The sequence below is a fragment of the Candoia aspera genome, chromosome 7, assembly GCF_035149785.1.
Source record: "Candoia aspera isolate rCanAsp1 chromosome 7, rCanAsp1.hap2, whole genome shotgun sequence".
Taxonomy (NCBI): domain Eukaryota; kingdom Metazoa; phylum Chordata; class Lepidosauria; order Squamata; family Boidae; genus Candoia; species Candoia aspera.
In genome coordinates this window covers 79002338-80146079 of record NC_086159.1, presented here as the reverse complement: position 1 = coordinate 80146079, position 1143742 = coordinate 79002338, and the positions used below count along the sequence as shown (strand labels likewise).

The window sequence follows — 1143742 nt, the reverse complement described above, 5'->3', positions numbered from 1 at the left end:
TCCTTCCCACCCTTCGACTTAGTGTTAAAAATTGAACATCCTAGAGATGTTGGAACAAGCACCACCACAGATTTATAAACCAGCTCCTGTGCTTGAGGGTTGACAGCCTGAATAGTACGTGCCAAACCTTGCAAATCCTTTCTCCCATTCAGCAACATAAGTAGGAAGTTTCCTTCTGTTTTGTTGGCAGTCTTTGCAGCGGGCAGGAATTTGAGAAACTGGAGCAATGGGTAGTTCAAGTACAGCTGCTGAAATACTAGAAGCCATGGGCATTGCAGGGGCTGGGTGTGTTGTGACACCATCACACAAATGACATGAGTTCTGTAATGTACAATGGTGTACATGATATCAAGAGACCGGTATTATAAGGTGGAGGAATGAATAAAGTGTAGATCGTAGACATACCCCCCAACCAAGAATATCAGCATAAATTGTCAAAGAGCCAATTAGACCATTTGTATAAATTGTGCAAATCACAGAATTGAAACTGCCTGGAGTATGTTTTGATTTATTTTACTGTAAGTAATAGAGACCTGACAGTTAAGCTTAATCATATTACAGAGAGACAGATTTGTGGGGCAATACAACACTGCGTTTCAATTTAAGTAACATTTTCAGCAAGTACAATTTACCTAGCAAATGTTCACGGAAACAAGTTATTTTCTGTAAATATCCACTTGGCTTTCTTCCAAAATTAACGCTTTAGAAACTAGATTTTTAAGAAAAAACAGCGATCTACTTTAATTGTGAAGTTAAAATTGTCAGAGATCTTTGTGAAAAGCTTGTGTTTATGAAGGACTTTGTATTAGATAATGGTTTGTGTGACTCACTGTACTTCGTAAGGGTTTATTTCCTTTGGGAATTGTGTGTTTTTAATGAGCAGTTTTATGCTTCTAGTTTGTGTATGTTGTAACTGATGTGTTGTTGTTGTTTGACTCTCTGCAAGGAATAGATTGATATTTGATAGATAATAACTGTCTAAATTTTTCATATTGCCTACAATATTTGCATATGTTAATAAAACCCTTACTGTATTAGAACAGTTTACCTATGGTGATAATAAAATAAAATAAAATTGCCCTTTATTTTAGCTGAACGTTGGCTCATGTCTGAGATGAGCAACTCACTTGGCCTGAAATTCAGTGTTGCGTTTCAAATGTGGATCTTCATCCCACATCACGTGCTGTCTGTACCGTTTGAGCATAGTGTAGTCATCAACAAAAACATCACTAGCTCCACCAGAACATGGGACTCAGAATCCAACATTCAGGGAGTCTTACACACATTCTCTGGATGTTTTCCAATTGCAGGTCGAGGTGCCGCAGTTGTGAACAGTCTGCCAGGCTTCAGGAGGAGACGTTCTGAAATGGCAGATAGACGGGAATCCTCCTTGGCCCGTGACTCACTTTTCACAGCTGAAATCATCCATCACTTTGTGCTGAAGTTGGTATCTGCTCTGCTCTTCTAAGCGGCATTGCAAGCTTTATTCACTACGGTTTTCCAACTCCCGGAATTCCCCAGTCCACAGACAGTAGCTGATTTGCAGACATTTGTCAACTGATGACAGGCATCCAACCCAAACATAACACACACAGGAGGGATACAAGGGACAAAGGAAAAAAATTTAAGATTTGCAGAAGCAACATGCATAATTGTAATATTATACTCCTACTGAGATCCACGTTTACTTCTAGCACTTAGGTTCACAAGTTCCTATGTTCTGGAAGCACGTACCATAGACATTGTTCACACAAACAGAAAACAAGGGAAGAAGGTGGGCTGTGAAGTCCAGTTCCTGAAAGGTTGCATTAGCATTTGATTGACTGGCTCTGACTGTTTCCAGTTGTTCTAATTGATTGGTTGACTAAGATAGCTCTCTGTGCTTGGAGGAAGAGGGCTGAATATGAGATCACCGCCTTTAACCCGAGGGCCCATGTTGCGCAGTGGTGAAGTACAGTGGATCCAGGATCAAGTCTGCCCTTGGCCATGGGAGCTTTGGATTTGGGTCTGTTACTTTCAGCCTAACCCAGCTCACAGGGCCCTCGCAGAGATGAAATGAAGAGCGACTGGATAAGCCTTGCGTCCCTCACAAAGAATAGAATTCCCAAATCCCAAGGGGGAAGGGCTGGGAGCTCCATAGTGGAGGAAACGAGGTCAGTGTGGTAGGCGTGGAATCTCACTGGAAGGCTGGCCAGTACCTCCGTCTAAGCCCAGGCTATCTCGGGGGGTTTGTGAGGCACAGCAGAGAACCCTGGAGATGGCCTGGAAGGGAAATATTCAGAAGACCTTAGAGGAACAAAGGCAGAAGCATCCCTCTTGGCCTGGGAGAGGAGGCAGTGTTGGGAAGAGGCCCCAGCTGGCTCATCCTGGGGAGGTAAAGCACAAGCAGACTTGCAAGACTCTTGCAGGGCCAGCTGGGGAATTCTGGGAGTTGAAGTCCACACATCTTGGAGTTGCCAAGGCTGAGAGACACTGTCCCAGAGGAATAAAAGGTAAAGGTTTCCCTTGACATTAAGTCCAGTCGTGTCCGACTCTAGGGGGTCGTGTTCATCTCCGTTTCAAAGCCGAAGAGCCGGCGTTTGTCCGTAGACACTTCCGTGGTCATGTGGCCGGCATGACACGGAACGCTGTTACCTGCCCACCGAAGTGGTGCCTATTAATCTACTCACATTTGCATGTTTTTGAACTGCTAGGTGGGCAGGAGCTGGGACTAGCAACGGGAGCTCACCCTGTCACGCGGATTCGAACCACCGACCTTCCGATTGGCAAGCTCAGCAGCTCAGCGGTTGAACCCCCAGCGCCACCGCGTCCCTTCCCAGAGGAATAGTGTGATATAAATAAAAGAAGGAGAAGAAGATTCCTAACATGAAATAGGAACATTTCCTCTGCTAACGATGTGGCTCCCAGGGCATCTGGGGGCAGGGTAGGAGTATCAAAATCTGCAAGATGGCAGATAAAAGTATCGCAATCAAAGCCCCAAGCCTTCTGTTTGCATGCACAAAAGGGGTGGGGCTTTGATCACAATCTCACACCTGTCAGCTTTTTCACACCTAGAATTCACATTTGTTTGTTTGTTTGTTTATTAAATTGCTTTGCCGCCCATCTCGCATACGACGGCTCTGGGCAGCTCACGAATAATAAACATAACATCCTGTGAAATGCAAGGAAAAATGAGAGGTGGGAACCAGAAGGAGTGGCTCTTCCTTTTTTTGACCTTCCTGCTCACGGAGCGTACCAATTCCCCTCCCAGTGTGGAAATAGTTTATGAACCTCACGAAGAAAAGTTACCATTTTCTGTGACCTTTACAATAGACAAAAATCCCTGGTGCTTGGTTCCCCAAGCCATTTAAATAGCTGAAGCTTTTCCAACTGTCAAATATTTGTACTTCTCAGAGAGAGGTAATAATTTCTGCAAAATAAACTGCTGGCATTTGACAATTTTGCTACTGGCAATTGTCTATCTCCTGCAATTAAAGAAGGTGGCATGGACTGGCACTGAAAATGTTTTTCTTTCACCAAAACCACTTAATAAGCCTCATAGGTGGTTACACAATAACCATAGAGAACCATAGAGAACTTGGAGGTCTTCTAGTCCCACCCATGGCAGGAATCCTCAGGCTGTCCCAGACAAATGGCATCAATGGCTTTGCTTGAAAGCCTCCATCGGTGGACCCCCTGACTCCACAAGGGAGTCTGTTCTGCTGCTTCGTAGCTCTTGTGGTCAGGAAATCCCTCCTTATTTTGAGCTTGGATCTTCCTCTGCAAAGCTTCCACCCACTGATTCTTGTTCTACCCTTGGGAGATCTGGAGAATAAATCCACACCTTCTTCCCTGTGACAGCAATTCAAGGAGTGGAAGACTGTGTGCCTAGTAGCCCTCTCTTTAGGCTAAATATACCCACTTCTTTTAGCTGTTCTTCATAGGATTTAGCCCCCCCATCCCTCTTGGTTGCTTTTCTTTGCACTCTTTCCAGTTCCTCAGCATCCTTCTTTAATTGTGACAATCACAACCTGTTACAATTTAGAGCAGGGTTCCTCAACCAGGGTTCCGTGGCATGCCGGGGTTCCAGGAGAGGTCACTGGGGGTTCCCTGGGAGATCACAATTTATTTAAAAAATTATTTCAAATTTGGGCAACTTCACATTAAAAGAGGTAAGTTTCATTCTTTTAGTTTAAGAACACCTTTAGGGCATATATACAGGCCTACCCACGAAACAAATATAATAATTTTGTAACTTCTGGCCTATCGTTGAGCCTGGATGCGCAGGGGTTCCTTCCCTGAGGCCTGGAAACTATTTTAAGGGTTCCTCCAGGGTCAAACGGTTGAGAAAGCCTGACTTAGAAAATACATTAACTATCAATAAGGAAATACAGTAGTTACATGAATTGCCTGCAACATTCAATAAAGTTAAAAGCAGATTTTATTTTTCATTTTTCTTAGAGGATTTCTGCAAACAAAAATGCTTGCTATTCCTTTTGTAACATGCTTGCAGTTGGTCAGTTCAGCTGTTTTAATTAAGATATTTTATTTGAGCCCTCTTGTGTCATATGATATGGCAGAAGGCAGCATTTCCAGATGGTGGGCTCCCTTGCATGATTTTGCTGAGTGAGGCAGTTGCCAAACATATTTATTTAATTAATTGGTTAAGCATGTCCAGCATCTCAGGGAATCACTTCTGTTTCAGCAATCTTGCTAAAATTTCATTTTTAAAAATATAAATATATACACATTTGAGGCAATGGGCAGCATGGGCCTTTGCAGTGGGGCAAGTAAGGTCACCCTCCTAATTGTGTCCTTTGCACAAGGACATCATGCATGACATCATTGTGGCTTTTCCTGAATGCATACAGTGACCCCCTCTTAGGTGGGATACAATATGGAAGTTGATTGAGTGAGGAGAGGAAAGCTATTTCAAAAAGTTTGCAGATAATCTCAACACAAATAGCCACTCTCACCTCAAGCTGCCTCTGGAAGATTCCCTCCCACCTGAACATTTTATTTCTTTAATTTTTTATAGGCTGCCTCAATCCATCACAACGTTGGGCAGCTTACAAAAAGAACACTCGAAAGTACAAAACCTAAAAAAAACCAAGAGTCCAGGGAATCCCCCATGCAGCTAAAAGCCAAAACACCACCCAAGGGGTCCGTCACCCAGGCTGACCCAAGGCCAGGCCTCCTTGAAATCAGATCAGGAGGGGGCCACACCAATCTCTGGGTGAAGGTGGTTCCCGAGGGCATAAAACTCTAGTTCCCACATCCTGGGATTACAATGTCCCATTTGTTTCTTAGTCATTTCACTCCTTGAAAATGAAATGACATCATCACAGATGACCTTTCACCTGGGTAATAAATTGTGGGGCTTTTCCAAAGCAAGAATCAAGAAACTAAGGTAAGAATCATGGCATGTAAACATTGTCGGTTGAATCCTATTAAGGGCTCCTCATTGCTGTAGGATTTTTATTTTCTAAATGGGCAGTGAAGTGCTTCCATTTCAGCACTTTTTTTAGTTCACACAGTGCCTTTTAAAATGACATTTAAATGTTTGTTTATTTTACATATTTATGAAAGCATTAATCCATGCAGTCTCCCAAATTCAAATTTATTTTATTTCAAGACTAGCACTAGAAATCCTTCCAAACATAACCATCAACCTATGAAAACTGTAAGATAACGAAATGATTACATTTATAGTACCAAATTCTAATATTCTTATAAACTAAAATGTATTTAAAAAAACTACCAGATAGATTATGATTGACATCAATAGTAAAACCATATAGATGAATATATTAAAATATATTATCATATATTAATAGATAAGACGATAAACATGCTACCATAAACTTATAAAAATAGGGTAAAATAGTATTTTATATGTTTTATAAACAGAATAAAAATGAATGTGGTAAAATATTACTCTGCACTAATAGGCAATAACAAGAATTAGACAAGATAATTAGAAGATCAAACAGAAATACAGATTATACCAGTGTTTCTCAGCCTCAGTGACTTTAAGATGTGTGGACTTCCACTCCCAGAATTCCCCCAGCCAGCATGCTGGCTAGGGAATTCTGGGAGTGGAAGTCCACACATCTTAAGTCGCTGAGGTTGAGAAACACTGGATTAGACAGAAATACCACAGTGCAGCTGAATAATAGTTGGATCTGTTTAACTTGTATTAGCAGTCAATTCCCATCAAATTTTACAAACTGCTGCACAATTTAGCAGCACTCTATATTAGACTAGGATCGCAGCCAGAAAGAAGAATCAAAGCTTAACATTGAACAGTATGACCAGGGCACTTCGTAAATATTGGGAACAGTTGAATGTCTCTGAATGTCTCAGTCAAATGACTGTCTCAATAAAATAAAATAATAAAATAAAATAAAAAATAAAATAAAATAAAATAAAATAAAATAAAATAAAATAAAATAGGGAAGAACATGGTCAACAGTCCCATGTGCCCAGGGGGACAACGGCACTTCAGGTAAGATGTGTTCCTGTGTCTTCCATTATGGGCAGCCAAAGGAGGACCATTACAGAGTGCCAAGGCAGGAGAATCAAAGAAGTGAGGATTGTGGCCACAAGCCTGGCCCTTCTACAGTTGTGTCACACATGCAGTGCATGGAAAGAGGTGGGCTGTGATCACATGGTCACAGCTGCCATCTTGACCTTTTTGCCCCCCCCCCAATCCCTGTGCCAGAGCAAAGGCCCTTCCATGCTTGGGAGTTTCTAGCTGCTGAGCTGCCTATCATGTACCTCTGACTCTGCGTGCAAAGGGTCACTGGGAGCCTCCTGGCATCCATCTGGAACTCTGCCTCCTTTATTCACTGTTTTTGGACATGATCCGGCCAGCGTATAACCCAGGAAAAGCAGCTTGGAAACAGAGAACTTTAACCATGCTGTTTTCTCTGACAGTTTTGCTTCCATGGAGATACCTCTGCATTCCCTAACCTAAACGGAGCAAAACCCATCGGGGCATAACGGGGTTTTTGTCTGTCTGCGTGTTGGTTTCTGTAGAAACGTCTTTGCTGTTCTGATGCTTCAGGTAGCTAGCAGTTAGAGAGAAAGCATTTTGTTAGCTCCGTCTTTCCTCATCCAAACTGAAGGTAAGAAGGGAGCCATTACTTCCACCTGGGCTGCAAAGGCACCCAAAACAATTGTGCTGCCCCTTGCTAAAGGCAGGGATAATAAAATGGCAGGTTATATTCTTAAACAGTTCACTGGGCACATGGTAAAGTTCTCTCTCTCCTTGAATATCCTGCATTCCCCCATAAAAATCCAGCTGAACCTAAGAAAGCCATCTTATTAATATGATCAATTCTTTGCACTGCTGGCCAAAATAAGCAAATACTCTTTTACTTGAAGAATCATATCATAGGGTATGATTTTTTTTAAAGTAGATTTTTTGGTAGTTTTGAAAAACAAAAGTTAAAACAAATGCCAAACAGTTTCAGAATGTCCCAAGTAGAACAGCAGCTTTGAAGCAAGGACTCAAAAATTAATCTTCAGATTGCTGCCATCACTAAAAGCAACATTAGATTACACTCTGAATGACTCTCATGTGGAAAAAAATCTAATATTAATCCTGGACTGGAGACTAAGGTAGAAAATTAATTACAGCAACCTTTGCCTTCAAAGATCAAAATTTCATATTGCCAGGAAAAAAAATGGAGATGAGTGGGCACCATCTTGACCTTTTTGACACCCCCAACCGACACCCCTGATGGCAATAGTGGAAAGCTCATGCAGCTTTTACTAATCAGTTCCACTAAGTTCACTTCAATGATCCTAGATATTTCAGTAATTTCATGTCTTATAATTATGTGCATCTGGACTAGTGAGGAAAAACTGTTTCACAAGAGGGAGAGGGCAAAACTAAATGCAAAGTTAACGCAGGGAGACTTGCTGTGGGACCGCATGAAACCTGCAGCCTGGAGGGGGATTCTCCTGCATCAGAATCAGGCCCTGTGTAACCTGGAGAAACCTCCATCCATGGCAGAGATCAGGACTTCTGGCCAAGAGATCTCTCAAATAAGAACACCAGGGAGGGAGGACTGCCTTTTGCCCTGAAATCTGACTCAGTTGCACGCTCCTGGATTGCAAAACTAAAGGGGAAAAGAAAGCTAGTTTATGTTTTCCAGAGATCCCAAAGATTAACAATACAGCATCTGTAAAACAGAATTAGCACAGTCCAAACAAAGTGGAGCATTTGGCAGAGCAATAACACCCACGAATGAAGACAAACAAAACGCAGGCCCTCTGAAGTTGGCATGAGTAAGAAGTGCAGCACACAGCGCCACAACAACAACAATTAGGGACTTTCAAACACAATGAAGAAAAGTTTCTTTCCTTTGCTACGGATGGCTTCCGACCTTAAAAACAGGAACCAGCATAAGAAGCCACGTGTCTGAGTATGTTTCCTTCAGTCACTCCAGTGCACACATGTACAAAACCAAGGAACCCCGATTTTAAGTTAAGAAAAAGTTTCCGTGTGAACTGGGATAAATTATGAAGGTGACAGCTAGATCTAGGCTAGTCAGAGCGTTCCACTGCAAACTGTTATTGCTACCAATTTGCAAATTAATGATGTTAAAGAGCCAGTCTAACATCACCAAGTAATTATCCCAGAGTCATCCTTAAACAGCCGCCGCAATTGACTTTTTTAATTAGTCATTCTCTGCTGTTCCGTTCCAGTGCACGTATTGTGGGATAAGGAAGAAAATAACAATAGTGTTTCAACCCTTTACGAGACAAACGTTCCTGCAGCCGCCGCATTGGAGGCACCAGTTTTCTGAGGCGGGGAACGCCCTCGCCTGGAACTTCAGCAGGACTTCTCCGTTCTCGTGGCAAGGCCTGGCCCTATCTTCCCACCATGATGGTGATTCCCCATCTCTGCGGTGAGAAATCAATTAAAGCTGCAAGTCAGGCTGGCCTTCTCCCAGTTGCCAGAGTGCCAGCAGTTAGACGGGAAGATGGCAAGAGTTAAGCTGGAACTGGAATTTGGTTTAGGGCTTGAGCGGAACCTCAGAGAGTTGACGTGCCAAGATTCCCACAATCGTGGGCAAGGGAAGAGAGCAGCACCACAAAACTCACAGGAATGCAGGGAGGCTTTAACTCTAACTAAATTTTAAATCATAGACCTAAACTGCATCAGTACCAGGAAGGTATTAATTTCTATTGGCATTCTAAGGTCAAGGATGTAGTATTGGAGGAACCAGATTGCCGAAGTTAGAAGAGCAGCCCAAAGTCCCAGACAAGCTTGTTGAAGGATCCAAAGCATATTGTCCAGTATGACCAGGTCAAATGGGTCTGCTCCAGGTCCCCACAATTAAACAATGTCATCTGTTGGGACCGAGGGTTTTATAGGGTTTTTATAGGGTTACAAAGTATCTTAAAAAGCATTGTTTCATCTGTTGCAAATCAAGATAGGACTAGTTTCAAGTTGCCTCCTGGCCAGTTTCAAGACTTCACACTCCATTAGACAAAGGTGTTGCAATCATCATCTACTTCCACATTCCACTGACTACTTGCTTAGTGCCTAACTATAGAAAAATACACGTTACCTGGGATTATCTGGTGTTCTCCAACAAACAGTGCCAACAAACCCAATATTTCAGGGCTTGGGCAAGATCGGCTAGGTGGTGCCACCACTTGAGACAGAGTTAAGAAAGATCTCTCTATTCCCAGACGAAGAAAGTTCTGATCTCAGGAGACCAGATCTTGGATGCACCAAGCCAGCCAAAGCTGGGAGACAAGGTAACCATCGTCTGCCAGAGGAAGCCTGGGAACTTACAGGGCGCAGCTGTGGTCCAACAGTTCTCCTGGCCTGCAGACACATCACATCCCCAAATCCAGTGGGGAGCTATACCGACTCTGAAGCTGATGCAGATTATTTATTTCCCTGAGACTTCAGCTTGAAACCAGTTTGGGGGAGAAAAGAGGTGTTTCTACTTCTCCTTCTCTTTCCCTCAGATAACTTGTAATTGTAAACCACCCAGAGTCCCCCATTGGGGGAGATGGGCGGTGACATAAATTTAATAATAATAACAACAACAACAACAACAACAACAACAACAACAATAACAACTTGCTTTTGGCAGGCATTACATCTTCTGGAGCTCCTTAAAATGGGAGAGAGGATTAACCTACCTTTAAATGACCTCCAAGTGTTTTACCAAACTGGGTTGGAGTTATGGCTACTTAAGCTGTTTATGGATGAGTCCTGGACATAGGGGATAAGCACATTTTCCTGGATATTTATTTTAAGAAACAAGGATTTCAGGTGTCAGAAATAAATATTAGTCATTTTCACTGGCAATGACTATTAAAAGTAGGAACAGTATGTCAATATTTAGTCACATTTCTGGATATAATAACAGTAACAAAATGTTAAACAGCATTTCTGGTTGTTAGGAATGCCCAGATTTGACCAATGTGTTTTAACCAAATAGGAATGGTCTGTTTTTGCCCCATATTTCCAGTGGTGCTGTTTAAAATTGGACTTACTATACAGATTTTTTTTAGGAAAAGGTTTAAACTCACAAGCACACACCTCCATCTCAGACAACAGCTTGTTTTTTTCCAAAGACTAATTCTGAAGTTTAGATTCATTGTGTCTTTGAATTTTACATCCAGGGGCGCCAAGGTTTTAAAACCTGGCTTGTTATAAGCTCTTTACATATGAAATTGAAGTGCAAAGAGAATGTGGAGTTGTTTAAATTCATACTAAATAATCAGAAATCCTGGAAAAAACATGTAATTCCCAGGGATTATCTCTGGAATCTTCTCTGCTATTATTTTCGTGATTTATTCAGGTGGTGTCTGGCTGTTAACTACTAGAAAATCTTGTCATAAACCCATGACGACAAAGCAGGAACACACGTTTCCAGCAGGCTTTCCTAACACATGTCCTGAATTTGGAGGGAGGTTTCAGAAACAGCCAGTCCTACCATGGATACAGCTGCATTTCCCACTAAGTCATACTGGGCCAAAGACATGCAAAATGTTTCAAATTGGAAATGTTCTGAGTTCAAAACACCCTGTTCCAAGATTGAAACACTGTAGCAGGCTGTTTTGATCATTTTCCTTACAACACCCCCGGAATGTTTAAAACAGCCCCTTTCACGCTCAAAACAGCTCTTTTGTACTTTCAACAGAAATTGCAAATGGTTCAGATTAAAACCGTTTGCACGCCCCTAGTGCTAAACGTGTCTCCAGCAGGTGGCCTGATGTGGTTCTCCTTCTGCTTCAGCGAGAAATGAATTAAGTGGGGGATGATCTGATTACTGGACGGGCAGCCAGATGAGGTTGAAGACTATAATGGGAAGTCAAATAACATGTCCAAGTCCACAGCAAGGTGGCAGTGCCAAGCCAATCCGGTCGATGCTTGGAAGCTAAGCAGGGCCAGATCTAGTAAGGACTTGAATGGGAGACCTCCAAGGTAGTTGGGAGATGGGCAGCATGCAAATTTGCTTACTAAATAAAACTAATTAATTAATTCATAAAATATCAAGGTTACAGGCTATGGGAAGTCAGAAGAACGTGGTAGAAGAAGGCAATGGCAAACTAATCAAGAAAACAACACAGGTGGGTCTACACAGTTACCAAGCGCTGAGCTCAATTTGCAGTTCTAAGAATTGAGTGGGCAGCAGCTGGCTGATTTCGTCTGGGCTTGGAAACTAAGCAGTCAATGCTAGGCCATCTTGGAATTGCCATATCTTGGAAATTGGAGAATATTAGGATCCAATTACTTTGACCAGGGGTGTCCAAAGAGAAGATCAAAAAAGTCAAATTAGATTTTCAAGAATATAGGGAGCAATGAATAAGGAACCAGAATAACCAAGATGTGAACACCAGTGGAAGACATTGCATCAATATGTTATATTTCTATTAATTTAAACCTAAAAGTAGTTCAACAACAATTGGTGTTTCCTTGCTGTTAGTGCTGCCTATGCATCTTTTCAGAAAGATACTGATGGGTTCAGCTAATTGTTGGACACACAGTCCTCAAAAAGCAACTTTTTTTTTAATCAAAAGAGACAGAAGTTATTTCACATATTAATTTTGTTCTGCCAGAATTGCTGTGTTTATAGATGTTTACATTCTTTGCAATTATACCTCAACAGTCTGGAAACAAAGAAAACTGGATAAAGTCACCACTGGACCCCTTCTTCTAGGGCTTCCCAGTAGAAAAAAAGATAATTAGAGCTGACTGCCATTGATCAGGCAGGACTTCTGGTCTGCCCTGCTGGGGAGTTCTTAGCTCTTCTGCTAGGGAGGCACTTTGGGACAGCCTCATCCAAACCCAGAAAGGAATAATAAATAAATGCTCTGACACACAGAGAATTCCAAAGTCAAACTAGCTCAACAGCTACACATTATTGTCAGCGGGAAAAAACCTCCCAGAAGAATTCCAATCCACAAGGTTCGATGATGCAGAGAAAAGAGTTTATTTGTAACGCGTTTGCAAAGGTGGGTCCCTCCGTGCAAGAAGGAACCCTGAATGAAGTTAACACAAAACTTTTATACCCTATCTGTCCTCCCCGTCTCCGGGGGCTCAGCTCACAATCTTACTTCACAAGTATCCTTGATTGCTGGATTCTACATGTCAGCAGGATGTTCCTGCAACTCTTATCACACTTATCACCTACTTGTTTCAGGGTCTTATCCTACTCAAGCATATCTCTGCTGGCGCCAGCCAGCAGTTTATACACAATTAACTACAAATTTCTAACCTAAATAACTTTATCTAACACCCATATCCTCCACCCCACGAGTTCAGGGTCCGATGGCATACTTCCCCTTTTGTTTTAGGCACATTACCTTGCCCCATCACCAATTTTACAATAGATAAGCTGTCACTTCCCTGTTCCCTTTTGATGTATATGCAAAATGTTTTAAAGGTCAAATTCTTCATCCTTGTTCCTTATGAAATCGAGACACTTTTTATTTTACTTTTAACCCCCAGCTCACATTATACACCTGAATAAGATTGCTGACCTCAGAACAGGTGCCAACAGGAACATCCAGGAGTAGGGTGGGGGTGGGGTGGGGGTGGGGCTCAAAACAGTCAGACTCAGTGTCCCTGCGTGTTGCAGGGAGGAGGGTTTGAGACAGCACGTCTTGGCTTTCATACTGGGTGCTGTTAGGCAGGCCCTCCTTGATTCGTCTTGCTTCCCACTCCTCCTGCTTCAACAAGGGGCAAGAAGAAGCAGTAACATCATACCTGCAGGCAGTACAGAGGTAAGTGAAGGCTGGCCTACTCATTGAAAAAATCTATTTCCAGTGCCACTGGTTGAATCAGCCAGTCAAAACATGGCCCAGACACTTGAGGTGGGAGTGTTGTGCCATGACTTAGAAAGATTGCTACAATTTTATGATTTTAAACAAACTGATGCTACTGGTTTGGAAGGAACCTCATTTTCTGACAATTATTTTAACCCTTATGGTGGTCTAAAGAGCGTACTTCTCTTTTCCTATTTCAGTAAGCATTTACCACCAGGGGTGGTTTTTGCAGGACCATCTCAAATCGGTGTTGTTTATTCTCCTGTTCAGTGAACTGGCTTTTATGTTAATGATTTAAGGAGATAGGAAGTGAATAGATATGAATATATATGAGATGAATATATAAGGAACAGGAGATGAATATATATGAGATGGATATAAACAAACAAATCTTTATTATTATGGTCAAAGACCAGCATAGAGATGAATATATATGTAGGGCTAATCTTTGGTTGAGTACACACATCTTTTATTCATTCTCTCTCTCTCCCCCCCCTCTCTCTCTTTCCCCCCTTCTCCCTCTCTCCTTTTTCATTTCTTTTAATAAAAAATAAAATAAAATAAAGACTTGCCAGCAAATTCCCTACTGAATGTTGCTTCAGTTCGAAAAATCCAAAGAGAAGTCAGTTTCATTCCCCAAAAACAGTTGGACCCCTTGAACTTTGGGCCCAGCCATCCGCAACCAGCTCTGGGCATTGCAAATTATTTTACCAGAAGGCGACCTATGGCAATGTCTCTCTGCAACATGTTATTTTACTATGCATAGGGATTTTATTACATCAAAATGTTTTCTATATGAGTGATAGAAGTCCAGAATTCCACCCTCTCCATTTTCCCTAAAATGAAGAACACTTTTCAGTTCTTCAGCAGATTCCTCTGTCATATTAATCTCCCAGCTACTCCTCTCTTCTACAATTTATTATTGGGTTTGGAAGTCATTTTTAAAATTATTCCACCACCATTCCTATGAAAGTGAATAACCACCCAAAGTGTAAAAAGGTTCTTCGCTACTACTTTGCAAAGGAGTTGAGTAGAAATGAAGGAACGTTTTACATGAAACTGATCCATCAAATGGAGATTTGATTTGGCAGCTAGATGCAGGTGGGAGAGAGAATTTGGATTGCAACCCATCAAGAGAAACTTCCAGTTACTGCATAAAGGTAACAATGTATTTTCCACATGTTTCAAAATAGCTGGCACAGTCTTCATCAAGCCTCAACTGGAAATACTAAGAGCCACAAAACGTCTGTTAAACACACACATGCCCTATTGGTGAATGCAGAATGAATGCAGTTTATTTTTGTTAGGAAATGTGGACATGTCAGGTGCTCTGGCTTGCATAACCCAAAATCAATGAAGTCATCAGCCACAGTCGAGCCGGACAGGCGATAAAACAATTTTATCCATCTCTGATGGGCTGCCACACATTGCTGGTGGATTAAAATCCGCTGGAATAACAGTCGGTTATAAATATGCAACGTATGTGGAATTAATGGTGGCATTACTGGACACATCCAGATGACCGGATGGCTCAGCCTTTTGATCTCATTGTGAAAATGAAGCAGGGTCTGTAGGGCTGGTCAGACCAATCGCTGTCGCCCTAACACAACTGCAGCCGGCACATCTGCTCCACAGCTGCACAGTATTTGCCCTACCTGGCAATTATTGAGCACAGAGATGGCTCAGCTAAGCAGTATTCACTAGCCAGTCATCAAGGAGTTCCTCATTCTACTGTCCATAGCCTTGCACCAAATACATACTATTTTTTTTTTAAATGTTGGGGGAACTTTTGTGGTAATTGGCTAAAATCATCTATCCTGCCCTGTATTTGGGATCTCTAAACTGGTGCAGATGCCCAGCCACAATGCAGATGAGCAAAGGTCATATCAGGCACCCTCTCCAATGAACATTAAGGCCACACAGCAGGAGTGTCTGCAGGTCACAAGAGGCAAGATGGCACCTGTGGTCACAACGTTGCAGAAGTCAAGGTGGTAGCTGTGACAGCATGATCGAAGCTCTGCCTGTCCTTATCTGCAACACACTGTTGCAGCCAACATCTTGACTTTTTTCTCACACCCGGAGGACAGCCTGCTGCTTGATGGCAAGCAGAGTATCAAGAATTGATGCTTCTGCAACAACATTCTCCACTTGCAAACAGGAGTCCCCTATTTACAACAGATCAAGAATCTGCAACCATGGAGCAAACGCAGCAAGTAATGCAAACACTGGATCACCAAGAGGATCAACTCAATCCATGATCATATTTGCACTTCATCTGGCAGTCTCCACTATTCTAGATAAGGACAAGATGTAGAAGAGGTCCCCAAATGCTCTCTTCCTAGTTAGGGAAAGTGTTCTCCCCCCCACCCCAAACATATTTCCCAATCTTGGTGACTCCAAATGTGTGGACTTCAACTCCCAGAGATCCCAAGCCAGGCTGGCCATGCAATTCTGGGAACTGAAGTCCACGCATCTGGAAGTTGGCAAGCATCTATAGCTGTATCACTTGATTGTGACTTCTGAATTTTTGCTACCATATATTAACACAGCTGTCCTCCTATAAGGTCTACAAGTGAATTGTACCAAGTGAACATTATATCTACATTATATCTACAGGTTCACATCATTTGGCTCTCTTGCCTGTAGAAAAGCATCCACAGGCTGTTCAGGCTGGAAAGTGGGAAAGAACTGACCAAGCAGAGTATCTTGTTTCTCCTCTCTCCATCCTGGTTTGTCAGTGGCCACACTTTTCTTCTCTTCCAGCTTTGGAAAAGCCCAAAACAACTTACAATGCAGAAGTCAGCGGGAGACCTGGGAAGTGAGAGGTTGGCTTACAGAATGAGGAAGTGGATAGAACAAGCCTGGTTGAGAAGGAAACAGGCAAGGGAAAACATCGCTTCACCAGGTTGTGGAAGTTTTTTGGAAGGGGCAGAAGCCCAGAGACAATTGTACAGGGACAGGGGGGAAAGATGGAGATGCAAAACTGTAGAAGTAAGGCAGAATACATTTTGATCCCCCCAAAATCAAGAAATACTGGGAAGCCCACTCAATATGGCAGCAACAGACCCCAGCAAAAGTGCTACCCATCTACAGCAGAATGAAAAGCTACACAGAACTGCCCCTTCCCTCCAAATCACAAAGACTATTTGCCAGATTTAGGTGTTATTTCAGGATAAATGCTGTCAGGGCCATGAGATAAATGCTGCCAGGGGCAGGAGATTTCATGAAGCAGTTCCTGGTCAACCTGCTTTCACTAAACATAAACGAAATCTCCTGGGCCATGCTGGGAATGACCACCATGGGCCATTCTGGGGATCCAAAATGACTAATTCTGAACTCTGCTCCAGAGAGAAAATCTTCTGCAAAGACTGTTCCAAGGCTGATAAAGGCTGATATGATAGGCCAACCTTGCCTTGCACGGCACCTTCCAGGCAGGATTAGGTTACTCCAACTTTGTTCATCCTCAAAACCATCTTTATCAACTTCATCAGAGAATCTTAGAGTTGTAAAGGACCTCTGAGCTCATCTAGTCCAATGCTTGCTTGGTGCAACTGCTGTGACAGACGGCCCTCCGGGTTCTGCTTGAAGACCTCCTGGGTCTTCCACCTGTTTCGGTGGCTGAGGGTTTTCCAAAGCTGAAAGAGGCTAGAATGCCAGAAGGAGACTAGAGTCCAGCTTCCTTAGAGTGTGGGAGGTACAATTTGACACATTTTGGAGTTTACGGAGACTGTCACCTCAGGGTCCTAGCAGGTAGGACCTGTTACAGGCTGCCAAGTAAGAACAGAAGCAGATATGAATGGACAGTTCTTCCATCAACAGAGTATAATGAATCTTCTTGGGCAGTTCCAACTGAGGGAGAGAAAATTCCAGGCATTTTCATACATATAAACAGGCACGATCAAGGCTTGGAGTCCTGACTTTATACAAACCCAACGCCACGTGCACACAGTTGGAGTGAAGGTCCCTGTTTTGCTACAAACTCAGATTAGCAGAAGCTTCTGCACCACAACCCCGACTGTATCTAAAAAGCAGCCTTTCCTTACATTCATCTGATGTGATTGAAAATGGTCTGGAGAGACATTAGGTAAACATCTAAATTCTCCTAGCAGAATTTGGCCAAACAGTCCTCTTTCTTGGCTGTGTGTTCTGTTTTTAAAATGCCTGTCACTGTTTAAACAGACCTAAAAGGAAAAACATAAAAGTCTTGAGGGGTGATGTTTATCAGTCCTTGCACTAAACATAAATGAAAAGTTCAGTCTGCACTTTCCTTGGGGGGTTGGGGTGGGGGGGTCTCTACAGGCTCAAACTGAAAGTACTTGGCAAAAACTCAGCGAAATCAGTTGGAAAGCTGGCAAATGCAACCTTGTGGTGGCTTTTCCAGGAATGGATGCTCATGTTAGAATAGCCGCTTTGTCAGGAAATGCAGTTTGTCTTTGCACTTGGTAGGTGGGCTTCCCTCGACTCGCTATCTTGCTGACCTCAGTGGGATCCGCTCACTGCAGCTCAGTGCCAAGAGCTGTCATGCTGTACATCAGCCAGAATTTTAAAAAATGGCTTTCAAGTTTGTTATTTCAGAAAAAAGGCTGCCGTAAAATAGCAAGAGATAAATGAGAGGTGGCAGGGTCAGCTCCCCCAGCTCCGAGAGACAGGAAAACAGAGTAGCAGAACACACCAATTAGCAGTACCAGCAGCATTCATTAATTATATTTTTGACATTTTTAATTTTATCATGACCTCAAACTCAAATCAAAAGTGCATTTTCTTAGTATTATTGCTAACCTCCATAAGCTGTTGTGGAAGAGGGGGTTGGCTAAAGGAGAAGTTGAAATGCTTTAAATTTTTAAAAAAAGAGAATAAAAGGATTCAGTATAGATGTGAGATATATGGATTTGATCCATACACAATTTCTTTCTCTGCTTGCAATGTTTTGTCAGTAATCCGCTTAGCATTTGATTGAGAGATTGGTGAAATCAAATTTTAATCAGTGGGCCAAGCATGTCTATTCACACCTGCTGATTTCTTGAGATTATCTTCTGTCATCAGAAGAAATACTCCAGAAAGATTTTCCCAGGATTTATCAGCCTTTATTTAATTCAGTGGCACCTATTAACAAATTGTATTTATTCATCTGCATCCTAACTAACACAACAAAACTGGCATTAAACTAGCACAGCAAAGCTGTTTGTGGGTCATGTTGTGAATATGATTCTTCACATCTGGTTCACATTTCTACACAGTGCTAGTAACGCTGCTTTTTTGTATCTGGTGCTTAGTTTTTTTTACTCCCTGTACTTTTGTTTGTGTGAGTAGCTGTGTGCACACGTATGTGTGCTTTAGAGGGGCTGACAGGAGGAGGCTTTGACCCTCCCGACTGCACCCTTCCGCCCTGCCTCGGTCCCACCTGGGTCCATGATGCAGCTTCTGGTTAGGTGATCCGGTGCACGGTTCTTATAGCTCTGAAGGAAGGAAGGATCTTCCCTCGGCCCCTCCTCCTTCACCCTGGCTTGTGAAAAAGCAATTATCAGTAAACTATCCTAATTATGGTGATGATAATGAGGAGGAGAAGGAGAAAGAGGAAGAGGGAAAATTCAACTCTCTAGAACACCATTTCTCATCGTTGGCAAGTTTAAGATGTGTGGACTTCAACTCCCAGAATTCCCCAGCCAGCATATGTCCACACATCTTAAACTTGCCAACATTGAGAAACACTGCTCTAGAATCACCTCCTGGTTCTAAAAAAAGAGAAGGAGTCTGGTCCCACCTGTCCAACCAACAAATTTTATTAGAAGCCTTTTAATACAATTTGTAAATTGGAAAAGATGCGACCAAATTCCTCCTGATTTTTTGCTACCATAGACCGACACGGCTCTCCTCCTGCAAACTCTCCTGGTTCTAGCATTCCTGAGGCTTGTGGCCAAAGCCCAGCCACGCCTCCAACTTTGGAGGAGATGAAAACAAAAGCGTCAGTCTTGCCATTTAAAGATCGATGTTTTTGAAAACAAGAAAGAGGATATGTAAAACTTTCTTTTAGCTGGAGGCAGTAAATAACCAAGCAAGGCCAGCCATGGGTGCCTGCAGGGGTGTCCAATTGTGCAAGATGGCAAGTAGGACATCTGTGTGTGCAAAGGGGGCATGCGTGCATGGGTGGGGGTTGCAGATTTCCGACTGAGTGGGATACGTGTGCACCCACTAAGATTTCTTTCAAAAAGCCTAAATGTCCTCCAAACCAGGAGAGGGAATGGTGATTCAACAGTCCCACCTACAAGAAAGTAAAAGAGGTATTTCTTTCATTATGAAGATGTACGTACATCTTCCTTTCAATTAAGTCCTCTCCCAGGTCATCTACAACAGACTAAAATTAATATCAGACATACCATTCCAGATGAAAGGGGTTTTCTAAATAGAATAGCTATGGAATTCTGGGGAAGGGGCAATATTAAAACCTCCGCTTTCCCAATTTAACAAATTCAGCAGTTGAAACGCAAGGCAAGATGGGCTGGTTTAGGCATGAGAGGTGAAGACCAAAGGAGGGGAAGTGACATCACCTGAGTAATGACATCATTGTCTGATGATGTCAAGGAGTATGTGGCTTATTTATTTAATATCCTGCCGTTATTATTTTTATAAATAACTCAAGGCGGCGAACATACGAAATACTCCTTCCTCCTCCTATTTCCCCCACAACAGCAACCCTGTGAGGTGGGTTGGGCTGAGAGGGAGGGACTGGTGCAAGGTCACCCAGCTGGCTTTCATGCCCAAGGCGGGACTAGAACTCTCCTACCACACCTGATTGGCTCTTGGGCTGAGAGAGTGACTGGCCCATGGTCACCCAGCCAGTTTTCATGCCTCAGGCGGGACTGGAACTCACAGCCTCCTGGTTTCTAGCCCAGCACCTTAACCACTAGACCAAACTGGCTTTCTTGTGGTTTCTAACAAATGCCAGTGAGAGATTCCTCAAGCTGGTAGAATATGAATCAGGACTACCTGCATATTGCTACATTTTTGAGGAACCATGACATTTTCTACCTCAGATGAAATACTGAAGAACTAATGCATTTCCAACAAATACTCCCAGTGTTTAAATAATGCCTCATTGCCATGGTTATGCTAGATGAATGCTATGATACTCTCATTATGCAATCATCCTCTTCCTCACAATTTAATCCCCCAAACCCCAATGACAATTACACAGAATCCTGCAAGCTAAGTCTAGCAGAAATTTTGTACAGATGGTGTCCAGGCCACGTCAGGCAAGAGACTTAATTACCACCCGAGAGAATGACTACGTTCTGGTTTCACAGACAGGTTTCCAAGTCATGCAGCTTGACGAAGTTCACTAACTTAACTAATCTTCTGCTCCTGGGCTGTGCCAACGAGGGCCTGATTCCTGCTTACATCTTTCACAAAAGACAACACAAAAGATGAGAAAGAAAGATAACAAAGGAAAATAAACAGGAACAAAGCAAGATGAGGTAATGAAACCTCAGCAGAAAAGTATTTGTGCACTGTCCAATCAAAGGAATGAAACATTTGGTGATCTCTCCTTTTGGAAAGACAGAACTTTCTGCAGTACATGCTATTCATACTGTCTTGGACAAAATTGCTGAAGACCACAATGAACCCCTAAAGCAGAAGTGCCCAAGAAGATACTTTTTGAAGAAGAAGAAAAAAAACAAGCAAAACAGTCTATTTCACATGAGGTGTCACAAGGGGACCTCTGTGGCATGGCAAGAAACCGGGAAGGAAAAACAATATGCTCCATAGGATTCCACATCACAGCAGAGAGAAGAAGGCAGTCATGGCGTGTTTCTCATGGCCAGGCCCACAGCAGAAGAAGAACCTGCCAAGCTGAACCATGCCAGATCAGTCTTCTGCTGCAAAGCAATGGGCCACAGCAAAATAGCTGAAGAATTTTTACCCCCATCCACAGATTCAATCCCCCGGTGCATCTAAGTTTTCCCTGGTCATGAATTAACAAAAACACCCTCATTTTCCTGTGGGTGTCAAAGGAAGAGTTGTGTTGGATTAAATCCTTTGAGTGCAGCAATTCTGTGGTCATGGAGAGATAGACCCAGTTCACTCACCAGAAGTCCTTCCAAGTGGTTGAAGATTGGGTAGCTATTTCTCTACCCCAAAACCTTTTCTGAAAAGCGAGGGAGATGAGAAATGAAGGAAGGAGCCCTTGTAAATCAAATAAATCTTCATTAAAGTCATAGACTAGCATGGCCTTTTTAAATGGTGCTTTTAAAAACACCATGTCGTTGGATGTTCCTTGAACAGGGTGTTGGTGGCATCCCCAGAGCAGGTGTCAAAAGCTGCAAGGTGGTGTGATCGAAGCTCTGCCCCTTTTCTACTGGGAGCACCCCTGCAAGGCACTAAATCTTTATGAGGGATGGCAGATACAACTATGCTCAGCTTCACCTGGAAATGAAATGCAGGTGCTATGCAAATATGCCAGGAGGTGACAGTCACCTTCCCCTGGAAAACAGGCCATCCCTATGGGCTGCAGAGAAATGACTTAAGTATCTAATAAAATAACAATGCTGGTAATGTTGCAGATTTCAAAAGAAAAAATGTTTTGGGAAGAAAATCCTATAGGATAGAAGAATATGTTTTGGGTTAAATATCAGGGGTCTTCTGCTGGTGGATTTAAAAGATGCCTGGAAAACCTGAGTGTTCCTTAGCTTTCCTGTCCCCAGCTTTTATCCACAGTTCCCCCTACCCCCCCAAGTTCCCAGAATTATTTGCTGCTAGAGCTACCGGATCTGGGCTGCAAAAATCTACACAGCCACTAGATGGCAGCAAAGCATTAGTTTTCTGTATCCCTTTGGTGTCCTCTGGTGGTGCCTGGGATTATTGCAGCCCTGATCTGGTAGTGAGGAAATGCAGCTGGGGCAGCTGGGCAGGGAGGGCAGGCTATGCACCTTTGCTTCGTAAATAACTGCCAGTGGTGGAACGGAGGGACTGCAAGACAGACAGACCACACAGGAGGAACACCAGATCTCTCCTCCCATCTGGAACGGCTCAGTGTCCTCTGCGAGATCTGAACCCATCAGTCAGTGAAATGTGCTTTCAGTTTGGGTTGATTATTTTCGTATTTCAACATTATAGAGTCCCTTTTAAAAAGCGATTCAGGCAAGCAGCCCACCCTTGGGCTGCGGAACGACAGCAAGAGGACCAAGGAAGAGCTTGGCCTGAAGACGCTTCTCTGCTCCGCTCCACAAAAAGGCAGGGAAGCCACCTGGGAAGAGGAACCGCACGGTCCCCTTCTGAAACAAAGGCCCACTTGGGCAAAAAGCTGGTGCTATCCAGCCTTCAAAGGAGCCAGAGCATCCATCCCATCTTTTCCAGAAAGGTCACTGAGGGGATCCAAAGCAGAAGCAATAAATGCCACCCTTTTTCTCACAGCAAACTCACGGGAATGTCAGAGGTAGCAATTCAGAGTTAATTGTCTGTTTCAAGTTGCCAGTGCAGAGACACCAGATGTGAGTGTCAGGCTCTCAAGGAGACTGGAGGACAGGCTGCCAGCCCAGCAATGGAAAGGTGCCCCAACAAAGGACTTGGAGAGGGCAGAGGGAATGGCCTTGAAGGACAGGAGATGATGGAGCCACCACCAAGGCAAGGGTGAGATAAGAGAGGTTGGAGCCCAGGTCAAGAAGGTAACTTGAGAAAACGTCTCAGGCAGGCCCTCCCTAGTTCACATGAAGATAAAGGAAGGGAGGGATGGGGACACACACTTGCAAGATTCTGTCACTATAGTTGTTACAATAAAAGTACCCCCTGACCCCAGGATTGGGGGCATTTGGAGGCCTTCCTGAAACCCACAAAGAAGGCACAAGGGCTGTCCCTCTTTCCCATCACTTAATCATGCCATCTATGATTAGAGCAGTGTTTCTCAGCCTTGGCAACTTTAAGATGTATGGACTTCAACTCCCAGAATTCCCCAGCCAGCATATGCTGCCTGGGGAATTCTGGGAGTTGAAGTCCACACATCTTAAAGTTGCCAAGGCTGAGGAACACTGGATTAAAGATTAGGGTTAAGTGATCCGGGTGCCAAAATCTGGATGACCACCTGAGGCCCTATGTGTTCTGTGTATCTAATGACCATCCAGATTTTGCAGCTCCCATCTAGTCACCCGCTCTTAACCACTGAAGATGGAGGCTCCATTTATCTATCCTAGGGTTCATGACTTTGTGTCCTGCAAACCCTGGTGTGTTTCACAATCTAACACCTGTCCAGAAAGCAGGAGCAGGTGCTTGATCTCCCATCTTTAAAAAGGAAACTTTGGAACCAGCAGCAATCATCACCTGCCATAGGAATGAGTTTGATCCCTTTTAACCACTCTGCATGCATCAGCCTCGTGTTTCCTAGGGTAAGCTAGAATTCAAGGGTTAAAAAACGGGCCCAAGTGGGTGGCGCTTGGAAAGTGAAGCAAAGTTCAGCTTGTATTGGATACCACAGGGAACTCTTCAGTGGAAGGGGAAGAATGCAATGGCAAAGCATGGTTGCCAAAACCACATAGTTGTGTCCATGTAGTCCCCAGGAGTAAATCTCTAGTGCAGCCTTTCTCAGCCTTTTGGCCCAGGAGGAACCCTTGAGATAGTTTCCAGGCCTCGGGGAAGGAGCCCCTGCGCATTCAGGCTCAAAGATAGGCCAGAAGTTGCAAAATTATTACATCCATTTCCTCTGTAGGCCTGGATATATGCATTGACCGTGTTCTTAAACTAAAAATAAAGAAAGAAACCTACCTCTTCAATGTGAAGTTGCCTGAATTTGAAATAATTTTTTAAATAAATCGTGATCTCCCAGGGAACCCCTAGGGGACTCCCAGGGAACCCTGGTTGAGCAACCCTGCTCTAGTGGAAGAAGAGTGTCTTAATAGACCAAGAGTTCTTAAAATAATGTTCAATTTCGAATAACTACGTTTTCAAAATGGTGGATTAACAATTCAGCCACCAGATGCACTCTAGCAAGGGTTATTTTTCTGCAAAGGGAAGGGTGTTCTATCACATTGTACTGACTCATGGAATCCATGTTTCAACCCATCTTCTTAAAGCTATTTTCTCACAAAAATCTATCAGCTCATCTCCTGACTGCTTCTGTGATGGTTTTTCCAGAAGAAACCACTTTTTCCGCACAATGCCAAGCATACGACACGAAATGCACTTTGTGTATGATTAGTATTCCTTGTGGAATGCCACTGAGGGAATGTGCCTACTGTATTACTTGTATAAAAACTCTTTTTATTGCTTATACTACTAGCTTCTCGTGCTACTTTGACATGGAAAATGCACAAAAACTATAGGTTAGACCCTAAAATAAGCAGCTTCTAAAAACTCAAATGCCCCCCCCCAAAAAAATTAGGAAAAATCCAGCCCTTCCAGTAACATTTGTGCATTTTCCATTATCGCTTCCCATTAAGGGCATTCAGCAGGCCAAACTGAAGTGCATCATCTGCCATCAAAAGATGGTCCAGTGCTATGTCAATTTTTTTTTCACTGAAGCAAAGATGGGGGGACTCAAGATGTGAAGCATATGATCTTCCTTATTGAGGACCATTCACTTTGGCAGTGAGAATCTAACATGAGTTCTTTGTCTTAAATCAGGTCTTGTCTTCCATTCAGGGGGATCTACAGGATATGGTCCAGAAATTCAAGATGGTGCCCACCATGGTGCACTCGAAGCTCCACCCATTTTTTATGTGTGATGCGGTGCACCATAGCAGCTGCCATCTTGAATTTTTGGACCACACCTTGCAGACCCTCCTGCTTTTATTGGCTCAGGGCTGCACCAGATGTTGTATGGCATGGGAAAGCCATCCTCCGAGTGTGGGTATGGTCAAAGCCAAATTGGAGAGGAGACTTCAAGAATATTAGGGGTCCAAATATTTGCCTTATGCCTGCGCAAGGGTTGAGGTGCCCATTCATCTCTTAAACCACCACCACCCCCAAACCTCCCAAAGGGGATGCAAAGTATGGCTCCATTGACTCAGGGGGTCACCTGGGAAGTGCCGGCAGCCCACAATCTTTGCAACCCTGTATTAAATCAATATCCTCAGAATACCTGTGTGGGTTGGTAAAAGACTGGATAGGAAGTTTCCTAAATTCTTCTAATTTGACCGACAGCCGATTTCGTTTGTTATTTCTGGAATCTAGTCACACTTTTCTCCTCATCCCCGCCCCAAATATTGACCAACGATTTGAAAAAAGATGCCTAAGTAATAGAAAGAGGTGGTCACAATCAACAAATGGTGTATGACATCGTTGTACTTCTCAAGACTATTGGCTGTGTTCCATATGCTATAGCTCGGTGGTTTTCAACCATTCTAGCACCAGGAAACTTTTTCCACATCAGCATTTTTTTAAAAAGAAAAGGATAATTGCACTTACTGAGGTTTTCTACAGAACAGACCAGTGTTTGTCTACCTTTAAGATGGGTGGACTTCAGCTCCAAGAATTCCCCAGCCAGCATGTTGACTGGGGAATTCTGGGAGTTGAAGTCCACCCATCTTAAAGTTGCTAAGGTTGAGAAACACTGGCATAGACTCTCTTGAAGACCACTCAGAAGCTGCAGGTTATCTAAGGGACCACCTATCTCCAGAACGTCTGCCCATCGCACACATTCCAGCAGAGTCAGCATGCTCTGGGTCCCATTGATTAAATAATGTCATCTGGTGGGCCCAGGAAATGGGCCTTCTCTGTCATGGCTGTTGCCCTCTGGAACACCATTCCCCCAAGAGTCATATGGCTCCCATCCAGCTCTTTAAACCTGACTCTACACCCAGCCTTTGGGTTAGAGTGGTTGATGGACCCCTTGCATGGTGTTTGGGCCTTTGGTTGTTGGGTTTTTCCAGACAGCTCTGCCTTTGTTTTTGTTGTTGAATTTTGTCATGAGAGAATGAGGCAGCCTATTTATAAGCAAACACTGAGCCTATTGAGCCTCCTCTCTTCTCTCCATTAGCATAGGGATACATTTTACTTACCCACAGTGCCTGTCTGCCTTTATTGATCCTACTGAGGCCTCCTCCCTCCCCCAAAGGCCCCACTGTAGTATCCCAGAGTTTGAAGCACCCCAAGACATCCATCCCTAAGTTCAGCACAGGAATCCAAATTAAAAGCATCCGTGACAGATGACTGACTCGCCTCCCTTTCAACATACCCAACGGCTGACTACCTCTCTGGGTCAAGGGGTCCATTGTCAACTCTTGATGTAGGGAAGCTTTTCTGAGCATTGAATTGGAATTTGCCTTCCTGTAACATAAATCCATTCCTCCATTCCTATACTGTCATGCGCTGCCTACTACTGAGTAAAACACAGACACTAATTTAGGGAAGATCAGGTTCTGGTTTATTTCAGCATAGTGCATAGCTAGAAAAAGCTGAGAGTGAAGGGAGCGCGCCGGTACGGGGTTTAAATAGCCCGCGCCGGTCAGCGCCCCCCCACCTTGGGTTGTGCCATCCCCCCAAGTCCTGTAAGCTTCGTTGCTGGTAGGTGAGGGGTCGCGGGGCCCCTGCTGGTGCCCCGGGCTTCTTTCGTAATCGTCTTCTTCCTCCGGCCGGTGATTACTTTCAGCTGGGCGATATCCTTTGCGTTCCTGCTGACAGCTCCAGGCATGCCTCGTGATCCGCCCTGTCTTTGTCGCTCTTTCTTCCCCCTTTGTGTTCTTTTGACTGGATTTTCCGGCCGGGGTCGTTCCCTTCTCCTCGGGGTCTGTGTCTGTTGTTGTGCATCGCTTTGCTTATCTTTTGATCCCTTGCTCTTGTTTCCGTGGTATTGTTATGTGTGCCGTTGTGCTGATGCATTCAGCTCAACGGTGCTCATGACATATATCCTGGGAGAAGAGAGAACAGATCTTTACCTTCTTCTGTGTAGTGTCCTTTCAGATATTTGAAGAGGCTATCATATCTCCTCTCAGTCTTTTCAGGTCTAAACCATTTCTGGCTCTTTCAATCTCCCTTCATAAATCTTGGTTTTTAGTCTACCAATCATATTGTCATGGTTCTCTGAACCTGACATTTCTCTGAACCCTTCTTCAAGAAGTCTCTTCAAGTCTCCTCAGAGCCCCTCAAAGCACTGTTTGTATGACAGCAAGTTAAATAAAAAGTAATGCTTCCATTCTGTATCAAGCTTAAGAAGAAGAAAAGTCCATTGTTGTAATCTGAAGAATTTTTTAATTTGGTCTATACAGTACTTTGGACCCAAAGCCAAAAGTTGCTTTGGAGTAGGCAGGTACCCTTTTAAAGAATCAGCATTTTTTCCTGAGCTCAGTCCATACCCTGGGAGCTTGGGAAAAGATACTACTTTTTAAAGGAAGAGCTGACAGGTATGGCCCAGGCATCACATCTCTGGAGCTTTGGATCCAAAGCGCTGCACAGATTGAATCTCTCCAATTTCAGCAGTGAGTTTATTGGACCATTACAATCTTAAGGTTAGTATTCCAGATACCAGTAAATCTGAGAGTTTAGAGGAAATCTAGCCTTTGGCTTGAGATGATCCAAGTTGTTCCTCCATCTGTCCTGCTGCCTTGTAGAAGGACAGGGGGTTTTGGAAGCATTGAAGACAAAGACACTTAACTGTAAAAATGAAACTGATGCTCAGCAAGTTCTCACAGCCCTGGTCAGGCAGCAGCAAGTGAACTCCAGGATGCCTCTCCATCTCTTGGCAATGGAGAAGTTCAAAACAGAACAGAGAGAGGCCACCTATATAAAATATAGACACTCTCAACTACTATACAGTCCTAGGAACCAAAGAGTTTGCTAAACATAGTATTAACACAGATATATATATATATATATATACATATACATATACAAATACACAAGTTGGACCTTGAAGAAGTAGGATAGAAAGAGTACTGAGGCTTTTGAATTTTGGTGTTGGAGAAGACTCTTGAGAATACTGTGGACAGCTAAGAAAACAAATGATTCCTCAAACAAATCAACCCAGAGTCAAGAAACTCAAGGAACAAATTACCAGGCTCAAGTTGTATTTGCGTCCCATTATGCAAAGACCCAGCTCTCTGGAGAAGGCTCTAATGTGTGAAAGGTAGTAGGAAAGAGAAGGAGAGGATGACCAGCAGCAAGGTGGAGGGACTCAGTTATAGTGGCAATGGGGGCACCATTGCAACATCTGAAGGACCAGGTTAGGGAAAGATCATCATGGAGAAAATCTATCTATGTGGTCACTAAGAGTTGACATCAGCTTGATGGCTAACCATCATCATATCAACATCAGCATCTTGCTCCCCACACAAGATACAGGATGTAATGGTTGCCTATTCTAAAACACCATCAGACTCATGGGTAGGAATTCAAAGATATCTGATTTATTAAAGAATAGTATGCAGGATCACAGAGAAAGCTGAGAATGATGAAAGCACGCCAAATTCAAACTAAAAACCCTCGGTGCAAATGAAATCCCTCCCCCCGTAGAATCTTCTCAAGTTCACAATCCCAGGTGCTCCTAATGGTTTCTGATGGTCTGCGGGAAAAGTCCTTGAACAGAGAAAATAACCCAAACACATTCCATTGTACTGATTTCACATACAGAGCTTGGTACAAGGTCTCACAGCAGCTCCCTCCCAAACAGAAATGCGTGTCAGCGCCATGGCATGTGAAACATTATGATGTATAAACTACATTGAATCAGTGAACATGACATAATGCCCCCCCAAAATGAAGAATACATTAAGCAGCAGGCTTCAAAGGATAAGCAAGGTGGAAACGGTTAACTAAATCAGGAGCGTTAACATGGTGGGCAGACACCCATTCAGGATGAGGAAAGTGTTTCCATCAGACCAGATACTGCACCTTGAAGCTTTAAAGTCGTGTTGTAAAGAATGATGCTTATCAGCTTGAGACTTGTAAGCAGCCTGGGCATCAGCCAAAGCTTGTTGAATTACTGGCCAGGAATCAGACAGTTTAACAGCCCAATCAGATGCAGAACATGTTTGGGAAGGGGGCTGTGGCAGTTCAGGGATGGGAACAAAGTTGTGACCAGAAACCACGTGAAAAGGGGTTTGTCTGGTATTTTGATGCACAGCATTGTTGTAAGCAACTTCAGCAAAAGGAAACAACTCCACCCAATCGTCCTGATGGTAGTTAATGTATGCTCTAAGAAACTGTTCAAGAGTGGCATTTAAAATCTCAGTAGAACCATCGGTCTGTGGATGGGACGATGTGGACAGTGCTTGTTTAGTGCCAATCAATTTTAAAAATGATTTCCAAAATTGGGAAGTAAACTGTGTGCCACGGTCAGAAATTAAACGGGAGGGGCTACCGTGGAGGCGGTAGATGTGATGGAGAAATAGGTACGCTAATTGTGGGGCTGACAGGATGGATGCACATGGAATGAAATGAGCTTGTTTAGAGAAAAAATCCTTTACAATCCAAATGACAGTTTTCTTCTGACTGGGAGGTAGGTCCACAATGAAATCCATAGAAATCTCATCCCAGGTGCGGGATGGGCAGCCACCGTGAGACTTTGAAATTCGTTGTAGCACCTGTTGGCAATCCCTTGGTAATCCTGGGTATCCCCTGGTTGACCTATTGAAGCCCCTATGTAAACTGAGAGCAGAGAACTGTGACTTTTAAAGATGGATTTTGCCAAGCTCCTACAGCAGAGATAGTTGCACATGTGGGGGTTGGAAGGGCAGCGATCGCCACGCTGCACCCTGACTTGCCACATTTAGAAGGCTTGCCTGCTCAATACCAAGAATTTGCAGACATATTTGGGGAGATGGAAGCAGATCAGTTACCCCCCCCCCCCACCAGAAAGCTGACTTTGCAATAGAGTTGGTCCCCAATGCTCAATTGCCCAAGCCAAAAATTTATCCAATGACTCAGAAGGAGCTCGAGGCATTACGGGACTTCATTGACAAAAATCTGTCAAGGAGGTTTATTGAACCTGCAAATTCCCCAATTGGGGCTCCTGTGTTATTCCGGGAAAAGAAAGATGGCATGCTTTGACTCTGTATGGACTATTGAGGGTTAAATTCTGTCTCAATTGTCAACAAGTACCCTCTTCTGCTCACGAAGGACATGTTAGCTCACTTGTCTAAGGGCAAGATTTTCTCCAAGCTCGATCTTCGTGAAGCCTACTTCCGCATTTGCATAAAAGCTGGGGATGAGTGGAAAACTGCTTTTAATTGCCCACTAGGATCATTTCAGTACAAAGTCCTCCCTTTTGGGTTGGCAGGGGTGCCCGGAGTCTTCATGCAATTGATTAATGAAGTATTACATGATCATTTGTTTAAAGGTGTCCTGGTTTATTTAGATGATGTTCTCATTTACACTGAAACCAAGGAGGAACACGAATGCCTCCTCAGACAGGTGTTACGTGAACTTAGAGATGCCAAACTCTATGCCAAACTTTCCAAATGTGAGTTTCACAAAACCCAACTTGACTATCTGGGCTATCGAGTGTCTGACCGGGGTATAGAAATGGACCCTGCAAAAATTCAGGCGATTCTAAGTTGGGAATGTCCCCGCACCCAGAGGCAATTACAAAGTTTCCTAGGGTTCAGTAATTTCTATTGGCAATTTATCCAGGGGTTCACTGAGATTGCTCTGCGTACCAAGGGCTTGGGGGAGGCACGCAAAGTAAAAAACCCTGGGACAGTGCTGAATTGGATGCCTGAATGCCAGGCAGCATTTGAGAAATTAAGAACCCTTTTCACTGCTGAGCCTATTCTACAGCACCCTGATTCTGAACGCCCCTTTGTGGTCCAAGTTGATGCTTCCGACTCCTCTATTGGGGCTATTTTGTTACAAAGAGATTCAGAAAATCGCTTAAAACCCTGCACTTATCTATCCAGGAAATTTTCTGAAACAGAACACCATTGGCATGTTTGGGAAAAGGAAACGCTTGCTGTAAAAGCAGCTTTAGAAACCTGGCACCATCTCCTTGAAAGCGCTAAATGCCCTTTTGAGGTTTGGACCGATCACAGGAATTTGGAAGCCCTCCGCACCCCACGACGTCTCAGCCCTAAACAGATTTGCTGGGCTCAGTTTTTCAGTCGCTTTAACTTCCAGTTAAAATTTATTCTGGGAAAGAAAAACTTTCTGGCCGATGCTTTGTCATGGTTGCCTCAGGACCTTGACCAGGTGGCAGATGTGGATGGGACTGTTCTCACTGAACCACAACTTGGCTTGGTTGCTGTCACTCGGAGCCAGACCGTGCGCAGGCAACCCTGCCCTCAGCCCTGCCTGGGAAGCGGAAAGTGCAAGTTCCTTGTCAGTTACAGAAGGACTTTCTCCAGGCACTGAAATCTGACACTTGGTTGCTAGCTAATACAGACAATGTTTCTTTTGAAAACGGTCTGGCATGGGTGGAACACCACCTTTATGTGCCTGAAACTTTAAGAGCTGATGTTTTGCAGCGTTCCCATGATGATAAACTTGCTGGACACTTTGGTTTTGTCAAAACCTTGCATTCGGTTCGCTGTCAATTTTGGTGGCCAACCTTAAGACGTGATGTAAAAGACTATGTGGCTTCCTGTCTTGTTTGTGCCATGTCAAAACGAAGAGGGGGGAAACCACAGGGGCTTCTACAGCCAGTGGCCAGCCCATCCCGCCCCTGGGACGAGATTTCTATGGATTTCATTGTGGACCTACCTCCCAGTCAGAAGAAAACTGTCATTTGGGTTGTAAAGGATTCTTTCTCTAAACAAGCTCATTTCATTCCATGCGCATCCATCCTGTCAGCCCCACAATTAGCGCACCTTTTTCTCCACCACATTTACCGCCTCCACGGTAGCCCCTCCCAAACACAAACACGTATCAGCGCCATGGCATGTGAAACGTTACGATGTATAAACTACATTGAATCAGTGAACATGACAAAGGAAGGCAGTTACACCCCTCACTGGGCAGCCTGTTTTGTGTGTAAATTATTTGATCAAAAGCACCGTTGAAGACAAATGGGTGCTTTACTTCTTCTTTTCTATTCTACTTTAATTATTTCTTGGGTCCTTATCCTGCATTTAGTTTCTACCCTCCCCCCACCCCAACTGGCAAAATAAAAAGCATCCAGTGAGTTCTTTAGTACAGCAGACATATGTATGCCCTGTTCTTTGAGGCTGTTAATGGAAGATATTTCTCATGCTTTAAAAATGCAAGGGGAAAAACAGAAGCACAATTAAGTAATTATCCATCTTCTGCAGTAACAAAATATTCAGTAGGGCTCCAACTGGGTTGATTCTCACTGTATTTTTTGCTGGATCCTCAGGATCAAAAAGTTCTTAAAAACAACATATCGCTAAAAGTTTTATAGCCAGGTAAGGCTCATCTCATCTTCTCTGAACATACATTTGTTCCTCAGAAATAGATATTTCTTCTTATTCTTTTTATGGCAAGGAACAAAGGAATTGTCATCGGGCAGAATCCTTAGTCTGGCATGGATAGCCAAAGCCTCAGAACTGAGGATTCTTTTACTTAGAGTTCCACTCCATTTGCTAGCCAGAAACTGTCCATCATGGGCATGTAAGAAAGGCCACAGTGTTGCAGCTTGCTCCACAAGTTCATACAGAGGCACAAAATTTAAGTTTACACAGTCCCACCTTAATTTGCGACAAGGATGATATCCATAGAGGAGTGCAATTAAAATCTGCAAGATGGTGGTTACAGGGTTACAAATGAAGCCCTACACCTTTTGTTCATGCGTATGGTAGGAATATCCAAAAAGAAATCTGATCATCCAAACCACTGATTGATCAACTGCATTTTTCTCCCTGACAGCTGCTTCCATCCCTGTAGAACAGTGTTTTTTAATTTTGGCAACTTTCAGATGGCTGGCTGGGGAATTCTGGGAGTTGAAGTCCACACAACTTAAAGTTGCCAAAATTGAAAAAAAAACTGACATAGAAACTTGTTTTGGGTGAAACTTGCTTTGTCTAAGTGATTGGTAGTGAATAAAGGCCTGAACATGTATAAATACTGTCTCCTCAAAGATTAAGATTTCTGAAATGTTAAGGTGGCTTCATTTAGTTAGCTAGTTAGATGGCTCTGAATTGAGCTTAACTCCTGAAACCTATGTATATGGACAAGTCCATAGTTCATTATGTGGATCTATTTCTAGCAATAACTTGCAGCTCTTCCAAGATAATCTCTTGGAAATGATCTCCCATCCATCCCCTTTATTTGTTATCTTACCTTGCTTCTCTCAGCTTTGCCAAGCATAATACTGACTTCTACTCCATCCTCTACTCAGAACAAAAACAAACAAGCAAACAAAATGTGCAGTTGACATTTCCTTTGCTCAATGAGTTAGATATGATTATCTGTGTGACTATTCTCCCTTATTTCCCATCTAATTTTCCAGGTAAAGTCAAGTCTCCTTTGAATCAGCTTCACTTCTGGTGACTACATGGATATATCCACACATTTCCATTTCCATTTAAATTTCCTGGAAGATTCCCATATTTGACAGCCCCAACTTTGCTTAACTTCTGAGTCCAGACAAAGTCAGCCATCTGCTAAGATGAACTGCTTCACCGTCTTCTTTCAAATTTCTGGTAATCTAGCTATTAAATTCTTTCAATTTCAGCTATGCTATTGCAACAGGGCTTCTTCACAGAACAGAGGTACAAAGATCAAAGAATGGCCCCAACAAAATGGGAGAAGGAATGGCATTATTTGTGAATGAGGTGGACAAATGTGTTGAAATCCAGGGATTTTGAACATAAGAGTCCAATCAAGAATATTTGGGCAGGAGGGGAAATAACAATATTTTTTTAGGGGTGTGTAATAGATCACAAAGCCAGGCAGGAGTTCTGCTGAACATCCTCTTGGATCAGATTACAGAACTTTGAAGGAAGGAATAATGGGAAGCTGCAATGACCTGGAAAACAACTTCGCCAAGACTGCGAGGTTCCCAACATGGGTCTTGCAGACTATTTTCTTTTCCAGAAGACTGAAGAAGAAACAAGGGAAACCATTTTCCAAGATCCAATCCTAACCAATAGGAAGAGGTGGAAATCTTGGGAGGAAGAGATTGTGCTGTTTGGGGTTCAGGATAATAGAGAAACAGAAATGGGGGCATCATTGTCCATGTATACCAGATTTCAGGAGAACAAATTGCAACAAGCTAAGAGAAGGAGTATGAAGGATCTCCTGGGCAGAAACCCTCAGACCAGGGGGAATGCAAGAAGTTTGGGAAGTTCTCCAAATTAAGATGCTTGAAGATCCCATTGAAGAAAAAATGGAGAGCAGCTTAGGTAAACATTGTGGACTGAGCTAAAAGTTAAAAAGGGATATACGGTATATGGGAAATGGAAGATGGGTGTAATCATCCAGGAGGAGTAGCAGTAGCAAGTAGCCAATATTTGTAGAAAGGAAGTTAAAAGGCTCAAGCACAAGAGGAAGGTAAAAACAACAAAAAGGGCTTTTTTGCCTATGTCAGTAGTAAAAGGAAGAAAAAGGAAGGGGTGGACCCACTGCTAGGAGAGGATAATAGAAGAATAGCAGGTGATGGGGAGATAGCAGAGCTGCTCAGCTTCTGCATTGTTTCAGTCCTATCCCCGAAGATGAAGTGGGTTCAAATGAACCTAAATAGGTAATTGTAACACAAGGGAATGGCAACCCAAGGTAAGAAAAGAGATGGTTAGATCCTTTTTGGCAGAGGACGATGAGGAGAACGTTCCCTTTGGCTGTATTTTGGTAATTATACCCCACCCTTCCAGAAATGCCTCGGGATAGCCAAATCCACAGAAGATGATGACAAAACCATGTGTTGTTGGGACAGCTGGGTCTGCACAGATCTGAGTGTGTTCCCGTCCCTTCCCACGTTCAAGGGCCAATGCAACAGCGGCAGGCCCACCTGCAGATTAGCTCTTCTTGCAATTGTGAGCCATTTATTAGACTCCCCCTTGTGAATCTGATACTTTTATATGATCGACGTACAACCACAGGCCTGCTGTGTATTCTCTCCAGCGTTACGGACACAAAAACAGGGCAACCTCACCACTTTCTTAGGGGGACCCGAGGCACCCCTTTCTTCTGTGCTTAAGACCTCAAAGGTTAAAATGCCCTCCCACTGAGCTCTTGATGACTCTATCCATCCAACTGTTATGTTCCCTTCTAGTAACAACCGTACAAGTGACTCCCACCAAAACCCTTCCCATCTGCCTGACATCCCTGGATGGTGGTTTCCCATCCAGGCACTAAACAGATCTGGCCCTACTTAGGTGTCCAACAAGAGGAGGGTCACTTTGGTGCTCTCGCCTGCTGAGGTTAGAATTCTGCACAGGCTTCAGGACGCATGACGGTGATAAATGCTTGATGGCACCGCTGATTTAAGTGCCAATCTCATGACGATCTCTCGGGGAAGAAGCCGCCACTGAAAACGGTTGAAGTGACTCCTCAGTAAACAAGCGTAGGACTGCGGTTAGTTATTACATCGGCAATTCCATGATGCTATGTATATTTTGAAAGGAAGCAATTTTGCCTTCTAACAAACACATGCATGAACTTAGAATCTTTTTTTTTTAAGTATCTCTGGAGTATCCCTAAAATGTAAAATAGGGATGAAATAGCATGGGGGCCAGAAAAAATAAATACCAAGTAAGGAAACTTGGAGGGTGCAACAAAGCTTTCTTCTGCAGCAGCGCCAAAGGCCAAGAAGCCATTGTGATCTACGATGTGCTGTGTTTCCCTAAACACAGGCTGCCATCGCTTGAAGTATAGGTTGTCATTCCATCAGCGGGAGTCGCTGATGGTGCCTGTGTCTTCTTTGCACTTACATTATTATTAAAACTAGTGGCTGAGTGTATCTTAAAAGCTACTAATGGCACGGATAAGTCAATTCACGCAAAGCATTTATTAGTGACTACAAGTACATATTGGAAAGCCGTTTTCTGTTAACACCATAGCATTATGGCTGCTTCATATGCTTGGCAGAATGAGTACATGATGCACTCTGCCTGGGGGGGAACACATTTCCACACAGCAGGCAGAGAAACCCAGATATGCTTTGAGTCTGTCCACTCAGTTGAATGAAGGGGTATCCACAGGATATGGTCAAAAAAGTCAAGGTGGCATTGGGGGCAGTGCAAGGGAAGCCCTGCCTGTTTTCTATATGCATGCCCTCATGTTCCAGAAGGTGCAACAGTCCTGCCAAGATTTAACTTGTCACTGCTACCCCATTCCAAATCAACTTTTCCTTCTGAAAGGTAGACCCTCCTCCTTTTCCCCCCAACCCTACTTTGACTCAAGATACTCCTTTTATCTCTCTGCCTCCATCACCCACTTTCCCCCCAGATCCCTACTTTGGGTCTTTTTTCTGAAATGGTGAAGGAGATATTGACCTCCAATTTCCCTATTCAACACACAGAGTCCATGCCGGCTCTAGCTGCACTGGGCCGTATCCGTGAGGGCTGAGGAACCCTGCAGTGCCTCTATAGGTGTGTGAAGGAACTTGCGAAATGTCAGATCCAGTATTGGAAACCTCACAGATGCAGCGAAGTTTGAAACCACGCCTTGGGTGGCACCCTGGGCCTCTTAACCTTCTGGAGAATTGCTGGAAGAGCGTGCAGTTTTCAGGGGAGAAGTGTCAAGAAGGAAATCTGTTACATTCTTCTATACAGAATCTTGGAAACTATAAGAAAAAGTTCCCAGCCTCGTTTGTAGTGGGTTAATGAAGGCAGAGTCTCTTTGAATGATCTGAAATGCTTCTTCACGGCTTTCTTATTTATTTTATTTTATATTTTATTTTATTTCAATTTTTAATTTAATTTTTGTATTTGATTTTTATGGCTGCCCATCTCAGGCAAGTGACTCTTGCCACTGGGCTGAATTACCTTTATGAGAAATGCAGCCAGATTACTCTTGTTCATGTCTCCCCTCCCCTCCATTCCTTTCCCAACCTCCCCACAAACTCTCACATATCTGAAATACAACAAGGTGGAGAAAACCTGCAGGGAACCCTTTCCACGCACTTAACAGGAGCAGCACCTTGGGTCACATAAGCAAAGCTGTCAACAGCATTTTAGGCAGCCCACTGGGGATATCTGGAGGGAAAATTTTCTCCATGGCCCTCAACTTGGCCCATTTTCAAACTCCATTGGTTACAGCATTGCGCTGTTTGCATTTGTTTGCTGTGCTATTTTGTTTCATTTTTTACCGTGTATGTCTGATGTCTGATGGCTATTATAAATCACTCAGAGACTGATTGTGTTGGGGATGAATCCAAATAACAAAGAAATGAAGAAATAAACCCAATCTTTATTTTGCCAGCTTCTCCCACCACACCAGATTTGGTCCTTTTCAATTTTTGGAACAGAAAGAGTTTGGAATGTCATAATTTCTGTGCAAGATTCTGTTGGGTTGGAAAGAGTGAGAACAGAAACTGCCTTATGCATGAAACTATGTCAATTTCAACGTGGCCTTCAAATCAGATCCAGAGCAATGAATCCATGCTCCATAAAATCCTCTGGGATGAACCACACTATATTCTGGCCGTCTTCTGACCTTCTACTGCTCCTTACATTGCCGCCTGGCCATTCAAGGGTTAGAATCCTGGGAGCAGGATGGACAGTTGAGCTTCTGGTATGCTTGGTAAGGCCAAAAGATGTCAATCAGCAGAGCCAAAGACTGAACACTCCCATCCAACGACAAGTATATGCATAACCCTCTTATGAAAACGTTCAGGCTGAACTTTCCTCGAAATTTTGAGAGAGAAGCGCACAAATACAAAATGATTGTGAAAATTACAAGAACACTTTCTAGAAGACAAAATGCTTGGGGGGGGAAATGGCAGAACTTGTATGAAAAAAGCCAAAGAGAAATATATCCAAAAAGTGAGAGAGGGAAATTCTATGCAAGCTTGGAAGGAAGGAAGGAAGGAAGGAAGGAAGGAAGGAAGGAAGGAAGGAAGGAAGGAAGGAAGGAAGGAAGGAAGGAAGGAAGGAAGGAAAGCCAAAATGATACTAAAGTGGAATGAATTGTTGGCAGAGTGCTAAGCAGAGTGCTTAAGTCCCCTCAAGCCTTTGGCCCAGGAGAGATCAGAAAAGACACACCAGGCATTTCTGTAAATAATTTTATTTACAGAAAGCAAAACATATTTAAAGGCTTCTGCATTCTCATAGGCTCTCAGTGAGAGCTGCTTAACTCTCTACATGCCTACACAGAAGGGAAACTGAAACTAAAACAAGTCCAGGCAATTTCTTCTTCCCCCCAGTACAACAATTAACAACTGGAAAGGGGACAATTAAATTCAGCCTCAATGATTAGTTACCATAGTAACCTTAATCTGTAGTAGAAAACATATTAACACTCCTTTTTATACTATAGAATAAGATACAAACCAATTTGCTTTGTTAACTCTGTGTCTTGGTACAGCAAGAGGTTTGGTTAAAATATCAGCAATCATGTCTTTTGATTCACAATATTTCAACATTATTTCTCCTTTGCTTATCATATCTTTGATATATTGATATCTAATATCGATATGTTTTGTCCTATTTTTGCAGGCTTCAGATTTTGCCATAGCAATGCAAGCTTGATTATCCTCATAAACAGTTATAGGCTGGTTCACTTCCATGCCTATGTCTTTTAACAAATGTTTAAACCATATAACCTCATTACAGGTTTGTGTTAGAGAATAAAACTCTGCTTCTGCAGTGGAAAGAGCAACAAGTGTTTGCTTTCTAGAATGCCAGCCTAAGCTAGACCCAGCAAATTGAATTAAAATCCCAGAAGTTGATTTCCTGTCACTGACATCTGCTCCCCAGTCAGAATCAGCAAAAGCCTGCAATTTCTCTGTTCCAGAGGCATTTAGCTTCAGGAAATAATTCTTTGTTCCTTGCAAATACCTCATTAACCTCTTCAGTGCTGCTTTTCCAGTAGATGTAGGTTTCTCTATCTGTCTACTTAAAATGGCCACAGAATTTGAGATATCTGGGTGAGAGTGATTTGCAATGTACAGTAAACTTCCAATTGCAGATCTATATTTCTCTGCCTCAGTTAATTGAGTTTCTCCTATATCTTTCTGAAAGTCTGTTATCATCCGAGTAGAGACTGGTTTACAGTCTTGCATATTAAAATCCTCTAGGAGCTTTTGAATTTTACTACGTTGGTTTAACAGAAAGCTACCATCCTTGTCTCTGTGTACTTCCAAACCTAGGTAATTCATCACAACTCCTAGGCTTTTTAATATGAAATGGCTTTTCATGCAGGCTTCAAAATCACGCCTTTGTTTTTCTGTTGGTGTGAACAGCAGCAAATCATCAACATAAATGCACAGAAACATACAGCCTTGTTTGTCTTTCTTCATATATACACAGGGATCTGCTTTTCCTTTTTCAAAACCAAAATTCTGCAGTTTTTCATCTAATTTTTGGTTCCAGGATCTAGCAGCTTGTTTTAACTCATAGATTGACTTCTGCAGTTCACAGACTAGATTCTCCCCTTTTTCATAGCCAGGGGGTTGCTGCATGTATAATTTGTGGTCTAAATCACCATAGAGAAGTGCAGTTTGAATGTCATAGTGGTGAACTGACATTCCTTTGAGTGCAGCAATTTTTAACAGTAATCTAATTGATTCACCTTTAGTAACTGGTGCAAAAGTCTTGTCAAAGTCTAAATCTTTCCTTTGAGTGAACCCTTTTGCAACTAACCTTGCTTTATATTTTTGGATTTTCCCATCAGCATCCCTTTTCAGTTTGAAAACCCACCTGCAACCTAGACAGCATTCATTAGGAGGTAGATTTACCAGTTTCCATGCTAACTCCTGTTGCATGGCAGAATACCAATTTTGTGCAATCTCAGGTGGTAAAGCATTCACTTGTTCTAAAGACTCAGGTTCTGTGAATATGTGAAATGCCTTTACTGTTTCAGCCTGAAAATGTGATGGAGGAACGCCTTTATTACTCCTCTGAGATCTGCGAGGTAATACAGGGCTTAAATTTTGACTCCTATCACTTTCCTGAGAAGCATCTGTCTCATCAGACAGATCTTCAGTGTGCTTTTCTGATTTAATGTCCTCATCAGGCAAAAAATCACCATCAGCAAGTCCTTGCTGTTCTCTTGTGGTGGTCAGATCAACTGGAGAGCTAGAGTTTAATCTCCCCCAGTTTTGTTCAGCAAAAGAAGCGCTTTTGCTAATTATTAATTTCTCTCCCATTACGAACCTGTAGCTCCTCTGGCTTTGTTCATAGCCAACAAAGATGGCTTTCTTTGTTGTGGGGCCTCCTTTCCTTCTCTGTTGTTTTGGAATATGAACCCAAGCAGTGCTACCAAACACTCTAAGATGGTTTACCTTTGGTTTCACACCATAAAACAAATGGAATGGAGTGTCCTGAATCAGAGTTATACAATCTGTTTTGTACATAACAGGCAGTAGATATTGCCTCTCCCCAATACTTAAAAGATACACGTGAATCTTTAAGCATGCATTCCATCACATTTTGCAAAGTTCTGCCCTTTCTTTCAGCAATGCCATTTTGCTGAGGGGTGTAAGGGTTAGAAAGAATTTGTTCTATCCCCTTTTCCACTAGGAACCCTTTGAACTTGTGAGAAAGGTACTCTCCTCCTCTATCACGTTGGAGTGCAGATACAGGCCTAGGGAATTTTCTATTTGCCCATGTCACAAAACCTTTAAATTTCTCAAATGCCTCATCTTTATGTTTTAAGATGTAGATAAATGTGTATCTTGAGAAATCATCAATGATGGTCATTGCATACCTTGCTTGTCCAAGACTTGGAGCAAAAGGACCAATAATGTCAGTGTGTACAATTTCCAAAGGTCTAGTTGTAACTCTGTCACTGTGCTTACTCACAGGAGCTTTTAGTGTTTTGCATTCTTTGCAAACTACACAATCTAAGTATTTGTCACAGGGTTTTATCTTTAGGTCAGCACACAGCTGTGGCATTTGTGCTATATATTTGAAATTAGCATGACCAAATCTCCTGTGAGTCATGCGCTGCCTGCCTCTGAATAATGCTCAGACACTGGTTCGATGGATCAGGCTCTGGTTTATTCACAGCGCAGTTACAGCGTCGGAAGAAAAAAGCTGAGAGTGACAGGAGCGCGCCGGTGCGGGGTTTAAATACCCCGCGCCGGTCAGCGCCCCCTCACTCGCGGTCACGTCACCCCCCTTTGTCCAATACGTTGCCCTGCCGGTGGGTGAGGGGTTGTGAGGCCCCGCTGGCGTTCCGGGATCGCCCATCATCGGGTTTTCTATTCATCCGGTGATTGCTGTCAGCTGGGCGATCTCCGTTGTATTGGCGCTGATGGCTTGGGTGTGCTCCGTGATCCGTTTAGTTATTGTTTGTTGGCCGTTAGTCGTTGTGAGTTGATGGCTACTTATCTTGAGCCCCTTCTCCTGTTTCCTTGCTATTGTCATGTGTGCCATTGCGCTGATGACTTCAGCTCAACGGCACTCATGACATACTGCCCCCTGTCCGAATAGTGCTCCCCCCCGGTTTTCTGGTTTGTTTTTTTTTGGTGGAGCTGTCAAACGGCACTTTTTTTTTTTTTTTCGAAATTCCCGCCGGAGTAGTTGTCGCCCCTCCCTTTGCTCCTCCCTCTACCACGTGCCTTCCCAGGGTGTGTCCATAGTGCGCATGCCCGGGTCACGTCCTAGCGTGCGCATGCTCCAGCCACACCCTGTTTGTTTGTCTCAGTTCGGCGAGGAGAGAGGCGTGGCTGGTCGGGTGCTTATCAGCTCCAGGTAGGGCCCTTCTTTTTTTTTATTTAAAGTGCGTCGCCTTTGTTATAGCTCCTGGGCGTTGCCCCCAGGTTGCCCTGTTGACTTGCTTGCCACTCCCCCGCGGCTTTCAGCGCTTTCAGCTTGTTGAATGCAGTCTGGCACGCGGGAGTCCAATTCAACACTGTGCCCGGGTTCTTGGCGCGTCGGGTGTCCCCCACCCCTTTGGTTTTGAGGAGGTCCATTAGGGGGAGGGCTATCTCTGCGAACCCCCGGGCGAATGACCTGTAAAAATTCGCGAATCCGAGGAAGCTCTGGAGTTGGCGTCTGTTGCGGGGGCGCTCCCAGTTTAGCACCGCCTCGACTTTTGCGGGGTCCATTTCTATGCTGTCCCCGGAGATTCGGTACCCCAGGTAGTCTAGGCGCGCTTTGTGAAACTCGCACTTTGTAGGCTTGGCATAGAGCTGCGCCCCTCTGAGCTTGTCGAGGACTTGCCTGACTAGGGTCACATGTTCCTCATGCGTTTTTGTGTAAATAAGGACGTCGTCGATGTAGACCAGGACCCCTTTGAACAGATGTTCATGCAGTACCTCATTGATGAGCTGCATGAACACCCCAGGGGCCCCCGCGAGTCCGAAGGACAGCACTTTGTACTGGAAGGCGCCTAGGGGGCAGGTGAACGCAGTCTTCCATTCGTCTCCCTCCCTGATTCGGATGCGATAGTACGCCTCGCGAAGGTCCAATTTGGAAAAGACTTTGCCCGTGGACAGGTGGGCGAGCATGTCCTTCACCAGGGGTAAGGGGTATTTGTTGGACAGGGAAGCCGCGTTTAGGCCCTGGTAGTCGGTGCAGAGCCGTAGGGTGCCGTCTTTCTTCTCCCGGAATAAGACGGGGGCTCCGACCGGTGAGCATGCTGGCTCTATGAATCCCCTGTCTAGGTTTTTATCGATGAACTCCCAGAGGGTTGCCATCTCCTTCGGGGTCATCGAGTAGATCTTTGATCTAGGTAAGGGGACGTCGGGCAGTAGGTCGATCCGGCAATCCGTCTTGCGGTGGGGGGGTAGTTGGTCAGCTTCCACCTCTCCGAAGACCTCGGAGAAGTCGGCGTATTGTTCCGGTAGGTCTGCTGCGGTAGCGGCATTGTCCTGTGTAGTCGCCTCCGCTCGTCCTACAGTGGGGTTGGTTCTGCCCGCTGGAACTGGTGCCCGATACTCGCCGTCGCCGAATGTGAAGGTGCGGGTCTCCCAGTTGATGCGCGGGTTGTTTGTCGCGAGCCATGGCATCCCCAGGACTGCAATGGGCCGTCCGATGTGAGTGACGACGAATGATGTGCGTTCGGTGTGAGTGCCCATTTGCAGGGTGACCAGCTCGGTTTGCAGCGTGGCTGGTTTCCCTCCCGCTGTAGAGCCGTCCAGCTGGTGGAATGCCAACGGCGTGGGGAGGGGGAAGCAGCGGAGGTCGAGTTTGGCGACTAGGTCGGGGTGGATGAGGTTTTTTGAGCACCCCGAGTCCACTAGTGCCGCGGCCGTGGTGGCTCCGTTGCCGGCAGAGAGTTTGATTGCCGCCATTATTACGGGGCTTTCGTCGTTCCGTCGAGGTGGTCCGCGCTGCTGTCCCATCGCCTGCCTCGCAACGCGTTTCAGGGCAGGCGGGGAGCTTTTCCCGCCGGCTGGTCGGGGTCTACGTTATCCTCTTCCCCCCAGTAGGCGTCCCAGCCTTCCTCTGGTGTCGCTGTGGCCACGGTCATTTGGCGGTGAGGGGGCGGCCCCAGGTTGGGTGGTTTGGGGCTAATTTTCGGGGTGGGTTTAGGCGCACTGGTCGGTGGTCGGTTGGCGAAGCAATCCACCGTCTTGTGCCCTAGTTTGCCACACTTCCCGCAGGGCTCCCGATTGAATTTCTTTTTTGGGTATATGGGGCCGGCCATCCCCACGTGTGGTGCGGGTACCTTTTTGCCGGCATAGTTTGTGTCTTCCGTGGTTGTCATGAGGAAGGTGCGGTGCGCGTGTTCGGCTTTCCCTGCGAGGTGGATCCACCCGTGTAGCGTTTCTGGGTCGTCGCGGTAGAGGGCCCATTGGAGAACGTCGCGATTGAGCCCTTTTGAACATTTCCAGCAGGGTGGTCTCGGACCAGTCGCTGACCTTCCCCGCGAGTGCTTTGAACTCCAGGGCGTAGTCTGGGACCATGTGTGTGCCCTGTTTAAGTCTTTGGAGTGCGCTTTTCGCCCTTACTTTGGCTAGGGGGTCTTCAAAGTAGTTTTTCATCTCATTGATGAAGGCAGGGAAGGTGGCGAGGGCGGGGGAGCTGGACTCGTACAGTTGGACGTACCAGTCCGCCGCCCTGTCTTGTAGTTTGATCGCCACGGTGGCGATCTTGTCGGCTTCGGAGTCGTAAGAGTGTCCGTGCCTCCCCATGAACTCCCTGGCGTTCGTTACGAAGAACGAGAGTTTCGTGGGGTTCCCATCGAAGAAGATGGGGAAGTCCTTTGGGGCCCGGGCGTTTTGCGCGGCCCTGCCTCTCGCTTCCCGGCCTGTGGTGTCGTCCGCCTGGGCCGTCTGCTGACCCTCCGCTGGCCCGTGGGGGTTCGGTGCTTCGCTCGGGGTGTGGGCCTGTGCGGGGACGTCGTTGGGTGGCGCGGGGGGCATAAGCGACTGGAGCATGGTCCGGAGTTCCGTCAGTTGGGCCCGCATGGCCGCGAGTTCAGCTCGTGCCTCCTCGTCCACGGCCCGCGCCGCCGCTGGGGCCGGTTCCGTCGGTGCGTCGGCGGGGGTGGGTTGCCGGCGGGGTTCATCCTCCCTCTGCCGCTGGTCCGCTTCCTCCGCCGTCTGCTGGGTGTCTCCATCGTCCTCCTCCATGTTGACCGCCGTTGGGCTGTCGCTCCACGCCCGTTGCTGGGGTGCGATGTGGGGCGCGGGGTCCTCCGCTGGTTTCGGAAGGCATGTTGCTCCCTCCCGCGGTCGGGTTGCCTCCGTCGCCATCTCCCCTTGGGGTTGGAGCTGAGGCTCGGGTCGGGTGGGGTGGGCGTCCATGGCTCCGGGAGTCCGCGGTGCCTCTGGCCTTGGTCGGTCCTCCTCTGTCTCTTGCAGTGCGGCTCGCCCTCCTTGCCCGCGTCGCTCCGGCTTCATCTTGCTGGTCTTCTCGCCGTCTATTCCTCCCGCGGCTCGTTGTCGTCCGGTGGGGCTCGGCGAGGCTGAGTTTATGACTCTCAGCTTTATGTCATGCGCTGCCTGCCTCTGAATAATGCTCAGACACTGGTTCGATGGATCAGGCTCTGGTTTATTCACAGCGCAGTTACAGCGTCGGAAGAAAAAAGCTGAGAGTGACAGGAGCGCGCCGGTGCAGGGTTTAAATACCCCGCGCCGGTCAGCGCCCCCTCACTCGCGGTCACGTCACCCCCCTTTGTCCAATACGTTGCCCTGCCGGTGGGTGAGGGGTTGTGAGGCCCCGCTGGCGTTCCGGGATCGCCCATCATCGGGTTTTCTATTCATCCGGTGATTGCTGTCAGTTGGGCGATCTCCGTTGTATTGGCGCTGATGGCTTGGGTGTGCTCCGTGATCCGTTTAGTTATTGTTTGTTGGCCGTTAGTCGTTGTGAGTTGATGGCTACTTATCTTGAGCCCCTTCTCCTGTTTCCTTGCTATTGTCATGTGTGCCATTGCGCTGATGACTTCAGCTCAACGGCACTCATGACACTGTGCATCAGGTGTACACATTGGTCATGATATGGCATGTTGCCAACTGCAGCCTTGCAGTTTGGCTTCCTTGCATTTTGCACAATGTACAAGGAGTCTTTTAGCATACCAGTAGCACACAATTTTCCATTTTTACATATCTCACAACCATTTTTCTTAAATGCTATGACATACCCTATTGCAGCCAATTGTGCCACAGATAAAAGGTTTGATTGTAAATTTGGCACATACAACACACCTTTTACAGTTTCTCCCAAGCAGGATAAATACAAGTCACCTTGTCCCATAATTTTGGTCACAGACCCATCAGCCAAAGATATACTTTGTCTTTCAGTTTTAGACAGTGACGCAAAAGAGCTTTTACAATTACATAAATGACAATTGGCCCCAGAATCTAACACCCATACATCAGAATTACCCTTCTCAGCAACCTGTGCAATTTGGGTTGTCTGAAGAGCTTTCTTCTGTGTTGCCCTTGTGTTCTTCTTCTCTGTCTTTCTACTCTTGGGTCTCAAAGCACAATCTCTTTGCAAATGTCCAGCTGAACCACAAGTGAAGCATCGCTGGCTTGCTAGTGCTGTGGCCTCAGCTTCCTTTCCCTTCTTTTCCCTTGTTTTCTGGTACTGCAGCTTTCCAGAAGAGATGGGGGGGATCTTTCCTCTCTCTTCTCCCATTCAGCGAGTAAGCGCTGTGTAACATACGATGGGGTGAGGTCTGCTTCAGGCATAGCCTCCAGGGTACAAATCAGTGTGTCCCACGTTTCATTCAGTGAGGACAGGAGGATATAGGATTTTGTGAGAGGTGTAAATTCCATTCCTCTCTCCTGCAACTCAACAAACAGCTGCTGAATATGATGCAGGTGCTCAGGAAGGCTTTCTCCTTCTGCAAGGTAGGCTCTGTACAGCTTTTTCGTCAGAGTAACTTTACTCCCTGCTGTTGCCTTTACATATAAGTCTCTCAAAGCATCCCAAAGTTGCTTTGCAGACTGCATGCCTCGCACGTGGACTAGCTGATTGTCCTCAACTCCCAGGATAATGGTGGCTCTAGCCCGCTCATCCTGTCTAAGCCATTCAGCACTGGGATTTTGGGGAGTTTGCTCACCAATTGGCAGCCAAAGGTTCTCTCTGTGAAGATACATCTCCATCTTCAGGGCCCAATTCAAATAGTTGGTCTCTGATAGGCGCTCCAGAGGCATCGCTGAGGGCTGGGAGGTAGCCATGGCTTCTTCCTTCTTTTGCAAGTCACTGTAATGAATGCCTATTCTAAAACACTCTCAGACTCATGAGCAGGAATTCAAAGATATCTGATTTATTAAAGAATAGTATGCAGGATCACAAAGAAAGCTGAGAATGATAAAGCATGCCAAATGCAAACTAAAAACTCTCAGTGCAAATAAGATCCCTCCCCCCGTAGAATCTTCCCAAGTTCACAATTCCAGGTGCTCCTAACGGCTTCTGATGGTCTGCGGGAAAAGTCCTTGAACAGAGCACATAACCCAAACACATTCTATTGTAATGAACATAGATACAGAGCTTGGTACAAGGTTTCACAGCAGCTCCCTCCCAAACAGAAACGCACATCAGCGCCATGGCATGTGAAACGTTACGATGTACAGTGCACATTGAAACAGTGAACATGACATACTGCCCCCCCAAAAGAAAGAAAACACTAAGCAGCAGGCTTCAAAGGGTAAGCCAAGTGGAAACGGCGAATTAAATCAGGAGCTTTAACGTGGCGAGCAGACACCCATTCAGGATGAGGAAAGTGTTTCCATCAGACCAGATACTGGAGGGTGCTGCGAAGCTTGCGAGAATCAATGACCTCCTTGACCTCAAAGTGCTGTTGGCCGTCAATCATGATCGGAGCAGGAGAAGGAGGTTGGGGATGCCAGTGGGAGGAGTGGTGGACAGGCTTGAGCAAGCTGCAATGGAAAACAGGGTGCAAGTGTTTCAAATTGTAAGGCAGGTCCAACTTAACAGTAACTGGATTGATAAGACCAACAATAGGGAAAGGACCAATGAACTTGGGAGCAAGTTTTTTAGAGGGTTGTGGTGACTTGATGAATTTGGTAGATAGATACACCTGATCCCCAATCTCGAAGTCGTGTTGCAAAGAACGATGTTTATCGGCTTGAAACTTGTAAGCAGCCTGGGCATCAGCCAAAGCCTGTTGAATCACCGGCCAGGAATCAGCCAGCTTAACAGCCCAGTCAGAGGCAGAACATGTTTGGGAAGGGGGTTGTGGCAGTTCAGGGATGGGAACAAAGTCGTGACCAGAAACCACACGAAAAGGGGTTTGCCCGGTACTCTGATGGACAGCATTGTTGCAAGCCACTTCAGCAAAAGGCAGTAACTCCGCCCAATCGTCCTGATGGTAGTTAATGTATGCTCTAAGAAATTGTTCAAGGATGGAGTTTAAAATCTCAGTAGATCCGTCAGTCTCAGGATGGGACGAGGTGGACAGGGCCTGTTTGGTGCCAATCAATTTTAAAAATGATTTCCAAAACTGAGAAGTAAACTGTGTCTCGTGGTCGCTGACCAAACGGGAGGGGCTACTGTGGAGACGGTAGATGTGGTTGAGAAAAAGGCGCACCAATTGCTGGCCTGATGGGATGGACGCACATGGAATGAAATGGGCCTGTTTGGAAAAAAAATCTTTTACAACCCAAATGACAGTTTTCTTCTGACTGGGAGGAAGATCCACAATAAAATCCATAGAAATCTTGTCCCAGGGACAGGACAGGCTGGCCACAGGCTGCAGAAGCCCCTGTGGTTTCCCCCCTTTACATTTTGACATTGCACAAACAGGACAGGAAGCCACATAGTCATTTACATCGCGTCTCAAGGTAGGCCACCAGAATTGACAACGAACCAAATGCAATGTTTTAACAAAACCAAAATGCCCACCAAGTTTATCATCATGGGAACGCTGTAAAATGTCAGGTCTTAAAGTTTTGGGTACATAAAGGCGGTGTTGCACCCATGCCAGACCATTTTCAAAAGAAACAGTGTCTTTATTACCTAGCAACCAAGTGTCAGATTTCAGTGCCTGGAGAAAGTCTTTCTGTAACTGGCAAGGAACTTGCACTTTCCGCTTCCCAGACTGGGCTGGGGGTGGGGATGCCTGTGCACGGGTCTGGCTCCGAGTGACAGCAACCAAGCCCAGTTGTGGTTCAGTGAGAACAGTCCCAACCACATCTGCCACGTGGTCAAGGTCCTGAGGTAAACATGACAAAGCATTAGCCAGAAAGTTTTTCTTTCCCGGAATAAATTTTAACTGGAAGTTAAAGCGACTGAAAAATTGAGCCCAGCAAATTTGTTTAGGACTGAGATGCCGGGGGTGCAGAGGGCTTCCAAATTCCTGTGATCGGTCCAAACCTCGAAAGGGCATTTAGCGCCTTCCAGGAGGTGACACCAGGCTTCCAGAGCGGCTTTTACAGCAAAAGCCTCTTTTTCCCAAACATGCCACTGGCGTTCAGTTTCAGAAAATTTTCTGGACAAATAAGCGCAGGGTTTTAAGTGATTTTCAGAATCTCTCTGTAGCAATATAGCCCCAACTGAGGAGTCAGAAGCATCAACTTGGACCACAAAGGGGCATTCAGGATCGGGGTGCTGTAGAATAGGCTCAGCAGTGAAGAGGGTTTTCAACTTCTCAAATGCTGCCTGGCATTCAGGCGTCCAATTCAGCGCTGCCCCAGGGTTTTTTACTTTACATGTCTCCCCCAAGCCCTTGGTACAGAGTAAATCAGTGAGGGGCAAAGCAATCTCAGTGAACCCTGGATAAATTGGTGATAGTAATTACTGAACCTGAGGAAACTTTGCAATTGCCTCCGGGTGCGGGGACGTTCCCAACTTAAAATTGCCTGAATTTTTGCAGGGTCCATTTCAATGCCCTTGTCAGACACCCTATAGCCCAGATAGTCAAGTTGGGTTTTGTGAAACTCACATTTGGAAAGTTTGGCATAGAGTTTGGCATCTCTAAGCTTGCTTAACACCTGTTTGAGGAGGTGTTCATGTTCCTCCTCGGTTTCAGTGCAAATGAGAACATCATCTAAATAAACCAGGACACCTTTAAACAAATGATCATGTAATACTTCATTAATCAATTGCATGAAGACTCTGGGCGCCCCTGCCAACCCAAAAGGGAGGACTTTGTACTGAAATGAACCCAGTGGGCAATTAAAAGCGGTTTTCCACTCATCTCCAGCTCGTATGCAGATGCGGAAATAGGCTTCACGAAGATCGAGCTTGGAGAAAATCTTGCCCTTAGATAAGTGAGCTAACATGTCCTTCATGAGCAGAAGAGGGTACTTGTTGCAAATTGAGATGGAATTTAACCCCCAATAGTCCGTACAGAGTTGAAGCGTGCCATCTTTCTTTTCCCAGAATAGCACAGGGGCCCCAACTGGGGAATTTGCAGGTTCAATAAACCCCCTTGACAGATTTTTGTCAATAAATTCCCGTAATGCCTCAAGCTCCTTCTGAGTCATTGGATACATTTTTGGCTTGGGCAATTGAGCGTTGAGAACCAACTCTATTGCACAGTCAGTGAATAGAGTGAAATATCTTTTGGAATGTAGTTAGCCACCTGTTCTGTTTTTGTTTTTTTCTAAATGCTCCAATGCAGTTTTTAGAGATCTTCCTTCCTTCTTTGTCCTGTAGACTGGCAGTTGCTGGAAAATCTCCAGGCAGCTCCAAAGAAAATCTTCACAGGTCTTTGTTACTTCCCTTTAAATTGTGCATGAGGTGTGGAGCCGATCTCTCTATTCTCTCTGGGTTTTACTCAGCTTACTGGGTTTACTGGGCTGTTTACTGGGCCCATAACCTGTTGGCAGAGTGCTAGAAAGCCTTTGGCCCAGGAGAGATCAGAAAAGTCACACACCAGGCATTTCTATAAAAATAATTTTATTTACAGAAAGCAAAACATATTTAAAGGCTTCTGCATTCTCATAGGCTCTCAGTGAGAGCTGCTTAACTCTCTACATGCCTACACAGAAGGGAAACTGAAACTAAAACAAGTCCAGGCAAGTTCTTCTCCCCCCCAGTGCAATAATTAATAACTGGAAAGGGGACAATTAAATTCAACCTCTTCATCCGGCCAAAATGATTAGTTACCATAGTAACCTTAATCTGTAGTAGAAAACATATTAACATGAATCACAGAAAAACTGAGATAGAAAGATTTGTCAATCCCCTGTGACTTGACTAAATATTTGATTAATGTTGGAATTATCAGGGGTCAATTCAGCATTGTCTCATAAGCATAAGGGTAAAAGTAAAAGCATCTCTATGGTGCTTGTGGGATGTCACGTGGGTCACCTGATTTCCACTTCCTCCTCCTTCTTGGGTTTGGGAATTAATTATCTCCATTACCTCTTGGGCACACCTGCGAGCAGGAGGTGCTGCAGAATGCAGCTCTCATCCTTTCATCTCACTTGCACACAGACTTTCTATTTCCATAGAAAGTGTCTACAAAGAACCAGTGATGAATAAGTGCTTTCTGCTATGAATCTACTTGTATCCAGATCTACTGAATAAAAGTAAGTTATCTCTATTTTTTCTTCATCTAACTACTGTGTGAAGACTGAATTTATTTCTGAACATAATTAAGCTTAATGTTCAAGTTTTTTGGTTCACGCTTCTACTCTACAAGATTGTTGTTAGCTGTTTGGAGTCCTTTTATTAACTTTTAAAAACTCCATCACTTAACTGGTTCCATAAGTCAATCCATTTCTATAAGAGAGTTTATTCTACAAATAAGAGCTACCTCTATTTACTGCATACAGTATATCAGGTATGTGAAGGGTTGATGATCCATAGGAAAATTCCAGTTAATGGTGGGTAGACCCAATGTTGACTTGGTAGAGCTAAGAACTGGTAAGAACTGGAGAATAATGCATAATTCTCCCTTCCTCCCTTTGTTTAAACCATTGTTGATGCAAACCTCCACTTAAAGTTCTGCCTAGACCTAGACCTCACCTTCAAGTCAAGAGGAGTTCATCAGACATTCGGCTTGACCACATCAACAGAAAGGAATTTGAATGTTTGAGCAGGTCTCTTAAGGAGACTGGAGAAGAAGGAAGAGGCTTTCCTTGTTTCTTTCTGTTGTCTCCCCTTGACCTCTCCAAAAGTGCAGAAGAGGGCATCTAACCTGATCAGGAGGGTCAAACACCTCCTTTTAAGAAATGGCTGGAATCTTTAAGACTCTTTAGCTGAAGAAAAACAGTGATTCAGTGGGGACATGAACTCTGGGTATCAAATCCAGCTGAACATGGAGAAAGTGGTCAGGCAAACCATCTTCTCCCTTTCTTCAAAACACCAGGACTGGGGATCATTCAGTGAAGCTGATTGGAAAGAGGTATTAGTACAGGATAAAGAAAAAAAAAACACCTTCTTCCAGTATATAGTTAACCTGGGCCTGGGCTTGGTTGATGGCCCCTCTCTCCCTTATTCTCCAGTAAGATGGGCCATGTGGCAATTAAGATCTAATTGTTAGGCCCATGCAAAATGAACTTTCAAAAAAGATCCATCTGACCAAAATCCATCAAAGTGATTTGGATGTTTGGATGTATTTAAACTGTTAATTTGAACATACAAGTTGGGTCAATTTGACCTGAAAGCCCAATTTGATTCAGACAGAAGGGCCTGTTGCACATGAGGCTTTGATGAGCTGACTCAGTGTGACCAGTGGCATTTTCAGGGAGGAAGTCCAAAAAAATTCAAGATAGCAGCCATGACTACCCAGTCAAAGCCCTCCCCCTTTTTTACATACATAACACATGCATGTAAAAAATGGGTTTTGACTGTGGAGTCATGGCTGCCATCTTGACTTTTTTGGACACCTCCAAAAGTCCTGAACATGGTGAAGGTTTGCCCAGCCCAATCATCCAAAATAATTCAATGTCAATTGGTGAGATCCTTTTCCAGGGATGAATCACTTCCCATAAATACCCCTGATTTGGGGACCCAGACCAGGCACAGCCAGAACACTCATGCTCCTTAAATGGCAGGGGATAGTAGAAGGAAGCTTTTGGCTCTGCAACATAGAAGGTTTTCTGTGATACCCTCAGAAGACAAAATCTTTAGAAAACAGATGGAAAAATCTGCCAGGAAAGCAACCCAGAGACAGCCATTGCTCTGTTGAAGATCATCTGATTTTCTGATGTGATTAGAAGCTGCAGAGAGCTTACACTTGCAAGGATTTCCAACAAGGGCAATAAAAAATCAATTTCTTTTATGTTTCCAACAGGATTGAAAAGCCCATAGTGTCTGATCTTATTATAACAAGCTGTCGAGCAGCCGAATTGCCAGATGAAAGAACAGCTATCTCAGAAATGAAGTTACAAAGACGATACTGAATATCTCTCTGCATTACGCGTCATCTCTGGCACATACTTCACGGACGACTTCATAGGGAGAGCTCCATCAGCCCAATGCTTCCTCAAGCAATCTAACCTTTTCCTGTCAGTGACTGGAGAAAGGAAGAAGACTTGTAGACACAAGGCATTACAGAAAGCACAATGGCTTGGATCCAGCTTTAGATGAATGCAACTGAACTAGCACAAGCAGTTTTAAGCCCTCCCACAAATTCTACCAGTGGGTGGGTGTTACTGTACTGAACGATTTCATTGTGAGGTGGAAAGAAAACAGAAAAAGAGTCGGCAAGTTGGTCAGACCCCACTTGGAGTATTGGGTCCAGTTCTGGGCATCCTACTCCCAAATGGACAGTGAAAGGTTGGGATGAGTTTGATGGAGAGCTACCTAGATGGCGAGAGTCTGGAAATCAAGCCCTGTGAGGAACAATGAAAGAATCTGGGTATGTTTAGCCTACAGAATAGGTGACTGAGGGAAGATGCGATAGCAGTCTTCAGGTATCTCAAGGGTTGTCACATAGAGGAGGGAGTGACTTATTCTTCTTTACCTCTCTGTGGGGTTCTTTATCAATGGAGCTGTTCACACAGAAGCTGGGTGGGCATCTATCAGAAATGCCCTAGGGCAGTGTTTCTCAACCTTGGCAACTTTAAGATGTGTGGAGTTCAACTCCCAGACTTCCCCAGCCAGCACGGCTCTTGTGCTGAAGAGACAGTTGAACTAGATGACTTATTTTTAGTCAGTAAGTGTACTGTTGTAACCACAGGTCATAATATACACCATAAAATTCAGTAAAATAACAGTAGAATGTTAAGATTATAAAATGAACTAATGAAAAGAGTGTTAGATGTCAGAAGGCTAAAACAAGATAAAGCCAGAGCTACAACTAAGAACTTCAGTATTTTTTCCCCTAAGTATAAATTACAGTAGAGCAAAGCAGCAACCTGACTGTGAGCAGTTGGAAGCAGTTCAATTGTTTAGGGTCTGAGCCTTTGAGTTCACTTACCATAAATAATTTGGCCCTAATCTCCTTGTAAACGGGGCAGTGGAGGACATAATGAATAATTAGTAAAGGTAAAGGTTTCCCTTGATGTAAAGTCCAGTCGTGTCCGACTCTAGGGGGCGGTGCTCATCTCCGTTTCTAAGCCTTAGAGCCGGCGTTGTCCGTAGACACTTCCGGGTCATGTGGCCAGCATGACGACACGGAACGCCGTTACCTTCCTGCCGAAGCGGTACCTATTGATCTACTCACATTTGCATGTTTTCGAACTGCTAGGTGAGCAGGAGCTGGGACTAGCAACGGGAGCTCACCCCGCCGCGCAGTTTCGAACCGCTGACCTTCCGATCAGCAGCTCAGCAGTTTAACCCGCAGCGCCACCGCGTCCCTTAATAATGAATAATTAGATGACTTCTAATGTCCCTTCCAACTCTATGATTCTATCATTCTCGTTTTTTATTTTTTTAATCGGTTCAATCGTGCCTGATTCTCAGAGACTGTCTGGACAAGTCCCTGCAGTTTTCTTGGCAAAGTTTTTCAAAAGTGGTTTGCCATTGCCTCCTTCCTAGGGCTGAGGGAGAGTGACTGGCCCAGGGTCACCCAGCCGGCTTTCGTGCTTAAGGCGGGACTAGAACTCCCAGTCTCCCGGTTTCTAGCCCGGCGCCTTAACCACCACACCAAACTGGCTCTTCATTCTTGTTACTGTATTTTATATCCACTCACTCTCCTAGGAAGCAATAAGTAAAAAAAAAATCACCAGAGAAGCCACCCCATGTCAACTCCTACCATGAGGTCAAAACTGCTGCGTTCACATAGACATCAAACAAGTTAGGCTGGATGTTGGTCAGGAAGAAGGTAAAACTGGAGGTCTTCTCCCTGTGATCTAGTTTTTGGTGTGTTATGACAAATTTGACTCATTAAGAGTGACATGAGTCAAAGGGAAGGGGTTGGTGCTAGCAGCTCAGGCCTCCAAGTAGGGTTGGATTAACATGCCAGGAGAACGTTCATTTTGTGGCTCTAGAATCCGTGGATGTCACTCGTCGCGCCCTTGTCTATTTGCTGCCCTTACTGGGTGTTTATCTGCTGATACATGTAAGAAATAGAAGAACTGTGGGCAGAGCTAGAGGACCAATCCTTTCTTAGGAGACATTCTGCCCATTATGCAGAAGGAAATGAGAGAGAGTGGTTTCTACATGAAAAGAAGAAAAGGGACCATTGAAGGAGAAGCAGCTGCTGATTAGAGAGGTTGCAGGTCTCTCTGCCCAGTGCGTCTCTTCCTTTTCATCTCTTGCCCCAATAATTGAAGGTTGTCAGCATTATTTACACCATAAAGACCCAGGCCACTCTCAGAATATGCTCACGTGTGAATAAAGATGGATGAAAAAGTTGGTGTCCCTTTCTAGCTCTTTGGCAAGTGTTCACCAAGCCTGTTCATCCCTTTTCTGTATTGCTTCAAAATGAAAATGTCTGAATGGATTGCTTTCTCAAAGTTTCTAAACCCTTTTTCACGTTTTTTAAGTGGAGAATGGCATTGAAAAGCGTGTCAGTGACTCAGTTCAGAATCAGGCCGCATCATCATTGCACAATCGCAGCCTGGACTGGGAAGAAAAGGTCTGGTGTGGCCAATCAGATGGTAGAGAGGACAATGTAGGCTGATGATCGGGATATAATGACTGGAAATAGCCTGAAATGTTTGCTTGTTTTTGCGAAGGGAGGCCATGGCCAGGGGGATTTTGCCAGTTCCAGCTGGTATGGCAGTTACGGCTCTGCCTGGAACAGGGACCAGCGACAGTAACACATGCTCTCATAACCACACAGTTGGACTATTGTGATACACTCTACAGAAACTGAAGCTGGTACAAAAGCCAGCAATCCGTGCACCCACTGGCCCTAGACTCTATGGACCTGAGGCACTGCTCATAAGCATCCACACCCTAGTCACCTCCTAATTGGACTATCGCAACATGGTCGACATGGGGCTGCCCTTGAAGATGTTGGAAGTCCTGGCAAATCCAGCATGCCTCGTTAACACGTAAGTTGAGTTGTCCCACAGTGCAACTCTGAGGAAGCTGTTTGTTGCCACTCCCACTTCCTTTCCCTCTCCTCCTCCTTCTCCAGCAGAAGCAAGCGCACGGATGTGTGGTGCTCTCCTCCGTTCTGGGCACCATGTGGTGGGCCTGGAATTCCCCTTTCTTCCACACAGCCCTTGGCAGCAAATAGGGCTGAGAGTTTAGGGCAAAACTCAGTATTTAGATAGGAAAGAAAAACAAAGGAACTTCATCTTTTCCACCAAGGTGGATGTAGCAGAAGCAACAATAAAGTCAGTAAGATATTCTTTTACTTATCTTAACCTAATCTGTCTAAGCATATAATTCTTTATGCTTGGGAGGGCTGAGTGTGTAAGATCCATAACCTGTATTTCTCTGGCATGCTCACTGAAGCTATCTAAGATAATTTTCTGTGCCAGCTTCTCAGCTGTGTTATAAGCTCTGCTCCATTTCAGTGGTTCTAGCAGGCTACTAAATTGGCTTCAGAAGACCCTTCAGAAGCTTCAACTGGTCCAGAATGCTTACATCATGGGTGTTGGGCTGTACCGCCTTCCAACAGTGTGCAGTTCAAGGTGTTGTTGTCACCCTTAACACTCTACATGGCATGGGGCCAGGTTACTTGCTGGTTAGTTGGGCTGCCACTGGTGGTCTCTGCCTATCCCACCAGATCTGGCAGGGTACTCCAGGCCCCCTCAGTGAAGCAATGTCACTTGACAAGTCCTAAGAAGCATTCCACTGACATGGGACCTGCTTTTATGGAACATCCTCCTCCCGGAGATATGGACTGCCTCAACCCTGCTGACCTTCTGAAGACCTGGTTTTTCCCCAAGGACTTGGGCCACAATTACTAATGGAGCAGGATGGGCCTGCTTCAGTTTCCTTCCACAAAACAGTGTCACCTGGTGGGACCCGGGAGGTATGCCTTCTCCATCACAGTGTCTGCCTTATGGAACAACATTTGCCCCAGGATTCAGAGGGCCTTCACTCCACTGACCTTCCACACGGCCCAAAATGTTGATGGTTTCCTGGGCATTGGATCAGAGTCAGGGATGAACCTATTCAGAAATGAGAGATCTTGAATGCAATATGCAGTGTGTTTTTCTCTTCTGGGTGTTTGCCGTGTGTGGTTTTCAGGTCCTTCGCTTCTGTACAGTAACCAATTGTAAGCCAGAGAGGCAAGTGGGTGTCCAAACAGATCACATCAAATCAATCGATCAATCCGTCAATAAATTCTGGCACCAAGACAAGGAGTATATTTGCCCTACATTAACACATGGATTTGAAAACCATTTTACAGTTTGCAAGAAGAAAAATCTCACATGCACCAGAAGGGAACCATGAAAAGAATACATCGGTTCTTTGTTAGAAGTCATGCTTTCTTGAATGTACAAAGTCCAGCATTTGTTGCTAATTGCTACCATACTGTTGGCTTTATTATTTGATGCTATTTTAAGTAGCTGTTGAAGTTACTTCATTTGGGTTCTTCTCCGTACATTTAAACGTGGTTTCCTGGGCTGAGAGCATTTAAGGGAAATTCATACCATTCCTCAATAAATAAATACATTTTGTATTCTGCTTTGTATTTTGTCATTCTGCCCAAAGCAGTTGGACAGATGACAGCACTGTCACATAAGATTTTGAGGTTGGGAGAAAAACAGTTACGAGTTCTTGGACCAAGCAAGTTTGCGATTGGGGTGTCAATGAAGTTGAGTGACCGTGCAATTGAGGTTACATGTGTTCCACGTAAAATGAGGGCACGGTTTGATCACATGGTGTGGGCGCCATTTTGACTTCCCTGACACCCCTTGCAGGCACCTCCAGTTGCACCTTAAAGTGCCAAGCTAGAATTGTCCACTTAGAAGTAAGAATCTTATATGCAGTGGGATTTGCTTCCAGGTAATTCCTTGCTCAGCTTCTTCTCTGACTACTACAGCACACCGAATGCAAAGAGTTTCTGGAATCACTTAGATAAGCATGTGGGTCCTGGGATTGTAATACTTTTGACTGTTTTAATTTCAGCCATTTTTTGTTCCTTCCAAGTTGTTTTGCAAGCCAATAAAACAGAACCTGAAAAAAAAAATGCCTTGCAAATGGAGGCCTTACATTATACCTGCACATTTAATTTCACAGGAAATGGCATTTACTGAAAACACTCTTGGATAAGACGTTGCCCAGGTTGAGAAACCCTGCCATACACAGTTTCCGGATTGCATCATTAAAAATACCCTCCATTTCTTTTCAGGTTAATTTCTTTAACTATTTCTTTATTTATTTAGCAAAGCTTTGATTCGTCGATACACAAGTCACATTCTGCCTAAGATTTTGAGATACAAGCAGCAGCCTGGTTTATACTGGACTGTTTTATCAACAAAATAACTGTTCTGATGGACCACGTTTGCATAGATTTCACTCATATCCATCCCAGCATTCTGTACTTAGAACCGTTTGCGGAGAGCTTTCTATTGTCCTTCAGTGCAATGTAAAAGTTACCATTGTTCATTTGGTCTGTGACCATGAATTAAGTAAAGTAAATTAAGAAAAAGTTACTTTTAAGTAACTTAAAAAGTTACTTAAAAGGTTAAAGTTACCTATTCATCATTCAGGGCATTAGAAAAGGGGCATTGGAAGGAAAGGTGAAGTCTCCCTCAAGTTACTCTCAGCTCCTAGGGCCTAAACGCCCCTGGCTGTGCTTGTGTGAATAATTAATTTGGAAGTTGCTTGCCTATTGCTTCTTCGCAGACATTTTCTAGATGGTCCAGTCTAGCCTACAGCTCTGTGGTTTCCTGATGGTCTCCCATCCAGTAGGTCAACTGGTCCAATGCTGCTGAGCTTTTGAGGCTCTAGGTGGCCAGGTGTTGCCACTTGCTGCAGACTCAAATTCAGAGATCCATGACAGCACTTTGACGTGCAGGATTTCTAAGTATTCAAATGCAATGCAGAACTGACGCAAGGCAGACCCACACCTGCTTTCTTTAGGGGGAGGGAGACTAAGCAAGACAGGTTTTCTTTGCCAAATGAGGGGCAAGTCTTTTGACATCTTCTTCCGGATGTCTTTTCATTGTAACCCCATTCATCAATTCCCTTCACTCTTTGCATATTTATTTTGACAAACAGGGAAACTAATAAATTCCATAGCTGAGAGCCAATTTAAATATGTGTAAATATATAATGCTGTGAATGCAAGAAATTAAAAAATAAAATTCAACTGTCAGTTGCACATTGTGCACAAGGGCCACAGGATGGTTTCCTTGCAGTAAATATATCTAGGTTTTCTCCCCTGTGGCTCTTTCCAACACCTGCTGCAGAACCCGTGGAAGTTTTCTGATGCCCAGCAGGTAGGAGCAACTCACGAGGGAAATTTTAACATCCCTCCTGCTCAAGATTTTTATCTTGCATGTGCATATCCTCCTCACAGATCAACCTGTTGTTCTGTTCTCCTCCCCATTAGCAATTCTCAAGAGTCCCCACCAGAGACATGCATGCATATAAATTAGATTTTTTTAAAAAGGCTGCACTCAGCAACTCTCTCCCATCTCCATCCCTGAATTATCTGCTAATTCTTGCTTTTCTCATTGGACAATGCCGAAATGTAATTTAGGCGTTCCATTTATCCCACATTATAAAGAGAGTCTCAAGACATCAGTCTGATGCCTCATTGTTCCTGAGGATATGAGCGAAGAGCCGGAATGATTTGCGATGGAATTAAAATGAGGCAACCAGATGCATAAGGCTGAATAAGTCAACTTAGGGGACGATTGGAGAAAAACGAACAACACAATAAATTAAAGATATGGCAAGCTGGAGGGAGTGTTCTGGATATGAACATAATCTTAAAGCGAATCAATTAACATTTAATAGGTATTACAGAAGGATTAAAGCACAAAGGCATGCAAACACAGACAGATTTCTACCTCCTCAGGTCAAATCCAACCAACTCCCACCTTGTTAGGCTTCAGGAAATGATTAAAAACCGAACTGTTTTTGTTACCGGTGTCACCATCTATTTTTATCGCACTTTAGTTGCGTGCTTGTGTCTGTGGCTTCATTGCTAATTGCAGGTAATTGTTCCAGGGATACTTTATTGCTATGACTGTAATCTGCTGAGAATGTCTTGACTGCCGCAGACCAAATAAATAAATAAATCTCCCAAAGCATTAAAAATAGGATTATTGTTTGGATGGTTGGTTGGTTTATAATCCACTCAAGAAGAAAGGGAAGTCTGTTGGTAGAAGATATCAGTTCCCAGATGGATGGATGACCATTTGTCATTTGTGGGGTGTAACTGCTGCTTCAGGGCTACACTGCAGGGCTGTTGTTGCTGACTTGAGAAGGAGTCTCTATGGACTAGGGAGCTGCCATTCAGTAATTCCCCCTGCCTTGAGGTCCCATCCCTGGAACTATAGAGGAGCACAGATGGTGACCACACACTGTCCCCTTGGAGAGCCCTGTTGGCCCAGGGAGGAGGCCTTTGCAGACATCCTCAGGACTGGATTTTTTCACTGGGATTACAAAGGCTCAGGAGAAATAGGAGAGGGGAGAGTGCCCTGGCTGCCACTACCGAGAGTGTGCAAGAAAGGGCGCTACAACCCTCTTCCCAAACACAGGCAACAGAGCACTTTAGATCGGTTCCTAGGTCTGGTGAGCCCATCTCATTAATGATGATCCAGGCAGTCCTCTCCCTAACTCCTCCCATCCCTGATGCTGTTACCGGAGAACAGAATAATCAGTTTCACAGAAACTTGGGTGGGAGATCGGAGTGGGCTAGATTTAACCCATCCATGACTACCTGGAAGGTACAGGAGATTGGTTGGGAGGGGACCAGAGTTGCTGTTCTACCTAAGGATTCCATTTCTCTATGGATTTGTTGGATCAAAGGGGCAGGAGATGGGTGTACCATCCACCTTCTTTGGAGCACAGCTTGTTATTAAACTTCTCACCTGGCCTGACAACAAATCTCTTCTCTCCAACAGATCTCAGATTGTGATATGGTCACTACTGGCTCAGATGATTTCTCAGCCAGATCCGTTAAGGGCTTTAATTGGACCAAGATACTATTAGCAGCTACTGAAGAGCGGGAATAACTTGCACTTGTCTTTCAGGCCTACGTACTGTTGTGCTCCATCTGTAGGTCTTCAACGGCGACCATATTTAATCCAGTCTGGAAGTGAACAGTGCAAGCACAACCGAGAACAGGTTATTTTCAAACAGAAGAGTTCAGAATTGACTTGCCATTCAAAGCTGTGAATAGGAGCTCCTGATCACTGGGGTCACATGCTCATCCAGCCACCACTTAGCCTACAAGAACACCCTCGAATTTATACTAGGAAGGGCTGCAGAAGGAAGGACGCCCCGTCCAGCAACAGGGTTAAGGCCAATGCACGGAGCCAAGCACTGCCCAGCCACAGAGTTTCTGTCTTCCTGGGACTCAGCCTCAGCCACTTGTCCCCACCCAGTCCACCGCTGTCTTTAAGTGCTGATCCAACCAGTTCTACCACCTCTTCTGGCTCAGACTGAACGGAGAGAGGGTTGAGCATCACCTTCGGGTTGACGACATCTCACACCAAATCTTTTGATGACCTCTCCGAACAACTTTTGTGCAGATATTAAGTGGCATGGAAGCCAAGACTGAACCTTGAGGAACTTCACAGCATGACTGCCAGGAGGCTGAACATGGCTATTCTTGGAGAACTGCCTCGTAAGTTAGAACTGGAATCATTGCCACACAGTGGCACCAACTCCTGAGCCACAGAGCTGGCCCAAGAAGGCACCATGGTCCACAGAGCTGAAAGCCACAGAGTTCAAGAAGGATGCTATGCCCCCAAACTCTAAGCCCTTTCCATATGCTCAACCTCCTCTTCTCTCACCAGGACTATCTGCTATTTTGTGGTCAGGTGCTGCTGGTTAAGATGGCTAAAACCCTTGAAAATAAGTTACTCGTCTTTGCAAGCAATTGTAATTTCCATCTTATTACTTTTAAGGGACGCAGATTGCCAAAAGAAAAGTGGCACTGCATGGAACAGAAAAGCCGGCTTGCAGGAGTTTAACTCCTGTTAGAGCCACAGAAGACCCATCATTCATACCAAAAAAAACAAAAACCAAAAAAGGTCTACAGTACCATCTAGTGTCGAGGAAAGGTGTAAAACCTTACAGACTGTATTTGCACCAAGTCATAACTAAGTGAAAATGAGAAATACATTAAAAAGATAATGCTTTTCGTAGAATCATATCAGTTTAATTGTCATGGCTTCCCTCAGAGTTGATGAAACTGTTGAGAACTGTGTCAGTGGGAAAAAAAAATAAAGATGTCCTCCAATCCTGGTGATTCCATGGTCATCCCATGCAGTTTTCTTGGCAACAGCACAAACATGCTTCACTGTTCCCTTGTTCAGTACGTTTTTCAGCGTCCACGTTTAGCCTACAGGCCTGGAATTCCTTTGCTATCTCCCATCGAAACATGAACCTACACAGGTCAGATCCTACATAATTTCTGAGTCCAGAGAAGATCACCATGCAAGTCCCAAATTTTCAGGAAAGGACAATGATGATTCAAAGAATCTTGTGGTATCTTGAGAAACAAGCATATATTGTCGCAACTTCTTGCATCATGTAGTTAGAAAGCCTCCTCAAATCCCCCCCCCCTTTAAATATTTTTTCAGAGAGAAGGCATTTTGTATTGCAGAAGCATCTATGACACTCCACATTATTCCAAATGCTAGAGATGAACAGCTGGCAGACCTTGGCCCCAGTATGGCTTTGAAGAAACATGTTCATTCCATTTTTTGCTCCGGCAGGAAACATTTATGGGCTCTCATCCATACACTGACGAGACTGAGCCCTGTTTGGGTTCAGCAAGGCTGCTCCATCGTGTACTCTCGGCCTGGGGACTTCCTCTCTCTCCCTCCACCTAACCTCTGCTGAAGCAACAGACCTTAAAACATTGCTTTATTGAAATAAAACAAAGTTTTGAATTGTTTCTGTGAAAAACAAAGCCAAATCCCAATCTTTAACTGCATCAGGCAGAAGATTTGTAGTTCAAAACATAATATTTATGGTGTGAGTTCCCCCCAGACTGGGAATATTCGTTAATTTAGCAGATTTTAAAAGCTGCATAAGAACCTTATATGTAAATGTATACAGAGCACAAATCTTATTGTGTGAAAATAATTGTTGTTGTTGTTGTTATTGTAGTTCTTTGGCTTGGAGACTATCTTAGACTAGATATGATACAGTTGTCTTCAGTAGCTGGGGAGAGTCAAAGAACAGGATCTACTCTGTTAAGTGTTTGGCAATATTGCATTAACATCGGCAATATACTTTTTCTTAGAGTGAGTATTACATGTTAGTTCAACCCTTTCCTTGCTTTCTCTTGCAGCTCCAATGAGTTAATCCAGCAGCACCATGTCTGGCTCTTATGCTCTAGTAGGAGTATGTGATATGGAAAGTAAATCATTGAATATTTGTGTGGCTCCCAATTTCCATCCTCTTTTTCTTATATTAAAGAACTGTTGAGGCAGAGAAGAGGCAGGTGCCCCAGCCTGAAACTGTAGTATTTAAACTTCTCTTCACTGAACCATTTTCATACTAAATGGGGAATTTGACCTCTGTTAGTTTGAACCTTTGCCATCCTAATTCCTGGTTCAAATTCAGCTGCTGAATGAATCAGACCTGCAATCTGCAATTAGTTGATAATGCTTACCTGTGCTGAGCATCCATGAAATTAACAGAAGGGGAGTTTTTTGACCTACATTATTCTGGGTGACTTACAGCCCTCAATGAACAATGAATAAAATGTGAATAGAAAGAGGAGATGGATATATATTCTCAGACAGGGATCAGTTAAATTCTGCCAGCATTTAGCCAGAGAATGCGATGACTGTTCATCCAAGGATTGGTTTTAACACCCAGATCCTCAGGAGAAAGTTTTAAATACATTCTTCTGGCATAGCTTCTAGGTGTCATCAAATGGTGGGCTAAGTGTCGCATTTCCCAGCAAACAGGCTCAGCAGCACTCAGCCATCCTCCTCCAGAGACAAATGTGTTTTGAAACAAATATGTTCTTATTAAGAAATAGGAATGTGCCTTATTTTTGGATTCCCAGCTGTCAAGGCACTGAGCAAGAAGAGAGACGCAAACTGAGTGAGGGTTGGTGGTCTCCAGTCCTTTGCGCCTGCTGGACTGCTGGCCACCCTCTTTCTAGTCTGTGTGCCCAGTGACCAAGAGGGGCAGAAAGTTGGGAAAAGTTGACCGCGTGGTCATGGAGCTGTGTCCCCACCACACGATCCTGCATGCCTCCCCTTCCGTCCTTGCCGCCCGAAGACCCGGCAGGAGAACAGCCGTCCTCCCTTTGTTTCAGAGAAACTGCTGCTCTTGCTGCAGATGCTTGGCAGGACAAACACAGTGCAGGAACGTCGAGACGCAGGCAGGCGCCTGGAAGGCCCCAGCATCAGCTCCACACTGTTGGGCGGCTGCTGCCCCTGATGGGGTAGTTGTAGGCAGGAGCTGAAGCGCTCTGGGCAGAGCTGCAGATACAGAAGTCGCTGTGCAGAAGACGGGCCAGAGAGCAGCCACTGGAGATCAGCTCCTGTGTCATCGAGGGTTTGGAGGGGCCAGGCAAAGAAAGGCGAGCAAAGGACTGAGAGGCAGGCAGGTGGGAAGTCCAGAAGGGAAGAGCTGGGGCAAGGAAGGGGGCCCCTGATTTGGAGCCGATCAGATCCAAAGGCCGGCAACGCAGCGTCCTTTAGCTTCCAGACTCTGCCAAGATGGCTTAGGCTCCAGACTAGCTCGGCTCAGGCCCCTGCATGCCTTACCTTTATTCTCCCCTGAGACAGAGATGTCCTGAAAGAAAGTTCTTGAAGATGAGGAGAAATCCCCCTCTTAAACTGGCTTTAACTCTGGTTTTCTAGAGGCTCACTGACCCCAGTAATTCTCCCGGATGGCTTTCCATCAAGGTGAAAAGAAAGCGGCCCAGCTGACCTGTGTCACTGCGGTCCGCCTACCCACCCTCTGCTGGGGCTGGGTTTAGAGAGGGCAAAAGCAGTGCTGGACGGGAGGTAGAGGAGGACCTCATTCCCCAAAGAGGTGCTGTTCTTGTGGCCTGAGCCGAGACCCTTTCACATGCATTTCTCCAGTGCCCTTTCTACGCCAGTTGACCTGCAGACGTACTTTTGCCACCCCTTGCCAAATCCCCAATCTTTTATAAGGGAGGGGCGGCCCATTCCTACTCAGAGGAAACCCTACCTCAGTATTTTTCAGCCTTGGCAACTTGAAGATGTGTGGACTTCAACTCCCAGAATTTCCCAGCCAGCACATTAGCTAGGGAATTCTGGGAGTTGAAGTTCACACACCTTCAAGTTGCCAAGGTTGACAAACACAGCCGTTTCATCATCAATAGTTATTGAAGTATAGAGTTACTAAGTTTCTATCTGCAGCAATTCCCGTAAAACAGCCAATGTCCTAATCTTGGAGTTATGACTAATCTTAATATTAGGGTTAATGTCCTAATCTTGGAGTTGTAATCTTGGAGTTATGATATTATGACATCTCTTTGCTCTTTTATTTTATCCATTTTCTATTTTATCTTTTGTCTTATATTGCTTTACTGTATTTTATTCAGTTTCACTGTTACTTTGGTTTTGAGTCTAAATTTTTTAGGTTTTATATGACTGTTATACCGTCTTAGCTGTATTTGAGTATTCCTTTTTTTATCTTGCTGGTCATTGACTATAATTACATAAAATAAAATTTGATAGGGAAAAATCTGCAGAGGCTACTGGCTGGGGAGATGAGTGGTAAATGGTTTGTGCCAATGCTGGGACCAGTGGCCCTTGCCAGCACTGCCTGCTCTCAGGACAGAGACCAGCCTCCTTGGTGCCTGCTTCTGACACAGGACTTCAGATCAAGACGGGATGCACAATTTCATTCCAAAAGAATGTGCTTTTAAGTAAGTGACTTCTGTTCTGGCAAAGTTCACTACCAAAGCCAAATTTATTATTATTCATAACCACTCTTGTATAAAAGATGGAATTGAATCAAGTCATATGGATTCATTAGAAGACTACGTTGCAAGTTTAGAGCAACTGTAAAAATAGATTAGATGCAGATATAAAAAATAGGAAATCGGGGAGCAAAATATTTCTTAGCAACTGGCTTACGGTAAACCTTTCAATTCCACTTTTTTTTTTAAGCTGGAAGAAATTAGACGCATTGAAATGGTTTCGTTCTGTTCCCACTTCCTCCTAAAGCGAGAAATAGGCTACGGTAACTTTTATCTGGTCCCATTGTGCCCTCCACCCCCAATGCTTTTGCCTCCTCTCCTCTTGATATGAGCTCGATTTAGCAAAGAGAATCACCAGGCGTCTGTTTCTTCCTCAGCTGCTGTCAGGGAAAACCTGTTGCGCCATCTGTTCTGCATAGCTCGGAAGGTGTGGGAGCCAGGGAGATACGTCGCCTGGGATGCACGTCTGCCCGATGCCTTCCCTGATTAAACACTCCCTGATCTGGGCGGGGAGGTGGGTTTGAGCCCTTGCCAAGCTGCACCCAGTCAGGAGCCTCCCTGGGGTGGGGTCAAAATCGACCAGATGGCAGGGCTGCCCCTTTGGTACTTAGAAGGGGGCACTTAGAAAAGTGGTGGGGCTTCAGTTGTGATGCTGCCTATGCACGCAGCACAACTCTATCACTAGAAAGGTCAAAATGTGATGGAAGCAGGAATAGGTCAGCTGTTTGGTAGGCTGTTTGAGAAATCTCTCACTGATTCCCATTGATATACTCAGAATAAGAGTATATCAATGGCAGACTGATATATAATGGGAGCCAGGAGGGTCTAGTGGTGAAGGCACCGGGCTAGAAACCAGGAGACGGTAAGTTCTAGTCCTGCTTTAGGCTTGAAAGCCAGCTGGGTGACTTTTGGCCAGTCCTCTCTCAGCCCAACCCACCTCACAGGGTTTTGTGGTGGGGAAAATAGGAGGAGGAAGGAGTATTTGGTATGTTCGCCACCTTGAGTTATTTATAGAAATAATAAAGGCGGGATAGAAAATAAAAATAAATAAATTTAATTAGGATGTTGTCAATTCTTCATTCAAAATTTTTATATGGAGGAAGGGAAACAGCCCACCTTTAACCTACCTTTATGAGGAGGTTTAATCTGCCCACACCCCCAATAATTAGGCTCTTAATTGCTTTTTCACAGAAGCCCCATAAACTACTCAGGCCAGGAAGTATATGGAGTTAGTCCAGTTGTCCTACTTCTTGGCCCTACCATCTTCTCACCTGACCCTGGAGAACTCTCCACCACAAATCCCCCCTGCTTTGGGGGGTCTTCCTCCCACCCCTTGGCTCATTAGGGAAAAGGTAAAAAGGATCAGACCAGATTAGGACATAGATGGGAGGCCATTGGGAAACCTCACAAATTGTAGATTAAGCTGGGCATCTTCTGGGTGCATGAAAGGGTTCCAGGAATTTGATGGGGGAGGCGGGACAGTTTATTCAAACTACAGCTAGATCACAGCCCAAGCAGGCTCATGTTTTCAGGTTTGGCGAGTACAATTTACAGCCACCTATCCACACAGTTTCTTCTTCCCCTGTGGGTAGGACAGTGTTTCAAAATTACACGTGAGAGCTCTTCTTTCTGCGCTTCAGCATTTAGCCCTAATCATCTATAGGCACCTCCATGTATGCAGATTATGCCACCGTAACTCCGTAGAGTATCTTCTACACCAGCGTTTCTCAACCTTGGCAACTTTAAGACGTGTGGACTTCAACTCCCATGCTGGCTGGGGAATTCTGGGAGTCGAAGCCCACACGTCTTAAAGTTGCCAAGGTTGAGAAACACTGGTCTACTCACTGAGTAAATTAGGTCTCACTTCACTCCTCCTCCTCTTCAATGCTCTTCCCTTGGATCGTGCTTTATTGGCTTCGGACCACTCATGGACTACCAAGACTTCAGCCCTACAACATTCCCTGATCTATATTAGGGTCACAGGCACCCTTGCCGTGGATTGAAACCAAGAATCCCCCTTCACCGGCTACAAGAGTTATCCAGGACCCCCCACTCAACAGGAAGGGTGTGCAACAACTGCAAAATATCTAGAAGGGACTATGCGAACTCTCTCCAGATTTGAGAGTATCCTTACATTTACTACATGAGACTTGACTGGCTGAAAAAGATCCAGGACGATTAAACAACCAAGCTATGCTACACCACCTCGATTCCAAACAATGTTTATATTCACCCCGTGTAAATATTTTTGCAGGAAAATGTCTATCCTGTCCCCCAGTCCCGACCACTGAAATGGGAGCATGCGGTGTTTCATAATAAAGCTAAATGCTTTTTATTATTCCAGTTAGTTCTTTCTGGGTATGATGCTTACATTGGCGTTATTTTTGGCAGTCAGAACGTGACGGTTTCAAAATCAGTGCTAACTTTTCAGCGGCCCTTTTCAACCATCTGGACAAGCCCGAGATGTAAGAAACTCTCCTTCCAAATGCCAGCCTTCCAGGTATCCAAGCAATGAATCTCGTTGAAGGTCAGATGCAGTGCAAAGAAAGTTACGTTTGGATTTAGAGTGAGTTAGGGCTTTTTGTTTTCTTCTGAACACTCCCAAACGTTCATTACATAACTATTCACAAATCACCAGCACTTTTGGTACTTTAAAAAAAACAAATACCCAAAGCACTCAGAAACGGAAGAGGGATTATTATCACAGTAGCTTTGCTCTACATTTATTCATCCAGTTTGTTTTTCCCTTTTTAACTGTGCAATTTCTGCATCGGTTATTACTTCTCACAGCAACCTTTCATAAGCAGGGGCTACCCCTTTGTCAGCCATTACAGAGCTTCACTCACCATTAAACAAAGAAAACTGCAACAGGGAGTTTGATCATGCATAGTGATTGCATAAGTGCTTGTTTGTAACATCTACACTACAGGCAAGCCTCGCTTAACAACAACTGAGACTGGAATTTTGGTTGCTAAGCGAAGCGTTCATTGAGTGAATCAACCCAATTTTACAACCATTTTTTGCAGTGGTCATTAAGCGAATCACTGTGCTTGTTAAGGGAACCACATGGTCGTTAAGTGAATCACCTGGTTCCCCATTGATTTTGCTTGCCAGAAGCTGACCAGGAAGGTCAAAAATGGCAATCTCGTGACCACAGGATGCTGCAATGGTCATAAATGTGAACTGATTGCCAAGCACCAAAATTGTGATCACGTACCATGGGGATGCGATGATGGTTGTATTTCAGCACCGTCCTAAGTCTGAACCATCATTAAATGAATGGTGATTAAGTGAGGACTACCTGTAGTAGCTTTCCTTGCTAAATGCTGTTAATATTTGCTTATCATAGGCAAAAGAAATGAATTAAGACAATCGGAGTTTCACTTCAACATGCAAGTACTGTAATGCAAAATGCCTTGTGTGTTGTGAACATCCATAATATGAAGTCCATTGAAGATGGCTAAGTATGGCTTCATATTGGCAAACATTAAGTGGAATGTGGAAAACATTCAGTTTTGCACTACAACTGCCAAAGAGATCTGTTATATCCAGGAGGGAGGGAGGGAGGGAGGGAGGAAAAGTAGCAATATGTTGTGTTATATAATATAAGGCATATCTTACTGGTAGATTTAAATTTTAAATGATTAATTTAATTATACCAGTATACTGGCATACTGGTTGGTATATTTTAAATTTTGTGATAACGTTATTTTTAATAATCATTTTATCTTTTTATAATGATTTTCTTATTTATTTACTGTTTTTACCTTACTGCCGTACGCCACCCAGAGTCTCCTTGTGTGAGGTGGGCGATCATATAAATGTGAGCAATAAATACATAATCTTTTATTTGGGCAAAAGAATCAAGATGGTGGTGATCAAAGCCCGCCCCTCTTGACTTTTTTGCCACCCCCCCTTTCACAGACACTTCTGCAGATCTTTGTCAGAGTGCATTTACTTTTGGGTGCTGTATCTTCTATTTCCTGGAATGAAAAATGCCATTTTTATGCAATCAGTTATGAAATGGGAAAGGACTGAGGATTGATATTTAGCACCCATTGTCATCATGAAATATAGAAGTAAGACAAAACTTTATTCAAATGAAATAATTATTGGATTTACACTTACCATACGTGTCTACAAAGAGCCGTCGTGCTTACTCCCTTTCAAAGTAAACCAGGTGATACAAAACGCAGAGAAAGAGTAAGAAATAGTAAACAAAAGAAATAGTAAGGCAGGAGATAAGTAAAAACAAATCAAACTAAAGCTAGGTTTGCACAAAGACTATTTGTTAGTGCTCTCCATACTTCTCTATCCTTGCAAATCGTAAATTGTGCTTGTTCTTTAAACTTCCCACCCTTCTCTTTCTAAGGATCTCGTCCATCATGCCCAGGAAAAGCCTTCTGATTGTTTCCTTCCTTTCAACGGCTTCTCTCGGCCTTCAGGCCCATCGTTTGCAAGTCCAGCGTAATGCTCCCTACGTGGCCAAACCACCTCAATGCACCTTACTCTGTGTTGCATCCCATGTGCTTGGCACCATGAAATGGTTTCTCTTATGTTTCTCCTAACATAACCAGCCCTCATTCCTAAATACGTAATGCACTGGGCCGAAACACATTCTGACGTGCATTCGTTTTCACTTCTTTTTATGGGGCGTCCTTGGAGGGGAGTCAAAAAAGCCCAAATGCCACCACAGCCATGTGATTGACACTTTGATGGTGTGGTTGTGACACCATTGTGACGTTTTTGATCCCCATGGATCTCCCTACTTTCAACAAACATTCATTGCCCACAACAAAACCTGTTATGTTTCTATCAACAAATGCACACATTAAAATTTCTGCATGCATTTTCCTATCTTTGGCAAGCATTCCACTAAGGTCCTGAAATGAGAAAATCTCCAAAGCATTTACTTGCTCTATTTTTTTGCCATTTATGTACAACTTACAATTGTTTGGTCCATTTCCTCTGTCACACACAACTACCTTGGTCTTTAATACATTAATTTACACATCCGTCCCCTTTGTTGCATCATATGGTCTAACTAACATCTGCTGCAAATCATTTCAGTTCTCAGCCATCAACACACAATTGCCTACCAATATACATGCATGTACAAGCATGTTAAATGTTTACATACACACTCACATGGCCAACATACTTCTATCATCACTACAAGCATTACATACACATTTATCCACAGATACATTAAACAACCAAGGGAAAGTCACACATCCTTGTCTTCCTACTGAACCATTTCACAGGACGCCTCACCCCTTTTCCTATATAATGCACATAAAAAATGGGGGAACCTTCAGTTGGACTCTTGCAGCTGCCATTCTTGACCTTTTTGTCCATTCCCTGAGGACAGCCTGGTCAGCCTTCTGGTCTGCTCTCCACAAAATCCACCTGGGTTCAAGGCTGACCAATCCAGCAGGTATTCCTAAATCAAAAAAAGCAGTGTTTCTCCCCCTTGGGAACTTTAAGATGTGTGGACTTCAACTGGCTGGGGAATTCTGGGAGTTAAAGTCCACACATCTTAAAATGGCCACGGTTGAGAAACACTGGAATAAAGTGTTCACAATCTGCACAACTAGGACATGTTTAAGTCTGTTGACAAGTTGTGAACAAGCACCTGTAATACTTCTAGTTGGCTGTTTCTCAGTGGCACTGTATCTCAAGTGCTTCCGCCGCCTCTACTCACTAATATTACGTTCTGCCAGCCATATCCATGACACAGCTGAGTCTTGTCCAGAGAAAACCATGATTTGCTAAGGGGCCCTGCTCTGCCTTACCAGGAAGGAGCTAAATGTGCCTGTGTGTTTTTCCCAGCCTGGCACCTCACCAAGGGCCTTTGCAGGAAGGACTAAGCCCATCAACCAGCTACACCAACCCTCTGGAAGTTGTAATATCACACCAGCAGTGTTGCCAGGGGCTGGGAGGGGTCAAAAAGTCAAGATAACTTCTGCAAGCAAGTGATCAAAGCCCCACCCTTTCTACACGCACAGTGCACACATAAAAGGCGGTGGAGCTTTGATCAAGAGGTCGTGGCCTCCATCTTGACATATTTTACTTCTGCGCAGACTCCCCTGCATCAGACCATGTTCCAGTGACATTACCAATGGCCTTTAGGAACCGTCAGTCTGACTCAAGATTGTACTCTGCTGTGCCATTATCAAAGACTCACAATTTGTTGATTAGCAACAAAAAAGATTTTGAGCTGTTTTTCTTTTTCCAAGCAAATAAACAATCGACAAGTTGGAGGATTGTTTGAGATACTTAACAATTTTATATATGGCTAAACTATCACCTACAGTTCATGGAAGAAGAAAAAAAGGTCTTATAGTTGTAATTTGGAAAGGAAGGCCAAGGGAATTTTGAATGTCTATGTGAGAAATTATAGTTTTGTATGTGCCAAACTGGGACTATATAATTTGTATGCTTCCAGAATGGAATATTCATTAAAGCAGATTTATTGGGAATGGAGGAAAGCCAGAGAAATTGTTGGCTTATTCTTTGAAACCACTGCAAGAGCATAATAATAAAATATAAGGATTCCCTAGGTAAAATGCACAAGGACTTGGGGACAATAAATTTGCAGTATTTTATTTATTTATATATATGTGGAGATCCCAGGAGTGGATTAAATTTTTTAAGGATAAAATAAGACTTCCAAGTTCTCAAAGTCATTCGGTTAATTTAGTTGCACTTTTAACTTCACTGAAAATATTACATATAATTAAGTCTGTGGAAACGGACCCATCCAAATGGGTTTCCAGAGAGTGATGTAAAAGATACAGTGTGGGAAAAAATTGGTCCCCTAGATTAAGAGGTAAATAATGAGTTATCATTCTCATTTTATCATTTTATGAGGCTTATATTATGGTTATATTAAAGCTAGTTGAAAAGTCTATAAATTGCGCATCCAATCTCTTTGCTAAATGTTCATGCAAAAAAGAGCAACTGCTACTTTGGCACACAAGGTTGCAGAGTTATTAATAATTTGATTAAATTTTTGAAGCATATTATAACCAAACCGGATTTTCTTTAAATGTTATTTCTTAGATTAAATGTACCATTGTAACTGCTCTGCTCAAGTTATTCCCAGTGGGATTACCCCCAACCAACAGTAAAGATGTACCATAGAAGAACTCAACAAAAATGTCCAAAAATATCTCCTCTTATGGAACCTTTATAAGCCTGTCTTACGACACAATCTATAGATAAACAAGTTGGAAAGGGGAACCTAAGTTGTCATTATATGCAGATGACATTTTGGATTTCATCAATAATTATCAAAGTTCTTTATCTAATTTTGTGGATATTATACAACAATATTTTTTTTTCAGATATTCAATAAACTGGAACCAATCAAATGTAAATTAGAAATAAAAATACATAAAAATTGTTGGAATTATCAGGGATCAACTCAGCATTGTCTCACGAGCATAATAAGAGGGTTTGTCTGGTAGGCTGTCTCTATTGTGCCTGTGGGAAGTCACGTGGGTCACCTGATTTCCTCTTCCTCCTTCTTCTTGAGTCTGGGAGATTCACAGTCTCCATCTTTACCTGGTGGGCAGACATGCAAACAGGAAGGGCTGCAGGCTTGCAGCCTTACCCCTACCATCTTGCTTGCACACAGACTTTCTATTCCACATAGAAATTGCCTACAAAGAATCAGTGATGAAGTGCCTTTCTACTATGAACCTACCTGTATCCAGATCTGCTGAATAAAGTAAGCTACCTCTATTTTTCTTCAACTATTGTGTGAAGACTGAACTTATTTCTGAACGTAATTAAGCTTGATGTGCAAGTTCTTTAGCTGCTTGGAGTTCTTTTATTAACATTTAAAAACTCCATCAAAAATGAGGATTTTGTTTATGGTTCAGAATTCTTTAACTGTCTTGGAATAATAATCTTAAGAAAATATCTTTTTATAGTAGATTTAGATAAATATGTGGTTGACAATAAACATGAGAAGAAATAAATGTGGTGAAAATTAATTTTACTTCACAATTTGTATACAGGGATGTTTATGCTAATCTCTTTTAGATATTTAAAAACATAAATAAGCAATGAATGAAATTTTTATGGCACAGTCAGACCTCATGACTTCCTTTTCCTAAATTGCAATTGCCATAGGAATATGGGGGTTTGACTTTTTCCAGATTTTTCAGCTTTTCATTGTGTATATCAACCTGTTTGCTCTTTTTTAATGAAAATTACTTTGCACTTTTGATGCAACTAGAGAACTGTTATTTGCCTTTTTTGAGATCTTTCATTTTGAGCCTTATTCTTGTGATTTGACTTGAAGAACCTTCGTCCCTTGAATTGAACTGAAGAATCTTCAGCTCTTTGCAAGAAATATGTGACAACACATTGAAGTACTGTATCCAATTTTAACAAGTCCATGGTCTCAAATTTTAAACTATGTTAAAAATGTTCCTTTTAATTTTAAGATGAGACCAATACAAAAAACATACCCTTTTTCAGGCGTATTGGACATCACAGCCGACATTCGAATGGAGATGGTTAACCATTTTTTATCTAATAAATTTGAAGGCATAGTAACTCTTATTCATGATCAGTCACATCCACTGGTTGCTCCATATTGGCTTAATATTCTTAATACTCTTAATAGTTTAGCAAGAGAGTTAACATTTAACAACGTCAATGTTTTGCTGAATTGTAATTCTAACATTCAGAATTTACCTTTTATAAACCATTTTGGATCTATGAATCCTGGATTGTCACAAAAAATATATTATACTGTGTTATCAGTACATCAGGAGTCAAAGGTTGCTTTGAAAAAATGTGTGCACTCTCAGCTCTGAACTGGCTTTGGATCAATGCAATGGAAAGATGGACGGAGGAGTCTTGTGGGGGATGAAAAAAGGCAAGATGTGATCGTGATTAGGTATGTTAATGTGACACATTAGAAAGGGGGGGCTTCAATTGTGCAAACCACCTTGACTTTTTTGACACACATTCTCCCCCCTCCATAGATGCTGTTGACTGGACAAGATGTTCCTGAATGGTCAAGTTTAATTGCTGTTTAAAAATTGAGCTGCGCTGTTCATTAAAACTGAGGTAATTTTATTTATTATACAAGCTTATGGTACTTCTTAGTAATTTTTTAAAATATTGATTAGTTAACTTTTGGCATTTTGGTATTTAATAGGTTTAGTTCTTGCATTTTAAAAGAATAAAAAAAATACAGTGATAGAAATAGTCACGCCTCTTGGGGTACCACTAAACCCACCAATCAGGGGCAGAACAGTTACACCGTTGTAGAAGGGAGAATAATTTCTCTTGAAAAGCAAGTGGAAAGTTAGAGTTGGAAGTTTGATTTTTAAGTTGGAGAAAGACAGAGTCTGCGTTGGTTCAATCAGCACAACATAGCCTCTTTGCGGAGTATCTAGCCCAGTGTTTCTCAACCTTGGCAACTTGAAGATGAGTGGATTCAAACTCCCAGAATTCCCCAGCAGTCTCTAGAAACAGTGCTCTAGAGACTGGGCATCTTCTTGTGTGCTTTTCCTGCTTCCTGCTTTCCCCTCTCAAAAAATGTGCAGCAGATAACATGAATCTCACTTTTTAAGTGAGGGGAAATCACATTTACAGTCAGTATTTTAAAGGGGGAAATCAGCCACCAGAAACACGGTATCATGTTTTAAAAATTCCACAATTTTTTATTCAGTTTTTTAAAATTCCACTGAAAAGCATCAGTCATGACTACCATTTTAGGCAGCAATCAGGGCATCCATGGGGGATGTCAAAGAAGTCAAGATAGTGGTCAAAGCCCCACCCATTTTTAATGTGCATCATCTTCTATTAACCAGGGTAAAATCACCTAATTTCCAAAGTCACCCAAGGTCAGACAGGAACTTGCTTCATATTACAAGTCAGCTTCCCTCAGTTTTCTCCATGAACATGTCAGTTTTCTTGGCAAATTATACAGAATTGGTTTGCCACTGCGTTTTTGTCCTAGTCCAACACTTTAACTACTACACTACATTGCAGGGATGTCCACAGGGTGTGGTCAAGAAAGTCAAGGTGGTAGTCATGATGGTGCAATGAAAGCTTTGCTTGGTTTTTATGCAAGCCCCAGCTGTATAGAACAGAGAGGAGGGCTTTTTAAATTTTGCCTTCATCTCAATAAATGGTAAGGATTGTTCTTTTTTAAAAATCCCAAAACAGACTGGTCTTGCTCCTCCTCCTCCCCCTCCTCCATCTACATTAAAAAAATAATAGACCATCTAGCACCACCACTCAATCTGCTTTCTTAGATTTTGTCCATAGTACGTGCTACCCTTCCTAAAAATGTCACCTTATTCTTTCATATGATAAGAGTGAGATTGGGAGATATCACAGAAAAATAGAGATATTCGGAAAGGGGAGATTTGTAATTTGAGATGAAATCCACATTCTGACGTAAGTAAAATTCGGGGGGTGCTAAATGAAATGTAAATCTCTGTTTATAGAACTGCTGAAATCGAAATCTTTTGGTCCGTGCAAATCCCAGATTTACAGACATTTGTATCTGTCCAATATTGATAGCTGCAAAGGATCAAAACATCACTAGCACTGAAAACCGGAGCGCTTGCTGTCGATAATTTGGCTGCCATCAGGCTCTTAATCTTTGGGCTTCACGTCTCTTCAGTCTTGTACTTGGAGAACAGGCAGTACAAAATGAACAATGTGGATTTCGTATCTTGGTTCACCACATCTGCAATGGGACAAGACAGACAAAAGTAAAATGGCTACATTATACTTGACCTGAATAGAGATGGTTAGTTTAACACAGTTAATTGCTACCAGCTCTCTGAATGGAAAGGTGAAACCAAGCTAATTACTCGAAACTTAACAGTAGCAGGACCAAAAACCATGGAATTACAAAGAGGAAGTGAAAACAAATATGGGAATCTGTATCGCTTTCTCTCCTTCTCTCTCTCTACCAACCAACCCACCAACCAAGGGTTGGTCAATGTCCAGAGGTTCCTGAACTCCAGTTCCAACAGTCCTTCAGTGTTGCCCAGGCCACCTGGGAGATGAAGTGTAGCAACATCTGGACACTCATGTTTTGCTTACCTCTGCAATAACTACCATCTCATTAAAATGAAATTTTCATTGTTTATTTCAAGAAAGAATAACCAAGTAAATCTCTGTTCCTTTTATTTGTAATGTATTTTTAACATATGTAGTCAAAAATTAGTCCTGTTCTGTTAACTGTGGCCCTTGGCAAGGCAAGAGAATGTAAGATTGCATCCTTAATAATAGTTGTGACAAATGTCAGGTGGGACAAACTGCCTACAAATTATGGTTCTCTTACAAGGACAGACCTTCAGGGTTGATGGGGCTATCCAGAAGATCTCCATCCCTCAGCAAGTCTATTGCCAGGCTGACATTGTGTATCTAAGAAAGTCAACAAAAGAAAAGCTAGTCATTCCTTCAAGAGTCTAGAAATTGATTAAATAAAGAATCAGGTGACAAATCATCTGCTAAAGTCCCACTGCCCCATGGGAGTGCTGTTCTCACTTGATGAATAGCAACAACATGAGAGAGAGAGATTTTTTTTTGCATGTGCCACCATTTGCTAACTAAAACTCAAACCAGCTGGACACACAATTAATAACTTACCATTTCTGAAGTAGAACTTGGGTTCAGGAAAAAGTCTCCCAGATTTAGGAAATAACCCTGAAGTTCCCCAATTAGCAAGAGTAAAATAACCCCATCTGCAAACTGGGAGGAAAGAATGAAATGAACAGAGACAGAGTGATGTTAATCAAATATATGACTGAGTGTAGCTTCTTGATCTTAATGTGAATCCTGTTAAGCTCAGGATTTTCTTGACCTGACTGCTTGAAACAGAAAAGGTGCTAATCATTCCAGCGAAACTTTATGTTCATGAGCACAAAATGGAGTAAACCATATGCCAAGGATCCTCAACTTTTTTGACTTTGGAGACACACTTGATGGCATCTGTGATATCATAATCGGATCTCCCTCTGTAGAGATGCCATCTATCGGTTCTTGTCTTACCTTCAGGCACTATGGAGAACAAACCACACCCTCTTCCCTGGGACATCCGGTCAACAATTGGGAGACTGCTCTTATGTCTCCCCTCAGCCATCTCTTCTTTAGGCTAAACAATACCCACTTCTTTCCACCACTCTTGGTAGGATCTATTCTCCAAGCCCCCCACCATCTTTGTTGCTCTTCTCTGTACTCAGCAACCTTCTTGAATTGTGGCAGCCAGAACTGGACATAGTATTCCAGGTGTGGCCTGACCAGTGCAGCAGAGAACAGAACTATCAAAATATTGCACCTCTCTTGATATAGCAATTTTGCTAATTGCTGCACACTGCTGACTCATGCTCAGTCTGTGATCTACCAGGACACCCAGATCCTTCTCAAAAGTATCACTGCCGAACCAGGGACTACTATCTTCTACCTGTGCCTCTAGTTTTTCCTACTAAGTGCAGAACCTTTCTCACCATTAATTGCACTCTGTTGGACACAGCCCAATATTCAAGTCTATCAAGATCCCTTTGAACCCTTAGCCCATCTTCTGAGATGTTAGCAAAGCTGCAGTTAATCCTGATTCTCATCAGTATGAATGTATAATATATTTTATTCCCATACTGCATGTTTATCTTTTCAGTGTTATGCATAGATGTATTGATGTGCTTCATAAAAGCATCTAGTTGGCCAAAGTAGAAAGTGAGTGCCTTTCACTAATCCAGCAGGGTTCCCCTATTATTCTGAAGACCTTCATGTGTACAACCATCACTGACCCAATTCCTTCATGTCACACTAAGGCAGACAGGTGGGCATCATATAGGTAGGTATTGTCCACTAAAAACAAGAATATCAGACAGAATGGCATTCTGCCTCATATGCTTGTTCATGTGGGAACAACCTTTTTAATGGCGTGGCATTTAAACCTATTCTCTGATGGGATACATTCCAAATGAACCAACATTACAGCCACATGGCTGGTACCATGGCAACGTGAACAATGCCACGGAAGCTGGCAATCACACGGATGAGTCATCTGTCCACTTACTTTCCTTTCTTGGACTAAAAATCTGAATTGCATAATATTCCTGAGCTGCATACCTGCTCTTTGTAAAGTCTTTACTAGTGTATCCCATAATTAAAAAGAACATAAACTCTTTCCTATTAACAGGGCTGCAACTGAGGGGGGGGGGCAAGTGGGGCATGTGCCCCAGGCACTGCGCTGGGGGGGAGCCAAAATGACAAAATAGGATTTGTATACTGAATGTTTTAATAATTCAATGTATAATAGAATAATAAAACTTGCTAACACCTTCCTCACCAACCCATGGGGGTGCGGAATCCATGTTTGCCCTGGGTGACACAGACCCTAGTTGCAGACCTGCATATTAATGTCGTGAGGGTGAAGGCTAAAATCTGGAAACCAAAAGTAAGACATAATTTTTTTACCTGTGAGTCAACATCATCTACATTTAGTCCTAATCTTCCCACGTGCTTGTTGACAAACTTCAAAAACACCTAAAGGAACAGAAAAGAACTTGGAATCATAGTGTTTGCCTGTTATTTAGGACATGCTCATATGCCCTGGAACTGTGGAAGGCAAAAGGAAGAGGGGCCGACCAAGGGCAAGGGGGATGGATGATATTCTAGAGGTGACGGACTCGTCCCTGGGGGAGCTGGGGGTGGTGACGACCGACAGGAAGCTCTGGCGTGGGCTGGTCCATGAGGTCACGAAGAGTCAGAAGCAACTGAACGAATAAACAACAACAAACAACAACAGAAGCCCTGAAAAAATGTTGGAAAAGTTTGCTTTACCTCTTTCACAGCATCCAGTTTCCTGGGAGCATGATTTAATAATTCGTCAAAGATCTCAGCACTTCCTACAGTAAAGAGATAAATATTAGTGGAGGTCATGTGTGTCCATGAGAAGGCAAGGAGCAAATAGCATCACATTTGTCATAACATTATTGTCCAAATGATGCAAATATGTAATATGCGTCACTTGTGTGATAAATATATGTGGTGTGTGATGTCATCAGGATTTTTACCAGATGCCTACAGTTTCATCCCTCAATCTCACTATTATGGAGAACAAGTTTACATTATGGGCTATAATGATCAGTATTCTTTCCTTATCCATGTTAGTTGCAATCTTTGCTTGTTTGGGTTTTCTGAAGTCATTCTGTACTATAAGTAGTTAGGGTCCCTGAGACAAAGATCTACATTCTGAGGTAGTTTATTCTACAAAGCAATGTATCTTTCAGTAGTGTTCTGTACAAATAAATGTCACTGTTATAGTTATTGCAACATTTAAGAAAATAGCTGGTTAAAGTACTTAATGAAAACACAAAGACTGATGTTCATGTAGGAGCATCTCTGAAGAATGCTGTTCCCATCAACCATGTTGAAGACTTGTTCAGGGTCAGCAGGGGACCAGCTGTTTCTCTGAAGAAAACCAACTATCCAAGGCACAAAGCCATCATTCCAGGAAGGCTTCCTTATAACTTACTTGAAGAATTTTCTGCAGGTTCCCTAGTAAGAATCAGAAAGAATGAGAAATTAGGACACAGATACGTCACAAACATTGTTTCGTGACTTTCAAAACAACATTTGAGAAAATTTATTTTTGTCCATATGGCAGATGTTGCCATCTTTGGATTTCACCTAATTCCTGCAGGTCAGTCCCATCATGTACATTTGAAAATAGGTCCATGGCCTTACAGGTTGCAGAGGAAGGTCCAGGGGCGTCCAGGGATGTGCTCAGAAAAGTCAAGTAGGTGGCCACAATGGTGCAATCAAAGCTTCACACATTAAAAAAGGCAGAGCTTTGATCACATCATTGTGGCTGACATCTTGACCTTTTTACCATATGCTGTCAACACTCCTGGGAAGGTCTTACCTCATCTTTTAAATGTTGGGCATGGTGTCTAAGCAGAAATCCTTGAACACATGTGTTCCACAGGAAAGTATAAATAAGGATATTGCTCAGGAGAGGGGTGTCCTCTAGGGGAGGGTCAAAAAAGTCAAGATGACAGCTGTGACCACACAAAACCCTAATTAATTTGGTTAGGGAACAAAGCCAGAAGCAAACAAGGTACAACTAAAACCAAATTGAAATTAAAAGTATGTCCTGTTACTTTTTTACATGGCAATAGCATTTACGTGCATCTTGAAAGCTCGGAAAGGCCAGTAATAGATCAAAAGACTAGAAGAGGGTATCCTGGGGGTGGGGGGGTGTTTAGGAATCAAAATCTTCAAGATGGTGTCCCAATTGACGCCTACTCCTTTAGTAAGTGCCCAGAAGAGTGGAAGTGCCATATTATGTACATAATTGGAAGAATTAAGAATGTAAGATGAGGACTATTTGTTAATTCAGTGAAAAACTCGTATCTCTGTACACTGTGTCAGGAAATTTTTAGTGGTGTTTGAAATTTGCATAGCAAGCGGTTTTCCAGAAAAGGGCATGGGTATCTCTCCGGTGTGTGAGTGTGCTCAGTCTGTGTCACCGTGTGTACGTTAATGACACAGAGCACACAGACAACTCTAGGAAACTGCACAGTTTCAGAACTGTACACCCAAAATACGGCAGGAGAGCTCTGCTAAATCCATTCATTGCAAACAGAAGTTGGATTCCTCAGCCACAGCTGGAGAAGAAATGTGCCCACTGCGTCCTTATGAACAGTGACTAAACTTCTGGAGTTCAAGGTCAAACTCAGTCTACTTCAGAGGAAACCCAATTTGATTCTCACCCAAACATTTTGGAATCAGTCCCATTTGGTCTGAGATTCAATTAAATTCCAAGCACATCCTTAATCATTTCCGTTTCATAATTCCAATTTCAAGGCAAAAAAAGTATTTTTACCTGTCTTTGGTGATGCATTCCATCATGAACTCTGTCTCAGATTCACTAGACATAGACTATGAATCAGAAAGCAAGTTTTAGATAAAATATGGAAAATGGTAAAAGGCAAAAAGGAGGTATCAACCACTGATTGCAAGCAAGCAAACAGTGCATAACAATCACTACTATTGCCCAGATTTTGATATAAGATTATTGTAAGATTATTATTTTATTGTAAACCGCCCAGAGTCCCCCTGTGTGGGGGAGATGGGCAGTGATAGAAATTTGAATGATAAATAAATAAATAAGATGGGTGGCTATATAAATGTTTTAAATTTATAAATAGAACAAACAAATCATAGGCTACCCTTATGGTCTCATCTGGAATAATAAGGTCATTTTAAGGCACATTAGTCTGCAAAGGAGGGACAGTGTGGTGTAGTGGTTAAGGCACCAGGCTAAAAACCAGGATACTGAGAGTTTCAGTCCTGCCTTAGGCACAAAGCCAGCTGGGTGGCCTTGAACCCGTCACCCCTCTCAGCCCAGGAAGGAGGAGGCTAGGGCAAACCACTCCTGAAAATCTTGCCAAGAAAACTGCAGGGACTTCTCCATGTAGTCACCAGGAGTCAAGGCTGACTCAAAGGCACCAAAAAGCAAAAACCAGTCCTCTAATCCTGTGCTCACTGACCTGCAATGTGGCATGAGATGCCCTGGGAACAAAGAAGGAAGACATTGGAGGAACTCTCTTTTTTTCCCTGCAGTTTTCCCTCACTTCCTAGCACCTTTCTCAGGTGCCTTAAAGGTTGCCAGACAGAAAGAAATAATAATACATATACTGTATATTAGGCAAATATATATTTGAGAGCCAGTTTGGTCTAGTGGTTAAGGCACTGGGCTAGAAACCAGGAGTCTGGGAGTTCTAGTCCCGCCTTGGGCATGAAAGCCGGCTGGGTGACCTCAGGCCAGTCACTCTCTCTCGGCCCAACCCACCTCACAGGGTTGTTGTTGTGGGGAAAATAGGAGGAGGGAGTATTAGGTATGTTCACCGCCTTGAGTTATTTATAAAAATAATAAAGGCGGGATAAATAAATAAATAAATAAATAAATAAAATAAAAATACGTACAGGAATTCAGCTGAAGCCATTAAAATTGTCATTCTCTTCCCAAGTATTTCATAAAGTATCAGAGACAGCTAATTTAGATTTGGTGATAGAGGAACTTGTGTTTTAATGACTCATCAGATATAATGGACAACATTTGACACAGCCCATTGTACTGAAGGTTCTCTGGGCTACTGACGCAAATTAATGTTATAAGCAATTGGGGTCATTTGCATCAATTTGGATCCCTTGCATCAATTTACATTGTAATGATGTACACAGATGCAAATGATGTAAATTAAGTCATTGGGATCTTTATGCAATTCGGCAAATGACAGAAATGATGTACATTCAAATTTTATGGGCATTTAAGTGTAATGGACACCCTTTCCCCCCAAATGATCCGTTATACTGAGGTTTCATATTGAATCCGGGAAGCATGATATTGTTTCAGTGGTGACATTGGAAAGCTGATGAACAACAGTCTTGGATATCCAGCACGCAATGGTATCTTGTATTTCATTTTTGATACATTTCAATTTTTCATATGTGCTGGTGATTGGTGGCTGACAGTTCCTGAGTTCACTCTACCCCCATTAGAGCAACGATGAAAGTCCAGTGTAATTAAATGTCGAGACAAACGTTCCCATTCAAGATTTACGTTTATCGTTCTCCATTCCAAACTTAAAATGTCAGCAGACTATGACTGTGTCTAGGCTCATGTATTTATGGCCTGTGACCACTTCTGAGATGATCTCAGAGCCCTGTAACCTCAAAGGTAGATGCCGAGATCAATCCCACTCCCTCTGCACCCCCACAAGGCAAACAAGGTTATCAGAAGCAGCGGAAGTTGATCTCAGCACAAAAGATCTGCAAAGCAAAGCACAGCTGCCTAATCTTTTTTAAAAAAAAAGGGGGGGTGGGGGAAAAATAGTTTACCACAGTATAACTATAAAGTAATTGAGAAAGTGAACAGGAAATTACCTCTTCAGTTGTTACAGCAACATTAACATTTGGAGGTATCACAAGTTGGGGTTGGAAGTGCTGAGCGATGGCGACCAGAAGATGCAAAGTGCTTAACAAGTTTTTCTCAAAGATGGCTGAAATAAACAAGTAAGTGGCGAGTTATAAGTCGAGCGATAGGTTGAAGGCCTCTAGTCAAATGGTCGATTTTGGCAGAAGGAGGCTCTTTCACAGGACAATGGCAATTAATTAATAATTTCTAGAAACAAGAAAGGAACGTTTAGATAGTACTAAAAGGTGTGTAGTGGATATGTGCAAAATGTGCAAAATTCCAGGGTTGGAAGCCTCCAGGCGACTCCAAAGTATTCCATTCTGGGATAGTCTGACAGTTTTCTGGATGTACATCTTTCAAAACAGGAAATGGTTTATGTGTTTCAGACATATCTAGCCCCAAGGCAGATCAGCCCCAGAACGAAGAATTTTCGTCTTCCTAGTTCCTATACCAAGTATAATTCAGAGAGACACACGGAATTTCACAAGAAGGAAATGGCCATTATTTATTTCTAGGCTGTGCAATATAACAAATGGGACCTCTGCAGTTTTCCATCTATAAGAATAGAGCACAAAGTATAATCTTTAAAAGGCTGATGACAATTCACTGGGGCAGTGTATTCACTGTATTTTATCTTATTCATTTACAGAAATGTGAAGGTAAATGAATAAGATAAAAATACAGTAGAATACAAGAACAGCTTGTAGGATGTTATCCCATATTGGTGCAAATTTGATCTTCTAGACAACCAACCTTTCCACGCAGGGTTGTCTGCAGGAAGAGTATGAAAATCTGCAAGGTGCACCGCACAATGTTGTCAACAAGGCTCTGCCCCTTTTGCCTGTGTGCGCTTCAGTTGTGATGCCACCCCCACCCCTCGGAGACTTGGACCTTCCCTGCAGATGCCCCAGCTGCCACCTCCCAACCCTTTTTAACCTACTTCAACAGGCTAGGGTGCGTGTTAAATCTCAATCCAGATTATGTTGGCTATTTTCAAAACTATTTGGGCATCAGTTATAAGCAGGATTATATTTGCAGGGATGTGTATCTGTAGTGCTCGCTTGTCTGTTCTGGCCAAGGGCTGGGCACCAAGAATGGTCAGCTAACCAGGGCTCCTTTGCTCCATCAGCTCTGTGACTTTCCTCCTTGTGCAAAAAGATGAAGCACAAATTCTGTGCTTGCCAGGGCAGCACATACCTGTGTTTTTTCCCCTGTGAGAATGACCTCACTACAAGCAACAGTCTGCAGACTGCTTTCTAGAATTGGGAGATAGGGGTTGTGGCAAAGTTTCTCCACTTGAAAAAAGACGGGTCGAGGGCAACAAGCAAGCTGGAACATGGTCTTTGAATGAGAGAAAGATGCTAGACCTCTGGCACGGGTGTCTGGAGGGTGTGACCAAAGAGGTCAAGATGGCAACCACAACAATACAATCAACACTCCACCCACTTTTTATGCATCTTGACTGTTTGGACCACTCTCTGCAGGCACCCCTGGCCTCTGGGAAGGCCAGGACCTGGAATGTTGGATTATCTCTGTAATGCATCTCTGCTGGGTAAGCAGGGAGGGGCTGAGAGGGTCTTCCAACCAAGCACAGGCTTTCCCCTTTGTATGGTGTTAGGATAAAATTGCTAACTTTCAGGCATATTATTTTTCATGACCTCCTACAGCAAGCAGGGAAAAAGAGACAAAGAGAGAAGGAGACAGAAGAAGGAAAGAAGGTAGAAGGGATGGGTTTAGGACATACTGTCCACGGTCCATTTCGGTTCACTTTCTTCAAGTTGTAAACACTGGCTCACAGCACTGAGAATAACTGCAAGTTTGAGTCTCTGTTTCTTCTCTGTCAATGCAATCTTCTCTACTTCCAAAGTGAGGGATCCAAATTTCTCTGGGATTAAAAAGAATGGAGAATATAATTCTAATCTATTTTATCCACGAGGCGCTGGAAGGCCTAAGCATCTATTGGTTTGCATCCAGGACACCTCCCACCGGCCCTTTGAGAAAAGGGGTTGCTTGTAAGTGAATTAATACCCGAGTTCCCTATCCCTTTCATCAATGGACAATTATTAAAATAAATGCAGAAAAAACAGTGTAGGGCTGAGCACTGAGGCAAAAAATGACTCACCCAGCAGATGATGGAGCACCAATCCATCATAGAGGTCTTCTTCTAAGTTTTTCACCACAATATGTTCATCCTTCAAAGTTGTGTTAATCCAGTTGATCAAGAACTGTGTAGAAAATTGTTGAGCAGAATAATAGTGTAAGGGTTTACAGGCTGCATTATGATGGGGGGAAAATAGGAGTGGGGACAGCTGGGTATAGGAAAAATTCATTCTAATCCATTCCTAAGGGCTCATAACAATATCTTTGGAATGAAGGGACAAGATCAGGGCAAAGCATCATGCCCACCAGTATCTTGTATACATCTGTTTGTCTTGTTTGCCAACCTTAGCAGGAGAAGAGGCATTTGCAGCTTTCTAGCTACTCCCATCCCATTTCCTTTTTCCAGAGTGCAACACTCTTTGAATTATGCTGGGATGTCCACATTTGCATATTCCAATGGTGGAGAATATATGTAGTTCAGGGATGATCTGTTGGGTTCTTGGTGTTGCATACTTTCAGGGTTTTCTCCCAGTGATGCTGCTCAAGAGTTAGAATGCCTGACTAGCCCTGCAAATACTGTTTGACCAGGAAACTGAAAAAACTGGTAGACTTTGTTGTTGAGTAACAAGGCCATGCTTGTGAAGAAAGGAGAGCTCTGTTTAGAGACCCTGGGATGATCTTCCAATTCTTGATCAGCAGAGAGACCGCAAGAGCAACTAACTTAAGGAATGTTGGTGACCAGTTCAAGGGCAATGGCTGAATAATAGGTCTTGGTTGGGTGAGAATGAGGGAACCATTTGAGTCTTATCACTTTAGCATCTAAAACAAGGAGGAACAACAGATCAATAAACTGGATCTGCCTCTTCCCACCAGTTTATCTCATTAGTCTCATACCATGGAAGGTCCAGCTAGTTATTTCTTACAGAATGAGAAATAGGGCTTTGTTATTGGCCTACAGTCTCAGCAGATGTCAGCACCTCTAGCCCACCATGGCTGATCTCAGAGGCTAAACAGGGTCATCCATGGTTCATATATGAATGGGAGAATTATAGGGAATTTAAAGATTGTTTGGCTGTTGGCTAGATTGAGAAATTGATAAAATGTACTGGAAAACTACACGTACCAAGAAAACCACATGGACATGTCCATGAAGTCATCAGAAGTTGAATACTGACTTGAACCCATCTTCACCGTAAGGGCCTAAGTAGCAGCAGCCTGAGAGTACATCTGATTGGGGCACTGTGCTGACCTGCCCAAATTAACAAAAAGGTTCCCTAAATGCTGTATCATCAGAGTACAGGAATTATCACCAGACACTGCAGTTCTCTTAGCTAATATAAATCTGGAAAATAGAATTTACCTTTTGCAAAGCTTCCAGTTCAGGGTCTTGTCGAGAACTTGGCTTTATGTATTTCTTCTTTTTATCTGAGGCAGAAATAAATATCAGTTACCACTAGGCATCATAACAGTTGATTGGCATATTGCCCCCATGGGCCAGAAGTTTAATCATTTTATCTGCTGGTATGTAATTTATATCCTACCATCATTCACAAAGACTCCATGTGGCTCACATAATTCATTATAAAATATAATCCACAAACAGCCCATTAAAACCACCAAACAATCAAATCATAGACAAGTAAAATATTAAGCCTAAAAATACCACTCAAACTTAAAACAACCAAAAAGCCCTTTAAAATAGCAGGAGCCCAGCCAAGTCATAAACCCACAGCAGGAAAGTTCTATCTTCTCCACCCTCCTGATTGCAAACCCCGTGTGGAGCACCCGGGACGTTGGAGGGGAGCCTGTTCCAAGCAGGTGGGACAGCCTCCAAATACGCCTGCATCTGATTTCCACCTTGCTCACATCCTGGCTGGGGGAGGAAACACAAATGTCCTTTCCTGGTCTGAAGGCACACGATGGATGCTCTTTGGAGAAGATACCTTGGAGCTGGTGTGAAGGCCTCAATAGGCCAGAACCAGCACTTTGAATTGTGCACAGAAATATTTTGGCAGCTAGTACAGCAAAACAGGAGTTGGGTTGCTGAGGCAGCTCCCACCTGCCATGAGGTGGGCTGTTGTGTTCTGCAGCAACTGGAGTTTCTGGCTACTTTTGTGGTAGTCCCAAGGAAAGTGCACGGCGGTACTCCAACCTCAAGGTGATAAAGGCAGGATTGACTGCCACTAAGTTATCCTGTTCCAAAAGTGGCCGCAACAAGGGCACTAGATGTAATGGCATGTGGGAATGACCTTGGGAGACAGGAGGGAGAGCACAGGCTGCACAACCTGTGAATAAAGCATCTTTCAATCCTGCAAGATTCCATTGATGTGACCTTATAAAAAGATAGAACTAGTACTCCTGGGTTGTGCTGCTTGTCTGGACCACCTTGAAGGGCTAACGCCGGCTGGGCAAATGGTCCCCAGGCTACAACCTCCACCCATTGATCAAGTAGAAATCACGGAGTCATGGAGTCTCAAACCTGTTCCTTCTGTGTGACTCTTCCCTGGAGCCACTAGAAAAGCTGACACTGAGTCAGATCATTCTTGAACAAGCAGTGCTCCTTTGTGGAATCAGTTTCAGACCATTTGTTCCATCCAGCTCCTCGAATCTCTAATTCAGCTGAAAGTGGTCAAGATCATCCACTCATCCAGACTCTCTACAGCTGATATCCCACCACCTTTTCCAAAATCTTCTCTAAAAAATGGAGGCCATGGATTCTCGATCCCCAGAGTATGGACATTGGAGTCCCCCAGCAGCAGCAACAGCCCAGGGAGTCTAACACCAGCCCCACAAGGAGATCACCCCTTGGGGATGTGCAACAGAAGGCAACCTTTGAATACTGCACGTCTGAAGTGGCATTTTCAAGAGATGTAACACATCTTTATGGGGTGAAGAAAGAGACACTTCCTATATTTCCTTAAAGGAGATGTAGTACCAAAAGTGGTGCCTCGCCTATTTCATCTGATTGGATGTACTGCAGTAACCTCCTTTAATGGATTGTCTTTAATTTGTTACTGCCACTCTGAACGAAATGAAATTTAGAACTCAAACTGAGCAAGAGAATGAGGTGGTTTTTTTTTTCACAAAGAAGTAAATTTGGTCGCATTTTCTACAGTCCTGAATGTTGGCTACATACCAGGAACAACCTCCACTTCTCGTGGCAGCTGATGAACTTCAGGGGACTCCTGGAAAGCCCCGGGGAAGCCTGGCTCTGCTGTTTTGGTTTGTTTCCCCTAGAAAAGAGAAAGCCTTGGTTTACTTGGTCAAAAAAACTTTCTGGGTGACTCGGGCCTCTGAATGGATGGAGAGGACTCACACCTTAGAGCACCTGCATCGTGGCGTGGCGTGGTTTGTGGAATTGTACCATGGGTTTCTGCAGATGGGGTCAAAATCTGAAAGATGGGAATAATCCTGGCCCATCGAGTTGGAAACCTCGCTCCCATGGACAGAAGAAATGTAGACATATAGCCTTGTGTAGCAGCAACACAACCTTGGGGTCAGTAACCTTGAAGATAATGTATCCGTACAATACTGCATGAATGGCAGACAATTCCAGTCTCCACATTCCCTTTTCAAAGATCTGCCTCCAGGAGAAAAGGAACTTAATAGCCTCAGCAGGTGGTGGCATTTGACCAACCTTGTCTGGCCTTGAAAGCTAAGTAAGGTCAGATCTGATTAGTTCTTGGCTGGGAGACAAGCAGAGAACACCAGGACTGTAGACTAGATTAGGAAGCTAAAAAAAAAAAAAATTGGCAAGGGGCAATGGCGAACCACTGTTGTATTCTTTCCAAAAAAGCAGCATGGAATCTCCAAGAATTGCACTTGACTTGAAGGGCATTGTGCATTTTTATTGGGAATAACCTTTATTCAATTTTCAAATCTAACTCCGAAGTACAAATAAAGTGGTAGAAATGGTGGAAAGCCTTTTACACCCAGCTCACACACCAGAACAGGCAACTTTCACCGCAATCCTGGAAGGAGTATTTCTTACCAGGATGGCTGCAAAAACAAACAAGATCAGAAAAAAACAAGTTTGACAATAATGGAACTTGTTTTTATGCCAGTTATTTACAAAACAGAATCACAAAACTGTAAATTCTGTTTCTGCTTTTAGAAAGGGAGTGACCCAGAATGTGCTCAGGACAAGCATGCTCAAGGTCTTAGTCTGCCTTACACTTCTTTCCCTCTTTTCCACTAACCGGGCAACTTCAGTGAAAAAGGAAAGAATTAAAAACAAAAATCTGTTCTGCACATTGGAGCCTCCCAAACCCTGTACAAGTTAAAAGATCAGCTGAGTTTTCCTGGTTTTGTTTGATTCTTAGTGAGAGATAGGAGGAAGACAGGGGGAGTTCTCTGCTCTCTGCGGGACTCCTGAGCTTACATTTTGGGCACAAAATCTGTGCTTTTGCATCAGTACGATCTAATAAGTATATGTTTGTGTGTTTAAGAGAGAGAGAGTATTGCAGAATGGAAAGCTGTGCAACCCAACACAGGAAGCTCCATTTTTATCGTTTCCTCTGAAATCAACTTTTCACCGTTCCACAAAGCCCTGAGCAGCTATAAGGCAGCGTCATTGCAAGGTCAGTTTCCTTTTTTTAGAGAACAGAATCTCAGAGACAGATGGTGCCCTTTCAAAAAGTTAATTATTTAGCCATGAAAAGCTTGGACAAATGGGAGGTGAGCATTTGTACCCATCCAAAAACGATAGCAGGACCGTCTTCTGCCAACTCTAGGCAAACTTTTTCATCCCATTCTTAGACTTCTTTTTCCTTCTTCCTCACCCAGTATTATTGCATTTGGCAGATGTGTTGGTTTTAAGTTTTTAAGATAAAGACTGGCTTAATGGACTTTTTAAGAGAAGAGCTGAAAAGGCTGTTAAATGTGGGAATATTTTATCCGAGACCTATTGTCAAATCCTTTCTCAGCATTGAAGACCGCATGGCCACCTTGAATATTTAAACTCAGCCTCCTAGGATGATAAAATGGAATAACCCTATGAATGCCAATTTGAGCAAGCAAATGGCTAAACCAAATAAGTAAAGAGAGAGTTATTATTTGTCATTAACATGTTGGCAAGCTTTGCTTGGCACAAAACTCTAGCAGATGGTCACAATAACCTTAACTTTTTCTGTTCCTGCAGAGTGGCTGATGATCAGATTCTTGACTGGGACAAGAATTAGCAAAACATTATACACTGAGCTGAGGTTTTATTGCTAAACTCAGAAGACCAGTAAATCTTAGGAAAAGCAGATTTTTTTTTTTTTACAAAATGTTCAGACTGTAGCTGCTGCTTTTCATGGGAATTTATGTGGATGTAAGAATTTTCTGGGTAGCAATGAGAATTAGGGTTAGGGTTACAGACCGCAGCAAAATACTGTAGATGGGAAGGGCTTACCTTTGCAGACATCACTAAGAAATATGAACTGGTTATTTTGCCTGCCAAAAGAAAATAATGAAAGTTTGAGAAATCATGTCAAATGAACTCAAAACATTTGCAAGTACTTAACCACTAGGTTAAAACAAACAAACAAATAAATGAGCAAACTAGTAAACCAGTAGTCAACTGGAAAAAAATGTCACTTCCTGGTTTTTCTTCAGCTTCTAATATGAAGCCTGGACATTTGCAAAACCAGAAGGGAGCCGCATCACCGTCTGGGCTCAACACCCTCTTAACTTAAACAGGCACAACAGGAAAGGCTGCTGTAGAAATCACTTGCAAGCACTCTCCTACTCTGCCTTTCAAAGCCAAACCTTTAATGTCACTCCAGGCTGGTTCACTTTCTCACTCAAGATGCTGTTTTCATTTTTCTTGATGGCAGAGAAAGGAAGCCGGTGTGTCTGCTTCCTGCTTTCAAAAGTGAAACCCCAACTTTTAGCGCTACAATATATGTCAGTTGCCCCTAACGATCAGTGTACACCTGAAGAGTTATTGTTGTTATTGCAAGAAATTTCTGGAGTATTTAAAAAAAACCAAATTGTTTGCACATATTTGTATTCGGAATTTTTGAGGATCGGCCCCACTCTATTTTTCACCAATATCTGCAGTAGAACTCAACTGTCGGGCTGAGCGTGCACACTGCCATGGATAGAAAATTTGTTCACAGAAAAGTGTAGAAACAAAACGCCATTCCATTCCTTATTGCTTTTCATTATTTTCCCACCATAAACCAAATAATAAAAGTTGCTGAATGTATTCAAATTCTAACTTATCTGTCATAAGACACAAGCAAATCCATTGACATTTTGGACTGCTCTGCAGACATCAATGGTTAAGATGATCACATTTCCACATTCACCAGCTTCTGAATGTTCAGCCTGTAGCATCTAAACATGCTTATGAAGCCTCCTGAAATTAACTAAGTTACAAGTGACCAACTTTGGGGCACCTGTTTGCCAAGGGATAGCAATTTGCAGATCCTTTCTTCAAAGGCTGATTTTCGCAATAACTCATTTCTATTTTGGGAGTTATTATGCTGCATTTATACCTTGCTTCTGTCCACCGGAAGCTTAAGGCAGTGGTGGAAGGCAGATCAGCTGGTGTGATGCCCTGGGAGCTCCTTCATTACTATATGACACTCTTTCAAAGATATTAATGTACTTCTTTTTTACTCTGTCAGATATTTATCTGCTGAACTAAGGAGATATATATAAAAATGGGAATGAGTCTGATGTAAAATTGAAAAAAAAAGAATATTGTTGTGAAAGACTTAAAATGCACAATATAGCCATCAAATTAGACCCCAGTATATAAACTTGCAATATTTTCCATGTTCAAATTAGATGGGATACTACTGCAATCTAGTAAGGGATTAAAACTTGATTAAATCTCCAGCCATAATTATCTGATCCACATCCCAAATAAAACAGTATTTAAAATATTGGTGCAATATAGCTTGGTAATTTTTAATAGCATTAATAAATGTAGTATGTTTATTAAAATGCTTTATTGCTAATTTTAAAAAATACTTTCTGGAACACTAATTTCTTATTTCACCACAAATTTATTAACCAAAACCACTACATCCTTAGCACACTTCAAGTACACAAACACACACTGTGCCCAATTCCTATCCTAGACAGTTTCTGGAGGAAACCGAGCTGTTGAAAAATGGAACTCCAGATATTTACCCAATTTATGAAGTATCCATCTCCTCCTAGAAAGTCGTCTAAGGCCTGTTACTTTCCACAAAACTAATAAAAATGTCATACTGAATTCAAAAACTAAAACCAAATACTCTCCAAGTGTACAAACACAGATCGATATTTCCATAAGCCAAAGGGAAGAAAAAAAGTTCAGTGGCTGACATTGATTTTTTATTTTTTTCCCAACAAGTGCAAAAAACAACCAAGAAGAATAAAAGAAGAAATCAAAAGCAAAAACAGGCCAGGAGAAAATCAGCTTTGTGTGAAAGAAAAAAAAACTAAAAACCCCCAAAAAACTGAGAAAAGCCAAAATCTGTTCCAACTAGAATTTATGACTGAGATTTACTGGGAATACATGACATGAACTGCCTCACCATCAAAGACAGCCTATTTCCCTCTAAAGGGCTGGGTGGACTTAAAAGACTTCTATTCTTTAAATGCAGATGCGCCTTCTTCACAGCAGGTGGGTCAAAAAACCTTCTTCTTGCCAGAATCTGGGGTGCACAAGAGAATGGGAAAAAGAGCTTAATTCGTTTTTTATTTAGCTGACAGATGAGCTTCTGCTTCTGAATCATGAGTGGGGGCAGATGTGGGGGAAAACGTGTCATTTTTGGCTTTCCATTTGAGAGAAGCCACCTGCAGGATACTGTCATGGCTTTCCAGAAACCCATGGCAAGGGACCAGGGCTCTGAGCTGACCAGAAGGGTGCAATGCGATAGGCGTTAAGGTGGCAACAACAGGGTGCCTTTGCCTCCTCCAAACCCCCCTGTGTCATCCTGCCCGCACCACCTTAACCCCAACCTTTATTTCCTGGGATTGCATCAGTTTAGAACACACAGCAACATGTATGTGTGTGTAAAAAATGACCTCAAACCTTGGCTGACAACTCATCCCCATTCCTCCAGATGTTGGTATAATTCTATCATTTGTCTGCTCAGAATATTTGGCTGGACCTGTGGCAGGTATGGGGGAGTTTGCCCTTTCAGGCAACTTCTGCACCCAAAAGGACTTGAGGTTCCTTCGCACAAGGATCTGAGTTTTGCAGGGATGAGGATTTTAGCTGTCTTCATCCACGTTTGCTGCCAGCTAGTGGCTGAACCCCTACTTCCTCTTGTGGCATGGAGTGGTAGGCAGCAGTATTGCAACAGAAGACTCTCCCCATGACCCGGGTTCGATCCCAGTGGAAGCTGGATTCTCTCTCGGGCAGCCGGCTCAGGTTGACTCAGCCCTCCATACTTCTGAGGTCAGTAAAATGAGGACCCAGCTTGCTGGGGAAGGTCACAACTGGGGAAGGCAATGGCAAACCACCCCGCTCTATAGTCTGCCAAGAAAGTGCTGCGAAAGCAGCATCCCCCCAAAGGGTCAGACGTGACTCAGTGCTGGCACAGGGGACCTTTCGCCTTTTCAGTGGCTGAACCCAGAACGTACTCAGATAAAAAGATAGCAACGACAGAGGGGCAGCTCCAGGTAACCGAGATCCCCCAGTTCTTCAGTGGAGATAAAATTACACTGGCATAAATTGCGCTGTCCCCCACTGTGGTCCCCATCCGGCATCCACAGTGAGGCCAGGGAGTGGTGCTGTTCCTTATTTATTGCAAGCCAAGTTAAGTGGCTTCGCCCGGCTTGGTCCCCATCCTGCCAAGGATCGCCCGGAGTGAGGTGGGGAGAATTCCGGGGGATGCTGAGAATGGCAGGTTGCTTGACTGACAGCAGGCACTAAGGGGGAGGCAAGGGATGAAATGGGAGAGAACTTCATTGATGCGCCTCTCCTGTTACCTGGCTTTTCGGTTGGCTATTTCTGAAACAGCTCCAAGCCCCCCTTCAAAAAAGCCCCAGCTGACAGTTAGGCGGGTATACGGGGCATGCAGTGAGGCAGAGGGCGCCTGATGAGGGAGCTGCACCCCCAACTCATGATGAACTTGGAAAGGCAGTGCTGGCACTGAGCTATCAAGGAGCCCAGCTTTGACCCTGTCCCCAGCAGTTCCTGAGGCCAGCTATGGAGAACACACAACTGGGACTGGCATCATCATCATCATCATCATGGAGAGGCAAACATGCTGCCACTGCCCCACCAAGGGTGACATAAGCAACTGGGGCGTGTGGCCCAGATAGGTGTGGGAACCGCTGCTGCATGATCAGCATCGGTCCGTCAGGCCAACTTGTGTGCTCACGTGATGGTCCTCAGAAGCAATGAGTCAAATCAGTTTTCAAAACTGGCCGTGTAAAGCCCTTGCCAGCAGACGCCCGAGGTCAACCAGACAGGAGAAGCAGCAAGACCCCAGTGGCTGGAAGGCGTTCTCCATCCTGGTTTGAACCAACCTTCTGTGCAGCCCGTGTTTGCAAGCGGCCTCCAGCAGATCTGATTAGCACCATCACAGCGCCAGCCTGGCATTATGCGGGCAGATGCTTCTGCAGAAGCCGGGGGCCTGGCCTCTCCTGTGACCCGGGTGCCAGCCTGGCTGTGGCCTGAAGAGCGACAGTGTGTCCACGTCCCCCCCACGTGAGCACCAGCCATGCAGATCCCGACCTCTGATCGTATCTGCAACCTCGTCTTGTGGAGACAAATGGGCAATTCTTGCCTCCGATTCCTTAAAGCATCAAATAGGATTAAAAAGTAAACCCAATATAGCGTTCAATCCTAACTGGAAATGATTCCTGGATTATAATTTAACACATGGTTTTGTACCACACCCCAAATTAGATTTTTCTACGTATAGAGTCTATAACTCAGCTTTCTGGAAAATTAGATTTCTAAGTGCTGATTTGTTTCATCATAGCTTACAGTTTAAGTTAGTGATTTATACTGCCTAAAGCAGGCATTTTTAGTTTAAAGCTTAATAGGGATTTTCATGTTTTTCTTCCAAAAATAGGTTTCATAATTATTATTATTATTTTATAATAATATAAATAACATTTTGGCTGGCTGGGGAATTCTGGGAGTTGAAGTCCACACATCTTAAAATTGCCAAGTTTGAGAAACACTGTTCTGAGTGACTTTCACCTCAGGTTCCCATGGAACAGGGAGGGAGGAAGAGAGGTAAAAATGGGACCAAAAATATCCCACTTCCTTTGGGCACCAATCATCTTCATGGCAGCACGTCCAACCCAACCAGACTACCCTGGGAGCACGTGCATGTTGTCAAAACAATACTTCCTGCTCCTGGGTTATTGGAAGTGGGGCAGTGTGACAGTGGCCATGGAGTGGGGAGAGCCAAGTTCAAGACCCCCAGGAGATAACTTTGGCCCACTCTCTCTCAGCCCAGCCTACCTCGCAGGGCTGTTGCCACTGACGCTCTAGTTACCTACTTCAGGAAACATCTTTACGGAAAGTGTGCAGCACGTGTTCAATCCCTTTTTAAGAAGAGAAAGTCTGGACTACAAATTGCAAAGATTTTTGAGCTAACCCCTTTTTCTGAGGATATCAAGAACGCACATTTTGAGATCACAAATGATCATTCCTTTGCAGGGCATCAGGCTCTTCCGCAATGCTGAACCCCTGTGTGCAAACCAGGGTTTGTGGGAACCAACAACGCCACACACCAGAACTTTCGTCAGAAAAGATCTACTTTATTCAGAGCAGGGAACCAGGCCATCGGAGGTTCACAGTACAGGGAATGAAGTCGCAGGACAGGTGCCGTCGAAGGGGAAGCAAGGCCGTCAAAGATTCAGGGAACAGCCTCAGGTTGCAGCCCCCAAAAGATGAAAAGAAAGCCCAAACGTGTCTAAATCTGGGCAAAAAGGAGGCAGAAGCACTCCTGTAAAGCTGTTTTTCCCCAAATGGGTCACTGTCACTCTCACCCAAAACACATGCTTTTTTTTCCTTTTTTTTTTTTTTTTTACAAAGAGCTGCCACATCACCATCAGCATGTCCGTGAGCCTTCACCCTACAGGATCCTCACAAGCCGTACAATGACCCTGCAAGGCAGGTCGATGTTACTCCCCCCACACGCCCAAGGCGAAGGGATGGGAGCACCTCATCGAAAGCCCCCTCAGACGCTCAAGGCCGAGGCGAGATGCGGAGAAACTCGGAGGAAAGCGGTGCCTTGGATCCAAGCTCCCCGCGGGGCACTTTCTCTGCAACGGCACCAGGCCCACTTGCAGCCCCCACTGTTGGAATAAGGCACTTGTGCTGAACGGAGAGGCGGTGGGCAACAGCTTTGCAGGAGATGAAACCGTAACATGGATATTCCAGGGAATTCAACTGCACTTCCAAAGGCGGGCTGTGGGCTCAAAGCACGGAGGGCTTGCATGCAGAAGAAGCAGGTGGAAATCAGCCATCCCCAACCTGGCTGCTTCCAGAATGTCAGACAATGACTCTCGTTCTTGAGCTGGTTGCACTGGCTGTGGATTATGGGAACTGCCAACCAACCCAGCTGGAGGCCACCAAGTTGGGGAAGGCTGATTGGAAATGCAACATATGACAGAAGAGGAAGGGAAATCAAAAGCTGTTTCCCGCGATGCCCTGTGGGCCCCCTGCAGAGCTTCAGGTCACTCCATGTTCTTGTACTTCGTGAACAGGTTGTATAAAACCCGCAGGGTAGACTTGAGATCCAGGTTGACGACATCTATGGGATAAGCGGAAAGGAAAATGTTTAGTGGCTCTTCTTTACAAAATCGTGCTTCTGAACTGCAGTCATTCAAGAGGGAAAAAGGAAAGGAGCCATCACAACTCCATTAGGGAAACCTCAAATTCAGATGGCAAGTATCACCTAGGAATAGCAACTGATGCTTCTTCTACCCACAAACTGCAATTTCTTAGATCAATTCCTTTTCACAGCTGACTCAACTAAGAAAATAGCAAGTATCACATTCATGGGAGTTTCCTTTTTCCTGCCAACTCCAGAGACCTATAAGGGATTCTTTTAAAGGTTTTAAAACGACAGGAACCCACAGCACTGATTTTAGGCCAAGGTGCTGCCAAACGCTGGCTGAGGGGCGCAGGAGACTCCAGGCTCACGAAAGGGGCTGGGGCTCTTCAAGGCTGTTCCCCTGCCTTTGTCTGTGGCAGTCTCGCTCTTTGAGATGCCCATAAAAAGGGTGAGGACATTTGTTTTGATACAGTTTACTAAAGATGCTGATTTAGATTTGGAGCTTTGCTGGTGGGTTGGGGTGGGAAATGGCTTGATTTAGGGATTTCAGTGGATTTTAGTGTTGGCGTGGAAATTTCCAGGCTTGGCAGCTTACTGTTTGAGTTTATTCTTATGAGTGTGGTGAGAAGCAGATTAACCCCATATGAAGAAGCAATCTGTTGGCCTGAAAAATGAGCAACTCAGCAGCATGAAGAAAAGAGGACAAGAAGACAATTTGTCTGCAAAGCAAATTGCAGGCACAGATAAAAAAAGCATAGAAAACCTTTTCTCCCCCGCGGGAGGAACGGCAAAGGGCAAGGACAGACCAGAAATGCTGCCTGCAGGTTTATTCACTCTGGTCTCTTTCTCATTTAAAGGAACTTCAACCACCAGCGTGGGAATTGCTCACAACCACAGAGACCATGTTGGCCAGCTGGAACATGCAGACGGACTGTCTAGGTGGATTGATAAATCGACAGCCGAAGTCGCCTTCAAATCAAGTTGGAATCTGGGTGACTTCGCGGATGTATCCACGTAGTTTTCTCAGCAGTAAGTAGGGAAATAATGCACTCCCTTATTCCAGGAGGCCTTTTCAACTTCCCTGTCTAGCTTACAGCCCTGGGTTTGCCCAGTGATCTCCTATTCACGTAATAATTAATTGACTTTAAAAAATCATATGGCTGCCCATCTTAAATACATAATTCTGGGGGCCTAACAAACCAGTCCACAAGAAAACACAACAAAATCCCTGTAAACAAAACCAAAGGTACAGTTAAAATAAATATAGAGCCAAGGCACCTGTGTAACAAACTCACAACACAAATACATCTCTGTTGTGGGCTCCTGTAACTACCTGGCTGTAACACCTGGGGGAAAAGCCAGGTCTTCACAGCCTTCCAGAGAGCCAAGAGAGTTGGCCCTCTGGTTCTCAAGAAGGCTCTTCCATAAGGATGTCCAACCCTGCTTAGTCTTTTTTTTTTTTATCTGTCAAAATCAGTCATGGACTGGACCTGAGACCGAAGGAAAGGGAAAAATCTCCCTCAAGTCCAGCATGGGTCTCAGTGACTGACTGGCCAAGCAGTCGCCTTGGCTACAAGATGGGAATAGAGGTTTGCCGTTGCTTTCTTCCAGGATGTTGGGTTTTCTTATGGTTTCCCGTCCAATTCCATGTCTGACCTTGCTTAGCTTTTTCACGATAGCCAAGATCTGCTGGCCCCTGGAACCTTTGAAATGTTCAGCCTGACCACTCAAGAAACATTCTGCAGAACTTCTGGAAGGCATTTAAATGCAGAGTCCAAATGAGCTGATAAGTGCAAGATTTCTGGATCCATTCAAAACACAAAGGGCCACCTGCTTGCTCTGTCTACCTACCTACAGAGGATTCTCATTATTCGTGGTAGTCACGTGCTATGAAGTCGCCACAAACACTGAATTAGTGAATACTGAAGCCTCACCTGGGAACAGGTGTGTCAAGCAACGACATTTTTCGCTGCTCTGCATGTCCACGAATGACTATGTAAGCACTGCGGATATTGATTTTACGGTTACAAATAAATTTTAGCAAGTAGGCGAATTCACAAATATGGAATTTGCAAATAATGAGAATCGACTCCATCCATCCATCCATCTCAAGTATATGGCCACACATCTCACAACAGAGACCCTAGGCAACGAACAGAAGATTAAAATTCAAAGGTCAACACAACTTGTTCAATGAAACAACTAAAACCGACCAATGTGACACACACCCACGGTCTAAGAACCTGCCCTATTCACAATCCATAAAAAACACAACACCAAATCAACAGCAGGGCTCCCTTCGCATCCTGGCCTAAACCCCCGAGGGAACAACCAGGTCAGAGACTTCACTAGCCTTTGAACCATCAGCCCGTTTCTCTGGAGACCGGTGTGGGAAACACAAAAGCCACATACACGTAATGGAGCAGTCTCTCTGGAGGTATCACTGCAGTGGCCTGCCTTCACAGGAACATGGGGGACTGTCTGCAGGGAGAGCCAGTTGCAAATGTTGACTTGCAAATGAAACTCCTCTGTTGCCAGAACTTCATGCTGCACCTTTAGAGATCAGCTCTTCCACCACAAATTCAACACTGGAACATAATTGCCAGAACACAGAGCACAGAGCCCTTCCAGACAACCTCACCTGCATAGGCCTTGCTTGCACCAAGGGACTTCCTAGCCATTGCCCATTCATCTTATTTTCATTAACAAGAATTGTCAAAGACCTTTCTGGTAGGCTAGAAATCAAGCACGTGAAACCTCTGCCCTGCATATGAACTTAGCTCATAAATTTTGAAAAAAAAAAAAAAATCAATCTTTAAATGAAAATCAGCATTCATAAAACCCATGATTAAAAGTTCTGCCAATGATGACATCACAACAATAATTTAAACCAAGTCTACATAAATAAATTCAAATAAATGAATGAATAAAATACATAGCTTTGTTGGCAGATTAATCAAATAAAACTTTGATTCACGTGGTAGCAAAGAAGACCAATGCAATGTTGGGCTGCTTATTGAACTGGAAGTTCACAAGAACCAGTCTGGGATTTTCATAGCCTTAAGATTCCGTAACGTTTTCATTCATGACTTGGACGAAGAGGGTGAGGGAATGCTTCTCAAATCTGCAGATGATACAAAACCGAGTGGGATGGCAGGTATGACCAATTCAAACTGAAAAGCGTTGAGAATAAACCTAACAGAGGGACAAGCATGAAGCGTAACAAACAAAAAAATCTTGGGGTGGGCGAACCTTGCTTGGTAATACTATTTGACTGCAATCTAAATATAAACCAAGACTGTAGAGAAGCCAATGCAATTTTAAGCTACATCAACCAAACTAGAGTTTCCAAATCACAGGAAATAATCATTCCAATTTGTCCAGACCCAGGAACTGCATCTCACTCTGAGCACCAACATTTCAGGAGGAGTTAGATAAATCAGGACAGATTTGGAAAAGGGAAGCAAAGACAATCAGGGGATTGCAAGCTGAGACCTATGGAGGAAGACTGAAGGAGGTGGGTGTCTGGCTTGTGAAAAGTCAGCCAAAGGGGGTTATCAAGTATCTGAATGGATGTCATGGACAAGAAGAACAAGAATTGTTTTCTCATTTTCCAGGGTATAAGGCATGGAATAATGGGCTGAAGTAACAGGAAGGCAGGCCATTTTAATTGTGGAGAACAAGTTTTATCCAGGAAAGCAGCAAGATAAAGGAAATGCTGGATTCCGAAAATTAAATTCTAAAATTTTACTGTAATAAAAAGAAAGAATTCTTTGTGATATATTTTGTCACCATAATTTATTTTTTTACTTCCTCCCGTGAACCATATCCCACCCCCAAATTGTCTTTTGGAGATATTTCTGGATAACACATCTTTACTGCATTTCATGAAATTAAAAGGCAGGCATTCAAGAGTGCTGCTATTGGAAGAATGTAGCCTTGGGCCTGAATGTACAAATATACATTGTTAAGAGGGGCAATTTATGACAAGTTGCACCCCACAGTGACATTTCTACACAAGCCTCTCCTCTACCTGAGTCACAGGACTTATGCAGTGACATCAGTACAGATGCTCAAGCGCAGTCAACACTTTCTTGCTTGCTGGCAAAACACAGGCCAGCCAATTTGCTTTCTGCAGATTACCAACCAAGAGCAGACCAGCTATAGATTTATGTTACTAGCCTGGTTTTTGTTGGCAATGGGCCATTTTTAATTTTTCCTTGCTGTCCTCTGTCTGGATTTGTTTTTTCTTTATTTTCTGGGATTCAATTGATGTCAATTGATTTCACAGGCTATAATGCAGACACCACTCCTAATTCTAACTAAAAAAACTCATTCTAAAGTTACCCTAAGGTCTCAAGGATGCTTAACCCTAAGTTCACCCTAATGCAAATTTTTCTTTTTTAATTATTTTGGGTTCTTTGTTGTTTGGGGGCAGGGTGTTAATTACTTGTTAGCCACCCAGAGTCACAGTAACAAGACGGGCAGCTATATATGTGTTAAAAATCAATCAATCAATAATTTAACCACAACCATCAAACATTAAAAAAAAACTGCCACAGAATAATTCTAAGACCTCACTCACAAGGCATTGCTCAAATATTTTCAACTGAAGACCTCAAGGAGGCCTAATCCTAACTGTAAAATTATGCTAATGCCAATAAGCACTATTTAATCCTAAAGTATTACACTTCAAAAGAAATCTCACCACACAGTAAGGCTAAGGTAGGGACTAAGCATTCAAACTCACTCAAAACCTATTCATCGGAGTATTTTTAAGCTTCATGCTAAGTATACCCTAATAACAAGCATTTTTTTCACCCTAATACATAAACTGCATTGTAGGACAGTTCTAACACTCATGCGAAGCATAAAGCCCTCTCCTTAAATCACTCCATCATAATCATATCTACGCTTTATAGGAAGCTTAACCTTAACCCTAAATCTGCCCCAACTCCACTAGGAATTTTAAACCCTAAGCGTTACATGTAAACTAAAACTGTGCTGTAGGGCAATTCTAAAACAATAAAACCTCACCCTCAATGAAGCCATTAAATAAAAACCTAAGATATCAAGGAGGTCTGAATCTTAAATTCTACTTCATTCCAGAAGGAATGTTTAGGTCCAGGTGTTCAAACAAAATCTGTGCCGCAGGATCATTCTTAGACTAGCACTAAAGATAAAAGCTTGCTCTACGGCTGTCCCCCAGATTATTTCTTCCTAGAGAAGCTTAATCCTAAATTCACTCCAATGCCAACAGGAATCTTTACACCTGAACAAGCACCCCCAGCCACAGGATAATTTTAGGACTCTCACACTGAAATTAGCTTTGGATCTCAAGAAAGCCTAAGCCCGAATTCACCCTGATGCCAACAGGAGGTTTAACCCATAAACACATAAACCAAAACTGGCACTAAGGATAAAACTTCACCCTAAACCAGGGTTTCTCAATGTTTGCAACTTTAAGATGCATGGACTTCAGCTCCCAGAATTCCCCAGCCAGCTAATACTGGGAGTTGAAGGCCATACATTTTATGATTGCTAAGGCTGAGAAACACTACCCTAAACAAACGGACACACTGGAATTAATGTAATATTTCCAGAAATCATAATGTTAAATGTTAGTTCACCTTAATTCCAAAATAAATGTTTTAACTCTGAGCACTACACATAACCAATAACTGTCTCTTGGGATAATTTCCAAGACTGGCACAGGGTTGCAGCAAAGTAGGGCAAAATATGGCAAGTCACACACCCCGTGGTGCCACTGCACAAACTGCTCCCTTGCCTGCCTGCCTGCCTGCCTGCTGCATAGTTCCCTTCTTGCTGGCAACAAAACCCCGGCCTGTTTTCTGATGGTAACTGCTAATGACAGAACGTGCCAGCTGCAATCTGCTACAAGTTGCTTTTGTCTTTTTCATTTTTTTAAAACCTTTTCTGGCAGTCAAGTTGGGCAAGCTGACTTCCCTGACTACAGGTAGTCCTCACTTAACAACCATTTGTTTAGTGATGGTTTGCATACACAACAGTGCTGGAAAAAATTACTTATGGCCAGTCCTCACACTTACGACCATCACAGCATCCCATGGTCACCATTTTCAACCTTCCTGGCCAGCTTCTGGCAAGCAGAATCAATGGGGAACCGTGTGATTCATTTAACGACCACCTGGTTCACTTAACACCTGCGGTGATTTGCTTAGCGACCACCACAAAAAAGGTCATAAAATTGGGTTGGATCTGCTTAATGACTGCTTTGCTTAGCAACCAAAATTCCAGTTCCAATTGTGGTCATTAAGCAAGAACTACCTGTAAATAGTTTGGACAATCTGTAAATATCTTGCAAACGGAGCATAAAAGATGCAGAAGACAGTGGCAAAACACTGATCTCGTTTGCAGGATGAACCGTTGTCCATCTCTTCCGGTCAGACATAAAAATCCACAGGGAGGGTCCCAAGTTTGTTTCACGAGAACCCAGGTCCTCAGGCGGTACCTTCAGGTTGCGCTTTCGGTTTCTTGAGCCCCGCGTCTTGCATCAGCTCAAAAGCAAAGGAGACGTTGTGAACCTGCAGAAGGAACCAGCCAATAAAAAGATGGGATCAGATTCTTGTAACGCCTGGTAACCCCTTTTCCCGCTAACCGATGTTATGAAAAGGCAGAAGCTTTTGTGAGCTGAATTCACCTGATTCGTGGAGGGGCTAAACCTGGTATTCTTCATTTAGGCCAGTGTTTTCAACCTTGGGAACTTTAAGATGGGTGGACCAACTCCCAGAATTCTGGGGAGTTGGCTAGGGAATTCTGGGAGTTGAAGTCCACCCATCTTAAAGTTCCCAGGTTGAAAAACACTGACTTAGGCTCACCTGGATGCCTTCTAGGACTATATATATTTACATTCTCTGCTTGCAGTGCTGTCCACAGGGTGTGGTCAAAAAAGTCAAGAGGGCAGATGCAATGGTGCAACTGAAGCTCTGCCCATTTTTTTTTTTTTACATGTGTTGCAACTGGACAGTCTCTCTACCTGGGCAGGATTTCTAATTGCCTTAATTTTTTTCTGTCTATTCTTCTTTTGGGCCTCTTACATTCAGGGCTGCCTTCCCTTCAGGAAAATTTATTTATTTATTTATTAAATTCTTACATCACCCACCTCACTATAAAAGTGACCCTATACATATGGATCACGTTGAAACGGCCTATGTTGCAGGTCAATTACGCCACCGTGGGGGGGATCACAGTCGTGTGTACAACCTTCCCTGACAGAGGAGACCCTTCCCTGAATATTGTAAATCAGCTGCTCTTCAGGGGGACACTGGAACGCCTCTCCCTGACACACTAGCTTTCCAGGAACAAGGAGCCTTTAATGCAAGCAGGAGCATGGATCATGCTGCCTACGTTCTCATCACCTGAAAGCCTCCAGAAAGAACTATATAAAACCATGTTCAGAGTTAATCAAGCAGACAGTCTCCTGGCCGACAAAAGGAGTTAATTTAATGAACCAATTAGTAACGGTAAAAGTAAACGTGCCAGGGACCTGTGCATGTGGGTGTCTTGGCAATGTCATGAACGCAGAATCTTGTTCTGGGATATCTTTTAATCTCCCACTCTAAGCCAAGCTCTGGGATTTCCTGGTGTTCTCTCATCCAAGTCCTAATCGAGCCTGACCTGCTTAGCTTCCGAGTCCCGATGAGGCAATCTGAGCATCAATAAACAAGTCATCCATTGTACCTCAATAAGAATGCAGCGGATGGAGTATAAATGCCAACCTCCTTTGTTGAGGACTACAGTATATTATAAAAAGCCAGATCTAGTGCAGATTCTAATAATCCTGCAGGATCAATGACATTTACATTTTGTTTTATAAAAGTGCATCTGAGTGGACGAAAGATGTCTCCTTGTGGCAGGACAGCACAGTTTTCCACAACTCCCTCTCTTTTTCTCTCTCCCTTTTTTTTAAGGGCCAGCATTAAGGATTACATTGGCACAGCAGGAAACAATTTAATTAAAATTATCCATAGCAATGTAAGCTGGGGCAGTAAAAACAGGCAAAAGTGTTCTCCCCCTTGGAATTAATGGTGATTAAAAAAAAAGTTGATTGCACTTTTCAATTCTTGCTTAATTCTCATTTATTACTGCTGCCCCCTGCTGACAGTGCCAGGCACTGCACCAAGATCAAGGAATTCCAGAGGTCTATGTTTACCTTTTCTGGTGCATTCAGAGTCCAGTAAGATACTGTTTCTACTGCAGCATTATTGACAACGCCCTCTTAGTGCCCTGGATACAGAAACACATAGCTTCCCAATCCCTGAAATGAATGCATTATTCCCTGCACCCTAAAATGCCACAGAGCTCTTTTGGTCTTGTTGAAAAAAGGGGAATCGGCCCATCTCTTTCTCACTGTACAGCAATCAGAATTTGCAACAGTGGGGACAAAGCTGGTCACCTGGTGGTCTCCCATCCAGCAGCTAACCCCATCAATCCCAGTTAACTTTCACATGCAGGCTGGTGTTGCCACTGGATGAGACAAAGCTATTTATTTTTAGATCAGTCTCATCACCACTGTCTCACACACAGACACACACGCACTAACAAAGGCATCACAGTGAAGCTTCTGGGTCCGCTGCTGCGACTTGCCAGCTGCTGAGGTGATTTGTTCTGTAGCTAAGATTCAAGCCAAAGTTTCCCAGCACATCTTCACACAGCTGCGACTAGTCCCTGTATGCAGAAACGGGCCTGATGCGACTCCTGCTCACCTTCTGATCCAAACTCTCAGGAGTTAAGAAGAAGTGGTGGAGGGGAACGAAGTAGTCTTCGAGAAGTCCCATCAGCAGCACCAAGTATACGCCATCTGCAAACTGAGGAGAAGGGCCAGAAATGAGGAGGAGGCCAACAAACCCAACCAGCATCAAGGGGCGGAAGATCTCCCACACCAACATGCCCGACACCCCTTTCGGGGGTGTTTTGGGCAGGCTGCACCTGGGCAGAATATTCCACCGTCTGGGGTATTAATTTGCAGTCAGGGAGGGAAACAGTAAAGGAGGTCCAGAAGAACGACCCAAGAGCTCCCAGGAGACCCAGGAATGGGTCGATTCCCATCCGGGTTTCAACCAGCATCCAACTGTGGAAAGCTGGCGGAGATCCAGGAGTGCAACCGTGCCTGCTTTATGCTATTGGGAGAAATACCACATGTAAATTAACTGCAGGCTTGTCTTCCATAGGAGAATGGCTTTAGTTCAAATAAAATTGGAGTCATACTGTATCTAAGAATTCTTTGCCATGGGCACGCAAGACCATAACCTTGATGCACAATTGTTTAAGGTATACGAGTCAAACCCCACACCTGGTGATGACACAGACACACCCACTTTGTTTTCTTGGCCACAACATGGAAGCACTTCCCACCCGCTTCTTCTCAGTCTCCCTTACAGCACTGGCAGTTCCTGGTGGTCTCCCATCTGAGTCCTTGCCATGACAACTCAGCCTGGCTTCTTCAAGATTAGCCCGAGTCAGTTCGGTAGTGCTATCATCTATCCATACAGTATGTCACGAAACTCTCGTGTCTGTTTGATACTTTGTAACCTTTAACTGGGCGAAATGGTGCGTCGTAGGGCAACAATTTTTGAACCAAGGTACCTCAAATAGGCTAACTTAAAGAATGTGTCCAAAATCTTGGACCCTTGACTCCAATGGAATAGAAATTTGGCAAATTTTATAAACCATTTTATGGCACAAAAACCATCATAAAACATTTTATGACATAACACAAAATGTCATAAAACATTTCCATATAGTAACCCGGCCGGTCCCTGTATGCAGAAACGGGCCTGATGTGATTCCTGCTCACCTTCTGATCCAAACTCTCAGGGTTTAAGAAGAAGTGGTGGAGAGGAACAACGTAGTCTTTGAGAAGTCCCATCAGTAACACCAAGTATACACCATTTCCTGTTCATCTGTGCTCTACGGTTCAACATTGGCTACTTTCAAGGCAGATACATCTCTGAATATCTCCTTGAATTTTTAAGAACTTTTCCAGTGAAGGCAGTACATTAGAAGCTCTGCTGTTGTTCAAGGCATTGAAGAATTTGGTAAGGGAATATCTCTGAAATGATGATCCAATGGGTCATGGGTTGTTTAATTCGTTTATTGGTCAACTCAAGAGTATACCTAATGTTCCCTCCTCTTATTTTCTCACAACAACAACCCTGTGAGGTGGGTTGAGCTGAGAGGGTGGGACTGACCCAAAGTCACTGAGCTGGCTTTCACACCTAAGGGAGGACCTGAACACAGAGTCTCCTAGTTTCTAATCCAGCACCTTAACCACTTCACCAGGCCATCTCTCAAGTCACTGAAAGTCGGGCTGGATAAAAGTATTAGTATTATTTAGTTTATTAAAGCTATTTAACTAGACTTAGTGTAACAACTAAATCTAATAAGGTAAAGTTTTATCTACCCTGCCAGAATCAACTAACATAAAAATGAATTAAGCAATATCCCCGATAGTTGCCTGCCAACCCCAAAATAATTTGGGCAACCCTCCCAAAGACCCCAAAAATGTCCCACTGCTCTAGACCCCTCCCTGAGACCGGTAAGTTGGGGACATGGAGGCATTTCTGATCCCTTTCCAAACAGTTAAAAGAGCCACTGTTCAATCTGGAACAGGAAAGGAAGCAAAAGTCTGTTCTGTTCTGTTCAACAGAAAGAGACCAACTCATGTTTTTCCATACGGCAACCTCTGCAGATACATAAAGCTCTACTTCCTGGGAGAAAGGAAAGAAAATTAAAAGTATGGCCACATGGGGGCAAATGGAAAGGACAGACATAGTGGTCATATAGACACAGTTAATCTTTAGAACTCACATTTCCAAAAATCATCCCACCGAACATTGGGAACAATCACAGTGAAACATCAGCATAATCTCCTGGTGTATTTTGTTTTGTTTTGTTGGGGATACAAATAAAAATGTCGTGTAAGTCTCCTTTTGGCTGAGCAGGTGGCAGCTGAGTGGTAGCTAAGCACAACTGTACTTGGTTAATATTTGGATGGGAGACCACTAGGAAACCCTACAGCAGTAGGCTAGATTGGGATACGGAAAAACATTCTGGAAAAAGGTCATGGCAAACCACTTCCACAATGCTGCCAAGAAAACTAACTGCATCCTATATAGCTTTACCTCTTTACTTTTCCAACTTTTTTTTTTGCAGAAACACCAAAAGCAAAGACATATTCAGTTCCAAAATGGAAAAACCTCCCCGGAAAATCTCCCATCAATATTTGGGGGCCTAAGCAACAAAATAAGCTGATTACCAAAATAGTTCTAAATGTGCCGTCAGAGGCTTTTATTACTGGTCCAAATACCTGGAGTGTAAACGCCCAGTGTTGTTCCTGAATGCCTCTTACCTGGGTTTCTAATTCTGTCACTTCCAAATTCAGCTTGTTTAAGTGCTTGTTTACAAAAGTGATCAAGGACTGAAAAGGGGGAAAAATACAGTGATCAGTGAAACAAATACACGACCAATATTCAAATCCTTTAAAAAACAACAACAGAATCGAACTATTTGGAATTCAAAGCAACATTCAAGTCTCCCAGGCATTTGGTTGGACCCTGCACCAGCGGCATCCACAAGTGCTCGGAGCCCCGCCCCATTTACCTGAAACACAGGGATGCACATAGAAGAGGGGCGGGGCTCACATCACGACCCCATACTTCTGCTTGCATCACTCTGCCCCTCCCCTCTCACAGACACCGTAGTGTTGTACACACTTTATAGTATTCGGAATTTAGGGGAACTGGGACCAGTTTCACACAACTGCCTGAGAAGTCTAATAGTGTTCCACGTGCTTATTCTTGTGAGCAGATGTAGCACTGAGGAGAAGGTCCCCCTCAAGTTGAACTCAACCCCAGGTAACTATAGTTCTGTGAAACCTAATTCATCTCTTGGATTTCCTCCCTCCCTCCCACATCTGCCACTGCATCTTAAATAAAGACAGAAACTGATGGGGGCTTATCAGCCAGTTCACTAAGCTGCCTTGATGTCTTGCTATCAAGAGCCTTATTTCCCAGGGCACAGAATGGGCAAGGCTGAAGGAAGCGGCTGGGTCATCGGAGACAAAAGTGAGCTGGGATGCGTCTTCTTTTCGAGACACTTCTCTTTTTTTCTCTCCCTCTTTTCTTTTCTCTGGGATGGGATATGGAATCCTTAGCAGACATCTACTGTATTCCATGAGTTCTTGCTCTCAGGGCAAGACCCATCCGGTTCCTCATTCTATTGCATAAACCGGCCTCTGATGATGCTTAGACCTGGAGTAAACAAGCTCATCAAACAACGTTTTACCTTTTTTACTACACTTAGTTTATCTGGGGCATGGTCAAAGAGTGTATCAAAGGCATCTCGCTCTGGTGTAAGAGAGAAAAAGAAAGGTTTTATTAAAAGACACTATTAAAATAGTGAGAATTCACTGCAGAAATTTATACATCATTACTATTTTTGTTCAGTACTTGAGAATGCACAGAGCACAGCATAAAATGAAAACATGACCAGACATAGTATTTTATCCAGAAGGAATATGGTTTTGAATTTAAGATGATATTGTTTTCCAAACGAATAAATAAATATAAACACAAGTCAAAAATCTTGTGCACTACCTTGTTTCCCAACTAAATCCTGGGGATTTTTCCTCCTTATAAATGTGTGCATGTATCTGTGTGTAAGACTATACTTGTATATATGTACACATGTACTGTTCCTATGTGTATATAGATAGGTGTACATAGATACATGTCAGAAGCCACATTCCCACAAAACAGTAGATTCCAGGAAAACAAATTTCTGCCTGAATTAATAACTACTGGTTAAATTTAATTGCCTGTAAACTATGACACCCCATTTATCAAATTAATTGAGTCTGCATCTGCAAATAGCAGTCCTTCTCTTGCATACACAAACCACTCTCACACACAGAAACACAAAAGTACACAGGCATATACACACCCACACCTTCCAGGAACCACCTTCCTATTGGGTCAATACAGCATCCCAGCTTCGTCAGGATTAGAACAAAGGAATGGAATGGAACAAAGTTTTAATCCGTCCCTCTTTTGGAGACTTTTGCAACAGGAAATACTGGACTGAGCAAAACTACAGTCAACCCAGACACAAAATGCTAACACAGAGGTGATAATGACAAACATTATGTCACAGTAACCATAATAAAATATGAAGAGTTCAAGCCACAATTTAAGCCACAACTTCACTTCTTTGCATCTTGCCCTCAAAATACTTTTATTTTCCAAGTTAAAATCTTTTACTTACCGAATCTTCCCATCATCATTCTGTAAACAAGAGGTTTTAAAAAAAAGTTAATAGCTTTCTAAATGTTCATAATTCTTAAGGAATTATGCAAAGAGGCTGTTTTTCTTGATGTGAGATCGATGTTCCTAACCTGCAGAGCTTTTCAAGCCAAAGAGAATTGTTGTCCTCACTGCACAGGGCATTTTTCTCTGTCTTGTTACACAAAATTCTAGAACAAATTTTAGCATTTTTCCCCCTCTGAACCTCTCTCCCCCCCACACTTTCTGGCATTTCACCAATGGCTCCTGAAACTCTTTTCACTTTGAAAGCAGGAGGGGAGGCTTGGGACCGGAGAGGAATCACTGCTCAAAAACCATCAGAACATTTAAAGCCACAAAACTTAGATGCTTCTGGGAAATCTCATAGTGCATCATAAAATGACAATGTGAATTTCAGAGTCATTTTGGTCTTTCTGCCTCTATTCAGACGTCAGTTTCTGCCTCCCTCTAATCAATAAATTAATCTCTACCTGAACGGTGGGGGCTGTCCTGAATTCCCATTCACAAGGATGAGGTTTTTCTTGCCCCACTATGTCATGTCTGCCTCTGATGGGGAAGGGTTCAGGATCAGAGGTTGCAGGAGACAGAGATACCAGGACAGGTGAAAGGGAAGAGCTTCAGACAACCAACTTTTTGAGAAAGGACACAGTGGAAGATGAATATACTAGAATCTGCTCTCCCTCCAGTGGAGCAACAGGCTCCTGGAGCGAAAATAGAGGGTCCATGCTGGAATTCAAGACCGGGCAGGTTGAGGATTTCTCCAGCAGAGCAAATAGGCAGTACTTGTGGGAGAGGCCCTTCTCTGCATATTTATACCAGCCCTTCAGCTTCTCTCAACATTGGTTCCAACTGAGGTTCTTTCCTGACTGTTTTGGGAATCAATCTTGGCCATCCAGAACTAGGTACCAGATCTCCAGGAAAAATCATGGCCTCTTCCTTGGGCCAACCTGTTGCTCTGGAACCCATGGAAAGACCTGGAACCACACCATCAGTAAGAGTCTATTTAACCTGCTTCTCTCAGCTTTCCTGTGGCATTAAAGCTGCTGTGTCGGTTTACTGAGGGTGACTTACAGCAACTGCATCTGGAAATCAGGACACGCCACACCAGGGGATTTAAACCAGCAGCCCACATCAGTCTCTGCAGCTTGCAAAAATAGTTTGGAGGCAGTGAGGATCCCAACCAGCAAGGCCAGAGGGCTGAGCGCCACACAGACATGCAGGCTGGGCCACAAGAAATGTCCCAGGAAAGGAAGTGACCAGGCAGCGGTGGCCTCACAACTCACATTGGCCTGACTGAGAAGGTCTCCCAGCAAGGCTGCCCAGTCAGCACCCCAAGGCCTCTTGTGCCAAGTGGTGCCACCCCTGGGAACCTCCCCAACTCTGCCAGGCAAAAAAGGAAGGACAGGCTCTGGAAGGCAAGAGAGTGAGCCTGTTGGCTGGTGTGTTTATTTACTGCTACTGATAGGAGTGGAATGCTTTTTTTGACCCTGGGTATGTGCTATATACAGGTAGTCCTTGTTTAGTGACCACCATTGCGACCGGCGACTTGGTTGTAAAGCAAGGGGTTGCTAAGTGAAACCACGACTGTGCTTACGACCTGACTTCAGCTTTCCTTTGCTTTCCACACCTGCAAGGGTTGTAAATGCAAGGATTGGTTGCAAAGTTACTTTTTCATCACTGTTGCAACTGTGAACGGTCGCTAAAATGAGGCAGTTGCTAGACAAGGACTACTGGTAACAGTTTTGGCATATCCATTTTTGTAAACAGTGTTATTGGAGGTTTCTGGGGGAGGGAGAGGCTGTTTGGTTTTTAACTCTCCATGAGCCACTCAGAGTCACTGTTGTGAGATGGGCGGCCATACAAATTGTCTAAATAAATTACTGAATAAATATTGCAATTATAAAAGAGAGAATCTTGGCAAGAGGATAAAGAGAGGGATGCTAAGCTACCGATTCCAGAGAATAATTCCACGTGCCAAGCAAAACGAAGTGACATGGAGCATGCAACCTTGTGCACGCAGTGGCGACAAACAGAAAGCTTACTCGGTTGTCGTGGTGATCTCCTCGGTCACGTGGGCCGTCTGGAGCAACCCTTCCCGCTTCTGGAAGAAAATCAAAGTCACGCCAGGTGAAATGCTAGAAGGACCTAACCAGCTGAAGAAGTGCACAGGAACGGCACCTCGGGAGAAGGAGATTGTGTTATTTCTGCTATCCAGAGGAGGAGAACCTGAGGAGAGTTGGATCTCCTTTTTTCTCAAACCAGTAGAGATACTAAAGGTGGGAAACATCTCTGAAGGCAGAAGACAACCTAACCCAGTTTCCCAACCTTGGCCACTTTAAGACGGGTGGACTTCAACTCCCAGAATTCCCCAGCCAGTTCTGCTGGCTGGGGAATCCTGGTAGTTGAAGTCCACCCGTCTTAAAGTAGCCAGGGTTGAGAAACACTGACCTGACCAGATCCACTTTCCTGCCTTCAGCAAAACAATTCCCACCCACACCTGGACAGTCATGGCTTTCAATGAGAGGCAAACTCCCAAAGCAGAGAGAGGCATTAATCTCCCCCACTGTGCACAGGCTTTAGAAATCTCGAAACGCTTTGCGGGACTCTGCAGGTTGATATGGCCCATTTATCCAGCAGCACTGCCATACCAATCTGCAGGATGGAACAGACACCAAAGCTCAGCGGACGAACCTCGCCAACAGAGAACTAGCGTGGCACAGACAATTCCCACTGATGCAGGAGGGAATCGTAATCCTCAGATTGCACATTGGTAAATTGGTAGATGTGGTAAAAAAAGGTGAAGATTGCAGCTACAATGGTGGATGCAGAGCTCTGACTGCTCCTTGACTTTGTTACCATATAGGAAGGGAGAGAGGGAGGGAGGGATAGAAGACAGATAGAAAGACAGAAGATAGCGTAATGGGCGGTAGCAATAACCTTGAGGAACAGTAGGAAGAGCCGCAACCAAGACGACAGATAAAAGAAATCTGAGTCTGGGTCAGAAATGTAATTTGAGGAAACGTCTCAGACTTAACTCTCCTAGTTCTCATGAAGATAAAGGGAGGGAGGGGGGAATCACATTCAGACTTGCAAGATTTTATTGCTGTAATCATGTGTGACTTTGGTTTCCTAGTCTGGTTAGGGAGGAAGGGAGGAAGAGAAGGGATATGCAAACACACTGATGTGGGAATGGGGCGTACCTGGGAATCAGTGAGCTTTGCACAGCCCTAGCACAGATGCTAAAGAGCTGGAACAAAGTGAACAGCAACTGAATGAGATTTTTTTTACAAAAACCAAATGCTTAAATACACCTAGATAAATATAAAAACAAGTCAAATCGAGCTTGGTTCATGGAGGCTTCCTGGGGACAACGATCCAGTTTTCTTGGCAAAATATGAAAATATGAAAGGCAGTATGCCATTGCCTCTTTCTAGGATGCTTTTTCAACGTTGTAATTTAGTCTACAGAACTGGGATTCCCTTTCCAAGTTCTAACCAGGCCTGACTTGGCTTAGCTTTATAGAATCCTAGAGTTGGAAGGAACCGTAGAGGTCATCTAATCCAGCCCCCTGCTCAGTGCAGGATCCACTACAGCATTGTTGATAGTTGACCATCCAGCCTCTATCTGAAGTCCTCTAGCAAAGAACTCATCACTTCAAATGGTAGCTTATTTATTCCAGTGGTTGATCATTTATAGTGTCAGGAAGTTCCTCTGGGTGCTGCTACTTACATACAATTAATTTAGTTTAAACCAACTGAGATTCTCCACTGGATCAAACCAGTAGCAATGGCATCTCTGACATTGTCTAAATTTTAAAAATTATTTTTTTAAATAGCTATTTAAAGTGTAGAGGGGGTGTTATTACTGCTTATTTTTTTACAGCACCATACAGCTTAACTATACATGCATGAAAAGCCTAAAAACCTCTTGGGTACCTACCCTTACAACGACCACTTGCACCGACGCATGTTCAGGGAGCCGGATAGTAGCCCGGAAGTGCATGGCCAGCGCCACCAGCAGATGGAGGATGGCCACCAGGTTCTTGCCATGGATCACTCAAGAAGAAAAAGAAACCAAGAAGTCATCGTGAACGGGCCGTCTTCCTGTGCGAGCCCCGTTTAATTCCCCCCCAGGAAAATCTTAATAGAGCCTCTTTTTCGTTACGTTCTTTGGGGCTCTCTCCCTCCCTGCTGATGCCATCTAACTGGAAGGAGCTTTATTCTGTTCAAGCACTCTGTCAAACCTAAAACCTGCATTTTTTCACCTTGGCCCAAATTTGGGGAGGGGAAAGAGATGCCTCATTCTGTCTCTTCAGTCTCACCTCTTGGACCTCCATTCTCCTTCTGCCCCCTGTCCCAGCCAGACCCATTTCTGCAGGGCATCCCAACTCTCCCCTGGCCATGGGGCAGACGCCTCTAAGTTTTGGCCCTGGGGCACACATTCCCAGCCTCTGCCATCTGTGGCTGATGACCAGCTGGGGCACAAGAGGGCAGCCCAAATAGATGAAAGGAAACAAAAATGGGAACTGGGATTGTCACCATGTCTGTGAGACACTATCGACCTCAGTGGTCCTGGCCTCTGAGCACTGGCCCCAGTTGCCTGTTCCAGTTGCCTCCTGTTTGGCCAACTGCTTGGGAATGAAATCTGCAGCAAGGAATTCATTGCTAAGACCCAGCCAAACCACAAGGCGAGTCTTGGTGATTTGCCTCTGAACGGGCATGCTGACCTGAAGGTTCGTGGATGTTTTGAGATCAGGTGGCTTTCTCACTAAACATCCCATGATCCCAAAGGACCAGATGGTCCACCAAGACAAGGCGAGTCTTGGTGATTTGCCTCTGAACGGGCATGCTGACCTGAAGGTTCGTGGATGTTTTGAGATCAGGTGGCTTTCTCACTAAACATCCCATGATCCCAAAGGACCAGATGGTCCACCAAGATCCATGTCCTCTCTTCTGGAGAACCTGCAGCAGGACAGGCAGCAGACCTGGCTCTGCCACCGGGCTTGGGGCAGGGAGGAGAATAGTCATACTTAGTGCCTTGAAGTGCCCCTCCTACACAAGGACTGAATGAGACCACAGCCACCTGGATTTTATTATATTTGGTAGCTCTGTGAAATTGTTTTATAGTGTGTTTTATATTGGAATTTTATTATATATTTATTGTATTATATTGTAAACCGCCCAGAGTCCCTCCGGTCGGAGGAGATGGGTGGTGACAAATCTGATAAATAAACAAACAAACAACCCCCCTCCCACCCTTTCCCCTCTGCAGGTGCTATTCCGAGAGAGCTGAAGTCAGATGTGTCCATGAGCTGCCGTGGCATAACGCCAGGCGGTATCGGATTAGTGGCAGAGGCATGCTAATATTTATTTTTGCTACTGCAGGCGTAAGGGGTGCTCTGTAGATCAGGAAAGCAGGCCAAGTCACATGATGAGAGCGCTCCAAACATTTGCACTTTTTCCAGCCTTTTCATATCCATTACCTCTTAAAAGACCTGGATGAGCTGAAAAAAACAAAACACTCCGGTCTCTCCCTCTGGGCTTACGTTCTCATTCTGATGCAGTAATCTCTTTCAAGAATGACACGGAAATCATTCAAAAAGAATGCAGAGAGAAAAAGGAGGTCTGAGTCCATGTGTGCCAGCAAATGGGCCTAAAAACCTTACTCTCCCTTTCACATGCTGAGCAGAGATCCAGATCTGAAGGGCAGAATGTGATCTGCAGCACGCAGGAGCTTATGTGTATCCAGGGGCATCTCTGGGGCGCAGGTCAAGATCTGGAAGATGGCAGGTGCAGTGGCATAAAGTCCCACCCCCTTTCATACCTGCACACAAAAAGGGTGGGGCTTTGATTATGACACCACAGCGCCATTTTGCAGATGTTGGCATTTGTCCCACAGATGCCTCTGTCAGGAACACACTGGAGCATTTTTGAGGCTGGCCCAGCAACTCTTTGCAACTGACGTGATCCCGGGAAACATGCATTAAGTTTAATGTGTGTTTGTTTTTTTTAAACAGCAAGTTTCTAGCTTTTCTGACTAAGACCTGCTGTAAGATATAGATGAAGTTTGGGATCAAACTTTGGCTGCCTAAGAGTTTAAGTGACTAAAAGAGGGGAAACGCTATTATCCTGAACAACTCCTTGCTTCTACTAATGATGGGCAGGACGGAGTATGCAAATAAAGCAACACTGTCTAATCCATATTGGCTGCACAACATGGTTTTCACATACTTTCCTTCACACTAAATGAAACAAAGGTGAGAGACGGATCCCCATATTTATATTTTGATGAAACACTGAGATATTGTCAGCAATTGTTCTCCAGTGATTCCAGCAAACGACACCCCCAATCTTGCTCTTTGGGGTATCTTTTACTAGAGGTATCCTGGGACCTTATGAGAGGAAAACACACACTCAACCACTAAACTATGCCAGCTTTCTTAGTACTCCTTTCAAAGCATGTTGCTTACGGTCCACGCTCCACTTGATCGTCCAGCCGTGGGGTCGGAGTAAATCATGGACGGCTTCCAGAACAGTCTGCAGTTTCTGTTTCTGTCCAATTTCAGACTGTGTCACTTCAGCCACATTTAGTTTATGACCAGCTAGCTTTTCTAGGTTGAAAACAGAGATAAGCAGAATCAAGACTGTTCAGGCAAGGCAGGGGTCTTTAAGAAGGCCTCCATAACACATTTGGCGCTACAGGTAATCCTCATTTAGCAACTGTTCGTAGTTACAACGGTGATGAAAAAGTAACTTTGCAACCAATCCTTACATTTATGACCTTCCCAAGTCGGTAAAGCAAAGGAAAGCTGAAGTCAGATCAGAAGCACAGTCACAGTTTCACTTAGTGACCATTTTGCTTAATGACTGAGTTGCCAGTCCCCATTGTGGTCACTAAATGAGCACTACCTGTAGTTATTCTTCATATGGAGGCTCAGGACACATAGAAACAGATGCACATTTGCAACTTTCATTGGTTTCTGAATTAAAAGCTTCAGTCGCTCACACACACACTCTAAAAAGTCTACACGGTAGGTTTGAATTGTGCAAGCGAGGACACTCACAAGGCATTGCGCCTTCCGTTCTGTGATGGTTCACAAGGACTACAATTCCCATCTACTGTCATAATTTGAAACAAGGCTTGGCCAGTCCCAACTTGGTGTTCTTCTCATGCCTTCTAGTACTTTTACACTTGAGTGCCATCACCTCATCCAGTTCACATGGGAACCATCTCTTGTTTCAAGAACCCCTTCAGGCTTTGAGAACTATATTCTGCTAGGTCCTCCTAGAAGCCTTCCTCCTGATAGTTTTCCACCTGTTGCCAAAGCTGAGGTCTTCCAGGACGAAGTCTCTTGACTCTGTGGTTTGCTCTGAGTGGATCTCATACGCCAATCTTTTTTGCACGTCCGTTCATACCTCCACACAAATATGTGCCGTGAGACATACATACAGGAACTGGCCAACCACAAATCAATGTTAGTTATGAGAGATAACCAATCCTGCAGCTAACGGTGTTAGTCACTCATTGGTGTGGTCTCTTTGTCTTAAAAAGGAGGTAACGAGTTACTCAGTTTGTTTGCCGAGTTCACGTCCATCCCTGCCCCCTGAAGGGCCTCAGCACTTTGGAATCTAGTGGGGTCGCTTGGGTTGAACGTGGTGTTCCGCCAAAGGCCATTTCATACGGAAATATAGTTGAGCCAAGATTTAAATCTGGGTTTCCCTAGTCCAGCCCACCATTTTTCATTCACGCCACACCTCACCTAGCAGCTTCTGTAGCACCTGCCCATCGTAGACATCTTCTTCAAGCTGCTTGACGATGATCCGTTCCTCAACCAGGACGCCATTTATCCAGTCAATCAAGACCTGGACAACGAAGAAAGAGGACGAGAATGACTCAAGTCATCCAGGTAATGCTGAGTCCAACCGGAGGACAGGGCCTTTACGAACACGGCTTTTAATAACCAGAACAGCTGCTTAGAAACGTGATGGGCTGATATTATTCTGTATATCTGACCTTTTATTTTTTTATTCTCCTGTAAAGCTAGATTAACTAATCTAAATGCAGACAGATTAATTACATAACGCTGATATGAATAAATATACAGCACTGACTGAACAGTCTAAGGGTGATGAATATTCATGTAAATGTTTCCTTCTTAGTTTTAGTTTTGCAAATAATAAAATTAAATTAAAAAAGAAACAGTTTTGTGGCATCTTACGAATGGTAACAAAGGGAAGAATTATCTATCTATCTATCTATCTGTCAAATCCATCACCGCCCATCTCCCCCCGAGGAGGGACTAAAACTATAACATTTACACCAAGTCACAACTTAAAGGAAACTTTCTAAAAAGTGTTCCACAGATGGTGTACCACTTCATCAATAATATCTAACAGAGACAAACGTAACAATTGCTGGAAATGTCACAAGCAGAAGAAATGTTATATCACATGTGGTGGACATGGTAAAAAAACCCAGAAATACTGGAAAGGCATACACAGTACAGTGCAGAAAATTTTGGAGTTTAAATCTGAAATGAAACCACATTTTTATTAGGTATCATCTCAGAAAAAATCAACATGAAACAATATAATGAGATATACTGTATGCTTACAGCAGTGGGATTAAATTCTGCTCAAGACTGGAAGAAAGATACAATTCTGACCATATCTGATTGGGAACTTGGCTTTGGAGAATACACAGCAATGGCAAAAGAGCGGCATATATACCCAATAGAAGTTTAACTACGTTTAAGCAAGAATGGTCCCCATACATAGAAAGCATCACACAGCATGGCAAATATAAGCACCTACAGTCTGGCTTCTAAGGGGGCTTAAATTTCTACAATATTGTAAATTAGCAGATGTACAAAAGGGGGGAAGTCAGAAATCCTATAGTTCTTTTTTTCCTTTTTTGGCATTTTAATTCTTGTTAAATCTGTTTAAAAAATTATTTTTTATAAAATAAATACACTTTATATATAAAGTACCTACACAATGGAGGCTTTAAAACTAAGTAATCAGCTCAAGACTGAAACCTTTATTCTACAACAAATACTTTGATGCAATCTGCAGCAGTTTCTTTTTTTTAAGGTTATATTCAACTTAGGATGAAAAAAGTTAAATAATGTTATGCTTACAATATCAACATCCTAAATTGTAATTAATATTGATAAAACATTTCTTTATTTCTAATACTGCAGGTTATCTAAACAAGAGAATGTCAATAAATTTTAATTAATATTGCATAAGTATCATTGTATCAAAACAATATAATGTATCATGGATTACAACAATATAATGAAAAGGAAAAGAAGAATGGGAAATCTACTAAGGCTTTCATAGGATAAAGTCTGCTCTATACATTCTGTGAATCATCAATAGTTTAGCTGATACTATTTTATTTTAAATTATCCAGTTGTTCTTCCTAATGAACCTTAGCTAAAACAAACACTCTAGCTATGCTGGCACGTTATTTACTTTATCTTAATGAGGTTATTTTTTCTCTGAATCTCACAAGAATTCCTTAATTGATCTTGTACTAGAATGATGCATTCATCTTTTAAACATTTCCAAATTCATTTAATGTTTCAGTGCTGAACAAGCTTTGTGGACACTGGACTACATTTCCGAATCTACTTTAGAACAGGTCACTAGCTAGTTTGGTCTAGTGGTCAAGGCACCAGGCTAGAAGCCAGGAGGCTGTGCGTTCTAGTCCCACCTTAGGCATGAAAGCCAGCTAGGTGACCTTGGGCCAGTTGCACTCTCTCAGCCCAAGAGCCAATCAGGCGTGGTATGAGAATTCTAGTCCCGCCTTAGGCACAGCCAACTGGGTGACTTTGGGCCAATCACTCTCTCTCGGCCCAACCCACCTCACAGGGTTGCTGTTGTGGGAAAAAGAAAAGGGAGGCGTATTAGGTATGTTCACCGCCTTGAGTTATTTGTAAAAATAATAAAGGCGGGATAGAAAATAATCAAAATAAAATAAATCTTATATCAGTTTTTTCCAGCTGCACTCTTAATCTTCAGTTATGCTCTTTGCATGTTGAGGTTTATTCTTTCTAAAAGGAGAGTTAGTAATAAACTGCAAAATTATTACACTGACACCCTTCCTTCACAAAGGAGTATTTGTTGAAAAATAACCTACAGACTCATTAGTTAGGAAAGATATGATCCAGAATCTGCAGGGTCATCTAACTTTACTTGTGGAACGTTCTCTTGGGTAAACCCATGTGACTATTGTCCACCTTGAGATCAATAAAAATGTTCTACTCAAGTGACTGGATGTATTTAAGGTCCAATCCATAGCATGCTGGGGAATGCACTTTAGGATTTGATGGATGCACTCCAGAACCTGCAGAACATCACATATGCTGCTCAAATGACAATTATTTGAGTGATGCTTCTGCACAGAAGCAATTCGGTCAAGAAACACACAAAGCAATCCTAATGTGGGCAGAATGCTTATGCTGTTAAACAAGGACACCCAGGGGAGGTGTGCTTGCCAAAACCTGCTAGGTGGAGGGTGCAGCATCACAACTGAAGCCCTGCCTCTTCTGTAGGTACAAAAAGGGTGCAGCTGCAACATTCACCATCTTGCAGATTTTGATCGCTCCCTGCGGGCACCTTGGTTGCTAACTTTCAATCCAGTTTCCTGGACTGACTGGCAAAAATAGGGTTATCAAAGATCCTGGGAGATGGCTACCGTTGTTTCCAGGAGAAACATGTGTCTCCTTGATATGCCCATTATCTCCCCACTCAGCATTCTGTATGCATAAGAGTTTCTTGCTGGGCTGCCCTCCAACTAAGGGAGATTTCCTTTGCAACGTACCTACCTACGACCGTGTTGTAAATCAACAGAGAAGAAAATGCAACATTTCCAGCACTGACACAACAAACATAATGTAGCATGTCTTCTACCACAGTTCGGTTTCCCAAACAAATTTCCAGAGAAATGCAAGTGAAGATCTACCACAGCTCAGCAATTCCCAATATTAAGAGAAGGATGGAAAAAGAATAGTTAAAGGTGGCTTTTCTGAAAATATTAAGATGTCAGATCAGATAATATTTTAAACTTAAGCTTTTGATTTAAGGATTCTTTCCTTTCGGATTTTACTCCTACTGTTCATTTTTTAAGGCAGGCTCATGAATTTTCTCTTTTTGATGTATCACTTGTGCTAAGCTTCCTTCTTGGATAGAAATGTGGACTAGAAATACAGTGGATTTACTATATGAAATTTATTGCTCTATAACGGCTTCTCAATGATAGTGTCTCCAAATGTATTTCCTAGGGAGACATAGAGGCCATTTTCCTGTGCTTCCAGAAAGTGCAAGATCAAAACTCTTTCATCTTAAGGTCAACTACATCAAAGAAAGACAAAACTCTGTATTGATGTGTTCCTTACCTTGATAAGTTCTTTAAACTTGGCATCCTCCTTTGAAGTGGGATCTATCATTGTACGCTCTTCATTTTCCTCTGGCAGTTTCAAAAAGAAGCCCTTTGTTAAAGCCATCATGGCACAAAGACATGCACACAAGCACACTGCTTCAGAAATTGCTATTAAAAGATATCAGCTGCCATGTGATTCATAAATGCCAAAAAACAGTCACTGCACAAACTTGAAAAGAACATCCAATTACCTCAGAAGGCGCCACATGAAGGGTTACATGGCGCTGGTTTCCTCAGAAGGTGAATAGACACATGGTTGGTGAACTGGGCTTTTGGATCAGGTGATGTGCAACACTGGGTTGCCTACAGAAGAGCTGACCCTTGTAACTCTCAAAGCAGGGAGTTTCCAAAGGGCAACAGGGGGCGGGGGGGGGGAGCAAGGAGAGAAAAAAATCCATCCTCTTCCTCCAGTCACATCTCCATAATAGGCACTGGCCTGCATTTCCACCCAGGATTAAATGCTAGATAAGATACGTGTCACCAGAAGCTTTGCTTCCGCACAGGACCTGCAATCAGGGCATGGCTCAGAAGGCACTTAATCCAAATCCAAAGAAAGTTGTACAAAACTCACAAATTTTGAAAATAATTTCAACTTTGGCTGGTCCTCATTTAGGTTATCTTTGCTCCAGATCTGTGTAAGGTCAGCAAGAAAAGAATTCTGGATTCCATGTGGTGGGGGGGAAGCATGTATGAAGACACCGGTTCTTATTTTAATCAACTGTTAATTTTAGTGCAAAAATCTCCTTATGTTTATTGGCACAATTTCAGCTTGAGATGCGACTCTGGTGCCTCACGTCATCCCTCCTCCCCACCCAGCACACAGAAACCAAAGTTCTTCTGTTTAGTCTGTGATGTTGCATTCATACCATACCTAGTAATGTATCTTCTGGATGGAGATCAGTTGTAGCAGGGGACATTGGCGCATTGATAGCATTTTTACCCTCTTCTTGCAGGTCAGACACTGAAAGAAAGGAGAAACAGCAAACATTTGGTAACTAGATGTAGCTTGACAGTTTGATTCACTTCTACTTGGAGCCAAATGCTTTATAGGCTGTATTTCTCTTTGCTGGGCTTGAATGGACTGGCTGAAGTTAGACCAAACACCCCCAACTTAAGAGTAGCTGTTTACTCCAGTCCATAACTATTCCACTGTCTGCAATTTTTGAAGGTGTTCTTTTTCCCCATTTTTATTTTACCTCTCTTCATTCTTCCTCAAGTGACTGTAACTAATCAGGATAACATATTGGAGAGATAAAGTCAACTACAAATCATTGCAATCCTCATCTGGAGGAGAGAAATTGAAAATTTCATATAGTGCTTCTGAACCACATAAAATTCTAGGCACCTCTATAACCTTGAAAATAAAAGACTTCTAGCCACACACTAAGCATGTAAGTGGGCAGCATATGAAAGGGATGGGCATATTAAGCAATCTAGTTTATTCCTTTCCTTCAAATTATTAAAACAGTGTTTGCTTTAATTTTACCACATCTTCCTCTTTTCTTACTGAAACCCAAGGGAAGAACAAGCCATGGTCACAGTCTTTAATTCTGCCACTCAATCAGCTGAAAGAGCAGAAGACTATTGCAATAATAAAAGGTTCCCAAATGCTGAACAACTGAGAATTAATAATTCTTAAAACAGAAGTGGGACAGCCGTGCTGAATATGCCAAAGAAAAGTCTCCCGGAAATTAGTGCACAGTGACTGAACAGCAGGTTTTCCAATGACTCTACAAAAATGTGAGCCATTCCCAAATTGGAACTGGATATGAAAGTATTTCTGGATTCTTCAAGAACGAGGCAGAGACCACCGTAGCCAATCCTGTTGGTTGCCTCAGCCTTTTAACTCATTCAGCCTTAGGACAGGTGCCAGACAAAATAAAACCTGGAGGCTTTGAATAAAATGGACCTCTTTGTCTTTTGCTACAGCAACCACTATTGTGCTCTGGCCAGTAAAACTGCACTGCAGCGGGCATCTCTCAGAAACCTGGAAGCACCAGAACAAAGGTGGGTTGTTCTCAATCCTGCTTGGATCCCCTTGCTTCCACCTCTGTCTCCTCCAGGCTTTCCCCAGCTCTTTTCTTCAGACGGAGCCACTTCTCTGCACCAAAGGAGGTTGCTGGGGCTTCACTTTCTGGCTGGATTCCGCAGTTAAGCATCCATTGGTGGAGGGGTGTCTAAAAAGGCAGTATGTTGGCTGCAACGCACATAAACAAGAGGTGGCGCTGCCATCTTGGTATTTTTGATCCACCCCACCCCAGGTGCCTCTGTTTTGTCATCCTAATTCTAGTGCTGACCTGGGACTTCCCTCCTTCCATCTTTCTTGCATGAAACAAAACCTCGAGAAACTTGCAGCCCCAAACCAACGGAGAAAGGAAATACATGGAAAGTGCTGTGTTTCTAAACTGAAGCCAGCAAGTTTGCCAAGGTTTTTAAAATTAATTCCTGCTCCTCTTACTTATTAGGACTGTGCAGTGCTTTGCGATCTGCCACACCTTAAATCAACCATGATTAGATGGGTAGTCAATAAACCAATTACGGTTGGTTAAGCTTAAGACAACCTTCTCCAATTAGCAGCCTTCAGATAACTTAGACCAGTATTTCTCAACCTTGGCAACTTTAAGTTGCATGGACTTCAACTCCCAGAGAGCACGGCTGGCTGGGGAATTCTGGGAGTCAAAGTCCATGCAACTTAAAGTTGCCATGGTTGAGAAACACTGACTTAGACTGTAATACCACACCTTAGCCATGTGAGGTGGGGTTGATAGGAATTGTGGTCCAAGACAGTTGGAGGACCTGATGTTACAAAGAGCTCAGTTGCCATTAATGCTTTCCACAGGTAAAAACCAGTGATGGGTTCTCTGCACTTCCTTCGAATCAGAATCACACAGTTCCAGTTACAACATAAAAACAGCTCAGCACAATCCATATCAAAGTGATATAATAGTGCTTCATTATAGCACTTCAAGACATGGCCAAAGGCACTAACAAGGCTACATTTTCAACAAACACATTTCTAAGTTGTTGAAAAACATGAAAATCCTTTCAGCTTTTCCCTCCCCACGTAGTCTCTGCATGAGACAGCTTTTTTTTTTCAGCTTTTCCTTCCCCACTTAGTCTCTGCAAACAGTAGCACCCAGGATTTCCCAACACAAGCTCCATGCTCAGAAGCTGAATGAAGAATGTGGAGATAAAAATAAATCACAACACCACCATCCTCTTCTTGCTACTATTCTAGAATGAGCTGGGGGGGGGGGCAGAGAAATGCAACTATATTCTCCCCCTACAACCCACTTGCCAAGTCTGCCCAGCATGGGCAAAGACCAGGTTTTACTTTCTCATAGTATCACCAGCGCTAGCAGAGAAAGGTCCAGGTGTCTGCAAAATCTCCCTCATGCAGATAACAAAAACGGAAGCAGGCATTCACACAAATCTTTTCCTACCTCCTGGTTTCTTGCGTTTTTTGCAAAGCAGAGCTGCCATTCCAGCACCCTGGGGCGTAGGGCTGCCTACTGCCAGAGGGCAGAGTTGCCAGTCCAAAGAAGAAGGAGGGGGGCATGAAAGAAATTGACCTGCAAGCTTGGGTTAATTTGGTCACAGTGACACAAGAAGCAATGGCAAGTCCCAGCAGAGGCGCGGGGCGTAAAACAGATACCCCTGGTATGGCTGAGTGAAACTCAAGAAGAATGGATGTTTTGCACAGGAGCTACAGAGCTGCCATCCTCTGAACGTGAACAAGGATTCCTGCTGCCAATCTGTAGATGAGATTAAACCACGGGTGCAAGGCAAGCCTGAGGATGCTCAGTCCCATCAAGACACGGTACCCCAGGGAAGTGGGCAGAAGAACATGCCACAGTCAGTGTGGCATCCAGCAGGCAGTTGGGGGGCATTTCTACAAAAAGCAGCTGGCCTTTCTCAGGGCCACAAGCTAAGGCCAAGATCAGAAGGGGGCCACAAGGCTGTCCGTGCAAGGCACGTATGAAAACACCCTTCAGGAAGCCAGTGGAGTTCCAATGAAGCTTTTAATGGGGATAGTGCCAGGAAGCCATCCAGACCCATTCGCCTCTAGGGATTACGTGTCACGTTTCCTACAGGTACATTCGGGTCCTTTTAACCATGTCAAACATCATGGAACTATTGTAAAGAACAGCAGGACGGAGAAATAAGAGCCATTTGTATCCACCACTATCCCATCATCATCACCACCATCCTGAGGGGAAGATTTTTCCAGGAAACACACAGAGATATCTTCGTAGGAATCAGCCCTTCCCTCTTAACACAGAACCCAAAGTTAACTATTCAGCTTTGAAACAAAACTCTCCTCTCCCCTTTTCCAAAAATCAGAGGATACAAGATTATCTTATGCAAACAAGAGCAAGTTCCTTTTCACAACCATCTAAAAACCCTGCAGTTTAAAGCCAGTGGCCCCTGAAAATTCATTGCAGCTGTTTTCTACATTGTCCCTACAAATGAGCTTCTGTGAATGGTAATCTGGATATTCAAAAGAAGCTAGATGATAACAACTATTTAATTTTAGCTGCAGTTATTTCTGCTCTAAGATCTGAACTTCACAGTATTGGAAAACAGCAGCTGCTAGAAGCCACTGAACAGACCAGCTAATTATGGGACACAAGTGCCCTCTGAGTGAAGCAAGCTGTGATGGAGGACTTACCTACTCAAAAAGATCTCAGTTTAACAGTCAATTAGAATGCTAGGTATAAACAACCAGGTCTTTTTAAATAACATGAAGCAGGTGCAAACAAAGTATTTGATTTATGGAGAATCAAAACACTGAACTTTGCTATTTTATCAGTGACAACACTGCAAATAGGAACAAGTGTTATTCCTTTTAGTTTTTCTGATGCATTCTCCATTTCAAGCAATTTGACAGGAATAAGCAAAAGTCACCTTCCCTGGCTATCCAGATCAGTGTTCCTCAACGTTGGGAACTTTAAGATGTGTGGACTTCAACTCCCAGAATTCCCCAGCCAGCATGGCCAGCTGGGGAATTCTGGGAGTTGAAGTCCACACATCTTAAAGTTCCCAACGTTGAGGAACACTGATCTACAAATTTCAGCTCACCACAACTAGCAAAGCTGCTTACAAGCAGGAAGCAAAACCATGCTGTTGGCTTTGTGACAAATTTCTCCATATCTGCTTCAGAGTGATTAACACTGACATTTATGCAAATGGACACAACCATAGTGCCGAATTTGGCACTTGTGTGAAGTCCGTGTCTCTCTCACTGCATTGCTAATGGCCACCCTTGATTTCAGAGCCCTTTGAGGGCCTTGAGGGAATCGAATAAATGATGCCCACCTTCACTCAAACACCCTCTAAAACATTTCAAAATGTAATTTTAGCATTATCCCCATTATTCCAACCAACCGAAATACATAAACCTTCCTTCTCTGTAATCGTTCTTTGCTCCCCATTCTCATTTCTTTCTTTTCACCTCTGACAAAGTTTAAATGGTAAGTTCTTCAGGGTTAATCATATGGATGGCGAATAACAACAACAGACATGCATTTCCAGTGGTTCGGAATGGCATATCAAGTTTTGACTTCCTTCATCAACGAACCTTCACAGAATCAAATTTCAGAAGCAAAACTTTCAAATCAGTTTGTCCATCTTCACCTTTGCAAGAAAAGAAACACAGGGAGTTGTTTACGGAGGAATGATGTGTGTGAAAACACACACATACGTATGTACAAGTGTGCAAATGCTTAGATTAAAACACCATAATTCTGTCTTCACTGGGGTTCCTGGGAAGCAAAAAACATCAGATGAAGCCACCTCCCAGTTAACACCTAGCCAACCTTGGCTGGTCTTAAAAAGTAAATCAGGGTTGGACCTGATCAGTACTTGGATGGAGGACCACTCAAAAATCTAGACTGGGAAGTTAAAAAAAATCCCAGATGGCAATGACAAACTATTTCCACATTTGCCAAAGAAACCATGTGACTATGTCCACTCAGTCTTTATTTTTAAACTACCTCAGCTGTTCTCAGCAACTGGGATTGAATTGGGCCAGACTGCTCTTCTGTCAAGGCAATCAGGTAGCTACTTAGAAGCAACCATCTCCAATCAAGCTTACAGATTCAGCCAGAGCTCTGTCTCCAGAATCAAGCGTAAGTCAACCGAGGAATGTTATCTAATCGGTGTTAACTAATTCTAGTGTCCTCCTCTGAATGTAAGTCTTAGTTAAGAGTTCAAATGTCTTCTCAAGCACAGGGAACAGAAAAGGAAGACCAAGGAACTCACTGTTAAACTGATGGTCCCTCCAAGGACAGAGAAGGAACGTGCAGGAACAGTTTCTGTCTGGATCTGCAAAGGCCCACTATTGCTTGCAATTATGGGGAGCAATCATTTGCAAGTCTAAGAACACAAGCCTTCCAGCTACACAAATGACTCTGCAGGAAGATCAGGAAGAAGACGATAAAACAGAGGAAACCACCCAACTGCCTCAACCCTTCTCTTCCTCACATGCCTTATTTGTAGGACTTCTGGTTGTGGCCAGTGAGTAAATAATCTTAGCCGGCTCCCCAACCCTACTCTCTAGTCCAGTGCCCGAGCAACAAAAACAGCACTACCTTTTTTCCAGCCATATCAGGGGATTCTTAAGGCGAGGTTCAGGGGACTCCATCTCTAATTCGTTGAATCCCCGGACCTTTTAAAATCTCACAGAATAATATTTCATTGCTGCTCATCAAGGCTTTTCAGTTTACATTTTACTGGTTTAGTTCTTTGCTCTTCAGAAATAATCGGTGAGAAAAACTGGGCAAGGGACTTCAGCTTCAGAGGCCGACAAACACTTGCAAAGAACTCCGTTGGCCCAGCCCAGTGAAGAGCGCCTGGAAGGTGATCATGGGTGGGAGATTCCTCCACTTTCAAGGTGCCCGCAAAGAACACCGCCAAGTCTTAGCGTTAGTGCTGAGGAACGAAACTGAGAATGCAGCCCTCCTGCAGAAAGCTGGAGCGGGAGGAACCACTGCACCTTCTGTCTCCAAAGAGAGTCCTGGGCAACTCTTTTCTGGCCAGAAATTGTATTTTCCCACTCCACTGCCTTCTGAGGCAGGGTTCCTCAACCTTGGCAACCCTAAGCTGTGCGGACTTCAACTTTGCTGGCTGGGGAATTCTGGGAGTTGAAGCCCGCACAGCTTAGGGTTGCCAAGGTTGAGGAACCCTGTTCTGAGGGGCATCTGCAGGCTGTGGTCAAAAGAAGCCAAGATGGCAGCCACAAGAGCGCAATCGAAGCTGCCGCTGCTTTTGATGCACATCACAGAGCTTCATTTGCACCATCGTGACTCTTTTGACCACAGTGTGTGGGCATCCCTGCCTGCAGGAGACTGGCCTTCCAATCTCATTGGAGGAAGCTATCAAGCTGGCTTGTGAGGCATTTTCTGTACCCTTTATTTTTGCCTAAAAATGAACAATAATAATAATAATAATAATGACACAGAAGAGATCAATTCAACAAAAGATTCTGTTCCGTGTTTACCGAACACCCCAGAGAAACTTTGAAAAGAGCTGGCCATGAACTTTGTTATGCTGGAAGTAGAAAATGGGTGATGCATCCTCCTATGAGACAGGCTTGCCCATGATTGCCCCATAAATCTGCAAGTTTGCTTAATAGGGTGTTGCAAAGAGCAAGATACTTCAAAGATGTGGATTATGTGAACGGTGAGAAAAAAATATGGATTCCTTGAGTATGGGGGAGAGCAAAAAGGTCACTGCTCAATGTTTTAAAGACAGCCACCCAACCAGTAAACTCTTGAATTATAGATAATGTGGTTGCTTTTGGCTGTCTCTTTATCAACATAAGGGCATGACGAATCCTACTTTGTGAAGTCGAGGGTTAATAATTGTTTAAAAACTAAGCTGAACAAATTCTTGTATGTGAAATACGTTTTTCTATTTCTTTTTTTATTTTATTCTTTTGTTTTCTTTATTATTATTATTAAATTAAAGCAAATACATATACATCCCTGAATATTTCCTCAGGACCTTGTCATTCAATGCAACGAACAGGTCACAATACAACTGGGATGCACAGCCAAAGTGACAGTCCTATACTAGCTTAGCCATAAGAGCTGCAAGCGAGCTGTGAAAATATATGCACACTCAGCTTCTGAAAATTCAAGAGATGCATTTCAAAATGCAACTTTCAATAATAATCATAAAGGAAGGATACCTGAGATTACTGCAATTATTTATCACCTGTTCCAATTTTCCTGTAACTTGCAGCCCAGCCAAGAACTCAAAAATTAATTGTATTAAGACAGGAAAATTGAAATATTAAGCATTTGACTTCTGAATTAGCTCCCCACCTCTGTAAATCGGGAAAAAGAGGATGTAGGAATATGGTAATAAACTGATGCTACTTTTAATAATCAAAGAACTTCTCTTTTTCCTGCTAAATTTGTGATAAAAAGGAGAAGATTATCATTGTAAAACTCAAGTCAAAATACTTCCTTTTCTAAGCTACGTTCCATAATAGCAAAAGCAACTGATTAATCTATTTCAGTGTTTTTCAAACTTGGCAACTTTAAGATGTGTGGCCTTCAACTCCCAGAATTCCCCAGCCAAGTTGCCAGGTTTGAAAAAGACTGATCTATTTCCTTTCTATCCTACCTTTTCTGAGACTTCCCAATGGTACGGATGGGCCCTCCCCTTCCCCAATTTTATCCCCACAACAACCAGCTGGGCTAAGCCTTGGAAATGACCTTGGAGAAACTCTGCAGCCACAGTTACAAAAGCGTGCTGTACTGCAGTGGCAGATGGGAACACAGATCTAGTTAATGCCCAGAAAGTCTGCCCTCTGTTGGCTACATTGGGTACTGGAGTAGCAAGGGGGAAGACAGAAAAATAGCAGGACAAGTAGAACATCCTGCCCCTGCTGGCCAATATCAGTACTGCAACTCCAAAAGAGAAGAAAAACGGCTACAATTACAGTTATTTTATGACATTATACACATGGTATCAGTTTAGAATTCATTAATACTGTACTATAAGCTGCAGCCCTTGTATAATTCTCACCTGTTACTCTGAATATATAACAATTCATCTTTTCGGTTAGAAGCTCCTTTCTTCATATTATGATGTTATAATTAACTTAATAAATTATTGCACCAATTGTTGTTTTGTTCCTTGCACTGCACTTACGTTACCTTGTCGTGGTGCTGGAGCTTGAGCACCTCAATGACACCATGAGCTAAACCATGAAGGGCCACCCAAGACGGGAAGGTCATGACAGAGAGGTCAGACTAAATGCGATCCCTGGGGAAGGTCATGGCAACCCACCCCAGTATTCTTGCCGTGAAAACTCAATGGATCAGTACAACCAGAGATATGTCGGTATACCATCGGAAGATGAGACCCCCAGGTCGGAAGATGGTCAAAATGCTACCGGGGAGGAACAGAGGATGAGCTCAACTAGCCCCAGACGTGATGACGCAGCTAGCTCAAAGCCGAAAGGACGGCTAGCGGCCGACGGTGCTGGTGGTGAACGGCGAATCCAATGTTCTAAGGATCAACACACCACTGGAACCTGGAATGTAAGATCTATGAGCCAGGGCAAATTGGATGTGGTTATTGGTGAGATGTCAAGATTAAAGATAGACATTCTGGGCGTCAGTGAACTGAAATGGACTGGAATGGGCCACTTCACATCAGATGACCACCAGATCTACTACTGTGGACAAGAGGACCACAGAAGAAATGGAGTAGCCTTCATAATTAATAGTAAAGTGGCTAAAGCAGTGCTTGGATACAATCCAAAAAACAATAGAATGATCTCAATTTGAATTCAGGGCAAGCCATCTAACATCACAGTGATCCAAATCTACGCCCCAACCACAGATGCTGAAGAAGCTGAAGTAGAGCAGTTCTATGAGGATCCGCAGCACCTACTGGACAACACGCCTAAAAGAGATGTTATTCTCATCACGGGAGACTGGAATGCTAAGGTGGGCAGTCAGATGACACCTGGAATTACAGGTAAGCATGGCCTGGGAGAACAAAACGAAGCAGGACATAGGCTGATAGAATTTTGCCAAGACAACTCACTCTGCATAAGAAACACTCTCTTCCAACGACCTAAGAGACGGCTTTATACATGGACTTCCCCAGATGGACAATACCAAAATCAGATTGACTACATCCTTTGCAGCCAAAGGTGGCGGACATCTATACAGTCGGTAAAAACAAGACCTGGACCTGACTGTAGTTCAGATCAAGAACTTCTTCTTGCACAATTTAGGATCAGACTAAAGAGATTAGGGAAGACCCACAGATCAGCTCACTAATATTCCTAAGGAATATGAGCTCACTAATATTCCTAAGGAATATGCAGTGGAGATGAAGAATAGTTTTAAGGGACTGGACTTAGTAGATAGGGTCCCGGAAGAACTCTGGACAGAAGTCCGCAACATTGTTCAGGAGGCGGCAACAAAATACATCCCAAAGAAAGAGAAAACCAAGAAAGCAAAATGGCTGTCTGCTGAGACACTAGAAGTAGCCCAAGAAAGAAGGAAAGCAAAAGGCAACAGTGATAGGGGGAGATATGCCCAATTAAATGCAAAATTCCAGAGGTTAGCCAGAAGAGATAAGGAATTATTTTTAAACAAGCAATGCGTGGAAGTGGAAGAAGACAATAGAATAGGAAGGACAAGAGACCTCTTCCAGAAAATTAGAACCATCGGAGGTAAATTCCAGGCCAAAATGGGTATGATCAAAAACAAAGATGGCAAGGACCTAACAGAAGAAGAAGAGATCAAGAAAAGGTGGCAAGAATATACGGAAGACCTGTATAGGAAGGATAACAATATCGGGGATAGCTTTGACGGTGTGGTCAGTGAGCTAGAGCCAGACATCCTGAAGAGTGAGGTTGAATGGGCCTTAAGAAGCATTGCTAACAACAAGGCAGCAGGAGACGACGGCATCCCAGCTGAACTGTTCAAAATCTTGCAAGATGATGCTGTCAAGGTAATGCATGCTATATGCCAGCAAATTTGGAAAACACAAGAATGGCCATCAGACTGGAAAAAATCAACTTATATCCCCATACCAAAAAAGGGAAACACTAAAGAATGTTCAAACTATCGAACAGTGGCACTCATTTCACATGCCAGTAAGGTAATGCTCAAGATCCTGCAAGGTAGACTTCAGCAATTCATGGAGCGAGAATTGCCAGATGTACAAGCTGGGTTTAGAAAAGGCAGAGGAACTAGGGACCAAATTGCCAATATCTGATGGATAATGGAAAAAGCCAGGGAGTTTCAGAAAAATATCTATTTCTGTTTTATTGACTATTCTAAAGCCTTTGACTGTGTGGACCATAATAAATTGTGGCAAGTTCTTAGTGGTATGGGGATACCAAGTCATATTGTCTGCCTCCTGAAGAATCTGTATAACGACCAAGTAGCAACAGTAAGAACAGACCACGGAACAACGGACAGGTTTAAGATTGGGAAAGGAGCACGGCAGGGCTGTATACTCTCACCCTACCTATTCAACTTGTACGCAGAACACATCATGTGACAAGCTGGGCTTGAGGAATCCAAGGCTGGAGTTAAAATCGCTCGAAGAAACATTAACAATCTCAGATATGCAGATGATACCACCTTGATGGCTGAAAGCGAAGAGGAACTGAGGAGCCTTATGATGAAGGTGAAAGAAGAAAGTGCAAAAGCTGGCTTGCAGCTAAACCTCAAAAAAACCAAGATTATGGCAACCAGCTTGATTGAGAACTGGCAAATAGAGGGAGAAAACGTAGAGGCAGTGAAAGACTTTGTATTTCTAGGTGCAAAGATTACTGCAGATGCTGACTGCAGTCAGGAAATCAGAAGACGCTTAATCCTTGGGAGAAGAGCAATGACAAATCTCGATAAAATAGTTAAGAGCAGAGACATCACACTGACAACAAAGGTCCGCATAGTTAAAGCAATGGTGTTCCCCGTAGTAACATATGGCTGCGAGAGCTGGACCATAAGGAAGGCTGAGAGAAGGAAGATCAATGCTTTTGAACTGTGGTGTTGGAGGAAAATTCTGAGAGTGCCTTGGACTGCCAGAAGATCAAACCAGTCCATCCTCCAGGAAATAAAGCCAGACTGCTCTCTTGAGGGAATGATATTAAAGGCAAAACTGAAATACTTTGGCCACATAATGAGAAGACAGGACACCCTGGAGAAGATGCTGATGCCAGGGAGAGTGGAGGGCAAAAGGAAGAGGGGCCGACCAAGGGCAAGGTGGATGGATGGTATTCTAGAGGTGACGGACTCGTCCCTGGGGGAGCTGGGGGTGTTGACGACCGACAGGAAGCTTTGGCGTGGGCTGGTCCATGAAGTCACGAAGAGTCGGAAGCGACTGAACGAATAAACAACAAACTGCACTTAACTGTACAGGCCCAATAAATAAAACTACTCTTGCTAATCAAGAAACTAAACCAAACTTCAGTCCAAAATGGTATCACCTACTGAATAGTGCAGAATGGAAATGCAGCAATTGGCTCTACTGGTAAATAGTGAGTAATTCAAGGCTGGACTGCGAAGGAAAATTCTACTTATTGAGACCTGTTTTCACACATCTCCTTTCTCTGTCATGCCTTAGATCAGCGTTTCTCAGCCTTGGCAAGTTTAAGACGCGTGGACTTCAATTTGCAGAATTCCCTTCCCTTGTCAAAGTGGCCACTCTACCACTTCAAGCTGGGGGTTCCTTGCACATCCGCCCATCCATCTAATTACTCCTGAATTGTCAATTAAGAACCACAGAGCCTCACAAAAGCTGTTAAGTAAAGGTAAAGGTTTCCCTTGACGTAAAGTCCAGTCGTGTCCGACTCTAGGGGGCGGTGCTCATCTCCGTTTCTAAGCCTTGGAGCCGGCGTTGTCATAGACACTTCCGGGTCATGTGGCCAGCATGACTCACGGAACGCCGTTACCTTCCCGCCGAAGCGGTACCTATTGATCTACTCACATTGGCATGTTTTCGAACTGCTAGGTGAGCAGGAGCTGGGACGAGCAACGGGAGCTCACCCCGCCGCGCGGTTTCGAACCGCCGACCTTCCGATCGGCAGCTCAGCGGTTTAACCCGCAGCGCCACCGCGTCCCGTTCACAAAAGCTGTTAACAGGAGGGAAATCTTAGGGAAATTTTCTGGTGCTACCAAACACCAAAACGTTACAGAGGGAGCAAAATGCAAGTCATAGTTAAGGAAGTCAAAGTAGAGATTCCCATCCTTGCCCAATCCCCATCTGCAATCTTTTCTCCCAAGGGTGAACAAGGCAACACAATCAACCACACCCTTATGCCCACACGGAGCAGCCATGCAAAACTTACTGTTGTGTTGGCAGCATTATTGCTGGGCACCAAGTGATGCACCCACCCCCCATTCATTGCAAACCCACTGGCTCCTCACATGTCAACTCAAATTTAAAAGGTGCAGTTACACGACTTTTTAAGAAATATAAATGCAAACAACGCATTTATGAATGGAATGTGAAAGTACCAAAATGAAGAAAAATATTCTAGATAAGGGAAGGATAAGCAAGGAGTCTGCATTTAGCTCCTCTAGATCTTCAGTGTCTTTCAAAATGCAAGCACAACAACTTTGTACAAATATTTACAGTGACAATTAATAAGAATCAAGGATAACACTAAATAACACTGAACTGTATTTGCAAATACCAAGGTCCATCCATGGACAATTTTATAGACAAGCTCTGATAATCAGAATTTTTCTTCTTATCAAGAGCCCTACAATGAGACCTCCTTTGAAAAGAAGAAGCATTTATTTCAAATATAATCTTCTGTGAGGCCCCACTAATATGGCACTTTGGAGGAAAAAGCTAAAGAAGCTGAAAGCTGAAAAAAAGAGGGGAAAAAAAGAGAAAACTATGCAAGGCCTTGAGAAACAAATTCAGTTACTTTAAAATTGGAACAGTATCTCAATCAATGAGAACATGCCAAAATGTTAACGTTTTTGCTACCCCATCTTTTCGCTGTATCTTTTAAACATTCCACTGGATCAAAACACTTCCGCTTATTGTTCCTTGGAATCCTTCCCTGGGGCCAAGCCTGCTGCAGACTGGATATATTATAATTATTAGTAGTAGTAGTAAAGGTTACACCTGTAGAAAAATATTGATTTAAAATCCCTGGTATATCAGAAAGAAGGAATTCACAGTGTCAGAATTATGCAGACTCCTGGTGCCAAACCATTCTATGTCTGATGCTGATAACTTCAGGAATGCTGAAGAAAAAACATCTATGTTGATTTTAAAAAAAGGTTTTTAAAAATATAAAGCTGCATTTAGTCTAAACTCAACTCACAGGAGTTCATGAACTCCTTGTCCATGGAGTTTCTGCGACAACACGACAGAAGTGATTTGACACGGCTTTCTTCTAGGATGGCTTTTCAACTGAGATGTTTTTTCTAGCCTCCCACCCTAAAATTTCCCAGTGGTCTTCCATCCAAGCCCTACCCAGATCCAACCCAGCTTAATTTTTCAGTTCAGACAGGTTGCTGCCACCTGCACTATATCAGTGTATATATAACAAACACTAGATGAGGTAAGAAGGAAAGAAAAAAGGAAATCGTTGTGGCAATCTTTTTATTTGCTAAGCTTGAAAAAAATCTGGAAAAAACACATTCCTCAAATCTTTTGCTCTTCTTTGCATTTAGAACCAAGTTGGAGAAACAATAACCCCGGGGCCAAGTTGTTTCCTACCTTGGCACAATTTTTTAAGGGTGTAGACAGGAGTGTCTGTAGGATATGGTCAAAAAAGTCAAGCTGGTGGCCATAGCAGTGAGATTGAAGCTCTGCCTCGTATCACACAAAAAGGAGCCTGAGTTTTGATCCCATTGTGGCCACCAGCTTGACTTTTTTGACCACACCCTGCAGACACCTCTATGTGCAGATAAAATGATTTGAATAACCCTTAAAGCATTTGATTTTAGTGTTGATCTAATTTATTATAGCCTATAACACTCACTCACTCACTCTTTATTTATTTATTTATTTATTAATTATAGCCTATAACTGTAGTCAGTGATTTACACTGTGTTAATTGGGTATTATTAATTTAAACAGCAATGTTCAGTTTTTCCTTTAAAAAATTGATGAGACACATTTTATAACGAGTAACTAATAATGTTGAAAAACTGTTATTTTTCCTGACATTTCAGATCCCATGTTTACTTGTTTACCTTGTATCTTACTATTTGTATGTTAGTCTTTTATTCTTTTTACATGTCTTTGATCCTTCATGGTTCATAACCTTTTGTAATTCTTTTTTAATTAAAAAAAAAGCAGCTGGTGCTTTCAGGAGGCCCACAAGTCAAAGGTAAGAGAGGTCCATTGTTTCCAAATTAAACAGGGATTTCTCTTATCATCTGCTTGATCGGGGGAAGGAACGAATAAATGGGCAGGAATGAAATTTCCCATCTCAAAGCTGGGTTGAAGTAAGAAGGGCTAAAAGCCAGAACAAAGCAAAGAATGGAAATGCTGTGCACTCTCCAAATAATGCTTTTGGTAAACAGTGTATTCAGAATAGGCCAGACGATCTTGAACAGACCTTTGGACCAAAGGGGTATTTTGTGCCCTCTACGAAAAAGCTCACTAGCCCTTTTTTCAATATTTTAATTCAAACATCTAGAGAACCCTAAGAAAAGTTAATCTGGCCAACACTACCAGCAAGTCCATGAGACAGGGCAAATGCAGTCTCCTGAGAGATGTTCCTTTGGAAAACAGCTGATAATTCTAATGTGAAATTATCCACATTTCATACAAACTTGGAGATTGGCCAAACCTAACTGATTTTTCACCCAGAACATGTTCCTGAGCTTTTCGTTGGGTGCCGGATGCTCCTATTTGAGGTCCTTCTGGGCATAAAAGATCTACTTTTATTTATTTTATTTATTTATTTATTAAATTTTGCCACCGCCCATCTCCCCCCCAAAGGAGGGACTCTGGGTGGTTTACAATAGCGATAAAAGCATTAAAATATCATAAACATAAATATCAAATACAATATAAGACATAAATATAGTATAAAATCCAAATGACGATGATAATTAAAATACAGCTCGTATATATCTAAAGGGCCATTTTAGGGCACCAGCCATCTCCAGGAGTGATTACTTCCCTCCCCACCCCAGGCAAGGTGGCAAAACCAGGTCTTCAGTTGTTTTCAAGAAACTTGAAAGAAATGGGTCAGAGGAATCTGGCAGCACCTTTTCCGGCCACTGTAACACATTTTATGAAAGGTTCATACCACGCCCAGTCGCTATTCCTGTCTGTAGCTCTGTACTACTCCCTTCATGACTTCATGAGTCTCAACTAGATTCAGTTATTTTGGAAAAAAACCATTTCTTTAGAACAGTGTTTCTCAACCTTGGCAACTTTAAGACGTGTGGACTTCAACTCCCAGAATTCCCCAGCCAGCCATGCTGGCTGGGGAATTCTGGGAGTTGAAGTTCACACATCTTAAAGTTGCCAAGGTTGAGAAACGCTCCTTTAGAAAATAAACAGAGGGACATAATGCTACTAATACAGACCATTTATTTCCAAGTTAAAGAATGGAAAACCAAACAATTCAGATGAGATCCACTCAGAGGAGATGGGTGGTGAAAAAATTTGATAAATAAATAAATAAATAGACTAAGTAGCCAAAAAGCTTCACCGTGGAGTCGCAGTCCACAAAACCTGCAGATAGTGGTTGTGGGTGCAGCATGAAATACCTGGAAAGTGGGAACTCAACTTTTGCTGAACGGGTTCGCTTAATGGGCAAGCATTCAGTTTTTAGGTAAGGAAACCACCCACAACATTTTTCTCTTCTCTAGTTCATCAGTGAAAGCGTTTTCATCCACGCGCAGTCCTCCCAGTTCACCCAAAGCCTTCTGCTTGATGAGCCAAACCAAAAACAATCCCAGCCCATCCTGGAAACAAATTCAACGGACAACACCATCTGCTCAAGGCCTCCGCTGGGTTTCTCTCCCCCCCCCACCACAACACCCCATAAGGGAAATACCAGAGACGATGCTTTCCAGAAGACTAAGGAAAAGACATTTCCTATTATGTGAGGAACTGCAAAACAATTTCCACCGTGCACATGGGCCAGGAAACGGTGGGAGACCACAGTCAGGGGCCACAAGAAACAAATGCAGGAATTCAGCCTCCCAGGTGGGTAGACAAGAGGGGGCTGCTGGCCGTAGCCCTTCATCACCACCACTGAATGCAAGAGGCTGCCAAAATCTGAGGGATCAGGTGGAAACATCTCCCAACTTTTTGAAGGCTCCCTGGGGGCTCTTTGCCCTTAAAATCACCCTCCCTTGGCCTGGACTCAGGGCAAATTTTGGCTGTACCATCTTGGAGTGCTGGAGGGACACCAACAGGCCGCTGCCTTCCCAGAAGGAAGGATTCCTTGTAGGATCAACTGGATCACCTGCAAAGCAGCCGAACGCCCTGCCTGCCACAGCACAGCCATCGAAAGCACCCCTCTCGGCCCGGCACCTTCCAATCCAGGAAGCAGGAGAGGAGAGGAACCCCCAAGAAGGGGGGCATGATGCTCGGGCCTCCACACCCCAAAAGCAGCGTCCGAGCAGCATTTATCCTGAGTGTTTAATGCAATGGAAAAAGTGTGTCTCCGCTATCAGTAGTTTGTAAAGCTTTCCCTGTCTCCTGCCAGCACCCCCTGATGTTGTCATGTGTGGGAGCGCACATGGGAGCATCTGTCAAGGGGGGGAGCCAGATCAGAGACCCCCCCCTTCACAGCTGGATTGCAAATTCGCTGATCTGGCATTCGGAGCAAGCCCCTTGAATTAAACCGTAGCTGAGTGTGCAGCATTTCACCACTGGAGAAAAGAAGATCTTTTGCTCTTTGGAAAAGGGAAGATGAAAGGAAGCGCTGTGGGCCAGGAGGCCTGAGGGAAGGTCCTTCCTTTGATCCACACTTGGCAACCAAATGGCCTCCTCTGATCCTGGATCTCAGGAATCCTGAACCCCGCGGGACATTCTCCTGAATCAGCCGGTCTGGAACTAAGCTCCCCAGGCTGCATTTTTCACTTGGCTCCTCTTAGTGAGAGCAGCAAAGCAATCCTGGGAAAGGTCTGTTTCCCTGTGGGGGTGTAACTGATAGGTCCCACATACACATACACATAAGCATCACGCACACACACATGTACACTTCAGGTGACCTTTTCCACTTTGAATGCAAGGCGTTGCAGGGCCTATGATTAAAGCGTTTGTGGTGGTGTTTCTCAAGCTTGGCCGCTTGAAGATGGGTGGACTTCAACTTCCCCAGCTGGCTGGGGAATTCTGGGAACTGAAGTCCACCCATCTTCAAGCGGCCAAGCTTGAGACATACTGATTTACGGTGTTTTAAGCTTTAAGCTTAGATGGAGTCTGAACCTGCCATCCCTGAAATGAAGTTTGAAGGGATTGATTTCACCAACGTTCACAAGAAGCTGCTCCGCTTCCCTTCCCACTTTGTGCAACAGCCTCAAGGCCAGGAATGTTCTGATCAGCTCAGCAATCAAAACGGTATCAACGAACGGAAGTGACCGTTGGATTTCCTGACGGCCATACGAGAAACACGATGAGAAATAACAGCCTCCTGTTATACCCGTTTAGAAGCTAAGGGCAAGGAGGTAAAAGTTCCCTCAGTCATCCGTGCTGTGGTTCTTTGCAATCATTTCTGGTCCATTCTTCCAAAGTCTACAATCTCCCCATTTGGCAGAAATGCTGATCCAAAACACTGAAATTTTGCTGTAACAGTGAATCTCAACCCTGCGGACCCACAGACATGAAGTTTTCCTGGCAATGTTATGGAAGTGGTTGGCCATTGACTTCCTCCAGGATGTTTCTGACTTCCAAATTTACAGCCTAGGATCTCCTAGTGGTCCCCCATCCAGTACTATACAGGTCCAAGCCTGCTTAGCTCTTTGAGAACAGCCAAGTCCCAGTAAGTATAAAAACGCTGAAGTTCATAACTAGCCATTTTAACTTGACATAAAGCCGCTTCTGTCCTTCTACCACCTGGTTTTTCTCGACAATAAGCATTTCAGCATTGCAGTTGGCAACCCCATGGCACGGAAGAGTTCATTTTAGTGCAGCACAGCTGTTTTATGAACCACATATCCAACTTCTAACCTATTAGACTAATTGTATTCTGATCTGGAGCTCTGTGCTTTGCAGGGCTGGCAGTGACAACTGCCCTCATAGACTTTCTGGTGCTCAGCCAAGCCTGTGGCATCCAAATCGCCACACCATCGAGGTGACACGATGACGCACCCCGAAAACAGCGACCGTGGCCCCAGAAACTGATGGCCAGCCAGTATCCTTCCTGTGAGAGAGGGGGTCAGCGGGAAGTCTTCACCCTGGGGGCTGGGGGAGGCATGAGAGGCTTGGGAAGAATGGCAGAGGTCTAAAACAGTGTTTCCTAACCTTGGCAACTTTAAGACGTGTGGACTTCAACTCCCAGAATTCCTCAGCCAGCACAGCTTAAAGTTGGTAAGGTTGAAAAACACTGGTATAGAAGAACACTGTCTTTATAAAGCAAATCCAATGCAGAATTTAATTTTAACTGGAAAACATTTTTGGATTCAATCTTATCCCTGGAATTGTACCACACCCAAAAGTGGGATTTTAGAGCCTATATTTTCACTTAATGTATGATTTAGAGTATTAGTGGAATGCATCATCCTCTATGATTTTCTTTCAGTCATCTGAACAATGTTAAGCGAGCATTTTTTTGCTTAAAACTTAACAAGGACATGTGGATTTTGACTAAAAAATGAACAGGAAATATAATACTACAAGCTTCTAATGATGCGCTGGAATAGATTAGTTTTTTACTTTCATGCTGTTCAGATTTCTTGCTTATCCGTCCATTTTTCTCTATCTGTATCTGATTTACAGTTGTAATCGAAATTATTCAGCCCCCACTGCAAATCAGGTTGCTTGTCAAAATGTACAGACTTCCAGCTGTTTGCAGTGAGCAAATCAAACAAAAGCAATTGAAACAGCTCAACACAACGAATGCTTCAAGTGGTGTTCCCAAAATCAACCGAAAATGCAACTTATAATGACTTCTCCGGTCTCAAAATTATTCAACCCCTTCATGGCAAGCATCTTCAGTACTTAGCAGAACATCCTTTTGCTGTTATGACCTGCTGCAAATGAGATGCATAGCCAGACACCAGCTTCTGGCAGTGTTCCTGAGGAATCGTAGCCCATTCCTCATGAGCAATGGCCTCCAGTTCAGTCATATTCTTGGGTTTGCGTGCTGCAACCGCCTTCTTCAAATCCCACCAGAGATTTTCTATGGGGTTCAAGTCAGGTGACTGTGATGGCCACTGTAGAACCTTCCAGGACTTCTTCTGCATCCAAGCCTTAGTGGAATTTGAGGTATGCCTGGGACCATTGTCCTGCTGGAAGGTCCAGTGACGCCCAAGCTTCAGCTTCCTTACAGACGGCATGACGTTTTCTCCTAGGATTTCCTGATACTTCAGTGACTCCATCTTGTCATCCACACGCTGCAGGTTTCCAGTGCCAGAGGATGCAAAGCAGCCCCAGAGCATCACCGAGCCACTACCATGCTTAACTGTAGGCAGAGTGTTCTTTTCAGCATATGCTCCATTCTTTTTCCTCCAGACATACCACTGATCCATCGGGCCGAAAAGTTCCAGTTTTCTTTCATCGCTCCACAGAACAGAATCCCCAAACTTCTGTGGCTTACTGATATGACTTTGGGCATATTGGAGCTGACTTTTCTTGTGCTTTTGGGTCAGCGGTGGTGTACGTCTTGGAGTTCTGGCATGGGAACCTTCTGTGTTTAGTGCGCGCCTTACTGCTCACTGAAACCTCAGTGCCTGTTGCCACCAAGACTTGCTGCAGGTCTTTGCAGTCACTCGAGGATTTCTCTCCACCTGCCTTCTCAGAAATCTGGCTGCAGCCACTGACAGCTTCCTTTTTCTGCCCCATCCAGGCAGAGTCACCGCTCTGTCCTTGAACTTTGAACTTGCAAACTGTGCTTCCAACGGTGTCTCTAGGATCATTCAGGGCCTTTGCTATCTTTTTGTGTCCTGTTCCTTGTTTTGGACCATTCTTTTGACTCAGCCAGACTGTATTTCTAACGTGCAGTCCAACGTGACACTCCACAGACCCCCAGCCAGTTCGGGTATTTCACGTGTTCCAGCTCAACCGCATCCGGTGCAACTACTGAAGCCCCTGATTAGTTGCATCAGGTGTGCTTGAGACAACACCTGTTTTGCCTACTGCATGTGTGCTGTTGTGACGGATTCTATTCAGGGGGTTGAATGATTTTGAGCCTGGAGAAGTCATTCTAAGTTGCATTTTCAGTTGACTTTGGGGACACCACTTGAAGCATTCGTTGTGTTGAGCTATTTCAATTGCTTTTGAAACAGCTGAAAGTCTGTACATTTTGACAATCAACCTGAATTGCAATGGGGGCTGAATAATTTCGATTATAACTGTAGATACCTCTGTTGCGTACATTTCTTATCCTCTTTTAAAATATATCATAAAGAAATAGGGGAAAAGGAGGCAAAATGGGTGTCATCACCCTTGCACATGCTTCAGGGTCCTGTATCAGCCTGGACCCCTCAAAATGGGGGGGTTCCTCACCCAGCTGGGCAAAGTCTACTGAGGCGCTCGAGCAAAGACGGCCCACCCCGGCCTGTGGTGAGATGACAGACGTACTAAGTGCAGAATTCCCATTTGCATCACTGCGGCTTGGGGTGGACGCTGTGGGTACCCGTTTAGCTGGCTGCAGGTCAGACTCAAGGCAGTATCTGCAGGGGGTGGCCAAAACTGGCAAGATGGCAGCCACAACGGTGCCAACGAAGCTCTGCCTGCTTTTATGTGTGTGGTATTGAAACCCCACAGGGATGTGAACCCCTGAGCATCAGCCAGGGCATCTCCATGGAGAAAGGATGCAGCAGGTGGCAGAACACAGCTGTCGCCCTTCGTGGTAAGCCAGGTGAGGCAACAAAATATGCAAGCACTGCGGGAACTCTACTTTATTGTTGTGGGGTATAATAACAGGATCTTGAAAACCTGGTAGAGTTTCTCTCTCACTTTTCTTATACCCACAAGAATCCAGGTACGCCAATCCTGAGTTTTTCCCTCACCACCTCCTCTCTTTCGAGGCTAAGCTATTGTTTATGTAACTGCCCTTAATTCCTTTCTTCAAGGTTATCTTGTTCTCCTCTGCACTAGCTGAACTCGGTGCGCTTGGAAGCCCAGCAGAGTGAAGCTTTGTTAGTACTTGGATGGGGGACCACCAGGGGATCTTGGGTCTGTTGGTGAGATTAGGAAGACAAAGAGGAGGCATCCTAGAAGGCTGGAGGCTGAACAGGGAAGTCAAAACAACATCCCAGGAAATGCCAGTGGCAAATCACTTCCGTATCGGTGGATGGTTGCTAAAGTTTACACTCCTTGGTTGACCAGGCAGCAGAACGTCAATCAGCTCACTGCCAACCCTCCTCAGCAGCAGTGAAGACAGTCACAGCCTGATGTGGAAACTATTTTGAAAGCCTGGGGGTGAAAATGGGGGCTATGTGGCACTGCCCTTAAATGGCTTTTTGAAGGACCAAGAGTGGAGTGCCCTTAGGACTTATATTTTATATTTTTTGTGCTTTCCAGTCAGTCTTGACTCCTGGCAACTGCCTGGAGAAGCACTTGCAATTGTCTTGGCAGCTTTTTCAGAACCGGTTTGCCCTGCCCTTCTCTCTGGGCTGAGAGGAGAGTGGAGGACTGGTCCAAAGTCCCCCAGTGGGCTTGGCGCCCAGGACAGGACTAGAACTGGCTCTCTGCAAGATCCATCGGGCAAGTAGCTCCAAAACTGCATTGCTAGGAGAAAACCAGCACAGTTTTCCTCATTTCGGAATCCCCACGCCAGGAAGGGTCTCACCCAACAAGGTCCCTCTGCAGTGCAGCCAGAAAAGGCAGAGGCGCTGTGCCAGGGGAATGGGCAGAGCATGGACCGGCCCTGCTTCGGTGCAATCACCTTCACCCCAGCGAAACGATCCAGAACCCAGGCGTGAAAGCTTTCCTACCATGAAAATTCATTGATGCAGTGCCTGGCCAACCTTGGCAGCTAAGCAGGGTGAGGCTGGGTTAGTCCTTGGATGGGAGACCACCAGAAAATGGCCAGAAAGTTTTAAAAAACAAAACAAAACAAAACACCCAGTTGATGGCAACGACAAACCAATTCTACACAGTTGCCAAGAAAACTTCATGGACATGTCCACAAAGCTGACATTCACTGGAGAGAGCTTTGCTCTTCCAAATTATGCCAGTCTTTAATACTCAGATTGGTTTTAAAATGTTAACATTAATCCATAAATGGATCCATATCTTTTCTTACTGTTTTTCCCCCATCTCTGGGCAAGGAAATGAACACTAGTCGGCACATAGCTTGGCTGATCTCAAAAAGCTCAGCAGGATTGGATCCGCTTATTACTTGGACAAGAGACCACTAAGAGATCTCAGAACTGCAAGCAAAAATCATCCTGAAAAAAGACAAACCGGTTTCAATTTGCTGCCGCTGATGCAACACCAAGATAAATACACAGACATATTAAATCCCTATGGAGCTCAACTCAGAGGGACCAAGATAAAAAGGACTCTGGCATAAAAAGGGGTTGGACTAGAAGACCTCCGAGGTCCCTTCCAACCCTAGGTTTCTACGATTCCTACTGCCAGTCAGCTTATGAGTCTCTAAAAAGCAAAAGCAACTGCTCTGGAGCTCATTCTAGTGTTACAGAACTCATAACTACGTTCCCATTTTGCAACCTAGTTGATTGCACACCACAAAAACTCCCACAGTTCAGCTAACCCTTTCTCCAGCTTGGGGACACGAGGGCCAGGGATCATCCCATTCAGTGAGTCCCTGCTTAATTCTCACCCTCGCTGATGGACTCTTGGTCTCCATTTTCTTCTGCAGCATCAGTAAATCCAGCATCTGGTTACTGGGGCAGCAGAGACCTAACTAGTTCACTTAAATTTCAAATATACAGCCAAGTATTTTGAAAATGACCATCATTATCTCATATGCATAAACTCAGGTATCTTAACAACAACCTTGTATGGTAGGACAGCATTACCGATCCTGCCTAACAGCAAAGCAAAACTCAAGTGAGATTTCAGTCGGGCGCGTCTATATAAGTACATAAATAATGTAAACCAGCAGGCTGAGCAATAAGGCCCCCCAGGACCATTTTGCACCAGCCAAATCAAGCTGGCTACGACAATTCCCAAGTAACTGGAAATGCGGAGAAGGGAAATGGAAGGAAGAGATCAAGCCGGGTGTTCTAAGGCTTCGGTCCTATTCACATCTATTACCCCGGGGGAATTTACCGGCGAGTAGATGCGCTCCCGGCACTCTCAGGGAGCGGAGGCAATACACCGCGCTTGGTGCCTCAGCTGCGTTCGCACAACATGCCCAGCCCGGGCAGCGGCGCTCACCTGGCTAGGGGCTGGGGTTGTTTGCGGGGAAGCCACGGGCGGTCTCGGGGTCATCGCGGCGCGTTTCCTCCCGACCCAGAAACCGGACCGACGCCGGGCTCGCGCGCGCCCCCGCCCGCCCCGGCGTTCTGCCCAGCGGGGCCCCCGACCTCTCGCGCGGCCCGGGCGGGCGAGGCTTCCCGGCGGCTGAGCCCGGGCCGCCTCCCCCTGGCCAGGCGACCGGCGGCGAGGGCGCACGAGAAGCGAGCCGGCCGCGCCCGGGGCTGCGGAGGAGGCGCGCCCCCGCCCGGCCACTCACCCTCCTTGGCTTTCTTCTTCCTGCCCAGCGTCCCTCCGAGCTTCCCCAGGAAAGACTCGTCCTTCCTCATCCGATGGGGCCGCAGGGTGGGCGAGCGCACGGGGGAGGACATCGCGGCGCCGGCCCGGCTCCGCTCGGCTGGCTGGGCTGGGCTGGGCTGGGCTGGGCTGGGCGGACGGGACGGCTACATGGAGCGGCGGGCTCCGACGCCTCCTGGCCGCTTCAGCCGCCCGCCGGCGGGACGAGCGCAGGAAAGCCGCCGCGGGGCCGCGCTGCCCGGCTCCGTTCACAGCGCCCTGCTATGGCGGGGAAGTCCGCTCGCGGGCAGGGCAGACCCGGCGGGCGGAGCGAGCGAGCGAGGCGCCTCCGCTCGGCTCGGCGGCGGGACGGGCAGGCGAGACCCGCGGCGTGGCGCGGAGGAGGCGCCCGTCCCGGCGCTCGCGGCTGGGCTGCTGGACGGACGGGGCGCCCCTTTCCAGGAAGGGACCCTTGCCCCGCCCCCGCCGCTTCCCTCCCAGCCCGGCCCTGAAGGCGGACAAAGGCTTCCCGGCTTGTTCTTCGGGTCCCGCGGGGCTGAAGACGACTCCGAGCTGCAGCAGGGGGAGGGGCTGCTGGGGGCTTCCTGGCTGGGCTAAGCGTGGAATTGAGAATGGCCAAGGCACCACCAGGAGATCTCCGGGCTGTAGGCTAGACTAGGGAGACAAAGAAGGCAGCCATGGGAAACCGCTGGGGCTGAGAAAAGGGGACCTCGCCAGGAGTTCAACTGGCATTATTGTAAAATCAGGAGTCTGGTGGCCCTTTTTCCGCTAAAAGATTTTAAAATGTTTGAGCTAGAAAAGGGGCGACCAGACTTTTTTTTTTTTTGCTATCATGGACTAACATCAAGTTTACATCCTAATGGCCAGAAGTGGTCACAATCTGTATCTCCAATAAGGAAATAACCAGAGAGAACCAAGGCTTTAGCGATCACAGGAAGAAGGTGCCTCTGAACATCCATGCTCACCCACGCTCTTCGCCACAGGGTCAGCTTCTGCTTTAAGCTGCAGAAGAATGCGAGGACCATGATTCTCCTGCCCACATGCAGAGTAAAATTGAGCAAAGCCAGCAGAAATTAAGAGGCTGCTGGAATCACAGCATTGCAGATGGGGATCCCACCCGTTGCCCTTCTTTGGTGAGACTTTTCATTAAATGGCGCTGCATCCCACATAAAGTCCTGCCTTTGTGTGGTCTCAAGGGATGTTGTAGGGCTCCATGTATGCAACATCTTCAACTTACAAATATACAGTGTGTGTGAGATACAGATACATACATACATAAACATACAACAGCTGTGTATTTGTGTATAGGCTGCACAGTGCTTGGTTTCAATCTCCAAAAAGTCCTTCAGAGTGTATAGGAACACGCTTGTTGCCCCTGTCCACACCTTAAAGCAGGGATTCTCAACCTTAACACTTTAAGATGTGTGGACTTCTGGCTGGGAAATTCTGGGAGTTGAAGTCCACACATCTTAAAGCGGCTGAGGTTGAGAAACCCTGCCTCAAGGCAATATACATGTTGTAATCAAACCTAAACAGTTGTCATGTAATTTCTAGCAAGCAGTTCTGCTTTTTAAAGCCTCTTCTGGTCAGAGAGAAAGACCCTATTTGCATACGACCTTCCTGTTTTTTTCTGGTAGGTGGATATGCGCTTCCTGTGTCCGGAAGAGGAGTCTGACTCTGGCAGGCAACCCTGTCCTGAGACAGGTGGAGGAGCAGCAGCAGCAGCAGCAGCCTCAGATCTGTCTCGGGGGCAAGAACTGACTCCACCAAAGGGTCCTATGCATTGAATCAAAAGACGATGATGATACACCCTAGAGTAGTCGTCTTCCTCTGGACCACACTGAGCGGGCTCCTGCCGTATGTCCTGCAGGCAGTGCTTCCAGTTTTGCCAAATAATTTCTGGAAAGCCACCAGGCAGACTGGTGTGGCCTAGGCAGGAACGGAGCCGCCAATTCTGCATTTCCCCAGAAAATACCAATTTCCTATCTTCCATTCAGAAGGCTACCGAAGCTTACTCAAGGTCATCATCTGCATTTGCTAAGGGAGTAAGAGGAAGCCATCATTCTCAGAAAGAGCTGTTCAAAGGCAGAAGAGAAAAAATAGTAATTTGTCCCTGGAGTCACCTGACTGATGCAAAATTCCAGGACAGCAGCCCCCACGAAAATCCGTTCTTGTGAAGGCTTATTTAGAAGGAAGAGGGCTCACGTACAGGTGCCATTCCCAGGGAGAACGGGCACTACAGCCAGCAAGACACTTCATCATTTAAGCAAGAGCCTCAAACAGAACGTGGAACTGGCAACCAGTGAGGCTGCTCTATTGTGGGAGAGCGCACTCTGATGGTCCAAAAGCTCCATTTCATTATCAGCTGCGATTTCTAAAGTTGTTGAGAGCTGACCTGCCTAATGTATGTCCAGTCTGGAAGTAACCAAACCATGTTTTTCTTGATGTAACCCAAAGACCCAATTCACACACCACACCTGTTTATGGAAATAAAGATTTTAAAAAAGGGCCGTATTTTTGGAAATCCACTTAACGTTCGATGTTTCCTTCAACACAGAGAAGATACGAACTGTCTTGCTGGAACTAAACTACCGTCCATCTCCTTTGGCAACTCTGCTCCGGGACCCTTTTTGGCAAAGAGTGGGAAATCCAGAGGGAGCCTTGAAGATGTCCTGGGAGAAGCTGGCCAGAAGCTGTGAGGACAACCGCAGGTGCAGAAGAAGCACGCACTAAGCCCAGGGGGGCAGGAAAGTATCACTCAGACTGCACCCCCCCCCCCGGCATTCCCTGGGGAGGGAAGGGAAGACACAGGCAGACTTGCAAGATTCAGCTACTTGAGCCAATCTCAGTTCTAGACATCCTATGGCGTCACATTCCTGATCTGGGCTACCTCACAGGGCTGACAACAATAAGTATTTTTAGGAAACATGCAAACTTTGCATGGGGATAGACATTTTTTTGTTCTCAGGCCTTTTAATAATAAATTTTGTTAGTTGGAAAAGATGCTACCTGACTCCTGATTTGGGGTTACCTTTTAAAAAAAACTGACCTCAAAGAATGCTATTTGAATGCTATGTGCAGTGTGTTCCTCCCCTTCCTCCTGACATGCATTTATTCAAAAAGGAAGGACCAGCCCAGCACCTGAAGTATTTAAGCTGCTCCCCTTAGCGAAGCCAGCAAGAAGGAGCAGCAGCTGGTTGGTCTCTCTGCCTTCGTTGTTTTCAGAGAGGAAATCATTTCGCTCCGTTGAGTGACGACTTGCCAGACAGTCTTTGCGCCTTCCTCTGAAAGCTGAGATTTCAGTGTCAGACTCTGGGGAGATGGGATCAGGGCTGGCAAACTCAAGCCTTGGTCCGAATGCCATAAAAAAGGTCACATTATCTTTGACCGTATCAAAGATAAAACACCACATAAAACGTTCTTCTCTGGGTTTTTTATTGAAGTTAATCCTTCGTACATAATTATACTTCAATAAAAATATATCTGGGATATCACCACATCATTCTTGAACTCAACAGCTCCTTTTGGGCCAACACTGCAAAGGACACTGGTATTACAGGAATCTTATTCCAGCTCCGAACTGAACTCCGTCACATATTCTGGAAAGACAAAGGAAAAAAGTATAAATACAATGTCCCCTTTTCCCCCACAGATTCAGAACATTTTGTTTCACTCCTTTATTTCAAATAATTACTGGAAGATAAAAGCCTGTTTCTCTTTCTGTACTGACCCAAGAGGCAGCCCCATGAACCAAACTAATTCCTTCTAAATAAACCCACAAAGATTTCTTGTAACCTTTCATCGCTAAGCTTGAGCATTCAGAGCAGGGGCCACAAAAGATACTGGCAACATCTCGTTCGATGTCTCATCTCCACCTAATTCGCATCAGCAGCTTCAGCCTCTATTCTGCCTGCTGGCCTCAACACAAAACAGAGTTGAAGACGGTCTTCAGCTTAGACCAAGATAATTAGTAGAGCAGCAAATTTCTAATTTCCATTGGTGTAGCATTAACACTTCAGCAAAGGATCGTTACCTTGCCGTGGTGCTGGAGCTTGAGCACCTCAGTGACGCCATGAGCTAAACCGTGAAGGGCCACCCAAGATGGGAAGGTCATGACAGAGAGGTCAGACTAAATGCGATCCCTGGGGAAGGTCATGGCAACCCACCCCAGTATCCTTGCCGTGAAAACTAAATGGATCAGTACAACCAGAGATATGTCGGTATACCATCGGAAGATGAGACCCCCAGGTCGGAAGATGGTCAAAATGCTACTGGGGAGGAACAGAGGATGAGTTCAACTAGCCCCAGATGTGATGACGCAGCTAGCTCAAAGCCGAAAGGACGGCTAGCGGCCGACGGTGCTGGTGGTGAACGGCAAATCCGATGTTCTAAGGATCAGCACACCATTGGAACCTGGAACGTAAGATCTATGAGCCAGGGCAAATTGGATGTGGTTATTGGTGAGATGTCAAGATTAAAGATAGACATTTTGGGCGTCAGTGAACTGAAATGGACTGGAATGGGCCACTTCACATCAAATGACCACCAGATCTACTACTGTGGACAAGAGGACCACAGAAGAAATGGAGTAGCCTTCATAATTAATAGTAAAGTGGTTAAAGCAGTGCTTGGATACAATCCAAAAAAAAATAGAATGATCTCAATTTGAATTCAGGGCAAGCCATCTAACATCACAGTGATCCAAATCTACGCCCCAACCACAGATGCTGAAGAAGCTGAAGTAGAGCAGTTCTATGAGGATCCGCAGCACCTACTGGACAACACGCCTAAAAGAGATGTTATTTTCATCATGGGAGACTGGAATGCTAAGGTGGGCAGTCAGATGACACCTGGAATTACAGGTAAGCATGGCCTGGGAGAACAAAACGAAGCAGGACATAGGCTGATAGAATTTTGCCAAGACAACTCACTCTGCATAAGAAACACTCTCTTCCAACAACCTAAGAGATGGCTTTATACATGGACTTCCCCAGATGGACAACACCAAAATCAGATTGACTACATCCTTTGCAGCCAAAGGTGGCGGACATCTATACAGTCGGTAAAAACAAGACCTGGAGCTGACTGTAGTTCAGATAACAAACTTCTTCTTGCACAATTTAGGATCAGACTAAAGAGATTAGGGAAGACCCACAGATCAGCTCACTAATATTCCTAAGGAATATGAGCTCACTAATATTCCTAAGGAATATGCAGTGGAGGTGAAGAACAGATTCAAGGGACTGGACTTAGTAGATAGGGTCCCGGAAGAACTCTGGACAGAAGTCCGCAACATTGTTCAAGAGGCGGCAACAAAATACATCCCAAAGAAAGAGAAAACCAAGAAGGCAAAATGGCTGTCTGCTGAGACACTAGAAGTAGCCCAAGAAAGAAGGAAAGCAAAAGGCAACAGTGATAGGGGGAGATATGCCCAATTAAATGCAAAATTCCAGAGATTAGCCAGAAGAGACAAGGAATTATTTTTAAATAAGCAATGCGCGGAAGTGGAAGAAGACAATGCTAATAACAAGGAAGCAGGAGACGACGGCATCCCAGCTGAACTGTTCAAAATCTTGCGAGATGATGCTGTCAAGGTAATACATGCTATATGCCAGCAAATTTGGAAAACACAAGAATGGCCATCAGATTGGAAAAAATCAACTTATATCCCCATACCAAAAAAGGGAAACACGAAAGAATGTTCAAACTATCGAACAGTGGCACTCATTTCACATGCCAGTAAGGTAATGCTCAAGATCCTGCAAGGTAGACTTCAGCAATTCATGGAGCGAGAATTGCCAGATGTACAAGCTGGGTTTAGAAAAGGCAGAGGAACTAGGGACCAAATTGCCAATATCCACTGGATAATGGAAAAAGCCAGGGAGTTTCAGAAAAACATCCATTTCTGTTTTATTGACTATTCTAAAGGCTTTGCCTGCGTGGACCATAACAAATTGTGGCAAGTTCTTAGCGGTATGGGGATACCAAGTCATCTTGTCTGCCTCCTGAAGAATTTGTATAACAACCAAGTAGCAACAGTAAGAACAGACCACGGAACAACGGACTGGTTTAAGATTGGGCAAGGTGTACGGCAGGGCTGTATACTCTCACCCTACCTATTCAACTTGTATGCAGAACACATCATGCGACAAGCTGGCCTTGAGGAATCCAAGGCTGGAGTTAAAATCGCTGGAAGAAACATTAACAATCTCAGATATGCAGATGATACTACTTTGATGGCTGAAAGCGAAGAGGAACTGAGGAGCCTTATGATGAAGGTGAAAGAAGAAAGTGCAAACACTGGCTTGCAGCTAAACCTCAAAAAAACCAAGATTTTGGCAACCAGCTTGATTGATAACTGGGAAATAGAGGGAGAAAACGTAGAGGCAGTGAAAGACTTTGTATTTCTAGGTGCAAAGATTACTGCAGATGCTGACTGCAGTCAGGAAATCAGAAGACGCTTAATCTTTGGGAGAAGAGCAATGACAAATCTCGATAAAATAGTTAAGAGCAGAGACATCACACTGACAACAAAGGTCCGCATAGTTAAAGCAATGGTGTTCCCCATAGTAACATATGGCTGCAAGAGCTGGACCATAAGGAAGGCTGAGAGAAGGAAGATAGATGCTTTTGAACTGTGGTGTTGGAGGAAAATTCTGAGAGTGCCTTGGACTGCAAGAAGATCAAACCAGTCCATACTCCAGGAAATAACTCCAGACTGCTCACTTGAGGGAACGATATTAAAGGCAAAACTGAAATACTTTGGCCACATAATGAGAAGACAGGACACCCTGGAGAAGTTGCTGATGCTGGGGAGAGTGGAGGGCAAAAGGAAGAGGGGCCAACCAAGGGCAAGGTGGATGGATGGTATTCTAGAGGTGACGGACTCGTCCCTGGGGGAGCTGGGGGTGTTGACGACCGACAGGAAGCTCTGGCGTGGGCTGGTCCATGAAGTCACGAAGAGTCGGAAGCGACTGAACAAATGAACAAGCATTAACAACAAAAATATATTTTTTTTCTGTCTAAGGCAGCTCAAAGCTCCAGGGAAAATAATACATTTGCTAAAGGGTTTGATCTTCAGGCCCTGTTTTAATACCACTGGGTGTACAATGGGCTTATTTCGTCATTCTATCTCCCAGAGCTACTAATTTTCACTCACCTTTCCAGCCAGCATCTAGCAATAATAAAAACAAATGTTTTAAGTCTAAAATCTAAAAGATGCTTCCTGTGGACAGGAGACAAATGTGTCAACAACTCCATTTTATCAATCTCATGTATCAAATGAGCCCCTTTGTATATTGTCTCATGAAGGAGTTAGGCAATGTATTTTGTGTGCGACAGCCCCTGAAGACTGTTTGGAAGCTGCCCAGAAAGCACAAAATACACCAGGTCGCGATCCTGAATGGCACATTTGTTTACTTTTAGAATGACGGAGTGCTCTTTATAATCACCCAAAAAGCTCTAATTCTCTACATCTCATATATAAGCCTGTGTACGTCATAATCTAAATAGATAATGACAGGATCAAAGTTACACTTTCTGCAGGAAATTAAAAAGCATTTCTCTCTGCTGGTACCACACTTCTGCTCTCACAAGGAAGGCCCAATTCTGATTTTTGGTCAAATAAAACAGAACAGCCATTAAAAAAAACAAAAACCCAAAGCCCTAGTTCCTTTTAGCTCTGTGGTTGGGGTATACAAATTGAAATTCTAACTGAATTACGAACGCATCCTTTCAAGTTGAAAACAGCTGTGGTGACCATTCCAGAAGTGTCTACGTCCGGGAGTTTTCTACCTGGAGTGGGATTGCCTCAGGCCTGAAATATGGTTGGATCAGAGTGTTTCAGGGATGCTCTGAGCTGCAGACCCTGAACACAGAAAGGCTGGCCTACCTGTCCCCGCTCTGCACTCCCATGGGGATACAGTAGTTCAGTTCCAGTCGAGCGATGTTTCCGAGCCTCAGTACTATCCCGGCCCCGTAAGACCACCGGATGCTCTCAGCCAGCTTCCGAAGGTGAGCCTTTGGTCCTTCCCCTGAGAAGCAGAAAGGAGAGGGAAGACAAGCCACAGACATCGGCACAACCGATGCAGCTTGCAGAACAGAGGAGTCCCACGCACCACGCAGGAAGCGCATGTACTGTAACTACCCACACTGCTGCAGTCTGCACCAGCGGAAGCTTCTGAACACTCTTCAAGGGCAGCCCCACGTAGAGTGCATTGCAGTAGTCCAGTCCTTACCATAATTAAGGTTGCAGAGATTGCCAGCATTGAGAAAAAAGTGTGTTCGAAAGAGATCTCCAAAACCACCTTGTCCCGGCCGAAAAGGAAGAGGCGTGTAGAGATGCAGGCCCCCAGCCCAGTAAGCTCCTCCTCCAAGGTAATCGCCTGAAACAGCATAAAATATTTGCCCTATTACAAATCGGACAGACAGTTTTTCAAAGCAAGGATCCAAAAAAGAACTTCCTCATTTGAAATAAAATTTCACCATTACTCGGCAGGTATTTGTCCCACGAGAAAATGCAGTGCACTGTTTCAGGCAGTGTCTGTCATGAGTAAGGATGGCGAGCAGGGGGCTCCCTTCCAGACTGTTAAGCGCATGCGTAGCACTGAGGAATTGGTGAGCCATTCCAAGAGGCACAGATTGGGACCGCCTTAACCTGCGGGGTTTATATGGCTGGGTTTTTCCCACGCTTGTTCGGTTTGTTAGGATTACTGTTATGTACTAGCAATAAACATTAGAGAACAGTTCCTTGTCTCAGTGTTTCCTGGGAGTCAGGACATCAATCCTAACAAACTCCTACTCCCATCGAAAGAGGGAGGAACAAGGAATTAAGGAGAGATTTTTAGAAATGTCTGCAGAAAACCAAGAAATGCGGCTCACCAATTCCTCAGTGCTACACATGCGCTTAACAGTCTGGAAGGGAGCCCCCTGCTCGCCATCCTTACTCATGACAGTGTCTGATAAATGCTTAGCAAACAGCAGCTATATGACTGTTCTGAAATTACAGCCAATGGAGAATACTAAACTGCTAGGCAGGAAGCTGTAAAAAAAGGAGCAGCATTCCTTATTTTATGAAAATGGGGCAGTTTAAAGCAGCCATTAAGGGCAGTCATTAAATAGAGCAGAATTCTAGGCGGAACTTACCAATAAGACACAAAACAATGCTATAATTCATTAAAACAGTAAAATCTAAAATCTAATCACCCAATGTAGACACTAATATTAATGAGCTAAAAAACTGCTGGTTATAGTTAATCCCAGAGGCGTCACGGAAGAGGCAGATTTCTACCTGCTTCCGGAAGGCGCCTGGGAGTGGGGTCATCCTTGCTTTAGGGGGCAAGCTCTTCCAAAGTGGGGGAGCTGCTACAGAGAACGCCCGCCCTGGGCCCCGTCCACATCTCCTTGCAGGCGTCCCCAGCTGCTCGGGCAGGGCAAGCAGACATTATTGGGGAAAGGCAGTCTCTGAGATAGCCAAGCCCTGGGTCAGACAGGGACTCAGAGGCAGCTGACAAGCCTCTGAACGGCACTCAGAAGCTGACCGGGGACTGGCGCAGCTCTCATACCATCGGCGTAACATGGCAGAGTTGTGACAACCCCTTTTGCTGCTGTCTTCTGGACCAGATGAGATTTCTGGGTAATCTTCAAGGGCAGCCCCATGTAAAGCAAATTTCAACTCTAACCCAGAAACAGCCAGGCTGCGAGTGGCCATCTTCAGGGCATCCCATTCCAGGTAACTTCGCAACAACTGACTCTCCAACTGAAGCTGGGCAAGAGCCATCCTAGTCACGGTCTCCGCCTGCTCTTGAGGCAGGATCCGAGAACCCAGGAGGAACCCTGATTGTGAGCCTGCTCCTGGGGAGGACCACCGCATCCGGGGCCTAAGAGGGCACAGTCCTGAAATCAGTCAGCCTCTGAAACAACAGCGGCTCCATCTTGTTTGAGTGGGAACTTGTTTCTCCCCACCTGAACCCTGGCAGGCTCCAGATCGTGACCTCCAACAAGCCCAGGATGGAGGTTTATAGCTTAGAAGTAAAATTGGTCAAACATTAAGCAACCTTTCAGCAAGAGCTGCTTGATCTCTAACAAAACTGCAAAGCAGCTGCTTAAAGCAGTGTTTCTCAGCGTTGGCAACTTTAAGATGTGTGGACTTCAACTCCCAGAATTCCCCAGCCAGCAAGTTGAAGTCCACGCATCTTAAAGTTGCCAGCGCTGAGAAACACTGGCTTAAAGAAACACGTACCTTCGCTCTGAGGTCCGATGCTGTACATACTGAATCCGCGTACACTTGTGGGTCCACCAAGATAAAATCTAAAGGAAAAGGGGGGGGGAGTTCAAGAACAGGAAATATCAGCACACTTGTCTGTATTACAAACTGCCAAGCAAATAATTGTAATTTGAACATTTTATAGCGTAATCCACTTTATGTCTACTTGGATATCAGTCTCAGTGATTTTGATTAATATTTTTCCCACTGTACATTTGCAGCCAAAGTAGTACAAAGAACTGCAGTCAACCCGGGCACTGGACTACCTTATAGAGAGGGAATCTTTCTGATTAACAACTGAAACATTTTTGGGGGGGCTGGGGAATTAGTATAGTAATAGTAATAATAATAGTAATAGTAATAATACAGAAGTGCAGTCAGTACTCAGAAAGGTGGATCAAAGTCCAATCACTAAATATAAAATCATCTAGGGCATGCACAGAACATTTTTCAGAATTTCAGAGTTAATTCAGAAACATTTCTCTGCTAAAACAAAGCAAATGCACTTCATCGCTACTTCTTACACCTCAGTATTATTTTACAAATGGCAACAAGTTTTATAAACAGATTATTTCTGACTAACTGGATTCCTGGAACAAGTCCACCTACTTATTTTGTTAAGACAAGCCATTTTTAAACTGTTGACTGTTGTCCATAATGTAACAGAAGCGTCATATTCTTATGTAGAGTGGATCCTACTCCATGAAGATGGCTAGGTGTGACCCACTGCTGAACCATGGTATGCTCTTGATAAACCATTTTTAATTCATTACACAATTTTATGTAACCCGATTCTGCAGATTGAAGGCAATTTACAAAGAAACGGGGGGAAATACATTCATAGAACCAGGAAAAATAAATAATAAGGTATTGGACCCATGCAGCGTGTAAGTTCAGATATGTACAAGTGGAACCTGCAGCAGGGCTGCATCAGATTTGAACTTTAGCCCAACATGATGGAGGAGGATCAGAACATCCACAAACAGACGAGTCAGAAGGACATGACCTGAGACTTGGATGGCACAGGTATCTGTGGTACGATAAAGTCAAGGTTAATGTGGATTTTAAAAATAATTATGTCAGACGTGCCATATTGAGAATAGGGAATTGATACAAATCCAGGTTGTGCCCAAAAACACCTCTGTGAAGAAGCACTTTATGGACCAGAAATAAAAGGCAAACACAAATGGTGTCTGCTTATCGTGAGGTACTAGAATTTTGTCAAGGGGAATTCAAAATAAAATCAAGAGAAGAACTGGTGGCAGAGGGATACAGTCGCCAATGGTTTTCTTGTTTACAGTTATTAGAAAGATTTAAAGAAGATAAAAGAGTTTATGATCTTGAACACTGTAAGACTGAGTTTGAAACAGAATTCTGTGTACATGATGAACATGTAATTGGTAAAATATATAAACTTTTATTGAAATTTGAAACAGAAGAAGAACAAGTAAAAGAATGTATGATAAAGTGGGCTAAACATAGTATACAGATGGAGCAATGGGAAAATGTGTGGTTGAAAGGACTGAAATTTATATTGTGTTATAATCTTAAAGAGAATTTAAGATTTATAAATGTACTTCAGTTCTGGGAGCTGAAGTCCACATGTCTTAAAGTTGCGAAGGTTGAGAAACCCCAATACAAGGGTTTGCCCCATCTTCTCCCGAGATGTTCTGTTTGTTTTGTTACTTCCCAGGCTAGTCTGCACCCCTGGGATTTTCCACGGCCTCCTGTGTAAGGCCTAAGCAAGCACAGCCCTGAGTCCATTTCCAGGGTCAGCCGAGATCGGCTCTCCGTCCTGCTGTGTCAGGATTGCAGAATTATAGCCAGAGGTGGGGCAAAGGGCAGGTAGAAGCACTTTTGCAGGCTGACCATCATGCTTGGGCACAGAGGAACATGACAACAAAGGGGTCACAAACTTTCAAGAACATTTTGGGAACTCTTGTTTCTTTACTTCCTGGCTGCTAAACTCTTGGCTTTTGGACAGTAGTAGTCTTGGAAAGGAGGCCCCAACCTTTCTCAAAAGCTAGTATCTAAAGGCACCCATATATTTTCCACCCTTAACCGCTGCTGATAGATTTTGCTAGCAACTGGGCCAATAGGCAGTGTAGATACATGTGCGTGCACACCCATCTATCTGGAAACAGGGAGGATGAACATGAGAATGTAGGTCTCCACCCGGATGCCACAGAAACCAAACGGCAGAACCAAGTCCAAACCTGGCTTCCAAAGGGGGCCTCAGCAAAACCATTATTGGCTGGAAGCACTGAGAAACTGCCTTGGACAATGCCAGCTTCCCACAAAACAGCATTAAGAGGAAGGAGCAGAATCGACTCGCAGCTTCCTTCCCTGCCGCCTTTTCCTCTAAAAATTTTTGCTCAGCCAAGATTTCTCGGATCCAAAGTTATTTACCAAGAAAGGAGACTGAGGGAGACCACAAGAAAAGAGAGTGCAGCAGTGGTGCAGCTGGGAATTAGAGACTGCGGAACTATTAGTCTAGCGAAGCTTCCTTAACGAAGAATAATGCTTTGTGCAAAGTACAATGTGTGGGCGCAGAGCACCCGGACACCAACAGGCCAAGGACGTTTCTCCTGCCCAAGCTTTTTTCCTCCTCTTCCTTCTCCAACCTCTTACATGCCTTAGTTTAGGCCCCAATAGCAATTGCATTTTTAAAACGTCTCCAAACTCCCCTTTTACTTCTTCCCAGGCCAAAATACCCTTTCAAACAATATTCAGGGGATAAAAGTCTTAATTTACCCAACTGACAAGGCACTTTTCTGAAGAAGTCTTCTATTCTAAGGCGTGTGGGCTGAATTTTCCCAACTCCCCTTTTACAAATATTCCTCACCAAAACCTTTCCACCAAACTCCTGTTTCTTTCTGCAGCGTCTCTTCCCTTTCCCCGGACACCATCTATGTGCCATTTTTACTCCCCTGAAGAATCGGACTAGCTTATGCGGGAGAGGAACACACCTGCTCGGCCCCTTTTCACAGCAACGGTGCACTGCAACCGGATGGATTCACAGCCTCTGCAGCACGTTGGCAAAAAATGAGCAGGGTAGATGAGGGCACGACTGGGAGGGAGACGGTGGCAACAACACGTGCTTTACTGGGCAAAGGGGTGCTCCCAAATGAAGCCGTTTCTGGCCGGGATCAGCAGCTGCCATGGTGAAAAGCTGCAGCATCTGATCAGGGCAGCTCTAAAGCTTCCCACCTAAGGCAGCTTCTTGCCCCAGCCACCGTTGCTTTGGGACTGGCACATCCTAGTCAAGGGTGAAGCCACAGCAGCTAGGTTTGAAGCCCAGGGAGAGAAAGTGAGAGAGGGAGGCCTCCTGAAAGCAAGACAGAGGTGCTCCTTTCCCTGGGGCTGAGGCATGACGCTGGGCATCTGCAGCCAGGGCAGAGGGGAAAAAGAGAGTGTGGCTCTCCTCCAATAAGGACATGGGCTGCTTCTACTGCCCAGGAAAGGCCCTTTTCCCCAATCAGCAGCTCTGCTTGCTATTCTGGATCTGAACTTGGCATCTTCCATGGTTTAAGTCTCAGCAACTTTTGAATTGAATTCTGGGAGTTGAAGTCCACACATCTGAAAGTTGCTGAGGCTGAGAAACACTGGTTTAAGTGACTCTGCCCGGTGGCAAACTCCTACGTTGCGCTACACGGAGGAATAAGTTCTGTGGACCTCAACAATGAACGTATTTTTTCTGATGTATGAAATATAACAAGGGAATTTACAAAGGGAGGAAAAATCCAGCCCAAAGCATGTCAAACGGCCCCACATACCTGTCTGCAATACTGGATGGTTTGTCTCCTATTGGAAGCAACATCCCACCCCAGAGAGAAGCTGAGCAAACCTTCAGAGAAACAGAAAACTCTTAATTTATTTATTTATTACCATTCAGAATATGTAAAAATAACACATTTGGTAAGTATTCAAAAATGTTTGAAAAACTGGCTTTTTTGGCTCTTTCGTTTTAACAGGCGTTTTCACTGCAGAAAAGCATTTTCAGTGTGTTCCAAACAATGGGAAAGATGAAACATCTGCATCTACCCAGACCCTCCCCGAATGCTCTGCCAGATCCTCCAAGGGAAACAGAGGCAGGAAGAAAAGCTGAAGGTCCCCGGAAGCCACTTTTGAAAGTCAGTCAAAACGTAAGCATATCTTATCTTCTGGGCCATCCTATACACAGCAACTTATAATTGGTTTCAAACCATTTCTTGATCTCATGGAAATAACTAAGCCTTACCCCATGTAACCTTTTTATAGTCACCTCCAAACCTCCACTACAATATTACCAAACACTTGTGAAACCGCTTTGGGTTTCGGAAGAGTTTGTTCTCTGGCTGTCCAAGACGCACATGACTGAGATCTCCACCATCTCACACTGACTCGTGACACACCCAAAGTAATAGCGTCTCTGCAGTTCCTCCCTGCGCAGGAGCTTGTCAGAGAATGCAATGGACTGATTTCACACTGACCCATTGATTCAATACTATACCCCATGCAGTTCAGTACTTTGACAAAATCAAAATTCCAGATTCTCTATGTGCCGACATTCTAGAACAGGGTTTCTCAACCAGGGTTCTGCAAAAGGTCACCAGGGGTTCCCTGAGAGATCACGATTTATTTAAAAAATTATTTCAAATTTGGGCAACTTCACATTAAAGAGGTAAGTTTCATTCTTTATTTTCAGTTTAAGAACACTGTCAGTGCATCGATACAGGCCTACCCACGAAACGGATATAATGATGTTGTAGCTTCTGGCCTATCTTTGAGCCTGAATGCGCAGGGGCTCCTTCCCCGAGGCCTGGAAACTATTTCAAGGGTTCCTCCTGGGCCAAAAGGTTGAGAAAGGCTGTTCTAGAAGAATTATGATGTGGAAGTCATTTACTGCCAGAAACAATGACTGAAAAGATTGAAGTAGAAGGCTTACTGAATCCCATATGAGGCACTTATTTAACTGAAGTTCAAAATCCTCCTTCAGAAAACTCACGTCACCACCAGTATATCCAGCAAGCTCCTGAAAAACAAAGGGACGTTTTGGGAAGTGGAATTCAAGGACAATAAAGTGGGTATCGAAGAATCTATTAATTTTAAACTAATAAATTTGGTGCTGCTATAGATGAAAACAAAGTTATTTCAAGCACTGCTCCACTGTGTGCGGTGCCAAACTGTATGGTTTATTTGGGGGGAGGCATTCCGACTGCCATACTTTGTGCTGCAGAAAGTAGGCACAGTATGACAGAACCACAGAGCTGACAGTACTTTAGAGGTCACCTAGTCCAACCCGCTCTCAGCGCAGTACCTCTGACCAACAACCATCCAGCCTCTCTCTGAAGACCGCCAGTGAAGGAGAACTCACCACATCATGTGCAGCCTATTCCCACAGCTGTCAGGAAGTTCCTTCTGATGTCTAGCCTGAACCTCCTTCGTTGGAGCTTTAACCTATGGGTTGTGGCCCTGTCCTGCCTTCTTCTCTGTGACAGCCCTTCAAGTTGACTGAAGACTTATTGCATCCCCCTTCAGGCTTCTCTTTTGAAGGCTAAACATACCCAGATCCTTTAACTATTCCTAGAAGGTTTGGTTTCCAGGCCCTTCTCTAAATTCCAGGCTCTCAATCTCCTTTTTAGACTGTGGTGCCCAGAATTGGACACAGGACAAGCAGGACACATAACAAAACTACTTCCCATGATCTGCACCGAGTGCTTCTCTTAATGCACAAGATAGCTTTGGCCTTTTTAGCAGTTGCATCACACTGTTGGCTCACACTTAATTTGTGGTTAACAGTTCCATTTTTCACAGACTACCTCCAGATCCAGTGTAATAGTTAAGGCACTGGGCTAGAAACCGGGAGACGGTGAGTTCTAGCCCCACCTGAGGCATGAAGCCAGCTGGGTGACCTTGGGCCAGTCACTTTCTCTCAGCCCCAAGGAGGAGGCAATGGCAAACCACTTCTAAAAAACCTTGCCAAGAAAACTGCAGGGACTAGTCCAGGCAGTTGCCAGGAGTCAACAGTAACTTGAAGGCACAATTTAAAAAAACAACAACTGCTAGATCAGACCTCCCATTCTATACTTGGATTTTCCATTTTTCCTGTCTAGATGCAGAACTTTACTTTTCTCCACGTTACAATGAAACTTACAGTTAGTGAGGTATTAATACCTGATTTATCTTCAGCAAAGCTCCTCGTTTAGGCAAGATTGAAGAGTTTCGAGAATCAATTACCATGGCATGCTATAAACAAAAACAAAATACAAAGTTTTATAAGATAGGAATTAAATACTAACATTGCAGGTTGAGGAAACTTTACTTGGAATCTATTATTTATTTCACTGCTTAGGAGAGCTTCAAAAAGAAGAAATTGGACTACTCTGGCAATTTTAAATTGAACTTCTCCATAATTCTGCAGAACCCAGTAGATTAGAATTTTTATTATGACAAGAATGAGCAACCAACCATCCTATTAATGTTATTTCAGCACTATGCAGTTCACTTCATTTACTATATTAAACAGACACCATTCAGCAACCTATATTACTTTAAGATTCATGTTCAAATTTTAAAAAATCTTACAGCGACAGAAGACTTGAGCGAGTGTCCACTTTCTTCTCGAACAGAAAATGAGGCGGTTCTTGCAAGACAGCCCAGTTCTCTCCAGACACCTTCCCATTTTAGTGTGTGGTTGGTCTTCCATATAGGAAACTTTGAAAGAAATAATTCCAAACTTTGAATGAGGAAAAATATTACATATTTTCTGCATCTTCCATTTATTTGCTTATGGAGCAAATGTGAAGCAGATTGAATTTATAGACTGAAGCATGGATCCGCATACACAAGGTGAATGCATTTATGATCAACAATCAGCAAAATCATGAAAATATATGCAGCAGTAAAACGCTTCTGGGTCATGTTTGCATAATCTATATTGTCAGTGCAGTGCAGAGTATTTGGCTACCATGCAGGTGATGGAGTGTCTCATATCTGAACGGAGCAGCCTATCAGTAATCTCATCAGTTCTGCCAGATATTGGTTTAGGAGGGGCAAAATCTAACTCCTACGAAGATCCCTGTGGAAGGTACAGTGTTGTATAGCATCCATCAAAGCAAATATTTGTAGCTCAGGGTTGAACTGTGGAGTCCTTGGTGCTCTCTGAGCCTGGTTGTTTTCTTGCAGACGTTCCATTGCCAACTAGCAGTCAGAAGACACAATGAGAACTCCTTAATCTCACAGCACATGGACAGGCTCAACCACAGTTTCAACTGGGAAATGGTGAGTATCCTAAAGGTAAAGGTAAAGGTTTCCCTTGACGTAAAGTCCAGTCGTGTCCGACTCTAGGGGGCGATGCTCATCTCCGTTTCTAAGCCTTGGAGCCGGCGTTGTCATAGACACTTCCGGGTCATGTGGCCAGCATGACGACACGGAACGCTGTTACCTGCCCGCCGAAGCGGTACCTATTGATCTACTCACATTTGCATGTTTTCAAACTGCTAGGTGGGCAGGAGCTGGGACGAGCAACGGGAGCTCACCCCGCCGCGCGGTTTCGAACCGCCGACCTTCCGATCGGCAGCTCAGCGGTTCAACCCGCAGCGCCACTGCGTCCCTGGTGAGTATCCTAAACCAAGCCAAATCCAAAAATGCCAGAGAATTCCTTTGCACTCAGGCAAAGCAGCCATCAACAGACACATAGAGGTAAACCACATTTACATACTGTTCAGAAGAGACAATAGAAAAGCCAAAAGACCAGGACACTCCCTCGCCACCAATCCACACCCAGATATGCAAAAATCAACACTAGGATTAACACCAGATGAACCATCAAACAGAACAATGCACCCTAATCAGGGAACTATTAACTCAGGCAGTCAACCAAGCAGCAAACAACAGCCCAATCAAAGAACTCCCAAGGAGAGAACAACACCCCCACCAACACAAGCAGGGCAAGCCACGGTATATAAACTGAGAGCAAGGCCCACTCCCTCTTTGCACTGAAACATCTGCAAGAAAACAACAAGGCTCAGAGAGCACCAGGGACTCCATTGAATAGCCTAATGGTTTTGATTTCTCCAGGATCACATGATAAGCTTGCACACCTAATGGGGTTTTAGAGTATCTGACTGCAAAACCCAGGGAAAAAACCTATATATGTGATCATCAAGAGCCAACACCAACTTGATGTCACATACTCATCTCTGCAAAAGTGCAGAAGGTTTGGCCATTTGCACCCCATCGGTTTTCTGTACAGGATGATTTCACTCTCTTCAAAGCACAATAGCAATATTATTTCCAACCGCTCCAAGAGAGATGGGATGGAGCTTGGAGCTGGGGGAGAAGAGCGCGCATTCCAGGCTGATAAACGTTCTCACAGCTTTCATAGCTTGGAGCGTGGGGGGGGGGCAAGGAAGAAAGTTAGACTAGCTCCGCCCTAGATTCCCAGAGTGTTCTTCCCCTTAGCTCAGTTAAGGAACCTTTAGTCTGGCAAGATTCTGTATATGGTAGAAACGATAAAAGGAACTAGAGTTGCAACTTCAACTCAGTGTGGCTTCATCCCCCATTACCCTGACAAGAGGCATGGGAGTTCATTTGACTGTAAATCTGTGTCTGCTAAAATACTGTAGCTATTCTTCCCTTATTCTCCCTATCTCCATTTTCTCACTCACTCACTTTATGAGAATTTTTAAAAATCCCAATTTCCAACTCCAAATTAATTATAGCCCAAATATATCAAATTTTGACAAATAAAATATTGGATCTTGGGCGCTAACTGTCCAAAGACTGAGGAGGGCAAGCAATGGCCAATTATCAGTTGCCGTGGTCCTTGAAGGCTGCCAGTGGTGAATCTGGTGGAGGGCCCTGCTTTGGGCAAGGGGCCAGGAGACCCTTTTTTGGAGTTCAGCATTTCACCACGAAGCCCACTGCACAAAGGAGAGGAACGCTCCTCTTGAACTGGGAAGGGGGGCTGCAATGAATTCAACGTATGGGGTACTGGTAAAGTACTTTGGGGAACACCTATTTTCTGTGGAGTTGGGCACACAAAAGATGTGGGTTATAAACCACAATAGACAAGATCACACAGTACATCAATGATTAAGCCATAATGTGATCTCAACCAGTGGATTTACTGACAGCCACTGTGATGGACCACTAGATACTGTGAGATTAAAGGCCAGCCTCCTACCACCAGAACTGCCGATATGGCCATGGGATGACTTCATTTATGAAGAGCAGATACCAGTGAACTCTGAGAGCTCCCCCTGAAATGAGGGGGAGATGTTGAGATACAAGCCAGGAAGCTGTGCAGGTACGATAAATGATCAAGGAGAAGATCAGCCATCATTGCCTAACCCCATCCCAATTTGCTGCAACACAGCAGCAAAAAATGAAATGACACAGGAGCAGGAAATTGTGTCTGTCACATCTAACACAAGGTGCACAATGTGCAGCTCTCTGCAAGATTCTTTGCAATCTGCTAAAAGCTCAACGAAGAGAACTTGAGGTGGGACACGCAGCAGGCAGGACAGTCACCAGAGAAGCACAGACATCGGGGTGGGCAGCACCAAATTGGTGCTTCAGCGCCCATGGGAACACAAACGCAGTGACCACCCTCCACTCTTTAAAAAGTCTGCATCTTTTCCCAGGGTCAGAATCTCAGGAAAAGAAGCAGCTGCTTTAAGGAGCTGCAGACAGGCATTTCTTTCGCTAACTCTACACCACTTTTCTGATATCCAGTCCGAAGCACTGGGCCATCCCAGGACTCATTGTTCTCCACCAGCCAGTCGACAAGTGGCGCTATTTTACCTACATTGACTTCGGTTGATATTCCTCTGTCAGTTTCACGAAGGGAACTCCAAGGAAATTGTCCAGTTACTTTGTACAGATTGAGAGAAAAGCTAGAAACAAACAAGACACAGAGTGTAATGGAATAACAAAAAAACAAAAAAAAACCACCCTGCAATAAAAATCCAACACATTGATGTGATGCAAGCTACAACAGCAGCTGAAACCGCCTCCTACGCTTGGCAAGCAGGACAGAGCAGGACAGCTCAGCTCCATTTGTCTCTATGAAGGACCTGACCCTACAGAACAAAATTTACGGTTGCACTGATAGTTCCCAGTTTTTGTAATTTAATGTTAGGGTTAAAAGCAAAAAGCTTATAGTTTAAAAACAGGAGCCAACAATTTAATGCTTAATAATCGTAAGTATCTCATAAAATGTTAATAGCTCAGATATTTGTATTCATTTAGTTTGTGGGTACAACTATTTGTAGACTGTCCCAGTGTAATAAAAAGTAAGCTTGGTACTAGGAAAATAAATGTTTTTCCATCCTGGAAGAGGCAGGAAGTTTATAAAGACAGGGCCTAAGTAACAGAACTGAGCTTGGGGTCAGATTATGACAGAGGAAATCCGAAATATCCGGAGGGCACTGGGAACAGTATCCATGATCACAACAGCCTTTACCCACAAACAGATTCTTCCACGTCTATAGTCCGTTGATTGCTCAAATCAAAGCTAGGGATTATGTAAGATCCAGACCGCTGGTAAGGAAGTAAGAAAAGAATCATCATTCTTATAATGCAGAACGCAGCCTCAAGTTATCTTGCCAGTATTTCTGGACATAACGGCACGATACTGGTCTGAGCGGGTAAGAAGAAAGAGCAGCTATACAATCCCACAACCATTTGCTCCTTTAAAAGTTCACCAACGTCAGAAAACAAACCCAGGAGCACAGCTTGCTTCACAACAAGTTACAGTATAATCTTGAGTTCAGGATGTAGGGAATTAGTCCCACAAGGCGGACATGGAAAATATACTTAGAAAGCATTTCGCATTTCTGTTGGAAGAAAAACTCCCTTTGGCCAAAACTAGGTATTAAAGGAAGAGTTCTGAATCTGAATTTAAGGCAGGTATATGAGTCAGACGGACAGGCGTGTGTGCACAGGAATAACCCCCGGGCACTGCCATCTTCCACCCCTGCCCATGCTAGAAGATGAGCAGCCACCGAGCTGTCTCCTCAATGCCTGCTGCCAGCGCGCAAAGAAGTAAGTGGCAGGGGAATGCGAGACAGATGGCAAACGTCAGGAATAGCTGCCTCCCCAGCCCACCATTCACCCGGGGCCTACAACTGTCAGGGAATTTGCCCTTCAGGAAAAAAATGGCAGATAACTATTTTTTATAAAGACCTACAGTACTTCAATTCTTGCCCATTATTTCCATGCCAAAACTCCCTTGAAAACAATGGCAAAAGCAGGTTTATTGGTTCAGAAACAACATGACTTTTTTTCCTAAGATATCTTTGGGTATAAATAAAAAGAGTTAAAATCTTGCTCAAGACTTCTGCTGAAACATTAACATCTATTTAAGGACACTTAAGTTTATCTCTGGTTTCTTCTTCTCCCAGGAGAGCGTTGTTTGCAGAATAGTTTAGTATCTCACAAGGGCCACCAATGTCCCCGTTTCCTTTAATATAAATAATTAAAATACAAGGCATGATGCTGCAACCTGCCCACTAGCAAAGAGCATCAGGAAAGTTGAAATCCACTGGCCTTTTATTAAAATGAAAGAAAAAAAGTGGGCCGAGAATTGGTACCATCTGGAAAAAAGCGATCAGTGAATTACCCTGAAGAAAGGTCTCTCCCAACTTACAAAAACTTGGAAGGACAGCCCATGTGTGTTGACTTGGAAATAAGCCTCTTGATCTAATGGGAACGTTAGTCCAAGCAACACTAAAATGTATGCACAGAGCAGTGCATCCTTCACCCATCTTAAAAGTCTTACTTTCTTTCAAAGTGACCAGGCTGCGGTTTGAAGAACGAGAGGCCATACGAAGTTTCCTTGGTGCCGTAGGAGAACTGGAATGTCACCTTCTCAGCACGCCCAAAGATATTAGGCAGTTTGAGTCCAAGGACCTGTAAAATGGGATAGACGTTCAACCAGTTTGTGGCACATTCATGCACATTCCCTCCATTAACTGATTTATCATTTTTTTAGACTTTCATTCGCTGCGATTCTGAAAATCCAACTCTTCAATTCTTAACATCAGACTTTCAGCATTTTGTGGAGTCCTGGGTGCTCTCTGAGCCTTGTTTTCTTCTTGCAGACGTTTCATTGCCAGACTAGGCAACCTCTTCAGTGCAAAGAGGGAGTGGGCCTTGTTCTCAGTTTATATACCGTGGCTTGCCCTGCTTGTGCTGGTGGGGGCGTTGTTCTCTCCTTGGGAGTTCTTTGATTGATCTCCTTGGGAGTTCTTTGATTGGGCTGTTGTTTGCTGCTTGGTTGACTGCCTGAGTTAATAGTTCCCTGATTAGGGTGCATTGTGCTGTTTGATGGTTCATCTGGTGTTAATCTTTGCATATCTGGGTGTTGATTGCTGGCAAGGGGGTGTACTGTCTTTTGGCTTTTCTATTGTCTCTTTTGAGTGAAAAAGACCAAGTAATCAAAGAACTCCCAAGGAGAGAACAACACCCCCACCAGCACAAGCAGGGCAAGCCACGGTATATAAACTGAGAGCAAGGCCCACCCCCTCTTTGCACTGAAACGTCTGCAAGAAAACAACAAGGCTCAGAGAGCACCAGGGATTCCACAGTTCAACCCTGAACTACAAATATTCACTTTGATTGGTTTCAGCATTTTATTGTTACCAGCAAGAAAACTAACTTCCTTCCTTCCTACTTCTATTCTTTTAGATAAAGTAAACTAATCTCATTTCTAAGTAATTACAGAATAAGCAGGAAAAATGGATAGTGTACAATAGGAAGGCCTATTTCCTCAAAATGAAGTCAAATCACATTTGTATTTAAATGGCACAGCATCTTATTTCACAGCGGACAAACAGCAGCAACCAATTGAGCCAGACTTACCATGCTTCCTTCGTTATTGCCAACCATGGTGTTGTAACTTCCAGTTAATCTTCTCAGTTCTGTTACTTCAAAGGTTACATCTAACCCATTTGGAAGAGCATCATCGCCTAAACCCACACATATGTGCATCTATTAGTAAAGACAACAGTGTTGACAACCTTGCTAAAAAAATATGCACAATTTGAACAGTGGGATAGATTCAGATTTAGGTACAAAGAATTTTTAAGGTCAAAACTGGGCAAGCTAGTCATGATTTGCTGGTCCCAGTGATGCCACAGGCTTGGCTTGCATGCTTGGGGTAGTGACTACCGGGCTGGACTGGCACCAATGAGACCCAGGCTGAAGTCACCCTCTTCTCTTCTATATTTCAGATGGGGAAGCTGTGGACTGAGGGCATCAACCCCCAGGGGGCACCCGACTTCCCACGCTTGGTACGGGCCGTCTGATTCCAAGCATGATACCCACAAGACTCGAGCACTGACCTCGTCGATCAAAACACTGATCCCTAGTTAAAAGTTTCCATCTGTTGCTGGGTTTTGCTTCCTCAAAAAATACTATGGAGCTTTCAAGGATCTTTTTAATGGAAGTTTTTAAATATAACAATTTAAAACTGATTCAGACAAATCAGACACCACTACAGGTAAGAAATATGTAAATACACAATGGCAGTTAGCAAGACTATTGAGCTGGGCAAAACAGGCACCCGAGGGACAGGCAAACTCCAGGCTAGGAGGAAAGGCAACCCAGGAGACTGGCCCTTCCTTCCATGCTCTCCTATCACCCTCCTTCTGCCCATTCGCCCCAGCAAGTGCAGGATGAATCCTGCCATCGCTTCGCTCCTCAGCAGGGAGATGGTGCCAAAGCTCCCGAGCCTACATCGCTACAGTGGGGAAAGGCTAGGCGGGAACTCATCCCTTGACTTGGAAGTAGCTGGGCCTTACTGCACTCTATTGTTATTTCATTTGACTTTTATTTGTAGATTCGTCCAAAACCAGCAATTTAAAAGATTTAGCTACAAACAGATAAAAGAGGGAAAATACAGCACTATAATCAGGACAGAACTACCATTATTGTAAGAAGCACTGTTCCTTTTTTTGCAATTCAAGCGTATGTTGAAAAAGCAAACAACCTAGTGTCTCCTGAAATAATCTGATCACAAACCCTAGTACTCTTGAACGGCCACGTTTATCGATATAAAAGGAAAACAACCTTCCTTTTTAAAAGAAATTTCTAAATGCAGGTGCCAAGCTCAGGTCTCTTTGGTACTCATCCATCGCCCTCGGCTTAAAATCCACTTTGGCTCTTTCAGCTAAAAACTGAGTAAAACACAATGATGAAAATCGTGCTTCCGAGATACCCACCACAGAGTATGAAGTTTATTTTGCAAAACCAAAGATACCAAGTTATGGGGAAGAAATGCTGTAATTAATTTATGCCAACAACTAAAGCTTAACCCAAGAGAAACCATGCATTTCTATGGGAGAATATAAGTGCAGTTGATCTCACTGCTGGGACTCTGATGCCTAAAGTCTCTGGAGTGAAACAGCTGCTACTGGCTTTCTATTCAGTTATTCTGCACTATGTGATTTTGGGAAGATTTGCTCTAAAGCAGACTGAAAAAAGAGCAGTGAACAAGGCCGCAAAGCCCATGCTTTACATCAGTGCAAAGATATGAAGAAAAACAGATCATTACCTTGACATGTATCAATGAGAACATCCACTTGTCTAAAAATTCCTAGGCGGAGCAGCTTTTCACGAGCCTCGTGTGATTTCCGCATCACCTTGAAAACATAAAAAGTTCATCTTTGGATCGTGAAACGTAACCAAACAATCTTGAGCATTTCCAACCCTGGTGTGTCAAATGGGGCCAATTAAGAAAACTCACTTGGTGAGCTCTGCATTTTCATAAAAGAAATAGGATTTCCAAACTACTGTACAAGAACTTTTACAAAATTAGATTTTAACTTATTTGGATTACATACTATGTGCTTATCTTTCCATTAAAAAAAATAATAAACTGCCCAGAGATACTCTACTATTTGGAAAATCAACTTCCTTTTTTCAGATTTGTGCATAGCCAGCTAGCTAGAGATAGACAGATAGACAAACATTCAATTGGGCAATTTACTGATCCTGATTTCAAGATAAGATGTAGAATTTCTAGCGCCCTTGAAGGGATAGGAAAAGATCATGGCAATATAGAAAAGCTGTACAAACTGCCACTAACTGTAGAAAGTTTCCTATAATTTAACAAAAATATGCAAAAGCTTGAAACACTTCTAAAATGCCTGAAGCAGCTCATTTCATACTTAAATCAGAGGCCTGAGTTTGAGATAATTCAAACTGAAATGCTCTGCACACCACAACATGTTACAAGTAACCCCTGAAATTCATAAGGCCATGTCCATCAGAAAGAAATTCAGTATCTTTCCACAATCCTAATTTATACAGCTGAACACCTGCTTCCAAAATATCTACTTTTAAAAAAGCTTGGCAAGACTATTTTGGCACACAAGATGAGCAACCATATTCCTAAATTTCCATGGAATTAAAGATGCCAATATATTGTAGTCGTTGAGATTTTAGGAGAGCGGGTAAGGAATTTCAGTACTCACATCTATCAGGTTTTTAGCTTTGAAAACTTCACCAATTTCATACATGATAATATCATCTTTAGTCCTTCCAAGCCCATCAAAGTGTATATGCTGAACCACGACCTGAAAAGCAAAATAACAAATATTAAATAATTGGTGATGTTAGAAATTATTGCATTACTACATAATGATTCCATCAGAATGAAGGTTTTGCCACAGATTTGTGAACAGAGACGTTCAGTATTAAGCAGACCCTCCTCCACCTAAAATGTGGGAACAACTTTTATCTAGACTAAACAATTTTAGTGAGAAGACCAGTATTTCTAACTGCTCCAAGTTCTTCAGTCCTTTTAAAGCAGAATTTTATTTTGATCAGTTTTATCAACCAAAATGCCTCCCATACATAAACTCAACAAATGCATCAACTTAGCTTTTCCTGCATCTTCCCCAAAAGAGGTAATTGTATCCTTACCTTTAAGATTTTAATTTAAAAAAAAAATTACTTAACTACATGTTAGCCTGGTTGAATTTATGCAAGGTTTCACATAAAAGGACAAGTTTATGTCAGTCCATCAGACACGGTTGTTTTTAAGATGCATTTATTTGCAACAGCAGTCATTTTTTATTGCATACAGTGCATAATCTAGCACAGTGTTTCCCAACCTTGGCAACTTGAAGATGTGTGGACTTCAACTCCCAGAATTCATGCTGGCTGGGGAATTCTAGGAGTTGAAGTCCACACATCTTCAAGTTGCCACGGCTGAGAAATACGGATCTAGGGGAAGTCAGATAGCCCTAATACTTACATCTTTATTTTCAAGAATTTCTTGTTTAGTTTCTGGTTCAACCTCTACAAGCTCTGCTTCTTCACCTATAGCACCAAAGTCAGGACCACTCACCGGAAGAGGCTCCAGGCTCTGAAAATACAGATTTACCAGCTTGTATCAATCAAATAAATTACTGGATTGCTGACCTGTTTCTTTTTTCCAAAACAAGCATACGTGTTAACCATGTAACATCACCATTCCTTACAGTGAACAGACATAACCGCAAGCAGTAAAGTTGTGCTCATGCATCGCTTTCTATCCTACATCACTACTGGAAAAAGCAGTAACACTGCGGATAATAGCAGTTGGGGCGTTAATCCAGAGCAGTCCTGGATTCGCCATGAAGCACAGTAAACCGGTGCTAAGGCCCCAAGGAGAGTTTCCTCCCCTAGCCGTCGTGCCTTTAACGCCTTCTCTGCCACCCTCGACTTTAATTTTCAGCACTTACTGAGTCTTAATGTCTTGGCAGTTCAGCAGTGGAAGGGCAGAGGGGCACCGTTGCTGGGCTGCACTTGGGGCATCCCTTGGCCTTAACCCAGCCCTGCCAGGGAGGTGGTCGAGGGGACTGTGTGATTGAAGCCCCGCCCCTTTCACGTCACCCATGACAGACCGCACGGCACCTGATGGGCTTGCTCCAAGTACGCCTAAGCTAGATCCAGCCTATACTTTTTGGAGGAATTGCATGGATGCAGAGTATCTGCAGATTAGAGAAGCGTTTATTATTGGACCAACCAGAACCCACAGGGACTTAGTCACGACTGTCTGACTTTGGATGCCAACGCTCCTCTTAGCAGGGCCAAGGATACAGGTAGTCCTCACTTAACAACCATTCGTTTAGTGATGGTTTAGACTTACAACAGTGCTGAAAACACCGACTTATAACCAGTTCTCACACTTACAACCCCTGCAGCATCCCTGCAGTCACATGATCACAATTTGGGCACTTAGCAACTGGTTCACATTTATGACCATCGCAGCGTCCGGTGGTCACGTGATCGCCATTTTCAACCTTCTCGGCTGGCTTCTGGCAAGCAAAATCAATGGGGATTTGCTTAACGACTACACAGTTTGATTAACACCCATGGTGATTCACTTAACAACTGTCCTGACTAAGCAAAAACCACGCTGAGATGAGGAAGAAGTCTCTAGTGCTTTATTATCGCTATAGTAGACAGAAAATCCTACCAAACTGAAGGAGCGTGGGAGACCCAGACAGATAAACCCCAAAGTCAAGGCAGGTCTGCTCTGAGTTTCTTTGAAGGACAGCTCAAAGTCTCTAAACTATGCGTGCGTTTTCCTCCCTGGATAGTGGCCTCCTCCTGCTCACCATAAGCATTCATGACAACAACCGCTGCAAAATCCCATCAGATTTGCTTAATGATCGCTTCACTGAGCAACCAAAATTCAGGTCCCAATTGTGATCGTTAAGTGAGGACTACCTGCAAACCCTTCCTTCTATCCCCAGTTAGCATCTTTCTGTCATCTAATTAACGCGTGGGGGGATAATTGGGCATTTGCTAAAAATGGGACCCGGTTTGGTGCAGCGGTGAAGGGGCTGGGCTGGAAACCAGGAAACTCTGAGGCTCCCTCTGGGCCCGGCCCACCTCACAGGGTGGCTGTTGCGGAGGAAACGGGGGAGGATGCGCGCCCTTTGGGTTGCGCAAGACAAAGGCGCGCAGAAGGCCGGTCGGAAAGGCCGTCAACGGCTCCGCCGCCCCGCCTGGCTTCTTTTTCCACTTTCCCGCTGTAGATAGAAGAGGAAAGGGCCGAGAAGGGCCGCCTGGCTCAGCGGCCGCCCTGGCTCTCCCTCCTCCTGCGGGGCTGATTCTGGCGCTGAGGGCGCTGCCCGCCCTCCCCACCCACAGCGATGGAGCGCAGCCCCCCTTCCGCTGGGACCCCCGGGGCCAGCCCGCTCGGAGGGCACCGCGGGGGTCAGGAGCCCCTCCGCCCGTTTCTGGGAGAAGGCCAGGCGCGGAGGCACTCTGCACATGCTCAGAGGCCCTCCGCGCGGGGCGCCCACCCGCCCAAGGTCGGCCGGGCGAGCCCTTACCCGCGCGTGAACCGTCCCCATGGCCTCCCCCACGCAAGCGCGCCGCTCAGCCTCCCGCGCATGCGCGGCACCGCCCTGAAGGCCGCCCCCTTCTCCGGGGCGTCCAATCATTCCGAGGCGGAAGGGCAGGTCGTTCCTGATTGGCCCGAAAAGAAAAAGGTCGGAAGAGGACCGGTCCCTCAGCACAGCGCCGGCGCGAGTCTTTAGGGAAAGGAAGGGTAAGCAGCAGCCCGTGCCAACACTTCCGGTTTCCCTGCTCCAGCTCTTTCTCTCCTAGGAGAACGGGGGCGGCCGCGGTTGAGCTGCGAGGGGACCGAGCGGGCGCGAGAGGGCAGCAAAGGCACGCCGAAAACGAGCCCTCCGCCGACCTCTGGCGGAAGGAAGGCTGTTTCCCCGCCTGTCCTCCCGGATCTGACGGGCATCCATAGCCGACTTTCCACTGGCCCCCACAACAACAGCCCTGAGAGGTAGGCTGGGCGGTGAGAGCCGAAATTCCTGGTCGCTCTCTGCTCCACGGGACATTGTCCGCCGCGGAACCAGGCATCGCCCTCTCCCCTTGTGGAGCCTGCAACTTTAAGTGCAACACAATAAGGGACCAAGGGAGCAAAAGAAATCCAAAGCAGGAAATAACCTGCAACCTTGCTAACTTTCAGCAGTCCCACAGAATTTAGGACTTCCTTTCTAGCCAAGTTTCCTTGAACACCAACCTGGGTAAGAAGCAGCAGCAAAGCAAAGTATCTTATTTCAAGTGGGTGGGGGAAAAAATTAGAAGATGCACTACATCTATGCAACTTCTATTGTAGGTTGTCCATCACAACAACCCTATGTGGTAGGCCATAGTTAATAATGCAGGTTAGAAGGGAGATGGATTTGGAAATACTGTTAAAACCCATCGTACAGCTCTACTCCATTGCCATGGCCAAATTATCAAACTTGTAGCAGGCATTGCAGAAGAAAGTGTTCAAAATTAACATTTCACAAATAGAGTAAGATTCCTCTTTGCTCCCATTTTTGTATCCTGAACAACATTCTGATAAAGCAATAATTAGCTATGTGCCATTGAGTTGAGCCCAACACCTACAGAAAATCTTTAGACTGAACTCCTACATTTCCCCATTTATTGTACTCATCAGCTGCACGAAAGAGGAAGAATAAAAGGAAGTTTTGAAAGGCCAGAAGCTTTCTGTGATGAGTAAAAATAAAAACCTTCATGGCTGGATTTACTGTATATATCAGGCTCAGTCTGGTGTCTGAATTGCCCCATTTTCTGCATAGCCACCATGTATTAATCCAGGGGTTTTAAACTTAGTGGCATGTGTGATGCATACAAAAAACAGGCAGAGCTTGGATTGCACCGTCATGGCTAGCATCTTGACATTTTTGACGACATCCTGCAGACACCCCTGCATCCAACACACTAAGTCATAGGAAAACAATACAAGATTAACTCTAACCAAGATTTGCACAATCTGCAAATGCAAGCCCAGGATCTGTGACTGCTTCATTATGCAAAAAAACCCGAACCAGTAACAACCCTGTAGGTGGGCAGGCCTCTCTTTGCTTCATTATATCACATTATTTTAACTTGAGAGATGCCCAGGTAGCGTTTCTGTATGGGCATGGAGGGGGGATGGGCAGACCAGCTAGACCAGAGTCCCAAAATAAGATTGATCCAATTCATGCAGCGGGGCCCTGTTGGTGGATGATTTTTGTGTCACTGGAGAAGAGCAACAGCAATAAAGCAGAAAACAGCCAGCAACCTTGCCTCTAAGGCAGTGTTTTTTAGCCTGGGAAACTTTAAGATGTCTGGACTTCAACTCCCAGAATTCCCCAGCCAGCATTCTGGCTGGGAAATTCTGGGAGTTGAAGTCCAGACATCTTAAAGTTGCCAAGTTTGAAAAACAAGGCACTAGAACATGTCTGACTATCCAGCCTGTTTTAAGACCCTAGTAAAGGAAAATGGAGAGCCAGATTGGTGTAGTGGTTAAGGCACCAGGCTAGAAACCGGGAGATTATGAGTTCTAATCCTGCCTCAGACATGAAACTAGGTGGGTGACCCTGGGCCAGTCACTTTCTCTCAGCCCTAGGAAGCAGGCAGTGGCAAACCAACTCTGAAAAACTTTGCAAGAAAACTGCAGGGACTCATCCGGCAGTCTCCAAGAACCGGACACGACTGTGTCGTTCAGTTTTTAGATTAAAAAAAAAAAAGGAAAATGGCCACTTCATGTCACAGCCTGTACCAAAGGCTGACAGCTGATAGAGTCAGGACCCTCCTCCCTTGGAGGTCCTTCAATTCCACCTGGGACAAGAGGGAAGCAGCCCACTCCTCCTTTCAGATCCCTAGCTAGCCTATCATGCCTCCACCATCTCCTCTGAAGGCTTAACATGCCCAAATCCTTCAACCGTTCCTCAGAGGGCTTGGTTGCCACACACTTCACCATCTGGCTTTGTTGTTTATTTGTTCAGTTGCTTCTGACTCTTCGTGACTTCATGGACCAGCCCACGCCAGAGCTTCCTGTCGGTCGTCAACACCCCCAGCTCCCCCAAGTTCGTCACCTCTAGAATATCATCCGTCCACCTTGCCCTTGGTCGGCCCCTCTTCCTTTTGCCCTCCACTCTCCCTAGCATCAGCATCTTCTCCAGGGTGTCCTGTCTTCTCATTATGTGGCCAAAGTATTTCAGTTTTGCCTTTAATATCGTTCCCTCAAGTGAGCAGTCTGGAGTTATTTCCTGGAGGATGGACTGGTTTGATCTTCTTGCAGTCCAAGGCACTCTCAGAATTTTCCTCCAACACCACAGTTCCAAAGCATCTATCTTCCTTCTCTCAGCCTTCCTTATGGTCCAGCTCTTGCAGCCATATGCTACTATGGGGAACACCATTGCTTTAACCATGCAGACCTTTGTGGTCAGTGTGATGTCTCTGCTCTTAACTATTTTATCGACATTTGTCATTGCTCTCCTCCCAAGAATTAAACATCTTCTGATTTCCTGACTGTAGTCAGCGTCTGCAGCAATCTCTGCGCCTAGAAATACAAAGTCTGTCACTGCCTCTACGTTTTCTCCCTCTATTTGCCAGTTATCAATCAAGCTGGTTGCCATAATCTTGGTTTTTTTGAGTTAAATACCTCCAAAAGTCTGGACTCTACACTCCTGTTAAAGCCGCCCAAGATAGCACAGGTGTTTTAGCAACTGCATCACGCTCCTGGTTCATGTTTAACTTGTGGTCCACAAGGTCCCTTTCCTCCATCCTATCCTGTTGGGTTGCCTTTTTTCCTGCCTAGCTGCAAAACTTTCCATTTCTCCCTATTAAGTGCCACCTGATTCATTCTGGCCCTCAGCTCAGGCCTTCCCAGACCTTTTTGGATCTTCTCTATCTCATCTAAAGGCCACCCATCCCTCTTCTGTGTCATCTGCCCACTTCTTACATGTCCCCTCAACTCCCTTGTCCAGTTCACTGATAACATGTTGGGCAGGAGGGAGCTCGCCGGCCTTCCACGTGATGCTTCCCTCCAGGCTGAAGTGTGCCAATTGTCTGGGTGCTTTGTTCAGCCATCTGCAAGTCCTTCTAACAGCGGTACCGCCTAGCCCATATTTTACCATTTTATGAAGGAAGACACCAGGAAGCGCTTCATCTAAAGCTTTGCTGAGGTCCAGGGATACCACGGCAACGGCATTCCCTGAGCCACTTAGCCAGTAGCTCTATCGAAGAAGGGGATAGAGTCTGTCTGGCAGAATCCCTCTGCGAGAGACCTGTGCCAGCTCCCGCAGATCGTGCCCTGCCTCTCCAGGGGCCCCCAGAGATGCTGCTAGATGGTGGGCTCAGGGCCCTGGCCCACTGCAAATCCAGACTTCCCAGGTCTTCCTCCTTCCCCCTTGAGAGATGGGGAAGACGCTGGCTCACCTCCAGGCTTCTGGGACCTCTCAGGTCCCCAGGAGTCCCAAGAGTGGTTCTTCAGTCACATCTGCTGGTCCTTTAGGGCCCTCGGAGATCATCCATCTGGCCCCAGAGACCTGAATTCATTTGTGTTAGCCAAGTTCCCTCTTACCCCCCCCCCCCGCCCCTGGTCTATCTCCAAAGCTAGTTTCCTCCTTCCCTCGGCAGCATCAGGATCACCAGCCAGGGCCCCATTTCCCTTCTGAGATGCAAAGTTCTGCCTTCCCACCCTCATCACTTCTCCTCACGACGGACCCATCCCCCTTTGGCTTTCCTTTCATACCCAACTTAGCCAAAGCAGATTTGTTTTTGATACTTCGCTCAAGTTTCAGTTCATCCTGAACATCAGCCTTTCTGAAAGTGCTTCTAGAGTTTCTGAAGACTGCTTATCTTAGAGATAAAAAAAAAACGACTCTTTGGTTCTGTGGCCCTTTTTCTTGTTTTCCCCCCCCACCCCCCCTCTTCACCTTTTTAGAGTTTCATTTCTGATAAGAGTTCCAAAACTTTCTGGAACTGCTGCATTCTACCAATTCAAAATTAAAGGGTTTGTGGTTGACATGATGCTGGCACTTCAGTTCCACGCTAATAAAGCCGTCTTCAAGTTCAGCTTGGCTCCTGGTGATTTTATGGATGTTTTCTTGGCGACAGAATGGAACTGTTCTTTCAGGACATCTTTCCAACTTCTCAGTCTAATCTAGAACCCTTAAATTTCCTGAACAGTTACCAATCCAGGTTCAACCTTGCTAATTATTGGAAGCCAGGATCACTAGACATCTGGAATGCTTTATTTCCATCATAGCATCTCTAAATATAGTTACTTAGTCAATTGAAGGGCATCCATGTATATTAAGACCATTCCTTTGTGTCCCATTTAGTTTAAGCTGCAAACAGGGGCCCTAAACAATTTTGCCCCAAACTGTTAACTTCTGAAAATATTCTGACTCCTAAGAATTCAAGTTTGCCATGTTCCATTTCCCATAGCCTGCATTTTCATTGCAACGCTTTAAAAAATAAAGAGCTTTTGCCAAATTTAGAAAGAACTCTGAACCCAGATAATTACTGGAGAGCTATAATCCTTTTGTGCATATACACATGGACTTTGCATTCCTTTTAAACCCCCTTTGCCTCCCCACCAAAATGCCTTCTTTCGCCCCAGCGTGAAGCAATAAGGTTACAGCAGCCATTCTCCACTCAAGGACTTGACCCCCAAATCTCAGAATTCTAATGTGATTCATTAAATGCTGAAACAAAACAAAATACTCTGAGCGGGTTTTAAGTTTTCTAGTCATTTGAGTTTTTATGAAAAGGATCAAATTCCACATTATCATTGTTTGCAATGAACTTTGTTAAATAACCTTGAAAAGACAACTTTAGAGCAGTGTTTCTCAACCTTGGCAAGTTTAAGATGGGTGGACTTCAACTCCCAGAATTCCCTCTGCTGGCTAGGGAATTCTGGGAATTGAAGTCCACCCATTTTAACCTTGCCACGGTTGAGAAACACTGCTTTAGAGGAATCACAGAAACCAACGCTTTACCCTTTGCAAAAAATACTCACAGAAAGCACATCTACTGCTCTTTGTGACGAGTGAAATGTCCTCTCGCAGCATTAGGTAAAGGTAAAGGTTTCCCTTGACGTAAAGTCCAGTCGTGTCCGACTCTAGGGGGCGGTGCTCATCTCCGTTTCAAAGCCTTGGAGCCGGCGTTGTCATAGACACGCAGCATTACGAACAACATTAAAATGGCATCGAAATACTGCATATTCACAGATCACATCATAAAGTGGTTCTGTCAAGCAATTAAGCATTTGGCTCGTGATAAGGAACAAAACACACCGAACACCAAACACAAAGTCTCTTTATTCTGCTTCTTTAAAAACACGGCTGATTTCAGAAGTGTTACAAATGGTTCATTTTGGAAATACAGTGAAGGCTTAGGAAAAAAATGAGTTTGATTAGCTGTCACACAAAACAGCACTTCAGCACTGGCTGAAAATAGCACCAAAAGAATATAAATAAGTCTGTGTCCATGCTACAAAACATTTAACATTCTGAGAAACTGTTTTAACTACATTTTGTTCCCCCTCCCCTCCGCTTAGCATTTCTTAAATTTTCTTTAGAACACTGAAAGGAAAACCCTTAAGAACTAGATGCTTGGTCAAAACAAAACCTGGTAAAAAGTTGACAATTAATTTGAAATAAATAAGAGCAGCATTCAAGAGTTGGATCCCCTTGGAGATGTTATTCTCCAATTCATTTGTAACAAAGCCTCCAACCAAATCCCCTTTGATTGGAAGATTTGTAATACCTAACAAGAAAATAGTTTCACACAATTCTAATAAGGGATCGCTATTACAGATGCTTTCACCCACCGCAGTTCCAGAGTGCAGAGGCAGTAAGCTACCAATAGCAAAAGTCTGATGTCCAAAAACACAATTTAATATTTGTGCCATGTGCAAGAATCCCTGTGACCTTAAGCAGTGAATAAGAAGTGTCAGGTACCATAGTCTACAGAAATTATTGGATCCATTTGAAAAATGGCTTACAGTATTTATGATTTCATATAATTGTAAATTAAGGCTTAAGTTATAATAAATTGGCACATTACATGTATCTTCATAAAGCCTGGACTAAACATTGTATGAATTGTATTTAAATTTAAAAGGAAAAAAGGGAAATTATACGAGTTTCCTGTTCTGAATGTCTTTGTTCATTTCTGGTTCCGAGATAAATCAAGTTACAGTGAAGAGCAAGTGGAAAACGTGTAAGTTCCACAAATTCCAAATCCTATCATACATCTCTATTATTTCCTCCTATTAAGGAACCTGGACAATATATTTCTTGGTAACATCTGCTCTCAGGTTCATTAGTGATGTTGTAAGAAAAGAAATCTGCATCTCTCCTCCTCTCATGAAATATTTTTTATCTTTCCTCTTATTCATCTGGGTTAAGTTTAGCCCTAAGAATGTCTAGGTGTAAAGTCTAATTACTCAAGGAAAAGAAAATGCTGGTTAGGTGCAGCATTCTAGGACACCCATCGATGGGTGGATTTCAACTACCCAGAATTCTCAGCAAGGGTCATGCTGCCTGGGAATTCTGGGAATTGAAGTCTACACCTGTGGAGGGCTTCCAGCTTAGGCATGGCGTCTTCAGTGAACTTCAGAAACGTATTAGGATAGGAGATGGAAGCCTTTCTAGCAGTAAAAGTATATATATTCTTATGAGCCTTAGGAGAGCACTCTGAAGGCTACAAGATCCTTTCGTTTCCTTGCAGCAGTCAGAAAGGAGTTTCAAAGGAAAAAAAGAGGTAAGTGATAAAAGAGCTTCATTCCACCCCAACTGGTTCTCCTGGAATTTAGCTTCAGGAAAAGTACAATAAAAAGAGGAGAAACGGGACATCCAGAAAGTCTCCATCCTGCCCTATCTCCACCACTGTAATAAAAACAACAATATAAACAATATATTTTAATGTAATATATTTTTCCCGTTCAAAAAATAAGGGTATCGAACACTGTTCCTTTCTGCTCCCAACCTGCCTACCTATGATAGGCAGGGTGTTTTCTTCATTTTGAAGGAGATCTCTCCGCCAGATACTCTGTAAGACAAGTAAAAAAGAAACTCCCCAAGGTTCCTATATGCTCCACCTCCAAGTAGAAGACGTGTAATTCCACACAAGTGCTAAGAGAACTCTAAAACAAGAGACACTCCAGAGCAAAAGACCTTCCTGTAAAAACTGTTTTTAAAAATAGTTATCATTGCGCTACAAATGCTCGTCCCAGTATAAAACCATCAACAGAGGAAATGTAGATTGCTGGTCTTCCTGCTGAAGATTTTGTTTGGGTGCAAAAATGCTCTGCTGCACTTAGGCCTTGTCCATTATTGAGGAACCAGACAAGAAACTTAGATGCCTAGAAGTCAGGAAAGATGCCTCAGTGGCAACTGAGTTGTAAACAAAGTAATCTTAAAGCCGTGTTTCTCAACCTTGGCCACTTTAAGGTGGGTGGACTTCAACTCCCAGAATTCCCCAGCCAGCACAGCTGGCTGGGGAATTCTGGGAGTTGAAGTCCACCCACCTTAAAGTGGCCAAGGTTGAGAAACACTGTCCTAGAGGTCGTTTGGCAAGTTGCTAGAAGAACACGTGTCTCAAAGACGGAGAGTTCCCTGTCCAACATCGCAGCTCCCAAGCTAGTCTTCAGAGTGGAAACTCTTCTCGGAGGACGAGTCGAAATCCACAGACGCTCCAGAGTCCGTGAAAAAGGAAGCAATGGACCCCCTGGCTTCGGAATTGCCAACTGCCCCTTCCTCTTTCGCCAAGTCCTTGCCGTGGGGGAGATCCCAGAGCCAGCCTTCAAGGCCCGGGGAAGAGTGAGACACTGTAGGGGGCGGGTAGGAAGGGTGAAGGCAGGGCTTCCCTGGGGCCGTCTGGCATTTTCTAAGCAGCGTTTCGCTGACTTTGCTGCAAGGACAACAAGAAATAGTCTTCAGACCCTCCTGAAGTTACTCTTAGGTGAAAGGCGGGCTGCAGTCTTCCCCAGCCCCCTTCCTCCAACCAAGTCTTGATAACCGAAGAGTTATTTTTAAAATTATAACTCGGCACTGCATCCATCTTTAAATAGGCAACCCCGCATGGAATAGGTCACTCAGTGGTAACTTCGTATATATTGATCCCTGCCTGTCATTTTAAAAATATCCTGCACGCTTCCTCTAGGCAGCTTGCAAATATTCACATACAGTAAAAGCCTTTATTTTTTCTTCCTCTTGACTCGAGTTCCCCTCTGGGTGACTTCAAGCACCCACCCGCAAGGTTCTCTCGGCCACAGGGGAAAATAGTTCGCCACTGCCGCCGCCGCCTTCTTTTTCCAAATAATTTCATTAAACATTTTGGGTAAAACCATAAAAGATAATACAAACTAGAAAAAAAAGGAAGAGAAGAAATGCGCACACGTGTGTGTGTGTGTGTGTGTGTGTGTGACCCCCTCCCCCACTGCCTTCTCAAGCCTTGACTTGACTCACATCCAAGCCTGCTGTCCTAAGAGTCACGGGTGGTCTCCCAACTCAGGACTTAGCCCGGTCTGATGCTGCTTTAATTCCACGATCAGCCCGGTGCTATTTCCTGCACTGACAAAAACAACTGAAACCTGGCTAAAACAAACCTCTGAGCTGCACATATTCCAATATTCCAACTGGCTCCAGCTATCCGTCAAGGAGCCAGGGCAGGAGAGAATGAGTGGAATTCCCCAGATCCTGCTCCCAGGATATAGGCAGGGCTGCTCTTTCGAGCTACCAAAGTGTTTGGCCCTGCCCTCGGGGGGAAGGGGGAGCAGCCCAGCTTCAGGACTGCCTTCCTCCAGCATCCCTTCAAATTTGGATTTAGAGCTTCCCAAGACTGAATTATGCATGAAGTCAATTCAATACAAGCAATTTTAAAGACGTACAGTAAATAGCTCTTTGGGTGGACAGATCTTTGCATGCAGGCAAGGGTAAACTTCCCCTGTAATTTAACTCTGTACATGTGTCTTGTGCACACCATAAAGTGGTGGGGCTTTGATCACACCATTGCAGCCATCCTGATTTTTTTGACCCCATCCCTGCCCCCTGTAGACCTCTTGCTAAAGAGGGCAAAGATTTATAGCACTGTCCCAAGGTTGTCAAACCTCATTATGCTCCCAAAAATATTCTCTCTGTGGCTGGCCAAAGAAGGGGCAAGACATACCTGGGGGTCTTCAGGAGCCCCTTTCGTGCTCTGCAATAGACTGCACCCATCATTTGGTAAAGCTGCTCCTGCATCCACCGCACGTCGTCAGGGATGTCAGGAAACCACTGAACTAATCTGCAGTGATTAGAAAGAAGGTGATGCTTCAAAACCAAGCCTGCTTCTGGACAGGTCTTTTTTTTAAAAAAAAAATTTCGCCCACCACCCTTCCTCATATCAGCTTATAGGGGAAAAGAGTATTTATTCTGTTTTTTAAAAATTGTTTTAAAAGTTCATAATAATAAAAGGACAAGATTTTCATATGAAGCCAAGTGTAAGGCTTTTCAGTTAGAAATGAACTGAGATAGATACTAATGCTGTGGTTAAAACATAGGTTTTGGGAAAAAAATTATACACTTAACACACTTGTTTATGAAGGTGAACACAAGCAGCTCAGGAAAATAAACATATCTATAATTCTCCAGCTAAGTATAAACTGTATAAACACAATGCATTTTACAAGTATAAACAGGAGTTAAGGGAGTGTGCTGCAAACCGAACAGGTCAATCTAATCTCAGCCATGAATTCATAAGATCCGACGGTTTGGGGTAAGATACCATCAATATGCTGATGCTACTCAGCTTTATATATCTACCCCAGACTGCCTGAGTGATGCTGTGGATGTCCTGACCCAGTGCCTGGAGGCTGTAAGGGCCTGGATGGGGTACAACGGGCTTCGACTCAACCCAAGCAAGACTGAGTGGCTTTGGGTTTGTGGGCCTCCCGGTGCTAAGGTTTTTCCACCTTTGGTCTTGGATGGGGTTGCACTGCCCCAGACGGACCCAGTGTGCAATCTGGGGGTCCTCGTAGACTCACGGCTCCTGCTCAAAGAGCAGGTGGCAGCCGTGGCTAGGAGGGCCTTTGCACACCTTTGGGTTGTGCGCCAGTTGCGCCCATTCCTAGACTGAGAGACTTTGCTCACAGTCACTCTGGACTACTGTAATGCGCTCTACATGGGGCTGCCCTTGAAGAGCATTCGGAAGCTTCAACTGGTGCAGGATGCAGTTGCACGGATAGTAAATGGTGTTGGGTACTCGACTCATGTAACACCACTGCTACGTGAGCTGTGTTGGTTGCCGGTGTGCTTCCGGGTGCAATTCAAGGTGCTGGTTGTCACTTTTAAAGCCCTTCATGGCTTGGGGCCGGGTTACCTAAGGGACCGCCTTCTCCCAGTTGTTTCTGCCCGTCCAATTCCATCTAGTAGGTTGGGTATGCTGCGGGTCCCGTCAGCCAGGGAGTGTCGGCTGGCGGGAACTAGAAGGCGTGCCTTCTCCTCCGTAGCGCCTGCCCTCTGGAACATCCTCCCTCCAGAAATTAGGATCTCCCCGACCCTGTTGGCCTTTCGTAAGGCCGTGAAGACCTGGCTTTGTGCCTGGGCCTGGGGCCTCGAGCGTGTGGATGGTCCTGCCTCTTGGCTGTATTAACATCCATGCATTGCTCACTTGGCAGCCATGTATATTTATTTTGTATTTATGTTACATTTTAACTGTTCTAATTGTAATTGTTTTAATTGTTTTATGGTTTTATTGTTGTAAGCCACCCAGAGTCACTCGCTGAGATGGGCGGCTATAGAAATCGAATAAATAAAATAAAATAAAATAAATAAGATGCCAATCAGGTTTCCTAATGTAAGTCCTGTGAACTCAATGGGCTTACTCCTAAGTAGATATATACATAAGCTTACGCTACACACAAGCTGTGAGCAATTTTCCTCCAGCTCAACAATGCCAACTTATTGCAACATATAGAGAACCAGTCTGGTATCATGGTTAAGATGCTGGACTAGAAACATGGGGACTACGGATTCTAGTCTTCTCTTAGGCATGAAACTAGGTTTATCAGCCTCATTCACCCCAGAGGGTTGTTGTTGTGGGGAAAAACAGGAGGACAGAGCATTATGTACATAGCCTCAAGTTACACTAAATAAAGGTGGGATATAAATCTAGCAAGTAGATAAATAAATATATGCAGGCCTAGCCTGCAAAGTATTTGGACATTTCTAAGAAAAATGGCCTCTGAAGGAGTAAGTCTTTTCCTTAAGAGTTTTTGGAAGAATAACACAGACGTGAAGTTTTATAAAAAGCTTCGAACGCTTGGGAAGCAGGTCAAATACACTCACCTTAAGCCCACAAAGTAGGCTGACTCAACTGGCAAAGTGTATGGTAGCATCATGTAGGACATTAGTCGTACTGGAAGAAATTTTGAAAGCTGAGCGTAGAGTCCACTTTTTTCATTACAAGCCTCTTGTAATGCTGTAAAATTTAAATAAGGATTCACCTTAATTGAATTGATTTATGTCTAGCTCAAGCAAGAAAAATTATGGCTGGCCATAATCAACCTTTTCACATCAAAAATGACTAAGTAGGACCTTCTAGTATTCTAATCAGGTAATCATCAAGCTACATTTTGTTTATTCAACTTTCAATTCATTCTTAGTCATCTTATACCGGGGACCAATAACCACTAATTCCCTGAGTCAGAAGGCTCTGGATCATTCTAGCATTGTGAATTAAACCAAGACACTGGACCATAGTTTACTTAAGCTTGCCTAATCTTAGGCTTTGCTCCTTGCAACTAGAATAGATTCATAAAAAGTCATTCTTTAACACTGGGAAAAAAAAAACTCTCTGAGGTACAAAACAGACCTCCAATTATAATTTGGAAAAGGAAGCTTATTTTGGCTATCAGAAGCTTGACAAACATTGCCTTCTCTGATTGCTTGCTCCTAACACGGCTACGTCATCCAACATTTCCAACCAACATTAACTTGAGTGCAACATTCACCCAAAGCCAAAGATGAGCTACATAAATCCTGAGACAAAACGTTTCAAGTAAATTAATCCACACAGCCTTCAAAGCAGTCCCCTTACTGGCATGCTTATAGTTTGACCAGCTAAAAGTAACTGCCTTTTTGGTCTTGTTTAGACAGTACATTAAAATGGTTCAATACAGGCTGCAAAAAAAAAAAAAAGATCGAACAGGCACCAAACTCTGTCTGGTCTCTGCTTAGTGGTACTGGAAGCTACTAAACGTCAAATTTTGCAATTAAAGCAGACAATTAATTTAGAATTTTACCTTTATGTAGCCTAGGAGGCAGCTTCTCAATGATAGTCCTATCCAATGGCCAAGAAGTTAATTTTAGCCGATCAATAAATATTTCTTCTTCTCGCATCTCTTTTTTGCCTTCATCTGCTGCACTTTTTTTATCAGTGTAGTCTGAGATCTGGGCACATCCTTGATGATCCTGCCTCGTTAAGGCTAAGTCAGTGGAAACTGATTCCTGCAGCAGACCTTAATAAACAGATTTAAAAACAAAAGCTTCTGCTATGAGCGACAGGATGCAAAGCAAGCCAGGTAAAATGCAGTCAGAGAAAAAAAAACAGCTAGAGATATCCTGGTCTTAACTTTCAAATCTTGGATTAAGAATGTCATGTCGATTTGCAGTTGTATGTGTAATTTGCACCATTCTCTTCAAACATTTAAAACTGAGACATTCCTGCTAGCAAACAGAGGATAATTAGCAAACCTTTACATCTATTTTTATAGCATGCCTAGAGTTGTGCTGTCCTCTATTAACTCCTTATAGCATGCCAGGTAAAGCATCCTTGTGCCCCACCCCAAACATGGAGATAAAACAGCTACTTTGGTTGTCATGGTCAGGCTGAGTTCACAAGCTCTGTCCTTCATCTTAAGAATTTCAGTTCCCTCCTCCTGTTCTTGACTTCACCAAAAGAGTTTAATGAATTGCCTGATTGGACAAATTATGCTTGGCACAAACAAAGCTTAAACTGTCTTCTGAATCAGATTTCAAGGAATGCTCATCTTTGCGTGAATGGATAAAACCAGATAGTGCAAAATCACCCAATGCAGTTCAAATTGGCCAAATCAATGCTTGGGCCACTTGGATTTTACACTGAACCAAGCCATTAACGTTGATGTTGCGAGTTAAACCCCTCCAGGGCGACAACATTGTAGAAGCACGCTGGTTTATACCGAGGTAAACTTCTTTACAGGTGTTCCTATATTTCTCTGAAAGTTTTTGGTAAGATTTGGGGTACTTAAAGTCTCAATATTCATATGATAAAAATATATCAAGAAAGAAATCACAGAGCTACTTCCGACAGTAAACGCTCAATGGAAAATCTGTTGAATTAAATACGTTCAGAAGAATTTGGTTTGATTGTAACCTTTTTTTTTTTAATCCATTCCAGCATGTCCAATTCTCTGAGACTGCCTGGACAAGTCCCTGCAGTTTTCCTGGCAAGATTTCAGAAGTGGTTTGCCGTTGCCTCCTTCCTAGGGCTGAGAGAGAGGGACTGGCCCAGGGTCACCCAGCTGGCTTTGTGCCTAAGGCAGGACTAGAACTCCCAGTCTCCCGGTTTCTAACCTGGCGCCTTCACCACGACACCAGACGGGCTCTCTTGACTGTAACCAAGCCTGCGTTAATAACTCTCCTTGGTTGGGGGCTTTCAGAATGAGCCCCTGCCGTCCCTGGAGCGCAGCTTCTCTTGGGCCACCTGGTGGCTGCTGCGACCACTGCCCACGCCTCCGGCTCTGCCCGCAAGATGGCCGAAGAGAGGAGGAAACCCTCCTAGGTATCTGAAGCCCCTTCAGCGCTTCAGTTATGTAGCACGGGCCTCTGAGCCCGAACCCGGCGTGCCCTGGGCCTGCAGCGCGCCCACTCCAAAGTGCTGCCACTTCTGCTTGTGCCAGGGAGAGCTGCTCCCCTCCCTGGCTTGTCTTTGCCCCCACCACCAGCTGCCAGCACCCCTTCTGCCTCAGGAGGGTGGGCACAGTGTTCAAGTCTGGCTTCCTGATGGTGACCCGCCTCTCCTCCCCTTGGCCAGCCTTCTAACTGTCCTGGGGCATGGGGGGGCATATAGCTAGAGAAGGGCACAGCTGGTCCTCCAGTGGGGGCCAGAGGGAAGCCTTCAAAGCCAGCCCCCCTTTACTCAACATACTACACGCCCAGCACTGATTGGAAGAATTAATTCCCCAAAAAGGAGGCGGGCCTTATTGAGGAGAAGGGATTTTTTTTCCTGGAGGGGAAAAATGTTAAGGAGGTAATCTAAAAAGTCACACCACTTGGAACTGAACTGGAACATTAAAAATAAGCAAATAAGCTAAAAAGAAATGGGACCGGGGCTGTCGGCAACTAAGCACCTGCTCCCTGGTACTACCTCAGCTCTCCAGAAGAAGCATTGCTCCAGCTCTAGGTCCAATATCCCCTTTCTTGGGGATTTAAGTTCAGCAGGAACCTTTGTTAGAGGATGTGCTCCTGAACATAAGCAGAGTGCTGAAAAGATTTTTTTTTTAATGGTTGTGTGCCATCAAGTCTTTGCCGACTCCTAGCAACCAGGCACAGTATGGGCTTAGCCAACAAACCTGCATTATACCTGAAGTAAAAATAATTTATTTAAGGAGATGTAAGATAGGGATGCTCACTTCTCTCTAAACTACACCCTGAAGAGAGGGAAGCCCAAGACAGACAGAGAGAAGTTCCACTGTGACTCTGAAGCCCAGAGATTAAGAACAGGGCAAGTGAGAGACACACCCAGGGACAGCCTGTGGAACCCTTCCCCTAATCTGTTGCTTGCCATTTGCAGTGGTGGTCAGAAGCAAGAAGTGCAACCTCCAGTCTCCCAGCCATTTCCTCCACCCCACAGGTCACCCCCATCCAGCCGCAGCCAACAGCTCTCCGGACATAAGAAGCGAAGAGAGCACCCCGAGTGCAAGAGACAGGCCGCTCCCAGCCACAGCAGAAAACACACAATGCTTTCTGGCCCATACCTGGAAGAGAACGCCAGACATGTGTGTTTCAGTTCATGCCCACACCACCCAAAAACAGTCTGGGCATAAGCCACTTGACACACCCCTTTCTGCCACATTATGCAAATAAATCTGAAAACAGTAACCTACCACTTTCTTTCAAAAATCTAAGGGCATCTGAATATCCTTGTTCACAGAGCTCAGCTAGCACCTGAAAAGAAATTCACAGGAAGCTAGTTAAGCAAGTTCTAAAACTTGTGGAAAGAACATTTTAGATACTTCATGCCACTTATACTCAGAGAGGAAATGTTGACGTCTAGCTTATGGGCAAGTAGGGCAAACAGTTTGGAACTAATTAACTTCCCCTTACAGCCTGGAATTAGATGAATACATCCTTGAGCGATGACTAAATGAAGATATTCCTAATCTCCTTAAGTTGTTCCCATGCACAATATTAACTGGCTCTCCTTTTGCCCACCCAAGAACAGGGCGGTTCAGCAACATGGAAAGAAAAACAGCAACACCACAAGCTGCGCACGATTAATTACACAGTCGTCCTACGGACCTGGTTTCTCCAAGATCACTCCCCTGGTTTTCCCAGAGAATAACCAGGGATACAGCTGAACCAGAGGGTACTTCAGTATTGTTAAGAGTTGCAGAATCCCATAACAGAAAAAGAAAAGTGAAATGTGAAGCCCATGCAACTTTGAAAGTTAAAAAGACAGACCTAAGAAACTGCTTCTCCCACCATCTCATAAAAAAAGGAAAGCCAATTATCCATTTTAACACACTAGATTATTTCATATATATTCACCTCTAGTGCATCCAATCTGACATCTAAGATCTCCACATCTGATCCCTTAGTGCATTATTTCTCAACCTTAGCAACTTTAAGATGTGGGGACTTTAACTCCCAGAATTCCCCAGCCAGCATGCTGAACCTTTTTCCCAGTTCAGTTATAGCCCTGCCAGTGACTATGGAAGAGGGGCATCCATGATGGCCTCAAAATGACAACTCCGAGTGTGATGTCATCACACAAACGACATAAATTAGTAACTCCGTGTTTTCAAATGCCATGGGTGTGACACACCCCTGGCGTTTCTGGGACAACTTCTTGGTTTCCTGAGAGCGAGCCTGCCATAGCAGAAACAATGTCAGAGATCCAACCAGAACTTAGTTAGGGGGACTGTCTTTCTGTCGCAGTCACCGAGAAGAAGAGGGCGGATTCAATCTCCTGGCGCCATCCCATTCAGCAGTTATGCAAAGAGCAAGTGGAGATAGGATTCAGCCCAGGAAGGCTGCTGCGGCCAGCTTCTCACAGGCACCAAAATGGGTTCAGTGGCTCTTATTCACTGGCTTTAGGATGACATAGCGTATGAATTAATCAGACTATCTGTGAGTACATACCTCCCTTATGCAAACAGGTGGGAACATGTATGCATGCGCCCCACCTTTATTTATTTATTTATCAATCACATTTCTTCACTGTCCATCTTGACAAATGACTCTGGGCAGTTTACAAGCGAATTAAGACAATAAAAAATTAAAATATCATTAAAACAGATTCATTATAAAAATATATATAAAACTCTAAGATATAAAAAATGAAATATAAAATCCAAGGTGGTGAAACCACAGCCTCAATAACATTTCCCAGGGCCGCATCAAAGTGCCAACCACCCCCATGACAGACTACCCCCCTCCCACCCCAAGTGAGTTGGCACAGTCAAGTCGTGACTCCCTTTTGGAAGGCTGGGAGCCTGCCTCACCTCTGGGGTAACGTGTTCCAGAGGGCGGGGGCCACGACAGAGAAGGCCCTCCTCCTGGACCCTGCCAATCAACAATCTCTCATGGACGGGGTCCGCAACATGCCCTGTCTGACCGGGTGGGACGGGTTGATGTATTTATAGTATAATTTTTAAATTTAAAAGCTATATTGAATCGCTTATGTTATATATCAGATTTTTTTTCAATTAGAAACAAGGTTGCTAGACAGAAATCAAGTCTGTGGAAAACCAATTATCTACTTTTGCTAAACAACAGATACAATTAACTCAAAATATTAAGCTACCTACAAGCTTCCAAACATCACATTATGGTTCAATAACCTTTTTTTTTTTTGGTGCCTTCGAGTCAGTGTTGACTCCTGGCGACTTCAGAATTTCAGAAGTGGCTTGCCACTGCCTCCTTCCTAGGGCTGAGTGTGTGTGACTGGCCCAAGGTCACCCAGTTGGCTTTGTGCCCCAGGTGGGACTAGAACTCACGGTCTCCTGGTTTCTAGCCTGATGCTTTAACCACTACACCAAACGGGCTCATTTCAATAACCATTGTATCAGCCTAAAAAGATTCTATAATGGACTGGAAAGCATTTCCGCATGCTCTTCTATGAAACTTAACAGCATCAGCACAGTTCCTGATATAGAGAACTACAGAAGTTTTCTACCCTGCAAATCCCATCTGCGCCAGCCAGCTTGGCCAATGGTTAGGCTCACAGATTAATTAAAGCCCCATAAGATTGTTTTTGTTTTGTTCATTTGGGAAATATTTATATCATTTTCTGGAAATTATACCAATAACTATCCACATCAATAGAAAAAGTGGTCAGATAATAGACAAGGTTGAGCATACGATACCTGGGGCTCTGGAGGAAAAAGTGCTTGAATTAAACGATACATGTTCCCTAAGCTAAGCTGAATGCTGGTATTAGTTAGATTCATTTCATGGAAGTTTGCAGAGTTGCCCTTGGGACAAACGTCACATTCCCCAGAGAAAGGGGAAACTGTTATGGTACTCTTCAAGTTATAGTGAGGTAAATTGTCACTCAATCCACCATCCACGTAGCGCTTTAAAGAAGAGAGGAAAAGGAGAGAGAAAAATGAAATGTCTTATTGGCTTAAGCAAAAACTCATTTTCTTTGTTTCAAACAACATGAATAAGCTTAAAATGTTAGAAATCACTTACTAAATGCTAGAAATTAATTATTGGAAGTGGATACACAGGAATGTGACAGAATTCCTGTATATTGGGAAAGCTACCAGAATTGGAGGGGGGGGGGAAGCGTTTAAAATCAAACATATTTTCTGAATGACAGGAGAAAATTAAACGGGGAGGATGTACTGCAGCTCACAGCTTACAGGAATTGCTGGAGATGTATCACTAGAAAAAACTTTTCTTGTTCTATTTAGAATTTAAATAAGACTGCTGTTCACCTGTCAAGTTTTCGTTTACCATTTTATAAGGACCAATTTCAGGACCAATTTATATTATCCAAAAATTTAATTTCAGGGTTTATGACCACAGCCGTCTACTGCATCCATCTTCCACACCGCACAGCAGTAAAATGTCGTTTAATGGATGGTTTTTACTCTGGAATGATTTACGTTAAAGTAATTATTTGTCTATTTATTTAGCTGCCCATTTTGCAAAAGACACATCATGGTGCGTTTGTAATAAGAATTGGAACTGGTACCAATATAGAGTTTTTACTCAGTGATAGCAGAGAAATGAAAGTGTGTTCAGAAAATCAAGCAGCATATCTTGTATTTCTCACTTTACTAAATCCTTTTAGATAATGCTCCAGCCAAGTGAACTAAGAAAACCTATCTAAGAGGATACACTTAGAAAATCTGGAACAGGTGGGTTTTTCCCACAAATTTCATCATCAAACCATGCTGAAGTATTTTGAAGAAAAATAATATGAAAATAAAGCTGTCATACATGAAGAGACGTAGCTGTTATCTGCTCAAGAGTGTACTTTCAGGCCTCAGGACAGTTTACCTTTCTTATTACTAACACAGAAAGGCAAGAACCATATAAGTAATGATTAACGTCAACATAGTGGCTTGATGCAGATGCTCTTTAAGAGGACACTTCAACTTCCAAGCATGGCCCTGAAATACACGGCACAAGGGAGGGCTCTGAGGTAAGAGGATTGATCATTGGCATCACATCTTTGAGGCAGGAGCCTTCTCTGCTCTGCAGGATGGTTCGCAACAGCCCCCTTTCCAGACAACCCCTGTGTTCGTGCCCTGCAAAGCTTTGCACACATCCAGCATTTAACACTAGAACCTATGCAGTGAGTGCATACCAACCAGTAGCACGCTGAACTCACGAATCAATGTACCTGCATACCGTCTTACGTCCTACACCATAGATACAGCATCGTACAAACCTTAGGTTGGGAAAAGAAGAGAATGCAAGGTCCAAGGGTGGCTCGGGACCATAAAATCAATTTTAGCCCACCCAGACCACAACTGACGAAGATCGGCAACATGGTTTCCCAACATTTTGATGTATTTTTTAAAGGAGCATGAACATTGGTCTTATTTTTTTTAAAAAAGAACAGGAATCCCCCAAACTCCCTCTAAAAATCCTAAGGAAAAGATGGGCACTTTAAAAAGCAATCTTATACCTTTGAGTCAAGATATTGCTGATCATACAACAAAATCTACAATTCTAAATCAAAGGATCATGGCATTCAAATCCTTATATAGATTTTAAAAAGCCAAATATTTCCTTGCAGACCTTTCTTGTTGGTACCTGTCTATCACATTTCTTCCCACAACTGCACATAACAGCATTTTTTCCTCCACAAGACTTCCTTTCACTCATCTGATGGAGTTGACTTGATCCACCAATGCTTATAGAAAACGAAATGTGTTAAGTTAAGTTACCACATTTTTAATTCTAATAAGGAGACTGCTAGCATATCAAAATACAGCAAGGCTCAGCTCGGTTTATCCCAATAACATCCCACGCTGATTTATAACAAAGCAACAATACTTACCACCCCTCGAAATGAAGGTGGGATGAGGCCACAGTATATAGGTACAAATGAGCTACAAAGCAGGGCCTACAGAAGATAAAATAAAGGTTAGCTGTGATTATTTCTAATTGCAGGGAAAAACTCCACCTTGTAACAATGCAGGTCACAAAGGAAATTCCTTCAGGGAACCTTTCGAATTATCAAGACTGCTGGCTCGCAGGGACAGGACCCTTTTGGTGAGCCCCCCGTTTCTGAAATAACGTTTGCCAAAAACTCTGCTGGGCTCCCATCCTTGCAGCTTTTAAGAAGACAGTTTACCTCACCGTGATTCTCCCCTACTGATCAGCAGCAGATTCTTAACAAAAAGCAGATGAGCAGGGAAACATACCTAGTTCCACAGTCGGTGGAATAAGATAGCAATAGGTGGCCTTTTCCAGTCTGAGGTTCTTAAAGTTAGTTGAGAAAGCATGAAAGGACAACCCTGAGGAGGGGGGGAAAGGCCGGGATGTGGTATGGATCTCAGGGAGTCGTGTGAATGATGGTAATCTGCATGCAACCCTGGGGCTACTCACGTTACCTGGGGGACCCACCCTCCACTGCCACGTAGCATCAAAAAGGCTCTCAGAGAAGAAGCATGGTCCATGGTGTGAAAAGCCTAGCTCTGCCTTTCAAGGGAGAACAGCAACACAGACAGACAGACAGACAGACAAGAAGCAAGCCTTGGACGCCCGCATGCCACAAATGATTCTGCAGCATTTTAGCACACACATTCTGTCTCTGGGGAATGCTTGACAACCTATTGTAATTCATCAACGCCCAGCGGCAAACTGGACATACCCCAAAGTATAGCCTCTTTTCTGCAAGCAGGGAAGAGTGATAACAGCTGGCCTGGACAACACTACTTTGGGGAACAATTGTCTGCTGTTACATACAAATATTAAATAAACCACAATGGCATCACATCAAACAAAATCTCCATTGTGAGTAACTTGGAATAAAACTTCAGGCAGCATTCTTTTATGCGCAAGACCCGAGGCTGGCCTTTGCTTCCTACGCAGCATGTAAGAGCAAACCCATTCACCAGCTCAGACAGCGGCCTCCAGGAGTCTACCAGTGTGAGAGTTAGGGTTTAAACCTGTTGCATCACTTTAAACCCTTAGGAAGACATGGAGGGAAGAAGATCCTCTCCAGATTTTGATCTATAAAATACTGCAGGGCTATCACACTGAAAACCTGTGTTCTCCACTTGGGTATCGGGAGCACATCTTCCCCAAATGATTTGAAAAGCAGTAGGGAGGGGTGCATGTCCCTATCTTCCTCTGCACATTCCTTCATTGGGACATGGCCTTGAAAATTACATCATCCAGATTTTTTTTCCTAACTGGGACTTTCATGCCTGAACCAGGAAAAGGGAAGTCATCCTAGATGCCATTCTGCAGCAGGCACTTGCTCTAAAGAAATGAAAACATATTTTCTTAAACAACAAATAAGAAAATATTTATAGCAAAACACATTTTAAAAACCCTAGTAATTTAAAATGATATTCAATCACAGGACAATTGTTCTGCGTTGTCCTTTAAATAGCGTTTGTAAATACAACACGGTCAAAAAGAATTTTAGCGACAATACAAAACATACCTGCACAACTTCTTCTTTAGAATTAAAATCGGATATCAATACGTTTTCACCATCAGACACTCTCGTCAGCGAAATGGAAAGCTTCCCTGATAACAACTGGTAACTGTTTTCTGGGAGGTTTTTGTAGAGACCATCTCTTATTATCTTCATCACGTTAAAGGAAGGGTGAAGAGGACCAAGATTTCGTTTCCTTGCTTCTTTGGCTAGAGACAGAACGTCTGCACATGCTTGCGCTGAAAGATACAAAAACCACCATGAGACAAGATGTCAAATTGAAATATTCCTTACAAAGGCACGCTTTCTGTTATTTCCTTTTTTTAAGTGTTTAAAAACAAGAAGCAAAACATGCCTTAAAAACATTCCAAAACTAACAAATCACACCATCTGATGTTATTAATACAATCCAGATTAGGATATTCCTCATTTCATATATCTAAGATCACGTGCTAAACATAAAAAACACAGTGTAAAAACCCTGCCTGGATTATTTCAGAAGTTATTAGTCGGCTGAGTGAGCTGCAGCCTCTCTATCCAACTAAAACATCAGCAAGAGAATACTGGCCTTGTTTCAGTTGGATGCAAATGTATAATTACAACTCATTTCTGTGTTCTGGTTGCCGACCTGACCGCTGTCCTTTTAACTTTTCTCTCTGCCCTCCTCTCTGTGGCTCCGAGATGAATCTACCTAGGATCCTAGCGGAATGCCATCTCCCTGACCAGCACTCAGCTAACTTGAGATGTTCGTATGTAATGCGGGGATCTCAAGATACATTAGGATTTTACTGGTAAATATTTCCCCTGCCAATCTGCCAGAGACAGCTCAAGGGCAGCACTGGGCATGCTGAAGTTTTGGGGGGAGTCTGTCATATCCACACCAAAGGAACCCTACCAGGAGCAGCTCAGCACATCATGGCAAAATGGGCATCTTCAGAGCTGTCTCGGCTAATGGCTGGCCCCAAAGTGGGACAGGACACACTTTGCATTCAACTAAGGAGAAACCATCTGTACATGGGGGAACCTAGACTAGCTTGGCATGAACAGATAATCTATTAGGCCTGTCCTTATTTTAGTTTTTAAAAGAAGTACACATTCTCTTTAAGCAATGATCAAAGCTGTTGGGTTCTTTGGGCTTGGTTGCTTTCCAGGATGCAATGCAGCACCAGGCTGGACAATATTATCCGTGCCAGGGAGAATGAAGTTGGCTGGTTGTTCATCTGCCAGTCTTGGTGGGGTGCGATTTCTTCCCTGCTCATCAAGAGCTGCCCCCTGCTTCTCGGAGTGTTGGCTGCTGGGGGATGCATTTTTGGCTTTGTTTTCTTCCTAGGTTTTTTATTGTCTCTTTTGAAGGAGAGGCAAATTGGGTTTCTCTCTATGTGTCAAGTTACACTCAAGCACTGCTCGTATTAATAAACTGGACAATTATGCTACTTCTGAAAACAAGGGTGGTTACTTTATTGACAGGAGCTACATAATCTGGCTGGTTTTAGTACTTAACCAAAAAGATGTGTACCCGTTCACTCTCTCCCACAAATCGGGGAACCTCTTGAATCGGGGAACCTCTTGAATCACAAAGCACATTGGAAACTCAGGATTAATTTACAATTCCTTCCACAACTACAATATTTGTTTTAAAAAAATACAATGAATTGCGGTAACTTTTACCAGTATTAGGTGAATCTATCTACAGATGTTACCAATTTACTGGCAAATCCTTCTTTTTGCTAGTCTGAAACATCAGGCTCAATCCACATAGTATTTTAAATGAAACTGAAATATAGTACTAAGAACACAGTGAATTAAAAAAGACAACAGCAACACATAGTTGAAAGGCATCAGGGCTTAATTCTTCAAGCAACAACAGCTCCCAGGAATATGGTCTGGCTACAGACAATTAAGGCATGACAACTCTACTAATGAATAGCCATTAATCAGAGGGGGTATTAAAGAAAAGGGGGACTCTGCTACAGATCCTTTGCATTCACAGATTTGGTTTTTGGCCAAGGCTGAACTTGAACAAAAGTGTGACAACAGAGTTTGATTGGAAGAGATGACAGACTTCCCTTCCAAATTAGCCATAATGAAAGATCTACTCTGATAGCTTATTAAAGACCTGCTTAACCAAATACCTTCCCCAGCTTTTTGCTCGATTAGACTTTGTCATGGGGCTATTAGCACAGTGCGCATTTGTTGACTCTGCAAAATCTTTCCAAGAATCAGTTAAGTGAATGCCCGGCAGTAACCTGCTGGGGGGGGGGGGGGGGAGATGACACTGCCCCACTTATCAGCTGAGGCTCAGCTTATTTTCCTGACCAATCACGAAAGCACTCGCAGTTTCTTAGGGATGCTCCACTCCAGCCACAACTTTTCTCCTCTGTTTCACTTCGAGGAAGTTAACGTTAACTTTCCAAAGGAGTTTGACCTGTCAGATGGCTCAATGGAAGGATGAAAGGGGGCAGCCCACAAAGCAGCTGTAACAAGAATCCCCAATGTCTTACAACTGCTTCCATATCAATGGATTAAGGATTAGTTATAGGGTGCATTCACATATACTAACCTGGGGGTGGTTGTGTATTCAGAGAGAAAGAAATACCTTCCAGAAAGAGAAAAGTTTACACTGACAGTTTAACAAGTGATTTGCAGACTCAAACGAAATCATAGTTATCTACTGTGTGTCTCTCTGGGAGTGTCTCTGAATCACACTTGGCTCCCTGCAAATGCCTGGGCAAGTCCTTGCAATGGTCTTGGCAAGGTTTCCAGAAATGGTTTGTCCAAGGCAGGACATGATCCCGAACAGCATCTCCCTGTTCCTAGCCTGATGTCTTAATCGCCTCACCAAACTGACTCTCATTTTACTTCATCTTTTAAAGAAATGCAGCAATGAAACAACGTAAAGCTCCTTCAGCTCTAGTTCAACTCTTGGGGACTTCATGGACACAGCTATGTATTTTTCTCAGCTGCCATATGGATCCTTCTTCTAGATCTTTCAGAATTACTTTTATTTCTCAGTTTGCTTCTACAGCCCCTGAATTTGTTGGTGGTCTCTCAGCCAATTACTGATAGGTGCAACCCCACTTAAGTTTTTTGACACCAAAAAACTTCCCCATAGGCTATGTTTTGGAGACAGTCCTAAAAGCCATTTTTAACTGCTGTCAATTAACAAGCATAGATTTTTCCTTCAGAATCCTGCATTTCCGAAAGTGCAGCTCTGCATTCCCACATTCTTCCTCCAAATGCCTGTGTTTTCAGAGCATGGTAACTGAAGCATTCCAGTCTCTTACTCATCTAGGATTAGTGAGGTTGCTATCACCTCCGCCCTGCCTCGGGGGTTTTGTTTTTCTTTTGTTGTTTTGCATCTTAGTTTCTCTTGAAATTGTCCTCTTTTGAAACATGAAGGGAAGGCAATCATATTCTGGAACAACTGTTACCTGATTATTCCTTCTCCTTCCCGTTACTGTCCAGTGAGAAGAGGGCTCTGACCTACAGTTCTTTTAAGAAAGAAGGCTTCAACTCGGAGGAATCCCGGCTTGACCAATGACCAGAGTCAGGCATCTCTGCCAGTGGAGGCCAGTAACACTGCTTTTGCAGACCATCCCGAAGCCTCAAATAAAACCCAACAACTATCCCTTAACCGACTGCCTCTTGTTTAGTTTATGCATGCAGTGCTTAAAACAGCTACTAAACATGGCAAATTTCACTGTACTTGGCAAAATTCATAAACTTGTTGAGCTGGGCAATTTCCAACAGGAGAGAGAAGCCATCGACGACAGTTAGCGGCTGATGCACTTGCAGGGGAGACTTTGCCCCAATTCTGTATGAACACAATGAATGTCCGCTTACATCCGAAGGACCCACCAGCCTTTCTACATGAAGGAAACCAAGGGCTTTCAGCACATGCAGGATTTCCTTTGTACTTTTGTAGCATCCCCTTGGATTTTTAAAAATTTAAGTTGGATTTAATTTGCAAAGACTAGTATCAATTAACCCAAACAAAAGTTTGTTAGCTCTACAGTTAATTTCTAAACCAAATCGAAGTTTTCCAAGTGCACTGGAAATCAAAAATGCTTTTTTGTTTAAACAAAAACCCAGACTGATTATTTCTAAAAATGAAATTCCATTCTACTTTGCACCTGGATTCTATTAAGAGAAGAGTATAAAGTGGCTGCTGAAAGGCTCACTCTATTACTCTTTATATGTATTTTCTTGTGATCTAACCTTCAGGTATTTTAATGTTCGGAACTCGTTTTGAGCTTCTGGTTTTCTGGTCTTGTCTATTTTAATTTTCCACTTTATGTTTATGATAGGGTGGGCAAAGTGAAGAAACAACACTAACGCAGGCAAGAAAAGTGTATGGAGAGATTATTATATATTATTAATTCCTCATGAACTTAATCTGCTGGTCATAACAAAAATATTTCATGAGAATACAAATAGTTACTCAAACAGGAAAAGCTCTTTAAAATATACCCGCAGAAGTAGCTTATGCAACCTGTGACATTTCCTTCTTGGTAGTCTCAACCAATCCATTTCATTTGTTTGTTGTATACTGTATTAACACAACCATCTAAGTGTGTTGAAGTCAAGTGTGCCCAGCCTTTTAATTCACAATTCCAATAGCAGCACTCTCCCCACTTGGCTTGGATCCCGAGACACTTCCCCGCCCTCCAGCTCCCTGCTCCAGGAACACCCCTGAATGTTGTGCCCTGGGACAGAAGCAGCTACTGAAGGAGGAACGATCCAAAACTGATCAACATTTCTTAGCGAGAGGATAATTAAAACATGGGGGGCACCCCAAAATATGTTGCCAGGTGAGACAAACTTCCTTCAGGTATTCTGCACATCAAAGTGGAGCAGAAAAATCCCCTCACTTCTTGGATGGCAGAAGAGTCAAGGGTCCTGCCATGTTAAAGAAACCTAGGAGGAAAGCCACCTTCAATTTGCACACAGGGCTTTGGAAACACCTGGAAGTGAGGAGATGCTTCCAGAACTAACAGACACTGATGAAATGCAAAATGACAGATCCACTTACTTCACTAAGATGCTTGGGAAATCAATAAAACTTGCAACAGTGTTTGGCTCCAAATGCCCACCACGACTTGGGATCTCTTTCTCCTTGAATGACATTCAGATTGTCTGACCATTTTTTCTTTTAAATTACCAGATGAGGACCCAGAACTAGGCTATCCAGATGTAAGCCTCAAGTTTAACTTGTTATGAGTCTGTCTGAGCAACTGCTCAATTTGGGTTAGTCTTCGAGACTTAGAGGATGGGAGAAAATAATAGCTTTCACTTATCCCTGTACATCAGTGTTTCTCAACCTTAGCAACAGGCAGCTGGCTGGGGAAGTCTGGGAGTTAAGTCCACATATCTTAAAGTTGCTACGGTTGAGGAACACTGCTGTACACATATACTTATATGGACACACGTATGAAAGCATGTGCGTACTGCGTGAAGTCATGCATTTCCAACTCTCCATCCCTCCTGTGAGAATGCAACCCCCTCCTGTCAACTTTGACTAACTAGCTCACCACCTCTTATATAGAGCAGAAAGCCACACAGTTGCATAGGAGAGATTCAAGACAATAAGCCTGGTTTATTATTAATTTGGACTCTTAAAATATTCCCCATCATTTCTACAATTTTGAAGGGGTTTTTTTGTGCTGTTCAATTGTGTCCAATTCTTGGCAACTGCCTGGACTAGTCCCTGCAGGTTTCTTGGCAAGGTTTCAGAAGTGGTTTGCCATGGCCTCCTTCTCAGGGCTGCAACCTGTAGGTCTGTCGCACCTGCTTGCAAGGAGGCAATTGCTTTACTATGTCAACATTTATTAGCATGTTGTAAACCTAATATTAAGGTACTTCAGATGTCTATCTTCAGAAAGTTAGGAACATTAAATATTAACACCAGACCTGTCCAGGCGTGAACAACTTACAGCACTACTAAGTAGGGAATATGCAAACATTTTGAGATGCTTCAAGCTTGGGATGCTTCCAAAATGCTCAAAACAGCTGTTTCTGACCTGAGAGGGACATTCTGAGCTTAACATGATTTAAGCCATCTAGCATTCCTCGTTTTTTAACTCCCTCAGGCACTCCTATGGCACTCCCTCTCCTTTCCAGGCACTCCCAACATTTCAAACTCCTTTCTAGGACTTTTTTTTAACCACCCCATTTCTATCTTTAACTTTACAGTATGGCTAAAAACTTGGAATTAAAGGCAGCGAAGTAAGAATGAGTTTGAAATACAATGTATTATTGCCCAAAATTCTGACAAAACCTGGATCCAGAAGATTGTCTGTTAAATCCAAAGTGTGTTAAACTGAAATTCACTAAATCAAGGATAAATTATATGAAACCTTCTCAACCACAAGTATAATAAGGTAGGAGCTATACCCCCACGAAGTCTTTGAAGGCTGTCAGCTTCTCTCGGGATGGAGAGGGGATGTTATCTGGGGCTGGATGGAATGAGGAAAAGGTAAGCAGAAGGGTAGGTCTCTGTGCTTCATCACGGCATTCCCAACTGGGAAAAATCTGACATACTTAAGTTCTAAAAGTTACAAGACTTTTTGGCTGGACTTCCTCCAAGCGCTTTCTGGTCAATGCCAGAAATGCACGCATAAGTCCAAGCAGTAAAACACAATTTACCAGTTGCAGCGACCTGTTGACACCCGGCGCCGGACTGAGCACGACGCACCAAACCACAACGTGTGAACGCAAACAACTGTTGAGGGGGCTGGTGGCGAAGGTGCCCAGGAACCACCCGGCTCTCCACATCGCGTTACGTCTGGCCCCCAGCACGGCTCCCGCTTCCTTGCCCCTCCAAGTCGCAGAGAGGGGGCTTTCACCCGCCACCCACCCGAGATCCGTGCATTCGTTTCTAGCCGATCAGGTCGGACCCTTCAACGCAATTAACCCAGGCCACTAACCCGCCCGGCGCTGCGTCCCTAGAAAAGAGGGGGAACCGTGCTCTCTCCGCCCAGGTTACCTCTCAGGGCTGTTGTTGGGGGATCAAAGGCAACCCCCATGTCAGTCCCCTGGATTTCTCCAGGGACGAAACGGCAAGCCACGATCAGGACAACCACGCAGCAGACCTTTCCAACGGCGGCACCTCTGCTTCCTCGGTTCCCACGACCTCCTCACGAATGCGCCCAACTGTAGGGTTTGCTCACCAGCCACGGCTTCCCCCACAAACTAACCAAGTTCACCCCAAGCCAAGGCAAGCCAGCCCCGCGGCAGCCCCAGGAACCGGATCCCCAGGCAGACGCGTTCCCACGACCCTTCCCGAGCACGCACCCAGAGAGCCGCCTCCGATGAGGACGGCACCGGCCAGCGCGCCCGCCGAGGCCCCGTAGATGTGCCGGGCGTCGCGGAGGAGGCGAGGAGCGCGCTCCTGCAGGCAAGTGGCGGCGCCGATGTGGTAGACGCCCAGGAAGCCGCACCCCGCGAACGACACACTCAGGCCGCCCTCGCCCCCCGGCAGCCCCACCATCCTGGCCAGCACAGCCAGGCACGACACACAAACCACCCGGCCGGCCGGCACACCGGCCGCTAATGAAGCTGCCGGCCGCCCGGCCCCGCCTAGCCCCACGCTGCCCCGCCCCCGGGACGTGGCGCGGGGCCCGCCGGCCAATCGGCAGGACGATGCAGAGGGGGCGGGGCCTCGCCGCGGGAAAGCCGGCGTGAGGCTGCGGGGGCGGTGGCTGAGAAGCTGGAGCGTCGCTGGCTCCTGCTTCCCGTTACCTTTCGTCTGGAGCAGCGTTTCTCCCCCCCCCCCGGCCGCTTTAAGATGGGTGGTCTTCAACTCCCAGAATTCCTCAGCCAAGGCCGGCTGGGGAATTCTGGGAGTTGAAGGCCACCCATCTTAAAGTGGCCAGCCGGGAGAAATACTGGGTTGGAGCAATGGAAGATGTCACGCTCTTTGGAGAGACTGAGGGCAATAAAGAAAGCTAGGCTGGTGTCGTGGTGAAGGCCCAGCCTAGAAAGTGGGAGACCCAAGTTCCAATCCTGCCCTGGCCACGAAGCCAACTGGGGGACCTTGGGCCAGTCCCTCTCGCTCAGCCCTGGAAGGAGGCCAGGGCAGGTTGCCCAGAAAACTGCAGGGTCTGGCCCAGGCGGTCACCAGGAGTCAACACCCCAGAAAAAAGTGCAATAGATCATACCATTAAGCACTACCAGGAGGAATAATGCTTAGTATTACTAGCAGATAGTAATAAGGAAGGTGATCAAATAGTAGGTACTAGTCTTACTGACTTCAGCAAAGGATCGTTACCTTGCCGTGGTGCTGGAGCTTGAGCACCTCAATGACACCATGAGCTAAATGGTGAAGGTCCACCTAAGACGGGAAGGTCATGACAGAGAGGTCAGACTAAATGCGATCCCCGGCGAAGGTAATGGCAACCCACCCCAGTATTCTTGCCGTGAAAACTAAATGGATCAGTACAACCAGAGATATGTCGGTATACCATCGGAAGGTAGGACCCCCAGGTCGGAAGATGGTCAAAATGCTACCGGGGAGGAACAGAGGATGAGCTCAACTAGCCCCAGACGTGATGACGCAGCTAGCTCAAAGCCGAAAGGACGGCTAGCGGCCGACGGTGCTGGTGGTGAATGGCGAATCCGATGTTCTAAGGATCAACACACCATTGGAACCTGGAATGTAAGATCTATGAGCCAGGGCAAATTGGATGTGGTTATTGGTGAGATGTCAAGATTAAAGATAGACATTCTGGGCGTCAGTGAACTGAAATGGACTGGAATGGGCCACTTCACATCAGATGACCACCAGATCTACTACTGTGGACAAGAGGACCACAGAAGAAATGGAGTAGCCTTCATAATTAATAGTAAAGTGGCTAAAGCAGTGCTTGGATACAATCCAAAAAAAAATAGAATGATCTCAATTTGAATTCAGGGCAAGCCATCTAACATCACAGTGATCCAAATCTACGCCCCAACCACAGATGCTGAAGAAGCTGAAGTAGAGCAGTTCTATGAGGATCCGCAGCACCTACTGGACAACACGCCTAAAAGAGATGTTATTTTCATCATAGGAGACTGGAATGCTAAGGTGGGCAGTCAGATGACACCTGGAATTACAGGTAAGCATGGCCTGGGAGAACAAAACGAAGCAGGACATAGGCTGATAGAATTTTGCCAAGACAACTCACTCTGCATAAGAAACACTCTCTTCCAACAACCTAAGAGATGGCTTTATACATGGACTTCACCAGATGGACAACACCGAAATCAGATTGACTACATCCTTTGCAGCCAAAGGTGGTGGACATCTATACAGTTGGTAAAAACAAGACCTGGAGCTGACTGTAGTCCCGATCACGAACTTCTTCTTGCACAATTTAGGATCAGACTAAAGAGATTAGGGAAGACCCACAGATCAGCTAGATATGAGCTCACTAATATTCCTAAGGAATATGCAGTGGAGGTGAAGAATAGATTTAAGGGACTGGACTTAGTAGATAGGGTCCCGGAAGAACTCTGGACAGAAGTTCGCAACATTGTTCAGGAGGCGGCAACAAAATACATCCCAAAGAAAGAGAAAACCAAGAAGGCAAAATGGCTGTCTGCTGAGACACTAGAAGTAGCCCAAGAAAGAAGGAAAGCAAAAGGCAACAGTGATAGGGGGAGATATGCCCAATTAAATGCAAAATTCCAGAGGCTAGCCAGAAGAGACAAGGAATTATTTTTAAACAAGCAATGCGCGGAAGTGGAAGAAGACAATAGAATAGGAAGAACAAGAGACCTCTTCCAGAAAATTAGAACCATTGGAGGTAAATTCCAGGCAAAAATGGGCATGATCAAAAAGAAAGATGGCAAGGTCCTAACAGAAGAAGAAGAGATCGAGAAAAGGTGGCAAGAATATACAGAAGACCTGTATAGGAAGGATAACAATATCGGGGATAGCTTTGACAGTGTGGTCGGTGAGCTAGAGCCAGACATCCTGAAGAGTGAGGTTGAATGGGCCTTAAGAAGCATCGCCAATAGCAAGGCAGCAGGAGACGACGGTATCCCAGCTGAATTGTTCAAAATCTTGCAAGATGATGCTGTCAAGGTAATGCATGCTATATGCCAGCAAATTTGGAAGACACAAGAATGGCCATCAGATTGGAAAAAATCAACTTATATCCCCATACCAAAAAAAGGGAAACACTAAAGAATGTTCAAACTATCGAACAGTGGCACTTATTTCACATGCCAGTAAAACATCTATTTCTGTTTTATTGACTATTCTAAAGCCTTTGCCTGTGTGGACCATAACAAATTGTGGCAAGTTTTTAGTGGTATGGGGATACCCAGTCATCTTGTCTGCCTCCTGAAGAATTTGTATAACGACCAAGCAGCAACAGTAAGAACAGACCACGGAACAACGGACTGGTTTAAGATTGGGAAAGGAGTACGGCAGGGCTGTATACTCTCACCTTACCTATTCAATTTGTACGCAGAACACATCATGCAACATGCTGGGCTTGAGGAATCCAGCGCTGGAGTTAAAATCACTGGAAGAAACATTAACAATCTCAGATATGCAGATGATACCACTTTGATGGCTGAAAGTGAAGAGGAACTGAGGAGCCTTATGATGTTTTATTGTAAGCCGCCCAGAGTCCCCCCGTTGGGGAGGGATGGGCAGTGAATAAATGTATAAATAAAATTAAATAAATAAATAAATAAATAAAGGTGAAAGAAGAAAGTGCAAAAGCTGGCTTGCAGCTAAACCTGAAAAAAACCAAGATTATGGCAACCAGCTTGATTGAGAACTGGCAAATAGAGGGAGAAAATGTAGAGGCAGTGAAAAACTTTGTATTTCTAGGTGCGAAGATTACTGCAGATGCTGACTGCAGTCAGGAAATCAGAAGACGCTTAATCCTTGGGAGAAGAGCAATGACAAATCTCGATAAAATAGTTAAGAGCAGAGACATCACACTGACAACAAAGGTCCGCATAGTTAAAGCAATGGTGTTCCCCGTAGTAACATATGGCTGCGAGAGCTGGACCATAAGGAAGGCTGAGAGAAGGAAGATCGATGCTTTTGAACTGTGGTGTTGGAGGAAAATCCTGAGCGTGCCTTGGACTGCCAGAAGATCAAACCAGTCCATGCTCCAGGAAATAACTCCAGACTGCTCACTTGCGGGAATGATATTAAAGGCAAAACTGAAATACTTTGGCCACATAATGAGAAGACAGGACGCCCTGGAGAGGATGCTGATGATAGGGAGAGTGGAAGGCAAAAGGAAGAGGGGCCGACCAAGGGCAAGATGGATAGATGATATTCTAGAGGTGATGGACTCATCCCTGGGGGTGCTGGGAGTGCTGGGGGTGTTGACAACCGACAGGAAGCTCTGGTGTGGGCTGGTCCATGAAGTCACGAAGAGTCGGAAGCGACTGAACAAATAAACAACAAAGTCTTACTGATTCCGCTTCTGTGCTGCCTGCTCTGCCCAGCCTCAGCAGGAGGCAGTGCTCAGGAGACCTCCCTGTGAGGATGGGAGCTAAGAAGCTAATTGAGGTCAGAACTGGTTAGTACTTGGAGAGGAGGCCACTGGGAAATCTCCAATTTGGAGGCTAGGCTGGGAAGTTGAAATAACATCCCGCAAGAAGGCAGTGCTAAACCCTTACCTATTGTTGATGAAATGGGCACAAGGAATGGCCTGGGGAAGAGCTAGGGTCTTCCAAGACAAGGGTCAGATAAACGAAATCTGAGTCCAGCGCAAAACTGCAAGATTGGGGTCATAATAGCTCTACAATAAAAGTCCTCTTAGCCTGCACGACTTTGGTTTCCAAGTCTGGTCCACCTCGAAGGGCTGGCATCAATCTTGCAAGCCTGAAAGCGCCTTCCCCCACCTCCCTTTATCTTCATGAGAATTGGGGAGAGTCTTGTCTGAGACATCTTCTCAGGTTACAGTTCTGATGATATTTGGGTGATGGTCCTGTGCAGATGTGCAAGGAAGCCCCCATAAATTTGGTGGCATTTAGGTACTTCCAAATGACAGCAGTTCAGTTCCTCGTCTGCAGTTTACCCTGGCAGCAGAATACAATTTTCCTCTCTGATCCATGTTGAGAGTCTTATCACATCCCCAGCCCAGAATTCACATGGAACTGGTTCTCTAAAACAACCAGTCAGCCAGTCTGCATTACAACCAAAGGAATTAAAGCAGAATTAAAATAGGCATCACTCCTCAGATAAGACACACAGCTCCTAAGCAACACAGCCAAGTGTTTGAGAAAAACCCTATTTTGTAGTAGCTCTCTGCTATAAGGAGGTTTGGCAGGTAACTGCTGGCGTATTCTGCTGGAGGGAATGTGGCTACATTTGCAGTTGGTTTGATCCAGATTAGACTAAAGATGTTGGATATAGAATTCTTCAGGCTAACCAGGGAAATCCGGACTGTGGGGCTGTGTGAATTTATCTCAGGAAGCTATACAGTGTTAAAACAGCAACATGCCACTACTCCATTTCCTGCAGCAGGTTCCTAGATGGTAAGAGATCTTCTTTTGTCTGCTTTTGAGGGCCCTGAGGACAGAACATTAAAATATTCAGAAATGCTATACTGAGCTAAGTACCCTGCTGGTTTCAGTGCATTTGTTAAATTTCCTAGCAAGAGAGAGTGGGGATTCGATGTGGCAATCCATGTCTATGATCCTTGATCTAACCTTGGTGCTTAAACTGCCATGGCCCAATCCAATCCGTGTCTAAATTCCTTAATCCTGGCTTGTGCTTAAATCATCATGGCCCAACCCAAGAACTTCACGGTGCCTTTTTAGGAGTGAAGTCAGAGTCAGGACACTGACTGGGGACAATAATAGCCATGCCATTGACCAGTTACTAGCCTGGAGATGTTGGCAGCCCACCCACGAAGCCCAAGTGCTTGGTTAGCAAGGCACCAAGAACACCATCCGGACAATCCAATTTAGGGCAGTCATTCTATTTCCCGACCTGAATGTTGCACTGAAAGTCACTCATGAGAACAGAGCCGAGTGGATGGCCTTCGGAGACCACAGGTGCCTTGACAAGTCAGAATGAGGAAGGGCTGAGCATGCAAGTGGCCATCTCCACTGGATCCAGAGAACCAGGTCACATCTTCAGGCCTTCACACGTTGAAGATGTCTTCCCAACAGCCCTCCCCTGAATTCTTCCTCCCCTTGGGTTGTGAGCAAGCCAGAGTGACAATAAGGCAGAAGATTGAGGACAAAGGCCACCAACAAGATGGACAGACTCCCAAACCATATAACTTAGAGCAAGATTGACTTCTCCCCTTAGAACAGTGTTTCTCAGCCTTGGCCACTTTCAGATGTGAGGCCTTCAACTCCCAGAATTCCCCAGCCAGCAAGGCTGGCTGGGGAATTCTGGGAGTTGAAGGCCACACATCTGAAAGTGGCCAAGGTTGAGAGACACTGCCTTAGAGAGAAATCTACAGGAGAGCATTTATAAAAAGCAAAATTTGAGATGCTCCCGCTGCAGCTTTACATGGCAGATTTGGCCATATTTCTTACAGGAGCATATCTCTTCTTGTGGATTAGGGTCAGTAAAGCACACTAAGCTTTTCTACTGCATGGATTTCAGAGCACCCTGTGTTAAGCAGCATTCTTTTATGGCCATTTCTAAGCTGCACCCCTTTACTTTGGTCAGATCAGAACAATTCAACCATGAGTAATGTGGCCAAATGTTGTGTGACTGTATATAACATTTGACAGGAGGCAAAGTCTAAATTAGCCTTTATCTCCTCTGATGACTGACAGCAAAGTACATAACTTCATTGTTACCTTGTATACTGAACTTGTAAAGAGGGAGTGAACAATTCACTGATTTTATATGGTTTATAAAAGTGCACCTGGCTGGCCTCTGGCTGTCATAACAAAGGATTGTACTGTATATTATCAGTTATGATTAATTGTTTATAGTTTAGGTCTACAGCTTTCCCTGTGGTTTTTAGTTTATATATCTTAATCTCTCTGGTATTTTATAGTATGCACATCTTACCTTTACACTTGTAGCACTTGTAGTTAATACATGTTATTTTCACAAGTGTTTTGTGGTATATGCATTTATGCTACTATTATTTAATATTACCAGGAGATGTACAGGTAGTCCTCATTTAATGACCATTCATTTAGTGACAGTTCAGACTTACGACAGTGCTGAAAAAAATGACTTACAACTGGTGCTCACACTTACAACTGTTGTGGTGTCCCCACAGTCATGTGATCATGATTTGGGTGTTTGGCAACTGGTTCGCATTTATGACCATTGCAGCATCCCGTGGTCATGTGATCACTATTTTTGACCTTCCCAGCTGGCTTCAAAATCAGTGGGGAACTACATGATTTGTTTAACAACTGTAGTGATTCGCTTAATGACTGCTGCAAAAAGGGTCGTAAAATCAGGTTGGATTTGCTTAATGACCACTTCGCTTAGCAACTGAAATTCTGGTCTCAATTGTGGTTGTTAAGTGACTATTTGTACATTATAGAAATAGTTTATATTTGTGACCAAGTTTGTATTGGGCTATATTTGGACAAGGACCGGAATAAAATGGACAGGCTGATTTTTCTTTCCAAGGTGAGCATCTCCTAGCTCCTGCTGCAAGACAATTCACAGATAAAATTCTAAAATTACAGTGGCAACAGTCAGATTTTTAACTATGGCTATAAAACAAGGTAACACATCAATAAGTTTCAGTTTTAAATGCTTTAGGTAATACTTTATTATTTTATTTGTTAAACTGTTGCATCTAATGCCAAATTTTATATTTTTGCTATTTTGTGTCTTTGGGCTGTAAATAAAACTATATGCATAATTTCTACGTTGGCAGAGAAAAGCAAGCCAGCCACCGAGAATGATCTGCCTTCAGAAGAGTTTCAGTACGAGAGCTTTATCATAGGTTAAAGTTTCGAATAAGATACGATGCCACCAAATGTCACCTGCCCACTTTCGAAAGATAATCTGCCTTTGTAATGAATACAGAAACCCTCCACATCTTCCTTCTCTCAGCAGCTTGGAACGGAAGTTGCCTGCCAGGGACCAAAGAGCCTGGTGTTTAATTCCTTCTTTCAATCAGCAGAGGTGTTATGTAGCCACTTTAGAATTCGCACAACCCCTCTGATCTGCAGGGTTTGGCCAGCCTTGTTCTCCATGTGGTGTTAGGTGCCACATTTTCTGGCATCTGTGAAAATTATACCTTTCCTTTCATTAGTCTGGCAAACCTCTTCCAAGGAAAAATACCTGGTATTTCCTTTTTTTCATAATAACTTTATTAAATTTTAAAACAAAGAGACAAGATCTAACACAAACTAATAAAGAAAAAAATGAAAAAGAAGAGAACAGAAATAGAAAAGGAATAGCTCCCGACTCCTTTTACGACAGATATAAGTAAAACTTACATTAAACTCTTATTCTAAGGTTACAACATAACATCCATTTTTTCTGTTGTCAATTAATATTATTGATTATCAAATCCATGTATCATAATTTCATTCTTTTCTGTTTCACGCAAAAAGTCCAAAAGGGGCTTCCAATTTGCCATAAAATTAGTCAATGTCTTTTTTCTAATCCAAGCTGTCAATTTCGCCATCTCAGCCAACTCCATCAACTTTACCTTCCATTCTTCCATTGTAGGAAATATTGAGTCTTTCCACCTTCGAGCACATAAAAGTCTTGCTGCAGTTATCATATATAAAGACAAAGTTCCATATGATTTTTCCAATTGTTTGTCCATCAGTCCCAAAAGAAATGTCTCTGGTTTCAAATGTGTATTAATCTTTAAAATCTTCTGGATTAATATATGTATTGAGTCCAAAATTTTATAGCTTTTTTACATGTCACATTTCCATTTAAATGTTCACATTTCCAACAAATATTTGAAGTCCCATTATACATTTTTGACAATCTTTCCAGTGATAAATACCATAGATACCTCATTTTATAAAAATTCTCTTTAAGGTTAATGTATAATGTAAATCTCAGCCCTTTCATCCACATGCTTTCCCATTGTTCCATTTGTATATTGTACCCAACATTTTTAGCACACTTTTTCATACAGTCTTTAACTTGTTCATCCTCAGTTTCAAGTCTCAACAAAAGCTTATAAATTTTAGCACTAAGATGTTTATCATTAGTACATAACTCAATTTCAAATTCAGTTTTATTGCATTCAGAATCAAAAAGCCTTTTATCAACTTTAAATCTTTCTGTTAATTGTACATATGACAACCATTGGCAGATACAGCCTTCTGATGTCAAATCTTCTCTGCAATGATGGGCAGTGCATCAACTTGGTCCAGAGAAAAAGCATACAGGATCTTTAAAAAGTAGTTAGGGAAAGTCCAAGAGGATGAGCCAATTGTTCTAAAACAGCGATGGGAGATTTTGCTCTGACTGACTAAATAAATAAAAAATATTCTTCTTTGTGACTATGTGTGAACACAATAATCATTTACGGGTGGCAGGGTCTTTTAAAGAGAATTCTGAAGGCAAAATTTGTTCCATTTCACCTCACTGATTCCTATAACAATTTTTTTGTCTTCTTTTTCACTGAACTCAAGGGCGACAACTGGACGATATTTCAACATCCCACTAGAAAATTCTATTTGTATATGTTCAGATATGGAGATTGAATCTACCTCCCATGCTTGATTAAAATGTCCAAGATTTAACTTTCCTTATGGCAAAGAGATCACTACTTTCTCTTTAAGCGACCAATTTGTAAATACATCAAGGGTGGTGGCAAAACATTCATCTGCAGCTTTAACCCAAAGCAACGGGTTGGTGCCTTCCTAACAAGTTTGATTAGCTGTTATGTAATTTATATATATGATTTTTTTAAAAACTGTTGTGGATGGTTTAATGTCTGTTGGTTTGGTCTTGGACTGTAAATTATTAAATGATAAATGATCATAACCATGTTTTTGAAAGACCCGTCACGGTCTGCTTCACACACAATGCGAAGCAGGAATAGGCGGCTGACATATCACATAACACCAAAACAAAACAACTGACATTCCACCTTGGTGTAATATGTGAATTGATCATTTTGGAAGCTAATTATCAACTTAGGAAGCAGAACGATTAAGGACAAGCCACTCCTAGAATCAAGTACACGCCTGTTTGCAGCACATGCAGATCAAATATTTTCCTTACTGGAACAGCCAACTGCCTAGAGCAGAGCTTCTCAGCCTTGGCCACTTTAAGATGTGTGGACTTCAACTCCCAGAACACCCCAGCCAGCCTTTGCTTTTGCTGGCTGGGGTATTCTGGGAGTCGAAGTCAACACATCTTAAAGTGGCCAAGGTTATAAAATACTGGCCTAGAAGCAACCTCGCCTTGTATAAAGATCACAGGTTGTGCAAAGATCTCTCTGGAAAGGTGTTGATGCTCTGCAAGCTGGTGGCTGATTTTCTTGGGCTCTGTTCCTGCACCTTGAAGAGCATCCTGATACAACCTAAAGAAGCGATGCACCTCACTTGGAGCTATTGAAAAAGTGGCCCCTGCGATGGAAGATCCCCTCTCTGCCCAGTAGCTCCAACCTGGTTCTCTGCTGGGCAGCTTTCTCAGATGTCCTGTGGGGACCTGAGGGGGAGAATGGTGAAGAACGGGCTCTTCCTGCTTGTGTAAGATGGCCATCTTGTGCAGAAGACATTCAGCTCATTTTCTGGAACCTGAGAGAGTTTGGTCTGTTAAGGTGCAGGGCGGCCATGGGATTGCCATGCTTCTGGAGAAAGCTTGTTGGTTTCTTTGCCCATCTTGAAAGTGACTATTCTGTGAAGAGATGCTGCAAAGGGCTGTTCAGAGGTGCCTAGATAGTACCCATGGCTTGGGGGTATGTTGCTTCTTTGAAGAGCCATCTTCTCCGAACCAGCAACCCTTGGATGTGCTAAGACTGAAGTTTCCCTGCTGGGAAGAGATGGGCTTGGACTTGGTGCTGAAGAAAGTTTCAGGAACAGACAGATTTTTTAGCTGACTAACCATCTGCAGTTCAGGAGTACAGTAGTGGGGTAGATGAACTGAAAGTATTTTTCAACCACTTTTCAGAGTCCATCCATCGTTGTAAAGTAGATTCTGTTGTGAAAAGATTGTGGCTGATCAGCTCTTTTGGCCTTTTGGCTAGGTGGGCTTTCTTGAACACACCACCCTCCACTGAGGTTGTGCCGTGGGCCCCCAAATGTTTATGGTAATATTACAAAGAGGTCCAGAAGGTAGTTACCTGCACATAAAGCATCAATATTTTGAACATGGATTTCCTATCAGAGTTAAATTTTTATGGTAGTCCATACCCACAGCACACAGGATAAATGTAATGGGGTTGCCCTTGAAAAATATCCGGAAGCTTCAATTAGTTCAAAATGCAGCGGCCTACATAGTTCTGCGCAAGCCTAGAGCTGCCCACATGTCACCTCTTTTGCAGGAGCTGCACTGGGTGCCAGCCTGCTTCTGGGTCCAATTGAAGGTGCTGGTTATCACCTTGAAAGCCCTCCATGGCTTGGGGCCAAGTTATTTGCAGGACCACCTTTCCCAGTCACACCCACCCAGCCCACCAGAGTGGAGAGGCAGGGCACATTGCGGGTCCTTTCAGTTAGGGAGGTACATCTAGTGGGACCAAGGAAAAGGGCCTTCTCCATGGTGGCTCGCTCCCTTTGGAACATCATTCCCCCAGAGATAAAGTTGGCCCCCTCCTTGCTCCTGTTCTGGAAGGCCCTGAAGACGTGGTTCTGTCAGCGGGCCTGGGGACCCCAAGCTGCTTTGGAGCCAATCAAGCGGCTGGTATGAATGTGTCTGCTGCCACTTGGGGGCGGGGTCGATTGTGTTTTTATGGTTTTTAATTCTTTAAGCCGCCCAGAGTCACCGTGTGTGAGTTGGGCAGCCTTATAAATCTGTTTAATAAATAAATAAGTGCAGGACCAACACAGGTGTCCAGTAAAGTTACTCTGATGTCACAGGCAGCACAGTGGGCAAATGACGCAAATGATGTAATTGCATCAGCCACACAAATTACATGTGCAGTGGTATCATGATGCATGTGATGCCTCCTTGACGCTTCCCTGAGGACACCTTTGAAGACAAAAGATTCTGGAATTCTCTTTCTTTATTTCTCCCAGATCACTCAATCTTCCTGTCTTCTTTCCTTTCCTGCAACAGCTTTTACATCCCACCCAACTGGAACCTCCAGGAGCGTCTAAGAAGTTCAGTCCAGTACCAGCCTATGTCTCACCTGTTTTTTCAAATACAGTAATTGAAGGCTTAAATGCCATGCAGCCTCTTCTCTTCCCTCCCCATATAATTCATATTATGTCCATTTAATAGGTGGCATAATTATACTAATGGATCTGTTCCTTCTTGGTATTTGTTTTTTTTAATAAATTTTATAAAAAGTTTTACAAAGAACATAAAAACTAACCCAAACTAATAAAAAGTAAAAGGAGGAAAGAAAGAAAGAAAGAAAGAGCTTCCAAATTCTTCTGCAGTAAATATAAGTACAATTACAAAATTAACTCTTACGCTATGATTACAAAAAGACCCTCACTTTTTTCTATTACTCAATTTTTTTCTAATCATCAAAACCATGAATCGTAAGTGCATTTTTTTCCATTTCATGCAAAAAGTCTATAAAGGGTTTTCCATCAACCATAAATGGAGGTCTTGTTTTTTTCCTCTAATCGAAGAAGTTAATTTAGCCATCTCCAAAGGTTCCATCATCTTCACCAGCCATTTCCCCATTGTGGGTAGTGTTGGACCTTTCCACTTTTGAGCATATAATAGTCTCGCTGCAGTTGTCATATATAAAAACAAAGTTCCACAACTTGTCTAATTATCTGTCCATTAGTCCCATAAGAAAAGTCTCTGGTTTCAGTTGTACTTTGACCTTTAAAATCTTCTGGATTAATGTATGAATTTGTATCCAAAATTTCTTAGCTTTTTTACATGTCCACTGTGTCCCTTTCTGGTATTTGTACGTGATTCCCAACATACTTGTCTGAACATTTTGATCCTAGCCTGTTCAATGGTCAGAATACTTTTCAAAGAAATTTCTGTGAGTCACTGGGTAAATATGGCAAGATTACTGCCAACATTAAAATGTTTTTTTAACAGACGAGTCTTAGAAAAAGGGTAAAATTTGACTTGGTCTGCAGAACAAAAGTAGTTATCAGTCACAATGCAGCATACTATATGCAGTAAAATAACACATTTACAGCTTCCATCTCTGGCATTTAAGAAGAGAAGGAAAGGCCCCCTGCATGTCAGAAAGTAACTGCAGAAAAAATTCAGAGAACAGAAGTTCAGGCAGTGCAATTTGATCAAAGAAGGAAATTGGGGCATGCCTTCTACTACGCCAAGGTAAGCTTTTGTAGGTCTTTTGCAAAGCAGTGATGGAAGGCCTGAACAAAATGTTTGGTTCATACTGCTAATGACTAAAGACAGCTTCTCTGCAGGGTGTGGTCAAAGAAGTCAAGATGGCAGCCATGAAAATGCAGTGGAAGTTCCCCCTGGTTTTGAGGTGCGATGCACATAAAAACAGTTTTGATTGGACCATCATGGTCAAGATCTTGACTTTTTTTAACATATCGCGTGGACGTTCCTGGGGGAGACACATGGCTTTATGATTATGGAGGATTTACATCTTAGTAGAATTGGTTGATTCTGAAAGAGCTTGGACCGTACTAGTTCTCAAACAAGCCTCTTGTCAACTACCTTAAGGAAATAGCATGAATATGAGTCACTGTTTAAGGAGGTAGAGACCAGAACCCAGTTCTCAGTAATGATCGCTATGAAAAACAGAATAGAGAAGGAAAGGCCATTGGAAAAAGGGGCAGCTGATGGAAAGAAATTGGAGACAGAGGGGAAAACAGTTCATGTGTTTCATCACGGGACAGGATTCTTGTAGAAGGGTCCTCCTTTTCAACCCATTTTTTAAAATGAAACAAATTATTGAAATCCATTTCAAGGACACTTTAGACTTGGTTAAGGACTAAGATACTCCTGGTGTCTTGGGGAATGGTCTCTGTCAAACCTGGAGTAGAAGAATGCCAACACTGTCCGAGTCCTCAGGAATTAGCCATAGGCATCCTTCTGGACCAGTGTTTCTCAACCTCAGCAACTTTAAGATATGTGGACTCCAACTCCCAGAATTCCCCCAGCCAGAAACACTGTCCTAAACAGTAGAAATGGGGCTTGGGGAGAAGATCTGATAGGGCTTCAGTCCTTTTTGGGAGGTCAGCCATGCCATGCAGTTGAATCCTCTTCTCTTTTTACATGTATGGCCCTTTGGAGCACTCTTGAGGATGCCCCTGAGAGAAGGTCATTAGGATTCAGGAGTTCAATGTTACCAAGATGTGAATCAACCTGCTTCTGGTTTTTAAAATCTGGTTATTTGTCTCATTCAAACAAGTTTCTCCTGCCCCTCAGCCATTGACTCTAATGGCCTAAATGTGGATGAACAATCTGAAAATGGCCCCAGAAAATTCTTATTTTTTTCTCTGTTTCGGGCTCAGCTTATGGGGTAGCGCTTTCCTAAGAAGCAAAGGAACCTTCCAGGGTAGCTGTTTGTGAGTTTTTCTGATTCCAGTCTCAACCTGGATGTTCAGAGCTAAAAGGTGACTCCATGTGACTTTGCCCCTTTGAGGCTGTGTGTCAAATATTCCCACTCCTAGAACATGGAGATCGGGCTGATCAGACTACCGCACATGCTTGACTACATCCCCTCTTAATAGTTCAATGCATTACACTTAGATTGCATTCAGAAAGAATTTGGAGACTATATTCCCCAGCTATTGTCACATTTGGGGCAGAGATCCACAAGCCTGTTAAACTGTCTCTATCAGTGTTTCTCAACCTTGGCAGCTTGGAGATGTGTGGACTTCAACTCCCAGAATTCCCCAGCCAGCATGGCTGGCTGGGGAATTCTGGGAGTTGAAGTCCACACATCTTCAAGCTGCCAAGGTTGAGAAACACTGATCTAGATCAGTCACTGTGTATTGAAGATGCATTTGTCCTGCATCTCCTGCATCTGTTCTTCAGATGCCCTAGTATTTGGATCTGCCAAGATTCTACCTTCTGTAGACTTCTCAGGCCAGGCTTTCCAAAGAATTATTAAAATTGTTTTAAAGTATTAAATTAAATCATTATATTATTAAAATATTAAAAATACTTCCTTCTTACCCGTGCATCTAGTTGTTGACCCTTATTCAGTGAGAAAAGTATTTTGTTCCCTGCATCTCCCAATTTCCCTAATTACCTTATTCCCTAGTAACTTGTTGGCTCATTCTTTGCACATGTGGATATACTTCAGCTTAGCTTCCGATTTAGTCAGTAAATCGGTTTCAGCAATGAATGGGAGCCATTGTAGAGTTGCGATATTGGCATTGGCAACATCAAGAGCTGAGATCACCCCCTGCGTGATATAGTGTCTACAAAAGCTCCCATTGTGATTACAAATCATTGATAAATAAATGACAGCCCTAGCTTACAAAAGGACTGGATGGGCTATTTAAGTTTTTAATTTTTGGGGCCAAATGATATGATTCCCTTTTCCACTGGGAAACCTGGAAAAGAATTATCTTCCCAAATGACACAAAAGCAGCACTTTTAGACTCTCAAGGCGGCAAGTGTGGTGCATTAGCTCACCCAGTCACAGTGAATGAATGTGAACATTGTAGATAACAACCCACTCGCAGCCAGATGAAAGATCAGTTGTGGGGTTGAGAAATCAAAAGTTGTAATTACTGCAAGAAGCAATGACAAGCAAGTTGCATTTCAATAGAATGTGTCCCTTAGAGGTACAAGTTTTAATTGTTTCATTGATATGTTAGTTAATTAAGGCCTAATCTTATGCAAGTTGACTGTGAAGTAAGGGCCACTGGGCATTGAGAGGGCTACCTCCAAGCAAGTGTGCCATGCTGCAGAGGTGTCCACGGGGTGATGATGGGGTAAAAAAAAATCAGGATGATGGCCCCAACTGTATGGTTTTACGCCTGACCCCACCCCACATGGAAAAAGGGGCTTGAATTGCACAAGCAGCTGCCATCTTAACTTTTTTGACCTCTTCCATCCCATGGAGCCCTGTAGAGAGCCACAGAGATGACCTTGGAGAAGGAATGCAACTCTCTCTTTGGTATAAAAGGAAGGGAAAGGAAAACACTATTTTCAGAAGGGTCCTCAGGATATGGTAAAAAAAGTCAAGATGACGGCCACAACTGTGTGAACAAATCTCCAGAAAAAAACAGGCAAAGCTTTGATCACACAGCAACCATCACAACGTTTTTGACCCTGTGGACCCCCTTGGTTACCATAGCCTATATCAATAAATTAGAGTTCTAAAATATCTTGTGGAGTCTGTTTCTCAACCTAGTCCACCTTGCAGGGCTGACAGCACTCCTGCCATCAGAGCTAAATCAGGGCTTCTAAGATCCTGAGCACAGACCTTCTCCAGCCCGGCCCTTGAATCTTGGTGAAACTTTTGGCAAGCCTTGAAAAGCATCTTAGAACAGAGCACAAATAAGGTCCATAGTTTTAGGGACTGGTGGGATTTGACATCAACTGTGTCCTTGCACATACCTATTTTACTGACACGTTTTCTGACCCAGCTATTATGTGTGCAGTTTGTTTGTCTCTACAAGAACCCAAATTTTAAGGTGGAATATCCCAACTGAAGGCAAAACAATCCTGATTTTATACATGAATACAGCTATACAATGTTGGCTTTACATAATACAGATGAATGCTCTCTCTAAAGCCTTGAAATCAGTCTCTGTCAACAAAACTTGTTGCCCACAGATGAAGTGTCACAACTTGCCTTTCCGGATTTGTGACATTTGTTTCTGAAGTGTCTCCTGTTGCGTTCACTTTGCATTGTTCATGCATACAAAAATAGTATTCAAATTGCATCATGCCACAATTACAGCTGTTGAGCATGCTCCTTATGAACTGGCAAACTGACACTTCTATTTCCTTTTAAGCCTTTCAAAACAGTCCTCGGCAATCTTCCAGAGGTGCAAGAGAACGAGGCCACAGACCTATAGAAGTTGGATCCATAGAGAAATAGCTCATCAGGGCTTGTTGAGAGAACCCAGCTATAGTGGAAGGTCAAATATCTCCCTCCAGGATATGTTTTGACTTCCCAATCTAGCCTACCGCCTCAGGATCTCCTAGTGGTCTCCTGCCCAACTACTAATCGGGTCCAACCTGTGAAGATCACTCAAGGACTGAGTGGAAATTCTGGCTGCCTTTTGTAAGATGACCAGTCATTTTCAAGCTGAAAGGTCTGCTAAGCCAAACCCAACATCACTCTGGTTGGCTTAACTGCAATAGTTTATTGTCTAACTCAGTGTTTCTCAACCTTGGCAGCTTTCAGATGTGTGGACTTCAACTCCAGAATTCCCCAGCCAGCCAAGGATGAGAAGCACTGGTCTAACCTGTTTGTAATGTGTGCATCAGTATGACTCCTACATTTGCATCCTTTGCATTAAATTGGTAAATCAGACCTTGGGCCAAACCAGAGGTACCCAGGACAGCTCCAAAACCTTCACTAATGAAGTTGACATACAACCCCCTACACAGCTGTAGGCAGCCACTGCCAGGGACATCTGCAGAGGCGATTTAAAAAGTCAAGGTGGCAGCTTCAGTTGCAGCTTCAGAGCAGCCACCTCGACTTCTTTCATCACCCTTGCAGATGCCCACTTCCCACCTTGGTGCTGATGCACCAGGATCTTCCATACCAGGGCTTCTCAACCTCAGCAACTTTAAGACGTGTGGACTTCAACTCCCAGAATTCCCTGAGTACAGTGTCCTCTTCATTTATTAAGCATAAACCAGTCATATACTAATCAGAACTAGTCTTCCAAGCGCATTCATGTCACATTATGCAATTGAATCCTTTGTGTTGAGGCTAATTTCCTGACAATGAAAACAAACAAGAAATTAAACTCAGGAAGAAGTGCTGTAGATGCAATCCAAATTTCTAAACATACTTCCAAATGACCACCTTGTGATCAAGTGCTTGTTCAAATGTAGAGAGACAGGTAATGCTTCAGACTACTGTATAATTGGCAAATAATAGGCTGCAGTATATCCTTCCCTCCCTCCCTTTTTGCAAATAAATTAAAACACAGACCAATCAACTGAAATCATTCTCACATATTCAAAATAATAGTGTTGAAATGAAGAAGGAAAGCCTCTTACAATGTGACATCTGTGCCAGTGATAATCCCAGGAATGGACGGATTCATGCATGGAAGCTCATTAGAATTATCCGCCCCTCACATACAACACACATCGCCCGGCTGAATTTTAAATGGTCATTTCTATGGGCTGAACTAGACATGAGACAGGAGTCCTCCACCCCATCTTCTCTCGTATGGTCCATGAAGGAGATTAAACTGTAAGAAAGAATGGTGGGCAGAAAGGGTCACTTAATCTTCTGCCGCTTGCAAGTTCCTACTCTACTTGTCAATGGTGAAGGTGAAAGGTCCCCTGTGCAAGCACCGAGTCATGCCTGACCCTTTGGGGGGACGCCGCTTTCACGACGTTTTCTTGGCAGACTATAGAGCGGGGTGGTTTGCCATTGCCTTCCCCAGTCGTCACCTTCCCCAGCAAGCTGGGTCCTCATTTTCCTGACCTCGGAAGGATGGAAGGCCGAGTCAACCTGAGCCGGCTGCCCGAGAGAGAATCTGGCTTCCGCCGGGATCGAACTGGGGTTGTGGGGAGAGTTTCGGTTGCAATACTGCCGCCTGCCCCTCTGCGCCACACAAGGCTGTATGTACTTGTCAATACTACCCCCATAACATTTTAATTTTTCTACTACAGGCATAACTTCAAAAACAAGGCTAGGAGAAAGGGGAAGAAAACAGTCAAAGCAAAGGCTTTGCAGAGAAGAATTGTTAAATGAAAGAAGAACTGAATCCTCACTTCCTTTCACCTGTCTGTCTGCCCCTTAATTTTAGCAAAAGTGATATTATATCACACAACTTGTCCTTTCTTACAATGTATAATATGTTATTGTAACTATTAGTCTAAGTCAGTGTTTCTCAATCTTAGGAACTTGAAGATGTATGGATGTATGGACTTAAGATGTATGGACTTCAACTCCCAGAATTCCCCAGCCAGCAAGCTGGCTGGGGAATTCTGGGAGTTGAAGTCCACACAACTTAAAGTTCTTAAGATTGAGCAACACTGCTCTAAGTTCTCTTAGCATTTTAAAAAATTACACCCACTAAACTGATCACTTGAGCACCAAAGGTGGTATGTTAAATGTCAGAGGTGCTGGTTAAACATCAGCTCCCTTTTCCCACCGTGATCCTGCCATTGTTCTCTGGACCTTTCTGAGCTCCACTTAAGTTCAGGGGCAAAATGCTGCAGGGGATGGATGGATGGATGGATGGGTGGAAGGAAGGAAGGAAGGAAGGAAGAAAGATGACAGGACAGGGGGGATGTCTCCTGCCTGCTAACCCTCCAGATGCATCTGGTTGGCCACTGGGGCGTTGGCCTGATGCAGCAGAACTTACGTATTTGTTTTCACCCCAAAGGAAAAAAAATAAGCCTTTGTCCTTTTCCTTTGTGATTTCTGTCTGTTTCCTGGGGGGTGGGGGTGTCCCTCAATACAAGACCGCACAGACTCATAATTTTATTATAATTATTTTTATTTGTAAAACCTATTTCTGTTTTCTGAAGTCAAATTTGTTTCTCTCAAAGAACACGGTTGCCTAAAGAAGCACGGGTGTGTGTGTGTGTGTGGCTACGCTCACAATGTTCAGAATCTGCAAGTCTCCAGCTGCACCTCCTGCTCCTTATTTCTCAACCTTGACATCTTAGGTTTTTCCTGGCTGGATTTGTAAAACACGGGCTCGCTGGCCACCCCAGGTCTGCTCTAAGGGCCACCTGCAGTGTTGGCCTGTCCTAAATCTATTCCCCTCCCCATCCCCATCCCGTTTCCCCCAGTTGGGGAAGTCACTGCTCTGAAGTTTCTTCTGCCTGCCTCTGCCTAGAAGGATGTGGGCTCTGACTGATGCATCCCACTTACTGGCAAGGCTTTTGCCACAGGAAACCTCAGAAAAAGTTCCTGCAACTCTTCTCACGCGAGGGGAACTGGTAGACCCTCTTTCCTTCAAGGCTGCCAGAAAGGGAAATGTTGGCCTGCCTCCAATGATATACATTTTGGTGTATAGAAATACCCAGGATAATGGACCTCATCAACCGCTGCCTTACACCCTACTTTCAGTTTGATGATCTGTTGATATACCAACAGATCAAAGGAACACCCACGGGATCACCGATTTCAGGACTTACAGCAGAGGTCTTAATGCAGCGCCTGGAAAGGACAGCACTCCCACACATACAACCCAAAGTATGGATCCGGTATGTAGATGACACTTTTGTCATAATACAAAAGAAACAACTGGAAGAAACCCACAAAACCATCAACAACATCTTTAATGGAATAAAATTCACAAGGGACGAAGAAAACAACAACATTCCTGGACATCCTCATCAGTAGAGGAAATGATGGCAAGTTAGAAACACAAGTCTACCAGAAAGCTACCCACACCAACCAAGTGCTCCACTACCAAAGTAACAATCCAACCTCCCACAAGAGAAGCTGTGTAAGAACATTATTCAGATGAGCACTTATACACTGCAGCAACCCAGAACACCAGAAATAAGAAAAAGAACATCTGCACAGCATCTTCCAGCAAAATGGATACCCACTTAACTTTATCAAAAAGTGCCTCACCGCCCAACCCACTACAACCCAACAAATAGAAGCTATGAAAAGGATAACACTGCCATACATCAGAAACACCTCAGAAACCACCAACAGACTCTTACAACCACATGGCATCACTGTAGCACATAAACCAACTAAAACTCTTCAAAACATATTAAGTAACCCAAAAGACCCAATAGCCCAAGAAGAAAAAACAGGAGTTATTTACAACATACAGTGCAAAGACTGTAACAGCCACTGTGTAGGACAGACAGGCAGAAGACTAGCAGAGCGCATCCACAAACACCAACTAGCAGTCAGAAGACACGATGAGAACTCCTTAATATCACAACACATGGACAGGCTCAACCATAATTTCAACTGGGAAACTGTGAGCATCCTAAACCAAGCCAAATCCAAAAACGCCAGAGAATTCCTGGAAGCCTGGCACTCAGACAAAGCAGCCATCAACAGACACATAGAGGTAAACAACATTTACATACCATTCAAAAGAGACAATAGAAAAGCCAAAAGACCAGGACACTCCCTTGCCAGCAATCCACACCCAGATATGCAAAAATCAACACTAGGATTAACACCAGATGAACCATCAAACAGCACAATGCACCCTAATCAGGGAACTATTAACTCAGGCAGTCAACCAAGCAGCAAACAACAGCCCAATCAAAGAACTCCCAAGGAGAGAACAACACCCCCACCAACACAAGCAGGGCAAGCCACGGTATATAAACTGAGAGCAAGGCCCACTCCCTCTTTGCACTGAAGATGTTGCCTAGTCTGGCAATGAAACGTCTGCAAGAAGACAAGGCTCAGAGAGCACCCAGGACTCCACAAAGAGAATTATGCTGCTTTAAGCAAAATGAGTTAAGCCAGTTTGGTGAGGTGGTTAAAGGCACTGACCTAGAAACTGCGAGGTCATGAGTTCAAGTCCTGCCTTAGGCATGAAATTGGCTGGGTGACTTTGGGCCAGTCACTCCCTCTCAGCCCCAGGCGGAAGGCCAGGGCACGCCACTTCCAAAAACATTTCCAAGAAAAGTGCAGGGACTTTTTCCTGAGTTTACCCAGAGTCAGGATTGATTCAAAAGGCCACAAAAACAAGCAAAATGGGGGAAAGTGAAGAAGAAAGGTTGGAGGTGGGAACACAAGCATCACATTTCTTTTTGTACATAGGTCTTGTGAAAAACAGAGAGAAATCTTTCAGCAAATTCAGTTCCTGCTGAAATGCTTCTCCAGTTCTGCTAGATCCGGAAGACATACCTTCCAATGCCTGTGCTCCTCCTCCTTCTGCTTATGTGTCTGTCTTCGAGTTTGCCTAGAAAGTTTACTGCATGTCAGCCCCTTGAAGGAGGCCAGATTAGGAAACAGACAGCACAAAAAGTACTTAGGACTCTTCTTATGGAGATAGGCTATAATAACAGAATCTCAAAAGCTTGACTTACTGAAGAGAGTCAAGATGGGGCTGTGTTGAGTTTCTTCCTCACCCCTTCCTGTTTTTCCAGGCTATATTCATATTTTCCTAACTGTTAATACTTATTTTCTTCAAGGCCATCTCCACACTCTTCTACACCACATCTACCAGCAACGATAAGGCAAAGTTCAAGCATTCTTCAAATTCTGCTCAACTCTTGATGATCATGTGAACATGTCCATAACATTTCCTTGACAACAGCACAAACTAGCCATTGTCTTCTTCTGGGATGTTTATTTGATTTCCCAGTGTAGTTTTGGATCTCCTAATGATTTCCCTTCCAAATATTGCCAGACTGAACCCTAGTGGGGGTGTCTTCAGGAAGGGGGTCAGAAAAATAATGTCGGCAGCCACAACCATGTGACTGAAGCTCTGCCCATTTTTACGTGCGTGTGTAGGTGTGGCTGTCCCCTTGACTTTTTTGACCTCCTCCCTCTGGATACCCCTGGACCCTACCCAGTTTTTTGAGATCCGCCAAATTGTCAGCAAGGAACCATGGAACTTGTATTAAAAATAAACTAACAAAACAAGATGGAATTGGGATATGATAGATGATTTAATCAAAACTTTACCTATTTTGATGTCTTCAGGAAGAACGTACCAGTTTTCAGCCTGCGATTCTCTCGTGCTTGTATCTCTGACTGCACGACTAATGGCATCCACATATTTCTCAGTAAGGTGGAGACAGTGTTAATTTTCAGTGCATATTTTGATAGAGCAATTCCATGTACACTCCTTTATAAAACCTCGCATTTGCCCATTTTGTTATCCCAAAGTGAATCCTTTCCACATTTATGACAAATGCCCAGACCACGTGAAAAGCACTCATTTCTTAATGTTCTGATCAAGAGACCATTCAATCAGCCGTTCAGAAAAGCCTATCTGCCTGCTGGAAACAGGATTATTATGAAAACAAAATCCAAGCCAGGCCTCAGTTTATGTAGATCAAGGACAGACTTGAATAGACCAGCAATCAGCATTTGTCCTAAAATGTCCCCCCGAATCATGTCCAAGGCATGAATTTGGCAATGAGGCTTTTGTATCTCTATTGGGCTTTTTTGAAACCTCACAGACTTATTAGATGACATGTAATTTTTTTAAGGTATACAATATAAAACTTAGGTAACTAACCAAAATTTGATCTCATATAGGAGCAGAGTCATTTCTCCCAAGTCAGAAAACTGTCTCAGATTTGGCTGGGCAACATTCTGATATTTAGATAATAGGAAGATGTACCCTCTGACTTTGACAATATTCCAAATTGCTTATAGGTATTATTGTGTGGGAGAACTTGGCATACACTCAGTCTTTAATTGTTTTCAAAATTCAGCTTTGGCACTGGAAATCTCCAGACAGTACTTGAACCTCAAACCAAGGACAATTGAGATGAGGATGTGCAGCTGTTGCATGCTTACTGACAGGTACAGCAAGGATGCTCAAACCACATCCAGAGCCCACTTGGGGTCCAACAGCTGCATACACCTTCCTGCTCTTCAGCCAGAAATCCCCCAACAGCCTTTATGGGTTGGGTTTGTACAACTGCAGCTAGACTACAATGGGTGTGTTGTGTTGTGCAAACCCAGGTAGTTAGATAATTCAGTAAACTGTGGGTACATTGGTACTAATTTCCTGCACCAGGCAGAGGGTTGGACTAGATCTCCAAGATGCCTTCCAAACCTGACATTGAATGAAAGTGCAGCTGATAACAGCAGCTGTGCACAGTGATGGATCCCATTCATCACATTAAGATATAACATGGTTGGTTTGTGGATTGCTTACTGTGATGTGTGAATGCAGCCACCATGGTTTGTAAATCAAGGCTTTGGCTTAGTGTGGTATTGGATTTATCACAACTGAGGCTTGTGACTTTGCACACTGTGTGAACTGAGCTGCTGGTGGCTTCTTCCAGGAGCGACTTACAAAAAGCAATAATGGGTCTCTGCCCACAAGTGCCTGTGTTCCCAGAACCAGTTCAATTAAAGACTCAAAACCGTTGCATTTGTGCAACCTGGGAAGCTGGTCTCCTTCTAACTTTGGTTACCTTTTTGTCTGATGTTTAGCTGATCCCCCAAAGCTAAGCAGTGTCAGACTTGGTAATATATTTAGATGGGAGACCACCAGGAGATCCAGTGAAAAAACTTCCTATCCCTTTTTGCAGAGAAAGCTCAGCTCCTGAACTCTTCATTTTGTATGGGTGGAATTCATTTCGTTGGTTTTACAACACAATCAACTGTGGGACTACACAAGGATCAGGAGGATGGGCTGTAAAGCGTGACTGGCACCAAGGTGCGTCCGCACCACTGCATAATCCAAGCGCGTTGGTCAGAGAGCCAGAATGGCCCGTTGCTCCCTCGGAGGATTCGCGCGGTGACCCGGGATCTGCGGCCACGCCGGGGCTGCCTGCGCCCACAAGAGCACGCTCGGCCCGGTTCGCAGCTGCATCTGCGCTCCGCGGGGAGCCCAGCCGACGCGCACCCGGCTGCTCCGCGGGCCGCTCCTGAGCGCCTCCCGAAGGAAGCCGCTTCCCCCGAGCCCGCCTCCACCGGCAGCCCCTGCTGGCCCCGGCCCCGCGCGACCTTGCGCGGACCGGCGGGCGGGAGGGCACGGGCGCGCAGAGAGGGAGGCGCAGGCACGCCGAGGGTTAACCGGGCGGGCTGGGCTGGGCGGCGGCGGCGGCGGCTGCATCCCTCCTCCTCGCCGCCGCTGGAGCGACGCCGCATTACGTCATCGCCCCCGGAGCCCATTCGCTGGCGGCCGGTCCCTGCTCTGCCCGCCGCGCGGAACGCCGCCGCCGCCGCCGCCCAGAGCCGGCACCAGCTGCGCGCAGGCGGGCGGGCGAGCAGGCGGGCGAGCGCGGGCCTCTCCTGGGCGCCGGAAGTCAGCGGCCCCGCGGGCGCGCCCTTGCAGCAGCTGGCTCCCGGCTGGGCTCCGCGGGCGGGCGGGAGGATGGCGGAGAGCGAGTGCGAGACCCCCAGCACGCCCGGGGAGTTCGAGAGCAAGTACTTCGAGTACAACGGCGTGCGCCTGCCGCCCTTCTGCCGGGGGAAGATGGAGGAGATCGCCAATTTCCCCGTGCGAGACAGCGACGTCTGGATTGTCACCTACCCCAAGTCAGGTGGGAGACGGGGCTGCGCGGCGGGAGGGGAGGGAGTCCCCGTCCTCTCCGCCCTCTCCCCCCGACGCCTCCGGGGACCGCCTGTTTTCCTCGCATGGCTCCCTCCCGCCGGCTTTCCCCCCTCGTCCTCCCGACTCCAGTGCGGAGCCCTGATTGCGCTCCTGCTTTCCCCCTGGAAGCCGCCGGGGTGGGGGGGCAGTGGGTTCAGCCCCCCCCCCCCCCCGGCCAGGTAATGAGGCGGCCAGCAAGAAGGAGCGTGGCCTGGCTGTCTGTGGCCGCTGCTTCTTGGCCTGGGAAGAGCGGGGGCGGGTTTGCTCCTGATTCCCACCAAAGCATCGCGATGGGGCGCTGGGCTGGGGGTTGGGTTGCCCTTTACGGGAATTATCTGCCGTTACTGTGGTCCTCCTTATTAGTAACAGCAATTAAAATAATAATAATAATTTCCCACATGTATGTTCCACTTTTCCTTGCCGAGTTCAAGGTGACTTACATGGGCCCCTTCTCCTATCAGAGCCTCTTGCGGGTGCCTCCTCTCTGGCTTATGTCCTCTGAGATCCTAACTGTGCTGGGCCAAGGATGAGGTATAGGCAGTCGTGGGGATGGGCCTGCTAGCAGAGATGCCCATTTCAGGGCCTGGAACTAGGATGGTTGAACATGTACATTGCAAATGATTCCCCCCCCCCTTACCTAAAACCTGTAGGCTGAGACAAAGTTCTGCATTGGCATGCATTGGAAAATTTTGAAAACAGAATTGTTTTCTGTATCTCCGATTGAAAGCATTAATGTCAGGGAGGCCTTTTTAGTGGGAAGTAACCCTGGATGGCAGAGGAAGGGCTTACTTTCAGATCAGCAGACGTGATCACAGAGGGATTATTTTCTCTGGGCTGTCAACACAGCTGAGTGCAGGTGGAGCAGCTGGCCAGCCTTATCTAGGCCCAGAAGCTATTCAGCAGTGTTTCTCAACCTTAGCAACTTTAAGGTGTGTGGACTTCAACTCCCAGGATTCCCTAGCCAGCCTGGTTAGGGAATTCTGGGAGTTGAAGTCCACACACCTTAAAGTTGCTAAGGTTGAGAAACATTGCTACACAGAATCAGGCCTGGTTCATACTTGAAAGGAGACCCCCGGCAATTCCAGGACTGTCAGCTAGATAGGGAAGGCCCAGCTTGGAGGAAAACAGTGGCAAGCGAGTCACCAGGAGACCTGAGGGAGAAGGCAGGTGATGCAAAGGTGGACTGGTCCCGGTGGATGTTGTAAAGGGAGACACCAGTGATCCTTTCCTGCTTAAGGTTGCAGTCTTCAGTCTTCCCGTCTTCTCAGTCTTCCCGTCCTGCTGACGTGTTCCAGATGCTGAGGCTACAAGAGAACAACAAGATGAGGAGGCCGCTACGATAAAACAAAGAACAAAACAAGGTTATTCCAAAGCAGGCAGGAAATAGTCCGTCTAATTGGACACGTGGACCAATCCATATTTACAGTGCTGCCTACCTTGTCTCCAAGCAGATTCTCCTAGGGGAATTTGGGTAATAATGGGCAGAATGATTCCAGGAAATGGCACAGAAGTCCATTTGGGTTAACTCTCTGTGGCATAACATGCTTGAAGTTGCACACAATGCTCCCTGCCTGATGGATGCCAGCACCAGGATGAGCTGTAATCTCAGTGCACTGGAGGGCCTCCAGTTAAGTAAAGCTCTTGTAGGCTCAGATCCAGCTGATCCTGCACATGACTAAGGTAAGAGTAGCTTGGCTGAATCAGGCCGAGGCCCATCCTCATCCACTCTTAGTCCAGACTTCATAACAGTTAGTAGCCCTGGGTAGAAGGCAGATACACATCCCACATCCCCATTAAAGGCACCACTCTCTTGGGGTCCACAGCTCTTTGGAACCCAGCTAAGCCCTGTAGATGGAGAAGGCAGCAAATCTGGAGCCATGTCTCCTTAACCATGTTGACCTTGACTCCTGGGGACTTCAGGGATACAGTTTTCTTGCCAAAGTATGGAACCAGCTTGCCATTGCCTTCTTCCATTTTTTTAAAAAAAATTTACTTCCCAGTCCAAGGTACAGTCCTGAAATTTCCTGGTAATCTTCCATCCAGGCCTGACCCTGCTCAGCTTTTCAAAATGAGCAAGAGTTGGCTGCCCCCAAACTGGACCCATACGGGCATCCGGAAATGTCTCTGGGATGCAGAGCTCTCTGGCTGAATCAGGAGCTTTTGTAAAGTACATTGGAACCTAGAAGGGTGCTCTGTGCACAGCTAGGTCATAGATCAATTAAGCCACACCCTTTTTGAGAGTGGCTCTCTTCTGGCAAGCATTTTTCCTTGCTTGGATAGCGAGCATTGAGCTTGGGTTCTTCTGTGGGCAAAGGATGTGTTCTGTCATTGAGTTCTAAATTGGATGTAGAGTTCAAGTCCTAGGAATTGATAATACAAGTGAGTTGTTGTCGAAAAGGTGGCGTATTTTGCTGTCTACCATTGGACAGCACCTTATTAGGACTAAAAATTGTCCCCAAAAGGATGTGCAAGTTTTTGGGATCCCCAGTATTTTTCATCAAGCTTGACGAAGTCATTATTTCTCCTTACTCGGCACTGGTGAGATGCACCTGGAGTCCTGTATGTGATTCTGGGCACCACATTTCCAGAAAGGTATTAACAGGTTAGAGATATTCCAAGGAGGCCAATGCAGATGATACAGAAGCCTGAGGACATGCCCCGTAAGGGCCGGCTGAAAGATCTTGGAATATTCAGTCTTGAAGAATGGGAGATGGGATTGCAGTGTTCAGGTACATAAAAGGAAGCTACAGTGTAGATGGCCAAGAATTATTTTTCATGGCACAGAAACTAGGACAGCCAGCTAGATTTAAATCTAAGGAAAACTTTTTGATGGTAGGATCTGAACAAGAATGCAACAATCTACTTATGGAGGTTGTGGGTTCCCTACCTCTGGAAGTTTTTAAGAAGCGGATGAACAGCCACCTCTCCTGGATGGGTTAATTGGTTTTCCTGCACATTGCAGAGGTTGGACTAGATGATCCTTGTGGTCCCTTCCAACTCTGCAGTTCTATGATTCAGTTTATAAAAAGCGGGAAAGGGGATAGGAAAAATAATGTGGGCAGTCTACCTATATTTGTATATATACAAAATATTATGAAAATGCACCCTAACAAGAAAACCAGATATCTAGATGGCTGATTAGCTCCCTCCAACATGCACATTTGCTTCTAATGAAGTAAGTGCTTGCAGTGACCTTATTTTATTCAGTGTTTTCCTTTTAACTGTGTAAGCCGTAGCTAATATATTAGGAAGAGAGGAGAAGCTGAAGGTGATGACTTTACATTGTGCATTCCTTTCCCTCAATGTCCCAGAGATGAAGTGGGAGAACAGCTAAGAGACCCAGCTGGGAGCAAAGAAGGTGTAGTTTCAGGCCAGCCTCCCCCATCAGTTGATTGAACGACCTTGGAAAGCCACGTTCTCCTTGCCTGGGCTCTGCACTCTGATGTGTTCTAGAAGTTGTAAGACTATCATTCCCATTGTTGCTCACCTTTGGGTGTGATGGCTGCAGCTGATGGGTGTCAGAATTAGATGCCACCTGGAGGGTCCCGTATTGCTCTGTTAAATTCATGTTTGTTTATTTTAATTTGCCCTGTTTGCTTATGTCAGATTGCAAGAATGGTTTATAGAAAGCTGCTCACTGTGTGGTAGTGCACGATCTGAAAAAGCTGCTTGGTAAAGCAGGAGAACACGCTGTTCCCAAGAAGTTAAACTCAGCACTAGGTCTCCAAATCCAGGGCAGGAAGACGGCTGTGGGTAAGAGGAGCTCCATGCGTCTCTCCCACTGTTCCATGTTGTCTCTCTGGATTTAATGACCTCCAGATGTATTGGCTGAAAGTCATGTAACCTGGAGTCCATCCTGTCAGGGGAACATCAGGTTGGAGGAGATGGTCAAGAATATTGGAGTGCCATTGATATTTTTGGATTTTTAAAAAAATGATCCAACTCAGGGACCAGTGAACACCTGTGAGTCATGTCTTCTGCCTTCTCCAACCAGTATGAAACTTTAGAATGGTTGAAGCATCACGAAGGCTAATTCTTCAGACCACATGAAATCCTAAGGGGCTGAAAGGGCAAGGGTGTTCATGAGAAACATCATTGACTGGTCCACCCGGAGTAGTTATGCTTACGCAAAACATTTAAACTGTCAGATGGCTTTATCTGATACGTTGACTGAGGCACTGCAGCTGATAAATCACAGTTTGTGACTGAGCGTTAGGCGTGGATCCAGCCAATTCCTTCTCAGAGGAGTCAGTTGTACACTGAGAGACTGAACGGATTGTCCCACAGCACAGCAGTGCTGCAGGAAAAAAAGGATGGCTTGAAGGCCCGACATTTCACATCTATATGTTTGTTTGCATCTGCTTATTCTAGCATCCAGTCTCTTTTGCTGTGAAGAATTTTCCCGGATCCTGGGCAAAGGTTTAACTGAATGTGGAAGAGAAGCTACAGTAGTGTGCAAAAGCCAGGCTAGACCAGCAGGCTGCCTCTTTATTGCTTTCTGCAGTTCCACATCTGAAATATTTATGACCTGCTGCCAGTACTAAAAGCTGTACTTGATTTCCCCCAAGCTTCAGAGAAAATCGCTTTATAAACTGCAGCCATTCTTTATCTACTGTAAATTTAGACTCACTTTGCATCTCTCCCTTGTTCTTGGGTTGCTTAAGAAGCTGCAGCTTGGGTCGAGTTATACCTTAGGATATGAACTGTGATTTAGGAAACCACAATTGCTGAGTTCTTACGTGCTAAACCCCAACCCCCGCAAACCGTGATATGGCTTATTTTAGGATAATGAATTTACCTTTATTCAGGTGTATACTTGGTCAAGCCGTGATCTCATGCTGGTGTACCTAGAATTTCATTCTGAGGAATATTTATAGTGCCATGGGATTATACGCAGGCTGTTTCTTTGACTGCGGAGGAACTTTTAAATGCAGGATTCACTGGCCTGATGTTGAAATGTTAAAGTTCAGGAATGTCATCACTTTTGAAAATGTACTTCATGCTAAGGGAAACCTTACTTCAAGTCTGACCTAGTGTGGCCTTGTTTGGAACTGGTTTAAGCCATATAAGCAAAGTTCTGAATCCACATTTTGCAACGTTATATGTATAAGCCAGGACGGTTGGCTAATACTTGGGAGGAGACAGAAAAAAATCAGAAAGACTTAGGGTAGAACAGTGGGCAGAAACAAATAGAAGGAATTTAACAGGGAGAAATATGAAGTCATGGATCTAGGGAAGAAAAATGAAAGAAACATGGACAGTATGGGAGAAATCTGGCTCCAGAGCAGCACATGAGAGAAGGACTTAGGTGTACCAGTGGATCACGGGTGAACATGTCCCAAGAGTGTAACGCAGCTGCAAAGGAGGCCAAGGACATCTTGAGGAGCATCAAGAGGAGCATAGGGTCCAGGCTGAGGGAAGTGACAATCCCGTTCTACTCTGCCTTGGCCAGGCCTCTTTTGGAGTATTGCGTTCAGTTCCGCACACCCCAGATTAAAAAAGACAAAGATAAACTGAAGCAAGTCCAGATGGTGAAAGGACTGGAATCCAGGTCCTGCAAGGAATGGTGGAAAGACCTAAGTCTGTTCAGCTTGCAGAAGAGAAGGTTGAGAGGGGACATGATAGCTCTCTTCAAATATCTGATGGGCAGCCACATTGTAGAGCAGTGTTTCTCAACCTCAGCAACTTTCAGACGTGTGGACTTCAGCTCCCAGAATTCCCAAGCCAGCATGGACGGCTGGGGAATTCTGGGAGCTGAAGTCCACACGTCTGAAAGTTGCCGAGGTTGAGAAACTGTTGTAGAGAGTTCAGACTCACTCTCACTTACTCCAGAGGTCTACCAGAGTATGGTAAAGCTTTACCACAATGTGCTAAAGCTTAAGCCATACTTTAGAAACCACTGGGGCCCATGCTTGCATAACATGCTCAGGTAAAACAAGCAATCTATATTGTGGCTTAGTGTGATGCCTAGATTCATACAGAAGCGCACTATAACGTAATACAGTTTGGTTTGGGTTTACAGGTTACTGTGCACTTTTTACCATACTTTGAGGTTTACAGATTGTGCAGACACAGCCGTCCCTTGAGAAAGGAATGCAGGCGGTTGCTCCCTGGTTCCCTGGACCACTTGCTCATGGCCCGTTACAGTGGTTCTGAACTTTTTTATTTAAACCTGGCTGTGTAGCTACTGTGAGTGTTCTTGCAAGAAAATTCTACTTGCTGCATCTAAGCAAATAGTAAGAACACAGGACCTTGATGACTGAGAGCCAGTAATGGGTAAGGCACCAGGGAAGAAACCAGGAGGTGGTGAGTTCTAGTCCTGCCTTGGGCACAAAGCCAGCTGGGTAACCTTGGGCCAGTCCCCCACTCTCAGCCCCGGGAAGGAGGTGGCCAGGCAAACCATTTCCAAAAATCTTGTCAAGAAAACGGCAGCCCAGGCAGTCACTGGGAGTCAAGAGTGACTTGAAGGCTCAAAAGATAAATGGGCCAGGGCCAGGGCTGTGCTGGGAGAGGCGGAGTAGACCCTGTTCCTGGTGAGAAGCAGCAGGGTACTGGGGGGGCCTTGTTTCATGCAGGACATTGACGCTGTGTTTCTGAAGAAGCAGAATCAAATCAACCTTGGCTGATTTATGAAGCTAAGAAGGATTAGTACTTGGATGGGAGACCACGAGGAAATCAGGACTATAGGCTAGGCTGGGAAGTCAAAAATATCCCAGAAAAAAATCAGTAGCAAATCACTTTTGTGCTGTGGCCCAGCAAATTGCACGGTTGTGTCTACAAAGTTGCCAGGAGTTGTGGGTATCTGCAGTGTGGGAGAGGCATCGGCTAGTCTGCACACACAATTGTGAGGTGAGGCCTGCCGTCTTGCAGATGTTGACCTGCCCCTTGGGCATCCTCCCAGGAGTTGAGAGGGACTTAAGGGAAGCTTTGCCTGATGAAAGGGACCCCCATCCTTTGGGATAGTGTACCAGTGCAGGAAATTGCCCCCAGTTCTGTGTTTTCCCAAGCAAGACATGAAGACATTAATAGGTACTTGCATCTTTTCTAAGCTGGGATAAAACCACCTTCAGCATAGAGCAATTTTCCACTGAAGAGCAGGGCGTGGTCAAAAAGTCAAGGTGGCAGCGATTGTGATGGTGTGATTGAAGCTCTGCCTGTTTTTTATGTGCATTGCACACACTCTGCGGATGCCCCTGACTGGAAGAGAAGACATTAAGAAGTCCACATTGCCTCCAGCTGATGCAAATTTTGGTCAGCAGTTTTCATTTCAAGCAGAGTCTGCATGTGGCTAAGGAAGTCTGACGGGTGAAGACTGACCTTGGTCGTCAGTTCCACGCAAGGTTAGAGATGCCAAAGGCCACTGAACAGCCTTTTCCCCCTGCATGAATAAAGCAGCAGACGAGAGGGGGGAGTTTCTCAGCTGCCTCCTCCCACTGGTTTCTGCCTGGGCTTCCGTCCCACCACAGTTGGCATAATGAAGAGGGAGGCTCTGCCGGCGCCTCTCTAGCCTCTCGAAAGCAGTTAACAAACACTTTGTCCTGGGCAGGAAGGAGCAAACAACACAAGGATGTGATGGAGGATCAGTCTTTAGCCAGAGTGGTGCTGAGGCCAAGTAGCAGACCTTAGATTTGGACCACGTCTGCTTGATGATGATGATGACGATGCATCCTCATCTTGTCCTGACTGCAAGGAGCTTGGGCACCTGTATGCAATTATACTATTTTACGTATTTCCCTAGCAAACTAATTAGATAAACACAGTGGGGAGTGAGCACTTCAAGGTATCCCTGGGCTTCTTGTGGCTTAGGGAAGACTGGAACCCAGGCCTCTTTAAGCTGAAGCTGACATTGGCTCAGATGTCTTCCTTCAGGTGAACTCTCTGCTGCTGGACCCAGAAGTTCATTTTGGCAGATCCATACCTGAATGGATAGAGACTACAAGAACGTAACCGGTTGGATGGCCCGCTTAGTCCAGCCTTCTTTGTCACTCTGTGGTCAACTGGATACGTTTCAGAACCTCACACGCCTGACCAGGAGCATGAAGTCCATCAGAAGGAAATAAATATTAAAAGCTGTGGGTGGGTTGATCTTCCACGAACTTGTCCAGCCCTCTTTTTTATTTCAACCGGCTGCTGTGACCACAGCTGCTGGTGGCAAATTCCACGGCCGAACTGTGGGCTGTGTAAACAGAAAGATCTTATTGCTTCTGAACTTCTCTGCAGTTGGTGTCAGCGGATGAGCCCGAGGCAGGGAGAGGGAGGAGAAGCCTTTTCCGACATTATCTATGCCATGCATGATCTTCCTCTGTTTCATGCCTCCTTCCAAGTGGAAGAGCTGCAAATGCTCTCGGCTTCCCTGCAGGAACAGAGGGAGTTGCAGGCAGCCCAACAGTTCTGGAAGCCTGAAGTTAGGCAATTGCTAATCCTGCTCCCCGCTCTGAGACTTCTCCACCGGCCCTTAATCTCCTCCGTTTTCCCGAAAGCGAACTGTACAAATTATAAAAGGTTCATGACGGTGCAAAGCAAACAAATGAAATAATAGCAGTGTAGATGGCCATCTTCTGATGCTGGAGCTGAATAATTCATGTGCTTCATCAATATTCACGCAACTGATAATATGCACTGATGAACACAAATCATGGTAGTATCTGTGTGGAGGTGGGTAATTGTCCATCCAGTGTTTTCTGCATTCACTTGGACCTCACAGCTGGCCAAGGGTCCAAAAAAGCTAAGAAATCTGAGACTGGTGGTCGATTTTTAAAGAAGCCAGAGCAACCTCGCCACACCCCTCCACTCTGCTTTCAGCCAGCCTTCGCCTCTTTCTGAACCTGTCTTCCACTCCACCTTCACGTCACTTGCTCTTCTGGCTTTCAGCTTCCTCCTCCTATGGCTCTGCTTTTACTTTCCACCCACTTGGTCCCTCTCGGTGTCCAGCCACTCCGTTTTCCCCAGTTCCATCACCTTTCTGCCTTCCCACTCACTCTCCTGCTTTTCTCCGTGTCACCAGCCCTGGTCTGGTCCAGGATCCATCCCTCTGCCTTGTTCCCTCTCCCCCAACCTCCAACTCAGGGTCAGGTCCTGCTTCCTCCCTCCCCTCCTCCTCCTCCTCCACTCAAGCCAGGATTTCCTCCCCTCCCTCCCTCCTTGTCTGTCTGCTTACCCTTCTTCTTGACCTTCTGGCTATAGAGGAAGGGCAGCAAAGGACCAGAGCACTGCAAAGGGGAGAGAGTGTGTGTGTTTTGAATGTAGTGGGTGTTCATAGAAGAGCATGGAGGGGCATGAAGTGCAATCCCCACTGCATGGTGGAGCTCCTTGGGTGATTTTGAGCCAGCTACATTCTCTCAAGACAGCTTATCTCCCGCCACTGTGGTGGGGAAAAGGAGAAGCAGACAGGAGCTAGGTAAACATTCCAACACACTCTGAAGCATTTAATTGGAAGGACCCAGAGGGACCCCACACTGCTGGATCTTACCGGATGGGCAGAAGCCACAAGAGATGGGGCCCCTCAAATCACCAGGCCCTGTGCCAGGAAGGGCTTTCTAGGTGATAACCAACACCTTGAATTGCTCCTGGAAGCCAAAGGGCAACCATTAAAGCTTGCAGAGCATTGATGACGCATGCATGATTCGAGGTGCACCCATCGCTGCCTGTACCTCTGCATTTTGAACAGCTGTAACCGCTGGGTGATTTTCAAGGGCAGCCCAATGTACAGCTAATTGCAGCAGTCCAGTTGTGAGGTGACTACAGCCTGAGTGACTGTCTGAAGGGCCTCCTGTTGTGGAAAGGGTACAGCTGGCATACAAGGCGAATGCTCTCCTGCCCACAGCTATGAGTCCAGAAGGACCCCCAAGTGATGCACTTGTCTCAAATGGGGAAGTGCCACCCCATCCACATTCCCAGATCTAGGGGTCCCAACAGCTACCGCCATTCGATCTCAGCAGGATTGAGTCTGAATCTGCTCCTCCCCATCCAGACAGCCTCCAGACCCTGGGTTAGGATGTTGGCATCTAACAAGCCTCCCCCCACATCACAGACTTTAAAATGATAATTCTTCTGTCTCTTTTTGGTAAGTGTGAATGTTCTCCCCTGACTGGACTGTAGGAGATGTGTCCGTGATGGCACAGGCCCAAGGCAGTAGAAGACCTTCAGGTGCAGCTGGCTCTTCCCTGTCTCATTGACATTCAGATCTTATCTTAGATAGGAAAAAAAAGTGTCTTCATTAACAGTGATGCTGCTGATTGAGACACGTCCCACTGTCTTTAAAATGGCATATTTTATGGCTGTAAAATGGAGCAGAAGAGTTGCCATGAATATTGATTTTTGAAGTGACCAGTTAGGGTATAAGATATCAGTCAGCAGCTGCTTTTGTATCCTTTTGACATACTTTACACTGCAGCTCTTTTCCGCTTAAACTATTTTTTTTCATTCCAGATCACACCTAGTTGATTTGGGTCTAGATTGTTCCTGCTTTATGCCTACTCATCTGTACCTTTCCAAAAACATTGCTGCACACTTTCCAACTGGGTAATCTGTTGGGCTTTCTCCTATAATCCAAAGACTACTCAGAATGGAATTATGGGTTTTGAAGTTCATCACATCTGGAGGTGACCAGGCTGGGGAAATGTACATTGTTGTCTGATGCAGGAAACTCTGGAGATGGTGTTGACCATCTGATAGTGGAGAACTTTCTCCTTCTTGGAAAGCTGTGTCTTTTGTCTTACTCTTTTTTTTCCCAATAATTTGCAGGCACAAGTTTATTGCAGGAAGTGGTGTATCTCGTGAGCCAAGGAGCTGATCCTGATGAAATTGGATTAATGAACATAGATGAGCAGCTTCCAGTCTTAGAATATCCTCAACCTGGTCTGGACATTATCAAGGTACAGCTGAATCCTCCAGAACTGTGTTAAGATTTTCGAATCACGTTATTGATGCTTGGCTGAGTGTTCGTTTTCAAGCCCTGTTTGATTCCTCAGTGTATTGGGATAAGTCATCTTGTATGAATTTTGTAATTTTAATGCTTTCAGATGGTAGACAACTTACATGTTTCAACAAACAGAACCCCCTCTGACAATTTTTGTTCTAAAGACAATTTTACTTGTTGCAGAGAGAACCAGAATGTCAAAATTGGAGTGATTAAAAAAAACAACAGATTTTGCAAATGAACTTCTGTAACGTGTAAAAGGAACGTGCCTGCGCCTCAAAATTTAAAATTTGACAGGTCATCATTTCCTATTACTCCTCAGCTTTCAAGAATTAAAACTAATTTATTTTGATTGCAATTTAGGCCTATTATTTTATAGGCTTCAGTTGCAATGAAATAGGAACTCGGCTCAGCTGTATTCCTTCCGTTGCCTTTCATGCTTTATGGGGCTGTACACTTGTGATCAGGGACTTTTTCAGTACAGTTGCTGTGGCTCGGATCAACGGGACATGAACTCCAGCAATTCTGGAGGTGAGAAAGTCTGATGTACTGGCTGTTAAAGGCACACTCATTTCTGACAGCTCTAACTTCTTCTCAGTATGCACTCTCCCTTTCATACTTTATCAAAGGTAAGAAAAATAAATTCCTACCCCAATCACATGGCCTGTTTTGCCAGATTTTGATAAAATACAGAGCTCTCCAAGTCTTTTAAGTTTAAACCTAAATCTTCATTTTTACTTCCTCTTCCATAATATTTGTTTTGAAGATTATGCTAACCTCGGTAAGCAAAGAGGGAGACTTAAATTTCAAATCTCATTCACCGTGAAAGAACAGTATCCCAGATGTTTGCCTGGAACTTAGAAGACTTGGCCTGATGCACCCTTATGATCTTCAGGGGTGGTTGCAAGAGGACCTTTCAAGGCCTGTATGGGGAGGCAGGAAGTCTGTAGCAAAGAGAGTGAAGGGGGTTTTGTTCATTGTTTGATCTTGCAGGGATAGGCCTTTTGGGTCCCAAACCTTTTATGAAAAGGGCAGTTTCTTGCAGGGCTCAGTCATCATGGAACCTACATGGTGAAGAATAAGTACTCCTAATTCTTTTATTTTTGCACTGAAACGCAGAATGGGGTGGTGATACCTGTAAGTCAGGAGGAATTAGGGAGGTGGTGGAAGCAATGGTGGTGTTGGGTGTTACATCAAAGGTCCATGGATTTTCCAGCCTGATGTAGAGATGGGGTTGCTTTTCAAAGGGTGAGATTTTTTTGAACTGAGCTCAGCTCCTGATGACTCCGTGGACACCTCCATGTGGTTTTCTTGACAACAACATGGAAGGAGTTTGCTGTTGCCTCCCCCCAGAGTATTTTTTCAACTTCTCAGTTTAGTCTATAACTCTGGGATTTCCTGGTTGGTCTTCCTTCCAAGTATTAACCAAGCGTGGCCCAGCTTGGCTTTCCAACGTCAACCAAAGTCAACCCAGCACTGCCACTGGTTTAGCAAAAGGACAGGTCGCCTTGAGTCAGGCTCAGCTCCCAATGATTATGTTCTAAGAGGGCAGAGTTTAAGGGCGGCTGCGGCACTGAGATTTTTCAATCTCCCTTCATGGCCTAAAATTTAATAATTGTATTTAAATCGTGACAGATATTTTAATTCTTAGAGATTAAAAGCATCGAAGTAATGCACAAGTTAGAAAAGAATAGGTAAATGTCTTCCCAATGTTTCAGGTGGGCACTGAGGTTAGGTCTGGAAACTCAAAATTTAAACTCTAACAGATAAGGAGAGTCACTTTTCTTTGTCAGAGAACAGGATTGAAAACATAACGAAACCAGGTTCCTCCCATAAGAGGCAAAACCTTTTCTTCTGAAAATGACATTACGTAATGGAGACATTTTTTCTTTGGGATCTTTGACCTTTCAATTTACTAGAAAATGAATAAAAAGGTGAGTCACATTTCCTTAGAAGTGAACCCAGTCCTGTCCAATGGTGCTTTCTCTCCAATAAACATTCAGTTCAGGATTGTCAGCCTAGATTGCAAAGTGTGATCAGGAAGAAGATTAATTTTCACTAAGATCACTCTAAGTGATCTTAGAGGCCATCTATCCAATCCAGATGGCTGTTCCCTCCTCTGTTCGAAGTCCTCTGCCACGGCGGATCACACAGCTGCATGTTCTCCTGGCTGACAGTTGTACAGTCAGGAAGGTCAAACCTGAACCTCCCTCAGTTGATTCTTGGACCCACCAACCACGTCCCGGTCCTCTGCGTCCTCTTCTGTATGGCACCTGTATTTGAAGACTGCTTTCCCATCTCTCCTCAGCTGTCTGTTTTGAAAGCTAAGTGTACCAGGTTCCTTTAACCATTCCTCAGAGGGCTTGATTTCCAGATCCTCCACCATCTTTGTAGCCCTTCTCTAAACTCCAGTTTCTAAGTGACTTTTTTGGACTGTAGACCCTGAATTCCAAGTGGGATCTGACCAGGACAGAGCTGAGAGGAACAGTTGCTTCCCATGACCAGGACTCTGTGCTGCAGTTAATGCAGCCCAAGATAGCATTTGCTTTTTAAGTGGCTGCATCACACTGCTGGCTCATGATTGACTTGTGGTTGGCAAGGATACCCAGATCCCTTTCCCATGTATTGCTGCCAGGCTGTGCCTTACCCTTTTCCTGCCCAGTTCCAAACTTTCCACTTCTGCCCATTAAATCCATCAGATTCATTTCAGCCCACAGCTCAAGCCTATTTAGACCCTTTTCAGTCTTTTTTCTTTTATCTAGATCAGTGTTTCTCAACCGTGGCAACTTGAAGACCATGCATCTTCAAGTTGCCAAGGTTGAGAAACACTGATCTAGAATATTAAACCACCCCTCCCGGCTTTGTGTCATCTGCAGATTTGATAAATGTCCCCGAACTCCCTCATCCAAGTCACTTGTACAAATGTGTTCCTGCTGGGTGGCCCTGAGACAATCACACTTGTGTGGGTGCGCTGCTCTTTTACATGGGCTGATGCTCAGTCCTGGCTCTAAACTGTTCTGGGAAGTGGGGAAAAGGGGGAAAATGATATTATTTCTTTGGGTCAAGAAGTAGATGGAAATAGATGCCATGGCTGTCCCAGCAGCTTGGACCAGCATTCCCCAACCTTCGCAGCTTTAAGAGCTGTGGACTTCAACTCTGGCTGGCTGGGGGATTCTGGGAGTTGAAGTCCACACCTCTTAAAGCTGCCAAGTTCGAAGAACGCTGGCTTAGACGCTTCAGCTCTCCCAGATACACACAGCTCCTCCACCAAGAAGAAGCGCAATCTGTTTAGTGTTCTTTAATTACCTCTTTTTGTTTTACATTTCTGTGGGGACGAGTTTGTGCATTTGGTGATGCTGGTCTCTGACAGCCACGAGCCTTAATGTTCTTCCCTGCACGTTGCAGGAACTGACGTCTCCGCGCCTGATCAAAAGCCACCTGCCGTACCGCTTCTTGCCTTCTGACCTGCACAGCGGGGAATCCAAGGTAGCCCTCGCAGGCCGTCTGCGTTTCCTGCCCTCTGCAGCTGCTTTTCTGACCTAGGGAGGTGGGAAGGAGCAGTGCCCTTCCCATCCTGCCCGATGAATTGCTTTTCACCTCCCCAGATCATATATATGGCTCGTAACCCCAAAGACCTGGTCGTGTCTTATTACCAGTTTCACCGCTCCCTGCGCACTATGAGCTACAGAGGAACGTTTCAGGAGTTCTGTCGGAGATTTATGAACGATAAACGTAAGAATTTCCAGTCTGTTTTGATAGGCGACGCCTTTGACTCTGTTTTGCATCACGCGGGAACCACGGGGTATGTGCCTTGTGGCATTCCTTGCCATGTAAGGCAGTGATCCTCAACCTCAGCAACTTTAAGATGGGCGGACTTCAACTCCCAGAATTCCCCAGCCAGCCATGATCTGAGGGATGAGGGGAGAGACCCGCTGGGCTTTGGGGACGCGAGGTGCTCTGACTTAGCAGGGTAACCTCTTCAGCATAAGAGCTGAAGGCAGTGTTGGGTGGCAGATTGCAAGCGTGGCTGGGTATGTACACCCTTAGGGGCCATAGAATCATTGGGAGAGGCTTAGGCGTGTCTTGGGGTCAACATCTGCAAGGTGGCAGGCACCATGTCACTATCAAAGCCCTGCCAGCTTTGTATAATGCACTCGTGTCCAAAAGGGGAGGCTTTGATTGCGGCACCATGTCCACCATTTGGCAGATTTTGACTTCTCCTTCAGATGCCCCTGAGAAGGTGACCCTTGGCTGCAGTTACTGTTTCCTCATGAGGAAACAATCATCTCGTGCAGGAGAATCTCCCTCCCCGTGAACTTCTGCAGATCAAGCAGTAGATCTGAGCAGGAAAGACCCCTGCAAGGCCCTCTGATCCTGCTCCAGATCGCTTCCTCCACTGCAAATGAGGAGCTCATTGGGCGGATGGCAGGAAAAAGTGGATTGGGGTTCCTTGAGGCACAAAGAGATTGCCTCCCCCAAACTTGACTTGGGTTGAAGACCGCACCCTGGGGAAGGAAGCCTGAATGGTGCGTTCTCTTCTTTTAGAAAGGGGGAAAAGCCAGACCAAGTTGACAGTTGACCCCAGTGATGCACGTGATACCATACCCTCCTTGGAAGCCCATGAATGGTCTCAGATAATCTTGTTATGCTGTGATTGTGCGAATAAAGCCAGCAGGAGTTATTTTCTTCAGCTGGATTTTGTTAGGAATAAACCAGGCACATTTTGAAAACAAAGCAAAAACGGAAATGCAATGTAATGAGTTTTTTATTCCAGTGGAACTTTGGCCAATAACAACCACAATAATATTTTTTTTATTGGGTATTAGCTGTTGTGTTTCCTGTCTCTACAGTAGGTTATGGTTCATGGTTTGAACATGTCCAGGAATTTTGGCAACATCACATGGATTCCAATGTGCTCTTTCTCAAATATGAAGATATGCACAAGGTAATAATCCAAGCATATCAAAGACTTTCCCCCAAACCTGTAACAGATGGGGTTTTTTTCCTGGTTCCTTTGAAGCAAGATCACAAACCTGGCAGGGGACAGAGGAGAGGGTGGGGGAGAGTGGTCCCCTTTTGAAATTTAAGCTTGGCTAAATAATATCGTTCACCATCCAATAAGGTTTTAAGATTTTCAGTGCCAGGAGTTTTTGTTTGGTAAGCTGCTGGTTCCTGAACTATCAGGCAAATAAATTAATCAGTTTAACAAAATAAAATGAAGTGTATGATTTGATGGTTTTTTCCATCCTTTTTTAAAACTTTTAGGGTACAACTTTCTGCATTTTAATTTTGATTTTAGCTTCTGGACTTGTTCAGTTGTTCTAATAGGTTGTGCTTCGCTTCCATGTTAATCTGCTGTTTTTGAATGGTTATTTTGATTCATTATCGTTGTGATTACTTGCAATTTATGAAAATGCCTTTGATTGGTTTATAAAAACAAAAATGCAGTAAATGGAAGGAAAAAAATTCTACACAAAATTCTAGCACAGGGAGCAAAGAGCAGGAAGAAGACACATGGTTAGTTAAGAAATCCTGTTCAATCTGGTGCTGCTTCCACAACGAAATGGCAGTTGCCCGTGTGCCATTCCTAACCCCCTAAAGTTCAGCAACCAAAGACCATGGGAGAGAGGCTGCAGATGTTCCTGTTTGTTATTTCTTTGGGGAGAGGCTCTAAAGCAGCTGTTTGCTCCTCTTCTGACTTGCGGATAGAAGACGTGCGCATAAGTCGATGACATCACAGTTTGGGGAGCATTGACAAAGTAATGGGGCTTTCTAGCCGTCACAGCTGTCTGTGATCCCATGTCCATATTCACGAATCGGCAGTCAAAGTTCCAAAAGTGGACACAGGTGAAATGTGCCAGTCTGAAGCAGCCCCTTTCCAACTTCAGTGGGAGTGTTCCTCTGTCAGCCCAGGGACCTTCCAGCCTCAGTCTTGGTGTTGGGACAGCAAGTGGTCTTTGAGACCACTTCTGGTAGAGTTGGAATGGGAACTTCCAATGTTGCAACTTCAGCTGAAGTTGGAACAGGTTCTTGCTTGGCATAACCCTCCTGAGATTAAAACAGGACAACTCACGGTCAGAACACTTCAGGAAGTTTTGGCACTAAAATTCTTGCAAACCATTCAGAAGACCCCTTCACATATTCTAGCTATGTGGTGGTTCAGTCTTGATTCGGAAGCTGCCTTGTGAGCTCAGGAAATGACAGAGCTGCTTTAAAGGGCTGCAGACAAGTACTGTTTATGCCCTGCTGCCCTTTGGGGAATTGAATCCAGGGTGCTCCATACGCCTATTCAGTCTGACCCTGTTGCTCCGTCTGATTTAAGATATACAAGTAGTCCTCGCTTAATGACCATTTGGTTAATGGCAGTTCGGAGATATGACGGCTAAAAAGTTACTTATGACCTGTCTCAAAGTTATGACCATCACACCACCCCTGCAGTCATGTGATCGTGATTTGGGTGCTTGGCAACCGGCTCACATTTATGACTGGTTACAGCGTCCTGCGGTCAAGTGATCGCAATTTCCTATCTTCCCAGCCAGCTCCGACAAGCGAAATCAATAGGGAACCATTGATTTGGTTAATGACCACAGTAAAAATGGTCGTAAAATTGGGTCTGGTCATGTGATGCTTCGCTTAACTACTGCATCGCTTAGTGACCTAAATTCCGGTCCCAATTGCAGTTGTTAAGTGAGGACTACCTGTATGTGAAGTTGCAATTTCCAACCCTGTATCAATATTTTTGTGGCAATTACTGGTAAGAGGAATATATTTTTTGAACTCCCTTGTTTTTGACCGTTTCTTCTTCTCTGCTGGTCAATATCCTCTTTTTTCACAGGATCTTGCAACCATGGTTGAACAACTAGCAAGGTTCTTGGGCATTGCCTATGACAAAGCACAGCTGGAATCGATGGTTGAGCATTGCCACCAGCTCATTGACCAGTGCTGCAACGCAGACGCCCTTTCTGTGGGCAGGGGTATGTCTGTCTGGCGCTTTGCACAAGTGGAATGAGTGTGATGGTAATCCACTTTCATGGCGCTTCCGGAGGTGGAGTGTGTAGTAGTTGTCCGTTTTCAACGATAATTGGTTACAATATTTTGAAGACATGATTTGGGCCATAAATTTAGAACATGGATGTCGATGTGAGGATGCTGCCCTGTGAATTTGCGCCTCCCTTCTGCTTTTAAACTTTTAAACCATTGCTGCTTTTTCCACGTGATCAGAGGGCTTCCATGTATAAAATTCACTGAACGGCTGCTGTGTCAGCCCTTTGAGGTAGGCTAGGTCGGGAAAGAGATGCCCTAAGGAATACTGGACTCTTCTTGATTGAGACAGGCTGTAGTAACTGAGTCTTGAAAGCCTGACCGTGTTTTCACTCTCTCCCTTTTATACCAAAAAGAGTCAAAATGAGGTTATCTTGATTTTCTTTCTCATCTGTTCCTGTTTGTTCTGGGCTAAATTCATGATTTCCTAATGACTGCTACATGTCTTCTCCATACACTGTCTCAGTTAGTTTGTGCCAGAGACCTCACTATCATGGTTACTTATTTATTGGTGCTGAGTAAAAGGTTGCAAATTTGAAATGTTTCAAGCTTGAATCGTTCCATTTCAAGCTCACATTGAGCTGTTTTATGCTCAGAACTTTTCCAGAATGTGGGAACCCTTTCATAACGGTTGAAACTTGAAACGACTGCTTTGAGAGGAAAAGAGGTTTGTGTATCCATAATACTTTTTTGTTTTTCCCACAAACATCTGTAAAACCAGTTTACCAGAAATAATCCCAGGGATCGTGTGCAGCAGGACTAATCATGGTTCCAGGAGTGTCTATGTGGGTGCAGTGCACATAAAAGGGGGTGGGGATTTGATTACACAGGCATGCCCCCCCCCCATTTTTGGAGCAACTTATACTAACCTCAAAAATGAATGCCATATAACTTAGATATTTTCTCCCGGAGTGTTCAGATCCATTGTGTTTGTCCATTGCCTGCTTTTTGTGCACATATTTGCTTCCTGTTTAATTTTGTTCATCTTTCTGACATTTGTAATGATTTTCTTTTCTTTCTTCCAAACGCATCCTGAACATCAAAGTGTTTTTCTGGCTTTTTCTATAAATTTAATTCCATGATTTTAAAAAAAACTGGACAGTATAACTTTTTAATTTAACTTAGTTTATCATGTACATTTTCCTGTTTTATTTTGCTTTATTTTGTTCATTTTGATTTGTTTTCCTTTTAGCTTATTGATCTTTGCCCAGAAGCTCATCCTCAGTTGCTGGGAAAACCGGCTCTTGGTTAGCTCTCCTTCCTTCCCTGTCACCTCCCAAATCAGTTTCATGAATCAAATCGTGAATGAACCCAGGTGGGTGACGCTTTGGCCAGCTGTCCAGAATGGCTGCCAGAAAGTAGAGTAATATACCATATTTGCAACCTATTGCAATGGCAACTCATGTTTTGGGAATATAAATGGCAAATCAGATCCAAACGCTGCTGTGATATCTCCACATCAGCTGTGGCTTAGTGTGGTTTATATTTGCCTTAATGAGCTTAAGAGCAGGTATCAGAAAAAGTGCAAAGAGGGAAGCTGGTGCCTTGCTACCTACCTCCAGGCCCATGAATTTTCCAGCTCTTGGTTGTTTTTCTCAAGTGGTGTCAGCCCTTCGAGACATGCCAGGCAGGAAGCAACAAGGACCACTGGAACACCGCTTCACTGTTCAAGGGTATAATAACTGGATCTGGAAAGACAGAGTTTCTCTCCCCCTGCCCTTATACCCAAGAGAATCAAGGCAGCGTTAGCTTGAGTTTCTTCCTCACCCTCTCCTCCCTTCCAGGGCTAAGCTGGTGTTTACATAATGGCTTCAAGGCCATCTCCATGCTCTTCTGCAAGTGGTTCAGTGCATTTCAAATGTCCCTGGAGTTGGCAGCCGTAATACCCAGCTGGTGTCTTAGTTATGCACAGACGCAATGCTTGATCTTAACCAGAAGACCACGATGCAGCCTTAGTTATAGTTTCCAGCAGTGGCCTCTGTGGAAGGGGGGGCGGTCAAAAAAGTCAAGGTAGTGTAAAAAAAGGGGCAGGGCATCAATCACGTGGTTGGGCCACCCCCTGGCCTTTTTGACCTTCCCCTTCCTTGGTTTCCAGAGATGTCAACAGACAGGAGAGATGGAAGCTGGGCCCTGATAGGTAAGATGTGGGACCTGCCAAGACAGGCGTGACGGAGGGGGGGGGGGTGAGGGCAGGGCCTGGCTGTTGCTGCAGAACAATCAGATCTTCACATGTTAGAACTGGATTGTGGGAAGTTTTGAGTCCAAGCCTTTGATTGATAAAGGTATAATTCCCACACCCCCAAGGGCAAACCTTTCCTTTGGGCTGTTTTTGCTGCTCTGGTACTGGGGATTTCACTTCAGGACTTAAAGTGGCCGAAAGATTCTTCAGTAATTTGCAGGGTGACGTGGCAGGCTTCTCTGAAAGTTCTTCTACATTTTATATCAGCCTAATTTGTTCTCTCCCTCCCTTTTTTTCCCTTCCATCTTCTCTCTCTCAGGACGAATTGGGCTGTGGAAAGACATCTTCACTGTCTCGATGAATGAAAAGTTTGACTTAGTGTACAAGCAGAAGATGGGAAAGTGTGACCTCACGTTTGATTTTTATTTATAAAACAGCCAAACGAAAATGCATGTGTATAATACAAAGAATCTGGCTAGAAGCGCTTTCTGCATTTATTTATTACTGGCTGGACATAGTACCGTATTTGTTATGTGTATCATATTAAAAAATAAAGGGCACACTGCATTGGGATGTGAACCTTAGAGAGTGCTGGGCGGGCCGAAGGTCCACTTAGATCAGCATTTTCTTTGCAAGTTGGATCAGCCAAAAGCTACTGGATAGCTTTCGAAGTTTTAAAAGTAGCAGGCATGTCAGTCTAGTGCACTGTGTATGTTTTATTTCTAATCCATTTAATCTACCCAGAAAGCAACTGTTACGGGGCAGCTGAAAAATACAATGGATTCATAAATAAAGAATTCTATAATTTTATCATGCAGAAGGATTTTCCCTTTCCTCTTTTCTTGATAAGTTGCATTGAGCAGTAGCGTCCAGGGTGTGCGTGTGTGTGTGTGTGTGTGTGTGTGCGCGCGCAGGCAAAAAAGCCCAAGACGTTGCACTACTGGGGCTTGAATCACAACCCTGTTTCCTCCATCTTGTCCTGTGGACACTGCTCCTACTGAGTGACTGTAATTTCCAGATGTCTGTCAGAAGAACAAACCACTGTCTCTTTTCTCTATTCCATTCATGATCTGTACAGACCGCGGTCATATCCTTATGGGGTATTATTAGTCCAAGTTTCTTGAGGAGGGATTTACTCCCAACCAAATGAGGGGGTATGATTGTAGATGTAAAGCGCAATCCAGCCAATTCAGAAATAAATTCCGAATGGGTGCTCGAGACAGGTGTGTTTTTCTCTCTAAAGAGCCTTAAGGATGTTCCTCGTTTCCTCATAGAGCAAATGGTCCAGTCTCCAATCTTCTCCTTTCTGTAAGGCTTTTGCAGTGAAACTTGTGTTCCAAGCACATCTTACACAAATTATGGAAACTAATTAATTTGTGGTCATATCCTTCCTGTGTGAATAAAACCATGCTACAAAAATATCAAGATAACTAGTATGAAATGCATCCCGTACATGAACATTTACATATGCAGGCAAGTGTTCTTTTTCAGCCCCACCTGGATATTTTAAATAGGTTTCAGAATGTTTTCAGTAGGAAAAAAAAATCGGAGAACCAGAGGGAAATTTTGCGGGGAAACATATTACAGACAAAACTGATGTGCTAAAACTTATCTCAGCTGCTGTTATCACTTTTTATCATTGAGGGGGGAAAAACCTCATCTCCAAATTATAGCAAGTAAAGCAAATCTAGGGATTCCCTTCCATTCCTCAGAAGGTCCTTTTGGGAGGATTTCTGAGAGAAAAGTAACCCCTGGATTGTTCCTGCACAAGGTGGCCTTTTTTAGGCCTAGACAATCTGGTGGGGTCACTGCAAATCAGAATTAAAACTTTTATTTTTTCCTTGAAGTAGAAAGAAGACAGCTGTTTCCAGAAAGTTGTGTGGAAAGCTGAAACCAACCAAAATCTAAACCAATACACTTTGGTGAGGAAGACATTAAAAAAAAAGTAAGCCACAACACTTCTGACGTTTCCCCAGTGTAAAGAGGAATATACTTGTCACACCTCTGTTTTCCCACTGAGGCTTGCTGCCAACGCCGCAACCTCAGACATGATAAATGCAAGTTAAAGACTCCCTCAGGTCAATCACCATTCCTGTTGCCTTAATGGAGCCATCTGTGCAGGGTTGGGGGGTTTGCCGTTCTTCCTTGCAGGGATTTTTTTCAACCTCCCTACATCATGCTGCCCTGGGATTTCCCGGTGGTCTTCTTTCCACATTTACCCTTGCTTCGCTTCCAACCCTAGGCAAGTGGCTGAATGCCTCTGCCTCTTGAGATGGGGGAGTGTGATTTTCAGCACTGACTCATGGGATTGGGGAGCTACTGGTTACCTTCTAAATCAGTGTTTCTCAACCTTGGCAACTTTAAAATGTGTGGACTTCAACTCCCAGAATTCTCCAGCTAGCATGGCTGGCTGGGGTATTCTGGGAGTTGAAGTCCACACATCTTAAGTTGCCACGGTTGGGAAACACTGTTCTAAATGTACAGGGATGCCCCTTAAGTATTCGATGAATCTTGGTGACTTCCTTTCCCTCTGATCGCTGCGTATTTGGCTACCAAACAGGGCCTTTCAGTCAAGTAAGTAGCCTCATCCGTCCCCCAGCCAGGAACTGGATTTCCTTGCAGAAAAGTTATTTTCAGCTCAAATGCGTTCAGCGTCATGTTATTCTCTGGCTACTAATCAAGGGCCCTTGCGTTTTAGGCACCCACGTGTGCCTTTTCAGCTCACTTAATATTGGCACTGTTGCAGAAGACTGGGTAAAATCAATTTTCTATAACAGTGTGCTGATTTTGGAAGCCAAGCAAGGTCAGGTTTAGTTGGTATTGGGATGGGACACCACCAGGAAATCCCAGGGCTGGAGACCATGCTGGATTGCCATAAATAAGTAAGTAAGTTGCCAAAAAGCCACATGGGCAAGCTTGTGAAGTTGAGCTCATAAGACTATGAAGTGCATGTGGTTTCACATCAATGTTAAAGTGGGCAGAGGACTTAGGGGACAAGCTAGGACCCTAAGAGATGTCATAGGTTGGACCCCCAGATTTTGAGCAGTGTCTTCTAGCACCGCACCCTGGACCTTTGCAGAACCATAAGTACTGCAAAATGGGGTCTCGGATGTTGAGACTAAGCTGATGGTTTAGAACAGCCTTTCTCAACCTTTTGACCCTGGAGCAACCCTTGAAATATTTCTCAGATCTCAGGGCCCCTGCACATTCAGGCTCAAATATAGGCCAGAAGTTACAAAATTATTATATTCATTTCATGCATTAATGGTCTTCTTGAACTAAAAATACAGAATGAAACTTACCTCTTTAATGTGAAGTCCTAATCTGAAATAATTTTTTAAATAAAATGTGAACTCCCAGGGAACCCCTAGGGACCTCTTGCGGAACCCTAGGGTGCCATGGAACCCTGGTTGAGAAACCCTGGTCTAGAAGGATGCCATGGTTGATGGTACCGAAAGCCATTAAGAGGCCATGAGAACCAGCAGAGTCACCCTCCTCCATCAAGGGAGGGCCTTTTTAATAAACATAGTATCATGGCCTCCTTGAAGCATGCCAGAAGTGCTTCAGGAGACAGTAATCACTGTCACTCTCAGCCTTGGGGGTCCAAAAAGGTCATGGTGACTGTGACTGCAGTGGGGCTTCAACTGTGATCATGGCTGCCATGTTGACTTCTTTGATGCACCCCCCCACATGCCCCCCCTCCCCGCAGTTATCGCTGCTGGCTTATCTAATCAATCACAAGGGGGACAAGGTGAACAGGCAAATGCTGGTCCTCTTCCTTGTCCACCTCCTCCAGATCCACAAGTTGAAAAAAAATACATAAGAGCCTGTCAAGTGGTGGCCAAGGCCACCTTCCCATGACCTGCCCCAATACTGGAGTTCAGATAGAGGCAAATAACAGTGAAAAATATTCATGGAAAGCTTCCATCAGTTCTGGCTCTGCTCCTTCAACATCTGGATGGAGGAGTCCCTGGACTGCTGCGAGATGCATCCCTGGGCTTCAACCATGCATTCTGGCTGGGGAATTCTGGGAGTTGAGGTCCACACATCTTAAAGTTGCCAAGGTTGAGAAACGCTGCTCTAGAGCAAAGACAGGGGCACTGGAGACAGGTAGATTCAGGTGTGTCTGCAGAGTGTGGCCAAAAAAAGTCCAGATATTGCATATAAAAACAGGCAAAGCTTCAACTGTACCTTTTTGACCACCTTCTTGACTTTTTTGACCACACTCTGTGGACACCCCTGCTTGACTCACATTTTTTTATACCACTTGTTGAGGTCTTTGTGCTACCCACGTTACCCATGATATGTTCTTCTACCTTTCTGTTGGCATTGCTGTTTCGCTTCATGTACCCACATTTTGTGCTGTGGCTTGTTCTATCCTGTGACAAATTATTCAGGTCCTGAACTTTTTTTCCTGAATGTTGCCCTCATATTTTGGAATTTTGTATACTGTGTTGTTGTGGTTCTGATTTTGGACTGGTCCACCAAGATAATTACTTTGAGTAGAATGGGCAAAATCACACTACTTGTGAACAGAACTAAAAGATGCACAAAGAGCTGAGGAGGGATAAATGGGAGGTCTTAAAAATACTCTGATCTGTGACATTTTCTTTCATTTTGTCATTATAAGGCTCTTCTTCTCTTCTTGATGAGATCCCACTTTGCTGCAATATGTGTTTCAGATAATGGAATTATGTGAGTTCAGAGCACTGGTCCATCCAATTCAGCTGCTTTGATTTGGGTGTAATAACACCACGCTGTATTGCATACTGCGATGTTGATTTTCCAGACGAGGAATCCTGGGATTATGGACCATAATAATAGTAATTCTGGTCAAGATAAATATTAACGAGCCTCCAGCAGAGGGGGATATGACACCAAAAAACAATATGAGCACAACCACAATTGTAGTCACACCTCTAGCTGCGGAGATGAAGAAAACAATATATAATATTTATTAATTATTCTTTTATTATTTGAAGTTCTATGTTTTTAAACGTGAATTCCCCCCTTCTCCTCCCGTGTGGAGAAAACAGCTAACGTTCTTGGGCGACAGACTTTCACAGATGATTTCCTATATTCCTGCCTTTCACAGCTTGCCTCTGAACGTGGAAATTGTGTTCGCTATCGCAACTTAAGAGTAAGGTAAGTATTCACAGTTCAGTAAGGGAGCATCTTCACAGTAGTGGGTTTCAGCAACATGCCTTGCAGGGACGTCTGGGGGGGTTAAAAGAGTCAAGATGGCAGCTGTGAGCACGCGGTTGAAGATCTCCTTTTTACGTGTAGCAGGGACCTAACTACAATACAATACAGTCGCTTAGGCACGTGCAATCTACTTCTGAGCAGAGAGAAGTTTTGGGGGTGCCAGCACTTGCTCAGAAGCCCAAACAAGGGAGGAAGGAAGTGCATGAAGACAGATGGTGTTTTCATTATATATTTAGATTTACAACCCAACTTTTCAGCTGACTGAGCATAAGCTGAAGACTTTACTCCCACACATTCCTATTATCCATCAGATTTCTGGGCCACAGGCTCCGTTGCAGGAAAGTTCAAAATCTAGCAGAGATGATCTAACTAGAGCACCTCCGGTGCACCCTGTTTCTCCCTGACCGGCAGAAGACCAGCCTCTGAAACCCAGACACATCATCAGCACATCAGCCCAGTCTGTGTCTTTGATGGATTGTGACATCACCAGTAGCAGGGCTACACCATCTTCTCTGGTGTGTTCAAGGCTCTCAGTTGCCTTCAAAGGCCATCAAAGCACAACTATGGTTATATTAAGTGCCTCTTTGGGAGGCCTTATAAGGCTTTGCTTCTGGAACTCCTCAGTCCGTCAACCCGTAGAAATTTAAGAGTTGAACCGAATCATCTGGGAATCGTCTTGATCAACCTTCAAATTCCTGCTCCAGCTAGATTGCTAGATAGAGAAACACAAGGTGTGTATATTTAAGAATGAAAAGCAGATCCATTACGTTTAAGGAGTTAGGGGAGGGGGTTGGCAGTGATTTTAAAATAATTGAATTATGATTACTAAAGTACAGCCAAAATAAATGGCAGCATCCTGGCTGGTCTTCTAAAAAGGCTAAGCAAGGTGAGACCTAGGTAGTGTGTGGATGGAAAAACCACCAGGAAATCTAAAGCCATATACAAGCTTGGGAAGTCAGAACAAGATCTTGAAAGAAGCAGTGACAAATGTCTTTGGTACCCATGATATGACCTCAGGGTGTCCACAGAGTATGGTCAAAAAATCAAGATGGCAACCAGGCAGGCAGAGTTTGATCAAACCATCATGGTTGCCATCTTGACTTTTTGACCATGCCCTGTGGACACCCCTACATAACATGCTCAAATCAAGAGCACCTTTATCTTTACTTCTACTGATTTATTTAGTAACTTTTGTTTTATTGTATTTTTGTATTGCTTTTTATGGAGTTATTCTGTAGTGTACAAGGAGAGTAAAAATCATGAGAATGTGTTTTAAAAATTGCAGAAAACCGCATTAAAGAGTGGGAGGAAACAGAGAAAAGGACAAAACACATTTATCCTTAACATTTAATGTGAGGAACATACTTTCAAGGTTCTCAAAATAATGATTTCTCCTCTCCCAAGCTGAAATTTAAGCAATATTCTTTTTAAAGGGCATCAACCAATTTACTGGCATTCAGAGGCTTTAATCATTGATTCAGCCTCTTGTGTGAAAAAGATAAAATCTTCTTTTGAGTCAAGCTTGACTTTGAGTGAAATCATGGACCCCATCCTTAGGAGGTCCTGCCTTCACACAGTACTTGGTCCTGAGCTCAGGGTCGGGGTGTCCACAGGCATGGTCAAAAAAGTCAAGATGGTGGATCAATGCTTTGCCTGTTTTTCATATACAAAACCTGGTTCAAAGCATTGACTCCCCAAGAGGTCTTCCTGCAGCTTCCATCCCTGCTTGCTGCCTCCTCTTCAACCAGCAGGGGGCGGCCTAAGAGGCAAGTCCTCCTCCACTGACAGATCTACTGTAAATGTAAACCCCTTGCAATGAACAGTCACAAACAACTTTATAGCCCTGCTTGCATTCAGAGCCAATTTCCATACAGGTTCTCAGACAGCAGTACAGAAGCACAGGGGTAAGAGGAAACAACCTGAAGCTACTTGAACTTAATAGGAGTGAATTGTTCTGTCCTGAAAGGCTTGCTCAGTGAGAACAGCTCCAGCAGTAGCAACTGAAGTCAATGGGGATGAATCCTCCAGTGTCCTGAGAGTAGGGTTGGTGCCTCTCCCTCTTTGGCCCAGGAAGAAGGATCATCTACGATGCTCCTAGGAGGGAGACACAGATCTGGCTATTGTGCTCAGTCCTGTTCCTGATTGCAGGCATGTTTTATTCTTCATTTTTAAAATAGTAACTGCAGTGGCAGATACTTTGGTTAGTATTTATACAACATTTTCAGTATAGTAATAAATTCCCGGTTATGTGTGAAATGCTTTCCTCTAATGGATTATTATTGCTATATTTGTGCTTAAAAACAAATTGCTGGGGGAGCACAACCAACAGTGATGTCAACTGCTTCACGACATAATGATGTGTGACACCATCGTGGCTCCTTCGGGGTGCTAATGCGACATACCAAACCAAAAATGAGTCAGCCACGTTTTAGCCAAGCAGATTGCAGGGATCCAGCTTTTGCTGTCCATAGCGAATTACCAAAAAGTACCTTATGTCTTGAGTTTCAACTCTCTGGTTCTAATTACTGTGGGATAACATGGAAAATGTGAGTGTAAAGATAAACGCCTCCCTCAAATTGAGCTCAACGCCTGGTCACTTCATAGAGATATCTGTGTACTCTTCTGGACGATAATACAAAAGTGATTGCTTTGCCTTCTCCAGTTTCTTCAACTTTCCAGTTTAGTCTCCCACCTAGTTAACCAGGACCCTCCCTGCTAAGGGGGACTTGGCGCATTTCCACCTGCTTTTAACACTGAGCTTAACAAATAGTACTTTCTCTTTTGCCCATTATTGCAGATGAATATTACTTGCTCATATTGCAAATTTTCTTTCAGCAACCACAGAGGGATTGGCTTGATAGCAAGCACCTGTAGCATCATTACAGGCTTCAACCATGGAACTGCGTTTTTAAATACTCTTCCGTGGAAACCAACATCACATTGGTTGTAATCGTTTTAAAGAGAGCATGTCAGTTGAAAGGCCTATTTCTCCCTCTTCCTCTTCCTGCTGTGCAGTTTTGTACTCACAGGAAGAATATTAAGTCACACATGTCTGCTTCCAGGCAGACTTAATTTAGCTTCACCGCTTGGTTCTGATAATTATAATAGTTGCTGCTGCATCTACATGTCCTATTATGTGATATTCAGCCTCTGCTCATTCTGGATAAAAGATAACAAGTAGACGCTTATCTATAGCTCAAGTCCTAAAAGCACCAGAAAACAAGGAGATTAAACTCCACCATCTCTTGCATTTGATTCCAGATAATTCCTAGAAGAGAGAGAGAGATTTACAGGGAGCGACGTAAATCCAACGTTCAAAGCAAAATTTTTAATTTACATTCCCAAGTTCACTTTTAAGCATAATTAGCGCTTCACACATTTTTTTCAGTTTTACAAAAGGCTTTGGGGAGATAGGATAATTGAAGAGAAGATTTCCCCAAGATTAATGAGATCAGAATTTCTACTCCTTCCTGACCATTTTGGATCAGGCAGGAGAGCAATGTTAAATAAGTTAAATCGAATGAAAGTAAATATGCTAAATTTCCAATTTATTTTTTTAAATAAGAAACACAGGTAAGAAGTAAATCCTTTTTCTTTTTTAATGGGATTGTCTAATTCAGCACTCACACCATGGATCATCAGAAGCCTCTCAATGCTTCTCTTTCCTGATTTCTTCAGAGGCGTATTGCCGCTTTCCATGCACTTCCATGCATTTTTGTTGTAAACCGCCCAGAGTCCTCCGCTGGGGGAGATGGGCAGTGATACAAATTAAAATAAATAAATAAATAAATAAATAAATAAATAAATAAATAAATAAATAAATAGATTTCCATTTGGGGATATTGCTGATCACCACTGATATACCTCTCCTCCATTAAACCATCTTATGCGCATAGAAAATCTCCCCTGTTAAATAGGCAGGGGGGTTCCGTGGCTGATCTAGAAAGGTGAGAATGGTCAGCCCTGATTAATAATTGGATGGAGATTATCTGGAATGTCTAAAGCAGCGTTTCTCAACCGTGGCAGCTTGAAGATGTGTGGACTTCAACTCCCAGCATGGCTGGCTGGGGAATTCTGGGAGTTGAAGTCCACACATCTTCAAGCTGCCAAGGTTGAGAAACGCTGCTGTAGAGCTACGGACTAGACTGGAAGACTGAAAAAAGCAATCCCAGCAAGAAAATACTGCATCATGCTAAGGAAACTACACGAGTACCATTATTATTATTATTATTATTATTATTATTATTATTATTATTATTATTAATCAAATTTAGCCACCGCCCATATCCCCCAAAAGAGGGACTCTGGGTGGTTTACAATAAAATCAAGCACGAAATATAAACATTAAAATCTCATAAAAACAGTTATTATAAAATACAGTAAATAAATAAAATCCAAGAAAGGTATAAAATCCAGGCTGGTGGGAGAGACTCTAGGGTGAGAGCCATCCCCAAGAATGGTTATTCCCTTTCCCACCCCAGGCGAGACAGCAGAACCAGGTCTTCAGGGCCTTCCGGAAGGTCAGGAGAGAGGGGGCCTGCCTCCCTTCCGGGGGCAAGATATTCCAGAGGGCGGGGGCCACCACAGAGAAGGCCCACTTCCTGGACCCCGCCAGATGGAATTCTCTTATGGACGGAGTCCGCAACATGCCCTCGCTGGATGATCGGGTGGGGTGGGCCGATGTAATGTACAGAAGAGAAGAGAAGCTCAACTTGGAGGAGACTTTATTTCTATTACAGTAGCTTAGAGTATTCCAAGGTGTCAGTGTTGTTGACTTTGGTGGATCTTGGGTATCTATTGGAGGTGTTATGCTGAGATCCTGAGTCTCTAAGGATAGAGATGTTGATTGTATCAAAAGCCTAGCTCCATGGCTGAAAAGGGGAAGGCTAAATATCCATCAAAACATGGGAGATAAAGAGAATTTACCAAAATTAACTGCTGTGTTTATAAGAAGAGTTCCCAGTTCTTGTTGACAGGTGGCAACTAACTGGCTTCATGCAAACAAGCTAGAAGGATTGTTTTGTGTGGAGGGCTCCAGCTGTTTTTTGTGTGTGTTGCCATTGTGGTTGCCATCTTGACTGTTTTGGCCATCTGCTGCGGGCACCCTCTGTGCTTGGGAACCTCTGCTGAGTCTGAGCCAAGGAGCCTAACAGCTAAGCAGGGTCTGACCTGGTTAGACTTGGCAAGAGAAGATGCAAGGAACAGGCTTAGTGGCTTTTATTGCAAACGTGAAAAAAAGCTCCAAAATCAGCTATGGAAGAATCTAGGGTTAATTGAGGCATTGTACATCAGTGCAAGGTTTAAACCCTGCACCTCTTTCTGCTGCCCCATGTGATAACCCATTGCTCAGCCTCAGAAGTCGAAGGCACCCATGCAGCGTCTCAATGCCAGTCTCATCTTGCTGGCTTCGGCTCTCCCACCACTGCCCTTTCTACCTTCCCCTCCCCACGGGAACCTGGAAGTCCTGGGGGCCTCTCCCTCTCTCAGGTCATGGGGAGCTGGAAGAGTGTCTGCCTCCTTCCCTTCCTTTGCTTCCCGACAATGTCAAAGCCTCCCCACCTTTGAACATCTCTCCCCCACTTTCCTCTTGCCTGGAAGGGGAATTTCCATTTCTTCTTTGGCAGAAGCTGGGGTCCCACAGCAGGGTCTTCATCAGCTGCTCCCCCTATTCCAGAAGTAGCTCTGGGGGGACTGGTTTCAGCCTCTTCCTCATGAGTAGGGCAGCTCCCTCCCTCCCCTCCTGAACCAATCCCCCTCCACCTCAGAGTGACCATTTGGCCAGTGATGAAGTCGTCCCGGGAGGCCAGATGACTTGGGTTTGTGGGGCTATTAGAGATGGAACTGTTGGAGACACGGATGTCACCTGCTGCTTCCTGAGATCTCTCCCTTGGTGGGGAGCCCTTCCCGGAAGTCAGATATTCCAGTCCGCTTTTCCTGTGAAAGATACCCAGAATGAATTCTCTCTTGAATTCTTCCTCCCCACCTCCTCCCGAGAGGGCTGGCGATGAGGCAGTCGTCCATGGCTGGCAATGGGTTGTTTCAGGACCTGGAGAGAGAGAACAGGGGAAGACCAATTTTATTTTCAGTGTAGCTGGAAGTGATGGGATTGATTTGTGAAAAGATCAGGTTTTTTTCTCAGCAAGGTTTGGCTAAAACAAATTAAACAGGCACACAGGAATTCAGAAACTTCTGGTATGTAGTTTATTGTAGAAAAGCTATGAAGCCATTATGAAAGAATTCCGGTGTTCCAAAGGTGAGTTCTGTTGGTTCTAAAACCACACAGGGCTGTCCACAGGGACTCCAGCAACTCAGTACCTCCTCACAGAACGAGATGCTGCCTACAGGCATTCTGCCGACCATCATGGCATCTGTGACAGCACAACCAAAATCCTACATATGCAACATCCATAAAAAAAGGGGTGGGACTTTGATCACGTCGCAGGCACCGCCCTGACTTTTTTTTAATAAGAATTTTATTAAGTTTCAAGCAAAGATAAAAGCTATAAAAAAACAAAAAACTACAAAGAAAAAAAAATAAAAAAGTGTAGAAACACAAGAGAAACAATTTCAAAATGACAAAAAGAGGTGACTTCCGAGTTTTAAAAGCAAGGATATACAACAAATTTTCCATGATCAGTCCCTTACTCTATATTAAACCAAAATCACATTATTTCTATAAATCATTCCATTGTAAAATCATCCACATTATAAAAATCACTAAATACAGTTGCTCCCTCCACTTATATTAAAAGATATACAGTGTATATACACAGTGTGTGTGTGTGTATCCCTCCCAATCAACTCCCCCCAAAGATAACATTTATTTAATTATTTCCTTCCTACCACTATTCTATACATTCCTGTCTACTATAATAAAGATCAAACTAAAAACATATAAATTGTCTGCCATTGTAGTTGATAATACAACAGTTTTAATAATCTTCATCATATTAAACCCAAAACCAGACTTTTTAAATTATACCTTAATAATCTTAATCCAAATCGTTAAAAGATAAATGAAATCAGCCAAACCCTAAAAGCAATCCAGATAAACTTTCTTCAACCCTTATCCCACTTCAAAATAAACCAGAGCATTTACATATCCTCACAATGCACAAAGAGCTTTTTTCTTTTTTTCTTAAAAAAATCGAACAGCCCAACTGCCCCCCTCAAAAACTCCAACTTCTCTTCAGGACACCTCCCATACATAATAGCCCCTTCTTTTCCATGGCCTTCCATCAGAAGATCGGTTTCACTTATGGCTTGCAACTCAATCTCTCCCTTTAGTTTCTTCAACTCGACTATCTGATCTTCATCACTCTTAGAAGAGGCATTTCTGTCGCTGTTAAATTCCTCCATTTCATCCACGGCATCCCCAACCTGATGACACATTTTAGATCTCTTGTTTTCCGCAATGTCCTGAATGCCTTGCATAAAAACTTGGTAGGAATCAAAAAGAATCTGTTTAAAATCTTGTTGGAAGTCAGGGAAAGTCTGTTTAAAATCCTCCATGTCTCACGCAGTAGATTATGGCGCCCCCCAGGAGCGTAACCAGCAAAAGTCGGAGATATGAAAGGATTCCGGAATGTGAGCGAAAGTGAGATATGCAGACAGTTCCCCAGGGAAAGTAGAAGCAGAAAACTGAAAGTTCAAAACAGCCGATTCAGTGTGTAGGAAAATGCTAATGTCTTCAAATTTAGTACAAAAATAATAACAGGGAGACAATTATTTCCTCTCAATCCTCCTTAATATTTGGATGAAAAACAAAGTCCAAAACTTAAAAAGATTTTTTTAAAAAATTGATCCCAAAAATAATGATAAGTACCAAGAGACCCAGTGTCAGGCTCTGCCTGCTACCCAGTAAAAACACAGACGTTAGTGTAGGCTTAGGTTCTGGTTTTATTTGAGTAACAGTATGCGTGCCCTTTAAGAAATGCTGAGAGTGAGTGGAGCGCGCCGGAACGGGATTTAAATAGCCCGTGCCAGTCAGCGCTCCACCCCTTCTTACTCCGGGTGCGCCCCGAGCCCCGCCCGTTCCATTGCCTGTAGGTGAGGGGTCGTGGAGCCCCTCCTGTGCTCCAGGCGTTTCCTTAATTGCTTCCCTGGCCGGTGATGGTTCATTGCTGGGCGATCAGGTTCGTAATCTTTTGACAGCTCAGGCGCGCCTCGTGGTCTGGTCTTGTCAATTACCTTCTTTGCAACATTGTATCTCTCTCTTCCATGCCTCCAGCTAGAGTTGATACTTTGTTGCCAGCACCTGTTGCTCTCTTTTGTTAGCTAGTTGCCTTTTCCCTTAATCCGCCCGGTACCCATTTCCCTGCATTGTCATGCGAGCCGTTGCGATGTCACAAGCATCGTGACGGTGATCATGATATACTGCCCCCCTTTGAGAAGGTTAGGCCACGGGTTTGGAGGGGTAGGTGGTATGGAAGGTGCGGATCAGGTCGGGGGCCTGGACATCACGGGCAGCGACCCACTCAGGGTGTGGAAAGTGTTTCCACTTTACGAGGTATTGGAGGGAGCCCCGCCGCTTGTGGGAATCAAGTACCTCCTTCACTTCGAAGTGTTGCTGCCCGTCTATCATCACTGGTGGAAGGGGGGGGGGGCGTGCGTGGGTGCCACCAGGAGGGATTACTTTCCGGCTTGAGTAAGCTGCAGTGAAATACCGGGTGCAGTCTCTTTAAATTATGTGGCAGGTCCAGGCGCACCGTGACTGGGTTCACTATTTGTGTCACCCGGAATGGTCCAATAAACTTGGGGGCCAGCTTCTTCGATGGTTGCGGCGATTTTATGAATCTGGTGGATAGATAGACCATGTCCCCCACCTGAAATGTTGGTTGCTGGCACTGGTGTTTGTCCTCTTGTAATTTGTACGCTGTTTGTGCCTCTTTAAGCGCATCCTTGATGACCGGCCAGGAATCTGCAAGTTTCTCACCCCAATCACAGGCGGCCACTGTTGGGGACGGAGGCTGAGGTAGTTCAGGGATGGGGACGAACTCCCGACCCGACACTACCCCAAAGGGGTTTTTTCCCGTGCTTTTGTGTATCGCGTTGTTGTATGCGACCTCTGCAAACAGGAGGAGGTCCACCCAGTCGTCTTGGTGATAGTTTATGTAGGAGCGGAGGAATTGCTCCAGAGTGACATTAAGGATCTCTGTGGATCCGTCTGTCTGGGGATGCCAGGAGGTTGAGAAGGGCTTGCCGGGTACCTATCAATTTCAAAAAAGCCCGCCAAAACCGAGGTAAATTGTGTGCCCCTATCGGTCACCAGGCGGGAGGGGCAGCCATGTAGGCAGTACACGTGGACTAGGAACAGTTTTGCCAGTTGTTGGGCTGACGGAATCAAGGCGCAGGGGATAAAATGCGCTTGTTTTGAAAAGTAGTCTTTTACCACCCAAATGACCGTTTTCTTTTGGCTGGGCGGTAAGTCGACTATGAAGTCCATTGAAATTTCATCCCAAGGGCGGGAGGGTTCAGCCACAGGTTGCAGCAGCCCCTGGGGTTTGCCAGCCGGTCGCTTGGCCATAGCGCACACTGGGCAGGACGCCACATATGTCTTAACGTCCTTCCTCAGCGAGGGCCACCAAAACTGTCTCCGAGTCAGGTGTAGGGTTTTCAAGAACCCGAAGTGACCAGCCTGTTTGCTGTCATGCGATCTGTTGAGGATCGCCTGCTGTTGTGAGTCGGGTACATATAACCTTCCCTCCGCCCATGCGAGGTCCTGGTCCATAGTGACCTTGTTGGGGTTGGCGAGGAGCCAGGGGTCAGATTTTAATGCCGTTGTAAAATCTGCCTGTAGCCCACCTGGCATTTGAGGTTGCCTGCGTCTAGGGGCGGGTTGCATCATAGTTGTTTGCGAGGGGGGGCATGCTGTCCCCGAGTGCGACCCCGGGTGACCGCTGCCATACCCAGCTGGGAATCGGAAAGCACCGTCCCTACGATGTCAGAGATAGGCTCCGCATCCTGAGGCAGTCAGGAGAGTGTGTCTGCCAGGAAGTTCTTTTTGCCTGGTATGAACTTCAGCTGGAAGTTGAACCGGCTGAAGAACTGAGCCCATCGTATTTGCTTGGGACTGAGGTGCCGGGGCGTACGGAGCGCCTCGAGGTTGCGGTGGTCTGTCCAGACCTCAAATGGGCAAATCGTCCCTTCCAAAAGGTGACACCAAGCCTCCAGCGCTGCTTTAACCGCAAATGCTTCCTTTTCCCACACGTGCCAGCGCCTCTCTGTCTCTGAGAATTTCCTCGAGAGATAGGCGCATGGCTTCAGGATTCCAGCGGAATCCTTTTGCAGCAGGATGGTGCCTATTGAGAAGTCAGAGGCGTCCACCTGCACCACAAAAGGTCGTTCGGGGTCTGAGTGAGCTAGAATTGGCTCCACTGTGAACAGCGCTTTTAGCCTGTCAAACGCGGTTTGACAGGCAGGAGTCCAATTAAGTACGGCCCCTGGGTTTTTTACCTTGCGCGTCTCCCCGACGCCTTTGGTCTTGAGCAAATCGGTTAAGGGTAGGGCGATTTCCGCGAACCCCCTCGCAAAGGACCTATAGAAATTCGCGAACCCGAGGAAGCTTTGAAGCTGGCGCCTGGTGCGTGGGCGTTCCCAGCTCAAGACTGCCTGAACCTTCGCGGGGTCCATCTCTACGCCTTTGTCAGAGATTCTGTACCCTAGGTAGCCAAGCACGACTTGTGGAATTTGCACTCGGACAGCTTAGCGTAGAGTTTGGCTTTCCGGAGCTTAGTGAGGACTTGCCTCACTAACCTCTTGTGTTCCCTCTGCGTCCTCGTGTAGATGAGGACATCATCCAGGTAAACCAGTACGCCATTGAATAGGTGTTCATGCAGTACCTCATTGATGAGTTGCATGAAGACCCCTGGGGCCCCCACAAGACCGAATGGCAGTATCTTGTATTGGAAGGAGCCCAAGGGGCAGTTGAATGCCATTTTCCACTCGTCCCCCTCCCTGATGCGGATTCTGTAATACGCCTCGCGGAGGTCGAGTTTGGAAAACACCCTTCCCTTTGACAGGTGTGCTAGCATGTCCTTTACGAGGGGTAGGGGGTATTTGTTGGATAGGGAAGCGGAATTTAATCCGCGGTAATTGGTGCATAGTCTCAGGGTGCCGTCCTTCTTTTCCCGAAATAGGACGGGTGCTCCAACCGGTGAGTTTGCTGGTTCTATGAAGCCCCTGGAGAGGTTTTTGTCCAAGAATTCCCGCAGCGCTGCTAATTCTCTCTGGGTCATGGGGTAGATCTTGGGCTTGGGTAATGGGATGTCTGGGAGCAGTTCAATTGTGCAGTTCGTCTTGTGGTGGGGGGGTAATTGGTCCGCCTCCTCTTCTCCGAAGACATCTGCAAAGTCTGCATATTGCTCCGGCAGTCCTTCTGGGGGGGGGGTCATGGGTATGGTCGACGACTTCTGCCCTCCTCACCGTCGGAGCAGATGGTTTGTCTGGTGTCGGTGCCTGGTAGACCCCGTCTTTGAACTTGATGGAGTGTGTCCTCCAGTCTATGTGTGGGTTGTGGCATGCTAGCCAGGGGATCCCCAGCACTACTATGGGTTTCCCTATCTGGGTTTCCACAAAGTCTATGGATTCCTTGTGGGTGCCCATTGTCAGGGTGACCATTCCGGTCCTCTGGGTGGCCGGTCCCCCCCCCCCCCCGCTGTAGAGCCGTCTAGTTGTTGGAACGCCAGCAGTTTAGGGAGGGGGGAACAGGGCAGTTTTAGTGCGGCAACAATGTCCGGGTGGATCAGATTTCTGGAGCACCCAGAATCCACCAGAGCTTCGACCGTAATGGCTCTAGGGCCATAAGAGAGTTTAACTGTCCCTGCCAGGATGGAGCAATCGTCACTCACCCTGGGGTTGTTGCGCCCCTTCTTCACCACCTGCCCAGTGGCACTGCTTAGAGCAGGTGGGGAGCGTTTTCCACTGGCTGTTCTTGGGCGTCGATCGCGTCCCCTGCGAGGTAGGCGTTTGCGTCCTTGTCCGGGGTTGCTAACGCTCCTGTCAGGTGTCTGGGGGGGTTGGATGGCTTGTGCGGCATCTTTGGTGTGGGTCTGGGGGGGTGATCTGTTGTCCTGTTTTTGTGACAGTCCGCCGCTCGGTGGCCCGTCTTCCCACACCTGGTACACTGCCCGCGGGCAAGTCTCCGTTGTTGGTCCACGTGCCAGGTCGGGTCCGACTGTGGGACTGGTCCTCTGGTGCTGGGAGGGATTTTGTCCTCTGCGGTTGCGAGCAGGAATGTGCGCTGAGCATGCTCCGCTTTTCCGGCTAGGCAAATCCACCTGTGAAGGGAGGCTGGGTCGTCCCTGTAGAGTGCCCATTGTAGCACCTCCCGGTTGAGGCCATGCTTGAACAAGTCAATCAGGGTGGCCTCAGACCATTCCGTGATTTTGCCTGCGAGGACCTTGAACTCAAGGGCGTAGTCAGCCACCGTTTTTCTTCCCTGGCGCAGCACTTGAAGTGTGCACTTGGCCCTTTCCTTCGCCAGGGGGTCCTCAAAGTAATGCTTCAGCTCGGCGAGGAAGTCATGGAAATTGGCCAAGGCTGGTCCTATCTTGGAGCTTGGTGGCCACTGCCGAGATTTTTGCGGCTTCTGTGCTGAAGCAATGGCTGTATTGTAGTCCCTCACATTTGTTAGAAAGAAGGACAGTTTCGTAGGGTTCCCGTCAAATTGTACGGGGAAGTCTTTGGCGAACCTCCCAGTTTGAGGGTCCCCTACCTGTGGGTGGTGAGGGATGGCTCCCACTGGCCTGGGGCCGCGAATCCCTGCGACAGAGTCTCATGCTTGGCCCCTTCCGCTCGGGGTTGTTGGCGGGGTGGGTATGTTGCCTTGATCCCCTCTTGCCCCCTGTGCTGCCTCAGTCTTGGAGCGCTCACCTACGATCGTTGCCAGGGACTGGAGCATATGTTCCAGGTCTCGTACCTTGGCTTCCAGGGCCATGACCCTGTCTGGCGTGCCCTGGTCATCTGACGTCGGTGCTGCCAGATGCTGTCCAGTCTGTAGTCCTGTGCCTTCCTGCTTGGGTGTTTGGGGGTAGCGGAGCCTCCAGGTGGAGTAGGGTGTTCCTGTCCGGGGTCCTGCTCCGCCGGCCCATGTGAGGAGTTGCTGGTCCCTGACTTCATCTTCCGTCGGGGCTCTCCCGTCTGGGTTGGAGCTCCAGGTCTGGAACTGGGGTGCGGTGTGGGCAGGGAGGGTGTCCGTGTCCCCTTTCAGGTACGCTGCCTCCAGCCGCTGTCGGGTCACCTCTGCCTCTTGCGGGCCATCCTTCATGTCTCTGGTGCGAAGTGCTCACTCCATTGCTGTCCCCGGTTCCGTTTTCGCCAGTTGGTCTCTCCCGCGGAAAATTTTCGTCTGGTGGAGCTTGGCGATTTTTGGTTTGGTGACTCTCAGCTTTATGTCAGGCTCTGCCTGCTACCCAGTAAAAACACAGACGCTAGTGTAGGCTTAGGTTCTGGTTTTATTTGAGTAACAGTATGCGTGCCCTTTAAGAAATGCTGAGAGTGAGTGGAGCGCGCCGGAACGGGATTTAAATAGCCCGCGCCAGTCAGCGCTCCACCCCTTCTTACTCCCGGTGCACCCCAAGCCCCGTCGGTTCCATTGCCTGTAGGTGAGGGGTCGTGGAGCCCCTCCTGTGCTCTGGGCGTTTCCTTAATTGCTTCCCTGGCCGGTGATGGTTCATTGCTGGGCGATCAGGTTTGTAATCTTTTGACAGCTCAGGCGCGCCTCGTGGTCTGGTCTTGTCAATCACCTTCTTTGCAACATTGTATCTCTCTCTTCCACACCTCCGGCTAGAGTCGATACTTTGTTGCCCGCACCTGTTGCTCTCTTTTGTTAGCTAGTTGCCTTTTCCCTTAATCCGCCAGGTACCCATTTCCCTGCATTGTCATGCGAGCCGTTGTGATGTCACAAGCATCGCAACGGTGATCATGACACCCAGCTTCTCCTTGCTGTAGAAAGCCTCTCTTAGGGTACGCGTACTTAAAAGAAATATAAATTGGGTGATTTAGAAATGGGGTGGCCGGTCTTAGTGTCCCTTTAAGGCTACAGTGCAGCTTGGAAAATGGTGACGTCCCAGCCTCCCAGCTAACTCTTATCAGTCAAACGCGAACTCTGTTTGCGATCTTCTGGCTGCAAGCAGCCATCCAGAGGACAGATGGGGTGATTCCAGGTGTTTTCCTTTTTCTGGAAAAACACTCCTGGGCTTCAGGAAAAACCTTCTTGAGCCTGAAAAAACTGCTGTGTTGTTAGTTCTGCCTGCTGAGCCTGCAGGCACAGCTGTTCAGTCCACCATGTCCCCACCAGAAGTTTCACCACCCTGACTTTTTTGACCCTCCTGGCACATTCACCCCTGAAATCACAGCTCATATTTTTGGCACCTTGTTCTCCTGCTTTTGCTATGAAATGGGTTGGATGGCCTCATTCCTATCAATCTCTAAATCAGCTTGTTTTCCTTTGACCGTATGAAAACCAACGCTCATACCAAACACAGGAACTGGCCCAGTAAAGTTGGCATTCAGAAGAGAGAAATCTGTAGAGTCAGATGTAGTCTCCCACAGCACTGGGAGGACTTTCCTGGTGGCAATGGTCACCAGAGTGTTTGGAGAAGGTTGGGCAAGGTCCAGTTGCTCACGAGGAAGCACTGAGCTCCTTGCAGTCCTGGATAAGCAGGCGGCCTCAGGCATGGGTGTGGGTGGAGAAGGTATTAGCCACAGGCACTGAGTAGCCTGGAATTGCAACGTGTGAGCAGAGGCATGCAGTGACTTATAAGGGAATTCAGTCAGTGGCCACTTGCCGTAGTTTACACAGCAACCAAGGTGTCGCTGTATGGCTTTTGTCCTCTCTATTCTCCGTCTGTGGGTGAAAGGCAGGTGACAGGTAGGTTAACATTCAAGGGTTGAAATAATGCCTTCCAAAAATGTGTGGTGAATGGCAGAGCCCTGTGAGAGATGAGGTGTGCAGGCCATGTGCAGAAAATACGGTGAATGAACAGATATGTTGCCTCAGAAATGGAAGGAAGGCCAGGATAGTGGATGAAGTGAGTTATTTTTGAAAAAAAGGGCAACTATCCCCAGAAAGGCAGGGGTCCTTGACTTGTGGTGAATCAGTAATAGGTCCAAGAAAACCACAACCACAAGGTGGGACAGAAGGGGATGTAGCAGTCCATCTGGCTGATGGTTAAACGTTTGCCTCAATGACATGTGGTGCTCTTTGGAAGGCTGTGAAAAGTCCCCAACTGTTCCAGATTCCTGGTGTCATTCTGGACTTTGGCTAAGGGTTTGGCTCCTTCCAGGAGTGGGGAAGCTGCTTGGACAAGCAGCAAAACGTTTCAACCCAAAAGAAAGAAATCCAGCTGCCATGACTCAACCCATAGGCGACTCCTTCCAGGAAATGATGCCAGTGTCGAAAGTCAACTTCTTAAAGACAGCAGTTGTCTGGAAACCAACTCTGCACAGCAGAGCAAACTGTCCCCAACCCCCAGTATGGACTGTAAAAGCAGAGCACCAAAGCAAGGGGTCAGCCTAATAACGAAGGGGTACACGGGACGTGGGCAGCGAAGGATGGGCTGAGAAGTCAAAGTCTGAGCAAGAGGAAGTCCACCTAAAGGGAACCTCTTTTTCTTGGTAAAACATGTGGTGTAGCAAAGTCGGGGGCAAATTTCTGATATGGGGAACCACTTGCCATTATCAGAAGTTTGCCAAGGACATTCCATGAACATACATTTACGTCTCCAGGGGTCAGGGTCAACTTGAAAGCAACTTTAATGCTAAATAGGGTCTTTCTAGAAGGACCTTCTCTGCTAGTAGCTAGAGCAGTGAGCAAACCTAGAAATATTCTAATTTTTTAAAATGCTTATGGTCCCTTCTTAGCCGTTAACTGTTCACTCACTGCTAATTACTTGGTCTGATCAACTAAAAATGTTGGGAAGATATGTTCATTGACTCAGAGCTATATCATATGCTATCTTTATGATGTTCATATTCTGCAGATTGGTATTACAAGTTAATGTGTGTAATGATCATATGACTTGTATATGCTAAGAAGTCAGTACAGACCCGTGTGTGTGTGTGTGTGTGTGTGTGTTTAAAGTCACATCTGCAGTCATGTAGAGATGAGCCAGATTTGGCCAAACTGGATGGGATTTTCACCTCCCTGAAGTACCACAAGTCCTCGCTGGGCCCTCTCCAGGATCAAGACGTTCCTGAAACAGACGAGATAACTCCACTTTGCCCCAGTGCTCAGCCCAAAAGCCAACAGTGTTTCATCTCCCTTAGATGTTAATCCTAGGAGAGCCTCTGCCATCATACCTGAAGGCGCAGGACCCACCCATCTCTAGCTCCCCTTTCTCCTCCCTTGCTGGCAACAAAGAAGCCTAAGGGTTGCCACAGGATTGACTCCGGAATCACAAAGAGGCTGGAAGTTGGCCACTGCCAACTTCACCATCTGCTGCCTGAGACAGCCCCGTCGCACCGGCTGATGACAGAGCGGGCTGGACGCAATGTGAAAACCCGCACCTCAAGAGGCTGAGCGTGGTCATTGCGGAGTTCACAGGAAGGCTCCTGGTGGGTGGATAGACCCCACCCCTGCAGCTTCCTGAGACCTCCTTGGAAAATGTCAGGGTGCGCTGGCTGAGGAGTTGGGAAGCGTAGGCCTGGGTCAGCCCCTCTTGAAAAGGCAGTCTTGGGCACCCGCCTTGTTGTGACAGAGGCACACGGGAACCATCGCGCTTAGCGAGGCATCTCTGCCGGCTGTCTGGTCATCATCGTATGCCAACAGAAGGAGAAGCTCAGCTGTGACATGCCTGGAAGGATCTGCCAGCATGTGTCTATCAAGCTAAACATGCTAATTAATTAAGGTGTGGGTTTCCACCCCTTCTGATTCCTTTTTCCAGAAAGTGCATTTCTTGTCATTGTAGGACGCTGGGTAAAGCACTAACAATATTCTAAACAATTACAGAGAGTGGCTGCAGCAAAAGGCAAAGTCCATTTTCTCTCCTTAGGGCACCTAGCTCAAAAATCAGTCCGGAATATAAAAAGGGGCTTATGCAGGTCCCCCATTATAAATGCATGCCACCCGTAACTGAATTTTGATCTCCAGAAAACCTGTATTTATGGAAAGTCAAGTATGATAGCTTTAATATCTTATTAATCATTATCAATATTATAATAAGCAAAAGAGCCGTTTTTGCTGGTGTCATTATATGGTATCATCCCTAACAGTGAGATCATCTGTGGGTCTACCCAGGAAGTCAGCCTCCTTAAGTTAGACGGTTTTACCGCAAGACGCACAGAAGTGCAGCCTTGGTCCAGCCACATAGTAATTGGAGAGTATATACTCTCCACCTGTGTAGGAGAGATCCGTGTTAGCTTAGATGGGCCCAAAATCAGGAATGGAGGGGCACCTTCTCCGACTAACACGTTTTTTGAAAAGGGAGAAACTTCCTGCACTCACGGATTTTTTGCCCTTATTCAACTGGCAAATTGTTCCTTCTGCACAGCCCTTGGGGCTAGTGTGCAAACCGCGCGTGCTTCCTCCCTGCGCCTTTGTGCAAAGAGTGTTAACACGCAGGGGGAGACCCTAACATTTGAAGAATGCTGTAACCCGGCGTTTTTCAAACTTGGCAGCTTGAAAAACACTGATCTAACCAAAACGGGGACTGCTTCTGCAACCAGCGTGCAAGCCGCGCTCACTCGAGAGTTCCCGTGAAAGCCTCCGGACTCGCGCCCGGGCTACCAGCGCGCCCGGGGTACTTCGCACACAGCGGCCCCGTTCCCTTCTCCCTCCCCCCCCCCACCCCCGATTTGCACGCCGGGCCCTTGCAGGCTTTATTTAGGCGCAAACCCCTCGAGCAGGGAAGGATGCCGAGGCGGCAGGGCGGAAAGGGGGGCAGCCCCTCCATCGACCGTCGGGAAGCGCCCGCCAGGCTCGACGGATTGGACGGGACCGGCGCGAAGGCTTTCCAGCCACGTGAGCGCCCATTGTCGTGAGTCACGGTTGCTAGGTAACTGCGCGGCATCCGGACCAATCGGAAGCCGCCCCGCGTTGCTGAGGCTACGGCGTCTCGGCAACGCAGCTTTCGGGCAGCGAAGCCGCGAAGTGCAACTTTGCAAGCGGCGAGGGGGACCAGGCGCGTCTGAGCAACCCCGCCCGCGCCGCCCGCTGCGGCGGGACCCGCGTCCCTGCTCCGGCCCGGGCATCGCTGCGCACGGGTCCGCAGACCATGACGCCCCGGGACGGAGAAGAGCAACACGGTTGGTTCCTCCTGCGTCGGGACAACAGCTGGAGAGTTTCCTTTTCTTTTTAAGTGCAAAGAGATGCGGGCGGCTTGTTGGAAGAATTAGCCACGCGCCGCGCAGAAACAGCGCTCTCGACGTTCTCGACGTTGGCCTGAGAGTAGGATTGGCCGTCCAGCAATGCCCAGGACTTTGATCCCACCGTTCCAAGGCAGCGTTAATTCTGCATAATATCACATTGTCTCGAGGTATGATTGTCATAGATTGTGTTTGCACAGTTGCCTAGTGAACAGAGTTAATCTGCTCCGTGAGTCTACTGGCTTAAGTAAACAAAAAAGTGGAGTATCCATGTAATTAGGTAAGTAATAAGCAAATGCGCTGAACCACAAGCTAAGCAGGCAAACCAGCCAAGCAGGAAGGACACACCAAGCTACACAAACAACAAACTATAGTTAAAACTATCCACCTCCAGCATGCTGTGCAAGTATTCTCCCAGAGAGGCTAACTTCTGAGTGAGCGCATTTACACCAGGGTTACCAGTATTTCAGGGTTACCATCAGGGTTACCAGTATTGCCAGCGGCTGTAACAATTGCAATTTTAATAGTGGCTTGAGCAAGATTTACTAATCATCTATCTATCTATCTATCTATCTATCTATCGATCTATCTATCTATCTATCTATCTATCTATCTATCTATCTATCTATCGTGTTGCGGACTGAGTTCCATTTAATTTAATAAGCTGTAAATACATAAAAAGTTTTCTGCTTTACCTTGTTCCCAATCATATTTACTCCTTCATATTGCTTTCTACAATATTTGTATCCCACTTTTGAATTAAAAATGGCATCCAGTCAGCTTACAATATTATTAAATAAAAATAAAATCATATAATAACTATTATTTTTCTCCATCCATTCAGTCGTGTCCAGTTCTTGGAGACTGCCTGGACAAGTCCCTGCAGTTTTCTTAGCAGGTTTTTCAGAAGCAGTTTGCCATTGCCTCCTTCCTAGGGCTGAGAGAAAATGACTGGCTCAAGGTCACTCAGCTGGCTTTGTGCCCAAGGCGGGACTAGAACTCACAACCTCCTGGTTTCTAGCCTGGTGCCCTAAGCACAACACCAGACTGGCTGTACATAATACCTATAATTTAATTCTAAATGTAATATGTAGTATATATACATTACACACACACACAGTGTGTGTGTGTGTATAAAACCTGTTTTATGAGCCAGATTTTTTCTCTGTGATGTAAACAAGTCAACAGACAAATAGAAAGATTTGGATTTGGAAGAGGCTGAAACATTTCAGTCAGGTCCTTAATTTATTAAGGAACACGTGGAAAAAAGGGGAAAAGTCTAACCCAGATGTAGAGAAATCACTCCTTTTGTTACAGGATCTCTTTCTCCTTGTCTGAGATGTCCAAAGGCAAGTTGTCCTTTTCAGTAGCCAGGAAGATTCTGTTTTAGTTTTCATAACATCCATATTGTGGATTTCATTTAGCACACCTTATGTATGGTCCATTATTATTCATATATTCCTCATCTGAGTCCTGAATTAAAGTAGCCTTGCAAAGGAGTTCATAAACACCATTAACCTTCCTGTCCCTGCATATTTATGAATAATAATAATAATATAGCCAAACTTGCTTTTTACCAACACCTCTGACTTTAATCCCTCCCCCCGCTGCAGCTTCTCCCTCAATTTCATTTACTCTTAACTCCTTTCCCTGCCCTCCAAAATAAGTAATGCTGGAACTGCCTGCTCTCCCCTTGCCTTTTCAGTCACCTTTAGCTTCAGAAGTGGCTGGTGCTGAGCAGGAGATCTGCCTCGGCCCTTGATTAGGATGCTGTCCTGTGTCATGCACCCTCCTGGATGTCCTTTCTTGTTCTTTAAAATTAAGCAAAATCCCGTTAACTCTGGGAAAGTTCTACAGGATCTATTTGTTTTGCTGCCAACACTAAATTCTCCTCTGGCTTAGAACTTTCTTTCTTTCTTTCTTTCTTTCTTTCTTTCTTTCTTTCTTTCTTTCTTTCTTTCTTTCTTTCCCTAAGGTAATGTGACTCGGTGGAACAGGGGAGAGATACAGAGCAGCATGGCCACTTGGCTAACACATAAACAAAGAAACGAAGAGCTTAATTAAGTAACTAAAAAGCAGTTTTAAAAGAATCCCATTTTTTCCTGCAAAGTATCCCATCAATACTTACCTACCTTAATGCTAAAATTATTTGTAAGCCTGACAAGTGGGGTTTTCCTAGGCTGGGACCCTGAGCCTCCCCCCAACCAGCCCTTCCCCTCCCCCTCTGCCTCCTTCCTCCTGCTGGAATATAAACTGGGAGGCCATTCCTGCATTGCCATGCTTTGATTGGCAGGTCCACCGGCAAATCAGAGCTCCTCCATGGCCTTCCTCTGCGGCTATGGTGTTGGGGGAGCCCACTTCTCCAATTGATAGCCACCTCCCCTGCTATCCAGTGGTTGCTAGCAAGGGAATCCAAAATGTCATTCTCCAAGCTTGGAGACTAACGTGAAAGTAACCAATTGTTCAGTTTCTGTGACCTAATCACATTTCCAGGGGCATCTGGTGGGGAGTCAAACAAGTCAAGTCAAGTTGGCATCTGTGACGGCATGATTGAAGTTTGGCTCCTGGGCGCCATCTTGACTTTTTGACACTCCCCCCCGCTTTGGGGACTGCTGCCCTTCTCCCTTTTGACAAGTTTTTGTGAGCATCGTGTTTTGTACTGCCAGGAGCTCGGCAGTGCCCTCAGGCCAGGAAGTTCCTCAGCCTCACCATCATGGGAAAAGGTCTTTCGAGGAACAGCAGTTTGGGGGAGGGACCCCTTCCCTGAGAAGCGGGGTCCCCCTTGGTGGGATGGGCTCAAGCTGAGCCTGGACAGCTGTCAGCTGGACTGTTCTAATTTAGAGTCCTGCTCTGGGCAGGGGCACCTTGGGCTGCCTCCAGCTCAGGGATTCTTACAGGAAATCCATAAATGTTCCTCTTTGAATGGAAAGATGGATACACTTTTAATAAATAAACACAGGATAATGGATGAATGGCAGTGAGTTTGACGGTCTACCATGCGCATAGTGTGGGTGAAATCAATACATCTTTTATATAGAGAAAAATAACTGTTTGTTCCAGAGCTGTAGCGACCTAACTGTCAGGGAGGGTGGCACTGGAAAATTGTATCTGTGAGAGACCAGTTCATTCTAAAATGTCAGTAGTATGTTTTGGAGGTTCATAAATTTGCAGAGGAAGCGCTTATGACATACAAATATTTGCAGAGCATCATTGCAATGAAGCTGCTGAGAAACATTTTCAGTATGAAGCTCTCAGAGTGAGGCACCCAAGGACATTTCTGGGAGTCCTGTGCTGGATTCATGATAGACACATTAAAGGGATAGACACTGATACCCTTCAGCAAAGGATCGTTACCTTGTCGTGGTGCTGGAGCTTGAGCACCTCAATGATGCCATGAGCTAAACCGTGAAGGGCCACCCAAGATGGGAAGGTCATGACAGAGAGGTCAGACTAAATGCGATCCCTGGGGAAGGTAATGGCAACCCACCCAGTATTCTTGCTGTGAAAACTAAATGGATCAGTACAACCAGAGATATGTCGGTATACCATCGGAAGATGAGACCCCCAGGTCAGAAGATGGTCAAAATGCTACTGGGGAGGAACAGAGGATGAGTTCACCTAGCCCCAGATGTGATGACGCAGCTAGCTCAAAGCCGAAAGGACGGTTAGCGGCCGACGGTGCTGGTGGTGAACGGCGAATCTGATGTTCTAAGGATCAACACACCATTGGAACCTGGAATGTAAGATCTATGAGCCAGGGCAAATTGGATGTGGTTATTGGTGAGATGTCAAGATTAAAGATAGACATTTTGGGCGTCAGTGAACTGAAATGGACTGGAATGGGCCACTTCACATCAAATGACCACCAGATCTACTACTGTGGACAAGAGGACCACAGAAGAAATGGAGTAGCCTTCATAATTAATAGTAAAGTGGCTAAAGCAGTGCTTGGATACAATCCAAAAAACGACAGAATGATCTCAATTCGGATTCAGGGCAAGCCATCCAGTGATCCAAATATATGCCCCAACCACAGATGCTGAAGAAGCTGAAGTAGAGCAGTTCTATGAGGATCTGCAGCACCTACTGGACAACACGCCTAAAAGAGATGTTATTTTCATCACGGGAGACTGGAATGCTAAGGTGGGCAGTCAGATGACACCTGGAATTACAGGTAAGCATGGCCTGGAAGAACAAAATGAAGCAGGACATAGGCTGATAGAATTTTGCCAAGACAATTCACTCTGCATAACAAACACTCTCTTCCAATGACCTAAGAGACGGCTTTATACATGGACTTCCCCAGATGGACAACACCAAAATCAGATTGACTACATCCTTTGCAGCCAAAGGTGGCGGACATCTATACAGTCGGTAAAAACAAGACCTGGAGCTGACTGTAGTTCAGATCACGAACTTCTTCTTGCACAATTTAGGATCAGACTAAAGAGATTAGGGAAGACCCACAGATCAGCTAGATATGAGCTCACTAATATTCCTAAGGAATATGCAGTGGAGGTGAAGAATCGATTTAAGGGACTGGACTTAGTAGATAGGGTCCCAGAAGAACTCTGGACAGAAGTTCGCAACATTGTTCAGGAGGCGGCAACAAAATACATCCCAAAGAAAGAGAAAACCAAGAAGGCAAAATGGCTGTCTGCTGAGACACTAGAAGTAGCCCAAGAAAGAAGGAAAGCAAAAGGCAACAGTGATAGGGGGAGATATGCCCAATTAAATGCAAAATTCCAGAGGTTAGCCAGAAGAGATAAGGAATTATTTTTAAACAAGCAATGCGTGGAAGTGGAAGAAGACAATAGAATAGGAAGGACAAGAGACCTCTTCCAGAAAATTAGAACCATCGGAGGTAAATTCCAGGCCAAAATGGGCATGATCAAAAAGAAAGATGGCAAGGACCTAACAGAAGAAGAAGAGATCAAGAAAAGGTGGCAAGAATATACAGAAGACCTGTATAGGAAGGATAAAAATATTGGGGATAGCTTTGACAGTGTGGTCAGTGAGCTAGAGCCAGACATCCTGAAGAGTGAGGTTGAATGGGCCTTAAGAAGCATTGCTAATAACAAGGCAGCAGGAGATGACGGCATCCCAGCTGAACTGTTCAAATTCTTGCAAGATGATGCTGTCAAGGTGATGCATGCTATATGCCAGCAAATTTGGAAAACACAGGAATGGCCATCAGATTGGAAAAAATCAACTTATATCCCCATACCAAAAAAGGGAAACACTAAAGAATGTTCAAACTATCAAACAGTGGCACTCATTTCACATGCCAGTAAGGCAATGCTCAAGATCCTGCAAGGTAGACTTCAGCAATTTATGGAGCGAGAATTGCCAGATGTACAAGCTGGGTTTAGAAAAGGCAGAGGAACTAGGGACCAAATTGCCAATATCCGCTGGATCATGGAAAAAGCCAGGGAGTTTCAGAAAAACATCTATGTCTGTTTTATTGACTATTCTAAAGTCTTTGACTGTGTGGACCATAACAAATTGTGGCAAGTTCTTAGCGGTATGGGGATATCAAGTCATCTTGGCTGCCTCCTGAAGAATCTGTATAACGACCAAGTAGCAACAGTAAGAACAGACCATGGAACAACAGACTGGTTTAAGATTGGGAAAGGAGTATGGCAGGGCTGTATACTCTCACCCTACCTATTCAACTTGTATGCAGAACACATCATGCAACGTGCTGGGCTTGAGGAATCCAAGGCTGGAGTTAAAATTGCTGGAAGAAACATTAACAATCTCAGATATGCAGATGATACCACTTTGATGGCTGAAAGCGAAGAGGAACCGAGGAGCCTTATGATGAAGGTGAAAGAAGAAAGTGCAAAAGCTGGCTTGCAGCTAAACCTCAAAAAAACCAAGATTATGGCAACCAGCTTGATTGAGAACTGGCAAATAGAGGGAGAAAATGTAGAAGCAGTGAAAGACTTTGTATTTCTAGGTGCGAAGATTACTGCAGATGCTGACTGCAGTCAGGAAATCAGAAGACGCTTAATCCTTGGGAGAAGAGCAATGACAAATCTCGATAAAATAGTTAAGAGCAGAGACATCACACTGACAACAAAGGTCCGCATTGTTAAAGCAATGGTGTTCCCCGTAGTAACATATGGCTGTGAGAGCTGGACCATAAGGAAGGCTGAGAGAAGGAAGATAGATTCTTTGGAACTGTGGTGTTGGAGGAAAATTCTGAGAGTGCCTTGGACCGCAAGAAGATCAAACCAGTCCATCCTCCAGGAAATAAGGCCAGACTGCTCACTTGAGGGAACGATATTAAAGGCAAAACTGAAATACTTTGGCCACATCATGAGAAGACAGGACACCCTGGAGAAGATGCTGATGCCAGCGAGAGTGGAAGGCAAAAGGAAGAGGGGCCGACCAAGGGCAAGGTGGACGGATGATACTCTAGAGGTGACGGACTCGTCCCTGGGGGAGTTGGGGGTGTTGACGACCGACAGGAAGCTCTGGCGTGGGCTGGTCCATGAAGTCACGAAGAGTCGGAAGCGACTAAACGAATAAACAACAACAAACACTGATACCGGTTTGAGGGTAGAATGTCTGAAAAACCCTGCCTTGTAACAGGACGATCTGGTCCAGTAAGTTTACTGTGTGACTTATATTTTAGCTACCATAAATGGAAAGTGGGTCAGGTAGTCCTTGCTAGAGACAGAAAGAAGAAATGAAGAAGCAGGTATGATATCCTGATCAAAAGAAGCTAAACTGAATTGAACGTAAAAGGTATACTTAAAAAAAAATCAGACTATTTTCTGTTATACTGTATGTTCACAGAAACAGACGAATTTAGTAGCAGGCTGTGAATTCCTAAGTTTCATAATTAAAACACAAGTGTTGTTTTTAAAAAAACAGTTTTTTAAAAAAACCTGCTAAAATTGGATATAATTTTTGTCCTTAAATGCTCTATATTGTTTTAAGGAGAAACAGATTAATTTCTGAATCATTTTTTATTTTCTTTTTTTTAAAAAAAGAGGTGAGATGAAGGAAAAGAAAGAATATCTGTAGAGGTTAATTAATTTCTTTCTTAAAGAACATACATAAGGAAAAAAAGTATTTTCATGTTCTTTTTGATGCAGATATGGCTTCAGCTAGGTGCCACAATATTTCTGGCCCAATCTTTTACCTGCTATGGACTTACAACTGCTGTAGTAGGCAAGTACACTGCACCAGCAGCTGCATGTTCGTGTCTAGAATGTGAAAATATAGTTGTGTGAGCCCCCAAGAGTCTGGCAAAAGTGGGTGGCATACAAGTTACGTAAAAGAAACAAATATGGGAGGCAGAGAAACAGTTGTTGGGTTATCATTACACTTCACTCCATTTAAAACCTGGCCCTGGAGATGTGCTCATTGGCGGGTAAGATTCTGACCCTCATCTTCAGCTCTTCCCACCCATCTCACATAAGCATTGGTGTGACAATGTATGCGAAACCATCAACCTGTTTAAAAGAGGGCTGTATATGTAGAATTTATTTCCTTATACATGACTGAAAATAGTTTGTGTGCTTTTTGGAAGGCATCCCATTGCGGTCCCTTGTGGGCTACCAGTGTTGGGCTGCAGATCCTTGGGTGAGTTAGGGTGGTCTGGAGGCCCATGTTGCCTGATTCCCGCAGCCCCACATCTGGCTGAGCAGGGCCAGCTCAAGGGTATGTGGCACCCCTGGCCACCTGGACTGATACCACCACCTCCTGCTGATGCAAAGAAATGCATTTTTAGAGTGATTTGGAAGGAGGGGCAGTGTTGGTGCCCTAAGCTTTGGCCTTAGCCTAAAGCCAGCCCTGTTTATAGTCCTGGGTGGTGGCAGACATCTTTGCAGGTTGCCTACACTCTTTAACTCAGTGTTTCTCAACCTTGGCAAGTTTAAGATGGGTGGACTTCAACTCCCAGAATTCCCAGAATGCTGGCTGGGGAATTCTGGGAGTTGAAGTCCACCCATCTTAAACTTGCCAAGGTTGAGAAACACTGCTTTAACTACTTTTGGTCCATTCAGACTCACTCTCCATCTGCTATTTCAACTGCAAGAATAAATTTATGGTGTTTTCCTGCACATTGTTCCTAAGATACTCCTAGGGTGGCCTGCGTGGTTTTCCATGAAAAAACAGGAATTAGAGAAGGAGTGGAACAGATTCTGCTTGCCCATCTTTCTTCCTCTTGTGCGGAGGCTGCTCTGGTGTAGGGAAAGCCTTTATGAAGGTCGCTAAAGGTGCCGCTTGAACTGATCCGCCCACACCATCGTACGTTTGCAGACTTGTACCCTGGCACACAGCAGAGCGGCCCTGGGACGCTGGCATCAGTTGGCATCAGTTTGAGGCCAACACGAACAACTTTTCTGCTGTGGCCACTGCACTTTGGAACTCTGTCCCCAGACATTTGTGCCTCTACAAGGGGGTTAAAACCACCCTGTTCCTTTTCACCAGAGCTGAATGCTTAGTGCAGCCTTTCTCACCTTTCTGACCCTGGAGGAACCCTTGAAATATTTTTCAGGCCTTGGGGAACCCCTGCATGTTCAGGCTCCAATATAGGCCACAAGTTACAAAATTATTATATTCGTTTCCTGTGTAGGCCTGTCTAAATGCAATGACAGTGTTCTTAAACTAAAAATAAAGAAACTTACCTCTTTAATATGAAGTTGCCTGAATTTGAAATAATTTTTTAAAATAAATTGTGATCTCCCAGGGAACCCCTAGGGACCTCTTGCGGAACCCGAGGTTGCCACGGAACCCTGGTTGAGGAACCCTGACTCAGTGGCTTTCATCTTGGGTGGTTTGCTTAATTTTCTCAGCTGGGTTTATGTCTATCCCCTGTTGCATGCTGTCAGAGCCTCTGCATGAGGTGGATTTCACTGCTGTAAATCAAATAATAATAATAATAATAATAATAATTTATATGCTGCCTCAGCTCCCCAGCCAGAGGGCCTTGTCTGGAGAGACTCATTTTGATTTTGCTTCAACTTCTTTCTTTACTGCCTCTCCTTTCCTGTAGGAATAATGTCCAGAGTGGTGAATGCCAGTGACTACAAGACTTTATGCCCCCAGTCCCACGGGATCATCTTCAATGCCAGAGTCCAGTCCTCCTCATCAGGCAGAACGTCCACACGGAGCAGCACCAGCAGCAAGAGCAGCATTGAAAGCAATGCCAAATCTGATTCAAGTAAGGACCTTCCCGATGATGATGGTTCTCTTCCAAATTTCAGGCGTGACCGAGCAAAACATTTCAGGGCGACCTTCCCTGGTCGGGGGCAGGGGGGGACACATTTGCAGCCAGCAGCAATCGTGCTTTCGGGGAATGGCCGAAATGGACTTGGTGAGGGTTGAGTAGTACTTTTACGAGGACTGACCACCTTGGCACAAACCATTGTACAAGCCTTCCATTTTCATGAGCATTCCATTAGGGAAAAGATGGCCAAAAGCAGGGGAGGAGGAAGATGCGTGCGACAGCACCTGCCCGCCTTGTGGATCCCCACCCTGGCAGATACTCAGTCTCAAAATGGAGATTGGAAACTGGGTGCCTTTGTTTGCAGTAGGTTACTTTACCTCTCACATTCCTGCATAAAGGAAAAATTTGCTTCCCCTCAGTTTTAAAACACAGAGTCTGTCGGTGCGCTCTTGGTCCTGAGTAAAACTCACCAGCTGCTGGCATGGCAATAGCAGAAATATTTTAAAAGTAAAGTGGAGCAATTATCTCTAAAGTTGCTGAAGCTGATTCGGGCAACGGTGTCTGGTGCTTGGATGGGCGTGGACCGTCCACCTCCTGGGGCTACTGAAAACTCTCTTCCTGTGAGTAGTGGCTTATGTGCTATTTTGGGTCATTTGAGATGAAGGTATCAAACCGCTATGGGTTTTAGATTTCTAAGGGGATTTTTGGATGTAGTCCAACTCTGCATCTTAAGGTAGGTTTCTGAGGGCGCAAAATTTATCTGGGAGTCTCAAAGTCCCCATCATGTTTTTGATTTATCTGAAATGGTATAAACAGGTACAAGCAGGCTTGAAAGTGGAAGCTTTTTTCTTTGCTCATTAGAAAGATGATAGAAAAGAGAGTAGTGCAGAAAAGAGACGGCAGGTCTCCTGTCCACCTCCTTTTCTCTCCCCCACCACTTCTTGGAGTTTGTGCCACATCATGGTTGCCCCTTCGCTGGGACTGTTCTGAGTGGAAAGTGGAGAGTTTTGACGCTGGTTCAGAAAGATCCTGTGGAAGCTGCCTCAGTCAAAACAGTGAGCAGACGTCTCCAAAAACTTATTTTCTCTACCCCAAATACAGGAAAGCAAAATGTGAACTCATCACATTTTTACTCAATGAAATCTCTAAAAGATTCTAGGGTAAAAAGCTCTTATAGGGCAGCAGGGCTGTCAAAATCTGCAAGAGGCAGGTGCGCATTGCAGTCAGAGCCTCGCCCCTTTTGTATGCCGGCAGATATAAAGGGGGCGGAGCTTCGATTGCAATGCCATGCCTGTTGCATCTTTTAACACCCCCCAGTGGACATTCCTGTAGTGCCATATAATTGGCCTGTGAGTGAATCTGGGACGCCCTTTGATCCGTGGCAGAAGGTGATAGTGGTGGAATCTGAAGAAAGAAGACGGCCTGTGGTGGATTGTTTCAGAGAAGGGCAGGATAGAAATGTCCAAAGCAATCAAGCAGATGGAACCAGGAATGTTGCGTCAGCTTGAAAAGTCTCCTAGCTATGTTAGGGAAATGGAGCCTTTACATACAGAAAGAGTGTACTTCTGAATTATAAGGTCAACTCGTCCCACCCGATCGTGCAGAGAGGGCATGTTGCAGACCCTGTCGGTTAGAGAATTCTGTCTGGTGGGGTCCAGGAGGCGGGCCTTCTCTGCAGTGGCTCCTGCCCTCTGGGACATTCTTCCCCCATCGCCCCTGGGCTTCCGGAGGGATTTGAAGACCTGGCTCTGCCGCCCGGCCTGGGGTGGGGAAGGGAATTGTCATGCCTGGGGATGGCTAGTGGCCTAAAATGCTCCTCCAATGCAAGGACTGAATTGGATCACAGCCATCTGGACTTTATTTTTATCTATATTTATTAGTTATTTGTAATTGTATTTTATATAGAGTATTTTTTTATATGTTGTAATTATATGGTATATTTATTGTTTTATTGACCATTTTGTTGTAAACCACCCAGAGTCCCTCTGGTGGGAGGAGATGGGCGATGACAAATTAGATAAAATAAATAAATAAAAGCTAGTGACTGCCACTAGACGGCGTCTTAGGTGTTAAGTCCCTCCTGGGAGGTCGAGTGACCATTATTTAAAACAGCATGTGGGATAATAAACCAGCTTCCTACACTTCCTTGGACTCTATGGGCACACAACATGTTTCGTGACTAAAAGTTTGTATGCCTGGAACCTTCCTTTCTGAGCGTGAATCAGCTGTTCCTCCCACCCCCTTTCAAAAGTGTTCTGAGCACAGAATGGTCTGCCTCAAGCTTCAAAGACCTGTCCTAAACTACAGATAGAGCTTTGCAAGCTCAAAAATGCTTGGAACTGTGGAAATGTTTCTGGCAAGATTGCAATAACCTGTTTTGAGCCTGAAACATTGGTTTTGAATTCAGAATGTTTTGAATTCCATTCTGTATCTTAAACTTTCTATATAATTTGTATCCATTTTTAAGAAGGCTTTATAACTCATACTGTGTCTTTTGCAGCTGTTTCTGTCAGCTCCGTCCCTGATTCCACGTTGTCGTCCGACATTATTGAGCAGATTTTGCTTCAGAAGATAATTGCAAAAGAAGATGAAATCAGAAAAGCATTTCAGATCATTGATATTGATCAGACACTGAAGATCACTAAGGGCGAATTTAGAAGAGTGATTGAAACATTTATTTTGCCTCTTACAGATGAGCAGTTTAATGGGGTGCTGGCAAAGGTGTGTGCTGTCTGAGGGCTAATGTATTTCTCTTATTGAAGTCAATTCAGTAATGCATTTGCTGACTACATTCCATTAAAGAAATCTTAGTTAATCATAGTGGTTCAATTAATAAATTAAATCTGCAGAAAAGCACATGGTAATAAAACAGTAGCTCTGAGCAAGGTGATGCATAATATCTCTAGGTCTGAGATGTCCTAGTGGTCTCCCATCCAATCCAATCTGACCTGGCTTTTGTTTTTCAGAATTAGCCAATGTTGGTCAGGTGCTGGTCATCGATCATCAGGCAGATATAAAATTAAAATCATTAAAACTGGGGGTGAAAAAATATAAGGAAGGGATGGTGGGGTGAGTTGGCATTGTGTAATCTACTACTTGTTTAATTGGAAGCATATTTTGTCGCCCTAGCTTGCGCACAACTTTGGAGGAAAGGAAAAGTCTCCTTCAACTTGTTTAACTTCTATGTGAGGCTGTCAGGTGAGGTCATCTGACAGTTCAGGGTGAGGTGATAGCAGGTGCTGATGCTACTCAGTTGACCGGGGGACGCCAAGGAAAACTTCAGCTGATGTCTGAAGGCCATCAGGGTCTGGACGGGCTGAAATAAACTCAGATTAAATCCCTCTGAGACTGAGTAGTACATCAGTAAGCTTCCAAAAGAGCGGTCCCGGTTGTTATTGTACGGTGTCGCATTCCCCCGCCCCCCCAAGGAGCCGACCTGTGAGGTGGGGTCCTCTGGGAAATAATCCCTGTTTAGCCACAGCTGGAAACAGTAGCCAGCTGCAATTCTACCTAAGCCAGGACGTGCTAGCAACAGTGGCTCATATCTTACTCGCTGCCCAGCTGGATTGCTGGGACATGCTTTATGTGCGACAGCCTTTGGAGATGACCTGGAAGCTGCAGTGGTCCAGAAGGCGGTGGTAAGACTACGACCCCACCAGGGCAGCATAACACCACTTCTAAAAGGAGGCTATCAGGCTTCCAGGCCAAACTCGAAGGGCTGGTCGTCACATGCAAAGTACCATGCGATGCGCTGCCCAGTACCACCTGTCCTGCATTGAATCTGCCCGTGCAGCAAGAACATCTTGGGGAGGCCCTTCCGCCACTGGATGTTGGGGGCACCTGACTGGGCAGCCAGCCTCTTCTGTCGTGTTCCCCACATTTTGGAACTGGCTACGCCCAGAGGTCTGAGCAGCCCCCTCCCTCATGGCATTTCTAAAACAGCCCTATTCCTCCAAGCATCTAGGTCAAGTTGATTGCTAGAGGTGTCCATCTCGGAGAAGGTTTTATTTATTTATTTGATTATTTGATTGATTTTCAGCCTGCCTTTATTATTTTTATAAACAACTCAAGGCAGGGAACACGCCTAATACGCCTTCCTCCTCCTCTTTTCCCACAACAACAATCCTGTGAGGTGGTTTGGGCCGAGAGGGAGTGACTGGCCCAAGGTCACCCAGCCGGCTTTCGTGCCTAAGGCGGGACTAGAACTCTCATACCACACCTGATTGGCTCTTGGGCTGAGAGGGAGGGACTGGCCCAAGGTCACCCAGCCGGCTTTCGTGCCCAAGGCGGGACTAGAATTCCCAGTCTCCTGGTTTCTAGCCTGGTGCCTTAACCACGAGACCAAACTGGCTCTCATGTATTGTATCATGTATTTAGAACCTCGTGCATTGTTTGCATTGTTTTGCATTGTTCTCTTGCCCCAAATCTTATGAGTGTGGCATGTTATGAAAGCTGTAAACAAATGAGGACACAAATAAGCTTGACCCCCAGTGGCACGGGCATACAATCATAGAATGTCAGCTTTGGAAGGGAACCTAAGGTCATCTGGTCCAGCCCTCTGCCCTGTGCAAGAATCTACTGCCTGAGCATCCCCAACAGATGGCCCTCAGCATCTGATTAAACACCTCCAGCCCAGGAGAGTCCCCCATCTCCTGAGACAGCCTCTTCGACTGTGGAACAGATTTCCTACCATTCATGGACATGCCCATGTCATCTTCTTGTAGTTCACTGCAATAATAGTTTGTTACTGCTGTCCTCCAGGATGTGGTTTTGGTTTTTGTTTTGACTATCTCAGTCTTTGGATTTCCTAGTGGTCTTCCATCCACATACTAGCCAGATCTGACCCTGCTTAGCTTTTTGAGATCAGCCAAGGCTGAGTAGTCGCAGCAGAGCTGTAGCCCTTGTTCTGAGACCCGTGCGTTTGGAAAGTGGTAACAGCAGATGGTAGCCAACCTTGACTGCTGCTGTGAAGAGAAACTGAACACACAATGCTCTATCTACACAGGAAGTATTGTAGTCCAGGAACATTTTACTACTTGATTTCTTGGGATGAATGACTTAATTCTGGATTAGAGTGCTAAGATATTTTTGTATTAAGAATTCTAGCTGAATTAATACTCTTGTTAAATAGAAGCAGTATGTCAGAAAGTTATTTATTCATTTACCGAATTTATTGAATTTTATTATTGAAGGGAAGAGGGAGAAAGGGTGGACATGATCATTCTGCACGGTGCTGAAACATTATCTCAAAGTAATCAACTTTTTTTAAAAATTGAAACAGGTTCCAGGAATTAGCAGAGTTACTGTTCCATATCTTGAGTTCTTGTCAACGTTCTCGAGGCCCATCAATGGTCTGAGCACAAAGTAAGGATGTGTGTACAGTTTATTTCTTGCTGTGCTGTTTCAAGTAAGAGAGAAATCAAAATGGTGAACTTTGAATAGCAAAGCTTGAGGCCACCGGTGTAAACGGCATTGATTTACAGCAACACAGACTTTTGGTAAGCAGAATTGGGCAAAAGGAGTGGAAGGCAAACACTTGCCTTGGGCTGCTCTTTTCAGCAGAAACTCCATGTACACAACAGATGTGCTTTCCGGCCAAGGCTGAAGGCCCAGCTTGTCCAGCCAGACACTGCCTCATATTTCCAAGCAGAACTTGGGGATGGTCTTTATTCCCCATCAATATTTATTTGGTGGAGTTATATCCCACCTCAAGGCAGCCCACCTAGCATTCTGTCTTCCAATTTTTCCCACAGCAACCTTGGGGTGAGACAGAATGCCTGAAAATCACCCATTGAACTTCCATGGCTGAGGATGGATCTGAACTTGGGTTTCCCAGTCCTTGTTCAACTCTTATCCACTTTACTGCACCAGCTCTCTTAGAACATAGTTTCATCTAAGCTGTTCTGGTTAGCCACTATCAACAGACCGATTTTCTGTGGGCTTAAAGCCAGTTTTAAAACCATCTTGGCTTCTCTTGATGGCCTCCGATGGGCTGGACTTTGGTCAGGGACATCTTCAGCAAGGCGGGGTCCAAAAGGCCAAGATGGCCTCCATGACCATATGATTGAAGCCCCAACACACACAAAGGTGTCGGGCTTCAAATCAGGTGGCCAAGGACCCATCTTGACCTTCCCTTCCCTGTGGACACCCTTGACTTTGGCCCCATTGGCTGGGGATTATAAGAGTTGTAGTCCAACCCATTTTGAGGCCCAAGATGAAGAAAGCTGATTTATGGTTTGCCTATTTATGCCACAGAAAATACAGTCCCTACCCAAAGTTCATGTGCTTCATCAGATACATGCTTTCCATAGTGAATTCTACTAACTTCATCTGTTGCTGGAGGGAAAGAAAGATTCTCTTTCCCGCCTTCCTATACAGGGGAATTTTGGGAGATGAGCTAAGGAAGGGTTCTGACCTGAACAATGACCTTCTAAAATTAAATTAAGTAAAATTCAGGGCTGTGTAGTATGTCAGTTTTCGTTTCCCAAAACTGGCTGAACGAACGTAGCATCTGTTGGCAGTGCTTAAACCGGCACGTCTTCCCCAAGGCCCAAAGGCTTTGAGATGTGGCCCAGAGGTGTGAATCTTTGTGCCTCATGTCCTCTGAAGCTCCTTCTGGACTTGGCCTCTAAAATGCTGCATAATTGGTGACACCGTGTAGAAATCAATCAATCCAGCATGTGTTTAGCCACTTTGCAAGGCTGGGAAAGATTCCTTAGAGCATATTTGCATTCCCCTTTGCTCATCTGCAAACCCAACATTAAGAGCCCAAGTAGATGAAATCATGGGAAACCCATTGCTAGAAGGACAGGAGGGGCTGGAAGGAGAGATGTCCGGAGTTTTAATCAGTATCAGAAATGTACAGTACTTGTATTTTCATCTGTGCCACTGAAGAGGGGAATGGCTTAAATCAGGGAAATGATGTGGTGAAGAGGTTTATATTCTCTGCTTCCTAAAAGAATTCTTCTCTCCTCTTGGCTGTTCAAACTAAAAAGGAATGTATAAACATTCCCGGTGAGCCTCCTGGTTCCAGATCTAGGTTCCTTCTCAGAGCAGCTGTGGGTCCATCCCTCCCCACTGACCTGGCTCAACTGCCACCAGGGGCTGGCGATTCTGTTTTGGTCCCCAGCTAAAAGTCAGATGCCTTTTGGTAAGAGGGCAGGCTTGATAAAAACACTGGGGTTACCTTAATTTCTGGTTGTTTTTTCAGGTGGAATAATGGAGAAACCCGAACCAGGACCCTAAGCCAGATGGAGTGTCTCCTAAGAGAGAAGGTACCATGTCACACGGGGCTCCCAACCTGAACAGGACCCTCAGTGTTGCAAATCTCATTAGTCAGCTGTAATTCAAGTCTCAGAAGGTGCCGGGTGCATGCAGAGGAACTCGCGTAGAGCCCATCTGCAACGCCTTCAAGCAGCTGCGTTTTTCCCCCAGGGTTACATGGCTAGTTGCCAGAAGGTGTTACCAGCACCCTCCTGTGCCTTTGCAACACTTCTTGCCCTCGAACCCAAGGTGCTGCACCCCTGCTACCCATCTCTGAATCCCGGGAGAGAGCAGAGGACAATCCCCATGCAGGTTTTGGAGACAGTGAAGAACCCGGGGTCGTTTTCCTCCTGCATATGATGATCTAGCACTAAGGGGGAGATCAGACCTGCCCCCCATGAATTTCGGTCAGCTTTAGAGACCCTCAGCAGCTGCGGGAGAGAATCGTGCTCCTTCTGCCAGCGCAGGGTTCCTGCAGGGGGTGGCCAAAAAAGCCAAGCTGCGTGCCTATGAAAAACAGGCAGAGCTTCGACTGCACTGTCAGGACAGCCATCTTGACTTTTCGGACCACACCTTGCAGCATCTTTGTGCCAGAGGCCTCATTCTGCCTCAGCACTTCATCCCTTTCAGGAGCAACCATCCTCTAAGAACAGTGTTTCTCAACCTTGGCAACTTGAAGATGTGTGGCTGGGGGATTCTGGGAGTTGAAGTCCACACATCTTCAAGTTGCTAAGGTTGAGAAACACTCCTTTTGGTCTGGATACCTGGATCAGGGTACTGGTTGCCAATAAACTGTCTGAATCGCACTTCATTCACTCCAAGTCCCTTGTGATGGCCCAGCCCTCCTGGCCTGAAATCCAGGGGAGGTTTTTTTGGCGCTGTTTGAAGCACAATTCTAACCTGAAGCTGTTGTTGCAGCCCTGCCCTTGCACCCTGGCACAACTCAGTGTATGCCTGCACCCCCCCATGGCTCTCTAGCAGCTCCAGTGCCAGACTTCGTCTCTGGCAAAGGGCATCTGTCCCTGGCACCCAAGACTGTGAGACATTCGCAGATCACAGAGTTGTCAAGACAGATTGCAGCCAAGGCACTCCTTCCTCACAGCAGTGAAGCCTCTCCGTCATCACTCAAAGCTTTGGTGGCTGTCACTGCTGAGCTTGAGCTTGGCTATAAACACACAGACGAGCTTTTCTACTTTCTACCATAAATGAAGCAACCAAGTTACCTCTGAACTGCAACATCCATGAGTTGAAACTATCCCCTGGAGTCCCGATTCAGCTGTTTTAATCTATGAGAACCTGTGTTTCTGGGTTTCACTGAGGACCAACTGAGATAAAGCTCATATATAGTAGTTAAATCCCTAGCTTTACTTATCTATGTATTTATGGAAAAAGAGCAAAGATGTAATGTGAAATAAATGAAAAAGTAGGCAGGGGCAGGGTTTGGCTACTCCTACAGCTTATTTATTTTTCAAGTGTTGAAGTGACCATTCACTAAATTAAGAAATGAATAAAAATAATCCATGCATGGTGACTGCATGGACAAGTCCATGCAATATTCTTGGAAAGCATATGGAAATGGCTTGTGGCTGACCTCTTCTGCGATCAGAAGACTTGAGGTTCCAGGTGGTCTTCCATCCAAGTGCTAACCAGATATGTCCCTGCTGAAGCTTTTCAGTCAAGGTTAGCCAGATATAAAATTATGTCAGTCATTGGAGCTGAAATTGTGCAGTAAAGGGATAGGGGTGAGTAGGCATGGTGAAATCTGTACCTAAGTTTCTCCAGGAATTCTCAGTTGGACGTGGGCTATCCCAGTCCTCAGCTGCAGGATAGGGATAGCAAACTAGAACATTTATTTGTCATCCACTCCCTTAACAAACCTAACCTCTTAAACATAAATTTATGAGTTATTTGGGAAAGAGGCCTACCATGTTTTTGTAAGTATTTCTGTAACCCTGCTGAGTTTCAGTATATGTTTTATGCATGACAGTAGTTTGGTAATGCTCTAGGCTTATTGCAATCCTTCTGGTTCTGTTGAAATTCCTCAGAACTGATCTGGGCAGAGAAAACATTTGTTTATGCACATGTATTTGGGCACAGCTGGGACTTTATGTTCAACATATAATGCAAAACAAGGCTTTGGTTTGATGTGGTGTATCTCTGCACTGACCAAAGACCTGGCTGTGTAGCATTCTGTGGTCATTTCTGACTGGCCAGATCTTTAGGAACCTTACAAGCAATGTATAAAAGGGATGGCCTTCTTCTAATACCAGAGATACACTGCCACTCTAAATAATGGTTCAATGTAGCCGTCAGGGCTGACATCACTGATAGCCTTCTGGAGGTCCTCAGTTTGAAGGACTGGATCAATATTACTTTCCCCCCTTCTTACTGCTCACAGTGAGAAAGGGGGCAGAATTCTCTTAGTTCTGTATAATCCAGCTGTGGGTCCACAGGGAAGGGGACAAAAATGTCAAGATGGTGGCCACCACCATGTCATCAAAACCCTACCCTGGGGACTCCCCCAATCTAGCAGTGTCTAAACTGGAAGTTTCAGTTTTTATTTGAACTTAGGGATTTCTCAATTCTGCAATATCACAGAGTGCAAGTTCTACAATCTATTCTCTGAAACAATGTGAAGAGTTATGATAATGGCCTCCATCTCTCCCAGCATTGTCTCTTTTTACAATTAAAGTGGCAGATTTAAAATTGCGTGGATTACAGTTTACTAGATTTGAGATAATCAGGAGACAAGGTAATAATCTAGTAAGGTTGCTAGTCCTTAGGATTCGATTCCAAAAAGTTGCTTCATAGTATGATGGAGCACAAATGTAGCACCTTTCTGCAGCTCTTTAAAGCAGCTGCGTCTTTCCCCAGGATTGGCTTTGAAGAGTTGCAAACAGCATACATTATCCCTCCTGGCACATTCTGAACCCCCTTTTTGGAATCGGAATCTGAAGCACTGCAGAGCCTTGTGATCTTAGGTTTCTTCCTGAATGCTAGTTGCTTGTGCCCTGAAGAGCATTAAACGGTATGAGTAGTTCAGCCTTGGGACTGCCATCTCAATAAGACTTAAGCCTGAGGTAGCAGCTTTACTCTTTTCCTTTGTTACTGGGTGAAGGCTGATTGTACTGGTGTGGCAAGTATTAAAGGAAGAAACCATTACAGGGTAGAACTTTCAGCGTTCCAGATTTCAGTTCTGCAAATGACTGCAGAGGAATCATCAAGTGGAAGCCAGGTGAAATCATTTTATGTCCTGTTGCTTTCAGTGGAAGGCCTTGGGCAACTTTCAATTCTGCAGTACTATTAGCAGAACTCTTATTTCATCAAAGTAGGGGAAGCCACCAGGAAATCAGACACACTGGGCCATACTGGAGCCCAGACTGGGCATGGAAATTGAAGTTCTCCAGGACAGCTTGGGGACTTCCACCACCAGCCCAACAATGAGATCCAAAAGTCCAAGAAGGGTAGTTGCTGGGCAGCAGAGTGGATGGTACACCACCGGCAGCTCTAGCTTGTTCCTGTAGCCATGACTACATAGATATCTGGGAGGCGATGCCTTTACATTAATCACCAGAGCAGTATAGCTAGCCACAGGCAAGGCATCATGCCCTCTCACCACTACACCCTCCCTGGCCCTGGCATCTTGGCTGCTGCTGGAGCCTAAACCCAGAAGGGCAGATCTCTGGCAAGGCTACATCCTCATCACTGACCAACCATGTTTTAGTGGTACGGGCTAGGCTCACCCATGTCCAACATCGTATCTTGTATGGCAAAGGTTTTATTTTTGATGGACCTGGCATACCCCAGCAACAGCAATCCAGCCTCACGGTCCTGGGCAGAGACTTGCTGGACCCGCTTCTTCTGTATTGGCACGGCCCATCTCTAATGTCCTATCTTTTTCTGCTATTACCATGGAAATCCAGCCCCTGCACACTCAGCTTATCTCCCAGTTCCATCCCACCAACCACATATCACGCCACGAAAGTCCCAAGTCAGCCATCACACCAACAAGATGTGGTTGCTGTCTGCAAGCACTGTGAGACTGCCCCTCCCCACCTCTACCAACTGCCTCCTACTTCCCATTCTCCTCTAGAGGAATTCATACCCAAATCCATATCTAGGTCTTTTGGAATCTCCCCTTTCTTCTTTACAGGATTAACCATGTCTTCTAGTTTTATAGTTAATCTGCAAATTTGATAACCATCCCCTCAACATCTTCACCCAGGTAATTAATAAAAATGTAGAACAAATGTTAAAAATCTTCAACCTGTCTAGATCAAGAAGATCTTGAACAGTGGGCTGGAATAAACATGGTAGATTTGGACAGGGAGATACGTTAAGTCCCACATCTGGGGAGGACAAAGGAAAGAAAGGTACAAAAATAAGATGGGGAAGACCTAGTTTGGCAGCAGGACATGTGAAAGGAATCTTAACTTGACCACAAGTTAAATATGAGCCAGCAGTGTGATGTAGCTGCTAAAAAGGCAAATGCTATCTTGGGGTGAATGAACAGGAACAAAGAGTCCTGATCACAGGTAGTAATTGAAACCCTCTAGCCAGACCCTGGTCTGGAGTTCTGTATCCTGGTCAGACTCACTTGGAATCCTGTCTCCTGTTCTGGGCACCACAGCTAACAAAAGACAGTGGCCAACTGGAGTCCAGTGAAGGACAACCAAGATGGTGAGGGGTTTGGAAACTCAGCCCTATTACAAACAGTTACAGGACTTGGGGTGTTTAGCCTGCAGAGGAGAAGAGTGAAGTGAGGCATGAGAGCCTGTGTGACAATCTGAAGGGTTGTCACACAGAAGAGGGGCAGAACTTAATTCTCTATTGCCCAGGCAGCAAGACCAGAATTAGTGGGCTAAAACTTCAAGGAAGGAGGTTCAGGGTAGACATCAGGAGGACATTCCTGGCTGTATGAGCTGTCAGTCAGTGGAACAGGCTGCCACATGAAGTGACAAGGTTTCCTTTGCTAATTTTCCATTTTCTTCAGAGGCTGGATGGCCATGTGTCAGAGATGTTCTAATGAGACCTACACTCAGCAAGGGATTGGATTAGATGACTTCTGAGATCCCTTCCAATCCAGAAGCCTATGAATCTATAATCTGTGACTCTGATTAGAACTGGAATGGAGACCACTAGGAAATCTCAGGATTGTAGATTAGAATGAGAAAATGGCCACCCCATTCCCTTTTCTGTATTGCTGCCATGAAAACAATATGGACATGTCCAGGAAGTTTCCTGGGGTCAGACCTGGCTCTGTCTTAATAGTACCACATAGGTTTTTTTCCAATCTTCTGTCATATTAAAAGTTACAATTTAAAGGCAATCTCAGACTGTCTAAGGGAGGTAGAGGCTTAAGAATTGGTTGATGCTTGCCCCATGAATTTCCGCTGTTTCCTTCTGAAGCTGAATTTTCTCTGTCTAGCTGGCACCTTGTTTTTCTACCCTTGAGCACTGAGGCAAACTCAGATATTGCATGGGGCTTTGGAGAAACCTCAGCATCTAGAGCTGGCTGTGGAATTCTGGGAGTTGAAGTCCACCCATCTTAAAGTTGCCAGGGTTGAGAAGCACTGCTCTAGAGGGCTCTGTTCAGCTTTCTGGGTCACAGAACTGAGCAGGCCTGGTTTGAAATCCGGCCTCCCTTTCATCCTTCAGAAAAATCAGCATCAGGGATCTCATTAGCATCACATCAACAGGGACTTCACAAATGCCATAAACAACAGTATGTTAAGGTGTAAACATCTTTCAGCCAACATAAGGGCTTTTTTCAACTGGCAGTGCAACATAAAGCAGACTGAGAGGAAATGGAAAGGGGGGGGAATGGTTTCCACCCCCCCATCCCTGCGAAGTTCTTTTTTCTCTTCTCATTTTATGTTTATGAGGATCTGAAAATAATCTAATTCTTTCCTATCTGGTTTGGCCCATCTTTACCAGCTGGTAAATAGGAAACATTCGCCATAGCAAGCCAATCCACTGCAGAGTGTAAACAGATGGAATCAATATAAAGTGACAAGTTAGACTGTGCTACTGAGAATATGGAGCCAAAACGAACAGCCTAACAGTCGCTGTACTTATTTTGTTCCAATTCATTTGGTGCTGAATAGCACTTCATATCTCCACAGCTGTGGCCTTCCATATTTCTGATTTTTGTGCAGGCAGGTTTTCTAAAACAATTTCGCTCTGGCTTTGGTGGGGACCATTCTAAAGGGAAAAATTAATTAAAGATTTTGTATAAAGAAGCTCAACCGCGATAGTGATACAGAAGTATACTTATTGCTTAGAAATATTACTATTATTTCTTTTTTAAATTGTTTTTTTAAGACGCCAGACCTTCGGGTTGTTATGAAAGCACTTTAGACTAAAGCATCTTTCTTGTGGTCAGACAGTAGCTTTGTTCTTTGTACTCATTCTTTGTATTTAATTAATTACATTGGAAGGAGAAAATGTTTGTTCGTTTTAACCTGCCGAAGACTCTATAGAGCAGTGTTTCTCAACCTTGGCAAGTTTAAGAAGGGTGGCCTGGGCTGGGGAATGGCTGGCTGGGGAATTCTGGGAGTTGAAGTCCACCCATCTTAAACTTGCCAAGGTTGAGAAACACTGCTCTAGAGCTTATATTACAAACCACCAAGAGTTCTTTGCATTAATAAAGGTTTCTGGGCCCTCCACCCTAAATGGGGGAAAAGCACTGTTGGAATGGGAAGGGGCTCCTCCAGGAAAGGTGGGCTCATTGCCTGCAGTCAAAAAATAATCCCGAGTTGTACCTTTGATTGGAAGCATTCAAGCATTCTAGGTAAACCCCAGTTGCCAACTCTGTATTGTCACATCTTCCCTCTACTTAGTGAGAGGAGATCATTTCCAATGAAACCAGAACAAGCTTAAAATGCAACTATGAGGGAAAAAAAATAAATGCAAGAACAGAGGAAGTGTATTCTAATACAATGGGGTGGGGGTGGCCCCTGCAATTAACAAACAGCATTCGGTGCTCCGCATTCAGCAAAACTTTCTTCAGTTCACAGAAGCCAGCCCTTCAAGGTAGGCCAACTCCCAGAATGCCCAGCTGACCGAACCTGTCTATCTTTCTCGGTTTAATTCCACCCGTTTGTGCAGCACAGGAAGAGTGCCCTCTCAGGCTCTCCTTGGGGCTTTAAACACAGAGCTGGCTTTCTTTGTGCTAAAAAATGGGCCAAGGGCTCTTTCAAAAGAGGCGTAAAGGAGCCCAGGTGAGGCCTGAGGCGTACATTGCAAAGTGCTGTTCGTGCATCACCCAGGCAGATGCTTCTGTGAACGCAGGTAGCCGGTCTCTTGCACAGCCTAAGCTAAAGCCACCTCAAAGAGGCCTTTGTAGTCTAAAGCGATGCTGGCTGGGGAATTCTGGGAGGTGAAACCCACACAGCTTAAAGTTGCCACGGTAGAGAAACACTAGCCCAAAGTGCCCAACAACAGGAGGTGGGTGGATCCCGTTCCTGACTGGGTGAGTAACCCTGTTGTTGACTAACACAGCAAGAAAGTATGCCATATTGTACCCTGAGCCAATGCTGGGTCAGGGGAAGAGGGAAAACGGCACTTTAAAACTGGAGAAGCGAAAGACAAGTAAAGAGAATGAAACAAATGGCGTGCCATATTTATTTATTTATTTATTTTATAACTTTATTCACCCCCCATCTCTCCTCTACAGGGGGACTCTGGGCGGCTTACAATAAAACAGGATTAAAATATAAAACCGTTACGTTACAAAATACAATAAAAATAGAAATACAGTAAAATCTACATGGCGAAAAGATCTTGATCAGTCCTTCAGTGTGGTAGGTCCCTCCAAATCACCTCATGGCGCTAGCCATCCCCAGGTGTAATTATTCGCCCTCCCATTCCAAGCCTGCCTACAAAACCAGGTCTTAAATCTTTTGCAGAAGTCCCGGAGCGAGGGGGCTTGTCTCACCTCTGGGGGGAGGATGTTCCAAAGGGCGGGAGCTACAGCAGAGAAGGCATGCTTCCGGGACCCCGTGTCATGCGCTGCCTACCTCTGAATAACGTTCAGACACTGGGTTGCAAGGCAGGCTCTGGTTTATTTCAGGATAGGTACAACGTTGTTAGAAAAAGCTGAGAGTGACAGGAGCGCGCCGGTGCGGGGTTTAAATACCCCGCGCCGGTCAGCGCCCCCTCGCTCTCGGTCACGTCACCCCCCTTTGTCCCATGCGTTGCCCTGCCATTGGTTGAGGGTTTCTAGGATCGCCCATCCTCAGGTTTTCATTCTTCTGCTGATTGCTTTCAGCTGGGCGATCCCCGTGGTATTGCTGCTGATGGCTTGGGTGGCTCCGTGATCCGTTTATCTATTGTTTGTTAGCCGTTAGTCGTTGTGGGTTGATGGCTACTTAACTTGTACCCCTTCACCTATTTCCTTGTCATTGTCATGAGTGCCATTGCGCTGATTACTTTAGCTCAACGGCACTCATGACATACTGCCCCCTTTCCGAATAGTGTTCTCCCCCGGGTTTCTGGGTTTCCCCCATGGAGCTGTCAAAACGCCATTTTTTTTTTTTTTTTTTTTTTTTTTTTTTTCCAAAGTTCCCGCCGGAGTAGTTGTCGCCCCTCCCTTTGCTCCTCCCTCTACCACGTGCCTTCCCAGGGTGTGTCCATGGTGCGCATGCTCGGGTTCTGACCTGGCGTGCGCATGCTCCAACCACACCCTGTTTGTTTGGTTCAGTTCGGCGAGGCGAGAGGCGTGGCTGGTCGGGTGCTGCTCAGCTCCAGGTAGGGCCCTTTTTTGCTTATTTGGAGTGCGTCGCCTTTGTTGTGTCTCCTGGGCGTTGCCCCCAGGTTGCCCTGTTGACTTGCTTGCCACTCCCCCGCGGCCAGGGGGCGGGGGGAGGGTGCTGGCGATCGTTTGTCACCACCCCGTGGGCCCGGGGCGGGGGGAGTGAGTCCCGGGGGGGGGAAGGTCCACCCAAGTCGCGGGCTTGGGGGGGGCCCCTTCCCTTGGGGCACGGGAGGCGGGGGGAGGCCTGCGGGGGGGGGGGTTGGTTTTGCTGACCTTGATTGCGGTTTGTCGGGGTATGCCCGGTGGAATGCTCTGGTCAGGTCAGGCGCTTTAACGTTGTGCGCCGCCACCCATTCCGGGTGGGGGAAGTGTTTCCACCTGACCAGATAGTGTAGGGTTCCTCGTTGCTTGCGTGAGTCGAGGATGTCCCTTATCTCGAAGTGGTGTTGCCCGTCGATCATAAGCGGTGCGGGCTGAGGCGTGCTTGGGTGCCATCGGGAGGTGGTTGCCGGTTTTAGGAGGCTGGTGTGGAACACCGGGTGGAGCCTCCGGAGGTTGTGTGGCAGGTCCAGGCGTATTGCTACCGGGTTCACTATTTGCGTGACTCGGAACGGCCCGATGTACTTAGGCCCCAGTTTTTTCGAGGGTTGGGTTGACTTTAGGAACTTGGTGGAGAGATAGGCCATGTCCCCCGCCTGGAACGTCGGTTGTTGGCGCCGGTGCTTGTCGGCCTGCTCTTTGTAAGCAGCCTGTGCCTCCTTCAGCGCCGCCGTGATTACTGGCCATGCTTCCGCGATCTTCCGTCCCCAGTCGCTGGCGTCCACCTGGGGTTCCGGGGGTTGAGGTAGCTCCGGTATGGGGACGAAGTCGCGCCCCGAGACTACTTCGAACGGGGTTTTTCCCGTGCTCGTGTGGACGGCGTTGTTGTATGCGACTTCGGCGAACGGGAGCAGTTCAGCCCAGTCGTCCTGGTGGTAGTTCGTATAGGATCGTATAAATTGCTCTAAGGTGGCATTAAGAACCTCAGTGGCTCCGTCCGTCTGCGGATGCCAAGCCGTAGACAGGGCCTGTTGGGTCCCCGTCAGCTTCAAGAAGGCCCGCCAGAATTTGGAGGTGAACTGTGTGCCCCTGTCGGTCACCACACGTGCGGGACATCCGTGTAGCCTGTACACGTGGATGAGGAAGAGTTTGGCTAGTTGTTGTGAGGATGGGACTGACGTGCAGGGGATGAAGTGGGCCTGCTTTGAGAAGTAGTCCTTCACCACCCAAATGGCCGTTTTCTTCTGGCTGGGTGGGAGGTCCACTATAAAATCCATAGAGATTTCCTCCCATGGGCGGGAGGGTTCTGCCACCCGTTGCAATAGCCCCGCGGGTTTGCCTGGTGCCCGTTTGGCCCGAGCGCACGTTGGGCAGGACGCCACGTAGGTTTTTACGTCTCGCCTGAGCGCGGGCCACCAGAATTGCCGCCGTGTTAGGTGTAGGGTCTTGAGGAACCCAAAGTGTCCCGCTTGCTTGGCGTCGTGTGACCTATGCAAGATCGCCTGGCGTTGCGAGTCCGGGACGTAGATTCTGCCTTCCCCCCATGCTAGGTCTTGCGCCATCGTTACCTTGTCGGGGTTTGCCAGGAACCAGGGGTCGGTTTTGAGGGCGGCGGCGAGGTCCGTGCGCATTCCCCCTGGTAGTTGCGGTTGCCTTCTTTCCGTCGCCGGTTGTCCCGCCGTCGGCTGCGCCGTAGCGTCGAGCTGCCTCCGTGCGCCGCTTCGGGTGGTCACGGCCATCCCCAGTTGCGAGGCGGATAGGACCGTCCCAATGGTGTCTGGGGCGGGCTCTTCGTCTTGGGGCAGCCGGGAGAGGGCGTCGGCCAGGAAGTTCTTCTTGCCCGGCATGAACTTCAACTGGAAATCAAAGCGGCTGAAGAATTGTGCCCATCGGACCTGTTTTGGGCTAAGGCGTCTAGGCGTTCGTAGGGCCTCGAGGTTCCGGTGGTCCGTCCAGACCTCGAATGGTTGGGTGGCTCCCTCGAGTAGGTGACGCCATGTTTCTAGTGCCGATTTCACCGCAAAGGCTTCTTTCTCCCAGACGTGCCATCTCCTCTCTGTCTCGGAGAACTTCCTTGACAGGTAGGCGCATGGTTTCAGGAGCCCCGTGGAGTCTTTTTGTAGGAGGATGGCTCCCAGGGAGAAGTCTGAGGCGTCGGCTTGGACCACGAACGGCCGTTCTGGGTCCGGGTGCGCGAGGATTGGCTCCGTCGTGAACAGCGCTTTCAGCTTGTCGAATGCGGTCTGGCACGCGGGAGTCCAATTCAGCACTGTGCCTGGGTTCTTGGCGCGTCTGGTGTCCCCCACCCCTTTGGTTTTGAGGAGGTCCGTTAAGGGTAGGGCTATCTCAGCGAACCCCCGGGCGAAGGACCTGTAGAAATTCGCGAATCCCAGGAAGCTCTGTAGTTGCCGTCTGTTGCGGGGCCGCTCCCAGTTTAGTACCGCTTCGACTTTTGCGGGGTCCATCTCGATGCCGTCCCCGGAGATTCGATACCCCAAATAGTCTAGGCGGTCTTTGTGAAACTCGCACTTTGTGGGCTTTGCATAGAGCTGCGCCCTTCTGAGCTTGTCGAGGACTTGCCTGACTAAGGTTACGTGTTCCTCGTATGTTTTTGTGTAAATAAGGACGTCGTCGATGTAGACCAGGACCCCTTTAAACAGATGTTCATGCAGTACCTCATTGATGAGCTGCATGAACACCCCAGGGGCCCCCGCGAGTCCGAAGGGCAGTACCTTGTACTGGAAAGCGCCTAGGGGGCAGTTGAACGCCGTCTTCCATTCGTCCCCCTCCCTGATTCGGATGCGATAGTACGCCTCGCGCAGGTCCAATTTGGAAAAGACTTTGCCCGTGGACAGGTGGGCGAGCATGTCCTTCACCAGGGGTAAGGGGTATTTGTTGGACAGGGAAGCCGCGTTTAGGCCCCGGTAGTCGGTACAGAGCCGTAGGGTCCCGTCTTTCTTCTCCCGGAATAGGACGGGGGCTCCGACCGGTGAGCATGCTGGCTCTATAAATCCCCTGTCTAGGTTTTTATCGATGAACTCCCGGAGGGTTGCCATCTCCTTCGGGGTCATCGAATAGATCTTTGGTCTAGGTAGGGGGACGTCGGGCAGTAGGTCGATTCGGCAATCCGTCTTGCGGTGGGGGGGTAGTTGGTCTGCCTCTGCTTCTCCGAAGACCTCGGAGAAGTCGGCGTATTGTTCCGGTAGGTCTGCAGTGGTAGCGGCGTTGTCTTGTGTGGTCGCCTCCGCTCGTCCTACCGTGGGGTTGCTTTTGCCAGCTGGTACTGGTGCTCGATACTCGCCGTCGCCGAATGTGAAGGTGCGGGTCGCCCAGTTGATCCGCGGGTTGTTTTTCGCGAGCCATGGCATCCCCAGGACTGCAATGGGCCGTCCGATGGGCGTGACTACGAACGATGTGCGCTCGGTGTGAGTGCCCATTTGCAGGGTGACCGGCTCGGTTTGTAGCGTGGCTGGTTTCCCCCCCGCTGTGGAGCCGTCCAGCTGGTGGAATGCCAGCGGCGTGGGGAGGGGGAAGCAGCGGAGTTCGAGTTTGGCGACTAGGTCGGGGTGGATAAGGTTTTTTGAGCACCCCGAGTCCACTAGTGCCGCGGCCGTGGTGGCTCCGTTGCCGGCAGAGAGTTGAATTGCTGCCAATATTACGGAGCTTTTGTCGTTTCGTTGAGGTGGTTCGCGTTGCTGTCCCGCCGCCTGCCTCGCCACGCGTTTCAGGGCAAGCGGGGAGCATTTCCCGCCGGCTGGTCGGGGTCGGTATTGTCCTCTTCTCCCCAGTAAGCGTCCCAGCCCTCTTCCGGTGTCGCTGTGGCCACGGTCATTCGGCGGTGAGGGGGCGGCCCCGGGTTGGGTGGTTTGGGGCTAATTTTCGGGGCGGGCTTGGGCGCGCTGGTCGGCGGTCGGTTGGCGAAGCAGTCCGCCGTCTTGTGCCCTAATTTGCCACACCTCCCGCAGGGCTCCCGGTTGAACTTCTTTTTAGGGTATATGGGGCCGGCCGTCCCCCCGTGTGGTGCGGGTACCTTTTTCCCGACGTAGTTTGTGTCTTCCGTGGTTGTCATAAGGAAGGTGCGGTGCGCGTGTTCGGCTTTCCCCGCGAGGTGGATCCACCCGTGTAACGTTTCTGGGTCGTCGCGGTAGAGGGCCCATTGGAGAACGTCGCGGTTGAGCCCCTTTTTGAAGATTTCCAGCAGGGTGGTCTCAGACCAGTCGCAGACCTTTCCCGCGAGGGCTTTGAACTCCAGGGCGTAGTCAGGGACCGTGCGTGCGCCCTGTTTAAGTCTCTGGAGTGCGCTTTTCGCCCGTACTTTGGCTAGGGGGTCTTCGAAATAGTTTTTCATCTCGTTGATGAAAGCAGGGAAGGTGGCGAGGGCGGGGGAGCTGGACTCGTACAGTTGGACGTACCAGTCCGCCGCCCTGTCTTGGAGTTTGATCGCCACGGCGCCGATCTTGTCGGCCTCGGAGTCATAGGAGTGTCCGTGCCTCCCCATGAACTCCCTAGCGTTGGTGACGAAAAACGAGAGTTTTGAGGGGGTCCCATCGAAGAAGATGGGGAAGTCCTTTGGGGCCCGGGCGTTTTGCGCGGCCCCGCCTCTCGCTTCCCGGGATGTGGTGTCGGCCGCCTGTGCCGTCTGCTGGCTTTCCGCTGGCTCGTGTGGGTTCGGTGCTTCGCTCGGGGTGTGGGCTTGTGCGGGGACGTCATTGGGTGGCGCGGGGGGCATAAGCGCCTGAAGCATGGTCCGGAGTTCCGTCAGCTGAGCCCGCATGGCCGCGAGTTCAGCTCGTGCCTCCTCGTCCACAGCCCGCACCGCCGCTGGGGCCGGTTCCGTTGGCGCGTCCTCGGGGGGGGGGGGTTCATCGTCCCTCCGCCGCGGGTCCGCTTCCTCCTCCGTCTGATGGGTGTCTCCGTCGTCCTCCTCCGTGTCGAGCACCGTGGGGCTGTCGCTCCACGCCCGTTGCTGGGGTGCGATGTGGGGCGCGGGGTCCTCCGCTGGTTTCGGAAGTCGTGCTGCTCCCTCCCGCGGTCGGGTTGCCTCCGTCGCCATCTCCCCTTGGGGTTGGAGCTGAGGCTCGGGTCGGGTGGGGCGGGCGTCCATGGCTCCGGGAGTCCGCGGTGCCTCTGGCCTCGGTCGGTCCTCCTCTGTCTCTTGCCGCGCGGCTCGCCCTCCTTGCCCGCGCCGTTCCGGCCTCATCTTGCTGGTCTTCTCGCCGTCTACTCCTCCCGCGGCTCGTTGTCGTCCGGTGGGGCTCGGCGAGGCTGAGTTTATGACTCTCAGCTTTATGTCATGCGCTGCCTACCTCTGAATAACGTTCAGACACTGGGTTGCAAGGCAGGCTCTGGTTTATTTCAGGATAGGTACAACGTTGTTAGAAAAAGCTGAGAGTGACAGGAGCGCGCCGGTGCGGGGTTTAAATACCCCGCGCCGGTCAGCGCCCCCTCGCTCTCGGTCACGTCACCCCCCTTTGTCCCATGCGTTGCCCTGCCATTGGTTGAGGGTTTCTAGGATCGCCCATCCTCAGGTTTTCATTCTTCTGCTGATTGCTTTCAGCTGGGCGATCCCCGTGGTATTGCTGCTGATGGCTTGGGTGGCTCCGTGATCCGTTTATCTATTGTTTGTTAGCCGTTAGTCGTTGTGGGTTGATGGCTACTTAACTTGTACCCCTTCACCTATTTCCTTGTCATTGTCATGAGTGCCATTGCGCTGATTACTTTAGCTCAACGGCACTCATGACACCCCGCTTGATGGAATTCTTTTATAGCTGGGGCCCGTAACATGCCCCCCCTGCATGACCGGGTGGGACAGGTCAACATAATGGGTGTGAGGCGGTCCCTCAGGTAGCCTGGACCCATGCCATGTAGGGCTTTAAAGGTGAAAACCAACACCTTGAATTGGACCCGGAAGCAAACTGGGACCCAGTGCAGCTCACGCAGCAAAGGTGTTATGTGTGCAAATCTTGGAGCACCCAAGATTGTCCGCGCAGCCGCATTCTGGACCAGCTGTAGCTTCCGGATATCCTTCAAGGGTAGCCCCATGTAGAGCACATTGCAGTAGTCTATATGGGAGATGACGAGGGCATGAGTGACTGTTCGGAGGGCCTCTCGGTCCAGGAAAGGGCGTAACTGGCACACAACACGAAGTTGCGCAAAGGCCCTATAATAAATGGGTACCTGGCTGCGTTCGTGCCATGCTCAGGGCTCAGTGAGGATGGGCCCTTAGGCTGCCCAGAAACAAAGGAGTTTCCATTTGTGTTTTGGGGCATCACACTCAGATTGGTTCCAGATGTTCCTTCAACAGATTGGGAATCATCATCATCATCATGATGTATTAAACTTTTATGCCACCTAACTCTCAGTGACTCTCCCAATGAGTTGTTTGTTTATAGAACATACATTTATCGTGTGAAACTTATATATCTAGTGTTATATAGGATGGATAATCCCATGTGATTTAAAGCAAATATTGTATCTGCTTCTCTTCTGCCTTCTCATGGGTATTTTCCAGGAAAATAGATATATTTATTCTTTTCCCAATCTTTGCAACAAATGCAACTCATTGTTCTGGCAATTCCTTCCCCTTCTTTTTAAAATATGGATGTGATTTCAAAGGGCAGCAGATCCTTGACTTTCAGCCTCTAAATGTATCTTGAAATGTTGGGTGCTGTGTATTACATTTAACCAGGGATTTCACTTGCAAATGGAGAGAGATTGAAATGGAAATTGTGTGTAAAGCTAACTCTAGATTCATATCTTGTGCTTTCAAAAAGCACTTTATGGTTTATTACCATGCAATTTTGTACAGGTGGAGAAAGAAAGAAGGACTATAAATATCACCAATCTCATTTTAATACAATTTTGTAGAAGGTCTAACATGTCTCCTTTCTGCCTTTGAAGAAAGATTTACTAGGCAGAATACTAGTATTTTGCAAATACTTGCTCACCCAGCCGTTCCTTTGAAATAGGTTATCCTCCTCAGTATTATATTCAGGTAATCTCCAGCTTTCAGTGGTTGAACAAAGGCATTGTGTGTATTTACCATTTGCTCAGGGCAAAAATATAGTCTTGGAAACTAATTTTTGCAGGCATAATTTTGAAAGAAGCCCCTTCCCTGCCCAGCTTTTGCAACATTTGGGTTTTTTTTTTTCATGATACTTAGAGAAATGTGAAAGCCTGTGGTGGAAAGAGACATATTTCATATCAGAACTCAATATTAGTATGGAGCTAGTGCTACAGAAAGGTGTCTTCTGTATTTTAATACAAATCTTTTGAAAATGCTTAACAGATTTCTAAAAAGATCAAGCACTTTATCAAGACCTGCAGACTTTTTGACTATAACCAAAATGGACAGATCCAGCGACACGAACTGAGGAGGATTCTTGAAATCAACTGCTTCAAGATGACGGATTGTGAGTATGATAAGTAAGTAAAGCACAGAGCACAATCTGCAAGCTCAGGGCTCTTGCAGAGTCACTCTGGGAAGTCTACCTTACATGCCGTAATTACTACTATGTTTATTTTAGTAGGCGGAGGCTTATTTTAGTAGGTCGTGTTTCCTTGCCAACATAAATTATGTTGTTGGGTAGTATTAGTAAGTGTTAGATAAAAGATGTTAAAATATGTCTGGCAATCTCCTATTTTTCCGTTCTTATTCTTTAATGTAACTTAATTAAACTGTACTGATCTTGTTACATGGTGGTCCTGTTTTCACACCATGATTACCTGGTTCATGGAAGAAAGGGACTACATGCTGTGTGAACTCCAAAATCCAGCTAACGTATCCAGGAGAGTAATTTAGAGAGCCTTAAACAGTCTTGAGTTGGTTTCAGGCTCAAATAATGCTCCGTGGTCAGCCATAGCTGAAGAGCTCACTAGGAATTCTGTCCTCTTCATCATCATCTGAGAGGAAGACCACATCTTTGAGAGGCCCTCACAAATAAGGTCTTCATTAATGTAATAGATTTACGTTACAGGCAGATTCCATAACAAGAAGGGCAGTTGAACAGCAGAACCAATGAGACAGCTGGTGGCAGCTGGTGGACTCCCAGTCTTTGGATGTGTTCAGGTGGAGGCTAAGTGATCACATCTAAAACCTGTGGTGTTACTGGAGGAACAAGGTTATGACAAAACAAACAAGCCAGGATCTGAGTTTGGATCTTTTGGGTAGGTCTGTAATTTAAAAAGCTTAAGGAAGCTCTCGGGTTACATGATGAACTACATTTGATTCATTGGTGGAAAAAAAGTAAAGGCCATATAAGAAATGCAGTCAGGTGGAAGGCTCTTTACATGGTGGGATACACCACTGTAGAAAACAGGTGAAAAGTTATATTTTTAGAAACTCCCCTTTGTTGATGTCTCAGCTGGTGGGAGAACCTTGCTGACCTGGTTTAATCTCAGAAGTTATGCAGGGTAGGCCTGATTAGGTCTAGGGTGGAAATCCCATGAAATCCCAAGGTTATAGTCAAGAAAAGACATGCTGGAAGAAGGCAATGACAAATTGCTTCCTCAACTGATGTTAAGAAAAGTCCATAGATGTCTCCATGAAGTCATCAGAAGTTGAGTTCAATGTATCCAACTATATAGCAACCCCTAGCCAATTTGAGATGATCTCAGAAAGTTAGACAAATTACACCTGGTTAGTACTTGTAATGGGCTGTGAGAATAATCTTGGGTGACCAGAGGAAGAGCCACAACCTAGATAATAGTCAGACAAGAGATATCTCAGCCCACAGAAGAAATGGGGGCGGAGAAAGCATCTCCGAAGGGACCCTCCTTAGTTCTCTAACACTGCCTTTATTGTAAGGTTGCAGGAACAGAATCTTGCAAGTCTGAAAGCTCTTCCCCCTCCCCTGACTTTACATTCCAGAGAACTTGGGGGGGGGCCTTCAGAGATGCTTTCTCTGCCCCCATTTCTTCTGTGGGCTGAGATATCGCTTGTCTGACCATTGCCTTCGCTGCAGCTCTTCCTTCGGTCTCCCAAGGTTCTTCTCGCAGCCCATTTCAGTATTTGAGCGGGAGACCATCAGGAAATCCCAGAGCTGTAGGCTAGACTAGACTACGGCAAACTGCTTCCATAGAGCTCAGCATGAAAACCGTATAGACTAATCCTTATAATGACTAGGAGTTGAGCTCAACTCCAGGGAGAGGTATGAAAATAGATAAATAGCAAAGAAACAACTAATATGCAAACTTGTCCTGGTATGTTTGTTATCTCTTTTGAGTAGAGTGGTTAAAAGTAAAGATTATTCAGCCATGCTGTTCGAGGCTACCCTTTACCTCCACTTCATTTCTGTTGTAGACACACACTCAGGCTTGACTGAGTAAAGTTTAGTGTCATCAGAACCACAGTTGTATCTCTATGTTTGTCCAATGAAAGTTGCATTTCCTTGATGGCTGGGCTGTTGGGTTTTTTTATCATAGCGGTGCTGAGGGTTGTTCTCCCAGATCTGGGATGCATAAATCCAACCAATGACTAAATGGCACCAAAGGGTAAATTTTGGGCATCTCTTTGCTGCTGTTTAGTGCCAGGCTTTTGTGGTGCAAATCTGGTCACCTTAATCTGAGGAGTCTGTATTCCCCTTGGATCCTGGAAATTTTTTTATTTGGAAGGCTTAGAGAGCGGTAATGAGCTGCAACAGCAGCAACATTGAGCTGGAAAGGGGAGAGAAATTAGGACGGACAATTTATTTGTTTTGCTTTGCTCTAAATATTTTATATCTCTCGTTACCAGCAACCTCAAAACAAATTTTAGCCCATATTTACTTGCTGGGCTTGCTGTTTGATATTCCTCTTTTTTATGGGCACTTGGCATGTTCTCCAAAATTAGATGAAAACAAAACAAAAACCCTTCCTATAATTTGGTGCACACAATTACAGAACAGAAGCCATGCTTTTCTAAAGAGGAGCAATGAAAAACAACAAAATGTGGCTTTATTTGACAATAAATCTTGTACTTGGCATCAGAGTCTTCAATGTGATAAATCTGAATGGATGTTACTAGAACAATGGGAGTGTGTACCATCATAAAAAGTATCACAAATTTTTATCTGGAGCATTTAAAGCTGAATTAAAATGATGACATTTATTCCCTAGAGGTTTGTAAAATGTATGTAGCTAACTGGATTCATCTTTGGTGGAATTTAAAATGGTTCTTACGGGAGCTGCAAGAAGGCACAGCTCAAGCTTGCTTCCATAATGTCACTATGTTGATTAAACACGTTCGTGTTTATTACATTTGTAAGGTAAGGCTTGATTCCTGGGAACCCCAAGGGCATGTCCATGTAATTTTCTTGGCAGCTGTATGGAAATACTTCTTTCGGGAGGTTTTTCAGTTTCCCAGTCTAACGTACAACGGGCTTCCATCAGCTAAGATTAAGTAGGTGATGCAAAGTCCCCTTGAGTCAAGCTGAACCCCTGGTGACTTCATGGACACATCTTTCATGGAAATGCTCCCAGGGTAGATCTTTTTTACTTTCCACTCTAGCCTACTGGCCCGGAGGACAGGATTCCCTGGAAGGTTCCCATTCAGCACTGACCAGGCCAAGCTCTGCTAGCCTTCTGAGCCCAGAGGTCAGCCTATGGCTATTATAGCCATTCTGTGCCCATTCTTTCCTTTCTTTTTTTAAAGGACCCAGCTCCAAGGGTTTAGAAGAGGGAAGAGGTTTCAGTATTGTCTTACTTCTAGGAATACCAGAAAAACTTCTGGAAAGACCCTCTGTGGGGCTGGCTGGAGTGCTTTTGATCTTTCGGATCCAGAACCTCCATGGTTTACTTACACAAGCTGCTAATCATTTCTCTTTTATCTGTGCTGATATTATGTTCCAACATCTGAGGGTAATAGTTGGGAAACTTTCTTTGGGGCTGCAGGGCAAGGGGCCAGATCTGAGATCAAAGGAGGACATATTGTTTATGGTAAACAGAAAAGGCCCTTGAATTAAAAAAAAAAAAAAAAAGGAAGAGAGAGAGAGGGAAAAAGGGACTTGCCATGGTTTACAACATTACAGTGGCCTCTTTTAAGTCAGCGTTTCTCAACCTTGGCAACTTGAAGAGGTGTGGTCTTCAACTGCTGGAATTCTGGGCGTTGAAGTCCACACAGCTTGAAGCTGCCAAGGTTGAGAAACGCTGTTCTAAGTTGTATGGGGGGCACAGACAACAACATCAAAATGTTTCTTTCTAGGTATGTTTCAGGAGAAGAAGTAAAAAGATGAACATCCCTTTCCTTCAGAACCTTCCCAAGCTGACTAGGGAAAGGGAAATTGGTCATTGGAGAGTGATTAGTATAGTATGGACAAGGATAAATAAATCATTGTAGCGGGTAACAGAATGTACAAATCAAGCAAAAATTGTTACTCGACTTTTATTTTGATTCTTATATTTATTGTTTGTATATATGATTAAACATTTCAGTTTGTTCTCCAAAATTTTACTTTAATGAACTTCTGTGGGTTTTTTTTTTAAGATTATGGAATCGATACTGTATTTCGAGAACAAATACTCTGAATTATAAAGAGTTTTTGCAATATCTTGGCATAACTTTGGACAAAAAAAAGAAAAAGAAGACTGAAAAAATTACAGATTCAGGTAGGCATCTTAAGCAGGTTGAGGGAAGCAGCATTAAATCATGCTTTCACTGTTGCAAAGTTTGGTTTTTCCAATTAATATACAAAATATAGGGGGCTGTGTTATTGCAAGGTTGGAACATCAAGCAAACTCCACAAACTTTAAAATCCTGGGGGAAAAAAGGAACAACAAACCATCCAGAAACCTTTGTGAAACTATTTCTCCATCAATGAATGATAATCCTTTCCACAAAGGGTGGTTTCATGGTGCAGCCTAAGTGACTTGATCCCTGTGCTGCTCCCAGCTGTTTCTTAAACCAACTTCAGACATTCCATGTGGGGTTGGGCTCTGGCCTGACTGGTCATTCCCCTGCTTCTTGCCCTTCCCATCCATGCAGGAAGGTGAGCCTGGCTGGCTGGCTGGACTTCGGGTGGGTGGACCTGTCTACCTAAACCAGCCTTTTCCTTTAGGAATTGTTCCCTCCTCACTTGTCCCTCTGCTTCCTCAGATGTTTGCACACAAGGATGCCTTCCCAAATTATCTTCCTTGGCACTAAAGCAGACCCTTCATTTTCTTTTTTCCCCTCATGGTACCATCGTTGCTCTGATGCCACAATAATCAAAGCAACAGGGAGCCGGCTGTCCTTTTGTTCTGTCTGTCCTCTAATAAAAGATTGCCAACTGCCAACCAGTGGAAAACATAGAACCTAACCTAGGATGAAATGGCTGCCCAGGGCAGTGACCAGCCACTGGAAGGGAAAGGGGATCCAAGCAAAACTGGGGGGGAGGGTCTTGGTAAATCAGAACAAAGTGCTGGACATCACAAGCTCTGATGGGCTTGAACAACTCAAGTTTTCAATTTGAGGTGAAAAATATGGGCATGGGGTACATTCACCATGGGCTGGGAATGGGAGGTAGATGATGTCCCCTGTTTAAGGAAATGGTGAGTAGCCCATACTGCTGATGGGCCAGGTAGAAAGGGCAGGTCTGACCCCATAATAAATCATACACGGACTGTTCTATTACAGGGTTTCTCCAAAAATAAAAGTATTCTGGATTTAGAAAATCACCATGTTGAATAAAACACTAGACTTAAAGTTTCCCTTGCTACTTAGCTTCCAATGTTGAAATAATATTTTGCGTAGTAAAACATTCATTCCTATGGGCCTCCTTCCTAAGTAGCTCCATGCCAACCCATATCTTTCTCATATTGCGTTCCACAATCCCGTCTGTCATGCAATTACTTATGCAATAAAACGGTGTTTCTCTAAACCTGTATATACTGAGCAGGGGATCTGCTTGGCAGGATCAAAGTCCCACCTCATTTCATGTGTATGTGCCCCTGCTTCTAATAATAACAGTAATAATTCCAAGCGTTATTATATTGCTCATGTAAAGAATTTCACAATCATACATTTCCTCAAGAGTCTTTATCATTACAGGCTGTTTGTTTACTATATTTATACAGGTTACCCAGTTATATGTATTGTTTGGGTAGTTTACAATACCTTTAGTAAAACAGAATACAATATAGTATTATATAATGTATATATACATATATTGTACACATACACATATACATATACACACGCATACAATATAATATACTGTATACAATATACAATATAATATACAATATTATATATTATACATATACATATATTATATGTATACATATACAATATAGTATTAAAACAGTGTTTAGAATACTGCTTCAGCAGTTCCTCTGAAGAAACTAACCTGTGTTTCTTCCAATAAAGCATTTCCTGATTAAAATCTCACTGGATCTTTGTAATCCAACTAATTCCAGCACACTGTGAGGTTTCCTCTTCCCTTAATTTCCCAGGATAACGCCTGAGCACAGACTAGGTCCTTAACTGCTCCCTTCTTTCAAACCTCTCTTTGAGATGCAGTCCCATTTTTCAGACAATAAGCAATTCTTGTCTAAAGTTTTTGTCATTAGAGTTTTAAAACTGAGCATTGTAGGGATTAGGGAAGGATTTACAGAGGCAAGCAAGTTTAAAGAACATAATATGAACTGAATGTGACTGATATTTTAAGATGACTTATAGGAGAGGACCAGAAACTTGAGGCAATGGAGCATTCCTATTGAACTCCCATTGAATTAGCTGAGTATGCAAAATATCTTGTGGATGATTCTCCAGAGGGTGTATACATGATCTAGTCAGTCCAAAATTAATAGATTTGACACTGATTTTAAAAGAAAAAGTATGACGTGTAGATAGGTGTTCCCATTTACTTCTGGTTTTGAACTTTGAGGATGCTAAGGTTCAGTATTACTGTAACTCACCAAAATGACTAGAGAAAAACATCTCAGCATTTAAGCCGTCTCTCTCAGAATTACTCACCACTTCATCTTAGATGTTCTGAAAATGTTAAATGTATCATTATTCACAGTGAAGTTATGAGGTGAGAGTCCCAGTCTTTCTACTTCATCAGAATAGAAAGGTGGAGGAACAACCACCTTGGCAAACTGGGATGATGTCAAGATGATGACACAAATCATAACCCCACTGTGCTAAGAACACCATGTAGTACCTGCATCATGACATCACAATGTCTGATGCACGTATGCAAGCTGTATCATGACGTATATATTGTCCTTCATCTCTACTCCCAGGACTTTTGTGGCGAGATATAAATCAAATGACTAAATGTATCCACATTGGTACTATAATATTAACACATGTCAGAGGAAAATAGAACCAGATCTGATTGTTGGCAACTTGCAAAGTTGCAGTCCAACTTTAGGCTTTGCTATAGATCAGTGTTTCTCACGTTGGCAACTTGAAGAGGTGTGGACTTCAACTCCTAGAATTCCTCAGCCACCTCTTCAAGTTGACAACATTGAGAAAAACGGCTATAGATCAAGAAGAAGGCAAGATGGCTTAATACAAATATCATCTACTTCAGAATCTAGAGAACTGGATTTTTAAAAAGAAAAGCTTGGATTGTATTCCTCTGCTGCAGTTCTCCCTGGAGTAAAACCAAGGAATGTTGTTGATAGTTTTAGGCTGTAGAAGTTGTAGAAAAGTGTGATAAAACTACTTTCCATAAATACAGGCGGCACTGAAAGCTTCCTACCCCCTCCCTTCCCTTCACTGACACAAGATTTTTAAGTGTACTGTGATTGATAGATGAGAACAGCTTCGCACAATTGCCAAAGCTACCCCAACTATGCATTTGATTTTGAGAGTGCAGTTTGCATGTTTGAAAAGGAAGACCATTATGATAAAAAGTGAGGGAGCTGCATGAAAAAAAGAAAGAAAGCCGTGTTATGCATTCAGACCCAAGCTCAAGCAGAGCTGTGTGAAACAGCAAAGATTTTGAAAGCTCCAGGAATCTGCGCAGGAGGGGGACAAGTTGGAAAGACCTGACCTTCCCAAGAGGGCTGGGGGCAAGAAGCTGGAATCTGGGGGGCACAAGAATTTACCCTGCCTTGGACTCCTGCCTTGGGCAGGGGGTTGGACTAGAAGACCTCCAAGGTCCCTTCCAACCCTGTGATTATGTGATTCTATGATTCTATACTCCTGGGTCATATCAAAGGCATCTCCTATCCTGGGATGCTAGGCCTCAAGAAGCATTCAAGGAAGGATTGATTGTTTCTGTAAAAAGGGTGGCCCTGAAGGCCAGGTGCTCATTCTCGACTCCCACACCAACTCTTTGCAAGAAACCTAAAATAGGAGTTCTCTGTGGATGTTTGTAGACATGTCACACCCAAAACATGAGGGTGGTCAGTCACTGGCTGCTCTTCTTTCAGTGACATCTTCCCAGAATTTGTTCTGAACTTTCAGCCTTCCAGCCTTTTAAGCTGTGCTACTTTTGCATATGCTTTTCTCTTTTCTCCCTTTCTATCTATGGGGTTTATTAGACTACCTTGTAAGATTCTTGTATAAAATGAATGAATGATAAATAAATAAATAAATAAATAAATGATTAAAAGGGACCCATCAGCCTCCCCTTATCAGTCTTTACTGGTGCCCACTGATTCTTAAATTATTATTTTTTAAATTGAATTGAAAAATTAAATCAATCAAAAGTACACAAGAGCCAATGTTTGCAAGATAATTGTTCTTGCATAACATTTTGCAAGATTTTGGTTTTTTTTTTCAATTCAATACTGTCATTTATTTTAATATCGTTATTGTTTGGTTCATTTTCAATTTCTGTGTTTTACAAAACTGTGCAATAGTGAAAATGCTGCTGTGGGGTGGTGACCTGGACATCACGTTTGAGCACTCCAAAGCAGTATGTATGGGCAGTGTTATTTTTGATGTTCAAAGAAAACCAACAGGAGTCTTGCTAAACCATAGCTTTTCTTAACAGCGCAGAATGAACCCCCAGAAAGGAAGACTAGTGAATCAAAGATACCTTTGCCTGCCACAACTGGATACAATTTGACAAAAATCCATCTAGATACCACTGCCAAGAATTTTAGGGAAAAGGTAAGTTCTTAGATAAATGCCAAGAAGGTTTACAGAAGTACTGAATAATTGGCTTTTATCACCCGGTGGGGGCTAGTGGCTCCGTATCAGGGTATTGGGAAATTGCTTCGTGTAATGAATGCCTATTCTAAAACACTCTCAGACTCTTGAGCAGGAATGCAAAGATATCTGATTTATTAAAAAATAGTATGCTGGATCACAAAGAAAGCTGAGAATGATAAAAGCGCGCCAAATGCAAACTAAAAACCCTTGGTGGAAATGAGATCCCTCCCCCCGTAGAATCTTCCCAAGCTCACAATCCCAGGTGCTCCTAACGGCTTCTGATGGTCTGCGGGAAAAGTCCTTGAACAGAGCACGTAACCCAAACACATTCCATTGAAATGAACATAGATACAGAGCTTGGCACAAGGTTTAACAGCAGTTCCCTCCCAAACAGAAACGCGCGTCAGCGCCATGGCATGTGAAATGTTACGATGTGCAGTGCACATCGAAACAGTGAACATGACACTTCGTCAGTTTTAATACTTGTTCTCCCTTTGGAAATTTTGATATGCAGCTTTTCCTTACATTTCTTTTCCCGCAAACGTGATTCTCCTGTCAGTCTGCAGGCCACTTTTCTAAATGCCCAGTTAAGCATCCAAGATAGGAAGATTAAAGACAAAGAGAAGCACTGAGCTAGGGAAGAAAAGAATACAGATGTTTCTTCCCATAACCCTAACATGGAGCAGATAATTGATTTGGAGATACCAATAAGGAACATGGGCTCATTGTGCTTTTATGTGCAATTCACATAAAAAAACAGGTGGAGCTTCAGTTGCACCACCGTGGCCGCCCTCTTGACTTTTTTGACCAGGACCTGCAGAAATCCCTGTCGAAACCTTTTCACTGAAGAGTTAGCAGGCCTGTACCCCAATCCAGCTGGTATGCATTAACCTTGTTCAGGAGGCAGGACTATTCATTTGTTAGATTATTTTTTATTATACTATATTATTTAGAGAAAATCTATTGGAGAAAATTATGTGGTTGCTAGGAGTCAAAAACAACTTGATGGCACATAATCAGTCAGTCAATCAATACTATTTAACAGATTAAAAATTGTAGTTATATACAATAGCATGGATAAATATAATTTCAAATGTAATAATGATATTAATGAAGAAAAAGAAAAAATCCAGTTGATTTCTCCATTTAGTGTAGTATTACTGTATAATTCTTATACAAAAATAATTTAATATTACTTTAACTAATAGTACTAAAAATAACAACAACAACAACATTTGACTCCTTGGATGGTCCCATCAACCCTTGGGGGTCAATATTGACCACTTTGGTGAACCCTGTTCTAAAGCTATTCAAACTTAATTTTGTTAATTCTGAAAAAGGTTTAAAACAGTTTCCTAAAAAGTAAGCTGGCCAACGTAATTTGGGGTTAGATACTATTTAAAATTGGAGATCCAGTAATGTAAGCCTTTCTTGGTCAAAATTGTATGTGCAGGATTATTCAGAAGTAACATCACCTCCTATGCAGACTGTTCTTCCCTGCAAGTTCCCAGCCTTTCAGCTCATTTAGGCTTCAATCAACACCATCTGCCTTCTCAAGCACTTAGAGATTGCACCATAGAGTCTGGTCCGGAGTCTGAGAAAGCGGGACCCAGGCTTGTGGGGGACTATGAGTCCTGAACCCTGTGCTGGGTTAGGCCTGACTCTGTAAGCTCAGTAACTTCAAGAGTCATTGGGCTCCTTCTGAAGATGAGCTATCTGAGGGGCCCGTGACATGTTGCACTAAACCACCTTGATCTGGAGATCTTATTTAAACGGTTTCTCATCAGGGATTCATAGCATTTCAGCTACCAGGATGTAATGACTTCTTAGCAGGACTCCCCAAAATCCAGTGCATTAACTGATGCTACTCAATAGGTATATGTCTGTACTGATGCTGTAGCCTTGAAAGAGCTGAACAGTTATTGATTCTTTCCAAGGAACCCCACGGGCGGTGGTGGTCATAGTGGGAAGATGGTGGGTCTCTTCCCAAGAATTCTTAACACTGTCAGGAAATGATTAACCTTTCTTACTGGAAAGCCATGGCAGTCCTCAACAATCCTGCATATCCTCCTGAGACAATAATTCAGTGCTTCCTTTGCAGAAATGATTTATATATCTCTCTCAGCCCTATGAAGAAGGCAATGGCAAACCAAGCCTTCTCCTTCTACCTGTACACTGCCACTTCCTCAAGCCTTCCATCAGTGCCCAAGCAGACCTGGATTCTTGCCTCCGTCATAGCTGGGGTACCTTTCTGCATGAGCTCATCCCATATTTCATCAGACAGACCAATTTTTGAATGGGTCAATTAAGCCTTTCCATTTCAGGCCATATCCTGACCTAACTCACCATCCTCCTCCATCACACATGACACTGTCAGTGGTGGTGGACTTCACAGTATCTTTCTCGACTGAATCCTCCAAGTCAGCTCTCAGGGGTCCCACAAATTGCAAGTACTTGTCCAAATCTGAGCTGCCTCGAATCACTCAATGACTCTCCTACTGTGGTGATGGAATGAAGCAATTAAAAGCTGTCAGGCTTCCCAGCCTGGATTCAGCAGTCCATCACAGATTGCCTGATGCTTCACAGCTTAGTTCTTCAGCTGGATTTTGCAGAAATTTACTTCACTTCACTTCACTTCACTCTACTCAAGAATGATGCCATACCCAACAGTTGCATTCTAGTGCAAAGATGTCTGATAGACTCTTAGGGGTTTCAGTTTGAGGATTCTTCCTCCCACCCTTCTGGAGTTAAAGGTATTTCATGACACACTTGGTGGCCTTGAAACTAAGTGGTTCTTGTTTGGGAAAAGCTAGTTTTTGCCCTGCCCACCTTTACAAGCAGCATCCTTGTTACAAAAAATTAATTGTGGTGGATCTCGATGCTGCCACTGGTTCTCAGGAAGGAGGGAGCACAGTCCAGGGAGACAGGCGGACGCACAGTCCGGGGAGCGACGGTGGGAAAACGAAGAGGTTCAGGATCACCCCGCCCCAGAGTCTCCCAGGTCATCTCCCCTGAGGTTAGTGAGAGGAGCTTTCGTCTGGCAAGGTTCTGTCTGTACGGTGAGAGCTAATGAAGAACTGGAGTTTGAATTCACCATTCACTCGTTGCTGTTCTTGGGCTGGGCCTGACATCAGTCTTGCCAGACTCAAGCTCCTCTCACTAACCTCAGGGGAGATGACCTGGGAGTCTCTGGGGCGGGGCGATCCTGAACCTCTTCATTTTCCCACCGTCGCTCCCCGGACTGTGCATCCGCCTGTCTCCCTGGGCTGTGCTCCCTCCTTCCTGACAACCAGCGGCAGCACTGAGATCCACCACAACCATCATAGCACACAAAACCCTTGTTAGGCCCCCATGGTCAACCCATGGTCTTGTCTTCATCTTACCAACAGTCTCACCCTCACATTGTGCAAGTATTAATAATAACGTGCTGCCTCAGTCCCTGCATGGTTTCCATTCCATTTTTAGAGCTAAATCCCCTATTTTAATGATCCTGAGGACTCTTGCTGGAGTCCCAGCCCAAGGCATGGAGAACTTTGCTCTAAGGAAAGATGAACAAGATATCTCATCCTTCCAAAGCTCTCCAGTGGCTTATCCCTTGAGCTGGGTCTTGGGGGCGACTACACCTAGGGAGGCTATCAAGGAAACTTTGAGTGCTCAGACCTGCCCAGAAACCCAGTGGGGAGTTTCTAAGCCTTGCAAGAAAGTGTTATAACAGCAGCAATTGAGCATCTTCAGCTCAATATTTGATGAGAAAAACCATTAAAAATCTATTCTTTACAGTTGCGTTCAGTCTATGAAGATGTTGTAAAGGCCTTCAGAGCATACGATGTTGGTCGGAGTGGATTTGTTTCTTTGGAATATTTAAAATCAGTTCTGAGCACATTTATATTTCCAATACAGCAAGATGTTTTCCAAGAATTAATGAATAGGTAAGTGATATGCTATTTTTCTTTCGAACAAAGCCAACCCTGTATGATTTTATTATTCTTCTGAAAGTTGTATTCATAGTACAGCATGTTCAGCTTAGGGACATAATTCATATTTTTTGCTCTGTATGACCTGTTTATGATATTATTATGATATCTAGGTTTCCCTGCAGCACGAAAATTTATAATATATAAACATTCCTCATCTTGCTCCAAGCTAGAATCAAGTTTAGTTTTTCTGCTAGGAGTTCCATATGATTTTGATAAACCTCTCTGTATTGAACTGGTAGATGTTATTGAAGGAAACGGGAAGTCATCTAAAGGGAAATGACCGTTGTGCTCATTATATGAAGTAAATCAATAGAGCTTATTCTAAGGAGACACACATGAAACAGGACTTTGGAAAGGGTTTGGAGGAGGTGCTCTGGAGCCTTTCACTCTTAAGTAAAAGCTTTCAGGCTTTTTTGTGGACCTGAAAAAAGATTCCATTGCTGTAAGGAGGCCCAGTGATGTTTAGAGTAGCCACAACCTTTTCCAGAATCCTGAAAAAAGCATGCATGCTTTAATGAATAGCAGGGAGATGCTATGCTCATGAGAAAGTCAAAGAATTCCTTCAAACTCTTTTCAAAGCATGCACCGTTCTAATTTTCTCAAAAGAAATGCTTTGAAAATTCAAATGTGGGAAGTATTAAACATTTTACAGCAAGTTAACTTGAAATATTTGTTTCTTTATTTTGTGGGCTCTGGGGACCCTATAGTATTTTGGGCCTTTTAAAAGTTATTCACGTTATTCATTTTTACCCTTCTGAAAAAAACAGCTTTGGTGGACTTATTTACATGAAGGCTGTAAAATGAATTTTAAACCACTGTGATCTTGTAAGAATGGCTACATCCAACAATACAAGAAAACAACTGAAAAATAAAGAATTAGCTCTTTGGGGCTTCATTTGAGAAGAGAAATTAGGGTACAGTTTTATTCCAGTCTCCAACCTTTCATTCTTAGGGAAGGTTGTTGAGAAGGTGGTCTGGCTGCAGTTTCAGAGAGCCCTGGATTAAGCAGAATATCTGGACCCTTTTCAGTTGGATTTCAGGCCTGGACATAGTACAGAGAAAGCATTGGTCAAGCTTTTTGATGACCTTTGGCAGAGCTGGGATAGGAGTATCTATCTGGATTAATTAGGGGATTTGGGTCTGGGAGGCACCATCTGGCAGAAGTTTTCTGCCTTCCTCTGTGGTCAGTTCCAGCCGGTGTTGATTGGGGTGGGGAGGTTGGACCCTAAAGCCCTGGTTTGTTGGGTGATACCACACTTGATGTTGACATCCCTCCTGTTTAACATCTATAGCAGGCCACTGGACGAGGTCATACATCAACATGAGATCAAGTCTGAACTAATACACTAATGATATTCAGCTGTATATCTCAACCACTGGTCAACCAAGTGATGCTGTGAAAGTCGAGTCCCAGTACTTGGAGGCTTTGAGGGTCTATATGGGAAGAACAGGCTCAAGCTCAACCATGACAAGGCTGAGTGGCTCATGGGCCTCCTGCTCCTGGGAATTTTCCATTGTTTAGTTCCCCCAGATGTAAACGATGCAGAACTTGAGGGTTTCCTAGACTCACAGCTGTTGCTTGATGAGCAGGCAGTAGCTGTGCCCAAGACGTCCTTTGCACAGATCCATTTTGTGCACCAATTGCACTCATTCCTGGATTATGGGGCCCTATTCATAGTCACTCATGCCTTAGTCACCCCTTGTCTGGATTACAGCAATGTACTCTACCTGGGGCTGCCCTTGGAGACCACTTGGAAGCTTCAACTGGTCCAGAATGCAGCAGCACAAGCAGATATGGGCATGCCATAGTATATCGATGGAACACCTCTGCTACGTGAGCGCACTGATTATCAGTAGGTTTCTGAGTGCAATTCAAGGGGCTGGTTGCCATTTATGAAGCCCTATATGGCATAGGGCCTTGTTATTTGAGGGATCTTCTTTCTCTCATGGTTTCTGTTTGTCATGTAAAATCTAAAAGAGTCGGTATGCTTTGGGTCCCATCTTTCATGCAACGCCATCTGATAGGACCTGGGATGTGGGTCTTCTCTGTCACGGCACCAGCCCCTGGCACAGCATCCCCTACATCCCCAAGATCCAAACAGCCATAACCCTGCTCTCTTTTAGAGAAGCCTTAATGCCTGCTCTTCACCCAACCGTTGGGCTAAGGCACGGCGTGGGGTTATTGTGTGTTGGTTTCCTTGTTTGGGTGTTTGCTGTTTCTCTGCTGAGCCATCTTTTCTCTTTGTAATGATTTTGATTGTTGTTTTTTGTTTTTAATCTGTATGCCGCCCAGAGTCACTTTGTGTGGGCAGATTCCAAACGTGATAAACAAACAAACAAAGGAAGAAAAGCCAGTTTGGTCCAGTGCTTAAGATGCTGGGCTGGAAACCAGGAGATGGAGAGTTCTAGTCCCACCTTAGGCACGAAAGCCAGCTGGGTGACCAGTCCCTCTCTCTCAGCCCAACCCACCTCACAGGGTTGTTGTTGTGGGGAAAATAGGAGGAGGGAGGAGTATTAGGTATGTTTGCTGCCTTGAGTTATTTATAAAAAAATAATAAAGGTAGGATAGAAAATAAATAAATTGAAAAATGAAATAAAAATGAAATAAAGAATAGTTTCAGCAAAGGAAAAATGTATGCTACCAACAGCAGAGCACATATTCTTTAGCTCTGGTGGGAGGAGATGGGCGGTGACAAATTTGATAGGAAAGCAAGCAAGCAAGCTGAAAAGCCTCACTGCTAATACAGTGTGCACTGAGAAAGGGTCAGAATCTGCTATGACTTCACTACCCTGTGTATTTACCAAACAAATCATAAGTGACTTAAGTAATTTGCAACCAGCTGTAGTAATCATCAATTACTGCACTACTGAAAATACTGTGGCTGTATTTCTATCACTTCATTTTTTAAAAAGTTAAATGTAAGTACATCATTGTGATGATCATTGCTTGTAGTTTTCCAGAGGGAACTTTTCTTCTAGGCATTTATGTATTCCGTGATACCCCATCTTTCTACTCCAGCAAGAGGCATTGCGGTACCATTCTGATGAAGCTATAAACAGGGAAGTCCAAGCCTTTGGCTGCCATATCTATTCAGGACTCACTAAACAGATATGCTAATATTAAAGCTGCAGCATTGTGGATTCAGTTACAAAGAAGTGATGCAGAAATGAAACATACAAGTGGCTTTCTCTAGATTTAAGATTAATTATGTTGGAAAGATTTAAAGCAAGTTTTGCCCTCTGCTCTGGGAGTGTTCAGGATGTTGGGACCTGCTTTAAAATATTTTTTCCATTTTGCTTAATGTAATATTTATTGCATTAATAAAATATTCATGTGTCAACATTTTATTGCTGCTTCTGCTAGATGTTTTATGTTGTAAAATCTCGGATTGTCCATGAGCCATTCAGCATACATTCCACTGCAGAAGGGCCTGGAATTATGTGTACATTTCTAAGAATAGTATTGATTATTGGGTAAAGTTGTCAGTTATTATTGTCCTTAATTCCACTTCTCGAAACTGTTGAACCCTGAGCTGTAAGACTAAATCCATAAAACAGTAAAACTGTTCTCCGCCATATGGCTCACCTAGCTAAATTTGGGGATCTGCTGTCTTCACTAGATACTAATAGTTCATGGTCTACAGTGTTCTGTAGACCATGAACTATGGTCCACAGAACACTGTGGTGGGAGACACATAGAGAAGAAAAATACTGTATAATTTTCTCAGTGGACCAAACCAACTGCTCCAAAATTTCCTCCTCTGAGTTCAGAGAAATGGTCTCAGATGTACTTTTGATTATGCCCAGATTACTGGAGAACTATCTCATGTCCTTGAAGGAAGGACTCCCTTATCCATGCTTAAAAATAATATTTTGGAGCTAGATGACCATGAGAAGCTTCTCTTTGGGGGAAGATGTTTGAGCAAGGGGTAATCACACAATTCAGACAGGATTAAGAGTAATAGATTCTGTAAATCCTTTACAGTCCAGTTTTGGATTTGGATTTTAATTTGGCACAGAATTTGTTTTAGTCCCTTGGTCAAAAATCTGAAAAGGCAGTCCTGACCATGGTATTTTTCTGTATTGCTTACCTAGTTCCATTGCTGATTTGATTTCTGTCTGACAGGCAAGTTACAGAAACTCCTAATTATACTTTGATGCCATGGTATCCCATAGGGTTGTTTCTAATCCTCTCCTTTAACATCTCTATGAGATTGTGAGTTGAGGCTATTGAGAGCTTTATCCATTTAAGAAGACATTTGCTGCCTTCCAGCATGTTTCTCAGCTCGAGTCAAAGTCCTTCCCACCTTTAAATCCCAGAAAGGCTTGGAACCAGGCTATTGGAAGGACTGTGGACTCTCCCATGAACTCACCCAAGCTTAAGATGGTCATCAGAAGCCTCATAACCTGATATAGTAGCCTCCTTTTGTAGAGTGTCACTTCTTAGAAGGTAAGAGAAGGACGAATGTTTCTGTCATTCAAAAGAAACATGGTTTTCTATTCACAGATAAATGTAATAATTTTAATGGTTTTGATAGTTTTCTTTAACAGTGGTGTTGATTTTATAATAGTTTTACTGATTTGCCAGTTTTTTACTTTTTCCAAAGGATGCACCTCCCAGACTTGTGACTGTGTTATTATGTTCTGTTAGACGTTGCTGTTTTTCAATTTTCTCTAAAATTCTCTTTAGCCATTCAGTAATTGTAAGTTTGGACAGGGACTGCCATATTGTCTCCATCTCAACCTCTCTGTGTTGATGAAAGGTTGAGAGTGGAGAACTTTACTGGCTCAGGGAGCTCAGACTGCAGTTTCAGTTCTTCTTCAGACCTTCTCTCACCTATGCCTACAATTACTGAAAGCATAAAGAGAATTATAGTTAAAATCTGTCCATATGCAAAATCCAGTTTGGATAAATCATCTATAGCTTTATAAGGAAAACACAATATTAAAAATATAAATATATTGTTCTGTTGTTCAGATTTGGAATAAAAATATCCAAAAATATGGCTTGGGAGAAGTTTTTGGGTAAATTTCAAGATCCTTTGCTGTTTGATAGCGGCCAAGCATCTACTAAAAGAAAACATCACAGGTAGGAGGGAAATTCCATTTATAGATTCCATTTATTTCCATGATTCCTATAAAGATCCTCTGTGCCAGTTTTCACCTTCACATGTACAGAGAAGAGCAACAAAGATGGTAGGGGGCTTGGAGGCCAAATCCTACGAAAAGCAGGTAAAGGAACTAGATCCTGTTTAGCCTAAAGAAGAGATGGCTAAAGGGAGACGTGATAGTAGTGTTCCACTACATGAAGGGGTGTCACACAGAAGAGGGCATGGCTTATTCTCCAGAGCACCTGAGGGTAAGAGAAGAACCAGCGGGTGACAGCTTTGCAGAAGGAGATTCAAACTCAAAGAAGGAGGAATTTCCTGATTGTGAGAGCTATGAAGCAGTGGACCAGCCTGCATCCTAGAGTTCTGGGGACTTCTAAGCAAAAATTGGACAGCCATTTGTCTGGGATGATCTGATGATTCCTGCCCTGGGCAGGGTGGTTGGACTAGAAGACCTCCAAACCAACCCTATGATTCTATAATTCTATGATTCTATGTTTCACATATTGTATGGCAGCAAATTCAGATTTGCCGTGAGTATAAAATTGAAAAGAAGTCATAGCAATTCTCAGCTTTATGAATAATGCACTTGTGTGTTTTTGGTTGCCATGTTCACATTCTATATATAGAGGAACATTCTTCAAACATCTTGGATATTCATCTAAAATGTGATATCTGAAAAAATCCGTTAATGTGGAACAAATCTTTTCTTCTTGCTCTTAGAATCCTTTGCTGCAGTGAGTTTTGAAGGTCTACTGTTAGAAACTTGTACATTAAAAGAAAAAAAAACCCTCCACCCACCCTCCATATTTTATTATAGAACACTTGCATATTGCAAAGTGTTCTTTAATATATACAGTATATTAGGAGAACGTATACTGATACACATAGAATATTAGTTGGGCTGCAAATCACTGGCTGGATTTTAAGGTTAGTGCCTCCCCATGTAAATTATATCCTAAATTGCAACTGCTTATTGCAAAGGATGAAGAAAGATGGGCACTAATTGAGTTACCTTGGAGGAAAAGGTGCCCATCATATATTCTTCTTGAAAAATCCATAATAAACTACTGGGAAATTGCACCACATGGCTTAGAACAACCTTGTTTTACTAAAAGAGATTGGAATATGGGGGTCTGCTTTTGTCTTTCAAAAATCTCATAAGATTTTGACAGATATTCCAAATTTTAGCACATTGTATGGAAGATGGGGGAGGGAGAGAATGAGACATTAAGAAGGCCTTATGCACAATCTCCATCTGTTGATCATTCTTTATGTATAAGCAATTTGCACCAAGGTTTTGCACTGTATGATTATGGATTCAACATACAAGATGCTAGGTGGGGTGGGGGTAGGGGTTGAGCTTGACCTGGTAGAGCAGTCCTTTTTCTCTTCCCAGTCCCTCCCCTCCCCTCCCCTCCCCTCCCCTCCCCTCCCCTCCCCTCCCCTCCTCTCCTCTCCTCTCCTCTCCTCTCCTCTCCTCTCCTCTCCTCTCCTCTCCCCTTCCCTCCCCTCCCCTCCCCTCCTTTCTTTTCCTATCTTTGAAACAAATGAATTGTAACATATTCTAGGCAATTTTCCTCCATTTTCCATCTCAGTTCTGTCTGAGAAAATTGCTCTACTTTATATTTTGGGAAAAATCACTGGACATTTAGAAAAATTCAGATACATGCCTTGGATATAACAAGTTTCAATTAAAAGCTTCTGAAATTGTTCTCTCCTGGCAGCCCAGAAAGATGTATGGATGGATGCCAGATATAATTTATGATGCAACCATCTCTGCTATAGAATCATAGAATCACAGAAGGGACCTTCAAGATCATCTTCTCCAACTCCCTTTGAGTACAAAAACCCAATATTACAGCAGAGCACATGGCCCCAATTTTTATCTCAGTGCCTTCTCTCTCTCCTCCAATGGCTCTTTTTTAAAGAACAGAGCTGTGAAGGAATAGCTTACGATCTACAATGTGGCACCCTTGAGATGGGTTTGGACTGCAACTCTAATAGTCTCCAGCCACTTGGACTCTGGTATTTGTAGTCCAAACACATCTCAAGAATACTAGGTTGGGGTGGGGTTGCTAACAGCTTCTGAGTCCATTAATATAAACACCCTCTATTCTATTGAGGTACTATTAGAATATTCTCATTTGACCTTCTGCTTTACAACTTCTGATTCACCTCTCTGGAATCTTGTTTTTCATATAGTGACTACTATGCATAAGTAAGCAGAACAGTAGTTTACATATCCCATATCTGAATGATCTCAGCCCTAGCAGTTCAGCCCCTATTGGTCTTAAAACTACCAAGTGTGCTCATACCTCAACTTACTTTCTACTCAGTCAGCAAGAGGGCAGGACTTGAACAACGGTATAGGAGCAATGCCAGGGGCATCTGTAGAGGGGGGTCAAGAAAGTCAGGATGGTGACTGTGATTGCATGATTGAAATTTTGGCCCTTTTTACGTATGTTGCAGGGCTTCAATTGTGCAGTCATGGCTGCCATCCTGAAATTTTTACCTCTCCCCCTGGTCTTCCCTGAGTAATGCCAGCTTGTTCTGCTTTCTGAGCAGAAAACCTTGAGTGACATCTTTTTTCAAATGTTCCCTATTTCCCCTCTTTCAAACGTTCTCTCCTTCAAGGCAGAGTTGGAAGATATGCTGGAGGTCTTCTCATCCAGCCCTCTTCCAGGGCAGGGATTCTCAGATCTTCCCAGACAAATGGCTGTCCAACCAAACAATGGGCTCCAGTAATTGAGCCCCATGGCTCCAGGAGGCCAGCTGCACCACTGCTTAATTGCTCTTGTGGTCAGGAAATTGCTCCTTCTTTTCAGTTGGATCTCACTCTGTAGAGCTTCTACCCTTTGGGTCTTGGGCACTAGACTTTGGGAACTATAGAAAACAAGTCCACCTCTTCTTCCCTGTGAGAACCCTTCAAGGCCTGGAAGACTGCTATCATGTCTCCCCTCAGCCTTCTCTTCTTTAGGTTAAACTTACCAAGTTCCTTTAGTTGCTCTTCATAGGATTTAGCCCCCAAGACCCTTACCATCTTTGTTGCTCTTCTCTGAGCTCTTTCTAGTTCCTCAGCACCTTTCTTGAGCTATGGTGACCAGAACTGGACATACTGTAGTATCCCAGGTGTGGTTTGACCAGTGCAGCAGAAAGTGGAACTATTATTTCCAATGATCTAAACATTATACTCTGTTAGTGCAGCCTAAGATTTCACCGACTCTTTTGGCAGCTACAGCACACTGTCCGCTTGTATTTATGATTACAGCTTTCTGTTTCCTCTGGACCCAAAGAGGGGGTTCACTGGTTATTTGCTAATGCACAACAGATGAGTCCTTTCCTAGTAATGTTAACATGGGATTAAAGTAGTCTGAATCTTGAGATGTGCAGTCACACCACACAGCAGAACTCAACCCATATTTCCCTTACAGAAGCAGAAAATTGGATGAAGCCTTGTCATCTGATCGAATTCTCTTAAAGCTGCATGGACATATCCAAGATGCTTATTCTTCTCTGAAGAAGGCCTTCCTGATGCTTGACAGAGTAAGACTATTTATAAGATGCACCTCTCCTCCCACCCCTCACCTGCACAATTATTCTGATCTGTGTTTGAGGTCTCTCAGACATCTTATTTTTGCACTGAGTTGGCCTTAAATTATTCTTGTCAACTCACAAAGCAGGAGGTCATTAGCCAGAAATATTAAACTTCCCTCATTCAGATCAATGTGGACAAAGACACTGAGATGGCTGTAGTCATTTAAAATCTGTTTAATTAAAAGCATTTAGCTTGATGAAATACCTTTAATTTGGGGATATTAGACTTTTTGAATTAGCTGGAAGGAGTCCTTGTAAGTCGGAATGAAATTACCAGAACTAAAGCAGAGAGTGTCCAATTTAATTCAGTTAAAGTTGTCTGATTATGTTAAAAATTTTTAGTCAAATATAGCTTAATATAATATCTATCATCTGTCTGTCTGTCTATCTATTATCTATCATATAGCCAGTTTGGTGTAGTGGTGAAGGCACTAGGCTAGAAACTGGGAGCCCATGAGTTCTAGTCCTGCCTTAGGCACAAAGCCTGCTGGGTGACCTTGGGCCAGTCACTCTCTCTCAGCCTGGGAAGGAGGCAATGGCAAACCACTTCTGAAAAACCTGCCAAGAAAACTTCAAGGACTTGTCCAGGCAGTCTCTGAGAATCAGACGCAATTGAATGGATTAAACAAAAAAGGCTTTCAACTGGGCAGCAGAAAAAAAGAGCTGTTCAACACTGGAACAGGCTGTCTCAGATGATGGTGGTCTCTCCTTCACTGGAGGTGCCTAAACAGAGGCTGGATAGCATCTGTTGAGATGATGCAGTAGTAGACTCCTGTGCAGAGCAGAGGGGGGACTATATGATTTCCCTTACAGTTCTTACACTCTGTAATTCTGTACTTCTGGGACAAACCAGAATGCATCCTGTTTTCATGGACATTTTTACTAGTGACTAGAATTTGGCTGGAGAACCTGCAACACATATAGATCTTGGAGCCACAGAGAATCTTGCTCACTTTTCCACGGGCCAGCTGATCCAGTTCCTGGTGGGAAGCAGATTGCTTGGTTTCCTTCCATTAATAAAAGAAGGAAGCCAAGCCGACTTATTCCTGGCAGCCAGCTGATCAACTGACTGGCAAAGACTAGACTGCTGTTTCCCTATGATTGGTGACAGCAGGAAACAAATGATGATCTGCAGTGGGATGTTGAGAAAAGTGAGAGGAGGGAAATGGGATGAGTGGGATGTGTGTGTGTGCGTGCGCGCCTGCACATGTGCAGGAGAAAGCGAGCATAAGGAGTCTGGGACTGGCATGCCAGAGTGAGCCTTGGGGGTGGAAAGATTGGCAGCCCCTTCTTTAAAATCTCATCTTGTTTGATTATTTTTCCAATGGGTCCTTCAAAAGCAGCAATCTATTGAGAAAACCAATGCTTAACTATTTAGGATCCATTGGAATGGTACATGCAACCCACCTTCCTTAATCTCTCACAGTAGAGAAATATGGATGTTACATTATCTAATATCCCATATATGAGGTTTTATATGAATTCCAGCCCCATCTCTTGGTGGGGTGGGGGGAGATTTCTCTATTTTTATCCAGTGTAAATACTGTGTGGTGTTTTTAGTTATATTGACTACCTAGACGCAACGTGTGACTGATTTCATCTGAGCTGGGAGATGTCAGATACATGTAGCCAGATATTTTCTATGGGGTTCAACCCCTTTACCAGGAATTGAACTCCATATCTCTCTACTTTGAGAGCTTCAAGGAAGGTAGACCATATCGACCTTTCTGATAGATCCTATATATCTCTTCTGGCAACACTGCTGAGCACCAGGACCTTTACCACCACTGAAGATAGTTATCTAAAGCAGTGTTTTTCAACCTCAGCAATATTAAGATGTGTGGACTTCAACTTCCAGAATTCCTCAGTCAGCATGCTGGCTGGGGAATTCTGGGAATTGAAGTCCACACATCTTCAAGTTGCTGAGGTTGAAGACCATAGATCTCAAATGTGAAGGTCCTTCAGTTCCATCCCTGGTAGAGAGTTTGAACTCCACAGAAAAGATCTGGCAACATATGCCTGATGACTCCCAATAAGGATGAAACCAGTCACGTATTGCCTCATGGTAGTCAGTTTAGGACTAGAGGAATAAAATTGGGAAGCAATCAGTTGCTCTTCCATTGTCAATAATTTCCCTTTGGGAGTAAGCTTCTCACTGTTCCATATGCTAAACCGACACAAGAAAATCCATACCGATCTAGGCAATGTTAATTGTAGATCAACTGTGAACAGTAGAGTTCCATTTTTCCTGCTGTGGTGGACATATAAAGTGTTTTCTTACTTTGATTTTGACTTCTTATTTTGATTTTCTACAAAACTTTGGTAACTGTTCTATCTAAAACAGCAAATAAATGGGGGGTAGGCAGGGTAGATGGGAATTAAAGCTTTCTCAGCCTGGGTGGCACCAGGAAAGTGAACAACAGGCACCTCTTCAGAATTCCTACTGGCATGTTTATTCTGGATTTTGATATAAATGTTAGATTGCAATTTTGGCTAATGGCTTTACATAATCACTGCTGTCTATTTCTTAGTAGCATTGGCAGCTTAAATTGCATCAAGAATCCTTCACCGAAGAGAGAATTCTCTAAACAATTTTGCAGAGTAGAGTTCTGTTTCATATACCACCCTGGGTAATAGTAGCACATTAACTCCCCCATTCAAACAAGAACTTAAACATATTAAAACTGCAGAGTACTGAAACCTTCAAGAAAGAAAAAAGATTTCATGGCAAGAAATATTTAAGAAATAAATCTTCACAGGAAATTTAGGACTGGCTCATGTTATCTGGAGGCAGCTGAACACTACTGGCTGTTTGTGGTTGGGGGCCATTTCTGCAGAGGCAACAGTTGACAGTCAGCATGGTGTTGTGGTGAAGGTGTTGGGGTAGGATGGGGGAAACCCAGGTCCAGTTCCCCTGCCCACCAGCTGTGGAAACTCATGGAGTGACTTGGGATCGCTAATGGTCTCTCAGCCCAACCTGCCTCACAGATTGATTGTGGGGATAAATGAAGGGAGGTTCTATGTGAGCCATCTTTTGCTCTTGGTGAGGTCCAGAAAATGTTTCTAATTCTCAGAATATTTCCTATGGCATATCCTCATTAAACTATCATCCCCTTGTAAGGAAAAAAAAATAGTTTCTAAAGTCTAATAGATAGGAAAGATACCTCCTTCAGACCGAGCTTGACTCCTAAAAACAACTTTGTGAATATATTCTGGCCTTTTTCTTGGCAACAAAGTCGTTTCCTTTTTTTCCTTTTCTTCCCAGTGTAGCCTATAGCCCTGAGATTTCATTGTGGTTTCCCATCCAAGTACTAACCAGGTCAAATAGTGGCTGCCCAAAAATTATGTTTCCCCCAATGGGAAACAGAAAACAAATGAAACAAAACCAAAAATGTCTCACCTTGGTAAAATACACCCTCCAACCCATTGCTTGCAAACAGGGTGGCATTTTTCTATGTCTAACAATAGAATGAATCATCTGGTTCTGCATTTTGTGAGTTATGGACTGCTTTATTCTTTTAATTTTTCTTCTCAAGATGATTTAAAGTAATTATATCAATTTCCATGGAAAGATATTAAAATACCATAATAGTTTTGCTAGGCTGAGCCCCCCACTGGGCAGAACAATAAACACCGTGCCCCTCTGATCAGAAAGGAAGGAATTTCCTTCACACTTTTTGCATCTACAGAACTCCATAACTGTTGGAGCGTGGAGGCCAGAGGTGTTGGTCTCTAACCCTTTTCATTTCTTGGCCGCATCATCACTCAGTTCTTCCTACCTCATTCCCTTTGCTGGGCACAGAACTTAAATGAGGAACTGGTTAGAGATTCATATACTGTAGAACCATGACAAGCCATCGCTTAGTAGCAAATATCCACAGCTGAAGTGTTTAAGGAGCCTTTGCAGACTTTAATGCCCGTCAAGCCCACCATGATGCAGCCCTTGAGTTTTGTGCATCAGGGACCATCTAGGGAATGCCTGCAGAGGATTTCGCCCCACCCCGGAATTAAGCCGAGTCTGAACTAGAACACTGACCTTCTCCATAGTGGCCACTACCTATTGAACGTGCTGTCCCTGGAGGTTAGCCTGGTCATGAACCTCCTGGCATTTTGGAAGGCATTGAAAAGCTTACTGTTTGAATGGACCGTTAATACCCAGAATTTTTTTTTCAGTGACCTTTAGTAATATGTCTCATGAGTTAAGGTTTTTACCTTGTTTTTATGGTTAGGAATCAATGGGTCCTATTTTATAGGGTTTTTATTGCTTGTTTGTTTTGTACCCTTTTCTGATCCTTGAGAGGGAGTGGTATAAAAAGGAATGGAAAGAAGGAAGGGGGAATACAAACCCATATCCCACATCTTGTCAGAACTAGGTTTTTTAAAGGATCCTTATTTTTTTCTTTTTAAGACAAAGAAATGCCTGTGAGATGCCTGTTGCAGTGTCCTTGGCTTCCACTGCAAAATTATTTATTTGTTTATTTATTTTTCCAATTTATATAGCTGTCCATATCAAATATATGACTCTTGGCAGCTCACAAACAATTAAAAATAATATAAAAACACCAAAACAATGTAGCAATTTAAGAACAGTAAAAATAATATAAAAACTACATAAAAACCACACAACTAAATTCATAGCTGAGATAGTCATATCCATCAAGAGCAATCAATACAGCTACTGTACAGACTATCACACTCCTGGGTCTCTGCATCCATTGGCAAAACCATATTTTCAGGGCTTTGCAAAAAGCCAGCCAGGCTGGGGCCAATCTGATCTCTGGGCGGATGATGTTCCACAGAGCGGGAGCCGAGACAGAAAAGGCTCTCTTCCTGGGCCCCTCCAGATGACACAACCTGGCCGATTGGACCTGGAGCACGCCCCTCTTGTGCGATCTGATGGGATGGGTAGCTGTGATTGGGAAGAGCAATGCCCAAATAACCCAGCCTCATGTAATTCATATGAGAGGTGACCAAGGTGTGAGTGACCGTGAGTGTCTCCTAGTCCAGGAATGGGTGCAACTGGCACACAACATGTAGTTGTGCAAAGACCCTCCTGGCCACGGCTGCCACCAGTTCCTCGAACAGGAGCCACAAGTCCAGAAGGACCCCCAGTTGTACACAGTTCAGTTTGGGGTAGTGCAACCCCATCCAGAATAAGAGATGGAAGGTCCCCAGAACCAGGGGGCCCTGACACCCAAAGCCACTCTGGCTTGGGTTGAGCTGAAGCCTGTTGTTCCCCATCCAAATCCCCACAGCCTGCAGACACCGAGACAGGTCCTCCACAGCATCACTTAGTCGGCCCAGGCTGGATACGTAAAGCAGGGTATCATCAGCATACTGACAATACCGCTCCCCATGTTGTCAGATTATCTCACTCAGCAGCTTCATGGAGATGTTAAACAGGAGTGAAGAAAGTACCGGACTCTGTGGCACCCTGCAAAGCAGGGGCCGAGGGCGGGACCTCTCCCCCCGCAATTAACCCCAACTGGAACCAACCCTGGAGGAAGGAAGAAAACCAGAGCAGCCCAGTGCTGCCCACTCCCGGTCCCCAGAGCTGATCCAGAAGGATGCCATGGTCAAAGCTGGTGCTGTCCTGGCCCAAGTGGTGTCTTAGGGCTCTTGAATGTGAACTGGAACTACTCATTGCCCAACCCTTATATGCAGGGAGAATGTTTCTACAGCTAGCAAAAAGTAAAATGCGTTATTTATTGATGAATTATAATTTGGACATTTATATCAATTCTTCCGTCATTGCCAGTGGAGACCATCCTTACATTAGCATACGTCTGAAAAATTATAAAACAATTAAAATAAATAAGTAACTGCCTAGTAAAGTAGGACTGAATACTTTGTATATTTGTAAAAAATAGAAAGTGTGTTGTGGGATTAGTGCTACCTTTTCATGTTGTTAAATGCTCTGCTTCTGTTTTAGAATCAAGACGGGAAAATTACAAGGAACGAGCTCCGCCGCATTTTAGATTGCATCATGTTCCGAATAAGTGACGATGACTTCCAAGAACTAATCAAGATAATTGATCCAGAACACACTGGACATCTCAGCTACAACAAATTTTTAAACCTCTTTGAAAAAGATTCCGTAGTAAGTGTCCATCACCAAGTACTTACCTATATTTCTTTCTGGTGCCTGGAATGAAGTGCACTGAATATATTTAAATTATTAAAACAAGAAGCAAAGGTGTTGAAGACAGCTGTTCCTTTGCTCTGGGGGGCAGGCTTTCAACAGGTACTACTATGTGTTATTACCTACATTCCCCATTTGCCTCATCTTGAAAGCTGGGGAGACCTTAGGTCTGTGAGGTTCAGAAGAGCTCAACTTGAGGGAGTCATACCTTCTGACAGCAGCAGGTCACACTACCAACCTTGAAAAAGTTAAGTTGGCTTGGGGCTGAGTCTCCTGAATAATGGCAGTGCAGGAGTGTCTACAGTGGTAAACCCTGTGTCCGAAACAGGTGGAGCTTCAATCACACCGTCATGGCTGCCATCTTGATTTTTTTTACCGTATCCTGCAGACACCATGTGGTGATGGTAAACAACTTATGTCTTGTTGCCCAGAAAACCACATGGACAAGTTTAGAAATCAAACCTGACTTGGAGGTTCTACTTCTTAGAATAGTATTGATTATCAGTTTCCTACCGAATGCATCACCATTTTTGCTTTGCCCAGCAGGCAAAGGAAAGATGTACAGGATCTTTCAGGCTTCCGAGGAGATTCTGAGCATGCTTCGCTCCAGCTTTTGCTCCAGTTTTAATCTCTAAACTTCTGCCTAATTGCGAATAGCCACTCTGAGTTGTTATGGATCACCCATGTAAATGCACAAAAGTCCCATGACTGGTGTGTTTCCGCTTGTTTAAGAAAACTGAAACTTGAATCAAATCCAATTGGCTAAGCTTACATTTTTCAATACTATTGAATTGCCAGCTTTATAGTCCTCTGAAACATGCCCTCTTGTCCTTGGCTGGGAGTGGAGCAGGCTCTTAATAAATGGTTTGGATGTAATATGCGACCATAGATTTTCCCACATAGGGTGTATTGCAGATTTTTAAAACCTTTATGTTCTACCTGACCTTGATCTTTAGCAATAATATGAAAGAATTGTAACTCTACTTTTTAAAAATCCAATCAGACAGATTCAAAGTGGGCCAACGGTTCAAAGAAGGCTAAAAAGCCAACTTGTGTCCTTGAAGCTTGGAATATTGTAAGTAACAAAATGTGTTCTTTTAAAAAGTCACTCAAGACTTTTGATTTATTTGACTGTAATTTTGCAATGCTATACCTCACTGTAATTTGAATTTCCTCGTTTAAATGGTTGTACGTTAGGCAGAAGATGTTCTAACTGAGCAAGTGAAGGGATATTGGAATGAATTTAACAAAGCTCTGAAGGCATGTGATCCTCGAAGTGATGGAATCATTAGCAGAAATAATTTCCGAAAGATTCTTCAGCTCTATTGCCCCTCATTAACTGATAAGCATATTATTGCGTAAGTAAATACTATAGCAAATAACACTCCTTTCAAGTGTGTTTACTTTCTCCCCTGCTTTTTATTCTCATCTCTCTTTGAAAGTCACCATTATTTGGCTATTTATTGTCATATGCATTTGTAAACGTAGAGCCTCTTCAGGTCCAAGAATAAGATGAGTTCCTAGAAAATTTCCACCGTATACTACAGTTTCTCAATAAATTACAGCTTCCCAATTAACTTCAGTTTCCCCATCTCACTCTTCCCACCTAGTTACAGGATGTCAAACCTTGTTGTGGAGTTGTGGAAAATATTTTGCAGTTATTCAGCCCATTTGGAGATTGGGTCACTTCTCGGACGTTGAGAACCAATTGCCAGAACATTCCTGGTGGGGTCAAGACAGGCAATCCAAAATGGGGGTTAGCTTTGCATATCCTGGTGGTATATGGAGGGAGAGCTGTCTGGAAAGTTGGCAGTATAAAGCGGTTTGACACCACCTAACATGCCTCTTTCTGCTATCAAATCCCAGAGAGGGGCATTTAGCAGAAGGGAGGAGGAATATTGACTTCACTCTAGTAAGGCAGCTCCCTCTGGAGCCCCTGTACTTCTAGGGCAACACCACCGTGTCCTAATCACTGTTGCAATTCCCATTCATCCGAAGGATGTAGAATCACAGAGTTGGAAGAGACCCCCAAGGCACCTTGTTCGACACCACGTTCAGTGCAAGTATTTTGAACGGAGTCATGAACTGTACCCTCCACTACTATACCATATTCATTCTGATAGATGCTTGGAGCACCTGAGTGCAAGGATCGCATTCATTTTTGTACAATCTGTGGCATACTGTGCAAAAGAATCGCTAGTCTTTCTGCACGAATGCCTTCGACAGCAGGGCCTGCCCACCGGTGTCAGATACAAGCCTCCAATAAGCTGCACAGCCGGATGGAAAATAGCTCAACAAAGCGGCCAAAAAATGACACGGCTCATGATCACGGATGCTCCCCTCAGACTAAACAGGTACCAGCACACCACAGATCACCTCAAGGAGCAACTGGAACAAACCGTGATCCCAGAACGCACAAAGAGGCTGACAACCACCATCAAGACTACACCTCTAAGGCAAGCTGAAGAAGGGAAAACACAGCTCCAAAGCAAACTGCTCAAGCTGAACCCCGGAAGCAAAGGGGGACCTGAACCCAAATGGGCAGTCATCATGTCCAGCTGCCCACTGTGCACCGCAGAACATGACGTCCTCCAGAAAGGCCTCAACTGCAACACAGATGACTCTCATCAGTTGGAATTCTTTGCAGTCCCAGAAGCAGCATTTAAAACCAGAGACCCAAGAAAACGTAAGGCAGACCAGAAGAGCACAAAAGCAGAACCACCTCAAAGCAGAGCACAGCGCGGCCTTCAAAAACCTAAAGAAGGACCAAACCATCATCATCCTCCCGGCAGACAAGGGCCGAACCACCGTTATTATGAACAGAACACAATGCATACAAAAAGCCAAAGAATTACTGGAGGACAGAGAAACCCACACTCCAGTAAGCACCAACTCAATACAGGAACTGGACAACCTGATCAAGAGGACCCTCAACAACCCAGCCAAGATAGGTCAAATCACAGAAGAAGAAGAGTGGCGGATGAAGAACTGTGTACCCGTCCTGCCACGCTTCTGCGGACACCCCAAAATATGCAAGCCCGTCCAATGGTATTGTTACCAGGAATCCCAACGTGCAACACATCCAAAGAACTTGCAAAAAAGCTTGAGCATCTCACCAAGTGGAGCAAACATTCTATGCACTCCCACGACAGGGCCTCCAGAAAATCAAAGACCTAAAAATAGAAGAAGATGAGATTATGGACTCATTTGATCTCACAGCACTCTTTACATCCATCGATCCAGAATGAGCAAAAGAATCCATGGCAGCAGTATGACACAACACACGCGACCTGGCCAAAAACACCAAGGTTGGAATACCCAGGATCAGGGACCTCCTCAACCTCACCACCTACTTTCAGTTTGATGGACAAACAGACCAACAGGTCAGAGGAACCCCCACGGGATCACCACTCTCAGGACTCATAGCAGAGACCTTAATGCGGTGTGTAGAAACTCTAGCACTCCCACACATGCAACTAACTCACATGCAACTATGCTCCCATATTTCCCCTTAGCCTTCTCTTCAAAAGGTTTAAATTCAAAATGTTTTGCACATTACTAGTCCACAATATCTACTTCACCGTCATCACACTTTGACCTGAAAGTTGATACATTAGTCTGCTTTGCTGCAAGTATTTCCTTTGAGGTAACGTATGCTTTTATTGATGAAAAAGAAATTCCCTGGCGGACAACAATCTTGGTTCCTATTTATTCATTTGTGGACTCCCTAAGTAATGTTATCTTTAGATAATAGGCCAAGGAAAGAGTGCTTGGCCAGGACTCTGTGCCAGCTACGCAGTGATGTCTCAGCATTATGTTATCCTAGATAGTTTTACAATTGAATTCAGGATAACATGAACACAGTGCTAAAGAGGAAAGAAGCAAGTATGTCATTTGCATAATACAAGCTATTTTGAGAAAGAACACGAATAGAATACCGCTGAAAGGCACCTTAGCCTTTTCCAAACAGCACTTTTTAATATATGGGCATTTCACAGGAAGAAGCCCTGATTTTCGTTTCAACCTTCTTTGCTATGATGTCTGGGCTTGGAAACCGGGGCCGTCCTAGCCATCAGAAGGCAATCAGAATTTGTGAGGATGCTACCTGCTGAAGTCTATGGATGCCCTTTGTAAGCTGTGGGATGAAAAGAGGGGTATCTGCAGGGTGTGGTCAAAAAAAGGCAGGACAACAGCCATGGTGGTGCGATCGTTTTTGTTAACCCTGCAGACACCGTTGGATAGGAGGAAAGGCTTGTAGAATTCCCCACTCCACGTACGGAGAAAGGCATCATCCAGCATGTTGCCAAACATCCAGAACCAGCCATCACCAGTGGTCCAAAGGAAATTGATATCCCAACAGCTAGGAAGGCCAGCAGGAAAACTTCAGTGTAGACTTTGGAGTGGTATTTAAGCTGCAGCTTGGGATCATTTTTAACTTCAATTAAATGTCCTCAGTCTGTGAGTGAGACAGTGAAGATACCATGGCAATTCATGAGTGCCAAAGTAGGAGTGTCAATTGCAGAAAAGTTGCAGATTCTGTGCCCATTTGCTTGCTTGCGGTTACAGAACATGGATGTGACATTGTCTGAAGCTACCTACATAATGTAATTGCAGTGGATGGGTGCAAAAGCTTTCACACTTTGAAGATGGAAAGTAGCTCAAGAAAAATGACATGGTGCAACTTATCAAGTGGACACCATGCGTTCAGAAACTGGTCATCTGAAGTCACTAGAAAGGTGAGAAGTGAACGAGAGATGCTGTTGTACATTCCGAAGTTCTTCCCACCAGCAAAGAGATTTGAGAGCTATGAGTGGAAGGCACGGTTGTGTTTGATGCAAATCCTGGGAATGCCCTGTAAGAAACTTCTGTTGAAAAATCCTCACATGGAATCTAGTTAGTGGCAGTAAATCGATTGTTGCTGCTTCTCTGAGGAGTGAGCAGCAAAGCAAGAGCAAGCAAGAGATGTCTTGAGTTCATACTCGGAGCTGCAGTGCTGTGTTCTATGGAAGAGAGACCTCTGCTTGCCATGAGTTTAAAAAATCTGGGAAGGCATGAAGGAACAACTGAAGAACAGACTTCTGGAAGTTGACTCAAGGTTCACAATCTTTGAGAATCCAAGCAATATTGTGAGTGTGACAAATGCTGAGTAGGCACTGAAATTTGCCAGCTACTTAAGTAACAATAAACCTAACTACTGTTGAGTCTCTAATGAGCTACTATTACTTCCATGCACTTTGGACTGGTGGAAAATCTAAAGGGAAGTTGGTTGTAAGAGTCACCGAGATGGTTTCAGCAACACATACGTGAATATGCTTTAAGCCTGGGAAACAAAGAAACCAGTAGAAACTCAGACTAGCTGTGGTCTAACTCCCTGGGAGCAAAGGGAAAACACAGGCAGACTTGCAAGATTCTGTTACCTGAGTTAATCCCAATAAAGGAGAGTTCCACTCAAACTTATGCAGAAGATTTCCTGACATGGCCCACCTCAGAGAGCTGACACTGGTTCATAAACCTCTATCCCATGAAGGTCTGGATGGGAAGTCATTTGTATAGCCCAGACAAAGAAAACTGAGAACCTCAAGAGTCTGAAACCAAGGTCAAGAATGGAACAGTTACTAAAAGCGTAGAACTAAGTTGACTGCTTACACTGAAGTTGTTTTTTTAGTGCCTTCACTCATATTTTGGAATAGCTTCCTGACTGATAATCAGGATGGCCACCCTGGCACTGATCTTCTGGAAACTGTTCAAAACTGAGTGGCTCCAGAGAGCTTAGAGTGAATGAGACGATGCTCACACATGGTAGATGGTTTTATATTTGATTCACATATTTTTAAGGATTGGTTTTATGTTTACACCATAGATGTTTTATTGTATTATTGTATGTTGCTGTGAACTACTGAAAGTCCTTTTGATTGCAGCAGGACAAATCGACTGACACCTTCCACCCTCCATTTACTATGCCCTCTGTAAGATGCTCTAATGCCAACGGGCTAAGTCACAAAATTTCCCATAAATGCAGTACTTTAAACAGCAGAAAGTCAGCTACGTATATTGTTTTATTTCTGCAAACTGCCAAGTTGTAAGACTGTAGCAGGCTAAAAATCTAATAATAAAATAAGCAAAACGATTTCCAGCAATCTTGCCATCCAAGACAGTTCAAACGTAGACATTATCTATCTTGGAAAGATAGATAATTTCATGCCCCTTTCAGCCACTTACTGAAGCCATTAGGATGGCTAGATTCATACAGAGTTTTATTAACCAGATTTATTGAGAGAAAGGTGGTTAGGTTACAGAACGCTGGAGACTGGATGCCTGTACTCTAGTGCCCCATCTGTCAGTAAGTGTGTTGGTGTGGGAATCTCGAAGCAGTGGGGAGGTTGCCACTCACTTTTCTGATATGCGAGGATGTGCAAATGTTCTAGCTGTGTATTGTTTTGCAAACCCCCAACTTTTTCCCAGGGTCTGAGAAGTCCATTACAGATAGTTGTGTGCAGCATAGTCCTGGAATATAGTGGGGAAGGTGCTGGACCAGGACTAGGGAGACTCTCAAGTCTATCCTCAATCATAGTTCGAATCCTCCTTCAGCCATGGAAAGGCAATGGGTGACTTTGATTTCCCACCAACATATCACAGGTAGTCTTTGCTTAATGACTGCCCTGTTTAGCGACCGTTCAAAGTTACAATGGTGCTGAAAAAGTAACTACAACTGGTCCTTGCACTTACAACTGTTGCAGTGTCCCTGCAGTCACGTGATTGAGATTTGGGCACTTCGCAACCAGCATGCATTTACGGCTGTTGCAGCCTCCCGTGGTCATGTGATCACCATTTGCGACCTTCACAGCTGGCTTCTAACAAGCAAAGTCAATGGGGAAGCCGGCGGTAATATCGCAAGTCATGGCCACATGATGTCTCACCTAGCAACCATGGATGATTCCATTAACAACCACAGAAGTAATATCGTACGTCTGTTGCGGGCACATGATGTTTCACTTAGCGATCAAGTCACTTAGCAATGGAATTGCTAGTCCCAATTGTGGTCGGTAAGTGAGGACTACCTGTATTGTGTGGATAAAACGAAAGGAAATCATCACATAAGCTACTTTGAACCTCTAGAGCAGCGTTTCTCAACCTGGGCAGCTTTAAGATGTGTGGACTTCAACTACCAGAATTCCCCAGCCAGCATTCTGGGAGCTGAAGTCCACACATATCAAAGTTGCCAAGGTTGAGAAACACTGCTCTAGAGGAAAAGTAGAGTAGAAATCTGGAGAAAACTCTAAATCCACATACACAAGTGCTATTTTGCCCTTTCAGTTTTATTCTGTTGATGCAAAAAGACAAGTAAATTGATAGGGCTACAAAAATACAGTGCGAGGGGGTGAATTAGTTGCTCTAGACTACCCTTGTTTTGACAGCTCAGGGCTGTTGGGCATGAATCTTTCTAAAGAACCACCTCATGCAGTTTAGTTGGTCCACCCATCCTGCTGGATTTAATTTCTCTTGTGGGCTTTCCTCTGCTTGCACTTAATCATGGTATCAATATTCCCTGGCAACGTGTCTTATCTGCTGGGTGCCCATAACATCGCCTTCTTCTTGTTCCCAGCCCAAAGGCAGCTTTTAATTGTCCTGATATAGGTAGACCTTCCCCCTTATTCTGACGCCATCCATGGGCAGCCTCAAGGAACGTAAAAGACATAAACTCTATTTGCCCTACTCAGCTTTGTCTCCTCTACCCTTAGAAGCCGTGGCTAGAAAGAGAGGCAAGAGAGGGAGGACAGGGTTAAGGAATGGGGACAGGTCACTTCAGCAGCGGGGAAAGGCCTTTGTCAAGATTCACCGGATTACGGACGGTGGATGGCACTGTTCCTTCGCAAACACGAAGCTGCCAAGAGATTCCAGATCCAATATTGTTACACGAGTCAAGTTGACATGGATTGTAAGACCCTTGCAGGTCTTGGAATCAGGGGATGTAGGTTGAGCATTTAGTGCTTCTGCTTCGTGATTTACAGCAGGGAGCATTCTGGCTTTAATTGGGTCCTGCTGCACCTCATCCTTCCGTGCGTATGGCAGCTTTTCTGCTGCTGGGACTGAGTGGCTGGTGTATCTGTTGCAGATGGTTATTTGGCAGGTGACATTCAGTGTGAAAAGCAGTGATTTTAGAGGTATTTCATTAAATGCAGTTCTGCAGATTGTATTTATCTTTGTATCTATTTTTCCTTCATGCTGGGATATGTTCACACCAGCTGAAACCTAAATGGTCAGTCCTGTGGGTAGAAGTTCTTTCCTTTTCTCTCTTTAATATATTTTAAGTGTGGCAACTTAGGGTTTTTTCAATGAAAATTAAAATCTCAAGTTATTTTCTGATACAGCATGTAGAACCGCAATAATATAAATCATCAGAAGCATTCATAGGCTATTTATTGGCAATCTTACATTTGAGCGCACTTAAAATATATTTGATTTGCTATAAAAAGAATGTTTACATTCATGAATGTTCTTGAAGCTTTTTTTTAACTGTCCTTAAATTTTTTTAAAACGGCATTTATTCAACTTATTAATCACTTAACATATTCAGGGAACTATCCTGTACAAAAATGCAACCCAAGAAAAGCCTGTAAGATTATAAAGCAGAAAGTTAATTCTTGAAAGAGAAAAGGGAATGATTTAAGATGTTTTGCACTGGCAATCTGCATCTTTGTTCTTTATGAACGGTGAAATTTCAATCCATTAACAGAAAAAGCATACAAGAATTCTTTTGGATCCTTCCCAAAGAAAGATCAGACTTTGATACATGCACATAAACTGATATTGTTACATTTGTGAAATGTATTATTTATCAAGAAAAACAATAATCACAATTGTTTTCAACTGGTGACATACAGGCTATACCAGAAATACCAGGATGATACTACAGAAGGGGTTCTCTACAAGATGCTCTTGCACAGTTTAGGAGTGGCCGATTTGCCAAAAGAATTAATTACTCTCACCAGCGCCCCTCCATCGCGAGAGAGTCAACAGGGAGAAGAAAAGAAGCAAGTGGATCTTCCAGACAGGTAGCCCATCTGTGACTGCTAAAGTAGAGATGTAATAATTATCCATAGGAAGGTTTAGCTTTAGAAACTCCAGCTTTTCTGGATGTTCCTTTGGTGTTCTGTCTGCAAAAGTACCTAACATTTTGCTGCTGTTGAAGCCCCTTGACATCCTGGGGCTCTACACAATTCCCCACTCCTTGAAGACCATGGCCTTCATCGGCTCTCAGCAAGTCACGGCATCTCAGAGACCTAAACTGATCTCAGAAAAGTAAGCAGGGTCAGACCTGGTTAGCATCTGGGAGGAAGACCACATGGAAAGTCCAGGAATACTGGACTGGGAAGTTGAAAATTTTCCTGGAAGGCAGCAATAGCACACCGCTTGGGTATTATTGCTTAAGAAAACCACCTAGATGCACTAGGAGTCTCACTTGACTCAAAGGAGACTTTATCATTGTTTAATTTGCATATTTATAACCCCCCCTCTAGGTTGGGGCTCCGAGTGGAACGTTGATAAAGAATAGCTTTATTTTAAGTGGAAATTTAGAGCTCTTGCAACCAGCAAAGGCCTTGTGCTCCTTAATGCCCAGCAATGTATTAAAGGTCTGAAGGGACTGTTTGCCTGCATTGCCCCCAATGTATTCTTCTAGCCCAGTGTTTCTCAACCTTGGCAACTTTAAGACATGCGGAGTCCAACTCCCAGAATTTCCCAGCCAGCCATGCTGGCTGGTGAATTCTGGGAGTTGAAGTCTGCATGTCTTAAAGTTGCTAAGGTTGAGAAATACTGTTCTAGCCCATGGAGAATGTAAGACCAAACACAGTTCTGGCTGTGGACTACTAGGATCTCAGTTTCACAGCAGAACTTGGGGAGTTGCTAAGAGAAATTAATTAGTGGCAGACTCAGAAAAGAAAGAAAAACATATTATTATAACAACTTATATGTATCTTATTATTGAAATAATACTAATATTACTATTAGTATTAATAATTTGCTTGACATTAATAATTAATAATGCTTGACCCAACAAAATCAGTTTTGTACATTCTATTATTAGCTTAGGGTATTCTTTGACTCTGGATATGCTTAGACATTTTTATAAGGAGATTTAGAAAAGACATGTCTGGGAATGCCTGTTAACTAACTGTAAATACAGATTAGTGTGCGATGTCTCCTTCAGGTCTATCTTGGCTCCTAGTGTCTTCATGTGTCATGTATCCACTGACTCCCACTCAGGGGTTCCCTCTCCAATTTTCACCCACTGTTGCCTTGTGAGGTAGGTTGAGCTGAGAGAGCACAACTAGCCCAACATTGCCCAGTGAGCTTCTCTGGCTGTGGAAGGACTCAAGTCTTCCTACTCCAAGGCACATAAAACATGGGTGGAGCTTCAATCACACCACTGCAGTCACCACTTTGACTTTCTGGGCCATACCCTGTGGACACCCTTGATAACCTGTTTTCTAATTTTAGAATGAAACAGATTGAAGACCATATCTACAAACATCCCAAGAATAGAACTGTTGACGAAGTCCTTGAAAGGCTGAGAGAAGGCATCCTGCATCAGGAACCGGGCATGAGGGATGCCTTCCTCGCCTATAACAAGCAAGCTAGTGGGAAGTTGAGTAAAACTGATTTCCGCAAGGTAAATGGAATGTTATTTGATTTCAATTTACTGTTGGTTATTCAAACCAATGTTGGTCTTTTGTCTTTCCTCTTGATAGATTCTCAGCTTCAGGTGCTGCTTATACTTCGGTTGTTCTTGTGAAATGTCTGTGAAAAGTTTAGGGGGGTTTATATTTCAGAGTTCCCATTCTCCCACTCCTATCATTTTCACATAGCATTGCTTACATTTTCTGTTGCCATCTTTGGTCTGTAACTTGGACATGACCACATTTAACCTATCAAAAGAGACCATAGGACCCAGTCCAGTGGTAGGAAAGCTTTGGGGGCAGAGAGGCATATTTGGAGGGCATTTGGTGGACCCCTTTATTTATTTATTTATCAAATTTGTCACCGCCCATCTCCTCCCACTGGAGGGGCTTACAAAATAGCTGCCACAGGACAAGGGGACAGTCACATAACCTCTGTTTAGCAGATGGCAAGCTATTGCCCCATTACTGGTTGTTCTTTGCCAAACCGGTCTGACTTTGAAGGACCCAAAGACATTCATGCAAATGCATCCCTAGCCCTTTTCTTTACAACCAACTTTCTAAAAGAAAAATTAAGAAAAGGCAAGTGGGTAGGGAAGCTGAAGGAACAAAAAGCGTTGTCTGGGTCACCCTGGTGCCCATAGATGCCCTGTTGCTGCCTAGATTCCTGCCTTGGGCTTGGGCAGGGGGTTGGACTAGAAGACCTCCAAGGTCCCTTCCAACCCTATGATTCTATGGATGTAAAGAATATACCAGTGATATAACTGGACATTCTTGTATGCCAGCAATCTGATTGAAAATGTATGAATGAAATATATGGATAGCTTACCTATTAACTTCAGAAAGGGTCTTGTTTGTTTGTCTGTTTCCTTATTTATTTATCAAATTGGTCACTGCCCATCTACTCCCACCAGAGGGACTCTGGGCGGTTTAGAACAAAATAATCACAAAAAACAATACATATATAAAAATACACTATAAAAAATTACACATCGCTAATAAATGTAAATAAAATAAAGTCCAGATGGCTGTGATCTCATTCAGTCTGTGTGTGGAAGAGCTACTTCAAGGCACTAGTCAACCCCAAGCATGACTATTTTCCTCCCTGCCCAGGGCCACAACTAGGGGTGGGCAAGCGGGGCATGTGCCCCGGGTGCCGTGCTGGGGGGGCACCAAAATGAGCGCTGGGAGGCGCCAAAATGGATGTGGAATCCATGTTTGCCCCAGGTGACACAGACCCTAGTTGCAGGCCTGTCCTCACCCCAGGCCAGGTGGCAGAGCCAGGTCTTCAGATTCCTCCGGAAGGCCAGGAACGATGGGGCCAACCGCACCTCCTGGGGCAAGATGTTCCAGAGGGCGGGCACTACTGCAGAGTAGGCCCGCCTCCTGGACCCAGCCAGACGGAATTCTCTTACGGACGTGGTCCTCAGCATGCCCTCTCTGCACGATCGGGTGGGACAGGTCTTGTTCTTGCAGTTGCAACAGTGGCCATGAAATGGGGTTATGTATGGGGATTCCATCATGCAGTACTGAGAGCATAGCATCAGTGGGATTAACTTGACAAGATACCATGACGAGATAAATGTTCCTTCCTCACTTCTCCACTCCTGTAGCTCTAAAATTAAATGTTCGATCTGATAGCAAAAGCTATACTAAAGTACAAAGCTGCTAATCTCTTTTTAAAAGCTTTCAACATCTACTGAAAAGAGTGATAATTTGTTAATTAGCACATTCTCACTTTTTTTCACATTTTTATGCCAGTCAGCCATTCAGTGTTTCTTTTTTCTCCAGAGGTACATACGTAAAATAAAATAGAATTGCAAGAACAATTACCATTGAAGCAATTACAAAAGGACTAAAAAAAAATACTGTACAAACACAAAAGAACATGCTCAAATTAGAAATATGGGGTGGGTGGGGGGACTTGGGATGATTAAGTGGAGGGAACGTTATTAAACAAGATTAAACTGAATTCAGTTCCATTACTATATTTTAATAGCAGTTTCTACAAATCTTATATTTTCAAAACCACGTTACTGCGTATTTACTAAATGATGCAGGCTATACAACGGGTGGATTCCTTGAAACAGAATGTTTTGTCCATTCAGCATGATGGACTTCTGTCTCTTTTGAATTCAGTTCAAGGGAGTAAAGACTGCTTATACTGTTCCGGTTGACATCAGTGCTGCTCCAAGGGTTTGTATCCTGCCCAGTATTTAATCTGTTCATCTTTTCTCTCTCTGACAGCTATTGGAGGATATTCAGATGCCAATGGGTGACGATCACTTTAATCTATTGATTGAAAAAATAGGATTCCCAGTTGGAGGTTTGAGTTATCTTGATTTTGTGGCAATATTTGAAGGTGAGCAAATACTTATTGCTAAGTAATACATTGATTCTTAGTTACCGTGCTATATCTACCACCTGGCTTTTTAAACTAAGTTGGAAATTCACTATTTTGTGATAAAAAAACAGACCAGGTATGTAATGCATTTGTCAAATTCCAGAGAAGTGACTGAACAAGGAATCATTCTGATTGTTAGCTGGGATCAGCCAGCCATGTGGTGTGGAAAACCCATGGTTCAGATAAATTGTGGTCATTGTGGGAAGTTGGTGGAGTGAAGATGCTATTAGCTCTCCACCAAAATTCATGGAAGGTACTGCCACGCTTGGCCCCCATGTTGATTCCATGCTTGGCCAAGGCAAAAGAGAGCGCAACAGCTAGTAGCGCTGGGCTTTTCTTCTGAACCAAAATGCAGAGAAACAGGCAGAGGTTCTGGCTGAACTACATGCTCTTCAGCTGGCAACTGGAGCAGCTTTCTTTCTTTGGACCTCCATCCACGAAACAAAAAAAAAGAAAAGAAAATCCACTAACTTCTGCCATTTCTTGTATCATGCAAAAAATAAGAGGGAGCCTGGTAGCACCTTTTCAGACTAACATTTTATCAAAAGGCATCAGCTTTTGTGAGGTGGCAGGAACTTGGCTGAAGCTTCTCAGAAACTCAACATGGCATGACTAGGAAGGAATCACTTTACTGTACAGAACTGAAGCCACTTCAAGGAGTTCATTGTCTTCTGACATTCCTCTCCTAGGAAACAGTAGCTCCACATACGTGCCACACATCTGGTATCTCCTGGAAGCACTTTCCACAACCCAGGATGATGGCTAAGAATGGCTGGTTTCAAGCCACAATCACATGAGTTGATGGCATCTAAAGATGGCTCTCTCCTGATAATCTTAATGAGTGGGAAAGGAATCATGAAAAAACCCCATGGTCTCCGAATTCCTCAAAGTAGCTTTGGAGCAAGATTGAAAGCAGACATACTGCTTCGTGCTCAGTCCTCTGATGCCAGCTTTGTCTAGAGTCAGACATTGTGGAGAATCATGCCTGGTTCGTATGTGGATGGGAAAAGCCAGGGTTGTGGGCTAGACTGGATAGTAAAAAAAAACATAATGGAAGAAACAGTAACAACCACCTTGGTGGTCCTGGCAAGAAAACTATGGATGTGTCCACAAGGTTACCAGGATTTGAGCTCAGCATGAAGGAGACACCAGCTTTTTACAGGAGACTGAAATTGGCGATATCCTATGCTTTTTACTTGAAGATCAGTGCTCTTTCTTCTCACCTAACCAACCGAATGAATCTGGATGGACAGATTGGCTAAATCTGGATCTGAGATGCTAAAAAGCTGGTCTCCACCTGCTAATTGATTCCTTTCCTTGGGATATTTTAATCAAAGGATCGGAATGAGGAATAAGGACAAACATAACTGATTCCTCATACTTGCAATGCTATTTTTATAAACAGGGATTCTGTGAAAGCCAAAAGGAAGGGTGCTGGCAATTCCTGGTATGTGCAAGCAGGAGAGACCCTCTATTTTGAGAGATGAGGAATTCACAGAACAGTTTCTCCTGGTTTGGCTTCGCAATGAAATGTTTAAATTGCATGCAAATATGTCTCAGATCAGCTCCTGACATATCTGCGGAGTTGTAGCCAGTAAGAACTGAAAGGATACCATTTTAGGTATCTTTCAAATTACACAAGGATGTGATGATTGAACTATTAAACAGCTATTCACCAGGTCTGAAAAGAAGAAAAACCTGAGATTTTCTGGGGTGATAGAGAAGGGGGGATTTGAAGTCAAGCTGAATTATTTTTAAAGGGAAGGGAATAATCTTTTCGATTTTCAAGGCAGGCAGGCAGGAAAATCTTCAGTATTATTTTAAATCCTGCTGATGGGTACTTTTTCCACTTCTCTTGTGTAAATCAGGCAGAATGTAGTATTTCCCAACAAGTTACACATTGAAATCAGTAGCTTCCTTGGTCATATGTTTACTAAGCTAAATTCAGGGTTTGGGCGAGAGGATCCAATTGCTTCTCTTAGGTGGGCAGCAACTCCCCTGGATGCCCACTGACATAATTTCACAGCATTCTGGGAATATGAAAAACAACAAGATTATTTGAAATAGCAAGGACATGGGTTTTCTCCCCAACGATCAACAAATTGAGTGTTGGAAGCAAATACACACATGTGCACATGTGCACACAGATGCACACCCATTTTCCTATGCAAGCTTGATTTTCTAATGTCATCACTACATGAAAATAATCCACTGAGCACCAGCAACCTTATTGCTCCCATAACATACCCAGTTCTAAGCTTGTTCTCTGAATGTTAGAGGTTGTTGTTTGTATCTTCATTTTACTATTAGTTATACTTCTTGTACTGTTAGCAGTCTTAATTGTGCTCAGTCTTACAGAGTTCCTGTTAGCAACCATAGATCACACTGTAAGGACATTGGCACAGGAACAAGATCCTTCTTTAAGAAAAATCACACCACACCAATTAGCAAGAAATTGTATACATACAACAGTTAAGGCTGTGCGTTTAAAAGAAAAAACAATTAGGCTGCACAACACAGTCAAAAGATGCATTTTACAACATCCATTAGCTGAAACAAAGCAACCTTTTGCCAAGCACTAAAACTGCACATCTTTTGCAGAGCTGCTTTGAAAGAGTTCCCAGATTTCTGCACTGGACAAATGCTTCCACTTCAACGTTTTCTTTCTCCATTCATGTCCCCGCTGCACTAGGGCAAAGGTGTCTGTAGGGAGGGGATAAAGAATACCAAACCGTGTGATTGAAGTCCTGCCTCAATTTTATAGGTGTCTCCTCTAGGGGAATTGTCCTGCAGGGAGAAAGGCTACTGTGGGTGATGTGGGAATCTCCATCTCTCCCTATGTTGCACAAAAGCCATTTGCAGGAGACAACCAGGAGTTCAGGATTCCTGCCTTGTCCTTCATGGATCAAACCTGTCCTTCATGGATGGCTAAGTGGGGGACCTTCATTGGTCCCCCTCTTAGCCATGCAAAGAACAGGTTTGGGCAACCCATATCTTTCTTCCTTGGGGAGAGTGCAGAGGACTTTGGTTCCAAGTGGCACAGCTGCCTCATCTCACATGGTTCTTCTGAGGGAAGACACTAGGTGTCACAGAGAGAGCCACCCCACCCTTGTAGGTGTACAGGAGTTAATGTCTTCAGTTTATGAGCTCCATCCAAGGAATTAGGTGAGAGTCTATATATATACTGTATTTGCTGGATGCAGATGTACACACACACACACACACACACACAGGATTTCTGTGAAAGATCTGGAGCAGAGAAGCTACCTGCGTGTTCTTTGATGCCCCACAGAACCCCTGAGGAATTAGGTGAGCGCTCTCTGCCCCTTTGCCTGGTGCTGAAGCCCCCAGCAAGACACCCACCGAGAAGCAAGGCAGGCCCCTTTATTGAGACTGCCTGGACTCAGCATGGAAGCTAAGCTGGGTCAGGAGGAGTCTGACAGTCCCTGTCAGAAACAGTCCCGGACACCAGTCCAGTCCGTGCTCCAGGCCGGGGGAGGTGAACCCAGACCGAATTTCCAAAGGGGGCTTCCTCCCCATCCCCCCATCCCAAATCCATCCCCCCAACGTGGACTGAAAAGGGCGGATCTGACTTGCAGCCCCCTCCCGCCCTCATCCTTGGCATTAATTTAAAAATAATTAGCGTGAGAGTAGCAGCAAACGCACCCCAGAAGTGATTCCTCTTTCTGGCTCCCTTTCTTGCTGATACCAGAGAGTTCCCCCCCCCCCCGAGGTAACAGCCAACGTTTTGCATAAGAGCAAAGACAGTTTCTCAAGTTAATAGGAGCTTTAATAAAAAATAAAAAGAGATACTGCGTTGAAATTTACACATTCACTGGATAAAATATAATCAAGCTGGCGGATATTTGATAAAAGCCATGCTGAACAGAGAATTCAACATTAATAGCCAAGTAGAGACGAGAATCAGTTTGGAAGGAATAACCTGTTAAAACGTCCTCTCGGCCCATCCAACGAACAACAAGGATATGCTCAAAATGGGGTGAGCATGGCTATGATCTTGATATTTTTTTGACACCCCCCCTTCCCAAGCATATAGGTTAGGTTAAGAGATAGTAATGGGCCCATCTAATCAGTTTCATAGCTCTGTAGGGATTTAAACATGACTCTCCTACATTCAACACATTAATCAACACGCGCTGCAGTTCTAATGTCACTTATTCAAATCTACCTTATGGAAAATGCTAACACGGATCGTTATTGATATAATTATTTCAGATTCCAGATTGTGTGGACCCTGTTCAAATCAACGAGTCAATGCTAGCAAATGCCACTTCATGTCTGCTGAAGAGTGTCTCAGCCAGTATAGTGATAAGCTTGCAGAAGAATATGGGGTAATTGCATTCAGATTTCTCATTGTTATTAATTTTGTTTGTTTATATAGCTACCTTTATATTTATACAGCAGTGATCCTGGGCTCTATCAGAATGGTATATACAGTCCACCTTCCTATAAGCCACCCAGAGTCTACTGGAGTGAGTGACCATAACAAATTTTATGAAATGAATGAATAAGTGAGCTCTCTGATCAGAGCAGTACGAATGTTACGTTATGTAATGTTCCTGGGTACAAGGTTTTTACATGACTTCCACCCATGTTGTATGTGTGAGAATTCCATATTTTCACATCGTGTATATCCCGTATGGTGTTTTTACTTATGGTGACCACCAGGATGAAAACTAAAAACCAGCAATATAATATACAAAATAGACCTATTTGTACCATAATTTACTTCTGTGGAACAAGTGTGTGCACACAACCAGTTGCTACAAAGACCGAATGATATAGAAGGGACCTCCAGGGTTTTCCATTCCTTCTTCTAAACTCTTCTCCCCATTGTAGATTCAGATATGCTCCACACTGAGTTAAGTTTAAAAACAACCCTACAGATTATCTTATATATTTTTTGAACAGTTTGGCTGTATGTTGATGGAATGTTCAATTCCATCAACATACAGAACATTTTACAGAACATTTTCTCCATAAGCTATGGAGACAAGGAAAACAGGAGTCTCCTGAATTACCTTGACCATCTTTTCCTGGTCTCAGTGGTCTCTGAGCCCTATATGATCAAATTCACAGCAGTAATTTCTTGCCAAGGGATCTTTCTTATCACTTCATTCCGGGGTTTCAAGATGTTCCAGTGTTTATGAGGCAAGAAGAGTAGCATCTCAATACAAGCATTGGAAGAGAAGCAAAGTTTGGCTGGCATTGATTGGATTGATGCTCCACACTGTTAAGGAGCAAATGCTGTGAATTAAATATGCATGTAAAGATGATATATAAACAAACACCTCAAACTTTTCCGAGTTAAAGTTTACCGTATAGTTTACGGTTGGAGGGAATCTTTCATGTACTATTCAAGTAGAATCTGCTTTCTATATGTGCAGTGTAGCTATCTGAGATGATGCTACATCATTTTATAAAGGATAATTCAATGTTTTTCAAACTTGGCAACTTTAAGATATGTGTACTTCAACCCCCAGAATTCCCCAGCCAGTACACACATCTTAAAGTTGCCAAGTTTGAAAAACATTGGGATAAACTATCAGCTAAATGTTTACCAAATCATGTTTAGGTTCATCTTGTTTGCATATCACGGGCTCAACTATGCAATTTTTAAAATAATTTATCAGGTGCTCAAGTCAAATTAACTAGAAGGAATATAATAGACTATTAAAAAGCATTTTCAATTTTTGAATATCCAGGATAGATGGTTGTCCAAACTGGCTTTGAAAAAAACAACATTCAGATTTGCTATATGACCTATTCCCTAAATAGTTTTAAATTTACCTTTTATGCAAATAATCTAGCAAAAAGATTATTTTTAAAAAATTCTTTTAGCTGAAGAGTTAATGCATTAATGTAGTTTCTCTAAATGGAAAAAAAAAAGTTTGATCCAATTTTGATACTCAGTTGGATATTCCCTACTAGGATGCATACATTGCCTTCCGTAAAATAGATAGGAACAATGATGGTGTAATCACAACGCTTGATTTCCGACGCCTGCTGGACAGTTTGATGATCAGCTTAACAGATGACGAATACGTGCGTCTTCTTGGTATCTTGGGAATGAGTGAGTCCTCTACCCTGAATTATCCAGAATTCCTTCAGTTGTTCCAAGCTCATGCAACTAAAGAGATGCGTCCTTGGCTGACCTCAACTTACAAGTAAGAAAAATAGCAAATTGGTTTATTTTGATTTACATTATCATTACATTAGTCTGAAACAAATCAATGTGGGATGCAAGAAATGTCATGTAGGGTACTAAGATATCAGGTAATTTAGGATACAAAATATTTCAGGATAGAATCAGAAAATCATTTTGTTCTTTTTGGTAGGAAATTAAGTATATTTGACAGTGTATTAACAAGTGAATGAATAAATCTTGGCTCTTTAAAGACCTATCAATAGGTTTAAAAATCAAGCATTTCCACAATTACCTTTTTCAGCCATCTTACAGATAGAATTTTTAAAAATAATTGTCAGCCCCACCAAGTAGACCAGACCAAGAATCAACTCCACAGGAAGGGTTGTTGGAGTTCGTGCAGCAATGTGCAGAGTGCTGGAAAGCGTCTGGCGTGAGCGCTCAGAAAGAAGACGCCAGGCATTTCAGCAAAAAGTTGTATTCAAAGAAAAACAGAACATAAAGTTTCTCATCCAGATTCCTGGATGGGGTTCAAAAGCTTCTTAAATACAAAAGAGCATATTTACACTTGTAAAAAAACACACACACACACACACACACACGTGTGCTGAGCAGAAGGGTTGAAGAGGAGCTGCAAACAGGAGAAGCAAGGGGCAGGCTCTGGCAGAGCTGGTTTATTTAAATGCAAATCAAGCAGGGAAGTGGAGGACAGGTTTCAGTTTCCCATATAAGGTCATTGGACACTTAAACCTTGTTGACCAAATGAGGCCTGACTTTTTGACTCTGCCAAACACTTAAGAAAATGATTTGTTACCATGGATACCTGGATACCTTGCCTTTCTCTGCAGCTTATTTCCAAGCAGAAACAAATAATACCAACAAGGGTTAGGGCTACTTTTGTTGAGCGTGGCTATAACAACAGAATCTTGCAAGCCTGATTGTGCTGGGTCTCCTCCCCGTCTTATTCCCATGTGAATTAGTGAGGGTCTGTCTGTCTGAGCTTATGCATACTTTCTGCTTGTTTGGAGCTTAAACCATACTTTTCTCCTTGTCACTTTGATAATTGATCTGGCCTCTCTCTGTCAAGGTCAGTCATTCTAAATAGTGGCACAAATGTCATTCTAGGCATCAGCCATTCAAGTATTAGATATAGTCTGTTACAGTTGGGAAACTACAACTGGTTTAAAATGAAGATGTCAGACAATTTAGGGCATGATCCAGTTGGAGTGCCTAACTCTGCTCCTTTCCCTCTTCAGCCTCTACTTGGGTAGAACAAAATTTTTCAAGGAATGCTCTTGTGTCCCAGGTGTCCAAACTTTCACAGCCACGCCAGAAACCGTTTTCTCCCTCAGACGGAGAGACATGAGATCAGATGGACTTGTGTGGTTGATAAGGCCTTGTGGGTGGTAATGCCATGTCTGTGGAATAATCCACGGAAAACCAGTAAGAAAGCTTGGGCTACACCGTTTTTGGTTGTAGGAGTCAATAGATTTTTCACTCAAGATTTACATGTTCTACAAATCTGCTGCTTACAGGAGTTTGGGTTGGTGATTTTTAAATGGGTATTTAAAGTTCTTGTTTGTGTTTGTGTTGCTTTCAACTGCACCGTTATTTCTGAAAGCAACTTTGTTTTTCAGGGAAGTGAGATATAAATAAATATTTTATTATACACTTCTCTATGTGAAGTCTGAAGTGTAACCACTTGATTTTCAACATCCTGTAGCTCAGCGGTAAGGTAACCTAGGCAACCATATAAGAAGTTTTTAAAAAGTCCTTATCGCAGATCCACAGTAGTGGGAAATTGATGAGAAATCTAGAAAACCATGGCAGTTTTTTAAAATTCATGCTTCCCATCACTTGGAAGGGGGAGAATAAAAGTGCATGTGGTTGTGCTCTTTCCGTTGCATCCCTTCAGCCCCATCACCCCCAGGGGTTGGAAGGCAAAAATCTGCATGAAGAACTTGCTATCCCTGTATCCGTAGCCATGATTTTGAATTGGTTCTGTTGAAGACACCCAGTCCCAATGAGACCATCCCTGGAGTCCTGAGTACAATTCTGAGCAACACATTTCCAGAAAGATATTGACAGGTTAGAACAGAAGAACAGAGGAGGTGACAAAGATGCTATCAGACCTATGGGGGCAGGCTGAAAGAACATGGGGTATTCAGCCTGGAGAAAATAATTTGGAGGGGAGAGATGATGACAGAGTTCAAGTACATATAAGGGTGCCATAAGGACGATAGCCAGGAACTCTTTTTCATTGGCACAGAAACTGGGTGCAGCTGCCTAGATGTTGTTTAAATATAAGGACAAACTTCATCACCCAACTGGATTTATGCAAGATTTATGCAAGAGTGGAACAGTCTACTTACAAAGGCTGCGGGTTCTCTATCTCTCAAGATTTTAAAGAAGAAGCTGGACAACCACTTCTCCCAGATGGGTTAATTGGTTTTCCTACATGTTGCAGAGGTTGGGCTGGATGATCCCTTCCAACTCTGCAATTCTAGGATTCTGTGACAGCGTTTCTGCTTTCTCTTGGGCAGTGAAATGAGTAAAGGGAAGAAAATATAGGGCTCTGAAAAATGTTGCAAGCAAAGAAGATAGTTGAGATTAATGTTTAAAAACTGAGGAGGTAGCAAAAGATTTGCTGCTGTAAAAAAAGTGGCATGTCTTAAGGGGAGAAACTTCATGCAACCTTTTTTCTTGGTTGGCTCAGATGTAAAATCTAACAATCCTACCTATGCAGATGAGTGTTCTGTATTTACTCTATTGGATGCAAAAGTGGCAATGCACTTGGAGTAAGGGAAGCAATTTTTATTGGAAGCAATGGCTTTTCCTATGGGATGTGAATTGATAATTTATGCCAACTTCATCTTGCTTCAGAAAAGATGCTAGAGAAAAAGCGTAAATAGGTTATTACTTCATTCTTCCCTATACGGAACAAAGTTATCCACATGTATCCAGACCACTTTGGATATATATTCAACAGGTGGCTACAACTGTAAACTCTTATAGATTAATCTTGGCCTGAGTTGGCTCTTTGATTAAGATCAGGTTTATGTAGCAAGGTATGAAAGACCATCTGTTCCCATACCTCTTCTGTCTTCCTCTTAGGTTGCTCTGCTCTGTCCCCCTTGATATCTCAGGCTAGAGAACACTCTGGGTAATTGGACCCTTCCTTCCTTTACTTTTACTTTTAAGAGGCAACCAAAAAGTGCACTGTCTTAAGGTCTCCTTTGAGTAGAGCTCAACTAATAATTTTATGGGTACATCTGTGTTGGCTTTCTTGACAACAATATGGTTGCAGTTGCCATGGCCTTGTTCTGCAGCATTTCAACTACCACATTTACTTTCCATCCTTAGGATTTTCTGGTGGTTGCCCATCCAAGTACTGACCACATCAGGCCCTGCTAGAGTCAAGATGGCTGGCTTTAAATACTGAATGATTGCTCTTCCCAACTATTCATGTTTTTAATTTACTACTTTATTCATTGGTGTGCTGCTTTCAATGCATTGTTTTGAAACTATTTTTATGAGCTTTCCTCACTGATAAGCAGCTTATAAATTTTAATATAAATATGAACATACACAGATATTATATTCTTATGCACATGCTTATTTAATATTATCAGTGTATATAAAACAATGGTGTCAGATGATTCAATCATACATATTGACTTGTATATTTTTAATCTTTATATCTTAAAATCCTAAACATAAAAGTATCTTAGAAATTAAAAGAATAGCTTAATCTACGGGTGGCTTAAATGGGTAAAGAAACTGATTCCTTTGGTTATTCTATTTCACCCTAGTTTTGTACTAAGTGTGTCACTTAAAAGGTAGTGAAATGTTGCTTAGATAAAAATCAGCCTGAGATATTTAACCTCAATTATTTATGTGATATATAAAAGTGCAGTTAGGCTTTGGCATCAAGTGGAAGTTAATTTGGAATTGCTGGATTAGCCCTTGATCCTATTTGTAAGGTATTAAAACTGTGGCTTTGGACTGTGAGAGTTGTGGAGGAAGGGGCTGGCTTACTAAGTACAAATTAAAAAAAAATCGGTAAGACTGAGCCCATAGGAAAGAATAGGATATAAATCAGAAATAAACAATTCTGTGCAATACAGCAAAGATTGGGGAACCTGATAGAATCTGAATTTGATACAGCTACAAGTGGGAAGAACTTTCTTTTTATTCTCTAGCACAAGGAACAAAGTTCCCCCTGGGCTGCATTTGGATGTTGATTGTTCTTCAGTGGCCATCATTTTCTTTGTAATTTTCTTTGTCATTGATAGCAAAAGAACGTCACAAAAGAACAACTATTTTAATCTCCTTACTGAAAGAAAGGAATGTAAGCTGCTCAGAGTCCCTCTAGACTGGAGTGGCATAGAAACCGAGTAAATACATAAAATAAATTGGTGCTGCAATCTCAACCACACTCAACACTCTTTTTCTTAATGTTTCATATTACTGCAAGAAGATACACACCCACAAACACACAGACACTGCCTGAAGAGAGACAACCTAGTTTTCTCCTATCACCTTCTTCTACTTTGTTCTACAAAATATGTTTAGTGGATTGGCTGTTGGCCCAGCTGAAATCAGTGGGCGTCTTCTAGTCACAGTTATGGGCTGTTCTTTTGGTTTTAGTGTAATCCTCTATTAAAATAAGTGTGAGTCATAACTGTGGCTTCTTGTCTTGGAGCTGGGATGAACATGAGTGGCTTAAAGCTTTCTTCTCTATCCATCTCTCTACCCTACAGATCCAATCTTGTTTTTCTGTTGTTTTCCATCTCTCTAGTTCCACATTCATCCCACCAAGCTTCCAAGCATAGGTTTATACTTCAAGTTAACCCCCACTCACCTCACATATGGCTTGAATTCACCCAAATCAATAAGGTGCAATCCTTTATTTCTTAATTTACCCACAGCAAGCCGGGATGCTGTGGCACAGTCAAAAGAAAGCCCAAACAACACAACTCAGGAGAGCTCCTCACTGGCTGTTTAATATTTTCTGCCAGAAAGGATCCTGGCAAGATAGAATGATAAGCCAGCAATTTTTTTTTCTGGTTTCTTAAGGGACCAAGAAGCCAGGAATGTGCATCTAACTTAAAGAAGCATTGAGACCCTTGCCCTAGTTTGGCTGCTCCCTGCTCTGAAGACCACCTGGGCAAAAGGGCTGCTCTTCTGATAGGTGTTCAGCGGAACTTCAGAAAGAGCAAAGGCGGACAACCAGCACAGCAGAGATCACAAATAAAGAGATCTTGCAGCTCCTTAGTGGTCCTCAGTGGCTTTAGCTGATTTCACAGTGGAATTGCCACAGCAATTTTCCAGCGATCTTTAAACCATAATTTGCCAGGGTCACCCTGGATCTCATAGGCATTTTGCTTCTTTAGATCATTGCTTTGATTTACAAACATTTTCCCTTTAAATTTCAGCTGCAATTAAGCCATTTGACCAATCTGCATTTGCATATGTTGAGAAGGATTAAGGGAAGTTTTAAAGAGATTGTTTCTAATTTGCAGCTGGAGGAGGGTGGGAATAATTGCAAGGAAGTCATTTGTATGCAGATCTCTGAGGTAAGTCTTAAAAACTCTCTGTACAAAATGTAAAAAGAAAACAAACAAAACTTGTGGGATGTTAATGAACCCATTTAGAAAAAAATAATTATAATATTTTTTTGCTTTCTGAGACCCAGACGGATGGCAGCAGATGCAGATCTTGCTTGTGAACAAGCTCACTCCTATCTTAGCATCAAAGCACAGCACAGATGGGCTGACCTGGCTATGGTAAGATCCATATAGCTTTGAAACAAATGCATGTGTCTAAAAATGCTTTCAGGGCTGCATACAATGCTTAGCTTTGATGGCATGTGGGTTTTTTATTGTTTTTAAGAAACAACCCTTTAAGCAAGTATTTAACAAACATAAACAAATAGCTCATTAACAATCAAAATGAGTAGCAAGCTTTAAAATAATGTATTTCACTGTCTGATTTTAAGCTGCTGAGCTATTCAGATTTTTTAAAAGACAGAATGCAAGAGAGTATATATATCCCATTATAGTTATTTATGCAAGTACCTTGGTGGTGGTGGTTGTTTATTCGTTTAGTCGCTTCCGACACTTCGTGACTTCATGGACCAGCCCACGCCAGAGCTTCCTGTCGGTCGTCAACACCCCCAGCTCCCCCAGGGATGAGTCCGTCACCTCTAGAATATCATCCATCCACCTTGCCCTTGGTCGGCCCCTCTTCCTTTTGCCCTCCACTCTCCCTAGCATCAGCATCTTCTCCAGGGTGTCCTGTCTTCTCATTATGTGGCCAAAGTATTTCAGTTTTGCCTTTAATATCATTCCCTCAAGTGAGCAGTCTGGCTTTATTTCCTGGAGGATGGACTGGTTGGATCTTCTTGCAGTCCAAGGCACTCTCAAAATTTTCCTCCAACACCACAGTTCCAAAGCATCTATCTTCCTTCTCTCAGCCTTCCTTATGGTCCAGCTCTCGCAGCCATATGTTACTACGGGGAACACCATTGCTTTAACTATGTGGACCTTTGTTGTCAGTGTGATGTCTCTGCTCTTAACTATTTTATCGAGATTTGTCCACAGTAGTAGATCTGGTGGTCATCTGATGTGAAGTGCCCCATTCCAGTCCATTTCAGTTCACTGATGCCCAGAATGTCTATCTTTAATCTTGACATCAAGATTAAAGATAGACATTGTTGTTGGTGGTAATGGGACTGAAATGCAAACTTGATAGTTGAAATGAACCTAGCAGGCTTAGTCCATCAATCTCTTATACCCCAAACATTTTGGTAAATTGAGAATTGTCTGTATCGGATCCTGCACAGAATTTGTAGACTGTAAGTTATAGTGTGATACACTCAGGACAAGTTCCTTCCTGGCATCCTTCCCTCTTGCCACTCGGCCATGTCTCCTATATGAGTTTATCACCTGGTGGGATTGGCAGGGTTCTTCCTACCCTCTACCATTTTCACAGCATGTGTGGAGAAGCACAAGCTGAAGCGCAAGTCTTTGGCCATTTTCTTTTCTCCAGAATGCCTTTGGGCCTTGACTCAAATGCACTTTGAACCTAAATAAAAGGGGACCGCTGCATTTTGGCTAACACATCATGGTTCACTGTTGCCTACACCTGCTGTTAGCCCTTCATGGTAGTCCAGACCAGAAGCCCGACAATGAATCCTAGCTCTGTCTTTATTGTAAGGTTGCATTAGCAGAATCTTGTTAAGTCTGAAAGTATTCCTCCCCACCTTTTCTTTTACACTCTGGAAGACTAGGGAGGGTCCCTTCTGAAATGCTTCTCACGGCCCTTCTGCTTCTGTGGACTGAGATACCTTTTGCATGATAGTGTCTAGTCTGTGGCTCTTCCTCCTGTCTCCCAAGGTCATTCTCACATACCATTAGTTGGGGAGAGGGCAGAGAGAGAGGAAAAAAACCCACATAAACATTAGCCCACTGTTGATAGAATGATCTCACCATATGTCATGGCAGGGGAATCTACAGGGTGAGTCAAAAAAATCCAGTGGTGGCTGTGACTGTGAAGAAGCAGGAGTTGAATCACATGGTCATGGCTGCCGTCTTGACTTTTTTGACCCTCCTGACATGCTGTCTGATGGAGAGACATGGGAGAGGTCTTTGTCCCCCACAGATGATTATTAAAAGGAGAAAAATGATAGTGGGCAGTGATTTGAAGGCAGAGTCTTTGAGTTTACACTTGACTTTTTAAACTCTATTTTATATGGCCTATTGAAATTTTTCATGGGGCACATTCGTATAATTCATTGCCAGTTTCGAAATGATTCAGCCTTAGGTCTTAGAGTTTATGTGGTATATAGAACTTGAATTTTTGCAGGTTTATTGCTGAATCTGAGCTGTCTACTTATTTGCAGGACAGAGTGCCCTCTGTGTAGTTGATTAATTCTTTTAGAAATTATTATTCATTATTAATACTTTTTAAAAGATTTAAAAAGAGAAACAAGCGAAGAAGTAAAAGGAAAAAATAATTGATGCAGAGATATAGTATTAGTAAGTGGACAAAGAGGTCACTATGGTTGTACAGTTAATGCTCAGTATATCATTGATGGAAAATTAACCATAAAAAAGAATATGTTATTTTTTACAATAAGATAAGGACGTTAGAGATTTTTTAAATCTCTGAGTCTCCACAATTTTGTTATTTAAGAATACCCCCCCCCAAAAAAAACAAGAAAAACAAAGGTAGAAAGAAGAAAAACGACTAAAAACATTATAGGCAAATATTTAGCTTCTAACCTTCTTTGTTGTAGATCTACAGATACACAATTCTCTTCCTCAATTGCTGCATTCTCCATTCTGATTTTGAGCACCTATAATTCCTTGAGATCATAGAAGAAATGTTGAATTTTCTTTTTTGTGATTGTGAATAGAAGAGGGAATTTGTGTTTTTATGCTTTTAAAAGCTTGCCTCTGTTATTAAAGATATTTCATGTTTTAGCACTTCCATGAATATGACGCTGATGGAAATGCCATAGTTACGAAAAAAGATTTGAAGGACGTCCTCTATAGATGTGGTATCCCAGTAAACCCCAAAGAACTTGAAAAACTCTGGACAAGGTAAGGTTGTATTAATAGTATCCTTCCTAGCATTACCTGTGGACCTTAATATACATCAGGAAAAAAAGAGGATCACTCACTGTGATGTCTATGGGCTTATCTGCACTTGCCTGATTGATCTGTACTTCCATACCAGGCAAGGCCACCATTTTCGGAAGGTAGAAACAAATGATGTACTCTTCTGTTAATCCCCCACTCTCCATCAAAGTGACCTCAGTCTATGTTTTTCTGCTCTGCTTTTGAAGAACACTTTTCCTTTAGCACCCGTGTCCCTTTCAGATGGCAGTCTTCAGTTTGTGGCTGCCTAATCCCAGCAGTCCATTGCCTGCATCACACAGCAACAATACCCCTTCAAGCTGAGTCAATATTTACGATAGTCTGTAATACCTTTCATAGCTTCTTTTATCATGAAGGCGTAATAGTGCAATGGCTGTAATTCTTGCCTTGCGTATAGAACGTTCTTGATTCAAAACCCAGCAAAAATTTGATTTTTTAAAAAAATTACTATTGCACTTTCCCTGAGCATCCTTCTCTCTCTCTCTCTCTCTCTCCCTCTCCTTCTCTCTCTTTCTTTCTTGTCCAGTGATGCACCATTTCATAATGCAGCACTGGGCTTCTTTTTTAAAAAGCACAAGCAACAGTGGGACACTTAGGGAACGAACAATATAATTTTTTTAAAAGGAACATTTCTGCCAGGGTTTGAACCAGGAACCTTCTGTTTACAAGGCAAGAGTTATGACTATTGTGTTATTATAATAGGTGGTACCCAGTGATAAGGGTAACTAAAAGCCTTTAGAAAGAAACAGGGCAGTAACACAGGTTTGTTTTTTAAAGCTGTTTGTTGTGCCTGCATGTATGTGCATTTTTATCTTTAACTTTTTATACATAAAATTAGCTTTGTGTCTATATGAATATAGAGTCACATACTTACACAAATACACACACACTATATGTAGGTAGGGGGCGCAATGGCTCAGCGGTTGAGTCGCCAGGCTTGTCGATCGGAAGGTGGCAAGTTTGGCAGTTTGAGACCCGAGCGCCGCATGATGGAGTGAGCTCCCGCACTCGGCCCAGCTCTTGCCAGCCTAGAAATTCGAAAGCACACAAACGCGAGTAGATAAATAGGTACCGCTTCGACAGGAAGGTAACAGCATTCCGTGACTGTCATTCTGGCCACGTGACCAGAAGTGTCTTCAGCCAACGCTGGCTCTTCGGCCATGAAGCGGAGATGAGCACCGCCCCCTAGTGTTGGATACGACTGAACAGGAACCTTTACCTTTATAAGTGGATGGATGATATAGATGTACTGTAGATGTAGATGTAGATGTAGATGCAGAAGTAGATGTAGATGTAGATATCCCGTGAGACCCATCCATAGGACCTGCCAATCACTTTCCTGGAAGAAGAGGGGTAGGAGGGAAATGGTCCAATGGGAGGGCAGGGTAGTCTGGACAGAGTCCCTACCAAAGCGTCTTGGTCTTGATGGAATTTCCGTGACCCAGCTCAGAGTCCAGCTGGCGTGAGCACAGGATTGGAGCAGTTTAATCAGTAAGTGTGGAAATGATGCTGTTTCCAGATAAAAGGGGCTGTTGAAAATAGCCATTTCCACATAATTTGTGGAATTGTCTCTCTCTCTACTACTTCCCAGTATTTCCCATACTGATAATGATCATTTAGTGCTACTGAGGAATTGTTAGGGCTGCTCATCCTCCCGCTCAAAAGCATGTTTTAAATCACATACTTACCTGGCCTTTCCAACACGTGCAGCTTGTTATGCAAGTATGTGCTACTCAAGGAAGCCTGGCTAAACCAGAGGTTAATTGGTTCCCTGGAGGCTGCAGTTCAGGTAGCCTGGTTGCATTCAGCCGAGTAGACACGTAAGGTGTGCAAGAACAATGCAGGAGATTGGAACGGTCTATGGCACAAGAAACGTGCCCTGCAGGAACAAGAGCTTTCCATTTCATCATCTGATTTCCAGTTTCTATGTAAAACAAAATATCAATCTTCCCAGTCCTTCAAATAAAATATCACTCTTTCTATCCCTCTTGTTTATAAGAGAGAATTCATCTGCTCAGTATTAGAATGTAAAATACCGTGAGCTTTTTGACAAGGCAGGCCAAAATGTTCTGTAAATAAAAGTTAGAGAAATCTTACTGTCACAATATGATAGCTCATATACCAAATAATTGGATTTTTGCTATCGAAGAATATTGTTTTGCTGCAAACAGCCACTTGCTCGAAATGTGCTCAAAACCCATTAACCGCATTCACACATTTGTTTTAACGATAGTTTTGTTGAACAAGCCATAAACATGACTGTTTTCTAAACTTTTAAAGTTATTCTTGCTTTGTACCTCTGTAGATTGGTTACGTGGGTGGGATACAAAAACCAACTATGAATAAGCCAGAAAACCACTAACAAAATGCAATTCTGTTCACTAAGGTTGGGTGAAGCTTCAATGTCATTGTGGAACATTGAATCAGATTACATGCTTTTGACTTGATGTTGCAGTTTGATGGACTTTTTATGTATTTGTTTGTTTATTAGTCAAATTTATCACCGCCCATCTTCCTCCAAGGCGGGACTCTGGGTGGTTTACAATAAGACACAATTAAAACAATGCAATATAAAACTATAGAATAAATGCACACATTTTGCACACATAAGCACAATGTATTAATTTACTAACATTTAAATAATTAAATTTAGTTTTGTCATGACTTTACCCATCTCTGCCCAACTTTTCAGAGATACAAAGTAAAAATAGCTTTCAAATATTGTATTTTAAAATACTTTAAAATAATGAGTGATCCTAGAATCTGTTTTATCAGGGCTTCTATTAAAAAAGCATATGGAAAAGTAGGAAGCTCAGGGAAAGAATAAAAACAATAGTAGTGAAAACATATTCACAGCCATTGGGGGGGGGAAATGCCATGTTTTGAACTAGGAACCTTCTCTTTAAAAGGCAAGAGTTGTGGCTACTGTTTTATTATAGCACTCATGGTAAGGGTAACCAAAAGACATTAGAAAAACAATGTACTTTTCTAAAAGTAAAGAGGACTATACTGTCCCTTCAAACCTCCAAACTAAATGCAAAATCAAAGAGAGCAAAAAATAGAATGAGTTAAACACAAGGAGTGCCAATGTCTGTGGGAACCTCTCCCACATTTTACCATCAAACCATAATTGAGAATATCTGCAGGGGCTTCAGAATATTCCAAAAGGCTGATAATAATCCAAAACTTTAATAAGGAAGGAATATAAAACACTGGAATCCCCTAATATAGGAAGCATGAAACGTAGCCCAAGTATCTAAAATAATAGTTTAAAATAACATATTTTATTATTATTTTAGGTTCATAACTGAAAAGTTGTTAGAATGTACAGAGGTACCTTCAGGGAGTCTCAGAAAGGTCAAGATGGAATCCTCAGTGACACAATTGAAGCCCTGCCCCCTTTTAATATGTGACATAGTTTTTTGCACAACACATGTAGGAAAGGGGCAAGACTTTGCATGGTTACAACCAACTTCTTGATTTTTTTACATCCCCTGTGGTTGCCCTGAGAGTAAATTGATAAATTATTTTATATCTGAAAACCCAGAAAAAAGTGGAGCTTTTCTCCATAAAAACTGATCTTATAAGGCAACCTAGCATCCTCCAGATATGTTTGTGCTCCTAAAACCTCTTTCTAGCAGAAACATGTCTTTGTGGTGGAAGCTGAATGGATAGTGCTGTACAGCCCATTCTGTTTTGCATCTTAACAGATCTATGGTTAATACTCAAATGTACACTTTGAAGTGTTTTGAGAGTGTGGTTTATTTCCTCACACAGATTCACCATGGAATTATTTTCTACCCATCTGGCTTTCAGTTTCTCTTCTTATTCTTTAAGAAACTCCACAGAAGCATGTCTTTAGCATTAAACCATCATTCTGTACCTTAGATGACTTAAAAAACAGAACTCAGCTTCCCATGTGATTCAGTGAAGTGACTGAAATCAATGTGGCAATACTGGGAAGTGAAAAACAGGGGACATTAAATACCTATAGATAATAAGAATATAACATATAATAGAGTAATAGAATATTAAAGCATAATATTACCTTGGTACTTTGAAAAATTAGAATGTAGCTCATAGAAGATTGTTACTGAGGAAGCTATATTTTGTGTTTGTGTGTGTGTGTGTGATCAACTGAATGTTGATCCGTTGGTTGTGACAAGGATTCACCGACCGGCTTGTTGCCTGAGCCTGACATGGGCTGAGCAAGAGTGACTGGCCCAGGGTCACCCAGCCGGCTTTCATGCCTAAGGGAGGACTAGAACTCTCAGTCTCCTGGTTTCTAACCTGGTGCCTTCACCACTAGACCAAACCGGCTCTCAAACCAAACTGGCACTCGTAATATATGTATTACGTATATAGTGTATATGGGTGGGTGTGTATCATAATGTACTGTATACATTATAGAGTATTAAGGAGTATGAGAAGCTGGAGAAGTACCAGGGCCTGAAGGAGGAACTAGAGAGGGTGTGGAAAGTGAAGGCCAAAGTGGTCCCAGTGGTGGTGGGAGCACTCAGGGCTGTGACCCCCAAGCTGGGAGAGTGGCTCCAGCAGATCCCAAGAGCTACATCCGAGCTCTCTGTCCAGAAGAGAGCAGTGCTAGGAACAGCTAAGATCCTGCACAGAACCCTCAAACTCCCAGGCCTCTGGTAGAGGACCCGAGGTTGAAGAAGACACACCACCCATAGGAGTGAGAAGGGATTTTTTTTTTATGCAAATAGTCTTGGCCAAATATTTAAACAGTTTCAAGCCTGAATTTTAAATTAATGGAAATCATTTTTCACATATGCAGAGCTTCTTTAAAAAAAAAACACCTTCCTTTCTCAGGGAGCTCTTCCTGCATTGGTTTGCTTGCCAGGTGACCCCTTCCCCAAGGTGCTCCAAGGCTATTTATCTAGCTATTAGTTACATCCCACCTTTCCTCCAGGAGCTCAAGGCATCTTTTGTAGGAACTCTGCCTTCCTTTTACGGCGGTCGCAGTTGCCCTGTGGAGTGGGCTGGGCTGAGAGACAGCACCTGGTCCAGAGTCCCCCAAGGAGTTTCTATGGCCGAGGCTTCCCCAGTCTTTGTCTGACAGCTTAAGACAATACCGTACACACTAGGATATCTATTTGCTGTCTTTGTTTCATGTGAGGGCCGGCACCAAAGACAAAAGTATTTCTCTGTGCCAGCATTTCTAACCCACAACATTTATTTAGAAGAAAACCAAAGCAGCTTGGTTTTGAAGCCCAACCTTCTTGTAAGGCATTTCAAGGGAAGAAGCTCATTAGCTAGTGTTACATATCTCATTGGGAATCTGCTGATAAGCTCCAGTGGTCCCTGGTTTGAAATCGGTTTCCTTAAGTGATGCTCCATACTGAACAGTATGAAGGGGAATTTGAAATTATAGGATACAGTCCAAAAGCCGTTTTACCAGGGAGCGTGTTTCATTGCTGTGTGGGAATGACGTCTGAACAAATATGCTTAGGTTCATCCTGCAACTATTATTTTCAAATTACATTGCATTTATGGGTTCTGACTGAGTGAATAATCCCTAGCTGTTGCTAGAACCAGTGTTCTGGGGCCCTCAACAGTGGCCCTACTGGAAGACATTAAACCTTGCTGGTTCTGAATTGGATAGATCAGTGTTTCTAAGAAGTGTGGACTTCAATTCCCATAATTCCCCAGCCAGGAAGTTGAAGTCCACACATCTTAAAGTTCCCAAGGTTGAAAACACTGGGATAGATTGTACACCTTTCCCTGCATCAGCTAAGGATAGTGAAAACTCACCCAGACAGAACTGTGGGATAAACATGGAATAGATACCTCCCAGTGTCATGGCTGGGAGAAGAACAGCTACATCTGTTGACTTGAAAGGGCAGGAAGAAAAAGTCCATGATTTAAACCTAAGGACTGATGCACAGGGTTTGGTTGCTGCATTCTGCAACAGGCAGATCAACTGTGTACACATGATTTCCTTCTGGTCTGCAATAAAGCAACTTGCTGTGTAAAGTCTGTGAAGTTTCTGCTTTTTTTTTTTAATTGAATATGGGGTTGAGGTTTGGGAGAGTAGAGATTTATGTGAATCTGTTCCTGTGTGAAATTTGACAGTGTGGTAGACAAAAAATAGAAGTAGGTTTTAATGAATGAGACAAAGAGACAAAGAGCAACATTTCTTAGGCATCTGAAAGGGATTTTCTCTGGGGAACTGAATTTGCTGAAGTCAGAGGAGAAGTCAAGGGGGAGCAAATGATGAGATGAGTATTGTGCCATTACAATCCAAACTCTGCCCCTTTTGCACATGCATTGTGACACCACACATACATACCAATGATGCAGAGCTTGCACCACAAGAGTCTTTTTGATTAAAGCATTTGGATCCTGGGAATGCTTCTGAAAGAAGTGCTCAGAGATGTCCCTCCCCCATTATTTAACTTACATATTGGCACATGAACTCAAATGCTATCTCTAACCAAATATGAGTAACTGTTTCATCCTAACTTTTCATTGATCAGTATTATATCTCTTTATGGATTGCTGGCATACTTTGAAATGAAATTCTTGCATTCTAAAATTTCATCCGGAAGGTCGTTTCAAGTCACCTTAGAACACATCCACCATGTATGATGCTGGCATAAAGTTGTGGGTAGAATCAAACTGATATTGATCAGGTTCAACAAGTATACCTCTAGGGAGATGGAACCATATTTAAGATCGCATATGGGAGGATATTTAAAAATGTCTTTGATCTGAGCCAGATTTCAATCTCACGTTGTTTGTCTAAAACAGATGATAGTGAAGAAGCACACACTGAAAAACTTTATATCAGAATGCAGATCAGTGTGAAGGTCACTAGTGTAATGGCTATCGAAGTGAGCAGCAAGACATAATTGTTTCTTGGGGATATCATCTCTGTGCTCTGTGATGTTCTCCTCCTCCACCCAAATTTTGCAGTAAATATTCATAAGAATAAAATTAAACTGTAGTTGAGTATATTTCCTAGAAAATATTCCCACACTGACTGCATGAGATGTAGTATTTTAGTGAAATACTTATTTCCTTTTCTGATAAATTTCCTGCACATTTTTCATGTAGCTCTGTAATTCTGTTGCTAAAGCAAGCATAGAAAATTCAAGATTCCATAGTATAATACGTTGGGCCAGTAGAACAATAACTAAGCAAAAGAACTTTGTCTTCTCTGAACTTTTAAAAGGTATGATCTGAATGCAAAAGGCTACCTTACCCATCAAGAATTCCTGCAAAAAATGGGTGTGGAGAATGTACCTGCTGACAGTGGCCTCAACAAGCAGTTTTCAGCTGAAAACTACCCACATTTTATGGAACATTACAAAAGAGAGGAAAAGAAACACATTGACGTCAACGAAATCATAAATAAGATCAGGTAACTAATTTCCTTGATCGCTGTTCTTAAACATATGAGTCGAAGAAAAATGTGTGGTCACCAGTGGAGCAACGGGGTCATTTTATTAGTTTAGATGGCCTTGTTCACCTTATTGTTATGGTGAAGCAGGCAATTAACACTTCTGTTCTTCTTACTTCAATCAGTGCCACTTGATAGCATTTCACGGTTTTATTTTGTGTTGGTTTTTGTGCCTTCAAGTCAGTTTTTGACTCCTGGTGACTGCCTGGACTAGTCCTTGACAGGTTTTTCAGAAGTGGTTTGCTATTGCCTGCTTCCCAGGGCTGAGACAGAAGGACTGGCCCAGGGTCACCCAGCTGGGTTTGTGCCTTACCCACTACACCAAACTGGCTCTCATTTCATGGTTATCTTAGAAAAAAAAATAAGCCCCAGTTTGCAGTCCAGATATCATGTACTATGTGCAGATTTGTATTTTCAGTTGGTTTAAATCAGTATATAATAAGTATAACCACAAAAACAAATATAATTCTGTTTCTGCAACCCTGATGCTAAACATATTTCCTTGGGAATAAGCCCTATTTTGCTGAAGAAAGGGTTAAAATGTTTCTTTAAGAATAATATGAGCATGTGTAAATATATGCTTACCAAACCCTGCCTAGGTTTGCTCAGTCATTGCCAACCCTCATTTCTGAATAGTCCTTTGCCATAAACTACCTCTCTGCTTGCAGCATTTGTCCAACTGTCTCACTGTCCATCCATCCATCCCTATAACTCTTTACCTTTCTGTCTCTTTTGAGCTACTCCCTGTACCTCTCTCTAGCTCCTCTATCCAATAACCATTGATCTGGTGGCCATTCTCATAGCAAATGAAAGGTTTTAGGTTTCCCCTAGAAATATTATTGTAGGTATATTCACAGCTGTCAGTCTAAAACAGTGTTACTCAATCTCAGCAACTTTAAGATGTGTGGCTGAGGGACTCTGGGAGCTGAAGTTCACACATGCTGGCTGGGGAATTCTGGGAACTAAGTCTACACATCTTAAAGTTGCTGAGGTTGAGAAATATTGGTCTAAAAGAAGGCAAAAGACAGGGACTTCTCTAAAGAGAATTAAGAATCAATTTTGTGTGATCCTTTCCTCACCTAGTAGCCTCCATTTGCTTCTCTTAAGAATTCCCAGGAAACATGGCTGGCACCAACTTGGGGAAAGTTGGTTTCAGTCAGTCAGTTGTTAATTTTTTGTGTGGGATTTGTATTGGGGTAAATTTTTCCTCCCATGGCCACGTGAGATGGAACCTACTGTGTGAATTAATGCCCTCAGTATGAATATGACACCAAAACCATCCAAAACAAATGATGTAATTGGCGGCTATCTTTTAATGCTCCATGATACCCTTAAATCACTTGCTCTTCTGCTTCGCCCTATAGCCAAAAAAATGGAAATTTGGCTACACTATTGTACTTCATTGAGGATGGCAAAAACAAAGAGGAGGCTCTAAACCTTTTTTAATAGAAAGATTCTTTGTTGTTCTGTAATACAGTGGAGCTTCCTTCATTCTACCTATAGTGCAAGATATTCATAATACAGTACATTCTCTAATTTGTGGTTCATTCCATTCTGCCCAAATGTTTTACAAAGTATGTTTCGTAGTTTGTAGTTTGCTCAGAATTCAACTGACAAAGGGTTCTGAGAAACTTAGTATTCAAGAAAGAGGCAATCTGGGTGTATGTGTGTGTGTATTCTTTTGTTTTAACTCAAAAAGAACAAATACTCCAAATTAGAAACATTTAAAAAGTGATTGTCCATTATTTCAAGAGAAATACAAAACATTGGCAAGTGAAGTGATTTTTTTAAAATGTTTTGTTTTGTTTTGGCACCCTGGCTGAATCCATAGTTTACAACATATACTTGGTACTCAGATATATATATTTTTTTGCCATGATTGGAATAATTACTGCTTGGCAACCATTTACTCAGTCCAAGAAATGACTAAATGTCTTGATTTTCTAAAAATGAGAGGAAATAGATCTTGATTATCTTTTTTTCTTTATTAGCATGTTCTAGAAGATAGATTTCAGTCATTGTTGCCAGCATTTTAACTGCTTAGGCTTTTATCATGCACCCAAAAGGATACAGGAGTTTTGCTGCTGATGTCATATTGTAGATTTATATGGTATTTTAAATTGTAAAATGCTGTTAAGAATCCGAGTGCACTATTGTTGAGGAAGATGCTTCTCAGCATTCATATAGTGTTCTTCCGCATCCCTAGAACATCTCTAGAGTGGCTGGGGACAAAATGGGGACATCTGCTGTTGTTGCTACATCTGGAGGGACTTGGGTTGAAGGGGCAAGGGGATACTTTAAGGTCTGCAGATGTGATGGCGTTCTTTTCAACCCTTAAACTTCTCTGTACCTTGCCAAGTGGTGGCCCCACCCACTTTTGGTGTGCGGCTTCTAATATACCACACAAAGCCAAGCCCAGTGTGGCTCTTGAGCCAATTGAGGTTGTACAGCCTTGAGTGACAGAACTCCATATATGAGATGCCAGCTGTACATAGCCTATCAGTATTTCCCCTATGTCTAATGTGTGGTAAAGAGATAATATGGGAGAATAGGAGCTTGTCTAAAGTCACCAGGTGACCTGGGTGTCCGTGAGAAGGGGGCAATATCCTATACATCATGAGGTCATTGTGCCAATTATGTAATTCATATTGCTTGTGGAATGACTGAACGCCCACACCATGTGAATTCACCAGTGCTTGAACATGAGGCATCCCTACCTAGAGCTCACATCACCATCTGCTGGACTGCCATTTTGCATCCCAGTTATGAGATAATCTTCCACTGAAGTTGTAGAAAAGGAGCCTTCTCCTTCCTGTTCCCTGTTCATTGTTTTTCCCCGCCTATTAGAAGAATCTGAGGAAGAGAGAAGATGTAAGTCCTGGAAAAAAGGCTGTTTTACTTATTTATTCATGCTTAATCAGCTCATCTGGTCAACCAGTGTTTGGTCTGTGTTCTAGCCTTTGAAGAAGGCTTTGAAAGATACATCTGAGGCAAAACTGTGATATATTTGGATGGTATTTGTAGATCACACACATGGATTCCCTACCCACACAGAATGTTTGTCAGAATCTTCTAAAATGGAGAGTCATTTTCAGCGTGAAGCCACTGGCTGTGGTTCCTGCTTTTATTTCTGCTTGCTGCTGATGTTAAACTCTCTCAACATAATGTATCCCTTCATGGCCTAGCACCATTTTGTAAGTGTGTAAAGCTGCCCCTCCTAACAGACACTCAATTTATTTGATATCTTTGGGAGAGACCTACAGTATATCATCAACCATTACTAAGCAAGCTAACCATAATTGTTCTTATTGATCTAAAAATGTTGCTTTGAAAAAGGGCCTCAGCAACTACAACTTCAAATGTCCTGGTCTCTCTTTCCACATTCTTGAAACCTATCCCCACCATTGTCACACATCAGCAAGAATGGGGTTGGTTCAAGTTGCTAAACTCCTTTTAATGCCAGGCAACTTAATTACTCCTTCTTTCTTCCAACCCCAAACCCATCAGAAAAAGAAAGAAACATTTAGCAAAAGATGCTTTCCTGGAAAGCCAAGACAAGGCTAGGGGATTCCTCTTCTCTACCACTTCTAGGCACCAGCTCTAAGCCCATCAATGGCTAACACAGGGCCCACCATTTTCCACTACTGTCTCTCTTGTACTTACTAGTTGGGATCCTCCCTCTTGATCTGAAGCCCAATCTCCAGCTAGTACTGTCAGATGGAATGCAGAGGTTGTAGGACTTTGCATCTAAGGCTCAAGTAGTGTCACCGTCTTGGACCAAAGGCAGCAAAGATCCTGTCTGCCTTGGGGAAAACCACTCTGGGGAGATCCTGTGATTCTGTTTATTCCTATTGTTCATACTGAGTTTACAGTACTGAAATGAGCATCAGTACTACCAGCTTTCAGGCACTGTAGGCAAGCAGGCTGAGGCGGTAGCATTGTCTTTTTAATCATGACACCCATCACTCTTTCTACTACAACGAAGCATGGGCACTCAGCAGCACAAAGTAGAAATCACCACTAATGTTCCTCATCTCTTTGATAAGGTAAAGGTAAAGGTTTCCCTTGACGTAAAGTCCAGTCGAGTCCGACTCTAGGGGGCGGTGCTCATCTCCGTTTCTAAGCCGTTAGAGCCGGCGTTGTCCGTAGACACTTCCGGGTCATGTGGCCAGCATGACAACTCGGAACGCTGTTACCTTCCCGCCAAAGCGGTACCTATTGATCTACTCACATTTGCATGTTTTCGAACTGCTAGATGAGCAGGAGCTGGGACGAGCAACGGGAGCTCACCCCGCCGCGCGGTTTCGAACCGCCGACCTTCCGATCGGCAGCTCAGCGGTTTAACCCGCAGCGCCACCGCGTCCCTCTCATCTCTTTGATAGTCGAGGATAAGGAAGCATGGAAAAGATGTAATAATCGTTTTATTATTGTACCTTTATTATAATATCAGCCTCAGCTACTAATCCAGTCTCTACAATTTTATCTATCTCTACCTCATAACCAGAACATCAAACCCACCATTCACCATTGCAAAGTTATGGGTACCTTTCCCTTTCATTCCAGAGTCAATCCCACTTAATAGATTTTCAGGAAAGAGCTTCCCCTCCTGTTCCTCAAGATTATTAATCAGCCTTGGGTTCTGCTATTTCAGATGCACCTCTGAACCAGAAGGCTCTGTCTCCCTGGATGAAATTTTGCAAGACAAGAACCAGCTTGGTTCATTGTTCTTAACAGTTTTCAGAAGAGGTTCCTAGGTTCCTGGCCTGCCTACTTAGTGGTTGTAGGTTTATAAACAGCTTGATAAGGAAAGCATACATTTGTTCATGGACTTGACACTTTCTCATACCCATTAAAGGACACTTTCCAGGTTTTACTTTTAAGTCAGATGGACTTGCTCTCTCTTCCATGCAGGCATATCCATGCACTGATTTCAGCAAAACATCTCACTATTGAGTGTCATTTAATTTTTTTACCACCCTATCACTAAGCATCTTCAAGAACTTTTTGTATACTTTCCCATAAAAAAAAGCCCAGTTCCTTCATGAAGTTTTATATTTGTTATTGTGAAGCCATCTGAATAATTAGCAGTGTTGATCTTCACTTACATTTAAAATCACCTTTCTGGTAGCAAGTCACTTTGGTTGGATATATAAGAGGACAGAGTGCCCTAACAGTTGATGCACTTTTTTTCTGGGGGCGGCTTCAAGTCAATCTTGACCACTCCATCAAGCTGGCTGTCTGACCTGCCTTACTTGCAGTTTAATAAAGATAAAGTGCCTCTGAAATCTAGTGTAGCCATGCTGCCTAAAAGCAGACTGAGTCTCTTATCCGCCTAAGAATTATTTCTTGGACTTCCTGCCATCTTTTTCAGCTTTTCTGGAATAGTGCTTAAAGTCCTTACCTTTTGCATGAACTATGCCATCTCCCTTTAAACAGGGTGAAGCCTGTTGATCCACAATGCAGACCCTAATGGGAATTTTCTGGTCTCCTTGCAGGGAGTCACCAACTGGGTTATCAATTAGCAGACAGAGCAATATTTGAGCTGACCATCCCTTTATCTGCTGCTTTCTGCTGGCGTGTCCTTCTGTCAGGCAGGGCAATGACCCCAACCTTAATAAAGCATCACTATGTTGATGTCCATGTGAGGGCTTTGGAGCTGAGGATTGTATCTATCACTTTCCATTAGATGGGCACCCTGCCCCAATCTCCAGGTTCTAATGATCCCTATGTGCGATAGACGGAAACGGTGAAAAAGAAAATCTGTTCCTCTGTATGTCTGGTACTTTGAATGGTCTTTTCTTCATTCACCCAACAAACCCACCCTTCTTCCACTTTCCAAATGCTGACTCAGCCAGTATGGTTTTTTTTTTCCCATGCTGCTCTGGGAAACTGAGGGACACACACCCAGGAGTGCACATGCTGTTGCAGTGTGCTTTCTGTACTAAAAATCCCCTTCAGCTCTAGAAGATTCTGAGAAAGGCTTGCAGAGTGACACAAAACTGAAATGGGTAAATGTGCAGATAAGCATTTGGGAAACCACCACCACCACAAGCAACCTTGGTTTCCTGATGGCCAAACTTGTCCCACTCCCACAAGCTCAACCATGGCTTCCCAATTCACAAGGGGCCCACTGCTCATGCTGCACCTTGCTCGCTGAGACCTCACTGCTTCAGCATAATGAAATCAACACGGATGGCTGTCAGCTGACTTCGGCTTATTGTACTGGATTTAAATTTTATAGCTGAGGAAACAGAGATTGTTTTTAATAGGAAAAAGTAACCAAAACTTGGCTTTTTCTTTTTTAGAGAGAAGTACTGTGAAAGCTCCCAAGACTTCCACAAGGCCTTTTTGCAACAGGATAAAAACAGAGAGGGCTACATATCGATGGACAGCCTGCGTAAGATACTGGAAGACTTTCACTGTTGCCTTGGCTATGAACAGTACAGTGAGCTTCTGTACAGGTTGTTATGTTTGACTCAGCTTTAATGGGACTAGACCCATTTAAAAACTGATCATCTGTACCGTCTATAAACTAATAGCTTGGTCCAGCTATGCTGATGAAATCTATGTCTGGTTGATTTCACTGCATGGAGAGTTAGACCACCAGTCATTTGTTTGTCTGCCTTTTCACTGAATTATTAACCTACCAGTCTGTTAATCTTGCACAAGTAGAGCTGGAATATATCATTTCACTAACAGATTAATTAACATATGCCACAAACATTGTTTTAACTATACATACCATTTATAACCTTTGTCCTACAGATTCAGCAAATCTCATCTTATGGTGCTGAAGTGTGGGGCCTGTAACAAATGTCATGTAGAAAAGGAGCTAAGAAAGTAGACAAATTACCTTTTTAATTTAATTTCATGATTGATTTTACACATACTGCACAAAAGCTGAAGAAGGAAACAGTCCAAGTATTTGCAAAAGAAAGAATTTTTTTGCTAGCTCTAGTTGGTCTAATAAGAAATATGATTCTTTTTATTTCTCATTTCCTGGGACCACACAATAATAATAATCTGTTCTTAAACTATTGTGCAAATATATGAATTTTGTATAGCAAGAGAACATGAAGCTCAATTCTGCAATAGCTAATTGAGGCAAAGAACACAAGGGAACTGTTAGAGGTAAAATACATTTACCTTTCTATGCTAAAGAAGCCTTAAAATGACATAAATTATATGAGAATGTGAGATTCAGGAGAATTTTGCTCCCAAAGGAGTGACATTCCAGAGAAGTATCTTTTATTTTGCTTTTAGAAAGAGGACTGGAAAGAGAAGAGAAACCTAAACAAAATCTTTTCATTCTACCTATAAATCAAGTGATTACGTTCCTTTGAATTAAGCTTCTAATAAGAGTTTTTTCTGCATGCTCTTTTCCTCAAAGACTTTTTGATGATAAACACTTCCATTCATTGTAATTTTCTGCAGACTAGTCCTTTCCAGACCGAAAAGAGCCTTTTTGCTCCACCACCCTGCCTTAAATAATAGAGTAGATTAGCATATGCATTTGGTTTTATTACTAAAATGTTAATACCAACTTGGCAATTTATTCCTCCCACTGAAGTGCGTTGATTATTTCCTTTTCCACTGACTCTCTGGCATCTGAGCCAGCTTGACACAGGCTAATGTGGGGATTGCAGCTGCAAGATGCAAACACAATGCTCTCCAAAGTGCTGTGGGGGGCGCAGAGCCGCAGATATGGGGGCTCTGCAGTCTACCCCTTTTATCTTCCTTGCTTCCTGACACCTCTTTGTTAAAATGGTTTCCCACCCATCTAATATGCATATTCTGGCAATGATCATTTTTGGAAAGAATAATTCGTGAGTGTTTTTCAGTGAAAACAGAAAAAACATTTGTGTTGAACTGACTGTCAATACAGTCAACATAGTCTAAGGCATGGGTGTCCAACCTTTTGGCTTCCCTGGGCCACATTGAATGAAGAGGAATTGTCTTGGGCCACACATAAAATATATAATATAGTTAATGTATATAAGTAATAAAACTTCATTTATTTTTATTATAATTTTTTTTAAAAGAGGGCAACATAAAACTAGTGAGATATTTGACCTTGTTTTTGTGAAACTAATGCATCAATGTCTGGTTTGATGAAAGTGGTTGAAATTCTCAGTGAGTTCTCAAGGTGCCTGTCAGAAATTTTAATTCTAATTTTACCCTTCGTGTGCTTCATCCTTGAAAATAGTTGCTCACAAATGTACGTGCTGCCAAAAAGTGATGTCATGAGTAAGGCATGATTGTGAAGTGAGGGATATTTTTCTCTGGGAAGATAGGTCTTATAAAAGTCCAGTAGAGAGACATGATCACATTTTTCTTTGAGTTGAATGTCTGATTGCAACTCTAGGCATTCCATTTTAAAATTCGGAGGTAATGTAGTTATGTTGGCTGAAAATGGAGTCAAAAATATACCAAAATATTGATTTTTCTGGAAATCTTGAAACCTGCTCTCAAATTCCTGTATCAAACTGAAAAGCAAGGCTGCATATTTCTTGCTATTCACAGGACTGCGTTTAGCCAACATATTATAATTAGAAAATTATTTCCCATAACTTGAGCTTGCCATATTTTAAGTTTCATTTGAAACACTGTTATGGTTTGAAACATTGCAGTGATAAGTTGGTTTTCACCTTGAAGATGCATGTTTAACTCATTTAAATGAGCGGTCAAATCCACCCAAAATGCTAAATCTGTGAGCCATTTTTCATCTTCAAGTTCTGGCACAAATTTTCTTTTTGATTCCATAAACAACTTGATTTCATTTCGCAAATCATACAATCTTTTCAGTATTTTACCCCAACTTAGCCACCATACTTCAGAAAAGTAAATGATGTCCCCATAACCAGCATCCATACTTTTAAGGAACTCCTGGAATTGGCCATGATTCAATCCCTTGGCCCTTACGAAATTCACTGCTTTGATGACAATTTGCATGACGTTATCCATTTTTAAAGCTTTCGCCCATAAATTTTCTTGATGTAGAATGCGGTGATACTTCATCAAATGTGAGTTGTCGGCAGCACTTGCATCCTCTTCTATCAATTTTGTAAGTCCCTCACTTACCAACCATTGCTGGGGCGCCATCAGTAGATATACCAGTTATGTTGACAATGGTTAAAGAAAATTGCTTTAATGTCATTTTTACTGCTTCGTACAAATCAAGAGGTTTAGTTGTGTCTTTTAATGGCACCAAAGAAGCCATTTCTTCAGTGACGTTATATTCGTTATCAATACCTCTAATAAAAATGGCAAGTTGAGCCGTATCTGTAGCATCAGTACTTCCATCCGTTGCCAAAGCATAAAAATTGAAATTAGCAGCTTTACTCTTCAAACCTCTTTCGATAGATTTTCCTATTTCTTCAGTTCACCTGTCTGGTGAGACAAACTGATTTTAGAAAAATTGCTTTTTTTATCAGGACAAATTATATCTGCCATACTTTCCATAAATGGTTTTGATTTTTTTGCAGTCAGATTTGCTACCAAATAACTAGCTACCAAATAACTAGAGTCCTTTTGAGTTGTGACTTTTTAAAAAAAAATTGTTGAGACGACAGACTTTTTTTCAGTTCCACTAATTTGTCTTTATGACAAATTCCTTGATACGCTTCGAATTTGGCAGCATGTTTTTCTGTATAATGCCTTTTCAAATTGTAGTCTTTGAAAACACACATTTTCCCTACAAATTAAGCATTAAGCCTTAGTATTTGTCTCAACAAAAAAGTACTCATCTGTCCATTTTTTGTTGAATACTCTTCCTTCATCCATGATTCTACTTTTTTTCTTTTCTTTTTTGGGTTCTGCTTTCTGTTGAAACGACGTTGAAACCATGCTGGAATAAATTTATTTAGGAATAAATATATATTTTTAAAGAAATAACACAACAAGCCCATCATAAATTGTTAGGTAGGCAAATAAAGCAAAGTTTAATAATCAAATAAGAAAACTTACATGCCTACTTAATAATAATAACAAGCGCCTGTCGTCACAGGACACGTGTAGGTGGGTTGAAATACAATATATAACACCAAGTGTCCACAAGCTGATGTGTGTAGCAGGCGGCAGCGATGTTAGCACTGCCCCCCCCCCCCAGTGTTCCGTTGTTTCTACCTACGCAACCTGCACTGGAGCACTGTGCGATCAAGTCACAAAAAAGATCGCAAAATAATGTTAAAAGTTTACAATTTGGGGGGGGCGCATTACTAGTTGTTCAGGGCTGCATATGGCCCGTGGGCCGCAGGTTGGACACGCCTGATCTAAGGGAACAAGCGGTGCCAGTCCCAAGTGATGATGCCCCTAGGTCTGGCTCCTGGAGACTTATGACATCCCCTTACAGGATTTGGGCAATCATTTGGAAGTTATTTTTTCCACCTCTGGACTAGCCTAAAGCCCTGGGATTGTCTAGTGGTCTCCCATCTGTGTATTAACGAGGTCTGGTCTTTCTGCGGCAACCAGCTCACAGAAAGCCCGTTTCAGGATATTGTATCTTGATAACATAGCAAATTTGCCATCCTTATGCTATTATGGTGGCGGGCACCATTTGGATTTCCCATTTCAGGGATGGGAAGCCTTGTCCAAACCTGCTCAGAGTCACCCAGCCGCTTTCGTGCCAAAGTCAGGACTAGAACTCACAGCTTCCTGGTTTCTAGCCCAGCATCTTAGCCCCTAGACCAAACTGGCTCTCAGTTTAGTGAACAACATATCTTCTTGATCCAGCCTTTAGTCACCAAGGTACAGTAGGTACTGAAGTTTAGATTCAGCCCTTTCCCTTTTTCCCTGGGATTTTATCCAGTCTTATCTTCCAGGAGGTATGCAAGACAAAAATGCAAAAACTAAACAATTGGATTAAATATATGCAAATAGATAATTGCTTATTTCCTAGTATTGTAGCTGAGCACTAAGAAAAACAAAAACAAAATCAAAGCACAGCCTTCAGCTGGCAGGCAAGAGATAAATATGATTGCCAGTGCAAGCTAACCACGTTGCAGCCCTCAAACTATATCAAAATCACTACTGAATTATTAGTAACAGCCATTTTAGAAACAATATTTAGGAAATAAATCTTCAGCCTTATTTTTCCCTCCTCAGTTTAGGAATTAATATACAGGAGAACAAGCTCTCGTATTTTGATTTTCTAAGAGTTATTGATGACCGTGCAGCATTCAAATACCAGAAAAGGCATATTGTGCCCCCTATACCACCAATCAGCTTTGTGCAACTCAGCATAGATGACGCCATGGCAAAGATAAAACAGATTGTTACGGACTCTTCTGATTTGCTGTACAAGGTGAGTCCTGTGCAATTGCTTCAGTGCCCATCATCATGACACAGAGGAAGAGGAAAAGTTTGTGGCCCAACTTGTGTTTCAAGGAGACACCAAGCTTGTAGAAACCTGGGCCAGGACAATGCATAAGAAGATCCCAAAATGGTCCCAAGAAGGTGGCCCTGGGAGCAGGGCTGCTGGTTTCTGTTGTATCTGAGGAAGTAAGTCTGTTGTTCACCTTCTCTCACCCTATCCGAAAGTTGCTGTGGTTGAGAAACACTGGGTTAGAGTCAGGGAAACAGCAAGAACCAAGTGTGATTGGACAGGGAGCTGAAGAGAAGCCAACAACCCAAGGTGGTTCTCCTGTCCAGGAAAGCAGGTCCAGAGCATGGAATTCCTTCCATCAGTTTTGGGTGCTGCACAACCTATGATTCTAAAATATTTTTTAATAAGAGTTGTCCCTGAAAATTGTCCAGAAAGTCCAGTTCAAAACACATCTGCTAGGCAGTTGTTAAGAAGAGGCCCCAATACTTAAAACACCTTCATTATCTGTTCAATCGTGGCCAATTCTCGGAGACTGCCTGGACAAGTCCCTGCAGTTTTCCTGGCAAGGTTTTTCAGGAGTGGTTTGCCATTGCCTGCTTCCTAGGGCTGAGAGAAAGTGACTGGCCCAAGGTCACCCAGCTGGTTTCACGCCCAAGGCAGGACTAGAACTCACCGTCTCCCAGTTTCTAGCCTGATGTCTTCACCTCTACCACCAAACTGGCTCTCTGATTATTTCTAAGTACAACCAAAATGCAGCTTCTTACTTTTGAAGCAATATGACCTTGAGGAATTATTTCTCCCAAATGCAAGCCTGTTTGTACAGTTGTATTTATTTTCAAACCTGAAATGTCTGAGATGAAGTGGGAGGCAGTTTGGAAGAGTACCTTATTTCTGGTGGCTCTATGAAATGCAGTCCCTGGCAAAGTCTGCTTGGTGCTCCTTTGTCCTGGTATACAGATTGGAGGGACTTCAGAGGCTTGATGTAGAGTCTGCTAAAGAATTTCAGGCAGATGATTATCTAGACTCTCTTTGAAGACCCTCCATCCCCAAGTGAAGGAGAACCTACCACTTATTCCATTGACTGACAACTGAGATAAGGAATTCCTCCTAATATCTAACTTGAATCTACTTCCCTCTCAGTTTGACTCACAGATCATGGTCCTGCTTTCTGGGCCAACAGAGAAGAAGTCTACTTTCTCCTCCATATGTTAGCCCTTTAGGTATCTGCAAACTGCTATCATATCCCCCTTCAGTCTTTTCTTGCATTGGGTAGTTCCAGTTCCTTTAACTATTCCCCTTAGGATTTGACATGATTTCCAGTCCTTGGTAGTACTCCTCTGAACTTGCTCCAGTTTTTTTATATTCTTTTCATAGACTGGTGCCCAGAACTGAATTCAGTATTCCAAGTGGGGCCTGACCAAGGCAGAGTAGAGTGGGAAAAGTATTTCTCATGGTCCCAAAATAGCATTTGCCTTTTTAGAGGTTGCATCACACTCTTGGCTCATATTCAGCTTCTGATTTTTTAAAACAGCCTACAGTTTTCACATGTGCTACTGCCAAACCAGGTGTTCTCCAGTCTATGCTTGCGCCTTTCATTTTTCATCCCAGATGCAGGACTTTATATTTCTCCCTGTTAAATGTTACCTCTTTGTTTCAGTCCACTGTTCAAGCATATCTCGATCTTCTCTCCTCTAAACTTTTAGCCAATCCTCTTAGCTTTGTATCATCAGCAAATGTGATAATCATACCCTCCCCCTTCAAACAGGTCATCAATAAAAATATTGACCAGGGCTGAGCCCTATGGCATCCTACTCAATAATCCTCTTCAATCTGATGTGGAGCCTCTGGGTGTGGTAATTCAGCCAATTATGAATTCATCTACAGTACCAGCCTATATTTTACCATTTCATTAATAAAAGCATCAGGAGATTCTTTGCCAAGACCAGGGTACCTCATGTCTATGACATTCCCTCATTTATTAAGCTAGCCAGTCTGTCAAAAAAGAAGGTAAGGTTAGTTGGCCTGACATGTTTGTGGTCCTTGTTAACTGTTGCGTTTCTATCCAAGGGCTCACAAGTATTCTGTTTAATAATCTGCTTGATGACCTTGCCCAGTGTAGACATCAAATGGACAGTTCTGCAACTTCCCAGTTCCTCATACTTCTTCTTTTGAAGATGGGGTCACATTTGTTGTCCTCCTGTCTTCTAGGACCTCACCAGTCCTCCAGAAGTCCTTGAAGATTACCAAGATTGGTTCTGCAGTCACCTCTGCTGGTGCTTGGGATGTCATCCAGCTGGCCCTGGAGACGTGAATTCATTTAAATTAGCTGTGTTCTCCCCCTTTTCCTTGTCTTTCCTGAACTGCAGTTCCGTCTTCCTTTTTGCACAACAACGGCTTCATTTCCTTTCTGTGAGAAGACAGACATCAAATATGACTTAAGGCATTCTGTCTTCCCGCCATCTCCTATTACTAGTTGGGCCTGTTCTCTTCCCAACAAACCTTCAGCCTCTAAGCTTCTCCTTTTGTTTTTGATGCACCTGAAAAAAAGCATGTTCTTGGTTCTGGGAATTTCTTACAAGCCTCCGCTCATTCTGTATGTTAGCCTTTCTAACAAATCCCTACAGTTTCTGGCAATTTCTTTGGTACACACTCAGCGGTGTGCTGCTGAATGTTTAAGAACCAGCTCCATTGTCACCGCTGTGCTGTGCCGCTATCCACGGAGCAGCTAATTGACGTGTTGGGCATTGAGGCTCACCTCTGCTTCGACTGGCTTACAGAATTCCAGAAAATTTAACAATCGGCTCTCATGAGGTGGTGCAAGCCAGTTGCAGCACACCACGGTATATATCCCTCCTTCCATTTTCCCTTGTTCTTTTCAGCATTTTAGGAAGCTCAGTGTGTGTCCATACTGATCTTTTCAGCGATGTCTCATTTTTCCTTCTAGTAAGACATTTTTTGTAATAGCACCTTCAATTCTTCAACCAGTTCCTCCTAGTTGGTGAGGATTAGGTCCAAGACAATGGTCCCCCCTCCCTTATTTCTTCCTTCACCTTTTAACAAATGAAGTCATCAGCAAGAGAAGGCAGGAGTTTATTGGACCTCTGACTCTTGGCAGAGACCATTTTACAGCAGATTTCCACATTCCCGCATCTCTTTGAAAGTTCAGTCATTGGCATAGAAAGGCCTCATCTATATTTTCTGTCTGTCTGGGGGGTCTGTGATAAACTCCCACAGCAACATCACTTTTGTTCTTATTTTGTGATATGCAGGCTTTTTGGTTTTTAAGCCACAGAACAATTCAGTAGTCTGTTTTAACACCGTAATATTTGTTTTAGTCTTTAGGCCTGTATATGTTTGTATGTATATAGATATTAGGGCTGTGCAAATTTTCAAAGGAGAGCTTGCTTCAGTGAAGTTTCACTCACTGGCCTGCACAGCAAAGGCATGGGGCTGCTCCCCCTCAAGAGCCCCACCTGGCCTCCTCCTTCAGGGAGAAGCCTTCTTCAGCAAGCTCCATGCAGGAAGGCTGAAACGATGGAAGCCAAAGTGGTGCCATGCAGACCAGACAGTTTCAGCAAATGCTGTGGGGTCCCCTGGGCATGGGGCAGGCTGTCCAGACTGGAGCCCCCTTGTCACATGCCAGAGACATTCCGGACTAGAGCACCTCAGCACACAGGGAATCCCAGCATCCTGCAGAAAGCGCTTCAGCTGATGATGGGAGAGAAGGCGGAGGGGAGCGTCACAGCTTCAACACGCCACACACCACCAAGCAAATCATGTCACTCCTCAGTCAGCATCCACAGGGCTGAATGAGTGAACCGAGGTTGCCTTGTGCAGGCTGATACACCTGCCGGGAGGAGGCTTATGCTCACAGGCAACTGGGGTCACTGTAACAAAGCAATGCAGTATCCAAATAAAATGAATGGATGTTGAATTGACACAGGTTTAGAAATGCACATTGGAAAGCTCCCTGCCACCCTCGCCTTACTGTCCCAGAAGGCTGGAGAAGAGGGTTTCCGCTGCTCAAAGCTCTCTCCATCTTCCAACGCCCAGTGCTCTCCGGCTGCCCTCGGTTGCTATGGAGGCCCGTGGTAAACAGCCGTCCCCCCGCCGTGCAAAATAATCCAGCGAGGAGAACAGGCTGTTAAGCCAGCTCAGCTTGCAAAATGCTGGGATGAGAATTCACAGGGAAATTCTTTGCACCATTTGGTATGTTGCGTATTTGTCAGAGCAAAAAGGGGTGCCTTCTCTCTCTTTTTATTCCTGTCATTCAGTAAGAGCCTTTCTGGAGAGAAATGAGGTTGCCCCAGAGCCGCTGGTTTCTTCATTGCTCCTTTCTCCCCCACAGGCCTTCTCTGCATTTGACAAGGATCGCACCGGGACAGTTTCAACCCAGGATTTCCGGCAGGTGCTGCACCATTTCTGTTTCGCGCTTTCAGAAAAGCAATTCAACCACCTTCTAAAACTGCAGCGACTTCGTGGCGAACATTCCATCGACTGGAAATATTTCCTGCAAAAGTTCAACTTCCTCTCAGAGGTAAGAATGGCAATCACGCTACCTTACAGGGAAGTGAAGAGCAGTGGAAGCATCTGGGGCAGAAACTGTTTTGTTTTGTTTTTCAGTGGGGATCCATGCGTTTAATTGGGAAATTAGTGATATTGGTCTGTTCCCAAACGATTTGGGGTCATGGGGTCAGATCCGAAGCAAAACTGACCCCCGCAAAGTCTTATTCCCTACATACGCCCTGTTGCATCTGCTCTGCACAGCCTCCCCAATCCAAAGCTCAGGGCTTTCTGGCCCACACAAGGGGGGCCTTGAGCTTTCCCTGGGTTTAGACACATGGGTGCAACTTGGCAGGATGGGCAGGGCAAGTGACCCTGACTGTGTGTATCTGGGTGCCTGGGTGTGTGCAGGGGAGAGCCTCCTGTTAACATGCATGGGGGCAAGACCCATTCTTCCCCCAAACTGACTGGAGTTCATTCCCACCACTGGGAGATAGATTTCTGGACTCCTCCCCTATTCCACCCTCTTTAAAGCAGCGGTGCTTTTTCATCTATTTCATTTACTCAGGTGATTCCCTGCTGAAAACTTCTTGCCCACACCAAAGACCTCTGTACCTCCAAGCCTAGAGGGCTTGCAACATTTCCATTAATGGGGTGCTTTTTGATGATAGGTTTGAGCCCTTTCCCAATTACCTGAGAAATTAACCCTGGTCAGGCTGGCATTCAGACATCCCTTCAGCATTCTTCACCCAAGGGAAGACTAAGTTTCCCACCACTCCTGAATTAGACCACAAACCTCAAAAATATGCTCTCTGCAGATTAAAGCAACACCTATAAAAACTCTGCTGCTTCTTATACATTTAGAAATCAGATGTTCTTTAATCTGACAAATAAACCTGAGGCTTTTATAGCTTATTTTGTAAACCTGAGGCTTTTATAGCTTATTTTGGCTGATCTTGAAAAGCTAAGCAGGACTGGAGGGGGAAGTCAAAGAAATATCTCAGGATAAGGCAATGGCAAACTACTTCCTTATTGTTGCCAAGGAAACTACATGGGGATGTCCAGGTGGTTACCAGGAGCCAAACTCATCTTGAGAGAGTCTTTGCTGTTAGAGATGAAGCCAGGGAAACATTTGGACCATGAAACAGTAATTCATGACTTAGGTGACATGATTAAGTTTTACGTCCAAAGTTCACATGTCAGATCAAAGCCAACTGAATCAAGCAGGTCTCATCCAGATGTTTTAGGTTGCAGATTCTATCTCTTCCAGTTACAGACCAAGCTGCCTGAAGCTGATAACACTGAAAGCCAAAAGATCTGGGGATATTTCTTTTCAGGAAGGCAGCTACAAAGCTGTCTTCCTGCAGTTTAGTCCTATAGGACTTTTTTTTTTCCAGTTCAATGGTCCTGAATTCAGCCAAATCCAAAATGTACTTTTCAGCTATGATTTATTTATTTTATTTATTGACAAGGCTTATTGGCTGCTCCAGTCTGCTGACTTTGAGCAGCAAAGAATTTCCCAAATACGTAATTTGGGACTACAAACAAAGAAGTAGATAATCAAATTTAAAAACAAATCATACATTGTAATTGCATATATGAAGCTGGGAATCACATTCAGTGCAATAAAAACCAGTTCATCATCTCGAGAGGTGATTTGTAAGTTACATTTTAATTTTTAAACATTTTATAATATATATAATATTTAATATTATATTACAAGTATTATAAATAATATCATATTTAATACTTTAAATGTTTTAAGTCTGCTGCCTAATAGAAATGGGAAAGGATAGCTCTTTTCAGCCTGTAATATGATTCAGACAATTTTCCCCCCCCTTGGGAGAACCTGGTAGAATTGAGTTATGGTGGGGGGGGAAATAAGTATTCCAGTTCCACAGCCATTAAGGCCAATTAGCACAAGTGACAAAAACTGTGGTTGAACAGGAGGGAGTGGTATCCTGTCAGCAGAAAATATCTGCTCTTAGAAAAAAAAGCATGCGAGGGACAGAGCTGGGCTAAAATGCCTTTCTGGCACGTTCCCCTCCTACATAAAGCAGAACGCACTTGTTTAATAAAATTTAAAAGTTTACTGATGCCGCTTCACATGGGAAGCATCCTGGGACCACGTTGCTTCCTCATTGGAATGGATCTCCTCGACGGCCTGCTCTCGCCACAGACCTGGCAGTGGACAATGTTCTTGCACTCTAAGCCGACTGTGAAAATAAGGCTGTAGAGAGAAGCGCACAGAAAGAGGACATGCAGGAACGTTTTTTGCTTGCGGCGCAGTCTCTGCTTCTCCATAACTTCACTCCTGCAACATCTCGGACCCTGGAAGTAAAGCTGAGGATGCCCTTTCTCCCATGTTGAGAGAAGAGGGGAAACAACCATCAGGGGCCCCTCTTGCTTGCTTCAGACAAGCAGCGCTCTCTTTCTCTTGGCACGTGAAATCTGTAAAATCCGAGAAGAGGCTGGGAAGTGGCTTCCTGTCTGCCACAAGAGCCACCAACCCCCAAGCCAAGACTGCTGCTTCTTAAAGAAAAACAAGTAGCTCCTCGTGTCCAGGCTTCATGAGTGCCTATTCGACTTCTGCAAGGCAGAGAAGCAGATTAAAATAGCCCTCCCTGCAGCTTCTAGGCCCAGACCATTTCCATTTCTTGGAAAAGCCCATAGCATAACTGGATGATTATTCCTCTCCATTCTTTTCTGAGGAGCTGGAAGAAATGAATAGATAGGGCAACATAGGGTGTCAGGGTTAGTAAATGTATTAAAACGAGGAACCGATTTTGGAGCCAACTCTCTGACAGTGGTGACCGATCATCAGCATTATCCAGTAAAGAAAAGCCTGGCCTCTGGGAAGGTATCACTGATGAGAAAGATCAAAATAATCAAAACAGTCTCACCGCTCCCTTGAGGGAATGATCAGCAAGCAGAACCTCACATATTTCGGGCACATAGTGCAAGCAGAAAAAAAAGTGCTTGCCAAGAATGAGGGAAGTAGAAGAAAGGGAAGATAGTGGAATATGTGGATGGAAAGAATCAAGTTGATTACCGGGACACCCTTGGAAAAGCATCACGTTATTAAAGGATCAAGATGGTGACCATTCATCCATGCCATTTGTTGTTGTTGTTTATTCGTTCAGTCACTTCTGACTCTTTGTGACTTCATGGACCAGCCCACTCCAGAGCTTCCTTTCGGTCGTCAACACCCCCAGCTCCCCCAGGGACAAGTCCATCACCTCTAGAATATCATCCATCCACCTTGCCCTTGGTCGGCCCCTCTTCCTTTTGCCCTCCACTCTCCCTAGCATCAGCGTCTCCTCCAGGGTGTCCTGTCTTCTCATTATGTGGCCAAAGTACTTCAGCTTTGCCTTTAATATCATTCCCTCAAGTGAGCAGTCTGGCTTTATTTCCTGGAGGATGGACTGATTTGATCTTCTTGCGGTCCAAGGCACTCTCAGAATTTTCCTCCAACACCACAGTTCCAAAGCATCTATCTTCCTTCTCTCAGCCTTCCTTATGGTCCAGCTCTTGCAGCCATATGTTACTATGGGGAACACCATTGCTTTAACTATGTGGACATTTGTTGTCAGTGTGATGTCTCTGCTCTTAATTATTTTATCAAGATTTGTCATTGCTCTTCTCCCAAGGATTAAAAATCTGATTTCCTGACTGCAGTCAGCATCTGCAATAATCTTCACACCTAGAAATACAAAGTCTTTCACTGCTTCTACATTTTCTCCCTCTATTTGCCAGTTATCAATCAAGCTGGTTGCCATAGGTAAAGGTAAAGGTTTCCCTTGACGTAAAGTCCAGTCGTGTCCGACTCTAGGGGGCGGTGCTCATCTCCGTTTCAAAGCCTTGGAGCCAGCGTTGTCCATAGGACACTTCCGGGTCATGTGGCCAGCATGACTCACGGAACGCCGTTACCTTCCCGCCGAAGCGGTACCAATTAATCTACTCACATTTGCATGTTTTCGAACTGCTTGGTGTGCAGAAGCTGGGATGAGCAACGGGAGCTCACCCCGCCACGCGGTTTCGAACCGCCGACCTTCCGATCGACAGCTCAGCGGTTTAACCCGCAGCGCCACCGCGTCCCCCTGGTTGCCATAATCTTGGTTTTTTTGAGGTTTAGCTGCAAGCCAGCTTTTGCACTTTCTTCTTTCACCTTCATCGTAAGGCTCCTCAGTTCCTCTGCGCTTTCAGCCATCAAAGTGGTATCATCTGCATATCTGAGATAGTTAATGTTTCTTCCAGCGATTTTAACTCCAGCCTTGGATTCCTCAAGCCCAGCATGTCTCATGATGTGTTCTGCGTACAAGTTGAATAGGTAGGGTGAGAGTATACAACCCTGCTGTACTCCTTTCCCAATCTTAAACCTGTCCGTTGTTCTGTGGTCTGTTCTTACTGTTGCTACTTGGTCGTTATACAGATTCCCCAGGAGGCAGACAAGATGACTTGGTATCCCCATACCACTAAGAACTTGCCACAATTTGTTATGGTCCACACAGTCAAAGACTTTAGAATAGTCAATAAAACAGAAATAGATGTTTTTCTGAAACTCCCTGGCTTTTTCCATTATCCAGCGAATATTGGCAATTTGGTCTCTAGTTCCTCTGCCTTTTCTAAACCCAGCTTGTACATCTGGCAATTCTCGCTCCATGAATTGCTGAAGTCTACCTTGCAGGATCTTGAGCATTACCTTACTGAATGCCATTACTGAACTCAATGGCAATGAGCAAACATTGGTAAAGGACGGCAGATCCAGCTGTGATTAGATCTCAACATTCTTCATAGGTAAAGCAACACACACCTTCACTGATTCCTACAGTTTTGAGAATGGAAACTTACCTTGTAGCTTTTCTTTCTTTATTAGATTTATATCCTGCCTTTCATTCAGGAGGTTAAGGTGGCATTCATACTCCCCCACCTTTTTTTTCTCCACCACAACCCTGGGAAGTGGGTTGGGACGAGAGAGTGTAACTGGTCCATAGTCACCCAGGGGGCTTCCCTGGATGAGGGTGGACTTGAACCTGGGTCTCCCCGCTCCTAGTTCAGCACCTTCCCCACTACGCCATGCTTGTTTTCAGTCTACTCTAGAACTCACTTCTGGGGGAGGTGGGGTTCCTGCATAAAGCACATCAGCTCAAATCAGTATTCATCTTGGATCAGTAAAAGGGCCAAATCAGGGACAGGCAGCTCTTTCAAGTTAAGTTTTTGTTCAATTTCTCATTTTTCCAACCTTCAGTTTCTGCATCAGTTTGCAATTTTAAAAAGAATCTTCATAAAAACTGCATGTTTTCTTGCAAGGTTCTGCTACGTATGCATTTTATACCTATGTAAACCTGGACTTAAAAAATGGGGAAAGTTTGGAGCATAGCTACATTCCATTTTATGTGTAAGTCTAGGAAGCGCAAATTAGGAAAGTTTGCATTATAAAAGCCTGCTAAACGTTTTTTTCCACTGTTTGCAGTCCAGTGGATTCATTTAGCAGTGTCTGCAGGGTATGGTCAAAAAAGTCAAGATGACAGCTGCAACGATATGATTGAAATGCTGCCCATTTTTTATGTGCCTTGCAGGTAAAACTTCAGTCACATTGTTCCAACTGCCATCTTGACTTTTTTGACCACACCCTGCAGACACCTGGATTCATTGCTTGGTAATAGAAAGTAATAAATGCTACTTAAAAGAAACAAGGCCCCAGCAACTTTTAAGAAAGCTGCTAAGGAACTCCACTTTAATGAAACATGGTTTGACACATCTGATTTCATTAATTATCACCTTCTGTTGAACTTAGAATTCTTAAGACAAGCTTTTTGAGCATGCAGCAGCAACCCCAACCAAATGTATCTGTGGATAGTGTGGATTCATTCCAGTCTGATTTCAGCCCAACTTTCTCATTGGCTCAAATGGACAGTAAATAGGCAAAATGAGGACGAGTTGATTTGTGTGGACTGCTCAGCAGTACCCCCATTCATCAGCAAGACATCCTGATAGACCTGCTTGAAGCAGAACAGGGTTCACTGTACCACATTCCTCTTAAGAAAGAGATCATTGTCCAAAGTGGTGCCAGGGAACTTCCATCCTGGGTTGGGTTAGGATAGTAGTCCAGAGAGCTTACTGAATCTTGAGGCATATTGGTGTATCACATGGGCAGATTACCAGTTCATTTCTGGATGCAATTGAAAGTGAGGGCATAATTTTTAAGCCTTGAAATGGCCTGACATCAAGGTATCTTAGGAATTCCGAGGCGCCCAGCCAAGTCCAGTCCACTTTCCCCCCACTGCATGCAGCCTAGCAGTAGGGCGTGAATGAGGGGACCTTTCTAAAACAGCAGGCTGTTATATATGAAAAAACTGTTTCCTTTCACTATTTGCCATTCAGCTGTAATCAAAATTCTTCAGGAAGCTTTTTAAAATAATGTTTTTATTAATTAAATATTTGCTGCTTTGCTTGATGAACTGGATTTTTGAGAGCCAAAAGGCTTTTTCAAAAAGTATTTCTATTTGCAAACTGAGTTAACTTTTTAAACAAATGCCACATAGAAATGTTGAAAATAAATACATGTATATATGTACTTCAGCTACAGTGAATGTTCTAAATTCATCTTTGTCAGCCCTGGAATCCCTCCACTTTACCCTAAATTGGACCTTGGCTGACAGTTTGCAAACAAAGGCTGATCATTAAAGTGTTCACTTTATCTAAACTTGCAACTATTTTAGATTTAAAATATACCATTATATTAATGATACTGCTCATTTAAGTAAATTTACAAAAAAATATTATAATACCTTACACACACTATAATTACTGAAGTGGGCAAATGTAGCCCTATATGGTTAAGGTGTAAAAAAATTGCTGAACTACTAAAGATGGATCCTGTGAGAAGATGGGGGAATAAATGGCATCTCAGAAATAAAAATAAAAAACTCAACTGCAAAATATGAGTAAATAGTATATCCTGGAACTGCTCAAGTTTAAAATAAATTTTATGCTGAGAAATAATAGTAGTATCTTTGTTATGGTCTGTGATAGCACTTTTGTAAGAGGGCACCAGGCTCAAATTAAAACACAAACATTAGGTTAAATACTAAAAAACTAAATTCTTAAAACTGCTTAACTAGATCATAAAACTACATTATAAATAAAACGCTAAAATTCTAGCATACGAGGTATGCTAGAGTGAGTGTGGGTCTATATATACACGGTGGATATACGTATATTGTGATCAGTGACAAGTGAGACATAATAGAAAACATAAAAACATAAAACAGCATAGCAAGCATTTAAAAAATTGTATGTTTATGAGATCCTAAAATTAGGAGAGTAATTTCTTTCATAAAGCAGTGGCTGAGAGAAATGTAGAGATGTTAGGATTCTGGTCCAAGAGTAGAAACCATCTGAGATCTTCCCCAGAACAAGTGGAACTACTGTTAGCAAGCCAAAGGATTGGTTGCAAGCTGCTTTGGAAAGGACTTCCAAGGAACACAGGTGAGAGAAAGCGCTTATCCTCAGGCACTGTTGAATTGCGGGTTTTCTTTTCCTCTTGTTGATGAGTTGTCCACTGTTGCAGTCTGATGTAGGTGAGTGAGATGTATGTTATTAATTATATGTGGTTCTGCTCAAGGGCATCGGGTGTCAGAAAAATCAAGATGGTGGGCGCAACCTTGTGATAGAAGTCCCAGCCCTTTTTGCATACATCACATGCACTTTAAAAAGGGGAGGAGTTTCAATCACAGTCATGATCAGTACCTTGACGTTCTGCCCGTTGGATGCTCTTGGCTTTGCTCGAAATGAGCAGAAGCAAATTGGCAGCAGAATCAGTGTGCTGCTTATCAAAGTCCATGACTGTTGATTGATTATAAGGCTGGCATCATCACCATCATCCTCATCCTTTTTCTTTCCTTTTAAATGTTCAAAATTATTTTTCATTAGTTTCCATTTTGAATGAGAGTCAGATCGGAGGCTGATGTGCAAAAGCACAGAATACTTTCTGTCTACTTATAATATCTGTGCAAAATGGTCAAATTAGATTGCCTATTCATTAGAGTTGTAATGTCATAGTATTTTTAGATTCATTTTGGTTTCAATTACTTTCAAAGTGTTTCTAGTATATTCTGTCCTTTTAACATGTTATTTAATTTTCAAGCAAGGTGTGAAGTCACCAAAGGAAGTTTGACAGAGGCTTCTTTTTAAGGCTGCAAGGAGCCATATAACGTTTTGATACTAGCATGACTTAAGGCTCAGAAAACATCTGAGTCTTGGAAATAAGAGAACTATAAAATGAACATGCAATCTAGCTCTGCTTAATTGAAGAATCAGTGGGGAGCAGTGGCTAAGGTCTTGGATCTCCAGCCAGGAAAAGCCAGTTCAAGTCTGCCTTCAGCCATGCAACTCATTGGGTAATTATAGCCGTTTTGGCCCAACCTACCTGCAAGGTGGGCAAGATGAAATGAAGGGATGTTCTCTGCCTTGAGAAACCGATACATCTTTTCATACCCTCTAAGCAGTCTTCTCCAGTCTGGTGTTCTTAGGTCATGGCTAGCAAACCACAGGCACTGGTCCCACTGGCTTGGAATTATGGATGTTGTAATCCAACACTTGTGGAATGTCCATAATTGGAGAAATGGAGGACTTTTTACCTTCCGCTGATGTAGATCTGACATTGTAGAGTCCCCTGCAGTGTTGGGGGATTTTGCTGTACTGTCTCTGAGTTGTGAGTGAGTGTCCAGGATTCAGGTGGTAAGCAAGTTTTGAATCTCCATTCAATTCTCCTAATTCTTTGAAGGTTTTCCCATGCTGAACTTGAACCTTTCCACACAAGATCGTAACATGTAAGGAACTGACTGTGCCCTAGAAATAATTCAGACTAAATAAATGTGAAGAAGTGTATAATTTGCAGTATCTCATGAGGGCTCTGCAGGGGGAGTCAGAAAATCAAGATGGTGGCTGTGACTGTGTGATCGAAGCCCTAACCTTTATTTACATTACATGTATGATACGTGAAAAAAGGCAGGACCTTGATTGTGCAGTCACAACTGTCATCTTGACTTTTTTGACCACTCTTGGTGCCCCTGTTGGGAGTACAAAGAGTGGTCTTAGTGATAAAGGAGGCAGAACCAGAAAACTAGTTTTCTCTCTTCCTCAGCAGTGGGGCAGACACTGGAACAGGATCAGAATGGTGATGATTCAAATTACATCGCTACCAATTTCTGAGCATTTTGAAGCATACAGTCCTCTGTAAATAATCCATGGAGGAAATCCATTTATGTGCAGGGAATGATGCTGCAAATACTGTATTTACTACAGAAGAATATGACCTTGAGTTTAAAAGGAACACCACCTCAAAAAGGATTAGCAAGAATCTAATCTGCTTTCTTTAGTATATTCTCAGGGAATGGAAGGCAACAGTCCCATTTAAAGGGGAAAGCCCCAATCTTCCTTTCAAATAAATGCAGAGGAAATAGAGCACTTTGGAGAAATACTTCTAAGCCCAGCTCAGTAACTGGGTGGCTGTCTAGTGCTCATAAAACATTGAGACTAGCCCTGCTGGATCAGGGCAAAGACACTCTTAATCCAGCATATTTTTTTCTGGCCATGAGCAACCAGGTGCCTTGGTGGACTCACGCAGGAGATGGAGATCTACTCCATCTCCTGTGATTTGTCCTCTTGCAGCTGGGATTTGGAAGCCATCTGCCCCCAACGTAGAGGTAACACTAGGACTCCATAGAATTTACTCCATTCCCTTTTGAAAGCCATTGAACTGCCATCACCACATCCCATGGTAAGGAATTCCACAGGTTAATTGTGCATTTTCCTCTGTCTGTTGTAAATCTCTGTCCAATCACCATCATTGGATGACCCTGGTCCTAAAAAAAAATTCTCCTTGTTCACTTCCTCCACACATGCTCTCAGGTTCCCCTTGCTTCTGCCAGTTGATTTATATATGGAAATATTTAAAATATTTCTAGGCAGCCTTTAAGAACCATATCTCCTTCAAGTGCATTTGCAACAATAAGTTCCCATATGAAACAGTAACGAAACCCATCATTCCAATATCTAACCAAATATTAAAATCAGGATACCCGTGCAATTAAACCCAGGGCTGAATAATCCAATAAAATGCATTTAGGGAAAGGAAAATAGTGTTAGGGGCTGGTTTAGCTACCTTACAACTATTGGCATGAAATCTATGAGCCCATTGGTCTTTTATGTCTCTCTAACGCCAGATTTCAGTCCCTGATGAATACGTGAGCTTTCATGACTTCTGGTCAATCAACCTTAGATAAAAATGGTGGGACTTCAATAGTGGAAACCATTATTTCCCATAGCTATTTTATCAGGGACCAGATTCATAGGAATGGATGAAGTCTGCTCCAGAACCCTTAATTTACAATACCGTAAGGTGGTTAATATAATTAGAGTTTTAGCAGATATTCTACCATTCATTTACCATAATTTGACAGTTAATGGCTATTATTTTTTTCTTCCCATCACTTGTAGATGGAGAACATTCACAGGTTCATATAATGTAGGGGTTGGAAGTGGATTCTCTACTGCAGTGTTTCTTAAACTTTTTTTTCCCCCAGGTTCCCACTTTTCAAACCTATGGAGGATCTCAGAAGAGTTTTGTTTGTATGGGTTATATTTATTGATATTTACCATATTAAAAATTTATGCATTCGCTGTTGATGCTGCTTCACATGATTGTTTGATGGGATTTTAATACTGTATTATTTTTCAAAATAGGCTGGCAAATAATTTTGATTTCACAGACCTCTGAGAGGGTCTTGGGGGACCCCAAGGGGTCCTAGGACCACACTTTAAGAAACACTGCTCTAGTCCAACATGTGGCCATCCAGAATCCAGCTAAACATCTCCTCTGAAGGAGACTTTGCCATCTGCCAAGGTACTCTGCTGAATTGTTGGACAGCAGTAGTGGTTTATTGGTTGGATGGTTCTCCTGGCGTTGGCCTTTTTCAGAATACCACCTTCCATATTTAGCCATATATCATAGCTTCCTGGAGCCTGAACTGCTGCTTACCAGCCAGCTCTTTTAAACTAGTTGGCAGAATATTCACCCTCCAGAGTTCCAGGGCAGTTGAAACAGGCAATGGCATGGTGATACATCAGAGCTGGTAGTCAAAAGGTAAGGCTTATTTGAAGGGAAGATTTCAAGATTTCAAGGACGAGCTCATGTTTGAAGAAACAGGGCTTTGGAGAATCTTTGCTTAAGAGGCATTCTAGCTATGGATGAGGATGTAACTTGAAAGAGTACTGTAACCCTCCTTGTATATACACACACACACACAAACACCACAGAGCGACTCTGAAGTTTGGTCCTTGGCTTGTCTAGACCCCAAAGAAGTGCAACACTACACACCTTTGTGGTCAGCCACCTTGAGATAAGTTACTGAGCCATGAAACTGGTTTTATATGCGTATCATGTAATAGAACATGTATGCTACCTATCAAACAATGGATCTCTAGGCACTATATGGAATTAAAAACTCATTTAACTAGAAAACTCTAAAACACATAAAATACAATCATAAAATATATCATAGTGGGCTTCAGTAACTCAATTCAGCCCTCAAATGCTGACTCAAATAAAAACATTTTCAGTGGATGCCTAAATTGTAGCAAAGTCCGTGCTGTCTTGGTTTCCAGGAATAAAGGTATTCCAAAGAGCGTGTACCACAACAAACGTCATCCGCTCTTGACTCACGTCAAAGGAACATCTAACGAGTATGGCCCAGCCAAGAGGATCTGTGATGAAATTGCAGTGGCTGGGCAGGAAGTGTGGTTGACTGGAAGTAGTGGGCCCTTCTGAAAAATAAGCCATGAAAATTTGTAACAGACAAAGCCATAATGAGGCCCAGATCCAGTGCATGAGAGAACATCTTCAAAGGTAGTTTGGGTTTGGATTTTACTGCATCTTTGGATGACCAAGGAACAGTATGATCGGCAAAGGTATGTCATAATAGGACAACGTTGTTGTTTCCATCCAATGACTGACACTGGTTGTGGTTTCTGAGAATTTTCTACACAGATGCTATAGACTGAAAGTATCCATCAGTCAAACAGAAGTAAATCCTTTCTCTCTCCCAGAATTTAGTACAAACAATATCAAATATAGGACTAGATTCACAGGAGCTCTATATGGAGAATCTTTCAAACACTCAGATTAAGAAAATCTGGCACTTTTCTTAATCTGTGTTTGAAATGGGCAGTAATGGTGGTGGTCTTGCTGAGCCTTCTTTGCTTATTTCCCTAGATCAACTCAGCAAGATTTCTAGCATCAGTGAGATTATGTAAGGGGGCAAGAACTGTGTAGTATGCTTGTTCTGTTGTTGTGTTTTGATTGCCTCTTGGAATATTCTTAACACATGCCCACATTTGGTCAAATTCCTTTTTACTATTTCTTCCTTCAAATCTACTGCATGGTTAAGGACAATCATGGATCCAAGTAAGTAAAGTAAGTTTATTATGTTTTAGACCAGCATAAATCATGAATCTTACCCATCTTTTCCTGACCCAGCTTGGAGAAAGGCTGAGTGAAATTATATTTGCAAAATTCAGTTACCCGGAATTTGCCTTGCGCTCTTGCCATTTCCCCTAGTGTTTCCTGGCATTCCGTCAACTCAGTTGCACTGGTGCAGAAGGTCCCAGCTGGCCTTCGTGACAGAACCTTGGGCAGGTTTCCTGCATGACCCTTCAGAGGCATGGATCCCTTTGAGATTTCTTTCTCTTGTACCTTCTAACCAGGCTGAAAGAGAGCATACTCGATTTGCTTGCCGGGAGCTGTCCAATCAAGAGGTCTTGGCCCGCATTCAGGAAGTGGTGAGTGCTCGTTTCCAGGCCATTGAGCAAGAGTTTAAAAACGCGGATTCCACAAAAACAAAACTGGTGTCTAAAGAGGTGTTCAGAGATATCTGTAACCAATGGTTCCTGCTTCTCACTGATGAACAGGTGAGCAAAGTGGGAATTTATTTCCTTAGGAGTCTTTCTCTGTCTCTGAGAGAAAAATACTTATCTAAGAAATATTGATAGAGCTATGCCAAGTTATTACTTTGTACCCCTTGGTCCAAAATATAAACAATGCATTGAGTCCCTGATCTTCCTTCCCTTCTTTCAATGCCTATGAGAATCTCTTTTATGCGACAGAATACAGAAGTGATGAGTGGAAAGAACAGGGTACAACATAGGTATACATTTTTTTATTTTCAAAAAATGTTGTCTTCTTACTTAAATGTGGTGGCTCATTTAACCCCTTGTGTGCACAACTACTTGATTCTTGAGTGTATTGATGTAAGGAAAACCTGCCCCAGAGAAGATCTCAGGTGGGTCTGTTATTGTCACTGCTCTGGGCTTTGGGTCCCCTGATTCCAAGAATGCTGAAACGCTGTTACCTTTGCAGCATCTCCAGCCCAAGAAGGAGCAAATGAGGGAATCACCACTGGCACTAAGATGTGCCAGAGGTATAACCCACCTCAACCCCAGTGGAGGCTGACAGGAAGGAGGTGGGACCAGGGGATGGAGACAAGTCTTTGGGGAGCCTTCTTTGTGAACAAGTACAGGGTCCCTGTGGCAGACGGCAGCTCTTCTTGCTTCATGTTGATGAATCCTGGTACCCTGTTTGAGAGTTACAACTGGAGGCTGCCAGTCTTAAATATGCCCAGGAATCAAAAAGTCTGAAATGTATTGAGGCTGAGTCCCCAGCTCCACTACTTTTGCTGAAGCCTCTTTGGAACTGCCTTCTGCTGGAATAGTGTGCAGCTTTCCACTTCATCTCCTTGATGCTGCTGCTGCTAGATTTCCCAGGCTGACAACCTTCAATTGATAGTTAACCTGGAACGCAAAGCAACAATAATATTCAATTGATGCTTGAAAAGACATTTTGAAGTCCTCTAAGTACTGCAAAGTGTGTTTTGCTTTGTATAATTTATAATATGCTAGACATGTGTCCGATGGGGGAAAGTTAAAAGGAAATTCAAAATGTACTTGTGGTCTTTGATGTTTTCCTGCAGCTTGCCACATGCAAATCAAAGCCTCAGAGGTGATGAAGTTTTCTCCAAGGTCTAATTTTGTGGCATGTCAGGAAGTTGAGTGGGGTGTGTGTTTGTGTGTCTGCATGAGTATGCATACACATTAAAGAAAAACAAAAGTTAACTTGTCTGTTCAAACCCTGGAACAAATCATTAACCCACTTCTACAGAATACATATATTATTAGAAATACAAGCCGTTGATATTGGTGCTGAATTTCCATGTGTGCGTACCTATAATGAAGGCTTAATACCTTGATCCTAGGCTTTCCTGCACTGATCCAACATTTCACATGTTTGGACAGTCAGATCCCAGAACCAAAACAAAGGAGCAGCCAGGCTCTTTATTCCATTTCTGGATCCAGCCCAAGCGCCATTCTCTCCTCACCCTCTTTCCCAAAGGGACTTAAGGAAGAATCAGGTTAGGTTAGGCCAGTAAAAGATGAAAGGATTTTCTGCAGATATGTGCTGTCTCTCCTCCGGAATGTAAGATAAAGCAGCAGGGACAAAACTGACAGTTTTGCTTACAAACAGAGGGCCAAGTCCCCAAGGCAGCAGGTCAATCCCAGGACAAACACTGGAGCAGCAGCAGCAAAACCCAGCCCAGGAGCTGAACAGGCGAGGAGCTGGAACACAGAAAACGGTGGCATGGCCAGGCCAAACTGTTCTTCCCACAGTCTGATACCGGGAAGACTTCTGTCAGTTTCCTCAGCACTAGCTGTAGGTAATTGCAGGTTGCTCAGCCAGAAGGAGGAGGTGTGCCCAAGAACCAAGCCTAACGTCGGGCGAAGCCCTAGTTTGCAAGGGCATGTATTTCTCCTGAAGCCCCACGGCTGGGACCTTGGGGCGTCTCAACCGCTGGGCCAACGCACCGGCCGGGTCCCCAGGCAAGTTCCCAGGAGAGCTTCTCTTGTAGGCCTTTATTCACAGGTTCTTGGGTAAGAAATCCCCCAGGGAACCACAACCCATAGAGTAGCCCAGCTGTCACATTCTCATTAGACTGATGTTCATTCTTCCTCACAGTATTAGGCCTCCTCCACACAACCTCTTGCTATTTCCTTGCCGAGGACATACCCCTGCAACCCAGGAGCACCTTGCTGCCCACCTGTTGCTGAGACAGGTTTAAGCTGGATCCAAGCACTCCGGCGGGAAAGTGGGGCTTTGTGTAGGAAAACACAAGGCAACCTCCTGGGTGACAATTCAGATTTGCATGGGGGCGGAGCCTGAAGGAGGTCAGCCACTGGTGGAGCTCCCACTGGCCCGCTGCAGGACCACTCCCTGCCCATCTGACCACGGGGCCCTGAGCCACGAGGCCACTTCTGCTTGGGTCAGTGGAGAGAACAGAAGCTCTCGGGCAGAGTTCTCTTCTCTTCTCTTCATTCCACTTCACCCCACTCCTTAGGCTGCTGCCTAAATTGCAGCTGCCATCTTGACTGTTTTGGAAATGCTCCTATCCTCCAAAAAAGTCAAGATGGCAGCCACAACTACACAATGGATGCAAATAAAAAGGGGATACACACATACAAATGAGGGCAGAGCTTCAACTGCACCTTTGCAGCCATCATCTTGTCATTTTCTGCCATACCCTGTGGACACCCCTCAATGGAGGATGCACTTCCCTCATCACAGAGACGTTTTCCACCATCTCACATGCTGGGGGGACCTTCTTTCCCTGGCCTGTGTCTTTATCTGGTTTTGAAGTTAATCCTGGGCTCATGCATGATCGTGTGCCAAATGCCTGACTTCATATATGCTAACATGTCTCTCTCTGTGTGCTTAGTTTGAAAATCTCTGGAACACAGTGCCTCTTGACCTCAGTGGGAAATTGAAATATCCTGGATTTTTGAGGAATTTCAGCTCAGAAGGAGGAGGGATGTCTGATATGCCCAGTGTAGAGAACCCGAGCAAACCAGCCCCAGCTGCTGAGCCTGAACCGTGGGCTCCTTCGCGACCCAGAACGGCATCTTCTCCTCCATCCTCAAAGAGAGTGAGTATGTCACGGATCTGGGAGGTGGGACTGCAGCACTTGTATTTTTCTCTGGCAGTGTGGATCCCATCTTTCTTCCCTGAGGCTCAGAGGAGCAACTCCGTTTTCCTCGCACAGCAACGCCATGAGAAGGCAGCCAGCAAAGACTTGAGAGACTCCCAGCTTATGTCAGGACTTCAGAAACAGTAAAGCCACGTCTCCTTTGAGCAGAGCTTGGCTCCCAGTGACTCCATGGACACAGCCGTGTGGTTTTTTGGCAGCCACACAGCGCCGGATGGCTTCTGATGTTTCCTGTTTTGTTTGGCTTTTTTACTATCCAGTCTGCCCAGTAGTCCAGGTTCCTGTGGGGGTGGGCCTCCCATCAAATATTGCCAACCCCAGCCCTGCTTAGCTTCCAGGCTCAGACAAGATCGTCCAGGGGCTGCCATCTGCTGAAGAGAAAGAAACTGCCCCTTTCCTGAAATGCTGTGCTTTGTGCCATAGAGGTCAAAAACTGAAGAACTGCATTCACTGCTGCATTACAGTAATTCTCCAATTGAAGTATCATGGTTTATGTGTGAATTCAGACATGATGGTATACACACTTCCACAGTTCCATCCCGTATTATCCCTGTCCACGCAGCTGCCTGCTGGAACTTTGTATCCCTGGTTTCCGTTCCCACGCATCTCCACACAGCCACGCACACTTATTGACATATGTGGTCTCACCCGGAAGATGCCCACTCTCTTGCTCAAATGTTTCTCCTTAGCCTCTGGGCCGTTCACTATCTCCACTGCAATGAATGGAAATTTTCTAGAGACTAAACTGCAGACCTCGTTTATCTCCAGTCTAAGGAAGCCAGTTGGAACTCAGAGCTTTTCCTTTACAAGTGAAGAGGTGGTGGAGCTTGAACAAGGGAGCTGGAAAGCAAAACTTCTCTTTCTCGACCAGTGCAGTCAACTGTGAAGTAAGCAGTCATTAAAAAATCAAAAAGAAGCATAGCTTCACTTGAAATGAAGAGCTTGTGGCCAGGCAATCTTCGAAGCCATGTATATTCAGGAGGAAGTGGGAAGAGATCCAGACATCAACTGAAAGAGATGCCCTCCCACCCTGTATCAGTTCTGCAGCATTGTTAGAAAGGAAAGGAACGCAACGTTTGGAAATGACTTCCATAACTATAAATACAGGTCCTCTTTCTTTCCCTTAAACCTTCCTGGGGTTGTTCTGGTCTCCTAACTTAGGCCAAGAGCCAAGGGCCTAGGCTGTCTTTCCCCAGTCTGTTGGCAGGTGTGTCTTCTGAAAGCTGCTTCTGGCTTATAGCCAGCTCCATCTTATCCGTGCAGTAAGAGAGCAGAGAGGCAATAGATCTCCCACTGACAATCTTCTCACGGTGGAATGTGCCATTATCATGAAAATGTCAATCTCATAGAACTGCAAGGTTGAAAGGGACTTTGGGGATTTTCTAGTCCAACCCCCTGCCCAGATGATGAAAACCTTGCTTGAAAACCTCCAGTGACAGACTGGAGCCCCTACAATTCCAGGACACAGAGGGTTCCACTACTTAATAGCCCTCACAGTCAGTTGGATCCCTCTCTGTAAACTTTCTACCACTTGGCTAAAAAATACTTTTTAGACCTTGCTTAATGACTGCCCTGTTTAATGACTGTTCAAAGTTATGATGACACTGAAAAAGTAATTTTATGAGTGGTCCTCGCATTTACGACTGTGGCAGTGTCCCCGTGGTCACATGATCACCATTTACACGCTTCACAACCAGCTTCTGACAATCAGTCAATGGAGAAGCTGGCAGTAAAATTGCAAGTTGCAGTCATGTGATGTCTCATTTAACAACTGCAGTGATTCACTTAATGATGGAAGCGGAGGTGACGTAAGTCTGTTGCAATCATGTGATGTTTCACTTAATGACCACCTTGCTTAGTGATGGAGTTGCCGGTCCCAGTTGTGGTGATTAAATGAGGACGACTTGTAATCTTTTTGATTTTCAAATAAAAAAAGAGAATTTCCAATCATCAGCATCAATTTTATTCTGCCACAGATTTAGAAAGATTTCATTCCATTGAGTCATGAGTTGCAAGCTAAGAACTTTGCCTTCTCTAGGTCCCATCTGCCAGCAGACCTTATACAGCAGCTGTTCCAGCTCCACCTATTCTGAACTGCCAGCCAATTGAATCTAAAATTAGGAAAAACGTTCAACACTGTTGGAAAGAAATCCTGAAAGAATGCAGAGAGAAGGATGTGGAGCGCTCAGGAGAAATCTTAGTGGAAGATGTTATAGGTTGGTTGTTTTTTTGAAAAATTCCATTCAGTGTTTAGAATTTGGAAGTGGTCTTGGACCTTCTCACAAAATGGCTGCCATCAGGGTATCCACAGGGTGCGGTCCAAAAGGTCAAGATGCAGCCATGGTGGTGGGATTGAAGGCCTACCTGGCTTATATATGCAATGCACATAAAAAGCAGGTGGAGCTTCGATTGCACCATCATGGCTGCCTTCTTGACTTCTTTGACCACACCTGGCGGACACCCCCGGCTGCCCTATTTACTGGGCTGCTCCCCACTCACCCCAGTGCTCCCACCCCACTGTTGGTTTCCAAGAATGACGGCAACCGGGTGGGACCATAAGCAGTCTTGGAAATAAACAATGTTCTTTACTTCTCTTTTAATTACTAGTGTTTTAATGAAACTTAGATATGGCATGGTGATCAATGGGCACCAAAGGAGGGGTGTGTTGGTCCTACCCCTCATACCTCAGCAGCCTCCAGAGTGCCTTGGCTGAGCTCTTACCACATTTTTTCCGCTTAGGAGCAAGCTTGGACTTCTAACACAGATACATGTGCTCCTCTCGTCTTCCTGTCATGCTGCTTGCTAAGTTCTCTCTAAGTGACAGAAGCAAAAGAAAAATACATTTTTTAATTGCTATCATTTTGTTTGTATTTTTAAACCTGTCCCCAATTGCCTGTGGTTGGTAATCCAGATTCTCCTTAGCCTAGTTCAGCTCTTCTCAAGGGGGTTGCCTTTTGATGTGAAATCAGACCAATATCATCTTTAGGAACAGGACAGACACATGGCCATCAGCATCAGATCCAGCTTGAACCCTGTCTGTCCATCTGTCTATCCATCTGTCTCTAGAAAGTAGGCTCAGTAATGCAGTATATGAAAACCAGTCTAGACCATATCAAGCAAAAACGATTGGATAATTTTCAAGGTGGCTTCCATATTCTTATTCATTCGCACAGTTGGAAATAACATGATTCACATGTACAAATAAGCTTGATCTACACTGGGGTATCTCTTCATATTTCCTGAAACATTTCCAGGATTGTCTGCAGGGAGTGGTCAAAAAAGTCAAGATGGCAACCGCAGTGTTGTGTTCGAAGCACCACTTTTTATGTGCATCACGTACATACAAAGCAGGCAGAGCTTTGGTTGCAAAATTGTGGCCACCATCTTTTTTGACGACACCGTGCAGACATACCCAGTCCAGGTAGTCACCTGGCAATTATCTAATGCAGCTACTTCAGTTGAGGGATGCATTTAGGTGAATATGGCTGATTAGTGCTCTAATCCTCAAGCGGCGTTTCTCAACCTTGGCAGCTTTAAGATGCGTGGACTTCAACTGAGTTGAGTTGAGCTGTTCTAGAGGATTGTCTGATGCAGCTGAGTGTATGAATCCTGTTATTTCAGCAGAATTGCCCCAAACTGTCACTTCTGGATGCAGTTTTGAATCATGCCAGTCGGTTTTATCTTGCAATTATCCTGTTTCTTTCAGGTATAATAGGGAAGTTTCATTTGAATTTAACCAAAGAAGAAATTCAGCTGCTCATAACAAAATATGATTTTAAGAGCGTGGGCAAGTTCGCATACTGTGACTTCCTTCAAAGCTGCGTGCTGCTGTTTAAACAACAAGAATCATCTCCTCTGCAGAGACTTCTAATCCAAAACTCACGAGTTCTGGTAAGCACCTCGTGGTGAAAGGGGGAGCTTCTACACTAAAAGGGGCATGTGGGGGTAGCGTGGAGGTGGAACAGGCTCAGCTGGTTGGTCGGGGCATCTTTGGAACTTCTTGCACTGGCAAATCCATGCCCTGCATTACAGCTGGTAGTGATTGTGCAAGAATTCACAATCTCAAATTCACTAAGATTGGGCAACATTCACTTCTCATTTGCCATGTATAATTCTTGTATGATGTATCTCACCATTGTACGTCTTCTGAGATGTTCATCTTCCTTACTACAAACTGCAATATGATATCCATGGGAAAATGTTGTCCTCAGCTCTAACGCTCCCCTGTTGTACCTCTTTCATTTCCCCAAGTTGTACTGCTGTCACAATACCCACCACCAACCCTGACCCAGTCCTAATTGCAATGTAGGGAACGTATCAACAGAGGAAGAGTTATGACTGTAGAACTGAGACTGACCCATGTGGACATGTGACCCAAGTATGCACACAAACTTCATGCGCAGCTCACAAAAGTGTCTGCCTTTTAATAAAAGGCATTAGTTGGAAAGGATGTGTCAGGGTCAGTCTCGCTTCGCAATAAGGCACGGACTCACTTAATAGGTATTAAGGATTTCCGGTTTATTGGAATGGTGGCTGACAGAACGAAAAACGGGAACGGGGTTGCGGTGGTGAGGCGCCCTGTTTATACCCTCTTGCGGGGTCCCGTGCTCCTCCACCCTTCATTGTCCCCAATCCCTCTTGATGGGCTCCTTGATGGCTGCGTGGGCGTTTTCCCGGTGTCTTTCCTTGTCCTCTTGGTTCCGGTGTGTCCTCCAGGGCACCAGGTGCGGCTTATCGCTGCTTATCTGAAGCCCTTCTTTTCAGCTGTATATGAGTCCATGGGTGTGGGTGCTTTGGGTGCTTGGTTTAAGCACTGTTTTAATTATCTCCTTCCCCTTTTCCTTAATGATCATGATCCACGTTGTGAGGCTCTTTGTGCCTTGCAACGGGGTCATGACAGGATGCAACCGTGCTCCTCCTGACCTTTTGCCACCGTTGACTAACCCAGCTCTCCTCCTACAAGAACTCTGTTCTAGTACATCTGAAGAGTGCCTTTGTCTCTCCCAGTGTTTTTCAACCTCAGCAACTTGAAGATGGGTGGACCTCATTGGCTGGGGAATTCTGGGAGTTGAAGTCCACCTGTCTTCAAGTTGTCGAGTTTGAAGAATGCTGGTCTATCCAATGAAAGGGGATCAGTCACTGACTTTTCCACATCTCTGCCAGAACACCCCCGGACCACAGTCCCCGACCTTTCTCAATGCAATGATGAGGATTCAGCCCCAGATCCTGCACTGCTGGCGGCCGATGAGGCGGACTTTTAAGTTCTATGACGAAAACGGGACTGGGCTGCTCAGCGTGCAAGATTTCCGACAGGTAATTTGGTTATTGCTAAAGCTTCCTTTGAGCAGAGCTGATGACTTCATAGACACGTTCACCCAGTTTCTGTGGGAACCATATGGAAGTCAGTGGCGCTCATCTTCTTGGGCTGTTTTGCTCAGTCTAGCCTACAGCCCTGGGATTCCCTGGTGGTCTCTCATCCAGGTACTATTCAGGCCCAGACCTGCTTTGCTTCCAAGCCCAGACGAGGTGAGCCTGGAGGTGCCACCTGCTGAGACTAAATCCAAATATTAACACTTTCAGTTGTGTTTATGCTTTATCCCCAGACGGACCTGGGCATTCAAGGGAACTGCCATTACAGTAGGAACCTCCCTGCACACATCGGTTGCAAGAAGCGGCTTTGGGCAGGGTAGTCTGAAAAGGCGTCTTTCCACGGGAAGCCCTTTTCCATGCTTTTCCTCTCAAGGAGAGGTTTTTTTGTGTGTGGCACATGAAATTACGTTTTATGTAATCTTTTATGAGATACATATCAAGACAACCATGAGATATTAGTAAGAGCTTGCTCTGATTGCTTTATTGGTTTAATTGGTGGCTTTAATTAGATTTTTAAAAACTATTATTTACTTTGTTATAGCTTTGTTAACTAACCACATGAGGGATATTGGGACCAATTTATGGTGTAGATATATAGTCAAAGGCTCCCTCGCATTGAGTTCAGCTCCTGACAATTACACAGTCGTGTCCTTGTACATTTTCTTGGCAGGAATATGGAGGTAGCTTCCCATTATCTTTTCTAATATAGAGGGATGGAGATAAACAAATAAAAGTATAAGAATTGGCTCCTGTAACTTTCACAGCCAGAAGCAACTTAACAAAATCCCCCTTTTTTGCAACTGTCTTCATTCAGTAACTGCTGGTCATCCTATCCAGCTCTTATTTTCGACTTGGTTTGTATCTTCTGCTAAGGACAGATGGGTGTGCTAATGATGCCAACATTTCTCTTTATTACTAAATAAATATTGCAAGACTCTTTTACATTTGTAGAATTTAAGGACAACAGAGAAGGTACTGCTTAATTTCTGTACTCCATGTCTGTATCTTTAATCATGGTAAAGGTTGGCCTCCCCGAGCAGCTGGAAGGGGTTTTGGTACCTGCGTAAAAACCTTCTCAGCTTCTCTCTGCCTCATTAATGGGTTCATTCTCTTAGGGCACATTCTACTGCACAGTTTGAAAAAAGAACCCAGCATTAAATTGGACCTTTACAAATACTATTGTAAACAAGAAATGTGCCTGTCTTCTTCCTCAGTAGAGTGATAGGATGGAGCTGGATTGGGATTCAGAGATGGAAATGTTGGCGTGCAGTGTTTGGGATACCCTCCTGGGAAAAGGTGCCTGTGGCTGGCAAATGCTGGCAAGTGCTGCCTTAGCCATGTTTTTGTTTAAGAAAACTGTCATTCCGAGGAAAGCCCATTTTAGCCTGTCACTGAGACATGGGCTGTCAGTGCTGACCCACCTGTGATAACTGGGTTGGCCTAATTCCCAAATTCTTGATGGTCTCAGAACAGAACAGCAACCGTCAAGCCAAGTTGTTGCTGGGGAGGAAATAATGCCAGATATTCTGAAAGTTTGAAATGGATGAGGCAGTTGTGCTTAAACAAATGGTGTTCCATGTTGGTTCTCTGCCACAAACTTTCCTGAATAGTGAATAATTAAAGATTGGATCTGTGTCATCTTTCTCTATGTTCTGCAGGTGCTACGAAAATATGGAATCAACCTCTCTGAAGAGGAATTTTTTCACATCTTGGAATATTATGACAAAACCCTGACTTCCAAAATCTCCTACAATGAATTCCTCAGAGCATTCCTGCAATGAGAAAAAAAAGAGGGTGGGGTGAATCACCCTTCAATTTGAAGAATCATTAGGCAAGATTATTAGTTTTAAAGCTAATAAAACCATATAAATTCAGCCTCGTGGTGAACAGTTCATCAGCAGTCTCATAAAGCTGATAGGATGGGAACTGTAGTAGTGTCTGGTGAAGTCAGTCTTCAGTAGGTCGGGGCTATTAATTTTCTCAAAATCCACTTAGCTGTGAAAACTGAAAACAATTACAGTGACAGTTCCAAGACTCTTAATTGGTATCTCAGAATGCAATAACATTATATATATTTTTTCAATTAAAGGATTATTAAGAACAGGAACTCTTAATTTAAATTTTAAAAGGCGCCCTACTCAATTTTATTTGCTTCAGTTTTCTAAATGGATTATATTTAATATGTTATTCTCCATTATTCAGAAATTGGATACCTCAGAATCCAGCAAAGTTGGTAGCTGTGCATAAGCCTGTAGAGATTGTCTATGCATAGATTTTGATCCCAGGTTTGATGTGCCGAGTCCGTTAGAAATGGGCCCAGCATAATTCAAAAGCCCTTCCGTACCCAAATGCCGTTTCTGGGGCTGGAGCAGCACATTCGCTTGGGGGATACCTGTCTGAGCCTCTGCTTCACATCAGCCTGAAAAGATTTGTAGGGAATTGGTGGCCAACTCAAACTTTTCCTCCACCCCCTGCTTTTCTCCCATGCTGCCTCCTCTTTCTCCGCCAGAGATGACCATGGGGGTAGTCAAAAAAGTCAAGAGTGCGGTCACGGCAGTGCAATCAAAGCTCTGCCTTTTTAAATGCATGGATGCGCATCAAAGCCAGGCGGAGGTTCGATCACACTGTCAGAGCCGCCATCTTGACTTTTCTGACCATACACTATGGACCCCCCCTGCTGTTGGCTGTTTTCCACCATGTGGCAATTACAGGAATTAAAGCACAGCTGGTGGGGTGGGGTGGCGTTCAACAATCCTCTTGCGCATTCCCAGAATAAGACCTCCGGCCGACCCCTTAGAAGTGCTCTCCCTGAGAACCACACCTTTTATGTTACCTTTGTATTCATAAAGATGATCCATGGCATTGACCACCTTCCCCTCCTTTTATTCAACAGTTGCTTCACCAGATCGACAGCCCCCCTTTTCTCCAGCATTCAGAGTGGTGTCCTAGGCACGCTCAGTTTCAATTTTCCAGCACCAACCACCCTGTAGGGTAGGCTGGGCTGGGAGACAGCGACTGCACTTAAATCTGGCTCTGCCTGGTCCTAGTCCAGGAACTTCACCTTTATACTACCTGGGAATACTTGGAGTATGGAGACCCAAAATGCTGTGGCCAAACATACCATCCTGGCTTTGTGAATTTAGGGATCAGCATGGGGATCTCACACCCCTCCTCTGTCCCTGGGTGTCTTCCTGCCTGTCAATCCTGAGCTATTGTTACAGGACCAGATTAAGAAACTGGAATGAGCTGCTGGTTTAGTCTGACTTAAAGCTGGAGTTGCCTGGGGTTTCAACACAACTGGGGATTCTTAAAGTATGAAACCCCAATCCATGCTTGCAAAGCATTTGGCCAGGGGACAGAGCCATGGACCACTGCTAGATTTCTTCTTTATTCCTTGCAGAAGCTGTGGAGAAATCTCCACAGGCTGACAGCGTAATGATGCAGAGTGATAGAAGTGGTATGTGAGCTAGAGTACAAGATGTGAGTCCACAGAATTGCTGTGGAAGAGTTTAATCTTCCTTTAGCCCATAAACCTCAGCCTTGGGGAAGAGGGAGGTATGGAGGTTATCTGTCCTGAGTACTGAAGGTGAAGGGGAGGGGGCCCCTATCCAGGGGGGAAAACGCACGCGTAGTTTAGAGACTTTGAGCTGTCCTTCAGAGAGACACAGAACAGGCCCGCCTTGACTTTTGGGGTTTATCTGTCTGGGTTTTCCCATGCTTCTTCAGTTGGGTAGGATTTTCTGTCTACAATAGCAGTAATAAAACACTAGAGACCTATTCCTCGTCTCGGCGTGGTTCTTGCTTAGTCAGGGCGTTATCAGGGGAGATCAAAGGAATCAGGATAAGAGCTGCAACTGCGCGAATGAAGCCTCACCCCTTTTATACATACAACAAACACACCTAAAAAGGGATGGAGCTCCAATTACACAGTCATGGCTGCCATCTTGACTTTTTTGACTCCCTTACAGCATACATGACCCCCATGGCCTCAGTTTTTCAAGCCTGAGTCAAGCATCTTTGCAAAAAGCTCTAAAATAAGTCTGCATTCAAAGATGACAAATTGGAACTATGAACAATTAATTACCTGATGACTGTCCCAATATTACTTGATAAATTTGTCTGTATTTTTTTCCAAGTTTCTGAAATTATTGTCTTTCTTTAAAAAAAATCTGAATCTGGGACATTCAGATCAACCAAGTATGCCGTTTTCCTATAAATATAGTAGTTAGATGTGCTTCCATCATAGGCATTAAATGTCCATGGACATGACAAAGTAATCAGGTCCTGTGAGTTTCCCCCGTGCTTCCACTTCGTTATCTTAGCATGCAGACAGGCTTTTATTTCAAAAGTGTGACTGCACTTAACACACTATTAATTTCTTTTTATAATTTGTTGAATTTGTCAAGAACATGTTTTCACCTGTGCAGTGATTTTAAGCTTTTAGCACAGCAGCCACAGTTGGGGAGAAAAGAGCAAGGCGCTGGGCAAGCCTCGGGTAGCTCTGTGAGTTGCATTGGCTGGAAGAGCATTTGCAACGCAAACCGTTCCCCGGAAGGACTCCTGCCACGGAAAACTGTATCCGCACCTATAGAAATAGGAGAGACAAATGCTGGAAGTTGCAGATCAGAGTAAGGAGGCTTGTGTAAGTAATTAGAATTCCGAACATTAATAAAAGCTTTTAAAATCCTTGTAACCTTTTATATTTAATCCCCACTAGAAAACAGCTCTCGAGTTATTTCTGCTCCTAGACTTTCTAATATTCTTTGGTCTCTGCGAAATGCTGCACTTTAAGTACAGGATGCTTGTTCCAGGTTCTGGGATTAAATAATACCAATAAAATAATTAGTATTCCAGTCTTGATGCTTTCTCTCTCTCTCTCCTTTTTGCAATCAAGAGCAGATCCATGTTTGGTCACCCCCTTCCCCCCATGTTTAGAGCTATTGTGGAGAAGAAAATGAAGCCCCTTCTTTTACAGTCCTAATAATGAGAAATAAAAAAATGGGGATTATTTTCCCCTCCGCGAGGAATGCAATAATTAGAACAGCTGGAAGACAGAAAGCACATGTCACACTTCCCCAGCCCCTGCTCTGTGCCACGCACGTCTTGCAGCCAGTAATTCATCCCCAATTGTCAGGATCCCGAAGCTGCCTCCTTCCTGCCAGTTGTCTTCAGGACTTGAACCGTCGCAAGAAGAAACAATGCGGTGGGGGAAGGAGGCATGTTTTTCATTAGTGCTTCTGGCAGAAGGACTTGACTCAACAACTGATGAATTAAACAGCGGTCCTTTTTTTTCCCCTCTATAAAAACAAATCATGCTGCTTCTAAAAAAGAACTGCTGCAAAGGGGGGACTGGCAATTAATTCAGACGGGGGGTGCGGCTGGCAGGAGGTACTCCCTGTTTCAAGCGGGAGAAGCTTGACGTGCTCCGGACCATGCAGAAAACACGACCGTTCTGGGGTGCGGGCTTCCCAAATGGATGGGTCTCCCCCGATCATAAGGGAATTAAGCTAATGGCCAAAAGGTAAAGTCACCCGGGAGGCTACGTGCACACGCCGATTTATCTTTCACCGGGCTGCTCGATTCCCAGACGGATTTCGAGGACGTTTTCTTGGCAGTAGCGCGGAGATCTCCGCTATTGTCTTCCTGCAAGACGTTCCTCCGACTTCCCGCCGCGCCGGGCTTCCGCGCTAGCCTTAGCAGCAGTGAGAAGCGGACAGCGTGGCGTGGGAAATAATGCATCTAAAATGCCCCCGGATGTAAATAACAGTCAAAAAGGGAGGGAGCTGCGACTGCACAGCAGCAGGTGCTGCGCTGGCCTCGCTGGCACCCTCTGCCCCGGCCCGTCCGCTTCTCGTTCCACCAGGCGGAACCTCTCACGGCGGGTCGTTCTTGAATTTCCTTCTTGCATTTACGCCGGGGTCAGCCGCGTTCTTCCGCGTAGGCCATGTCTGGGAGGCGGGGGTCTCTTTCCCTCCCCCTCAGCAAATCCACCAGACCTTCGGGAAACCTCTTGGGGCAAACCCCAGAGACACCTTTCTTTCTTAGGGGACAAAAAGAGGGCCACCCCACAGTTTCAGGGCCATGCTATAAACACGAATGTATTTGCATACCTGGCTGGGGAATTCTGGAAGTTGTTCACACCAAGTGGCCAAGGTTGAGAAACACTGATTTACAGGCTCTTAACACCATCCAAATCATTATAATTCATTAAAATAGTGTGGTTCTACATCAGGGCTGAAACAGAATTACAAACCTGAATTCTTTTTTAGGATCACTGCCAGCCAGGTGGATATAATATTTCCTTTTGGGAGTACAAGCTGGATGATTTTGGGTGGTGGGCCAGATCCAGCCTGTGGGCTGTAGGTTGCTGACCTCTGCTTTACATACTGGGGTGGAAAGGGATAGTCCATGTTTCTTATAGTCTGAAGGCTGGGATTAGGCAGAAACAACAGAGTTGGAAAAAGAGGTTTAAATTTTGTAAAATCACCTTCTCCATGGTCTCACTGGATTAATGTAATGATTTCTGTTGTGTTGTCTTCCTGCCCTTGGGAGGAAATTGAGTGGCAAAGTCAGGGGTGTCCGCAGGGTGTGGTCAAAAAAGTCAGGATGGCAGTGACGAAAATGCGATCAAAGTTCTGCCAGTTTTTTACGTACCACCATGGCCACCATCTTGATTTTTTTAAAAAAATCTATTTTGGCCAAGGAAAAGGGTTGTGCCAAGTGAGAGATGAAAAACACAGAACTGGCTTCTCTCTGTTCACATTCCTTTCTATGAGAACAGCTATGTCAAGGAAGGCTGAGGCTACAAAACTCCAGATGACCACTAGATGCCCCAGAGGACTGGCGTTTTCTGTTTTCTCTTTCCCACTGTCTAAGGGTTGTCCAGAACGTTGTTCTTGGGGGCCCCAGTTTTCTTCTGGCACAACCTGGACACCCAAACTGGTTGAGTTCTGCTCCCCAGAACCGCAGCCAATCTGAAATGGTTTGCGAAAATTTCCAGGGTGTAAAATTTTCTTTTGAGCCTGGAACAAATCCACATTTCCCATCTCCTGCCTATTCCTACTAGGTGCAAGGTAATTCATATATCAATATACCCAGAGACAGAATAAAGACCAAGTGCCGCTCTCGTCATTCATGCATTCTTGTGCACAAAAACAGCTGTCATTGCATGGAAGGTATATTATGATTTCAAGAAGACACAAAAAGAATTGTGTATTATGTTTAATACTTAAAATATGCTAATGCGATGTTTTCATTACATATTCTTCAAAACTAAGCTTAGCATGAAGCCTCCGTAACAGTACAAAATAATGGTACCTCAAATAAGCAAATGCATCACGCTGTTCAAAGGGCTGCTCAGCCCTGTCACTCTGGCTGGAGCGGGGAAGCGGGCAATGAATGGCAACGCAGACTAGAGTACTCTTTATACTGAACCCAATGCATATTTAAATGTCTTCAGAAAGGGTGCTGCCATCGTGTACACAGAAAATTATGCAGTACCAATTTTGAAGCATCTGTGGCTGAAAACAATGTTTTGTTTAGTTTGTAGGAGTGATTTGGAGAATCCAGATGCATTTGTTGATTATCTTGGCAAACAGGGACTGGCTTTGGAATAAATGGCTGACTTAACTACTAGAAGTGCTGTAGTTTAATATCCAGCCCAATTAGACCCTTGTTATGCTTAATTGTTTGCAAGCATTTGTTCAGCCGCTTCTAATGTTTTACAGCCGTGAGCCTCCCCAAGGGCCCAAGGGCAGGCCTGGCTGCGATTGGATCGCCTGATGCCTTTTGGAAACTTAAAAGCAGCTGGATGGAATTGAAGACGGATGGTTAACCAAGACCCTCTCAACTTGCTGGTTGTCATGGCTACTTGATAAACTCTGAGAAAGGAAATGAGGATCTCTCAGTGTGGATTTTTCCACGTCACGCAGTTAAATTTTGACTGACTGACTTTCCAACAGAGGGGTGATTAAGTTCTGATTGCCCTCTGCATAGCCCCCCGGACCTGAACTGGGTTAATCTGGGTGTCGAGGAGTAGGGAAATAACCGTAAAGAAAGCAAATAGCAGCTTAGCTCAGACAGACAGGAGGTGTGAGGGAGAAACTCAAGATCGGCCTGCCGTGCTTCTCTTTCACAAAAGAGCGGGGAGAGAGGAACTCAGTCAGGCTTTCAGGCTTCTGTTATTATATCCTGCAACAATAAACGGGTTCCTCTAGTTCTTACCATGAGCTGACCTGGCCTACCTTGAAGGGCTGACAGAGGTGCTTAAGGAATACCATGAAAACATTTTCAGCAGCATATTTTGTACAGGTAGTCCTCGGGTTACGATGGCAATTGGGACTGGGATTGCTGTCACTAAACGATGTGGTTATAAAGCGCAGTGTCACATGATCGCATTGCTTAGCAGCAACAATCCTGGCAGTCCTGGTTGCTGTCGTAACTCCAGGACCATGTGGGTCGGAAGTGGGAAGCGGCCGGAGCCCCGGGTAAGGAGCGGGGGGGCTGCCTGTGAGTTGGGGAAGGGCAGGGCAGGGCTCAGGAGGCTGGCACAGGCCGCACGCGGGCGCAGGAAGGCAGGGGACGGATGGTGCAGTGGGGCGTGAGCGCAGGAAGAACGGGGGTATTTACTCGAGAGACTTGCAACCTTCCCTGCCGGCTTCCCCGTTGACTTTGCTTGTGGGAAGCCGGCAGGGAAGGTCGCAAATGCTGATCACGTGACCGCAGGATGCTGCAACCATCCTAAGTGCAAGCCGATTGCTAAGCGCCCAGATCACAATCATGTGACCATGGAAGTGCTGGGACGGCCAGAACTTTGAGGACCGGTCATTAGTCCCTCTCGTTCAGCGTTGTCATAACTTTGAACGGTCACTGAACGAGTGGTTGGTAAGCGAGGACTACCTGTATATCCCTTTCTGAAATAGTTACATTATTCCGAAAGCTGACGTTATTCTCAACGTGTTCAGATTACTTGAGAGTTCCTCTTATCTTAGCCTTGTATCAGCGTGTGCAACTTCCAGATCTGGACTTCCTTCTCAGAGAGCTGAGACCCTTCCCTTGCTCCCTGGATCCTGCCTTTCCTGTTGATAGAAATCCTTCATGTTTCATGTATGTATCCGAAGCTCTCCGATTGCCAGCTGAGTCTGGACAATCACAGGGAGACCCCTCAGAACTCCAGCTTTGATACTTCCTCGTAACTGCAAAGCCAGCAAAATTGCAGATGTTAAGAGGTAGAAGTTTTGCTCCAGTTTTGAACATTTGGCTCAGACTTCATGGATTTGGTAGATAGCCAGGATTCTGTTTTTACATGTGCAACAATGTGCCAAATTTACAAGCACACAAATTAAAGGAATAAGTCAAACAAAAGATCTGTTTATTGTGACCAATAATAACTTTCTAGGCACTAATGATATTTGCCACAGCTAACTTCAGCCTACTCTTGAAAAAGCTAAGCAAGTTCAGAGCTAGTTAATACTTGGATGGGAGACCACCAGAAAACCCAAGATGGTAGAGTAAACCAGGATATTGAAAAAAAAGCATCCTGGAAGAAGGCAATAATAAATCACTTCCATTTTGCATCCAAGATTATTTGATTGATTATTTATTTATTTAGCTTGTATAACGTCAGTTTGAACAAATTCACTCATGACAGTTTACAGCAAAACATAAAACATCCATAGTAAGGAATGAGATGAGCAAAGACAGCATTAAAACCTCCATGGTAAGTTTAAAAATAAAATATTTTAAACATTTAAGGCCTGAAGAATAACAAAGCTCCATCCTGAAGCGTTTCCTGAATGTTGTCAGGGAGGGGACGAGCCTGGGGTTAAGGGGAAGGCTGTTCCAGAGGGCTGATGTGCAACAGAAAAGCTGCACCTCCTGCTTACAGCCCTCTCAAGCAGCTTGAAAGTGGGGTATTGGCAGCAGCTTCTCTTGAGATGATCTTGTGGGCTGGGACTATTCTGGCTGGAGATCCCAAGCCATGAAGCGCTTGGTAGGTTAAAACCAGCACTTTAAATTGCACCTAAAAACCAATCCGGAGCCAGTGCAGGGCCCAAAACGCAGGGGTGATATATGGCTGACAGTGAGTTCTGCTCAGAACTTGGGTCACTGCATTCTGGTCCCGTTGTAGTTTGAGTCATCTTGAAAGACAGACCCTTCAATTGGTAGACAGACCCTTGTAGAGTCTGCAGAGCACACACTACCCAGTTACAACTGAGGCATCTGTGTAGGTTGGCATCAAGTGCAACAGGAGTCTGGATAGGCCTGCTTGCACCAGGGGTGGGGGCTCTGCTTTTGATGAGGAGGAGCCAGAAAAACTGAGGGGAAGTTGCCTTTCCAGCAGGCTAAGGGTGGGCTGAGGACAGCCGCATCTCTTCCCACCCTCCTGAAGCAGTAGGTGGTCTTGTTCTGGGGCAAGCAGGAAGGGTGGATCAGCCCTTTATCCAATTATAATCCTTTAGGGACTTCCCCTTTCTTCTAGTAAGCATTTTAAACCCAGTTTTGGCTCTATAGTTTTTACAACATGTAATTATAGTCACTCTATTCAATAGATACTTTTTTGAAAAAACACGAGAGTCACAGCATTTTTGTATTAAAGAATAGTGGTGTCTGCAGGAGAACAACCAGCAGTCAGATGGTGGTCACAACCTGCGAAGCCCCACCCTCGGGACGACCATTTATAGGTGGGGCCTCGATTAGCAGGTCATAACCACCACCTTGACTTTTTTGACCTCCCTGTGGATGACCCTGTTAAACTGGGTCATTCAAGTTTTTAATAAGCATTTTGACAACTGAAAGAAAGGTTGGATGAGAATAACCACCCTCGGCAACCCCAGTTAGCGTGTGTGGGCTCCTCCATGGTGGATTAGATGTCAGCCCTCAGAGACAAAGGATGAGTCTTTTGGCAAAGGTTCCAGCTACATCTGGGGCTCTGTGTTATTTGTTTGTTTGTTTGTTGTTTAGCTATTTAGATACCAAATTTAGATAGCCACCCAACTGCATGACGGTTGTTCGTCATTGCACATTTCCAGTGCTGGACTAGAACCACTGTATGCAAACATCCATTTTCAAAGCTGCATCGGAATTCTCTTTCTGATTAGGAAAAGATTCATCTGCGAAGAAGGTTTGTCTCAGGACATGGTGAATTATACAACAAAATGTCTTGAACAACTGCCAGTCTCCTTGTTCTGCTCAGGCAAAGTGTGAAACAGCTTTCCAAGACGTAGGCAAGACAAGAAATGGGGCGGGGGGTGGGGGGGAATGCACTTTATAATCTGTACAAAAAACTGTACAGATTCATGAGCTGGCTTCCCATGAATTCTAAGTAGGCTGGCCATATTTCCTTGAGACAAAAACAGGACATTGGGATGGCAAAACAGGACAGGGCTGGGCGACGGGCTGGATCAGCAGGCAGGAACTTCTCCGGTTTTCTCGGACTGGGAATCTTCGGATTCCTCCGTTTGCGAGAGGCAAGGCTGGGCTGGAGAGTCTGGTGAACAGTTGTCCCTGACCAGCCATTCCTCCTCTGGCTGTGCTTTTACGTTCTTTTCTTCCCGCCGTTTCAAGGCAGGAGCCGATTGGCTCGCCCCTCTGATCACCGCCTAGCAGCTGATCCTGTTTTTTCTTTTTAGGTTTCCCTCCAGGTCGAGCTCTGCAGCTTTTTTCCTGCCATTTCTGCTGAGCTCCCCCTCCTTCCACTCAAAGTCAGACTGCGTTCTGACAGGTTTGCAGGAACTTTCACATTTTTAAGTAAGCTTTCTATGAAAACAGGACAAAATGGACACTTATATTAAAATGATGGGACGGTCTGGAAATGTTAAAAAAATGGGACTGTCCCGTTCAAAACGGGACCTCTGGTCAGCCTAATTCTAAGGCCTTGAAAACTGAGGGCTGCTTAAACTGAACCCTAATGTCATTCCGCCTTCTTACTGCATTACAAAAGTATAATTTTATGTTGGAGATGGCCTTGCCAGAGGCACAATCAGTTTGTAGTTCTCCTCAGCAGAGGGGGTTTGCATGCGGTCCAGAGCATTCTTCCAAATAATTTTTGCAGTCCTCATAGATGGCTACGGCCAGACCTTTCAGAAGGAGGACATCATGACCTCGTTGTCTTCCACAGCTGTCACACTGGAAATGACCAACCAACACCAGAAAGGTGGCGGTCTGTGCACAAGAGAAGGGTAGAATCTGGTTCTGATGAAGTTCATGCTCTTCCAGACATCCTCCAGCCTGGAGCGCTTTGGGGGAGCGGGTGGCCAGGGCAGGCCAAGGGCTGAATAGCTGAGGTGTGGCCTCGAAAGTCAACCACACCACCCTTCTTTTCTCTTCTTTTGTACTTCCTTTCACTTGCTCTTTATTGCCCTTAATTAGCTTTGTTCCTCATCTGCATTAATTATTCCAGTTCCCCAAATAGTAACCTTGTATTAATTTACAGCATTTGCAAAATGTAAAATCCTTTCTTGCAAACGCTATGGCCCTTACTGAAAATCATCTACAGATGTGGTATGTTTAAGGTTTGAAGGTTTTTGCCTCATATATCTTTAAACACCATGGTGATATGCAAGAGTGCTATTATATATCAGGGGAGAAAAGCAATAAAGACTATTAAAGCTGTGTATTTATTATTTATCCAAAGTATGTGAAAATGTGCCATGTATCTTTAATGGAAAGAAATGGAGTTATAATTCATTTGTTTGGAAATACAAACAACTGGCCTCATTTTTTATTCTGTTGCAATGGTGATCAAAACTACATTCTTGAAATTAAATAGAAATATTTGTTCTAGACATAAGTGCTGCTTGGAGCACAATCTTACCCAAAGTAATATTCATTTACATTTCCTAATCATTTATAGATGGCCATTTGAAAGTTTGTTTGTTTGTTTGTTTATTTATATTGCTTTGGAAATAATAACAGAAAAAGAAAAGAACTAAAACTTCAACACATTGAGAGAATGGGGACATACATTTATCTTTGCAGTGCTGCAATATCAGTCTTTTGGCCATAGTAAGGGCACAGAGAATCCATTTATGTTGTGCAGTTGTCAATTTTTTTATATTCCAGTGTGGCCCAAAGGTGCTATATATGTATATTCCATGTAATAGGTATGTAATTCAAGAGAATATTATCCTCTGAAAATTTTAATTCTTGTTGCACAGTCATATTTATATAATCCTCTACTTTCTCTCAAAATTTAGTAAGCATAGGTAAAGGTAAAGGTAAAGGTTTCCCTTGACATGAAGTCCAGTTGTGTCCGACTCTAGGGGGCGGTGCTCATCTCCGTTTCAAAGCCGAAGAGCCGGCGTTTGTCCGTAGACACTTCCATGGTCATGTGGCCAGCATGACTACACGGAACGCCGTTACCTGCCCGCCGAAGCAGTACCTATTAATCTACTCATATTTGCATGTTTTCGAACTGCTAGGTTAACAAAGGCCCGCATAGTTAAAGCAATGGTGTTCCCCGTAGTAACATATGGCTGCGAGAGCTGGACCATAAGGAAGGCTGAGAGAAGGAAGATCGATGCTTTTGAACTGTGGTGTTGGAGGAAAATTCTGAGAGTGCCTTGGACTGCCAGAAGATCCAACCAGTCCATCCTCCAGGAAATAAAGCCAGACTGCTCACTTGAGGGAACGATATTAAAGGCAAAACTGAAATACTTTGGCCACACAATGAGAAGACAGGGCACCCTGGAGAAGATGCTGATGCTGGGGAGAGTGGAGGGCAAACGGAAGAGGGGCCGACCAAGGGCAAGGTGGACGGATGATATTCTAGAGGTGACGGACTCGTCCCTGGGGGAGCTGGGGGTGTTGACGACCGACAGGAAGCTCTGGCGTGGGCTGGTCCATGAAGTCACGAAGAGTTGGAAGCGACTAAACGAATAAACAACAACAACAGGTTGGCAGGAGCTGGGACTAGCAACAGGAGCTCACCCCGTCATGCAGATTCAAACTGCCGACCTTCCGATCAGCAAGCTCAGCAGCTCAGCGGTTTAACCCGCCGCGCCACCGCGTCCCTTTTTTAGTAAGCATAGGACATTGTAAAAACATGTGTTTTAAAGAAGCATTATCCTTATTACATTTCCAACAAAATGCTGTCTTAGACCTTTTCTATTCAATTTTAGTAGAGTCCAATAAATTCTAAATATTATTTTTAGCTGTATAAGCCATAGTTTAAGGTCCATTGACACTCTTGGAATAGAAGTCAGGACACTTTCCCATTGTCTAGGCAATATGAGAACCTCTAATTCTTTATTCCACTCATTTCTTAGCATCTGCATATCAAATTGATTTATTGAAAACAAGTATCTATAAAAACTAATAGTAGGTTTTTTAGTTTTAAAGTAGTTAACAAGTTATTCTAGTATCTCAGGTGTCTCAGAAGCTGAAAATGCTGCTGTCCAAACAATGTTGTTAACAAATGCTGCAGCTGTAAATATTGCCATTGGGTTACATCTGGTAGATGAAGTTTATCTCTTAACACAGAGTATGTTAAAAATTCATCTTCACCATCTATCAGTTGGTCCAAAGTCAATATCCCCACTTCCATCCAATTTTTCCATATCACCATCGTTTTCCCAATTTTTAAAGTTGGTTTTCCCCATAAAGTCAATTTAGCATGGGAAAAAGGATCATTTTTTAAATTAGACATTCCATTCCATAGCTGTCTAACTGACACAATTGTTTCCAAAAATACTAGAGTTCTAGTGTATTTTGATCCTAATACTGTCCATCCAACCAAAGGTGCTATATATGTATATTCCAGTGTGGCCCAAATCAGAAAATTATCACCAATGGTTGGTTTCCAGTATTTAATACTTGACAATAGGTAAGCCTGATGATATAGCTCCAGATTCGGAAAACTGAATCCTCCCTAATTGGTAGTTGCATCTTCTGTAAAGATATTCTTGGAATTGAGACAACTCACTGGCATTTCACTGTTTCGTGAAACACATTTCTGCATTATGTCCTCAAATTTCCATCCACAGATTAAATCTTGCAACACTGTATATCATTTTGAAAAGAACAACTAACATCCATGAATACTTTTTACTTCACCTACCATGTAACATGATGGAGGGAGGAAGGGAGGGAGGCTTTCCTGCCAGCTCCACAGTCCCAGGACAGCAGATGGCTGCAGCTCAGCCTTTCTTCCTCTGGGCAGGGATGGGAGAACCCAGACCTGCAGCTGCCTATTGCAAGGCCAGGCTTCTCCTTGCTACAGAGTTTTATTGCCGGTGCAATACTATTGTTGTGTACACATGGGGTACTTAACCACACTTAGCTAAGCGGTAGTTTACTGAATTAACCCCCATTGGCTGCGTTTGCACAATATAACGAACCCTAACCCAGCCTCATTGAAAAGGTTAGGCTCACACAATGAGAAAATGCAAGGTTGGCTATTTGTGATTGTTTTGTGCTCCATACAATCACAAGCAGGGTGCCCTCAACTGAGCAGAAGTGTTTCTTTTAGTGGCAGCTGCCCCATCCTGAGGACCAATAAGGGTCCAGGTCTCACTGGAGAGAGCTTCCCATGCAACAGCTTGTGGGCCTAGATGGGCATCACTCTAGTGATACCCGGATGCAGGCCGCCATTCTCTTGAGCACACAGGTACCAGCTGGCATCTAAAGCAGCCCTGCAGACACAACCAGGCTAGTTTTCACAGGAGACCTCTTGTGCAGGATGGACACCTTCACCTGCTCATGGTTTATCCCAGGAACACCCACTGTTCTTCCTGTAATTCAGCACCATGAGATATTTATAGCAAATAAGGCCAAATCCAGTTATTTTGAATGCCTTACCCCAAGTATACACCACGTAATTGGTAGCTTTAAAAGATTTGTTTATTGATCTAACATGCTTGAGAGAAAATGACAACAACATTCCAAAGCGCATATAAGAGCAAGGTAACTGCGCTATGAGGGAAAAAATTCAAAATCCGTAGTTGGGCAATATATTGGGAAAAAACAAACCACAACCACGTGTCCTCCAAAACCCTTCTTCAGTTTCTGGTATGCTGCTTTCCTCACTTAGGGCTCACCCACATGGCCTCCTTTCCCCAGCTTGAAGGCACCCCACTCCACATTCACTGAGGACTTTTCCTCACAGCATTTCATAGCCAGGCTCTGCTGAGGCAAGCTACAGCTAGTCTAAACCGATGTGGCCAGAAACTCATGTTTTCCATAGGAAAGCAGAAGGAGGCCCTCCATCCAGGCATTCTAGGAGTCCTCTCTCGAGATCAGTCATCTGCAACTGCTGTTTCTCCGTGGTCATTCATGGTTCATCTGCTGAGGAGAACAGCACCTCGTTCAGCAAATGTCTCTTCTTTTTCTTCCATGAAGCTTATATTCCTTTTAGTAATCCAGGAGTAGGGTCTCATCTAGCAAACGTTCCTTTAATGAGAGGTTTCCGCTTCTCTCTCTCCCACTGCTAAGGACCAGGGCCAAGCGTGGAGCTGCATTACTTTCTGTGAGGGCAGCAACACCACCTTCCTAAGGTATGGTGAGAAGCAGGCTATGAGGGCAGCTCTGTTTTTTTCTTTAATAACCTCCTTTCTTCTAACCTCAAGGATGGGTGGAAAGCACATCAACAGGGCTGCACGGATGAGCCTTAGAGTTTAAGAGAATTCGAAGGGTTGCAGTTTCTGGCTATATTTTGGTCCATCTTAGTATCACCCAACTTTGGAACAAGAATCCAGTTATGCTAAAAATTTTGGAACCACCAAAGCTTCTTAATATTTCCTTTTAAAGATAACAGCTGCTTTTATAATATTCTCACATAAAAATACATAGTATTTTGAAAGAAGTACCACATGGGGGAAATATTCAGAGAATATCTCCTGATTGACATAGAAGGCAAAAAGGGACAAGGGAGCTAGCTGCTTTTTCAAAATGCTCCACTGCATTTTAAAGTGTTTGCAATGTGCTATGGGAGCATGTAAACAATAGTTTGAGAAATGCAGTTCTCTTTTTTCCCATGATTTTCACTATAAAATCTGTTTTAAAAAAGCCACAAGGATTCATAATATAAAATACCTCCATGATTGTGTACAAGAATATGTGGCAACACGCAGAAACATTTGCATGAGATTCTGAGCTCAGGACCCTGCTGGAGATTCATCATTTTCTGCCACCTTGACCAGAAATACCTGAGATCTGCTGGCATGCAGACCTCAGTTCGTAGCATTTGTTTGCTCATTTCACGTACCTGCATATCTAAATGGGGGGGGGGGTGCTCATCCACAAAACAGATTGCTTAAAAAATAGAGGGTTACCATACAGTAAGAAATCTTTCCCATAACTGAAAATGTCGGTCGGTTTCCAAACAATGTGACTAGATCTAGTTATGCTGAAGCTGTGGGTGATGAAGCCAGGCAGGCTGTGTGCACGACTGTACCAGAGCAACTCCTTCTCTGCTCAGCTGTGACACGGTGAGAGCAGATATGTACATAGCGCTGACCACATTTCCTGGTTTGTGAATCAATCTTCTATGGGGAAACGCTGCTTCCCATATCTGGAAACCATAACATCTCCCAGTTTTACAGAACCAGCAGTTGTGCTGAATTCCTTGTACATTAATGATCTCTTTGAAGTGATTTTCAGTGCTTGATGTCATCATTGCTATGACTGACTGATTGTGTGCTATCTATTCAGCGTCAAGCCTGAGAGACCATACAGACAGATCTTCTCCAGGATCACTGCCAGGACCAAGTTACATCCTAAAAGAACAGCAAAAAGCAGCACGGGAGCACGGACAACCTGTTCAACTGGCTCTAAGTGTGGGTCCTGCCTGATGCCTCTAGCATCACTGCGGAAGAAGAATCCAGCTGTGGCCACTGCTGCCAGCCCTAAGGCTGCACAACCCTAAAAGCCAGTAGACGAGATTTTACAGCAGCAGAGTATCTTACTTATTGGGAGGGGGAACTAATTCCTGAGTTTTCATCTGATTTTAAACCTCTTCTTTTTTAAATGTGTCTGCTGTGTACAGCAACTCAGTAATTCATACTGTAACATTTTTTCTTTTCATGTTCACTACCAGTTGCAAACAAGAGTTTTCTTCTATGTGGTTTTTAAAAACCTGAAAGATGTTTGTAGATTTCAAAAGAATATAGAATAAGAGTGTTATTCTTTTGGTGATTACATGGAGATGCTGTTTAAAGAAAGCGGTATTTCACACAATTACAAATTTGAACTCTCAATGTGATTATTCCTCTGGCCAATATGAATGAAGAAGGCTGTTACTGAACACACATATAAAACTGCAAGCATTCATAACAAATCATTTTGCCGAAGAGACACGTCCTTTCAAAAATTCAATATAGCATATGGAATATACAAAATGCACCAACGTCTATAATGTGGAAGTTGTCTCCTTTTTTATATTAACAATTCTTTTAAAACAATGAAATGCTGAACCCATTAATACACTTTCAAAAGGCTGTGATACCAAATGCCTTTGTTACTTGTCCATTTCTATCTTTCCAGTTTGTCCATAAAGAATAAAAATAATGCCATAATTTCATGGTTGCTCGGCTCTTATACTGGCACGGGTTCCAGGCTTCATACTTGTATTCTGTCACAATCATGTGTTTCTTGGAGTAGGTAAATCAATAACTATAGGTGGATTCAGTGGCTGGTAATTCACGGTACACACAGAAGCATTCACATAGGTAGTGGTTCCATCAGCCATGACGCCGTAACCTAAAAAATTAAAAACACTGTTAGAAATAAGCTTTTCTTTGGTACACTATTTTAGTCGTGCATATTATGATCCAACTACTATCTCCCCCTTTTTTAAATCTGAACTTCTATCATCCACCAAAGTTCTCAAACGAAGGAGCACCAGGGGCAATACCGAAAGTCCTATTCAATACCGCAGCCCATCACAAGCGGTGGAGCATCAATAAATCACAGCACTGACCCTTGAATGCCTTTCTTCTGGCTGGGTTCACATGAGTCTAAGCAAACAACACTCTGAAATTAGTCTTTTTTGAAGAATAGTTTTCAAATCCCTACAGCTTAAATAGTTCTCTGCAGAATTTAGGGCCTATCTGCAATGCATTGTCTCTCTAAAACCTTTAGCATTAAAACTAAGATTAGATTAGGCCCTTAGAATTGATGCAGGATCCTACGCTGTTCTTTCAGGCTGAAATGGGGCTGTTCCTATGAAATCATCATTCACATGCAGGATATTAAAGTTTCCATTGACAGAAGGGTCTTTGCCTCTTGGGCCTGGAGGACTCTACAGAATTCAGATTCCTCTGAGATTATAAATAGATATTCTGAAGCCAAACCAAATGCACAGAGTGAGTTAACAGAGCCACTGAAGAAAGGAAAAAGCAGCATGCCAACAATCAAGGCATTACGGTTTTGTTGCTCCTGTTTCTTGCCCTTTACCTCCATAAAGCTATTTTCAACATTAAGAGCTTTTAAATAGCATTCAGAGGTTGGACATCTGTTACTTTAGTATAACTGAATGTCACAATGACCTCTGTCTCCTTCATTGGTTGGCTTCGTTGCTAGTCTTCATATACCAATCTTTGGAAACAACCCACTAATTGTAGCAGGTTCCGTAAGCCACACAGTTTGACAGAGTGCAGTTTAGCTAAATTATGGAGACTTTTCCACAGGCAGAGCAAATCAAAAGTAAAGGCTGAAGGAAATCTATTTTGCTGAGAAGCAAACTCATACAGGACCCAAAAATGTACCATAATGCAGTTGATGTTTATCATGGTCCTGGAAGATCCAAAGTTTCAGAAAATTACCCTTCCCAAATTATCCTTGAAAAATATTTCAAATTTTAGCAAAAACCTGTTGTAGCAAATCTTTCCAGCATTTTTTTCATTCTTATACGAAAAGGCCTGAGATATGGAGATAGTAATGTAGATATAATTAATATAAGTTGAAAAATAAAATAGGGTACAGAGAAGATAATGAGGAACAGCTTTTTTGCTGAATAATAGGATTCTGTCACATTAAGAAGAGTTTTGGGTGGGATGTTTTGACAAAGGATGAGGTTTTTAAGAAGGTAGACTGGCTATACAGTAGTTATTTCTCCCAGAAGTTCAGGAAATGAACACGGCCTTTGCACCTTTGGTCAGCGGCAGGAATCTGCAGTCATGTCCTAATAGAACCTTTTGCTAAGGCTTTTTACGTCACCAGTTTGAATAATTTGAGAAACCCAAGGTAAAAATCTAGCTTGTTACTTGTTTTATATAAATTACTAACATCCACTGTAAATATATTCCTGTTCCCTTTATTAAGTTTCTTGCTTTGCAAGGGATGCTGGTACGAAACAGCATTCGAGCTTGGTGGAAACATTGCCCAAGCCAACACTATATGTTTACCAGTCTAGGTCTGGCTAGTTTGTGTTACTGGTTGGTGAAAAGTGACTTCTTTCAAGGGCATCCATGGGGTGTTTGTGTGCGTGTGTAAAAAAAATCAGTATGGTGACCATGACTGTACAGCTGCCATGTTGACTGTCTTGCCCCCCTCTATGGACGGCCCTAATGACTTGCTCTTTGCCCCTTGCTGTGCAAAGTCTGTCTTTTAAGCTGGAAGCCTTATTCCATGTGACAGTCAGGTTTTATAGCCAAAAGCAGAGATGACTGAAGTTCAATTAATCAACAAATCTCTTCCCTACTACAGTTAGTACCTCAATGAGTCTGTATTATGCATTTTTATTTTTATGCATGAAAACAACAGACACAGATTCCTGACCTTCATGAATGTGTCCAAAAACATGAAGTCGTGGTTGTATTCGTCTCTGGATTGTATTCAGCAGCTCAACACAGCCCACCCTTTGCATTTTCTTAGGAACCCAATCTAGAAAACCTTCAAAATAAGAAAAAACACAGTGAGAAACTTTATACCTCAGACTTAGATATCATTATACCTCTAGTTGTTCTAGCTTGAAAAGAATGTCTGGAGACTTATTTTTGTTAATGTATAGAAATGATAAGAGTTGAATAAAATTGAATAATGATGTATGCAAGCAGGAGGGATTATAGGCAACCTTGCCACTAACAGCTGTGCCTCTGTGTGCCCAAGACAGAGATGGCTCTAATAAATGCCAAATACACAACTCTGGTCAACAAAAGCAAGGGGAAATCTCGATAGCTGTATCAGATAATTTTATTATTACTTTACCTATTAGTTTACTTTATTTGATGTGATTTATTTTCTGGGTATAACACAAGTGAAAATATAAAATTACCCCAAAGGCCAAAGGCCTGGCTTTGCTATTTGTAATGGAGATGGAATGACTGCAATATCTTAAATGCAGGTGTTTTGAGGGAAAGGTTTCGATCAAAAATTTAAAATTCAGCAAGTGAGATGTCAGCCAATGACAGTAACTTGTAGGAAAAGGATCAAATCTAGGTATGAAGGGTGCAGGTGTCCTTTTTTTCTTTCTTTTAGTCACACATCCTTTTTCAGGTCAAGCATGCAGTTTGCTGCTAAGTAGCCTGCCAAAGACATTACTTCATAAAATGGATATGGACAGGATGAAGAAGAAAGTATTGCTCAACAAAAATGAAATTTAATTTACATTTAGTTAAGAACAGTTAATATAAGTATTCCTCGTGGCTGCAATATTTGCTTTCTGGCACATTAAAAATTATAATTTGATGGTGATATCTGGAGAATCCCTGGGAATCCTGCCCAAGATCCTTGTTCTGGGGCAAGTGTGTGGGGGCCCCATCAAGACTGAGACCACCGTATCTCACTTAGTTCTTCCCCCGGCCTTTGCCTTTCCTTGTACTAAGTGGATGTGCAACTGTTTGAGAGGATTAAAAAAAAAAATCAAAACTACTATCCCTTCCCCAGCTCTAAATAATGGTTCCAATTCACAAAACAAAGCTGTGTGATTCATATGTAATATACTGGATGCTTTGTAATTAACATACAGAATATTTGCCCCTGGGAGGATCCCACAAACATTTCTCAGAGTTCACCTTGAGGAGGGGGCCCAGTTCAGAGCACAACATTTAAAAAAAAATTCAGAGAAATTGAATTAGCAATGGGGATGTCCAAGGTACCAGAGATGAAGTGTTATGGGGTGTCACAAAGAACTGAGGATGTTTAGCCTCGAGAAAAGGGACTGAAGAAAATGTGATTGTGACAGCATTTTTAAATTTCAGGTATCTGAAGGAGTGTCGCCTGAAGAAGGTGGATGCAGACCAGTGATCTTCAGGTCCAAAGGCAGATTCCAGTTCAATGTTGGGAAACTGATCCTCACAGTAAGAGGAATTCAGCAATGGACCAAAGACTGTGGAGCTGGTGAGCTTCCACTCATCAAACCATGTTCAAGCAGAGGCTGCAAGCCATCAGTTAGGAATGCTTGAATGTGGATTTCTGCACAGAGCGGGAGGTCGAACTCCATGGCCTCAGTGGCCCTTCCCACGTAGGGCTCTATGACTGGGGATAATGGCTGAAGAAATCAAGAAGGTGCATTCAGAGGGAATAGTGAAGCTTCACACAAACAGCAGAATCCAGCATCAGCACACTTCCAGATGGGATCTGAACAGGACACAAGGGTCCATGGGAGCAGGGTCAAAAAAGTCAAGATGCCAGCCATGATAATGCAATCAAAGCCCTTTGTATGTGCAAAAAAGGAGCAGGGCTTCAATCATGTGGCGGTAGCCTCCATCTTGAATGTCTTGACATCCCCCCTCCAGGACACTCCTGGAAACAGTCCTTGAAAAATAAGTAAATTATTCAGAAGCTGGAGGCAGAAAAAGGCAACTGTGACAGGTCAGCTGGGGTGAAAATTATTGAGTTTAAAGTGAAGATTGAATTATCTAGCTAAGGAAAGCTCAATGGAATATTAGGAACTGTAATTAAACGTATTTAACCTGGATAAAAAGAACTGAAAATTAGCAAACTGTTCCATAGTGTAAATAATTCCTCTAGTAAGTACCTTACTTTTGCTCATTTTAAGACCTTTCCTTTAACACTGGTGTCAGACTGCTGCTGCACTACAGCAACACAGCTCTGAGTAGGTGAGAGACTGATGGTTTGTGGGGTGGGGGAAGGCAGTGGTTGAAGGTCTTAGTAGGTCATGCAGGATATACCCAACCTGAATGGTCCATCTCTGGCCTTTATGAAACCATGTGCCAGGTAATGCCACAGACCAGCCTTACTAGAGAACACAGATAGAACACTGTGTTCCTTCATCGAACGATAAACCTGCCTTCAGTTGCTTGAGTCAGAAAAGCCAACACATTTTCCACTTCCCCTTTTTTAACTTGTGTAACAGCAACTTGCTTCTCCTTGGTGTCAGGTGAATGAAGGCCCACTGTAGTTTCATAAGCATTTCATAGTGTCCCAGGTTAAATTCCTTGAAGAGCCCTATCTGGCAGATGGTGGAGATACACGTGGTTCACCAAGGGGCTCACATCTCTGCTCTGTACACTTTGCTGGTGATCCATGAGTATTTGTTTGCCACAGGAAGGACAAGGGGCATGGAAAGGGTGGGAGCTGCACAAGGCCATCTCTCCCACATGGAGATGAAGTAGCAGAAGTACTTGACTGACAGTATATGATTCGGGATGGAACAAAGAGCTGCTTCACCCCACCAGGAAAGGTAGAATTATGGGAGTCTTCAAGTTCAGGATGGGACCTGGTGGCCTTTCTTTTATACAGAGAAGTCACATGGCTCCTGTGAATGAACAATTTAGCCCTTCTGCTGGGAACAATTTGATGCTACCAGGGAAATGTGCTAGACTATGTTGTTCCCACAATAGACAGCACCATATTTACAAGTTCACAAATGTAGTCATTAGAAGAGTGAGCCCAATCAGGTGATAAGCTGTGTTGGGCATTAGGTAAGGGAACCAATTCAATAGCTGGTTAAGTGTCATGCTGGCCCATGACCACCATGTCCAAACTGTGAAGTTCTGGGATATCTCTTTCCTTGCCCCAGTGATTCTGGCAAGTACTCAAAGAAGGACCAGCTATGGAAGCCTCTGAGTCATACGGAGTTTGTTAGTGGGGAAGATGTCTTTGCAGGCTTCACTGCACACTGATCTCCAGTACGCTGGAGAAAGAAGAGGACGCTTGTTCTTCTGAGTGGCAGCACTTCCAAGGCAGCTGCAACCTCTTGCTCTCGGGGGCTCCCATAATAACAGGCCCACCTGCCCAATCTGTCCCCCTCCAATCTAGCCTGCTATGCTCATCTGGTGGGAACCTACGTGAATTGTTCAGTTGAGAGAATGAATTGTCTCCTCTTTTCCTCTCCCAGTTTTTTAAAATTCTTCTACCTTCTTTTCCAAACCACCCTTTTAATTTGCCTTTCTACCCACATTTCATTCCTCTAGCAACCACCTGGTTGCAACAGTTGCTGGGTCTTTCTCTTCTCATCATTTTATTTTCTTGCACCACTGTTAGCCAGTGACCCTTGGCGATCACACATGGCTCACTTGTACAAGAATTCACATGGGCTCCCATGCACATCAGGCTCTGTAGCAATTTGCAAACTCCTGCTTCTGCAAAACTTTGCTCAAGCAAAGAAAGGCTGAAATTCAAGTTGTTGCTGTCACATTGCTAGAAATAGTTAACTGTAAATAAGGTGGTACATAAAGGCAAAAAGTATTTCCACTTCAAAAACTTTGCAAACTAAAATCCATGAAATTAACTTCTTCATTAAATTAAGCATTATTTATGTTGAGCATGTTTTTGTTTGCATGCAATATCAGCCTTCTGAAGCTTTCCCATATGTTTGTAGCTTATTATGTACACCTGACTACACAAACTAAGAATAATTGATTACACCTAGCTAACAATTAGAGATTAGATTTTCTTCCCCTCCCCTCCTTTTAACATTTGGGAACTTGAAAACAGGAATCTGCAACTAGCAGAAAAGTATAAATCACTGCTGCCAACAATCAAGTAGACAGGTTCCAAGACAGATTTTGTTGGAAAATTACAGTGGGTCTGTACCCGGCACATGCCCATTCCATCCCCATATCCAGATCAGAGCAAGCACACCTGCCATTTGGTCCAGCTAGCAAAAAATATAGCTCAATATTTATTTATTAAACATCAGCAAACATCAAAAGCAGTCAACTGGCAAAACGGGATAAAAGCAGAGAAAGAGAAACTTTAGCAACGGGTAAAAATATACGTGATTCCTGTATCTACCAAAAGGTGCAGAATTTCCAATAGCCGCTGGAAACGCCCTTGTGGGTAAGAGGCAGGGACAGTCCCAAAGGGAGGGCCTTTGGTTATTCCAATCTTAACCTTTTTGTGTTCAAAACAGCAGCAGATTAGAGATGGAAAGTAGGACACCAGGTAATCCCTCCTGTATCCTGCACAGTTAAAGAAACAATGTAGTAGATGCGGATGATGATCCAATGGATTTAACCAAGGAACATATGCTTGTTCAAAAACAAAAAAACAGTTTCCTTTAGAGCTCGGGAAGCTAAGAAATCAATGTCTCTGTAGGCCAGAAATGGCTGTAAGATTTTATTCACGCTGAATTTTAAACAGATCCAAAAGTTTAGGATGGTTGAAAACAGACCAAAATCCAAGCCAAATATTAAGATACAAATTTCCTGAATCCACAACCTTAAAAGAGCCTAATCCAGCAATTGAAAGCCAGTTGTAAACTTCAAATTAGCGATGACTCAGAAAAGGCAAAATGTGTTTTGCAATGGATGAACCCTAGGTAGGTTTGAGGCATATGATTTTATGAGCTCTGATATGAATTGATTTGATTCCTATCTCCTGATCTGAGTTAATGTGAACATTTATATTAGAAATACTTGATGAATACTCAGGAATGGCATCGCATCAGATTGCAGGGAATTTCAAGTGGAGTGCCACGGGGCACGGCCCTGAGCCTCTGCTGGTCAGGGTTGTTATTAATGACTGGGAGGAAATGGTTGTGGGGGTGAGGCAAAAGTAGGAGGTCTGCTAATGCTTTGGAAGAGGAAGAGAAGATTAATAAAAGAATCTAGACAAGCTTGAACAATGTGCTGAAAAAAAGAGGCTGAAACTTAACCGGGAGAAGTGTAAACCCTGCATCTAGAGCAGGGTTTCTCAACCAGGGTTCTGTGAACCTCACTAGGGGTTCCCTGGGAGATCATGGTTTATTTAATTTTTTTTTCAAATTTGGGCAACTTCACATTAAAGAGGTAAGTTTCATTCTTTATTTTTAGTTTAAGAACACCGTTGATGCATACTGTAAATACAGGCCTATACATGAAATGAATGTAATAATTTTCTAACTTCTGGCCTATATCTGAGCCTGAATGTGCAGCGGTTCCCCGAGGCCTGAAAAATATTTCAAGGGTTCCTCCAGGGTCAAAAGGTTGAGAAAGGCTGACCTAGAGGGAAAAATAGAGGCAGACAGACAGGAGACCGGGCTTGGCAGGAATACATGTGAGAAGAATCTGGATGTACCATGCAGGGGGGTTGGACTAGATGACCTGAGCTCCCCTCCGACTCCATGATTTTAGGATTATTTATATTATTTACATTTATGGATCTGCTAGATTAAATGGTGCCTTCCAACACTGCAATGCTTTGAAATGGAAATCCCCATCTTGTTTGGGGAGGGATCCAAACTTTTCTACCTCTTTGTTCATCATGGGCTGATCTACAGAGGCAAGAGGTGGTCAGTTCCCCCCCCCCCTTGGATACAGCAGACCCACCTTCACGCTATTTCCTTGCACTGCACTCAAGTCCAAATAAAGATATTTCCCACCTCTCAGAAGGAAACATCAGTGACCGGAAGGGATTTTGCTAGGTAACTTAGTATTCATCCTTGGGATCTGTAACTTCAATTTAACTGTTACCTCCACAGAGACTGCTATATTATTTCTGAAGAGTTTTTTAAAGGTTGGCTGTTCATAGGAAACTTTTGTAGTTAACCCCTTTGGCTTAAAGCTCCAGAGCTGGGCATAATTTAATGCAAAAAGCAGGATTCAATTGGCTTCATCCTTTGGGCTTTATGGAGAAGAGACAAGCCGTCATGTGGGTCTAATTCTTGGAGTCTAGAGCGCATTTAATATTTCAGTCCAAGGGGCATTTTTAGAGCCACCTGCTGAAAACGCACAGAACTTTCACAAAAACTGTATCTGAAAAGAACACTGAGGACAGAAAAGTTTGCTTTCTTAGCAAGGCAACACAGTTCATCTACACGGATTAGCAAGAGTAGCGGATAAGCATCTATTGCTGGTGTTAACATTTTGCAACTAAGATAAAATATCACCAATGTAAATATATCAGGGAATTGAAGAAATCTCAAGAAAGGATAAATGGAATTATAACTCTAGTTTGCACAGGTCATTCTCACTCAAATCATGGTAGGGAATTGTCTAGGTGACAGAAAGCAGTTTCCAACCCCACTGTTCTCCACAGGACATTTATTTGTGAGAATGCAGAGCAAAGCCGAGTGACCGTGAACTGATGCGAGCTCGTCTGCATTGACCATACAGTGACTGCACAAAGAAATCTCTTATGACTGAGGGCAGCTCTGAAATGGGAGCATCCAACTTGTAATTTATGCTACGCAAGCCAGTAGATTTTTCTAGCTCTTTAACTGTGGAAACAGCTCTTAAAACATTTTTAAGCACGGAAAAGGAGTCTGGTATTCTTGACAAAGCAGTGATCATGATGCTCACTTCAAAGTGAATGAAGTCTTGAATTTTTTACCACTGGCTGTGGATGCCCCCGAAAGGATCTAATGGTGTCCTGGTCACTTGAGGAGTATAATTACTAACTTATGAAACTGAGTGGGCAGATATGGTGTTTGCTTGCAGTGAGACGTATTTTAAATATTTGGCAAATACATGCAAAGCAAATTTAACTTAGCTTTAACTTCAAATTTTTTTATTCTCAATTACTAATGTAGGCCAATTCTATCAGGAAAGCTTACTAATATTAGGACAGTAAGCAGGCATGGAGCATTATTTCACACAAATGCACTGCAGAATCACACACCACTTTACTTCTGAAGAACTGCATGGAAAGACAAAGACTCAAAACTGTTATGTGTCCCCAAGGACGCAGCACAGACATATAAACTGAGCTGAACCAGACAAGTGTTTTTCAGTGTTTTCTTACCAAGAGGCGGTCCGTGTGTTATAAGAATATCTATTCCATCAGGAATTAGGTTCCATTTCTCTAAGAGCGCTTGGCCTCGTGGAAGATTAAAGCCCCAGCCATAAAACCAAGGTTGCCTGCCAAAGAAAGGGGAAGATGGTCTTCAGTGCTTCACACATGCTGTGGTTAAGCCAGCTAAGCACCAATACAAGGGAAGGTCTCAAATCCACACTGGGGCAATGTGTTCAAGAGGCCAATCCAAATGTTACAAAATTGTGTGCTGTGACTGCAATTCTGAGCAAATTCATAATGCAAGGACACCCATGTAGGTAATCTGAAAACCTTGCTATATTTACTTTAAAAAAATATTCATAAATAAGCAAATGAGTATCACGTTCTTACCAATTTTAGCATGTTTGACCTAGCATAAATGACCTCTAAAGTACTATAAAATACCTTGTTTGGGGTGCCCATATTTATTCTCCTATGTGTTTGGACAGCCTCTTTTCAAGGTGAGTTCCATCAAGTAAAATACCTGTGAAAAGTCTTGTTTCCTTGAAGGAAGCATTTTACATGATAAAGGATAAATCTGAAACACATAAGAGAATCAGTGCAACAGCCATTGACTTTTTCCTTTTGGTGCTTGCAGAGCTGTTTACACCCCCACCCCTTCTTTTCTTTTGGCTTTTTTAAACAAGCTAGGAAAATACAATGATTATCATAGGGTAAAGTTCTCTGGAAAACACCAAAAGGCAGTTGTAGTAAAATGGTGCTCAGTTTGGAATGGATTCATCTAGTCATGGAATAAATCAGTTGCATAATAATTAACATTCAATTCACCAAAATCCTACAGACCCAAAGCAGCGCAGCCGGTTTCAGCACTGGCGCACATAAAAGTGGGCCGAGGGTTTGAGAGCGTGGTCGTGGCCACCATCTCGATCGTTTTGAACACCCCATGGACACCAAAGACTGCTTTGCGTGTGCCTTACCCAAATGGGTTATATATTACTTGTCATCTTGTAAGAAATTATTTACAGAGCTATTTTGATAGATAGAGCTTTGTTTTCTTTTCATACATGACCGTGGACCTTTCCAAATTGAGCTGTTCTTTTAACGCGAGCCTACTTCATGGCTTCATATTAGCCACCTATCATTATATTAGAAGATGATCAGCATTGAGTTTGTGGATATTGACTCATTTGATTCGAAGGGAGCACAGCGACAAATAAAGTACTCAAGACTCCAAATATCTCTGTACTCACAAAAGATAAAATGCAAGATGCTGTAAATTCACATGCATTTTAACACTCTTTTAATTATGATGACTGGGACTATTATGTAGTGATTATTTAGCAGCAAATCTCCTGAGAAGAAACAAAACAAGGACTAACAATATAAAAGAATCGCATTCTTGCCTCGGCTTTTCAGAAAAATATTAGAAACCAAAAGATACAATAAATCATATACAAACATGTTCACTTTTTATACATCTACACTCAATTAATCAATTGTTCCAGTTTACCTCAGTAAATTGACTTGTTAAAATAGACACTTCCACCTATGTGGTGTTTAATGAACCGAACAGCTTCCCTGGCACGTAGCCCCTTCTGCTTTAGCCCCTTTCGCACGTAGCCTCTTTAATATACTAAAGCACGTCAGGGCAGGTCTTCTGACTACATTTGCAATGGGTTAGGGTCCAGCAGAGGCCCCTCTCACAAAGAGATGCCACCTGCTCTGGCTGGGCTGAGGGGGTCTGAAGCAGAGCCGGCGGGGTAGACCTTTCTTGTCAGCCCCAACCCAGGTGAGAAATGCACCCCTAAGTAAGATAGTTCTGTTTAAGTATAGGTCCTGTTGCAGGCTGGGCTGTGATGCGTTCCCAACCTGGCTGGGATATGTTGGCTCCAGTCCAAGATGCTGGGTCATATCCGACCCAGGAAGACTGTGGGTCTGGTCCTTTTTAACCCCCAGCCTCCAAAATCTGAAATGCATCATTAGTATTTTCAGTACAGTAAATCAACACGTGACCCATTCTTCTGGCGTCTGATACGGGATTCAATACTCTCACTTTTCACATTCACATCGTTTGATCTGCAGTTATTATTTTGATGTAGCATTCATTACATAAAGGAAGTCATAGTGCTGCAATGTTAATAATCAAAACTGTATCAAAAATTGAATGGTTGGTTTTCTTATCTTGCTAACTGCCTGCTGATTTTGCTCTGTCCTATAAGGAAAAAATAAACAGGTTGATATGATTTTATAAGCTTTACAGTAAGTGCAGCTTTAAGACTGTTAAACATCAGCTATGAATTCTTCACAGATGCTTCTTTGGAGAAGCCTTAAACTACTCCTTTTCTGCATCAAAAAGAAACAAAGAGAATTCTTTGAGAAAAAAAATCCTCTGAACTATTCTTTGTACATTACTTGACAAACCCAAAGAAAATGCCCTCAGAGCTGTAATGAATGTTTCCATAGTACTGATGCATCACTAGTGTTTTCAGAAAATTATGTTGTCTGCACTTTTTCTGATGTTTAAATGCATAGCTTTAAAATTCTGTCAAGATTACACACAAACTTAAATATATGTGAAAATGTGCACACCAAGAGCTGTTCTGAATACGTACTATTTTTCAGAGAGGATCAGTCTCATCTGGCACAAGAATATACTGGAACTGAAGGAGAAATCTTTCAAAATTGTCCTTTTCTCTTTTTTAAAGATGCTCTTTCAAGGATCATGTCTCGGCTACCCCTTGATTGATTGATTTCTTTGTAGCTGTTCTCCATGCCATGTTAAAGCTTCCCTCATCCTGAATACCAGAATGAGATGCTTATGAAGATCAGATGTACATGATTCTAATCCACAAATTCAATCACCCTTTTTACAGTGGACAGAAAATCAAGTGGGCATTTGCACACATGCAGTTAATACTGGTGCACAACACTTTTTTAGCAGTGGAAGAAAATAATACCCATCTGTTTGTAAACATTTTTAGGGGAATGGAGGAAATGATGTGCATGTCTCCCCTTCCTGCTAACCGTGCGGCCTCTCTTGTCCATTCGAACCCGACACTCCCCATGGTTCACGGAGGAGCTGAGGGTTCTGAAGAGGACTAAGAGACACCTAGAGCACCGCTGGAGGAAGACGAAGACCAAATCTGACCGAACACTGGTTAGAGCCGCTATTAAGGCCTACCTTGTGGCGGTAAGAGCAGCGAAACGTCAGTATTTCTCCGCTCTTATTGCATCCACGGAATGCCACCCGGCGGCCCTGTTTAAGATCACCCAGTCCCTTTTGGGGAGAGGGGTTTCAGAACTCCATCTTCAGGGTCGTGCTGAGGAATTTGCTGGGCATCTGAAGGATAAAATCGCTTGGATCCGTTCCAAGCTGGACTCCGAGCGTGAGACAGAGTCTGAGGAGATACCCAGGGAACGTACTTACCGTGTTATCTGGGAACAGTTTGATCCTGTTGGACCCGAGGAAGTGGACAGGATCCTTCAGTCTGTAAATGCCACCACTTTCCAATTAGATCCGTGTCCCTCCTGGCTGGTGAAAGCAGCTCGGGAGGTTACATGCAGATGGGTCCAAGCGGTGGTGAATTCATCCTTGAGAGAGTGGGTGTTCCCAGCAGCTTTCAAGGAAGTGCTGGTGCACCCTCTCCTCAAGAAACCATTGCTGGACCCTACTGTACTGGACAATTTTCATCCTTTCTCCCACCTCCCCTTCTTGGGGAAGGTGGTTGAGAAAGTGGCGGCACTGCAGCTCTAGAGGATCCTGGATGAACTGGATTATCTGGACCCCTTTCAGCCAGGTTTCATACCTGGTTAATAGGATGGAAACGGCATTGGTCGCACTTATGGATGATCTGTGGCGGGAGCGGGATGGAGGCAGTGCGTCCATCCTCACTCTCCTTGATCTCTCAGTGGCTTTTGATACCATCGACCATGGTATCCTCCTGGACCAACTCAGGGAGTTGGGGGTGGGCAGCATGGTTTCACGCTGGTTTGCCTCCTTCCTCCAGGATCGGTCTCAGTCAGTGTTAATAGGGAGCAAGAGATCCACCCCGCGGCCCCTACTCTGGGGTGCCGCAGGGCTCGGTTCTCTCTCCACTGCTCTTTAACATTTACATGAAACTACTGGGCAAGATCATCCGTCACCATGGGATGAGGTATCATCAATATGTGGATGATACTCAATTATACATCTCCATCCCAAGTGAAGTAAGTGATGCCATGACCACCCTCTCTGAGTGCCTGGGGGCTGTGGGGGCCTGGGTGGGGAACAAGCTTCAGCTGAACCCTGGTAAGATGGAGTGGCTGTGGATTAATGGCCCCTCAGTTTCTGGGAATTTGTCATCTTTGGATCTGGACGGGGTTGCACTGCCCCAGACAGATCCGGTGCATAACTTGGGGGTCCTCCTGGACTCACAACTCCTGCTCCAAGACCAGTCATGCCCTGGTTATCTCCCATATAGACTACTGTAATGTGCTCTACATGTGGCTACCCTTGAAGAGTATCCGGAAGCTACAGCTGGTCCAGAATGCAGCCGCGCGGGTAATTTTAGGTGCCCCTAGGGTAGCATGTGTAACACCTTTATTGTGCGAGCTGCACTGGGTGCCAGTTTGCTTCCGGGTCCAATTCAAGGTGTTGGTTATGACCTTTAAAGCCCTACATGGCATGGGACCAGGCTACCTGAGGGACCGCCTCGTCCCCATTACATTGACCTGTCCCACCCGGTCATGCAGAGAGGGCATGCTACAGATCCCATCTGTTAAAGAGTTTCATCTGGTGGGATTGTGGAAGCATGCCTTCTCTGCAATAGCACCTGCCCTTTGGAACGTTCTCCCCCCAGAGTTGAGGCAGCTCCCCTTGCTCCTGGACTTCCAAAAAAAATTAAAAACCTGGCTCTGTCAACATGCCTGGGGTGAGAAAGAGAATAGTTCTTCTTGGAGATGGTTAGCTCCATAGAATTGCCCTGTTTGCTTGTGGATAGAGAGAATATTTTAGCCATCTGGATTTTATTATATTTTAACATATTTATATTTTTATATTATTGATATTATTGTATATTATTGATACTGTACTATGGTTAAATGTTTTTATTGTGAACCGCCCAGAGTCCCTCCTTGTGGGGGAGATGGGCAGTGATAAATTTGATAAATAAATAAATAAATAAATAACCTGTTTCCTTCAAATAAGTCCATCTGATATTGGCACCATATACTTTCTTCCCACTTTAACCAGTACTTCCAGGCCTTGGGCCATGTTACTCTTTGCTTCAAGCATGTAAACAGTGGGTGACCTCCTGGTCTGTGATGCAAAGCAGGGGTGTCCCCAGGATATAGAGGGTGGCTGTGTGTGTGATTGAAGCTCTGCCTGTTTCTTATGTGTGTTGTACCCACGACAATTAAAAAACAGACATGAGGTCTGATTGCATCATCATGGCCACCTTCTTGACTTTTTTAAATTATACCCTGGGATCATCCCTGGTGCAAGGTACTGTCTTCCAGGCAATGTGAAAAAGATTTGCCAACTGGAAGTCAGGATTAAAAAGAAAAAGAACGTTCTTTTCAGACAGGCAACATGTGTCTAGTTGTGTGCAAACAACCGTTTCATGCAGAAGGGCTTTCACTTGACCACGGCAGCTACTCCGGCAAATGGCCCTTAAAAGGCAATCTGCAGTACACTTCCAGATATTTTTCTGACTAAAAATGGGGCTCAGAGAAACATTCTCCCCATAAAGCTGAGGAGGAATGGATGGGAGAAAACAAAATCGCTGGAACAGAAAGAAGCCCAAACTTAAGGCCCTATATATCTATGCAGACTTCCATTCTACACGTTTTCTTAAATTAGAGCCATGCAGTAGAACACACAGTTGTCTGTGAACGTTCGAATTAAGATGAATTAAAAATTAAGGACCTCTTGTCTCTTCATTGATTTGCTTCACAGTTTATGACTCCAAAATACTTACCTATTAACTGATTTATCTTGCTTCTGAAATTCTGAGTCGCGGCGATGCAGTTGCTTCAAATAATTTAAAACACAGCTCAAAAATATTTTAACTTTAAACAAGTTTAAAACTTTTTAAAAAACTTCTTTAAAGCTTTACAATGACTTAAAGCCAGATTTTAAAAGCTACATATTTGTGGGTGGCAAAAGTATGTGAACCAGTTCATTTGAAGGGGAAACTAGAATCAGGTATTTCAATCCATCTAATGATAATCTGAAGTGAGTGTGGCAGCTCCTGCTTTATTTAAAGAACAGAATTCTGGGTACCAGTAGTCCTTATTTAGCGACTGCCTCATTTAGCGACTGTCCACGATTACAACAGTGATGAAAAAGTAACTTGCAACCAACCCTCGCATTTACATTTGCATGTCTGTAAAGCAAAGGAAAGCTGAAGTCAGGTCGTAAGCACAGTCGCAGTTTCACTTAGCAATCGCTTCGCTTAACAACCAAATTGCCAGTCCCAATGGTGGTTGCTAAACAAGGACTATCTATATTCATTATCAAAATTTGATCTTCACAACACAGGTGCTCCTAACGGTCTCTGATGGTCTGCGGGAAAAGGCCTTGAATAGATAACATAACCCAAACACATTCCATTGTCCTGATTTCACATAGTTGAATTTGGAAATGGTTGAAGCTTCTATACCGCAAGGGTAGCCCCACATACAACATGAATCCAATCTACAGAGGATATTAACAGGTAGGAATAGCCTAATTCTAGCAATCTATCTGTGAGTAACAATCAAGTGCCCAGAAGTACTGTAGTCCAAACCATTAAGGCTACCTGGATTGACAATATTTGATCCAAGAACATAGATGCTTCATTAATGCCAATATTAATGTCATTCAAATTGTTTGCACTGACCGAACTGATCTTCCACTGATTCCCAAGCAAAATTCTTTGAGTTTTGTGAGGTTTCAGCCAGCCTCTGACTCAGAAAACAAAACTCTTTCTGAGTAAGAGGGGAAACAGAAACTTACCAGGCAGAAAGCCGGAAAGCAAAACCCAGAAGTGACTTAGCAGCACGGGAGAAGTTAAAAATGCTGATTGGCCGGTCTTCAGAGGAGGATTTGAATCCTCCAATCAGCGCACGTGAAAGACACGCAGAAAAGCCCACGAAGGAGAAGGCAGCCTGATTGGCTGCAGTGGGGAATAGGAGTGCAAGGGATCAGCATAAAAGGCAGACGCCCGAAGAGCAAACTGCCGGAGACAACTGATCCTTTGAGCTCGCAGCCCCAGCGGAAGAGTCCTTACCTGCATCGGAAACCTCGTCTGTAGCCGGAGGAGAATCAGCGCCTGCGTTTCCTACCGAAGAGGACCTGTATCCTGCAACCACTGCCACAGAGGATCTTCTCCCTGCCGAATCCAGCAACCTCAGCCTGGCATCCAGCTTCGGACCTCACCGCTGCCATTCTATGCATTCCAGGTGCACTCCCAGCCTTGCTTCAAGCTTCCAGCCTTGTCCAGAATCTTCAGTCCAGCTTTGTCAAACTCTAAGCCCCCAGCCTTGCCCAGGATCTCCAGTTCCGTTTTATTGTGCTTCCAGCTTCCAGCCTTGTCCAGTCTCCAGTCCAGTTTCATCCTGCTTCTAACCTCCAGTCTTGCCCAGGATCTCCAGTCCAGTCTAGCCGTGTTTCGGTTGCCCAACGTTGTTCAGGAACTTTAGACCTATCTTGTTATGATCCGGGTTCTCAACCTTGTCTAGAACCTATAGTCCAGTCATGTTTCAAGCTCTCCACCTGATCAAGAACCTCCAGTCCAGCCTAGTCGTGTGCCAAGCTTCCAGCCTAGCCCGGAGTCTTCAGCCCAGTGTACCCTGTCCAGCCTGGGTCTCCCAGTTCAGTCCAGTCCTGCCTGTAGAACCAAGCCTTGCCCAGCGGTTCCAGTTCGGTCTCGCCTAGCTTCCAGGTGCCAGCCTAGTTCGGGTGGTGTTCCAGATCACAGACACTCATCTCCAGTTCCAGTTTTGCCATGTGCCCTATCCTCTTCCAGTCTTCCAGCTCCGGTCAGTGAATCCTGACTAGCTGTTTTGCCAGAGTCTCCTCCTGCAACCTTGCCGGTCCTCCCGTTGTTGCCTGGGTGGTCTTGATCGGAACCAGCCTACCGCTTGATCACAAGGACTTATTATTGTAAATAGTTGTATTAATAAAGAGTGGTTTTGACATAAACCTGTCTGGCAGCCTCACAGTCTGAACAGGACAGTTTCTTTATCAGAATCTATAGCCTTCTATAGACCCTGCCACTGCAGTTTCCACCTAGAAGCACGTCGTGATGCGTATGAGCTGAACTGACTTTTTAAAAATGAAATGGAGATGTTCACCCGCTTCCAGGGACACCAGACAGTATATGTGATCCTATATTGTACTTTAAAAATACAGGTCCTGTTTCATTGGATAAACAACTGAAATGTTTTTTTTCTTTTTTAAAAAAAGAGGAATATTATTCAGATCAAATCGAGTTTATTACAGCCTAAGGCCAGATACAAGAATATCATTCAGTAATATTTCCATGGCCCTGAAAAGAAAAGCTCTATCACCCCTAAGGAATTGAAGAAATATATACGGCACACAACTCCATTGCTGTCCTTAGTCCTAGCATCCTTTCTCTGTTCTTTGAAAATGCATTTTCCTTTGTGGATAAAAACGATCTACTTAATTAGGAGAAGGGAAACTCTCCCTTCCCTCTTGTTCTTTGTAGCTACAATACCTGGAGTTAAGATCTGCCAAACTACGCATCCTGAAGCTGTACCTTCAACCAAACACCACGCTAAAACCGGCACATTTGCCATTCTGCTGTTTTTCCCATGACAACCTTGAGAGTGGCAGAAATCTGGCAGAAAAAACAAAGCCCTAGGAAAGATTTGATGTTTAAATCTCCAGTTTTTTCCTGGCATTTCCAAAGCCCCTTTTCATTTCTCATTGTGTTTGACACCCAACAAGTTGAAAACCCTTTGACTCTTCCTTGAAAAACACCCACCCCTTGTATTTACTGAATTTGGTAGCAAGGACAGATTTAGTATTTCTTCTGGGTGAATTTTTTTTTAAAAAAGTTGGCTGTTTATGATGTTTTCAGTTCATTAAGAACTAAGATTTCAGCAAATCAAAGATACTGGAGAAAAAAGATACATATATTTTAGAAAGATATACCTAACATACTAAATGCCCATGGATTGTTTCACCTATGAAAGATGCTAATGATGAAGCATAAAAGCAATGAAATCTCATAGGTCTTCCTTCCCAAAAGGAACCAATGCATCTCGGTACTCCACCTTCCATATTAATGCTAGTGCAGAGAATGCTTGCTCTGTGCAAGGCTCTGGGGAGGAGCTGGATTGCAAGAGAATTTGTTTACAGTATAATTAACCTTATGTTAAAAATGTATGAACAACTTTTACAGGTCAAATACAAAAAGATCGAATTTCTACTCGCTCTCGGATGCTGCTTTATGTACTGATTTTCTGCCTTTCTGGTGTAAAATAACTCTTGGAATAATTTTCCTACAGAATGATAGTTGCTATGACAACCATAGCAAATTTTCCTTTTCTGAAACAGATGTCTCATTTAGTTGAAAATTAGAATGTGAAAAACCCATGGGAAAAATTAATTGAAACTTTAACAGAACACTGACTACAATGTAATCTCTTATGGGTTAACCCCTTAACATCTCTTTGTACTCCTATGTAACCTTCAAATAAATCCTAATTAAACCAATTTAACCTCCTATAAATGACCTCTTTAGCTATAATTAGCACTTTAGTTTTCTCTGAAGTATTCATTTCTGTTACCATAATAGCAGAAATAAGTGATACTAGAGAAAAGTAGTCAAATGCATTTGACTTATTAATTGGAATTCCTGGCTTTATTCAACTTCTGCTTAAAACAGAAGAGTATCCCCAAATCGGGAGGAGTTTGGTAGCACCTTTTCTGGCTAATAAATTGTACTAAAAGGTACAAGCTTTTAATGCCTTTTACTACAATTTCTCGTGCCCTTTAATACAATTTGTTAATTGGGTAAGGTGCTACCACGCGGCTCCTGATTTTGGCTACCATGGCCTAACACCGATCTCCTCCCGCAGTGTTTAAGAAGGAAGAGCGAAGTTCAAATGCTGTCTTGTCGCATTTGTACGTGCAATTTTTTTTAACAGTAGATCTGATCATGCATTAAGATGAGACCTTTACACCCTCCAATGGCTTTCCAGTCGCAGGAATGGAGAGGTGATGCTCAGGGTAACTGAGGCTGAACAGTCGGACCAAAGGCAGCTGGATTATGTTCTCTGTTTCAGAAAAACAGTGCGAAACAGAAACTAGAAACTGCTAGTGTTGCTGTCATCAAAGAAAAGGAAATACAAGTCTTTTCAGCTGCATTGTAGAGCTGTTCTTTAAAAACCTATTTGTCAACTTCAGAAGGTAAATAAGCCCCAGACAGTAAGTTATTAAGGCATCTAAGCTGGTGATTAAAGGAAAGTGTGACAAAATAATAAAACACCATAGCTGCCAACTTCCCACATAGCTTGTAGGATTTGGGGAAACACTTTTGGAAACAGGACAGGCGCATGATCTACAAAATAGAAAAACAGAGCTGTAATGGCTCCAAAGCTGAGAAATGCTTCTTTAAAAAAGATGATCTGTTGAAGTGCCATGAAGATTGATCGAAGAAATCACAGTGTTCTTTCGGTTATTCATCAGCATCTCATATTTTATTTAATTGCAATTTATCAAGCAGCACATCACTGAAGTGGCCTATGGTTGAACAATAAATTTCATGTTAAAATTAAAAACTTCAGAGACACGTTCATTGTCCTCCTATCAAACTATATTGCTTCAGCCCTGCAAATTCTATCACGTTACTGTCTATTATTCAGATTCTCAATGTATTAATAATAATTCTCAAGGATGTTATCCTGCAGAAGCCCTACTCAGCTAAATAAGGACTGCAAAGTCTCTCCCGAAGTTCCTCCTTTAATGAAACTTGTCCAACAAGAATGCCCCAAAGAAGCTGTTTAATCAGTAGCCAAATTCAGCTGAAGCAGAATAATATTTTATTGCAGATGGCATCGTGGAGTATTACTTGTTCTGAAACCTTCCATGAGTATCATGCAAATACATGGCCTTTGCATGGCACAATAAAACTCAATCAGGAATTTGTTTTTATTAATGTATGCTCACTTCTTTCCTATTTCCATTAGGAAGGTACATGAGTGAATTTGTATTCTGTTTAAACATACAAGCGTTTCAGTGGAATGGGAACTTCAATTTGCCTTTCAGATCATTACTAAAGATTTCCTCAGTGTAGTATCAAAAGCCAGGCTGGTGCAATATAGCTAGCAGATAGTGGATTTACACTTATTCCTTAACCATGCCACGAACATGCTCCCATAACTGATTTTTATGTCGGCTCCTTTGTTGCATCTCTAGCCCACAGAAGAGCCAGCTTCAGTTCATCTTCAGCTACTCCAGGTTTAAAGTATTGTTTCGCTCTTCTCCTGGCACAGAAGCACAACTAACAGATTGCATCAAGGATGTGGTCGGGAGCTGAGAGATGCCCAGCCCTTACTCCCTAGTCTAGGCTGCAATGGATGTGGCCCCTCCGTTCCAGTTGCCAGGCCCTGCCCTGCCCTCTGTGGCTCTTTGGTAATGCTTTACCAGCACTTTCCAAAGCACACAACAAGACTATGCAAGGCCCTGATTTATACGGGTTTAGTGCTCTTTGAAGCAGCAATCTAGCGCTCTTTTTGTACTGCCCAGAAAGTTGATTTAAATTGGGAGAGAGAGCCAGGTTCTGTTGGCTGTGTGTTGTTGACTGTGTCACGATTACAAGTTTTCCACTGCTGTCAAGAGGTTTCACAAAACCCCCACTGCTTTGTTGTTCTTGTTGTTCAGTCGTTAAGTCGTGCCCGACTCTTCGTGACCCCACGGACCACAGCACGCCAGGCCTTCCTGTCCTCCACTGTCTCCCAGAGTTTATTCAGATTCATGTTCATTGCATCGGTGATGCTATCTAACCATCTCACCCTCTGCCGTCCCCTTCTCCTTTTGCCTTCAGTCTTTCCCAGCATCAGGGACTTTTCCAGTGAGTCCTCTCTTCACTTAAGTGGCCAAAGTACGTATCTGAGCTTCAGCTTCAGTATCTGTCCTTCCAATGAACAGTCAGGGTTGATTTCCTGTAGGATTGACTGATATGACCTCCTAGCAGTCCAAGGGACTCTCAAGAGTCTTCTCCAGTGCCACAGTTCGAAAGCATCAATTCTTCAGCGCTCAGCCTTCCTTATGGTCCAACTTTCACAGCCATACGTTACTACTGGGAAGACCACAGCTTTGATTATACGGACCTTTGTCGACAAGGTGATGTCTCTGCTTGTCAAGGGGTGGAATTTAGGGGGTGATCCAGCGACAGGATGTTGGGGCAGGATGATGACTTCTCGCATCGTACCCCCTTTTAATTTAATAGCAAAACACTTTTTTAAAAAAACGTACGGCATAAACCATTTTATAAAAGCTTATGCCACAGTATGGTCTGAAGTCTGTTGCAGGACTCTTCATTGTTTTTACTGCAGCTGAATGTTGTCAGAGAAGGCAGCTTCTTTGCAGTAGTTGACTTGTTCTCCCTGCAAGTCAAATCTAGAATATAATTTATGCCATATATGTGGGATACTGTACTGAAAAAACTTTTTTTAAAATTTTAGTTGGATATGCTTGGAACAAGGTTTATTTTATGCACTAATTTTATGATAAATATTTATGATGGCTTAGAATCAAGATACAGGGACGCGGTGGCACTGCGGGTTAAACCGCTGAGCTGCTGAGCTTGCTGATCAGAAGGTCGACGGTTCAAATCTGCGTGACGGGGTGAGCTCCTGTTGCTAGTCCCAGCTCTTGCCAACCTAGTGGTTCGAAAACATGCCAATGTGAGTAGATTAATAGGTACCGCTTCGGCGGGCGGGTAACGGCGTTCCGTGTAGTCATGCCGGCCACATGACCATGGAAGTGTCTACGGACAAACGCCAGCTCTTTGGCTTTGAAACAGAGATGAGCACCGCCCCCTAGAGTCAGACACAACTGTCAAGGGAAACCTTTACCTTTACCTGGGTTTGCCATAGCTTTCCTTCCAAGGAGCGTCTTTTAATTTCATGGCAGCAGTCACCATCTGCGGTGATCTTGGAGCCCAAGAAAATAAAATCTGTCACTGCTTCCATTTCTTCCCCTTCTATTTGCCAGGAAGTGATGGGGCCAGATGCCATGATCTTAGTTTTTTTAATGTTGAGTTTCAAGCCAGCTTTTGCACTCTCCTCTTTCACCCTCATCAAGAGGCTCTTTAGTTCCTCTTCACTTTCTGCCATTAGGGTGTTATCATCTGCATATCTGAGATTGTTATTTCTCCCAGCCATCTTAATTCCGGCTTGTGATTCATCCAGCCTGGCATTTCTCATGATGTACTCTGCATAAGTTAAATAAACAGGGTGACAAAATACAGCCTTGTCATACTCCTTTCCCAATTTTGAACCATTGGTTGTTCAGTGTCCGATTCTAACTGTTGCTCCCTGACCTGCATACAGGTTTCTCAGGAGACAGGTAAGGTGGTCCGGTACTCCCATCTCTTTAAGGATTTGCCACAGTGTGTTGTGATACGCACAATCAAAGGCTTCAGCATAGTCAATGAAGCAGAAGTAGATGTTTTTCTGGAACTCTCTTGCTTTCTCTATGATCCAGCGAATGTTGGCAATTTGATCTCTAGTTCCTCTGCCTCTTCAAAACCCAGCTTGTACTTCTGGTAGCTCTCAGTTCATATATTGCCGAAGCCTAGCTTGTAGGATTTTGAGCATAACCTTGCTAGCATGTGAAATGAGCACAACTGTGCGGTAGTTTGAACATTCTTTGGCATTGCCCTTCTTTGGAATTAGAACATAAACTGACCTTTTCCACTCCTGTGGCCACTGTTGAGTTTTCCAAATTTGTTGGTATATTGAGTGCAGCACTTTAACAGCATCATCTTTTAAGATTTTAAATAGCTCAGCTGGAATACTGTCACCTCCATTGGCTTTGTTGTTAGTAATGCTTCCTAAGGCCCACTTGACTTCACTCTCTAGGATGTCCGACTCAAGGTCAGTGACCACAGCATCATGGTTATCAGGGACATTAAGCTCTTTCTTCTATAGTTCTTCTATATATTCTTGCCACCTCTTCTTAATCTCTTCTGCTTGTTAGGTCCCTGCCTTTTTTGTCCTTTATCGTGCCCATCTTTGCACAAAACGTTCCCTTGATATCTCCAATTTTCTTGAGATCTCTACTCTTCCCCATTCTATTGTTTTCCTCAATTTATTTGCATTGTTCATCTAAGAAGGCCTTCTTATTTCTCCTTGCTATTCTCTGGAAATCTGCATTCAGTTGGTTATATCTTTCCCTTTCTCCCTTGCTTTTCGCTTTCCTTCTTTCCTCGGCTATTTGTAAAGCCTCATCCACTTTGCTTTCTTGCATCTTTTTCTTTGGGATGGTTTTAGTTGCTGCCTCCTGTACAACATTACCAACCTCTGTCCATAGTTCTTCAGGCACTCTGTCTACCAGATCTAGTCCCTTAAATCTACTCATTACCTCCACTGTATATTCATAAGGGATATGATTTAGGTCATACCTGAATGGTCTAGTGGTTTTCCCTACGTTCTTCAATTTAAGCCTAAATTTTTCAATAAGAAGCTCATGATCTGAGCCACAGTCAGCTCCAGGTCTTGTTTTTACTGACTGTATAGAGCTTCTCCATCTTTGGCTGCAAAGTACATAATCGATCTGGTTTCAGTACTGACCATCTGGTGATGTCCATGTGTAGAGTCGTCTCTTGTGTTGTTGGAAAAGAGTGCTTGCTATGACCAGCGTGTTCTCTTGATACAACTCTATTAGCCTTTGCCCTGCTTCATTTTGTACTCCAAGGCCAAACTTGCCTGTTATTCCAGTTATTTCCTGACTTCCTACTTTAGCATTCCAATCCCCTATTATGAAAAGGACATCTTTTTTTGGTGTTAGTTCTAGAAGGTGTTGTAGGTCTTCACAGAACCGCACTGCTTACTGTTTCATTACTCTGATGGGGCTAGCTGCACCATTTTGCCTCCTCCTTCTGCTACTTCTAGCTGCTGGTGCTCACAAGAAATTGCTACCCACTCTGTCCTTCTCTTGCAGCACCAGTCGAGGACAGGTTGACCCTAAAAATGAAGCATCAAATAAGATCAGTCTATGTGGTATTGATGCAAAAATCTCTGTGTTAAACCTGGCTTTTTGAAGATCAATAAAAATTAGTTAGATGTGGAGGGTCCTTTTTCCCCACATTATTGCTTGGAAAAATCCTTAATTCTTGGTGTCCTTTTCTAGATTGGAAAAACTGAAGAAACCTAACCAAAACCATTTTAAGGGAGAATTTATCATTGCATTGGTTTACTTCTACTTAGATTACCAGATTAAAAGAAATAGGGTGCTTCTTATGCCCCCTCCCCCCACCGAAAACATGCACTGAAAAAGAAAAAAAGAAAAAAATGACCCCAGAAAATGAAATTTCGAAAGTTATTTTTTCAGACTTTGCATTGGAATTGATCACCTCCATAGCTCACCAGTGCATTATCTACAACATTGTTTCTTAACAGTTAAAGGATAGACTATTTTTCTATTCTTTGTAACTGATCACATTTTTCATTCTTCTGCCTGGCCCATATGGAAGCTTTGAATTCTACTGAACTGAAATTCCCCAGTCCAATAAAACTATGTGAAATATGAAAAAAACTGTGCAGTGTAAAATAACCTAAGTTGAAAATGCTTTCCTGCTAAAGAAACAAGTTGCTTAATTTATATAACTATAAATTAAAGTGGAAATTGGACTTTCTTTTCAACGGGTAGTAGAAATGTCCATGAAACTTTTGCTCTTCAAACTTCCCCTATCATTTTCATTGCAGGCAGGATGATGCAGGCCGGTTTTGGAAGTAACACATCAGATGTATTTTGATCACCCTTTATAACAAATTGAGTGACATCACAATCAGTTTACAGGCTTATTCTCCTGATCTTTCAGAGATAATTATAGAATCTAGTGGGTCCTGGAAGGAGACCTGCCAGGGCCTCTGCTGTTGCCACCCCTCACCCTGAAGCCAAGGAAGGGGTTGGGGATGGTCCTGAGTGAAGTGAGGGCAGCACTCCTGAGCCTCTTGGGGGCACTTTGACCCAAGCCTGCGCAATGGGTTTATGAGAACAAAACTCAGGCACTTAAAAAAGCCTGCCATTCCATTGGGGTGTGTCTGAAAAACTGGCCCTTTTCCAAGTGAGTTTCTAGATTTAAGCTTGTAAAAGGCAACTGGGGCAATGGGGCAGGGTTCTTGCTGGTGCGGTGCCATTAATGCAGACCGTTATTTGAATTTTCCTAAAGTTTGATTTTCTCTGCCTTTTTTACTGGGGTAGTAGAGAGGGGCAGCAACTGGAATGCCTATTCAGTTTAGGAAGAGAGGAGAGAAATAGTGTAAGGGCATGCTGAGGAAATGTTTTATAAACTTTATATTTTTAGAAATATAAATGTAAAAAATGCACATATATCACATGATGTATGCCTTTTTTGTACGGTGGGGATAAAAATGCAATCTGGCCACAATTGATGTTTAATGAACTTTCCACTGAACTGGTTGAGGTCTCATTATTTTGTATACGATGAATTTGCATCATGAAAAGGATAGTTACTTGATTTCTTACTGTTACTGGATTCTACAGTACATCCAAAGTTAGGAAAGAACACTTGTTATTATTTCTTCAATAGTTATCACAATGATTTGGAATTGGTTATTACGTCCCCTGACTTGGGAAAGGGGCCCTGTTGTCTGCTGTGGCATCCATAGGTACTTTATCTTGCCCTGGTGTGAAACAGCTTGTGTCCAGAAACTAACATAAGAATGATTCAAAAGTTAGGACAGCTTTCCCTGACCTGGTCCTTGGACAGGAGTGATGTCCTCCTTGAATCCAACAGCCTCTCCAGGCAGGCTGGCATCCTGGGTGAGAGGGACCAGGCTGAGAACAAGATCTCCACCAGTGTTGGAGGCTTTGAGAAGGCCCAGCTGTTCCTGGCCTGTCGTGCTGACTGCCCCAAATGCAATCCCTGATCTGAAGTTGGATGCTGCAACTGGTGTAAAGTAGCCACTGAACTCCCTTGAAAACTATAGCTATTTATCAGCACAGCCCCTCAACAAACTCCCTAGACTTCCCTTCCTCTCTGACAGCTTGTCACCAATTTATAGGTGTGCTAATACATGTTACGTTCACTTTCTTTACTCTGGCCAGTTGCCAGAAAATCTCAATAAGACAATAAAATGATAGAAACAGTAACAACAAACGTTGGCGATCAGCAATAAGGCTAAACCAAACAAATAACTCTGTGACAACAACAATACAGCTAAGAGAAAGTAATCAATGCTTAATGCAGTGTTTCTCAGCCTTAGCAACTTTAAGACATGTGGGCTTCAACTGGGAGTTGCTGGCTGGGGAATTCTGGGAGTTGAAGCCCACACATCTTAAAGTTGCCAAGGCTGAAAAACACTGGCTTAATGGATTCCACAGAGTAAAGCACAATTTTATAGTACTTAAAGAGACAATGTCATTCAGGTTAGATGACAAATAGTGAAGATAAAATTAATCTGAGTGGCCCAGGAAACCACTCAGATTAACCACTAAAAAGAGCCTTCTGCAACCTATTTAAATATCCTTATAAAAATGAGTGATAGAATCAGTGTCACCCACTTTGAATGGACAAAGGTGGGTTGCATACAGAGTTTTCTAAAAAATACCATTCCAATGCAGCTGCGGGTAACATTTTGAAGTGCCTTGAATGATAAGGCTATTTTTGGCACCATAAAGTTGATTCAAGTAATGTTACCTCCAAACCCTCCCAAAAGAGGGGCCTGAAAGATGCAGAGGAAAAGGAAGAAGCCTGGGGATGGGTGAAGCTGCAATATATTGCTTTAGGAAGTGCTAATTAGTATCATTTGCATTAAAGGAAAACCAAGGGACTTTCTCCCTGGTCACAAAGGAGGATTGGAGAATGCTATTATTTTGCAGCTTCAATCTGGTCATCTGGGCAACTCAGTAAAATAAAAATTCAGTGACCTGATTTCACTGCAGAGAAGTCCAAGTTTCCTGAGCAATAACAACAACACAGCCAAAATGAAAAGAAGGCAAGAAAAGTGGATTACCTAAGACCACAGAAATCCTACGTTCTTCTGCGATTTTTCTTCTGCTATCAGTACAACCAAATGGCAGAGAGGAAAACATTTCAACTTAATCTTACTATGCAAGTCCCAACTGCCATGTTTCTCTGCACTGAGCATGACTGGATCATTCATTCTGGAGACAGAAAGCTAATAAATTTAACTGCTCTCAATTAAGCTTTCCTGTTGTACCTCTTCATAACTTACAGATTGTGTATTACGTATAGAAGCCCAGGGAGAATGCTGGATGGATGCTCCAGGATAGGCCAACTCATTCAATTTTCTCCATAAAAATGAAAAGCATTTAGTGTGAGATCTAGCTCCAGTTTTCATTCAGAGGAAAATGTGCCTTATTAAATTAGAAAGTCTACCCAATCTGGAATAAACCAAGCCAAGACCACATGAGATGTATCTTTCTCTCCCTGCGTGAACAGGAATCCTGAAGATTAACCTCTGTGACTTCCTAGCTCCAGAATTTGATGGGTTTCCAAGGTCTAACAGAACATAGGATATCTATGTAATATACATATTTAAAATGCAAAAGCAAAGTCTTAACTGGATCCATTTTCCAATTTAATATCACTCATAAAGCTTTCTTTCTGTTTTTCTTTCAAAATACCAAAAGTAATTAGACCATATGGACAAGCTGCCTGCCAAGTTTTTTTCTCTTTTTTGTAACTCAAAGCTGGTTTGAATTAAATGAGCAGAAAAATATATCTGAAGCCATTAAAATTCATGTGTGTATGTATGTGTGTATGTACATGTGCAGTCACACACGCACATCTATAATATGAATGCATGTATGATTATGAATGTATATGAGCACAATAGCTCAAGAACTGAAGCTTTTCCACTGAAGGAAAGACAAAGCTTTTGCTGCAATCTTAAGTTAACTATAAATAACTTGCATTAATAATTCACTTGCATTTTATATTCACTCATAATTATTGGAGGCAAAAAAGAAAAAACACATTGCCATGCATCTAATTCAGACCTGCCAAACTCATTGTGGTGGCCAAGAAAGATTTGGTAAGAGAAACAGCTTGCAAAAATAAACTAGCAGCACTTTGCAGGCTGCAACATTCCATCCAAACTTTTGGGGGCTGCAGATCGATCAAGATGGTTAGCACTGCCAGGAATACAAGTATCAGATAGGAACCATTCTAGGGGGAAAAAACATGGTTCAAAATAGGTAGAAGGAAATCAGAGAAATGAGGCAATCCTCCCTCCATCTCTCATTGAGGCCTAGATTTGTCCCACTGAATAACGAAGTCTGTGAGTTCTGCCCATGTTCATGTTAAAAAAAAGTCAAGATGTGACACTGATTGCATGGCCACAGACGCCATCTCGACTTTTTTGAAACTGTAGACACCACTGCATGTTAAGTGAATGTGAGGTCTGCTCTCCTCTTGGGCACAAATTGTTCCCATGTAACACAGCTGCAGGTATCTGTTGTTTAACTGGGTTTAACTGTTTAACCATTAAGTCAGGAAGAGGGGATCGATCCATGAGCTCCGTCTGTTGATCTGACAGTGATCTTTAAATCATGTCCCGCTAATCTTCCTGGGAATGTCTTACGCGCTCAAGACTCTTACTTTCTCTTCCTGTCTAATTCTCTAAGATTCATTTTGCATACTGTTGCAAATACAGGTTAATCAATTATTTCCTTAAGCTCCTTTCACACTTCTTCCCTTCCCTGAGCAAACTTTATCCATTTTTCAATATTTTGACTTGCATGACAAAAATGGAATCGTCATATTTTTAAAAATCTCAACACCTGAATTTTTCTACAGGAGAAAAAAACTCCCTGTACAAAGAAAAGGGTGGGTGGGGGGGATGTGCAAATCAGATTTTTAATCACTATTCTGTATAATACAGTATTAAAGTCAATCATTCATCCGCAGCAAAAGCATTCAACCCATGTCCTACTGAAGGCAATTAGAAAAGTAACCGAGACATTAGGGTTCCTGAAGTCAATGGGACAAGTTAATTGTGAATTAATTTGACGTAGGAACAAAGACCCAACTAACTTAAACCCAGCCCGGCACATGTTTGCTGGTACATCTATTCTGCCGAACTCCCTGGGTCTTTCTATGCTGTGGTGCTCTATACTCTTAAGAACCTCACTGTATATACTGAAATTTAAATCTAAATACAGAGGTTACATTATACATCTGGATTCAACCCATTAGTTTTTATGGCTTGGGATTGCACTGTTAGAGTGCCATTACTCTGTGGTTACATGTGTTTTCTACTGAAATAAATGGAACTTAAATATCCCTATCTATGAATTGGATGGTACCCTATGGCAATGCTTATGGTAAGTAAATGGGATTTATCCATGCATACACAATGACAGGATTCTACCCTAAGAACAGAGGCCTTATTAAGTTAAGGGCAATTGATAGCAGAAGTTCTTACTTTCGAGCATAAACACAAAAGTATACCTTTAACTTAAAAAACAGATGTCCCTCATAAAATTAAACTTTTAAGGAAATGAGGAAAAATAAAAGTGAAAAAATCCTTGGGGGGATTGCTTTTTCATTGTAGTGCTTTATGAAGTGCTTGAAAATGAAGCAATTTCCTATAGTGAAATTACAGATCCTATTCTGAATGCTTCTCATTCTGCAAAACAACTTATTAGCTCACTCTGAAAACTAAACTCATTTTCTTTTGTAACTTAAAACTGAACTACATGATGCTAAATGTAAATGTAATTATGTATACTGTACCTGCCACAAGTAACTTAGATTTGTGCTGTATTTATTGTAGTGAATTTAAAATTCATCTTTAATTTTTAAAATTAAAATTTAAAATGTTTGTGCCACTAAGCTAGGAATATCCATGCACTGCCCTATCAGTATCCATCCATCCATCCATCCATCCATCCATCCATCTATCTCACATTTATATGCTGCCCCGATCATAGTCTTTGGACAGCTTGCAATCATAGGAAATCACTGCAAAAGCATGAAAGCAAATAATAAGAGAGTAAAAACCATCACATTTAAAAGCACAGACGTGGTTTCATAGCAGCCATGGAACATCACCCTCACTCTGACATTGCAATTAAAAAGACAGTGCAACTCTGGAATGATGTCTTCATTACCATCACCATCACCATTAAACTGCAAACAAGATGAATGATTATCTATAGGTGAATTTGCAGATAACAAGTCAGCTCACTCTCCCATAGGCATGTCACTATTTCTAGCCTCCTCTGACTGCCATGCCTGTTACCTGAGACCTCCCACCATCCTTCTAAGGCCTCCTACTTTCTCCAAGAGCTTCAGGCAGCACCATAGTTCAGTCCAAGGCTTTCCTCAAACAAGCTCCCTTCCCTCCACACACACACACACACACACACAAACACACTTTGCTATCAGGGATAGCATTTGGCTTCCTACCAAGTTCCCCCCTCCACACCTATTTCTACTCTAACTAGAGGACTTATTTACTGGATCATTCCTGTATGACCCATGGTAAAGGGTCTTTATTTTCTTAAGGATTTTATAATGAGTGGTTAGAGAGGACAGTTGTGATCATAGCCACAGTGAAGAGGATGGCCAACTGGTACCAAACAACCAGTACGTAAAGAACAAACACGAGGATTTGGGGATGTATAGTTCATTCTTAGTTCTTGGCTTCTGGCACATGACCCGAATGTCCTCTGCAGCAGATGTTAAGCTCTGTTCCTCCACATTACAGGGAGGAACTAAGAGACTAAGAGGTGGCAGATGAAAGTGACTTGGAATCTAAAACATGATTGCTTTCCCCCAAAGATGGGTGAGTTGAGTAGACTGCACCTGAGCAACACATGACAGCACAGGAACAGGTATCTGATGACTACGTAACTGGAAAAATCAAAACCAAGTAAGATCAGAATCAAGTCAAGCCTTTTCAGAAGGGTTCCTTGTCTGAAGGAGAGCAGGGGGTAGAGGAGCAAGTCCAGGACCAATCTTCAGTTTCACCGCTACCAGAGAAGGAGGGAACCAGTTTTAACAGTGCTGAGGAAAGTACAACAGCTGATACTGAGCCACCTCTACTGGGTCCTATAGAAAGGAGTTTCTTAAAAGTTCAGGCTGTTTGAGATCCCTCCCTCCCTTCTTTCCTTCCTTCCTGGGCTATGGTTGATTGCTATGTTCTTATTACTATATCTGGGCTGCCAGGATCAGGATGACCACTAGAGGGCAGCCAAGAGAGATTTTAAAGACTCTAATTCTTTCGCGCCCTCTAGTGGTCACCTGAATTTGCAGCTTAGAAACAGAGCCCTAAGAGTACAGTCAGAGGTAAAGACAGATACAAGGGAATCCCCAAGCTATGTTCAGCAAGAAAAATGGTAGAGAAGCCCATGCAAAGCCCAAATTATCAAGGATTCTGCAGCATCTTGATTTCTTACAGTTAAATCCTTCTTAAATTTTTGTTTTGCCTTTGAGAGTTCAGTACAATTCAGGAACCACTATGCAAGAAGAGTCCACCAAGCTATTCTCTTCCTTTGCCGAGAGGTGATTTTTAATTACCAAGAGGCATTTGGCCCTTCTACAACTCAACACAATTGTTTGCAAAAATTGCAAGCAATTTGCCAAACATGCAAAGAGGTCTCAGTAGATCTCCCGGGGATTGATTTATTGGAGTTATTTGATACAGACCTCTCCTTTCTACTTATGGCACCAACACATCCCAAAGCCAACCATGCAAATCATCAGAGGCAACAGGAAAGAGAAATATTTTGGCAAAGGTGTTTACAAGCAGAACGCAAAATGCAGAATGCAAAATGAGGGCCTGGTCTAAAAGAGGGGGAGGTGCAAAAACGTTTTGTGTTTTATGCAGCTCTGCTGCTAAAACTCCTAATCTGTATGCAGCACAGCCATACTTCAGCACTATTGTTATTTGGCATAAGCAAAAATGCGTACATCTGAATGTAACGGACCATCAGAAACATTTCTGGAGGGAGAGCTATCCTGACAGCCTTGCATATGTTGAAAGAAAATGGTTTGAAGACCTGGGAATTAAAATGGTGCCTTTCTAAATGAAAATTCACTCCTAATACATACTAATCATAGCCCAGCATCCAGTAAAAAAGCAGCCTATGTTCCATGCATGGATTACTATTTTGGAAATACCAATCACTGTTCTTTTAGAAAAGAAAATGCTTAAGTACTTGCCATATTCAAATTTCGTTTCCTGAATATATGAAATAAAGTACATTTCTTAAGCTTTGAAAAATACTTTAGAGTCTCATAAAACGTAAGATGTCAGCTTGCTGCCTTAACATACAAAATGGGTATGATATGCTTCAGTTCCAAAGAGCAACTGGAGTGTGCTAGTTGCACATTTCCATTTTCTTTGAGAACTACGGAAAGCTCAAACACTCTTTAGTGGTGGCTAACACAGTGTTCTAATTTTTTTTTGTCTGTGTTTTGGAGGGGCAAAAAAATGGAAGGGGAGGGAGAAAAGAGGTTTTTTTAAAAAATATTTTCTATATTAAAATATTTTGTTTATTAAAGCAATCTTAGTATGTCCCAAGAGGAACTAAATATAAAATGCCGTGAGAATGTACCTTCTTGAAAAATCTAATTAAGCATCATATGTGCAAAGTGCGATCCTCCAGATCAGTATTGCAAGGGGAGCTTTGTAGCTTGTACATAAATGAGGTGGCCACGTTTGCAAACTATTCCAAGCAGGCAAATCAAGATAGCAAAGTGCCCCAAAAAAGTTCTCTCCAAACCATGTGAACAGGCTTCAAATGGAAAATGGGAGTTCAAGGTGAACATGAGGACTCCTGCCTTGGGCAGGGGGCTGGACTAGAAGACCTCCAGGGTCCCTTCCAACCCTATGACTCTAAGATTTTATAAGCACAGAGTGATGCCCATTAATGCAACACACACACACAATTAATGGGTTCTGAGCTGGGCAGAGACTCATCAGGAAAAAGATCTTGGTGTTAGAGTGGAGAGCACAGGAGACAGTCAACTGTGTGTGCAACTGCGGTTAAAAAAGGCAAATGTTGTACTTGGAATCACTACGAAGGGAGTTAACATGGACTGGCAGGATAACAATAACCCAAATCTATGATGAGGCCATGCTTGGAATGTTGGGTGCTGTCCTGGGCACATCTTAGAAAGGATAGCACAGAGCTGGAGAATGGGGCAAGGGACAACTGAAATGATCAAGCGGTGGACCAGGGCCTGGAAAAGAAAAGGTTAGAGCAATTGGGATTTATAAGGAGATAAATAAAATCACATCTGATCCGGGCAATGCATTTTTCTTCCTCTTCCAGCATCAGAACTCATGATCACCTACTGCATGCAGGGAGATTCAGGACAGTGTGCAGAATTAACCTGCAAAATTTGCTGCCAGCAAGGCAGCTGGTTTTAAAAAGGAACTAGACCAGTCCCTGGCAGTTTTATTACATACTACTTCAATGTTTTTATTATAGAGACCAGCCTGCTTCATTTGCAAATAAATAAATAAGGCTATCAAGGGTTCCAGGTATTAATGGCCATTTCCTACCTCTTGAATCCTAGAGAGAAGACCAGGAATTCTCTGCCAGAGAGTGACCAGAGAAGGGGGCACTGCCTCTTCAGCCCAGGCTCTTGAGCTTCCCAAATGCACCCAGTAGGCAACTGGGTCAGAATGCTGGATTTGATGGGCCAAGGGCCTGATCCAGCCTCTGGGCTCCTCTTATGTGCTTCTGTATCATTCTGAACTGAAATACATCTCTCCTTTTTTGTGCTTAAAGCATCCCACCTCCCGATACCGTGCTTATCCAGCTGTTGTCCCTGGCTGCCCAGCTGGTAGCAGCCCCTGATTTGTCAGAGTCAGAGCTGAAGAGATGTGAGGAGGTGGTAGTAACAGGAAGGTTGTAAGGTAGCCTGGGAAGTAAAAAAGGGAAAAGATAATGGGAGCACAGCTGGTCCCTGGTTTAAGAACGAGTTCCTTTGCTAAGTCAAATGTGTATGTAAGTCAGAACAGTTATTTAGCATCAATCAGTCAAATGTTTGTCTTAGTATATAGTATATGTTTTATCTTTCTATGACTATAAAACACTTAAGAAACACTTCCAGATACACTAAAACATCTTAAACATAATACACATTGTGTATTTAACTTGAAACTTTGCACTTAACTTGAATTTTTAATATAATAGTCTTTATGTCTGTTCTTAACTAGGTGTTGTCCATAAACCGGGACATTCTTAAACTGCGGGCCTGCTGTAATCACAAGCCACATTGTGGCAGGTCCGGTTGGGGGAATGGGAACAGAACTGCAGTTGGCAGGCAAAACAATTCTTTATATATCGAAAGTCTCACTACAAATGTTTACAAAATAAAGATTCTAACCCAAATTGAGGTTCCAGCTTTGTTGCATTATTACTGCAAAGATTTGTCTACTCTTCTTCTTGATAATATTATCTCTGCCTGCTTTCCTATTTTATCCTATTACCTATCCCATCTATATTTTTATGCTTTTTATACTGATGTCTTCAGATATTCATCCTATCCTGTCACCCTACTGGGCTCTGCCAGGGCTTAATCCAAAGTGCCCACAATGGGCTGCCAGTGCCTGGGTCAACTTCTTTATGATCCCAGCTTCAGCTTTGCCAGGGCCCAGGCCCCAAGGAAGTGTTGTTGAGGTCCACTGCGGACCTTAGTCACTGCCAGCCTTCCATGTTGCATCATCCAACTGCTCATGGCTTCATTTACACCTTCCTTCTCTCCTTTCCGTGTCTTCTCTTCCTCCATGTTCTTGTTTCTTCTGTCTTCTCCATGTCACCACAATTTATCTTCAGCTGGACAATTTTTTAAATGATCAGCACACCAAAAAAGGGAAAAGGAAATGAAAGAGGGGGGAGCACGGGTTCTTGTCACTGCACATTCTTCCTCCCACAAAGATTTTTGGCACCAAAGGTAAGACGTGAAGGACAAAATTTTTTCCATCCTTACCATTTTCATTCCCATTTACTGACATTCAGAGTCCCTATTTGAAGCCCTGCTCTCTGCTCTTGCTCTCTTGCTCCATCAGCCTTCAGTGATATAAATATGTAGCAAAATCTGATTAGCTGTATGAATCGTATTAGGAAGAAAGCTCATATTATTTTTTTTTAAAAGACAATGATAGCTTTGCAGTTGATTGGATTTGAAAATCCTCCTGATGCAGCCACTCATTCCTGCTGACTGCAGAGATTTCTCAGATGCCACAAAAACTTCCAATCTGCAGAACAAATGAAGGGAATAATTTATGGCAGAATGTGACCCCTCCTATTTTTTGCAGAATGTGACCTCTTCTATCGAATGAAACAAATTAAATTCCTTCCTAGTAATTTTTTCAACCCCATCAATGTAGTATTTTGATCAATATTTAGCATTAATAATCTACATGAATTTCAAGAAAGATTTGTTCTTTGGAACTTCCCAGTATGGGAACAACCACAAATATTTAACGTGTCACATGTGATGAAATAAATATTTGATTTTAATTGATGTTCATCTCAGTAACAGTGAAAATCTGTGCAGTGTTGAGAAAATAAACAAGAGACAATTAATTAATGACAAAAAATGAAATCAGGGCCTTGTTCCGAAATGAACCTATCAATCTTGATGTTATATTTATTTTCTTATGGAAGCAAAGCTTAATGGATAATAAAAGAAACATTAGGGGGAAAAAGGGAGGGGGAAAAACACAGTGGACTAGCAAGTAAGGCTTGGCTTGGGACTAGAAATCTTAGGATAATTTTACTTGATCCACATTTTAAAGCAAACTGGCCTAATTCACATTTCCTGGACTTCTATACAAATTAGATTCCAATTATTCCCAAATTCTGCATTTTTTCAGATTTTTTTCCTGTAGTTTTCAGCTCAAAACTGACATTAAGAATTATGTTGGGGAACATTGTGTAGAACAATTTATTTGTTAAGGTAAGATGCATATGAAAATGCATATTAGCTAGAAACCATTAATACAAAATGCATGTTTTGATAAAGTGTATTATGACAGTTCATGTGATCCCCCGCCCCCTGCTTTTTAAGCTGCAGAATGTGGCAACTATTTGATGGAATATACATAATTGCCTACATGCAAAACTGAAATGGACCAAGTCTGAACTGATCCATACAACTCTAGTTTGATCAGCTGTAACATAACAGTTGTTGGAATATTTTAATTATATCTGGTTCAAACATTAGGTAGTTGTGTAATCATTACAGGAAATCTGGAGTTCAGGATCACATCAGCGGATGAAGCATGACAGCATTTCCAAATCCTGAAGTCATACTGCTAACTGCTAAATATGATTCTTGGGCTCACAAATTACGTTAGCTAAATTGTAACACACCTGGGAGAACCAAGATCTTTACCCCGGTCATGTCACTGTGTATGTGGAACCCAACTGGGAAAAAGATGAATAACTGCCAGGTGGAAGTAGAGGGAATGAAATCCTCCATCCCAAACTTTATCATAATTGTTTAATGCTATTCTTAGTTATCTAACTGGACTCTGACAGTCTGGAAGATAAATAGAATATACAAAAGCAGAAGTGGAGAGAGAACAGCTGTGAAAGCCATCACAGAGCCTACAGATCTTCTCCAAAAGGTACACTCAAGTGTCTCTCCAGGTGAGTTCAATTCCTGGTGAAGTGTATTCTTGGCCACAGTATGTAGGTGGTTTGTTGTTGCACATTCTAGGATATTAACCACCTTCCCAGTCTGGCCTCCAGCTCACTCTCTCTAAGTCTACCTTGCTTAACTTCTCCAAGATCAGCCAAGGTTGGGTAGCTGCTAAAAGTTGCTGCCAGATTGTAACTCTTCCTATGATAGAAGGATTCCCCCCAACCCCCGGGGTGCCTTCAAGTCTGTGTTGACTTCTGGCAACTACCTGGACAGTTTTCTTGGCAGGTTTTTCAGAAGTGGTTTGCCATTGCCTCCTTCCTAGAGCTGAGAGAAAGTGACTGGCCCAAGGTCCCCCAGCAGGTTTCATGCCTCAGGAAGGACTAGAACTCCTGGTCTCCTGGTTTCTAGCTCGGTGCCTTAACCACTACACCAACCTGGCTCTCATGATGGTGAGAACAGATGATTAAATATATAGGGAGCAACTGATTTAAAGTCATTGCATTTATTTTAATTAAATTTAAATCAAATCAAATTTAGTTTTTCTCCTGGCACTTGGCTTTGCCACATCACACCTAGGGCATCACTCAAAGGCCAGAGCGGCCCCAAAAGGGGTGCATGTAAGGACTAGAACAAGGAAGGCCAGAAGCAGACAGAAGCAAGGCCAGCCCATGCACAAAACTGGATTTTCAACTGGATTTTTGCAGCCACCATCTTAACTTTTTTGACCACACAATGCACAAAAGCCATCCTCTTTGCCACTGAGAAAGCTCTCCATGGCATATGGGGAGAAAGAAACCACTAGATTTTTTATATATACAGCTTGAGTCTTAGAAGTTGCAGGGGCTGTTTTTATGCTCTGATGCGGGCTTTTTGGGCATCTCTACCTTATCAAGAGCTGTGTGCTGAAACTAAACCTTCTAGCTGGAATATCAGTCTGAGTAAAGCCTGACAAGGCATCAGTGCACACCAGGGCTGAGTCACGAATGTCTGAATGGGTCATTATTTGACACTGACTCACCCATTGGAAGCCCCTTGGCTCATCCAACAGGTTCTTCAGTTAGTCAGCTGACATGGCTGGTTAGGAGGGATAGCCAGGAGGAAGGACCCCCTGCCTATGAGCTTTTGTTTTTGTGGAAAAATGAGGTATAAACCATCTGTAGTACCCCACAATTCTCAGAGAGGAGGAGGCTGCCCTGGGGTCCCCTGGCCTGTAATGACAAAGAATCCTCAGCAGTTTTTATTCTCAAAGGCTTTATCTAGGGAAAAGTGTAATTTCTTTCTAGAGAAAATGCACGGCATGTAAGAAAAATGCAGGAACACCACTTCACTGATTGGAAGACTGCTACCACGGCTCCCCTCAGCCTTCTCTACTTCATGCTAAATCCTTCAGGCTTTAACTGTTCTTCATAGGATTTTGCCTTCCAGCCCCTCGCCATCTTCATTGTTCTTCTCTGCATTCTTTCCAGTTCCTCAGCATCCTTCTTGAATTGTGGTGATGAGAACTGGACGTGCTGCTCCTGGTGTGGTCTGACCAGTGCAGCACAGAATGGAAGTATCACTTCCAATGATCCTGATACCATACCTCTGTTGATGCAGCTCAAATTTGCACGGACTGTTTTGGTAGCTGTATCACACTGCTGGCTCATGCTTAATCCCCTGGGGTCTACCAGGACTCCCAGATCTTTCCCACAAGTACTACTGCTGAGCCAGGAACTATCTATCTTGTACCTGTGTGTCTGGTTTTTCTGACCTAAATGCAGAGTCTTAAATTTTTCACCACTGAACAGGGTGGTTGTGGACTTCTGTAGGGCAGGGACCAGCATTCCAATCTATCATAAACCCTTTGAACCTTGACTCTTCTGAGGTTTGGTAATCCCCTCATCTTTGTGCCATCTGCAATCTTGATTAGTATCCCATCTATCCCCTCATCTAAGTCATTTATGAAAATGTCTAAACACACTAGTCAGAACCTGAGGTATCCTACTAGGTGCCTCCCTCCATGTTGACAGAGAACCACTAAGAACCATGCAGTGGGTATGACTGTTCAAGCAGCTGCAAATCCATCTGGTAGTGGAACCATCTGTCCTACATCATTCCATTTTATCAAGGCAGCGGCCATGGTCAACTTTTCAAATGCCTTACTGGAATATAAGTACACTACATTTTCAGCATTTCCCTTGGCCTACTAATCTAGTCACTTTATTAAAAAAAAAAAAAGCAATGGGACTTGTCTAGCATGATCTGGTTTTAACAAAGCCTTGCTGACTTCTAGCAATCATCTTGTTCCTTTCTAGGTGCTTGCAAACCTACCACTTGATGATCTTTTCTAGAATTTTCCCAGATACTGATGTCAAGCTGACCACAGTTTTGTGGGTCCACTTCTTCTTTGAAAATGGGAAAAAAACATTAGCTCTTGTCCAATGTTGCAGAAGGTCTCAAGGATTACAATCACTGGTTCTGAGATGACTGAGACTCTAGAGCATCTAGAAATCTTGAACATCTAGAATCTCTTTTGTTCATGTACATGAACAACTGCAATTATTTATATCAAAATCCACAATGAAGTCACTTATGCATTATCCAAGGATTAATTACAACATTATATTCGTAACATAATTTAGCCTCCCCAAGTAGTATCAAATTCTGAAAGATGGCACCAAGCTCCTTTTGACATCCAGACTAGCAGCCTGGTCTTCAGCCACATTTGCCAATTCCTTTTCCCGGAACTCCTAACATATCAACCAAGATAGCTTGGACACACACACAATGGCCATAACCTTACACTGCTATAAATCTACTCTTCTCCAATGTAGAATGTAGATCGCAAGAAAGATACCAGAATATCCCCAAATAATAATTTAAATCTGTTTTGCAAAATTAATAAAAAGTGTTAAGTGGCTAAAAGTTATACCTGGGGATGATAACACATTCTCCTCATAATTGGGAAACCAGTTTTACCTTTGCACTGAAAATAAATACACACAGACACATACACAACTAGCCTGGAATGTTGGAGTTGAAACCCAGCAGGTAGATACAAAGAAAATACAAAACAATCTGGCTATCTGAAATAAATTGATATATTTCGAGCCTACTATGGTTTTAAATTTAGAAAAAGCACAACTATCAGCAGGTGGGGAGGTTTAACACCCAGCACCAACAGCAGGATGGTGAATGCCAATTTTCAATTTTGAAGCTTCACAGTTTATTTACACTGAGAGAATACATACTGAGGTGTATGCATTAGGTCTGACCATGGGTGTCCACAGGGTGTGGTAAAAAAAGTCAAGGTGGTGGCTGTGATGGTGCTATTGAAGCTCCATTTTTATGTGCATCGTTACGTACAACACACACAGAGCTTTGATTGTGCCATCATGGCCACCATCTTGACTTCTGGTCACTCCAGGGCTGACAGTCTTTTTTTCTGTTTCGCAGTCTGCTGTGACTTACAATTTTTTAAAAAGCTACTGTGGAACTGCCTTAAAGTTTACGATCTGTTTCGTAACACACACACTCACATTGGTGTGGACAGCCCTCACACCATCACATTCTCTGTAAGTGGAAGTGAAGCTGCAGCGTTGTGCATTGTCTACAACAAGCACGGAGACAGCAGAACAGGGCTGGGAATTGCTCTGCGGGGCTGCCAAGCCGGTTGGAGACCCCTGATTCGATTGACTGCTTCAAAGCAGGTCCCCATTTCAATCCGTGAATCTGTTTTGATGTGGTGGTTTGACCCAAGATCCATGGAATCAAAGCCTTCCTGAGAAGTTCTGCACACGGTTTCCAAGATATCCTTTGGTTATTCAGACTTAGCACTGCATAGACACTGAACTAAAGGAAACAACACTGGCCCCAAAGGGGAAAAAAGCTCCTAGCCTGAGATCTTCATTATGACAACGTTGAATAATTTTGCCAGGAGAAAAGAAAGATTGGTGGTGCATTTAAGGCCCATCTCATGATCACAGGAAATCTTATTTAATCACAATTCTAGCTCCTGAGATTTCGCCAGCTACTTCACAAAGGTTTTCACATCTATCTTAGCAGACAATAATACTGTAAATTGGATTGTTTTTTAAATGAAAGTTGATAATCTCAAAAGGCTGAATTCTGCATTCAGTAGAACATTCTGTGCTTTCTTCTTTTTGGCACTCTGTGGACTATAAATTGCATGAATTTTTCCATTTGTTCCATGAATATTTTTTTTCAAAAAGAGCAACATACACCTTACAAACTGTTTTCTTACACCACAGATTTTCATGAAGTAGAATCCACTTCTTTAAAGGTATTAAATGTTATTCTTAGTTGGGAAGTTGAGCTTAGTACAAAATTCCCCTTCCGAACAGCTGACTGGAGAGGGATCAAAGGAGACATTTCCTCCAGCAGACACCAATTTTAAGAAAGGAAATGTTATTCCTCTCAGTCTGGAAAAAAATAACTATAGAAACTTTTTAAAGAGGGGATTTAGATAGTTTGTGTTAAGGAGAGCCACCACAGTAACTGGCATTACTGATTCGAAAGAATACCTGAGCAGTATCTGTCATGCAGCGGACAGCTTCTCATATAGATCCAGAAGGCAGGATCCGGACAGCCGAGGGTAAGTGTTAACCAATCCCCTACAGGTCACAGATCTGGCTTGTTGCATTTCATGAGTTTGGGGCTCAACTATTTACAGTCCTTTTCCTTCTGAATTCATGGATGGATGTCTCTTAGGACCACTCAAAGCATTTGAAAGAAGTCTTTCAGAGTACGTGAGCATGAAGAAACAGCTCTCTTCAAAGTATTAAAGCAGCCACAACCTTTTCAAGTGTTGCACAACCGTCTGGACCATGGTCCTGGTTGTCTGCATGTGCAAATCCTGACAACTCTTCCACTGGATCTGCCCATGAAGCAAATCGGCAGCACATGGACAGATCTGCAAAGCTAGCCAAGGACAACTTTTGATGCGGCCACGCAAAGTTTGCAAAGGATGTGGCTGTTTAGCACATGGAACTAAAGTATTTTATTTCAATGAATGTGTTTTGCAAAGCCCCTCTGTCAAAGGCTTTGTACAACCTTAGAATCTACCAACAGTCAAAATTACTAGCAGAAATAATAATCTCCAGCATCTTTTTCACTGTTCCTAATGACAGTTACAAAGAATCGACTTAGAACAGGGCTTCAGGACAGAGGGGAAGAAAGCCAGCCTTTGACACAAATTCAGAGTGGTGGGGGAAAGATGTAACAGCTTCATCATGCCTTTGCCTCCATGGCTAATGACTGCTGTAGGAATGGATCTGCATCAGGGAATCATTACAGGCAGAAAGGTTGACCCCTCTCTCTCCCTCCCATTGAACAAAATTCGTCCCCCAAGGCCCATAGCTCCACTTAGCCAAAGAAGACAACAGTGTAATACTGGAAGATGGATTTCACACATATTCCATATCTCATCTACTTTTGCCTAAGGACATTATTAATAACATCCCAAGCTCATGCCATAATAAATCTCTTTTTGTTTACTGTAATATGGCTTAATGTGGTCATTGACTTCATATGAACTGAATCCCACATAAGCTCTTGGAATCAAACGTTTTTCGAAATGAGAAGGGCAATCTGATCCAAGGAAGCATTTTATGTGGGGTTGGATCACTGGCCCATCCTCTTTACATTGCTTTCAGTACTGTTAACAGAGAGTCTACATTGGTCTAAATTCCACAGCTCTAGAGTTTCTACCTGGAATTTCCATGGATTGAATCTGGGACTTTTAATGAAGTTGGTGTTCCATTCTGTCTCTGAGCTTTAATTAATTTATCTTTCCTTCAATGAACTGATGAAATGGCAATCAATTAAACACTACTTTTAATTAATTAATTAATTAATTAATTGTCTGCCTTGATGTCTGGGAAGAGAATGGTTTTTCTGAAGTAGGAAGCATTATTTCATTTCGAGATGGAATACAAATTGCATAATGGGGCATCATCACCCCAGAAGAGACACCCGTCCTGTGCATGTGAAAGAAGGAAAAGTGACTTTCGAAAGATGGTCCTGCCATCTGCAGTTAACAATGTCTATGCGCGTCTGTATTTCACTTGATTACTCAGGGGCATCTTTTAAGTTCATTAGACGTGTTTAAATCCATTACTTCATCATCAATGCATTAAATGTTGATGGCTAATTCTACAATGTATGCCATTGCTGTTGTATAACCACTGAAATGCAAACTGGAAATTTCTGCATTCATCAACACGATTAATCTTTTAAATGCTTACCATGGAGAACCGTATATCCTGAAGCCTCTCACCGTTACTTCTGAATCTTGCAGGTATATGCAGTTTGTTAAGAGAGACTGTACATTTTCGTAACTTTCTGGCTTCAGTTTAGATACAGAGGGAAAATAATAAAAGTCCTGCTTGATTAAATCCGCCATGAACTCTTGATCAAATGTCAGCTCATGATTACCTGCTATCACAATCTTGTATTCATATGGTAGGCTACCTAAAAGGGAAGAAGACAAAACAGAAACTTATTCAGTGTTGCATTTGTGTTTCAAAAAATGACATAAAACCACGTCAGTCTTCCCAATGAGGTGTGTGATGGAATGGCAACTTCCGGAAGAGGTACTCTATCCAGCCAAGAAATTCTAGGAACTGTAACTTCATTTATTCTAAATTATGCTGAAGATGTATCTGGACATTCCAAAGAAAGCCTAAAGATGAAACACACCATACTTGGACATTAGGATTGCACTGGCCAAGCTAGGCAATTTGAACTGTCCCCCTTTGGGAGGAGATGGGCGGTGGCAAAATTGGATGGATAAATAAAATAAAATAAAATAAAATAAAATAAAATAAAATAAAATAAAATAAAATAAACTGCTATTATTTCACAACTCTATGCCTATGCTTTGCATTTATATCCTGCTTTTTTTCTTGAGAACTCATGGCAGGAATCCCCCTTCGTTTTATCCCTGGGAAGGCTGGACTGAGAGTGTGCAGAATAGCTTGGGGGCTGAGTCAGGACAAACATGGGTCTTCCTCGCCTAAGTCCAGCAGTTTCACCACCACTTTACAAAGCACTCTTGTACAATGGGCCAAGCTAAAGTCATTGGGTAGTTGGTCCATGGAATTAAATTAAGTTTTAAATACAGGATTGACCTACTTCACCCTTCCCAAAATTATGCTCTTCTGATGGAGCAGACAATTCTAAAGACTCCTGGGGAGCCAACAACCCTGCTGACTGATCCCCCTGGAAGCTAGAATCCCAACTCATCTGCAGGATACTAGTTGGTGAAATGCTGGTTTTAATCGACAGAAAAGAGGGAATAGAGACTGAATTTGAAATGCAGAAGGATACAGACTGATAAAAACAGCATAGGCCTCACTCTGTTCCTGCAGCTTTTCCCACACAGCACTTTCCTTTTGTGCTAATGGTGCTAGTAGGGATCCTAGAAGCAGGGCAGGAAAATTCAGCATCCCTTCCTCCATGTTCTAATAAAATATCTGCATACTCTTCCAGTGTGGTTGAGAAGGTTCTGTGGAACCACAACCTCATTTTAATCCAAAATTTAAAAGTAAAACGAGGACAACTACAGTTACGAACATATACATATATGGAAGGAAAGGGTCTGACTCTCCATGGAAAGAAATAGATTGCAGGTCCTCCATTCCCCCCTTCGTTTTTAAATCTTTCCCCCTGGTTCTGGTAAGATAAAAACTAGGAATCTACAGCCCGGCAGAAATGGGCAGTGAAAGCTGTTCTCCCCCTAACCCTAACCCCCTGCAGATGGAAAGGGTCCTGAACTGAGAGAGAGACAGAGAACAGCGAAACCAAACCGCTAGTGACCCGCCTGGTTCAAGGGCCTTGTCACCCCACATGCCTGTTTTTGTTAAAGTAACTTTTGGTTTGGGGTAGATGAAAAAGCAGAACATATAAAAATTTAAAAGTTTTTAAATAAAACCATTTTTCTTCATTTCTGTGCTAAACAGTCGCATTTTGTGTGATGGGCAGCTATATACGTAAATATGATGAAATAAATAAATAAATGCCTATTTTTCTACCAACTGTTTAAAAAAAATCACCCTCCCAATCTTAAAAAGAGTTGATTATTTTATATGAAATGTAGTATATTGCATTTTGAGATCCGAGTCAATAAATCTAGGTAATAAGCTCAGGTGTATCATCGTAATTAATTCGATGATAAATTTAAATATTAATTTAAATATTTAAATTAATTAAAGATGATTTGCAGCAAATGATTTCTTTGCTGCAAATCATCATGTTCCTTTTAAGATACACTGAAGTTACTTGTGCACTTCTTAAATACACTTTCAACATCCCACAAATTTTCACATATGTCAAGGACACAGATCTTGAGCTGCTATTCTTAAATCTCTGACGTATGTAAAAAAGTGTGCTAAATTTATGTTAATAACTCTACACCCATTGTAATTTCTAAATGTTTTTCAGCCATCTAAGATATCCATCCATCAAACAAAACTAGTTCCAGCTAGCTAGCATTGTTGCTTCAGTGAATGTGTGTTTATAGGTGTTATTTAAATAAATTCCTCTAAACATACAGCCACATTGATTATAGCGGCAGCTACAATCACTATGATGGTTACAGATATGTCAGGTTTATCAACTAATATCTCTAGTTCCGATAAATTTGCAAAATACTTTTTTCTAGTCTTTCCCACACTCCTTAGTAACTTGGTAAATCTCCTTTTAACATGGAGAATCATGTGATTGTTTCCCCTTACCAAAATATTTGGCCACAATTTTTCAAATAGGCAGATTTGTACAGTTAGCAGTCACTGTGCAGAGTTTATATATGCTCAGATGTACCAACAGATCTACATCTGACTTTCCTCTTAGGTACAACCAAACATCACTGGTAGAACACCTGTTCTGCACACAGAAAGCTCACATTCATTCTGTCACATCCAGTAGTTCAAAGGAAAGGGACTGATTGAGGCACTACTTTCTCCCCTTAGAAAAAGAGTTAAGAATTTCTTCAGCCGGATACTCCTAACTCATTTTTATCATGATTTTTATTTTTATGATTGATTTTACATTATGTTTTATCATACTTTGCATCTGTTTGACTCTTAGCACCTTTCTCATTTTAATAGTCTACGAGTGGATATCCCGGAGTGAAAGTGTCCAACGCAAAGGGAGTCAACGAAGAGGGGCGGACACAAAGGTCTATCAGTGAAAACCACCATCTCAAAGACCCACCCATGGAAAGGAAGCCACTGGCACTCGCTTTCCCAGCAGGGGTGGGAGGGGCAAAGACACAGGTGAACCCAGCAATCAGGGCCACGGTAACCACCATCAGGGTGGAATGCTTGGCCAATGCTGAGGAATGGATTGAAATCTAGACAACAGTTTCACAAGCCATCTTCATTTCCATCTGGCTCAGCGAGGGAAAGGAACAGCTTAAGGCTGCCATGCAGAAGAGCCTTACTGGAAATGTATGAGCAGGAAGCCTTTCAAAAGGCCAAATACTTCTCCAGGGGCAAGCTAAATGGAATCCATCCATCACATAGAAGTCAATGGGAAGAAGCTACATGAATATCCCAAGGACGTCTGGGGAAAGCAAAATGCAGGCTACTCCAATACGAGCTGGCTGGTGGAGTGGAGCCGTATTAATATGACATTAAATCCTGCAAAGGATTTTTGCTGTTTCACAGAACTTCAGAGGATGCATTTAACTTGGGCATGACTTAGACTTACTCTGAGTATGTTAAGTGCAACTCTAACCAGTGTATTGGTGGGAAAACGTAAGAATCCAGCCTAATACTGTATGTAAAATGCTTAAAATCCAACTCAGTGTTTTACAATGCTTCTGACAGAAGCTATGACCACATTTGGTACGAAAAGGTTCAATGTTTTCATCACACCTAATATATGTCATCCGGTTAGACTGAGGGTGGAAGTGTCAGGGATGAAATTTATGGGGCCCTGCATTTCTACAGTCCTCTGTGCTTTTCTTCTTCACTCACTTCCCATGGCTGACTCAGCCTGAAGTCAACTCACTTTCAGGATGTAAAGAAATGGATAGCATGAATCACTCCCCAATATTTTGCTTTGAGGAATAGTGAAACTTTCACCAACAAACTTCCATCTTTAAGCTTAAGTAGTTTTCTAAATTTTATATTTAAAGAATAACATTTTTTGTCAATCTGGGGTGTTCTGTTTTTATAGACAGAGTTAATTCAAGGATAAAAATGCTTCTCTTATTTTGGTGGATTGAAACAAGAGTTGCAAGATGAGGCAATTATTGTAAATAATTACAAATAAACAATTGCATGAATGAATGAATGAATGAATGAATGAATGAATGAATGAATGAATGCGCTCATCTCAAGTATGAGAAGCACAGTGAATTCCTTGAGCGCTGAGCACTGGCTTGAATGGACAAAACTATTTGTTCCTTTTTTACTGGTCTCTGATAATCAGCACTAATCCCACATTTATTCCTAAATCCTTTTCAATTGATCCCTTCCTGCTGAAAAAGATATTTAATTAAGTGGGGAAGGGTTAAAAATAAATGATATGTTAACTTCAGTAAGGCACATATGCAAGCTTCTTACAGCAGGATTGTTTTACTTTTCTCTAGGTATTTTGTTGAACAGATTTTAGTATTCTGTGAGAGAAATGGCAATCATATAAATGCCCACTTAAAGCTTTCTTTTTCTCATTTCAACCTTTTAGAATACTGCAATGAGTGATACAGTAAAGATAATATCACTGCCTGAGATTGCATTTTAAGCATCTCATTGACAGTTCTGTATTTAAACAGTTGGCTGATGTCTGGGAAATTTACATTAACACTGAAAATGAGTACAGCTTCTTAAGTCATCTGTAAATTATTGTATCTGAACATTACTGAAACATAAAAGCTAGCAATTAAATAAAAAATTTAAAATACAAAATGAATTTTCTATACCCATATATCTACATTAACAGAATAGAAAAGGGCATCTTTATATTAGAGAGAAAAATTGCCTTTGCTAAAAAAAAGTACTTCTAAAACAGAAGCCAATTTACTTGAAAGAAGGTCTCACTAATTTCACCGGAATTTCTTTCCAAAAGCATGTGATGGAGACTGCAACTTTCCAGATCTAAAATTACAGTGTTAAATGAAGAATTTTCTGGGAAAATAATATCTGCAAATGGACCCGTTGTAATTCAAGGAAAGGCTGCTTATTCTAAATCTGCGTGGGAGCTGATGAGGTGTGGGGAGGATGTTTTCTTTCATTCAAATTATGGTTTGGTGTAGCTTCCTGCTTCAAAATCACCCTCATCCTCATCATCAAGCTTGCAAACAGAAGCAGTTGAATATTATACAAAACATCAGATACAACTGGTTTGCTTGAAACTCTCAGAAGTATGAGAACAATACCTGTTTCGAATTATTTATGGGATAAAATTTCTGTTCAACTTCCCTTTGCCCAAAATGGAAGAGAACCTGCTATCTTTCTTACACCGCTCCAGAGGGCCAGCAGAGACGGAAACATTTTTTGCAGCTCTTCCTTGGAGAGCTCTGAGGAAATAGGGTTGACTTGCTATTGGCTGTTTTTCTATTCCAAAAGCGTCCAAGGGCCTCTGCCCCTGGAACAGAGTGGAATGGCACAGCCCCATTATTATCTGAGCTGTCCTGTAGCGGCCTCTCCCTACTGCTTCCTATCCCTGCTTCTTCAGCAGCTTTCCTAATGCAGAGAAAAAGCCAGTCTAACCATGGAGAGGAGGGTCACATGAGAAGTTTTACAAGAACATGCCCTTTTTTCTTGCCGTGTGGCAGAAGGAAGCATGTAAATTAAAAAATGCATTGCTAGGACCTTTGCAGAAGGCCGGTCACATGCTGGACTGGGGTCAACCAAGACAACTGCAGAAAAGAGGACAAGGAATGTTTTTATTTCTATTTCTATTATCTGTATCTTCCACTGGAAGACTAGAACTATACTTTACTGAGGTAGGCTACAAGAACAGAATCTTGCAAGTCTGATTGTGCTTTACCTCCCCTCCTTCTTATACCCCAATGAATCAAGGGGTCATTTGTCTGAGTTGCTTCCAAATATTATCTTGCTTCCCCGGATTTAAAGAATGTTTTAGCCCTCTTTGCTTATATACTGTAACAGTTCCTCTCTATTTCCTCAAGGTCATCTCCCTGATTAGATAATATACAATATACAAGGATGTGCATGTGTGTATATATCTTTGATGTCTAAGTGGGATTTGGGAGATGAACCATGGGAATTGTATGCGAGAGATCTGGGGGGATCATTTCAGCTTCCCTGCAGGTAAGAAGCTGCCTTGGAATAGACCTCAGAAAAGGCTTCAGAAACAAAAGGTCTAAGAGTTATTTGTGAAACGTTGTGTGTCTGTGTGTGTGTATTGAAAAGCATTTAAGAGTTGAAATGCAGTGAATGAGAGTGGACAAGTTCTACCATATAAACATGGGTAATTCATGGAAGAGGGCTTAAAGCAACATATAATTAGCATAAATAATGGAGACTTCCTTCAGCAAAGGATCGTTACCTTGTCGTGGTGCTGGAGCTTGAGCACCTCAATGATGCCATGAGCTAAACCGTGAAGGGCCACCCAAGACGGGAAGGTCATGACAGAGAGGTCAGACTAAATGCGATCCCTGGGGAAGGTAATGGCAACCCACCTCAGTATTCTTGCCGTGAAAACTAAATGGATCAGTACAACCAGAGATATGTCGGTATACCATCGGAAGATGAGACCCCCAGGTCGGAAGATGGTCAAAATGCTACTGGGGAGGAACAGAGGATGAGCTCAACTAGCCCCAGACGTGATGACGCAGCTAGCTCAAAGCCGCAAGGACGGCTAGCAGCCGACGGTGCTGGTGGTGAACGGCGAATCCGATGTTCTAAGGATCAACACACCATCGGAACCTGGAATGTAAGATCTATGAGCCAGGGCAAATTGGATGTGGTTATTGGTGAGATGTCAAGATTAAAGATAGACATTCTGGGCATCAGTGAACTGAAATGGACTGGAATGGGCCACTTCACATCAAATGACCACCAGATCTACTACTGCGGACAAGAGGACCACAGAAGAAATGGAGTAGCCTTCATAATTAATAGTAAAGTGGCTAAAGCAGTGCTTGGATACAACCCAAAAAACGACAGAATGATCTCAATTCGAATTCAGGGCAAGCCATCTAACATCACAGTGATCCAAATATACGCCCCAACCACAAATGCTGAAGAAGCTGAAGTAGAGCAGTTCTATGAGGATCTGCAGCACCTACTGGACAACACGCCTAAAAGAGATGTTATTTTCATCACAGGAGACTGGAATGCTAAGGTGGGCAGTCAAATGACACCTCGAATTACAGGTAAGTATGGCCTGGGAGAACAAAACGAAGCAGGACACAGGCTGATAGAATTTTGCCAAGACAATTCACTCTGCATAACAAACACTCTCTTCCAACAACCTAAGAGACGGCTTTATACATGGACTTCACCAGATGGACAACACCGAAATCAGATTGATTACATCCTTTGCAGCCAAAGGTGGCGGACATCTGTACAGTCGGTAAAAACAAGGCCTGGAGCTGACTGTAGTTCAGATCACGAACTTCTTCTTGCACAATTTAGGATCAGACTAAAGAGATTAGGGAAGACCCACAGATCAGCTAGATATGAGCTCACTAATATTCCTAAGGAATATGCAGTGGAGGTGAAGAATCGATTTAAGGGACTGGACTTAGTAGATAGGGTCCCGGAAGAACTCTGGACAGAAGTTGGCAGCATTGTTCAGGAGGCGGCAACAAAATACATCCCAAAGAAAGAGAAAACCAAGAAGGCAAAATGGCTGTCTGCTGAGACACTAGAAGTAGCCCAAGAAAGAAGGAAAGCAAAAGGCAACAGTGATAGGGGGAGATATGCCCAATTAAATGCAAAATTCCAGAGGTTAGCCAGAAGAGATAAGGAATTATTTTTAAACAAGCAATGCGCGGAAGTGGAAGAAGACAATAGAATAGGAAGGACAAGAGACCACTTCCAGAAAATTAGAAACATTGGAGGTAAATTCCAGGCCAAAATGGGTATGATCAAAAACAAAGATGGCAAGGACCTAACAGAAGAAGAAGAGATCAAGAAAAGGTGGCAGGAATATACAGAAAACCTGTATAGGAAGGATAACAATATCGGGGATAGCTTTGACGGTGTGGTCGGTGAGCTAGAGCCAGACATCCTGAAGAGTGAGGTTGAGTGGGCCTTAAGAAGCATTGCTAATAACAAGGCAACAGGAGACGACGGCATCCCAGCTGAACTGTTCAAAATCTTGCAAGATGATGCTGTCAAGGTAATGCATGCTATATGCCAGCAAATTTGGAAAACACAAGAATGGCCATCAGACTGGAAAAAATCAACTTATATCCCCATACCAAAAAAGGGAAACACTAAAGAATGTTCAAACTATCGAACAGTGGCACTCATTTCACATGCCAGTAAGGTAATGCTCAAGATCCTGCAAGGTAGACTTCAGCAGTTCATGGAGCGAGAATTGCCAGATGTACAAGCTGGGTTTAGAAAAGGCAGAGGAACTAGAGACCAAATTGCCAATATCCGCTGGATAATGGAAAAAGCCAGGGAGTTTCAGAAAAACATCTATTTCTGTTTTATTGACTATTCTAAAGCCTTTGACTGTGTGGACCATAACAAATTGTGGCAAGTTCTTAGTGGTATGGGGATACCAAGTCATCTTGTATGCCTCCTGAAGAATCTGTATAACGACCAAGTAGCAACAGTAAGAACAGACCACGGAACAACGGACTGGTTTAAGATTGGGAAAGGAGTACGGCAGGGCTGTATACTCTCACCCTACCTATTCAACTTGTATGCAGAACACATCATGCGACAAGCTGGCCTTGAGGAATCCAAGGCTGGAGTTAAAATCTCTGGAAGAAACATTAACAATCTCAGATATGCAGATGATACCACTTTGATGGCTGAAAATGAAGAGGAACTGAGGAGCCTTATGATGAAGGTGAAAGAAGAAAGTGCAAAAGCTGGTTTGCAGCTAAACCTCAAAAAAACCAAGATTATGGCAACCAGCTTGATTGATAACTGGCAAATAGAGGGAGAAAATGTAGAAGCAGTGAAAGACTTTGTATTCCTAGGTGCAAAGATTACTGCAGATGCTGACTGCAGTCAGGAAATCAGAAGACGCTTAATCCTTGGAAGAAGAGCAATGACAAATCTCGATAAAATAGTTAAGAGCAGAGACATCACACTGACAACAAAGGCCCGCATAGTTAAAGCAATGGTGTTCCCAGTAGTAACATATGGCTGCGAGAGCTGGACCATAAGGAAGGCTGAGCGAAGGAAGATCGATGCTTTTGAACTGTGGTGTTGGAGGAAAATTCTGAGAGTGCCTTGGACTGCAAGAAGATCCAACCAGTCCATCCTCCAGGAAATAAAGCCAGACTGCTCACTTGAGGGAATGATATTAAAGGCAAAACTGAAATACTTTGGCCACATAATGAGAAGACAGGACACCCTGGAGAAGATGCTGATGCTAGGGAGAATGGAAGGCAAAAGGAAGAGGGGCCGACCAAGGGCAAGATGGATGGATGATATTCTAGAGGTGACGGACTCGTCCCTGGGGGAGCTGGGGGTGTTGACGACCGACAGGAAGCTCTGGCGTGGGCTGGTCCATGAAGTCACGAAGAGTCGGAAGCGACTAAACGAATAAACAACAACAATGGAGACTTCAGTGAGAAAGTAATTAGCATGCACAATGAAGGTGGATACTGCTTTGGGTGGAAGGGCAGTTTGACAGGCACAAGAACATGCAATAAGATTGTAGGAAAGTGAGAGAGAAAAAGAGGCTCAGTTAAGGAGCAGGAAGAGGGGTGAGGAGGTTACACCATGCAATCCGGGAGAGATCAAGAAAACGTAGAAGAGGGTGAAAAATCATGCCGTGTGGTGCCAATTATCCCTTCAGACAAATTAGCAAGTTCACAAAGAAAGAGGAGAAGGAAGGAGAGAAGCAGCACATGGTTGGCTTAGTTGAGACAAGGAATTCTTCAAGCAATCGGAAGAACTGTTTGTTTATTTTAACATAAATAATTAAGATGTTAATTCAGAAACCTTCTTGTCAAACGTTTAAAGCTGTACTCTAGTAGATGATATTACCAGCAAGAATCAAATAGTAAAAAAAAGATCAAAAATTGACCACAGAGCCTGTATGAAGGAATCAGTGCAGCTTCCCCAGAAGAAATCCCAGCTACACCTACAGCGCCCATCTCTTCACACAACGCGTGGCTTTTAAGCTATGGTCTTATACACCGAGGGATGTTGGACCTGTGGTCCTCCAAATGCTGCTGAGCAACCTTCACTGGCCAGGGTGACTGAGGTTTTGGTTCTTGAGCAGAATGGAGGGTCATAGCGTATTAAGTCCTACTGAACTGAACAGCTCTACTTCTGAGCAAATTGCTCTGTAAATGCACTTTAGTTACTTCAGAATTACTTAAGAATGAGTTCCCAAAAACAAGCAACCAGAGAATCAGATCAGAGAAGTGACAGTGCACTTCTAATGTGATCCTCTTCAAGTTGTTTTTGTACAAGCCAGAACCCAGAATGAAATAGTCTGGAGCCAAAGGAATAAATTGCTGCCTCGCTTCCCTTATAATCCTCTACGTTTTCTCTTTCACTCCCCTATCACTTCTTCCACTATTTATGATTACAATGCTTACTAATACATTATGCTGCCATTAATGCAAAAGATAATTAGAGAAGAGGCATCGACGATACATATGAGCATTCCGGCCAATACCAATTTTACATTCTCATTATAAAGGGACAAGTGATACTGCATCTCTAAGTAGTTTTAGAGGTATCTCCATCTCACAAGTGTGCTCTTGTTAATGATTCCAGCCACTCTGGTCCAGAAACTTTGTATTTAAACTATTAGGGGTGGGAGAAGTTAAAGAGGCAGAAACACTTTGCAGGGGTGAATTGCTGAGTGAGCAAACAGAGAGAGCAATGGAGCTGATAGGGAGCAAGAGGCAAAGAAAAGAAGACCACAGCCAGAGCTGCTAGGAGATGGGTGGGACTGTGTGCTCAGCTGAGAAGGATGAAGAGCTGCTGACTGCAAGAACCATCCTGAAAGCTGCTGATGGCCAATTATGGCAGACTGAATTATTCCCTCCTGCTGAATTTCAGAGACTACTGAAGCAATGTAAGACAGTCAAGTTCCAGGGAGGAATTCAACTGAGTGAATAAACAGAGCCAAAAGAACTTCAAAAGAGAAGGTCCCTAACAAATTTTCCCTCTAACTCAACAGAACATTCTTGACTAACCTTAGATCCTGGGAAGGAAACAAGAGGAAATGAAAGCTTTTCTATCTGTGATGCTTTAAGAAAGAAATATGAAAATGAACAGACGAGATTCTGCAGTCATGATCTGCAATGTCACAACACGCAGCATATATTTGAAGCAAGGGCAAGCTTATAGCAATGCTTAGCGAAAAAAATCAAGAGGACTGGAGCAGCAAGCGGCATCCTCCATCAAAAGAGAGGATGAAGACTTATTAAACAAAGAAGTCCCTCCAGGAGCAGCAAACAGAGAAGCAGTTCTCCCAGGGAAGTGAATCAAACAAAGGGTGACCCTGGCAAGCCACAAGAGATGTGCCGGATTGTTTGATCACTGGAACTCAGAAATACTTTTAGGCTGCCACAGAAGAGGGCTCCTGAGACCAAAGATATGATATGTGAGAGAGTAGCTGGCATGACCTGTCAAGCCCATTGGCAGATATTCACTCATGTTTGTCACCAAGAGCAGCTACAACTGTATCATCTCCAGCTCTGAAGATCTTGTTCTGCAACCTTCTCACTTCTCTCTGAGATTTTATCAACTCTATCCATACATGACTTTCTCAGTCTTCCCCTCCTTCTCCAACCATTCACTTCTCCTTTAAATATTTGTTTTGCCATCCAATTCTCATTCATTTCCTCTGTATGACCAAACCACCTCGATGTCCTTCTTTCATACTGGTCACTTCCAGTCCAGTCTGCATGCCCACTGCATGGCATGAAGCTGGACTCCACTTCCCAAATGCCTCGTAAAGCAAAGCAAATAAATCTCTTCTAGCTCCAGCTGATAACTTTACACCAACAAACAGATAGGCAGCAAACTTGGAAATGATGGAGAAGTTATTGAACTCTACAGAAACTGTGGTTACCCTGGTTTTGCTGAACTAGAGAAATATCAACGCCTGATTTTCAGTCCATGTACCTGAGCAAGAAGAATTAACTGGCTTTGAGATAACGGTTAAATTTATTTATTTATTTATTTATTTATTACATTTTGCCACAGCCCATCTCCCCGCAAAGGGGGGACTCTGGGCGTTTTACAACAAGAATAAAAACATTCATGGTGGGGTATTGGGAAAAGTTTTCAATTAGCAATAATCGTGCCTCGGATTAACCTCATTGGCTACGATACTGTGCAAATTGTAAAGATGTGGCATAACAGGGATTCATGAGGAATTGAAAAGTATTAAAAGTCAAATGTCCAAGTTTCAGAAGAACTTAGATATTTTGAAGACAACTTTGTTCTTTCTCATGAAATCAACTTGAAGAATTTAGTAGCAAAGAAACTATCTCATGCTAAAATAATTACAGATTTGCAAACTGGAACACTCAGTTCAAACGCAATTCATGAAAAGTAATTTAAAGGTAATGAATTTATCTATAGATACAGAGAAAGAAATGCCTCTATGTTTTATTGGGAAAACTTAAAAGATTTTTTTCCACTTCCAAATAATTTCAGACTTAAAATACAAAATGTCTATAGATTTCACTTTACATTGATTGGCTCCAATTAATTTCCTAGAGTCTTGCATTCATGCAGCGTTCAAGGCAGACCCTCTCCTGGAATACAAAGGATGTAAACTGATTATTTACCCTACTCTTCTGGTTCAAGTTGTAAATTGAACCTCTGCTCTAGGAGGAAGAAAGAAAATTAAAAATGTTTTTAATAGGTTGGAAAAGTAGCATGAGAATAACAGAAGGCAATTTAACAGGGGCTCATGCAAAGCTCTTCATTTGGAAAAAAGAAACAAATGCACAGTGGGGGTTCACTGACTTGATAACAGATTATGTGAAAAGCATTACAGTTATTCATGAGTTGAGTACAAGTCAGCAATAAGAAGTGACTGTTAAAAAGAAACGCACAATTATCAAGTTTAATTTTAAAATCATGGGAATAGTTTCACTTACAGTCAGAACCTGGTCAGACCTGATCTCAAGTACTGTGCCAAGTATTTTGAGAAAAATTCCCAGAAAGACAACAAGGATGATCAGGAGACTGAGTAAGTCTTAAAGATCTGTCTTTTTCCTTCCAGAAGGTAAGACATAGAATAATGAACTGAAGTTACAAAAAGGTAGATTATGTCCTGACTTAAGCAAAAGATCACACTGAGACAAGGAGATTGTCTCTAGTGTTTAACTGCTATAGTAGTCAGAAAATCCTACCAAACTGAAGGAGCGTGGGAAACCCAGACAGATAAACCCCAAAACTCAAGGCGGGTCTGCTCTGAGTTTCTTTGAAGGACAGTTCAAAGTCTCTAAATTACACATGCGTTTTCCCCCTGGATAGGGGCCCCCTCCTGCTCACCATCCATACTCATAACAGATTATGACTGAATGTTAGAAAAAAGATTCCTGAACAGTAAGAACAGTTAAACGATGGAACCATTACAAGGAAGGCGGCAAGCTTTCTAATCAGGGACTAGATGTCAAGGGATGTTTTAATTTGGATTCCAGCACTGACCAAAGGACTAAATGCAATGCCCAAATCAGTGTTTCTCAACCATGGCAACTTCAAGAGGAGTGGACTTCAACTAATGGCTGGCTGGGGAATTCTGGGATTTGAAGTCCACTCCTCTTAAAGTTGTCAAGGTTGAGAAACACTGGCCTAAATGGTCCTTTTTCACTCTATAATTCTACTTTGGCACAAACCCATTATCCAATTTCTTGGGTGGTCAAGACTAGTCTATTTGATACAATGTGTGCAACTTCCATTTTTAATCATTTTTCCTTTTTTTAAAAAAAATTATTTATTTAATAACCTTCAGTAACTTCTCCTCCTTGCAGAGAGGAAAAGAATATGCACAAGAGCTTTTACGCAAATCATTACAGGTTCCACTCTTAAGTTTTGGATAAAAGATGCTGCATGAAAACCTTGTTCAGGTTTAACATTCTAAAAGGAAGAACGGGAGCTTCACATGGCTCCTTCCAGCTGTTGAAGTCACTACAACAAGACTTTACAATATGGATTGTTGTCCAAGACAAGGAAAAATTGATGTAATTCTCCGAAAAAATTCAGAAGCACAGTTGTGGTTTTATACATTGATCAAGTGGAACAGACTTTCAAGATTATTTGTTACGTGATACTCACCTAACCATTCGTTGAATTTTTTAACTTCACTAGGAAGTCCCAGTTCAGTGAAATCACCAGCATGAATTAAAACATCTCCATATGGCATTTGGATTGGATCTGTTCTGGAGTGAGTGTCAGACACACAGACAAAACGGGTATACCCTGGAGGTCTGGGAGCATCATGTGGAACAGGATCTACCCTACGTGAAAAGTATTGGCACACAATTACAAAATATAGATGTTTTATGTTATTCACATATCTAGTTTACAGCTCCAATATAAAGTATGTTTTCAGCATATATGAAGAAGTGAAATACTCAGATTAGCAATGCATCATTCAACTCTAGGAGTTTTCACTAATTGTTAGACAAAACAGCCAATAAGTACTATGTTTTACTTTATAACTATATTTAAATGCTTCCTAATAAATGGCACTTTCTGAGAAAGTGCCTAAAGAAGTTCATTTGCACATTGCCTTTAAATATTTTAAATTGTATATATTTAAAAATACAAGTTGTGACTTATGAGCAAAACCAGTTTTTAGAGGCAATCATTTTGCAGGGCCTGATTGCCATGCTTTTCATTAATACTGCATGACACACCAGTGAAATCACTGTAAATGTTTAGTTTTTTCAGTCTGAAGGAACTCAAGACAAATAGTTTTTGATAACTAATGTATCAGTCATGTTTAGTTCATTAGTATGGTTAACTGCATCCAGCCAAAAAAGTGAGGTGTTTCCTAAATAGGAATCTTAACTGTATAGTCAGAGGGGCCTCATTGGAAGATATCAGTAAAAGCAGGGTGCCTCATTGATAATGCCATCTGCTGTCAAAAAAGTGCTATTTGACCCTCCCTACATCCCCAAAATTTGTGTCATACATGTACAGGTGACACACATCCTATCCTAAAATATCTACTGTTAGATACTTTTGACCCAGGTACTCTTTATTTCCTAGTACAACTAAATGGGTAAAATTTTGGTAAATATAAATAAGGTGTAACCAGTTAGGAATGATACCATTTCCATAAATCTGAATGTTTTAAAGTAACTGTCCAGAATAATAGAGTAATATTTTTTTCCTTAGAGGGTTTCATGTTTCCTACATAGAACCAAAAGTGACATTTTCATGATTCAGTGTAGAAACAGACGGATAAATATTGTAAAGGCACAACTCAGCCTGTAGGCTGAGAGGCTGGAGTTTTCAAGCCACTCCAGAAGCCTACTGGGACTACGCACTTCAGCCCCATAATTCTGTACTGTCCTTCTGGCAAATAAAGGAGCAAAAATTAAATTCTTTCTGTAGCAACTTCCTGAACCTGCAGCCTAAAGCTGTGTAGGTAGGGGTTTCAGACCTTTCTCTTCCTTTTGGAGACAAATCAATCTCATAAGAGATAAATAAAATCAAACATGATTTTAAAAAAAAAGAACTCCAAGGTAGGATACATGAAAACTAATTTACAAAAATACAGTGTCCTCTGCAAACCAAAAGATCGTACAGATCTGCTGGAAGTAGAGAGCTAGGGTACAATCTCTCCTTCAAAATTAGATTTCATCTTAAAAATAAATAAAAATAAATCTTATGAAAACACCTGAAATTACCCAAAATATTCTACAAGTGCAGACAAATAGGAGTAACAGAGAATAAGGTTTTTAGTAAACATACAGAAAAATAAATCAATGGTCCAATGCAGATTCCTGGCTAAAAACGTTTCACCTATTTCTCAATCCTTGAGACTGGGTGCCAGATGAACACAGATAACGGGCATGAAGAAAAGTAGATACAAATCCATAGTTCAGTTTCTAGATAGCAGCACATTTTATCTTTGCCTGGGTTAATTATTGTAGTTTGCATGTCATGTACTATATCTTACATATGAATTTTTGGGGGGAAAAAGCATGGTTTATATGAAATTAAACAGAACTGTCTTCTATTTGAAAGAAAAAAAATGCTGTACATTTTTTATTTCTTAGAAAATATTTAACTTTACATTTTAATACTGTATTTAGTTGTTATAGTTAAATATTTTTTCTTTCCTTTCTGTCTCTCAACTTTATTAATAGCTTTCACTTTGCAGTTATGGTCCTTGTTGTTTCATCAAAAGGAAATCACCTTCAAGAACAATTACCTTTACAGATGTTTTCACTCTACCAAAAAGTAAAAAAAATAAACATGTTAATTTAATTACATCTTAATATCCTGTGCTATTCACATTGTGTCTGAATTAAAACAAGCTCTTTCAGATGGAAGCCCACATGATTTCATTAGCTCTGCCATTCTTTTGTTAGTGCAGATCTCTTGAATCTCTAGCCAAACAATAATAGTCATTTTGTTCTAAAAGAGACATCACATTAAAAAAAAAACCCAATATGGTTAGCAAATGTTGCTGCAATTCTACAGATACTCAAAACTCCTGTAACTGCCTGTTGCTACTTTATGAAATGCATAAATGCATACAAAGGGACGCGGTGGGGCTGCGGGTTAAACCGCTGAGCTGTCGATCGGAAGGTCGGCAGTTCGAAACCGCGCAGCGGGGTGAGCTCCCGTTGTTAATCCCAGCTCCTGCTCACCTAGCAGTTCGAAAACATGCCAATGTGAGTAGATCAATAGGTACCGCTTCGGCGGGAAGGTAACGGCGTTCCGAGTCGTCATGCTGGCCACATGACCCGGAAGTGTCTATGACAACGCCGGCTCCAAGGCTTAGAAACGGAGATGAGCACCGCCCCCTAGAGTCAGACACGACTGGACTTTACGTCAAGGGAAACCTTTACCTTTACCTTAAATGCATACAGGCAGGGTTATCCTTTGCATGTATTAATAAAAATACTTATTTCACCCAAGAACTATTCTCGGGAGTTATGGAATTGTGACTGGTCCATGAAATACATTGACAAAGCAATAACCGTTCAGTAACCGGTGTTAAGGCAGTAACAGAATGGTAATACTTACATTTGCACATGTGGGGGTTGGAAACGTCCCTGGTTAATGTTGTAGAACGTGAACGCCTGTGTTGGATTGGAGCTGTACTCGTCCACTTCAATTATGAGTCGGCTGTGTTGGTGCCTTCTAGCCGTCATGATGTGTGACTGGGCAAAAGCCATGCTTGCCCGCTGCAGCGATGCTCCTCTTTCACAGAATCATCTCTCCATATTGTCTGAAAACTTCTCTGGTCTGTCTCTCACTAATCATGTACCGTGCAACCGCCCCTCCTGAATTCTGGAAATGTAAAAGGAGACTGAAAAAAATGACATTGATACAAGTGTTTGACAGTTAATCTGCTTGGGATACATCTTATTTAATGCCACAGAGAAATTTATGAGAGGAAGATAAATGCTAACAGCTGAAATATCTCATTACAAATCTCTTCAGCTCAGCAAGTTGATGAATATATCTACACGCAAGGAAGAAAACAAACTTGTCGAAGAACACATGCTAAAACATGTTCCAATGGTTAGGAGGCTTAATCACAAACCTACTGAACAAGGCATCGCTGCTTAGCAATTGTATGTCGCATTTCAATGTTTTGCGAACACAATTAATTTTATTTTCCTCTACCATCCGTGTATTAATAAATGTTTACATTATTGTTCCAACCGACTGTATGGGTATGTATGAAGAGTTTACAAGTAAGTATGTGTTCCAAAAGATCTATGTGATGTCTTTTTTTGTTTGAAGGATCCTGATACATCTACGAATTATCTGAAATGGCTACTGCAGACCTGTAACTGAAAATGTTAGTCGAATCCAGATAATATGTATCACAAGTGCATTTCCCTTTCATGCTTTTGTCTAAAAAAGTTAATAAATTGAATATATTATTCAACATATTATTTCAATTACCCCAATATCACTTAAATGATTCATATTCATATTTTCATTTTCTAAGGATACTGATTTTTGTAAATGTTTTTATAGTCTTCCAATCAGTCCACAATTATTTTAGCTCTCTAAAAATCAACAAAAGTGTATATTCTCCAGGGATCTTTCAGGTAAACCACCCATTTGCTGACTTCATAGAGACTTTTGTTACTTATTTATCAAACTTCATTTTTTTTTCAGAGATTTTAAATGAAACAGTGCAAATTCCATAAACAGATAACATGATAATGATTTTCTCTCATTGCTTTTTTTAAACTCCTCTATAATTCCACTGTTAAAACATTCAACTGGTTTTTAACTACTCTTCCATGTTTGACAGCATTTCTTATACAGACTGAGGTCCAGAGTGAGGGCACACTCAATGCTTCAGTTATTTATAGCAACTTTCATTTGGGCTGTAAGCTTTCCATATTGCAATTTTCCATAGAAATATCAAAATAAGTCTTTATTTTTTCGTCAGAATATAAAAATATGGCCAACATTTTCAAGTTTTCCAATATACTGTATTGTCCATCACAACAATTTTAAAAATAATTAAAAATAACGGGTTGGACTTAGCTTTTCTACTTAAATTGATTGCAGTGTCTGATATTAATCAACTAGGCCTGGGTTTAAGACATTGCGATTGTCACCAAACACATTTTAAAACCCTGCGTGGGCTTCCTAGCTCTTCTATAAGTCATTTCTAGGGAAATCCGAATTGTGTGTGCTTAGATGCACTCTATTCAGTGAGACTTACTCACATGTAGATGCACATCAGTTGCCAACCTAATTTTGTGCATTTTTCCAAATGGTGGGAACTTACAATGTTTAAACTCTGGAGTCTTTTCGCAGTCCATGTTCACACTGTTAAAACTGCAGCTTCTGAAAGACACCAAAAAACAGGATTAACTGTGTCTTCGCTGGAATACATTGACATTCCTCCTAGACAGTAGCATCTTAGTACAGGAAAGTGAGGTATGGTTCTCCCAGTTTGTCTGTTTTGTGATAGCAGAATACTGAAGACAGAAAGAGTATATCCATTGTTTAATTGGATTTTAAAAGGTAAGGGTAACATTTCCTTTCAGTCAAGGTTGACTCCTGATAACTTCCTGGACACCTCTGTGTAGTTTTCCTGGAAGTGGTTCGCCATTGCATTCTTCTAGCCTGTTTTTTGACTTCCCCTCAAAAAAACAGCCTTACTTGCACTTCGTTGTAATAACTTTATATGTGCAATTTTATTTTTATTGAAAATAAAATATATTTATATTTATTAATATAAATACATTTAAATATATATTTATATACCAATATAAATATATTCTCCGCAAAGGATCGTTACCTTGTCGTGGTGCTGGAGCTTGAGCACCTCAATGATGCCATGAGCTAAACCGTGAAGGGCCACCCAAGACGGGAAGGTCATGACAGAGAGGTCAGACTAAATGCGATCCCTGGGGAAGGTAATGGCAACCCACCCCAGTATTCTTGCCGTGAAAACTAAATGGATCAGTACAACCAGAGATATGTCGGTATACCATCGGAAGATGAGACCCCCAGGTCGGAAGATGGTCAAAATGCTACTGGGGAGGAACAGAGGATGAGCTCAACTAGCCCCAGTCGTGATGACGCAGCTAGCTCAAAGCCGAAAGGACGGTTAGCGGCCGACGGTGCTGGTGGTGAACGGCGAATCCGATGTTCTAAGGATCAACACACCATTGGAACCTGGAATGTAAGATCTATGAGCCAGGGCAAATTGGATGTAGTTATTGGTGAGATGTCAAGATTAAAGATAGACATTCTGGGCGTCAGTGAACTGAAATGGACTGGAATGGGCCACTTCACATCAAATGACCACCAGATCTACTACTGTGGACAAGAGGACCACAGAAGAAATGGAGTAGCCTTCATAATTAATAGTAAAGTGGCTAAAGCAGTGCTTGGATACAACCCCAAAAACGACAGAATGATCTCAATTCGAATTCAGGGCAAGCCATCTAACATCACAGTGATCCAAATATACGCCCCAACCACAAATGCTGAAGAAGCTGAAGTAGAGCAGTTCTATGAGGATCTGCAGCACCTACTGGACAACACGCCTAAAAGAGATGTTATTTTCATCACAGGAGACTGGAATGCTAAGGTGGGCAGTCAAATGACACCTCGAATTACAGGTAAGTATGGCCTGGGAGAACAAAACGAAGCAGGACATAGGCTGATAGAATTTTGCCAAGACAATTCACTCTGCATAACAAACACTCTCTTCCAACAACCTAAGAGACGGCTTTACACATGGACTTCACCAGATGGACAACACCGAAATCAGATTGATTACATCCTTTGCAGCCAAAGGTGGCGGACATCTGTACAGTCGGTAAAAACTAGGCCTGGAGCTGACTGTAGTTCAGACCATGAACTTCTTCTTGCACAATTTAGGATCAGACTAAAGAGATTAGGGAAGACCCACAGATCAGCTAGATATGAGCTCACGAATATTCCTCAGGAATATGCAGTGGAGGTGAAGAATAGATTTAAGGGACTGGACTTAGTAGATAGGGTCCCGGAAGAACTCTGGACAGAAGTTGGCAGCATTGTTCAGGAGGCGGCAACAAAATACATCCCAAAGAAAGAGAAAACCAAGAAGGCAAAATGGCTGTCTGCTGAGACACTAGAAGTAGCCCAAGAAAGAAGGAAAGCAAAAGGCAACAGCGATAGGGGGAGATATGCCCAATTAAATGCAAAATTCCAGAGGTTAGCCAGGAGAGATAAGGAATTATTTTTAAACAAGCAATGCGCGGAAGTGGAAGAAGACAATAGAATAGGAAGGACAAGAGACCTCTTCCAGAAAATTAGAAACATTGGAGGTAAATTCCAGGCAAAAATGGGTATGATCAAAAACAAAGATGGCAAGGACCTAACAGAAGAAGAAGAGATCAAGAAAAGGTGGCAAGAATATACAGAAGACCTGTATAGGAAGGATAACAATATCGGGGATAGCTTTGACGGTGTGGTCAGTGAACTAGAGCCAGACATCCTGAAGAGTGAGGTTGAGTGGGCCTTAAGAAGCATTGTTAATAACAAGGCAGCAGGAGAAGACGGCATCCCAGCTGAACTGTTCAAAATCTGGCGAGATGATGCTGTCAAGGTAATGCATGCTATATGCCAGCAAATTTGGAAAACACAAGAATGGCCATCAGATTGGAAAAAATCAACTTATATCCCCATACCAAAAAAGGGAAACACTAAAGAATGTTCAAACTATCGAACAGTGGCACTCATTTCACATGCCAGTAAGGTAATGCTCAAGATCCTGCAAGGTAGACTTCAGCAGTTCATGGAGCGAGAATTGCCAGATGTACAGGCTGGGTTTAGAAAAGGCAGAGGAACTAGAGACCAAATTGCCAATATCCGCTGGATAATGGAAAAAGCCAGGGAGTTTCAGAAAAACATCTATTTCTGTTTTATTGACTATTCTAAAGCCTTTGACTGTGTGGACCATAACAAATTGTGGCAAGTTCTTAGTGGTATGGGGATACCAAGTCATCTTGTATGCCTCCTGAAGAATCTGTATAACGACCAAGTAGCAACAGTAAGAACAGACCACGGAACAACGGACTGGTTTAAGATTGGGAAAGGAGTACGGCAGGGCTGTATACTCTCACCCTACCTATTCAACTTGTATGCAGAACACATCATGCGACAAGCTGGTCTTGAGGAATCCAAGGCTGGAGTTAAAATCTCTGGAAGAAACATTAACAATCTCAGATATGCAGATGATACCACTTTGATGGCTGAAAGTGAAGAGGAACTGAGGAGCCTTATGATGAAGGTGAAAGAAGAAAGTGCAAAAGCTGGCTTGCAGCTAAACCTCAAAAAAACCAAGATTATGGCAACCAGCTTGATTGATAACTGGCAAATAGAGGGAGAAAATGTAGAAGCAGTGAAAGACTTTGTATTCCTAGGTGCAAAGATTACTGCAGATGCTGACTGCAGTCAGGAAATCAGAAGACGCTTAATCCTTGGGAGAAGAGCAATGACAAATCTCGATAAAATAGTTAAGAGCAGAGACATCACACTGACAACAAAGGCCCGCATAGTTAAAGCAATGGTGTTCCCTGTAGTAACATATGGCTGCGAGAGCTGGACCATAAGGAAGGCTGAGCGAAGGAAGATCGATGCTTTTGAACTGTGGTGTTGGAGGAAAATTCTGAGAGTGCCTTGGACTGCAAGAAGATCCAACCAGTCCATCCTCCAGGAAATAAAGCCAGACTGCTCACTTGAGGGAATGATATTAAAGGCAAAACTGAAATACTTTGGCCACATAATGAGAAGACAGGACACCCTGGAGAAGATGCTGATGCTAGGGAGAGTGGAAGGCAAAAGGAAGAGGGGCCGACCAAGGGCAAGATGGATGGATGATATTCTAGAGGTGACGGACTCGTCCCTGGGGGAGCTGGGGATGTTGACGACCGACAGGAAGCTCTGGCGTGGGCTGGTCCATGAAGTCACGAAGAGTCGGAAGCGACTAAACGAATAAACAACAACATAAATATATTATATTTTGTACATATACAAGCTAAAATGCTATCTTTAAGAAGAGAATATAAGAAACTCATTAAATCAAAGAAAAAAGTTATGCTGCTTCAGTTTGGTCTGGACGTGAGCTATCAGCAAGAAGCCACAATTACAATAATATAAATATATATTTATTTATGAGAGCCAGATTGGTGTAGTGGCTAAGGAACCAGGCTAGAAACCGGGAGACCCTGAGTTCTTGTCCTGCCTTAGGCAGAAAGCCAGCTGGGTGACTTTGGGCCAGTCACTTTCTCTCAGCCCTAGGAAGGAGGCAACGGCAAACCACTTCTGAAGAACCTTGCCAAGAAAACGGCAGGGACTTGTCCAGACAGTCTCTGAGAATCAGGCACAATTGAATGGATTGATTATATGTGTGTATGTAATAAAATTCTGAAAATATCACCATAAGCCAGGGGATCACACTTTCATTCCTCTAATATCTTGTGGCAGCCACAAGCTGCAGCCCAGAGACCATGACCTCTCCTGAAGACGGGAGTCTGGGAGAGTGTCAAGAAGGCTGAGCACCTCCAAAGCTTTTCTGGAAGAGCACATCCCTCTCCAGGACAGAGACTTCCTTTCATTTCCAGTCCTAGGAACCACTCAGTCACAGCCCTTTCTTCTCACTGGGGTTCAGATTAGATGGATAGGCATGTCACTATGGCATTAAGCACGGTTTGGATCAGCACAGCTTCTCCTGAGCCAGATGTCACAAAGAAACAGAACTGGGTATCATTGCTCCAAACGTCCTATTGTGCCCCCTCAAGGGCTCTGCTTAGCTTTTAAACTAAATGCATGCAGATATTAAAAAGCAAATGAAATATCATCCATTAGTAATTGAGAGAAATTCGATCTTAAGATCTAAGCCTCACAGCACAAGCCACTAGGGCTATGTGGAGTTCTTTATTAGATCTGTGTTTTACTCCATTAAAGCCACGGCTGGGTTCTCCTTCTTCCGCCTCCCTCTTTCAGCTTCCCGCCTTCCCACCCCTCCCTCTCAGAATTCTTGGTGGCTGCCCTCTGTGCCCACAGTTCACTTGACGAGGGCTTCCCGCATCTTCTGTGGTGGGTGGGACCATTGCCGGTTGTTCCCTTCTCGCCCCCTTGTTCCTGCACTGTCTCTCATCCCTCCCTCATTCTCAAGAATGCCTAAGGGTGGAGCACCCAGTCGCAATTAGCCATTGCTTCTGGGTTTCCCATCCTTACTGTAATACTTTGGGGAAGAAGACAGCCAGAGGGTTGGGCCACTGAACCACTTTTCCGACAAACAGGAACAGACCTCTTGCATGGCACTGTCCTCCATTCTGTGCCATAATTCGTCTGGAGTCCAGACCAGAATGGATCTGAATAAGCTGCTTGCTCCAAGAACGTCTGTAGCAGGTTTGCTTATGGACGGAGAAGTAGTGAGATCCTCTGTGTCCAGAGAAGGTTTTTTTCAAAACTAATCCCACCATTGTCTTGTTCAGGGCAGCCTCCTCATGCAACCCTAACCTGCATTCATACCCAGGCCATCCTCCTCCACTAGTTCAGAGCAGTCATTCTGGGCAAGGGTCAAACAGGTGGGGGGTGAACGGCCACAATCGCCTGGCACCTCGTGAAGCACTAAAAGCTTTTCAGATGGTCCCCCCACATGGTGCACTACTAAATCGGGAACAATGGCAGTATTTCAGTTTTTATGAAGATAAGCTGGTTTTGTCTTAAAATACACTGCGAACTCTGAAGAACGTAAAACAACATTTTGCAATGTCAATCATTCATATGCAACTCGAAAACATCTCTGCTCAAGGGTGCCATAAAGACCGCAAAGCAAACCCTGTTTGCTGCTTTCAGCCATACAGCAGGAACAATTATGTCCCCGTGTGTGCAGTCAACACAGACTTCCATCCAGACTGTTTCTTTTTTAAAAAAACAAAATATTATTTATTAAATTTGCAAATATAATTATGAAATAAACACTTCTCTGGAGAACCAGGAAGCAACCCCTGCACCAGCACTGAAGGGGGGGCCTGTGGAAGTCACGATGTCGGTGGCTTTACATGGGGACAGCAGCAGCTTCTCAGCCTCACCAGCCACGGCTCCCGGGATTTCCCCAGCAGTCCCACCATTCTCATCGCAAGTGCCCCGGCTTCCACTCTACTTCTGAGCACAATTTAAACTTTAAACAATTTAATCTCTGCCAATTCTTTAAATCTTCAGCAAAGGATCATTACCTTGTTGTGGTGCTGGAGCTTGAGCACCTCAATGATGCCATGAGCTAAACCGTGAAGGGCCACCCAAGACGGGAAGGTCATGACAGAGAGGTCAGACTAAATGCGATCCCTGGGGAAGGTAATGGCAACCCACCCCAGTATTCTTGCCGTGAAAACTAAATGGATCAGTACAACCAGAGATATGTCGGTATACCATCGGAAGATGAGACCCCCAGGTCGGAAGATGGTCAAAATGCTACCGGGGAGGAACAGAGGATGAGCTCAACTAGCCCCAGACGTGATGACGCAGCTAGCTCAAAGCCGAAAGGACGGTTAGCGGCCGACGGTGCTGGTGGTGAATGGCGAATCCGATGTTCTAAGGATCAACACACCATCGGAACCTGGAATGTAAGATCTATGAGCCAGGGCAAATTGGATGTGGTTATTGGTGAGATGTCAAGATTAAAGATAGACATTTTGGGCATCAGCGAACTGAAATGGACTGGAATGGGCCACTTCACATCAAATGACCACCAGATCTACTACTGTGGACAAGAGGACCACAGAAGAAATGGAGTAGCCTTCATAATTAATAGTAAAGTGGCTAAAGCAGTGCTTGGATACAATCCAAAAAACGATAGAATGATCTCAATTCGAATTCAGGGCAAGCCATCTAACATCACAGTGATCCAAATATACACCCCAACCACAGATGCTGAAGAAGCTGAAGTAGAGCAGTTCTATGAGGATCTGCAGCACCTACTGGACAACACGCCTAAAAGAGATGTTATTTTCATCACGGGAGACTGGAATGCTAAGGTGGGCAGTCAAATGACACCTGGAATTACAGGTAAGCATGGCCTGGGAGAACAAAACGAAGCAGGACATAGGCTGATAGAATTTTGCCAAGACAACTCACTCTGCATAACAAACACTCTCTTCCAACAACCTAAGAGACGGCTTTATACATGGACTTCACCAGATGGACAACACCAAAATCAGATTGACTACATCCTTTGCAGCCAAAGGTGGCGGTCATCTATACAGTCGGTAAAAACAAGACCTGGAGCTGACTGTAGTTCTGATCATGAACTTCTTCTTGCACAATTTAGGATCAGACTAAAGAGATTAGGGAAGACCCACAGATCAGCTAGATATGAGCTCACTAATATCCCTCAGGAATATGCAGTGGAGGTAAAGAATCGATTTAAGGGACTGGACTTAGTAGATAGGGTCCCGGAAGAACTCTGGACAGAAGTTCGCAACATTGTTCAGGAGGCGGCAACAAAATACATCCCAAAGAAAGAGAAAACCAAGAAGGCAAAATGGCTGTCTGCTGAGACACTAGAAGTAGCCCAAGAAAGAAAGAAAGCAAAAGGCAACAGTGATAGGGGGAGATATGCCCAATTCAATGCAAAATTCCAGAGGTTAGCCAGAAGAGATAAGGAATTATTTTTAAACAAGCAATGCGTGGAAGTGGAAGAAGACAATAGAATAGGAAGGACAAGAGACCTCTTCCAGAAAATTAGAAACATTGGAGGTAAATTCCAGGCAAAAATGGGTATGATCAAAAACAAAGATGGCAAGGACCTAACAGAAGAAGAAGAGATCAAGAAAAGGTGGCAAGAATATACAGAAGACCTGTATAGGAAGGATAACAATATCGGGGATAGCTTTGACGGTGTGGTCAGTGAGCTAGAGCCAGACATCCTGAAGAGTGAGGTTGAGTGGGCCTTAAGAAGCATTGCTAATAACAAGGCAGCAGGAGATGACGGCATCCCAGCTGAACTGTTCAAAATCTGGCGAGATGATGCTGTCAAGGTAATGCATGCTATATGCCAGCAAATTTGGAAAACACAAGAATGGCCATCAGATTGGAAAAAATCAACTTACATCCCCATACCAAAAAAGGGAAACACTAAAGAATGTTCAAACTATCGAACAGTGGCACTCATTTTACATGCCAGTAAGGTAATGCTCAAGTTCCTGCAAGGTAGACTTCAGCAATTCATGGAGCGAGAATTGCCAGATGTACAAGCTGGGTTTAGAAAAGGCAGAGGAACTAGGGACCAAATTGCCAATATCCGCTGGATAATGAAAAAAGCCAGGGAGTTTCAGAAAAACATATATTTCTGTTTTATTGACTATTCTAAAGCCTTTGACTGTGTGGACCATAACAAATTGTGGCAAGTTCTTAGCGGTATGGGGATACCAAGTCATCTTGTCTGCCTCCTGAAGAATCTGTATAACGACCAAGTAGCAACAGTAAGAACAGACCACGGAACAACGGACTGGTTTAAGATTGGGAAAGGAGTACGGCAGGGCTGCATACTCTCACGCTACCTATTCAACTTGTACGCAGAACACATCATGCAATATGCTGGGCTTGAGGAATCCAAGGCTGGAGTTAAAATCGCTGGAAGAAACGTTAACAATCTCAGATATGCAGATGATACCACTTTGATGGCTGAAAGCGAAGAGGAAGTGAGGAGCCTTATGATGAAGGTGAAAGAAGAAAGTGCAAAAGCTGGCTTGCAACTAAACCTCAAAAAAACCAAGATTATGGCAACCAGCTTGATCGATAACTGACAAATAGAGGGAGAAAATGTAGAAGCAGTGAAAGACTTTGTATTTCTAGGTGCGAAGATTACTGCAGATGCTGACTGCAGTCAGGAAATCAGAAGACGCTTAATCCTTGGGAGAAGAGCAATGACAAATCTCGATAAAATAGTTAAGAGCAGAGACATCACACTGACAACAAAGGTCCCCATTGTTAAAGCAATGGTGTTCCCCGTAGTAACATATGGCTGCGAGAGCTGGACCATAAGGAAGGCTGAGAGAAGGAAGATCGATGCTTTGGAACTGTGGTGTTGGAGGAAAATTCTGAGAGTGCCTTGGACTGCCAGAAGATCAAACCAGTCCATCCTCCAGGAAATAAAGCCAGACTGCTCACTTGAGGGAATGATATTCAAGGCAAAACTGAAATACTTTGGCCACACAATGAGAAGACAGGACACCCTGGAGAAGATGCTGATGCTAGGGAGAGTGGAGGGCAAAAGGAAGAGAGGCCGACCAAGGGCAAGGTGGATGGATGACATTCTAGAGGTGACGGACTCGTCCCTGGGGGAGCTGGGGGTGTTGACGACCGACAGGAAGCTCTGGCGTGGGCTGGTCCATGAAGTCACGAAGAGTCGGAAGCGACTGAATGAATAAACAACAACAATTCTTTAAATGTGGAGGTGTGGTTGAGAGGACCCCCATATCAGATCCCCCCCCTTCCCCTCCTTGGAATCCTGCTTTTCCCCCTAAACTCTTCCTTCAGCGCAGCCACCACTCAGAACCGCTGCCGAGTCCAGCCTCCCGTAACTTACAGCTTTGCTTGCTGGATTTTCTTTAGTTCTTTAATTGCTTTAGAAGTGAGGGAAAGAGGAACAGATTTATAAACCAGAAACTATTATGATTTCCAAATGAAGCCAACTTTATCAAACGTAACAGGGATGATGACACATGCTATGCTAGAAATTGCCTTCTTTCAAAAAGAAAGGATTCTTGAACTTATGGCGACAAAGGCTTGTTCAGTTTTCTTAATGGAACAGAACACTTGTTCCTTATTGCACCATTTCACCATTACTCAATTATTGACAATATTACTATCCTCATCCCTCATATTCCTGAGGGGAGTTATTCAAGGGTTCTTTCTAACCAAGATTAGATCAGCCCTCATATAACTCCAGGGGAATTACATCATTTCTCATCCTATTCTTTCTTGAGATCTGTCAAAATACTTTTAGCTACTTTAAGGACCAAACTCCACTACCTCCTCTCTTTTACATTCCTTTAAAAAAAACTTCTTCCTATGCCAAGTAGCCTTATTTTCTGTTTTGCCAACCACTAACATGCAACTTTCCTAAAAACAGGGGTATCCATTGGGTACGGTTGAAGAAGTCAAGATGGTGGCCACTAACACGATCAGAGCTTTGCAGTGCCCATAAAGAACAGGCGGAGCTTCAATCACACTGTCATGGCTGCCATCTTGACTTTTTGACCACACCTGCAGACACCCCTGACTAAAATGCTTCACCTGCCTGGCAATGGTGGGATAAATATGCTTTGTACTATAACAATTCTCAGATTTTCCACAGGATCTTTTTGTCTAGACATGAAGGCTGGGGGACAGAAAAGCCACTTCATGGCGAGGAGACAACAGCTGATGGAACAAACTAACAGTAAATTAGCATCAATAATTTTTCTTATAATCAATACAAAATTCAACAGTATAATTAACAATGGGATATCAAAAAGTATAAAATGTGGCATCATGATGTGGCCCCGAGGAATTTATATTTTATATAAATTTTAATTTTTTTACTTTTATATTTCATATTTTTATTTTTATGATGTACTTGTTTTTATTATTTTAATCTGTTATTTTAATTGAATTGTAAACTGCCCAGAGTCACTTACAAGATGGGTGGTGCAGAAATAAGAGAAATAAATAAATAAAAGAATACAAGCATTATAACAGGAAAGCAAAACCATGTTTTGTCTAGTAGTTTATGGAAGAACATAAAGGAAGAAATTAAAACCCTGGAGTATATCTTTCTACTTCCACATTTTAATCAAGCTCCTGTCTTCTCTTTATATTTTCCTCTCTATGAGTCAACCAAGGAGAAATATTACTTGGTTGCCAGGTAATGGACTAACTCAGTAATTGGAAAGTAATTTGAAAAGCATTTGGATTTTATTGATCACTGGGTGGATTTTTCCACCCCAAAACAGAGAAGGTTTCACGCCACTGTACACATGTTTAGGGGAAAATCAGAAAAATGGTCCAGGGAAAACACAGTCCCGAGTGGTGGTCCTCTATGGCTGTTTTCATCCTTTACCATTACTGTGAGTTCCAGGAAAAAGACAATGTATGCTACATTTTTTTTAATTGTAAGAAAGCTGACTCTTTCTTAAGTGTACAAGAGACCCTGTCTTACTCCCTATCGTTTTTCTTCAGAAGAAAAAAAAAATCCCTCTTCTCATTGCAAGCAAACATGTATCTTGATTGCTAGATGACAGAGAACAACTGAAACTTAGAAGCCAATCAAAAGAAAGCCCAAAAGGTTGCATCTAATTACTATGAATAACCTTTTTAGGTTACCCCTTCTGTATTTCTTCAGGGTCATATAAACCAGCAGCAGAGAACAGAGTTTGGTCCAAGAGCTGAATGGATTCCAGGCAAACACATTTGGCTCCAGCACCTGGTCAACTTTTCCTGATCTCAAAAAAAAAACCTAAGCAGGGTAAGACCTGATTTATGGTAAGATAAGAGAGACCATCAAGGGACGCGGTGGCGCTGCAGGTTAAACCGCTGAGCTGTCGATCGGAAGGTCGGCAGTTCGAAACCGCGTGGCGGGGTGAGCTCCCGTTGTTAATCCCAGCTCCTGCTCACCTAGCAGTTCGAAAACATGCAAATGTGAGTAGATCAATAGGTACCGCTTCGGCGGGAAGGTAACGGCGTTCCGTGAGTCATGCTGGCCACATGACCCGGAAGTGTCTATGACAACGCCGGCTCCAAGGCTTAGAAACGGAGATGAGCACCGCCCCCTAGAGTCGGATTCGACTGGACTTTACGTCAAGGGAAACCTTTACCTTTACCTAAGAGAGACCATCAGGCAGGGGTGTCTGCAGTCAGGGAGTCAAAACAGTCAAGATGGCGAACCATATGACCCCATCTCTTTTTTACATGATGCACCAGGAAGTACAAGGCTTCCTGGAAATTTTTTTTAAAAGTCCTGAAAGATGGTGATAGCCAGCCATTTCTGTATTGTGGCAAAATATTTGTTTCCTTCTTCTTTTACCAGTTACATACTGCCCCATTTCTGGAGATTCTGAGCACTTACAGTATTAATACTAGAAGATTAAAAACAGAAATCAATTAATGCAACTATAACCAATCAATCCAACATAGTTACACCCCAATATTTGGGGTACTATGATCCTAAGGTAAAGGTAAAGGTTTCCCTTGACATTAAATCCAGTCGTGTCCGACTCTAGGGGGCGGTGCTCATCTCCGTTTCAAAGCCAAAGAGCTGGCGTTTGTCCGTAGACACTTCCGTGGTCATGTGGCCGGCATGACTAAACAGAACGCCGTTACCTGCCAGCTGAAGCGGTACCTATTAATTGACTCACATTTGCACGTTTTCGAACTGCTAGGTTGGCAGGAGCTGGGACTAGCAACGGGAGCTCACCCACTCACACGGATTCGAACCACTGACCTTCCGATCAGCAAGCTCAGCAGCTCAACCGTTTAACCCACAGCGCCATGATCCCACTCATCCACAAATGCCTTTCTGAAGAGTCATGTTTTTATGACTCTCTAAAATAAGGAGAGAATGGTCTGGAGACCTGGGGATTCAAGGGAGGGAGAGAGGATTGGAGGAAGCAAGGAAGGAAGGGGTGCATCCATGAAGTCTCCAGGACTTGAGTTCAACTTGAGGGAATCTTTACATTTTTAAACAGGTTTGGAAACTGAATAAATGAAAGGAGCTTCTCCTGTGTGAGTACGTAGTCCTCAATATATTTGCCTAGAACCCCATGAATAAACACAATCTCTCTCTTTCTCTCTCTGATTCTAGCATGGAAGTTATAGCTTGGGAGAGATTCACAACATTGGGGAGAAAAGTTAGCTTATTAAAGAAGAGATCTTTCCTTTTCCAGATTTTGAGATAGAGGATGATTGGGGGAAAACTTTGCTGCTTTATATGGGAAACAACGCACATCAATCTGGTTCACGGCCTGAGATTCCTCTATTCCCTAAGTAAGTGATCATTAGGTGATTGTGATCATGATGAAACAATCCTGTATCTTGGCACACCTTGAGTGAGTAGCCTTCTGGAGTCCTGCTGCATAACTGGAAGAAGCTCCAGGAACGTTTGCAATATTTTAAGTATGATTGTTTCTATTCTGAAAACCAACTGCCATGCTTTAACTAGGAGACAAGGTGTTAATATTTTCATGTTGCAATTATCATGTCATATATTACACAGCTAATATTGCAAATAACAAAGCCTGTTCCAAGTGGAAGAGTGCACCTTGGCTTTAAATACACATAAGAAGTCACTTGTCTCAGGCAGAGGCAGCAGAATTAGTTAAATTCCTTCACAGCCTGCCCAAACTCCCTCAGGAATTATGAGAGATGAAATACCGATGGCATATCCTGGGTCAAAACCAATATAAAATGATGCCAGTGTGCAAACCTTTGAGCAAGGTTTGGGATGAAGCCATAATTAACTAGGATCTTACAAATATGCCAATTATTCCTAATGTACTGTGGAAGGGTTAGCGCTCACATTCTTCATGTGAAAGGTCCCTTGTTCAGTGCATTCATTCTCCAGTAAAACTACAAAGGAATTGTTGCAGAGAACCCACTTACTATCTGTGCATGAACTGAGTCCCTTGCGTGACTGAAATCTATGATAAAAGCATGGCTTTTGGTAGGGGCTGACACAGCCTCAAGAAATGAGACCACGAAATGGGTAAGATTCTTTCACGCTGTTAGATCACTTAAAAATATACTATACTGTGCAGAGGACAAAAGCCACCTTGTGTTTCATGACAGTTCAGAGAGGTTGCTAAGCATATCTCAGAGGCAGGGACCATTTGGCTTAACAATAGACAAACTAATGTGCCAATGTGAAAATCCAAGCAAAATCCCAGTATTTTTCATTTTAGATTTTCTTGCACCTACATCAGACCGCCTATATATGAACAGGATGTTCTCTAGTTATTTCATTAACCTACTCAGGGGAATATTCGTTATTTTGCATGAAAGTGTAACTAAAGTCTTCAGAGATCAGAATATTTTCATCCTGGGAAAACAACACCCCCCGCCCCCAATTAACCTCATTTTGTCAGCTCTGTCACTACTGTGTCCCCTACACCAGTGTTTCTCAACCCCAGCAACTTTAAGATGTGTGGACTTCAACTCCCAGAATTCCCCAGCCAGCGCTCAACACCACTCAAAGCTGCATTATCCATTTCCCTGGACTTAATAGAAAGGGATCCTGGCCCAGAGAGACTGCAAGGAAACCTTCAGCCCTCTAGCATGTGGACTCAACTGCTTCTGGGTTAAACAGGTGCCTTTTCCTAAAACCAAAAGCAAGCAGTGTAAAGCTAGAAACTACACCGCAGGGAAGGCTCTCTTAAAATCCTAAGAGCTTGGTCACTCGAACAGTCAAAGGATGGAGGGTGGGATCTCTTAGCTCTTCATTGCTGCAGGTTTAATCAAACTCTCTCAGAGACCCAGAACGACCAAGGAGCAACTGGCCAAGAAGGAACATTCATGCACTTCACTTGGATGATAGAACATCTCACAGGCTAAACGAGTTGAAGGGGAAAGGAACAGATGCATTTTATGAATCTGTGCCAATGTTTTCTATCCATATACCAAGGCCGGATGCTGTATCCCATTAGGGTGACAGTTATGGGCCCTTCACCATCATGGTTGTTTTCACCTCTCCAAAACGTCCCAAATCAATTCATAGTCCCCCCAAACTGTCCTCGCCGCCATTGTTCTCACAATGTTGTAGAACTCTAACTGGTGATCCTTCCAGCCTGCCATTACAGAAATGTAACTTTTGGCAACCCACTCTCTCTCCTTCATCCTGTGCCTGTCTTTGTACTGAGTATGTTTTCAAAACTATTTAAACCAGTGTTTCTCAACCTTGGCAACTTGAAGATGTGTAGACTTCAACTCCCAGAATTCCCCAGCCAGCAAGCTTCACACATCTTCAAACTGCCAAGGTTGAGAAACACTGGTTGACACAAACGCTTGGCCATTGTGAAAGGGAGCTGCGAAGCCATTCCTTTCCTGGCCTAAGAAAGGCAAAGGTGCCGAGGTCCTGAGGCAGGCGGCTTAACCCCGAGCGGAGGTGAGGAGCCAAGAGCAGCTTTCCACCCACTCCAAGCTCCAACCCTTCTCCAGCGGAACTGGGCTCGGGGCAATTTTTGCTGTGCTGCTGCTGCTGCTGCCAAGCAGGAAATTAATTGGCTCTCCCGACCATCGGTGGCAGTGAGTGCGACCAGGTGGGCACAGAACCAATCTGGGAGTTGCACAGCACCATATGGTGGGAGGGGATTATCTTTCCCATCACGGTTTTGGAAATGTTCCTCGAACTGTATCTGTCTAGACTGCTGGCATGTTCACTGTATCACTCATGCAAGGTAAATAAAATAGGTCTGGATTGTGTTGCATTTAGCTTGACAACAGCTTATTGTGTTAAGCACAATTTTCAGACCTTTGTTTGTTTATCTTATTTATATGGCTGCCCAACTCACAGAAATGTGGCTGGTTAAAGTGTCTTTCCAAAAGGGTGTCAGAAGCCCAGGGCGTGTGAGGTTTTGGTAACCAATGCACCCCTTACCGCTTCTAAGAGTGAAGCAAAATTACTGCGGCCCTTCAAAATCTGCCATGTGCAGAAGCTTCTTTGCAGGGGCATGCACAGGGAGAGTCAGAAAGGTTGAGACGGTGGCCGGGACCACATGAACAAAGCCCTGTTCCTATCATGAGGAAGATGCACATAATGTATATAAGAAAGGGGCAGGGTTTCAATTGTGCAGACATGGCTCTCATCTTGATCTTTTTGACCCTCCCTGCAGGCAGCCCTGCTACTTTGTTAGAACTGCAGGACGAGGCCTTGGAACAATGCAAAGTGTCTCGGTGAGGAAATCCTTATTTCATTTAATGCAGCTTTTACATGAACCGCCCAGGGTCCCCCGTGTGAGGGAGGTGGGCGGTGATAAAAATTTGATAGACAAACAAACAAACAAACAAATAATACATCCACACACAATGCTCTTTGCAAGAATACTACAGTATATGGATCTTACTTCACTCCTGAAAAGAAAATGGCAAAAAAGATTCTTCAAACTTTCAAGCGCCCCAGAACTTTTTATCATGGAAAATGTAAGCAGGAGACAGGAAGGAAGCCAAGTCCAGAGTTAAGCCCCAAATTACAGCCGTGAGATAGACAGTCTAGCCAATGGGGTGAGACTTGTAGATTGAATGCAGTTGTACGCTGCAGGTGTAATTGGTGTCAAGTTTCATTTAGCATGAAAAAACATGGTAGCTCTCCCCAAGACTTGAAAATACGTCCGCGCGCTGTTATAACTGGGTTTTCTTTACAGGATGCTAGCGGCTCATATCGACTCCTTTTCTCGCCCATTTATTCTCCTCTGCTCGATCTTCAAAGTTTTATGGTTTAATTTCAGACACAGATGTGAGATCCTGGTCCTAAAAAAAAGCCCATAGAAGTGAATGGGACTTACTCCTAAGTTAACAAATACAGTATAAGCCTATAGCTTTAATTAGTAAATTCAGCCAGTCTACTTCTCTTCTTCTGTTTCTCTACCATCTTCCTTTTAACCCTCTTTTTAATTAAGATTTTTGCAGAACATAAAAAGCAAAAGGACTAAATAATCACACAACAGAAATAAATGTTAACCAGCTGTAAACCACAAACCAATTTTAAGAAAGTAAATTACACACCCAGAGACATAGATATTTCCTTGCTGGCTGGGGAATTCTGGGAGTTGAAGTCCACACATCTTCAAGCTGCCAAGGCTGAGAAACACTGGTTTAGAGCCTACAAATCTAGCAATCACCAATTCTCACAAGTGCAAGAAGGTGAGTTCAAAAGTAATTACAAAGCTCTAATTAAAGGCAGAAGATGCAACTCTGCTGGGAATGCCTTTTTAAAGGCCACCGAAGGAAGAAATTCTGCTCCCCGCTTGGAAATCATGGCAGACTTTATGGAGGAAGGAGAACAAGGCCAGATAATAAGCATTTTATCCTGACTTTGTGACTCAAAAACTGTGGTTCCCATTGTTGCAGCCCAAGAATATTGTATTTCAGTTTGGCCCCCGTATGGACACTTTAAAAATAGGAAAGCTCCTTGTGACTTCATTTTCCCTAGACTGTTGAACAGTAATATGGATTGAGGAGCCCCATGATGACATCTGTACTTATTAATTAGTAATGTCCTGCAGATCCCCAAGGGTTCTAGGCAATCTGTAAGAGTTCCAGCACATATGGGACAGGTATGACCCAGCCAATTACCACTCAGCCTTTTCAGCATGATATGCACATGATTGGTTGGGAAACTGGATTGAACAAGAAAAATCCTGGAAAATGAACAAGCAGGATTTACAGATTTACAGATCAGCACTTGTGCCATTTTATACTGTATCCTGCTTTTCTTGATCTCAAATCAAGACTTGATTCTATACCTTGGGCAGGCTCTGGTGAAACCGGACCAGTCTTCCATACACCGAAGTTTGTTGCCTCATTGAAAACATTTCCATACCAGTTAGATTCGGCAGTTAAGGCCACCTCTCTACCGAAACCCTGATACAGAACAGGATAAAGCAGTTTTGCATTTGGGAGCCTCTTCTCTTCAACCTTGTTTGAATTCTATGGCTTCAACCAAGTTTCACCCCCCCCCAAACTAGATGACAGGTACAGGGGTGACTGCAGGGAGGGGGCCAAAAGAGTCAAGATGGCAGCCACCACCATGCAGTGGTCATGATACATGTTAGAAAGGGGCAGAGCTTCAATTGCACGGGTGTGGCCACCATCCTGACTTTTCTGACCTCCTCCCTGCAGACACCCTGGATAGAGAGCAGCAATTCTGTATGCTGATGATGTAGCTTATGTATGCTGGTCTTTTTATTGGGTTTGGTCTTTGACCATAAATAAATTTTGATTGACTGTTGTAGCTCATCCTTGCTGCTATAACAGTGAGCAGAGAACACTTTGAGCCTTAGGAATCTACCGCGATGAGGAAAAACTAGCTATTAACCACTCCCCAAACCAAGGTAATGTTTTTTCAAAAGTGGTTCAGTACCATGAACGTCACTGGCAAATAAATATCAGTTTAACAGAGCAAGTCAGGTTCTTCAAATGCCTTGGATAAACTTTCCATTCCTCCTGATATTGGAGGGAGAAAATTAGGCCAGTTAGTGAAAGGATGGACAGAAGTAATACTGGGTCCCTTTTATTCATTGGGAGGCTATTATATACCAGCAGCCATTAAAATCTTTATAGCAAAAAAACCCTCCCAAATGTTCTATTGTCCCCAAGTGTGCCCCTATAACAAGTTAAATCCAACAGAAACCACCAACCCAAATTTTAGAGACTTATTTCAAGTCTGTTCCTGCATCTTTCACAGGTCTGCAGGAATTGAATCCTTGTAGCAAGGTCCTGTATTGGTCAACTTAACTATTGGCTCAAGAGTTTCCTAGGGATTCTATTCATGATTATTTCAATTCAACATAGAAGATCCAGTCCCAGAAGAACATAGACCAGTGTGGCTTTTGCAAACCATCTTTCGTACTCTTGGCATGGGCAGGGCTAATACTGAAATTTAAACCCCTGTTCCAGACAAGACTCTAGAAGAGGACCTCAGGGAGCCTTGTCAGACTGTCAGAGATTTGACTTTTTCATCCTGGCCAAGGTCCACTGTGGCCTTACCTGCTTAAGCCGCCTTCTCTCTCACCTGCTTTAATATTCCACCCTGGGCAGTATCAAAATCAAATCAAATCTTTATTACGGCATTGAGTAGTTCAAAATAAAGGATAACATAGCAAACAAAATATTGGAATAAAACGTGGTAGCAAGACACAGAAAACACTGAGAACTTGTCACTAACCCGATTCCTGAACAGTCATTTGGTGAACTTGACAAGTCCCAGTACAAAATTTGGGCATGCCAAGAGTAACAGCAGGAGCTGTATCTGCCAGTAAGAAGGAAGTACCAAACACATCACATCTATCTAAGCTATAAATCAAAAATGGAGTGATCTCAGTGACACAAATATCCTGAGCCAATCTCAACCGCCCTTGAGCCAAAAGGGCTAATCTGGTCTCCCCTAGTTTGCTGGTTTGTTTATCCAATTAATTTATCACTGCAATCTACCAGGTGGTTAGCAATAAAAAACCCCCAATAAGGGAATAAAGCATCCATGGTAAGAAAAATAAAACAAATTAAAATACCCACAATAAAAGTAACAAAATAATAAGCAGAGCAATAAAACAAGATAGCATAATCTCAGCTGTTCCCAAATGCCCAACTAGGACGCTCTGCCTTAAATAACTCCTAAAACGCTAAAAGGGAAGGGGGTAGCTTTACTTCTGGAGGATGCTACTTCACAAAGTGAGGACCATGACAGAAAAGCTGTGCATCATGGTCTCCGTCCCCCTCACTTCATGAAACTCAGGGCCACAGTCAGTTTTGCCCAAGAAGCATTTATTGGATGGGTGGATTCTGGTTGGAGAAGGTGGCCCTGCACTCTACCTACCCACCAAGACTGATGGCAAAGTTTTAAGATAAGTCCATATAAAGGTCCTCTGCTGTCTTAAGGTGGGTAGATGAGTTAGGTATCTGGCTGGCTGGAAGGGATAAATAGCTACCCTTGGTGGTACCTGAGGGAAAGCACACCATCCCCATTTCTGAATGAATCTGACCTGTGACATTTGGGAAACCGAGTTTGGGGCCTATACACATCTATGCTATCTTTTCTACAGACTCCACACTCCAAACCCCTTGTAATTACTAGACCTGGTGGAATGGAGGTGGGTTATAGTCACCTTTGATTATTGGACTAGCATGTGGAGATCACTAGGAGAGGCACAAAATTTGTATCTATCACCACTGTACTGTCTCCCAACATTATAATTATCTGATGCTATTGTTTATTAAAGCATGATGTTCTTCATATTTTGACTATTTTAATTCTATCTTTTCATAATCTGCTTTTTCTGTATAATTCAATCTATAAAAATAAATTATTACTGCTATGATTGTATTGTTACTTAGGTAGTCATGAGAGAAATACAGACATTTAAGGAACCTTATGGCATATTTCTATCCAAAGTGGTGTTTCTATATTTACAAAGACAACGGTAAGGGGGGGAAACCATTAATAAACCATTAATAAATGGTGACCAAATATGCCTGCATTTTACTTTCATAATAGAATTTTTCAAAGCTCTTTGCTGTATTAAATTTTCAACACAGCAATTTTCCTCATTCTTAAATACCACTGATCCCACTAACTATGGACTTGGTTTTCCAGCATTTTTAAATAACTTACTAAATTCATGTCTTATATTGCATCAAGTTATCTACATTAGTAAAGAGAGAGAATAAACTAGCCACAAGATTTTTTCTGAAAGATGAGGGGATGATTTGCCTCAATTTCTTGAAAAATGTTTGACCAAAAGCACTGATCAAGTGGCTATCCCCACTAAGGATGGTAATATGTAATAATTAATTTCCTTACATCTCTGTCAGTGCAAGCTAGAAATATCGCAATGTACATAGTATAAATGTATCTTTATATGTAGCTGTATGTGTAACACTATGTGTATAGGTAATTCTTGAAGCCTTTTATCCTCTTTAACCTGTAGTAAAACAATGGAATGAATATATAGCAAGGCAATTTTTTTTTCTAACTAAGTCCTTGTCTTTTACATCCAGACATAAACAACAGATGCATACATTTATGTATGGAGCTAATGGACTGTATCAATAAGAGTGTGCCGATTTTTTAATGCTTAATATTTTAAAAATTATCTCACCAAGCAAGAAATATTTCAAATTGCCATGCCATGGCCAACTATTTAAGTTTGGTGCATAGAAAAGTCACTGCACGGATGTTCTCAGAATTTCCACATTGAAGACTACAAACCCTGAACGTATAAAATTAGGCGGTTTTTATTGCGGCCTGATCCTTCACAAGTTATGACCAAAGAAAAGAAATTTTCATGGCATAATCTTTCACAGATTCATCTAACAAATCTCATGCCCCAGAATATTTAGATTTGGGGGGATTTTTTTTGTTAAGTGACAGGATAATTGAATATTATGGGTTCCTTTTTTCACATGGAACCCACTACAGGAAGCAGGAATAAACAGGGTCTGTTGGTGTTCCTTGTTTCCTACAAATACTGTTTTTAAAAAAGATTTACAAATTGTGTATAAAAGCACATCCTTTCATGAGAAGTTGCAGCCAAAATCAACCTATATTTGGGAAAGTTCAAAGCAGAATATTAAAGTTAGTTGGGTAATATAAATGACATTTATATTATGGAAAGCAGTATACAAAAATGTACCTTGAATATATGTCTATAAAATATTAAAAACTATGGATAGCTGCTTATAAAAATGCTTACTGAGGACATTCATGTCCAAAATACGGCACCTATCGATTTATTTGCAGTTACATGTTCAATGTAACAGACCACAGTTAAATACTCTTCAGTCTATTGTTCACTATTATTCTATCATGACCTCATTTTACTCTAGACTTCCTACCTGAACTCCATTTTTCTATCCCTGTGCTCTGCTTTTATTACATCTTTTTTCCCCTCCTTTTATCTGCTGTTGTTTAATTTAGGGTTTTCCTGTTCAGGTTTTTCTGTACTACCTTATGCTGATATGCAATATATTTTTAAAAGATGAAAATCAATTTCTCACTCTCTCGTAAATTTTCACCCTTACTGAACCACAGTCCATATTGTTATAAATAGTTGTAAACATTAAAAAAATAAAAGGGAGGTAAAAATTAAGCACTCAGATACATTTTCATATGAGATTTGCAAATCCATAAAATGCTGATAATGCAGAGGGAAGTATAAAAAGATGCAGATTATAACAATTGAAACTACTGTATATATGTAATCAGATCTATAACTGGTACTATAAGAAAGACTAAATTGTTAGTCTAATTTTAACACCTTATTTTGAAACCACTGTATAATGTATGGATTGTTCTAGACTTTTAAATGGTTAAAGATGATTTGATATATATTAGCAAGACAAATAAATAGGCAAATGAATAGACTGAAATAAATCTTGAGGGGGGGGAAAAGCTTTTCAAAATAAATTTTATCAAGAAAAAAATGAAAGGGGAGCAATGATATCCTCCATGCCCTCATATTATACCACCCAACCATTTCAGAGCGTGCTGGTGCCGCATTTTAAAATAAGTATGGCTTGCCAGCTTCCAGGTACGTAAATGCAAAAAATGTACAGCCTCTCCTGCCCAGTTCTTACCCACGAGGAAAGGGAAGGAATATTAATGCTCCCTGGCCCGTGTCTTCCCCCTTGTTCACCTGGCGGCCAAACATACCTGACTTCTGCAGGTTATGAAGCCTCTTCTCCAGCTTTGCTCGCAAAGTTCCCCTTGGTTCCTCACTAAGAGCTTCTCCCCACACAACAAGCATCCCACTTGCATCCCTGTAGCATCTGATTCCTTTCAGGACGTCAGCTGGGGACCACTAGCCCATCTCAGGAGGGTGGGGGTGTCAAACCAGTTTTAAAACGTATCCTTGAATTTTCTATGCCCAATTTTCTATGGCCTTTTCCCTAGCTCATGAGGCTAACAGCAGCATGGGGAATTGTTCAGGCATTAGCAGGCTAAACTCAAATATGTGCATCAATTCCACCAGAATTACAAGACCACTGTTAAGCTAAGATGAAAAATGAAATGAAAGAGGATTTTTACGTACCATAATTTTATACTGAATCTAAGACTAGCACAGAAATATGGATTTTAAGGTGATTCAGCAAAACCTGATGGTATTTTGTATCTACCTTTGACGGGGTGGGCGGGCTTTTAAATCAGTCTTGAATCCTGGGGACTTACATAGACAAGTCCATGCTTTGGGCAACATCTGCAAATAGTAGTTTGCCCTTGGCTTCCTCTTAGAGCTAAGGAAAAGTTGCTAGCCCAAAGTCACCCAGGTGGCTCAATGCCTTAATGCATTTCTCAACCTTGGCAACTTTCAGATGTGTGGACTTCAACTCCCAGAATTCCCCAGGGTGAGAAACACTGCCTTAAGGTAAGGCTAGAACGCATGGTCCCCTGGTGTCTAGCCTGGCGCTTTTACCCACTACACCAAACTGGCTCTTACCACACTTGTTAGTTGGAGTTAAATAAATACATATCCTATATGGTGATCAAATCTCTGAAGATATTTTCAGTGACAATCTACAGCTTCCTTTCCTTAGCCTTCAAAACCACCAAATCGAAACAAGTTTCTAGCTGGAGATGGAATGAAACATTTCAAAATCATTTTGTTTTCTAAGGGTTTAACCTTAAACCACAAGTGCACTGATGGATTTGCAAGGCAAGTAATTGAAATCATGCAGAGGCATCCCTAGGGATACGGTCAAAATCCATATAAAAACTAGACAGAGCTTCAATCGCACCATCACAGCCACCATCTTGACTTTTTTGACTACATGTTGCCGACACCCCTGAAATCAAGCATCCATCAGATAGAAATGGCCGAGACAACCTGCCTTCATGCTTGTGAAAGGGAACATGACAATTTCTGACAGCGATGTCCGCATTCAGTGTCCATGTCCAGAAACTTCAGCCCATGTCCAGAAACAGAGGTTTGAACCAGAGACGCTGCAGCCTGACGTAGCTTCTTTCGGTCTCACAGCCCTCCTGGGACACAGAACAGTTCAGGGGTCTGCACACACGCACCTCCAGGATCAGTGAACAACAAAGGATTAGCCACACCAAGTAATAAAAACTAAGAACAAGCTGAAGGTCGGCGTGGTGCGTGCGGTTTCATTCAGAGCTCAAACCAGCGTCCTCAGGCCAGGAAACCCGCTCTCCAGGCCTGGAGAGTTAATTACTCTCCCCCTCAGTTGCAGGCTGATCCTGAGAATCAGATGGGAGGGAGAAAAGATCATTGTGTTGTCAGTGGTGGCAGTTTACTCATTAGCAGTCAGCTGAACTTGTTCATTATGCTCACCTTTCCCTATGCAGGAAGCAATTCCCACCATCTGCCTACAGCCCGGGGCATTCTGTACTGTATCCCCAAAAAGGCATTGCAACAAACCGCTAGTTAGAGAGGAACAGACTCCTGCTCAGACAAGGCAAGTCTGTCCTCCACAGTGCAAAAAGACCACTTCTGTGGGAGCCCTTCCTTGGCTGCTTAGTTATTTTGCAATTTCATCACCAGTTTTTGCAGTTTACTTTTGGATCAATTTCTCTCTCTCGCTTGATGCATTTTGGTCAGGTAGATGAGGTTCAATTCCACCCGAGACCCAAAGCTGGGAGCAAACTGACCATGTTCTCCCTCCGAAACTTTCTTCTTGCCAATCTCTTATCACCCTGCTTTGGCACTTTAACGTTTAACTTTTTCATTTTTCTTCATAGTTCTGATGTCTCTGGAAACAGCTTCATGCGCACTCCCTCCCTCCATTTCCTATTTCTCCATACTTTTCCCAAGCAAGCCCTTTTGCTTACTTTCGTGAGACTTTTTAGCTCCTCAGGAATCACAAATTTAAAATTAACATACATTGAGCACCAGTGATTGTATATTAATTGTTATCTGCCAAATCCTTTGTCTAACATAGATATTTGGGTGTTCGGATGGAAATTCATCTTCATTTTATAATTGTAAAAAGAACAAGGCTCTAAATCTAATTAAGTTAATACATAAAATTGTGTAGGCAAACAAATACAATATGCTTGAGAAATCAGTATAGGAAACAAAGACCTGCCTCTTTACCGGAAAAACTAAGGCCTGAAATAAATTTCCTAGAACTTCTGTTAAGTACTCCTTGCTATCTACTTATCTACTGCCTTCAAACTAAGCCTTAGCCATTTCTTAAGGGTCATCCTAAACAATGTCCAGATTAGGATAGAGTAAAAATTGTCCCCCTTTGACTGAACTAGCCATTTTTGCTTATTTGCTACAGCTCAAGATCTAGAGGCCCAGGGTCCCTCTTTTGGGGGAGATGGGCGGTAACAAAATTTGAATAATTAATAAATAAATAAATAGTTCAGTTTTGAAAAACCAGTCCCTTGCCTTACCATGCATACTTACGTAATTAAAATATATACTGTATCAGTCAGTCTTCAATGGTTTCCTATTAGTTACATATCCACAAAATAGTTCTTACATTGCACTAATGCTACTGAAACTGTCATAGCATACTTGTGGCAAGAACTGATCCTGTTTTCAGTCATAAATTCCACAGGAATTCTAAAATCTACAGTAGCAAAAGGAAAATACAGTAATTCTGGGCTGCGGCATTTGACTGCAGGTTCCAAACCACAAGAGCTCAGCCCAGAAACATTGGTAACAAAAATATTCATGCTTTCTTTAATAAGCTGAGATCAACAGTAATATAGGGTGTTTGTTATTTAAGCTTTACTTTTTTTACACATTTATCTTAGATAAATCTTCCTGAACCCTATAAAACTTGCTTTTGAGAAGTTGCGTTTTAAGGATTTAACCTCAGATAAACACCAAACCTCACAGAAAAAGACATACAACTAACTTGATCTAATTGTATTTCTAAATCATTAATAGTCCTTCCCAATCAATTTAAAACTGAAATCAGGTACACATTACATACAGTATGCCTCTCTCTGTTTTGACAATACTCTAAATTTCACAGCTTTAATTGTCATTCTACGTATACCCACATAAAAACTGTACAGATCTAAGATTACACAAGTAATTCAACAGCAAGTATTTATTGACAAACAGTAATTTTAACAGTATATATTTTAAATATATTAATTCCCCAGAAATTATCCTACAAGAATGCAAAAGGAGGAAATAAAATGTGTTAAATGTGTATCTGTGTAGCTCTCAACTTTCCACAATTTCTAAAAATCTCATTAAAATAGAAGTCTAATTTCATTAAACCAATTTAATTATATGTTAAAGCTTTTTTTAAAAAAAATGAGCTCAAGAAATTAGGAGCAAAAAATTCTGCCCCCTGGTGAAGAAGCCAATGTGGGAGACCAGATGTTCAATCCATATGCAAAGGGGTTTTCAAGAGGACGAACGTAAGATAGGAGGAATAAATGAATAGGCAATGGCCAATCTAGTTGGCTTTATGACTGATCTGCTTACAGGAAGATTTCTGAGGCAGGAGATTTCCATGCTGCACACAACAGTATTTATTGCTAGATAATAGCAATATTATGTCTATAATAATAGTAATAATAATGATTGGATATCGGTCTCTTTCAGTGTATAAGCCTCTTTCTCACCGAGGGAGATCAGAAGTAATACATATGATCTGCCTTCTGACAGTATGTGGTGGAGAGGTTAACCAGTGCTCAAAAAGCTGATAGCACTTACCATCAATTAAGGTGGGAAAGTGAAGCTAACATTTCATTAAGAATTTTGGGTCAGGGTTAACATGCACTTTCCCCAAATGAAATGTTTTGCAAGCTCATTAAGAAGCCAACCTAGTTTCTACAAAAGGGGTATCCTTTTAGATGTACCATGAAAAAGTATAGTGCCAAAATGGTTAAAAAATAATAGTTTATGTTTACAGTCTGGATTGGCACTACGTGATTTTAATGACTGAATTAACTGTTGTTTGGGCTTCGTTTTTGTTTTTGGTGCCTTCAAATGAGTCTTTATTCCTGGCGACTGCCTGGGCAAGTCCCTGCAGTTTTCTCAGCAACATTTTTGGAAATGGCTTGCCTGCCCTCCTCCTTCCCAGGGCTGAGAGGGGGGGACTGGCCCAAGTCACCCAGCTGGCTTCGTGCCCAAGGCAGGACTAGAACTTGTGGCCTCCCGGTGTCTAATCCTGTGCCTTAAACCACTACCTCAAACCGGCTGTCAATTTAACTGTTAAATGTATAAAATTCAGCAAAGCATTGACCTGTGCCTTGAATTCCCAACAAACTTAATGCACATGCAACAATAAAAATCTAACTTTAAACAAAAGGAACTTCTGCATTGCAAATGCTAGTTAGTGGTTCAAAATACACTTTAATAATGCAACCTTTTAACATGCCCCTCTGACACCCACCACAGATTTCAATCCTTAAGGCATACTTTCTCCGTCTCCCTCTCTCACTGCAGTATTCAATCTCAATCACATGCAGGGCATCCCGTCAGACTTCCACAGTCTATTTTGTTCCCTTGACGTCTAACTGAAGAATTCTAAGCCCAGGAATTTATTTTGAGAAAAGGAAGTGGCTCCCCATCATGCCCCCCACCCCATAAAAATCCATCCTTTTCTTCATTTCAGTGACACAAAAGCAGAAGCCAATTGCTGACCTATTTCTGATCACCTGGAGACCTATCACGGCCTTCTGATCTTCTGTGCTCCTCTTGCTATCGTACCCCTGGGTTTCATTCAATCTTACCCAGGCTGCATAGTTCATTATTTTACTTTTGAAATAGGAATGAAAAGGCAGCAATGAATCTGCTCGTTAGAAAAATACTTCAGATTTAACCTAAATCTACCCAACATTAACTAGTTTCAAGCTGCCAAGGGCAGTGTCACAGGTTTTTCCTCCCTCCTAGGTGAACAAGGAAGGGAAAGGATCTAGATTTTTTATATTGAAATTATTATAACTGTATTTTAACAGAAATACAGAAGCAGTCAAAACAGATCCAATTAATATACTAGTCTAATTTACAAACTATTCCATATTTTCAGATTTTGACAACCCATTATTTCAACAAACTCTTTTGACATACAGATTGTACTTTATGATGTATGGATAGCAGCTAATCTTCCTGTTTGGCAGGTACAGAAAATATTTAAGGAAAGATAATATCATTAAAGCTATCTCCTACAGCAGTTTGGGTTTGAAATTGGCCTTCCGTTAGGATAACAAAACATGGCTTGGCAAAAGGGAAAAAAACACTGACCCAAGCCAATTTTACATGGTCTTTATCTTGTGTAAGATATAAGTCTGTCTGCAAAAGCCAAATCAACAGGTTCTGGCCCAGGAAATTCATCATCTACAAGCTTGACATTTATAATGATGAATTTTGTTATACAGTTAACTCTGTTGTCCCTAAGTACGTCCCTTGATATCTGCCGTCGCTTCCTCTGCAAGAGACGGCCTGAGATGATCAAGCCGAAGCACATTAAACAGTATGCTGTGCTCAAACTGAAAAATATATTGAGTAAAAAGTTATTTCCATGACTTACGCAGCTATTTTGTATTATAGTTATAGCTTTGTTATCATTTGCTGGAGAATTGTAAGAAAGAACTTGTTTAGCAAAGCCATTATAGAAAATAATATAGTCTGCTTCTTCCTATACTTAACAGATAATGCTTACAATGCAATTCCATAGGGGTCCGCTCAGAATTTAAACTCTGCTAAATTCATTGGGGCTAATTCTCAAGGGATCAGGTAAAAGGGTTGACCTTAGGCTGCTGCAATCCTTGCTGGAAAGAAGCCCCATTGAATTCCAGTGAGGCTTCCTTCTGAACAGAAGTAAATATATAGAAGTGGCATTATTGCAGGAAAGCTGCTGCCCTCATTCTTTTCAGTAAGACCAGAAAACCTTCCAATGAACAGAAAGACTTCGTCTATAGAAATAAAAAACGAGGCTCCTTCATGCCTAAAGAATGAAAGCTACTTCAGAATAGTTCTAGCAATGTTTTTGAGACATCTCTCTCAGTGGCACTGCAAACAGAAATTTTAACATATATGGAGTTTCTCAACCAATGCTGAACTTCTTCAGCCCTCGGGGAAAGAGCCCGTGCACATAACTCTCCAAGGCATCAGCCTGCACAGCCACACAACAGACCCTCTCTAGAGGAGGAAATGTTAAGGTTCATTTTCATTTTTCAAAACACCCATCAGACAAAACGGGCATTCTAACAACTTGGAAAGAATGGCTTATTTTTTAGCCCTATGGCTAAATTAGGGTGTAGCATCACAGTATACTGTAATTTTACTACACCTAATAGTATATGGCACTACACTTAGTAAGATTCCAAGACAATGCATTTACTTAGGCTAGAGAACTGAAAGAAGTGCGTGCATTTCCATCTCCAATGAGTACAATATTCTCCAAAATATTGAACACCGGTATCATCCTTCACCGTCCATTACCGTCCTCTGATGCTATTGCAAATGATTAAAATTGTACTTTACCGAGAAGATTCATCCGAGTCTTGGAGAGCTCTGATAGCACATCCTTAGAAATATTTTTAGAAACCATCTTTAGGGCGCTTGGGGGAACAGTCTTTTCAGAAGGTGAAACTGTGACGTCTACAGGCTTCAGTCTTTCGAAGACCGAAAAGGGGTCTGCTCCACCGGAGGTTAATCTCCGGCTGCCTGGACTCTAACTTACATGGCCTTTAGAAGTGGGGAATCCGCGCCTGCCTGGCAGGAGAGAGCCGGCTGTTCACCGGTCTCAGGCAGACAAGGGTCCGGCGTCTCGGCCGACCCTTTCTCCTTTCTCCCTTCTCGTGGCCCGGCTTCAGGGGCGGGTTTTGCTACTGTCATTGGAGCGGCGAGACATCCCGACCGGGCCCGGGGCCCCCGCGGCATCCCCGCCAGAGTCAGCCCCGGGCACAGCCCCATCCGCATCAGCCCCGGGGGAGCCGGCCAGGTGGCAGCCCGCGAGCAGGGAAAGGAATCCCCTCGCGTAGTAGCCAGTGGGCATGAATGGGCTGGAAATCCCAGCGCCCAGGTGGCCCATCGGTTCCCCATGAATGCCACCAGCCCGTCTGATCCGGAGTCAACCGTCCCGGCCACCAGCACCACCCCTAACGCCAATTCCCGCAGGGTCCGAAGGCGCCCGCCCGGGTCAGCGCGCGCCCCCACGGCGGCGCAGCAGGAGGTCGGGCGCCCGGCAGGACGCGCGCTCCCAAGCCTCGCGCCGCCGGTCTCGCGGGGCCCTCCAGAACTCACCGGGAGCCGGACCGGGCGGCTCGGCACGCTCTCCGCGCATCGCCCCGGCGGGAGAGCGGGCGCCGGCCCGGCGAGCGGGGCGGCGGCAGGGGAGCAGCCCGGGCGCCCTCGCCCGCAGCAGGAACTCGGCCAGAAAGTAACTCCCGCGGAAGGGCCGGCAGCGCCGGAGTCTTCCCGGCCACGACCCCCGCCTCGCCCGGGGCCGCCCCTTCCTCGCGCCGCGAGAAGCCAGCCAGCGGCAGGGCGAGCCGGGGACGGGCGGGCGGACTGCGGCGCAGCGCGGCACCCGCAGATGCCGAGCCGGGAAGGACGCCTGGCAGGCGCCCGCTCGCTCGCCGCCGCAGCGCCCCCAAGGACCGGCCGCCGCGGCGGGCGGCGGGGCGACCCCAGCCCTCCTCCGCGGGGAGCCCGCCTCGGCATCCGCACCGCCAGACGCAGCGAGGCGAGAGCGCGGTCCTCCCGCTCGGGCTTCGCCTCGTCTCGCCGCCTCCGCTGCGGCCGCCCGCCCGCCTCCCGCGGCCCCTGCCCTGCCCTGCCCTGCCCCTCCGCGTCGCCCTGGGCGCAACGGGACCCGGGCGCCCGCCCTTTGTGTGCCTCCTCCGCCGCGGAGCAGCCGCCTCTCCGCCCCCCGCGCGCCCGCCGGGCCCCGCGGAAGGGGCGCGACTCACCCTGCGCCTCGCCCAACCGGCCGCCCAGGCGAGCGGGAGCGCCTCGACGAGCTGCCCCCTCGCCGCCGCTTCTTCCAAGCGGGAGGCGACCATCGCTGCCAGCCCGGCGCCGGCGCTTCCCTCCCCATTCCCCGCCTTCGCCCCCACCTCCTCCGGGCCCAGGCGGCCGGCGCCCCCACCCTTCCCCGGCGCCGGTGGAGGAGGGCGCCCGGCGAGGGGACGCGGCTGAGCTGGGAGGACGGGGCGCGGGAGCGGCAGCCCGGGCAGACCTCCGGGGCACCGCCTGCCGGCCCTTCTCAGCCGGGGCGGGGGCGGTGGCGGTGGGTGGGTGGCTGGGCTGCTCGCAAGAAAGCATACGCGGAGCAGGTCAGGCCCCGTTAGCCCTTGGGCGGGAGACCACCAGGAGACCCCAGGCCTGTAGGAAGCCTAGTAGCCGAAGGCACATGTCTGCGGGACCCTGGCCCCAAATCCTGGCTGATTCTAGGAGGTGAAGGCACTAGCCGTAGCCCTGAGGTCCCACCCCTTGGCGCATGTGGCGAGGAAGTTGGGTGAAAAGCACCACCAGTTAGACCGTGCGGACCCCCCCTTGGCCTTCATCAGGCCTTGACAGCACCCATGTTTCCCCTGGTCGCACCAATTTGCCCTTATCTTGTTCTCAGCCTATGAACCAGCAAAGCTTAAACTACTCTTAGCTGCACTGGTATAAAAGTAGATTTCTCCTCTTAATTTTGAAAACCACCCAACATCCTGTAATATGTGTGTTTGGGAGGCCAGGCATGGGCCCCTTTTGGTCACAACCGGTCTCTCCCGGCATTTGCCCCCCACATTGGTTCGTTCTTTCTGGAGTTCCTTTAAAGCCCGCCACGTTCCTCCGGTGCCAGCTTCTCTCAGCCTCCTTACAAGGGGCAGGTGCCAGCCCTTCGGGGTAGGCCAGGCCCAGAAGCAGACGCCGCAGGGGTTCCATGAACGCCCCTGTATTGTCGGGCAGAATGAAGGAGCCGGCCACGTCCTTCCCTCTCCCGTCTCAGACTCAGCGAACTCCAGGCGGGCTGAGTTGGAGTTGCTTTCCGGCGCTGGCAGTCGCCTCTCCGGGCCCCGCTTGGCTGCCCTCTCCGGCCTTCCCCAAACCAGCTCTGGATTCCTTTGGGACGGGAGAACAATCTCAGTCCATCACTTGTGGGAGGGGAGGGAGGGCGACGCTGGTGCTGATCCAGTTCCACCCAAGACTTCCACTGTATGCCAAGGCTTAGTTCCCAGTTCCCCTGCATTCCACAGCCGTGGGACGGCAGGGACAGAAGAGATCTTGAAGGTCATCTAACCCAATCTCCTGCACAGAATAGGGATCCACAACTGCAGGATCTTTCCCCTTCAACTGCTGGGCCAGCATGATCAAAGTTCTTCCTGTTTTTTTTTATGTGTGGCACAGATTTAGAAAAAGGCAGACCATTGACTGCAATGATTTTCCAAATAGGGATTTGGCCAAGATGCTGTCTATATGGTACTGAAACTTCCTAACAATGGCAATTTTCAGAGTTAACATATTTGGAGAATCCCTGCTGATATTAATATACCGTAATCATGTCCCAGAAAAGTGAAGTCTTCCTCAAATGGAGCTCCAATCCTGGGGACTCTGAGGACACACAGATGTCTTCTTGGCAACACCAGGCATGGTTTGCCAGTGACTTCTTCCAGCTTCTTGTTGTCTTTTACTTCCCAGAGTAGTCCAGAGCAGTGCTTTTCAACCTTGGCAACTTTAAGAGGTATGGACTTCAACTCCCAGAATTCCCCAGCCAGCATGAATTCTGGGAGTTGAAGTCCGCACCTCTTAAAGTTGCCAAGGTTGAGAAACGCTGGTCTACAGCTTTGGGATCATGTGGTGGACTTGCATCCAACCACTAACTTTTCTGAATTCAGCCAAAGGGAGCTTGATTCTGTGAGAGAGCCAGTAAGAAACCAAGAACTAGCAAATCAGATCTCTGGAAAAGAAAAGGCAGATGGGAACAGGTGAGCCAATGGAAAGTGGGGAGGAGGACAAGAGTTCAGGGGAAGAAGAAAAGAAAGAAGTAATACAAAACAAGCCCCCTATATATGACTTGTTCTTGAAGCTCAGTTGCTGAAATCCTAGCTTCCCTCAGTTGATACTGCTTGTCATAAATTCTTGGATTTCTTACCCGTTTGCCTAAGTGGTCCCAATCCGGCTTTGGCTGGTCTGTTATCTGCTGTGCTCACAGGGTGTGCCAATGCCAAACACTGCCCTCTAGCACATCCTGGCCTTGGTATCGAATTGGCTGGTTGGTTACACACACAATAAAATTCTTCCAGATGGGTTCAAGAGCAACTTCTGTGGTTATACCCAGCAGTCAAACCAGAGGGCACTCGGAATAGGAATAATAATGATAGAATTGGATTTACATTTGTAATATGTTTGGATATGGAGATGTGCCAAACATTTCATGACCCACCTTTATCTTTTGCCACTGTTCTTGGTTATACTTCTATACTTGGATGATTGGATTATTATTCTCCAGCCCATGCCCAGTTCCAAACTGTGGACAAGAAACAACTATTTGGATTTCATTATCGCTTGAAGCTGAAAGACAGTGGCCGTACCTGGAATAGAATCCCCCCCCCCCGCCAAGATAGGTATGGCGCCCACTCTCCTGGGGTTCCTGAAGGCTCTTAAGGCCTGGCTCTGTTCCCAGGCCTGGGCCTCCTGTGTTTGTGGTACCCCTGTTGTGTTCTTTTGGCTGTTATGGCTGTTTTCTGGACCAGCTGTCGTGTTTTCTTACTATGTTTTTAACTATTTCAGTTGTATTAGTAGAAAAGGCTACCTGTCTCCTTTGCTGGTCTCCACAATGTTGTGCTTCCTCTAATAGCAAGCCCCACAGTGCACCTCCTTTAGGATTAGAGAGATCCGTCACCGTTTAGAAGAGATTTTTCATTTTCTTTTTTTTTTCTTATAAGAATTGTATTACGTTTCAAGCAAAGATAAAACCACAGAAAAACAAAAAACTACAAAGAAAAAAAAAGTAAAAAAGTGTAGAAACACAAGAGAATTTTTTTCAAAATTACCAAAAAGAAGTGACTTCCGAGTTTTAAAAGCAAGGACATACAACAAATTTTCCATGATCAATCCCTTACCATTAAACCTTACAATTAAACCAAAATCACATTATTTCTATAAATCATTCCATTGTAAAATCATCCACATTATAAAAATCACTAAATACAGTTGCTCCCTCCACTTATATTAAAAGATATACAGTGTATATACACAGTGTGTGTGTGTGTGTGTGTATCCCTCCCAATCAACTCCCCCCAAAGATAACATTTATTTAATTATTTCCTTCCTACCACTATTCTATACATTCCTGTCTACTATAATAAAGATCAAACTAAAAAACATATAAATTGTCTGCCATTGTAGTTGATAATACAACAATTTTAATAATCTTCATCATATTAAACCCAAAACCAGACTTTTTAAATTATACCTTAATAATCTTAATCCAAATCGTTAAAAGATAAATGAAATCAGCCAAACCCTAAAAGCAATCCAGATAAACTTTCTTCAACCCTTATCCCACTTCAAAATAAACCAGAGCATTTACATATCCCCACAATGCACAAAGAGCTTTTTTCTTTTTTTCTTAAAAAAATCGAACAGCCCAACTGCCCCCCTCAAAAACTCCAACTTCTCTTCAGGACACCTCCCATACATAATAGCCCCTTCTTTTCCATGGCCTTCCATCAGAAGATCGGTTTCACTTATGGCTTGCAACTCGATCTCTCCCTTTAGTTTCTTCAACTCGACTATCTGATCTTCATCACTCTTAGAAGAGGCATTTCTGTCGCTGTTAAATTCCTCCGTTTCATCCACGGCATCCCCAACCAGATGACACATTTTAGATCTCATGTTTTCCGCAATGTCCTGAATGCCTTGCATAAAAACTTGGTAGGAATCAAAAAGAACCTGTTTAAAATCTTGTTGGAAGTCAGGGAAAGTCTGTTTAAAATCCTCCATGTCTCACGCAGTAGATTATGGCGCCCCCCAGGAGCGTAACCAGCAAAAGTCGGAGATATGAAAGGATTCCGGAATGTGAGCGAAAGTGAGATATGCAGACAGTTCCCCAGGGAAAGTAGAAGCAGAAAACTGAAAGTTCAAAACAGCTGATTCAGTGTGTAGGAAAATGCTAATGTCTTCAAATTTAGTACAAAAATAATAACAGGGAGACAATTATTTACTCTCAATCTTCCTTAATATTTGGATGGAAAACAAAGTCCAAAACTTAAAAAGAATTTTTTAAAAAATTGATCCCAAAAATAACGATAAGCACCAAGAGACCCAGCTTCTCCTTGCTGTAGAAAGCCTCTCTTAGGGTACGCGTACTTAAAAGAAATATAAATTGGGTGATTTAGAAATGGGGTGGCCAGTCTTAGTGTCCCTTTAAGGCTACAGTGCAGCTTGGAAAATGGTGACGTCCCAGCCTCCCGGCTAACTCTTATCAGTCAAACGCGAACTCTGTTTGCGATCTTCTGGCTGCAAGCAGCCATCCAGAGGACAGATGGGGTGATTCCAGGTGTTTTCCTTTTTCTGGAAAAACACTCCTGGGCTTCAAGAAAAACCTGCCTGAGCCCGAAAAAACTGCCACATTGTCAGTTCTGCCTGCTGAGCCTGCAGGCACAGCTGTTCAGTCCACCCTGTCCCCACTGGAAGTCAGATTTTTCATTTTCATTTCCTTTTATTCCATTATCTTACTGGCAGAGAGGAGAAAAGCAGCCATAATAGACTGTGTTATGGCATGTTAATGACAAGTTCAATATAAATAAATACCAATAATTAAATGGCAGACCTGTTTTTTTTAAAAAGACATCAAGAATAGGAGACAAATGAGATTAAGGAACACAGAGATACCAAAATGTGTAAAACACAACTGTTTTTGCTATCCTTGTTGTTGTTTATTCGTTTAGTCGCTTCCGACTCTTCGTGACTTCATGGACCAGCCCACGCCAGAGCTTCCTCTTGGTCGTCAACACCCCCAGCTCCCCCAGGGACGAGTCCGTCACCTCTAGAATACCATCCATCCCCCTTGCCCTTGGTCGGCCCCTCTTCCTTTTGCCTTCCACTCTCCTTTTGCCATCAGCATCTTCTCCAGGGTGTCCTGTCTTCTCATTATGTGGCCAAAGTATTTCAGTTTTGCCTTTAATATCATTCCCTCAAGTGAGCAGTCTGGGTTTATTTCCTGGAGGATGGATTGGTTTGATCTTCTTGCAGTCCAAGACACCCTCAGAATTTTCCTCCAACACCACAGTTCAAAAGCATCCTTAGGAAGTGCAAAAATACTGTATTTTATTCTGTAATATTTAAGGGACTACAGAGAAGAAATAGAGAATTGAGATGGCATCTTAATTCCTGTGTTTCCCCATTTCACTTTGCCACCAACCAAAGCTTCCAAGAATCATTTTTTTTTGGGGGGGGGGGGGGACAAGTGGGAAGAGTTCCAAACAAATCAGCAGGCTGCAGCCCCCCCCCCTTTATTTCCTAAGATTCAGGAGACGTGGCTGGTGCCGTCCCAAATACTATCTCTGCATGTTTTTTCCACTAGGATCAACACTTGTTTTCTGACTACAGTATCCTGAAATGGCTTCACTATGCTAAAGACAATGTATTTTCTAAATCAAAAAAGTGTTGGTGGACACCAGATTGCTCCACTGCATATTTATCTATGTGTAAAATAAAATTCATTTCCAGAACAAACTGAGAAAGAGAAGACGGTCAGGCACGCAAGTGAACTAATAGAACCATTACAAATAAATAATAGATAATGATATGCACACGCTGGTAATAAACAGAACTAAACAATTGAAGCAGAATTTGTTCACCACAGTATCTATAATTAAGATGAGAGTGAAGCAGAAAGGAAGCACTGATGCCCACACATTTTAAGTCCAGCCAGACAGCGTTTCCCAGCTTTTTCCTTTGTGTGGACCATTAATACCTCTGTTAGAAATTTTGCCAGACTACACAGTTTGGCAGAGGTGCCCACAAGTGGCAGGTCAAAAAAGTCAAGATGGCAGCCACAACTGACCAAACCAGCATGGGGCTTTGATCGTACAGCCGTGGCTGCCATCTTCCCTTTTATGGCCCCTTCCTAACTGCAGATACCCCTGCAGTTTGGGATTCCTTCATTGTAACTACAAAATATGGGGGGGGGGGCGGGGAAACCACCTCAGAAGAGGAACCACTAAGGAGCGGGAAAGCATGCTGGCTGAGGAATTCTGGAAGTTGAAGTCCACACATCTCAAAGTTGCCAAGTTTGAAACCCTAGAAACAAACCCTCTTCTCATATCAGTTTGAGCGATGACTGTCCACTGAAGCTTTTTCTCCGACCCCTCCTCAAATTTTAAATTGTCTCCTGATAACATAAAACACAAGCATCCTGTGCTGCATTGAGATTTGGGTCCCTGATCCCAGAAGTAAGTGCCAGAAGATCATTTGCGTGTGCCGGCAGGCATCCTTTCCCACAAGAGGTATCCTTCTTCTCCCCACTGTCAACTGCAGTGTATCGTCCGTTTCCTCAAAGTGGAAATGGTTGAGCTGCTCTGGAAGCCACCTGCGATTATTAATACCGTTTGATATCTTGAATTACTACCTGTGCTCAGCTGCTTATTTGGATATATGGAAGCCACGTGGACCTTATGTACAGAAAGCCATTATGGACTGATAACCAAATGCATTCTGTTAAGTTGGAAAATAGCATAAATATGTCTACAATCAATCAGTCCTTGGACTGAGGGTCTTTTGGCACTCTCTAGATTAAAACTGTGGACACAAAAAGCAATGCTTGAGGTAAGCATTGCTTGATACACAATTTTTCTAGTTGAGGCTAGGAAAGAAATGCCCTAATCGTTAACACTGTTAACACTGAGATTTTGCAAATCTTACAAAGGTTCAATAAAAGGAAGGGAAAAAGAAAACACTGATTAACATAGATAGTGGCTTCCTGAAATGGAAAAAATAGCTAGTCACAATATTTATTCATAAATTCTGTCATTTGCAGTCAAAAGCTTCTACTCAGAGTAGAATGGCATGGGAGTAAGAAAGGAGAAAACTGTTGTTAATTGCTTGTACAACTTTATCTTGGGATAGTGTATTTTTCTCCATAACAACAACCCTGTGAGGTTGGGTAGGCTGAGCAGGAATAACTGGCTCAACCATTACACCCCGCTGACTCCTGTGTTTTGTGCATGATTAACCATGGCTGTTATCTGCAGAACATGGTGGCAAGTCACCTTTGCCTCCCAGTGACAAGTCAGATGCACAGCATTGCTTGGCCGTAAAGAATAGAACATGAATCAGTTGCTTCCTTGGCTGATTTCAAGTTTAGTTCTCACCCGGGCACTCCTGGTCAATCCCTCTGTCTGGATCAGAGCATGTGCACCTGCTACTTGGTTCAGCCAGCAAAATAACAGAGCTTGGTGTGTATTTTTTGAGCATCAGCAAATATCAAAAACGGGCAAAACGGAATGAAAGGCTGGCAAGAGAGGGAGAGAGAGAGAGATGAACAAGAGGGAAGAATTTGCACGACCTGAGAGCCTCTTAGGGAGCGGGCTGTGGTTATTCTGGCTGTAACCCTTTTATGTACGTAACAGTAACAGAGCAGAGAGGGAAAGTAGGACACCAGGTGATCCTTCCTCTTTTCTGCACCATGAAGGAGACAATGTGGTGGATGGAGATGTTGTATCCAACATTTTTCACTATAACACTACACTTCCCACATTATGGTAAGCCATGGTTTATTTAACCACAGTTTGCTTAAAGACCACAATAGGATGGACTTACGCATAATGTTAAGCTGTAAACCACAGTGACTGAGTTCCTTGAACAACCTAAGCTAGCATCAACCAACACCAGCATCAACCAACATTATGGGTTACTGTAATAGTAAACTCAACATTATTTTTCCTTTATCTCTCATGTTATTTATTTATTTATTTATTTATTTATTTATTTATTTATATTTGTTTATTTATTTTCTATCCCACCTTTATTACTTTTATAAATAACTCAAGGTGGCGAACATACCTAATACGCCTTCCTCCTCCTTTTTCCCCACAACAGCAACCCTGTGAGGTGGGTTGGGCCGAGAGAGAGTGACTGGCCCGAGGTCACCCAGCCGGTTTTTGTGCTTAAGGTGGGACTAGAACTCTCCTACCACACCTGATTGGCTCTTGGGCTTAGAGGGAGTGACTGGCCTGAGGTCACCTAGCCGATTTTCGTGCCCAAGGCGGGACTAGAACTCACAGCCTCCTGGTTTCTAGCCTGTCACCTTAACCACTAGACTTAACTGGCTTTTGACATTTTGTCTTTTCTGTATTACCTTTGCCTATTTTTATTCACTCCTTGCAAAATCTTCTCTTCCTTGGTGAAGGAATGAGATTCTCAGTATGAAGCTGCTCTTTTCCCATTTAACCATTTTAATTTCTGTTTTTCTCAGACAGCTGCATAACAGACCAGGAACACAGCTTTGCCTGTCCCTTCCCCTCCTGTGACAAGCCAGGCAATGCAAGGGTGGAGAAGGTTTCAAGAGCGGTCACAGCCACAGGCGGGAACTCACTGAGCCAAGCCAACGGCAGGTTTACACCAAGTACAAGGTACCCAGCACAACATCTGTGCTGCTGTAAACAGGAGAGCATACGATGTTGTGCAGAAAGCTATGCAAAGGAGCGCTACTAGCTTTACCACCCACAAGAACAGATTCTGGAACTGGAAAAGGAAAACAGTTTATAATGGAGGAGGAATGAAGGGGTGTCGTGTCTGTCAGATGTTCTGGCAAGTAACAGAGAAGACATTGAGGCCTCCCTGGTCAGAATCCATTTGCAGGTACTCTACAATGTCAGGTAAGAACAGGGCCTGGTGTACTCTGCCTTGTGTATAGTACCATTGCAGCGAACATTAATACCTCAGTTACAAAAAACGCAATCATGTTTGCCAAAACTTAACTGAATTTAGGAAAACTTGGGGGCTAATTCAGTTTCTGTAATGAAGGAAAAGGGACAGTCTGCTTGGAATCGCAGTGATAGAAATAACAGCTCCGTATGCAGCTTTTCCCAAGCTAGCGCGCTCCTCTCAGATGGCCGCCATGCCTGCTGCTCATTGCCGGGTTCCGGGAGCTGCAGACTCAGTGTCAGGTGGTGGAAGGCGTCCTCCCGTGCCAGCGTTAATGCCAGGTTTATCCATGACCAATGCTACTTTCTCCAGACTCCCAAAGCCATCTAGTGAAATTCTGTGTGTGGGGGGATTTGAAGCAAAGCCCCCCCAGTCTAATCCCATCATTCTGTCCCCAGTATCATTGCAGAAACTGAACTTCCCATCAACTGAATGCATTTTTAAATTGGGAAAATATCTCCTCCCAGATCTTTGCAAGCATAAATTGGCTACTTGTATCGTTTGTGCACAATGATGCTTTTTACTTATTCTTAGGGGCAATCTTTATTATTTAAAAAGTCAAATATTTTCTTTATTTTCTTGTTTCAGTAAGGTCTTTATTACCCTTTGTTCTTGATTTGTGTTTTTTTTCCTTGAAGATTTTTTTTCTTATTTTACAAAACTTGTAGAAACTGTATAATCTTTTCCTTTCTTCCTGGGCCGGGTTCCTGTTGACAGAAAGAGCTGCCAAAATTTCAGGTCCTCTTCATCAACAAGCCTGGATGACCGACAGCGGTATTCTCCCTTCTCCTCCAAGCTTTTCCAGAGACAATGACCCCCCATCCCCTTGCGGAGAAAAGACTTCCAGCTTTGCTTTATTTTAGGCCAGCCAGAGAGCAGCCGAGGCACCGAGGCACAGAAGTCTCCTTGGCCCAAAGGAGAGGCAGCTTTCTCTCCCTGACGTTGGGCGAGCTGCTCTGGGGAGCAGATCAATTCAGAGGGGGGCACGGTTTTTCGGTCTCCAGTCGACTCTCTCTGACCTTCACTTGTTTCAAAATTAGTTTCAATCAAGCAAAAGGTACGACGCTTATTTATCCATGTATTTTGCTTTTAAGTGAAAAATGATTCAGTCTGAACTAAATCCGACTGGCTTAAGGTTGACATTTTTTCACTGTGTTCACCCAACTTGAACCCAAAACCCAGTTTCACGAAGCACAAGTTCACCTAACATGCTATGCCCAAATAAACTGAATTATTTATCTCTTAATTGCTTTGTATATAGTTGGTTTATAGTTTATGCTGTTTTTTTGCTATTTTAGTATTACTGTATGTTTCCATTTTCTTACGTATAGAATTTGTATGCCACCTCCATCCAGAGAATTCCACAATATAGATTTTTTTTTGTTCCATGCTGCCTTTTACTTTGTCTTTATGAGCTGATGGGCTGTTTAAAAACGTAATCAGTCAAACAAAATAAATAGACATGATGATGTGGTTCATGCAACATGAGAGAGAACCAGCCAGTTTTCCACCAAGTAGTAAACTGAAAATTCCCCAGCCCCATTTTTCCTAGCACAAGGAATTGTGTGTCCATATTGTGTAAGGCTGTGCGTGTATGAGAAAGACACAGCTCCACACAGATTTATGAGCACTGCTACTCAGATTTAATTGCTAAAGAATAACAGAAGATCGTGGAAAAGCCTTACAGAGTTATTTTAAATGAATATATGTGGTGAAAGACGTGTAGAAAATTTCCAGAGTGTATAACTGGTAAGGAATTATGGGAATTATAGCCCAAATTACTCAGTAATAAAGTCTCCCTGAAGTCAAACTTGAATCCTGTGACTTCAGAGACACAAACTGGTAGTTTTCTTTCTCAACAACACAGAAGTGTTTTGCCTTTTTCTGGGATGGTTTTTTTTTTCTTTACTTTTTTTAGGGGATGTTTTTTCAACCTCCCAGTGAAACCTACCATCCTGAAATTTGTTAACGGTCACCCATACAAGTCCTAAAAGGCCTGACTCTGCTTAGCTTTTTTCAATCAGTCACGTGTAGTTAGGAGCTGCCACTTGGTAGATCTAACACAACTGCAGGGTAGCAAATCGATGAGAGCTAATATTGCAGACAGATTGATTACTATCAGGAGATCTGAATGAGTTGGAGGCTGAACTGATCACAAGATCCTGTCCTATGAGCCAGGGCATTTTAATGTCAAGAGATATACTTGTCAGTATTTTCTGAAAATGCATTTACCAATTCATTAAAATCTTCCTTTTATATATATATATTTATAAAGATTTTTTTCCCCATAGAATAAAAGACAAATCAGAAAAAAGAAAAGAAAGAAAAAGAAAGAAGCAAAAAAGTGCAAGAAATGAAAAAGAAAGAAAAAAATTATTAAAATCTTCAAATGAAAAAAAATATCCATAAAATTCAATATACATAGGCTGACCATACGTCCCGTTTTGAATGGGACAGCCCATTTTTTTAACATTTCCAGACCGTCCCATCATTTTAATGTAAGTGTCCATTTTGTCCTGTTTTCATAGAAAGCTTACTTAAAAATGTGAAAGTTCCCGCGAACCTGTCAGAACGCAGTCTGACTTTGAGTGGAAGGAGGGGGAGCTCAGCAGAAATGGCGGGAAAAAAGCTGCAGAGCTCGACCTGGAGGGAAACCTAAAAAGAAAAAACAGGATCAGCTGCTAGGCGGTGATCAAAGGGCCAGCCGATTGGCTCCCGCCTTGAAATGGTGGGAAGAAAAGAACGTAAAAGCACGGCCAGAGGAGGAATGGCTGGTCGGGGACAACTCAGATGATCCTTCACCAGACTCTCCAGACCAGCCTTGCCTCTCGCAAACGGAGGAATCCGAAGATTCCCAGTCCGAGAAAACCTGAGAAGTTCCTGCCCGTCGCCCAGCCCTGCCCTGTTTTGCCATCCCAATGTCCTGTTTTTGTCTCAAGGAAATATGGCCAGCCTAAATATACAGTATCCAATATAGCCTCTGATAGGGAATCCACCCTTTCAGTGAAGCATTCTATCATGCAACCAATTACATTAATTATTCTTTATTATCCCTAATTATACCACCTAGCTTTCCCTTTTACTTTATTCTGCACATTCCAGTTTATGAAAACTCTCAGCATTTTCCCTGTCCAGTATATTTCTTCTGGCCTTTGTGAAAGACACACACGGAAAGAAAGTTAACATATGCCAAGAACCTTCACATTTTTGCTTCATCCCTTCCCTATTCCAAACCATCCTCTTTCTCCAGGTCAGAAACTCTTCACAAGAGTTTCTGTGCTGGAAGCAGCCCTGGGGTCATTGCAAGGGACAATGAAGCACTGAACAGGATGGTGAAGTTGCTGATGGCATAGGGGGTAGGACGTGGGTCAGGCGGAGAAAGAAACAGACTGGAAGTGAACAACAGGCTATGCAGATGGTGCCAAAAAGAACAGCCTAGACCAGTGTTTCTCAACCTTGGCAACTTTAAGATGTGTGGACTTCAACTCCCAGAATTCCCCAGCCAGCCTAGGTGGCTAGGGAATTCTGGGAGTTGAATTCCACACATCTTAAAGTCGCCAAGTCTAAGAAACACTGATTTAGACTGTTTGATAATGGGACATGTTTTTGAGACGCAGAACAGCTAGCAAGATATGGGGTACAACTCACAAGACCTGGGGAGAATCTTTTTGGAAGGCAAACCTGGTCTAGGTTATTAAATAACTCATTTGGGTGTGGGAGCAAAGAGCTTGGAAAATCATTTTTGAGGCTAAGGGCTTGGACTGGGACCAAGAGGGGTTTGCAGGATGTGAAGATCCTGAAAACAGATCATTTCAATCCAGGAAGGAGTAGGGGTAACCCAAGGATTCCAGGGTCTTTATGCCAATGCACAGAACACGAGGAAGAAAGAGGAAGAGCAGAAAATGTTTGTGTAGAAAAGCAAGTACAACTGTAGTAGGCATTACTAAACTGAGTGGGCTGAAACGCATGAGTGGAGTGCAAGGAGTGAGGTATACCCTCCTGAAAAGAACGGACGAGATGAAAGGAGACGGTGAGTGCTTTTACGCACACGCAGTTACTGAGATCCAGGAGTGCCGCTGAGGTCCCTCCCAACCCTTACGGTTACAGTTTTTTTACATTGCAGAGACTCCTTAGAAGAAGAATCAGGTGTTCTGGCACACCCTTGATAAAGTCCACATTCTGGCATCATCTAGACAAAGGCCTTGCTGTCGTCGGTAAAGGAGAGATTGCTCTCTTTGTCTGGTCATTATCTGCCTTCTGATACTTGTTTAATGTTGCGTTCCTCTGCCTCACCTGAAAGCCACCTAGTCAGCCTGCGTTTCTCTGCAGCAGGAACAACAACGTTCTGCTGGTGTGATCCGGGAGTCTTGTACCTCCCTTCTATGGCAGATACCCTACATTCTTCATTCTCTGGTCCGTAGCCTTGCTATGTGAGTTGACCCAGGGCAGTGAGGGCTTTAACTGCCTCGTCCTCCTGCGTCTCTGGACAGTCTGAGAAGTATTTCATCTCACCTGTGCCGGGTGCTTTCCCATCTGACAGCTGATCTGCTGCCTGTCGAACCTCGCTTTCTAATGGGATATTCTCTGACTGCAAATGTTTACCTCATTCTAAAGCCCCATTTGTAAAGTCAATTAGTATAATTTTTCCATCTCTTTTTTACCTAATTTGTCTCTATTAGATTTCTTCCATGACTGAGCATTTGTACCTTAGCTGTAAATTTTCCTGTGATTTCCCAGATTTTCCTTAAAAAAAATCTCATTTTCCTGCTCTTTTATTTACCTCTGTTTGTTTACATTCCTGTCTGAGGCTCCTGTCCCGTCCTGTCCCTTTTTGTTCTTGGACATCTGTGTTCAGTCATTGCACATCCTTTTGGCCCAAAGCTTTAGTCTTCCATCTTTCTTTGGGTCTTGTGATAGATTGTCATGAAAGTGTCTTGGATCTTTTCCTCTTTGAAATTTGAGGATATTTCTACAGTGCTTCATTTTTTACAGTGTCTTGTATCTATTCTCACAGCTCCTCCATACATTTTCTCATAACTTAAGTATATTTACATTGATTTTATAATCTGACTGTATGTCCTCCATGTCAAATCTTCCTGGCACACCTATTATTTTAAATTTTATTTAAACCATAGACTGAATTCTGCAGCATAATAATTCAGTTTTAACACTATTATTTATTAACACTATCTAGCACAAGATGTTACTTTATTTTAGTGCCGATGTCCAAATCCCTCATACGTACAACATCTCTGTTTGCTGAGATGGTCATTTCCTTTGCGTCTGTGTGTTTGACCAGAAAGGGCCGCTCTGCCTCCATCTCGCTCTGTCTCAGTCAATTTCCTGACTGGAAAGGGAATTCATGTCCCACTGAAACTATTCTGAATACCACCAGTAGTACACTACCACAGGTTGAGAAACACTAATTGAAAGAACACTGCTTTGTTTGGACTCCATGCCATTGGCTTCCCACACTGCATGAAGCAATCAATTGTTTAGCCTTCTGTTTCAGGGTAAAATGGGTTCCAATTAGATACTTCACATCTATATCTCATTTTTAATACATACCAGATCCTATATGGTTTCATGCTTTATTTTGGTTGACCTCCCCAAGATAAATATTTGAAACTAATTCTACTATTCCTTGTTCACAGGCAAATCAAGTTTAATTGCTTCCTCTGAATATGGGCCCCCAGTTAATAATCAAGGCAGGCCTTTTCTTATAACTGACAAATTCCAGGATTCCCCATCATATTATCCTGTGCCAAAGTCATTTTTCCATTGGCATCATGTTACAGGCCAACTAACATTTGGTAATGTTTTGCCTAATGATCAGTTCTCAAAAAACTTGATAGCTTGGACAATCTGCACAACTATTATTGCTTTTACAAAATAAAAGAGGGGATCCTTTCAAAAAAAATGCTCTGTGGTGTGAACAGATGTTTTCAGGAAGATCAGCCCAAATCTAAGATGTGTGGACTTCAACTCTCAGAGTTCCTCAGGATCAAACAAAATAATATTCCATTGGTTCTATAGCATGCAGCTTGCACCTCTGTTCTTGATTTACTCCTAGTAAGTGCACAGAAATTAGGTTGAAATTAGGACCACAGCACCTGGGGAAGTGATGACTGGATACAAATGGCCATTTTGTACCTCTGCGTATGACTTAACAATTCCCCTCATGTCTTAATAGAACGATAAGGCAACCTACTGACCACTGGACACAATGACGAATTAGCTCATGTATCGTGTATGTCTGTATATGCATACTGACCACCTTTCTGTCCCTCAGTCTTAGGTAGGAGAGAAATTTAAATTTTAAATTTTAAAATCATTAAACATCTTTTTAAAAGAGATAATGCATAGCTTCTTTTTCTCCTGCTACTAAAACCCTTCTTTCTTTTAAAGCTTTAGGTTGCTTTGAAGAAGAAGACTTTTAGAAACACAAAACGGGTTGACTTTCTAAGCCGGTCATGAACAGCCACCATCTCCCTTCCATATATGCTGTTATGATGAGATGACCCACAGAACCAACTGCATAATTTGATGCAACTCTTGTTGGTTATTTCACTGACTGTTTGGAAACTTCCTGCATTAAGAAACTAGCAGGTCAGGCAGGAAAGGTTCCAGAATGTGTTTTTCCTGATAAGCTGCTTTTCAGACTGTGAAATATTTTTAACCTTTTAGCATATATGCATCCTAAGGCCTGGAATCCTGGCAATAGAACTAATCATGATTAGCTTGCATTGCTATAAATGTAATAATAATAATAATAATAATAATAATAATAATAATAATAATAATATGATTGCTTCATACAGACATATGACTCAACTCATATCTTTGACCCTTAGGTTTGTTCTAAAAGTCAGCTTTGAGTTGAGAGTGACTCCTGCTGACTACAGGGACATACCCATGCAGTTTACTTGGCAACAGAATGGAAGAGGTTACCATTAACTTCTTAGACTTCCCAGATGATCCTCCTCCAGGGTGTAGTAGCTGGCTTTCTAGATCAACCACAGTCAACTGATTGCTGCCACCAATTGGGCATCCCTTAGGCCAGGAGTTTTCAAATTTTTTCAGACCTGTCAGTTTTAAAAAAAAAAATCCTGGAACTTCTGATCAGGAGCAAAGCTTTACTGAGAGAAAATCAGCTGCATTCAAGTTATATGTCTTTGCTTGGCCTTAGTTTCTCACAGAATCCCATCATGGAACACAGAGTAGAAAAACCCTGCAATGCATTACAACAATATTATGCAAAAGGACAGATAGAAAGCATAGAATTATGATCGTCCTGTGTTTGGAATTTAATTTACCTTCTATTGTGAATCATCTTAAATTGATTTTACAGTTCCTTTCAATGAATCGCTTAAGATGTAATTACATCTTAAGTACATTAATATGTACAGTAGATAATGGGATGTAATGTGGAACACGGAGAGAAGAGAACAGTTCCTACCCTACGTCTCCATCACCCACTGGGTGTCCTGATGTCACTCCACTCCATGTTCTCTTTTCTCCACCAGCAGCACCCACAGATGTTGAGAGGAATTAGGGAAACGTGCAGCTCAATCATGTTAGGTAAAGGTAAAGTTTTCCCTTGACATTAAGTCCAGTCGTGTCCAACTCTAGGGGGTGGTGCTCATCTCTGTTTCAAAGCCAAAGAGCTGGCGTTTGTCCGTAGACACTTCCGTGGTCATGTGGCCGGCATGACTAAATGGAACGCCGTTACCTGCCCGCCGAAGCGGTACCTATTAATCGACTCACATTTGCGTGTTTTTGAACTGCTAGTTTGGCAGGAGCTGGGACTAGCAACGGGAGCTCACCCTGTCATGCGGATTCGAACTGCCGACCTTCCGATTGGCAAGCTCAGCGGTTTAACCCACAGCGTGGACTCCACAAAACAAATTGTGCTAGACGTTAGAGGAACTCTGAACTCGGCAACCCTTATTTATCGGCAACGGCCTTGTGTTTCTGTTGTGCCCTTTTGGGGCTTTGTTGATTGGGGTTGTGATCCAAGATTATCAATAACAGTGGGATAAAAAGCATGTTGAAATGATACAGTCCTTTAAAATAGTCTTATAAGAAGAGGACATATATTGGGAGAGATTCCTTGAATCCCTAGACATTTCCATGCTACATTTGCTTTCAGAGTTAATATTACATGCCATGCATACAAAACTAAATATAGTATATTAAGTATATTACTTGTCTTAATTGCTGCCATTAATTCTGATTCTGTTTCTTCCCACCATTTGAACTCTTATGAAGGAATAATTCAAAATTAAGTAGCACCTCCTGCTAACTGGGTTTTAATAACTCACCCCCTATATACAAATATTTAAATTTAATTAAAATGCTAGGTGGTAAAAAAAATGTGTCATATAGTTATGACTTGGGCTACCTGTCCCAAATTTCAGAAAGCAGTTAACAGCAATGTTATTTACACTATTATGATTTGTGTGGTACCCATTTATAACCTAGTTAATTCTTCTTTATATCCTTGCATTGTTCCCAAACTCAGTACTACAACGAGAATGACAAGTGGAAGTTCCCTAAAGGTACCTAACTTCTGTTGCATGCAAAGTAGCACAGTTATGATCCTGAAGGTTTCCAGGGAGAGTGGAATAACCATGTCAACTTAATGTAGACGTACTACTGGTCTAACCTGGTGTCAGGTAACTTCCCGTGTTCCTATGTTCAACTGCAACCTTCTCCAGTCTAGTGTTCCCAACCTGACTTAAGTGAGAGTGTTTGGTTTGAGGTTCAATTGGCTGGGGAAGGTCTAATGGGTCATAAGAATGGAGAACCTGACCTGCGCTGAAGGAACTGCACTGGGTACCTACTGAGTGAGGTACAAGTTTTATATTTGGTATATAAAGTCCCGTTGAGATGCATTATGGGAATATCTACTGTAGGTCTCTTGATGGGAAAGGTAGAAGGAAACAGAAGCATAGCAGTACAATGGATGGACTTAACTATGGTGGTGATGGGTGCACTGTTGGGAGACCCAAAGGTCCAGGCTGGGGACAGATCCTCCTGGAGAAAATCTATCTGTGTGATTGCTAAGAGCTGACAGCAACTTGATGGCACATAATCAGTCAATTTAAAGCCCTAAGCCTCTTGGGATTGGAATATCTAATTTTTTGCTTTCTCCATTATAAACCTACAATGGGTGCCATAAATTGTGCATTGTTACCTTGTGGTTACTCACAGATGGGCTTCTTAGTACTGGTTCCTATCCTTTGGAATATTAATATTCAAGTAGTAGTGAGGTATCACTAGGGTAGTAGAGTAGGGTCTCTAACAATTTCAGTGTTTAGGTGCCTGCTATATAATGTACAGACTCATCTTATGCCCTGTAAAACATCATATCTAGGACATCATTACTGAGTTACCAAATTTGTAAGATGCTGACACTAACTTAGTCATTGCGACACTTTTTTTTCCTCAAATGGTATATTTTATACCTTGCTCAGGCCTGCTGACAGCTGAGACAGCTCACCTGTTCTTGAATCCCATTGTCTGGCTTCATGGGTTGCCCAAGCACTTGTTTTTGGATGGTGGAATCTGATGCACAGCATGATTTTGGCATGCTCTCTTTAAAGGAGTTGGTGGTCAGAAGCATTTATCATCAGTTTACTATCCATAGCTTAATGGGTGAACAGAATAAATTGATTACTTGTGGGAACAGTTTCTACTGTTGGAACAGCATCTACATTGTTATGTTAATTTCCAGTAAGACAACTGGAAAAAGCCCTTGCCCCGTGCTAAGTTTGCATACAACAATTTCCAACATCCATAGGAATTATATCTTTCTTTGCCAGCAATGGCTATTCTGACTTTTTTTTCCATCCACATACTCTGAATTGGCAATGGCAGCTTCTGATCTGTTCCTGCAGAACTTCAAGCCATACGTGAGATACTTAAGGATCAATTCTAACATATAAAAGAAATGTACAAACATTTCATTAATCCACATTGACAACCTGGTCTTGCTCTCACAGTTAACAACTTAATCTGAGCCAGCATCTATGGACTTCAACTCCCAGAATTCCCCAAACAGCATGCTGGCTGGGGAATTCTGGGAGTTCAAGTCCACATATCTTGAAAAGTTTGAAAATTCTTGCCAAATTTGAAAAACACAGTGTAGGAAGACTCTCTTTCTAGGGGAGTGCAGCCCCACCCCACCAACGGGGGGATCAGGACCAGAAGGATCACCCTCAAACAGCTACTGTGACTTGTAGGGTTTCAATATGAGCCTCTTTTGACCCCTCCAGCCCTGTAGCCTCAGACAGGGGGTCAGGACCTTCACAGCCTCCCCAATCTGGCACCGCATGGTGATATAAAATTGAGCGATACTGGGCTGTAATGCAGTTAATCTGGTTTTGCCTTGGCGTGTTGTGTGAATCTAGCTACTGTGTTTTATCATCTATGGCTCATGGCCTTGTATATTATGTGAACCCAACCAATGGTGGTTTATACAACAAACTCTAGTTAAATAAACCTTTGCTTGGATGATATTACGTGTTCGAACCTGAGCAAACATGTTTGCCTGGGCAGAAATGGTATCAGAGCTTGTTTGCTTGAAAAATGTTTATCCATCAGTTTGCATCTATAGCGGCGCTTGCCTGGGGAGATCAGTTTGTAAGATGGTGCCATCCTGACAAGGCAGCAAAGCCATAAATACAGCAACATCTCCGGTAACAGATTTATTCAATCTCTTCTCTCTCTGAATCTTCTAGCATGACTGGAAGACATAGCAGTGTTGGAAACGCGGTCAAAATGTGTCGCCTGCCGGAAAGAAATGAACCATGTGATTTATTAGCTGTGAATTAAATGTGCGTGTAATGTGCTGTAGGCGGTTAATGCTAGCATCTTCCAAACAAGCAGGGCGAAACAGTCTGTCTTTCTTCAGCTTTTGTATTGCCCTAGTTGTGGTTTTGTGGAAGGAAAGGGAAAGAAAGGGTTCGCCCACTACTTTTAGTCAAAGTTGGCCCATGAGGTAAGTAGGCAACCCAAATATTCCATGTCCTTGAGCATTATGTATCTTGTAAATGGTCATAAAAACACTGACACTCAAAATCCCAGTACCCAAATTGCCACTCCTTCAATCCAGTATCCTCATAGTACACAAAACTGGGTTGTGCAAAATCCTGACTGTATGATAATGGCTAATATTTTTAAATATAACCCTCGTCATTCCACCACTGTAAAAAATACTGTGATTTTAATCTTATTCCTGAGTGCAGCAAATGTCTGAGCCTAATAGAAACCAACAAGATAATGGGTGTGAGATAAGTACAGTGTTATGTGGCAAGAAATGCATTCCATTGTGGAACAGAGGTGAATAAAATATGGATTTCTCTATCCTTAAATCCATTCTTCAAAGGGACAGAAGAAGAAAGGGAGGTAGATATACAAAGCATAAATATAAGAATAAATTGGTCTCTGTTCTTAATTTATACATATTTGCTGAAATGCTTGCTACAGATACAGTAGGATCTTTGGAGTTTCACAATAGTTACTTATTAGAGGACAAATAAGAGTTCAGTTGAAATGTTGCCCATCCCCCTTGGAGTCAAAGGGAAATTATAAAAGCATGGTACGTCCTGCCCAACAATAGTCTTTCTCCTGCCTCTGTCCCCGGTCACTGCAGTTTTGACTTCCCTCCAAGGTGCCGTCTAAGGGGCGAACTCTAATAAACCCTAACCCTAACCTTCTACAGCTGCAGAAGGCTGAGGGCTGTCTCACTCATGGGCTGGGAACTCAACATCCTGGGGACATGACACGCAAAGAATTGGAAGGCCTGGGCAATGTTAGGCGCAAGGGGATAAAGGCTGTGAGTGGGACGTTCAGTCCCACTGAGCGGAATGGTTGAATTAGCCATTGCTGGCTGGCCTCAGAAAGCAAAACGGGACTACAGTGGACCAGCACAATGCCTGTTAACAACTTCTGAGTGCACAGCGGAGTGATTTAAAGAGTTGCGTTCTTTAGTTAGGATATTTTGGCAGAACGTAACAAAGAAAAGTTCCAATTTTCTCTGGTTTCTTTTAGAACATTTCATTTTTACTCCTTCCTCCTATCGAGGAGGCAGAATTCTTAGCAATGACCACCATAGGTGTCTATTCCTAACCATGATGATGCCAAAATGATGAAGAGCATGTTGTAGTGTAGTGATGCGAGCTCTGCTGTTTTGCGCTTGTTTTATGATGTTGCAAAAAGTGCGTAGAGGCAAAATCTGTAGATCGGCAGATCATAGGTGTGGACATTGGTGGCCTGCTAGGCAAGCTGACAGGTAGGTAACCTCATCTACATTCATCCCAGCACACAATTGATGAGTGATCGATGGCTGTTTTTCCTCCAGTGGATGAGGGAGAGGAGTGACACCGGGGGCTTCCATTAATTACTTCCTTTAACTTGTCCTCATTAAAAAAGTAAGGGCAACGCTACTCACTTGCCTCTTTGTGGAGGCAAGATAGGGTTTAGTCATTAGGATAACACATTTTACACTGGCATACTTTCCTGCCAGCTGAAGGCTGGTGGATTGTCTAGAGTCACATCCATCTGGCTGTGCCCTGTGTATGCACATGCACATAACATTTCATAACACAGGTCCCCACGTGAGGATACCAGGCAGAGGTTTATGACTTCAGTTGGCCTGAGCCAGAAACCACTCTGGATAGCCTACACCCATTACTGTCCCAGCTTACTTTAATATGCAGGAGTACTGGGGATAAAGTCGAGGCTATAGAAATAATAAGGTATTACTGAAGCCAGTTCAGGGGCCTGCTAGAACCACTGAAATGGAGCAGAGCTGAGAAGCTGGCCAGAAAAAGAAAATTATCTTAAATAGCTTCAATGAGCATGCCAGAGAAATGCAGGTTATGGATCTTACACACTCAGCCCTCCCAAGCATAAAGAATCACAGGTTTAGACAGATTAGGTTAAGATAAGTAAAAGAATTTCTTACTGACTTTATTGTTGCTTCTGTTACATCCATCTTGGTGGAAAAGATGAAGTTCCTTTGTTCTTCTTTTCTTTCTAAATATTTAGTTTGCCCTAAACCCTCAGCCCTCTTTGCTGCCAAGAGCTGTGTGGAAGAAAGGGGCAGAATTCTTCATGAAGGCCTGAGCACATGGCCCTGATGAATGGAGAGCAGAGCAGCATGCTTGCTTCTGCCTGGGTGGAAGAAGGGGAAAGAGAGAAAGAGGAAGTGGGAGTGGCGACAAACAGCCTCCTCATTGTGGGACAACTCAATTTACATGCTAATTCACATGCTAATGAGGCATCCTGGATTTGCCAGGATTTCCAACAATTATAAGGTATAGCACTGGCTGCAAATTCACTTGTAGTTGGAAAATCCCACAACAGTGACCCACCTCAGGAGCTCAGATTTAAATCCTTTCCTGCCAGTATAAGAGAAAAAAAAAATGGTGTGGCAGTGCAAGTTACTGGAGATTGGCCAGTGCTGCCTAAACCATCATCTTCTGGTTTTTCTCCAAACGATTATTTGATTCAGCAAGTTGCCCACCACATACCCAATAACTGGAGGTTATCTACACTACGTGGCTTATCAGCATAAGTTCATTTGGTCATTTTTTGCATATCTAATATAGATTGTCACAGGAGATGGCAGCATCTAGTTTTGTCTAACTGAACACAGAAACACCAAGTGGGTCAGATCAGAATCCATAGCGCTAGTCCATTGTTTCTCAACCTTAGCAACTTGAAGATGTGTGGACTTCAACTCCCAAAATTCCCCTGCCAGCATCTGAGTATGGCCATGAAGCTCATCTTGGAATTTTTAATTCAGAATAGTCCAAAAAGATCCTTGTTATTTTCCTTTTTATAACATGATTGGCATATTGCTGTAAAAGTGGACACATTTTAATAATTGCTTCAGAATATGGCTTAGCAAAAGCCTATTTTGAAATCAGAAGTACCTGCGCCAAGAAAAATATTTTCTAATTCTTGTAGTACTTAAGCTTTTGAATGAAACTAGATGGTAACAAGTCTGGACCACCACGCACATTCAAGTAAAACAGGTTTAGTAGAAACTGAGAAAATAGAATTTTAGTCTCATTTATGTGAAGAAGCCCATTTACATATGGGCACTCTGCATGATCATTCTATTTAAGGTCTCCAATATAATGAAACAGAAATATGGGCAACCTATCCCACCCTATCAAGGGCTTTTATGGTGTGTGTGGGGAGTCAAGAAGGCTGTCACAACTGAAAAATTAAAGCTTTGCCCCTTTTTCACATGTATTGCACAGATGACACACATAAAAGGGGTGAGCGTTTGATGACTTTTTTACACCACTCATCCTGACTTTTTTTACACTTCCCCCCTCCATGAATGCCCCGTACTTAATATTTATAGCAGTGTTTCTCAATCTTGGCAACTTTAAGCCGTGTGGACTTCAACTCCCAGAATTCCCTAGCCAGTAGCTGGCTAGGGAATTCTGGGAGTTGAAGTCCACACGGCTTAAAGTTGCCAAGGTGGAGAAACACTGATTTATAGAATGAAAAGGGCACCACATATAATTGTGCTGTCCTCTAACCTTGATTAGCATGGCTTTTGAGAGGAGAGGAAAGCAGTGGTATGAACTGGGCTGTAGGCATACAGGATTACAAAGTGAATTTTTTGTATGTATGTATGTAGTAAAGTGGGAAAGAATCTGTCCCTATTCCTCCATTGCCCAGACAGGAATATTGGTTGGATAATTATTTTTATTTATTTATTTTCTATCCCGCCTTTATTATTTTTATAAATAACTCAAGGCGGGGAACATCCCTAGTACTCCTTCCTCTGCCCATTTTCCCCACAACAACAACCCTGTGAGCTGAGTTGGGCTGAGAGGGAGGGACTGGCCCAAGTTCACCCAGCCGGCTTTCATGTCCAAGGCGGGACTAGAACTCTCCTACCACACCTGATTGGCTCTTGGGCTGAGGGAGAGGGACTGGCCCAAGGTCACCCAGCCGGCTTTCGTGCCTAAGGCGGGACTAGAACTCTCCTACCATGCCTGATTGGCTCTTGGGCTGAGAGAGAGGGACTGGCCCAAGGTCACCCAGGCGACTTTCAGGCCCAAGGCGGGACTAGAACTCTCCTACCATGCCTGATTGGCTCTTGGGCTGAGAGAGAGGGACTGGCCCAAGGCCACCCAGCCAGCTTTCGTGCCTAAGGCGGGACTAGAACTCTCATACCAAGCCTGGCTGGCTCTTGGGCTGAGAGAGTGACTGGCCCATGGTCACCCAGCCAGTTTTCATGCCTCAGGCGGGACTAGAACTCACAGCCTCCTGGCTTCTAGCCCATTTCCTTAACCACTAGGCTCTCTTGTGAACTCATTGTGAACTTATGTGAATTTAATTTAATAGAGTTGAACTGAATTTTGAATCAAGAAAAGGCTAGAGAAACTTCCGTTACAGGAACACCCCAAGCCATTTTCTGTGGGATTGAAAAAGGTAAAGGTAAAGGTTCCCGTTTAGCCATGTCCGGCACTAGGGGGCGGTGCTCATCTCCATTTCATGGCTGAAGAGGCAGCGTTCTCCGAATAGATACTGGGCTGTGTATTTACTTCAGTGCTGGACTTAGAGACAGACTGCATAATCATGGCTGGTCTGCATTATAATTTATGGGGCGTTGACTAAAGAGGCCTTTTAAAGAGGACTATTATCTGTGAAGGATCTAGCAAACAGATCTAGAAAAACTGGAATTACAAAATTATTTTTTTAGTCTAAAAGTGAAATATACAGTAATATGTTCTTTATTTATTCTGTGTTGCACTTAGACTTCAGTAAAAATGAGCATACTGAACACAGAGTGGTATTTGATAAAATATAAAAACTAAATATATCTAAACTTGGAGAAGAGACTCAGGTGGACACACATTCAGGATATTGTTATCTGGTTTATTATACCAGTTTACATTTGAAGCAAACCATGACACTGAAACCTTAAGGAGAAAGTGAATATAAATAAATCAAAAACCGTTTCCCAATACAATTCAATTTTTGCAGTCATTCCTCTAAATCAGTGTTTCTCAACCTCAGCAACTTTAAGATGCGTGGACCTCAGCTCCCAGAATTCTCAATGGCCATGCTGGCTGGAGAATTCTGGGACTTGAAGTCCATGCGTTTTAAAGTTGCAAGTTGAGAAACACTGAATCTTACACTTTTGTGGGGAATTTTGCCATCTAGTGATAAGATATAGACACTGCAAGTTTGCTTTCAGAAGCAACAAATGGAAATCATAGTATCCAAGGTGCTGGATATATTTTCTGGGTCATTCAAAGCTGTTGAAAAGCCATCTATTTTAAATTATATGCTGTTATAACCTTCCTTTTATCACCTATAATAACAGCATTATTAATAAGGAACATACAGTACCAAGTATGAAGTCAGAGTGAAGCTTCAGTCATGGCCACCATCTTGACTTTTTTTACCACACCCTGTGGACATCCCTGTTTGAAGCAAAGAGATGTGTGCCTCTGGCATGCGTGTACTGCAGAGGAGACACATTGATAAAAGTTTTCCTTTCCAGATCAAAGCCCCCAGGTGCACTTTGATGTTCCTGAGAAATCCTTCGGATTAATGAAATCAGTATGTGTGTGGTTTGTCTTGGTTAAGAAGCTCAGCTGGGTGGCCTGGTTAGAACTTGCATGGAAAATATCTTGGGTGGAAGAATAGACTGTGAAATTAAAAAAAAATCAGGAACAAGGTAATGTAATTCTGTAATACTGCAATGGCTGTGTCCTCACAATCACCGCTGGAAGGAGATTTTACTTTAGGCGATGAATAGATGCCAGGAGCATGCATGCATGCATGCATGCATGCATGCATTTATTTATTTATTTGATTGATTGATTGATTGATTTCTATGGCCGCCCATCTCAGCAAGTGACTCTGAGCGGCTTACAAGAATAAAAGCTATAAAACAATTAAAACAATTTCAATTAAAACAATTAAAATACAAAATAAATATACATGGAGAAATTATTTAGAAAGATGACTTCTGATAGAGCCTCTCCTAAACCCAAGCATCCCGTTTTGAGAAGGTGATTGTAGCAAAACTGGGCGCTCCGTTCCCTTCTAGATTCAGGCCCGGCTTTAAAACAGACCTGACGGTATTGTCTGTATCCGCAGAGGCGGAGGGGAAATGCAGCACGTATTAATGGCACTCGAGAGTATCCTCCAGGACTGGCTCTCAGGTTATCTGAGAAACTTTCTTCTTCCATACAAGTCTACGGTATTTGGTCCTTACGTTCTACAGAAGTTGTCTTGATGGAATAGACTAATTCCTGACAGAACAGAGTAAAAAGTGATTCTCAACTAATCTCCATGAAGATTAGTTGGGCTCCAGTGTTAGCTTTTTGACATCAGTTAGACTTCTATTTGGTCAGCATTTCCTAAGTAGCTGCTCTAAAAATGGTTGATGTATATATTTGTTATTGTATTGTGCACTTATGACTAGTTTCTTAAGATTTTTTATTTAAAAAGCTGTTGAGGGAAATTTTGATATAACCCTGGTTAGCATCCCCAGATCACACATAGAGCATCTCTGAGTGAAGTGCCAGACAACTGGTTTGTTTTCCCAGGCTAAGCTCATGTTTTACTCATGGTTGCCACATAGCTTCTTCATGGTTTATTTATTTATTTATTTTTCAAATTTCTATCACCGCCCATCTCCCCCAAAAAGGGGGACTCTGGGCAGTTTCCAATAAAATCAGCAATTAAAACCATAAAAGATATAAATTACAATATAAACAACCGATATAAATAGAGAATAAATAGATATAAAATCCAAGTAGCGAAGATCTCATTCACTGGGGAGGGCTCTACGGTGCCAGCCATGCCCAGGAAGAACTATTGCCCTTCCCACCCCAGGCAGGTGGTTACCTCTGTACTTCACCTGCTAACCGTTTCTTGACTATGTGTCACCCAACAGAGCCTCCATCTTGATGTCAACCTGCCACTGGCAGAGGAAGAAGCTAGATCCAAGTAATCCATCCACCCAAGAAAGTGGGGGTTTCCCTCGGAAAATCGGTCAAACCCTCCCACGAGAACATCCGGAGTCCCACGGACAGTCTGCAACTGCAGGGTCACAACTGCAGGACTGTCCTCTCCCATCTGGCTACCCCAGCTCTGTGTACCTGCAGACATTTCTGCTCTGGCTGCTGGAGAAAATGGGATCTCCTTGATCAGAGGTGTCCACAGGGAGGGACAAAAAAGGCAAGATGGCAGCCACACCCACTCAGTTGAAACCCTGACTTTTTTTATGTGTGTTACAACATACATGCAATCCACATAAGAAAAGGTGGAACTTTGACTGTCTCATCATGGCCACCATTTTGACTTTTTAAAAATCATATCCTGTGGATGCCCCTGTAACATAGGCTGGAAATATTCACAGGCAAGGGAATAAAAAAGGCACAACACTGCAAAGAGAAGATTGTAAATCTCACATTCCTCGGTTTTTGGGAGCTGCATCTTTTCCACAGACAGCAGCAACATTTCTCCAGATAATCCCAGCGAATGTGTTGCACCGTGGCTAGGATGGCCTGGGCTGAAGCTCATTCCGGGGAGGGGTTTCCCCGAGTATATAGTGTACATTCACTTCTTCTAATTAAGCACATTTATTGCTTATACCTCTTGGCTCACAGTTATCAAAAGTTCATGTGTTGACTCATTGATCACGCCCTGGTTGCGCATGAATTGGCCTTGAAGTTAAAAGCAAGTGGTAAGTCTCTTGAGCTGAGCTGTATGAAAATATACTTAATTATGGGAAGCAGCTGGAGAAGGAAGCCGGGAAGCTTCTCTTTAGGAACCTAAAACCTGATTTGGCACATACATACAAAGCAGAATCCATTTTATACAGGAAAGCCCAAAGAAAAACTGAATCTACCTCTGAAGTCTCCTTGCCATTACAATCTCCTTCCACAATAGCAGCGCTATTTTCTTTCTGATTCGAGGGCTGGAGAAATGCACATTGCTGTGAGGGTGGGGAAAAGCCCACAGTGGTGCAGAATAGAAATGGGACTGCAGGCTGTCCCCCTGCTGTAATGGACAGCAGCTGGAATCAGAGTTGGAGGTTGAGATATGCAGACAACACCACTTTGTTAGCTGAAGGAAGTCTTTTATAAAACAAAGAAGGAAAAGTAAAAATCTGTGTTAATATTAAGTATTAAGAGAAAAATAATGTATGCTTAGCAGTTGATGGCAAATAAGCAAAGATGGTAGATAGTTTTGTTCTCTGGGGCTCAAGATTTGGTGATATTGAGCAGTGTGATGCAGAAGTATAGAGGAGATTCGTCTTAGCAAGGAAGGCTAGGTCAATCCTAGACAAGATCATGAAGGATAAGGATATCTCTGTGACAACAGAGAAGCAATGGGCCTTCCAATGATAATGTACAGCTGTGAAAGCTGAAATTCGGAAAGAGCAAGAGAAAGAAGATATATCAATGCCTTTGAACTGTGAATATGGAAACTGCTACCAACAGTATCCTGAATGCAAGAAGTACCAATCAATCTGTCCTGGATAAAATAAAGATTGATTGCTCCCTTGAGGCAATGATCAGCAAGCAGAAACTCTACTTTGGGCATGAGATTGGCTAGAAATAATATCTATGCCTGGCAATCTTAAGGAAAATAAAAGAGAAAGACAACGGATAAAGTGGAGGGATGGGATCAAAGAGATTATTGGAATCTACTTGGAGGAACTCAGAGTTGTGCTCAAGATGGTGAATCTATTCCTGCAATCATCAGTTGAGCCTGACTCAGAAGCACCCAGCTAACTAGCTAACTAAGGTGTGGGTGTAAATCCAAGTCCATCAAGAGTATCCAGAGACAGATGCCTAAAGCCTCCAAAAGATGTCTGTGAGCACTTGGGTAAGCAAACTGCAATTAGCAGGAGCCAGCGTGGGTTTGTCTAAACAAATCATGCCAAATCAACCTTATCACTGCCTATGGGAGAGGTACTAGCTTAGTGGAGCTCAGTTCTAGCTTAGACATAATGAATCTGGACCTCAGCAAAATTTTTGACAGCGTTTGCCATGATATTCTCCCTAATAAAATGGTAAAATATGGGCTAGATGATAGGTGCTGAATGGCTGCACCCAAAGAGTGCTCATTAATGGCTCCACTTCAGTCTGAAGGGATGTTTTGAGTGGAGGACCACAGACTCCATCTGGGGTCCTGGTCAACATTTTGATCAATAAATTGTACAAAGGAGTTGAGTTTGCAGATGACAGAAAGCTGGGAGGGAGAGAAGATTCAAAGAGGTCTACACAGGCTCGAGCAGTGAGCAGAAATGAATCAGATGGCATTTAATGGGGAGAAATGCAAAGTTCAGCACATAGATAGGAAAAATGAAAGGCACAAGGATAGGATGGGGGATACTTGGCTTGGCAACAGTACATGTGAAAGATTACTTGTTGACCACAAGTAAAACATGAGTCAGGAGCATTGATACAACTTCTCATAAAGCAAATGTTATCTTGGGGTACGCTGACAGGAGCATAGAGTGCAGATCTTGGAAGTCATTGTTCCTCTTTACTCTGCCCTGGTCAGATCCCATTTTGAGGCTTGTGTCCAGTTCTGGGAACCACAGCATAAAAAGGGAGAGTGACAAATTGGAGTGAGTTGGGTGGAGAGAACCAAAATGGTACAGTGGAAACCAAGCCGTATCAGGAATGGCTAAAGGATCTGAGTATGTTTAGCCTGACTGAGGGATGATATGCTACAGCTGAAGAAATAGTGGACTTATTCTCTTTTGCCCATGAGGGAAGGACCAGAACCAGAATTTGAAGGAAGCAGGCTTAGGATGCTCAGGTTTTCTGACTGTATGAGATGTCAACCCATGGAACATGAAGTGGTTAAGTTCTCCTTTACAGTCAGTCTTCTGAGATAGGCTGGATGGTCATATATCAGGGATGGTCTGGTGCAGTGTTTCTCAGCTTTGGCAGCTTTAAGATGGGTGGGCTTCTTGCTGGCTGGGGAATTCTGAGAACTGAAGTCCACCCATCTTAAAGTTGCCAAGGTTGAGATACATTAGTCTAGTGGATCCTGCACTGAGAATAGGGTTGGATTAGGTGATCTCTATGCTTCCTTCCAACTGTATGATTCTATGTTTATTAAGGGCATTAAAAGCTCCAGTACAAAGCCTGCACCTCTGAGCTTCCCAGCCCTATGGTGGGGAAAGGAAGAAGACAGAAGCAGCACTCTGTTCTTCCTCTGCGAAGAGGCTGAAGGGAAGACCTCTGAGTGTCCATCTTCCAATCAGAGACAATCAGAGCAAAGACTGCCAGAGAAATGAAGGGGGGAATCTGCTTCTGATGCTCTTCATGGTCAATATGATAACAGGGGCAGAGAGTTGATCCTTCTGGAGCTGCAGATCATTATGGAGAGGACTGCTGGCTGCAAGAATGTTACTCTGATGCTTCCTTTACTGGAGCAATGTGCAAGAGTGACTTAAATCAGCCCACAGTATCTCATCACATAATGTTCTGCTATTGCTCACTTGGAGCAGCTCCAACTATTTTCCTGTCACGGGTGAAATAAACAGACATAAACAACTCCTCAGGGCAACTGGTTCTAAAAATATAATCCAATGGATTGGCCACAAAACACGCCCCAAAGAACTGATGAATGAAAAATCAAGAGTGACAAGTTTTGCTAAAGAATCCACCCCCATCAGATTATTTTGAGGGCACTTTTCTGCCTGAATGCCCCCTTTCACCATTCTCTCTACTTCTCCAAACATCAAGAATGAAAGAAAGATGGTGCGGCCAGAGACAGTCACTTCATGTGGCCTCTCTGAACAACTAGGACATAGAAGCTGGACGTAAGGTAGGGAGAGGGTATTCAAAAAGGTCAAGATGGCAGCCACAACCACACACTATCCCACCCCTTTTTTACCTGACTCGCTAATGAATTTGCAGTAACCTCAGCCCTGCAATAAGGAAAGGCTCATTCATCCTCTCCACCACAGAAAAAAGTGTGTTCATAGGCAACTGCAGTAAAGAGTTACTTTGAACATGATGCTTTCCAAACGAAGTGTGTGCATTTCTCTGCCTTTTTCTCCAATCACACTCTCAAAGCTTTCTGCCAGGTTGTAGGATCCATCCAAACAGAGGCCATAAGGCAGCCAGATAGCTTCAGGGTGCGGGTGGGGGAACCCTTTAATTGCTGAAATCCTTGGGGTTTAATATGACTTTAGGCTGCACTCTAGTGTTCAAGAATAGTAGCTTACAGAAAATAATGCTGGTTTTCTCTGGGAGGCCAAAATCACCTCCAAGAAGATGTCCTTGCACATACTTGTGTGAAACACCCAAGGAAAGGCTTTTTCTGCCTAGTAGACGGAAGGCTTCACTAGCTCTGACGGAGCTATTCTTTCAGAGCAGAAGGCTGAGTCTGTCAGGAAGAGCTGAAGTTTGAAGCAGGAACTTGAAGCAAGATGGTGGTTGCAGAACAGAAGCAAAAGGGACAATTGTGCCTTTTCAGATGCCTGCAGGTCACCCTGGTCACCTTCCCTCCTTTGATTGATGATTCTGTCTTGGCCATATCTGTATCTAAATGGATTCACAGCTACCATTGATATTCTTTCAGAAATATCCTAATTTTCCTTCTACATTTGCATAATTACTGGACTGCTTTCTTTCTTCTGAATGGGCCAGCTGATTTTTTCCTACTTTACAATGCACGCACAAACAGAGGATATACACACATACATATATACGCGCTGATATATATGTACACAAATCCCTGCACACCCAGACATTTTGCCACAAGGAGGCAGCAGGGTGCTTGCCATTATTTCAGAGGGAAAAAAAAATCTTAAAAAAAGTTTTTTTGAAGAATTAAATTGTGCAGACAAGGAGTTGGGCCATGAAATGTCCCCATGGAATGCTCCTTGCTACAACATGGGAGGTCCAGTTACCTGCAGTAAATTTAGTAGAGTTTCTGCAACTCCGGTAGTTGATTTGTGAGCTAGGCAAGTGATATATTTTATGTATAATATTTTGTGCTCCATTTCACTGGCTAGCATTTTCTCTTACAAGACGCTGACTGAGGATGACTAAAGTTCTATTTCTAGATTGTTAAGCAAAATTCTATTGTCACAGCAGTGTCAAAAACGTCTATTGCCTTTTTTCCCATTCTCACTTAAATCCTTGAATGTCTTTATTATGTATAGATTGCATAAGGGTCCCTCCTGCACATTTTTATTCACAAGGAAGCCCTGAAGAAATGTGACAGCTCAGATCCACGCAATCTACAAGTAAGACTGGGGGGGGGGGCTTTAATGTGGGTGAGAGAGAGTTGTAACTCTGTACCAGGAACAGGGCAAGGAATAGCAATCTCAGCCCAAGGATTATGCTGTCTCTTGGGAACTGGCAGGGCCCCACATACCAACTACGGTTGGCCCAAAGTCCAAAGGGGGTGAAGCATGACTCTTACCTTTGCTCCCCGAAGAGTGGGTTATTTATTTCCTTTGGGACGGGGCAGAAACCATTGTGATCTTTACCGAAGGCAGAAACACCAGAATAACTATGTGGTACTTCCTGCTGATGAAGTCTTCTTCAAGCCACACCACATAGCTTTTCTGAAAGCAACAAGACAAAAGTATTTGCCATTGCCTTCTCCTGTGATTTTTTTCTTGACTTTCTGGTGTAACTTACTGTCTGGGATATCCTGGTGGTCACCTATCCAAGTTCTGGTCAGGCCTGATCCTGCTTATGGAGCACGATCACATTTCAATTACCCATCTTGTAAGAACTGACACCATTAGTCCCAATATTGACCCACCTCATGCACAATTAAAATATGCAGAATTCAGGTTTATTGAGAACAAGTGTACAGAACAAAAGAAAGCTGCAATGAAAAGATTCCCACCTAAACTCACTCATAAAACTTTCCAACACCCCTCCCCCCTCCTGTCTCTTTCTCGCCCAACCTCTAACAGTCAGCCATGCCAGTCGTAGATGTCTCTGACAGCACGACCTTGACTCTCCGCTTCCAGGCCAAACAACAGTGATTCACACTCCTTGCAATTCCCCCCTCCCATCTTCCTTCTTGACAGATGTTGATCCACCAGTGCAGATGAACATGATCAGAAGATTCAGCAATCCTATGATGGTGTAGTCTGATACATCTCAACAATGCAAAGGATTTTCCACCCACATTTTGTTCTGCATCCTGTCTTCAAATCCTTAATCCAAACTTTCTTTCTCTTTTCTTTTCTTTTTTTCATTTTTCATTTCATTTTGCAGCCAGAAAAATAGAATTGTTTTTCCCACACCAACAAAGGAAGATTCCCTTGTCTCCTTCTCCAGAATTACCTGCTGATATGCAGCCAGAGAATCACCGTCACACTCCAAAACTACAATAAGAGAAAAAAGTTTTATGAATCTTTTAAACATTTTTTTCTTCTAAATCCCTCTGTAAAGAAATGGAGGATAAAAATTATATCCAGGCATTTTCCTTGTCCCACTGATGCAGTTTCCTTTCCTATCTGTCCCTTTGGGGGGTTTCTACCTCCCTCCCAGCACACATTTTGCTTACACTTTAAAAACTTTTTTTTAAGAAATCAGAGGCACCATCTAGTTAACCTGATCTTGGGAGTTAAGCAGAATTGGCCATGGATAATATCTGGATGGGGAATCATTAGGAAGTCTCAGGGCTATAGGCTGGACTGGGAAGTGAAAAAACAGCAACACATCTATCAGGAAAGCTGTGTGATTGAATTGTCTGAAAAGACATTCAGAAGTAGATCAATGGAGCTGCCCAAGCAGAGCCTCACAATTGTTAACTGGCAGACAGGGGCATTCGGCTGGGGAGACACAAAGAAGTCAAGATGGTGGCTGTGATTGTGTGTCTTAGTGTCTTAGTGGTCATCTTGACTCCTTCGACATCCCCCACCCCACCCCTTGCAGGGACAGTTTCCTTAAATCACTATGGGACCTAATAAGGCCATACCTGAACAAAGTGATCTGGCTTGGAAAGAGAAAGCAGGCCAAATGGAGAGAATGCATAGGGTGCAAACACTTGTGGTCCTGTCCCCACTCACACACACACACACACACACACACACACACAGACCCTGCTCCATTTTATGCCACTGTGATCCTTGGGGATGTGTCTGGAAATCTGCAAGATTGTCTAACTCCTTTTTGAAGCCTCGAGAATCCACAGGAAGGCCTGCGTTCAGTGTTGTATATGCATTGTGAAAGTGAAAGGTCCCCTGTGCAAGCACCGAGTCATGTCTGACCTTTTGTGGGGCTGCCGCTTTCTCAACGTTTTCTTGGAAGACTATAGAGCGGGGTGGTTTGCCATTGCCTTCCCCAGTCGTGACCTTCCCCAGCAAGCTGGGTCCTCATTTTACTGACCTCGGAAGGATAGAGGGCTGAGTCGACCTGAGCCGGCTGCCCGAGAGAGAATCCAGCTTCCGCTGGGATCGAACTCGGGTCGTGGGGAGAGTTTCGGTTGCAATACTGCCGCCTACTGCTCTGCGCCACACGAGGCTGTTGTATATGCATTAGGACCCAGCAATTATCTTTAGCAGTTCTCCTCAAATTGTGTATGACTTATCACAGTGGGCAAACTTCATACAACCTATTTCTAAAATAAATAATGATTCAGCATGATCTGTGAATCCAGCTGTTGTCTATAAAAACTGTTGTCATGTGACATGGCATGACATCCAACAAAGTAATAATTAGTATTATCTTTTCATGGACTTGGGACTCTGTTTTTTCTGGATTAAAACCAGTGTATAAAAATGTTGGATTTTTAACATTTTATGTTAATATTTATACTGGTTTATAAAAAATGTTGGATTATAAACATCCATTTTTTATTTTTTTCATAACCATCTTCATCATGTTTAATTGAGTAACTAAAGAAAAATAGGTTATTGACCATTGGAGGCTATTGAAGCCTAACTTCACTTCTGAGACATCCGTTAACAAAAACCTAACTTAGGCCAATCTTTCATAACATTTAACAGAACTGGACAATTTATGCCACCACTTCATGTCATCTGTTTTCTCTCTTCCCCATTTCCTGAAATTGAAATCTCCATTCACTTAAGTGCTGTGTAGAAGACAAATGTGTCCATGGGTTTGGCACTTGTCTTTGAAAGTTTAGAAATCTTTGGCCTCTTTTTTTTCAGCTCCTAAATCACAGTCATATGCCTTCATATCTTGGAGTGGTGTCTTAACATCTTATTAAGACTGGAGTTACTTGAAATTTCTTTGAGAGTCTCGCCACATATATCTACAAAGAGTGTAGGAGTGGTGGAAACATTTAGTAAAGCAAGCAACAGGAAGACTAGTAACTCATTTCACATGTTTCTTGTCCATATTTGTCATATTCCTTGGGAACAATTGAGGGAAAAGGGACTAAAATGCAGTAGAAGCTTGAGACAGAAATCTACTTTGTAAGGCAATTCTTTATTATTATTTGCACATGTCCATTGTTATCTGTATGTCTTGCCTCCCAGGAGCACCAGAAGTTAGGACTAGTTCTATATATTAGTACTTTATTATCAGGAACAATTGAATGCTCTGTGAATGAACTCTGTGTGAATTGTACAAGTAGTCTTACCAGCCCTTCTTTCATTTTTCAATGAAAGGTGGGGTTTGGGTTGCTTTTTGGCCACTGATAGTCCTACAGAAATTAAGTGCCAAGTATAAAAAGAATTTTAGAAGAAAAGATCTAAAGTTCACCCAATTGCAAAATGGAAAATAATGGACATCCAGAAGTTAACTTGGATAAACGTTCCAGTCTGGCCTGAATCACAGAGAACAGATTGGACCAGGGAATAAATCTTTTTCCCTGTAATGCAGCAGAAATCAGAGAAGACCTCTCAAGATTAGAAAATGTGGGTCAGAGAGGTGAAGTTGCTGTGTTGTCATCTGCTGACCCAGGGCTCCATATCCCAATCCTACAGTTTTCTGGGCATTAAAAAATATGTGTTTATTAAAGAACGCTTTCTTCTTGAGCTAGCCAGGATAGTCTTGGGGGAGGTTGTGAAGTATCCCATCATACTGGGTTGGAAGACGGGTATTATAACTGTTGATATCCTTGTTGGCTTCCATAGGGATCAGATGTATGGACTCTGCAAGTATGGAGGAACTAATTAAGAATGATTTTACTCAAAAGGTTAAGCAATCAAACTGGTCTCCCGTGGACTCCTATAACCTCCATTGGCATATCTGTCAAAACCTTGGTTGGCTTCTGAAGTACAAAAGTGGCTTGAACTTGGTACAATCTCTCCTAAAAATAACTCCTTTGGTTTTCAAGTAGCTGAAGTTATGAAAAAGGGATAATAGACAATAGGAGCTTGCTTATTTATTTATTTATTTATTTATTTATATTTCTATGACCTCCCACTCATACAGAATTCTGGGCAGCTTCTAAGGCAGTGTTTTTCAACCTTGGCAACTTCAAGGTCTGTGGACTTCAACTCCAAGAATTTCCCAGCCAGCATAAGTGCAAACTTATTGTCCATATCTCCCACAAGAAAGGCTCTGTCAAAGGGTCTAAGAGCAAAACAATACAATAAATGAAAAAATAACAATAAGCTGAACAAATACAAGAAGTGTGAATCTCATAAGGATCTTGAGGTAATGAGTTTGAAGAGTGGAGGCCCTCCGAGAGCATAAACACTGCAACTTTCAGACTCCTGTTGGAACTGGCTTTTCATGTTGTGGTTAGGGTTTAACATTACTTAACACAATATAGTTAAAATGCTAGATTGTTTTTGTCTGAGAATGTCTATTCTTATGTCTGTGTGTGTGTGTGGGGGGTTGTTTGTTTGTTTCAAGTCCTCTAGATAAAAAGAGAAGATTCATAGCGCCACAATCCAACGTATGTCTATTCAGAGTAATCTCACTGAGCTTAGTGGGGGTTATTAGCTGCTTAAGTAGGTACATAATTGCAGGCTATATACAACTGTCACTCCTTTGTCCACACATTTCAAATCCACTTACTCTCAGGTAATCTTGTAGGCTTCCTGCAGTCTCTGAGACAACATCATGCAGAACAATGTTTTTAAGTGAACGGTTCCTATTTCTTGATGCTGATTAATACATTTACCAATGTCTAACAATTGGGATTTTCAATATTTAGTGCACTGAGTGAGCTGCATATTTTCCAGTCAAGTAAACAATAGCCAAAAATTTCAATAAATGCTGTGGCAAGCAAGCACTTTTTGAAGGATTCAGTTTTGATTGCTCGCTTGACTACGTATTAAACCAGAAAACATGTAAGATGTTTAGAGTTTATTAAAAAAAAAAGTGCTAAAGCTTTGATCAGTGTAGATAGTGGGTGAGGTAGTTCCCCTCCAGAGTGAATGAAAATGAATACAAATAAAACATTGTTTTGTTGGAAGCAGTGTTCAAAGAGCTGCTGCAGAGCTTCATAGACCTATCCTGAAAGAAACTTTTAAAAAAAGAAATGACTAACCATTCGGATTATTTTCCCTCAAAATCCTAAAAAATAAGCAAAATATCATGCCACAATAAATTTCTGTATTTGATGAATCTCCAGAGAAATGTGTGGAAATATATTTAAATACTTCCATCCTCTCTGAGCATTTAATACTAGTCTAACTTTCCAATAACTAGCAGAAGATTTAGTATCTTAGTTCCCAATTTCTGGCTTAGACCCTTTGGAAGTTCTTTCCTTGAACCACCAGTATCAATAACAAAATTATTATGTTACTAAAATACATAATGTAAAATTTTAAAAGCAAAAGGAATGAATTTTAGAAACGAGCAAGGAATTGAAAAAAGGATGTAGTAGCATAAAGAGAAAGGCACACATAAAGACAGAGGGAGCTAAGCCTTTTACAATAGGAGCTGACTGAAATAACCACGGTTTCTTCTTTGAGTCATGAGAATAGCTATTTTCTTCCTTAAAAGCTTAAAGAGCTATTAAGATGGGCAAATCACTGGTAAAACAGCTGGAAATGTAAATAGCAATTTCAACAGTTCATTGCTTCTGAATCCAAATGTGGAATGCACAGATCTACTTCAAAAAAAAAAAACCTCTGGTTTTATTATATTGAGTGGGGAACTCTTTTCTCAGTGGACTTGAATGGAGACGGTGTGCTTTATTTAGCAAATCCACTTTTTTTTTTTCCAAATGAGCAGACGGATCTCTAATTTTCACGCCATTCTCCCTTAGAGACCTCCTTCAATTGCACCATTCTTTCATTATGTGGAACTAATGAAGTGCTCGGCAGCCTTTAGCTTTGCAAAGAACCTATTGCTCCAGGAATACAGTGCTTAGATAAAACATGTTTCGTTGGCCAACTTCAAAACAACATCCTTATATAGGAAAAGGAAAAGAGAGAGATGGGGGAGGAATGACGTGGAGAAGAGATGCAAAATTACTGGATGCAAATAAAGGGGTGACAGTGAATGCTATCTAGAATAACACATATTGAAAAGCAGAATTGCTCAGCAAAGAGAAATGTTGGCCCCCTCTTTGAAAATCAAAACGTCTCATAAATATCCTGTTTGCAGAAAACAGAGAAAGGTGGTGTAACTAATAGTTAAATAATCTAGTTGAAAATTGAACCAAGCTACTCTATTATTTATATATGGCTGGCTGGCAAGCTTATTCTAACTGCAATGGCTATTGTTTTACATGCTTCAAGGCATTTCATATTAATAGTGCTTCATTTCATCAGTGAGTGTCTTATTCCTGGTTAACCTCTTCGTCTCTCATTTTTTACAGATGTAACTCTGTGTTAATATATCATACCGATAACTATTTGGTCTTTCAAATTTGATGGAAATGCATCACAGCATTTTAGTATTTGTCAACAGAAGCAATTGATGGGATAGATGTATTTTAACATTTGTTAGACTGAGGCCTTACTATTTTTCTTGTTTCTTACAACAAGCACCATAATGGTCCTCCTCTTTCCTCTGCCCACAAATTTGAAATTGATTTTCTTTTTTTAAAAAATTAATTAGTTACAATATATTTTAATCTCCAGGACCTTCAAGATCTCTGCACTAGAAAAATAATATTCCTGCATGATCTATAGAACTTTTCAAATTTGAAATGATAATTCACATGATAAATTCTTATGTAAGACAAGCCCACTGGTGAGAAACAATCAATAATGCTGGAACAATGGAGAGAAAGAGAAATGTCTGCTTTTCATTTTTTTATTAGCCTTCATGTTCTCTTGGGCTGCTTACATTTCTTTTATTTAGTCCTCCATTCTAATTTGTAGCATATTGTATCTTGGCTTTAGCAACTGAAATCACATTTATCATCTTGATTACTGCAGAGCTGGCAACAAGATGTCTGTTGGCTAAGCCCCAGTAAAAACTAGAAGAAACTATAATGTCTGCCTTTGTAAAACAACTGATATTTTTGGAAACTGCTGTAACTCAGCAAAATAATTTTTTAGCATACCATTTGTTTTGAAAAAAAAAATCCCTACACTCTGTCAAATTTACTGCTGTAAAAAAAAGGATATAAATGCCTTTGAAAGACAACATGTTTCAAGAGACGCCAGTTCTGAAATTTCAAGACTTTCCTTTGTTAAGGATATTGTCCAGCCTCAGTTAGCAGTCACTGTATTTTAATAATTACCACACCTCTCTTGAACAATGCCAGATAAGAAAACTCAAGGAAGTGGGAGAAATGCCTTACTGTTACATTTATAGACACACACACACACACACGGTCCAACTTTGATGTTGTGATCTGTTTTGAACATCTAAGAACTCAATCTGATTTTCTTGTAGCTTGAATTCTCTTTCTAGCAAAAATTGTACGTATGACACTTGAACAAAACTCAATCTTGACTCTGATGCAGGCTTTTTATATGTATGATTTTCACTCCTGGAAGAAAAAAGGAAATTAGGAATGAAATCTCCAAAGCCATTACAACTTTCAGGTAATAAACCATAACCAGTTAGCACCAGGTTGATTGGAAGGATGTATAGTATTTCATGCTTTAAGATAGAAATGTACAACTTCCATTGGTTCTAAGATTACACCAGGATTTCTGCAGAAAAGGGCTGTATTTCCAGACTGGATGGGACGAAGGCCCACCAGAGGGAGTTTAGGAAATTTAAGGCTGAAAGGGGTTCCCTAACGGTCTACAAGCTCAAGGCTGCCCTTTAAAGGCCTCTCAAATCCCCAAACAATGGGGGGAACAAAATGTTTGCCCTTGCTCACTCTGATAGGTTTATGGGGACCACAAGAAGTGTTGATGTCCTGAGCTGTATTTTTTGTACCCCTGGTGTAAAACAGGTAGTCAGGATTTACATTTGCCTTTCTTAAATATAGGCTTCATTTCTTATGTAACTGCAGCAGGAAAATCAAAGTGTAAAGTTTCTGTTCATGTGGGAATTAAGTGCAGTTAATAGACAAAGATGCTCTCAAACTGTGGCTCTTAGCTTTCTATGGAATGGCAAGATGGAGAGGACTGTTAATGTGAACACTCCCAAGCTCCTTTGCATGCAATATACAGTCTAACCAGACCCTTTGTTCAGCAAGGAGCGACAGACTGAGAACCAGACAAAGTTACACTGCATCTTGCTCAGCAGACTGGGCGCTGGGGAAGCTCTGATAGGTGGCAATGGATTTGGAAAATTACTCATATTTCTGGGGAACCTGATACCATTATGGATATATTTCTGTAAATGTCTTTAATTGCCATGGAGATGGAATGTTATAGCCAGTTTTGGCTACCATGTTTCAGAAAGGACAGTGCAAGTTCAGACAATGGCTACCAAGGTGGTGAGGGACTGGAAACCAACAGTTGGACGCAATGGGTGTGACTAGCTTGCACAAGAGAAGACTGAATGTTTTCCCTCCAGGCCCCTTAACATCTTGGATGCTCTGGACATACTCCAGTTGGTGGAGACCCTGGTGCTCTCTGTTTGCTTGCAGATATTTCATTACGCAACTGGGTAACAGCATTACCTAGATGGGTAATGAAACATCTGCAAGCAAACAACCAAGCTCAGAGAGCACCAGGGACTCCAGAGTTCAACCCTGAGTTACAGATATTCTCTTCTGTCAATGTCCTGACTAAAATCTCCTGCCAGAACTGGTTGTGATATTCTAGGTATGGCCTGACCAATGCAAAATAAGAGAGTAAGGATGACTTCTCTTGATCCTGACATATCTTTGTGTCATCTGCAAATCTGATAAGCATAGGTACTAACCCTTTATCCAAATCATTTATAAATATGTTCAGCAGCTTAGGGCCTAGAACAGAGCCCTACGGTATGCCGATATTTCATCCTGACATGGAGCCATTGTTGTAGACTTGTTGGGAACAGTTGTTCAACCAGCTCTGATCCATCTAATGATAGTAGACTCAGCCCTGATTTTGACTTCTTTTCTACCAGGATCTCTTTACTGAATGGTTTGCTGAAGATGATGTATGTTATGTCCACCACATTCCCCTGAACAACTGAACAAGGCACTATCAGAACAGGAGATCAGACATGACCTGTTCCTGATAAGCCATCCTAGCTTTTGCCAAGCAACCTATCTACCTAGTAACAGCATCAAGCTGAGTACTCCATAGTTACCCAGGTCCTCCTTTCCCCCTTTTTGAAGACTGGAGAAACTTTTGCCCATCTCCAATTTTCCAGCACGATGTCCTTCCTCTATGTTTTCTCAAAGATTATAGAAAGAGGGTCCAGAGATTACCAGAGATGCAATTTCTTTGGATATGTTTGGTTTGGTCCTGGAGGCCTAAGCATGGTCACAATAGCCAGGTCTCCCTTTCCTTCTTTCCTTGAGTTGCCATTCCATCACTGGGTCAGTTGTTCTGCTTATGTCCATCTGAACATACAGTAGATCCCTTTTGAAGGGAAGATTGGAGCAAAGTAGGAATTAAGGAGCCTTGCCCTCTTCTTCTCATCTGTTACTGTCCTACCATCCTCTCCTAGTAGTGGGTCCACACTCTTTTTTTTCCCTCCCTTTTGCCATTTATATAGCAGAAAACCCCCACTTCAGTAGCTTTTAGCTTTCCTTGAGAGCCTATGTTCCATTTCTGCTTTAGCCTTTCTGACTTCTTTCCTGCAGATATTAGCTACTGTTGATATACTTCCTTGATGATTACAGCCATCTTCCATTTGTTATATCTTGCTTTTAACTCTTAGCTCAGTCAAAATCTCTCTAGGCACCCACAACAGTTTCTTCAGCTGTCCCCTTTTTTCTCACTGGAATGTTGTGTGAGTATTGTATTTTTAAGAAGTTCTGATCCCTCCCATGCAACCTTAGACCTGAGGATTTATGTTCTTCAGATCCCACTAGTTATTTCTCTAAGCTTGTTCAAATTGGCTGTCCAGCAAACTAGTGTGGATAGACAACTACTGTATGTTCTAGTTTCTCTTCCTCTGGCATCCTGTCTCCCAAAGGTCCCCTTTTTTAAACCTCCTCAGTCACTTTGGTTAGAATCAGGTTGAAGGGAGTCTCTTCTTCAATCTTGTGGAAAAGGAAACAGCAAGGCATTGAGAATTTGGGGGACCCTGCAGTTGGAGTTAGTTTTCCAATATCTGGATAGTTGAAAGGGGCAGTTTATTGATTTCAGAAGTAGTTAGCTCCCCAGCTCTAGAATGGTCATCTCCAGTAAAGAATGCATGACATCTCTTTTAATATCTTTGAGCTCAATGGTGTTTGCAGAGTCAAGTGATAAAATGTGCATTGTGAAGGTGCAACACAGACTTTGCCAGTTACTGATTTATTTGCATGTGATGTCACGGCTGAGCTTGTTTCATGATGCCACAACACACATTTTGTCATGTTGGTGTCATTCTGGTTATGAACCTATGTTTGCAATATAGGCAAAGATATTCTCCCTCTTAATATAAATATTTTCACTGCTTTGCAGCGACTGAACTTTTAAACTAATTTATTTCTGCTGCCTCTGCTTGTGTGGTTTATATATATTTTAACTACTTTTTTGTTTTAAAGGTTTAAATGGTCACCCTTTCACATTTGTAAACTTTCTGGGACGATTTTATTTTGAAAGATGGCACGTAAATAATGTATAAATCAATGAAGAACTGAGTGAAATAAACTGATAGTTGCACATTCTCATCTAAAAAACCCCTGTATTACAGCTGGGAGATTATAACAAATTGCTATTATTTATTTATTTGTTAGATTTATATCCTGCCTTTCCTTCAAAAGCTCAAGGCAACATCCACAGAACTTCTTCCTCCAATTTTCTCCACAACCACCACCTGTGAGGAATTGTCTGCCCAAAGTCACCCAGGGAGATTTCATGGGTAGACTTGAACCTGATACCTGCTCCTAGTTCAACACCCTCACCACTTTAGCCCACGGGATGGCTGGGGAATTCTGGAAGTTGAAGTCCACCCATCTTAAAGTGGCCAAGGTTGAGAAACACTGCTCTAGACCCTCTTTATTCTAGGTTCAGGTTGGTTTGCACTGACGAAGGTATAACCATTCTGCTTGGTGATCTTTGTGGGGAGACAGATCAGGAGTAGAATTTTATTAAATGTCCTTGATCCTTCTGACCAAAGAGTGCTATTCTTACAGTCGGGGACTCTACCAGAAAGCAGCACAGGGAAGACTTTGCTGAACCCAATTTAGGCTATGCAGTTATACAGGATGGTATCTTGTTTCCTGCAGCCATCTCCCCTTCAACAGATATTTCATCGTCCAAAAATGTAATTCAGGTGAGGGCTAATTTGCTTTTAGTTTTTGATGACTCAGTCAGTGATTGGGTCCTTCAGAAGCCATGGCTTACAGCCTGTAATGTCTGGTTTTACACATCAAGCAAAGACAAAACCAAAGCCCATTATGGTTTAGTGTGATATGTGAATCATTTCATGTAGGGTAGGAGCTGCTTCTATTTATTTCTGTCTACACCATCATCAGCATACTGTAGCTTCATTCTGATTCCTTGTTTGTATCATTCAGTTTTATGGAATGCTGAGGACTGATTTTATTTTAAATAAAATGAGCATTACAAATTTCACTCCTAATTGCCCATTTTTATTCCACATAATAAATAGGAATGAGTCAATTGATATAAACCTTTACCATTTCCCTAACTTTAACAGGATAGGGCAGTTTTTTTTAATCTGTATGGTTTCACTGATTTTTTTTAAAAATCTGAAAAATAATTTATATATGTTTGGGCTGCTAAATTTCATCCTGTATCTATAGCTTTTGAGAGAGGTTTGGAGTCAGAGAGGCCATGCACATGGTGTTTGTTGGGAAAGGCTGAAGACACAAACTAGCAGAGGAAACAAAACTTTCTCTTGCTGGATGAGAAAGCAACAGAGTGGAAGAGCATCAGGCAGGGAGGGGGAGTGCAAATGGGAGAATAACATTAAATTGGAAGAGAACAGAACACCCAGAAATGGAGGAGGGAGCCTAAAAGATATATCATGCCCAAAATAATTCCCTTGATCCTGGCAGCATCACCGAGTGAGACTGTTCTTATGCTAATATTCCTGTTGCAAGCTTTTAAAGTAAAAAAAAAAATCCCCAATGTAAATGCTTTCAAATGCAATTTGTTGATAAATTCTGGGTATTTGATTAGAAGAAGACAGGCACTGGTGGACTTCAGGGTGTCAACTCTGCCATAAATAGAAGGGATCTTTCAAATCCACTCCTTTAAAAATTTGTCAGAAATTTCTTTTATATCTCTCATGGTAGTACATGCAAGTTCAATAAAGCAGAACAGAGTAAAAAATGACTGAAATGTCAAACTAGACACTACTTATAGTTTCCATGCCAATGGCCGGTCATGCGCTAAGAAGCTTTAAGGTGTCTAACTGTGTTTCATTGCATGCTGATTGCAGCCCCAATATATATAATTTAACACTTCAGATGCATCTATAGTCCATTAACTTGTTCTTACAAGCCTTGAGCCTTAACCCTACTACATTTCCAAGCATGCATCTTATTTAGGATACAGGGATAGGATGGGAGTGTAATCTAAATGTTTCCAAATAAAAATTACTGTTGTCCTATATGTCCAATTAGATGTCCTCTGCACAAGTTATCACAACTTTCTTCACAGCGTGAATGAAAATACATAAAAAGTAGATTCCATTTTCTTTACCTGAAAATTCATTTATACTAAAGAAGGTATTTCTATTGCCCTAATACAACTGTGAGAAAAATCAATGACGTTATAGCAGTGACAATGCTTGGTCTTCTTGCAGTCACAGCTTGAAGAGGTATAAGCCATAGTACCAATACAGGATCTAGTACCTCACCCTTCACATACATAAATCAGGAATATGGCCATGCAGGGAACATAGTTCAGGACAAAACTGAAACTTCAAACTGGGGAATAAAGTGAATCCACAGTCAAATTAAGAGAGAGGTAGTGAGATATGAAATAGGTTCAGATGAGCAAGCAATGAAGCTCAGGTGGGTTGGTCAACTGGAAACACAGGACACACTGTTGAACAGAAGTATGTGCCCCAAAGAAGGAAATAAATCTCCCCCAAAGAAATTGAAAAGGTTTATAGACTTGTATTGAAATGGCACATGCTAATCGACATAGATACATGCATCTTTTAAAAAATATTGTATTTTAAACAGAAATACAACTCCAGCATCATAATGAGATTATTTGGTTTCCTACTATATTTTCTCTGCAAGTATTAAACAATGCTGGATTATCTCAGACCTCTGCTCTTCTTTCTTTTCAACCTGACTGAGACTATTTTTGATCTGCCCTTTAAAAGGGGGCAATAGAAAAGTAGTATGGAAAAGGCAGGAGGTAGATAAAAGCAGAGGAGTGAAATAACTGAGAAGAAAGAGGATCAGGGAAAATACCTAGAAAAAGTATACAAGAGAACAAAGCTCTTCTCAGGCATGTTTTGTCTTCCTCTTCGAAGTTCCCATTCACATCCTCAGGTCTGCATCACTCAGAAAGTCTCCATTACAACCAGACAAGCAGACAACCAAAGGTATACCCACTAGACTTAAATCAACCATGGTAATGAATTTGGCACAAATACAACAGATTTGGAAAATTAGTCACAGTAGGCTATCTGGTACCCTGTATTTTTCTCTTGTACGGTGGAATATAATAACCTTTGACTACTCAGAAAAGCTGCATTGGATGACTCTATTCAAATTCATTTATGGCAGAGAAAAGTAATTTATTTACCTTCATCTCCCATGGCATAGATCTCTATCATATCTTGGGACAGAACTGCTTTACATTTCCACCAATCCTGCTTTAATTATTGTCCCTAACGTGTTGATCTCAGGATGGTCAAGAAAATGTTCAAGGCTGACTTCATCAAACTCTGAGGCCACTTCCATATTCTAGAAGACCAGAAGGGTTTCAAAAATATTGCCTGCCAAGGAATATTTTTGTAATAGGAAACTTACAAAACTACTACAATAAAACTATTGGGATTAATTGGTTACTCTCCACCTCTACTGAGGCTCCACACCTGCAATTTTAAATCCTGGTAAACATTGATATATTGATATAAATAAAAGTATGGAACATTCCTTCACACCCACATTACATCCAACACAGAAAACCAAATGTATGTTCTATTGGCTTAGTACTAAATACCAATAGAATAGATCCACTGTTACTATTTTCTGTGCCTTCAAATCAGTCTTGACTCCTGGCAACTACATGGTCAAGTCCATGCAGTTTTCTTAGTAACATTTTTCAGAAGTGGTTTGCCATTGTCTTCTTCCTAGGGCTGAAAGAAAGAGGTTGGCCCAAAGTCACTCACCTGAGGCAGGACTACAGCTCACAGCCTCCTGCTTTCTAGCCTAGTGCCTTTAACCCCCACACCAAACTGGCTCTCACTGTTAATATGGAAGGTATGAAAACCTGAGGAACTTCTAGCTGGGTTGTCTCAGCATATATGCTGATGTGCATCAGAAGACCAAGAACATTATCTCTGAGATCAACCTAGCTAGTCCAGGAAGAGAAACTAATGAGCAGCAGATCAGATCATACACCAATATGGTTCCTGTTTTATCCTGAGTACCCACCTTCAGAGGCATACATTCAAACTGGTGCATCTACTTAGGAGATAAATATGCATTAAATAATACAGATGTGCTTTCCATCCCAAGTTCTAAAGAGAGAACAAGGTTCTTCACCCAGGATTGTCCAACCCCCGAGGATAAAATTGCTCAACCTCATAACACACTTGCTGGAGATACCCTACCTCCAACCTTTTTTAATATCTATACAGTGCCATTGAGTACAATCATTAGGAGGCATCTGTGAAGGTATCCTCAATACGCTGATGGCAGCAGCTCCATTCCTCTGTGAGGTAAGAATCAAGAGAGGCTGCTTGTGACCTAGACCAGCACTTAAATACAGAGGCTGACGGGATAGGGTCAACCAGCTGCATCCGGCAGGCCAGAAACGCTATGGGTGCAAGAATGGGAGCAATAGGCTTGCAGTTGGGATCTTCAGAATCCATTAAGATTCCAGGTCCTGGCTGCCAGTCTACCAAGCTAGTGTTAATAGTGGCATATAAAGCCCAAATCAAGTATGTCAGATCCTGAGGCACCTCCCCATCTCAAGGGGAGGGCCAGTGCTCTGCTCCAAGGGCAGAGAGACAGGCCTTCTCTGTAAGGCTTCCTTCCGGAATGCCTCTCTTCTGGCATTCTGGCACCACACCGATGTTTTTAAAGCGCCTTTTTAAAATGTGAATTTTAAAGTTTACTTTTTCTAGCTGTTAACTTCATCTTTTATTTGTCTTTCTGTGGATCATTCTTATTCTTTTTACTTTTTTAAAAAAACCTTATTCTGTTTTTATCTGGTGCTTTTACAGTGATTGTAAACCATTTCAGGACTGTTAAAAATAGAAAGTGATAAAGGCTGTCTGCAGGGGGGGTCAAAAAAGTCAAGGTGGAGGCCAGAACCAGGCAATCAAAGCCTGGGCTTTTTATGTGCAGGGCTCAGACTGCCTGGTCATGGCCATCTTGAATTTGTTACCCCCTCCCTTTGGATGCCCCTGAAAGTGATACATAAACACTTTTACTAAATAATTGATCAGTCTCCACAATACAAACCAGATCAGCATATGTACTCATTCATAATAAGGTCCTGGGTGATTATTTTGCTATTAATCGGTCTGGCATTGAACACCAACGTTGTCGGTAACACCAAGGTTAGGTTATCTGAACTGGAAAAAGTATGAAATGGCCTTTCTCCATAGTGTATTCCAACTTATCATCACCCCCAAATTCATAACCAGACTTTTTGCACTTTGACATCTGCTAAGTAAATGTTCAGGCAAATGTATATTTTGAAATGATGAACTTCTTACATATGCCTTGAAATTCACTAGGTGGAGCTCTAAGGTATCAGGGAATCTTCCCGGGGGAATAGGCTGAACATTTTCAGTGAGGTATGTCAGTTGTAAACTCACAAGTGTTTCTTTATGCATTTTTCTTTTGCACTAATGTTGAGGATAATGGAGAAAAGAAAACCTTTGAATATAAAATAAAATAAAAATTCTTGTACTACCAAGGAGAGGTTGAAGTATTCGAGAAAAATGCCTTGAGTTATAGACAGAAATGTAAATTAATAGAAGAAATGAAGAACGTATACACTTCTTTAAAATATTCAAATTACTTGGAAATTGCCAATTTAATTCAAGAACTTTTAAAATACTAATTCGTTGTTTATTTTCAAGACATCCATGAACTGGAGGGTCATTTTATTCTATTATCTTATTTTACCTGTCCCAGCTTCTCTCTCATAGTCATTTCAAATGGTCATTTAGCAATATAGAATATATTTTCAGTAAGAAAGTAATATAAAATCAGTTTGAATCGATTAGTCCAAACGCAACCCTTTTAAAAACCAAAGCCTGTGTGGTTAAGTGGAAGAAGACTTGATCATAAACGTTTTCTTCTTTCTAAAGAATATGTATATGGTAGTGTAGAAAGTACAAAAAAAGCGGGGGGGGGGGGCTAAGAATGAAATCCAGTCCATGAAAACGAACAGAAAGGAATGTCCATTTTGGTAGCGTTTGGACACGGGCCCAATTTAAAAGAAGTGCTTGTTTGAAGCCTCTCTCCTTTACTTGAAATAGAATTATTTTATCAATCAACGGTCAGTGAAACTTGGCAATTTGATATATCCTCATTAAAATCAACAAGAGTAGTTTGTTGACATGGCAAGAAATTTAAAATATGCCCCCCTCCTTTTAGCTGTCTCCAAACATTATGGAAATCTGGTGGCTGGTATTAATGGTAATGACCCAAAGCAAGTGGAAAAGGCAGCAGCTCCAGCTTAGATGAGCCTGGAGGGAAAGCAAAAAAAAAAAAGCATAGAAAAAAAGTTTTCTTTTAGTCTGCTCCACGAAGGGGGAAGGGGAATCCCTCTTAGTGTTGTCAAGGAGATTTGCTGTTGAGTTTCTGGACTGTGCGGCTTCAAAGCCCTCTGCCTTTAGCCCGAGAGGAGCGGGTTTTTTTTTTTTTTGCAAATCAGGCTGTCACTGAAACCCCCCCGGGGGGTGGAGAGGCTGAGGAGCGCTGAAGACAGGGCTGGCCCAGCTCTAAACCCTGTAGAAAGAGCTCGAGGGGACGCCGACGGGAGCAAGCATCCAGCCCACAACTCCGAGGCAAATGGACGCGGTCTGGTTATGGGAATCCGCTTCAGAAGGACAAGAAGGCAGGCATCTCCTGGAGCCAGGGTGGGATGGGAGCCTGGTGTGTTCTGAGTAGGAAAAATGCTCGTCCTTCGAGGCCAGGTTATGAAGACATTTTAGATCTCCGAGGGGCATTTCCCACACAAGGATGCCCGGTTTTGCTACTTCTGGTCCGTCAGCCGCACCTGACTTGGGAATTTTCCGTGCCAGGAAAAACATCTCTTCTTGGTATCAAGGGCCAGAAAAAGGGCTTCTGAACAAGACTCGTGAAAACAACAGTCGGTTGGCAGGAACGGCCCCCTCCCGAGTCGGCACCTCTGAGAGGAACCGGGTTGCTCCTACTATGCTCAGAGCAGGGGGGCCCAAGGGAGGCGGGACGGACACTCACCGCCTCCTAAGGGGGTGGGGCTTCCACTGCATGGTCACAGCCATCATCTTGCCTTTTTTGACCCCCTCGCCCTGCCCCGGCAGGCCAAAGCCTGATCCCTGGTGGGGTTACGGCCACGGAGCAGGGCCTGCGGGGAAGCTCCGGGCTGCACCCAGGTCTCCTCCCCCCGCCGCTCTTCCGGGGACCGGCCTTGTTTCTCTTAACCCGTGGCGGGGGCGCCTCCCTCCTGGCTCAGCGGCGCGGACCTTCTCTTCAGCCCGTCCCGAGGGTTCTGCGGCGCGGAGAGGATCGCCATCTCCCGCTCTCACCGGTGGGCGCCTCTGCCTGAGGCTAGACGGATCTCTACCATCCAAGCCACCGAATTCAAGCGTGCGGAAGACACCCAGGCGCCCCCCCTCCACCTCCCCAGCCCACTGAAGGCTGCCGGTCGCCTTCTGCTCCGCCGCGCGAAGCGCCCCGTCCCGTCCCGACCCGACCCGCCCCGCCGCGTCCCTCCGGCCTCCGCGCGAGGCACCCAGGCCAGCGAGCGGGTCCGCAGCGCCCGCCCCCTCCTCCGCGCCCCTCCCCCTCCTCCGAGGAGCGATTGGTGTTCCGCCCGTCGGTCCCGCCCACCGGGCCGCCCCTCTGCGAATGAGCGGAATGCTGTCAGCGCGTCAGTGTCTGTGGCTGCCGCTGCTAGCCCGAAGCGCGTCTCCTCAGCAAAGGAAGCTCGCAGGTTGCGCGGAATCCGACCCGGAGCATGGGGACCGGCGGCTTTGCGCGGCGCTTGTGTTTGTGCTTGGCTCTGGCTCTCCTGCACCTTGACAGGCTGGCCGGCGGCAACGGGGTCCCAGGTAAGACCCGCGCGGGCGTCCGTCGCCCTCCCCCTTCCCCCTGCGCGCCAGCCCCGGCTTGCCCTGGGAGTGCGGGAAGGAGCGCCGGCTGCCCCCATGCCGGCGCGCGCTCTGGATGCCGCGGGGGGCGGGGGCGGACGGGGCCGAGCCGCTGCGGGGAGGAGGGTGCGGGCGCTGAAAAGTCGCGCAGCGCGGCTTCTGCGGCTCCGCCTGGCGCGCCCCGTCCGCCGAAGCCGAGGAGTTCGCTTCGAGGCGAGGGGAGCGCGACCGCTCGAGCGAAGTGGTGCTCAGGTCAACCTGTCTAGACAGAAAAGTATAGGAGTTTCCCTCCATCAATACAAACCATTAATTACGGAGTGTATTAACTTCAGCTTGTTTTCCCGTTTCCCAGCCAGCCTCCCCTTTCAACCCAACTTTCACAGGGCTTCCTTCTTACGCTTAAGACACTTTATGCTTAATGATACCAGGTACCTCTTTGACTCTCAGATTCTGCATCTGGCAGTTAACTATTAAGTGGGATGTGTGAAGCAATGTTAATAATAGACTTGATTCTCTGCCTTCTAATTCCAGAGAGTGCTCGTGGTTCTTTCAGCCTGAGGTTGAGAGTTGGGTTGGGGAGGAAATGCCCTTCCTTTTCCAAGCAAAATATTAGGGTATCTTGAGAGATCTGTCCACACATGTGAGATTTTGATCCATTTATTTTGATGTAGAAATATGTGCAAAGTGATTTGTAAAGGCAAGCTACCATTACCCCAAACCTTTAAAGTAAATTATATCCCTGGATGGTGATTTCCAAACTCTGTTCAAAGGTGCTGAAAGAACACTATTTAAAGCTGCTTCTCTACCCTGGAAGAGGCTGCCCACTGGGTCTCTGCTTCATTCATTGGGCTGGACTTTACTTTTTTTAAATTAGTTCCTACTGGAGAGGGCCAATTCTCCCCCTTTTCTGCAACAAAGTGAGCCTTAATTATCTGACCTCCAAGATAGCTTAACCAGAACTCTGTCTTTTAGGATAAGTAATTCTTCCACATTCTGAATAGTAAACTTTTTCCAGATACGGTACTGAAATGTGCTTTTGGATTAACTTCAGGAAGATTTACTAAGTATCTCAGCTATCAGAAGTTTGGCAAAAATTAATAAAATCAAATTATGTTTGTCTCTTTCTCTAAGAAAAGTAGATAATGTTCCTAGAGATGGGTAGAGGTAGATTGGCATGTTCCAGCTGACTCCTGGGCATTTACGCATGTGACATGCAGGAGTCCTTGGTTGTTGTGAAATGTACCTACATGCCATTAGAAAGGGCTTCAACCAGGGGTGTCTGCAGGATGTGATCAGAAGAGGCAATGGTGGCTGCAATGGTGTGATAAAATCTCTGAATGCAAAAAACGGGCAGAGCTTCTATCCCACTGTTGCAGCTGCCATCTTGAGTATTTTCACCCTACCCTTGGGTCAAGCTGTCACCTCTGCTGATCTTGATTGGAGCAGGTTTTTTTGAGTCAGAAGTATGAAATTTAGGCAGTTGAGACAAAAAACATTACTTTCTGCCTGATCCCCTGCCTGTGGGACTAGATAGTGGCCCTTATCTCTCTCTCTCCCTCTCTCATCTGGGCCCTTAAAATCCCCAAGCAAATTTACTCATCTTTGCTTTTGCTTAGAAGGGAAAACCACAGCAAATGTGGAAGCAACTAAAATACATTAAAAAAAGGCACTGGAGCCATTCCTCACCCTCCCACACACACATTTTGATAGAGGACAAACTCTATTCTCACAACAGCTTTGGGCAAAGCAAAATATTGTGCATTATTTTATATGTCTGTGTAAATAATCTAAGATTCTCAGATAGTTTACCCCAAATAACTGTCATCCCCCCCATATACCCCATATCTTTCCCTTTGCAAAACTCTCTGAGATGCAGAAACAATATCTGCTGCCTCTTAATAGCTGCTCACCCTCTCTTCCTTGGTGGCTTGAAGGAGCTTTGGTTTTTTCACTGGAGCATTTCTGAAACAATGAGTGTTAGTATTTCAAGCTAACAATCAAAGTGATTTTCATTCTGGGGCATTTTTTCTTGCGATCTTTACATCTAATTGGCATAAAATAAATCTACCCAAGGATGATGGGGGTCTGTTACATTTCCCCCCCAATTTCCCTCCCCTCCCCCAGTCCATCGATAGTATAAATCAAACTCCTACTTTTTGGTAGCTAATTGCTAGATATATTATTATTCATGGTTTCTATGAGTCCCAGATGGGCCACTGGTATTAAGTTTTAAAATAAAATGGCTTAAGGCTCTTCTGGCAGGGAGGCAAAATTAGCCAATTGACATTTCAGCCACAATCAATAGCTGTTCACCACTTTCTTCCCTAAACACCAAACCGATTCCCATGGAAAATGCCCTTCCAGAGGACCAGATGCTTCTAGCAGTGATTGACTTTCTCTGAACAAGCATTTAAAAAAAAAAAATCAATGCTACAAACCCAAAAAGAAGATTGATTAATTTTCTTTTAGTTCTTTATTTGGATATTGAATATGTTGACCTACTTCATTCATTTCTTCTATACAATATTGGCTTTTTAAAATAAAGGGTTTTTTTTCAACATTAACAATTATTTTTCCTGTTGAAAGTAAGGGCTATAGAAGCGCTTTTCTTCATAACAATGTAATATTATCCATCTATTTTCAACACCAGTGGTGAGAAATATTCAGAAGGTTTATCAGTTAAAATGCACTGGGGCAATAAACTCTTCCCTTTGTTACTTTAAATATTTTGCTAAGAAAACTACACAGACATGTCCATGAAGTTACTAAGAGACGAATGTGATGCAAGAGACTCTACCTTGATTTTTAAAACATTTTCTAGTCCACAAACAACACACAATGTATTATAGGGCTGTGCAGTGCTTTGGATTATATTCCAAAGACGTACTTCATAGTGTGCAGAAGCATAAATATAGCCCCTGTCTGCATCTCTTTAAAATAGCTGTGTCTTTTCCTGGAAGTACATGACTCTCTTCAGCAGCTATCCTGTGGTCTTGGGAAAAGATTCAGCTCTTTAAAGCATTGCTGAGAGGATCTGCATTCAGACTGCATTCATGTTCATTCTGAAGCATGGTTTGGGAATAAAATTCAAAGCTTTGCATAGACCTGCTCCATGATGTTACATGGTGTCAACAGAGACTGACATTTGTCATGTTGAAGAGCCATACTAGGGTTAACATTATTTAGTTAGGGCATTTTATTCCTTTTAGCATGGCAGGTTTACAAGATGGGTCATACTGCAAAGCAAAATGATTCAGTAGCCTAAGGGCTAAAAATTGTCATCTTTGAAATATTTTGTGAAAAAAACAGATAACATTTGAAAGATGAAGCAACAAAGAGATTGTAGAGGCATGTTCCTTTCATCTCCAGCTTAGCTTCGGAAGATGACCCTGGAAAAAACAAAGACCATATGGAACCCACAGATCAATAATTTGCCCATTATTCACAGGGACAAGGAAGAAATACTGACTTTCTTTAATTAAAGGTGGGAAGAAGATCCAAGGGTTACCCCCATCCTAACATTCAACCTTAAAGAACCTCAAATAGAAGGACTGTAAAAGTCCATCGGCTCTTCCAGGGCTAGTGACCTTTTAGTTGTTTAGAGAATGAACTGATTCAGTGACTGAGCTCACAGATCAGACTAAGCCATGGCTTGGTTAGTCTTTTTCATAAACACTGGGTGGCGTTTGCACAAGCAAAGCCATTGAGTTTATGGCTTAACTATGGTTTCAAGCCTCAGTAGCTCATGCTGGGATTGCAGAACATGGTAAGCTAAAATTGCATTATTATAGTATATTCTTCCAGCATGAAGAAAAAGGGTTTGTTTATTCTGGGCATCCCTTCTCATATCCTTCATTCTAATCTTCAGTATAAGTATTCACATTGTTCTTTTAGAATATATCAGATTTACTAGCGTACAGTTTAATTGTAGAAGATATAATTCTTTTGAAAAGACTTGTAGTTCTTTTGGAAATAATAGATTTCTTTATTTATGATAGCAACCCTGTACTTCTCCCGAATGAAGTTTCTTTCCCACATAATGTAAGTTTAGATTTGGTAAGAATATGGAAGGAGAGGAAGAGAAGTTTTTTTCCACGAGATCTTTCTTAGTGGGGGGATGAAGTTTGCCTTAAAGTCAGGGACATCCAGGGGCAGATGATGCCTGTGAAACAGGAGCAGAGGTTTGATTTCAAGGTCACCACCTCCATCTTGACTTTTTTAGTCTCCCTGTGCACAGCCACGGGAACATCTTCCTTTCAGGAAATTCGACACCTTTGGAATTTTGAGTGCAACTCTTGCCCCAAATGGGTTCTGGGGTGGATGAAGGCAGCAATGAGCTATCTGGGTTTTAGAAGATGAAATCCTCCAGGGTCTGTCTTGGGCCTAAATGTGTTTTCAGAAGCACAGGCTCCACTTAAGCCTTGGTGTTGCAGCATCCTGTTTATTTTGGTGTAATTAAAAGGATCTTTACAGGTTAGGAAGGGCAGGGAGCGTAGCAGAATCATTTTAGCACACTGTCCACTCTGGAAATGAATGATAAAGAATACGAAGGGTAAAAGAAGACCCTTTATCCCCCCTTCTTTTTCTCAAACAGCCCTCCCAGAAAAGTAGGTTTTATTGGGGGAATGCCATCCAGCAAAAAAAAGGAATAAAATGCATAAAACTTCATTAAAAAACTGCATAAAAAGCTGTGGAACTGCTTGAAAGAAATGGGAATATCATCACATCTCATCCAACTGATATAATCTCTGTACTCTGATCAAGAAGCAACTGTAAGGACAGCATATGGAGACACAGAATGGTTCAAAATTGGAAAAGGCACTTGTCAGAGTTGTATTCTATCACCTTCATTATTCAACATGTACGCACAAGTAGTTATGAGAAAGTCACATCTGGAAGAATCTACTATTGGGGTAAAAATTGGTGGTAGGAACATCAACAACCTTTGTTATGCAGATGATACAACACTGCTGGTGGAAAGTAAAGAAGATCTAGAACGGCTAATCCTAATAGTCAAAGATGAAAGTGAAAAACTTGGATTGTGCCTTAACACCAAGAAAACAAAGATAATGACAGCGGCAGAGAATGTACAAGTCAGTGTTAAGATCAACAACGAGGTAATTGAAGCAGTAAAGGAGTTTAACTTCCTTGGCTCTAAAATCAACCAAAAGGGTGACTGCAGCCTGGAGATCAGAAGACGTATAGCGCTTGGATGAACAGCAATGACTAGTATAAATAACGTCTGGAAGAATAAAGATATTGGCCTCCCAACCAAATGCAGACTAGTTAATATGATCATATTTCCAATAGCTACATATGGTTGTGAAACTTGGACTTTGAGGAAGGCAGACAGGAGAAAGGGAGATGCATTCGAATTGTGGTGCTGGAGATGACTATTACGCATCTCATGGACAGCGAAGATTACCAACAGGGAAGTCCTAGACAGAGTCAAACCAAAAATATCGCTGGAAGCCAAGATCACCAAACAAAAACGGTCATACTTTGGTCATGTTATGCAAGCTGACTCACTCGAAAAGACAGTTCTGCTGGGACTGGTCAGTGTCAAAAGAAGACGGGGCTGCCCTCGGACTCACTGGCTTGCACTATCAGAAGGGACACTGGAATGACTTTGAGGGAACTAAAGGAAGCTGTAAGAGATAGAAAGGCAGGGAGAGCATTGATCCACAAAGTGACCGAGAGTCGAACACGACTGAATGGATAGACCAGACCAGACCAGCATAAAAAGTGACAAGCAGCAGTGAAGCAGCATCCTTCCTTACTACAATCTGTGTAGCGAATGAGCCGGGTTAAGTATTTATGCTCTGGTTATTGCCTGCAGAGTCCGGAGGTGCACTTGTCACTCTGCAGAAATGTGGTTTTATGTAACCCCTTGCCAGGCAGCTGAATGATCTCCCACTCCTTACATCTGAATACAGTTAGAAACCCAGGGAAGATGAACATGACAGATTTTTTTTTAATGGACTATTTTGACCATATGGCTGGAAAGTAGGATTTTCATGTGGTCACAATAGGCCTGCTGTGAGTTGCTGCCCGAGACCTAGATTAAGGCTGAACTACAATGGCTCTTAGGAGGGCACTAATGCACACAGCTTGAATCTATTAAAAGCGACTATTCATACAGCGCTAACAATAAATACAGTGCTGTAGAGAGGCACATAAATAGAAGACCCTGCTTAACCAGGAGTAGCCTTGATCTAATGTAATGCACGGGCAAGGACTGCTCGTGGCAAATGGGAAATAAGGTGTTATCTTCAATCCTTTCCAATATGCTTGTCCTCCCAAGGCATGATTTTGCAGGTCCCTGCAGACAAATTAGGGCTTCTGAACACCAACAAGAAAGTTGTATGTTGTGCTAGACATTGCTGGTGACAGGATATTGGAAAGCAGCCTTGAGGATTGGCCCATAAGGCTAGCTTCAATCATCCTGATTGCAGCAAAGGTCACTTTAAGCCAAGCATTACTCTGATGCATCCATGGAGTTTTCTTGACAGCAGTGGGAGGCTTTGCTGTTGCCATCTTCCAAGGGATGGTTTTGACATCCAGTCTAACCTATAGCCCTAGGATTTCCTAGTAGTCTTCTATCCAAGTTCTAGACAGGCCCAATCAGGCTTAGCTTTTGGGATTGTTCAAGGCTGACTAATTGCCGTTACCTGCTATGAGAAAGGGTAAAGTCATGACATCTGAGGACTTCCAGGATTCATCCCAGAAGTTTTCCTGGAGCAATATGGAAATGATTTACATCCTTTCAGGAAGCTTTTTTAAATTTCCCAGTCTAGCCTACTGCCCAGGGTTTCCTGATGGCACTCCACCCAAACAAACAAATCTTTACTATGGTCAAAGACCAGCATAAGGAGGGTGGGGTACAGTCAGTTAAAAGCACAAAAGATATATTAAAATCTAATATAGGAAGCTGAAACACAGAACTATATTAAGATCTGTTATAAAAAGCTAAAACACAGAAATAGAAAATACATTAATACGTTTGTTTGTTTGTTGTTGTTTGGCACTCCATCCAAGTACTAACCAGTTCCATCCCTCCCAAAGAGTGACACATCTGAGCAAGATGAAGACATTTCATCCCCACTAATTTCCTTTCTTTCCCTTCTCCCTTCTTTGGGCTTGTCCAGCCTCTCTCCACATACTGCACTCAAGAAAATAATGTTGTTTTCCCTACAGTGATAGAAAGGGAGACATTAATTTTTGTGCTGTCTACATTTTACACTTCCCCAGTGTGGACAGACAGTACAAACAGTGTGGATAGATAGTTTGTGTGTGTGGCACTTCGATTGCCCTGTGCCATCATCTTGACTTTTTTACCACCCTCTGCAGATACCTCTGCTTCTCCTTCTTTGCCTGTATCACCCTGGGAGGTGGATGGAGATGCCTAGCTGAGGGAACCATTGACTGTTTCACTGGATAGGTTCTCCTCAAGGCTGTCATGAAATCTCTTGCTATTTTTTTTTTCCTTTTAAAAAAAATTGTTTTACTGCACAGATGCTGATGAATGTACAGAAGGGACAGATGACTGCCACATTGATGCGATTTGTCAGAACACTCCTAAGTCATTCAAATGCATTTGCAAGCCAGGTTACAAAGGAGAAGGGAAACAGTGTGAAGGTAAGGTTAGCTGCTCTTCTACTTTGGCCAGTGTCCCCTCTACCCTTGCCCCCCATTTTATTACTCTGCACATCTATGGGTAAACAGCAGAATTCCTGAAACGATTAATGCTGGCTATCCCTGGTTAACCTCAGATTGTGGCTGTTTATTGGGAAGAATGTCCTATTGGTCCTGGTTATTGTTGACCATTTGAACTGCACTGCCTGCCTTCTATGAGCTACTTCTCAAAAACTGAGCTTGCTTTAATTCAGGAAGCAAAACTTAACAGATTCTCTTTTGTTTGAGTGTGTCAGCTCTCCCAGGTAAACCAGACAGGAAACATGACCAGATGAGCGAATTCTAATGTAAGGCTACATTAGCAGAATCTTACAAGTCTGAAAGTGCAAATCTCCTGCCGTCACTTTTAACAGCCTGATAGGTTAGGGCGGATCCTTTCTATGTTTGTTTGTTTGTTTGTTTGTTTGTTTGTTTCTTTCTTTCTTTCTTTCTTTCTTTCTTTCTTTCTTTCTTTCTTTCTTTCTTTCTTTCTTTCTTTCTTTCTTTGCCATTAAGCAGCTGCAGGCTCCTCCCCCTTTTATCTGATCGTTCCCTAGGCAGCCTCTTCCCCTCATCTCTCAAGGTCGTTTCCACATACCATTACAAAGTGGGAACCTGCTGGGTGCCTGCTGTGGCTCCCACCATGCCATATTTTGTGTTTTGGGGCATTTGGACCTCAAAATAGTGAAAGGAAAAGAAGCATACATGTGGATTCTATGTCTTTTCTATACATGTTCTGCTCACCTGATTGCAGTACACCTTATCCCAATTGCAATCCCCTGACTTGGTCAAGAATTTTAGTATTTTGAAGTTTTTGATGTTTTCAATATAACATTTTGTAAATAAATTAAATTTAAAAAATAGATTAATGCAGTGACCTTTTCCATATTTTAAGGGCAGCTTAAATGTTTGGAATTCTAACCTTAATTGCTTTGCACACGGCCTCTTGCTATCCTTCAGAGAGCTAAACTCTTTCAGAGAGTCGTTGGATCAAATGGCTTAGTTCTTGCTAATTCTGTTTATTTTGAACAGTATTGTTTAAGAAACAAAAGTGAAAGAATAAACATTTCTTAAGATTTATTTAGTGAATGTATTACAATCAAACCAAATATTTGAAGGGCTTCTTAAAATCCAAAAGTAGCATGAAATTAAAATCAGTCATAATGCAGCTCAGAAAAATTTATATAGTTCCAGCTTTTGCTGGAATTCAGAGAAATAACATCCCCCCAAACTGAATTTGTGCAATCTAGTGACGGTCAATTTCATTCACTTTGTGTATTGTTTTAAAGTGTACATTTAAAAATGTAAAATGTAATCAATATGTTGGCAGGGCTATTTATCAAACAGGTTTGCTCAGATAATTCAATGGCCTAAAATTTCATGCTGAGAAGGTGCTTGACATTAGATGTTAATGTCTAAGGTCAAAAATTGGTGTAATCTTTTTTTAAGGGCAATAAGTAACTTTATTCCTGTTCTACCAAGCAGGAGCTTCACAAGAGGGTGTCAAAAAAGTCAAGATAGCAGCTGTGATCACACGACTGAAGGCTCACCCATCTTTTACATGTCGATACACATAAGATTCATGATCACAGCTGCCATCTTGACTTTTTTGCCCCCATGGATACCCTTGCTACTAAGTTCTTACTTTTAAAGCAATTGGAACAAAATGTGCCAGCTGCTTCCTGGGCACAATTTCTGAAGTTGGTGTTGACAGATGGGTCAGGCCTGACCATCAGACAGACACCCTCTTCCATTATAGACCTCTCTGGTTGTTAAGGTGGGTAGGAGAGTCCTTCTCGACACCCTTGCTGGAGGCTCATTTTGTGGGCAGATGTCTGCAAAATAGGGAGGTGCATAGATAGTGAAGGCCCCATCAAACATGTCAGATATACAACCAGTTGTTTTCTAGCTACTCTATTAGGACATATTCTACAAGCACACACAGAGAGACATCTATTCACATGCACACAGTATATCAAAAAGGAAGAAAAATAGAAAGAAAGAGAACGTCCTCTTCTCTTCCACTGGCCAGGTACATAAAAGGAAGTTGGGAGATTTCAAAGAATCTCATCTTTGCCAGGGCCAGACATCCTTCTTCTATATTCTGTGCTGGTCACGGTATCTGTGATGATTCTCACAACCCCCACTACATCGACCCGTCCCGCCCAGTCAGGCAGAGAAGGCATGTTATGGACCCTGTCCATGAGGGATTGCTGATTGGCAGGGTCCAGGAGGAGGGCCTTCTCTGCTGTGGTCCCCGCCCTCTGGAACAAGCCACTCCCTGCAGTAAGACAGGACCCCACTCTCCCAGCCTTCCGGAAGGGGGTGAAAACATGGCTATGCCACTTGGCCTGGGATAGGAGGGGGGACAGCCATTCATGGGGGTGGTTGGCCCCGTGAGGGCGCCAGGATAAGAGCTTATTGCCCTTTTTGAATTTTATATTTATATTGTATTTATATGTTTTTATATTATTTTTATTCTTTGTAAGCTGCCCAGAGTCATTGTGTACAAGATGGGTGGCAGAGAAATTTAATAAACAAACAAGCTTTCAAAAATATTTCTGGCCTTCTACCCTTCCTGCCTGTTCCGTTCCTGCCATTCCCTTTCTCAAGGAAATGCCAGGCAATCATCATAGATTTAGTATTTATGTTACTGATTATTTTTTGTATATATTTTTTGTTTTATATTATTAACTTTTTATATTCTGTTTTTGTTTTATGTTGTTTTGCTTTCTTAAATGTTGCTGGCCAAATCTTGAGTACTTTCCAGAACAGACAGATGAACTGTAATTCAGATAGAGATGGATGGATGGATGGATGGATGGAGATGATGTTCACAAATATAGTTGTTCAGATGTATGTTCTGTAAAAAATTACTTTTATTCTTCATCCACAGTCAAAAACTGTTTATTCCAAATCCTCCAGAACTTGTGGTTGATTTAAGCCTAGAAAATGAAGCTGCATATTCTTTTCAATATATTTTCAAAATGATGGCTCTACTTGGGAGAAACTAGATGGGGGAAAGATGTAAAGAACATTTTCCTATTCCAACTCTTTGAATTACAGAGAAAGTATGAATCTACACTGTGTAGTTGTTTATTTTTGCTTAATCGTGCTTTTAGTGGTCTTGCCAAGGGTCTACCTGGATTCCTGATTTTCTGGCACCCAATATGGGCTTCATGTGGGGCTTTATTATTGTCATTTGTAGGAGTAGACAGGGCAGTGATAAAACTGTCTGTATGGGGAAGCAATGCGAACCAGCTAGTCTTAAAAGGTCTCTGTGTGTGTTTCTTCTTGTAGACAATTGACGCAGCAGGCCATCTCATCCAGAATCAATATCTCGGGTGCAGATCTAACAGTGATAGGTAGTCTGCTGTCTTCACTAGCAGTGTAGCCAAGTGGCTGTTGATGTGGGATGGCTTTCCTGACCCCAACTGCTCTCCAGACCTCCCTGCAGCTGTCCTGATCCTTGTTTGTTGCTGGCTTGTCCGCCTCTCCAACTGCCTTCTCCCAGTAAGGCCCAGACAATGCAGGCAATACTCCAGCGTATTGCTCTGCTTACCTAATGCTGGCTGACTCAGTTGCAAGGAAGCGCATGTTCAGATGTGGACAGAGTCCAGCAGAGCAGCGGAAAGCCTGTGTGTCCTGTGTGCCCTTTTGGCTGGTCTCCTTCATGGGCAGTGGAAAACCCTGGGCTATTGCCAGGGCTAACGAAAGACTCTGGCTGGTGTGGTTGGGACTTTAGTACGGATGCTTTGATTTTCTTTTCTAAAGTTCTTACTTTACTTGCATTGTATATTGTGACCTGTGATTTTGATTTTCATGCTTTGTAAAGGAACTTTCCTAAAAGAGAACTTAATACTGGGCTAACAAAACTACAGATTGTTCTTCATAATAGTATTGCTATTATACTTATTCATAGAAACAACAATGATAGCAATAACATGATAATCATGACCATAATCAGCAGCAAGCCTGGCCATCATGTCTCTCCCTTCAGGAAGCAGCTTCCTTGGCAGTTTCCAGAATTGGGAGCTGATCATTAGGCCGTCCTCCTTTCTCTTCCAGCCGGCACCGCAGTGAAGGGTGACCTCAGCACAGATTCAACCGCAACTGAAGCCCTCCTGAGGCAGTGGCCAAACCTGCAAGATGGAAAGCCCTCCAATCCACAGGAAAAATCAGGTTGCCCGCAGGGTGTGGTCAAGAAAGTCAAGATCACGACAATGTGCCTGAGGCTCTGCTACTTTTGAAACATACAACGCACATTAAAAAGACAGGAGGAGCTTCAGTGATGCTGTTGTGGCTGCCATCTTGACTTTTTTACCATGCCCTGCAGACATCCCTGGAGGAGATATCCAAGTTGTACCTCGAGCATTCCCTAATGTTCACACCCATCTTCTGGGAGAATTCAGTAAATGTTTCTAGAAGAGGGAACATGCTGGAACTGTTACCCAGTTAGGAACTCTGTTTCCATGCACACAGTTGCTATTTGGTGAGTCTTCTCAAATGCACCTGTGAATCCTCTTCCAACCTTTGTATAGTCCAAAGAAGAATCTTTTCAGTGCTATGGGATGCTGCAGTAAGGCTGACTTGGGCTGACCCCCAAAATACTAAGCAGGATCAGGCATGGTTCACATCCGTATGGGAGACCCCCAGGAAGTCCCCAAATGGTTGACTCTATTGGGAAGTAGCCAGGAGTTGATCTTGACTGAACTTCTATCTTTTTGTGTGTGTTTGTGTGCCCATCCCTTCTACAGTTTTAGACTTCTTACATTTAGGCAAAGGTATGAATTTGGCTAATCAGAATTCCTATTTAATGAGGGCTTGAAAGTACTGTTTAAAATGCCTGTTGCTGCACTGGGAAGACCCAAGATAAAGTCTCACTTGACCAAAAATCCCAACCCAGTTTTGGGTTGTTGTTACCAAGATAATATGAACTCCCACTAATGTGTGCTGTCTTTAAAGGAAATGTAGCAATTAACTAATACTGAATAATATTATTTTTAATACAGTTATTTTTAATGGGAGAAATTTGTCAGACTTGTAGAAACATGGACAAAATGTTCTGGGGGAGGTCACATTATTCTGGATCCTTGGCAGAACAACTTACCTCTCTTTCTCTGATTCTCTCTAGCATTAGAGCTATTTCTAGAATTATTTTCAATTCTGAAAACAATATTTGTGCTCACATTTGGCAGATTTAAAGGTAACCTCACCAGATGCTAAACTGGGTGTCCCACTTCTGTTCCAGTCATATTAAAAATCTCTCTTTGCAAAGGCACTGCATGCATCATAGTTTGGATTGTGCATATATTACTTTACTTCCCACACAGCATATTTGGGCACAGATATCTCTGCATTTAGTGAATGTTAACACCAAAACCAGTGCTTTGAAAATAAAACATGTGGGTTTTTTCACTCATAAATGCAGCCAGTGTTTCTATAAATGCCATTCTAATTGCAAGACAAATTGTATTTGAAATATTCAGCACAATACAAATTTCGTCCATTAAAAAGATTGAAGACCTGAAGATTATTTATTTTAAATAATTAAAAATCAAAACAGTGAAATTTCATATTCTCCAAGGGCACTGAAACTGTTTGGTCACGTGTGCCTGTAAAACATTTTTGTGGTTTGTCTTTTATTTTTATCTTTGGCTTAGATTTGTTCAAACGTCAGTGTTTCCGTGTCTCAAAACTTCTTTGCCTTGGAAATCAGCTTTCCTACTTTGCAAGCAGAGAGACAAAGAGAGGATCTTTCTGCAGCTTTTCTTCTCCTTCCCCATGTGATCCAAGGAATTAATTCTACCCTCTGGGAAAACCTAGTTACAACTGCAGCAACTTAAGGCAGAATCCTCAGTGCTGATTTGTATGACTAGGCTAGCTAGCAAAAGTCAAAAAAGGCTAGATGGAAGCTTCACTTATGCAGTGGAAGCCACCATCTTAACTTTTTGATACACCCCAGCTAGCTGCATCAAACATTTCCTATATCTTAAAACTATTCATATTTTTGATGCTGATCTCTGTTTAATGGCAGACCTATTTGCAATCCAAGCTTATTTAATGCATAACTTTCTTTCTGTCCCAACATCCCTTGGCTCATGCATAATAAGAAAGCTTTATGAAGAATTAAAATAAGATATTCTGTGGAAACACGTGTTACAAAATGGAATGTGCGTGCTTTCACATATTTATATAGAATCTTCTAGTGGATAGGTAAGAAAAGTAAGGTAAAACTGAACCTTTGAGATCTGAAATTTAGTAACATGCCAGGATTCTATATGTCTGCAAGAGATAGGTTAGGTTTGCATTAATTATTAAAAGACATCTCATGTTCTCAGCTGGATTTAGAGGCAAAACATTGAGTTCTAGTACATTCACTCCAATGTACGGTGAAATGGATTTTCCCATTCATTTCACGCTTAGGTCTCTGATCTCTGAGATCCAGCAGGACCGTTAAGGATGCACTCATCCTTTCTAGAAGATCATTACAGTACTATGATGATCAAGGCTGTTTCAGACCAAAACCAGCTTTTATGCCAGAGAGAAATTTCATCCGCTTGACCCAGGAATGGATGGTGAGGTTTCCAGTGCTAATAGCCTGACTATCCTCAGAGCCATAGCACTCTAGACAAAGCCTGGAGAGACTCTCTCCACCTTTTTCACTCTCACCAGGTTTCTGTGACACCAACAGATCAAACTGTTCATCCAAGACAGATAGTCATGGGTTTATTATTAAACCATTGGGCATTAACCAGCAAAGTAGTCCAGCGACATTCAGCCTCAGATTAAAAACAGATCTGAAATCAGCTTCTCATAAAATGTAGCTTGGTTTATGAAGCCCACAGATTCTTTTGAAAGTTGAGAAATGTCATTGCTCCCCTTTTTAATGAAGATGTATATTGAAGAGCAAGAAAACAATGTCACAAGGCAAATTGGCCACAGATTAAAAGAAGCATCTCCACACAAGAAGAATCTCTTGGTTAGGAGGTGGAAAGTACAAAAATATAAACTGTACAGCACTATTGATTGATTTCCACTTCATACCATATTTCACAATGCAGACTCTTAGGAACTATTTTGTAAATTGTGCTTAGGCTCCTGAAGAATTTTTTGACAAACTGTGCCAAAGAGGAATTGACATACCTGTGAAACAAAGCTTCTGTCAATGAATTATTCCATCTGCTTTAAATTGGTTTGTTCCAAATGGGTTTTTGATTTGTTGCTCATTTCCTAAAATACAGAATATAAGCATGCCAAGGGCCTTTATGTTGCCCAGTCAAATGCAATAGATATTATGTAATGATTACAAATCATACATCCATATAACTTGCTTGGAGGAAGAATTTTCTCTACCCAAAGTAGGTCCTCAAAAACGTGATAGAAGAGTACCCCTGCATGCCCAAATTCAGATTTTAATTGAATATATATCGATGCACTGCTGTGTTTGCTTAACAAAACAAGACATTGAACTGGAGCTGAAAATTGTTCTGTTGCACCCCTTGAGGATTTCTTTGGGTTTGCTTTTCCCCCAGACCCTACTGAGGATAAGGCTAGAGCAGGCTGGGGAATTCTGGGAGTTGGTCCACACAGCTTGAAGTTGCCAAGGTTGTGAAACACTGGGCTGGAAAGTGGGGAAGAGAGGATCAAGATTACCTGCCAGTGACTTGTCGCAAGAGGCCCCATTTTCCGTAGGTTGTAAGGATTGAGATTGCTGATGTTGTGGTTCAGAATTCAATGTCTGAGTACCAGAGATAGGTGTAACTATTTCCTTTTCAGCATTTTAGAAGTGTTTGTGTATCCACATTGGTCTCTTTAGATTCCCCCATTTTGACTACTAGTAATAATTATTTGTGGTTCTGCCTTCAGTATCTCTTTTTGTTTGCAGGATTTCTAGTCCTTTTCATACACTTTTCTCCTTCTGACTGAGTTCATCAGAATCTTTTCTTCTTAAATCAGTTATGTACTTCTCTATTCCTTCTTCCTTGATATCAACTCAAGGGTACCACTGTACCCTTGTCCCAAGGGGCCAGCCACCTTCACTTCTTCAACCAATCCCTTATTTATTTGTTTATTCATTTATTTAAAATACTTATTTGGCCACCCATCTTATGTACCACAACTCTGGGTGGCTCACAACAATAATAAAACCCCAAAAAACAGTAAAACCAGAACCTGGTGCTCCAACCAACACTCTCCCATGCATCAACAAACACCATCCTCAGGCTCCAACCTCACCCTATCCCACTGCTTAGTAAGGATCACGTCTAGGATGGAAGATCCTCTCCAACCATCCTTCTTCTATCTCTTGATGAAAGAAGTTGTCAGTAAGAGGGGACAGGAATGTATTAGACCTCTGATGCTTGGCAGAGAGAGGTCCCAGCAAATGTAAAGGCAATTGAAATCTCCCATTGCCACTATCACATATCTCTTTAAAAGTATAGTCATCTGACACAGAACAGCTGATGCATATTTTTTCCCTGTCCAGGCAGCCTATCATAAACTTGCATTATGAAATATCTTTTGTTTCTCTCTTCCTTTACTGTTACTCAAACGCTCTCAACAAGATTTCCATGCTCAAGTTTGTGAATTTAGCCTGATACTAATTGCTGAGCTCTAACAACCCTGAATGCCTCCCAAACCTTTTGCTTCTGTGGTTCACACAGATCTACTTGTTTTTCTCTGTATTTGCTTTCCTTTTCTGTTCCTCCTGAAGAGCTTCACGTGTCCTACCTAGAAACTTCTCTTCTTCCATGGTGTGCTGCAGTGTAGAAGCTCTTTCTTCAAGCCCTTTTCCCTTTCCTCCAATAAGAACACAAGGTTGTACTTCCAGCAGGTATAGTTTGGGCTCTCTCCAGGCAGAAGGACAAAAATTGCAAATTTTCTTGCAGATTACCATTAGGTTTTTTGCTCTCCATGATATTTGGAGTTTTGTACAGGATATTTGTACAGGAGTCTCTCCTGTACAAATGGAGTCTCCACTGCCAAATCCCCGTTTCCTCTCCCTGTTCCTTCACTTTGTGCCCTTTGCTCTCTGAAGAACTAGCTTCCTTATACAGTATGTCTCCTGAAAAACTGCCCCACCCAGGTCAGCAGAAAATAATGCTCCAGTCACATGCAATCATACATATTTAATTCAAATAATTCCTTAGATATGGGAAAAAAATCTTTCTGGGATGTAGTTAAAAGCATATCTTGTGTATTGAAAGCTTTATTCTTCGACTAGTTTGGTGTATCCATTGAAAGTTAGGTGGCCTCTCTTCGATGGCCTTAGGGATCTTGGGTACATTATTTCTTCTTGTATGAGGCCAACAGTTTTATTTTTTATACATATATAATTTTTATTAAGGATTTTAATTACATAGGAAAATCTAATACAAACTAAAAGAAAGAAAGAGTAGAAAGAAAGAGTGAAAGGTGCAAAACAGAAGAAAAAAAGAACATAGAAAATAGAAAAAAGAAAGAAAAGAAAAATAAGTATATATTGAAGAGAAAGAAAAGAAGTATATAAAGAAGTGACTTCCAACCTTCATCACAATAAGTATAAATATTTTTGTAACTCTTAGTTTAGAACCAATGATCTTTTCATCTCATATCCCATCTCTTATCTATAGACAAATCCATAAAGCATCATCTTTTCAGTCCTAGTGTCAGCAGATAGTCCATTAAGGGTTACCAGAAATAACAATGTATATATTGATACCTTGATCAAATAAACCAACTTTATATTCCTTCCTTTTACTTTTAACAATCTTAATCTTTAGTCCATTCAAATAATGTTGTAGAATTTGATTTCTTTTCATTTCTTCTTTGTCCCTTCTTACAAAATTCTTCAAAGCCTTAAAGATGCTCTTTTGTAAATCCAATATAAAAGAATTATCCAGGTCACTCTCTTGATTTATTATTTGTATTTCCCTTTTGATTTTTAAAACATTAACTGGTTTCTTTTGTATGTCCAGTGTAACATCCTTTTCCATGTCATTCTTGTAACCTGTCATTTGTAGACCTATTTTTGATGCCATCTCTGCCTTGTCGAATAAAACTTGTTCCTCATCTGCCTTTTCTTCCATAACATCTTTTGGACATAGTCTGTCCATAGAAGCAAACGTCACTATTGACGTTGCTGATGCTAACTTCTGATTCCATTTTTCAGAAGTGTCCTTCAATATTTTCAGCGTTAAAATGTTTTGCGTAATTTTATACGTCCCAGTTAATTAGTTATTAATCAGGCTTGTGAATTTTTCTTCTTTAACTAAAATCTTTAGTTCCCTCTAGTGTCCAATTTTTAAAATTGCTTATCTTTGTTTTGTCTTGTAAAAGTCCAAAAAAATCTATTTCCCATGGGAAGGATTCTTTATAATTAATTGCAAAATCTTATTCCAAATTTATATGGACCCTTAATCCATTTAAAACTTTCTATGATCAAAGTCTTATTTAGATTTTTGCTGTTTATTTCAAACTTTTTAAATTCTTAAACTTATGGTTAAAATTTTCTTTCATGAAGGATTGAAGGAAAACTCACCCAGGGTTTTCAGACTTGTCGATCTGAAGGTCTCTAATAGCTTAAAAGTAGTTAACAAGCAATTTCTGAACATGATTAGAAAAGGGAGTTTTCCCCTAATGTCCTTTAAAAGTTGCCAACCATGGTTGTGAGCAAGATGGCTATTCCCGTCCCAGTGGTCAGAACCCACAGGGGACCCCTGTCTTGCAATCTCCTTGCAAGGAGCAACTGTTTGGACCATGTGTGGGCAATCTCCCATCCTCTCCTTGCCACAGAGATTCTGAAGAGCGAGTCTACTCACTGGCTTTTCATTCTTTGCCGTGGTCGTCGCTTCCTCTGGAAGATTTAAACCTTATGTTGATGATGGACTTATGACACCTTTTGACAAAGCTACCCTGAATTCCTATGTATGCTGGAAATATACAGGATTTTTTAAAAAAAATAACTACTGTTCCCTCAACAGGAAATTATGCTGAGGTCAAAAAATATGTCATTAATTAATGAAACTAATCTAGTGAATATGTCCAATTATTTTTCCAGTCATAAAACTACCTTTCAATTCTGGGGCTGACATTTTCAAATGAATTTTAAACATGACGTGAATTTTTCCTCCAACTTTAGCACAAGTCTTGAACGACAGAAAACAGAAATAATTTCTCATGAATGCAGTTTTTCATGCTGGTTTCATGTGAAGTGCATTCATGAGAAATTATTTGTCTTAGTTGTCTGCTGCAGATGGAAGGGAAAATAGAGTTGCACACCCTGGGTTGCAAGCTCCAGCTTAGACTTTTGAGATCTTAATACAAAACAAAACATCTACAGTATATAAACAAAAACAATCTCTTTCAGTGTTGCCTGTCTCAAGCCCTCACCTCTCCGAAGTGTAAGGCTTTGAGGTGCAATTTTGGGCTTGGTAGACAGATGCTGACTCCAGGTTATAAAGCCACACCTGGAGGGCTTCAGACTGGGGAGGACTAGTCTCACAGGCAAGAGGCATCATCCTACCTCATCACACAAATGATGCAAATAGTGCAATTTTACCTGAAGTTAAAATGGGAGATTCCCAGAAGCGATGGGGGATTCTGTAGAAGTAAGCCCTTACTTTTGGTCTCTTCTTTCTACCAACTTAAAACCTAGCAAGACGTAAGTACTGTTGCTTGGAGGAAAGTTGATCCTGGAGCAGTGAAAACAGTATGTTTTCTTTCCGAGAACTAATTTCATAGTTCAAACGTGTCTCTGAGCTCAGCTTTTCCTGGATGTGAAATAAGCATCTGTGACCTGTCTTTGCTCAACTTCTTCTGGGCTGCCAACTGAGCCTGAAGACGGCAAATCTGGCCGTTGTCAACAGATTCTGGCCACATCCCGGGATATTTTAATGGGGTTTTATTCTAGGGAAACTGCAGCTGGGAGCTTGCAACCCAGGGTGTGCAACTCTGTTTTCCCTTCCATCTGCAGCAGCCTCTAGTGTTTAAAATCCAAGGATGAAGGCAGCTGTGAAAAACCCCACAAGGAAAACAAAGCAGCTGCCAGTTGTTTCCAAATAGGACATTTTATTCCTGATGTGTTTCGGACTAGAATTTGTTATTAAGGAGCACTAAAAATGAGCAGAATAAAGGAAAGCAGCATCAAAAGCTGAACTGATAACTTATTTTGTAAATAATAAAAGTTGTTTACAAACAAAAGAACTCCATGCATACACACATATAAACGCTGTGTATGGGTATGCGTGTACACACATATACACACACAGACAGACACACACACACACACACACACAATCAGGAAGATCAATGTAATCATGTGGGAATATACTTACCCCAAATTAATGTTATATGACAAATCCAAAAATACCTACTTTCAAATATGGCAGGCAGATTGAAACACCTTTTTCTGCCTTCTTTATATGGTCTATCCATGTGGTTTTTCTTGGTAAAATACTGGAGTGGTTTAGTGTCGCCTTCTCCAACTTTTGCCATTGTCATTCAAGTGACCCTCTGCCTTCAGCCTCTTCCTCTATCGCTGCTGCCCAAGAGAAGTGGCTGCTGGCTTTAGCTGGCCCCTGAATGGAGATCATCCTGGAGAAAATCAATCTATGTGGTCACTAAGAGTTGACAACAACTTAATGGCACATAATCCATCCATCAATCAATTCTTAGCCTATTAAGTCCAACTACAAAATGCCAGCCTTCTCACATGTTTAAGAAACTGTTTTTTCCCCCCAGCTCTTATTCTTTAATCTAATTGTTTGGGTTTTCACCCAATGCTTTTCAGTAAGATAGAGAAGCTGTGGACCAGATCACCAGCCTTTATTATACCTATAGCCTGCTAAAAGGAAGGTGAGTTCTGGTTCCTTTTTGCTTATTGTGGCCCCAAGTTCAACCAAAGCTTAGTTTTTCCCAAGCCTAGCAATGTTATTTTATGCAAGTTAAGATCTTCACTCTAGACATCCTTGTGAGCTGTTGCTTATGTCCTCCTACCAGATTGTCTCATGTCCTACACACAAGTAGGATGCTAAATTAATGTGGATTGAATGCAAAAGTGAATGAGCAGTATGAAAGAAGGACATTGAGAGTTAAGAGGATGGCAAGGGTGTCCACAGGACATGAGAAAATAAGTCAAAATGGTGGCCACAACAGTGCAATCGAAGCTCTGCCCATTTTTTATGCACATCACACATACACCTTTGTGGCCATCATCTTGACTTTTTTGCCTATCCCTGCAGACACCTCTGGGGTTTGGTCACATTGAAAGTGTGAGTGTCCACAGTGCAAAGCTGAAATTTGATAGGCTTAAACAGTGTCATAACAGATTGGGGGAGCCTGAAAATCTCATAAACCAACAAACAGAAATAAATAAAGAGGAGTAAGTGGCAATGCCTTCAGCAAAGGACGTTACCTTGTCGTGGTGCTGGAGCTTGAGCACCTCAACGATGCTGTGACATCTCAACTGTGAAGGACCACCCAAGACGGGAAGGTCATGACAGAGAGGTCAGACTAAATGTGATCCCTGGGGAAGGTAATGGCAACCCACCCCAGTATTCTTGCTGTGAAAACTAAATGGATCAGTACAACCAGAGATATGTCGGTATACCATCGGAAGGTGAGACCCCCAGGTCGGAAGATGGTCAAAATGCTACCGGGGAGGAACAGAGGATGAGCTCAACTAGCCCCAGACGTGATGACGCAGCTAGCTCAAAGCCGAAAGGACAGCTAGTGGTCGACGGTGCTGGTGGTGAACGGCGAATCCGATGTTCTAAGGATCAACACACCATTGGAACCTGGAATGTAAGATCTATGAGCCAGGGCAAATTGGATGTGGTTATTGGTGAGATGTCAAGATTAAAGATAGACATTTTGGGCGTCAGTGAACTGAAATGGACTGGAATGGGCCACTTCACATCAAATGACCACCAGATCTACTACTGTGCACAAGAGTACCACAGAAGAAATGGAGTAGCCTTCATAATTAATAGTAAAGTGGCTAAAGCAGTGCTTGGATACAATCCAAAAAACGATAGAATGATCTCAATTTGAATTCAGGGCAAGCCATCTAACATCACAGTGATCCAAATATACGCCCCAACCACAAATGCTGAAGAAGCTGAAGTAGAGCAGTTCTATGAGGATCTGCAGCACCTACTGGACAACACGCCTAAAAGAGATGTTATTTTCATCACGGGAGACTGTAATGCTAAGGTGGGGAGTCAAATGACACCTGGAATTACAGGTAAGCATGGCCTGGGAGAACAAAACGAAGCAGGACATAGGCTGATAGAATTTTGCCAAGACAACTCACTCTGCATAACAAACACTCTCTTCCAACAACCTAAGAGACGGCTTTATACATGGACTTCCCCAGATGGACAACACCGAAACCAGATTGACTACATCCTTTGCAGCCAAAGGTGGCGGACATCTATACAGTCGGTAAAAACAAGACCTGGAGCCGACTGTAGTTCCGATCACGAACTTCTTATTGCATAATTTAGGATCAGACTGAAGAGATTAGGGAAGACCCACAGATCAGCTAGATATGAGCTCACTAATATTCCTAAGGAATATGCAGTGGAGGTGAAGAATAGATTTAAGGGACTGGACTTAGTAGATAGGGTCCTGGAAGAACTCTGGACAGAAGTTCGCAGCATTGTTCAGGAGGTGGCAACAAAATACATCCCAAAGAAAGAGAAAACCAAGAAGGCAAAATGGCTGAGACACTAGAAGTAGCCCAAGAAAGAAGGAAAGCAAAAGGCAACAGTGATAGGGGGAGATATGCCCAATTCAATGCAAAATTCCAGAGGTTAGCCAGAAGAGATAAGGAATTATTTTTAAACAAGCAATGCGTGGAAGTGGAAGAAGACAATAGAATAGGAAGGACAAGAGACCTCTTCCAGAAAATTAGAAACATTGGAGGTAAATTCCAGGCCAAAATGAGTATGATCAAAAACAAAGATGGCAAGGACCTAACAGAAGAAGAAGAGATCAAGAAAAGGTGGCAAGAATATACAGAAGACCTGTATAGGAAGGATAACAATATCGGGGATAGCGTTGACGGTGTGGTCAGTGAGCTAGAGCCAGACATCCTGAAGAGTGAGGTTGAATGGGCCTTAAGAAGCATTGCTAATAACAAGGCAGCAGGAGACGACAGTATCCCAGCTGAACTGTTCAAAATCTTGCAAGATGATGCTGTCAAGGTAATGCATGCTATATGCCAGCAAATTTGGAAAACACAAGAATGGCCATCAGATTGGAAAAAATCAACTTATATCCCCATACCAAAAAAGGGAAACACCAAAGAATGTTCAAACTATCGAACAGTGGCACTCATTTCACATGCCAGTAAGGTAATGCTCAAGTTCCTGCAAGGTAGACTTCAGCAATTCATGGAGCGAGAATTGCCAGATGTACAAGCTGGGTTTAGAAAAGGCAGAGGAACTAGGGACCAAATTGCCAATATCCGCTGGATAATGGAAAAAGCCAGGGAGTTTCAGAAAAACATCTATGTCTGTTTTATTGACTATTCTAAAGCCTTTGACTGTGTGGACCATAACAAATTGTGGCAAGTTCTTAGTGGTATGTAAGTCATCTTGTCTGCCTCCTGAAGAATCTGTGTAATGACCAAGTAGCAACAGTAAGAACAGACCACGGAACAACAGACTGGTTTAAGATTGGGAAAGGAGTACGGCAGGGCTGTATACTCTCACCCTACCTATTCAACTTGTACGCAGAACACATCATGTGACATGCTGGGCTTGAGGAATCCAAGGCTGGAGTTAAAATCGCTGGAAGAAACATTAACAATCTCAGATATGCAGATGATACCACTTTGATGGCTGAAAGCGAAGAGGAAGTGAGGAGCCTTATGATGAAGGTGAAAGAAGAAAGTGCAAAAGCTGGCTTGCAGCTAAACCTCAAAAAAGCCAAGATTATGGCAACCAGCTTGATTGATAACTGGCAAATAGAGGGAGAAAATGTAGAAGCAGTGAAAGACTTTGTATTTCTAGGTGCAAAGATTACTGCAGATGCTGACTGCGGTCAGGAAATCAGAAGACGCTTAATCCTTGGGAGAAGAGCAATGACAAATCTCGATAAAATAGTTAAGAGCAGAGACATCACACTGACAACAAAGGTCTGCATAGTTAAAGCAATGGTGTTCCCCGTAGTAACATATGGCTGTGAGAGCTGGACCATAAGGAAGGCTGAGCGAAGGAAGATTGATGCTTTTGAACTGTGGTGTTGGAGGAAAATTCTGAGAGTGCCTTGGACTGCAAGAAGATCAAACCAGTCCATCCTCCAGGAAATAAAGCCAGACTGCTCACTTGAGGGAATGATATTAAAGGCAAAACTGAAATACTTTGGCCACATAATGAGAAGACAGGACACCCTGGAGAAGATGCTGATGCTAGGGAGAGTGGAGGGCAAAAGGAAGAGGGGCCGACCAAGGGCAAGGTGGATGGATGATATTCTAGAGGTGACGGACTCGTTCCCTGGGGGAGCTGGGGGTGTTGATGACCGACAGGAAGCTCTGGCGTGGGCTGGTCCATGAAGTCACGAAGAGGCGGAAGCGACTAAACGAATAAACAACAAGTGGCAATGCACATCTGCTGATGTCATCATGCAGGTGCCACCCTTACATGCTTGCTGGTATATTTGCTGACAGAATGAATGAGGATTGAATCTCAAAATAGATGAATGGCCCCAGAGGAAGAGGGAGCCTGGGAAAGTTGGATGGATGGAATGGATGCTAACCTGAACAAGAGAGAGGTGAGTTTTAAGAACAGAAGGAAATGGAGGCAGTGATGGACTGACATGGCAGAACTAAGGATAATTGCAGGAACAGAACTGGGTTGAATTTGAAGCATCCTATTTTGAGTTCAAAACAGGTTGAACCAGCTCCAAAAGCTCCATTTGAATTGAAACACTTCCAGAATGGTCAAAATAGCCTGTTTGAATGTGAAACAACTCTCTCAAATCCAACACAGTTTTTTGAGCTTGAAGCAGTTTGAATTCAAAATGTTTTGCGCACACTATAGGATGCATCTGAAAATGGGGCATTTGCCTTTCTGTTCTTCTTAGTGGCAAACTCCGTGGTAATGGGACATCTTTGCTATCCAAAATGCTGAAGTTTGATAAGCCTAAACACCTGAAGTACTAGTGAAGCTGGAAAGGGCAACATGTTTTACTCTTAGCAGGAATTTTAGTTCTTAAACTCCAGGCTGCATGTAGGAAGGAAGGCTGAGATTTTTCCTTGGATTAGATCTGTGGGAAGGCCATGCCCAGTTGCAGGAAGGAATGTAGATGTAAGGGCTGAAGTCAGGAACATCTGTTTATAGGAACATGATATAGATATCACTGATTCCCAAACTGGGAAAATAATGGCCTAAAGTGGGATGACCTGAAAGACAGGGAGAAAATGACCTAGGATTTAAACCCTAGGGCTGTCCTCTGTCTCTCTCTCTCACACACATATGATTTGATTTGTGTGTCGACATTAGACAATCTCCAATTACTTCTTTCTTCTCTGTAGTAAAACAACACATTATCCTTCTCAGGTTTGTGAAACTTCTACAGATTCTGGATGGTCAATATTTAATGGGGGCCCTGGGGTGAAGCCTGAAGAGGGTGACCCCCAATTGCAGTTGCAGCAAGGAGCAGAGAGATAGGCTTATACTGTAGTGGAAGTCCAGGGGTAAAGAATTCATATTCTCGTTCATTCTCCTGGTCGCCTTTTAACACAGGATTCCCCAGATTGATTCCCCCAATCTGGCTTTGTGCCTAAGGCATGAAAGTCTAGGATTCATGAGCTCCCATTTTCTAGCCCAGTGTCTTTAACCATTGCACCAGACTGGCTATCTCTGTTCCAGATTACAGCTTCCCATATACCTGACCAAAGGTGACACTGTTGGGGGAAGATGAACACAAATCTTCTTGAGGGATTTAGGATGCTTTCACCAAGGTTGCAAACCTTTCAGATAAAGCCAGTATTGATGAAACTGTCATAAATGCAGTAATGCTGCATAAATTTAAAAAATTATTCTGTCACCAATTTAAAGATTATGATGAGATAGAGAAAAAATGAACTTATGATCTATGTTTTTGATGATTAGATAAGAGAGATTATAGAAAGAAGAGAGTCATGATGTTATTTTAGAGAAAGAGGTAAACCTACAATTGTACTTATAACTGCGGTAAAGAAGATCAGAAGCCACTTCTTTGTATCTTTTTTCTTTCTTTTCTATTTTTCTTCTATTTTTCTTTTTGCACTTTAGCCTTTTTTTTTATTTCTTCCTTTTTCTTTTGTCCTTCTTACCTTATTTAGTTTGTATTAATTTCTACTCTTGTTTTTAAAACTTCCAGTAAAATTGTATTTTTTTAAAAAGCCCAATGGATAGACATAGATTCCATTCTGTCTTCAATTATCCTGAATAAAGCTAGGCATTTTACAGAAGTATTTCTAGTGATGCCAGCCAGTAGCCAATAGGTTCTAGGATTTGAAGACAATAGGCTCACACCAGTGCCAAAAAGTTTTACTGGGTATGAATTAAAAGCACTACAGAGGAAAAAGAAAAATATACCAAACTTCAGCTTGTCAGGATCCTTTGAAATGGACCTGGCTGGCTGCCATGTGGTCTTCAGGTCCACGGGGTTCTAAAGGCCACAACACCTGGGGCTGGCCTGATGGCAGGTGGCACGTCTTCTTGCCTACTTTAGCCTCCTCCCGCAGATGCCACTCTGGGTCTCGCAAGAGTCAGGGGTCTTCTTATCTGATTTGTACCTTTTATTGATCTTTCGGTTAATGTTAGTGCTTCTTTGTTTATCAATCGTTTGGACAACATCACCAGTGCAGAACAATGTAGGTGATATTTTTAGTCCTGTGCAGCCTCCTATTCAACAAAGGGTTAGATTCCACTTTGTTGCAATTATAAGGTGCATATGAAGCTGCCTTGTGCTGCATTTTATAATTTAATTAGCAGATTTATAATTTGATGATTTGTTTGGGGGAGTTCTGCATGCAAATTTTCACAATTACACCACTTAGGATTATTAAAGTGCTAGACCAGGATCCATTGGGAACAGTACCTCATTCAGCTGGACTACTGTAATGCACCTGTACATGGAGCCACCTTTGGAGACAACTGGAAAGCTGCAACTGATGCAGAACATGGCAGCCAGATTAGTAACAGGACAACTTTGCCACTGTAGAATTATACCAATGTTAGGGTTGCTACACAGGTTTCCAGTAGGTTTCCAGACCCAATTCAATATGCTGGTCATTACCTTTAAAAACTGTTACACAGTATAGCACCTGCATACGTCAGGCGCTACCTTGCCAAAACTGGGTATTCCTGTCTAATCCAAACTTCTAGAGAGGGGCTGCTGAAAGTCTCCTACACTAAAGAAATGGGTTAGGTGGCCAGCTTTCGCAGTTGTATCCTTAGAGGTATGCTTGGTTCCGTACTTTCTTGCATTTCTCAAGATGCTAAAACTGGTTTTCCAGTATGCCTTTGGCTTGTTTGTGGGCAACATCACAGATGTGTCTGTAATCTTAATTTCATTTGTTATTTTTTGTTTGTTCTTATACTGGATTTTTCAGGAAGAAAGCTTGAATTTAAGCCTGTAGGAATATGCACTTAGATTTTGAACTATAATCTGATGGTTTATTCTCTGTGAAACATTATTCATAAAATTAGTTAAAATGTAAAAGTCCTTCATAAAATTTCCTGGAAGGAAGCCCACATTGAAAAAATTCATGGGCAGGCTCTGCGCTAGTGACTTGTATTGTTTTCTTCCTTCTTCCTTTTATTCTTTTATCCTAATTTTATTTCTGTTTTATCAATTTTGTTTTGCTTTGTTTTATTTCATTCTCTTTTGATCATTTCTTATACATATACATTTTAATTGGCAGATCTATACAATAGTTTTATTGCTCTTGTATTTCAGCCTGCTTTTATGTGTTGTTTTAGTGTTGTAGCTACTTTGCTGGGTCGTTGACTATACATAAACAAATAAATAAATGGATAAATATTGTTTTCCAGGATCCCCCAGATCTCACTGGTGTGATAAGGCCTGTCCTTGTGGATATACTTAGCACAACAACAGCTGAATGACACTGGAAGATGCTGGGAAACATTAGTGAGATTCCTGCCAAAGACTGTGATTTGGTGGTGGAAGCTCGGTTGTACAGATGAGTCCTACTTCTTCTTCCTAGTCAGGAGAAACTCTTCCACCTTTCAAGATGATTAACCAGAAATCACCAAACTGTGCCTATTTCCTTGTGATCCTGAAGACCACCTAGAATTATAGGCTTTAAGAGCCAGGAATATGAAAGGAATGCTATTTTGTATTGCTTTTTTTTATCATTAAATCACTCAGTTCCTTCTAATTCCTCATGATCTGAAGAACCAGCACTCTCTCTCTGTAAGGAAGATTTTATAAGCTCCTGCTTTTACCATCATCTAGCCCCCTTGTCTTCTACTGGCCTCTTTTCTTTGGCCTTTGATTTTTCCAAGGATCAGGTTCTTCTCTAATGATTTTGCCCTTGCATCATGTGTCCAAAATATTGAAGGTTTTGCTTCAGTACTGGTGCTTCCGGTGACCTGTCTGGTTTTTGTTTCATCCAGTATTGAATTATATGTTCTTCCTGCAATCCAAGGCATTCTCAACCATCATCTCCAGCACTACAGTTCAAAGGCATCTACTTTTCTTTGTTCAGGCTTTCTGACGATCCAGCTTTCACAGCCGTATGTTATAGTTGGGAAAAGCAGGGCCTTGATAAGCCTCCTTGTATGCCTCTGCATTTTAATATTTAGTTTGGTTTTGTCATAGTCTTCTTCCCAAGTAGCAGGTTTTTTTTTTAATATCTATGATCAATGTCCTTGTGAAGCTTAGGAAGATCATGGCTGTTACCATTTCAGTTTCTTCTGATCCCATTTGTACTGGGTTAGGGTTGTTTCTTGACATAATCCTAGGGGTGGTGTTATGTGTGTGTTGTAATATTAAACAGCAGTCTGACTTTTGTTCTCTCTTCTTTCACCTTCAACAAGAGATTCCTTAAATCATCCTTATGTCCAGCCATCGAAGTGGTATCTTCAGCATATCTGAAGTTGTTGATGTTTCTCCTAGAAATTTTAATTCCAATTTCTATTTCTTCTAGTCAAGCATTTCTCATGATATATTCTGCATATAAGTTAAATAGGGTGACTGTCATGAGTAAGGATGGCGAGCAGGGGGCTCCCATCCAGACTGTTAAGCGCATGCATGCACTGAGGAATTAGGTAGCCATTCAAAGAGACACAGATTGGGACCGCCTTAACCTGCGGGGTTTATATGGCTGGGTTTTTCCCACGCTTCTTCAGTTTGTTAGGATTCCTGTTATGTACAAGCAATAAAACATTAGAGACCAGTTCCTTGTCTCAGCGTGTTTCCTGGCAGTTAGGACAGTGACAGTATATAATCTTCATGTACTCCTTTCCAAATTTTGAACCATTTAGTTACTCCATATCCTGTTTTAACTATGGCTTCCTTGTGATTATATTAATTTTTCAATAGGCAGATAAGATAGCCTGGTACAATCATATTTTTAAGGCTAGCCACAACTTGTTGTGGTCTCCATAATCAAAGGCATTTCTATATTCAGTAAAACAAAAATAGACCTCTTTTTGGAACTCCCTGGCCTTCTCCATTATCCACTGGATGCTAGCAACATGATCTTTGGTACCCTTTCTTCTATTTTGCTCTTAAACCAACTTTAAACCAAAATTATGTTGTAAAAATGCAGGTCTGGATTTCAGAGAGAGGGACAAACACAGTGAAGGGGTTGAGCAATGATTTTACTTTACTATGATTACATCTTTTCCAAACTGATATTCTGTAGAATATCTAGTTTACAAACATGCTAGTCTTTGGTGAAAGATTAAATGCAACCATGTTATTAACAAGGAATACAAACTTGTCTGAAACATGTGTTTCCTGGTCTGAATTAGTCCCTGACATATCCTTCCCTACTATTATATTATTTGAGGTAGTAGAAAACATTAAGTGCCTCAACCCATTTAACCTTAATTGCATTGTTTTTAATAGAGGTTTACTAACTAAAGAATCAAATTATTGCTTGAATTAAGCTGTTCTAAACTTAATTAAAAGCTTTCCTTTATAATTGGAAACAGACCACATTAGAAAAAAACATGAAAAACCTTTCTTAAATGGCTTGTTTAAAATACCTTTAGATAATAACTTAGTCTCTGTTGTCTCTTAGTCTCTTAGTCTCTACATAATACATTATGTAGATGTATTGCAGTTAATTAAAATTATAAAAAGCTCCCTTCATGTGGATTGCACTTTATTCTGGTGATGGAATTCCTTGTTTAGAAAGGCTATGATAACAGAGTTTGGACATGAACTGGGAGGGGAGGGGTCCTTTACACTTTTGAGCTGTTAATCCCCATGTGAAATTCTGAGATTTGCATTTCTAAAATATTGCAAAACTGTTTGTCCATTTTCAAGGGAAAATGTACAGGTTAATTCATAGGATTCAAGGATTTCACAGTGGTTTTTTTATTGTCTTTTAACTCCCGCTGATTGCCTAGACAAGCCTGTGCAGTTTTCTTAGCAACATTTTTCAGAAGTGTTTTACCCTTGCCTTCTTCCTGAGGCAGAGAGGAACTAGCCCAAAGTCACCCAGCTGGCTTTTTGCTTAAGGCACAACTAGAATTCATGGTCTCCTGGCTTCTAGCTGGGCACCTTTAACTACTACCCCAAGCTGGTTCTCATTTCAAGTTTTAGAAAAACAAAAAAGATACCTCTGCTTTGGCAGTCCTTTTGATAGCCTGCAGGTAATTTGCTTCATGTTAGTTATACTATGAATGAAGTAGATCTTCAGTCACATACATGAAAACACACACCAAGCTGGTTTCCAGAATATCTATTTCGATATGTACTTTGTTTCTATTGTAAGCAATTTTATAATTGCTCATGCAAAACATTAAAGTGCCTGTCTCTCACTGCTAATCAATAAACACTGGATTGGACATAGTCTCACTGAAACCTTTATTTTATTTATTAAATTTATATAGCTGCCCATCTCACAAACATGACTCTCTTAGCTTGTTTGATGTCAATAAGCATCAAGATGCCCTCAAAGCAAAAATGATTCCTAGTAGCTACATCCATGCACCTTTCTTGTCAATGAAATGGGAGTGTTCTTCGGTTTTATTGTTGTTGTTCTTTAACTTTCCTGTCTAGCCAATAACCCTGGAATTCCCAGGGAATCCCCCATCTAAATACTAACTTGGGACAACCTTGCTTAGTTTTTAGATATCACCCAGAGTCAGCTAGCTGCTGTTCCGAGCTGAGCCTGACAGCAAGTCCAAGTCCTGTTGACACACCCATGTAATTTTCTTGGCAACAGTACAAAAGTGGTTTCCGTTACCTTCTTCCAAGATGTGCTTTTGACTTCCCAGTCTAGATTAAGCCTTGGAATTCCCCTGCAATTCCCTGTATAAGAACTAACTGGAATCAGCTAGGGGCTCCACTTAGTGGCCACTGCCCTCTCCAAAGCTACGTTCAAGATCAGGTCCTCCCAGTGAACATTCTGGCTGCCAGGCATTGGTGGAGGAGACATCCCAAAATTGGAGGGTGGAGTCTCGTACCTGTCATGCAAGGTTTCTGACTGACAGTTGCATCCCTGTAAGAGGTGTGCCTGGAGGGGAGGAAGGAAGCAGTCCTTTGTGGGTGTGTTTGCCTCAGTGCATTTTTCTCCTATTGTCATTATCTCCAATTATCATATTTCTCCAATTGTCATTATCATTTTAACTAAAGTAAAAGGTGCAAAGGCTACATCATCATTACAGTATTAATGTACAATGATACTGTACAGTATACAGTATCATTACAGAGGGAGGTTGAGAAAAACAAGTAAATATATATTCCTAAATATTTGAAATAAATTCATGGCTGGGGTCAGAGGCATCATTTAATTAGCCCACCATAGTTCAAGAGGAAAGCGATTAAGGCATTTAACATATTTAACTCAAGAAGGCATCCTTCTGAGTAGACATGCATAGGACTGTACTCTGCACTAGCCTCCAGATAGGGAAACAAAAGTTCTAAATATTATATATTTCACTTTTGTGCATTAAAAAAATCCTCAGTAGTCTTTGATCATTTCAAAATAGCTGGTTTTAATAAGTTTTAATTATATAGGGAGTATTTAATGTCAGAATTGTCTCTAGGCATTTATCAGTTCTCTATTTCCTTGTCTTGAACCACAACGTAATCAGATTCTGCTTCTGTGCAAGAGCGATATCCATCTGGAGAGGAGCTTCCCTAGGAGGCCTTCTGGTCTGTGTTCACAGAATGGGCAGGAAAACCAGGACACAGTTGATTTTCTCTGCCCTCTTAGGTTCCTAATAGACAATTATTGTCTATTAGGCTTTAACGATAAATAATTTCATTGTCGCTGGAATATATAATGCTTCCCAAGATCTATAAAAGGCTTCAGTAGCCAAAGGTGACCTCCCTGCATTCTGTAAGGTTGTTCTAAATGTGCATTCCAGCTTTCTGTGGCTTGAAAGATTACCCCAGATACTTAAATAGTTTGATCTGTTGCAGCTCATGTCCATTTAGTATCCATCTACGGACTTCAAGGCACTGTGCAAAAACTATAACCTTGATTTTGTCACAATTGATTTCAAGAGCAGAACTCCACAAGGACCATAATGCCCTTCACAGACCACCCTTGACGCCATCTGCACACAAAAGAGCTGAAACATGCTTATGTACCAATTCTGGTGGAGGATTTCCCAAATTGAGACCAAGGGATGTACACTATGTAATAATTGACCAATATAGGATCTGGGATGCAAGCCTGGCTAACTCCTTCATGCGTTGGGATTTCTGCATATGATGGCCATGGATGGAGCACCAAACTTTTATTCTCAGGTTGTCATGGAGTTTTTGCAAAAATGAAAGTTAACATCTATCAATAGAAGATTCCTTCAGTTTTTGCCATAAGCTACTTATAGAAATTGAGTCAAAGGCAAAATCCACAAAGGTAGCATATAATGTCGACCTGGAATTATATGTGTGTTTTTCAGCCAAAAATTCTACTGTTAGGGAGCATTACTATTAGTGTTAGTAGTGTTAGGGAGCATCCTAATGCCAGCCTGCTCATCTGCTAAGATATGTTCTGCCTCAACCCAAATCCAGCAACTTCTCTTAATGGTGTACTGTACATTCTGCTGATGAGATTAAGTACGCTAATAGGTTGATAGATTTCACATCCTTTATAACTGCTAGACCCCATTCCCTTGGGAATCTTGCTGCTTTATCAATATAAGTGAAAAGGGAAGCTAAGATGAAGGTCCACCCATCTAAATGACGACATATGAGTTCTATGGGGATAAAGTCATTATCTGGGGCTTTTCCTGTTTTGATCTGTTTGGCCAAAGATACAGTTTCTGCAAGAGCCTCGTGTGGTGCAGGGGGGTAGGTGGCAGTATTGCAACCAAAAACTCTCCCCGCGATCCGAGTTCGATCCCAGCGGAAGCTGAATTCTCTCTCAGGCAGCCGGCTCAGGTCGACTCAGCCCTCCATCCTTCCGAGGTTGGGAAAACAAGGACCCAGCTTGCTGGGGAGGGTGACGGCTGGGGAAGGCAATGGCAAACCACCCTGCTCTGCCAAGAAAATGTCACAAAAGCGGCGTTCCCCCCAAGGGTCAGACATGACTCGGTGCTTGCACAGGGGACCTTTCACAATTTCTGCACAAATTAGTGGAGCCCATCACACAAAAAACAACTGCATCATTGTGGCTGCCATGGTTGACTCTTTTCCTCCTCCTCCTTTTTTTTTTTTTTTTTGCTTCTGTTGAAATCACAGTAATGTTTTAATGTTGCTTTATTGTTGTAAACTGTCCTGAGAGGTTGTATAATTACATGCAACCTTGGCAATTGGGGGGAGTTAGGGTTAGCGCTCCTTACAGTGGAGATAATTGTCATTAACTTCATGAAGAAAGTGTACATTTTGTTTTTGACAACATTGCAAGAGAGAGGAATAATCTTTTGCCCAGTTGCTCAGTCCTTGCACATGATCAAAGACGAACACTTTATCCTTTTGAGTAAATGGGTAACTAGGGCTAACCAGGCTGATCACACAAACAGATAGAAGGCAGAAAGAAATGTGCCCCGCTCTCTCCCAGAGTTAGAAAAAAAAGTCAGTATTTACAACTGTGTAGACTGATGGTTGACTAATAACAGATACCCCAGTCCTAGTATGTTAATTAGCAATTCCTCCTCCTGCTCCTCGCGGACTATTATCAAAGCTGTTGCACTTCTGCCTTTTCTTTTTCCCTAATAAACATCAGCTTTTCTTTCTTTAGCTCTTCCATTCCCATTGCTCACCCTTGACCTTGTCTCCACAAACAATCCTCCAGCTTTTAAATTTTTTTTTTTCAGTTTCCTCGGGCCCTAACATCTTGAAAATATCATGACAACTAGAAAGCAATAAAATGAAGAGGCATGTGGCATGTCTTTAATTGATTTTTGTAGGGTTTTAAAAAACCATGCCAATTACAAGCCTATAATGCTTACAGGCAAAATGCCTTTAACAAAGACATCTCTTGATACACATGCAAGTCTCGCTCAAGAGAAGCTAGAAAATCATACTTGATTTTCTTTGCCGAGAATCAAATGAACATTACTATCAGGTAAGTATCTTATTCATGTTTGGCATTCAATAATTCATTAGTAGTAACTGATGATGACTAAATATGTATATCTGGCTGCTATTGTGTTCAGTTAAGGAAATATATGCTTGAGTAGGTATAACAGGCAGATGTCTAAACTACAGTGTTTCCATTGGGAAAAAGTAACATCTAATCACTTCATCCTAAAATAGATAATTGTAGAGTTGAAAAACATACAGAAAATCCTGAATGCCTTCCCCTCACCCTCCCACCCAGAAAGCCTGAAGTGTTTATTACTCCTGACCCTGTGGAAAAGGCTTGGATTCATTACTTTTGGCTGGATTTAGTAGCCACCGCTATTATTATTTGTGGTTAGCACTGAAAGTTATTTTTCCCCATGTTGTTTCAAACAGAGAGAAAACCCCAGAGGGAAGAACGAGGTTGCCTCTTTCTTTGTATCTGTTTGGAGAAATCCAGGAGCTACACAAACCTTTTCTTCTCTCTCTTTTTTTAAAGAATTTTATTGAATTTCAGAAAAAGATACAGAAAAACAAAACAAAAAGAACTACAAAAAAAGAACTAAAAAAGTGTGAAAACACAAGAGAAATTCTTTTTAGATAGGTTACAAAAAGAGGTGACTTCCAACTTTAAACATCAAGGGTATACAGCAATTTCCCATAATCAATCCCTTACTCTATATTAAACCAAAATCACGTTATTTCTACAAGTCAACCCCTTAACACATTATAAAAATCACTAAATACAGTTGCTCCCTCCCTTTATATTAAAAGAAAAGAAAAAGTATAAATCACCTAATCAACTCCCCCCCCAAAATAACAATTACTTAATTATACCCTTCCTACTACTATTCTATACATTTCTGTCTACTATAATAAAGATCAAAAATAAAAAAGCATGTAAATTATCTACCACTATAATTAATAATACAAAAGATGTGGATTCAAAAAACATGAAGAGACCTTAATAATCATAATCCCAATCATTAACGGTAAGTAAAATCATCCAAAGCCAAAAGACCATCCAGATAAATATTTTCAGTCCCTTAACCCACTTCAAAATAGACCAAGACATTTACATATTCCCATAATAGGCACAGAGCTATTTTCTTAAAGAGATCAAATAGCCCAACTGCTCCCCTCACAAACACAGACTTCTCTTCAAAAAACCTCCCATATATAATAATCCCTTCTTTTCCATAACATTCCATCAGAAACTCAAATTCACTCATATCTTGCAGCTTGATTTCTCCGTTTAAGTTCTTCAATTCAGCATTGCCAATTTTATCCAGGATTTCAACAGAAGCCCAAATCTCACTCTTGGGAGAGACATTTCCATCACTGTTAGATTCCTCAGGTTCATCCACATCATCCCCAACCAGATGGCACATTTTAGACCACATATTTTCCTCAATGCTCTGAATGTCTTGCATAATAACTTGGCAGGAATCAGAAAAAATCTGCTTAATATCTGCTTTAATATCTGCTTTAATGTCTCGGTGAAAGTCAAAGAAAGCCTGGTTAAGATCCTCCATGCCTGAGGCAGTAAGTTATGGCGTCCCCTAGATACTTAACCAGCAGAAGTGCATGGCAATGGAAAATTTCCGAACTGAGTTAAGATAAGATCACAGGCAGAGAAAGTAGCGGCAGGAAAGTAAAAGTTCAGAACGGCAGATTCAAGGTGTAGGAAAGATGCAAAAATCTTCAAAATTAGCGCAAAAATAGTAACAGAGAGACGATAACATATGCTCAACCCCCCTTAGTAATGGATGGAAAGCAAAATCCAAAGCTTAAAAAAAGATTTTTAATTAATCACAGAAATAACGATAAGCACCAAGAGAGATAGTTTCTCCTTGATGTAGAAAGCCTCTCTTAGGGTAGAAATACTTTAAAAAAAATTGGGTGCTATAGAAATGGAGTGGCTGGACTTAATGCCCCTTTAAGGGCTGCAGCGCAGCTCAGAAATGGTGTCTTCCCAGCCTCCCCGGCGAAGTCTTATCTGTTGATCGCGACTGCTGTTTACAATCTCCTGGCTGCAACTCGCCGTCTGGAGGGCAAATGGGTTGACTCCAAGCATTTTCCTTGGTCTGGAAAAGTGCTCCTGGGCTTCAGGAGAAACCAGCCTGAGCCCGAAAAAAACTGCCATGATGCCAATTTTGCCTGCATTGCTCACAGGCAAAGCTGTTCAGTCCACCATGTTTCCACCGGAAGTCGCTACACAAACCTTTCCAAGTGTGGATTTCCTTTCCAGCTTCACCTTATTTTAAGAATCAGGTGTGAGCCATATGTGAGTTAAACAAAGGTGCCAGCATTCATCTTTATACTTTTTAGACATAAAAAATCCATGACATTTAGATTTGCAAAGTTATTAAATGATGGTAAGCATCATCTTCAGTAATGATGATATGAAAGGATGTTAACTGAGGCTGTAGTCAGTATTAGTTTAGCTGCATCAGGTCTCATTGAATGTTATGAGATTTACATGTATAGAATTGGGCTGCATAACTTGATTTGATAGGTGGGAGCTTGTTTTGATAGTGATGACAAATTTAAAAGGATCCTTGTATTCTCTCCCCCCACCAAAAAAGAAAAAACAAGACAGGAGTGAGAACTTTGAGTTGGAAGGGCTATTTAGTCCTATAACTCCAGCCCACTGCTCAGAACAGGAACCCAGATTAAAGCATCCCCATATGATGCCTACCTGGCCTCCCCTTGAAGACGTCCAGTGAAGAGGAGCCCACCCCATTTTTTTCAAGGCCAAACATACCCACACATTCACTTCATAGAATTTAATTTTCCCTGGTCACCTTTGGTGTCCTTCTCTGGACCTAACCCAATTTGTCTGAATCCTTCCTAAAGTGTATGGCTCAGAACAGGACAGAATATTTGAAATCTATTGCATCCAGTGATTTTGAAATACTGTATATTTATGTTCACACAACATTAAATTGTATCACTACCACTTTATGCCTCTTTGGAAGAGATAAAGTAGTTTGCATTCGGAAAACCAAATCTGTTATTTTTGTTTGGGTGGATGGGTAAGTGATAGTAGATACCATTTTTATTTGTTCCTCCATTTTTTCAGCCAGAAAATAAATCTATACCCTCACCAAGTTCATTGACTTGGATTTCTGAGGAGGAATGGATAATTTAACATGGAGTCCAATTATTCTTCTCTTTCTATACCTTCTGTTCCTAACAAATTGTTCCCTTCAATGAACAAATAGTACTTTGATATACAGTGTACCTTAGGATGCCTCCCAATTAGGTAAAGGTAAAGGTTTCCCTTGACATGAAGTCCAGCCGTGTCCGACTCTAGGGGGTGGTGCTCATCTCCGTTTCAAAGCCGAAGAGCCGGCGTTTGTCCGTAGACAGTTCCGTGGTCATGTGGCCGGCATGACTAAACAGAACGCCGTTACCTGCCCGCCGAAGCGGTACCTATTAATCGACTCACATTTGCACGTTTTCGAACTGCTAGGTTGGCCACCCAATTAGTTTTTAACGAATTACCAGTTGCTGGAATGTGTGGCAAAGTTTTGTTTACTTGAGAAATCATCTCAGTAGCACTACTGCATACACAGAACTCCATGAATCAGAATTGCACCTGCTGCTACTGTTCCTAAACAAACTCTGTACAGGTTCTAAACTACAGTAAAATCAAGAATCAAAACAATACAGGCTTTCCTTCTAAAAATAACTCGTAATATATTTTTTTAAATAGAAAGTTATCTTGCTGTTCTTCCATATATCTAAAAGGCACTCAGATTGATGATGTTACCATATCTAAAGATTGGCTAATAATTGTGTTGGTTCAATTGGGAGAGAAGAGGAGAGGAGAAAAAAGTATACCGAAATTACAGACCAGTCAATTTGGCAGCCACCTTTGATTTGTCAAGTCCATCAACACACAGCTGTTCCACATGCAGCCTAAGCTGTTGGTCTCCCATGCTGCTCCCAACTCCCAGTGGGTTGGGCTCTGGCCTGACTGGTCATTCCCCTGCTTCTTGCCTTTCCCATCCATGCAGGAAGGTGAGCCTGGCTGGCTGGCTGGCTGGCTGGACTTCGGGTGGGTGGACCTGTCTACCTGAACCAGCCTTTTCCTTTACGGATTGTTCCCTCCTCACTCGTCCCTCTGCTTCCCCAGATGTTTGCACACAAGGATGCCTTCCCAAATTATCTTCCTTGGCACTAAAGCAGACCCTTCCTTTTCTTTTTTCCCCTCATGGCCCCATCGTTGCTCTGATTTTTATTTATTTATTTTATTTGGAGTCCTCTTAGAAACTTTGTACCCATTAAGCTGCAAAGGAACTTCATAACCAAGTAGCAACATCCCTACCTTATAATTTATTTTTTTCTTTGTTTAAATCAAAAGGGGGCACAGGGTGAGAAGGAAGGGAAGGTATGCTTCATATGGCCTGGGCAGAAACCAAAAGGTTGCTCACTGTGACAGGTGTGCTGGTAGAAGAAAAGAAGGCAAATGGTGGCCAGGAGACTTCCTGCTCTCCATGGGCCATTTTTAGATCAACTGGAAGGAAGTGCTGATCAGCTGGGAACATAGCCCAATAGCCCAGGATGAAGTGAATGTACAGGGCAATGACTGGCCACTGGAGGTGTACCTTGGCCATTAGTATTCACTGCCTTTAAGCCAAACCCTATTAATTTCATCTTCTGTGCTTCTTTGTTGACATATCATTTATTTCAATTTGTGTTTGTTCAACATTGTACAAGTTTACCTGTTCATTCCAGATGTCTGAACAAATATTTCCATGTAGCTAACTACTGACATATCAGCAATCAAAATATTACATTTCAAGCCTTTTTAGTACCCAAACTCTGCTGCATGATTTCCCCAAGTGCGATGTTTTGGAATTGAATAGCTGATTTAGATGAAAAGAGGTTTAAGATTGATGCAGGCAGGCGGCTTCCTGATGACTGCATTTCTACAGAGGTTCAAGAACATAAATTAATGAAAGTCAATTGCAATTTATGCTTCTCAAATTAGTTCCAGATCCAATTGTAAAAGGAGCATAGTATGAAAGAAAAACATACATTCTGGCCAAATAGAGCTCATATTTGATGAAAGGCTGTCATCAGGCAATGCTCAGGATAGGAGAGTCTAGACTGTAGTTTAAGATTGTTCATTATTTCTCTTATGGATGACTTTGGCCATTACCATAAAAGCATCATTTACTACAAAGGCAGGGAACCGGGGTCCTTCAGACATGCCCGATTTACAATTCCAATCCTCTCCCACTTAACAACCTACTACCACACTCTTCTCCCTTTTTAAAGCTTGTGACAGAAACACATTGCAGCAGTCCTAAGAATTCATTAGGGTTTGGCTGTGTGTGTTTGTGTGTGTGTGCGTGTGCGTGTACGCATGCTTGGCAACAACCCTTTTTTTCAAAAATTCAACAACTTCCCATGATTTCTTAGGAAAAGGGTTCCATGTTCTACAATGGGAATGTGGGAAGCTACCTTATAGCACATCAGACCTCAGTCCATCTTATTTAGTGCTGTCTATACTGAGTGGTAACAACTCCCCACAGTTTCAGACTGGAGTTTTTCCCACCCCAAATAGGGCAGTCCCAGAATTAAACTTGGAGACTTCATGAAAAGCAGTCTCCTTATAACATTTTACTATAGACTTTCACTTTGTGATGGGAACAGAGGAGTCTATGTTGGGAATGGCTTTTGCAAGGAGGCCGGGGAAAATGGTTAGGACTCTGTGTCCTATATTGGAGCTGTGCACATCCTCCAAAGAGGGCTCTGCACTGTGTGAGAGCATGTAAGGAGCAGCTTAACCATGAAAGCAGCTGTGTTTTTCCTAAGTGGGACAGTTGTTCTGGCTGTCTCTTCAGGAGAGGACATTCACAGCTACTTTGCTTTACAGGGAAAAGGCTCTAGCATGGATGCCTGATGGTAAGATCTATACCTCACAAACCCCTCTGGTTCTTAATGTAGTGCGTTCCTACTACAATCAGTGTCAGTAGCCCCTCTCCCCTAAACACATTTCCCTGCCCCCAGAAAGGGCACCCCAACAAAGCAGGGGTCTGAGTGGCGGTAGCAAAGCATGTGGCAAGGCTGCCCACTCCATCGCTCCAGGATTACAAGAGTAATTATGGGAGCTACGCTGGGGATACCTAGGGAAGGAGTACCGACAGTGTCAATAACCAGCTTACACCTAGTGCTAACCATGAGAAATGTAAAGCAGAGCTTCTGTCAAGTTATAGGAAGGGCAGGAGAAAGGGAACAAGTTGAAGCTGGAGACATTGTGTGAAGGGACTGCAACCTAATCTGACAGGACAGTCATCAGATTAGAATAAATGTTCCTTACTAGCTGTGCCAGTCTGAATGTTGGGGAAGCTTCAACCAAGTTCTTGGCTGCTGATGGCACAGGGGTGGTGTCCACTGGGTGTAGTTAAAAAAAATCAAGATGGCAGCCACGAGGGTGTGAGCCAGTGTTCCTCAGCCTTGGCAATTTTAAGACGTGTGGGCTTCAACTGGGAGTTGCTGGCTGGGGAATTCTGGGAGTTGAAGTCCACACATCCTAAAGTTGCCAAGGCTGAGAAACACTGGTGTGATCAAAGCTCCACCTGTTTTTTAGAGGTGTTGTGTGTACCCTACAGTCAGCCCTCTGAGGGTTGGGAGTGTTTTAATAGGATCTTGTAGACAAGCAAGCATTTATTGGGATCCCATATAATAATAACATTTCTAATTAGATTACAGAAATGACTTTTTTCCATCCTTATAAATGGAAATTATAGCACTTGAGTATTAATTCTACAATATTAATCGATGCTGTTTTCTGTTGCATTAGATATTATATACCTGGCACTGGGTTTTTTTTCTTCTTCTTTTCTTTTGTTTTCAGACATTGATGAATGTGAAAATGACTTCTACAATGGAGGTTGTGTACATGAATGCATCAATATTCCTGGGAACTACAGATGCACATGCTATGATGGCTTCATGTTGGCTGAAGATGGACACAATTGCCTCGGTGAGTCATTATTGTGGAGAAACTTGATGGTCATATGATACAATTTCTTATCTGTTGGATAGCACTCATTCCTCCAAGGAAGCACAAAACTATCTAATTTGAATGCTGGTAAGGCAATCATGATGATCTTATTCCAAGCCTTAAACTGTGGATTGTCTTTTCAAGTAACTTGCTGATATTGTTCAAATTAAACTGTGGCTCTGGAACTATGATCCACCCTATCTGCAGGTAGAGTCTGTCTCTCATGTGCTCTTAAAATGTCCGTTGCATACCAAATGGTGATCTAGTTTAATACTTCCAATTGTTAACAATACTAATTACCATTGTGACCAGGAGGCTGTTACCCTCCCCCTGGGTGACCACCCTTCAGAAACCCCCTAACAAGGTTGCAGAATTTTTATCAGTGGCTTTAGCTGCTAGAAACCGTCTGGTTCCTCCCCCATGCCATTAATTGTTAGCTGCTAATCACTTTAGGATTTTCTCACAATTTTAAAATTTCTTTTTATAGTTATTGTATTGTATGCTGGTCTTTTATTGTGTTTGGTCTTGGACCGTAAATAAATTTTGATGGGTTGAAACATACCTGTGTGCATGTGTGTAGTAACTTATATCTGATAAAACAAAGTAATAAAAAGTAAATTTCCTCTGAGTTGAGCTCAACTCTTAATGACATCACTGTCAAGCCTATGTTGTTTTCTTGGCAATAATATGGAAGTGGTTTGTCACTGTGTTCTTCTGGCATGTTTTTGCAGCTTCCAGGTGATCTCTCATCCAAGTACTAGCCAGGATTGACCCTGCTTAGGTTTCTGAGTCTAGGACTAATCTAAAAGATTAGTCATTTGCTGGTTGATTTACTGTACATTAAATGACAGAATCCTTAAATTATAGGGGCCATTGAGGCCAACCCCTTCTCAGTGCTTATACTGCCCAGTTAGTCACAGTTTCCAGTTGTCATAATTTCACAAAATGCTTGTGTCCTATCAGTGCATCAAGTCCAAATTTGTTGTACAACCACAGGATTGGTTGTCTCATCCTATAGTATCTGGGCTAATGTTTCTCTCAACTAATTCATTTATAAGTATTTTTTTAATACGTGGGACAATAGGACACCTATCAGTTTGGATTTTTACAAACTGCGATTTGTGTGCAAGATGTTTCAGATACTTCTATGTATGTAGAAAATACATGTCATGCATGCCCACTGTCCCTTTCCCAAACCTTTACTCCTCTGCCACCTTGATCTTTTATTTTTGCATTATCTGCTTCATTCATGTTTGTCAATGCGTATTTATTTAGTTGGATAGCAACAATTTAAAAATGTGGTGTTTCAGTAGATTTTTTGGTGGGGGAATAAATGTTTGGAAGAAAATAAGACCAGTGGATCCTCAGCCTCTGAAACTGTCAAATTGCTATCGGTCTCAGAGGATGAAAAATTTTGTTGCAGCTCATTTGAGTTTGTCAAGGGCAATGCACTTTAGAAGTGCCTTTACTGATGTTGGCAGATCGTATTTCCATTGCATCATAAGGGTAAAGATTACTTGATAGATTTTGGTATCTCCATTCATGCTGATCCAATTATAATCACAAGTAGGTGGATATATTCTTTACAAGAATGACAATAATATACTGAAATATATACATTTTAATGCTTGTAACATAGATTAATTACTTGGTAAAAGCTAAGGGATATATATTTTTAAAAAGTATATAGCATGTGATTAGGTATGTTTAAGTTCATTAGGAATGAAAATGGTCTTATGAAATTAATTTTGGTTTCTCTCAAAATTTCTAGTCTTTTAGAAATCAAATCCTTCCTTGTTTCTGTTCTTATTTGTATAGATGTATACACATAGGATTGTTAAGAAAGTGGGTTCATCTGCTAAGTAGTGTATTGACTTTCTGGCCAGACCCCAAACCCAGAAATGTTATTGAACAAAATAAATAGCATTTAGTCTATTAACAAACTGGTTTTGTCTTAAATCAGATTTCTATAAAATGGTGAGGCTTCTGCTAACAGACCTGTTTAGCAATCTTCTAATCAGGCAGAGATGCTTTTAATTCATTTTCTTGGCAATGAATCAGTGCTGTGACTGCACTGAGAATCAGATGCAAAATTAAATAGGTACTTAAAAAGGAACTTTCTAACTCAAATCTCCCTCTCTTGTAATATTTCATAATTGCAGTTACCCTTTTTGTACCTTGGCTTTTCACAGGGTTTTAAAATGTTGGGTTTCTATGTTCTGTAGGACAGTCTAAGGTTTGTTTTTCCTAGAGCTGAGTTTAAAAGAGTCATCCTTGATCCAAGGACTGGGAACCCCTTCCTTTCTTTCCATGATAGCACCATTGGACGCTTTTGCACACCACTAGCTCAGAAAGCCAGCCACGGGGGTCAAAAAAGTCAAGATGGCAGCTGAGCCACAACCACACAATCCCTACCCTCTTTTTATGATGCATGTGAAAAAAGGGACAGCTTCAAACACCCAATGTCCACCACCGTCTTTACATGACCCATGAAGGTGATGTAGCCATCTTAAGTAATCTTAATTTATGGCTGATGTAAGTCAAAATTAAAATACCATGGGCTGCTAACAGTACAGGTATTAATAATAATTAATGTTTGTTCACACATCGCCCTTGTCATGGTGGGGCTATCAGTGGGAAAAAGCAAAATCTATCTAATGGGAAGGGATCTTATTATTACATTGTCATTTTTATTGTTTATTATATCTTAGATTATTTTATTATACTTATGTTATTGTTTATTATGTTATTAATCTGTGTTATAATTAATTAATTAATACATTTGTGAGATTTAAAGGCGCCCCAGTCTATTATGATGCTAGGTGGCTTACAGAATACATATATAAAAAAACACAATAAAAACAAAGAATTATGTCATCAAAAGAAAAAGTCTGGAAAAAAATTAAATCATTTAAAAGAGCACAACTTCCAGAGGATAGGCACCATGACAGAGAAGACTTGCTTCTAATGATGTATTGGAATATATTAGTTTTATATTTCAAATCTGTTATTTGCCTGTATTTCTCTATCTGTACCTGATTTTCTTATTTGTACTATTTTTTATATTCTTTCAAAGTATATAATAAAAAAATGAGACCAAAAAAGAAAAAAAAAACAGAGAGAGAGAGAAAGAGGTCCTGCTTCCTGGATCCTACCAGATGGCGTTGTTTAATCAATGGGATCCGGAGTATGACAATCCTGTCAGGTCAGGTGGGATGAGGATGGGCAGGCCCTCAAAGAACCAGCTCCTAAGCCCTGTTATTGTTCCTATGTTATCCTGGTTCCCCGACTAATCACCTGAAGGGTTTCCCTTGTAGACATTGTAGGAGGAGAGTCTCTGGTAGCCAAAAGTCTACCAAAAGCAAAAGGAACCTGGGTAGCACCTAACACATTGTATTAAAAGGCAAAGGTTTTCGCTGGAGATCATAAAAGCTTTTAATAAAGTTTCTTAGAAAAGGTGCTTCCGGAAGTTGGAAATATTTGGACTACAACATCTAAGGCAATTCAGCTTGATGGAAAGTGGATTGTTCTGTTCCTTGCTGGAAGAACCCTTGAATAGGAGGAAATCATATCCCCCATCACCTGCCCCTTTTTCTGAGTTATTTTATGTTTGGTAGATGGATCAGGGAAGAATCCAAGCGAGATTAGGCAGCGTTTGCTCTTGGGAGAAGAATTCCTTGGGGAAAAAACTCCAGAGAGAATTATTTCTGAGTAATAACTTTCATGGAATAGTTTTAATTCCCAAACAGCAGGGGGTCCTTTCATCTGATTAGTACTAATGTGGCAAACCCATCCCATTCTTTAAAGGGACTAGTAAAATATAAATGTGTATTTTTCTTCACCTTTTCTCTGCTATTTCTGCTTATTGAAAAGACTTGTATTGTAAAAAACACACCAGGAATAAGTAAAATCTTCTGCAAATATTTTGGCAGGTTTGGATGATCCAACATCACCCATTGTTTTGTGAATATTTTCCTGAGTAGACTGATACCCTGCGATCCAAATTTCTCTTTGGGCCAGTGTGCAACAATAATGTTGCAAAGGCAATTGCAGAAAGATAATAATCATCATAATAAGAAAGAACTGAAATGTCATTTCCATTTAAATTTGTAGAGATGCGGTTGATTTATTATTCACCACAATATCTTTCTTAGTTGAGCCTTTTTTCTTTCTATTCAGATGGAATGAGTTTTATTTTACCTTCTTTGGTTGAGATTCCTTGGCTACACATTTATATTGGGAAGGGTCCAAGTCTGCCCTTGGGGGAAGTCATTCTCTATTTGACATTTTTATTGAGCAGTTTCTCAAATATGACATGAAATGATACTATGGGGGATTCAAACCATGGTGAGATTCTCATCTGGTTAAATATAATCAGTTTTAACATTGTAATTACTTGAAACAGCAAAAGTTTCTTCTGAAGGTTATTATTTTATGTTCAGTTCAGGGGGCACAGGATTAATATTTAGCCTTGTGAAATGAAGATTCCTTGAGGCCTTAATCTGAAACCAGTGGTGAAATAAATTTTCTGTTCCTGGGCATAAGGGAAATACTTTATTTTCTTACAAGCAAGTGGCATATTTGTCCAGATGTTCTCTTCTGTTTGATTTTCTTTCCCATTGACTTATTGATTAATTGACTTCCCCTCTCTCTGCTCATGCTTGGGTGTGTGTGTGTTCATTTTCCATCATTATTCTTTTTCCTCTGTCAAAGTCAAATACCAGTTGAGCACTGGGAAATGTGGAATTCAGAATACAACTAATTTATATTATGTATAGGAAAAATTTTAAATCTGCTATATTTATAATAAGAAAATCCTAAATGCTCAATATGTGTGCTACTTGGTGGTAATTATGTTTGATATCAATAAATCTTTTATTGATATCAATAAATTAGAAACGCTAGTCTCCTGGAAAGCTACCCACACAAACCAAGTGCTCCATCAACAAAGCAACAACCCCATCTCCCACAAGAGGAGCTGCGTGAGAACATTATTCAGATGAGCGCTCATGCCCAGCAGCCGCCCGGAGCCCCAGGAAGAGGAGGCAGAGCACTCCCCCCACTGCAGCCCAACCAACACCAGCCAGGAGATGGATGACTCTGCCATTCATCAGAAACAGCTCAGAAACCACCAGCAGACTCTTCCAGCCACACGGCGTCACCGTAGCACACAAACCAACCAAAGCCCTCCAGAACATCCTAAGTAAACTGAAAGACCCAGGAGCCCAAGAAGGAAAAACAGGAGTCATCTACAACATACACAGATAATACAACATTATTATGAAGATTGTTTTTATTGTATTGTTTTATTGCATTTTAACTAAGATTTTATTCCTGTTTTATGTACACTGCCCAAGGTCGCTCTCTGTGTGTGATGGGCGGTGAATAAATTTGATATATAAATAAATAAATACAGTGTAAGGGCTGCCAGAGCCACTATGTAGGACGCACAGGCAGAAGACCCGCAGGGCGCATCCATGAACACCAACTGGCAGTCAGAAGATGTGATGAAAACTCCTTAATCTCACCACACTTGGACAGACTCAGCCACCGTTTCACCTGGGAAGTGGTGAGCATCTGAGGCCAAGATAAATCCAAAAATGCTAGGGAATTCCCAGAAGCTGGGCATTCAGACATATCAGCCATCAATAGACACATAGAAATAAACTATATCTATACACCATTCAAAGGAGACAATAAAAAAGCTAGGAAGGAAACAAAGAGACCAGAACACGTTCTCTCCAGCAGCCTACACCCAGATAAGCAGGGATTGACACCAGTCAAACGATCAAGCAGAGAACAATGCCCCCTAATCAAGGAACTACCGAGGGGAAAACCGCACCCCCACCAACACTGGCAGGGCAAGCCACTGTATATAAACAGGGAGCAAACTCCACACTCACCAGCACTGATGATGTTACCTAGTCAGGTAATGAAACGTCTGCAGGCAAACAACTCAGAGAGCACCAAGGAGTCCACAGTTCAACCATGGGTTATATATGTTCGCTTCTATTGGAATAAACCTTTACTGCCCATAAATATGCAGACAGTTGGATGGCACAGCCTCTGCTCCATGCAGATTTGCTTGGGGAAAAAATCCAGAGAATCCTTTCTGAGCAAACTGGCAGAGAATCAAGGCAGAACCATAGCAAATTTCTGTCTTATTAGCGCCAATGGGTGCATCCATCCTATTCTTCAAAAATACACCAATACAATGTAAAAGCAGCATCACAGAATAAAAAGTGTTAAGTGAAGTCTCCCTCGAGTCAGACTTGACTCTTAATGATGCCGTGACTGTGTCCATGGAGTTTTCTCAACCGCTGTCTGGAAGAGGTTGGCCATCTTCTTCTTCCAGAATGTTCTTCTGACTTCCCAGCCAAACCTTCAGTCCTGACCTTCCCAAGAGATCTCTCCTCCAAATACTAACCAGATCCTGACCCTGCATAGCTTAGGATTGGCTAAACAGAATAAATATAGTAACATTACAAATTCTGCCCATGCTACGCTACTGATTATTCAGAAGCATAGACAATCCTCCGTGAAGTAAAGACTGACTGCTCCCTTGAAGCAAGCAGACATTCACAGATTTGGGCCACACATTATGAACAAATGAGGGGCTGGAAAAATAAACAGTGCCTGGCTAAGCTTGAGGGAAGTAGAAGAAAGAGAAGCCAATGGATCAGTGGATGGGTGGGACCATGCCATGGCTTTGGCAGCAGGAGCACCTGCAGAGAGGGGATTAAAAAAAGTCAAGATGGCAGCTGCGCAGTCAAAGCCAAGCTACTTTTATAGTGAGATGGGCGGTGTATAAATTTAATAATAAATAAAAATAGAATGTTAGAAAGGGTCAGGGCTTCAATTGCAGGGCCACCTTGACTTTTTGGACCCCTTGTGAGGTGCCCTTGCCTGGCAGAGCAGCAGATTGTCCCTGGGGGTAGTGGGGATGGAGGGCATTTGAGACCAGGAACGGGGCCCAACTTAACTCAAACTATGCTCAGAGGGCTGGGTGCATGCCAGATGCTCACAAAGGAAAAAGATTGTTGTCCAGGGACTTTCCTGTCTCAACCCTAATTTTAAGAGCTCTCTGCAAACAACCCAAAACACTGCTGGCAAATCCAGTTGATCTGCTCTTCAGCAGGTTGCTGGTGTGGGAAAGAAAGAAGAGTGCTCCGGAAAGAAAGTTAAAAGGACAGAAATAAAAATGAGTTTTTAACAACTAGAAGGCCTCCCTCCCTGCTTGTTTCAGCCCTCCACAGGATTTCCTACTCCTGGTCAAAAAATGTTTATCAAGCATTTAAACAACATACTAGCATGCATACCATTTTGTCACTTTGAATTGACCCCTAGAGAAATTGTCCTACTATTATTGCACATTGTCCAACTAGGCAGCAGGACCTGGCTGACCTTGAAAAGAGCTATAAGGGATTTGACATGGTTGGGAGGCCACCAGGAGATTTCAAAGTTAGACTTTTTTTTTAACTGTATGCGCTTGTCACTTACATAGTTTTGGCCTTCCCTTATTTAGGCAAACATTTAAATCAGGCTAAATTGGGTACTTAGTAGAGAACTTAGTACTAAATAGTCAAAAATAAAGGGCAATATTCCCCAACCGGAGTACTCAGCAGATGTGTGGACTTCAACAACCTGAGTTCTTGATGCAGATTCTGGCAGTCAAAGTCTGTATGCCTGGAGGTTGCCTTGTCTGGGGAGGCAGATAAGATCTGCCGAGGATCTTGTTCAGTCACAGAAGGATCCAGCGGTCAGCCTTCACAGGGTGAGCTACAATCGTCTGGAAAGTCTTCAAATGCAAAACTTTCTCTTGACATTGTAATAGATTTTAGAAATGTTTTCAAATTTAACCACAAAAATGTTTCCCTGATGAATAGTGGATAATACATTTTATAATGAAAGGAAGACAATCTTTTTTCAAGGTGGGTCGCAAAACCTGGCTTATCTGCCTTTCTCTACCTTTCAAAGAGGAGCAGTACAATCATTCTCCAAACATCAAGAGAAATGAGCCTCACACTTGTGGAAAAAAATCATTTCAGAAACTGCCAGATGTGAAATGTCAACAAGTTGTAGCATTAATTGATTTAAGATTGCATAATCACTGCCCTGATTAAAGAGAACAGTGCTTTCTTCCTTTCATTCTGGTTTTTTAGCTTTGTTTTTCTTCTCTCTTTGGACAGCTGGTTGCAACATGTGGGTCGTAAGAACCCCAGATGAGTGTTTCTGTTCCTGATGTTTGTTTGTCTCTATATTACTCAACAGCTCAGCTAAGTTTTTTTCTTACGTTAATGCACTGAATATTGTTAACTGAGGCTAAACAAATTTTAAAAGGCTTTGTGTGCTTATATAAACACAAAATATTTGTGAGAAAATGATGAAATTGGCTTCTTGTTTGGTTTTCCTTTTTTTAAATTCTTTGTTCACAACTGGTGGTCATTGTGTGTTTTAGTGAGAGGCCACTGCCACATGGGGTATCTGCACGATTCCAGACTTCATGATTCTCATGCTGTTTCATTTTTACCTCAGTTTAATCATCTGAAATCACCAAAAAAGTGAAGCCTTTCCATTTGAAATTCTGTAGAGCTGTGAGCAGTCTGTTTTCCATTGGTAGAACTTCTTGCTTCCCCTACATCAGCTGGTTTATCATTCTCTTCACAAGGTCCTTAAATGGGAAAGGTGACATGATGGCTTCACAACTCCCCTTATCAGCAACTGTTGTGAGAACGGGGATGGGGTCACATATGACCTGAGCTGTTTTAACTCTTTGTAGATGCTTGACATGGTTCCAGGTACATAGTGATCCAGGTGAAGGGAACAGGAATAACAATGACAGATCAGTTTCTCCTTTTCTGGAGAAGGGAACCAGCCAGCTGCAAACTATGAGGCTACTGTGTAAACCCCCCACCCCAAGACCAGTTTTGTGAATGCACAGGGAGCTGGCCATTTCTCTTCTTTCACTTTTATGTGGGGTGAGAAGGGGGGTTTGTTGCACCATACCACACTGCAACAGGCATCCTGTTCATAGTGCCTGCTGGTAGGCATTGCTTGAAATGTACAACAAAGTCATTGCATTTTGATGGGAAACATGCCTGCCTGGCTGCACAATTAATGGCATGCTATCCTTTCAGCATCATAACCTGCAAGATGGTTTTAAATATGTATAGTACAGCAATGATAGCTTGGCAGCCTTGTAGCTACCCTTTTTCAATAACTGCTCAGATTTTTTTTTTTTTTTTTTTGCAGATAGCAAACAAATGGTCTGGAGGTATTTTGAAGACATGGATGGGGGTAGTTAGCATGTATTTATGTATTCGTTGTGGAGGTGTGGATACTATGTTGTTGTTACTGCTACTGCAGTTCCATAACCTGCAGTATGAATGAATAACTTTATTGATTAGTCAAATCACCATATCAGAAAGTTGGGCATCAGCCACTATAAGATATAAAATATAAAATATGATACCATAAAACAGCTAAAATACAGTAAAATTCATAACCTGCAGTAGTTTGAAGCAGGACATGGATTGAATTAGATTCTTTGCATTCTCCCATTGGTAACCTAGAAAGTGGGCACAAAAGAGGTACCCTGCCTCTTACTTGTGCTCTGAAGTGGGCAGCAGTCAAATAATCTCCCAATTGGTTTAAAAATAGTTTGGAGGGATTGGAGAGTGGAAATGTCTGTGTTGAAATGCCCTGATATGAATGAGTTCACACTTCTACTGCAATCTTGGCTACTGCAGGAACATTGAAGTTTCCTGTAGCAAATGCATAAACTCCTGAGTATCCGGGAATTTGCCATCTTTGACTGTGGATGGGGTTGCACTGCCCCAGACAGTTCCGATGAGGAACCTGGGGTTCTCCTGGACTCACAACTCCTGCTCGAAGAGCAGGTGGCAGTTGTGGCCAGGAGAGCCTTTGCACAACTTCATGTTGTGCGCCAGCTATGCCCTTTCCTGGATCAGGAGTTCCTCCAAACAGTCACTCATGCCCTGGTCATCTGCCGCATAGACTACTGCAATGTGCTCTACATGGGGCTACCCTTGAAGAGTATCCGGAAGCTACCGCTGGTGCAAAATGCGGCCACGTGAGCAGTCTTAGGAGCCCCTAGAAGGGCACATATAACACCGTTGCTGCGCAAGCTGCATTGGGTGCCAGTTTGCTTCCGGGTCCAATTCAAGGTGTTGGTTATCACCTTTAAAGCCCTACATGGCATGGAGCCAGGCAGCCTGAGGGACCGCCTCACCCCCGCTACATCGGCCCATCCTGCCCGGTCAGGCTGAGAAGGCATGTCACGGACCCTGACCGTGAGGGATTGTCGATTGGCAGGGTCCAGGAGGAGGGCCTTCTCTGCCATGGCATCTGCCCTCTAGAACAAGCTACCCCCAGGGGTAAGACAGGCCCCCACTCTCCCAGCCTTTCAAAAGGGAGTAAAAATACGGTTGTGCCACCTGGTCTGGGATGGGAGGGGCAATGGCTCTTCATGGGGGTGGTTGGCCCCGTGGGGGTGCCAGGATAAGATCTTATTTCCCATTTTGAATTTTATATTTTATATTCAATATTTATATTTGTATTTATATGCTTTTATATTTACTTTTATTATTTGTAAGCTGCCCAGAGTCATTGTGTATGAGATGGGCGGCAGAGAAATTTAATAAATAAATAAATAAATAACATATAGCAGGGAAATTCATATACAGTCCTTGGAAGCTGCAACTCACTTTGGCTCCCAGGCTGATTCAGATCTTTCACTGATGCTTTTGCCATAGGCTGTGGGTGCCTCCAGAGATCCAAATGTCATGAAAAGTGTTTTTTCTGAAATGCTTCCAAGTTTATCAGTTCCTTGGAATTGCTAAGTGTTCTCTAAGTTATTTGCATTCATCCTTTGGAAATTACTTTTTAAGGAGAGATGGGTATTCCAATGGTTTGCACATGGAGCAGTGTTTACAATGTGCCTGGAAAGATACGAAGGATGTCATAAAGCTGTAACCTTCTCCAGAGTGGAATGGTGGAAGGGAAGGAGAGTTTTCACACTCAGCAGAAGTCTCTAAATGAACGTATACAGTAAATGTTGTGTGTAAAGCACAAACAAGTGTGCACGAGAAAATTTGTTATGTGGTGTTCCTTGCTTTGAAGAATGAGTAATTTACAAGTGAAACATGGTTTGGGACTATATTTACTTTCTTATTAGTATATTTATATAGTAAATATTCATTTATTTATTTACTTGCTTACTTACTTACTAGGGCACTCTAATCTAGAGCTGCTTAAAAAACTCTGTCCAGTAAGAGAGTTAAAAACAAAAGAAATAAGAAACCAAAGAAACAAATTACAGTTGCAATAAACTTTGCACCAAACGAGTAAATGAACATTCTACAGCAGGAGGCCTCCCTCATCCCAAAAACTCCCCACTCCAAGCCTTGGAGAACAGTCAGGTCTCAGTGGCTTTCCAGAAGGTTAACCGGGAGGAGCCTGTCCAACCTCGGGGGCAGATGGAGGAGGCAGGGGTGCAATTCCAAAGGAAGCAGGTGGGGAATGAGAAGGCTCATCCCTGGGATCCCTGCAGATGGCATTCTCTTAATGAAGAGACCCAAAAAGAGACCATTCTTCAAATCCAGGAGAAGTCGGCAATTCCAAAGATAACCAGATTCAATGCCATACAGGGTTTAAAAGTGACAAATGGCACCTTGAATTCCACCCCACAACTAAATGGTAGCCAGGGCAGCTCCCATAGTAGAGACATGGGACTGCCTACTAGCACCCATCACTACCCAGGCCACTGCATTCTGGAGCAGCTGACATTTCTGAGTGGTCTTCAAGCAACCATATATAAAACACATTGCAGAAGTCCAAGTGAGAGGTAACCAAGTCATTAGTGGCTGAAGTAGGGCCTCTCAGGCCAGGTAAGATTGTCACTGATGTACAAAAGATAATTATGCAAAACCCTCTTTGCCACCTATTCCTCAAGTAGGAACTGAGAATCCAGGAGGACCCCAGTTTACAGGCCAGTTCTGCCCCAGGTGGTACATCCTCACCGAGAACCAAAGATGGTATATCTCTGGTATATGGAAAGCTTCCATACTACAGCCACTACATCTTGCTGAAATTGAGTCTAAGCCTATTCTTCCCCAACCACACTCTGGCCGCCTCCAGGCCCTGGGAAGGACTTTAACCACATATTCTGTTTGCCCTGAGGTTGAGATGTACAACCGTGTATCATCAACATATCGATGATACTTGACCCTGCACTGCTAAATGGCCTTCCCCAATGGCTTTATATATACAGTATGTTAAACGGGAGAGGTGCGAGTGTAAGATCTTGCAGCGCCCCACAGTCGAAAGCTCTAGAATAGGACTTCTGCCCTCCCTCCACTATTTCTGAATGGAACCCCTCTGTCAGGATGGAGAAGAACCATTGTAAAACAGTATCCACCTTTGGAGGGGGTCCAAGAGGAGATCACAATCGACAATATAAAAAGCTGCCAAAACAGGAGACTGGTGCTACCATTGCCCTGCTCTCGTCCCAGGTCCCCCACAAGAGCAATCGGTGTTGCTTCAGTTCCATGCCCACACCTGAACCCCAACTGAAAAGGGTTCAGATGATGGATCTTCCCAGCCTGCACAAAGAATGTCTGTGTCCCCTACCTCATCCCTTTTACACCCATCTCTCAACTCTTGATTTGGAATTATTGCAGTCTAGTGCTGCATGCCCATGCTTTTATTTTATTTGGCAAATATTTATATTAGGAGGAGTCAAGACTCTTTTGCAACAAGCTTTACTACATGGAAAAGATACAAATGGAGGTGCTTCACTCTCCTACTTGCCTGTGAGCATGTCTGATGTGTCTGGATCAACGGGCACTGCTTTAAACAGAACTGAAGTTGTAATTTAGTCACATTCTTAAGAAACAATGCACATGCATAGAAGAGACATGATACTTTGTGAATAGGTCAAATCAATAACTGTAAAGAGTATCATCCATACACAGTTTCAGGATGTTGACCTGTCTTTCCAGCCATGAAAAGAGAGTAGCTACACAGGGAACCAGGAACACAGGACTGGTGATATTTTGATGGTCCCTCCTTCTAATTTTGCTCCTGTGGTTGCATTCTTGAAGTCTTCCTTAAAAGTTTTTTTCAGGGGAAGCATAATATAATTCTGCCTTTCATTTCCCCTCAACTGGTTAACTGCATTGGTGATTTAATGGTTTCTGCAAAGAGCTTTGCCCATAGCATCTGAGCTGCTGCCTACACACAGTTGATAGCCTTTAATTGTGGAAGAAATAGGTCCTGATCTTCCCTTGCAGCATACTGTTAATAGAAATGAAATGGAAACTTGCCTACTTGAGGTGTGTTGGGTGGGGGGGAAGATTCAGCAATATAATCTCTATTTTTCCTTTCCTCTCCATCCCTCTTCCACTCCAGTCTTCCTAAAGTAGGCAAGGTACCACTTCATTTCTATTTCAGTGTATTGCAAGGGAAGATCAGACCTTATTTCATTCACAATCTAGCACAACAAGGAAAGATTAAGGCAGAGGGCAGAGAGCTTTTTAAATACCGTGTGTGTGTGTGTGTATATGTGTATGTATATATGAGAAGGATATTTCATATGTTCATCTATTTGCATTCTGGAATAGTTGCTGCACAGAACTACTTATGAATAAAAATACCCTTAGAAAAAAATACTTCCCACCCTAGATAAGTATTAATTGTTGCCCAACAACCCTTTTCTAAAGAAGGTGCTAGAACAAGTGGTGGCAGTTCTGCTCTACTGTGACAGAATTTTCTAACCCTGGGAATGAAAATGGACATTTTCCCAAATATCACAGAACAAGAATAGATGGACATTTTTGTGGTCTCAAATAAGCAATTAGCATCCTCCCCATTAAACCAAGATTCAGTAAGAAAGGATCAAAGGCAATAGGGAGACCCTGAATTAACATACTAATGCCAACATATCCAGTTTCCAAGATAATGTAACCTAACCCCTTTCCCATTGCAATAAACCTGCCTACTCTGAAACTATGAGAATCTTGCTTTCTTGTTTGTGAGCCGTTGTAAGGGGCTTGACCTCTGGGCTTTATTGAATGAAACCCATCCTTTAAATCCAGGCTAGGTTTGGGGAGAAGTTGTGTGGAGAGCATTGGTGGACAGCTTTCTTTGAAACTGAAGGAAGTGATGGAATCCCAGTTGGTTCTATTGGATGCATCAGTGATATTCAGTACCTCAGAATTTGGGATGAATTTGAGCAATAGATGACTTGGGAATGCACTGCTATAAATTACATGTAGCTCCAAAATCCTGGTGATGGGAAGGGGGACATTGCTTACCTCCAGGATATTGGCCCTTGAGATTTCTCGGGTCTCTGTTTCATCACATTTTGGGGTGGGCTACAGTTCATTACTGTACTGATGATGTTGGGGCTTCTTTCTTTTTACAACTGGTCACAAGAAGATTGTCATAATCCTGAAGTGTTCTCAGGATGTAGTTAGAGCAGGTTACATCTGATCTAACAGATTGTTCCTTAATCCAGTCTTGTAGACAGACTAATCTGGGATTCTGGATACAGCCTCTTCAGGACAAGGATGATGTTCCCTCTAAAGGAATACCAGTTTCACAGTCTGGAGATGCTTCTGGACCCCACAATGCTCCTTGAATGTCAGATATGCTATGACAAGGAAAGCCTTTGCCCAACTTCAGATGATGTTCCAGTTCTTCCTTTGCAGGAGAAGACAAATCTGGCCAAAATGGTCCAGGATTTTAGTCAGATTTTCCACAGCATGTTTTCTGTGCCAGCACTGCTGGCTGTCAGCCAACAAGATAACAAGCCAGATGCCTGCTGCAGTCCAATGATCTGCAAGCTGAAGTAGAACTTTTAGAAAAAAAGGGTTCTTTTAAACAAAATGGCAACTGTAAATGTAGTCACAGGCTTGGCACAGGTTGAGACTAGGAATCCGATAAACAAACCACAAATCCAGGGGAAAAGACAGGAGATACAGTGAGGTGGAATCCAGCATTCTAGGCATGGTTCAGCAAGAAAAACATGACAGAGCTGAGGCTTGACAAGTTGTTTGCAGCATCTGCTCCCAGGGATGGAGGCCAGCGTTTCAGCCACACTGAACCTCCACCGATATACACAGCTGTGGCAATTTCCTCCTCAGCATTGGCTGTTTTGCAGGCCCGTTTCTTGGCAAGTCTCTCTAATCCGTGGAGTTCTGCTCTCTGTTGTCAAATCTTTATCACATGCCTCTGCTTAGGCCTTTGGAGTCTAAGAAGCTGTTGGTGGGTGCAGGCAAGGCACCCTGGGGACTTGCTGGAACAGCCTCAGATAGAGCGGACTCATTGGCTCACCACTACTGGAGTAACTCATGCCAAGACTGTTGTCCCTAGATGCCCCTGACTTGACTTCTTCTCCATCTTCCTTGACAGGACATGTCCAGCAGGGCCATAACAGTGTGCTTCAGGTTCCATGTGGGCCTGCCCTTCTCTTCTGTCCCATGTGTGGCTGCCAATTTAATTTCAGATTCAGTTTAATAATGCTAGTTTTTACCTTTAAAATTGGGGATTAGTATGTCTAAAATCCCATCCAAGTCATACTATGCTGCCTCATCATACTGGTGGGTAGGAGTGTTCTTTGGAGGGATGAGCAAAGAACATCAGGAACGTATGTCATGAGTTTGTACACCCAGCAGGGTCACCCAAAGTGTGAAGGTCATCCCGGCTGCCAGCTAAAGCAAGCAGGCATCTATATTGGACAGTAGCAATATAGGAAGATGCTAGAGGCAGATGGTCAATTTAATGGCAATACAAAGGCATGCTATGCAAGAGAAGGCAATGGTAAACCACTTCTGCACTTTAGCAAGAAAACCACAAGGAAAGGCAAGATAAAATGATTGACAATACAGTGCTGGATGATGGGCCCCTTAAGCTAGATGGCACTCGACATGCTACTGAGGAAGAGCTGAGAATCTTTCAGAGTACTAACAGTGTTCATGGCATGGTTAAATTAAACATTATAGATATCTAGTTGGTAATGTTGCCCTGCAGTAAAAGAGAGTCTGAAGCTGCAAAGACAGATTACAGTGGGAACATAGAATACAAAACTAATGAACATGAGAAAGCTCCACACAGTAAAAGATGAAATGAACTGATGACACATTGACATCTTAAGCAACAGCAAATTGAAATGGACTGGAATTAGATATTTTTAGTCAGAAGATTTGGTTTACTACTCCGAACATGAAAAAGAAAGGAATGGTATCGTTCTCATAGTCAGGAAGGATACAACAAAGGCAGTACTTGGGCAAATTGCACTCAGTGACCAAATAATATCAAATAGACTTTGAGACCAACATTTACGATGACAGTTAACCAAGTATATGGAAAATGTAATTGGATTGTATGACCTAGGAAATAGAAAAGAAGCAGAAGAATGACATATCCATTTCTGCCAATGTAATCATCTCTTCATTGCTAACACATTCTTCAAACAACATGGACATCATCAGACAGAGTTAACAGAAATCAAACTGACTATATTACAAGTACAAGGAAATGGAAGAGCTCAGTTATACCAGCAAAGTCATGGCCAGGGGCTGACTGTGGAACAGATAATTAACTGCTCATTTGCAAGTTTGAAGTCAAGAGAAACCAACCATTTTCCACAATATGATCTTGAGCACATACCAATCATTTTCAAGGAGAACATTATGAATTGCTTTGATGTCCTGAACCTCATTGATAGGGAATCAGAACTATGGACTGAAATGAAAGGAGTTATTAAGGATGAATATGAAATGAGACTGTCAAAGACCAAAAAAACAGAAGAAAGCAAAGTGGATATCTGAAAAATGGTAGAAATTGCCAAGAAGAGAAGCCAAAGCCAAGAAAGATAAAGATCTCAGGAAGGAACTGAATAGAGCTGTTAATACAGACAAGAAGCAGTATTACAACAACATCTGTAAAGACATCAAGGAGGGAAATAGATTCAGGAAAACAAGAAAAGTCTTCCAAAAGATTTCCAAACTCAGTGATTCCAACCTCAGATTGGTATGCTAAAGGAAGTCAATGAACAGTTAGTAACTGATTCAAAAAAGATCAAAGAGTATACTGAAATTCTGTGCAGTAGAAATGTCAACATCCAAGATACCTTAGAAGATACTCCCATTTTACAAGAATCTCTACTATTAGAAGATCAAATTAGATCTGGTCATTACCATGTCAGAACACTACTGAAATTGACCGGAATATTTACAGAAATATGGCAAGCAACAGAAGAAGACTCAGTAAAGGTTCTAACCTTTAAAGGAAGCACAGTAAAGCTATGCCAACAAATCTGGAGAACAACATGTGGCCAACAGATTGGAAGAGGTCAGCCTATATGCCAAGAAGTAGGTGCAAACCATTGCGCAAAATCCCTAATTTTACATGTTAGCACAATAATGCTTAGGATCATCTAACACAGATTAGAACCTTACATGGAAAGGGAAATGCCAGATGTTCAGGCTGGCTTTAGAAAAGGCCAGGGATAGAAAGAATATTGACACTTCGATGATGGAGAGGAACTTGAAAATACCATGAACAAGAAAACAAACAAATGGCTTTTAGAACAAATCAACCCAGAGTTCTCATTCAGAGCACCATGACCAGGCTCAGATTTTCATATTTATGCAAGTCATACACATTATGCAAACACCCAGCTCTCTGAAGGAATACATAATGCTGGAAAAGGTGGAAGGAAAGAAAAAAAAGAGGACAACCAGCTGCAAGGTAGATGGACTCACAGCGGTGATGGAGGCATCACTGGAAGACCTGAAGGACCAGACTGGGGACAGATCATCCTGGAGAAGGTCTAACTACGTGGTTGCTAAGAGTCAATACCAATCGGCACATAATAAATCAACATCTAAAATGCAACCCTCAACCACATAAACATGTTCAAAATTTATGACTGGCTTTGAAGCCCTGTACATCCCACTACCAAGTGGGGGTAGATTGCTGGGAATATGGAAGGAAAAAACAACTTCCTAGTTACAGAATTCTCCTACCAACTGTTGTGTGTACCCTTTTGTTAGAAGGCTATTATTTCTTCGTGACTTTTGGGTGTTTCTAAATATACCATTATAGCCTCAGTTTTTTAACTTAATTTTACTCTGAGATGTGGAGGTTCCTGGCTCAAGCACCAAAATTACTTGTCCAGCTTTGGATTCCTTATGACTTGACTCAAAGTGGGTAGGGAATATACTTAGTTCCATCGTGTATGATTCCCCATCAACCACTTTTGTATTAATTTTATTTTTAAGCATGTAGAGTAACAAATATTGTGGTAAAAAACTAGGAATAAGATAAGCAAAGTAGACAGTCTGGGCTGCCCTTGTATTATGCAGAATGGAAGGAATAAGGATTTTATTATTACATAGGGCGGTTTCAATACCTTTAAAAGTACACTTCCATTTATGTATTGATTTCTAAAGAGCTGCAACCATTTTTAGCCAGGGTTTGAATGATTCCAAAAACAATCTGCTTCCACAAATAGCCCCATTTACTGAGCTTTAAATTGCCCAAATTAGAAATCCTGGAAGCTATGACTGTGGAAAAAGATGAGCACCCAATTACATCATGACACTGATGACAAATAATTGCAGCTGAGCAAATTCAATGCACTTGGCATTTGATAAGCAGTTAGCTACTGTTTTTAAGGCACAAAGGAACGTTGCTTTTAGAAAGATATTCCAAGGCATAAACATGCAAAATAGCTCACTTACCCATAACCAGATCCAGGTAAGGTTTGAGCATCGCTTGAGAAGAGATTATTACTTAATTTGATACAATTAATCCAAGTCAAAAGATTTTTGTTGTTGTTGAGTTCTAGGTTTCATATTTTGTTATGAAGCTTAGAATAAACTTTTAAAAATATAGTCTGGGTGCCTATTCCTTCTGTGTTTCAGTTGGCTGTACAATTCTATTTGCACTATTAGGTCTAGCTTCTCAGCCAAGATGATGCTTTTAGGGACCAAGAATACTTTTGTGAAAAAAGGCCCCTGGCTTCATTTTGCATTCTTCTGTGTTACTATCAGCCCAAACCCAGAAGCAATTAAAATGTATTTAATGCTGGTACAGTGTTGGCAAAAAAATGAACATTTTATTTTTTAACTAGTTAATTTCATACATTTACTACCATCACTGAACCACAACATTGATAACAATGTATACAAAGCACAATTCATTCAGTTACAAGACTGGTATAGGAAATAACATCACTGTACTTACACTGGGAAACAAGTACCTAGAACATGGCAGTGGTTTTCTTGGCAACACATACAAGAGATTTGGATCGCCTTTTCTGTTTGTCTTGCTTTTATTTTCTAATCTAGCATAGTGCCCTGGGATTCTCAGGAGGTGTTCCATCCTGGTATTCATTACATCCAACCTTGCTTAGCTTTTTTAGATCAGCCAATTCCTGGCTGTGAGAGTTTTGTACTGTGAAAGGTGAAGGAAGGGAAAACCCCAGGAGCACATAGGCCCAGCACTGACTCTCAACCCAATAAACTATAATTTCTTAAATGGTGGTTGATGAGACCCATATGTTTATGTCTGAATCAGAATGAAGAGTTTGTGGCTTCTTATTCTATTGTGTGTATTAACAGCTTATATTAAAATTTATGTCTCTAGATGTTGATGAATGTTTGGATAACAACGGTGGCTGCCAACAGATTTGTGTCAATACTATGGGAAGTTATGAATGCCAATGTAAGGAAGGGTTTTTCCTAAGTGATAACCAACACACCTGTATCCATCGCTCTAATGGTAAGTCTCCAGTTCCTGAAGAACACTAATCAACTTTCAAACATACAGTATCAATGTTATTACAAGATTGATGCCACTATTAATGGAAAATTTCTTGGTGTCTTTTAAGGCTGGGTTCTCAGACTTTTGGTCATCTGTTGTGTGCAACTTAGAGGGGGTCACAGCATTTATTTAAAGTTGACCAGGTTTGCGCAGCAAAGTGGGACCATTGTCAAAACTCACTGGCACTTTGCCTAGGCAAATGGGAAGATAAGCTCAAATGTTGTGAGCCTGCTAAACCTGTGGGTCTAGCCATCCGTCAGGGCCACCCACCAATCACAGCAACACTGGGATCAGCAGGTGGTTTCCTGCCAACTGGGCATTTCCCGCATGGTGTGTAGGAGTATATCTCTTGTCTCAGAGTAGCTGTATTTAAGTGTTCATGAAGTTCAGTGTTTTTATCCATTAATTTACATTTCCAGCTTTTCAGAATAGAAGTTTTGGTTGAGTGGTGAGAGGAAAGTTTAAGATGCCCAATCTACTAGTAGTGCTGGTAAAAGTAAGCCTAAGTCAAGAAAATAATGAAGGTTGCATGTCTTTTAGTAAGTGGTACACTTCTTGAGCAATCCAAATCCCAATGGATTCATTAATTTAATTCATGCAGGGAGGTTGTACAAATTCACTTATCGTATTAGATGGTATTGCAGTGTTTGAGCATGCTTCATTTAAGGTCTTTAGACAGCCATTTCCATGTCCAGAACCCACCTGTTTCCCATTCTAATTGTGTCGGAGAAAGAGTTGAACCCATATCAAAAGTTAGCAGACACTTTATATTATTTGATGATGTGACATTACAATGAACATGAGCATTTCACCATGAACAAGAGCACGAGTTTTTACAGAATCAGGAATGTGAAGGTCCACTTATTCCTGGAGACATCTTACAATGATTTTGCTTTCCCCCTAAATGAAACATTAGTTTCATCACAGTGCCATGAAATGGGGAGAACAGAACAATGACGTTTAACGAGTACTTTCTCTTTTGCCTTTTCTATATCATGATGAGCATTTAACAATATTTTGGATATAAATAAAGTATCTTGTCATTTTGAAATATGTCAAAAGTCTCAGAGATTAAAGTAGCCATGGAAGGTTCAATATCATCTTTCAGGTATTTGTATGGTTGGTCTGGAAAGCTCAGTTCTAACTTAGTAACTATCCTCAGTCTGGATTGTAAATCTGATTTCCAAGACACTCATATCTGACCTGCTAATTGAATAATTTCTCAAGGAAAAGGGGGAGGCAGTTAGTTAGAAGGAAGGCTGATCCTGAACTGCTAAAAGGTAACTGCCAGAATAATTATACACAGTTTTTCTGGGTCTTGGGCAACAGTTTTGCCAGTAATAATATATCAATTCTTCCTTCATTTCTGGGATCTGAGACTGGGATTTCATGAAGCACAAAATTGTTTCACATCTCACAATACATAAAGGTTGAACATTCCAAAATGTATGAATATTACAGATAATGTACGTAATCACATCTCAACTTTGTGATGAACTGAGAAATACATTTGTGTGCCTCCAAATACATAGTTCATATGAATAATATTTCATACACCTTTTGGGGTTTCTAAATGCCTCTATTGCCTACCCTTGTGGCTTCTGAAGCATTCAATAAGCTGAGGGCTCTAGGTTGAAACTCCAGGAAGCTGAAGGAGGTACCTGTTCTTCCAAACAGATTAAGATAGATGACCCAGTTGCTCCACTGGTGAAGAAAGCTTGGGGAACTGAATGTTTTAGGGTGCTCACCAGTAGCCCTACCTGCACACTGGAGCCATTGGTTCCATACAATAATGCTCTCTCATGTACAGTAAGGAGCAGATGAGTTATGTTTGAGAACTTAGGGACATGATATCACGCTGTCACATTTCAGCTATTAATTCAGCAAACAGCAAAGGAGCACCAGGTCAACTATGGGGCAATCCCAGTTGTCTGTGAGATCATGCTTCAGTTATGGAGGCTTGAAATAGGCTGCAAGAACTGGCTTATAGGAAAATTGAAGTGGCGGACCAAATGAATGTTAAGAACATGGAGACATTTGAATGTGGGAGGTCCAAATGATTAAGGCCTCTTTGTGCCTCCAGCCTTTTGAAAGGTACCAATTAGCAAACAACAAAATGATGGCAATGAAATAATAAGGGCTGGCAAAAATGAGTACAGCTTGCATTCAAACTGCACCAGAGAAAAATATATGCTGAATGTAACAATAATTTGAATCAACTCATGATTATGATCAAAGGAGAAAGTTGATGATAAGTATTATGATGTGCCTGTAAATTTCCACTGGGTTTGTAAGTAGTGTAATAGCAAGGCACACAAAAATAGGACTGGAATAGTCTTCTGAAAGTAACCCTTACCGTAGTGGCCAACCATCAACGTGATAGGCAGCCCCTCCAGGCAATAATATATATTTACATAGATGCACAGAAAGCTGTATAAGGCTCTCATGTATGATTACATTTTTGAAAAAAATACAGCCAGGAGATGAGAGTGGATTTTTTAACTCATGAGAATGGCAGGATTTTTACTATTTTCAGGAAGTGTAATTCCTTGTAGTCAAAGTCATCTCTGCAGTCAGAACCCAGTTACTTCCATTAAATCTGAAAGAGCTTCCCGATAATTCAATAATTGCCCATAACTATTAATAATAACTCAAGGAAACTGTAAGAGTTGGACCTGGCAAGAGAATCCTCACAGTTCCCAGATTAGAGATGGGCATTATGTTAGCAAACCACAACCACTCCAGACCCAAAGAGTTCTGTCTGTTCACTCAGAAGAGTGAGAGGAAGAAGTCTAGAGTTTAAGTCCTTGAGAAAATGAAATCGGCCCTGATGTCTTCACACTGATGTCGAACCCATTAGACTTTTCTGACAGACAGCCAAATATGGGGATGGGGGAGATCTGGCTTGGCAGCAGTAGACATGAAAGAAATCTGGGTGTCAGCTACAAATTATAAATAAGCCAGACTAAATATTTTAATTTTCACATTGTAAAAAAAAGCAATTGGGATGTTGGGAGGACTTCAAGATAATGGAGTAAAAGTGATGATTTAGGGCATTTGTTTGGTAGAAATTTATTTTATTTATTTTCTATCCCACCTTTATTATTTTTATAAATAACTCAAGGCAGCAAACATACCTAATACTCCTTCCTCCTCCTCTTTTCCACACAACAACAACCCTGTGAGGTGTGAGAGAGGGACTGGCCCAAGGTCACCCAGCTGGCTTTCATGCCTCAGGCGGGACTAGAACTCACAGCCTCCTGGCTTCTAGCCTGGAGCCTTAACCGCTAGACCGAACTGGCTCTGTGTATGTCTCAAGTTGGAGATGCCTGTTGTGTTATAGAACAGATAATGAAGACATCTGCAGTAATATTTTAATAAATAAATAAATTAATATAATTATTTAAAGAATAATTATTTATATGTATGAGCTTAATTTATGTACAGAGGTACAATCTTTTTTTAATAATGTAAAATTGAAAGAGGATTTCATTTTCAAAATTAAAATGCTAGCTTATCATGTGTTTAACTTTGGGATGTCATCCTCCAATAATGATATGCTCATTTGAATTTCAGTCTGGTCTGTAAATATCTTCCAAAGTTGGTTAGGTACATACAGGTGTGAAACTGCTGAATTAAACAGTTATCTCAAGTTAGCAATTAGATGGGATAATTGGTTGTGCATTGGTAATTCACTGTTCTGGCACTGTAATAATCCAGTTTTGCCTTTATTAGTATCTTTCTATCAGAAAACTCAAGATGTAACCACAAATGTTTGGTTTGTGGGCATATTTATGATAGACAGGTTACTGGCACAGTTGTTCATCCATGGAAGTTGTTCTTCCATGGACAAGAGATAAGATGCCCAGTCCTGGTGAGACAAAGATACAGAAGCACCTTACCGCACTTTAACAATGATTGTTCATAGTGTAAGCTTTTGGCTAGGCAAAGACATAGTCTCCTTTAAGTAGAACTCAACTTCTTTACCTCAACTTCAAGGAATTGAACTCAATTCCAGATGACTTAAAGGACATGTCCATGCCGTTTTCTTGGCAATGGTATGGAAGGGGTTTGCCATTACCTTCTAGAAAGAAAGAGATAGATCTTCCCACTCTAGTATACAGTCCTGGAAATCCCGCACATTAGCCAGGACTACCTTGGTTAACTTCTGAGTTCAGCCAAAGTGCTCCTTCCTCAAATGTAAGAGAATGGTCTACTTCATTTCCCTACAAATTGCCCTTGTGGTTTCTTCCAATTCCACAATTCTATGATTCTCCAATAATTGGAGGCAAATAAAAGTGCAGATAATAGGCCGTTGCCTTTGTATTTTGCTTTCCAGCTTCTTGGTCCCATCATGGTTAGAAGCAGGAAGCTGAATTATATGCATCAAGTACAACCCTGTGTCTCTGGTGCAACAGAGCTAGAAGACTTAACAGCAAAGGGAAATTGAAAGTGACGCAAAGCCAAGATGTATTTTTGTAGGAAAAGAGTGCTGCTTTTAATAAATAAGTGAATAATCATATAAGTGCTATTTGTTAAGATGGCTTTGGGTTTGATTCTTAAAGTTAAGGTAGATTGCTCTTGTTTTCATTTGTTTTAACTTAAGAAATTTCTGTGAAATTTGTTGTTGTTTATTCGTTTAGTCGCTTCCGACTCTTCGTGACTTCATGGACCAGCCCACGCCAGAGCTTCCTGTCGGTCGTCAACACCCCCAGCTCCCCCAGGGACGAGTCCGTCACCTCTAGAATATCATCCATCCATCTTGCCCTTGGTCGGCCCCTCTTCCTTTTGCCTTCCACTCTCCCTAGCATCAGCATCTTCTCCAGGGTGTCCTGTCTTCTCATTATGTGGCCAAAGTACTTCAGCTTTACCTTTAATATCATTCCCTCAAGTGAGCAGTCTGGCTTTATTTCCTGGAGGATGGACTGGTTGGATCTTCTTGCAGTCCAAGGCACTCTCAGAATTTTCCTCCAACACCACAGTTCAAAAGCATCGATCTTCCTTCGCTCAGCCTTCCTTATGGTCCAGCTCTCGCAGCCATATGTTACTACAGGGAACACCATTGCTTTAACTATGCGGGCCTTTGTTGTCAGTGTGATGTCTCTGCTCTTAACTATTTTATCGAGATTTGTCATTGCTCTTCTCCCAAGGATTAAGCGTCTTCTGATTTCCTGACTGCAGTCAGCATCTGCAGTAATCTTTGCACCTAGGAATACAAAGTCTTTCACTGCTTCTACATTTTCTCCCTCTATTTGCCAGTTATCAATCAAGCTGGTTGCCATAATCTTGGTTTTTTTGAGGTTTAGCTGCAAGCCAGCTTTTGCACTTTCTTCTTTCACCTTCATCATAAGGCTCCTCAGTTCCTCTTCGCTTTCAGCCATCAAAGTGGTATCATCTGCATATCTGAGATTGTTAATGTTTCTTCCAGCAATTTTAACTCCAGCCTTGGATTCCTCAAGCCCAGCTTGTCGCATGATGTGTTCTGCATACAAGTTGAATAGGTAGGGTGAGAGTATACAGCCCTGCCGTACTCCTTTCCCAATCTTAAACCAGTCCGTTGTTCCGTGGTCTGTTCTTACTGTTGCTACTTGGTCGTTATACAGATTCTTCAGGAGGCAGACAAGATGACTTGGTATCCCCATACCGCTAAGAACTTGCCACAATTTGTTATGGTCCACACAGTCAAAGGCTTTAGAATAGTCAATAAAACAGAAATAGATGTTTTTCTGAAACTCCCTGGCTTTTTCCATTATCCAGCGGATATTGGCAATTTGGTCTCTAGTTCCTCTGCCTTTTCTAAACCCAGCTTGTACATCTGGCAATTCTCGCTCCATGAATTGCTGAAGTCTACCTTGCAGGATCTTGAGCATTACCTTACTGGCATGTGAAATGAGTGCCACTGTTCGATAGTTTGAACATTCTTTAGTGTTTCCCTTTTTTGGTATGGGAATATAAGTTGATTTTTTCCAATCTGATGGCCATTCTTGTGTTTTCCAAATTTGCTGGCATATAGCATGCATTACCTTGACAGCATCATCTTGCAAGATTTTGAACAGTTCAGCTGGGATGCCGTCGTCTCCTGCTGCCTTGTTATTAGCAATGCTTCTTAAGGCCCACTCAACCTCACTCTTCAGGATGTCTGGCTCTAGCTCACTGACCACACCGTCAAAGCTATCCCCGATATTGTTATCCTTCCTATACAGGTCTTCTGTATATTCTTGCCACCTTTTCTTGATCTCTTCTTCTTCTGTTAGGTCCTTGCCATCTTTGTTTTTGATCATACCCATTTTTGCCTGGAATTTACCTCCAATGTTTCTAATTTTCTGGAAGAGGTCTCTTGTCCTTCCTATTCTATTGTCATCTTCCACTTCCGCGCATTGCTTGTTTAAAAATAATTCCTTATCTCTTCTGGCTAACCTCTGGAATTTTGCATTTAATTGGGCATATCTCCCCCTATCACTGTTGCCTTTTGCTTTCCTTCTTTCTTGGGCTACTTCTAGTGTCTCAGCAGACAGCCATTTTGCCTTCTTGGTTTTCTCTTTCTTTGGGATGTATTTTGTTGCCGCCTCCTGAACAATGCTGCCAACTTCTGTCCATAATTCTTCCGGGACCCTATCTACTAAGTCCAGTCCCTTAAATCGATTCCTCACCTCCACTGCATATTCCTTAGGAATATTAGTGAGCTCATATCTAGCTGATCTGTGGGTCTTCCGTAATCTCTTGAGTCTGATCCTAAATTGTGCAAGAAGAAGTTCGTGATCTGAACTACAGTCAGCTCCAGGCCTTGTTTTTACCGACTGTACAGATGTCCGCCACCTTTGGCTGCAAAGGATGTAATCAATCTGATTTCGGTGTTGTCCATCTGGTGAAGTCCATGTATAAAGCCGTCTCTTAGGTTGTTGGAAGAGAGTGTTTGTTATGCAGAGCGAATTGTCTTGGCAAAATTCTATCAGCCTATGTCCTGCTTCATTTTGTTCTCCCAGGCCATACTTACCTGTAATTCGAGGTGTCATTTGACTGCCCACCTTAGCATTCCAGTCTCCCGTGATGAAAATAACATCTCTTTTAGGCGTGTTGTCCAGTAGGTGCTGCAGATCCTCATAGAACTGCTCTACTTCAGCTTCTTCAGCATTTGTGGTTGGGGCGTATATTTGGATCACTGTGATGTTAGATGGCTTGCCCTGAATTCGAATTGAGATCATTCTGTCGTTTTTTGGGTTGTATCCAAGCACTGCTTTAGCCACTTTACTATTAATTATGAAGGCTACTCCATTTCTTCTGTGGTCCTCTTGTCCACAGTAGTAGATCTGGTGGTCATTTGATGTGAAGTGGCCCATTCCTCTGTGAAATTACAATGGCCCATTTCAATGGTCAACAAGAGATTATTTGCCCCATTTTAAAATTTTAAGCGAATGCATAAATTCCAAGAAACTCAGCAGAAGGAAAGTTCTGCCTTATAAAACCATTTTCTATTTTTGACTACCTTAAAACTTTTGACTACCTTAAAGTGATACTTCATTCACACATTATTTGGAAGGTACCGCTTAAGCAAATGCCATTTCTGTGGCATTTAAATCACTTGGCTTTGTGAGTTTTGCTGTCAGTTCTGTCAAAAACATTTGATTAAATGGTCTGATTTATTTCTGCCTCGAGGGAAACACGTGGAGTCAAAAGACATCAATCCTTGGAGCTAAAGCTATATCATAGTTCTTTGAGGCACATCACAATTAAATAGTTAAGAAGAATTTGAGTTTTAACCTCTGTGGGAAAGTCTGACTACATAAATATTTTTGTGTGAGAGACACACACACACACAGAGAATGTGTGATATTTAAATTCAAGCATTCAACCTGAATTTGGGTGCAGTTTCTAAAATCTGCACAGAGCTTTGGAAACATCACATAAGAACTGCATTCACAAACGGTACCTGAGATTAATATCTCTTTCGCATGTTAGGCTCCTAATAATGGAAGAAAAAGGTAAAGAATGAAGATAAACTCAACTAATGATTTAATCCACATGGCAACCATTTTGCAGTAGTGTGCCATTGCTCAGTTTCTGGATTTTTTTTTTCTGTTCGTTTTTTGACTTTCCAGTCTAGCTTTAGTTCTGGGACTTTTTGGTAGTCTCCCATCCAAGTGCTAATTTGTTTTGACTCTGTATAGTTTTTTCAAGGTCAGGCAGTGGCAGTAATATTCAGCCACCTGCTTAAACTTTAATAAGGCAAATGCAAGAACAGAAACTGACAGTCCAGAGAGATGGACACTGCCTGAAGTGTGTTTGCATCACTCTTCCATGCTATGGATTCATAATAAACCATAAGAAAGAGAGTCGTATTGCTGTCTGGACAGCTGAATGACTCAGGAGATTAATACGAAAAGAGTTGTCAGGGTGGAGGGTTCCTATTTTAGGTAAAGTCTTCTTATAAATTGAATGGCAGCATCATCAAAGCCCTGACTCTTTATACATGTGTGCTGTTGTTTGCAACTTATGCCATTTTGGTTTCCTACGGTTTTTTTTAAAAATCAACTTATAGGGAACGTGATTTCAAATTGAATTGTATGGTGGGCCTTCATCATCTTGTAATGGGATCCTTCAGTGCCCTGAACAAACAAAGACCTCAGGACTTTTTCTTCTCAGCCACATATACTCCCTTCTTCATTCTGGACTTTGTGTGAGTTCGTCTGTGTGTTACTTTGCCAAGAAGAAGTGTGCACTAGAGAATGTGAAAACTTTGGAGCTCCAAATGCTTCCAGTTTGAACTTCTTGGCACACCCTTATCACTGGCCACGTAAATCCCATTCATCAAAATTGTTCTGATGAGTGCAAGGGTGTCCACAGGGGGGTCAAAACAGTCAAGATGGCAGCCACAATCATGTGATCAAAGCCTCACTTTTTTTACGTGCTTCGTGACACATAGGAAGACACATGGTGAGGCTTTGATCCCTTGGTTATGGCCACGGTCTTGATGTTACTTACCACCCTCTCCCTATGGATACCCCTGTTGCAGTGAGTACAGACAGAGGATAATGTCCTGCAGGCAGTTTATGTATTTCAAGAACAGACTGCTTGAGTTTAAACAGAGGAAGCAGACAGGAAATCAATGTAGTTGGGATTAATTCAAGTGGGGGCACTGCCATCATGATGCTGTGGTTATGAAGTTAGGTGGGGCAAAGGAATCCAGGTTTGAATCTTCCGGATGACCTTGAACAATCACTGTTTCTCGGCCCAGCCCACAAGGTTCACTCTGCTGCTACACCTGTGTGTAAAGCAAATGTTGTAAATGCTCCATAATATTCTACGGGTGTCTCATTCAAAGGAAGCCACATTCTGAAGCTTTTTCCTCAGGATTTCTTAGCCACATGGAGAAAATGCAAGTGCATATGAAAACACAGAACTATATCTTATCCGCTGGGAAATGTTTACCAGTCTGATTTAGATACAGTTTACAAATTTGGAATACTGGCTTTTAAACTATTTCTGAGGATCTTTAATGTACTTTCTAATCAAGAGATGTGCAGCTGGTAGCTTTCCAAGTTGCAACAGTACTGTAGATGAGTTTTTCCCTAAGATATACAGAATACGGGAAAATGAAATTGCTTTACTCTTAGTTTTAGTGTCAGTTCTTCCTACAGTGAAGTTATGGGAACTGAGTATACCTTAGAAATTACCTGAAATCAGCTGTAGAATACAAGGATTCTGCCCCAAAGTTGCTTAAAAGAAAAACTGGTATATAAAAGATGTTCCTGAAGATCTAGATCCTTCTGATATAGAAGGAAGGATGATAGCTTTTTAGTGAGTTAAAAATATAAGGAAATGAATTACACTGGAATTATTTCTGCAAAATTTTGAGGTAAAGTGCTTTTTGTAGAAGCATTGAATGGGAATTCTGTCAGAATCCATGCCACTGAAGATACTAAGAAGAGTCATATGAAATGGGATGTTATTTAAAACCCAAACTGTCAACATGGCAGGCAGATAGCTTGCAAGCCAGATAAAACAATCTCTCCAGACCTGTGCCAAAATGAAAAAGCTGAACAGTCTGCAAGCTGATTCTAGAGCAATGTTTCTCAGCCTTGGCAACTTGAAGATGTGTAGACTTCAACTCCCAGATTCCCCAGCCAGCATGCATGGTAAAGAAAGAATGTACATTTCTCCATCTCTCATAATACTAGAACTAGAGGCCACCCAATGAAACTGGCCCCTGTCTCTGTTACTCCTGATCAGGTCAAGGTTAATCATACTTACAATTCATGTACTTACAATCAAAGGAAAAATCTATTCCTTTTTCCATATGAACAGGATATTTTGATCTGAAGAAGACACCAGAAAGTTTTACTTTCCACCAATAAAATGTAAAAGAAAAAGGAAATGCAGGAATCCATGTATATGCTAAGGGTATAAGTTAGTATAAAAGATTAAGACACACACACACACACAAACACGTGCAGATACATATATGGGGAGAGGGAGAGAGAGAGAGAAAGCTGGATAAAATATAGGCTTATATGCATTACGACAAAATCTACATCAAACTAGAAGCCAAATTTCACTGGAATCCAAGAGAAGTATGGGAGGCAGTCGGGAGGAACAATGCCTTGCAGCCGGCTGCAGCACATGGCCAGATGTGCCCAGCATATGGGCCTTTACTCCAAGAATATTTAGGCATAGATCAAAGGCCAACCTGAAGTCTCAGCAGTCCTTCAAGTTGCTTCAAAATAGCCCCCAAGAAAAGGGAAAACAAACTTATGCCAAGACTCAAAGGAAACATAGTTGTGATTGTAGAAGCTGACTGGGGAGTTCTGGGAGTTGAAGTCCACACACCTTAAAGTTGCTAAGGTTGAGAAGCATTGAACTAGAACGTTATGTTCCCTTGTGCACCACTTTACATTGGGATATATTGAAATCATTGCAATTTTGTTGTGTATTCAATAACTCTGTAAAGATCATTCTAAAATTCTCCATAATCTACTTGAAATGACATCATCATGAATAATGCGAGGTCTTTTTCAGATATAACTTGATCTTTGCTCAATGTAAACCTCAGCTCATGTATGAAGGAGCTAATAGGACAATGGAGGAAATCCTAATAAGCTCTATATAATATATTAATATACAGTACTGTATTATTACTTCTTATTACATACAGAGTTCAAAGTAGCTTACAAGCAACATTCCAACAGGGTGAAAGGACAAAGGAAATGAAGGAGTTTGGCTTGCTTATCTAATTGCAAGAATGTATAAAATTCACTCTTGAAGTTTGATGCAAGTTTGAAGGTGCTGACAGTGAGAAAAGATAATGATCCCTGCAGCCATCTTGACAGCTGTTTCCAAGCTATCCTTCAATCCAGCTATAAGTGTCAAGATAATTGCATGATCTGCACGCCTTTCAGCTTCTAAAGCTTTACAGAATTTGTCTGGACAATAAAACTGTCATTTCCTTCAAGCATTTAAAATTTGGACAGGTATCTCAAAGGTACAGAATACATATATGTGTACATGTATTTTCAAAGATATTGTAAGCACTGACACTTTTAGTTCCAATAAAAACCCATCTCATGCACGAAAGTGAAATGCAGATTCTAGGTTTAATGAAACATACGTACAGAGCAAGAGAAAAAGCCACGACTGAGAAAGGAACACCAAACGGCTTCACTCAAAGTCTCTATAGTCCACCCCCCCTTCATCACAGATCCATTCCCATCTATCTCCCAATGGTCAGTTTTTTCTCCAGGCACAAATGTCTCCACCAGTGTGACCCTGATTAGCTGAAATAGCAGCAATTTGCATTCCTGCCAGCCACCTCTCCCCCTCTTTTCTTGACACTTGGTAAATTATCATGGCAGGCACACACGATCAAACGATGAAACCATCCTTGGATCGGGTGGAGCCTGACATACAGCCTCTCCTGAAAAAAAAACTCGACACAGCATTAACACACACATTCAATTTCACTATAAGAAAAGAAGATAGTTGGGTTTTAGGACTTAGGCTTGTCAGGATACTTAGTGTGGAATTTCTTAACAATCAGGAGCACGGATATGACGTCTGGCTACCCATTCTGGGTCTGAAAACTGTTTCCATTGAATGAGATACCGTGATGACTGGAGCACTCGAGCTTTCACTCAATTAAGACTCATAAGCGATTGCTTAGAAATCTATTTAATGAAGCGAAGTGTCCAGTACAGGGTAAAAAGTTGTGAATGGTATTTCCCATGCATTTCTACATTTAAAATCACAGAGACTTCAAAATCCACCCCCCCACTGCCCCCTTAGGTATGTGCCCCTCCTTCCCGTGTCAGCAGATGGCTGGAACAATTTCTTTCCCAATGACCTTGGGGCAAGGAACATCTAGCCCAAACAAAACGATTCACACTCCAACCTGGCTCCCTCTCCCTGCTGGTAACTCGCGGGTTGACATGGATTGCTGGAAGATGGATGCAAGTCCGATAAAGTGTTCTGGGAACACTTGATCAGGAGCATGACAGATACTGCAATTTGCCTCAATATTTGCAAGCATCTAGGATTTCTTTAACTTCAAAATGTTGCTCACCTTCAATCATGATACGAACTGGTCGGTTGTTCTGGGTGCCACCGTGTTGATTCTTTCAGTGGTTTTAGAAGACTACAATGGAACACAGGGTGAATTCTTTTAAGGTTTTTTTGGTAGCTTTAATCTCACAGTCACTGTGTTTATTATTGTCTCAATCTCGAATGGTCCTATGAATTTAGGCCCCAGTTTCTTGGATGGTTGTAGGGACAGGTAGACCTTTTCTCCTTCCTTAAATTCCCATTCCAGCGTGTGTTTTTTATTGGCATGCCTTTTGTAGGTTTCACCCGTGTCAGCTAGGGCTTTTTGTATGACAGGCCAGTTCTCCGTAATTTTTTCAATCCATTCATGTGCAGTTCGGGGTTCTGTTATTTGCTGAGTCAGTTCTGGGATAGCACAAACTCCTGCCCATTTACTATTTTAAATGGAGTGAATCCAATGCTATCATGAACTGAATTATTGTACACCACTTCTGCAAAGGGCAACAGGTCTATCCAGTTGTCCTGTTGATAATTAATGTAACATTTTAGGAATTGCTCCAATGTGACATAAAGACATTCAGAAGCCCTGTCTATCTGGGGGTGGTGCCTCAAACTCAGAGCCTGAGAGGCCCCAATGGCTTTTAAAAATAATCTCCAATACTTAGACATAAATTGGATGCCTCGATCACTCACAATTCGATCAGGGACCCCATGTAATTTATACGCATGCTGAATAAACAACTTAGCCAATTGGCTAGCTATCGGAATGGTGACACAAAGGATAAAATGAGCTTATTTATAGAATAAGTCAGTAACAACCCAGATAACAGTCTTTTTCTTACTCTCTGGCATATCAACTATAAAGTCCATAGAGATCTGTTTCCAAGGTTGCGTTGGGTTGGCAACTGGTTGGAGTAACCCATGGGGTTTACCCCCTTTTCATTTAGCTTTTGCACATACCAGGCAGCTGCTTACATACTCTTTTACATCACATCACAACATTGGCCACCAAAACTGCCTATGGATCAGGTGTAGGGTTTTCACAAATCCAAAATGACCTGCTGATTGAGCATCATGACTTCGTTCTAAAACTGTCTTTCTTATCTGCTCAGGCACTAAATTTTACCTTCATGCACCCATAGTCCATTGCTTTCAGTTAAAACTTCTTGATTACACTGCAACCAAGCGTTGGTCTGCAACTCTCACTTCAGAATTTGTTCTAGGCTCTCAGGCACTTTCACTTTCTTTGGGTTGGCTTGGCTATGAGTTATTACTGCTAATCCCAATTGCCTCCTTGGAATCACTGTATCCACTACCTCCTCTCTCTTACTGTTGTGTTGGGGTAGCTGAGAGAGTACAAGGAAATTTTTCCCCCCAGGAAGATACTTTAACGTGAAATTAAATCAACTGAAGAATTGAGCCCAGCGAACTTGCTTGGCATTAAGTTTCTGTGGGGTCCTTAGTGCTTCCAGATTCTTATGATCAGTCCACACCTCAAAAGGCTTCTGGGCCCCTTCTAGCAAATGCCTCCATGTCAGCAGAGCCCATCTCACTGCAAATGCCTCCCTCTCCCACACATGCCAGTGACATTTGGTCTCAGAGAATTTTGGTGACAATATGCGCATGGATGCAACTCACCATTTTGACTTTTTTGTAGTAACATGGCCCCAATTGCCACATCAGACACATCAGCCTGTATAATTAGAGGCTCATCAGGATGAGGGTGTTTCAATATGGGTTCAGCTGTAAAAAGTCTTTTCAAATTATCAAAAGCAGCTTGACAATCATCAGCCCAATTCAAAACTGCATCGGGACTTTTTGCTTTCCCTGACTCCCCCTTCCCTTTGGTTTTTAACAAGTCCATTAACGGGAGGGAGAGCAACCTGGGCAAAATTTGGGATGAACTGGCAATAAAAATTGGCAAACCCCAGGAAAATTTGTAACTGCCTCCTGCAACAGGGCAGCTCCAGGCAATTACATCCTGAACCTTACGAGGGTCCATTTCAATGCCCTGGCTGTACCCCAAATAATCCAACTGTTCTTTGTGGAATTCACACTTAGATAACTTAGTATACAACTGAGCTTCTTTGAGCTTAGTCAAGACTTTACGCACCAGTTCTGTGTGCTCTTCTTCATTTTCAGTGTAGATTAGGATATCATCTAAATATACTAACACTCCTCTGTACAGGAATTCATGTAAGACTTTGTTGATTAACTGTATGAAGACTCCAGGACCCCCTTTCAACCCAAAGGGTAAAACTAGGTACTCAAAAGCCCCAATGTCTTCCATTGGTCTCCCTCTCGAATGTGCATCCGGAAGTAAGCCTCTCTTAAGTCCAGCTTGGTAAAGATTCTTCCCTTTGATAAATGATCTAACATGTCTTTCATTAGAGGAAGAGGGTACTGGTTTGTGGTGGATACCGGGTGTAAACCTTGGTAGTCCATGCACAATCTTAGAGATCCATCTTTCTTGGTTCTAAACAACACGGGCACAACCATAGGGGAGTTTGCCAGTCGGATAAATCCTCAAGCTAGATTCTTAACAATAAATTCTCTCAACACTGCCTTCTCTTTCAATGACATAGAATACATTTTAGGCTTAGGGAATTTCGCCCCTGGTTCAATTTCAGTAGCACAGTCGGTTTTACTATGGGGGGGGGGGGCAATTGATCACATTCAACTTCTCCAAACACCTTGAGATCAAAGTACGGTTCAGGGATTGAACCCTCGGTGGAGTCCTCCACTAACCCCATCTTGGCAGACACCACAGCATTGTTCTCCTCTCTCGACCCTGACTTATCCACTTCAGACCCCAAGCAAAATCCATCCTTAAAATCTATATGTCCCGTAATCCAATCAATTTGCAGGTTATTACTTCAGAACCACAGCAGTCCCAAAATCACTGACTGATTGGCAGTGAGAGCTACAATAAATTTCAAAGTCTCTCGATGAGTGCCCATTTGCAGTTTCACATCTTCTGTATAGAAGGTTGCTGGACCCCCGTGGCTTCTGACCCATCCAATTGGGTAAACACCGTAGGCTCTTCCAGCCTATGTACTTTCAGACCCAGTCCAGTTACTATAGCTGGGTGAATTTAGCATCTGGCACACCCAGAGTCCAAGAAAGCCATCAGGTCTGCCCTCCTCCCATGGGGCACAGTTTGTAATTGCACCCCCACCATCATCATGGGCCCATCTACATTCACCATTGGATGGCTGTGCCACTTCGGGATAGCCTGCTTTCTGGCGCCCTTCAAAGCAGGCCTTACTCGTTTCCCACCAGTGACAGGCTTTCGTCTAAGGAGCCCTCCTCCAAGGTTGGCATATCCACATTCAGTTGCAGCCATGCAACTGCCACAGTCGCCTTGGCTTTGGCCACCAGGGACTTGTTGGACTTGCTTCCTGGTTTGGCAGCTGGGGTTGTCGTCACCCGTGGGCAATTAATTGCTCAGTGTCCCTCCTTGCCGCATTTAAAACAGTACCCCTCCTTGAGGCATCGTTCCTTCTCCTCTTCCCAAGGTTTTCAGGGTCCAGCCTTGGCCCCACTGCTGGCTCCTGGCTTCTTGACTAGGGGTTGGAGTTGTCATTGCTTCTTCAGGCATAGTTTGGAATTCTCCACCATGCCCTCCAAGCAGATCCAATCCTTCAGTGTTTCAGGCTCACCTCTGGCCAGGCACTGATCCAGGATATCGGGCTGCAGCCCCATCTGGAAGAACTCCACTTTTAATGATTCTAGCCAATCATGGATGGCTCCTGCCAAACTTCTAAACTCCATTGCATACTCAGACACCAACCATGCCCCTTGCCAGATGTATTGAAGGTTTATTTTAGCTTTCATTTTGGTTAAGGAATCTTTGAACCGATCTCTTAACGCTGTCATAAACTCATCAAAATCTTTGAGTTCTGGAGCCCTGGCATCATGCAGCCCCACCATCCATTTTGAGGCTGCTGCTTCCAAATGGGTTGACACGTACCTCACTTTCGCTTCATCATTGGGGAACCAGTCCCCAAACTCTTCCATAAACCCACTGACATGGGTCAGGAAACACGCCAACTCTTTTGGGTCCCCCCCAAACTTTACTTTTAAGTCACAGAATTTCACAGGGCTCCTACCTGCTCATGGTCTTGGTTGATCATCTTGGATACGAACATGTCTTAGCTGGGGTGCCTCTTTCGCTGGTGTGGCATCCTCCTCTCTGCTGGACTCGGCTCGATCCAACAGCCCTTCCTCTTCAGTCGACCCTGACTGGGCCCTGGCGGGCCTTGAAGGTAAATCCTTCTTCAACAAGTGGTTCATCAACCCATCCATCATCTCTTTGAGACTGGAAACAGTTTCGGTCACGGCTTGTAAATCCCCTTCTACTCGGGCAAGGCATCTGTCATGCATTGTGTCTCGGTCCCGAGCCTCCTGCTGAACGGTATGCCACTTTACCGGGGTTCTTCCCATCCCATCTCCTATTCCAAAATCCAGCCTGGCTTCAGGTGGCGGATTAGCCCCTGTTCTGTGGGGTCATGTGGATCCGGGGAGAGTGGCTGGTTCATCGGCTGCTTCTTAGCTTTCGCCTTCCCGCCTTTCTCCTTGGTCTTTTCTCCATGGGCTTTAGCAGCCTTTGCTCTCGTGGTTACAGCCAAATCTTCAGAGGGGCCTGCCACCACCTTTTCTTCAGCTGCCACTCCATTGTTGTCATGATCCTCATCTCCCATTTTGTCAGTTTGACTCTAAGGACTTCAGAGATTAACCTTCCTCAGAGGAATTAACTTCCCTGGTAAAGACAAAATGAGTCGTGGCTTTATGTAAGCACTGACACTTTTAGCTCCAATAAAAACCCATCTCATGCATGAAAGTGAAATGCAGATTCTAGGTTTAATGAAACATATGTACAGAGAAATAGAAAAAGCCACGACTGAGAAAGGAACACCAAACGGCTTCACTCAAAGTCTCTACAGTCCACCCGCCCTTTGTCACAGATCCATTCCCATCTATCTCCCAATGGTCAGTTTTTTCTCCAGGCGCAAATGTCTCCAGCACTGTGACCCTGATTGTAGGCAATTAGTTCAAATAGCAGCAATTCGCATTCCTGCCAACCAGAATTCCTGCCAGCCACCTCTCCCCCTCCTTTCTTGACATGCAGTAAATTATCATGGCAGACACACACGATCAAACGATGCAACCATCCTTGGATTGGGGGGTGGGGAGCCTGACAGATATGCATTATTAAGACCAACAAATAAATGAAAACATAGCCAATTAAATTATCATATCTGAGTTATTTACTAAAAGTTATATCCTACCTTAAGGAATTATTTTTAAACAAGCAATGTGTGGAAGTGGAAGAAGACAATAGAATAGGAAGGACAAGAGACCTCTTCCAGAAAATTAGAAACATCGGAGGTAAATTCCAGGCAAAAATGGGTATGATCAAAAACAAAGATGGCAAGGACCTAACAGAAGAAGAAGAGATCAAGAAAAGGTGGCAAGAATATACGGAAGACCTGTATAGGAAGGATAACAATATTGGGGATAGCTTTGACGGTGTGGTCAGTGAGCTAGAGCCAGACATCCTGAAGAGTGAGGTTGAATGGGCCTTAAGAAGCATTGCTAATAACAAGGCAGCAGGAGACGACGGCATCCCAGCTGAACTGTTCAAAATCTTGCAAGATGATGCTGTCAAGGTAATGCATGCTATATGCCAGCAAATTTGGAAAACACAAGAATGGCCATCAGACTGGAAAAAATCAACTTATATCCCCATACCAAAAAAAGGGAAACACTAAAGAATGTTCAAACTATCAAACAGTGGCACTCATTTCACATGCCAGTAAGGTAATGCTCAAGTTCCTGCAAGGTAGACTTCAGCAATTCATGGAGCGAGAATTGCCAGATGTACAAGCTGGGTTTAGAAAAGGCAGAGGAACTAGGGACCAAATTGCCAATATCCGCTGGATAATGGAAAAAGCCAGGGAGTTTCAGAAAAACATCTATTTCTGTTTTATTGACTATTCTAAAGCCTTTGACTGTGTGGACCATAACAAACTGTGGCAAGTTCTTGGTGGTATGGGGATACCAAGTCATCTTGTCTGCCTCCTGAGGAATCTGCATAACGATCACATGGCAATGGTAAGAACAGACCACAGAACAACGGACTGGTTTAAGATTGGGAAAGGTGTACGGCAGGGCTGTATATTCTCACTATTCAACTTGTACACAGAACGCATCATGCGACATGCTGGGCTTGAGGAATCCAAGCCTGGAGTTAAGATTTCTGGAAGAAACATTAACAATCTCAGATATGCAGATGACACCACTTTGATGGCTGAAAGTGAGGAGGAACTGAGGAGCTTCATGACGAAGGTGAAAGAAGAAAGTGCAAAAGCTGGCTTGCAGTTAAACCTCAAAAAAACCAAGGTTATGGCAACCAGCTTGATTGATAACTGGCAAATAGAGGGAGAAAACGTAGAGGCAGTGACAGACTTAATATTTCTAGGCGCAAAGATTACTGCAGATGCTGACTGCAGCCAGGAAATCAGAAGACGTTTAATTCTTGGGAGGAGAGCAATGACCAATCTCGATCAAATAGTTAAGAGCAGAGACATCACACTGACCACAAAGGTCCGCATAGTTAAAGCAATGGTGTTCCCCGTAGTAACATATGGCTGCGAGAGCTGGACCATAAGGAAGGCTGAGAGAAGGAAGATAGATGCTTTGGAACTGTGGTGTTGGAGGAAAATTCTGAGAGTGCCTTGGACTGCAAGAAGATCAAACCAGTCCATACTCCAGGAAATAAAGCCAGACTGAGCGCTTGAGGGAATGATACTAAAGGCAAAACTGAAGTACTTTGGCCGCATAATGAGAAGACAGGACACCCTGGAGAGGATGCTGATGTGGAAGAGTGGAAGGCAAAAGGAAGAGGGGCCAACCAAGGGCAAGATGGATGGATGATATTCTAGAGGTGATGGATTCGACCTTGGGGGAGCTGGGGTGGCAACGACCAACAGGAAGCTCTGGCGTGGGCTGGTCCATGAAGCCACAAAGAGCCGGAAGCGACTAAACGAATAAACAACAATATAGGAAGCAGGAGCTTCAGACAACCAAGGGATTCAGGTGATATTTGTTTCCATTTTATTTTCTGGTTATCAACAGATAATAAACATTAATTTATGGCACAAACTTCATAGGAGTCTTACAGTCTGCTCCCTTAACCCTTCGTGTTGCTAGGTTTATCACAAATTTGCTTTGGATGGATCAGGCAGGACAAGCCCGTTTATATTTTATACTATAAAACTATAGCAGCACTCAATGTTCATGCTGACTAGGAAATTCTGGGAGTTGAAGTCCACACATCTTAGAGATGCCCAGGCTGAGGAACACTGATCTATAGTATAGATTTCACTCTTGAAGCATACTCTGTATTGTTTCATGCGTGCCAGGTAGCCTCTAACTTTTATTAACATAAAGTCTTTTTTTTCCCCCTGCTGTTCAGTCATGTCCAATTCTCTGCAACTGCCTGGACAAGTCCCTGCAGTTTTCTTGGCAAGATTTCAGACATGGTTTGCCTCCTTCCCAGGGCTGAGAGAGAATGACTGGCCCAGGGTCACTCAGCTGGCTTCGTGCCTAAGGCAGGACTAGAACTCACAGTCTGCTGGTTTCTAGCCTGATGCCTTAACCACTACAGCAAACTGGCTCTCAACATAAAGTCTTCTTAATCCTTAATCCTTTATATCTAACTTGACCTACACCCTATATATTTTCCTGTAATCCCACTGATGAACTTTCAGAGTTGACAGTGTTTTCTCTTAGCTTGGTGGACTGAGTTCATCAAAAGAATGTACAGTCTCTGCTCCTTTTAAGTGCTGGGGAGATTTTTTTACCCCTACCCCCCAAACTGCTTTCACTTTCACTGGCTTTCTTAGTTGTGAGAGTCCTGTTTCTGTGACTCTTGAGATTCCAGGTGGATGAGTTACTTGGAAGTAAATTCACCCTTTATCCCAGCAGGCAGGCCGTTTCTCCTTGGCTTGCATGTAGGTCTCAGTTGACCATGCATGCTTCTTTCTGTTGATCCCACAACAATTTACCTCCCCTCTTGGTTGTCCCACACCATTCTCTTTCTGGACTCGTGTCTTCTGTCTTGTTTAGATGAACTGATATGGTCTGGGCTACAACCCACCAGCTCCTTCTCCAACACACTTGATGTTCCATGCTCCAGCACCACCAACCACTAAGCCACCTTGCCCTCAGCTTCTCTGCTCCTTAGTTCTGTTTATCAGAGAGGAGTGGCGAGTAGGTACAGAACATGCAAAGAGTTGTCTGTTGTCTAGAAGAGTTGTGAATCTACTCTATAGTGAAGAATTTGTATCTTCAAGAACTCAGCTTCTCTCCAAAACACCAGCATGTTGAAAAACCTGCACTGTTCAGAATTCCTACAGCTGTGCTTCTCTTTATACATACATGTGAAGGGAGAGTTTGATTATTGTATTGTGATCTTGTGTTATGGAGACCTGGCTGGGAGAGGAAGGGGGAGTGTGGCACCAGCCGAGACACCAGGGTAGGGGCGGTGGGGTGGCGGTGGTCATCCGAGACACTTGGGAGTCATCCAGGGGCGCTGCTCCTCAGATTGCCGGGTGCGAGACCCTGTTTGTTAAGTTGGGCTCTAGGGATCAGCTGGGACTGTTGCTATTGTACCAGCCTGCCTGCTGCGTAGCGACCTCCCTGCCTGAGCTCTTTGACTCTGTAGCTGGGCTGGCAGTGGAGTTCCCCAGGCTTGGGGGTCTTGGGGAATTTCAACTTGCCTTCCTTGGGGGCAGGGTCAGAGGTCGCTCGGGAGTTCATGGTTACCATGACAGCCATGGGCTTGTCCCAAGTAATCCAGGGCCCGATGCATAATGGTGGTCATTTGCCTGACCTGGTTTTTCTGTTGGAGCAGTGGCAAAGCAGTGCTCTGAAATTGGGGGAGATCTTGGTTTCTCCCATCATGGTCAGTTCACTGCCTGGTGAGCCTCCAGTTCTCTGGCACCATCCCCCTCCGCAGGGAGGCTGGGTCTATTAGATCGGCCCGCCCCAGGCAACTGATGGACCCAATTGGGTTTCAGAGGGAGCTCGGGGTTGTTCCGGGAAGTCTGCTGCACGGTCCAACCGAGGCCTTGATGGCTACATGGAATGAGGGAGCGGCCAGGGCCTTGGATTGTATCACGCCTGAGCGGCCTCTCCGTGCCCATGGCTCCCGCGGCTCCCAGTGGTTTACAGAGTAGCTGAGGAGGCTTAAGAGGGCTAAGAGATGCCTGGAGAGCCACTGGCAGAAGACGGGGAGTGAAGACGACAGAACACGAGCTAGAGCCGCTATTAGAGCCTACCTCATGGCGGTAAGGGCGGCGAAACATGGTTATTTTTCCGCCCTTACTGCATCTGCAGATAGCCGTCTGGCGGCCCTATTTCGGGTGAATTGGTCCCTCCTTGGAGGGAGCAATACCGAGCTTCACCTGCAGGGTCGCTGTGAGGAATATGCTGTGCATCTAGCAGATAAAGTCGCTCGCATTCGCTCTTTGTTGGACTCCAGCTTTAAGGCAGGGCCAGTGGAGGATACGGGGGGCAAAGTCTGGCATGGTTATCTGGGGGGAGTTTGATCCGGTTGCACCTGAGGAAGTGGACAGGGCCATCACAGCTACTAGTTCTGCCACTTCCGTATTAGATCCATGCCCTGGTTGGTCAAGGCTGCCCAGAGGAGGCACATGATTGGGTCTGGGTGGTGGTTAATTCCTCTTTGAGAGAGGGGCCATCGCTCGACCCAACCAGCCTGGACAGTTTTTGTCCAGTCTCCAACCTCCCCTTTTTGGGGAAGGTTGTGGACAGAGTGGTTACATGGCAGCTGCAGAGGACCCTGAATGAAGCAGATTACCTGGACCCTTTTCAGGCAGGGTTCAGGCCAGGTTATGGGACTGAGATGGCATTGATCGCACTCTTGGATGACCTCTGGTAGGAGTGGGATGGGGGCAGTGCGACCATCCTTGCTCTTCTTGACCTCTCAGCGGCCTTCGATACTATCGATCATGGTATCCTACCTTTAAAGCCCTTCATGGCTTGGGACCAGGTTACCTAAGGGACCGCCTTCTCCCAGTTGTTTCTGCCTGTCCAATTCCATCTAGTAGGTTGGGTATGCTGCGGGTCCCGTCAGCCAGAGAGTGTCGGCTGGCGGGAACTAGAAGGCGTGCCTTCTCCTCTGTAGCGCCTGCCCTCTGGAACATCCTCCCACCAGAAATTAGGATGTCCCCGACCCTCTTGGCCTTTCGTAAGGCCGTGAAGACCTGGCTTTGTGCCCGGGCCTGGGGCCTCGAGCGTGTGGATGGTCCCGCCTCTTGGCTGTATTAACATCCATGCATTGCTCACTTGGCAGCCATGTATATTTATTTTGTATTTATGTTACATTTTAACTGTTTTAATTGTAATTGTTTTAATTGTCTTATAGTTTTATTGTTATAAGCCACCCAGAGTAACTTGCTGAGATGGGCGGCTATAGAAATCCAATAAATAAATAAATAAATAAATAAATATGATATTTTTATGAAAGATTTTTGAGAGAAAGAAAGAAAGCAAAAAGAGGCAAAAAGAGAAAAATAAAACACAAAGTGAGTAAATATTGAACGTATAAACATCATAGAATTCAGTAAGAGACGCCTGGACTAATTCTTTGCCCGTGTTTAACCATCAGGTGGTATGATCCAATCTGTAAGCTGTGAGGCAGCTAACTTGATAATACATTTTAAAGTTTGGGACTGCTAGACCACCTCATATACTGAATCCTGTAATATCTTACATTTAATCCTAGGTCTTTTATTAGACTGTATAAAGTTTGTCATTTTCTCTGTCATTCATTTAGTACCTTTTTTTTTTCGATTTTAAGTGGAATCATTTGGAACAGAAAGTTAAGCCTTGGTAGAAATGTTCATTTTAATGCCTGCAGTTCTTCCTAACCAATACAGTTTTAACTTTCTTAATCTTAAAATATCTGCCGTTATATTTTTCCAGATCTGTGAATAGTTAGTTTTAAACAGGTCTTTATTATTTTTTGTCAGATAAATTCCCTGGTGTTTAACCTTTTTAACAGTAATATTACACACCATTATTTGGTGCAAATATTACTTTTCAGTAAAGTTCTATCCCAACATTTGACTTTTATCCTTATTAGTCAATACCTCAACATCAAGTCATTCCACTGTATGTCTTCCATTATCAATAAGACTCATTTGGTTGGGTAACTGTAAGTACAACATCTTATAATTTCAATTTATAGTCTTGAGTTGCTAATTTAATTCCTTGATGTGTCTTCTTTGCCCTTGTCACATTCATTTTTTTAATGAAAGCAGCATTTAATATTACCTTTGCTTCTTGTTCTTATCTGTCCTGATTACCAGGAAACACACTGAGGCGAGGACTTGGTCTCTAATATTTATTAGTAGTACTTAACAAGAATCCTAACAAACTGAGAAAGCGTGGGAAAACCCAGCCATATAAACCCCAAAGGTTAAGGCGGTCCCGATCTGTGTCTCTTTGAATGGCTGAACAGTTCCTCAGTGCTACGCATGCGCTTGACAGTCTGGGTGAGAGCCCCCTGCTCGCCATCCTTACTCATGACATTATCTATCATAAAAAGCCAGAGGCACAATTCATCTTCTTCAGAGTCCTCATCATGAAAGACACTTCCAAATTATCAAAAACTTTATCTGCATAGAAAAATAGCATAATCACCTTCTTGTTTTTCTGATTTATGTTATCAATAACTCACAAGATAAATTGAATGTTATGTCTCATATTTCTTTGGAACAAATCCAGTCTGATCAGGCAGCATTAATTCAGTTAAAATAACTATGTTTGCAAGTATGGCTGTAAAAAGTTTGTAGTCTACATTCAGTAAGAAAACACATCTATCCAGCTTGGGGAAGGCTGGGTCATTTTCCTCCATCAAGGAGATGAAAACATGTTTCTGTGATGAAGGAAGTTCTTGACATTGTTGAATCTCATTCATGAACCTGAGTTCCGAACCTAACTCATAAACCTGAGTTAACGGTTTAACCAAAATTTCTAGAAAGTTTTGTAATAGATTGCAGAAATGTAACCAGGTTAGTTTCATCTTCTATTCTGAGTTTACTAAGAGTTTCCTTTTGTTGATCTTTAAATTTTTGTAGTATTTTATTTAAATGTTCTTCAGTATTTTCCAGATCAAATTCTGTTTACTATATAATCTTGAATAGTATATTGAATAGTATTAATATAATCTTGAGATGTATTCATTACATTTTCCAAGCTCTTCTTTATGAGCTTCCTTCCACAAAGTCAATTTAGGAACTTCCAAGTTGCCAAATATCTGTCTGGCTTGGACACTTAAAATAGATTTGTGAGTTTGACTTCCACTTGTCTCCACTTGTTGTTTTATTAATCTCATATTTAGCAACAGTGTGCAAAGTTTTTATTTTATGATCCAAGCATGTCTAATAATTTTATAGAGAAGTGGCTTTAAATAATTAATTTAGGGACTGGCAACTGCCAATTGGAGAGTAACACCTCTCTCCCTCCCTCCTCCCAAAATACCAGCAGCAAGATTGGTACTTGGATGGAGTGATTGTCAAGAACCAGCTGAACCCTTCATCTTCCTTAGAAGAGGGCCAAGCTGAAGATCCTGGAAGGATAGCAAGGAACCCAGCCCTGGTATTGGTACTGAAAAACCAGATGCTGGCCCTGTGGCTCCCAGCTATGATACGCTGAGAGTGCAGGTGGTAATGGGTGGAGGACCAGGGGTTAGCTTGGCAAAGAAGTTAGTCCTGGCAGAAGAAGGTTCCTGATGAAAGCTGAAGCTTTTCAGAATTAAACCCAACAAAATCAAGGTTGATTAGCGTCAGCTGCACCTGAATGGGAAATGCAGGAGTCTTTTACCAGGCGACTCTTTTTTCAGTTTTGAAAGTTGCCCTCCTGTAATACTAATATCAGAAATTGTATATCAATGATACATGCATGTATTATACAGTTGAACATTTCTTCAGTCAATCCTGATAAGTAGTGGAGATGGTAAATAATGTTAAAGGATTTGCACTATTATTTGATAATCCATATAATGTGAACAATTACTTGCTTTCTATCAGCAAGAAAATAGCTATAAGGATAGTTCATACATGGCCTTAAAATGAAGGATTTTTGTGATGGACAGACCACATGGCTGAGACTTAATCTGCGTAGGCATTTATGCCTGTAGGCCTAACCAGAATTCTTTCACCATGTTTGATGAATGAAACCCTTTCCACCTTGGATTTTTCTTTTGTAGCTTGCTGTTGGTGTGAACTGTAAACTTGAGAGCAACTGAGTGATTTCAAAGAACTTTGTAGAAATGGACAGATGTTCTGATTCAATATGGTTTTTGAGGAGAGATTTCAGGCTTTCTTTAGCCAGAGATGTTCAGCATTCTTGTCTCTGACAGGCATTGTGCTGCTGAATCCTTCACAGATTGTCTTAACAATCTATCATGAGGCTGTCAAATATCTCTGCTCATTATGTATGTCGATGCTGTCATCCTCTGGCTAAGAATTCTTTGTCTGAAATTAATGTTGCTGTGCCTCTCTCATGAGAGCCAGTTTGGTGTCTTTCTTAATTCCCGGAGAATCAGGAACTATTTAGTGGCAGGGCCTCCATTTGATGGGATTCAGCCTCAACTTTCAACCTTCAGCCACCCCACCAACACACCTCAACACCAGTCCTGGGCCTTCATAACTTCTCCAACTCAGATTACAGGAGACATAGTGCTGGGCATCCTCAACATATTGCTCCAAATCTCTGTATGAGTTCCCCTCCACCATGGCTTTACACAGATGCCAAATAGAACTGGGGCAGAATGGAGCATTTGGGATCCAGGAGTTTAACTACCAGGGAAGAGTGATAAAGTCACCCAATACCATACTTTCAACCTGGTAGTTAGGAACGGACCTTCTGTAATATTTTACTCCCAACATTCAAGCTGGACAGCCAGTCCAGAAGAGATCAGGATGAATAAGCAAAGTTATTTACCTTTTTCACTATAAATGTCACCAACCAGGGTGCCTAAGGCTACTTCAGAGCCATAATCATGCTTGAATCAAATGGGAATGGGTCCAGTTAATCTGTTTCTTCCACAAGCATCTGCAGATGCCAAAGTAGTAAAGTCTTGGGCTATTTCTCTAATTATTACTGACTGGATGGTAGATGGAAGAACAAAGGGCCAGGGTGACTTCTTAAGGAGCAGATGCATTACTGACTCCTCAGAGATGCCTGGCATCCAATCTCCTCATCTTCATGCACAGAGAACAGCAATCAAGAGGGCAGATATCAGACACACCATTAAAAATATCTTGTCCGCATTCTCTGGCCCACGAAACAGAACTGCACGAGAGACTAGACACTGGATTTGGACTTGCATCAGTTGTGGCATCCAGGTCAGCAGGAAAAGAAGAAATGTTGTTCCTAAGTTTCTTGCAAACAGAGGATAGGTATCTCTGTGTGTTAACACACTTTTTGTAGAGATAGATATTAAAGACTCCTAAACCACATGAAATAGTTTGACTGGACATCTACTTGAGGATGTTAATAAGGAAGCAGAAAAAGCTTTCGCAGTGTTTACAGCCATGTACTTGACCTTATTTGTCTTCACACTGAGGTATATTCCAGATGCTCCCAATCTGTTTCGTTGCCCTTAGTTATCTGAGATTCAAAAGCAAGTGGGTCAACAGCATGTCTCCTTTTACCATTCCTTAGTGGGACTAAAGCCTTGGTAGAGTCACCACCCTTGTCACCTGGAAAATCCCCCAGTGTATGCAGAAATCTTGATTCTGTAAGTCTGCAACTATCCCAGTGAGTTCCTGATCCCAACAGGTGGGCATGATCCATCCAAATCTTATCAGAAGTAGAGCATTGCAGGAGGGTAAGACCATTCACTCCTTTTCACACTTCCCTTTTTAACATCCTAAACAAGGGAGAACACTCTGCTTTCTGCATTGTGCTGATAAGACATGGTCATGTTTCCCATGGAACATTCGTCATCAAGACCAGAAACTCAGAACTTCCAGAGAAAGAGAAAGTTGAACTAAGCAAAAATGGAAAATGCTGGCAAATGCTGCAGTTGATTTGGATGAACTATCTCTCCCCCCTCCCCTACCCCATTTTGTAAAGAAAGGAGAGAGATGCTTTAGCAGAGCTATTTCTGGAGTAAGAAAATATCCACCAGCCATTGTTTATTTTATATCCCGCTTTTCTGCCAATAGCTCAAGGTGGCAGTTTTCTGAGGTTTTGTGAGGCTGAGAAAGGGTGACTGGCCCAGAATCATCCAGTCCTCCCAGTCTCCCCAGTCCTACTCCAGCCCCTTAACCAGCACACAACACTGGCTCTTAGCCTTCTTCTAGCCATTCAAAGATCTTCAAGTGAGCAATCTGTTAAGTGAGCGTTGTTCATGACCCTTCTATGAAGCTGTGTTCCATGCTTCTGCTCAACTGTTTAAATAAAGAAGGTGTTCAGAAGATGTATGTTATCACCATTTTGTTCTTCATGTAAGCATTATTCTCTCAGGAAGCGGATGATATTGACATACCTGGTCCCCCACCCCATCCCCGGTTTTACATTGCTGACAAGCTCCTTCCCTCAGGGAGAAGGCTGTTCCCAAAGGGGATTTCTTTCTGAGCCCTCTTCTGCCAGATGTCCTCATAAACAGGAACTCTCAGCATGCTTTCTGGGCTTATACACTGTGGCTGAGCATATTTTACTTGCAGTGGGCAACCTTGAATAGCTGTTTATGATTTATAAAGTCTGGCTGCTGGTCACCATCCATGGAAGACTTTATAAATCATAAACAGCACCTTGATTTGTAGCCAAAATCAGAGTTGCAACCAGAGCAGTTCCCCTAATGTGATGGGACAATTTAGCAAACCGGCAGCTGTGCTTTGCATCAGTTGAAGTTTCTGGGTGATCTTCAAGGACAGCCTTATCTGGAGTAAATTGCAGTAGTCCAAGGGTAGCAGTGATGGTTGCCACCACCCTGCATTCCAGGTAAGAATGTAGCTGATGTACAGCATCAGTTCCTGATGCTCCTGGGTCACAGTTCCTGGGTTACAGCCTCTACCTGCTCTTCCAACAGTTTCCATCAGCCAGGAATGTTCCACAATTAAAAACCTGCTCTTTTAGGGGCAGACGACCCCATCTAGAGCCAGTGTCGGAAGAGTCCTGGACTCGTCTGGCTTCTGGATCAACAGTTACTCCAGCTGACATCAGTTGAGCCTGAGCCTGGTTTTCCTCATCCAGAGATTTTGACCAGCACTGGGTCAAGCCTGATGGAGTTTTTAAATGTTTATAAAAGAACTCCAAGCAGCTAACAGCCATCTTGCAGAGTAGAAGCATGGACCAAAAAAGAGAACTTGCACATCAAGCTTAATTACGTTCAGAAATAAGTTCAGTCTTCACACAATAGTTAGCTGAAGAAAAATAGAGGTAGCTTACTTTATGCAGCAGATCTGGATACAGGTAGGTTCATAGTAGAAAGGCACTTCATCACTGATTCTTTGTAGACAATTTCTATGTGGAATAGAAAGTCTGTGTGCAAGCAAGATGGTAGAGGACGAGGCCTGTATTATGCAGGCCTCCTGCCTGCATGTCTGCCCATGAGGTAAAGATGGAGACTGTGAATCTCCCAGACCAAGAAGAAGGAGGAAGAGGAAATCAGGTGACCCATGTGACTTCCCACAAGCACAATAGAGACACGCCTACCAGACAACCCCTCTTACTATGTTTATGAGACAATGCTGAGTTGACCCCTGATAATTCCAACAAAGCCCTCCAATACAACTCCTGTTTAGTCAAAGGTGGAGCTGCACAGCTGGGAACCATCTGCATCATGAAGATACGTCAGTGGCTGCATGTGGATGAAAAACAAATTACACATACTCTTTTCATCACTTAACTCTGCCCTTTCAATAAATCGTTGTCAAGGTAAAGATGCATAGCACAAATGCATATCCACTGCATGTCAGTGTGAACCCTGTCCTCACCTGTCTGCAGGCATTAAGCCAATTAACTACAATTGCCAGGTTTCACAGTCTCCAGGAAATTCTCAGAGAAGTTTAATAATCTAACTGTTTCTATTTTTATAGTTACCTTGACTGGGAATATGCTGAAAGAATTAAAAAAAATGCTTGAAAACATGCTGTTAAGGACCAGTCTTCTTTGTTTGAATGTCTTTTAAGACAGTAGCCAATAATAAAACACAAGTGGAATTCTTTCCTTCAGAGATCATTTGTAAATGTAATCTAGCACAACTTGAAATCTGTATGAGCATGACTACTGATCTAAGATTTGTTTCCCTCCTTTGAATGATGCCTTTCATCTTCCACAAATAGGAAGGAAATTAGTAGCACTAATAAGACTTTTCCTATATAAAAGGTATACATAATTTTGGCTACCTGTTCAAAAAGAAAAAATCAATGTATTTGGTATTTATGTAATTTTGTTCCTTCATCCAAATAGGATCTCCAAACATCCTTCCCAGGAAACAAAATTAAAATTCAATCCGATAAAACAATAACATCTAAACCCACCTGGGAGCCTAAAACTAAATCAACCATATTATATTAAAAATATAAAGTTAAAGTTAAACAAAGAACACTGTAGGAAATAATATGGAATTGGAAGGAACCTCAGAGGTCAGTTGGGAAAGGATCTGCTAAAACATCTTGGACAAATGACTATCCAGCCTCTGAAAGGGGGCATGCCTCTTCTTCAGGCAGGTGTTCTGCTGGTTGACAGCTTTTACCATCTGGAGATTCTTTCTAATCTCTAACCCGACTCTACTTCCTTGCAGTTTCTACCCTGGGCAGACTCAGAGAACAAGTTCATTATGTCCTTTGTAGACAACCCTTCAGGTATCTGTAGTGAGTCTGGAGAATGGCCTTGAAGGACAGATGGAAGATCCACTACCAAATCAACAATTAGATAAATGAGGCTTGAGCCCAGACCAAGAAAGTAGTTTGGGAAAACACCTCAAACAGACCCTCCTTTCCTGGGTAAATATATCCAGTTCCTCTAATGTTCCTCGGGTGTTTGGATTTTCAGTCTCCTCACCATCTTGACAGCCCTTCTCCAAGCTCACTCCAGGATGTCCTTTGTACACTGCCATGTCCAGAACTGCACCCAGGATTCCAGGTGGGGCCTGACTAAGGCAGAACAGAATGGCTTATAACTTCCCATGATCTGTATTCAATGTTCCTGTTAATAAATTCCAAAACAGCATTTGCCTTTTTTGAAGTTATGTCACACTGTTGGCTCATATCCAGCTTGGGGTCTATTGTAACAACCAAATCCTTTTCTCATGTACTACTGCCAAGTCAGGTTTCCCCATCCTTGTACCCATTTCTTGTGAAGCATAACATCCAGTGGCTTCTATTCTGTTGAAGTTCTGTTTTAACTACTGTAGACTAAATGGCCCAGGGTCATTTGTCACTTCATCCCATACATTTCCAGCTGGAGCTAAAGATGCTGCCAGAAACAACTGTGAGATTGGATAGATGGTGAAAAGGCCTTCTGTGTGACAATTTTCTAGTACTACCTCTGTTATATTTTCAGTCTCCCAAAAATTTTAGGGCCCCTTTGGGGCTTGGTAGTAAATTTTGATGTTTTGGTTTTCTACACTTTTAAGACCAACTATGTTTAAATTTATTGACTTTTGCAGTGATTGGTTTTATGTCATCATTTTATCTACATTGTTCATGTATTTTGACAATTGTTGTATGGCCTGGGTAGAAAGCATAGGTTGGGATGGCATAAAAATGTTGTCAGTAAATAATAATGAATAAATATATCTTATAGTAATTATAAGAATTATTGAAGGCTGGTCCTGAGAAACAGTGTGGACATTTTGGGAGTGGTAAAGGGTGACCTATTATTAAAACGGAGCCCTGTTAAAGTGTAAAAAAATCTATCATCTGTCTGTCTATCTGTCTATCCTGTAGTAGCTGTATTTTAAAAAATAGGAAATCAAGGATCTATTAGAATCAAAGCAATATGTTAATGTGTTTAGTATTTGTGGTTTATTTGATATAGGCCACACTTGTTCCCACCAATGTGTAAACTCCTGATAAAAGAAGTAGACTCTGATTTTTGCTATGAAATGAAGAACCAATAGACACCATAACCCTTTATTGAAACAATTCATTGTTTTGCATATTAAAAGTGTTGCCGTGTATGAATTTTGTAGTCTATATTCAGTACCATCTCCAGCAGATAAAACTATGAATGACAGTTAATAATTTGGAAAGAAAAGCCTGCCATCTCCTGGTCATCTGGAGATGGAAAACACACAAACCTTGATTCCATGACCCAGTTGTACTCCTTAAACAAAAATTAAGTAAGATGCACAGCTCTGAATCTTCATTGTACAGTGTTACTGGAATAGGCTACAGTTCTACACGTCTTTATCTAAGAAGAAATCCTATAAAATGTGGTTTGTGAACCTGAAAGAAAGTTTAGTTTATTTCCCAATTGATCATACATTTTAAAAGTAAATTAGTTGGATTTGCTGAGAATAATGTAATGGACACAGGCAGATTGTCTTCAGTCCAGTCATCCTGTTGGGTAGATACAAGGGAAAGGATGTGTTATGTTCTGGACCATCTGTAAGGAAATATGGTACTTCTGAGTAGACAAGCATAGCCTGATATTCTAACTGAGGAGCTCCACTGAAATGCTAGTGACCAGTATAATTAAGTCAGGTCTCTATAAATAAGTGTATTTCAGTGCAGCTTGTCCCTAGTTGCAGTAGTTGAAAAACAGGAGCATACATGTGCTAGAGGAAAGGAATTAGGAAAGGAAGAGATGATTAACACAATCGTTCTTTGAGAAGATTTAAGAGGAGGATTTTTAACAAGGGCTACCCTATCTCAGATGTTGAGTAGCATCTGCTGGGTCTTTAACTGGTCTGGTTAAGTAGACTGTGTGGCCATAGTTTCAATGATTGACATGCAATACAAACGGTACATTCCAAATCTAACCTTTAGAACTTTTCTCAGTGGTTATGGAGAAGAAAATACAGAACAACATAGTGCTTTTTGAATAAAGAAACGAAAGCAGAGAGGGTTTGTAGTGCTTCATCCTACACACTTTCACCACAGGGGTGTCCATGGCACACATAAAAAATGGTCAGAGCTTTGGTCACACTGTTGTGGCTGCCATCTTGACTTTTTTGACCACCCCGTGTGGATACCCCTGGTTGGCTTGCTGCTTCTTCTTCCCCAACAGTCTCTCTTTTAGGCTGAATGTTTGCAGCTGTAAGTCTCAGCAAGAATGGGATAATTATTACTATTATTATTATTCCCAATAAGAAATTATTTTGCTTCCTTAACTATAAAGGGAAATTTCATTTTCTAAGTATGTCAGCTTTTTTAAAAAAACAGCCAGGAACACTGATATCCCCAATGCAATTTCCTGTTTTCTTCAGGCTCGGTGATGTATTTCAGGCTGTCTTTTAAGGGAAGCTCACAAACAAGTATCAGAAATTTTAAAAGTTAGGGTTGTTAATAAAGCTGACATTCTACCCAAAACATATAAAAAGCAAAACATCCATTACAGTCTTCCAAAACAACATATCTCAAGAGGCATTTATGAAAAATAAATCATCCTGGTAGGGTTGCTTGAAGAGCTGTAATGACGGGCTTTGAAGTACAGCGTGTATTAAGCCATTATATTTTTGGATTATTCTTGGATTGTTTTAACTTGTGTTGTACTGGTCTCGGTCCATAATAAAGAAAGATGATGATGAAACCTTGACAAACAGGCTTGGTGGGACATTCCAGAAACTAAAATGGGTTATTTATTATACTTCACTTTTCTGCACAAGGACTCAAGGCAGTTAACAATGTGAAAAAGCAACAACAAAAGCGAAAGTTTTAAAAAATTAAAATCGACACCACACTAGGTTAACCAACACCTGCCAACTCAGGCTTGAGCTCTTAAAAGGGACAAAGCAAACTTGTTTTGTTGCCTTCTGCAGAGCTCAGCCCCTTTTGCCCTCTCTTTCGCCCAGAAATTAGGAATTCAAGCCAATACTTTGCCTGGCTTTAAAACCTGTGTCCTTCTGTAAAATTCCTGATGCTTTTGATTCCTGCAGTATCTCTATGCTAACCTTCTTTATGGTTTTAAAGCAGTATTGTACATTATAATTCGATAAGATCCCTATAAGTCAGGCTTATCATCATCCTAATCTCCTGATGGGGGCTGCAGAGCTGAAACTATATTTAGTTTATATCTTTGTTTTTTTCCCCCCTAATTTGCTATTAAACTGTTTTATGTATATGTGGAAGTATAACAGCTACTTATGATGCCATATAATTTATTAATTTGGATTAATTGTATCCCTTTTTCCTTTTGGTAAAATTTCACAGGAGAAATTGACTGATGTTTTCTAACTTTCTTACGCAGTTTCGCCCACACTGTTACCTTCGTTCCAAAACACAGAAGGTGACTGAGGGAGAGAAACAATATTTTTGGAAATCCAAGAGAAACAATACATCATGCTTATTCCACTTAATTAAATCAGTTTCCGAGGTTTTTTTAAAAAAACTCCATTTAATTTTACAGTCAAAGACTCATTATAAAATACAAACTAAATGGTTCAGCAAAAATAAAAACAGAGGTACATAAAAAAGTAAAGCAAGGAAATTGATATTAAACAGATAGGAGCAGTCATAGTAACAACAATTCAGTAATAAGTGAAACCTGAAACTAAGTCAGTTTCAGAAATGGTGGCAAAAGAACATTTTAATTGTGTAAAAAAGAAAGTATTGTATGTGTGTGTGTGAAAGACAGAGAGAAAGAATATAACATTTATTATAATTTTTTGCTCTGAGAATACTTTAGTTCTGACAAATGAATGTCCACTTACTATATATATTTTGGTGTCTACAATTCCAGTCATCATATTGTTGGCTGTTGGTTTTTTCATGGTAGGCTTAATACCAAATATTTAAAGTTTTGTATGATGTGATAATGAAATTTTACAAAGGTGACCTATTGCGAATAGAGGGACAGATCAGTGTTTTTCCTTCCTAAGAAGTCCAAACATAGAACACGGAGGGTCTAGAATTAGAAAAGTCTATTTATTTTACACTTTGGAAAGGTATATAACTATCACTTAGGCGATGAATACTTCACCGCAGGAGCGTGCTGACGCTGTTTCTACTTCTGTTGCCAAATCTCCCTAACAAATTGCTTGGTGTTCCTGGAAAGGAGGGATCAAACTTCTGTTGGGGGAGGGATGGGCTGGCAGCTCAGGGCAATTATGAGCAGTCTTGTGGTTGGACAAAGGCAGATTTAATAGATCAAAGAATTTATTCCGTACTCCACAGGTATGATCACGAGAGGCAGTCATGGTGACCCATCTGGTTCAGGGCAGTTTTATACTTATAGTCTTTTTTTCTTCCTTTTTTGCAAAGTGTAGGGGTTCAAATCTAACCTAAATCATTTTTGTACTCAAGGAGATTATGCATTTTAATTTGGTAACTCCATTTTATTTTGTGGCCCAAAGTTTCCTTCTAGTGAAGTTTGACTCCTGTAATTTTCTTGGCAACAGTATAAAGTGGTTGGCCTTTACCTTCTTTTTTGGGGGAGGGGGGCGCTGAGAGTTTGAGACAAATATTTCAAACCTGGTTTGTGGTTTACCATGGATTTCCACCCCCACCCTCCCCCTGTATCTATTGCATTCCTCCTCATATTTCCTGGGCCAAAACACTTGGGGCAAAATATGGATGTATCCACCCTGGAAGAGTCCCCTCTTCACTTGCTGTAGGATGCCCAAAGATGGTTGGATTGGCATGCAGGGGGCTCACGTGAGATGCAGATCCGTTTTGGTCGGATTTGATTTGAAATAGGTTTCAGTACTTTAAATGGGTGGATTTCATATTCTGGATATTCTCTGTTCCAAACCTCATAGAGAGGAATAGCTTGGAGTATATATGTAAGAAATGACAGGGATGGACACGTGGGCAACATTGAGACTAAAAAGGCTTCTTTCCCTTGGCAGCTCTAGTATCCTGACCTTTCTCAGCAATATCCCAGCCTGTCCCCTAGAACTTAATAAGAGCTATCAGGTTTGTTCCTAGCTGCACAGCCTCAGTTTTGTATTTCCTGGATGGAAGATCTCTCTGAAGTCAAACTCACCTGGTGACTTCATGGACGGATGCACACACACCCCACTTTTTTGTAAGGGGGTGGAAGTCGTTTGTGGTTGCCTTCTTGCAGGAAGTTTTGTGTTTGCAGCTTCCCAGTCTGGCCTACAGGCTGGGAATTTCCTAGTGGTCTCCTCTCCAAGTGCTAACTTGGCCTGACCTTGCTTAGGTCGCATGCCCAGAACCACATCAAGCAGGCTTTTCAGTAGATTAGAAGTTATAGTTTCCTCCACTTTTCTCTCCTAATTAGAAGAATGTACCTTTTCCACTAATAACTCAAATAAGAGCTTGCAGGAGTAATTAATTAACACATTTTTTCCTGTAAAAGCAAATGAACAATTACTCAGAAGAATATTAGTTATTGCCAGAAGTAGACTTATCTCCCATTTTTTTTTGCAAAAGATGAGAAAAGAAATGTAATACGGTGACAGGCAACAATATCAAATGCATCTCAAAATAAATACCACATTATTTGAAGTACACTGCAAAGCATCTTTCCCTTCCTTCAAATACACTAGTTAATGTTACACAGAGCCTTGCTTCTTTCTGGGATAAATGGCATACAAATATTTTTCAGCTGGACACGAAAGTCTGCTTTTCCTGCTTGGTTTTTTCAAGGTGCGGTTGTGGTGGTTGTTTCCATCTCATTAGCATAAGCCTCCCTGCTGCTTTCTTTGGGATGGGACTTGCTTTTTCTCTCCGGACTTAGGGGCATGGGATTGTGTAAAGACTGTTGTGTAGGTTCATTAGCAATAATTGGTATTACGCATTTTGTTTATTAAGTTATTATTCCTCATTGACATTGTCATGCCCAAGCACTTCTACTAAATAGTAAAGGGTAGAAAATGCACATTGCAGTAACTTCCTAGGTGGTGGTGGCCAGATATGGGGTCTAGAGCAAATTAGGCCCCCGAAACAATGTGGGTGAAAGAAAATAAGGAAAAATTCAACCACATTTTCTTTCTCAAGCCTTGGGAACATACATATTTAATGATTTCCAGATCACTATAAATAAATCGGTTACCAGCAGCATTACCAATCCCCTGAATGTGAAGCATTGTCATCATCCATTTAGGAAATAATCAGTGCCTTGTTACTCAGCCCAGGCACACAAAAGCAGAGGCCTACATGGGCAAGACTTATGATCCTTCCCATCCTAGGAATGGTTGTCCTGCGCATAGCCTGTTAAAAGCAAAAACTGCTTCCCGATGCGCATTCGGAATAACAACCCAACCTCGTTGGGTGAACCCAGGCCCCCACGGTCCTGGGAGAAGAAGGATGACCCACAAGTACAGAAGTCGTCATTTCATCATATCGCCTTGCTCTGCCATGCTCAGAGTTGTAAGTGGGCGAGGCATGTGCTCAGCTGTTTGCTTCGGATGATCACAAAGGACGGTTTTCTTCTTCCATTGAGTCCTGAAGACCTGCCAAGGCTGATCTTTGCAAGTTATTCAGGAAGCATTTATGACCAAAAAGCAAGGCAAAGTAAGTTTTAAGCAAACAGATCAGTCCTGGTGGGTATCCCTAGGCAGTAACTACACGGCTGACGTTTTGTTGGCTGTCCTTCCCCAGCTCTTCATGCACATTGTTATAACATAAAAGCAGAACTAGCATCTGCAGGAGTTCAGGAACAGTGTGGGAAACTTAGCTTTTAAAAGGGGGGTGGCTAAATCATGCATTTCCCAATCATTTCACTGGAAAGCTTAAACCACTTTAAGTGCTGACTAATACAGTCAGACGTCTTTGTTTATATAGAGGACCAAACTGTCATATTAAAAAAAAAGGTTCCACTAGGTGACCCTCAAATTTTAAAAACACAAATAAATAAGCTGATTTAGGCCAGTCTCTTATTGACATTAGGCAGCCTTAAAGTAGTTTCAAAGCCGAATGCAACCCAAAAGCCCACCCAGATTGCAGCACCTAGCTGACCGTGGTTAATCTTATAGAACAAACTAGGTCAGACCTGGTTAGTAATTGGATGGGAGGCCATCTGGAAATCCCAGAATTCGTAGGGTATACTTGGGAAGTTGAGAAACCATCCTAGGAGAAGGCAGTGGAAACCCCATCCATCTTGTTACCAAGAAAGTCCAAAGTGGCTTTCCTTTTGAGGCATCCTTGAGCGTATAAGCTACGTCCAGTTCTGGTTTGGGGAAAAGGAGCATTGTCCACAACTAGCTGCATTACACACCTTATTCAAAGTGAATAACAACAGGCCTTTATTCCCCTGTTTAGCCTTTCATAACTCAGTGCTGTTCACATAAGCTCCCAGGATCCCCAATCGTCTTGCTCACTGAGGATTCTGGGAATTGTAGTCCTAACAGAACAGGGGCACCAGCCTCTCCCAGATAAATGCTGGGTCTTATCATATCTTTATGAAATTGGTCTCAGGTTGGATACCAGCAAACCAACCAACTGCAGGGCATCTTCTAAAACTTCTCTGTGTGACTTCTGCGGTCTTGGCAGCCTTGGATTGAAACAGGATCAGAGCTCCGTTAGCATAAGGAATATATTATTTCTTCCTCCTATAGAAGGTGCCTTTAGGTTAGGGTTAAAAATGTTGCCAGGCCAGGGAAGGGAAGCTCCCACTCCAGCTTTGACATGAGATTGGATAAATAGAGGAATACCGTTTCCAGGACGGCCAGATCTTTAACCTTCATTAGCACAAATATTTGCTCAGAAGGTTATAAATGTGACTTTTCAATGTCTGCTATTGTATTATTTGCAAGCCCAACAGGCTGTTTGTGTAAAATGGAAGTACTGCTTTTTATAGCCTCACAGCAGAGCGTAGAACTTGTGCAAGCAAATCTTTTAGAAAAGGGCTTTAGAAGTATAACGGCTTGCACCGTCATTGAAAGTGTTCCTCTTTGTACCTGGGTTTGAACATGTGGTAAAAAGGAGCACAGATTTCTCTCTGTGGAGCCTTTGGGATCTGTGACCTAACTTCCCAGACTTGAATTTTTAAACTGTGGTTCATGAGAAGTCCCTGGAGGCCTGAATTTATGCGGTTTTGCCTAGATATGTCCTGGCCTACCAGCTTTTTTGCAAGTATAGGTAGTCTTACAGGTAAATAACTAATTTTAATGGAAATGATTTCTTTTGGCAGGGTGCAAGTGTGTGCGGCCTGTGTGCATTTATATAATCATAAAGAAATTGTGCCTAGTAAGTGTGTTCTAATCTGCCACCAGAGGCACAGGGAACTGGTGTTGGACTTAGTTTTGCTTGGAAAAAAAACTTGCCATGTAAACAATAGAGTTTATTTTACATAACCCCCTCCTTGTTTACTTAATTAGCAATGTACTTTTGTGCTAGAATTGTCAGAACTTCTGCCCAGTGCAAGAATCCACTGCTACAGCATCCCCAACAGATGCCATCCAGCCTCCGTTTACACACCTCTAGTAAAGTAGACTGCAACAACTCCAGAGCAGCCTGTTCCATTGTTGAACAGCGCCAACCTCTACTTCCTTGTCATTGAGGCCCAATGTTATCTGGCCTGCCTTTTGGAACAACTCTGGACAATTCTGCCCTGTCTTCTGCAGGACACCCTCTCAGACCCTTGAATAGAGCTGTGAGGTCTCCCTGCAGTCTTCTCATCTCCAGGCTAAACATACCAAACCAGGGCCTCCAACATTTGCTCATCAGTTTTTCCTTCCAGGCCTCTTCCCATCTTGATTGCTCTCCTTTGGACAGCTCCAGTTTGTCAGCACCCTTCCTATAATGCATACCCAGGACAGGACACAAGATTATTTCATGTCCTGCACTCTGGAATTACATAGAACAGGATGTGATCAACTATTTCTTGATTTATTAATTTCTTTATTTTGCCATTTTTATTGTGTACCCCAGTCAGAAGACTCTGAGTGGCTTGGGTTCAACTGAGGGTTGAAGTCTCAGTGAAATAAAACAGTCTTCAATTATCTTCTAAGCTCACTGCAAGAGGAAGCTATATAAAATCTATACTGTAGGTTTTGTCCTAAATGAAGTAGCAGATGTTATCACTGGATTAATGTCTACTGTATAATATAGTTCATGTGTATTAAAATATCTGTTGAAACAGACAAGTTACCCTCACTGTTAAGGAGTTTGGGGGATGGAAAAGAAAAGACAGCCTTTTATTAGATTTCTCCAGGTGTTCAAGACGGTTTAATGAAGATATCCTTTTATATAATCCCAACAAAATATAGATGCCTGCAGTGGGCAATGGATTAGACTAGATGTTCTCAGACCCCTAACCATGAAAGTTAGGCTGGATTGAGAGAGTGGCTGGCTCAAGGTCACCCAGCGAGCTGCTTTGGCTGTAGGTAGACTTGAACCCGGGTCTCCTGGGGCCAGTCCAGCACCTTCACTGCTACGTCAGACTGGCTGTTTATGGATGAATCTAAAAATAAATGCAAGGAGGCTGATTTTATTTTGTAGGATGATTAATATGGAAGTGGAAACATTTGAAGTTATTTCTGGAAAATCCAGTGACTGCTTAGAGATGCATGAAATATTTTTTGCTTCATCATCTTCATCTATCTTTCCTCACTACATGATCAAGCAATTCTTTATTTTAATCATGCACAAGATGATGCATACACCTAGTGATATCTTCAGTTTCCCAGTGGCAATTTTGCCAATGAATGAGCCTCCTTTGTTTCCTGGCATCAAGAGATACATTTTCTTTAAAGCTCAGAGAGAGAGAGAGAGGTACAGACTGAAAGAGGTCTACAGGCTATTAGCTCATTGCACAGGGTTTCCTGTAATTCCAGAGGACAGGAATATAGCCATTCCATGTAAATATGGTAAATCTGTCCAGATTAATTAGCCAATTATTTGGGCATAAAAGTCACACTGTTAAAACAGCATCAAAATTATTGGCTTTGATTTCAAAGCCGTAATCCTGAACAGTAGTTCTGCACATTAATCTTGTAAATAATACCATTCCGTTCATAGACTATTAAAGCGTTTCACATGACAGAGGATATAACTCTTTAGAAAATATGAATAAATTAAAAACAAAATGTATTTAATCTGTTAAAAAGCTTTAGTCAAGATGCAGGTCTTCTAGATAAATTACAAACATTTGGATGCATTAATTGCTTTAAATACAGCCATGGTACCCAGTAAATTAAACTTCCACATTGAAAACATTTCCCAAAAAATGAGGAAGTGCTATGGTCCTATGGCTCATCATGGCCTTTTTTGCTGTGGGGCAATCCAGAGTCCAAGAGAAAAAGATGATTCAGGGCACGCGTGGGAACATCCTTGGCGCCTGCTGGGAATTCTTTAGGGAAGCTGCACCTTTCCCTCGGGTTGAACGGCATCCCAGGAGGAGATGTCTTTGACTTACGGAGGGGCCAAGGGGTGCGCAGTACGTTCCCGTGTGTGCTCTGAATCACATTTTCCTCTTCAAATCCTGAACCCTGCCCAGCCCTGTCTGCACCTAGATATACAAGTTAAATGAATAAATAGGAAATCAGAAATCTAGCTTATAATATGTCAAATTATATTTAGATGTTTAAAAAAATGTTCATCTGTGGCTACTGTTCAGATACAATCATATTTATATCAGGAATCATGATTTACCTGAGACATATTTTTCCTCTAAATTTATGAAGGAAAATTTTCAGAAGACTAGCTTTGTACATTCTGAAACTACTACTGCTTTCTGTCATGAGTGCCGTTGAGCTGAAGACATCAGCGCAATGGCACACATGACAATAACGAGGAAACAGGGGAAGGGGCTCAAGATAAGCAGCCATCAACTCACAAAGATGAAAGAAGAAGATACAATGGCTAAGCGGATCGCGAGGCACACCCAAGCTGTTAGCGCTAGCGCAACGGAGATCGCCCAGCTGACAGCAATCACCGGATGAATAGGGAAACCGATGATGGGCGATCCTGGAGCGCCAGCGGGGCCTCGCAACCCCTCGCCTACCGGCAAGACCGCATGTGGGACAAAGGGGGGGTGACGTAACCTCGAGTGAGGGGGCGCTGACCGGCGCGGGGTATTTAAACCCCGCACCAGCGCGCTCCTGTCACTCTCAGCTTTTTTCTACAACTGTAACTACGCTATGAATAAACCAGAGCCTGCTTCATCTGAACCAGTGTCTGTGTGTTACTCAGCGGTAGGCAGTGCATGACACAGAGCTGAGAGTCACAAACTCAGCCTCGCTGAGCCCCACCGGACGACAACGAGCCGCGGGAGGAGTAGACGGCGAGAAGACCAGGAACGATGAGGCCGGCGCGACGCGGACAAGGGGGGCGAGCTGCACGGCAAGACGCAGAGGAGGACCGATCGAGGCCAGAGGCACCGCGGACTCCCGGAGCCATGGACGCCCACCCGGCCCAACCCGAGCCTCAGCTCCAACCCCAAGGGGAGATGGCGACGGAGGCAACCCGGCCACGGGAGGGAGCAACATACCTCCCGAGACCAGCGGAGAACCCCGCGCCCCACATCGCACCCCAGCCACAGGCGTGGAGCGGCAGCCCAATGGCGGTAAGCACGGGGGAGGACGAAGAAGCAACCCAGCCGACGGCGGAGGAAGCGGGCCAACGGACGGGAGTTCCTGAACCCCACCGGCGACCCACCCCCGCCGACGATGGAACCGGCCCCAGCGGCGGCGCGGATCGCGGACGGGGACGCACAAGCTAGACTCGCGGCCATGGAGACCCAACTGAAGGAACTCCGGACCATGCTTCAATTGTTGACGTCCCCCACGCCGTCCAACGACGTCCCCGCACAGGTCCACACCCCGAGCGAGGCGCCGAACTCCCACGGGCCAGATGATGGTCAACAAACGGCCCAGGCGGACGACGCCACAGGCCGGGAAGTGAGAGGAGGGGGCTCACAAAACGCCCGGGCCCCAAAGGACTTCCCCATCTTCTTTGATGGGAACCCCGCGAAACTGTCGTTCTTCATTACGAACGCCAGGGAGTTCATGGGGAGGCACGGACGCTTCTATGACTCTGAAGCGGACAAGATCGCAGCCGTGGCGATCAAACTACAAGACCGGGCGGCGGACTGGCACGTCCAATTGTACGAGTCCAGCTCCCCCGCCCTCGCCAACTTCCACGCCTTCATCAACGAGATGAAGAGCTACTTTGAGGACCCACTAGCCAAAGTGAGGGCGAAAAGCGCATTCCAAAGACTCAAACAGGGCGCACGCACTGTCCCGGACTACGCCCTCGAGTTCAAAGCCCTCGCAGGGAAGATCAACGACTGGTCTGAGACCACCCTGCTGGAAATGTTCAAAAGGGGGCTCAACCACGACGTACTCCAATGGGCCCTCTACCACGACGACCCAGAGACTCTACACGGGTGGATCCACCTCGCGGGGAAAGCAGAACACGCGCACCACACCTTCCTCATGGCAACGACGGAAGACACGACCAACACCTGCCAAAAGGTACCCGCGCCACACGTGGGGACGGCCGGTCCCACATACCCAAGGAAGAAATTTAATCGCGGGCCCTGCGGGAGGTGTGGAAAACTGGGGCACAAGACGGCAGATTGCTTCGCCAACCGACCGCCGGGGAGTGCGCCTAAACCCGCCCCGAAAAGTAGCCTCAAACCACCTAACCCGCCGCCGCCCCCTCACCGCCGAATGACCGGAGCCACAGCGACACCAGAGGAAGGCTGGGACGCCTACTGGGGGGGAGAGGACGCCGTAGACCCAGACCAGCCGGCGGGAAACGCTCCCCACCTGCCCTGAAACGCGTTGCGAGACAGGCGGTGGGACAGCAGCGCGGACCACCTCGACAGAACGGCGAAAGCTCCGTTATAATGGCGGCAATCAAACTCTCTGCCGGCAACGGAGTCACCACGGCCGCGGCACTAGTGGACTTGGGGTGCTCGAAAAACCTCATCCACCCCGACCTAGTCGCCAAACTCGACCTCCGCTGCTCCCCCCTCCCCACGCCGCTGGCATTCCACCAGCTGGACGGCTCAACAGCGGGAGGGAAACCAGCCACGATGCAGACCAAGCCGGTCACCCTGCAAATGGGCACTCACACCGAACGCACATCGTTCGTAGTTACCCACATCAGACGACCCATTGCAGTCTTGGGAATGCCATGGCTCGCGACAAACAACCCGCGCATCGACTGGGAGACCCGCACCTTCACATTCGGCGACGGCGAGTACCGGGCGCCAGTTCCGGCGGGCAGAACCAACCCCACTGTGGGACGAGCAGAGGCGGCTACACAGGACAACGCAGCTATCACAGCAGACCTACCGGAACAATACGCTGACTTCTCCGAGGTCTTCGGAGAGGCGGAAGCTGATCAACTACCCCCCCACCGCAAGACGGACTGTCGGATTGACCTGCTGCCCGACGTCCCCTTACCTAGACCGAAGATCTACTCGATGACCCCGAAGGAGATGGCAACCCTCCGGGAGTTCATCGATAAAAACCTAGAGAGGGGATTCATAGAGCCAGCATGCTCACCGGTCGGAGCCCCCGTCTTATTCCGGGAGAAGAAAGACGGCACCCTACGGCTCTGCACCGACTACCGGGGCCTAAACGCGGCTTCCCTGTCCAACAAATACCCCTTACCCCTGGTAAAAGATATGCTTGCCCACCTGTCCACGGGCAAGGTCTTTTCCAAGCTGGACCTTCGCGAGGCGTACTACCGCATCCGAATCAGGGAGGGGGACGAATGGAAGACTGCATTCAACTGCCCCCTAGGCGCCTTCCAGTACAAAGTGCTGCCGTTCGGACTCGCGGGGGCCCCGGGGGTGTTTATGCAGCTCATCAATGAGGTCCTGCATGAACACCTGTTCAAAGGGGTCCTCGTCTACATAGACGACGTCCTTATCTACACCAAAACGCACGAGGAACATGTGACCCTAGTCAGACAAGTCCTCGATAAACTCAGAAGGGCGCAGCTCTATGCCAAACCCGCAAAGTGCGAATTCCATAAAGCGCGCCTAGACTACCTGGGGTACCGAATCTCCGGAGACGGCATAGAAATGGACCCCGCAAAAGTCGAGGCGGTGGTGAACTGGGAACGCCCCCGCAACAGACGCCAACTCCAGAGCTTCCTCGGCTTCGCGAATTTTTACAGGTCATTCGCCCGGGGGTTCGCGGAGATAGCCCTCCCCCTAACGGACCTCCTCAAAACCAAAGGGGTGGGGGACACCCGACGCACCAAGAACCCGGGCACAGTATTGAATTGGACTCCCGCGTGCCAGACCGCATTCAATAAGTTGAAAGCGCTGTTCACCACAGAGCCAATCCTCGCGCACCCGGACCCAGAACGGCCGTTCGTGGTCCAAGCCGACGCCTCAGACTTCTCCCTGGGGGCCACCCTACTCCAAAAGGACCCCACAGGACTCCTGAAACCATGCGCCTACCTGTCGAGGAAATTCTCCGAGACAGAAAGGCGATGGCACGTCTGGGAGAAGGAAGCCTTCGCGGTAAAATCGGCGCTGGAAACATGGAGACACCTACTCGAAGGAGCCGCCCAACCATTCGAGGTCTGGACCGACCACCGGAACCTCGAGGCCCTCCGAACGCCCCGACGCCTCAGCCCAAAACAGGTCCGATGGGCCCAATTCTTCAGCCGCTTCAACTTCCAGCTGAAGTTCATGCCGGGGAAAAAGAACTTCCTGGCTGACGCCCTTTCCCGACTGCCCCAAGACGAAGAGCCCGCCCCAGACACGATTGGGACGGTCCTATCCGCTTCCCAACTGGGGTTGGCTGTGACCACCCGGAGCGGTGCTCGGAGGCAGCACGACTCTACGGCGCAACCAACGGCGGGACAACCTGTGACCAGACGATGCCAACCGCAACTACCAGGGGGGATATGCACGGACCTCGCCGCCGCCCTCAAAACCGACCCCTGGTTCCTGGCAAACCCCGAAAAGGTAACGATGGCACAGGACCTGGCATGGGGGGAAGGCAGAATCTATGTCCCGGACTCGCAACGCCAAGCGATCTTGCATAGATCCCACGACACCAAGCAAGCGGGACACTTTGGGTTCCTTAAGACCCTGCACCTAACAAGGCGTCAATTCTGGTGGCCCGCGCTAAGACGGGACATGAAAGCCTATGTAGCATCCTGCCCAACGTGCGCCAGAGCCAAACGGGCACCAGGCAAGCCCTCGGGGCTTTTACAACAGGTGGCAGAACCCTCCCGCCCATGGGAGGAAATCTCCATGGATTTTATAGTGGACCTCCCACCCAGCCAGAAGAAAACGGCCATTTGGGTGGTGAAAGACTACTTTTCGAAACAGGCCCACTTCATCCCCTGCACATCGGTCCCGTCCGCACAACAACTAGCCAAACTCTTCCTCATCCACGTGTACAGGTTACACGGATGTCCTGCACGTGTGGTGACCGACAGGGGCACACAATTCACTTCTAAATTCTGGCGGGCCTTCCTAAAGCTGACGGGGACCCAACAGGCCCTATCCACTGCCTGGCACCCCCAGACGGACGGAGCCACAGAGGTCCTCAATGCCACCCTAGAACAATTCATACGCTCATACACCAACTACCATCAAGACGACTGGGCCGAACTGCTCCCGTTCGCCGAAGTCGCATACAACAACGCCGTTCACACGAGCACGGGGAAAACTCCGTTCGAGGTAGTCTCGGGGCGCGACTTCGTCCCCATACCGGAGCTACCACAACCCCCGGGACCCCAGGTGGACGCTAGTGACTGGGGACGGAAGATTGCGGAATCGTGGCCAATAATCACGGCAGCGCTGAAGGAAGCACAGGCGGCCTACAAAGAGCAGGCCGACAAGCACCGGCGCCAACAACCGATGTTCCAGGCTGGGGATATGGTCTACCTATCCACCAAATTCCTAAAGTCGCCCCAACCCTCGAAAAAACTGGGGCCTAAGTACATCGGGCCGTTCCGAGTCACACAGATAGTGAACCCGGTGGCAATACGCTTGGACCTGCCACACAACCTACGGAGACTCCACCCGGTGTTCCACACCAGCCTCCTGAAACCGGCAACTACCTCTCGATGGCACCCAAGCACGCCACTGCCCTCACCAGTGATGATCGACGGCCAACATCACTTTGAAGTAAGGGACATACTCGACTCCCGCAGGCAACGGGGAACTTTACACTATTTGGTCAGGTGGAAACACTTCCCCCACCCAGAATGGGTGGCGGCGCACAACGTTAACGCGCCTGACCTGACCCGGGCTTTTCACCAGGCGTACCCCGACAAGCCTAAGGCGAGACAAGCAAACCGGCACCTGCATACCCCCTCCCCCGCAGGGCCCCCCCGCCTACCGTGCCCCAAGGGAAAGGACCCCCCCAAGCCCGCGACTTGGGTGGACCTCCCCCCCCCGGGACTCACCCCCCCCGCCCCGGGCCCACGAGGCAGTGACAAGCGGTCGCCAGCACCCTCCCCCCGCCCCGGGGCCACAGGGGAGTGGCAATCAAGTCAACAGTGCATCCTGGGGGCAACGCCCAGGAGCACACATAACAAAGGCGATGCACTTAGAATAAAAATAAGGGCCCTACCTGGAGCTGATAAGCACCCAACCAGCCACGCCTCTCTCCTCGCCGAACTGAGCCAAACAAGCAGGGTGTGGTCGGAGCATGCGCACGCCCAGGGTGTGACCGGGGCATGCGCACGGGGAACACACCCTAGATGGACACGTGGTAGAGAGCGGAACAAAGGGAGGGGCGAAAACACTCCGGCGGGAAATTTAAAAAAAAACAAAAAACGATTTTGACAGCTCTCCTGGTAAAAAACCGGAAAGCCGGGGGGGGGCACTATTTGGACAGGGGGCAGTATGTCATGAGTGCCGTTGAGCTGAAGACATCAGCGCAATGGCACACATGACAATAACGAGGAAACAGGGGAAGGGGCTCAAGATAAGCAGCCATCAACTCACAAAGACGAAAGAAGAAGATACAATGGCTAAGCGGATCGCGAGGCACACCCAAGCTGTTAGCGCTAGCGCAACGGAGATCGCCCAGCTGACAGCAATCACCGGATGAATAGGGAAACCGATGATGGGCGATCCCGGAGCGCCAGCAGGGCCTCGCAACCCCTCACCTACCGGCAAGACCGCATGTGGGACAAAGGGGGGGTGACGTAACCTCGAGTGAGGGGGCGCTGACCGGCGCGGGGTATTTAAACCCCGCACCGGCACGCTCCTGTCACTCTCAGCTTTTTTCTACAACTGTAACTACGCTATGAATAAACCAGAGCCTGCTTCATCTGAACCAGTGTCTGTGTGTTACTCGGTGGTAGGCAGTGCATGACACTTTCAGAAGAATCAACTTTCTATATTTTTCTGGGTGAACCCCTGCTCAGGGCAGGCATCTTATCCGATTGCCCTGAGCGGCAAAATTACCTTATTCCTCCATTGGGGGTGGGGTAATAGAGGAAGCAGAATTGCTTTCCAAGTACAGAGTTTGCTCTGGCACAGCAGCCTCATGGGGCTGTAAATCTGGCATGGATATTGCTTAGGGAAGCCCACTTTCATATTCCAAAAATGGTGGTCCCAACAGGCGATGATCTGGATATAACCAGGAAGAAATTTGGCAAGCAGACTGTAGCTCTAACATAGTAATGCTACAATAAATACAATAGTAATGCTGCAAATGCACACTTTTCCACAGGAGATGTGCTGGCGTATGGTTAGGACATTGTTAAATTTGTCAGGTAAGATACAGCTCATAGAATCTGCCACATTTTGACCCTCAGCGTTTGCTGTTTAACAGAGGAGCTGAATAGCAATCTTAATGGTGACATCCCCCCCTCCCAAAAGGCTGGTCCTTCCATTTTAATGCAGGGTCTAAAACCAAATTCTCACAGGTGCCACACAAGGGAAAGTCTCTTAGGCCAAGGACCATAGCCACGAAGTCTTTTCATATGTCGAAAGACTGTACAAGTCACATGCAGAAAATGAGGAGCATTGCCATGGGCTGTTAAACATAGATTTCTTTAACAACAACAGTGGTACTGTACTGCAAAACAGAGCTGGCGGTGGCTTTTGTTAACCTGAACACCAATATTTGGTTTTGCTACCAAGCTGATACGTAATAGATGATAGAATCTGTGAAACCATTGCACTCAGGTGCCCGAATGCTGTTTTTCCTTTTCTTCTCTCTCCCTGCTGAATGGAGGGATGTTTCTGATGGAGTTTTTAAAGGTTAATAAAAGAACTCCAAGCAGCTAACAGCAATCTTGCAGAGTAGAAGCGTGAACCAAAAAGGGAACTTGCACATTAAGCTTAATTACGTTCAGAAATAAATTCAGTCTTCACACAGTAGTTAGATGAATAAAAGTAGAGATAGCTTACTTTTATTCAGTAGATCTGGATACAGGTAGGTTCATCGCTTTTAATCATCACTGGTTCTTTGTAGACACTTTCTAAAGGGTGAGATGGTAGGGGGAGGGCTGCATTCCTGGACCAGCTCCTGCTTGCATGTCTGCCCACGAGGTAATGGAGACTGTTAATCCCCAAGCCCAAGAAGGAGGAAGTGGAAGTCAGCTGACCCACGTGACATCCCACAAGCACAATAGAGATGCGATTTGCTAGAGCCACCCCCTTACGCTTATGAGACAATGCTGAGTTGATCCCTGATAATTCCAACACCCCTTCTCAAGTTAGCATGTCTCAGAGTCCAGTTTCTTCCTTTGCTCTGCTCCTGGTTCAACATTCTCTTCTTGGTCCATGCCTATCTGAGCCCCTCCTCTAAGCAGAGAGATCTTCCTCCCACTCCTTGCCCAAGCAGGGAGATGCTTGCAGTGGGGCAGCCGGACCTCCTCCTTCCTGCTCTCCCTGCCCACTTTCCCTGCCCAAACTGCTGCTCACCTGTCCCTGCCCAAAAGCAGTGACTGCTACAGAAGACGGGAATAGGCAGGGGTCCCAAAGCCCAGAGCAGCTCAGTGCAACAGTCTTGGGGTCACTGGCTGAGTGGCTCCACCAGCCTGCCACTGGCTGCTGCCAGGAGACCCACCAGCTTAGCCCAGGACAAGCTGCCATGCTGCTGCTTTTCCTGGTGGGCTTTGCATGCCTGGATCCAGTGGGGAATGACTCGGAGGGTAATGTGCAGCCTGTGGGCCATGAGGGTGAGACCCCTGTTTCAAAGCATCTGCAAGACTACTAAATTACAGAAAGATGTTACTTGAAATGGGAAGTACTGATATCAAAGAATGGCTTATAAGTTATAGTTATTGATGAAACCAACTTACAGTAGTTGAGATCTTACAGATTTATGCAATCTTTGAAATACTCCCTGCTTTTTCAGATTCATCCTCAGATCTTCTTAGTGAGCGGCTGAGTACCACTGCAGCCAACTGAAACTGTGCCATTGGCTAATTGTCTTTAGGCCATGTGCCTGCTTTGCTTTCCTCTTTATGAATCGGTGATCAGTTGAATAATTAAATTGCACATAATTGTAATTCTTTTTAAAAATTTCTTAGTAGTAAGAGAGACACTGCAACATTACAGCCCAAATACATCAGAAATGAAAACCTTTTCCTCCCTGCCTTGTGGTTACATTTTTCTAAAATATGGGATGGATTGAGGGTCAGTTCATAAGGTTCTTGCATGTTACTATGTCTATTATGTCTATATGTAGTTGTAGTCCATGCCTACAACTAAGGATGACTTAACCTATCTCGCTCATGGGCTGGGGATGAGAATGAGAACATGGGAACTCAGTAGAAAAAAAATGTCAGTGTACATTTGTGCCATGGTGGTGCAAGTGAGAATGGTGGAAAGAAGGACGTGTGTTAGTAGAAATGCACACCCCACTCCTCCTCCTTTCTTGATGTAAGGGAACGCTTCTTCAAGAGTGGATGAGGCAGCTCAACTGCAACAGAATGGTGTGGCAGCCTCAAAAGAGCAGAAAGAAGGAAGGAGAGTTGGAAGAAGAATGGGAGGCTGAAAGAGCGAGTGGAGAAGACTGGGAAAACATAAAGAAGCCAGAAGAGCACCTGTGGCAGCAGAGTGCCCCACCGTTGCCACAGAAATTCTTTTGCAGGCCTTTCTGGTGATTTTTTAATGCTCTCTCTGTTCCTCATGGGACAGCCGACTGGGTGTTTTACCCTACGAGGCACTGGGGGGAAGATTCCGGAGGTCCATGCCCAGATGAAGCTGCTGAAACTGCTGCCCTCCAGCTGGAGCAGCGCCCCATCTACAATAGCTGGCACTTGGAGCTAATAACTCCTCTCCTCACTGGGTATTTAGGTCGACCTGAAGAGGAGATTTATATTTCTGTTAGAGGACTGATCCACCATGAAGGTCGCTAAGTTCTGTTCTGTTGCAATCCCTGTTGGGAATTTGGCCTCAGGGTCTTCATGTTACTTTATTTTATTGTGTATTTTTTAAAATAAACCTCTGTTAATCATATCACTTGTTAAGCATATCATGGAATGCATGTAATCCCATTCTGCCCCCCCCCGCCTGCCCGCTTTGGTCTTTGACTGCAAATAAAATAAGGCTGAGCGCCCAGTAGATGTTAGCTCACCCCTGCAGGCCGTTTGCGTGAGAGGCCAAGGGTGCCGGCCACCAGCAGCCCTCAAAGCCCAGGCCCTAGCAGCTTCAGGAGGCAGAGCTGCAGCACCAGGAAAGACAGCCAGAATCCCCCACCTCCAGCCTGATGGCCCAGGCGTAGAAAAGGGGCAGGGCTTTGATCGCCTGGCTGTGGCCATCCTCTGCAGTCCCTGACTCCCCTGCAGCCCACCGGCTGTGCAAGCATCAGAGGGCATGGCACGTCCCACTCTTGGCAGTGGAAGGGACTCTGGGCCCAGGTCAGCTGGGAAAGGCAAGAGCACCAAAAAACCGTGGCCGTGGTCTAGAACAGAGTATAAGTGACAGGCTGCAGGTGTGGGATGGAGAAGAAAGAATATAGTACGCCAACAGGAAGAAAGAGGACCTAGTGGTGAACGTATGGCAGAAATGAGGAAAAGGGAAAGAATGAAAAAGGCTGGACCCTCAGACTTAATGGAAACCCTGCGTGCGTGTGTGCATGTATAATTTTGGTACTAAAAAGCCCTGATTCCAGGACTTGTCTCCCCTCTGGCCAAGTTCGTCCCCATAGCCAAACCCCACCTCGAGCAGGGACAGCCTGCAGCCAGTTGGAGAGTTGGGGGTCCTCAGGATCCCGGGAAAGCTGCTCAGGTTGCCTTTCAGCCAGAGGGGCTGCTCTTCCTCAGCCCCCCAGGGAAATGGGCCTGGCAGACAGCGCTTGACCTTGCAGAAAGAGACCAACAAGGGATTTTTGGAGTCAGGAAACAAAACTGGGAGAACTAAATAACTTGTGCTGACTTTTGCAGAAAATATTTTCCAACAGTGAGAATAACGAGTAATCATCGTCCAGGAAGTATTGTGGAACATTCACAGCTAGATATTTGTACTAAACCAAATGGAAACCTTAAAGTTTGCACTGGAAAAATTGGTAGGCAGTAATGACCTAATAACGCCTACAATTATCCTCTCTAATTTCTTTGTTTTGTTTGAGGAACTTATTTTTTGTTTATTCAGTGACTCTCTCATTTAAAAAGAAACCCTCAAAGCTATTTATTAAATGTTTAAAGTGCAGCTCTGTGTATTATGGCCTGTGCAATATTTGCCTGAACCAGAAAGGTTCTTTTTCATGCCACAATAAATCCCCAAAATCTTAATTTAAACCCATATGTCTGGGCACCTCACTCAAACCGAGACAACAATCTTTACTTCTCCTTCTCTTGGTTACATGTTTTTTAAATAATAATCTTCCTGTTTAGAATATGGTAGGAACGAAGCAAGAATATAGGTTGACCTTCCGTATGTAATAAAAATGGTTGATTTTTTGGTGAAATGAACACTTCCTTAGAATACCAGCCTATTTAAAGCATTCAGAAACCTAGAATTATGTAAACTTCAGATTTCTGACATCTGGGTACCATCTTCAGCCATGTGGGAGGGAGTTATCCTGATTTCACAGTATAATATTTTTGTCTTGTTTTATCTGGAGACTCCATTAAGGCCTAATTCTGCAAAGACAGGCATAATTCTGTAAAGCAGAACATAAAAGGATGGAAATAATAGGCCAGCCTTGGGTCACCTTATTCTCGGTAACATTGAAGGAAACATGTCAAAAAAATCCCTACCCCTGTGGCGTTTTCCAGTTCGTAGCCTACACTGAAGTGGAAGTGGGGAAATACTGTTTGGCACCTCCTACATTTTCAGCACCAGCCCAAAGTAATCATAAGATGTAGCTCTACTATCAGTCTTTGTTACATCTTAGTTTAGTACTCACAAATGGGTTTGTGATCAGGGAATCCTTTTTCTTAATTAATTAGTCCTCTATCAATGAATAACTCACTCTGTATTTGCCAAATCTGTCTCCTTAAACTGGCATGGTTAAGGCAAATGGGTCTTTGCATTTAGCGTACAAGACTATGGACAGGTCCTCTTTAAGCCACTTCCAGATCAGGTAGGCCCATAGCTAAACAAAGTAGGGATTTCTCTTTTTTGTTTCACAAAATCAAAGTGTAGATAATTTAAGACCTCCCCAGCAGACTCTTCTTCTAAGGGGTTCCAAGTAAATTTACTTCTGCTAGGTTACACTTCCTAGCCCTTCCAGTTGGGGAGCTATGGGTTCTCCTGCTATGAAATTCTCTGTTCTGCCCATCCTCAGAAAATGTGAGAAAGGTGTTTTGCATCTCCCTGCCCAGAAATGGAGGGTTTAACAGATTGTGTGCCAATTGTGAAACGCAAAGGATAGCTGTGCAATCTTCCGGTCTTAACATAGAGAATATCTGGCACGTGAGAAGGGTTTTAATGAAGAACAAGGTGAGGCGACAATCACACAGAGAGAATTCCAAATAGATCAGTATAGTCTGTCTAGCTAAATTTGTTGCTTATTACCAGCTTTTTTACATGCTCAAAGTTCATTCAGAAAAGATAGTTGGAAAGATGCCATCTGAGCCTCCTACCTGGATGTTGTTAGGCAGGCCCTCCTTCCTCTTTCTTTCATTCTTGCCTTGAAAGATGTCCTCAGCTTTATAGCAGTCTCTTTCTGTGGAAAATGACTGTCCACTCAAGTAAAATGCTCCACCTCTGATGTCCTGGGTTTAGCAAACAAATCAGAAAATTATCTACTGTGAAGGAATGTAGAACTGGCCTTGGAAATGGGGAAGGAATGAGTGAGATTACTCAATCTTGAGAAAGTTGAAATAATCTCACCTTATTTGTTTGGAATAAGAGGGTACAGAGAGCAATTCTGGCAGGCTTTCAAGATTCTGCCATTCTACCTACAACAATTATTTATGGCATGTTGGCCAGCAGAAATTTCCTATAGATCAAAATAATGTTGTTTTTGTTCTTAGTCTACTGAAAGACAGGGCAGCCCAATTGGCTGTGCCACTCATTGAGGGCAATGATGTATTGTTGGATAATTACCAGAACTTCATGCAAAGATTTAGAACAGCTTTTCATGACTCCAGACAAGAAAGCAACAGCAGATCAGGAGATTTACAAGCTTAAGCAAGAAAATTGCCAAGAGTATCCAGTTGTATTGATGGCTGAAAGCGAAGAGGAACTGAGGAGCCTTATGATGAAGGTGAAAGAAGAAAGTGCAAAAGCTGGCTTGCAGCTAAACCTCAAAAAAACCAAGATTATGGCAACCAGCTTGATTGAGAACTGGCAAATAGAGGGAGAAAATGTAGAGGCAGTGAAAGACTTTGTATTTCTAGGTGCGAAGATTACTGCAGATGCTGACTGCAGTCAGGAAATCAGAAGATGCTTAATCCTTGGGAGAAGAGCAATGACAAATCTCAATAAAATAGTCAAGAGCAGAGACATCACACTGACAACAAAGGTCCGCATAGTTAAAGCAATGGTGTTCCCCGTAGTAACATATGGCTGCGAGAGCTGAACCATAAGGAAGGCTGAGAGAAGGAAGATCGATGCTTTGGAACTGTGGTGTTGGAGGAAAATTCTGAGAGTAGCTTGGACTGCAAGAAGATCAAACCAGTCCATCCTCCAGGAAATAAGGCCAGACTGCTCACTTGAGGGAATGATATTCAAGGCAAAACTGAAATACTTCAGCCACATAATGAGAAGACAGAACACCCTAGAGAGGATGCTGATGCTAGGGAGAGTGGAAGGCAAAAGGAAGAGGGGCCAACCAAGGGCAAGATGGATAGATGATATTCTAGAGGTGACGGACTCGTCCCTGGGGGAGCTGGGGGTGTTGACGACCGACAGGAAGCTCTGGTGTGGGCTGGTCCATGAAGTCACGAAGAGTCGGAAGCAACTGAACGAATAAACAACAACAATCCAGTTGTATGCAAGGAATATACACTGGAATAATCTTGTCTTGATTTACCAGTTTCATTTGAAACTGAACTATGTACAAATGATGAATATGTAATAGCAAAAATGTATACACTTTTGTTAAGATTTGAAACAGAAGAATGGGTTAAAGATTGCATGATAAAATGGGCTATTAATTTTGGAAATAAGGGAGGGATGGGTTTTTACAGCCATTTGTTACTTCAAGCCCGCCCCCTTGAACTCCAAGGCTGCAAAGCCCATACAGATAGAAGCAGTGAAAGAAATACAGCTTTTTGCCCTTTTAGATTCTGGTGCAACACCGGATTTCATTGATAAGACTGCAGTGCATCAGTCTGAGTGGTCCACCCAGTTAAGAGAACCCTCTGCTAATAGGGACAGTTTACAGACTGTCTCTTGAAGCAGGTCCTCTTTTGCAACATTAAACTCCTCTGCAGATTAAAATAAAAGAACATTCCGAATTCATGCCAGGCCTATGAGTGTGCCATCAACTTAAAACCTGGATCCCAGATCCCAGCTAAAAGGCAGGATCCCAGTTTCTGGACAACGATCTGAAGAAAGGATTTATTCACCCTTCTATATCTCCAGGATCTGTGCCTAGATTTTTTGTAAAAAAGAGAAGAAAAGAAAAGTAATGTATGGACAGCTGTGCATGATTATAGACCTCTGTAGCCATTAGGAACCACTACCCACTGTTTTCTTATTTCAAATCTGCCGGACTGCCTTCAGAAGGCACACATTTTCACTATATTGGACTTGAGAAGAGCTTACTGTTTGAATCAAATGAAAGAGGGCCATGGATATTTAACAGCTTTTGAGACCCTGTGTGGCAAAACTGAATGATGCCAGACAAGTAGCCCTTGCTGAAAATTTATGTAGGATGGAGCTGATGATGTTGGAAAACGTTTGCAGCACTCTTTGCAACTGTATTGGGAAGTAGGAATAACCTTGAGGAACCAGAGGAAGAGCCGCAGCCAAGGCACGAGTCAGATAAACAAAATCTGAGCAGGGCAGAAATATAATTTGAGAAAGCGTCTCAGACATGACCATCCCTAGTATTCTTGAAGATAAATGGAGGAGGGTGGAAACACGTGCAGACTTACAAGATTCGGTTAGTATCGCTTTCTAATAAAAGCAGTATTAGCATTCATAACACTGGTTTCCTAGTCTGGCCTACCTTGAAGGGCTGACAGCAACCCCAATGGATCATTTATGCTGCCAGAAATGGAAGGGTTGTGGTTGCAGATGTGCTAATCGATTTTGGGTTTTGGGTTTTTTCTAGGCCTGGCCCAGGTCCCAAAGAGATCACTGTCAGGCTCCTTAGAAGTCTGTGGCAGGCCCTCCATTTGTGGGCTACAAGCATCTCATCAGGTGTGCTAATGGCCTTTCCTCCCCAAAACTGAGTATGCCTTCTCTGCTCATCAAAGTAAATACTGTTAGTAGCCCGAATTTAATAGCCATCTTGGCGAATCTCATGAAGGGGGCAGCTTCAATAAAGGGAACATAAGGTGTTAGAATAGTGAAAAAGGGCTGCCTGCCCAGCATTAAAATCACCTGCCAGGACTTCTGAGCTTGGGTGTTGGGCTCTCAGGTCAAGTCACCAAGCTTCAGTCAGGCCCCAGGTGCCATTAAGGTAAAAGCTTGTGGGGAGGGAGATAAGTATTAAGGAAGTGTTAAGGGAGAGCTAGTTTGGTGTAGTGTAGTGGTTAAGGTGCACGACTAGGAGTGGGAAGAACCAGTTCTAGTCCTGCCTTAGGCATGGAAACCAACTGAGTGACTTTCTACCCAACACACTTCCACCCATGCATTGTGTATGCCACCTTGAGTTGTACAAAATAAAGGTGGATATAAATCTATAAATAAATAAAATGATTTAACTGGAGATGTAAAAATGTGGTGGATCTCAGCACTGCCGCTGGTTCTCAGGAAGGAGGGAGCACAGTCCAGGGAGACAGGCGGATGCACAGTCCGGGGAGCGACGGTGGGAAAACGAAGAGGTTCAGGATCACCCCGCCCCAGAGTCTCCCAGGTCATCTCCCCTGAGGTTAGTGAGAGGAGCTTTCGTCTGGCAAGGTTCTGTCTGTACGGTGAGAGCTAAGGAAGAACTGGAATTTGAATGGACTGACTTTTTGTCATTCTTGGGCTGGGCCTAACAAAAGCCCTGTTTTTCAGTTTTGTAGCTAATGCCAAGGGGCAGAAACAATGGGCAAGGAGGGATGGTGTGTCTTTTAGAAGAAAATTTGGAGTAATGCCAGCATGGGGGTGGCAACCTTTCTAGCTAGGAATTGATAGCATGGGAAAGAGATTGAGCCCTCTAGTTCCATGGGATTCCAAGAAAGTCGCCCCTGTTCCAAGGGAGCGTCTCAGTGGTGAGCATGGAGGCCCTGGTCATTCAGGGCTTCCAAATCTGGCTCATTTCTGGGCAGAGGGAAAAGTGGCTGCAGAGCTGGATTGCCTTTACGGGCCTCTGCACTGAGGGTGAAAGTCTTGTGCAGAGCTCCTTGAAGAGTGAAAGCAGGAGGGCCCTTGGCCATATCCTCCGCCCTTAACCGAATAGGAAAGAACGGCGCATACCGCCCACAGCAGAGTCTTTGAGGTCATGCAAGAAGTTTGGAAGCTGAAAAGAGAAAAAGAAGCCCAGCCAAAGTCCCCTATGTAGCTCAGATTAGCAAATTATGAAAAACATTATCGTGGGCTGAATGCCGTCTTGGTCCCAGAAAAGCTCTTGGAAAACTCTCCCCAGCCTTTGCTCTGCTGCACTATTTCCTCTGTCCCATCCTTTGTCACAGTCTTGCCTATTTAATTAATCCTGCCTTTCTAAAGCAATAACCCAAAGGATGTTATTTTAGAGCATCATGAAAAACTGGGATTAATCTGAGGCAGAGTTTATCTAGGAACGATGGAAAAATTAGCTCACTGCAGCTTGTAATACGGACTGGTATGATCAATACTCCGCAGCTCCCAGGCATTTTGGACCAGGGAGAACCAGATTTTAGTTCATCCTCCTCCATGGAAGTTTATTGGGGGACTTGGGCTAGATCCTCTCTCTCAGCCTGCCCTACTGCACAGGTTCGTTGAAAAGGAAGGATGATCCCCAAGCAAGCCGTCTCAAACTCCTGGAAGAAACGTGGTCTACAGTATATGTAGGGTAGAACTCTGGTTAGGAATCCATTGTTATTTATTTTCCTAATGTCCTGAAAAAGTTATTGGCTTTAAAATATATCTTTTAAAATGTGTCCAGAATTTTGAGAAAGAAGTGCATGCACCTCTTTTAAAAAATTAATTTAATGCAGAAAGAGAATGACCACCGAATACATGCAAAAATGATTTGGACACAAAACAGAGTAATTTATTAATCCCTAGATTTTCAAGATATTTTTATTTATTTATTTATTTCCCACATTTCTTCACCACTCATGTCGCCAAGCAGCTCTTGGCAGTTTACAATTCAATTATTTATTTATCAAATTTTGTCACCACCCATCTCCCTCAAAAGAGATTAAAATCATAAAAACAAGTGCATCATATAAATATAAAATATAAAATCCCAAATGGACAAACAATCTTGATAAAATTTCTCAGGGCCACATCATGGCACCAACCATCCCCATGATTGACTATCCCACCTCCCACCCTAAGTGAGGTGGAAAAGCCAGGTTTTCACTCCTATTTGGAAGGCCAGGAGAGGGGGACTTGCCTCACCTCTGGGGGTAACATGTTCCACAGGGTGGGGGCCATGGCAGAGAACGCCCTCTTCCTGGACCCTGCCAATCAACAATCTCTCTGCCTGACCAGGTGGGACAGGTCAACGTAATGGGTGTGAGGCGGTCCCTCAGGTAGCTTGGACCCATGCCATGTAGGGCTTTAAAGGTGATAACCAACACCTTGAATTGGACCCGGAAGCAAACTGGCACCAAATGCAGCTTAGGCAACAACGGTGTTATGATGTGATGGATCTCGGAGCTGAGGGAGGAAAGAGCACATTCCAGGGAGATAAGTGTTCTCGCAGCATCAAAACCCTTGGCAGGACGACAAAGAAAGTTAGGCTGGCCTCGCCCTAGAGTCCCAGGAGTATTTTTATCCTTAGATCAGTTAGGGCACCTTTAGTTTGGCAAGATTCTGTATATGGCAAGAACAATAAAAAAAACTAGAGTTGTAACTCCAACTCAGCATGGTTCTTCACCAGTGATACCGACATACATACACCATCCTTGGGGCTCCTAAAACTGCTCGCACGGCCACATTCTGAACCAGCTGTAGCTTTCGGATGCTCTTCAAGGGTAGCCCCATGTAGAGTGCATTGCAATAGTCTATATGGGAAATGACTAGGGCATGAGTGACTGACCAGAGGGCTTCCCGATCCAGGAAGGGGCATAACTGGCACACAACACGAACTTGGGCAAAGGCTCCCCTGACCCCAGCTGCCACCTGCAATTCAAGGAGGAGTCATGAGTCTAGGAGAACCCCCAGGTTCCACACCGGGTCTGTCTGGGCAGTGCAACCCCATCCAGAGCCAAAGATGGTAAGTTCCTGGATGCCAGGGAGCCCCCAACCCACAGCCACTCCATCTTACCAGGGTTCAGCTGAAGCCTGTTGTTCCCCATCCAGACCCCTACAGCCTCCAGGCACCAAGAGATGGTGGTCACAGCATCACTTAAGTCACCTGGGATGGAGATGTATAATTGGGTATCATCAGCATATTGATGATACCTCATCCTGTGGTGACGGATGAACTCACCCACTGGTTTCATGTAAATGTTGAAGAGGAGCGGAGAGAGAACCAAACCCTGCAGCACCCCACAGAGGACGAGCCGAGGGTCAGACCTCTTGCTCCCTATCACCACTGATTGGGACCAGCCCTGGAGGAAGGAAGTGAACCAGTGCAAAACCACGCCACCCACCCCCAACTCCTTGAGCCGACCCAAAAGGATACCATGGTCGATGGTATCGAAAGCCGCTGAGAGGTCAAGAAGTGCCAGGATGGATGCACTCCCTCCATCCCGCTCCCACAGAGATAATCCAAAAGTGAGACCAATGCTGTTTCCATCCCATGTCCAGGCCTGAAACCCGACTGAAAAGGGTCCAGATAATCCGTTTCATCCAGGATCCTTTGGAGCTGCAACACCATCACTTTCTCAACCATCTTTCCTAAAAAGGGGAGGTAGGAGACTGGGCAAAAATTGTCCAGTATAGTGGGATCCAGTGACAGTATCTTGAGGTGGGGGTACACCAGCACATCTTTAAAGGTAGTCAGAAACACTCCCTCCCTCAAGGATGAGTTCACCATAACCTGGACCCACCCACATGTCACCTCCCGTGCTGCCTTCACCAGCCAGGAGAGGCATGGATCTAATTGGCAAGTGGTGGCATTTATAGTCCGGAGACTCTGTCCACTTCCTTGGGCCCAACAGGAATTTCCAGATAACCAGGTAAGTATGTTCCCCAGGCATCTCCACAAGCCATGCCGCACACTTGGCATGAATCTGAGTGATTTTATCTTCCAGATGCCTGGAAAGCTCCTCTGCACAGCCTTGTAGGTGGGTTACTGGACCCACCTTCCCCAATAGGGATCGGATGATATTAAACAGGGCTGCTGGGCAGCATTCTGCGGATGCAATAAGAGCAGAGAAATATTGACGTTTTGCCGCTCTTTCCACCACAAGGAAAACCTTGATAGTGGCTCTAGCTTGTGTCCGGTTGGGTTTGGTCCCCGTCTTCCTCCAGCAGCTCTCTAGACATCTTTTAATCCTCTTCAGAACCCTCAACCCTCATAAGCCACAGGGAGTGTTGGGTTTGATGGGACAAGAGAGGTTGCACGGGCACAATCCTGTCCAAGGCCCTGGCCGCCTCCCTATTCCATGCAGTAGCCAGGGCCTCCACTGGACCATGCAGCAGATCGTCAGGTATAGCCTCTAGCTCTCTCTAGAACCCCATCGGATCCATCAGTCACCAGGCGCAGACCAATCAAATGGGTCCTGCCTACCTGCAGAGGGGGGCAGCATAAGAGAAAATCAGGGCCACCAGGGCATGATCTAACCATGACAAAGGGGACAGATTTAACTCTCCCTTAGATCACATTGCACTTTTCCGACAAGAAAAACAAGTCCAGTATGAGGGCACTGTCCCGAGTCGGGTCCCAAATCATCTGGGACAGGCCCATGGCCGCCATGGTGGCCATGAACTCCCGAGCTGCCTCTGAGGCTCACTCCAGTGACAGCAGGTTGAAGTCCCCCAGAACCATAAGCCTGGGGAACTCCGCCACCAACCCCAAGATGGCCTCCAGCAGCTCAGGCAGGGAGGTTGCTATGTGGCAGGGAGGCTGGTACAGCAGCAACACTCCCAACTGCTCTCAGGAACCCAACTTCAGGAACAGGGTCTCAGAACTGGGTTAGGGTTAGGGAGCAGCACCCCTGAAGGCCACCAGAGACTCTTGGATGACAACTGTCACCCCTCCTCCCCTGACCTGGGATCTTGGCTGGTGCCACACTGTAAACCGAGCCGGGCACATTTTTGAAAGGGCTACCCCCCCCTTCAGAGCCCAGCCAGATCTCGGTAACACACACCAGGTCTGCCCCCTCCTCCATGATCAAATCACATATAAGGGGGGCCTTGTTAACCAACCTGGCATTCAAAAGCAACAGCCGAAAGCTAGGGCCTCCGTGGGTCTGCTGTCCAGGGCTTGGGTCTGAGCGCAGAGGGCCGGAACACACCACCGGTACCAAACACTGGGGGCATCTTCCCCAAAGATGGCCCACCCTCTGATATGACCAAATCCAGATTAAATCCTCAGTGGTTAAGATCAGAACTACCGCATCTTCTATGAGGAGATGACTAAAAGAACCAGTTTCCCACAGCAGAAATTAACAGGGTCCACATCCAATGACAATGTGGGCTAAAAACTTTGGGTATAATATATAAATGGAACAATGGGAAAACGTGTTGACGAAAGGGCTGAGATTTACATTATGTTATAACCTTAAAGAGAATTTTTATAAAATGGTGTATCAATGGTATTTATCACTGGAAAGATTGTGAAAAATGTATAATGGGACTTCAAATATTTGTTCTGCCCTACATATACAAGAAGGGAGTTTTTATCATCTTTGGTGGACATGTAAAAAAGCTAAAAAATTTTGGACTCATATACATATATTAATCCAGAAGATATTAAAGATTAATATACAATCAAAACCAGAGACATTTCTTTTGGGACTGATGGACAAACAATTGGAAAAATCATATGGAACTTTGTTTTTATATACTGTATGTTAACTGCAGCGAGACTTATATGCTCAAAGGTGGAAAGACTCGATATTTCCTACAATGGAGGAATTTGATGGAGTTGGCTGAGATGGCGAAATTGACAGCTTTGATTAGAGAAAAGACATTGACTAATTTTATGGTGAATTGGAAGTCCCTTTTGGACTTTTTGCATGAAACAAAAAAGAATGAAATTATGATATACGGATTTGATGATTAATAATATTAGTTGACATTAAAAAAATGGATGCTACGTTGCAACCTTAGAGTAAGAGTTTAATGTAAGTTTTACTTGTATCTGTTGTAAAAGGAGTCGGGAGTTACGCCTTTTTCTATTTCTATTTCTATTTCTGTTCTTTTTCTTTTTCTTTTGCACGTCTGTTCTTTTTCTCTTTTAGTTTCTGATAGACTTTATCTCTTCATTTTAAAATTTAATAAAGTTATTATAAAAGAAAAAAGAACATCCACATACCAGCAGTGACATTTTGGGCACTCAGCAGAGAGATCCACAGAGAGGTCAAAAAAGTCAAGATGGTGGCCACAACCACATGATTGAAGCCTGGTCCTTTTTTTACGTGCATCACAATGCAAATAAAAAGGGGACAGGTTTTGATCCAAGCAGATTTATCTGTCATTTCAACACAACTTTTCAGTGCTAAATAATCCCTTATATCTGACATTTTAATTTTGTTTCCCACCTTTCATTCAGGAGCAAAATCAGCTTATACTTTGCTCCCTTCTCCCATTTTTTTTTCACAACAACTTTGGGAGTCCATTTGTCTTAACAGAATAAGATATAGATTTAAAGGAATAAATTATTATGAAATGTGAGGTCTTTAAATACAGAAACATTTTTAAACACTTTTTTCAGATCGGAGAGATAATATGAATCATCTGTCTTTAGTAATCCAGACTTCATATTATCATATTTAGTTTATACCCAGATCTTATTTTTTCCTTCAGATATCTTTGATTCCTGTTTTGAGTGAATAAGTTGCCAAACCATAGTCCATCAATTGTACTCTGAATTTATGTTTTATGAAAATACACATCACCTTCAGTTTTAACTTCACTTCCACAAATCTAGCTAAGTATTAAACATGTGGAAATAATTTCACATGTTTGTCCTGGTCTAAAAATACCCTTATAGGTATAGATTGCTTTGCTTCAATTTATCCTATGTATACACATACTACACGCATATAGGACATTTTATGCTGCACATGTCGCATATATGTATTTTGATTTTTTTTATTTATAGTTATATTGATGTTTTTAACTGTGTTTGCTGCCCAGAATCACCTCAGTGAGATGAGCAGCAATATAAATTGAGATGATGATGATGATGATGATGATGATGATGATGATGATGGCGATTCTAAAAAACATAGTAGTCCTTTGGAATCAAGGCTGACTATATACAGATTTCACTTTCAGAAAGCTTCCCAAATGCATCACCTCAAATGCATTTGAGGCATTTTACCTTTAATCCACTGCCAAGTCTTCAACCTCTGTTTTGTGGTTTCTCCTATTCACCTGTGCAGATGCATAAGTATTAATCTGAATAAGTGAGTGGAGAATTGACCCCAAATCTCCAGTATACAGTAATAATTTAAATACTAGAATAGCAGAATATGATAGAATTTGAATGTCAACAGCTAGATGACTTTGGCTTAACTCAAAGAAATAGTGTCAGAGCTCATTAATACTTGGATAGGATATGACCAAGAAATCTCAGGGATGTAGGCTAGATTTAGAAGTAAAAAAATTTTAAAAAAATACCAGAAGAAGACACTTCTTATCTTTAATAATAAAACCTGAGTGTGTCTGTGAAGTCAAACAGACATTAATTCTGCTGTATTAGACTCTAACCATCCATTTTGGCTGGTTTCACATGGTGAAACTGTGACCAGATAACCATGCAAGAGATCTCTAGGGTTGTGTTTTAAATTGGATTTGTAGTCCATCCCATTTCAAGGATATGACACTGGTAACAATATATCTTCCAGGTATCTTCCCAATCCAAGATACCTGATCAGTAATATCTAAAAGAATTGTCAAGAACTATTCAATATAAAAATGGATATTTAATATTTTAATTTTGGGTGATAGAAAGATCACCTCCTCTTGAGTGATAACTACATGATCTACTTGAGTGATAACTACATGATTCAGTGTGAAATGTTAATTAAAATCAAAACTTTTTAATTTTTTTTGTAGTTATATTGGCTTCTTTTCCTTTGGAATTCCATTTTTACTTTTATTCATTCACTTCTATTGCAGGCAATGCCTATTCTTTAAATAAAGGTGGTGTGAAATATTAGCCATGAATTTGCTGCTCAGAATTCTTACTGATCCTCCAACTGGTGACATGCTTTTGATAGGAGAATACCATTTTAAAGTGTGTTGGATTTTTAAAAATATTTATATTTATAATTTTAGCAGACGTTTTCTTGGATTTTCTCTTTTAACTTGGTAGTCTGAAGTTTTAATTGTTTTCTTTCTCTCCTTTTTCTTTTCTTTTCTTTCTTCTTCCCACTCTGGCCAGGTACATAAAAGGGAAATCCTTGTAAAGAAATGTTTGTTTTACTGTCTAAAGCTTGGAAAGAGCCCTTAGCCCAGGCTGATTCCTTCCTTAAGAGCTGTAATTATTCATGGAAAAAGAGAGTCTTTGTCATTAATAGGCTTCTGGGTGCTTCTTGAAATAGTCTTTATTATTCCTTTCTATATAATTTTCTACTGATGAGGCTTAAAAAAACCTCTGTTGTTGAGTGATAAAAAGGTAATTGTCCTTCCTGGAGCGCTCTGATGCTGTTATGCTCATATGTTTTAAAGGCAGATATAGGAAAGATGTTATTGATGGCATTTCCATGACAACAGTCCTTTAGGATAAACATTGTGGCATTGCTATTCCAGACACACAAATGTGAAGGGTGGGGGGCAAAGGAGATTTCTTTTAAGCACAAACAGATTGTGCCCCTTTAAAATGCACTCCTGAACTTTGCTTTTCTGAAGATTTACAGACCGGTTTCAGGCAGAAAGAATTTTAGCATATTTTACCTTTTGTAGACAACACTTTGTGGTATCAAGTGGAAATCCCTGGGGGACGGGGAGAATCCATTGGTTTAAAGGGACACATTATGGTTGGGGAATATAAACATTTTCTTTGTTAAAAGCCCAAAAAGATACTTGAAAGATTGTAGAGAAGCAATGACAGTGACAATATTAGATCACCAGTTACGATTCAAAACAGACAGGCAGGCAATATTTCCTACAATCGTACAATTAGGAATTTAACTTAGGTTAGAACCGGATGCAAGTTTATTTGTAAATAAGGTCCAGTAAACTTCGTGGGATTTCACTTCTCTGAAAACTTGAACAGAACAGTGATGTAATCTCTGTCTTCACCTAATGTACAGGCATCTTCCATATTAAACGCCTATAGCATATCAAATAAATTATATCTTTTTAACTGGAATGACTTACATACCAATCTTTTTTTCATTCATACGTGTATGTCTGTACTTTTTTAGGTAAAAGGAATTCTTCATGTAGCAAAAGCTTGTGAGACTGGAACATGGAATGTGAGAAAAGTGATTTAGTGTTTTGTTGTTTATTCGTTTAGTCGCACCCCCAGCTCCCCCAGGGACGAGTCCATCACCTCTAGAATATCATCCGTCCACCTTGCCCTTGGTCGGCCCCTCTTCCTTTTGCCTTCCACTCTCCCTAGCATCAGCATCTTCTCCAGGGTGTCCTGTCTTCTCATGATGTGGCCAAAGTATTTCAGTTTTGCCTTGAATATCATTCCCGCAAGTGAGCAGTCTGGAGTTATTTCCTGGAGCATGGACTGGTTTGATCTTCTTGCAGTCCAAGGCACGCTCAGGATTTTCCTCCAACACCACAGTTCCAAAGCATCGATCTTCCTTCTCTCAGCCTTCCTTATGGTCCAGTTCTCGCAGCCATATGTTACTACGGGGAACACCATTGCTTTAACTATGCGGGCCTTTGTTGTCAGTGTGATGTCTCTGCTCTTAACTATTTTATCGGGATTTGTCATTGCTCTTCTCCCAAGGATTAAGCGTCTTCTGATTTCCTGACTGCAGTCAGCATCTGTAGTAATCTTTGCACCTAGGAATACAAAGTCTTTCATTGCTTCTACATTTTCTCCCTCTATTTGCCAGTTATCAATCAAGCTGGTTGCCATAATCTTGGTTTTTTTGAGGTTTAGCTGCAAACCAGCTTTTGCACTTTCTTCTTTCACCTTCATCATAAGGCTCCTCAGTTCCTCTTCGCTTTCAGCCATCAAAGTGGTATCATCTGCATATCTGAGATTGTTAATGTTTCTTCCAGAGATTTTAACTCCAGACTTGGATTCCTCAAGGCCAGCTTGTCACATGATGTGTTCTGCATACAAGTTGAATAGGTAGGGTGAGAGTATACAGCCCTGCCGTACTCCTTTCCCAATCTTAAACCAGTCCGTTGTTCCGTGGTCTGTTCTTACTGTTGCTACTTGGTCGTTATACAGATTCTTCAGGAGGCATACAAGATGACTTGGTATCCCTATACCACTAAGAACTTGCCACAATTTGTTATGGTCCACACAGTCAAAGGCTTTAGAATAGTCAATAAAACAGAAATAGATGTTTTTCTGAAACTCCCTGGCTTTTTCCATTATCCAGCGGATATTGGCAATTTGGTCTCTAGTTCCTCTGCCTTTTCTAAACCCAGCTTGTACATCTGGCAATTCTCACTCCATGAACTGCTGAAGTCTACCTTGCAGGATCTTGAGCATTACCTTACTGGCGTGTGAAATGAGTGCCACTGTTCGATAGTTTGAACATTCTTTAGTGTTTTCCTCTTTTGGTATGGGGATATAAGTTGATTTTTTCCAATCTGATGGCCATTCTTGTGTTTTCCAAATTTGCTGGCATATAGCATGCATTACCTTGACAGCATCATCTTGCAAGATTTTGAACAGTTCAGCTGGGATGCCGTCGTCTCCTGCTGCCTTGTTATTAGCAATGCTTCTTAAGGCCCACTCAACCTCACTCTTCAGGATGTCTGGCTCTAGCTCACTGACCACACCGTCAAAGCTATCCCCGATATTGTTATCCTTCCTATACAGGTCTTCTGTATATTCTTGCCACCTTTTCTTGATCTCTTCTTCTTCTGTTAGGTCCTTGCCATCTTTGTTTTTGATCATGCCCATTTTTGCCTGGAATTTACCTCCAATGTTTCTAATTTTCTGGAAGAGGTCTCTTGTCCTTCCTATTCTATTGTCTTCTTCCACTTCCACGCATTGCTTGTTTAAAAATAATTCCTTATCTCTTCTGGCTAACCTCTGGAATTTTGCATTTAATTGGGCATATCTCCCCCTATCACTGTTGCCTTTTGCTTTCCTTCTTTCTTGGGCTACTTCTAGTGTCTCAGCAGACAGCCATTTTGCCTTCTTGGTTTTCTCTTTCTTTGGGATGTATTTTGTAGCCGCCTCCTGAACAATGTTGCGAACTTCTGTCCAGAGTTCTTCTGGGACCCTATCTACTAAGTCCAGTCCCTTAAATCGATTCTTTACCTCCACTGCATATTCCTGAGGGATATTAGTGAGCTCATATCTAGCTGATCTGTGGGTCTTCCCTAATCTCTTTAGTCTGATCCTAAATTGTGCAATAAGAAGTTCGTGATCTGAGCTACAGTCAGCTCTGGGTCTTGTTTTTACCGACTGTATAGATGTCTGCCACCTTTGGCTGCAAAGGATGTAGTCAATCTGATTTTGGTGTTGTCCATCTGGTGAAGTCCATGTATAAAGCCGTCTCTTAGGTTGTTGGAAGAGAGTGTTTGTTATGCAGAGTGAATTGTCTTGGCAAAATTCTATCAGCCTATGTCCTGCTTCATTTTGTTCTCCCAGGCCATACTTACCTGTAATTCCAGGTGTCATTTGACTGCCCACCTTAGCATTCCAGTCTCCCGTGACGAAAATAACATCTCTTTTAGGCGTGTTGTCCAGTAGGTGCTGCAGATCCTCATAGAACTGCTCTACTTCAGCTTCTTCAGCATCTGTGGTTGGGGCGTATATTTGGATCACTGTGATGTTAGATGGCTTGCCCTGAATTCGAATTGAGATCATTCTGTCGTTTTTTGGATTGTATCCAAGCACTGCTTTAGCCACTTTACTATTAATTATGAATGCTACTCCATTTCTTCTGTGGTCCTCTTGTCCACAGTAGTAGATCTGGTGGTCATTTGATGTGAAGTGGCCCATTCCAGGCCATTTCAGTTCACTGACGCCCAGAATGTCTATCTTTAATCTTGACATCTCACCAATAACCACATCCAATTTGCCCTGGCTCATAGATCTTACATTCCAGGTTTCAATGGTGTGTTGATCCTTAGAACATCGGATTCGCCGTTCACCATCAGCACCGTCGGCCGCTAGCCGTCCTTTCGGCTTTGAGCTAGCTGCGTCATCACGTCTGGGGCTAGTTGAGCTCATCCTCTGTTCCTCCCCAGTAGCATTTTGATCATCTTCCGACCTGGGGGTCTCATCTTCCGATGGTATACCGACATATCTCTGGTTGTACGGATCCATTTAGTTTTCACGGCAAGAATACTGAGGTGGGTTGCCATTACCTTCCCCAGGGATCGCATTTAGTCTGACCTCTCTGTCATGACCTTCCCGTCTTGGGTGGCCCTTCACGGTTTAGCTCATGGCATCATTGAGGTTCTCAAGCTCCAGCACCACGACAAGGTAACGATCCTTTGCTGAAGTCTAAATACTTAGTTTGTCCTAAACTCTCAGCCCTACAGCTGCCAAGAGCTGTGTGGAAGCAAGGGGCAGAATCCTGAGCACATGGCCCTGATGAATGGAGAGCAAAGCAGCATGCTTGCTTCTTCCTGAGTGGAAGAAGAAGGAAGAGAGAAAGAGGAAGTGGGAGTGGGAGTGGGAGTGGGAGTGGGAGTGGCAACAAACAGCTTCCTCAGAGTTGCATTGTGGGACAACCCAATTTACATGCTAATTCACATGCTAATGAGGCATGCTGTATTTGCCAGGACTTCCAACAATAACAATACTACAGTACTCCAACAAAGCAGAAAATCACACAGCAACAAACATTCTCCTGCAAGAAGGAACCATCCCATACTGCAGATGTCAAAGGCTTGCTGAAACTGACCAGTCTTAATAGTCTTAATAGCTAAAAGAATAAGGGACAATCTGCTCTCTGGAGTAGGGGCAGGGAGAGACAAGTCCCATCCCCAAGGCCCCTGTAGATGACATTCCATAAGGGTAGGGCCTGGGAATGTCAGTTTCTTAGTTCTTAGATGGGCAAAGGCTACTGGGAGAAGGGGTGGTCCTGAAGATAGCCAGGACCTTTAAAGATAATTAAAGGTGACCACCAGCCCTTTGAATTACAGTAGATGCCAACTGGTTACCAGTGCATGTATATGGACTCCTTCAGATGGGAAGGATAGGGAGGAAATGGAGCCAGAAGCATCAAGCGGCAGCAGACTTTGATGGAGATTCCAGCAGTACTGGAGCCAGTAACCCCATTCTGACAGTCTCAACTAGTTCACAGGTCTCCTTTCCCACACCCTCGGACAGTAACTCATACTAGAAGGTCAGGCACCTAGTCTTAGGCTTGGTGAAGATCCAGGACCGAAGAGTTGAACTTCACAGATCTGAGGTGAAGCTGTTCAAGAGGCATATAAGTACTAAAAGGAGAGCAGACTCTGAAGCTACTATTCAATGAGTCTTAGCTACGTATTGTATGAGGCTTGTGTATCTTATTTATGGCACTCACTCCCTCTGGACAAGGCTGAGAACAATTTATCAAAACCTCAGCTCTTGCCTGTGAATATCTTGTGTTGCCATGTTTTGAACCTCGGATTTTCTCTGACCTCACCTCCTACTTCTCCTTTGAAATTATTGCCTGACTGATAGCTTGCTTGATCCCTGCTTGCCTGTTTGACCACAAGTACAGTCTGTCCTCACAGATACTGCAAAAGGAATTTTTTACTCCAGCTATTTGCAATACACCACCCTATGCCAGAATTATAGCCTGCTAATTGGCTTCCTCAGACCAGACACGCCGGCACAGAAAAATGCAGCTCGGAGTAGTGGCATTACATGTGTAAACTGACTAGTACCCATAACTACCCAAGCTGCTCCATTGTGGACCAACTGCATCTTCTGAATGGTCTTCAAGAGCAGCCCCAGGGCATTGCAACAGTCCAAACAAAACAGTCCAACCAAGGCATGACTTGACCAGGAATAGGACCTCTAAGGAAGGAAAAGAACTATCTATAAAACAATGTCTCTCACTCCCGGTTCTCAACACTGGTCCAGAAGGGTATCGTGATTGATGGTGTTGCAGCTGAGAAATCAAGCAGGACCAGAAGGGTTTCATTTCCTTTATTCTGACCCCAGCACAAGTCATCCACAAGAGTGATCTTAATTTTATGCTCAGGCCTGAAACCAGAGTAAAAAGGATCCAGATAATCCATTTCCTCCAGAACTCTTGGCAAGTGCAGAATTACCACTTTCTCCACAAGCTTCCCCCAAAGGCAGAATCTGCGTTGACTTTACTACTGCAACTGCTGTTTTGAAACCTAGATTATGTGAGTAAATATTACTTTTACTTCTTCACAAAACTGTGTTATTTTAAGAGGGATAAAAGGGGCAGTACCAGGAAAATCCAGTTTGCCTAAAAGCATCCTGGATTATTGTTTTCTAGAAGGTTAAACCAATCTTGTCTTATGCTTCCAAGTCTATGCTGCAAAGGATGGTACTCTGCTAATCTCACTCACGTGACCAAGAGAAGATGATAACTAACAAATATATCCTCTCTTAGTATCAAAATCCATTCCTTCACCTATGATTCCTTGACCCTTCCTCCACCTCCCTTCTTGGCCTGCCCCCGTCATCAGGACGACCCAGCTAATCTAGGTTTCAAAACAGCAGTTGCAGTAATAAAGTCAAGGCAGATTTAAAGTAATAACTAAGTTACTAAAATAGAATATCTAGGCCTAAAATGGAGTCTGAACTGCAGAGCTCAGACATACACGTGCTTTCAGATCGGATGCCTGGTGAAGAAGAAGGAAGTGATCTCACAGCGTTCTCTCTAGACTCAGGAAATCTCCGTGAGCCTCCGCCTCCTTTTATGTGCCTATCTAGCAAGACATGAATTGTTTGTTTTGACTGCAGTAATATCTCACACCAGCCGCCAATCAAACAGCACCATCAGGCAGGAGGCAGGGGAGGAGGAGGGAAGACAAGATGGCCGTCGCGGGGCTGTGCAGCCATGGGCCTCCTGAGGAAGAGGCTGAAGAGAGCCAAACCTAGGCTGGCCATATTTCCTTGAGACAAAAACAGGACATTGGGATGGCAAAACAGGACAGGGCTGGGCGATGGGCTGGATCGGCAGGCAGGAACTTCTCCGGTTTTCTCGGACTGGGAATCTTCGGATTCCTCCGTTTGCGAGAGGCAAGGCTGGGCTGGAGAGTCTGGTGAACAGTTGTCCCCGACCAGCCATTCCTCTTCTGGCTGTGCTTTTACGTTCTTTTCTTCCCGCCGTTTCAAGGCAGGAGCCGATTGGCTCGCCCCTCTGATCACCGCCTAGCAGCTGATCCTGTTTTTTCTTTTTAGGTTTCCCTCCAGGTCGAGCTCTGCGGCTTTTTTCCCGCCATTTCTGCTGAGCCCCCTCTCCTGACTCAAAGTCAGACTACATTCTGACAGGTTCGCGGGAACTTTCAAATTTTTAAGTAAGGTTTTTAAGAAAACGAGACAAAATGGACATTTATATTAAAACAACAGGATGGTCTGGAAATGTTAAAAAAACGGGACTGTCCCATTCAAAACGGGACCTATGGTCAGCCTAGCCAAACCCAGAATCAAAGTAAAGATTAAAATTAAAAGATAGACTGCCCTGATGAGAAGAGGCAACAGGAAAGGAGGCAGCAACTGAGAAAACTGGGGAGAGAGAAGCATTTATTTTCTTCCCTCAAACTGGCATGAGGTAAAAGGTTCCCTCAGATGGAGCCAAGTGTTGGAAGGGAAGAGTCAAGAAGCCAGGTAGGAGCAAGCAAGGAGAAAAGGTGAAGAAAAGGTAAGGTTTTGACAGAACAGAAATAGAAATTGGAAACTAAAAAAGATAAAAGACAGATTGAAGTCTGTAGAAAAAGACTTGTAGCTCCATAGAGAATGGCAATATACAGGGATTAAGACAACAGAAATATAGAAGGAGAAATGTAAGCAAATATATTAGAGATACAGAATTGAAAAAGATGAGATTATACTGAAACTGGACTTTAAAAAAATATAATGTAGATAGGTTCATTTCTACAGTAGTCTTTAACTTCCTTTCTTTTATTTGTAAGGTTTCCTTTTGTAACCTCCCACCCCACCCCCGCACTGAAGTGAGATACAAAAACCGAATAAATTGTCCAAATTTTCAGTGCTTTGTGTCTGTTGAGTCTGGGTCAGTCTGATTTTTGGTGATTCAGAAAAAGAAGCCATGACAGTTGGTGGTAGAGGTGGGATTGCCTGAGGATCAAGGAGACCTGTAAGAACTGTGAATGAAAAAGAAAAAAAAATGGCTGTTAGAGGGGGAGAATTTCCTCCATGTAGATTTCACACCTTGCAGGCACTGACTAGCTTATTGGCCTCAGAAACAAGACAGAACAGAGCGCATACTAAGCAATTAGAGATGGAAAAGGCTGAGGTTACTGCTGCTCCTGTTGATGCTGTAAACTCAGGCCCCCCGAGTGGCGTGGAGCAGAAGACCCATTCCCTGAATTTGGGAGAGAAAACAACGTAACCTTTGCAACTGTGGCCTTCTGCCCACCTGAAAACAGGATTCACCCGGCAATTCAGGCAGAAGCAACAAGCCTTTATTAAGGGGGGTCAAGACCTTTTATAGGGTACAGAAACAAATGATACCTACATTCAGTATACAGTATGTGATATGTCGCAAAGTAAGTAATCAAACAGTGAAAGACACTGATTACATGTGAGAATTGAACAATAGAAAACATGGATTCTAGATAACTTTCCACAAATGGCAAATTTACGAGTTATATCAGTCCCTTTCCCAGCGGGGTTTGTATCTTTTAAAGCTTGCAAGTGTATTCGAGGACTTTCAGAATACGCTCCCTATTGTAGTTGCTGAAAAGGCAAGTTATCACATACCAGAAGAAAGGGCCTTGCCCCAGAAGAAAAAAATGTTTTCCTAAAGTTAGAAAAGAGGCCTAGGCTGCCATGTTAGAAATGCCAATATTGCCTTTCCTTAAAAGCTAATAATGAAGCCTAACAATTCCAGGTAACAATGCCAAGGGCACCGCTTCTTGTGTGGAAGCAGGTGTCCCACCTCAGCCTAGTGTTACATGAAAAGGAAGGTTGGAACCATTAGAAAAGGAGTTAGATCCTGATGGTTGGGCTAATATAATTACAGATTATAATTATAGAAATGCTAAAGCAACCACAGGAAGAAAGTGCTCAGTTAATCAAGAAAGGTGAAGATAGTGGATTTGGAGGGAGGATGATCAGAAGGATCCATTTCAGTACGGAAGGCATGAGAGGGAGGCACGTAGAGAAGAGTTTAGGGGATTGCTGGGTCTAATAAAGGGAGTCCAGGCTCAGAGACAGGTCCCTTCTTCTTCAGCAGCTACTGAACAGGTAGAGAGTGGAGGTGGTCCCAAAGATATAAAAATATCCAAGTTAATAGAGCAGGAAGATATTGAAGCATATTTTTTACTATGTTTGGGTGGGTTGCTACCTCTTGAAAATGGCCTGAATGGATAGCTTGGTTGGCCCCCAGCTTAGCAGGCAGGGCCTTAAGAACTTATACCAGTCTTCCAGCTAGGGAGGTAATGGATAGTAATCCATTATATTAAAAATGTGATGTTATACAGATATGATGTAACTCCTTTCACATATTGACAAAGGTTTAGAAATTATACATGATTTATGAGCAAGACCAGCTGATTTGGGTAGAAAATGGCTACAGCCAGAGGGCAAGACTAAGGATGAAGTAATAGAAGATGTGATACCAGAGCAATTTTTAAATGTACTTCTTCAAGAACTACAGTTTTTGGCTCAAGAACACCACCCGGAAACTGGTCAAAGGGCTGTAGAATTGGCAGAGTGTTACCTAGTTGCAAAAAGGACAGAAGATAACTGGAAGGGAAGTATAGAGGTAGAAAAAAAGATGAAGAAATTTGTCCCAGGAAATTTAAAGAATAAATAATTGATTGGGTTCAAAGAGAAAGGGGAAGGGATGAAGAAGCCTTCAGCTTCTTCCCAAAGAAAAGAAAAACAGTAGGGGATGAGAGAGAGTATTTGTCCAAAGACTTTCAAAACCAGAATAGAAAAGGGATATCAGCAAAGGTTTAGGTATCCCTGGGGAGCCAAATCATGGTCCCAGCCAAAGTTAATGGGGTAGCTGTTCAAGGACTTGTGGATACAGGAAGTAGAAGGTCCTTCATACATCTTAGTAAAGGAAGCAGTATATATAGGGAAAGAGCCCCTTACAAGTGTTTTTGAGCACACTGAACAAGTTCCTTTGGTCATGGCAAGGATACAAGCCATGGACTGTGAGCAAGACACAGTGGTAGTGGTTATCCTTAAATTGCCTTGTAAGCTGGTAATTGGAACTGATTTTCTAAATACAAGTGATTGGATTAAAAGGGAAGGAACTGTGAAGGAGACTAGGATAGTAGGAGTAACTACTAAAGTTCAGTCTAAAACAAAGGCAAAGAAGGAAGAGATCCATGAGGAGAAACAACCTGGGATTCTTCCTAGTCATGCAGATTTAATAGGAGGAAGTCCTAAAAAAGAAAAGGTCTTAAGGAATGCAGATAAAGTCAGGTGAACCTCTCTGAAAAGACATTCCAAAATGGGAGGTCAATTTAGAGCTCCTTCAGAAGAAAGGTCCACCTTACAACCATGTTGGGTGGCAGCCCAGGAGGGTATTGGAAATAGAGAAATGATATCCAGATTTCAAGAGAAATCAGGGCTATTATTCTGCATCAAAAGTCATCCCTATACCAAGGACCAGATAGAGATAGGCCCCCCAGGAATACCAGAAAGCTATATTGTATTAGAAATAGCACACGAGAATCCTTGTCCTGGACACTTCAGTAGGGAAGGCTCTCAGCAAGTGGCTGGTCTTGTCCACCTAATATTCAACCTTGAGTAATTCTCAGTGACTGCATCCTCCAGATGCCTAGCAAATTCCTCACAGCTCCTCAACAACCCTTCTTCTGGTTGTCATTCCCTGATAGGGTCCAGGTCACTTTAAACAGGACCTCTGGACGGCAATCTGCAGATGCAGGAAGAATAAACAAATATTGCCTTTTCACTGCTCTTAACACCATGATGAAAACACAAAACAGAGCTCAGTTTGATTCACTCCTTGTCTTCTGCCAACAGTACTCTGGGCATCTCCTATGTTTCTTCATCTCCCAGAATTTCTTGGTAAACCAAGGAGGTTCCCTGAATCAGCAAACAGGTGAGATTGCTCAAGTGATCTCACTTGAATATTTTGCCTGATTATTGAGGAGTCACTAATCTTGATTGGGCAAGGCACTACCCCTAAAAATTCATCACTTTTGGCTGGCACTAATTATTAAATGGTTTGTTCCTTTTCAGAGTTTGTCAACCAAATAATGATTGGAGAATAATAGAGATCAAACATTTGCCTGCCAGATGTGGATATATGAATTGAAGAATATGAACAGAGGCTCACACTGGGTGCAGGGGAATGGATGAGACTCTCCCTGGCCAGACCAAGTACCAGTCAAGATTGGCATTCCGTTGTGCAGCAAGCCCAGAGAAGGAGATAGGTTTCCTACATGCCATAGCAATTCTTCTCCCTTGATTTATGAATCTCAGTTAATGCCAATCCAGGTATCCAAAAGATTACACCCAGAAGAGGGAACCTTCCCCGCTGAAGCTTTCTTAGCCATCATTACAAATAATTTCTCAGCAAATATTAAATTACAATTTTTGATAATAGACTACTTGGCAATGTATAACAACTTGAACAATTTATCTTTTTTTTTATTGTAATTTGTTGTCAGATAACACTGGGGTACTCTTTCTCAACATTACTAAATGATAAATAGCCACAAATACAATCCATATGGAATAGTTCTTTGCAAGTTCTGTGGAAATGGATATGACACATCATTCTGGGTTGTGCCCCAAGTATTTGGTGAGATGATTGCCCTATACCTCTCCTTTAAAATGTATGTCTAAAGTTGTGAAGAAATAATAACCTTGTCCTAGGCCAGTGAGGTAGCAAACATTTTGAACATTCATGAGCTCCCCGCTCTTATGCATCCAGCCTTTCCCTTAACTTGCAGATTTGCCACCTTTCACTTGACCTATGATCTCATCAATTCTGGAAGTTAGTACACACACATAGCCCTGTAAAAATCAACTCAAGCAGAAGTGCTAAAAAAGCTCTGTGAGATGAAAAACAAGTTTTCAGTAGCTGGCTAGCAAAGGCTGCACAGCAGGACAAGAAAAACTGACAATGTTGCATTCATGGTGGGACTTTTGTAGTTTTTGTTTTAGACAAGCATGTACTCTTTGGTATCAGTCTGATTGCTAGGTCAGTCTTTTTTGCAATTTGCATGGACTCAATAATACACTTTCCACACAGAGGGCCCCAGATTCAATGTGTAAAGCCTCCAGTAATAAAGAGATGGGATGGGATGCAGCAGATGTTTGCCAGAATCAAAGAGCAAAAAAATTTCTGACAATCAGAATAGAAAATACCAAGCTAGATAAATAAATAATATGAGCAGATTCAAAGTATCTTTCTGTATTCCTATGTTGAGTGGAAGCCAAATTTCAAGCACTGTGAAAAGAGAGGAGATAGGCATATCTGGGCTGCAAAATCTGGAGGATTACTAGATGGCAGCAGTGAATTCAAGGTTCTATATCTCTTTGCTGTCATCTAGTGGTCAGCCCACTTATGGCAGCCCAGATAGGATGCACCTAGGAAGAGGGAAGAAAAGAAACAGACAAAACCTCTCATCGTGTGTTTGAATTGCTTTGCAAAATGTTTCACTCATATATTTATATCGCTTTCAGTTGCTTTTGTCATCTAGCCAAATATTGGCCATACAGTCTTACAGCATCATTCCTCCAGCGCAATCCCAAATTAGATGGGATGATTTATGGGATTCATCCAAAAACAGAGGAGGCAGCAAATATGAGAAACAATGACAAAAAATGTGAATACTTGTATAATATAAATGATTTAGGAGGCAGAATTTTTACCTCAGTGAAATGTTGGTATTTGCTCAATTAAATGCAGGTTAAGGCCCAACTTAGCCCTAACCCATATATTTTTCAGCCTAACTATGCTGCGTTCACTCATTCCTTAAAAGTAATTTATTTTCTCTTGGTGTCTGACATTCTCAAGGTAAAATATTAACTTCGTGGGGTGAGTGGCAAAATTTAAACAGTAAACTTTGTTCTTCTGATTCATTTTCTGACTTTCAGACCTTTAGGTCTAAATTGCTCCAATTATTCCATAAAGAGTTCCCAATATTTGAGATTCACATCAAACCAGACTTCTGAGAATGCTTAGCATGATTAGGAATAAGACAATATTGATAATGGAAACACGTATAAATAATGAATGAGGTTGTATTATGTAACTATCATTGCTCAAATTATATGTATTTTTCTTTTGTGCCGTTCTGCATTTTGTGGTCTGATTTTGCATGTATTGAGGAATAGCTTAAAAACTGGGCTCCCACAGGATGTGGGGGTAAATGTGTATGTCTGTTGGTTTTATGTCTATATAAAAAAGTAAAGCTTCCATCAAGTTGAGCTTGGTGACTACATGGATATTTCTATGTACTGCAACAGTACAACACCACACAGCAGTATATATGTAAGCCATTTTCATTATCTTCTTTCGTGACTTTTTTTCTTTTCATTTTCCACTCTAGCCAGTAGACCTGGTAGTAGTCTACCAAATATTAGTAAGGATTGCTTAGCTTTTGCCACCTGGTATAAGATAAGTAGGTAGGGAGAGAGATGGAGAGAGACTGTTACAGAATATGTTTGACAAATATATGCTCCTTTACTTCTCTTTCCTCCTTTTCATACAGGATGAGTTGGACTTTTTACATATATTTTCCTTAAAATAAGAATTTGAAAGGTGAAGTTAACCAAATAGCTTTGTCTCTCAATGATGCCCTGCAGTTCAAGAATATCTGGTTGTTGTTCTATTGAGATAGAGAGTGACTGGAACATCCAACCCATTTCAAGCAAATACCAGATTAATACACCTTTCCAGCTTTTACCAACTCCCCCAAACGATTGTCAATATTCCTGCTCTTGGGATGTGAAAAAGTAGCCAGCCTACTGAAAATTTTACCTGCTCCCCAAAGCTCTGTGATGAAAAATTCTTCCTAAGCACATCCATTGTGAGTGGAAGATAAAACTTATACAGAACCCTTCTTTCCACCCCCAGCCTGATTTGGACATTTTGGCAAGAAATATATCAAAATTTACAAACCCAATAGATGTATTTCCATATCTCCAAGGATGATGATGATGATGATGATATCCTGCCTTTTTATATAAAACTCAAGACAGCAAACATACTTAATGCTCCTGCCTCCTATTTTCCCCACAGCAACAACCCTGTGAGGTGAGTTGGGCTGAGAGAGAGGAACTGGCCCAAGGTCACCCAGCCGGCTTTCATGCCTAAGGCAGGACTAGAACTCACAGTCTCCTTGTTTCTAGGCCACACCTTAGCCACTACATCAAAGTGGCTCTCAGGAATGTTGTATCTGGCATTTTAAGTTACAATGGATTTCTTTTTTTTAATTGTTACCAAATTGTTTAAATGTTGGAATATTAAAATGCAGTATGACCCAGTCATGGTAATGGGAGAACTTATTAAAATAATAATTAGTGAATATTCATTCAGTGAACAGCATAGTGGTATCCTTGGGGGCCAGCAAAGATCTCTGAGTACTATTTTACATATTGTGAAAGAAGACAGCAAATCCTTATGACTGCTGAGAATTTATTGTTGTTCAGATTGTTCTTAGAACATCTTCATTTTTTTCTCTTTTTTTTCCCAGAGGGTATGAACTGCATGAACAAAGATCATGGGTGTGAACATATCTGCCGGGAGACACCCAAAGGTGGGGTTGCCTGTGAATGTAGGCCTGGCTTTGAACTTGCCAAAAACCAGAAGGATTGCAAATGTAGGTAGATGTATGTGAAATTTCAAATGTCCAGTATGCTTTATTTTCCATAGTGCTGTTATTATCTAAAAATCAAGAAAACAGTTTGATTTCATTGACCAAAGCTTTTTGCTGAAGGGATTTTTTTTTCTGTAAGAAGCGGTAGAGATTGACTAATTTAGTATTTTAACAGATTAATTTTCAAACTACCATTTCTGTGAAGCCAAAATGGTGGTTGGAAGATATAATACCCAACCCTAATTAATCTTCTCTGTTGCATTTGCTGCCTCCTGAGCCAGTTTAATTCCTGTCTGTTATGTGTGTTCCTTCTACTTTTCAAAGGCCTTGAGTTGTTTCATAACACAGTTTTGCCAATGGCACCCGCCAGCATGCCCAATGAGTAAACATGACACTGTTACTTTACTGACTCTCAGATTTTAAATTGGGATTTGACTGATGGTGGGGTAAGAAGGAGAAGAAATAATCTTTGAGTAGAACAGTCCATAGTGAGAACCAGTTTGGAGTAGTGATTAAGGCACCAGACTAGAAACCGGGAGACTGTGAGCTCTAGTCCTGCCTTAGGCACAAAGCCAGCTGGGTGACTTAAGCCAGTCACTCTCTCTCAGCCCTGGGAAGGAAGCAATGACAAGCCACTTCCAAAAAACCTTGCCAAGAAAACTGCAGTCCACGCAGTCATCAGGAGTCAAAAACTGATTCAAAAACAACCCCCCCGCACAAAAAGAGCAGTCCATAATATGGCTGTAGAGAGGGCCTACAACTTGCAGCAAACTGCTAAATTTTTATTTCTGATAGACTTGTAAGAATGAAGGAATCTTAAATGCTTAAGATTTATAACATATATTTCTCTAGCTTTAATATTTAAGAGACTGTTTAAAAATTTCTGGGGCTGTCCTATTTGCAGTTAATATAACTGATTCCTTAGAGGTGAAATGTTCTGTGATTATACATATCTTCCAATAGTGAATGTATTTAGTATATCAATCTCTCCCATTCAAAACAAAATTATCCTTTGCACCAAAATTGACCTGGATAAATATTGGAGTAACAGGATAAACAAGTTTCAGATCTGATTCCAAAGGGAAAGCAACCACGATCCTGGGAAAAGACTGTAATGACTACAGTGCTCTTCCCATTACTGAGTTAGTGTTCTCTAATTATCACTGAATCAGCAGAAAACTGTATGGGCTGAAGATGGCTGTCCTCATTGCTAAGCCTTCTTCTGTCTCTGGTTTAATTTGCTTATTCCGTCTACCTTTGTTTTGTACAACTCAAGCAGTGCTCCCACCTATTTTCCTACAACAACAACCTTATGAGATGGTTTGGGCTGAAAAAAAGACACTGGTCCCTCAGCCAGCTATGGCCTTTGTTCCCCATCACTGCAGGACCCTGAGTTCCCTCCAAGGAAATGAGTGACAGAACCTAACAGGTTTTATACCCCTTGAGGGGGGAAAGACTCTTTTGAAATTCTAGAGGAATAGAAAGTCAGTTCTGATTTTTTGGATGGAGAGAATTGGAAATCCGTTAAACTAATTTTAAGTATAAATATTTCATAGTACAATGGTCCATAAATTATGCCCAGACTTAATAAATGATATCATAGCCTAACCACAGCAAATAAAAGTGCGTTTAAACCAACTTTTCAAATTTTGGCAATTTCCAAATGTGTGGACATATTTCCCCAGCCATTGATGTCCACACTGGAAGTTGGCAAGATTGGGAAGCCTACTCTAGACCATGGAGAACAAGAGGCATCCTGCCTGGCCAAAAGAATTAAGGTGAAGCACAGATGGCTTAGTGTGCCTTGGTCTCCTGAAGATCTTTTTTCTGAAAATTAAATACTGTATTGTTCCTACTTTCCTGATAAGACCAGAGAGCTGAACAAAAGAAGCATTTAAAGATTCAGGAAATAATCCTGACTTCTTGATTTCCAAAGACATTCATTCAGATATTTTCTTTCTTGATATTGTTTCACAATCTAGTGTTGATGGTTTCTTAACCTCTGGAAGAAAAAACAAAGGAACTGCAGAAGCACTGCTTGCTTGCTTTCTGTGATGAGTGTGAACAAGAGACAATCACAAGTGGAAATGGAAAATGGGAGGAAAGCAAGCAGGCATTAAATGCTTTTGCTTTGAAATTGCTCAGTTGTACATCACATTTTCTTTGTTTTTAAACAAGCAAGCAAGCAGAAGTTTTGCAGTTGGAAAAATATAGGAATTTGCTGGCTACAATATATCTGAACATATTCTGTTCTGCCAGGAACAGAAGAGTGCAGAGACAGAGCAGCTTTGTACATATCTGCTATTTCCTTGCTAGTAACTCATAGCAACTTTATAGTCTCACCAAAATACCATTATTTTGACACAAGAACAGTTGGATGACTCTAGAAGATACTATAAGCTACTAGTGTAGAAATGAGCATTGAAGGAGAAAAATTAACTTGGTAGCATCAGAAGGTACTTGAAAGTGATGGAACCAGCTCTTTTTTCCCTTCAGCAGCTCAATCACCAATCAAATTTTCAGTATTTCCAAAAAGGGAAGGGGCAAGGCCATTTTTGGTTTCTTTCCCTTTTTGGCGAGGTGAGGGCAGGGGAATGAGGGGAATAAGGATTGATTGATGGGTTTCTGGAAGGCTTCTTTAGAACAAAGTATTGAAACTAGGAATAAAATGCTCCCAGGATGAACAAAAGTAAATGTTGCTGTACATGCAACAAAATAAAACCTATATACAAACATGCGTAGCACATAGACTGTGAATAGACATTGAGAAGAATCATAATTGAAAGTTAGTATATTTTACAAAGCAATTGGATATATATTTTACACTTAAGGGATATGGTATGGCTACTCCCTCAATAGCCTTTTAGTAGCCAATGGGCAAAATAGTTCATGAGTAATAAGGTAAATTACCTGGCAACCCAGAGCTTTTCATCTTCCTCACTCAGGTGTCAGAACTTCTAAGAATGCTGAAGTACATCCAAAGTCAGATGGACAGAGATGAACTGAGGCTAGAAAGTGGCTTGTATCTCTGTCTCTGGAGCATTCCTCCTCCCCTCCATTGCAGACAATAGGAGAGAAACGTTTTAACTGATTTCCAGCTGCTCTAAGTTCTCCCTAGTTCATGGGTGTGGCAGATGGCTGGTAGGCATGTGGATCTCACAGACCCTTCTGGAACACTTCTCATCCAACCCTGCCATGCCTCTTTTCCCCTTGTTAACACTGGAGTCTTCAGTGGCAGAGAATTAGTTCCTGGAAGCTAGTGGCAGAGCCTTAATACTATATTCTGGCAAGCTTCAGAGATGAAATCAAATCAGATCTATGTCCTTTGGAATACTGTTCCATCAGGCATTGGATTCCAGATATTAGATGGAGATACCTGCTGTGAGCATGTTGACTAGCCCATCCTAATTTTATTTGCCAAAATGTGGAGCCAACCAGATGTGAAAGACATAATGCTATTCCAGTGGATAAATGTTTTTACTTTCTCTGAGCTAAGATTGTTTGGTAACTTTGATTTGGCTTTCTTGTTATGGCCTATTATTACGCAGTCACTATACATTATATTGTACATATACATTATTTACAAAGTATAATTCAGGGGAGCTGTCCTTCTTCCTGGGGCCACTTTAAAAGAAATTTGGGCCCTCTCTGTGTTGCAGGGACATTGTGAAATGTGCAAAGCAGGCAAGGCTAGAAAAACTTCATTTGGGGGCGAATAAGTAAAAGAGGTAGGAAGGCTAGCAGAGGCTTAATCCCCCTTGATATTAAGTCAAAAGAACCCTGGATATTCTTGAGTGGCTTCAGAGAAGGCAAAAAAGAAGCTGGAGTTTATATGCAGTCTGGGTTGCCCACTTTTAGTTTAACTGGAACTGTTGACCAGGATATTTTCTAAACGAAATCCTTCATTAGGTAAAATTTATATTGAGACATTACTCCCCCACCACCATCCCCAACCTAATGAAATAAGTTCTGTGGTTAATGGTCATAAAGAATTAATCTAGTAGCTGACTGCCTCAGTCATTCTAGATCCTATCTTTAAAAAGCTCTGTTTTAAACCTGTGCTACTATGCCCTGTTGAAAGTAGAAAATTTTAATCCTGTACAGTTAAGAAATATACAGTAAGCATGCATTGATCTGTATTTTAAGAATGCTTATCACATTATGTATTTGTAGCTCAGAGATGGGAACAGTTGGAACCTTGATTTTATATACAGCCAAACACACTACTCTGTATAACACATTGGCCCAGGATTACCAATGATAGGCAGCTACTTTGGAATCTTGCTAAATAGGTTATTGACATTAACAGACTTAATCATTTTGAATTTATGTTGGAAAGAACAATGGAGAACCTTTGGGGCAGGGGGAGGCGGGTAAAAGACCAATGCCTGCTGATGGAGCAAGGCTGGTTGGAACCTTAAATAAGAGTACTCCCATTAGGAGGTGAAATACACTATACCTTTTTGCTACAATTTTCATGATTCCCCGCAATTTGGAAATTCTTACCTTCTGCAGATTTTTTTTCCCCAAAGTCAAATAAAGTATATGAACATGTTCATGAATTGGGATGCACCATCTACAGTTGTAATCAAAATTATTCAACCCCCGTTGCAAATCAGGTTGATTGTCAAAATGTACAGACTGTCAGCTGTTTGCAATGAACAAATGAAACAAAAGCAATTGAAATAGCTCAACACAATGAATGCTTCAAGTGGTGTCCCCAAAGTCAACTGAAAATGCAACTTATAATGACTTCTCCAGTCTCAAAATCATTCAACCCCCATAGAATCCATCACAACAGCACACATACAGTATGCAAAATAGGTGTTGTCTCAAGCACATCTGATACAACTAATAAAGGGCTTCATTAGTTGCACCAGGTGTCCTTGAGCTGGAACACATGAAATACCTGAACTAGCTAGGGGTTTGTTGAGTGTCACGTTTGACTGCATGTTAGAAATACAGTATGACTAAGTCCAAAGGTAAGAGAAGAGATCATTGCCCTTCACAAACAAGGAACAAGACACAAAAATATAGTGAAGGCACTGAATGTTCCTAGAGACACTGTTGGAAGCATAGTTTGCAAGTTCAAAGTTAAAGGAACAGTGGTTACACTACCTGGACAGAGCAGAAAAAGGAAGCTGTCAATGGCTGCAACCAGATTTCTGAGAAGGCAGGTTGTGAGAAACCCTTAAGTGACTGCAAAAGACCTGCAGGAAGACTTGGTGGCAACAGGCACTGAGGTTTCAGTGAGCACAGTAAGTGTCAGCCTCCCCAATCAAATGTTCCCAGAACGTTTATCGGACTTGCATCCATCAACATAAAATCCATGTCAGTGGACTGCGAGTCACCAGAGGGGAGCGGGACTTTGACTGGGGTGTGAATTATTTTGTTTGGGTTAGATAACTCTGCCCAAGTTTAATGGCCAGCATACCGTTCAAGCCATCTGCTGGTACGGGGAGGTGCATGCCTTGGAAGGTAGTAAGGGGGGGATTTAGCTGTCTGTGTGATTTTAAACTGTAGAACGTGCAGGAAATGCCACTGGCAACTTTTACCTTGTATCAGACACTTTGCTTCATTAAACAGTTAATTGAGCAATAGACCGTCATTGAGTGAATGCTTGAGTGTCCTGGTCATTACATAAAGTTGCAAATCCTTCACCTACAGACTCTACCTGGTGATTTATCACCCAGTTGAGAGTTGAGGAAAATGTCCAAGAAACTGAGACAGAGGGCCAAGGAGTCCTCACCTTCAGAAGACGCTGACCAAACCATCCTTTACACGAAAGCACTGGAGGGGTTGATAGAAGATGATGGGAGCGATGTGGTCAAAGAGAGCACGGAGGCTGCGATAAACTATACCGCCAAGCTTGAGAGTGTGCTCATTACCCTGGATCTGGTCCAAGAACCCCAGATGCTGGAGACAAAGGGGTCATGCCCTGAGTCGGAACTGGCTACAACGGCTGTTGGAAGGGGCAAAGCAGGGATTCCCCAGCCCATCGAGGCCCAGGTGAGGATCCTGAATCCCAGCTCCCAGGGATCCGGGAGTGAGAAGGGGGCGACTCCCAAAAAGGTCCAGGGTTTGGAAGCAAGAATGTCGGCTATGGAGGAGATGATGCAGCACATGTCAAAGGCAATTGACTACTTGGTGTCCCAACAAGATGAAGGGTCGGCCACGCACTCCAGGAAAACCTCACCTGATTGAAGCGGGGCACACTGACCCGCGACACCACCCAGGCTACCTCCCTCACCACCTAGGGCCCACAGAAGTGGAGGGCGATCAGTGACCTGGGACGATCCTGGAGCTGAATCCGCAGCTCCAGCCCCTGCAAGGAGCACACCCAGAGATCTCCAAGTGAAATTTAATGGAGATCTCCAGCAATTGTCATTCTTCATGATGAATGTGTCAATCTATATGTGAGAGTGTGGGGGCTTCTTCCTGACTGAGTATGCTAAGGTGAGCCAAGTGGGGGCTAAGATGAGGGGTGCTGTGGCAGATTGGTTTGTGAAACTCCACGATGCCATGGTTCCCAAACTACACAGTCTGAAGGAATTTATCCGGATCCTGAGGGAGAGATTTGAGGACCCCTTAGATAAGCTCAGAGCAAAGACAGCGTTGCAACAGCTGAGACAGAGGGAGAAAAGTGTAGCAGAATATGCCATGGAGTTTAAGGCTTTGGCAGGTAAAATACTAGACTGGTCCAAAGCTACTAATGTGGATTACTACAGCCCAAAATCCTACAATGGGCCCTCTGCCAGGGCGATCCACCCACATTGAGAGAGTGGATCTGCTTGGCAGGGGAGGTGGAAAATACTCAGTATCAGTTCCACAGACAGCTGCGAGCCCAAGCTGCCAGCAGAAATACTGGCCCCTAGCCAGATGTCCTTGGCCCCAAGGAAACCATTCAGACCCAGGGAGGAAGCCAGGGACAAAGGCTGGAAGAGGGGGAGCTGCTATAAGTGTGGGAAAGACACCCATCAAGCTTCAGAGTGCCCACGCGATGGGCTTGGAGCAGTGGAGAAATCTGGCAGAAAACCAGCCAAATCCCCTCCAGCGAAGCACAAAGGCACTGCAGCGGCTGCGGTGGCCCACAAGAAAGCAGTGGTTGAAATCCCTGAGGACTTCAAGAGAGAATCTGAGGAGGAATTTCCACAGCCAGTGGGAAATGAGGCACACCTGTTCTGAATCACGCCAACAAACAGGTGGAGAATCCTGGGCACAAAACTCCCTCCTAGGAAGAGGATGACAAAGACCCCATGGTGAGTAATGACTGTTCCACTTATTCAAGTTGAGCTAAAAAACCAAAGAACCTGGCACAAAGCTAACTTAACTGCTATGTTAGATTCCAGGTGCACCAAATGCTTAATCCACCCAGCTCTCATTAATACCCTGAATCTTAAAGTGAAGAAGCTCAGCATATAGTTTTTATCCAGATGGATGGAACTGTGGCTCATGGGGAGCCTGTAGAGTTCCATACCAAGACTGTTGCCATGCGCATAGGGGGCCATAAAGAGACTTTGCAATTCCTAGTGACCCCTATTGCCAATTATTCAATTATTCTGGGGCTTCCTTGGTTGAAAAGCAGGAAACCACAAGTGCAATGGGAGACTGGTGGCTTAAAATTCACTGATGGGGCTTATGCTATTGCAGAGCAACAGCTGCCCCTGTGCTATTCAGAGCGAAAAAAGATGGCACTCTGAGGCTTTGCACTGATTACGGGGGCCTCAACGGTATTTCTGTAACCAATCAGTACCCTATCCCCCTGATGAAGTACATGCTGTCGCAATTGGCAAAAGGAAGACTTTTCACTAAATTAGACCTGCGAGAGACTTATTTTAGGATCCGGATTAGAGAGGGAGATGAATGGAAAACTGCCTTCAACTGTCCCTTGGGTTCATATCAGTACAAAGTTCTCCCCTTTGGATTGGCTGGAGCTCCTGGAGTCTTTATGCAGTACATCAATGAGGTTTTACATGACCACCTGTACAAAGGGGTCTTAGTCTATTTGGACAATATCCTAATCCATACCAAAACAGAGGAGCATGTCCACCTTGTGAGACAAGTACTGCAGAAGCTGAGGAATGCCCAGCTGTATGCTAAACGGTCAAAGTGTGAATTCCACAAAATCCAATTGGACTACTTGGGATACTGTATTTCCACCAAGGGAGTGGAAATGGATCCTTCTAAAATCCAGGACATTCTAGAGTGGGAACCCCCATGAACCAGACGCCAACTCCAAAGTTTCCTAGGGTTCTCCAATTTCTACCGCCAATTTATCCTCCAATTTGCACAAATTGCCTTACCACTGACTGATTTATTAAAGACAAGGGGGAAGGGGGAAACGCTCAAGGTAACCACACCAGGCGCACACTTAAATTGGACTCCTGAATGCCAAGCCACTTTTGAAAACTTAAAAGCCCTTTTTATGGCTGAACCCATTTTAACACATCCCAATCCAGAACGGCCATTTATCATACATGCAGATGCATCTGACCAGGCCATAGGGGCTATTTTAATTCAGAAAGATTCAAACCAGGTCCCTCAACCCTGTGCCTATCTGTCCCATAAATTCACCGAAGCGGAAAGGCAATGGCATGTTTGGGAAAAGGAGGCATTCGCTGTAAAGACAGCACTCACCAATTGGCAACACCTTCTGGAAGGCACCAAACATCCTTTTGAAGTGTGGACTGATCATAAGAATCTGCAGGTATTGCGCACTCCAAGAAAATTAAATGGCAAACAGTTGCTCAATTTTTCAGTCGCTTTAATTTTACCTTAAATTTCTTCCCGGGCAAGAAAAATTTCTTGGCAGATGCCCTTTCGCGCCTACCCCAACATAATAACAAACTGAGGTGGTAGACATGGTTTTCTCTGAAAAACAATTAGTTCTGGCTTGCATAACGTGCAGACAAGCGGCAGTTCCAAAAGTGAAAGTACAATCAGACTTAAAGGAAGAACTGCTCCAGGCGCTTGCAAACAATCCCTGGCTACAGTGTAACAAAGCCAACTTAACAGAACAAAATGGACTCTGGTATTGCAATGAAAAACTTTACATTCCAGAAAGTCTATGCCCAAAAATCTTGCAGCATTCCCATGACAGCAACTCGGCTGGCCACTTCGCTTTCACCAAAATCCTGCATTTAGTGAGGTGTCCATTCTGGTGGCCCACCTTAAGAACTGATGTAAATAATTATATCCTCACTTGTCCTGCCTGTGCACAAGCTAAACTCAAAGGAGGCAAGCTGCAGGGATTGCTACAACTGGTTGCTTCCCCTGCTGCCCCATGGAAAGAAATTGCAATGGACTTTATAGTTGATTTGCCTGAGAGCAAAAATAAGACTGCAGTTTGGACTATAATTGACTTGTTTGCAAAACAGACACATTTCATTCCTTGTGCTAAAATTCCAACAGCCCAGCAACTGTCCAAGCTGTTTGTGCAACATGTTTACCATTTGCACAGATGTCCTGAGTGTGTCACTTTGGATCGCGGAGTACAATTTACTTCTAAATTCTGGAGGTCCTTTTTAAAGTTAATTGGGGTGAGCATGTTGAACCATCCGCAAACAGATGGAGTGACTGAATGGTTCAGGCTACTCTAGAGCAATTTTTACGCTGCTATATAAATTTCCAGCAGGATGACTCGGTAGACCTGCTTCCATTTGCTGAAGTAGCCTATAGCAACTCCATTCACCAGAGCATGGGATTTACCCCTTTCCAAGTGGTGTCTGGCCAAGACTTTCTGCCTATCCCAGAGCTTCCCCAGAAGCCACCCCCCAACTGTTCAATGGCTCAAAAGTTGCCTCTAACTGGCCTGTCATTAAGCAAGCTTTAAGTGAGGCACAGCAAACCTACAAAAAAATCACTGATCGCAACAGATGCCCACAATGGGACATGAAAGTGGGAAACAACATTTACCTCTCCACCAAATTTCTTAAGTCCCACCAGCCATCCAAAAAATTGGGACCCAAATTCATTGGTCCTTTCCCTATTGTCAAACTTATAAACTCAGTGACTGCACAACTTGAACTTCCTTATAACTTAAAGAGGCTTCACCCTGTTTTCCTGGTCATCACAGTAAGGTGCATACTAAACACAGAAGGTTTCCATGCCAGAACTCCAAGACGTACACCACTACTGACCCAAAAGCAGAAGAAAAGTCAGCTCCAATATGCTCAAAATCATATCAATAAGCCACAGTAGTTTGGGGATTCTGTTCAGTGGAGCGATGAAACAAAACTGGAACTTTTTGGCCCAATGGATCAGTGGTATGTCTGGAGGAAGAAGAATGGAGCATATGCTGAAAAGAACACTCTGCCTACAGTTAAGCATGGTAGTGGCTCGGTGATGCTCTGGGGCTGCTTTGCATCCTCTGGCACTGGAAACCTGCAGCGTGTGGATGACAAGATGGATTCATTGAAGTATCAGGAAATCCTAGGAGAAAACATCATGCCATCTGTAAGGAAGCTGAAGCTTGGGCATCATTGGAGCTTCCAACAGGACAATGATCCCAAGCATACCTCAAATTCCACTAAGGCTTGGATGCAGAAGTCCTGGAAGATTCTACAGTGGCCATCACAGTCACCTGACTTGAACCCCATAAAAAATCTCTGGTGGGATTTGAAGAAGGCGGTTGCAGCACGCAAACCCAAGAATGTTACTGAACTGGAGGCCATTGCTCATGAGGAATGGGCTAAGATTCCTCAGGAACACTGCCAGAAGCTGGTTTCTGGCTATGCATCTCATTTGCAGCAGGTCATAACAGCAAAAGGGTGTTCTGCTAAGTACTGAAGATGCTTGCCATGAAGGGGTTGAATAATTTTGAGACCGGAGAAGTCATTATAAGTTGCATTTTCAGTTGACTCTGGGGACACCACTTGAATCATTCATTGTGTTGAGCTATTTCAATTGCTTTTGTTTGAAATGTTCATTGCAAACAGCTGGAAGTCTGTACATTTTGACAATCAACCTGATTTGCAATGGGGGCTGAATAATTTCGATTACAACTGTACAAGTGTCATGAGTAATTTGTGGATATGGTATGTTTCCCAAATGCTTTATTTGCTCTGCTCTTATCACACTTCTGAAATAGTTTCATTTTTCTAATATCACAACTGTAGGGTAGAAAGGGACTGTTAGTGTACCAGTGATTTTACTACAATTTTGTGTGCCATAAGGCTGTTACCATGGCAGGAATTCCAAAGAGAATTTTGTCTTAGGCAAGTTAGTTTAATGTGGCAGAAGAAACTTCTGCCCATTCAGAGTTGCTAACTAGCCTTCTCTAGCCTATGTCCTCAGAAGCATTGAACTTCCATTATCTCTAGCTCCACCAGGTAAGAGGCATCCGGGTCTGGAAGTGATAGAAGTTGCAGGAAACATAACTGGAGGAATGCAGGATTTAAACAGATTTTAAGTCTGCTATAGAATCATTAACATTATAAAATGAATGAAAGGCTTTTTTAAAAACTCATTTATTTTTAAATGTTTTGGTTATCTTAAAAAGTGGTAAAAACAGACTTCATATTTGAGATTTTTTTTCCTGCTGCTTGGTTTGGGAGCATTGTTTTTTGGATGAACTGTGCTAAAGAACAGTGTCCTCCCTAGCAGAGGAAAACACGTTTCTCAGCAAAGCTTGCAAATGGATGGAATTAAAATAATACTTTCTTATTTAAATTATGACTTAGGTGAGGCAGTCATTCAATCAGTGTGTGTAGTTGAAAATGTGGTGTTAAGAGCCATTTACTTGTTTGCAAAACTTCTGTACCTACCCAATCATATGGCATTAGCTTACTTTTCTTAAGATATGTAACCTCTTTGTTCAAGGCCCTTTCTCCATACACATCAAATATGTAGTCTATGTCTTAACAAAATTAAACATACAGAGCCTTGTGGACTATGGTTCACATGGATGTAAGCAAGTTTAGAACATGTGAAAACCCCACATAAAAAAGGACTGAAGTACAGTTCCTTAATGTTCTTTACTCCAAGTGACATTTCCCTGGGACTAATAACTTCTTAAACTATTGCTGTTTGGCAGGGAAGTTTGGGGAGATATTTATCTACTGTAGTTATAGTGTCATATTTATTGCCTTTCTGAATTGTAAATCATTTTGTGTGTCTGGAACACAGAAAGAACTAATTGGTTTTATTATTGCTTTATTCATACCTACATATGTACATATTTTTGGGGAAATAACTAGTAACCTGTAACTATGGAAATGGAGGCTGCCAACACACGTGTGATGACACAGATAGTGGTCCTGTGTGCGGTTGTCATCAGAAATATGCATTGCATTCAGATGGCCGAACGTGCATTGGTAAGTACCTCTCTTTACATTGTGTGGGTGTGGGTTGTAGGAAGGGTATGTTAAGGAGTCTTAATCTTATTTGATAAGATTGGGTTGTGAATGTCATGGAAGCTAACAAATGAAAGTACAACACATTTGTTGATTAAGGGCTTGTCACTTTAAAAAAACATTACTGAGGGTCTGTTAAATCCCAGCTGATTTTAAGGGATATTTCTGACAGAAATCCATGACTGGATTTTTCTCAGGTTTGGCAGTTTTTGGTGCAAGGTTTAAATAATTCTTATAGATAACATGCAATGGCAGTTTTACTTAATTTTTAAATGGAATCTGAATATGAAAGCTGAAAAGTCCAGTAGTAATTCCTAGTTAAATCTTACCATGAAACATTGAACAGGATAGAAGCTCAATTTTCATGACCCAGAGCTGATTGTTTATACAGCTTTACAGTTTATACAGAATTTTTTTTCTTTTAAATGTTGATGCATTAACTAAAGGTAGCCTATATCTGTAGTGAAATAAATTGACATCTGAAGAAAAATGTCTAATTCCATTAAGCCAATAATAATGTTAAATACCATTGAAGCAAAGCAGCTGACTCTCCTTTCAACAATCTTTGATCATGCAGAGCAGGGGTCTTCGTCCCAGCATGGAAATCTCTCAGTCTGGGGTTTGTTCATAACTATTAGCTTGGGTGAAATGAGTAGATTTGATTTTAAAACTGGGACAGATTAAAAGTAAGATGTACTATGCTGGGTTCAGGATATTTTGGGGTTCCATAGTTCTAGTTTTGAATAATTAAGTATCATCCTGACAGGACTATTCACATAAGGCATAACTGCAGAGGACAGTCTTATATTGTGGAAGGCTTGGGAATTTGAGTATTGATGTGGCTGAGGGATCTGATAATAAACCGTGCTTAAATTTCTATCCTGTGTCTTTTAATGATTTTTGTTTGGCCTGGCATATCTAAATACCATTGAACTACTGAAAACTGTACTTTCCCCTTCCATTTTGCAATGTTGCTATATAATATGACATCATGTTACACTTTTTGTTCTTCTGATGTAAGTCGCATATTGCTGCTTCTGTGTGCATTTTTTTTCACCTCCTTCTTCACCTTCTGAATAGAATTTTCTCTTAGATGTTTTTTCAAATTTTTGTTTTGTTTTCATTTTATTCCTGCTTTCTGGTGATGGTTCCTGATTGCCTGTCTTGTATGATATCTGAAGTTAATTAATTACTTCTGGAAAAAATATTCAAAGAAAAAGGAAAAAAAAAGTCAAACCAAAGCCTCTATTGCAGCCTGATCCCATCTAGAACTTGGTTTCTTCCTAGAACAACTCAGCCATTTAGCATTTCCACAGAGAAACCCTGCCAGCTTCCTCCCCTTCCTGTGATTCTTTTGCTCCTTGTTTCTCCTTTCTCTTTCCTTTTGCTGTCTTCAGTGGTGTCTGCAATTCTGATATCACTGCAAGGATGCAAATGTTTGCAAAGGCGCCTAAGTTATCTGTTGTCTAATCCATTTTGTTTTTGTTTCTTTGACTTATTCTCTTATTTTATGTCTGCTGCATGTACAATCCCCACCTTGTGTTTTGTTTTTTTCTTTGAAATGCAGTACTCCAACCTATATCATTTTAATCCCTCAGCCACTGCTTTCCATATTGCTAATCCCCTTTACTCATATCATCTCTTCTCATCCCTGTAAATGGATCATTTGGGATATATTTTGAAATACGGCATTAATTTGCTGTAATGCTGGATTGGAGCTTTTCATATATCAAACATCAGAAATTACCAGCAAGATGCCGTATCGCTAACACCACCCTCTGCTTTACTGCATGCTTCAAAAATTATTAGTCTCTTCCTGTGACATCTTTTTTCTAGCACTGAATGTTTAGCTAGTTGTGTTCCATAGACAAGCAGGCAACCAGCACTGCCCAATTTGTTTCATTTTTAAGTCTGTGTTTCTTTTATTTTATATTTTAATTTTTTTAAATGCATGCATTTTTTTGTTTTTTTGTGTTTTATTTTATTTTATATTTTTTAATCAACATGATCACATTTCCATGCCCATCCATCACCGGATTCTTGTAGCTCTAGTCTGTGTTCTGTGTTCAAGAACTGGCATCTTTCAACTTGTGATACTTACATTGCCTTTTTTTCTCTCTTTTTTTAACAATGTACTTTACTTTAAATGTTACAAATTATGTTTCTAAATTAACACCCGTCTGGGGCATCCTTTCTTGTGTTTGTGTTATTATTAGTGGCAGACCAGCTTCTTATGTGTTGGCTGGCGAATAACTTTGTTTTCACCCCGTTTTACCACCCCTGCATTCCCTTCCTCCCTCCAATACACCTTGGTTTGTGTCTGGGATTTCAAAGGGAGTCAAATTTCTAAATGGGGTTTTCATGTTTTCATGCTTCAGTTGCCCAAAGCCAAGAGACTGTCTTCCATACTGGAAAACTGGGCTTCTCATTAATCAAGTGCTCCATGTTTGTCCCTTCCTTTGTTTTAGAGAAGGATGAGGCTGCAATTGAGAGCTCTGAGTTCAATGCCACGTCAGTAGCTGATGTGGACAAGCGTGTGAAACGGCGCCTACTTATGGGTAACACTTTTCTTCCACTTCCTTTGATGTGCTCCCAACTTTGTCTTTGTGTGTGGGGATGAGGGTTCTTCAATTATTTTTATACTTAATTTATTCATCTCTGTGCCGAGGTTCCTAATTTGTTTTGATTTTTCATTTAAAAAATCATTTTTCCATTTTATATTTACTCTGTATACAATCTGTTTATAACACTGTAATGTTGATGTTGTCAGTATTTGCTGCAGAGGAGAAAGCATTTGCCACTAACTTATGTGGTGCAAATCTACTTTTCCCATATGAGTTGTATCATTCTGTGACTACAAACTGATCAAATACACATTTGATACATTATGATGCATTATAACATTATTATATATATGATACATATGAAATACACATTAACATAACCTTTGAGTTTTATATTAAAACAGTGATGTTATAAAATGATTGATCCCCTTTGTGTGTGTCTTTAAAACAATGGTTTTCATTATACTTTGGCTACAGAATGTATACATTTCCTTGAAATAATTTTGAAATTATTGGAAAAATCTCCCTGCAGTCTTTATTGCAGTTTTTAACCAGCACAGGGAATTTAGTATTCAAATATCCAAAATACCAGCTGCCTACTTTAGTCAATAAGCTGTCATACACTTTTTTCCAATCAAGATAACAATATAAATATAGCCAAATGCAATAGCTGCTAGTTTTTGTTTTATTTTAGTTATTTAAAGCTGGTGGATGGAAAAACAATATTTATTGCCCTTGAGGGGTTATTCCTTCCTTCTAGGTAGCATTTAATTAGAGCTTTAGTCGTATCACCCAATATGAACATAGGTAAAAGCAATGACCCAGAGTAAGAAGAATGTGTTGCTCACATGGATTTCAAATTTCCTGTCAGTCTATTTTCTTAATTTGTGCATCTCTATTGTGTGGAAAGTTAAAATTCATTTAGAATCCCAACCTTCCATCAAAACATCCTTGCTGGGAATTCTGAGAGTTGCAATTCCAAGGCAAGTGGAGAAAACAAGCTGGAGATGGTTGTATGAACCCAGCCCATCAGTCAAAAATAACATAGCCATTTCAAAACTGACATATTGCCTTCATTGTATGTGATCTGGTGCATGAAAGTCAAGGTGGCAACCAGTATCATGTGATCAAAGCTCCACCCCATTTTTACATGCAGCAACTTTCTTGACCTTTTTCACACACAGACACACACACACATACCCCTGAGCTGGTAAAGTTTTTCCTCTTTCTTCCTCCAAACATTGCTTCAAGGGGTTGTACAAAGGCATTTATTTTTGCTTGTTCCTCTGAACAACAGAGAAATACTTAAAAGTTTCTTCTTTATTTCTATTACAAAATACTTTCTTGGCACTATAGACAGCCTGACTATGTAGTGTTCACTTAGTTGCAGGCTCAGACCTGGTAATTTTTGGATGGAAGACCACCAGGAAATCCAGGGCTGTAGATTAGACTGGGAGCTTGAAAAATAATCCAGAAGAAGGAAATGACAAACCACTTTTGTATTATTGGGTGTGTCCTTTTGTGTTTAATTTTTATTTATTATTACATTTAAACCCCTCTTCATGCTTAGGCTGACTTGTAATTTGTGCAGTCAAGACTGATCTTAACTTGAGGCAGACTTTGTCTTAGATACTTAGGAATCTGTGAACTACATCTTCAGAATGCACAGCAAGTAATTTGCTTAGAATTTTAATATTCTAGGAACAAAAATATTCGTTTATTCCATGCTGTGGGATTATACAGACGCAACCGCCTGTAGGAAAGACATGTCATTTGTTCTAGGTGTTCTTAATTGCAGTATGACTCCTCTACAGAAGATATCAGATGTGCAAGTTTACACTTCAAGCATTGTTGCAACTTAGTGGAATGTGAAAAGTATAAACAAAGTTCTTGAAAGTAACATAGATCTTGTGTAGTAGCAGAGGAATGGAAGGACAGACACGTTTTATCTGTCTGTTTATACTCTTCTACCTGAGGCATTTGAGACAGTGAAACCCTTTTCACGATCTCTGAGGTAATATGCTGAAAGATATTGCTCAATTTTTAGGTTAATATGGATGTAACATCATACACGAGGGTTATAGTAGGCATATTGTATTCATCATGAATCATCAGGGTTCTTTCCATTAGGAGCTTGAAGTTAATGTTGGAAGTCCATTGAATGAAATCCCTAATAATTAAAGGAATGTCTTCCATTCTTCTGTGTTCTTTTAATTTTGAATCCATTTAAAGTGTTGAATTGCCTGGACCAAGGCTGCTACTTACAAAATCTGGTTTACTCAATGCTATTCAGCTCCTTAAAAAGAATCACAACTCTCCCTAAGGAGAATTTGGCATAAATGGTCGTTTTGGTGTCACCTCATGGCACAGCAGGGCATCACAGAAGGGGCTCAAAACAATCAAGGTGGTGGTGGTGAATGTGTGGTGATGGCTGCCATCTTGATTTTTTCACACAAATACTCCCCAGAGGTGCCCCTGGCGTAGACTGCCACAGGAGGAAATGGAGGCATAGCCATTCAGAAGCAGTAACTCTGGCAGCAGAGTGATTAGTTTTCATGGGGATTCAGAAGGAAACGTAGTCTGCATAGAACTCCCAGGGAATTGGCCCCTGATATCCAAAGCTGAAAAGCTCTGTAGGGGATCCAGATATCTTTTTATTTGAAGGTCTTACCTCACAGTATGCCAAGGCCTGCAGCCGCCTTTAATTGCCAGCACAAAGAATTCTTTTCAAGGTGAGGGAAACATCATCATGTCCCTGTTCTGGAACTTGATGCTGGGAAGCCCAGCTATACTTTGCTACAGAAGTCACTGCAGACTAAAACTGCTTGTCTTATGGAATTCCTTAATAATAAGCACAGACAATGAATGCAAATTAAATAAAAACATGCACAGAAGGAAAGCAAAGCACAATTTTTCTCTATTTTTGTTTGCAATCATATAATAAGTTATAATGAAATATTACTATGCAGTTCACAGAACTCTGTATTTAAATGTGTTTCCTTTTAGCCATCTTAGAGAAGACCAAATGGCCTTGGGCAACCAGAATGGAGGGATGGTATTTATACCATAGTAATTAAAATTTTACACCAAATCCCAAAATTTCCAACATATGCTACTGTTCTCAGAAATACATACAACGGATCAGTCTCCCAAACATTCAGCCATCAATATTCTTTCAAAAGTATATTTTTTCATATATTTCTCCAGAGGTAGAGTCAGCTTTAAGAAGCAACCCTTGCCAGTATTTGTCACATCCATTTTCATGAGCGTTGTTCAGAACGGCAGAATTCAGCTGCCAACTCTGTAATAGTCTGTGCTGTGTTTTTTTAAAAATATTTAGCTATAGTAATCTTGAACTGCTAAACATCTAGTATATATCAAATTCCATATGCTTTCTAAAACATTTTCTCTTTCATTTCTGTTTTTTTATTCATCTAAAACATGAAAATTTTTGGAAACCCACATGATAATACAGTAGTGCTTTGGTTAAATTTAGCTGCATCTCTTTTCATTTACCTGGAAAAAACTCAGGAAGACATGTCCTAGAAGATATATACAGGGTCTTGAATTAATGTTATAAATTAGATTTCCCAAATAGGAAAAAATTATTCTCATTTTTCCCATTCATTAGGGTTAATTAATATCTACCTCAGAGTCTATGCTAGATGCAGTTAGTTTCCATATTTTTGCTGTGTATTTACATTTATATTGAATCCAATTATATCTAAACCACATTTATGATTATTATAAATAAACTATTAAGATTTAGGGTTTAAATGATTTTTTATATTCTTTATACCAGTCTGGAATTATTTTAGGAAAATTTCTGCATGAATACAGACGATCAACTTAAATAGTTCAATATTATGATCTAAATGTATTTTAACATTTAATTGGAACTTGTAAATTCAAATTTAAAATTCTTTTAAATCAGATGGCTCATATTTTAAGGCTAAGGCTAAAGTGTATATGTTTATAGAATTGTATCTTGTACTGGTCAGTGACCATAATAAAAATTGAACATATTGAACAATTTAAATAGTGAATTTCCAGCAATTTATTCCATCAAGTAGCAGCATATAGATGATGATCATGATGATTTATTAGATTTAGTATAGCTGCCCACTCCAAAAGACTCTGGGCAGCTTACAAATGTACAATTAAAACAGAAACATAACAAAACATCATGGCTGGGCAAGAAAACAGTCATAAGAGTCAAAAGAACACAACAGGGGATCCACAAACACCCAACTCAAGCCTGGGAACAGGGCCATATATTAAGGGCCTTCTGGAACCCTCGGAGAGTGGGAGCCATGTGTATTGGGGATGCTCTTCCAGAAGACAGGACCTGTGATAAAGAAGACACACAAGGTGACAACATTTAATTCAGGAGACCTGGAGTGCACTCACTCTGCCCAAAATGTACTGGGAAGGCAGAAATAATTGGAGACAGGTAGTCCCTCCAATAATCATCCCCTATACCATGAAGGGCTTCATAGGTGAGGACAGCACCTTGAATTGCACCTAGAAAGTGATTGGCAGCCAATGCAGCTCGCATAGAAGTGATGCGAGAAGTGATGATAGCCGCCCAGAGTCCCTCTGGTGGGAGGAGATGGGCGCTGACAAATTTGATAAATAAATAAATAAAATGATGCATGGGTATAATGAGAAGTGCCTGTTCCTGCTCATGCTACTGCATTTTGCACCTTCTGTAGTTTCTGGATGGTCTTCAAGGGCAGCCCCATGTAGAGACCATTGCACTTGTCTAATCACAAAGTGACCAGGTCATGAGCAACTACCAGAAGGGCCTCCTGGTTGAGGAAAGGGCACAGGTGGCAAAAAGATGAAGGCCCTCCTGGCCACTGCTGCCACCTGCTCATTGAGCAGTAGCTGCAAGTTCAGGAGGGCCCCAAGTTGCACACCAGTCTCAAATGGGTGCAACCCCATCCAAGACCAACAGTGAAAATATCCTTGACCAAGGGGCCCCAGCCACAGCCAGCCAGTATTATCAGGATTAAGCCAAAGTCTGTTCCTCCGCATCCAGACCTAAACAGCCTCCAGATACTGAGTTAGTACATTGACAGCTTCACATGCACAGCCCAAAGTTGATACCGAACCCTAAATTGATGAATGACCTCACCCAGTGCTTTCATGTAGATGTGTCAAGCCCTGCGGTACCCCACTAGTGAGGGGTCACGGATGCGATCTAGAAACATCACTAAGGAAGGAGGTGAACCACTGCAACCCAGTATCCCTCCCATCCTCACCCCCCAATCCAGAAGGATACCATGGTTGATGGTACTAAAAGACACTGAGGGATCAAGGAGCTCAAGGATGGATGCAACACTTCCATCTCAGGTCCACCAAAGGTTATTGACAAGCATGACCAATGCTGTCTCCATTTAGTAAAGTGAGTAGAAATTTTGTTTAGGTGCTAGGTATTCTTTCTATGCAATTAAATCGAGACTCATTCACATAGGAAATATTGAAATATTTTAGAATATAAGAACAAGCACATTGGATCCTAAACTTAAAATCTGAAGGTAATACAGCACAGTCACTGCAGGTGACAGCATTTAGCCAACACTGGCTGGTGTTGTAAAACCTAAGTTAGTTCTGGTAGCATGGATTGGAGACCACCAGGATATCCCAGGGCCAGAAGATTAGACTGGGAACTAAAAAAAAAAAATCTCAGAAGACAAAGACAATCCACTTTCATTTTCCAAATGGAGGTATCCATGGTTATCAGGAGTTCAGTCTGACTCAAGGAAGACTTGGCCTTAATAGAAGTACCTTAATACCTTAATGATCTGTTCCTTAAAAGTCAGTTTCTCATGCAGTACCATATGTCACAGACTAAGATAACAGTTAAACGAATGATGAGTTGATTGCTTGACAAATGTTTATGGATTGTAGGTTAGGAAAAGAAAGATAGTACACAATGTTTCTTTTAATATAATTTGATAAATTGGTCAACTGACATGAACCAACAGTATACCTACAATATAAAAAATACAGCCGATGAGGCTGCAGACATGTTTTAAAAGATCTAATGTTTTGTTATTTGTTATTTTTTTTAATATGTTCTAGAATTTTTAATCTTTAATAAAGGCATCAAATCTTAAAGATGCCTTCAATTTTATCTCAAACCATATGATTGTACAGCTTAACTTGTGCCCTTTAGATAAAAGAAATTCATAGTGCAATTGTTCAGAATCAATATTTTCAGTGACAGAAAAACTGTACTTACCAATTACTGTCTTGTACCTTTTTATCATCCAGTCTTCCAAGGGGTTTCAGGTATACAAGGTATGTTATTATTTATTGCATAATTAACCACATCATTTTACAGTACATAAAGCAGTGTTCTGCTAAACGATCAACAACTCAATTTGCCATATCATTTTTGTGTAATTCTGGCTTCTCTGTAAACAGGGGTGTCTTGGGGGGGTAGTTAAAAATGGAGGCCAGATCAGTGTAAAAAAAAAAAGAGCGGGGCTTCAATCATGCAAACTTGGCCACCATTTTTTTTACTCTCTCCCTGGACACCCCTGCCCATGAGGTTATCTGGCTGGCATGGTTTGTTTTACTGGTTCATCTTACATATCTTTGAAGAACTAGACAGCCCAAGCAACTTAGAAGTGAGGAGGCAACTATGCATAGAAGTGTTGAAAAGGGTCTATACAGAAGGGATTTTTCTCTTTTATCATTCTTTACTGCTTGCCTTCTCAATTTAATGATGAGGCAAAACACTAACTTGAAGTCTGGGTTCTTCATCAAAAGACAGCCTTGCATGAAATATGTGGACTTTCTTCCAAATTAAATAGAGGCTCTGTTTCAGTTAAAAATGTATAGCTGGAGCATAACATGTGATTTGTCCACAAATATTGATGGTGTCAGATGGCAAGGCTGATTTTTAAAAAATGAAAACTTGGCAGTTTTATTGCTGTTTGAAACTTTTGTTCAGTTTTTCTTGATAGCTCACAGCTCCATTGTTTTTCCTGTAATAATCTAAACTGCCAAAGAAATAAAGAGAAAATGTTTTTCCCAGTTTCTAATGAAAATGATTAAATTGGTTCAAATTGTTATAATTGTGGATCAAAAGAGCCAGTTTGGTGTGGCAGTTAAGGCACTAGGCTAGAAACTGGGAGACCCTGAGTTCTACCCCTGCCTTGGGCACAAAGCCAGCTGGGTGACCTTGGGCCAGTCACTTTCTCTCAGCCCTAGGAAGGAGACAAGGACAAACCACTTCTGAAAAACCTTGCCAAGAAAACTGCAGGGACTTGTCCAGGCAGTCTCCCAGAATCAGACAGGATTAAGCGGATTAAAAAAAAAAGGATCAAAATCACAGAAATAAATATTCAGCATTTTTAAGCCATGTCAGATTTGGTAGGTGGTACTATTTCAGTAAAGGTTATATCTGATTCTAGGTTTGCTTTCAATAAAGTAAAATCATGCTGCATTTAAAAATATAGTTTCTGTCACTTGTTATTATGAACAAATAGCAACTCTGAAGAACGTAATCATCAAGTTCGTCATTATCTAGTCCAACTACCTGCCCTGGGCAGGGGATTGGCTTAGATTAGCTTCATGGTCCTTTCCAATCATTACATAATAAGGTTCGATATTAGCCAGCCATTTTTCTTTGCAGGTGGTAGCAAGCACCTTGACTGATCAGAAAGCTAAGCAAGGTTGGCTCTAGTTAGTACTTGTATGGGACACCTCTGAGAAAGTTCAGGTCTACAGACTAGGCTGGAAAATTGAAAACACCTGCCTCTGATCTTGCCAAGAAAACTGCAGGGGGTGTGATGCACATGATCCTTCTTTCTGTAAATCACTCAAGGCAACTTCACAACTAAGCAGTACTGAACTATTTACAACAGTAATGATATTTGTCTTGAAAAGTGTTAATTACACTTTTTGGTGTAGAACTAAAAATAACACCTTTTGGAAACAAATATGTCGCTGTCCTCACCCTCAAAAGATTCGGTTATTGTTGCCATTATTGCCTGCCCAAATTCTAATGAAGTCAGAGAACATTGAGTGTTCTCTTTGTCAGTCTGAGTAGAGACCACACATGAACAAATAATCTGTGTTGGCTGGGGATGATGGGCTTAAAGGTATCCCACCACGGTCAGGTCTTCACATAATTAAAAGTCTTACTTTAAATTTAGCTGCTGATTTAGCAAGAGTTTAATAAGAATAAATATTCATTAGAAATAGAATAAGATCTGGTGTAGTGGGTTTCTGTTCTTGTTTCCAAAAAACATCTTATCCTTCAGCCTTTCTTGCCCTCTAACAATAGAAAACTAGAATAGGATGTTTAGAAGTGGCAGGCCCTAAGATTTTTTTGCCCTGCATTTCTGTTTTGGGCTTCCCTCTCCTGCTGTTACCACCTCTTGTTTATGATCCAGCTGCATCATCAATGTCTTTAAAAGAACTGAGATCATGATTGGAATATGTCACAGTGATTTATAATTTTGAAAGCCTCAACTATAATTTTGAAAGCCTCTTACACTGACTAAAGTTATGATATTCCTACCTTTAAGTTTACAACCCAAATGAGAAGAAGGGGAATGAGGGGAATAAGTAAGGTTTGGCATTGATTTTTGAAATTTCATAACAAGTTATGTAAAAACTTATACATATATACTTATTTTTTTCTGTACGGTTTCATTGCATAGTCATTTGAAATGTTCAGAGTGACACACAGATTTCCTCTTCCAACTGCAATTAACTGCAATTTTTTCAATAGGGGATAAGATTGGAATTAGTGGTTGTTATCTTCACTTGATCAGTCTCTGGAAAGAAAGAGTCTGTGCTTCTCTGCAATAGAAATATCCCCAACAGCTACAAAATATGGCATATGTTAAAATTGACCAGCTTTGCATTCTGGGGTACCACAATGTATTCACTTTACTGAAATTATACTTTGCTACGGAGCATAATTCCATTATTTTGTTTAAAAAACAAGAATAATATAAACATCAACTAATGACAATTGGTAATGACATTCCAATTGTGAAGTATTGGAGTTATACTTTATATGTCAAAGCCATATCATGAAACATTGAAATGGGAAACATTCCTCTATTCATTATTGCTTACAGATTTTTTTAACAACTGAACTGGTGGACAAGATTTAAAATGAGGCCAGTGAGGTCAGATGAAATCCTAAGGCTATTCCTGTATCCAGACCATAGCTTAGCCATTCCTATGATACTGTAAAGTTACTTCACAGTATTCAAAATATGCCTTTTTTTGGCAACTGGATACCAAACCAAAATTTGGATTTCATAATTTCTGAAACTATGGAAATCTTTTTGTTATAGGAGTAAGAGAAACCTGTTAAGCAAAAACTGAGATCATTTCAAGCAGATTTAAATATTTTTAGGGGGATATTGATTGATTGACTCATTGACATTCTTGGGACTAGAAACAATGCTTAATTTTGATTGGATTAGGCTGGCCAAAATTAGGCTGGCCAGAAATGAGGGAATTTTGTGCCCTAAAATTTCTCCAAAGGACCAAATTTCAGCAAATGTAGTTCTGCTAAAATGTCCTCTTCTACAAATTATTAAGGATGTAGGGAGACTGTCTTCTTCAGCATCAAGTCACACCAATTATGGAAGCTAAGCCTGTCTTGCATGAGGCCTACATTGATAAAACAAATTCCTCCATGGATGTTGATGATCACCAGGCAACTTGTTTTGAGGCTATAAGCATCAGCGGGAGTGGGAGTAATTTCATGATGACCTTAACGGATACTGGATTTAAGACTTACCCTCCTTTTTCTCATAATCATGGAGGAGATGGTCAGAATGAGCCACATGGCTGGGCCAATCGCTCTGAGATAAATCATTATCCCTAAATTATCCCTGTTTAAGTGAAATTGTGAAATTTAGTTTAGTACAAGAGATAACCCTGATATTTAGGGACAAGAAAGAGAAATAAAGAGAAAATGATCAGAAATTAGATTCTTTTCCTACATTTTGTATAGGATAGACTTGCTTCTACATTTCTCGTCTCATTTCATGTCAGAAGTGCAGGAAATAGAAAGGGCTCCCCCTTTCTATTTATTAAAGTATTAATTAAAAGTTTAAAAGTTAAAAACATTTAATAAAAATAGAAAATTTACATAACTCTAGCCCAATGCTGGGCCACATTGATGGCAGAGGTGTTTCCAATCAGTAAGTCACTCTGTGTGAATGTTGGTCCCAGAGGGCACTGTAAGAGGTGGGTGGTTGTTTGAATATTGCCGCATTCGCAGCAAATACCCTTGCCCTCAGGGAGAAACCCCCATTTTTCCATGTAATCTTTAGTTCTGGCCAAATGAGTGCGCAATCTGTTTAAATATCTCCAAACTGTCCACTCCTTCTCCAAAGCTCCAGGCAACTCCTCAAGCGGTTCTATCCAATTATGAAGATGTTTTACTTGAGATTTCCATCTTTTTAATCATTCTATTTGAGGTATAGTAGCAATCTCCTCAGCGCAGTCTAAGAAGCTCCTTTTTGACTTCAGTCTTTTTGCTGGAGGTATTTGGCCAAATGATGGGTGTGCCGGATTGTGTAACAAATTTCCATATTCCACACCTTGTGCCACACTCCTTCTAATGCCTGGCGGGGCTCTTCCTGCCAAGATATATAATTTATCAAGTGGAGTGGGGCGTAAAGATCCAGTAACAATGCGGCATGTGTCACTAAGCGCCCTATCTACCTGCCTAGCACCTGTGTACCAGTGGGATTTTTTAAAAACTGGAAGGATCTTAGGGAATAATTTTGAATTACATAATTTCTTTCATGCTTTATGTTAAGATGCTCATTCCTTCCTTTATTTATTTTATGTTAATAAAAATATTTTATAAATAAAAATATTATATTAAATATTTATTTAATAATGAGCCTAATGAAAGAATGAAACCTGAACCATTCTGAAAGAGAGGCTATCAACTATCAAGTCAAGCCATCAAAAATTACTCAGTACAGAAGTGGCTGAAATCCCATGATTGTTTATAGAATGTCACCCCAATCATCAGCATATATTGGTCACATCTAAATAATGCTAATTCATGAGGATCGATTATTGATTTACCAGCTATATGACAATCCCTTTTTGTTGTTGTTGTTGTTACTAACCATGGCCCCCTGTAGTCACATTGTGACTGGACATGTCATCAATGGGAACCATTTCCTGCTGGAACTCTCAGATGTTTACAAAATACTCAAAATGACTTTTCAGACTTCCAAAAAGATTGGGGACTTCTGGTTGGAGATTATGTCCAGACAGAACCAAAACACAGAATGATTCTAATGCATACTCAAAAAGCTAGCCATGAATCAGAGATGACTTTCAATACCAATATACATGTTAGATATTTTTTCTGTGTAGCATGTACATTTTTGAGCCCCTGAGTATCTGCTGAAATTCGCAGCTGACATTTATTTGGAAGTAACTTTCCTTTGCTGCTGCATGTGCCAGTGGAAGTATAATTGGGATCATAAGGAGCATCGTTTGCAAATAATTTCAATTCTGTACATTATGATAATATAGTAATATAATGTATAATACATAATAAGCTAACCAGCTAAGCTCATATGGGATTTCTGGAGGGAATCATAGGAAATTCTCAGTTCAGTTATCTTGGTCAGGATAAGAAGAACTGGATCAATAGGACTGTAGGAATGTGTCTCTCTCCAAAGCACAGGCAAATTTATGAGGGAGAAGCAAAGCACCCACTCAATGTGTCAGTCTGCTCTTGCAAGGCCATTGGATTTTAAGAAAGTATTGCATGAAATCTTGCTATTCTGGACAGCCAATCTGAAACCCTATTGCACATAAGGAGCTAGTTACAATCCTGTATTGTTCCTTGGACCTGTTCAGGTGCCCTCAATAGATACCAAGATATAGATTTTATACCTTTTGCATAGCATAATCAGGAATCAACACAGCATATGATTTAAGACAATGACCTACATTCAAGTGCATCCTCAGCCATCAACACTCATTGGATGACCTTGGGCCAGTCCTTCTCTCTCAGCCTGATCTACCTTACAGGGTGGTTGCTATAGGGATAAAATGAAGACAGATCCTCATATAAGCCACCTTAAGAGTCTGGAAAAAATATGAAATTAACAAGTTAAACACTGATCTGGAATTTCAGGGGCGGTCTGCAAGAAAAAAGCAGGGTGTGTATAAAACACAGTATTTCTTCTGCTAATCTCCATTTTCTCTTCCCAATGGACTGTCCTGAAGCTGCTTTTCCTTAAAATAAATTACTTACTGACTTTGATATAGTTCAGTTTAATGTATAATTCAGCCATTAATACTGTCACTGGAGCCAAGGCAAGTTGTCCAAAGAGATTGTCTAAATGTGAGCAATGTCATGTTCACTGTTTCAATGTGCACTGTACATCGTAACCATTCTCAGCTTTCTTTGTGATCCTGCATACTATTCTTTAATAAATCAGATATCTTTGTGAACCTGTTCATGAGTCTGATGGTGTTTTAGGATAGGCAATCATTACAAGCAAGCAGTTAATATTGCTCAATAGGAAGCATTAATAAATTGCACGTACTTACAGGCTGAAAGTTTGTTTGCACTGTGTGTATCTTCCATAAAGCTGCTGCTTTCTCATAGGCCTAACCAAAGATTAAAGAAAGATGCCCTTAATTCTCTACTCTGATAACAATCAGAAATACAAAATGTGTAACACTGTGGCAGAAATGTGAATTCAGATAGAGAATATATACTGCACCAGGTCCATAATATAGAACTCTAGACCATGAAATAAGCATTGCATAAAAACACGGTCAAGCCAATATAGCTACTTCTCTTGTCTACAAAGATAAAGGTAATCCAGTTTCCTGTTTTTTATGATTTAGCTCAAAAAAACTATTCAATCCTGTGGTTTTGATTTTGTTTTGTAATGAAGTTGCGCCCTCCTCCAGAAGTGGTACCTAATAACCATTTCCCATTATTGTAAAAGTTACCAAAAAAGTATTTCAGCCTCCTCTTCCCAGTGTTTGCCCATCCACCATTTGACATCCTACAAGACCTGGGAAATTTCAATGACACAGCTTGGAATGGGTTCAGTGACCTCAATCATGCCCTCCCCACCCACTCCAAAACTCCTTTCAATTTGCAAAAAGCTTTAAGTGTACAAAACCCAGATGCCTTTTCCTTGTACTTCAATAAGAACAGATTGGGCATGTAGATTCCTGTCAAAGTGATGTATGTAGTTCATTTTCTATTAACTCTTTCTGTGAAGGAAAAGATTTGAAAATCTCAATTTGAGGTCCAGCGCTGTGTTTCTTTTCTGAGCTCTTTTATTTTGCAAACTCAGCAGTCCATGAAAAGCAGCATTTCAAAATGAGTATTAAATAGTTATCACTACTGAATGGTTGATCAGTGTATCAAAGACATTACTTGAAAGGAAGTGCAACTAAAATCTCAGGAATTTAGCACCATAGAAGGTATTTCGGCTGGTGTGCTGTCTTCAAAAAGGCATTTGTTTTTTGAAATGATATTCTTCTAAAATCTATCTTTAAAAATCATTATATTCATTAAAGGACTATAATACAAAAATGATTAACATTAAGTTGTCTTTTGTTAGTCCTAAATAGGTTCACTTGGAAATAAGTTCCATTAACTAATGTGGGGCTCCCTAGTAAGACTGCAATCTTGGCACAATCCTTTGGGAGTCAGCCACATCGAATTTCATGTAATTTACTGTATTTCCAAGTCAGTAAATTCAGATTTGGATTTAATATGCTTTGGGGCTGAAGCTTAAGAAAGTTTAAAACCTCTCTAATTAATATCTGAGATACATTGACATTGCATTGCATTCTGTTTAAGTGATACCTTCCATTCTATGTGGAAGTCCCTCCAGCAGAAACCAATCTTATATGGCCTTTCCCAGACTGCTGTCTGTAACTTGGCTAGCCTCAGTCAGAAATACAACTGTGCATGCTTAAGAATAGATTTTTATATGTTATGGTATGCAGACCACATAGGGGACTACAATGTATTCTGTTATTTTCTCTTTCTCTCTCTCTCTCTCCTCCTTCTGTCTCTTTCATTTCTCAGAAACATGTGCTGTTAATAATGGAGGCTGTGACCGTACTTGCAAGGATACAGCCACAGGAGTACGCTGCAGTTGCCCAGTTGGATTTACCTTGCAGCCCGATGGGAAAACATGCAAAGGTCAGCTTCTGTTTGCTTTGCAATGCTTCACTTCCCTTTAGCAGTTTCAGTTGTTGTTGTTGTGCAGTCATTAAGTCACGTGTACTGGAGCTTAATTGCACAGAATTATAATCAACTCATGGAGTTTCATACTCCTAACAGTATTAGAAAAATCTGATTGTGCTGTTGTCACTGCCACTCTTCATTTATTTTGCTGTACACAGTTTTTGTAGTGCCACAATTATCTTCTAAATGACCTACAAAGGGCTAGATCCAGACTTCAGCAGACTGAGAGTACACTAGAGGAAGTCTCATTGGTTTCAGTTAGGCTGCTCAGACAGTAACTAAATCTGGATCCAGCCCTCTGTCTAAGATCATTTCAGCATGTGTGGGAACATTTTTGCACCATCCTTTAGCAATTTCCCATACTTTAGTATTTATATGACAGAAAACAAACTAAGAAAAAGGGAAAAATATGAAGATTTGGATATCAACTTGGAAAATTTTGTATTTATTCTATTTTAAAAATTGTTTTCATTCAGGAGAATGTTTAAGTAGGAATGTTTCATCGAATATTTACAGCATGAAATGATGCCATTGTTATATTTATGTGGATTTAACATGATTGAATAATATCATTATTATGGTTATTGTAATTATAATTATAAACAATAAGGATTAAATAATATAATAATAAAATAATTGAAGTTACTTTTCATTCGATCATTTTTTCCTACCATTTTTAATGATTTCATTGTGGATATTGTTATATTTAATGTACCAAAATATAGGCAGCCAGATTATAAGTACCTGTCAGAATAATAATGAATAGATGAGCCTAATTTCTAGATGCTTACTATAGCAGAAGTTATAAATTATGCATTTATGTTTCTTGACAAGCAGTTATTCATCACTTACTGGTTTACTCATTTATTATCAGACTTTTATACTGCCTGAAATGCACAACTCTACATATATTGTTTCCTCTGTCTGACTAATGTGAGTCTTCCAGATGTAAGCCTTTCCCAATCCTGCCCCCTGAAATTCTTCTGTCAAGAAATGCCAGGGCTGAATGTGGGGGCATCTGCATGCTGAGAATGTGCTCTTCCATTGACTTGTAGCCCCTTCCATCCAATTCATCAGTAAAATGCACTTTTCTTGAAGAAATACTTATAATCCAATCTGAATATATATGTACATGAATATAACTCAAACTAAATTATTGAGGCTGGTTGTAATTCATGTGCTTCATTCTTTCCATGGCCATCCTATAATGTTCAGAATAGAATATTGTCTAGCATGGACAGTACAATATTGCATATTTTTCTATTTGGATATAAGTCTTGCTAACTTGGATCCTTGAGAAAAGGGAGTTCTAAGAATCATTTCCCCTAAAAATCTGCTTCTCATGAATCTCTGAAAATTAGCAACCCACTTTTGGGAACCAAGGATAATGTGACAGAAGCAAAGCTATTCAGTGGGGCCTTTTCCTAGATAAGTATGCCTCAGATTGTACTTTTAACCAGTTTTACCGACTTGCTATTTTGTATGAACAATGGAAAGATCTATATATGTACGATTCAGTAGCAGCTGCAGCATCCTTTGGCTAAAGTTTTTTCTCCTATAATCTTATTAAAATCCTAGACCTTCTGTATAATCTTTTATTTAAAAATCTAGTCTTCCCCAGATGTGTTAAAGTACAATTCCTGTACCTCAAGCCAAAATGATTTAGCCACACTAGCTGGTAGAATAGCTATAATCGAGCTCACATTGAACACATATTCAGAAGACATATCTCATCAGTAATTAATATAGCTCTTTTTGGAGAATGCGTAAGTAAGGTAGAGTATTGGAAATCCCAGTTGTTGGAGAATTTAGAACTGTATAGAAATGCAGTTCTGTGGCTTTGTTAAATAGAAGGCAGTAATCCAATGATAATTAAAATTACTACTTGCATAAAAAAACTGATCTTAGTTAAAGAGGCAAGATCCTGTTTTTATATCTCTATATTATTTATTTGAATTATTGGTAGGTTTAAAATAATTATTCTCCATGAATGAATTACTTCTTTTGGAAATTTTTTGCTGTTTAAGATGATGTAAAATATGAAGGCTATGTGAGTAATCTCAGAATGACCACTTTTTCTTCATGGCGATGATGGAGTTTTCTAAATGTGTCATTTTGCTAAATAAAATTTAAGTAAGTTTAAAGTAATTTCCAACAATGCTTAATTTTATCTATGTCCTGATGGGTTCTGAGCTGAGCATTTGGGGTCAGGATGGCTAGCTCATTAAAAACATGTGTTTTTATAACCATGAAAAAAGGTATAGGGATAACAAAGAAAGCTCAAGAAAAAAATCCGACCACATATATATATACATGGTACACCTAGGATCAGGAGTATCCAAAAGATGTGGTCAAAAATGTCAAGATGGCAGTCACAATGATACAATCGAAGCTCCACTCACTTTTGCATTCTGTGGACATCTACCTGGGTTCCAGATATTCTTGCAGTCTCAGCATCTCAAAAAAAAAAAAGCTGAAGGTGAGCTAGAAAAGAGATTTCAAAGATAGGAACCTTTCATTTAGAATATAGGTGAATGGGAAGATATTATACCAATACAGTCTTTATCTTAAAATTATCCATTGCATAAAGAAAGTGGATAAAGATTTTTCCTTTTTGGAGTAATGCAATGAAACTGTGCTGAAAATTTGTATCAGACATAAAGATTTCCTTGCACATTTCCTCATAAACTATGGAATTTGTGGCCACAAAATGTGATAGTAGAGAGTTAGGGTCCATCAGTAGCTATAAACCTTGATAGTTCTATGTCACCTCTGGTAATGTGTCCCATATATTAGTTGCTGGGGACAGTTGTGAGAGGAGATACCCAGGGCCTTTTGCTGGACTTTACTAAAGAGAGGAATTCAGGCAGTGTGTGGTTTGGCTTTGTTTGTGTTCCTATCAGGAATGGCAGAACCTGAGGCAATAGAAAAGTAGCATCCATGAGTTATTGTATGATCTTGAACAAGACTGATTACATAAATTGTTACGACTGTTCTCAGGAGTATCCACTAGCAAGATTAAAAAATGTCAAGGTAGCAGCACAGTTGAAGCCACCACCTTCCCTTCTTTTGACAGCCAGATTTTTTATGCAAACTGCTTTTGTGGTCCTTGATTTACCTTTAATTTCTTATGCCTCTCTTCCTTCCTTCCTTCCTTCCTTCCTTCCTTCCTTCCTTCCTTCCTTCCTTCCGTCCTTCCGTCCTTCCTTTGTTACTATTGACAAAATATTTATGCTGCCTTCACTTACAAGGCCAATGGCTTGTAATCTATATAAAATATAATAAAATATAAAGGGCAGATGGACACCCTCTTCTGATTCCAGGCAATTGCTGTGAACTAACCAAAAAAGCCTCCCTTTTTTTTTTCTTTCTTTGGTGGTTTGCAAAATTTTGTGTGTGTGTGCTTAAATGACACATTATTATTTCTGTACATCTGTGGATAGCAGAAGATCCAGGTCAGTCCCTTAGTGGCCACTTTTTGCTGCAAATACCATTTTTAGTCCTTCCAGACTGCCACTCCTGTCTCCCTCCTGGGGTGCAACTATCTTAGAGTTTAGAACTTGACCCTCCCTTTCTGCCCCTTGCCACCTCCAGTGTGACCTGAGGTAGATGAAAATTCAAACAAAGACAGAATGCCTAGAGTTACCTCATTTTCATGGGGCCTCTGTAGGATGTCATCTTTGCCTTGGAAGAGGAGAGGGTGAGCTAAATTCCCAGGAACAACACAACCAGGTGGGGATGCAAATTGCCCAAACAGGCACAGGTTGATTTGACTGGATCAGCATCACTGAATCAAGGTATTGGCAGCACAGGCTGCCCCCGCCCCACATAACCCAGTTCAGCATGTCATTTAGATAGACCAGTTAGTAACATCAGAACTTTTTAATTTATTACACATCACATCCTGAGTTAAACTCTTCCTTCCATATCACACACCCTCAGGAAATTGCTCTCTCACACTCTGCAATTAATTTAAAAATAAACGTTTCCATTATGTGGATGAATGCATTTTCATTAAGGAGCAGGCAATCTGGTGCTCTTTAGGGGCTTAAATTATAGTTACATGAGCCCCCGCCAGAGGAAATGCATAACTGAGAACCCTTCAGGTGGTGGTCCAAAATGTCTAGAGCTTTCCAGGTCACCAAAGCTCATGCAAAGGCTGGGTAGCCACAATTCCAGTTGAAACTGGTGTTAGGGTATGCTGCAGAATGGATGGAGGAAGTCTGGTCATGAATGATGCTTTTAGTATCACAGGTAATTTGGCCTTACTTTTGTGAATGAGGACCCCAGTAATAAAAAAAAAAGAAAGTAGGCATCCTTTTATGTCCTCATTGCCAGGATTAGTGGACTGAATTCTTGAACTCTAGGAGGATTTCTTCTGAAATATCAAATGCTGGAAATAGCATATCAGGTGTCTTAAGGCTATAGGTTGCATATTTTGTAACTTCTTTGAGATAATTGGCATCTTCAGTCAGGAGAGCGGGAAAACAAAACTACTGATTTTCCCCTGAAGATCCTTCCATTTGTGGGGTGGAAAATGGGGAAAAAAAAGGCATTGGCTTTTATTTGCTTAATTTAAGAGGTCATTAGTGAATTGCCCTTATGGCATAAAGAAGAGAGAAGAGGAATTTCAGGTTTTGTTTTTTTAGTTCTCTTAAATACATTGCTCTTGTTTGAGATGAAGAAAAAAGCAAGCACTTAAGCATGGTTCTTTTTAGGCCTGTGTGAATACTCAAAATAGAGCTTTGCTTTGATTATTTTGCTACAACAAGTTCTCCAATCTTCTGTACAGAAGGAGCAATGTGCAAAATATTTCAAATCTGAACCATTTTGATCTCAAAGCATCCTGTTCTGAGTTTGAAGCACCCCGTTTCAAAGTGAAAAGCTGTTTTGAAATATGAAGTAGACTGTTTTGATCATTTAGGAAGTATTTGAAACAATTTCAAGTTTGGAATGTCCTGTTCTGAGCTCCAACTACCTCCAAAATTCCTGAAAGATCCGTTTTAAACTTGAGTTGGAGAATTTTGAATTAAAAAACAGTTTGAATTTGAAATATTTTTCATATCCTTTTACAGAAGATCTTTCCATCAAAGGGGAGCAAGTAAGCAGAGTTCAGTTGGAGAAGTTAAGGCAGAATGCTTCACTTCCTCATCTCACAGTGCTACATCTTCCCAGCAAGTTGACGCTGCTTCGCATAGCTCTAATTCTTATTGTACTCTAAAAGAGAATCCAACATCCTTTGTCCATTAAACAAGGAATCTGGAACCTACATTATATTTACTACCCATTAATTCTCAGCTCTTAAATTATTCCTTTTATCAATCAATCAGCAGGGAGGTTTGCTAAGTACTGACCATTTATTGTTTAGTATTTATATGTGCTTGTAAATATTTATGTTACATTTGTTATTGTGTCAAAGTTCTTATAATGACCCTGTAAAGTTGGTCCTTTGTATCTTCAAGCATTGATGCACACTGAGACTTAAGTCTCTAAATTACAGCAGAGGAGGTTTAAAATTTGATCTAATTTGGTTAGTTTCTATCCATTGTGCTATCCAACTCTTCATCAATATATGTTCTCTGCACTTAGGTAGTAATCCCATGTCCTTGTCCTTCAATAAAGTCAAAATAACTCTTCAAATGAACATTGTAGCTCCATATACTTATATACTGTACATGACATTTAGGTGGTGTAAAGTGCTGATTTATTTTGGTTTTAATCAGTGTCAAAGTCAAAGGCTGTGAACTCTTATGTGGAGAGAAGGTTCATATGGCAGTGAATATTTAATTTTTCCACCTTCTGGTTTAGGGCATGGATATTTCTTTTTCCACATCTATTATTACTACATAAGCAGTCTCTTCAGGATTTCTTAGGTGAGCTCTAAAATGGAGCAAATGTTTTTCACTATATAGTGAAAAACATTTGCTCCATTTTAGAGCTCACCTAAGAAATCCTGAAGAGACTGCTTATGTAGTAATAATAGATGTGGAAAAAGAAATATCCATGCCCTAAACCAGAAGGTGGAAAAATTAAATTCTATTACAGAATTCTGTAATTCTATTGTATTGAAAAATTCTATTTTTCAATATGTCATTCTGTATGATTAGCAATGTGGAGGTATGAATGCTGATCCTTCACTAATTTTATGGTACCCATACATTCAGCAGAAGAACATTACATACTAAGCTTTTGAAGATCATGGGGTTTATGATGGAATGGACTTACATTGGTGAAAATATGTATAGGATAATGTGTGCTTTATCTGAATAGGTGGTAAAATGGAATGAGCTGTGTTGTTCTGCACTGGGAAGCAATCTGGGGGAGGAAAAGTCTTCCTCACCATCCTTGGAAGTATTGTATATTCACATTTCAAAAGAGTGTAAAATTACCTAATGGATCCTAATGAGTGATTTTTTCAGTTCCACTTGTACCATTATTTGGGTATAATTAAATACAATTAATGTAATTGTGAGATCTATTATTTACTTATTTTATTTTTATACCATCTTTGAACCAAAGTAATTTATAAGAGGAAAATGAAATATGATTAGTATTCATTTCATTAGTAACTTCAAACTAATGAAAAGTTTCAAAAACAGGTGTAGAATGCATGAAAAACAGCAGGATTGCATCTGCTTACCTATTACCTTAAATATCTTGAAGCACTGAAGAGAACTGAATACTGAATTAGCAGACCTTTAGGAAAACTGAATTAGCAGACCTTTAGGAGAAATATGTAATGACTTCTTTTGCGCAGTCTGACATAAGATAGAGGAAACTATAATCCTTTTAGTCATAAGCTTCATTTAACTGGGCTTTAGTAAAACTCTGAGAAGCCCAGGGAGAGAATGAGTATTTGAGTCCCACCAAACAAGTTTCTTCTCACAGCATCCTGAGTTGACATTTTGGGGTTGGGTTGTGGTGTGTGTGTGTCTGTGTATAATATTCATTCAACTAACTTGAATTAATATGTTTTATCTATCTAATCATTCCAAAAACCAACTCATGTTCTTCATGGGACTTCTTCATGGATGCAGCTCAGATCTGCTGTCTCTATTGCTCACTCAAAGATCTTGTTCGAAGTATACAAACATATGAGGAGTAGGGAGTTTATATGGAAGTGGTACTATTATATCCAAATAAATATTTTATTAGCACACAGAGCATTATCCAGAAGTCATTTCATTTATCAACTGTCTCCCAATAATGTTTATTCGTTTAGTCACTTCCGACTCTTCGTGACTTCATGGACCAGCCCACGCCAGAGCTTCCTGTCGGTCGTCAACACCCCCAGCTCCCCCAGGGACGGGTCCGTCACCTCTAGAGTATCATCCATCCACCTTGCCCTTGGTCGGCCCCTCTTTCTTTTGCCCTCCACTCTCCCTAGCATCAGCATCCTCTCCAGGGTGTCCTGTCTTCTCATTATGCGGCCAAATTATTTCAGTTTTGCCTTGAATATCATTCCCTCAAGTGAGCAGTCTGGCTTCATTTCCTGGAGGATGGACTGGTTGGATCTTCTTGCAGTCCAAGGCACTCTCAGAATTTTCCTCCAACACCACAGTTCAAAAGCATCGATCTTCCTTCTCTCAGCCTTCCTTATGGTCCAGCTCTCGCAGCCATATGTTACTACGGGGAACACCATTGCTTTAACTATGCGGACCTTTGTTGTCAGTGTGATGTCTCTGCTCTTAACTGTTTTATCGAGATTGGTCATTGCTCTTCTCCCAAGGATTAAGCGTCTTCTGATTTCCTGACTGCAGTCAGCATCTGCAGTAATCTTTGCACCTAGAAATACAAAGTCTTTCACTGCTTCTACATTTTCTCCCTCTATTTGCCAGTTATCAATCAAGCTGGTTGCCATAATCTTGGCTTTTTTGAGGTTTAGCTGCAAGCCAGCTTTTGCACTTCCTTCTTTCACCTTCATCATAAGGCTCCTCAGTTCCTCTTTGCTTTCAGCCATCAAAGTGGTATCATCTGCATATCTGAGATTGTTAATGTTTCTTCCAGAGATTTTAACTCCAGCCTTGGATTCCTCAAGGCCAGCTTGTCGCATGATGTGTTCTGCATACAAGTTGAATAGGTAGGGTGAGAGGATACAGCCCTGCCGTGCTCCTTTCTCAATCTTAAACCAGTCCGTTGTTCCGTGGTCTGTTCTTACTGTTGCTACTTGGTCGTTATACAGATTCTCCCAATAATACTTTTTTTATTACTGTATTTAATCATTCAGCTTCAGAAGTCTTTAACATTGTATAGTACTCAAGAGTGTGAATAAAACATATTGCCCCCTCCCCTTTCTTTAAATAATGAATGAGATTTCTTGTTTTTCCCCATAGAGTTACCACTGCAATTGGATTCTGTTTCAGTTCTGCTGGATACCACAAGATACCCAGTCTCCTCATTTCAGTGGAGGCTGAAAACATGCCCAGATTGGAAATCTCTTCATGCCTAAAACAAGAAGCACCAAAGGCAGAATAGGCACCAGTTGTTTTTTAATCTTCCTCAGACTTCGATCTAATCACTAGTGAATTGCAAAAGCCAAATAGATTACTGTATATCTGTTGCAAAATGTCAGGTAAATCCAGTGGAAAATGAAAATGTCCTCTATCCTCCAGCAGAGGGGCTTAGATTGATCCAAATTAACAACCATAGGTTTATATCCTTCCTTTCCTCCTCAAGCTCATGGCACTGTACGTAGCATTCCCTCTACCCCACCCCACCCCACGCTTCCCCACAAAAAGAACCCTGTAAAACAGGAGAAAGATTAACCAGCTTCCCACAGTGCCAGGAAGAAACAGAGTCTTCAAACAACAGACTCCCAGTTTTGGGGTCGTTTGTCTCTAGACTTAAGCTGAGACAACAGAAAGCAAGTTGGGGTGCTAGTGATAGCAGGGTGCCTGGGAGAAACCAAATAAGCAACAGAGATGATGTCTTACACCCACTGGAGGGGTACCCCGCCTTCAGTTTGTGATACAAAGACCCCACACATTCTCAAAATAAGCAAGGCTGGACAACTCCTTGCTCAGATTATGACTGCTGCAATTATTTCTGTCCACACAGACCCAGCAATAGAACATATGACAACATTGTGTTTTGGCTCTGTAGCTTTCTTTTCTTAAAAGCAAATAGCTTTGTTGCCGTATAGAAAAACATGTGTATGGGAAATGTTTGAGAGGCTTAGCCATCTCTTTTCAGGATTATTTGATACTGCATTATTCGCTGCTGGCCAAACACTTCACATGACCTCCTTCTTTCCTTCTGGGATCAGAGCCAGACCATACGGAGTTCTGTTGTGGTTCCCCAAATTTTGTTTTTATTCTGTTCTCCAACAGATGGATTGTAATGTGCATATTAGGGGGAAAGTAGATGAAATATAAGAACAGCACCTATGCTGCAGAACATTCCTAATTATTTCTCATCTGCAGGTCTTTGGAGTCTTTTTTTAGGCAGTTCTCCAACAAGTGCAAAAGTGACTTCCTCCTGATTCAGTTCTGACTGAATGAGTGTAGACTAGCGTGTACGTCTGATTCCCACTCCTCTAGACTTGGGGGGGTGGGGGGTGCAGTCCACTAAGTCAGCAGAGTCTTGCATGTGACAGAGCTATAGCACTGATCAGCTGGAAAACTGTCCAGCAAGCCTTTGAGCCAAGTGCTTGAACTGGCAGGAGGAAAGTAGCAAGAAAGCATTCAGTCAATCAGTGGACCTATCCCAGGGCTTATAGTTCTTCCAACTTTTTTAGACACCTGTACTTCCAGCTCACTGAGCCATGATCTACATATTCTTGGCTTCTGTGTAATTTTCTTGCCAGGTGCTGAATTCATTCTTAATCTGTGCTTACTGAAGAATATAAAGCAGCTACTTTGCTAATTTAATTAGCATTAATAGCATTGGACACAGCTTGTATAGCTGTCAGAGCAGGATATGTGCTTAATAGGATATGATTTAAGAATGGAAAATCACAAGGAGCTCAGAGTGAGTTGAAATTAGAGCTTCGGTAGCCTCTTATGACCTGCATAAAATTTTGAACTAGGAAAGGAAGGAGAAGCAACTCCTAACCCTCATGCTCCCTAATTAATCTTTTAGAATTAAAACTGTTGGGTTAAGTGAAGTGTCTGTAACTCAGTTCTCTTCATTCTTAGCAGCTCAGAATGCATTTCAGTCCAGAAAAGTCTTTTGCTTTTCTAATGCCATCTCAATAATCTCAACAGATTGTCTTTTGGACCAAGCTTAGTTTTGGGATTTCCATGCCAGAGGGACCTGCTGTTACTCCTTCTTGAGAATTCTTCCTCAATAGGTCTAATATGCAGATAAAGAAATTTGAGCCTCAGAACAAAATGACTCGATGATATGTCATTCTAGAGTTTCTGTTATTGATTAAAACAAGGCATGATTAATTTTTTTCAGGGTTAAGTGCTTGTATAATATTTCTGTTTAATACTTTAATAAGAACAATTGCAGCTTTGAAACAAAAAAGGATTGGTAGTGCATATACAGTACTTATTTAGCCATCCAAGCCAACTTTGTACAACAGCTCTCAAAAGATAAGTTCTACTATATATGGGCTCTTCTTAATTTTCTCATGTGTTGTTTAACCAGGGAGGGATGGAGAGATTGTTTAACTAGATGCTCTTTTAAGCAAACAGTTCTTGTTCTTTCTGTCTCATTGTCATGGTTACCCAGCTCCATAATACACTCCCTACTTACCATTTTGCTTTCAGAAACAACAACAGCAACAACAAATGCCACTTGTATTTTCAGTTTCTTGAATGCATTGACTCTGTGTGCATGTGTGAGAGAAAGATCTGGGACTGAAGAAAAGGTAGGTATAGAGAGGGTTACAAGGTAGTTGTAAAGATGATTCTATGTCCTTATGATACTATAGCAGCAAAAGGATGAAAACAATATAGCAAAATGAACTTTGGAAGGTCATGGAAGAAAGGAAAAAAGTAGTTGGAAAAAAGATGTCCAAAAAATGGACTTCAGGCTTTCAAAAAAAAAAAATCCCTTCCACATATTAAGAATGGTTATGAAAGGAAAGAGAGAAAGTGGAGGAAGAGAAATGATCAGCTGAAGTGGGAGCATAGGTGTAATGTTAGGAGGACTTGCCTCCTTTGCACAGAAGAGTTGAGCTTACTTCAAGGCTGCTGGAAAAAAAGACGGCATGAAGGAAACTGAACCTGTCCCCTGCCTTCCCTGTGCCATTTTGCTCCTTCATGTTGGTTTGCAAATGGGCCAGCTTTCTTTCTCAGTCATGAGACTTTCTCATTAGAACACAGTTGCTGTCCACAATGCTGTTCAGGATGCTTTGCAGAGAGAATGCCAACCTGCAGAAATGCAGACCATGGAAGCTGCTTTCCCACAATGCTGCTGTGTGCGTGAGTGAAAGAGACAGGGAGGCACAACTGTTCGTCTCTTTGTTGCCCTGTTGCTGTTCCTGTGGAACAGAAGTGCTTGAGTAGGAAAAGCCCTTCCTCCAAATTTCATCAGCAGTAAAAGAAATAGGGACCTGGGATCCCTGTCCTGTGGGAAAGAGACCTTTTGCTGTTTTATTGTGGTGTTTGTTTGCTTGTTTGTTTGCTTGTTTTTCTAGTAATCATTAAAAAACAAACAAACAAACAATGGCAAGCTTACCAAGAAAATGACTGGGTGTGGATTCCCAGGACTTCAGCTCAAAACAAGGGAATCTTTACAATCATGTGTTTAGACAGTATCAGACAACTAAAATAATATTAAAGTTGATGTTCAGCATTTTTAGTGTTAACACTTTTATATTGCTTGACAGTGTGATAGAAACCAGGAGACTGTGAGTTCTAGTCCTGCCTTAGGCATGAAAGCTGGCTGGGTGACCTTGGGCCAGTCACTCTCTCTCGGCCCAAGAGCCAATCTGGTGTGGTATGAGAGTTCTAGTCCCACCTTAGGTACAGCCAACTGGGTGACCTCGGGCCAGTCACTCTCTCAGCCCAACCCATCTCGCAGGGTTGTTGTTGTGGGGAAAATAGGGGGAGGAAGGAGTATTAGGTATGTTCGCCATCTTGAGTTATTTATAAAAATTATAAAGGTGGGATAGAAAATAAATTAAATAAATAAATATCATCTTGCACTAAATATAAATTGTTAAGTGATCTTTCTCAAATCTTAAGGGAAAACTTTGTTTTCAAATGCATGAACTGAACTGTTGCCTATAGATTTTATGTGCATGTGTGTGTGTGTGTGGTGGGCTGTGGGTTTATTTCTTTTGTTTCTTATAAATCTATCTGTATTTTTTTTTAAAAGAGGTCATATACATTTGTCTTGCAAGAAGATTGATTTCTTGGCAGCCTTGAAGACCTTTTAAAAATTGATTACCTGGTGGCTAGTGTTAAAAAGGGATATGTCCCAGAGGGAGATGGTGACATCTAAATCCATATGTGACAGATTACTGTTTGTATTTGAAAGCTTGCTTCTTCAGGAAACTGCAAGGATAACAAATGAAAAGCAAGAAAGTAACTTAAAAGAAATTTGTTGCTATCTGTCTCAGCCTTTCAGTGCTCAACAGCATTCTGTGCTCAACAGCGTGAACATATATTCAACTCAATAAATCAGATCTTCAAAACTCCAAACTTATTTCTCCAAAACCTTTGCAGCTTATTTGGTCCTATTCTGTTAATGTATTTTTAAAAAGAAAAAGAAACAGCTCACTTTGTAACCTAAAATATCTCTGCAAATATGTCTAGAAGATACCTATAGAAGTTGTTTAAAAAAAGACTGTGGTTCATGAAAATATGATTTCTTCTGTTTAGTTTGAGATGTTCTATGAACCCAACCACTGTGGTTTCAAAATTATAGTGTAGCATTTTGTGTAAAGTAAGTATGGTTGTAGTTTTGTAACCATTGTGTGAGAATCCAGCTACTTTTTTTTCTACAGTAAAACATGGTTTGACCATTGACTCATGATGAGTGAACTCAGTCTGACTCAAAAACCAGAAATGCCATGCATTGAGCCCAAGCTATCAATACGATTCTCTGAGAAATGGGCGCTTTAGGATTAGGACTTAGGCAGAGAGTGATGTACATCATCATCCTTTGGGAAGGTGATGGATTAATTGCTTGCTTGTTAGATTTATATCTAGCCTTTCCTCCTTGGAGTTCATGCCAGCTTATTTGGGATCCTCAGAACAAAAACTCTGTGAAATTAGTTGGTCTGAGAGAGAGGGACTGTCCCATAGTCATCCAGGGACTTCCACTGGATGACTTCCATGTGACTTCCATAGCTTCCATGGCAGAGGGGGAACTTGGATCTGGGTCTCCACAAGCTGACAGACTTAATGCCACATTGGCTATAGCAAGACAATCTATTAATATCTAGTCAACAGAGGGGTACTTTCTACTTGATTCACTTCAGGCTCCTTCTCAAATCATTCTGCTAGTTCTGTCTTTGTGGGTAGAAAGTGATGCCCTGTTCCCCATCATGGTAACTCAGAGGCTACTGTTTGCCTCCCTTCCTCCCATAGAGTCTTTTGTCCTCTTTCTTTTTACAGAGCTGTATCTTTGACCATCCCATGATGGCAGGTAGAAATTCAATGGGTACATAATTAGGGTCCTCTCACATGAATGTATCCCACAATGCTTTGGGGTCTCCAGGGGGGCTTTGCACATTGAACCAATTAACTTTAGAAGAAGTTAACTGATGATTGAGTTAATCCAGAGGAAATGCAGTGAAGGTCATTTTGCTGAGTTTCCTCAGTAGCTGTAGGGTGGGTGGCTTCCCATTGGTGGAAATTCCCATATTGCCCCACTCCTGGGATTTCCCTCCCTCCCGCAAGTGAAAATTCCATTGGGTCTTGCCAGTTTCCCACTGCTTTCTGGCCAGTCAGAAGGGTGGCTTTGCTGTGTCCATCAAGACTAGTTTGTTTGTTTTGGCCCCCAAATGTCTAACCCATGTCTATGCATGAGAATATTGTCCTGATTACCAGGAAACACACTGAGACAATGACTTGGTCTCTAATATTTAATAGTAGTACTTAACAAGAATCCTAACAAACTGAGGAAGCGTGGGAAAACCCAGCCATATAAACCCCAAAGGTTAAGGCGGTCCCGATCTGTGTCTCTTTGAATGGCTGAACAGTTCCTCAGTGCTACGCATGCGCTTGACAGTCTGGGTGGGAGCCCCCTGCTCGCCATCCTTACTCATGACATCACCCTCCCCTCCAGATTGATATTCCATTTCAGCCCCCTCCCCTCCAGAGTCTTGATAAGATATGTTGTCTGCTTCTCCTCCAAATTTCTCTGGTAGACTGCCCTGTGATCTCAACATTACCGGTGGGGCTGCTGCTGCTGCTGCTGCTGGTGCCGGTTGTGGGTTAATCGGAGCTGGTTGTTGCAACTGCTGTAGCATGGCAGCTTGTAATGTGTTGATCTGGAGATCTACTTGTTGCTGGTGTTGCTGTAGGGCTGCTGCCAATTGCTGGATGGCGAGCCGCATTTCTTGGTTTTCTGAAGACATTTCTAAACGTATCTGTTTAATTGCTTGTTCCTCCCTCTTTCGATGGGAGTAGGAGTTTGTTAGGATTGATGTCCTGATTACCAGGAAACACACTGAGACAATGACTTGGTCTCTAATATTTAATAGTAGTACTTAACAAGAATCCTAACAAACTGAGGAAGCGTGGGAAAACCCAGCCATATAAACCCCAAAGGTTAAGGCGGTCCCGATCTGTGTCTCTTTGAATGGCTGAACAGTTCCTCAGTGCTACGCATGCGCTTGACAGTCTGGGTGGGAGCCCCCTGCTCGCCATCCTTACTCATGACAAATATGTAAGTTAGGAGAAACCAGGACAAGAATGCATGTGTATTTTTATTTTATTTTATTCTATTTTTTATTTACTTGTTTAGCACATTTATATAGTCACCCATCCATGAAAAGCACTCTCGGCAATGAACAAGATAAAAACAGAACCAATTTCACAATCTATTAAAAAGAATCATGTTGAGGCTAATAAAAAAGCTCAATACCATAATAAACAGTCCTGCTCCCACATCAGAGCTCCATTAACATCATTGCCCCATGCCCAAGGGAATAGCTGGGTCTTCACAGATTTCCAGAAGGCCAGCATGGTCAGGGCAGTCCATATCTCAGCTGGGAGGCTGTTCTACAAGACGGGTACCATGACAGAGAAGGCGGGCTTCCTAGGGCCCGCCAAGTGACACTGCTTCACTGAGGTCATGCAGAGATGCGCACTCTGCCAGATTTGTTTGGGTGGGCAGAAACTGCCAGGGAGAGGTGGTCTTGCAGGTAACTGGCCCATACCATGCAGAGCTTTAAATATGACAACTAGTACCTTGAATTGCCCCTGGAAACTTATTGGTAGTCAGGAAGCTTACACAGGAGTGGTATTGCATGAGTGTGCCATGCAGTGCCCATTATTGCACATGCTGAAGCTTCCAAACACTCTTTAAAGGCTGGCCCTATTGCAATAGGCCAATCGGGAGGTGGCTATGGCATGAGTGACCACAAGCAGTGACTTCCAAACTAGAAATGGATGTGACTGATACCCTGTGTCAATGGATGACTTCACCCAATGGTTTCATGTTGTGGTGGATTCCGGCACTGCCACTGGTTCCCAGGCAGAGAACGCAACCCAGACAGATAAGAGGCTTCGCAGCCTGGACACTGTTGCTGGGAAGGTTAAGAGGTTCAGGATAGCTCCGCCCTAGAGCCCTTCTGGGTTATTTCCCCTTAGGTTAGTTGAGTAGCTTTAGTCTGGCAAGATTCTTTATGTATGGTGAGAACAATAAAGAACTAGAGTTGGAGATATCGGCTCAATGTGGTTCTTGGCCTGGTTCCTGATGCATGTAGAAGTTAAATAGGACTGGGGAGAAGGCTGAGGCCTGTGGCACCCCATGAAGCAGGAATCTAGAGCTAAACCTCTCCCCCTCACCAACACTGACTGCATCTAGCCTCAGAGGAAGGAGAACTACCAAAGAACCATGCCCCCCATGCCCAGCCCCCTCAGCCTGTCCAGAAAGATACCATGGCTTTTTTGTGAGAAATCAAGGAGGGCCAGGAGAGATACACCACCTCCATCCCGGACCCACCAGAGGTCATCCACAAGTGCAGTTAATGCATGCTAGCCTAATATCCTAGCCTGAAACCTGGGTCCAGATAATTTTGTGATGTCGGACAGTGATTTTGATACAGTTTCTATTGTTTTGCATCCCTGAGACCTTTTAAGGTAATGAAATGTTGTAACCTTTTAATCTGAGGGTCCAGTGCCACAGTGGGGAACCTGTGACTTTTCAAATGCCGTTGGGTTGTCGCTCCTGTTGGGCACACTAACTGGGGTTGATGGACATTATAATGTCTGACACCTGATCTAGGAGCAACAAGTGGTTAACCTGTACTTTTTGCAACAGAGATGTTTTCACAAGATTGTGTTATCATAGTGAATTTTAGGAGGAAAAGTCGCATCACGAAGCCATCACTATCAGAGAACAGCTATCAGAGAACAGCCTGGTCTCTCTTCCTGAATCTTGTCCCTTAAACTGAAGAAGTTTACAATGATCAAGTCTGAAAACTCTTATCTAAAATAAAATGAGGAATATGACTCCTGTGCCAAGCTTTGTTGTTTATTCGTTTAGTCGCTTCCGACTCTTCGTGACTTCATGGACCAGCCCACGCCAGAGCTTCCTGTCGGTCGTCAACACCCCCAGCTCCCTCAGGGACGAGTCTGTCACCTCTAGAATATCATCCATCCACCTTGCCCTTGGTCGGCCCCTCTTCCTTTTGCCTTCCACTCTCCCTAGCATCAGCATCTTCTCCAGGGTGTCCTGTCTTCTCATTATGTGGCCAAAGTATTTCAGTTTGGCCTTTAATATCATTCCCTCAAGTGAGCAGTCTGGCTTTATTTCCTGGAGGATGGACTGGTTGGATCTTCTTGCAGTCCAAGGCACTCTCAGAATTTTCCTCCAACACCACAGTTCAAAAGCATCGATCTTCCTTCTCTCAGCCTTCCTTATGGTCCAGCTCTCGCAGCCATATGTTACTACGGGGAACACCATTGCTTTAACTATGCGGACCTTTGTTGTCAGTGTGATGTCTCTGCTCTTAACTATTTTATCGAGATTTGTCATTGCTCTTCTTCCAAGGATTAAGCGTCTTCTGATTTCCTGACTGCAGTCAGCATCTGCAGTAATCTTCGCACCTAGGAATATAAAGTCTTTCACTGCTTCTACATTTTCTCCCTCTATTTGCCAGTTATCAATCAAGCTGGTTGCCATAATCTTGGTTTTTTTGAGGTTTAGCTGCAAACCAGCTTTTGCACTTTCTTCTTTCACCTTCATCATAAGGCTCCTCAGTTCCTCTTCACTTTCAGCCATCAAAGTGGTATCATCTGCATATCTGAGATTGTTAATGTTTCTTCCAGAGATTTTAACTCCAGCCTTGGATTCCTCAAGGCCAGCTTGTCGCATGATGTGTTCTGCATACAAGTTGAATAGGTAGGGTGAGAGGATACAGCCCTGCCGTACTCCTTTCCCAATCTTAAACCAGTCTGTTGTTCCATGGTCTGTTCTTACTGTTGCTACTTGGTCATTATACAGATTCTTCAGGAGGCATACAAGATGACTTGGTATCCCCATACCACTAAGAACTTGCCACAATTTGTTATGGTCCACACAGTCAAAGGCTTTAGAATAGTCAATAAAACAGAAATAGATGTTTTTCTGAAACTCCCTGGCTTTTTCCATTATCCAGCGGATATTGGCAATTTGGTCTCTAGTTCCTCTGCCTTTTCTAAACGCAGCTTGTACATCTGGCAATTCTCGCTCCATGAACTGCTGAAGTCTACCTTGCAGGATCTTGAGCATTACCTTACTGGCATGTGAAATGAGTGCCACTGTTCGATAGTTTGAACATTCTTTAGTGTTTCCCTTTTTTGGTATGGGGATATAAGTTGATTTTTTCCAGTCTGATGGCCATTCTTGTGTTTTCCAAATTTGCTGGCATATAGCATGCATTACCTTGACAGCATCATCTTGCAAGATTTTGAACAGTTCAGCTGGGATGCCGTCGTCTCCTGTTGCCTTGTTATTAGCAATGCTTCTTAAGGCCCACTCAACCTCACTCTTCAGGATGTCTGGCTCTAGCTCACTGACCACACCGTCAAAGCTATCCCCGATATTGTTATCCTTCCTATACAGGTCTTCTGTATATTCTTGCCACCTTTTCTTGATCTCTTCTTCTTCTGTTAGGTCCTTGCCATCTTTGTTTTTGATCATACCCATTTTTGCCTGGAATTTACCTCCAATGTTTCTAATTTTCTGGAAGAGGTCTCTTGTCCTTCCTATTCTATTGTCTTCTTCCACTTCCGCGCATTGCTTGTTTAAAAATAATTCCTGATCTCTTCTGGCTAACCTCTGGAATTTTGCATTTAATTGGGCATATCTCCCCCTATCACTGTTGCCTTTTGCTTTCCTTCTTTCTTGGGCTACTTCTAGTGTCTCAGCAGACAGCCATTTTGCCTTCTTGGTTTTCTCTTTCTTTGGGATGTATTTTGTTGCTGCCTCCTGAACAATGCTGCCAACTTCTGTCCAGAGTTCTTCCGGGACCCTATCTACTAATCCAGTCCCTTAAATCTATTCTTCACCTCCACTGCATATTCCTTAGGAATATTAGTGAGCTCATATCTAGCTGATCTGTGGGTCTTCCCTAATCTCTTTAGTCTGATCCTAAATTGTGCAAGAAGAAGTTCGTGATCTGAACTACAGTCAGCTCCAGGCCTTGTTTTTACCGACTGTACAGATGTCCGCCACCTTTGACTGCAAAGGATGTAATCAATCTGATTTCGGTGTTGTCCATCTGGTGAAGTCCATGTATAAAGCCGTCTCTTAGGTTGTTGGAAGAGAGTGTTTGTTATGCAGAGTGAATTGTCTTGGCAAAATTCTATCAGCCTATGTCCTGCTTCATTTTGTTCTCCCAGGCCATACTTACCTGTAATTCGAGGTGTCATTTGACTGCCCACCTTAGCATTCCAGTCTCCGGTGATGAAAATAACATCTCTTTTAGGCGTGTTGTCCAGTAGGTGCTGCAGATCCTCATAGAACTGCTCTACTTCAGCTTCTTCAGCATTTGTGGTTGGGGCGTATATTTGGATCACTGTGATGTTAGATGGCTTGCCCTGAATTCGAATTGAGATCATTCTGTCATTTTTTGGGTTGTATCCAAGCACTGCTTTAGCCACTTTACTATTAATTATGAAGGCTACTCCATTTCTTCTGTGGTCCTCTTGTCCACAGTAGTAGATCTGGTGGTCATTTGATGTGAAGTGGCCCATTCCAGTCCATTTCAGTTCACTGACGCCCAGAATGTCTATCTTTAATCTTGACATCTCACCAATAACCACATCCAATTTGCCCTGGCTCATAGATCTTACATTCCAGGTTCCAATGGTGTGTTGATCCTTAGAACATCGGATTCGGCGTTCACCACCAGCACCATCGGCCGCTAGCCGTCCTTTCGGCTTTGAGCTAGCTGCGTCATCACGTCTGGGGCTAGTTGAGCTCATCCTCTGTGCCAAGCTAGTTTTCTTAATACTGTGTTAGGAGTCCCAGTGTGGCAGTTCTCCTCTTCCCCTACTTAGGATTTGGTCTGGCTTTTTTTTTTTTTTAAACTATTCCATTTTTAGATCATGCTGATCTCTTTGTTGGATTCTGTGCTCTGTGTCACTCTGCCTGTGGTCTATTTTAATGTGAAGAATTTGTATGGTAAGTTTTGGCTATGATACATACACCATTTTTTTCCCTTTTTGCTCTTCCTGTTAGGTTCACTCATGTTTTTTCTCTCCATCCCAAAAAGCTTTGGTTTTTTTTTAGCATGTCATTTTGCATATGCTAAGTAGAATACAAAGTGGTAAATGAGGAAGGCCATTCTCCCAATGCAGCTCTAAGGGACTGGAGGACCTAAGTGACCATGTACATGAAAATTCCCCTTATGTCCAGTGTCTCAGTTGTCAAGACATACATGCATAAGGGTGGGATTGGTATCATGATGTCATCACACACATCATCATTCTGACATAAATTTTGTTTGCTGCCCATACCCACGACCTAACCCTTTGGAGAAGAACTTGTTTAGCAAATGGGACTGGAGTTGAGATTCCATTAACAGCCCTGTCTTTTTTTAATGCAATGCAGTCATTAAGTATAATTTGAAATGTAGGTTAGAGGAAAGGAAGTTCTTATAGAAGTATAATTACCAGCAAGAAGTATTGTCTTCCACTTTAAATCAAAATGTCTCTAAAAAGAATCCTGGAAGTGCATTATCTAAGTTACCAGTGAAAGTTATAAATGTATTGTTCTTCATTTGAACAGAAGGGAGAAGACACATACTGTACTAAGCTTTTGATGAGAATACTAGTTCTGTAAATCTGTAAGATATAAAATTTGTTTTACAATTCATTGGTGTAGCTACACCCACACATTTGAGAAATTGCATCATTACCATATAGTGGTCATTGCAAATATCTACTTGTCTGTGCTCAGCCATTCAACTTATCTTAAAATACACAGATTTTATATCAAGCTGGTTAAGGCTTCTAAAACAACAGAGTACAACCTGAGGCATGAAACAGAAGCCTTTAGATTAGAATCTGCGGTTTTGTTGTTGTTTTGCTCTTTCCTCTAACTTTTGTAATGGATACATTGCCCATCACTGATCACACATTCAGAAGCCTTATTCCAAATTAAACTTGTATATTATTTCAGCATAGGGCATGTACAGACCAATAGTATTTTTTCAAAGTCCAAGTATCCATAAACAAAATAGTTCACCATCAGTTTGGCATCTCCTTGTCTTTTAAAAATCTAATTCACACATTCACTCCTCGCTTGATCCTGGTGGGTTTCTGAACAGATAACAAGGTGACTTCTCTGGACCCTAGGAATCATTACACATACAAAGTGAACCTGTCAGCTGGGGAGTCTGATGAGCTTTGTTACAATTACAGTTTAGTGATGTCTGTGTGAATTAGTCACAGGAATGTATTTTCTGACTTTTCCACTTATAAGACATATATGGCTATAAACATAGGTGTTTAATGAAAAAAATCACCAATTACACATCGTATCAAGAGTGTAAAGGAAGTGGGGAAGCTTAGAAATTCTGTAAAATAAACACACATCCCAATGAATGATATACTTAGGATGTACTTGATACTGAATACCAGGCCGTATAAAGACAAATGAGATTCAGTCTTTTCAAGAATGAGAATCATTAGGTATTTTCATATGTCCATTTTAAAGATGTTATTTATAGCTGTGGAAAGAAAAAGAAAAGAGGCCATTGACTCAGTAAGAGGTGATTCCTGTGATCACCTTTAAAGAAAATGCAGCCATACTTGTGAAATTATCTTCACATGCCTTGTCAGTGTTGCAACTGATATGGAAAGAAATACAGCGAGAACTGAGACAAAGCGTTATTTATGTTGCTCACAATGTTGTTCCAGTTAACAGATTTGACCTCTTCTTGTTCAGGAGGCACTGTTTCAAACAACACCACTGTAGTGCATGATTGCAGTTGTTTCAGTTGCTTCAAATTAGCATTTCCTCATCGTTCTAGAGTTTAAACCAACGCATAACTTGGGCCCTTTCCAAACTAATGCTGCTCCTTTGAGTTCCTGCTTAATACAGAGCCAACGTTGTAATTTTATTCCACTTCTACTCCTGTTAGTTCATGGGATCAATCAGTCGTAGTTTCCAGGGGAGATTCTTGTATGATGGGTGAAGGTGGAAAATATATACCTTTGATTATTCTTTAACCAAATTATTCTCCCTCCATCATAAATTAAAACCATATATTTTGTTAGGAGAAGATATTGCTCTCCAAGCAAAATGTTAATATAGCAAGGACTGTTAAGCTAAAGTTCCTTAGTGAAGGAAGTTGGTTGCTCTCCTGAAATCAGGAGAAATTCCTGTGCTTGTCTCTTAATAGTTCCACAAAGGCAGATTCTTGTTATATTGAAGCATCACATCAAACCATATGCAGTGTGTGAAATGCACACTCATCTTCTAGCTAACATTCTGCTTTGGTAATTGGGAGTAGAAAAAGTTTGCCTCAAATATTTTTGACCATCAGACATCCAAATATTTATTTTATTTAAAAAATTTATAGTAGCATTTTCTTGTTTGTTTATTGATTTTGGATTTCTGTATATCTCTTTTGTTCTTTCCATTTTATTTATTTACTTGTTTAAATTTATATAACCACCCATCTCCCCCAACTAGAGAGGTGTACCTTGATTATTTTCATTCCAGTAAACCAAAGATTCAGATATTTTGGTTGCGTATCCTGTAATTAAGGGACGCGGTGGCGCTGCGGGTTAAACCGCTGAGCTGTCGATCGGAAGGTCGGCGGTTCGAAACCGCGCGGCGGGGTGAGCTCCCGTTGTTAATCCCAGTTCCTGCCAACCTAGCAGTTCGAAAACATGCAAATGTGAGTAGATCAATAGGTACCGCTTCGGCGGGAAGGTAACGGCGTTCCGTGTCGTCATGCTGGCCACATGACCCGGAAGTGTCCTATGGACAACGCCGGCTCTAAGGCTTAGAAACGGAGATGAGCACCGCCCCCTAGAGTCGGACTCGACTGGACTTTACGTCAAGGGAAACCTTTACCTTTACTATCCTGTAATTAATATAAAAATTCAAAATTTTCAAAGAAAATGTAGAATTCCAGTGTATTTACTAAAACAGAAATATAAACTTTGAATTTGAATTTAATTTTTCTGAATTTTGAAAAAAAATATTGCCTCTTTTTTCACATTTTCCATCTGAAATTGGTAAGAGAAAATGGAAAACATTTTTGGCAGAAACAAACTAATAGACTGCTATTTTAATTAGTTTCAATATTTGCAACCTGAAGTTATTCAGTTAAACTCACAGTGCTAGACATAAAAATATAATGGTTTTGTAACTGATTGAGCCAATTGGATTCTAGGTTTTAGTATGGTTCAGTTGTTTTATGACATTGTGCAATAAATGAATTCCTCTGTTTTAAAATGTTATGTGGGAGTGCTGGAAATAGAAAGATAAATACAGAAGTTGATTGGGATTTACCACAATTTCAGAAAGACTCTTCAGTTGCTATTATTTGAAGATTATACCATCCCCAAAATGTGATTTATATGATGGAACTTAGTATCATCTCAGGTAATCCATTTGATTGCCTTCAACACGACAGCACAAATGTTAGTGCAGAAGCAATATTATCAAATGCTGAATCATTAGAAAATGAATAACAGTTCATCTCCAAACCAGAATCCCAAGCCCTTTGGTTAATGATGTGGGAAAAATCCAAAACATTAATTATACATTTGGCTTGATGGACATGCTTCCTTAGTAAATTTTAAAATCAATAACCTGGCCCTGAACTCAGCCTCAAGATACTGTTCAGAAAGCAGGTGGGCATTTCTTTCCCCTACGGAGATGCAGTCTAAAATTTGACACAGGGTGTCCAGTAGTGGAGACCAAAGGAGGTAGAAGAGAAAATATGTTCTTGTGGAAGCATTAGAAAGATGGTAGAAAAGCAGCATCCTGTGAGTATTCCAGAATAGCAAGAAAGATAGAAAGGACAGAGGGAGGACAAAGCAGGAAAACTTTGGAAGAGTCAAAGTGCCTATTCCAGCAAAACATGAGGTCACACAGCCCAAGAGAACTTTGAAGGGAAGGACAAGGAATTTGGGCAAGCTCAAAGCCAGTGCAAAGGGTTAAAGAGAATGCTCCTGATATGCAAGAAAAGGTGGATAGTTTTGTAGAACAATGAACAAACATGAAACAACCAAGATTAAATCATGGAAAAACTGAGAGGAAAAGTTTCCAAGCAGCTAGGGAAGATTTTGTGGAATACATTTTACACGGAAGAGACAGAGAGAAATCCCTTGCAGTGGAAGATGTTGAAAGATGTTTCAAATATATATTAATTGAACTATTTTAATTGTATGAGACACATGAACACACTGTATAGGCTGAAACAAATACGCATAAAGTGGAATGTGATTGCACAACTGCAGTTTATTTGCTCTTCACTTGCTTCCCTCAATATATTTTTCCATCTTACTTGCACTGTTGGGGAAAAAGTTTGTGCTGAACCGTTCTCTTCTGCACAAATCTTCTGGTCTGTTAAAATGTTTTTCTTCCACTGTGGACAGGAATGTTCATCAGATGAAATTTTCCTGTGCCCCAAAATTCAGGATGATATATAATATTCCTAGGTCATTCTCTCAGAAGTACAGGACTGATCCCTTGTTCTGTTTCTTCACCTGCTGTCTCTGACAGATATAGATGAGTGTCTGGTGAACAATGGTGGCTGTGACCACTTCTGCAGGAACACGGTGGGAAGCTTTGAATGCAGCTGCCAAAAGGGCTACAAATTACTAACGGATGAACGAACCTGCCAAGGTAATTGCTTAAATTAAATCTTAATTCCTTTCTTCTTACATACTGATGACAGTGAGTGCCCACCAAAACCTCCTTAGTTATTTGGCATCAAAAAATTGCAGTAAAACTAGTGTTATACTCTAGTTTTTTTTCCCAAATAAATACTGTTTTCTAGAATAAATCTCAAATTCTGTTGTGAAGGCAAAATGCATGCAGTATCCAGCTAAAATAGCAAAACTCCTATCTGCTTAAAACAATAGTCAAACCCAACCTGAAGTTGGGTACAGGAATTATTCCATAATTTCATTTAGAAGAAGATTTCTTGATGCTGTTGCGGTTGGAATTTTTGCAGTTCCCTCCCTTTGACAAATGTTTGATGGTATATGTTATTTGAAATGTCAAATAAAAAGAAACAGAAGGAAGAGTCTTTAGAAAATAAAGTGGCCCAAGCAAAAAAACAACTGGTTCTTTCCCCCATCTCTAAGAAGTCTGTGTGGTTTGACATGGGGAGTCAGTATAAAGTAAGATGGCCCTTATGGGAAGAGTGCTGACTTAGCATGGACTGGCACATGAGTAATGGCAGCAAACATTGTGCCAGTCGAAAAGTCGTAGGACCTTAAGTGGTGTCTGCCATGAAAATTACTTATATAAGGATAGGGGTTTTTTTCCATGAGCTGTACTATGTGAAATCAATAACTTACTTCATCTCTGGATGGCTTGTTATGCTACTAACAATGAAGAGAGTTATTAGGTAAACCAAAGGGATTTTCCTGGTGCTACACTGTACAGAAAACAACATTTTGGTTGAGAAAATCAGTTAAGCTAGGAACCTCAAGTATCTGCAGTTGGAGACTATTGTAAGCATTCTTCCCAACTGCTGCCATGATAGATGCAGAAGTTTACTGAATATTCATTTCCCAGAAAGCCAGCTGGTGAGGATTTTGAAACACAACTTAATCAAAGAACCAAAGTATAAGGCAGAGTTGAGGTTGAAGTGCCAAAACAACTCCTATGTTATGCTCCATTATTCATTTTGTGGAAAGTATATTGAAGGAAAGCAGGCTGAGAACAAGACCTTTGACTAGACAGCCAAATATAGGTAGCAAGGGATAAATGTCAAATCTTATGTATGTTCCCCTCAAGAACAAAATACCCATTTACAGATGCCAAACTAGTGATGCTCAGAAAAACAAACAAAGCCATACATACAGAAATGCAAAACAGCACATGCAAACAAAACTAGGAAAAAATTACAGCTGGGCATAACCACACCAAAGTTTACACACGCACATTTACACACTCACTAAAATGCACCCAACACATGTCAGATTTTTCCTTGCTTTTCACCACCAAAACGTCTGGCCATCCACCCACCTACATACTCCCAGCTCTCCTCTCCCTATATCTTTATGGTCTTTTTCCAGTGGGTATCTGGACGCACTTCAGGAGAAAGCACTGGCTGCAGCTATCTGCCAGTATTATTTTCCATGTATACCACTAGGGCTCGCATAGCAACCAGCAACAGTTCTGAAAATTAAAACAGGGCTGAACATATCTGCAGCTTGTCCTATTAGTATTACCAGTTACCAATAGACCACACATAGGGGACTGAGGGATTGGTGGGAAAGAAATAGTCAAGAAATGAAAATACTACAAGTGAGGAGGTGACACTGGCAACTGGAGCCTTCTCCTTTCAGCAAGTGAACAACAGTTGTTGTTTTTTAAACTTGTGCGTATAGACCTAAAGATAGTATGAGGAAGCTATGGATGCTAAACCCATATGATAAAAGAGAAAATGACAAGACTCAATAGACCTAAAATGCTGGGTCTGAAACTCAGATCCTATTTTAAAATACAATGAAGCCTGTGGGTAGTGACTGCTAAATTATTTTGTATGATTTGTTTAAAATATCTCTCCATGCAAGAAATATTTCTTTCTTTCTCCAAAATGGCTTTCATGCAAAAAAAAAGTGTCATGAAGATTTTATCATGTGAATTGTGTCTAAGCAGAGCAGATAGTTGTTGAACCAGTCAGGTCATCCTGCTAAGACTCCACAGAGGAGCATTAGGTTTTTTTGGAGGGCTTTCCTTTTTCCAATAGCTAGGGGGCAAGACATTTTTCAGTGCTGTTGAAAGACTTCTTCCAAGTTATTTTTGGCATTTTAATCCCCCCAATATCTGAATCAGAAGGTTTTAATTGAATTCTTCTTAAAATACAATGTATATTGTTCAGATAAATTATATTCGATTTTTGTCCTGTGAAATGCTACTGTTTACTTCAATTCTATTTGATATCATTTATAATACTTGAATTTATAACATTCTGTTTCCAGACTCAAAGCACATGGGGCACAGATGTAAAATCTCCAGAAAGGGCATGTAGTATAGCCTTCCTGGGATTGCTCCATGAATATAAAGAGCTATTTATTTAAAAGTATGCCACCTCTCAATACCAACCTTTCCCAAGGTAACCTATAAAACAAAACTAACTTCACATGCATTGGAAAACAAATTAATTTCATAGCCACAGCAGGATGATTAGTCTAAATAATTCAAATAATTTAGAGAGTACAATCCACCTGCAATACTTCTATTTCAGGCCTCAGTGCATTTCTTTTGCCCATCTGCCACTGATCCAGGCTGCCATGCTTATTTATGCCATTATTTAATATTATTCCCAGTCTTATGTCTTCCAGATCTTGTGCCCCTCACACCTTTTTGAAGAAATGAACGTTTCAATCTGTCTCAATAGTTCCTTTCCAACAATAAAAAGACTTTGGAACTGCATTTCATTTCTTCTCAGGTTTGATTTAGTTCCCCTAGATACTTCTACTTCTTCTCCCTCTGGCCAGCTGTTTCCAGAGATGACAGACTGATGTATAACTGAAATGGATTTGTTCTCTAGACAGAACAAACATAAGGAGAGATGCAGATACCTCACGGAGAAAGTGAAACCCTGCTTATAGAGAGCTAGCCCTTCAGAGATCAGGGTTCTTGTCAACCCTTTGCATTTGATGCAGTTAGTAGGTGATTAAGGGTGGTGCAGGCTAAAGTAAGTCTAAGAATAACAACTTCTTTTCATTCTCACCTTTTGAACAGGAGGTGAGAAAGAGTTGATGATGAAGCATCAGAAAGAGAAGACTCCACTTCTCACTAGAAAATCTTCTGAGTTGTATTTTTATTACAAGGCTCAAAGAATTAGTCATCCTGGAACTTTGAACCAAAAAATTATGATTCTCATTTCCCTAGCTGTATGTGAAAATATTTTGGGATCTTATTAGGCAAAAGGTATGGAGATGTGGAATTTGGCAGAAAGGAGAATGAGTGAACTTACCCCTTTGACTTAGGTGGAAATTTGGTGAGCAACGTCAGACTATTGTAGTCCTCTGAAGCCGAGGAGGAAGCATCCAGCAGGCACCACCCAACAGAGGGTGCAGGACGCTTTTACAAAGTTTGGGGAGGGGGGGCTACATCCAAATCCAAAAAGATGTTAAAAACTCATTTTATTTAAACCCACACAAACCCTTGTTTGAAAAAAGAATCTTGGTGGCTGGGCTTGGAGTTGCTCCGCTAGAGCAGAGGGTGTGATGAGCTTCACAGTCCCCCGGGCTCACTCTGTCCCCGAAAAAGGGAAAGGGGGACCACAGAAATGGGGGGGGGGGTTCCAGGTAATGTTGGAAAGTTTCTGGCAACACAGGTTTTTAACTCACCCCTGCTTTGATGTATTCCATATTAATGAAATAAAACTGCAGAAGTTCAAGCAGTTTAAAAATATCTGTGCCTGTTTGTTCTTCCTGTTTTCTATGAAGTAAGCAGTCATACCAGCAAAAACTAGTTCAGAATTGGTGTAAGTCCCATAATAGTTATTAGTCAATAGAATTCCAGCCTCAGTTTATTTTCTTGCTGCTGCTTGTTATTTTCCTTTTTTCTGTCCTTATCTACTGTATTTTCTGTTCTTGCAGTTTATACTCTTTGTTGTAAACCAAATCATCTTTGTTCAACTTCCAATCCCCTAATCTGCTCCCCTTAAACTATTGCTCATGTCTATCTGAATGCGCTGAGTAGAAATTTTGCAACAGAAATGCAAACTCATTTCTATTGGAAGTTTTTCATTGTTTGGTACAGTCATGATACCAATATTATATGTCACTACCACTCCTGCAGATGTATCTTGGTTGGCCAGTTGTCCGGGTGATGTATCTTCCTCTCTAGTTGTGAGTGTTGTCATGTGGGGGAAGTCTAGTATTAACGCTCTTGCACTTTTACTCATGGAGGGGGCAATGATACTCCACCCTTGATTTAATTTAATCTCCTCATATGGAGAGGGGAGCAAGATAGTATCAAATAGCTCTGCACATGACTTTCAAGTGGCTGCCATCCCAGCTTGGATTTCAAGATATTCGCTGAAAAGTCCATGAACTGCACTGAAAAATACGGTAGTGCTAGGATTCCACATCTGTGTGTATGAACCCAACATATAGACATTTGCATGTGAATTGGACTTTTTTGTACCTAGCTGAGTGGATTCAACTTGGATTGCAGCTACTGGGAATAATCTTCTCCACACATTCACTTAGGTAGGACTTCAAATTACGGATTTGGCATACAAAATCTGCAGAGATAGTACTGCTTCTTTTCCTGTATAGAATTCTTATGGTTGTAATGCACCCTCACTGTTCAGTTTTCAACCAGTAAGTCTTGGCAGGATGAAAAGATGAGCTTCTTTTTTTAAAAAGAATTAAAATTTGTTTTTAATTGACAGCAGAATTTTAAAATGTCCATTTGGTATGATATGTATGTGTTGAGAAGTACTGATGCCATCTTCTATGAGATCAGTAGTGGTAGTTTTCAGTAGTTTTCAGTACAGTACAATCAGTAGTTTTCCTTCTTGCTAATACACAATGACTCCTGTTGATGACTTTCAGTGGACCTTTATCAAGAGCATTGTCTATAAGAAGGCCAAATCTGGTACTTATTCTGGGGACTGATACCCCAGTACCAGAATTGAGAGCAAGAACTGTTCCCACACACTGATGTCACTGCAACTCCTTGTTTTCTCGGTAAAAATCAAAAGAAACTATTAATTTATATGGGAGATAATAAATCCTCCTTTTTCATGCATTGTCTGCAGCAGTGAAGAGGGAAAGGTCACCAAAATGCTGTGGAGCAGTGTAACAAAAGGTTTGAATTATTTCTGGCCAACTAGTTAAGAATTCAATGGGATAATGTGATAATTTAATTTTTATGTTTCTAGTAATGAAATATTTCATAACTATTAGTCTGAATCTGAAGGAAACAATCCTTTTTTAATTCAACTGGTTTCCCATCCCTTTTGTTGTCAATACAAAGTTTAGTGTTCCAACTTTATATTTAAGGCTTTATTTATTTATTTATTTATTATTCTCAAGATCATTATTTCAGTTGTGTTCTGTACAAATATTACATTTAAAGAAGTAATGATCCACAAAGTGCTTAGGAAGACTCAATAAATTAAAACTAATTTCTTTTTTTCCCAGAATTGCTATTAACTCACCTATTTAGCAATGGCATCTGAATAGCCCCTTCTCCTCCAAAACAAAGTCCTAGAGAAAAAGGGGAAAGAGAAGCCCTACAAAAATGGGACTTCTGTAACAGCTCTGTCTCAGTTTGGTATTTTAATTTTCATCCTACTTGCAGCTGTGAAAAAGGAGCAGAAAGAAATGGAAGGGGGTAAGCCCCCTTCCCCCTCTGTCCATGATGGCACCAACCTCAATCAATCCAGTGCAGTATTCTTCAAACCTGGTAATAACTACCCCAATATTTCCTTTGCAAGAGTTAAGAAAAGTTATAAAATAGTTTTGTTGAGCTGGCCATTGGAGACCCTGCACTACCAGCACAGAGAATCTCTGTAGCTCAGGGTTGAACTGTGGAGTCCTTGATGCTCTCTGAGCTTGGCTGTTGGCTTGCAGACGTTTCATTATCTGGCTGGGTAACATCATCAGTGGGGGTCTCTGGAGCCAGATGGGTGACATCCTAAGGTACGCAAGGAAGTAGTAGAAATGATCACAGAACCATTCCCAGCAATCCTAGAGAATTCCTGGAGTATGGACAAGGTCACAGAAGACTGGAAAAATAAATATCCCCATCTTCAAAAAGGGAAAGAAGGAAGACCTGGGGAATTGTCAGGTGATGTCCTCAAACAGATGTCCAACAGCTTATTTGTGAACATAGGATAGGCATGCTATGCAATTAACAAGAGTCAGTAGGGGTTTGTCACAAACAAATCATGCTGTCTTCTTTGATAAAGTTAGTAGCTTAGAAGATCAGGGGAACGCTGTAGACATAGTGCTTTGTAATACAGCATTCCCCTTAATGGCATGGATATGCTTCTTAGGAGGCTAGATGGTACTGCTGTTAGGGTTAGACTATTACTCACAGCTGGCTGAATGGCCACACACAAAGAGTGCTCATTAACTTCCCAATTACTGTATATTCTGAGCCGAGTTCCAGAAGGCAAGCAAGATGGCAAGCCAGGTAAACTAATACCAATATGGCTTGAGAAGCATCTCAGGCCATATTGCTATTAGTTTACCTGGCTTGCCATCTTGCTTGCCTTCTGGAACCCTGCTAGTTCTCTTAACCAGTCTGTTTGTTTGCATTCTTTGCATGAAATGCTTAGGACGGTTAGGTCTGTTCCTTGTGCTGGGATCTGAGATATATGTGAATTCATAGCACATTTAAGGCTTGGAACAGGCTCAGTTCCTGGCTGTAGAACTGAATTTTGCCAGCAGTTGTCTGACACTTGCATTCTCTGTGTTTTCCAAATCACACTTCTGTCTCTTCAAATCGATGTATTATAGTATATTATTTTCCAGTATTTGTAAGCTGCCTCATTCATTGGTGATGATTCTCTCTTTACATTTTCTTGATAAGATTTAACAACAGGATTAAGTAAAATTAGGTTAGTATATGAATTTCATTACCACAGCCTGGCAGTAATTAAATTATTGTTACCAAAGTAATTTCATATTCTTCTTAATATAAGCTTGTTATTGTTCTCATTACAATTATTTTTTTATAAAGCTTCCAGCAAAACAGTGTTAGCATAGGAAGTGAATTGTTAAGTGTCATTACAGTATAATTATCATTTGTTCCAGAAAAAGAATTATCATGTTGTTGAAGAGAAATCTAACTGGTCTGATTGTACACCAACATTCCCTTCAATAAATGCCTGGTGCATTTTAATGTATCCAAGCAATCGGGGGAGTGGGTGTTTAGCTCCAGCTTCATGAAAAATCCAATTGATTGTAATAGACAAAGCGTTAGTCATAGGAAGACCCAAGCCCAGTCAGTGTCCCTAGCCTACAGATCAGTTGTGAAGATAATAGCCAAGATAACCAGTGAGGTTAGACTGAATACACAGTTATTGCCTGGAGGGTGGGAGAGTCATGAGACAATATGCAGTGTGACACCTATCCATTAGCTCCTTTGATATACTTGCCCCTACAGGTATAATAATAAACCCTGCCCAATCCAACTCAAGCTTCACAAGCCACTCTGTTTTTTTATTAAAACCATCAATCTTTAATACTCAGAGCTTTCTAAGTCCATTTTAGTTGCCAGCCTTTACACTCCAATTCTCCTTCATCCTTCTGCTCAGAATCCTCTGATGATTTCTTAAGACCCCCACCTCTAAAGCCAGCATCTTCAGCCCCATCTTTCTCTCCTTCCTTATGAGGACTAAACTATCTCTCCTCTCCTTATCAGCAAACTAGAACATACGAACAGAAAGGGCTTCTTTGGATAACTATATTAAAGTACTGAGAAATCAAGGAAAAGTCATTGTGCCTGCACAAATTTCACTGTTTCCTACTTCAGACTTCCTTCATATGACGTTGGATTTCATAGCTGTGGGGATTTATGGCTATGAAATTAATACAATGCAATTGTGATGGAATGTGTCCCTGAGGAGGGGGGTGATGTGATGGAGCTCAGAGCTCCATCACATCACCCACCCCTCCTCAGGGACACATTCCATCACAGCGATTTATGTTATGAGAAGGGGCCGTGGTGGCTCAGTGGTTAAGACACTGAGTCAGAGGACCATTAAGGTCAGCAGCTCGGCAGTTCGAAACCTGAGAGCGCGAGCCATATGGTGGAGTGAGCTCCCGTCAATTTGTCCCAGCTCATGCTAACCTAGCAATTCGAAAGCATGCAAATGCAAGTAGATGAATAGGTACCACTTTGGTGGGAAAATAACAGGGACATGAAAGGAGCTCCCTCAGGTATCCCCCGGGCAATGGTGACGTCACCAGCAAATCCTTTCAATACAGAAGCACCATGGTAGGAAGACCAGGCCTTCCTTTCCTCCACTGTCTCCCAGAGTTTACTCAAATTCATGTTCATTGCATCGGTGATACTATCTAACCATCTCACCCTCTGCCGTCCCCTTCTCCTTTTGCCTTCAGTCTTTCCCAGCATCAGGGTCTTTTCCAGTGAGTCTGCTCTTCTCATTAGGTGCCAGAGTATTTGAGCTTCAGCTTCAGTATCTGTCCTTCCAATGAACAGTCAGGGTTGATTTCCTTGACTGTTCATTGGAAGGACAGATACTGAAGATATTGCCACAGTAGAAGGGAAAAAAACAGATGTAAATCAGGATAGTAAATGTAGAACAGACCAAGATTCAGTGACCTGAGATAATAGGCAAAAAAGGACACAATAATGTATTACTGTTAGGTTCCAGGATTGTGTCCTTGACATTTTTATGAGTGAGCTTCTTCAGCTCTTCCAAATTATTCTAATTCAACATTTTCAGTAAATCCCTTTTTTCCCCTTCAGTCCCAAGTTGAATCCTAAGGCTACTCTTCTGATCAATATGCTGTTGTGTTCACCCTGGGAGGCATTCTAGATCAGTTCAGACAGCAGACAGCTGGTCTCTTACTCAGCTGTTCTTTGAACAAATGACAGTTCCTGAATTATCTCCTCCTCATTCAATTTGTCTAAAGGTTTTCTATACCACAGCCTTAAGTTGCTTGTCTCCTGTGCATAAGCCAGCTAGAAATGAAGCAGCTTAAAAAATTCCTGTTTGGATTTCAACCCTTTCCTTAATGATCTTGCATTGTGCTAGGGCTGAATTTACCACAGCCCTGATTGGTGGATTCCCTTCCTGGACAGGAGGGAGGGAGGAAGGGAATTCTACATTTCCACCATTTTTCTTGTCAGTTTTGCTAATGGGGAAATTGGCAGAATTCTCGTCAATTTCACCTGTTTTTTTTAATGGTAGATTATTTCATTGTTCTTTTGTTCTATTGCTAAAAGAAAAATGACAGGTCCACTGTTCCACTGTTCAACTTGAAAAAAAAATGGTGTTGAGGGGAGTGACCAGTGACTGGAGGGGAGGAAGCATTCTTGCCACAGCACACAGTAACCAACTAGATGGAGGTGTTTACCAGCATCCAGCTGGCACAGCAGGTGAATTCAACAGCTCTGTTTGAGCTGACACAGATCAGAAAATGCTACTTTTGAACCATAACATAAAGAGACAGGAAGAGGTTCCCTTCCTGGAGGCTGGGGGCAAGTAGAAGAGAACACTGTGCCTTCCTGCCCTCCAGAAACAGTCAGTGGCCCCCACTCATGCTGGTACAAGTTGGTCATGCAGATCAGCCCACAATCACTTTGATTCATCACAACTGCATTATATTACTCATGCTAAATCTGATTAATGCCTCTTTCTTCATATAAGAATGGACTGTTGTCTATGGATATTTAGTTTTTTTCTTGTATGCTGATGACCATCACTTATAAAAGTTTCCAACTTGAATGTTTGGTCTAATTTCCAAAGTTGAGTATTATGAGCCTCATTAGTATAGCTAATAAGTGTGTTTTGTACTTACAGTTCTAACACTAGTTCTCAGTTCTTCTAGGTAAATCACTTCCAACAGAAATGGCATTCTTCCTGAAAGTAGCAATTTCCTCTAAAAATTCTTTATTCTTTGATTAGCTAGCTGCATTTGGATTTTACTATTCACATAGCTAAGGGTAAACAATAAAACATCTAAGTTCATCAAAACTGACAAACTGGTTTCATGAAACAGAATATGTGTCTGAAATATTGTCAAGTGTAGAGTAAAGGTACTAGATCCTTTGTTTTTTTCACTACTAAAATCAGAAAATCCAAAAAAGGGTATCTTTGTTAATTCTAGTCTTAAAAGTCTTGATTTGTTTGAGGTGAAAGATATAAAATCATGGTAATAAGAAGCAGCAGATCATATAATGTTTTCTTTCTTTGCTTGTTTGATTGATTGTGAAATAATATAAAACATAAGTAGCTGTTACTTCAGATGCATGTAGGCAAACATCTTCTAAATCCAGCACAAGTTGTATCGGTTTCTTTTAGGCTCCTCAGATTGGGCATTTTGGCAGCTAAAAATGTAAATGGAACTGATTTTTAAAAATTGGGAACAATTTTTGTATCCAACATCTGAAACCAAAACTTAAGTAGCAATATGTTTTACTAAAATAATTTAAATTGGAATGAAAATGCTGCTTTATCACATCAAGAGCCCTTATTTTCTCCAGACAATATTTGCATTTGACCTTTGCTTGGAATCAGAGTAGTATTTGACCATTCTGCCACTTTTGCTACATTATTAAGCTGGGCATGTTAACTATCAACTTAACCTACTTCCCAGGAATCTTGAGACAAAAAAAATGGGAGGATCAGACTATGCCATCCTGAACTTCTTTAGGGAAGGTTGATATGCAGATCATGTTGGAATTATCAGGGGTCAACTCAGCATTGTCTCACAAGCATAGTAAGAGGGTTTATCTGGTAGGTGTGTCTCTATTGTGCTTTTGGGATGTCACGTGGGTCACCTGATTTCCTCTTCCTCCTTCTTCTTGAGTCTGGGGGATTCACAGTCTCCATTACCTCATCGGCAGACATGTCCTAACAGTGAGACGCACGCTGAGATGAGGAGTAGTTCTCTAATGTTTATTACTGCTACATAAACAGAATCCTAACAAACTGAATAGGCATGGGAAAAACCCAGACATATAAACCCCAAAGGCTAAGGCGGGCCTGATCTGTGTCTCTTTGAATGGCTGCTTAATTCCTCAGTACTACGCATGCTCTTTACAGCCTGGATGGGAGCCCCCTGCTCACCATCCTCACTCATGACAAGACATGCAGGCAGGAGGGCTGCATAATGCAGGCCTCGTCCTTTAATATCTCGCCTGCACGCACACTTTCTATTCCACATAGAAAGTGTCTACAATGAACCAGAGATAATTAAGTACTTTCTACTATGAATCTACCTGTATCCAGATCTACTGAATAAAAGTAAGCTATCTCTATTTTTCTTCATCTAACTACAGTGTGAAGACTGAACTTATTTCTGAATGTAATTAAGCTTAATGTGCAAGTTCTTTTTGGGTTCACCCTTCTACTTTTCACGATTGCTGTTAGCTGCTTGGAGTTCTTTTATTAACCTTTAAAAACTCCATCAGATCATAAGAAGTAAAATACTGCAATTACTGTTTCATAAGTGAGTGTGGAGCAACCATTTGGTCAATATTGCAAAAACATAGAAAATGTTGGGAACAAATTATTATTAACTGGAAGGTATCTTAGACGTTATCTAGTTCAATCCTTGGGATTTTCTTTGCAATAGTACAGAAGTGGTTTGCCCATACCTTCTGGCAGAATGTGTGTGTCTCTGTGTGTGTGTGTGTTTTAATTTCCTAATGCAGGCTAGAGCTCAAGAATTCCTGGTGGTCTCCCACCCAAGTACTAAATAGATCTGCTTAGTTTTTGAATCCAGGTAAGATCAGCCAGGCACTGTCACAACCTGCAGGCATCAGATAGAATGAATCATTTTATCAAAATTGAAGAAAACTGGAAAGCTTTTGTAAACAGAAAAGCAGCCAACCTTTTAATAATTTTAATAAACAACCTTTAATAAAAATATTCTTTTTGGCTAACCTTCTGAGCAATTCATTGTTAGATACACTCACCGAGAATCTAGAACCTGTAAAAATCTGGAATAGAGGAGGGAGGGAGATTGGATTTCAGCACAATTTCTTCCTTCTTTAAATTAGTATATCTGGAACCATTAGAAACTTTCACTGCAGAAACTTGTTATTCTTATTAACGATGATTTTCCTATTCTTTGCAACGCCTTCAAGCACCCCATAGGGAAGACTGGTTTTAAGCTTGACTATGAGGTGGATAATATTGTGTCATTGTCACCACTACCACATAAAATTTAGGAAGGAGGAAGGAATCAGAAAATAATGTGAAAAAAAGTTTGCACTTATCATTTTGGTATACAGTACACAATTGGCTGATGCTAATGAAAGAAAGATGCACCAGCAGAGTGGCACCTTTTCCATGTTCCTTCACAGGATTTTCTTTTTCTTCAGATCCTAACTTGTTCCCTAGGCCTGGGGATTCATAATGAGTCCTTGCAGTTTGTGGAACTTTAGAACCTTTAAGATCCAAGGGCTTTACCATTCCGTCAGGCTTTAGGAAAAACAGAAAGTTTGAAACTTTATGACAGGTTTCTTGGAAAGACTGCTTCTAATCATAGCATGGAGAAAAGTGCAAGGTATGACTTTATAGTATCTTGTCAGGCACCAGAGTTTTCTGCAACAAGTACTTAGAGCGTGGCTGAATAAGCCCATAAAGTGTTAGGCACAGAGGTGGCACCATCTGTAGCTGTAGCTTAAGCAATGAATTGTTCTGGATCAGATACAGTATGCATAGTGGGTGATTTTGAAAACCAGCCTCCCATTCCAAGTGTCATTTTTCTCCCAGCCTTTTTTTTTTTTGATAGAAGTGAGCATTGGCAGGGCTGGATGGGACAGAGGGATCTGAGTGTCTTTTAACTGCCAGCCTTGTTACTTTTATAGAGTCATTGCTTGACTTCCTTGTAAACCGCCCCATTCTTTCCAGTGGCTCCAGGCACCCCCTCCTGGCAGACCTAGCTGACGTTGCTGGTAATTTATGTATCTCCTTATGCAACATGTCTCTGGTCTACACCAGTCTTCCTCTTCTTTGTATTGACTACTGCAGCAAACAAATAGAACGGGCTTTGAAGATCCTGTCTTCGGACTGCCGGCTAAGTCTCCTCAGCTAATCAGAGAAGAAAGGGGTACCTTTTGCTATTTGCTGAACAAACCCAAAGATAAGACAATCCAACTGAACTGAATAATTCAGATATTGTAATTCTATATTCTTTGCCTGGGAATAAGCCAACCTTGTGCTGTCATGATGAAAGCTCCAACCTTTTTGAATGTGCTTTGTGACATTGCACCCACATAAAAAAGGGGCTGAGCTTGCATTAAGGCAATGCAACATTGCTTTCAGTATTTTGATGAAAGCCTATGAGTCTATGGATGCCTCTGATGGAAGTGGTTTGCCATTATCTTCCAGAATATTTTTTTTACTTCTCTATCTAACCAACAGCCTTGGTATTTTGCAGCAGACTCCTGGTGAGCAGTACTCACCAGGACTGACCCTGCCTAGCTTTTGAGATCAACCAGGGTTGGACAGGTGCCACTGCCTGTTGAGATGCATAGACCTCTTTATAACTGCAATGTCAACAGAAGGAAGGGCTGTAACAAGGGTAGGATGGCAGCTATAGCCTCATAGGATTCTTTGGGCACATGAGGGGAGTTGAGAAGAGCCCACACAGTGAGCAGTAAGACCAGCAAGCAATGGAACGGGGCATTGCTTCACCACCCCAAGCTGTCCTTGTCACTCCTTTGGACAGGTGCGCCTTGGTCTTTGAGATGGATTTCCATAAGGAATGACAGTGGCGGAACACTGGTTCCTTTTGCCTCTGCTTTGGGCCCAGAAAATGTTAGCTGTGACTCTACTGAAAAGTTTCTACTAACAGATGCCCATTGCTGGCTGTTTGTGACAAGGCTATCCAAAAGTCCAGACTGACTTTTATTCTTTTTTGTTTTCCTCCATCTCACAAAGCTGTTTGCTTAACAGAGTAAGCACTGAATCATCAGTAGAACTTAAGATACTAAATGGAGGAATTAAGGGCATAAACACATAGCCTTTCAGTTTTTAGACAGAGGTAGGAGATCCAAACCAGGACTGGCCCAAAATCATTACTATCTGATGGTTGTTTTGTAGTTTGAACTTTCAGTCCACAGGCAGGCAAGCATCTGCTTTTCCAAGCCACCAGCTTAATGGGTGTTGCTGTAACTGGAAATTTTGGAAGTTTCAATAAATGAGCTTCAGGGCTCATAACTTAGATGAACAGATATGGAAAATGAAAATCTATTTTTCTCCCAGAAGTAGCTTTTTTAGCTCCCCACTGAAGTTCATCCACATGAGGAAGCTCACACGAAGCTGTTGTGAGGTTTCAGCCGGCTTCTGACTCAGAAAACGAAACTCTTTCTGAGTCAGAAGGGGAAACGGAAACTTACCAGGCAGAAATCAGGAAAGCAAAACCCAGAAGTGATTCAGCAGCATGGGAGAAGTTACAGACTCTGATTGGCCAGTCTTCGGAGGAGGATTTGAATCCTCTAATCAGCGCACAGGAAAGGCATGCAGAAAAGCACACAAAGGAGAAGGCAGCCCAATTGGCTGCAGAGGGGAATAGGTGCTTGATCAGAACCAGCCCACCTCATTGATCACAAGGACTTAATAGTTGTATTAATAAAGAGTGGTTTTAATAATAACCCTGTCTGGCTGCCTCATAGTCTGAACAGGACAGCTGCCACTTTTCTTGCAATATATTTCTCTTCCTAAAAAGAAGTACCAAGCTTGCTGTCATTGACCAGTTATCTAAAACCCTAGTCTCTTCTTTGCCAAATGGCAGTAAAAGATTTTATGTGATGACAAAAAACTTGATAATGACTCTAACCATTGTAGAAACCAAGAGCATTTATAGAATGTTATAGAAACCAAGACCTCAGCTGAAGGTCTGAGAATTAGGTTACCTGGTATGACTGCCATCTTTCAACTTTAGCTTATGCCAGGAAACAGACCTCTCTAGCTAAGGAGAGGTGCTTAGGATACCCCCAGATTGCATCCAGGAGGCTTCATGAAGTTTAGGATGGGGTCAGAAGGGAAGCCCTTTCCTCTAGGTCCCATCTACAGGGGTGCTTAAAAGTTGGTGAACCGTTTGGAATTTCCAACATTTCTGCATAAATATGACCTAAAACGTGGCCTGTACTCCACACAAGACCTAAAAGTAAAATAAGAGGACCCTTTTTGGGGGAAGATGGGTGGTAATAGAAATTTGAATAATAAATAAATAAATGAGTCAAAAACATTATACTTGCTCATTTATTTATTGAGAAAAAATTTTCAAAGCTTGGTATCTCTGATCCCCAACATTATTTATATGCTGTGAAATAGGCTATAATTTGAATTGTTTAAAGAGCATGGAAATATTACATACTAAAAAACTGAGGTTAAAAAATGGGGAGGGGAAAATGATTTGAGCAGACAGAACTCTGAAATCTCTCATGAATGATGACTCTCCCAGAGTGATTGCTAAACATTTTGCTTCTTTAAAACATTTATATTTTGTCTCTCTAAGCATATACAATAAGTATGCTTAAAACTCTAATCAAATATAGGAGAGCACAGCACAAACAAGAACATGTCCCAAACACATTAGACAACAGCATAATCCACAGCTTTATAAAACAGCAAGCAGCACAGGAGGGTCTGGATGGGGAACAACAGGCTTCAGATGAACCCTGGTAAGATGGAGTGGCTGTGGGTTATGGCTCTTCCATATCCAGGACTTTGTCATCTTTGGCTCTGGATGGGGTTGCACTGCCCCAGACAGACCCAGTGTGGAATCTGGGGGTCCTCCTGGACTCATGGCTCCTGCTCGAAGACCAGGTGGCAGTCAGAGCCAGGAGGGCCTTTGCGCAGCTTTGTGTTGTGTGCCAGCTACGCCCTTTCCTGGATCGGGCAGCCCTTCGAACAGTCACTCATGCCCTTGTTATTTCCCACATAGACCATTGCAATGCACTCTACATGGGGCTACTCTTGGAGAGTATCTGGAAGCTACACCTGATCCAGAACGCAGCTGCATGGGTTATTTTTGGTACCACTAGATTGGCATACATAACACCTCTACTATGCGAGCTGCATTGAGTACCAGTCTGCTTCTGGGTCCAATTCAAGGTGTTGGTTGTCACCTTTAAAGCCCTACATGGCATGGAGCCAGGCTACCTGAGGGACCACCTCTTCCCCATTACATCAACCCGTCCCACCCGATCATGCAGAGAGAGCATGTTGCAGACCCCGTCTGCAAGAGAATTTCATTTGGTGGGGTCCAGGAAGCAGGCCTTCTCTACAGTGGCGCCCGCCCTGTGGAACACACTGCTCCCGGAGGTGAGGTTAGCCCCATCGTTCCTGGCCTTCCGGAGGAACCTGAAGTTTTGGCTCTGCCATCTTGCTTGGGGCGGAGAAGGCAGTAGCTCCGTGTGGGGATGGGTGGCACCCTAAAGCGCTCCTCCCACACATGGACTGAATTAGATCTTGCCACTAGGATTTTACTCTTTATATCTATTTATTAATGGTATTTATATTTTTATGTATTATATTTCTGTTCTATATTTACTGTTTTAATTGACTACCTTTGTTGTAAGCTGCCCAGAGTCCCTCTGGTGGGAGGAGATGGGTGGTGACAAATTTGATAAATAAATAAATAAATGTAATTGTAGCAAATACCCCAAATGCTTGTCTGAATAAATGCAAATTCCAGGTACAGAATGACCATGTTAATTCTCCCTCTTGAGAATTTTTGAGTCTCAACGAAGAACATTAGCAAAGAGAGTCAGTACTGAGAGAAATCAGATATGAACAGTGAAAGGAAAGGTTCCTGAAAGCTCCTATGCCTATGTGTCTGTAACACAGTACTTACGATACCCACCTGTGTCTTTTTGTTCCCACACCTGGGGGAAGATTTAGGATTCTCAGGAGGATGGACCTTGGGGACATTTTGGTATGGATAGAAGTTGTAGCTTCAGGTCTTTAATAATGAACAACTGCTTATTCCTTACTTTGTGTTACCTTGTTTGTTTAAAAAAATTGTTAAAAGCATTAAAACAATTATTCAGAGATAAGAAGTTTTGCACGAGCACTCCCCTGAAGTATTTCCACATAAAGCTGTTGCTTTCTAATGTGAAGACAAGATCAATTTCTCCTTAAAAATCAGCAAAAACAGTCATGTTAACAATAAAAAGAAATCCAAATAGATGTTAAGGTGATCCCTTGATTCAGCTGATTCAGGGTAATGTGCTTTCGAGTTCCTAAAAATGTATAATCCTGTATAGTAAAAAAGAAAGAAGGCAAAAGAGACCAAAACGTCATCTGTCCAAATGCTTTAGTAGATGCTGTCCCCAAAAAAGGGTAGACTGGATGACCTCTGAGATTCTATGAAACCACATTTAAGCTTCATGTAATATTTGAGCCTCACCTCTTTTCACTCTAGGCTCTTTATTTTCTGTATCAGAAAAGACATGTCACTCAATTTCATTTCCCTCCAAATAAGCAAAAATACAAGCCAAAGTTAACTGCCAAACATTAGTTTGGGGATTTGTGCGAAGTACTCCTCTCATCCTAGTTGCAACCTTTGCTTGCACATAGTGAATAGGGCTAAGAAAGAGAGGATACACCTCAACTTTGTGCAAGTGACAATCCACTTCCTGCCTGAATCAGATTAATGGTTGAAATCAGCAGCTGACTGAACGCATGTATCCTGGTTAAATTCTAGAGTCCTTTATCTCATAATAAGCTTCCTTTTCTGTAGAATAAGGGATGGAAATAGCTTTCTCTTTTCTATCCCCAGTGCTGAATTCCACAACAGGCTGGGGAGTCTGTACAGAAAGATTGCAGAAAATGCAGAGGTTTGGGCATAGCCTATCAGCAGGTTTTACTAAGAGTTAAAGAAAAGAGTTTATGTTTAAAGTTTTTAGGCATTTAAGGTCTAAAAGGAAGGGAAAGAAAGACAGGATGGTCAGCCAATTGCCTAGATAAGGAGGATTGTTTCTGAGTACATAAAATGCCTTTTGATTGTTTTTATGTCATGGTTCTTTAATATTCTCAGGATAAGAATGAAAGTACACAGGGGAATATTATGTGGACACCAAAACCAAAGCAGCAGGAGGATGGGGTGTTAATTTTTATCCCAAACTGCCCAAACTGTTTCAGACCCACACTAATCCCCTCTCCCCCATCAACTGTGTTGTGTGAATAGGATTGAGGGAGGGCTGACCTCTTCCTCCTGCTCCAAGATCAGAGAAAAAGTCCTAGGGTAGCCCCACAAAAATGGGCCTCTCTAGGAACTCCATCTTGCTCTCCATTTTGCTTCCCATGGTCCTGCAGCCATATGGGAATTGGAGGGGGTAGGAAGGGGAGAAGTTAAATCCTGCCAACTCCATCTGGAGTGGCACTGACTTCTAATAGGCCACCACAGAATCTTGAAAAATATATGTTAGAAAGAAAAACCCTCATCTGAATGGGGATTCATACAGGTATAGATCACATATGCATAAATTCACAGATGGCCTCTCAAAGAAACAGTTAACAACCAGTTCTTCTCATATGTTTTGGGCATTCTGTTTAGAAATAGAGATTGAATAATACATATTGCTATTAGCATCAGGCTGTCTTTCAGTGCACCTGACATTTGTGGGGAGAAGGTACAGATGGCTGGCCAGTGATACAAGTCACAGGTGGGCAAAGCCAAGATTTTCTTTTTTCTTTTTCCCCTCACTAGATTTGGGGAAAAAATTGTCTAAAAATGAACACAGTTAAGCATGATGAGAAAAAAGTGCCAAGAAACCATTTTTCCTATTTTCTTTGGTCTGAAGGCCACAGAACAGAGGTTTGGGGGATCTGAGCCACCACAGTCCTTAAATTGCTCATCTGTGACTTCATCAATTTTTATAAAATTCAAATCTGAGTTTTTTTCATATTTTCAAATGGCACTTTCTTTGCTCAGAACATTTCAATTCAGATTGAAAAGTACTTCCCAAAGAGGATATGGAATCTCCCCAAGGGGGAGATAAACACATAATAATATATTCATTCAGATTATCTGTTGGTTTAAGTATCTCAGGAATTCTGTTCTCAAATCAGAATGAGAATGGATGTGAAACATTTTAGAAAAAGAACATTATATACAATTGTAAACATCATGGTTTTTTAAAAGGGCAACTATTATCTTTGTGCGGGCTATTATCTTGTAAGCCAGCAAAAAATAAATTTAATGAAACTGAAATCCCAGATTGCAAAGTTCATTTCTAGTGTGAGACAGGATAGAGATTCAGTGGTGACTCTCTGTGGTCAAAATGAACATCACAGCAGAATAAGACATTTCAACCCATAGTTTAAACACTAGTTCAGTCCTCTTTCTATTTACTCAGCGGCTGCCTTAGGTGACTTTTTAATGGAGATAATGTCTGGGAAAGAAAATAGAGAAATGTATGCTATTGCATGTGGAGAATTTGTTCCATGTGGGAAGCACATAGGTTCTGCTTGCAGAAAATCAAAGCATGTATATTTTGTTCATAGCTTGACAGCTGTTAACCATGATTTATGACAGGCTATTAAGAAACATGGATAATTTCAATATGTGTTTTGGTTAAATATACAACTTCTCATAATATTTCCCCTCTCCCTTTCTTTAAATCAAGATATAGATGAATGTTCATTCGAAAGGACCTGCGACCACATCTGTATCAACTATCCTGGAAGTTTTGAATGCCTGTGTCACAAAGGTTATACGTTATATGGAATGACACATTGTGGAGGTTGGAAGGCTGACTCTTTTTTATATCTTTTGCATGAAATTCTTTGATAAAGCAATATTGTCAGAATTGCATTAACAAGAGGGATGGATTTTAAAAATATGCAATCTTAATATAGAAAATTAAACTCTAATAATACTGTAAAGACAAAAGAGAATATAATTGCAAAAATGATAAAATGTTATTCATATTTGCTTGACTTCTTCATCTTAGTTATTCAGCATTTTAATGTTTTGTCAATTGCTCATAAAAAGATTGTTTACAAAACGTAAATGGCTATTAGAGTGGTAATTAATAATGCTGTGATTCAGATTCAAAAGGAAAAAGGTGCTTTGAAGAGCAGAGCCGTTCTTCAAGCAGCCCGGATTGTACGGCTGCCACAACCCCGGGAAGAGATACTTTCAGTTAAAGGAGTGGCTGGCAGCAGCTAACTGCACACCCACACGCGCTTCAAGGCAAATTTTCCCTTCAGAGGCAAAGTGCCGCACAGCCCTGCTAATCGTTAGTTTAGTTTCCATTTACCATTTTAATTAATCATTTTTTTCCACAGAATAAACTTCAGAGCTGTTTGCTTTCTGCGTAACTGAAAATCCAATCTCTTTTTCAAAACTATTCATATTCTATAAATAAATATCTATGAACAAGTTAGTTATTCTCACTAAATTACGTAACTCATGCAACAGCGTTAACAATAAATTTCAACTCAGAGATATGCTTGTTGATCCCAGAAATTAGTCAGCAGAGGAGCCCAGAAAAAAGGGAATGACAAAAGAGCAGCCAAGATGCATCACATTTCTATGTCAGGAGGAGACCCACAGTGATGCTGTCATGTTAGGCTAGGCTGAGGGCTGTCTAACTCTCATGACTTTTATCCAAAAGAGCTTGAATTTCTAATGAAGAATTATTGGAGTTCACAAAAAATCAGAAGGACTAACACATTTTTTAAAAAGGCATAAACTTGCATGAGTTACAGCTCTCTTCATCAGAGGCATAGAGAGGGGGGAAGAAGGGGAAGGCAGTTTGGTTAGACAGATGCAGGTTACATGAGAGACAGTTTACGAGTAGGTTACCATATATTTATTTGTTTGTTTGTTTATCCCACCTTTATTATATTTATTAATAACTCAATTATTAATAATGTGTTAACAGTTATAATGTGTTAAAACTCTATTGTGTTTGTTATGGCCTTCTGAGATTGCCTAAAACTTTTTGATGTATTCAAAAACTTCAGCTCAGCAGCCTCACAAAGGATTTTACTTATTTGCTGGGCCTATTATTTATTAATCAAAGGTCCAGTCCTCCCCAACTTAAACAGCAGTCCCGCTCTGTGGGAGTAATCAAAGACAGCATCTCCAGCCCCCAAAGCGTGCTGGAAAAGCCAGGTCTTCCACAGCTTTTTTTGAAAACTCAGGAGAGTCAAGGCCAATCTGATTTCCAGGATGACGATATTCGAGAAGAAGGGGTCAGCAACTGCGAAGGCCACCTGTGTGGGCCCTGAAGATCCAGAGGGAGCCTGTCTTCCAGATCTTAATGGATGGGCCGAAGAGAATTACAGTATAAAGAGTTTTAATTCTTTAAGGGGACATACGACACTCATAATAGTTTCAGACTAATCTAAATTGCCATAGAGACAACATATAAATGTTAACCAAATGATGAAACCGATTTTGCCAAGGCAAAGATAGCACAGGATAGGAGGCATCTGTAAAGAAATACCTGCAGGTATCTTGCTGAAGTAAAAGTCTCCGAAGTATCTTTGCAACTTTCTTGGCAAAAATATACTGTAGAAGGGCTTGGCCATTGCTTTCTTCTGGGGTGAGGTTTTTGGGGGCTTTTGCTTTGCAATCTAGTCTATACCTCAGGGATTTCCAGGTTGTCTCCTACCCAAATACCAGTTGTGGAGAACTTTGCTTCGTTTTTTTGGAGCAGTGAACATTGATCCAAAAACTTGCATTTCGTATTTATTATTGTATATTAAAATATAATGTAGTACTTTTGAATATTGTTTATGCAAATGAAAACAAACCCTTACAAGGCAATGCTGTTTACTTTAAATATATCTTTAGATATAGATGAATGTAGCATCAACAATGGAAGCTGTGATTATGGATGCTTTAATACCGTGGGAACTTATGAATGTTTATGTCCGTCTGGAAAAAAATTACACTGGAATAAAAAAGATTGTGTTGGTAAGTAACACTGTGTAACAGGCATCTTCCATTCTTTTACTTTTTGCATTAATGAAAGGTTATAAGCTGAATGTCTGAGTAAATAAATTTTATTTTTTCAAACCTAAGAGTGTACCCATTCAGTATTTACACTATGAGAGGGACTTCCTGCATTTCTCCTTCCCTTGTTGCACAAATTCTTCCTTCCCTTTCATTTAATCATAGGGTACTGTTCCTTCTCAATGACCATTTTCACCAAAGGAGGTGAAAGAAGCAGTTTTCAGTTTTATTTCTTACTTATTTATTTTTATATAGTACCAGTTTCCAAGTAACAACAGTTTCTTACTGTTCATGGCAGTGAACAGTAAACAACAACAAAAGCATAATAGTGATATACTGATAATGCAAAAATAATAATCTTTAAAGTCATATTATAAATTACAAAAGAAAAAAAACGTAAGTGCTTTGAAGACAGATCTTAAATCAGTGCGGAGAGACCCATGTTGCAAACCATGGTTTAAAGATGAACATGGTTATTGAACATCCTGGTATGTTGGAGGCAGCACTGTGTTTAGCTGCAAAATGAAATAAAAGGAAGAATTTGCACATGAAAGAAAAGGCAGGAGCAGAGAGAAGGAAGAAGTCCCCAAAGACATCTGGCAGTGCTATCCCAGGTCAATGTCAGTGTAATGGTTGGACATTTCTGTTTTGGCAAATGAGTAAATCCCATCCTGCAAACCACCTCCAGTGCACTGCACAGGCTGTCTGCTTCCAGACACACTGCAGTGCTGAAAAGAGTAAATCATTGGGCCAGCAAAGCCCCTTGCCTTGCCAAGGAACACTCTGCACATTATAAAGGATACTTGGACTTCCCTCGAATTCCCTCTCAACTTTCTAAACTAAAATCACTTTCGTTAATAAGAATTCATTTGTAATTATTTTATGATCTACTTTTTTTCCAAACACAAGTATGGTAATGTCACAGCATTTGATATATCTCTTTAATCCATAGCTTGTTATTTTACTTTGAATTACTTTGTTTCTCATACCTGTCAAACTTCATAAAGTATTCCCATCCCATCTCTGGCAGTTATGAACATAATGTGATTTTCAGTATTTTTTTTAAAAATCAAGTAAAATACGTTATCTCTTTTATAGGAGTTAAATTTATATGTTTGTTTTTTAAACTAAGTTGCATGAATTATTTCATAATCATTTTAGCAGTGTAAAGTGTTTTAATAATTCACTAGAGTTGGTATTATAGTTGGAACCAAAGTTGAGTACAGATTGCCAAAGAAAGTTTGACAAATGTCTTTATATTCCCATTAGCTTGTATATAATTTTAAGGTGCAGATAATTAATATCAGTGGATATTGGGGACATCTACTGGTTACTTTTAAATATACATGTACCTTTAAAGCCTGGTCACAGCCATATTAAAATTGAAAGTAAACATTGCTACCATTTTATATCCAAAACATTCTGGCTTAAGTGTAAAGTTTTCCATACATAGGTTGGCATATATAACAAGAAATCATTATTTATTTTTACTGAATAAGAGTGAATAATTACAATTTATTATATTCTAATAATGTGACATAATGTTGCTACATATTGTCATAACATAATGCTCCTACAATGTAACCACATATAAAAGGAAGTTTTAACAAATATCTTAAGAATTTAAGCATTCAACTGCAATAAAATTATTGTATAACGAGAAATCAGACTTGTTTTGTTGAAGATTTCAAGTTAATACAGGTAGTCCTCAGTTAACGACCGTTATTGGGACTAGGAACTCTGTCACTTAGTGATGCAGTTGTAAAACGAAAAATCATGTGACTGTGCTGACTTACAATGGCAGTTCTGGCAGTTCTGGTTGTGGTTGTTAAGTGAATCACACACAGTTGTTAAGCATGACATCACATGACTGTGGTTTGCAGCTTCCTGCAGGCTTTTCCATTGACTTTGCTTGTCAGAAGCCAGCAGTGAAGGTCACAAACAGTGATCATGTGACCACGGGATGCTGCAATGGCTGCAACTTTGAGGACCGGCTGTAAGTCTATTTGTTCAGTGTCATTGTAATTTCGAATGGTCACTGAACAAGCTAAGCAAGGACTACCTGTATGGTAAATGGAATCCTAGGTTTGGAAGGGACCTTGGAAGTCTTCTCCTCGAACCCCCTCCCCAGGGCAGGAATCCTCAGACCATCCCAGACCAATGGTAACTTGAAATTTATAGCATTTGATTTGATTCATTTGATGTCTGTGTGTGTGTGTGTGTGTGTGTGTCAGAAAAATATATCCTTGCTAGCCATGTTTAAATAAATTGGAATCAACTGCACAAGCTAGTCCTGACTATTCTTTTGAATCTGTTGATAGATATATCTATGTAGTTCTCCAAAGTGATCCTGATGGTCCTTACAACAGTGGCCATTGTAATGGGAGCAACTTTGTCTCAACCTAACAAGTCTTGGATGACTGCTAATTGAGGGTGCCATTTTGGCAACCTTAGGAGGCAGCAACAAAATACATCCCAAAGAAAGAAAAAACCAAGAAGGCAAAATGGCTGTCTGCTGAGACAATAGAAGTAGGCCAAGAAAGAAGGAAAGCAAAAGGCAACAGCGATAGGGGGAGATATGCCCACTTAAATGCAAAATTCCAGAGACAAGGAATTATTTTAAACAAGCAATGCACGTAAGTGGAAGAAGACAATAGAATAGGAAGGACAAGAGACCTCTTCCAGAAAATTAGAAACATCGGAGGTAAATTCCAGGCAAAAATGGGTATGATCAAAAACAAAGATGGCCTAACAGAAGAAGAAGAGATCAAGAAAAGGTGGCGAGAAAATACGGAAGACCTGTATTATAGGATGACAATATCGGGGATAGCTTTGACGGTGTGGTCAGTGAGCTAGAGCCAGACATCCTGAAGAGTGAGGTTGAATGGGCCTTAAGAAGCATTGCTAATAACAAGGCAGCAGGAGACGACGGCATCCCAGCTGAACTGTTCAAAATCTTGCGAGATGATGGTGTCAAGGTAATGCATGCTATATGCCAGCAAATTTGGAAAACACAAGAATGGCCATCAGATTGGAAAAATCAACATACCAAAAAAGGGAAACACTAAAGAATGTTCAAACTATCAAACAGTGGCACTCATTTCACATGCTCAAGATCCTGCAAGGTAGACTTCAGTAATTCATGGAGCGAGAACTGCCAGATGTACAAGCTGGGTTTAGAAAAGGCAGAGGAACTAGGGACCAAATTGCCAATATCCACTGGATAATGGAAAAAGCCAGGGAGTTTCAGAAAAACATCCATTTCTGTTTTATTGACTATTCTAAAGCCTTTGACTGTATGGACCATAACAAATTGTGGCAAGTTCTTAGTGGTATGGGGATACCAAGTCATCTTGTCTGCCTCCTGAAGAATCTGTATAACGACCAGGTAGCGACAGTAAGAACAGACCACGGAACAATGGACTGGTTTAAGATTGGGAAAGGAGTACAGCAGGGCTGTATACTCTCACCCTACCTATTCACCTTGTATGCAGAACACATCATGCAACATGCTGGGCTTGAGGAATCCAAGGCTGGAGTTAAAATCTCTGGAAGAAACATTAACAATCTCAGATATGCAGATGATACCACTTTGATGGCTGAAAGCGAAGAGGAACTGAGGAGCCTTATGATGAAGGTGAAAGAAGAAAGTGCAAAAGCTGGCTTGCAGCTAAACCTCAAAAAAACCAAGATTATGGCAACCAGCTTGATTGATAACTGGCAAATAGAGGGAGAAAATGTAGAAGCAGTGAAAGACTTTGTATTTCTAGGTGCAAAGATTACTGCAGATGCTGACTGCAGCCAGGAAATCAGAAGACGTTTAATCCTTGGGAGAAGAGCAATGACAAATCTCGATAAAATAGTTAAGAGCAGAGACATCACACTGACAACAAAGGTCCGCATAGTTAAAGCAATGGTGTTCCCCATAGTAACATATGGCTGTGAGAGCTGGACCATAAGGAAGGCTGAGAGAAGGAAGATAGATGCTTTGGAACTGTGGTGTTGGAGGAAAATTCTGAGAGTGCCTTGGACCGCAAGAAGATCAAACCAGTCCATACTCCAGGAAATAAAGCCAGACTGCTCTCTTGAGGGAATGATATTAAAGGCAAAACTGAAATACTTTGGCCACATAATGAGAAGACAGGACACCCTGGAGAAGATGCTGATGCTAGGGAGAGTGGAAGGCAAAAGGAAGAGGGGCCGACCAAGGGCAAGATGGATAGATGATATTCTAGAGGTGACGGACTCGTCCCTGGGGGAGCTGGGGGTGGCGACAACTGACAGGAAGCTCTGGCGTGGGCTGGTCTATGAAGTCACGAAGAGTCGGAAGCGATTGAACGAATAAACAAAAAGTCTGAATAAAACTCAATGTCACTTTATTACCTATTTATTGCAAATTATGAATGGGATGCTATAAAATAAGAACATAATTAAATGCTATATACAGTTGTAGAGCTATGCACACTTCAAAAATTATTCCAATTTTTACAACAATTTTTAGTATTATTATGGATGATATTCTAGAGGTGACGGACTCGTCCCTGGGGGAGCTGGGGGTGTTGACGACCGACAGGAAGCTCTGGCGTGGGCTGGTCCATGAAGTCACGAAGAGTCGGAAGCGACTAAACGAATAAACAACAATTTGTAGTCAAGAACCAATCTACACATAATGAGTTTAGAAGTGCTTTGCATCTCATATGACCCCAACTACAGACCTGCTGTGCTCTTCAGTAAAGCAGCCCAACTTTTTTCAGGCTTTTGTGTGAGACTGAAAAAAAACCTGCTTTCTGTAAGGAATTTGCTCCTTAAGCTTAAAGCAGCTCCTTAATAAAGGGCAGAGAAGGGCTGGGGCTTTATCAGAACTGAAGCATTTCTTCCACACATAATTAGGTAAAGGGTAAAGGTTTCCCTTGACGTAAAGTCCAGTCGTGTCCGACTCTAGGGGGCGGTGCTCATCTCCGTTTCTAAGCCGTTAGAGCCGGAGTTGTCCGTAGACACTTCCGGGTCATGTGGCCAGCATGACGACACGGAACGCCGTTACCTTCCCGCCGAAGCGGTACCTATTGATCTACTCACATTGGCATGTTTTTGAACTGCTAGGTGAGCAAATTCAATGTGGATTGTTGATCTATTAAAGTTTTTAGGTCTTTGAAAATATTTCAAGGTTATCTTTAATTCTGTCAATGTACTTTTCGGCCTTTTGACTGAATTCTGCCTATGTAGATACATCTTAGAAACATATTTAAAAAGAATCCTATGAGCTAGACTTTTGGATTTTTTAATTTGTATTTTGGGTCATGCTCATAGGATATGTTCACTGTGTTCCATTTGGAAGCAAAATGAGCTTGATTGGAAAATCCATCCTTCAATCATCTGAATTAGTCACTTCCTGCTTTTTCTTCCTCAGAGATGGTGAAATGTTTGCCCGATGCCAAACCAGCTCCGAAGGCTCAGCTGCTCTGCAGCAAATCAGGAGGAATTGAGAGCTGTTTCTTATTCTGTCCATCCAGCACCCTTTTTGTTCCGGGTTGGTATCTAAAAGCATTTTTCCCCCAGTTCATAAAATAAGTCAGGCAGGGATGTCTGTAGAGTGTGGTTAAAAGAATCTGTAGAGTGTGTGTCACAATGATGCAATTGAAGCTCCACCCATTTTTTATGTGCAACATACATCATGGCTTCCATCTTGACTTTTGACCACATAGTAGCATTAAAATTGAGTTAAAATATATTTCAGTTAACACTGTTCAAACAAAGAAGATACAGTTCGTAAATACAACTGGGGACAAGACAAATAGGAAGAATATTCAGTAAAGTTTATTGTAAGCTGTTCTTAGGTTAAACAGGGATATAAGCAAGTTAGGCAGTTGTTTTTTTTAATCCGTTCAATCGTGTCCAATTCTCGGAGACTGCCTGGACAAGTCCCTGCGGTTTTCTTGGCAAGGTTTTTCAGAAGTGGTTTGCCATTGCCTCCTTCCTAGGACTGAGAGAAAGTGACTGGCCCATGTCACCAGCTGGCTTCGTGCCTAAGGCAGGACTAGAACTCATGGTCTCCCGGTTTCTAGCCTGATGCCTTTAACCAATACACCAAACTGGCTCTCTTGGCAGTTGTTAACTATTGACATATTCTATTACAGCAAACCTGGTCTGTTTGAGATTGCATCAGATCAAATAAAAGATGTTGGACATAAGATTAACCAAGACAAGTTTGAAGATGGGGCACTATTAATTTACATACAGGAGAATGCGGATCCCAATTCCAGTACTCCAGTTCCTAGATCTTCTTCTGCCTTTCTAGGACACTTGAGGGTAGAGCATCAAACATCAAAGAGAATAAAGGCTGTGCAGTATTTAGAAATGTACCTCGCAGCTCCTCTCTGGTTTGGCCTGGTTTGTGCCTGGCCATGGGACCATCAGCTGATATCAGCTGATCATTGAACTTCTCTTCCTCTGTTCTAGAAACCACAGTCAAAAGGATCCTGACTAGCAGCTGGTAGCAACCCATAGTAGCGCTCTCTTTGAATGCACTTGTAAAATGCTTGTGCAAAACACTTGCCTTGTCCTCCAGCCTTAGACCCCATCCTGGGCTAAGGGGAGTGATCGGTGGACGATTCTTCACTAGCTGATGACATTTGGTGTGAGGGCAGGGGAATAAGGTCCCTGGCCTTAATTTGCTTTGTAGACTGTGAAGAAGAACAGCATCATTTGCTTGGGGGGGGACCGCAAACTTTTCTGTTGTCCCAGAACCTATAGAAAGAATCCATTCTACAATCCTTGGTCTAAGCTTTTCCCTGGCTTCATCAGATCCCGAAGTTAGCAATGATTGAGGGGAGAAGCCACTTTGGCACCTAGGCTCTTAATAAAACAAGAGCAGGTAACTAAGGACCCTCAGTTTCATTATGTCTCTTCAATTACTGAAGAGTTATTTCCAGATACAAATGACTCATTTCTTTGTCATTATGTTGACTGACTAAACATGTCACAAAACTGATTCGGTACATCTAGATGTCAAACCAGCTTTGTACCCAGCTCCTTATTTAATTAACATGAATTACAGTAATTCTATAGTATAATTAACAGTAGTTCTATAGAACAATGGAAGGAAAGGAAGATACTGATACTTGTCTTTTCATTTTGTTCAGACTCAGAAAATAGCTATTCAGTAAGCTGTGGAGTGCCAGTACAACAGGGCAAGTCACAACAAAAACGCAATGCTACACTTGCAAGTTGTATGGGTAAGAATACTGTTTGCAACTTGTTGACATACTTGGTATAACTCCCACATCCTCATGATCTTGGTGAGTGACCCTATTACATCTTCTGGATATATGAGTTTAGAGGGTACAAGTTTAGAGGAAAGCTTCTTTAAGGAAATACGAAATAATTAGCCTGTGCGGTACTTCAAACCTGAGGGGGATGAGAAATGCTTTAGAGTGAGTGGGCTGGTCACCTTGTTGTTGTATGCAGGCCCTTAAAGCAGGTGCACCATTTCCCAGGATCACACGAGTGCCTGCAGTGCGGTTCTAGGAAAAGATGTGTTTGTTTGCCCACAGGGGCATCCCAGCGTGTGCCAAAGCAATTATTTCCCTTTGAACATGAAGCACTGCACTGTCCAGAAAGCACTTGGGGAACCCTGACAATTTCACAACCATGTGCCTGGTGATCTGTGGGATTTGCAGGTGGCCAGAGCCCTTGATGAGATTGCTCCAGCAAGGCCTTTGCACTGCCACCAACCCAGAAACTCCTAAGTTTACTGAAGAACTAAAGGAAATAACATGACTGAATAGATACCAAGCACAACAGTGGTGACAAATCAGACATGGACACAAGTGAGCCCTGGTAAGAGCTCATGCTCAACCTTGCACAGTGAAGGGACCATTCTTTTCCACACTTACTGCAATTGCAGATTCCAACCCAGTGGCCCTGTTCAGAATTATCCAGACCCTTTGGGGGAAAGATGGACAGAATAAATGCCTGCCTACAGGCATACCAGACAAATTTGCAGATTTCTTGGCAGAAAGTTGCTCATATCTGCTCTGGGCTAGATGCCAGTTGGGCAGAGTCCATGGTCATGAGCGAGATGGCATCTCTAGTGGGATCTGGGATTCTTTTAAGTTTGTGGAACCAGAGGAAGTAGGAAGGGTTCTTTAGAGTTTGAATTCTGCCAGTTGTGGGCTAGACCCATGCTCCTTCTGGTTCCTTTGAGTGGCTAGGTGGACACTCTGTGAGGAGGCAATCAGTGCTCCTTTGGGGGGGTAGCACTATCTGCTTTGAAGGGGGCAGTGTACCCTCTCTTGTAGAAGCCATCCATGTCTGCAACTTTCACCTTGTCTCCAACCTGTCCTATTTGAGGAAGATTGTTGAGAAAATGGTGCAAAAGCAGCTGCAGAGAATCCTGGAGGAAACAGGCTATCTGGATCATTTTCCATTGGGATTCAGACCCACTCATGGAGCCAAAACATTTTGTGATTTGGAGGTCCTTCTGGACTCTCAGCTTCGGCTGGTGTGCCAGTTACAACCCTCTTAGTAACTCACACCCTCATCATAATCTGATATGACTATTGCAATATTATTTAAATAGGACTTCTTTCATGGATGCCCCAGAAGGTACAACTTGTATTAAACACAGTCATGAGATTACTGGCAGGACGACATCACTAATATGGAATAACACCTATCCTGCAATTGCCAATACCTTTGAAGCCCTATAGAGATCAGCACTGGGACATATCTGTCCATCTATTCCAGTCCTCCAAAGAGGGCCTGTTGGAAGCCTCTCCCCCATGAGTTTTATGTGATATGGGCTAGATAACGGACCTTCTCTGGAGCAGCTCCCACTTTATGAGACTTTCTCCTCCTGAAGGTACATGCAGCACCTACCGTGTTAATATTGCAAAAGCAAGCCAAGACTTGCTTCAGTGAGCCTGTCCCGTATGGTCCTCTGTGGGAGCATTCTTCCTCTATGTGTCACTTGAGGTTTCCTTGACCATGAATTTTATTTTGGGCAGTGCTCTATTCTGCCTGGAGTCCACTGGGATTATGATAGCTAATAAACATTGTAAATGAGTAAATAAGTAAGACTTGATTGTTTTCCAAAAAAGAGAACATTTTTTATATCTACCAGACTTCCAGAATTCCTGTTTCTGGTCCATCGTGGTTTTTGCTTTATTAACCTGGCTCGATACAAATCAGTGGTATGAAACATGTGATGTTTGATAATTTCATCAATTTTTATGCTACTCACAATGTCAACATTAAAAACAATGATATAAAATTATTGTTTAACTTTTCTTTCATTTATTCACAAAAACCCTCCAGGGCTATCTTTTAGGTCCTTAAAAATATAACATAGATTATAATTTTTTATTTTCTTTCTCTAGACATCTTAACGCAACCCATCAAACAGAAGGCTCGTTTTAAAATTAAAGATGCCAAGTGTCACTTAAGGCCTCGCAACAAAGAGAAAATTAAGGAGGTTGGAAAGCAGCAAGCTCTTCTAGGTACAAGAGGCTAAGAGGGTTTTTTTTTCCTGATCATTAAAAAAAAACCCTAGTGATACACTAAATTTTTCTCAGTTCAGTGTAAATTGACTTTTGGGGTTTGGGTTAATTTGGTTTTACAAGCTGTGGCAACTGCCCTAATTGTTTTCTTTTAATTGCATTGTAGTTATACAGTAGTAGGAATATGCTATATAATCAGAAGAAGCTCAGTTAGCCAACAAATATTAATCCTAAAAAGGCCTGTGTTTCAGTTCTGTAGGGGGGAAAAGCTCACAGTCTGAAAAGAAAATGGGAGATAAAATTGAGGGAGTGGGGAATGAACGAAAGAGAAGAAAGTTAGGCACAAGGAGGATTGTTCATATTCCTGGAAAAGAGGAAGCTATACTAGAAAAAATGGAGGGCTAAAATTTTGAACAGCCTTTTTTTCTGGAGTTAAATGGATGCTATCAAGTATGGGTAGCTCAGTCTACCTAATCAGTGTGTTAGCATCTCTTACTTGATATCACTAAAGGGACCATTAAGGACATTATTGTATAAAGTCTGCTATCTCAAGTATCTTGTTACTGGAAGCTTGCCCATTTCTGATGGTCGCTCTCTGCATTCATCATAGTTTGGTAGGGAAGGGGGGGGCACTGGCATCATGGGCCCCTCTGGTATTTCAGTTCCACTGAGAAAGGGTGAGGAGCTTGGGCCACTGTCCCATGTTGCTAGATTACAACAGTGTTGGTTAGGAATTATACTCCTAACATTTGGGTGGCCATAGAATTCAGAATCTGAATCAACAACAGGTTTTCATCCATCCATGGATCCCTGTTCTGCTCCTCTTCGATATGAAGCTCTATTTTGACATCTGCTGCCCCTTCAGGATGCCTGTCAGGCAGAGGAATCCTTTGCTCTGGCTGGAACACTCTTATATGTATTCAACAATGGCTCTACTCGTGGTCATAGGTTTGCAACCTACCAATTTTTTTTTAAAGCCACGACATGAGCATAATCAGGTATTTTGTTTTAATAACAAAGCAGTGATACAGTTTTCTTATTGATAAGTAAAAGTTTCAATAAATTGGTTTTGGAGGGTTTCTCTAACCCTGGCTCATAAAATATTAATACTCTATGAAGATCTTCTTAATATACCAACCACAATAAAGTTGACACAGCTGATACTACTGAAATAATGCTGCCCTACACCTTAATTTTTTTCCATGTCATTTCTGCTGTACAAAGGAGGTCAGTTCCCCTGTGCAGACAATTGTCACGTAACCTTTGTAAACCTCAAATGTGATTCCTCTAAGAAAAAACGCCGTGGCCGAAAATCTCCATCAAAAGAAGTATCCCATATCACTGCTGAGTTTGAAATGGAGATGAAGTCTGAAGAAGTCTCAGGTTAGTGAGAGGTTTTGTGTTCTTGCTTTGAGCAAGTATTGATGATTAGAACTGATGCCACTTATGTGCATTTATAATGACTTATTTCTATAGCAGATGCACGGTCTGAAAATTCTTAGTTACAGATGTTGATTTACCAGCATAATGTGTTCACTAATATGAAAGGTAGACATACAACAGGTGATGATGAATACTCCACAAATACATAGCCCCTTCCCCAAAAGCTCTTTCAATGAGCTTTCTCTAGTACTTCATACCATCCATCAGATGTAACTTTTCTCATTTCTCACCATGCATTTATATGGGGAAAAATCAAAAGTCCGTTGTAGGAGGTCAGTGAGATCAAGGTTAAACCTGGCCCCTATTCCTAGTAGTTTGGGAATCTATCTGTAGAAATAATTACTTGATTATTTGACTCAGTTGTGACAATACTGGACTGTATAAATATTGCCTAAAGGAATTACTCTATTGTCTGTTATTAAATATTGCTGGGTTGCTCTGACTGGTTTTTACAATATTACAATTATTGTCTGTCTACAAATAACTGATACTCATAGATCCTTCAGTGTATATCAAAATAGCTCCAAAGGAAAATAAAAACAAACATATGCCAAACCCCAAAGACTATAAGATTATGAACTTATACAAAAGCAAGAGGTAGAGGTTGAGGAATTGAGTGCTGATCAAGAAGAACCAAGGCAGCCAGCATGCATGATGGACATCTAGTTGAACTAAAATACAGATCTAGAAACAGCATCAGAGAGTTGAATCTACCGAATCCATAAAGGGATTTCTGAAGATTGTGTAAGTTCATAAGGAGAGGTTAGCAAGCCAACAGATTTCTTCATGGTGATAAGCAAGTAAATTATAAGCAAGGTTTCTAAGGCCATGGAATTCCAACATAATGATTCAGATATAATAGAAGTAGCAGGCAACATTGTCCGAGGCGTAATCCTCTGTTAGGTGAGATAGGCTAATTCAGTCAGGAATGCCTTGTCCATCTTGGAGGTGTCAGTGACTTCAGGAATATATTTTACTCCAGGTACATTAGAAGACCTAGAGAGGTAGTGAGGCAGCTGTGAAAACTGTTCTAATCCAGTTCTCAATTGTTTCTAATTTAGACACTTGCAATATTGACTGTTTGCGGAAAAGGATGGAACAGAAACTACAAACAGCAATCAAAACCTTGAGAAAATCTATTAACAAACAGCAATTTTACATTCAGTTTTCTGGGACAGAGTATGAGGTAGCTCAGAGGGCAGCTAAAATTGTCAGTGAAGGACATCCCTGCAGTACAGGGCAAGTGCAGCAAGATGGCAAGTGTGGTAAGATTCAGATGAAATGCTTTGCTTTGCATGCCCAGAGAAAAGGCTTTTTTAAGAGATGATCTTGCAGATGTTTCTACTGCAGTTCTGATTAATAGAGTTTTTCTAAATTGAACATATTAAAAATGTAGTATTTGTCAACAATTTATGTAAGCTTCAGAGGTTGCTTATAGTTTGTACGTATACATGTATGTACTGTATGTGTTTTAGTTTTAGCAGTGATGCAACATGGAGTTTTAAAATATTATCCAAAGATTGCAAGGTCTTATCTACTGTAATGCTGAACAGGGGTGTGATCAGTTTGAAGAGAGTTCTTGGCAATAATTAATAGTACTATGAAGACATTGTGATAATAAAACAGTAGTAAATATAGAATTGATTTTTATTTTCCCAGTTACTTGCAGCATTGGCACCTATTATAGTGGAGAACATAATCAGTGCATTCCTTGCTCACCAGGAACATATCAAGACACTGAAGGTCAGCTTTCCTGTGAACCTTGCCCAGGGAATGATGGGCAAGGCATTGCAGGTGCACGGAATGTGCTAGAATGTGGAGGCAAGTGTCATTTTATTTTGCAAGTTTCACTCAGAACCGGAGTGAAAAGAGAGTTAAAAGGAAGCAAAAGGAGAAATCTGATGTTGTGAAATCATCGTTTTGTATTGACTTCCCTGCTTCAAAGATGTGCCTGCTAAATGTGTAGCTGATTAGAAATTTCTGGGATATGCCTAGGTCCTGCATAATTAGCTCTCACATGGAGCACCAGCCAGGTTACTCCAAATGTGTGTCCTAGAATATATCTTATATTCAACTGTATCTATAGGCCTCACATAAAGAACAGAGTTGTGGGTAAGCAGACTTCATGACTGTTTGTTTGTTTTATTGCTCCTTTTAAGAAGCCCCTAATAATTTTCTAAGGAATCCCAGAGTTCCAGTGGACATAGGTTAAAAAACATACCTCTACTACTTTCACTGTAAAAGCAAAATTTATAGGATTTCTAGGAATCCTATAAATCAGATTGATTAATCAGGTATGGATTTAACAAAAAGGTCAGTTAAGGGACTTTCCTTCTGTTTCCCCTTCCAACTCTGTGGGATGCATTGGAGGGAAAAGGCGGGACTGCATTCAATAAGTTTCCATGGCTTCAGTTCCAGTCCAGGCATTTTGAGTTTGTGTGGGGGTGGGTGGGGGGGCGGTTTAATCCCAAAGAGCAAATGCCATAGGCACTGAGGTAACTGGCAAGCTGTCCCTCCAGCTGTATTTACATGTAAACCGTAAATTTCTTCCATTTCTAGGGCAGTGTTCTCCTGGGCAGTTGTCTGCTGATGGTTTTAAACCTTGCAGATTGTGTCCGCTTGGCACTTACCAGTCTGAACCAGGAAGGACCCTCTGTTTCCCCTGTGGTGGAGGGCTGGGGACAAGATACGAGGGTGCAGTTTCATTTCAAGACTGTGAAACTAAGGGTAAGTTTAAAATAAGACTTTGTGTCCAATCCTTCCATACATTATTAGGGCAGCTCGAAATAAAATATTAGAATACCATAAAATGACTGGTTGGTTGGTTGATTATTTTTTTATTTATCAAATTTATATAGCTGCCCATCTCACAAGAAGTGATTTATGTGCCATCAAGTCATTTTCAACTTCTAGTGACCACATAGATCCTGGGCAGTTTGGCACCTGTTATAGTTTGGCATCATGACGATCTATCCCTAATCTCTTCTTTCAAGTCTCCCAATGGTACACTGTAACTGAGTCCCTCCACCTTGCTGCTGGTCCTCCTCTTCTTCACTTTCCTTCCACCTTTCCCAGCATTACAGCCTTTTCCAGAGAGCTGGGTCTTTGCATAATCTGTCCAAAGAAGGATAGTTTGAGCCAGGTCATTTGTGCCTCAAGTGAGAACTCTGGGTTGATTTGTAATAGAACAGATATTTTTATTTGCCTTAAAAAGTAGCAAATGCATGGTGGCTAAGACTTTTTGGTGCAACAAACTAACATGGAAATAAATACATAAGCTAAAGCAACAATTCCATCAAAATAGTTTCCAGATAACAAAAAAAGTGAAGTGCTAAAGAAAATTAATACATAGAGCTTCATAAGAAATTTACATATGACCCTAAGCATAGCCCAGATGGGTCAGATCAAGGCTCATGTTAATCCCAGTGGGCAATCAGCTGCCTCTGGGGAGCTCACAAGCAGCAGGTGGCGGCACACCTCTCTCCCATCATTGTTCCCCTGCAATGGGATTTGGAGGCACACAGCCCCCAACCTGGAGTTCATGTGGAGCCTTCAAGACCGGCAGTCCTTGATAGGCCTGGTCCCATGATTTATCCAGTCTTCTTTTAGTGTCCATTGCTGCATCTGGCAGCAATAAATTCCACAAGTTAATGATTCTTCCATGTCAAGTTCTCTTCCATGTTATGTGTACCATTTTCCCTGGGCCATTCATATGTCCTGGAACTAATCAGTTACACTGATAATTAATGTGCCTACATAAGTAGTAGCCACTGTTATGAAACAGAGGAAGGGAAGAAATTTATAACACAAAATTGTACCGTACTTTGACTCAAAATGAGGCTATTTGGTTTGGGCAACATTTCTTGTAATGCATAGTGTCAGTCTGATGTCTTTCATTTTTTTCCTCTATTCCTTTTATCTTGCATACATTGAAAAACAACCTGCCTTTCTTCTATACAGTTCATTGTTCTCCTGGCCATTACTACAACTCTACAACCCACAGATGTATCAGATGTCCTATAGGAACCTACCAACCTGAATTTGGCCAGAATTATTGCATCACTTGCCCTGGGAATACAAGCACAGATTTTGATGGCTCTACTAACGTTACACACTGTAAAAGTAAGTTTTCCCTATGATCAGCTTGACTTCCAATATTGCCTTGAATGCCCTGTGGGCAGGCTACAGATTGAGTTAATTAATTAATGGTATTAAATCTTACTGCCCATCATAGCCCATCTGGAAGATATATGTGTACTATATAATTGACTATTGAACTAACTTGATTTTGAAGGTCTTACAGATGATATTCAGTGGTTATTTTCTTGGCTTGACTGCTATGTAAACATTATCAAAATGCAAAATTTACCCCTAAACTCAGCCAGTCTAAATACCTAATCTACCCTTAGATATGTGAAAGGCACTGAGGTGTGAAGGAACAGTAAAGTAAACTGTTGGTGAACCTCAGGGCAATTTTCTCCATACGAATCACTCTTGCTGCTAGCATAAAATTGAAGGTCTCACTATGTCCCCAATGTGTTCTCACTTCCTTTTAAAATAATATTAGCATTACGGAAGCACTATCTTGGATTTCACATGCCAGTAAGGTAATGCTCAAGATCCTGCAAGGTAGACTTCAGCAGTTCATGGAGCGAGAATTGCCAGATGTACAAGCTGGGTTTAGAAAAGGCAGAGGAACTAGGGACCAAATTGCCAATATCCGCTGGATAATGGAAAAAGCCAGGGAGTTTCAGAAAAACATCTATTTCTGTTTTATTGACTATTCTAAAGCCTTTGACTGTGTGGACCATAACAAATTGTGGCAAGTTCTTAGCGGTATGGGGATACCAAGTCATCTTGTCTGCCTCCTGAAGAATCTGTATAACGACCAGGTAGCGACAGTAAGAACAGACCACGGAACAATGGACTGGTTTAAGATTGGGAAAGGAGTACGGCAGGGCTGTATACTCTCACCCTACCTATTCACCTTGTATGCAGAACACATCATGCGACATGCTGGGCTTGAGGAATCCAAGGCTGGAGTTAAAATCTCTGGAAGAAACATTAACAATCTCAGATATGCAGATGATACCACTTTGATGGCTGAAAGCGAAGAGGAACTGAGGAGCCTTATGATGAAAGTGCAAAAGCTGGCTTGCAGCTAAACCTCAAAAAAACCAAGATTATGGCAACCAGCTTGATTGATAACTGGCAAACAGAGGGAGAAAATGTAGAAGCAGTGAAAGACTTTGTATTCCTAGGTGCAAAGATTACTGCAGATGCTGACTGCAGTCAGGAAATCAGAAGACGCTTAATCCTTGGGAGAAGAGCAATGACAAACCTCGATAAAAGAGTTAAGAGCAGAGACATCACACTGACAACAAAGGCCTGCATAGTTAAAGCAATGGTGTTCCCCGTAGTAACATATGGCTGCGAGAGCTGGACCATAAGGAAGGCTGAGAGAAGGAAGATAGATGCTTTGGAACTGTGGTGTTGGAGGAAAATTCTGAGAGTGCCTTGGACTGCAAGAAGATCAAACCAGTCCATCCTCCAGGAAATTAAGCCAGACTGCTCACTTGAGGGAATGATATTAAAGGCCAAACTGAAATACTTTGGCCACATAATGAGAAGACAGGACACCCTGGAGAAGATGCTGATGCTAGGGAGAGTGGAAGGCAAAAGGAAGAGGGGCCGACCAAGGGCAAGATGGATGGATGATATTCTAGAGGTGACGGACTTGTCCCTGGGGGAGCTGGGGGTGTTGATGACCGACAGGAAGCCCCGGCGTGGGCTGGTCCATGAAGTCACGAAGAGTCGGAAGCGACTAAACGAATAAACAACAAATCTTGGAAAAGGCATTCTATTCTATGTGTAAGAAAGAAGAAAAGTCTTCTTTGGTAAAGTACATATTCTAAGGATCTGTATTCATAAGTATGGCTGCATTAACCTTCTCTGTGTACAAAGAAACATTTACGACAATCAACTGTATTACTTTATAATTTTCACCTGAGGAAGACACTGGGATTTAAACATGTACAAACTATTGATACTTCTTCATTTTTGTACATTAATAGTTTCATTCATTAGTTATTTATGGCTTACTTACTAGTATAAATATTTAGATGTAATTTATGTATCATTCATATTTAATTATTGTCTAGATTAGAAAAATGTTCTCCAGGCCAAATGTGATTCTTGATGACTTGATGGCCATACGCAATTTCCTTGGCAAGAAGACAGAACTTTTGCCATGGCCTACTCCCAAGGTGGCTTGTCTAACTATAGCACTGGGATTTTCTGGAGGTATCCCATCCAAGCATTAACCCAACCTGACCCTGCTTAGCTTTTTTTAAAATCAGTCATTGCTGCTATCTGCTGAAACAGGATATAGCTACAGTATAATATAATATCTCTTATATAGATACATAATGAACATGTACATTTTTCCCTTAGGTTGTTTTATTTATATATGCATGCATGTATGTTCTTTTGCTTATTGCAAAATCACTTCACTTTATTCACTTTCTTCTACCATGGAAGAGTAATGTTGTTACATAGTCAGCAGCTTTGGCTGTGTGATGCTGTCACTTGGGCCAAATTAAGCCAATTTGGAGCAAGGGATCATCACAAGCAAAGTAGGGGCTTAATATGAAGAGGGGGGAAATTATATCCACTCAGTGTAGATTTTCATTCTCTTCCCCAAAATAGGAAGCATTTTTTTCAGGAAGAAGAAACATTCACACTCTATTGATCAAAGTTGGCTTTGGCTTAGCCAAAAAATAAGAAATCTTCAACTTTAAAAAATGCAGTATAATTCATCTGGATCCCATTTTAACTGGTGAAAAAGTTTTTACCATTCTAGTCTTGTCTTTACATACAGAGGGAGATTAGGGCTGTGCAGCAGTTTGTATTTGGAAGCAAAAATGTGCTTTGGAGAGCATAAATATAGACTTGACCACCACTCCTAGAAGCATCTGTGTCTTCCCAGGAACTTAAGGAGTTGCAAAGAGGAACAATGTTTGCACTCTCACACATTTTGAGCACAGCCTAAACAGAGATATTCCTAACTGTGGTTCAAGGCTTACTGAACATAACACAAGCAGATTTATAGTTAGATCAAGACTCCAAAGGGAAGTCATCCAAAATAATGTTATTCATGAAGTAATCGTTAATATGCCAAATGATTTACTATTGTATGGCTTCTCAAAACAAGACCAATGAGTATGTGAAGAGAATTCCTATTGTAGAAATAGAGAACCGAAACGTGAGTAGGTCAGCTTAGTCTGGCTTCACCTCGTCTCTCCCTCTCCCTTTCTCTCTCTCTAGACCAACAATGTGGTGGAGAACTTGGAGACTACACAGGGTATATCGAATCCCCCAACTATCCAGGAGATTACCCAGCCAATGTTGAATGCATTTGGAATATAAGCCCACCCCCAAAGAGGCGGATCCTCATCGTGGTCCCCGAGATCTTTCTTCCTATTGAAGATGAGTGTGGTGATGTTTTAGTAATGAGGAAAAGTGGTAAGCTTTGTCCCTAGAAAAGCTAGAAAACCATCTCAGGAGACTGTCACTGAATAATTTATCTGACCCAGAAGTGATGTTTATTTATGTAAAACTACATAGTGTTGACTTATCTCTTACCGTCTGGAAGCTATATCTGCAGGGAGAACAGGCTCTAAATTCAATATTTGACAAAGATTTTGTCACATCTTCTGTATAATTCTTGCAATAGTGTCTAAATTGGCTGGTGCTCTTGGATAATGATAGAGTTTTCCGCAGAATTGCATCCCTGCCACATAATCACTTCTGGATCTTTTTTGTTCTCTACTGTCCAATTTATTTCTGTCTCCAAACAATATTAAATGAAATCCGAACAGACAGGTGATATTGCTCAGAGTATGGGCAAGCATGATTGTTAGTCCAAACAACACTTATGGATGATTCCTGAACTTATTTATTTATTTATTTAAATAATATTATTTATTACTTATGGAACTTCTGCCAATGGAGGTTACTTTTAATTGGATCAGCTGCAAGGTAGCAGGATATAGATTGAATAATGGCCTTAACTCGATGACAGAATACAAGCTTTACATTTGAAAGGTTCAAAGTTCAGTCTCCAGAAAAACATGGTCTCAAGATAGTTAGGAAACCCTTCCCTTAACACTCTATGTAGCTCTTGCTAATCCTAGTCTAGAAAGAACAGTAAATGTAGCACTTCACATTTCTTGAAAATTAAATTTTAATTTTACAAAAATCTGTATATTCCTTTTTTATTTTTAAGCTTCACCTACATCAATTACTACCTATGAAACCTGCCAAACCTATGAGAGACCCATAGCATTCACCTCCAGGTCACGGAAGTTGTGGATTCAGTTCAAATCAAATGAAGGAAACAGTGGAAAAGGATTTCAAGTCCCCTATGTAACATATGATGGTAATATTTATGCCAGTTTTGTTCTAATATAGGTGAATGCACAAATTCTCCCAAATAAATTATGTTAATAGACAAGAAGGGATATAAAATTTCCTGGTCTCTCCCTTTCCTTCAGTATTTGTAGGATCAGTATTGGTAATATTTTCCATATAGGAATATATAATTACTATTTACAAATTATTTTATTTAAATAGCCAGAAAGTACTCCTATTTTTTATCAGCTGAAAGCCTATTTGATTCCCCTTCCCTGCTTTTCTTATTGCTTTACTGGTGAAGGAAGATCACACAATTTTACAAACATTTGTTGTATGAAATGTTTGACCATGCTTAAGGCTCAAAAGAGACCTACCATATTTCTACCTAGAAAGGAGTTGCCTTTGTACAAAGTCGTGTTTTTGAATTAAATGCAGTCATACTTATTAGTTTTATGCCTTGGGAAGAAATACAACACTTTCCTTACCTCTTCAACATGGTCCAAAATCAAGAGTTCTCTCCTTTTTGTCTTGTTTGCAGCATGTGAAAGGTGAAAGGTCCCCTGTGCAAGCACCGAGTCATGTCTGACCCTTTGGGAGGACTCCACTTTCGCAGTGCTTTCTTGGCAGACTATAGAGCGGGGTGGTTTGCCATTGCCTTCCTCCGTTGTGACCTTCCCCAGCAAGCTGGGTCCTCATTTTACTGACCTCGGAAGGATGGAGGGCTGAGTCAACCTGAGCCGGCTGCCTAAGAGAGAATCCAGCTTCCGCTGGGATTGAACTCGGGTCGTGGGGAGAGTTCATAGCATAGCATCAACACGTTTGTTTAAGCTGAATATTAATTTTACACTGAGAGCCAGTTTGGGTAGTGGTTAAGTGGTTAAGGCACTGGGCTAGAAACCAGGAGACCGTGAGTTCCAATCCCACCTCAGGCACAGAGCCAGCTGGGTGACCTTGGGCCAGGCACTTTCTCTCAGCCCTAGGTAAGGAGGCAATGGCAAACCACTTCCAAAAAACCTTGCCAAGAAAACACAGAGACAGTCTCTGAGAATCGGACATGATTGAACAGATTAAAAACAAAAAAGTTACACCAATTTGCAATTAATATGTGAAGCTGATTTGCAATCCTTGTTGATAGCACTAACTATTGTTAACACAAAAAAATGGAAAAGGGGAATTTTTGCCAGACAGGTTTAATCTCATAAACTTGAATTTGTACAGAGTCTGTCTGTCTCTCTGTTCATCCCTCCCTCCCTCCATTCCCTGTCCTCTTTACACTCTCACAGAACAAACTATAAAAATGTAAAGAGAAGATAACCTATCATTTCTTTTGAACATCAGTTAAACAATTGGTCTCGTATTTGTTGTGGGTCTGACATAAGAATAGAGATATCTATACCTGCCCTTTCTGGGGGGGCGGGCAGGTTGGGAGGGGGATGTTTTTGTTTGTTTTTGTTACTGTTGCTTTTTCCTGTGAGTAATGAAGGAAATTTACCTCAAGCTGGTCAAAACTTGTGCAAAAACATTCAGCATTCAGAGGACCAGTTTGATGTAGTGGTTAAGGTGCTGGCCAAGAAACCAGGAGACTGTGAGCTCTAGGCCTCCCTTAGGCACAAAAATTCGCTGGGATAGAAGGCAGGATAAAAATTTAATTATAATTCACACACACGCACACACACACACACAGCCCAACACCTGACATCTTTGAGGGACATCCCAAGATTTCTTGAGATCAGAAACAGAAAGGGATTCCTGTCCGTTTCTTTTCCAAGATCTGCTATCTACATATTCTGTAGTTCTGGGATGTTGTCCTAAAAGGCCACAGGATAGCACCCTGATGTCATTACATTTAAATGAAAAAAATAAAAGAAGAGCTTCAGTTCAAATCCAAGATCAGCTTCAAAATGTGTGGCTAAGCTGCCTGGACACTGTTATCAGAAAAGACTTTTGACTTGGTCCTTTTGCCATTCACTTTTCAGAGGACTATCAACAGTTAATAGAAGATATTGTTCGTGATGGACGCTTATATGCTTCAGAAAATCACCAAGAAATTTTAAAAGTAAGCTTTTCATATTGAGTAGTATCTTAGTGGCTGTTATTTCAAACTTTTCAGAGTGCTTCTTAAAATCGGGAGACTGAAAACAGAAACTCCTTTCTAAGGGGAAGAACATCGTACCCAGCAAGGGTAGCAGGGCAGGAGGGCCAAATGAGCTCCATTTCAAAATTATGTGCTTTTGCTTCTTCTGTCTCCCACAGGACAAGAAATTGATTAAAGCCCTTTTTGATGTATTGGCACATCCACAAAACTATTTCAAGTACACAGCACAAGAATCAAAGGAGATGTTTCCAAGATCTTTTATAAAGCTATTGCGATCAAAAGTTTCCAGATTTTTACGACCATACAAATAGCTTCCTAGTGCTTTTCAGGGTTTTTTCTTTTGTTTTTGGTTCTTTTGCATTCCTGTCAAATATTGTATTGGATTTGACTGTAGAAACATTTTTTGCTGATTTTAAGACTCCTTGCCAGTCTTTATCTTAAATTGTATATTGAAGAATAAGTATAATGTTTTATAATCTCCAATATTTGATGGGATTTTTTTTTACTTCAAAGAAGAGTAACTTGGAATTCCAGAGTACATCCAGTTGAAGATCTATATTTTGGCTGCACAACTTTATTTTCAGTTTATCATAGAAAAGCGTTTGTATGAAAATGAACCTTGTTTAACTTCTACACAAAGAAGAAACCTGTTCATCTTGATTGAAGAAACTACCTGAAAAGAAGAGTTATGATAGAAAGAGTATGTAGTATATATAATACTTGGATTCTGAATTGCACTTGAACTTTATACATGTGAAATTTGGGGAAGGGGAATCTACACTTCATTGTTTCCTATTGGTGGGTTTGTGGAGATTTTTTTTTATAAACCAAAAAAGATGGGGATAAAAATAGTTGTCAACTTTTCTTTAATGGGTTAGACAAGAATAATCCTACAATCCATTAGATTTGTGGCTCCTGATACAACATTTTCAAAAGTCCATTTGAAGTGCAATGATGGAATTAAAGACAGAATTTGGTTTCTCTGCTAAATTTTATAGCAAGAAGGAAGAATCTTAAGGGGGAAACTAGTAGCTAGCTTTCTTGCTCTTGATGGAACATCTAAATATGTACAATATCTAACAGGCATCTGTTTGTGAATACCTAGGCAACAGAAATATCATTCAGATAATAATCTTTTTCACAGGAATAAACCACAGTTCAGATCCTGCTTATGCTTGGTAGTAGGTGTGATGACACAGGGAAAGAGATACTCATGCTCATGTGCAGGACCTTTTTATCATCATCCACTTGCTGGGCTCTCTGCCAACTTATTGAATTGTGATTTCCAGGCCTATCTGCTTCTCTCTCTCTCTCTTCAGCTAAAGCTTGAGAGGCTGGCTGCAAAATAGTGTTTTTTTTAGATTGACCTCAGAAAAAGGTACAATTATTTTGTCATTTCATGTGTGCTGAATATGAATTAATATGAATTCTTTTGAGTTTTGGAAGGAGAAATACATTATTGGGTTCTACCTCTTGCCATCAGAGCTGACTTCAATATGAGTTGTCCTTGGCATGGGAAACTCCAAGAGCAGGTAAGGGGATGTAACATGCTTTTGATCAGGGGAGAAGATTGGCAAGAACTGAAGATCACAAATTCTCTGCCATGCTCAGCAACTAGGAGAGTAATTAGACCAGCCATAAAATTGGTCTTTCTTCACCCGGTCCTACCAGATGTCATAATCAGAAATTTTTTTGTAACAAATCAGCAGACAAAAATTGGCAAGAACAGAACTAAAGTTCTATATATAAACCAGTAAAATTTTGAACTTTTCATAGCACTCTGACACAGACTTAGGAGTGCTCAGAGACTATTCTTAACAGAAGACACAGTAATTTCTTTTAAATTGTATTCTACTTTAAAAGATATATAATATTCAGAAGCAAAGAAAAAACTACATTATCCATTTTCTGATATTATCACAGCTACATAGAACTACTGCTTTTTAACTCCTAGCCCCATCATTCTTGCAATATTGTTGTTACCTGTTAAAGAAAATTGCTTTCTGACAAACTCATATAATCGTTTAAAAGATAAACCAATAATAGGATGTCAGCATTTTAAATTATCCCATGTAGCTGGAAGTACCTAGATGAACTTAACTAAAAGCTAAGCAGGGTTGGACTTCACTGGTACTTGACTGGGAGACCACTAGAAAATCCCAGGCTGTAGGCAAAACTGGGAAAATAAGAAATGTCCTGAAACAACTGTTGTCATAAGAATTCATAAACACATCCATGAAGTTATTAGCAGTTGACCTCACTCAAGGAAAACTTTAATCTTAAAAATCTCTGCTGGTTATTTGTTCCCAAAAACTTCCAGGCTTTTGCAATATTGAACAAATAGTTGGTTCACACTCACTCATAGAGCGGTAACTACAATATTTTACTTTTCATCATCTGCATACCATCCTTCCTTGAAGAAGTTCAGGGCGGCATAGTCTGATCCTCCCATTTTATACTCTCAAGATTCCTGGGATTTGGTTGATAGTTAATATGCCCAGCTTAATAATGTAGCAACAGTGGCAGGATGGCCAAATACCACTCCCTTTCCTAGCAAAGTTCAAATGCAAATATTGTCTGGAGAAAATAAGTGCTTTGGGTGTGATAAAGCAACAATTGTTATTCCATTTTGAATTATTTCAATGACATGTACTTGTTTTAAACTAAGATGCACATCTGCACATCATGTTTTTTTATTTTATGTGAACTTAAATGGATCCAGTTCTAGGGATAAGAACGCTAATGACTGATAAAAATACATCTCTACAAATGGTGCACCTTAGAATGCTTTGCAAACCCCTCTTCCACTGATGGAGAATAGTGAAAGTATTGAAATAGTGAAAATTACTGCCTAACCCTACTCCCAATTCTACTTTCCTCTCTCATCTGCCTCCAATACTAGTCATGGGATGAGTAACAATAACTGTCAGCTTTCAGGGATGTGCTTGCACAAACGCTCTTGTGGCAGAATTAAAATCCTTGCTGGCTGCTTCCACCCAGCGTTCAATATCTCCAACAGGCAAGGCAGAGGAAGCAAGAGCCAAAGGAAAATGTCCCTCGAATTACTGGTGCCACTTCCCAAGTAGGCAAGCAACTGCAAGAATGGTGTCACGCTTGGGAGCACATATGCAAGGACAAATGGATTTTGAGACAGTTGTGTGGGAATATGTCCTACAGTTACAAGAAAATCTAGGGTCAGGTTCCTACCATTCTACATTTCAAATAACAAGAAGCGGCTCAAGATAAAGGAAGCAATGTCATTTACTGAACATTGGGAAAATACAGCACATACCTGTACATGATAGTTTCTCTGGTGTGTTTTCCATTTTATTTACAATGCAAAGAAAAATGGGACTTGAAGACCTATCCCTGAATCTCAGACCACTAACAAGGACATCAGGCACTGAACCTTCAGGATAGAGGTTCCATTAAAAGTAGAAGCAATTATACTAGATGATTTTCTACCCTTGATGGACCTATCAGAGGCATACTCTCACATCCCAATCAAGCCTCCCATCAGAGGTTTCTCAGATTTACATCTGAAAGAACCAGTTCCAATCCAGTTCCTCTTTGGATTGGCCTGATCATCCAGAGTTACCAAAGCAATGGTGACCCTTATGGGGCTCTCAGGGTACCTGTTCTCTGGGCGATTTGATATTTGGACAAACCAATGTATCCTATAGGGAGAGATCACTGAAGAACCTCAGCAAAGCATTTAAATATTTCCAGGAGGATGGTTTTGGGAGAAACTTTGCCAAAAGCCCTCACACATTTGAAGCAGAACTTGCACTTGGGGATCACCATCAACAGGGAGGAAAGGAAACCCTTTCAGTCTAAGGACTGCACTTCAAAAAGCTGTAGGTGAGACTGCTGACCCTTATGAGGCTGGCAAAATTACAAAGAATTATAGTCATGGCTCAGGACTTAGTACCATGTTTCCACTCCAGGACCACATTACAGCAGATTCCACTTGCACCTAATTTGGCAGGGAGAATGCCACTGAAAAAACAATCAGGGATCAGTGACTAGTTTTCCAGGAATCATGTTTCCTTAATAAGTTGACATTGCTTATACAATATACAGCTGACTTTCACACCAGATCATGGGCAGTACCTACAGTGTGAATGGACAATATTTTGACTAAAGCCTATGTAAAGTCAGGATAGAACCAAATCCAAGGACTTTCAGAGAACAGCCACCAATTAATGACATGGGTGGAGACATGTCTAGTCTCCATTTTAGCAGAATACATTATGGAATCATTGAACACCACGGCAGACTGGCTGAGTTGTGAGCACTTCTCTCAGGAAGAATGAATGCTACATCTGGATATTTTTTTCATGAAACCTCAACAAAATAGGGATCCTTTGATTAATCTGTTCATTACAATGAAGAAACTAAGGCACTTCCTCTTTTGATTTCAAGACAATTGAATAGGGGAGTCAATGCTCTAGTGACATCATGACCAGAAGAATTGCTCTATATTTTCCCATCAACACCAGTGCTATCCAAAGTGAAAATGTTCAAGACATTGGTTATCAGCATTTCAAGGTAGGCCAGGACACTACAGATTTCAGAAATACTGTTGTTAGGTATGGTAACAGAATCTTGAAAGCCTATCCAGAATCTTCATTGTCTCTTTTTAAGGACAAGGTCAAGGCAGGACTTTTCTGAGTCTCTCTCTCTCCTTTCCCAGGACTGAGTAACTGTTTTACTCTCCCACCTACTTCTCAAGCCCAGAGCTGAATTCCTCTATGCAGATGATGACAATTGTTCCATTTTCATCCAGGAGACCATGGTTCCCCACTCTAGTTGAGATGAGTTAAGAGCCCCTTATATGCCCAGACACCCAGTCCAAGGGCCTACCTATAATATTGCACCTGGAAATTGAAATTTTCTTGAGTTTAAGCTGCCTAAATCTCCAGCTTCCACCAAGTTCTGATGGGCCTTTGAATGATAGTGCAAAGGGCAGACTTGTGGGCCAGCAGCAGGAATCCCTGAATATTGGTATTCCTACAAGTAGGACTAGAGGGGAGAATAGTAGCAAATACATTACTTAGACAGGCACCACCTTGGGGTTCTACAGGGAACATAATGTACTGGGCAAAGCCTTCTTAAGTGCATTGACTTGGAGCACAATCCTGTTACCTAACTCATCCCTGGAATATTTTCATTCCACTAGCCAGGTCAATCAGGACAATAATGAGATTAATAGCCAAAGATGAACCATCTTTAGAGAGGAATTACAGCTGTCTCAAAGGAATTCCTTCTAGGCTCAACTACCCAGTAACTGACTTATTCTTGAATATTGTATTTATTTATGCCTAGGATGAACAAGTCAACACATGACACCTTATGCTCAGAAATAAATTATGTTAAAAAATCAAGTAAGATAATTTTTGTGGATTATGTCTTTTCCCAGAAACCAGGTCTTTCTTGCTCCTGTCTGAGTGCATCCAAAGAGCATACTAATAGTCAAGCTGGAATCTGAAATCTGAATTAGCTTGCAGAGACACACCAGAGACCACCTGATCTCTGAAAACCATTTTTGTTAAACTCCCTTGTTTTAGCTGCTGTGTTAAACTGTAGAGACATCACCAGTTTCAACATGTACACTTACTATTGCTTTGGTTATTTGCAGAAGAGACTTGGAACAACAGTGACTCATGCCTTTATCCTTACACACTGGACTACTGTAATGTATCATTACATGGGCTAGCCCTGAAGACCACTCAGAAGCTGCAGAATACAGCAGCCTGGTTGTTCGCACTCACCACTGTGAGGATATAGCTCCAGTGCTTTGAGCCCTGTACTGGCTTTCCACTCAGGTTGGGCACAGTTCAAAGTGCTGGTTTAACCTATAAAGCCCTGTCGTGGCTTGGTGCTGAAGTACCTTCAGGATGCTTTCTCCAGGTGGCCTCCACTTATGCTGCTTGTGGTACCCTGCTGCGCCCTGTGAGGGGACTGAGTCATTGAACTTTAGCAGGCATTCTATAGAACAGCCTCCCAGTTTGACATCAAGTTGGCCTCCACATTTTTGGCCTTTCAGAAACAGAAGTGTGAATTGTTCTGGAGGACCTATGAACCAGGAGTCTGATAGCAAAATTCCAACTAACTAATTTTATTAAAAGCCGTAAGTTTTCATGAGCTGAAGCTCATTTCATCCAATACATAGCATGGCTACCCTGTATCTGATGAAGCTTCTGCTGTTTAATAAAATTTGTTAGTTGGAAGATCTACTAGACTTCTGATTTTTTGCCACCATAGACTAACATGGCTCTCCTATAATGGAAGGCCTATGGTAACTTTGTTTCCTATGAAAGAGGAATGAAACCTGAGGAGATGAATTATGCAAATCAGCAGCAGCAGATGAATCAAGAAATGCATTACTTTGGCTTACTCACCCAACAAAAAACAGCTCCCTTCTGGCATCACATTTCAAACAGGGGACTACTTCATCAGAGGGAATCTTGTTAATAGACATCTGATTCATTAAGCATTATTAGTAGGTTTGTATCTGCCTTCAGGCACATGGTGCTAAAGAGGTTGCTTTAACCTCTGTTGACTCTGGAGCTGCAGTTGTACTTTCCTGTTGGCTCCATCTTAAGTAATTCAGAGTGGTGGTTGGACTAATCATGAAGCACCTTTCTGATCACCAAAAAATAGACTTGGCACTCCTAGCCTCCAGTGCCCTCCAGTGGCACTTTTAAAGAGACCCAGATCCTACTGGGTAGAGAAGGTCAGGGGTAACTGCCAGGAATGTCCTAGGCATCTGGAAGATAAAGTTACTCAGATTGGTTTGAAGCTTGATGCCAACTGGGCAGGTCCAAGGGTGGTGGCTGATGCTCTCTATTGTGAAGTTATCTGGGATAAGTCCTGAGGAAGTGGATAGGGTCCTCTGCAGCATCAGCTCAGCCATTTACAGTCTGGACCCCCTTACTTCCTGGTTGATGAAAGCTGCCAGGGAGGTGACAGCTCAGGGGAATGATGAATGCATTCTTGAGAGAGGGAGTGTTACCATTTTCTTTGAAAGAGATGGTAGTGCACCCCCTTCTCGAGAATTTGCTACACAACCCAGATATCCTGGACAATGATTGACCTGTCTCCAACCTCTCCTTTGAGAAGAAGGTTGTGGAGAAAATGGTTGGGCTCCAGAGGGCCCTGGAGGAAATGAAGCATCCGGGTCCATTCCAGTCAGGATTTGGGCCCAGGTTGAGCACAAAGATAGTATTGATTATGCTCATAGATGTTCTCTGGTTGGACCAGGATAGGGGTAGCGTGACCCACTGAGTACTGCTAAACTTCTCAATGGCTTTTGATATAATCAGTCATGGTATCCTACTGAGCTATCTTTAAGCCTTAGGGAGCACTTTTGCAGTGGTTCTCCTCCTCCCTGAAGGGATGGTTCTAATTAGTGAAGGTAAGGGGGAGGGATCAAGCCTTAGGTCCCTCAACTGCTGAGTATCACAGAGCTCAGTGTTCTCCCCACTTCTATTGAACATCTACTTGAAACCTTTGGATAAGTTCCTCCGTTAAGATGGAGTCAGGTTTCTGGTGATACCCAACTGTACTTCTCAACTCTAGAGGCTATCTGGATGAACAGATTAAAATTCAACTCCAGCAAATGGAGTAGCTGTAATGGTATGTGAGAAAGACCTTGAGAAACTGGCAAAGGGATGCTGCCTAGGGAACAGTCAGATAAGAGAGGGCATAGCCCGCAGCTGCATAAAGGGTGGAGAAAGAGGCTCAGAAGGGCTCTTCCTAGCTTCCCAAGCTGTAAAGGAGATGGCGGGAGATTTGTACTTTCAGACTTGCAAGATTGATGTCAGTCTTCCCAGGTAGACCACAGGAAACACAACCAGAGGAGCTAATTCTACTTTATTGTAAGGCTAAATTAACAGAAACTTGCAAGTCTGAACGTACAAATCTCCCGCCGTCTCCTTTACAGCTTGGGAGAGCCCTAGGGACAACCGTTCACTAGACTCCTCCATTCCTGTCCTCCCGTCCCAGCTCACCGCCGCCCTCAGCCCTCCTGCAACCTCTCTGCCCAACACCACCCCTGCACCAGCCTCTCCAGACCCAACAACTGCCACACCTCCCCCTCCTGCACCTTCCCAGCTTACTGCCAATAACCGTTTTTATCATCTTTTTTGTGAATACATAAATTTAACCCCGACCCATTTTGCCATCCCAATGTCCCGTTTTTGTCTCAAGGATATGGTCAGCCCGTTAGAACAGCATTCCACCAATCTTCTGTCCTCCAGGTGTGTTGGCCTAAAACTCCCCTAATTTTGTTGTTTGGGAATGATGGGAATTGTAGTCCAATGATTCTAGAGTTACCAGATTAGAGAACCTTAGTCTAAAATGTAACTGGATATGTTTGGACCACAAGTACAACTGGATATGCTAATTAAGATGCCATTGTCCATGAGCAACTTGCTTAATGAAACATCCATATTTTTAAAAAAATGTATACAATGGTAACTTTCCCTATCTTCTTCAGTTTTGAAAATAGTTTTCTATGTATTGTCCTTTACATGTTGAATACATTTTGAGTGTGTGTGTACAAATATGACTGTAGAAATATTCATATATTAAATGTTACTCTCTTGAATACTGGTTGGGGGAAAAAAAGCTAGAATGCTATTAATGTCTGAGAGTGCAACTTGCTTCCTCTTCCTGACAGATGAAGGGATAGAAAAGGCTTTTAATAATTCAGATTTAATATGTGTATCTCTGAAGAGGAAGGGAGCTCATCTCCCCACCAGAATGGTCTGATGGCAGCCACTCTACTGCACAGAGATGCCAAATTACATCCCATATCCAGGGTCGCACACAGGCCAGCAGCAGATTGGTTTCTTTAATTGTGGACAAACTCTGATCATGTACAAGGTATGCTGTTGGAATAACTTTGCTTTAAATAACCGCTTATTGACTGCATGTATAGTTAAAGGAAATGGAAGTTGCCACAGCTTCCTTACACACTGTGCTTTTTTCCTCAACTGAGCGTCAGCACCAGAAGTGAATCCATAATTTCTGATATACAAGTGCTTTAAGAAAGCCAGCTGTGAGTTCAGGAAGGCTTCAGCTCTCCTCACTAGGAGACAATTGCCATGTGGTCAAATTATCCAAATTTGAAAGCAGAAATCCAGTTTCAGAGGTTTATTGTTTATTCATTCAGTCACTTCCGACTCTTCAGAAAACATATGATAGGCTAGAACAAAACTAGTAAATAAATGCATAACATTAGGTTTCTTTTTAAAATCCTATTGAATTTTACCAATATTTCAACAAGATGCCCAAACCAATAGTTGGAAAGATTATTGCAAATGTATATTCCTAACCCTGTATCTCTCCAGAACTCTGTATTAGTAGCTTTGTTTTCCATGACAAAGCTCAAAAGGAAGCATGTAATTTTTGTTGAAACACTTTCACAATAAATCCAAAAGAAGGCAAGATTGTTAATGAGATTTCTTCCAACTCTGCAGGTGGCATGGATGATAACATTTTAATGTAACATTTGCAGGACCACCTCTCCCTGGGAGTATTTGCCCGTTGCTCCAGGTTGGATAGGCCCCCTCCCGTAAACGCTGTCATCTCATGGGACCTGGGAAGTGGGCCTTCTCTGTGGTGATGTGATGGGCTGCAGAAGAACCTTGGGAGCCAGGAGGAAGAGCTGCAGCCTAGACAACGGTCAGATAAGGGCAGTCCGAGTCCAAAGGAGGGGGGGGTGGAGAAAGCATCCCTGAAGGGGCCCTCCCTGGGTCTCTGGAAAGCAAAGGAGAGGAGGGGGGGCACTTTCAGACTTGCATGATTCTGTTCCTGCAACCTTACAATAAAGGTAGTGTTAGTACTCGTGGCTTTGGCCTCCTGTCTGGACTACCTTGAAGGGCTGACAGGCAGCCCCTGCCTTGTGAAACACCCTCCCTCCTGAGATCCAGAAGCCACTCCTCCCCATCTTTCAGAAGGCCTTCCTGTAAGCATTGGGGTAGCTCGAGACCTGTAAAGTTAATGTGGATATGTAGTTTTGGGGGCACTGGGAATTTTTGATGTGGTTTTTATAGTTTCCATAGTTTTACTGATGTTTTGAGAGCCACCCAGGGTACGTAAAATGGACAGCTATATAAATCTTTTAAATAAGCAAATAAATAACTCCCAACTTCACATGGAATCATAAAGGAGACAAAATCTCAAGTTCTGTACACTAAATCAGGGATTAGACTGAAATTAATTTTTTTATATAAAGACTTTAATATATAAAGCTAATCAACATACAGGGGTGTGTGTACATACATACCATAACATAAAATCATGTTTATTAAATTCTAATTATTAAATAAAGGAGGAAATGTGGAAAATTATATTACATATAAACAAAACATACAGCATTGCTTTGAAAGTCTTTCTTGTTCTTAAAAAAAAACCAATTCAAATGTTGACAAAGAACACGTATCAATAATCTATTCCTACAGGTGTAGATTTCACTGCATGGTAATTATCTTAGCCAAACGCCATTCCTATTTTTCAACTTTCTCTAAGAACAGATTACCAGCTATTCTGATATCCAATAAATTGTTTTTATCTGACCTAAAAATAATCCAAGTCAATTCCATTTACAGTTAGATTTTGGTGTAGTGGTGAAGGTGCTGGCCTGGAAGCTAGGAGATGGTGAGCTCTACACCTGCCTTAGGCGTGAAAGCCAGCTGGGTGACTTTGGGCCAGTCACACTCTCTGCCCAACCCACCTCGCAGGGTTGTTGTGTGGGGAAAATAGGAAGCAGGAGCATTAAGTATGTTCAACATCTTGAATTATATATTTAAAAAGGTGGGATAATAATTTATGTGAGATACTTTAATTTTTGATAAAATTCTGAAGTTCTATTAAGAGTATATGTTAATCACTTCCTTATTAACACCCAAACCTGGAGGATGGGGAGGGGAAGACACCACCAGGGAAATAGTTTTGAACCCTGGGAAATAGGGATCACATTATGGAAGCTTTAACCACTTCCTTGCTGGGTCATGGATGGGTATCTGTTGACCATGTACAGAGATTCTTTATCTGCTCGCAGTTAAGGCTTGGTTTCTACACGCTTCCTCATCTTGGCAGCCTCCTATGAACTCAACCCTTTCCAATTGCAGGGCCACAACTGAATGCAGGACTCACAGGGGGTGTCACCTGGGCAGAGTTAATGGGAACTGCTGCCCATGAACTGGACCCTGGGCCAGTTAAAGTTGCCTTTTTAACGGCTACATTACACTGCTGGCTCCATCCAACACTGATGCGCACAGGAAAGCTTGGACTACCCTGTCCCTACCGCCTTTTGTCTCTCCCCTCTCCCCATGGATGCCACTGGCTCTGTCATCAATGCTGCACCTGTCATCACTGGGCAGCTGAGCCGTTGGCCTTTCAGGTTTTAGTGACCACATCAAGGCCTTAATGGTTTTGAACACCAAAACTGGAAGGCGGCCGCAGGGGAACCTCTTCCATTACGGCACTGCCTTTGGAACTTCCTTTCCCTGGAGGAAAAGGGATCTTATAACACCTCCAGGGTTGCTCGTCCATATTTATTCAGACTGGGAACATGCAGAAACAAATGCAAATTTGCAACTTGTATCATTCACTTTCTGGTCTGAAGCTTTCAATGAATCACACAGCACTCACATTATCCACATTGATAAATTACATCCTAAAGTATTTAGCCCTTTGAATTCAATTCCAAGACTTGGGTGTCCGCAGGTCAAAAAAGTCAAGATGGCAGCAGCTCCGCCTGTTTTTATGCGTGACAGAGTTAAAAACACGTGGAGCTTCAATCACCCCATCCCGGCCGCCATCTTGAGCTCTTGGGCCCCGCTCTGCGACCACCCTGCTTTGCAGGATGCGGGGCGTCGAGCACCACCCTCTCCACACCCCGTCAAAGCAGCTTCGCCCCTGGAGTTCCTCCCGGCTGCTCTGAAGAGACGCGGCCGAAGCCCCCGCTGAGATCCGGCCCAAGCCCTGCGCAGCCGCCGCCGCCCAAGTAGCTGCCGCGAGGGCCGGCCGGGGGCGAAGGAGCTTCGAGGGCAGCAGAAGCAGGCCGACGCGGCCTGCAAGGAAAGGAGGCGCCTCGGGACGGGAGAGGCCCCCAAGGAGCCCGGAGGCGCCGCGAGTCCCGGGAAGGGCCACTGCGAGGGGCTCCAAATGAGGCCGGCAAAGAAGGTCCCGCCGCCGCCGGGCTCCTCTCGTCCTGGCCGAGGGAGGAGCGCGCGCCCCGGAGGCGAGCCCGGGCCTGAGCCGGCTCCGCTTCCCCTTTAAGGCTCCGCCCGCCTGGGGAGGCCTGGGCCGCGGCCAGAGACGGGGAGCGAGCCAACAGGCGAGGCGGCCCAGCGGCGGCATGGCGGCGGGCGAGGGGGATGCGTACCGGGCCTTCGCGGCCTTGCACGGGCCGGCGCTCAGCGCCTCCGCGGTGCCCCCGCGCTACTGGCCCAGCCTGTGCCGCAAGCTGGAGAACGAGGTGAGTGCCGGCCAGAAGCCCCGGTGCCCGGGCCTCGCGGGAGCGCTGCGCTGCAGGCGCCGGAGCGGCGGGTCTCGGGGGCGCCGCGGTGAGGTCCCGCGGCCTGGAGTCTCGGAGGGCGCCGGATTCCCCCTATGAAAGCGGCGCAAAGTGCGCGCTGAGGACGCGGATCCGGCCGGGGCGAGGAGGGGAGATCGGCGGGAAGGTCTTGCGCCGCGGTCGCGGGGGGGAAGGCAAGAACAAACCGAGATACGGCGTGGCGCTGCGCCCGGTAGCCCCTCTGGACGGCTTCAGCCTCTCGGCGACATTGACTCCGCTTCCAGGGCAGGTGGGCTCGGTCTTCTCAGGCACTTCACTGGTGTTGAGATTTTCTTCCCTTGGAAACTCTTATAAGGGCGGCAAAGGCCAAGAGCGGTAAGGCCGCGTGTTGGGACTCGCCCGCGTCCTCGGTCCCCGCCTCCTGCGGCGGCCCCGCGGGCGTTTCCAACCTTTGGGGCGCAGCGGCTACAGCCTGGCCTTTGACTACTCGCTGAGGCTGCCGGCGGAGTGGCCCGAGGAAACATGCTGACTCCGAGATAAAACCCGGATTAATTTCCGGTGCTAAACCGATCGTAAGGCTGGACAAAAGAAAGATTTCTTACTATTCCTCTATGCCCCACAATAGGGCTGGGTACAGGCGGTGGATTCGGTTCAGAGTGCAAACAGGTATTGGCTTAGACTCAGTAAAACAGCCATGTTTCTTTCCAGGATTGAACGGCTGCAGCAGAAGCTTCCCCAGCTCTATGATTCCAGTAAAAGATGCAGCTGCTTTAATGAACCCCAAGCAGATGCTGTGGGGGCATTTTGAAGCAACTCATCCAGAAGCATTGCGCAGACCTTCTCTGCAACTCTGAGCACCTCTGTGCTGGGGTGGGGAGGTAGAACAAAGAAAACAAATAGGCAATGAAAAGAACCCTGGAAGTGCAGGTCCAAATAGTTAAATCTTTTAACAAAGAGGGTCACTGAGCTGAAACCTGGTGCTGCTGCAGACTTGTAACGCTTGTGAGACTGAGCTATTTTTCTATCCAGAATCTGGATTGGCCCATTGATTTGGGGGAGTAGAGTGATGGGTGGCTTTAATTAGATAGGCATAGTCAACTACTCCTTGCCCCATGATCAGTGAAGGAAACGATCTGAACTTCAGTTCAATTGTTACAGCTTTGCTCAGGCTTTTTAGGTTGCCAGTTGCTCAGGCTTTTTAGGTTGGGTGCATTTTCCAGAACAAAATGAAAACTCTGAGCCAAGTTGGCTGCTGTCTAAGCAAAAGAAATGGTAAACGATCCACATAAACCAGGAGCAGCCCAGCCTATCCAGCCACCTCCCTGGCACATAATCTGGAGCTAAACAGAATACAAGGTTGCCTGACCTGTGGATGGCAGCACAGGGAACAGTCCTTATGTTTAGAGGAATATTCCTTTTAAAACAAAAAGAAAGGTAGGCTGGAAGTTTGGACAGTGGTGGTAGCCCACCAGCAAAAGAGGGGCTGGGATGGAAAAATGGCACAGATTGTAACTGAGAGCTGATTGTCTGCCAGGAGCTATTCTGGTGTTTGAAGATGAATGTAGACTTGAAACTTGTCTTGGAGATCTGTGCGTGAGGTCCCCTTAGAAGTATAACAGGAGCTGTTTCTAACAGGGCATGTGAATGTGCTAAATAGTATTCTTTCTGCATTATACATGTAAATGTAAATTCATTGTTTTCAAATTAATATGGATATTCTCTCTTTTCAATCAATCAATCTTTAATACGGTCACAGACCAGAATTACAAATTTTTAAAAAAAGAAATACATTGAAATATGTTGAAATACATTAAAAATACATTAAATGAAGTGAACAAAACATGATAATATATTTACAGATTAATAGAGTCGTCAATGGGCAGTCAAGGTCTGCCTAATTTGCAGACAGTATAGCAAAATTTAGCTATGTTCAGGGAAACTAAGTCATTCTGATCAGATGGCAACAACTGAACATAAAAGAGATCAGAATTTCTGGGATATTTTATCAAATGAGGGGTTATTAAATGGGTTCGTGAATAACTTTGTCTTTGAATAAAGAATACAGTATAGCAGGACACGTTCTATAGTTTCAATAGCCCCTTGTCCACAGGGGCACAGTCCCAACTCCTATGGGACTTTTTTGTAGCAGCCCTCCAAAACTGCTGTGGGAAGCTCATTACAGTGTGCCAAAGTAAGTGCCCTCCGAAATTTGGAGACAGTTACATGATTTAGGTATCTCGCTGGCTTATAAGAAAAGGCTTGATCACCCAAAAAAACACTCTTAGGCAAAGCTGACTGGTCCTGCTGGATTTCCAGGTCTTTCAATATGTTTGTAATTCATTTGTCCCTATTTGCTTTTCTTTATATTTGAAGACCTCTGCCTAGTCAGCTATTATATTTTCATGAGTTTCTTAGTTTAAAACAGGCTTCTAGCATCTTTCACTATTATTATTAATACCTTAGCCTTGAATTTATTAAAACTCTGAATGTTTTTCACAGAAAAATCACATCTGGTTTTCCTTTGAATGTTCTTAGCCGTTAATGGATTTTCCAGAATCCCCAAAGGCTTAGCGTTTCCCCCCTTCCCTTAGTGCGATTAAGCTACAAAGGTTTCAGCCCTTGATAAATCTGTAGACTATGGAGATGGGGTGCCAATGGGCAAGATAGAATTGCCCCATCAGATCAGAAAAAATACAGATTTTGAAAGAAAAACCAAAGCAAAAGTGATGCATTTAAACTTAACTTGTCTTTGGAAAAATGAAAATCAGTTATACGGTCACAGAAGGGAACCAGTAACAAAGAAAGTGGCAGGCATAAACCTGTGAAGGGCACAGCGTCACAGTTATTTCATATCATATGTTTATAATGAATAATCAAGTGAATGCTATGAAAAGCAAATTGATTTTAAACAATTGCTTGTTAAGCTCCCCGTATGCTTCCACTAGCCCAATGAAGTGCTTTATGCCTTTTAGTTGGAAAGCAGTATAGCCCAAGAAGTAAATGAAAATCTTATACATGCTTAATTTATAGCAGATACTTGAAGTATAGATTTCTGTGGATGAGAATTGGAAGAAACCAGTATAGCAATCTTAAAAGAGAAATCCTAGGAAATTGGAAAGAGGAAGAATGGAAAGAAAAGCTGAAAGGCTGCAAGCTCTGTTGGAGCACTCAGACTTTCTGATCCACTAACAGCCTTAAGCTTACAAGATTTGATTTTGAACTGGTTAATGACATGTCTAGCGGTGGAAACATGCAAAATCTGGTGTTCTCTTCTGGGATATTTTCCAAGCCCAACCAGGGTTCCATTCAAAATATACCTTTGTGAAGATCAACCAGATGACAATATATAAGGATTTCAGTTTCCACTTTCGATAGGCCTTTATTGTATTAATGATTGTCCTTTCTTGAAATTATGATCGAAAGCAACAAAAAGTTTTCCCCCCAGCAAAACTAAGATTGCATGTAAATCAAAATCTTATTCAGTCTCACATCGTAGCTGCCTAAATAAGTAACAAATAATAGCAGTTCAGATCTCAGTCGGTAAAAGATCAGATGTTTTTCCAGATAAATATCTCCCAAACGTAAGGACTGCTTTGCCAGGGAGAAGAATGCTAACCTGCTCCTTTCTGACATGCCAGTTTTCTGTCTGGAGTGAGTTTCCAGTGGAGGACCCTGCCCTGCTTCCACCGCCTGCGCATGATCTCCTGGAACCCCCATGGCTGCTTTGTAAGCCCAGGAAAGCACGTGGCTCTCCAGGAGCGGCTGGTCCAGGGCACCCTGTAGGGAACTTGAGTACGGCAGCACCTTTAGCTCTGGAACTAGGGCCGGGGGAACGCAGGTTCAGGTCCACCCTCAGCCATGGAAGTTCCGATTTCGGGCAAATCACTTTCAGCCCAACCCACCTCACAGGATTGTTGTGTTGGGGAGAAGGAGGGTGCACCAGGTATGCTGCCTTGACCTGGAGGAAAGGCAAGATACACATCTAACAAAATATGGCTTCAAGAATCATGTTGGGTAAGATGCGAAAACTATAGACTTGTCGGTTTAATTTCTGCTGGCAGCCTGCATTCTGAGTGCGGCCTGGGTTTCAGTCCCCTGAGTTGGCAAGTTGCAGAAGACCCGATCATTGTTAATTGTTGCAAGCCAAAGGGATCAGTGCAGCTAGAAGATTGCTCATATCTCCCATGCGATGTTCCTCTGATTTGGCAGTTTTGCATTTGCATTTGAACTACAGTTGTGAGACCAGAAGTTACTTTTTTCAAAGCTTGCCTTTGTCACAAACTTCCGCCACAGCTCTTCTAGCTTCATCCTCACCTCTTCCCTGCATTTGGGACACCATAACCCTCAGTTACAAAGCAGGCTTAGGTAGAGGTTTGAAGAGCAATTCAAACTTGAAACATTTTGAGTTCTAAACACTGATTTCAAATTTGAGGCCATCATTTCTTGTTTGAAACAGGCCATTCTGTCCCAGTGTTGAAACAGCCTTGCTTTGAGTTTGAACTTCTTGTTGTTTATTCGTTTAGTCGCTTCCGACTCTTCGTGACTTCATGGACCAGCCCACGCCAGAGCTTCCTGTTGGTCGTCAACACCCCCAGCTCCCCCAGGGACGAATCCGTCACCTCTAGAATATCATCTATCCATCTTGCCCTTGGTCGGCCCCTCTTCCTTTTGCCCTCCACTCTCCCCAGCATCAGCATCTTCTCCAGGGTGTCCTGTCTTCTCATGATGTGGCCAAAGTACTTCAGCTTTGCCTTTAATATCATTCCCTCAAGTGAGCAGTCTGGCTTTATTTCCTGGAGGATGGACTGGTTGGATCTTCTTGCGGTCCAAGGCACTCTCAGAATTTTCCTCCAACACCACAGTTCCAAAGCATCTATCTTCCTTCTCTCAGCCTTCCTTATGGTCCAGCTCTCACAGCCATATGTTACTACGGGGAACACCATTGCTTTAACTATGCGGACCTTTGTTGTCAGTGTGATGTCTCTGCTCTTAACTGTTTTATCGAGATTTGTCATTGCTCTTCTCCCAAGGATTAAGCGTCTTCTGATTTCCTGACTGCAGTCAGCATCTGCAGTAATCTTCGCACCTAGAAATACAAAGTCTTTCACTGCTTCTACATTTTCTCCCTCTATTTGCCAGTTATCAATCAAGCTGGTTGCCATAATCTTGGTTTTTTTGAGGTTTAGCTGCAAGCCAGCTTTTGCACTTTCTTCTTTCACCTTCATCATAAGGCTCCTCGGTTCCTCTTCGCTTTCAGCCATCAAAGTGGTATCATCTGCATATCTGAGATTGTTAATGTTTCTTCCAGCAATTTTAACTCCAGCCTTGGATTCCTCAAGCCCAGCATGTTGCATGATGTGTTCTGCGTACAAGTTGAATAGGTAGGGTGAGAGTATACAGCCCTGCCGTACTCCTTTCCCAATCTTAAACCAGTCTGTTGTTCCGTGGTCTGTTCTTACTGTTGCTACTTGGTCGTTATACAGATTCCTCAGGAGGCAGACAAGATGACTTGGTATCCCCATACCACTAAGAACTTGCCACAATTTGTTATGGTCCACACAGTCAAAGGCTTTAGAATAGTCAATAAAACAGAAATAGATGTTTTTCTGAAACTCCTTGGCTTTTTCCATTATCCAGCGGATATTGGCAATTTGGTCTCTAGTTCCTCTGCCTTTTCTAAACCCAGCCTGTACATCTGGCAATTCTCGCTCCATGAACTGCTGAAGTCTACCTTGCAGGATCTTGAGCATTACCTTACTGGCATGTGAAATGAGTGCCACTGTTCGATAGTTTGAACATTCTTTAGTGTTTCCCTTTTTTGGTATGGGGATATAAGTTGATTTTTTCCAGTCTGATGGCCATTCTTGTGTTTTCCAAATTTGCTGGCATATAGCATGCATTACCTTGACAGCATCATCTTGCAAGATTTTGAACAGTTCAGCTGGGATGCTGTCGTCTCCTGCTGCCTTGTTATTAGCAATGCTTCTTAAGGCCCATTCAACCTCACTCTTCAGGATGTCTGGCTCTAGCTCACTGACCACACCGTCAAAGCTATCCCCGATATTGTTATCCTATAATACAGGTCTTCCGTATATTCTCGCCACCTTTTCTTGATCTCTTCTTCTTCTGTTAGGTCCTTGCCATCTTTGTTTTTGATCATACCCATTTTTGCCTGGAATTTACCTCCGATGTTTCTAATTTTCTGGAAGAGGTCTCTTGTCCTTCCTATTCTATTGTCTTCTTCCACTTCCGTGCATTGCTTGTTTAAAAATAATTCCTTATCTCTTCTGGCTAACCTCTGGAATTTTGCATTTAATTGGGCATATCTCCCCCTATCACTGTTGCCTTTTGCTTTCCTTCTTTCTTGAGCTACTTCTAGTGTCTCAGCAGACAGCCATTTTGCCTTCTTGGTTTTCTCTTTCTTTGGGATGTATTTTGTTGCCGCCTCTTGGACAATGTTGCGGACTTCTGTCCATAGTTGCGGACTTCTGTCCATGGGACCCTATCTACTAAGTCCAGTCCCTTGAATCTGTTCTTCACCTCCACTGCATATTCCTTAGGAATATTAGTGAGCTCATATCTAGCTGATCTGTGAGTCTTCCCTAATCTCTTTAGTCTGATCCTAAATTATGCAAGAAGAAGTTCGTGATCTGAACTACAGTCAGCTCCAGGTCTTGTTTTTACCGACTGTATAGATGTCCGCCACCTTTGGCTGCAAAGGATGTAGTCAATCTGGTTTCGGTGTTGTCCATCTGGGGAAGTCCATGTATAAAGCCGTCTCTTAGGTTGCTGGAAGAGAGTGTTTGTTATGCACATTGAGTTGTCTTGGCAAAATTCTATCAGCCTATGTCCTGCTTTGTTTTGTTCACCCAGGCCATGCTTACCTGTAATTCCAGGTGTCATTTGACTGCCCACCTTAGCATTCCAAACTCCCGTGATGAAAATAACATCTCTTTTAGGCGTGTTGTCCAGTAGGTGCTGCAGATCCTCATAGAACTGCTCTACTTCAGCTTCTTCAGCATCTGTGGTTGGGGCGTATATTTGGATCACTGTGATGTTAGATGGCTTGCCCTGAATTTGAATTGAGATCATTCTATCGTTTTTTGGATTGTATCCAAGCACTGCTTTAGCCACTTTACTATTAATTATGAAGGCTACTCCATTTCTTCTGTGGTCCTCTTGTCCACAGTAGTAGATCTGGTGGTCATCTGATGTGAAGTGGCCCATTCCGGTCCATTTCAGTTCACTGACGCCCAAAATGTCTATCTTTAATCTTGACATCTCACCAATAACCACATCCAATTTGCCCTGGCTCATAGATCTTACATTCCAGGTTCCGATGGTGTGTTGATCCTTAGAACATCGGATTCGCTGTTCACCACCAGCACCATTGGCCGCTAGCTGTCCTTTCGGCTTTGAGCTAGCTGCATCATCACATCTGGGGCTAGTTGAACTCATCCTCTGTTCCTCCCCAGTAGCATTTTGACCATCTTCCGACCTGGGGGTCTCATCTTCCGATGGTATACCGACATATCTCTGGTTGTACTGATCCATTTAGTTTTCATGGCAAGAATACTGGGGTGGGTTGCCATGACCTTCCCCAGGGATCGCATTTAGTCTGACCTCTCTGTCATGACCTTCCCGTCTTGGGTGGCCCTTCACGGTTTAGCTCATGGCATCATTGAGGTGCTCAAGCTCCAGCACCACGACAAGGTAACGATCCTTTGCTGAAGTGAGTTTGAACTACTTCTCTTAAACTTGAAGCATTTCTGGAATGGTCAGTGCATTTGGATGCTGAAACCATGTGCTTCAAACCTGAAACATTTCAAATTCAAAATGCTTTGTGCACTCCAAGTTCTGTCTTTTACTGAAAGCTAATATATGTTGAAGGGCTCTGCATATTCATAGGTGGTACGTGTTCAACAGTCAATATATAGTGATTCCTGTCAAGAGAGGCTTGGCTTGGTGACATAGCAGGTACATCAGCAAACTCTGGACAGGAGCAGCAGCAACATCCTAACTCTTTTGAGACCCAACAAATGAAAAGGAATGAGCCTACCTACTTACTATAATTCTGATATTTTGATGCCAGCAATTTTATTTATTCTGCCAGATGATACTTTAGGATAATAGTTTGTTTCCTAATACTGAACAGAGAGAAAGTAGTTTGCAAGTTAAAGGGAGACAGCTAGGGTGGTGAAGAGATATTCTCATTTTCTGCAGATAAGGTTGGGACTTAATCTGTGCTGCAGCAAGGGCTGATTTCCCCAAATGCCATTTTAGTTGGGAAGCAGATTGCCAAATAAGGAGTCAGCTTTCCTCCAGATTTTTTGGACTTCAGCTCTTATCCAGAAGGCCATGGCATGGGGTATTGAGTTCAGAGGTCTGCAGTGGCCATAGTGCCCACCTCTTCATTATTACATTTGTGTCAACATGTACTTGGATAACTGTGCTATGAAAGTTGAGTTGCTTCAAATGGGTGATGGGAGATTTTGATTCTCCCAGCGCTGGCTTCCATATTCTGGTGACTTTCTATTATTATGATTATGATTATTTAAATGTATATGCCACCCAACTCTTTGGCAGCAAGACAGAAGTGATTTGCCATTGTCTTCTTCTAAGAAGATGTTTTGATATTGGCATGTATTCTACAGCCTGGTACTTCCTAATGGTATCCCACTCAAGTACTAGCTAGACCAAATACTGCTTAGCTTTTCTGAGATCAGCCAAGGTTGGTTGGTGCTCCCACCTGCTATAATGCTTTAACTTAAAAAGGATATTTAACAACAAGTATTATACCCAAGTTGTGGTGTTTTCTCTTCAGTTGTCAGTATCTTTGGTTATGATTCTAGGTATTCGATGCCGGTGAATATTTTGGGATAATGCAGGTGGAGGAAGCAGATGAAGAAGAAAGAGGTAACGAAGAAACAGAGGAGGAACTGAAAAAGAAATCCAATCCTGGCAGCAAACTTTGCTACAAAGTGATAGTCACGAATGAAAATGGCCTTCACGTGTCAAGTTGTGATAGGTGAGTTAATTGCTTGAAAAGTACTTTTGAATTTTGTGACGGTTACAAAGTTTATAAGCTGTTGGGGTAGACAGTTTTTGCAGGGTTAGGACCCCAGTTAGCTTCCCAACTTAAAGTGGGTGGGGGGAGAGGGCAGGGGCAAGCCTGTTCTGATTCACATCCTTAACATCACTTCATGTTTGTGAGCACAACGAAATAACATCCCCTCTTTGAATGTCACACACAATTGGCCACTTTGCTGCAAAATTTAGCAGCACAATCTCAGAGTACTGGGAGGGTCATGGGCAGGCTGAGTGTTTCCCAGACCCGATATCATGCCATTTTGCATATATGTTTTAGAATGTATCTTGCAGTAGAATATTTTGCTTGAAGTTAAACTTCAGAATTTTAACACTGATGCAGAAGTCTTTTAATGGCTTAATGCCAGTTACTGATTCTTCAGAGAGCATCTCTCCCAGTGTGTTAAGATCAGGGGTTGGGGGAGGTGCCTCAGCTTTCCACAGTTGTGGGAGACCCAGGATGTGTGGGGTGGGAGAGGACCTTCTCTGCCATGGCACCCGAGCTTTGGAATACCCTTTTCTTGGAGGCCCAATTGGTATTAATGTATTTGCTGTTATTGTGTGTTTTGATTTGTTACTTATTTACGTGGTTTTAGTTTTATTTTGTTTTTATGAATTGTAACCTGCAACAAGGTTCTCTGAATTGTAGGTGGGCTAGTAATTATTTTAAATATCATTCAAAAATAAATATCTGAAAAAGGTAACATAAGAGGGATTGTACATAATGAAAGAAAAATAGAAGCAGAGGTCAGTAGAAAATGCTGTTATTTCAGTTATGGGTTATGTAGGCTTAGTAACAACATGAGTGTGATGTCAAAGTTTTCAGAGAAGGAATTTGAAGGAAGAAAGGAAGGTAGCATCAGAAGGGCTGAGTTTTGAGAAATAGGAGTCCTTCTGATCGCTGGTGGTTGAGAACCAAATGAATGGAAGCACCAGGCCAAAGTTTATTGCTATGTAGAGGAAAAACAATGAGGGCAGAGCCATGGAGAGTTTAGAAAGTTTACATCAGCTACAGTAAATTTTCCAACAAAAACAGATAGAAAGGACCGTATTCTTGCAATGCTGTGCCTATTCAGCTCACTTCTAAACCTTATTTAGTAGTGAGCTGAATATGGGGAATACTCTGAAGTGGAGAGGAATAAAAGTGAACCTCACCTAATCTTGCTTTTGGACTTAAATCATTGCAGAATTTTATGTTCTGTGACTTGTACATTATGTTTAATGTGTCTTTGTCTTCCAAGCATTTTTCTTATTGATCATGCCTGGACATACCGTGTGGAACATGCCCGCCAGCAGCTTATGCAGGTCCCTGGCCTGCTTCACAGAATGGCCAACTTGATGGGAATAGACTTCCACGGAGAAGTTCCAGATGAGGCAGTGGTCAATCAAGTGTTAGAAGAAATGTGGAGATACAACCAGACTTATCAGCTGTCATGTGGGGTATGGCCATAAAAGGGTGAATGAAGCTGTTAGAGATCTGTAGCTGAGGTGTTGTAAGTCAACTATCTTATGAAAGCGTGCTGAACAGTGACATTTCATCTCATAAAAAGAGGTGTCTGCAGAACGTAACTTTCAGCTTCAGAATTTTAGGGTCGCCTTTCCCAACCTGCTATCCTTCAGTAGTATTGGACTCGGTTCCCATGATTCCCAGACAGCATAATCAATATTGACTAGTTGTAGCTTCCAAACATAAAGAATACAAGTCTAGCAAAGCATCAAAGCTTTGTTCAGAGGTAGGTGTTAAATATTTCTCCTGAAAAGGAGAAAGTGTGTTGGGTGTCTATTTGTATTTTGCTAAAGCCTCATGCTAATTATCTCTGTGACCTTCACTGGATAGATTTGTGTGATACTAAATAACATGAAAAATAAATTAGAAAATTGAGATTTCATAGCACTAAATGCCAAAGGGTCAAATGTTGCCCACCCAGTATTCCCTTTTGACAGGGACTATCAGATTGATTGATTGATTGATTGATTGATTGATTGATTGATTGATTGATTGATTTATCTATCTATCTATCTATCTATCTATCTATCTATCTATCTATCTATCTATCAAGAAGCAAGCAAGCAAGCAAATTTATCACCGCCCATCTCCCAAAAGGGACTCTGGGTGGTTTACAATAAAACATAAATAAAAATATAAAACTGTAAAGCACTATAATACATAATACAATAAATATAATAAAAACCTCAATGGCTGGAAGTTCTTTATGATTTGCAGGCTGAGCTGGGTCCTTCTAAGAAACTAACCATCCCCAGGAATGGCTACTCTCTCTCCTGCCCCAGGCATAATTACAGAACCAGGTCTTTAGCTGTTTCCTAAAGTCCAGGAGGGAGGGAGCTAATCTCACTTCCGGGGGAAGGATATTCCAAATGGCAGGTGCTATTGCAGAGAAGGCCCGCCTCCTGGACCCCGCCAGATGGAGTTCTCTTGCAGACGGGGTCCGTAGCATGCCCTCTCTGCATGACCGGGTGGGATGGGTTGATGTGACGGGGATGAGACGGTCCCTTAGGTAACTTGGACCCTTGCCATGTAGGGCTTTAAAGGTGATAACCAACACCTTGAATTGGACCCTTTAGCAACACAGTGCCTCCATTTTTCAGCCAGGGGTCCTATTCAGAAGGATATTAGGGCAGTCTCAGCCAGTAGACCTGGCCAACTTGTCTGAACTTGGAAACTAAACAAGGTCAGAGTGATTAGCATGTGAATGGGAAATCTTCAAGGGATCCCAGGGCTAGACTGGAAAATGAAAACATCCTAGAAGGGACAGTAACAAATTACTTCCATATTCTTGCCAAGAAAAGTACAAACGTTTGTTCATAAAGTCATCAGAAGTCAAATTTATCTTGAAAGAGACTTGACTATAGTATTAAAAATTGTTGAGATGAATAGGAAGGGGAATATTTAAAAAAAAATTAAATGTAATAGTAATACATTGTGTGGGGATTTTTTTTTTTTAGATTTTTTTATCCCACCTTTGCTATTTTTTATAAATAACTCAAGGTGGCGAACATACCCCTTCCTCTTCCTATTTTCCCCACAACAACAACCCTGTGAGGTGGGTTGGGCTGAGAGAGGGACTGGCCCAAAGTCACCCAGCTGGCTTCTTATTGATATATCTTTGCTTTTTTTGTACAGACAGCTGAGGAGAAGGTCCCAGTTTGGTACATTATGGATGAATTTGGATCCCGTATTCAGCATTCAGATGAGCCCACTTTTGCAACAGCACCTTTGTTTTACATGCCACAACAAATTGCTTATACTGTTCTCTGGCCCTTAAGAGACCTTGAGAATGGTGGTAAGTATGTCTGTGTGCTCATTCCGCTTTTGGACTAGGAGAAAAGCTCAGTCATGTCACCTGCTTGTATACAGTACTCAACATTGAGTCTTTGAAAGCTGGGTGTTGGGTGCTTTATATGCACCTCCCTGGTCATGGCTTCCATCTTTTATTCAATCATGAGTCCAGGAGGACCCCTGTTAGTCTTGCAAGGTACCCCAGACAAGAAGCACAACCAGGAGTACCAACTCTTATCTTTATTGTAAGGTTGCATTTGTTGTAATTGTCAGGGGTCAACTCAGCAGTGTCTCATAAGCATAAGGGAGTCTCTAGCAAACGCATTTCTATCGTGCTTGTGGGATGTCATGTGGGTCACCTGATTTCCACTTCCTCCTCCTCCTGGATTAACAATCTCCATTACTCTTCTGGCACACATGCAAGCAGGAGGTGCTGCAGGAATGCAGCTCCTCCCCCTACCATCTCGCTTGCACGCAGACTTTCTATTTCCATCGAAAGTGTCTACAAAGAACCAGTGATGATTAAGTGCTTTCTGCTATGAACCTACCTGTATCCAGATCTACTGAATAAAAGTAAGCTATCTCTATTTTTCCTCATCTAACTACAGTGTGAAGACTGAATTTATTTCTGAACGTAATTAAGCTTAATGTGCAAGTTCCTTTTTGGTTCATGCTTCTACTCTGCAAGACTATTTATTATTCAAATTTTATTACCGCCCTCTCCCCCAAAAGAGGGGCTCTGGGCGGTAAGATTGCTGTTTGCTGCTTGGAGTTCTTTTATTAACCTTTAAAAACTCCATCAACATTAACAAAATCTTGCAAGTCTGAAAGTATCCCTCCCATCCTGAAGGTTGGAGAGCAGACAATAGTTATCTAACACCTTTGGATCCAAGGAGGGCTACTTGTGCAACTTCACTAGCTTACTAGTTGGAAAGTTAACTGCAATTGGGTTAACAAATTCAATCTGGCAATAAATTTGTCCCTAGAAAAATTTGCTAGCTCATTCATTAACCATCACCTGTCATAGCAAATGGTTCTTAATAGCCTGGGGAAGATAGTGATAGTGATTGCTTAACCTATGAAGTTCTTTAGGACTTGGCACAAAATTATGGTGTGATCCCTTGGCACAGGATCACATTGGCCCAACCAGGTCAGTTTTGCTGGGAAAGTAGACAACCAAGCAAGTAACTATTCAAAAAGTCCTAAATTAAGAGTTTGAGCAGGAATAATGATGGCTGTGAGAACCAGTTTGGTGTGGTGGTTAAGGCACTGGGCTAGAAACCAGGAGACTGTGAGTTCTAATCCCACCTTAGGCACAAAGCCAGCTGGGTGATCTTGGGCCGGTCACTTTCTCTCAGCCCTAGGAAGCAGGCAGTGGCAAACCACTTCTGAAAATCTTACCAAGAAAACTGCAGGGACTTGTCCAGGCCGTCTCCGAGAATCAGACATGATTGAATGGATTAAAAAAAAAGATGGTTGGAACAGGTTGAGTTCCTAAATAGATAAATTAATGATGCAGTCTGACCCTGTGTTCCCCCCTTTTTTGGCTCTTACTGAAACAGATCCTTCTCTTCCTTCTCCCCCTCCCCCCCACCCCAAGGTTGTTACTGCAACTGCAACATTCTTTTAATTCCAACTCCTTTCTCTGAACTGCATGGAAAAAGAGTATCCCCCACTAAACCAGGATAGACAGGTGATAGATTCTGCTCTGCTGGTAGATTTGGGGTGATTCTGAGTCATTGTTGCTCCCCATAGTTCAAGAAGAGCAACAGCAACATGTCACCTTCCCTCAACCCTCCATCCCAATAATTGTATTGCTGAAATGAATGTGTCACCGGGAATGCGTTTTGACAACAAAGGATTGTGAATTCAGTTCAGTTCTGGTAATCACAATGAATTCTTGGATTCAGGCTTATTTAACTCAAGTAGATGCCTGTTGCATCAACCAGAATTTGGGGAGGATCCCAGAAGTCTGCTCTTTTGTCAACCTCTGTTACACAGTTTGGAATTCTTTCAATTCTTTCATTTGCAGAGGAAGTCACCCGGGATTTTGCCTACGGGGAAACAGATTGTTTACTTAGAAAATGTCGGCTGTTGCCATGGCAGTCCAGTGAGGTGCTCAATATCAACTGTTTCGTCACTGAACCCCCAGATGATCACTATCAGGTATAATCTTTTTAAAAAACTAGGATAGATAGGAGTTCATCTAATTTGCCTATAGCCCTACCAGAGTTTCATTCCAGGAAGCTCATGGTGATTCCCAACTGTCGGTAAGTTACAGACATCTTTTTGTGATTTTACATGTTCCATTCTTCTAATTAACATTAAAAGTAGTGCAATATGACATTGCGATACTGCGAATAAGGCTGCAATATTACATTTACATCTACTGTATGTTAGATTCTTTTGGGCTTTCATTCTGGTTGATACAAATGTGGTGGTGTATCATCAGCTGGGTTAAGGTTCTGGGCTAGAAACCAGGAGTCTGAGTTCTAGTCCTGCCTTCGGCATGAAAGCCGGCTGGGTGACCTTGGGACAGTCCCTCTCTCTCGGCCCAACTAGGTGCAATGTAGACTAGCCTCCTTGTGGTGTACCCCAGGCATCGTGACTTGTCACGACTAAATAGTCTACACATCTGGCTGCTGGACCTCACAAGGATTTCCCAGCAAGAAAAAGCAGCGTGAACTGCGAACTGCTATTCCATACGATTAAAAAAAAAAAATCAGCTGGGTGACCTTGGGCCAATCACTCACTCTCAGTCCTAGAATCATGCAGTAGCAAACTACTTCTGAAAATCTAGCCAAGAAAACTGCAGGACTAGCCCAGGCAGTTGTCAGGAGTCAGTACTGACTTGAAGACACTGTGTGTGTGTGTGTGAGTGTCATATTGAATAGAAGAAGAATGGGAATCTGAGAGTGCAGGAGCAGTAGAGATACAAGCAAGAAACGTCATGCATTTTGGAAGGCAGGAACATTGTTTGCCAAAATGCTTTGGCAAAAGGAAAGAGAGCACAGTTGTGCATGTGATAGGCAGAGGGAGAGCCCCCGGAGGCGGTAGGCCTGGTGTGGGGACAGATGTTTGGGCTGACAGGGAAATCAATAAGTACCAGATCCCCTTACGCCAGGAAAGGGGAGACAAGGTGTGTAGCCCCTACCCCCATGGTGACTCGAGACAAGCACTGGAAAATGGAGGAGTACTTTCCCAAGAGGAGGCTTGTGTGTTTTTCCTCTTTTCCCCTGGCTTGTCATCTCACAAGAGACCCACATTAAAAAATAATCATTCACAAGGACAAAAAGAATCAGAAAAATTCTCCCTACAGCCACCAGGAGAAATTTGCCAAATTTTTCCTCATAGCAATGGCAATCAAGCTGGGCAAGGAAGTCCAGGGAGATCAAAATAAACTCCCTGCAGGAGTACAATAATTATAACACTAAATTTACAGAATAAATCCCTTCCCAGAGACAGGGATATAGTCATTGAGAGAAGACCATGCTCAAATGCAGCTCCATGAGTTTAGAAAGAGAAGTGGGCAGAAATTCCAGACTATTCCCTGAGCAAGCACAAAAAGATCTTGAAAAACATTTTGTTTTCATGAGTTCTTAACATGTCTTTTCAACACAAGACTAGACATGTGACCCACTTCTCTGGGCATAAGTCCTGTTGAATTCTGGAGGATACAGGGTTGGAGATGGAAAATTGTTCTTATCAAGTTTGGTAAATGTAGTGTAGACACGGGAAATACATTTTGAATCAAAGCGATGTTCTTTGGTTATTTGTTGGGTTGCTTGATTGTAGCCATCACCCCTTCCTGCCCAACAGGATACAGAGTGAACAGATGGTTCTTGCCAAAGTTCAGAAGTGACTGCTTGCAAAGGATAACATGAAATTAAAACTGATGGGGTTCTCTGTGTCTGTGTTTTAGGCTATATTAACTGAAAACAGAGAAAAACTGCCTACTTCAATAAAGCCTCCCATTTATGAGAAGAATAAAATCTTCAAGTACGTATTTCCAAATCTTTTTGTCTTCTAGATAAGCATCTTTCTGCTGTGGTTATTTTTCAGCAATTAAAGTTACAGCTTTTCAAAGAATGATGGATTCCGATTTGTCTAATTATTTGGTGATCTGAGATGTAGATTCTAATTACTCATCTTTTCCATGGAATGGGCAGTTCAGCAAGATACAGAGAAGCAGAAATGAAGAATGTTGCTCTTAAACTTTTTGTAACAATGAATTTGTGTGGGAGCACACAAAGGAAAGGTAACAGAAGTAGATAGAAAATATGTTACTATGAAAGTAATCAGAAGACAAGACACTTGAGAGGTGATCCTGTCACATGAATCTTTGACAGTCTGTATTGTCTTCCAATCAGTTTTCAAACCCACTTTGAAGTGCTGATATTAAAGCACCAAATTATTGGAAAAAAATCATTTTCTCCTTTACATCTTTGCCCAGCTGCTAATATTACATGGTTCGAAGGTAAGGCAGCATCTCAGAAGGGTTGACCTATTAGACAAATTACTCTTCACAGTAGAATAGAAACACTTTCAGGAGTGGCAGGTGTGCTCATAGCCTCTGAGTTGCATAATCTCTGTTCCCCCTCCCCAATTTTTCTGCTAGAGTTTACACCGATCTCCAGCAGGTGCATCAGAACCTGACTCACCCCTGTTTTGAGTTTACGGACTTGGAGCAAGAAGCTGATATTCTCTACAACTTCTCCCACTTCAAAGATTACAGGTTACACAGCTATTTCCCTGCAAGTAACAATTATTCTTACCGATTCAATATCTGTATATTTGACTATGGAGTCCCCTGTGCTAAATGCCTTCCTTCTCTTTTAGAAAACTAAGTGAAGAAAAACCTCATGTGATGGTGAATCAGTTTCCATGTGAAAATCTCTTGACTGTGAAGGACTGCCTGGCCTCAATTTCGAGGAGAGTTGGAGGTTCAGAGGGACCAAAATGGCTGCCTCATACTTTCAATCTTTGTACAGAATTGCCACAGTTCATCCGTTTCTTTCAACAGCGTGAGAGCAGGTAATGCAGCCATGCATTTTCATCTCCCCTAATGTTAGTGATCCTTCTCACTTTGTAGATGTCCGATGAAAGCTGATAAAGGGGATCTTTATGACACCTCCAGGGCTACTTGTTTTTCTTAGGGAAAAGAATCAAGGTGGGATGATGTCTCATTTTGTGTGATGGCTTTGAAGTTCCTTCCCAGTTTTATAACGTGGGAGAAAGAGACAGAAAATTAGATAAAGATATATTTTATAGATATAGATGTAGAAATATTTTATACATAAAATATATTTTTTTATTTATATCTATTTTATAACTCAGGCTTGGCTAGTCCCACATTGATCCTCTTCTCATGGTTACTAGTGTCCACTTGAATGACACCCCTTTATCCAGTTCTTACAGGAACCATCACAGAAGTCTTTGTTCTGAAAATTTCCCACATCCTGCATAAGCATCATATAAAATCAACTTGATGATGTTATACTGCACTAAATAAACTGTTAATATTAGCTTTGATTATTGCCAACCTTAATTTAATTCTGTTATCAAAATGGGAAGTTATAATTAGTTGTCAGAAAGCCAAAGAATACATCTCTTCAGTATCAAAATTTTGAGGTTTGGGAAGGAGTTTTGCCCCTCAGCTACAAATGGATCAAGAGCACACAAATAGTTTGGAATATTCAAATTTTCTATTTGCAAGAGTATGCTCCCTCTTGCAAAGGGAGCTACTGTATCAGGCAGGTAGTTCACAGCTGCTCCCATTATGAGCTCCTCAAATCAGCTTTTATTATGCTAGAAATGCAAAGTGATTTATTTGATTAGCAGATGGGAAACAATCACATTTTGCCAGTACATTAGTATCATATCAGAGAGCAGGTTTGGTCTAGTGGTTAAGGCGATGGGCTAGAAACCAGGAGACTGAGAGTTCTAGTCCCGCCTGAGGCTTGAAAGCCAGCTGGGTGACCTTGGGCCAGTCCCCCTCTCTCAGTCCAGCCCACCTCACAGGGTGGTTGTTGTGGGGAAAATAGGAGGAAGGAGCATTTGGTATGTTCACTGCCTTGAGTTACTTAGAAAAATAATAAAGGCGGGATAGTTAGAAAATAAATAGGTATGTGTGAAAGCTTTGCAGATATTATAAATGAATTCTGCTCCAAGGAGGTAACAGACAGAGGGAGACAAAGAGTTGAAAAAGGAACAAACAGGTACCAGGAGAAAAAAATATTTTTGAGTTGTTGAGAGTAGTAGAATGGTAAGAATGAAAAGCATTTACTTTTAGACACTTTATAACTTTTAAAACTGGACAGAACTTTTACATCTACTGTTGAGAGTTCAGGATACACTTCCTTACAAGTCCTAACTTTATTTTTGCCCTCTCATAGTTCATTGAAGCCCCCAGATCCCTTGAGATTTTGGTAATATGTTGATAGAGCAGATACATATATGAAAGCACAGTAAATGCATCAGTCAACAATCTCACTTTAAACCAATATACTCTTTAGTAGAAAAATAAATGAATTATTGCCTATAGAGAAAACCGCTATGTCTTTAGGTCCACCGTAAGACTTATTTGAACTCTGGTTTCATATTGACTCGGGCACTGTCGCCTTGTGTTAGGCTATAGCCCTCTTCACATATCTTCAGTTGAACATGTAACTAGTGTGAGTAGGCCTCTCCCTTTAAGTCAGGCTGGTTGACGTTACACTGAATTACTGGGTATTCATGGGTACAGCACAATCATGAGTACAGCATAAAGCTTCCATGTGGGTTGGATTCCAGTTCGTGTGAAAGCATTCAAATAACAAAGAATGGTCTCTGTTACACACACCTCATGCTGTAACTATGGATGACTACAGTTCACTGATGACTAGTATATTTACATATTAGATTTATACTGTGTCTTTCCTTCAGAAGCTCAAGAGAGCATTCTGAATGAAATTGAATTAAGGCAATCTTAATTCAATTTCCCATGCAGTAGATTGGATCAAGAGAGTGACTGATTCAAAGTCACCCTGTGAGATCCCATGGCTGAGGGTGGATTTGCTCCTGAATCTCCCCAGTCCTGGTCCAACACCTTGATCGGTGTGCTACGCTGATTTTCTACATATGCAGTTGAACAGGAATCATTTGGATTTCTTAAAAGAAAATATTGGAATTAAAACAAACATTAAACTTGGTGGATCACAAGTTGGGCACCATGATGAAAGTAGATCTGAGGAAAAGACGCTTGCTTCAAACATTAAACACAATGTCCTTTCTTCTGTGGGTTCTAATCTAGAGGAGAAGACAACCACTGGATTTGCAAACCATGGAATCTGGCCAGAAGTCTGGACACTCACATCACCAAGAGCCTTAACAACATCATCAGACAGAGAGAGAGCATCCCTAAGGTCAGAAAGAAGGACCCTTTGCAAACAATGGCTGCTCTTTTTCTGGAAAAGTCTGAAGCAAATCAAGTTTTCTTTTTCCTTCCTTCATTCCTTTCTTTTGTGGCTGTATGAACTTGCCATTACACTGCAGTGTTTGAAGCATTATGCTTTCTTCATAGTACAAGCCACATCTCTATTTCAGGACAATAAGCAAATCTTGGTCTAGCAGTTTTTAATTCCTTACGCTCTTCCGTAAAGAATTTTCATGGCACTTTCTTCCATGGGCCATTAATTTTTCAGTATAAATTATATTGTTAAATTCACTTCCAACTCCAGTTTCAAATGTGTAATAGCATGCTTTGGTAGGAAAAGTCTTGAAGACTGCCTTAATTCAAGTTGGTTTCATGATTTCTGTTGATATGTTTAGTTAGGGTTATGTAAACATTAAGAAAATAATTATGAAACCATTACACTGTTTTACGCATCTAATTTCAGATATCAGTGACTTAGTATGTTCTTGTAGACCTTCCTTATAGATAAATGTGTGTAGGTTTAAAATTCTCCCTGAAAATAAGTAACTGTTGTTCAGATGACGGGTAATGTTTTTACCCAAATTGCACTTCTTCAGGCTTCTAGAGACAGGGTGAGCTGCTTCATCATGTAGAAACCCCTTGCCTATATAAAATAGCATTTCCCCATAGTTTTTGTAAAGGCTTATATGTTTAGAAAGGATAGTTGCATATTGTGGGCTGGGAAGAAAGGATTCAAAGATGCAACTATATCACTCCAAAACGTTTGCAGTCTAAAATTTTGCCACTCAGTTCTCAGATTGTATAATGCTAGCTGTAATTATTTGTATGTAGAACACCTTTATTTATATAATTGTATTTTTTATACTGCCACAATTCATAGGACTCCCAGCAATTTACATAATTTTTTTAAAAAGTGAACATCAATATCAAATGTAAAAAGCAGCAAATGCAATGAAGTGACACCACTTCATTCTCCAGATGATCTCTAGGACAATTTCCAGTGAGAGTACCAGCCTAACCTCAAAAGGGAGTTCATTCCAAAGAGAGGAGGCTGCAACCAAAAACCCAGCCCATAAGCCCTGCCCGCCTTGACCTTCCAAGCCTATCGAGCCACCAATGGATTGTGGGCAGATGGGCTGGGTGGTTTGGACCATCCACTTCTACACCGAGGAGGTGATCTGGCAAGTACCAGGGTGCCAACCTATGTAGGGCTTTATTGATAGAAAAAACACTTTGCATCATGCTTGGAAACATACTGGCCACCAATTCAGTGACGGCAAAAAGGAGACTGATGTGATTATAGTGACTCTGCTTCACCAAAGTGCAGGTTGTTACAGAACCCATTTCGGCTGTCTTCAAAGGCCGCCCCACATAGAGCACATTGCAGTAACTCAGTCTGGTAGTGATGAGAGCCTGAGTCGCTATCGCCAAGGCTCCCACTCTGGATGGCATCACAGTTGAAATGCCAGACAAAACCAGACAAAGGCCCTCCAGACAACCTCATCCCCCCCCCCCAATCTATCAGTAGTTGTAGTTCAGGAGGATCCCCAAATCATTGACTTGCTCCCTCTGAAAAACTGAGAGAAACACCACTGGGGATTACAGCCACGGGAAACAAACAGTTACTCCATCTTGCTTGGGTTCCGCTTCAGCCTGTTAGTCCCACCCATAACTGGGTTCAAGCCTTCTGGAGCATTTCTGGTCAACCAGAATGGAGGTATGCATACAACTATCACCAGCACACTGATGATCTCTCACCCCAAAGCTATGACTGACTCTCCCAGTGCTTTCATAGAAATGGTAAACAAGGGGAAGAGAATCGAGCCAGGAGGGATCCCGTAAGTAAGGGCCCTCAAACAGAGCTTTCCTCTGCTGCCACTGACCGGTGCCCCCGAACTGCCATCCCTCGGGGGGTCCAAGAGGAGACTGTGGTCTGCAATATCCACGGAGAGGCCCCAAAAGTCCAGGGAGGGTGCACTCCCCCATCTCAAGCTCAACAAAAGCTATCAGCCAAGGCAACCACTTCCATTTCCATCCAATGACTGGAAAGGATACGTGTGATGTACTTCGAGGGGATGCTGTAGTTGGTGTCCCCTCCTGCACCCTCTTCTGAGGGTGGATTTGCACGCTGACAGGTTCACATTGCTGTGGAAACAAGCACAGGCTGGCCCACCTCCTCGGAAGAGACGAGCCTCCTCTCCCCTGTCACTGAAGGAGGGGAAGAAAGCAAGCAAGAATCTAACCGTTTAGGATTACCTACATAGAAGGATCACATATGAAAGCACACATGCAAGGTCCTTGGCCGCCTTCTTAATAGAACTCAAGATTTGTTCCTTGAATGTTCATTTAGTCCTGAAGGAGCCAGGAAAGACACGAATCGAGCCTATCCATCGTGTGGAGGGAATGGGCAGTGATCAGTCTTACCTGACCACCATCAGTCTGCATCCAGATCACACCACCTGCTCTGAAGTAAAGGCAAATTCTAGCACATGTCCATCAGTGTGAATTAGGCCAAATATTACTTGGTATAAGCTCATGGTTGTCATGAACTGAGCCTTCCCAGAACCAGCATCCAGGGCATGGAGATTAAAATCCCCCAGTTCCCGCAACTAGAATAACTCCAGAACCAGTCTGGATATCAGGTCTAGGAGTTCAAACAAGGTTCCTGAATCTGTCAATACAGGAACAGCATCACTGTTCAGTCCCCATTTGTCCCCAACTATATAGGCATTCACTCCCTGCCATTCCTAGAGCAGGCAAGGTATTTTTTGTAACTGTAACTACTACTGCTACCCACCCATGGACTCAAGGTTGCTAAAGAATCAAAAGGGCAGATCTTTGATAAGGCCGTATCACTTTCCTTGCCCAAAAACTTTCAGCCATGGCCACTTATTCATCCACGATTAGATCTTGGATGAACACCACCAGTCTGACCACCTGGACCTAGGAGTGGGGCATTTAAGCTAGAAATCGAAACTAGGGCTAATTGTCAGTCTCTCTTACCTTGTAATGACTTCCTTTACATACCTTCTGTGGCCTGTCACTATTAACAATTCCCCCTCCACAGGGTCATTTATGACTCTTCCCCACGTCATTTCACAGACCCAATCCACAATCCATAGTCCCTGTAATGTTATGTGGGAATGACCTTGAGAGACAAGGGGAATTGAGGCTGCCTAGGGAACAAACAGGGACGTGGTGGCGCTGCGGGTTAAACCGCTGAGCTGCTGAGCTTGCCAATCAGAAGGTCGGCGGTTCGAAACCACGCGGCGGGGTGAGCTCCTGTTGCTAGTCCCAGGTCCTGCCAACCTAGCAGTTCGAAAACATGCAAATGTGAGTTGATTAATAGGTACCACTTTGGTGGGCAGGTAACGGCGTTCCGTTTAGTCGTGCCAGCCGCATGACCACGGAAGTGTCTACAGACAAACGCCGGCTCTTCGGCTTTGAAACGGAGATGAGCACCACCCCCTAGAGTCGGACACGACTGGACTTCACGTCAAAGGAAACCTTTACCTTTACTACTACGGAACAAACAGATAAAAGGGTGAGGAAGAGATGGGCGGCTATAGAAATCAAACAAACATGTACATACATACATACCCACAACTGCATAAAGGATGGAGAAAGAAACTTTGTACTTTGAGACTTGCAAGATTGATGTCAGCCTCTCAGGTAGACCAGACAAGAAACATGACAAGATGAGGTAATTCTATGTTGTTGTAGGGCTATATAAACAGAATCTTGCAAGTCTGAAAGTACAAATCTCACACCGTCTCTTTTTACAGCCTGATAAGTTAGGACGGATCCTTTCTAAGTTTCTTTCTCTGTCCATTATGCAATTGCAGGCTCCTCAAGCTTTTATCTGATCATTCCCTAGGCAGCATCTCTTCCCCTGTCTCTCAAGGCCATTCCCACATACCATTACAGTCCCCTACCAATCATCCCACATCCAGTACCTTAGTCAACCCAAGTCTGGAAGCTAGTACATAGCTAGCCAATCTCACCAGCTTCCAACAGCTGCCTCACCCTAATTCTGTTCTTGTCCACCACGGGAGACACATCTGACAGTTTGATATCCACCACTATCAGCTTTGTCCTACTATCTGAAGTTCCAATACTGGTATCATGCTCTTGACAGACCATCAGAAGTGTGAGAGTTTTATCACCTCCATAGCTTTCCTCCATAACTTTATTGCTGTGATGGCTCACCAGAGTTCTGAGCCATTTTGTTGTCTCAGCTGTTTTCTTGCACAGTTCTCCTCCATACATCCTGCCTTTCTTTCTCTTCTACTTCCTTCTCTTTTCATTTCTCTCCAACTCTTTCCATAGCCAGCTCTGTCCTTCTCTCCAGTCCACCACCAGCTCTCACCGGTACTGCCTTTGTCCCAGCTGTTTATCTTAGATCTTTTTCCAACCGTTGCTATATTTTCTCTTCCACTTTTCTCCTCTGGACTTGCCAGTGATGTTCCAACAAAATTCTTGCAAACAGAGCGGTCATATCCTGAACTTGACTACAGCTTTATGGCTCCAGTGGTCCAGCACCTCCAGCTATCCTTACTGGGACAGCTCACACCTAGCAGCAGTTCTTTCAACAGTCCAGTCATCCTAATTCTAGTAGAGCAGTCTCATATTCACACACAGCTCCATTTTACAATTCACCATGATGGTTAAAAAAAAAAAGCTTTTTGCCTTATTAGTTTATTTATTACTAATAAACTATTTATTATTTGGTATGCCACCAAATCTGGAGTAGCTCATGAATAAGAGTTGGGTATGAAATGACTTATATATGTTTATGCCATTCAATACCCACTTACATTCCCAAATTCTAGTGATTTTTTTTTTAATTCTGGGAACTTGACACAGTTTACCTATTCAGTATATTTCAACTTTCTCATCTTTCAAAATGGCACATCTTACAGGTTCTAAATTGCTTTAGAATCTGTAGTTGCTATCTTGCTTTGAGGAGTTGGTTCAGAATTATAAGCTGCCTTGCATGCCCAAGATTGGCTGTTTCGAAGCAAAATTTATTTCCATCTTTTTAAAATTTTTCTGTTCTTTTAGGTGGTGTCTAAATATATTGAAAATTCGGTCTTGTTTCATCTTGAAGATGTGGGACTGGTTAAATTTGACATTCGGTATATCGTGTTGCTGAGATCAGTTAAGCCACTCAAACTGTATGTTTATGATGTGTTTTGGCTCCGGTTCTCAAATAGGTAATCATCATCTTCTACAGTGATTTTAAGTTTGCAGAATTTCTGAATTTCATAAAATAACTTCATGTCCCTGCCTATTTTTTTCCTTCTTTAAGGCCATTTTCGCTTGATGATTTAGATGATTATGAGAAGCATTTTACTGTTATGAATTATGCTCCTGGGGTATCTTTAAAACAAGTGAGTAAATGATAACAAGGAAATGAGAGGTTGCGTTCAAACTGTGATGACATTGATATAGCAGGATGCATGTTAGGTTGAAGGTGAGGCCATAGGACTGGATCAGTTAGGAGTGCTTGTGGGCTGCCCTGTTGAAGATCAGCACGTTGGAATTTAAAAGATTGTCTAGGAATATCCATAACGCTGCCTCTATTTCTTAGAAGAAAGGTAAGATGCAGATGTGAAGAATACCCACCAAAGCTTTAAAAAATAGCATCCCAGGAATTGTAGTTTGTGTTATTTCTCATAACACAACTGTGTGGATTGGATGTATGAATAAATGAGTATAAGAAGACATAAACAAATTTTAATATGTATTCCAAAACTTGTTTGAGGCACAGTGCAGCTAGTCTGTAATGAGCCAGCCAAAGGTTATGATGGAAAGGAGACTGATTGCACAAGCTGAGTTTCTCTTCCTCAGTCTTTGGATAAACCCAACAAAATTAATAACATAATTGGGTAAGCGTTTCAGAATAGGCTGTGGGCCTCATTGCTTGAAAGGCTGGCTGTTCTTCACAGGTCTCAGATTTTTACAGAACAATCAGTGGAGGAAGGAGATAATTCTAACTAAGAAAGTGAAGTTACAGTTAAAACTAAGGCAAGGGAAAAAATTCATAATCAAATGGCTTTTTATTTGCAGATCCACTATAATGAATTTATTCCACTTTTTGAGAAGCAGTACCCTGAATACTCATGGAAAACTGTTGAAGTAAGTCAAATCACTGAAAGTAAGTCAATAACTGAAAGAGTTATTTAATTTTTCATCAGCTTGCTTCCAATTTCTGTTATAAATCACTTAAATTAGTATTTCTCATACAGAAGACAAAGGTGGTCCTCACTTAACACTAATTGGGACTGGGAACACCATAGCTAAGCGATGAGGTCGTAAGTCAAAAAACCATGTGACCATGCTGCTTAGTGACGGCAGTTCCAGCAGTCCCAGTAGTCCCAGTTGCTGCTGTTAAGCAAGAACCGTGCAGGTCATTAAGTGAGGATCTCACATGACCAGGACTTGCGATTTCCTGCAGGCTTCCCCACTAACTTTGCTTGTTGGAAGCTGGCAGGGAATGTTGCAAATCACAATCACATTACTGCCGAATGCTATGATGGCTGTAAGTAGGAGGACCAGTTGTAACCACCACTTGTTCAGCACTATTGTAAGTTTGAACGGTTGCTGAACAAGTGGTTGTTAAATGAGGACCACCTGTACTGCACAAAATGGGTCCACTCTTTCGGTTTGTACAGTTGGAGTAATAATACACATCAAGATAAGCTTCACTCCATATGTACAGGACTTCATTGACTTGATGCATCCCAAGTGCAGATATTATTGCTATCCTACACAGTCCGTACTGGATTAAAGGAAACCAGTTTTTTTTAATCTAAAACAGTTTTTTTATTTTGGGGGAGGAAAGGGGAGGTTAATGGTGTGCATACAAAATCCACGGAATGGGCTGCTTCTTGCTTTCAATAGCCTCCACTTCCACTCTTAGCTCTTAGCATTGGGCTCCAGCTTGCCTAGTCCCCGCTTTGCATGGGCAGAAGCTGTGCTGGCTGGAGCTCTGGGGAAGCCCTTCAAGAGAAGGAGTTCATGTCGAGACTTTTGGCGGAAAGCAAATCCACAGACGTTCCTCCTACCTTGAGAATGCTGTATCCACTCTTAGTTTTTAAAAATGAAAAAGTGCTCAGGCTCATCAGCATCTGCATTTCTTGTCCTTAGAAAGACATCTTTAAGGCATTTGTTGAGTTGTTCCGAGCAGCTTGTGCCAAGCCGGCACCGCTTGGCATCTGTGATTATCCATCTTCACGAGCTCTGTATGCCATCGACCTGATGCTGAAGTGGGAATCACCTGGTGATGGTGAGTCCCGCCTGCTTATTTTTGGTCACTATTCTGAAACTCAGCAAAGGCTCAAATAAAACAAAGGTGGGATATAACTGAAATAAACCACCTGGGAGGGAGTTTTATCCCTGTTATTAGTAGCTATTATATTATTGTTGCAGCAAATGGGGAAAAATCCTTTGTGTTTGTTTTTTTGGGGGGATTCAGTGGCATCATGTTGCAAAAGAAATTGGCCAGATCTTGGTGAATCCCAGCCTTAGTTTTAAAAGCAGTTTTTCAGTTTCTTGTTCATAAAGAAAAACAAGTGTGATGTTTTGGAATTTCTTTAAACCTAGCTATAGTAATATAATATTAATATGTGTAAAAGATTGCATGTGGAAATAATTTCTGCATTGTCCTTGGAAGTACCTGTAATGAACAGCATGGAAAGGAACTGTGGGAACTGCCCAGCCCCCCCACCCCAAAACCACCCCTCTCTTAAGCATTAGTTAAGCACCCCAGTTGACTGGCACTGTGGAAGTAGAAGTGCTTCAAGTTTGAACCTGGGTTATTTCGAGCTTAAAACACTCCTAGCAGCTGTTTCCTAAGATATCAGAGAGATCCCTACTTCTTAACCATCTCAGCCTCTTCTTCCTATAATGCAGATCACAGAGATAGCCATTGTGGGTGTTAAGTATTGGGGCTGATGTGACCCAGAGAAAAGGGTGGGGCGTTTTCAGTTCCAGGAGAGGCAGGACAGACAGGAAAGGATTCCTTCTGCAAAGCGGGCAGGAGGGACTGGAGGGAAATTGATTTGGGGGCCTTCTTTCTCACTGACCCGCAGAGGAAGGCTTTGTCTTCCAGCGACTAGGCCACTTCCAGTTAAATCCAGTTTCTGCTTTCTTTTGCCCTTTTTTTTTTAATGGTTTGGTAGTTCACTGGTATTTTTGAATTTATCTGTCTTCTAGGGAAACAATATATGCAACCCCAGATTCTAGAAGTGAATTTCAACCCCGATTGTGACAGAGCATGCAAATACCATCCATCGTTCTTCAACGATGTCTTCTCTACTCTCTTTTTGGATGAGCCCAACAACTGCCATGTGACCTCTATTGTTTAGGTCCACATAGCTTAACATGGCTAATGTGTGTTTCAGAATGGTATATTTCAGTTCTCTGAGCTGCTTATGCAAATATTTTTCCTAAAGTGTCTGTCAAAACAAAATGTCCCATCGGTCATGTAGAATACATGCATAATTTAGTCTCAAGAAGTAGTTTGCTTTTGCAAAAACCCGCATCAGTCTGCTTGATTTGTCCTAGCTTGCTTTAACAAAGTAAAGTATGCTTTTAATGTACATTGAAGATCACTGAAGTTTAGTAGCAAATCAGTTTCATCTTTGGCTGTAATTAGCATGTTTTTGATTTGTTTCTGTGGGAGTATATCTGTACAGCATTTTTCAGCTTGCTTTACTTTCTGAATATACTGCATTTGAAGTAATTGAAGCCATTATTTTACCCAGCAGAATTGTGTTCCCACCTACTTCCTTTAAAATGCTTTGCTTGAAAATAATACAAAACAAATCATTTCAAAGGTTCAGCTGCCTCATGTGACCATTGATATTTCAATTTTATTTGTAATAAACAGTATCAGCAAAGTATGCAAATTTGCCTTTGATGTAATTTGAATTTCATGATAAAGATGCAGTAGAGAAGAAAAGCCACAGGTGGTTCTTTGCACCACAGAAGCTTCTTTGGGGTGTCTCCTTCAGCATGAAAGATTCAAATCATGGCTCAATTCCCAATGCCTACTGTGGATGCAGCAGGGTTTTTTTTCTTTTTGAAATATTAAGGGTTTTTTTTCTTTTTGAAATATTAAACATATGCCCTTTACCTTTTAACTAATGCCACTGAGAGCCAGTTCTTTTCAAGTTCTTTAATGGTTTCAGGACGATTCTGTGGGGGTAAGAAGGCCTGGGGTCATGTTTGGTCTGCTTTGCAATTAGTAAAGATAAATTCTTTAAATTTTTAATTATTTTAGGATCTTTATTTGCCAAAGAAGCTGTACATAGAACTTTCTAAGTGTTCAAAGCAACCTGGGCAGGATGTGTTGCTTGAATCGTGCAGCGTGAAGCCCAAATCCTTAAAACAGGAAACCTCTATTTTGTGCCCTTGAGTGTCCAAATGAACTTTTCACACCTCCATGCAAAACTCATGACTTTTTTTTTCACACAGTTGTTTCATAATGAGTGTTCCTTGCAGAAATGGTCAGTGCTCTCATGGCCTAATTGTGTCTATAATAATATTACAGCATCACCAGCATAAAGCAGTATAGATATCAGTCTATTTGTAAGTGCCTGGTTGGCACTGCATCTGAGAGATGGCCTTCAGGCTGCCTTCCCAACTGTCTGTTGGTTGAAGATGGCTTTAAGTTTGTTCCAAATAATTTCCCTAGAGGTGGAATCAGAGACCTGCTTAGGATCTACTGACAGGACAAGGGCTAGTTTAGGTAACTCGGTATATTTTTCAGTATCAATCTGATCTAATAGAAAAGCCTGCTAAAATCCTGCCTGTTCCTCAGGGAGTTCTTTTCTTGTAGCCAATCTAAAAATTACTTTTTTAAAAAAAATAATTTTTATTAAAAGATTTTACATGAATAATAAATACATTCAAAGAAAGAAAAAAGAAAAATATTAGCAAAGTATGGGAAAAAAAACAAAAGATAGAAAAAAGAGGAAAATAAAAAGACAGAAAGCATGAAGAAAAAAATTATATATATAAAGAAATGACTTCTGATATGCCTCTTGGCAGTTATACATACAATTCTAATCAAACCACTCTCCAATTTCATCATAATTCCCTCCTCTCTATAACCTATTCTTTCTAATCATCAAAACCATAAATCACAAAATCGTTTTCTTTCTCATGCAAGAAGTCCATAAGCGGTTTCCAGTCATTGATGAATGTCAATAATGGCCTTTTTCTAATTTTGTTTTATTCGTGTCAGAAGCATCACAATTAAAATAAGGCATACTGTAAAACATAGAATATAAAATATAAAAGTTAGAATATATAAAAGTTAAACAGATCTTGCCCAGAAACTGGCAACATTAATTGCATTCTGTTGTGCTGTCATGAGGTCCTCAAATGTGGGCACAGAGGACAAGTGTACATGCGTGTTGTTGTCTGCATGTCTCCAGATTCACAAACGGCAGAGGCCACCAGATCGCCCCATTTGTTCAGAATATCTCTGGATCTTGTTACGCCTGTGTGCAGTCTGTTTAGCAATTTCCATACTTACCAACTTTCGCCAGACCCAGGTGCCAGCTCCTCTGCTGGTTCCATCCAGTGTTGGTTCTTTGTAGCTGGGTCCAGTCTTACCTTTAAATTCATTGAAATCTTCCGTCGACCTAAGGAAACTTTTCCTGGATTTTAATTTCTGAGGAGCTGGTTGTAGGACATAAAGAGGGTGTTGTTTGGATGTTGATGATTTAAGCTTCTCTCTGTATGCTGCTGCTTCTCTACTGGACAGCAGGTGGGGCAGTGCCGGCTAGGTGGTAGATCTTACCTAGAGAGGTAGGTTTCTCTAATCAAAGAAGTCAATTTGTCCCTCTCTGCAAGTTCTGTCAGTTTCACCAACCGTTCCTCCACGGTGGGTAATGCTGAATCTTTCCATCTTTGTGCATACAATAGTCTCACCACAGTAATCATATTTTGAAATAATCTTCCATGCCTCTTTTCTGTTTATCCATCAATCCTAAAAGGCTTCAATTGAATATTAATCTTTAAAATCCTTTGTATCAATGTATATATTTGAATCCAAATTTTTTTAGCTTTTTTACATATCCACCAAGCATGATAGAATGTCCCTTCATGTTGTTCACATTTCCAACACACATTTGAAATGCCTTTATACGTTCTAGATAATTTCTCTGGTGTCATGTACCAATGATACATCATTTTATAAAAATTATCTTTTAAGGTCATAACACAATGTAAATTTCAGCCCTTTTAACCACATATTTTCCCATTGATCCATCTGCATATTATAACCAAAATTCTTAGTCCATTCTTTAACCTGTTCTTCCTCTGTTTCAAATTTCAACAAAAATTTATACATTTTAGCAATTACATGATCATCGGTACACAATTGTACTTCAAATTCTTTCTTACTTGGCTTCATACCATGTCTTTTTATCCATTTTAAATCTTTGTGGTAACTGTAAATGGGAAAACCATTGACAACTATATCTTTCTGCCATTAGTTGCTCTCTTGATTTAATTTTTTATTCCCCTTAATGATTTTCCAATAATTACTGGTATGTTAACCATTCATCTTTGCCTGTTGTTTCTCTTCTGTAAAATGCTTCTTGGGCTGAGATCCATAGAAGTGTTTTCAGGCACAGCCTGGTTTTATATCTATTCCATATTCACAATATGGTATGTCTAATAAAACAATTTTTAAAATCCACATTAATTTTAACATTAACTTTACCATAAGTATCCATGCCATCCAAACCTCAGGTTGTTGTCTTGTAACTCTAAAAGTGTCTTGTTTCTCAGCAACACCCATTCTAATCTAAATATTTCTAACAGAGGTATATAACATAGATCACTGGATCCCACTGTTCATATCTCACTGGGTAGTAATTGGCTGGGACATCTTTCTTTCTAGAAAGAATAGACATGGTAGAGACCATTTTATTAATGTAGTAAAACCAGCACAGGAGCCCACCAGTCAGAACAGGTTTGTATCAGGTCAGGGGGATTAAGTCCACACCTGAAGTGTTTCCGAGTTTTGACTGCCTAATTAATTTGATGCAGGCCACTCCAGTCCAGGCTCATCTCAACATCTGGAAAGTTCTCCCTTCCATATAATGCTTGAAAATATATTTCCCAAGTTATTGCTGAGATATTGGACTCTAGGTGAGGGGGATGACTTTTCAGTCCTACAGCTAGATGCCAGAATTTGGCAGCATGTTTTGCAAGGGCTGTCGGTATCAGCTAAGTCCAAATTGCATGCATTGCCTCTCTCTTGAGTAGTAAGTATAGCCAAATTACTATAGATTGACTTAGGTCTTCCATTAGGTATGATGTCAGTTATGTCCAATGAGTTGTCCAGAAAAAAGGGAGTTTCATGATGGGAAACCAGCTTTCAGAAACTGAAAAGGTTTTTATTGCATCTACTTCTTTTGGGTCATTTTTTTAGTGTTCACCTGGTCCTCCTCCTCATGCTCCAAGAGTCATCACTTGAGCCATCCATCCCAGGTTAGAGCTCTGAATACCCTTAATATTTCGTTGGATTTGCCAAGGAAGAAAAGTTGCTGGATCATTCTCAAGACTAGTTCCTTTGTTATGCTTCTCTTAGCATACACACCCACACCAAGAAGCTGTCACCACTAGGCCGACCAGAAGTTCAGCTGCAGTGCATGTTACCAGTAGGGTCTGTTTATGGTTCTCAAGCATCTTCTGCATTTCATCCTCCTGGTTCTGTTCCAAAGGAGTAAGTCAGCCTTGCTTGCAGATCCTCATCTGTAATCTTTTTCTCCATGGTAGCTCTGGGGTTTCATATAAACTGGGCAATGGTGAGCTCAATATAAGGGGGCATTGCTGAGGTGGCAGTGGAGCAGAAGCTTTCCTGCTGAGCTCCTTGTGCCATTTTATTTGTTTTATCTGTTTTTATAAATAGCCTAGCTACACATTTTAATTTTGATTTTGTTTTATTTATAATCACATTCTCTGAGAGATTTTAAATCTAAACACCAAGTCCCTAAAATATCATAAAGCCTTTAGATACAGTTTGCGAACACTGAAGCAATGGAGAAGCAGCATGACAAGACAAGTCCAGGCCCACAGGCTCTACCTAAACCTACCAGGCAGCCAAAAATTGACGACTACATGATACACAAGAAAACTGCGCGTAAAAATAACAACAAAATAAATTTTATTTATTTATTTTTCAAATTTTGCCACCACCCATCTCCCCCTGGGCAGTTAGAAGAGGGACTCTGCTCCAACCCTACCTCTAATGGTTACAATATATTAACTGGAATTAACTGGGATTTGGAAACAGAAATTGAAAAACAAAAACTATTAGCGCTGTCCTCTACTTTGCATGAGAAATCAAATCATTTGATTGAATTCCTGCCTCTATTAGCCTCCCCTACTGTTAATATATCTCTGATGAGGGAAGAGCAAGTCATTTGCCAAAGGACTTTACAACAGACTTTGCTGCTAGACAATGTCTATTAACTACACAAACTATAATTTCCATTTTTGAATATTTAACCTCTATAAATACAAAGGTGGACTTTTAAAAAACAGCCTTTGGAACTTTCATGCAGAGTTATGCAGATAAGCTAACAGTTTTTATAGTAACGCAAAACATTGGCACTAACTCCCATCTGTTTATTTTGCCAAAGGAAACATTACTCGGGAGAAAAATTAAGATTAGGAAGGACAACTGATATAGGCAGCCTCACTCTCCACCAAAGAGTTAAACCCAAACAAGTACAGCCATGCAAGCAATTAAATTGCTTTAAGGACTGTGCTGAACAGAACTAACACTGGACATGGTCTACCAGAAGAACTATCATTCTGTCACTTGGCTCTCTTCTCCAATGCCAACGTCATATGATCGATCTAAGTGTTGTCAAATGGCTTCCTAGCGTGACAGGGCACAAAAGAGTTCTACTGTCTGAACCATTCCACTATCCCCTGCATGCTGTTTAAAATGAAATCTTTTCTTGCTAATACCCGCTACATATTTTCTGAGATGAAAAAAGGACCGCACTCTTTGGTTCAACATTTCAAGCAGACTCCACTGCCTCGTGCTACGGGCAATGTTCCAAACAATAAAAACCACAGCAGAGTGAGCTTTTGTGGTTCTGGGGAAGATGGACAAATTATACTTTCAGATGATTATTTTGCAACTCTCTTCAGAACTAAGTGTGCAAAAACAGCAATTGATTTATTAAAGCATCCCTGGAAAAATGCAGCCTGACCATGACATCCACAGATAATTATTAGATTTTTTTTTAAATTATTCTCCCTCTGCTCTAAGATAGTAATATTTGAACATCAGCATCTTCTTGGGTTGCTCAGGTACCAATAAGGAGGGCTGAGCTTTTTGCCAAAGATGAGGCCTCCTTATGGCATAGACTGTTTATGTATTTTTTTCTTACATTTTTTGTAGTTTTATTAAATAAACAAATGGGGAAAAGATGCCAATGGTGTGTACAGTACTGAAAGCACAAGCCTGGACTAGGATGTGTGAACAGAGACATTCCCTGAAGCTCTCCATCCCACTGGAACACTGGCTTGGAGCCACTTTCAGGCCCAGACTTCCCCAAATTTCATTTTAAATTCCTGTAGCACGTTATTTCATTTTGTTTTGCTCAGTCTTAGATCTTGACTGATTTCTCGAAGCAAGGCAGGGAATGCTAAAGCTGCAAGATCTAATTGGCTACTACAGGCTGCTGCAGGGGGTCCGCAGGGCAGGAGTTTAAAAAAGTCCAGATGGTGGCCACAGCCATGCCATCAGAGCACTGCTCTTTTTACATAGCAACATGTAAAACACAAGATGGGGCTTTGATCACAAGGCTGTGGCTACTTTTTGACCCCCCCCCCACTGCAGACCCCCCTGGGTTGCTGTGACAGACGAGCAATACTTGACCCTTTTAAAATGTTGTGGTGAGCTCTTTAGCCATAGTGTGCAGTCTGATGACCAGGAGAGACAGCTTCCACAGGCAAGTTTCATTGCTGCAACACCTGTGCGTCAGCAGTCAGAGCCATCAAGCTGGACTCGGCATAGCCTGTAGTTCTTCCAAGGACCCTCCTGTGACCTCCCTGATTCCTGGCCATGCACCTCTCGGCTACCTCCACCTTCTTCCGCTTCCCTCATGCGCAGGGTCCTTAAATCTAGCTATGAACCGGTTTACAATAAGGTAGCAAGGGGCAGTTGGACTTGCATTTGCAAGGCAGTCCCAAGGGGAAGGAGCACCTCCAAAGCGCAGTGGACGACATCTGCTGGTATAAAAGCCTTTGTGGACTTAACATCAGCTTGATTACAGACACATTTCCAGTAACAGTTTAATTGCTCAGTTTCACTTTATTTCATGAATCTCTGTTTAGATGATCTACTGAGACAGCAACAGGGTAGTAGAATTGGAATTGTAACTGCAGTTATTTACAGTTAAACTGCAATTGTATTTATTTTTTAAATCTACCCGTAGCGTTTCTTATCACGATTATCCTTCCAGATGCAATAATTGAGCAGGGAGGCAAATGCTAGCCAGCCTATGTACGGATACATCAAACATGCTGCTGTTTTGTTCACGTGATACCAAGCCACCGTTGTAGCTGTTGCTGCTCCTGTAATGAGTAGTATAACAACTAGCCCCTGAAACAGAAAAATAAAGATGTGTTTACTCCTGAATTCAAGAGCAGAGAGAACAGTGTTACATCACCATCCTTTTCTAGCAGGCGGCATTGTCCTATCACTCAGGCTCAGCCAATGCATGGAATACAGCAGTGACAATGAGAGACGAGACAGCAGGCAATTCAAGTAAGGGCCGGTGGGACGCAAGAGTTGGGGTGTCATGTTCGCCGTTTCAATGTCTTTGATACATCGTAACGTTTCGCATGTCATTAGCTGGATGCGTGTTTCATCTTTCACGGGAGGATGGGAGTATTTATCTCTTGGCTCTGCTTTTGGAATGTGTTTGGGTTATCTGCCATGTTCAAGGTTACTTTCTCAGGCTAGCAGTTCGGATGATTGCCAGCACCTGGGACGGGCGGGGCGGTTAGCAGGGAGGCGGGGTACGTTTGCACCGAGGGTTTTAAGTTTGTATTTGGCGCACTTTTGCTCATTCTCAGCTTTCTCTGTATTTGTCCTAAGTTCCCTAATAAATCAGATTTCATTTAGCAACCTCTTGTGAGTCTGAGTATTTGGGCTGGGCAATCATTACATGGGGGCTTGGGCTGGTCCCAGAGAGGCTCCCTGGGTGGCTTTGGGCTACTCACTCTTCCCCTCTCAACCCAATCACAGTGGGTGGGGGAGTGGAGGGGGGAAAGAACAAAAGAGGCAGTGCTAGGCATGCTGCTTTGAGCTCCTGGGGAAAGTGGGATAAACAGTCCACAAAAAATGTGTGAAGCAAGAGAAAGCTTCTGCAGCAAGCTATTGGTTGCTTGGTGGAAAGCCCACCTAGAAGCAACCAAAGCCTGCCAAAGAATTGAAGAGGGGCTGTCTTTTGCATTGGGGGGAGAGTTGCTGGGATCCTGGAGCCAGCAGATGCCCTGCTTGTACCAAAGCAATATCTCATCTGCTGGATTACAAACTCCCCCTCCCTCAGAAGTGACTTGTACACCCTCACAAGCCTTAGTACATTTCAGGCACGCACTCTCATGCCTACTGTTTTAATCAATCTGTGCATTTGGAAAAAGTGCTTTGGGAGTCACATTAAAATGGCTATGTGTAATAGTTGCCTATTCTAAAACACCATCAGACTCATGAGTAGGAATTCAAAGATATCTGATTTGTTAAAGAATAGTATGCAGGATCACAGAGAAAGCTGAGAATGATGAAAGCGCACCAAATTCAAACTAAAAACCCTTGGTGCAAATGAAATCCCTCCCCCCGTAGAATCTTCTCAAGTTCACAATCCCAGGTGCTCCTAACGGTTTCTGATGGTCTGCAGGAAAAGTCCTTGAGCAGAGAAGATAACCCAAACACATTCCATTGTACTGATTTCACATACAGAGCTTGGTACAAGGTCTCACAGCAGCTCCCTCCCAAACAGAAACGCGCATCAGCACCATGGCATGTGAAACATTACGATGTACAGTGCACACTGAAACAGTGAACATGACATACTGCCCCCCCAAAATGAATACATTAAGCAGCAGGCTCCAAAGGATAAGCAAGGTGGAAACGGTTAACTGATTAGGAGCGTTAACATGGTGGGCAGACACCCATTCAGGATGAGGAAAGTGTTTCCATCGGACCAGATACTGCAGGGTGCCTCAAAGCTTGCGAGAATCAACGATGTCCTTGACTTCAAAGTGTTGTTGGCCGTCAATCATAATTGGAGCAGGAGGAGGAGGTTGAGGGTGCCAACGCGGTGAGTGGTGCACAGGCTTAAGCAAGCTGCAATCGAAAACGGTGTGTTTCGAATTGTGAGACAGTTCCAATTTAACAGTAACTGGACTGACAAGATGAACAACAGGAAAAGGACCAATGAATTTGGGAGCAAGTTTTTTAGAGGGTTGAGGTGATTTGATAAATTTAGTAGATAGATACACCTGTAAAGAATGATGCTTATCAGCTTGAGACTTGTAAGCAGCCTGGGCATCAGCCAAAGCTTGTTGAATTACTGGCCAAGAATCAGACAGTTTAACAGCCCAGTCAGACACAGAACATTTTTGAGAAGGGGGCTGTGGCAGTTCAGGGATGGGAACAAAGTCGTGACCAGAAACCACGCGAAAAGGGGTTTGTTCGGTACTTTGATGCACAGCATTGTTGTAAGCAACTTCAGCAAAAGGAAACAACTCCACCCAATCGTCCTGATGGTAGTTAATGTATGCTCTAAGAAACTGTTCAAGAGTGGCATTTAAAATCTCAGTAGAACCGTCAGTCTGTGGATGAGACGATGTGGACAGTGCTTGTTTAGTGCCAATCAATTTTAAAAATGATTTCCAAAATTGGGAAGTAAACTTGTGTGCCGCGGTCAGAAATTAAACAGGAGGGGCTACCGTGGAGGCGGTAGATGTGGAGAAATAGGTACGCTAATTGTGGGGCTGACAGGATGGATGCACATGGAATGAAATGAGCTTGTTTAGAGAAAAAAATCCTTTACAACCCAAATGACAGTTTTCTTCTGACTGGGAGGTAGGTCCACAATGAAATCCATAGAAATCTCGTCCCAGGGGCGGGGTGGGCTGGCCACTGGCTGTAGAAGCCCCTGTGGTTTCCCCCCTCTTCGTTTTGACATGGCACAAACAAGACAGGAAGCAACATAGTCTTTTACATCACGTCTTAAGGTTGGCCACCAAAATTGACGGCGAACCAAATGCAAGGTTTTGACAAAACCAAAATGTCCAGCAGGTTTATCATCATGGGAACGCTGCAAAACATCAGCTCTTAAAGTTTCAGGCACATAAAGGCCACCCACGCCAGACCGTTTTCAAAAGAAACATTGTCTCTATTAGCTAGCAACCAAGTGTCAGATTTCAGTGCCTGGAGAAAGTCCTTCTATAACTGACAAGGAACTTGCATTTTCTGCTTCCCAGACTGTGCTGGGGGCGGGGTTGCCTGCGCACGGGTCTGGCTCCGAGTGACAGCAACCAAGCCCAGTTGTGGTTCAGTGAGAACAGTCCCAACCACATCTGCCACCTGGTCAAGGTCCTGAGGTAAACGTGACAAAGCATCAGCCAGAAAGTTTTTCTTTCCCAGAATAAATTTAAACTGGAAGTCAAAGCGACTGAAAAACTGAGCCCAGTGAATCTGTTTAGGGCTGAGACGTCGTGGGGTGCGGATGGCTTCCAAATTCCTGTGATCGGTCCAAAACTCAAAAGGGCATTTAGCGCTTGGAAGGAGATGGCGCCAGGTTTCTAAAGCTGCTTTTACAGCAAACGCCTCCTTTTCCCAAACATGCCAATGGCGTTCTGTTTCAGAAAATTTCCTGGATAGATAAGCGCAGGGTTTTAAGCGATTTTCTGAATCCCTTTGTAACAAAATAGCCCCAGTAGAGGAGTCAGAAGCATCAACTTGGACCACAAAGGGGTGCTCAGGATCAGGGTGCTGTAGAAGAGGCTCAGCAGTGAAAAGGGTTTTTAGTTTCTCAAATGCTGCCTGGCATTCAGGCGTCCAGTGCAGCACTGCCCCAGGGTTTTTCACTTTGCGCATCTCCCCCAAGCCCTTGGTACGGAGTAAAACAGTGAGAGGCAGAGCAATCTCAGCGAACTCCTGGATAAATTGCCAATAGAAATTACTGAACCCTAGGAAACTTTGTAATTGCCTCTGGGTGCGGGGACGTTCCCAACAAAGAATCGCCAGAATTTTTGCAGGGTCCATTTCTATACCCCGGTCAGACACTCGATACCCCAGATAGTCAAGTTGGGTATTGTGAAACTCACATTTGGAAAGTTTGGCATAGAGTCTGGCATCTCTAAGTTTGCGTAACACCTGTCTGAGGAGGCATTCATGTTCCTCCTCGGTTTCAATGTAAATAAGAACACCATCTAAATAAACCAGAACCCCTTTAAACAAATGATCATGTAATACTTCATTAATCAATTGCATGAAGACTCCGGGCACCCCTGCCAACCCAAAAGGGAGGACTTTGTATTACCAAGGATTACCAAGGGATTGCCAACAGGTGCTACAACGAATTTTAAAGTCTCACGGTGGCTGCCCATTTGCATTGCGACAGTTCCAGTGAAATGGGTTGCTGCCCCCCCCGCCATTGAACCATCCAACTGTGTGAAGATCAAAGGATGCTGGAGGGGGAAACTAGGCAGTTCCAAAGCAGCAACCAGATCGGGGTGAATTAAACACCTGGAACACACAGAGTCAACTAAAGCCCATACCTCTGTAGTTTTTGTGCGGGAACCCAATTTCACTTTTACTGCTAAAGTGGGACAGTAAGCACTCACCATAGCATCTTCACACCCATCCTCTTCCACCTGCCCGCTGGCGCCCTTCATGGCAGGTGGCTGGCGTTTCCGGCCAGCTCCTTAGAGTCGTCTTCAGCCTCTCCCGAGAAGTAGATTACTTCTTCAGCGTTGGCTGTCCCTTTGGCTGCTGTCATTCGCTGTGGGGGGGGGGGCGATTTGGCCAGCAGCTTCCCCGCTCGATCTCCAGCCTTGGCTTTTGGGCAATCAGCTGCTCAATGGCCCTCCTTTCCTCATCGGAGACACTGACCCCTCGCGTAGCGCCGATCTCTCTCCTCATCCCAGGCTCTATAGCTTGGCCGGGCAGCAGTCGCAGCACGTCGGGGTCCTCTCATGGTGGCGGGTGGTTTTTCAGATTTTCTAGTTTGCATGATGGTATGCTGAGCATGCTCAGCCTTTCCTGCCAGACAGATCCAGTTGTACAACGACTCAGGGTCGTCTCTACACAATGCCCAACGCAGGACGTCCCAGTTGAGTCCCTCTTTAAAACGCTCTATTAGAGTTGACTCAGACCAGTCAGTGATTTTCCCAGCCAGAGCTTTAAACTCTAGGGCGTAATCAGCTACTGACATTTGGCCCTGGGTAAGATCCTTCAGCACCTTCTTAGCTCTTGCCTTGGCCAGAGGATCTTCAAAATGCAGCTTTAACACCCACATGAAATCATCGAAATAATCAAGTGCAGGGGAGTCAGGTAATTGAACATACCAGTCAGCCACTCGACCCTTCAACTTGGTGGCCATGACAGTTATTTTAGCCTCTTCAGAAGGGAAGCATGCCCCAAACTGCCTCATATAACTTTTAGCATTAGTTAAAAAGAAAGATAACTTTGTTGGATCCCCATCAAATTTGACAGAAAGGTCTCTCACTCCGCCTCCGGTTGGAGTGGAACCAGCAGGCACTTCAATGGTTTGGCCCCAGGTTACAGTACCTTTCCCTTTACGGGGTGGGGATACTGATGGCCAGGCTCTGCAGGGTGGAGATTCATCCCGGAGCTGTCTCCGGCCCCGCTCCGCCGGCAGTCTGGATGGGAGGATGGGGTATGGTTGCGGGAAGCTGGGATCTCCTCCGGGTCTTCCCTGCCCCTCCAGTGACAAAGACAGGTTTTTCAACATGTACTCCATTGATTCTATTTTGGCTTCCACCACTCTTGGTCTCTCGGGTTCGAGAGTCCCCTCTCCTTCACGTGCCCGGTTTCCTCTCAGTTGACACTGTAGTAGATTCTTTGTCTGGGGTTAACGGGAACCGATACTTCCAGGACGTCCCCGATGTCCCTGGTTGGGGTTCCCCCACTTCATCCAAGGTGATCAACTCTGCAAGCAATTCGCTGGGTGCCGGTTGCTTTGGCTCTTCCCCGTTGTTAGATTCCTCTGAATCAGGATTGGAATTCGACTCATCCCTTGACAAGTCTCGGGATTCTGAAGGTTCTGTGGTGAAATTCAGTTCTCCGCTCTTGACCGTCGACTCGGGCATCAAGTTAGCCTCAAGTCTCCCGGTCGTGGATTTTGACTCAGCCATCGTTAACTATTTTCCCTCACAAGAGACTGATCTTGGTAGGAGCTAACAGTACAACTTTGGGGGCTTTCTCAGCTTTATGTAATGGTTGCCTATTCTAAAACACCATCAGACTCATGAGTAGGAATTCAAAGATATCTGATTTGTTAAAGAATAGTATGCAGGATCACAGAGAAAGCTGAGAATGATGAAAGCGCGCCAAATTCAAACTAAAAACCCTCGGTGCAAATGAAATCCCTCCCCCCGTAGAATCTTCTCAAGTCCACAAACCCAGGTGCTCCTAACGGTCTCTGATGGTCTGCAGGAAAAGGCCTTGAATAGATAACATAAACCAAACACATTCCATTGTACTGATTTCACATACAGAGCTTGGTACAAGGTCTCACAGCAGCTCCCTCCCAAACAGAAACGCGCATCAGCACCATGGCATGTGAAACATTACGATGTACAGTGCACACTGAAACAGTGAACATGACATACTGCCCCCCCAAAATGAATACATTAAGCAGCAGGCTCCAAAGGATAAGCAAGGTGGAAACGGTTAACTGATTAGGAGCGTTAACATGGTGGGCAGACACCCATTCAGGATGAGGAAAGTGTTTCCATCGGACCAGATACTGCAGGGTGCCTCAAAGCTTGCGAGAATCAACGATGTCCTTGACTTCAAAGTGTTGTTGGCCGTCAATCATAATTGGAGCAGGAGGAGGAGGTTGAGGGTGCCAACGCGGTGAGTGGTGCACAGGCTTAAGCAAGCTGCAATCGAAAACGGTGTGTTTCGAATTGTGAGACAGTTCCAATTTAACAGTAACTGGACTGACAAGATGAACAACAGGAAAAGGACCAATGAATTTGGGAGCAAGTTTTTTAGAGGGTTGAGGTGATTTGATAAATTTAGTAGATAGATACACCTGTAAAGAATGATGCTTATCAGCTTGAGACTTGTAAGCAGCCTGGGCATCAGCCAAAGCTTGTTGAATTACTGGCCAAGAATCAGACAGTTTAACAGCCCAGTCAGACACAGAACATTTTTGAGAAGGGGGCTGTGGCAGTTCAGGGATGGGAACAAAGTCGTGACCAGAAACCACGCGAAAAGGGGTTTGTTCGGTACTTTGATGCACAGCATTGTTGTAAGCAACTTCAGCAAAAGGAAACAACTCCACCCAATCGTCCTGATGGTAGTTAATGTATGCTCTAAGAAACTGTTCAAGAGTGGCATTTAAAATCTCAGTAGAACCGTCAGTCTGTGGATGAGACGATGTGGACAGTGCTTGTTTAGTGCCAATCAATTTTAAAAATGATTTCCAAAATTGGGAAGTAAACTTGTGTGCCGCGGTCAGAAATTAAACAGGAGGGGCTACCGTGGAGGCGGTAGATGTGGAGAAATAGGTACGCTAATTGTGGGGCTGACAGGATGGATGCACATGGAATGAAATGAGCTTGTTTAGAGAAAAAAATCCTTTACAACCCAAATGACAGTTTTCTTCTGACTGGGAGGTAGGTCCACAATGAAATCCATAGAAATCTCGTCCCAGGGGCGGGGTGGGCTGGCCACTGGCTGTAGAAGCCCCTGTGGTTTCCCCCCTCTTCGTTTTGACATGGCACAAACAAGACAGGAAGCAACATAGTCTTTTACATCACGTCTTAAGGTTGGCCACCAAAATTGACGGCGAACCAAATGCAAGGTTTTGACAAAACCAAAATGTCCAGCAGGTTTATCATCATGGGAACGCTGCAAAACATCAGCTCTTAAAGTTTCAGGCACATAAAGGCCACCCACGCCAGACCGTTTTCAAAAGAAACATTGTCTCTATTAGCTAGCAACCAAGTGTCAGATTTCAGTGCCTGGAGAAAGTCCTTCTATAACTGACAAGGAACTTGCATTTTCTGCTTCCCAGACTGTGCTGGGGGCGGGGTTGCCTGCGCACGGGTCTGGCTCCGAGTGACAGCAACCAAGCCCAGTTGTGGTTCAGTGAGAACAGTCCCAACCACATCTGCCACCTGGTCAAGGTCCTGAGGTAAACGTGACAAAGCATCAGCCAGAAAGTTTTTCTTTCCCAGAATAAATTTAAACTGGAAGTCAAAGCGACTGAAAAACTGAGCCCAGTGAATCTGTTTAGGGCTGAGACGTCGTGGGGTGCGGATGGCTTCCAAATTCCTGTGATCGGTCCAAAACTCAAAAGGGCATTTAGCGCTTGGAAGGAGATGGCGCCAGGTTTCTAAAGCTGCTTTTACAGCAAACGCCTCCTTTTCCCAAACATGCCAATGGCGTTCTGTTTCAGAAAATTTCCTGGATAGATAAGCGCAGGGTTTTAAGCGATTTTCTGAATCCCTTTGTAACAAAATAGCCCCAGTAGAGGAGTCAGAAGCATCAACTTGGACCACAAAGGGGTGCTCAGGATCAGGGTGCTGTAGAAGAGGCTCAGCAGTGAAAAGGGTTTTTAGTTTCTCAAATGCTGCCTGGCATTCAGGCGTCCAGTGCAGCACTGCCCCAGGGTTTTTCACTTTGCGCATCTCCCCCAAGCCCTTGGTACGGAGTAAAACAGTGAGAGGCAGAGCAATCTCAGCGAACTCCTGGATAAATTGCCAATAGAAATTACTGAACCCTAGGAAACTTTGTAATTGCCTCTGGGTGCGGGGACGTTCCCAACAAAGAATCGCCAGAATTTTTGCAGGGTCCATTTCTATACCCCGGTCAGACACTCGATACCCCAGATAGTCAAGTTGGGTATTGTGAAACTCACATTTGGAAAGTTTGGCATAGAGTCTGGCATCTCTAAGTTTGCGTAACACCTGTCTGAGGAGGCATTCATGTTCCTCCTCGGTTTCAATGTAAATAAGAACACCATCTAAATAAACCAGAACCCCTTTAAACAAATGATCATGTAATACTTCATTAATCAATTGCATGAAGACTCCGGGCACCCCTGCCAACCCAAAAGGGAGGACTTTGTATTACCAAGGATTACCAAGGGATTGCCAACAGGTGCTACAACGAATTTTAAAGTCTCACGGTGGCTGCCCATTTGCATTGCGACAGTTCCAGTGAAATGGGTTGCTGCCCCCCCCGCCATTGAACCATCCAACTGTGTGAAGATCAAAGGATGCTGGAGGGGGAAACTAGGCAGTTCCAAAGCAGCAACCAGATCGGGGTGAATTAAACACCTGGAACACACAGAGTCAACTAAAGCCCATACCTCTGTAGTTTTTGTGCGGGAACCCAATTTCACTTTTACTGCTAAAGTGGGACAGTAAGCACTCACCATAGCATCTTCACACCCATCCTCTTCCACCTGCCCGCTGGCGCCCTTCATGGCAGGTGGCTGGCGTTTCCGGCCAGCTCCTTAGAGTCGTCTTCAGCCTCTCCCGAGAAGTAGATTACTTCTTCAGCGTTGGCTGTCCCTTTGGCTGCTGTCATTCGCTGTGGGGGGGGGGGGGCGATTTGGCCAGCAGCTTCCCCGCTCGATCTCCAGCCTTGGCTTTTGGGCAATCAGCTGCTCAATGGCCCTCCTTTCCTCATCGGAGACACTGACCCCTCGCGTAGCGCCGATCTCTCTCCTCATCCCAGGCTCTATAGCTTGGCCGGGCAGCAGTCGCAGCACGTCGGGGTCCTCTCATGGTGGCGGGTGGTTTTTCAGATTTTCTAGTTTGCATGATGGTATGCTGAGCATGCTCAGCCTTTCCTGCCAGACAGATCCAGTTGTACAACGACTCAGGGTCGTCTCTACACAATGCCCAACGCAGGACGTCCCAGTTGAGTCCCTCTTTAAAACGCTCTATTAGAGTTGACTCAGACCAGTCAGTGATTTTCCCAGCCAGAGCTTTAAACTCTAGGGCGTAATCAGCTACTGACATTTGGCCCTGGGTAAGATCCTTCAGCACCTTCTTAGCTCTTGCCTTGGCCAGAGGATCTTCAAAATGCAGCTTTAACACCCACATGAAATCATCGAAATAATCAAGTGCAGGGGAGTCAGGTAATTGAACATACCAGTCAGCCACTCGACCCTTCAACTTGGTGGCCATGACAGTTATTTTAGCCTCTTCAGAAGGGAAGCATGCCCCAAACTGCCTCATATAACTTTTAGCATTAGTTAAAAAGAAAGATAACTTTGTTGGATCCCCATCAAATTTGACAGAAAGGTCTCTCACTCCGCCTCCGGTTGGAGTGGAACCAGCAGGCACTTCAATGGTTTGGCCCCAGGTTACAGTACCTTTCCCTTTACGGGGTGGGGATACTGATGGCCAGGCTCTGCAGGGTGGAGATTCATCCCGGAGCTGTCTCCGGCCCCGCTCCGCCGGCAGTCTGGATGGGAGGATGGGGTATGGTTGCGGGAAGCTGGGATCTCCTCCGGGTCTTCCCTGCCCCTCCAGTGACAAAGACAGGTTTTTCAACATGTACTCCATTGATTCTATTTTGGCTTCCACCACTCTTGGTCTCTCGGGTTCGAGAGTCCCCTCTCCTTCACGTGCCCGGTTTCCTCTCAGTTGACACTGTAGTAGATTCTTTGTCTGGGGTTAACGGGAACCGATACTTCCAGGACGTCCCCGATGTCCCTGGTTGGGGTTCCCCCACTTCATCCAAGGTGATCAACTCTGCAAGCAATTCGCTGGGTGCCGGTTGCTTTGGCTCTTCCCCGTTGTTAGATTCCTCTGAATCAGGATTGGAATTCGACTCATCCCTTGACAAGTCTCGGGATTCTGAAGGTTCTGTGGTGAAATTCAGTTCTCCGCTCTTGACCGTCGACTCGGGCATCAAGTTAGCCTCAAGTCTCCCGGTCGTGGATTTTGACTCAGCCATCGTTAACTATTTTCCCTCACAAGAGACTGATCTTGGTAGGAGCTAACAGTACAACTTTGGGGGCTTTCTCAGCTTTATGTAATGGTTGCCTATTCTAAAACACCATCAGACTCATGAGTAGGAATTCAAAGATATCTGATTTGTTAAAGAATAGTATGCAGGATCACAGAGAAAGCTGAGAATGATGAAAGCGCGCCAAATTCAAACTAAAAACCCTCGGTGCAAATGAAATCCCTCCCCCCGTAGAATCTTCTCAAGTCCACAAACCCAGGTGCTCCTAACGGTCTCTGATGGTCTGCAGGAAAAGGCCTTGAATAGATAACATAAACCAAACACATTCCATTGTACTGATTTCACATACAGAGCTTGGTACAAGGTCTCACAGTAGCTCCCTCCCAAACAGAAACGCGCATCAGCGCCATGGCATGTGAAACATTACAACATATAAACTACATTGAATCAGTGAACATGACACTATGTCTTTTACAGGACTTGTGCAACTGCTTCAAAATCTGTACTGATTGCACAGTTCTGCATGCCCATCGCTTCCTTCACTGGCAGGCCCAGCAGGACTGCTGCCTCTGCATGAACTTGCAAACAACCAGGGATACTTTTAAAGCAGCTGCCTGAGCCTTGCAAAGGATGTGGCTGCTTTAATGCTTCAAAGAGAGATGCTTTGTAAAGGACCTCTTCTGAATGTTCTGCATAGCTCTAGCTTTAATATTTATTAAAATATGTTGAACTTGTAGCACTTGGAGGTGTCTGGCATGATAAGTGGCAAATATTTTAAATAATAAGTTTCTCCCAACCAAGTTGCACTGGAGGGATCTCTCATTTGCTGAGCTAATTCCTCATCAACAGGGTGGAAGCAATTTAGATAAAGTTCTCCAGAAGTTTAGGAAAGGGACCAGTGATATCTCCAAGAATGTTGGACAGTTAAAGGAGTTGTACAAAACCGAGGAAAATGCGCTATAGTTTGGATTTTACAGTAATAACTGAGAACTGTGTTTGTCTGCAAATGGTTCATGGGAATCTGATTAAGCCCACCAACCACTTCAGATCAGATTTGCCCTGTCTGCTTGAAGCAGCACCACATCTGGACCAGGACCAAGAGAAACCAGTAAACAGTTTTAGAAACTTCTGGCAAACGGGGGCTTCCATGAAGGAGTTTTTGATGGAAGAAAACCCTACCTTATCTTTCCCTCTCTGTTACAGGAGCAGTTGAGCAAAAGATTTTATCATGCCTGGGGAACAGGGACATTCAGGAGGAGGGAAAAGGAAGCAGTAAGATTGTAAGTCAGTCTTGGCCCCAAATGCAAATTCAGTGAGGGCAAAGAAAAGTTTCTTCTGTGAAAATTCATCTGTTTATGTATTTTATGAAATGTATACATCACCACATCTTGTGACTCTTGGTGGTTAACAACAATTATAATGTACAACAAATAAATGGCTTCTGCAATAATTTGGTTTTAAGTGACTTCCAGAAGGCTGTTGCAAATACAGCCATTGCCACCTCCAGAAGGAGATCTTTCTGGGATCATCCTGGAGAACGAAAGAACACCCCAGGCACTAAACACCCTTCCCAAAATGGGGCACTAAACGTTGTATTTCTACCAGTGATGAATTAAATGGTTGCTATTTCTAACTGAAAGATCTGGTTAATTTGATTGTGCAAATAGTAGCCCTCTGAATATGGAGAGTCCGTGTACGTGCCTGGCTGACAGCACTTCGTGATCGCTCTTCCCCTTACAGTCCTCAAGAGGAGCTATTACCAACCCTAAAGGCCAGCAACCTCCCTAGGTTGTCCCCAGGGTTAATTTATCAAAGCAGTGTAATGATTGCCTATTCCAATAAAAGGAGTCTCATCAGTAGTTACTAGAGAAAACTAATTTATTGAATGAATAGTATGCAAAGTACGAAGAAAGCTGAGAATGAGCAAAAGCACGCGCCAAATACAAACTAAATACCCTCGCTTCAAACCCAATCCCGCCCCTCGCCCCACCATAGCAACCACCCCCTCCCAGGTGTTGGCAACCGTCACACATCGGCCTGGGAAAGTAACCTTGAAGACATGTCATAACCCAAACATACATTCCTGCAGAACAGCAAGGAGATTACAGCCTGGCACGGCTGAAATTCCCCTCCCCGCAAATGACAGACACGGAACAGGAGAGTGACATGTGAAACGTTACGATGTATTCAAACCATTGGAACGATGAACATGACATATCGCCCCCCTTAAAGAAACTAAACTAAGCAGCAAGTTCATGCGGCCAGGCAGAATAAAGACGGGCGAAGTGATTTTACAGTGTGGGACACGCATCAGCACCTATACATAGGAAGACACGCATCAAAGAATCCACATGTGAAACGCTCCCATTCATCTCTACACAAGATCTAAGCATTGGCATGAAAATATTAGCGATGCAGATATTAGCATTGAACATTGCGATCATGACAAAACGCAAGGAACAGGTTACAGTGGTTAAACAGCATATAAATGCAAAAGGCTAAACAGCATGAGAATGCTAAAGCAAACCACAGAGCCCCGCCCCTCCACTCAGTCTGGAGGGACATGCTTCCAGCAAACAAAGCCCTGAAACCCATCCCTATCTCGCCCGAAATCCAGGATTTCTCGCTGATCGCCAGCCTCGCTCTGTGGGTCCACCTCCTCCGCCCTCAGTGCGATGAATGCGTCGCCTTCTTCCTCGGGCCCCAAGGCGGGCTGTCTCATCTCGGCCTCTCTGCTGCATCCCGCCCGGCCGCCGCCGCTCTCCACGCAGCCCAGGCCCCTCGAGGCCGCACCCTTCTTGGCGCTGACGCAGGCAGGAACGATGGCTCTCTCCCGCCGCGCTTGCATCCCGTGGAGCAGTGCCATCTCCAGCCACAGGAAGTTCCTCATCCAGTCCCGCTGCGCCTCTGAGCGCTCGCACCGCAGCTCGGCTTCGGTCAGCAGGAACACCCACCACTCCAACGAAAATGCCGATGTGCCGCCCTCCTTCGCCGGAACCATGCAGCCACGCCGCGTCCCAGCCCGGGCCATCAAGGATGCCAGCCACTCCGGGGACCACACCGGGGCGCCGCTCTCCACCTCCAAACCCATCCCCGACTCCGGAACATCGCTACCGGCCACCGCGCTGAGGTCGCTCCCCCGCGACTCTGCCCGTTGCGGCCTGACCCGCCGATCAGCGAATTCCACCTCCAGAAACGTGGGGTATTGGGGTCTCCAGGTGGCATGAGCTAGCCCCGACCGAGCCTCCGCCACGCCGTCCCCGCTGGAGCGCTGTTGGGCCCCGATTCCTCCATCCATTGTTAAAGTCATCGCTAGCTCTCCCCTTCACCAAAGGCTTGGATGGGGGCTAGCGGAAAATTTCATTATGATTCTCAGCTTTATGTAATGATTGCCTATTCCAATAAAAGGAGTCTCATCAGTAGTTACTAGAGAAAACTAATTTATTGAATGAATAGTATGCAAAGTACGAAGAAAGCTGAGAATGAGCAAAAGCACGCGCCAAATACAAACTAAATACCCTCGCTTCAAACCCAATCCCGCCCCTCGCCCCACCATAGCAACCACCCCCTCCCAGGTGTTGGCAACCGTCACACATCGGCCTGGGAAAGTAACCTTGAAGACATGTCATAACCCAAACATACATTCCTGCAGAACAGCAAGGAGATTACAGCCTGGCACGGCTGAAATTCCCCTCCCCGCAAATGACAGACACGGAACAGGAGAGTGACATGTGAAACGTTACGATGTATTCAAACCATTGGAACGATGAACATGACAAGCAGCCTGTTTCAAAAGGTGCCATTCATTGCATATTTTTTCAGCAAAAATCCCTAGTTCAGGTGTTCTATTTCTTTTTTCCCTAAGAAAAACTGCACAAGAAAATCTTTAAAAATCCTACCTGTATATTATAGTACATGAATATTGAAAGCACCTAGTTTACAGACTGTAACTTGTGGGAAGCCTAAAGCTTTAGTCATGGCAGACAAAACAAGTTATTTTAAAAGTCAGGTTTGCCACAGCTGCTCCTCTATGGCAGACAGAAAGCCTTTATTGGATATATCAGCATTATTAGTAGCATTTGATGGTATATTTAGAGTGATAGGCCAGAAGGTTAATTTATTTATTTAGAAAAGTAAAACTCAGTTTGCCCACCCTCTGCAATAAACAGTAGTTATTGTGGCACATAAATTGTTATGGGGAAAAAATCCTGAAAAAAATAAATCTTAAAGCTCAAGGCTCCTGAGCCAACAACATGCACACTGCGCATATATTCCTACACTTACCAGTCCTATTCTGTGTTGTCCAAAAAAGACAGGAGTCCATGACCAGTTTAAGGCTAACTGCCCCACATACAGTCCAAGCAGAGCAAAGGACTTCTCATTGAAACCTCCTAACTCTTTCCACACCAGGTAAGATCCGTATCTAAAAGGACAGAAGACAAAAATAAACCAGACAGGGCGTTTTAAAACTAGCGATAAACTTGTAGTTTAAATATTTGTATTTACAATGCTGAAATCATCTGGATATTCACCAAAGAGATATTTTCATTTTTTGTCTACAATTCATTAGAAAAATACTGGCATCGTATTTCTCTCTCACAGTCATAATCTCCAAGCTCAGTTCTATTCCTGGATATGGTCTCGTAATTTGCTTAATAACCAGGGTAATCGTGGCCATGGCATTTTCCTGAGGCTGGCTTTTTAATCTCCCTATCTCGTCTAAGCCCTGGGATTTCTTTGCGGTTTCCCAGTTAAGCACTAATGAAACCTGACCCTGCTTAGTTTTCCAAGATCAGCCAAGATCAAAGGCACCCTCCAATTGAGCTCAGCTGGTGCTTGCAGAAACCTGCCCAGGCAACTATATGGAAGTCATTTCTCATGGCCTCCTTCTGGGATTTTTCCCCACAACCTCCCAGTCCAGCTTAGTAGTTTTGCATCCAATAGGGAATAGGACCAACCCAGTTTAAGGTTTTTGAGATCAGCCTAAATGAAAAGCATATCATTTAGGATTTCAGCTAAATATAAAAGCTGAAAACAGAAGAGCCAATATACATCCCTGTTTCTCAGCACTTTAAACTGAGATATCCCCTAAAATATGACCTTGATGCATGTATTTAATCCTTAATTAGATGTTGTCATGAAATACTTCTACAAGTAAAAGGAGATGTCTTATCTAAAAAGGAATGAAACTAATTCCCTTTTAGATGGCACTGTTCATTTTCTTCAGATGCTGCTGAAAGATGGACAGAAACAACCACTTTGGGGAGTGAAGAATTCCTTCTTCCATTTGACTTTCAAACCCCAAGATTTCCAGAGAGGACTGACAAAAATCCCTGTCTTGAAGCTCCTAGCATTCAGGGTTAGTTGGTTAGTACTTGAATGGGAGACTACCAGAAAATCCCAGGGCTTTAGATTAGACTGAGAAGTTGAACAAAATCCAGAAGGCAGCAATGGAAGCCACTGCCATCAAGTAGCCAAGAGAACAACATGGATATACTGTAGCCATGAAATCAGCAAAAGTTGAGTTTGCCTCAAGGGAGTCTTGACTTTTTACACAGTAAGAAAATAATTTGCATCTGAGTAAGGAAAGAACTGTACTTGGCGGACCAAAAAAATAGAGTCAAAAAATGAAACAACGCACAGTAACAACCCTTAAAAATACAAGGATTTCCCAGCAAGAAAAAACAGCATGAACACCAAACTGCTATGGCATATGATTAAAATAAAAAATAAAAAGGCAACAGAATGCAATAATGACACAAAGAACTTAAGGGGTGCTAAAACCTAAAAGCCTGGCACTGAAAAGAAGTTCAAAGTGCGTCTTTCTTGGCATCCTGTGACTCAGGTAACCTGCCATTTGGGTCACATCATTTAGGCAAGAACATATGGGAGGAAAAGTTGTCAGCAATGATCTGACTCCAAACCATTCAGGATGCTGCAATTCTCAATGTGTCTGTTTAGTATTGTTGCCTGTAATTATTCATTTTCGCCTCGACTGCTGTTTTAGCCCTAATTATTATACTTAATAATCCTCCTAGGGTGACTAAGTTGACCCACAAATTTTGTTAATTAATTAATTAAACAAATAGTAGTTTGGATGTACCTCAATATCAAACAAACGCCAAGGGTCATGGTATACTGTTGCTGCATGGGCTGATCCTAGTTACGATATTTCTAGCAATTCAGGATAACAGACAAATTGCCCTGTAAGTAACCAAACAAAGAAATTGCCTACCCCATTGATGTATACAGAATTCCCCACACAGGCCCAAACACCCAGTTTGGTGGGCGCCAGGGTGGCAGTTTCAGGGATCTATACCAAGCCATTTCCCTCTTGACTATCGGAGCTGTGCAAAGACCTCCTATATTAGGCAAGACTGTGAAAACTACAGCTGCAGCCCAGGATGAAATCACTTCCATTATGGATCCTGAAACAAAGGCACATAGAAAACTGGATGAAACAGGTTTTGCAAAATACAATTTCCAAAATCCCAGGAAAACAGCACATTAAGGGAAGACTTAAAACGTGCTTTAACAAAAGCATCATTGCCTAAACCTGGGCCAGCAGGATATGTCTAGAGACACTTCAAAACACAATCTTTGTGCTGCCCCTGATTGCATGATCCCATGTCAACATCACTGTTCATCAGCTGAATCAATTTGTTCCTGGGTCAGCCTCAGTGTAGCATAAACTGCATCTTCTGGAGATCCTGAAGTCCTGCAGGACTCATAGGCAGTCTGTTTTCCTAAGGGAGAGAACTCTTAGATCTTCTCATTTCCAGCTCTTGAACTTTCTTACCAAGGTTGCAACATCTTAGCAAGATGCTAAAAGAAGCAGAAGGATAGTGCCTTGGTAGCTTTGCAGTCCTCCCCCCATAGCCATTGCTCAGATTCCCTGGGAAATTTAAAAAATGGATGGGGTTTCATTTTCCAGTTTATCAGCTAAAGCTAAAGCTGACTGACTTATCACTGTTTCATCATTTGCTTAGTATATTGAGGTTGGCAGCAATGGAAAAAAACACAGGTTCATTTCAAATGGTTTCTGAGGAACTTTGGAATCAAAATGGCAGCAATACGGAAGTATGCTAAGTGGGAAGACATTTCAAAGAGGCAGTGGAAGTAGCTAAGTTGGATGTACTGCACCCCCCCTACGCTCTGTGATCTGTCCAGGTCATCCCCAGCAATTCTCTATGCAACTTTACTTACCATATCAAACTAACAAGAAAAAACATATATACATTAGGACTTGGTGGTGATATGGATTCAAAGGACAAAATACGATTCAGAATGCTTGTGGGAGTACATCTTGCACTTATGAGAAACACCTTAGAGCAGCTACAATTTTGCTTGTTCGAGAGTTCAGCGCAATTCTAGCAAGGCAGAGATCGCCTCGTGTCCCCAGCTGCCTAGAGCTGCCTCCTATATCAGCAAAATCACCAAGCAAGATCCCTCCATAGAGTCGTCTAGAAGAGTCATAAGTCCCCAAATCCTTCTGAAAAATTAAATCTAGCCCTGCATAACCCAATAAACAAGATAATTGTCATGTTCCCATTCCGATGTTTATGGTTCCTCGTAACGTTTCACATGTCATATCTGCAGTTGCGTGCCTGCCTGGCCACGCTGGTAAATTTCCTTTGTGCTGACTTGTGATCTTCTGGAATGTATGTTTGGGTTATCTCTGCTGTTCAAGGTTACTTTCTCAGGCCGATTCTAACAGTTGCTAGCATCTGGGGGGGTGGTTGCTATGCTAGCCTGAGGGGAGGGTTCGCAACGGGAGCAAGGCTTTTTAAGTTTGCATTTGGCGCGCTTTTGCTCATTCTCAGCTTTCTTCGTACTTTGCATACTATTCATTCAATAAATTAGTTTTCTCTAGTAACTACTGATGAGACTCCTTTTATTGGAATAGGCAATCATTACAATAATAAAATGTTTACTATTCTGTCCTGGATTGGTTTTGCTTGTGGGAATCAAAACTAACTCCCATTGGGGAGGGGGGCAGTGACTGACTGACTGACTGACTGACTGACTGACTGATGTTTAGAAAAGCCGCTCCAACCTGGCCTTTTTGCCCCTCGTCTCTGATATCTGCGTCAGCCGCTGGGGAGGTCAAGGCAACTCAGCTGCAAATGCCTATCCCAGGCTGGTGAGAGGATGCAGCCCAAGCCCAGCCCAGGCCCGGAGGGTTGCACGGCCCTGGAACGGAGAAACACGCTTAGGCTTAATCCAGCAACATGGAGTGGTCCTTGATTCAGAAGCCTCAGGTCTCAATGCAAGTCCAACCTTGACTCTAATCTACGTGTAGATGATCTTCCCAGCAACTTAATGCCAAAGTCCTAAAGACCAACTGCCACAGCAGACGAAATTGTACAGCATCTGCACAAAGGTGCATAAAGGTGCATAAAGCACCTGCATACAGCTTAAAGGCCTATCTGCCAATGTTGGATGGAATGGGGAGGTGGAATTCTCTGGGCTGAGCAGAAACTGCCAAGAGGCATGGCAGCTTTGCCTTTATTTATTTATTTATTGGATCGTGGATTTGAGCAGATGGTTATCCAGCACCACCACAAATCATTCACCTTGTGGTCTTAATAGGAAGCTAATAAGAATGAACCCCTTTTATTACTTTTTTTTTTAATAGATCGGGATAGTCCCAAAATAGAACCAGTCCTTGGATCTGTGTGAGTAAAAAGGGTTGCTAGTACAGGAGTCTTTTGGCTTTTACTATTGGCCTTTCCATTATTCAATAATGTTAATGTTTCAGTAACTTCAGGGTTACTGAAATCGGGACCTTACCTTTACAGTGGGCAGAAACAGCAGATTAGTTTTCCCCAGTTCAGTGTCCTCTTCACTGGAGTCTTTCAGTGCTCCTAACTGGCTCCTCCTGCTAGGAAAAACAGGGTAAATTTGAGTAAAGACAGGCGAGTTGGTCATTCTTGCTTGACACCTTGTCACCTTTTCCTGACCCTGAATTCATCCTTGCAGAAGTCTACAAGCAAGCAAGCTCCCATCACCTCATTATTGGGCCATGAAAAAATGTGATATTTGTCTGCCAAGTGGCTATTAAAGTACGGGGGCTAAAAAAATGGGGAGGGAGAACATGCAGAAAGACCACTGGTTTCCCTGGGTTGTCAACCCCCAACCACAAGCACTGCAGTTTGATACTTCCCCCTCCCAACCAGATTTCAGACTGCAATATGGTTCGCCCCATGGAAACATCCTTATTTCTCACCAACTCACCGATTGTATTTATTGTTATAAAACCTATGTCAGATGTCTGACATTTATGCCTTGGCTTGTAAGGAAACGGGATAACAAAAGACCTAGAATAAGAAAAAGCAGCTGAATTAGTGCATGTTCAAAGAAAGGAAAAGAAAGGTGTTTACACTCAGGAAGGGCGAAACAGGTGCAGATCAGTGCTTACCTTGTTTCAAAAAACTTTATACTAAACTTTAAGCTTTGATCTGAACACTCACTGTTTCTTACTCAATAGGAAAAAAATTAAAAGAAGTTTCATTTACATAACAAGTAACAGTTAAATCGTAACAATGAAAACAGAGATTTGAGCACTCAGTCCCAATCAGCCATTGTGCAAACTGGGCAGAACAAAACTCCATCCTTGTTTGAAATATAAGGGTCTTTCCTCCTAGCTGTTAGGTGGAATTCAAAGAGATGATAGCAACAAATATATTTTTTTAAAAAGGGGGCACTTTCCTTTCATGCAATGATCTGAAAACATCATGTTTGCACCAATTCTCAGCACTGTTGCCGTACAATATAATTCTGCTCTTTGTCTTCTCAGTATTTGAGTATAAATCTATATTTATAAGAAATATAGGCTTCCAGTAAATGATCTAATTGCTATTAATTTGTGTACATCTTTAAAATGGCTTTTTAAAGAAATTGCTGTATTCTCCCCATACATTAGATCAATAGCTCAATTTTGTAAAATTGTGCAAACTACATCTTTGCATTGGGTAGCCCCCAACCACACCAGGTAGGGATGTCAATTTACTGCATGAGTTGTGTAGAGCACTTTGGCTGGTCTCAGAAAAATAGGGAAAACACCAAGCAGTGTATCTCTCACTCCTATGGGAGGAAACTGTATTATTTTGTCCATATTTCTTAGAAATGAATTTGCTCATGGCAACCCATCTTCTCTGTAATCTGGATCTCTTTCATAGTGTAAAGTAGGCAAGTTGGAAGCTTGTGCAACCAGCCTAACAAAAATAGACACCAACTTCAGAGTAAGGGGTCTGATGATCACCAGGAGACTAAAGTGAAGGTTCATTTAAACACTATAAATGAAGGTTTTGCCCTTCTATTGAGTTCTTCCAATTTGCTTCATAATGTAAATGCTGCAGAATGGTTACACAGGTTTACAAAGCACCTTTTGTGCAGTTGTTCTTTGGCACACTATTAAACTCTAAATTATGTACATTGAATTTATGCATAATTTCCCACTCAAGTGGAATTCAGATAAGGCAGTAGAAATCCAACCTCTAGGTACCACATTTCTTTCCAGTAATCAATCTATAAAAGGATGATTAATTTGCTGCTCTTAGTAGCAACCCACTAAACAAGTAAAATGGCCATCCTTATTTCTCATCATAACGTTACCATCTTTCTCTGGGTAACCTGCAGAAATTGAAGCATTAACTTTCCTCTTCACTTTATCTCTGGGTTATCTGGTGATTTTATACATTACAAACACTGGTGCAGATGTAAGAATGGGGCAGGGCACGGTTAACAACTTTGATCTAGATTAACTGCTTGTTAAAACTTATCCACAGCACATTGCTGCATAGTTTAAATAGGTTCACAACTCATTTAAACCTACATTAAGTGCAGTCTTAAGATTTTCCTACAGACTCCAACGCAAATTTATTACCCATCTTATTAAAAAAACCTTCAGGGTAGCGTGGTAACAACATTCCTGTTTCTTTAGGAAGTGTGGGTGTCCAAATTGCCACCCCAGAAGCCAGGATTGTTTAGTTCAGAATTGACTAATGGGGTTGGTTATAGAACATGTTTTTACCTTACACTCCTAACTTTAACTCAGAAATACTAAAATAACTGCCTTTGGCCCGTCTGACATAGAAATTCAACAAGCAAATTTCTACTAACCAACATGTGGTAGAGACAGGCTCATGAAAAGCCACGGCTTCCCTGAGTAACCTAGGCCACTGACCTTCTGACTGAACAGGGCCTGTGGAAAATTTTAAGGAATCCCCAAAGAGGAGTTTGCTTTTTGCACATGAACATGTACTTTTAAGTCAACCCTACACACACATACTATTTTAACCCATCCAGAGAAAGCATAGATTCAGGACTCAGCATAAATTATTCTTGCTCTTTTTTTAAAGAGATCAGAAGAATCTAGCTCCTTACTTCTATTCAGGTGGCCTAAGTTTAATCACTACATTAGTAAAAATGTTTATAATGGTTGCCAGTTTGCCAGTCTCCAGTAGAAATGAGAAAATTGGTTAGAATATATGTAAAGTCTCCTACAAGTTGATTTCCTGGTAATTACACAGAAATGCCCATGTAATGATAGAAATTACTTGCCATTGTCTTTTTTCCTGGTCTCCCATCCAGGTACTAATTAACAACCTACACTATTTAAAAGACCACTTTGAATTGATCTCTCTCAATGATTTCATGGACACATTCCTGCACTTTTCATGGCAACTGTGCCTTCCTTCAGATGTTTTTTCAACTTCCCAATTTAGCCTTCAGCCTGGTGATCTCCCATCCAAGTACCAGACAGATTTGATCCTACTTAACATATCTGAGAACAACTAAGGCTGAGTTTATGCTCTTCTCAATCCCTGAGGAAGAGCACCCGGCTTCGGAAAACACTGCAAGTTCAGGCCTCCGCATACTCTCCTATTCACCAAACCATGAGAATGAAAGAAGCCCTCTTTAGCAAGCTCAGAGTTACATACGGGCCTTCAGGCTGAGATTTCTGTCATCTCTTTTCTCTTCTACTAAATCTGGTTGCGGAAGCCTCTATGAGACCCCGTGCCTTTGGCTGCCAAGGGCTCGGCCGCTGGCTAGGCACAACCCCCTGCGATGGTGGCTGGGTTGCAGCACCAGGGAGCCTCCCTAACGGAAGTCGGGGCGTTATGCTCGTCTCCCAACAAACTCCACTGATCTGAGGGTCCTTGTTCTCCACCCCGATTGCTTCTATGTTACCGACTAAAAGGACTTAATAGGGCGACTGATCGAGCTAATCGCCTTCTGGGTGCACAGTGCCTATGGGGAGAGAGCAGCCCTTCTGGCCAGAGACCCCGCGACCGTACAAGGATCTCGTGCAGACGACGGCGAGCGCTTCTCAAAAGACTCGGCAGATACGGACACGCCGCCCCGAGGCGAGCGTCGCGTGAGCCGCCACAGGTCGCCAGGATGGTCGGGCGGGCTGTGGCAGACCGATCAGGGCCCGCGCCCGCCTCTTCTAAGCCGCGAGTCTTTCAGCGACAGTTGTCCAAAGTTTCGAAGTTCTGTCCCAAGAGGGAGCAAGCCTCCTGGGGCGCAGGGTGGTAGGCGGCAGTACTGCAACAGAAAACTCTCCCCGCGACCCGAGTGGAGTCAGCCCTCCATCCTTCCGAGGTCGGGAAAACGAGCGCCCAGCTTGCTGGGGAAGGTCACGACTGGGGAAGGCAATGGCAAACCACCCCACTATAGTCTGCCGAGAAAACGTCGCGAAAGCGGCGTCCCCCCAAAGGGTCAGGCATGACTCGGTGCTGGCACAGGGGACCTTTCACCTTCACCCGAGATTTATGAGGGCGCGACCGGCGCTCCCCGTCTTCGCTGAAAGCTTTCACCGAGTTCTGCGGGAGCCCACGGTCGCACCAGGCAGGGGGATCGCTTACCTGCCGACGCCTCCGAGTCGGGGCTGAAGAAAGGGAAGCTCGGAAAACGGGAGGCACTTCGGAGGTATCGGGGCGCGGCTCCGAGCGCCCCACCTGTCCGAGGGGCCGGTCGCCAGAAGCTCTGCCCTTGCACGGGGGGCGACGCCGCCGTAGCTGCCCGGTCCCCCGGGGTGGCGGTTCGCAAAGGGGAGGCCCGGGTCGAGGGAACGCGGCGGGGAGTCGCTCTCCCACTTGGCCTAAAGCTCGACCCCGGGTGAACGAAGCCGAGTCCCCGGCGACGAGGCGATCGGTCAGCCCGCTGGCGCCGTCCTTCTTTGCGGGGTCCGTTGCACCCGAAGCGGGTACCGCGGCTGATCCGTGCCGCACGGACGCCCCGCTGGGTCTGCCCCGGGCGCGCCGAAGACCGCCGCGAGCGCCTGCGCGAGGCCTCCACCGAGCCCGGCGACCACCCGGGGCTCTCTTACGCCTGGTGATCTCAGCGGGCTCAGCGTTTCTGGAGTAGCCAAGGTTGGAGAGCTGCTGCCAATATGAAACAGTACCACACGGCCCCAGATAGTTTGGGTAGTGCCCAATCACGGTGACTAAATGGACAAATGCCTACTTTCTCGGCCTGTTCCCGGCCCGTCAGCAGCTCTTCCAAGAGCATTCCAGAGATTTCCCTGGTTCAACAAATCCACCGACTTCCATTTCCCTCAAGATGCCCATCACAGGCATTTCTCTAATCTCTTACCTGCTTGCATTGGGTGTCCAAAGCCTGAATTTCTGCTCCCCGAGCAGCCAGTTTTTTATTGATTTATGTTTCAAACGTAGTCACCGTACACACAGAGCGACTCCCTTATTTGGTTCTCCTTGCAGTCCGTGGTGCTCTTTGTACTTGTCTCCAAAACCTTGATTTGAAAGGGTCTGTCTGCTCCTGCTCTTCAGCAATACCGCATCTAGGTTCCATGCCCACAGATTTTCACTGAAAAAACCAACCCACTGGTCCGGCTGGTTCGATCTTTATCGTCCCAGGAATATCCTTGCATTTCATAGTCTTAACTGAAGAGCCACAGCCAGACTCAAGCGGGGCCACCCCTGCTCTCTCCCAGTAAGAGGAGCAAGCAAGGGAAGGAGATACGGGGGCCTGCGGAGCCCCCTGGGCCAGGGGGCTGCAGCGGGGCACGCCGAGAACTAAACGTCTGGGCGACTCCTCCATTCCGTCTCTACAGCCGCCCGAAGGGATACGACTCCACCCTCTAGGCCTCCCTTGGGCACGAAAGCCGGCCGGGTGGGTGGCTTTGGGCTCAACCCCCCTCACAGGGCTGTTGTTGTGGGGAAAACAGGAGGCAGGAGAATCAGGTATGTTCGCTGCCTTGAGCTGAGCAAACACATACATAAAAAAGGAGGGATGATAATGATAATAATGCCACCGTAATCCGGAGCCCTCCCACCCCTCCTGCCACCATCGCTGGGCGCCTCTCTTTACTCCAGGGGCTGGCCAAACGCATCCCAACCCTTAGGCTGCCTGTCAAGGCCAAGGAACGAGGAGGAAGAGGAACGAGCAATTACGCCTCCTGAAGGGTCGGATTACCCCATCGCGCAAAACCAGCCGGTCTCGAGAGAAAAAGCGCCGAGGGCAAAGGGCGAGAAGCCACGCGTGGCTCCCGCCGAGGATGGCGCCCAGAGCGGGCACTCTGACCCCACCCCGCCTGGGGCCCGGAAGCGGGCGCCCAGAGGCGCGGCCAAGGCGCGCCGACATAGCGCTTGCGCCCTGCGTGATGCCGCGGCTTTTGGAGACGCAGAACTTCTTTTCCCGGCAGGCAAGCGGAGGGCTCTTGCGGAAGCTTTTAAACGAGGCACCACCGGAAAGTAGCGTTGCCGCAGCAACCACCAGGGCTCTTCCGAGGCGCCTGCGTGCGGCCGGCATGGCGGCGCGGGTGGCTGCGCGGCGATGGCTCGGTCTGGGCCCGTTCGCTCAGCCGCCCGAAGGCGTGCTGGGAACCAGCGTGGAGCAGCTGCTGCAAAACGCGACCGACGAGGAGGCGCGGAAGGCGCAGCGCACGCCCGAGGAGACCTCCGTGTTGCTTTTTCCCGGCCAAGGCAGCCAGTTCGTGGGAATGGGCCGCGGGCTGTTGCGCTACCCGAACGTGCGCGAGCTTTTCCGCGTGGCCGAGGCCGTGCTGGGCTACGACCTGTGGCGCCTTTGCCAGGCCGGCCCGAGCGCCCAGCTGCACCGCACAGTGCACAGCCAGCCCGCCGTCTTCGTCTGCTCCTTGGCCGCCGTGGAGAAGCTGCACCATCAGCAGCCCGCGGTGAGAAGGGCCCCTTGCGAGGGCGGCTGGGTGGGAGACCCCCGGCCCCAGAGGAGAAGCCGAAGTCGTGGGGACCCGGTCCCGGAGGCTCTCAAGCACCCCTTTGCCTGCGATGGCCTCCGGATTCCTGCACCGGGCAGGGGGCTGGACCAGGAGGTCTCCAAGGCCCCTTCCACCCCTGGGATTCTTAGCTGCTCCGTATTTCGTGAGGCATCCTGGAAATAAGGGAGCGTTCCCCCAAAGTCCCCCCCCCCAGAACGATTGTCACTAAAAGTGGGGCACCCAAAATAACGTTTTCTGTGGGAGGAAGGCACCTTTAGCGCTTATTTTCTCAGCCAAAAAGTGAACGAGGAGCTTCCCTGCAGGGGCAAGAAACTGCTGAAGGGACAATCAGGCATAGCTGCTGCCTTCAAGGACGTGCTGCTAAGCTCTGAAGAGGCAGATCAGACCTACGTGGATTCATGCAGTTTGACTGGGGAATCTAAGTAAAGGTGGTTGAAGAAGCTAAACTGAATCATTGCTATCCAGAGAGAAGCTGTAGTATTTGGAAGATACATGGGGAGTGGTTGGGAGACCTGAGCAACTGCTCCTGTCTCTCCCATTTGTTGTTGTTCATTCATTCAGTCACTTCCGACTCTTGGTGACTTCATGGACCAGCCCACGCCAGAGCTTCCTGTCGGTCGTCAACATCCCCAGCTCCCCCAGGGACGAGTCCGTCACCTCTAGAATATCATCCATCCACCTTGCCCTTGGTCAGCCCCTCTTCCTTTTGCCTTCCACTCTCCCTAGCATCAGCATCTTCTCCAGGGTGTCCTGTCTTCTCATTATGTGGCCAAAGTACTTCAGCTTTGCCTTTAATATCATTCCCTCAAGTGAGCAGTCTGGCTTCATTTCCTGGAGGATGGACTGGTTTGATCTTCTTGCAGTCCAAGGCACTCTCAGAATTTTCCTCCAACATCACAGTTCAAAAGCATCTACCTTCCTTCTCTCAGCCTTCCTTATGGTCCAGCTCTTGCAGCCATATGTTACTATGGGGAACACCATTGCTTTAACTATGCGGACCTTTGTTGTCAGTCTGCTCTTAACGGTTTTATCAAGATTTGTCATTGCTCTCCTCCCAAGAATTAAACGTCTTCTGATTTCCTGTCTGCAGTAATCTTTGCGCCTAGAAATACAAAGGCTTTAACTGCCTCTATGTTTTCTCCCTCTATTTGCCAGTTATCAATCAAGCTGTTTGCCATAATCTTGGGTTTTGTTTGTTTGTTTTTTTGGAGGTTTAACTGCAACCCAGCTTTTGCACTTTCCTCCTATTCTATTGTCTTCTTCCACTTCCGTGCATTGCTTGTTTAAAAATAATTCCTTATCTCTTCTGGCTAGCCTCTGGAATTTTGCATTTAATTGAGCATATCTCCCCCTATCACTGTTGCCTTTTGCTTTCCTTCTTTCTTGGGCTACTTCTAGTGTCTCAGCAGACAGCCATTTTGCCTTCTTGGTTTTCTCTTTCTTTGGGATGTATTTTGTTGCCGCCTCCTGAACAATGTTGCGAACTTCTGTCCAGAGTTCTTCCGGGACCCTATCTACTAAGTCCAGTCCCCTAAATCGATTCCTCACCTCCACTGCATATTCCTTAGGAATATTAGTGAGCTCATATCTCGCTGATCTGTGGGTCTTCCCTAATCTTTTTAGCCTGATCCTAAATTATGCAATAAGAATTTCGTAATCTGAACTACAGTCAGCTCCAGGTCTTGTTTTTACCGACTGTATAGATGTCCGCCACCTTTGACTGCAAAGGATGTAGTCAGTCTGATTTCGGTGTTGTCCATCTGGTGAAGTCCATGTATAAAGCCGTCTCTTAGGTTGTTGGAAGAGAGTGTTTCTTATGCAGAGTGAGTTGTCTTGGCAAAATTCTATCAGCCTATGTCCTGCTTCGTTTTGTTCTCCCAGGCCATGCTTAGCTGTAATTCCAGGTGTCATGTGACTACCCACCTTAACATTCCAGTCTCCTGTAATAAAAATTGTTGGAAGTTTTGGCAAATCCAGCATGCCTCATTAACATGTAAATTAAGTTGCCCAAAATGCAACTCTGAGGAAGCTGTTTGTTGCCACTCCCACTTCCTCTTTCTCCTTCTTTCCCTATTCTCCACCCAGGGAGATGCAGCATGGATGCTGCTGTCATCATCAGGGCCATGTGCTTGGGCCTTGATGAGGGATTCTGCCCCTTTCTTTCACACACCTCTTGGCAGCTGTAGGGCTGAGAGTTTAGGGCAAACTATGTAATTAGAAAAGAAGAACAAAGGAAATTCATCTTTTTCCACCAAAATGGATGTAGCAGAAGCAACAAAGAATAAAGTCAGTTAGCTTCTTTTTACTTATTAACCTAATGTGTCTAAGTGTGTGATTCTTTATGCTTGGGAGGGCTGATTGTGTAAGAGCAATAACCTGTGTTTCTCTGGCATGCTCACTGAAGCTATCTAAGATAATTTTCTTTTTCTGTGCCAGCTTCTAAGCTGTGTTATAAGCTCTGCTCCATTTCAGTGGTTCTAGCAGGCCGCTGAATTGGCTTCAAAAATAACATCTCTTTTTGGCGTGTTGTCCAGTAGGTGCTGCAGATCCTCATAGAACTGATCTACTTCAGCTTTTTCAGCATCTGTGGTTGGGGCGTATATTTGGATCACTGTGATGTTAAATGGCTCTCCCTTGTACCCTGCACAAAGAGCACTTTGCTTTCCTTTGGAGATTTTAAATACAGTCTATGAAAACCAACAATAGCAGCTGACATATTAGGGAAAGCTGCTATTTGCTGACAAACTTAATGCATGTTGTTGGAATACATTTTATTCTTTAACAGTCTTTAACAGATGGCAAAAAATCAGGATTTTAAAAAATGGGTACCTTTCAAAACCATATGGCAACTCTGATTCTTGAAATCGCAATGTAAAAGCTGAATAACTTACAGGTAGTTCTCAGACCACTCGTTCAGCAACCATTCGAAGTTGCAGTGGCACTGAGTGAGGGGGACTTAGGACAGATCCTTGCAGTTGTGGCTGTTGCAGTGTCCCCGCAGTCACATGATTGCAATTCAGGTGCTTAGCAACCAGCTCGCAATTATGACGGTTGCAGGAGGTCACAAATGGTGATTACGTGACGGCAGAACACCCAACTGCATGGGATTTACCTAACAACAGCAATTGAGACTGCTGCAACTGCTGTAGTAAGTAGGTGCAGTCACGTGATGTCACGCACATTTTACTAGACAGTGCTTAATTTGAGACAGGATTCAATCTGAGAATTTTTGAGTTTAGAGCTGAAAATAAAAATTAGAAAACTACTGGATAGTTACAAAAGATGTTTTCTTTTATCTTTGGGTAATCCATTTCTGTCTGAGGCTAATGGGGAGACAAAGGTGTGTAGCTTCTGGGCAAGATTTAACACTCAAAGCGAATATTTGTAGCTCAGGGTTCCAAATCCAAAAATTCAGAGAATTCCTGGAAGCCTGGCACTCAGACAAAGCAGCTATCAGCAGACACACAGAGGTAAACCACATTTACATACTGTTCAGAAGAGACAATAGGAAAGCCAAAAGACCAGGACACTCCCTTGCCAGCAATCAACACCCAGATATGCAAAAATCAACACTAGGATTAACACCAGATGAACCATCAAACAGCACAATACACCCTAGGTGTATTAGGTGTAATAGTTCCTAATAGGAACTATTAACTCAGGCAAGCAGCTAACAACTAACCAAGCAGCAAACAACAGCCCAATCAAAGAACTCCCAAGGAGAGAACAACATCCCTACCAACACAAGCAGGGCAAGCCACAGTATATAAACTGAGAGCAAGGCCCACTCCCTCCTTGCACTGAAGATGTTGCCTAGTCTGGCAATTAAGTGTCTGCAAGAAAACAACAAGGCTCAGAGAGCACCAAGGACTCCAAAGATTTAACACTGGCATCCTCCATATAAACATTGGTTCTTGGAGTAGTGCTATGCCATAAATGTTGCAGCATAAAGAAATATCTAAACATTCTCCTTGTCAAGAAGAGCAAAGCATTCATTTCTAAGATTAGGCGAAAAAAAGTCAGCTTGATCGCTCTCAGTTTAGACTTTCTAGAAATTGTAAAGTTTAACTTTCTGAACATGTTTAGAAATGTGAAATTTTTAATTTCTACAGGTGGTTGAAAGCTGTATTGCAGCTGCTGGATTCAGCATTGGAGAATATGCTGCCCTTGTTTTTGCAGGAGCCATAGATTATGCAGAAGGTATAAAGCAAGTATCAATACATGTAACTTTTTTCCCCTTCCCTTTCCCAATTGTGGGATGCACAGTTTTGTTCAGCTCAGGGCAACACCAGCCTGAACACCATTTTGGCACTGCAATAAATAGCCACATTAAAAATAGATGTGGAATAAAAAAATAATTTTCATTATAATGTTCCCTTCAAATGAGTCTCAAACATAAACTACAAAAATATGTGAGTAAAAAATAAACTCTTGATTAGCAAAAATAAAAAGGGGTGGCAGAATGAGAGAGGTAGTGACAGTGTGCAGTGTACCATTAGGCATGGTACAGCGGGTACTGGAACTTCTTTATGTCTTAACGGGCCACGTTACACATTATACATCTATGGCTTAAAAGCCTTATGATATAGTCCATTATTTTTCTATCTGTTCATTTGCTGGTACAAATCAATCAGGTACAACAATCCTGCTTTTACTTTTTCCAAGAACTCCAAAATGGAGTTGCATATTAATTTTTTAAAGTGAAGTAAGAAAGCTGCTTGCGATTACTTTTGTTGAAATGCGAAGCTTATTGCAGAGTTCATTTGATGAAATAAGCAGATGTCAAAGTTCTTTTTTGAGCACAGGAATTATAGTACATGACCGTTGCATGGGACATCCGTGGAACTTTGCAGCCATTTGGTACACTTGAAATAAGTTACATATGCATTTATTTTCAGGATAATTGTGCAATCTTGCAAAAATAATAATGAATATGAATGTATTATGTTAATATATTTAAAACATTGGTCTTGAAAAACAATTTTTGTGAAATTTTGAATTTAAAGAATCAAGTGAAATATTTGGTGCTGGTTTCATGTAAAAAGTAATTCTGGTTGGACATTCTATAAAATTATGGTTTATACTAATCCATGGTTTGAGCCTTTAAACATCAAGCTATTCATCTTCTTTTGCTTCATATCTTCCCATCACTTAGCTTCATTAGTTCATTCATCTCCAAAATTCAGCTGCATCTTGAAGTAAAGATACGTTTGTTTTGCTGTCTGTTTCGCCAAGTCAGAAGTTACGCCTGCAAAACCTACTTTTAATTCCTGGTTCTTGGTCAAATTCTTAATAGATAAATAGGAAACCATAACTTAGGCAGGTAGACATTATTCCAAATCATAATTAAACTTCCTTTGCCATGGTTTGATTTTCCCAAGTTGTTTCTGTATCCAGATATGTATGCAGGCAACATTTATGTGGGGGTTGCCAGTGATGCATAGCAGGTGTGCTTGCACACCCATGCATAGACACCCTGGGAAAGCCCTCGGAGCAGCTGCGCTAACCTCCTTGGTGTTTTGAGGAGAGATGCTTTGGCTGTGCCAGCATTTTTTGCAAAATATCCTTGAAATGCTTTGTGCAGCCCTAGCAATCAATAACCAGAGTGAAAGTGTGGGGGGAAATGTGGTACTGAAAGAAACCCAAACAAAGCATACTTCCTGTGGTAGTAGATTCTTGCCCCAGGCAGGGAGTTGGTTTATATGATCTTCAAGATGCTTTTCAGTCCTTACATTCTATGATTTGGGGGGGGGCAGGATCCTTCCCTTATATTTAATTTCCTTGGATCTGCCTTCCCAAACATGCATTGTGGCTCTATAACTTCCAGCCAGCATGACTTGGAGGCTTCTTACCGATGAAGGTGCATTTGCACACTTTGTGGCTCACTTTGCAGTGATTTGGCAGGAAATACCCTTGGCAGTCTGTGAAACAGGAGCCACACGCAGCTGCAGGAAGCCACATCTCTTTGGGCCAGTTGGGACTGTGGGAGGCATGCTGAATCTGACCAAAGTGCTGCATAACCAAGTATAGGCTACTGCATTCCCATATCTTCTGCAGGACGTGTGAATTCTGTGGTAGCCAAATGCAATATGAAGAGGGTTCCTTGGAGATTTAAACTTAAAGTCAGTAGTTTACATCAGCAATTCCCAGCTCTTTTGTTTATAAGAACCACTACATTGTTATCAAGGAGTTTTTTGAGCCATCGCATAAAGATGTAATGTGATATTTTTTATTAAAAATATATTCTTTTGTGTATTAATTAAAAAATACTTAACTCATTTTAAATTTCCCTATTCTAATTGCCAGAAGAAGTATATAAGATTATATCTCTTTTTTTTCCTCCAAATGACCACAGTAATTTGAAGAACAAATTGGGAACAATTAATTTACATAATGTAATACTGTACTCTGTACTTCCAAGTTTTCAGAATACTCCATCTGTGAATTCTGTGGAAATGTGTTTTATGATTTCTGTTGCTGCCATTTCTACTCAGTAGCAATAATTATTCTCAAGCTCGGGTAAGCCGCTATAGAGATTTTTCCTTTTCTTCAGCCTTGTATGCTGTCAAGACACGTGCTGAAGCCATGCAAGAGGCATCTGAAGTCATACCAAGTGGAATGCTCTCTGTTATTGGCCGGAAAGATTCTGATTATAAAGCTGCTTGTTTTGAAGCTCGTGAATACTGCAAGTCAGTGGGCATAGCAGATCCTGTATGTGAAGTTTCAAACTACTTGTTTCCAGATAGCCGAGTCATTGCGGGACATTTGCAGGTATTATTTAAAACAATTGTAGTTGATAGTAGAGAAAAAGTAAACTTTCCCAGCCTGAGATCCTCCAAATGAGTTAGACTGTAATGCTCTGTATGCCCTGCTGGCAGGCTGAATAGATAATTGGGGAGACTGAGCATCGCAGGCCAACATCTCTGGAGCACATGGTCCTGGGCTAACTGTGATTTCTATTTTCTCATTTTGGCAAAATAAGTTGTCTTTATTTCAGTTGCCTAGTTTTCCATTCAAGGTCCTTCCCTCTCCCCAATATGTTTGGCATTTTAATAATTTAAAAAATGAACATAAAATAATGACAGTAGCTAAACATGATATAGGTCTCATATTTGGCAGGACATGTATGAGGAAAACATTACTGCAAAATCTAATGTTAAATTTAGTCAGGAACATTTATTTTTAAAGGGTTTATTTTTGTCACAAACTTCATACAAAATCATTCCATGATTCAAGCACTTCCTCTTTTTCCTGACCTTTTATTCTTTTTTCTTCATGCCATTTGGAGATAGCAGCCAATGGGCTTGCTTTCTGTGACAGGAGGCGGAGCTCAGGTGGTAATGCGAGCAACGGGGAGTGGCTGTAAACACTCAGGCTGTAAATTTGCTAGCCCACCGCTCACCTCCTGCTGTGCAGCCCAGTTCCTAACAGGCCACAGACCGCTACCGGTCCGTGGCCTGGGGGTTGGGGACCCCTGACCCACAGTACCTGTACTCCATATTGCCTGCCTGCCCACAGTGCCCAACCACCTGTCCACAGCTCTCACCTGCCGGCCTGCTTGCCTGGGACTCCATCTCTTCCCACATCGTGGTCACATGAGGTCCTTGGTTAATAACCTGCGTGGTCCTGAGGTTATGACAGCGACTGGGATTGCTGTCACTAAGAGATGCAGTCACATGACATCATGCAAACTACATTTAAAGGCAGCCAACATCACAGCTTTTCCTTCTAACGGGGAATGTATATTAAGACCTCTACATTTCCAGCCTAATTTTTCCAGTAAGTAGTGCTAATACTAATATTAATACTAATATTATTCAAATACATGCTTTTAAAACATAATTTTTTGTGTTTTGCTTGGATCACATTTCATCAGTGTGCAGCTGTTTGTTCAGAGTTCTTAAAAAGTGAAGCACATTAAAGCAGTTCTAGATTTGAGTGAAGTAACTTTCTTGGTATTTTTTTTTAATCTTAGGCTTTGGAGTTTTTACAGAAAAATTCAAAAAAATTCTCATTTGCACGTGTAAAAATGCTGCCTGTGAGTGGTGCTTTTCATACCCGACTTATGGAATCAGCAGTGCAACCTTTATCTGAAGCTCTTGAATCAATCAGTATCCAGCAGCCTCTCCTCCCTGTCTATTCCAATGTGGATAGCAAGAAATATATGCAACCAGAACAGATTCAACATTGTTTAGTGGAGCAACTGGTTTCACCAGTGAAATGGGAACAAATAATGCATGCTATCTATGAAAGGAGAAGAGGAAGAAAGTTTCCTTACACATATGAAGTGGGACCTGGAAAACAGTTAGGTACAATCCTAAGAAGCTGCAATTTAAAGGCCTCAAAATTCTATAAAAATATTGAGGTTTCTGAAGATGAAACAAATGAAGAAACATAGAGATCCTTGCAAGAAGTGGAAGGTGTTTGCTCCCTGCATAACTTCTTTGCACAGAATAATTGCTTGTCATCTTCTGAGCAAAAGTACTGTCCATTGTATTTCTGGGCCTTTCATCAAATTAACAGATTTTCCTGTGAGTGCCTTACATGTATTTGGTATGTACCTATTTGACAGGCCTAATTAGTCAAAGTTGAGAACCTTTTTAGGCATTACCTCACCTCACCTAGTTGTACTGGTGATACAAGTGAAGAAAGAGACTCTACACTTGCAGCATGCTTGCCAGCAGTTGAAGCCTTTCCTTCCGCTTGAGTGCAACATAAGCTTATATGGCAACACTTGTGTGTAGATCTAGTCTCTCCATTGCATGCAGTCATTCGGTAACCTTGGAGACTTCTGTCACTAGCACACAACTAGGAAAAGGGAGAAAGTGGCCTCCATTCTTACGTTGAACATACAGAATAATGTCTGAAAGGGCTTGCAGTTACTTACCAAAAGCCATGTTATTAAAAATAAGTTTTAAAATTGTATACCATATGCATTGAGGTGTTTGGAAGAAAATCATTGTTTTTAGCATAAATCATGATCAGTCTGTGACTGGCTATAGCAATAGCTTTCTGAAATTGAATGTTTGAAAAGTAGTTAGATAATTTACTAAAATTAAATTATTTAGTAATTAATAAATTAATAAATTTATTAGCTTAATAATTTGTAGTTTAATAATTTGAATTCCTTGGAATTCAAAGGTTTTGAAAGTCATTGTTTCAACAGTGTTCATGGGACAGCATTCACTCCTTAACTAGAATTTTTAATTTATATAGTTACTCTGAACACAGAAGTACTTTTTATGTATTTTGCAGGAGGCAGAGCTCCATGTTATAATTCAGGAATTCTGGTTTTTACATACAGTTTTCCTAAAGGAATTGCTGAAACTAAGTAGGCAGAACCACTGGGAGATTCGTCCAGGTGATCTACCATGTTGGAGAAGCCATGCTTGTTTCTCTGAATTCTCTATATGTGCAGCAAGGTACAAATATATCATGGATAATTAAATAGGTTTTCCCAGTTTAATACAAAATAAACTGCTGTAATATAGAGACCCTAAGCACATCATGTGTTAACTCAGTTTGTACTTTAAGTTGTTTTCCTTGAGTTCATCTTGATTCCTGGTACCACTTGGATATATTCATGCCCTTTTGGGGGCAACAGTGGAAATGGTCTGCCATTGTTTTTTTCTCAGTCAAGCCCTGGGACTTTCTGGTAGCCTCCCATCAAAGTACTAACCAGGCTTGATCCTGTTTTGTTTTGTGTTTTTCAAGATCAGTCAGGGACAATAAGGTGCTTCTGCTTAATTTTGGATTAAAATAATTCTCAGTGTGAAAAACTAAATGCAGAACATCCCATTTTCACCTCTTTCTTGTAGTTAAAAATATCCATTCAATAATCTCATGCAGAATATTTTATTTTATACAGGTTGAGCTAAGCCTGTGATCTGTCTGGTATTGGTTTAATCTGATATGTGAATCCATCAATTACAGCTTAGTATTAGGCACAAACCAGGCTATTATCATAGGGAATATTTCCCATTTTTTTCTTATTAATCTGACTGATGAGAGATCTCTTAAGAATCTGATGGACTGTCTGTGAGCACAAAAAATACAAAGATAAACCCTTACTAAACTCCTAAGCAGGGATCTAAAGCTTCTTCCTGAAACACTGTCTACCTTTGAGCTGAGGTTTAATTTAGGGATTGATTGATTGAGTCATTTTCAACTCCCTAGCAAGCACATAAATAGATTTTCTCCATGATGATCTGTTTCTAACCTGTTCCCAACCAGTGGTGCAGCCATTGCCGTTGTAACAGTCCCTCCACCTTGCAGCTGGTCGTCGTCATCTTCTCTTTCCTTCCACCTTTCCCAGCATTAAAGCCTTCTCCAGAGAGCTGGGTCTTTGCATAATGTGACTGAAATAGGATAATTAGAGCCTGGTCATTTGTGCCTTGGGAATTCAGTTGATTTGTTCTATGATGAACGTGTTTATTTTCTTGGCTGTCCATGGTATTTGTGAGATTTGAGCCTGCTTCTGACTCCGAAAACGAAACTTATTCGGAGTCAGAAGGGGAAAACGAAACTTAACAGCAAGGATTTGAGGAATCTAATCCAGGAAGTGACTCAGCAGAGTGGGAGAAATCGCAGGAGAGGCTTGGACAAACTCCAGAGGGAGATTTGAAGCCTCCAATCAGTGCTTGAGAGAGGAGAGCAGAAAAGCGCGTGAAAGAAAAAGAAGCTCAATTGGCCAGTAAGGGAAAACGGCGCGAAAAGGAGCAAATAAAAAGGCAGGCGCGCCTAGAGCAAGCGGCCAGAGACAACCACTCCTTTGAGCTTACAGCACCTGCGAGAGAATCCTTACCAGCGTCAGAAGCCTTGCCTGTAGCCCACGTGGAACCAGTACCAGTGCCTTCTGCCTTCGTCGAACCTCCGTCTGCATGGGTCGCTCCAGTAGAGCCTCTATCTGCCGTCCCTGCTAAGCACAGCCTTGCATCTAGCTCCAAGCCTCGTCACTTCATTCCAGTGTGATCCAGGCATGCCTCCAGACCTCAGCCTTGCCTGAATGTTCCAGTCCAGTCCAGCCTTGCCTCCAGAATCAAGCTCTGCCTAGATACTTCAGCCAAGCATTGTCTAGCTTTTGTGTGCCGGCCTGATCTAGCCTGTGTGCCAGGGCACCTACCTGAGTGTCCCATCTCTTTGTCACGCACCATAGCTCCTTCCAGTCTTGCAGCTTTGAACCAAGGATTGTCCAAGTTCTGCCTTGCTGCCTTGCTTCCATCTGACTCTGCAGTGTTGCCTGGGTGTCCTTTACCACCTGGGTGGACTTGATTGAATTACATGCTCTAATCTATTACAAGAACTTTTATGATTGTAAGTAGTTTGTTCAGTAAAGAATTTTATTAGTAGCTCTGCCTGGCTGTCTCATAGTCTGAACAGGACAGTATTCACAGGAGTCTTCTCCAACACCAAAGTTCAAAAGTGTCAATATTCTTCCTATACAGCTTCTTCGAAGTCCATCTTTTACTTTCATAGCATATCACAGGGATATCACATAATTTGCACAATCTTTGTGGGTATAGACATATCACAACATTTGAATAACTTTTCAAAGGCCTTCATAGCTGCTCTACCAAGTGCTAGTTTATGGTGTATTCCTTGGCTGCTTGTTTTTTCTGATGGTTGAGCCTAAAAGATGGAAGCTATCCACCACTCCAATATCTTCAATGCCAATTCTAAAACTGGTTGTTCTGCCTGTTGGCATTAGTTTGGTCTTCTTTATATTTAATTTTAGTCTCATTTTTTTCACTTTGCCCCTTGACTTTTATTACTAGGCCTTGCAGATCCTTTGCATTTTCGGCTGTCTGTGTAGTGCCATCAGCATAGCACAGGTTATTGATGTTTCTTCCTCCAATTTTAAAACCACGCTCATCTTCCAACCCAGCTTCCCTTAATGTATATTCAGCATTTAGGTTGAATAAGTAAGGGGAGACGGTACAGCCTTGTGCACTCCTTCGCCAATCTGGAGCCAGTCTGTTTCACCATGTTCTCTCCGGACTGTGGCTTCCTGACCTGTATATAAGTTTCCCATGAGGATAATGAGATGTTTTGGGATTCCCATTTTTCTGAGCCCATTCTAAAGCTTGCTATGATTGATGCAGTGAAAGGCTTCTATAATTGATGAAGTACATTCTGACTTCTTTTTGGTATTCTTTGGCTTTCTCATCCAGCGTGCTCCTTCCATCTTAGTTTGATTTCCTTTGAGCTGGTGTCCTTTAGCATACCAATTTCAGGTTGGAACCTCCTTCTGAGTTCAGAGATCTTTTGAAAGACTTTCCTTGTTTTTCCGTATCTGTTTCCATCTTTGGCATCTCTACAGATGTTATTGTAATATTGCTTCTTGTCTCTTCTGACAGCTCTCTGAAACTCTTTGTTAAGTTCCTTTCTGAGATTTTTGTCTTTCTTAGCTTTGGCTTCTCTTCTCGGCAATTTCTGTGGTTTGTTCTGACATCCAGTTTGCTTTTTTCTCTTCATTTTTGGCAGTCTCTTCACATTCATCCTTAATTACTTCTTGAAGTTCAGGCAGGACAAAAATATAATAATAATAATAATAAACAATTCCATATTTTCTCTGGTTCTCTATCAGGGAGGTTCAGGACACAGTGATTCCTGATGTTCTCCTTGAAAATGGTGGGCATATGTTCAGGATCGCATTGTGGAAGCCGACTGGCTTCCTTCTTCTCCTTGAGCTTAACTTGGAGCTTGCACGCGAGCGGTTCGTGATCTGTTCCGCAGTCGGCACCTGGCCGTGTCTCTGATACTGTAACTTTACTCCTCCCCCTCCTTTTAGCAATGATGTAATCAGTCTGATTTCCATGTACTCTATCTGGCGATGTCCATGAATAGAGGCATCGTTCTGGTTGTCTGAAGACAGTGTCAGCTACAAAGAGATCACTGGAGAGGCAGAAATCCATAAGCCGGTCTCCTGCTCCATTTTGGTTTCCTAAGCCACTCAATCCAACCACATTTGCCTCTTTCATGTTTCCAACTTTGGCACTGCAGTCTCCAGTCTCACGCAACACATCCTGCTTGCATGTTCGGTCAATTTCGAATTGAACAAAATAAATTAAAAATAAAATATTTTACTGAGGTTGATGGCTTTTATGATTATTTTGAGTCCTTTGTTCTTGTATAGACCCATGGATTCAGCCTAGATAGGAACATAAAACTTAAAGGACACACTTGTGGCAGCTTCAGATGAGTTCAAAAAAAGGGTTGCTGGATTTGTGGGGTTAACATGATTGCAATTCTTATTTGTAACTACATGTCCACTTACGTAAATTGGGGTGGTTGGATTACTAGGTAAAAGATTGGAGCAAACACTGGTTGTACGCTTGTGCTTTACATCCTACTAAATGATGTTTCTGAATGAAATATAGGACAGTTTGCACAACCGAAATGTTAGCAATTCCCAAACTTCCTACACTGCCAGTGCAAATTCCAATCTTGATATGTGTAAAAACTCATAAAGGTCAGAGGAGGCCTTTGATATTTTATCATGAGGGGGTATGATACCTGGTCAGCTCAGCATTTAAATCTTTCTATTCTCCTAATATTCGATTTGAATGTTACACTGCTGAAGGAAAAATGCCAGCAAACCTTTAACAGAGTCCTAAAAATGGTACCCTTCCCCAGTGTATTTGTTTCTCTGTCAGAACGATGGGGGGACACACTGGCTGTGTCTATCATGTGCATGCTCACAAATCTGAGTGCTTGTCTTTATGTATCTAGCGTAGGGCCATCCATACCAGATAACAGATTTGCAGAATCCCTCCAAGAAATCTAGGAAAAGCTCCCTGAAAGAGCTCGCTCCATCTCCAGAATCGTCCAGTATGCTGACTGACTATCCTAAAAGGTAATAGCATAATCAGACTACATTAACATGCTATTGCTCTTCCCATTTGTCTAACTATATTTGCAGCTGATCTAATATTTTTAGCATCATCACTTGTATATACACCAAAATAAACATCCAGGTATTTTAAATGGCTCATACTTTTTTTTATAAGAATTTTAGTAAGTTTAAAGCAAAGATAAAAACTAAAAAAAAAAATGTTTAAAGATTACATAAGTGACTTCTGACTTTCAACCACAAGAATATATAGCAATTTCTATAATCCCTCACTCTATATCAAACCAAGATCACATTATTTCTATAAATCCATCAACACACAAAAATCACTAAGTATTTGCTCCTTCCCTTTATGTTAAAGGAAAAAAAATGTATAAATTTCTAAACCAGCTTCCATCCCCTAAGGTGAAAGGTCCCCTGTGCAAGCACTGAATCACGTCTGACCCTTTGGGGGGGCGCCGCTTTCACAACATTTTCTCAGCAGACTATAGAGCAGGGTGGTTTGCCATTGCCTTCCCAATTGTCACCTTCCCCAGCAAGTTGGGTCCTCATTTTCCCGACCTTGGAAGGATGGAGGACTGAGTCGACCTGAGCCAGCTACCCGAGAATCTGGCTTCCGCTGGGATTGAACTCAGGCCAGTAGAGTTTCAGTTGCAATACTGCAACCTACCACTCTCCCTATCACTATTGTTAGATATGAAAATCACGAAAACTGGACCAGAGATTTCTGAAAAGGAACTTACTTTATTTGAAGCGGTTTGCAAAGCGCGGTGGGCACCTTGACCAGGCTACGCAGAGTCCGATCAAAAGGAAAGATGCCACCCACAAAATTACAAATACACACTTTCTTATAACTTTCCCTGTCCAGCCTCCCCCCTCTCCTTTCTGGCCTGTTTACCCATTGGCTGGGCACTCAGACGCACAATCTTCCGACCGCCTCATTCCCTGGACCCCTCTATCTTATTTTGCTTATGCTTGTAAAAGCCTATTTTGAAGCATTTGAAACATTCCAAGGTTTTCACACAGTGAAATCCTCATAGGACAATATCTCATATGGTTACATTTACTCTATCTCCTTGCTTAGCACACCCTGGAGGAGCCTTTGTTCATATGTCTCCTCCGTTGGTCAGTGTTAGGCTAATTAGTTAGAGACCAATTGCTTCCCTTTGTTTCTTTTGAAAGAGTTCTTACTTGTAAGCCACCTCATTAGCCCAAGGCTTTTACACATGTAAACCTTTACCTGTGTTAACTGTCTCTTTCTTTCTCCGTGTTAGTTTAATTATTTAACATTGTGTTACTCACTAGCTTACACATATTGCTTCTTTGCTATTATCTAATATTAGTATTTACACCTTAAAATCTTTCCCAACCAAGATCTATATGATATTGCCTTATAATAATAATTGGTATTATTATTTTTACAAATTCTATTATTTCATATACCACACTATTCTATATATTTCTGTCTACTATAGTAAAAAATCAAATTATAAAAACATAAATTGTCTACTTTTGTAATTAATACTACAACCATCTTGACCCTATTAAACCTAAAACGAAACAATTATTATACCTATATTATTACATTGAGCAGCTGTGTTCGCAGGCTCTGTGGGCAGAGCTGGCAACACATGCTTTTTTTGGGCTTGACAGGCTTTTTCCTGGAGCCCTGAGCTTTTTCATGTGAAGAAAAAGCTCAGAATCTCCCCATCTGCTCCCTGTCATGTTCACCGTTCCAATGTTCCTGGTACATCGTAACGTTTCGCATGTCATTTCACTGATACGTGTTTCATCTGGGACGGGCGGAGGATTCCATCTCGGGGAGTTGTTATCTGTTGGCTGCTGGGTTGGAATGTGTTTGGGTTATCTCATGTGTTCAAGGTTACTTTCCCAGGATAGCAGTTGAAACGGTTACCAGCACCTGGGGGGGGGGGGGAGTTTGCAACGGCAGGGTGAGGGGAGGGATTACGTTTGAGGCGAGGGTTTTTAGTTTGTACTTGGTGCGCTTTTACTCATTCGCAGCTTTCTCTATTTGCATACTATTCTTTTAATAAATCAGATATCATTAAGTACCTGCTTGTGAGTCTGAGTCTATTAGGATAGGCAACCATTACACTCCCCAAAACACTGTCTTGCAGCCAGAGAATCGCAGCATTCACAATCTGGTAGATGATGGGAGGCGGGGGACGCCATCATTTCCATGCCACATTTGCAGCCTAAAGGGGACAGTAGGTCGAGTCATCCCATTTCTAAATCATCCAGTTTATATATATTTTTAAGTTCATGTATCCCAAGAGGTTTCTACATAAAGAAAAAGCAGATTCTCTTGGTGCTTATTGTTATTTTTGGATTAAATTTTATTTTTTTCAAAAAGTTTTGGCTTGTTTTCCCGTTTAAAGATTAAGGGTGACTGAGAATGTATAATTGCCTTCCTTTTGTTATTTTTGTACTGAATTTGAAAGATTGAATATTTTCCTACACGCTGGATTTTCCATTCTGAATCTTCAGCTTTCTGTTTACTTTCTCTGGGACTTATTAGAGCACTTTCTCTTGCCAATTTAATTTGGACCTCTCTCATTAACCCATTAACTCCTACCTGTGCAAGTCAAGTATCTAGGGGGCGCCATAATCTACTGCCTGAAAAATGGAGGATTTCAAGGAGGTTTTCTCAGAGCTTTGCTGAGTTTCAAAGAAACTCAGAGTGCTGTCAAGCTATTCTGCAGAATATTCAGGGCATTGGGGAAGATACTATTTCTAAAGTGTGTCATCTGGCTGAAGATGTTATGGAGGAAGATGGAGATTTTGGTAAAGATTGTGTTTTTACTGACAGTGATATCGAAGTAATGCCAGGCGAAGACTACATTTTGATGATTGAAGGGGTTAAAATGACAATCTGAACTGCAGACTATACAGAAAATTGTTTTTCTGGGGGATTGTTATGGCTTTCTGGGGAAATATGGGAGAGAAGAGAACTTGTTTTGTGGGAGTTTTTTTGCTGAGAATGCTGAGTTTTTAGGGGGGGCAGTTGGGCTGTTTGATTCCTGTATGGAAAATGCCTTGTATGTGATATGTAAATGTTTTGACATATTTCAAAGTGGGGTAAAAATTTAAGAATGCTTAATTGGATTGATAATGAGGTTTTTATGATTTTATGTCTTTCTAATGATTTGGAATTCACTGGTTTCTTTATAAGGTTTGTCTGATTTTTAAGATTTATATGGTATCTATAAGGTATAATAAAAATTGCTTGGTTTTAGGTTTAATGGGGTCAAGATGGTTGTTGTATTATTAATTATAAAGGTAGACAATTTATGTTTTTATAATTTGATTTTTACTGTAGTAGACAGATATATAGAATAGTGTTAGGGAGGAAATAATTGAATAAAGGTTGTGTTTAGGGGAGGTGAAGCTGGTTTAGACATTTATACATTTTTTTTCCCTTTAATATAAGGGGAAGGAGCAAGTACTTAGTGATTTTTGTGTGTGCTAGTGGATTGATTTATAGAAATAATGTGATCTTGGTTTGATATAGAGTAAGGGATTGATTATGGAAATTGCTATATATTCTTGTGGTTGAAAGTTGGAAATCACTTCTTACGTAATCTTTAAAAAATTTTCTTATGTTTCTCACTTTTTTAGTTTTTTTCTTTTTGTAGTTCTTTGTTTTTTTATAGTTTTTATCTTTGCTTTAAACTTAATAAAATTCTTATAAAAAAAGAAAAAATTAAATATGTGACCAAAATAATAAAATTAGTTTTAGTTTTTTTCCGGTCTGCAGTTTTTGGGAATGTGGCCCTAACCTGCGTCTTAGAAGCCTGATGTAGCTCCCAACTAAAAAAGTTGTGCATTCTCGAAGGCTTTGATTGGGGGACATTCATAGAATTGTCATTAAAGAACCAAGTAATTGTGGGGACAAGGAGTGCCTTTTATCACTTGAGTTGGTATCATCTATTACGTCCATTCCTGGATGGAAGTACAGACATGGCCAAAAATGTTGGTACCCCTCCACTTTTTCCAAAAGAATCCCAATTTGCTGTGGGGTACAATTCAAGGTGTTGGTTGACCCTTGGTTCTGAACCTGGGTATCTGTGGGACCATATTTTCCCTATAGTGTCTGCCTGTCCAGTAAAATCTAGTACAGTGGGCCATGTTCCTTCACTCAGGAGCTGCATTTTCTGGGATCACAGAGATAGGCCTTCTCAACCACTGCCCATTTTCTATGGAACAGCATTCCCATGAATATTGGAGTGCTCCCCCCCCGCCCGTTTTTTAGGAAGTCTACTAAAACATGGTTATTTCATCAAGCCTTTGGGGGTTGGAATGGTGACCTGTTCCCTTTGGCCACAGGGGCTGTTCCCTGCTGTCATCAATATCTGGCCCAAATTCAATGTCAGTCTGTTTGTCCACATCCACTCCAAAATTTGTCATGTATTTCAGAAACCCAGCCTTCCTCCATGCCTCCAATTTTATCTAAGGATTGTATCATATGGGCATATGCAGTAATGAAAGTACATTTTTTTTATGTCTTTCACTTTTTCTTTAAGTGGTGGGCACATGTGCAGAGACATCTAACATAACCTTCCTCAACCCCTACCCCTCCCGCTAGGTTACTCTTATGTGATCAGCTACAACTCTGTTCAAATCCAGCTACCCTGCTAAGTGAATACATCCATTTGGGAAAAGCTGATCTACTTTGTCAAAGCCCCATGGATTGCTAAACAGTTTGGATTTAAATCAAATACATATTTTGATTTAAAATTGCAAAGTTTAACAGGATTTCCTCATAATATTCCTGATCATAGACTTAATTTATCAGAGCTATAGATTGTGTGTTGTCCATGTTAAGCTCTGTTCACTTCCCAAACCATGAATTGCAACTAGGATTGAATCCTATGATGCAAATTCTGCTTCCCAGCTTGCTGCCTTTCCTTGTTAAAAGAAGTCCCCTTTGATTCACATTTGACTCCTAGTGACAACAGGGATACAAGCATGCAGTTACCCTGGCAACAGGGTATGAAAGTGGTTTCCTATGGTCTCCCAGGATTTTTTCAGCTTTTGTCAATTCTACAACTCTGGTGCACCACCTGGTGATCAGTTTAGTAAGGTTCTTTCGTGCAATGGTAGTTTATCACTATATCAAAGCTAGCAAACTACAGTCTGTGCTTGCTGTCCTGCAAATTAAGATTACAAACTGTGACCAAAGCTTGTTTTATAATCTGTTTTTCAAAGCAAAATTAAACCATACTTAGTGCAGATGTAGGAACCTAACTATACTAACTATATTTCTGATACAGAAGAGCAGGAAGAGTTGGAAGAGAAGGTCTGGTTCCGTAGCAGCCCTGTGGCCTAGTCTGATGAGGAACAGACTGGGACTGACTTGTTAGAAAGGTTAGCAGGTTTATATTTCTTAGGGCAAAATTCATATATGCTTTACTGGGAGATTTATTTATATGGAAATAAAGCTTTTGAACTAGTACTGCAGAAATCCAGGTTCCTGTCCTCCCTCAGCCATGGAAGCTCCCTGGATGAATTTGGTCCAGACAGTCTTTCTCAGCCAAGCCTACCTCACAGAGTTTGTGGGGGTAAAATGAAGAGTGATTTGAAGTCAAGAGGTGGCCACTATATACCTGCAGCACTCAAACTATCTGGAGCCAAGCCAATAGCACAACTCCTGTGTGGTGCCAGCTTGGCCCCTTCTCCAATTTTGCACCATTGGAACTTGTGCAATCCAAATTTCTAAGATCGGCCCTTCAAGTCCCAAAATGTGTCTCTAATGCCACCCTAGAGACAGGCCTCATGAAAGTGGAGGCCAGAGTGTGGGTGGCCATGTTCAACTATTAATGCAGATTATCCCTTTTCCCCCTTGGCCTTGCCCCATTACCGATGAGGGATGACTTCCAGTCCACGTGGAAACAGGCAGTGGTGACTAAAATCTTATCCCTGGGCTTCTCTCCAGGTCTACTACTCAGCATGGGATATGATCAGGCAAAAGCACTCATTAAACAGCATGTAGCAGACGCAGAGCGCCACTTGGACTTAGCCAGGCCCCCAACCTTAATAGCCAGTGAATCCAGCAGGTATCTTGCCTCCCCTATGACATACTTAACTAAACTCACACCCAACCATCAGAGGGCCTTTACTCTGGCACAACGTCACGCTCTCCCCATAGCTGTCCTTGAAGGCCAATAAAGGAAGATTCCTTCCCCAGAGAGACAAGGCCCTGTGACTCTGGTCACATAGAGACAACATAAGTTACCTAGCAACGAAGGGTAAACGTGAGCCAGAACAATAAGTGACACATCAAAAAAACAAAGGTTTTGATATGATTTTTAATGCTAATGGACAATGTAAAGTCACCAGTGGAGAAAAGATTTATGTTGCAGGTTTTCAAAAGGATGGCGTCTACCAAGTGCACTGAGAACAACCGCCACCAGATGTCAGCCTCACCTGTCAGCAGCGAAACGAGGACAACAGCATCAGCACCTGGCACAGACATTTTGCACACTGTGGTTTTAATGCAATTTTAAGAATGAAAACATGAAGGCATGGTAAGAGATTTTGAATAAGCAACCATGATAAATGCCAATCAAAATGTGTGATATGCACCAGAGGAAAGGCAGCAAGACCAGCCATACCCAAACAAAGGGGAAGGCGGGCAACCAAGCCACTCGAACTTATCCACATTGATTTGTGTGGACCTCTTCAAGCATCAGTGGGCAGAAATAAATACGTTTTATGCTTTATAGACAATTTTTCCAGATACTGTGTGACCTGCCTAATGAAGGAGAAATCCGAAACAGTGGACATGTGAAAAGCATATGTAGCCATGGTGACCAACAAGTTCAACAGAACCCCTCAAGCCCTCCAAAGTGACCACAGAGGTGAGTTTATTTCACAAACCATGCAAACATACCTAACACAACTAGATATAGAACACAGACTAACCACTCCATACACACCTGAACAAAATGGAGTTGCAGAAAGGAAAAATTGGTCACTAATGGACATGGTAAGATGTATGCTTTTAGAAGCAGATCTGCCTGACAAATACTGCGCAGATGCTGTTTTAACAGCTACATACTTACAGAACAGACTGCCAACCAAAACCAACAAGGTAACACCTTTTGAGCTATGGCATGATCACAAACCAAGCATAAACATCTGAGAGTATTTGGATCCAAGGCTTATGCACGCATACCAAAAGAGAAGAGATCCAAACTAGACCCCAGAGCTGAAGAAGGCATCATGATCGGTTATGCTCCAGGAAGCAAGGGATATGGAATCCTGAACCCGAAGACAGGAAAAGTAAGCACATGCAGAGTGGTGTACTTCAGTGAATGAGACAGAGGCTACCATAGTCATGCTGATGATGACTGCGCAGAAACCAACAGCGGCAGTTACCAGCTTGAGATGTTTAGCCAAACATTCGAAGACACAACCCCCACACCAACCCAAAGGGAGACAGAAACCCAGGCAGAATCTCCACAAGAGTCAGATGATGAGGCCGAGGATGCAGAAGGGCTTGAACCACCAAGTGCCACTCCTGAACAAAGGAGTTCAAGCTGAGAGACTCACCTACCTCGCAAGGTCATTCTTACCAAAGGAACCTGCATCATGGAATGAAGTGCAGCAAATGCCACCAGATGAAGCAAGCAAGTGGAAGAAAACAGCACAAGAAGAGCTAGAGGCGCTACACAAGAACAAAACATGGACTTTGACAAAACTACCAAAAGGCAAGAAAGCCATAGGATGCAAATGGGTTTTCCCAGCCAAACAAGATGAAAACGGAGAAGTACAAAGATACAAAGCTAGACTAGTCGCAAAAGGCTACTCGCAAAAACATGGCCTTGATTACGAGGAATGTATTGCCCCAGATGTAAAACATACCACAATCGGAATGCTCCTGAGTCTAGCAGCTTCCAGGAACATGAGTGTTGAACACCTAGATGTAAAGACTGCATTTCTACATGGAGAGATAGGGGAAGAACTGTACATGCTACAAACTCCAGGCTTCGCCAATCCCAAGATACAGCAACTTGTTTGCAAACTTCAGAAGGGGATTTATGGCCTGAAGCAAGCAGCAGGAGCATGGAATAAGAAGTTGAACCAAGTACTTCTTAAGCAAGGTTTTCTTCAAGACAAAGCTGATTCCTGTCTCTACACAAGATGCAAAAATGGCAGAGAGGTGTACATTCTTTGTTATGTGGATGATTTGATGATTTGCCGTAATAGCAAAAGAGACTTTCATGAAATCGTGTCCAATGTGAACAAAGAAGTAGAAATCAAGCATCTGGGCAAGGCCAGCTACTACTTAGGGATACAGATTGAAAAAGAAGATGGAAGCAAAAGATCCTAGAATTGTTGGAGAGCTTAGGACTGCAAAATGCCAATCCTATGCCAACACCAATAGAAACAGGTTTCTACAAGCAACTTGAGCCTAGTGAACCTTTACTGAGAACAATGGCTATAAAAGTGCCATAGGTAAGCTATTGTATCTAGCCACTACCACTAGGCCAGACATAGCAGCTGCAGTAAATGTTCTATGCAGAAAAACTAGCACACCCACACAGAGAGACTGGACTGGTGTTAAGTGGGTGGGAAGGTACCTAAAGGGCACTATACACCTAAAACTAAAGCTACCGGCCACTGACAATCCCAAACTAGTGGGATTTACAGATGCAGATTGGACAGAAGACAAATCCACTAATGGGTATGTATTTTTCCGTGGGGGTGGGGCAGTAAGCTGGGGAAGCCGTGAGCAAACTACAGTTGCACATTCATCCACAGAGGCAGAGTACATGTCAGCAGCAGAAGCATGCAAAGAGGTTTCATGGCTCAAGCTACTGCTTGAAGACATGGGAATAGAGGAATCTACCCCTATTCAGGTCTACAAAGACAGCCAAAGTTGTATTAGACTCTCACAGAAAAGATTAATGGGAGAACTAAACACATTGATGTTAAGTATCATGTAGTAAAGGACTTGCAAGAGCAAGGGATAGTCAGACTAGACTACTGTTCCACAAGGAACATGACTGCGGACATTATCACAAAACCATTGCCAAGGAGCAGTTACCAAGAACTGCTGAAGAAGTTGAACCTTGTAGACTCTGAGGCATGCTAACTTGAGAAGGGGTGTTGGAATTATCAGGGGTCAACTCAGCAGTCTCACAAGCATAGTAAGGGGGTTTCTCTAGTAAACGTATCTGTTGTGCTTGTGGGATGTCACGTGGGTCACCTGATTTCCACTTCCTCCTCCTCCTTGGCTTTTGGGGATTAACAATCGCCACGACCCTTCTGGCAGACCTGCAAGCAGGAGGTGCTGCAGAATGCAGCTCTCGTCCTCTTTCATCTCGCTTGCATGCAGACATTTCTATTCCACATAGAAATGTGTCTACAAAGAACCAGTGACGAATAAGTGCTTTCTACTTGTGTCCAGATCTACTGAATAAAAGTAAGCTATCTCTATTTTTCTTCGTCTAACTACTGTGTGAAGACTGAATTCATTACTGAACATAATTAAGCTTAATGTGCAAGTTCTTTTTTGGTTCACGCTTCTACTCTGCAAGACGGCTGTTAGCTGCTTGGAGTTCTTTTATTAACCTTTAAGGATTCCATCAGCTATCACCACTGTTCGCTGACTGGATATTTTCCCTGCTGTTAGTACGCTTAGAGTTTTATAATGCTTCAAGTAGCATGAAAACCTTTTTGGCCAGAAGCCATAGTGGAACAGAATAAATGAATGCGCATGCCATGGTACATTATTTTTAATGCTCTCAGACAATAGATAATCTATTTTGGGGTCTTAGAAGTCCAGATTCCATCACTAAAGTATGTCAGGCTCAGGAAAATGCAACCAAGAGAAAGCAAATTATAAGTGGGAGCTTCTGATTATACCAAAAAGGCAGATCTACAAATGTGTTTCTCTTCACATGTCCTAGTAAACATACTGTATTTCTTCAGTTTTTACTTATATTGTATGCCAGCCAATTGTACTTCTGAATAAAGCACAGTTAAACATGGCTTTATGTGATGTGTTTGCCAGGTTTTGTAATCATAATGCAGCCTATTTATGGACTTGTATATCCAGGTGTCATGGAAGCAAGCACTCCTTCCCAAAGTGATGCAGCATTGATCTCTCGATCAGTAGCAAAAGGATCACCATATTCCTGGTTGAAAACACAGCCCAAGTATGGGAATCTCCCTTTCTGCAATACTGCCCAGGCCACCGAGACACAGAAAACAGGTAATACTTCTAAGAATTATAAATGGAACATCAGTTTTATTTTTCAGTTGTTAAGATACAAATTGCCTTAGATAGTTTACACTGCAAATATTATTTAAAGGATGCCCAGCATTCCTTCTATCATCTTTCTAAACTCCATATAAAAAAAATCTCTCTCCATGAAGTAGACATCTTGTGAATGTATAAAAGACAGACTTGAATCGCCCACACAGGCCTATTTTAAAACAAGCAATTCAGGTAGTTATCCAGCAACAAACCCATATTGATAATTTTATTTTTAAAAAGTATGAAAATAGCAGTGACCCAGCACTACCCTACACTTTAAGTAGAAAAAAAATGGTTTTCATAGACAACTTTAAAAATACAAACGAAGCCAACGCCACCTCCAGGGTGAGATGCAGGTCGGTCACAGTCCAGCAGTGACCATCACCATTCAGAGCCAGTTCTGTGGCCCACCAGCCACCAGCCACCAGGTGAAAGCTGCCATCAGCAGGGCCGGCCCCCATTTCTGGAACGCCCAATTAAGGGGAACCCAAACAAGCTGTTCATGGAGAGAATGAAGAATTTGATTAAAAATTGCTAAAAGTTAAAAACAACAGGGGAACGATAGTACAGCATGTCCTGTTTGTGTGATGAGTTTTAGTGGAAGTACATATGAGAAGAAAAAATTAAATTTTTATCAGTATACAAAAGGGTGGGAGATTCTTACCTCAGGTTACACACAAGCCTTCTAAATCACTCTAGCTTTTTAAACAATGGTGGTGTATAAAACTTTAATTTGGCTTTTAGGAATTTTAACCCATACACACACACACACAGAGTGGAAATTCACTGCCAGTTCTGCAATCCACGAGCAACCAGCCACCAGGTGAAAGCTGCCATCAGGAGGGCCGGCCCCCATTTCTGGAACGCACAATTAAGGGGAATTCCTCTATCTATCTATATCTATCTGTCACCGTACCTGGCACAATAAAGAACACAGTACACAGGTGGAAATAGACTTGCATTTTGTTCCTACTAAAATTAGTTCAAAACATTAATAATGATGATTTAAGTCCCATTTATTTTAATACTCCCAGAACTCCCATCAGTCTAGATCCAGCCTCTTGTCTCTTATCTACCCCAAACTGGAAGGCAGCATGTGATCCCCAGAGGGTGGGAGGGGTTTGCCCCTTCACCAACAGCTCTCCGTGTCTTTCCACACTGACCAATCAGGCCTGCTGTTACCTTCTCAGAGAAGCCCATTGAGAATGACAGGCCAATTATAATAGCAACATAAATCCAAGCTTTTAACAGGCTTTGCTTGATTTCACTAAAACAATAGGACAGTAGGAGTGATATGCAGGACATGAAGGCACCCTGATGAGTAAATGTATACAGGAAGGAACAAGACAAATTATATGAGCCAAGAGTTCCATACAAATGCATGGAACACAGGGAATAAATGGGAAGAACTAGAAATCTTAATGCAGGGAAGCGCTTCTGAAACCTGGTGGGATGAAACCCATGACTGGACCTCAAGGACTGAAGGCGAAAGGAAGAGAACTGACAAAAGAGGAGGGGGAGGGCACTATAAGTGATGGAAGTGCCCACATGTGTAGAGATATCCAAGAATTTGAGCCGAAGGGTCCAATCAAGAATATCTGGATAAGAGTACAAGGAGTGGAATTAACAAGGATACTATTGTGCTGGGCGATCTAGGCCGGCTCAACGAGTCAACTGCTTCATTTTCCAGAAAGTTGAAGAAAGGGGGACTGGCTTCTCTAACCAACTGATTCTAACCAATAGTGAAGAGCTGGACAAGAAGTAAAAGCAGTGGGAACCTGGGGAGAAGCCACATACCCAGAAACCACATACCCAGTTGACCTCAGGAAAGGCAGTTTAACAAGCTTAGAGAACTGCTGGACAGGATTCCATGGAAGAAATCCTCAGGTCAAAAGGAATGCCAGCAAACTGGGAACCATATAGGAAGCATGACCACACATTAGGCAATGAGAATAAAAAGTTGGGAGGCTTAGAAAATCACTAGGATGCGCTAAAAGGAACATGCACAGGGAAAGGAAGAGGAGTGAAATCATCAAAGAGAGACAGCAGGAAGCACTATCTGCAGAAAGGAAGTCTGAAACACTAAACAGCACAGGTTTGCCAGGGAAGCGAAAGCGAAAAGAAAGGGAGGCTGGGGAAAACTCTAAAACAGATTAAGTGGTTGGTTTTGTGACCATTTGGAAAACTCAGTTAAAAGTATTTAGAAAAGAAATGCCAGTGCTTGGCAAGAGCCAGGAGCCAGGAAAAAAGGGGTGGGCCTGCTGCTTGGAGAACATGGCAGGGGGGCTGCAGGTGATGGGGTGAGGGTGCTGTTCCTCAAATCAGGAGTTTTCCACCCACCGGGGAACTAAAGTAGAACTGAGAAAATGTGCGTACAGCAATAGAGGTGGTGTGCCTGCCTGCCATGACTGTGCTTAAGTCTCTGTGACCAGAACCGTTAGATAAGAGTCCTGAAGAAGCTAGTGGTGCCACTGCAGTGCCTCGGTGTCTGATTTTCAAGAGATTACAGAGGATGGGCTCAGTGCTGGGGACTGGAGGAGGACAAATATTCCTATCTTCAAAAAAAGGGGGTGGGGACCCAGTAACTGCAACTCAGCTTGATGTTGATACTGGGGAAAACTCTAAAACAGGTTATTAAGTGGTTGGTTTTGTGACCATTTGGAAAACCCAGTTAAAAGTATTTAGAAAAAAAATGCCAGTGCTTGGCAAGAGCCAGGAGCCAGGACGGGCTTATTAAGAAATCATGCCAAACTAACCAAACCTCATTTTTTGATAGCGTCACCCATTTAGTAGTCCTGGGAAATGCAGTGGACTTCGTGTACCTTGGCTTCAGCAAAGCTTTTGACCAAGTCTCCAATGAGATCCTACTGCAGGAGATGGCCAAAATGTGGACTGGATCAGATAGAACTGGACTACCATTAGATCAATAGAGAGCTGGTTGAACAACTGCTCTCAGCACCTATACTTCAAGGGTTCTGTATCAGGTGTCCTGTGCTGCTCCAAATATTTGTAAGTGACTTATTTACACATATTCACATTTGCATATGACAAATAGATAGAGGGGAAATAGCTTCAAGTTTCAGAGGAGGAACAATAGACAGCAAGATAAATTCAATAGGGACAAATTCCTCCCCCATATACAAAGTATCACAGAGCAAGGTAGATTTAGACATCTAGAATATCCTTTTTAGGACTCAAATAGAAACTAACAACAATTACTAATGTTTGATGGAAAATTCAAATATCCAAACTGTGGCTTGCGGTTGGGGATACAAATGGCAGGGAAGGGGATGTAATCACTAAAAAGTAATTTACTTTTTCTTTTCTCTCTCTCTCTCTCTCTCTCTCTATATATATATATAGACACACATATGCACACATACGTATAAAACGTAGCAGTCTTTTTTGCATCATCTTGCTTTTTAAACATCTTTGTATTTTAATATTTGCTTTTTTCTACTTTATTTGTATTTCAATATGTTAGCAATAAACATATGGATAAAAAAATAAAAAAACAGGGAGAAATGCAGTGTTGTGCATTTGGCTAGTGAAAATCAAAACATACTCAAACCATGAGTATAGGATGCTGGGGGAAACCATACAGGGCAGCAGTGCCTTTGAAGAATATCTGAGTCTTAGTGGATCATAAACTGAACACGAGCCAGCAGGGAGATGCAACTGCAGAGAAAAGCAGATGCAACCCCAGGCTGCATCACAGAAGTACAGTGTCAAGATCAAGAGACATTCAAGAACAAAGAGTTTGGCTGGGCATCCCTGAGAGCTATTCAGCAATCGAATGGAATTCCTCAGGAGGTGGTGGACTCTTCTCTACTAGATGGCCATATGTCAGGGATGCTTGGCAGGGGGCTGGACTAGATGACCTCCAAGATCCTATGATTCAGTGACCTTAGCTAAAGCAGAAGGAGGTTAAATTCAGTATACCTAGGGCCTGAGCTGAGTTTCAAGAGGTTTAATTTACAAATAGATGGGAATTAGGCTTGCATATACTTTGAAAATGACCTGGGTGCTTCACACCTCAAGCAGGCAAATTAAAGCATCCCTTCCCTTTTCATACTGCAAAAAGTGGGTGTTTGAGAAAAAGTGTGGTTGCTTTGAGGAGCTGATCACTTACATTTCGTATGACTCAAAGACAACCGCACAATTGTTGCAGACTTGTGCTGCAGCCCGAAAAGAGGGGCAGCTTGAATGGATGGCCAAGGGTTGCTGTGCTCCCACTGGCACAGGGCCTTCTCAGCCATGTCTCTGATTGGCAGGATATGCCCCTGAAAAATGCATTGATCCAGATGCCTTAACAGCCTCAGAGGTGCCTAGAATTCTAGGATACCTAAGAGACACTGGATTTGAAGCAAAACCCATTGAATGTTGTACAGAATTAAAATATAGGATGAAGTTAGCATTAGCAATGTGAATGAAATGTGGAATGAGGGATTTGAATATCTCCTTCTGGAAAACAATTGGTTTTAAGGGATGTAAATTCTTATGATTCTTCATTCTTGTTGTTGTTTATTCATTCAGTCGCTTCCGACTCTTCGTGACTTCATGGACCAGCCCACGCCAGAGCTTCCTGTTGGTCGTCAACACCCCCAGCTCCCCCAGGGACGAGTCCGTCACCTCTAGAATATCATCCATCCATCTTGCCCTTGGTCGGCCCCTCTTCCTTTTGCCTTCCACTCTCCCTAGCATCAGCATCTTCTCCAGGGTGTCCTGTCTTCTCATTATGTGGCCAAAGTACTTCAGCTTTACCTTTAATATCATTCCCTCAAGTGAGCAGTCTGGCTTCATTTCCTGGAGGATGGACTGGTTTGATCTTCTTGCAGTCCAAGGCACTCTCAGAATTTTCCTCCAACACCACAGTTCAAAAGCATCTATCTTCCTTCTCTCAGCCTTCCTTATGGTCCAGCTCTCGCAGCCATATGTTACTACAGGGAACACCATTGCTTTAACTATGCGGGCCTTTGTTGTCAGTGTGATGTCTCTGCTCTTAACTATTTTATCGAGATTTGTCATTGCTCTTCTCCCAAGGATTAAGTGTCTTCTGATTTCCTGACTGCAGTCAGCATCTGCAGTAATCTTCGCACCTAGAAATACAAAGGCTTTCACTGCTTCTACATTTTCTCCCTCTATATGCCAGTTATCAATCAGGCTGGTTGCCAAAATCTTGGGGTTTTTTGAGGTTTAGCTGCAAGCCAGCTTTTGCACTTTTTTCTTTCACCTTCATCATAAGGCTTCTCAGTTCCTCTTCGCTTTCAGCCATCAAAGTAGTATCATCTGCATATCTGAGATTGTTAATGTTTCTTCCAGCGATTTTAACTCCAGCCTTGGATTCCTCAAGCCCAGCATGTCGCATGATGTGTTCTGCATACAAGTTGAATAGGTAGGGTGAGAGTATACAGCCCTGCCGTGCTCCTTTCCCAATCTTAAACCTGTCCGTTGTTCCGTGGTCTGTTCTTACTGTCGCTACTTGGTCGTTATACAGATTCCTCAGGAGGCAGACAAGATGACTTGGTATCCCCATACCACTAAGAACTTGCCACAGTTTGTTATGGTCCACACAGTCAAAGGCTTTAGAATAGTCAATAAAACAGAAATGGATGTTTTTCTGAAACTCCTTGACTTTTTCCATTATCCATCGGATATTGGCAATTTGGTCCCTAGTTCCTCTGCCTTTTCTAAACCCAGCTTGTAGATCTGGCAATTCTCACTCCATGAGTTGCTGAAGTCTACCTTGCAAGAACTTGAGCATTACCTTACTGGCATATGAAATGAGTGCCACTGTTCGATAGATTGAACATTCTTTAGTGTTTCCCTTTTTTGGTATGGGGATATAAGTTGATTTTTTCCAATCTGATGGCCATTGTGTTTTCCAAATTTGCTGGCATATAGCATGCATTACCTTGACAGCATCATCTTGCAAGATTTTGAACAGTTCAGCTGGGATGCCGTCATCTCCTGCTGCCTTGTTATTAGCAATGCTTCTTAAGGCCCATTCAACCTCACTCTTCAGGATGTCTGGCTCTAGCTCATTGACCACACTGTCAAAGCTATCCCCGATATTGTTATCCTTCCTATACAGGTCTTCCGTATATTTTTGCCACCTTTCTTGACCTCTTCTTCTTCTGTTAGGTCCTTGCCATCTTTGTTTTTGATCATACCCATTTTTGCCTGGAATTTACCTCCAATGTTTCTAATTTTCTGGAAGAGGTCTCTTGTCCTTCCTATTCTATTGTCTTCTTCCACTTCCGTGCATTGCTTGTTTAAAAATAATTCCTTATCTCTTCTGGCTAACCTCTGGAATTTTGCATTTAATTGGGCATATCTCCCCCTATCACTGTTGCCTTTTGCTTTCCTTCTTTCTTGGGCTACTTCTAGTGTCTCAGCAGACAGCCATTTTGCCTTCTTGGTTTTCTCTTTCTTTGGGATGTATTTTGTTGCCGCCTCCTCAACAATGTTGCAAACTTCTGTCCATAGTTCTTCTGGGACCCTATCTACTAAGTCCAGTCCCTTAAATCTATTCTTCACCTCCACTGCATATTCCTTAGGAATATTAGTGAGCTCATATCTAGCTGATCTGTGGGTCTTCCCTAATCTCTTTAGTCTGATCCTAAATTGTCCAATAAGAAGTTTGTGGTCTGAACTACAGTCAGTTCCAGGCCTTGTTTTTACCGACTGTATAGATGTCCGCCACCTTTGGCTGCAAAGGATGTAGTCAATCTGATTTCGGTGTTGTCCATCTGGTGAAGTCCATGTATAAAGCCATCACTTAGGTTGTTGGAAGAGAGTGTTCGTTATGCAGAGTGAGTTGTCTTCGCAAAATTCTATTAGCCTATGTCCTGCTTCGTTTTGTTCTCCCAGGCCATGCTTAGCTGTAATTCCAGGTGTCATTTGACTGCCCACCTTAGCATTCCAGTCTCCTGTGATGAAAATAACATCTCTTTTAGGCGTGTTGTTCAGTAGGTGCTGCAGATCCTCATGGGACTGCTCTACTTCAGCTTCTTCAGCATCTGTGGTTGGGGCGTATATTTGGATCACTGTGATGTTAGATGGCTTGCCCTGAATTCGAATTGAGATCATTCTATCGTTTTTTGGATTGTATCCAAGCACTGCTTTAGCCACTTTACTATTAATTATGAAGGCTACTCCATTTCTTCTGTGGTCCTCTTGTCCACAGTAGCAGATCTGGTGGTCATTTGATGTGAAGTGGCCCATTCCAGTCCATTTCAGTTCACTGACGCCCAAAATGTCTATTTTTAACCTTGACATCTCACCAATAACCACATCCAATTTGCCCTGGCTCATAGATCTTACATTCCAGGTTCCAATGGTGTGTTGATCCTTAGAACATCGGATTCGCCGTTCACCACCAGCACCATCAGCTGCTAGCTTTCCTTTCAGCTTTGAGCTAGCTGCGTCATCACGTCTGGGGCTAGTTGAACTCATCCTCTGTTCCTCCCCAGTAGCATTTTGACCATCTTCCGACCTGGGGGTCTCATCTTCCGATGGTATACCGACATATCTCTGGTTGTACTGATCTATTTAGTTTTCATGGCAAGAATACTGGGGTGGGTTGCCATTACCTTCCCCAGGGATCGCATTTAGCCTGACCTCTCTGTCATGACCTTCCCGTCTTGGGTGGCCCTTCACGGTTTAGCTGATGGCATCTTGAGGTGCTCAAGCTCCAGCACCACGACAAGGTAACGATCCTTTGCTGAAGTCTTCATTCTTAGGATTTAAGAAACATTAAGTACCTGTTTCATGTTTACTGGACTCTTCAAAGAATGGTTTCAAAAAGTTGGATATTAGATTTCTTGTACTGGCTTTGCATGAAGTATGAAGGCTCTCTAACTAACATGATTGGGTTTTGTTCAGACATAGCTTCATTTTGGTTTCAAGTTACAGCATATATTAGCACGGTTCTGGTTAATACTGAATTATACTTCTTTAATATGGAATTTGATATTTTATGAAGAACTTTGGCTTTATCAAGCCTGCGCTTAGCAAAGAGAATTATTTTACATAGTTGGAAAGAAACCTTTTCTCCTGATGTTAAGGAATGGATTGTATTCATTATCAATTTCTGAAGTGTCCTTATACTCTAAAAAGAGAAGATGGAGATTGTTTCACTATTCTCTAGTTTTAATAAAAACTTTAAGGACTTAATTAATCTTATGTTGAAATTAAATGGATCTTATTTTTTTTCTATTTCCTAATTCCTTTTCCCCTTTCTTTTATGTTCAATTTACTCTGATCATTGTAATGCATGTAGCTTTGTAGCTTTCACAATGGTCTTTTTTTTTTAACTGCAGTAATAACATGTTAAACAAATTAAGTACTGTAGTACTGGATGTAGAACAAAGAAACACCAAACCTTTTTCTCAGTCATTTTCAAAGTATGCACAGCCTTAATAGGAACAGAATTGTATTGTAAGTCACAAAAACTCCTTTTGCTTATTTATTTCTGTCTCATTGTTTAACAGAAAAATTATGAATGCAAAATAAATGAAATTTACCCAGACATAGTCAATAATCTTCTTTCTCCAGCTACTGTTCAAGGAACTCCCAACACTTTTCATGACATTTTTGCCCCAAAACCGAGTCTGGAAAACACAGGTCACTATTCTATTTAAAAAGGAAACAAAATAATAATTTAAAAATATAATGGTTATTATGAGTAGTAAGCAAGCAGTCAATGGGCTTTATTGAAACAAACATCTGGCTTGGTAGCAGGGCCCTTTTCAACATGAGTTGCATGCATAGCACACATGTAAAATGGAGTAGATCTTTGATCACCCCAGTTCAGCCCACCATATTGATGCAGTTGACCCCACCCATCTCCTCCACAGATATCCTTGGATAGTAGTTAAAACTGGACAGGTTTCTACTCACCAACTGACTTCAGAAAGGGATCCCCAGTTTTCCACCAGTCAAGGTTTATTAAGTTTATTAAACTTTTATTAAACTTTTGAAGCCATTTTGAAGCCAACATTCACATTCTCAACTAACAAAATGCCCACTGTCGTGAGTGGTGGTCTCTGCCATTATGGAGTCACCAAATCCCCTCCTCCTCTCAACTGGTGGAGCCAGTCAAGGCCAGGGGAAAGGAAACCTCTGCCCTTGCTCCAAGCAATTCCTAACACACCGCTGCATTTTTCATCAAAGGAGGACACTGCACCCTTATTAAAAGACATGAAACTGGCACATCCAGGCATAATTTGCAGGCAGCTTAAGTATGCCTCCATCACATGAATTGACTGGTATATTTTGGGAAACAAAAAAGCTAGTACTTGGATGGGAGTCTACCAAAAAAACCCAAGTTGTAGGTGGTATTGGGAAATAAACAATCCTGGAAGAAGGCAATGAAAAGTCCATCTGCGCTACTGCTGAGAAAACCATATGGCTGTCCCTATACATTCAGCAGGAGTCGATTTCCATTCCATTCTCTGGGTGTTCTTAGTCTGTGGGAACCAAGCACAGGTCCCTCTCCTCAGTCTTGTATTCTGTTTCTTACTCATCCCCAAGTATTTCAGGTTGTTGGAACTGGAATATTTACAGTCCAAGTTGACATGATTAAAAGCAAGTTACCAAGTTTTAAATTACCTTCAGAGGGATGCTACCATGGAGCAAAAATTGTTAAATTCTCCTTCTTTGTTTATTGGGATGCTGATAATTATGAATTATCCCAGTTACTCTATCATTTATTAAAACTTTAGTGTGTGTCAGCACACTGCATATGTCTCCTAGATGCTGGGATGCAAGTAGTTTCTCAATGAGATATCCTACTTTGCACACAATAGCACAAACATGCACTTGTGGCATCCTGGTCAAAATGTGCCCAAATTCAGCAGTACTATTCACACCTTTAAGGGGGAATGCTATGTGGGGCCCCAGGGCATCGCAGGTGAGTAAACTATTCTTTCTTTATATTACCACAAAGTGTAAAGTAAAAGCCTCAAGTTGTCACAGCTTTGAAGGGCAATGGAGGTCAGTATTTAGGGCCCATCTGCCAATGACCATAGGAGATTGTGACTTGGAATGTAAAGAAGAGTAAACGATAAAGAGCAGAAATGACATGGCATGGCATGGCATGGCATGACATAATGGAAACTAAAAGAAAGTGGAAGGATGTCATAGATCTGAATGAAGGTGGTCTGATTTTGGGGAGCTGGTGATTATATACATGGAGGTGAAGGTTTAATTATAGGCAGTTCCTCACAGCTCTAACAATGTCCCTTCTTCCCATCCTTGAATGGCAGAAAAGTATGTTGACATTATTTCCACTGCCCCCACAACCAACATTTACTGCATTTCAGCAATGAGGTCAGGGAGTAGGGCTGTCCTGTTTAAAAACAACCAGACTTGTCAGGATGGTGCTTTTGTGAATACTGACTGTATGGAAAAAAACATATTTGCAGACAGACTAATCTCCCAAAAGAATGAATGGATAGAGGATCTGGAAGCTTCTTGGAATGGTTAGTTAATTTCTTGACTAGCTAGCTGACCATATCAAGACACAACACAGTATCAACCAACAAAAGGATAAAATAGGTATAAATATACCAAGGACAGAACCAAGTATATTCAGGTAAGGGCATCACCTCTGTCCTTGGAAGAGAGTGAACAGAATTATGTCACCAAGTGCCATAGAAGTGTATGGAAAGAATGAAGAGGGGTGCTTAGTGTAATTGCAAAATGAAAGAGGCTACGATTGAGAAAAATGCGAATGGTTGCTATAAGAAATTAACAGGAGAGAATGGCATTGTGTAACATGAATGGAGAGAAAAAGAGTGGCAATGAATATAGTAAAAACAAGAATAATATTTAAATTTTAAAAGGCAGAGACAATGCAGAGCGATTCTGATGGAAACAATTCGTTTGGAAGTTGGTAAAGAGGCTAAAAAAGGAGCCTCAACCAGAGTGAATGGAATTAAAAATAAAGATGAAATAATTTCAAGGAACTTAACTGATGGAAGGCTGGAAGGAACATTTGAGAAATGTATGTGGGAATGAGAATGATGTGTCTAAGAGTAAAACAAACAAATACCACATTAATGTCCAAGAAAAAATAATGAAAAGGAAGTCATAAATGCTGTTGAAAAATGGAAAGGCTGCAAGGACAGGCAGTGTAAGTGGAGAAATGTTAAAATGTACTTGTAGTTTGTAAAGTGACTTGAGAGTGAAGGATGCATCTGTGCCTTATGACTGGAAGAATGTAATATAATCATTATTCCCTTATACAAAAGGAAAGGCAGCAAAAATGCAAAAATCACCAGGATTCATTTGTTATCTTGGGTAATATGTACACCATAAATTTCCTATACCTGTCATTAGCCTGAACACAGGACAATATTCCAATTCATTTTTAAAAAACACACCAAGATTTATATCCCTTGCTTACAAAGGATTAATTTCTACATCTTGCTAAAATACAACATGATTTGTTTAATTCTGGCTTAGTGTCCTATGAACACAGTCACTGTGATTAATGCTATGTATAAAACAGATCACTACAGTTTGTTTAGCAAACCGTACTTAAGAAAATTCCTGACTCATTGTATGAACCCAGCCATTGTCTATGTAGGTCTGAATAGTCCATGGCACAAAATATAATTATATCCTCACTGGACAAGCTGATAACTGCAGTCTGAGAAACAGTGAAAAGTTAAATACTGTCTTTTCCACATAATTAATGTTGTAAGTGACTACCATTTTGAAACAAAATGTACTGTATGTTATTAGCATTTTGCTAAGCAAAAGATGATCACATTGCAAAGGCTACTTTCCTGCAACACAAGTCCCTAAATAAGAAGAGATTGCTCACTGGGAGTGTCATTTTTAAATGAAGCATTTTAAAAATGAAGGACATACCATGAAAGCAAAAATCTGAATAAAAGGAGGAAAAGTTCCAGTTGAATCTGTTCTCTTGCTGTTTCACAAGATTGCTTTTAAAAAGTTAGAAATAATTCAAAAATCATCTCCCATTCCATTCCAGTTGTATTCCTAAACATATAATAACTAGGATATTAAAAATTTACTCAAGGAACTCATACCCTTTAGCAAGATGAAATAATGGATCCTCCAGTTTTCCACTGTATCTCCTGTTATACTCATCTCCAATTACTGCAAGCTGGTGACCAACTTGGATTATGGTACTAAAAAGAAATATATATATGAAGATTATCATCTTTCACAGTTCTATCCCAATGCTAAATAAATTCACAGCTAAACTGAAAAAATAATTAAAATCTAATGCAGAGATAAGTAACCAATGAGCTCAATAAAGTTCTGCTTCAGAAACAATGTAGTAATATATCTTAAGAAATTGTTGTTGTTTATTCGTTTAGTCACTTCCAACTCTTCGTGACTTCATGGACCAGCCCACGCCAGAGCTTCCTGTCGGTCGTCAACACCCCCAGCTCCCCCAGGGACAAGTCGGTCACCTCTAGAATATCATCCATCCACCTTGCCCTTGGTCGGCCCCTCTTCCTTTTGCCTTCCACTCTCCCTAGCATCAGCATCTTCTCCAGGGTGTCCTGTCTTCTCATTATGTGGCCAAAGTATTTCAGTTTTGCCTTTAATATCATTCCCTCAAGTGAGCAGTCTGGCTTTATTTCCTGGAGGATGGACTGGTTTGATCTTCTTGCAGTCCAAGGCGCTCTCAGAATTTTCCTCTGAACCACAGTTCAAAAGCATCGATCTTCCTTCTCTCAGCCTTCCTTATGGTCCAGCTCTCGCAGCCATATGTTACTACAGGGAACACCATTGCTTTAACTATGCGGACCTTTGTTGTCAGTGTGATGTCTCTGCTCTTAATTATTTTATCAAGATTTGTCATTGCTCTTCTCCCAAGGATTTCCTTCTGATTTCCTGGCTGCAGTCAGCATCTGCAGTAATCTTCGCACCTAGAAATACAAAGTCTTTCACTGCCTCTACATTTTCTCCCTCTATTTGCCAGTTATCAATCAGGCTGGTTGCCATAATCTTGGTTTTTTTGAGGTTTAGCTGCAAGCCAGCTTTTGCCCTTTCTTCTTTCACCTTCATCATAAGGCTCCTCACTTCCTCTTCGCTTTCAGCCATCAAAGTAGTATCATCTGCATATCTGAGATTGTTAATGTTTCTTCCAGCGATTTTAACTCCAGCCTTGGATTCCTCAAGCCCAGCATGTCGCATGATGTGTTCTGCGTACAAGTTGAATAGGTAGGGTGAGAGTATACAGCCCTGCCGTACTCCTTTCCCAATCTTAAACCAGTCCGTTGTTCCGTGGTCTGTTCTTACTGTTGCTACTTGGTCATTATACAGATACAGTATTTCTTAATAATATTTAAGTATTTACTTGTGGCATTTTAAAGATTAACAAATGCATTACTGTATAAGCTTTCATGGACTGCAGTCCACTTGAAGTCTATGCTTTAGTCTTTAGTCTTTAAGACTTCAAAACTAACTGTTTTATTTGCTACCAAAGATTGGCTATCTTTCTGAAAAGCACTCAGAAATAAAGAGTTCAATGGATTCAGTAGATCTTTTTGACTGCAATAATTATTATTATTATTAGTGGTAGTATTAGTATTAGTATTATTTCGAGAAAGGTACAACTGTAGGAAGATATGGCATAAAGGCTTATAACATTATCAATAGGACAGAGCAGGTTGCAGGGAAAGAAGTCTTACACTGAAGAATTATTTATAGTTTGTTGGAAATACTACTTTTTTTAACAAAGGAATCTACTCTCACAAAATACAGTGTTGGCCAATAACCAAGATAACTAAAAAGGAATCATGTCAATTACTTTTAGAATACATTCTGTGGTCATTGCTTTCCAAGAATCAGATTCTGGGGTTAACCCACAGGTGATGGCTACGATATCATTCCTACTTCTGAGCATGACTGATCTGTATGGCATTAATCCAAAATACTGTACATGATTAGCTGCTAGTATCAAATCCACAGATATTAACTTGAAAGGAAAACATTCTTGAATTTAAGATAAGAGAGTTCCCTTCCCAAAATGAAAGATTAGACAAAAAGAGGTTTTCTTTACCATGTTCTCACTGAACCTAAGCCAACTGTCTCATTTTAAAAATAAATTATTTTGAACAACACATTTTTTTGAAAAAGTCAAAATGTTTTAAATCTGTAGGGCTCTGTAATTCCTCATCCAGCCTTAGAATTTTTCTTCATTTAAAACAGCCTTCCCCAACCATTTTCCAGTATCAGGCTCTTGCTACTAAAATTAATCCACCTAAGAGCAAACTTCATCAGCTTCAGCTGCATGGAAGAAGGTAGAGCAGGGTCACAAATGCGCAAGAACCAATTTGAGCAAGTGTGTGGAGGTGGTGGGTATTTCTTGCTGAGGAGATCCAAGGGTCAGTGTGCAGATCGGTCAAACCAGTTGGTGTATTTAATTTTAAATTTTATTACAGTAATCAACCAAAGATCCAATATAACAAAGAAAACCTAAATGACTGAATAGCATTCAACAATATTTATATAGTGCATCAGCAAAATTCCAGTAGCCAGAGTACGCAAAGAATTCCTCAGTGTGACCAGGGAAATTATTTAATAATGGTTAAAGTAGCCACAATCTATAATCAGAACAAAAAGCACTGCCTACAAAATCCCACACTCCATAAATTCACTCACACCTGATCCACAGGGTGTTGTCTCTATGCTACTGGAATTTTTGGGACACTGCCCTCCAAGTTGTCAGAAGGGAAGGTGTTCATGAAACCTGATATACAGTAGTCCCACTAAGTATTGGAGAATGTAAGACAAGATATATATTTTGCAGGTTAAAGCCTCAGTGGTCAGGGAGTCTTGGTAATACAGCTTGGCTCCTACTGAAACTGTGTCTCCATCTGTCATTTAATTAATTTCTTATTCAAACCCACATTTAGTGGAAACTTAGGAGACAAATCTATGAGGTGCACTTTATTTATCATGTGGGTCCATCATCTAGATTACCATTTATCCTTTCTAATTAGGGAAATTCACCCAGTCAGAACCAGGTCAAATTTCTGCCACATAAACTGCACTGACTGTCAAATCCAGGCCCCTGCCTTGGTATATTTCCTGCCTCCAGTCTCAGTGCTAGACTCACTCCCCATCTGGCTGTTATTAACAAGGATCTCAGAAGCCTAGTTTGCACTTTTTCACAGGATATAAAACTGGAATCATGTCCCATAAAATAATAGCTGGGCAGCCGATTGTGTGGTAAGGAGTTGTGTTGTTTTCCAGGATGTGACAGATAGGCAGCTAAAACTCTTCAATCCCATTTCTGAATTATTCAGGAGGAGATGAATAACATAACCATAAGAGATCTTGAACAGATCTCCAGAGACTGAAGCCCTGGGCAGGAAATTAGAGGAACTGGGAGTGCAGTTCCTAGTGTTTACGTCAATCCTTCCAGCTGAGAATCATGACATAAAAAGAGAGAACAGGAAGTGAACTACATGGATGGTGCCACCAAGAAGAGTTTAGACTCCTCAACTATGGACCGTACAATGAGGGATTGTCAGCAAGAGGTGGGCTGCATCTCACGAACACTGAGAAAGGTCTGTTCAGCAGGCACCTCACTAATCCCATCAGAATGGTATTAAACTGGAGCAAAACCGGGGGAGCAGGAAAAGCCAGAAGGCCTAAGCCAAAAATTCAGGAGACAAGGAGACAAAGGGAAAAGAATGAGAGTGGAGCGGGGATTTAGAGAGTCATTGGGAGTCGGGCAGCATCGAAATTTAATAAATCATTAGTACTATGGGCAGTAAAGTACAGCAGGAGGGAAAATATGAAGTGAGAAGCATTGCTAGCATTTGGTGGGATGATACACACAATTGGAACATAGCTGTGGAAGACTACAACCTATTTAAAAGGAACAGACTCAACAGGAAGGGAGTGGGTATTGTGCTGTACATAAAGAAAGGTGTTCCTGCAGGGAATTCATAAATTGATGCATGAAACCATATTGAGACTAGGTAAGAATAAGAGCAGAGAGAAACAAAAGTAATAGCATTGTGGGAATTTAAGGAGGGGCTAAATTTAGGCTGGGTGACTTTGGGCCAGTCATTCTCCCTGTCAGCCCCAAGAAGGAGGCAATGGCAAACCACTTTGAAAATCTTGCCATGGAAACTGAAGGGACTTGTCCAGGCAGTTGCCAGGAGTCAGCCCTAACTACAAGGCACCAAAAAAAAAAAGTTTAAGTTTACTTTAAAAGTCCATCAAAGGACACAAGAATTGCTGCTGGGACCAGTTACTGTAAGAAGAAATAACACCTGAGAGCTGGAAAGAGCCCTGTCCACTCCAGACATCAAAGAAAACCAACACCCGTTGCTTGCGTAGAGAAGCTGCTGATATTCCAAACCAACAAAACCACAACAACCTTTCATCTGCATGGTTCTGATGACCGAAATATGGAAGTCTTCTCAACCTTGCCAATGAAGGATCTAGTGTCTGTTGGAAGTCCTGGAAAATCCAGCATGCTTCATTTGCATGTGAATTAGCATGTAAATTGAATTGTCCCACAATGCAACTCTGAGGAAGCTGTTTGTTGCCACTCCTACTTCCTCTCTCTCCCTTCTCTCCTTCCACCCAGGGAGAAGCAAGCATGCTGCTCTGCTCTCCCCCGTTCTGGGCGCCATGCGGTGGGCCTGGAATCCTCCTTTCTTTCACACAGCCCTTGGCAGCAAAATAGGGCTGAGGGTTTAGGTCAAACTAAGTATTTATCACTGTTTAGTTTTTATCATATTTATTTTATTTTATTGTGTATTATAGTGTTTCACAGTTTTATATTTTTATTTACGTTTTATTGTAAACCGCCCAGAGTCCCTTTTGGGAGATGGGTGGTGATAAATTTGATTAATAATAATAATAATAATTTAGAAAGAAAAGTAGAACAAAGGAACTTCATCTTTTCCACAAAGATGGATGTAACAGAACAACGAAGAATAAAGTCAGTAAGAAATTATTTTACTTATCTTAACCTAATCTGTCTGAGTGTGTGATTCTTTATGCTTGGGAGGGCTGGGTGTGTAAGATCCATAACCTGTATTTCTCTGGCATGCTCACTGAAGCTATTTTAAGATAATATTCTTTTTCTGTGCCAGCTTCTCAGCTGTGTTATAAGCTCTGCTCCATTTCAGTGGTTCTAGCAGGCCACTAAATTGGCTTCAGTGTCAAGGAGGCAGCTTTCGGCAGCAGACTGAACTGCATTGTGGAGAATGCACAGCCCACTCCAATTAAGGGGCAAGCAGTGAAGGAAGGCAAATGGAGAATAAAGTAGATCTCCTCATCCCCATCTCCCATTCCACCAGGAGATACCCTTAAACTTGAGGAAGGAAAGAAAATCTCGGCACTATCAAGAGGGCCTGATGTCATTTCTGTGCCCAGAACTTCTTGCACTGCTGCCACTTGCTACACCTCTTGTATTCACACAGGAACAAAGATCAGCAAACGCAGAAGCTGTTTCCCTGCTGTGGCTGCTCAGTACAGTAGTGTCCTGCTAGTCGCCCTGCTGCTACTGGCCAGCTGAGACAAGCTCCTAGAAACTAGGACATGTTCCTACTTTGGGCTGTTTTGTCCAGCATCTGGGATGCCTCCCCCAAATCCGGGTCTATCCTTACAAAACCAGGATGCCGGTTACACAATACCTTATGTTCATCTCCACTTGCTCCACAAGGTCTGCTACAAATACAGATCTTTTGTGCGGCTCTTCTTCTGGAGCTGCATTAATGTCCTCATAGGTGGAGAGAAAAACATGTCTGGAGATCTGTCCCATCTGAGCCATAGTTACATCCAGCTGAAGAAAATACAAGAAAATCAAAGTAAGTATGTTCATTTTGATTAATATTTTCTATATACAGCTGAAGGACCTGCAAAACAGGTCCCTCAGAATGTAGGGTTAGCCCTTTGTAGTAGAAACAGAAAAAAACAATTAACAAGGGCTGGTTTATTTTCAATGCTTAGCTGCAGAATTGAAGTTTACAAAATAAATATAGGTTGTTGTCAGTGGTTAACATTTACTGGGTAGGTATTCTACAGGTCTTGGTAAAACATTCTTTCCTCTTTGCTTTCACTTCTTTCTCTCTGATTCAGCCCTCCTTAAATCCATTTTCCTTAGTTACTAATGTATTTTGTTAACAAAATGGCTGACCTTGAACAACAGGTTATACGAAGAATTATTTGAAATGCATTTCATAGTGTTGGCAAAACCAACAGATTACTCATAGAGCTGAATCGGCTAATGCCTGCTGAGGGGAATCTGCTCTTAAACATACAACAGTATCCAAATGCTCTGCATATCCTAGAAGCACCTTATTATGAGCAATTGGTTTTTGATTGAAGATGATTCCCTAAGCCTGACTTAGACAATGGACCTGGTGAAGTGTGATATCAATAACACTAGAATATGTTCTTAGTGTGGTATATGGAATAATACAATTTGTAAAAATAATAATACCAATTATTATTGATATTATAAGGCAAAATCATATAGATCTTGGTTGGGGGAGATTTTAAGGTATAAATACTAATATTAGTTAATAGCAAAGTTTAAGCTAGTGAGTAACACAATGATAAATAATTAAACTAACATGAAGACAGAAAGAGACAGTTAACACAGGTAAAGGTTTACATGTGTAAAAGCCTTGGGCTAATGAGGTGGCTTACAAGTAAGAACTCTTTCAAAAGAAACAAAGGGAAGCAATTGGTCTCTAACTAATTAGCCTAACACTGACCAACAGAGGAGACATATGAACAAAGGCTCCTCCAGGGTGTGCTAAGCAAGGAGATAGAGTAAATGTAACCATATGAGATATTGTCCTATGAGGATTTCACTGTGTGAAAACCTTGGAATGTTTCAAATGCTTCAAAATAGGCTTTTACAAGCATAAGCAAAATAAGATAGAGGGGTCCAGGGAATGAGGCGGTCGGAAGATTGTGCGTCTGAGTGCCCAGCCAATGGGTAAACAGGCCAGAAAGGAGAGGGGGGAGGCTGGACAGGGAAAGTTATAAGAAAGTGTGTATTTGTAATTTTGTGTGTGGCATCTTTCCTTTTGATCGGACTCTGCGTAGCCTGGTCAAGGTGCCCACCGCGCTTTGCAAACCGCTTCAAATAAAGTAAGTTCCTTTTCAGAAATCTCTGGTCCAGTTCTCGTGTTTTTCATATCTAACATTAGTGTTAGGGGTAGGGTTTCTCTTTCTCTCTTTCAATGAGCACAAATAACATTTGCCAGAGCTGAACCCTAAATACCAAGGCTACTGATGGAACAGAAGGTGCACCCCCAAATTGATCTGGGCTGCTGTTTAAAAAATAAAGCAAGGCTGGACTTGATTAATACTTGGATAGGAAACTACTAGAGATCCTATGGTGTTGCTGAGAAGTCAAAAAATATCAAGTTTGATGCAAGGAGATCTTTACCTTTTTAAGATAAATAATGGGAGAAGTTCTACGTATCACAGGAACTCTACTTTGGGAAGCAGTGAAATAATTCTGCATACATTCTCTCATAATTTTTTCTTCTGTTTAATGAATTTGATCCACACTGCACAAACCCAAACATGCCCAAGTAGGAAAACAAATATGGATGATACTTAAGCATGCTCAAGCTTCTCTTTCCATTGGATTAACTTTTCAATCCAATTATACATCTGTGATCCAAGGAAGATGGATAGAATTACTTATTACGTTTCATTCAGTATTTAAAAGTAAAGCAAAATATTGTCCAAACCAACTACAGTTCTGTCATAGCCATATTAAAAAATGGTTAGCATATTTTAGCGTCACAATATAAACTATGACCTTAACTTAGGTCTTTTTCCCTCTTACATAATGTACATAAAGTAGTGAGAATTATGCAATTAAATATTTAGATCAAAATATTCATTATATTAATAACAGTATCTTTACAAGTGACCACCAAGGCTTAGGCTAAATTGAGGAGCATCCTTGAAGATGACAACAGGTAACCATTTCCATAAAGTTTGCAACAAAACTACGAGAGTGAAGCACAACTTCAGGGAAAATGTACCGTTTTATTCTGGGATGCATTTGATTATACAATACACACACACAAACACAAATACAGTATACACACACACACTTACTGCATGTATGACACACACAGAGATACACAGGGTACTTTACAAAACAGTGCTCACAATCAAGTTTTTTAGATAAAAATATAAAGATAGCGCCAGATTGGTGTAGTGGTGAAGGGACCAGGCTAGAAATCTGGACACCGTGAGTTCTAGTCCTGCCTTGGGCACAAAGCCAGCTGGGTGACCTTGGGCCAGTCACTCTCTCTCAGCCCTAGGAAGCAGGTAATGGCAAACCACTTCTGAAATCTTGCCAAGAAAACTGCAGTAAATAAATAAGTAAATAAGGAGAATCAGGAAAACCACATCGAAAGTGTCTACAAAGGACCAGTGATGATTAAGTGCTTTCTACCTACCTACCTGTATCCCGACCTACTGAATAAAAGTAAGCTATCTCTATTTTTCTTCATCTAACTACAGTGTGAAGACTGAACTTATTTCTGAATGTAATTAAGCTTAATGTGCAAGTTCCCTTTTTGGTTCATGCTTCTACTCTGCAAGATTGAGGTTTGCTGCTTGGAGTTCTTTTATTAAATTTTAAAAACTCCATCAAGGGTTATGAGCCCAGTACAGACCAGTGCAACCCAGCAGAGTCTAGTATACTGGCCAAGAACTGATTTTTGAAAAGGTTTTGGCCTCACAGCCAAAAAGAAAGCCGCTTGCACATTTAAAAGGCAAAGTTCAGAAAAGTTTTTTTTGTTCTCTCTGAACAATGGATAAAGAAGAGGGAGTTTCCCCCATTCCAAGATTGGCTGAGGATAATTACTCAGCACGGCTATTCAGATTGAGGATGCAGCTAGATTTGAAGATTGTTTAGATGCTCTGGATTTTCCTGAACCTAAACCAGCAGATGAGGAGGAAGCCAAAAACCAGTGGAAGAAAAAGGGTAAGAGAGCTAAAATTCTTATTGCTAGGTCTCTTCCAGATCACAGATTAGCAGAGATTTAAAATATTTCTACTGCTAAGGAAATGATTGAGAATTTATTTACCCTATACTCAGAAGCTGATGATCAGAAAGTAATCTCTTTGTTATGAGAACTGCATGCATGCAATTTGGAAGACACTGGAAATGTAAATGACCACCTGATCAGGCTACAGACAATCTTTGATCAGCTGAGCACAGTCCAGAATCTCATGAATGAAAAACTTAAGAGGTCTTTTGTGCTGAGAACTTTACCAAATAATTTTTTTTTCCATTTGTTGCTGGTCTGAATATAGAAGGGAAAAATCTTTCTCAAATTTTTGGAGTGATCAGATCAGAATGCTGAAGGCAAAATTTCCATAACAAGAGAGAGCCTGGCAGAGACATTAACTACCTAGCAACGAAGGGCAGACATGAGCTAGAGCAATCAGTGACACATCAGAAAAACAAAAGGAAAGAAAAGGGAGCCATTATCTGTGATTCATGTAAAAAGCAAGGGCATATTGCAAGGTTCTGCAGAAATAAGGACAAGAAGGATTTTTTCAATCCTTCAATCCAAGGAAAAATCTTTTAAAAGTGAAAAGGCTTTACACACTGTTTATAAACCTGATACCAATAAATGTCCTAGACGATGGGTAATCAATTCAGGGGCCAGCAGGCATCTATGTGGGAATAATATAAATCAATCAAATAAACAAACGTGACTTTTGTGAGCTAAAGGAAACCACACAGGGAAGCATAACATTAGCAGAGGGCAATTCAACTTTGATTCAAGGAAAAGGAAGTGTGCATTGCAATGCACCAATGGAAGTGAATACGAAGATCTCATAGCAGATTATTTTTCTATGTGCCAGACTTAGAAGTTAATTTACTAAGTGTCTCAACATTGAATAACAAAGGTTTTGATATGATTTTTAATGCTAATGGACAATGTAAAGTCACCAGTGGAGAAAAGATTTATGTTACAAGCTTTCAAAAGGATGGTGTCTACCAGGTGCACTGAGAACAACCACCAACAGATGTCAGCCTCACCTGTCAGCAGCAAAACGAGGACAACAGCGCCACCACCTGGCACAGACATTTTGCGCACCGTGATTTTAACGCAATTTTAAGAATGAAAACGTGAAGGCATGGTAAGAGATTTTGAAATAAATAACCATCATAAATGCCAATCAAAATGTGTGATATGCATCAGAGGAAAGGCAGCAAGACCAGCCATACCCAAACAAAGGGAAAGGCGGGCAACCAAGCCACTCGAACTTATCCACATTGATTTGTGTGGACCTCTTCAAGCATCAGTGGGCAGAAATAAATACGTTTTATGCTTTATAGACAATTTTTCCAGATACTGTGTGACCTGCCTAATGAAGGAGAAATCCAAAACAGTGGACATGTGAAAAGCGTATGTAGCCATGGTGACCAACAAGTTCAACAGAACCCCTCAAGCCCTCCAAAGTGACCACAGAGGTGAGTTTATTTCACAAACCATGCAAACATACCTAACACAACTAGATATAGAACACAGACTAACCACTCCATACACACCTGAACAAAATGGAGTTGCAGAAAGGAAAAATTGGTCACTAATGGACATGGTAAGATGTATGCTTTTAGAAGCAGATCTGCCTGACAAATACTGCGCAGATGCTGTTTTAACAGCTACATACTTACAGAACAGACTGCCAACCAAAACCAACAAGGTAACACCTTTTGAGCTATGGCATGATCACAAACCAAGCATAAACATCTGAGAGTATTTGGATCCAAGGCTTATGCACGCATACCAAAAGAGAAGAGATCCAAACTAGACCCCAGAGCTGAAGAAGGCATCATGATCGGTTATGCTCCAGGAAGCAAGGGATATGGAATCCTGAACCCGAAGACAGGAAAAGTAAGCACATGCAGAGTGGTGTACTTCAGTGAATGAGAGAGAGGCTACCATAGTCATGCTGATGATGACTGCGCAGAAACCAACAGCGGCAGTTACCAGCTTGAGATGTTTAGCCAAACATTCGAAGACACAACCCCCACACCAACCCAAAGGGAGACAGAAACCCAGGCAGAATCTCCACAAGAGTCAGATGATGAGGCCGAGGATGCAGAAGGGCTTGAACCACCAAGTGCCACTCCTGAACAAAGGAGTTCAAGCTGAGAGACTCACCTACCTCGCAAGGTCATTCTTACCAAAGGAACCTGCATCATGGAATGAAGTGCAGCAAATGCCACCAGATGAAGCAAGCAAGTGGAAGAAAACAGCACAAGAAGAGCTAGAGGCGCTACACAAGAACAAAACATGGACTTTGACAAAACTACCAAAAGGCAAGAAAGCCATAGGATGCAAATGGGTTTTCCAAGCCAAACAAGATGAAAACGGAGAAGTACAAAGATACAAAGCTAGACTAGTCGCAAAAGGCTACTCGCAAAAACATGGCCTTGATTACGAGGAATGTATTGCCCCAGATGTAAAACATACCACAATCGGAATGCTCCTGAGTCTAGCAGCTTCCAGGAACATGAGTGTTGAACACCTAGATGTAAAGACTGCATTTCTACATGGAGAGATAGGGGAAGAACTGTACATGCTACAATCTCCAGGCTTCGCCAATCCCAAGACACAGCAACTCGTTTGCAAACTAAATATACTTTACTATATATAGTCATTTAAAATGCAATGGTCCATGAATTCAATGTCCCGTAGAGGGTTTGAACCCCATAGAATAAAATCTGGCTACATATGTCTGACAATTCCCAATAAGGATGAAATTGGTAATATGGTGCCTCCTGATACCAAGGTTCCTAAAAATACCACATGTTCTGTTTTTTTTTAACCCTGTGTAAAAATAGTGTACCAAAGAGAAGTCATTTAAAACCTCATACATGAGGACATGACTCAGTGTAACATCTGTATCTCTCTGCTCTCAATGGAAGGTGGACTGTATACACCATTCTAAGGATAAATTTTACTTTATTCCTTACAGATAATTTACAAATAATTCAGCAGATGCTACGCAAACATTGAAGAGAGCATGACTTTTGAAACAGCTTAATTTTTTAACAATAATCCTGGCTAGTAGTTTTCTTTGTAATAATGTTATAACACAACATACAACAATCCCAGGGTTCCATTTTCAATCTCCCTTTACTGCTCCTACAGTAGAGTCAGTTTTCTTTTCTCTTCTTCCTAGCATGATGCTAAAACTATAAAGTACAAAGAACTAGCTGCTTCCTCTTCCCTTGGCTTTATTCCCAGAGCCACCAAAGAGGGGTTTTGTTAAGTCCCATTGTCCAGCGCTCTGACATTTTTTTCCCCACAATCCTGGTGACAGATCAGCCTCCAATTTGCAGGGAAGTGGACAGATTGGATGATGAAGGCAGCCTCAGTTCTGGAGGAAGTCCCATGGGTAGTCTTTTTGCAGGTAGAAGTAGCACCAGAAAAGAACAGTGGGTTCCTGCCAGCCCAGCCCAGCCCCTTCCACCACCCTTTGTGAGTTAGTGGCAAAACATCTGTTGTGAGGAACCTTCTCTATTTCTCTACATTTGCACTGCAAGTTAGAATCCTGATTTTACAGGTTCCTCCTTGCAAAAGTTGCCTTCTTACAAGGTAACAAGAAGGAAAGAAATACCAGCAGGTAGCGGCATCTGCAGACGGAGTCAAAAGAGGCAAGATGGCGGATGTGGCATGCAATCAAACCCCACCTCTTTGTGTACAAATTTACATTGGGGGGCATAAATTTAATAACAATTTTTAAAAATTTAAAATCTTTCATATTTAGCATACATTTCTATGTTCAAATAACTGCAAACCTGCTTTGAAGATTCTTGGTGGGCCATCCATTAATGGTCACCTTCTGCTTGGGCAGTTTTTCTCCAGATCAATTTGAAGTCATAAACCACCCTTTTGTTTTAAGAACCTGCCTCAAATATTTTTTATGACTCATACAGAGGACTTTCAAAGGGGAACTTAACCATGTTGCTCCCCACTATGTCCCTCTGCAGCACTCTGACAACCTTTCTGAAAGTTGAAAAAGCGAGGGGGAGGCAGATCGCCCAAACAAGGTGCCCCCACTCACTTTCCAACCACCCCCCTGCAGACCCCCATCATTGCCTTCCAGCGCTTCCTTAAAAATCCATCATAGTGAGAATCTCTGAATACCAAGTCAGGGACAATTACATTACAAATGTGCACATAGGTGCACATAGTAAAATTAGAAAGGTTTTTTTTTTTTGCCATACAGTGTTCTTGGCCACCAGAGGGGTTGTGTGGCACATGAAAGGCCTCAATCCATATCAAGGAAGGCCAGGCTCATTTTGCAAGAGAGTTTCTGGAGTTCTGTTAGATACCAGTACCCATTTTGCCCCTTAAAATCCAGTAACCCCACCCAAGTGTTTTAGAAAAAGCTTCAAGATTTTGCCTGGCCCCTCCAGGAGCTACATACCATAATAGATATTGGGCCACATTTTTGCACCCCAGCAAGTTTTAACCAGGTTTCTCTGAAGACCAGAATTTAAATAAGAAAACATGCTGATCAAGCAATTTGTATACATTCCCCTAAAGTGTAAACAATTATTTGAAAATGATACTGTAATCACCTTTCCAAGTACAAAACTTACTACGTATTGGAAGGATGAAATCCATTATTTTCTCAATCATAACAACCAAAATACCTATCTTCTGCTGCTTTTTTGTTTCCCAGGTTACTTCCCAGCTTGATAAAAAGGCCACAACCAATAATCTTCTCATCTCTTCCTTGTGTTATTTCCTGTGACAACTCAACACCAGTGACCTTGACACACTGTTTATATTTCAAACAGTTCCTAACAAAGATTGAATTTCACTCTACAACACGTTTTCCCCTGCAATTAACATTTATGCTTTTCCAATTTAGCACATTCTCCTACTTTTTTCTCCTACTCCTAATTTCTGCAATGCAAATCATCCTGGTTATCATATAAAGAAGGGGCATAAAACGTGGAGCCTGGGCCATGTGCATCACTAGCATCCTTTCTGTAGTCCCCAGAGCCCTTCCACAAATGAATGGGACAAAAAAATTGAGTGCGGAAAGTTTTAAAAAGCAACATGAGTCTTAAGCCTCAAAAATGCTTTAGACGCTCATTTTCCCTCTTAATATTTAAGAACCCCTTGCAAGGGTGTCTGTAGGGTGTGGCTAAAAAAAGTCAAGATGGCGGCCATGACAGTGGGATCAAGGCTCCACATGGATTTGCATGTACAGTGCAGATAAAACTGGACAGGGCTTCAATAGCACTGATAATTGGCTGCCATCTAGACGCCTTTTATCTCACCCTGCAACCCCCATCCGACCCCTGGCTGGCCTACCCACTTTAGCAACGCAGTCTGCAAAATGCCATGCAAAGTCCACCGAGTCCCTTAAGCTGACATACAGCGTAGTCATATCTCTGTGCAATCAGAAATAAGCACTATTACATTCAGTAAGGACTAGTATCATCCACAGGAGAATGGCGTAAGAAAGGTTCTTCTAGCAGCTGAGGTGGCTTGCCTCAAAGAGGATGACTACATCTCCTTTTGGCTTTTTATTTTAATGTTACATCACACTGTAAACTTACTTCTACACATAAATTTCTTGTTAGTTGGTTTAAAGAAATTAAAAGAATAAAGTATCAACAAGTATAAGGAAGTACTATTCCATGCCAAATGTAGATGTTCATTTTTATTTCCTGGTTGGTTAATGGGGAAATAAACAAAACATTTTCTCTCAGCAGATAATATAATATCTTTGACCAAGAATGACTACATGGTATGATTGGGCCAGTTTTGAAAATGATTAGAAAGAACTGCTTTGGACCTTGCGTCTCTGTACTCATTAAAGCAGCCTTTTTAGCCACACAAGGATAATAAAAGATGCTGTTGCTTTAATCATTCATGCAGCTCTTAAAGCAGCAATAACATAGAAAAGTCTGGCTGCTGTCATGCATGGCAGAGAGGTGTGTATTAAAGCACTTCTTCTGGATCCTTTCTAAAGTCTGCCCTACTAGAAGCATGGTTTTTTTGAATATGGCCTCATCACTAGCAGAGAAGTTGCAGAGAAGTTACATACAATCTCCAGTTCATAGACAGTGATGGCTAACTTGCTTGGTTCCAACTGAAGCAACTGTTTGCAACTGTTTGCATGCTAATGCACAGCCTGAACTTTTCTGTAACAATCCTGAAACCAAATGCACCATATTGGTCATACTGGCTGCAGATTTAGGACTTAAAATGTTTGATTTAAAACATACAAAGAGTAGCTTTAAGTGATCATCAGAGGTAAGAAAAGTGTTTTGTGGTCCAAATGTTCCAAATTCAGAACAATTTTTTTCCATCCTGGAAGCATTCTGAGCATTTGGGAAATGGCTCAAACTGCAACACAGGACCAGACACTGCCATTTCAGACATTAAGGCAGAGATTCATACTGTACTGTTGTAGGATATTGTGTCACATATCCTTGAAAACCATTTCATTTTCTTAACTAATGAAACAAGACTTTCTTTTTTGTTATGAAAGCACAATTATTTTTTTTTTATTTTTTATTATATTGTTTAATAATACAATATACAGTAATAAAGTCTTGAGTATAACTATTTGGACCCTTTCTTTATTACTATTATTTGTGTTTGTTTCTTTTTCTAAGTTGATAAACTAATAATTTTCCTGGTCTATTTGCATATTCCAGTATTTGCTGTCAACAGCCTCCCAGGCAAGGGAAATTTTTAAACAGTGGGTCCTGGATATTAGTGCACAAACTGACATGGAATTATTGATTAAAAATAGATCTTTAAGATGGTTGGCTAAGAATAAAATTACTTTTAAATATCTATTAATGAGCTTGCCACAATTTTTAAGGAGGGCCTATTCTAGAGCTAGATTTGAGTTGTTGGACACCATGGACAAATACAGGCGCTTCCACCACTTGCCATATCATGAGAGAACCTGCATATGCGGTTCACCAGCCATTGAAAATATTTTTCATATTTTGTTCAATTGCCAATTATATGTACCCATTAGGCTTAAATATGTATCATCCCTATTAGAAAGAACAGTACACTGGGATCGCCACAGACTGTCTTACTTCCTTCTGGGTTCTAATGTGCATATTGTATGCAGAACTGCTAAGTTTATAACCAAGGCAGCGGTCATAAGAACCCAGTACATTGAACAAATTGGGGTATCCTCTAAGGGAGATTCATACATCTGATTACTGATTCCTTGTATTATCACATATCTATTGTATTACTATATTTTCTTTTATCTATTTTCTTTTTGGAATTAGACAATGTGCTTTATTTAATTTAATTTAATTCAATTTTATTTTATTGATAAGGTCACAGGACTAATCAATTAATAAACTACATAAACATAAGCATAGGCATATTCAAGTGCAAATGCAACAGTTCTTCTGTTTGGCAAATTTTATTTTCTTCTGTAATTCTTCTGTTTCTAATAGATTTAATTGCTGTTTAGTTTCTTGCAATTCTTTGTTTGGAGATTGCAAAATCCAACAAAGAGAGATTACCCCCTTTTTTTTCAGCAAGACATCAGTCATACTCTAGAATAGGTATGTCCTGGCCCTCTAAGACTCTAACACCATCTATCAAAGAAGTACAAATTCTCCCAATGACTAATGCAGATCACAACCCAATTATAATAATATGGAGCTTTGGTGAAAAACTACTCTTCAGATGGAAAATGAATGATAGGTATGACTCCATGAGAGTTTTACAGAAACGTAGAGGGATTTAATTTCTTCTTTAATACAAATAGGACACCAGGAAACTCCCACACTACCATCTGGGAAACAAGTGAAGCATATATGAGGCATAATTAAACTAGCTGCAAAACAAAAAGATTATTAATTGATAAAGCATTTTAACTCTAAAACTGCTGTGCTTTGTATCTGCCCACAAATTAACCATTCTTGCACTAACAACACCTGCAATGCCAGTAAATAAATAAATAAATGAGAAAAGCTCAGCAGCAACATCCATGTTTTATTCTGCGAGCAAAAAGGCAATGATGGCATTCAAGCACATTAAACTTGTTTAAGCTGAGCCATTTTAATTTGTAAATATATTACTTAGCATTGTGTGAATCTAGGCAATTATGGTTTGTTCAATAAACTGTGATTAAATAGCTTACCATTGTGAACCCTATCATTTTTAAGAAGGTGTTCAAAGATGTTCAATGCAATTATTCAAAGCTTTAGGGAATATTGTTCTTTAGGGAATGAGAGGTATGAGCCACAACACAAGATAAGGTCTTCTTTGGGTCAAACTCAGTTTCTCCCATCCATCCATCCATCCATCCATCCATCCATTTTTCTTTCTTTCTTTCTTTTTCTTTCTTTCTTTCTTTCTTTCTTTCTTTCTTTCTTTCTTTCCTTCTCAAATTTATATGGTCACTCATCTCATAGAAAGTGACTCTGGGCGACTTACAACAGTTGAATAAAAAACAACGCACACATAACAAGCAGTATAAAAATATCAAAGGCAATATTAAAAAAATAAATATAATAAAAACAACTATAAAAACCCTAGGCAAGAGAAATAAATAGCTCCACAACAATAGAGCCATCTAAGCATGTCTCCACTTCCCTGGGAGCCCCAGGCCCGGTGACATAACCTATGAGTTATACGAGTCCATCTGGTTTTCCAGGCAACAGTGTGGAAGTGGCTTGACAGTTATTATTTCCTTCCCATCTAGCCTACAGCTCTGAGACTTCCTGGTAGTCTCCCATCCAACAACTAACCAGGGCTGACCCTGCATCGCTTTTTAGAGATTAGTCAAAGTCAGCTGGCTGCTACCATCTGCTATGGACACCATAGAGAAGGCAATACAGATTAAGAACCTTCATCTGCAACTTAATAATAATATTTCCCCTCCTTCACCTACATATACACTCTCATAAGGACTGACACTTGCTTTTGAAAATTGGAATCATAATCATTTCTAAGAAGCCAAATTTCACCCATTTCAGGTTCTGCTTGTAGTACATATACAAGTACATACATTGAATTCTACAGCCCTGGCATAAATTATATAAGGCAAATGAACAATAACGTTTTGCTTAAAGGTCTGTTTAGCCAAAGTTCCAATAACAACCTCATGAATGCTCACCTGACTCTCCTTTGCTGTTTTGACAGATATTTTGTGGTCTGCCATTAATGTTGATCACATGCTATTATAAGTTATTATAACTAATTATAAGGAATTAACTGGTTTCATAACAAGAGTGATTCTTTGCTTTCCATTTCCTATAGCCTTTCCAAAACTGCTAAGGAGTTCTCATGAAAGACAGAGAAGGGATAATGAGTCTACATTTCTCATGCTGAAAAAGATCTGATGGTTGCTTTGTCCACATTTTCTTTGGTCTATGATCAGAAAGCAACCTCTCCCCCACCCAAAGGATTAGATTAGATATCTGTATTTCAGACTGAGAGGTGAGCACAAACAACCCAAGACCCAAGGAAGAAAATCCAAGTGGGAGTAAAAATAATGCCAAACGAAAAAAAACCTGGCAACTTGTGCCTTTAATCTCTCTACACAATATTCTCTGGGGTGGTTGGCCTGATGGGACTTTAGGACATCTAACTTACTTTAAGCTCTTTCATTTATGAGAGCAAAGATGCAGAGAGGGTGCAAACAGAACAGGTATGATTGTGTTGATTTCTAAGTTCCTAAGCGTCTTTACAAAAGGGAAGAAGATTTGCTTTTGAAAATTGTGCAATGCCTTTGCAATCCTGTTTTCAGTGAAAAAAAATACATTTCAGCTAACAGGATAACTTTATATTGAAAAAGGTGCATTGCCAATCTCTCTGGAAAAAAAAGCAAAGACAACAGTAAGAGAGAGGACGTGGTCCACCCAAGATGAGCCTTCGCATTGGAGCTGTAACAGACAGGTGCTTTTCACCTGAGCCCAGCTGTTTCTCTTCCTGCTTTCCAGCAACAAATGCAAATGTAGTCCAGGAAATAGGAATGGGCGGCCCTCCCCACAGACTCCCAGGGCAGTTGCCAAGTTTTGGCACCTGGCGAGCCAAAGGATCTCAAAATGGAGTCCCTCTGCCTTTTCCCTTTCGAAGGCACCAATCTTAGCAATAGAACCACCTCTGTATTAATCTATCTAACTCTACATTAATGTCCATTGAAAAAGTCATTTGTTTTCCTTCCTCTGCTTTTATGTGATGCAGGCACACACCTGTCACAGCACACACCACCCTATAAAAAGCATTTCCTTCTTTGCGGGAGGAAAAGAGGAATGCCATCTTTTAAGATGGCACCTGTCAACAGCGTGAGGCATTTTGTTTTGCTAAGCAATGGCATTAAAAACAGTTCTTTTTAATTTTTAAAAGAGATTAGCTCTTCTTAACCAAAAGTTTTCTTTCCCCGAAGGAAGGAGCCGAAGGGATGCTGCGAGTCTCTAGGTCAGTATCTTACAATATTTGTGTTCCTGCGCTTGGGCATCTCTGCGTGCGATGCATACAGAACCCGAGTCCTTCCCCTCCGTTAGGGCGGAGGCTCTTCGCAATCTGGGCTGCGCGAACTGCCTCGGTTTGGAACTGCTGAGAAGTGAGGAAGGAAGGAAGGAAGGAGGGAAGGAGCAAGCTCCGGGAAAGCTTTAAGCGGCGTTCCCAGAGTCGGTCAACTCCTCCAACGCTACTTTTTCAGCCCCCGACCCGCTCTGCGCCCCTCCGGGACCGCCCCCGGCCCCATCCAGCCGCAGCCGCGCGCCTCGCCGGTCACCTCGGCGTCCCCTCCTCTCCACGGAGCGACAGCCACCCTGCCGACGCACGGAAGGAGACGAGGACTGGGGGAGGTCCACGGAAACAGGCGAAAACTGCGTTAAGTCGCCCTTCGGTTCCTGAAAAGCAAGGAGAGGGCGCTGAGCGAAGCCGGGCTCGGGACTTACCGCAGCGTCGCTTAGCCAGGCGACCCTGTGCTCGGCAGCCAGCCCGTCCCGGCCCCCGCCCCGCCCCGTCCCGCCCTGCCCGGGAACCGCAGACCCGGCTGGCCCTGCCCTCCTGCCTCGTCCGGGCTCCGCTCCGGAAAGCGGCGGCCCGAAGGCAGCGCCCGGCTGCGTGCCTCCGCCGGAGCCCAGGCGCCCCGCGGTCTTGGAAAGGCAGCCCCCCGGAGAGCGGAGGGAGGAGGCCGGGGAAGGGGCACCCTCGCTTTTGCAGAAGACAGCCGCGCGCCCGCGGGAGAGAAAAGGGGCGGCAAGCCGGGCACAAGCGCGACGCGCCCCGGAACAGCCCTAGGCTTCTTTGCTGCTGTTCCCATCGTCTGTCAGCCTGTAGTTACGGACCCGCCCATGGTTACTTCCCCCGTTATTTATTTAGTTAATTCAGCTTTCTGGCTCTCAGCGCACACCGAGCCCTGCAGGCTCTAACAGCACGGGCTGCATTCGCCCAACACTCCACTGAAGTCCCCGAAACGTTCCAATGCACCTCCATTCGGGAAGTGTTTCAAGCTCAGAACATTCCAGATGTGCTTGAAGCAGAACCTGGTTGATCTTGATGGAAGATCACAAGGAAATTCCAAGGGCTGGGTCGTTTAAAAAAACAACAAAAAGCTTCCTGGAAACTAGCAGCGGCATCCCGCTTCCATCCTGCGCAGAGACCGTGACACAGACGTGTCCCAATAGGAGCCCAGAATCCTGCTCAACTGAAAAGAAACTTTACTACTTTATTTGGCTGGACCCTTTCACAATTTAAAAAAGATGTAAGGGCCTTTTAAACATGTTTTATATGCTTCAGTGTTTTGCCGAGCTGTATCCTTGTCCAGAAACTCTCCATAATGCTGCTGTTCTTTGAAGTCATGAAAAAATAGGTAACAGAATTTCAGTTGGATTATAATAGAAAATAGCTCAAATTCATGGAAAATTTGTTATATCACCTGCCAATTATAAGCTATGGTGAAGAATGCAAAAGTAGACTTACCTGCAACACTCAAAACTACTAGATGTCAAGAAAGCCTTAGAGTTTTCAGTTTTTTGTTTTTTTGCTGCTGTCTGGTTAGCATCTGAATTTTTCCCTTTGGTGGTAAAAATGAGCAAATATAATCACACTATTGTCATAATAATCCTATTGATTATACATTTAAAAAATTAATTTTATTGCTTTTTAAAAATAATAACAGAAAAACAAAAAAGAAAAAGAAACAATACACAAAGATACATTATAAAAAAAAGAAATACATAATAGGTGCTTAGAAAGTGAGAAAAATGTAACAGAAAAAGTAAAATAAAATATGAAAAATAATACATCATTACAACAATAAACAGTTATGCTATATATATTTACCTAATGCAAATATGATGCAAATATATATATTTATTTCTAATAAAATTATATAACCCTCATGCTTTTCCCTAAATTACTGTATTTTGTATAAATGAGTCCCATATTTCATTATACTTATCCATACAAAGTCTACATCAATAGGCAACTCTCTCAGGTGGCAAGTGTAACCAGGTCTTCAATCCATTGAGTAAATAGGGCCATACATTTATCTTTCCCATGTTGCAATATCAGTCTTCTGGCCATAGTAAGGGCATGGAGATTCCATTTACGTTGTCCAGTTGTCACATTCCATGAACTAAGTATGTAGTTCAGAGAACGTTGTCCTCTGAAAATTTTAGCTTTTGTCACACAGTCACGTTTATATGATCCATTCCTTTCTCCCAAAACTTAGTAACTGTAGGACATTGTAAGAACATATGTTTTAAAGAGGCATTGTCCTTATTACATCTCCAGCACAATGCTGTTGTAGACAGTCCTTTTCTATACAAACGTGATGGGATGGAGTCCAATAGATTCTAAGTATTATTTTTTGTTGTATCAGTTGTAATTTAAGGTCCATTGACACTCTTGGTATAGAAGTGGATCAAATCATTTTTTTATTAGACAATACATTCTATAGCTTTCTGACTGACATAACTGTTTCCAGAGATATTCATTTAAACTCACATCGTTTCTGTATTTTATTACTCATTTTATTATATCTTGCATTTTTATTTTACAATTTTATCTCTATTTTACCCTACTGTATTTTATCTTATTTTATCTCACCATAGTATATTTTATCTAATTTTACTGTATTTTAGCTGTTTTATGGTATCATATTTTAAATTTTATATCTTATAGTGGCTGATGCCCAACTTTCTGATATGGTCATTTGACTAATCAATAAAGTTATTCATTCATTCTACAGATACTAAAATTCTGTTGTATTTTGATCCTAGGTGTGTTTGTGTGAACGAATGGAAGGGTCCCTATCCTTAACCAGCGATCTTAGGAGTCCAGGAATGGGGGCTAATGGACCTCGAGATCCTGGGGGTTGTAGGGCAGGGCAGGTGATTGAGGTGGTGACAGGTAGGGGATGATATGACGGGAGCCAGAGGGCGGGTCATCATAGCGGAAGACGCCCCCGGTGCTTGTTACCTGTGGCGTGTTCCAGCCCTCTGTGCTCGAACCCGGGCCCTGGACAGCAGACTCGTAGTTGTCCTGACTTTCAGCTGCTGCTCTGTAATGCCAGGTCAATAAACAACAAGGCCCCCCTCATATGTGACTTGATCACAGAAGAGGGGGCAGACCTGGCATGTATTACTGAAACCTGGCTGGGCGTTGAAGGAGGCGTTGCTCTTTCGGAGATATGCCCGGCTGGGTTTCGAGTCTGGCATCAGCCGCGACCTCAGGGCAGGGGGGGAGGGGTGGCTGTTGTCATCCGAGAATCCCTAGTGGCCGTCAGGGGCCCCGCTCCACAGGTGGCCGGCTGTGAGACCCTGTTCTTCAAGCTGGATTCTCGAGAACAGTTGGGAGTTCTGCTACTGTACCAGCCTCCCTGCTGCGTAGCGACCTCCCTGCCTGAGCTGCTGCAGGCTGTCTCAGGTCTGGCAGTGGAGTTCCCCAGGCTTATGGTGTTGGGGGACTTCAATCTGCCTTCCTTGGGGCGGGCCTCGGAAGCAGCCCAGGAGTTCATGGCTACCATGGCAGCCATGGGCCTGTTCCAGATTATTCAGGACCCGACTAGAGACAGTGGCCTCACCCCGGACCTAGTTTTCTTGTCGGAGCAGTGGCAATGTGACCTGAGGGGAGAGTTACAGCTATCCCAATTCTCATGGTCAGATCATGCCCTGGTGGCCTTGAGATTCTCTCGTGCCGCCCCCCTCCACAGGGAGGCAGGACCCATTCGATTGGTCTGCCCCCGGCGACCGAGGGACCCGGCTGGGTTTCAGAGGGAGCTGGGGGTTATACCCGAGTCTCTCCTGCATGGTCCAGCGGAGGCCCTGGCTGCTGCCTGGAATAGGGAGGCAGCCAGAGCCTTGGACAGGATCGCGCCTGTGCGGCCTCTCTTGCCCACTCAAACCCGGCACTCCCCGTGGTTTACGGAGGAGCTCAGGGTTTTGAAGAGGGTTAAGAGACACCTAGAGAGCCACTGGAGGAAGACAAAAGCTGAACCCAACCAAACACAAGCTAGAGCCGCGATTAAGGCCTACCTTGTGGCGGTAAGAGCGGCGAAGCGCCAGTACTTCTCCGCTGTTATTGCATCTGCAGATTGCTGCCCGGCGGCCCTGTTTAAGATTACCCAATCCCTTTAAGGGAAAGGGGAGTCAGATTTCCATCTACAGGGCCGTGCGGAGGAATTTTCGTGGCACCTGCAGGATAAAATCGCTCGGATCCGGACCGAGTTAGACTCCAAGCATGAGATAGAGTCGGAGGAGATACCCAGGAAATGTACTTACCAGGTTATCTGGGACCAGTTCGATCCTGTTGAACCCAAGGAAGTGGACAGGATCCTTCGGACTATAAATGCTACCATGTGCCAATTAGATCCATGCCCCTCCTGGCTGGTGAAAGCAGCACGGGAGGTGACATGTGGCTGGGTCCAGGCGATGGTAAACACATCCTTGAGAGAGGGGGTGTTCCCAGCAGCCTTTAAGGAAACGCTGGTGTGCCCCCTACTCAGGAAACCGTTGCTGGACCCTACTATACTGGACAATTTTCGCCCAGTCTCCCACCTCCCCTTTTTGGGGAAGGTGGTTGAGAAAGTGGTGGCTTTGCAGCTCCAGAGGATTCTGGATAAAACAGATTATCTAGACCCCTTTCAGTCAGGTTTCAGGCCTGGTTATGGGACGGAAATGGCATTGGTTGCACTTATGGATGACCACTGGCAGGAGCGAGATGGAGGCAGTGCATCCATCCTTGCTTTTCTTGGCCTCTCAGTGGCTTTTGATACCATCGACCATGGTATCCTTCTGGACCGACTTAGGGAGTTCGACCATGGTATCCTTCTGGACTGACTTAGGGAGTTGGGGGTGGGCGGCGTAGTTCTGCGCTGGTTCACCTCCTTCCTCCAGGGTTGGTCCCAGTCGGTGTTGATAGGGAGCGAGAGATCCAGCCCGCAGCCCCTCCTTTGTGGGTGCCGCAGGGTTTGGTACTCTCTCCGCTCCTTTTTAACATCTACATGAAACCACTGGGCAAGATCATCCGTCACTACGGGGTGAAGTATCATCAATATGCAGATGATACCCAATTATACATCTCCATCCTGGGTGAAGTAAGTGATGCTGTGGCAACCCTTTCTGAGTGCCTGGGGGCTGTGGGGGCCTGGATGGGGGACAACAGGTTGTGGCTGAACCCGGGGAAGATGGAGTAGCTGTGGATTAATGGCTCCTCGATTTCTGGGAAATTGTCATCTTTAATTCTGGATGGGGTTGCACTGCCCCAGACAGACCCGGTGCGTAACTTGGGGGTCCTCCTGGACTCATGGCTCCTGCTCGAAGAGCAGGTGGTAGCCATGGCTAGGAGGGCCTTTGTTCAACTTCGTGTTGTGCGCCAGTTACACCCCTTCCTGGAGCGAGAGTCCCTTCGAACAGTCACTCATGCCCTGGTTATCTCCCATATAGACTACTGCAATGCGCTCTACATGGGGCTACCCTTGAAGAGTATTCGGAAGCTACAGCTGGTGCAAAATGCAGCTGTGCGGGTGATCTTGGGTTTCCCCAAGATCAGCACACATCACTCCTTTGCTCCGCGAGCTGCAGTGGTTGCCAGTATGCTTCCAGGTCCAATTCAAGGTGTTGGTTATTACCTTTAAAGCCCTGCATGGCACGGGACCTAAGGGACCGTCTCCTCCCCATCACATCAGCCCGTCCCACCCGATCGTGTAGAGAGGGCATGCTACGGACCCCGTCTGCAAGAGAATTCCATCTGGAGGGGTCCAGGAGGCAGGCCTTCTCTGCAATAGCACCTGCCATTTGGAATATCCTTCTCCCGGAAGTGAGATTAGCTCCCTCCCTCCTGGACTTTAGGAAACAGCTAAAGACCTGGTTCTGTAATTATGCCTGGGGCAGGAGGGAGAGTAGCCATTCTTGGGGATGGTTAGTTTCTTAGCAGGACCCAGCTCTGCCTGCAAATCCTAAAGAACTTTTAACCATTAAGGTTTTTATTATATTTATGCTATCTGTATTATAGGGTTTTATAGTTCTATATTTTTATCTATCTTTTATTGTAAACCGCCCAGAGTCCCTTTTGGGAGATGGGTGGTGATAAATTTGATAGATAGATAGATAGATAGATAGATAGATAGATAGATAGATAGATAAATAAATAACCCATTATTGCTTCATTATTGGGCTGCTGAATGTTAATGATTTTCTTCAGGAGAAGCAAGTTAAGAGATGGATTCTTGATAAATAAAAATGTATCTTTTTGTGGTCTGTGACTGTATATTTTAATAAATTTAAAATTTAAGCTCTGTGTTTCTGAATGAAATGTTATTCATCAGTGAAACTGCTACAGTTGAAATGAGTCAGAAATTAATTCTGTCAGGGGGAGAAAAGCAGTAAAACTGTGTTGCTGCTACTTCATGCCAGCAAAGCAAAGAGCTGTTGTGGTGACTAGCAGTAAAATAGTGATATTAGACTGCAATGAAAACAAACAGGGAATTCTTTCTGGGACTCCTGTTTCTGTCACAGATGAAACCTATGCTCCTATGCCCCTCTCAGGCAGCTTGAAAGGACAAATTCAGCATTTCAAATTATATTGTTAGAAGCAAAAGACTAGGCATATTTCACAACTTCATGAATCATGCTAAACTGTATACTACATTCACACAATACAAAACCATAAGGCAGGGGCCAGATTAGTGTTTTTGTCACTTCCACGAGCGATAAGGTATGTCTTCACGATGTGTCACAGTGTCCTAGATGGGATGAGCTGAAATGATTGAACTTTTTCTGTTTCAGGGGGACACAAATGAAGTCCTGGGGCAGCATGTGGCCTACGTTTGGTTGTTCATCAGTCAAGCCCAGCGCCATGCTCAGCCATCCAGCCTTGGGTCCAGAGGATCAGTTCATGGCCCTTTTTCAGAGGGCTCTTTTTCACCTTCTGGATGTTAAACTCCATGCTTCCTTGGCACATCCTCTACAATTGGATGGTGACAGAATGAAATGCTACCTTGAGCAATAACTACATTGTTATGCTAACTACCAGCAAGACAACTGGCCTAACTTCTTCCTATCACAGAGTTTGCATATAACAACTCAGTTCATTCTTCTACCTGCATGACACCTTGCCAAAACAATAAAGAGATACTGTACATAGTGTTCCAGGTTCACAAAAAAGGAAACCCCTCCCCTGTACCACAAAAGCACAAGGAAGCAGACAATGTTCTGCTGCCTCAGACTGCCTTGTTGAAATATTTTATTTCCTTACAATAATTGTCTAAAGTTAAGTAGCCTAAGAATTGGTAAGAAGCTAAAAGGTTGTAATGAGCAGCAATGAGGCCTTTTTTGCAGGGCAGGGCTAGCTCTGTCATGGGTAAATGAGCCTGTCGCAAAAGTTGTGTGAAAGGAAGACTGAAGATTTGGGTGTCGTGGTTTGCTGCAGGCGCTGCCTCTCTAGCCATTGTGGCTGCCCACAGATAGGAGAGGAGCTGCACAGGAGATGCCCATGCTCATAAAACAAACTGGTGACGGGAGTATGTGACTGGCCAGTGCCTTACGCCCTTGTGGTTAATGGTTGGCTTACACCTTTGAATTAGGAATCTGTAACGGGGCCGAGGGATGGTCCGGCGGGGCGCCACCCATGTCCGCCTGCTTGCTGATCTGGGTCTTACCGCAATAAGCAGGTTCCTGGTCCCCCGCCCCGCGGGCCGCTCCCACCTCCCCTCGCTCGGCCCGGCAGGGGGCGCTCCTTGGGGCGGAAGGCCGCGCGGCGTCCCGGTTGCCCGGCAACACTCCGGAAGCGCCAACCGACCCAGGAGGAGCTTCGCGGCCGCTGAGAGACGGAGCGTCGCCTCTGCGTTGGGGACGGTGAGCACGAGCCCCTTTTCCGGGCCGCCTCGGGGAGGAGGCCGGCTTGGAGCGCCGATGGGGGGACTTCCCTATTTTACCTCAAAGTGATGAAAGTAATAATGTAACAGGGCTTCATTTAAACAATAAAAGCAATTCCTTTCTAAAAATACGATTTTTTATATTTTATGTTCCTTTTGCCCTGGCTCTTGGCTGTCATCCCGAAGGAAGGCAGGGTTTCTCGAGCTCAGCGGCTTGAGGTGGGTGGACTTCAACTCCCAGAATTCCCCAACCAGCCTAGCTTGAGCAACGATGCTTTATGGGCAAGAGCCTTCACGGTGCTGGGCGTGCTTGGGGTCTCCCTGAGGAAGGGGCGCTCTGCTGTGGGGTTATTTAGAAGAGGTGGTCCCAGCAGCGAGTTGCGGTGTCCTTGTCTCTCCCGTCTCTGTCGTCCTTCTGCCCCACTCGCTCTCTCCAAGAGGGGCTTATCCAGACGGGCACTGTAGTCAGGCCCTCTGAAAATTTGGCGGGGGAGGGGAGGCTCGCGAACAACATTGATTTCCAACCTTCCGGTTGTCTCCCCTGTTACTCTCTCTCTAAATCAGGGTTTCTCAACCTTGGCCACTCGAAGACGTGTGGACTTCAACTCCCAGAATTCCCCCGCCAGAATATGTTGGCTGGGGAATTCTGGGAGTTGAAGTCCACACGTCTTGAAGTGGCCAAGGTTGAGAAACACTGCTCTAAATACTCCTCATGGAAATAGGATGTCTCTGAATCTTTGGGATTTCCAAAGCGGTTTATTATAATAATAATAATAACAGCAATAGTAATATCATCATCAAAGACCCTTGGAAAACACATGTTCCTTAATTTTTTCAAGGCTTACTAAATACATTGGAAGGTTTCGATTTTAATACAAATTTTTGCTTATATAGACCAAAGTTTACATATACATGGCTAGAATTTCTATTTAAATGAAAAAAAAACCTATTATTGCACTGCAGGCTTAAGTATGACTTACGAAGTTCTCTTGCAGCATAATTTAAATAATTTTTTACCAGTTGTATTGCATATACATTTATTTGCAACCATAGGTTTTAGCAACATTCATATAAAATTACAACAATCCATATTGGTTCAATACATCTCATCTAATATTAACAGCACTATTTGTCAAAATCTGCTTTCGTATCTTCCTTGCAGCCATTGCAAACAATGCAACTTGTTAGGTATACCAGTTGAAAAGGGGAAAAATAAGAATGTTAGAGTAAAGTGTGCAACAGATATGAAGATATGGGAATATAATCTAGTTGCAAAATGGGGAATATCTATGGTAGAAACTTACTTTAAATATAAGAAATTTATTTCAAAATCGTGTGATGATAAATAAAATTAACAAGTATAACCTGAGGTGTTTGAAACACTTGATATTCTGAGAGTTTATTTACTTATTAGAGACCTACAACAAGCAAAAAAAAATCAGTGATAGTAAAATAAAAACTCCATTTAATTACGTTTTTGTGCCTACAAGTCAGTGTTGACTCCTGGTGACTGACTGGACTAGTCCTTGCAGTTTTCTTGGCAAGATTTTCAGAAGTAGTTTGCCATAATGTTGATTACATTTAATTACATCACAATAATTAAAATAAACTTAAGAGAAGAAAAAAGAAAAAAAAGGATTCATAATAATGTTTGATTGATCCTTAGACTTATTATTATTAAATTTAGACCTACTCTAAACTTTATTAAACTATTATTAAATCTTTCAGCTGTGTAAAATAATCCTTTGCCAAACCTCAGACTCCAGAAAACCAAAATTCTTTATAAAATGTCAAATTCCATATTTTGGGAGTATAATTCAACATTACAGTTTAACTACGGTATATTTTTTTCCAAGGCCATATTAACATATGCCATAATTTGAAACAAAAAATGAGCTATGACTGGACATGACCAACTCATGTAAATCAAAGAGCCCTCAAATTTCTTAAAATTCATGTAGAAAATATTTGATATCCAAGCTTTTAAATATTCTTTATGGAGTGCAATAAACATGAAACAAAATTTTCTAATTTATTAAGTTCATTCTTAAGTCATAAGAGGTATATTTTATATATCTTAAAAATTGGACCCAGTGATTTTCCAAAATTGGATGTTCTAATTCCTCATTTCATGTTTCATATATGTTACCAATGTTAATCTTCAACCTGTTTTTATTTTCATACAAAATTCAATTGTTAGTTTCAGTTGAACTATGGCATCCCTTAGAATTCTAGTTCCTCATGCTTCCAATTCAGGTAAATCAGAGTTAGTACGTTGCCTCTTAAAATAGCCATTATGAGTCAAATGAAGTAGATTTGTCCCTTGCTTGGCCCAGAACTTACTTTCTAATTGAGCCAAAAAAAGACCTCATTCCTCAGAAATACAGATGTCAAACAAAAAGTTCAGTGACAAAGTTGAAAGTCCTATAAATTAAAGTCACCATCATTATGGGACAATCTTAGTTTAGCCAGAGAGATTTGAGGGGTCTTGACTTGCCATAAATTCTTTCTCAATAATTCATCTGTGTAAAATACCTAATACGGTACAAAAGTATCTGTAGCACCAGGTTGGGGACGAACCCAATTTAGGAGACTGATAGATCTTCCAAATGTTTCAAGCTGAAACTTTTAATATATAAATAAAAATTGTCATAATTTTATTTTTGGAATCTGTATGATATTTAACATTCACAGTTACAATGGTGATGAAAAAGTAACTTTACAACCAATCCTCAGATTTATTACCTTCACAGGTCTGTATAGCAAAAGAAGGCTGAAGATCATAAGCACAGTTGTGGTTTCACTTAGTAATGGCTTCGCTTAACGACTGAGTTGCTAGTCCCAATTGTGGTTGCTAAACGAAGACTACCTGTAGTAAATGATGTAAATAGTTTATATGCTGCTGTATATATTTAGTTTAGGCTTCTAAGTTGAATTTGGTATAACAGACCATTTATATTACTCAGCGAAGTCAAAACTGGTCCAAGCAAATACACTTCTTTAAATATAATAAAAAGAAGGCTTAAGGGAAGTTGGGTTATAATAAATGTTATGCAGAATATTTTTGTAATCTATGATAATTACTGAGGTGAATGATATCTTCCATGCCTACAGTATGCTTTATATCTACTAACTTGGATAGAATATAATAGATATACCCAGAAAATTTCAATACCTCCAATTATATGGAAAGCAAGTGATGATCACACTGAAGGGGTATTATTAGTTAATACTAGAAGCCCTTATTCTCTGTTCAGCAGAGTTAGGTTTATAGATTGAAAAGAGAAGAAATTATATATCTGCATCATGGCATCTTCCCTTTTCCTTTGGAGAGAGGACAGTGACTAAGTCAACTAAAAGCTTCAGCAGAGACAGAAGTACAGGTAGTCCTCACTTACCGACTACAGTTGGGACCAGTAACTGTCACTAAATGATACGGTTGTAAAATGAAACATCACATGATTGTGTCCAACTGATGACATCAGTTTGTCAGTTCCGGCTGCGGTTGTTAAGCAAATAATCTGTGGTTGTTAAGTGCAATGTCACGTGACCACAACTTTCTGCCAGCTTCCTCATTGACTTTGCTTGTCAGAAACTGGCTGTGAAGGTCACAAATGGTGATCATGTGACCACATGACGCTGTGACCGTTGTAAATGCACGCTGGTTGCCAAGTGCCTGAATCACTATCATGTGACCACAGGGATATTGTGACAGCCACAACTTTGAGGACCAGTCATAAATGTCCTTTTTCAGTGCCATTGTAACTTCAAACAGTCGCTGAGCAAGTGGTTGGTAAGCAAGGACTACCTGTTTATATAAGCCATACTTAAATTACTGAAATCGATATAAGTGTGTGTGTAATTTATAATTGTACAATTGTATAATATATACAATATTAATATAGTTATAAAATATAGATACAAATACATGTAACTAATTTTATATGATCTTGCACAATTCCCATAATCACATGCCTATTTGCTTCACAGTCTCTCAATTGTGGCAGGTAAAAAATTCAAATAATTATTACAAATTATACTTTTAAAAATGAGAAAAGTCAATCAACTTGCTTTTTTTTAGGATAATGGCAGGAAAAGTAAAGTGGGTGACTGACATAGAGAAATCTGTGCTAATAAACAATTTTGAAAAGCGAGGGTGGATCCCAGTGTCAGAAAATGAAGACTGGAATTTCTACTGGTAAGTAAAAATTTTTATATATTATGGAGTATTAAATATACATCTCTTAAAGGTGACAGATTATTAATAATGGAAAGAAAGTTTCCTGTAGAAGAAGTAGTCATTTGGGAAACAATGAGGAAATACATTCTGATATGACTTACTTGTTTAATTACTTCCATATCCCTCTTTTGAAAAAGATTTTGATTTAACAATACATTATTTACTTGTTAGTAGCAAGTAACCTTTTATGTTCAATTTTTTTTCACATATTCTTTCTCATTTAGTATAGGTGCATTTCTACAATTAAGTCTGGTTTTGGGAAAAACTTGGCAGCAAGGGATGCAGTCTGGATAGTTCTCAGTTATGTCACAGACAGGCAGTTGCAACCAACACTGCATGCTGCACAAATGCAGTACATGGCACAAAGTGACAAACATGAAACAAGCTACAAGGCAAATAGATGGTTACGCCAACAATCAGAATAATGAACCTTAGAAGGCATTTCATTTTAAGCTGCTGAAGGCATGGGACAGACATACATCACTGAACCTTTGCCAAGGATTGTCAGTAAAGGGCCTCTATTTGTCTGTGTAGAACTTAGGTTTAATATGCATAATTTCCATGTAGGCTTTGGGAGGAAGTCTCAAGCAGGCATGAGCACCTGCCCAACCTTGTATGGTCATAGAAGCTGAGCTGGATTGGACTAGGTTAGTCATTGGATGGGAGACCAGAGCTTTAGAATAGGCGAGTTGAAAACCATCTCAGAAAAAGGTGATGGCAAACCACTTCCATACTGTTGCAAAGAAAACTACATGAATTTGACCATTTAAGTCAGCAGGAAAGGAGTATGAGTCCAATACTTCATCTTCCCATGGGAAGAATGCCTGTTTGAAGCCCTGGCTGTGAGGTTTCAGCCTGCTTCTGACTCATTCTACCTGTTACCCCTAATATCCAAACTCTTGGAGAGGATTAGGGGGGCTTGAATCTTTACCAAGCTGGACCTGCAAGGGGCATATAATCTGATACGAATTAAGAAAGGAGATGAATGGAAGACCACGTTTTGCACACAGTACAGGAATTACAAATATACAATAATGCCATTTGGACTATCAAATACTCCTGGAGTGTTCATGCACTTCATGAACGATTTATTCAAGGATCTACTGGATCGAAATTTAATAATCTATTTAGATGACATCTTGATTGTCATGAGTACTGATGGTGAGCAGGAGGGGGCCTTTATCCAGGGGGGAAAACGCATGCGTAGTACTGAGGAGTTAAGCAGCCATTCAAAGAGACACAGATCAGACCCGCCTTAACCTTTGGGGTTTATCTGTCTGGATTTTTCCCACGCTTCTTCAGTTTGTTAGGATTTTCTGTCTAATGTAGCAGTAATAAAGCACTAGAGACCTATTCCTTGTGTCAGCGTGGTTCCTGGCTGCTAGATATTGATCTTCTCTTCATCCTTATCTGAACATTATCAGCATGTATGCACAGTGTTGCAATGTCTTCAAGCGAATCGTTTGTACACAAATTTTTAAAATGTCAGTTTGCTCAGAGCACCATAGATTTCCTTGGGCACAGAATATCTCATGCCGGGCTGGCGATGGAGCCAGGGAAAGTAGAGGCCCTTCAATCCTGGCAATCTCCTCAGAGGACTAAAGATGTCCAGAGACTGTTAGGTTTTGCAAATTACTACATAACCTTCATTCCACAGTTTGCCAAGCTTACTGAACCACTGTTGGACCTGCTCAGGAAGAGATCCTGATTTCATTGGGGTGAAGTTGAGGAAGAAGTATTCCAATGGCTCAAGGCGGCATTCATGACTGAGTCTATTCTTAGACCTCCAGACCCTAGCCAACCCTTCTTCATGGAAACTGATGCTTCTGAGATGGCAATTGGAGCCATCCTGTTACAGAAGGATCCTAAGCCCGGAACCCTGTGTCCATGTGCATATTACTCTTGAAAACTGTCGCAAGCGGAGGGTGCCTATACCACATGGGAGAAAGAGCTACTGGCGATCAAGGTAGCATTCGAAGTCTGGCGACACCATTTAGAAGGAGCTGGCATGTAGTAGAAGGGAGAACAGACCATCAGAACCTAGAGCATCTAAAGACAGCTGTAACTTGAATCAACGACAGATTCATTGGTCGATCTTCTTTTCACGATTTAATTTTCAAGTCATATTCCTCGCGGGCATAATCAAAGAGCAGATGCCCTGTCTAGAAAACCAGAATATGAAAGGGGAACTCTTCTGCTACCTCCTCGTCCAGTGATTCCAGCAGAGAAGTTCGCAGCAACCCAGTTCGGTGAAGACTTATTACAACAGCTCCAGGAACAGCAGCAAAATGACCTGTTCGTGCAGAACCAGAAGAGTGAATTACAATAAGTTCCAGCTGAGCAAGCAGCATTATGAAGTTGTACTCATGGACTGTTACGTTTCCAAGGTCGCTACTATGTACCCCTGGAAGGCTCCAAGAAAAAGTACTTCATTGGTGCCATGATAACCCAGCTGCAGGCCATTTTGGTTTTTCAAGTCTCTTAATCCATTGTCTTGAGAATTTTGGTGGCTTCGCATGTTGAACGACATCAAGCAATATGTTCTTTCCTGTCGGGCAAAGCATCAGACAGGCAAACCTGAAGGTCTTCATATGCCACTTCCTACGCCAGAGAAACCTTGGGAGTCAGTATCTATGGATTTTATCACTGATCTTCCAAAGTCCAATGGAACCACAACCATCTTAGTAATAGTAGACACCATGACCAAGATGGCACATTATATCTCCTACCCAGGACTCCCTACCGCCCAAGAGACCATGCAATTGTACATTCAACACATCTTTCGCCTTCATGGACTTGCCAAGTGGGTAATTACAGACCTGGGGCACAATTCACTGCGAAATTTTGGAAGGCACTTCCTCAAAACCTAGAAATTCAAGGAAATCTCTCATCATCTCATCACCCTCAATCAGATGGGGAGATGGAACGTGTTAATGCTATCGTAGAGCAATACTTAAGGTGCTACATGAACTATCGACAGGACAACTAGTTCAAGCTCTTGGCCTTAGCTGAGTTTGCTTACAATAATTCAGTACATTCATCTACAAAGACCACGCCTTTTATGGCTACGTATGGTTTCCATTCCTGTCTGTTTCCCTTGGAACCACCCATTCTTCGGTTCCTGCCTCTGATCATTTTTTGGAAGAACTCCAAGCCTGTCATCAGGTACTTTGGGATTAGCTAGAAAGACAACTATAAATGCTTTGCTGATTGCCATTGGAAGGAGGGTAATAAGTTGGCAGTAGGAGATTATGTTTGGTTATCAACTCAACACCTGCCTTCAGCATGCCCTTCCAAGAAATTAGACCATAAATTTGTGGGGCCATTTCCTATAAAAGTAATCATTAATCCAGTGGCATTCCACCTCACCCTGCCCAAGTACATGGTGATCCATCGGTCCTTGCTGGTTCCTACTGCACCTCCAAGCCCACTGAGAGTATCCAGACCGGCTCCACCTCCCATCTATATCAATGGTGAATATGAAGTTTCCAGAATTCTTGATTCCCATAGAAGACATGGGAGGCTCCAGTACCTTGTTGAGTGGAAGCGATATGGGCCTGAGGAAAACTCTTGGGAGGTGGTCTCAGATGTTCATGCTCCTAGAAAAGTCCATCAATTCCATCTCTGATACCCTCAAAAACCAGGACCAAACTCCTGGGGGAAGGGAAATCCTGGGGGAGGGGATAGTGTGAGGTTTCAGCCCACTTCTGACTCTGAAAATGAAACTTATCTGGAGTCAGAAGGGGAAACGAAACCCATCAGGAGAGGGTTGAAGAAGCTGAACCAGGAAGTGACTCAGCAGAGCGGGAGAATTGGCAAACATGGATTGGACAAACTCCAGTGGGGGATTTGAACTCTCCAGTCAGCGCTCAAGACAGGAGAGCTGAGAAGCACACGAATCAGAAAGCAGCTCAGTTGGCTGCTGGTGTCATGAGTAAGGATGGCGAGCAGGGGGCTCCCATCCAGATTGTTAAGCGCATGCGTAGCACTGAGGAATTGGGCAGCCATTCAAAGAGACACAGATCGGGACCGCCTTAACCTTTGGGTTTTATATGTCTGGGTTTTTCCCACGCTTCTTCAGTTTGTTAGGATTCCTGTTATGTACTAGCAATAAAGCATTAGAGACCAGTTCCTTGTCTCAGCGTGTTTCCTGGTTGTTAGGACAGCTGGAGAGAAAAGGAGTGGAAAGGATCGGCATAAAAGGCAGACACTCAAAGAGCAAGCTGCCGGAGACAACTGATCCTTCGAGCTCACAGCCATTGCGGAAGAGTGAATTTCCCTGCTAGCTCCCCAGAAAGTCAATGGGAAGCTGGGAGGGAAAGGTCACAAATCTCTGGGGTAAGTCTCCCCCACCCGTGCACCTTCCCCCAGCCCCATGCACTCTTGTGCCTTCCCACTACTTGTGCACCCCAGTACATCCTCCCGAACCCTCCCTGCGCCTCCCTCACAACACCCCCATGTACCCTCACGCACCCTTGCTGCACCTCCCTCGCACCTTCGCACACCTCTATGCACCCCTGCTGAGCCTTTCCATCCCTCACACACCTTTCCTGACCCTTGCCACATCTCCCTCGCACACCCTTGCATATCCTCCCTGACCCTCACCATGCCTCCTTTGCACCCTCTCAGAGCCTCGCCATGCCTCCCTCACACACTCCCTTGTGTCCTCCTCCACCCGGCAGCAGCCACTTATCTTCCTGTGAACAGCCTGGGACTTGCAACTTCCTGCCAGCTTCCCCACTGACTTTGTTGTGGGAAGCTGGCAGGAAGTTGCCTTGCCTTATGACCGTGGGATTCAGTTAACGATGGCAACTGGGACTGCAAGGATTGCTGTCACTAAATGATGCAGTCATGCTTTACAACCGCATCACTTAGCAATGGAAATTCCAGTCCCAATTGTTGTTGTAAGTCAAGGACTACCTGTACCCTTATAGTGAAAGTGGTAAACCAGATATAATACTGTTATACTGCAACAGTATGTTTCCTTGATGTTTTGAATTGCAGCTGTTATCATTTCCCAGTAATGTTATTTTTTTTTAAAAAGAACATTTATCCTAGTTTAATTATTTTCTTTATTTTCTTTAATTTAACTTATTTGATTTATATACCACCTGACTCTGGGCAGTATACAGTAAAACCAACCAAATAAAAACAGTATACGATAATTATAAAAGCAAAAAGAACAAGCACCAATGGCAAATCCAGCTAACCAACCCATACACAGTCTGGCAGGGGCCCTGAAAACTCAAGAACAGCTGGGTCTTTAATGCAGGGTGGGAGCCACATGGATCTCAGGGGGAATCTAATGCCAGAGGGTAGGTTCTGCAATTAGAGAGGTAAGCTTCCTAGGTCCCACTAGAAAATACAATTGAAAGGAACTGAAGCATGACAATTCTGTTGGATCAGGCTGATACCATGGGATATGGGTGGTCCCTCAGGTAGCTGGAGTCTGGACTACTGTAATGCACTCTACATGGGGCTGCCCTTGAAGAGCATTCGGAAGCTTTAACTGGTGCAGAATGCAGCTGAATGGATAGTAAATGGTGTCAGATACTCAACACATGTAACACCACTGCTACATGAGCTGCACTGGTTGCTGGTGTGCTTCCGGGTCCAATTCAAGGTGCTGGTTTCACCTTTAAAGCCCTTCATGGCTTGAGACTGGGTTACCTAAGGGACCGTCTTCTCCCAGTTGTTTCTACCTGTCCAATTTGATCTGGCAAGTTGGGTATGCTACGGGTCCCGTCAGCCAGGGAATGCCGGTTGGCAGGAACTAGAAGGCATGCCTTCTCTTCCATAGCACCTGCCCTCTGAAACATTCTCCCTCCAGAAATTAGGATGTCCCTGACCCTGTTGGCCTTTCGTAAGGCCGTGAAGACCTGGCTATGTGCTTGGGCCTGGGGCCCTGAGCATGTAAATGGTCCCATTTCTTGGTTATATTAACATCCATACATTACTTACTTAGCAGCCATCTATACTTATTTTGTATTTTAATTGTTTTAATTGTAATTGTTTTAATTGTTCTATAGTTTTATTGTTGTAAGCTGCCCAGAGTCACTTGCTGAGATGGGCAGCTATAGAAATCAATCAATCAATCAATCAATCAAATAAATAAATATCTGGCCCCTATGCCATATAGGGCTTTATAGGTCATAACCAGCATCTTGAATCATATGTGGTAGCATACTGATAACCAGTGCAGCTCACAATGCAGATGTGTCACATAGGCATAGGGAGGCATGCCCATCACTGCCCGCCCCACTGCATTCTGAACCAATTGAAGCTTGAGTAGTCTTCAAGGCACCCCATGTAAAGTGCATTGAAATAAGCTGTGAAGTGAGTAGGCTCTGAGTGATTTGGTTCACAATGGTATGTAATGCATCATGTATTTTGTAAACCAGTTAAACAGGCTTTGGGAATTTATTTTGATGTAATAGATAATCTGCAAATGTAATCATTCTGATGCTGTTAATTTTTTATTCATTGTTGAATTATTGCAGATTCTTCATGAAAAAATAAAAAAAGAATTACAGTGCCAAATTTTGAAAAAAGTTTAAGGAATATTTGACTACATAAGCCCTCCCAATTTGAAATTATATATTGTTTTTATATCTGCTAAATTAATCAGCTTGGTTCACAATACTGAATATTCATTAAATCATATCATGACAATTATTGACGAGGTGAAAAACAGTATATTATTAGTTTTAAATTGAAACAACAGGAACAACATACTGTTATTTCCGCAATTAAGGATTCCAAGGATAAAGTATGTAAAGACTGTGATTGGGTAAATCATTTTTGTTTTCATTTTGACCTAACTTTATAATATCAATTCAGTGGAATCTGGTAAACAAGTTAGGGTTTTTGAACAAAATAAATCTGAAGATCTCTCAAGATCATACTTTGCCATAGCATTATTATTATAGGAAGGAACTGACACTATAAAAACCAGGGAAGTGCCTTGTCCTGATGTTTTTTTCCCATATAATAATATAAGATGATGTATTGAATATTTTGCGCCTATATTTTTGGAGGTATAGAGTGATATTTTGAGAATAAAGCAGTCTTCCAGTCTGTGAGCTCAGCCACCTATCTGTTAAACCCAGGGCTCTCCTGGATGGTTGAGGCTGCCTTGGGGTTTGGCCTATGCAATGGAGTCTGCTTTTTTACAGGAGGAGGTAGGTTCTCTCAGCCTTGAAGGAGGCTGGGGTGTGCCTTCTCCTTAAGAAGCCATCTCTGGGCCAACCATCCTGGACAATTTCCATCCAGTCTTCAACCTCCCCTTTCTAGGAAAGTTGGTGGAGAGGGTGATCAAGCTTCTGCTCTAGATGTACGGGACCATGGAGATAACCTTGGATAAAATATCCGGAAGCAATTCGGACAACAACAGGTGCAGAATAAGCATGCGTTAAGTCCAGGGAGGCAGGTAAATATTAGAAAAAGACTCAGACTGACTCTTGCCTGACTTTCTTGGGTGTAAGAGGGAGGGGAGGGAAAACACAGGCAGATCTGCAAGATATACAGATCTGTATAGCCTATTTCAACAGAGTTCTAGTCTTTTAGTGGAGTCAGTTTCCTAATCTTGCTTACTTTGTAGGGCTGACACCAGAGGACCCTGAAAGAAACAGATTAGAAATCCACGGCTTACCACTGACCATGGTATCTCTGGGAACAGCTTAAGGGGTTGGGAGTGGAGGACACTGTTTTGCATAGTTTTCCTCTTTTGTGCCCAGTTTCAATCAGTGTTGATGGGAGGAGAGGACATTCTCACAGCCCCTCACTTGTGGGGTGCCACACAGCTCAACACTCTCTCCCCTGTTAAACATCTACATGAAAGTGCTGGATAACATCATCTGTCAGTTTGGAGTGATACCCAATTATGCATCTCAACCCCAGGTCAACCGAATCATGCTGATGAAGTCCTGGCCCAGTGACAGCTGTGCAGGCCTAGATGTGGAGGAATAGTTAAAAATGTGGTTGTTTTCCCAGGCCTTGAGATAAGGTGGTGGTCGAATCCCATGTGGGGTTTTGTTTGGGTGGGAGGGTGATATGGGATTGGTGTTCTGCTTCGTTGAATTTTTTTTTTTTTTTGGATATATGTTGTTTTCTTTTAATTGTAAGCTGCCCAGGGTCATCAAGGACTCAGGTGGCTTCAAAATTGAATTAATTAATTAATTAATTAATAAAATGTTTCTTTCTTTTTATGAGGCTTATATTACTGTAGTATTGAAGGCAGGTAATCTGGCAGGTAATCGTTACCTTGTTGTGGTGCTGGAGCTTGAGCACCTCAATGATGCCATGAGCTAAACCGTGAAGGGACACCCAAGACGAGAAGGTCATGACAGAGAGGTCAGACTAAATGCGATTCCTGGGGAAAGTAATGGCAACCCACCCCAGTATTCTTGCCGTGAAAACTAAATGGATCAGTACATCCAGAGATATGTCGGTATGCCATTGGAAGATGAGACTCCCAGGTCGGAAGATGGTCAAAATGCTACTGGGGAGGAATAGAGGATGAGTTCACCTAGCCCCAGATGTGATGATGCAGCTAGCTCAAAGCCGAAAGGACGGCTAGCGGCCGATGGTGCTGGTGGTGAACAGCGAATCTGAGGTTCTAAGGATCAACGCACCATTGGAACCTGGAATGTAAGATCTATGAGCCAGGGCAAATTGGATGTGGTTATTGGTGAGATGTCAAGATTAAAGATAGACATTTTGGGCATCAGTGAACTGAAATGGACTGGAATGGGCCACTTCACATCAGATGACCACCAGATCTACTACTGTGGACAAGAGGACCACAGAAGAAATGGAGTAGCTTTCATAATTAATAGTAAAGTGGCTAATGCAGTGCTTGGATACAATCCAAAAAACGATAGAATGATCTCAATTTGAATTCAGGGCAAGCCATCTGACATCACAGTGATCCAAATATACGCCCCAACCACAGATGCTGAAAAAGCTGAAGTAGATCAGTTCTCTGACGATCTGCAGCACCTACTGGACAACACGCCTAAAAGAGATGTTATTTTCATCACAGGAGACTGGAACGCTAAGGTGGGCAGTCAAATGACACCTGGAATTACAGGTAAGCATGGCCTGGGAGAACAAAACGAAGCAGGACATAGGCTGATAGAATTTTGCCAAGACAACTCACTCTGCATAACAAACACTCTCTTCCAACAACCTAAGAGACGGCTTTATACATGGACTTCACCAGATGGACAACACCGAAATCAGATTGACTACATCCTTTGCAGCCAAAGGTGGCGGTCATCTATACAGTCGGTAAAAACAAGACCCAGAGCTGACTGTAGTTCATATCATGAACTTCTTATTGCACAATTTAGGATCAGACTAAAGAGATTAGGGAAGACCCACAGATCAGCTAGATATGAGCTCACTAATATTCCTAAGGAATATGCAGTGGAGGTGAAGAATAGATTTAAGGGACTGGACTTAGTAGATAGGGTCCCAGAAGAACTATGGACAGAAGTTTGCAACATTGTTCAGGAGGCGGCAACAAAATACATCCCAAAGAAAGAGAAAACCAAGAAGGCAAAATGGTTGTCTGCTGAGACACTAGAAGTAGCCCAAGAAAGAAGGAAAGCAAAAGGCAACAGTGATAGGTGGAGATATGCTCAATTAAATGCAAAATTCCAGAGGTTAGCCAGAAGAGATAAGGAATTATTTTTAAACAAGCAATGCGCGGAAGTGGAAGAAGACAATAGAATAGGAAGGACAAGAGACCTCTTCCAGAAAATTAGAAACATCGGTGTAGAGAGCATTGCATGCTATGCTGTTGGCTGGCAAACCACGACAGCTGTGCAAGATGTTTATTTACATTGAACCTTCCTTGAACTTCCATAGTGGATAAGGTTGTAGCAAAAACTTTCCTCACAAGGCAACACGAGCTGTAACCTGAGCTGTGCCAGGAAGCTATCAGGGGGGTTACATGAGGTATGCATTGCTATTTAGACCAATCAGCCTTCTGCTATGGGAATTACTGTTTTAGTGTACTTGCTTAGCTGGGGGAAAATAAAAGAGAGCTTACGGCTTGAATCGGGGCTCTCATCCCGAGGAAGTTGTGTCTGTGCATTCTTCCTACATTCTTCATGAGAGACCACAAGCTCTCATCCCAAGAAAACTTGCAGCCTGTGTATCCTTCATGAGAGACCACCACACATCGGAGGTAAATTCCAGGCAAAAATGGGTATGATCAAAAACAAAGATGGCAAGGACCTAACAGGAGAGGAAGAGATCAAGAAAAGGTGGCAAGAATATACAGAAGAGCTGTATAGGAAGGATAACAATATCGGGGATAGCTTTGATGGTGTGGTCTGAAGAGTGAGGTTGAATGGGCCTTAAGAAGCATTGCTAATAACAAGGCAGCAGGAGACGACGGCATCCCAGCTGAACTGTTCAAAATCTTGCAAGATGATGCTGTCAAGGTAATGCATGCTATATGCCAGCAAATTTGGAAAACACAAGAATGGCCATCAGATTGAGGAATCCAAGGCTGGAGTTAAAATCGCTGGAAGAAACATTAACAATCTCAAATATGCAAATGATACCACTTTGATGGCTGAAAGCGAAGAGGAACTGAGGAGCCTTATGATGAAGGTGAAAGAAGAAAGTGCAAAAGCTGGCTTGCAGCTAAACCTCAAAAAAACCAAGATTATGGCAACCAGCTTGATTGATAAATGGCAAATAGAGGGAGAAAACGTAGAGGCAGTGAAAGACTTTGTATTTCTAGGTGCAAAGTTTACTGCAGATGCTGACTGCAGTCAGGAAATCAGAAGACGCTTAATCCTTGGGAGAAGAGCAATGACAAATCTCGATAAAATAGTTAAGAGCAGAGACATCACACTGACAACAAAGGTCCGCATAGTTAAAGCAATGGTGTTCCCCGTAGTAACATATGGCTGTGAGAGCTGGACCATAAGGAAGGCTGAGAGAAGGAAGATAGATGCTTTGGAACTGTGGTGTTGGAGGAAAATTCTGAGAGTGCCTTGGACTGCAAGAAGATCAAACCAGTCCATCCTCCAGGAAATAAAGCCAGACTGCTCACTTGAGGGAATGATATTAAAGGCAAAGCTGAAGTACTTTGGCCACATAATGAGAAGACAGGACACCCTGGAGAAGATGCTGATGCTAGGGAGAGTGGAGGGGAAAAGGAAGAGGGGCCGACCAAGGGCAAGATGGATGGATGATATTCTAGAGGTGACGGACTTGTCCCTGGGGGAGCTGGGGGTGTTGACGACCAACAGGAAGCTCTCGCGTGGGCTGAGCCATGAAGTCATGAAGAGTCGGAAGCGACTGAACGAATAAACAATCTGGCAGAATGGGCAAGTCATCTGATTTTTTAAAAAATATCTCCTGTTTTACTAATTGGATTAATGTGTGATATATCATTATATTAGCCAATTACAAATAGGCTGCTTTATGTTGTATTTTATTACTCCCTTGTTGTTCCTACCCTGAGCATCTCTCATTTTTCTTCCCATTAATATATGTCTAACAGAATATAATACAATTTTAAAGAATTGTTAAGGGCTTCTATTTTGTTTTGTTTTGTTTTGTTTTTTGCTTTCTTCTCAGTAGTTGCAGGCATAAATTAATAATCTCTTCATTAGATTGCTGTATACTTGACCGCATCAGAAGAATAGCTCAGTAGATTTAGTGCATCAAGAGGTTACCCTCCATGATTTATTGAATGTTTAGAATCACTCATTTCATCGACACTTGTTTTTCCCAGAATTGATCATATTTGGGAAACCAGGCTAAGCTTCTAAAAATCCCTCCCGGTTTCCTGTGCTACCTGTACTTCAAAGATAACATAGTATCAATTGCTTGGTGTACCTGATTTGTCAGAGGTAGAATTCCATCCAGATAGCGAGATAATGCTTGTATTTGTGCTATAATTAAAATAGGTTTTCCTCAAAGTTAAAGATTACCAGAGAAGTGGTTGCAGGGAAAGGGTTGAAAGAGTTTTCTTCACAAATGCTGTTTAAGTTTTTCAGTCTCTTTTTTTGCTAAATATATGGAACCCATTAGCAAAAGTCTTATTTCAATTCATCATTATTTCAAATGCAGTTTTAGTCTTTCCATGAAGATCCTAGCTGTTTCCTGACCTATGGTACTTGCATATCAGTTCCATTTTTCATTGTGAACAAATTTCTTTTGTTCTAATTTTTTAAAAAGATGAAAAAAGTGGTAGAAAAACACAGGAGGAATTACAAATAATCTGAATCGCCTATAAAGCTTCCATGTTTGGAAGCACCTTGAGTAATAATCTTGTCTTTACAGGATGAGTGTGCAAACTATTCGAAATGTTTTCAGTGTAGAAACTGGTTATCGCCTCTCTGACGACCAGATTGTCAACCATTTCCCTAACCACTACGAGCTCACCCGGAAGGACTTAATGGTGAAAAATATTAAAAGGTACAGAAAAGAACTGGAAAAAGAAGGTAGTCCTCTTGCAGAGAAGGATGAAAATGGAAAATATCTTTATTTAGGTGAGTTGGTTTAGCTAATAAGAATGATTTGTATATGTCTTTGAATACCAGGTATTCCAGGGCTGCATATTGGTTTAAAAGTCAAATCTTCTTCAGGTTTTGCTCAATTCCTGTTAACTTCATGGACACCCATTTACGGAGGAACCTTTTGGCAGCAGTGGAGAAATGATTTTCCATTGCTGCCTTCACGGTCCAGCCTACAGACTTCCTGATGATGTGTCAGGCTCTGCCTGCTACCCAGTAAAACACAGACACTAGTGTAGGCTTTAGGTTCTGGTTTTATTAGGGTATAGAATGCATGCCTTAGGAAAAGCTCCCTTAATCTGCCCGGTGCTCATTTCTTTGTATTGTTATGTGAGCCGTTGTGATGTTACAAGCATCGCAACGGTGATCATGACATGCTGCCCCCTTTCAGAAAGGTTAAGGTTGGAGGGGTAGGTGGTGTGGTAGGTGCGGATCAGGTCGGGAGCCTGGACGTCACAGGCAGCGACCCACTCAGGATGTGGAAAGTGTTTCCACTTCACGAGGTATTGGAGGGAGCCCCGCTGCTTCCGGGAGTCAAGCAATGACTCTGGGGCCGTAAGCGAGGTAGGCGTCCACGTCCTCGTCCAGGGTTGCTAATGCTCCTGTCAGCCGTCTGGGGGGGGGGGATTGGATGGTTTGTGCGGCGTCTTCGGTGTGGGTCTGGGCGGGCGATCCGTTGCTCTGTTCGTGAAGCAATCTGCCACTCGGTGGCCCGTTTTCCCGCACTTGGTGCACTGTCCGCGGGCAAGCCTCCGTTGTTGGTCTGCGTGCCAGGTTGGCCCCATCTGTGGGACTGGTCCTCTTGTGCTGGGCAGGATTTTGTCTTCTGCGGTTGCAAGCAGGAATGTGCGCTGCGCGTGCTCTGCTTTGCTGGCTAGACAAATCCACCCGTGAAGGGAGGCTGGGTCGTCCCTGTAGAGTGCCCATTGGAGCACCTCCCGGTTGAGGCCACGCTTGAACATGTTGATGAGGGTGGCCTCCGACCATTCTGTGATTTTGCCCGTGAGGACCTTGAATTCGAGGGTGTAGTCGGCCACCGTTCTCTTGCCCTGCCGCAGTGCTAGGAGTGTGCACTTTGCCCTTTCCTTCACCAGGGGGTCCTCAAAGTAATGTTTCAGCTCGGCGAGGAAGTCATGGAAGTACATCTGTACATACCAGTCCGTAGCCCTATCCTGGAGTCTGGTGGCCACCGCCGAGATTTTGGCGGCTTCTGTGTTGAAGTAATGGCCGTATTGGGCCATGTAGTCCCTTGCGTTAGTTAAAAAGGACAGTTTTGTGGGGTTCCTGTCAAATTGCACGGTGAAGTCTTTTGCGAACCTCCCATGTTGCGGGTCCCCAACCCGTGGGTGTTGAAGGATGGCTCCCACTGGCCTGGGGGCGCGAATCTCTGCGGTAGAGTCTTGAGCTTGGCCCCTCCCTCTCGGGGTTGTAGACGGGGTGGGTATGTTGCCCCGGTCCCCTCTTACCCCCTGTGTTGCCTCAGTCTTGGAGCGCTCGCTGACGATTGTTGCCAGGGACTGGAGCATGTGTTCCAGGTCTCGTACCTTGGCTTTCAGGGTCGTGTCCTCATCTGCCGCTGGCGGGGACAGGAGCAGGTGCTCAAGGTATCGTACTCCGGCTTCCAGAGCCGTGACCCTGTCTGGCGTGCCCTGGTCGTCTGACGTCGGTGCTGCCAGATGCTGTCCGGTACGTAGTCTTGCACCTTCCTGCTCGGGAATTTTGGGGTAGCGGAGCCTCCAGCTGGGGTAGGGTGTTCCCGTCCGGGATCCTGCTCCGTCGGCCCAAGCGAGGAGTTGTTGGTCCCCGACCTCGTCTTCCGTCGGGATTCTCCTGTCTGGGTTGGGGCTCCAGGTCTGGAACTGGGGAGCGGTGTGGGCAGGGAAGGTGTCCGCGTCTCCTGTGGGGTGCGCCGCCTCCAGCCGCCATCGGGTCGCCTCTGCCTCTTGCGGGCCATCCTTCACGCCTCTGGTCCCCGATTCCGTTTCTCGCCAATTGGTCTCTCCCGCGGAAAAAAATTTCGTCCGGTGGAGCTTGGCGATTTTTGGTTTGGTGACTCTCAGCTTTATGTCAGGCTCTGCCTGCTACCCAGTAAAACACAGACGCTAGTGTAGGCTTTAGGTTCTGGTTTTATTAGGGTATAGAATGCATGCCTTAGGAAAAGCTGAGAGTGAGTGGAGCGCGCTGGAACGGGATTTAAATAGCCTGCGCCAGTCAGCGCTCCACCCCTCCTTCTCCGAGTGTACCCCAAGCCCCGTTGCCGGTAGGTGAGGGGTCGAGCAGCCCCTCCTGTGCCTCGGGTGTCTCCTTAATTGTTTTTCTCCGGCCAGTGATGGGTCATTGCCGGGCGATCCGGTTCGTAAGCTTTCTGACAGCTCGGGCGTGCCTCGTGGTCGAGTGTTGTCAATTACTTCTCTTGCAACATTGTATCTCTTCCTTACGTACCTCCCGCTAGGATCAATACTTTGTTGCCAGCACCTGTTGCTTGCTTTTGTTAGTTGGTTGCCTTATCCCTTAATCCTCCCGGTGCTCATTTCTTTGTATTGTTATGTGAGCCGTTGTGATGTTACAAGCATTGCAACGGTGATCATGACATGATGTCCCATCCGAGTGCAGCACTAATTGGCCTAGTTTTTCAACCTCAGCAAAGGTCAGCTACATGCCTATAATTTAGGACTGAGTAACATTTATATTCTCAGTGGACTACCGTATTTTGCCATCAGTTTCTAAGATCACCATGGTCAGTAGTTGCTCTCAACTTGTTATTCACCTTAATAAGGTTCTTCCTGACTTGCAGTAAATTGTAGTTTGTGGTTAAATCAAAATTGGCAAGATACAGTTTGTGCTTTCTTTTCCTGGAAGTCAAGATACAAGTCATGGTCAAAGCCTGATTTGTAATCCTGTTTTCACGGCAAAGGTTAACCATAATTTACTGGCGCAGATGTAAAACTTTGACTTCTAGTGACTTCATACACGCATCCATGTTGTTTTCTTGGCTGTAATACAGAAGTGGTTTGTCACTGCTTTGTTCTGGATGTTTGACTACCCAGTCCTGGGATTCCCTCGTGGGCTCCCAATTGTATACTAATAAGGCCTGGCCCCAACCTGACCACAAGGCCAGCCAAGTGTTGGCACAATTGACTTACACTGAACTCAACTCAGCTGACATCTGAAAAGATAGGCACAGCATTGGTACATCACTTTTTTGCATCAAAAATTGCATTCAGTCTTATGGAATACATCAGAAGCCTCCTTGAACCGAAAAGATAAACTAAATATGTCCAACTTCTCTCTACCTTTCTTGTTCTCTTCTACTTTTCATCATGTTTAATACATCATGTTACTGTCTATACATTAAATTCTGCCTCCTTTCAATTTCAGCCTGCTTTTATTGTAACTTGTTTCACAGCTGTCTCATTCTTGGAAATCACAAAGTGTCTTTGCCACCAGACTCTCTGACAGCGCTCCCTGCATTGAGGAGCCAGAATGAACATTGTTGGATGCCATCATATTGACTTTGATTGGGCTGTTTAAAAAAAGTCTGGCAGCCGCCATGCCTCTCTCTGGAGTGCCTTTCCTAATAATATGCCACCCCACCCCCCTAATTTACAAAATGGCCTTGAGCCACAAGTACTGCTGCAGTTAGGGGGAAGCGATAGGAGAACGAAACATGAGAGTGAGACTCTTGTGAAGAACGAGGAGGATCAAGGGGGAAGTGGAAGAGGCAAGGAGGCAATGTGTGAATGACACTAGCACAGGGTCAGTGGTAGAACAGGACAGGGATGGCATTGCATCTCCTGAAATCTGAGGGTGGCAAAGATGCGGGTTGCTGGGAATTGGCAGAAACTGATGACCAGCTTGGGGCCACAGAAAAAGTGGGGAGGGTGACATGGGTTGTACATCCAAGATGCTGGGCAGGAAGGTCAACAACACTTAGAAGGCACCCTCTACATCAGTTTTCACTGCCTTATGTGGTTTACTCATTTCCCTCTGCTCAAGACTAGTGACTATCTAAGCAATAGTATAATAAGATGAAACTTTGGATCATAACAATGTCCTTGAGTGGCTAGAAGCTTTTTGTGCTGGTCTAACTTTTTCTCATATAAGCTAATAAAATCAAGTATCTTCAGTTTTGAGCACAGCTTCTGGTGACTTCATGGATATGCAACAATACCACAGTGGTTGGATATTGTTTTCTTTTATTATTATGGAGATGGGTTTTTTTGTTTTTTCTTTCCCAGCCTGCAGTCCTCTGATTACCTCTGCCTCCCACCCATGTGCTAACTAGCTTCAACTCTGCTTAGGTTTTTAAACTCAGCAAAGGTCTGTTGAATGCTTCTGAACTAGGGATAGGCAGTATTTACATTCTCAGTGGGCTAGTCTTGAGAAACAGAGTGATTGATGTTGGGTTTTATTAAAAAAAACTGGCTTCACCTTTAGGGTGAAGTGTAGGAATGGGGGTTGATGAGCAAATCTGTTTCATGAAAGATTCACCAAAGAAGAAACTGACAGTAGCTCTTTGTTTCTCAGCATGAGTATAAAAAAGCATTAAGAGAAAACTGAGGTGATGTGCACACAGACTTGACTTGCTTTTTTTTACCTTAAATTGGAACTATGAACAAGTCTATTTTTAGCCACTCCTTAATTAAAAGAATGGGTGAACAGTGTTGCTTGATCTAGGCACAGGCCAGCTGAAGTTATCTAGAATAGACAATGTAATTCTAAAATGTCTATTTATGTTTATAAAATACATCCGTATATTTAGAAAACATACAGCCTTAATATAACCCTTTTTATGAAATTGAATTATCCATGGAGAGACTGTATTTGGTCCAAAATCTTGAAGGAGGGCATGGTATAATCAAACTGTTCAGGTGTATTTATGTATTCTATCACGCCTTTAATTTGGACACTCAAGGCAGGGCCCACAGTGCTTGCACCCCCCATCTTTCCCCACAGTAACAACCCTGTGAGGTGGGTAGGGCTGAGAGAGAGAGACTGGCCCAAAGTCACCCAGGGAGCCTCTGTGGTGGGTGGTGGACGTGAAACTGGGTCTCCCCACTCCTAGTTAACTACCTTGACTACTACACCATCACAGTACTGTAAGACTACATTCCATCTCTCTCAGGACTGCGCACTCTCTTCTCCGACCCTACCCGTAGCGGCTTGTGTCCTTCTCCCTTAGCAACATTCGCATAGCTTTCCCAAGGTCAGCTCTAAATTCCTTTACGTTACATTTGCTTTAGCGAGCCTCCCCTGCATTCAGTGGAATTTACTTCAAAGTATTTAGTTCCATACGTAAGGAATGAATGGGATAGAAGGAATCAAAAACGATAATTGGAAAGTCCTTGCAAGGTCTCAGAGAAATGAGAGGTCAGCACTTGGTTTTGCCATCGGGCCTGGGTATCCCATGGAAGTGTTGGTGTGAGCTGATTGCACTCTTCCCTTTTTGTCATTACAGTTTTTAATTGTTTTTAACTGTTTTAATGGATAAATTATATTAATTATTGAGCTTTTGTTTTAATTGTGTACACCACCCAGAGTCACATGCAAGTGAGATGGGCAGCTGTTTAAATTCAACCAATCGATCAGGCCTGTCTGACTCAGTGGCAACCAACTAATTGATTACCTTCAATTGCTCTCTTTTTAGCACAGAATTATAGAATCTGACTGCATAATACTTCCATACTTGGAATTCTATAAATTAGGAAAAGCAAAAAAGGTACTAAGTGTTCATTAGTTTCTCCAATAGGATTGAAACACAGTAGTTGTATCAGTGAAGGACAAAACATGGAAAATTTTACGCATATTCTTAGATCTATCATGAGGCTTTTAAGATTAAAAAAGGATGATTCTTGTAAAACATTTTATCTGACTTGCTAATGGGATTTAACTGAGTTATACCCACTTCTGTTTATTCTTATTTTAAAATGGAAAGTTAGAAAGATATCTAATGCTTACTGTCACCTTATCTAAAATTTAAAAGATTGAAATGGGTGATAATTGAAGAAAGGATTATCTGTCTGTCTGTCTGTCTGATTTAATATGCTGTTTTAAATTCTCATTGTATCCCTTTCAGACTTTGTTCCTGTCACATTTATGCTTCCAGCTGATTATAATTTATTTGTTGAAGAATTCCGAAAAAACCCTTCCAGTACATGGATTATGAAGCCTTGTGGAAAAGCTCAAGGGAAAGGAATTTTTCTCATCAATAAGCTTTCCCAAATTAAAAAGTGGTCTCGGGACAGCAAAACATCTACGTAAGTTTCTTAGGAAATAAATGTTTCTTTTCGTTTGATATTCCACCTCAGCCTACCATATTTGATTAAATTTGTGCTATTCCAGATTTTGCCTTCATCAGAACTCATTCATAACTGCTTTAAAAAAACTGATTAAATTTTATGGTAAAATTTTGCAGGGACTTTTATAGAGTCAAAATAAACACAGTTTTCACTAATGTTGTGGCATTAATTATTAGTTTGTGGTAAAGACTTTTTTTTAAAAAAAGGAAGGCTTTCTTGCAATAGGAAATATCAAAATAAAAACTAATGGCAAAATATTACACGTATCTCCTTTTGCCAGATGCAGAAAAATACTGTCATGCCTGAAGGGCAGTTCTCTGTGTTCATGACCCTTGAAACTACTTGCCATTTAGGACACGTTTAGGAAGTTTCATGGCCACAACACATACAGTACATTGGTTGAGAAATGTATTTGTAACGCACAGCCGTAGCAGAATGGCTTGGTGCTGGAGGCCAGAGATCTCAAGCCGAGTCTTCCAAAGCCATCTGGGCCTTCACATCATGGCCCTGCCTCCTGTTTTAGGAGAGGAGCCTGGTCGTTCCAGGGGGCAACTTATCTGGCTTTCTACCCCTAATGTGAAAGATACAGGGCATTCCTGTTTTGTTTTGCCTTTCTGTTGATTAAAAAGTAAAAATTAGGAGAGGGAAGTCATACTTTCTGTAATGCAATGTAGTTTAGAGGCATGTGCTTAGAGGATTTCAGTCTTTTCTTGGGAGACAGTCCAGTCTCACAACTGATTGAACAAAACTGAATTTTATGATAAAAAAAGAGATAAGACATAAAAACCTATTTATCTTTAAATATCCAAAATGCAAAGATTCAGTAATGAAAGAAATCAGTTGCCTTGTGGCATCCTTGTCCTTGTGCAAAGAAAGAGGCTACCGTTTCTTTCCGGTAGAGTGAGATGGGAAGTGAGATGGTGATGGATGAAGAGATGGTTCATTCCCTGCATTGCCAGGGTGCTGCATTTCCATGCTGTCTTGGAAAAAAGAAGGAAACATTTTACTGTGCAGTAAGGCAGTAAATTAGGGACGCGGTGGCGCTGCGGGTTAAACCGCTGAGCTGTCGATCGGAAGGTCGGCGGTTCGAAACCGCGCGGCGGGGTGAGCTCCCGTTGCTCGTCCCAGCTTCTGCACACCAAGCAGTTCGAAAACATGCAAATGTGAGTAGATTGATTGGTACCGCTTCGGCGGGAAGGTAACGGCGTTCCGTGAGTCATGCTGGCCACATGACCCGGAAGTGTCTATGACAACGCCGGCTCCAAGGCTTTGAAACGGAGATGAGCACCGCCCCCTAGAGTCGGACACGACTGGACTTTACGTCAAGGGAAACCTTTACCTTTACCTTTACCTTTAAGGCAGTAAATTAGCAGTAACACTTAGGTGCTACATATGGTTTTGCCTGAGGCCGAAAAAATCATCACTCCAGCTGAAAAAAAAAACTTTCATCCTGGCATACATGGCTTTGCCTTTATTACTTTTAAAGGAAGAAAAATAATTTAATAATTTTAAGTAATGAAATATAAATGTCTTTAGGTTTGTATCTCAGTCCTCTAAAGAAGCATATGTGATTTCCCTGTATATCAGTAATCCACTTCTGATTGGTGGGAAGAAATTTGACCTACGCTTATATGTATTAGTATCTACTTATCGTCCTTTGAGGTGCTATATGTAAGTTCAATTTTTGTTCTATTTTCTAGCTAGGGTGGGGGTGGGGGGTTTGAATAAGAAACAGTTTTTTCCAGAGATGTGGACAGTTGCATTTGAACTTTCTTATATTGCCTTTTGCATATTAGGGAGTTATAGGAGTTTAAATTAATAACCTGTCTCTAAGGGAGGACGCAGTGGCGCTGCGGGTTAAACCGCTGAGCTGTCGATCGGAAGGTCGGCGGTTCGAAACCGCGCGGCGGGGTGAGCTCCCGTTGCTCGTCCCAGCTCCTGCACACCAAGCAGTTCGAAAACATGCAAATGTGAGTAGATTAATTGGTACCGCTTCGGCGGGAAGGTAACGGCGTTCCGTGAGTCATGCTGGCCACATGACCCGGAAGTGTCTATGACAACGCCGGCTCCAAGGCTTTGAAACGGAGATGAGCACCGCCCCCTAGAGTCGGACTCGACTGGACTTTACGTCAAGGGAAACCTTTACCTTTAAGGGAGGAAGTCTTTCTAATGTGGCTTACAACAATAAAATTCAGTCAAATAGAACACATAATAAAAGTATATAAAAATCATAGTAAGGGAGCAAACATTGATAAAATCCACAAATCCCAGCAGCTGTGAATGTAATAGATATCACCCTCAAAAGGGTGGTGGTGGTGATCACATACAGTATGTAATAATTACGAAATCAGAAAATCAAATTCTAATTAAGTGAATATTCTAATCAAAACAAGTATTTGTAGCTCAGGGTTGAACTGTGGAGTTCTTGGTGCTCTCTGAGCCTTGTTTTCTTGCAGACGTTTCATTGCCAGACTAGGCAACATCTTCAGTGCAAAGAGGGAGTGGGCCTTGCTCTCAGTTTATATACCGTGGCTTGCCCTGCTTGTGTTGGTAGGGGTGTTGTTCTCTCCTTGGGAGTTCTTTGATTGGGCTGTTGTTTGCTGCTTGGTTGACTGCCTGAGTTAATAGTTCCCTGATTAGGGTGCATTGTGCTGTTTGATGGTTCATCTGGTGTTAATCCTAGTGTTGATTTTTGCATATCTGGATTGCTGGCAAGGGAGTGTCCTGGTCTTTTGGCTTTTCTATTGTCTCTTTTGAATGGTATGTAAATGTGTCTGTTGATGGCTGCTTTGTCTGAGTGCCAGGCTTCCAGGAATTCTCTGGCGTTTTTGGATTTGGCTTGGTTTAGGATGCTCACGTCGGGACGCGGTGGCGCTGCGGGTTAAACCGCTGAGCTGTCGATCAACGCCGGCTCCAAGGCTTTGAAACGGAGATGAGCACCGCCCCCTAGAGTCGGACACGACTGGACTTTACGTCAAGGGAAACCTTTACCTTTACCTAGGATGCTCACGGTTTCCCAGTTGAAACTATGGTTGAGTCTGTCCATGTGTTGTGAGACTTAAGTAAGTAAGATTTACATGCAACATGCCTTCCTATACTGTAATTAAAGTCTGCTACTCCATGTTCAGCACTCGGGAGCAATGAAGAATAATCTTGACTTTCTGAGTAACATCCTCTGCTATTTGAAGAGTTCTAGCTTATCCCCTTTAATATTTTCCTCTAAAAGCTACTTCAATTTTTTTTTATAGTCTCAATCATCTCCGATTTGTCTAAAACATTCTTAAAATGTGGTATCTAGAACTGGTCATAGTGTTGAAGATGGGGTTTGACCAATGCAGAATAAAGTAGAATTATTACTTTCTGTTATTTTGAAACTATAGTTTAAAATTACATTTTGTAATTTTTTGGCAGCTACCGAGACAGGATTCTTTCACATGACAGCACTAAATGCTATTATTCTGTACGTGAATCACACTTCCAACCCCTAGTCTGTCTTGGCAAAGAAGCAGAATAGCGGTTTGTTTGCACAGGAATCGGGGAGGAGAAAGGCAGGGTGGAGAACGCCTCCTTCAGTGCCAGTATTTGGTAGCAGCAAATCCATGGTTCTCCAATCCTATGGAAAAATGGAACCAAAGGAGGCATTCTCTGCTGCTTTTCTCCACTGCTGCTTCTGCCTGTGATGAGAGAGGATGGAGGAGAGGAGAGGCCTGTTCCCCTTCTCTCGTTATTGCTTTTCTTGTCAAGGAGTGAGCAGAGGGGACTTCCGGTTGCCAGTTCTCTTACCCCATGGGAAGATGGGGCCCATTTTCTCCTGTATCTCCCCGCACCCAACACCTCCCTCTGTTGCACTTCCTACCCTTTGAAAGGCCCACAGTTTGATCACCCACCTCTTCTCCCTGGCTGATGAAATACTAGATACTTGTTCCTCCCGTTACCTTAACCTCGATATTGTCTACCACATCACCATATGAATTTTGGGGCAGGAGTGGGTGCATAACATATAGTGCAACCCCTCTCTTTCTATTGTTTTCTTCTTGGACAAATCCCACCAGATTTCCATTTTACCTATTGAGCCATATTTGGCTCACTACTTATTCATTGAATTGGTATTGGACCCTTAAATAAAAATATTTGTCAGGATTTTATAAATTAAAACAACACTAATGCAATAGGAAACAATACAGTAAAGATTAAAACAATAACGAGGCCTTCAGAATTAGATCAAAGTAAGTGCTGCCAAAGAAGCTGTCTCTTTAAGAGCATGTAAATTATAAGTAGATAACAATATCTTTTCTTTATATTTAAGGTATAAACTTGGGTTTTGTCGATTTTGCACAGTAAAATATACACCAAGTACAAGTGAATTGGACAATATGTTCATCCATCTTACAAATGTTGCCATTCAGAAACATGGGGTAAGTTCCTTTTATAGTGTACATTTGAATTATTTTGAATTATTAATAATTAATAATTAACCACTGGGTGAGATCATCCGTCACCACGGGATGAGGTATCATCAGTATGCTGATGATACCCAATTATACATCTCCATCCCGGGTGAGGTACGTGATACAGTGACTGCCCTTTCTCGGTGCTTGGGGGCTATGGGGGCTTGGATGGAGAACAACAGGCTTCGGCTGAACCCTGGTGCGATTGAGTGGCTGTGGGTTGACAGCTCCTCGATTTCTGGGAAATTGTCATCTTTAGTTCTGGATGGGGTGGCACTGCCCCAGACAGACCCGGTGTGTAATCTGGGGGTTCTTCTGGACTCACGACTCCTGCTCATAGAGCAGGTGGCAGTCGTGGTCAGGAGGGCCTTTGCTCAACTTTGTGTTGTGCACCAGTTACGCCCGTTCCTGAAGCGAGAGGCCCTCCAAATGGTCACTTGTGCCCTTGTCATCTCCCATATAGACTACTGCAATGCGCTCCACATGGGGCTATCCTTGAAGAGTATCCGGAAGCTTCAGCTGGTCCAGAATGCAGCCGCGTGGGTTATTTTTGGTGCCCCTAGATCGGCACATATAACACCTTTACTGCGCGAGCTGCACTGGGTGCCAGTTTGCTTCTGGGTCCAATTCAAGGTGTTGGTTATCACCTTTAAAGCCCTACATGGCATGGGGCCAGGATATCTGAGGGACCGTCTCATCCCCACAACACCAACCCGCCCCACCCGATCAGGCAGAGAGGGCATGTTACGGATCTGGTGGGGTCCAGGAGGTGGGCCTTCTCTGCAATAGCCCCCGCCCTTTGGAACATCTTGCCCCCAGAGGTGAGGCAGGCCCCTTCACTTCCGACCTTCAGGAGGGCCCTAAAAACTTGGTTCTGCCGTCTTGCCTGGGGCGGGAAGGTGGGCAGCCATTCATGGGGGTGGCTCACACCTTAGAGCCCCTCCCACCTGATTAGAATTTTTCAGCCTCTTGGATTTTATACTTATTTGTATTGTATTTTATATTTGTAAATTGTCTTATTTTTATAGGATTTTAATTGTTTATTATTATAGTTTTAATGTTACTGTAAACTGCCCAGAGTCCCTCCTGAAGGTCAGAAGTGAAGGGGCCTGCCTCACCTCTGGGGGCAAGATGGGAGATGGGCGGTAGCAAAATTCGAAAAACAAATAAATAAATAAAAATGTGTAATAAAATATAGTCGCTCACTTATAGTTCTAAATGTATTTATTTATAATAATTTATATGCAGCTGCCTCTTAGGATTTAGGCAGCTCACAACAATACAAAAACCATAAAGCGACATAGAACTTAAAGGGTCGCATCCATCATGCGACCTCTAGACTACAAAATACTTCATCGCTGAGTGAGCTGCTTCCCACTGAGTTGTACCCTGCACCCTGAAAGCACAGAGAAAACAGATGGTTTTCAAAATGACAACAGAGCATAGGCCACCCTCAGCTCAGGACAGCCTGTTCTAAAGTGAGGGGGGTGCCACCAAGAAGCCCTCTTCCCTGGCTTCTTCCCCCTTGATACCTCCCGGTGGAAGGATGCTCAGTCTGCCTTCTTAGGTTGTACAGCATTGGGCAGGCAGACTGTACCTGAGTCAGATGGCCCCAAAGTAACAGGGACCCAACCCAGAAAGGGCTGTGTGGATAATAACAGATACTTTGAATTGGACCCAGGTGGTGGCAACTAGAGCAGCTCTCACCAGGCTGCTGCTACCTTACAACACGGGCATTCTAGACCAGTTAAAGCTTCCAAATTGCCCTCAAGAGCAGCTGCGTGTTGTGTGAATTGCTCTAATACAAGTGTGAAATTATGAGATTATTATGGTCACAATACTGCGCTCACAAGAGCATGAGTTACTGCTACCAGTACTTCCTGATCCAGAAAGGCCAATTTTGGAATAAGGGGAGGATGAGGGACACAAATAAAATCTTGACTCTGTGTATCTGGTTGCTGCTGCCACATATACAGAATGCCTCGTGTGGCGCAGAGCGGCAGGCGGCAGTATTGCAACCGAAACTCTCCCCACGACCCGGGTTCGATCCCAGCGGAAGCCGGATTCTCTCTCGGGCAGCCGGCTCAGGTCGACTCGGCCCTCCATCCTTCCGAGGTCAGGAAAATGAGGACCCAGCTTGCTGGGGAAGGTCACGACTGGGGAAGGCAATGGCAAACCACCCCGCTCTATAGTCTGCCAAGAAAACGTTGAGAAAGCGGCAGCCCCACAAAAGGTCAGACATGACTCGGTGCTTGCACAGGGGACCTTTCACTTTCACATCACCACGTATACAATCAGGATACTGTGGAAGCATTTGGCATTTGTTCTTCTCAATACATTAGCACAGATTAAGGATTCAGGATGTATAAATTATGAAGACAGAGATGAAAAGTTTATCTTATTACTGGCTATTCCTTAGTTTTGTTTTTATTTGAACTGTATTCTGTTTTTGCTTTTTATTGTATATTTTAACTAACAATCCATTTTTTCAAACTATAAGGCTTTTTTGGAAGAGGAGAATAAACTTTAAAAAGTAGCAAATGAACAGTTGACCTAGCTCTTTGCCCTCCTAGAACATAGATTTTTTTTAACACACCTAGATTAAAGTCTTTTAATTATTCTGTTTACTAGGTTTGTAATTTCCCTATCTTGTCCTTAAATTAATATTAAAAGGCTATAGGATGGGTCTGGGCAGGATAAAAATGTAGTAAAGCCTACATAAGGCCTATTTTTTGTTGTTGTTGATTGTTTGGGTACTCAGATTTTATCAGATTAATGAAGACTCTTGGTTCTGAAAAGTCTTTTGAACATAAAAATGATAATTTGATGTACCTCTGTAGGATGATTACAACCACATCCATGGTGGCAAATGGACGGTGAACAATTTGCGTTTGTATCTAGAAAGCACTCGAGGGAAAGATGTCACTAACAAGCTGTTTGATGAAATACACTGGATAATTGTACAGTCATTGAAAGCAGTTGCAGTGAGTAGAAAAACAAGTTTATGATAAAGGAAAGTTAATAAGAAATACAAAAGACCACTCAGATTCTTTTCAGTAGTGACTTATTACTATACGAGGCATGTTTGTTACTGAAAATTTGCACAAATATCATAGTAAAAGTTTGACAGATTTTTTTTTATTCCTCATATTTTGTGATCCATTATTTTATATATTCTGCTATTCTGGAATGTGGAATGTCCAACATAAGAGGAGCTGCTGTGTGATATAAAGGCATAATATTAACATTCACACAAAATGTTTCCTTCTACTCCCCCACCACATTAGGCTGTGGGCATATTATGTAAATCTTATACATGCACATATATATTCAGGTAAATACATATAGGACAATATTTTTATGGTATGCATTCCACTGACCTTTATAAACAAAAGTAAAATCTAGAAAAATCTAGAAAAAAAATTTAAAGCTTACAAAAGAATGTGCAGTTACAAATTCTATGAAAATAGCTCAGAGTGAGTAATTTATTAAAAACAAATCTAAACCATCTTATCTATAGTTTATGGGGGAAAGCTATTAAGAGTGACAAGTGTATTAGCCATCAAAGTAAAAATATTACATAAAAACTTGATGGCCTTCCTGAGAATGTTTAAGCAAGGGAGAGATAAGACATTCTCTCAAGGCAATTGTACTAAGAGCAAAAAAGGAGGAATTTCATGACTGCAAGAGCTATTAAGCTATGGAACAGCTTGCTTTCCTGGAGTTGTGCGCCTTCATTTTATTTACAGTTTCAGACTAATACAGTTGTGTGTCTTTTCTCTGACTTCATATTCTTCATATTTCTATTTGAGGATTTGTTTTTGTAGTCCACAATACAATTAGCAAACTTGCACAACTATTCGGTAAATCGCACAACTTCTTAGTAATGCATGCTCTGCTTGAAATGCCTTGTACACATTATTTAAATAGTCTTCAATACACCATGATGAGGATCTGATCACATTTTCTCTCCTCTAATGTCTACTTTCGACTCTTTCAGCCTGTAATGAACAATGATAAACATTGCTTTGAATGCTATGGATATGACATCATCATTGATGACAAGCTTAAGCCATGGCTTATTGAGGTAACTAAACTTGCAGTGTCTTTGAATGAAGCTTTGTCTTACCTTTTTAATCTTCTGTTTTGCATATTCCTCAGATTCTGTTCTAATAGTGAAAAGCACCTTTGTCTAAATTTTTCTTAAAATACTGTTGGTATTTGTTTTTTCTGCTTTTGGCTGTAGAAAAATTAAGGTTACTATGGTAACAAATCACTCTGGCAGAGTCAGACAGTCAAACTTAAGTATCCTTGGTTTTGGGGGTGAAAAGGCATGACTATATAAGGTAAAAGCTCCTGATTTGCCTTGAGGGCAGCTTGCCTGGGCTTGTTAGTTTCAGTTTCTTTTCTACACAGCCTTCCTCCCTGTCCTCTCTGAGCGCATGTGAATGCACAGCTTGAAAATAAGTTTTTGTGCTTTCTGTAAATAAATTTATTTTTATAGAAATGCCTGGTGTGTGATTTTTCTGATCTCTTGGGCCAAACACTTTCCAGCACTCTGCCACAAATACTGTATATAATACTTAACAATATAAAATATATAAAAAAATAATTTATATATTTTCCTTTCTTGTTGCAACGATTTCTTTTTAAATGTAGTAAACCAAAGAAATACAGTGGATAATATCCTTACTGAACAAAGCTTTAGAACTACATACAGTACTCTACTGTGTTTCACTTAGTAGGAGGAGAGCCATATTAGTGTATGGTAACAAAAAATCAAGAGTCTGGTAGCACTTTTTCCAGCTAATAAGTTTTATTAGAAGGCAGAAGCTTTGTTGAGCTGCAGATCTGTTACTTGGAAAAAGTGCTATCAGACTCCTCCCTATTTTATCTCAGGTAGAAATTCTGGTCCAAGTTTGTTTCATAAACTGTATAGCAAATGGCGGCTATGAACTATCTGCTTTCTTTTTTCTGCACTCTCCATAGGTTAATGCTTCTCCATCTCTTACTTCCAGTACTGCAAATGACCGTATACTCAAATACAATCTGATAAATGACACACTTAATATTGCTGTGCCCAATGGAGAAATTCCTGATTGTAAATGGAATAAACCGACCCCCAAAGAAGCTCTTGGAAATTATGAAATTTTGTAAGTGTTTAATATGCAAATGAATTTGCTAGCATTCTCTTGGGACAAGATCTTCCTTTATGGAGGTTTCACAATGACTCTGCATTAATTGTAAGCCAAGACAAGTATAATTTGTAATGTCTTAACCATTACTACCTTGCTATTAGAATGTATACTGCTGGAAAAATAGTTATGGGAAATACCATGAAATTCTTAATTTTTAGAGATGAAAATGGTATCACAAGGGCATAGCTTCAGAGAACAGTACCAAAAGGTCTTTTGTTAACCAGGGCCAAGATACTATTTTAGGAAAAATTTTGATTTTGTATGCATGTTTGTGTGTTGTGTGCATGTTTAGTTACAGGCATGTATATAGATTGTCACTTAACTTTGTGAATAGGAGCCAGTTATATTATACTATATATACTATTGCTTAGTAATAGTCCAGAGAAAAGAATATTGCTCAAAGATGAGAGGATGGAGGCATGTGTATATATTTCAAGTTTATTATATTATACGGATTAATTACGGGCAGGAAAGATCAGTAATTTATATTTTTTGAATGATCCCCAAGTGAATGCCCTTTAAACTTCACATACTTTACATAAAGAAAATAAAAGAACAAGTTCTTTTCCTCACGTGTTCTGTATTAAGGAGCTTTCTCCTCCCTTTTAAATGGTGGAACATTCAAGTCTACAGTTTCTTCATCTGCCATCTGTTGCAATTAAACCCAGGAAGAATTTCACTCTTTTGACCCAAATCAGACATTGATGTTTCTCTCTCTTGCCTTAGATATGATGAAGAGATGGCACAAAGCGAAATATCAGATCGTGATTTACGAAGTCGCTCTGGTCAGTCTGTTGGATTTAAGGGAAACAGAGCCAGAGATCCTGGAAAAGCAGGTTCCCTTACTTGGAAGTAGCTGAAGAATAAACTGTAAATTGAGGTTTTCTGAAATTCTATGTCGCAATTATAGTTGGATATCTTTTATTTTATTTATTTGCTTAGTACTAGTCCAGAGAAAAGAATATTGCTCAAAGATGAGAGGATGGAGGCATGTGTATATATTTCAAGTGTATCATTAGATTCACTGCAGTTTTACTGCATGGTTATTATTATGCAAGGTTATTATGCTGCATGCTGTATCAGACAAGTGTAACGAGTTAATGCAAACAAAATAAACTCATTTCCAAGACACACTACTTTCTTTAAAGTAACAATTGCTATCTCAAGCACTGCAACAGAAATATACATTTCAAGATTAGTGTATCTTTAAAAAAAAAATTTCTAGAATTCTAAGGCATACTATTCAAAGCATATGTATTTCCCTATTGCAAACTAATGTTAGTGTATTAGGAAATGCTATTTCTATATACTACATGCTGTCATTCTCTTCAAATTTAAGCATAAATAAAAGAAAAAATAATATGTTTTGGGTAAAAAAAGATATCTTAAAGTGTCTATTGGCAATGCTATGAGAGGCTAATTGTCATAATAAATTGCAAAGATTGATCTGCATATGCCCTGAAACAGAAATCTCTTTTCCCACAATCTGATGCATTGTTTCTATTGGCTAAAGACCAGGGTTGAATTTTAAATATAATTCTTCAATGGCTAATCTGGCAGGTGCACTAAAACACTGACACTTTGCAGTAAATTTGGTAGATAAATATTGTCCCTTTTAAAACTTGGATTTTAGCCACACTATTATTTTTACTTAGAAGTAACATGAAGGCTGAAAAGTCCCCTGTGCAAGCACTGAGCTTATAGTCTACATTAAGTATTAAAATAGATCTATACAACTCTAGACTGGTCAGGTCATAGTAGAGAAATTAAAGCTTCTAAGAGGAAAGCAATACTTGACGTTGCTGAATCTCATTCATTATCTGAATTAAAAGTTCAGTCAGAATTTTCAAAAAGTCTTGTAATACATACTGGAAATGTATTCAATTTCAGGTTTTGTATTGCTTCATATTTGTTGTTCTGTAAATTTCATAAGCAGTATTGTGTCTAAAATTCCTCAATATGTTCTGTATTTATGTTTTTATGTAATCTGGAATATTTTTAAAATTGATTTATCTCCTCCATTGTTGAAGCATAACTGTTGCCATCACAAATGGAAGCGGTAGGTTTTTTTCTCTTGCTCCTTTTGAAGTTGATAAGCCAACTACTGGTTTATCACCTTTTTCTAAATATTTCTGTTTTGCAAAATTTATCTTCTTGTATTATTTGCTTCCATTAAATCTGATTGTTTATAAATAATTTTCATTTTTTGTTTTATATCCAAAAGAGGATTCTGTTTATGTTTTGGTTCTAATTGCTTTGGTCCATTCTTCAATATGTTGGTTTGTTTTTATGTTTTTTTTATAATTGATGTTAAAGCAATAAACAGTTTTCTAACAAATGCTTTTTTGCTTGAATCCCATATTGCAAATAAAAACATCAGAAGTTCGGTTTAGAAGAAGCGTTTTAGTTTTGGTTGACAAGTAAGTTTAATATCCTCTTGTAGTATTAACTTTTAAATCTACCTTACACAAGGATTCCTCTGGATTATGGTCTGCACAGGTGAGAGGGGCAATTTCTTTATCAATAAATTCGATGAGTTTACTTGATTAAGTATTATGAACAGATGAATAAGAAGTACTGTATAGTTTTTTTCTAGAGTTATGGGGGTGCCTTTGCTTTGCAAGCTACCCTGGCTCCCTTTAGTCTTCCAGATGTAATTCAAGGTGCTGGTTGTCACCTATAAAGCCTTTCATGGCATGGGGCTGGGCTATTTGAAGGACTGATATTCCCTGATTGTCTCTACCCACCCCCTCAGGTCTGGCAGAAGGGACATGCTCTGATTCTATTGATTAAAGAGTGGCACCTGGCAGGTACAGGAAGCGGGCCTTTTCTGTAGCAGCACCTGCCCTCTGGAACACTATTCCTCTTGAGATTAGATTAGTCTCAACCCTGCGAGCCTTTCATAAAGCCCTTAAGACCTGGCTTTTTCTCAAGTGCGGGGATTGGGCACCTGTCAGTTGAATGAATCTGTTGTTTACTGGTTTGGTGACAATTTTTCTTTTATGTGTTTTATTTATTGTCTGTTGTTACTGTACTGGTGTTTTTATGGTGTTAAGCCACCAGAGTTATTTTTTGTGAGATGGTGGCCATATCTTACTAAAACTCTTGTGTCTGCTTGGTACTTTGTAATCTTTGTAAAGTCTGCCTTTTCAGCCTCTGACTCAGAGGATTCAGACAAGATCATAGTAATTGATTACAACTGAGATTTTCCCTGAGAATCTTGTGAACTTTTTCTGTGTATCCAGAACCATGCATCTGGACCCTAGGACCAACATGACTGGTGACCAATGTGACCTCTTCTTGACTATCCTTTTGAACAGATCTGTTGCTTCTAGATCCAGAGAAAGGCCTGGCTATGGACAGTGCTATTGATGCTGGAGTTGGATTATCTAATATGCTTCCACTGGCTTTCCCTCAGCATTAAACCATGCCATTTTACTCAGGGTGGATTATAGCAATAGTGGTTGTAAACAAGACAGATGCCAAGGCAGACTGAAACACATTAACTCATTAAGGATGCCAAATTTCCATTGGCAGGAATGCTAGATGGCAAGGTATTTTTATTGCTCCATCCTCTAAGAGTTACCTGTGTAGGCATATATCATATCATTGATAAACTCCCATTTTCTTAAAATCAGAGCTCTGCCACTATAACTGTGGGCAACCAGAGAGTTACCATCTTAAGGAGACAAATAAATAATGGAGATATTCCCTTTTGCATAACTGCCTACTCCTAGAGAGTACCACAGCACAGTTCAACCAAGCTCCATACATCCCTTTGGAAGACTCTTGGAAGACTCACAAGCAGTATGTTTTGAGAACAGAGAGGAGGACGACAAACAATATACTATCTACATAATTTCCTACATAGGATGCTGACAAAGACCTACAGCCCAATTGGATAAGAACTGAAGATCGTTTTGGACTAATTGCCACTCCTGGATGTTCTTTAAGGGCCCCCACATAGAGCGTACTGCAATCATCCACTCAGGAGGTAACCAAGGCATGAGTGACTGTTCAGTGCCAAAGTCTGGGAAAGCGTGCAATTGGTGAGGGATGCACTGAACCACACCAGCTTCTTTTTCTTGCTTTCTGGGGAGGGATGTGTAAAAGTCAGTCTCCTGGAACGTGCCCACTTGGCTCTTTTGTAGCTTTCTGGAAGTGGCTGGGTGTTCTGGACATGGAGATACTAGAGCCCACAAGCTTCAAATTGTGACTCCTGGTAATACGTTCACACAAATTGTTTGGCAACGATATGGGACTGGCTTGCATCTGCCTTCTTTCCGGATTTTTCTTTTCATTCTCCCAGTCTACCTTCCAGCCCTGAAATTCCCGAAAACCTGCCATCGTTAGACTGGCCCTCCTTAGCTCCTGAGCCCAGGTCAGGTCCGGTGCTCCCATCGGCTGAGGTTCGGACCTAGACACGGTCTCCATACAACCTTGAATGCAGATATGGGGTTATTCCTGTAACTCTTCCTCCCTGAAGGCAAGTAACGGCAGGAAAAAAATCAAGCCACAACCACCTCCTTCACCATCTCGGCGCCCGAGGAAAGCTGCGCGCTCTTGGAAAAAGAAATCTAGAAAGGTCGATTAACAGCTGAAAGAAACATGAATCCCATCGACTAAACAGAGGAGGCGGGATCGCACCTAGCTCGGAGGCTGGCCAACCCGGAAGGATCCGCTCAGCCGAGCTAAACACGGCGCGCGTCCGAGAAGCCTATCACACCGGCTTCCAGGTCTGCTGCACGCCTGCGCGCTATTTCTCCTCCGATTTAAAACTAGGAAGTTGGAGCTGATTGGTCAGTTAGAAGAGCCGCGAGGGAAACCAATGGGATCTGTTCCTTCGTTAAAAAAATGGGGGCGGAGGCTGAGGGAGGGCGGGTGCGGATAGCCTGAACTTTCGCGGTTATCCAATCGGGAGGGGGCGCTTCTGAGGCGGCCAATGAGAGCCCGGAAGAGAGCGGCGGAGGCCGTGAAAGCAGTTCCTCGCGTCCGAACTAGGCGAGGTTGGAGTTGCTCGGCCGTTCGAGCTGCCTTGGGGAGCCGCGGCGAGGCGCTTTGCAGAGGTGAGGAGGGTCGCCTCTCTGCCGCCCTTGGGCGCCTGGAGCCGCGGCGGAGATCTCCCTTTTCGCGAGACCCTGCAGGACAGCAAAGGAGGCGAGGGAGACCGGTTTCCTGTTTAGGGAGTTTTCCCTTCAGCCCCCGGGGAGAATGGGCCACGGGCTGGCGGGCTGGGTCTTGGGGATCTGGGGGGAGGCTGCCCAGCTGGTCCTCCGAAGGGTGTTGGAGTGACTCAGCCCAGCCTCAGCGCCCCAGTGATCGCCTCTTGGTCTCATTTTCTCCGCTAAACGAGTTACTCCCCCCGTCACTCCAGAGGTAGGTCGAAGGAGAAGCCGATTGGTTCAAGGTCATCGGCCAGTGAGCCTCGCCCAAGGCGGATGAGGCGGATCCGGGTCCAACTTACCTCGCGGACGTCGTTTCGGACCCTGCCCTCCGCCAGAAGGAGAGGGAGTGGCGGCTAGCCCATCCCTCAGTTTGTGGGGCTGGGGTCCTGGGTGGGCTGAGACGCGGTGGAGTGCTGGACCTTCAGCCATGCAAGCTGCCTGGGTGACTTTGGGCCAGAAACTCTTTTCTGACAGTTGTTTAAAATGAGGGAAGCTCCTTGAGTTCTCAGACGAAGATGAGCAGTGAGTAACAACAACGATGAAAATGATTTTGTCATGAGCATAGCTCTCCTTTTAAAAATTGTTATTAGTAAAATCTAATGAGAGCATAATAGTAAATAATAGCAGTAGTCTGGCTTGATTAGAAAGGATTACAAATGGTTATTTAATCATGAACTTCATAACATTTTCCTTACTACTTGAAATATATTGGACAACTGCCCTACCCTGTGGTATGGTGGTTACTCCATAGTTAAATCGCTGTCGTCTTTATCCACAACACCTCTGGTTACCTTGACCATGGTTCACTGAATTATAATTATATCTGGGTTTGCATGACAGACTGAATGTAAACAAATCCCAGAGGCTGAATTGCATACAGCATGTAGGTTAGAATGTGGTTGACTAGTTGGAACTTAAGAGTGATGTAGTAACACTGCAACTGTAATTGGTGAAGTAGAACTTATGAATCTGGATTGACATTTTTCAATGAATTAAAAGTGATTCTTTGGCTTATCTTTCATCTTTTCCCCAAACCATGTTTTATTCTTGGATTTGGCCTTTAATTAGAACTTAATAGAACTTTGCCAGCCAAAGTTGTAGATGTGGAGATAAATAGTAATTGTGTGTCTGGAATGAAGTAAGTTGGCAGTCTTAGAAGAAGCACCTCCTAGATCCAAAATAAGTCTTACAGGTCCAGGATACCAAGAGTAATGCGTAGATATTTGGTGGAGAAACACCCTTGTTTGGATGAGAGCCAAATCATGGAAAGAGAAAATTGTATATTCAAGATATGGCAAATGGGATAAAAGTTAAAAAGAACCGACATATGAAGAAACAGAACAGTAACTATCTTGGTTTTGCTGACCATAATTGTTCATTTTATATTAAGACAGTGACTGGCTGTCTTCAAATTCTTATTTGGGATACTGAGAAAGGTAAAATTGAGTTTTAAATTTACTGCATGCTTGGGGAAAAAAACTGCAGGATAAGATGAAAGCCTAAAGGTAATTATAACTTCTTGGTCCTGAAGAACTTTCTAGTAGTTTGTGTGATGCAGGAAAATAACATTTCTGCTAGTCTTTCTATATTTTCTTCTGTTCATTTGCAAGTCAGCAAAGATACTTCATTTTTTAATAAATTATTGCTTAATACACTGGAATATTTTGCTGCTGGCATTTCTTGGAATATAGCTTCATGTTTTAAAATGGAAGTGAGATTGAGAATTAATATAGGCTATGAATTAACAGGTTTTTTTTTTCAAAATTCTGTTGAGATGAATTTGTTGGCATTTTGCAGAATTTGGCTGTGGTTGTTAAGTTACTTGGGTTGTAATGAGTCAGATGCTTGTCTAATTGAATAGCTTTCATCTTCATCCTTTTAGAATCTTCTATGTGAACTAAGGTCTTCAATAATTCATATAGATAAACATTTATAAAGGATTCCACTGTCTTCATGGTTGACATACTTCTGATTGAAAACATCTTGTTAAAATGATTCTACAGTGTTAAGTATATATTTTTTATTCTAAGTATCCTGATTCAATCTAATCACAGCTTTTTTGTGGATTACAAGAAAAGGCGTGCCATAAAAGGTTTACCAGCCTTTAAAAATATATAAATGTAAGGTTGAACGATGTTTGATAGGCAGTGGGTTCCTATTGAATGCTCTGTATTTCATGCCATCAACCATGGGATCCATCTGGGAGATCTGATGAATATGGAGACAACCTCTTGCAGTGCTATTTGTAGGCAGTGATATTGATCTTTTTTTTTCAGTCTCTTGTTTGATAGCTATTTGAAATTCTCAAGGCTCTATTTCACGCTTTTCATATCAAGACCAAATTGTAGATTATAAATTCTAACATATACTATGAACTGTTGAATGAACTCAGTGAGGGACTAGATATGAATAAACTGAGGCTTAATTCTGATAAACTGGAGATCCTGCTGGAGAGCAAATGGATCAAATTAGAAATAGAAATACAGCTCCCTTGAAATAACCTTGGAGGTTCTCCTAAATTCAGTGTTGCCCTCAGATGAGATGGTAGTGATGCTTCTGGCCAATGTGCTTGCAGCAGTCATTTCTGAAGGTGAATTTGAGCACAGTGACCTGGTTTAAGGCATTGTTTGTTTAACCCCTGTTTATTAAAAATGTCACAGTTGGATGTCTTCTCACATTCTGCTAAAACAAAACCAAATTTCATTACAATGAAGTGCGACATGTGAATCTTACATTTACTCATAGTGTTTGGAACTATGGGTGGTACTCCCAAATTGCTGTCTCTTATGCATAGAATCTTACATGGGCTTATGTCCTATTTCTGACTGCAATTCAATGTACTAGTTCTTTCCTAAATGACTGTGGTCAGAATATCCAATAAGTAGCCCCTTTCCGTGTGTGAGGCTGTACTATGGGATCCCCTCAGCAAGATTTGACTTTTGCATAAAGCTGTCTAATCAGAAGCAACTCAAGGCCTCAAACAATACAGAAATAAGTAATATAATAGTACCACATCATGAAATACAGAAATTAAAAATAATGTATTCATATGGGGTCACAAATCATCCTGGCCCAGGGCCTCTTGGAATAACCAGGTTTTTACGACTTTCCTGAAGGTCAACAGGGCCAAACAGACCTTGGAGAGAATACTGTTCCAGAGAACAGGTACAGCAGTAGATAAGGCATGTCCCCAGGCTCCTGTAAGAATGGCACTATTTTGTTTATAGGACCCAAAGCACACCAACCCTATCTGATCTTATAGAATGGGCAGAAACAATTAGAGATAAGCAGACCCCCTAAATATTTATTTATCATATTTTTATCACTGCCCATCTCCCCCACATGGGGGACCCTCGGCGGTTCACAGTAAAAGCAATTTAAAATTCAATAAAATTATAAATAATACCTATATTCAATAAATATAAAATTCAATAAAATCCAAGTAAGGCAGATCAAATTCAGCCCATAAAGGGATAAGGCTGGTCCCTGCAGGGCTAGGGAACTAACCAGCCCCAAGAATGGCTCTTCCTCTCCCCATTCCAAGCATGGTGACAAAACCAGGTTTTCAGCTGTTTTCTGAAGTCCAGAAGAGAGGGGGCTAACCGCATTTCCGGGGGAAGGATGTTCCAAAGGGCGGGAGCTGCTGCAGAGAAGGCCTGTCTCCTGGACCCCGCCAGATGGAATTCTCTTGCAGACGGGGTCCATAGCATGCCCTCTCTGCATGACCGGGTGGGATGGGTTGATGTGACGGGGATGAGACGGTCCCTTAGGTAACCTGGACCCATGCCATGTAGGGCTTTAAAGGTGATAACCAACACCTTGAATTGGACCCAGAAGCAAACTGGCACCCAATGCAGCTCGCGGAGCAGCGGAGTTGTATGTGCTGATCTTGAAGCACCTAAAGTCATCTGCACAGCTGCATTTTGGACCAGCTGTAGCTTCTGGATACTCTTCAAGGGTAGCCCTATGTAGAGTGCATTACAGTAGTCTATATGGGAGATGACCAGGGCATGAGTGACCATTTGAAGGGCCACTCGCTCCAGGAAGGGGTATAACTGGCACACAACACGAAGTTGCGCAAAGGCCCTTCTGGTCATGACTGCCACCTGCTCTTCGATCAGGAGTTGTGAGTCCAAGAGGACCCCCAAATTACACACCGTGTCTGTCTGGGGCAGTGCAACCCCATCCAGAACTAAAGATGGCAAATTCCTGGGAGCCGAGGGGCCATTAACCCACAGCCGTCTTACCAGGGTTCACCTGAAGCCAGTTGTTCCCCATCCAGACCCCAACAGCCCCCAGGCACCTGGAAAGGGCAGCCGCAGCATCACTTACTTCCCCTGGGATGGAGATGTATAGCTGAGTATCATCAGCATATTGATGACACCTCATCCCGTGGAGATGGATGATCTCACCCAGTGGTTTCATGTAGATATTAAAAAGGAGAGGAGATAGTATCCAGGCCTGGGCCATGAATGGCTTTATAGATGACCTGTAGCACCTTGAATTGCCCTCAGAAACTAGCTGATAACCAATGCAGTTCATAAAGTAGAGGTATTTTACTGTATTAGTATATCAAAGTGTGCCTGTAACTACTTGTACAGCTTCATTCTGGACTAGATAATGCTGTCTCCAAGGGCAGTCCCATATAAAGCACATTGCAGTAGTCCAAACAAGAGGTAACTAAGGCATGAATGATTGTGAGAAATGTCTACTAACCCAGGAAAGGACACAGTTGGCATACAAGTTATATTCATTTATTAAATTTCTTTGTCACCCATCTCGCACACGACAACTCTGCAGCTTGCAAACGATAAAAACAGCAAATCACTAAAACAGTTCCATATAAATACCTAAAAATACAAATATGAAATATACAATATAAAATTCCAGATGGGCCGATCTTAACCTTGGCACCCTCAAGATAAATCTGTGCAAAAATTGCCTTGTCACAGCTGCCATACAGGACTGACTTTTCCATTATGCACAATAGGTGCATGCTTTAATTTTTTTTAAATCAAAGAATAAAATGAAAAAGGTATTTATTTTCATGTCTTTTAATAAATATTTATTTTCATGTCCTTTAATTAAAAAGAGGAGAGCCAGTTTGGTGGTGTGGTTAAGGCATCAGGCTAGAAACTGACCATGCGTTCTAGTCCCACCATAGGCAAGCCAGCTGGGTGTCCTTGGGCCAGTCACATCTCTCAGCCCTGGGAAGGAGGCAATGGCAAACCACTTCTGGGGGAAAAAAACTTGCAGGGAAAACAGCAGGGACTAGCCCAGGCAGTTGCCAGGAGTCAAAAACTGACTCAAAGGCACACATACACACAAAAATAAAAAACAGCAAGAAAAGCACAAAATATGAACATCAAACTGATGATCTTATTTGCGTAATGTGAATACTAAAATTTAGTAACTTTGAGGATACTTGATAAACATAATTAACAACTTTGGATACATTATGCAAAGACCCAGTTTGATAAACATCGTAATTAGCAGCTGATTATTATTACAAAACAATATATACAATACATTTACTATTCCCTGTAAAAATACGAAGAAAATACTGAAAATCATATGAAATATTCTTTTTAATACTATTATGTTTATGGGGGGAGGGCCCCACAAAGGCAAAAGCACCTAGGGGCCTACAAAAGTCATAATGCAGCCATGTTGACCATGTCCTCTTCATGCAAGAGCTGTGAGTCTAGGAAGACACCCCCCCCAAAATGCATCCCAGTTCTGTCTGTAAAAGTGCAACAGAGAGCTGGAAAACCCTGGACACAGCAGATTTTTGAATTTAAAGCCAGTCAGTCTTGCTAGATTGTGTCTGTTCCTTCCTGTCCACTTTCATACAATGAAGGGGGCAGAAGCACACTCATATGCATAGCTATTTTAGTTCTTTCAAGAAACATTCATTCCTCCCCATAGACTACATATTACCCACTATTTTTCTACAAATATTTCTCCATATTTCTTCATCTTTGGTCAATATTCCACCAAGGTACACAGATTCATCTACCTGCTCTAGCTATTTGTTGCTTATGTATAACTTGCAATCTTAATTCAAGCATAAATTAACAAATAATAGAAAACTAAGTTATATCTCTGATGTTAAGATAAAGGGATATACATATAAATGAAGATGGCCTGGAGTTGATGAATATGTGCAGGAAAGTGAAGGTGTAGGGCTAACTTTGAACAAAAGGGATAAAATATATGGCAGAATATAGGGATTGGTAGCAGGTTGTTATGGGTCTATATGAAATTAGAATTCAGAGATTAATTGTTGCATGCAGTGAATAGAAGAATCTGGTATCTTTAGAAGATATTGTAGACAAGAAAAAGTTATATACAGTACTATAAAATAATATTTGCAGAAAAGGTAAGCAGAGAAAATACTGTCAACAGAAAAGATAGTGGCAAAGAAGGTACTTCACAGAGAACAAGATACACCTAAGATTTTGTTGGAAATAAATAAGACTGTTTTGGAATTAGGTGAAGGAGGCTAAATGGGGAGCATCCAGCACAGTGAATGGAATTAAAAATAAAAGTGATAAAATAGTTTGGAATGAAACTGAAATGAGGATATGGTGAAAACAGTAAGTTAGAGATTTGTATGGGAGTGATAGTTTATTTATTTTGTATGGCATAGCAGAATGCAGCATTGTTGCATAAAAATCACAGAAACAATATATAAAAGTGTATAAAATATAGGACATTGGGACAATAAATTATTTTAAAAACACGCAATACAAATGATGAATAAAATGATGAATAAATTAAGTTATGTATGAGCAGTTACTAAAGTATCTAAGCCTATGGCTGGATATCTAGATCGTTTAGCCATTAGACAGTAGTACCCTCAAGATGATGTAGTTCTTGCAGGAAGCCAGGAAATCTTCTGAGGGGATATTCCATCACAGTGTGATGTAAAGTTTGCAGGACGTTCCCACAGTCACAGTTAGGATTATCAACTAGCCCCCATTTGTGTTTCCAATATCGGCACCTGCCATGATTAGTTCGAATCCGATCAAGCACAGACCAGTTTTTCCTTGGGAGATCAAAGCCGTAAGGGCGTTGTGCTGGATCAGACACTAAATTAAATGGGGCTGGGTCAGAAGTTGCGCACTCCTGGCGCCATGCTGTCTCAATGTCAAAGTCTTTTCTGTCTAATTGCTGTCCAAGTTTCCATGGTGGGTTCCAAGATTTAAGTCTAAATACTTGATCGTGGCAATCCTTGTGTATAGGTAATAATAGTTTTGCCTCGCTTTTCTGCCACTCCCTTTTTAAGGCAAATTGTCTTCTAAGATGTGGGGGTGGTATGTTGGATAGTACCGGTAGCCATTCGGAAGGCGTCGATTTAATGGTTCCTGATATTAGCCTCATAGTGTGGTTAAGCTGCGTGTCCACTGCTTTTATATGAGCGCTGTTTCACCATACAGAACTATAACACTCAGCCACCGAATATGCCAGAGCAAGAGCTGATATCCTAAGAACTGTGGCACTTGCTCCCCAGCTGGTGCCAGAAAGTTTGTGTAGAATATTGTTCCTAGTTTTTATTTTATCCGCGGTTTTTCTTAGGTGTTCCCTGTAAGTTAAAAATCGATCGAGGGTCACTCCTAAATACTTTGGGTTGTGATTGAACTTCAGCAGCTGATTCTTAAATTCCACTTTTGGTATATAGTTGGCTTGTCTATTGTTCAAATAAAAACAAGCGACCTCAGTTTTATTGATGTTGGGTTTTAGCCTCCAGATTTCAAAAAAACTTATCCAATTCCTTTAAGTCATTTTCGAGGGCTTTTTCAGAGGCGTTGAAGTCTTCAGATCGTTTAATCAGTGCAATATCATCAGCGTATATAAACTTTTTTGCAACAGTGCCTGGTGAATCTGATGTATAAACATTAGAGTAGTGGGGCCAGTACAGAACATTAACACAGTATTTGTTTCAATTCCATTCTTTACATCACTATCACTCCTTGTAAGGTCCAACGTATTTTGGCTGCTGGACCTTACAAGGAGTGATAGTGATGTGTTGAAGAATGGAATTGAAACAAATACTTTGTTAATGTCTGGGAAAAAATGATGAGAAGTCATACATACTGTGAGAAAGTTAGGCCATAGGTATAGATGATTTAATTTAAAAAAAGGGTTTATTCTCTCTCTCCCCCCCCCCCTCTCAATGTTAGTAAAATTTGTAATGGAAAACTATACCTGTATTTGACCATTGGATAATTGGATAATAATTGCATTCTTCTACAAGAAAAGGTAGTAATGGGTAAATGAGAAAATTACAGGAGGATTAGTGAGCAAGGGTATGAGATATGGCAATGAACCTAACTTACAGTATTGTTGGCTAAAAACCCAAATGATTTACAATGAATGTTAGATAGATTGCATGGTACATGAATGTTCCAATCACTTCATTGCATCAAAGACTAAGGTATTCGTGTTTCAGAATATATAGATACCCAGATTATTATAAGAAAGTGACGGTTGGATATGTGAGGAGAAAAGCAAAAGTAAGTTGAGTCCAAATGAATGGGCACTGAATGGTTGAGGATTGAATACAAAAATGAATGACAAGTACCAAAGGAGTTATTGTGGAGTTTTTTTCTCATATAAACTGATTGATTGATTGATTGATTGATTGATTGATTGATTATGTTCCAGGAGTCATTTTCGACTCCTGGAAACTGCATAGATAGATTTTCTCTATGATGATCAATCTGTAACCTATTCTTTCAAGTCTCCCAACAGAACGCTCATTGACACTATAACTGAGTCCATCCACTTTGCTGCTGGTTGTCCTCTTCTTCTCTTTCCTTAACCTTTTCCTGAGAGCTGGGTCTTTGCATCATGTGTCTGACGTAGGATAATTTGACACTGGTCATTTGTACCTCCAGTGAAAACTCTGGGTAGATTTGTTCAATGATCCATTTGTTTTCTTGGCTGGCCATGGTATACTCAGGAGTCTTCTCCAATACCAAAGTTCAAAGGCATCAATACTCTTCCTGTCCTGCTTCTTTAAAGTCCAACTTTCATTTCCATAGTGTCACAGGAATACCATGGCTTGCACAATTCTGATCTTTGTAGGTATAGACAGAATCATGGCATTTGAATATCATTTCCAAGGCCTTCATGGCTGTTCTGCCAAGTGCTAGTTTGTGTAATGATTGCCCTAGCCCAAACACTCAGACTCACAAGAGGCTGCTAAATGAAATCTGATTTATTAGGGAACTAAAGACAAATACAGAGAAAGCTGAGAATGAGCAAAAGCGCGCCAAATACAAACTTAAACCCTTGGTGCAAACGTATCCCGCCTCCCTCGCAACAGCCCCGCCCGGCACAGGTGCTAGCAATCGTCAGAGTTGCTAGCCTGGGAAAGTAACCTTGAGCGCAGTAGATAATACAAATACATTCCAAAGCAAAGCCAAAAGATAACTCTTCCCATCCTCCCCAAAGAGATGAAAACACGCATCCAATTAATGACATGCGAAACGTTACGATGCATCAAAGACATTGAAACGGCGAACATGACAGTTTGTGGCATATTTCTTGATTGCTTGTTTATTTACTGTTGATGGTTGATCCTAAAAGGCAGAAGCTATCCAACACTTTGATATCTTCATTGTCAAATGAGAAGGACAATTTGACAATTAATTGTCAAATGAATAAAGAGAATGAAGATTAAATGACAAAACAAATATACTGATGAAGAGTGAATGAGTTGAGAAAGTGGTTGGATGGAATTGAGATCTTCAAAGAGAGATGAGAATTTTAACAGAAAAAAGTCAATATATGAAGCAACATGATGGAAACAAGAACAGTTTACAATGTATAGGTAAAGGTAAAGGTTTCCCTCGACGTAAAGTCCAGTCGTGTCCGACTCTAGGGGGCGGTGCTCATCTCCGTTTCTAAGCCTTAGAGCCGGCGTTGTCATAGACACTTCCGGGTCATGTGGCCAGCATGACGACTCGGAACGCCGTTACCTTCCCGCCGAAGCGGTACCTATTGATCTACTCACATTGGCATGTTTTCGAACTGCTAGGTGAGCAGGAGCTGGGACAATGTATAGAGAGGTATAATTGCCATTGTGATTATGTGAAGTATGCAGGAGGCCATTGCTCTTCTTTTTGGGTGACCGCCCTTCAGAAACTCTAAGAAGGTCACAAAAATTTTATCACTAATTATCGCTCTCAGAAGCCAGCTGGTTCCTCTCCCATGCTATTAATTGTTAATTATTTCATGATTTTCTTGCACTTTTTAAATTATATTAATTGTATTGTTGATCTTTTTCTTGTATTTGACCTTGGACGGTAAATAAACTTTGATTGTATGGAGAGGTATACTGACAGCTGTTGTAAACTAGATTTAGTTGTATTCCCTTTACTTTTTCTTATCTCATGTCTTTATTTCTTTAGCTTACTATTTTTACTCCTTTTCTGCGCTTTTCACAATATTGCTTAGTCCCAGAAGGAAACTGTATGACAATATGAATGAGTGTACAATAAAAGCAGAGGACAATATCTATCAACATCTGAGAACACTGTTGATTATTGTAAGCTCTTGACTGGACCTTGAAGTTCACTAAAAAAAAACAACCAATCTAACAATCTCTGGGAAAGGAATTTCATGAACAAGGTGACACTAACAAAAGTGCCCCAAGTGTTGGATGATTTTCAAGTAGACTCCAGACTTCCATCTGGGGAGAAGGTAGGTTGGTCAAGTAGAGAGAATCAGTGAGGATCAGATTAGAAAAAAATATATCAAGAAGTGAGTGAATTGAAAGGGAGAAGATCTAGAAAGACCTGATAGAATTTATAAGATCAGAGAGATTTATAAGTTCAGAAAGAGAGAGGTAAGTTTAAACAATGCAACTTTATTGGTATATGGATATGATTGGAGCTATAGCATTTGCAAGGACAGAAAGGCATGGAAAGGTAGAGTGAATGATATTGTGTAACTAAACTTAATGATATTGCCTTTACATTTTCATTTTGCACTGGCAATATATGATAGTGAAGTATGTAGTATTTGCACCACATTTCTTATCCTCCTATTGTGTAATTAGAACATTGAGGTTTTTTACAGAAAATCCAAGTCATGAATGTATTGGGAAACCATGCTCAGGAGGAAGGCCAGATATGGTTATGTATAATTGTTGCACATAACATTTTCTTTCTGAGGGCATTGCACAGAACAGTAGGATTTCAAAAAGTGCATTCATAAGAATTCTTAGAAAGATTTTTTTTTTCTGCATGTCAGAAGCACCTTGTTGTTGTTTATTCGTTTAGTCGCTTCCAACTCTTCGTGACTTCATCGACCAGCCCACGCCAGAGCTTCCTGTCGGTCGTCAACACCTCCAGCTCCACAGGGACGAGTCCGTCACCTCTAGAATATCATCCATCCATCTTGCCCTTGGTTGGCCCCTCTTCCTTTTGCCTTCCACTCTCCCTGGCATCAGCATCTTCTCCAGGGTGTCCTGTCTTATTATGTGGCCAAAGTACTTCAGCTTTGCCTTTAATATCATTCCCGCAAGTGAGCAGTCTGGCTTTATTTCCTGGAGGATGGACTGGTTTGATCTTCTTGCAGTCCAAGGCACTCTCAGAATTTTCCTCCAACACCACAGTTCCAAAGCATCTATCTTCCTTCTCTCAGCCTTCCTTATGGTCCAGCTCTCGCAGCCATATGTTACTACGGGGAACACCATTGCTTTAACTATGCGGGCCTTTGTTGTCAGTGTGATGTCTCTGCTCTTAACTATTTTATTGAGATTTGTCATTGCTCTTCTCCCAAGGATTAAGTGTCTTCTGATTTCCTGACTGCAGTCAGCATCTGCAGTAATCTTCGCACCTAGAAATACAAAATCTTTCACTGCTTCTACATTTTCTCCCTCTATATGCCAGTTATCAATCAGGCTGGTTGCCAAAATCTTGGTTTTTTTGAGGTTTAGCTGCAAGCCAGCTTTTGCACTTTCTTCTTTCACCTTCATCATAAGGCTTCTCAGTTCCTCTTCGCTTTCAGCCATCAAAGTAGTATCATCTGCATATCTGAGATTGTTAATGTTTCTTCCAGCGATTTTAACTCCAGCCTTGGATTCCTCAAGCCCAGCATGTCGCATGATGTGTTCAGCATACAAGTTGAATAGGTAGGGTGAGAGTATACAGCCCTGCCGTACTCCTTTCCCAATCTTAAACCAGTCCGTTGTTCCGTGGTCTGTTGTTACTGTTGCTACTTGGTCGTTATACAGATTCCTCAGGAGGCAGACAAGATGACTTGGTATCCCCATACCGCTAAGAACTTGCCACAATTTGTTATGGTCCACACAGTCAAAGGCTTTAGAATAGTCAATAAAACAGAAATAGATGTTTCTCTGAAACTCCCTGGCTTTTTCCATTATCCATCAGATATTGGCAATTTGGTCCCTAGTTCCTCTGCCTTTTCTAAACCCAGCTTGTACATCTGACAATTCTCACTCCATGAATTGCTGAAGTCTACCTTGCAGGATCTTGAGCATTACCTTACTGGCATGTGAAATGAGTGCCACTGTTCGATAGTTTGAACATTCTTTAGTGTTTCCCTTTTTTGGTATGGGGATATAAGTCGATTTTTTCCAGTCTGATGGCCATTCTTGTGTTTTCCAAATTTGCTGGCATATAGCATGCATTTCCTTGACAGCATCATCTTGCAAGATTTTGAACAGTTCAGCTGGGATGCCGTCGTCTCCTGCTGCCTTGTTATTAGCGATGCTTCTTAAGGCCCATTCAACCTCACTCTTCAGGATGTCTGGCTCTAGCTCACTGACCACACCGTCAAAGCTATCCCCGATATTGTTATCCTTCCTATACAGGTCTTCTGTATATTCTTGCCACCTTTTCTTGATCTCTTCTTCTTCTGTTAGGTCCTTGCCATCTTTGTTTTTGATCATGCCCATTTTTGCCTGGAATTTACCTCCGATGGTTCTAATTTTCTGGAAGAGGTCTCTTGTCCTTCCTATTCTATTGTCTTCTTCCACTTCCGCGCATTGCTTGTTTAAAAATAATTCCTTATCTCTTCTGGCTAACCTCTGGAATTTTGCACTTAATTGGGCATATCTCCCCCTATCACTGTTGCCTTTTGCTTTCCTTCTTTCTTGGGCTACTTCTAGTGTCTCAGCAGACAGCCATTTTGCCTTCTTGGTTTTCTCTTTCTTTGGGATGTATTTTGTTGCCGCCCCTGAACAATGTTGTGAACTTCTGTCCAGAGTTCTTCTGGGACCCTATCTACTAAGTCCAGTCCCTTAAATCGATTCTTCACCTCCACTGCATATTCCTTAGGAATATTAGTGAGCTCATATCTAGCTGATCTGTGGGTCTTCCCTAATCTCTTTAGTCTGATCCTAAATTGTGCAATAAGAAGTTCGTGATCTGAACTACAGTCAGCTCCAGGTCTTGTTTTTACCGACTGTATAGATGTCCACCACCTTTGGCTGCAAAGGATGTAGTCAATCTGATTTCGGTGGTTCAGAAGCACCTACCAAGGGGCTTTTGTATTGAAAGGATTTGCTGGTGATGTCACCATTGCCCCGGGGACGCCCGAGGGGGCTCCTTTCATGTCCCTGTTATTATATTAGAATATTTAGAATGATGTACAGATTAGCTTTTGGTAACATCCTTAAAAACACTTTAGTATCTTAATGATTAGGTTGAAAGTCCAGTGATACACTATAATGATTTGACAGACTATAGCATTTTTAAGCAGTGGTCCTTAAGCCACCAAGAGGTTTACATGATATTGTGCTCTATGCTGAATATAAGCAGTTGCCTACAATGTTATAAGCAGTATTGTAAAATACTGTTTTAAGATAAACATTTTTTTAAAAGGTTTGTTCCATTCTCAGAAGAAAACCAGGAAGATCTATTATATTCCCCAGAAAGATTGAAATTAGTACCAGTTTATGAACTAGGGAATGTCTAGGAAAAAAATACCTTAGTCTTGTGGAAGAACAGTTTACAGCTGAACTGGAAATGCAGGTCAGCATTTCCTGAGTCTCAATGATTTAGTGCCTATGACCTTAATGGCTAATAAACTTAAAAACACATTTTCCAACTGTTCTTGCAGATCATGCAATAATTCTGCCATAGTGTACGTAAAAACACTAATAGTTAAAATATTTTATGGAAGCAGTGCATAGTAGTGTTTTTTTTATCTGAAAAATTGTGCAACCTAGGAATGTGTCAGTAAGTAATTAAAACAATGAAATAAAAATCTGTACAATCCAAATATTATGGATGGCTTAACTATAGCACTTAAACTAATAATTCATAGCCTTTAATTACATTAACATAATGATTAGCATTGAAATTAACTTAACTGAACCTCTTAGAAATAAAATGGGCTGGTAGCCAGCATGGTTTTACAAATCACTCAAGCTGAGTCCATGCCAAACTTGCAGACACAAAATGTGAACAAAATGAAAGCAGAAGGGAAAAAAGATTGTAAGACTGTTGTAAATTGCACATATTGCACATATACACAAACATATATGTATTGGAAAAATAAGTGGAGCTTGCAACAAAATACAGTAATGTGGATTGATTTTGTTTATGTTTTCTAAGTTAGTTTTGACTAAACCCCTGTTGATTTAAGCCATTAGTGGACAGCTAGGACCACTGAATGGAGCAGAGCTTAATACAGCAAAAAGACGTTCACAGAAAAAGAATATTATCTAAAATAGCATTAATGAGCACGTTAGAGAAATATAGGTTATTGATCTTACACATTTAGCCCACCCAAGCATAAAGAATTACACACTTAGAGAAAGTAGGTTCAAAAGTAAGCAAAAAGAAGTCTTACTCATTTATTTGGTCCAGTTACATCCATTCAGAAAAATGATCCTTGTTCTTTCTTTCTTTCCCTAAACTGAATGAACCCTTAGCCCTCATTGCTGCTAAAGGCTGCATGCAGAAAGGGGGAACCTCCTGACTCTAGGCCCATGCATGCCACCCAGGATGGAAGGAGCAGCTGCATGCTTGCTTCCTTCCCAGATGGTGGAAGAAGGAGGAAGGAACTAAGGAAATGTGGGAGGGACAACAAACAGCTTCCTCCAGAAGCACATAGAGAATTGCATCCTAGAATGAACTCATCCACATGCTAATAAGGCATGCTGATTTGCTGAGACCTCCAACATTGATTTCAGTTAAGTTTTTTCTAAGCATCGGTTGAGTTTGTATTTCTGAGGTGCCAATCGTGCTGTTTCTTTTCCAAATCTAGTGCTTTGATATTTGCATCTCCACACTGAGAGATCTAAGCACTGACATACAGTGCTTGCTGATTGGTTGGTGAATGGGATGTTGGGCTAGTATAAACTGCTGATTTTTAAGTGCTCAAAACTTGGGAGACATATAAATAATCAATAAATTAATGTTACTTCTGTTTATTTCTTTCATGCATATGACTATCTTCTGGAGATAGTTACATATTTCCTAGGCAGAATATAGAAAATTGCCTAGCACTCATAATTCAGTGAGCTTTATTACAGTACACATTAAATTAGAGCATATTAGGAAGGTAGCCAGATTTACTGTTGTTTTTACTGTATTTCTTGATAAATGGGCGATTGCAGCAGTGGATTTGATTACAGGAGTTCTGAGCTATGCAGCTGTTTTGGACAAGGCAACTGTAGAGTCTCTAAGTTACCAAGTATAATATCCATTAGATATTGCTTGTGTTCTTGATGGCCTCAACTTTTCTCTGAACTTTGTTTATTTTCAATTTGTTAGTAAGATCCATAATGTTATCTCCAGTACTTTTATTTGCCTTACTTCTTCAAACTTTCCTCCTAAACAAAGTTCCTGTCGTAGATGAAATGAGATGCAAATAATTGCAATATTACATTTCCTGCTGACTCTCTTCAGATTCTCCTTGAAGTGCTTACTGTTTACCGGTTGTCTGAATTTTCTTTGTAAAAACCTGTAGGAAGGCATTGTTAGTCTCCATGTTATTGCTCAGGCATCTTCTTTGGCAGGTTTTTTAAGGCAAAGGGAAAATCTGATTATCTTAAAATGGCCAAAACACATTTATTACAAAAGGCTTCAAGGTGAGGATGGTGGCTGTACACACAGAATTTTCTAACAAGCAGTAGTATTTGATTTTTTTATATTGTAAATGCCACTAGGTGTTCTGCTACTTAATTGAAGCTTTTGTGTGCCACAGAATTCAATTTAAAGGACTATTATTAAATAACTGAAATATTTTTGGATTAAAGTATTTGATTAGAGCAGGAAATGCAGTCACTGTGTTATGTAGATAAATTTCTCTGAGCTAGGTTTTTGAATTGCAAATATTACCATACTAAGTTGGTGTGGATGTGGGAAAGTGAGGTTCGTTGATTGGCAAGGGTTGTGTATGTATTTCTGTTGTGTCAATTATGCATGTGCTTGGATGGGGAAGTTCCATGATAGGCTGTTAATTATCAGATGAATGAAGCTTGATAGGTCCAGAGATAGGATTTAAATCTGTATGTCTGTTGATCATGGCTGATAGGGTGCCATGCTTCTCAGAATTCTGCATATAGTATTTCAGTCTGAGTTGTTCTAAAACTTCTACTGTTTTTCAGTTGAAGTTATATCTTAAGTTGTGGAGGAAGATAATGTAGCATTGTGTCTTTGGACTCCTAGCTGATGCTTGAGTTCTGCTAGTCTTCTGTTTGTCCTGTGTAGTGGTGTTTACAGTCTTTGCATTTTTATTTTGTATATGACTGTTTTGTCTTCTTTTGGTACTAGGTCTTTGGGCTTACATAAAATGTTTGGTATGGAGTTTGTTGGATTCTGTTCTAGAGTTCTTTTGAATTATTGGAGTAGCCTGTTGATGGTCTCTGGAATGATTTGATGTAAGGAAGGGCCATCTGTGTGGCAGATTGTGATGTTTGTGTAATATTCAGATGAGTGGATATATACTTTTCAGTGAAGTTGCGTGGGTATCCACTGTCTTGAAGGAGAAGTTGTAGACGCTTTATTCCTGCTTTTTATAGTTGTATGGTGTGTTATGGCTTATCTTAGCATTTTTATGCAATTTTAAAATATTTTTTATTAAAGCATTTTGAAAAAATAGCTACAAAAAGAAGGAAAAAAAGAGAAAAATAGTGGATAACATATCAGTAAATAAATAGGATGTTTACAGTAGTCTTAAAGTTTAAAGTTCACTATTTCATTAATTGATTGATTGTGTAATTGACTATATGTTGTTGTTGTTTATTCGTTTAGTCGCTTCCGACTCTTCGTGACTTCATGGACCAGCCCACGCCAGAGCTTCCTGTCGGTCGTCAACACCCCCAGCTCCCCCAGGGACGGGTCCGTCACCTCTAGAATATCATCCATCCATCTTGCCCTTGGTCGGCCCCTCTTCCTTTTGCCTTCCACTCTCCCTAGCATCAGCATCTTCTCCAGGGTGTCCTGTCTTCTCATTATGTGGCCAAAGTATTTCAGTTTGGCCTTTAATATCATTCCCTCAAGTGAGCAGTCTGGCTTTATTTCCTGGAGGATGGACTGGTTGGATCTTCTTGCAGTCCAAGGCACTCTCAGAATTTTCCTCCAACACCACAGTTCAAAAGCATCGATCTTCCTTCGCTCAGCCTTCCTTATGGTCCAGCTCTCGCAGCCATATGTTACTATAGGGAACACCATTGCTTTAACTATGCGGACCTTTGTTGTCAGTGTGATGTCTCTGCTCTTAACTATTTTATCGAGATTTGTCATTGCTCTTCTTCCAAGGATTAAGCGTCTTCTGATTTCCTGACTGCAGTCAGCATCTGCAGTAATCTTTGCACCTAGGAATACAAAGTCTTTCACTGCTTCTACATTTTCTCCCTCTATTTGCCAGTTATCAATCAAGCTGGTTGCCATAATCTTGGTTTTTTTGAGGTTTAGCTGCAAACCAGCTTTTGCACTTTCTTCTTTCACCTTCATCATAAGGCTCCTCAGTTCCTCTTCACTTTCAGCCATCAAAGTGGTATCATCTGCATATCTGAGATTGTTAATGTTTCTTCCAGAGATTTTAACTCCAGCCTTGGATTCCTCAAGGCCAGCTTGTCGCATGATGTGTTCTGCATGATGTGAGAGTATACAGCCCTGCCGTACTCCTTTCCCAATCTTAAACCAGTCCGTTGTTCCGTGGTCTGTTCTTACTGTTGCTACTTGGTCGTTATACAGATTCTTCAGGAGGCAGACAAGATGACTTGGTATCCCCATACCCCTAAGAACTTGCCACAATTTGTTATGGTCCACACAGTCAAAGGCTTTAGAATAGTCAATAAAACAGAAATGGATGTTTTTCTGAAACTCCCTGGCTTTTTCCATTATCCAGCGGATATTGGCAATTTGGTCTCTAGTTCCTCTGCCTTTTCTAAACCCAGCTTGTACATCTGGCAATTCTCGCTCCATGAAGTGCTGAAGTCTACTTTGCAGGATCTTGAGCATTATCTTACTGGCATGTGAAATGAGTGCCACTGTTCGATAGTTTGAACATTCTTTAGTGTTTCCCTTTTTTGGTATGGGGATATAAGTCGATTTTTTCCAGTCTGATGGCCATTCTTGTGTTTTCCAAATTTGCTGGCATATAGCATGCATTTCCTTGACAGCATCATCTTGCAAGATTTTGAACAGTTCAGCTGGGATGCCGTCGTCTCCTGTTGCCTTGTTATTAGCAATGCTTCTTAAGGCCCACTCAACCTCACTCTTCAGGATGTCTGGCTCTAGCTCACTGACCACACCGTCAAAGCTATCCCCGATATTGTTATCCTTCCTATACAGGTCTTCTGTATATTCTTGCCACCTTTTCTTGATCTCTTCTTCTTCTGTTAGGTCCTTGCCATCTTTGTTTTTGATCATGCCCATTTTTGCCTGGAATTTACCTCCGATGGTTCTAATTTTCTGGAAGAGGTCTCTTGTCCTTCCTATTCTATTGTCTTCTTCCACTTCCGCGCATTGCTTGTTTAAAAATAATTCCTTATCTCTTCTGGCTAACCTCTGGAATTTTGCACTTAATTGGGCATATCTCCCCCTATCACTGTTGCCTTTTGCTTTCCTTCTTTCTTGGGCTACTTCTAGTGTCTCAGCAGACAGCCATTTTGCCTTCTTGGTTTTCTCTTTCTTTGGGATGTATTTTGTTGCCGCCTCCTGAACAATGATGCCAACTTCTGTCCAGAGTTCTTCCGGGACCCTATCTACTAAGTCCAGTCCCTTAAATCTATTCTTCACCTCCACTGCATATTCCTTAGGAATATTAGTGAGCTCATATCTAGCTGATCTGTGGGTCTTCCCTAATCTCTTTAGTCTGATCCTAAATTGTGCAAGAAGAAGTTCATGATCTGAACTACAGTCAGCTCCAGGCCTTGTTTTTACCGACTGTACAGATGTCCGCCACCTTTGGCTGCAAAGGATGTAATCAATCTGATTTCGGTGTTGTCCATCTGGTGAAGTCCATGTATAAAGCCGTCTCTTAGGTTGTTGGAAGAGAGTGTTTGTTATGCAGAGTGAATTGTCTTGGCAAAATTCTATCAGTCTGTGTCCTGCTTCGTTTTGTTCTCCCAGGCCATACTTACCTGTAATTCGAGGTGTCATTTGACTGCCCACCTTAGCATTCCAGTCTCCTGTGATGAAAATAACATCTCTTTTAGGCGTGTTGTCCAGTAGGTGCTGCAGATCCTCATAGAACTGCTCTACTTCAGCTTCTTCAGCATTTGTGGTTGGGGCGTATATTTGGATCACTGTGATGTTAGATGGCTTGCCCTGAATTCGAATTGAGATCATTCTGTCGTTTTTTGGGTTGTATCCAAGCACTGCTTTAGCCACTTTACTATTAATTATGAAGGCTACTCCATTTCTTCTGTGGTCCTCTTGTCCGCAGTAGTAGATCTGGTGGTCATTTGATGTGAAGTGGCCCATTCCAGTCCATTTCAGTTCACTGACGCCCAGAATGTCTATCTTTAATCTTGACATCTCACCAATAACCACATCCAATTTGCCCTGGCTCATAGATCTTACATTCCAGGTTCCGATGGTGTGTTGATCCTTAGAACATCGGATTCGCCGTTCACCACCAGCACCGTCGGCCGCTAGCCGTCCTTTCGGCTTTGAGCTAGCTGCGTCATCACGTCTGGGGCTAGTTGAGCTCATCCTCTGTTCCTCCCCAGTAGCATTTTGACCATCTTCCGACCTGGGGGTCTCATCTTCCGATGGTATACCGACATATCTCTGGTTGTACTGATCCATTTAGTTTTCACGGCAAGAATACTGAGGTGGGTTGCCATTACCTTCCCCAGGGATCGCATTTAGTCTGACCTCTCTGTCATGACCTTCCCGTCTTGGGTGGCCCTTCATGGTTTAGCTCATGGCATCATTGAGGTGCTCAAGCTCCAGCACCACAAGGTAACGATCCTTTGCTGAAGAATTGACTATATAGAACCAAGTATTTTATCTTTTTGATTAAAAAAATCTAGAAATCTATATCAAACTATGAACAAGATGTTGACATCACCATTATTATTATTCCAAGGATAAATGCCCATTATCATAAAAAAGGAGAGAAAGAAAAAAATCAATATAATCCTTATTAGAAAAGAATTTGATTTCAAATTCCTTCCCATTTTACCCAGACTGATAATTACAATCAATATGTGTCATGACCCCGTTGCAAGGCACAAAGAGCCTCACAACGTGGATCATGATCATTAAGAGAGAGAGGAAGGAGATAATTAAATCAGCGCTTAAAACAAGCACCCAAAGCACCCACACCCATGGAATCATATGCAGCTGAATAGAAGGACTTCAGATAAGCAGCGATAAGCCGCACCTGGTGCCCTGGAGGACACACCTGACCCAAGAGGACAAGGAAGGCCACCGGGAAGACGCCCACACAGCCATCAAGAAACCCATCAAGGGGGATTGGGGACAATGAAGGGTGGAGGAGCACGGGACCCCGCAAGAGGGTATATACAGGGCACCTCACCACCGCACCCCCATTCCCGTTTTTATTTCTGTCAGAACCGTTTCAATAAACCGGAAATCCTTAATCCCTATTAAGTGAGTCCGTGTCTTATTCGGAGCGAGGCTGACCCTGACAACATGTTTCTAAGCAATGTTTTATGTACCTTTTTTGTTTCTTGTTGGATTGTTACTATTGTAGCTCTGGGTTTGGTTTGTGTGAGTCATTTTCCTGTGGACTTGGGTTTGTAGTATTGCATTGGTTTCTTTGCTAAGAAAGAGGTCTAGGAAAGTTATTTTCTTCTTTTGTGAACTTGATTCCATCAGATGTATGGTTGATTAGGTCATATGTATTTTCTAATTGTTTTTTATTTATGACAAAGGTATCACCAAGAGCCAGTGTGGTGTAGTGGTTAAGGCATCAGGCTAGAAACTGGGAGACTGTGAGTTCTAGTCCTGCCTTAGGTACAAAACCAGCTGGGGGACCTTGGGCCAGTCACACACTCTCAGCCCTAGGAAGGAAGCAATGGCAAACCACTTCTGAAAAACCTTATCAGGAAAACTGCAGGGGCTTGTCCAGGCAGTCTCCAGGAGTCAACACTGACTTGAAGGCACCCAAAATCAATCAGTCAATCAATCAAATTTTGGGTTGTGTTAGTGTGGAAGGATTATATGTTGTCGTCCTTACTGCTTCTGCAATGAGTTCTGAGATGGGGGAACTGGTTAGAATCCCTTCAATCTGCCTATCTGGCTATCAAATTGAAAATTTGTGATCAGGAGTAAATAAATGAATTTTATAAGTTAGGGTACTTCAGTTTTGTGTATTCATTAAAATTGGATGAACTGTGGAGTAGAATTCCAGCAATATCTTGAGCTACACAAGTTCTCTGACATCACAAATGCAGTTATGTTAGTTTAGATATGTTCTTAATATATATATATATATACACACACACTATTCACAACTTTTTAGTCTTCTGAAATACTCATATAAGACTTAACAAAAGTTAGTAGCATGTATATCTTAAAATACCTTTTATATTTGAATAAAGCTGTGAATATACAGGTAGTCCTCATTTAACGATGGAAATTGAGCCTGGAAATTCCATTGCTACGCCATGTGGTTGTAAAGTGAGGTGGCATTCTTAGCGACAGCAATCCTGGCAATTCCCCTTGCCATCATTAAGTGAATTTTTGCCCAAGCACCCACCCCAATCCAAGTCATTCTGTGCTTGGTTCCTCCCTGCCCTGAACATTGCCTTCAACTCCTCCACCTGCCTATCTCCCGCCCTGATCTCTGCCCAAAGCCCTGCACCTTTCCTTGCAGGGTGGCAAGCCCAGCTGCACTGCACCAAGACACCCGCCCGTGTCGCCCGCACCACCTCCCCTGCGCCGCCTGCCCACGCTACGAGCACCACACCAAGCTACCTGCACCGCGACACCTGCCTGCACCAAAGGCTCGGAGAGGATGGTGTAAGCTTCTAAAGACAGTGCTCTGAAGGGAGCCACGTAGAGGAAACATTTGCCGGAGAAACTGGGTCTGAAAAGGACTCAGCAAGGGCAGCCAGGTGCCTCTGCCTGCCTGTGGCGGCTTGTCAAAAAACTCAAAAAGTAGGTGCAGGGAACTGGGAGAGAAGGCAGCTGGGTATTCACCAGCTCCCCAGAATGTGGGCTGGGGAGACAGGAGCTTGCTATGGCAGCTTGGTGGGCAAGTGGTGCAGGTGGGTGGCACAGTGTGGGTGGGTAGCATGAGCGAGTGGCATGGTATGGCTGGGCTTGCCACTCTGCAAGGCAGGGTGCAGGGCTTCCAAAAGGGCAGAGATGGAGAGATAGGCAGGTCGGGGAATTGAAGCACCCTCACAGTCATGGCAGGCTGCCAAGTGCCCGAATTTTGATCACATGACTACGGGGGTGTAGTCGTAATTTTGGGCATAGGTCATAAATCCATTTTCTTCAGCATCGTCAAAATTTCGAACAGTTGCTGAACTAATGTGTTAAGTGAAGACCATCTGTATATAAATACTGAATTGGGTCAGTCTGCTGAATATCATCATCCTACCCCCATCCCCCTTGATCCTGAAGACTGGGGGAAGACTGGTTGGGATGCGTACATAACATCCCCGTCAATCTACAAATAACAGAAGTGTGGTTGTTCAAGGTAAGAGGCAAGATCAGAGTTAAGTAGCTCAGATATGAGAGGATGGAAAACTTATAACCATGCATGAAACATCTAGCATGGAACATTATGAATTGGATGTTGTTTTAAATGAATATTACACTTTTAGCTTAAAAAAATGAACAAAAAATGTTTTACAGATTGTTTTATTGCTTTATTTTAAAATTTCAGTTGTTCAATTTTATTTTTTGGAAGGTGGTAGTGGAAAGGAGGCATGAATATAAGTAAATTACAGCTTGACCTCACTTAACAACTGCCCTGTTTAGCGACCATTCGAAGTTACGAAGACACTGAAAAAGTAAACTAGTCCTTGTATTTACAACTGTCACAGCATTCCTGTGGTCATGTGATTGGCATTCAGGCTCTTCACAACTAGCAGGTATTCTCACGGTCACATGATTGCCATTTGCGCTCTTCACAACTGACTTCTGACAAACAATGGAGAAGCTGGCAGTAAAATTGCAAGTCATATTCATGTGATATCTCACTTAATGACCTGCAGAGACTCACCTAATGACTGAATGGGAAGTGGAGTCATAAATCCGCCATGGTCATATGATGTTTTGCTTAGCGACTGAGTTGCCGGTCCCAATTGTGGTTGTATACCACTCTCTGTATTTTTATCCATGTTGTACACTTAACTGAATTAAATAACTTAGCCAGAAACCATGGATTTTTCATACCTGAGGAGGGAAAATGTCATTGGCAGATTTAAGATATATTTGATCAGTAAGTCATTTCTCTTAATTCTAATGGATTAGAACCTTTGGAGCTGCAAAATTATCTTTGTAATGTTTGAATAACCTTGAGCTAGTGCTTACTTTGTTTTCTTAAGGCAATGTTGTGTGATATTTGTTTTAGTGAAATACTTTCTTTAATTACCTAATTACTTACACTCCTGTTACTCACATCTCATGTAGCTTTTAAATCCTAGCAATTGTTAGTCAGTGGGAGCAATTTGCTCTAATTTCTTTGAGTCCTCAAATAGACTTTTAACTGTAGGCCAGATGAATTATGTTTTTATGTTCGTTAAAAAATCAAGTTTCAATGAAAAATAGTGGTTAGGGATCCAAACCATCTTTCTGAAGTGGGTCTGTGCCATTCATAGATTAAAAAATTAAGGCAGTATGAAGTACATCTTAAGCATTGGATAGGTCTGATTTTATTTTATTTTTTGGAGAAAGAGGAAACAAGCAAACACAATATAATCTTTGATCAAATCTTAAACATACTATTTTTAGAAATGTTTCACTAAGGATGCTTAGAGAAGGCAGGTTGAGGTACATAATACAGTACATAAGCATTAAAAAAATTAAGAGGAGAAAAAAACTTGAGTGCTGCAGAAGGAATGACTTCATCGTGAGCCACAGGGATTTTAAGCAGACAACAAGAAATTACCAAATGTGCAAAGAGAATACTGTTTTGAATCATTTGCATAAGTGAAATTTTGCCTCCAGTTCAGGAAGAGAATTCCTTTCCATTTTCCAAGATGTGGATGCTAGGTTTTCAGTGGGAGTATTAATAATCTGCTATACATTTTAAAAAATGGTTTCTGCAATTAAATTTCCATACTTTCATCTACATTTATAGAACATGGGGCTACCCTTGAATAATATCCGGAAGCTTCAGCTGGTCCAGAATGCAGCCGCGCGGGCCATTTTTGGTGCCCCTAGGTCGGCACATATAACACCTTTGCTGCGCGAGCTGCACTGGGTGCCAGTTTGCTTCCAGGTCCAATTCAAGGTGTTGGTTATGACCTTTAAAGCCCTACATAGCATGGGGCCAGGTTACCTGAGGGACCGTCTCATCCCCATTACATAGGCACGCCCCACCCGATCATCCAGAGAGGGCATGTTACGGACCCCGTCCGTAAGAGAATTTCATCTGGCGGGGTCCAGGAAATGGGCCTTCTCTGTAGTGGCCCCCGCCCTCTGGAACATCTTGCCCCCAGAGGTGAGGCAGGCCCCTTCACTCCTGCCCTTCCGGAAGGCCCTGAAGACTTGGTTCTGCCGTCTCACCTGCCGTCTCACCTAACCATTCTTGGGGGTGGCTCACACCCTAGAGGGCCTCCCACCAGCTTGGAATTTTACACCGTCTTGGAGTTTACATTTATTTATTACATAATAATTGTAATGGGTCCGGTTTTATGAGATTTTAACATTTCTGATTAGAGTTTGATTTTATTGTAAACCTCCCAGAGTCCCTCTTTTGGGGGAGATGGGCGGTAATTAAATTTGAATAATAAATAAATAAAATAAAAATAATTATATCTATATTGAGAACACTTATGAAGGAGGCTGCTGGGCTGCTTTTCTTAGGTTTTGAAACCAGGGACTTTATTGTGATTATAGCTAAATTCTCAGGATCTTGGGTGAGTAATTGAATGAAAGCTGACTTATTTTTCATATATATTTAGGGATATATTACCCTTTTTCCCCTCCAAATTTATGGTTGGATAGATGGGAACAGTTAGTATAGAATGTAACTCATTCAAGGATTGTGATATTGAACTACATTTCTGGGTTCTGTCACTAAGTGAGAACTTCCATGCAAAATACTACACCCTTCTGATACCTGCTCATCACAATCAGAACTTGAAATTAAAGTTTTCTGGAGGCTGACAGTGGACTTGATAAGGTTCTAGTTCAAGTAGCGAGTGAGAAAGAATGACTCAAAATACTTCAAGGCTGGAATTGCAAGTTGCTTCTGGTTCAAGCCATTTGCTTTCTTAGTATAAGTTTTACTCTTTTTTTAAACTTGATAAATGGTTAATTTATACATTCCTAACTTATCTTAACTCTCTCTCCTCTCCATCTATAAAGTAGGGGGTTTAGCAGCTTTATTTCATGTGTTAAATAGCTGTTCTATAGCTGCGGGTTAAACCGCTGAGCTGCCGATCGGAAGGTCGGCGGTTCGAAACCGCGCGGCGGGGTGAGCTCCCGTTGCTCGTCCCAGCTCCTGCTCACCTAGCAGTTCGAAAACATGCAAATGTGAGTAGATCAATAGGTACCGCTTCGGCGGGAAGGTAACGGCGTTCCGAGTCGTCATGCTGGCCACATGACCCGGAAGTGTCTATGACAACGCCGGCTCCAAGGCTTAGAAACGGAGATGAGCACCGCCCCCTAGAGTCGGATTCGACTGGACTTTACGTCAAGGGAAACCTTTACCTTTTTTTAAACTGATTTAGATGTACAATGGCGCCTCCTTTTAAAAAAGGATGTGGAATGATAAGATGAAACACTAGCCAAGTTAACTTCTCTACTGTAGTAAATTAATAAAACCACTGGAATAATATATTTTGCTGTGGAAAAACATGGTTAAATCCTGGTCAAAATAGTTTTTTTCTTTTAAGCAATCACCACGTTTGAAGGAACTGAAATGACTCATTACTAGTTTAATGTTGATGTTTTATTGTCTGCATTTTAAAAATCTGCTTTATACAAGCAGAGATTCTTCTGGAATAGCTGTTGCCATGACTTCATAACATTTCCCTAAATATGCTTATTTTTACTTTGTCCCTGCATAGCATTGGTACTGTGAACAGGTTTTAGCATTAATTTAATCTTAGTCCATGAGAAAGTGGTTTATTAATAGAAATGCTTTGACTTCTCTTTTTGAAAAGTCTGTATGTTTTTATCATAATGTACAAGTAAATCAAAAAACTTTAAATGGTTTGTACAAATTTAATTTTAAGTACGATGTGATGGATTTTAAGATATGTTTATGAGAGTTTTAATCCTATACCTACTTAAAGAACCTTTTGGATTCTTCGACTTCTTTGGGTTTTCAACTATTTGCTTTGCAATTTTCAATTTTTTCTTTGCCACTTCCAGCTTACTTAAATAATGAATTGAAAATCTGCTGAAATACTTGCTGGGTTTTCTTTTTGGTCTTAATATCATACCAGTGCTTTCATTTGTCTTGTATCAACTACAGCTTCTCTTGTACTACTATATGTGACTTGAGATTTTGCAAATTTTTCTTTGATGTGAGAAAGTAGATAGTTAAATTCCCTGGATGTTCAACTTCCCTGGTCTAGCTTTCCTTCACCACATCCAAGTACTTCAGCAATGCAGAGTAAAAATTTGGGCCCTGATCTGTTAGAACCTCATTGGGTGTACCTATCCTACTGAACAGCTTCAGTATTTCATTTGCAATGACTTTTTAGTTAATATGCACAAGGATATCTTGTTCCATAACTACACATCACCAAATTAAACTGGTTCCTTTTAACATAACTTGCCTGTTATGTCCATGGCTATTCTGGAAAATAGAACAGTGTCCGAAGAAATTATTTCCATGGGAACCTTTTGCTGTTTCCCTTTGGGTTTCACATATTGACTTTCTGGGCGGGATTGATGATGACTGTTGACATCTTTAGTTATTCCTGGCCAAAAAATCTGCCTTTCAGCCTCATTAGAGTTGTCTCTTGCTCCCTGTGACCTGAAAAGTGGTTTTAATGGGCAAGTTTCAGTAAATTTGTTCTGAAACACTCTGGATCCATAATATGCTTTTTTTTCTCCAGAGCTACAGTCTTTTCTAACTCTGTATAGGAACCCTTCCTCACAGAAACCACATGTTCTATCCACACTACCCTTATACAGCTTGTTAAAGAAGGGCCTTTTTCTTGGAAGGGTCTAATATCTACCTTCCATTTTTGCAGTAAAGGCTGGCCTCAGCTTTTATCAGTTTTATCAGTTTGTTGAACTGCCCCCCCGCCCCCCGCTTTCCCAGACTAATGAACTGGATGGGAAGGTAAGATTTCAGAAAATGCTTCCCTTCTTCCCTCACCCCTGCCCTGCTTTTTCCTGCTTTTATAACTTCTGGTTTCTGCCATAGTAGAGACCATGACTACCTTTGTTTTCTGCTGGTGTTGTAGTGTAGGACATACCAGCTGCCCATATATTTGGAGTTGAATACCATTTATTTATTTATTTATTTGATTGATTGATTGATTGATTGATTGGTATAGCCGCCCATCTCAGCATGGGACTCTGGGCAGCATACAATCATAAAAAACATAAAACATGGTGGCTGAATAAATTGCCATCAATGTTAATATAGCCAAGAAATGGGGCCCTTAATACACCTGGGGCCCAAGCCAGGCCTTTACAGCCTTACAGAAGGCCAACAGGGTTGGGGTCATCCTGATCTCTGGAGGGAGAATGTTCCAGAGGACAGGTGCTACAGCAGAGAAGGCATGCCTCCTAGTCCCTGCCAACTGACATTCCTTGGCTGAAGGGACCCGTAGCATGCCCAACCTGCCAAACCGAATTGGACAGATAGAAACAACTTGGTCCCTTAGGTAACCCGATCCCAAGCTATGAAGGTAACAACCGGCACCTTGAACTGCACCTGGAAGCACACCAGCAACCAATGCAGCTCACATAGTAGTGGTGTTACATGTGTTGAATATCCAACACCATTTACTACCCATGTAGCCGCATTCTGTACCAGTTGAAGCTTCCGAATGCTCTTCAATGGCAGCCCCAGGTAGCGCACATTGCAATAATCCAGACAAGAGGTCATGAGTGACTGAGCAAAGCCTCCTGATCTAGGAACAGGCATAACTGACACTCAACCCAAAGGTGTACAAAGACCCTCCTAGCCACGACTGCCACCTGCTCTTCAAGCAGGAACTGTGAGTCCATGAGGACCCCAAGATTGCACACTGGGTCCGTCTGGGGCAGTGCCACCCCATTCAGGACCAACAGTGGAAAAACCTTGTCACCAGAAGGCCCAAATACCCAAAGCCACTCAGTCTTGCTTGGGTTGAATTGAACATTGCACCCCATTCAGGCCCTTAACAGCCTCCAGGCATAGAGCTAGGTATCATCAGCATATTGATGGTACCTCACCCCGAACTGTCAGATCACCACCCAGCAGCCTCATGTAGATGTTAAATAGGAGAGGAGAGAGAACTGAGCCCTAGGGCACCCTATGAAGTGCAGGCTGGATCTCTCCCCCCATCAACATCGACTGGGACTGACCCTGGAGGAAGGAAGAGAACCAGTCACCCAGCCTCAACTCCTGAAGCCGGTCCCAAAGGATACCATAATTGGTGGTATCTAAGGCCACTAGAGATCAAGAAGAACAAGGATTGTCGCACTGCCCCATCCCACTCCCACCAGAGGTCATCTAAGAGCATGATCAATGCCATCTCAGTCCCGTAACCTGGCCTGAACTCTGACTGAAAAGGGTCCAGATAATCTGCTTCATCCAGGGTCCTCTGCAGTTGCCACGTGACCGCTTTCTCAACAACCTTCCCTAAAAAGGGGAGGTTAGAGACTGGACGACAACTGTCCAGGCTGGTTGGGTCAAGTGATGGCCCCTTGAGGAGAGGACTCACCACTGCCTCCTTAAGAGCTGATGGAACCACCCCTTCCCTCAAGAAACTATTAACCACCCGCCAGACCCAATCATGTGTCCCTTCTCAGGCAGCCTTAACTAGCCAGGAGGGACAGGGATCTAACACAGAGGTGGCCAAGCTAGCAGCTGCAAGAGCCCTGTCTGCTTCCTCCAGTGCAGTGGGATCAAACTACCCCCAGATAACCATGCAAGACTTAGGCCCCATAGCTTCCACTGGTGCTGCCCTAAAGCTGGAGTCCAATATAGAGCAGATGTGAGCAACTTATCTGCTAGATGCTTAGATATTCCTCACAGTGACCTGTAGGTGAAACCCAGTATTACTCCCTCCAAGGAGGGACTGTGTCACCCAAAGTAGGGCCACCAGGCGACTATCTGCGGATGCAGTAAGGGTGAGAAATAATCACATTTCGTTGCCCTTTCTGCCATAAGATAGGCTCTGATAGCGGCTTTAGTTCATGTTCAATCTTCTTCACTCCCCGTCTTCTGCCAGCGGCACTCTAGGTGTCTCTTTGCCCTCTTAAGTTTCCTCAACTTTTCCATATACCACGGAGAGTTATGGGAACCATGGGCACAGAGAGGTCACTCAGGAGCAATCTGGTCCAAAGCTGGGGCCCCTCTCTCGTTCCATGCAGTCACCGAGGCTTTGGTAGGACTGTGCAGCAGACTTCCCAGAACATTACTTCATATGGCAATCTATTCACAATATCAAGGGTAATTTTTTGCTTTTGCCCTAAGGCTTGAACCTTCTACTTCATGGCCATTGAATTCTGTGGGTACCATTCCCATTTTCTGCTGGGAACTGTGCTGGAGAGCTAAGGTAGTGGCTTTGAACATCTTGTGACAGGCTTTATTTATTTACTCATTCAGTTTAGAGGCTACTCAATTCCACAAGATTTTGGGTGGCTTTCCACATTAAAAGCAACAGTAACAAAACAATGAGAACAAAGTCATGTGCATCCAAAAAAGAGGGATCCTTAATCAGATAAAATTCTAGAAGGGCCATACCTTAGGCCTGAAGGAACAGCCAGGTTTTCAGCAACTTTTTGAATGTCATCAGAGTAGGAGCCATATGGATCTCTTGGGGAGGGGGGTTCCAGAGTGCAAACACAGCAACACAGCTCAGTTCCTAGGTCTCAGTAGTTGGCATTGCTTGATCAAGGGAACCTGGTACACACCCATTCTGCCTGATCTTATTTGCCTCAGATAAACAGACCCCATGCCATGAAGGGCTTTGTAATGATAACCAGCACCTTTAAATGCAGCTGAAAGCCAATTGGCAACCCATGCCATTCACAGAGCAGTGATGATGCATGGGCATATTGAGGCATGCCCATTATTGCCTGTGCTGTTATATTCTATATTATATTATTATATATATACCAGCTGTAGTTTCCACATAATCTTCAAGGACAGCCCTTATTACATCGCATTGCAATAGTCCATTTGTGAGGTCAGTAGCCTAGTGTTTTATTCTGCCACAATTGTAAAAGACATTTTCTTCCCTCCCTTCTTTTTACTCTCCTTTACTTTCCCCCATTTTTTCCCCTGGGTCTGCCTTGTTATGAAGTTTTGCATTTTGAGATGTGACTTTCATTTTTAGAGTTACACTCCCAGCTCTGCAACGTTTGCCAAACTTTTGCCAGAAATACTATTTTAGTTATCTTCAGTTTTCTGGGTTGCCTAGTAATCTTCAGCCAATTCTGCTGCCATCTATCTCAAATCAGGATGTTGTTCCTGAACCCAGAATCTGACTGGATCTAGTGGAGTTGCAAGGAGTGCTTAAGGATTACCTCTTTCACTACTTCTGAGTCTGGCCTCAGGTTAGACATATCCAGAAAACTAGCCCATAATTCTCTGTCTCCTGTTAGTCTTTGCCAATAAGTGTATGGGGTTACATCATATTGGTGCAGTATCACTTGGTTCACTTTGTTATCTAGCTGAAAGTCTAATGTATGGCACTGTGGATGTGATGGATCTCGGAACTGAGGGAGGAGAGGGTGCATTCCAGGGAGTTAAGAGTTCTCACAGCATCAAAAGCCTTGGCAGGCCGACAAAGAAAGTTAGGCTAGCCCTGCCCTAGAGTCCCAGGAGTATTTTTCCCCTTAGATCAGTTAGGGCACCTTTAGTCTGGCAAGATTCTGTATATGGCAAGAACAATAAAGAAACTAGAGTTGTAACTCCAACTCAGCATGGTTCTTCACCAGTGTTCCTGACAATGGACAACCTGATAAATCAATATAGGAGGAAATCAAACCTAAGCTTTCCTTAGAAGCTCAAATAACAAGACTATGGCTTTCCTATTTTGGACAAATCATATGAGGAGAATGATCATTAGAGAAAGATATTGTGGATATTGTGCTTGGCAAGGTTGAAGGGAAATCAATAAAGGAAGACCAGCAATGGGGTGGATTGATACACTAGCAACAGCATGGATGCCATTCTAGCAATTATTAACAGCCTGACTGAAGACTTAACATAGTTCAGGACAACTATCCACAGGGTCATTATGAATCAATATGACTTGAAAGCAACTAACAACAACTTGCTCTTAAGATTTTACTGGTGAAGCCCAGAATACGTCTTGCAACCCAGTCCTCTTTGGGCCATCTACAGTCTTTTACAGACCTTTCAAACAGCACAATATAATAATATCTTTATGATAATTCTCATCCAATTTATGGTTGTTTCTAGAAACAGGAGCAGCAATTACAGAAGTGCCTGTTCCATCCTCCCCATCACAGCTTGGATTAATGCCTAGATCAGTCTGTTTATTTATTAAATTTCTCTGCTGTCCATATCGTGTACGACTTTGGGTGGCTTATATTCCTTATGACAGCCTAAGCATATTGTAGAACAGCTTTACCCATTGGGCAGTGGGTTGTAGTCTGTAGACCAGCTAAGGGTTTCCCCGCCTCACTATCTGCTGCTGAAAGGGTTCCACTGACCTTGGATTTAGCACCAGGAAACACTGCTAGGAGCTGCCCATTTCCTACACTGGCTGTGGCACCTTAAGCGTCAGAGCCCCAAGCAAACTACTTGCCCTCCACCATTAAAAAGTTTTTCTTGGCCTTTGGCTAAGTCATGTCTGTCCTTGAAGTACTTTGGCTAATTGTCTTGTGTAAGCACAAATTAGAGTGTCCTGTTATTCGGGTGAGCAAACTCCATTAGAAGCTAGCAGGACAATAGCATTCTGTAATCAAATTCCACTGCTGACACTCACTTGACTACAGACTTTTTGTGAGTTCTTAGGATTTCAGTGCAAACTCTTCAAGTATATATTTTTTCCTGTTTTATTCACTCTTTTTGTGTGTGCGCACGGGCACCTTCAGGTCAGTGTTAAGTCCTGGCAACTGCCTGGATGAGTCCCTGCAGTTTTCTTGGTAAGATTTCTGAAATGGTTTGCCTGTGCCGCCGCTGCCTTATGGCTGAGAGGGAGGGACTGGCCCAAGGTCACCCAGCCGGCTTTGTGCCTAAGGTGGGACTAGAACTCACAGGCGCCTGGTTTCTACCTGGAGCCTTAACCACTACACCAAACTGACTCTTTATTAACATAGAATAGAGCAAAACAGGTTTTTACTTCTGCTTTTAGCCAGTCTTCCTTTGGAAGGTAATTTATAGCTAGATGAACTTTGTGGACTCTCTGGCCTTCTGCTGCTTTTTTTTTTTTTGATAACTGATAGGGAAGGCATTAAGAAATCGTTATTTATTATGTACAAAGACCAGTACATAATAAAACTCAATAGTTTAAAACTGGTTCTCATATCATATCTCTATTATATATATACACACACACACACTGTATATGTATATGTATATACAGTATATATATATATATATAATCTCGTCTCTCATCTCATATATCTATGTATATATACACATACATAATATTGTGTGTGTGTAAGTTGGCAATTGGGAGGCATGGTGCCAGTCAGGGAGGGTGTGAGGGATGTGTGGGTTGGGGAGGGGGTGGCACAGGTTGGGAGGGTGTGTGGGTGTGCGGTGTGGGTCAGGGAGAGGAGGGGCACAGGGAGGGGATGCTGCACGGGGTTGCGGGGCAGGGAGAGTGTGAGGGTGTGCAGGTCAGGGAGGGTGCATTAGGGTGTGGCTTGGAGTGTGTGTGAGGCACAGTGCCAGTTGGGGAGGGTGCAAGGGGTGTAGGTTGGGGAGGGTGCAGTGTGGGTCGGGGAGGGTGTGGGAGCACAGAGGGGCTGGGGAGGGTGCATGGGTGGGGGAGGCTTACCCCAGCGACTTGTGATCTTCCCTGCTGGCCTCCCCACTGACTTTCAGGGGAAGCCGGCAGGGAATGTTGCAAAAGGCAGCCACATGATCACAGGGCACTGCAATCAGTTGTCAGTGTGAACCATTTGCCAAGCACCCAAATAGTGATCACATGACCGTGGGGGTGCTGGGATGGCTGTTCACGACCATTGTCGCTGAACAAATGGTCATGTATTTTAGAGTAACAGTCATGCCTGCCTAAAAGTAAAAATTGTAAAGTAAAATTGATTAGAATGTCTGGGAAATTTGCTTAAATGTGGGGTTATCGAATCTGACTGTGTGCAGTATACATTTAACAATTTTGATAGCTCCTCACCGCACAGGGGGAAGGAATTCAGTCATAGCTTGAGATTGAAAATGCACTGTAAAGGGAACCTTTTCCTCTACCGAATACAGTGTAAACATTAGTTTAACATGAACGCACACTGCTCTCTTTCTGAAGAAACTAACTATTAACCTGAATAGAGTTAAGAAAAAGAACTAAAGATACTAGCTAGTATTTTCTCTTTCAGGCCAGCCATGGCTCATTATCTGGCAGCTTGAACTTGGTCTCTCCTGTCTCAGTTTTTTGACTCCCCCAAAACCAGCTATACCAGGTAGATTCTGTCCAATACTTGGCCTCACCCTTCTTCAGCACAGTTCTCTGAATTGCCTGCCTCTAGACAAGGTTTTCTGTAAGAAGAGGAAAATATTCAATGAACATCTTACTGTACAGATTGTCCCCTGCTCCTCCTCAGGAGTCTTCTAAGCTGCTCTCAAACCAACAACCCCAATATTCATTCCATCCCATGGAGACAACATTGCTTCTCTCTTAAACTACAGATTTTCAGCAGCTAGTGCTGCCTAAATCTGTCTTAGGTTTGCCAACCACACACCTCTCCTATTAGGTTTCTCCTCTTCCCATGGTCCCCCCTGTTTTTTTAAGATTCTATCTCTGCCAACTCATCAGCCTCTCTTTCTTTCCCCTATTCTTAATTTTTACTTAGCTAACTATGAATGAATAACTTTATTGATTAGCCAACTGACCATATCAAAAAGTTGTGCATCAGCCACTATAAGATATAAAATATAATACCATAAAACAGCTAAAATACAGTAGGTAAAGGTAAAGGTTTCCCTTGACGTAAAGTCCAGTCGTGTCCGACTCTAGGGGGCGGTGCTCATCTCCGTTTCAAAGCCTTGGAGCCGGCATTGTCCATAGGACACTTCCGGGTCATGTGGCCAGTATGACTCACGGAACGCCGTTACCTTCCCGCCGAAGCGGTACCAATTAATCTACTCACATTTGCATGTTTTCGAACTGCTTGGTGTGCAGAAGCTGGGACGAGCAACGGGAGCTCACCCCGCCGCGTGGTTTCGAACCGCCGACCTTCCGATCGACAGCTCAGCGGTTTAACCCGCAGCGCCACCGATAAGATAAATATACTATAGTAAGATAAAATACAGTAGGGTAAAATAGAGATAAATTGTAAGATAAAAATGCAAGATATAATAAAACAAGTAATAAAATACAGACTGGGGACGCGGTGGCGCTGCGGGTTAAACCGCTGAGCTGTCGATCGGAAGGTCGGCGGTTCGAAACCGCGCGGCGGGGTGAGCTCCCGTTGCTCGTCCCAGCTTCTGCACGCCAAGCAGTTCGAAAACATGCAAATGTGAGTAGATTAATTGGTACCGCTTCGGCGGGAAGGTAACGGCGTTCCGAGTCGTCATGCTGGCCACATGACCCGGAAGTGTCCTATGGACAACGCCGGCTCCAAGGCTTTGAAACGGAGATGAGCACCGCCCCCTAGAGTCGGACACGACTGGACTTTACGTCAAGGGAAACCTTTACCTTTACCTAATAAAATACAGAAACAATGTGAGTTTAAATGAATTCATCACCTTTACATGCCACCCCAATGTGTTCTATAAATTGCGTTCTCAGTTGGACAGCCCTAACTATAAACTTAACAGTTCTATTGACCACATATGTATTTGTGCCCTGGAGGAAGTAACATAGTCTTTTGTTACGGTCCCAGTATGTGGTTCTGTCAATGTCTGAAGGTACTGAGCCCTTGCTGGGGCATATAGTTGGCAGTTAAATAGGACGTGTGCAATGTCTTCTACTTCGGATGCTCCACAAATATATGTCCTCTCAAGGCACTTGGTGGAATCATCTGTATTTGACCATAGACTCTAGCTGCTCAGATCTTGCTCTAGTAAGAGCTATCCTGTGGTATTGAGTCAGACCTATTGTCAGGTATTTTTCTATTTGAAAGGACAGTTTATTCTTAGCCATTTCAATGACCTATTGTGTACAAGTGACTCAATGTCTGTTTGGGTGTTAACATCCAAGACTCTTTGTTTGAATGTTGCCTTGCCTGATCTCCAGCTGAAAGTAAATGTTGTGGTGAAAAGCCAAGGAACGCAATAGTTAGGAGGAGTTGATTGATCCATGTGGTGGGTTGAGGTGTGCCCATCTGTTCTTCAAGGCACATTTCTGGTAGTCTGTCATGTTCCATTGGGAGAATCCTCCACCAGTAGTTGAAGACTTCGATTAATGATAGACTGTAAATGGAATGGGCGCCTGTTTCAGCTCTTACCTCTCCTGTCAGTCCCCAGAATGGTTCTTAAAAAGCGTGCTTGATTTTGTTCAAGTAAGGAGGCCTTTGATAGGCCCCACAGTTCAGCACCATATGTTAGCACTGGTACAACTTTTGCCTTGTGGACCTTCAAAATGGAGAGCAGAGAGCAAGGGTGGTTGTAACTAAGTAGTTTAATTAGTGTTTTAGAACTTGCTGTGTCCTTTGTAGAACTTTGCTTGTCATGATTAACCCAGGGCCCTGTACTAGCTCACTAGAACAAAGTGTTATCTGGTGTTTGGGCTGCTTTTGTACCTCCATGACAGATTCAGGATAGGCATGGCCTCTTATAGCCTGTCACAGTGTACAAAGCAAATAGATCTTTTGAGGCAAATGAAATAACAAGGTGGCTCGAGAAAAGAAATGTGGTGTAGGCACAATATTTCTATTGTAGAAGAAATATAGTGCTAGAAGAGGATAACATGCAACAGTCTTGAAGACCAAGTAAATCCCAGTTATCTTAGCCATGTATTCTCCGTATATGCTTAGGGTCTAAAGATAAAAAATACAAATCATGTCCAGAAGGACTACTATATAGCTTAAAACAAGATTACAAAGGACTATGCTCAGTATTGGACATAAATTAGTAGTATGATGGTGGAATGAGCAAGAAATTCCTGATGGATCTTAGCTATTGGACTTTTAGATTTGATCAACAAAAGTTGTATTTCAAGGGCGAAATAAGAACTAAGCCAAAAAATGACTTTCTGTTGGAAGTGCTCAGATTGTTTATTTTGCAAGTTAACTTCACGATTAAGCTCTTTTATCCTGCTGAAGCTCTGAACTGGTCAGTCAGCTTTATGGTAATTTGGAAGCTAAGCAGACATTTGTATGTATCAGCAAGTCTCAGAGTGCAATTTTATGTACTGTAGTCTGATTATTGGAGGAAACATGTATACATTGTAACTCCGATTCCTCTGCAATTTCTGAGACATAATTCTTGTGTCAATTAGTCTCTCACCAGGGATTCAAGAGTGAAACTGCTGGAATGGATTCTTGAGCTAGGGTGTCACAGTTAATGTCCACTAAAGAATATTCAGGAAAGGGCCAGTATGTCCAGGCTTTGCCATAGCTGATGCCATTAAGAAAGAGAGAACAAAGGTGCCCTATCTGAAAAATCCACTTCTAGTTTTCTGACCAGCCAAATTTAGCTGCTGTAATGTAAGATCTCATCAAGAGCCTGGGCATCCTTATATAACATTAAGGACATAACCTTGACATATGTTGTTCAATTTTGCCATTAAATGTATAGTTGCCTTTAATATTTTATTGATATTAGCTGTCACCAGGATTTCATAAGGCCATATTTGGCAGGATAAAAGAGACAGCAAATAATACTTTTTTTTTTAAAGAGCAAATTTGCTTCTTACCAAACGATGTTTTGTTTTCCATTTGCAGTATTTGAAGAACCAGGATTTACAGACACTGGATTGCAACTGGGTGGCTTGAGATGTCTGGCTCCTATGAGGATTCTGTTGGCGTTGAGGTTTTTAGTGATAGCTTTTGGGAGGTAATTATAATTTTTTTAAAATGTGTCTGAAACAGAATGTTGATTGGTGGATTGTGTAAAAAGTCTTGTGCTCAAAATGTTTTGAGTGTTCTGAACTTGAAACGTGATTACAATTGTAATATAAGACAAATTCCATGATGGGGGGATTACTAGAAAATGATAGAAAATTAACTGCTGCTATTGTTTCTTTGAAGTTGAAATAGGATGTTTAAGAATGTAGAAAACCTACTATTTGGGGGGTTTATTTATTTATTTAGCAAAGTTATATAGCCACCCATCTCACAAAAACTGACTGGGCAGCTTACAAGCAAAATAACAATTAAAACCATATCACAATATAAAAAACACCAGATATAAATAACAAGAAAAATAAAAAAATGTAAAGGAATAAAAATGTAAAAGAAGCAGTAAGTTAGTGGTAAGACAACCATCATTTAGCCTCATTCAACCACTTTGCAGGCTCGCCATGGGATTCCCAGGGTTGATGAAAGAACCACATTTTCAAGGGTTTCTGGAAGGCTAACAGAGATGGGGCTAACCTCACCTCAGAGGGAATGGTGTTCCAGAGGGTGGGGGCTACAGCAGAAAAGGCATGTCTCCTGGGTCTCACCAGACGGAACTCCCTAGTAGACAGGACTTGGAGCATACCTCTTCTGCTGGCCCTGATGGGACAGGTAAATGTAACTGGGAAGTGACGGTCCCTCAAATACTGCTGGAACACTCTTATTTTGCTTCCAAATCATACCAGTCTGCCTGTTCCTTGGGTAGTCCAGCAATATTTCAGAAGTTAATTATCCAACTGAAAGCAAATATTCTGGAGAATTTTAGTATGTTTTGTTCCTGGAATGGTGAGGTTTGTACATATCAATTATATATTGGTTGAAGAAACTGCTGAGAAACCAACTAAAGTATTGGGGCTAGAATACATTTCTTAAAGTGAAAAGTGAGCTGTTTGGGAATTTCTAGTTTGATACAAAACATTATGTTCACAGACCTTTCCCAGATGGAACAGACAGTATTGGGTGACCCATGCTTGGACCAAAACATGAGTCTTTTGTCTGGGCAAAGCCATAGAACGTGTGTGTTATGGGAGACAGTGGAGAAAATGCAAACCATTGGCGGTGGTGGTGGTGCCATCTAAACAGAAGAAGGTGCTGGTACAATGGGGGAAAGGGAGGTGCTATGTCATTTTAAGTAAGGCAGCAGAGTGGCATGGGAAAGGAAAGTGCTGGAAGACAGGATTGGAAAGTGGACCCTTGGGAGAGGGACAATGAGCTGTTGGCTAGAGCAGTGGAAGCTATAGGAAAGGAAGGTGCCTGGAAGATTGGAGAAAGGGGGTGAGTGGACTATCCAGGTATTCCCTGCTTGAATTAAAACATTGTAATGACAGCAGGAAGGTAAGGAAGGCGATAACACATGCCATGTGAAGAAGGAGGAGTGTAAAACCTTCTGGATTTTTCTCAGATGAAACCCAGAGTAGCCAAATCTTCCAGATTCTGGTATGACTAAATCTTAGTCACCCTGGAAAGGTCCAGCTGAACTTCCCAGTTGTGAACAAACACAGCCTAGTTTAAGATGAACATAATAAAGGCGGGATGGATGGATGGATGGAGCTACAGAAGATTTATTCAGTTGTGCACAAATGGAGGGAAACTGAATAAAGAGAAGAAAAAATATTTTTATCTCATATTAGTGTACAGTGTTCAATGAAAATGATTAGCAGCAGGCTTGAGACAGGCAAACCTTTACTTACATTAAAGTACTTAATGTGTACTTTAATGTAGGCAATTCACTAATGTACTATCCAACTCAATAATTTTTCTGAGAACAATACATGAATTGTCAGTTTCTGAAAGCATCTGATTGGTCGTGTTCACAAAAATGCTGGACTGCATGATTGTTGCTTTTATTCAGCAGTGCTTCTCTTATGGTAAGTTTTTATAATGATTTTCAGAAGTTGCCTGCTTCTAGGCAAGGTTTTCTGTAAGACAAAAATATTCAATGAACATCTTACTGTGCAGATGACAGTTTGAGCAAACGCTAGCAATAGGAATCTGCCATCTTGGACACTGTTTTATCTTTCATCTTTATATATATATTTATGTAACATATCTTGTTTTTTATTGTATTTTAACCTTTTAGCTTTATTGTAAACCGCCCAGAGTTCCTCTTTTGGGGGAGATGGGTGGTGGCGAAATTTGATTGATTGATTGATTGATTGATTGATAAATAAATAAATAAATAAATAAATAATAACTAGAGCAGTGTTTCTTAAACTTTTTTCTCTTGGGATCTCCTCCCACTTTGAAAAATTATGGAAGACCCCAAAAGAGTTTTTGTTTGTATGGGTTATATTTATCAATATTTACCATACTAAAAATGAAAATCGACATTCGCTGCAGCCACCACTTCTCACAATTGTTTGATGGGATTTTAATATTGTATTATTTTTCAACATAGGCTGGCAAATAATTTAGCTTTCATGGACCCCTGAGAGGGTCTTGCGGGACCCCCAGGTGTCCTAGGACCACACTTTAGGAAATGCTGAACTAGAGGTTGCTTGTATTCTCATTACTATGTCTGCATAAAAACATATGAACAATATTAATATTACTATTGTTAAGAGAATATTTTGGTAGTTATAGTATGTTATAGTCATGTAAGCTAAGAAGCTCTATTCTCCAGGCAAGGTCAGGAAGAATTACATCAGATACACTGTATTGTGTTCACTGATGCCCTTTAAAAATCCATCTTAATTTGATGGAAATCAAATTCTAGAAGAAAAAGCATTACTCATAAATTAGAGGCATTTTGAATTCCTCTCCATTGGTCAGACCACATCTAGAATATTGTGTCTAATTTGAATAAAATGTGTATTCTCTTTTAATTGGGTGCATCAAGCACCAGGGGTCTATTAAATTCAATTCTTCCATGTAGGTTTTAATTGTTTCCCTCACTAATGATTGTTTTTTCCATACCAGTCTATTTCTGTCAAGCTTGGGATCCAATATTTCATTAAAATCTCCTCCTATTATCACTTTATCATAATTACACTCATTCAAGAGTCAAAAACATTCATAAAACATAATTTTGTTGTTTATTCGTTCAGTCGCTTCCAACTCTTCATGACTTCATGGACCAGCCCACTCCAGAGCTTCCTGTCGGTCATCAACACCCCCAGCTCCCCCAAGGACGAGTCCGTCACCTCTAGAAGATCATCCATCCATCTTGCCCTTGGTCGGCCCCTCTTCCTTTTGCCCTCCACTCTCCCTAGCATCAGCATCTTCTCCGGGGTGTCCTGTCTTCTCATTATGTGGCCAAAGTATTTCAGTTTGGCCTTTAATATCATTCCCTCAGGTGAGCAGTCTGGCTTTATTTCCTGGAGGATGGACTGATTTGATCTTCTTGCAGTCCAAGGCGCTCTCAGAATTTTCCTCCAACACCACAGTTCCAAAGCATCTATCTTCCTTCTCTCAGCCTTCCTTATGGTCCAGCTCTCACAGCCATATATTACTACGGGGAACACCATTGCTTTAACTATGCGGACCTTTGTTGTCAGTGTGATGTCTCTGCTCTTAACTATTTTATCGAGATTTGTCATCGCTCTTCTCCCAAGGATTAAACGTCTCCTGATTTCCTGACTGCAGTCAGCATCTGCAGTAATCTTCGCACCTAGAAATACAAAGACTTTCACTGCTTCTACGTTTTCTCCCTCTATTTGCCAGTTATCAATCAAGCTGGTTGCCATAATCATAAACATAATAGGAGAATCCAAATTAGGTCCATAAACATAGTTATTACAATCCCTGCTATTCTCAACAACCTCACCAAGAAAGGTCAAATTACACAAGAAGAACAGAGGCGGATGAAAAGCAGTGGACCCATCCTCCCATGCTTCTACGGACACCCCAAGATACACAAGACTGGCATACCATTTAGACCCATTGTATCATTACCAGGGACTCCCACATACAACATAGTTAAAGAGCTTACAAAGAAACTTAGGCATCTCACAGAGAAGAGTGAATATTCTATCAGCTCCCCACTACAGTGCCTCGAGAAAATCAAAAACCTAAAAATAGAAGAAGATGAGATCATGGTGTCATTCGACGTTACAGCTCTCTCCACATCCTGGCACTAGCGAAAGAATCCATGGCTGCAGTTCTGCGCAACACACCTGACCTTACCAAATACACCAAAATAGAAATACTCAGGATAATGGACCTCATCAACCCAAAGTATGGATCCAGTACGTAGATGACACTTTCTTCATAATACAAAAGAAACAACTGGCAGATACGCACGAAACCATCAACAACATCTTTAATGGAATAAAATTCACAAGGGAGGAAGAAAACAACATTCCTGGACATCCTCATCAGTAGAGGAAATGATGGCAAGTTAGAAACACAAGTCTACCAGAAAGCTACCCACACCAACCAAGTGCTCCATTACCAAAGTAACAATCCAACCTCCCACAAGAGAAGCTGTGTAAGAACATTATTCAGACGAGCACTTATACACTGCAGCAACCCAGAACACCAGAAATAAGAAAAAGAACATCTGCACAGCATCTTCCAGCAAAATGGATACCCACTTAACTTTATCAAAAAGTGCCTCACCGCCCAACCCACTACAACCCAACAAATAGAAGCTATGAAAAGGATAACACTGCCATACATCAGAAACATCTCAGAAACCACCAACAGACTCTTACAACCACATGGCATACCGTAGCACATAAACCAACTAAAACTCTTCAAAACATATTAAGTAACCCAAAAGACCCAATAGCCCAAGAAGAAAAAACAGGAGTTATTTACAACATACAGTGCAAAGACTGTAACAGCCACTGTGTAGGACAGACAGGCAGAAGACTAGCAGAGCGCATCCACAAACACCAACTAGCAGTCAGAAGACACGATGAGAACTCCTTAATCTCACAACACATGGACAGGCTCAACCACACTTTCACCTGGGAAACTGAGCATCCTGGACCAAGCCAAATCCAAAAACGCCAGAGAATTCCTAGAAGCCTGGCACTCAGACAAAGCAGCCACATAGAGGTAAACAACATTTACATACAATAAATAAAGAGACAATAGAAAAGCCAAAAGACCAGTACACTCCCTTGCCAGCAATCAACACCCAGATATGCAAAAATCAACACTAGGATTAACACCAGATGAACCATCAAACAGCACAATACACCCTAGGTGTATTAGGTGTAATAGTTCCTAATAGGAACTATTAACTCAGGCAATCAACCAAGCAGCAAACAACAGCCCAATCAAAGAACTCCCAAGGAGAGAACAACATCCCTATCAACACAAGCAGGGCAAGCCACTGTATATAAACTGAGAGCAAGGCCCACTCCCTCTTTGCACTGAAGATGTTGCCTAGACTGGCAAACGTCTGCAAGAAAACAAGGCTCAGAGAGCACCAAGGACTCCACAAATCCATAATCATTTGGCATCAAAAACCACTCTATTTAATGGTGTGAACCCACTCAGTCTTATTCCCTTCACAGTGGCTGCAGGATCTGCATCCAAACGGTTGCTATCCTGCAGCCTGCCAATGGCAAAGATAGTGCTGGAATAGCAGTCCTTTTAAAGAGCCCTGGATAAGTTACAGAAACCTAAAATTGTAAAAGGCTACAGGTAATTCTCGGTTCTTCAGCAAAGGATCGTTACCTTGTCGTGGTGCTGGAGCTTGAGCACCTCAGTGACACCATGAGCTAAACCGTGAAGGGCCACCCAAGATGGGAAGGTCATGACAGAGAGTCAGACTAAATGCGATCCCTGGGGAAGGTAATGGCAACCCACCCCAGTATTCTTGCCGTGAAAACTAAATGGATCAGTACAACCAGAGATTTGTCGGTATACCATGGGACAACACACCTAAAGGAATGATATTAAAGGCAAAACTGAAATACTTTGGCCACGTAATGAGAAGACAGAACACCCTGGAGAAGTTGCTGATGCTAGGGAGAGTGGAAGGCAAAAGGAAGAGGGGCCGACCAAGGGCAAGATGGATAGATGATCTTCTAGAGGTGACGGACTTGTCCCTGGGGGAGTTGGGGGTGTTGACGACCGACAGGAAGCTCTGGAGTGGGCTGGTCCAATGAAGTCACGAAGAGTCAGAAGCGACTGAACGAATAAACAACAACGAAGTTCTCGGTTAACGACCACTCATTCAGCAACTGTTCGAAGTTATGATGGTACTGAACAAGGGGTACTTACGACTGGTCCTTGAAGTTCTGGCCATCCCAGCACCCAGATCACGTGATTGTGATTCAGGTGCTTCACAACTGGCTTGCACTTAAAATGGTTGCAGCATCCCGTGGCTATGTGATCACAATTTGTGACCTTCCCCACCAGCTTCCCACAAGCAGAGTCAGTGGGGAAGCTGGCAGGGAAGGTCACAAGTTGTTCCTGTTAGTCACTCTCGCTTCTGCCACTGTCCCATGTACCCTCCCACACTCTGCAGCACCCACCCCACACTCAGCCACATTCATGCCAGGCTGCAGCAGCCATTTGTGCACCCTCCTGCCCTCTGGAACAGCCAACTACGCTTGCACTGGACTGCAGCAGCCACTTACCTGCCTGCCAGCCTGCTTGCAAGCCACTTGGGTCTTCCTGCCGGCTTGCCCATTGACTTTGCTTGTTGGAAGCCAGCAGGACGTCGTGAGGAGGTCCTTGTTTAATGACCTGCAATCCTCACTTAACGGCAGCAACAGAGACCTCTGCGATTGTCATTACTGAGCAATGCGGTCATATGATGTTGCACTTTATGACCGCATCATTTAGCGATAGAAATTCCTCGGTTTCTGGGAAATTGTTTCTCGGTTTCTGGGAAATTGTCATGTTTAGTTCTGGATGGGGTGGCACTGCCCCAGACAGACCCAGTGCGTAATCTGGGGGTTCTTCTGGACTCATGACTCCTGCTCACAGAGCAGGTGGCAGTCATGGCCAGGAGGGCCTTTGCTCACCTTTGGGTTGTGCACCAGTTACGCCCGTTCCTGGAGCGAGAGGCCCTCCGAACAGTCACTCATGCCCTCGTCATCTCCCATATTGACTACTGCAATGCGCTCTACATGGGGCTACCCTTGAAGGGTATCTGGAAGCTTCAGCTGGTCCAGAATGCAGCTGCATGGGTTATTTTTGGTGCCCCTAGATCGGCACATATAACATCTTTACTGCGCGAGCTGCACTGGGTGCCAGTTTGCTTCCAGGTCCAATTCAAAGTGTTGGTTATGACCTTTAAAGCCATACATGGCATGGGGCCAGGTTACCTGAGGGACCATCTCATCCCCATAATATCGACCCACCCCACCCAGTCAGGCAGAGAGGGCATGTTGCGGACCCCATCGATCAGAGAATTCCATCTGGCAGGGTCCAGGAAGAGGGCCTTCTCTGCAGTTGCCCCCACCCTTTGGAACATCTTGCCCTCGGAGGTGAGGCAGGCACCTTCACTTCCGACCTTCAGGAGGGCCCTGAAAACCTGCTTTTGCCATCTTGCCTGGGGCGGGCAGGCGGGCAACCATCCATGGGGTTGGCTCGCACCTTAAAGCCCCTCCCACCTTATTAGAATTTTTAACCTCTTGGATTTTATACTTATTTATATTGCATTTTATATTTGTAATTGTTTTTATAGATTTTAATTGTTATTATTATAGTCTTAATTTTATTGTAAACCGCCCAGAGTCCCACTTTTGGGGGAGATGGGTGGTAGCAAAATTTGAATAATAAAATAAAATAAATAATAAAATAATATTCCACATCTGTCTGTTTCCTTAATCCATTTCTAACTTTCTTAGATTAAATTCTTATTTACCTTTTTACCATTAGTTTTATATTATATAAGTTCTTTAAACAGCTAGTTAACTTCTCTTCTAGTTTGGGACGATGGTTTAGTCACCAGGTAGTTTTTCAAACTTGTGTGGAATACATCTTTTAACCGTAAAATAATTGAAAATCCAAAGGTGATTAGAAAGTAAGGTGGTCAAACCCAGTGTCCTTAAGGCTCCACCACGATTGAGAGCTTGATGGCTGCCCTCATCCTCTAGTGCTCAGACCCATGGGATGACTGCTGTCCATCTCCTCGTGAGGAACAGCTGTCCAGAGTGCAAATGGGCAATCTCTTGTCCTCTCCATATCTGGAGGGGTTCTGCTGGACCAAGCTTACCACCAGTCCATCGGTCATCACCATGTTGTTATCTCCACTCTTTTGGAGACGTCTTAGTTCACCATTTTTCCTCACCCAGAAGTCCACTGCTGGATGATTTCCATACAGTGAGGATCTTATGAGCTAAAGGAGATATGGTGGGAGGCACTGGGCAGGTCAGTTCCAGGACAAGGAAGTTCAATAACTGATTATCAATCCCCTCTGCTGGCCCAGAGGCCCTGAATCCTGTGTCTTAATGACCAAATTACTGGTGATCTTGGCCTCAAGCTATTTAATTACTTATTGGATTTTTACCCTGCTGTAATCAATCGACCCTGAGCACTTATAGTGAGTAGAATGAAATGATAATCTACATAAATAACAATAAAAAGAATGAAATAATAAAAATGGTACAGTAAACAAAGTCATGAAAATGCACTCTGGAATAATTTGGTATTATTAAAGAAGACCAGCAGGGAGGGGGGAAGTCTGACTTCTAATGAGAGGCCATTCCAAAGGATTAGTACCATTATGGAGAAGCAGTGCTCCCTGAGCTTCAACTACCCTTGCCTCATGGAGGTGTGGAACTATTAGCAGTTGCTCCCTACAAAATCTAAATCAAGCTGATGTAGTTGGTAGAAGGTGCTCTTATAGAACATGAGGTGCCAAGTTATGAAGGGCTTTTTAGGACAATACCAGCACCTTAAGTTGTAGATGGAAACTTACCAGTAACCAGTGGATGTCCCAGAGAATTGTATTATATGCTCTCAATGTTGGGAGTTGGTACATACATGGCCACGGTATTCTGGAGTAGCTGTAGTTTCTGAGTATTGTTTAGGGGCAGCCCCAGATAAAGCATGCTGCAGTAATCCAGTCAGGTGCTGATAAGGGCATACGTCAATATAGCTAGGTCCTTCTGCACTAGATTGTGAACCAGTGCTATCCGTTGGTACAATAAGGGCAGCGAAACACTGATGTTTCCCTGCCCTTACTGCCATGAGGTAGGCCCTAGTGGTGGCCCTAACTTGTGCTTGTTTGGGTTCACTCCTCGTTGCATTCCAGCGGTGCTTTTGGTATCTCTTCACCTATTTCATTTCCCTCAGCTCCTCCTGAGGGAGGAGCTTTGGGATCCACAAGAGCAGAAAGGCCACATGGGTGCAATCTGATCCAAAGCCCCACCGTCCTTTCATTCCAAGCAGCAACCAAGGCCAGATCATGCACCAGACCTTCAGGAATAACCCCAAGCTTCCTCTGGAATCCAGTGGGGCCCATCAGTCGAGTGGGGCAGAGTAATCTAATAGGTCCAGCCTCCCTGCCTCTCAAGGAATCCCATCAAATAATTTTGTAATCAGATTATTACAATAGTGCAAAATATAAGGGAGATTTAGGATAACATTGCAAATCACATGTAGGCTTTATTTGACTGCAATCAAAGCAAGTATTTAGATAACAGAAATTGGTAATCATGCCTACAAGTTTAGCTTTAATACTAGAAATCCAATAATATACTGTATATTAAAGAAAATGCAAACAATTCAACTCCAGTTTAAATGGGTTCTGTCAGTTTCCACTAAATTGGAAACTAGTTTTGACATTGCTTATTCTCCTCCCTAAAGATGTATTTGTAAATGTTTTTACTCTTTGATAGGTTGGAAACTACAAGCGGACAGTGAGGCGCATCGATGATGGACATAGACTTTGTGGTGATCTTATGAACTGTATTCATGAGCGTGCAAGAATAGAGAAGGCTTATGCTCAGCAGTTAACTGAATGGGCAAAACGATGGAGACAACTTGTAGAAAAAGGTAAACATGATTTTTAATTATACTCTTTTAACAGATACTTGTGCGTATAATTTTTGCCCTCTTTTGACCTTAGAAATAAGTTTTCCAACAGTGTTTTACCAAACTGGAGGTATTTTAAATTTGAAACAGCCTATTTCCACTTTGGAACATTTCTAGCAAGGTTGAAAGACTGTCAGAATACTTCCCTCTTAGATCAGAATAGCTAGTTTCAAATTCATTACATTTCACACACTTCTAGTGACAGCACCTAGCCAACCTTGTTTGGGCTTGGAAACTAACCAGTGCTGGGTTAGTACTTGAGATCTCCATGGAATACCAGGTCTGTAGATTAGACTCAGAAGTTGAAAAAATATCCCAGAAGAAGATACGGGCACCATTTTCATTTTCATTTCCAAGAAATCTTCATGGATATGTCAGCTTGCAGGATTCAGGTTTGAGGAAATATAATTTTTTCTAAATGACCTGGAAGCTGATTTGTATGAAGGCTTTAAAAAATTCCATGAAAATGTAAACATTTGTGAAGCATATAGCTGCTTAAATACATCCTTTTAGATCCTTGTACTGCATTTGTGGTGATGATAAATGACATAGAAGTAAACATCTTGATTAACACTTCGGAGAAACTCATTGGAATACATATTTCTGCCCAATATCTGTCTTTATAGTTATAATTTTGTAACAACTTTACATATTGGAAAGCATTTACTTTTGTATTAATTTCAATTTGCTGAATTGAGCTCTTGTTGAATGAACCAGGTATGTGCCTGGACAGTTTTCATGTTTGGGATGGCAGAGAAGGTATTTTGATTCAGTTTTTTGGATGAATATTTAGAACTTTCCTCTATTTAGCTCTTTTCACTACCTCCTAACCAAGATCTCTTACATTTTTCAACCAGTCCGCTTCCACTCTAATTTGTTGTACAACAATTCCTTCCCTGTCTATTTTCTCCCAAAATTACCATTGCCATTCATCCTTGATTCTCCAAATGGCCCAGTCACGGTATCTGCATTCTTATGTCTTATCCTCATCTATCCATTCATATCACTTCACAGGAAAGTTTTTTTTTCCGTAGATCCCATTTATTCATAAAGTTGCACAAGGAGCCAATTCCTGTTTCTTTCATTATCACCAGTATAATATAGAACTATCACTAACTATGAATTCCTATTTTCACAACCCCCAAAACAATCTTGACATGAGTTCAGATCTATTATATTATTTCCCTTTCTTTTAATTTCACAACACAACATAACTGTTGTACACCAAACATGCTCAGTTCTATTCTAAATAATCATAATCTTTAATCTAGAGACTAACTTGCAAGCCAGCATACTATTGCCTGTATCCCACCAAAGAGGAAATACATGTAATGTGTTGAGGGTACTTCCATGTGTTCAAAAATTTTTGAATGTGCCCTCTAATCCAAACAGGTTGGGAACCTGTTCTGTAAAATGTCATTTACAATGGCAGAGTTCATATAGCATATTAGGCAAAGCCAACTTTGTGATTTAAGGTATATTTACTCATTTCACTATATGAATATTGAATCTAAAGACTAAGGTACATTAGCCATGGATAACAGTCCAGACAGCACTTCCTGGACTGCTGCAAAAACAAACAAGCAGGGACTAATTGCACATTCAAGACCAGAATCACTAAGCACATTACTAAAAGAATACCTACACTTGTAACTATTATTGCATTTCACCTTCTTTTCTTGAAGATCGCCATAATCTAGTCATTAGTGAAATGTTTAATTGACTAGACTCTCCAATTTAACCACAGCCTTGGTCTACATCTAGGTAAAGACAACAAACTACAATATGACACAAAGTGGAATATAGGCTATGATTGTAATATGATATGGAAAAATGGCTGAGTATTTCCAATTCTTGTATAGTTTGGCTTCACACATCATGCAAAGCCACAGTAGTGTTTGTTTTGGCTTACAGTGATAGGCCAAACTAGGGGAGTTAGTAAATAAAGTGGTTTGTTTTATGATTACAAACCACAATTTGAAACACAATAGTTTGGCTTCACGATTGCATATGTGGATTAGAGTGATATGCCTGGTGAGCACATGATTTTTTTGTGTGGGTTCCTGGGTTATCTCTGGTTAGTTTTTGTGCCCCACTCCAGCATGAAAGTGCAAGGCAAAAGTGGTTAAAAGAGAATGTAACGATTGCCTAATCCCAAATACTCAGTCTCACAAGCTCGGGCTTAAAGATAACTGATTTATTAAAGGAATAGTATGCAAATACAGAGAAAGCTGAGAATGAGCAAAAGCGCGCCAAATACAAACTTAAAAGCCTTGCCTGTGAGCAAGTTCCGCCCCATCCCTCGTCAGGGCGCTCCCCCTCCCAGGTGCTAGGAGCCGTTAGACGCGCCTGGGAAAGTAACCTTGAGCAGGAGCGCAAACCCAAACATACATTCCAAGCCCTCAAAACAACGGAGGGCGAGGGAATGGAAAAATCCGGGTGAAGGAACACGGAACAGAAGATGACATGTGAAACGTTACAATGTTAACAGCACATTGAAATGGGTAACATGACATATTGCCCCCCCAAATGAAGGCTATGGAGCAGGTTTGTCAGGATAGGCAGAGTGAAATTGGGCTACCAAACTAGGGGAAAGCACGTCTGGAGCAGCAACCCATTCAGGATGAGGGAAATGTTTCCAGCGGACGAGGTATTGCAAAGCGGAGCGCTGGCGTCGGGAGTCCAGGATGGATGTCACCTCGAAGTGTTGCTGGTTGTCAATCATGAGCGGAGGTGGCGGAATGGGTTGGGGATGCCAGCGGTCCGACGGCAGGTAGGGCTTGAGTAAACTACAATGGAAAACAGGATGTAAACGTTTAAGGTTGTGAGGCAAAGCAAGTTTAAACGTAACAGGGTTAATTTGGGCGATGATTGGAAAAGGTCCCACGAACTTAGGGCCAAGTTTCTTGGAGGGCTGTGGGGATTTGAGAAACTTAGTTGATAAGTAGACTTTATCTCCGACAGTAAAAGATGGCTCTGGGGAACGCTTTGCATCGGCATGGCGTTTATAAGTAGCCTGGGCATGGAGGAGAGCTTGTTGAATATTAAGCCATGAGTGCTTGAGAGAGTCAGCCCAGTCAGTAAGGGAAGCTGGCAGTGGTTGTGGATGGGGAAGTTCAGGAATAGGAACAAAATCTCGCCCAAAAACTGTTTTAAAAGGAACTTGACCAGTGCTTTGATGAACAGCATTGTTGTAGGCGACCTCTGCAAATGGAAGTAGGTCGACCCAATTGTCCTGTTGGTAGTTAACAAAAGCCCTGAGATATTGTTCCAGTGTAGAGTTAACCGCCTCTGTAGATCCGTCCGTTTCCGGATGCCACGCGGTGGAAAGTGACTGTTTGGTGCCCAGAAGTTTCAAAAATGCCCGCCAGAATTGTGACGTAAATTGTGTGCCTCTGTCACTCACCAAACGGGCGGGGATACCGTGGAGGCGGTACACGTGGATGAGGAAGAGGCGGGCCAGCTGTTGTGCGGTGGGGATAGAAGCGCATGGGATGAAGTGAGCTTGCTTGGAGAAAAAGTCTTTGACCACCCAAATGACAGTTTTGCGTTGACTAGGGGGTAGATCAACGATAAAGTCCATGGAAATGTTCTGCCAGGGGACAGACGGGGTGGCGACGGGTTGAAGGAGACCTTGAGGTTTGCCTGTTTTGCGCTTTGTTGCTGCACACACAGGGCAAGCAGTAACATATGCTTTTAGGTCTTTGAGTAAGGTTGGCCACCAGAATTGTCGGCGAACAAGGTGAAGAGTTTTTAAATAGCCAAAATGTCCAGCCAGCTTGTCATCGTGGCAGCGCTGGAGTATGGTTTTTCGCATAGCATCGGGTACATAAAGGCGATCGTTGTGCCAGGCGAGATCGTCAGTGAAAGTTAGATTGTCTCTATTGGTTTGTAACCAAGTATCTGTTTTAAGGTGGAAAAGCAACTGTTGTTGCAAATCAGATGGAACTGACAAGCGCTGCAAGCGGCTGGAAGGCAGAGCGGCTGGAGGTTGCGTTGATTGCGCTCGGGTCTGGCTGCGAGTCACCGCTGCCAAACTTAATTGTTTATCGGTCCAAACGGTGCCTTGGACCGTTGGCCCTGGGCCAGCATCTTGGGGTCTGCGGGAGAGTGCATCAGCCAAAAAGTTTTTCTTGCCTGGTATGAATTTAAGGGTGAAGTCAAAGCGGCTGAAAAACTCAGCCCAGCGCAGCTGTTTGGGACTGAGTTTTCGACTGGTGCTTAGAGCTTCCAGGTTTTTATGATCAGTCCAGACTTCAAAAGGGTTGGAAGTGCCCTCCAATAGGTGTCGCCACGTTTCCAAAGCCGTTTTTACAGCAAAAGCCTCTTTTTCCCAAACGTGCCATCTCCTCTCAGTTTCAGTGAATTTGCGAGAGAGGTAAGCACAGGGTTTTAAGGCGCCAGAGTGGTCAGATTGTAACAAGATTGCTCCTATGGAGAAATCAGAAGCATCTACTTGTACAACGAAGGGTTTAGAGGGGTCTGGATGCTGTAAAATTGGCTCTGTGGTAAAGATTTGTTTGAGCGCTTCGAACGCCTGCTGACAGGCTGGAGTCCATTTAAGGAGCGCGCCTGGGTTCTTTGAACGTCGCGTATCCCCCTGTCCTTTGGTTTTTAACAGTTCAGTAAGGGGGAGGGCAATTTCAGCAAAATTTTGGGCGAATGCCCGATAAAAATTAGCGAACCCAAGGAAACTTTGTAATTGTCTCCTGGTACGGGGAGGCTCCCATGCCACAATAGCTTCTACTTTTGCAGGGTCCATTTCAATGCCCTTAGCTGAAATTCGATAGCCTAGGTAATCAATTTGTGACTGATGAAAGGCACATTTTGACAGTTTAGCGTACAACTCTGCTTTTTTCAATTTAGCCAGTACCTGACGCACCAAGTGGATATGTTCTGACATGGTTTCAGTATAAATCAATACATCATCCAAATATACCAGTACCCCCTTAAATAGGTGGTCATGCAAGACCTCATTGATTAGTTGCATAAAAACCCCAGGTGCTCCGGATAAACAAAATGGTAAGACTTTGTATTGGAAAGCCCCAAGAGGACAGTTAAAGGCTGTTTTCCACTCATCCCCTTCCCTTATGCGAATACGAAAATAAGCTTCTCTCAAATCCAGTTTTGAGAAGATTTTGCCTCTGGCCAGATGTGATAACATATCTTTGATCAGGGGCAAAGGATATTTATTTAATATTGAGACCGCATTGAGCCCGCGGAAATCGGTACAAAGCCGTAATGACCCATCCTTTTTTGGCCTGAATAGGACAGGGGCTCCTACCGGGGAATTAGCAGGCTCAATGAAACCCCTAGCCAGGTTTTTGTCAATGAACTCCCTTAGCGTAGTGAGCTCTTTAGGAGACATGGGGTATATTTTTGGGTGAGGCAATTTTACGTTTGGTAAGAATTCAATGGCACAGTCCGTTTTTCGGTGGGGTGGCAAGCGATCTGCTTCCTTTTCCCCAAATACCTCAGCAAAATCCTGATACTGATTGGGTAATCCCTCAAGAGGTTGAAGCGTTTGCACAGTAGTATACGCTACCCCTCCACCCTCCATGTCTTCCAGTAGGTCCTTTTCGGGTACTTTGTAAAATCCATCCGCAAAAGTCACAGTTCTATGTAGCCAGTTGATAAAAGGGTTTTGTTGCACAAACCAGGGCATCCCCAAGATAACCAGAGGCCCCCCCACTGGAGCTACAACAAATGGCAGCTTTTCCTGATGGGAGCCCATCTGCAAGGCTACCAGTCCCGTGGAATGATTGACTGCTTTCCCTCCCGCCATAGTTCCATCCAATTGGGTGAAGATCATAGGTCTTGGCAAAGGAAACGTGGGCAGTTCCAGAGCCGCTACGACATCAGGGTGCATAAGGGAACGGGAGCAGCCCGAGTCTAGCATGGCCCAAACTTCCACAGTTTTGGTTTTTGAGCCCAGTTTAACTTTAACAGTCAGTGTGGGGAAATTTCCACTCACCGAATTGTGGTTACGCCCGGTTTCTTCCACCTGCCCTAGGGCGCCCTTCAGGGCAGGTGGTAGGCTTTTCCCGCCGGCTGCTCGAATTGCAACTCTTCTTCCTCTTCTCCGAAGGGTAGTTCTGGGGGTCCCAGTTCTGCGACGGCCGCTTTCAGTTTCCGCGGTAGAGTAGGCGCAGGCGACTTTATTGCAGGTTTCGTCTGTCGTTCCTCTGGACGACGTCTGGGGCACGATGTGGCTCGATGCCCTTCTTTCCCACATCTCAGGCACTGACCTTTGGAGAATCGTCGTTCCCTTTCTTCTTCCCAGGTTTTCGGTTTGGGGCGGCTGGCAAGCCCAGATGTACGCGCTCCTCTAGCAAGACGAGATTGTCTAAGCTCTTTGGTATGGGCATAGGTTTGCAGGGCATTTTCTGCGCTGCCCGCCAACTGAATCCACCCGTACAGCGTTTTAGGATCATCTCTTCCTAGTGCCCAGCGAAGGATTTCTGGTTCTAGCCCCTGCTTAAACATTTCAATTAAAGTTGGCTCAGACCAGTCTTCTACTTTCCCTGACAAAGCTTTAAATTCCAGCGCATAATTGGCAACTGAGAGGACCCTTGGTAGAGTTTCCTCAGGGCGTTTTAGCTGTTTCTTGGGCTAGAGGGTCTTCGAAATGCTGTTTAAGTGCCCACAAAAAGTCATCGAAGTCCTCTAACTCAGTTGCCTCAGCCTGGCACAGTTGTACATACCAATCAGCTGCCCTTCCTCTCAGTTTGTTGGCAATGAAATTGATTTTGCCATGTTCTGACTGAAAGTTCCGGCCCCAATCTTCCGTATAATGCTTGGCATTAGTGATAAAGAAGGAGAGCGTAGTGGGATCCCCATCGAACTTCACCCCAAATGGTGGGAAGTTTCTTGCCGGCTCAGCTGGCTGTGGCGGTTCCGTGAATGTCAGCGTACGCCGAGCCCCCATGGGTGGCCGATCCCTAGGAGGTCTTGCCTCTCGCCCCCCCGCCTGACGGGCTGATCGAGTCTTGCTTCTCCCCCTGGATGGCAGGGTGCTATGCCTGGGGTACTGTGACGGCTCTTCCTCCCAATCCTCCGGGGTGGGCTCTGCATCTCTGGGGAGATCCTTAAGGATTGTCACTATTAGATCCATTTTGTCCTCCAACGCCCTCATACGAGCAGGAGTGACCGGTTCTTCCAGGGGTTGGTTGGTTACCACCACCCTCGGTGACAGGGGAATTTCGGGCTCCCAGGATAGTTGTGGAGACCCCCTCCCCGGTGCTCTTTCCATTACAATTTTATGTTCACTCCTGAGGCTCTCCTGCATGGATATCAGCAATTCATCTAATTGGGCATCCCGCATCTCCCGACGTGCTGCTCTTTGCGCTCTCGAGGTTAGAGCTGGCCGGATCCTTGCCGCCTCCCGCTCTTCCTCGCTCCCATCACTTGCGCGAAGCTGATGTTCGGTCATCGCTAGCATTCCCTCTTATCCAGCAATTGGATGGGGCTAGCGGAAAATGGTTGAAATGATTCTCAGCTTTATGTAACGATTGCCTAATCCCAAATACTCAGTCTCACAAGCTCGGGCTTAAAGATAACTGATTTATTAAAGGAATAGTATGCAAATACAGCTTCAGCAAAGGATCGTTACCTTGTCGTGGTGCTGGAGCTTGAGCACCTCAATGATGCCATGAGCTAAACCGTGAAGGGCCACCCAAGACGGGAAGGTCATGACAGAGAGGTCAGACTAAATGCGATCCCTGGGGAAGGTAATGGCAACCCACCCCAGTATTCTTGCCGTGAAAACTAAATGGATCAGTACAACCAGAGATATGTCGGTATACCATCGGAAGGTGAGACCCCCAGGTCGGAAGATGGTCAAAATGCTACTGGGGAGGAACAGAGGATGAGCTCAACTAGCCCCAGACGTGATGACGCAGCTAGCTCAAAGCCGAAAGGACGGCTAGCAGCCGACGGTGCTGGTGGTGAACGGCGAATCCGATGTTCTAAGGATCAACACACCATTGGAACCTGGAATGTAAGATCTATGAGCCAGGGCAAATTGGATGTGGTTATTGGTGAGATGTCAAGATTAAAGATAGACATTCTGGGCGTCAGTGAACTGAAATGGACTGGAATGGGCCACTTCACATCAAATGACCACCAGATCTACTACTGTGGACAAGAGGACCACAGAAGAAATGGAGTAGCCTTCATAATTAATAGTAAAGTGGCTAAAGCAGTGCTTGGATACAACCCCAAAAACGACAGAATGATCTCAATTCGAATTCAGGGCAAGCCATCTAACATCACAGTGATCCAAATATACGCCCCAACCACAAATGCTGAAGAAGCTGAAGTAGAGCAGTTCTATGAGGATCTGCAGCACCTACTGGACAACACGCCTAAAAGAGATGTTATTTTCATCACAGGAGACTGGAATGCTAAGGTGGGCAGTCAAATGACACCTCGAATTACAGGTAAGTATGGCCTGGGAGAACAAAATGAAGCAGGACATAGGCTGATAGAATTTTGCCAAGACAACTCACTCTGCATAACAAACACTCTCTTCCAACAACCTAAGAGACGGCTTTATACATGGACTTCACCAGATGGACAACACCGAAATCAGATTGATTACATCCTTTGCAGCCAAAGGTGGCGGACATCTGTACAGTCGGTAAAAACAAGGCCTGGAGCTGACTGTAGTTCAGATCACGAACTTCTTCTTGCACAATTTAGGATCAGACTAAAGAGATTAGGGAAGACCCACAGATCAGCTAGATATGAGCTCACTAATATTCCTAAGGAATATGCAGTGGAGGTGAAGAATCGATTTAAGGGACTGGACTTAGTAGATAGGGTCCCGGAAGAACTCTGGACAGAAGTTGGCAGCATTGTTCAGGAGGCGGCAACAAAATACATCCCAAAGAAAGAGAAAACCAAGAAGGCAAAATGGCTGTCTGCTGAGACACTAGAAGTAGCCCAAGAAAGAAGGAAAGCAAAAGGCAACAGTGATAGGGGGAGATATGCCCAATTAAATGCAAAATTCCAGAGGTTAGCCAGAAGAGATAAGGAATTATTTTTAAACAAGCAATGTGCGGAAGTGGAAGAAGACAATAGAATAGGAAGGACAAGAGACCTCTTCCAGAAAATTAGAAACATTGGAGGTAAATTCCAGGCAAAAATGGGTATGATCAAAAACAAAGATGGCAAGGACCTAACAGAAGAAGAAGAGATCAAGAAAAGGTGGCAAGAATATACAGAAGACCTGTATAGGAAGGATAACAATATCGGGGATAGCTTTGATGGGGTGCTCAGTGAGCTAGAGCCAGACATCCTGAAGAGTGAGGTTGAGTGGGCCTTAAGAAGCATTGCTAATAACAAGGCAACAGGAGACGACGGCATCCCAGCTGAACTATTCAAAATCTTGCAAGATGATGCTGTCAAGGTAATGCATGCTATATGCCAGCAAATTTGGAAAACACAAGAATGGCCATCAGACTGGAAAAAATCAACTTATATCCCCATACCAAAAAAGGGAAACACTAAAGAATGTTCAAACTATCGAACAGTGGCACTCATTTCACATGCCAGTAAGGTAATGCTCAAGATCCTGCAAGGTAGACTTCAGCAGTTCATGGAGCGAGAATTGCCAGATGTACAAGCTGGGTTTAGAAAAGGCAGAGGAACTAGAGACCAAATTGCCAATATCCGCTGGATAATGGAAAAAGCCAGGGAGTTTCAGAAAAACATCTATTTCTGTTTTATTGACTATTCTAAAGCCTTTGACTGTGTGGACCATAACAAATTGTGGCAGGTTCTTAGTGGTATGGGGATACCAAGTCATCTTGTATGCCTCCTGAAGAATCTGTATAACGACCAAGTAGCAACAGTAAGAACAGACCACGGAACAACAGACTGGTTTAAGATTGGGAAAGGAGTACGGCAGGGCTGTATCCTCTCACCCTACCTATTCAACTTGTACGCAGAACACATCATGCGACAAGCTGGCCTTGAGGAATCCAAGGCTGGAGTTAAAATCTCTGGAAGAAACATTAACAATCTCAGATATGCAGATGATACCACTTTGATGGCTGAAAGCGAAGAGGAACTGAGGAGCCTTATGATGAAGGTGAAAGAAGAAAGTGCAAAAGCTGGTTTGCAGCTAAACCTCAAAAAAACCAAGATTATGGCAACCAGCTTGATTGATAACTGGCAAATAGAGGGAGAAAATGTAGAAGCAGTGAAAGACTTTGTATTCCTAGGTGCGAAGATTACTGCAGATGCTGACTGCAGTCAGGAAATCAGAAGACGCTTAATCCTTGGAAGAAGAGCAATGACAAATCTCGATAAAATAGTTAAGAGCAGAGACATCACACTGACAACAAAGGTCCGCATAGTTAAAGCAATGGTGTTCCCCGTAGTAACATATGGTTGCGAGAGCTGGACCATAAGGAAGGCTGAGCGAAGGAAGATCGATGCTTTTGAGCTGTGGTGTTGGAGGAAAATTCTGAGAGTGCCTTGGACTGCAAGAAGATCAAACCAGTCCATCCTCCAGGAAATAAAGCCAGACTGCTCACTTGAGGGAATGATATTAAAGGCCAAACTGAAATACTTTGGCCACATCATGAGAAGACAGGACACCCTGGAGAAGATGCTGATGCTAGGGAGAGTGGAAGGCAAAAGGAAGAGGGGCCGACCAAGGGCAAGGTGGATGGATGATATTCTAGAGGTGACGGACTCGTCCCTGGGGGAGCTGGGGGTGTTGACGACCGACAGGAAGCTCTGGCGTGCGCTGGTCCATGAAGTCACGAAGAGTCGGAAGCGACTAAACGAATAAACAACAATGCAAATACAGAGAAAGCTGAGAATGAGCAAAAGCGCGCCAAATACAAACTTAAAAGCCTTGCCTGTGAGCAAGTTCCGCCCCATCCCTCGTCAGGGCGCTCCCCCTCCCAGGTGCTAGGAGCCGTTAGACGCGCCTGGGAAAGTAACCTTGAGCAGGAGCGCAAACCCAAACACACATTCCAAGCCCTCAAAACAACGGAGGGCGAGGGAATGGAAAAATCCGGGTGAAGAACACGGAACAGAAGATGACATGTGAAACGTTACAATGTTAACAGCACATTGAAATGGGTAACATGACAGAGAAGGAAAACAAAGCAGGAATTGACCAAACATGCGAAGATTGCTTTACTTCTGATTTGTCTCTGGCTTGTTCAACAAATTGTAGTTTACCATGATCTGTGAACTCAACTACTGTTTGGTGTTTTGGCCATCCTACTGTCTAATAAGTTCTCTGCAAGATAGAGTGATTTTGAGCATGTTGAGGACTCCCATATTTTGCTGTCTGATGTAGCTCAGAATTTCATGACAGGTGTAGAACTGTCATGATATGTCATTGTCCCAGAACATTAAGGAGACAAACGGTAGTCTTCTGAATCCTGCTAACAGTGATTCTCTTTCTTGGTTCACCAATCAATGCAAACCAAGCAGGTTCCATGCTGAAGCCAGAAGGAAATGGATTCAGATACAGTTTCATCTAAGATATCTAGAGTTGCACAGTGGTACCTCACTTTGTCGGAGGGCAGGATATTTATAACTGATCAATAGTCATTATATAATTCTCAACTTTCAAGAGGATTTCTTACATAGTTGTTGTGCCACTGCTTTCCCTCCCTCCCTCCCTCCCTCCCTCCGTCAAAAGAACAAAACCCTTAATCACTCCTGGATTCACTTGGCCACTCCCTTCCCTGATCAACTTAGAGTAAGCTGGGGATGGTAGGAAATGTTTTTCTAATGTATGTGTATGCATTTTGCAGATAAATCATTTTTCCCCTTTGCATTCAGGGCCACAGTATGGGACCGTTGAAAGGGCTTGGCATGCATTTATGTCTGAAGCAGAAAAAGTAAGCGAATTACACCTAGAAGTAAAAAGTGCTCTAATGAACGAGGACTTCGAAAAGATAAAGAACTGGCAGAAGGACTCCTTTCACAAGCAAATGATAGGTGGATTTAAGGAAACTAAGGAAGCTGATGATGGGTTTAGGAAAGCTCAGAAACCATGGGCTAAAAAACTAAAAGAGGTAAATTATGTTTGCATGCTGTATTTCCCTGTCGCCTTAATCGTGTCCTTGTGTTTCTGCTTTTTGTCTCCTTGGGTTGCTCTCTACTCAAAGACAGGATCAGGGCTGAACTGATCCCAGTCTAGAAGCAATTGGTCTGCTTCTGGGCAGAATATAACTTTATTTATTAAAGAAATAGAGTAAAGCCCTTTTTTCTTTACTGCAGGTGAGAATCAATATGAAATGAGGTTTCCCCATTGTTTTTTCCTTTGCTTGGGTAAATGTAATTATTTCTGCTATACATCTTAATTGAAATAAAAGCTAATTTGTCATATGTAGCCAAGCTAATGCATAATTACAGTTATTAGCTGTTTTGGACATGTGAGTGAGGAGATACTAATGCCAAAGCCCTCTCAAGGTACATAAGAAGATACCCTGCTGGCACCATTCTCCAGATGTTCAGATTTTTTTATTATTTGTTTGCTAGAATCAAGATAAACTCCTGGCAGCTTACCACACAACATGCTAATAGGATCAGAAATAATAAACCAAGGAAGCTTTGAGTTTATATCTTAATTTAAAACCAGTAACAGTAATCAGCCATCTATGGAAAAGTTTCCTCTACACAGTCTTCTTTAAGGGCACCAGGGTGGCAACTCTCTGGGAGGAGGCTCTTCCTAGGAAAGCATGGCTTCTGAGTGATTAGGAACTCTTCGGAGAAGAAGGGATCTGGGTCAGGCAGGAGTTCCATCACTCCTAAACTTCTTTCCCCTGTCATTTTCTCAGAACTATGGCTTTATGATAAGCAGGTTCTAAAAGGTAATAGTTTTCAAGATACTTTTCCTGCACTTATCTACACATTTGACCCATGTAACAGTATTAATCTTCAAACTATCTACTTGGATGGATATTGTGATTTTAGACTGGTGAAAACATGTCTCCTAGGTGGAAGCTTCTAAGAAAGCATATCATACAGCATGCAAGGAAGAAAAAATTGCCATATCCAGAGAGGCCAATAGCAAAGCTGACCCAGCGCTGAATCCAGAACAACTAAAGAAATTGCAAGACAAAGTTGATAAAAGTAAACAGGATGTGCTTAAGGTAAACTGTATGCATTCTTGCTAAACATCACAAGCATTGCTTCTAATGAAAACTATATATGTAATGCTGAATTGGTAAGCTCTTTATAGTAAATGTGCCTAGCCTTTAATTCATATATAAATAAAGATTGATGAATCCTAGGGAAAGGATTGTATTTAATTTATCCTAATGCTGTTGCGTGTTCAGTTACTGTATACTTGATGGGTGTGTACACACAGACATGTGGAGAGAGAGAGAACAGTAGTTGACTTAACCAGAAAAATATAAAACAGCTGATTGTTAGATTGAAAACTTACTATACCTTCAACGTGCATTGAAGTGTTATATGATTGAGTTTAATGTTCACTTTTGGGGATTGACAGATATATCTTTAGGGTGCATTTAAATTTCATACTTTTTATTTAAGGATTCATTGAAATATATTCCTGGTTACTAAATAATAGTGCAGTCTTACAAGATTATTCTTATTTTTGCTTTCCCCAGTTATTTAAAATTCATGGGGATCATATTGAATAGACTTTGTTGTTTGTGATGTGAACATTCATAAGCAAGCCTTGAATGTATTTGGTTTCCCCTCTTCTTCCAAGAAGGAGATTGTACACTATGGCTTCCAGTCTAGTGTGGCATCCAACCTGGTTTAGAAAGAAGTGGGCATGTTTCAAATAAACATTGTTAAGATTTACCATCATTTTTTATGATTAGATGAGCAACTGCCTATGATTAAAAAGAGACGAAAGCTTCAGAGCTCTTCAAAACCATATCAGCAGAGGGGTGGGGAATAGGAGAGCCTGTGGATCATAACCATTATGATTCAGGGTTAATGTCCTGACCCATTCCAAACCTATATTAAAGACTTGATAAAGGGAAGCAGTTTGCCAAACCTGAGCAAGGATAGCTTTATGGAATTGCCCCACAGACCTTATTTTACTTAACTTTCTTGTACAGTATCTGTGAACAAGATCAAAAACTGATGTTAGTCTTTCCTTTAGACTAGTTGGAGTCCACTGTTTAACTTACAGGTTGTCCTCGGTTAACAACCACTCATTCAGCGACTATTTGAAGTTACAACAGTGCTGAATGAGGGGTCCTCGAAGTTCTGGCCATCCCAGTACCCCCATGGTCATGTGATCACAATTCAGGTGCTTCGCAACTGGCTTGTGCTTATGATGGTTGCAGCATCCTGCAGTCATGTGATCGCCATTTGCAACCTTCCCTGCCGGCTTCCCAGTCAATGGGGAAGCCAGCAGGGAAGGTCATAAGTTGCTCCTGTTAGTTGCTCCTGCCACTTTTTCTCCTGAGCAACCTCGCTATGGAGTACGGGATTTTGAGGATCTTGTACTTTGTAGTATGCACCCACCTGCAGCACCCCCTGCCTGCACTCCAGAATCCATGCGTGCACTCCCTGTGCGCCCTCCCACAATCCGCAGCAGCCAGCTGCCGGCCATGTTCGCATGGCAGCAGCCACCTGTGTGTCTTCCTGAACTCTGCAGCGCCCTCCCCCCACCTGCTTGCACTGCAGCACCCTCTCCCTCGCCCACTTGCATGGCACCACAGCACCCCCTCCCCTGCCTGGCCGCACTTGCAGTGCTGCAGCATCCCCTCCCTCACCCCTCCACCCCGCCAACCTGCTTGCGAGCCACCCGGGACTTGTAGCTTCCTGCCAACTTCCTCACTGACTTTGTTTGTTGGAAGCCCCCAGCAAGTCACGGTCACATGAGGTCCTCCCTTAATGACCCGCAGTCTTTGCTTGATGACAGCAACGGGGACTGGCAGGATTGCCATTGCTTCACGTGATGTCGCACTTTATGACATCACTTAGCGATGGAAATTCCGGGCCCAATTGCTGTTGTTAAGTGGGGGCTACCTGTATTTGGGTCTGTCATCTCATTTTCTAAGAGACATAACCGATTATTTATTTCCAAGTGAGTTAAAATTACCTTTTCAAAATGAAAGCTTCGTAAGAAAGAGCTATGTGATTCTGCTGGAAAATACAGTACTCTGACCATTGTAAAATTATATAGGCAATTTTTTTTTGATAACTTGATATGCTTATTTTTAAAGACAAAAGAAAAGTATGAAAAGTCTCTTAAAGACCTGGACAGTGCCACACCTCAGTATATGGAAAACATGGAGCAGGTTTTTGAACAGTGCCAGCAGTTTGAGGAAAAGCGTCTGCGTTTCTTTCGAGAAGTGTTGCTGGAAGTTCAGAAACATCTTGACTTGTCTCCTGTTTCAGGGTAAGAATATAAGGTAAAGGGTGCTACGTGACAGATGTGGCGTACATTTTAAAAAATGGTTTTGAAGCATCAGTTTTCTCCAAAATGTAGCTGCACGTTTACTCCCAGGAATACATTGTATATTCTGTACCAGCTGTTCTTCTGGGCAGCACTTTGTTTTTAAAACCCTCAACTGTTACTTTTCTGGATCACCTGCCCTGCTCTACCAAACTGCCTGGCTTCTAAAACGAGATCCAGGGATCCTGCTCACGCACCCACTGAGAAGACCCACCTATGCAGAACGTCCTTTCCCAGAGTGTGAGGTAAAGCTCCCTCCTGATTTTATTTTGGTGGGCCTTAAAAACTTAAGAGAGTTTTTAAAGAAGTGCCTATTTCTACTGCTGCTGCTGTATATTATATTGTGTTGTTTACCTTTTAATTTTGTAAACAGATTAAATTCAGTATAAACCTATTTTTAAAAAAACACATTGCTATAATTCACTATGTAAGAAAAGAAATAGTTTTAAGACTAAGCAACTTATCAATCAATTCTAAATACCCCTAATCTTTAACAAATCCCACCAGTTTTAATTTTTAAAATACTGTGATGGTGATTTGTAAAATTACCAGTACATTACAATCAGAGCCATCATCTGTTCTAAAGAAATAATGGCTTAGGTTTGCATAAATTTGCTAATATGTAGTCATTCTGCTGAAGAGAAAAGCCAAATTCTTATGAACAGCAGTATCACAAAAGTATATTTTTCTTTGTGAAAGAGTTACCCTGTCTGTATTTTTTTGCCATGCTAAAACGTGGGCCGGAGGTTCATGGATTAAAAAGCAATAAGCACATAAATGAGGTAAAAGCTGAAATATTTTATTAAGCAAAATAGGAAATATCCACAGACCCAGCAGTAAAACAAGCCATGTTAATATTCAGTAAAGGAGTGTAAATACAGGACAGAGTGTCATATCCCTTCAAGTAGCCCCTCATCCTCATCCAAGGTAACAATGAATGTTCCCCAGATTAATCCAGTTAGTGTAAAGGCCTGTCTTTCCTGAGTAGGACGTACTGATGCTCATCTCTTATGGGTAATTTGGGGAATATACACCTTCCTTTATGGATTAATCTCTTCTGGTTTTTATGAGAAAATATCTTCCAAGTGCTGATGTACATGCCGTAGACATTTCATCAGATATGGATAGAAAAAAGAAACAAAACTGACCATACTGGTCTAACTCCCTACACCAGGTGGTTAACCCTGGGATCAAAGGTTTGAGGTCATGCGGTTCAGGTATCATTGATCCAGTGTCTGAGAGAAACACTTTCAGATACCATATCCAACATGCAGGACATAAGAAACACCATTAACCAATAATCTTATATGCACTTACTGCCTAAAAAGGTGAACAAATTATGTACATAGGAAAAGGGGTGCCCACCACTTGCTCCTTGCCTTTCTTCTGCAATTCTACTACGATATTGTCAGATGTGATTTTCATAAGCAAGGCATCTTAAAATAAGTTTTAACTTGTCCAAGTAAAACAAAGAGGTGTATACTGAATGTCTTTACAAGAAATAAACGTTCAGACAAATGCACTTGATTTGATACCATTTTTGCTTTAAGTGTAAGATGAACTGAAATTAATGCCAATCACCTTAAAGTGTAAAACACTTTGCAGTAGATAATCTATTACAGCATTTCTCAAACATTTTGGTTTTACATTCTGAAAAATGATTGAGGACCCCAAAGAGCTTTGGTTTATATCTATCAATATTTGCTATATTAGAAATTAAAACTGAGAAATTTAAAAATATTTATTTGACTTCTTGGACCCCTTGAAAGGGTCCTGGGGATTCCCAGGGGTCCCCAGATCACACTTCAATAACTGCTGCTCTATTAGATATTCTGTCAGTATAAAATGGTAGTGGAATTCCTGCGTAACAAATCTTCCTTTTCCAAGAAAAAGATTTCAATCTGTACAAAAAGATTGTGCAAATAAGTACTCAAAGCAATATTTCACTGATGAAATTGCTCAAATTTGCTCATATTTTGACTTCACATGGGCAGGACCTGAAGAAATGACAAGGTATTTGGCGTTAATTTCCTCCTCTGGATTCCTACAAAGTGGACTGAGTGCTGGTAATATGAGCTCTTCCACATATGGACTGGACCATGCTCCACTTCTCCTTTAGGAAGTTGGTGGGGGTATGATCTGCTGAATCAGGGAGATTATGCACACCTCACTACGAGAGAAGGTGATTTCACCTGCCTTGGAAGAGGAAATGGTGTGCCTCCTTCTGAAGAGGCCCTTTGTAGATGCAGCCATGGTAGGCTGCATCTACATGTAGTCTCCAACTTCCCTGCAAAGTACATGAAGAACAACTGCATTGGAATTTTAATGTAGTTACAATTTATAGCCAATCAAATGTGGCTACCTAAATTGCTGTTGCTAGTAGACAGTTTAACTGTCTTTAAAAACTGCATTGGTTGGACTGATAGATCACCTACATCAGGACCTGGGTAGGAGGAGTGACCTTCTGATCTTCAACCTGTAATGTTTGGGATTTGAGGGCACCGTCTAATAGTGGTTTCAGCTCGATCCTGTGTGGACAGTTCCAGTTGGTGGTGGGGAGGACAGATCTGTCTGTCTGTCTGTCAGATTGTGCCACAGGGTGGGTCATACGGAATTTGGAGTGGGGTATCATCAATACAGTGATGATATCCAGCTATACATCTTCATCTCAGGCTGAGCCACTGATGCAGTGGACATCTTGACCTGGCAGCTGGAGGCTGTCAAAATCTGGAGGAGGAGGAGCAGATACAAGCTGAAGGTGAATTCCACTGAGACTGAACTCAGAAAGCATCTGGTATTTTATCTGCTTCAGCAGTGACTCTTAATGAGATATTAGTATGATGAAATTTGCCTTAAAGAAATGCCAGTGTTTCACTTGTTTCTCACTATTTCCATCTCATTTTTTTTCTTCCTTAGAAAACACAATGTTACTGTTGTTCTAAGTAAGCTTTCTTATTTTAAAATGTTATCCTGCAATGATGTTAGCACATTGTTTGTCCCTCATGTTTTGAACTCATTTTACAATTTGCTGCCATCTAAAATCACACATATTAAAAATACATGAACTAGTTAAATTTATAATGGACTTGGGTATATAATCCAATGTCTAGTTATTAAAATTATTTGTTAAATGTCATGACTATTGGCTTTATTGGTAGGATTTTTTTTCTCTTATTTTACCTAAAATGGATTGCAGAGATGTTCTTAGACTTAGTTTCAGCATCTGTTCAGTTGCGTTAAATTCAGTATAATAAAAATTATCAACTAGAAGATGAATAATCCTGGGACAGGATTCATTGTAAAAGCTTGCCTGGTAAGTGATGCACAGACATTTGAGATTTTAGAGATAAGTGTATTTAGAGATAAGAAGTATTTATTAGATAGTTCAGATATCTAATTTGTCATTGAGAGGGCTATTCTAAACAAGTCATGTTTAACACTCTGTATAGAATACAGAAGATCCACTAAGGTTAAAAAACACACAACAAAAACTGAAAAGGGCTTGCTTTTCCTTGATCTCCTTAGTAAGGAGAATCTGGAAATCAACTCAATTTCTCTAATCTATCACTTAGGAGAGAACAAAACACAAAATCATGCAAAGTTTGAATTAGTACAGTGTGTCACAAAATGGAATCCTTTACTTTCATTTTTTGTAGGGGTTATATACTGTAACATCAGATACCCTTTAGCAATGCACGAACAGTTGAAATTTGAGAAACAAGGATAGTGTATTCAATATATCTAATTTCCATTAACTTTATTGCAAGGTCTACTCTAAAGAAGTTCTGTTTAGCTTTCTAAATCAAATATGGAAGTGAACAAGATCCACTAAGGTTACAAAGTAATTGGAAGACAAGAACTGAAAAAGGGCTACTGAACCAGATTGTCTTGGACACCCCTCATGTCAATGTTTGTATAAACTTGCATAATCATATTGCTGATATATATGGATGATCTGTGTACTTTGGTACATTGCACCATTTACTATGTAAATTGAACCAGTAATGTTCTTTTTCTGATGCTTCCAACATTTTAATTAGAACTTTTTTTTTTTTTTATCCTTGGCATTTTTGTTCATTTTTTTCATATGAATTGTGTTTATTTGGTATTAGACGAAGTAGGGGGATCTCTTAATTCATTAGATAGTCATATGAAAATTTGAAAATGATCCCTAGGCAAACTAATGATTGCCTGATTCTTCCAATTGGATCTGTAATGATTTCTAAGTCAGTATGCTCTGTTTACAGCTATAAAAATATTTATCGTGACATGGAGCAGAGCATTAAAGCAGCGGATGCTGTTGAAGATCTGAGGTGGTTCAGAGCTAATCATGGACCTGGCATGTCTATGAACTGGCCCCAGTTTGAGGTAAAGGCTTTACCTTGTTTGCAGTCCCTTGAAGCCTCTCTTGCAAACGTTAATAAGAGAAGAAATGTCTTCTTTTAGTTCTTATGAGAATAGCAGAGATGTGCCTAACACACATTCTTCCCCATTACTACAAATCCAGGAAGCAAAATAGGGAGAGTGCAGTTAATTAAAGCTTTGGTATATGTATGCAGAACTTTGCATAGTTTAGCTGACTTGACTGATCTTGAAAAGGTAAGTGGGATTGGTCCTAGTCAGTACTAGGATGGGAGACTTCTATGAAATTCCATGTGTAGGCTAGTTTTGGAAATCAGATATCCCAGGAGGCAGCAGTGGCAAATCACTTTGTACTATTGCCACTGCTGCCTATACTCCATGTGATAACTTACTCCACTGATTGACAGCTCTTACTGTCAAGATAGCATGGCACCCACTCCCTCTGTGGCCCTTAAGGAAGGCCTTAAGACCTGGCTCTTTCCCAGGCCTGGGTATAGGTGGGTGTTTTTTCTGAATGTTGGGAATGTTATTTTAGCTGTGTTTTTCAATTTATATACTGTACTGGATACTTTCTAATCTGCCCAGAATCTTTTTGGAATTGAGTGGCCTCAACAAATCTAATAAATGTATAAAACATATCTTTGAAGCTACCAGGATTCATAGTTGACATGAACAAGACTTTACACGCACGAGTGTATATGGTATAAGTACACATTTATTTTGGGAAGCAGGAGGAATTTCTAGGTTTGGTTTCAGCTGGAGTTGAAACCAATGGTGCACAAAAGCTGGGCAGTGTACAAGATGTTTGTGTGTGTTTAAAAGCCTTTTCTGTCTAATGCTCCTTTGGGAGTGAGAAGATTGTCTTAAATTCTGGAGCATCTTGACAGATAAACAGTGTTTTTCCTAGTGCAGTCTGCTTTGCTGACATGAACAAAATTAGGCTGCAGTCTTAAATTTTATGGATGTTATAGCAAAGCTATGAAATGAGTTAGAATTTAAGGAGATGCACTTGAGCAGAGAATATTAGTAGGATAATGTGCAAAAGAAACTGGATGTAATGTTAATTGTTGATAATCTGTTCAGTCGTGTCCAATTTTGGAAGACTGCTTGGACAAGTCCCTGCAGTTTTCTTGGCAAGATTTTTCAGAAGTGGTTTGCCATTGCTTCTGTCCCAGGGCTGAGAAATAGTGACGGGCCCAGGGTCACTCAGCTGGCTTTGTGCCTGAGGCGGGACTAGAACTCACCATCTCCCAATTTCTAGCCTGATGCTTTAACCACTACACTGAACTGGCTCTCTGATTATGTAATAAAACCCACCAAATAGCATTAGTTTTTAATTTCAATTAATATGCATATGCTACATTGGAAAATAATAAATATGTTTTGTGTTTTCCATCTAATTGTGAAGTATTAATATACTATTGCATATGTTACAAATGTGATAACATAGCTTTTAATCTCATGTATTGTGCTTTTTTAATGTTTGTATTTTGCCATTTATTTAAAAAAACAGATATAACTTTTAAAATGGGTTACAATAAAATACTATATTTCCTAACAAGTATTTTATTTGCTTTTCATGCAACAAGGATGAAGTAAGTGTTAGCTTTATGTAGAACAATATTTTAATTTTCTTATTCAAGCTTCATAAATAATTGTGAAAACCCATTGCATCATACTTCATTTTAGGTATACTTTTCAGCTTCCTTCTGTTAATAATCTATGTCATATACATTTACTTAAGTTTAGATGCAAGCTTTTCAAATCATAGCTTGGATTATGATTAAGACATTAAGGATCAAAATCAGCCATTTGCCCCTAAAAGAAGCAAATGGAAATTAACTCTTCTGCTGGGCCCCAGTATCCTTTGAAAAACCTTGTTGAAGAAGCCGTGATACAGGGGTGTCAGATCGAAGGACGTGCAAGTAAACATATGATATGCCTAAACTTAATTATACTAAATGCTAGAGGTCATTTTGGACCTAGAGTGCTTGGTTCTGTCTGTACAATTCAGTATATGCCAAGTATGTTAAGGGAATATGTCATGTTCTTGATGTGTGTGTTGCATGAGAGAATTCAAGTAGAGGATGGGTGGTAAGGCAGAATGAAGGAAATGTAGGAAAGCATTGGGGCATGCAATTCAAGCTAGTGCTTTCATTTGTTACTCAAAACCATAGGTATGGATGCTTAATTATAATTTAGTGTGATGTCTCAATTGACAAACCATAAATTTCAGTTGGCTAGAAATCTGGAAACTAAAAGATTGTGTTGTACTAGGCACATTTTGGATGAGTACCTGAATTGAGCTACTGCTTAAAGAAGCAAGTATATTTATTTTTATCTTTATTTATATTATTTATTATTGTATTTTTATACTGTGTATTTTATGGTGGTTGTTTTTAATTGATTGTTGTAAACTGCCCAGAGTCCCCCGATGGGAGGTGATGGGCAGGGACAAATTAGATAGATAAATAAATAAATATCTTTTGTCTATGAAAATCTTAGCAAAGAGGAATCTTTCCTATTGGGCAGATGTGTCTCTGACCCAAGGAAAATATTTCAAACTCATTTTGTTGCACTGTCATGTTAGTGACTTCTCTCTCCTTCGGAACTCTTGCAATGGAGAGTATTCATCTTTAGTTAAAAACACTACAAGTAGTCCTCGACTTATGACCACAATTGGGATTGGAATTTCAGCTGCTAAGCAATGCGGTCATAAAGCAAGATGTCACATGACCACATCACTTAGCAACTGCAATCCCGGTAGTTCCCCTTGTCGTTGTTAAGTGAATTTTACTGGTTGTTAGCTGAGCACCCACCCCAACCCAACCCAGCTCTGAGCCTCAGTCCCTCCCAGCCCTGAGCCTCAGTAAGCTAAGGGTCTGTCTCCAACTCCCCCACCCGCCTATCTCCCCCCAGCTCTGCCCTTTTGGCCGCCCTGAACCCTGCCTTGTGCAATAGCAAGCAGTCCCAGAACTGCATGGCTCTGAGGCTGCTTGCCATGCCCCAGGGAGCCACAGCCGTCCTAGCCGCAGTCACCCTCGCTGCCGTGCAGACGAGACCCCTGCCGCCCCGTGCTCCACCACCCCAGCTGACCTTCGCTGTCGTCTTCCTCCCACTGCTGACAGGGTGTGCCCAGCCTGGCTGTTGGGCCGGGCTGGGCCAGTCTTGGCTTTGCTTCCAAAAAGGAGAAAAAAGCACAAAGCAGCCCCAGAGCCACAGCACACCAAAACGCCCTTTTGCAAAAAGCTCCTGGAGCACAGTGCCCCCAAAAGTTCAGCCCTGCCCAGGAGCTCTTTGCAATGGGACTGCTTTGGGCTTTTTTTTTTTGCCCCAGTATGAGGCCAGCCCCAGCCAGGCTGGGCATGCCTTATCATGTGGGAGCAAGAAGATGGCAAGGTCAGCTGGGATGATGGAGCGCAGAGCAGCAGGGGGCCAAAAGGGTATACATGGGGCAGAGATAGGCGGGTGGGGGGAGTTGAAACACCCCTGTGGTCATAAGTGTGGGCAGGGTGCCAAGTGCTGGAATTTTGATCACGTGACCGCAGGGACGCTGCAATGAATGTACCTTCGTTCACTGGTTGTAAGTTCATTCAGTGCTGTCGTAACTTTAAACAGTCGCTGAATGAATGGTCGTAAGTCAAGGACTACCTGTATTGGAATTGTGAAGGAATTTTCTCCTAGCTTTGTAGGTCTTGTCACATTGTTTTTAGACATGATGGAGACCTCCAAGCCAAGGTGGCTGGTGTTCTCTGATAACAGGTTCCTTCAAAAAGTTTTGTGGTCTTTTTCATAGGACTGGTCAGCTGATCTGAACCGTACTCTCAGTAGAAGGGAGAAAAAAAAGGCTACAGATGGAGTGACTTTGACTGGTATTAATCAAACAGGAGATCAGGTTTCACCGCATAAAAAAAATAGCAGGTAGGTGACATTTGTAATTTTTTTTACTCAACTTTCAAATCAGGGTCTGCAACTGTAGCATTTTGGAATATTTCAGAAATAGGCTGGAAGAATTTGTGACTTGCAGGCTCCACTTTCTCAAGGAAAAATTGGAAATATCTTAAGATCACATGGACATCCTTGTGTTAAACTTTGTGATAATAGTACAAGTAGCAATTTGTAGCCAAGAATCTATCTGCACAAAAGAGATAACAGCTGTAATCTGGTCTAACTGAAGACAGGAAAATTATTTTTGTACTGTTCCAGATTAGTGGTGGATCTAGCACAGTGCATCTTGCCAAGCAGAGGTTACCCCTGGCTTTGTACCCCCAGGTCCAATTTTATTTGGAATGCTTGAATCTTCTACATTAATTAATATTATTTGTTCTAATATTATGTCCATCGGTGCAAAACTATAGCCTTCTACAGGGCCAAATTCAGTGGCAGTCATTCTCATATACCACTGTATGCTACAGCAAAAGATTGGAAGAGCCTGTAAATGGAACCATATGTTATGCTAGCACAAGTCAGCTTGAGAATGTTGGTAATTAAGCACTTTTAAAATTACAATCATAGTTAGGGGAGGGTAACCTGCAGAGTTACCAGAGTAACGTAACTCTAATAACCCTGTAAAATTGGGGGGTTTTAAAGGAAGAAATGGGTGCCCCCCGTGTTACAGACATCCAAACATCTCTTAAAAAGTTCTAAGCCCCTTAAAAATCAGGTTAGCTTTTCCCCTGAAGACCCTTAAATGGCAAAAATGGGTGCCTTAAAACCATGCACTAATTTTGTCTCTTAAAATCTCACCTCCCCCCAAAGTCATGAATCCCCCCCCCATTTCAGTGCCATATCATTAGCCATGTTTCCTGTGGCCCCTGGGCATGGCACATACAAACTGCAGCCCCAGACCAGAAAAGAATGCTCAGCACTAACTCTGCTAGTCTTTTTTTCCTTGAAGGGAGCTTAGTCTATAGAAAGCTAAGCTGCAAAGAAAGACCACAAGAATCCTTTCCCTGACCTGGGGGGATTCATTTTCCAGGTGTTTTTGATTCCCTTTCATTAACACTTCCTAATCAAGGAATGGGGCTACTTAAAATATTTTCATGTTCAACGATTAACCATCTCGTTTTCATGAATTAGAAAGGACATGATAATGCAGTGCACGTGTATGTAATGAATAGAATTGAGGGTTTAATATTGTGTTAATATTAAGGGACCGTTGCCAGCTCTCCTTGGGAATGGCTCCATCTGTCCTAAATCGCTTACCTGTGAGGGGCTGCCCTGCAGTCATGGATGCAAAGAGCAGAAATTTATGTAACTCAAGAAGTTATTCCAGATACTGCCAATATAGAAATTGTGCCAGGAGTATCCCACTTAACATGTGAGGGTTTGGGCGACTGGCTAAGCATAATTCACCAATATCTCTGGTGAATAAGTTATGGTCCCATTTCATTTGTGGCTCATTAAAGTTTAGGTACTTGCTTAGCATTCATAACAGTGTGAGTGTTTGTGATAGAAATGCCTTATACAATATAGGGCCTCAAAGCCTTGTTAATGCTCTCAAGTGGCTTGGGACTTTGTGCTCTTTTCAGTACTTCAGTGTATATTCAAGTATTTTGGAAAATCTCCCAATATATACGTACATGAACAACCTATTTAACAAGCAGTGTTTTTTAAATGTAAAGGTCTCATCTAATTCTGGTTTCTTCAGTTTCATTTTATTCTCCCGTGAAAAGTAAATTGCCTTGAGATTGGTTTTGAATTGCCAAATGCTTTTCTCTCTTAACTTCATCCTTCCTTGGAGATACACTCCTGCTTTCTTAGGGGGTTAAGACCAGTCAGAGCAATAGACGACTTTGCAAAAACTAGTACTGCATTATGATGCAACTTTGAAATGTTTTCAAATACTAGTTTTCAAAAGATGCAAAAGGTACTGTCATGTTGCTAAATTTAGTAACAGCCCTTCCTGGCATGAAATTAGCCAAGTGGCTGGCTCCATTTACAGAATGAATCGATAGGACCTGAGGAATGGATCTGTTAGGGTTGGTAAAAACTGTAGTTTTATCCACAAATTCTGAAGCAGCTCTCCATTTTTATCACCTACCAAGTTTACTTTTATACTAGATATTACAAGTAAGAGCATACATTGTTCACCGACTTCCAGTGTCTAAATTGGATTGGATTTAGGCTTTTTAATAAACTACTATAACTAAGCAATACTGTTTCTGAAGAGAAATGAATTAAATATGTCACTCTTAGAAGGAAGATGGGGACATGCTAACTTGGAAGTTTTTGTTTGTATTTTTAAATAAGGGTTTTTAAAGAATAAAGTATAAGAAATAAATGAATTTATATTTCTGCTATTACTTGTCAATGTTTGTTGGCTCCCTGAAATGATAGGGTCACCTTAATGCTTTTTTTTCCCCAAATAGCAACGTTAGTGTCCTGAGTAACACAGTGCAGTCAGTACAGTCAAGTTACAATCCCTTTGAAGATGAAGAAGATTCTGGAAGTACTGTCAGTGAAAAGGAGGACAATAAAATCAAAAAGTTGGTGAAAGACTGTTCTCAACTTGTTTTTCTTGCTTATACTTCTCTATCCAGGGTTTCCAACTCTGGGTTTCTTCAAAACCGTTATGTGCATGAAGTCCTTGCTCAGAGGTTACATACCTTTTGCAGACCTGACTAACCTACCAATGCTCTATTACTGTTTTATTTTCTGATTGTTTTTTCTTCACTGATTACACAGACATTATCTCTGGTAGCGTGCTTTGAAACCACTGCTGGAATTTTATCGCTGGCTGTATTCATTTGGATGTGTTCCCTTAGGAATCTCTCTTACCACATAACATTTTTTCCTTAAATGAATATATGGTTTCTAGTGTTAATGTTGAACTGCTGGTTAATAGCTTATATATACACTCTTTGTACCCTTCAGTGCCCTGTATGGTTAACACTGACTTTGCTCTGGTTGTTTGACATGGCAAAACACACCAGGATTAAATAGGAGCCCTTGGTGGTGTAATAGTGGCATATCTGTGTCATAGTCCTTGCCCAGTAGTTCAGCTAATCAAGCTAAAATATTTTTTTCTTGTGTTTCGCGTTAGCAGCTATGAGAAAAACCAGAGTTTGGGAACTGAATGGTCCGATGAAGAAACCAATAATCCATTTTCATCCAGTGATGCCCAAGGAGAGTCTAATCCATTTGATGAAGATGCTTCTCCCACAGTGGAAGTGAGGGTACGAGCCCTGTATGATTATGAAGGCCAAGAGCATGATGAATTGAGCTTTAAGGCCGGTAAGCCCCATCTTGCCATATTATTATCTTTCTGCCATAGGAAATGCAAGAAATTTCAGGTGTATGATGTGTAGGTATTTTGGATTCAAAAAAATAAATTATAAATTGCATTTTGGGACTCTTGAGGTCCTTTTAGAAATCATCTTGTAGAGAGAAATTAGCCTCTCTTCCCATTCAAATTTCTGCATTTTTAGGAAGTTTGCAAGCACGAAGTATTTGTTGTCATCTGATAATTTCTGTATTTGTAAAAATGAATCTGGCAGTATTATTATTACTATTATTACTATTACTGCCTTCAAGTCAGTCTTGACTCCTGACAACTTCCTGGACTAGGCCCTGAAGGTTTCTTGGCAAGGCTTTTCAGAAGTGGTTTGCCATTGCTTTCTTCCTAGGGCTGAGAGAGAAGGACTGGCACGAGGTCCCCCAGCTGGCTTTGTACCTAAGGCAGGACTAGAACTCACGGTCTCCCAGTTTCTAGCCTGGTGCCTTAACCATGACACCAATCTCTCTCTCATAGCAAAATTAAACTGCACTAAAGAAATACTTAGAACTAGGCTAAAAATAGCCTCTTTCATCAAAATAAGTAACTCTGGGAAAGATCTGTATCCTTCTAAATAGCCAGGAGACCTCTTTGAAGTTCCAGTAAATATTACAAACTGAAGAGCAATAAATGGAGGTGAACATGGTTAACTCTGAAAATTTTCTCATCTTCCTACTACTGTATACAGTAAGACCTCAAGTTTTGTACTCTTTGTCTATTAAACAAAAGTCCCCCTGGATGCTGTGAGATTCAGTAAGAATTCAACATCCATACAAATATGTGCACAAAGGGATAAAAAAATATTCCAATGAACTTATATATGGTTAAATTAAACATGATGAACATTCAGAAAATTAACGTTTTTAAAGCTTTTGGTTGCATTATTAAAATAATGAATTAACTAATTACATTAAAATTAGACTACCTATTGGTTGATTCTATTTGAAATCAGGCATTCGTTTATTACATGGGAAGGTGAAATAACTCTACTGTTGGTTTTGTCGGGCGCCTGTCCATTTCTCTTCACTGAAATTTTCCCCTTCCAACTACAGTAAAGTTGGAATAGGAATCCCAATTTCTTTTACTGGGAAGAGAAAGTATTTTGAAAATCAGTGTTATCTGAGGGCCTATTCATTCTTTCTCTTTAACAAATAAAAAGTGTTGCCACAGTATGACTGAATGTTAACAGCAGCTTCTGCACACTCTGGGAAATGGGCCATAAGATATATCTGGAAGACATAATACAGTGATGGTTCGCTGTTCTCATAGTTTTGTTTTGGAAAAAGATGCACTCAACCAACTTTTTTTTCAGGTGGAGCAAAGCAGAATAATGGAGATGTTAGATCTACCTTATGACTCAGTAGGCTATTACAGCTTCCCCTCAGCCCAAACTTAGTGTAAGTCATATAAATGTCTCAGTCTGCAAACGCCACATCATTTGCCTACAGGAGCAATTCAGCCTAGTCCCACTTTTCAACATAAAAATTTCAGTCACTGAAATGTTTAAATAATAGCTATAGAGGGAAAATACAGTTCTGTTTAGAAGTAATAAAAAAGATTTGCCGCTTGTATTTAATTTGATAAGATCATAAGGCACTCCTGATGCATACTCAGTAATGAAATAGGATATTATAAAAAATAGTGTTCATTATATGTGTGCGTTTTTAAAAAGTTGTAATTCTGAACCTTGAATAGATGCTTGGGGAAAGTAAGGGAGCACCGTAATAAAAACCTCATTCTAACTTTCTTATATAAATAGTGAATGATAGAAATAGTAGAAACAGTGAATAATGTAACTGCTTTGGAAAGACAACAGTTATTCAAATTCCGGTATATATGGGTTGTCAGATTACTTTTTTCTCTCCCGCAGGAGAAGAGCTAACTAAAATAGAAGATGAAGATGAACAAGGCTGGTGCAAAGGTCGTCTGGACAATGGGCAAGTTGGGCTGTATCCTGCAAATTATGTAGAACCAGCCCAGTGACAAATAATTCTGAATGTGGTATTAATGACGGTCAGTCAACATGATGCCTATTGTAAGAGGAACTGAAATATATCTATCGATCCATCTATATATCTATTAATGCAATCGAATGTTGGATTGGTGTGTTCCTTGGGCAATCTTCAGTGCTTCAGGCTGAAACTGGGAAAAGGCGGGCATCTTAAAGATAGCAGAAAGTCAGCAAGAAAATGACAACATCCATTGCTTATTTACTATTTTATCATAGCTTTTGTATTTTGTTCCAAAATTTGCTAAATCAGTGCCTCAATTCCAGTATTTTGGGTGTTAGCTTATGTTCACTCTTGTTCAATCAGTTATTAGTTGATCTTGGTAATTTGAAATTTGATTTTTTTAAACTGCAATATTGCATTTGTTCTTAGCAATCTGTGAAAAATGCATTTTTAAAATTTAAAGTTACGTAGCCTGTCATTTTTCATGCATGGTCTACTTCATCAGCTGTTACATGAATTATGACTCAAAAGTATTCTCCTCTCAATCCTGTACTCTTTAATTTTTTTCATGCTGTGACCATGGCTTAATAGTGTAAAATGCCATATATAGTATCTACTACCAAGATTCCAACAGAATTATCTGTAAATATTAGGAGTTAGTTTCTCTTGGTGAATGTTATTAAACCATTTAGATGCCTGAAATACCAATTTCCTAAAGGATGACATCATGTGGATTTTAAACAATTTCCCACATTCCAAGACTGTCATTATGAAATTTACATTTTGCAAGTTAATGATTTTATATGATTTGGAAAGTTAAACATATATGAGGTTTATTTTTTCAAGTAAAAGAGACTAAAATGTACTGCCTTTTTATTGATATGCTCTTTAAGTTGTCAATATGTATATATAATTTGACATTAAAATTAAAGAGCATGTATTAATTAGCAAGTCTATTGTATATGCATTAGATTTCAGATTGAATCTGACACCGGTAAATCAATGTGAGTTTTATTAACTTCAGTGGGAAGTTAATAACAGCTTTTAAAGTAAGCAAAGCAACTTAAAATGCAGGCATATTTAAATTTGCTATGTCAAGTACGTACGTACATGTTTAGGTATAAGATATAAGACTCAGCTGTGCCCCGTCCAGTCCACTTTGGATGTAGCCTTCCTCTTAGGGGATAACAACTCAGTTTCCCCTCCTACTTACATTATAGGCCACTGTAGTTATTCCATCTCTGCCCCAACCCCCAACCTCACCCCCGCAGGCATCTCCATGAACTCTCTCACATCCACTTCTGCGGTAACATGAGTTTGATCGGCCTTTGTAATTGGCACTGGGGCCGGAGGGATTAGATTTCTTTGTGCACCTTCGGCATCTTTTGACTGAAAATGCATCCGAAGCACACCAAAGTAAAGCAAAATTATTCTCTGATCTTAGTCCTTAAAGGATGATTATGATGATGATGATGATGATGTGATTTTATTCTCAAGACCTATAATCGTTAATTAAAATGCGATTCCAAACACAAAGTTAACATTAACCCAATGTGGATTATTGTAGCAAAACACTGTAAAACCTTGTTTGCATTTGCAGATCAGCTGTAGAAGTGTCAAACTTTATAGATTTGCAGTCAATTTAAATAGCAAAATTGTGAACATGTTTAAAATGTTGCTTATAGAAAATCTAGATCTTATCAGGTAAGTAGAAATGATGTTTTAGGGAATCACACTGTAATTGAAATGACAGTTGAAACTGAAAATACTGTAAGTGCTTCCTGACTATTCCATTTGTCTGTGGAGATTCAAGTATTTATTAATATTGAAGATTAATTGTATTAGGTTGGGTATTGGATCTCTGTCATGGTGGTATTCAGCATAATTGTTCAGAAATGGAAATTCTGAATAAATGGTCAAAAATAAGTCTGAAATATTTTTGGATAGTACATTATTTTAAAAAATAAAATATTGAACAATATTTTAGTGCCGCAGAAAGTCTCTATTTTTTAATTGTAAGCACTGTATTTGTATTTTCTCTTGATTATATCCTGAGAGAAATTAAACATATTTTTTCAAGCTAGTAGATGCAGAATAACTACTCTCAGTAAAGCACCAAACAGATGATAGCTCACGTGAGAAAAGAAAAGGTGCTTTCACTTAAGTAAAAGTTCTCTTAGAATATATATGGGGTAACTGCAAATGTAACATGTTGAAACATAAATATCCTGAAACAAATACTTGCATTTTTATGCCAATTTACTGATTTTTGTAAACAGCTAGTTATAACCAGTAAAATAATAAACCAATGCATCATATGAAATCCATCAACTATCCACTTTTCCTGTTAATTGGAAGCAACTTTCCAGTTAAAATTGCAGGCTAAAAACTCTATGAAACAGCACTACCTTTTCCACCATTCCAAATGCCACCAAGAAGGACACCATTTGGCTCTCCAGAGGTGGGGTAGTCCGCACTCTAATGGAAAGGCATTGCCTTGTGCTTCACCCAAAGCTCACATATGGTGGCGGAAGGCGATCCTTAACATTTCTACTTGGGAAAAATAAACTAGATGGATCTATTCTAAACAAAGAAGATGGTCCTGGAGATACCTGGGCACTGAGTTTAATAAGATAAAACCAGCACTTTGAATTAAGCTTGGAAGACTTTGGTAGCCAGTGCAGTTCCTGCAAAATGCGTAACAATTCTCATTGGTCAGTTGCTGCATTTTATACCAATTGTAGCTTCAAGGTAGTCTTTAAAGGCAGTGCCCATTGCAGTAGTAGTGGTATATTCCAGAAGTGACACAAGTGAGAGTCATAGTCTGCAGGATTTCTTGGTGCACCAACCAAAGCTAGGTACTAGCTCCCCCACTACAACTCTGACTGATTCTCAAGTAGGAGCATGAACAACTCCCAAGTCATGGGTCAGTTTCTTCAGGGAAGTGCTACTTCATCACAACTGGAGATGGTAGAAAACCAGATGATTTCTGGAAAAACAGCACCTTCACCATGTCAGGATTTAAATTGGGTTTGTTACTTCCCATCCAGTTCCTCATAGCTTCCAGATACTAAATCAAGATTTCCACAACGTCACTGGACTGAATCAGCATGGAGATGTAAATCTAGGTATTAGCATGCTGATGATACCTCACTCTACTCTCCCAGTAATTTCTTGCAGATGTTAAAAAGCAGGGGAAAGATGAACCCTAAGGTACCCTATATGCGAGCAACCCCTCCCTCATAATCACCAGAACTAGGGAAGGCCTTTCAGGAGGTGATGAATCACAGCTTCTTTCAAGGTGGCTAACACAACCCTATCTCCCAGCAAGGCATTGAGACTACTTCCTGGACTCTGCTGTTCATGCCTCTGCGTGCTTCTCAAAGGAGCCAAGTGGAGCATAGATCCAGGCAAGCAAAGTTCACTCTGCCCAACACCTTTCCATCTCAGAATTGTTAAGCCAAGATTATTCCCAGGTAACTTTCCAATATGTTACCATAATCACCTCTCAGATTCTGTCCCTTCAGACTCTTGACCAGAAGAAATTTTAGCAATTTTATCAGTGAAATGTGCACAAATATCTCATAGCAGTTCGTGGGGAGCACTCTTGCTCATCTATGCTAAAAGAAACGGGTCACCTATGCAGGGTTGCTGTGGCAGTGAAGGCAGAAAAATATTGATGTCATCAAGGTACCATAGAGGATTCAAGTAAGGGCTCGTGGAGGACCCAAAAGCTGTGGAGGCATTATCTCAGAAGGCAACATCACTGCCCCTGCCCAACCAGGTTTTGATAATATATACTAGGTCTGCTCATTTATTTATTTAAATTTATTGGCTGCTCAACTTCAATGGCCTCTGTATTTCTGCATGAACAAGTCACCAACAATTAGGCCGCCTAGACCCAGACTCAGGCAGATGTGCCAGAAGCGGGGACAGTAAAAAGGAAGATGCCTCCTTAATATATTTTCTGTCATAACTGGAATCCACTCTCCCACCTCCCACGTATCAAGGCCCTAACATGTACTACCAAGCATCTGGCTGCAAACCACAAAACACCAGTAGAGTCATCAACAGCTGGAGACATCCTATCAATCCATCTCGCACTGAGCAGGTATAGACCATGGGGACAATTTCCTCCCAATCTCTGGTTTTAACCCAGAGTGTGGGTACTATCCTCCGCAATACAGTTTTTGACTCCATATCTATATTGACACAAATTCAAAATGGCAGCAGAAAGGGCAATGGTAAATGCAAGTGGCAGTGCCTTTTACCCACTGCTCACCTCCAGTTTGGTGCAGTGGAACTGCTTGCACTCTTCTTTCACTTCTCACTGTTCCTTATCACCTCTCCAGGGCTTTTTCCAATCCGTTGCTTTCTGGAGCCCTCTTCCTTCTTAGCCTCCACACCAGCCAACGAGCCTCCATCTAGTAGCAGCCTGCCCTTCCATGATCCTTTCGTGTCCATTTTTCCACACAGATTTCTTTCCTTCTTTTCCTCCAATCTTCTCAGCATTAGTCATCCAGTTCCATTCACCACTTCTAATCATCAATCTACACCCAATAATGCCTCATCCTCAGTCTTCCACCCAGCACAACCCCATTTTCATGATCTTACCAATTTTGATCTGGCTTAATTCCAAGAAAGGCTGGAATCTTACTGTTGCAGTTCAAGCTATGTATTTTTTTAGCTGGCCTCAGATTCCGTTTAGGAATCTATCTAGGAAATTTCCTTTTTTCCCCCTTCCTCCCCATCTTTTTCTTTTCCTTTTCTTTTCTTTGTTCTGTCCCTATGTGCCTCATGGCTTATTTCTTATTTTTAGTTATTTCTTATTTCAACAATTTCCTTGTTTTTTTTCTATTACTTTTTATTTCAACACAAATAAGAGCAAGCCTTTTCCTACCAAATTCAACTGACCTATTAGCCTTTTAAGCAAGTTATCTCAGAGATGAAATACAGTGCATTTGGAAAATATTCAGACCCCCTTCACTTTTTTCAATTTTGTTATGTTGCAGCCTGATACTACAATCGTTCAAATTCATTTTTTTCCTCATTAATCTACATTCAGTACCCCATAGTGACAAAGTGAAAACAGAATTTTAGAAATGTCTGTAAATTTATTAAAAAGGAAAAACTGAAATATCATATGTACGTAAGTATTCAGACCCTTTGCAACAACACTTGAAATTTAGCTCAGGTGCCTCCCATTTCTCTTGATAGTTGCTGAGCTGATTCTACACCTTGATTGGAGTCCACCTGTGGTAAATTAAATTGATTGGACATGATTTGGAAAGGCACACACCTCTCTATAGAAGGCCTCACAGCTGACAATGCATATTGTATCAGAGCAAAAGCCATGAGGTCAGAGGAACTGCCTGCAGAGCTCAGAGACAGGATTATTGCAAGGCACAGATCTGGGGAAGGCTATAAAAACTTTTCTACTGCACTGAAGGTTCCCAAGAGCACAGTGGCCTCCATAATTCTCAAATGGAAGAAGTTTGGCACAACCAGGACTCTTCCAAGAGCTGGTCGCCTGGCCAACTGAGCAATTGGGGGAGAAGAGCCTTAGTAAGAGAGGTGACCAAGAACCCAATGGTCGCTCTGACTGAGCTCCAGAGATCCTGTGTGGAGATGGGACAAAGTTCCAGAAGGACAACCATCACTGCAGCCCTCCGCCGATCTGGGCTTTATGGCAGAGTGGCTAGATGGAAGCCTCTCCTCAGTGCAAAACACATGAAAGCCTGCTTGGAGTTTGCAAAAAAGCACCGGAAGGACTCTCAAACTGAGGAATAAGATTCTCTGGTCTGATGAAACCAAGATTGAATTGTTTGGCCTCAATTCTAAATGTTATGTCTGGAGGACCCCAGGCATCGCTCATCACCTGCCCAATACCATCCCAACAGCGAAGCATGGTGGTGACAGCATCATGCTGTGGGGGTGTTTTTCAGCAACAGGGACTGGAAGACTGGTCAGGGTTGAGGGAAAGCTGAATGGAGCAAAGTACAGAGATATCAATGAAAACCTGTTCCATAGCGCTCAGGACCTCAGACTGGGCCGAGGTTCAATGATCCTAAGCACACAGCCAAGACAACACAGGAATGGCTTAGGGACAACTCTGTGAATGTCCTAGAGTGGCCCAGCCAGAGCCCTGACTTGAACCCTATTGAACATCTCTGGAGAGACCTGAAAATGGCTGTCCATCGATGGTCCCCATCCAACCTGATTGAGCTTGAGAAGATTTGCAAAGAAGAATGGCAGAAAATCCCCCAATCCAGGTGTGCAAAGCTTGTCACGTCATACCAAAAAAGACTCGAGGCTGTAATTGCTGACAAAGGTGCTTCAACAAAGTACTGAGTAAAGCGTCTGAATACTTATGTACATGTGATATTTCAGTTTTTCCTTTTTAATAGGGATTGGTCCCAATCCATGCTGGTGGAGATGTTCAAGGATGGACTGGAAACTGAAGTTCTGAAGTGGTCTCTGAGGCGTGAGGACCCAAGAACCCTGTATGACTGGATTCAGCTGGCGAGCAGCGCTGAGCATGCCCTAGAGACGTTTGCCCACCGAAAATCGATGAGATATGGGAGATTCAGTAAAGGGTCCCGCACCTCGGCTCCTCCAGGGAAATCCAGCCAGCGGACTTGGGAGGAAGAGGAGCGACGCTATGCGAGAGGGCAATGCCTGCGGTGAGGAAAAGAGGGGTACCGAGCAGCGGCATGCCCGAAGGGAAAGACCAAAGACCGGCCGGGAAAGTCATCTGGAAAATCTCCTTCCCTACCAAGAAAGATGAAGGCGGCGCTGGCGGAGGTCGAACCTGAGGAAGTCCCTTTCTTTGGGGATGAGGAGGAGGCTGTTCTTAATCAACCGGCAGGAAACGCCAGCCACCTGCTTTAAAGGACGCCACTGGGCAGGTGGAAGAGGAAGGGCGCGATCACGCTTCGATGAGTGGAAATTTCCCTACCATGACAGTGAAGGTGAAATTGGGGTCACAGTCAAGAACTGTGGAAGTGTGGGCAATGGTTGACTCGGGGTGCTCAAGGTGTTTAATGCACCCTGACGTGGTAGCTGCGTTAGAGTTACGCACGTTCCCTTTGAAACGGCCCATGATCTTCACCCAATTGGATGGATCTACAGCGGGGGGGAAACCGGTGACTCACTCCACAGGGATGGTGGCATTGCAAATGGGAAGCCACTGGGAGAAACTGCCTTTTGTGGTAGTGCCTGTAGGGGGTCCGTTTGTCATTTTGGGGATGCCTTGGTTTGTTCAGCAGAGCCCACACATAAATTGGGTGCACAGGACTGTGACTTTTGCAGATGGATTCTACAAAGCCCCTGAGGGGGATGAATTGGACAACGGCGAAGTGGGGAGGGCAGCAGCAACAACTCCGCATCTCCTTACTGGTCCGCTGGACGGACTGCCAGAACAATACCAAGACTTTGCAGATGCGTTTGGCAAAAAGGAGGCGGATCAGCTACCGCCGCACCGCAAAACTGACTGTGCCATAGACTTTATCCCTAATGCAAAGTTGCCTAAGCCAAAAATTTATGTTATGACCCAGAAGGAACTGGCAACGCTAAGAGAGTTTGTCGATAAAAATCTAGCCAGGGGTTTTATCGAACCAGCCAGTTCCCCAGTGGGTGCTCCTGTCCTATTCAGACCAAAGAAAGATGGGACTTTGAGATTATGCACGGATTTCCGTGGATTGAATGCAGTCTCAATATTAAATAAATATCCCGTCCCGTTAATCAAAGACATGTTATCACATCTGGCGAAGGGGAAAATATTCTCTAAGTTGGACCTGAGGGAGGCATATTTCCGCATTCGTATAAGGGAGGGGGATGAATGGAAAACTGCTTTCAATTGCCCTCTGGGCTCTTTCCAGTATAAAGTGTTACCTTTTGGGCTGGCGCTGCGGGTTAAACCGCTGAGCTGTCGATCGGAAGGTCGGCGGTTCGAAACCGCGCGGCGGGGTGAGCTCCCGTTGCTCGTCCCAGCTTCTGCACACCAAGCAGTTCGAAAACATGCAAATGTGAGTAGATTAATTGGTACCGCTTCGGCGGGAAGGTAACGGCGTTCCGTGAGTCATACTGGCCACATGACCCGGAAGTGTCCTATGGACAACGCCGGCTCCAAGGCTTTGAAACGGAGATGAGCACCACCCCCTAGAGTCGGACACGACTGGACTTTACGTCAAGGGAAACCTTTACCTTTACCTTTGGGCTGGCGGGAGCGCCTGGGGTTTTTATGCAACTGATCAATGAGGTCTTGCATGACCATTTATTCAAAGGGGTCTTGGTGTATTTGGACGATGTGTTAATCTATACTGAAACAATTGAGGAACATATAGAACTGGTTAGACAAGTGAATCTCAGATTGACTATTTGGGCTATAGAATTTCAGACAAGGGTATTGAAATGGATCCAGCTAAGATTGAAGCCATTCTAGCATGGGAGCCACCACGCACGCGAGTGTAGATTAATGAGAAAAAAATGAATTTGAACGATCGTAGTATCAGGCTGCAACATAACAAAACTGGAAAAAGTGAAGGGGGTCTGAATACTTTCCAAACGCACTGTATTTACAATTATTATTATTATTACAGTGTTCTCTTGTGCACGCATTCCTGAATTCCAATCAAGCCAGATTTCATACTTGATATATAATGGAATTTACTTAACGTTACCAAGCAAGGGAGAATGACATCCATCCATTGTAGAAAAGAATGTTAGTATAAATCTCTGTTTTCCTATATGGGAGAAGGACTAGTTTATAATAGTTAACAGCTGGGTGGGAAACTTCACTGTCTGGGATCTTTCAAATAGTAACCCGGAAGAACTGTTGTGGCAAAGCAGCTAGTATTCTATCTTAATAGTGTATCTCAGAGTATCTCATCTCTATGTGTCTGTCCTCCAGATGCTACCCAAAGGACATCAGGACATTCGAGGGAAGAATAATCAAGGTACAAATACTGTACTGTACAGTAGATGACATCCATAAGGAAAAAGATAGGGCTCTCTGCGCTGTTAGTTCGACCACCTGTTTATTGGGCCCAAATTTTTCCTGGGTTGTTAAGATGGCCAGGGAGGTGACCTGTAGTTGGGTCTATGCTGTGGTGTCAATTTCACTGAGAGGGGGTAGTATCTTTGGCCTTGAAGGTGGTGGTGGTGTACCCAATCTTTAAGAGGCTTTTTAGACAATTACCATTCTGTCTCCAATCTTATCTTTTGGGGGAAGGTTGTTAAGGTGGTCAGCCTAAAGTTGCAGAGAACCCTGGAGGAAGCAGATTTTCTAGATCCATTTCAATAGGGTTTCAGGTCAGGATTCAGTACTGGAACAGTTTTAGTTGCAATTTTTTCTGGTTTTCTTTTTATTAATTAGATAAAAAACCAGCAAAATATTTTCACTTCAACATTTGCTCTAGTCTACTGTAAAGTTTATTGTATGTATGTATGTATGTATGTATGTATGTATATACTTCGATCGCACTTGTTGATGAACTGTGGCACAGCCAGGATAGAGGTAATGCATCCTCCTTTGTGCTTCATGATATCTCAGCAGCCTTCAATACCATCAGCCATAATATCCTTCTGGACTTGCTGAGGGAGTTGGGTATTGGGGGCATAGTTTTATGGTGGTTCTCTTTTTTCAAGGCTGGTTTGTCAGTGTTGGTGGGGGAGGTCATCACCTAAGCCCCTCTTCTGTGGGGAGAAGGGTTTAACACACCCCTCCTGTTTAATATCTACATGAAGCTGCTGGGTGAGGTCTGCCAGTTTGGAGTTCAGTATCACATCAACATGCGGATGATACCCAATCACATCTTGTCCCAGTGCCTGGAGGCTGCGTGGGAGAAACCAACTCAATCCTACCAAGGCCAAATGGCTGTGGATGTTATGGACTCCTAGACCCAAGGATTTTCCATCTCTTAGATGGGATAGAATTTCCCCATTAAAGAGTGGTATGCCAGTCCAGAAGGATACCTTGAGTGATAGTACCAAAGGCTGAGAGATAAAGGAGAGGTAGGACCGATATACCACTCCCATCCTGGTCCGAAACAGATATCCACAAGTGTGATCAATGCCATCTCACTACTATGACCAGGGCTGGAAGGCGTTCAGATAATCCTCTTGTTCCAGGGCCCTTGGCAGTTACTAGACTACTATACTTCTCTACAACTTCCCTTTTTAGGGAAGATTGTAGACTGGTTGAAAATTATCCAACGTTGGGTTTGGTGATGGCTTCCTGAGAAGGAAATGGATCACCTCCACCTTAAGACCAAATGAAATCACTCCCTCCCTCAAGGATGAATTCACTACCTGTCAGCCCCACTAGGAAAACCAACCTACATAATCACAGTCTGCCTCTCTGCTTCCTGTCTTTCTGGAAGATCCAACCTCTGGAGGACTCAAAAGTTGCTCAGTTGCAGTATGACAGGATTTCAATGGGGAGCCCATCCAGCACCTTGGATGTAGTATATTGCTTAAAAATAACTTTTATTATTATCACTCTTTTCCTAGCCACTTGAAGTTTTTGAGTAACTTATTAGTTTACTATTTATTGGATTTTTACACTGTGGTGATCATGCAGCTCTCAACAGTATACACATGAAACAATGAAAATACAACCAGAGTTAAAAGCATTACAACAAAAAAGAAAGTTAAGATGGAGCAATACATAATATATTTTGTAAAACAGCAGTGACATTGTCTACATGGCATTATCCAAGCCCTCCAGAAGGCTAACAAGGTCAAGGCAAGTTTAATTTTCCAGGCGAGACCATTTCCTGTGGACTATGGAAGGGTAGGCTGCTTCTAGACACTAGCTGGAAGCTAAGAAGGAAAGGAGATCTAGAAAGCAGTGAAGAAGTGGCCCTGGAGAAGTGACAAAGGGCAGTGAGGAGGAAGAGAAGAGTACAAGCAGTTCCACCAAGCCAGACTAGAGGTGAGTGTTGGCAAGAGGCATTGTCAGCTGGGTTGGACCTTGCTGCTGCCATTTGTGGAAGCAGATTAGAAGAAGGCTGTCTGTGGAGAAGGCTGAACCCACATGCTCAGGGATTCGAAAGGGAGAGGTATGCTCCCACACCAAAGCCCAGGAAGAGGCGGAACCATGGAAGGGAGAGGGTAGTTGGGGTGATGTTAGAAAGTAAGAAGTGGCTGAGGAAATGAAGGGGGGTGAGTGGATGTTTGTGGGGGTGACATAGGAACATGTAATGTTAAGGGTATAAAAGAGGTGAAGGGAGCAGGGGAGCCAGCTTGTTGGAGATTCTGAATTCAGCAGGAGCCCTTGTTAGAGGTTATGTGCCTGAGTGCAGAATGAATGCTGAGCTTTTCATTAAAAAATGTTCATAACCAAAAATTAATTCATTATATTTGAAGCAAAAACTAAATTTATTACTACACAAAGACAGAAAAGTCTCGCTTCTATCTTAACTATTCCTTGAAAGAGGGAAACACAAGACAAACAAAAACTACTCTTTATCCCTTAAACACAGAGACTCTCACCATTTGTCCTAGAGTACAAAAGGCTCATCAGGTGCAGAGAGAGAATGCAGTTTCCAACATTCCTTGTCATTGTCTCAGGCACCCCCTTATGACTCCTATCTTCTCTTAAAACCTCTGGAACCAATCACGGGGCAGTGGCTAGGCCAGCACATAAGCTATTATTTGTTCTGTGGAACAAAACTACACACTAATAATTCTTTGCTCTTGTACATTCTGTCCATAGTGCCATTTAGTGCTTCACTTTTTAATCTTTTCTGTGACTTTTGTTGCCTTCGAATATTGCTACAGGCTTGGGTTCAGAATTCCAAAACCTTGCAGCAATTTGTAAATTCATATGGCTTCACTAGCTGAAATGGACTTGGCTTTGGTGGAGGACAGGTGCCAGAAGCAGCTTGCTTTCTGCTGACCAACTGATTGCTTCAGCGCCACAGAAAAGAACAAGTACTCACTTACAGACCTTGGTAAGCTCTATCTGCAGTATATATGTATAGCCAGCAAGCTCAGGGATGCTGCTTGAAGTCAGCAGGGCCTTTAACCCATCTGTCCAGCCTTTTGACTACAGTCCAGTCACTCTGGTTGATGCACTTACTTTCCTGCACAGAAGTTACAATACTGTGATGATTTCAGGTCTTGTCACTGCTAACACACACAGAAGCTTAAATACAGAACAGTAATTGGATTTACTGCTGTCAGGTAAAGATTTGCTATTCTCTCCATTAGAAAAGTAGCCTTCATAGATGCTTTGACTCAGCCCCAGCCATTTTAAAATGTGTATCATCTTCTATGTCTAGTCTAGGAGATAACTTCCTTCCTGACCTTCAAGATAATATGAAATGCTGTCAAGCTCCTTCATCTCTACTTTCTTGTTCAGGTGCTCCAGAATCTCCCTACAATCTTGTTTGTCCTCATACTCTTAACTAATTATTAAATCATCAACATAAGTGAAGATAAAGATCCATCTGTAATATTAAGCAATATAATTAGCTTAACAATATGATTTAATAACAAAAGGCTATCAAGTTATGAGCTCTTCAGAAGTTGTACTGTATCTATTCTACACAATAGATGCAAATACATTTAGTAACAAATGAGAAGGAGCATTATGCTGGTGACTGAAGCCAAAGATTGCATCTCTCTCCCTAGATGCATTATAGGTAAATTTCTTTTAGAGGCTGATCACTGATTAAATCTTCATTTTATTTTGAAACAGCAACAAAAATTTGGTAAGTCTCTCCTATACTAGTCTCTTCAGACAAAACAGATCTTTTATTGATCACAAAATAGGCATTTATAGGTACAGTACTTCAGGAACAGATTCTTTGAGACCATGATTATGTTTTCCTTTAAAAAATTTTGTATTTATTGTTTTTAAGGATTGTTTTTCTTGCAATGGTTTTATTTAAGCCTGTTTATATTATCTGATTGTTCCTGAAATATAAGTAATGAATTTTTTTTTAATTTTTTAAATCTTTAAACAATTGTCTTGTTACAAAACCTCTAGCTAAAACATTAAAGCTTTTTTGTATGTTGCTTGTTTTGTAAGTTATTTCATTAAACAAGAGCAAAGTTGCTATCTTCTAAAAGTTAACTGAGGCTTGCAGTTGTTAGTTTGTTTAGCTATCTTTTAAAGAAAAAAGGTATATTCCTCTACAATTCACTAGTAAAAGTAAAGCTAATGCATGTTTCTTAACCAAAGATGGTCGTTGTTCATGTTAACATCTCACGGCTTGAAGATTATACTGAGGATGAGTAGAGCAATAATTAGAACATTAATTCATTGTATTTTTACACCGCCCATCTCGAAAACGACTCTGGACGTTTAGAAATATTTTCTTCCTTTTAGTTAGCAATGATTTCAGGAACACGCGCTTGGCAACAATAGAGAAGCCGGTTGCTCCTGTCTTCTTCCAGTCTATGACGATCTCCAATCTCCCTCCTGAACAGGACCGACTCTCCTTAATTTCCAAGCCCGCAAAGGATCAGCTCCGGGTTCCCTTCAAGGCAGAGGACTTTCAAGGTGAGCCCTGAGGACCACCCACCCCGCGTTCCAGGCTGCTGGCATTCTCGGGGGGGGGGGTACGCGGAGCAGCGCACCGACGGCCACCCCCAGGCTGAGCTCGGCTGCGGGAGACGCCGCATCCTCCGCGCGGGAACGACCGACTATTGCCCTCTTTCCGGAGCTTTGTCGATGATCAGCTACTGCCCTGGGCTTTCTGCCGGTCTTCCCCAAAGGAAATCGATCAAACGACGATGCCAGCCACCGAGAGAAGCCGGGCCACCGCCTCCAGGCAAGCTGAGCGCCCCGCCCGCCTTCCCCGTCACGGCTCTGAGGCCGCAGCCCCGAAGGAGGGCCGGGCGCAGACCGGCTGACGTGGCCCCGCGACATCTCCGGAGCACCGCCCGCGCTCGCGAGCCCTGCCACAGGCCCCGCCCAGCGCCACTTCCTAGCAATGGGGCGGGTGGTCCAAGGGACGGTCCGAGGGGCACCGTCCAATCAGCAGCAGACAAATCAACTGCCGGGAAGGGCGCGCGCGGCACGCTCGCTCTTCCTCTCCGCGGCGTCGGACGCGCGCCAGGGCTCCGCCCCTTGGGGGGGGTTCCGTCTTGGGGCGGCCGCTAAGCGCGCATGCGTCGCCATCCGTGTTTTCTCCCGGCCGGCGGCAGCGGCGCTAGGAGCGGTAGTGGCGGGGTGGCTACGGGTCCCACGACGACCTGGAACCGGAACGTGGAGAGATGTGCGAGCCTAGCAAGCAGGACTTGGTTGCTGTCTTCAAGCGGCTCCGCGCCATTCCCACTAACAAGGTAAGCAGGAGGCGAGCGAAGTCTTCGCGAGTGACACGTTGCAAGGCGCCGAGAGGCGGAGCTCGTGCGCGGGCGGTTTTGTGTGGGCCGGGAAGCTGCTAAGCGTGTTGGAGCCTGGGTGTGTGTGGGTGAGAGAACACGGGGAAATCTGAAGATAGGAGTGTGGGCTGGAGAGCTGAGAGATGTCCCTGAAGAAGGCCGATGGCTCCCGGAGGGCTCCCTGGATGCTTTCATTGAGTTACAGGAGTCAGTCCGACTTGACTGGGAGAAAAAGCTAAGCAGAGTTGGCCCTGGTTAGTATTTGGATGGGTGACCACTCGGAAATCACGGGTCTGTAGGTTAGACTTGGAAGTCGAAAAACATCTGGGAAGGCAATGGCTGCGATGAGAACGACAAGGTTTTTTTATTTTTATTTATTACTCAAATTTAGCCACCGCCCATCTCCCCCAGAAGAGGGACTCTGGGCGGTTTACAATAAAATTCCCCATAAAACATAAACATTAAAATCACATAAAACAATTATAATAAACCCAATAAATAAATAAAATCCAAGAGAAATGTAAAATCCAGGCTGGTGGGAGGGACTCTAGGGTGAGAGCCATCCCCAAGAATGGTTATTCCCTTTCCCAGCCCAGGCGAGATGGCAAAACCAGGTCTTCAGGGCCTTCCGGAAGGTCAGGAGAGAGGGGGCCTGCCTCACCTCCAGGGGCAAGATATTCCAGAGGGCGGGGGCCACCACAGAGAAGGCCCGCTTCCTGGACCCCGCCAGATGGAATTCTCTTATGGATGGGGTCTGTAACATGCCCTCTCTGGATGATCGGGTGGGGTGGGCCGATATAATGGGGGTGAGACAGGGTTGCATCCACAAAGTGGTCAGTATCCTTAGGTTGCTTTTCTGCAGATAAAGGTACTGATTTGGTGTTGGATTTGGGAGAGGCAAGGTCAGATGCCCATTCAGTTAGACCTTCTAGAAGACTTCAAGCCAATCCATGTCTCTGCACATTGCAGGATGGCTATGATGAGGATATTAGTGCCCATTGCCACTCAAGTCCTCAGATCACACCTGTTATTTCAGCTGTATCTAAGATAATTTTTTCTCAGCTATATGAAGAAAATATTTCAATTAAAATACGGTAACACACTGGCCCATGTCAGCCAGTTTCTGCATGAGAGTGGATTTGAACCTGGATCTCTCTACTTCTAGAGGAAGACTTTGACCACTGTCTCACACTGGTTTCCCCATAATTACTGTGTGTATATATCTTGTGCACGTTCCAGAATAGATTTGCACACCTTCAGTATTTAACCCAAAAAACCCAGGGGCTTCCTGTCATACATGTGAGGCTCATTTTCTCACTCAAGTGCCTTGCACCTAAATTCTAATCCTGTTAATTCCTGGCCCAGTGTGCATTGCCATGGATGCTTCGCATTATTTAAGTCTCACAGTGTTCATATACATGCATTCACTTACCGTAATTGCATGCTCAGGAAAATACACTTTTTTCCTCTTTTTTTCCTGACTTGATATAATAATGCTAATTCAGGACAAAAATGTTTTAATCGTTTTTTGTGGTTGCTACTATGGGAGAATACAGTGTACTTAAGGCTTTCCAAGCCATATCATTTTTAAGTAATGTTTATTTTCACTTCCGCTGTGCTGGAATCCATGTTCAAAGTTCTCTTGTCAATGCCAGCAGCATACCTTTAAATTACTGTGTGGAATGCAGTCTTTATTTTTAAGCTGAAAATTGATGAGTTGGCTGAAAATGACTTTTCAGTGTATGTGTGTCAAAAGAAACAATTATTTTTGCAATGCAAGCTGCAGTGTCTGCAGAAGTTTATCTTCAGGTATTTGTTTGCTTCTGAATATTTTGACATAAATTAACATAATTTTTCAGTTTGCAATTTTATATTATTAAAGTGCCAAGTAATTCTATCCTCTCATGTTCTGTGAAGATAAGTTTGAAGCAGCATGCTCATTTTGAGTGTTTCAGAATTATTTCCATTAATTAAGCAAGGAACTTATGCTGCATATAAATCAAGTTTACGAAAAACATGAAGTCATCTTTAAGATGAAATAAAGTAAAAGGCAGCAGAGAGTAGAGCAAACTAATCTATTTAGATGAGTGAGTTCTTAATAATTAAGTATTGAATAGAATCATAATGCAATTTTTTGTGTCCATAAGGTTGATACATTGGGATCTAGGACCAAGATTATTTTATGCAAGTGGGTTGGGGAACAAGGTATGGAGGCTAAAGCAGTAGGGAATATTTGGCATTCACATGTTCATTATTGCTCTCAAAGAAAGCCAGCAACTTTTGTTCAAGACCAAGGTGAGAAGAGTGCAGGATCAAACCAAAGGCCTTCTAATTCCACAGTGATCAATCAGCTGCCTATAGAGATTTGAGAAATATTTATTTATTAATCAGATTAATAAACTCTGGGTGGCGTACAGTACAACAATCCAAAATAGGAAGACATGCTTATGTTGTAGAAGATACTTTGATTAGGTAGTTTAAATAGTATCTCATATAAAAGTAGTGTCTTCTTCAAATCATATGCAGTTCCTGGTGATGCATGAATGTACTTTTCTGGGCCACAGTACAGAAATGATCTGCCACTAACTGTTTCGAGAGTCTTTTTAACTTCCCACTCTAGCCTGCAGCCTTGTCCTGATGGTCTCCCAGCCAAGAGCTAATCAGGTTTACCCTGCTTTGCTTTCTGAAATAATCCAAGGTCTGTGAGGTGCTCCTATTCTGTGCCATTTTAATGTTGGTTAAAGCATATGTTCATATGCAGCTGTTGGAAAGTAAGAATAGTTAGCATGCTGCAGCAGTGTATCTAAGTGAATATATTGTATTGCCAAATCATAATCCTATTTTGTGTATGTTTGTTAGAAAAGTAGCTCTATAGTAATTATATCCATTATAGGGTAAGTGTGAATTGGATGCAGCCCAATTCATTTGGGGCTTATTTTTCGTTTTTCTGATATGCAGCCCAGTTATCAAAGAGATACATAACTTGTTGGAGAAATCTTGCAGTCCATTGAATGTTGTGTCAGGGTGATTAATTAACGTCTTGCCTTCCTGTAACTTCAGGTCATTGTTCAAATAATTTAAAACTATTTCTCTAGCAGACAACACACTGATATGTTAGGTTTGGGATTGTATTTATTGATTTGTGAACATTTATGTCTGATTCTGTGTGCATCCATCCATGCACCTCATAGGAATTTCCAAGAGGTGCAGTAACATAAATTAATGCCACTTGAATTGTACAGGTAGTCCTCATTTAGCAACCACAATTGGGACCAGCAACTTGGTTGTTAAACGAAGCGGTTGTTTAAGTGAAAACGTGACTGTGCTTATAACCTGACTTCACTTTCCTTTGCTTTACAGACCTGCAAAGGTCATAAATTTGAGGCTTGGTTGTAAAGTTACTTTTTCATCACTGTTATAGCAGCAAATGGTCGATAAATGAGGCAGTTGCTAAACAGGGACTACCTGTATATGTTTGCTTAGGTAAAAATACTGTAATATTTTAAATGCCAGATTTTAGTAAACATTTTATGTTATTTTCCTTTCCTCATTGCACCACAGAAACAAGGTAGGTTATTCAGCAGGTTCACATAATCTTAATTAAGTGCTTAATGTTGTTTAAAAAATCTGAGTAGACCAACTGCCTGAGATTTTTTTTAAAAGGTACATGCTGATTTTGTTGAATATATACAACATATGCATAATACAGTTCCAATATTTCACCTGCTATTCTGAGTTCTATTTTTATTAATTTGCAGAATTGATGTACAGAAGTATTAATTTTGTTATGGGATATCTTGCAGATTTTGAATACTTAGCCTTCTTGGGTTGCATCCAGACTGTTGAAAATAAGGAGGAGTCTGGTAGTATCTTTCCCAACTAACATTGCTAAGTTTCTGTGTTTTAATAAAATGTGATAGTTGGAAAAGGTACTACCAGACCTCTGATTTTCTGCCACCATAGACTAATATGGCTTTCCTACAATGTCTCCATCTAGTCTGTTGAACTTTCTTGTCATTGATTTTTTTGGGACTCAACGACAACTTAGTTGCCATTAATTTCAGTTCCATTGATTTGATTTGGATTCTTAAAAGTAACATTTCACTAATGATGTACATAAATAGCTAAATTGATGAGTAATACTTGTATTCTGTGTGCACTTTGCAGATCATAGCATTTTTAGGAGACAAAGGTATGCTGGGTAATACTTAAAAGTAACAATCAAATTGTGGTTGTGTTTCTAGTTATGTTTTGACTGTGGAGCAAAAAATCCAAGCTGGGCAAGCATAACTTACGGGGTTTTCCTCTGTATTGACTGCTCAGGGACTCATCGCTCGCTTGGAGTTCACTTGAGTTTCATTCGGTAAGCAATTCATTTGTTAATGCATGCTGTTCATTGTTTGGGGATGTTTTCCTGAGTGTCTGTATATAGATATACATCTATATATTTTCCTCATCTTGTAGAAAAGATGCTTCTTGGTTTGAATCTGTCTCTTGCTCCTGCTAGCTGTCTTTATTGTGCAGTGGTACAAAATAAACAGAAATAGTTTGGCACATCTGTATCTTATATGAATTTCAAAATATAGAGCATCATATAAAGATGTTGCTTTCAAGCTAAACTTTAGATAATATTTAAACTGATTTCAGTCACTCTGACTTATATATGTTCCCATAGTTTTTGTTTGTTCTTAAAAATTTTGCATGATTTGTTGGTTGTACTAGAAATAGACGTTCTTAAAATTAACGTCTTAAGTATCTAATATTTATTGCAGCTCTTCAATTTTGCCATAGAGCTTTATGCCTTAACTCTTTTGGATATTAAACGTTGCAGTAGTCTTCATAATTTAGAGTATCTTCAACTTTATTGTGAGTATTGTTTTGTAGATCTGATAAAGAACAATCCTGTATTCATTGTTTCCAACCAAAATGGGTGAACTTTGTATATCAAATATAGCAGTAGCTTTCCCAAGATTGGTTATTGTTGTTTGACAACCAACTCCTGTAAAGTAGTATACTCACACACTTGTTGGGTGATTGTTCTGCAATTGTCTATTTAGGTTTCAAAATATTTTCAGTAATTCACTGACTCTCCATCAACATGAATATTGCTTCTTTTGTTTTACCAGTTCCAGAAAACATATGTCTGGTCAGTAATGCTTTCTGCTGTGATTTATATCATCCAGTTGAAGCAATATCCTATCCCTTTAAGGGCCTTTAAAGACAGCTCTTCTCAGATCTAAAATCCTGTCCCGTTCACACAGTGTTTTCAGAACCCACGCAGCAAGCATTCAGAAGGAGATGCTTGATCCCTTTTTAACTTTTTGCAGAGTTAAGTGTTAACGATGTAACCAAACTGTTCCTCTTGTGAGTTCCATTTAATTAATTAAGTTGTGATGAAAAGATCTTCTTGTCCTGCATCTGGAATAGTAGAAAAGACTATCATACCTTCCCTCCCAAATCCTTAATCATTCCACATACAGCTTGGTTTATAGGCTGTTCACCATCTGGGTAATCCTCTTCTGAACTTCTTCTAATCTGTCACTGTCCATTTTGAGCTATGATGTTTAGTACTGGACACAGTATTCCAAATGGAATCTGACCATGGTGAAACAGAATGGAATGTGATGTCGACCTGCATTTCTATTAATGCATCCCAAGATAGCAGTTGTCTTTTTAGCAAATTCATCACACTGCTGATTTAATGTTTAATTTATGGTTGACAAGCCTTAAATTTTTCCTATCAAGATGCAGCACTTTAAATTCTCTCTGTTAAATTCCATTCTATTCATTTCAGACCACTCTTCAAGCCTGTCTGTATATTTTTGGATCTTGTTTCTTTCATCTGAAGAATTAGCCATTTCTCCAAGGGTTGGTGTGTGTGTGTGTGTTATTTATTTAATTAAACATAATAAGGAAAAAATAATAGAACAAAAGGGAGAACAAAAGAACTATGATATAAATTTTGTTCATGTATATAAAGTTCTGTACAATATTTTCAATAAAGAATGACCATATTTCATTGTAATCATCCATACAATGAACAATTACCCTTCCCAGCTTTGTGTCATCTGTCACCCTGAATTCTTGCACCCAAATCATTGTTAAAAATGTTGAACAGCAAGGACCCAGGACAGAATCCTGTGACACTCCACACACAGTTTGTTTTAGGTTGAAGAGCATTCTTTGGGTGCAGTCATTCAATCAATTGTGAGTACATCTAACACTACATAGTATATTTGGCCCATATTTACCATTTTATGAAGGAGAATAACATCATGAGGCATTATCTTGAAGGTATATTTTGTCTTTGGTAGTCTCCTAATCTGCTAAGCTAGTAATTCTATCAAAGAAAGAGAAATTGGTCTGGCATGAATTGTTTGTGGCAAATATTTGTTGACTCCTGTTAATTGTAGCATGCCTGTCCAAGTGCCCACAAACTTGTTATTTGATCATCTGTTTGAGGGTCTTGTCCAGTATAGATCTCAAGCTGATAGCTATGTAGTTTCCCAGGTCTTTCTCCTTTCCTTTTTTTGAAGGTAGGGATGACGTTTGTGTTCTTCCAGTCTTATGGGAACTTTTGTTTTCGTGTGCATTTGAGTCAGGCTTGACTCCTGATGACTGCCTGGACAAGTCTCTGTAGAGTTTCGGAAGTGGTTTGCCATTGTCTGCTTCCTAGGGCTGAGAGAGAGTGATTGGCCCAAGGTCACCCAGCTATCAAGAGTGGTTCTGCAATCACCTCTTCTGGTCCTTCAGTAGCCTAGGATGCCATCCATCTGGTCCTGGAAAGTTGAATTCATTTACATTATCCAAGTTCTCTCTTACGCTGTCCTTGACCATTCTAACCTTCTGTTCGCTCCTTTCCCCCAGTGGCATAATGCTTACCAGCTAACCATCCATTTCCTTTCTGTGAGAGGACAGAAATTAAGAAGCTAAAAAGTTATGTCTCCCCACCATCACTCATTACAATTCACCACTTTCTCTTTCAATGGGCATCTTTGGCTTTTGTTTTATATCTAACATATTCCCAAGCCCCTTTTTTGTTGTTTTTGGTATCTCTCACAAGATACCCTGCTTTGTTGTTTTTAAAAAGTGTTTGAGAAATTATTTCTTTTCTTTTCTTTTCTTTCTTTTTTTCTTTCTTTCTTTTTTTTTTTGGTTTTAGGTCTACAGAATTAGATTCAAACTGGTCATGGTTTCAGTTGAGGTGCATGCAGATTGGAGGAAATGCAAATGCTGTAAGTACATCTATTAAAACTTGCTTGTTTTTTTCCTGGTGTCTAGGAATCTGTATTTATTAACTTATTTATCAGGGTTTTGTGCATATTATGAGTTACATTCTGTATATTTTCTATCCTTTGATGTAACTGCAACAGATTCCTAGAGCAGCTAACCATCTTGAAAGCCAGAGAAATAAATGAATAAGATAGATCTAACTTCTTATTTATTTCTCTGATTTTCAAGACTGCTGCACCCAGTACTGTTAAGCTGCTCTAGATATCTGTGCAGTTATATCGAAGGATAGAAAATAAACAAAATGTAACTCATAAATATAGCCTTGTGTGGCGCAGAGTGGTAGGCGGCAGTATTGCACCCGAAACTCTCCCCATGACCCGAGCTCAATCGCAGAGGAAGCTGGATTCTCAGGTAGCCGGCTCAAGTCGACCCAGCCTTCCATCCTTCTGAGGTTGGTAAAATGAGTACCCAGCTTGCTGGGAAAGGTGACGACTGGGGAAGGCAATGGCAAACCACCCCGCTCTTTAGTCTGCCAAGAAAACTTCGTGAAAGCGGCGTCGCCCCAAAGGGTCAGACATGACTCGGTGCTTGCACAGGGGACCTTTCACCTTTCAACTCATAAATATCCTAATATGCATAGAACCCTGATAAATGAGTAGATACTTTAGAAAACAATGGGAGTTAAGTTGATCATGTCTAAATCCCACTGGTTTCAGTAGGTCTGTCCTAAAGCCAGGTCCAACCTGGGATATTCAGTAATGTTGGGATGATGCCCTAATCTATTTTTTATCAGAAAGAACTAATTATTCAAAACAGCAACAAAATAAAAATAAGAAATAAGAGTAAAATAAGAAACTATACACTTTTGCCTAAATTATACAGGTTTTTAATGTGGAATGCAAAGGTTCAGAAATTTTGGCATTGAGTATGCATAACTCAGTTTGCTGTGGTAGATAAGGCATCAGGCTCGAAACCGGGAGACCATGAATTCTAGTCCTGCCGTAGGGACAAAGCCATCTGAGTGACCTTGAGCCAGTCACTTTCTCTCAGCTGTAGGACGGAGGCAATGGCAAACCATTTCTGAAAAACTTTGCCAAGAAAACTGCAGGGACTTGCCCAGGCAGTCTGTGAGAATCGGATTAAACAGACTGAATGGATTAAGAAAAAAAAAAGCATAACTCAGTCCTGCTAATAGTTACTAATCAGAAATGTGAAGCTCTGTTTTGAGTAAAAGTATTTAAATAGGAAATGCTGTATATCATTAACTCTAAATTCACCTCATCACTTATATGTTCAAACTCTTGCATATGTTCAGTATAATAACGTAACGTTATTATGCATAGGTACTAGTACTATATTACTTAGCTTAGTAATATAGGATTACTAATGGAATTTTTTTTTTCAATATTTCCAAATATTGAAAATGTTTTTTCAATATTGCTGAAGACACGATGTTTATTGGGAAGCAACAGAAGAAGAATCAGTAAAGGTTTGAACCAAACTATGCCAGAAAATCTGGAGAATAACACAACGGTCAAAAGGTTAGAAGAAGTCAGTCTGTATACCAATATCAAAAAAGAAGACTTAACAGAGTATGTTAATAGTTTGCATGCTATTGTACAATATTCCTCATTTTACATGCTAGCCAGATAATGCATAGGATCATCCAATGTAAATTAGGACCATACATGGAAACAGAGAGGCTGGATATTAATGCTGGTTTTAGCAAAAGCCGAGGAACAGAGACATTGCCGATGCACACTGGATAATTGAGAAACCAGAGAATACTGAAAAGAAATCAATATGTACTTCATTGAGTATAGAAATGAAACGCAAAGATCAAATTAATGACAACAGGTACAGTGACCAGCCTTAGAATTGACAGTGAAGATACTGAAGTAATAAATAGCCTCTGCCTTTTAGGGTTAGCTATCAACAGTAAAGGAACCAACCAGCAGTTAAGAAACATCTTGCAGACTAGCATTTAGCATCAGTGAAGGCCTTGGAAGAGCTGTTCAGATGTTGTGATGTGTCTATACCTACAAACATTAGAATCACCTAGGCAGTGGTTTTCCCTGTGACATTCTATGGAAGCAAAAGTTGGACTCTGAAGAAAAAGTAAAAAGAGCATTTTATTGACGCTTTAAAACTGTCCTGTTGAAGTAGGCTCCTGAGATACCGTGGATAGCCAATAAAATGAAGAATTGGATCATAGAATAAATCAATCCAGAATTCTTACTTGAGATACCAATGACCAAGCTCAAATTATCATACCTTGGACACATTATGCAAATAGCTAGCTCTATTGAGAATTTTATAATGCTGGGAAAGGTAGGAGGAAAAAGAAAATGAGAACAACTAGCAGCAAAGTGGATGGACTCGATTTCAGCAGCAATGGGTGCACAGTTGGAAGAGCCGAAGAGTCCAGTTAGGGACAGATCATCCTGGAAAAGGTCCATCAATGTGGTCATAAAGAGTGGATATTAACTTCATGGCACATAATAAAGGGACCATGGTGGCTCAGTGGTTAAGATGCTGAGTCAGAGGACCATTAAGGTTGGCAGCTCAGCAGTTCGAAACGCGAGAGTGTGAGCCGTGTGACAAAGTGAGCTTCTGTCAACTTGTCCCAGCTCCTGCTAACCTAGCAGTTCAAAAGCATGCAAATGCAAGTAGATAAATAGGTACCACTTCGGTGGGAAAATAACAGGGACATGAAAGGAGCCCCCTTGGGCGTTCCCTGGGCAACAGTGATGTCACTGGCAAATCCTTTCAATACAGAAGCACCTTGGTAGGTCCTTCTATTAAGGAATATGGTTTGATGACAGGTAGTCCTCAGTTAACAACCATTCATTCAGTGATCAAAGTTATGACAGTGGTGAATGAGGAGACTTAAAGCTGGTCCTCAGAGTTGTGACCAACACAGCATCCCTGCAGTCACATGATTGTGATTCGGGTGCTTGCCAACCAGCCTCACAATTATGACAGTTGCAGCATTGTGTGGTCATGTGATCACCATTTGTGACCTTCACTGCTGGCTTCCAATAAGCAAAGCAAATGGGGAAGCCTGCAGGAGGTTGCAAATGGCGATTACATGACATCGCACCTAACAACCATGCAGGATTTGCCTAGCAACTGGAACTTCCGAAACTGCTGTCATGTGATGTCATGTGACATCATGCTTTACGACTGCATTGCTTAGCGATGGAGTTCCCATTCCCAATTACCATTGTTAACAGAGCACTACCTGTATTATTGTCACTGGGGTTGATGCATTTATTGTATTTTTATCCTGTTTTTCAGACAGTTATTGCCAAAAATAGCTCACATCTGTTAAAAAGGAGAAAGAATTCCTTTTTCCTCCTATTCTCAGATTTGCAGTATAAAAAGATATGGGGCATAATATATAGTAAGAGGAGAATGGTTAGTTTTTCAAGGCAAAGAAAACAGTGGTGAGCAATTTGCTGGCATTTGTTTACAGGTCAGTCTGGGCTGATCTTACTCTTCTAGAGTTCTTGCTTGAATACGAATATATGACTTTCATTCCTTCAACCAAGGAATGGGATGTCACCTGAATTGCTGTTACTTGCTGTTGATAAGCCCACAGTCAAAGCTCCATGGCAAGAATGGACATGGCAAGTTCCTCTGGTTGATAGAAATAAACAGTTATCCCAGAATTTCACCCACACAGCAACATTGACAGACTCTATTTACCAAGGAGCATAGGTGGGCATGGAATGTTGCAAGTCCACCAGACAGTTGAAGAAACAAAAAAGGCATTGGAAGACTATCTGGACAGTGAAGAAGATGCACTGAAGATGTACACCATGCAGGCTTACTGAATACCAGAGAGACCAAACTGGCCTACAAGAAAGACCAAATGAAGAGACGCAGCAAGGCAAAATATTACCTGGGCAATACACAAAAAACCCAGCAGGCAAATCAGATAACAACCAGACCTGGCAATGGCTAAAAGCAAGGAAGTTGAAGAAAGAGACAGGCTAGTTCTGGCTGCACAACACCAAGCATTAAGAATAAATGCATATAAGGCCAGAATGAGAAGGCAGCAGACAGCAAATGCCACCTCTGCAAAGAAGCTGAAAAAACAGTGGACCACCTAGTTAGCTGCTGCAAGAAGATTGCACAGACTTACTACAGTATGACAAAGTATCAGCAATGATGCATTGGAATATCTACAAAAAAGTACCACTTGCCTGCAAGCAAGAACTGGTGGGGCCACAAAATAGACAAAGTAATAGAAAATGAAGAAGCTAAAGTGCTCTGGGACTTTAGAATTCAGACAGACAAGGATCTGCCACATAACACCCCAGACTTAACAATTGTTGATAAGAAAGACAAATCTGGATAGTGGACATTGCAATACTTGGAGACAGCAGAAGAGAAGAGAAAGAACTGGAGAAAATCACAAAATATAAAGACCTGCAAATAGAAGTAGAACAACTGTAGCAAAAGACTTGGTGCAATTCTGAAACATCTGGGGCACTACTTGAATACCATCAGCATTCACAAAATCACCATCAGTCAATTGCAAAAGGCAGCTTTACGTGGAACAGCTTACATCCTGCGATGATACCTTTAATACCATCAAACAACATCTGCCTCTCCCAGGTCCTTGGGAAGGACTCGATAGGTGGACAAAAATGCCAAATCCAATCTAAACATCTGGTTGACTGTGCGACCAACCATAGTAATAATAACAACAATAATAATAAATTAATAATGACATTTTTATCATCAAGGAATAACACAGTATAAAGAAAAAACAAAAAGAATCACAACTTGGATTGCTGTACTGGAATTGGAAACTGGAGCTTAAGCCAGGGGCCTAGGAATTACTCAAGCAACATCTTAAGATATAGCATGTGTCCAGCAAGGTGTTTTTTCAGTTGAAATAGCTGAAATATTTAGTTCTCGTAAGCATTTAATTTTGTTGGCCATTGTGCCTAATGTGCCAATAACTATAGGGATGACTTTTCTATAATTTATACATTTTGATAGTTAGATCTTTATAATTCTTCCAATTTTTTCCTCAATTCTATTGTATCCAAGTATTGCAGAATCTACAAAATTTACTTTTTTTCAGTCTGTGTGTTGCATTCCATTTGACAATCAAGTTGTATGCAAAAATCCCATAGCATTTTAACATAATTTTCAACAACTTCTTCAATTTTGTGCACAGGAAAATGCTAGGAAGAAAAAAAAATTCTCGGGATGGCATGTAGTTGCATTTCCAGAATGTTACTATTTTGAGATATTTCTTGGCTCCCTTCAGTGTGAGGATGTCTATCCCAGGGATCCTGCCTTCTCTGAGCTTGTTGAACTTGGCTTTCCTAAAATCCAGCGCATTTGGAGGACTCTGGTCCATTTTTTGTTCTGGTGGTATCTTAAACTTCAAGATGGCATAGTCACTTCCTCTCAAAATTTCCACTGCTTCCTTATTGGTTACAGTCAGATTTTGGATCCAATCCTCTTGTTTCTTCTGCTTTCTGTCAGCAATGCAATTGAGTCTTGATGGAGTTGGATTTTCAGCAGTGTTGAAAATGTCCCATTATTACTATGTCTCCCCTCTCTGAAAGTTCCACTGTCTGGTCCAAGAGGGCATTAACCCCAAAATTATGCCTGGCTTGGCAATCAGCACTATTGTTGTTATTTCCCGTTCCTTGTATTCTTATCCAAATGCTCTTGTCTGGGCTGTTGTGCTCAAATTCCTGTTTCTCAATATAAGTTCACATGTATACTCAATATATATTTGCATTTAATGTCACTCCTCTTTCCCTTTCCTTTTGAATAAGTAATCTCCTCAAACCCTGCATTTCACCAGGTTTCAGTAATGCCTGATAATCATATTCACTTTCCTGCATTAAGAATTTTAGTTCTTTCTATTTGTTCCCCATATACTGTACATTTGTATAGAGAAACTGCCTACAATTGTTTGCAGCTGTACTTTAATATCTTGCTTTTAAGGACTCCCATCCAACTTGAGTTTCCTTTAGCTTAACCCTCTCTTGCCATAGAAGTAAACTTCTTGTTGCTTTGAGCTTTTAAAATTTACTTTTTGATATGTGTTCACTTGGCATTAACTTCCTTAAAACCAAAAAATTCAGCATTGCATTACAATTTTCTCCCCAAAGTTCCTGCTGCTCTGACTTTTTCAACTTGAAGTTGGTTATTATGAAGTCAAGAGTAACCTTCTATCTTCTTCCACACTCTGAAGAAAAAGCTGTCAGCAAATCAGGAAGGACTATACTTGGCAGAGTTTGTATCTCAAAAGGCAAATGTGGAATTCTACCTTTTAGTAGTAATTAAACCTTATTTAGTGTAATTAAACCTAAATTTAGTGTAATTAAACCTTCCCATCGCTACAGTTTTTTGTTACTTTAAAAGATCTGCAACTTGCTTTTGAAATATATCATCTACATGTCTTTATTAGGAGAATGATAGTAAATACCAGCAACAATAGTCTTCTTAAGGCCTTCTCCACTTATTTTAATCAGCCGCTCTCTACAGCACTGCCAATTGCCAATTTAATTAATTTGGATTTCTAAGCAGGAATGGTTATTTTTTAACATACAGTGCAGTTCATCTTTTCTTTCTATTACTTTTTTTCCCTTTAAAAAAAATGACACCCTTCAACTGCAGTTGTCCAGTCTTGGGAGTCTTCCCACCATGTGTGGATTGCACGTATTAAAATCATTATTTGCTCTTCTGTACTAAAAGATGAAGCTCATCTTGTTTATTTCTCATACTCTGAGTGTTAACATATAGACAAGGAAGCAGATATGAACTTTTATTTATTTATGAACTTTCTGATTTTTCATTGCTTGGTTTAAAATAACCCATTTTTCATATTTAGGTATGTTGTACAGTTTCTCTAAATGCCACTCACTTGGCTATTTGGACAATCTGTTTGTAGCTCACAAGACTGTGAGCTCAACCCAGTCGTCTAGCCAGGGCCTAAAATAACCACATTACAGCTGAGAATTTTTTTCCATCTAGGGCCAATCTTCTGGAACCAGCTTCCACTAGAATTATACCTGGAATCTGATTCATCAAAAAGAAAGCAATTAAAATATTTATTTTCATGAGCCATGGTGAAGCTGGTTTAAGTACTACATGTGCAGAAACATGTTACAGGTACTCCTCCCTTAACGATGGTAATTGGGACTAGAATATCTGTCGCTGAGCAATGCGGTCATAATGTGAGATATCATGTGATCGCATCGCTTAGCAAGAGCAATCCAGGCAGTTCCCCTTGCCGTTGTTAAGTGAATTTTACTGGTTATTAGCTGAGCACCCACCCCAACCCAACCCAGTTCTGAGCCTCAGTCCCTCCCAGCCCTGAGCCTCAGTAAGCTAAGGGTCTGTCTCCAACTCCCCCACCCGCCTATCTCCCCCTAGCCCGGCCCTTTGGCCGCCTTGAACCCTGCCTTGTTGGGTGGCAAGCAGTCCCAGAACTGCATGGCTCTGAGGCCCCAGGGAGCCACAGCCATCCCAGCCACTGCCTTTGGAGAGCTGCGCTGCCTTTGAAGCCAACTTTCCCAAGTCAGCACAGCTCTATGGAGGCTGAGGGAGCCACGTGTAGGAGATGTTCGCCGGAGAAGCTGGGTCTGAAAAGAAGAAAGCAAAGGCAGTGAAAAGGGTCCATAAAGGTCGGTGCAGGGAACTGGGAGAGGAGGCAGTTGGTGCTTGCTGGTGCTTGCTGAGGCAGCTGCAGCTTCCTGGGATGTGGTGAGCAGCCTCAGAGCACGCGGTTCTGGTGCTGCTTGCCGCCCCGCAAGGCAGAATGCAAAGTGGCCCAAAGGGCAGAGATGGGAGTGGAGATAGGCAGGTGGGAGTTGAAGTGCCCCTGCAGTCGTAAGAGTGGGCAGTTTCGATCACGTGACCGTGGGGGCACTGCAGCAGCCATAAGTTTGGGCACCAGTCATAAGTCACTTTATTTTAGCATGTTCGTAACTTCGAACAGTCGCTGAACAAGTGGTTAAGTGAGGACTACCTGTATTCAGGTATAAATTCTAATTATTGCTTTAAATATTAGAGGCCGTTCATGTTATTTTGGTTGTGATCTTTAATGGAATTACAGTGTGCTATTGTATTAATCTCTTGATGTTGCATTTTATTATTTTGTACTGTACCTGGTTTTAGACACAGGAAAATTAAAACTACAACTGCTACTACAGTACTACTGTGTCCAGAGTCAGTAGCAGCTGAATATGCTCTGTGTCAGGAAGAAGCATGGAAAGCTTCTCTGCTTGATATAAATTTTAAAAAAGTCATCTGGAAAGGAAATAGTACCTTCTTGTAGTAGTCCTTGATCAGTGGGTAAGACTAAAGCCTATTGTCATTCAGCTTTTCTCTCTAGGCAGCATGGATGTTTGCAAACCATGATTTTTAATGATTAAAAACAACAACTTAATATTGTTCTGTGATACTCTACCTCACGCAATAATATTTGAAGCCAGTTGCAATTTATAATGTTAGTCTTACAACCTTTTTGGGGGAAATGGGGGGTGATGGAAATTTGAAATATAAATAAATAAATACTATTGTAGAATATATCTTGCATAGATACTTTTAACATTGTGTTATCTCTGGGAGTAGCTGAGACTAAAAACATAAACTTACACACATTTGGGCATATGTTTATTATTTTACTCAGGATTATGTTCCACTTCAGTAGCACTCAACTCTAAGTGACATATGCTCCATTTCAGTACAAAGAGTAAAGCAATGCAAATTGTACACATTATACCACCATCCATTCTGTTGCAGTGAGGCACACGCACTCAGCAGCCTAAATGTGTTGCAGAAGGGCCCATATCTAATTCCCCAGGCTTCCTGAAATGGCCAGATCTTGGTGGCCTCCCTAAATCCCAGCAGGGTTGGGGAATGCTGTTCCAGAAAGGGGGGCAGCAATGGAACAGAGCTCCCTTTGTGGCCCTTGAAGATGACATTCCCTCAAAGGAGGGACCCAGAGAGAATCCTCCCTCCCAGATCTTACTGGATGGGCAGATAACTGCTGGAAGTGGGTAATCCAAAAGATATGCAGGTTCTGAGCCATGTAGGCCTTTGGAGATAATAACCAGCAGCTTGAAAGACACCCAGAAACCAACTGGCACCCAGTGCAGCTCTTGAAATTGGTGTTCCCTGAGTGAAGTGAGAAGCGCCTATTATTACTCAAGCTGCTACATTGCAGACCAGCCATAGTTTCCAGGTAGTCTTCAAGGGCATCTCATGTAGAGGATGAGAGTACAAATAAACTGTTTTAATTGAATAACTGAAAAAGTTATCTTGATAATGAATTAGTTTACTTGTTTATCCCAAATTCGTCCCCCATTTTTTTAAAAAGCACATCTTGTTGGTATTTCCTTTTTAGTCTGCATTCTTTCATCAGCATGGTTGTGCCACAAATGATACCAATGCCAAGTATAGCAGTCGTACTGCGCAGCTCTACAGAGACAAGGTTAGATCCCTTGCAGCTCAGGCAACACGGAAATACGGCACTGATGTAAGTAATGTGCATTTTACAGTGCTTGCTGATCTTGTGTTGTTCAGTCATCCTAATATTTATAAAGCTAAAATGAAAAATCTCATGGTATTCACATAGGTTAAAATGCTGCCGTTAATTTGGAAAGGTAAAGCATACTGTATTTTTAGTATGAGTATTAATCTTATCTTTCTGCTTTGCATTTCTGCTTATATAAGCAGTTCATTTGCAAAGATAAAATATACCATGCTATTCTTGTTGTGCGGCAAAGTCCATATGCCTGGTTAGATCCCTACAAATACTTTGCAAAAACTGTTGCATTTGACTGAAATTATTGAGCCTAATTACTAGGGCTATGATCTGGGGAAGAAGTGCAGCTGCTTTAAAGAATTGTAATGGATACACTCCAGAACATCTTTTCTGAATCTGATCCAAAGAGCTTGCTGCCTTACTAATTACAAGCATGGGATCACGTGGCATGTTAACTTCCATCACCAATTTCATCTTGTTCACAGCCAATTTGGCAATGTTGTGTAATGATTGCAGAAAACTGATGGTACAGTTTTTTCCATGTTTAGTTAGGAAACCGATGAAAACTATAATATAAGCCCTAAAATATCACAGTTTAAAACAAATAAAAATCAAAGAAACCTGACAAACTCCCACTTCTGTATGTGTTATTGTTCCATCCGCATTGTAGATTGTAGTCTTCCCCCAAAAAGTTTATGTACACCCTTGGCCATAAGGACTTCCCCACCCAGCACTAAAGGCTGTTAAAAATAGTAATGCCTTGGTGGTTTGGGTCCCAGTGAATTTCAGTCATAAAATATATTCCTCCTTAATCTAAAACTTAACAGAAATTAACAATTCAAACTAAAGAGCCAGCAAAAACCTTAAATTGGAAGCTAATCTTTAAAACATGTGTATCAGCTGCCGACTTAATCTCTGCAGCAGAATGATTGATGCAGACCCAGTAAAAGCCCTGATCTCAGCTGCTTATAGTCGACATTAAAAAAAAAAACAGACTCTGTTGTCTGGATCTGAGAAGACAAACAATCCATTCCAGATATTTTGGACTTTATCAGCACCAGCTGGCAAATAGCCATGGATAAAGAAATTAGATTTTCAAGATTATTTGTCCCTAGTGAAGACTGCCAGAAGTTTAGCAGCCACAGTAAAATGTTGTATCAGTCATTAGAATTTCAATATTTATCCATCCTTTCCAGTAATTGTTGCAAAGCTGTGTTTTGTCTTTACATCAAAGTTTAATCTAAACTTGTATTGCTTTGTATTGCTGCTAATCATGTTTAGAGCATAATGACATGCTTTAGTTCATTTATAATCTCGGGGGAGATAGGCGGTGGTTTAAAAAAAAGAAAGAAAAATAAATGAATGAATAAATAAATATAATGAGATGACCTGCTGTGTATTTTAGTTATGGATAGATGGCTGCGGAGTCCCTCCTTTATCACCTCAAGAGAAAGAAGAAGACTTCTTTGCATCTCACAGCTCTACCCGGGTATAGAATGAATCCAAAGTTTTTGATTTCATGGAATTTTATCTATATGTGGAATGATAGGAGGTGAACTAACATGGACCATCATTAGAGATGTCTTAGTGGCACCTGAAATGTTGTTGGCCCCTGCATCACAATAAAATGCTGAAAGTTGGTTATATCTCCCCACATTCTTCTCCAGATTAAATAAATCAGTGCATCCAGCTGTTCCTCTTAGATTTTTCTTTTCAGGTCCTTTATCATCTTGGATGTGTTCCAATTTGTCATTGTCCTTCCTAAAATGCAGTGCCCCAAACTGAACATAATAATCTAGGTACATACTGATCATTGTAGAGTAAGTAAAAAGGAACAATAAGTACTGCTGTCCAGGGTGGTCCTTCATCCTATACTTATCCCTTTGATTTTTCCTGTCTAAATGTAAGGCTCTGCATTGTCCCTGTTGAAATTCTTTATGCTGATTTCCAGATCCTCCTGAATCTTGACACTCAGATGTATGCTACTCCCACCCAACCCCTTTCTGTCTTTCGCAAGTATAATGATCATGGTTTCTAACCCCTTATCCAAGTCAAACAAACAAACAGACAAACAAATAAATGAGTAATACAAGGCCTAGAACAAAGTCCTGTAGTATGCAACTCAACACCTTCCAACCATTGATGTACATCCGTTAGTTACAATTGTTCAACCATCTCTGTTTTCATCCAGTGGTATGTTCCAATCCACATGTTGTCATCTCTGGTAGCATCTAATGAGAGAATTCATCAGGTGCTTTGCTGAAGTCAAGATATGCTAGGTCCATCACACGGTCATACTACTTGAAAGGAGATGGTAACTTGGCATAATTTATTTTTGACAAATCCATACTAGGTCCAAGCAATGCATTATTTTCTAAATGCTCACAATCTGACTGCTTAATAATTTTTCCCAGAGTTTTACTCAATATTAATGTTGATAGTGTCCTCTTTTTTCCCCTTTTTGAAGATAGAAACTTTTGCATTTCTCCAAGCAATGTACTTCTTCCATGATTTTGCAAGGATCACAGAAAGGGGCTCCAAGATGACATCAGCAAGTTGCTTCAAGATTCTTAGATGTAATTGTCTGTTCCCGGAGACTTAAACTCCTTTATGGTAGCAAGGTGTCCCCTGATAATCTCTTTACTTACCTTGAATTGCCAGTACTCAGGGCCATTTAAGCACAATTATCAAGTAGGAATTATACCCCCTCCTCCACCTGTCGCTGTTATACCATCTTCTCCCAGCATAAGACCTGCCCTTTACTTTTTCTTTCTTTTTTAACTGATACAGCCAAACACACACACCCTTTTGTTGCTTTTTAGCTTCCCTTGCAACCCTAAGTTCCTTTTTGAGCTTTAGCACTTCTAATACTGTTTCTGCAGATACTTGCTACTTGCTGATGCATTTTCGTGGTGCATTTTCTATACATGTCACTTCGAACTTTTAGCTCAATCAGAAATTCCCTGTGCATCCACAGCAGTTTTATACGTTGTCTCCCTTTTTTCCCCTCATTGAATGGTGTGTGATTATATTTCCAGCATCTTATTTTTGGGACATTGCCAACCTTCCTGCATTTTTTTTGACATGAAGATCTCTATCCATAGTCTCTTGCCTCTTTTACAGCCTTCTCAGGAATTTATGGGACCTTGCAGTCTTAGCTGAGTTGGTTTTCCAGGTAGGTGATGCCAACCGAAGCCTCAAGTATTTCTACATCAATGCACCAAGGATGGAAAATAGGGAGAACTAGAGATCCTAACTCAGGAAGACAAATTTGATGGGACTGGCATCACTGAAAGTTAATGGAATGTTATTCATGACAGGCCCGTGGTACGGTAATGCTACAACTTAAAGGAACAGAACCAACAGGAAGGGTGGGTGTTATGTAAAGGAAGACTAGTACTTACACAGAATTGGAGCATAGAAATCCTGTTGAATGTGCTTTGGTTAGGATAGGACAAAAGTGATACCTTTGTAGGACTTTATCATAGACCAGCTGGGCAGACAGTAGATGATAGAAGTCATCTAGTCCTATCCCTTGGTCAGTGCAAGATCAAGTAGAGCATCTCTGATAGATGAGCATCCAGTCTCTGTTGAAAATCTCCAGTGCAGGAAAACTCATGTGGAAATCTGTTCCATTAGCTAACAGTTTGTTCACTCAGGAAGTTCCTCCTGATGTCTTCCTTGTAGTTTTAATCTGTCAGTTCTACCTGGGGAAATAGAGTAGACTGCTATCATATATCCCCTCCCAGATCCTTTAGCAGATTATGAAGCAGCATATTTGTGAGCACTTGAATAAGCATGTTAAAATTAACATGGATTTGTCACAAACAAATTGTGTCACTTTTACCATATCTCCTTCTTCAACAGAATTACTACCTGGGGAATGCAATAGACATAATGCATCTGAACCTCAGCAAAGCCTTTGATGAAGTCTTCATGATATTCTCCTTAGTATAACTGAGTTGTATGAGCTGTATTGTTAGATGCACAATTGGCTGAATGGATTCAGTTGAAAAGTGCTCATTAAGGCTTTACTTCAACTTGGAGGGAAGTATTGAGTAGAATTCTACAAGACTCTATCCTGGGCCCTGTGCTGTTCAACACATTTTATCAATGAAGTGGATGAGGGAGTTGACAGAGTGTTCATCAAGTTTTTAGATGACACGAATTTGGAAAAATGGTTAATACTTAAGATGAAAGAGAAGATTCAAAAAGCTTTAAACAGTCTTGAACAGTGGGTGCATTAATAGAAGCACAGAATCCAGATCACAGAAAGTAATTGTTCCACTCTACTCTGCCCTAGTTACACCCTACTTGGAGTACTGTGACTAGTTCTGAGGATCACATCTTAAAAAAGGCAGTAATAGATGGGAGCAAGTTCATAGGAGAGCTACCAAGAAGGTGAGAGGTTTGGAAACCAAGCTCTATATGTTTAAGCCTTCAAGAGAGACAGTTGAGGGGAGATAAGATAGCAGTCCTCGAATATCTGAATGGTTGTCACACAAAAGAAGGAATGGACTTATTTTCTATTCTCTCATTTTCTAATACAAGACCAGAACTAGTGAGTTAAGACTCCAAGGAAGGAGGTTCAGACTATATGTCGGGGGAACTTCCTGGCTGTATGTTGTACAGGCTGCCAAGATAAAGCAGTGAGTTTTTCTTCACTAGAAATCTTCAAATAGAAGCTGAGTGGTCACCTGCCAGAGATGCTTTAGTGGATTCTGCACTTAACAGAGGCTTGGACTAGATGACTTCTGTGATCCTTTCCAATCCTATTATTCTAATTCTTGGGACACTTTCTGTCTCCTCTTGAATTACTGGCCCAGGAAGCAGCACCCTTCTGTTAACAGACTAGGACTGTTCTAGTCCCTTTCACTTCAGGCAGAAAAATCTCCCTTTGCAAAACCCAGAGAAACCTTTTAATCAATTTCTTTGTGGTGGCAGCTCCTGTTTCTTGTCCAGGGTCCAGAAACAACAGTGTGGAGAGTTTGAAGTCTGTTCTGATGCTTCAGGAAATGAGAGGTCTTCTTGACAGGCTGATTTTTTAAATATATATCACGTTCCTCCATCTCTCCATTCCTTTCACCTGGCTATCTTCTGTCTCCTAGGAAGTTTCTTGATGCCATATTCCCTCTTCAGGGGCTTCCTGTGTCTGATCCAAGAGTACATCATTTTCCCTGATAAGTTGTAGCTTTGCCTCAGGACCTTTTTACCTTATCTTCCATGAGAGCAATCACCTTCACTTATAGCATGTATAAAGTCTGTCTTTGGAAGGAAAGCAAACATGTCACATTCTCTGTGGGTCACAAAAAAAGTTCCTTCTGTCTCCGTGTTCTTCAGATGAACCACAAAAAAAGTGTCTGTCTCACTAAGGTCCTGTTCATTCACTCAGTAAGCTTGCTCACTGGCGAGCTGGCTTCCTTATGTGTCTCATGGACTGAGCTCAAAACTAGGTCAGCAGCAAGCAATGCCCTGTTACACAATGAGCAGTGAACATCACTCAGGGAATAGTTCAGCAGTCCTCACACCTCCCTGGCTCTTCTCTCCTCAGCCTTTCTTCTCAGTGGAATTCCCTGTCGAGCCCGTTTGCTCTGTCTCTTCACTTGCTCAGTGAGCTCCATATAACTGATAAAATGTACATTTTATTATTATTTTAAATCTGTTTAATTGGGATTAGAAGGAATCTTACAAACCATAAATGTGTTTTTGTACAAAAAGCAAACCGATAGTAAAATGTCCCCTGCCCATGGGTGAGAGCCAGGGAGGGGCTTGAATCACAGGGACTGTGTAATTGGAGCCTAAGCAGTCTGGTGAGAGGAGACTGGCTTAAGGCATACAGTAGTATGGTTGGTGGATGGGGGATGAGGAGAAGGGTGTTAGCAGATTGCTAGGAAAGCCTTTGGCCCAGGAGAGATCAGAAAAGTCACACACCAGGCATTTCTATAAAATAATTTTATTTACAGAAAACAAACATATTTAAAGGCTGTTTGCTGAGAGGAGAGATTTCTCTCAGCTGCATATTCTCTGCAAGCCTACACAGAAGGGAAACTGAAACTAAAACAAGTCCAGGCAAGTTCTTCTCCCCCCCCCCCTGCAAAAATTAACATCCGAAAAGAGGACAATTAAATTCAACCTCTTCACCTGGCCAAAATGATTAGTTACCATAGTAACCTTAATCTGTAGTAGAAAACATATTAACAAAGGGGCCCTTGATTAACTAGAGGTGCTGAGTGCCAATATTGCAGAAGCACCTCAGGTATCTAGGAGCCTGGCTGGGAATTGTATGTTGTATGTGAGGTGGGAGGTGTGGGCCTGGGCATGGAGCTTGATAGACAGGGGAGGGGGAAAGGCTCTGGAGGGATGAGGGCAGGCTATAACATCCCAGTAATGACAGGTAGAGGGAGATACAGTGGGAGACAAGGGGCAAGGTTTTTACATGGAAGGGGCCACAGGTGTATCGTTCCTGTGGCACATTCCAGCCCCTCAAACTCACTCCCGGGCCCCATCTGGCAGACTTTCAAGGCCCTGGGCTGTCAGCTTCTGCTACTAAATGCCATGTCGGTTTGTAATAAGGCCACCCTCATCCATGATTTGATCGTGGATGAGAAAGCTGACCTGGCTTGTATTATGGAGACATGGCTGGGAAAGGAAGGGGGAGTTCCCCTTTCTGAGATGTACCCAGCTGGTTTCCAGGTGTGGCACCAGCTGAGACCCCAGGGTAGTGGCGGTGGTCATCCGAGACACTTGGGAGTCATCCAGGGGCGCTGCTCCTCAGATTGCCAGGTGCGAGACCCTGTTTGTTAAGTTGGGCTCTAGGGATCAGCTGGGACTGTTGCTATTGTATCAGCCTGCCTGCTGCGTAGCGACCTCCCTGCCTGAGCTCTTTGACTCTGTAGCTGGGCTGGCAGTGGAGTTCCCCAGGCTTATGGTCTTGGGGAATTTCAACTTGCCTTCCTTGGGGTCAGAGGTAGCTCGGGAGTTCATGGTTACCATGACAGCCATGGGCTTGTCCCAAGTAATCCAGGGCCCGACGCATATTGGTGGTCATTCGCCTGACCTGGTTTTTCTGTCGGAGCAGTGGCAGAGTGCTCTGATATTGGGGGAGGTTTTAGTTTCTCCCCTGTCATGGTCAGACCACTTCCTGGTGAGCCTCCAGTGTTCTGGCATCACCACCCTCCGCAGGGAGGCTGGGCCTGTTAGATCAGCCCACCCCAGGCGACTGATGGACCCAGTAGGGTTTCAAAGGGAGCTTGGGGTTGTTCTGGGAAGTCTGCCGCACAGTCCGACTGAAGCTTTGGTGGCCGCGTGGAATGAGAGAGTGGCCATGGCTTTGGATTGGATTGCGCCTGAGTGGCCTCTCCATGCCCATGGCTCCCCGTGGTTTACAGAGGAGCTGAGGAAGCTTAAGAGGGCTAAGAGATGCCCAGAGCGCCGCTGGTGGAAGGTGGGAAGCGAAGACGATCAAACATGAGCTAGAGCCGCTGTTAGAGCCTACCTACTTGTGGTGGTAAGGACAGCGAAACGTGGTTATTTCTCCACCCTTATTGAATCTGCAGATAGCCGCCCAGGGGCCCTGTTTTGGGTGACCTGGACTCTCCTTGGAGGGAGTGATTTGGGGGTCTACCTTCAGGGCCGTTGTGAGGAATATGCTGAGCATCTGGCAGGTAAAGTCGCTCGCATCCGCTCCTCGTTGGACTCCAGCCTTAAGGCAGGGCCAGTGGAGGCTGCGGGAGCTAAGTCTGACATGGTTATCTGGGGGGAGTTTGATCCGGTTGCACCTGAGGAAGTGGACAGGGCCCTTGCAGCTGCTAGTTTGGCCACTTCTGTATTGGATCCGTGCCCCTCCTGTTTGGTCAAGGCTGCCCAGGAGGAGGCACATGATTGGGTCTGGGCGGTGGTTAATTCCTCTTTGAGAGAGGGCATGGTCCCGCCAACTCTTTAAGGAGGCAGTGGTGCGTCCTCTCCTCAAGAGGCCATTGCTCAACCCCACCAACCTGCATAATTTTCGTCCAGTCTCCAACCTCCCCTTTTTTGGGAAGGTTGTGGAGAGAGTGGTTGCGTGGCAGCTGCAGAGGACCCTGGATGAAGCGGATTATCTGGACCCTTTTCAGTCAGGGTTCAGGCCAGGTTACGGGACTGAGACGGCATTGATTGCACTCTTAGATGACCTCTGGCGGGAGCGGGATGGGGGCAGTGCGACCATCCTTGCTCTTCTTGACCTCTCAGCAACCTTTGATCATGGTATCCTTCTGGACCGGCTTCGGGAGTTGGGGGTTGGCGGCACAGTATTGTGCTGGTTCTCCTCCTTCCTCTGGGGTCAGTTCCAGTCGGTGTTGATAGGGGGGGAGAGGTCCAGCTCACGTCCCCTACTTTGTGGGGTGCCTCAGGGCTCGGTTCTCTCCCCTCTCCTATTTAACATCTACATGAGGCCATTGTGGGAGGTGATCCGACGGTTTGGGGCGAGGTATCATCAATATGCTGACGATACCCAGCTTTATATCTCCACCCCTGGCCGCCTGATTGATGCCGTGGATGTCCTGACCCAGTGCCTGGAGGCTGTAAGGGTCTGGATGGGGTGCAATGGGCTTCAGCTCAACCCAAGCAAGACTGAGTGGCTTTGGGTTTGTGGGCCTTCCAGTGACAAGGTTTTTCCATCATTGGTCTTGGATGGGGTTGCACTGCCCCAGACGGACCCGGTGCGCAATCTGGGGGTCCTCGTAGACTCATGGCTCCTGCTCAAAGAGCAGGTGGCAGCTGTGGCTAGGAGGGCCTTTGCACACCTTTGGGTTGTGCGCCAGTTGCGCCCATTCCTGGACCGGGAGGCTCTATTCACTGTCACTCATGCCCTTGTGACCTCCCGTCTGGATTACTGCAACGCGCTCTACATGGGACTGCCCTTGAAGAGCATTCGGAAGCTTCAGCTGGTGCAGAATGCAGCTGAACGTGTAGTAAGTGGAGTCGGATATTCGACACACGTAACACCACTGCTACGGGAGCTGCATTGGTTGCTGGTGTGCTTCCAGGTGCAATTCAAGGTGCTGGTTGTCACCTTTAAAGCCCTTCATGGCTTGGGACCGGGTTACCTAAGGGACTGCCTTCTCCCAGTTGTTTCTACCCGTCCAATTCGATCTGGTAGATTGGGCATGCTACGGATCCCGTCAGCCAAAGAATGTCAGTTGGGGACTAGAAGGCGTGCCTTTTCAGCTGTAGCGCCTGCCCTCTGGAATATTCTCCCCTCAGAGATCAGGATGTCCCCAACCCTGTTGGCCTTTTGTAAGGCTGTGAAGACCTGATTATGTGCCCAGGTCTGGAGCCCCGAGTGTGGTAATGGTCCCGTTTCTTGGTTTTATTGACATCTTACATTGTTTACTTGGCAGCCATGTATATTTATTTTTATTGTAATTGTTTTAATTGTAATTGTTTTATGGTTTTATGGTTTTTATTGTTGTGAGCCGCCCAGAGTCACTGGTTGAGATGGGCAGCTATAGAAATTGGATGAATGAATGAATGAATAAAAATATTCCACTACCATAACTGCCTGGGACATGAAACTAAAACTTCCTCAATACTCATATCCAATATGATTCTTCAGCTTTCTTTCTAAATGAGATCATGTCAGAATAATAGCTTAATTAAGGTAGATAGATAGATATGCTATGAAAATTAATCTGTACCTAAACTAATTCTGATTAGCTTAATTTTAATTCTAATTCTTTGGACTTCACACTGCTAATAACTTGGTTTTTCTTTTTTGTAGGTAATTGACTGGGAATCATCACAACAGAAAACTATTAATCCACAGCAGAACTCTTCAGAAAATAATTCAGAAAGCAAAGATGGTATAGTTTAGCAACTTTGTTTTTAAAGCGTGTAGCAGAATGTAGCAAAAATATAAAACTCCTAAATCCTGTCAACTTTATGCCCTTAGTTTTTATAAGGTTGTTTGATAAATAGCAGATAGCTTTGTATTGCTTTTTAAAACCTATACAAAAGTACTTACTAGATTATTTTTGCTGCTTTATTGTCACCCATGGCAGTTTTGTCACACATGAAAACTCCTACAAATATGACACTCTGATGAAAAACATACTTTTAAGTTGCCTGTTGTAATTAGTGCAGGTCCAGATAGATTTTCTGCATACCCTAACTGACTTTAATTCAAATAGGTGAGAACAGAAGTTGATTGACTGGGAAAACGGGGAATCAAGGTAACTGTATGTGGGTCAAGGATCTAGAACTGTACTAACAATTAGTCCTTAACATTTATATGTTTATTCTTTTTATATTTCTAGAAGATCCAGAATGTGGACCAAGTGTCGATTACCTTAGTGTATCACCTCAAGCTTCTTTAGGTAAACAGTCCAAAAGATCTCTGAATGTCTAAAGATGTATCAGGTTGGAGAAAACAGTACAAATCTTACATTGTGTTTGCTGACTTGTTAGCAAATTCGTAATAAAAATTATCCCAGCCCTCAACAGCTTACTATTACTAGAATTTGGAAGATGCATTTGAGTCAGATTTGCACATCATTGCTATATTACTGAGACATGTTTTAGAATAGAAGTTTTTCAACAATTTGTGTTTCTTCCAATAACATCTGGCATACTTATTTATTTAATTTATTTAATTTATTGTTCACATTTATATGGCCGCTCATCTCATACAAGGTGACTCTGAGCAGCATACAACAATGTATGCATAATTGAAGCTGCGTTTCTTTGAGGATATGGTGATTAGCACCATATAATAGAGCCACAATTCTGGATATACTCTCAGCATTTTTGCAATTCAGCCAGAAATACCTTTCTATTTAAAGTAGTCTGGATCTTCATTCCTGATGCTTGTTTTTCAGTTGACATGGTGCGTCCATGTTTAAACTATATCAGTATACAAGGGGAAAATTTAAATGAATGAACAAATCAAAACCTCCATTATTCTAGGAGACCAGAGATTTGCTAACTTGTCACAGATATGTTCCTGTAACATGGAGGAACTTAAATTGTTTCTTCCATAATTCTCAAATGGTACAACTCCCAGACATCGGAACCATATGCTTTTGGGGGTGGGGGGTTGAGGGGAAATTTGGTAGATTGGCTCTTAGGATCAATATAGCTGCAGTCTTGTATAAATGCAATTGTTTGTTTAGTTAGTGATATGTATTTTTTATGTCTTATTTTAGCCAACTTGGAGAATGTAAATACTTCAGGCACTGCACCTAACAAAGGTGACTGGATGTTTTAGTTATCCTGTTTTGCTGCTTCAATTTCCACATGCTTCTGTGGAATAGAGCATTATGTTAATTTCCTTAGCTTGCATTATCAGTTCCAGCAAATATATCCACATGCTTCTAATTTCTTTTTCAATTTTCTCTTGCTTCCAAAACTTTATTCCTGTTTTTATTGAAGTAACCAAAGAGCGGTGAGATTTTATTTGGTAGCCCAGTATGTAACATGTTACGTTTTGGGGTGGCTTTCAACCAGTTTGCATGCAGTTGTCTAGATAGAGATCTAGCAACAGATGATGAATGTTATCTGTCTTACTGTGTTAATATCTATTTATTACATTTTCTGGACAGTTTATTACTTCTAGGCTATTCAGGTTACTGGCCTTTGACCTTAAGAAAAAGTTCTATTCTATTCTGTTATATGGGGATACACTTTTCTCCTGTCCCTGAAGGAGGTTATTACAATCCGGAAATGTCACCATAATTTTAAGAGTTTATACACATAATGAAGCACTAGACCTTCAGCGCCTTTTGATTTTTCCCTTCAGCAGTCTAGATACAGAATCTGATTTTTAAGACAGATCCATTTGTAGATTTACTGTGTCAGCAAAGGTGGTTGTGGATAACATTGATATTTAAATCTTGTACATCTGAATACATTTTTTAAAAAGAGCCATGTAACAGAACTGGGTTTACTTGGTAAGAAATGGCATAATTTCTTCTACGTTTATTTTGGCAATAAATGCATATAATACTAAATCTTTCTGCCACTACCTCAGTTCTGATACTGAGGTTGTCTTCTCTTTTGTCAGCTGTTTTCTGATAGAGTTGCATTTTAGACATGGGAAGTATTATGCTCTGGCTTTCATTTGTTTGAAGGACTATTCATAAACAATTAAAATTGTATTAGGCAATAACATTGCAGGAACAGATAATAATAAGGGGTCTAAGTCGATCCTGTTAAGAGGTTCAGAATTCCATGATTGTTTACAGAATGACTGCCTGGTTTTTTTACAAGGGTGACAAGGGTCTTCTCTTTTCTATGTACTAATTATCTCCTTTTCTTTTCCTTCCTCCTTCTTTTCTTTTTATCAACTGCCTCACTCCTCTCTCTTTCTCAGTTCTCTTAGCTTTTCCCCCCACTTCCTCATATGAAAGGAGCTGGTTACTCTGTAGTTGCAATTGATTGTTTTCATCCCCAACTGTTCTGTTATCATTTCTACTTGTTCTGTCCAAGTGCAGTAAAATAGTGATCAGCCACAAATGCAGATCTGGTAAAAATACTTCATTCTTATATTTGCTAAATACATGCATTGTTTGAGGTAATACTAATATATCATGTACCCTTTAGTCTAGCCATAAGGCCATGATCAATAAAATTTCTTTTGAAAAACAGGATGTATCTATTTTGGCCTGCAGTTATATAAAAATTAATACAGAGGTTTTCCCCTGCCCTCGCTGCCATATGGCACAGGAATTATTTATAAAGGCCAAGATATCCAGATCAAGCTCAATGCCTGGTGACTGCATCTGTGTAGTTTTCTTGGCAAGGCTACTGACTCATTTTGCTATGACCTCCTTCCAAATTTTTTGTGTGTTTGTTTGAGATGGGGGTTCCCAGTCTCATCCATCGTTCTGGGCTTTCTTGGTGTCTGGCCACCACCTCTTGGCTTCTGAAATCAGCCAGGGCTGGCCGGGCATTGCCATCTGTTGAAGCACAACAATGCCCACTCCCCAAAGTTTATGACATTAAGCCATCTCAGCCTTGTGAAGATAAACTGTAGGGGTGCTAAAGATTTACCTTCCTGAAGGAAAGGCTGCTGAGGCAGATCTCTTAATTCTGAAAAATTGCTCTATTTTTCTTCAATGTGTCAGTTGGTAAACTGTTGTAGAACTTCAGTGTACTTAATTTACTTATATACAAATATTCAGTTACTTTATTCAACTTAGAATGTCATTTTACTTTTCCTCAAGGGAAATTGAGGCATTCTGGAGAAACATATTTCCCTTTTTATGTTAAATTCTTTTCTTAAGAAATACAGAACTTTGGAAGTGCATTGATTGATTTATAAGCAGGTGCCTAGCATTCCCTTTCTCCAGGGCTGATTGTATTTTATGTTCTTTGGGGGGGAAAATGAAGATATATCTTGAAATGCTAAACAGATTCCCTGAATTGTTGTCACTATGATACTGCTCTCCCTCCCCTCTTTTGTGGGTTTGATTCTAATGATGTTTCTTACAGTTATTTCTAAATGTCAAAAACAAATTCCATACTATATTGTATTACTTTCCCTAATGCTTTAAGTTAAATGGGGAATTATGGTGTTTTATGTTTTTACAGATATTACAGTTAATGCTAATTTAATCATGCTATGATGTATATAATTCATAGGATGTGTATTGTTCTTACAGAAGTCAGTTGTGTGATGAAGAAGAAACCAAATCAAGTGAAAAAGGGAGTACGTATTTAGCCTGTTATTTTCAAGTCTCTCTTTTAATGGGCTGCTCAAGAGATTCATGTTCTTCTTCATATAGTTGCTGAAAGTTATTATATAAAGAGTTGTATAGTTCTGAAGTACTGTGATCAAATTAGGTCTCGATAGCCAGGTCTATATGCATATCATCCTCTCTTAAAAAGTGACATCCTGTTACTAACCAGTTGAAATGGGGGTGAGGCGGGGAGAGAATCAAGCCTCCCTTGTTGGAGTCATACCCACAGCTCTTGAATTGCCCAGAGCCTCCATTACGATAGAATGGGAGATGAAGTATGAAAAGTGAGTGATGATGGCATGATGCGAATGCAACAACTTACATACTTCAGTCAGGTATCAGGAAACAGCCGTTAAACTTAAGTAATGAGGCAGAGCCCATGCACTGGTTGTCACTTTAGCCTCGTGGTTTGCTGCAAATCCAGCTGGATTGGGTTCTACATCTGTTTAGAGATATACTTGCCAAAATTACTTCTGTAGAACTGACTTGGAATCAAGGGGTAGTAATTTGATGAGCTATTTTCTTAATTGCATGTATCCCTAGCCTGCTTTTCTAGATGGTAACTTAGAAGTAGGTTGCTCCAGCTGCATTTCATGTGATTTGTACAAGCATTTATATGAGCCATACAAGCAGGTGCAATTAGAATGCACTTTTGTACTCATCTCACAATGTTGCTTTACCAAATTCCACATCTAAGTTGTTTTTTTTCTAGTTAACAGATTTCCATCTGATTATTTTCCACATATCCTAATTTATAGTAGCCTTTGTCTCACCTTTATAACATCTGAATTTAACAAATCTATATTTGTTGTTAACTGCCTTCAAAGCAGAATCAGAGCACTCTTTCATGCTGTGGTATGAGCTAACCGTAGATTTGCCTCATCCAGCAGTTGAAATACAGTAGTGGCCATCACAAGCCAGGAGCAATAAGGCTGTGAAGCATCATGAATGCAGCAGCCAGGCCTTGTTTGTACAGCTTCCCTTGCCTTGACCAGAGCTGTTTCCTGTCCATTTAGTTCTGAAAGAAAGAAAACACAAAATAACTTCATGATCTAGTATTGTGACACCTTTTTTATTTTCCTCTCACATTATTTTAAGTATAGAATCTTTTTCTTGTTAAAGCTTGGAGCTAAGAAAGGTGGTTTGGGGGCGCAGAAAATGAGCAGCAAGAGTTTTAATGAGATGGAAAAACAAGCATTGGCAGTAGATAAACTGAAGGAAGCCAGCAAAACAACGGAGAAGGAAGAACCGCTGTAAGTAGGCTGCTTTTTGGCACCCATCAGATTCTCTCTTTGCAGAATGGCATGGGGTGTTTGAAGAGGCAGACGTCTGAATGCCCTTTGATGCAAGGAACTTTAGGAGTGATACCTGCTTTACTTTGGTGCAGGACCTGCAGCTAAATAATCGTATCACGTCATTTTTCAAAAGCTGAAAGGCATCTGACACCTTAGAACTTAAGAGGCTGTTAAATACATGTATAATGCTTGGATTGTTTTAGGTTGCAAAGGAGAGAATACAGCAAACATTCTACACTGCGCATTGTTTATTTTAACAAATTCAGCCTTATGCTGTTATCTTTCTATATATCCCTTTCCACTACTTTCACGGGCAGTATAGGAATTGTGTTTAAATAAACATAGCTGCCATTTGGAAATATTCCTGTAAACAGCACACAAATTTCTTGATCAATTATGGAAATATTAAGGTTTAATGTCTGCAATAATTTACTGAATTTTAGCTACCAAAATGGGATGTCAAGCTATTCTTAATGACTTCACATTGCATCTTTATTCACATTGATTAAATGCTTGTGTTGCAATTTGACTAAAATTCTTCTCAAGGTAGGTTAAAAAAATTATTGCACCTTTCTTTGAAGAACTATGTTCTGATATTTCTGATTTTGTTAATGCTGTCAGACAGAAATAACAGTAAGTGTGATTTTTGTTTTTTAACTGAAAACTCAAAGCACATTGACTGATTGAAAGCTTTTGCAGCATATTGCATGGCTTCAAGATAGGAATTAATACCACAATACTTCACAGTCAGTTTATTCTGGTATCTATTTGTCTAACTGTAATCCATCAGTTTCCATTTACTTGTTACCTCTTTAATGAAGTATCTGGTGGTCTTTCCTGGTAGATCATTTTTATATTTCGTAAACGTTCATTTCTATTCTGTATCATTACAAAGGATTCATTAAATGTACCAGTGGTAAATGCAAAACTAGTAATTTTTATGAAAATCAAATAGAATAACGTCTTCATATATACTTTCTTAATACGTGCATTCATACACTGCATTATCCAACTGTTACGTTTTGTGTACAGAGTTCTCCATGTTCATAACTTGCAGCACTTGCCCTCTGATCAAATACAGATTGGAGATGCTTTTTTACCCAGTGTGTCTTCTAAAATGGCAGCACTTATATTTTCCTTATTGAGAGTGACAATACTGTTTTTTTTAAGAGGATTAATCTGGATGACCCTTGAACCCACTTATTCTCTATATTCCTGTTACCCGAACAGTTAAGAAAAAGAGGTCCATTTTAGACTAACCAAGTTTTGGGGTAAAGTACTGTTCCTCTTAACTATGATTAGCAGAAACAAGCAAGCAGAAAACTATAGTTTATAAAAAGTTAGCTTGTTTCAACTAACCATATTTGGGTGGAGGCACAGTTTAATGATTGACATCTGAAACAAATGTTTCCATCCTCCTCTTCACAATCCTGCTGGAAAAGGTAGGACAGAACCATAAGCAGTGTGTGGGAGTGGGAGACATCCCATCTTGCCCCAGGGCAAGTCTTGCCCATCTTGCACACTAGCTCTCCCCCAGACTGGTATCCTGTTCAAACGCTGTTCTGCAGAGCCCCTGTAATCTGTTTTGCAGGGGTGTGGAGAACCAGAGAAACATTATTCTGTAAGAGGAATATTCCCTTACCTTTAATCCTTTAGAAGCAAAATAATATTCAGTATCCAATACAAAGTTTGATTAAATTTGGATCCTCCCGTAAAGGTAGAACTCTCTGATTTTAACAATATAGGGAAAAGAATTTTACTCAGTTAATTCATATACTTCTGGTTTATGTACTGAAAAACATTACTTCATTTATATTATGAGGAAGATTTTCTGGCATTCATCCAAGATATATCAGTTGTCTTGGGGTTTTCTTTTTAGGGTATCATCTTTACGACTGGCCTACAAAGATCTTGAAATTCAAATGAAGGATGAAAAATTAAATGTGTCCGGTAAAAAGAAAGCAGAGGTAGAAAGACTTGGCATGGGATTCAGTAGTAATAGAAGGTATGAATTTGAATTAGAGAATTCACCTTAATATTGTACATGTCTTGATATTTTTTCACTTACCAAGATGCTGTGCTACTGGCTAATAGAGTTTATAGTCCTGGCATCTCGAGATGACTCCCTCTATCCCACCCCGGATTACTTGTTTAACGTATCAAGGTATTAAATATTGTGTGTGTGGAATCTTTTCCTTGTGATTGATTGCAAGCAAGGTAGTATGCAGAGCTCATAGAAGAGAAGGAAATTTTTGGCTACATCCTGTCACAAGCTGTTTGATGTCTAGCATTCACATGATTTATTATGTATATTCCAGCATAATAACATAATAACTCCCTCTTCTGGGGGGAGATGGGTGGTGGCAAAATTTGAAAAATAAATAAATATTCAGAGTTGCTGCATAATAAGTTTTGAATCCAGGGAAGCTAGCCATATGGCTCAATTGTTCCAATAAGATGTTTTAATTTAATGTAACTTAGTAGATGCCTTTCATTCAAGAGTCTTTTCCTCTTTTCCCCCACAGTAACCCTGTGAGGCAGGTGAGCAGAGAGAGTGACCAGCCCAGGAAACTTGGTCCTGGGTCCTCTTCCCCTTAGTCCAGCATCTTCAGTACGACTCTGCACTGGTGATTGGGCCAAAGTTCCCCAGGGAGCTTCCATAACTGAAGAGGGTCTAGAAAATGGGTCTCCTCACTCCTGGTTTAGCACCTGCACCCTTGGACCACTCTGGCTCTTGGGCTGAGAGGGAGGGGCTGACCCAGAGTCCCCCACAGGGCTTCTGTAGCTGAGGGGGGGCACAAGAACCAGATCCCCTGCCCCAAGGCCAGCCCCTTTGCCTCTAAAGGCCTTCTTCAGGGTGAGTCAAGGGCTGCACCTTCTCTCTGGACTTCTTGCCAGGCATCAGAGTTTGAAACAGCGCCCCAAGCGACAGGCTCTTGGGAAAGGCTTTTAAAAGTACTATTTAAGGATGCTTTAAGTTTGGTGTCACAGCTTAAGACAGGACCTCTTGGCAACCTTTAGTGATTAAAGGCCTCAATATATTGAAGGGTCAAAAAATGGGAGGGGCACATCACACATGTGGGCAGTAGGTTGTTTTTGTTAGGTATTTTTTAAACATTCTTTGTTTTTTAACTTGGATTTTTGGGTTTACACTATTTTTCATACGTCAGCAACCACAGTGGGAGCTCTGCAGGTCACCAAAAAGGCTACAAGAATAGGATGTGATGCTGTAGGTTGCCTACCCTTAGAAGGCCTGAAATAAGATTTGTGCTACAAAGTTTCCTTTGTTGTTCTGGACTGTGTTGGCTGCAATTACTTTGACTTCAGTCTGATTTTGTTTTTTCCCTTTAGAAGCTAACATTTCAAACATTTTTTTCCCAGTGGTATTTCCCATTCAGTAAGTTCAGATATGCAGATCATAGAACAAGAAATACCTACAAGTGCAAAACCGAGAAAAAAGTATAATGATGAAGATGACTTGTATTTTTCTTGCCCCAATTCAAGGTAATCATTTATTTTAATTTTAAATTCTTGAAAAATAGTTTTTTAGCATACATGTGCCATTCTGATTATTTAGAAAATAATGGGGCCATGATCTTATTTTAAGATAGTAAGTAATAATGTTTATACAGTCCAGCAACATGACATTAATAAAAATAGCAAATAAAATTGAAATAAGTCAAATGAGTACAATTATATATAGGTAAAGGTTTCCCTTGACATTAAGTCCAGTCGTGTCCAACTCTAGGGGGCGGTGCTCATCTCCGTTTCAAAGCTGAAGAGCCGGCGTTTGTCCGTAGACACTTCCGTGGTCATGTGGCCAGCATGACTACACGGAACGCCGTTACCTGCCCGCCGAAGCAGTACCTATTAATCTACTCACATTTGCATGTTTTCGAACTGCTAGGTTGGCAGGAGCTGGGGACTAGCAACGGGAGCTCACCCCGTCACGCGGATTCGAACCGCCGACCTTCCGATCGGCAAGCTCAGCAGCTCAGCGGTTTAACCCGCAGCGCCACCGCGTCCCTTACAATTATATGTAAATTAAAACAATTATAATATAATCTATAATCTATAGATCCCTATTACAATAATGACATATTTATTTAACTAAACAATATGTCCAATATATTAATACTATATTGTAATACTATATTGTAAAATACTGTATATCCTCAAAAATTTATTAAAAGATAGCTAAACAAAATATTGATAAAATAGAGAAGTAAGCAAAAACCCCTACTTCTTTAACTGGTTTTGCCTTATTATCATTGTGGCAGCACAAAATTTAGCTACTGCACATGTGATGGCTGGTTTTGAGTCCTGAAGAAGATGGTTCTCATAAAAACTGTCTGGTCTCCCTGGGTGAATGTATATTGATCTGATATCCCTGTAATATTTACAGCATAATAAAACATGAGACATGTTTTCAATGTTTTATTACCACATGTACAAATTCTCTCTGCTAAGGGGGTTTTATTATACCTGCCTTGCAGAAGTGCTAATGGAAGGATACTAAATCTAGCTCTTAAAAGTGCTATTCTAATCTTGGGAAAGGTTCGGTCTTTCAGATAACTTGCTGGTTCCCATGTATCCCATCTTACCTGATTTCTACTGTGAAGAGGTATCCTATTAACTTCTAACTGCAATTCCATCTCTCTTATTCTAACAATAACCAATTGCTTGGCTTGATCATAGCTGAAAAACTTGAGGAAAGCCCATATAAAGCCAGCTTATGCTCTGTCGCCTATTTCCAGGGAGAGGAAAAGTTATCAATCAGGACTAGACGGGTCAAACCAACTGGAAAGAATTGAATTTTCAACCAAAAAGTTAACATCATCTTCCAGGCCCTAACCTGAATTTGAGGCATTCCTTTTTCTAGTCTCAACTGGGCATTTGATGTTCCTCTAGGTGCAGCTAAAATTGATCGGAGGAATTTTGTTTGTACAGTTTCTTATGACTCTTTCTTCAAAAAAATTCCTGTTTGTGCTCCATAGAGAATTTGTGTCAATGTTTTGGCCTCAAAAAGTTTTAAGGCTGCAGGGACTAATAGTCCTCTGCCTATGTAAAAAAAAGTGTTTGATAGCATTTGAGGACCTACGGGCTGATTGTACCACATAATTCAAATGAGTGTTCCAAGTACAGTAGCTTTTGAGTGGAAAATCACTCCAAGGTATTTAAATGCATTAACTTGTTCTAAATTATGCCCTTCTACTCTTCAAGAATATTGAATAGCTCTTTTAGCAAAGACCAGGATTTTTTATTTCTCTGCCATAGTTTAGTGTTGCTGCTCTTTTCAATCCGATAGGGGTCTGTGAGATAATAACGGCATCATCAGCGTAAAGAAGTATCGGTACTTTACATTGTGCTAGATTGGGAGGATGGGAATCCAAATTATGAAGAAGATCAATCAAGGAGTTGATGTATAGATTAAAAAGTGAGCGGGCAAGAATACATCCCTGACATACTCCTTTCTGCACACTTACTAAGCCAGATAAGGTCCCTAGGGGATTACCCCTTACTCTTAAAGTGGAGTTAAAATATAATTTCTGTATAAGATAGAGGAGGTGTCTGTCAATATTTGTATTTTTTAATTTTTCCCAAAGAACACTTCTGGCTATTGAATCAAAGGCCTGTTTAAAATCAAGAAAGGCCACAAAGAGGGAAAATGTCTTTTTATATATATATATATATATATATATATATATATATATATATATATATATATATATTAATACAAGGTGATGAAGCACCAAAATGTGATCAATTGTTGATTTTCCCTCTCTAAATCCAGCCTGTTCATCTCTAATTATGCCCTCTGACAAAATCCAGTCTTGTAATTGCTTAAATGCTTAGCATATAACTTGCTAACTACACTCAATAAACTAATGGGCTTATAATTACATGGGTCATTTTTGTTATCCTTTTAATAAATTGGTACAATAATTGCCATTCCCCAGTCCTTTGGCATGCAACCAGTCTGATCTATATATATATGAAGTGAGATGCTAGTAGAGGTGCCCACCAACTAGAGTTCCTTTTAATTATTTCGGGCAAGACACAATGAGCACTGGTGCCTTGTTAACCTTAAGTGATTCAATCAGCCGGGATACCTCTTGTGCTGTAACTGGAGGCCAGTGAGGGATTTTGTCCAGATTGATCTGACTCTCTTTCATATCGCACACAGGGTCCATGTACAACCCTCTGAAGTATTCCTCCCATGCATGTATTGGTACTTGATTAAGTGGAGGGGGAGCGATTTTCACAATTCTCTAGTGATATGCCAAAAAAGGGATATATATTTCATCCTGACTGATTGGATTAATTTCCGCCAAGATTCTTTTATTGAAGAGCCTTGTATTGAAACTTTCAGGATCTTAGAAAATGAGTTTGATCCTCAGAAGGGAAATTTTTGCTTTTCCTTCACTCCTTATTATATGCCCTCTTTAACTGTACACAGTCCCAATCAAACAATTTTTTATTACCCTGTTTCTAGGGAATTTTAAGATAGATCTTGATAAAGAGAGATTTTATTTTCCTACTGGCACAGAGTTTCAGCAAGTAGCAGCAACAGACTAATGATATCTGGGCTCTGATATTAAAAAGTGTCAAACCTGTTTAAGTGCTGGGATGGGAGACCACCAAGAAATCTGAGGGCTTTAGGCTAGACTGAGAACACTTCTAGAAGAAAACAGCACAAAAGCACCAAGGATTAAGCTTGACTCAAGGACATGTTTACCTTTACCTATCTGTCCTAGAAATACTTAGGGAGTATTTGAGACCTTGCTGATCTGTTACTTGGCAGCTGAGCATAGTATCACTGAAATGATCCTGGCGCTCTCTGCTTTCCACCTTCATTAGAAGAGATTCGTTTTCCCTTGCATAGGATTGGAGAACCTGAGGGATGGGTCATTTCCCAGAAATCAGTATCATTGGAGTAGGTCATGGCAATTTTTTTTCACGCCATTGGGTGAATTCTAAAGGGCAAAATGGTTGTTTTAAATTCTGCAAGGTTTAAGATGTCCACTGGGTTTTTTAAATGCTCCCCCAGCAGAAAAATTGGCCTACTTTTTTTGTTAAAGCATGAAAAGCTTAAGTCACCCATTTGGTTTTCCACAAAAATGCCTCCCCAAAGGATGAAACATTTTGAACATGCCTTCTTGGGGTTGCAGAAAGGATGCTGGGAATGGCATGTGGGTCATCCATTCCTACCAAGTAACACTGTGGAGTAGAAAAGGTGCAGAAAACGAAAGTATGCCTCCTTTTGTATTAAGTTTATTTTTATTAAAATGTGAGCAAAATATAAATTAGATCAAATTTTAAGCATACATGGCATCAAGGGACTGCCACTGTTGGGCCAGTTTCGTAGCCCTTCAGCCTCTCTCCCTGCCTTTCCCTTCTAGGGCTGCTTAGGTTGCTTTGGGGAAAATAAGTCAGGAAGTGGTTTCACAGGGAACGTTACCTATGGAATGAGGATGAGCTACATCGTCAAGTGTCTAGCAGGTATCGGGCAGCTAGTTAAGGCAGAGGCAGTAAATAATTAGCTAATTGAGGTGAGCAAGGAGGAAGAGACCAGCTTGTCCAAGCAAGTCTTTGGGTGCTAATTAAAAGCACAGTTCAGTCATGGGAAAATGAGCCTGCTGTGCTTCCCAATTACGTTGCTGTTGGAAAGAAATGGATCCAAGGCTGACGCCGTTTACTCTCATAGCTTTCAAATATCAATGAAATATTTTCACTGATCGTTAGGTATTTTGATTCCTCTGACTTGAGAAGTAGTGCTTTTTCTAAATGGGATGACAATTCTGATTCATTCTGGAAGAAAGAGAGCAGCAGCAGCAGAGATGTGGATATGATTCTGTCTTCCAAGCCTGCAAGCCATTCAGAGAGGTAAAGAAAACTTTCTGTACAAAATACCAAACCATATAATGTCACCAAAGTGAAGTCAATTACTTTGCTTGCTGACCTGCTACTATTAAATCATCCCTGCAAAATAGACTAAACTTGTACAGGTAGTCCTTGCTTAACAACCACAATTTGGACCAGAATTTAGGTTGCTAAAGTAAGAATCTGGATCCGATTTTATAACCATTTTTGTGGCAGTCATTAAACAAATCACATGATAGTTAAGTGAACCACATGGTCGTTAAGCGAATCACATGGTTCCGTCTTGATTTTGCTTATCAGAAGCGTCTGAGAAGGTTGAAAATGGCAATCATGTGACCACGGGATGCTGCAACCGTCGCAAATGTACAACAGTTGCCAAGTGCCCAAATTGCAATCACATGACCTTGGGGGAACGCGGTGATGGTCATAAGTGCAAGGAACGATTGCAAGTCGGTTTTTCAGTGCTGTCATAACTCTGGACAGTTGCTAAACGAGTGGTTGTTAAGCGAGGAGTGCCTGATCAAATTCCAGTATTGGAATGAAAAAAAATTACACATGCAAAGAAATCGACCTATTAATACTCTGAATATTATACTAATAACCTCTCTGCATAGGGTGGGTGAAGGATTTGGAGTTAAGAGTTTAAAAACTCTTTTGCCCTCTGGTTGCTTCTGCAAAATTGCTTGAGTATATGAGAAAATTCATTGGCAAAGCAGTTGGGAATGTCAAAGCTCTGAAAAGCATTCTAATAAGGAAGTGTCCAGTGAAATGTGTGCACAATCCAGAGTGTAGGTTTTATAAGTAGAATTCAATTGTATAGGCAATGATGCCTTGCTTTCAGTTTTACCAGATTGCTCACATGGTTGTGAGAGTTGTGGTCAAAAAGGAGGGAATATAAAGGGAATATAAAGCTCCAAATTCCTTTGGATTAAAGTAGTAAATAACAAATACAGCAAACCTATTCTTCTGAAAATAATTTCTGTGCTTGTTTTCTGTTTATATGCTTTTTAAAAGATTTCCAAGCAGTTTTCAGTAATGGTCATAAATGATTCCATATTAAGAAGGAATCTGAAAATAGAATTTTTAAAATTAATTTTATTACAATTTTAAAATACAAAGATAAAACATAATACAAACTACAAGAAATATAAAAAATAAAGAAAAAGAAGTAAAAAGAGATAGACAAAAGAGAGAAAAAGAAAAAAAGACATATATATAAAAGATGACTACCCCCTCTGTCCAGACAAGTATAGACAATCACCGTAACTTAACACCTTCTCTAGTAATTCAATAAAAAAGCAAAAAAAAAGGACTCTTCTTCCCATATCTCATTCCTTAACAATAATCAAATTATAAAAACTCATCTTTCAATCTTAATCAGCAGAAGTCTATTAAGAACTACCAGAGATGATAATATACATATTTTAAGCTTAATCAAAGAAATCCATTTGTATAAACCAACTTATCCCTTACTCCAAAAAGTAAAACAGAAGAAATCTCTCCCAAATCCTTAGGACCTCATCATTCAATCCTGGTCAAAGCAAAGCCCCATTAATGATTACCATAAACCAAACATACATACATACTTATAAAGTGAAATTCTTCAACCAGACCCTGGTTGAATAAGTTCACTTTATAAATCTTCTGTTTACTTTTTAAAAAGCTTGTTCTTTGATCCTATCAGGGAAGGACCCACCGACTGATTTCTTACCACTTTCTCTTTATCTGTTTTCAGAAACAACTTCAGTAGTTTCTCTTTATCTCCTCTCAAAAACTTCATTGATTTAAGATAGTTCTTTTGTAAATCCAAAATACAGAGACTTTCCAACTCAGTCTTTGATTTATTATTTGTATGTTCTTTTTGATTATTAAGATATCGGCTGATATCTTTTGCAAGTCCAATTTAGCATTTTTTTCCAACTCATGCTTGGACTCTAGCATTTTTAACTCCATTTTCAAATCAACAACATCTTTTTCTATATCACTTTTGTAATCCAAGATTTTTTTTGGCTCCAAATCCACATTCAAATCAACTTCAGTTTGCAAATCCAAGTTAGCATCCTGTCCAGTATCAGTCTTGTAACCTGATATCGTTAAATCTCTCTTCAAATCCACACTCAAATCAGCCTAGAGCTCTGTTTTATTCAATAAAAACTCTTCCCCAGACAATCTTAAAAGTTACTCCTGGGTACACTGTTCCCGGACAGCTTTGAATTATATAGTCCAGTGCTCCATTGTTGTAATCTTCAGCTCTGTCTAGTTCCCTCTAGCCGACCTTCAAAGTCTCTTCTTATCATATGTTTATTTCCAATCACCAAAACATTCCCACTAGAGGATTTCTTACGGTTAATTTCAAAATCTTCATATATATTTTGAAAAACATCCCGCAGAAAATATACTTATCTGGCCCCTTAGCTTTCCAAAGTCCACATTTTAGTTCTCCTTTTGCTGTTACCCAAAAGTAAAAGTTTGTCTTGTTAATCTTAAAACTTACATAGCAATTCTTTCATCAGGGATAGAAGGAAAATCTCAGTGTAACGTTACTTGCCCTTCCGGAGGTTCTTAAAATCGAACTCAATAATAGGCAATTTCCTGGAGTATTTAAGAAAGGAAGTTGACAAGCCCAGTGCCTTTGAGAGGTGCTGATCCACAGCATAGGCAGGATGCTTTTCCCGCGGCTTCCAGAGCTCTAAAACCAGCTGGAGATCTGGCAGTGGATCTCTCCATGGGGCGTGGAGCTGCTGTGCAAAGCAAACTTGAGGGCAATCCTAGATCTCTCCTTGATCCGGAGAGAAGTTTCCGAGGAGCCAATTGGGTCCTGGCTCCTCTTTCCTTGCAGAGCCATGCTCAGTTGGCCATGTCTCCCCCAGAAGTGACAATCTAAGAATAGAATTTTGAGAATTATAATTGTTGTGTATAGTCATTGGTAATATAAAAGTTAGATAACAAGTAGTTGTTATTATGTATAAATCTATCACTTATTAAGGCAGTATTGTTATTATGTATAAATCTATCACTTACTAAAGCAGTATATTAAGGGTATTTGTAGAAAGAATTCTTGTTGAACTGGAAGCCCTGAGATATAACCATGTGAAAACATTTTTCAGACCGTCGTCCCGTAGGAAACCAGAGCATGAAATTTTTGCAAGCACAGATGAGGCACAAAAGAAATTTGGCAGTGCAAAAGCTATTTCATCAGATATGTATTTTGGAAAGCAAGACCATGCTGAAGTAAGTAAAATCAAATATTTTGAAATTATTCACTGGTTATGGTTTCAGAATATTATCCCACCACAATACAATTAGCTGAATAAAGAAAGATGTGGAACCCAGTGGAATTATAGAAGCATAGTATGCTTTATATCTTCTCCAATTACTATCTACATTTTTCAATGGGGAAATCAATAAGCAAAATCAAGAGGAAGGATCCAGGGGAAAAATGATTTGAGTATGAATATGGAATATAAAGTGTATTTGGAAGGATTCATTTACTCTGGGAAAAAGTTCAGTGCTGTAAACATTTCAGTACAGTCTATATAAGTGTTGTTTCATTAGATACAAGACCAAAAAAAGTCTACTTAGACAAGTAGGATTCCAATTACATTTTGAGGTGATGTGAGCTTTGCAGTGTATGTATGGATTAATATTGCAGATATTATAATGGGACTATATTGTTAAAGTTGCGTATGTACTTTAAAGAATGCACACGTTCTTTCATTGCCACTTGGAAATCACTAGGTGGGAAAGATGGGCACATTCCTTATGACTGAAATCTCCTTCACTCTTTATAGTATGAAGCTAGAGTTCGGTTAGAAAGGCTTTCGGGAAGTGCTGCCATAAGTTCAGCTGACTTGTTTGAAGATCAAAAGAAACAGCCATCAGGTATGGAAGGAAAAAAGCTGAGTGTCAGATATTACCAGTTTTATAAAGCAACCTGCTAAGCTTTTTAACTATAATGTACTACTTAAGACTTTGGAAAATAAATTAAGTACAGTGCATTTCTGGATAAATCTATTTAGGAGTCTTAATATGTTTCAAGACTTTTGTCTCCACACACAAGTAGCGCACAGGGCAATTGGCCATGTCATTCCACCATTGCCACAGCTAATTATTCCAGTTTCTTAAAAGAATATAAATTAGCGATGTCATACATGTCATCAGCACAACCTACCTCACAAGGTTCTGGTTGTAGGAAAAAATGGGAAGGACTGCAGGGTATACCACCCACCTGCATAAAATGCAGGATATAAATCCAATGAATGTCAAAATCTATAATCTAAATAAATGGGAGATACTGAGTATGTGAAGAAATGACAATTTTCAGTTTCTTAGACCATGTTATTAATGTTTTGAAGTCTAATTTTTTACCTTGATAGGCTGTGAATGTAGAAAGCTTGCAACATAACTTGCTGAAAACTGCTTTGGGACAAAGGAATCAGTTTATTGCCTCATCTGCTCAGAAAGTAGGATTCTGAACACAGTGGATGTAAACTGTCTTTTCATATCTAGACTTATTTTATGTATTATATGTGTGCATGTACAGACATAGTTACTGTTTTTTATTTGAATGTTTATGCCAGAAGATACCACTAACTTTTAAGTACTATAAGAGTTTACCTTATTAAAATATTAGTAATAATTCACTTTTAATAATATAATTATTTTTATTTGTAGTAATAATTTTAATAATTTAAAATTATTTGTATACTGCTTTTCTGCAAGATAGAAATGGTTTGTTCCGCCTTTTTTCTGCTATAAATACTTTAATGTGATTGACAAATTTAGGAGCACATCCAGGAAGGGAGAGGTCATTGAATATTCTCTTAGCAGTTTGAGCGTTAAGCCTAAATACAGGAGGAACATTTTAAACATAGCACATCTCCTTTGAAGTAGAACTAAACTCAGGTAAACATATGGGGGAAAAAATCCTGTTTTTCAAATACCAGTTGTAAGTTGCTGCTCTTGCGTACACATGTCTGAAAGACGTTCAGCGCTTAGAGGTATGAAATCATGAACATTTCTGATGGATTGGTCATACAGTGGCTCAAATACCAAGGGGAGGAATGTTTAAATGTCAGATTCCATTATACCAGCCTTTCTAACTGGGTTTCCATGAGAGATCATGATTGAAACAAGCAACAAAAAAGTTTTTTAACTTCACATGCTACACAGTGCTGGTGTTTAGAGTGGTGAGAATTTCTACACACTGTGACTGAGGCTGCCAGCCTGCTACTTTGCTGTTTACCATGTTGTAAACATGGTAAAATGTGGGTTGTGTTTATGCAGTGGTTCCCTGAGACTTTTCAGAGGTTCCTCCAAAATAAAAAGGTTGTGAAAGGTTGCATTATGCAATGTAATATATTCATTAAGTTTAGAGTAACTAACCTCTGAAGGTTCATTTCCAATGAAATAGCCTCCCTCTTTATTTTATTATTTATTTACTTGATTAATATACTTCTACTGGCTGGGAGGCAGGGACTTTCTGGTTAGGTCTTGAATGGGGAAACCACCCAGACATTTCAGGGCTGTAGAGGTAGTCCTTGGATTACAAAGGCAATTGGGACCGGAATTACCATCTCCGAGTGATGTGGTCATGAAGTGCGATGTCACATGACTGCATCACTTAGCAATGGCAATCCTGGCAGGCCCAGTTGCTCTCACCCCAGGACCATGTGGATCATGAAGCAGGAAGAGAGTGTGTGGGTGCCACAGGCAGGTGCTGAGGCGCACAGGTGGGTGCCGTAGGGGTGCATGGACAGGCACTAGAGAGCAGGGATTCGTGCACGAATGCTGCGGGGGGTGCAGGGGTGCTGCAAGTAGGTGCTGGGGGTACAGAGTGTGCAGAAAGGGGGTTGCCGCAGGCAGGCGCTGGGGTTGCGGGCAGATGATTTCCTGCCAGCTTCTCATTGACTTCGCTTGTGGGAAGCTGGCAGGGAACATCAGAAATTGCAATCATGTGACCGTGGCTCACTGCAGCATCGTAATCACAAGCCGGGCATCTGAGTGCCTGGATCACGATCATATGACTGCAGGGGTGCTGCAACAGCCAGAACTCCAAGGACCAGTCTTAAGTTCTCCTTGTTCAGCACCATCATAATTCTGAACAGTTGCTGAATGAGAGGTCATAACCCGAGGACTACCTGGAAGCTATACTGAGGAGTCAAAAATGTCACCGTATCTCAGAAGAAAGCAATGTCATGCCCACATTTTTGCAAAGAAAACTACATAGTTCTCCAAGTAGTCTTTCCATTTGAAAAGAATGTTCAAGGTGACTTTCAATTTAAAACATAAATATGCACGGTATAAAAAATAAAACACAAATTAATTGTAACACAAGTAATGAAACCTTTAACCATTCAAAGCCCAGCTGAAGAGGTTTTCTAACAGAGAGAGTGCAGCTCTCTAAGCACAGCTCTTGGAGGAGTCCATAGTGGAGCCCCTCCCGGGAGCGATGTAGGGGGTGGGCCACTCCTGCTCCCAGTTTTGTGTTCTGCATTTTCAGCTTGTGAGAATTATTACAAGCTGGTAACGTCCTTTATTTCTCTGGTTTCATCTTGTCTTCAATTGTTTGTACAGGAAGACTGCATTTATTGTGTAGAAGGATTACAGAACAAAAATGTAGAAGCTGGCCATTTGTTCAAAGATCAAGTCTTTTGGATATGAATCAGCTTTGTTTATTTAATTTATCATGTTGTGTTTATTCACTCCAAATGGTTTTATGGAACTACATGCTAAAACCTTTTTCCCCCCTCTCTCTCTCTCTCTCACTCTCTAGGCAGTTACAATATTTCAAACGTCTTGCCTGCTGCTCCTGATATGACTCAGTTTAAACAGGGAGTGAAGTCTGTTGCTGGAAAGCTTTCTGTCCTGGCAAATGGAGTCATGACTTCTATTCAGGTTAGTAAACTGAATTCCAAATTCCAAATTGGAATCTTTCCAAAATGAAATTGTCCCATGTGCTGCCTTCCTCACAGCTTAGTCCTGTGATCTTGTAGGAAGGGTGGATCCCTTTGGGTGGGTTTATAAATTGGCTGAAATGTCATTTTGACAGGAAAGGGAAGGTCTTTTGCACCTGCAGAGGCATACAGTCGAGTTCCACATTTGAATTAAGATTGGTGAATCTGCCAGGGGGAATATATGCAGTATTTCATGGCCACAGAGGAATTGTTTTACAGCTGAAAAAGGGAAGCGCTTTTTTGTTAGGGCAGTCAGCATCTCTTGTGAAATATATGAAGAAAAGAATGAAGGGAGGACCTTAATACTTTTTCAGGCTGCTTTATTAAGTTACCCATGAACACAGCTAACCAAGCAGCAGTTATATATGCAGAGTTTTCAGGAACAGAAGTATACCTTAATCTTCCAATGATGGAGGAATTGTTCTGTAAACTCTGAATTATTAAGAACGTAGTTTAGCTACTCATGAACTTAACATGGCTCCAAAATAACATTCAGTATAGATTTCAGTTTGTGGCAGAGTTAAAATGAAAGCTATGTATGTAAATATGTATTTTTGCTTATAAGAAATATAACCTGTTCATTTCTTTCCATCTTTCCCTAGGACCGCTATGGTTCTTAACCATTTCTGTTCAGCTGACTGGATATCTAGAAGAGTTTTTTAAAAACATCTCTGTGTCTACCAGTGATCATACTGCAGATCTAACAGTCGCCTTTAGGGTGTAAAATATTTTATCCTAATTTGTTTGGTACTTTTATGTTTGTAATGGGAGTCTTTTTTGGTTCCTAGTGATACTCATTTACTACTTCTGTTCTTATTCTGTTAACTTTTTTTTTTTGCTGCCTTATTGTGCTACAAGTAATTGGTTACCCTGAGTCTGATTCTAAAATAGAACACGAAGAAGAAATAAGGAATGCCATTCTCTCACAGAATAGTATTAGACTAAGAATTAACTCCTTTTTATAAACTTGAGGGATGAATGATCATTTTAAATTACAATGACTGTGGCCTGCTCATAAATTACTTTTCTTTATCTCTCTGAACACGAGAGTGGCAATTAATTTTGTGCCTTTTCTGTTATAGAAAGTAGTATATTTTGGTACGGGGGGGCATTAACCCTACCAAGACATTTCACTCTATGGAGATTCAGGTAATTGATGGAACACACGCACACACCTATTTAAGAGTAAGAAGGATTAAGAAATGCAGATGCCTATGAAATGTGGGTGTTCTTATGTGAGAGATGATGGGGTGGGGCAGGGGGAGATTTCTAGAAAAGGGACAGAATCCAACATAAACTTCAGCACAAAGTTAAAAGTGTATAATTTTGTGTTGGATTGTGTTTAGGTATCTCGATAGTAAACAGTAATAGATCTGTATATGAGAGGTAACTGAAAGTCGGTATGTGCAATAGAAAATTAAAATAGGTTTTGTTGCATTCGTTTTTTGTGTAAGCTTGGTTTCATGAAAATGAGACTCATGTGTTCTGTATTTAAAAGAGCATAGGCTTGACATATTTATTCATCGCATTTAATTTGATTCTTCAAGTGCTTTTTGGCAATCAATATGGTAACTAAAATGAAGAATAAATCATTTGTATGTATATATAAACTGAAGGAGAGATGCTCTCTGAGTCTAACCACATAGACTGATAGAATGTTTAAATAAAAAGAGTTCTAGCACTGCATCTGTGCATAAAAGTGTGTGCCAGATGTGGCTGTGTTTTAGACAGCCTGGAACCCCAGTTATTTAAAACAATAAATTTAAAATGTTTGATATGAAGCCAGAAATTCTCTTTTTTCCTTGAACAGCAGCCATTTCAGTATAATAAAATCAGAATAAATTGTGATTTTACAAGTTATAACTTGGATTTTGATGAATTCTTGAATTTGGTATTACATGGATTTTCATGGATTTGACTTAAATTCATGATTATCAGATCTGTAGAAGAAATATGAAAGATTGCTTAGCATATTTCCTATTTGGAACATACTTCATATTGTTCCAAATATGGCTGCAAGATTGAACCTGATTAATATTTGGATGGGAGATCAACAGGAAATAGACTGGAAGATGATAAAACATCCTAGAAAAGGGCAGTGGCAAACTGTTTATGCCCCCAGGTCTTCAGCTCATCTCTTGTTTTTTAATAGTAATTTTATTAAAAATTACAGTTGCAAAGATAAAAAGTAATACAAACTAAAAAAAAATAGAAGGTGCAGAAAAGAAAAAAATAGAAAAATGGGAAAGAAATAAAAGATAAAAATATAGTAAAGAAAAAGAAAAATATATAAAGAAATGACTTCCCCCTTCATCACAAATATAAATGATTTTAGTTGCTTATCACCTTTCACCTAAAATACAAGGAATTATGTCTTCTTCTCTTGTCCCATATCTTATCTATAAACAATCCTTAACAACATATCTATTTTAACTTTGATCAAATAAACCAACTTCATATTCCTTCCTTTTACTCTTAACAATCTTGATTGTTAGTCCATTCAAATAATGTCCTAGAACTTGAGTTCTTTTTATTTTTTCTTTGTCCCTTCTCACAAAATTCTTCAAAGCTTTAACAAACCTCTTTTGTAAATCCAATATAGGAAAATTATCCAGGTCCCTCTCTTGGTTTGTTATTTGTATAGGCATTTTCATTTTTAAAACATCAGCCAGTTTCTTTGTAGCATCTTTTCCCGTATCATTCTTGTAGCCTGTCATTTGTAAATCCACTTTCAAATCAGTCCCAATCTTGTCAGATAAAATAATCTACTGATCGACAGTAGATTATTTAAATCAGTACTACTGATCAACAGGTTTTGTGTCTTCTGAAATGTTGATAAAGCTTAATTACTTACTGTCTGATACAAAAATGTCTAATGAAAAATGAGAGGCCAGTGTTTTCAAACTTACACAAGTCAATTTTGGTAGATATTTTATATAACCTTTAGCAAATCTGTTGACAATATAAGGCTACTATAGAGAGAGAAACTTAGGTGATGGAATGCTGATTTCAGGACAACTATCAATAGACTTAGGTGTATTCTTGAATTCTGCATACAGTGAAAGAACCATGAACTAAATAAACTGGAATTATTTTATTAAATAAAAATTTACACATACAACACACAAGTGATATGTACCCATTAAACATACAAGTGATGTGTACCCATTCTTTTCAGGTTACGTTGATATTCTTGATATTTTGAGAGTAAAGGCTGTACTGAAAATAAAGCACAACAAATAAGGGTAACTTCTTTTGGAATCTTGGCACTGAATGGCTGGATATCTGATTCCTGATCCCTCTGAAGCAGTCTTAATCCAGCCCATGGTCACTTTGACCTCAAACAATCGACACACAGAGGATACACCCAGGCAATCAGTCTTCCTGCCTGCTGCTCATTCCTCCTTTGGCAGCATCGATCCACTTCCTGATCCACCATGGAATGGAGAACGGCTCTGTGTCAGCAGTGACACAGCTGGGAGGGCTTTTCTTCCAACTGCCCCTTCGCTGTCCTGTTGCGGCCATTGGGATACGCGCCTCTTCACTTCTGAACATTTATTTCCTTGTGACACCAGCAGTTTCTCCACTATTGCCATAGGGGGAAGCTGGAGTGGGCCCCAAATTGAGATTTGTTGCATAGTTTGGAGGGGTAGTGGCAATGCCAATGCTAAGGCACACATTTACCCCTTCAGGCTTCCAAAGCCACTTCCCACGGGGTCTGGGCCTGCTCCCTTTTGAAGGGTCTCTTACTGGGAAGCCTGGTAGTGGCACAGACTGATCTACTATGACTTAATCACATTTGTTCCATTAAAAAGAATGCAATATTTTTTCACACCCAGTGGTATTAGTGCCTTCAATAAAACACAAACAGCCACACCAAACTCTTAATTCATCCTTCCACAATGCATTTGTGAAATGCAATTGCGCATCTGCCTTTTTTTTTTTTTTTAGAAGGTAACAGCTTGGTTGTCTTCCTGTTACTCAACTGAAATGTGCCATTTTTTCCCCTCATGACTGCTCATCAGAACCTGGTCATATGAAGATTGGTCTCACTCCTTTCTATCTACTTCCACAGTGTTAGTCTTGCACAGAAAAATAACAGCATAAAGATGTCACATGATTTCATTTGTTGACTTGCACTTCCACCAGACGTGGTCCACATAGTAACATCACCTCTTAAATGATTCTGCGTTTTATCTCAACAGGTCAAACTAGTGGCATCCCTCCCTGCAAATTCTCCTGCATCCCCCCCCCCCCACCTCTGTTTTTATTCAATCAGAGGAAGGAGAATTTGCTTTCAAACACTTCTTTCACTGGGGAATTCATGCACCATGGAATTCAAGCACCTGAGAATAAGATAAAATACAAATACCTCTTTTAGGGAACATTTTTGAGAGTGCACAGCTTAAGTATGGTGTACAGTATACTATCTATAACCAAAAACAGCAAATTATTTGGTCTCTAAGACAGTTGCAAAACAAACATATTGTCTGTTTCTTCTCCATGTCTTCTAGTCTTTGTTTTATCTAGTTTCTCGATTAAAAATAAATCAGGAGACCTAACCAAATGTAGCAGCTTGCTGGCTAGTTCTGTGCCATTTGGATTGGGAGATGTCCTGCACTAAAAAGAGAAGTCCTATAGGAGATCGACTGATTTTGAGCCAATAAGATGTTCTTAATGGAGTTTGAAATACATGGTGCCCGTGTAGTCACCCAGAGTCAAGTTCACCTCAAAGGCATCTTTATCTTCACTTCTCCAGCAAAGAGAAGGATGTTCTATGCAGAAGACGTGGAACATACCATACCAGCTCGTCCTCTTTGCTTTAAGAGAGATCACAAGAACAAACCTTGGTAAACCTCGCTTTATTACTCCCATGACCGTTCAGAATTTCAGTCTAACTGCAGTCTAGGACACTCTTCTAGTTTTGAGCAACTTCGTAGAGAGGACTCATGTTAGTGAACCTCTCTGTGTCTTAAGAGAAAATCGCTGTTTTGCCACGTTGCCCAAACTGGAGTGCGTATCAAAAGTGGAAGGAAGGGAAAAGATAAGAACCGCCTTATTTGAGCAATCCCATGAGAGTTCAAAATTTAGGTCTACATGCAGTGTGGGAGACTCATCTAGTTTTGAGCGACCTCATAGACAGGACTCGTGTTACCAATTCCTAGGAGGCCTATTACCGCGAATGTACACTTCCATATTTAGAACTCAAGGTTCCCGATCAGTGAAGGAACGTATTTGAAAAGCAGATGGTTATACAAGTTCTAATTGGAAAGGAGAATCAGGAGAACCATGTCTTTTCGTGATCCTTTCCATGTCTTAAGAGAGATGCAGGGAACAATTGAGGAAAATTGCTATTTGGCAACGTTGCCCAAAATGGAGGGCGTAGAAGAAGTACAAAGGAGAAGAAAAGTTAACTCCAGCATTGTTTTATCACTCCCATGGGAGTTCACAATTTTGGTGTAAATGCAGTCTAGGATACTCGTGCAGTTTTGAGCAACTTCGTAGAGAGGACTCGTTAGCAATATTTATACCTATTATAGCAAAGGCAGACTTCAGCTCCCAGAATACGAGATTCCCACTCAGTCTGAGTCCATATTTGAAAAGCACCTGGAGAGGAGAATGAAGAAGGAGAGCAATCCCATGAGAGTTCAGAATTTAGGTCTACATGCAGTGTGGGAGACTCGTCTAGTTTTGAGCGACCTCATAGACAGGACTCATGTTACCAATTCCTAGGAGGCCTATTACCGCGAATGTACACTTCCATATTTAGAACTCAAGGTTCCCGATCAGTGAAGGAACGTATTTGAAAAGCAGATGGTTATACAAGTTCTAACTGGAAAGGAGAAGCAGGAGAACCGTGTCTTTTCGTGATCCTTTCCATGTCTTAAGAGAGATGCAGGGAACAATTGAGGAAAATTGCTATTTGGCAACGTTGCCCAAAATGGAGGGCGTAGAAGAAGTACAAAGGAGAGGAAAAGTTAACTCCAGCATTGTTTTATCACTCCCATGAGAGTTCACAATTTTGGTGTAAATGCAGTCTAGGATACTCGTGCTGTTTTGAGCAACTTCGAAGAGAGGACTCGTTAGCAATATTTATACCTATTAAAGCAAAGGCGGACTTCAGCTCCCAGAATAGAAGATTCCCACTCAGTCCGAGTCCATATTTCAAAAGCACCTGGAGGGGGGAATGAAGAAAACTGTGTTTTCATGAACCTCTCTGTGTCTTAAGTGAAATCCAAAGAACAAATGAGGGAAATCACTATTTGGCCACCTTACACAAAATGGAGGGCATAGCAAACCTACAAAGAAGTGGAAAATTAACTCCAGCATTGTTTTAACACTCCCATGACCGTTCAGAATTTCAGTCTAACTGCAGTCTAGGACACTCTTCTAGTTTTGAGCAACTTCGTAGAGAGGACTCATGTTAGCAAGTCCTATGAGGCTTAATATAGCAAATGCAGAAATCAACTTTTAGTACTCAGGATTCCTGTTCAGTCTAAGGCCATATTTGAAAAGCAGCGAGTGATTCGTGTTCCAGCTGGAGAGGAGCATCAGGAAAAGTATATCTTTCCATGAACCTCTCTGTGTCTTAAGAGAAAATCGCTGTTTTGCCACGTTGCCCAAACTGGAGTGCGTATGAAAAGTGGAAGGAAGGGAAAAGATAAGTACCGCCTTATTTGAGCAATCCCATGAGAGTTCAGAATTTAGGTCTACATGCAGTGTGGGAGACTCATCTAGTTTTGAGCGACCTCATAGACAGGACTCATGTTACCAATTCCTAGGAGGCCTATTACCGCAAATGTACACTTCCATATTTAGAACTCAAGGTTCCCGATCAGTGAAGGAACGTATTTGAAAAGCAGATGGTTATACATGTTCTAACAGGAAAGGAGAAGCAGGAGAACCATGTCTTTTCGTGATCCTTTCCATGTCTTAAGAGAGATGCAGGGAACAATTGAGGAAAATTGCTATTTGGCAACGTTGCCCAAAATGGAGGGCGTAGAAGAAGTACAAAGGAGAGGAAAAGTTAACTCCAGCATTGTTTTATCACTCCCATGAGAGTTCACAATTTTGGTGTAAATGCAGTCTAGGATACTCGTGCTGTTTTGAGCAACTTTGAAGAGAGGACTCGTTAGCAATATTTATACCTATTAATGCAAAGGCAGACTTCAGCTCCCAGAATAGAAGATTCCCACTCAGTCCGAGTCCATATTTGAAAAGCACCTGGAGAGGGGAATGAAGAAAACTGTGTTTTCATGAACCTCTCTGTGTCTTAAGTGAAATCCAAAGAACAAATGCGGGAAATCACTATTTGGCCACCTTACACAAAATGGAGGGCATAGCAAACCTACAAAGAAGTGGAAAATTAACTCCAGCATTGTTTTAACACTCCCATGACCGTTCCGAATTTCAGTCTAACTGCAGTCTAGGACACTCTTCTAGTTTTGAGCAACTTCGTAGAGAGGACTCATGTTAGCGAGTCCTATGAGGCTTAATATAGCAAATGCAGAAATCAACTTTTAGTACTCAGGATTCCTGCTCAGTCTAAGGCCATATTTGAAAAGCAGCGAGTGATTCGTGTTCCAGCTGGAGAGGAGCATCAGGAAAAGTATATCTTTCCATGAACCTCTCTGTGTCTTAAGAGAAAATCGCTGTTTTGCCACGTTGCCCAAACGGGAGTGCGTATCAAAAGTGGAAGGAAGGGAAAAGATAAGTACCGCCTTATTTGAGCAATCCCATGAGAGTTCAGAATTTAGGTCTACATGCAGTGTGGGAGACTCATCTAGTTTTGAGCGACCTCATAGACAGGACTCATGTTACCAATTCCTAGGAGGCCTATTACCGCGAATGTACACTTCCATATTTAGAACTCAAGGTTCCCGATCAGTGAAGGAACGTATTTGAAAAGCAGATGGTTATACATGTTCTAATTGGAAAGGAGAATCAGGAGAACCATGTCTTTTCGTGATCCTTTCCATGTCTTAAGAGAGATGCAGGGAACAATTGAGGAAAATTGCTATTTGGCAACGTTGCCCAAAATGGAGGGCGTAGAAGAAGTACAAAGGAGAGGAAAAGTTAACTCCAGCATTGTTTTATCACTCCCATGAGAGTTCACAATTTTGGTGTAAATGCAGTCTAGGATACTCGTGCTGTTTTGAGCAACTTCGAAGAGAGGACTCGTTAGCAATATTTATACCTATTAAAGCAAAGGCAGACTTCAGCTCCCAGAATAGGAGATGCCCACTCAGTCCGAGTCCATATTTCAAAAGCACCTGGAGAGGGGAATGAAGAAAACTGTGTTTTCATGAACCTCTCTGTGTCTTAAGTGAAATCCAAAGAACAAATGAGGGAAATCACTATTTGGCCACCTTACACAAAATGGAGGGCATAGCAAACCTAGAAAGAAGTGGAAAATTAACTCCAGCATTGTTTTAACACTCCCATGACCGTTCCGAATTTCAGTCTAACTGCAGTCTAGGACACTCTTCTAGTTTTGAGCAACTTCGTAGAGAGGACTCATGTTAGCAAGTCCTATGAGGCTTAATATAGCAAATGCAGAAATCAACTTTTAGTTCTCAGGATTCCTGCTCAGTCTAAGGCCATATTTGAAAAGCAGGGAGTGATTCGTGTTCCAGCTGGAGAGGAGCATCAGGAAAAGTATATCTTTCCATGAACCTCTCTGTGTCAAGAGAAAATCGCTGTTTTGCCACGTTGCCCAAACTGGAGTGCGTATCAAAAGTGGAAGGAAGGGAAAAGATAAGTACCGCCTTATTTGAGCAATCCCATGAGAGTTCAGAATTTAGGTCTACATGCAGTGTGGGAGACTCATCTAGTTTTGAGCGACCTCATAGACAGGACTCATGTTACCAATTCCTAGGAGGCCTATTACCGCGAATGTACACTTCCATACTTAGAACTCAAGGTTCCCGATCAGTGAAGGAACGTATTTGAAAAGCAGATGGTTATACATGTTCTAATTGGAAAGGAGAATCAGGAGAACCATGTCTTTTCGTGATCCTTTCCATGTCTTAAGAGAGATGCAGGGAACAATTGAGGAAAATTGCTATTTGGCAACGTTGCCCAAAATGGAGGGCGTAGAAGAAGTACAAAGGAGGGGAAAAGTTAAGTCCAGCATTGTTTTATCACTCCCATGAGAGTTCACAATTTTGGTGTAAATGCAGTCTAGGATACTCGTGCTGTTTTGAGCAACTTCGAAGAGAGGACTCATGTTAGCAATATTTATGCCTATTATAGCACAGGCAGACTTCAGCTCCCAGAATAGAAGATTCCCACTCAGTCCGAGTCCATATTTGAAAAGCACCTGGAGGGGAGAATGAAGAAAACTGTGTTTTCATGAACCTCTCTGTGTCTTAAGTGAAATCCAAAGAACAAATGAGGGAAATCACTATTTGGCCACCTTACACAAAATGGAGGGCATGGCAAACCTACAAAGAAGTGGAAAATTAACTCCAGCATTGTTTTAACACTCCCATGACCGTTCAGAATTTCGGTCTAACTGCAGTCTAGGACACTCTTCTAGTTTTGAGCAACTTCATAGAGAGGACTCATGTTAGCAAGTCCTAGGAGGGCTATTAGCGCGAATGTACAATTCCATATTTAGAACTCAAGGTTCCCGATCAGTGAAGGAACGTATTTGAAGAGCAGATGGTTATACATGTTCTAACTGGAAAGGAGAATCAGGAGAACCATGTCTTTTCGTGATCCTTTCCATGTCTTAAGAGAGATGCAGGGAACAATTGAGGAAAATTGCTATTTGGCAACGTTGCCCAAAATGGAGGGCGTAGAAGAAGTACAAAGGAGAGGAAAAGTTAACTCCAGCATTGTTTTATCACTCCCATGAGAGTTCACAATTTTGGTGTAAATGCAGTCTAGGATACTCGTGCTGTTTTGAGCAACTTCGAAGAGAGGACTCGTTAGCAATATTTATACCTATTAAAGCAAAGGCAGACTTCAGCTCCCAGAATAGGAGATGCCCACTCAGTCCGAGTCCATATTTCAAAAGCACCTGGAGAGGGGAATGAAGAAAACTGTGTTTTCATGAACCTCTCTGTGTCTTAAGTGAAATCCAAAGAACAAATGAGGGAAATCACTATTTGGCCACCTTACACAAAATGGAGGGCATAGCAAACCTAGAAAGAAGTGGAAAATTAACTCCAGCATTGTTTTAACACTCCCATGACCGTTCCGAATTTCAGTCTAACTGCAGTCTAGGACACTCTTCTAGTTTTGAGCAACTTCGTAGAGAGGACTCATGTTAGCAAGTCCTATGAGGCTTAATATAGCAAATGCAGAAATCAACTTTTAGTTCTCAGGATTCCTGCTCAGTCTAAGGCCATATTTGAAAAGCAGGGAGTGATTCGTGTTCCAGCTGGAGAGGAGCATCAGGAAAAGTATATCTTTCCATGAACCTCTCTGTGTCAAGAGAAAATCGCTGTTTTGCCACGTTGCCCAAACTGGAGTGCGTATCAAAAGTGGAAGGAAGGGAAAAGATAAGTACCGCCTTATTTGAGCAATCCCATGAGAGTTCAGAATTTAGGTCTACATGCAGTGTGGGAGACTCATCTAGTTTTGAGCGACCTCATAGACAGGACTCATGTTACCAATTCCTAGGAGGCCTATTACCGCGAATGTACACTTCCATATTTAGAACTCAAGGTTCCCGATCAGTGAAGGAACGTATTTGAAAAGCAGATGGTTATACATGTTCTAACTGGAAAGGAGAAGCAGGAGAACCGTGTCTTTTCGTGATCCTTTCCATGTCTTAAGAGAGATGCAGGGAACAATTGAGGAAAATTGCTATTTGGCAACGTTGCCCAAAATGGAGGGCGTAGAAGAAGTACAAAGGAGGGGAAAAGTTAAGTCCAGCATTGTTTTATCACTCCCATGAGAGTTCACAATTTTGGTGTAAATGCAGTCTAGGATACTCGTGCTGTTTTGAGCAACTTCGAAGAGAGGACTCATGTTAGCAATATTTATGCCTATTATAGCACAGGCAGACTTCAGCTCCCAGAATAGAAGATTCCCACTCAGTCCGAGTCCATATTTGAAAAGCACCTGGAGGGGAGAATGAAGAAAACTGTGTTTTCATGAACCTCTCTGTGTCTTAAGTGAAATCCAAAGAACAAATGAGGGAAATCACTATTTGGCCACCTTACACAAAATGGAGGGCATGGCAAACCTACAAAGAAGTGGAAAATTAACTCCAGCATTGTTTTAACACTCCCATGACCGTTCAGAATTTCGGTCTAACTGCAGTCTAGGACACTCTTCTAGTTTTGAGCAACTTCATAGAGAGGACTCATGTTAGCAAGTCCTAGGAGGGCTATTAGCGCGAATGTACAATTCCATATTTAGAACTCAAGGTTCCCGATCAGTGAAGGAACGTATTTGAAGAGCAGATGGTTATACATGTTCTAACTGGAAAGGAGAATCAGGAGAACCATATCTTTTCGTGATCCTTTCCATGTCTTAAGAGAGATGCAGGGAACAATTGAGGAAAATTGCTATTTGGCAAGGTTGCCCAAAATGGAGGGCGTAGAAGAAGTACAAACGAGGGGAAAAGTTAACTCCAGCGTTGTTTTATCACTCCCATGAGAGTTCACAATTTTGGTGTAAATGCAGTCTAGGATACTCGTGCAGTTTTGAGCAACTTCGTAGAGAGGACTCATGTTAGCAATATTTATACCTATTATAGCAAAGGCAGACTTCAGCTTCCAGAATAGAAGATTCCCACTCAGTCCGAGTCCACATTTGAAAAGCACCTGGAGGGGAGAATGAAGAAAACTGTGTTTTCATGGAGCTCTCTGTGTCTTAAGTGAAATCCAAAGAACAAATGAGAAAAATCACAATTTGGCCACCTTACACAAAATGGAGGGCATAGCAAACCTAGAAAGAAGTGGAAAATTAACTCCAGCATTGTTTTAACACTCCCATGACCGTTCAGAATTTCAGTCTAACTGCAGTCTAGGACACTCTTCTAGTTTTGAGCAACTTCGTAGAGAGGACTCATGTTAGCGAGTCCTATGAGGCTTAATATAGCAAATGCAGAAATCAACTTTTAGTACTCAGGATTCCTGCTCAGTCTAAGGCCATATTTGAAAAGCAGCGAGTGATTCGTGTTCCAGCTGGAGAGGAGCATCAGGAAAAGTATATCTTTCCATGAACCTCTCTGTGTCTTAAGAGAAAATCGCTGTTTTGCCACGTTGCCCAAACGGGAGTGCGTATCAAAAGTGGAAGGAAGGGAAAAGATAAGTACCGCCTTATTTGAGCAATCCCATGAGAGTTCAGAATTTAGGTCTACATGCAGTGTGGGAGACTCATCTAGTTTTGAGCGACCTCATAGACAGGACTCATGTTACCAATTCCTAGGAGGCCTATTACCGCGAATGTACACTTCCATATTTAGAACTCAAGGTTCCCGATCAGTGAAGGAACGTATTTGAAAAGCAGATGGTTATACATGTTCTAACTGGAAAGGAGAATCAGGAGAACCGTGTCTTTTCGTGATCCTTTCCATGTCTTAAGAGAGATGCAGGGAACAATTGAGGAAAATTGCTATTTGGCAACGTTGCCCAAAATGGAGGGCGTAGAAGAAGTACAAAGGAGAGGAAAAGTTAACTCCAGCATTGTTTTATCACTCCCATGAGAGTTCACAATTTTGGTGTAAATGCAGTCTAGGATACTCGTGCTGTTTTGAGCAACTTCGAAGAGAGGACTCGTTAGCAATATTTATACCTATTAAAGCAAGGGCGGACTTCAGCTCCCAGAATAGAAGATTCCCACTCAGTCCGAGTCCATATTTGAAAAGCACCTGGAGGGGGGAATGAAGAGAACTGTGTTTTCATGAACCTCTCTGTGTCTTAAGTGAAATCCAAAGAACAAATGAGGGAAATCACTATTTGGCCACCTTACACAAAATGGAGGGCATAGCAAACCTAGAAAGAAGTGGAAAATTAACTCCAGCATTGTTTTAACACTCCCATGACCGTTCAGAATTTCAGTCTAACTGCAGTCTAGGACACTCTTCTAGTTTTGAGCAACTTCGTAGACAGGACTCATGTTACCAATCCCTAGGAGGCCTATTACCGCGAATGTCCACTTCCATACTTAGAAATCAAGGTTCCCGATCAGTGAAGGAACGTATTTGAAAAGCAGATGGTTATACATGTTCTAATTGGAAAGGAGAAGCAGGAGAACCATGTCTTTTCGTGATCCTTTCCATGTCTTAAGAGAGATGCAGGGAACAATTGAGGAAAATTGCTATTTGGCAACGTTGCCCAAAATGGAGGGCGTAGAAGAAGTACAAAGGAGAGGAAAAGTTAACTCCAGCATTGTTTTATCACTCCCATGAGAGTTCACAATTTTGGTGTAAATGCAGTCTAGGATACTCGTGCTGTTTTGAGCAACTTCGAAGAGAGGACTAGTTAGCAATATTTATACCTATTAAAGCAAAGGCGGACTTCAGCTCCCAGAATAGAAGATTCCCACTCAGTCCGAGTCCATATTTGAAAAGCACCTGGAGAGGGGAATGAAGAAAACTGTGTTTTCATGAACCTCTCTGTGTCTTAAGTGAAATCCAAAGAACAAATGAGGGAAATCACTATTTGGCCACCTTACACAAAATGGAGGGCATAGCAAACCTAGAAAGAAGTGGAAAATTAACTCCAGCATTGTTTTAACACTCCCATGACCGTTCCGAATTTCAGTCTAACTGCAGTCTAGGACACTCTTCTAGTTTTGAGCAACTTCGTAGAGAGGACTCATGTTAGCAAGTCCTATGAGGCTTAATATAGCAAATGCAGAAATCAACTTTTAGTTCTCAGGATTCCTGCTCAGTCTAAGGCCATATTTGAAAAGCAGGGAGTGATTCGTGTTCCAGCTGGAGAGGAGCATCAGGAAAAGTATATCTTTCCATGAACCTCTCTGTGTCAAGAGAAAATCGCTGTTTTGCCACGTTGCCCAAACTGGAGTGCGTATCAAAAGTGGAAGGAAGGGAAAAGATAAGTACCGCCTTATTTGAGCAATCCCATGAGAGTTCAGAATTTAGGTCTACATGCAGTGTGGGAGACTCATCTAGTTTTGAGCGACCTCATAGACAGGACTCATGTTACCAATTCCTAGGAGGCCTATTACCGCGAATGTACACTTCCATATTTAGAACTCAAGGTTCCCGATCAGTGAAGGAACGTATTTGAAAAGCAGATGGTTATACATGTTCTAATTGGAAAGGAGAATCAGGAGAACCATGTCTTTTCGTGATCCTTTCCATGTCTTAAGAGAGATGCAGGGAACAATTGAGGAAAATTGCTATTTGGCAACGTTGCCCAAAATGGAGGGCGTAGAAGAAGTACAAAGGAGAGGAAAAGTTAACTCCAGCATTGTTTTATCACTCCCATGAGAGTTCACAATTTTGGTGTAAATGCAGTCTAGGATACTCGTGCTGTTTTGAGCAACTTCGAAGAGAGGACTAGTTAGCAATATTTATACCTATTAAAGCAAAGGCGGACTTCAGCTCCCAGAATAGAAGATTCCCACTCAGTCCGAGTCCATATTTGAAAAGCACCTGGAGGGGGGAATGAAGAGAACTGTGTTTTCATGAACCTCTCTGTGTCTTAAGTGAAATCCAAAGAACAAATGAGGGAAATCACTATTTGGCCACCTTACACAAAATGGAGGGCATAGCAAACCTAGAAAGAAGTGGAAAATTAACTCCAGCATTGTTTTAACACTCCCATGACCGTTCAGAATTTCAGTCTAACTGCAGTCTAGGACACTCTTCTAGTTTTGAGCAACTTCGTAGACAGGACTCATGTTACCAATCCCTAGGAGGCCTATTACCGCGAATGTCCACTTCCATACTTAGAAATCAAGGTTCCCGATCAGTGAAGGAACGTATTTGAAAAGCAGATGGTTATACATGTTCTAATTGGAAAGGAGAAGCAGGAGAACCATGTCTTTTCGTGATCCTTTCCATGTCTTAAGAGAGATGCAGGGAACAATTGAGGAAAATTGCTATTTGGCAACGTTGCCCAAAATGGAGGGCGTAGAAGAAGTACAAAGGAGAGGAAAAGTTAACTCCAGCATTGTTTTATCACTCCCATGAGAGTTCACAATTTTGGTGTAAATGCAGTCTAGGATACTCGTGCTGTTTTGAGCAACTTCGAAGAGAGGACTAGTTAGCAATATTTATACCTATTAAAGCAAAGGCGGACTTCAGCTCCCAGAATAGAAGATTCCCACTCAGTCCGAGTCCATATTTGAAAAGCACCTGGAGAGGGGAATGAAGAAAACTGTGTTTTCATGAACCTCTCTGTGTCTTAAGTGAAATCCAAAGAACAAATGAGGGAAATCACTATTTGGCCACCTTACACAAAATGGAGGGCATAGCAAACCTAGAAAGAAGTGGAAAATTAACTCCAGCATTGTTTTAACACTCCCATGACCGTTCCGAATTTCAGTCTAACTGCAGTCTAGGACACTCTTCTAGTTTTGAGCAACTTCGTAGAGAGGACTCATGTTAGCAAGTCCTATGAGGCTTAATATAGCAAATGCAGAAATCAACTTTTAGTTCTCAGGATTCCTGCTCAGTCTAAGGCCATATTTGAAAAGCAGGGAGTGATTCGTGTTCCAGCTGGAGAGGAGCATCAGGAAAAGTATATCTTTCCATGAACCTCTCTGTGTCAAGAGAAAATCGCTGTTTTGCCACGTTGCCCAAACTGGAGTGCGTATCAAAAGTGGAAGGAAGGGAAAAGATAAGTACCGCCTTATTTGAGCAATCCCATGAGAGTTCAGAATTTAGGTCTACATGCAGTGTGGGAGACTCATCTAGTTTTGAGCGACCTCATAGACAGGACTCATGTTACCAATTCCTAGGAGGCCTATTACCGCGAATGTACACTTCCATATTTAGAACTCAAGGTTCCCGATCAGTGAAGGAACGTATTTGAAAAGCAGATGGTTATACATGTTCTAATTGGAAAGGAGAATCAGGAGAACCATGTCTTTTCGTGATCCTTTCCATGTCTTAAGAGAGATGCAGGGAACAATTGAGGAAAATTGCTATTTGGCAACGTTGCCCAAAATGGAGGGCGTAGAAGAAGTACAAAGGAGAGGAAAAGTTAACTCCAGCATTGTTTTATCACTCCCATGAGAGTTCACAATTTTGGTGTAAATGCAGTCTAGGATACTCGTGCTGTTTTGAGCAACTTCGAAGAGAGGACTAGTTAGCAATATTTATACCTATTAAAGCAAAGGCGGACTTCAGCTCCCAGAATAGAAGATTCCCACTCAGTCCGAGTCCATATTTGAAAAGCACCTGGAGAGGGGAATGAAGAAAACTGTGTTTTCATGAACCTCTCTGTGTCTTAAGTGAAATCCAAAGAACAAATGAGGGAAATCACTATTTGGCCACCTTACACAAAATGGAGGGCATAGCAAACCTAGAAAGAAGTGGAAAATTAACTCCAGCATTGTTTTAACACTCCCATGACCGTTCCGAATTTCAGTCTAACTGCAGTCTAGGACACTCTTCTAGTTTTGAGCAACTTCGTAGAGAGGACTCATGTTAGCGAGTCCTATGAGGCTTAATATAGCAAATGCAGAAATCAACTTTTAGTACTCAGGATTCCTGCTCAGTCTAAGGCCATATTTGAAAAGCAGCGAGTGATTCGTGTTCCAGCTGGAGAGGAGCATCAGGAAAAGTATATCTTTCCATGAACCTCTCTGTGTCTTAAGAGAAAATCGCTGTTTTGCCACGTTGCCCAAACGGGAGTGCGTATCAAAAGTGGAAGGAAGGGAAAAGATAAGTACCGCCTTATTTGAGCAATCCCATGAGAGTTCAGAATTTAGGTCTACATGCAGTGTGGGAGACTCATCTAGTTTTGAGCGACCTCATAGACAGGACTCATGTTACCAATTCCTAGGAGGCCTATTACCGCGAATGTACACTTCCATATTTAGAACTCAAGGTTCCCGATCAGTGAAGGAACGTATTTGAAAAGCAGATGGTTATACATGTTCTAATTGGAAAGGAGAATCAGGAGAACCATGTCTTTTCGTGATCCTTTCCATGTCTTAAGAGAGATGCAGGGAACAATTGAGGAAAATTGCTATTTGGCAACGTTGCCCAAAATGGAGGGCGTAGAAGAAGTACAAAGGAGAGGAAAAGTTAACTCCAGCATTGTTTTATCACTCCCATGAGAGTTCACAATTTTGGTGTAAATGCAGTCTAGGATACTCGTGCTGTTTTGAGCAACTTCGAAGAGAGGACTCGTTAGCAATATTTATACCTATTAAAGCAAAGGCAGACTTCAGCTCCCAGAATAGGAGATGCCCACTCAGTCCGAGTCCATATTTCAAAAGCACCTGGAGAGGGGAATGAAGAAAACTGTGTTTTCATGAACCTCTCTGTGTCTTAAGTGAAATCCAAAGAACAAATGAGGGAAATCACTATTTGGCCACCTTACACAAAATGGAGGGCATAGCAAACCTAGAAAGAAGTGGAAAATTAACTCCAGCATTGTTTTAACACTCCCATGACCGTTCCGAATTTCAGTCTAACTGCAGTCTAGGACACTCTTCTAGTTTTGAGCAACTTCGTAGAGAGGACTCATGTTAGCAAGTCCTATGAGGCTTAATATAGCAAATGCAGAAATCAACTTTTAGTTCTCAGGATTCCTGCTCAGTCTAAGGCCATATTTGAAAAGCAGGGAGTGATTCGTGTTCCAGCTGGAGAGGAGCATCAGGAAAAGTATATCTTTCCATGAACCTCTCTGTGTCAAGAGAAAATCGCTGTTTTGCCACGTTGCCCAAACTGGAGTGCGTATCAAAAGTGGAAGGAAGGGAAAAGATAAGTACCACCTTATTTGAGCAATCCCATGAGAGTTCAGAATTTAGGTCTACATGCAGTGTGGGAGACTCATCTAGTTTTGAGCGACCTCATAGACAGGACTCATGTTACCAATTCCTAGGAGGCCTATTACCGCGAATGTACACTTCCATACTTAGAACTCAAGGTTCCCGATCAGTGAAGGAACGTATTTGAAAAGCAGATGGTTATACATGTTCTAATTGGAAAGGAGAATCAGGAGAACCATGTCTTTTCGTGATCCTTTCCATGTCTTAAGAGAGATGCAGGGAACAATTGAGGAAAATTGCTATTTGGCAACGTTGCCCAAAATGGAGGGCGTAGAAGAAGTACAAAGGAGGGGAAAAGTTAAGTCCAGCATTGTTTTATCACTCCCATGAGAGTTCACAATTTTGGTGTAAATGCAGTCTAGGATACTCGTGCTGTTTTGAGCAACTTCGAAGAGAGGACTCATGTTAGCAATATTTATGCCTATTATAGCACAGGCAGACTTCAGCTCCCAGAATAGAAGATTCCCACTCAGTCCGAGTCCATATTTGAAAAGCACCTGGAGGGGAGAATGAAGAAAACTGTGTTTTCATGAACCTCTCTGTGTCTTAAGTGAAATCCAAAGAACAAATGAGGGAAATCACTATTTGGCCACCTTACACAAAATGGAGGGCATGGCAAACCTACAAAGAAGTGGAAAATTAACTCCAGCATTGTTTTAACACTCCCATGACCGTTCAGAATTTCGGTCTAACTGCAGTCTAGGACACTCTTCTAGTTTTGAGCAACTTCATAGAGAGGACTCATGTTAGCAAGTCCTAGGAGGGCTATTAGCGCGAATGTACAATTCCATATTTAGAACTCAAGGTTCCCGATCAGTGAAGGAACGTATTTGAAGAGCAGATGGTTATACATGTTCTAACTGGAAAGGAGAATCAGGAGAACCATGTCTTTTCGTGATCCTTTCCATGTCTTAAGAGAGATGCAGGGAACAATTGAGGAAAATTGCTATTTGGCAACGTTGCCCAAAATGGAGGGCGTAGAAGAAGTACAAAGGAGAGGAAAAGTTAACTCCAGCATTGTTTTATCACTCCCATGAGAGTTCACAATTTTGGTGTAAATGCAGTCTAGGATACTCGTGCTGTTTTGAGCAACTTCGAAGAGAGGACTCGTTAGCAATATTTATACCTATTAAAGCAAAGGCAGACTTCAGCTCCCAGAATAGGAGATGCCCACTCAGTCCGAGTCCATATTTCAAAAGCACCTGGAGAGGGGAATGAAGAAAACTGTGTTTTCATGAACCTCTCTGTGTCTTAAGTGAAATCCAAAGAACAAATGAGGGAAATCACTATTTGGCCACCTTACACAAAATGGAGGGCATAGCAAACCTAGAAAGAAGTGGAAAATTAACTCCAGCATTGTTTTAACACTCCCATGACCGTTCCGAATTTCAGTCTAACTGCAGTCTAGGACACTCTTCTAGTTTTGAGCAACTTCGTAGAGAGGACTCATGTTAGCAAGTCCTATGAGGCTTAATATAGCAAATGCAGAAATCAACTTTTAGTTCTCAGGATTCCTGCTCAGTCTAAGGCCATATTTGAAAAGCAGGGAGTGATTCGTGTTCCAGCTGGAGAGGAGCATCAGGAAAAGTATATCTTTCCATGAACCTCTCTGTGTCAAGAGAAAATCGCTGTTTTGCCACGTTGCCCAAACTGGAGTGCGTATCAAAAGTGGAAGGAAGGGAAAAGATAAGTACCGCCTTATTTGAGCAATCCCATGAGAGTTCAGAATTTAGGTCTACATGCAGTGTGGGAGACTCATCTAGTTTTGAGCGACCTCATAGACAGGACTCATGTTACCAATTCCTAGGAGGCCTATTACCGCGAATGTACACTTCCATACTTAGAACTCAAGGTTCCCGATCAGTGAAGGAACGTATTTGAAAAGCAGATGGTTATACATGTTCTAATTGGAAAGGAGAATCAGGAGAACCATGTCTTTTCGTGATCCTTTCCATGTCTTAAGAGAGATGCAGGGAACAATTGAGGAAAATTGCTATTTGGCAACGTTGCCCAAAATGGAGGGCGTAGAAGAAGTACAAAGGAGGGGAAAAGTTAAGTCCAGCATTGTTTTATCACTCCCATGAGAGTTCACAATTTTGGTGTAAATGCAGTCTAGGATACTCGTGCTGTTTTGAGCAACTTCGAAGAGAGGACTCATGTTAGCAATATTTATGCCTATTATAGCACAGGCAGACTTCAGCTCCCAGAATAGAAGATTCCCACTCAGTCCGAGTCCATATTTGAAAAGCACCTGGAGGGGAGAATGAAGAAAACTGTGTTTTCATGAACCTCTCTGTGTCTTAAGTGAAATCCAAAGAACAAATGAGGGAAATCACTATTTGGCCACCTTACACAAAATGGAGGGCATGGCAAACCTAGAAAGAAGTGGAAAATTAACTCCAGCATTGTTTTAACACTCCCATGACCGTTCAGAATTTCGGTCTAACTGCAGTCTAGGACACTCTTCTAGTTTTGAGCAACTTCATAGAGAGGACTCATGTTAGCAAGTCCTAGGAGGGCTATTAGCGCGAATGTACAATTCCATATTTAGAACTCAAGGTTCCCGATCAGTGAAGGAACGTATTTGAAGAGCAGATGGTTATACATGTTCTAACTGGAAAGGAGAATCAGGAGAACCATATCTTTTCGTGATCCTTTCCATGTCTTAAGAGAGATGCAGGGAACAATTGAGGAAAATTGCTATTTGGCAAGGTTGCCCAAAATGGAGGGCGTAGAAGAAGTACAAACGAGGGGAAAAGTTAACTCCAGCGTTGTTTTATCACTCCCATGAGAGTTCACAATTTTGGTGTAAATGCAGTCTAGGATACTCGTGCAGTTTTGAGCAACTTCGTAGAGAGGACTCATGTTAGCAATATTTATACCTATTATAGCAAAGGCAGACTTCAGCTTCCAGAATAGAAGATTCCCACTCAGTCCGAGTCCACATTTGAAAAGGACCTGGAGGGGAGAATGAAGAAAACTGTGTTTTCATGGAGCTCTCTGTGTCTTAAGTGAAATCCAAAGAACAAATGAGAAAAATCACAATTTGGCCACCTTACACAAAATGGAGGGCATAGCAAACCTAGAAAGAAGTGGAAAATTAACTCCAGCATTGTTTTAACACTCCCATGACCGTTCAGAATTTCAGTCTAACTGCAGTCTAGGACACTCTTCTAGTTTTGAGCAACTTCGTAGAGAGGACTCATGTTAGCGAGTCCTATGAGGCTTAATATAGCAAATGCAGAAATCAACTTTTAGTACTCAGGATTCCTGCTCAGTCTAAGGCCATATTTGAAAAGCAGCGAGTGATTCGTGTTCCAGCTGGAGAGGAGCATCAGGAAAAGTATATCTTTCCATGAACCTCTCTGTGTCTTAAGAGAAAATCGCTGTTTTGCCACGTTGCCCAAACGGGAGTGCGTATCAAAAGTGGAAGGAAGGGAAAAGATAAGTACCGCCTTATTTGAGCAATCCCATGAGAGTTCAGAATTTAGGTCTACATGCAGTGTGGGAGACTCATCTAGTTTTGAGCGACCTCATAGACAGGACTCATGTTACCAATTCCTAGGAGGCCTATTACCGCGAATGTACACTTCCATATTTAGAACTCAAGGTTCCCGATCAGTGAAGGAACGTATTTGAAAAGCAGATGGTTATACATGTTCTAACTGGAAAGGAGAATCAGGAGAACCGTGTCTTTTCGTGATCCTTTCCATGTCTTAAGAGAGATGCAGGGAACAATTGAGGAAAATTGCTATTTGGCAACGTTGCCCAAAATGGAGGGCGTAGAAGAAGTACAAAGGAGAGGAAAAGTTAACTCCAGCATTGTTTTATCACTCCCATGAGAGTTCACAATTTTGGTGTAAATGCAGTCTAGGATACTCGTGCTGTTTTGAGCAACTTCGAAGAGAGGACTCGTTAGCAATATTTATACCTATTAAAGCAAGGGCGGACTTCAGCTCCCAGAATAGAAGATTCCCACTCAGTCCGAGTCCATATTTGAAAAGCACCTGGAGGGGGGAATGAAGAGAACTGTGTTTTCATGAACCTCTCTGTGTCTTAAGTGAAATCCAAAGAACAAATGAGGGAAATCACTATTTGGCCACCTTACACAAAATGGAGGGCATAGCAAACCTAGAAAGAAGTGGAAAATTAACTCCAGCATTGTTTTAACACTCCCATGACCGTTCAGAATTTCAGTCTAACTGCAGTCTAGGACACTCTTCTAGTTTTGAGCAACTTCGTAGACAGGACTCATGTTACCAATTCCTAGGAGGCCTATTACCGCGAATGTCCACTTCCATACTTAGAAATCAAGGTTCCCGATCAGTGAAGGAACGTATTTGAAAAGCAGATGGTTATACATGTTCTAATTGGAAAGGAGAAGCAGGAGAACCATGTCTTTTCGTGATCCTTTCCATGTCTTAAGAGAGATGCAGGGAACAATTGAGGAAAATTGCTATTTGGCAACGTTGCCCAAAATGGAGGGCGTAGAAGAAGTACAAAGGAGAGGAAAAGTTAACTCCAGCATTGTTTTATCACTCCCATGAGAGTTCACAATTTTGGTGTAAATGCAGTCTAGGATACTCGTGCTGTTTTGAGCAACTTCGAAGAGAGGACTAGTTAGCAATATTTATACCTATTAAAGCAAAGGCGGACTTCAGCTCCCAGAATAGAAGATTCCCACTCAGTCCGAGTCCATATTTGAAAAGCACCTGGAGAGGGGAATGAAGAAAACTGTGTTTTCATGAACCTCTCTGTGTCTTAAGTGAAATCCAAAGAACAAATGAGGGAAATCACTATTTGACCACCTTACACAAAATGGAGGGCATAGCAAACCTAGAAAGAAGTGGAAAATTAACTCCAGCATTGTTTTAACACTCCCATGACCGTTCAGAATTTCAGTCTAACTGCAGTCTAGGACACTCTTCTAGTTTTGAGCAACTTCGTAGAGAGGACTCATGTTAGCAAGTCCTATGAGGCTTAATATAGCAAATGCAGAAATCAACTTTTAGTTCTCAGGATTCCTGCTCAGTCTAAGGCCATATTTGAAAAGCAGGGAGTGATTCGTGTTCCAGCTGGAGAGGAGCATCAGGAAAAGTATATCTTTCCATGAACCTCTCTGTGTCTTAAGAGAAAATCGCTGTTTTGCCACGTTGCCCAAACGGGAGTGCGTATCAAAAGTGGAAGGAAGGGAAAAGATAAGTACCGCCTTATTTGAGCAATCCCATGAGAGTTCAGAATTTAGGTCTACATGCAGTGTGGGAGACTCATCTAGTTTTGAGCGACCTCATAGACAGGACTCATGTTACCAATTCCTAGGAGGCCTATTACCGCGAATGTACACTTCCATATTTAGAACTCAAGGTTCCCGATCAGTGAAGGAACGTATTTGAAAAGCAGATGGTTATACATGTTCTAATTGGAAAGGAGAATCAGGAGAACCATGTCTTTTCGTGATCCTTTCCATGTCTTAAGAGAGATGCAGGGAACAATTGAGGAAAATTGCTATTTGGCAACGTTGCCCAAAATGGAGGGCGTAGAAGAAGTACAAAGGAGAGGAAAAGTTAACTCCAGCATTGTTTTATCACTCCCATGAGAGTTCACAATTTTGGTGTAAATGCAGTCTAGGATACTCGTGCTGTTTTGAGCAACTTCGAAGAGAGGACTCGTTAGCAATATTTATACCTATTAAAGCAAAGGCAGACTTCAGCTCCCAGAATAGGAGATGCCCACTCAGTCCGAGTCCATATTTCAAAAGCACCTGGAGAGGGGAATGAAGAAAACTGTGTTTTCATGAACCTCTCTGTGTCTTAAGTGAAATCCAAAGAACAAATGAGGGAAATCACTATTTGGCCACCTTACACAAAATGGAGGGCATAGCAAACCTAGAAAGAAGTGGAAAATTAACTCCAGCATTGTTTTAACACTCCCATGACCGTTCCGAATTTCAGTCTAACTGCAGTCTAGGACACTCTTCTAGTTTTGAGCAACTTCGTAGAGAGGACTCATGTTAGCAAGTCCTATGAGGCTTAATATAGCAAATGCAGAAATCAACTTTTAGTTCTCAGGATTCCTGCTCAGTCTAAGGCCATATTTGAAAAGCAGGGAGTGATTCGTGTTCCAGCTGGAGAGGAGCATCAGGAAAAGTATATCTTTCCATGAACCTCTCTGTGTCAAGAGAAAATCGCTGTTTTGCCACGTTGCCCA

The 1143742-nt window shown here is 42.5% G+C and overlaps 14 protein-coding genes and 1 pseudogene across 25 annotated transcripts; 8 read left to right on the top strand and 7 right to left on the bottom strand.

Annotated features, from left to right (window-relative positions):
- Nucleotides 1-76261: 76261 nt before the first annotated feature.
- Nucleotides 76262-91962, bottom strand: PARVG (parvin gamma). Its single transcript, XM_063308285.1, has 14 exons — nt 91853-91962; nt 91497-91537; nt 89238-89334; nt 87462-87526; nt 86124-86226; nt 85746-85886; nt 83971-84086; nt 81908-81963; nt 80555-80577; nt 79861-79925; nt 79495-79563; nt 77665-77766; nt 77367-77439; nt 76262-76753 (listed from the first exon to the last, which is right to left on the bottom strand). The coding sequence occupies exons 2-14, from the start codon at nt 91506-91508 to the stop codon at nt 76674-76676; spliced, it is 1002 nt and encodes a 333-aa protein (XP_063164355.1). The 5' UTR covers nt 91509-91537; nt 91853-91962; the 3' UTR covers nt 76262-76673.
- A 4878-nt stretch (nt 91963-96840) lies between these two features.
- On the bottom strand, nt 96841-147568 carry PARVB (parvin beta). Of its 3 annotated transcripts, none has more exons than XM_063308281.1 (13): nt 147406-147568; nt 123493-123582; nt 122578-122648; nt 118937-119035; nt 117643-117787; nt 115113-115228; nt 113216-113274; nt 111136-111155; nt 110158-110219; nt 109223-109291; nt 106578-106679; nt 104324-104396; nt 96841-97809 (listed from the first exon to the last, which is right to left on the bottom strand). In XM_063308281.1, exons 1-13 carry the CDS (start codon nt 147515-147517, stop codon nt 97733-97735), a joined length of 1095 nt encoding a protein of 364 aa, XP_063164351.1. In that variant the 5' UTR covers nt 147518-147568; the 3' UTR covers nt 96841-97732. The 3 variants fall into 3 exon arrangements, with proteins under 3 accessions (XP_063164351.1, XP_063164354.1, XP_063164352.1); XM_063308284.1 differs by lacking the exon at nt 147406-147568 and adding an exon at nt 128886-128997 and having other exon boundaries at nt 96842-97809; XM_063308282.1 differs by lacking the exon at nt 147406-147568 and adding an exon at nt 126065-126277 and having other exon boundaries at nt 96842-97809.
- A 3293-nt stretch (nt 147569-150861) lies between these two features.
- SAMM50 (SAMM50 sorting and assembly machinery component) lies at nt 150862-176111 on the bottom strand. Of its 5 annotated transcripts, XM_063308272.1 has the most exons (15): nt 176028-176111; nt 173957-174067; nt 173172-173273; nt 172250-172337; nt 170557-170663; nt 169475-169605; nt 167501-167588; nt 164275-164403; nt 163864-163935; nt 162635-162721; nt 161484-161554; nt 157684-157751; nt 155681-155827; nt 155335-155476; nt 150862-151042 (listed from the first exon to the last, which is right to left on the bottom strand). In XM_063308272.1, exons 1-15 carry the CDS (start codon nt 176046-176048, stop codon nt 150997-150999), a joined length of 1410 nt encoding a protein of 469 aa, XP_063164342.1. In that variant the 5' UTR covers nt 176049-176111; the 3' UTR covers nt 150862-150996. The 5 variants fall into 5 exon arrangements, with proteins under 5 accessions (XP_063164342.1, XP_063164343.1, XP_063164345.1 ...); XM_063308273.1 differs by lacking the exon at nt 155335-155476; XM_063308275.1 differs by lacking the exons at nt 155335-155476; nt 161484-161554.
- A 7915-nt stretch (nt 176112-184026) lies between these two features.
- On the bottom strand, nt 184027-205366 carry LOC134500832 (patatin-like phospholipase domain-containing protein 2). Its single transcript, XM_063308267.1, has 9 exons — nt 205171-205366; nt 197884-198116; nt 196267-196332; nt 194114-194323; nt 191630-191690; nt 188786-189001; nt 187830-187962; nt 185671-185787; nt 184027-184413 (listed from the first exon to the last, which is right to left on the bottom strand). Exons 1-9 carry the CDS (start codon nt 205364-205366, stop codon nt 184143-184145), a joined length of 1503 nt encoding a protein of 500 aa, XP_063164337.1. The 3' UTR covers nt 184027-184142.
- Nucleotides 205367-229924: 24558 nt separating this feature from the next.
- SULT4A1 (sulfotransferase family 4A member 1) lies at nt 229925-251193 on the top strand. 2 transcript variants are annotated; one of them, XR_010068298.1, is made up of 8 exons: nt 229926-230185; nt 240979-241109; nt 244559-244639; nt 244759-244885; nt 246004-246098; nt 247989-248127; nt 249387-249509; nt 250693-250854. XR_010068298.1 is itself a non-coding variant. In XM_063308260.1 (7 exons), exons 1-7 carry the CDS (start codon nt 230017-230019, stop codon nt 250803-250805), a joined length of 855 nt encoding a protein of 284 aa, XP_063164330.1. In that variant the 5' UTR covers nt 229925-230016; the 3' UTR covers nt 250806-251193. The 2 variants fall into 2 exon arrangements, 1 of the variants encoding a protein (XP_063164330.1); XM_063308260.1 differs by lacking the exon at nt 249387-249509 and having other exon boundaries at nt 229925-230185; nt 250693-251193.
- Nucleotides 251194-282902: 31709 nt separating this feature from the next.
- On the top strand, nt 282903-408499 carry EFCAB6 (EF-hand calcium binding domain 6). Its single transcript, XM_063308262.1, has 30 exons — nt 282903-283065; nt 285572-285792; nt 288353-288435; nt 290282-290345; nt 306420-306556; nt 310593-310731; nt 315045-315158; nt 318981-319129; nt 324156-324266; nt 327720-327831; nt 333815-333982; nt 335028-335099; nt 335222-335382; nt 342907-343077; nt 344522-344693; nt 346948-347062; nt 351341-351456; nt 353057-353292; nt 358963-359059; nt 361761-361879; nt 369132-369320; nt 375665-375820; nt 380463-380661; nt 385031-385219; nt 397954-398157; nt 401013-401219; nt 403318-403495; nt 404986-405170; nt 406443-406592; nt 408308-408499. The coding sequence occupies exons 1-30, from the start codon at nt 282903-282905 to the stop codon at nt 408428-408430; spliced, it is 4500 nt and encodes a 1499-aa protein (XP_063164332.1). The 3' UTR covers nt 408431-408499.
- Nucleotides 391772-871509, bottom strand: TSPO (translocator protein). Its single transcript, XM_063308271.1, has 4 exons — nt 871317-871509; nt 869366-869504; nt 854111-854491; nt 391772-391782 (listed from the first exon to the last, which is right to left on the bottom strand). The coding sequence occupies exons 1-3, from the start codon at nt 871499-871501 to the stop codon at nt 854315-854317; spliced, it is 501 nt and encodes a 166-aa protein (XP_063164341.1). The 5' UTR covers nt 871502-871509; the 3' UTR covers nt 391772-391782; nt 854111-854314.
- On the bottom strand, nt 424464-487694 carry MPPED1 (metallophosphoesterase domain containing 1). The gene is made up of 7 exons (XM_063308269.1): nt 487613-487694; nt 485878-486144; nt 482947-483128; nt 468772-468997; nt 434715-434830; nt 427365-427478; nt 424464-425345 (listed from the first exon to the last, which is right to left on the bottom strand). The coding sequence occupies exons 2-7, from the start codon at nt 486027-486029 to the stop codon at nt 425227-425229; spliced, it is 909 nt and encodes a 302-aa protein (XP_063164339.1). The 5' UTR covers nt 486030-486144; nt 487613-487694; the 3' UTR covers nt 424464-425226.
- Nucleotides 480894-481008, bottom strand: LOC134501683 (U4 spliceosomal RNA; annotated as a pseudogene).
- On the top strand, nt 568567-807679 carry SCUBE1 (signal peptide, CUB domain and EGF like domain containing 1). Of its 2 annotated transcripts, XM_063308263.1 has the most exons (23): nt 568567-568723; nt 576278-576400; nt 610005-610133; nt 629832-629966; nt 709368-709493; nt 721688-721804; nt 724312-724401; nt 738494-738610; nt 762956-763078; nt 782720-782836; nt 784900-785022; nt 790469-790588; nt 792201-792293; nt 794439-794558; nt 795783-795941; nt 797063-797266; nt 797661-797822; nt 798561-798728; nt 799962-800123; nt 803328-803525; nt 804289-804441; nt 806393-806472; nt 806670-807679. In XM_063308263.1, the coding sequence occupies exons 1-23, from the start codon at nt 568630-568632 to the stop codon at nt 806820-806822; spliced, it is 3066 nt and encodes a 1021-aa protein (XP_063164333.1). In that variant the 5' UTR covers nt 568567-568629; the 3' UTR covers nt 806823-807679. The 2 variants fall into 2 exon arrangements, with proteins under 2 accessions (XP_063164333.1, XP_063164334.1); XM_063308264.1 differs by lacking the exon at nt 724312-724401.
- On the top strand, nt 818849-847751 carry TTLL12 (tubulin tyrosine ligase like 12). The gene is made up of 14 exons (XM_063308266.1): nt 818849-819004; nt 827896-828071; nt 829372-829570; nt 831273-831432; nt 833461-833594; nt 835351-835427; nt 836047-836163; nt 836268-836462; nt 838720-838831; nt 843907-844058; nt 844154-844235; nt 844915-844983; nt 845995-846133; nt 847063-847751. The coding sequence occupies exons 1-14, from the start codon at nt 818885-818887 to the stop codon at nt 847212-847214; spliced, it is 1884 nt and encodes a 627-aa protein (XP_063164336.1). The 5' UTR covers nt 818849-818884; the 3' UTR covers nt 847215-847751.
- An 8311-nt stretch (nt 871510-879820) lies between the features above and the next one.
- MCAT (malonyl-CoA-acyl carrier protein transacylase) lies at nt 879821-890295 on the top strand. Of its 2 annotated transcripts, XM_063308256.1 has the most exons (5): nt 879821-880244; nt 884420-884507; nt 886861-887078; nt 888283-888594; nt 889563-890295. In XM_063308256.1, the coding sequence occupies exons 1-5, from the start codon at nt 879858-879860 to the stop codon at nt 889752-889754; spliced, it is 1197 nt and encodes a 398-aa protein (XP_063164326.1). In that variant the 5' UTR covers nt 879821-879857; the 3' UTR covers nt 889755-890295. The 2 variants fall into 2 exon arrangements, with proteins under 2 accessions (XP_063164326.1, XP_063164327.1); XM_063308257.1 differs by lacking the exon at nt 889563-890295 and having other exon boundaries at nt 879827-880244; nt 888283-889218.
- A 53451-nt stretch (nt 890296-943746) lies between these two features.
- On the top strand, nt 943747-977672 carry TTLL1 (TTL family tubulin polyglutamylase complex subunit L1). The gene is made up of 10 exons (XM_063308268.1): nt 943747-943793; nt 947895-948011; nt 960366-960574; nt 966675-966855; nt 968434-968568; nt 971204-971312; nt 974186-974329; nt 975346-975432; nt 976335-976498; nt 977270-977672. The coding sequence occupies exons 2-10, from the start codon at nt 947899-947901 to the stop codon at nt 977397-977399; spliced, it is 1272 nt and encodes a 423-aa protein (XP_063164338.1). The 5' UTR covers nt 943747-943793; nt 947895-947898; the 3' UTR covers nt 977400-977672.
- A 4149-nt stretch (nt 977673-981821) lies between these two features.
- On the top strand, nt 981822-1059593 carry PACSIN2 (protein kinase C and casein kinase substrate in neurons 2). 2 transcript variants are annotated; one of them, XM_063308254.1, is made up of 11 exons: nt 981822-981919; nt 1019511-1019622; nt 1029437-1029593; nt 1041447-1041682; nt 1042607-1042762; nt 1044824-1044999; nt 1049304-1049424; nt 1053215-1053339; nt 1055790-1055906; nt 1056458-1056654; nt 1058565-1059593. In XM_063308254.1, exons 2-11 carry the CDS (start codon nt 1019563-1019565, stop codon nt 1058675-1058677), a joined length of 1458 nt encoding a protein of 485 aa, XP_063164324.1. In that variant the 5' UTR covers nt 981822-981919; nt 1019511-1019562; the 3' UTR covers nt 1058678-1059593. The 2 variants fall into 2 exon arrangements, with proteins under 2 accessions (XP_063164324.1, XP_063164325.1); XM_063308255.1 differs by lacking the exon at nt 1055790-1055906.
- A 13192-nt stretch (nt 1059594-1072785) lies between these two features.
- On the top strand, nt 1072786-1121213 carry ARFGAP3 (ADP ribosylation factor GTPase activating protein 3). Of its 2 annotated transcripts, XM_063308252.1 has the most exons (17): nt 1072786-1072944; nt 1077228-1077346; nt 1080146-1080218; nt 1089608-1089739; nt 1091154-1091237; nt 1099506-1099587; nt 1100041-1100100; nt 1100929-1100973; nt 1103386-1103432; nt 1104586-1104716; nt 1106638-1106763; nt 1108140-1108262; nt 1112505-1112645; nt 1115750-1115873; nt 1116434-1116524; nt 1119418-1119539; nt 1120201-1121213. In XM_063308252.1, exons 1-17 carry the CDS (start codon nt 1072876-1072878, stop codon nt 1120216-1120218), a joined length of 1587 nt encoding a protein of 528 aa, XP_063164322.1. In that variant the 5' UTR covers nt 1072786-1072875; the 3' UTR covers nt 1120219-1121213. The 2 variants fall into 2 exon arrangements, with proteins under 2 accessions (XP_063164322.1, XP_063164323.1); XM_063308253.1 differs by lacking the exon at nt 1100929-1100973.
- The last annotated feature ends 22529 nt before the right edge of the window (nt 1121214-1143742 follow it).

Bases quoted from the DNA above. Each gene is read 5' to 3' on its own strand.
- PARVG (XM_063308285.1), bottom strand. The intron at 79,926-80,554 runs GTAAGTTATAAG...TCTTTACTGTAG, and splicing joins ACCTGCAGAAAATTCTTCAA to GAAGTGCTGAGATCTTTGAC. The intron at 76,754-77,366 runs GTCTGTCCTTGT...GTCCCATTGCAG, and splicing joins TAGCCCCATCAACCCTGAAG to ATGTGGTGAACCAAGATACG.
- PARVB (XM_063308281.1), bottom strand. From the start codon at position 147,517: ATGTCCTCCCCCGTGCGCTCGCCCACCCTGCGGCCCCATCGGATGAGG. The intron at 106,680-109,222 runs GTAAGAGGCATT...CCTTCTCCTCAG, and splicing joins TGACAGAATTAGAAACCCAG to TTTGCAGATGGCGTATACTT. The intron at 104,397-106,577 runs GTGAGCAGGAGT...TTCCTTCTGCAG, and splicing joins CTGAGAGTTTGGATCAGAAG to GTTCACAACGTCTCCTTTGC.
- SAMM50 (XM_063308272.1), bottom strand. From the start codon at position 176,048: ATGGGGACGGTTCACGCGCGG. The intron at 172,338-173,171 runs GTGAGTACTGAA...TATGTTTTCAAG, and splicing joins AAGCTAAAAACCTGATAGAT to GTGATGCGGAAATCACACGA. The intron at 170,664-172,249 runs GTAATGATCTGT...GTGTGGGTTTAG, and splicing joins TCTCATTGATACATGTCAAG to GCGATGATGCTCTTCCAAAT.
- LOC134500832 (XM_063308267.1), bottom strand. From the start codon at position 205,366: ATGGTGGGGCTGCCGGGGGGCGAGGGCGGCCTGAGTGTGTCGTTCGCG. The intron at 198,117-205,170 runs GTGCGTGCTCGG...TGTATCTTTCAG, and splicing joins CATCGGAGGCGGCTCTCTGG to CGCAAGCATGTGCAGACGTT. The intron at 191,691-194,113 runs GTATCGTATGCT...ATTTCTTTTCAG, and splicing joins TTTTTCCTCCAGAGCCCCAG to GTGCTAGCTGAGCTCTGTGA.
- SULT4A1 (XM_063308260.1), top strand. From the start codon at position 230,017: ATGGCGGAGAGCGAGTGCGAGACCCCCAGCACGCCCGGGGAGTTCGAG. The intron at 241,110-244,558 runs GTACAGCTGAAT...TGCACGTTGCAG, and splicing joins CTGGTCTGGACATTATCAAG to GAACTGACGTCTCCGCGCCT. The intron at 244,640-244,758 runs GTAGCCCTCGCA...TCACCTCCCCAG, and splicing joins TGCACAGCGGGGAATCCAAG to ATCATATATATGGCTCGTAA.
- EFCAB6 (XM_063308262.1), top strand. From the start codon at position 282,903: ATGTCCAGAGTGGTGAATGCCAGTGACTACAAGACTTTATGCCCCCAG. The intron at 333,983-335,027 runs GTAAGTGTCCAT...AAATCCAATCAG, and splicing joins TCTTTGAAAAAGATTCCGTA to ACAGATTCAAAGTGGGCCAA. The intron at 351,457-353,056 runs GTAATTGCATTC...ATTCCCTACTAG, and splicing joins AGCTTGCAGAAGAATATGGG to GATGCATACATTGCCTTCCG.
- MPPED1 (XM_063308269.1), bottom strand. From the start codon at position 486,029: ATGGCTTTTGCCCAGTCACACATCATGACGGCTAGAAGGCACCAACAC. The intron at 483,129-485,877 runs GTAAGTATTACC...CTTTTCACGTAG, and splicing joins CAACCCCCACATGTGCAAAT to GGTAGATCCTGTTCCACATG. The intron at 468,998-482,946 runs GTGAGTATCACG...CTTCCCTTTTAG, and splicing joins AAAATTCAACGAATGGTTAG to GTAGCCTACCATATGAATAC.
- SCUBE1 (XM_063308263.1), top strand. From the start codon at position 568,630: ATGGGGACCGGCGGCTTTGCGCGGCGCTTGTGTTTGTGCTTGGCTCTG. The intron at 568,724-576,277 runs GTAAGACCCGCG...TTTACTGCACAG, and splicing joins CGGCGGCAACGGGGTCCCAG to ATGCTGATGAATGTACAGAA. The intron at 795,942-797,062 runs GTTAGTGAGAGG...TTTCTAATTTAG, and splicing joins GAAGTCTGAAGAAGTCTCAG to ACACTTGCAATATTGACTGT.
- TTLL12 (XM_063308266.1), top strand. From the start codon at position 818,885: ATGGCGGCGGGCGAGGGGGATGCGTACCGGGCCTTCGCGGCCTTGCAC. The intron at 829,571-831,272 runs GTATGGCCATAA...TTTTTTGTACAG, and splicing joins CTTATCAGCTGTCATGTGGG to ACAGCTGAGGAGAAGGTCCC. The intron at 836,463-838,719 runs GTAATGCAGCCA...GTTCTAATCTAG, and splicing joins TTTCAACAGCGTGAGAGCAG to AGGAGAAGACAACCACTGGA.
- TSPO (XM_063308271.1), bottom strand. From the start codon at position 871,501: ATGGAAGTGATTTCATCCTGGGCTGCAGCTGTAGTTTTCACAGTCTTG. The intron at 869,505-871,316 runs GTAGGCAATTTC...CTGTCCTTTTAG, and splicing joins ATTCTGTATACATCAATGGG to ATACGGATCTTACCTGGTGT. The intron at 854,492-869,365 runs GTAAGTGTAGGA...TTTCTGTTTCAG, and splicing joins GACAACACAGAATAGGACTG to GGGCTAGTTGTTATACTACT.
- MCAT (XM_063308256.1), top strand. From the start codon at position 879,858: ATGGCGGCGCGGGTGGCTGCGCGGCGATGGCTCGGTCTGGGCCCGTTC. The intron at 887,079-888,282 runs GTATTATTTAAA...TTTTAATCTTAG, and splicing joins TCATTGCGGGACATTTGCAG to GCTTTGGAGTTTTTACAGAA. The intron at 888,595-889,562 runs GTGGGACCTGGA...TGTATTTTGCAG, and splicing joins AGTTTCCTTACACATATGAA to GAGGCAGAGCTCCATGTTAT.
- TTLL1 (XM_063308268.1), top strand. From the start codon at position 947,899: ATGGCAGGAAAAGTAAAGTGGGTGACTGACATAGAGAAATCTGTGCTA. The intron at 960,575-966,674 runs GTGAGTTGGTTT...TATCCCTTTCAG, and splicing joins TGGAAAATATCTTTATTTAG to ACTTTGTTCCTGTCACATTT. The intron at 968,569-971,203 runs GTAAGTTCAATT...TTTATATTTAAG, and splicing joins CGTCCTTTGAGGTGCTATAT to GTATAAACTTGGGTTTTGTC.
- PACSIN2 (XM_063308254.1), top strand. From the start codon at position 1,019,563: ATGTCTGGCTCCTATGAGGATTCTGTTGGCGTTGAGGTTTTTAGTGAT. The intron at 1,042,763-1,044,823 runs GTAAACTGTATG...TTATTTTTAAAG, and splicing joins GTAAACAGGATGTGCTTAAG to ACAAAAGAAAAGTATGAAAA. The intron at 1,053,340-1,055,789 runs GTAGGTGACATT...TTCCCCAAATAG, and splicing joins CCGCATAAAAAAAATAGCAG to CAACGTTAGTGTCCTGAGTA.
- ARFGAP3 (XM_063308252.1), top strand. From the start codon at position 1,072,876: ATGTGCGAGCCTAGCAAGCAGGACTTGGTTGCTGTCTTCAAGCGGCTC. The intron at 1,106,764-1,108,139 runs GTATGAATTTGA...TTTTTTTCCCAG, and splicing joins GGATTCAGTAGTAATAGAAG to TGGTATTTCCCATTCAGTAA. The intron at 1,108,263-1,112,504 runs GTAATCATTTAT...ACTGATCGTTAG, and splicing joins TTTTCTTGCCCCAATTCAAG to GTATTTTGATTCCTCTGACT.